Raw genomic sequence first — 1,153,433 nt, forward strand, 5'->3', positions numbered from 1 at the left:
ATGTTCCAAGCCCTGTGCTTGACTCTGGGGAAATAAGAATGAACAAAAACAGACATGGGACATTCCTTTGGGGAATTCACAAGTTATAACAGATATAGACGTCAATAAAATAAGCTCATCAATAAATATATAAATACACACTACCAAAGTGTGCAAAGATCCAGTGGTATGAGGAGGCTTGGTGAGCTCACAGAGCTGGAAAAAAAAGGCTTCAATTTCCTTTCTAATAAATTAAGTGGAAGTTATGATGCTCTCTAAAGCCTCTTCCAATTCTGGTGTTTTTATAACTCTAAATCTCATATCACTTATCATGGATTCTAATAATTTGGGTTTAAGATTTCCATGGTATGTTTAGAAAGTGAAGTGAGATTAGAGACTAAGTCCAATCTTATTTTCTCAATATTTTAAAGCTGTTTGAGGATGCAACCAGAAATGTGTAATCAGGTGTTAGACATGTTTTTGGGACACTTCTGTTTGAAACTTTAAAAACAATAAAATTTCATAAACATCCAGGAATTATTGTGTTAATGACTGTGTTCAGGAAATGCCATATAAGAAAAAGGACAAATAATATTAGAAATAATAGACATGACAGTCTTTTGATAGTGTGTACTGTCTTGGCAGTACAAAGGCCACTGTTATATCTCTACACACCTGGGATGACTGGGCAGAGTTGCCAACCACAATTGCATTTTGGGATCTAAAGCATTTGGGTTCAGAATATGTGGAAGTCATGGCTCAACAATGACTGTAGGATATACAGGAAGGAGCGGTGATCTTGACTACTTAATATCATGGTTACCTTGGGCAAGTTAGTTCAAGTTAGCTACTGTCCATGTGCCTCAGTTTCCTCATCTATAAAATTAAGATGAAGAAAAAAATGGCCTTACTCATCTTACAGAAGAGATTTGAGGATAAAATTATGAAAAATAAGTAAAAAGAAGGCTGCTGTGAAATGAGAGAGAGAGAGAAACGAGTTTCTATGGAAGCTGAAGGTAGTCGATATTTATTACAATTATTTTTTGTAAAAATGAATTTTCTTTAATAAATGTAGAAGTGAATGGTATTTTCATAGTTGTTTTTTTTAGTTTGCAGTTTAAAAATTGCCCTAATTGCAGCAAAAATTCGGCTCGTTTGTGTTGCTTTCTCTTTATTTTTTCTTTTTTAACAGCTCTGTTGAGTTATTGATACATAAAAATTGTATATATTTAAGGAGTACAATTTGATATTTTGATATACACATACATTGTGAAATGACGACCATATTTTTTCTTTTTGAAATTTTATTGGTCTATGAAATCCAAAAGTTTGGAAAAGTTTTATGTAGGGCAACTCTAGACACAAGTTCATTATTACTCAGTTTTATTCAGCAAGATTTTACCGAACATCTTTATTCGGGGAGTTTTTCAATTGCCTTCATATTTGTAAGTCTTACTTTCCAACAAAGTATCTGGTCCTTGAGGGCCTAAGAACCTCTCCAACTTCTTGAGGATTTCTCAAGGAGCTCATTTAGCCATGTGAGTGCACGGTAGACATTCCTGAATGACTGAATCAGATGACGGGCTACACTTGTTTTTGTATAGAAATGAGAATGAGTCACTGTCTGGAGCTTGTCCCCAGACTTGTGAATGTTAAGCCCTTGGACCACTTCTCACCGGTTCCCTGGTGGGCCCTTCCTCCTTGACCAGGGCCTCAGGGACGTGGTGTAGTTTCCTTTTCTCTTTAATGTCCCTGTCAGTTACTCAGATCTTTAGGATTCTTTTACCCATTCAGTTTATGCTGCATCCTGGGACAGAGTTTTCCTAGTTTCTTCTTTTCTGTTCCTAAAAACACCACACAGGCTCTTTTCATTTTGAGTTTCAATACTGATCTCTCTGGTAATCAGATATGGGATAACAAAAATGAAAAATTCCATCAAGGTACAAAGGTAAAGAAGTCTTACCTTGTTCTTTCAGCCATGTTTCGTGGTCTATAATTTTTGGCTTCTTGGTGGAAATGCTAACGAGGAGTCCTAAACCTTTATTCTTTAAGGGGAATTTCTTCAGAAGTCCTACTCTAAGGCTGGCATATCCAATCAGAGAGAAAAAATTAATTTCATTTAAGTTAATTTAGTTGCTATCGGAGGGTGAATTATAGCCACCCAAAGATAACAGGTCCTAATTCCAGGAGGCTGTAAATGTTATTTTATAAGGAAAAGGGGGACTTTGTAGATGTGATTAAATTAAGGATCTTGACATGGAGACGTTATCCTGGATTATTCAGGTAAGCCATCAGTGCAATCACAAGTGTCCTTACCAGAAAGAGGCAGAGGATGATTTGACACACACACAAACAGACAGAGAGGAGGAGGCAATGTGACCATCGAGGCAGAGGTGAGAGAAACAGCCACAAATCAGGGAATGCCAGCAGCCACCAAAATCTGGGGGAGGCCAGGAACACCTTAGCACCTCAGGAAGGGTTGTGGTCCTGTTAACACCTTGATTTTGGACCAATGGTACTGATTTCAGACTTCTGAACTTCAGAATTGTGAGAGGATAAGTTTCTGTTGTTTTAAGCCATAGAACTCTAGAGTCATTTGTTACTGCAGCCTCAGGAAATTAATAAAGGTGCTCACTTGCCTCAAATGCATATCATTTGACCTATGGGATGGCATCCATATCCAGGGGTTCTTGCCCCATTCATCCTTTTCTGGTAGTTGATTATCAAGCTGAGCAGAAACTATTCTCCTATTACTGGAAAGCTATCCTTGAGAAACTGAAGTTGGAGAAAGACACAGAAAGAAGGGTGATAATACTTAACCACTATTCACTCCTTTAATAAAGGTATAAATTTCCTATTATTTGTCAAGCTTTGGGCCAAGTCTTGGAGTAAAAACTAAATAAGACAGGATGTTTGTTCTTAAGAAGTCCGGTTTATTATTAGGAAGAATAGACACATATACATATAATTAAATGACTATGTGGAAAATGTAGTAACAATCACGCACGCAGAGTATTATGAATACACTAAGGATTGCACACTCCCAGGATGAGTGTGTGTGTACTGAGGGAAAGTAGAAAAGCTTAAAGGGGAAGGTATTCCTCTGAGCTGAGACATAAAGTTGTATAATAATAAGGTAGGCTGAAGGGATAAACTTCTATTGAATTTCCCCCATCCATTTTATATTTTGAAGGATACTGATTACAAAAAAAAACTTCTGTGTTTATTAATAAATAAATAATAGGTCAAGGACATCTCTAACTGCCAGAGTTTATAATTAACATAAGATGATCCGTGTGACTCTAGTAGTTTGCTATTATTTCAGCCAAGAATAAAAGTCTTTGTCATTTGAGTTTTTCTTGTGAATTCTTTTCCTGGCAAAAGTGTGATTTTTATTATGATATTTGGAATACTGATATAGCTACAGAACTCTCTCCTGATTACTTTCAAGGGAAGCCTTTCTTAGCTTGTGAAAGAAGTAACTACTTGCATTAAACAATCTGGCTTAGAGAAAATTATATTGCAAAGAATCTCATTAATGAGAGTTCCCCTGTAACAGGACAATAGCTCTGTCCTTTAGGGATGGTTTGCCATACCTGTCCTTGTAAATCAACATAAACAGACTCCAGACCCCTTTTACAAAGCTTTGAAATAAAAGTGTTAGATATAATAACCAACATTTGTATAGCATTCCATCATTTTATGAAAGTACCTGATTTGGGATTGTTTGAACCTTAAGCAAACCCCATTTCACCACCTCAGGCAAGTTTCTGAATCTCTTTTAGCTTTAGTTCCTCATTTTTTAAGTTAGGGCACTAACATCTACATGGAGAGCTTCTATAAAAATTAAGTGAGATTTTGTATACGAAGTGCCCAGGACAGTGCCTGACGCTTAGTAGGTACATATTAAGAGTTGGAGCTATTATTTTTATCTTTTGTCTTTTTGTTGATGTTCTGGAATAGCTGAGCTTTTTAAACTTGTGTTTTATTCTACTTTTCTCCACTTGCCTCACTCTTTTCGACTCATGGCAAGAACCTAACTTTTTTCCAACGAACACCTCCCCCTCTGATCTATTGAAATTAAAGCTCTAGGAAGGAGCATCAGTGGGTCCCAGAAGTGGACTTTCCTCCAATATTGACTCTTCTGGGATTCTCTGTGTGCTCTTTTCCTGCTCCTTTAGGTAACTCATGGTCAATAAGAGCCTAGTATTAGTTATAAATAATATGCTTCCTAAATCCTGAAAGATTTATAGTAGTTCTCTGGATTGGTCATGCATGTGTCAATGGAAAAGAACCCAAACTCTGCAAAATAATTTAAAGAGGTTTATTCTGAGCTGAGTATGTGCGACCATGGCCCACAGAGCCATGTGGTCTTGCTGTGGTTGGGTTACAGTTTGGTTTTATACATTTCAGGGAGACAAGAATTACTCATAAAGTCTTGAATCAACACATGGAAGGTGTACATTGGTTTGGCCCGAAAAGGCAGGACATCTCAAAGCAGAGGATTACAGGTTACAGGTGGGTTTAAAGATTTTTGATTTGTAATTTGTTGAAGAAATGAAGCTTTGTCTAAAGGCTTGGAATGTTTTATGTTAAGATAAGAAAGTCTGTTAATCGGAGACAAGCCACCAGACAGATATCTGCAGGTGTGGTTTAAGCTTTGCCTTGTATAGCCTTAGGCCTGTTAATGAGCTACAAAGGATATCTCCAAGCAGGGAGGGGGACATGACAAAGCATGTCTGACCACTCTTCTTATGGCCAGAAACTCAGCTTTAGGGTGTTTCTGGGGTCCTGTTGGCCAAGACAGAGTCCATTCACTCTGCTGTCCGACTTTAGATTTTATTTTAGTTCACACGTGAAACAGGAAAGTCATATATCAAAAAGAGATAACAAACTTAGAAAGAAAATTGTGTGAAATCTAACTGGGACTTGGTATGGATTCATTCCAGTTTTTCAAACTGAGGTTTGCAATCTAATTCATTCATTAAATTGATTGAAATAAGTACATTGCGTGTGGTAAAGGCAGTTTTTTTTTTTTTTTTTTTAACTTTGTGGTTTTAATTATATCCTACAGCATGTGTTGTAAAATGTAGTTTGTTTAAAAAAAAAAAAAGGGAGCTTGAAAGCTATGAGATTAGGCTACTACCGGCAAACTTTTTCTACCATTTGTCAATTGTCAAATTTGGGGAAGTTCTAGGTTTTATAAACCTTTATTGAACACCTATTTTGCACCAGACATTCTTCTATATGAATAATTTATTTTTTTCTTCCCTAATACCGTGTAGGATACATAACCTGTATCAATTCCACACCTTTCTCACCCTTCACTAGGCCTCTGGAACAAGTTTGAGAGTATTCCTATTATTTACTAAACAGACTAGGTAGTAAAACACAATTCCTAGACAGAGTGAATCTGAGCTTCCCCGAAGCCCCTGAGAATTACGTCAGCTTTAACCATAACCCCCATCTCTTTTTATGCAGCAGTGTCTTAAAATCTTTACATCAGTATGGGATTGGGTGGGGAAGGGGGTGCAGAAGGGGGTATGTAGTGGGAGGCTTTAGGTGGGGGCTCCCAGGGGGGCTTTTGTTTGAGGGTAGGAGAAGTTGCTGAGGATGGGCGGGAGAAGGGGGACGCTAGTACACAAAAGGCTATTTCCGGCTCAAATTTCGTTACCAAGGCTTTTTGAGTGGAACTTTTTTGCGGAAAACAACAGTCCAAAAGAACTAGGGGTGTGTGTGTATGTGTTTACGAGGGGGCGGTGAGGGCCCCCACTTCTGTGTGAGTATCCTTCACCACGTTTGTCGGTATTTCAGAGCAGGCCGGGCTAGAGACTGCGGAGGGCGTCTCCAAGTTCCCACCCGGGACATCCTGAACAGCAGCAGCCACAACAACAGGCTCGCCCCCAGACAAAGGGGCCGGCGCGGCGGTGCAGACCGGTGCAGCCCGGGCCGCGGGCCGCGGAGCGCGCGCTGGGAGCGCGGGGTCGGGGCCGCCGAGCGGGCAGCGCGGACCCGACGCGGGTCGGAGTCGGGGTGCCCGGAAGACCCGGCTCCGGGGCGCAGACCTCGTCCCGGCTGGCTCCGTGCCGAGCCTTCGGGCTTCCACTCAGTCTTTGACCCTCTGTCCCCACGCGGCCCCCCCGCAGCCCGCACCGCTGTAACCGCTGCCCGGGCCGCCGCCTGCTCCTTTTCCAGCCGGCCGGCAAAGAGCGCAGCGCGGCGGGGCCGGCGGCATGGCTGTGTCCTGGAGGAGCTGGCTCGCCAACGAAGGGGTTAAACACCTCTGCCTGGTAGGATGGCGGGCTAGGCTCTCCGTGGGTTGTGTCTCTCCTGCCTCTCCTGCTGCGATTTTGATTCATTCTGTGAGCGTGCGGGTGGGAAGCTGGAAGTGGAAGTTTTGTCTCTTAATTGGAACATTCTCAACTAACAAAACTTCACGCTGGAGACAATGACTCCCTCCCCCCTGCCTCCACTTACCTCCCCCAGCCCCATGCCTGGGAATTTTCCTACACATTGATGGGAGAGCAGATGTGGAGGAAGAGAGTAGAGGTCACTTTAAGTGAACACAGCTTTTTCTTAACCCTTTAAATATTTTTTGCCTCCTTTGCTCTTTACCCAGATTGTTTCAGTTTGTTTGGATATGGTGATGTCATTAATTTCTTAATCTCATTTCATACTGTAGGGGATATCTTCAGTTCATTTAGGAGACCTATTTGCAACTCAAATGCTTAATCTCAGGTGAAGGGGCTGGGTAAAGTCAGATTTGTTTTCCTCTGAATGGTTTTCGGCTTACTGGTTAATTGAAAACGCTCTATGCAATTACTAAGTTCCATTGTAAGTACTGTGTCAAGGGAATTTACTGGTGGTTTCAATTCATCAGGTAATGGTTATTTTCAATTTTTGTTTCCTCTCTCCCTTGCTGATTGGTTTAGCTCATTTGGCTTTCCCTGAATGTCCTGCTTTTTTGGAAAACCTTCTTGCTGTATAACCAAGGGCCAGAGTATCACTACCTCCACCAGATGTTGGGGGTAAGTGGAACTTGGGTGATCTGGTGGAGTGGGTTTAACACTGGCAGACATTGCTACAGGGCTCGGTCAATTCTTCCGTTCATTAAAGAAGCATGTGTTGTTCGCTTTAGAAACAGTTATTGTACTCTAAAGTGGTCAGATTTTCTTGATTTATCATTTACACTTGTCCAGGTTAAAAATATTGACTGTCTTAAGAACCAAAGGTAGTGTCTGCTAAAGTGAAATGAATGAACAGGCCAGACCAAGACTATTAGTGCCTAAAAAGAAGTTGCTATTTCTTGCCAGCTACAAAGTGCCCTGAAGGGTGTGCTTCACCAGGAGGACCAACCAATGTCAGGCTTTTAGTTTTCACTTATCATGGCTTTTACCCTGCTCATAAACTTATCCAGAGGATTTCTGCACTACTTGCTTTTACTGACAGCTCTCACAAAGTATGTGTCTGATGGGTTATTCCTTTGAGGGCAGTTTTCAGCGGCTTGCCTTAGGTTAGTGGCTGATTATGGTTCCAGTGTTCTAGTCTAATGTAAGAATGATACTATGCCAAACTTTGTTCTGATTTACTTCATGCTGATATTTTTCTTTTCTGTATTTTATGATGATTCTGATCTCTTTCTTCCTTTGCATCCTCTTCCTACTTGACAGAACAAAAAGGTAGTATCTTGAGGGCATCCTACTTGTATAACAAGATTGCATTTTCTAAGCAAGAAGCAAACAGTATAAAGCACTGCAAAACCTTTTTGTCATTCCATCTCATTGAGGAAGAAAATACATTCCAAAGAGGAGATGTACTGCTTTATTTTTAATGGTTTAATGACTTCTAAAAATTATGATTAGTGCAGATAAATTCATTGGAACAAGCCCTTCCTTTCACACTTTAGATGTACAGCGCTTACTTGTCTTTGAACCTCAGAGCCTAGAGTAGTGATTGGCATAAATTAAGTCTGCATTAAATTGCAGCTGAATTAATTAATTGATATTTTATTTTTATAATGCAGTATTATTTTTCATAATTTATTGGTCACACAATTTATAATTTAGAAGTTTAACACCTATGTTTTTAGCTAACAAGGTGAGAAAAGTAGGCTCAAAGATTAAACTTGTTGTATTGGTAACTCTTAAATCTGAACATTTCTTTCTTTCTTTTTTTAATCTGTCCAACCATCATCCAGAAACTGTCTTGAAACCTGTGCTTTTCAAATGGGCACATAAAGAGTAAGACCTCACCTCACCCTCAAGTTGCTTACAATTTAATGGAAAAACCAACAAGTAAATAATTATAATTCAATAAATAAGTGAAGAAAAGTTTTTCTCTAATGAACACATGAGGTCACTTTTGTTTCCTAGAAATTTCCTCTTAGTTGTGAGTTAATGAACAGGAGGTTTTTTCATTAGAAACTTTACCTGATCTGTTGCATAACTTGATGAACCACTTGGAGAAAACTCTTGAGAGTTACAGGGGTAAAATGTCCTCTGGAAAAGGAGGTATTTGTGTTATAAAATCGAAGATTTGGAAATTTATTGCAAACACTTAGAAAGCCATAACTGAACTTTGGATTTTAGCTATGTGACATGCTATAAGCTAAAATAACAGTTTATTTTAGAAAAACTTAATTTATGTTGATACTAACAACTTAATTTTTATGAACTTGGATGCTGTGTAACTGAACTTCACATTTATTTTGGTGATAAGTTGGGTGATTAGGATTATAAACATATAACCCAACACATTTGAAAAACATTTAAAAATATGTTCCACCTCTCTATTACCATCTTCAGTGCTTTTGTTTGAATAATATAACAGGCGAGTAAAGTTCAAGAATGCTGGCACATAGTAGGGGCTCAATAAATATTGGACAAATGAATGAAGAAAAATATGATAAAGGGACCAAATGAAAGAGTAGGAGAATAAAGGGCAAGAGGCAGATTGAAGAAAGGAGGTCATTATCCATTATTTTCCTGAGAAACATAAGAATAATTATAGTGAGTTAATCTTTAAGCCTTCTAGTCATTATTCAGCATTTTGCCAAGAATCACTGTGGAAAAGAAAGGTCTTTCTTCTTGGCATCATGCTGAAAGATAAAATACGACTTTCAAACTTCTCACTTTCTAGTAGTTACCCGTTATGAATTTTTTAGTCATTAATTTATCTAAACCATTTTGGAATAGATATTTTCAGCCTATATATTACTTTTTAATGACAAAGCAACTCTTTCTATAGTTTTACCATTTACTTTATGAAGCAGTGTTTAATTTTATTTGTCCTAGGTTTATCTTTTCTAATCTTATGATGATTATGATATCATTTCATAGAATAACAATTTGCAGGCACTTTTCAAATTGTAAAGAAACATAGTATAACAGTGAGATAGAATTAATTTTTAAATAAATATTATTGGTGCCCATGTTTTACATCTTTAATACTTATATATTATTAACCTAGTGTCTTAGAGCAGTTTATCTTAGAGCTTATCAAATACTGGGTCCCACCATGATAGATATGTAGAAATCTTGAAGAGGACATAGGTATTCTGACGTTACAAGTCTCTTTTAGGTGAATTTTGGTTTATAAAAATTATGATGGTCTTTCTGGAAATGCATTTCATTGTACCATTTAAAATGCAAATGGAAACAGTACTTTCATTTGCTGAACATTTTTATAATAGCATTGAGCATAAAGGTTGCTGTTATTCATCTATAAAATGTAAGATAATAATAAAGTTGTACGGGTATTATGAGCAGGAAGTGTCCACAGATTAATAGCCCATGTGTAGGAAGATATAGACAATCAGAAGCAGTTAATTCATAGTAATTGCTTGAAATCTGTTTTCTCTTGAAGAACAACTCTTTATTCAACTGTTTATTTATACCTATTGTATGCCAGGTATTTTAAAAACATTTTGTTTAAGCTAGGCCACTATTCTCCCCACTTTACATACGAGAAAATGTAGGCTGAGGAAGCTGTATGACTTGTTCAAGTGCCTTTGGATGATCAGTGTCTGAGCTAGGATTTGAATGAAGTCTTGTCTGGCCTCTTTGTTTTTTCCTCACACTACACAGCTTTTCTAAACTACTTCACTGGTCCATCTCAGATACTTATACCACTGGTTAGTATTGCTTTTTATCAGTGCTGCCCAGCAGAAATGTAATGCAAGTGATATATGTTTTAAAATTTAAAGTTTTCCAGTGGCACAATTAAAACAGTAAAAAGAAGCCAGTGGCATTAATTTTAATAAAATGTTTAACTCAATATATCCAAAGTATTATCCTTTTGACATGTAGTCAATATTTTAAAATTATTAATGAGATATTTTACATTATCTTTCCTATTAATTCTTTGAATACAGTATGCATTTTATACTCACAATACAATTCAGCCACTAAATTTTTATCAAAAATACATGATCTGTGTTTAGATTTCATAACATTTACAGGTGAAAAAGTAGATTCACATATCCAAGTTGTTCCAAACATGCTAAAAGATTTCCCAATAACACAAACGAGTGTCAGCTTTGAAGTTTAAATTCAAATTAATAAAATTATAAACCTAAAAATTTAGTTCCTGGGTGACTCTAGACATAATTTGACATACTCAATAGCCACGTGTGGCTAGTGGCTACCATTTCGGATAGTTCAAACATTCACTGTTGGGAGGAAGCTATTCCTGCCTTCATGGCCATATGCACATATCATTTTGCTTCAAAGCAAACAACTAGCCAACCAGCCAATAAAAAAAGACGTCGGGATGTAGATAGTCCTTTTTGTTCCTCCTCTGCCAAACAGGAGTTGTTACTGGATGGGAAGTTGTGATAAGGAAAACCCCCATCTAGTACTTAGCACAGCAGCCACCTGAGACCCCCACCCCTCACGGAAGACCTGCATCAGCATAATACTAACCTAACTCCTGGCCCATCAACTAACCTATTACCTGGCACATCAGCATAATACTAACCTATTACTTGGCACATCAGCATAGCACTAAACCTATTACCTGGTGTAGCAACTAACCTAACCTATTACCTGGTGGGCATTAGTCACCTGAGACCCCACCCCTTGGATCACCCCAACTTAATGAAAATGGGAAAAATTGGGTAGACGGGGCTCAGAATTTGGTGGCGAGACCCCTCTGAGCCCTCCAGCGAATAAACCTTGATTCTTCAGCTCTCCGTGTGCTGCTGGGTTTGTCCTTGGGACCACTCGCTGTAACACTTGCTATAACAGTTGTGGACTGTAATTATTGGCATGGAACTATAACAGTCTTGGTGGCTTCTGTCTCATCTTCTGAGCTTTCTGGAGGTGGGAGCCTTTGAGAATGAAGATAAAATTATTTAATTCTCAGAACTGGAATATCTTTTTATTTCTAGGTCATTGTTCTCAGACCAAAATTAAGGATTAAAAAAATTACATAAGAATGGAAGATCTTAGGTGCTGAAGTATAAAATAATGTTGGGATCCATATGTTTCAGTGGGTTTTTCATCATGATTATCCTTTACCAGACCGGTCTGATCCAGACTGGGAGGCAGCATGGTCACGGCTGGTTTATGCCTGAGTTAATGTGCTAAGCAGATTGTGCACTTCCTAGGAGATGTTTAATTATAACATGCCATGAGCTTTGGAATCTTAAAATTAGCTAAGAGGAAAGAAAAAAATTTTTTGAGGGTAGCCAAAACAAACACCCAAACAGGAAAACAAACCAACCAAACAATATTCTCCTCCACCCTCCCATAGCAGCTTTTTAAGAAAGGACTTCATTGATAATTTAAGATGAAAACTATTTTGATTTATTCATTTTCAAGGAATGGAAAATGTAGTTGCTTGACTTTAATAGAAAGTACTAATGGGTTGTGACCAACCCTGAAAAATTTAGTTTTCTAGTTTTTTTGAATGTTGGGCAATTTAACTCAAAATACTGTCTATAGAAGTCCTTATCCTAATTTTCACCCACTTTTGAGTTGTATTTTTGACATTTTAATAATAAAAGAATATCATTTAATTGATATAAACATTTTAACTTGAGAAGAGAATGTATTTTGTGGTACCAGATTCAGTGTTTCTTGGTTTTATGTCTTTTTTCCCTCCCAGTTAACATTCATGTATAGACTATTCAGTTTCAACTTAGGGATTCTCTTATTGCCATGATGAGAATTTAACATTTGTTGTTGTTGTTGTTGTTTTTCTTTTTTTCACAAATATTGTCTTAGATCTGCATGATCATGAAGATTTTTTTTTTTTTTTTAAACTCTTTTTGAGATACTGTGTTATCTGGAAGAAAGTTTGTGCGGGTTCAGATTCTTCCTAACTTTCTAGTGAAACACAGGGATGATCTCTCTTTGGTCAATCATTATCCTTTAGAAACATTAACTAATTTACCCTCTCAAGAGTCTAGAAGTTATATCATAACATTTTACAGAGACAGAAATTTGATGTCATGTGAATTTCTTAAGGTCAGAGACTGGAATCTCTGGACAAATGGATCTAGGAATTTAAATCTGTGTTGGTTTCACAGCTGGCCTGGGCAGCTTTGATTCTGCTGAGAAGGAATATATGCTTCCTATCAATTTGAGAAGAGACTTGATCATTAAGTTTTTTTTTTAATTGCACACAATATAAAATTCATTAGCTAGAGTTACCCAGGCATGCATTGTGGTTACAGTTAAGGAGGTATTTTTAACTGTTATTTTTTGTTTGTTTGTTTTTATTCTTAACATTCTGCTATTTGAAAACAATTTTCTTTCTGTTTACTGACAGGTGAAATGGGTTATATTACTGTGATGAAATAGCATTATATTTTTTATCTATCACAATAGATAGCAATTCATAGATTTTTAGACTTGGAAGGGAACTTTGGTATCTTTACTTAGACAACTTTCTCATTTTCCACAAGAAAAATTGAGATTGAATGATTTGCTCTCTGTCAGCCACTGAATGACCAGGATTGATCATTATTTGATTTGTTGCTCCTTTCAGTCTAATATTAGCCTGCTATAATGAACAGCTATATGAATACATGCAAGAAAACATTAAATTCCACACCATGTGGTCTGCTAGCTTTCCATTTTATGTGAAACAATATTTTAAATGTCTAGTAATTTAAGAAGTTAAGGAAAATTATTAATTTACCCTCAAGATAAAATATCTTTTTAGCACTATAGTTATAGACTTACCTTAAGTAAACTGTTAAGGAATTATGAGGCTTATTTTTATTTAAATTATTTCTGATTCCACAATATTTATTGGAATTATAGAGCTCAAGATTTAACTTCTTTGTTATATATAGCTAAATGCCCACTGCGTAATTCTCTTTTATCAATACCACCCAAAACAATATATAATTAGAAATTTGAATAAATCTCAGAGGTTTTCAAGTCTACTTCTTTTATTTTGTTATGAATTATATCAAAAATACCAATAACAGAATACATTCAGTTAGGACAGGCTAAGTACTAGACATTAGTCTAAGAGCTTTGCATTGATTACTTTGTTTAATCTTCTCATTCATCCTATGGAGTAGATGTTTTCAATTTTTTGCTTTGCAGCTGAGAAACTGAATTAGGGAGGTTCTATAACTGGCTAATGACAGAGGCAGGACTCCAGCCCAAAGATCCTGGTTCCAGAACTTGTATTCTTTTATTATTTTTAAAAAATTTTAATTGACAGATACAAATTTTATATATTTGTTGTGTATGACATGATGTTTTGAAATATGTATATATTGTGGGATGGCTAAATTGAGCTAATTAACATATGACTTACCTCACATACTCATCATTTTTTTGTGGTGAGAACTCTTAAAATCTACTCCCTCAGCATTTTCAAGAATACAATATATTGTTATTAACTATAGTCACTGTGTTGTACAATAGATCACTTGAACTTATTCCTCCTTTTTAACTCAAATTCCCTCACCAGCCCAGGTAACTACTCTACTTTCTACTTCTATGAATACAGTTAGATTCTTTTTTAGATTCCACATATAATGGAGATCATGTAGTTAGTATTTTTCTTTCTGTGCCTGGCTTATTTTACTTAACTTGGTGTCTTCCAGGTTCATTCATGTTGTTACAAATGACAGGATTTCCTTTTTTTTAAAGGCTGAATAGTAGGTGTTCTATTGTGTATATATACCACATTTTCTTCATCCATTCACCCATTGAAAGAATTTGTATTCTGAACCATTATGCTTTTCTGCCCCTGTACAATGTTAATATTAGGTTGAACCATATGGGATTGCCATTTTGGTAGAGCAAAAAAGCACAATATCAGCCATTTTATATGAGTACCATATATTATTCACATATGATGTGCCAGACATAGTTCTTGGCCCTTTACTTTTATAATCTCATTTAATCCTTATATTTGATTCCTTATAACAACTGTGGAAGATAGGAATTACCACTTTTTACAGAATTGAGAGCTGAGATTCTGCGTGGTTAGGTAACTTTCCTTAGGTCACACAGCTAACAAGTGGAGAAGCCCGATTTGAGCCCACATGTATCTGACACTGACGACCATGCTTTCAATCACTCTGCTGTACCAGGTGAGGTTCTGAGACAGATTACTGTTAGAACCTGGAATTCTCTACTATTATCTAAGGGTCTTATGCATTATTCCACAGTGGCTCTGAGCAAGACTCTGTGTGTGTGTGTGTATTTATTAGTGTGTTTTTGCATTTGTTAATAAGTACTTGATCAGAGGTAAAGGGAGTATGATATGGATTATTTTTCAATTTGAGGCAGACATATAACTTATCTTAACTGATATCTATTACTTTAGTTTGCTAGGGCTGCTTAACCAAAACAAATTTGTTCTTAGACAAGATAGCATGAGGAAAAAAATAAAAATAAAAAAGAAATTTGTTTCTTCACAGTTCTAGAATCTAGAAGTCCACAATCAAGGTGTCAGCAGGGTTGGTTTTTTCTGAGAAACCTTGGTTTGTAGATTGCGCTCTTCTTCCAGTGTCATCACATGGTCTTTCCTCTGTGTGTGTCTGTGTCCTAATTTCTTCTTCAAAGCACACCAGTAATATTGGATTAAGACCCACTCTGATGACCTCATTTAACCTTAATTACCTCTTTAAAGACTACTTCCAAAAACAGTACCATTCTGAGGTACTGCATATAAGGACGTAAACATGAATTTTAGGGAGACAAAATTTAGCATGTAACCTCAGGCTTCTTCTGGAAGCTAAACATGAGTTTTGAGGAATTAATTTGAGATTAATATAGTTTCTTTCTCCTGAATTGCAGAAGCCTAGGTGAGCACTAGCATTCTGGAATGATACTGCACAGGGGCCCTTCCCAGGCCCATTTGGGCAGGTGGTGTGATGCCTGCTCAGTGGTTTGTAGAGTTTAGTGTTAGCCCCACCCTACAACTATTTTGAACATTGCTCTTACATACCCCTTTACTTCCTCCATGGACCCAAAGAAGAAATCAGATAAATTAGCACCCATGAAGAGCAGTATCAGTATTTCATTTTGATCATTTAGATTTTTCATCAAGAGTATGACTTCAGGGAACTGACTTCCAGAGGAGGAGCACAGTGAATATTGAGGAGCTATATTACATGGCACACTGCTGAGGTTAATAGTGGTAGTAATAGTGATATTCATAGTCATTGTCATTGCGTATACTTTCTTCTGGGCAGCACTCAATCTTGAGGAAGAGGAGCCTGTAGAACTGTGGAATGTTCTAGTCCATTTACTTTCTTTAATAGATGAACTTAGTGTAGTTAAATGCCTTCTTTATGGACTCAGTGCAAAGCTGAATGTGAATGGTAGCTCTTCTTATTCATGACCAGTGTTTCTTCATGTTTATTACACTAAGCATTGAGTTTATCGTAAAATTGATTTTGAAATTGCTTAGGTAATTCTGGAGAGAATAAAAGTATAATTTTTTTTAAAAAGATAATGGGCTTTGAAGCTATATGGATATGAGTTTGAATTGTGGTTAGGCATTTCTCTACTTTTATGATTTTGGCAAACTGCTTCTCTGAGCCTAAGTTTAACTTATTTATAAAATAAGGCTTAAATCTTACTCTTAGGTTAGTTGTGAAGATTACATGAGAAAATGCAGGTGAAATGCTCAGCACTTGGTACATGGCTATTACATGTTACCATTTGTAATTATTACTACAAATATTAAATAATAGTACTTAGTATTAATGGTATTACTAAATGGTAACATTATAAATTATTTATGTTTATAGATATAAATATTAAAAGGAATTTAGAGATACATAAACATGGAAGGGATTTGCCACTCATATAGCAGATGGCATCTAGGAAGAGTTATCCTTTGTTCCATTATTACAGTGCTCACAGTGGTGCTCAATAAATAGATAATTTGATGATAAAGTTGTATGTTTGCTGGTTAGTTGGAGCATTCTACTTTCAGTTCCTTGGTTGACTGCTGGCTGCCTCCGTGGTCCTTCTGCAGAGAGGAAGGCTATGTGCTGCTATTTGTCATTGGCACACACTTTATGGCAACTTGGCTGGGATTGTTGGGTGGAATTTTAGTTTGAAGAAAAAATGTTTCATTCAAAAAAGTGTTATTTAATACTTTTTACTAATCTTCACTGAAGCTGGGAGTTTCAAACAGATAAACAAGGGAAGTATTGAGTATCCCATGAGATTATTGTGGATCTTGAAGGAAATTAAAATAAATAATAATAATAGCTAGAGCCAACTTTTATTGACATCTTCTCATGGACCTGACATTGTGCCAAGTTCCTGATATGTTCTATGTCAGAGTCTTTACTATCCCACAAGATAGGTTCTATTCATAAGAGGAAGGTAAAGACTAGAATTTGTAAGTAATTTGTTCATTGATTAAAGTACCTATCATGAATTCCATTATGTAATAGGAGGTATAAAAGGGTCAGTCTTCTTTCCTTTCTCCACTCTTATCCTTCATGGCCTCGTATAGTAATCCCCCTTACTGTTTTGTACCCCAGGAAAACATGATGAAAATATCTTACCCATCTCAGAGTGTTGTACTGAGGATTATGACTTATTAGATAAGGAAGTACTTTGAAGAATTGAAATCACCAAAGAGAAAGATTGTTGTTATGTATAGATAAAAAATACAGTATTCCTGGGATGTAAAATCCGCATATATGGAGGCCCAACTTTTTGTGCAAGAGGGTTCCTCAGGGCTGACTGCAGGATTTGAGTATGCTTGGATTTTGGTATTTGTGGAGTGTCCTGGAACCAATCCCCTATGTATACTGAGGAATGGCTGTGTGAGCAAATTATATAGGTAGGGATGAGCCCACCTCACTTTCTAGTATCACATCCTAATGCAACTTTGTGATGTTATAAAACTCAAACAATGTTATAAAAAGTTACTGTCTTGTGAAAAGTTGATTCTTTTCAGTTCTGGCAATGGCACTAAAGAAAAGTAGATAAATTAAGGAAAAGATGGACTTTGATCAATAGAATTTGTGTATATTTTTAGAAATTGGAAAGTTGAATTTGACAGTAGCTCCCATCTAAGGATAAATGAATCCAACGCATGTTCTATATGGGAAAAATTTCATGCTTTGAGTTTCCATGGATTTAAAAATTGTTAAAGGTCTCCAGACACAGATCAAGACTTTCAGAGGTCTGATATTGTTTAAGCCAAGAAAAGACGAGTGATATAACCAAAGTGAAAGCATTTTATATAGCTGAGACTTTTTTGAAAATGGCCACTTCAACAATAAGATACATTTAAGAAATGATCTGTGCAACATGCCCTTCTGACTATATTCCTTTTCTCTATGTTAGGATTTTCAAATAGCAAATAATCTCATTTAATGTAATCGTAGAAAGCTCAGTCCATTGGAAGGATCTGGAGTATCAGTGAGCCAAACAAGTTTCTTTTTGCCCCATGCTATACTTTTGTTTTTTTGTCAACTTCCTTTTCTCGCAATATGCTTTTCCTTATGTGTATTCCTTTCAGTATCTTATCTTGAATATAATCCCTATTCTACTTATGTGGGAATATGGATTTCAAGGTGGGTGAAGGTCTCATAATGATAGAGAATTATAGAATAAGAAAATAAGAACTACCTACTGAGAATACTTATGATGAGAGTGCTTTTACCTCAGTGACTTTTCCTTGGTTGACCTCTGTTTTTTTGTTTTTCTTTGAAACAAAGTCTGGCTATGTTGCTCAGGCTGGAGTGCAGTGGCTATTCCCAGGTGCGAACATAGCATCATAGCACACTACAACTTCCACACCCAGCTTCCAAGTTACTCTTGATATGTTACTTTTGGCCTTTGGGCTTTCTTAATTCTCGTGGTGTGAAAAGCTGGAGCCCCAAACCACATTTGTAAAGTGTGTTAAGTTATGTAAACAGAAGGTGAAGAGGATGTTTTTTTGTTTTTTTGTTTTCTTTTTTTCCATAGCTCAGAATATCTAAAGGGAAAATCAAGCAATCAATCATCAGTGGTCTATAGCAATGGACTTCAACTGGAAAAAAAAGACTCATGTTAAACCACAAGAATGTAGAGCTTCAACATGAATTTTTCTTACTTCAGAGATAGAATTTGCTCTGGGGTATTGTCTTTTCCATTTGTTATGTCCCATAGAGTTGGGGATTGGCTTGGACTTTATAGAACCCATCACTGAATTAACTGTTTGGCTATTTTGCTATTGTACATTTTTTTTTTAATGTAAGAGCAAATGAATGAATCAAATGAAAATCTTGGAAGAGTTTAGTTTACTGGCTCAGAATGGATCTTTAGGGTTTCTTTAATTTTGATTAGCTGTAAGGAAACTAGTCTTAGACTTATAGTAGTTTTAAGTCTTGAGTGTGTCATGCTTAAAGAAGAAAATGCATTTTGTTCCACCAAGAGATTTTAGATATATGAAAATTAATTTGTTAAAGTCCTTTTTGACATTCATTCCGATTCTTGTTAAAGTCAAGGATCTGCTACCACCTTTTCCTGAGCATGAAGTGACTATTGCTCAAATATCAAACATGGTAATACCTGTGCAAGTCAAGAGTATCAATGGGAGTGATATGATGTCATGGAAAGAACACAGATTCTGTGGACGAATTGATCTTAGTTGAAATATTGACTTTACCTCTTAACAAATGTACTTTTAAGTAATTTATTAAAATCTTCAAAGTCTGTTTTTTCAATTTTAAATTGAGAGTTATATTATTATATAATTGAGCCATGTGCAACATATTGAGTTACAAAAATGACAACTTAGTTTAACCTATGTTTAGTTTAACATAGTTTAATTGGCCGGGCGCGGTGGCTCACGCCTGTAATCCTAGCACTCTGGGAGGCCGAGGCGGGTGGATTGCTCAAGGTCAGGAGTTCCAGACCAGCCTGAGCGAGACCCCGTCTCTACTAAAAATAGAACGACATTATATGGACAACTAAAAATCTATATAGAAAAAATTAGCCGGTCATAGTGGCGCATGCCTGTAGTCCCAGCTACTCGGGAGGCTGAGGCAGTAGGATCGCTTAAGCCGAGGAGTCTGAGGTTGCTGTGAGCTAAGCTGATGCCACGGCACTCACTCTAGCCTGGGCAACAAAGTGAGACTCTGTCTCAACAAAAAAAAAAAACAAAAAAAAAAAACAAAAACATAGTTTAATTTAGAATGTCTCTTAAGGAATTTTTTTGGGGGTGGGGATGGAGGGAAGGATTAAGTAAAATGAGGAAGAAATGAGTATAAGGCCCTCAAAAAGTGTTAATTTACTTCTTCCTAATGGCAAGTTACAGTAGACAAAGTCATGACAATGCTCAGACTCATTTCTTTCAGGAACCGTCTTTGGAGTTCAGAATGTTTTGATGTTGAAATCTATTTATAAATGTTTGCTAATGACTGTAAAAATTTCCAACAACTAAGAGAAATTATCTTTTAATTTAGTGTGAAGCATGAATTCTGAAGTGTTTTGAAAAGATATTTTGTGAATGGCTATATATTTTATTTTCTTTATTATGATTTCAAAAACATTTAAGCTCACAGTTAACTGCTTTTCAGTTGGCGGTTGTTTCTAAATTTTAGCCCCAAATTTCTTGGCCTTTTTAAAACCTTCTGTCAAGCAACTCATAGATTGAGATACACATGAAGAAGACTCATATGATAAGACGTTAGCAGTGAATTCTTCCTGTAAGAACAAAGGATTTAAAAAAAACTTTTTGATGTCAGGGACAGGGTATTTAATTAAATATTTGCTTCAGTGCATGACACACTATCTTCATGGGTCTGTGCAAGGCTCCTTTTGCTTTCTTCATCATTTGTTTGTTTATTAATTCATTCATTTAATCATTTTCCATTACCAATTCCATTCTCCTCCCTACAAGAGCAACCTTTCTAATATGCTTGATATTTATCCTTTTATTGATATTTTATGTATAAGTTTCTTTTAATTCATAAAAATGGTATTGGGCCTTAGAATTATTCAGTTCTTAATTTCTCCCATCTGGTATTATGTTTTCAAAGTCTATCCTTGTGACTGTGTTTTTATTTGGTTCCTTGCTTCTAATATTGTAACAAAATCCAGGATTTTTGTATTTACTTGCTATAGCTGTTGGTTTAAGTTAGATTAAGATGAAGGTGGAAATGATATCAACATATGGAACTATTTTAAAAAAAATTAAAACATTTGATTGTAATAACTAGTTTTCAGTGAGAAAACTAAAGTATATATTGGGTGACTTAAGGAATGAATGTAGTGAGTATTTTAAGTATGATTTAATGTCTATATATCTTTCTTATGAAATGCTCATATTTTTAACTATTTAAACAAATAAAATGCCATATAAACCATTATAGTAAAGAAAAAAAAGAAACCAGCAATAAAAATATAATATCAAACTTGGGAATACCATGAAATGTAATACAAAATAATAGGAGAAACCTATTAAAAAGATAGGTGCATAGATGGAATGGATTTTTTTTTAAATGATGGGTAAATATAGAAGTGTCAAAGCAACAACTTACTCTGACTTTCTGAATTGCAAAGTACAGTATGGTAGGTAGCTTGTACCAACCCAAAGGCAAATCAAGATTAGGAAAGTTGTGAAATGGAGTATGAGTGGAGGTATTTTATTTTGTACATGGTAAAATATTAGGGTTTTCCTTATTAATATTTTAACATATGTTAAAATACTTTGTTTTCAGAAATTTTTTGCTAAGTGTCTTAACAGCACATAAGATAACCAAGCCATAAGAAATATGGAAAGGCACCTATCACAAGGGAACCACAAGTTGGATGATATCTAATGTTTGGGCCCCACTTGGTTAGGAGTGGTGTTAGAGGGTCAGTAACTTTTGTTGCTTATGCCCTTCCAGTGCCTCAATATTTCTTCTTTATATTACTTGAAACTCCTGTTATTTCCTAGATTGCCAGAGTATAATATCACTTCTTATAACTTCTCTTCCCTGTTCCTTTCCTTTCCCATCCTATCCTTTGAATCCTGTGCTTTACATTAATATCTTTTCATTTATCAAACATCTAGAAGAAAAGGGATCATCAGCAGCTTAATGCCTTTCTTCTGAAAGATTACACCCTAAGCTATTAAAGATTTTCAAGGCAGTTTTAAAAGTTTATCATGTATTTTCCAGTATGAAAATAGTATATATCATTAGGGAAAAAATGAAAAATGCACAAAAGTAGAAATGGAAGATTTCTTTGTATTATCAACATTTAAAGATAACATTATTCCTCAAATTGTACTTTTAAGACTTTCCCCACTTTATTATTTTAGGAAAATATTTTTAATGACTTTTTTACACTTATTATAGGGGATAGGGGAAAATGCAAAAAAAGAAAAGTTATATATCAGCACCCACATATAACTATTGATAACATTTTGGTATTATGTCCTAAGTATAAGTTTTTTTCTTTTTTTAAGTAGCATTGTGATCATTCAGAATAAATAGTTTTGTATCCTCCTTTTAAAATGTAGCATTAAATATTAAATTAGATTTATCTCTATTATTACAAACTATTAAACATACATTGTTTATTTTTAATGTTTCATTGAATAAATAAAAACACAACTTAAACATTTCCATACTTTTGGACATCAAATTGGATTCTGTTATTTCACTGACCTAGAAAATGCAGTGAAAAACATCATTGTGCCGAACACCCCTTTGTTTTTACAGTTATGTCCTTTGGATATGTTATTAGATTTTCAAAATATATTAACCCATTTAATTTCTTTTATTGTAAATTTTTATTGCCCATTTATCCATTGAGTTCTTGGTACTTAATTGTTAAATATATATTAAATTTCAAAAGGAATTTCTGCTTCTATATATTGAATACAGATGATACAATGGAAAGAATTAGAAACTCTCCTCTACATCTAAGAGTTAACTACTGGTATTTATTTCATGTCTATATCTGTATATCTATGCCATATATATAGATACACATATGTGCACATTAATTCAATAATATCAACATTACTATTTCATTTGACTTCCATGGTGTAAATCTAACTTATTTTATCCTTAATGACTACATAATGTCCCATGGTGTGTACCATAATTTATTTTCGATTTTTCTTTTTTTTTGGACATTTTCATTCTATTCTTTTGTTTATTTATTTATTTTTGGTATTACATATCATTGCAGTGAATATCCTTGTAAAAATTTACGTGTACACTTGAAGAAGTGTTTCTGTGTGCCATTTTATTTTTTTAAGAAAGTCTAAGATGTGATATTTTGGTCTTATTCAATGTTAGTTTTTCTTAGGGAAATAAGATTGAATTTGAATTATATTTTATCTTTTATTGCAATCCTTTTTTTTTGTAAAAAATGGCACTGGTTTTGTAAAACTTTTATTTGTAATATTTGAAAACTAGGCAGTAAATTAGAAATTAGAAAAAGGATTACAGGTATATCATCCTACATTTGATTTAATTTATTGTTCTCCCAGCAGCTAAACTAGTATGGTCCACTGCATGTTGACCAATTAAACTCTCTGAAGAGTTTGTAGGAAAAATCTAATGCTTTAAGATGTATACATTAGGAAGTTTAAGTAAATAGTCGGTACTGAATTATTCATTAATTTAGTCTATCTTTACTAAGTACCTCTCTGTTAGGCAATTTGACCATTTTATTGTATCCAGAGTTCTTTATTTTAGAATTGATAGCTTCTTTTGAAGACAGTTTTTTTTTTTTTTTCAAGGAAAGTCTGGAAGAGTCAACTTAATTCAAACATTGAAAGTCATGATTAAAAGACATGCTGAGTTACCTAAGATTGCTAGTATTTTGATGACAGAGAATTTAAAGGCAATTTTATAGATTCAATGAAGAAGAGTTAATAAGAAACAGGATTGAGTTCAGGAGGGGTAAAATAGACAATATGTTTAAGTAAGATATGCATAGCAGACACTCAAGAAAAACCTTGATGTTGAATATCCTATATATTCAGTATATGAGTTTTAATATATGTCATTACTCATAGTCTGATTAAAGTTTTAAACAGGTAAAGGGGTACCATTGCTATGTGTATTGTTTCTTCTCAAAAATTTCTTCATATGCTCAGGCCACCAATATATCTGTTTTGGCTTCTAAATTTTAGAGGAATGTTGAAATTAAAAATGGTTTAAAGACGAGGAAACATGAGGCAAGGTTTTGGAATGATTGTTTCTGATGGAGAGTAGCTGAGAGGTGACTAAATACTCAATAATTGTGATCAGATGTGCTGGATCCATGATGTAGGAGAGGCAAAACCTGTCTTAGCTTTCTAGTCAACCATGAAGTGCAAAATCTTATGCTTTTTACTTACATGCTTTTCCCTGTACACAGAAAATTTCAGCAGAAAAGGAGAATTAGCAGTGATGTAAAATAAAATGCTCTGTAATTCTTGAGACCTTATTGTACCTTAGAAAGGAGTAAAAGGGATGGATATAAATATTGACAATAATTTAATAGAGTAACTAAAAATATTTCCATTTCAATAATGTTTTTCAGCCAAAGAGGTCAAACTATTTTTTCACTGAGTATATTTTTACCCTTTAGAACAGTTCTATGAGAAAAAGTGAAGGCAATGTTTAATATTTCAATTCTTCAATTCTAGGTTCTGATGACAAGTGACCTTAGTAGAGGTCACAGGTGTTAGTTGTGAAAAATTTCATAATTTCATATCTTTTTTCTTCTGGTCAACTATTTGTCTGATAGCATTGTCTTTGGAAGCCCATGGGTGTGTTCATATGCAATTCTAAATCCCATTTATGTCAAACTTTAACTTTGTCAGACAGACACATAGTATAGAAGTGAATCTCTCCTGCCGTCTGGGCATTTGGTGCAGGAAAGAAAAGGTAGACAAAATTGGGACCAAAATATCATGGTACAATATTACTTTCTTTTCTTTCTGTAATAGCTGTATGTCCTTCTGATTTCTAATAGACTTTTCTAAGAAAAAAACACATCCTATTGAAAATAGAACTTCATTTTTAGAAAGTTTAGAATGAATGATGATGGTATGTAACAAGTAGGAAAGATTTGAGTTAGGCATAAGGAAATCTGGATAAAAGTCAGGATGAACTCCATACTTTTGGTGGTCCATTTAGTTTTATGAAGAAAAAAAAATCCCATCAGTTTTTTTCTTCAGACCCGATAGTTTCTTTTGGAGACAGTATTAAGAAAAAAAAAAAAAAGAAACTGTTTATAGATAAGAAGACAGGTCAACTTGAGTTAAAAATTACCTCATAGTTAAAAGTCTCAAGGGCAGCTAGTTGACAGAAACCAGCTAGGATCCTTTGGAATGAATTACAGTTTGTTGTGGCATGAAGGGACATCATGAGCTTTTTGTTATACCCCACAGCACTGAATTGGTAGTTTAATTTGGGATTTTTTCAAAATGATTGCTTCAATTATTAACTGCTTTCTGATTGCTTATGACATTTTCATTATTGTTTGCATTTGAAACCTTATCAAAATAGTTAGGTAATCAGTTTTCTAACTAGCTCTTCACTAAAGTGTCATTTTTATTCTTAATTGTAATCTTGCTCCCACGGGACTGTCCATCATATTCTAAATTCATCTTTCTATTATAATTTATGAATGGTACAAACTAAATATTTGAATTAGGGCTACAGGTTTGATTTATAGGAAAAATAAATTGTTCTGATTTTGTGACATAGATCCTTTTGGTTACTATAAAGAAAATAGAAAATGTCTACCATTGCTTTGGAAAATTATATAAACTACTTTATGAGATTGTATCTCTTTGTTCATGCATCTGTCTCATGACTACTTTTCTTTGGCTTTTGTTGCTCTGAGCATATTTTTCCCCCAGAGTACTTATTACAAATAATTGTCTTCATTAATGACCATGCAATTTTGAGGTCCCCAAGGATAAGAGGCAGTTTGGGCTTTGCCACTTACCTGTGCTACCACTTGCTAGCTTTGTGGGGGAGACAAGGAGGAAAATAGGTAAACCATTACAATAGAAAAAGTTCAATGCTCTATGAGAGATACAGTGAAAGGCAAAAAGGAAGCACTGAGAAAGATGCTACAGGTTTGTCAAAATATGTGAAAAGGGAAATTTGGAGGTGCAAATAAGGGTAGAAGTAGACACATGGGCCCAGCAAGCCCTCACAGAGAAAGTGACCCTTGGGCCACTTTCTTCAAGTTTCAACTTGAAGAATAGTAGAGTAGATCTGGTAATTATGATGGGGGTTGGAAGAGGTGGCATGCCATCTCAGATAAAAGGGGTAGTAACAGTGTGAGCTGGAGATCTGTAGTAACAGCTGCGATCTATAGTGACAACTTGGAATAGCTAATGTGGGCAATGCATCTGGAGCTAAACTGAGCCACATAACATAGAAGTATAGTTGAGTGGCCTTATGGTGTCATCACTTTGGCCTGCTTAAAAACTTGTAACGTAACTTGGAACAAAAAATATGAAGGTTGGACTAGATGACCTATATAGTCTCATCAAAAAGCCACAGTGGCCCTGAGAATTTTCTTCAGATTGGGTGTTGCTCAGTTCCAGAGTATGTCCCAGTGTCTGAAATGGTGGGGGGTTCGAGGGTAGGGGCAGAGTTGTGCTCAGGCAATAGGCTGGCAAGAGCAGGTTCTGAGTTCTGATTCTAGATCTTAACTAGATTTCTTGGGTAATCACTTTCGGCATTATCTTTTTCTAAAATAAGGGAATTGAAGGAACATCTCTTAGCTTCATTCATTCATTCATCAACCATGTATGTGCTGAACACATACCAGTTGCCAGAACTTTCTTTGATTTCTTTAGGTGCAGGCAAAATAAAGCTCAGCTTATATTAACTACAATTGGAATGTCCCCCTCCAGAGCTGAGGATGGAAAAACAGCCTGGAAAGGGTAATTTTCAGGAAGCCATGCCATAAGAACATTTAAATTCTGAAACTAGATCAGGTTTGTGGACAGCCAGGGACCAAGATGATGATAATAACTTTTGTTGGCTTCTTGCTATACGCCACACACTGCACTAAATGCTATATATGCTCATTTAATGGTTACAATAACCCTTTGGGGTAGATGTATTATTATCATTTTTTTTTTCATTTTGCAGATGAGGAAAATGAGACTGAAATGAGGTAAGCGAATTACCTAAGGCCACACAGCTAGTAAAGGGGCTAGCTATTAAAGTCAGGTTTGTCTGACTTCAGATTGTATTCTAAAACAGTGATTGCCAAGCCTGGCTGTATGTCCTTATGGCTCTACCCCAGACCTAAGGAGTCAGAATTTCAGAAAGTCTAACAACAAAAATATGTTTCTTTTAAAAGAGCCCATCAGGTAATTTCTATATGCAGTCAGATTTGGGAAGCCCCTGTAAAGATTTATATAGAACGACAGAAAAACATTTTAGTTGTGTAAAAGTATAAGCAACTGAAAGAGTAAGAAAGTATTGTGTTTTGGAGAGAGCACTGGACAAGGTGTCTGAATTCATATGTCTGCTCTGAGGGGTGATGTGTTGTTAAGGAAATGACAGAGCATGGAAAGGAAACCTGGGTTCCCAGCCTTGCTTCTTTATAGACTGGCAGTGTAGATAGAGGCAAAAAGGTTGGATTGGCTGACTTGTAAGGCCTCATGAAAGAGCTACATGGAGCCTTCAAAGTAATCTGTGTTCTGTGACGAAAGTATGAAAGAATTAGGAATTATATAGTCTTCATTTAGTTTGATTAAAAAAATTTCCTTGGAGGAGAAGAGTCAATAAAATTGACCTTAATGAGTACAAATTTACATAGTTTTTAGACAAACACAAATGCCAAATCAGAATATGAAAACATTTATAAGCCTCTGAGGTTATTTTTATTTTATATTTTTTTTCCTGGAAATGGCTAATGGTTGACCCGCCAAGAGGAAGCTAAAAAAAAACGACCAGTTCTTCAAACTTATTATTAATACCTCTCTGGCCTTTTCAAATCCCTTTGAACAACAGTTTTGTGTAGATATTTACATGTAGAATGTAATATTGCATTCCTCCAAATTGTTGAGAAAATTCCCAGTTGAGAGTCAAGTGTTCATTTGAAAGTTAATTTACCAGAAAAGGTAGTTTGCAAGTCCTCTCTAGAGCCAGGTGTTTCATGGGATTTGTTACATTTTAATAGCTTTGTCAAGAACTCTGATGAAGATGTGGAAACCATGAATGTAAAATTTTTAGCTGAGGGACAGGTGAGAGGGAAAAATACCAGAATATAGGATTCAGAAACAACATGATATAATGAGCTGAAGTTGATAAATACTTACATTTGTCTATCTGTTCTCACCCACTCCCGTTTTTTCTTTCTAGTATAGGATAGTGGGACCAATGCTTGACAGGAACTCATGTAAAGAAAACCAATACATTTTAAGCTCAAGGTGAGCCCTTATGTGACATTATTACCCTACAATGTGACATAGTCTTAAAGTTAACAGGTGGCATCCACAATGAGAGAGATGGTAGTCTTCAGTACTGCTCCGGGCAGTTAGCCTATGCCAGGAAGGTGCTGAATATTGGTGCATTGGGAAGGGTCCCTAAGATGATGAGGGAGTCTTAAAATTATATCATGAATTTTAGAGACAACTAATTGTGTTTATCATGGAGAAAGCAAGATTGGTCTAGGAATCATACCACTTTATCTTCAGTTTTTGAATATCTGTCCTAGGAAAATTATTATCCAGAGAAGCCCTGTGGGTGGAAGTTACAGAGACACAGATTTCATCTTAGTGTAAGAAAACAAAAAGGAACAGTCTGTTGTCTCTGGAAGAATTTAAACAGAGAGTAGGTTACCTTTCATTAGGGGCTGTCAGAGAAGAGGTGCGCGAGGCCCTTTCAGTTTTCCAATTTTAGAATTATTAGTTTTAGTATTTAGCAAAATAAATTTACTGATAAGTAAAATATTTAGTTAAAACTGAATCCCTTTTATATGTAAGACTCAGATATAATTAGCTTAAAATGTAATCCTTGTCTCTAACAAAATTTCACTCTTATAATGATTAACTACACAAAGTAATGTAATTGCCAAAATTGCTTCCTTTTAATCTGTTCTCCACTCTTCCATGAGAATAATCATTACCGAATTTGAATCTCTTTATACCACGTCCCTGCTTAAAATACAATCACTCTGTGCTATGTTTGTTTCGCCACAAAATTCATATGTTAAAATCCTAACGTTTCAGGTAATGGTACTAGAAGGCAAGGCCTTTGGGTGATTAGGTGATTAGGTCATGAGGGTGGCGCCCTCATGATTGGGATTGGTGCCTTTATAAAAGAAGTCTCAGACACTCCCACTGTTTCACTTGACCAGCCTAAAAAAAAAAAAAAAAAAAAAAAAAAAGAGGCCTCAGAGAGCTAGTGAGCCACCTTGTTGAGGACACAGGGAGAAGGCACTGTCTATGAGGAAGTAGGCCCTAACCAGACAGTGAATCTGCCTTGACCTTAGACTTTTCTGGTTTCAAAAACTATGAGCAATAAATGTTTATTGTTTGTAAGCCACCCAGTTTATAGTATTTTGTTATAGCATCCCAAACAGACTAAGACATTCTGCATCAATTTAGTTTTTTCTTAGAGACGGGGTCTTACTGTGTTGTCCATGCGCTCAAGAGATCCTCCTGCCTAATTCTTCCTAATAGCTGGGACTACAGGCATGTGCCGCTGTGCCCAGTTTATTTGAGAATAAAGACACATTCTTCACATAACACAAAGTCCAGCAAGTTCTGCCCCTGCTTGCTTCTCTAGCTTTATGTTTCATATCCTTCATTTCCGATCCAACCTTATTGGCTTACTATTAATTTATTATACATACATCATATTTTCATTTGCCACACCTTATTTCTCATGTGGTTTTCTCCTGTGTGGATATCTTTCTCATTTCTAGATGACTTCTACTCTCACTCTCCAGATCTAAGTTCACTTTTCACCTAATCAAGGGAGCTTTGACAGATCTTCCCATTTAGATCTAATTTCATGTTATATAGGTTCATACTCTTGCTGCTCATTCACAGCCTTTATCACTGTTACAATTTATATTTGCTGATGAAACTATTTGATCAATATGTTTCCCCTACCAAAACATAAGCATTCTGAGGGAAAGGGAATTTTCTGTTTTTGGTTCACTATTGAACTCCGGGTGCTCTGCAATATGTGCATGTCACAAAAAATATGTGTTGAATGAATAATATAAGTGGAGCAGATAGCACTTACTTTAAAAGTACATAAGAGAATGTTTAGAAAAAGGATATGATACAGTGACCCTAAGGCAATAAGTTACCTTTATATAATACGTGTGTTTTCAAGACTGGTTTTACTTTTCACAAAAGGTCTAAGAACTAGGATTACTATATTATATTCGGGCTGATGAAGGCCTTCTTCCTGGTAGACAGCTGCCTTGCTGTATCCAGCATGATGGGGAGAAAGAGGGAGAATACTGTGGTCTCTTTCTCTTCTTATAAGGGCACTCGCTAATCCTTATCATGGGGAATTCATCCTCACGACCTCATTCTGGTGTAGGTTTAGACCTAATTTTGTAGCAAAGGCTCCACCTTCAAATACCATCACAATGGGGATTAGGAATCAATAAATGAATTTTCAAGAGAAACAACATTCAGTTCACAAGAAGGACTAAGCTATGTTTTATGTATACCTCCTCATTTAAAATGTATTTATAGTTTTAAAAAATACATATGGAATCCTCAGGTGTATTTTAGAGACCTTGTCAGGTGAGACTTGAAATGTGAAAATAACACTGCCATCTAGTGACAACTAACCCGATGAAATTAAAAAACTTTAGAGTAGGCATTAAGGGTAAAACAAATCATTCACATAGAGTGGCCCATACACATAACTTAGGGCAGTCATTTCTTTATAGTAAACATTTGAAGTAGTTGATGCTTATGAAGCTCATGGATTAATAATGATTAAATAAAACAAATATGCTTAGCTATTAGAATATTACCCATGTATTACAGTAACTACATAAAATCACTTCTTATAACTGTGCCACTTGAAAATGGATTCATCTCCATTTTCCTTACTCTCTCCACTGCTTCTGAATGAGGAAATTTTGTACTCTGATTAACCTATTGAAAAGAATTTTTCTTCTTAGTTTAAAGAAGAGGGGAAGGGTTCCTACCTAACAGGTACATTGAACACTATGAGGGTGATGGGAACACAAATGGCCCCAATTCAAGCATTGTAAAACCTATCCATGTAACAGAAACACTTGTTAATTTAATATTCTAATATTTTAAAATAATAATTGATTAAAAAAGAGCTAAATATATTCAAGAGCAAACATATATGAGGAAGTAAGTACTTGGTAAAATTTCCAGTTGGATTTTGCAGCATTGTAAGGAAGGAGTGGAATGCCAAAATAAACTCTGTCTATCCCAAGGGGACACTTAGAGCCACTTTGAATTAAATTACTGTGTGATTTAATGTAAACACGAAATCAAAACACTTCCAGACATGCAATAAATGGTTAAAAAATGAAGATGTATAAAGCATTAAACCTCAAAGGAAATATGGTTAATTTATTTGTATTTCTTAAGTCCTGAACTTCTGTGATAGATTTTAGCTGATATATTTTAAATGAACCATTGTCCTGGTACATAAAAATTGATAAAATTGTTATCTACAATCCCTTGAGCTAAATTTTTTTTATCATATGCAAATACAAGATTAAAGGAGATAACAATTATTCTATTCCTGTGGAGGCCTAGATAAACAGCAAAAAACCATCATTCTCAAATGATAATAACTTCGTTGACTGAGGTGAGAAAATTATATTTAATGTTTTTTTTTTAGATAGTCCAGAGAGGATTATATCTATTTGTCCACTTACTGATATATTCATTGAAGTGTATCCTTAAGGTGTTCTAACTCATGATGTAGAAGTAGCCTAACTAGACATATTAATTACTTTTTATATCAGTCAATGAAAATTATTGCTTTCTTGACAAACACTACTTATTATCCTGTCTCCCTATTAGGTCCAATATTTCATATGCTCACAGTAAACACTGCATAACAGAGTTGATATTTTGCCAAGAGTTAAGTTGGAAATCTCAGGGACATGAACAAATTCAAAATAAGAAAAGCATCTGCCTTTCGTGTATTTCTTAGTTAATACCCTTAAAATAGAGTTGTTTTGTGCTTGCTTCAGGACAAATATATAGACATGACCCCATCTCTTGTTTTCTTGTAATATACTATTTATATAAAGAATGTGGATAGTATAAGACAATAGCAGATGACAATCTAGCAAGAGTATGACTTAAAAAATTAGTTGCCAAAAGTATTGCATCAATACCAAAGGGGACTCATTCTTTAAAAAATATGCTGTATAATGTGGTTATGATTACCTTGTATGAAGCACAGCTGATCTGGGGTGTAGAATTCAGTGGTGACCCAGAAAATGATGTTTCTATTATTATTGATAACTAGCATTTATTGAATTCTTGCCATATGGCAAGCATTGAATTAATCACTTTACATACATAATTTCTTCTTTTTTTTATTTTAAATGGACAGAATGTAATTATTAATAGTCCATAATTCCTAAGCTAGTTTATTGATTTAGGCATGACTCATTTATTTATTTATATAAACTAATTATTATATAATGAATATCCATGGATGCACCTAGAATTAGAACATTATGAACAATTTACATCTATATATTTGCTCCTCCCTTATCTTTTACTTGTCTTTTCTCCCCAATCCTGCAAGAATTACCACTATTTTGAATTTTGGGTTCCTTATTCTTCTGGCACTGAAATAAATAGTTTTATCTCATATATATATTTAACATATTGCTTGTTTTGGTTGATTTTGAGCTTTTTGTGTCTTCAAAATCCTCACCTATGCTAATGTGTAAAAGATTCACATATATATTCTATTAAAAGTTTTGAATTTTGTTTTTGATATTTAAGTCCTTAACCATTCAGGAACTAATGTTTTTGGGTGGTTTGAAATAGAAATGTAATCTGATTTTTTCCCATATGTATAACCGATTTTTCCCTTCATAAATAGACACTTCTTTCTCTAGTAATCTGCCATTCCATTTCTGTTACCTATCGTAATTCAATGTATATGTAGTTCTGTTTTGGGGTCTCTGTTTTGTTCTGTTGGTCAGTTTATCTACTATGCACATTCTAAATTACTGTAACTTTATAATAAGTCTTGTTATGTGGAGGGCAAATTCCTTCTCTTTCTCTTTTAGTGTTTAAGTTTGTTTTTTGCCTACATTTTTAAGTCAGCTTGCCAAATTTTATGAAAAAACCTATTGGGGTTTTGATTGGAGATGCACTGAGCTTATAAATCAATTTTGAGAGATTGATATCTTCACAATATTTAATCTTTTGTATAAAATATGATATATCATACCTCTTCCTAAGCCTTCTCTTAGGTTTCTTTAGTTCTTTGTTTTATATACAAGCTTTATACTTCTTTTGTTAGATTTATTACTAGATAATTTATAATTTTTATTGCTTGTATATAACAAAATCTTTTAAATTTTATTTTTAAAAAATTTGTTGTGTTATATAGCAATACAGTTAGCTTTTTTATATTGACTATATATCCTGCCACTGCAGTATACCCTCCTGGGATTTATATTAATTTGTTTATAAGGTGTTTGGATTTTCTGTGCTCTTATCCTTATCTTCTTCTATTTTGTTTGGGTGACTCTTAGTGGTTTTATTCTCTTTTAGATAAAAATCTTGGCTCAGTAATATTTAGATTTTCCTTTTTAATAATATTAATTCATAAGTCTCAAAATTGCTAGTTTTAAAATTACTGAAGTCATGACTTTTAAATTTTTTTTATATGCACTGTTGCAGAAAATGATCTGTATGACACATATAGTTTGAAGTATATTGGTAATAATTTTATGTCCCATTATTTAGATAAGTTTTATAACTAGGCTATGGTCATATAGCTAATAAATGATATGGTTAGACATCTCATAAAAAAGACCTGTCTGACTCCAATGTGCTACAGTGACTTAGAATGAAAGTATATGTTCCATACTGTCTTTATGGCATGAGTCTTTGATTGTGAGAGCTGAAATTTCTAATAATTCCTTGATGAAAGTTGAGCTCCATTTCAGTGTATTAGTTTTCTATTGCTGCTTTGACACATTACCACAAATATAGTGGCTTAAAACTACACAAATCTATTATCTCACAATTTTGTAGGTCAGAAGTCTAGGGGCTCAGCTAATTTCGTTCCCCCCACCAATTGCCCCCCCTTTTTTTTAATTTCAAAATATTAAGGGGGTAGAAATGTTCTTGTTACACGGCTTGAGTCAGGGCTATAAGTGTCCCCATTACCCAAATAGTGTTCATTGTACCTGTTAGGTGGGTTTCTCCCTCCCTCCTCCTCCCCCCACCACTTGATTTCCAATGGCTTTTACTTTCCTTTGTGTACTTGTGTGCCCATCAGTTAGTTCCAATTTATTAGAGAGTACACGTGGTGTTTGTTTTTCCATTCTTGAGATATTTCGTTTAGGATAACCATCTCCAGTTCCTTTCAAATTGCTGTAAAAGGCATTAATTCATCCTTTTCTGTGGCTGAGTAGCACTCCATGGTATACATACACCACATTTTGTTAATCCACTCATGAATTCATGGGCACTTGGGTTGATTCCAGATCTTTGCAATTGTGAATTGTGCTGCAATAAACGTTCAAGTGAAGGTGTCTTTTTGATAAAACAGCTTCTTTTCCTTTGGGTAGATACCCAGTAGTGGGATTGCTGGATTGAATGGTGGGTCTACTTTTAGTTCTTTGAGAAATCTCCATATTGTTTTCCAGAGGGGTTGTACTAATTTGTAGTCCCACCCACAGCATTCCTTTTTTTGTGCATCTGTGCCATCGTCTATTGTTTTTGGACTTTTTAATAAAAGCCATTCTAACAGGAGTAAGGTAATACTGCATTGTGATTTTAATTTGCATTTCCCTGATGATTAGTGATGTTGAGCATTTTTTCATATGTACGTTGGCCATTTGTCTATTTTCTTTTGAAAAGCTCTGTTCATGTCTTTTGCCCACTTTTTAATGGGGTTGTTTGTTTTTTTCTTGCTGATTTGTTTGAGCTCTTTGTAGATTCTGAATATTAACTCTTTATCAGATGTGTAGATTGTGAATATTTTCTGATTCTATACGTTGTCTCTTTGTTCTGTTGATTATTTTCTTAGCTGTACAGAAGTTCTTTAATTTAATCAAGTCCCATTATTTATTTTTGTTGTTGCTGTAATTGCCATTGGGGTCTTAGTCATAAATTCTTTGCCTGGGCCAGTATCTAGAAGAATTTTTGTACATTTTCTTCTAGAATTCTTATGATTTCATGCCTTACATTTAAATCTTTTATCCATCTTGAATTAATATTCATGAATGGTGAGAGGTAGGGGTCCTGTTTCATTCTTCTGCATGTGGCTTTCCAATTTTCCCAGCACCATTTATTGAATAGGGCTTCTTTTTCTCAGTGTATATTGTTGTCTGCTTTGTCAAAGATCAGTTGGCTATAAGTAGATGGTTTTATATCTGGGTTCTCTATTCTGTTCCATTATTCTATGTCTCTGTTTTTGTACCAGTACCATGCTGTTTTAGTTACTGTAGCCTTGTGGTATAGTTTGAAGTCTGGTAATGTGATGCCTCCAGCTTTGTTCTTTTTGCTTAGGATTGCTTTAGATATTCAGGCTCTTTTCTGGTTCCAAATGAAGCATAGGATTATTTTTTCTAGGTTTGTGAAATATGCCATTGGTATTTTGATGAGGATTGCATTGACTCTATAAATCACTTTGGGTATTATGTACATTTAACAATGTCTGTTTTACCAATCCCTGAGCATGATATGTTTTTCCATTTGTTTGTGTCATCTGCGATTTTTTCCTCAGTGTTTTGTAGTTCTCCTTGTAGAGATCGTTCACCTCCTTAGTTAAATATATTCCTAGGTATTTTATTTTCTTTGTAACTCTTGTGAATGGTATTGAGTCTTGATTTAACTCTCAGTTTGATTGTTATTGATATACAGAAACGCTACTGATTTGTGTACATTGATTTTATAACCTGAGACTTTGCTGAATTTATTTGTCAATTCCAGGAGTTTCTTGGTGGAGTCTTTGGGGTTTTCTAGATACAAGATCATATCATCTAGCCCTTTACTGACTTTTTTATTAATTTCCTGAAATATTTTTTTGGCTTCTTTTCACTGGTTTTCAACTTTCTCCTCAATTCCATTCATCTTATTTGCCACCTATATTCTGAATTCCATTTTTGTCATTTTGGCAATTTCTTTGTGTTTAGAGTTCACTGCTGTAGCTCCATTTTGATCCTTGGGGGTGTTGAACTGTTTTATTTTTTTCATGTTGCCAGGGTTCTTTTGCTGGTTTCTTCTCCTCCGAAACCTCTTTTCTCAACAGGTTTGCAGGGCACCTATTCTTTGCTGCGAACTCTCCTGCTTAATTAGAAGAAGGGGAGTTCCCTATATGGCGCTTTTTCCCCCTACTCTAGAATGGTGATGTGGCAGGGGAGGGTTATGTGTACTAGAAGCCTGTAATGTAGCTGTTCTGATTTGTCCTGTTCACCTGTGATCGCCACTGTTCAAGCCTGTGCTGGCTGATCTTTGTGCTGGGTGTTGAGTTGTTCACCAGATAGTCGTAGGCAGTTCAGGTTGTGAGCTGGGCAAGACTCCCTCCATGGAGGCTGGCATTGTGGGGATTGCTCTGCCCAGGGTATCCCCGTATAGGTGACATGGCAGCTGGGTGAGGCTTTGTAGGCAGTGGTCATGTGTTCCTGGGCTGTCTGCGTTTGCTTGAACTAGGTCCTAGTGTAATGGTGGCTTGAGGCTGGGGGGTCCCTGGTGGGGCGTTGGACCTTGGAGCAGTTCCGCCACCCTGCAGCAGTGGTGGAGGCTTAGGGGTGGAGTCTTGGGGTTCAGGTGCAAGGAATCTCAGGGGCAGTGTCCCAGGCTTGGTGGAAGCTCGAGCCACAGGGATGGAGCCTCAGCCTCCAGCATGAGAGCCTCAGAGCTGGGATTGGAGAGGAGCCAGAAACGAGGCCCTGTGGGCCTCAGGCTGATCCAACCTGGAGGGCAGAGTCAGAGCCAAGCAGGCAGCAGTCTGTTCCGAAGGTTTGGGTACCTCGTGGATGCCAGGTTACGCATGTGGAGGTCGATTCCAGTGGCCCAGGGACCGTGGAGTTCTTCCCGCACCCCCAGGACTTGCTGAAGCAGTCAGCCATAGCCTCCCGGGTTGGAGCTTGCAGGGGACCAGTCAACTTCCGTGCTCAGACCCCACTGCGCTGTAGGGGATGGGCACTTGGCTTCCAGTCACAGGGTATGGCTTAGGGGAGCCTCTGCTTAGCCTGCTTCCTCCCCAGCAGGGTGGGGGTGATGTGAAGGCCACCACCGCAGAGCTGAGTCTTGTGCTGACCTGGCACCGTGCACCTGAGAACACAGGATGGCTGCAGCTGCAGAAACCTGGGATTGGCTGTTGTCTGATTGCTACCGCACCTGTTGTCCAATGCAATGACTCCACACAGACTCAGTCCGTCCAGACAGAGGCCTGTGGCGGTGGGAGAGGGCTGTCTCACAACTCTCCACAGTGCCTGCGGGGTGCCCCAGGGCCCTATCCTCCTGTTCTTCCCCATGTGTAGAGGCCTCCTCTGGTCTTGTCAAATGTATCACCATCACCTTCTTTTTTACACTGAGTGTCCCGCGTTGCTTCTCTGTGATTTCACTGTGTGCCTTCCAAGAAGAGCTATCTGTAGGTAGGCATCTGCCTGCAATCTATACTTCTTTCCTTGAAAGCAGCATGCTTGCAGGCTGCTTCTAGTCCACCATCTTTTAAAAACTAGCTGATTTCTTTACTCTGAATTTCACTAGGTTGAAATCAAGCTGTACACCAGCTAGGCTTTCATTAGTGGGCTCTGGGAAGAAGCAGCATCTAAGATTACTTGGGTTGTTGGCAGAGGACACTTCCTTGCAAATGTAGGACTGAGATTTTCATTTTCTTGCTGGCTGTTGACTGGGGCCACCCTTAACTCCAGACACCTCTCATCAGTACTGACACATGGGCCCCTACCTGTCAGAGTCAGCAAATGAATCCTTCTCATGCTTGGATCTCTCTGACATCTCTTGCTGCCCAATTTCTCTTCCCTCCAGCAGGAGAAAGTTCTCTGCTTTTAAATGCTCATGTGATTAGATTGAACCCACTTGGGTAATTCAGGATACCATCCTTGTTTTAAGTTCCATAATCTTAATCACATCTACAAAGGCCCTATTAATAAATAATGCAACATACTCACAGGTTCCAGAAATTAAGGCTTGGACATTTGTGTGTGGGCTTTCTGCCTACCATACTCATTTCTTTGATCTTTCAAAATAATCACACTATGAGTATACTAACTTAATAGTGGTTCAGTCTAATTAAAGAAGCATGAATGAATAGAAAACTGTTGTTTTTTCATTGAGAGAGTTGGGATGAAAGATGGAGAATGGGTAAGGATGGAGTAGTTATCTTCTTTATTTCTCCTTGTTCTCTCTCATTTGTTTTTCTTTTCTTTTTTTCATTTTCTGGGAAAGAGTGAAGGACAAAGATTAAGAAATGTAGAACATAAAACTTGAATTTCTAGAAAATTTTTTTCTTTTGATTTCTTTCCTCCCCTCCCCTTCCTTTCTCTTCTCTGCTTCTTTTTTTTTATCTTTTCTTCTTTCCTTTATCATTTTTTAATTTCTTGTAGATTTTTTTGCTACTTCTTTCCTTCCTCCTTTTTTCTCCTCCTTCCTCTCTCTCCCTTTCTCTCTCATTCTCTTTCTCTTCTTTCTTGTTTTCTTTTTTTTTCTTTCTCAAAAGTAGTAGAATAGAACAGAACTTACTAAGGATAGCATTCATTCAATAGAAACCTTCTTGGGGGCATTTTATTATACAAGTAGTTATGGTTGAATTTCCTCAGAAGATGGTATTATTTTCTTTTTTTGTAGATGAGTAAAGCAAAGATCAGAAAATTCAAATAATTTTTACATAGCTTGAAAGAGATAATAGAAGGATTTTAGCTCTGTTCAATTTGACTTTAAGGCCTGTGACTTATGAAATGTTCTCTGATGAGAAACTTCCCTTCATTTCACTTTCTCTTGCCCCATGATCTTTATATTGGATTGAAATATTTTCTTTCTAGCATAAGATTCAGTCTTTACAAAATCTATTAATATAAACACTTAATGTGTTTATGTATCAAACTATATTCTGAATTTTTAAATTTATTGTTTATTTTTATTCATTCATTCATTTATTCACTTAAGATTTATTGAGTGCCATTTTGCTGGATAGATTTGCATACAAATTCTGGGAATAAGAATTATGGAATTAGGATTTTTTTTGAAGCATCTGCTTTTTGTAAAAGATGTACTTTTTTCACTTTATCCACATCTGTAATACTGTATTTCATGTGGGTAGAGAGACTTAATCTTCTTGATCATAGTGGGGACTTTCAGAGACCACTTCATAATGCTTTCCCATGATACTGTGAGTTGACCATTTTAAAATTATTGGTGGATATAAAAGCTTCATGAATAAAATGAGCATGAAGACTGAAGATATTTGAAACAAGTTTAGAGTTGAACCAAATCAATGCCTATCAAAACATGTACAAATGTTTAAAGGTTCAGTTCAATTCAATAAACATTTACTGAATACTGCCATTGTGTTAGGGTGGAGGATACAAATCTGTGAAGATCAGGACCCTGCCTTTGAGAAACTTTTCCCTTGGCTGTGAAGAAAGAGTAGAAATGAATAAGCCAGATCCAAAAATTGAGAAGCAGATACAAGGAGAAATGAGGTACCTTTGGGATTTCTGCCTCTCTAGTGACTAGCCTTGTGGGAATATCTGAGAATCAAGGCAATGCATAAGAAGCTCAGAGAAGTTTGATGTCTAATCAGACAAACACATTTAAGAATATACCAACTGAAGAAGAAATGGTGCTTGCTGGAGACATAGAAGTAGCTCATAATCAAGGAATAAAGTAAAGCAATCAGGCCTGGTGGGAGATGAAACCCAAGAGCCTGGTGTACCTAACATTCTCTACTGGCAAGTAAGCCATAATGTATGTGGCCCCTGGAAGCTATTGGAGCAGGCTTTCCTTACCTTTCAATTTAATATTCTTTCCACATTCTTCAGTGTCAATTGTTTTGCCTTGGTTTTAACCCCGAGATAAAAAGAGTCATATAGTTTAGGGTACAGAATATCTCTCCTACTTTGTGTGACCTTTGGCAAGGTATTCAGCTTCTCAGATCCATATACAACTCATCTGTAAAATGGGTATAATAGGTTTTACCTTGTAAGGTTTTTGAAAGGATTTTCTGTGATTCATTAGAGGCACTTAGCCTAATGCATGTTCTGTATTAGATGATAAGGAAATGGTAAATGCTCTATTCATTGTACCTTACTATGTCAACTTTCCACAGATGAGTTCTTATTTTTGATTTGTTTTTCATTCATGCCTATTTAGAATATTTGCTTTTGGTTTTTTAATTTGTTTTTGTTGACTAATTTTCAAATATAAATTTGGCCAGTAAGTTTGGAAATATGCAATTGCATTTACTTATTATAATTTAATCATTATTGTTTGATAACTTATAAACAGCACAGTTTAGCTGAATAGTGTAAGATATTGGTTCTCAACCAGGTTGCATGCTAGAATCATTTGGGAAACTTTCAGAAATGTTGGTATCCAGGTACTACCCTAAGCCATTGAATTCAAAATTTCTGATAATGGATCTAATTATTATTTTGTAATAGCTTTTCATCTCTGAAGTGGCAATAATAATATCTATTCAGCCTATCTAACAAAGTTGGTCTGAGGATTACATAAAAATATATATTCAAAAGCAATTGATGAAGTGAGAATTGAAATAAAAATGTAAGTTGATATTAAAGCGTTTTAGAACTACTCTGCTTTTGAGGGGTTTACCATTTACTTAGAGAAACAGGACAAAACATAAAAAGTTCAAGGTAACATGTCACATACTAAATGGAAGTAGCAGAAAATAAATGTGCTGGGAATCCCATCCCAGCTACACTGGGTAGGCAATCCTTAATGACTATATAGCTGTGACCTTCTCTAGCACTTACTAATTATTTATACCTCAGGTTTAATGATCAAAGAACAAAAGTGATAACCTTATTGGGGGTTGAGAGGGGTATTAGGAGGGAAGTCTTATCTAGGATGGTTGTCTAAAACTGCCCACCTCAAATGTTCATTCATCAAGTCATTTAACAAAATATTTATTGCCTTCTATATGCCCTCTGGGCTTTTTCTTTTTTTAAAGCCACTTTGAAGAGGCAGTATAAAGTAGTGGTTAATAACATAGATGCTTGAGCCAGAATGTCTAGGTTTAAATTCTGACTCCACAACTTTTTGGTTGTTTTATGTTGAGTAAATTCTTAAATTTACTATGACTCAATATTCTCTCTTTATATAAGAAGGATGATAATATTAATAATATTAATTCCCACAGTTGTCAAAAGAGGTTTAAGTATGTTAGTAAATGTAAAGTGCTCTGAACTGTGCATGGCCATAATAAGAGATGTGTGTTTTTTAACATCTTTGCATTATATTCTGTGATATTCTTCATTTGTTTTAATATGAAGACAATGTTTTAAATTAGCTATCACCATATGAAAATAGTGTTCAAACAAGCCAGATATCTCTTTCTTCCAAGACATACTCAAATATGTGAACGTCAGTTTTCCAAGGTACCATCTTATTTGAGATTGGTAGTTTGCAACAACGTGGATGATCCTAGACAATGTTATGCTAAGTGAAATAAGCCAGTTATGTTTGTTTATCTATTGCACAAAATGGTGACTGTAGTTATTTATTAATAATAATGTATATTTCAAAATGGCTAAAAGAGTAGATTTTAAATGTTCTTTCCACAGAGAAATGATTTTTGGGTGATGAGTATTAATTAGCCTGATTCGATCATTCCACAATGCATAGGATATGTGTATATCAAAACAGTATATTATGGCCGGGCGCGGTGGCTCACGCCTGTAATCCTAGCACTCTGGGAGGCCGAGGTGGGCGGATCGTTTGAGCTCAGGAGTTCGAGACCAGCCTGAGCAAGAGCGAGACCCCATCTCTACTAAAAATAGAAAGAAATTATATGGACAGCTAAAAATATATATAGAAAAAATTAGCCGGGCATGGTGGCACATGCCTGTAGTCCCAGCTACTCGGGAGGCTGAGACAGGAGGATCGCTTGAGCTCAGGAGTTTGAGGTTGCTGTGAGCTAGGCTAACGCCACGGCACTCACTCTAGCCGGGGCAACAGAGTGAGACTTTGTCTCAAAAAAAAAAAAAAAAAAAAAACAGTATATTATACTCTATAAACATATACAATTATTCTTCAATTAAAATGAAACTTAAAAAGAAGATTGGAAGAAGTGTTAGAAGACATAATGAGGGAAGTGCAGAAAGCAATGAGAACATTTATACCAGTGAGATCTCCCCTAGTTTCGGGTCAGAGAACTCTGGAGTAAGTGCTCATGATGAGACCTGAAAGATGAATAGAGTTGGTGATGTGAAGAGCTTGGAGGCTGTGGCGTGTATGGGGGTGGGTTGTGTGGAGACTGAGAGTGTTCCAGAGAAAGAGAACACAAATGAAAAAGCTTTGTTTAAAACTCCGTGACCTTATCAGTGAACAAAAGATCCAACACCTCTTAAGTGTGGAGGTGCAGAATACACTGATATGTTCTAGGGCTCTTCACACCCACAACAGTGGGATGGGCACAGAATAAGAAATTGACCTTGCGCTGGAAGAATGTTCTCAGGTGACTGTAACACTAGCAGAAAGGGAGTATTTAGTTGTGTGGCAGTGCAGAGCAGAAAGAAACCAGTTTTTCTTAGGGAGGTTTTAGTGAGAGAAAGGGGAAGGTTTTTTAAAACTCTGGTTGGCAATTGCATGATTCTTTTTTTTTTTTTCCCTTCCATCCCATTTTATTATAATCCTGTCCTTATGTTCCAGAATGAATGGCTATTAAATACACAACCCAAAACACTCCTAAAATGATCTTGTTACCATTCAAGTCTCCCATTTCTTTCTCAGTATATTAAATCAGAAGGGGGAAAAAATCAATAGGTTTAGTTTACCCCAGGAAAAACACCTTTACAACAGGAAACTAAATGTGTCAGGAATCTGACCAAAAAGGAAAAACAGGTTGAGACTTGCAGTGTTGTAGGTCCAGGTCAGGGTTGTGTGTAGTTTCTTTTGTCCTTAACTGTGTGTTGACACCTGCCTTATTTGTTCAGCTAGGATTGTGTCTAAGCAGAGCCTCTGCATCTGTTCTTAACCTCAACTGCAGCCTTATCCTTTTCCCCATGTGTCGAACACTCCTGGCTTACTTGCGAGGATCCCAGAAGGTAAGAAAAAAAAAAATCCTACTTATAGATTCTGGCATATAAATCAAGTGTAACAGTTACACATTAGTTCTGCTTAGTTTTCATGGTCTGACTTTTGGCTAGAATGATTTCTTCAAAGATGATGGCAAAGGCCATGTCACCTGTCAAGATGATTAGTGAGCTATTCTGCAACAGTAGATAAGGGCAGAGAATAATAGAAATACTAACAACAGTGGTTTCAGGCACTGTGCTCAGCACTTCACCATATGTAATTGTGAATCCTCACAATGATTCTGCAATCATGAATTGTTGGTTCCATTTTACACATGAGGAACCTGAGGTATAGAGAGTTTCAGTTAACTTGTCCAAGATCATGGGCCTAGTGAATGGCAGAACTAAGATCAATCCCAGTTCTGAGAACTTTCCACTATACCATGCCTCATTGAGATCCTATATTTTCATTTAGCTAAATCCAGGTGAGCAAACTAGAACCTTGTAGCCTTTGAGCAAATACATGGAATGATTGCTGGTGTTGGTAATTTATCTCTGCTTAACACACATACCCATTTTGTATGAAATAGGCTTGAAAAAGATGCCTTGATTAAATAATGAGGTTTAGTGTTGTAAAATGAAGGAGATAAGAAAACAGAAAAACACTTAGTTGTTCTGTTAAAACTCAAGTAAAATTTTTTTGGTCTTCGATTATTTTTGTGTGAGAGTGTGTGTGCAGGCATGTTAATTTTCCACTAAGATACAGTGCTGAATAGATACTGATATTTTAAAAGGAGTTGTTAACTTGAGGTCACTTTGATGTTCTATGAATTTCATGTGTGCAGATTCACTTTAGTAAAACTTCTCAACTTTTTTATGTAATTTTATTTGGAAACTTTACTTTTAATGTGGTAATTTGTGAAAATAACTCTTTCTCTAGGTTGCCTACCATTGTAAAATGCTAGGTTTTGATCCCTGTAGCTGGCCCTTGGCTTGGTGTGAAGAAAGAGAAGATAAGTGGCAGGCAAAGAAAAGTTCTCCCTTAAGTCTCCCAGTATTTAATAATCTTTAAAGATTTGTTCCCAGTGTGAAACAGTGATTTAAAGATGCTTGACATTTTATTTTGTTGTAGGAGCATGCAGGCATTTAAAACTATAGACGAGATTGCTTCATTTAAAAATAATTGTATTTTTTTACTACAAAAGGAAATAATATATATTTTAAAATTCAAACATTCCAGAAATATGCAAAATGATCAAAATTTTCCCTAATCTTACTCTGCAAGAGTAACCAGTGATGACAATTTGGGGTAAATGCCTGCAGACAGTTACATATAATGCCATTAATGTCGAACAGTATAGGATCATAGAGGAGTTTATGTTTTGAAACTTTTTTTCAACTAACAATATATCTTGCACATCTTTCCATATCAACAATACAGCCTTCTCACATTCTCTTTAATGACTTGGGTGTTCCATTGACTAGATATATCATAATTCATCACACCAATTTTTTATTAATAGGCTTCTGCCATATTTCTAAAAGTTTAATCTTATGAACAATCCGATAGTGAAAAACTGTGTATGTATATCTTATTTGTTGCATCATTTTTAACATATTAAATCATTTTTATTTAGGTTCCAAGCAGAAGAACCAGAAGATTGTTGGATAAAAGCAGAACATTCCATATAACCTGTGGTGTTACTATCTGTATTTTCTCAGGTGATAAAGCCAAAAAATGTTAAATATATTGTTAGAAATACACATTTTATGAATGATTAAAGGTGTAATTTTATTGTCTTATACATTATCTGCTGTCACCAACTTGAGATTTTCTTACTAAGTAGCTTAGTGTTCTTTTCCATATGTTTAAAAAGGTTTGTCTGGGAAGACTACAGAAAATGGGTATGTCTTATTGTTTTTTGCACTATTATATCCAAAAGTTTGCCCTCAAGCTGATAATGACTATTTCCTGAAAGTAAGTAATATCATTTAGAAAGATTGGAAGAAGCACACCGAAAGCTTTCAAGCTCTGAAAGTAATGCTATGATACGAGTTTAAATGCATGAAAAACAGAATGTAAAATGTTCATTCATAAAAATATGATTCTATTCCAAAAATTATATTTGATAAATGTTTCTTTGATATTAATGCTTGGTTAGAGGAAAAAATGTCAAAATTTGTGAATTATATCCTGCTCTTTTCTCAGTTAAAGAATGAAGTGAGAATCTGACTGTTACTAAGAGTCATTTTAAAATACATTTTTCCTGAAAAGTATATGATACTTTTCAAATGTTTGGAACAGAATGTAATAAAAATAGTGGTTAAGTATATGGACCCTGGAGACAGATTGCATAGACTCTGTCTCCAGCTACCCTTCTGCTTTACTGTGTAACGTCACCTCTCTGATCTTCAGTTGGTTGTTTTTTTTAACTGTAAAATGGATTGACAGTAGTACCCATCTCATAGTTTTAAGGCCAAAATAAGAAAATGAATATGAAGCTCTTAGGATAGAATTATTTATTATAATTTACAATCTCAGGGGTTAATTATCCTAGTGGCATAGCACCTGACATTTTCACCTGGCCATAATTTGATATGACATAGCTGTTTTGATACCAAGGTCATTTTGACTGGACTTTTATATATGGCCATTTGACTCAGGAATATTTCAGTATGGCTATTGCCAAGAAATCATTAAACTTTCATCTTTATGAAAATTTCCAAGCATTGTTGAAATAGACATCTTCACTGTTTCATCTCTGAACATCTTTCCGTTGGTAGTCTCCATCCCCAGAGGTGAGAGGCTCAGAGATGGGATTAGGACTCTAGTGAGCATCAGGACTGAGGGTGTGGTATTAGGGATAGATTAGGGGTAAGGAGGGTGAAAGGTCAGAAATGGAAGAGGATCAGGAAACTTTGGCATATTCATTAGTCAATTTTTTTCTAAATAATAGTCATGTCCCAATATTCTGGTTCAGTTGGAAAACAACTAAGAGACCAAGAATGTATAGTATTGCCGTGAATGGGCTTGTGTTCCAGAGGGTTTGCATTCTGCCACTCACTAGAGGTCTGACTGCGACTGAGTTACCTTTTTTACCTTTGTTTTTTTATCTGTAAAATAGAGATGATTCTATCTACCCATTGTTTTGTTGTGAGAATTAAATGAGAAAATCTACGCAAAATACTTGGTGTAGCTTCTTCTCTGCTGCCTAAAATTAGAAGCCCTGAATTCTTTTGACCTAAAAGGCCCTTTAAAGAAGGTGAATATATCCCTTAATGATGCATTCCTCATAGGTGTTATCTACAATTTTTTTTTTAGGGGAATTCAAGAATAATAACAATCTTCTAAGGATTCCTTTGTATTTTGGAATCATGAAGTATGTAGTTAACATAAAAGCTTTTAATTTAAAATGAAGCGATTTTTTATTGTGGATTTTGTTATTGATGAAGCTATGTAACACAAGCAGTTTTGCTTAAATAATGTTGGATACCTGTGCCATAGTTGAGTCACACCTAAACACCTTTTGTTTGACTTGTTTGGAATCCTGTCCTTGCTTGTTAATTAACCCACTTATAGCTTCCTGTCCATTTTTTTCTCTTAAAAATACATTTTTTAAATACTTTATTTTTTTAGAGCATATTTAGGTTCACAGCAAAATTGAGAGGAAGGTACAGAGATTTCCCGTATACTCCTCATCTTCACACATGCATAGCCTTTCCCATTATCAGCATACCCCACAGGAGTGATACAATTTTTTTACAGTTGATGAACCTACGTTGATGGACACATCATTATCACCTAAAGTCCATACTTTACATTAGGGTTCACTCTTGATGTTGTACATTCTATGGGTTCGATAAATGTGTAATGACATATATATTAGCCATTATAGTATCATATGAAATAGTTTCATTGCTCTAACAATCCTCTGTGCTCTACCTATTCATCCCTCCCTCCCTGGTAACCCCTGACAACCCCTGAATTTTTACTGTCTCCATAGTTCTGCCTTTTTCAGGATGTCTTATAGTTGAAATCATACAGTATGTAGCTTTTACAATAAAAAAGTGACTTTTTTCACTTAGTAATGTGAATTTAAAATTCCTCCATGTCTTTTTACAGCTTAGTAGCTCATTTCTTTTTAGTGCTGAATAATATTCCGCTGTCTGGATATACCATAATTTATTTATCCATTCACCTTCTGAAGGACATCTTGGTTGCTTCCATGTTGTGGCAATTATGAATAAAGCTGCTATAAATATTCATGTGCATGTTTTTGTGTGGGAATAAGTTTTCCACTCCTTTGAGTAAATACTAAGGAGTATGATTGCCAGATCATATGATAAGAGTATGTTTTGTTTTGTAAGAAACCACCAAACTCTCTTCCAAAGTGGCTGTACCATTTTGCATTCCCACCACCAATGAATTAGAGTTCCTGTTGCTCCATATCTTCACCAGCATTTTGTGTTGTCAGTGCTCTAGATTTTGGCCGTTCTAATAGTTATGTAATGCTATTTTATTGTCATTTTAATTTGCATTTCCCCGATGATATATGATGTGGAGCATCTTTTCATATGCTTATCTGACATCTATATGTATTCTTTGGTGAAGTGTCTGCTAAGGTCTTTGGCCTATTTTTTAATTCGGTTGTTTGTTTTCTTATTATTGAGTTTTAAGTGTTCTTTGTATATTCTGGATAGCAATCCTTTAACAAATGTATCTTTTGCAAATATTTTCTCCCAGTCTAGCTTGTCTTTTCATTCTCTTGACAATGTCTTTTGCAAAGCAGAGGAGATATTTTTTAATTTTAATGAAGTCCAGTGTATGAGTTCTTTCTTTCATGGGTCATGTTTTTGGTGTTGTACCTAAAAAGTCATTGCCAAACTCAAGATCATCTAGACTTTTTGCTGTGTTTTCTTCTAGGAGTTTTATAGTTTTGAATTTTACATTCAGGTCTATAATCCATTTTAAGTGAATTATATTGAGATTCATTTTTTTCTTGTATATGAATGTTATGTTGTTCCAAGACTATTTGTTAAAAATAATTTTTTCTCCATTATTTTGCTTTTTGTCAAAGATCAGTTTGACTGTATTTATGCAGCTCTATTTCTGACATCTCTTTGCTGTTCCATTGATCTATTTGTCTTTTCTTTTACTAATACCACACTGTCTTGATTCCTCTAACTTTATAGTAAGTCTTGGACCTGTCTACCTTTCATGTAACCTTTTCCCCACCTTTAATTTGATTACCTGAAGGAGCTTATAAGTCTTTTAAATTACTTTTAGGATATTTAGCATTCTAGTCCTCTCCCACTTTCATTGGCTTTTGAACTACTTTCCTCTCTCCATCTCATATTCTAGATTGTAGGGGGTTGTAGAGTTTTCTAGATTCCAAGCCATGTCTTCTTTTGAATCACTGTACTTCCCATACATTGTTGTAAACAGTAATGGTTTACTAAGCAATTTCAAATCATTTATCTCATTAAGTCTTTCATTTCTGTCACCATCATTTTACAGAGAGGTAAACTGAGGCTCTGGAAGTCAAGCAATATGGCCAAGATCACAGGTTTTCCTGCGAGTTATCTCATGTTCTTATCTGACATCTGTATATCTTCTGTGAAGTAGCACACTACTACTTCACTCACACCTTATTCTGCCTATGAAGAAAGGTTGGGAAAGGAGGTGGGTGTAATGGGCCAGTGCTCAGATCACTTGCTCCTGCCTTCCCCAACTTCCTCAAGATAATTTTCTTTTTCCCTCACTGTGCCAAAATGAGTTTGTCTTCAAATCTCTAAGGAGCTCTGAGTCAGTTGAGCACTGTTTTTTACTGTGAATATTGTTTTCCTAGATTTTTGTCCCATGAAGTGATTCTCAACACGTTTGCTATTGGATTAGGACATTATTTTTAAAATTTGAGGAGTGTGAAAAATTTGAACTGGTTAGAAGCCTTTCCGTAGGGCTATATGTTAGGTTGTGGGGCAGTGAAGTATACAAGATTTATAGCAAGTTGGAAGCCATGGGAGAGGTGAAAGACATAGATTACCTAAAATATCAAGGAGCTGCTTAAGTAAATAAATAAGTACCCGTATTATCACACACACACACACACACACACACACACTTATGTAAATGTGTGCGTGGGTGGGTGGGTGTGTATTTTTTTCTTAACCCAACTTACTAGGGATATTTCATTCCAGCCTTTGAAAATTTGGTAAATTGTCTATACTCAAGTGTTTTTGTGTGTGTGTGTCTTTAAAACTTCAATTTTCAACTAATATTTCATTGTTCACATAAGCTGCCAATTTGATGGTGCATTTACTTAGAGAGAGGACCTGACTCCTGGCTGTAGAGCATATCTGAAAATCCCAATGACTTGTGCCTGGTGTGATCCTGTAGGTGTGCACGTGGCTGCCCATCTGGTGAATGCCCTCAACTTCTCAGTGAATTACAGTGAGGATTTCATTGAACTGAATGCAGCGAGATACCGAGATGAGGTGGGTGGTCTCTGTCTTTCCACTTTCCTTTCACTTGTGTGATGACTAATGAGGGTTTGTGATTTTCACAGAAAATTTGTACCTTGCTGCTCCTTTTGAGAGCTTTTAAAATGCAGTTGTCAAGTTGAGTTTTATTCCTTTTCAGGAGAAAATATAGGTAATTACGATTTCATAGTCTCTCCTGCTGAAAATGGGAGTTTGCAGAGTGTCTACATTTTATATTCTGCGTGTTCAGATGGTTGCCACTCAGGCCTACCTTCTGACTCCCAACAGCTTTTGTCTAATTCCTATCATCCAGCTGGGAGTGTCAACAGTGCCATTTCAGGGTAAAAATACTTTAATAACTTACGTACTGTGCTTGAGGAAAAGGGCAGAAAAGTAGATTGATTATTTGTGAATCCTGATAAATCAATTTATTTGACTTAAAAAATATTAGTGAGATTTCATGATTCATTCATTGTTTTTTTAAATCCTCAAAATAAGTGTCCCTTAGCTGAATCCTGTAGCAAGCAACACCTGACATGGTGCTTTTCTCCGTGTGAACCCACCCATGAAATGAACTTGTATGTGCAGGGTGCTGGGCCAGCACCTGATGGACAGCACATGCACGACCCTGGGTGGGTCTCGCTTGCTTGGTACTTTCACACTGTCCCCAGGCTGCCTTTGTTTCACAATGCCAAGATTGCATCAAACCCAAACTGCTCTGTGTCCCATTTAATCATAACCCCCCATTCTGCCCACTAAGTTTGGTAGTGACCGCATAGGATCCTTACCCATCTCCCCCAAGTCCATTCCCTCCCCGACACGTCACCAGAATTTTCTAGATTACTATTGCTGTGATCGTGTGCTTGGTTTCCTTCCTAAAACAAAACAAAGGGAAAAATAACAACAAACAAACACAAAACCAAAGTAGCAAGCAACCTTTGATAAATCCCTTGCTTCTACTGGTATTTTTAAAAAGACCAATATGAATTTACCCATCTCCTCCTCCCCTATTCCCACCTAATGGGTACAATGCACACTATCTGGGGGATGGGCACACTTGTGGCTTTAACTCAAAAGGTACAAGGGCAATTTATGTAACCAAACATTTGTACTCCCATAATATTCTGAAATTAAAAAAGAATATATGATTTAACTGGTCTGGGTTGAGGCCTAGACATTGATATTTTTTAAAAGTTCGCAAGGTTTATAGAGTGTACCCATATTGAGAACCACTGAAAAATCCAGCTCCTTAGCATGCCAGTAATAGCTCTTCTCAGGTAGTGACTTTGGACCCAGCCGCCACTTCTGCCTGTCTCCCACCCCCTCCCTGCATCCCTCTGTCATCCTGCTCTGCCCATATCACTAGGGTTACTCGTTTCCTGCTCCTGCTATTACAGTTTCCTTCTTTTCCTTCTTTGCTTTTTTTTTTTTTTTTTAGAATTCATATGTCTTCAATAACTATAATGTTTTTCTCATTCTAATGCAATATACTTTTGCTTAAGTTTCAATATCTTTCATCATTTTAGGGTTTTCAGGGATTAAATTTATTTTCTTTTAAGAGTGATACGTGCACCATATAAAATGTTTAAAAACTCTCAAGTAAATGAAGTTAAACGTGAACGCTTCTCCTCCAAAAGTAACCACAATTTATTTTATGTTTTCTTCTAAGCTGTTTTGAATAGTCTTTTATAATACTTTATTCCTCTGCAATTTACTTGTTTTCATAAATATACATATTGCTGTCTTGCTATGTCAGACTATATAGATCTATCTCAGTCTCTTCATGTGAATATGTCATAATTTATGTCTCATTCACAGACATTTAAGTTGATACCAAGTTTTCGTTATGAATCATACTCCAGTAAACTTACTTCTTTGTACACTTCTGCTGCACAGATTCATAGATACAGAATTTTGGCTAAAAGGTATGCACATTTTAAATTTTGATGGGCAGTGCCGAATTGCCTTTTAAAAAGGTTTCTCCAGTTTACACACTTGTACCAATAGTGTATCCGAATGCCTATTTCTACACTTCATCTCTGGTTTTGGTTTTGATTTTTTTTTTTTCTAATTGGATGGATGAAAATGGTAACTCATTGTTTTAAGTAATAGTTCCCCTTTCTTTACTTCTTCCCTTCCTTTTTTCCTCCCTTTGTGTTTTCTCTTATTCTTTCTTCCTCTTTTCTTTTAGTAAATAAGTATTTAGCATCCAGGAGGTATAAGACAATGTTCTAGATGTAGATGAAAATAAAAGTGTATGTATATAGACTTATATATAAATATATATTTAAATATTATATATACTCTGGTGTGTGTAGATATATATAATAAACAGATATGTTATTCTGTGAATTGCCTTTGAAAAAGATGGCGTTGTGCCATATACCCTGTTGTTCTTGATTTATGCTTTACCCTCCATATTCCATGTAGAATTATATATCATCAGTGTTTTATTTTTCAGTCAATTCTTTTTTCCTTTTTCTCAGGATCCTAGAAAACTTCTCTTCATGACTGGTAAGTTGTTATTCTTAGCCTTTTATTTAGATTCAGGAACATATTTGAAAATAAGCATTGTCAAATTGCATAACAATTAGATACATGTTAAAATATAACATGGAAAAGTTGCATATCAGAGCAATATTAGGAGATCAGGTATAAGGGTGCAATGAGTCCAGAGAAGAGGGACAAGGCAAATAGTTGGGGTTTGAATGAATGGAGAGTAAAAGTAAGCAAGCAGGTTTCTAGGTCACATGTTCTTCCAATGAAAAGACTGTCACCCCCTGCTTCTTTAGGGCCTGCTCTGTGCCTGCCGCTGTGGCAAGTGCTGTGGGAGACAGCACCGCATGTAGTGGGTTTCTGCCCTCCAGGTGCTGGAAAGAAACACCAAGCACTTTAGGTATCAGTGTAGTTCTTATAATTCATTAATTTAGTAGGACTTTTTGTGACCTTAAAACTATAAAAAAAAAAAGAGGAGGAACAGTCATTAAAGTGAGTTATTTTTCTTGAAATGTGTCTCCTATTTCACTTGTAATTTATTTTTCCTTCTCAAGCTTATTGTCCATGAAATCTCAGTCTAGACTATTAATTTGTTAAAGCTCCTTTGTACATCTCAAAATTTTCTCCTTGTGTTAGACAATTCTTACTAAAATCCTTCTCTTTCCCAACCTTACATTTATAAAGATGAATGGGGAAAGCTCTACTTTGGGAATTTTTGGCCACATATTTTAAGGATAAGGACGATTGGGTAGTTGAGATGATCTGTCCTGAATGTTTGGCTCTAATACCTTATTAAGGATCAGAATTGCACATGGGACTGAGGCACATTACCCTGTCACATGCATTGTTTTTCTTTTGAATCAATTTTATTATGAAAAGTGGTCATTCTGGAGCTTTCTCCCTCCATGTCACAACTATATATTTAGATTTATAAAATATGTTTTGGTTTTGCCTATAGGTTTATGATATTTGCCACTTGTAAAGTAGTTCACAATTTTCTCTTTAGGAACACAATTTAGCTTTGTTTACAACTTTGCTCATTGAAAACATGTTTTTTTTATTTAAGCCTCAAGAATTGGGATGAGAAATAGGAGGGGAAAAAAAGCATAAAAAACAAAACCTTATGTATGAATCAATGTATTTTTTTGTTCATATGAATTCATTTAAGAGAAATAAACAAGAACTCTGTTTTAATATTATTTTCTACAGCACAAAGTTTAACTGAAGCCTTGGAACATTTAAAATACTTTTAAAAGTTTAGTTTACAAAGACATAAAAAGATTTGTTATGTGACTAAAATATTACCTTAAGACATTTAGTATAATTAATACTTCTGTATAAGTAGGTGATCTCTCTACCTTGCATGAAATTCCACCATCCCATGTTCCTTCCCAGAGGTCCCCATGCGTGGTATTGGACTAAGTAGAGAAAATACTTAAATTGAATTTCTTGGCTCCATTGCAGAGAGTCTCTGGGAGAGACTTGGTAGTGTGTTTTACTAACCTTCTCAGGTACCTCCAGAGTTACTGTTCTACCCCTACTGAACATCTTGTCACACTCTTAAGCATACCTTCTCACTACTATCTGCCTTTTGCCTAAAATAGCCTCTCTTTTGTTCACTTGGCCTGTTCCTCCTTGACATTACAACTGACATGCTCCATCATATACAAACTCCTCCCTAATTCCAATAGGCAGAGTTGGTCTTTTCTTGGTCTGGATTCCTAAAGCTATATATGTTGTACAGTTAGCCTTCCATATCTGTAGGTTGTGGATCCAGAGATTTAACCAACCTTGGATGAAAAATATTAAAAAAAACCACAATAAAAATAACAATACAACAATAAAAAATACAAATAAAAAACAATGCAGCATAGCAATTAATTGCATAGCATTTAGATTACATTAGGTATTATAAGTAATCTAGAGATGATTTAAAGTATATGGGAGGATGTTTGTTGATTATATGCAAATACTGTGCCATTTTATATAAGGGACTTGAGCATCCTTGGATTTTGGTATTTGGAGGGGTCCTGGAACCAATCCCCTACAGACACCAAGGGAGGGCAATAAAAAAGTACTGTGTTGTGGAATAGTTTATTTCCTTACATATACTGTCTTTTCCACTTGTAGGTGGGCTTCTCTGGGGTGGGAAAGGGCTACCCCTGGGGTGTGCAGGGTTCCTGGTACAAATTTCTTGTAGTGCTTCTGTCCATATAAACAATTTAAGTCACCTCAGATCAGCAAGTGAACATCATTTTGTTGTTCCAGTCTCAAATAATTTCAGGAAAGAAATACTGGGCAGGAGTCGTCCACGTTTCAGATATTCAGCCCAGAACTGGGGCTCAGACACATGGCTCCCTACCTGCGAGTCTGAAGCTCACTGAATAGTAGCAAATGACAGAGCAAAGTGAAATCTAAGGATGGGAGTGAGATGAGAGATGCTATTTTCTACGAATGGACTTAATCCAGTTTTGTCTAGCTAATAACGACTAAAATTAGTCCACAGCCATCTTTGAATGCATGACACTTAGGGAAAATTAAGTTCCTAATGAAGGAAAGCATAAAGAATATTTTTATTAGGAAATTTATTGGATTTTAGTTTGTTTGATGTTACATAGAGTCTTCTATCTTTGTGTGTTTAAATTTGTTTCAGTGTAACCTAGTACTGAGTAATTAAGATTGTCTTGTAGAAAATAATGCCTTTGGCAATACAAATGACATAAAATATGGTAGCTAGACTTGCTACATTAGAAATGATAAAAACATTCCAATTAAGAATTTATAAAATAAGTTTAATACATTGAATTATCCATTCATTTGAAAATGCTTACTATATATCTCCAAATTTGGTAATACCTTATATGGTAAGAATAAAATGTACAATATCTAATTTTAATTAGAAAAAGCCTTCATAAACCAATATAATTATGTTTCCAATTATGTTAGAAAAATAGGAAAATGAATAGACAATGGTATATTTCTGATCACATGTTGGTATGATGAAAATGATCTCATATTCATCTAGAAATGGTGGAATAGTGCAATTATTCATTTTAAAGGCTACTACTTAATGAACCTAATATTCATAAATAAATTGCAGTAAGAGTAAACATATAAGCATGTATTTTCCCAAGGAAACAAGTATAGGTTTGGCTTCATACTTTAAGAGCTTCAACGAGTTCACAGGAACATCAGTGTACTTCACTTGGTCAAGGAACTTTGCCCAGTGAGATTAGACCATCCCAGTGATTTCCAGCCTATGTTTCCTGACTCGTGGAATGTATAGTAATAGAGGCTAATGTATTGAGACTGAGCTGAACTGTCATTCGAGGATAGGTTAGGGTGCCCTTTGATGTACCCCAAGAGTACTCAATGCTTAGCTCTCATACAGCACTTAATACCCTATGTTGCAATTGCCTGCTAAACCTTTCTGTTTCCCCCATGGGACTGGGATTTATTTTTTTTTAAAGCAGCATTTATTTTATTTCTACCACTTAACAGCACACTGTAAAGATGCCGCCAAGGGGTTCACTGAATGAATAAAAACCATTTGTTTAGCTCTTTTATTTTATGCGTAGACCTTCTCTATAACATCTCAGATAATACATTGGCCATCTCTGCTTGTTTGCTTCCAGTGACAGGAAATTGTGGCTTGTCAAGGTAGTGACCCCATTCCCTCCTTTTTTACCACTCTAATTACAATATTTCTTTTTTTCGTGTTCATTACTAATTGTCAGTTATTGTTCTTCATTGATCTGAAATCTATTACTTTATACATTATAAACTTTGGTCTTTTACACTTTTGAGAGATGAGAATGAAAAACAAATTCTTTAGATAAAAGAGATAACATCCTAAGTCTGAAGGAACATTAGAAATCACTGAATTTATTCTCTTTAGTTTACATATGAGATTCAGTGAGACGAGGGTTCTGTCAGGAACAGTAACAGTCCCATACTCCCAGATGATGGGTACCACTGCTTGGGTTGTCTGGGGCTTCTACTTTATCTTCAAATGACTGAAGTCAACTATTTTACCTCTTCTAAATTTTCCAGTCTGTTTCCATGTTCTGTTCTAAGAGGAGTTCTCTGGTCAAATAAGTTTGAGGAGATATTTAAGTTTAAACAGGTTTCTTGACATTAGTACTTCTCAGAGACTTTAATACATAAATGCGCTTTGTGACTTCTCAAAGAATGGTCATGGCATTTTTAAGTAATACAAATTAATATCTAAAGTAATTAATTTTCAAATAATACATTTTAGAAATTATAGCTCTATTCTACACATACCCAATTTTTTCAGGTGTTCTTCCTATGAAATAATTTGCAGAAATTCCATGACTAATCTTGGCATGTTCAGAGCCACACAGGAAACCTTGCATGTAGACATAGTAGAACATTAATAAAGGGCCCATAAAAAATTGGAGAGGCCCCTCCAACCACAAATTTCACACTATATAGCCATCTGGGATTCTGTCATTGAGTTACTCATTTGGTCAAATAAAGGTCTTTTAAAAATTTTTTAAATTATTTGAAACTAGAGAGACTGACCTCCTCTTTTATTTCCTTAAAATTTATTGAATTGTAGTTGAAGTACACTAAATTATACATATATAAAGTATACAATTTGATTGGTTTTTAACATATATGTATATACACATGTGGAACCTTCACCAAAATCAAGATAACAAAATTTTCATTGCCATAAAAGGTTTTTTTGTGCCCCTTTCTAATGCATTCTGCCTTCTCCCCCTCCTAGCCACTGATCTGCTTTCTACCACAAAAGAATAGTTTGAATTTTCTAGAATGCGTATTAAAGAAATCATAGTTTGTACTTTTAATGGGATAGTGTGGCTTCTTTTATTCAGTGCAATAATTTTGTGATTCATCTATATTGTTGCTTAAACAGTTCATAGATTTTTATTGCTTATTAATTTTCCAGGTATAGGTAGTACCATAATTGTTTATTCATTCTGTTAATGGAGATCTGAGTTGTTCACAGGCACTGGCTATAAAAATAAAGCAGCTATGAACATTCTTGAACAAGTCTTTGTGTGACTGTATGTTTGTGTTTCTTTTGTGTAAATGATTGGAGGTGTGATGGCTGGGTCATTTTGTAGGCATGCTATTCTTTTAAAAATAGTATATTTTTCATAGTTTTGGTCCTTTAGGGTGAATTAGATTAGTTGTCTTGCTATTCTCCTACCCCTGGGAAGTAAAACACTCACTTAAAGGAAATGGAAAAGATGAAAAGAAAGGAAGTACCCTAGGAAGGAAGTGCAGAAATGATTTGGATTAGGAACATTCAGGGAAGGGCACATTTTTGTTAGGCTTCCAAATCTGTGTACGGGGCAAAGTGAGGAGGAGAGAGTACTCAAGTGTTAAGAAGCCAAAGACTAACTTCGTGTGGCCCTTTCCAAGTGAAACTTGTTTTTGCTGTACTGAGATTTCTAATGTTATTCCTTCCAATGATTCTAACTTTGGAATCCTGATTATTCCACCTGTATTGCTCTTACATCATTCCCAGCTTGTCTGCTTCCACTGGTGGCTCACAGTCCATGATAGCCTTTCTGTTCCATAGGTCGTTCCTTGACGAGACGAGACATCAGTCCATACTTTCCCAGATGGAATTGTTCCAATAGGTTTTCTTTGTGGTCTGATTTAAGCGAGCCCCTTAGCCGGGGCACTTCAGACTTCTGTTGCTTGTATGATTATAAAAATAAACAAATGTAACTTATAGACAGGATATTTAATTTGGTAGTATTAATAATAAGATAATAAGAAAGGGAACTATTGAGATTTTAGCTATTTTGGATATGACGTATCAGCTACTCATTTTAAACACGCTATATTTGCTAATGTTGGATTTGTAGCAGTCTATCATGTCATTATTAATTTTGACATGTTTACATGTTTTCTTCTTTTTTTAAAACAAATTTTATGCTATGTCAGAGCACTGATTTCAGCACATATTTTCCATACCACGAAGAAATATGCCTGTCAGTATTTTTAAAACATCAGCACTATTATTTATTTTCTTTTTCCTTCTTTCCTTCTTTCCTTCCTTCCTTCCTTCCTCTTTTTTTTTTTTTTTTATTTAACAGGTCTTGCTCAGTTGCCTGGGTTAGAATGCAGTGGCATCATCATAGCTCATTGTAACCTCAACCCCCTGGGCTCAAGTGATCCTCCTGTGTCAGCCTCCTGAGTAGCTGGGACTATAGTTATGTGCCACCATGCCTGGCTAACTTTTAAAAGTTTCTGTAGAGATGGGGTGTCACTATGTTGCCCAGGCTGTCCTTGAAGTTCTGGTTTCAAACTCCTGGCCTCAAGCGATCCTTTCACCTTGGCCTCTCAAAGTGCTAGCTAGGATTACAGGCATGAACCACCATGCTCAGCTGATTTAATCTACAATGTTTTTCCTGGATTTTGTGGTTTTTAAGAAACTTTAGGCTTTGTTTATCCTTTCTTTAAAGTTTTTCCAGGTAGTGAAGCCCAAAAACAGTTACTTGAAATTGAAACTGAAGGAGCTACTCATTCCATAAAGGAAGTAGAGAGTAAGGGAACTTTAGTACTATGGTGGGGAAACCAAAATAGTGAGGGTGCTGAATGTTAACCTTGTGCCTTTGCATTAATTGATGACATTCAATATAGTGTGTACCTGTAGAAGTAAGTACATATTCACCATTCTGAGTGGAACATTTCATAATACAAAAATGGACTCTTCTGTTAAAGAGAGAAAAGACTCTGCTTTGTCTTAAATACTTGGAAACTGTTGTACTTAAAAAGGCTTGAAGGGAGCACATACATGCAGGTATATGATTTGAATTTGGCTTCCCACAGAACAGCCTAGTACTTTAGATTTTAAAGTAATAATTTTTTTGCACTTTTTTCTCAGTAAGATTTAAGTTAAAATGTACTTATGTACATTTTTTATAGTTCCTGGCCTGACAGGGGTCTGCATGGTAGTGGTGCTATTCCTCATGATTACAGCCTCGACATATGCAATAAGGTAAGTGTCAAAGTCATTTTGATGTCCAGCTGTCAGGTTATTTAGATTTTCTTCAGATTGTCTTCATTTTCATATATAGGAAAAGCCTTGATTAACTAAAGTATTTAACCAATGCAGTGTCCTGGTTAATGGATTTTTCTGGGTAACTAAGAGTAAAGTAGACATGTTTCTATTTATCATTTCTTGCTTGTGAAAAATCCCTTTGTATTAGTCAGATATTCTGGGTTGGTAAGGAATTGGGTATGGAGACTTAAACTGATGACCAAGGGAACTTGAGTTGTTCAGGATTTTCCTTCTGAAGGATAGTGTATCTGTATAGAACTGGGACTAAAATCAATGTGTATACATGGAGACTTTGAGGATTCCTAGGAATATATGACTTCGAATTATTTTATAACTAATTTCCTGAGGGTTTTTTGCTGTAATTTAACATAATGTTTTAAACAAAGCTTTGGAAACATGTTTGGTTGACATCTGCTAAAATAACTGGAAATATCTGTATTCATATCGATTCTTCCAGTTAAGAAATTTTGAACAATTTCAGATATATATTATCAGGAGCACTTTGACATGTTCTTTCTAATGGACACATTCTGTTTTTCAGAATATTTATAGTGTTTTATGTTTGTGATCAAAATTTTTAGTTAAAGAAAGCAGGAAGAAGAAACATAACATATGTATTTCTTCTAATCTTCAAAAATTCTCAATTATTCTACTTGTTGAGATGTGAAATTTAATGGAAACACACAACTATATATATATTTATATATGCTTTGGAAATAATTTCCCAATAATATACTCAAATGAATCTATCCTTATACTTCTAAACACGTTCGACACACACATACATACATATACCCCAAAACCTCACAAATAAAATCACCACTAAGAGATTAACACTGTAAACTTTGTAGTGTTTAGTTTTATAGACTTAATTATTCTTGCTTTTTTTCACTCATTCTCCAATTTCTGCCCTGACCAAAATCACTCTTTTTCTTTTCCTAATCTTTCTCATATACATATATATTTCACCAAAACAGGATCATTATATTATTTTAAATCTGCTTTTTACTTAAATTTATGTTATGAATTTTTTCACATTAATAAATATTTCTTTATCATTCTCTTTACTGATAGCACAGCATATCACTATATGGGTAGATATGTAGTATTTTCCCAGTCTCATATTGTTGGATGTTTTGAATTGATTCCATTTTTTCAATATTTCAATTCTGAAACAAACACCCCCATTCATATGTCTTTGCATACTTTTTCAGTGATATTCTAAGGAAAAATCCGTAGATGTAGAATAGCTGGGCCAAATGAAAAGGACACTTTTAAAACTTTTTATAAGAATTAAAAATTGTCTTATATAAAGGCAAATCATTAACATTAATATATGAGGGTACCAATTTTGTGGGAAGAAATTTTGTTTTACTTGGGTAAAGAAATCATTTTAAAACTTACTTTTTCAGTTTTAGGAGTTCTTGAAGGAAAATTGTGGCATCTGACATATTTATTTACAAAATTGAAGATATATAGATATTTTACATCTGGAAAAAAAATCCATGAGAGAGTGTTGTCAAATGAAATATTCTCAACTGAGATATTATATTTGCTATTATAAAAAATTATTGAGCATCTCTTAATCTTCAGTTTTTCTTATTTGTTTGAAGGATATTATAACCCCTAATTTGCTTTTCTCCAAGTATTATTGTGTGAACGATGAAATTCTAAAATGGGTTATGAGGATAGATTTCTTTTCTTTTCTACCTTTTCTCTTTATCAGTGAGAAAACAAACTATTAAACAAATTAAATGAATAAATAAGTTTCCAACGTTTGATTTCTGATAGTGGAATGTAGTCTACTAATTCAAGGATAGTTTAATATGGATCCATTAAAATAATTAATACATCCTATTATCAGATGACAAGAATGCAAATGTTTTTCTCATCTCAATCAACTTTAAAATGACTGTTATTAAATATGAACTCTAATTTTGAATTAACATAACCATAGTAAATAAACTAAGAATTAAAAAATATAAAAGCCAGAATTAAGGTCATACTTAACAGTAAAACACTAGATATGTTCATACAACAATCAGGAAAAAGCCCAGGTGATATTTTTAATTGCACTGTTATTTAAAGTAAGAAATGTAACATTTGACTGGTAAAAATAAAAAAAAACAAAAACAAAAACAAAAAACCATTTGGAATTATTAGAAAAAATGCAACAACAAATTATTTCTAGAAAAGCAGATAAATTTGTCTACCCAGAAAATCTAAGAGTATTTTGAAAAACTTTAGTATGAACACCAAATACGAGTTGAAAAAGGTAATTAAGTATCAAACAAATGTAGAAAATAGCTCTTCTCTGTACTAGCTATAATCGGTTTGAAAATTGAATAAAATAAAAATATACCACTCACAATTGCAACAGAAACATAAAATATCTATGAACTTAAGAAACTGAGAGTTATATAGAGAACGAGCCATATAAATTTCACTGAGAAAAATATATAGAGATTTGAATAAAGGCTGTATAATATAAAGATGCAGTTTTTCCTCAATTTTTGTAGTGTTACAATTCCAATAAAAATCCCAGATAGGTTATTTTGTTTGTTTTTTTAATTTAGCAGAGTGATTCTAAAGTTCATCTGAGGGAACATCCAAATATATCTTACAAAAGAGAAGTAAAAGGAGGGATGTGCCTTACTAAACATTAAAATAATTAAGCTTAAGAGAGAGTAGGACTTACTTGCAGAAAGGATCAATACATTGAACCAAGGAACAAAGTTAACAGAAAGCCCTGTAAGGGACCTTGCTATATATAAGAATCTGCTAAGTAATCAAGGTGCCATCACAAGCTTTTGAGGAAAGTAAGGTTTAAGCTAATGAAGGTTTAAATAAATTACAGAGTTAAATGTAAAAAATGGTACCATCAAAAATTTATAAGAAACTTTAAGTGGATATTTATCAGACCTCAAATGGATAAGGAATCATGTGGGGAATATTTGTCCATCTAAAAATATGAAAACTAAAACTTCTGCATGTCAGTATACATTATAAAAATTGAAAAGTAAATATGATATTGGACAAATTATTACAATCACAAGGAATCAGTGCATTCTTTAAATGTAAATAGTTTATACATATCAATTCAGAAAAAGACCTATAAAAATGAGTAATCATCATGAACAGAGAATTCACAGAAGAATTTAACATAAGTAATACACATATGAAATATACCCAGTCCCACTTATAAAAAATAATGAAAACATAAATTTGGGTGTGTGTTTGGGGAAACAGGCAATCCTATACTACTCTATGGTTGGGTTTGTAATATACATGTTTTTAGAGAGCAATGAGTAGTGTGTATCAAAAGTATTACAAATGTGTATCCTTTGATCTAGCAATTCTACTTCTAGTAATTTTGATTAAAAAAGAATCAGATATGTGTAATATTATATATGTTACAAGGATGGTAATGATATATTGATTTTGATAGCAAATCCTATGAATGGAGCAAATGTGAAACAATTGGCTACTGCTTATGTAAGGGGTTCTAAAAAGTTCAAGGGGGTATATCAGAATCACCTAGAAGGTTTTATAAACTGCCCTCCACCTCCAAGATTCTAATATATAAAAATCCACCCTAGATACAAAAAATAAAATGTCAGTCTTTTTATTCTCTCAAACATTCCTTAGACCGTGCTTATCATTCTCCCCCTTTTCAGACTCTTTGTCCTCCCTTAGAACATCAAGATACCATTCTGTCTTTACTCTGTTCAGAAAAAGAATATAAAACTTATATCATCACTGATTTTAATTTCTTTCCTTTTGAGTTTCCCTTGATCTACTCTTAAAATAATTACTTAGGGAAGAACATTAATTGTTGTAGAAATTATTTGAAAATTGAGAATATTGATAAAAAGTACAGCAGAAGCACATATTAACAGACTACTCCCCACTCCCTGGCCTTATAATAACTTTCAAATAAACACCTTATTGTAATTATTTTCATGTGTCTTTATTTGAAATACAAAGAACCCTCAAAGTGATACATTGTTACTTATAATTTTGTTAGTTCTTACTGTATGGTATGTTAATCCTTTGGTATTAACAATAAATCTTAGATGAACTCATATTTTAGCTTTCTGAAATTATGACATGTTTGAAATAATGCATAATCTTTTTAGTGAGATGGAATGTAAAGTAGCATTGAAACTGATTTATTTGTTTTTTGCAGAGTTTCTAACTATGATATCTTCTGGTATACTCATAACCTCTTCTTTGTCTTCTATATGCTGCTGATGTTGCATGTTTCAGGGTAAGTTTTTTTTTTTTTTAATTTTCTTGGCATAGCAATATTTATTTAAAACAGATTTTTAGATTTCTTTTTCTTTTCATTTTTAAAAAATTTAATAGATTTAGGGAGTACAAGTTGAATTCCATTACACGTATATGTTATATAGTGGTGAAGTCTGGGCTTTTAGTTTACCCATCACATGAACAGTGTACATTGTACCCCATAGGTAATTTTTCACCCATCAAGGGTAAGTTTTAAAATATATTTTTTGAAGCTATTTGTGCCTAAAAATGGAGTAATTAAAGACAACTCTGTAGGAATTTTCATAGGAAGTGGTAAAGTATTTGATGACTTGAAATTGAAGGTAGTGTCTAGTGAAAGAAATAATTCTATTTTTAGTATAGTATATTTTAATAAAACCAGTATAAAATATATTAAAATTGAAAGCTAGAATTACTTCTCTCACAATATTGTAATTTTTATAGTCCCCTGTAGATAATATCTGAATATCTTGTAAAGGAAAAATGATAAGGAATGAAGAACTTCAGGAAGATATTTTAATGTTTTGTGTTTCCTGAAACTGACTTTCACTGCAGAATTTGTAACCATGGAGTTACAATTTTTTAGTTTTAAAAGGTCTAAAGGAAGTAATACTTGCAAACAAATCCAAAGATTTCAAATGACCAAGGATAAGGATCTGTCAGAAACACCAAAAAATCACAAAGTGAAAAAAGAAAGCATCCTAAGCTGTTACAAAGAATATACCCAAAATATTCTGAAAACTATATGTACCCAAACAGTATCCTCAAAGAATGGAGCTTACAATAATTTATGAAGATAGATGAAGAAAATAATATATTTTGTGTACGCGTATGTCTGCATGACCACCAGCAGTAGACTTGCTGGTTTCGGCTTGACATTTACCTTTATATGATACAATAAGCATAGGCCATTGTCTGGCAACAGATTCACATGGCTTAGCAAGATTGTGGGGCAGGAAACATAGACTGTCAATAGGATCATATCAGGTACTATTTTAGTGGGAGTACCTATAGTTGCTCATGAACCATTTTCCACCTCCTCCTCACCTCCCATGGAGCAACTCAGTTTACGGTAAGGAGACCATATGAGTAGAGATGAACTAGCTTGCCTTGGGTGAGACTTATGCTCTATGGGAACCAGTGGCTTGGTAACAGCCCACGTCCCCTCCAGGGACGCCCTGACTTACAAGAACATGCTGCACACAAGGAAGCTGAGGTCTGTGAGTCCCAAAATGATTTTGTAATTCCATTACAGCCCTCTTGGTGCAGATGCATTCACCAGTAATAAACAATGTTGTCTGCTAACACAACTGGCATTCCCTATTTATCTTAACTTGAAATAGTTCCAGGGAAACAGGGTTTGAAGAAAGGTTCAGACTTTTTGTTAGTCTTTTCTTCAGAATGTTTTGCAATGTAATTTATCAGTACAGAAGGTCATTTACATAAACTATATATTTATTTCAGAGTGCATGTTCAAAATGTTGGGTTTTTAGACTGCAGTATGTCCTGGCAAGCTTTGTTCAATACCATGGTTCTAGCAGGGACGGTTGCAGAGCATCAGAAACATGACCACACATTATAACGATGACTCCCAGCTAGCCATTCCTGCCTCACAGGGAAGGGGGCCATGGTCAGTGGACCTGGGTTCTGCTCATTTCCCTTTGTGGGAATAACACATTCTGTGGAGGTTTAGGGCACCAAGAAAGCCCTTGGTAGAGAAAATCTGCTTTACATTCTGTTCTTGAAATGGCTTGGTTGCCTGTCCAGGGCTGTGATTATAAAGTGGACTATGAATAAGCAGATATTATTAATGATAACAACAGTAATTTAAAACAATTAAACAATGTTTACTGTATGTGCCAAGTATTTATGTCATTAAATGCTCAGAATTCTATGAGGACAAATAATATTGCTCAATCCCCCTTTATAAGTGAGAAAACTGAGGTTTAGAAAGATTAAGTAACTTGCTGAAGTCTGCTTAACTGATGGATCCTGGATTCAAACTTAGGCATTCTGATTCAAAAACTCCTAATTTTTTACTACTAGGCTGTTTTTTTTTTTTTTCTTTGACAACATCTTGCTCTGTTGCTGGGGCTAGAATGCAGTGGCATTATCACAGCTCACTGTAGCCTCCAACACCTGGGCTCAAGCAATCCTCCTGCCTCAGCCTCCTGAGTAGCTGGGACTACAGGTGCGTGCCACTGCACCTGGCTAATTTTTCTATTTTTAGTAGACACGGGGCCTCCGTCTCGCTCTTGCTGAGGCTGGTCTTGAACTCCTGAGCTGAAGTAATACTTCCACCTCGGCCTCCCAGAGTGCTAGCATTACCAGTATGAGCCACGGTGCCTGGCCAAGATTTTTTTTTAAAAGATTATCTTGACTTTTCTGGAATTGTGATCTATGTAGCTATCTTTATCAGATGAGAGAAAGTATAACTAATTATACATTCTTTTGCCTTTATGTTTTACTAAATTAAAACCCTGAAAAAAAGCTATTTCTTTGTAATTCAAAAGAGAGTCAATTTTTTTTTTTCAAAGTTCAGGAGTTCAAACAGACTTTTTCAGTTTAAAGAGGATTATGTTGCAAGTTCTTCACTTTTTTGGAAGTAAAAGGAAGGCATATTTAAATTTCGATTTTACTTTTGTAGAACAAGTGTCATAGAAGGTGACATTAATACATACAGAGAAATAACAAAAAGGTATTTACAGGATAAATTATATAGAATCAATCTGTTATTACAATTGAATTAACAGTTCTTTCCTTAGTGTCAGTAGGAATGAAGAAAATAATTATTCTAATACTGAAATGAATGTCATGTAACATATACACAATATAATAAACATTCTATAGTGTACATTTTTTTCTATGAAGTTTAACTTTTAATAAAGCAACACAGATTATGCTTCTGGTACAGGAAAAATTACTACTGATAAATTTTCTGGCCGGGTTGGGCAACATCTTGCGATTCCATCTCTACAAAAATAAATTTTTTTAAATTATCGGGGCATGGTGGCATGTGCCTATAGTCCTAGCTGCTCAGGAGGCTGAGGCAGGAGAATCACTTGAGCCCAGAAATTTGAGGTTGCAGTGAGCTATGATCATGGCACTGCATTCCAGCCTGGGCAACAGAGCGAGACTGTCTCTAAAAATAAATAAATGAATAAATAAATTCAAATGGTTAAAATAAACCAATTAAAAGGTAAAGATTGTCAGAGTGTGTAAAAATATAAGATGCTGGCTGGGCACAGTGGCTCATGCCTGTAATCCTAGCACTTTGGGAGGCCGAGGCAGGAGGATTGCTTGAAGCCAGAAGTTCAAGACCAGCTTGGACAACATAGTCAGACCCTATCTCTACAAAAAATAATTAAAAAAAAAATTAGCCAGGCATGGTGGTGCACACCTATAGTCCCAGCTACTTGGGAAGCTGAGATGGGAGGATCACTTGAGGCCAGGGGTTAGAAGTTACAGTGAGCTATGAGTGCCCCACTCCACTCCAACAGAGGAAGATCTTATCTCTAAAAAATTTTTTTTTAATTTTCCAACTTTCTCAAAATGAAAAATGTTCTTTTTTATTGATAAAGCATTATCTATAATTAAATCTATTTAAGTTTTTTTTTTTTGGCTAAGATTTTGGGAACTTAGATATATCTTTACTTTTGAAATTCCTAGATAATTTTATTCTCCAGCTTTTTATTATAGAAGTAAAATGCAATTGTTCGATATAAGTTTCTTGGATTTATATTGAGATTTCTGTTAAACAGTATACTTTAGGTTTGAACAGAAAATCACTATTTGCTGAGCATTTACTTCCCTGAACGTCAATCTGCTAAGTACCATGAAATATAGATGAATGATATATTATATGATCTCCAGTCTCCCAGCATTGATAATTGATTTGGAATTTTAAAAAGTCAATTAAAAGAGCTAGAGATAATTATAAGACTGAATATTTTTTAAATGTAAACATTTTATTTATAAGAGTTCTAACAATTCATAGAATTGACAAATCAATGTGGGCAAGAAATGTTAGAAAATATTAGTCTTCAAAGATGAGGAGATTAGAAATTGTTGGCTGGATTTTCTACCTAAATAGACTTTTGCAATAAGAGGAGAAGTTGCTTCATGTGATTGTCTAAGGTTACCTTTTTGTTCATAGCATCTTAAATTTTGAAAGAAGCTTAAAAGATATTTTGACCAAACCTCTTTCCCCCTTTTTATCTTCCCTATGATGTATCTACTAAGTAAATATCTAATTCTGAAGATGTCCATTCTGTCTTTAGAAAGACACAAAGTCTTTGGGAACTTTCACAGAGTTCTTTCTTTTGAGAACCAGAATACATTTTACTATAATTTCTATTTTGTAATATAAAAGTCGATGATTCTAGGGGCCATGGAAATAGAGTCCCTCTCCTTTTTCTAAATTCTATTCATCTGTTCCTTGTATGATATTTCAAATCTCATCATTATTCTGAACTTTCTCCTTCAAATATATTAACAGTTAATATTAGTTGCACGTTTATCTTTTATCTTACTAATGTTTGATCTCATTAAATCCTCCCAACAACCCTGTTAAGTATTTGTTATTATTATCGTTGTTATTATTCCCTATGCCAGCTGAGAGGATAGGGACAGTGAGAGGTGAAGTAACTTGTCGCTGCTAGTGAGAAGAGCTCTGGTTTGCACCCAAGGATCAAGTACCAGAACTCACATTCCTAATTATTAAATTTTGCTGGCTCCCATTTGGCAAAGCTTCCCTGTATCCCCTTTAAAGCTGGAAACCCAGGGAAGTGCAAGCAGTGCTCTTGGAGCTTGTGATCTGATATTGACAGGGTGAAAGTCTTACTTTCTTTACTACAAATGTTATAGTCATTATTATTTAGGACCCGCTTTTCTTGTTCCATGATTATCTGTGCCCTTAGCTTAAACTGGTTTTTATCCTGATTATCTATATTTCAGAATTTTTTTCATTATTTATAAACAAATCTATTTCATGCCACCCTAAAAAACACCAGTTCCCGTATGCTAAACTCAGATATTTCTCTTTGGTGTTCAAAAAGATCTTTAAAATAAATGAATTTTCCTTTCCAAGATGTCAGTGTAATATGGTAGTTAAGAGCTACATCACTTAATACCTGTTTGACTTTTCTTTTTATTAATCTATTAAATAGGATAAATAAAATTTCCTACATTACAGTGTTGTCTCAGGTTTACATAAGGGAATGCAGTACAGTAGGCAGTATATAGACATAATAAATGTTAGCTAGAAAAAAATTATACAAGTACCAATACTAATAGCTGTGTAAGGAAGAAACTCCACATTTAACTGTTGGAAGAATCAATTTTTTTTCATAAAGACACAGCATTTCTGAGAAGCCCAAATTTTCTTATCAATTCAAAAATAATTTTTTTTTTTTTTTTTTTTTTTTTGAGACAGAGTCTCACTCTGTTGCCCAGGCTAGAGTGAGTGCCGTGGCGTTAGCCTAGCTCACAGCAACCTCAAACTCCTGAGCTCAAGTGATCCTCCTGTCTCAGCCTCCCGAGTAGCTGGGACTACAGGCATGTGCCACCATGCCCGGCTAATTTTTTCTATATATATTTTTAGCTGTCCGTATAATTTCTTTCTATTTTTAGTAGAGATGGGGTCTCGCTCTTGCTCAGGCTGGTCTCGAACTCCTTAGCTCAAACGATCCGCCCACCTCGGCCTCCCAGAGTGCTAGGATTACAGGCGTGAGCCACCGCGCCCGGCCTCAAAAATAATTTGATGAACATATCACGAAAATTGCTTAGCAGATCAAAAGAATATTCCTTGAAAGGGCCATGATTTTTAAAACATTGTGAGGTCTCTAAAACTCAATTCATTTTAGCAATAAAGGTTTATCTTGGAGCTTGCAAAACAAGCCTTCTCCTGAGGAATTTTTTGTTCCAATTTTTAATAGGTGGTTGCTATTGGTGTGTTTAACAATATTTCATTTCTGAAGACATTTGGAAAAACAGAACTATTTACTCTTTCTAGACATGTATGGAACTGGATATGTCTTTCTTCATTTTCATTTGAAAAACTCATTAGAAGGAGATACATACTGCTATTCTCACTTACTGATAAAAGGGATATTGGAGGGAAAAGAAATTACGAATGTCACAGAGCCTCTGCTGAAGAGCCTGACCGTGCTTCTTTGAAAGGCCTGTTGGGGAATGCATTGTAAATGAGAGTTGCCACCTAAGCCTCTGCAGTCTCAGCACTGTCAGCACTCCCACTGGCTTTAGCTCAGGAGTGCTGCATGGGTGGTGATTGTATTTTATATTCTTATTCAAGTGTGAGAGACATTATAATGTGATAATTCGGGAAAAGATAGAGGGGAAGGACCTCCTCAAATGTTTGCACAGGAATGAGAGCAAATTAGTAGTGTAAATAATTTTTTCGTGCCAACTCTGCTGGACTTCTCAGATCACTTTTTATTATATGAGTGATGCCTGAATTATTCTTTGAAGCAGAGTTCTCTGCCATTTGGGACTACTTGTTAGCAAGAGATAATCGTGGAGCCTGATTTATATTCTACTTGAATCATTTTTTTTCCAGGGAATCTAAAAGGAATAGTTTTCTATGTGTATGTTTTTAAAAAGTCTTATTCTTTAAACCAGGGGAACACAGTGGGTAGCCTTTGTCAACAGTAACATTAAGGAACCACGGGCAGTGTCACAGGCGGTGGCATAAGATTTAAGCTCAAGAAGTTACCCAGGGTTAGACGGATATTTGTGGGGCTAGGCTTTATTGTGCTGACTTGAAAATATCCTCAGGAGGAGGAAATTAAGGATATATTATGAAGGAATGGAGGCATTTATACAATATAGTTAAGTGTTAAGAGGTGCTGATTGCCAAGTTTCTTCTCTTTTAGAAGCCACTTTCGGGGAGATCTCTCTTCACCCACACTGATGTAGCAGAAGGGAAGGTTTGGTGATCTTCCTACTGGTGGGAGGCACCTGCTCCTCTTAGAAAGTCAAATGGGAATTGAACGGAGCCCAGGGAAGGAAGGCCCAGAGGATGTATGTTAACCTATCCTATCCTAGCCCTGAGGGAGAAAATTTTTACTTACCCAAACATTCTTTTCAGCTCTCCTTTCCTTACCTCTAGATTTGTAGTGACTGTATAGCTTATTGTCCAAATCAAACATTTTTGAGAGTGTAAAGGAATGCTGTTGATAATTAAGCAGTGGCTATGGGTTAAAGAGGGCATACAGTTATGCTACTTATTCCTAAGCAATTGGGAAAGTTCTAGGGAGGCTGGTGGACTGCTTTTAATGTAGACCTTGAGCCATAATTATAAAAGGCGTCCCTACCTTGAATAGAGGCTCTACGTGGGTACTTCGGAAACAGAACCTTAAAATAACACACACTACAGATTTGCCTAGCTTTGTTCCACCTTAGAGATAATAATTAGATGCCCACTACCATGGTAGGTAGAAGGTCGAGGATTTGGGTGTTGGTGATAGTGGCTACATCTTTCATAAGTTCTCTGTCTCTCTTACAGGTGACTTGGTTTCTAATCCTTCCTAGTTGCCTAATTTCTAATAGGTCTGACACACTCATTATCAATTTTGGTGCCTACTATTATATTTCTGTCGCAAAATCTCATTTCTCCTTCCATAGAGTAGAGGTTCTTAAGTTGGATTAATAATTCCTAGGGATCATTGAATGGATTCAGGGATTCATGAATTCCTGAAATATGAACACACATATGTATAAGACACATTTTGGGTATATATCTATACATATGTTTAGTTTTGAGGCACATAGGTGCATTTTGTGATACTTTTCCTTCCAAAATTCTTCTCACATAACCTGAAAATAACAAGGAAAGAAGCTAGGTCTAGCCTGGAACTGATAAAAATACTGTGGAAGAGATAGTGTTATCAGTATTTTTTAATTCCCTATGTGTCTTTACAAAGAGATTAAGTCAGAGCATAGCAAAGAAAGCAATGGGGAAAAGATACTATTTGCCATGTGGAAAAATCACATTTAAGTCCAGAAATTTCAAAAGCCAATGCCTTTTAGCAGAATTTTGCTATGAGTTCTCTCTAAACGTTAGAAGACCCATCAAGTTAGTATTCAAATGTAAGGGATGAATTTGATAATAGTCCCAAAATAAATACATGAATAAGTCCAAGTAAGCATGCAATTGTGTTGATTATCTTAGTTTTGCTCTTTCATGCCTGTTTTCTGTCTTGACCTTAAATATAGTGAAACAAACTGCCTGATGCCCTGGATTATAGTAGAGAAGAACCAGGATTGATTGTTAGAAAACCACTAATGTGATCTTGAGCAAATCAGTTTTTTATGGAGCTTCCTGATTTATAGAATAAGGAAAAATAATTATATCTCATAGACTTGTTAGAAGAGAAAAAGGGGATATAAAATGATACTGTGTATATACACTTTTATTATTACCTATATAATTTTCTCTATTTTGTCAGTTGATTTATTAAGAAACTAGGTCAGTGTAATTAATTACGTCTCATGAGAAGAACAGCTCTGAAATATCTACCCCAGCAACCTGGAGCATATTCATTGGTTTCATTCTCTTTTAGTTTTTTGAGAGGAATTAATGAGTGAAACATTTTGAGGCACTCTTCATTTCAGTGAACAGAGCTGTTTATACCTTTTTAAAGCCCATTACCAAGCTTCCGAGTGGCACCTGCTATATCTAGCAACATTGCTTAAGGGGAAGAATGAGACTTGCATAGGGAAAAAGAAAAGAGAAAGAGAAAGAATTCACGTATATACTACTTGAAAATGTCCAGGGGGAAGACAAATTCATATAAATACCATCTATCCAGAATTATGAAATAATATACACTGTAAAAAGCTTTAGGTAATTGGGAGAAAGCCAGAGGTTGTAGCTGAATTGCATAGAGGCCCACTGTTCTCTTCTCTTTACCCCCATTGTGTAAGTATGCGTTCCAATATGAAAGAGAGAAAGAAAATAGAGCAGAGTGCTATATCGTAGGTAAACTATAGTGTTTCTGAGGGTAGGAGTGTTTCTTACCCATGTTTATCCATGGAATCTCTTTCGCATGACATCACTCAGTTAATATTGGCTGGATTAAGCTGAATTGCATTAATTAGTTTTAGCTAGGAATATGTTGTCCTCATAGGCCCTTCCCATTTTCCTCAATTATCAAAGCATTACAGATGACAATAAAGAATAATCTATGCATTTGTTTAAATGTAACTTGGATTCCCTTTTTGTGGCTGTCACTTATGTTTAGTATTATCTAGGTAATTTGTTATTATGGCAACTAGTATATTGGTTCCTGTACCAGAGGGATTACTTTTTATGTCTTGATTATTTTGGTTGTATTGTAGACTGGCATATTTTTGTTGGGAGGTCTTCATGTATTTCTGTGGTTAAATATTCTTTGGATCGGAGAAGAAAGAAATTCCATCTCTCTTTGTTTTCTTTCTCTTTTTGGTTTTTCAATTTTTCACTTAAAAAATTGAATAGGGTGAATATAATTCTTGAGGAATTAGGTCTTTCTTATATGGAATCCAAATTCTCCTACCCCATAATATTAATATTTACATGTTTTCATATGTTAATAAATGCAATATTCTATACAAGTATGATTTTTAAGATATATGTGTGTTTCTCACCACATCTCATTTCCCATTCATAGGATTTTCATTTTTAGGTAAAAAGTGATTTTCCTGTATGGTAATTATGGACTAAGCTTATGGTTTATTTACGTTTGCTGATATTTAATCCTGTAAGCCAGGTGGGGATGGAGGTTGAAAGCATGTGGTATTTTCTTCCATAAGGATGCTCTATAGTTCTATAGTTTATTGCATAATTCTATATGTATGCATGTATAGATACAGTATATACAGGGAATTTTCATGTACATGAAGTCATTTGTGCTATAAGCTACATATATTAATGAATTTTTATTCTTCCGAGTGAGTTTACCTTTTTTCCCCATTTTGGGGATAGACATATTAAGCTTTAGACCAAATACTTTTTCACAGAATTTTTATATCAGTTTTTTTCCTGGGATCTTTCTTATAACAACAAGTGGTTCTGGCTGGAATTAACAAGGTGAGAAAGTTGGAAGAAAAGAGAAAGAACAAAGACCACCTTTATTTTAAGAAATATTTTTCACACATTAGTGTGAAATAATTCCGTTATTCTCCACTGCCATTTTAGTCTAGTGTGAAAGCAGGGGAAAGACTAAGAAGTAATGGATGCTTGCATATTTTTTCTTCACAAGAGGTTAAAACCTTTCTCTTTATACACCTGTGGAGTAGAGAGGAACAGGTACTATCTCCCTTTCTCAGTTGAGAAAACTTAGGGAAATGACCTATTTTATGTCATGTACCTATTTTATGTCATGGTTTAAGTCTTGATCCTAAATCCTTTGGCTTCAGGCTTCAGATTTGTCAGCTGCACAGGATTGTGGCAAAACCAGCTACTAATTTGCAGGGTCTCTTGCAAAATGAAAATGCAGGGCCCCTTGAGCAAAAATTGTTAAGCATTTTGAGATGGTGATAACAGAGTAATGAACCAATGACAGGACCTTTCTAAGAGCAGAGTTCGTGCAACTGCACAAATCACAAACCCATGGTGGACGCCCTGTCTTGTAAGCTTGGGCAACCCCACCAGTAAGAGCTATTAATAGATACAGTCCCTACTCTGGTTAAGCTGCAGGATGAGAGTACTCTCGGGTTTCAGAGACAATGCAGAGACAAGAACTCCACTGGGCCAGACAGACAAAGTGGGGATTGGGTAAAAGCTTTGTTCGGGTGGTACCTGAATGCTCAGGATTTCCCTGAGGCACACTGGATCCCTAGTTTAGGAAAACACTCTAAATCTAGATGGCACTGACAGGTAGGCTCCACTCTCTTGATAACTGCATGGGTTAGAAGTGGCTCAGGGATAGGGCAGGGCTGAGATTTCCTCAGGCTGCACCTAGCAGTACTCACTGCTAAGGGGTGATGTGGGATGCAGACTAACTTAGAACAACCTTTCTGCCAATGTGAATGCACTTAAAAGTTTATTTTGAGTTTTTGACATCTTTTTTGAAGGTAGAAAATGAGTTCAAAGTTAATGTTTGTTAAAACCAGAAGAGTCCTTGATTATCTGTTTCAACGACTTTTGTAACAAAAAGTTGTTTACACACTTCTAGTCACCAACTTATTCATTCAATAAATATTTATTGAACACTTGCTATAAGTTATAGGCACTGTTTTAGGCACCAAAAAAATAGCTATGGAGCAGGACAAACCCTTGACCTTAAGGAGTATACATTCTAGTGGATCCCACAGACGCTAGAGGATTGCAATGGATTTTGAAATGTGGAATTTGGTTTTATTTTCTTGACTTAAAGGCGTTTTCTTTGTACTTGAAAGCAAAGTAAAAAGAGCCGTCAGAAGCGAGTTATATTTTTACTGTAAAAAAAAAAATCATGTTATAGAATACTAGGAAAAAAATAGGTTCCTAAGAAACAGGAATATTTTTATACTCTTTAAAACAGGATTAAAATCACCAAAAACAAAAGTCACATCAGTTTCCTTGGATTTGTTAGGTATTTTTTACAGGAAATTAAAGTAGGGATGATTTTGTGATTTTGGTGGGGGGGCAGATGTGGTATTTTTTCATATTTAGCTTTTGCCATGAAATTGTTTTATGATTGTATGTTATAAACTAGTAGGACTCATTCAATACAATGTGTTGTATTATTTTCTGACTTTGTCACAGCCAGGCATTAAAAACAAATAAACAAACAAAAAACAAAACAAAAAACCTAATAGGATAACTATAATGGCTCTTGAGGAAAAAAAGGAAAAAAGAAAGAAACTATTAATATAATTCTGAAACACTGTTGAATGCTGATAGCACATCTTAAGATCCTTATGAGTGTAAAAACTATAGTAACCACAAACATGTAGTTTGATATATCGTAAAATCCTTTATTTCGTATTATAGGAGAGTACCAGGCATTCCACAGAGACTTCAAACTTTCTCCTTTACAACATAATACAAAGTAACTTAGAGATGAATAATAAGCACTTCTATTTCCTCATAGGCTGTGTGCCTACTTCCCCTGTCTCTCCCCATGTCATTCTCTTAACTTGACCAGAGTCTCTGTTTGCCATTCACTAGTATCTTTTTCCCTTCCTGTTTTTCACTTGTAAATATCTATCACTTATTTATGAAAGCTCCAACAATACATACAAGAATGTTCCTTTTTTTTTTTTGTATTTCAGTAAAACTTTACTTATGAAAATAGATGGGGGCTGGATTTTTTTTTTTAATTTCAGCACATTACGGGAGTACAAATGTTTAGGTTACATATCTTGCGTGTGTCCCACCCAAGTCAGAGTTTCAAGCGTGTCCATCCCCCAGATGGTGCCCTGCACTCATTAGGTATGAGTATACACATCCTCTCTCCCCCCCTACACCTGCCCGACAGCCGATGAATGTTACTGCTATATGTTCACATAAGTGTAGTGTAGACATTTTAACAATGTTGATTCTGCCAACCCATGCGCATGGTATGGTTTTCCACCTGTTTACATCCTCTGCTATTTCCTTCCTCAGTGTTTCATAATTCTCCCTGTAGAGGTCTTTTACCTTCCTAGTTAAATATATTGCTAGGTATTTTACTTTCTTTGTTGCTATTGTGAAGGATAGTGAGTCTTTGATTTGGTTCTCAGTTTGACTGTTGTTGGCAATAGGAATGCTGTTTTGAAATTTAAATGTGAGATATAGATGTTCTAAAAATTCCTGACATGATACTTTCTTTATAAGTATTAATCTTCCTCTTTCCTTACTTTCTTCAGAGGTATTTTGTGAGGATCCAGTGAATTTATGTGCTGAATCACAATAGGTGAAGAGTTCAAATTTGGGTTCAAATCTTATCTCTGCTACTTATCAGCTGTGTGACCCTGGGTATTATTCAGTCTTTTAGGATAGTTTCTTAATTTGTAAAATAAGAATAATCATTCCTAGTTAATGCAATTTTTTGTGAGGATAATGTGAAATGTATATAAATTTCTCTGTGCTGGACTTGGCATCTATTATATGTTACTAAGATATTATTAAAATACTTTATTCCAATTATCTATGGTTTGACTTATATTCGGCTTTTCCTAAGATGTTTTCCAAACAAGATTTTAAGTTTCTGGAGAGAACCCAGATTTGACTGCTCATTGAACTCTGTGACACAACCTGGAATTGTGCTAAGTGCATGATGCCCATGTTTGTTCAACTTAAGGCCAGTAGAATAACTGCCTGTGAGTTTGGACCTACTCACCTGTCAGCTACTATCCCTGGGATGGTCAGTGGCAGCAACAGGTTTTGGTAAATTGTTAACTGTAATTAAAACTAAGTCAGATTCATGCATTGTCCAAGTATAATATCGTAGCCATTATATTATGTGACTAGAACCTTATGAAGGATTAATGACAAAAGAAGGCACACATTTGTGTAATATCCATCAATTTTGTCATACCATGGCCATATCTACTGTGTTTCTTTAAAAAAATGTATGTGTGTCTGTGTCTACTATGGAAATCATGAAATGCAGCCCACTACTTAGATGTCCCTGACACATACTGCATGCTCCCTAATGACTTCATGATGACTAGTTTTAAGGAAGAAAGTAAAATAAAAGGAAGAAAGAAAAGGAACTGAACATGAGCAAAGGTGGAAAAAGGTTGGAGAGATGGTGAATACCATGAGAGACTGCCTGGGCCATTGCTTTTCTAACTTTCATATATTGGATCTGTCAGTATCATTATTTACATTATAGTATTTGTTTTAAAACACTGTCTTTTAAAGAAGCATTATAGCTGTGGCTCATTTAAAGATATACTTTTTAAGCTACTAAAATCAATTATTTGGGAGCAAGAAGGATAGTTTAAAAATAACACACTCTTAGCGAACCAGGAAGAAATAATTTGGAAATAATTTTTTTCCTGGTATTCTTTATCATAAAAATAAAACATGCTGCAAAATTTTCAGTGCTTTTCTCAATCCCACTTTTTACTTCAAGATTTGCTTATGCAGCAGTGATCTTGTTGATGCTCTGTACAATCTGTCATTTTATGAACTGTCCCCATGAGGTAGATCTTACTTAATCCCTTGTTGATAAGAAATGCAGAACATAGAAAATTGAATGATTTGTCTTAGAATGTCACAAAAAAAGAAACAATCAAAATGAGATTGTTAAGGTTTAAGCCTCTCCTGCCTGATTTATTATTTTGTGCTTTTTATGTGGTTCTGTTTTTAGAGAAATTGAAAAGTAAACAAATTTAGGACCTGATTGCTGTGTATACGTTGTTTTCAGACCGTAAGAGACAAACTTTCAATTCCTGTTATTTTTGTTTAACATTTTTCTGTATATCTGTAAGGCTATTTTATTTAGCCTTAGCCTAATCAAATATGATCCCTGTATTTTTCCTTTGCGTTTGGAGATGTAGCAAAGTATTACAGTGTTTATTGAAACGAAAACTTGTATATGATTGTTTGAATGTCTATGAAGTAAAGGCTGTCAAATTCAAGAATACTTGGAAAGATTGCATGTGTTCCTCCCTGTCACACATTTGTAGCATTTGTTTTTAGGGTCAAAAATTTTGTTTTAATCCCTCAGTAAAGAATTTATTAACATTTTTAAGATCTCAGTTTCTCTTAAATACAATACATAAGGTACACTTTTCAGATAAATGCTTTGTAAAGTTAGCAAGAAAAAGAGATTATTTTCTTTTACTGTGTCCCCTGATCTCAATCTCTTTTTCATCTCTCTGTTTGTTTGTTTGTTTGTTTTTTAATTTAATTTTAGAGGGCTGCTGAAGTATCAAACTAATTTAGATACTCACCCTCCTGGCTGTATCAATCTTAACCGAATCCGCTCTCAGAATAGTTCCTTACCAGAGTATGTCTCAGAACATATTCATGAATCTTCCCCTGGAGGATTTTCAAAACCAGAAGAGCTTACCCAGAACACATTTGTGAAGATTTGTGTGGAAGAGCCCAGGTTCCAAGCTAATTTTCCACAGGTCAGATTCATTCTGTGTTTGATCTCTGCAAAGTCTATGTTTCCATACAACGGATCAACATCACATTTAAACATGTTTTTGAAGCTCTGTATTCATGTATAATAGGATATTTCAGGATATTTCCACAACCAGTTAGTACCTCTTATTCTATTATAGCTACCTGACAGTTCAAGGCAAAAGACCTGTGATATTAGAGAATATAGAAAATTTCTGCTTGACTGATTTTATAATCTTTGCATACTGTGGCACTGGACTTGCTGCCAGAGAGATGATAAATATGTCCTCCCCATTTATTGAGAAAAGCATTGAGACAAGCTGAATAATAAAAAGAATAGTAAAAAAAAACTACTGCTACTAATTATTATATTGTAGTGTAATAATACATTATAATATTATGTATAATATTGCAAATAAGTGGTAAAAATCAGTTTATTGAATGCTTAATATTATCAGCTGGGTACTGTGCTAAAATGTTCTGTGTGCAGTATTTACTGTGACTCTCTGAAGCAATTAATATCATCCTCAATTTTCTGATTGAAGAAATTGTGCTTAAACACATTAAATACCTTGACCAATGTCTCCAAACTAGTAAGTGGCATAGATAGCATGCAAACTCAGGTCTTTGACTAAAATGATTGCTCTTTGAAAATTTCTCCCTTAAGTATCCAGAAATTGTTAATAGTTCAGTAAGGCCCCTAATCTTCCCTTGTGCCTGTGGGAACTGCCCACATGCAAATTACACCCTGTACTTTTGGACTATATACCAAGTAGAATAGTGATGTCAAATGTCTGTTTGAAGAAGAGAAGAAAGAGAAGTCAAAAGCTAGAATGAATTTGCAAATGACTTTGGGATAGTGTGCTAGTCTTGTGTTCATTATTATTAATAATAATCCTCTAGATTTCTATTGGACTCTAGAATTATCAGAACTTTTCTGAGCTTCACATAATGCTGAATATTAGGCACGGAAGGTATGGTGAATCCCATTTTACATATGTGAGACCTGATGCTCAAAGGGTAAGTGACTGTCCCAAAGTTGCAAGGCTGTTACATTGCAGAACTTGTCCTGCAATGCACAGTCTTCACAGTTTTGGGCTAAATGTCACCGTATGCAGAAGAGGTATGATCTGTCTGTATGGAAAAAGGAAGTTCTAGAAATAAATAAGGTTTAATTAAAAAAGTGAGCATTAAAATGAGTTTTAGTTGGAGACCTCAAAGTGATGTGGATAATATTAATATATTGTACACTTCTCAGAGTATGTAATTATCCTAGGACCACGGTTATCCATGCAGCACACATTCAAAATTGTCATGGTTTCCAAATTCTAAATGTTATCTTCTATTCTTATCATACGTTGTAAAAGCAAGTTGTTAACAACATGCCTAGCATATCCCATTTAAAAAAATATATGTTATACATATTTAACATTATATGCATACATTATATGTATGTATATTATGCATACACATTATGTACATTAAAAATCTAGGGTTTTTTTTTTTTTAATAAACATTGGATTGGTACTTTTTTCCTAAAATCATCCTTAGATTTACCTGAAATTTGAATTTCCCTTTATTCTTTCTTTGAAGAAAGATATTGTGTATATACATTATATATTTGTGTGCATAAAAGGATTTATGAAGGAGTGTACACTGGCTTGTTAATGGTAGTTACACCTGGGGCATGGGTTTGAAGGTAGGGTTTTGACATTGCTTTCTTTTTTATTAGGTCATTAAACATGAAATGTCCAATTTTGATTCAAAAGTTTATTACATCTCAAATCAGAAGCAGTACAATTAATCAAAGTATGTGTCTAAACTATCGACACAGTTTTGTCATCTTAACAGTAGCTTGTTTATGACAGCAGTGAAAAAGCCTGGAGAGTGAGTGGTGATGAAATTGTGACAGGCATTTTTCACAGCTTGTTGAGAATTGCATATTTTTTCTTGGAAGAAATGGTCCAAAGTCTGGAAGAAGTGGTAGTCAGTTGGTGTAAGGTCTGGTGAACATGGTGGATGACAGAGAGTTTCTAAGACCAGTTTCTGTAGTTTGAGCAGTGTTTGTACGACTTGTGGTCAAGTATTGTCTTGTAAGAGGATTGGCCTGCCTCTATTGACCAATCTGGGCTGCTTACTCACAAACATCTTCATCATTTTGTCCAGTTCATTGCAGCAGACATCTGCTGTAATTGACTGACCAGGTTTCATGAAGCTGTAGTGGATAATAACAGTGCTGAACCACCGAACAGACACCATTAGCTTTTTTTTGATGTATATTTGCTTTTGGATTATGTTTCAGCACTTTATGTTTATCCAATCATTATGCCAAACACTTGTGATTGTCAAAAATAATCTATTTTTTATCATATATAACAATACAGTATAGAAATGGTTTACCTTTATGTAGTGACAGCAAAGAAAGGCAAGCTTCAGGATGATTTCTCTTTTGAAGTTTGTTTAATTTATGTAGTACCCATCTATCCAGGTTCTTTACCTTGTCAATTTGTTTTAAATGGTCTAATATTGTTGGAATAATAACATCAAACCTTGTTGTTAATTTATGTGTACGTTAAGATGAATTCGCTTCCACTATAGTTTTTAGTTTATCCTTATCTACCTTGGTCTCAGGTTGTCCGTGTGGCTCATTTTTTTTTTTTTTGAGACAGAGTCTCACTTTGTTGCCCAGGCTAGAGTGAGTGCCGTGGCGTCAGCTTAGCTCACAGCAACCTCAGACTCCTCGGCTTAAGCGATCCTACTGCCTCAGCCTCCCGAGTAGCTGGGACTACAGGCATGCGCCACTATGCCCGGCTAATTTTTCTATATATATTTTTAGTTGTCCATATAATTTCTTTCTATTTTTTTTAGTAGAGACGGGGTCTCGCTCTTGCTCAGGCTGGTCTCGAATTCCTGACCTTGAGCAATCCACCCGCCTTGGCCTCCCAGAGTGCTAGGATTACAGGCGTGAGCCACCGCGCCCGGCCTCATTTTTAAGATTAAAATTACTAGAATGGAACTTTTTAAACCATTGATATACTGTTCATTAGCCACATCCTTTCCAAACACTTTGTTGGTATTTTGAGCTGTGTTGTATTGGTTTTACAACAGAACTCATATTTGAAAATAATATGAATTTTTTTACTTATCTATGGTTGTACAAAAACTGTTCTAAAAAAATTTGAAAGATAATCACAAGTCAGAACGTGCCTTCAAAAGAATGAGGATGTACCTTTACGATAAAAATAAAACAAGACATGTCAAAGTGAAATGTCACAGATATTAACTGTCAAACTTAGTTCTTAAGGAAATCGGACATTTCATATTTAATAACCGATATTTTTTTTTTTTTATAGTTTAGTTTTATCTGAATGTGATGCAATGAGCATTTGTCATTTTTTATTCATTTTCTTTATATTTTATTGTTTAAAATACACATTAAGATAATAGTATTGTAATGTATGAAATAAGCAATTGAGCAGGGTATAGTTTCCTAAAATACAGGTATTTTTTGAAATATATTTTCAAAAATTCTCCCTCAGACTTGGCTTTGGATTTCTGGACCTTTGTGCCTGTACTGTGCCGAAAGACTTTACAGGTGTCTCCGGAGCAGTAAGCCAGTTACCATCGTATCAGTCATAAGTCATCCCTCAGATGTCATAGAAATCCGAATGATCAAAGAAAATTTTAAAGCAAGACCTGGCCAGGTGAGTCAGTGGTCAGCAGCTTTCTAAATATCCTTTAATCCTTATGTAATTTTTGAAAATTTGCAGACATAGCATCATTGGAATAGTTGAATTTCATTCTTGGTCATTTAAAAATTATCTGTTTGTTGCTTTTTAGTATATTATTCTACATTGTCCCAGTGTGTCTGCATTAGAAAACCATCCATTTACCCTCACAATGGTAAGAAACATGTCTCTTGATTTTTTTAAATTTCTAGGTGCAATGTATTTTTTTTCCTTTTTTGCATCCTATTTCATCGTAAAAATCATTCAAAGCTATCACAATATCTAATGTTTAAGAAAGTCATCCTTTTACAAGGAGAATAGTTATCTGTTCAGAAACTTTGTAACTAGTATTTTTTTTATTTTCTGGCATCTTGCATAATTTAGCAAGTAATGTATTCAGAATTACTAAAGCTTATTGATTAAAAAAATGGAGAAAATTTCTTGAATGTTTGCTTTTTTCTGTTATGAAGTATATATGGAAATTTATAATATGTGCATATTTTTCTTTAGAAAGATTGACTTTAAGGAAAAAGAAGATACTATGAGTTGAAATGGAAACATTAGAAAATCCAGGCAGTGTTTATAGAAAAGATAAAGCCCAGTATAATTGGCACCCAGGTTATGTATGGAAGAGGAAATGGAAAATAAAGTTGAAAAAATAAAATGGAGTCAATAATGCAGGGTGGGTAGCTAGCTAAATAGTGAGCACCATCAAATACATTTAGCCTATCAGAATATTGATAACTTTATGTTTTGCATGGTAAAGAATATGAGCCCATTATAAAAATTCAAATAATTCACAAATGTAAGATAAAATATTAATAGATACTTTTGAAAAATTTCCCCCACTTCTCAATTCTTTTCTCCAGAGTTTGACATATATCTTTCCGGATATTTTTCTATATACTCTGACATATATGAGTGTCTGACATTTGTTTGCTGGGTCATACCATTCTGTAACTGACTCCTTTCACTCAGTGATATATTATGCACAAGTTCTAATGTTACTATATTTATATATGCTTCCTTCCTTTTAATGACTACATAATGTTTCACAGTAGGAAAGTACTGTTAATTTGTTTAATATTCCCATTGATGAAGGATATTTAGATTTTATTCAGTTTCTAACAAAGGTAATTGAAAACAAGAGCCACATGTTTATTTATTTATTTATTTATTTTGAGACAGAGTCTCACTCTGTTGCCCAGGCTAGAGTGAGTGCCGTGGCGTCAGCCTAGCTCACAGCAACCTCAAACTCCTGAGCTCAAGCGATCTTCCTGTCTCAGCCTCCCGAGTAGCTGGGACTACAGGCATGCACCACCATGCCCTGCTAATTTTTTCTATATATATTTTTAGCTGTCCATATAATTTCTTTCTATTTTTAGTAGAGATGAGGTCTCGCTCTTGCTCAGGCTGGTCTCGAACTCCTGAGCTCAAACGATCCGCCCACCTCGGCCTCCCAGAGTGCTAGGATTACAGGCATGAGCCACCATGCCTGGCCAAGAGCCACATGTTTAAATGTATGCTTAAGAAAAATAAAATTAAACAAGTTATGACGGGGCAGAAAAATAACTGGTGTTAAAGTGCTGAGATTTGGGGGAGGGGTTGTTTTGGGAATGGGAGTCACTTTCAAATTGGATGTATTAGTCAAGTTGAAAACTCTGCAACCTTGGACAACTTACTACTTTTTGTACATTTGGTTCTTCAGTGCAATATTGGGATAAAAATACTGACCATAGATTTACTGTGAGGTTTAAGTGAACCACTACAAGTAAAGCATGTAGAACAGTGCCTGGAACAAAGGTCAGATCAGGTCAGGTACATATAAATACGTGTTAACAATTATTATGATTTTTTTTTTCTGTGTGAATTTGCCCTTTGAGAACATATGCTTGTGAAGATAGCTAGCCCAGGAAAATCTGTATGTAAGAGACAAAAGAAACAGAAAGAAAGTGTCAAATCATTGGGAAAAAAAAAAAAGAGAGAGAGAGAGAGACTATCCATTAAATATCATTTCTTAGAAAGAGAAAAATTATTTTTGCTTCATTTGCTCCAACTTCTTTTTTTTTTTTTTTTTTTTTTTTTTTTTGCATTCTGTTTGTATGTAGCAAACTTGTTTACTAATGATTAAGGAAAAGTAGTTTGGCATCCAGTGAAATAATTAACAACATTCTGTTTCATCAAGAAAGATGGCAACACTGACCTACCATGGGGATGGAATTAATTTATAACTGTGATGATAGAGGAGTCCAGATACCCTTTCATCTGGTGCTGCATCATGGTTGGCTGGAGTGAGAGAGGAAATAATGTTGTCATGAGAAACAGCAAAACCTTAGTTGCCTGCATGGAATATAAAATTGAGACCTTAGAGCCTTTAGGACACAACTCTTTTTAGGAATCAAGTAGCCATGTCATGTCCATTACTTCCCTAGGATACCCGTGCCTTACAAGGTGGTTTAGTAAGATTACCCTTGTTCCATGAGAACAGCACGAGGTCATCTGCCTAGGCAAAGAATTTATGACTAAGACCCCAAGGGCAAATGTAACAACAACAAAAATAGATAAATGGAACTTAAATTAAAAAGCTTCTGCACAGCAAAGGAAATAATCAACAGAGTGAACAGACAACCTACAGAAAGGGAGCAGGAGGCTTGGCAAATATATCTGATTCAGAAACCTTGGATGTAGGCTTTCACTTGAATTGTATTTTATTTCTAAGACACGTTTCCGTTTGTCTGCATCCATACATTCCATACATATGAAATTTGTAACATAAAAAGAAAAGGGGGGAAGAATTGAAAAGGGAGAAAATACACAAGTAAGTTTGTCTTTCTTTAAGTAGTTTAAGAAGTTTGGCCTAATCTTGGGGTCGTAAGAAATTTATTTCAGAAATTAGCCTTTTCTTGTTTTGAGACTTTATTTTGAAAATTGTTTCTTCACCATAGTGTTAAATAGAGAATATGGGATAAGAAAAGAAAGCAGTTGCTGAATCCCAAGTACAGAGAAGAGTGGGTTTTTTGGTCTTTTTTCCATAAAAAATATCTTTTAACATACACAAAAGTAGAGAGAATAGTAAAATGAACCCCCATGCACCCATCAACTAGCTTCCACAAGAACAGAGAAGATCCTTTGCTTTTTAGTATATATTCTATCACGGGAAACTTTTATGCTCTCTCAAAACAGAAAATGAAAGAATTTTTCACGGGTGGTACATGCTGAGTAGAGGCATCTAGATCTAATGTCTTTCAGGTTGCCTAGGCCCCTTTCACAGGGCAAAAGGAGAAATACAAAGGAAGCGTGTGTAGGACCTGGAGGGCTTTGAGCAGGACCTGGAGGGCTTTGAGCAAGTGCTTCCTGTGGTGGCCTGACCTGCTTCTTAAAAGGTGATTTTGGTAAGAGCTGTGATAGCCCTGGAGCTGGCTTGAGGCACAGATCAGAGGAAAAGAGAGAGGAAGGAATGTAGGGAATAGACAGACGGAAAAGGAGCTAGAGGTAGGAAAGGCTTGAGAAAGGGAAACCAAATTAAATGTGAAATAAAATGGTAGTAAGTATTCACACCAAGGGCATGAACTTTAGAATAAAGTTCCAGCTCCCTCACTTAGTAGTTCTGTGTCTGTGAGTGCATCTCTTGACCTCTCTAAACTCAATTTCATCATCTGCAAAATACTGCTACTACTAGTATAATGATACTTATCTGGTAGGGATTTTGTCAGTATTAGTTTAATAACGTAATATGTGTAAAACCTTTGTTACATGGTTGGTGGTTGATACTTGGCAACTACATTATAATTACTTTCATAATAAAATATCTGTTTTAATTTGGATTCTGAAATTGTACTTTTCTGAGAGGCAAGTACAGAACATGAGCATCTGGTTTTTCAACCAGAAAATGAAAAGCTTTGGGAATGTGATAGTAGTCTCAGTCATTTGAAAATCTGTCATGTAGATAAAGAATTCAATTGTTTTTCCCTTGGGATGCCAGAGAGTAGAGATAAAACTAATAGGTAAAAAGTTTTAGGAAGATAAATTTTGATTTAGTATAATAAAGACATTTCTAACAATAAGACTAGTCCAGAAATTTCAAATAGCTATCTGTATCACAGGAGTGTTTGCAAGGATGATTGTATTAGATCAGGATTTTTCAACCTCAGCATTATTGACATTTTGGGTCAGAAAATTCTTTGATTTGGTATATTGTCTTGTGCATTATAGAATGTTCAGCAGTATCCTTAGCATTAGATGCCAATAATACCCCCTACTTGTGATTTGCAAAAGTTTCTCCAAACATAGCCAAATGTCCTCTGAGGGACAAAATCACCGATACCTGAGAGCCACTCTGCTAGATCAGTAGTTGTCCAGCATGTCTTACAGTGCTCAAGGGCTCCAGGATGGTCCAGAGGCCACTGTGAGAAGGGAGAATTTAGGAGGCAGTAGAGAAGTTGAGGGGTTAGAGTTCTTGACTTGTGTTCTGGGGATTCCAGTCTCACACCAGTGAGAACAGCCCACCTGCAGCTGGCCTGCATATGAGGATTCTAACGAAAAACTCATGAACATCATCTAAAAATATTTTTTGCTTACCCACTTAATTTTTTTTTTTTTTGGAATTCCATGAAAATTATTTTGGTTACCATGAGTTCCTAAATACTGCCATGTTATCTAGATCTTTGAAAAAGAACTTGATTATTGTTCAAATTCAGAATTCTTTTTTCATATTTACTGGTATCAATTCCAAGTAATAGTGTTTGGATATGAATCAAAAGGAAAAGTAGGATAGCAGTATAAAGATCTAACAAGTTGATCAAGTGTTAAAATGATACCAAGATGGCCTCAAGTACTTGACATTTTGTCATGTGAATGAAAGAGTGTTTATTTTCTGTGGAATCCCAAATGTGGGAATAGGAACAATAGTGCATTATTCTTGGAGCACACATACTGGTTTAGTGACTACTTTGGAAAATAAGATATGTGTTTGGATTGATGGGAAGAGACGGTAGAGCTTTTCCTCACTTCAGGGAAGCTCCATTACATATGCAGGGCCCAGGAGCTTCACTGTGCATAGCCTCCTACAGCAAAGGCCGTCACCTGGGCCCTGAGTCTCAAGGTGCCCCAGGGAGCCCTCAGCGCTAAGGCTCTGAGTCCATTGCAGCCTTAAGATTCAGGTTTAAGGGTGTGTGGGGTGGAAGCAAAGAGGTTGGATGTCTGCAATCTATATCCATCACAGTTTGTCTTCTCCCTTTTTTCAATTAAGAAAAATTTTCATCCTTCCTTCTGCTTCTGCAAGAATTTCTCAGCAAAATGACAGAGAGGAGAAAGAAGATAATTGTAGCTAAGGCAGGTTGTGGAGGCCATTTCTTCAGCTTTCTTAAAGAAACATCATTCTCTGAAAAAGAAAGGAAGGAAGAAAAGAAGGGAGGGAGGAAGAAAGGACATTTTCTGTGGCTAAAATAGTTTGGAAAATGTTGCTTAATATATTTCACTTCTGGAAATCCATAGTATCCATTAATATACTAACGGTTTTGAGAAGTTCTTGAATAAACAATCCCGTTAAATTATATTCACTCATTTAGTTAACACCTTCTCACTTTTTTACTTTTAGGTTTTTGCATACTCTCTTCACTCTGGAAGCCACTTATTCCACTTATTTCTTCCACTTATTCACACATTAAACACCACACATTCTCTCCACCTGGGTATTCCTGCTCATCCTTCACCTCTCATCTTAGTATCACGTCCTCTGAGAAGCCTTCACTGACCCTCCCTATTAGATTTTCTTGACCTTTTCCTCCGTGAGCATCCTGTGTACTCTCTTCAATACAAGTGTCATTAAACTATTTGCTTAATGCCTGTCCTTCTGGATCGTAAGCTCCGTGACCCCTTTCGAAGATGAATTCATATCATAGCACAGTATCTGGCACACACGGTAACCCAACGCATGTATGCTGAGAGTGAAACCCACCGAATATATAATTAGTGTTCGGGACCTAGCTTGAGAAATGTTTTATGGATGTATCTACTTTCTTCCATCTCTTTCTAGCACACTCTTACTTGGAAGGTGAAGCTGGAGAAAAGGATACGTTGGAGGGATTAAGAAAGAAGGAGAAATACTGCCAAAGTGGCTCTTAATCAGAGTAGACTTGCCATTGGGTTCTGAGTCTAATATTTGAGGTTATGGTACACATACATCTCTAGCAGAAAAGAAGAGGAGGAAAAGTACCTGTGGCAAAGGCAGTTGGGTAAGAACCACCAAACACAAGTAGAGACAATTTGTGGTTTACATCTGGTCTGAAATAGGGGGTCATTTTTCACTTCCCCTCCCCCATTCTCAGGGCTAACAACAAAGGAAAATTATTTGTTCCTAAACTCTATGCTTATCTGACAAATTCTACCCATATTTCTTAGATTTGCGTAGCAACCTGTAGGTTGAAATAGATCTTGACTATATAAGGTAAGGTTATGCATTCACATATGCACATATTTTAAACATCATTTTTTGTATGTTTTACTTATGTCTTATTAAGCTTCAGTTCAAGGTACTGTATAACTGTTTTTTTAAAGTCTCACAGATATTTTAAATTGTTACAATAGTTGGCTTCCAAAAGAAATTTTAAGGGAAAGGAAATTATTTTTATCAAGCCATCTGTTTACCATGTATTGTGTGTAGGCTGAGGAAGTGGTTTATAGTCTTGCCAGATTTGGGGAGTTGCTAGTTGGCTCATTCATGCTATCCCCCAAGGGAGTTTTTTCATAAGTGAAAAAATAGGCAAATCTTGCTGCTGCTTAGAAATAAATTTGAGTAGAGCAAATATTTCTAAGCTGAGTTTTACATTATGCTATTATGTTAATTTACTGTCTTTTCCTGCCATTTCCTTCTTTGTCCAATTACTTCTATTTGGAACTTACATGTAAAATGCAAGCTTTCAAACATTTTCATTGCATAGTTGTGTTAAGGGTTCCTTTGAAGTAAAACAAAGCAATTTCCCATATGGTGATTTCCACTAAAAAATGTGTACCCCTTTTTTGTCAAGGATAATAACACCTACTAGTTAAGTGTCTAAGAGGTTCTTTCATAGCCTTTGCAAATATTGTTTTGTTAGATTCTTACAATATTCCTATGAGACATGTGCTGTTAACTCCATGTGTTTCAGAAAATAATGTGACTGAAAGAGATTAAATAACATGCCAAAGTCACACAGCTAGTTGGTGGTAGATGTGAGACACAAACACAGACCTGCCTGCCTGAAAGGCATGTTACTTGCTATTCTGCGCTCTTTCCTGCCCACCCCCATCCATTCATGGTCAGGGCTTTCATATTTCTAATACTCCTATTATTTTTGGACATCTGTGTTGTTGGAATCAGAAAACAAGAATAAATTAAATAAATAATTGCCATTTAGGAGAGAGAGACTTAATGAAAATATAAAAGTGTGTTTTCAAGAGAAATATGCCATAGATAGCTTTGGATTGTCCATACTACTAAGCTCTTCTAATGTCATGAAGAGGTGAAATTCAAATAAATTTTCCTGCTTGAAAAAGTCTAATACTTATTTTCATACACTGTGCCAGTGTTAGGAAGAATCCAAATAAAATACACAACTATCACAAATTCAGTATCTTGAGTTTTATCTCATTTTTAAAATGGAGATTCTTAAGCTTTTAAAACTGAAAATACAACTTCGAAGTATAATAGATAAGGCTTAGAAATACTGTTTCAGTCGAAGTAAAGCCAAGCTTTGAGCACTGATTTATTAGGAATGCAAAAGTTGGGATTTTGATTACTTAAAATGCTTCAGCATTTCCTATTGATGACACTGACTTTCCTGTACAAGGAAGACATCTTAATTTGCTGGGTTTTCCCAGGAAGCTATGACTGTTTTCTGCTGGGGCAACTGCCTTCTCTCAGGGTGGAACCTCAAGCACACGTTTGCTGACAAGATTGATGGAAATCAGAGGGCGCTGTGTAGGATTTTGGAATCCTACTGCTTGGGTTGGAGCCCTGGATGCCCCACTTACTAGTATTATGACTGTGGACATGAGAGTTAACATACTTAATCAGTTGGTTTACCTCTTTATAGAATTTGGTTAATAAAAGCAACTTCTCTATGGAATTCCTCTGAATATTAATTAAAAAGATATAATCAAATGCTAAGCATGGTGCTTGGTATGTAGTAAGTTCTCAGTAAATGGATGTTGTTATGGCTGTCATTTCAGATAGTGACTGAGGACCAAGACATGGATTAAACTGAAAGTTTTTGTCTCATTCAGCATTATGTAGTAACTGACTAAGCTCTGGCCATCTGGTTTAGAAACAGTCATTTGGGGGACTGATGACTTGCCTCTTGTGGTTTACTAGCCTTCAGGATGAATGATTTCTTAGGTTGGGTTTCCTTGGAAACATACTGGGAGACATTTTTGCATGCAGGAGGTTTGTTGGGAAGTGTGCTTAGGACAATGCCCAATAATGATTGATGGACTAAGAAGGCAAGGTAGAACTTGAACTGTGTGATATGGCCACAACAGAGGCCACAGATTTGTCTGAAGCTCTGCATATGAAATGATAGTTTAGAGTTGTCCTATCTTGAAGTTAGAGGGCAAAACTTTTGTACCTCGCAACTGACCACTGCTTGGATTTGAGATGCTTCCAGGAGAAGGCACTTAGACACGCGCAAGAAAGCTTTCTTCTGTTAGCAATTCCTGGGAGGGTCTCAGTAGTGAGCCCTCAGTAGGCAATCCTTTCAGTGGCTGGACTAAGTGTTTTGATCCCGGAAGCTGGGAGGAGGGAGGAAATAAAGAGGATCTGAGCAGTGCACTACAGTGTCTATTGCAAGTGGCATTTTGAAAATATATACCTTTGTGAGATAATTCTACTTTTTTAAAATTGGAAGTTAAATTTGAGATGCATATAAATCCGAGATTATCTAAATTCATTGAACTTAAAAATTTGTAGTCCAAATTACAAATTTATTTGTGTCAGAGATATCTAAAGCATAGATTGTTGAAGTGACCAAAGTAACCCAAATAATATAATTGATAACAAAGCTGCAACTAAAATCTAAGTTTCCTGATTGTTCTCCCTCCCTCTTCTTCCCTCTCCCTCTTCTCCCTCTGATTCAAAACCTGTATAAAATTTTACATTTTATTCTTCAACTATGTAGTAGATCTCTGCCTGTATTTTCTAGCTGTGCTCTGTAAATACCAAATTTTAGATTTTCTACCAAAACAAATCTTTTATGAAGTTATATACTCTCACCTAATTTAGGTGTATAAATCAGAGATGATCAGAAAAAAACCCAAATTTAAGAGAGCATGAAACCTATTGTTTACTACAAAATGTAAGAATCTCTTCATATTTAGCTGAGGCAGACATTATATTCATTACTATTTTTCATGGTTTCTCAATTATAGAATTTCAGAATCTACCTTTTAAATAGTTGTAATGTATTTGACTCATACATGGATAACTCTATATCCTTCTATTATTATTTTTACTCAGAAACAAACATGTGCTTTCCTGACATCTGTATTCTAAGTTGTGTGATTCATTATTTTTGAGCTTGGATAACCTGATTTCACATATTTTTCCATGAGTCAGAGGCATGTCTAGCTGTTAGTTTGTTATTGTCTGTATTTTTACATAGCATGCCTTCCCTTGCCGTCATTTTTCTGCCTTGTGTTTTTAATCCTAGCTCTACCAGTCACTTTGGGAATAGTTTTTCCAGTTTTCAGTGAAAACCAGACAAGAACGAACGTGGATCTCTCAAAGATTGGCAACAGTTTATTATTATTTATTTAATTCCATGGGTTTAAGTACAACCAGGAAGTCTTCAGCAGCTGTTTTGATCTCTGGTCTTGCTCTCTCATCTATTTGACTCTTAAAAATTGCTTTACTATGGTTTCAGAAATCTTTTGCTTGGAAAGCTTAGAAGCTCTGCTGGGACGGATGATATATTAGCATGGCAATAATATGTCTGAACCAGAAACCAGGCACAGTGGCGAAAATTGCCCCAGAAGATCATTAATGTTCATGAAACATAGGACATCTGAGTTCTTTGAGAATTAAACATCGTCTAACTGCTCTAGTTTGGCTTTTTTCCAGGGAAAAAGAAAATATTTCCTCAGTGCCTAATGAGAGCCTGTATGATAAATATGAACTTAAATAGGTCAGTGTATTCAGAGTGAATCTCTTGCTTAGTATTAAGCTTGACATATTCAATCTATATTTTTGGATGCCTCTTTTTACTTAGGTTACAAAGAGAAAATGATGAGTAAAAGCTCCTTTCTTGATTCGTATCTCCTCTGGTGACTGCTCCATTTCTCAGCATTTCAATTGTTTTCCTCTCATTCTTTCTTAAATCAGCTAACTTTTTGACCACAGCACTAAACTAGAACAATTCCAAGATCAGCAATGGCCATGTTCTTGCTAAGTTCAGTGGTTATTTCCCAGGCTTCAATGGGCTTGACCAATCAGCACACTTAGTACAACTGATCATTCACCTTATTAAAGCCCTTTTTTTCTGCTCATCTGTTTTTTCTCCTAATTTTCTGGCTACTTTTGCTCAGTCTTTTGTTGCTGTTCCTTGTCATCCCCATGAGCACGAAATACTGGAACACACCAGTGTCCATTCCTTGAACCCCCTTTCCTCTCGAGCTATGCACGTTTCTCCAATAATCTCTCTGATCTTACTGATGCATCTGTATGCTATCATGTCCCAAATTTGTATTTCGAACCCTGAAATTCAGGTTCATATACCCAAGTAGCTACCAGACATTTAGGCCTTTGTCTTTTAACTCTGACTGATAAGGAAATCACTGGAGGGTCTGAGTAGAGAAGTGACAGGCTGTGGCTTACTTATTAACAGGATCTCTCTGGCTGCTGTGTTAAAAGCAGATGAAGGGAAGTGAGAGCAGAGAAGCAGGGAGTCCAGTTAGGAGGCTGTTGTGGCCAACCAGGTGAGATATCATGACGGTTTTGATCAGGGTGGTGACAGTGGAATTGGTGAGATGTGGTCAGATTCTGAATATATTTTAAAGGTAGATTAACTAGGATTTCTTCCCTAGATTGGATGTGGAATATGAAAGGAAGAGGAGTCAAGGTTGATCCCCAAGGTTTTGGTCTGAGTGACTGGAGTGCTGTTAACAGGGAGGGGTCCAGGTGAGGAGGAGCTTCTGATGGAAATTTGTAGAACTCAGTTTTAGACATGCTATTTGAAGATGGCTCTTAGTGTACTTTCATTAAATATTTATTCAGTGAACGGCTGGCATCTCAGCCCTGCCCTCCACTACTAGTTATTTCTGCGTCTATAGCCTTTTGTGTTCCACACCTTCTTGTCTTTGGGCTTGTGAGGTTATAGTTACTTGGCTTGTGCTCAGGCAGAATAAATCTGAGGATTAAATTACCCCACATATGGACATGAGCACAATTGTTTTTTTAATCATGAGCCCTACCTCCTACTACCTCTGACACTACACTTGTCCAGTGTTGTGATAGAAAGGTGGGCTTTCTTCCTAAGGTGATCCCTTTTTGAAGGTAGTGGGATTTTGGCTTCATATGTTTTGTTCAATCAGTTCCCAAACCACCATGTCATCCACATTTCAACTTTCAAAAATTTGTTGACTTCTCTCCATGGTTGTTATCACTACCCATGTTATCTTTTCCATTGTGGTTTCATAACCTTAAACTGCCATTTTAGTGTTTTCTTTTCCTGAGGGACTTGACATAAATGCACACCTTCAATCCAAGTTAATAAAATTCCCTTGTGCTTACTTTTCCAGGATCTTTCTTTTTTAAAATTGAGTTTTTCATTCAAATATACAATTAAACACTATTTTGCTGTCAAGTAAACATTTACATTTTATATTTGTCAAAATTTTTACTGTCATGGTGTTGTATTAATTGTGATGGATTCTGTGCTCCTGGCTCATTATTTTCTCTCAGACTTTTGGAACAATCCTCATTTGTGAAATTACAAGAGCTCCTAGTACAGTCTCTGGAACATTTTAGACACTTAATAAATATTTGTCGACTGTATGAATAAATTATAGAAGAATTGCCCACATTTGATATCGTTATTCTTCTTAGGTTAATTCTCCAATATTTTATTCAACTGATATTTACTTAGTTCAACAGATATTTATGTATTCAACTGATACCCTCTCTGGGTAAGGTGGCTGTGGAATATATAATAATGATTTAGAAATAGTTCTTTATCTCAAAACATTTACAGTTTATTAATACAGAAAAAAATTAAACAAAAATAAAGAGGTAGACCATAATAAGGGGCATAAAAGTCATATAAATAACTTGAGGGGTCAGGGAAATGAAGAATTTTCTTGGCCAGGAAAATCAGGATATCTATGAAATGGTGGCATTTGAGATAAGCCTTGAAAATTTGCTAAGGTTCAACATGAAATGGAAATAATGTCATTCCAAATGAGTAGACTAGTAAAAGTGAACAGATGAAGGGACAGGAAAATGTATTAGTTGATAAGTGTTGATTTAGCTGCATTAGAGTGAATTAAGGAGAAACATGGATTATAAAGCTGGAAAGAATTTGGAACAGCTGTGGTTGGCCATAGGCCATAAGACAGAAAGAATATGGGTGTTTTTCCATAGGGAGACACAAAAGGTTAATCAATTGGAGATTGCTGTAATCAGATGTTTTTCTTGGCAAGACTATTTGAAAGGACTTTAAAATTGATTGAATGCTGGCTGCAAGAGAAATAGGTGATATTACTCTGAGATTTGAGCCTCTGTTCTGAGATGGATGTAGGTTCCATTTCCAGATATAGGAGAATGAGAAGGAGAAGATAATTTGGGAAATAAAAAAGTGATGTTACTCTGAGATTTGAGTCTCTGTTCTGAGATGGATGTAGGTTCCATTTCCAGATATAGGAGAATCAGAAAGAGAAGATAATTTGGGAACTAAGATAACAGCAATTTTAGATGTATTAAATTCAGAGTGATTTTTAGGTAGAAATGTTTAGTGGGTGGTAGAATATGTGGAACTAGAGCTGGGGAAGAAAGGGTCAAAATAAAGACCTAACAGAAATAATTAGAGAACATCATATTCTGTGATCATATTCTCAGGTTTAACAAATTTGGTTACACTGAAAATTTAGATGTTTCTATTTTTTAACCACTTGTCTTTATTATTGCATGGCTCTTGATTTAAAAACAAAAAAACACTGAAGCTTTTAAATATCTTTTCTATGTTGAATAAATCCTTGTGCAGTGACATCATTTTTACATTTAGTTCCTAAACATGAGTCACGCCATATCTTTTTATAGTTTTTTCTTTTCTTTTTTTTTTTTTTATTTGAGTAGATTTAAGGGGTACAAGTGATATTTTTTTGTTACATGGATGAATTGTATAGTGGTGAACTCAGGGCTTTCACTGTACCTGTTATCTGAATAGCGTACATTTCACCCAATAGGTAATTTTTATCCTTCACCCATCTTCCACCCTCCCCCTCCCAGCCTTTTCAGCACCAAGGACCAATTTTGTGGAAGACAATTTTTCCACGGACCGAGGGTGGGGGGCTGGGGTGTCATGGGTCTGCGAAGGGCAGTGTGGAGCTCAGGAGGTGATACATGGCCGTTTCCTAATAGGCCATTGACCGGTACCAGGCCATGGCCCAGGGGTTGGGGACTGTTACACCACTCTGCATAACCATGTATATCCATTGTTTAGCTCCCACTTATAAGTGAGTACACATGGTATTTGTTTTTCTGTTCCTGAGATACATTTTTGTGGGACTGTTATACAATCAGTTGTTTGTTCAAATTTAAAACCCAGTGCTATATGGAAAAATAAGTGAAAGGAAAAGCTTATATTTGCTCGAGGATATCAAAGTACACATTTCTCCAGATCTGTTGTTATATTCAAATTCTGTCACTTTTTATTTTTCTTATTCTTAAATTTTGGTTATATATGTTCTGGTATTTATATTAAGGTCAACATGAACCAAAATCCATTCTTTACATCTAGCAAATTAAAGTAAGATTCAGCAATATTTTAATGTTTACAGTTAAATTACACTTTTAAAATATTTTAAATATTATAAACATAGCAAAGGCTTATAACAAATTTAAAAATACATGTGTATGAAATAATTATGAGAATCCTCATATTCTCTGTCTTCAATTTTACTTCCCAAGAGTTAATATTCCTAATAGCTTATTATATATTCTCTTCAATTTTTTTCTATACATGGAGAAAAGCACTACTATCTGTCTTTTTATTTCAACTTAACTACATATTATTCTGTAACATTTTTAGCTGAAAATTGTCATAAGTATATTTTTTATTATGTTCTAGAAGAAACAATATAGCTATAGATACCAATACTTTTATTATTTCTTTCCTTTGAGAAGTTTTCTGAAACCATTAAGAAGATAGTGAGAAAACGTTAAGGAATTACTATGTTCTGCTTTAGGCAATTTTAGTGAATCCCAATATTATTTGTACAAAGATACTAAAATGTGATTCTAAGATCTTCATTGATTTTTTCAAACCATGTATGCTGAAGCCATTCTGTATGTTATTCAGTGAAGGCCCTCTGTTCAAATATGAGGTGATACACTCAGGTAAAGAGTATGTTAAAAAGTCTGTTGTCTGAAATCCTAGCTAGTTTGGGAAAGTATCAGGGACTTATGAAGATATCATTCCCCAGAGGTTAAGAGAAACAATATTATGTTTTATCCATTCAAAACCAAACCAGCCTATGAAGCTCTAGTGATACATTTGGCTAGCACTTATAAGAAAAATGCTTGCAGTCTCCTATGGAACCCAAGGACATGTTAAATAAACATCATGTGTAATAACCTTTACAGTGTCTGTCCTGAAAGAATAGAATAGAGATATGAGTATTTGGTGAAATACACATTTTCTTTTAGAATGCATTATGAGATTTATCAAGCCAGATGCACACTGAGGCACACAAAGACAAACTTATTTGCTTCCCATCCTGATATCTTCTTGGCTTAGGTCATCTTGTCATAGTGAAATAGATCTATTAATAGTTCCCAGTAAAGGACATCCATGGCATGTGGATGATCAGATTGGTAGCTGGGAACTTTGCTGGGTGTCTTGCTTGCTGAGAGCTACAACTTTTATGACACAGAGGCTCTGGCCAGCCTTAAGTAATATGAAGTAAAAATGGTTGATGGTTTTTACAGGTAATGTCATCTTATTTGGAGATTTACTAACAACAAAATGGGTTATTCTCAGGGTTATTAAAAACTAAAATGTAAATGAATTTAATACAGAATCACAACTATAAATGAAATAATGTCATTTTAATAGTATAAATAATGTTTAAACAATATCATTTAAAAAGATTTCAATGTATTTTAATACTTTTTACTATGATTAGCAGTAACAATCCTATCAAAAACACTGATTGCAGAATGGTAATTTGGGAATTCCGTGTCACCTTAATTCCAATTCCTGAATGTAGATCATGTGACTTTAGTTTGTTTATAACTTATTATGAACAAGCAATTAATACCTGCCTTTTAATTTAGTGTTTTCACTGATTTTTAAGCTACCTCTCCTTTTTGACTGATGGTTGATAACATATCTCCATGGTATCTTTATCTTCCTTTCCTTCCTCTCCTTATAGCACCCCTACATGAAATACATTAATTGATCAACACAGCAAGTTCTGAGGTCTTAGGCTTGCTTTATGTAACCCAGTCTCTAATCATGGGGCCCTTCAAACCACTGCTATTTTCTTTTCTCTCTGCCTTAACTTCAGCCCATATTTCCCCATAATTCATATTGCTGCACGTAAAAAATTCTACTAATCTTTAACAAATGCCTATGTTCCTGCTATTCCATTTGATCTCTTATGCAACCCTCACCCATTTTCTGTTTCTTTGCTTTACTGAAGACAGTGGCCTGCCATAGTTAAGAACTAACAGACCTGGATCCAAATTTTCTCTTATCTTTTTACTAGCTGTATGGTCATGGGCAAGTCTTTAAGACTCAGTTACTTAATTTCTTTGTCTGTAAAAAACAGCCCTATGAGGTTATTGTGAGATTTTAGAAATAAAGCATTTAGCACTGCCCTGGGCACATGGTACTTGATAAATGCCGGGTAGTCACAAGCAGATGATCTTTGATCCATATTCCTTGGGTTAGATGTATTTTCAGCATTCAGAACTTACGGACTTTAAAAAGTATGCATATTCCATACATTCCTTAATATCTCCAACAGGATACAAGTCAACATTCTTAGACGAATTGATAATTCTGTAGGATGATTCTTCTGCATGAAATTTTATACAGAAGTATTAGCCTCACGTCATTAGCCTCCCATCAATTCAGGTCAAATAGTGCTACCAAATGAGTTATGAAAAAACTTATTTTCAAAATTTTTGAATTATGGGTTAGGGATTAGGAATCTGGAATATTGGAAGAAATTCTTCATTTTTCTTATTGTAAACAAAATTTATTTTCATTTTGACTACCTGGGTGTTTTCTAGATTTTCTAAACATGAGACCACAGATACTTTTTCTTACCTCCAGTCCCATAATTTATCTCCTTCCTCAGGTGGCCTCCCTACTGTATTCCAAATTTCTTCTTAGAATTAAGGGAGGGAATAAAATTATTTTTGTAGGAACATAATTGTTGGGCATGGAAAATTCATGTCACATTGATAACTTTTTTCTCCCTGGAATTTGTTAGGATGTGAAATACATAATAAGATCTAGGGAGAAAAAGACAAAAATCATTAGTCTTCATTTCTTTTTGTGATTAATAGCTGGCTCCTCTTATGAATTTTAACTCAGAAGATGTTTTAGCAAGATTTGTAGTTAAATGCAGTATAGCAATTTTAGATTGTGTGTAATTTATTGTTTTATATAAATATTTATGTGTTTTTAGAGAATTGTAGATTGTCTTACTGACTGTTGACATTGCTTTTTTTCTTCCACTAATGAGTATCTATATTGATTTTAGTCTGTTCCTATTATCTATTGACTTGGGAGACTTACTATGAGAAAAAAAGTTGTAATTGAATCATAGTCTGTTAATATATAATTATTAATCAGAATTGATTCTAGTATTTATTTATTTTTTTTAGTGTCCTACTGAAACCAAAGCAACATTTGGGGTCCATCTTAAAATAGTAGGAGACTGGACAGGTATGTAGAACATAGAGTTTTAAGATATATGCCTTGAAAATAATGTAACATAATTTGAATGTGTTTAAGTAGTGTAACTACCAGCATATATAGAGATGTGTGTGTTTCAAGCTGTTGTTCTTTATTTTTTTACTTGTATAGTTTTGACATCTATGTTTTCTTTGTGTAAGGTGCATTTTTGGAATCAGAATACCTTGGATATCAGCAATTATTAATAATATATTTTTCACTGTGCTTGCAAATCATAGGTTTCTGCCTACTTGTCACATGTACTGGCAATAGTGGGAACACTGGAAAGTGTTTCTTAGAAAACATGTTTTTAAAATTTGTGGTTGCTTTGACTCTCAAAATAATCAACACTTGAGATCTAGATCACACAAATCTTTCAGTTCTTGCATGACCTTCTGTGTGGTCTATCTGTATATATAGTAACTCACAGCCTGTTTGGAATAGTGGTCACTTTTAACACCAGGTGTGTTGGTGATACTTTACTTATCTATTCAATAAGTACCTTTTATTATCTAAGAGATGCATTGTATTAAGTGTTCTGAGTAAATAAAAAGAAATATTGATTCTTATATTCCCTTGACCCACCAGAGTGACTGACAAGTGGATGTTCGTTAAATGTTGGCTTGTTTGTTGGTCATTTAAGTCGTTGTTTGAAGGAAAGAATTCAGGCATAAACATGAATGCAAATATAAATTTAAATATTTTTATAATTAAGTGATAAACAGGAAGTTGGCTTATAAAATCTATAGTAAATCACAAAAATGTAGATTTAATGTAATCTAGGGCTAACAGAGATGATAGAATTTGAGCTGAACCTTGGAAATCAGGCAAATGAAAAAAGAAGTAGGAATTTTTTTCTTTTTTCTTTTAAATTATTATGGGTATAAAATAGTTGTATATCTTTGTAGGGCACATGTGATGATACAGGCATATAATGTGAATTAATCAAATTAGGTAATTGGGGTATCCATCACCTCAGGCAGTTATCATTTCTTTGTGTTAGAAACATTGCAATTACACTCTTAGATATTTTAAAGTATACCCTAACTTGTTTTTGATTATACTCACTTTGTTGTGCTATCAAATATTCTTCATTTTATCTAATTATCTAGCTATATTTTTGCACCTGTTAACCATCTCCACTTTATTCCCCCTCCCACTACTCTTCCCAGCCTCTGGTAACTCTCTTTCTCCTGTCTGTCTCCATGAGATCAATTGTTTTTAATATTTAGCTCCCACATATGAGTGATAAACTGTAGGATTTGTCTTTCTATGCTTGGCTTATTTCACTTAACACAATGTTCTCCAGTTCCATTCATGTTGTTGAAAGTGGCAGGATTTCATTCTTTTTGTGGCTATATGATATTCCATTGTGTATATATATATAGCACAATTTCTTTATTCATTCATCTGTTGATAGACACTTAGGTTGATTCCAAATCTTGGCTATCATGACTAGTGCTGCAATAAATCTGGGAATGCAGATATCTTTTTAATATACGATCTTTCCCCCTTTTGTATATATACCCAGTGGATTGCTGGGTCATATGGTTGTTCTGTTTTCAGTTTTTTGAGGAACTTCCATACTGTTCTCCACAGTAGTTGCACTAAATTACATTCTCACCAACAATGTACAAGGGTTCCCTTTTCTTTACATTCTTGCCAGTATTCATTTTTGACTGTCTTTCTTTTTGGTAAAAGCCATTTTAACTGGGGCAAGATGGTATCTCATGGTAGTTTTGATTTGCATTTCTCTAGTGACTAATGATGTTGAGCACTTTTTCATATACCTGTTGGCCATTTGTATGTCTTCTTTTGAGAAAGGTCTATTCAGATCTTTAGCCCATTTTTTAATCAGATTATCTGATGTTTTCCTATTGAGTTGTTGGAGCTATTTATATATTCTAGTTATTAATCCCTTCTCAGATGAGCGATTTGGAAATATTTTCTCCTATTCTGTGGGTTGTCTCTTTACTTTATTGACTGTTTTGTTGGCTGTGCAGAAGCTTTTTATTTTATTTTATTTTATTTATTTAATTTTATTTTTTTATTTCAGAATATTGTAAAGGTATAAATGTTTTAGCTACATAAATTGCTTTTGTACCATTTGAGTTAAAGTTATAAGTGTGCCCATCCCCCAGATAGTGTGCATTGTACGTGTTAGGTGTGAATTTACCCATCCTCTCCCTCCCTCTCCCACCTGCTTGATTTCCAATGCATGTTATTTCCATATGTGTACATAAGTGTTGATAGATTAGTTCCAATTTAATGGTGAGTACCTGGGTGTTTGTTTTTCCATTCTTGTGATACTTCACTCAGAAGAATGGTCTCTAGTTCCATCCAGGTTAGTACAACAGGTATTAAGAGATATTAGTTCACCATTTTTTTTATGGCTGAGTAGTACTCCACGGTATACATATACTGCATTTTATTAATCCAGCGATGTATTGATGGGCACTTGGGTTGTTTCCACATCTTTGTACAGAAGCTTTTTAGCTTGATGTAATTCTATGTATCCAATTTTGCTTTGGTTGCCTGTGCTTTGAGGGTATTACTCAAGAAGTTCTTGCCCAGACCAATGTCCTAAAGAATTTCCCCAATGTTTTCTTTTAGTATTTTCACAGTTTTAGGTCTTAGATTTAAGTCTTCAATCCATTTTGATTTGATTTTTGTGTATGGTGAGAGATAAGGGTCTAGTTTCATACTTTTGCATAGTGATATCCAGTTTTCCCAGCACCATTTATTGAAGAGACTGTCTTTCCCCACTGTATATTCTTGGCACCTTTGTCAAAGATAAGTCTAGTATAGATGTTTGGATTTATTTCTAGGTTCTCTATTTGTCCCAATGGTCTGTGTTTCGTTTTTATGCCAATACCATGCTGTTTTGGTTACTACAGCTCTGTAGCATAATTTGAAGTCAGATAATGTGATTTCTCCAGTTTTGTTATTTTTAGAACAAAAATGATGGCTTTGGCTATTCTGATTCTTTTGTGGTTCCATATAAATTTTAGCATTATTTTTTCTATTTCTGTGAAGAGTGTCATTGGTATTTTGATGGGAATTACATTTAATCTCTAGATTGCTTCGGACATTCTAGATTGCATGGACATTTTAACAATATTGATTTTTCCAATCCATGAGCATGGAATAAGACATAGGAATTTTAAGTGAAATTCATGGCATTGTCAAAAATCAGGGAATTCAATGACTGAAACATTTGGGAAGGATAAGCCACTCAGCCTTCAGTCAAACAAACCAAAGCAAAGTCAATCAAATAAAACAAAAACCATATCAATCAAACAAAAGCAAAGATTTTGTTCTGGGGAGTAGTTATTTAGGGTCAACTTGGTCAAGATTATGAATGCCTTGACAAAATATTATAATAATCTAGAGACTTTTTGGGAACCTTTGAAAGATTTGGAGCACCATGATGAATACAGTATTAATAAGTGGCTAGTTGGATGGATCAGATTCAAGGGAAGACATGTAGATACTTGAAAGCAGAGGGGAAGGGGGCAGGGGAGGGCTTGAGATGGAAACTAGAAGGAATGGATTTGTGAGCCATAGGTTGAGAAGTTAGCATTGGAAAGGAGAAACTAATATCTATAAAAATCAGGGAAGGATAAGATGTCGAGTAATACCAAAGAAATATTTTGAGATGAGGAAAAGGGTAGTAAACATAAGGAGCTTATATTTTATAGTTTTAAAAAATAATGGTAGTATGTATAAAATTCTCTGTCTTTAGAAAAAATATCCAGTTTGGAATTGGAGACTTGAAAAATATGAAGAAAATAGGCAACATAGGATTTAATGGACAGACAACTAAATGAATTAAAAAGATCTTTGAGCAGTAATGATCTATTTTGAATCATGAAAAACAAGGCTTACATAAATAATGTTCATGTGGTAGCATTCAAAAAAGATCATGTTAGTCCACTGATGAAAAATCACTGGTATAGTATGAACATATTAATTCTCACAATATGCCCAGAATCAGTTGACATCATCACAATTTTCTTTTGTGCTGTTTGGGAAATAAAGAATGAGGGGAGTTTTTTTCTAGTAAAAATCCCAGTATAGCAGGAATTAAGCTTCGTAACAAATGGGAATTGTTGGAATTCTATATCTGAAGGAAAACAAGCACAATGAAGACATAATTTAATTCATAAGGGTAAGCAAAAACATTCTGATGGTTTATTACTAGCTATTGTTACTGAGTTTCTTCAAAAAGTTATTTTCTATCATCAGTAGCTCATTAAAATAAGTGATCATCTCACCATTTATTTTAATCATCTCTATTAGGAACACTTAATAATGTTAATTTTATCCTCCTTTTTATATACTATGCCATTGAGAAAAACAAGATAATTCTATTCAGAGAGTTCAGTTCCAGTCAGGTGCTTTTCAATTAATAGACCATTTTTGTTGTTGACTTGGAAAAAAATGTCAAGCATTCATGCAGAGAACCTCTAAATAATCATGTCACCATCTGACACTTTAGTCCAAAAAGAGATTTAGCTGCCTTTAAACAGTGAGATTACAATTATTGAAGGGAAAATAGGAACATTATTCTTGAGATAAAGGATCACTGGTTTTTATTCTAAAAGAATTGATTAAAAGCCAGTAGTAGTAGCAGTAGGTATAGGACATACTAAAGAGGTGCTTATGAGGTTGAGTATCAGATTTATTTTTTAAAACTGACTTAGAGATATTTAATAGTGACTTTTTCTTCACTGAAATTTGTTATGAATTGGCAGTGTACAGGGACTAAAGAACAGGTTTAAGATGGCTCCGTAAATGATCTTTCCAAGACTAATCAACTCCACATAGCTGTAGAATGCCCGAGAAGCCTGTGCAGTAGCTATACAGCACAGGACAAGAGGCATCAGAGTTTCGTATTTGTTTTCTAGATTTTTATTTTCACCAGGCCTCTATTTTCATTTCTTAAATGTGTGGAAGACCAATTAAGTCTACAAGACTTTTAAAACCCCTTAAACACAATTCAGATTTTTCCTTGAAATGATGGTAGTAGAGAGGATAGAGTGGATTACCCAAGTAAATACCTCTTTTAATTGAATTACTATTTTGCTGCTCTTTTAGAATCAGTCATTCTTTCCAATTTCAAACATATGGTCACAGATTACCTCTTGGCTTGATTATCATTTTAACTGTCTGAATATGTCTTGGTAATTTCCTCGTTAGATATGATTACTGTTGATTAATGTCTGAGATCATGTAATACTCTTGGTTATTTTAGTGGATTGAATAGCAGCATATGCCAGAGAGGTTTGATTTTTACTACAAAAGTATTATATACATAGTATCCACATGTAATTAATCTAAAATTTTTACCATTGATCAATTCAATAATTAATGAATTGGCAATAATTTTGGATAAATGTACAATAAAGGAGTCGTTGTATGTATCACATGACAACTTTTCCTTGAATCTTAGGTATAAATTTTCGTATTGTCGATTGGAAAAGCTTTCTACAATCAGAACATATAGTTAACTTTAAGTATTAATAGTATAACATTGTGGATTTGCACTGATCACATAATGTATTGACTACTCACAATGCGAGTAATATTAGATACAGATTTAGTTAAGGATTGAGCCGAAAAAGAGATGATAACTCTATCTCTATTTCTATGTCACTATAGAAGCCAGTCATGTTTCAGACTTTATCCAGCTGATTTTCCATGAAAAGATTAAAAGAGAATATGTGTTATGTGTTTAAAGTAATTTCTTTTTCATTTTTTGCAACTTCTTGTCAGATTATGACCACACTAAATTATACTAATATTATTAGTTTATGATGACAATATATCTTAGGACAATTGTGTCATCCACTTTATACTAGATATAACTATGAATGGCTTTTGGTTGCTACCAGAAGACAAAAAAGTGCTCCTATTGAATACTGAGCCCATTTTGAAGGACGTGTTGAAAGAGGAGATCCAAAAAAAAAAAAATTGAGCAGACTGACTTCTTTGAACAGCATGAATATTTAGGTATAAGAAATCTCATAGGTTTTCCATAATTCATGTTCACATATTGCAAACTTTAGTCTAAGCCCATAATAAATATTTATTGTCAACTGCTACATCCACAAAGGAGTGACTGGAAGTACTCTTTTTGTTATTGTTGTTACCATGATTAGTAAATTACAATGGTTAGTTATTTATAGAAGATAATATTTTGTTGTTTTTCCCAATAATCAAATATGTGTTAACCACCTACTATGTTCCAGACTCTGTGCTAGTCTCTAGAAACACAGCACTGACCAAAACAAACAAGGTCCCTGCTGTCATAGAGACTGTACTCTGGTCTGTGGGGGGGGGGGGGGACCTTTTTGGAAATGCTTTTGTGATGGTTCTATCTCCTGCCATATGGTCCTGGTTTATGGATTGTGGTAGCCTCACCTACACCCTATATCCCACCAGCCTCTATGTATAGTGGTAGCTTCCTGCCATTCTCTGGATTTCTTCAACATCTTCAATTTGGCTTCTTACTTTTTCCCTCACCTGAGTCAGTAGTTCCTTCTGTTAAACTCCTTCCATTTAAATTATGAAGAGTCCTGTTTCTGGCTAGATCTGGACTGTTGCAGGAGGTTGGCAAAGCTCTCTGAACAGAGCCCTGAATGGAGAGGAGTAATGTACAGAGGAATAACATTTCAGGCAGAGGTAAGAGGAATTGCAGAAACCCAGAATAAGCCAAATGCTGTGTTCAAGGACCAGTGAGGAGTGCAGTATTACTGACACTTGAGTAAGTGGGAAAGTAGTAGTTAATAAGGTCTGAGAAATACCCATGGGTCAGAACAGGTGGGCACTTGCAGGACTTCAGTTTTATTATAAATGTAATGGAAACCCGTTGGTGGATTTTGACCAGGATCTGAGTCACATTTTGAAAAGGTAACTCTGGCTGCCATGTTGAGAATATAGTGGAGGTAGACAGAAGTGGAAACTGGAAGATGAGTTAAGAGAGAAGTTCGTGCTGAAGTCCAGACAAGAGAAAATGCTATTTTGGCTTAAGGTGATAGTGACTGGGTAATGAGAAGTGGTTGGATATTAAAAGTAAATCTGACAGGTTTTATTGATGCATTTGAGGTGGGAAGTTAGAAATTTAGAAAGACCCTAGGTTTTTAGCTTGACTAAGTAGATTAGATAAGGCTGCCACTTATTGAGATGGGGAGTACTGTGGCATGTTTGGGGGGCAAGAGTGGACATGCAAAGCTCAGTTTTGTGAATATTAAATTTGAAACATCTCTTAGACTTCCAAGAGGTGAGGTTGCAGAGGCATTTGCATTTATGAGTCTGAAGTCAGGGAGAGGTCTGGACTAGAGATCTAAATTTGGTACTTATTAGTATATTGATAGATTTGAAGTCTTGAAATTGGATAGGATCACCTACAGCAGCAATTCTCAACTCTGTCAGATCCAACACCTTGTTTTATATGCCTACTTCACCAGTCTTAAAATTAAATTTGTAGACTATATACACACATCATTTAAAAAAAATCAGTATAATATCCTATTTTAGTAAGTTTAAAGAAGCTATTAAAGTGATTTATAACAAATGATTTACATTCAGTATTAAACTTCTAGGCATGACTACACTAGAAATCATAATTAAGTTGGTAGATACTTGTACCTTCATCCAGAATTATTATAAATAAGACATTCTATTTTTTTTTCCATGATACTTCCTTGTCTGAAAAGACATTCTAAATATAGGAACCAAATACAATTCAGGTGCCATTGGCACTGTATCCATTACTGTCTTAGTTATCTCAGACTGCCACAACAAAATATCATAGACTGGGTGACTTAAACAATATAAATTTGTTTTCTCATAGTTATGGAGGCTAGAAGTCCAATGTAGGGGTGCCAGCATGCTCGGTTTCTGGCGAGGGCCCTCTTCCTGGCTTGCAGACAGCTGCCTTCTCACTGTGTCCTCATGGGAGACACGAAACACTGTGAGATGTGAGAAGTAGAGAAGCTGTTTCCTGTTTCTTCTTACAAGGATACTAATCCCCTTGGATCAGAGCCCTACCCTTATAACCTCATTTAACCTTAATTACTTTCATGAAGGCGCTATCTTCAAATACAGCCACATTGGAGGTTAAGTCTTTAACAAATAAGTTTTGGGGAGACAAAGTTCAACTCACAGCACTTATGATGTGATGTTCCAAAATGATGAACATCTTTTACTAAGTTCTAGACACAATAGAGCACAATATTTCTTCAGTTTACAGGCTGGTTGTAATCCTAGAAATTTCAGTGCATATTAAAATTATGCCAAAACTTTGCATTTTTAATAATTATAAATGAGTTTTTATTGGCATGAGTAGCCACAAGTCATTTGTAAAGCATACAGGAAATGAGACAATTATCCATTGCATCATATTCTCTACAACATTACAGAATACCCTGATCCTGCCACTCTAATTTTCAGTAACTTCTGATCATCACTGTAGGAACCAAATTGCTTCCACAAGCTTTCAAAACTTCCCCTAAGAGATGGCACAGTCCCATCAAGGGTAACTAATTTAGGGAATGGGCATGGATAAGAAATGTAACAGAAGACAGAGCCCTGAGACATTTCAATGTAGTGTTCAGCAAAGGTGACTAAGAATTAGTGGCTACCCAGGTAAGAAGAGAATCAGGAGCTTTTGATTCCTAGACATCATAGGACAGTGTTTCAAAAAAAGAGGGCTCCACCAGTTGTATCAGATGCTGCTGAGAAGTGGAATAAAATCAGGGCTGAATCAGTGACTTTGGGAGCTTTAATGGAGTATTGGGAACAAAAGTCTGATTGCAATAAGTTTAAGAGATAATAAAAGTATAAGATGAAGTGGAGATGGTAAGTATAGACAAATCCAGCAGTATGCTGGGGTTAGCTCCTAGGAACTTGAAAGAGGATGCCTCTCTTCCCAATTCTATGATCAGTGAAGTCATGTTTGATAGCTTTTCATTATCCACAGAGAGAGTATTTATTTCACAGAAATTGACAAACACCATTCCTCTGTGTCCCCTAGAATTCATATAATTGAAACTTAATCACCAATGTGATAGTATTAAGAGGTAGGGCTTTTAAGTGGTGATTAAGTCATGAGGGCAGAACTCTCAGGAATGGGATTAGTTAGTGTCTTTACAAAAGGGCTTGAGGGAGTGGGTTCACCCTCTTCTGTTCTTCCAACACGTGAGGACACTGTGTTCATCCCCTTTTGCTCTTCTGCTCTTCTGCCATTTAAAGACAAAGCAACAACACAGAATCTTGGAAGCAGAGAGCAGCCTTCACCAGAGAGCAAACCTGCTGGTGCCTTGATTTTGGACTTTTCAGCCTCCATAACTGTGAGAAATAAATTTCTGTTCTTTGTAAATTACCCAGTCTGTGGTGTTTTGTAATAGCAGCACTAATGGACTAAGCAAACCATAAAATAGGCCTTATGTATTTATTTATTATTTGTTTTTAGCCCTGGCTATTAAACATCTGCCAGAATACCACTGGACAAATTCTACAGAGTTTGTACGTAAAGTGAAATAAAGAAATAGGTCAGCAGCTGAAGGGAGGAAATAAGGACAAAGCAGATGTAAGTTAGGGGCATATGATTATATTTTAATAGTTATAATAATTATAACCTATTTATATACTTAGGGAATGATGTGAATAATGGCAACGAGGTAGAGAGGGAAGAGTTGATACTGCTGGAGAGATAGGTGGTATAGTTTCAGGAGCAAATAGAGGGTGCAGAAGTTTCTGGGAGGGAGTCTTAGGAGGTTTTCTGGACCAAACTGAGTGTTAGGGATAAATAAGACTTGCCCAGAGTGGGAAGGAAATAGCTCAAATGGCTCGGAAGGGTGAACTAGCATGGAATGTCAGAAAGTGTCATGCTATTGGGAAGCCAGGCTTAGGTGGTATCCAGAGGTCAAGACAAGGAGGAATGTATAGGAATTGCTATGAAACTTGGTCTTTTTCCTAAAGGCAAAAGATGAAACATTGAAGCGTTTTAAACAGAGCTGAAATCAAATTTTCATGGTCTATGTGTCATTCTACCAGTGTTATATGGAAGAGAAAGGAAGAAGACTAGGTTAGAGGAAAAGACATTAAATCAAAGATTAGTCATAGTGTCAAGGAAGAGGAGGAGTTTATCTCCTGAGTTCTGAGAAGGAAGTGATCTGTGGTGTCCAGTGAAATAGGACTGAACAATAACTGTGGGAAGAGATTTCTCTAGCCTCATAAAAATCATGTCCTCAGGAAATGCAAGGGAGAGGTATGGGGATGGTACAGACTGCTGTGAATTACTGAGTAACTTGGAAACCAGCAAGTAGAGAGAGTTAGTGTATAAAAAGAGGCACATCACAAATGGGCCTATTTCGAAGTTGTTCCTGTTTCTACATTTTCCCAGAACTCAGAGAAGGACTGAATTTATACTGATCTTGCCTGTGATTAGCAGTGGGAGATAAGGGGCAAATACAGATGCAATTACCTGTGTATACATCTAGGTGGATCTGGGTCAGGATGAGAATAAACCTATTATATCTTAAAGTATATATGCTTTGTATAATGAAACCCTGTAATTCTAGCCTCATGTGAGTCTATGGGGGAATCATTGAGGACAATTAATTCGTCAATTTGATGGAACTTAACATAGCTTATTTGCTATCATAATATGATAAATCATTCAAAAGATGTGAGCTGGGCTTAAATTCTGTATTTCATAGCCTCAGAAATCAAGGAAATGAGAAGCACATTATATGTATATTACAATTTAAATGCCCATCTGTTCTCAGGAGGGAGGATAATTTGTTTTTTACTTGGTTTCTCATTTTATGAACATGAAGTATATGCTGTCATTTTTTAGTAGATGACAACTCATTTATAATGCCATGGAAATATAAAAACTTCTTAGTAAATAACAGGAATTCACTACTCATTAGGTTTATTATACTCTATCCATTTTACAACCTCAAACATAGGCAGAAATACAAAATTTTTATTTTCTATTGCATTAAAAAATATTTCTTTTAGTCTTGAAAATAGTGACACTGAAACTGGAAGTAGAGTTATAGTAAAGTGGTTTGTTTGGATGGATTGTTATATTTTTATTATGAATTGTTATGTTCCTAAGAGAAGTTTAGATTCTGTTATCTAGTATTTTCTACTTGATTTTACTATATAACATGAAGGAAAATAGGAATAATTAGAAATTTTCCTGGTAACATAATTTCTTAATCAATGTCAAAAGCATGGTAGTAATGTACCAAATGGCCAAGAAGGTATATGTCACTTTGCCGAATCAGCCTAGTGTTAATGGACTAATTTCACAGAAGGCAAAAAGGCAAGTGCAAGGCCATTATCATTATCATAAGGAACATTTTTAAGCGCTCATTCTCTTGATGTACTTGCTAAGCATTTTATAAAGGAAGTGAATTTATATGTTTTCTTGTTACTCTTCCTTGATCCACACAATCCATGGTCTTGGTCTTTGGCCAGGACGTTCTCTATTTAAGAACAGAGTTTCTATAGGCTTCAAAGGACCATATATTGCATGGCATTGATTTTGTTTGCCCAAGGTTTTAGGTTTGAACTTCATCAAAACACAAAAGAAAACCTCCAGTTTCTTTGGGTCTTGGATAAAATTGCCTGTTCCTCCTTGAACATACACATAGGGGGTATTTAGAGTTTGTGCAGAAAGCAGTAGCTGAATTAGTATCAAGCTGAGTCTTGATCACTTTGAGGTGTTTCTTTTGTTGAAAGCCAACACTGTTTAAAAAAATACATTTGCTGTGGCAAGTGAAAATAAAACATTTTCCTTAGAAGGTGGACTGTGGAAATCTACAATCCACCTTTTAGCAGTAATGTGGTTATCCAAAAATGTCTCTGTTATTTGCCTTCACTTTTCTTGAACTGCTGGGGTTTTTTTCCTGTCAATCTTTGTTGCAGTTTAGCCTCTGTGGCAATAAAAGAGAAGTTATATTTTAAAGGAAAGCCAGTTATAGACATTGATTCATTGATGTATTTAGAGGCCAAGAAGTCTGTTTGTAGTTCTTTCAAAAGCTGCTTTTGATTTTTTTAGTAGTGTGTTAACAAGTAGGAAGCAGAATAATGAGTATCACAGGAATAGACTTTTATCACTGTGCTTCCCCTGAAAATGAAAGGATCCATTTTCCTTTGTGTAATACTGCATCGGCTGCCTCAGACCTTACAGTGTTTAAAAGTACTAGGTGTTGAGGCATGCAGATTGCGTGTGACCCTGCTGCATTTTTCTCTTACTTAAGGTAATCCTTAGGCAAGAAGAAAGTAAAGGGAGGGAGGGGGGGAAAAGGAGTACAGTCTTTTCTCTGGAGAGAATAAGGCAGTGTGATGGCAGTGGAAGGAACACTGGACTGTGAATTTGTTTTTGTTTTTGTTTAAATCTCTTTGCCTTTTGCTGGCTGTGTGGCCTTGGGACTGTGAGCCAGTGGTCTGGTGTTTAGTTTCCTCACCTACAGCACACCCAACGGAGGGACTTGTTTCCTCATTTCTGGGCTCATTATTGCTGTGAAATAGTATAATTCTTTTTAGAGAAATAAATTCTAGAATATGTATAATTTAATTCCACATAAAGTGTGAATTTACAACAGATAAATTCTGGTATACTTGAGAAGATCTCACAAGAATGTTGTGGAGGCTATATGCCAAGTATAGGATGTTTAGGTTGTTTATCTTTCTGTCTCCTATTAGTGTTCGTATTCATTTATTAGCTGATTGTACGTACATGTGCTCTATGTTCTCATCTTCTGAAAATTGCCTGTATGGGCTTAGTTTTCTTCACCTTATGTAAGACAGTATAAGATTCTATTTTTTGTATTGCTTTGACATTGGCCTTAATAGTTGTAAAAAAAAGGTGGTTTTATATAACCAGAGCATGCAGCTGATTGTATTTTTTCTTCTGGATCTGCAGACCATTTCCATTTTAATTGTATGACAGAAGATTTGCCTGTATCTTTAATAAGAAAATATTCTTGCTCTGTAACTAGATTTGCTGATTTATCTAAAGTAGTATTTATTTGAATGCCTTTGATGTTGGTTTGAAAGCAATATTTTAGATAGCAACTATTGTTATTCAGTATTGAGTTGCCATGGTAATAAAGGACATTCAGTTGATTTAAACAAACTTTTCAGTAAAGGGAAATTTATGCTCTATATCTTTGTACTTAGTATGGATGTACTTTACATCTGCCCTTTAATTCTCCTTTGCTGAAATAATTTGTTTTTCTAAGATTAATGTGCATGTTTCTTTTCCTAAGGAAAATAAAACATCAAATTTTGACAAGCCATTAATTTCTTTGAATCCCTAGAGTAATGATCTTCTTTCCTTCTTTAAATAATGTTATAATTATTAATACATTCTAAATTCTTTTTCAAAGTAGCTGTAATGGCATTGCAATTCTTTTGTTGTGTTGACATTTCTTTGTAATAAGCAGAGCTGCCTTGATGATAAGAATTTGTTTTATTCATAATGTGACAAATAATAAATGCTCAATAAAAGTTTGTTGAGGGAGTGGATAAATGAATAAAACATGATTTAACTGATAAAGTTCTAACTACTCAAAATATTGGTCTTACTCTCAATTCTAAATTCTCTACCATTAGAGATTATTGATAAATATTAATAGTGGATGAAGCAAAAATATTCACCTCATCTAGCACCACAGATGAGAAGGACTTCCTTTGTTGGTTTGTTTTATTTTTGAATAAAACCTCCCTTCTTCTTTTGCTTTTTATTACCAGCATATCCAGGCAAAGTTGGCTGTCCTGTTCTTCCGGACTCTCAGAGTATACATTTAGCACTTATTTATTTGTAGTGTATGCAGGGGAGACCTGTGTCTCCCCTGTTGGACCAGTAGCTCATTGAGAACCTAACTTGTATTTGACTTTTAGTGCGTGATCAATAAATGTTGTCAAAAAATTAATTTTTTAGATGTGCACATTTTATGTTTATATATTTAAATTGTAATTTCTAAATGTTGTGATAAAATTAATTTGTACCTTTTCTTTCAAACTGTGTGTGTGTGTGTGTATCCACATTGTTGTGGTGTCTTCCTTTGGAGGCAGAGGAGTGGACAGTGCTCCAAAAACTATAATATGGGGAGTGTGAGTGATCACTACCCCTGAAGACATGTTCATGTGTGGTAGTGTGCTCATCCAAGCCCTAAATCCACTCTTTAAAAAAAAATTATTACTTTTAGGTAATTACTAATAGTTAAAATTCAAACAAAATGTTAAAATTAAAAATTCAAACACGATACAGATCAAATAACCTGCTAATGTCGTTTCTTCTTTAATCTCAAATATTCATATAGTCATTCATGACTGGTATATATGCTATAGACTGTAGATTTTCTAGATACATTGAGTCAACCTCAGCTGACACCTTAGAGCGACTGCAATGTTGGAGTATTTATTATGTATGACTGCTTATCAGCCCCCTGAGTAAATTGGCTTCTTTCACCAAATGAGACATACGTTGGCAATATGCATTCCCGAATCCTTGAAAGACTCTGTGGAAATTGTTTGCAGCCTGAGAATGACAGTGATAAAGGCTATCATTGCAATGGGCTTCTTGATCTTAGTGGGGATGATGGGCAGGAGCCCAGAGGCAGCACTTACTGATAGAGTCAAGGTGGCACAGTTAACGTAATGGGCAACATGGCTGGAAGAGTAATCAGAATGGATTGACAAGGTGCACTTATCCATGCCTCAGAGGTGTTATTTGCGTAAAATCTGGAAAGCACTGGGAAAAGACAAACGATTTATTGCTGATCTTTATTGTATTTCAACATACGCACATGCATCTCACCAGATAGTAGTAAAGAACATGGCAGGAGATCTCAGTGCAAAGTGGAGGTCTATCAAGCCCATCTGTTGCAGGTTGGGTTCACTAGAAGATTTTTTTATTGTGAATGTAAAATACTTATTAGGGATTAATGCCTGTGACAGGAAAGAGACCAAAGAGGGTTTGGGTGTAGGCAGAAGTTGAACCACCATGCAGGTACAACAAAGCCCAGCCAAGCTGGTGGGAATCTCTAGAGCAAATGTTGCCCATCAGAGTTGCCTGTGTAAGGCTGAAACATCCTTGCCTTGTCCAGTCGCTGGATGTGAGCTGCTCTGTGAAAGGCATTTGCTTTGCACCTGAGGCAGAGTGAACAGCAGGAGGCAGTGTGATAACTACACTCTCCACAGCTGGGTAACAAGTCCTTCAGTGAAGGGGAATTTGGGGATACTTCTCTCTACCAACCACACCACCCCTAGATGATTTTCTTATTAATAATTAAAAATAAAATCTGAGAAAAATAGTGAATGGATCAGGATGCGAGAACAACAGGCATAAACTAGAACTGTCTCAGACAAACCAAGACTTTATGACACCACTCCTGTTCAGTGACTTTGACGAGATTCCCTTCCTTTCCTTAAGCATATAATCTTTAATCAACTCAAAGTTGAGGGGTGGCTTAAAGATCACTGAACTCATGTGACTCATTTGTCAGTTGAGAAAACGAGTTAAGAACACAGACAGAAGTAGGTCCAGGATTCAGGCTTTCTGACAACCAGTTTAATGTTTTTCCTTTTCTTTTTTCTTTTTCTAAAAGAAATTTATTTTTTCTTCTTCTTTATATATTTGACAAAATTTTAATTGACAAAAAAATTTATATATTTAAGGTGTACAATGTGATGTTTGGTATATATATATGCATTGTGAAATGATTACCACGATCAATCTAATTAACATATTTATCATCTCACATAGTTACCTTTTTTGTGTATGGTAAGAATACTTAAGATCTACTTAGCAACAGGGTCTTCTTTTTTTGTAACCTGTTGCACTTTGTTACTGCAAACTGTATGAGTAAGGAAACTGTACGTCACTTAGTGTACCCTTTATCATGTATACTCACTTGTGTTTCTTGTATTGACAAATAATCATCCACTTATATTGCATAATAAATGTAAAAAATATAAATATTATGGTATAATCACCTTACTAATTTTGTTTTATAGTATGTGGGTAGTGTCTAGTTCCTTGCAACATAACTCCTATTAATAATACTATATTATGCCAGCTAATTTTAAAACTAAGTTAAGTCTTTAATGTGCATATCTTCTATTACTAATACTATATTATACCAGCTAATTTTAAAACTAAATTTAAGTCTTTAATGTGGCCGTTTAATGACCCTTAAGGATTTCATTTTGAAAAAAAATTAAAACTGGCAAATGCAGTGTAATATGAGCACTAAGAGTGTCAATGGAAAGAAGCCAATATCTGTACAATAATTTTAAAGAGATTTTTTTCTGAGGCAAATTTGAGGACCAGAACCTGGAGCCATGCCCAAGAATCCTTGAGCAAGTGGACTTGCAGTGGTTGGGTTACAAATTGGTTTTATACATTTCAGGGAAACAGAGGTTACAGGTAAAGTCATATATCAGTACATACAAGGCATACATTGGTTTGGCCCGAAATCTCAAAGCCGGGGCTTACAGGTCATAGGTGGATTTAAAGGTTGATTCTTTGATTTGTAATTGGTTAAATTACAAATTGGTTTTGTCTAAAGGTTTGGAATGTTTTAAGACAAGGAGGGCTGTAAATCAGAGATAAGTTATGGGACAAATATTTGTTGTGTAAATTGAGGACCTGCCCATTTGTTTTGCATATCCTTAGGCCTGTTAATAGGTTACAAAGGATATGTCCAAAAAGGGATGGATATGATGAGGCATGTTTGACCTCCCTCCTTCTGGCAGGCAATTCAATTTTATGATATCCCCTTGGCCAAGAGGGGGTCCATTCAGTCAGCCGGTTGGGGAGAGCCTTAAGATTTTATTTTAGTTCACAAGAGAAAAAGGAGAAAAATTTTACCTATTAATAAAAATGCAAAAGAACTTCTTTTTAGGTATTTCTTTTTTAAGGCAACACTTTCTCCCTTTAGATATGTTTTATCTGATTTTCTCTTCTTTCATATGATAATTTAATACTCAAAACAGTTAAATATTCCTTTTCATAGTGAAGACTGTGGAGGGGCAGACAGGGACGGGGGATCACCTGAAGGAAAACACTGATTTGGAGTAGGTAAAACCTGTCTGACAGGGTCCCTCCAGCAAACCACAGCTCGTAGGTTGTTGTTGAAGAAACTAATTGAGTGGCTGTGATCACATCTCTAGAAGCAAAGGATCTTTAGGTTATAAAAGAATAGCATTAATTAGAGTTATTTTTTCCTTTATTTTTTTTCTTTTTCTCTTCCCTTTTTTTGTAATGATAAAAGTTTTTTTTTTCTTCTCATCACAGGAATATATTTGCATACAGCTTTTTGTTATTATGTAAATCCTTATTGCTTTTTGTATATTGTACATATTGGGGAGGGTTAGAGATTGGCCCTTTTCCTCAAAGGGGAAAGCGAAGCACCTGAGTCACAGTAAATGTACAAAAAAGTTTCAATTAGAATTGGAAAGACTATTTTATTTTTTTCATCTTTATTTTTAAATAATTAAGTATATTGTCTCCCAATTGATTAGCCAGAGAGCCCAAATTAACGTAATTGTGTACACTACCTCATCCAGATCTGGCAGCCTCAGAATCTTTTTGTTGATTGAATAGGAGAAAGGAAGAGTGAGTGAAAGTCTACAAAAGCTTGTGTTAATTAAGACATATCCCCTACTGGTAGAAAATCCTGTTCAGACATTATTGCATCATTAGTCAGCCCATCACAATATCACTTTGCAGAAATCCTCTGGTTCTTTTCAGTGGTTTTAATGAATTTGTTCTAAGAAGCCCTGTGAAAGGACTGAGATACAGTATTTGTATAACTGTGCCATTTTCTTAAATAGTTAGAGCCTGCTGAGAAAGTAGATACTCTGATTTGACATTTCACTGCAAGAGAAGTAGCATTATACAATTTTTGTCACTTAATGAAAATATCAAATTATTTTGGTCTTTCCCCCAGAATCAGATAAAGAATGGCATGCTAGTTAAATAATTGATAGGCAGAAATATGGGAGACTAAAGAAGGATGAATGTAAGAATTATAAATAATTTTTTCATTTACTTGGATTTTTCTAAGGATAACTTTTATCATTTATCTTAATTCTTATAAAGAAAAAATAAACAATCAATATGCCTTTATGGAATAAAATTAATTGTTCACTTTGAGAAATTTATAAATATAATAATAAAAATAGAAATTTTTAAAAGGACACAATTTTAAGATACTATGTATATATTTGTGTATATGTGGACTTTTTATGATAGCTATTCAAGGGCTTTCATTTATGTTTGCTTGATATTATTCTTTGCATTTATGATACTCAGATTAAAGGACCTTCCAAATGTAGTAGTATTAGTTATAGATTTCTTCATAGCTTTATAAGTGATCTCTTTTATGTTGCTTTTGCCGTGTGTGTGTGTGTGTGTGTGTGTGTGTTGTCCTCACAATATAATATTATTTCTGGACATTATTTTCCTAGATTTACAATCGTATGTCCTTTGTGGTTATATAAAAAGAGGAAAAACCTATTGCTGAGAAAAGGAAGTATTATATTATGGCTGTGTACATTAAGAATTCTGATTTTTGTTTGCTTTTAAATAAGTTTGAAAGTCATTCAGTAAACTTTAATTTATATTAATATTTTTTGCTTCCAAGAAATATCTGTGGAGAGGGAGCTGTGTGGCCAGCATGGGTACCAGAGCAGTTTCTGGGAATTGAAAGAAGAGATGAGCAGCAGTGGGCAGATGAGACCTACTCTTTATTGTGGCGGTGGGCAGGGATGTTGCTGTTGGGTTTTGGCCTTATTTTTCAAGATACATTTTAGGAAAAGACTAAATGGAAAAAAATGAAAAAGATAAAAACATTGCAAATCTGTTCATTTAATGGGTGCTACATAAATTGGGAAGTTCAAAGGTGGTACATCATCAGAAGAATTTACTAATGATTTCATTGAAATGTTTAGTAATTTTATAAATTAGAAATAGTTTATTAGTCCATAACATAATTTTTTAAAATATGAACTCAAATTATAGAGTAAGCATAATAAAAGGAGAAAACTATATGGTGGTGTTTTTTTTATCTCTAGACATCAGAGTACGACCACAGCTGTTTTTGGATCCCATTACTTCCTTCCCAAGTGTATTTTAAGAACTGTCAGAGTGGCGAAAAAAAAAACCAAAAAAACAAAAAACAGTAGAAGCCAGTTAAATATCTGTGATTCGATATGTTTTAATAAATATGAAGATAAAATCTATATCTTGCTTCTCAGTAATATTTTGTGACCACTGTGCTCACAGATGATTTAACATCTAACTATTCAGTAACTGGGAAATGGCAATTGTCATCACAGTACTTTTGTGGAAATTGCCCACATTCAGTTAGTGATGGATTTACTGCAGCTGGAGAGTTTTAGCTTTTCACTCTATCTCTAATTGTGTGTGACTCTGTCAAGGCTGGATTATAGGTCCCTTTGTTTTTCGTGGTTAATGTGTGACCAGTTGGTCTCCTCTGTGAGTCATTATGATTAACCTTGATAGTTTTCTCTATCCAGTAAAAATAGATGTTGGAAATATTCCTCCAACAAAATATTTATCTAGCAATTTCATGTGTATCAGATAATGCTCTTTATCCTGGTGGCACAAAATCCATTGACTAGAAAGGAGAGAGGAGGTACCTAGACAAATACATACATTATAACAGTAAAACATAATGTGCTGAATTTTGTGTAAGCATAAGCACAGGGTATACAAAGGAGTACACAGTAGGGCCAACCTATTCCAAATTTGGCAGAAAGAGAGAAAAAAAGAGTAACAGAGGGCTCCGGGGAGCCTTTCCATAGGATGACTCTAGAAGTAATGAATATCTAGTCCTGGAAATGAGCATACTCTATGCAATGCAGATAGCTATGCGATGTAAGTATTTCCAAGATGGCACTCAGGGTTCTTCCTCCCTCCACTCTCCTCTTTGTCCTTCTTTTGCTTTTACTTTCCTTTTTCTCTCCCTCTTTTCCTTTCTCCTTTCTTTTCTCCCTTTCTTCTTCATAATGAACTTCATAGGCATTGAAATTTACTAAACCAATTCTTGGTTCATGGTCTACTGTCATCATTGGACTCTTCTAGGCCCTCATTAAGTCATTTATTCATTCATTTATGGTATTATAATTAATACCTATGACACATTAACAATTACTTAACATCTGCTCTTTTGCTTATCTTTTTCCATCTCCTTACCCTTCCTAAAAGGTAACCAGTATCCTGAATTGTATCATCCCTTTTTTCATTGGTTTGCTTTCGCATATAATGTACGTAAACAATACATTGCTAAGTTGGTTTTTAACTTAATAAAAATGATTTTCTACTGGGATTTTATTCTGCTCAACATTATAATAATATGATTCATTATGTTTTTATTTGTAACTGAAATCATTCAGTTCACTCCAGTTAATATTCTATTTTGTGAATAAGTGCAAACTGTCCATTTTCATGTTGATGAGCAATTGAATTGTTTCCATTTATGTTGTTATAAACAGTGATCCTATGAACATCTTCTTACTTGCTGTCCAAGACACATGAAAGTTTCTGCTCGGTGATATTCCTGGGAATAGAAATATTGGGCCATAGGGTATGCAAAAGTTAAACTTAAAAGATAATACCAAGCTGTTTTTGTAACAGTTGTACCAATTTACACTCCCCCTACCAATGCATAAGAGCTTAGGTTGATCAGCATCCTCCCAGCACTTGGTCTCCTGAGACTAATTTCTGTGAATTGAATGCCATGTAATGTGACTGCTAGCTAATGGTGTGTGGTTTTGATTTGCATTTCCCAGGTTACTAATGAGATTGTGCATCTCTTGGTATGTTTATTGGTCATATATGTCTTATCTAACCTTTCAATTATAAAATTTTATTAGTCTATACTAATGAATACTTGCTATCTGTCTATTGATAGGGACTGTAATATTTTAATCATAAAGATATATGTAGCCATTAAGAAGAAATAGACATATTTTAGTAGTATATAAAATGGTGGGTTACTTTCTAATAAAGGATATACGGTCAAAGTGGCTAATAAAACACTAGGAAATAATTCCATTTTGAAATTGTGCTTATGACATTTTTTCACAGCTTGCTGTTTATTTTTCTTTTGACAGAACGATTTCGAGATTTACTGCTGCCTGCATCTAGTCAAAACTCTGAGATTCTGCCCTTCATTCAATCTAGAAGTTATCCCAAGTAAGCAAAAGGAGTTCACTGGGTGTTGGGAAGGCAATGGACATGGTGCTGGAGAGATTTGGGCAGGCAAAGATAAAATGTAATCTTCTTTAGGATTTCTGAAAATCTTGAATAATTTACCCTAACCAACTAGGGAATCTCCTGCAATATAAAGTCACAGGCTTTTCACCGCTGTATCAGAGAAAGAAAAATTTGCGTTTGAGTGCAGCCCAGCTGCGACTAAGGAGCTACTGCAGAGTACAGACAATAAGCTGTCTGCATCAGTGTCCAGTCTGCTTCTTTTGGCTTAATGCTGTATCAAGAGGAGCAGGTATTTTGTGGGTGATAGCTCATCTGGTCTCTTAATTTCTGTCCTTTCAATGCAAGGATTCATTTATATTACTGGTTGAAGGAATATGCCTTTATCTTCCTGAAGGATAGGAAGTAGCAGGCCTCCTATTACACATGTCCTTCCTTTTAAAAAGCTGATGGATGCTGGAATCTTGATCCTTCTTGTGGAATCTTGGAAAATCCTGAGAATGTGACTCGCTTTAAAAGCTGGTATGCAACAGGCTAAAGAATAAATAAACTTATACCTGAAGTAGGAAAGGAAGGCCACCAACTTAAAGAATTAGTGTTTGGTTTATACATATTTCTTCAAAACTAATTACTATGCTAAATTCTTGGATTGCTTTGGGAGTTTATTCAAGTATTCACTAAACTTTGCTTTCTGGGGAAATTATTTCCTTCCTAATACTTAGCTTTGATAATGCTTGCTTAATTCTGAGAACAAAAATAAATATAGAATCCTAATTATATTGCTTGTGCATTGTTTCAGATATTAATCCAAATTTAATCTTTGGCAATAATCTTATAATTCCCTCATAACACACACAAGAACACACTTGTATCTATACAGCCTTGCATTCATACATTACTCTTTATATACACACTGACAGGAAGCACGCATGTACCTGAAAAGACTAATGCGTGACCATGATATCAATATTTTTATCCACAGCTGCTGTTTACAGCAGCTAATAACACCTGCATTTCTGCTTCTTAGGCTTACTGTCTGCCTAACACCTTTGCTTGAACAGAGTAGTCACAGTAGTTTCTCAGATGGTTATCTATTTGCAGCTACAAGCACACATCCGAGATTCATGGGTTCAGTTCTAGACCACTGCAATAAAGCGAGTCACAGAAATTCTTTGGTTTCACAGTGCATATGAAATTTATGTTTATACTATACTAAGTGTGCAATAGCATATGTAAAAAAAAAAAAAAAAATGCACATGCCTTAATTAAAATACCTTATTGCTAAAGAATGCTAACAATCATCCGAGCCTTCAGCAAGTTGTAAACTTTTTGCTGGTGGAGGGTCTTGCCTCGATGTTGATGGCGCTGACTGATAAGGGTGGTGGTTGCTGAAGGCTGGGGTAGTTGTGGCAATTTCTTAAAATAGGACAGCACTGACGTTTGCCACATCAGTTGACTCTTCTTTTCACAAAAGATTTCTCTGTAGCATGTGATGCTGACTGGTAGCATTTTACCTACAATAAAACTTATTTCAAAATTGAAATCAATCCCCTCAAACCCTGGTACTGCTTTATCAACTAAGTTTATGAAATATTCTAAATCCTCTGTCATTTCAACAATGTTCACAGCATCTTCACCAAGAGTATATTCCATCTCAGGAAGTCACTTTCTTTGCTCATCCATAAGAAGCAACTCCTCATCCATGAAAGTTTTATCGTGAGATTATAGCAATTCAGTCTCACGTCTTCAGATCTCCCTTCTAATTCTAATTCTCTTGCTATTTCTACCACGACTGCAGTTACTTTCTCCACTGAAGTTTCAAACCCCTCTGAGTCATCCATCAGGGTTAGAATCAACTTCTTACAAATTCCTGTTAATGTTGATATTTTGACCTTCTCCCATGAATCACAAATGTCCTCACTGGTATCTAGAATGGTGAATCTTTTTCACCATTCTAGGCAAAAATTTATTTTGCCATCAGAGGAATCACTGTGGCAACTATAGCCTTACGAAATGTATTTCTTAAATAATAAGACTTGAAAGTTGAAATTACTCTTTGATCCATGGGCTGCAGAATGGATGTTTTGTTAGCAGGTGTGCAAACAACATTCATCTTGTACATCACCATCAGAACTCTTGGGTGACTAGGTGCATTGTCAGTGAGCAGTAATAGTTTGAAAGGCTTTTCTCTGAGCATTAAGTCTGAACAGTTGACTCCAGATACTCAATAAAGCATGCTGTAAACAGATGTGCTATAATTCAGGCTTTCTTTTTCCATTTACAGAGCATAGGCAGAGTAGATTCAGCATAATTCTTAAGGGCTCTAGGATTTTCAGAATGGTAATTGAGCATTGACTTCGACTTAAAAGTCACCACTACTTTAGTCCTTAACAAGAGTCAGTCTGGCATTTGAAGCTTTGAAACCAGGCATTGACTTCTTCTCTCTAGCTATGAAAGTCTTAGCTGGTACCTTCTTCCTCTATAAGGCTATTTTATCTACATTGAAAATCCAATGTTTAATGTAGCCTCTTTCATTAATTATCTTAGTTGCATCTTCAGGATAACTTGCTGTAGCTTCCACATCAGCCCTTGCTGCTTCATCTTGAGCTTTTATGTTATGGAAATGGCTTTTTTCCTTAAACCTCATGGACAGCCTCTGCTAGCTTTGAACTTTCCTTCTTCAGCCTCCTCACCTCTCTCAGCCTTCAAAGAATTAAAGAGAGTTAGGCCCTTGCTCTGGATTTAGCTTTGTTTTAAAGGAATATTATAGTTGGTTTGACTTATCCGGACCATTAAAACTTTCTCCATATCAGCAATAAGGCTGTTTTGCTTTCTCATTATTTGTGTGTTCACTGATGTAGCACTTTTAATTTCCTTCAAGAACTTTTCCTTTGCATTCATAACTTGGCTAATTTTTTGCTCAAGAGGCCTAGCTTTCATACTATCTTGGCTCGCAACATTCCCCCCTCACTAAGCATAATCATTCCTAGCTTTCGATTTGACCTGAGACACATGCAACCCTTCCTTTCACTTGAACACTAGGAGGACCTTTTAGGGCTATTTATTGACCTAATTTCATTATTATTTTGTCGTGGAGGCCCAAGGAAAGGACAAGAGACAGGTGAATGGCTGGTTGGTGGAGCAGTCAGAACACGAAAAAAAACATTTATGGATTAAATTTTCTGTCTTATATGGACAAGGTTCATGGAGCCCCAAGCCAATTATAATAGTTATATCAAAGACCACTGATGACAGGTCACCATAACAGATATAATACTAATGAAAAAGTTTGAAATATTGTGAGAATTACAAAAATGTGATGCAGAGACACAAGGTGAGCACATGGTATTGGAAAAGTGGCACCAAAAGACTTGCTTGATGCAGGGTTGCCACAAACCTTCAACTTGTAAAAAACACAATATCTGCAAAGTGCAATAAAGCAAAGCACAATAAAATGAGGTATGGCTGTATTTCCCTAGGTTTCCTTAACTGTACTGCCTTATATTCCTCCTTCTCTTTCTTAAATGACTTTTCTGATAGTGTTATAGTCAGTTCAGGCTGCTATAATAAATTGCTGTAGACTGGGTGATTTAAACAATACACATCGATTTCTCATAGTCCTGGAGACTGGGAAATCCAAGATCAAGACTCTGCAGATTAGGTGATGAGTGAGGGGCACTGTTTTTGGTTCTTATGTTCTCATTGTATCCTCACATGGAAGAGGACAGAGAGAGAGAAAGCCAGCTCTCTTCTGTGTCTTCCTGTAAGAGCACTAGTCTTATCATGAGGGCTCCATTCTCATGGCCTAATTACCTTACAAAGGCCCTATTTCCAAATACCATTGCATTGGGGATTAGGGTTTCAACATAGGCATTTAGTGGGGACACACATATTCACTCCATAGATGATACTGATGATGCATTCTAATCTTTAACAGAGATACCCTATGACAATCCTTCTTCAGTGTCTAACCTTGGGGCAGATGTACTTTTTGGCATATGTAAATTAAAAGAATAAAAATCATATACTGATAGCACACACCATGTTATGGAATTTAAGAGTGCAGACTCTGACTTTGCCTCCTGGGGCAACCTGCTACCTCTGTGACTCATTCTGCCTGGTATGAAGGGGGGGATGAAAACAATACCTAGTACTCTAATACTCAGGGGAGTCATGAAGCTTAAATGAATTAATAAACATAAAATATTTAGAACAAAGCTTGGCACATAGTAAATACTCCGTATCAGCTGCTAATGTTATTTATAATTATTTAACATTACATATAGAATTAACTAGATTTTCATCTTTCTAAATACCTTAGGGAAGCACTTTGTTTGTTGATCCTGAAGAATAGCTCTATCACAGGGTATTTTTGTGAACCTGCCTTTATTAATACTTAGGGAAGTACTGTTTAGCCAATATTTCTAAATTATTGCTAGATACTAATGTGAGACACTGCTTTGGTGACCACCTAACATGTTTATGAACTTCACTTTTCTGAACTATCAATGAAAGCATGCTAATTAAAAGCTTTTAAGTCTGAGTGATATTTGTATAAATAATTCTGGATTACATACCAGTTTATTTAAATTATAGAATATTAAGTACTTCCATCTTCCCATCTAATGCCTAGTTTGGCAGTAGAATTTTAGGAAGTGGAAGTGGGACAGAGAAGAGATAATAAAATTCTATCCATTTGTGCTGTGCCCAGAGATTGATGAGTTGGTCCAGGGCAGAGAATGGGAGCAAAGACTGGGCATGTGAAGAATGTTGGGTAGGAGAGATTTACAGTAAGGGCCAAATCCATAAGTATCAATGGGGCAGAGATTTGTGTATATCTGGACCTGATTTGAAATAATTTTGCTTTATCTTTGGTTTTAAATATTCTCAATTATATTCTCCCTCAGATGTAATTTCAGTTATTCATTATTGCAGATAACTGAAAGTCAATGAATTTGTAGGCTGTGGTGATTTGAATTTTGGGTGAGGTCTCTATTTAGTCACATAGGGTCCCTATATTCTTTAACTTCTTGTTATCAAGAGGCATTTAACAAATAATAAAATATGGAAAAGTGTGTCCTCTATTTAGGTGAAAAAAATTCATGAAGAAAACTGACTAGTTCCTAGAATGTGTGTGTGTGTGTGTGTGTGTGTGTGTGTTTAAAGGAAAACTATTAAAAACATTACCAGCAATGATGCTGGGGAACATTGTTCTAAAATATAATAATGTTCATTAATCGCATTATTACATTCGTGAACTCTAACTTGACCCATTGCTAAAACTGGGGCATCCATTCTCATCAGGATATAATTGTAGACATTGCTCCATGAAAATTCTCAGAGCATGAATATGTGTGACAGTTGTCAGATAGAGACAGATGAGTAGAAAGAAAAAAAGGAGTGTACACTTAATTCAAAATACACGTTGTTGATTTATGGGTTGGAGAAAACAAATAGAGATAAAGAAACAAGTTTTATTTCTCATTCCTTACTGATGTTATTGTCATTAACTTGAAGTATTTAGACTAGAAAGTAGTTATTCTTATCCTCGTAAATGCAGCTTGGACTTGTAAAATGGTTGAGGACATCTGGCATAATTTTATTCACAAATGACTTGCAAACGTCTTGGCAATTAAGCCAGCAAAACATGACCAGTAGCTCCGGAAGGGTAAATCATGATATGTATAAAAATATTGTGAAAATAGAGGAATGAAATATTTCTACTTGGTTCCTATAAAGATCAAGTTCTCTGAGCTGCCTAATATCAGAACTATTTAGAGAGAGGAATATTATTTATGACAAAATTCAGAGCTGTTCCTTTCTGGCTTGGTTTGCTGCCAAAGAACAACCTTGATTGTTTAGACAATAAAAACAATGTCCCAACTCAATCTCATTTCCAATGGGCTGCTTACAAGTACCTTCAAACAGTGATATTGGGTAATATCCTTAAACTGCAAAGCCTCAGATGACCTTTCAAGATTTCATTTATTCTCCAGCTAACTTTTCTTTCTCTTTCCTAACAAAGTTTTGAGTTCCTCTTCTAGAGACCTTTCCTTCCTCTTCAGTAATTTTCATTCAGTCTGCATGTCTGAGCCAAGTTTCATTCATAATAGTAAAGAAATAATAATAACACATACTGAATACTTTGTACATGCTGGGAATTGTACTGCATGCTTTACATGCTTTAATGCTTACATGCTTTAATGCTTTACATGCTTACATGCTTTAATGCTTACATGCTTTAATGCTTACATGCTTTAATGCTTTACCTGCTTTAATGCTTACCAGTCCCCTATGAAATAGGTAGTGCTGTTTCCCCAGTTTTACAGATTAGAGGACTGGGATTCAAAGAGGGGAATGCCTTTGAAGGCATTTGTGTAAATGCCTTTTGTAAAGTTACATGTCAGAGCTGGGTCTCAAACCCAGATCTGTTTGCCCCCCAAATTATGCTTAACTCTGCTATACTGCCTCTCATACATTTATCCATCCATATTTCCATTCATCCATTCATCAAATATGTATTGAGTACTTACCATGCAACAGAAGCAATCACAATTAGTGAGAATACAAAAATAATTAGGACATAGAATATGGCTTTGAGGAACCTATAGTCCAGTGGGGGAAAAGCAGAATCACAGTGAAGAAATTACAGCAATGGGCTAAGACCCATACATAGGGAAATGCACAAAATTCTATGGGAGAAGAGAAAGTGCCTATCTAGGTAATTCATAAAAAGTTCAATTTTTCGCTTGAGTAAAATCTTGATAAATGAACTGGACCAGATGAAGAGGACTTTTAGACAGAGCAAAGAGCATAGCAGCAATATGGAGCAATGGAAGTGGGTGGTCATTGAGGGATGGCCCCCAGGTGGCTGAAAACTGTGTGTGTGCGTGTGTGTGTGTGTGTGCGCGTGTGTGTGTGTGTGTGTGTGCACAGCACACGTGTGCATGCATATGTAAGTGCACATGCACACACTCAAGGGGTGGGAGTGTAAAGAGAAATGAGGGCAGGGGCCAGTTCATGAAGGGACTGGACTGTCACTTAAAGAAACTTGGACTTTGTTGTGACGACAGTGGCGAGCCATGAAAGGATTTTAAGCAAAGGAAAAAGATAATTAGATTTACATTTTCATAGTTTTCTCATGGAAGCAGAGAGGCACATGAGGCACTACCTGGGGCCAGCACACTAGCCAGTTAGCAATTTCACATTCAGGTGGAAAGTGATAAAGGATCTATGCTGTGGTAATAGTAATATGGAAGATTGGATAGATGTCTAAGGATGTTAGGTGGCACAAACAACAGACTGTGCTGACTACTGGGCTAGAGGGAGAGGGAGGAGGAAGGAGAGGGGGGAGGAGGGAGAGGGAGAAGGAGGGATCTTTGGGTGACTTCAAGCTTTTTCACTTGAGTCACATTCTGGGCTTACAATCCTCATGATTGGGGATGAGTGACAGTCTCTCTGAGCATCATTTGTATTTTTTGTTCTGTAATTCAAATGGTGATAATGGAGATACCTTCCTTTTTAATGTTGCTTTGAGGAATACACAATCCCTGACATACTAATAATTCTATCTTGTAAGGCTTTGCAATATTTGAATAAAATGATACAAAGCACCTGGTCTTTTGCAAAAGTGAATCCTCATTACCATTCTCACTGTCAGCTCCGTTCTGCCATTTCTCAAAAGTGTGGCTTACCTCAGGGCAGTGGGGAAGGCTCTACCATGTGGACTGCTTTAGTGTCTTCACTCCAGTCGAGATCCTGCCGGAAGGGATATGTTGTTCTGACAAAGATGGCTCTGGATGATAGGCTCTGTGTGGAGGATGATTAGTCAGGAAGGAGACCTTTCTATTGTGTGTCTTCCTATGTGTGGTTGGGGCTGTTCTAGTACAGTTTCCACAATCACAACTATTCATAGCGTTTTTCACAGTGTAGATAATATTATAATATTGCCCTTCATTGAAGGATTACTGTCTCTCATCTTATCCCTAAACTTAGGCTTTCTTTTGTATAGTAGGTGAAATTCCAATACCTGGCTGGCAAGAGATCTAAAACAGGTAGTATTCCGAATAGAATGTGGACTGTATTATCATAATGTGAATTCCTAATGCTAATGATATTTGCAAAACTAGGCAAGCAAGATGTCAGGAGGAATCTGGCTGTGATCAGGTAGCAGGTCCCAACCCCTGGACTGGGAATCACAAGTAAAGACCCTTTCATGAGGACTACATAAAAGCTAGGTGGAACCACTGAAAAATTAAAACAGTTTAACAGAAACTGAGGCACTGCTGAAATTGTGAAGATTTTGGCTCAGAGATACAAGTCAAGAAGCTCTGTTAGTGCAAGGCTAATGGGCAAGCAATAAGGATACCTTCAAGCTGAGTGAGAGAATAACTCATTCCTAACTCAAATAAGAATCGGTTCAAGGGTAGGGCCAAACTGGGTCTATAGCTGGAGGTTGTTAGGTGGATGGTGTCTCAGAACAAGCTGGGGAAGTAGGCATTTTCTAGGAGATAAATTAAGCACACATGATTCTCCATCTAGTGCCTTTGAGAGCCATTTACTTTTCTCATTGCCCCGTCCTGCGTTCTCAGCTGTCATGCATCTTCTCGGACTCTGTTTTGGGGATTTTTTTAATTTATTTTGGGTTTTTTTTTTGTTTTAATTAGAAAGAGAAAGTGTCCTGCAGTTCTTCGTTTGTTAAAAAATCTTCAGGACACTTTAACTTATAAAATTTATCAATTCATAATGGTTATGGGAATATCATTTTGATCATGTGATTCTTTTATAGGAATCCTTGCCAAAGAGTTTTTCTTTTTGAAGATCCTAAATTAATTAATGGCTTCTGTTTGTAAGGCCTTGATGGAATGATTCAGAATTCCAAGAGATAAACAGTAAAGTGGGTTTTCAATCAATGTTGCTTTTATTTTATACATGAGATTGCATTAGATAGTAATTACAAATTAATTAAAGAGATTTCTTAGCCCCTTGCTGGTGAAGTTTCTTTCTTCAAATTGTTGCTAAAGTCCAAACAATGTGGACTACCACCTCCCACCAAGTCTGAACTCAAATGTTAAGGGACTACCCTTATCACTGTACAGATGCTCCTCCACTTACCGTAGCGTTAAGCCCCAACAAACCCATTATAAACTGAAAACACTGAAAGTTGAAAATGCATTTGATACATCCTAAGTGTATGTATTATTACTACAATACTACCCCAAACTTGGGAGTTTGCATTAAAGATGTAAAAATAAACAAATTTTAAAAGAAACTTTAACACATTTCCCGAATTTATTTTACCATAACATACTTTTTTCCCTCTTGTATTATTGTTGTGTGAGATTGCTTTTGGGAATTACTGGCATAATTAATATCTATTTTTTAAAAAAATTAATAAAGATGTTTTCTGTAAACGGTGATTAGCTTTCTCCTCAGATTGTCTAAATAAATTCTATTTTAATTTAGTATGCTATCAGTGTGTTTGGAGGTATGCAAAATTTCAAAAAGTGTCAGTATATTTTTATCTTTAATACAGTTGAATCAATGTGTAGCTGATAAATAAAAGAAGGAGATCTGATATAGCTGGTCTATCAACTCATCAGTCTTAATAAAACAAATCAGTTTTATAAAATGTTAATAAATTCCCTCAAGGGACAAAATTTATTAAAATTTCAAAAAGTGTTTATTTTGGGGTGGGTCAGGGAAAGGGATCTCTCTATTCTTAGAACTCTCTTAGATCCACAATTTTTATAAACGATCTTTTCATTAGTCGCCAACTGAAGCTTAAAAATGTGTCAAGTTGATCTTATCTCCACTACATTGTTGCAAGACTTTGAATAGTTGCCTTCAATTTCTGTAATCTTGTCACATATAGTAGTAACATAACATTCTTTTAAAGACCTTGTACTAAGATAGGAAGAAAGTCACCACTCACAAATGAAAGGCGATTTGTTTTGCACATTAATCAGATTAAATATGTAAAAAATAATTTAAGTAGTTTGTCTTCCTCAAAAAACCAGATGTTGCCAAGTAATCAATTACTAGTAATTTCATCTTTATCCTTCCTCTAATAAAAGCAAAATTTTATCTCACCTGGTACAACAAAGCATTTCAAATGAAAAACAGCAGATTCTCTAAGGTCTTTCAAACCAAATCCCCGTCTACACGTCCTGTCTCATACTGAACTCAGCCCACTGCTTGCATTGATGCTGCCCTCCCAGACGGCCTGGCGGTGCACCGTAGGCTCTCACTGGTGCCACTGACAAAAAGCATTTGTGATATTTGTGTGGCCCTCCACAATTCTTAATCTTTCTGTAGCATCACATCTTGTTGACCCTTTTCCAGATGAAGGAAATCTGGTGTAGAGAGGACAAGGAACTTTCCTGTGATCTGCCCCCTAGTAAATGACTAGAACTCTGTGTTCTAGTATTCTTGTCCAAAGTTATTTCAAAAGACCAAAGAATAGCTTTGTGGGCATGCTTGGAAGGATATGTATGGGGGTGTGTGGGTCAGAAAGCCAACCAGTAGGAAAGAGGGGCCAGTGGCCAGAACATAGTCCTACAGCCAAAATATTAATAGATGCAGGGAGTCTGAGAAATGGAGTATCTTGGCTGGGCATTTTGTTTCCCTGAATAACATCAATGTCTTGTTACTAAGAAAGAATGGGTATAGAGTAATGGGTAAAGAAAAATGGATATTGAGTGAACAGTTAGCAATTTCTGTTGCAGTTAAGGATTTCTCTTTCTCTCACACACACATATTTGAATATATAAGCACAAGTAGAACAAGCAGAGCTTCCTTTGTGAATGTTCTTCAGCTGTTTTTGTACTTAATGAACTGAACTAGGGCAAGAGGAGGAATAGTGTTAGATTCTTTTTCTTACTCCTATTATTTTTGTGTTCACATAGTAAATGTTTAAGTAAATATTTCAGCTAGCAACCTTGCTATTGAAGGCAACATTATTTATTGACTTTGCATACAGCAGTTGGTATTTTAATTTAGTCAGATACAGTACTATTAATATAATATGACCAGAGCTTTAACTTGTCCTTAGCTATGTGGCATGGGCCTATTTACATTTCTTTGTACTTTTAATTAATGTTTCACACAAAAAGACATGCTTAGAGACAGATATACTTGCTTTAATATTGACAATTCATAAACAACATTCCTCTCGGTTTATCACTATGAGAAACAATGGAATAAAGCCTGAGCCATCACAAAGCCTAGAGATTGTATTCAGATGTTTGCTCCATGTTATAGAAAAGGAACGTATTCATATTTTTCACACCTTTGTCTGCCTTCTCTACAGGCTATACATCGATGGTCCATTTGGAAGTCCGTTTGAGGAATCACTAAACTATGAGGTTAGCCTCTGCGTGGCCGGAGGCATTGGAGTAACCCCATTTGCATCAATACTCAACACCCTGCTGTACGTCATTTTGATCCATCTTATTAGTCCAAATAGAGAACTGCCAATATTTCAGACATCTCTCTTTTTAGCGTAATTCCTTACAGAATTCTTCTACTCGTTGTTCAAGGAATTCCATTTACTGATTGATGAGGGGAATAGTTCAGTGATCCTCAACATGTGGTTTCCGGCTCCTAACATGCTCTCTTATAAAAATATGTCAGTACCACAGTTATGCATACCTCTGTCCTTTTCCTCTGTTAAGTTATTCGCCGCCACCCTTCATTTCTCTACCTCCTCATCAGTGGTAAGTGGCACTATTCATTCATTCAGTCAACAAATATTTTTGAGCAGCCATGTGCAAATCTGTCTTATGGGTAATGGGAACACAGCAATGAATGAAAACAGAGTCCTTGCTCTTAAAAAGCTTACATTCAAGTGGAGCAGGTAAAAAATCAAGCAATGAGAAATTTATAAATAAAATTATTTCAGAAATATTAGAACCATGATGAAAAGAAGACAGATTAATGAGATACAAAAATAAAGTGTTGGGGTTATTGTAGAAGTATGGCCTGGGAAAGATTTTTTGAGAAGATGACAAATAAACATATCATTCCTGGGTTTATTAGCAAATTTACAGCAGACTGAAGAAAAGAAATTTCAAAGGTGAGATCGCTTAACCAGGAAGTACTCCTTCAGTTATTTTAGTTCCAGGATTATCAGCCAAAGTTAACTGATTGCTATTAATTCTCATGAAAACACAAACAAAATGAAGTTACTGTTAAATCTGTTTCATTTGCTTTTCAAGTTGACACAATTTAATTACAACTGTTTTGTGGAGTACCAAAAATAAATGATAAGCTGAAGTGGTATGTTTGAATGACATTGTATTTCAATTTTAAATACTAGATGCCAATTTGGGACTTTCTGGAGGTTCTGACAAAAATAACCATATTCCAAGCCAGAAATCATTTGTTTCTGACAACACATTGCAATTTATTAGGACACCTAATGTTATGAAAAAAAAAAAGAACATTTTCTTAACCTCAAGTCTACTTCATAGTTACAAATAGGGATCCAGACTTGGAACTATGAGTTGCTGGAATGCATTACATAGCACGTGGTTGTGAAATCTCTTTCTTTAATGATTATTAAGAAAGGGATAAACAACCAATTTTCTGGAATGGTTTTGGCTCATTTTGCCTGAAAGGGCAATACGAATGACCTTTGGACCCTGTTCAGTGGTAGAATTCACTGAAAATAGAGAACCTTTTTTTCTGAGATGCAGGGGCCAAAATTATTTTGATTCAGGAGTTCAGTGATGGCTCTCAGCTGGATACAGATGATGTGCATATTTCTGAGTAATAGTCATTAACACTTAAATTCATGAAGTATGTCATGTCTTTGAGTCAGTATATTACATATTAAATTCATTTGGGAGTTATATTATTAGTAAGTGCTGTATCAGATGCCAGAATTTAAATATGTGGTTTTTCTGTTGGTTACTAATGAAACGTATTCTTCTTCCTTCCTTCCTTTCTTTCGTTTGTTCTTTCTTTCTTTCATTTATTTGCTGTTCTAATCATTACCATGCTATTTTAATTTTAAAGGGATGACTGGAAACCATACAAGCTTAGAAGACTGTACTTTATCTGGGTGTGCAGAGACATCCAATCCTTCTGTTGGTTTGCAGACTTACTCTGTATGTTGCATAACAAGGTAACATTGGGATTGTTTTTAGTTTTGTAATTTTTTAAATTAAAAAGCTGTTTTCTTTCATATTGTACAAGCAATAAATGCTTGCTATAGAATAAACTGCCTATTTGCATATGGAAATTATGCAGATAAGCATCAAGAAAAGAAATAAGTCCCTTAAACCTAAAAAAAAAAAAAAAAACAGAAATAACATCTACTAACAGGTACACATCTTTTCAGATATGGATATTTGTGATAATGCGTATGTATCTATGACATATTTTAACATAAAAACATTAATTTCCATGTTTTAACATACAATGTTTAACGTAGAAATGTGTACATATGGCTTGAGGTGGTGAGGGATGACAAAGGGAAACATCAGCAGACACTTGCTACAATACCTTCCGTCCTTTGTTCTGATAGCGCTATCCCTTACCTCCCTCTTTAATATTTCAATTAGACCATCACCAAACTTCTTGGAAAATGATGCAGAATCTCAAAAATCCCAAATTCTGTATTTTAATTTTTACAAAGATAAAAGCAGACATTTTTTACCTATCTTACCTGTCACATTTTATTCTTCTATTTATCTTTATTTATTCAAATTATACAAGTAATATTCAAGTACATCTTTGCTACAAATATTTTAAGTAATTCATATAAAGTAAAATTGTTTTTTACTACCTTCCCCACCCAACCTGTGTAACTAGTTGTAACTCATGAGTGTTCTATAAAGTCTATCATACTATTTATTAATGTTCTGCAATTACCTTTTTAAACTTATTACTATGTCTTGAATATTTTTTGATATTAGTACAAATAGAGCTACTTCATTCTTTTTATTGCTGTAGATTATTTCATAACACTGATGTATTTAGTTTATTTAACAATTCCGTAATGTCTGATATTTAATTTTTTTATTACAAATAATGCTGAAATGGGTATTATTATACATGCCTCTTTGTGCATGTATTTATTCAGTCAGTCATTCTGTCATTCCACAAATGTTTATTAACTGCCTGCTATCATTCAGGAAATGTCCTAGGAGCTGGACGTGCATCAGGTAACAAAATAAAACCAAATTTCTGATCTCATGTAGTTTATGTTTTAAGTGAGGGAGATAGACAAAAAACCAATAAATACATAGGACGTCTGATTATGAGATTCCAGTTAGAACAAAGAAGAGGAAAGTAGGGGCGAAGCAACATGAACAGTAGAGGGCATGGTAATTTATATTGTTATATTTATATTGTTCAGAACCAAAAAAATGCTGTTTGAGGAGAGACTTGAGTAAAGTGAATGAGCAGAGTAGACATGTATTTTGGAGAAAAATTTCAAGGCAGAAGATCCTAACTTCACAAGCAAGGACTCTGATGCTTGCTGTGTTGGAAAAAGAGGAAGGAGGTCTGTGTGGATGGAACAAAGTAAGCAGGAGAAAGAATGGTAGGAGAGGCAATTAGAGAGGTGGCATGGGTGCTTTCTAGGAAGAGGTGGATTACATAGGGCCTTGGACTTCATGCAAAAAAAAAAAAAATGGTTCTAGGTATATATCTAGAATAATTGAAAGCAGGAAATCAAACAGATATTTGTACACCAGTGTTCATGGAAGCATTATTCACAATAGCCAAAAGATGGAAACAACCCAAATATTCACCGATAGATGAATGGATAAACAAAATGTGGCATACACATAAAATGGAATACTAACTTAGCCTTAAAAGGAAGGAAATTCTGACACATGCTACCAATATGGGTAAACCTTGAAGACATTATGCTAAGTGAAGTAAGCCAGACACAAAAGGACAAATATTGTATGATTCCACGCATAGGAGATACATTACAAATTAAACTACTGTTTATTTTTTAAATTTTTTTTTATTTCAGCATATTATGAGGGTACAAATATTTAGGTTACATATATTGCCTTTACCCCATCTGAATCAGAGCTTCAAGCGTGTCCATTAGGTGCGCATATATACACACCCATTAGGTGTGTATATACCCATCCCTTCCTCCCCACTCCCATCTGCCTGACACCCGATGAATGTTACTACTGTATGTGCACATAAGTGTTGATCAGTTAATACCAATTTGATGGTGAGTACACGTGGTGTTTGTTTTTCCATTCTTGTGATACTTCACTAAGCAGAATGGGCTCCAGCTCTATCCAGGATAATACAAGTGGTGCTAGATCACCATTGTTTTTTATGGTTGAGTAGAACTCCATGGTATACATATACCACATTTTATTAATCCACTCATGTATTGATGGGCACTTGGGTTGTTTCCACATCTTTGCAATTGTAAATTGTGCTGCTATAAACATTCTAGTGCAGATGTCTTTTTTATAAAATGTCTTTGGTTTTTTGTAATGGGATTGCTGGATCAAATGGTAGTTCTACTTGTAGCTCTTTGAGGTATCTCCATATTACTTTCCACAGAGGTTGTACTAGTTTGGAGCCCTACAAGTAGTGTATGTGTGTTCCTATCTCTCCACATCCACGCCAACATTTATTGTTTTGGGCCTTTTTGATAAAGGGCATTCTCACTGGAGATAAGTGATTTCTTATTGTGGTTTTGATTTGCATTTCCCTGATGATTAGAGATGTTGAGCATTTTTTCATATGTTTGTTGGCCATTAGTCTATCTTCTTTTGAAAAGTTTCTGTTCATGCCCTTTGCCTACTTTTTAATGGGGTTGTTTGATTTTTTCTTGCTGATTTTCCTGAGTCCTGTATAGATTCTAGTTCAGCCCTTTATCGGACGTGTAGCACGCTAATATTTTCTCCCGTTCTGTAGGCTGTCTGTTTGCCCTTGTGATAGTTTCCTTGGCTGTGCAGAAGCTTTTTAATTTGATCAGGTCCCATTTATTTATTTTTGTTGTTGCTGTGATTGCCTTTGGGGTCTTATTCATAAATTCTTTGCCTAGGCCAATGTCTATAAGAGTTTTTCCAACATTTTCTTCTAGAATTCTTATAGTTTCATGCCTTAGGTTTAAGTCTGTTATCCACGGTGAGTTGATTTTTGTGAGAGGTGAAAAGTGCTTAGACAGTAGAATGATGGTTGCAAGAGCCTGGGGGAAGGGGGAATGGGGAATTATTGTTCCATATTTTTTCCAGACTATTTATTTTTGTAGGTACATTTCTTGCCACATACATTTTTATACAAAGGAAACCAGTGCTTAGTAAGAGGAAGGCAGGAACAAGAAAAAGTGTCTATAGTTTGTTTTTGTTCTTTGCTTTGTTTTGCATTTCCTAGCATACATAGCCTGTATCACTATTGTCTTTTTTTTTTTTTTTAAGAAAATTATGTTCATGATGAGTAAACTCCTAGGTAAAATTTAGGGACCCTTAGGGAATAAAATAAAGAATATTTGGGAAGGACTTAGGGAAATATTAGTTTAGTATAGTATTTAGCATGCTAGATTTTGCATATATAAAGATAACAGAGAATTATTCGTTTCCACCACCACCATCATACTTAATTTATGCCAGTAGAGCAGGTTATTAATGTTAGAATCTGTCATATGTATGTGTATGTATGTGTGTGTGTATTCGTTTGCTTATAGATATTAACTGTATTAAGCCAAGATAGGTGTTAAATTCTAGAATCACGTATGTTAGAAAATCTAAGTATACAGAAAGAATTTTTTTTCCAAGTCAGAAAAGTTTGAGCCAGAAAGAATTTTAGTAAATCTGTTCATGTTTCTGTCCTCTCAGTTTTGGCACGAGAACAGACCTGACTACGTCAACATCCAGCTGTACCTCAGTCAAACAGATGGGATACAGGTATGTGGTTGGATGTTACTGTAAATTAAACAAGCCTCTTGATAATAGAAGATTTACTCTGGAAACTGTGCGGGGGGAAAAAAAATTCTGCAGGTGGTTTAAACAGAAGTTTCCTAGAGGAAGGCCTCCTTTGGAACGTGTCCAGAAGTCATATGATGCCTTTCATTTGTCCTTCTCACAGGGGACTGGAGCAGATCTTTTAAGTCCTTCCCTCTCCTTTTCCCTATCACCTCAAATTCTCTGCCTCTAAAAACTCAGGCTACACATGAACAGCCTTGTGATTTTTCTTTCATCAAGGGGCGGTTTTATGTGGAGAGAGAAGATGAGTTCTTATGCAACTCAGCTTATTTCCCTCCAAGGGAAACTAGATTGTTTATTTACTGTGCTAGGCATTGTGTCAAGACTTTCACATACATTATCTCATATAACTCCAACAGATTCGAGAAGTAGATAATATTACTATCCCGGTTTTACAGATGAAGAAACTAATATTTAGAGACAACATCTAAGAATTGGATAGGAGTATAAATCTGGGTGTGAATGACTTTGCAAATTTAAATTTAGTATTTTCCATCATACATTTTCACAATATTTTGACTATTAATACAAAATATGAATGCTTGTCAGTTACCTCAAAACTAATCTAATCCTGTTTTCTTAGTCAGATTTCTACCCTACTTGGTATGTAAAAAATATTTCAGTTTACTACTATCATGAAGCAAGTAACTATCATTTTTCCTCATGATATTCCTGTAATTAAGATATGGAGCATAATTTACATTTGACTCTCAGTTTGTCTGCCTAGGACTTAGATACTTTCTTCTCTCTTCTCACTTCACTCTGACTCTTCACCATTAATTCAGATCTAATGATCTAATGTTCTATTTTTTTTTTCAAAATTTCAAGTAATTTATCTTCTTTTTTAAAATTTTTTATTTTAATTAATGTGAGTACATAATAGTTGTATATTGTTTTAGGGTATATGCAATGTTTTGACACAGGCATACAATGTGAATAATTAATCAAATCAGGGTAATTGGGGTGTCCATCACCTCAGGCATTTTACATTTCTTTGAGTTAGGAACATTCCTATTCCACTCTTTTAGTTAATTTAAAGTATTCTCAAACTTATTGTTGATTATAGTCACTTTGTTGTGCTATCAAATATTGTTCATTCTATCTAAACTATCTAACTATATTTTTGCACCCATTAACCATCCCAACTTTATCCTTCCTCCTAGTCTTTGGTAGCCATTATTCTACTCTCTGCCTCCATGAGAGCAACTTTTTTTAGTATTTAGCTTGCACATATGAGTGAGAATATGTGAGATTCATCTTTGTGTTCTTGGCTTATTTCACTGAACATAATGTGCTCCAGTTCCATCCATGTTGTTGCATATGGCAGGATTTCATTCTTTTTGTTGCCATATATTATTCCATTGTGTATATGTAGCACAATTTCTTTATCATTCATTCTTTGATGGACACTTAGGTTGATACCATATCTTGGCTATTGTGAATAGTGCTGTGATATAAGTGGGAGTGCAGATATCTTTGCAATGTACTGAATTCCCATCCTTTGGATATATACCCAGCAGTGGAATTGCTGGGTCATATGGTAGTTATATTTTTAGTTTTTTGAGGAACCTCCATATTGTTCTCCATAGTGGTTACACTAATTTATATTCCCACCAACAGTGTACAAGGGTTCCCCTTTCTCCACATTCTTGCCAGCATTCATTATTGCCTGTCTTTATTTTTGATAAAAGCCATTTTAACTGGGGTGAGATGATATCTCATCCATTTTGGATGCCCTTTATTTATTTCTTTTGTCTGATTGCTCTAGCCAGAACTGCTAGTACTATGTTGAATAACACTGGTGATAGTGGGCATCCTTGTCTTTTTCCCGATCTTAAAGGAAAGGCTGTCAGTTTTTCCCCATTCAGTATAGTACTAGCTGTGGGTCTGACAATATGGCTTTTATCACATTGAGGTAAGTTTCTTCTACACTCAGTTTTTTTCAGAATTTTTATCATGAAGAGATGTTGAATTTTTATCATCAAGGGCTTTTTCAGCATCAGTTGAAATGATCATATGGTTTTTGTCCTTTGTTCTGTTGATATGATGTATCACATTGATCAATTTGCATATGTTGAACCATCCTTGCATCCCTTTCCACCCTTTTATTTTTAGTTTATATGTGTCTTTATAGGTGAAGTGGGTTTCTTGCAGACAACATATATGTAGGTCTTTTTTTTTTTTTTTAATCTATTCAGCCACTCTATGTCTTTTGATTGGAGAGTTTAGTTCATTCACATTCAGTGTTATTATTGATAGGTAAGGACTTACTACTGCCATGTTGTTATTAGATTTCTGGTTGTTTTGTGATCTTCTCTTTCTTTTTCTCTTCCTTTGTGTATTCCTTTGTTAAAAATAATTTTCTTTGGTAGTGTTTCAATTTCTTGCTCTTTATTTTTTGTGTCCCTGTTGTAGGTTTTTTTAAATTTGAGGTTACCATGGGGTTTGCAAAAAACATTTTATAACCAATTATTTAAACATATGATAACTTAACTGTTCTTACAAACAAATAAGCAAAGGATATATAAAAAAAATTCTACACTTTAACTCTATCCCCCCTCCACTGTTTAACTTTTTGTTTCCATTAATACCTTTTTTTTACTATTTAGATTTCAAAAAGTTGTTGTAGTTATATTTGATAGGTTTGTCTTTTAATCTTCCTACTCAAGATATAAGTGGTTTATACACTGCAATTACAGCATTAGCATATTCTGTATATGTATACTTACTGTTACCCATGTATTCTATACCTTCAGATGATTTCTTATTATTCATTCATGTGAACAATGAAGGAGTTCTTTCATATTGAAGAACTCCTCTTAGCATTTCTTGTAGGACAGGTCTGGTGTTGATGAAATCCCTCAGATTTTGTTTACCTGGAAAAGTCTTTATTTCTCCTGAATGTTTGAAGGATATTTTTGCAGGAGATAATATTCTAGGGTTAAAGTTATTTTCCGTCAGCACTTTGAACATGTCATGCCACTCTCTCCTGGCCTGTAAGCTTTCCACTTAGAAGTCTGCTGCCAGACATACTGGAGCTCCTTTATATGTTATTATTATTTTTCTTTTTTCTTGCTTCCCTTGGGATGTTTTCTTTACCCATGACTATTGGGAGCTTGATTATTAAGTGCCTTGAGATAGTCTGGTTTAGGTTAAATCTGCTTGGTGTTCTATGACCTTCTTGTAACTGAATATTGGTATTTTTCTCTAAGGTTGGAAAGTTCTCTATTCCTATTTTTTGAATAAACTTTCTATCCCAGTCTCTCTCTCTACCTCCTATTTAAGGCCAATAACTCTTAGATTTGGCCCTTTAAGGCTATTTCTATATCTGGTAAGTGTGCTTCATTGTTTTTTTTATTCCCTTTTCATTTTCCTCTTCTGACTGAATATTTTTAAATAGCCTGTCAAGCTCACTAATTCCTTCCTCTGCTTGATCAATTCTGCCATTGAGAGACTCTGATACATATCTTGGTTTGTCAGTTTAATTTTTAGCTCCAGAATTTCTGCTTTCTTTTTAATTATTTCAATCTCTCTTAAATTTCTCTGCTACCCTTATGAAACCCTTCCCTGAGATGTCTTGAAGCATTGAACTTTTTCAGGACAGCTACTTTGTCTGAAAGGTCACATGTCTCTATCATTCTAGGATTTGTCATTGGTACCCTTATTTAGTTCTTTTGGTGAGGTTATGTTTTCCTGGATGTTCCTGATGCTTGTGGATGTTTGTCAGTGTCTAGGCATTGAAGAATTAGGTCTTTATTTTAATCTTTGTAGTCTGGGCTAGTTTGAACCAGTCCTTCTTGAGAAGGCTTTCCAGATATTCGAAGGGAATTGAGTGCTGTGATCTAAGTCTTTGATCATTGCAGCCATATCAGTGCTGGGGGTGCTCCAAGTCCAGTAATGCTGTGATTCTTACAGACTCCTGGTGGTGCCACCTTGGTGGACTGGGTAGGGTAAGATATGGGAGAATTCCATGGATTACCATGCAAAGTCTCTTACTCTCTTCCCTCACTCTCTGTACTGGGCTACTGGAGTTGTGGGAGGAATGACATGAGTACTCCATTGTGGACACACCTGAAGCCAGCCCAGTCTCACTTAAAGCCCATAGTGACTGCTTCCTGGCTACTTCTGATGTTTGTTCAAAGTCCAAGGGCTGTTTAATGAGCAGATGGTGAATCTTGTCAGGACTGAGTCCTTCCCTTAAGAGCAGCATATTTTCTTCGGGCCAGAATGGGTCTAGAAATGCTATCCAGAAACTAACGCCTCGACTCTATGGCTTCAGGAGTCTACTTGGTACTTTATTTTACTGTGGCAGAGCTGGTACTCAAGTTGCAAAACAAAGTCCTCTGAACTCTTCCCTTTACTTTCCCCAGGTGGAAGAAACTCCTTGAGCCACACTGCCTGTATTTAGGAGGAGAGGGGTGGTGACACAGGCACTGGCTTGGCCATCACCACTGGTGTCTCACTGGGTCATGTGCACCCCAGGTCCTCTGGCTCTGAGCCAGCACAACCATAGGAATTGCCCAAGGCCTGCAGCCTTTGTGGCTTTACTGCCTTACAAATTTATTCCAGGCTCCAGTCCAGTTTTTGTCGGCTGGTGGTGGGGCCAGCCAGAACTCAGGTTTCTAGGTGGAGGATTTCCCTCTGGCTGGGTGGGTCTAAATGCTCTCTCTGTGGGCACTGGCAGAAATCTTCCCTGTGCTGTGCTACCCTGTGCCAGGGTGGCCCTGAGTTTCAATTCAAAGCCCCACGATCACTTCAGTCTCCCTACCCTGAGCACACAGATTCTCTCTCCACTGGGCGTGCTGGTGCAGCACTGCTGGGAATGGGAAAGTGGTCGTGTAGGCAATGCAAGATTGTCTTTCTGCCCTTTTCAATGCCTCTTTCCCTGATATAATGTTAAAACCAAGTAATATAATCACTCACCTGATTTTTGGCTCTTCTGAAGGTGCTTGTTTGTGTAGATAGTTGTTGAATTAGGAGTTCGTACAGAGGGTCAATCCCTGGAGGTTTCTATTCAGCCATATTGCTCTTCTAATGTTCTCTTAGTTGCAGACACCAGCCCAATAATAGCCATTTGTTGATAGGCCCAAGTTTGTATTAATAGCTCTGCTGTCTTGGGCTGTCTTACCTACAATCATTTCCCCAAATTTATGATGACAATTTATAATATTTTATTCATATAATGAGCCAAATATGACAACTGTATTTGTGGTACAAAAATACTTCAATGAAATATATGCACTGAGCCTTTTTGAGAGTGAGCTATCAGAATGCATTCTTTGTCTTACATTGTAGTTTTTCAAAAATGAAGCAACTAAGTGAAGTCTAGGAAAATCAGCCATTTGTAAGAATGGCATTCAAGGAGATAGTGGATTTTAAAGGAAAATAGGAAGGAAATGATATGTCTAAATGATTGTTCTTACTAGGTTGCCATTTGACACTTATATTCTTTATATCACAGCAATTTGGTAGGAAACCACAAAACCAGCAGAAATGCTGTTAAAGAACTGAGTTATTTATCCAAATCTGTGAATAATATAGTGCTTTCTTTTTGGCAGAAGATAACTGGAGACAAATACCATGCACTGAATTCAAGGCTTTATATTGGACGTCCTCGTTGGAAACTTCTGTTTGATGAAATAGCAAAATATAACAGAGGGTAAGGATACTATATCTGAAAAAATTTGAAATGTAGTTAATGATTAAATGAAAATATTTCCAGATCATTGCATGAAGTTTTAAAAGATGAATTAGCAGTGGGTTTGCAAATTACAAAGTCACTTAAACACTCCATCACTATCAAAGGAGAAAGCAAGGCTGGTTATTGTAATGCAAAATAATTAAAATTTGGCTTAGAATTACTCTATAATATATTTATGAACTAGACTGTCATACTTGTTTATGAATTTGTGTAGACCCATATCCAAAATGGTATTCATTCCCACAGCATGTATCAGGTGATCATGGGAAAAGGTTTTCAAAAATGTTGGCAAACAAGGGAACTTCACAAATAGTTCTAACAATGAATGCATTTAAAAATCAAATCATTGTGCCTTTTACCAGAATCAATATCTTAAAAAAAAAAATCAACAAAAAAACTCTTCTTTGTAATATACAGTCATTAAACCAAGAATATTTCCACACATAATTTTTTTGAAATTATAACTTTATAAAGAATACTATCTTATGGACTATGTATCTGTGATCTGAAGAAATAACTATTAAAGGAAAAGCATTCACTTTAAGGCACAGACCAGCCAGCCCCTTTATCCTCTGTAAACTCACCATAATGAAGAGCAATGATATATAAGAATTCTAAAAAGATTTTGAAAACTATATACCCACTCATACATTTTTAAGTTTATATCTAAATTGTTTCATCATAAGTTTAAGTAGTTGAAAAAGATGTAATTTCTAACATATTGCAGATATCAACAATTTACAATTAAAATAATTCTTTTTATTTATTATTAATTAATTAATTAGTTTATACACACTAGACTATAAATATCTTGGCTACATGGTACCAACCTCATTGATTGTAAATATACACAAACAAGCTCTTCATTTAGCCGTAGAAAATTTTATTAATGCATCATTCTTTTTTTCCTTGAAATTAAATTTCTATTCCACTAACCCATAGAATTTTATCAGAATTCAATATATTTCTATGTTTGAATTATTTATACTTTTATTGCTAAACTAATAATATTTCTGTAACAAGGTTCAAGAAGTATATTTCATTTTCAAAATTTTCTGTGAACCTAAGATTCCAGTGTTAATGTTTACTTCTGGCTTGAGTTATCATTAAAATTATTAGCATATAGTTGATCACTGCATAATTTTAAAAATATATGTGATAAACATCAAAGGATATTTAATTATAAATGCATGAGCCAGCTTAAATAGATTTTATTTAAAAACCACATTTATGAATTCATAAATAAATATTATTAATTGAAAGATTCACTGATTCAAGATGTCCCCTGACTCTACCTGCAAAGATTTTGCTTTAGAAATTATGGAATGGAGCCTGAGAAGCAAAATTTAAAAAGGAATAAAGTTACCCATGGGGTTCAGATTACAGCCATGTTTGAAACCACTTCTGTAATATTTCCCTTTCCTTAATGAAGTAGTTTTGAGATGAAGAGGGAAGCATTATTTACAAAGTAGTGGTCCTTTGTAATATTCAGGGTGCTAAAGGTGAACTTTAGAAAAAAAATATGTATGTCAACCCAATTCCTTTCCCATCTTTCTCCAGTGTCACCCGTTTTAGATGTTATAATCTTGTCATACTCACCTGGCTCTTGCCATGCACCACAGACATGTTTCTATTTAATGGAATTTACTGACCTTTAATAAGAATTTTTTTATTGATTTTCATAGTATATTGCTAAAAACTCTGATAGTTTCTTTTGCTCAGTGCTGAAACAAAATCCCCAAACCGCAGAGCATCGTTTACAGGAAAATAGATTGGGTTTGTTCTTTCCTTCAGCTAGTTCTTAAGAATTCTCATTTGTTATACTCTTCATGTTTTAGAGCAATTTTATGTATGTGTTGGTAGGTAGTTCTTTTTCTGAGGACAGTAAAGGTCATTTAAGAAGAGCAAATGTGCACCATCTGCTGTTGACGTTTTGTACAACACTTTCACTTCATGTAATTTGCTCTGGGGCAGGCACTTGAAATGCATTATTTTTTTTAAAGGATTTTTAAATAGCATACTTAGGAAAAGAATGAATCAACTTTTTAAGGTCTCCATTAACTGGAAAAAAAGCGCGAAATGAATGGAAGTTTTCATTTAAGATGTAGCATTTTGGTTAACCTCCTGTGCATAAATTACTGAAAGAACATACAGAGATAAAAATAGGGAAGAGAGGCATATACATTAAACTATTTTTTAATACTGTATATTGGGCAACACTTTTGAGTTTTGAGAAAGTGGTTCTATATTAAACCAGTAGGCATTTGTTTAGTATACTATATAGAATACAAATTTAAATTGGATTAAACACTCCTGGGCCCAGAAGTGATGATTGGTAACTCTTTGTTATGTATACTTACAGAAGCTTTCATAAGTTTGTGTAAAAGTATATGTAAACATGTTTATATATTTTATATACATATATGTATACACATATATACATATATTTTTAAAATGTAAACCTTCGTTTTTAATCAAAAATTGAATCTATAGTATATAATTCTTCAACTTACTCTTTAATGATGAACTCATATATTGATCATGGATAATTTCTACCTCACAGTATTCTGGAATTTGGAATTGTGGTTACCATGACCATTACTACTCTAATTATGGATATTTCGTTTACCTCTAGTTCTTTAGTATACAAAGAGTACTGTAGTAACAATCTTTGTACATACTTTCTCACGTAAGGGTATTGCAGTTGATTAGGATCTTTGAAGTGTAATTGCTGTCTTAAAGGATATGTGTGTTTAGGTTCTGCTCTACCAAAACCAAAAGGTTGAATCAATTTATTTTCCACAGGCATGTAAGAGTGGATGCTTTCTTTTGTGGCTTTGCAAATTCAGAAAATGAATTATGTAAGATCATGGAGAGTGAAGGAGCTTTTCAAGTCCCTCTACCTTCACTATTATTTTAGAAATGAAGAAGCTAGTACCCCAAAATATAATGATTTATCAAAAGCTATGGTTAATGAGTCAAAATTCAGACCTGAACACATACCTACTTACTGAAAGTTCATTGTGCTTTGCAGCATGGCATTTTCAGCTTGTCCCAATAAAAAAAGTGGCAATCTTATTTTACTATGTCCCTCTTGGGGGGAGGTCAGGGAGGTGTTGCAGAAAACTCTTATGTTCTCTATGTATGTTGCAACAGAATGTTAACTATAAAATACTAAAAGCAGCAATAACTAATTTTTCAAAAAACATAAAGAGATATTCTAAATACTACTTTGTAAACCATTTAGTATGTGATAACTAGTCAGAAATTTATTACATCTAACCCAAATTTACTTTCTTGTTTATTATAAAAAATGTATATCATATTTTAAGTTGTTGAGTTTATGCATTATGCAAAGGGAGAAAGAAAGATTGAACTTTATGTGGCCTTTTTAGTAGAGAATTAGTACTCTGGGATTGGGTGAAATTGAGACTATCTTTATTTTGCTGGCTTGTAGTGTTTTCAAAACAATACAAATTAAGAACTCCTAGGTTTGGTCCCTCTCATATTTGCTCTTGTGTCTGTGGGTCAGATCACTCAGATTTTCTGGATCTATAATACAAAGATTGAATAAGTTCAAATGGAGAGAATAAGTTCTCATTATATGAGATCCCGTACTTCAAATCTACTGGAAAAGCAAGTATTGATAGAATATGAAAAAATACACAAATATATTGAACATTTGTGGAGGTAGTTCCCAGTATCAACCCCCAAACATCATTTTCTGCTTATCTCTGAGCCTATCTCCACCCATCTCATCAAAGTTTTTGTAGACAAATCTCCAGAAAATTGTTAGATTGCAGCAATTTAATGCAAACTTAGTATAAGTGGATTGCAAAGAATAATTGTAGATCTTGAAAAAAGTTTTAGGATTTCATTAAGTTAGTGAAAGTGACATTGGAACTCCTCAAATCACACAAAAAAAGATATCATAGAGTTAAACTAGTTAACAATTGTAAGGAAAATGTAACAAAACAAAAACAGCATGATATCCTTGGTGCTTTAAAAATAATGATTTGCTTATCAAGTATTTAAGAAATGCCTTTAGAAAATCTGAAAAACTTGCAAAACTAACTCTATAATTGCCGTGTCAAAGGCAAGTAAGAAAATAATGATATCTTATTGCCATAATGCAGTGTTGACAGAGAATTTATATGAAGAAACAAACAAATGACTCATTCTCCTTTCATTTTAATGAAAGTCACACTATGGTTTTAGTAGTAATTCAAATTTTATTAAGTATAAGATCATTTATTTTCATATTTCTTTCTTATTTTATTCCTTCTGCTCATTTTGGATTTCATTATTTCTTCTTTTACTAATTTTTTTTTTTTTTGAGACAGAGTCTCACTTTGTTGCCCGGGCTAGAGTGAGTGCCATGGCGTCAGCCTAGCTCACAGCAACCTCAAACTCCTGGGCTCAAGCGATCCTACTGCCTCAGCCTCCCAAGTAGCTGGGACTACAGGCACGCGCCACCATGCCCAGCTAATTTTTTCTATATATATTTTAGTTGTCCATATAATTTCTTTCTGTTTTTTTTAGTAGAGACGGGGTCTCACTCTTGCTCAGGCTGGTCTCGAACTCCTGACCTTGAGCGATCCACCCGCCTCGGCCTCCCAGAGTGCAGGATTACAGGCATTAGCCACCGCGCCCGGCCTCTTCTTTTACTAATTTTTTAAAGTAGAATCTTAGATCATTGACTTTAGACCTTTATTTTCTAATAAAAGTGTTTAATACTGCAAATTTTCCTCTAAACACTACGTTAGCTACATCTTACAAATTGTGGTATGTTTTGTTTACATTTTTATCCAGTTCAAAGTATTTTTAGTTTTCCATGTTATTTTTTTCTTTGACCCATGGGTTATTTAGAAGTATGTTGTTTAAGAATCCTTCTTTCCCCTGCCCCCCGCCCCCCATAACCCGTTTTACCAGAAAGGCATATAAGCTTCCAAACCTCATTGGGGAGTTGAATCTTCATTCTTGAGGTTCCCATGTATACATATATACATGTAATATAAATTTATATGTCTTTTTCTCTAAAAAAAATGTAGGTTGTTTAATTTCCAAATATGTAAGCATTTTCCAGGTATCTTTTTGTTCTTGATTTCTAGTTCAACTGGAATTTGATCTAAAAACATACTCCTTGTGATTTTAATTAAAATTTGTTGATACCTTTTTATTGCCCAGAATATGATCTGTCTTGCTGAATTTTCCACATGCATGTGAAAAGATTCTGTTAATATATTCCATCATTATTGGGTAGAACATTTTTGTAAATGTCAATTAGTTCCAATTGGTTGATAGTGATGTTCAGGTATTCAATACACTTACTGAATTTCTATTTGTTGTTATCAATTACTAAGAGAGGAGTGTTGAAATCATCAACTATAATTCTGGATTTGTCTGTCTTTGCAGTTCTATCGGTTTTTACTCATTTATATTGAAGATTTTTAGTTGTAGTGCTTAGACCATTTATATTAATTTAAGAAAATATGATTAGGTTTAAATCTAACAATTTACTGTTGCTTTCTACTTATTTGTTCTTTGGGTTTTTTTCCTTTCATTTTCTACCTTCCTTTGGATTCACTGAATATTTTTTTATGATTCTATGTTTTTCTCCAATATTAGCATATTAGCCATACCTCTGTATTTGCTTGTGTGTGCCCTTTTAGTAAATGCTTTGGGCCATTGGTTCCCAAACTGCATTCCTTGGACCGGCATCAATTGAAAACTTGTTAGAAAAGGCACTATCTCCAACTCTAGTCACATCCTGAGGTACTGGGGATTAGGACTTCAACATGTAAATTTGAGAGTGACACAATTCAGCCAATAGCACTCCTATTGTTCATATTGTCTTGCTCTTTGCATTTCTGGTAATTTTTGATTGAATGCTGTACATTTCTAAGTTTAAATATTAGATGCCAAATTTTGATTTATTCTTTTCCATAGTGTTAGACTTGCTCTGGCATGCAATTATGTCACCTGGGGTCCGTTTGATCTTTTCAAGGTTTGCTATTAAGCTTTGTTAGTGCAGTTCCAGAGCAGCTTTCAGTCTACAGCTAATTTTACCAACATCTCCTCTACCCCTTTCAAATAAGGTGATACCTTTGTAAGAATACTACCCATCCCCCACCCCCTATATTATAGGTCTTTCCATTCCAGTTTCTGGGAATATAAATTATTTGCAGTCCTGTGTAAACTCTGGTTTTTCTTTGGCCTATTGATTCTTTACCCACATGCATAGTTTCCTTTCTTACATGAGCAGATCATTAATCAGCCAAAGACTTGAGGATACTCCTCTGCAGATCTCCAGAGCTTCCTTCTGTGGATCCCCCTTCCCTTCCATATGGTGCTCCACAAATTCTAGCAGCTTTGGCCTCCATGAACTCCATTCTTTGTCTCCTCAACTCAGTGAGACCACCTGTGAGCTTGGGTTCCCCTGTGTGTGATGCAGCCTGTCCATTGCCTCCAGGCAATCAGCGGAGGCAATTGATGGCCTTAGCTTGGTTTTTTCTTTTCTTTTTTTTTTTTCCAGAGATCATATTTCTGTGCTGCCTTTTGTCCAGTGTCTGAAGATACCTGTTTGATATATTTTGTTTGCTTTTTTAAAGTTTTTCAAAAAAGGATAAATTATTCTATCATGGCTGCAAGTAAAAGTTCTATTTTCATAGTCCTTTGTTTCATTTTTCAAGATAAAAAGTTTTAACAAAATAATTTTTTCAGTATTTATTATAAATTTTTGGTACCCATTTAAATGGATTCACTATCTTTTATTCACCACCAATTATTCTGAGATAATTAAGACATTGTATTTGTCTATGATGTGAAATGTTCATCATTTTCATATCCTAGGAAGAATTCAATGCACATCGACAAACTTTGGAGGAAGATTAATTTGAAATGCTCTTCATTTCCTGGGATTTATTTAGTCTATTTGTTAGGAATATGTATTGTTTAGCTACTTAAATTTGATGTTACAGTATAATAAAAACTGCTTGGCTTTTTTTTTTCTACAATTATTGCAATGCATAAATAAAAAATAAAATGCATCCAGATTAATATATTTTTTGTTTCAATGTAGACATAAATTATTCACTTAAAATTATTCTTTCAAACTGGTAATATCTTTTCTCTCTCTTCCTTTATTCAGCACTGCTCATGCAAATCCATGTGTGAACTTTAGAAAAATCTATATAAAGTATCTAATAAAAGAAGAAATTGACATGGTTCAATGTGGGCTAGACGTCTACCCAGATGTCAGTTGTTTAGCAATTCACATCTATCAGTTGTTGCTCTTGACATAGTTTCTGGTTCACCAGTGCCATGTACTGAAAATACTAAGACAGACTGATCAATCTCTGTCTGATAATAAGCAAATTTGTGCTCATAGTTACATTCTTTGAATTATCTTGAATTCTAGCATGAAAAGCATAAGGTAAATAAAATACTTTCCTGGTGATCATTTACATTTGGAAATAATTGGAAATTTTTTTTCCAAATGTAAAACAGCAAGAAATTTACTTTGTTAATACCTTAAACCATGCTTCTAAAGCGTGCTTCTTGTCATGCTTTGCCTAACTTTCCACCTAATTTTCCATTTCCTTTCCTCTCTTTCCAGGAAAACAGTTGGTGTTTTCTGTTGTGGACCCAATTCAATTTCCAAGACTCTTCATAAACTGAGTAACCAAAACAACTCATATGGGACAAAATTCGAATACAATAAAGAATCTTTCGGCTGAAAACCTTTGCCATGAACCAGGAGTCTAAAGAAGGAATGAGTGCAATTTTTAAGACTTTGAAACTCAGCTGAATCAAACAGCTGTGCTGTGTCAAAGAGTAGCAAAGTTGTCTTATTTATGATTATTTAAAATGGAAGTGCAGAAAATGTGGCAAGATGACAGGTCATACTACACGTTTAATCTGGAAACCAAAGAGGCCCTGAAGAATATTTGATGTGATGATTCACTTTTCAATTCTCAAATTAAAAGAAAACTATTAGATGCACACTGTTGATTTTTATGGCAGATTCAAGAACTCCCCAGTGAGGAGCTGAACTTGCTCACTCTGAGGCTGATAGCCATGGTCCTCTTTAAATTGTTTTTGGTTGAACCAATGCAAGATTGAACAAAATTAAAAATTCATTGAAACTCAGATTACATTTTCTATGTTGTGTATAAACAGAGTAGCTTTAGTTTGGAAAAGCTCCAGGCAAATCTATTAAATGTTTAAAAATACATCACAGGACTCTGTATTGATACGGGTAGTTTGTGTCAATATCTAATCTTCCTCACTACTTGTGCTAAACCTCTATTTGTTGTCTGTAGATGAAATGCTGATTGAACCATCTGCAGATGTTAATATAGTGTCTATTTTTATATTTTTCTTTCTTCCTTTTCCTCAAGGGAAATATGCCCCTGCTTAGCATGCATTAGACATGATGATTTAATAGGTCCTTTTCATCTTCAAATTATTTAATCTATTGTTATTGCATTGTAATGAAAATATCATTCCTATAAATTATAAAGGGACATATATATATATGCTAATAACATTTCTTTCCCTTTTTCAGCATTTTGGCTTCTATTTTTTTTTTTCCTCACTTTTGCCCGGGAACAGTTTGTTTTAGGTCATAGCCTCTTAAGATGCTTTGTTTAATTTTCACTTTGAGAACAAAGGGCATCATGTCATCAATAGTCACTGAGATATAAGATTTCTCTCTCTTGTCATGCATTGGTTTATGATGGAGATGTTGACAATGTAGTCACACTGCTGAACAGTAAAACCTGTATTTTACTTTCTATATAAGAGGAAATACTTCATTAGTTATTCAAATTTAAGTTCAGAATCAAGAATATTATTGTTGCACTGTTGGGTATCCTGAGTTTCCATAGGGAATTATGGGATTCAAAGTCACTGTTGAGACCATGTTGTGAGATCCTATCAGTTTATGTTCCATGGCTATTATATTCTTGGTTTAGAGGAAAAACCTACATTACTACCTTAAGAATTAAGGTATTCATATAATTTAGTGATTTTGTTTAATAGGTATTTATCTATTGCTATTAAATATAACACATTGCTGAAATCATTAGTGTGACTTGCCTGGCCACATATAATATAACATGGTACAAGCTACTGTCATTTTTTGCTATGATTCACCAATAGCAATCAAGCATGCTAACCCATCCAGCACTGAATGACCATAAGCATATTTACTTGTAGGTATTTGTTTCTCTCCTTGGAATTCGTTCTTCTCCCTTCTGTGGAAAGAAGGTGAGTCAGAAAAAGGATGGGAAATGTGCAATGCTCCTGCAGATGTAGCTCTCAAGGCATATTTAATAACCAGTGCATCTTGGCAACACTTTCTAGGTTTAAAAGAATTTTCATGAAAACACAACAGAAAGAGCTAGTAAAAAGAAGATTGAGTTAGTCCAGGGTTAATGTGCAACACTGACATTTTAGTGATCAGAATTTATTTATGTGATTATATTAGCACACCTAATTTCAATAAACAAGATTTTTCAAAGAATAAAGATGATATTTCAGAGCAGGTCTGCTATTCTAGATGAGCCTCCTTGCCTATTTTAAGTTCCAGTAGATGTTCAAACGTTAAGTATTAAATACAGGTAATTTTTGCTTCTGTAGATTGAAATGAAATTAGGCCTTCATCATACATGTTTAAGCGAGTTTTGTTTTGTTTTGAAGGATACTTTGGGGATAATTCTTGTCATACAAGTCTTAAATCACTAATTTTAGTGGCAATAAATATTAAAATTGAAATGGTGTCCTTGAAATTCCTATAAGCTCACTTTTCCTTTGCAGCAAATAAAGCAGCAACATGTGTTCACAATATGATGCAAGTTTAAGAAACATAATCTACTTGTCAAGGATTAGCATTTGAGTGCAAACTAGCATGAGCAGCCTTAGAATTTGGGTTCCAGGAGTATCTGATTATGGCAAATTACTTCCCTGGCTTGGACTAAGATCTCTTATTTGGACTAGATCAATAATTCTTCATCTTTTTGGGATAATGTATCTTTTTGAGAACTTGATTAAAAATGTGTATTATGACAGACAACACATTACATATGATTTTGAGGAGCCCACAGATAATCTCTAAAAATAAGGACACCCATTTAAAAACCTCTGCACAAAATGATTATTGCTATAGGTCTTTCTACCATACATTTCTTTTCTTTGGTGTTTTTGGAAAAAATTATCCATTTTTTATAGAATTATACTAAGAAATTCACTTTGTGGATAAGAACATTCTCTTTATATGCCCCCAAACAAAGAATCCAAAAGGACCTTCCATTGATTTTTAATCTTCTTGTGTCTACTGATTTACACAAGGGAAGTCTATGATTTTTACGTATAAATAATACTTAAAAACTCAGATTTATACATACACACATACATACTATATATTAATACATAAATACATTTGGGACTTAGTTTCCTTTTTTAAAAAAAAATTCAGGTTGAAAGTGAAATGCTTGGTAGTTCTTTGTTTAGTGACTTAAAAATGTGAATTGGGGGACTGTGATAATGCAGGCACTTAAAGAAATAAAAGCAATGTAGACAAGGCATAAGCTGAATTGATTTAATCTCTACAGCCATGTTACTTATAACCGCCCAAATCAGTGCCTACTTGGAGCATTCACAGCAGGTAATGGGTTTAAAGCACAAGGAATTGTTAAAGAGACTTGCTAGAGGCAAATGGGTTGTTGTCATCAGTAGATAATATTGGTACTGAACAATGTTTATTATATTAAAGAGAAAAAAATTTAAGGAAAATATTTTTTTTTCCTTAAAGGTATTACGCCAACTGAACAGTGAGTTTTCTAAACAAACCAATGGGACAAAATTTTAAGTTGCCACTCACGATAAGCAGTTCCCTTTCCTTGTGCTAGCTAGGATATTTTCCTATCCAATTATATTATAGAAATATGAAATACTGAAGTTAGCAGTACTCTTATTTTGCAGTTGAGGAAATTGAGGCCCAAAGTTGCTTCAAGTCACCCACTGAGTTTGTAGCAGAACTGAGAGGGGATCTCAACTTTTCTAGTCTCTGCTACCGAAAGACTCCTCTCACCTCCCTATGAAATATACATCTAATAAAACATCTAGTCCTGTTCGTTTGAATCTCCCTTTAGAAACCCTATTTAGTGCCGAAAATAAGGTATTGAATGTTAATTCTAGATTCAGATGCAGAAAATCACATTCTTCTTTCCAGTTATCGTCTCATTTTAAATTTGTTAGTCTTATATAATATTTTTCCTATTTTCGGATGTAAGTTTTTAAATATGATAATTGTGCTAAAGGGATTGTGTTTCCAGAACTTTGCATTGGAGAAATCTGTAATAGTATGGTTTCTAGGAAATGCTAATATTGTAATTTTAAATTTAGGTTCATAGGTGAAAGTCATAACACAGCCAGGGAAACCAGGAAAAAGTTGATATTAAAACAAATGACTATTGTTCTCTAGTCACATGACCATAACTTGATTGTTGTGCAGGAGAAAAGAGTCAGGCTTTTGTAAACTAGTGAGACGGGGAATAAATGAAATCAAGCACAAGGAGATTGGCATTTACTTCAACCGCCACAGGACAATGAGAACTCACGGTTATCCTCTGTCTAAATATCCTCTTTAGTGCCCCACCTTCTTTATTGTCTTCTGTACTATTCACAAAGGACAGAATTGCAAAAGCTACTGAGACCAAATTTTCCAGTGAAAAAAAGCAGAAGACTTCTCATACTTAGCAAAGAAGGGTTCATTAAAAGAGAAGAGAAGAACAGGCCATGTGGATCTTTAAAAATTAGCAGAAAATTAAATAATGTTGCTTTAGAATAGAGACCAATAATCTGAATGAAGAGTGTTAAACTACACATTTCAGAATTGGTAAGGGCAAGAAATGTCTCCTACTAGCAAAACTAGAGGGAAAAAAGGTCAGAGAAAGAAAAATTATTTAACATACCAGGACATAATAATGCTTTTTTCCATAACTCAAAAAATGCTGAAATGTGTGGCGAAACTATTACTCTGGTTTGGAAAATGTGAAAGAATGTGTTTGGCCTGTTTTAGGTAGCCTTTCACATTTTCATTGACATTAGTATTTTAGCAAGAAGCTTTACCTTTAATTAAAATTTTATCTGGCTTCTTTAAGAAATAGAGTTTTAGTGAGCTGCTATTTGACTTAGAGAAGACCTCGACATTTAGAGGAGAACCGGCACTGCATACATACTCTAATATACGTAGCAATAAAGAAGGGGAGGGTGCCATGCATTGCTTCAGTCACATACACCATGCATTAAAATTCTGTCATTGCAAGGTCAAATTTCACAGCTCCTATCCTTCCACCCAGGGAGTGAAAACCTCCTTAGCAAAAGCAGACACTGAGAAACAGACATTCTCTCTGTTGTATCATAACAGCATATCTGTTCACCTATATCAGCATATTCGTTTGAACCTAGTTATCAATTTAGTATGACCATATAATTCATTTTAGTGAAAAATCTCGAAATGGGGGCTTTGCTTACCTGCTAAAAATATATTGCAGCCAATACATTGCCTAAAGAGAAATCAGTTAAATCTTCGAGGTTTTCCTCTCCAGCTAGGAATGTAAAATACCTTACTACATGTATGTTGGAACATGAGCTGGGTTGTAGCCTGTGCTCTGTGATTAGACGTGCTGCATAGTTTATTCTCCAGTTTCCCAGTACTACCTGGTTTAGGAAAATACCAGCGTTTGAGTCAGCTTGGCATCTTTAACAACAGACCTGGTGCTTACCAGGTGCAATTACACCTTTATTTAAAGATGACAATTATTTGCTTACCAAATGGCATTAACAGGAGGGTTTTTTTTTTTTCTTTTCATTAAAATTAATTTTAAAATCAGAGGTGGGAAAAGTAGAAATCACCTTAAACAGTGGGAACTCAATTGGCTGCAGTGCTCTTCTACCCTGAGAATGTGCCGGTGTTATCCCTTTATTCAGCCACCTCCAGTGGTTGTGGAGTGAATGGGATCCTGGGCTGGAATCAGAAGACTTGGAGCCGTCATCCCTGAAATACATTAGACTACTTGCATAAAAATGGGAATACTGTCTACTTCTGTCTAATACACAGGGATGTAGTGTGGCAAGATTGTGGAGGAGGGCAGAAATGCGCTGAGACAGAGTTCCTGGACAAATCTCCTTTAGTAGGATTTTTGATAACAGAGTAAAAATAAAGCACTGTTCTAAGAAAATAAAAACATGGGCTTTTATGAGCCACAGTCCATTGTAACTGAAAGATGTGTTTATAATAATTTTGTTTTCTGAGCAAGTAGGGAAATACCCACAGCAAATCAGTACCACTCTGTTCTTCTGAGAGTCCTATAAACAACCCACCTGTTACATCCAATATTTGCTTTCTGAATCCCTTGTAGATAATTTTGCTCATGCCTCTTGTGGAGAGATAGGTGTATTGATTTATGAAAATGGATTCAGGAATTGTGGAGGTTGATAACAAGTTATGCTACTTATTTAAGATTTGATGGAGGAAAAAGTAGGTGTTTATGAGAACTAGAAATAATTCTATTTTTAAAAAGCACTACATTGTAGCTACTTTTTCTTAGGAAAGAATAAATTCATTGCTTTCTTACTCTTACTGAAGATACTTTATGTATTTTCATCAAAGCTCACATTATTTTGTAGATTTTTATATTTAACTTGTGTGTGTATTTTTATGGTGGATTATAAGAAAAATCACTTCAGTGAAAATTAAATTCTACAATAATGTGTAATAATGCTTTCCAACTTTCACAGCATTCCACAGTGGCAGGTTTGCAACTGGAGGAAGCAAAGTCCTCCCATCAAAGTGTGAGATGCTCAGTTATCCAGGTGTGGCATTTGCTTCTTGCTGTCTAAAGTGCGAGATTATACAGTGTTGGAGAGGAAGCACTAAATCAAATTCAATACTTGTAAGAATTGAAAAGATGTGGTTATTTTTATGTGTAATTTTATTGCTGTAAATAGTATGTAAACAACATTTATTTTGGAACATGACATAGTGCTTATAAGAAAGGGCACACTTGTAGCCCTGGCTTGGGCGAGGCAAAGGCATTATATGTAACTAAAATGTTTGTACCCCCATTATATTCTGAAATTTAAAAAAAAAAAGCTAAAGAAATAAAGGTTGGTCAAACATACTTAAATCTTTTTTCATTGTAAACTAATTATGCACTTTTGACAGTAAGAATCAAGAATTTTCTCTAGAATTTTGGGAACAGAATAATGTTTTCATCCTAATGAAAGACCAAATAGTCAGACCAGTCTTACATGTGAAGATAATAAAGAAGTAATATTTAAGAATGTTCCTTTGGAACATTTTGAAAGTAGTCTAATTTCCAAGCTTCTCAACATTTTTGTAATTTTCTTCTTAGCATGATATATAATTGGGAATTATAGGATTCTGATAGTTAAATTTAAAATGCTAGATTTAGGATTTTGGTTTTATTTTGGGTTTGTTTGGGATACTAGTTTCAAACCTCATAATTGTGCCCACTAAAATTAGAAACAAATGTTTATACAGTTTTAAAACGCCAAAATTATATATATTTTATGCACAGAAAATTAATAAAATATAATATGCTCATTAAGAAGTCTAAATTTTGAGTTTTTATATTTGATCATTGAGAATTTCAATTTTACCTAAACATTGAGTATACAAATACTATATTTGTACCCATATAGTATTAAATAACTCCTTCTTACAGGTTTTTGTTTGTTTTCTCCAATATATCGCCATCTCCCTTTTTTGAAATTTGTGAATTACATAAAATTAACAATAATAATAGAGTAACTGTCAGGTTTGTCTGACATTTATTAATACATAGGTGGGATATGAGCCCTCTGACATAGCCTTGTCCTAGAGACCTGTGTTGTGATACCATCTGAAATCTGACTTTCTCACAGTAGAGTGCAGACCAGAATTTTCTCTAAGAATCATTCTATTTTGTGTTTCTGTATTGCCTATGAATTTCAGTAGAATCCATAGTTTTATAGTCAACAGAATGAGTAAGAATGCATCAGTTTACATGATTGTGGTCACCCTTAAGTCCCAAGATATACCTAGTAAGGTATACCAAAAGAGAATGCCTTCCTGCATCAGCAGGATGAAAAGATATTTGCTTCAGAGTAAAAGACATTATGTTATCCATGTTTCTAAATGTATGCTCTTTACATTAACTTGTTACTCATTATTTTCTTTAGTCTAAAAGTCATTCATGGGTCACATCAGATGCCACAATGCTCTAATTTATAGAGCTTTTAGAAGTGGTGACTTGTTTGTAGGTTTTAATCAGGTTACTTCACTATGTGGTACTACGTTTTTCTCAATCAATTCTTATCACGTTGCAATCTTTCAAATGATTTATTTTCAAAGAATTGGCTTTCCTGAGATGGTGTCTTGCCCTCTTTATTTTGCCAAGCTGTCATACATTTTGTAATGGGCATTTCAATAGGTCAAGTTCAAATGCATTTAAAAGGCAAGATTAGCATTTATGTGCTTGCATTCTGTGTGTGCATTATTTGCTTTGTGTCACAAAGAGGTCATGAGTGCATGCTTTAATAGCATTAGTGTTGTAAAATTACCCATCAGCAGCAGCCAGTGAGGGAAAAACACAAAAGATAATTGGAAAAAAAAAAAATCTATGGTGGAGGCAGGGTGCACAGATCGGGGAGACATTGATGTAAATCTTAGTTCTAAAGATTAAGAGTTTCTCTCAAGTGCTTTTTTAAAATTCATATTGAGTATTGTGCTATTGGAAGTATGTTTGCCAAAGCTAAGATATATATACACACACACACACACACACACACACACACACATGAAATGTGTGACAGTAAAAGATTCTCATCAGACTTTTTATTAGGCAATGAAATCTCTAAGAAATCTTTTTAAGTGGCTTGGGTTGCAAAGGCCATGTTTGCCACTTGCTGATAAACAGGCAATCAACTGGGAGATACAAGCATATGTAGCAGAATTGGCTTTGCATTTCAGATATAGACTCAAAGTATTGTGTGGAAAATACTTTTGACTTAGAGGGGCTGTTAACTATGATAGACTTCAAAGTGACCTTATATGCATTGTGATAAGGTGATTTCTGAAATTGAATTTTCAGTTTATTCTGACAAAAGACTTTGGTGGAAGGTTTTGACTAGTATACCGCAGATGTCAAGATATTTAAACAGCTGTCCATGTGCCTTGGGTTTCTTTTATGGTGGTGGTAGGAAGTGGTTTGTTCAGTTATTTATTTTAAATCTCTAATGGGATACTTTGCGGGTGGGGATGGGGGAGTAATTACCTTGTACTGGTCTACCAAAGCAGATTGAAACAAAACATCTACTATTGCAACTGTGTGGGCTTTGTTTGTCTTTGTTTGGGAGCTTTAACCTTTATCTGTCAGTAACAGGAAGAGTGCTTCAAATTAGCAAAGCAGCAGGTGAATAGAGCCCTGGGAGCCACAGCCATACCCTGAAGTTGTGCTATGACTATATCTTCTCTTTTCAGTTGTCTAATATAAACTCTATTCCCCACCTATTTCCTTGAACCCAGCTGTAACTCTGAACCTTTTTCAGGATTCCTGGGCATTTTTTTCCGATTGTTTCCTAAGCCAGCTACAGACTGATGCACACTTGTCAAAAGCTTATTTGTTTGAGTCTTTTGATTAACTCCAACTCTGCATTTGTCTTTTCCCAGCTTAGCCAACTGAATTAACCTATTGTCCTTGGCTCTGAGTTACACTCTGCCTCAGGGCTTAAAGGAGTCATCCAGGCACTGATCCTGCCTGATCACAGCCCCTTCTGTGCCCATGGTTACTATAGCTCCCAGTCACACACACTGGGTTCTGTGCTGCAGAACCAGGGGTCTTTATAGTACTTAAGAGATTATTTGCCTAAGAAATGCTGCTCCAGGTGCAGTCAATTCTTTTTATTCATAGTAGTTTTGTTCTATAAAGTTACTGCACAGACTGAATTAGTGAATACCAAACCATTACTCTCAGTTAGCTTTCTGAGAGCCTCTGATCACATTTTCATCAACCGTTTAATACATAATCTTGTACTTGTGTGTTTCTGGTTAAGGACACCTTTTTAAATATAGTTGATTTACTAACATTGAACTCATGGGCAATGGCACTATAACTCATACCTGAACAAAGCTTATCATAGCTTACTGCAACCTCAAACTCCTAGGCTCAAGCGATTCTCCTGCTGTAGCCTCCTCTCCTGCTGTAGCTGGGAATACAGGCTTATGCCACCACGCCTGGCTACTTTTTCTATTTTATGTAGAGGCAGGGTCTCTCTCTTGCTCAGGCTGGTCTCTAACTCCTGGCCTCAAGCAATCCTCCCACCTCAGCCTCCCAAAGTGCTTAAGATTATAGGTGTGAACCACTGCGTCCAGCCCTCTCCTCCTTTTTCTACTCAACCTGTCTCTTCCCATCTTTTCCCAAAGTGGATTGTGGTGGATGTGATCTGTGTTGGTACGGTTAGCTTTTCCGAGATATTCATTCTTTTCTCAGTTAATCTTTCCTGCCTTGTCCAACCTATCTCATTTCACTGAATTTCAAAATTCTAACCTCAACCTAAAGGGCAAGTTATATTCCTGGGAAAAACAAAGCATACCTCATCAGCTGCTCTTTGTCACACTTTTGAAAACTACCTGTGACCTGTTTTTTCACATTTTCATATTTGATTTATTTCATTCAGAAGAATCACTTTACCTGAGACAGCAATTTTAGGATCAGTATAAGAAATGACATAGTGATGCTGATTCAGTTGCTTATCAAGGACAGGTTTCGGTCAAGAGGAAGGCTGATAATTTCTTTCAACAACTTTGTAGAAATCTGTCTTTCTGGACCTATAGAATTCTACAACTGACTGTATAACATGGTGATTATAATGTCTTTTGAGACAAATCCTCTAACTTTTAGAATCGTAATGTTTAAGTTATAATCCTGACTTTACCAACATGAGCTCTGTTATCTTGGACAATGTTTCTAAAACTATTCTTAACATTAGTTTTCTTATCTATATGATGAAGGTTACATGAGTCAATAGATGTGAGATGTTTAGGGAAACACAGTAAATTCCCAATACTATCAATAACTATGATATTTCACTAATTAGACAAAGATAAGTGTAAAAATCATGGAAGAAATATGGACAGCAGGAAGGATGAGGGATTAAAGTTAGGAAGGTATGAATTAAAAGTCCTGGTCCCGTTATTTTACTAGTAAGGTGACTTTTGGGCAAGTCTCTGGCCTTTAAGTTTCCTCCTCTTTAAAAAATTCAGATAATATAACCCATGTTCTGGTTTTATATGACAATTAGCAATTATATAACAATAGTGCTTATATTCATGTGTAATATGTAAAAGATAGAAAGGCATCTATTATAATTATTATGGAAGAAATTAGTCTAACCTGAAAAAATCAGGTAGTGAATTATGGATAGTTTGATTTTTTTTTCTGTATTATAACCTTGTTTATACAACTGTATTTTAAAAATATTGCTCAGAAGTGATTATATTTCCATTACAATTTCATAGGTACTTATCTGCTTGCCCAGTAATTGTGCATTTCTTCAATGTAGTACATGGTCTTTGGATCTTAATCATCTTTATATCTCTGAGTCTTAACAAAATTTCGGATTCTCAGTGGGTGCTCAGTAACTATTTGGTAAACTAAACATAATTCTCATTATGTTGTTATAACTGAGGAGCATATCTAATAGGAAATACTGAGTATTGTCAGAGGTATTTATAACCATAGAAAGAATCTTAAAATAGTTTTCCTCAAAAAATAAAAAGAAAATTCTAAAGGAAAATTAAACTAGAAGAAATCAGTTAATTGTGTATATGACCAACACATTCCTTTTTAGCACTTTGGCATTAGTTATTTGTCTAGTTAGGGGAAAAGTAATATCAGATGTTGAAACTTGAGTGTGAATTTTGATTCTTCTTCATTGTTATTTATGCCACCAAGTTCTCTTATTTTTTCCTTTTTTGAGGTATTTTGCATCTGTCTTTTTCTTCCCCTCTGGCTGCCATTCTAGTTTTAGATATAACCTCAACACCAGTTAGTTGAAATACTGGCCCATATAGAGTAGGATTAAATTCAAGGGTACTAGCACTAGGCTACTAGCAATAGACATGATTTTTCCATGTGTACTTGAAAACATTTTTTATTATTTTAAAAAATTTTTTAGACACGAATACCTTGAAGGAATGAAAACTTTTTTAATAAAAATTTTGATATCTATAGCTCTTGGCCTTCTTCTTTATGTCTGTACTTGAAATTTATTTCAGCATCTGCCGAGGATGCAGTTTAATGAAGTTTTAAAGAATGCTCATCCCAGTGACCTATAGCTATTTGAAGAGCAGGAGATCAGTGTTTCCTTTTGCTTTCTAGAAAAGCTTTGTTATTATCAAAGGAAACCAACTCAAAATTCTCCAACACACTTTTTTCTGCCCTGCCTTCAAACCTTGATTTAAGATATACCAGTCATCTGAATAACTAGAAAGATTAGTTTAAATGTCGTTTCTTCCTTGAACTTTCCTTGATGGTACTAAAAGATGTGGGTGCACACACAACATACACACACATACACACACTTCCCAAACACTCAACCACACACACACCTGGCAATAAGCTGTGCCAACATGGTGTATTAGAAAAATCCATGAACTTTGGACCAAGGTATTGGTTTGCATCCCAATTTCATACTAGCAGCATGCTTTGGGGCATGCTGCTCCACCTCTTAGCATTCCAATTTCTTTATCTTCCAAGTGAGAGTAATAATAAACTCACAAGATTTTAGTGATAATGGAATGTGATCAAATATGTAAAACACGCATCTCTTCATATATCATATTATAAAATCTTCCCTACATATTAAGTCCATCAAAACTTTCAACTTGCATAACTCTTCTATAGCCCCAAGCTAAATGTGTCATATTTTTATGGTTTGGGAGTGGAAATATTTCTTACCTTTCTCCCTGGACTGTAAGCATTTTAAGGACAGAACTTCTTTCTAGTCACTTCTGCAGCACCCACAAATCCTAGCCTGGTGTTCCTAATTCCAGCTCATACTTCATCCATTGATTTCTACAAAGCATTGTTCTGAACTAAGCTATTTTTATAAATTATTCCAGTATTATCTGTCATTAATACTTTTTCTTCATGATTTATCATGCTATGGAAGCTGTAACAGAGATATTCACCATCTGCATCTAAGAACACTGTCTTCTAGAATCACTGGAAGATTTATCACAGCATGCTTTTAATTCTTGCTAAGACTTTTTTTATAAGCACTTCCCTCTTCTTGGTATCACTATTTTCATCAGCTTTGGCTCCTTGTTTTTATTTTTTTAGTAGAAGTATTACCTAGTTTAACACAACCTGGACTTCTTCTAGAACTATCAGCAACCTTTACTTTTTGGAAGTCCTTGATATACTGAAGTGGAAGCTAGATCTTATTGTTTTCCAAGCATAAAGCATGTTACTCGGTTTTTATTTTTCTCTATTTTCTTAGATTTAACTCTTATTCTCACATTTAATATGTATCCCATTCTTACTAGGGACCAGGCATTGGGAATATAATTTCTCAAAATTGATGCAGAATTTGTCCTCATGAAGCTTATAGACTAGTGAAAGAGAATGCATTGAACTTACTTGCTTGAGCACCACAAGTAAGAATGGCATGAGCTAAAATTGGAGAGGGAGGCAGGGACTAAAACAGGAAGTATTTGTTGAGGATTTGGAATTTAACTGGAGAGAAATGTTAAGCTTCTGAAGTGTTATAAGCATGCTTTTGAATGGTTGCTTCAATTGCTATATGGATTAGAAGACAAGTGAGGAGCCTAGAATCCAGTCAAGAGGCTATTGCAGTAGTTTCAACAAGAGATGATGGTGGCTTAGACTGGAATTGAAATAGAGAGATTTCTGTGACACCAAGGGCAGGTTAGAATGAAGTGGAGACATGCTAAATTTCCTGTATATTGCAGGCAGACTTAAGAGTAACGCTGATAGATTAGATGTGGGAGGTAAAGGAGAGAACTATATCAGAGGAGACGTCTAAGTTTCTTGCATGAGAAATGACTTGAGTATAGATGCCATTTATTAACTTGTGGAAGTTTAGAGGAGAAACTGATTTTTAGAAGGATATTAAGAGTTCACTTTTACATGTGTTAAGTTTTAAATAGCGGTTGGATATTTAAGTAAATCTTAAAATAAGCAGTTGACTATATCAGTCAGAAGCTCTGAAAAGAAGCTTGGACTAGATATGTAAACTTGAGAATCACCAAAGTTTGGAAATTTTGGAAAAGAAGACTCAAAAAGAAAGTAGAAAGGGACTGTAAGAGTGACAAGAGTGTCCATGTGTGGTAGATGCCCTGGTACACTGGATAAACTGCTCCTTCAGGGCCAAAACACTCATTTCCCAGGTACTATCAGTGTTGGCTGCTGATTGCTCGTAGCTGAGTCCCTTCCCAGGAATTGTGCTCACAGAATGGAGACCTTTGCCTGAGTTTATCCTCTTCGCCTGGGGCAGCACACATGCAACGACTAAACAAGGTGGGAAAACAAATACTTAAGCTCCTTTCCTTGATGTTGGGCAGTTAGAAAAGACCATCCCAGCTTCAGACTGCTGTAGTATCACCTGAGACTTCTGGGGAACTCAAATGAAGAAGCTAGTGCCAAAAGTCTCCTTAGGAAGCAGTCTCTGGAAGAGAATTTTGCTACTGGATAACCTACCAGTTAATGGGCAGTGCAGACTCCATCACTGGTAGTAGTTGCAGTGTGGACAGCTCCTAGCATGCTATAGTCAACAGTTGTCAAAAATGTCACAGCGTTATTGGAATGGGCTTGTAGAAGAATGGAATGCACCTATAAAGCACAATGTAGGGGTTTGAGAAGTTCACAGGGAGTGGCTCTTGTTGAGTGCTATTGATAAAATGACAATGTATGAATACAAAGACGATGAAAATAGACATTGACAAAAGACAATGAAAGGCTGGGGGGTAATTACTTTAAGGTGAATTATGAAAATTGATGAACCTATAATTTAAACTGAAATCTGAAACTTAATCAGTTGAAAAGCCTTTCAAAGAGGGTTTTAGCCTCCCCTGGGTGAAGAAATTCCCATATGTGAACAACTAGTTTCAGTTCAAGTCCTTGGGGTTCCAAAGTTTGCTTGTTATCTTGCCTTCCTAACTGCTTGTCCTATGGATTTCAAACTTGTTTAGTCAACCTCCGTAATTGTGTAAGACAATTCCTTACAATAAATTGAAATATATGCATGTGTGTATGTATATGTGTTTATATATATATGTGTGTGTGTGTGTGTGTGTGTGTGTGTATTCATATCCATGTAAACTGCAGAACTCCCTATAGGGTTGGCAGAGGCTTCTATTGCTTTGCATTTTCTCTTATTTCTAACACCTTGCTTCTGTTACTCCCTTGGAGGTATTAGATATGCAAGCATTCCCTAAAGATGATATGTAAACTTTTGCCTTAGTATGTTTCTAAAAGAATCCCAACTAAGAAATTTTTAATATCCAGAAGTAGAAGAGTTCACACTGTAAGGGATGCTGAGAAGGAAAAGCCAGAGAGGGAGAAAGAAGGAAAACCACAAGTGGGTTATTGCCAAAAACCATTAAAAAAAAGAGTGTTAAAGAAGAAGAGAGCAATCAGAGGTTTGCAATCAGAACTTTACATTCAGAAGTGTCCAAAGATAAAGTAAAATGAGTACCAGAAATGTCATCTGATTTGACAATATGGACACCATTGGTGACCTTGGTAAGGAAAGTTTCAGTGGTGAGGTGGGACAGAAAACAGATTGGAGTGGGTGGAGTACTGAGACAAAGCAGTGGAGACCTCAGATGTAAACAGCTCTGTTAAGGAGCTTGGCTATATAATTTTGAGATATCTTCCTTCTATGCCTAGTTTGTTGAGGGTTTTTATCATGAAAGGGTGCTGGATTTTTTTGAGTGCTTTTTCTGCTTCTAATGAAATGATCATATGGTCTTTGTTTTTGCATCTGTTTATGTGGTGAATCACATTTACTTATTTACATATGTTGAACCATCCTCGCATCCCTAGAATGAAGCCCATTTGGTCATGGTTGGTTTTTTTTTTTTTTTTTTTTTTTTTTTTTTTTGATGTGCTTTTGAATTCAATTTGCTAGTATTTTATTGGGGATTTTTGCATCTATATTCAAAAGGAATATTGGTTTGTAGTTTTCTTTTTTTTGTTGTTGTTGTGCACTTTCTTGCATTGGTCTCAAGATGATACTGGCTTCATAGAATGATTTGGAGAGTATTTTCTCCTCGATGTATGGAATAATTCCTGGAGTATGGGTACCAGCTCTTCTTTGGAGGTCAGGTAAAATTGGGCTGTGAATCCATCTGGTCCAGGGATGTATTTTTGTTGGAAGATTTTTTGTTACTGCTTCAATCTCTCTGTTCATTATCGGTCTGTTCAGGAGTTCCATTTCTTCCTGATTGAATCTTGGGGGGTTGTGTGTTTCCTGGAATTTGTCCATTTCTTCTCTGTTTTCTGGTTTATGTGCATAGAGATTTTTGTAGTATTCACGGATGATTTTTTTTCTTTTTGCTAGCCCTCCCTCCCCCTGCCCCCAATGATATTTTGTATTTCTATGGTAATCACAGTTGTAATGTCTCCCATTTCATTTCTGATTGAGCTTATTTGGATCCTTTCTCTTCTATTCCTTGTTAATCTAGCAAGAAGTCTGTCCATTTTGTTTATCTTTTCAAGGAACCAGCTTTTTGTTTTGTTGATCCTTTGTATTATTTTTTTATTTTCCATTTCATTTAGTTTTGCTCTGACCTTTGTTATTTATTTTGTTCTGCTGGCTTTGGGTTTGGTTTGCTCAAGAAATATGGCAAAAGCTGAGTGGAAATGTGATATTAATGGAGAGAAATTTTGTTTTTAGGTTGAGCATGTCTAAATGCTGAAATATTAAGGATCCTATAGAGTGGGAAGAGTTGAAGGCACAGAAAAGAATGAGGAAAATTAGTGAAGTAAAGGCTCAGGAAGTTCAGAAGTGTTGGGATCCTAACCTTATGAAGAGATGGGTCCTTGACAGGAGGAAGGAAACTTAATGACAACAATGGCGAATAAAAAGAAAATAAGTAAAACAAAAATGTAGGAAACTTGTAGATTTTCTGGTAGAAAAATAAAGGATCCCCTATCTATAATCCCAAATACCTTATTTATATATTTCAATATTGCAACTTTATCAATAATTTCTAATCCATATGTGTATGTGTATGTGCATGAATATATGTATATATATGTATATCTGCTACAGTATGGGTGTTTATATATACACATATATTTTATTTTTTATTTTTCTTTTTTGAGGCAGAGTCTCACTCTTTTGCCCGGGCTAGAGTGCTGTGGCATCAGCCTAGCTCACAGCAACCTCAAATTCCTGGGCTCAAGCGATTCTCCTGCCTCAGCCTCCCGAGTAGCTGGGACAACAGGCATGCGCCATCATGCCCGGCTAATTTTTTCTATATATATTTTTAGTTAGTCAGATAATTTCTTTCTATTTTTAGTAGAGACGGGGTCTCTCTCTTGCTCAGGCTGGTCTCGAACTCCTGAGCTCAAACTATCTACCCGCCTCGGCCTCCCAGAGTGCTAGGATTACAGGCATGAACCACCGTGCCGAGCTGGCACAGGTAGTTTAATAGCCAGCTTTTGCTTTTGAGCTATGAATCTGTTACTGGCATGATTAATAACATTTCTATGTCTCAAATGTTACTCTGTCTTAAAAGTGTATGATTATATTTATCATGATATCATTTTATTATGTAGGTATATTACTATTCACAATTATGCAAAATTATTTTTCAAAAGCAAAATGTGTGGTTATATTTACATCTCTCTTTTTTAAGACAGATAGCATGCTAAGTTAACACACTCTATCAGAATTTGTGAAATAATGATACTGAGTACTTACGCACTATGATAAAGGCTATGCATTTATTCTTCAGGACATGTTGAAGAAAGTACTATTATTGGCATTTTAACAATGATAAAACTGAGGCACAGAGAAGTAAGATAGCACACACAAGGTCACACTGCTAGTAATAGACTGAGTGAGGAATCCATTCATAGGGTCTGACTTCGGATCCCACATATGTTAAAGGTGTTCTCAGATTGTTAATGTACTTAATATCACAGTCTGTGCCATATTAACTTCACATGAAAAGCAATTTTTCATATGGCCAATTCTCCTTCTTGGATTTCATGTCAGTATGGTAGGCAGAATAATGCCCCCCTCCATGTCTCTATCCTAATCTCTAATACCTGTGAACATGTTACCATACATGATAAAAGGGACTTTTAAGATGTGATTAAACTTGAAAACCTTGAGATAGATTCTTCTGGATTAGCAGGTAGGCCCAAATTAATCACATGAATGCTGAAAAGCAGAGAACCTTTCCTGACTACAGTCAGGTAGAGGGAGATGTGACTATAGAAGAATGGCCAGAATAATGCAAAGTGCCTGGCTTTAAAGATGGAAGGAAGGGGCTATGAGACAAGGTATGCAGATGGCCTCCAAAAGCTGGAAATGCTACTTCCTTAGTGCCTCCATACAAACCATAGCCCTCCTGCCACCTTGATTTTAGCTCAGTCAGACTCAGATAAAACTTCTGGTTTACAGAACTATAGAATAATAAATTTGTATTGTTTTAAGCCCCTATGGTTGTGGTAATTTACTGCAGCAGCAATAGAAAAACTAATACAATCAGCAATAAAGCTCTCTTTGTTATTGGAGAGAGGAGAGAAAATATTTCAGTCTTCCCTGTAGTTTTTTTCTATTTCTTTCTCTCCTTCTCTCTCTAGACACACATGTACATATGCACAAACACATCAATTCTTTACAATTACTCTCGTAAGAGTGTTTGAAAATGACATGGTCTGATAAGGAAGACTTATAAAATCCCTGGTGGAATGTAATACTCGCTTGAAAAGCAGTACGGAGTTCATAGGTGGGGCTCAGTGTTGGGGCACAGTATCCAGGCCCTTTCCAGCCTTCTCTGCCTCTGTTACTTAATCTCTTGTCTGTCCCAATGGCTGGCCCTGACTCTGCTTTCATTCATAGACTGTTTTGATGCCTTGTCTTTTATGCTTCCAACTGTGGACTTCTGGTTTTGCTGTTTTTATTCCTACATGATCCTAATAGCTTGAGGCACACACACACCTTTCTACCTAGACATGATGTATACATTTCTGAAAATATCTTATTTTGGTATTGATTAGCATGCATGTACTTCCCTCTCTCTAAGATGGTTTCAGTCTGAATTTTCTTCTAATTTTAGAGAGAGAAAATGGCCATTAAATAGACATTGTAATTTAGAAGATATATATTTATGAAAGGAAACAAGCCGGGCGTGGTGGCTCACGCCTGTAATCCTAGCACTCTGGGAGGCTGAGGCGGGTGGATCGCTTGAGCCCAGGAGTTTGAGGTTGCTGTGAGCGAGGCTGACGCCACGGCACTTACTCGAGCCTGGGCAACAGAGCGAGACTCTGTCTCAAAAAAAAAAAAAGAAAAGAAAAAAGAAAGGAAGCAATAATTCAGGTGGCAATGAGGGTCTCAGTTCTTCTCAAAGAGAGCTGCAACTCTTCTTTCTTCTCCTAAATTTTCACCTTTTCATTTAATCTCTTATTTTTAGACTCCTTATTTTGTTGAATTTTAAATCTATGCAACTTTTTTCAAAAGAACTATGCCAATTCAATAGAAAAAGTGTAAAAGTGTTTATATGCTTTGTCCCAGAGAACCTATTCCTGGAAAAGAATTTAAGAGAAATCAGATGCTATATGCACCAAGATATGCATTACAACACTAAACATAATAAAAACATCAACAACAAAACTCCATAAAAACCAAATGTTTAGTAGCAAAAAACTGGTATGTTATTACCCTTCAGCATAACTGAATAAAATACAATTAAATTTATAACTAACAACCATCTAGGAAGAACTGAATTCAAATCTCAGATAAATTACCTATACTACTGAGCAAACATGTAAACTCAGGCATGTTTGCTTCCTTGAAACATGTAGACTCGGCCACAGTTTCCTCATTTGAAAACATGAATAGTACTTATTTTCTTATTGAAAATATGCAGATTAAATGAATTAATGTACATAAAGTGCCTGGCACAGTTCTTTGAATATCATAACCACTCACTAAACTGTAACATTTTTGATATTTATTTTTAATTATAAAATTAGAAATCATGAGACTATGCCTTATGATCATGATTATGAAACATAAAAATTGGTAGATTTTCATGAAATCATAAGAATAATTCCTTACATGGCTATTAAGAAAAGAATTCATTAAACAATAAGGTAAACTTGAATTATATAGAGTTTTGGTAAGTCTTTTTTTTTTTAAAGAAAAACTTAAATTCTTCCCATATGGTTTTAAATGCCTGAAAAATTTGAAAATTCTTAAGGTCTCAGTAGTTTCCATAGCCATTTTTAATTTCATTACATTGTATAAACTGGGAAATGCTTTTGAAAATAAGCAATACAATATATATATAACTGTGTGTGTGTGTGTGTGTGTGTGTATACACAACACACACCCTCTCTTTACATTTGCATTTCAGCAGCTTTCAGAAGGAATCTAATCAGAGGGGGAGTGGAACTTTATTCTACTGACATGCCCTCCAAAATAGCACAAGCTCACAATAGGTATCCCCAATGAAGCCCTTTTTATGGTGACAAAGGAAACTGTTCCCACAATCAAACAAGGAAAAGGCTATTTAAAAACATCCATCATTAATGTCGGTTGTCAGTTTGCTAGAGACACTGGCTGAAATGACTTGTACCTGTCACGTATTTATTTCTACAGATGGAGAATTATATATTTGACTTGTTGGAAAGGTTGAGTACTAAAAATAATTTTTTTTAACAAAACACAGGAAGAGAGGAAAAAAAAGAGTGACAGCTGCTTATTTTTCTTTCTGTAACAAAATGTGACTTATAATGTAGCAATGGAAAAAGATCAGAGCAGAAAATGAAGCAATCTATAAAAGCCATGCTAAAAAAACAAAGCCATAGAATATAATGTTGATTAGAATTTAATGAAACTGTCAGATATCTTGAAATATCAGTCATGTAATTTCAGTGCCTTATTGAGAAAAACAAGGAATCAAAGTGATGGTGGTTTTATCATAGATGTTGCTGCTATACAAATAGATACCTGGAGCTTCTAGAGAAACAAAACAATATTCTATGTTGAGGTGCAATGATCAAGAAGGGAATTGCCTTGTGATAAAGAAAAACAACGACTTTATACAGATCTCTGTCAGTAACAATGGAAATTTCTTGGGTGGACTTTTATTTAAATTGCTTTGCAAAAATGATTAAAAAATACCACCTTAGACTAAAATCTCACCTTCATGTCCAGTCTATATAAATGACTCACACATAGTTGTTTTGCAGTGTCCAAGACACCTTGATCTCTGTTAGGTGAGCCAGACCCCTCCACACAAATGTGCCTTGAGACTAAAATGCCCCCAATCACTGTTATTCCTTCTTCAGAATCTTCCGCAGACCATTATAGCATCTTTTCCCATTGCTTCTTGCTCTTAGTTTTACTCGTTTCAATTCTCAACTAAATTGACTCAAATCCCAAGGTGCTATTGCTAATGATCAGTTTTAAATCTTTTGGGGGGGGGGGCGGGATGGGGCAAAAAAAAAAAGAAAAGAAAAAATAAATCTTTTTTTCCCGGTTATGCACCGGGTTGATGATATAATCCCTAATATTTATCCTGTCTCCCACAGATCTCCGCAGTGCCATTGGGCATGCTGCTCCCCATCCCTTGCCTGATTTTTCTCCACTAGATATAAGAAACTAGACAAGCTAGCTTAAGTCAGACAACTAATGAGAGTTGGAGGATGACTACTGCTCTGTTACTGAGCTTATTAACTATTAGTAATTTCTGATCATCAATGAGATCAGAAATAATTGTAAATTTAAATTATAATTTAAAAATTAGCCATAGTAACTTGACCAATGTGTATGATAAGAAGATTTTTGCCTTTCTTTGAAATCTCAAATAGGACCAAGTGAAAAGTAATCATTTAAAAATTATGTGGCCTTGACTTTAGGCCAGTGTTATCTAGATAAGGCATTTTCAAGAGCTCAAATTTTTCAGTCAATTCATTTTTAAATGCTTTCATAAAACATCAGAATTCTATGCTTCAGACCTTATGGGAATTATAAAATATTGTGGTTGAAAGGTACCATAAATGTCAATGGGTCTCCTCTTAACCACTTTCCCAGAGATATAGAGGTTCAGGTGCCAGACCCAGGGAGGTTTCTGGAAGCCTGGATTGAGTAGGTCTGTCTTTAAAAGCACAGTATCAAGGGACAGAGAAAGCAGGGTGTTCACATATGAGGGCTGGAAATAAAAAAAGTAGTCAAAGTAAAGTACATATTTAAAAATCCTGAGCTGACAAGCACAAACTAGGCATAAGGAAGCTGTAGAAACTGAGGATACCTGGACAGAGCAAATGAGTTTGGTTAGAGGGTGGAAAGAAGAATCTGATAAAAGACCCTGAAATACTGTGGCAGAGCAACTTTTTATAGAGCATGGTTGGCCTTGCTTTAGAGTGGGGAGAGATTTGTTAAGAGTCCTATGCTGGCATGGATGCAGAGAGAAAGGAACATTTATACACTGTTGGTGGGACTGCAAATTAGTATAACCTCTATGGAAAACAGTATGGAGACTCCTCAAAGAATTAAAAGTGAAGCTACCATTCCATCCAGCAATCCCACTACTGAGTATCTACCCAAAGGAAAAGAAGTCATTTTATCAAAAAGACACCTCCACTAGGATGTTTATTGTAGCACAATTCACAATTGCAGAGATGTGGAATCAACCAAATGCCCATCAATTCATGAGTGGATTAACAAAATGTAGTATATGTATACCATGGAGTACTACTTAGCCATAAAAAGAATGAATTAATGCCTTTTGCAACAATTTGGTTGGAACTGGAGACCATTCCCCTAAGTGAAGTAGCTCAAGAATGGAAAAACAAACAACATACATACTTTCTATTAAATTGGAACTAACTGAGGGGCACACATGTGCACAGAAGGAAGTAAAACACATTGGAAATCAAGCAGGGTGGGAGGGGGAAGGAGAGGAAGAGAAAAAAATCTACCAAACGGTACAATGAACACTATTTGGGTGATGGGCACACTTACAGCTGTGACTCAAGCATTACAAAAGCTATCCATGTAACAAAAATATTTGTCCCCCTTAACATTCTGAAATAAAAAATAAGTATTACTATAGATCCAATTCTTAAATTTTCTCTATGGAATCCAAGTCAAATTAACCACTCAGCCAGCTATTTGAAGAATTCCAGCGGCAACCACTAATTTTTCAAGGATGTCCATTTTGATTTTGGACTTCTCTGAGTATTGGACAGCTTTTCCTTTTATTGAGCCAAAACGGGCCCCATTACTTCCACCCACTAGTCCTAGTCTCCTTTGCTATGCATAGCTAGAATACAAATGTAATAGCAATTGAACTATTTTTAAAAACCACCAGGACCCAAAAATTCAAGTAAGTGGGATTACCTGAACACCCCAATTTAAGGTCTTAATAGCCGAGGAAAATGGAAATAAGTTCCTTTACTAGAATTGGAGACAGGTTGATATTCAGGTAATTATTCTCAACCTTCAAATGTTTTGTAGCATTTTAAACTTTTTCTAATAAAATACTTCTTAGAAGGCAAAAAGATGTTAATACACTTATAAGTATAATCACCAAAATATTTAATGGGCACATCTTGAGACAGGCACTTAGCTGGATGTGTTATAGAAGCTGAGCCCTTGTTCTCAGTAACCCTCAAGAGTATAGTTAGAACTGTGATGGGAAAGAGTTGACGATCGAAGTCCATAATGCATTTTGGGCAGAAATGTAAAACATGGGAAAATATCATGTTTGCTGAGGAGAATAAAAATGTATTTCTCAAGCCTTAAGGAGTTTATGTACATTTGTTACTACTTTATTAAAACCAAAGAAGGGGGCAATAAAAAAGAAACATATCTTTAAATAATCAGGAGGCAAAAATGAAAATTATTCAACTTTTTAATAAGAGCACTTTAATTTAGATATAAGTAACGATTCCTCTTACCAAGTAGCATCCATTTCTTGGAATTATGGGCTTGGGGAAAATTGTAAAAAGGGATGAACGAAAACAGCAAGACAAATACAGGTGTGTTCTACCCACGTTGGAGGGAGGGCACACTTTGTATTAGGTTACAATTCTGAGAATGGTCTTTACTGACAAATACTAGGGGTTTCTGTCGGGATATCCCCTGGAAACCTGGATGTTACTTTGAGTTAACATGAGGTCTGGCTTGCTGGCCCCATTCTGTTGCCTAAGCCTTTTTATAAGTGGCTCTGATACAACAAGCTGTGATAATCCTCTTTTTCCAGGAGGAGCGGCTGCTGTTCTTCAGGGAGCTGCTTTCTCTTGTGACGACACAGCAGGCTGGTGAGCCCTGCCAGCATGGCCGTGAGGACAGCCCCTGCCACGGCTGCCCCAAGAAGCCATGGCCAGATCCGACTGGCTTGTTCCAAGAAGGGCTTAATATAGTCTTGAAAAGAGTCTGGGTCTGAAATAGAAAGACATCCCACTGTTTTTTCTATTGTTATTATCATCATCACCATCATCATCATTCTTTCATACTACATTGGAGTCAGACACTTGGGTTTAAATGCCAGCTCTGCTATTTACTAGCAATAAAACTTAGGAAATTTATACCTAGTGTTCCACAGCCTCGGTTTCTTCATCAGGAAAAAAGGAAAAGGATACCCCCTTGTTGGGATGTTTTAATTTTATAGAAAATTTCTGTAAATTATTCAGTGCCTGGTAGATAGTGTGCACTCAATTAAATTTTATCTATTATTTCTACAGCTCCTTCTGCTGATCTTATAACAATTCTGACATTGTTGTATCATTAACCATTCAATAATTCAGTCTTTTAATTATTTGACAACCGTTAACTCACTATAGTACTAGCAAATGCTCGGTAATCTTATAGGCTTCCAAGAACCCCAGGGCATTTGAACAATCTCTGTGTTAATGGAGGTCATAATTTTAAATCTTAAAACAACAGACTTAAACCCATTTATTTATTTATTTGTTTATTTTTAGACAGAGTCTTGCTCTGTTGCCCCAGGTAGAGTGCAGTGGCATTATCATAGCTCACTGCAACCTCAATTTCTGGTCTCAAGTGATTCTCTTGCCTCAACCTCCTGAGTAGCTGGGACTATAGGTGTGTGCCATGAAGCCTGGCTAATTTTTCTTTTTTTAGTAGAGACAGGGTCACGTTCTTGCTCAGGCTGATCTCCAACTCCTGAGCTCAAGCGATTCTCCTGCCTCAGCCTCCCAGAGTGCTAGGATTACAGGTGCAAACCACTGTGCCTGGCCTAGCCAAGTATTTTTAAAAATAATTCTGAGCAAGGCAAAACTTTTAGCATTCCGATTATTTATGTTGCTTCCAACCACATAACAAAATGCCATTGGGCAAGGATAACAACCCCAACTTCTACTGCCTATAAATACTTTCCCACCTCTGAAATAATTTAATTTTAATAGCTCAGGACATACACTTCAGAAATAATTTATTATACTTACTGAGTTCCCTTACCCTATTCTTGAATTGTTTCATAAAGTCAGGTTTCATCTCCTCAACTGCCATGAGCTTCTTTTATATTCAGTTAATAAGCCTTAAATACCTAATATAAGTTTAGCATTTCCTCCATTATTGCACTCATCATGTTATATTCCAATTATTATCTACTTATATGAATGTCTTTTCTATTGAACTGATTCCTTGAAAGCCAATATTATGTTTTAATCATTAATGTAATCCTGGCCTCTGGTGCTATGTCTGAAACACATAGGAGACAATTAAAATGTCTACTGAATGACTGAATATGTAATTGGCCCCAGAAGATATGGCGAAGGAATGTCCCACAGTGGTAGCTGTGGAATGGGAAGAGGAGAGCTATACAAAGAATGTCATCCAAAGGAAAAAAAATATAAATCACCCATATTTCCCTATGTTATAAGGTGATATTTGCAGTTATTTTTTAAAAAATTGATATAAATAGTGATGGGTAATTTAAAAACAAGTAAAAAGATAAAGGATTAACCCCAAGGGAAAAAATAATGTAAGAAAGGAAATGTAATCATGGCATGTTATTTGGTTCAATTGTGAATAATATTTAAATAGTAAATATAATGAAAATCCTAGATGTTGATTTGACTCCAAATAATGATAATACTATACCGAGAAGGTGAAGGAAAGAAAAAGAAGGCTGTAAGAGAGTTAAAATTGTTATTTATATATGAGAAACTACAGAGATAAATGATGAATTAATAAATAGTAATAGTGCCTGTTATTTACAAATACGAGGTGAATATCAGAATAAATATCTTAAAGAATTATGGTAGCTGATTTAGGGGCATAAACCTTTTGTTATAGGACTTGCAGCACTCTTTGACTTATAAAATAGCATGAACATATTATTTAATAAAATAAATTAATGAAAACATATGCTTAATAACATGCTTACGTATATGTGGAAAAAGATAAGAAAAAGTAAATAAAACTAAACAAAGGACAAAGGATAATTAATCTGAGTAGGGGGATTATAGGTGATTTTTATTTTGTGTTTATTCTCTTTTTCAATTCTCCAAAATCTAAAATGAATGTATTTTGTTTATAAAATTAGAAAGTGTGTTACTAAAAAGTACCTGAACTAATTGATAGATAATATAATTATGTATTAAGAAATCCATGTTCAGATAATATGTATTAAAAGGAATAGATTATTGTTGGATAAGAGTATATAAATTAAATTTGGCTGTACATTGACACTTAACCTAAAAATAAATATAATGAAAAACAAATCTTATTCTCACTATCAGCTACATATTTAAGGCACATAGAAGTTAAGGAGAGATGTTTTAACATTATGTCAATATAATGTAGAATTTATCTATGAAGCTATAAAATTTGAATAAATGAAGAAGTCTTTGCTTACTATTAGCTCAATAAGAGCAGATAGATTCTCTATAAAAAAGCAATTTCTTTATAGAAGGTGCTGTATAATGTGTATAAAATATATATTATTGAATGTATATAGAAGATACTTTAAATCCATTTTGTGATAGAGTGGAAAGAAGAAAGTGTATCCTGGGCTTACCTTGCCACAAGTTATGGCTATGTAACTCAAGTGGAGAGCAAAAATAATAAATACAACTTTTGGGCAGTTCCCTTTAAAACTGTCTTTGCCCTTTACCGTTTCCTTTTTGCTTAGCTGGAATACAGATAGAATGTTAGTGAGCCATCCTAAACCACTGATTTATTTAAAATTATTTAAAAAATGGGAATACTACACATAGCTTAGATTGCTATTAGTCACTTCAATATACAGTACATTTAAAATGCGTAACAAAGTGCAGGGTACATAGAAATCACATAATAAATATTATTTTCTTTATTGTTAAAGACTCAGCTCAAGTGCTTTCACAGCATTTAAATACTATTTCTGCCTGTCCTTCTGTTCTCTAGCTTTCCTTATTATTTTTTTCCTTCAATTCATCCCAAGTGATCTCAATTTTTACTGTCAATAAGAGACTATCTTCTTTGAATCCCTCTTTGATCCCAATGGTTTTAAACTAAAATTCAGACTTTTCTTTCTCAGCTATCTGCTTTTGCACCCCAACAGTGCACTTTTTTATTCTTTCTTAATGTCATAATTTTTCTATAATCTTTATGCAAAGTCCCATTTTTCTTGTAACCCATTCTTTTCAAAATAATTACATAGTCTTTTGTTTATTTTGTGCTCTATCATTTCCAAAGTGCATTCACTTGCCCACAACAAACATATGACATAGTTAGGGATCATTGCTCTAATTTAATGAATTAAGAGTCTGTAGCTTAGAAAGTTTGCCTGTAATGATTAAACTAGACAGTTTATGTATAGCTCTTGGTACAATGCCTACCATCTAGAAAGTAATTTATAACTGTTACTGACTCTTGTTGTTCCATAATAATTTCATCAATATTTTAACTTAAACAGTTTCCAATGAAAGTTTTTTTCTCTCAGAACTTCTTTGATTGCTGATTCAGCTCAGTTCTCTCGTTTGGATTCTCAGATTATTTCTTTCCTTACCCCCTTGTGACACTTGGCATAACCGTCCATATATTATAATTATTTATATGTATGTCGTACTTTTCAGGCTGGTCACAAGCTCATGAGAGCAAGTACTATGTTTTGCTTTACCTTTCATTTTTCTATTTATTTATTCATTCATTTATTCATAAAACAAGTAGTCACTGAGGCACACTACATGCCAGGTGACAGCCCAGGCACTGAGGTAAAAAGATAAATAAGACAGAGTGTCTTTCATGAAGGAAACAATAACTGAAAAAAGAGACTGACAGGTAAACACATCATTTCAAGAGTAATGTTGTTCTGATGAAAGCATGTAAAAGATACAGTGGGATCACGGGGAAAACAACCTCCTACATCTGTCTGTAAAATCAGGGAAGGCATCCCAGAGGACTATCCCACTGAGTAGAAGAATGAGTTAGGACTGGAGCATGTGATGTTGATGGCAAGCCATGGCAGGGGGAAAGAAACAATATGCACACAGGAATACACATAGCTAAGCATAGTTTTTGAACAAATACGTGAATGATAGGAGCTTCGTCAAATTCCATTTGCAGAATTAGACACTACAGTTACTGTGAACCTGACCTCCCCCCTTCCTTTTAAAAATCAAATTTCTAGCTCTTTTGGAATATACTTGAAGAAAGAAGCTCTGAACAGAGCATTACCACACAGAAAGCAAGATTACATTTTACCAATAGCATTGAGGACACAAATCTTCATTGCCAAAGCTCTTTGGTCTCACCTTTTAATCAGTTATGCATAAAAGAAAATCACCAGCTACTCAATTTTTAAAAGCATCGCTAAATTCAATGATAAGAGAAAATGTTTGACAAATGCCAGACATCAGCTGCCTTTTTACAGAAAGCACTTAAGTAATTATAAACACGAGTACCTAAATGATGAATAATGATCCCCTTGAACAAAATTATATCAGGAAATTTTAAAAGATTTTTTGAGTAACCTTAAAATTTAGCAATGAATAGAGATAAATTTTGAACTCCCTGGAAGTAGAACAGAGGCAATAATATAGAATAATTCATAGCGTAGAAAACAGGCAATTGCTGTTGTCTTTTTTCTTTTTTTTTTTCTTAAGACACGGATGCTCACTATGTTGCCCAGGCTGGTCTCAAACTCTTGGGCTCAAGTGATCCTCCTGCCTCACTCTCCCTAGTAGTTGCTGTTGCTTATTTTAAAGTCAAACTTCTCTAAAATTAACTATGTAAATTCACAGCTGTGTGAAGAGTAGCCTAAAGAATTTCAAATCAGTTTCATTTTAAAAAATTTCAGTAAAAATAAATATCTTCAAGCCTCTAATATGACTCTTTGAGGCTCCTCTCCGCTCACTCATCCAGTGATTTTTGTTGCCTTTTGTAGTAAAATGTACCACCTGGATACCAGGGAATAACAAGGAGGTGCAGCATTTGTGTGGAAGACAATATAGGAGCTAAAGGGAACCCTCCCTTCTGTGGAATGATAGGGACATTATAAGTTTTGGATTCGATATTTGCCACTTATTAGATTTGTAATTTAGAATTAGTCACTTTATCTTTCAAATTCTCAATTTACTTACCTGTAAAACAGAACAAAAATCACTACTACACAGGCTCTTAAAGATTAGCTGAGAGAATTTACATGCTGATGTCTCTCATGTTAGGATCTGAGGCTGGACACCTCTTCTGAGTGTCAGCCCTGTATATTCAATTGCCCAAGAGATATATTTACCCTAATGTCTCAAACCACCCTGTTGCACTGTATAATAAAACAGTGGGTTTCCCTCCATGTCTGGCCCTACTCCTATTCTTACTATCTCAGTGAATCGTGCTGCCATTATTAGTTTCACAAGTCAGAAAGCTTAAAGGCATCCCTAACACCTCCTTCTTCCTCACCTCATCTATAAATCATATGCCAAGTTCTGTAGATTTGTCTTCAAAATAATGTCAAGTTCTTTCATGCTTTGTCTCTCCCTTCCTCCTCCCACCACTGCAATCCAAACTACCTTTACTGTTCCCTGGACTCTCATAACAGCATCTTCACTGGCCTCTCTGCATGTTTTGAAACTGCTACAAAATTTTCTACATACTGCAACAACAGCAATCTTTTGAAAATTCAAATTTGATTATAATCTGCTTAAAATTCATCAGTGGCTTCTATTATTCTAACAATATAGCCAAAATCCATAATCATGTCCCCTTTAGCAATGAGTTAATTCTACCTGTCATATTGATAGTGTCTGAAATGTCACTTCATTGACCCCTGAATATTGGCACATCTCTAAATAAAAGAGTCATTAGGCAAGTAGCCATTTAAGATCTTTCTCTTCTGTTATAACCTCTGTGAAGATAGAGACTATATTATTTGTTTACCACTGTGTCCACAGCATCTAAGACAATGTCTTAGTAAAAGTAGTTATTCAATAAATGTATGTGGAAAGAATAAATAAATCCAATAAAGCCACCTAAAAACACCTGGCATGATAAAATGCTTGAAAAATGATTTTAAATACATATATAAAAATGACCTGGGTATTAAGGGGTGGTGACAATTTTCTAGCAAGCTTCACTTTTATAAGTTGAGGTGTGACCCTTCATGATAAACATCACTTGCACTCAAATTGATTAACTAATTTTAGTTCATACCAGATATTATTTGATACTTAGAATAGAGAGGCTTGCAAGACAAATTTAGATTTTGTGGGGCTCACAACCCAGGTGGACAGTGGACAGATTCATACATAGAAAAATTACCATGCAACTCTAAGGAAGGAGTGCTTAAACATGACCATGTATATGTATAAAATGATTTGATATCTGAGAGTTTGACAAATGGAGAAACAGAATCAGACTTTAGGCCGAAACAACAGCATGTTCAAAAGTATGAGCCCATGAAATGTTCTGGAAATGGAAATGGAGACAAATCACAAAGTCCTAAATGGAGACTCTTTGCAAAATAGTTACCAACAAGCTCCTTTCTTTAAGAACTGTGATTTTTATAGAAGGAAGGAAAAACATGTTACTTGAGACTGCCCCACTTTTTGACTCATAGGAAACCCCTCCATCCTTTGCAAAATTCCCTGTTCTTAGTGATCCCATGATTAAAAAAAGTTCAATCAAACTTATATCTGTTCAACTAATTGTCCCCCAAAATGCAGAACAAGGTTGATAAAATATGGGCTCTCCTCTTATTCCTATATCATGGTTTGGCTATGCCACATACCAGGTAAATGGCCTGGGACAATTTATTTATATTATGTAAGCTTCTGTTTTCTCATCTATGAAAAATAAAAGGAAATAGATACCTGAATCTTGTAGGTAGCTATAATCATAGCCCAGATCTCTGGATGAAACAAAGAAATCACCATTTCTGTAAAGAGGTATAAAAGGAACCATGTAGGATCCCCGATTATGCCCAATGGGTGCATTGGCTTCTGGATAAACTTCTTGAAGAGGACGGTGCCTTCGGAGCCACTGTTCAAAAATACTGCAGAGGAAATGGTTATTCAGATTAAGAAATATGTTTGTAAAAAAATTGAAATTCTTAAAGTAAAATAACAAGGCATATATATTAAAATCCCCAGACAGCTAAAGATGCTGAATATATTATTTATGCTTCAAAAATATTTTGTAAAGCATTAGTTCATTCTTTCAAACCCTGAAGAAGCTCACTCATTTGAAAAAACTATGAGGATAACTTTGAAAAAAGAATTTCTCAGAGATGAATTAAACTTATACAACAAGTTTTGAACCTTCAGAATGATGCAGAGCAATGGTAATTATTGGTTGAGTGACAGTTGAGTCATAGTTGTAAATTAAATGTATTTCCTGTGCCAAAGAAAGTTAGCCTAAAGAAAGAACATATAAAATTAAATTGGAAATAGTACTGGAATTTGACCCTTTTTTGGCCTTGGTGAGGGGTTTTCAATTATTTCAACTTCTATGTTGTGTTTGGTGAAGTGTATGTATAATGAGTTTTGATGGGAGACAGAGCTCATTTCCAATTATAGAGGTTAAATTACTCGTACTTGGTTTCCCAGCTTCCCTTAATCCTAGAATATGACCATATGATCAATATTCAGCCAATCAGACATTCCCATTTATGAGTTTGAAATAGAAGATAGTGACACAAAGAAGCAAGGATGATGGAAAAACATTCTGGTAGTGGGCAGTGGTAGTGGCTACAACATTTAATTTTCAGGGGCGGTAAAGCCGGATGTATCAGCAAAGGAATCTATTGTCCAGGGGTATCCTGTGTTCTACAGCATAGTTTTGGCAGATGTCTTTGCTGCTACCCCTTTCCTGTGTTCCCACCTATTTCTGAACCTGCTTCCCCATTATTTTGAGAGCTATCTAAAATCCTCTCAGCAAATTCTTTTCCTGTTTGAATCACCCAGAGTTTGTTCTGTTTTATGCAGTTAAAATCTCTGATTGACAAAACAGCTAACAAATTAAGGGATCAACAAAATAAAGCAAGAATGGAGTAGAATCTCAAGTTGCAGGCAAATTTATAGTGGGCCATTAAAAGTATGACAAAGAGAATGGCTTTGTGTTATCAAGTTATATAACAGAAGAATGAACACTAGATCTGGAGCCAGGGAACTCTCCTTAAGGCCCAGCTCAGCGTTTTAATAGCTGTATGACTCTAAGCAAATCACTGAATTTGGACACTTAACCTCTCCATCCATAAAATGAGAGTAATAATGTCAGTTCTACCTGTTTCCAAAGACATTTTCCAATGTGATATTTTTTGTGAAAGTGCTAAATAAGTAAGCTATTGTTACTTAGCTATATAATTTAAGCGAGGAGGTAAAAGGTGAGTACATCACAGAGAAGGTAGTGTCTAAAAATGAAAGTGATAATGCTTCAAACAAAAAAATAAAAATTTGGAAAAGGATTTTTAACATGTGAAGTACAATAAAGAAGAGAACAAGGAAGTCAAATAGCAACAGTGGTCATTATTTTTTCCATGACAGAAAACAATTGCTTACTTAGAGAATCTGGACGGCAAACACTACTTGTGGTCAAAGATGGTTTTTAATTGTGAGTTAATTAAGGTATCACTGATAAACACTAAAAATCTGGTCCATGTTCCCTGAACTAGCTCAATTATTAATGAGGTATTTACTGAGCATCTACTGTAGGTCAAGTTGCACATAGACCTGTGTAAAAACCTGAGTTTTGCAGGTTGTGACAAGGAAGATTTGTAAAATTTCTTAAACTATTTGATTTTCTTTATCTGCAAAATGACAATAATGTCCATGTCATGAAGGTAGTGTGAAGATTAGTTAAAATAACATAAGATACATGGCTAAGTGCTTGACAGATGGGAAGCAAAAGGTATCCTCCTTCCCACAGCTCATCCTCCTTCTCATAATTATTGTCATACTGGAAGAACTTTAAAATTGCTAAGAGACATAAGATTTGCTATAATAGAAATGCCAAAGCCATGCACATTTGAGAAGGGTCTTTATTGGTGGTTACTATTCTGATAGGCAGAAATGAGAAAGAGGAGGTTGAAAAAGATTGGTTTTTCTGTGTCTCAGTTTCTTCAGCTGAAAAAATTAGAAATTGGCTTAAAAATTATACTCCAAATTCTATTCTAGTCCTATAATTTTATGAATTAGTCATTTTGTTTGAACTTCTACATTTTTTTCTCTTCACAAAAGCATTACCTTTTCATTATGTAAAAGTTAGAAAATACAAACATGCAAAAAGGAGAAAAGAAAAAAAATCACACGTAATTGCTTTGTTTTTTATTATATATAGTTTTTGAAATATGCATACATAACACTCTATATGTATTTAATCAAAAAAGAAAATTGTATTATAGATAATTGTTTAGAAGACACTTTATTTGTATTAAACTGTGTTTTCAACTGGTTAATCTATTTTTTAATGAAAAGGGGGCTGTCTGATAATTAATCCTTCCCTCACCCCTGTTAACCTTTGACTGAATAAGGAACAGTCCAATATACAATGAGCCATCAGATAAGGGGTTGAGGCAAAAATTGTACCTTTTGTCAATTGAGAAAAATCACTGCTATAGTTCAATTCGTAAATAATTTTGTTACTGCCAAAAAATAAACATTATTTACCTAAGTAGGACAAGGACATCAATTCTTAGTAGCAAAAGATTTAATGGATGAAACTATTAATATTAAATGTACTCACGTCCCTCATCAACCTTTTAAAATGAAAGTATTAATCTTGATTAAATTCTTCATCAGTGGTTCTCATCTTCAGTTAATTTTACCAAACCATGTCTAGAATGGCTCACATCAGAATACTAATGTTTAATTTACTGACATTTCAGAAAAATATTATCTTCTTATCAAAGATTCATTTAGGCTGAATCTAGACAGTTTTCTGGACATCTGAGTAATAGTGAAATTCACAATAGAGAAATTAGAAGAAAGTAAAGATGATCACAGACAGAAATATGAAGAGATGTGTTTTATGAATAAAACTGACATGGGACTTCTGGCTTCAGGTCTGACATGAAAAGAACCTGGTCACTCCCGTCTTTAAAAGAAGAAAAAGTTGGACAAACTGAAAATCAACAACTTTTCTTGGACCCACAAAAGAATTGAAGCTGTAGCAGAAACTGCCAACCCCCAAACTGGAGAGAGAAATGCATGGAGAAGAACACAGCTGAGGTCTGCTCCCCAGGAGCTAAAACACTTCTATGCACAGCTGCGACATCGTGTCTAGACCAGTGGTGATAGAAACTCCTGGGGCTGTAGTCTTACCACATATTTTTCAGTTTTGCCTCCAGGAAATCCACCAGGTTTTTGTAATGAAGATCTGAAAAAGATCCTTTCCTGGCTCTGTCATGGGAGGGGGAGAGTGATCATTGTGAAATATGTCCAGACCTTCTCCATCTAAAAGCCCTATAATCCAGGGAAAATGACTGCTAGAGCCTTAGTCCAGCTAGAGGAAAAAAATTCTTCTCAGTCCAGCCTCTCCCAATGTTTTATTTCTCACCTAAGAGGAAATAAATATAGGCCACAGGGGTCAGGACTCCAAGAAAATAAGTTAGGAATTCTAGGGAAGGGAGTAAGGAACATATTTAAAAAAAAAAAAAAAAAAAGCTATATCATAAAAGAAACACTTGTGAAGGTCGTCACTGCCCCAAGACACTGGCCCACTGAGAGACTGCAATTTAATCAGAACATTTGAACACTCCCCTTTCCTCATACTTTACCACCGTATGGACAAACTCCAGTATAATAACAGTGATGACAGCTAAAAGAGCTGCAAGACACAAGCTATCTCTAAAAAAGAATATATAGGGAAGCTCAAAACCAAGAGTGTAGATGAAAATGAATACACTAGAGAAATTTGAGGCCTCTGACCTCAAAACTATAACAATAACTACAGCAAACATTGAACACAGCCCAACTCCTTGCCAGATTAACATACATCTTCCCACTGAAGGCCTATTTACCTCAGTTCCCATTACCTAATAAAACATGTCTGACTTTTAATAAAAAATTATAAGGCATGCCAGCAGGCAAGAAACAAGAAAGTTTGAAGAGAAAATAATCATCTGAACCCAACTTAGATATGATATGGATTTTAGAATTATCAGGCACAGATTTTTTTTAAAAACTGTGAATAATATAATATTAATATGTTAGAATAATATTTCTAATAGAAAAAGTAAACAACATAAAAAGGATGAATAATGTAAGCAGAGAGATAGTAACTACAAGAATGAATCAAAGGAAATGCTAGAAATCAAGAACACTACAACAGAAATGAAGAATACCTTCAGTGGACTCATCACTAGACTTGATATAGCCAAGAAAAGAATCAGTGAGCTTGAAGATACGTCAATAGAAACTTCCCAAACTAAAATGCAGAAGGAAAAAAAGAGTGAGAAAAAAATCAAGAACTGTAGGATAATTTCAAAAGATGTAACACCTGAATAATTGGAATACCAGAAAAAGAAAAAGTGGACAAAGCGGAAGAGATATTCTGCAATAGAGAGAATCAGGGTTCGTTGGAGAAATGGCAGATTCTAAGGCTGGGGCAAGAAATATACAAGATAACTATGGATCATCTTGTAGTGCCAGGAAGTAAGCAAGTGTTCAAGGAAACACCAACTCACAATGTTAGAGATACGTCAAGGGGACCAAAAAGCCAACTGAAATAGCTCCTATTGGCTAGAGTTGGAACAATTTTAGCCACAAAATAAGGTAGTATTGAGTTGTAACCCAAAGTATAAAATAAATGTAGATGAGTCTATAGTGATATAAATAAATAAATGGAGGGAAATACATAAAGCCACCATGCAAAAGAATTTCATATAATTATGTAGACACTCCACCATCAAGCAGGTGGTACGTAACTCTCCACACATTAAGTATGGTGCCTAGTGATTTCTTTCCAAAGAGTACGGTATAGAAGTGTGACAAAATCATTTAACAGTGTGAGAAACCTGACAAACACTTCCTTTGCCAAATGATCAAGGTTAACATCAACATGGTGAGTCATGTTGATAGTATGTTCCTGTAAGGGTGGAAAAACTGTGGTACCTTTGCTCACCCATCATAAGGGTCATGGCCAACACTCCTATAACAAAAGACAGAGAAAAGCATAACAAATTTATTTAACTAAAGTTTTATGTGACACGGGAGCTTTCAAAAAAAAAAAAAAAAAAAAAGACACCCCCCCCCAAACCCAGGGAAGACTGTCTATTTTATGCTTAGATTGATGAAGAATGGCCAGACATGTAGTAATGGAACAAAAAGGGTATGATCTATTGATAGTAGACTGAGGGGGAAAACCCAGAAAGGCTTGTCTATTGAGATTCTTCTTGGCCTCTCTGTGTAGCATTCCCTCCTCCCAGGTGGGGCAGGACGCCTCTGGAATGAGGGTCTTACGCCCTACTATCAGACAAGGAAGGTTAGAGAATTTCTTTATGGCCAGCTCCTACACATAAAGGAGGGAGAAGGTTAGAGTAATATTTCTTTGGGCTACAGCAGTTCTAGTTTCTGTGCCTGCCTTGGGGATGAAGAATCCTAGTTTCTATGACATGTTTCTTGGGAGAAAGAGAGGAGCAGAAGATAGGAAGGCAGGAGAATGTAAGAGAGACTTTGCTTCTCAGGCCTTCCAAACTCCTTCAGTTCAAAGTACTCGGCATGCTATGTACCAGATTTTGGGGTATCAATTTCTGAGTCCAGACATGCCCTTGATATGATGTGAAGAGAATAGTGCTTTACCTTTATGGATATTTGTCCCCAAAATGCCTACCCCAGTCTAAGCATGAGAAAAAAATCAGACAATCCTCAGTTGAGGGACATTATACAAAACACCCGAGAAGTACTCCTCAAAACAGTCAAGGTCATCAAAAAACAAGGCAAGTCTGAAAAACTGTCGTAGGCAAGAAGAGCCTAAGGAGACATGATAATTTCGTGTAATGTATCAGGGATGGGATCCTGAAACGAAAAAAGATATTCGGTAACTACTAAGTAATCTAAATAAAGTATGGATTTGGTTAGTAATAATGTGTCAATATTGATTTGTTAATTGGGAAAAATGTTCCAGATTAATGTAAAATGTTAATAATAGGAGAAACTGACCATGGGGTATATAACTGTCTGTTCTATCTTTGCAACATTTTAAAAATAAAAAACTATTTTAAAATAAAAGTTTATTTTAAAAAAAAGAACTAACAAAGAAGACTTGATATAGTTGGATATTTGGAAACCTATTTTAACCACCACGCAAGAAATGTTACATACACATATATATTAGAACACCTTTTTATTCATCTATTTCAAAAATGGATGAGCACTCATACTCTGAATGTCAATAATAAACTGGCTCTGTGCCAGGCATTGGTGACGTTCGCTGCCCTGTGGTACTTAGAGGCTAGTAGGGGAGATATGTCTTAACAGTAATTTCAGAAATAAATCTGTAATTACGGGCTGGCAAATGCTATGGAAGAAAGCAGCATGATAACAGGATTTAATGGGGAGGCCTCATCTAGTCTGTGGCCTTGGGGAAAGTCTTTGATGGTGTATTTAAACCAAGATTTGAAGGATGAGTATTTAGAGAAGTGTTAGGAGAGTATTTCTGAAGGAGGGAATAGAATTTGCAAAGGGTCTTTAGTGGGAGGTGCACAGCAAATTCAAGGAACTGAAGAATGACCAGTATGTTTATGGTATATGTATATGGGAACAAAGAGAATAGTTGACAATGAGGCTAAGGACATAAACTGGGGTAGAATCACGAAAGGCAGCAGAGGCCATATGAGACATATTTGTATTTTTTCCTGAGAGTGATGGGAACCTGCGGTGGTGGGTGATAACATGAACAGATTATCATTTTAAAAGATTACATAGATTTTATAGTGGATAAGGGATTGAATGACAGTAAGATTTGGTTGATGTGTAGGCAGCAAGGGACAAAGAAATAGTGAGAAAAGTATGTACAGGCAGAAAGAGGGTGTGTGGAAATCTAAGCAGCACAACTGAGGGGTCAAGAGGAAGAAATCTAAGATGGCAATTTTTTGGGGGGGTAAATCACTGGGAAAGAAGTGGACTATCAGGGAGAGATGTGACTATCATGATTCTGTATGTGCTGTGCTAGAAGATGCTTTTGAGACATTCCAATGGGCATGTCAGGTTGGCAGCTGGATATCTGGGTCGGCATTTCAGGGAAAGATCAACTCTGGAGATACAAATTGAGAAGCCTCCAATTTCTAGAAGATAATTGAAGCTGTGGGAGTAGTGGGACAATGAAAAAACAAAGAGAATCTGGGATTATTTTTTCATATGTCATCTTTTTGAAAGGGCAGGACAGATGAAGTGATAATCACAGTGTCTTTGAGAACCACAGCTTGAGATGCCTCCAGCCAGTCAAATTTCTAGTCACTCAAAATTTATTGAATTGCAGTTGCATAATAGCAAGGTCAGGGGTTTCTCATCTTTTCTATTCTTTTGGATTGTTTGTTACTTCATGTAGCTTTTGTGTTGAAACATTTACTTGTTAAAACAAACTTCAATTTTTAAATAATGATAAATATCTTCATTTAAACTTAATCTGAGATGTTAATCCCTCTAAACCTCAGTATGCTCATTTATAGAAAAGAGATGGTGCTATCTACGTTAATGTAGTTATGAGAACAGAAACGAAATAAGGAAGTGAAACACTGAGTAATAATACTCAAGGATAAACTGAGACAATATTTATAAAATAATTGGCCCAATTTCAGAAAAGCAGTAGTTCACGTTTTCTGCCCTTCCAAAGTCCTCATTTTACAAAGGGAGAAAACTTCTAATTCAAAGGTCACAGTAGCATGACCAGGATTGGAATCCAGTGGTTTTGACTACCACTTTGTTACAAATTATAGCAAATGCCCTTGTTCTCTCTGTGTTTACAGAGGATGGGAGTGTTTCTGCCGTTGTGAGTACACATATGCTTCTGCCAAAGTCTGATATGTAGATTCTCTCTCTAAGGCCATTTGGAAGAGGTTTGACTTTCATCTTGAAATGTAAGCTGTTTATTCAACAGATACCTGCATTAATTAACATTAAACACCGTAACTGTTCCTATGCTTAAAAAATACAGTTTATACTAAGGAACAGCAATGAGTACATTACAACAAGATCAGGAAAGGATATGCATTAGCATAACAAACACAACAAAGGAGAGAAAGTGAAATAATATTCAATCCAAAACAAAAAGGCAGAAAGAGAGGAAATAGTGAACAAAGTTGGCAAGGGGCTGAGTTAAGATGAGAACCCAGTTTTTCTGGCTGATATATCCGGGCTTCTTGACATCCCATGTTTCCCTGCTTGGATATCTGTTCTTTCCTTCCTTACTCTCCCTGAGGAGGCTCTGGAGGCTTGTTATTCTCTGACTAAGCTTTGCAGCTGGAGGAAAGTTTGTCAATAGGGCTGGAAAGGTAAAGGAAACAGATACTAGACCATCAATTAACTCCATGTACTTCGGAAATTCAGGTTCACCCTGTGTCTTTTCACTGTGGGGTAACAAATTCAAACTTAGGCAGAGGCATCATTGTTTTCAGAGCAAGCACAAGTACATTAGGGAATATCAGTGCTGCCGACTAGCTGAGGCATCACAGCTTTTAAATTTGTCTTTGTTTTCTCAGTGCCAAGCACATAGTAGGTGCTAAATATTTACAGGATAATCAGTGCTGCTCTCTTGAGTTTATAATCTAACCCCAAAGACTAAATTAACAATAAGGCAGTTTCTGTAACACAAACTCTTCATATATTTTGCTTAATATTTTATTGATACCATTTTACAAAAGAAAAAATTTAGCCAAAGAGTTTAACCATTTGGCAATAGTTACTTAACTAGAAAGCAATAGAAGATCTGGGTTTCATTTCAGATTTATGTGACTTTTACGTTTACCCATTGCCTTAGCCAGAGCTCAGGTGTTCTATGCTTTTCCACTAACATGCAAGAAATTAATCAGTAATTAGGAATTAAAGCAAAAAAGTGGACAAGGCTTTAATATTTTGCTTCAAGCGCTAGCAGATCTTTCAGAGCTATGTGCAGAAGTAGGAACTAGGCATCTTCTATCATTTCACCTTACCTGACAAATATACACATTTGATCACAAAATCTCTAGAGTATAGATGAAGGATGAATGTGCAGTTGTGAAACACTAATAACAATAGTCTAAAGACATGTAATTTTTCTATTTGGAATTGAAACCCTTTTTTATTTTCCTCCACAGGTCATGAAGCCCCCTAGACCAGGACTGGTTTAGCAGGTTGCAAGGTGGCAATAGAAAAGTAGGTCAAAGAGGATGACATTGACATGGGATGTTGAATCTAGACCTTGACCTATTCATAATGACTAGCTTAGAATACTCTCCTAAAGGAGGCCAGGGAGTACCTGGGAAATGACAGTGAGAGCGCTGTGTGTTACCTAGACAACTCGCATTCACAGCAGGCAGAGGAATTGAAGGGAGCTAAGGGAAGAGGTACCACCATACATCCTGTTGTGAACACAGGAAGGCCCTGTAGGATGAACAGACAGGAGGACAAAGTTCAACTTCAACAAATGCAAAGGCTGGCCGGGCGCGGTGGCTCACGCCTGTAATCCTAGCACTCTGGGAGGCCGAGGCGGGTGGATTGCTCAAGGTCAGGAGTTCGAGACCAGCCTGAGCGAGACCCCGTCTCTACTAAAAATAGAAAGACATTATATGGACAACTAAAAATCTATATAGAAAAAATTAGCCGGGCATAGTGGCGCATGCCTGTAGTCCCAGCTACTCGGGAGGCTGAGGCAGTAGGATCGCTTAAGCCGAGGAGTCTGAGGTTGCTGTGAGCTAAGCTGACGCCACGGCACTCACTCTAGCCTGGGCAACAAAGTGAGACTCTGTCTCAACAAAAAAAAAAAAAAAAAAAAAAAAAAAAAAATGCAAAGGCTTATATACGGAGTTCCAACTCTGTCCCCTGGATATGGGAGCAAGAAAAGAAGCCAGAAACACAAAAACTCATCTTTAAAAACCTTGTTTGAAATTCCTGCTGTTAACTATGTGAGGAGCGAGGAGATAATCTCTGTAAATTTCAGTTTACTCCTCTGTAAAATGTGGTTAATGGCAAACTTCAAAAAGCTGTGAGATACAAATGCGATGAGGTATTCAGTACACTCAGAACAGTGCCTAACCTGCGGTGAGCATCCAGTGGTGGTTAATTATGGCTGTTGTTCTTACACAGCACAAATCATTGGTTCTATAGCCTAATACAAGGAGTCAATTTAATTTCATTGGACCAGAGATTTTAAATTTCTGTTGTTTGGGAATTTTGGCAGGAGGAATATATGCTAACAATTCAATATGTCAGTGAATTTTATTTCTTATTTTTAAAGAAAATATATAAACAGAGAGTGAATTAGTTATAAAGGTTAGCTTCACAGATTCTGGAGCTAGATGCTTGGGTATAAATTCTGATTGTAATAATTAATAGCTCTGTGAACTTGGGCAAGCTACTTAACCTCGTGTTCTAATTTTCTTTTCAGTAAAGTGGGGATTATAATATGTTGTAAGATAAATTGTGTTTCCCTCAAATTCATATATTGGAGTCCTAACTCCTAGTACTTCAGAATGTTACTGCATTTGCAGATGAGATCTTTAGAGATAATTAAGTTAAAATGAGGTCACTAGGGCAGGCCCTAATCCAATATGAATGGTATCCTTAGAAGAGGAAATTTATGCACCAACAGAGACAAAGAGAAGACTGTGTGAAGAAACAGGAAGAAGATGGCCATTTACAAATCTAGGAGAGAGGTCTTAGAAGAAACCAACTCTGCTGACACCAGGATCTTGGGCCTCAAGCTTCCAGAATTGCAAGAAAATAAATTTCTGTTGTTTAAGCCACCGGGTCTGTGGTATAAGCATATCTCATTTTATTGTGCTTCACTTTAGTGCATTCCACAGATACTGTGTTTTTTACAAATTGAAAGTTTGTGGCAACCTTGCATTGGGCAAGTCTATCAGTGGTTATTTTTCCAACAGCATGTGTTTACTTTTTGTCTCTGTCACATTTTGGTAATTCTCACAATATTTCAAACTTGTATCTTATTATTATATCCTTTATGGTGGCCTGTGATCAGTGATTTTTGATGTTACCATTGGAATTGTTTTGGGATACTACAAACCATACCCATATAAAATGGTGAACTTAATAGACCAATGTTGTGCGTGTGCTGACTGCTCCGTGGACGCGGCAGTTCCTCAGCTTTCTCTCTTTCCTCAGGCCTCTCTATTCCCTGAGACGTAACAATATTGAAATTGGGCCAATTAATAATCCTAGAATGGCCTCTAAGTGTTCAAATTAAAGGAAGAGCAGCACGTTTTTTCACATTAAATCAAAAGCTAGAAACTATTAAGCTTAATGAGGAAGGCATGTTGAAAGCCAGTATAGGACAAAAGCTAGGCCTCTTGTGTCAAATTGTTAGCCAAGTTGTGAATGCAAAGAAAAAGTTCTTGAAGGAAGTTAAAAGTTCTACTCCAGGGAACACACAAACGATAAGAAAGCAAAACAGTCTCACTGCTGATATGGAAAAAGTTTTAGTGGTCTGGATAGAAGACCAAACCAACCACAACATTCCCTTAAGCCAAAGCCTAATCTGGAGTGAGTCCTCAACTGTCTTCAATTCTATGAAGGCTGAGAGAGGTGAGGAAGCTACAGATGAAAAGTTGAAAGCTAGCAGAGAATGGTCCATGGGGTTTAGTGAAAGATTCATCTCCACAACATGAAAGTGCTGAAGGAGAAGCTGCAGCAAGTTATCCTGAGTTCTAGCTAAGATAATCGATGAAAGTGGCTACACTCAGCAACAGATTATTACTGGAGACAAAACAACCTTCTATTGGAAGAAGATGCCATCTAGGACTTTCATAGCTAGAAAGGAAAAGTGAATGCCTGGCTTCAAAGCTTCAAGGACAGGATGATTCCCTTATTTGGGGATAATGCAGCTGGTGACTTTAAGTTGAAACCAATGCTCATTCACCATTCTGAAAATTTTAGGGCCCTTAAGAATTATGCTAAATCTATTCTATCTGTGCTCTGTAAATGGAACAACAAATCCTGGATAACAACACATCTGTTTACAGCATGGTTTACAGAATATTTCAAGCCCACTGTTGAGACCTACTGCTCAGAATAAAAAGGTTCCATTCAAAAAATTATTGCTCATTGACAATGCACCTTGTCACCCAAGAGCTCTGATGGAGATATATAAGGAGACTAACATTATGTTCATACCTACTTATATAACATGCATTCATCAGCCCATGGATCATGGAGAAAATTCAACTTTCAAGTCTTGGTATTTAAGAAATACATTTCATAAGGCTATAGCTGCTATAAATAATGATTCTTCTGATGGATTTGGGCAAAGTAAATTGAAAACCTTCTGGAAAGGATCCCCTATTCTAGATGCCATTAAGGACATTTGTGATTCAAGGGAGGAGGTCAAAATATCAACATTAACACAAGTTTGTAGAAGTTTATTCTAACCCTTATTGATGACTTTAAGGGGTTTGAGACTTCAGTAGAAGTTGTCACTGCAGATGTGGTGGAAATAGCAAGAGAACCAGAATTAGAAGTAGAGCCTGGAGATGTGACTGAATTGCCATAATCTCATGATAAAGCTTGAACAAATGAGGAGTTGTTTTTTATAGATGAGAAAAGAAAGTGCTCTCTTTTTCTTGAGATGGAAACTACTAGTGGCAAAGATGCTTTGAACATTGTTGAAATGGCAACAAAGAATTTAGAATATTATATAAACTTAGCTGATATGGCAGCAGCAGAGTTTGAGAGGACTGACTGCAATTTTGAAAGTTCTACCGTAGGTAAAACACTACCAGTCAGCGTCACATGGTACAGAGAAATCTTTCATGAAAGAAAGAGTTAATCGATGCAGCAAACTTCATTGTTGTCTTCTTTTAAGAATTGCCACAGCCACCCCAACCTTTAACGACTATTACCTAGCTCAGTCAGCAGCCAACAACCTTGAGGCAAGACCCTCCACCAGCAAAAAGTCTACAGCATGCTAGAGGCTGGGATGATTGTTAGCATTTTTCAGCATAAAGTATTTTTAAATTAAGGTATATACATTGTTTTTTTAGACACAATGGTATTGCATATACTAGACTATAGTATGGTGTTATAGTTATAGTGTAAACATAACTTTTGTATTACAATGGGAAATCAAAAAAATTCATGTGACTCACTTTGTTGTGATATTCACTTTATTGTGGTGGTTTGGAACCAAAGCCGCAGTATCTCAGAGATATGCCTATAGTATGTTATGGCAGCCCTAGCAAAATAATAGGTAATAGTACTTACCTCAAAGGATTGTTTTAAATATTAACTGAATTAAGACATGTAAAATCACTTATAGTGATAGTAATGTGCAACATAGAGGAAATATTGCTGATATTAAAATTATAATTACTTTGTTATTGAGGTTTTCTTCCTTAGGATTTCTTTCAACTTTTATTTTCAAGTGTATCTTTTGCTCCTTCAAGATTAGGTCAAAGCCTACGTCCATGAAAACTTCAATAAGAGTTAACTTTTCCCTCCTTTGATTATAACATTTGTCACGTTGCATTGCAATCATTGCATTATGTGTCATTCTTCAACTATATGTGGAATTCACTGAGAGCAATGATATTGCCTTATTGATCATTATATACTCTATCACAGTGCTTGCCCACTAATCGGGGGGTTGCATTCAAAATTTGTTTCACAAACTCTCATAAACTGTACATAAAATTTATGGGAATTTTGTATTTTTCTCTGCAGCGTTCAAATTTTTATAACATTTTTAAAAAGAATGTGAGTTAAACATTTTAAGAATTACTTTTTTAGTGATTAGATATCAGAACTGGGAGAAAGAAGGATCTAAGAGATGCTGATGATTTTGGCTTGCGTCTCTGTGGATTGTGCCAATCACTGATTCTCACCAGTTATCACAGTGCCTGGCCTGTAATTAGCATTGTGCCAAGTGCTGGAAATACAAAAGCAAATGAAGAACTGTCCCTGTCTTCCAAGGAGCTGAAGTCTGGTCAATAATTTGTTCACCTGTAGGTGTATAAAAAAATAATAATTGACCACAATATAGCGTGAATGCCAGCAGAGAAGCAGGGCCTTTCATTCCTTGGAAGAACAGAGAAAGAGGAAACTGCATCTACTTGGGTGGGGCATAGATGGTGTCAGGGAAGGCACTCCTTAGGTGACACTTGAGCTTACATTTTGAAAAATCAATAGCAGAATTCTGGGCACAATAATAGAAGGAAAAAAGGCAGTCTAGGAAGAGTAAAGCACAAGCATGAGGGAACAGAGATATGCTTTTGGGGTCTTTCAACTAGTTCAAAAGTACTGAAAAGGAGTGTGGGTACAAGTGGTTTAACCCAGATAATGAAGAGCTTTGTATAAAAGGTAATGAGTCTGAGTACTATTGTAAAAACTATGAGGAGCCATTGGAGGATGTTAAGCAATGGAGTGACATAACAATATCTAATTAATGCATAACTGAATGAACCAACAGCTGAGTTTGGAGGCTCAAAGGAAGCAACCAGGTAATAGATGCACAGCCTACTGGGAAAAAGTTGGAGCCTCTGTCCGGGTTTAAAATAACAGAATCCAGGAGCTCTATCTTCTCATGTTTCTGGCTAATGATGAAACATATTTGGGGAATCTTTGGAAATTTTCACTGTAAAACAGCCCGTTTAAAAGAAATCAACATGTTAAGAGCATAGATTGTCAGAAATGAGTAGCTTCAATGAAGAGCCTGTTATATAACTAAGAAAGTCAACTGGGTCCAACCTCTATTGGCTATAATTTCAAGTAATAGTCTATAATGTCTTAATTTAGTCAAGGAAAGAGGAAACAAATCCTTGGAGAATGGGTAAGAAAGTTAAAATCAGATTAAAATTACTTAAACTTGGAGGAATTTAATGTAAGAGCCAAAAAGAACTAAAGAATTAAAAGTTCAAGAAAGAAAATCAGTTTCAGAGTCCCTCCTCCCCATTTCCCATAAGCATTTAAGCATATCATTAAGTAGCAGGCACCCTGCTATGAACTATTTTGAAGGGGGGTTAAAAGCAAGCTACAGTGATCCTCATGAGATTCTAATGTGCACTCGGGATTGAGAGACACTACATTAGGCAGAAATTGAACTCAAATCAAGTGAGCCAGGCTCTACTGGCCACAGCTAGTCAGGGTAAGTCTATGAAAAGGTGTCCTAGAGGGCCAGACCCTCCAGACGATGTTGGGGATAAGTAGGGGCTGCCTATTCATTTGGCTCTCACTAGATTTTACCGATTGGCCTTCAAAGCCTCAGTGTTCTTGTCTATGAACTGATGATAATAAAGCTTACCTTGTCCTCTTCACTAAGTTGCCCATTTATTTATTCAATAAATATTCTGTCATGTAATCACTATGTGTCAAGCTCCAAGTATGTATAAGAATGTCCCTATCCTCACGGATCTCACTCCATATTGTGATAAATCCATATATAAAATTTCAAAACAATGTAAATTATGCTTTTAGAGACCTGTATAAAACCTATGGGATTACAGCAGGAGCAGATAATCAACTGGGGGAGACAAGGAAGGCTTCACAGCAGGGATGATATTTAAACTAGATGAGTAAATTATGGGGAAAGCATTGCATTCAAACACAGACCCACAGGGAGCCTGGGCACTGATGTAACTGAAAAATGAAAGTGGTTTGGTGCAGGATGGAATGTAGAGTAGTACAAGATCAACAGGAAATACGACCAAAACGGTGGAGATGTGTCAGCTTGTGAAAGGTTTAGGTATATCAGGGTGCAGAGTTTGGACTTGATCCTGAGGGGTAACTTGCTTCCTAAGTACTTTAGATAAGGAATGACTATGATTGGATTTGGATTTTAGAACTATGATCATAGTGGATGTGGTATTATATTATATATTATATTAAATTATAATAAATCAAAATATGTTACTTTCATTTATCAGAGATCCTAGTGCACCAAGAGTGACTTAAGCAACTTCTCATATGACAAATAACTATAACTTTTCTTAAGACAAATATGCTACCTTTCTTCCTTCCAAAATTTCTCTTCCTTTAACATAAACTTTTCCATTACTTTCTACTAGTCTTTATTAGAGCCATCTTCTGAGGTTCTTAGAATGAAAAATGATCGATCAATTCCGTAATAAATTTTCATGTATTGGGTGACTGTCATGTATTCAGTACTATGCTGAGGAGTTATCAAAACCTTATTTATTTTTCTAACAATATTGCAAGAAAGGTAATAGTAACAGTAGCAGTAAGAGTTAGCCCATATAATACTTATTTTCCAGGTATTGTTGTAAGTACTTCTCATATAGGAACTCATTTAATCTTCAAAACAACTCTATGAGGTGTATTTTATTATTGTTTATATTTTACATGTGAGAAAACTAAAAGACAAAAAGGATAAGAAACTTGTCCAAGGTCACACAGCTAGGAAATGCCAAGTGGCAGAATCAGGATTCAAAACCAGGTAGTCTAACTGTGGTACGTGTTCTTAGCCTTAAAGAGGTACTGTCTCAAAACAGTGCTTTCATTAAGTACACATAAAAATAAGCAAAGAAACAAAAAGTGAGGGTATACATAGCTGCCCTCGATTTACTTAGTTAATAAATAGAGTAATAAGAATAAAACTCAGGTCTATTATACTCAGCACTTTCTGCAACACCAAGTGCTTCCAATTGTGTGTTTTGCATAGGGACACACACACACACACACACACACACACACGCAGTGAACCTACATGACCTGCACATTTTCTAAGTTGATCAGGAAAAGAAAAAGAATGTTGGAAAAGAGATTTCAAGTGGAAAAATCTGTAGCATTTACATCAGAAATGGAAACTTTCTCTGTTCACTGCTATATTCATAGAACCTAGAGTAGTGCCTATACACAGTTGGTACTGAATAAATATTTGATAAATAACTATCCCAAAGGGATTCCAGAATCTCTCTTGCGGGAATGAGGAGAATATATAATGCATTTCCTTAAAACATATATTCAGCAAATAGTTACTGAGTAGCTATCTACCTACAGGCAAGTGCAGACAGTGTATATGGTAAACTGGGAGATAAAAAGTTTCAAAAAGCAGAGTCTTTCCCCCAAGGAATTTTTTAAGGAGGAGAGCCACTTCTACCATTTATATTTACTTATATTTTTTTTAATAATTTTTTTTTATTTCAGCATATTACGGGGGTACAAATGTTTAGGTTACATATGTTGCCTTTGCCCCACCAGAGTCAGAACTTCAAGTGTGCCCATCCCCCAGACGGTGCCCACCACACCCATTAGGTGTGAGTATACCCATCCCCTCCTCCCCTCTCTCACCTGCCAGACACAAGATGAATGTTACTTCCATATGTACACCTAAGTATTAATCAGTTAATACCAATTTGATGGGGAGTACATGTGGTGCTTGTTTTTCTATTCTTGTGATACTTCACTTTAGTAGAATGGGCTCCAGCTCCATCCAGGATAATACAAGAGGCGCTAGATCACCATTGTTTTACTTATAGCTCTTTATATCTTTAATCATTTATATTATTTTATATCTTTAGTCAAGGTCTGAGGACCGGAATTTGATGTGGAATGGTGTCTTTTAAGTGCTATAGAGTAAAAATCATCATTCATGGTAATAACAGTTAAGGATCAAGGTGGGCTAAGTAGAGGTACACATTCACATACTAAACACTCCTGTCATGCATAGCAGACAATACTCTCTGGTTTCCAACATCCTCACTGAACTATCCCTAGTACTACGTCCTTAAACCCTAAGCATCAACTTTCAATGTGACATTAACAGCCGTGCTACTTTCCCCCAATTGTGGCAGATTTCACCTGCTTCTGAGGAGTACAGTGGAGGAGTTTATCATACATCTACTACCTGTACAGATGTAGAACTCCTTTATTTGGAATGAAAACTCTTTCCTCCAGACAAAAGGATATTACTGCCCTTTGTGCATATGGCCCTTCAGACACTATCTGTAATACTCCAGCCTCACAAGGAATTGGCATGGTATGATGGGAGCACAGAGGGGTTATTCCTTTTTGTAATAATCTACATCAGAACCTAAAGATCCCTACATGCACAGTTGCATAAAGACTAGGATTTAATTTATCAATTTTCCCCAAACTGTGATTGGTGTTAAAATACCTTTTACTTCCCTTATAGGCTCTAGGAGTCCCTGTAATAAAAATCACTAAGAGCCTCATTCATCATCTTAGATCACTAATAGAACATTTGCTAACTCATCCATTTCCATACCTGGCTTGCATATCCACTAACTTCTACCTCTGCTACAGAACATAAAAATGAGAAAAAATGAATAGCTTAGTTTGTTGCATCTGGATCAAAAAAAAAAAGAGAGAGTTAGAGACAAAAGTGGGAAGACAAGAACAAAATAGCAAAAATCTGTGGTTGTCAGCCTAATGAGTTTGAATTTATCCTATATGCAATGGGAGACACTGTTGCCATTTGAGAAGGGGAATGATGTTAAAAAAATATATAGTGCATGGAAGGATTTGTATGGAAGTGTTGTGTAGAATAGATTTTTTTTTGTTGAACAGATAAGAGGCAAGTAACCAATACTTATGGTGGGGCTAAGTACCTAGGGCCTATGATAAATGTAAGAAAAATTGGAGGTAATATCTGAAGATAAGACAAGAAAGCAAAGACGGTCACAAATATTTGAATACCAGGGATGACATCTGGCAGAAGCAAAATTTACTATGAGCTCAAATGCTTCATTTCAATGAACAACAAATAGTCTATGCATGTCTAAGAATATTTATGATGTACAATTATAGAAGCATATGGAACACAAATACACAAATAATTTATGTGGTAATAATACTAATATCATTGGAAATTTAGATAAGAAAAAGTATGATGTGTTCAAGTCTAGCCTAATGAACAAAGAAGATAATGTAAAACATCCTTCAGAAACCAAATTCAGCTGGAGCTGACAGCCTGACATCTTAATGCCAACAAACAATCCTGTCTGCTAGAAGGAAGGAACCCAAGAAAAGATAGATCAAGTGCTAAAAAAGAGATTATTTTCTTTGTATTTTGTCCTAAAATCGTAGTTAGATACCCACCCACCTACTCATCATTTTTTTTTCTGTAGTCAAAATCCACATCTACCTATATTTCTAAGGTCCTTTCCTTCTCTACTCCTCTAATCTTTATTCCAATTGGATAAAATTGACAAATAAAATTATGCCACACAAAAGCTAGTGATCTGAGTGTCACTTAATCTGGAGTTAAAAATATAAATTTTTACTTTCAGGAAAGGAGAAACCTACTATTCTGTTTATATTGAATCTTCACTAAGGGAAGGGAGATAACATTGAGGAAAAGATTCCTATTACCTGTGCTAAGAAATAATCGAGAGAATGGTGAGAGATTAGTGAAAACTATTCTGAAAATAAACAACAAATAACAGAGTGTAGAAGACCAAAGGAACAGACACAGAATCATCTCAAGAAAAGTCCCAAATATGTTAATAAATCAAAGGGAGTTGGGACAGTGAGAATTTTGAAATCTCTATAAATGTTCCAAGTTGTTATCAATTACCACTTATTTTCCCCAAGTGATTAGTAGTAAAATTCATGAAATGTGAAGGGCCCAGTTAAGAAATACCAAACAGGAGCTATGCTGATATATTCCACTCCCCAGCCAAGTGGCACAGGGAGAGGAATTCTGAGGGATGAAATGAACATGACAACTATATTTGCAAACTCCTCTTTGGGCCTAGCTGACAATCTTCTTCTTTTCAAAGGTCAAAGGAATAAAACAGCTTCCTTGTTTGAAGCTTTTCCTCTAACCATTTATATATTCTTGGATAGTGAGAATTAATAATTTTATTTTTCCCCTATACCCTCAAATTCTTATGATTTCTTGGTTTCCTTTTAAAAGTTGAGCTTGCTTATGTCAGTGAGGGTCCAAGTTAGCATTTTCTCTCTGTGCCCCAGACATCTGAGAATCTGTAGATGCTAAGATGATATTATTACATATAATCATTCAAAAACTATAAGAATGTCTCAGAGGCTTTATTACCAAATGGGTCTGGACTCAAATCAATACAAGAATCAATAAAGCTTAAAAAAATTAAACATGCACAAAACACATAGACGTAATTTACTTGGGAGAAAAGGGAAAAACAAATCATTTTTCTTGAAGCAGTGGAAGGAAAATGGCACTCAAGAAAAGAGAGTTTTCTTAGAAAGGAGAGAGGAGAGTTCTTAGACATATGAATAACATATTAAACACATCACAGAATATTAGGGCTTAAAAGAATACTGTCCTCTAATCCAAGAGTTGATAAGTAGCCTAGAGCCATTATAGTGTTTGAGGGCTTGCCATCCAATTGGGCATCGGAGCCTTTACTCAATGGTCCCCAGCCTTTTTGGCACCAGGGCACAGGGACCAGTTTCACGGAACACAATTTTTCCACAGACCTGGGGGATGGTTTTGGGATGATTCAAGTACATTACATTTATTGTGTACTTCATTTCTATTATTATTGCATTGTAATATATAATGAAATAATTATACAACTCACCATAATGCAGAATCGGTAGGAGCCCTGATCTTGTTTTCCTGAAACTAATGCCACTGATCTGACAAGAGGCAGAGCTCAGGTGGTGATTTGAGTGATGGGGAGCAACTGTAAATACAGATGAAGCTTCATTCACTTGTCTGCCGCTCACCTCCTGCCCTGCGTCCCAGTTCCTAAAAGGCCATGGACCGGTGCCAGTCCTTGGCTCAATGGTTGGGGACCACAGCTTTACCTCAATCACAATTAGAGTAGTTGTATCTGTTTTATATATTGAAATGACATTAAGTGCTGGATTTTTTAAGAGAAGGGCTCTGGATTCCTACTTCTGGAATGGCAGTGGGAGTAGCTCCATGGACCTGCTTCCTTGCAAAGCAATCATAACTGGTAAAAATTTTTAAAATAAACACTATTTAAAGTTTCTGCAAATGGTTCTAAGGGCACACAGCAAATGAAAAAAAATTTATTCAAGGAAATCTACTAAAATGTTCAGAATGGTGAGAATCTATGCATTTGAATCACCATCTCCTTACTTCCTCTCATTCGACAGAGATTGTGTTGTATCTGTAGACTAATTTGGGGAGTATTGTCATCTTAACAATAGCTAAGTTTTCCAATCCATGAATAAGAAATGTCTTTCCATTTTTAAAAAATCTTCACTAATTCCTTTCAACAATGTTTCATTGTTTTCAGTGTATAAGTCTTGCACTTTTTGGTTAAAATTATTCCTAAGTATTCTGTTCTTTCTGATGCTACTGCAAATTGTTTTCTTAATTTCGTTTTCAGATTGTTTATTGGTAGTGTATAGAAATGCAACTGATTTTTATATATTAATTTTGTATATTAATTTATATATTAATTCTGCAACTTTACTATAGTCATTCATTAGCTCTTTTTTGTTGTTGGTTTTGCAGATTCTTCAAGATTCTGTTTTGCAGATTCTGTTCTTTCTGATGCTACTGCAAATTGTTTTCTTAATTTCATTTTCAGATTGTTTATTGGTAGTGTATAGAAATGCAACTGATTTTTATATATTAATTTTGTGTCCTGAAACTTTGCTATAGTCATTCATTAGTTCTTTTTTGTTGTTGGCTTTTGCAGATTCTTCAAGATTTTCTATATATAAGGTCATGTCATCTGCAAATAGTGATAGTTTTAATTTTTCCTTTCCAGTTTGGACAACTTTTGTTCTTTTTCTTGCCAAATGGCCCTGGCTAGAACTTCCAAAGGATCCTTATTAGGGTCCTTTCTTTTGTGCTTCTGGTTAATCTTGTGAGAGGCCTATAGATTTATCTTTTCAAAGAACCAACTTTTTGTTTCGTTGATCTTCTGCATTATTTTCTTGTTTTCAGTTTCATTTAGTTCTGCTCTGACCTTAATTATTTCTTTTCTTCTTTTTCTTCTGCTGGCTTTGAGTTTAGTTTGCTCTTTCTTTTCCAGTTCCTTGATATGTGTCATTAGATTGTTAATTTGTGATCTTTCTGTCTTTTTGATGTAGGCATTTAAGGCTATGAATTTTTCTCTTAGGACTGCTTTTACTGAATCCAAGATATTTTGATAGCTTTTGTCTCCTTTGTCATTCAGTTCTAGGAATCTTTTTATTTCCATCTTAATTTCTTCATTGATTCAATTGTTCAGCAATATTCCCTCAGTGTTTGCTTATCTGGAAAAGTCATCATTTCTCCTTCATTTATGAAACTTACTTTTGCAGGATACAAAATTCTAGGCTGGCAGTTGTTCTGTTTTAGTAGACTGAAGATGGTGCCTCAGTCCCTCTGGCTTGTAAGGTCTCAGTTGAGAAGTCTGTAGTTAGACTGATGGGTTTTCCTTTGTAATGTACTTGATGTTTTCACCTTATAGCTCACAGGAGTTCCTCCTTCATGTTGACTTTAGCCAGTCTGATGACTGTGTCTTCGTGTTTGCCTCTTTGCAATGAATATCCCAGGTGTTCATTGATTTTCTTGTATCTGGATGTCCAAATCTCTAGTAAGACCAGGGAAGTTTTCCTCAATTATTCCCTCAAATAGGTTTTCAGCCCTTGTGTGTTTTCTTCTTTGCCCTCAGGGATGCCTTATATTTGGGGGTTTTACATAATCTCATGTTTGTTGTAGGCTTTGTTTATTCCTCTTAATTCTCTGTTCATTATTTTTTACTGACTGAGTTAGTATGATAGAGGTGTACTCAAGCACTGAAATTCTTTCTTCTACCTGGTCTAATCCATTCCTAAAACTTTACACTGTGTTTTGTATTTCCTTAGATGAATTTTTCATTTCCAAAAGTTCTATTTGATTTTTCTTTAATATGTTGATCTCTTCAGTGAATTTTTCATTCATTCCCTGAATTCTTTTTCTAGTTTCTTTGAGATGGTTTTTCATTTTCTCTTAGATTTTATTGAGCTTCCTTACAGTCATATTTGGAATTCTTCACTTCTTACTTTTGGATTTTCTTTTGTATAGATGGGGATTTTTCTACTTCCTCTCACCCATAGGGGTGTGTCTATAGTATACATTGGGTAAGAACCTTTGGCTTTTTGTTTGTGGTTGCTTTGATGGCAATCTATGTTCTATATAGATACCTTATTTATAGATATCTTCAGTGTAATGGTTTTCTCAGTTGCTAGTAGGCTGTAGCAGCGGTGAGCTATGTGTGTGGGCAGATTCCTTGTCTCTCTTTGATGAGAGAGGATGGAGGCCTTTGAAGTCCTTTCTCTTTCCCCAGCCCTGTGGTCTCTTAGCAGTGTGAATTGTATTGGCATGCCCAGTTTAATCTCTGAGACAGGAGGTGGTGCTTGTGGGTGAAAATGGACTTCACCCGGTATGATTGAGACAGTAAATGCTGTAAAGGACTGTACAAATTGACCTCCCTGTCTGTGGATGGCATTTGCCAGAAGGAACAAGCTTCAGTGCTATTTTTGTGACTGGCTCTAGTCCCTCAGAAGGAGCACTTGATTGCCCCAGGTGGTAGGTGGGAACCTCTTGGTATGTCCTTATTCTCTGCCACAGTAGAGTCAGGTGGGGAGTGTGGCTGGGTGGGGCTGGTTAGGTGAGCTTGCCCTCAGACTCTACAAAAGCTGGTATATTGGTTGTCTAAGCAGGGTTCAAAGGTCTGCTCCCAGCCCCTGGGGAAAGCCACTACCAGGGATGGGCCAAAATGTCCCCACCCAACCAGAAATTCTGCCTGTGGAGATGGAAACATCTGAGATTCACAATCTGGCTGTCCAGCTCTCATACCTACCCCTGGCCTATATGTCTGACCCACTAGCATGCATATCCATGAAACACCAGCTAGAAGAGGGCTACCAAATTTGGCACCCCAGGTCCACTAAAAGTCCACAGGGGAAGAGGCATAGGCCCCATGATCTGGAGCCCTCAGCCTAGAGAACAATGCTTTTGCCTAATTCTCGACACAAACTTCTCTCCCAGTTGGAATGGGAGTGGGGAGGGCTGCAGATCTCAGTCAGTTCTAGTGGCTGAATGCACCAGGCCTAGTTACTATGGCATCTGGGGGTGTGGTCTACATCATCATGGTTCCCACACTAATCATACAGGGGGGATGGATGCTCCCCCAGATCACCATGTCTTGGAACCCCACAGTATTCTCCTACAGTTCTGTCCATGTAGGCTTACTTGCCATCCAAGTCCAGCTCCCCAACCTTTCCCCATGGGTAGCCAGCAGTCTGCTCGAGTCCTGGGGCAAGAGCTCTGGTCTGCTTGTCTGACATGCTGGTGTGTGACTATGCAAAACGCTGGTGGGCAGGGCAAATTGGGATGCCCCCAAAGGGAAAGGGGCAAGACCCACTCTCTGTGGAAGCCTCAGCCTGCAGCATGTGCCCACTGGGGAGGTGCAGCGCTCTCCAAGTTCTCAGCTCCAACTGCTTTTCCAGTTGCAGTGGCTTGGGGAGGGGCAGGGAAGGAAGTGGCTGAATGGCAGAAAGCTGGCTCTCTGGCTTCTTGTCACACTCTTCTTGGAGGGGAGCCCCACATGCAGTGTCCAAGATCCAGGGTCATGCAGGTGCTCCCCTCTATACTGTGTTTGCCACTGTGCCTGGGCTCATCAGGGTGGAAAAGTCTCCAAGAAACTTGGTATCCTCAGGCCACAGAATGCTTGTGGAAGGGTGACAAGGATCCCCCCTTAACCTTTCACCGGGCTCAGAATCTCTCTGGGTTTGATCCTCACCGATATCTTTATTGTTTATTTTCTTCCTTCTCTGCTTCACAATTTACCTCTGTGAGATCCCCAGCAGGCTCTAGTCCTTTCTTTGTGATCTGCACCTGCTCTGCATTTCTTCTCGCCTTTCTTTTATCTGAAATCCAATCTTTCCCCCAGGACAGTGGGCTAGGCTATGTCTCTAGTCAGCCATCTTGTCTCCATTCCTCCATCTTGACTTTCTTACACACAGTTGTCCATTGACTGCTTCTCCCTGCCCCATATATGGGTGATTTTTTCTTTTTTACTTGCATATATTATGAATATAAATGTAAAAATACTAAAAACATTACTATTAAATTAAATCCAGCAACATATTAAAAAATTATACACCATCACTAAGTGGGATTTATCCTAGGAATTCAAGTTTAGTTTAATATCCATAATTTGATTCATGTAGTATATGCACATGAACAGAATAAGGAACAAAAATCACATGATCACTGCAACAGATATAGAAAAATCATTTGACAAAATCTAAATTCCTTCATAGTAAAAACATCCAACAGTCTAGAAATAGAAAGGATCTTTCTTAATCTGATAAATGACATCCATGAAAAACCCACAACTAACATAATATGTAATGGTGAAAGAATGATCTTTCTGCCTAATATGAGGAAAAAGATATCCACTCTTTCCACTTCTATTCAGTATGGTACTTGAAGTTGTAGCTGGGGCAATTGGGCAAGAAAAATACATAACATTCATCTAGATTTGAAAGGAAAAGTAGAAAAAGTAGGCAAATAGAAAAAAGGCAAATATACAGAGAGAGAAAGTAGATTAGTTGGTTGACTAGGGCAGGGAGGATTGGGGAAAAGAGGGGATGAATGTTAAAGTATGTTTTCTTTTTGGAGTGATGAAAATGTTATAAAATTTTATTGTAGTGATGGTTACACAACTCTCTAAATATCCTTCAAAATGAATTGTACATTTTAAATGGGTGAATTGTATATTATAGTAATTATGCATCACTAAAACTGTTACCAAAAAGGGGACATGCCAGTCCAGTCCTCCCATTTTGCAGCAGAAGAAGCTGAAGGTCAAAGACTTGTCCAAGGCAATGGAGCTGGATGATAGTAGAGTGGAAACTACAGCACAGGTCCTTGGCTTAACCCAGTTACTTGCTCATTCCATAGAAGTAAAGAGAAGATAAACTAAAATGTACTATTAAGTACCATATGGTGTGCAAGATCTTTTTAACTACCAGTGAACTTCTACCATTGGATATTGTTAGTTCCCTGTGATATAAGAGGAAACATAAGATCTGGAAAATAATGTGTCCAAAGTCATCTGGGTAGTAAACGAAAGGCCAGTTATTAAACCAAGGTCCATCTGGTTCCTAAACCCATAATCTCCTAATAAAAATTAATAATATAATTAAATAATAGAGAATGATTTTTAATTGAAATTAGGAAAGGTTTAGTATAACAGTAGTGGAATATATTTTTAAGAATTTCCATATGTTTCTGTCAATATGCATTGAGTCTTATCCAGCAGATGTGCTGGGAAATTGGCAGAATGCCAGTTTGGAAGGAAGGGATGTGGGGTCACAAGTAAGGTGAACCTTGGCTATTTACTGTTCTAGTTTTAAGTAGGGGAAAACCTAAATTTTCCCCTACTTAAAGGGATCCAAACATGAGCATTCAAGGGATGTGATGAATTCTGTTTTGGCTTTGGCATACTCAACTTTACAGGCCTTGACAATTTATTCCTGGGTCTTGTTTCTTCCAGCTCTTCATATGAATTGTTTTTTTTAACCTGACTACATTAGCTACTTCAATGTAGTCATGTCTGGTATTATTTGCAAATAGTTTCCAGAAGGACCTAATTTAGCATGCAATCTGTTGCTCATGGACAGGTGAGTGGTTGAGGTTAGAATTTTATGTAGTCTGCTTGCTTGGCATTCCTTTCTCAGTGATGGAACTTTAAATAGTGGCAACCTTCCTAGGAAGAGACACTAAGAAGATTTAGGCAAAATAATACTGTTATGGCCAAATATTCTACACAATGGGGCAGAATTTGATGCTCAGTATGGGAAGAAAAGTGCTAAGCTTTCAAGAAAAGCCTAAGCTGTATCGAGAGGGATGAAGAGAATGCTATAAAGCAGTGGGTATGTAGGTTCTTAGAATTTACTTTTGTCACATCTATGGTTATGTAAATGTTACTAATCCTAGCCCTCTCCCATTGTGGGTATGAGCACAATGGTTCTCAACCCATTAAAATACTGATGCCCAGACTTCCATATCTGTTAACTCAGAATTTCTGTGTCTGGGCCTTACACACAAGTATTTTAAAGAGCATCAGTTTATTATGCAGCAAGGATTGAGAAATACTTTTATGATAGATTATCTATTATGTTAGGTCTGATTTAGAAAATGGGTGAGACAGACATTGAGCAGACTGTATCAAGTATCTCCAGCTGAGTGAGACTAGGAAAAGGACTGGCTAATTGATTAAAAAAAATTAATGCTTTTCGTAAAACTTAACAATGGTGCAAGCAAATTCCCAAAAGATTGTTCTAATTGATTTCACAACACTTATTTTTATGCATTTTAATTCATTTTGAAGTTGTGCCATTGTGGCAATGAGATATATATTGATTGCTATGGTGAAAGCAGAAAATTTTCTTTTCAAATGAGTTCTATCTAAACACAGATGAGAAAGTTTTTTTTTTTTTTTTAACTATTTATAACTTGAGGAATTATGACACTTGATACCTTGAAGGCACTGAAGAGGAAAAATTGTGTTTTCATATTAGCTGTCTGCACCAAATCTAGCAAGAGCAAAAAAAAAAAAAAAAATTGATTTCTTTGCTAGAAGTCCAATGGATATAATAACTTTTCTTTAAGGAGAAAATAAGAAAAATCTCCCATCACCTAGATGATAACATCTGGGCAAAGGAAAATGTGCAAAAAGAAAAAACAGTGAAATAGGTTGGGGGTGCTTCTGGTTCAGTGTGAAAAATGAAAGATTTTAAAATCACGTGGTAGATTAGGAAAAAAATGAGGATTTAAGCATAACTTCCTTTGATGATATGCTCCATAGACTATGTCAGGGAAAATATTCCATGAAATTATAATTAGATTAGCAAATAAATGAAGAAACAAATAAACAAAAGCAAAAAATAAGTGGTTGGATATGTGTGAATTTAAGAAAAACACAGTGTTTTTATTATACATTTAATTGTAAACAAAGTAAATAGGCACTGACTTGTTTTTGTAGCCTCTGCATAGGTTCAACAATATGGCTTTCCTCCTCACAAAGGCCAACCTAGCTACCACCCTATGGAGAGCTGCTTCTAGTAAACAAAGATCAAGCATAAACCCTGCCATTACCACCACAGCCTGTTCTTGCCTGTGAGTGCCACCTACTGGCCTGGAAGTCTACCTGCACAACCCAATACAAAATCTGCTAACAGTGCACAGCTCTTGGGAATGAGATAAGCTTCTCATGACCTTTACCACCCTGGATTCTTAAGAGGCCATGAGCCTGCTCAGTTGCCTGATACACCACTACTACAACCAGCATTTGAGAAAGCCACCACACCGACGCTATCTATAACCACAAATTCATACCGACTCTTTGTCACTAAACACACTCAAATGGCCAAAGCCAAATGGCCCTACTCAACATATGTTATACTCACATGCTTAAGAACAGAAGAATGAAGAAAAAGTATTGTCTAAATGAATGTTAACTCAAAAATAAGAAGAGACTCTCTCTCCAGATGTGAAGACGTCAATGTAACAATACTGGAAGTACATAAAAGCAGGATGTTACGATGCCATCAAAGGATCATACTGACTAGCTATGGATTCTAACCAAAATGAAACTTATGAAATGTCAGAAAAGAATGCAAAATATTGATTTTAAAGAAGGTCAATGATATCAAAGGGAAATCTTAAAACCAATACAAAGAAATCAGAAAATCAATTCAGAATATGAATGAGAAATTTATCAAGCAGATAGATATCTTAAAGAAAAACAAAACAGAACTTCTGGAAATAAAAAATTCATTGAGGGAACTACAGAATACAGTTGAAAGCTTCAAGAACAGACTAAATCTAGAAGAGGGAATCTCAGAACTTCAAGACAGGTCTTTTGAATTAATGCAGTCACACAAAAATTTAAAAAGAATAATAAGAATGAATAAAGTCTTCAACAAATATGGGAATACATAAAGCATCCAAACTTATGAATCACTGGTATTTCTGAGAGAGAAGAAAAAAATGCACAATCACCCTAATTTACAATGGTCCAGTTATACTAACCTAACTTTCCCTTGAATTTCTTAGTTTGTTTCTATTTCAAAGGTTTTGTACTTGCTTTTTCTGGTTTAATATTTGGTTTAATTTCAAACCACTAAATTGTGTGAGATGCAAACTCCAGGTTTCAAATTCTTCAGGGAATTATTTTTGTATCCAGGTCTTAAGACTAAAAAATTCCTTTGACTTATAGTGGGCTTTGTTTCTCTGCTACACTTATCCACTTATGTTGTAGACTTTCAGGGTCTTGGATTTATACAGATATTTTAGTCCAAGTCATGGGCAGGTCCAAGTTCTTCATTTCTTCCCCATCATGGGCCTTAAAATCCTATCCCTTATGTTACTGAGATCAAAACTTCAACAGCCAAAGTTAGGGACAGGCCAGCTTCTGTTCTCAGTTTCTTTCTTTTGTTTCTAGAATCTGATTAACCTTACAGTTTTGAGAGATAACTATGCATGTAAAATAAAGGTTACTATTATATTTTTCAGTATGTTTATCTGCTTATCTAAAGGGAATTATCAGATTCTTTTCCTCTAATATCTAATATCTTCTAGAACAGAAAGCCATATGTCAACTTTAATCATTGCACATAAAAATAATGTATACTTTTAAAAAATCTTAAAAATAAATAACATGGTTTCCCTTTATTATAGAACATGAAAGAATTAGAGGACATTGGAAATCAGCAGAGCCAATGCCTTCATTTTACAGTGGGAGAAAAGGGGGAGGGGATATGGAAATAGCATAACTGAGGGTCACAAAACTATTAAAGAATGATGCTACTGCAATGAGGGCTTTTCTCAGTGCCTGCTTCCCTCACCCCGTGCCTCAACACTGAGTATTGAGAGCTTAATTACATTTCAATGATTAACTGGCATGGGCAAATGTCTGCATATCTTGTATCAGGTGACCTCACAGAACAGGGATCATTGAGGTTAAGGGATTTCAGAAGTTATTTCCATTCTCCAAAGCAATTTACTTTTAGTTTGGTAAAAGAAAAGCCCATAATGTGAATCTTGAAGCTTGTCTGCTGCTTGTCTTTTTTCTCCCTGAGATTACAGAAGCTGTGCTGCATCTTTTCCTTGCTGGAAAAGTACTATTTTTTTTTTCTTTGAAAACCTCTTTTTCTTTTGATAAATATATGTATGTTTCTCCTGATGGATTATTTTGTATTAGGACACAGCTACAGAAAACTCCTTTCAGAACTGCCATTTCCCTTTTGACTTCCTGAATTTAGTAATAAGTCTTTCCTGAATATCCAATAGGTTTTTATTCTCATTGTTATTATAGATTATTTTGACATTTTGTACTTGACAAGATTTATCTTAGGCCTGCTTTACTCTAGGATAGAAATAACATTTGTATTAATATCATGTATGCTTGTTATTTTCTGTTCTCTGCTTTGCCAATCCTACATGCAGAAATTTTGTTCTGACATTTCTGGAAACCCTCAAGTCATCTAAATTACATTAATAAACAGTCATATTATAAAAAGATATTTTATGAGTAATTGGACAAATGAGGTTATCAAAATAGCATTTCTTATGATATTACATAGATTAGTTATTCTTTGATGAAAATATTAGGTAATTTTCTCTAGTGGATGATATCTTTTAGAATTAAAACCATATGTTTCCCCAAAGTTTACTTATTACAGCATTTCAGCAGGCTTCAGTGTCTTTTCTTTCCTTTCTTTAGCAAATTTTCCTTAAACTAAAAATTGTCACTATCTTTTAATACTAAAAAAAAATTATCTAAAAAAACCCCTTTTTCTTAATTCTTATTCCTCTCAATGATTTGTTGTCTTATCTCCTCATTTTATTTTATCATCAAAATTTTAAAAGCTTGGTCTAATTTAACATTTTCCTTCTCTAGTCTGTCTTCATTCTACTACAGTTTGACTCATCCTCACAAGCTGTTGTGGGATGAATTGTTTCCCTCCAAAATTTATATGTTGAAGACTTAATTCCCAGGACCTCAGAATGTGACTGTATTTGGAGACAGTCTTTAAACAGGTCATCAGGGTGGTCCTCATCCAATACGGTTGGGGTCTTTATAAAAAGAGGAGATTAGGACATAGACAACACAGAGGGAAGACCATGCAAAGACATAGCAAGAAGATAGCCATCTACAAGTCAAAGAGAAAAGCCTCAGAAGAAACCAACCCTGCAGACACTTTGGTGTTGTACTTATAGCCCCCACAATTATGAGAAAATAAATTTCTGTTGTTTAAGCCACCCAGTCTGTGGTATTTTGTTATGGTAGCCCTAGAAAACTAATATACCACCCTAGATAACATTGCTGGTGTGAATATCAGTGACTTTCTAATTGGTATGATGACATAATCACAAAATAGGGACTTTCAAGTAAAACAGATGAGAGTTAAAATCTCATTTCAGACAATTAACAGCTTTAAGATAGCTTTGGGGGGTAGTATGTGCCTCCTCTGTGGAGAAGAACCAGAATAGTACACGGATTCTCATATTTCAAACAGATCATCTAGGTGAGAATACTGGGATTCGCCAGGGAAAAGATAGGAAGCACCAAAAGTGAGTTCAGGGCATCTTGCCCACCCAGCAATTGGCTAAGAGCCAGGAGAAGCTTCTGGACATGGGGAAACAGTAAGGGAGAAGCCCTCAGGACTCCATACTCCAAGACAACCTTATTTGATCTTAGCTACAAGAGAACCACCCCTCCTACCCATTAAGATCTTGGGCCTAACATAGGGAGCTGCTTGGAGATTATACATAAGACATTGCTCCAAAAAGAGAACCCACATGGAAACCCACAGGCATCTGAGCCTACAGCAGCTTGAGCTTGGTGCCATTCTGAGAGCCTTGATACCAGAACACTACGGGTGCACCTGCATGCACTGTGCACCTCCAAGGAGGGATAAAGGAACCCAGGCACTCTTATACACCACTGGGAAAGTCCCCATCACCCTGCTGTGGGCTGCTGCTGAGACTGAGACCTGAGAAAAGAGCATTTTCCACAGTTTCTTGCCCATGCTGCTTGCTTGGATGGGGCCCCAGCCTTTCTAGTTACAGGCCCAAGGTGCCATTTTGAGAGTTTAACACTGGGCTTTGCCTCAACCTCAGGCTGAGTTTGTGCTGATGCTGGTTGCAGCCCCCAGCTGGCTTGGTCGGGACAGGAAAACCAGGCTTTCCAACACACATGTAGGACAATATCCACCATCCTGCTGGGAGGATGTGAGACCAAGTTTTGACTGAACTGCACTCTCCACAGGTCCCTGCCAATATAGCTTGCTGAGAAGAGACCCAGCCTCTTTGGTCACAGGCCCAAGGTGCCATTTTGGGAACTTAAAGCTGAGTTCAGGCTGATGCAGCTGCACCTGCCACCCAGCTGAAGAGGGACAAGGCAGTCCAAGCTGAGCTCAGACTGATGCAGCTGTAGCTGCTGCCCAGCTGAGGAAGGACAGAGGAATCCAAGCTCTCCTACATATACCTGGGACAATTCTCATTGCCCTGCTACAGGCTGCCGTGAGACTGAGATGTGAGCAGACAGCATGCCCCCCAGTATCTTATCCATGCTATCTGCCTGGAAGGGGCCACACCCTCTCTGATCACAGGCCCAAGGTGCCATTTTAGAAGCCTAAAGCTGGACAGCATCCTGCCCATGGTTCAAGTTCAGGCTGGCACAGCTGCAGCTGCTGCTCAGCTGAGTGACAGGGGAGCCCAAGCTCTCCTAAATGTACCTAAAACAATTCTGACCATCTGCTATGGGCTGTGGTGAGACTGAGATGTGAGCAGATGGCACTCCACCAGCATCTTGAGCATGCTGTTTCCCAGGAAGGGGCTCTACCCTCTCTGGTCACAGGCCCTAGGAGCCAATTGGAAGTTTAAAGCTGGGAAGTGCCCCACCTGTGAGCTGAGTTAAGGCTGATGCAGCTGCAACTGCCACCCAACTAAGAGACAGGGGAGCTCAAGCTTTCCTACACATACCTAGGACAATTCCTACTTCCCTGCTATGGGCTCCTATGAGGTTGCAAAAGGAGCGGACTGCACACTCCACAGTTTCTTGCCCATGTCACTGACCTGAAAGGAGCCCTGACCTCTTTGCAAGCCCATAGCTGGCACCATTTTGAGAATTTAACACTGGGCCATGCCCCACCCTTGGACTAAGTTCATTGAATGAAATACAAAAGGCATTCAAAAGCTTTAAGAATAGACTAGACCAAGCAGAAAAAAGAATCTCAGAACTTGAAGACAGGTCTTTTGAAACAATCCAGTCAGACAAAAATAAAGAAAAAGGAAAAAAAAAAAAAAAAAAAAAGAATGAACAAAGCCTTTGAGATGTCTGGGGCTACATAAGGTGAGCAAACTTACAAATTATTTGTATTCTCAAGGGGAAAGAAAGAGTAAAAAATGACAAAGAAGATCATTATATAAAATTTATAAAAGGATCAATTCAGTAGAGGCAACAACAAACCTAAATATATATGCACCCAACATCACAGTACCCAGATTTCACAAAACAAGTATTACTAGACCTAACCTAAGAGATATATAGCAATGTAATAATGGTAGAGGACTTCAACACCTCACTCACAGCATTAGATAGATCACTGAGACAGAAAATTGACAAAGGAAAATTGGGCTTAAATTATACTTAAGTCATACGGTCTTAACAGAAATTTACAGGACATTCCACCAAACAATCATAGAACTACTTTTCTTTTCATCATTTCTTGGAACATTCTCCAAGACAGACCACAATTTAGGCTACAAAGCAAGTCTTAAGAAGTTCAAAAAAAATCAAAATCATATTAAGTATCTTCTCAGACTACAGTAGAATAAAGCTAGAAATCAACATGAAAAATAACTTCAGAACTTACACAAATACTTGGAAATTAAACAACACGAAAGAACATTCAGTCAATAAAGAAATAAATAGGAAATTAAAAATTTTTTGAAATGAAAGACAGTGAAAACATACCATCTGTGAGATACATCAAAAACAGTGCTAAGAGGGAAGCTTATACCTTTAAAGGCCTACAGCAAGAAAAGTAGAAAGATTATGAATTGCAAAGTTGCAACTTAACATTGCACTTCAAGGAAGAACAATAACAACAAAAACAAGAACAAACCAAACCCAAAGTTAGTAGAAGAAAAGAAAAAACAAAAATCAGAGATCAGAGTAGAACAAAATGAAATAGAGACAACTCCCCCACAAAACAAACAAATAAACAAACAAACAAACAAAAAACACCAAAAAAAGACCTGAAGACAATGCATAGATTCAACAAAATGAGATGTTTCTTTCAAAAGATAAACAAAATTGTTAAACCACTAGCTAGTCTAACCAAGAAAAGAAGAGCAAAGATCCACATAAACACAATCAGAAATGGAAATGGAGACATTATAACTGATACTACAGAAATATAAAAGATAATCAGAGACTACTGTGAACAACTAGACACTTAGAAACTAGAAAACCTAAAGGAAATGGATGAATTCCTGAAAACATACAACCTCCCAAGAAATCCAGGAAGAAATAAAACTTCTGAATAGAGCAACAATGCGTAGTGAGATTGAATCAGTATAAAAAAATTCACAACAAATAAAGCTCAGGACCAGATGGATTCATAGCTAAATTCCCAGATGTACAAAGAACTTGTGTCAATCCTACTAAAACTGTTCCATAAGATCAAAAAGGAGGAAATCATCCCTAACTCATTCTACAAAGCCAGTATCACCCTGATACCAAAGCCACATAAAGATGCAGCAACAACAACAAAAACGAAACTATGGACCAATATCTTTGATGAACACTGACACAAATATTTTCAACAAAATTCTAGCAAACTGAATCCAACAATATATCAAAAGTATAATTTACCATAATCAAGTGAGTTTCATTCAAGAGACACAAAGATGGTTCAACATATGCAAGTCAATAAATGTGATTCATCACATAAACAGAATTAAAAACAAAAACCACATAATCATCTCAATAGATGCAGAAAAAGCATTTGATAAAATACTGCATATTTTTATGATAAAAGACTTCAAAAAACTGCGTATAGAGGGAATATACATGAAAATAGTAAAAGCCATATATGACAAACCCACAGCCAACATCATACTGAATGAGAAAAAGTTGAGTTTCCCCAAAGAACTGGAACGAGACAAGGATGCCCACTTTCACCACTTCTATTCAACGTAGTACTGGAAGTCCTTGCCAGAGCAGACAGGCAAGAGAAAGAAATAAAGGGCATCCAAATTAGAAAAGAGGAAGTCAAATTATCTTTGTTTGCTGATATTACGATCTTTATACCTAGAAAACCCTGAGGACTCCTCCAAAGGACTCTAAGATTTTATAAATGAATTCAGCAGTCCCAGGTTATAAAATCAACATACAAAAATCAATACCTATACACTAACAACGACCAAGCTGAGAACCAAACCAAGAACTCAATCCCATTTACAACAGGTGCCAAAAAAAAACCACAAAAAACAAAAAACAAAAACTGTCCCCCCACCCGAAACCCAAAAACAAACCTAGGGAATAAATTTAACCAAGGAAGTGAAATATCTCTAAATGGAAACCCATATGACAAAAGCAACTAAACAAAAAGAACAAATTGAAGGCCAGGAACAGTGGCTCACATCTGTAATCCTAGCACTCTGGGAGGCTGAGGCGGGAGAATCGTTTGTGCTCAGAAGTTGGAGACCAGCCTGAGCAACAGCAAGACCCCATTTCTACTAAAAAAAAATAGAAAGAAATTAGCTGGACAACTAAAAATATATGGAAAAAATTAGCCGGGCATGGTGGTGCATGCCTGTAGTCCCAGCTACTCAGGAGGCTGAGGCAGAAGAATTGCTTGATCCCAGGAGTTTGAGGTTCATATGAGGTAGGCTGAGGCCATGGCACTTTAGCCTAGGCAACAGAGTGAGACTCTGTCTCAAAAAAAAAAAAAAAGAAAGAAAAAAAGAAAAAAAAAAAGAACAAATTGATAGGCATCAATTTACCAGACTTCAAGCTATACTACAAGGCTATAGTACCTAAAACAGCATGGTACTGGCACAAGAAAAGAGACATAGACCAATGGAACAGAATAGAGAACCCAAATATAAAACCATCCTCATATAGCCATCTGATCTTTGACAAAGCAGACAAAAACATACACTGGGGAAAAGAATCCTTATTCAAATAAATGTGCTGGGAAAATTGGATAACCACATGTAGAAGACTGAAAAGGATCCACACCTCTCACCTCTCATAAAAATCAACTCATAGTGGATAATAGACTTAAACCTAAGGCATGAAAGTAAGAATTCTAGAAGAAAATGTTATAAAAACTCTTATAGACATTGGTGTAGGCAAAGAATTTATGAAGAAGACTCCAAAGGCAATGACAGCAACAACAAAAATAAACAAATGGGGCCTGATCAAATTAAAAAGCTTCTGCACAGCCAAGGAAACTATCATGAGAGCAAACGGACAACCTACAGAATGGGAGAAAATACTTGCTTGCTACACATATGATAAAGCACTGATAACTAAAATCTACATAAAACTCAGGAAAATCAACAAGAAAAAAATAAAACAACCCCATTAAAAAGTGGGCAAAGGACATGAACAGAAACTTTTCAAAAGAAGATAGACTAGTGGCCAACAAACATATGAAAAAGTGCTCAACATCTCTAATCATCAGGGAAATGCAAATCAAAACCACAATGAGATACCACTTAACTCCAGTGAGGATGGCTTTTATCAAAAAGTTCCAAAACAATAAATGTTGGTGTGGATGCAAAAAGATAGGAATATTCATAAACTGCTGGTGGCAGTGCAAGCTAGTTCAACCTCTGTGGAAAGTAATATGGAGATACCTCAAAGAGCTAAAAGTAGAATTACCATTCAATCCAGCATTCCCATTACTAGGCATCTACCCAGAGGAAAAAAAAGACATTGTATAAAAAAGACATCTGCACTTGAATGTTTATAGCAGCACAATTCACAATTGCAAAGATGTGGAAACAACCCAAGTGCCCATCAATACATGAGTGGATTAGTAAAATGTGGTATATATATACCATGAAGTTCTACTCAGCCACAAAAAACAATGATGATCTAGCACCTCTTGTATTATCCTGGATAGAGCTGGAGCCCATTCTACTAAGTGAAGTATCACAAGAATGGAAAAACAAGCACCACATGTAATCATCATCAGATTGATATTAACTGATCAGCACTTATGTGCACATATAGTAGTAACATTCATCAGGTGTCGGGCAGGTGGGAGGGGGAGGAGGGAATGGGTATATATACATCTAATGGGTGTGGTGCTCACCATCTGGGGGATGGGCATGCTTGAAGCTCTGACTTGGGTGGAGAAAGGCAATATATGTAACCGAAACATTTGTACTCCCACAATATGCTGAAATAAAAAATAAAATAATAATAATCATAATAAAAAAGGATCCTAATATATTCAAAGAGAACCTCAGTTCATTTTCTTTACTAAATTTATTACTTGCCTGGTCTTTTTTACTTTAGTAACATACCCACTATCCTCTCTAATGCTTCTAGCTTTAGGAGCTTTCATTGATTCCTCCTTTTTCTTTCTTTCCTTCTTTTCTTTCTTAAAATTATTACCTACATATACATCATGATCTAATGCATCGACAAGTTCTGTTGGTGTTATCTCTGAAATACACGTGAACTCAGTCTTTTCCCCAACAGCTCCATTGTCACCTCTCCAGTTGAAATCACTCTCATCTCCCACTTGGAACCAATGCAATAGAGTAATCCATGTCCCTATTGAAGTTCTTGCTCCAACAATCCATTTGTCACAGCAGCCAGAATAACTTTCAAAAATGTCAACCTTCTTAAAATTATTTCAGTACCCAAGATTAAAAATCATTTTAAGTCTTTTTACTGTATCTACTCAAGGCTCTGTTAATCCCTTCTGATCGTTTCAACCTCATATTGTACCCAGTTCTCTTTGTTTACCAGCTTTAGCTTTGCTAGTCTCCTTTCCAACCTTGAGATAAGACAAGCTCTTTCCTGCCCTGGATCCTTTGTATTTCTCTTTCTGTTTCCTGAAACACACACCCCAAAGGATTTTCTTTGGCTGGCTCCTTTTTATAAACTCAGTGTCAAATTATAGCTCATTTTCTCAGAAGCCAACGAGACTAGCCTATCTCAATTAGAACATTCTCCCAAGTAATTCTTTACAAGATATATATTTTATGTCACATCATAGTGCTTGATAGAATTTTGTGCTTCTTTCTTTCTTTTCTGGCTTACCTGTGTTTCTCCTTACTAGAATGTAAGCATTTTAATAGCAAGGACCCCGTCTGTCTAGTAATTGTGTGCTAAGACCTTGGTATGTATTTATAAACATATCATATTAATAATCAAAGCTATGACTTCTGATAGCTATAAATATTAGCACCATTTTGTGGCTGAAAAATGGAAGGCTTAGGGGAGTATAAGTAGCTTGCCAGAAATTGCGTGGCTAGATGTAGCAGTGTTGGGATTCAAAATGAGGCATGTCTAATGCTAAAATCTGTGATCTTAATCACATGAATTATTGCCTCCTACTCTCCTGATTTATGGCCTTTTGATTTATTTCACAGCCCTGTTCTTTCCTTGGATCTGATATTTGGTGCTAGTTCAGTGGTTCTGACCTTTGGCTCTCTAAGTAATTGTGACGAGGACCTTTCTTACAGTCATGCTGCTTCTGCCTGCCTAAGTACCCTCCCATCATGTTAAGTATTCCATACTGCTCCCTGGGACCTCCTATTCTGCACTGCAAGACCTTGACACATTCTTCCTTCTGCTTTGCAGAAAACTGTGTGTCTTTGAGCAGGTCATCCTCATTGGGTCTTGATTTCCTTATTTGTAAAATAAGAAGTTTGGATTATGATCTTGAAATTCTCTTTCAGATTTAAAAGTTCATCAATAATGATGACAACTAATGTTTCTTTATCTTCCTTCATTTGAGGTTTTTAAGTTAACAATATTTTACTAGTAATTTAATTTCTCTTGCACCAAAACACATTAACCCTACACAGAGTTGGGAGAGTTCCCACACTGTAACTGGAACATTCTCTAGGTTATTAGTTATAGTTATAGCACATGATTTCATCATCACTTGATGGAATACAATCCAACTGCCTTAAATTCATATTTTACTGCAAAACAAAGTGTTATTGATAACCAAGTGGACGGCTTCCTGCTTCAGAATCATCAATTACACAACACTTTACTCTAGTAAGTATTTAATGAATGTCTCCTATGTGCCAGGATCTGTGCTAGGTGCTAGAGATGATCAATACATAGACCATGTCTTCAAGGAACTCAAGATTTAGTGGGAGAGATAGGCAAACTCAGGAATAAATCTAATAAACATAGACTAGAATAAGTGCTAATTCTAACAACAACAACATCAACAAGGAAAACAGCTATAGGAATATAGACAGGTATGACTATAGCGGTATAACTGCTATTTGTTCTATGGAATTAATTTTGCTTTAGAAAAAAATCAGGGATGTTTTAAAAGCTGGTCACAATCCAACAATATGAAAAGGAACCTAGGAACAGACAGCCCTCTCTGCCATCCATCTGATTGCTAGACCAGACTTTTAAGACATTTTTCTGGTTTCTGAGCTCACCTTCTTTCATAACCCTGAGATTTCTGCCTTTCTGAGCAAGCTTCAGCCCTGTAATCACCAGCTGGGAAGCAATCTGCTGTTCATTTCTGAAGCCCCAGGGACATGCCTTGCTGCCACCCTTCTGGTTGGACTGTTTCTGGGATGCCAGGTTGGCAAAGCATCTGGTTTGAGGGCCTGTGAATCAGGGCAGCCTTCTTAGCAGGATGGCCCAGGAGAGGCTTAAGGAGCAGAGTGGAGGGGAGGCTACACTGGCGAATACAGCCAAGAAGTCATGTCAGAAGATGTAATTAATCTGTAGCTGTGGAGTGAGGCAGGCCAGCCATCCCTGGAATGTATTGTCTTAGGGTTGTACCGAGCCTGGGTTCCATGCATTTGAGAGACAGACTACAGGAGAATCCGTGAGGCGTTGCCAACACTGGAGAGCACTTAGAAAATAATGAGTCAAGAACAAAAGCATTGTGTATGCTTTTTTAAAACCCCTTATACTCCACTCTATTTAAAAGAGATAGTCTTGTTAACATGTTGAAGTTTATACAGTGTAAACTCACATTTCTATGAGGAAGGTAGTATTACCGCCTTTTTACAAGTGAAGAAAATGAGGCTCAGGGAGGACCAGTGACCTTCCCAAGACCACACAAGAATCATGAGGCAGAGCCAGGACATGATCACAGGCCTCTGACTCCAGATCTCACAGTTCTTCCATTACAGGATTGCTCTTCACAGTTAGAATCTGGCATCTAGTCTGCGAGCTCCTAGAGGTCAGTGTCATGACCTGCACTTTGTACCTCTATCTCACTTAGTCTCTGAGCCAGTCTGTCCTGTCAGGCTTACTCTTAAGGGCCCCAACCACATCAGAGAAGTTTTTAAGAATCAGTTCAAACTGCTCGTCTATTTCTTTTTTATTTTTAAATTTCAGAATATTATGGGGGTACAAACATTTTGGTTACATATATTGCCTTTGCACCGCCCAAGCCAGAGCTACAAGCGTGTCCATCCTCTAATCTTCTGGGCATACTAAATGACAAAACTTCCCACCTCAAATTTTTGGCCCAAATTTTCTTTCTCTTTAGATACATCTTAACCCCCATGCCAACCCTCCACCTCCAGTCTGAGCTTGCTAAGTTTTTTACCAACTTGTTCTATTTGGACTGCTTCCTGCTACAGTAACTACACTGCTTGACTAACCTCCTATCTGGATAGCTCGTGCTTGCTTGCTGGGGAAGAGTACATTCTTTCTGTTTATAAACACTATATACATTCTTTCTACTAAGTCTCTCTTTAAGTCTTTTATGAAGCAGCACATCATACAAGTTACTTAACCTCTTTATAATTCTGTCTATTCATCCCTAAGATGTAAAGATAATGGCACTTAACTGGTAGGATTTCTGTAATTATTATTAATAAATGATTCAACTTGTGATGCACTTAGAATTGGTGCATAGTAAGCACACAATAAATGTTAGTTGTATTTTTTTTTTATTTCAGGAATTTTGGTAACGTAACTATCGCTATTTTCTGAAGTTTCTTTTAACCTCACACTTCTGTGCTTTTCTTGTTTTGTTCCCAATGGATTGAATGTTTTTACATGCAAATGTCACAAATAAAAATCCTACTCATTCTTCATAAAGCCACCAGTCATAATAGTATTCCAAACAATAGAATCTAACAATAGATATTCATTGAATATCTATTCTATTAATGCACCAGGCATGGTGCTAGGTGCTGCAGTTTCAGGGGTTGAAGAGGATCACTCTTGTGGTCCCTACTTCCTTAGTGCTCTTTTTTGTCACTCCCAAATGACCTTGCATACTAAGCAACTATTATTGCATAAGTTGCAGTTTGCTTTATGTTACTTAGTTATTTACATATCTGCACCAAGGGACACTAGGCAGAGAAGAACAGTATTTGGTGATTGCTGCATCCCCATGGTCTAATATAGAGCATGACACATACAGAGTACTTAATGTTTGTTGACTTAAGATAAATGAATGCCTGTGTGAAGAAGTGTGCTTGCTTTTATTTAGATAAGCCTGTCTTGTGTAGTTAAGTGCAAAGAAAAGGGAAATATTTCTAAAGCCCCCTTTCTGCTCCTCTGACATTTATCCACAGTGCACCAGCCAGCACCAATCCTATACTTCCTTCTTGAGGAAGGTATAAGCATAAAAGCTCATGCTTACTGGTCAATGTGTAGCCTGAAACAAAGTAGGTCACACAAAAGTGAAATCTGGATTTGCAAGAGTTAATTCCAAGTGGAGAATTACCAAAAGGGGAATTTGAAGACCTGTGGAAACAAGGAGGTGACTGGAGCCATTGAATGCAGGGTTCTTACCAAGGGCAGACTGTGGTAAGATGGGAGAGCATTTCAGAAGCTGCTGCTGGACAGACAGTGATACACAGCGTGTCAGGAAAATTGTGGCATCTGGAACTCAACTGCCTAATAGAATTCTTCATTCAATCAATCTATGAGGGATAGGACTCTGAAATAGATAGGAGCCACTAGCAATTACTTTAATAAAAATAGATTAAAAGGAAACAAACACAATCTTAAGAAGCTTTACGAGTTGTAAGCAAATGATTACACATTCCTTTCAACTCTCGTTTGTTTGTCTGTTTAGTTTTGGGAATTGGCTCTTTTTTTGGTATTACTGAAAAAGTACATATATACCTATTACAAAAAAGTTAAGAAAAACACATAAAAAATATAGTTCATGCCTAATTCTACCAACCAGTGATCCCTTATCAACGTTTTTATATACCCTTCCTTCTTGCCTCTATTAATAGACACATTTGCATATGTTGATACACATGCATATACTTTTGAAATGGAATATTATTAAACATCCTATTCTGCAACCTATTTTCCTTATTTAATAATATATAATAAACATTTAGAAACTCAACTATTATAAATTTCCATAATCATTTTAATGGTTCTGAATTTTCCATTGCATAGGCTACTTTGTGAATGGGCAGTGAGGAATATATTTAAATTACTTTTCCTAGCCAGTTTGCTAGTTAGCACACTGCAGTTGCACCTTGTTATCCATCGTTTATTCTTTCAACTAAACATTATGTGAGGGCATTACCCACAGTACAGAGAATGCAGATAAAAAGATATGGTAGATAGAATAAGAGTTGAAATAATAATTCAAGATTTTGTTAGATAAACTAGTAATTGCACAATTATAATACACCACGTTAAGTTGTATAGAAAGATCAGCACGAAAATTCTTGGAGACCTGAAAGAATGGAGTAAGTGCCTTGGGGAAGTAGAGAAGGCTTCACTGATAAAATGATGCTTGAACTACTTCTTGGCTTATAAGCACGGGTGGAGCCCCTAGCTGCATGCACATCAACAAGCTCCTTTAGGAAGGATGCAGAAGCTGAAGTGTCTAATGAGTGCCTAATATGTGTTGAATAAATATTTCTCGGATAAATGTGGAAAGAATAGATAAACTAATGAGAAGGGAATCTTCTAAAACATTAATGTTCCCCAGTAATATTTACATCACTTTAATGGGACACTTAAGCTCCAATAAAGCACTGTATTCCTTTGCAGTGCTCACTGTGGAATCACCTAAACCTCTAAACTTTTGAGAGTAACTTTTTGAAAAACAGTTATTCAAATTGTTAGAGAATAATAATTATTATAGCATCCTATTATTGACTATCAACTACATATTTCTAATACTATTTGGTTGACTCCCAACCAAGGTGGTATTATTAAATTATCTCCATTACACAGATCAGAGGCTCCATGGCTGAGTGGTTAAGTGACCCATATCTGAGTCCAGTTCTGTCTGACCCTTTAATCCATTACCACACTATGCTGCCTACTATTTATAGATAGCATTTAGATTCATATCTTGTGTGATTTATATAACTTCTTAGTTGGTCTGGACTTGTTCAAAAAGACTCCCATTTTAGAGAAGAGGAAAGGAAGTCTCAAAAAAGCCATGTGATTTATCTAAATTCTCAGAGATAGTGTAGAGATCAGAATAGATCAGGCTGTTGTAGCCTTAGGCTGATTTAAAAACTCAGATGCCCCTGTCTTTAGTTTCTTCCAAATCTGATCTTTTTACAGAAACAAAACAGACAACTCTTCAACCCATTCTTTCTCTTAGAGTGTTCAACCCTCTCTCCTCAACCTCCTTAAGCTTCTCTCCTTGCCAGAACATCTTTTTACAAACCTGAAAACAGAGTCCCTTTTCAGACCTTAACCTGAACAGAGGAGAAAAATAATTTTAACTATAAATTGAAGTTATCTCTTGTCACTTACCTATTAATCATAACTAAAAGCATGATTAAGCTGTCACTAAAAAAAAAACACTAAAGCCCTGAAATTGTACTAATGCATTCTACTGACATTTCTTCAAAAAGGCATTATCCACAGTGTTGTAAAGTCCAGGAAGGACCTTAGAGATTTAGACTAATACATTCTTTTAACACACAAGAATAGTGAAGAACAAAAAGTCCAAGACCCTGAAGCTATGGACAAATGATTGAATAAAATAAACCATATGAGAAAGAATAACTTCTGAATAGCAAAAAGATCATCAAAGACTTCAAAAAATAGCCAAACAACTGGAGAAAATATTTGTAATGTTTATAACAAAAGAACCAATTTAAAAAAATTATGAAAAGTCTATATGGTACAGCAATTAAAAGACAAATAAACCTAATATAAATAATAAAGAATAGAATCAGAAATTTAAAAAGAAAATATAAGTATTCAATACCATATATAGGAAATAGAGAAATTCAAATGAATATTTCCCTTCTTAGCAGAGTAATAAAGCTTAATGAAGTTGACAATAGCTAATGAAGTGAGGGTACAGGGTGGCAGACTCACTTTCATTCTCTGGTTGTGGATATGTAGATGATACAACCATTTTTGGAAGGCAATTTGGAAATATCTACAAGAATTTTAAATGTATTTCACCTCTTCCCTTCCAATTTCAATGTTACATATAAATATATATCCATGTTGTGGCAAAGACATGTGTAGCAAAGACAGATACGTGTGTGTATCTATCTATATTGTTTAGCCAAAAATAAAAGAGAGAGAGAGAGAATCAAAGTGCTTGTTAAGGAATGGAACAGATTTGCATGGACTGACGTGGAAAGGTATCTAAGATCAATTATTAAGTAAAAAAACCCCATAATTATGTGGAAATACAATTTTTTAATGTATATAAAATAAATATATTTTTTCTATAAACACAAGAACAGAATGGTGGAGTAAGACTTTTTATTTTGTTATTTTGTTTTTTTCTCTACTTTTTGAGTTTTATAAGTATTTTTTAGCTGATAGAATAGATTTTAGGTAATTTTCCCCAATTCGTTTCTTTATTTTTTAAAAATTAAAGCTAAAATATTTTAATATAATCATATATTTATATGTACACATATATATAAAGAGAGAGAGAAAGAAAGAATTTGGGGGCATTTAGTGAGTATGACTAAAAAACAAATTTTTAACATTGGAATTGGAAGGCAAGAGGTGAAATACATTTAAAATTCTTGTAGATATTTCCAAATTGCCTTACAAAAATGGTTGTATCATCTACATATCCACAATCAGAGAATGAAAATGAGTCTGCCACCCTGTCCCTTCCACTTATCTGTGTGCTCTTAAATTTCTTTCATTAATGTTTTATAGTTTCCAGTGTTTCATTTTCTTGTTTAAATTTACTCCTGAGTATTTTATTTTATTTTTCCATGCTATTTTAAATGGGATTGTTTTCTTAATTTATTTTTCAAATAGTTCATTATTAGCGTATAGAAACTGTCCTAATTTTTGAATGTTGTAAGTTTACTTAATTTGTTTATCAGTTTTAATAGTTTTTTTGGTGGATTCTTTAGGATTTTCTGTGTTATCAAGAAACAGAGACAATTTAACTTCTTCCTTTCCTATTTGGATGCCTTTTTATTTCTTTTTCTTGTCTAATTGCTGTGGCTAGGACTTTAAATACTATACTGAATGGAAGTGGCAACAATGGTCATCCTTAATTCTTTAGAGTTTATGGGATGATTCTAGAGATTTAAAAATGCCAAAAATTCACAAGGACAACAATATAAAATGATACTGGAAAAATGTTCAATCTCTCTTTTCCGGGAATATTTTATTCCAACACTCTACTTCTCTCCTTTATATATGAGTGTAGGTGGTTGTGCTATTGGTGTTGCTAATCATAATTTTGGTGCTCTTACACATTATTATAACCTGATGTCTGAATGACATATAACATGGGATATTACTTAATTCCCATTATATGAGAGATGCTATAAAGGCGATAAAAATCTGCTTAATGGTTTTCCAGGCCAATGGTCACTTTTTATTTGTTTGATACTATGTCCATGTTCCTGGGGACGTGAGTGAAGTGAGGAGGGTAGTAAATTCAGTAAAACACATAATTCTCGGTTTAAGCTTCCCTATCTTTAAAACAGGAAAAATAGTGCCTCTCATTTTTGTCAAAGAGGATGATAGTATTACCTTAATGGCAGGTATAAATCTGTGATCTATGCCTTTCGTTCATTAGCTGTTGTGAGAAAATTACCTTAGAGGGGAAAAAGAAAGAGTTCTACAGCATTTGTTGTGATTTGATGCTTTATTTTCTCCTCTCTTCTTGAAAAATTTCAGAAACAGACAGCTGACCTTCCTCTGTGTACTTTCTTTTCTGCTATCATCACCTATGATTAAGTCTAAAACCTAATATGGCTAAGACATTACACATGTAATGGAAGAGGGTTAATAAGGGGAATAAAAGCTCCAAGAGAATTAAATCACATTAAATAGGACAGTGGGGACATAGTACACTCTGTCTGGATAATTAATCATATAGTGTTCAGGCTAATGGGAAACATCAAAGTCTGTACTTCCTTATATATGAGGGTCTTAGGTTAGAAAAAAAAGAAATAACAATAAAATTTCCAAAGGGAAAAAATATATTGATGAGAGATGTAGTAATTTAGTGCCCTACCCAGATGGCCTTAAATCCCTTGTATCATCAGCTCTGTGTGCCCACCCCACGCTTCTCCAATCTTTGCTCTTAACTACATGCCCCTGCAACCTCCAGAAGGCTGCCTTTGGGCACTGAAACCACAGAGCCTTATCTGGAATCAGGCTAGTGACTCGGAGTTTTACATCCTCTACTGCAGGGCAACTTTTAGCTAATGGTTATTTATTATGGGAGTACAAAGACTGATTTCCTTTGTCTTAAGGTAGGACAAACAGATGTACTTTATACTCTACTAAGCTCTGGTGGAGTCTGGGACTTAAACTAAAATTGTACCCTTATTTGGCTTTTCCCCCTTTCTTATCCTGCCTTACTCACTTCCTTACTGGTTTATCTTTAATGAAACACTTCTTTTATAAAACATTTGCATCCAAATCCTTAGTGTAGGATCTGTTTTTGGTTGAACCTAATCTGAGAAAATAGACCATCATAATTTGTGCCCTTTATGTAATAAATAAAGTTAAATTTGATAGATATCCACTGCATTTACAAACAATAAGCACATAATTTATAAAGAAGTACCAACCAACCTGTCCACAAATGCATGGTGAAGAAGAAAAATGGGATCATTAGCAGATCCCTGTACCTGGGACATTGTTCCATTCATATACATGTGCAAGGCATTGTGCATACTGCTTTTAGAGGCATCTGCTATCCCAGTAAGTGGACTAGCAAATCCTGTTGGTAAAAAGGAAATTGAAAAAAATAAGTTAGTTTACCTTAATGATTGAAAATCCAAGTGATTAGCTCATTGATTTACAAAAATAATTAAAAGTATGATTCAAAATAATAAAATCAATAATAAATGAATTCTGCATTGGGATTCTTTACATTCTGAATACTCAGTGCATATTCAATAAACCTTTGGGGAATCGAATAGCCTTAATTTGGATACCATGGATGGATTGACCAGATGAAATAGGCTAAACCAATTTGTGCTCTCTCCTTTTGCTTCTGCCTATTATTCCTCCTTTCAATATAGAAAAGTTGAAAGAACATTTTATGATAATCATCTATTCACTCTCACTTCAATCTGTAACAGCAATCAGAGCAAATTTTTCCAGCCTGTTATGTGTCCTCTTGCTTTCCAGTTCTGGAGAATACTTTTAATTTTGGTTTCTGACTCTAGAGAAAGCATAAAATTTGTGATTTTCTACATTTCAATTCATCTTTGACAGTCATCTTTGATACAAGGTCATAACGTGTTTGATTTTATGGAATATTCATTTCCCAAATAATCGTAACTCCAATAAATGGTTCTATTCATTGCATCGGGAACAATAATAATGAGAATAATGATAAAAAAATATTATTTTCTAAATGTTAATTGTGCTAAATGTTTCTTGTGACATATGTCCTTCAATCATTATAGCAACCTTGTTGATAAGAAATTATTACCCCCACTGGAAAGAAAACTGAGGTTCAGAGAAGTTCTGAGTTTACCAAGGCTACATAAGTAGAGCTGGGATTTTAATTCATATCAGTTAGGCATTAAGATATGAGCTCTTGATATTGTGTGTTCTCTCTCATACCCCCCTTAAGAAAAGTTAAAGTAAGATTATCTTTATAGAGTTCAGTCAGACAAAACTGAAAGTTAAAACCAGACAAAGAAGTTTGAGTAACAAAGTTAAACTGTAAGCAGGACCCAAGTTGGAGGAATATAACTAAGGGCATATTATTGAATTTCAGAACTTAGAAATATCAAGCAAGTGGAAACTGTGAATGAGATTATAATCTAAACCAAAGTTAGGATAAAAACAGTGAAGGCACTAGGATTTGGGCAGGGGAGGTCCAGCTTTATTTCATATGAATAGAACTATTTTATTGGCAATCTCTTCATTTTTAAAGGAGCAGCTCTTGACTTTGGCACCTGATGTCCAGTTCTCTCTCACCATTGTGGCTCAACATTATTTTACTTCCTCAGCTGGCGATTTTTTCCCTCTTTTAAAGTTTATTTTATGCATTCTGAGACATCATACCAATCTCTGATCCCTCTGGAAGGTTAGCCTAAGAACATGCATGTCCTTCTCCTCTGGACCCTCTTGTCCATGACAGCTTCTGTGAATACATATGCATGGCACTTATTATGTCTAGACATTTTTCTAAGAGCTTGGAATGATTAATTTCATATAACATTTAGAATGATCCTACAAATTTAGTACCTACATTATTACAGACATGGAAAGGAGGATTTAGAGAGAGAAAGGAATTTGTCTAAGGTTAAAGAACAAATGGGGAAGGGGTTTAAGGTTAGAACAGAAGACTGTTTTATCGTAGAGTGCATGCTCTTAGATACAATGGCTTTACTGCCTTTCCTATGTAGCAATAAATCATATATCACTGAGAGCAATGTTCTATATAGCAATGGTCTTCAAGATTTTATTTTTGAGTAGCACCAAAGGAAAGTTTAAAACCACATTTTATGTATGCTGTCACATATTTTTAGTTAGGTTCCAAGTTGTTTTCTTCACCTATTATTTTAATTTTTAATTTTTTATTGATATGTAATACTGCATATTTTGGGAGTACATGTGATATTTTCATATCTGCATATAATGTGTAATAGCCAAATTAGGGTAATTGAAATATTCATCACCTCATACATTTATCTTTTGTTTATCTTGGGAACATTACAAATTTAGCTATTTTGAAATATATAATAAATTATTGTTAAGTAATTTCCATACTGTACTATCAAATCGTTTTAGTTATGATTGTAAATAGTGTCAGGGGATATAATTCAAGGATATTGCAAATAGTATAAATTTAAAAATAAAAATATAAAATCATTTTTAATAAATGTGTCCACCTTAATGATTTGACACTCACTATCATTCATACCAAAAACACCTGAACAAATTCTTCTTTTATAGTCTGAAATTTTCTAGAGTTTCCATTTTACACTTGACCTTGTGTTTGTATGTTATTTTTCTAAAGAATTATATCTAAATGTTATACATGTTATGCTTAAAATATTTTTTAGAATGTAGTTGGGGACTGGGGAGATGTTGGTCAAAAGATATAACATTTCAGCTAGACAGGGGAGTAAGTTTAGGAGCTATATGGTACAACATGATTATAGTTAATAATAATATATGGAATACTTGAAAATTATTAAGAGAGTAGATTTTAAATGTTCTCACCACAAAAATGATAAATACGTTTGGCAAAGAATATGTTAATTAGCTTGATTTAGTCATTCTCCAATGTGTAAATATATCAAAACATCATGTTGTACACCATAGATATATGTAATTTTTATTAAAAAATATAATTAGCCTATTATGCTTTTCTGTCACAAAAATAATTATGTAAATTCAAATAACTGTTTAAAAATTTCATGTGACTATATGTCTAATCTTCTGGATAGAGTTATCATTAAAATTTTTAGTATTACCTAACTGATCCAGATGACATGAAAATATTCAATATTTTACAATAATTATTAAATGTAAAAAACAAAATTTTATTATAAACACATATCTTAATAAAGCTGATGAAAATTGTTAAAAATTAATTTGGGGCCGGGCGTGGTGGCTCACGCCTGTAATCCTAGCACTCTGGGAGGCCGAGGTGGGCGGATCGTTTGAGCTCAGGAGTTCGAGACCAGCCTGAGCAAGAGCGAGACCCCATCTCTACTAAAAATAGAAAGAAATTATATGGACAGCTAAAAATATATATAGAAAAAATTAGCCGGGCATGGTGGTGCATGCCTGTAGTCCCAGCTACTCGGGAGGCTGAGACAGGAGGATCGCTTGAGCCCAGGAGTTTGAGGTTGCTGTGAGCTAGGCTGACGCCACGGCACTCACTCTAGCCTGGGCAACAGAGTGAGACTCTGTCTCAAAAAAAAAAAAAAAAAAAAAAAAAAATTAATTTGGATGTCCATGGATGAATGATATTCTTTGTTAGAAAGGATGGAATTCAATATAAATTCTATTCTAAATTTAAAAAAATAAACCTAACTGCTGAGAAACTTTGTTCTCATATATAACTAGATGGGAATGAAAAGATTTTTTATAGACATTGCACTTAATTACTTGAACTTCCTTTGAGTTATACATGCCAAAAATGACATGATTCACCATAAAAATTAGTTCTTATAATTGGATCTATCAACTGACAACTCAACCAAGAATTCTTTGATGAGAGCAATTTTATAAATTATGAGTTTATTTATAAACCACCCAACTTGTAAGAAGCTTGTTACCTAGTAATTAAAGTCAACCACTTTAACAACATTGACACCCTTTTTGAATTTTGAATTTTTGAATTTTGAATTTGCCACTTGTTTGGAACCCTGGAGGTTTTAACCCTTTCAGGGAACATGTTGAGAAAGGAATCAGGATAGGTAAGAGGTAGGCTTTCTTCTAAAATATCAGAGAAGAGAGATTGTGAAAGGGGAGGTATGAAGGAGAATCTTGAGGAGATTGCTCTCAGATTAATTTTAGAAAAGCATACTTGGAGGATGACCTGAAAATAAAATTTCTTTAAAACTCTCTGTGCCAGGTACCCCTTAGAGAGTCTTTGTGAGTCAGTGGTTGTGTATCTATCCCAGTTTAAAGATACTGCTGTAGAGAAAATATTTTTAGAGCTGAGCAGACTTGGGTTTAAATTCTGTTACTTAATGGAAGTATGCTCTTTGTTGAGAGCGTCTATCTTTTTTGAGCATCCTTGGTAAGAGAGGGAGTAACTATTACCATCTATGGGATTGTGGCAAGGATTAATTTTGGTAGCAGGTGTGAAAGCATGGAGTATAGGTCTGGTGCAAAATGGATGCTTCCTGAGTAGTAACTATCATTTCTATAATTTGGTTGCATGTGAAGAATGGGTGCTCACCATGGGAGCTGCTAACCAAGATTATGGGGCAATCCCTCTGCAGAAGACCCTCTTTTGCCACAACTCCATGCCATCAGGGCCCCATCCCAGCACCAGGTTCTATTCTTCCTTCCTGAACTACGTTGCTCTATATAAACCTGCATGCTGCTTGCCTTCATCCAACATCAGGTGCTCCTGGGCTGCCATTATAAGACATTTTTCAACAAGGATATGCTTCTTAACTCACTTTTTATGTTGACTAGCCAGGTGTTGCATATGGAAAAGCCTCCAATGTTATTAAGAAAGGACAGAAAGCACATGGGGTTTGTCAGAATACATTGTGATATGTGCTCAGAAATAGTTGAAAGGTCCTGGCTGAACCCATCTTTGTGACATGTACCAGATTGTTAATCTAGATAATCTTATTAGGTAAACAATTTAAAATGAACTATGAATATCTTGTATCTTAAGATAGACTAGAAATGCCTCAGAAGTAGGAACAAAATTATTTGTGTTGATTTTTCATAGTTAAAGCCTTGCACATCTTTGTATTTAAAAGAAAAATATAAAATACTTCTCAATTTTTCATTTCTACATCGTACAGGAATTGGGAATAGGAAAGATACATTTGTCTCCATAAAACCTATAAGGGAACTTCAGAAGGCTCTATTCTGGTGCTTGTCCAGTGACAAAACAGAGAAAATGTTAGGGATGCAAATAACATAAAAAACGTGAATAAATTATTTTCTACTTGACTTTTCACATAGTTAATTTTTTTAGCTGATGAAGTCAACTTGAAGAAAACAGAAATGATTGCATCAACATTAATAGCTTCTCTTGCTGAGATTTTATTCTCTTTTGGAAGAACAAGTCAAAAATGAAATTCTAGATGCCAAATAATAATTGCATACTTCATCTTTTCAAATATCTTTCATATACATGATCTCATTTGAATTTCAGAGTTACTTGTTATATGAACATTAACATTATCCCAATTTTAAAAATGTGAAACTGCAGTTTATAGAAGTTAAATAACACAGCTAAATTCAAGCTAGTAATTGGGGAATCAATGAATTGAATATAGGAGTGGTTAATTCCAAAACTTGTGCTCTTTTCTGCACACCACAATTGAACAGTGTCTGTCCTGACTTGCCGACACACCTTGGAAAATTCTTTTTCCCATGCCCCTGCAATGAATTTATGAGCTTGTCATTTTTATACATTGAATTACACCAAGATGCAGAATGTGTTATTGCCTCAACCTTGTCCAGGGATTCCCCATGGATAGAAGTCTAATAAGCCAGTAGGGACCTTGTTAGCAGTCACAGATGCCAAAATGGCTCAAAGTTCTTTGTGAAGGGCAGTGACAGTTTTCCAAATTACTTAATGTTATGCCTACATGTTTACATGCTACATTCCTGTGGGAAATTAATAAACACTGCTTCAGGTCAATGACAAAATTAGAAAATTTCAACTAGTCAATCCATCTCTCTTTTTCTTTCTTTTCTTCTCTGATACTACTCTAGAGATTTTTTGTTTGTTTGTTTTTAATATTGATGCTTATCTCTGGCATCTGGAGATTCAAATTTAATTGGTTTAGAATGGGACTCAGGAACCTGGAGCTTTAAAAACACCCCAGGTGTTCTAATGTGCAACCAGGGGTGAAAGTCACCAAATTAGGCTAAATTGTTCTTCATCCTCTAAACCTGAACTTGGTGCTTCAGAAACTTTACCTCTGAATAATTATTTCCTTCACCTGAAATTTTTTCCTTCTATATTCTGACAGCCCCAAACTGCTTCTGCCTTTAAGATCCTACACCATGAACTGTTTTGAAATATTTTCTTACTCATAATTTCTCCATGTTCCCTTGAAAATGATGTTTAAAACAATTGAACAACTACTCCATGGCAGGCACTGGCTAGGCATTTACACATGTATCACTTTGTGTAATTCAGTATCTTTCTTTCTAGAAAGATGGATTATTGATGTTGTACTTTATCACACCTATTAGATTTTGAAATGTGAAAAGATGTGCAGTTAAATCTTCAGGAGACTAGAACACATTTAATTTATTGAATTTAATATAATTTTAAGTGCATCTTTTAAACCTATTTTAACATTTCATAGTGTTTCAGAGTTAGAATTGGAGAAAAGAAAACAAAAAAAGATAGAAAAATATACATTAGTGCATCTGAAGATTGAAAAGAAGTGACTTTATATCCCTAGGCTTACATTCCCCCTAATTTACTGTCCTAATGTGCAACTTAATTGAGGAATTATGCAGTGCACAGCTTCAAAAGGTTACACACAACGGTTTTAAAAGATTGCATTTGATGGCCAACTGCTTTAAAAACCTTGTCATTTCAACTACTTGAAGTAGAAATATAAATTGCAGCTCAAAAAAAAAAAATTCGGATCTGAACAAGTCCCTAGGTACACTGCAAGCATTAACTTTCAACCAATTTCCAGTTTTCTCAAAGTGCTAGCTCTACATCCATAAATGTAATGAATTAACACTTATATTTATTAGGAAATACTTTTAATTTTACTCAGGAGAACCCTTCAACAAAGCAACAAGTCAAATGTCCTGGTAGGTGAGTGTTTCATATCCTATATTTATTATAAGATAGCTAAGATCACAAAAGCTCTACAAATGTGGTTTGCAAAAGTGTAGTCCCACAGCCAGCATCATCACCTGTAAATTTGTTATAACTGCAAATAAATACTCTAGCAGAGAACTATTGAATCACAAAGTAGAGTGGGGACTCACCATGTGTAGTTAACAAGTTTTCCAGGTGATTCTAATGCACACTAAAGTTTCAGAACTATTGCTCTAATTCTTTTCACTTTATGCACAAAGACAACAGTTGATCAGTCGTAATTAGTCGGTCATTTCTATAAACTCAACAGAGGAATTCAACATACTTTTTTGCATTATTATTTTAAACTGCTTATTATTTTAAGCATTAGACTGATTTCTCCACTTAGTAACCTCAGTGTGTTTTTCTCTTCCTCACTACTTAATTGCCTCTCTACAACAAAAATTATTGCCATTATCATACCACACCTTCTACTCTTAGGCTGTTTCCTTATGTTCTTATGGAACTTAATCCTCACAGTAACTTTGTAAACAAGATATCATTTAACCAACTTTCAGGTGGTGAAACTAAGGCTCACAGAATGTAAGCGGTTTGTTTAAGGTCATTCAGCAGGTCAGTGGTAGAGTCAGGATTTGGACCAACTACCTGCCAGACTTCAAAGCTCTGCGCTTAATCATTCTGTCACATTCTCTCAGGTGGTGTAAAGCTACTGGTTGTACCGAAATCTAACGCAGACAATTGATTTTCTGTTCCAGGTATGACAGTCCCCTTATTTCCCTTAATTCTTGTCATGTCCATTGAGAGAAAAGGCTGAGGCCCATAATGTACTATCTCAGGGTAGAGAAGGCCCTATCATGGTGGTTCCTGCTCTAAATAAAAACTTCGCAAGCTTCCTAGCACAGGACTTTGGATGGCATACAGTCACTCGGATCAGTCAGATTCCTGTCATAAAACTCAGAGAAGGCTGGAATTTTTAGTAGTGTCAGCAAGATATTGTTTAAGGCTCAGATGTTTACTCCTTTATGGCCAATTTTTGTTTCTGTCAAATTTAATTCCCTTACTAGATTTCAGGAGTTTGTAGAAGGATATAATGTCATCTCAAAGATTGTTTTTAGAAGACATTCTAAGTAGAAAATAACACTTTGCTACACATTACTCTTTGGATGTAAGTTAGATTTAGGACCAATATTTTGCCAAAATAATTTTTTGTCCACTTGGGGTCTCAAGGACTAGTTTACTTTATTTTTAGAATTTGATTTCAGTATAGAGCTAGAAAATTACAGTGTATGCATCAGCATGCAAGATAGTAATCTTATTAAATGAACTTCTACCATTGCAGTAAAATAACTGTTCTAAAATAGTATAATTGGCAAATATTGACTCATGTAATCTTCACAACAACACATGAGGTAGATGTTCCGATTATCCTTGCTTTGTAAATGAAGGACTTCAAGCAAAGACAGGTTAAACTTAGCAAACGTCATCTGGCTAGTGATAGTATCAGGATTTAAACTCAGGTGGTGTGATGCTTAGTTACTACTTTCTAGTTGCCTCTTAAAATTGGCCTTTCTATTTGGAAGACTCAAGGACATAAACTTCCTTGTTGATGATCTAATTTTGCTACCTGTTAGTTGTGTGACCTTGTCAAGTTATTTAAATTCCTAGAATCTCAGTTTCCTCATTTATAAAATGTACATAATAATAAATATGGTATAAGGCTTTTGAGAGGAGTAATTAAGATAATTGATGTGAAGGTGTTTAGGAATTGAAAAAGTAGGGTTATAGTGATGTTAGCAGTTGTTATTAATTACAAAGTTTCTCTGGGAATTTGTAAGGCTATGTTGTAAGGATATAGAAAGGAATTTGTAAATTTTTCCCTTTTCCTTATTTGCATATTACTTAATCTACTCCAACTCACTCTTGAGGATGTCAAATCATCAATGAGAGTTTCTTTGACAAGAAGCATTTGTTTAGGTCCTTTTATTTAATAACACTTAAACTTGTCTCTTTGTAATGATAACTTCCTTTGGATTATAATTATTTATTCATAATCTAGGTATTAATTATACTATAAATTTCAGGAGAATGGGATGTGTGCCATATTCACTAGTTATTCCTAGCATACTGCAAAGTGCCTGTATATCATAGATGCTCTATAAATATTCCTTGAATATATAAATACGAGGCATTTATTTCTCTTTCATCTAAATTGTCAAACATGTATGTAGAATGTTCATAGTATTCTTTATCATCCATTTGCTGTCTGCAAGATCTGTAGTGATATTGCCTGTTTGTTTCTTGAAATTGGTAATTTGTATCTTTGCTCTTTTTTTCATTTAAATCTTGCTAGTTTGTCAATTTTATTGATATTTTCAAAGAACCATCTCTTTGTTGTATTCTCATTCTCCATTGTTTTGTTTGTTAATTTCATTGCTTTCCACTTTTATCTTTCTTATTTTCTTCATTCTTTTTACTTTGGTTTTATGTTTTTCTTCTTTTTTAGGTTTCTGAGGTTGAACTTATATTACTAATTTGAGACTTTTCTTCTTTTTAAATGTATGTATTTAGTGCTATACTTTCCCCTTTGAGCACTGTTTTAAGCTGTGTCTCACAAGTTTTCATAAGTTTTTTTATTTTTATTCAGCTCAGTGTACTCTTATTTTATTTGATTTTTCTTAAGATTTCCTCTTTACTCCTTGAGTTATTTAGAATTATTTTATATAGTTTCTAAGAGTTTGGAAATTTTCCTGTTATCTTTATATTATTGATTTCTAGTTTGATTCCTTTGTAGTGAAAAGAATATAATGTGTATGATTTCAATTCTTTTAAATTTGTTGAGGTTTGTTTTATGGCCCAAGATGTGGCCATATGTTTAGTATATGTTTTGTGGCCATTTGAAAAAAGTTTTTTTTTTTTTTATATTGATTGGAGTGTACTATAAATGTTGATTAGATTCTTTTGGCTGATCGTGTTGAGTTCTATATCCTTGCAGATTTTCTGCTTAGTCCTATTAATTATTGAAAAAGGAATATTAAAATCTTCTACTATAATTGTGAATTTGTCTTTTTTTCTCCTTTCAGCTCTATCAGCTTTTGCTTCACATATTTTGGAGTGCTATTGTTTGGTGCATACACATTTAGGATTGCTATGTCTTCTTAGTGGATTGACTCATTTCTCATTATAAAGTGTCCTTCTCTTATTCTACTAATTTGTTTTTGCTCTGAAGTCTACTTCATCTGATATTAGTATTGCCATTCTTCCTTTATTTTGATTAATATTTTGTGAGTTTTTTCCATTCTTTAACTTTCAAACTGTGCATATTGTTGTATTTGAAGTGAGTTTCCTGCAGTCTGGATATATTTGGGTAATTTTTTTAAATATTTAATGTACAAATATCAGTCTTTTAATTGACATTTTTAAACCATTTACATTTAATATAATTATTGCATTGTTATGCTTAAACCTGTCATTTTATTTTTTTCTGTTTGTTATGTCTATGATTTTTTTTCTGTTTTATTTTTCTTATCATCATGTGAGTTGCTAGAATGCTTTTGTGAATTACATTTTGATTTATCAATAGCTTTATTGAATATATCTTTTTGTGTCACTTTTTTTAGTGATTTCTCTAAGTTTTACATTATCTTTACATACTTTTTCTGCCTGCTGTCATCATCATTCAACCAGTTCAAATTAAGTATAGAAAACTTACCTCTATTTATATTCCTTTACCCTCTCTGATACAGAACATAATTATCTTAAATATTTTCCTTATGTTCATTTAGAAACACAACATAAAATTTTATTATTTTTGCTGTGACTAACAAACGTAATTTAGAAAGCTCAACAAAAAGAAATATATTGGATTTACCATATTTTTGCTTAAGAAACTTTCTTCTTTAATCATTTCCTTTATATTTAGGAAACTTCTGTTAATCATTCTTTCAGGGTAGGTCTGTTGGTGACAAAGTCTCTAAGTTTTCCTTCATCTAAGAAAAACCTGATTTCTTCTTCATTCTTAAATCATATTTTCCCTGGGCATGAGATATGGGTTATGGGTTGACAGTTCTTTTCTTTCAATGTTTGAAAAATGTAGTGCCACCTTCTGGCCTCTGAGGTTTCAGAGGAGAAATCTAATGTCATTCAATTTTTTTCCCAATAGAGAGAATATATAGTTAATCTCTTACTAGTTTCCAAATTTTTTTCATCTTCAGTTTTTGAAAGTTTAACAGTGATATTTCTTGATGTGGATTTCTGTGGGTTTAACTAAATGCAGATTCACTTAGTGTCCTGAATCTGTAGTTTTATGTGTTTTGCCAAATTTGGGAAGTTTTCAGGCATTATTTCTTTAAGCACTTTCTCAGACCCGCCATTTTCCTGCTCGCTAGGATTCTGATAACACAAATGTAAAATCTTTTTTTATAGTTCCACAAGTCCTTCATCCTTTGTTCAATTTTTTCCAGTCATTTTCCCTTTGTTTTTCAGATTTGGTACTTTCTGTTGTTCTACTTTCTGGTTCACTGATTCTTTCCTCTCTACTGTCTCTTCCTTCCACTCTGCTGTCAAACACATTTCTTGAAATTTTTATTTTAGTTACTCTATTTTTCAGTTCTAAATTTTTATTTTGTTCTTTTTTATCTCTTCTATTTTCTTCCTAGGTCATTCTATTTTTTTCATTTGTTTCAAGCATGTTTGTAGTTGTTCATCGAAGCATTCATAAAATGGCTGTTTTAAAATCTTTGTCAGATAATTCTAACATCTCTGTCATTTCAGCATTACCATCTATTGATTGTCTTTTTTCATTCAAGTATGAAATTTCTTGATATGATGATAGATTTTTGTTTGAAACGTAGACATTTTGGGTATGATTTTATGGGACTCTAGATCTTATTAAATCTTCTGTTTTATAATATTTTATAATTTACTGGCTTTCTCTGCTTCAGGTCCAGCAGAGGAAGGGAAACACTGTATCATTACTGCCAAGCAAGGATAGAAGCCTAGGCTCCTCACTTGACCTGATTCCCCACTAGGCTACTACTGATACCTTCCTGGCTAGAAGAGGTAAGAATGCTTCGTTACTGCTCCTTACTTGGCTTCTGCTAATACCACGGATTGGGTGCCCTCATCACCAACAGACCCTGATAGAAGTCCCGACTCTCCACTAGGCCTCCTCTGATACCAATCCATCAGGGAATGGTGGGAGAGTCACGTTTTTTACTGCCAGGTAGGGGTAGAATTGCAGTTGCTCCATACGACCTCCAACCTCCGTGTAAAGTAGGGAGAGTGGTTCATTTCTTCGTGGTTGAAATGCAAATTTTTGCTTCATACTAAGCCTTCTGTGACGCCACCCTGGAAGGGGATTGAGACACCTTGTTATAGCCTGGCAAGAGGGGAAGTCTAATCTCCCCAGTCAACCTTTGCTGGCATTGTGCCACAGTTTTTCTGTTTTTGTGCTTGAATGGAGTAGGGTAGGACTGCTTAAAAATTTTCTGCCGCTTTCCTAATTCTTTGACTAAAGAGAGAAGGCTTTTGTTGGTGTTTATTTGTTTGTTTGTTTTAGTTTTGTCTATACCTCTTGGTGTTTCCAGGTTCCCAGCTTCTTCAGCTCCAAATATGTTTTTGTTTTTTTGTTTTGCTTTGTCTTGTTTTGTTTTGTTTTGTTTTTGACACAACGTCTCATTCTGTTGCCGGGGCTAGAGTGCAGTGACATCATCACAGCTTATAGCTCACTGCACCCTGAAACTCCTGCCTCAGCCTCCCAAGTAGCTGAGACTACATGTATGCACCACCATGTCTGGCCAATCTTCTGAATATGTAAAGCAAAAATAAAACCCAGGGAACTTGCCACAATGTCATGAGGTCCCAAGGTCCCTAGACAATCTTCCTTCCTCTCTCCACCATTCATGTTCTTCTGTTTCTTTTATATATAATATCCAAAGATTTTTGACTGTATTTAGAGTGAGAAATAGGGAAAAAGTGTATTTATTTCACCTCCGCAGAAGTAAAAGTCTGTGTTGTGTACTTTTATTAGTTTATTGACTGTCATATTTCTGTATTTTTGACCACCTAAAAAGTTCATTGTTTTCACAAAAGAATTTCTTCTAAGATACTCCTATTGAGCAGAGTGATTAGTGTTGGGTCATATACCAGATGCAGGATTGGGAGTGTATCAGAGTCCTAAGTTTTACCCTAGCAACTTAGAAAAGCCTTTATGCTGACGTGGAATTATATCAGGCTTGGAGTCAGATAGGTTTGAAGTAGTAGGCTCAACTCAGAGTGTTTATCAACTATGTGACTGTCAGTTTCCTTATCTGTAAAATCAAAACAAAATCTATCTCGTGTACTTGCAACCTTCAAATGAATGGCTTGACAATATGCACAATATCAGGTGACCAACAAATATTAATTTTGCTCCCCATCTCTGTTTCTCATATGAAAGTGGAAACAGAAATATCCATTATTCTTTTGCTTTAATATAGCTAAAGCCCTTTGGATATCAAAGAAATCTATTTATGCCATGTGAATCAGAGGCTAATGGTCAGACTTACAAATTGACTAAGGAGCATTCTTTTCACACTGGAGATTTTACTAAACAGAAATCTCCTATTATAAAAATGACATCTTTTTTTTTCTTTTTCTGCCCTTGAGGTAAGAGGAGCTTGCAAACAAGAGGAATGTAAGTCATGAAATAGCAAATTTTTGTAGCCATATTTCTAAATTTGACTATACAAAATCTGCTCCCCCTCCATTATTTTGTACATCATATGGAAACAAATGTTTTGAATACAGAAACCTGCTATAGAGCAGAGCTCCCTTGTATGTGTGATCATAAAAATCACCTGAGGAATTTACCAAAAATAAGATCAAGTGTGGGAACCACAATGTCCTACTATTGACTATATAAAACCTGTATTTTCATAGCTTGGTGGTGCTTGACCACTGTGAGGTTTTCATGCTGTCCCTTGACTTTCCTAATCCTGGAAGGTATGTCTGGACCTCATCCTGATGAGAGCTCTCAGGTTACATCCAATCCACTGTAGACAACCTAGACAGCCACCAGAGAGAGAATCAAGGTAACTAGTGTACCACTGTAAGAAAACACCTTTTACTTCTACTCCAAAGAAATATGTATGTGTGTGTGCTATTCGTATTAACAGCAAGGTTTTTTATTGTTTGTTTTAGAGACAGGATCTTGCTCTGTTGTCCAGGCTGGAACACAGTGGTGCAATCACGGCTCATTGCAGCCTCAGACTCCTAGGCTTAAGTAATCTTTGTGCCTCAGCCTGCTGAGTAGCTGTGACTACAGGCTCAGGCTTTCATGCCAGGCTAATTGAATTTTTTTTGTAGAGATGGGATCTTGCTACATTGCTCATGCTGATCTCAAACTCCTGGCCTCAAGCAATCCTTTTGCTTCAGCCTCCAAAAGTACTAAATTACAGATGTGGGCCATTGTGCCCAGCCTGTATTAACAGGAAGGTTTAATATAAAGATATTAACTATTTTTATTGAGTAATTTTTTTTTCTGACATTTTATACATGCGCACACACACACATCTATACATACATACTAATTCTGACCATTTTCAACATCATTATGTGAGTCAATATGGCTCTCTGGGGGTCATAAACATCCTCACTCTCACTGCCAGGCCTACTGAGTCAGAATCTCCAGAGGAAACAGGCAGTATCATATACTCGTAATCATCATCTCTTTTGATTTAGCAAACATGCCTTTGGATATAAGCTTTCTATGGTACTTCACCCTGAAATTGCAGAATTACACTTGAAATTAATAGTCTTCCCAGATGAACTCATTTGAAAAAATTCAATTATTCTACCATCACAATGTTTTATAGATTAGCAAAGTGTGACCAATGGACTCCTTGAAGTACCTGAAACACTTAGAGGCTCTGTGACGTTAAAACCATTTTCCTAAGAATACTAAGATGTGTTTTTCCTTTTTCTGTGTTCACTGTTGCACTAATAGTGCAAAAGTAATTGTGGGTAAATCTGGTGTCTTAGTATCAATCAAGGCAGTGCCAACCAACTGTACTCATACCCATTGTATTCTTTACCAGCCATACACTTGCAGTAAAAAATGAATGAATACCAGTTTCACTTAAGAATCCCCTTGATGAAGCAATAAAAATATTTTTGCAAACTCCATCCTTTTTACATGTCTTTTTAATTTTCTGTCTGATAGAATGGGTTACACCTATATAATATTTCTGCTGCATTCTGAAATATGGTCATCTAGGGTAAAAGCACTTGCACCATCATTGTTTGTGCAGAGAGCTGAAATAACTGTGTTTGTTCATGAGATATGATTTTCACTTGAATGCAGAATTGAGAGATAACTGGTTCTTGAGACTTAGGAGTTTGGCAGATATTCTCTTGAAAGTGAACAAAGTAAGTCTGTCGCTTAAAAGAAAACAACTGCTGATATTTTTCCCAATGATACAGTTTGAGCTTTCAAGCAAAAATTAGAATTTTAGAAAATTTGATTCCATCATTATGAGCTTGACAGAGTCTCGTCTCAAAACTTAAAGACAATTCTGATGAGATTGGTGGTTATATTAATGAATATGACTTTTGAATATTTTATAATTAGATGTTTCAACATTAGGAAGATCTACCTAACTCAGTATTTGCAAATGACCCATGCATGATGTTATGAAAGAATTCATGGGTAAAATATCCATTCATAATTCAGGACAGATCAATGGATTTTAATGTAACAAATACAAAAAGTTCACTGATAAGATTTCAGATTTGACAGTGCAATTAGACTTTCAAGAAATTGCCACTTATGAGTTCTAGTATAGAAAAAAAGATCTAAACTTGTCTTAACATAATTTAAAAAATACTTCTTCCTATTCCAATTATGTAATTATGTGAAGCTAGATTTTCTTCAAATTCTTCAACCAAACAGAAAATCATAATTTATTGCATGCAGCAAAAGCAAACATAAGAATCCAAATGTATTCTATTTGTAAAAATATAAAGCAGTGTCGTTCCACTTAGTATTTTTGAAAATATTTTTAAAAATTATATTATTTTTACTAGTATATAATGAATTTGTTATTAATGAATCAATACTTCTTTTCAAAATTCCTCAATTTCAGTTTTATAAATGGTAAGTAGTCATAAATATAACTCACATTAAAAAAAAGCTTGCTGGTTTTCCCTACATCATAACAGTTGTAAATGGATTCTGAAACCAAAATATTTGCAATTAATCACTGCATAAGGTCTCAAAGCAGTCCTATAAATGTGCCAGACATTGTTAATTTGCCTTTGATATCCTGAAGTCTCTCAACTCATATTTGTTTAATTAATATATGCATAAAAGAGTTCTGCTTTTTTTGCAGTACTTATTGCTAATTCGTAGCATTTTCCCCAAGATTTGTCCCAAAGAAGTGAAACGTCCATTAGAAGAGGTGCATTATTATTTTGTTCCATAAATTGGAACAAAACAATTAGGACCTTAAATTGAATTCTTAAAAAAATAAGATTATCTCTTAGTAAAAGGACATTTTCCACAGTAGTAAATTCAAATGATGAAAAATTAAATGAAAACTCTTGAGTATGGATAAATACATATCATGAAGACTGATAACCTATGCTAAATCATAAGAGAAATTAATAAAACTATTAAAGATTACAGAGAAGGAAGGAAGGAAAAGGGAAAATATTTCTTATGAATGTGTAATAGTAGAAGCTAGTACTATATCTTCACAATAGCCTAAACATGTAATTTTTAGACACATTTTATAAATGAGGAAGAAGATGGTTGGAACTTATACTTAAATCCAGTTCTATATGCCTTCAAAATCAGTGTTTCAATTGACTTTAGTGGGCCCTACTCCAACCTAGAAAAGCTCTCTCTCTCTCCACCCAATGAGTTTAGTAAGATAATGCTTGCCAGCACATAATATCAGCACCTTTTAATTTAGAGCACAGATGGCACATGCCTTAAATAAAATTACTTTACTTTCTCAATATTCATATTTGAAAAGAACAACAAATTGCATACTAGTATGCCTAGAGAAGGGGAGTAGAAGACAGAAGTGATAGAAGAGTCATTTAAAATGTATAAATACATAAGTAGGACTAGCATTTCCCTTTTTTCTTTGCAGAGAGAAGCCCGGTTACATCATTATTGAAGCTATTGCTAAAAGTTTACTGAGTGTAAAGCAATAATATCCTCAAACTTTAAACTATTCTAAGTTCATCCAGAAAGAAATATAAAACTGTAAGTCTCTACCACCCAGATATCTCAATAGTGTTACTTGTTCTAAAGAAATCTGTCTCTGAAAGAATTAAAATGCCCCCTAATGTTCAAATAGTCATAATTTCTAGAAGGCTATTACTATATGCTAACTAGGGGTTTCTAATGACCAGAGGAAATGAACATATTCTAGTCCTGCCACCCTCCTGCTTTGGGAGCAAGGCATTAAGAATTAATGACTAAGAATTTGACAGGCATTCAAGAAGGTGAAAGATCTCTACAAGGAGAACTACAAAACACTGATGAAAGAAGTCATAGATGACACAAACAAATGGAAAAACATCTCATGCTCATGGACTGGTAGAATCAACATTGTTAAAATGTCCATACTGCCCAAAGTGATTTACAGATTCATTGAAATCCCCATCAAAATACCAATGTCACATTTCACAGATCTAGAAAAAGTAATTCTATGCTTCATTTGGAACCAAAACAGAGCCCAAATAGCTAAGACAATCTTAAGCAAAAAGAACAAATATGGAGGCATCACATTACCAGACTTCAAATTATACTACAAGGCTAAGTAACCAAAATAGCATGGTACTGGTATAGAAGTAGAGACATAGGCCAATGGAACAGAACAGAGAACCCAGAAATAAAATCGTCTACCTATGACCAACTGATCTTCAGCAAAGCAGACAACAACATACACTGGGGAAAGGAAGCCCTTTTCAACAAATGGTTCTGGGAAAACTGGATAGTCACATGCAGAAGAATGAAACAGGACCCTTTGCCTTGCCATATACAAAAATTAATTCAAGGTGAATAAAAGACTTAAATGTAAGACATAAATCCTTAAAAATTCTAGTAGAAATGTATACCTAGTCAGTTTAATTGCCTTTAACCATGTCACTGAACTCCCAGTCCCCATGTCCCACTCCCAACAGTGCTAATTTAGTTAACACTCTTGTAAACTGTGAAAACAGGGCACGATGGGTAGTTATAGATTTGCACAAGAGAAGATTCCTCTTGGAATCTAATACCTCAGACTCCACAGAGACCCCTATTTTAATTGGAGACTACCTTTTATAATGTAGATTATTTTTCTGTGCTTTATCTAGGAACATGAGGTTCTATTATGCAATTCAAAAATGCATATCTTCACTCTTTAATTCAGCATTGAAATCTAAGAAGAAGTTGAGGTTACATAAATAAGTTCAGTGGATAAAAGCACAATTCCTTCATCCTAGGAATGACTGTGAGAATTTGTTCCATGGGAAGTATGTTACACACATTTTACAAGGCCTAAAAGAAAAAAGGGCAGCAGTAACTGTAAGGTTCAATCAAAAGCAACAATTTATCCCTACCCTATTCAGGTTGTAAGATAATATGTGTCTCTTCAGTGAACAAAATTTGCTCCCAGATCTTGTCCTTGAATATTCTTCCCAATGAAAAGAATCATTGCTCTTTGAATATATGGCTAATTCTAGACCTGGAACATTGTAGGTACAAGGTAAGTCTAGAGTAATTTGTTATACCAGACAGAAAGTGCTTAAAAATGATGTATATATAAAACAGAGACATAAGAATCAGCTTGAAGTTATACCCATGGACAAATTATGGGACCATTGAGCATAAAGATAATTAAGCACATTGAATTATATATCATTGAAAAAATAGAAAGCCTTTACTCCATACCATTACTGGATAGATAGGTGATAGATAGAAAGAAGGAATGGATAATTTTTGCCAACAATAGAATCTTGAATGTTGGCTAATAAATGTAAAAGGAGTGTTGAAGTTGGAAAGTCATGATTTTGTAACCATCTGCATTTTGTAACTGCAGGAGAAAATTGTGATGAGAGGCAGGATATTTGCATAATTTTGAAAAATGTCTCCATGTAGACAGTGTATTAGTTGGAAAGGGGAAAAAATAATACAGTGGGAAAATTGGACCACATCTGGAGCAGGTGATCAAAATTAAGCACCAACATGAGGCAAATGGTCATCATGTCCTCCAGGTGTGATATCCTCTCAGAAAGACACAAAATTGCCTATGCAGAATTCTGGCTAAGAGTGCATTGCCTGGATCCAGTCACAAGGAAATATCAGACAAACTCAAAAAGAGGAACATTCTATTAAAAAACGAGGGAGAAGGACTGCATTCTCCAGAACTATAAATCTAAGAAAGAGGCACACACACACAAAAGGCTATGGAAACATTTCAGATTGAAGAAGCCTAAAGAACCATGATAACTAAGTGCTACTTGACCTTAGACTGGCTCCTATTCTGGGGAGGAAAAACGTTATAAAGGATATTTTTAGGTCTATTGAAAAAACCAAAATATAAACAGATTGGATAAAAGCATTATATAAACATAGAATTTACTAAAGTTGAAAATTGTTATGTGGTTAGAGAAGAGGCCATTCTTATTCATAGGAAATATACACTGAAATATTCAGGAGTAAAGAGTTATGATCTATGCCATTTGACCTCAAATGGTTCAGACTTGGGGGGAGAGAGAAACAGGATAAAGTATAAACAGTAAGAGAATCTGGGTAAAGGTTATATACACAATTTTTGTACTACTTTTATTTTTGCAACATTTCTGTAATCTTAAAATTGTTTCTAAATAAAAGTTTAAAGAAAATATTTAAAAAATATGTCCCTGATTGGGAAAAGTGCTTGTTGGTAGCTTAGATCAATGGTTTCCAACATTTTCCCACCATGACATGGAGTTTATACAGTAGGCATAGATAAGCTAAGTTATGGGTTAGATGCAATCAGAAGGACCCAAAGATACTATTTATCTATTCAGTTATCAAATACTTATTGAACACCTGCTATGTCCAGATAATGTGCTATTATGCTTTTTCTCTCCTTCTCAAGAAAGTTTACCAGAGTGTGTGAATGATAAATTATTGGAAAAAAATAAATTCACAAACATAAATTATTAGCATTAGCAAATTCTTTGCAATAAATCTGATGTTCCCTACTTACCTGTGTGTGTTAGAACTTCATTTAAAAACCACTGGCTCAGTTGACACATCTTTTTTTTTTTTTTTTTTAATTTCAGCTCATTATGGGGGTACAAAAGTTCAAGTTATATATATTGCCCACAAGCCACTTTTCTTGTTTGACTTGAGGCCCTAGGAGTGAGATTCCCCTGCCTTATTTCTTTAACCAGCTCACATGCTTTAATAATAAAGTATATGCTTTGACACTCATAACTGTAAACTCTGCCTGAAAAACCTGCAAAGTACTCCAGTTCCCTTAAAGATGAAGCCCTGCTTTGCAAGGTCACTAATGTCAGCATTTGGAGTACTGCTATTAATCCCTGCAGAGTCCAATGAAACACCAATTCTCCCAGATGGTGACTGCCAAATTATGTGTCTCAGTCTTGGCATATGGGCTCTGAGAATCCCTGGTGCTATGTATTGCTTTCTTATATTATATTGAAAGACCAAATTGATATTGTCCACTTTTAAGAAACTTTCAACTCATTCTGGGTCATTACAATGCAATGGAAAGAAACTGGACTTTGGTACTTGACAAATCCAGAAGTAGACTACCTCTGCTGCTTACTCGGTGACCAATTATAACCAAATTACTTGATATCTTTCATCCTGTTTCCTCTCTTCAAAGTGGGAATAATAATGTAATCTTCTTGAGGGATGGTTTTAAGAATTAAGTGAGATAATGTCATACAAAGTGTTTGGCACAATGCCTTGCACATAGTGATTACTTTAAAAAGTTAATCATTAATATTTCTGTATAAGGATAAACATAATTTCATTTTTTTTTTTTTTTTTTTTTGAGACAGAGTCTCACTCTGTTGTCTGGGCTAGAGTGCCGTGGCATCAGCCTAGCTCACAGCAACGTCAAACTCCTGGGCTCAAGTGATCCTCCTGCCTCAGCCTCCCGAGTAGCTGGGACTACAGGCATGCGCCACCATGCCCAGCTAATTTTTTATGTATATATTTTTAGTTGTCCAGATAATTTCTTTCTATTTTTAGTAGAGTCTGGGTCTTACTCTTGCTCAGGCTGGTCTCGAACTCCTGAGCTCAAATGATCCACCTGCCTTGGCCTCCCAAAGTGCTAGGATTAAAGGCATGAGCCACAGCTCCTGGCCCATAATTTCTATTTTAATAGCTGGCAAACAGAATTCCTTCCTCTTCAGGAGTGGGACTCGTTGCTTAACTTGATTCTGGGTATAAGACCTTGAAATTATGGTTTGAAATAAAACAGAGAAATGAATGAGACAGTAAAACTGGTCTGTATAGTAGATCAAGAAAAGTTAGGGTCTAAAACAACAAAAAGAAAAAAAATTAAGGCAAAAATGATTACAACAGAGAGAAAAGTTCGTCTGCATGGTAGGCTGCCAAAGGACTTTTAGGAGGTAGGATGTCTAGTGTTAAATTTTGAGTTGTCTGCCTTGCCACAAATTAGCTCCCTAGGCCTTCCAAACCTCCTGTTAAATTTGTGACTTGAGTGTTTTTGTTTTTGTGTTGTTTTGGTTGTTGTGAGTTTATTTCCCCAGTGCAAATTGAGGCGAATGGGATAGGTTTCATGACTGAGTCAACTCTGAGCAGAGAAGAATGAACAGATGTTGAATGCAATATACAAGCAAGATTGAGAAATTTGTATGAGAAATAACTGGGAGTTAGAAAAGACTATGAGAAGGAATCTCTGATGAATCAAAGAAATCTTGAGGGATAATAGGATGGAAGTTTGACCTGACATATGAGTTGTGCCTTTATTATAGTTAAAAGAATGGACTTATTTCACACACTAAAATTTAGGAAAATATTATAGGTCCATAGTCCTATATCTATAATTTTACAATACAAAAAGCTCTGAAAATGGAATTATTTTGTTTTGCATCAATACTCTCCTAGTGGGAAAAACTTGACTTTATTCACCATTGGGCTGTCTATTGTCTCTGTTTATTCCCAGGGTGGATATATTCATACATTTCTCTGAAGCATTATTAATGTGCTGGATTATGAAGTGCTGCCCAGAGTCTGCTAGGGTTATTGTCAATATAGATATATAAAACACATATCCTTACTCAATTCAGAAAATTCTGGATTTCCAAACACCTCTGGGCCCAGAATTTTGGATAAGAGACTATAAACATGAATTTAGAAAAAAAAAATAATGATTGAGCGAAAAAAAGAGATTACCTTCCAATGTGTTTCTAAAGCTGAAATTGGCAGTTTTATCCATGGAACCAGACTCATACTGGGTCAAACTCAGGCAAAATTCCACATCAGCTGAAGAGGGGAGCCTTGGGGTCCTGGCTTTGTCATGGTTTCCGGGATTGCGTAGTAACGGTCCCTCCTGAGTTCCATTGCATAAAGCCTGACGGCTGTTGTATTCCTCCAGTCGGCTACAGATAATCTGTACAAAACACATTCGTGTTAAAGAAATTGTCACCACCTTTGAGTCAAGAGGAAAAGGTAGAAAGGTTGGAATTCCTGATTAACATCTTTAGATTTCTAATTATTAGATTAATACAGTTATACATTGCTTAATGACAGGGACATGTTTAGAAATGCACCGTTAGACAATTTTGTCATTTTGCAAACATCATAGTGTACTTACAAACACACATAGAAGGATGGCTGCTACTGTGTTAGACAAGAAAATCTTAGAGAAGCTACTTTTAATTTTTGGTCACTAAGAAATAATTTAAGAATTGAACCATTGCATGGTAGAAAAAAACTGGGCTCCAGGTTCAAGTAGATGCAGCCTACAATTCTGGCTCATTTACTTAATAGCAATGTGACAATGAACATATTTTTTAGACTTGGTAAGTCTCAGTTTCTTTAATTGTACTATGATATATGAAAAAAGAACCTCTTCAACAAATAGTTCCTGACTCAAAAATTTTCAGTTTCTAGTTCTTTTACTTCAAGACATTCCTTAATCCTTTTATTCATATGTAATTGAGAACTAGAACTGTTGGTTGACTTCTCTTAAGGTCATATGATGTTTGGAGTCAGAACCAGAGCACTAAAGCACAGTCCCCCGATTTCAAAGCTATATCCACTACATTTATTACCACCTATTAATAGCGTAGGAATGGTTGAATCAAACTAACCTAACTTTTGCACTGAATTGAATATGTTGGATGCCTTTATGATTTTGATTAACTAGACACCACAGCAGGTACGTAGATGAAATGATTTTCATTCCTCTTTGAATAATAAATCTTCTCAGGATATTTTCAAAAGATCTTGCGGCCTAAAAGACTCCTACAGCAGACTCAGTTAAATTAGCGAAATTTGAATGAAACTATTTCTGCTGAAATGCCAACTGCCAAGTGACTAAGTGTTCAGATGACTGGAGGTATTAGCAACAAGGAAGAAATCTACGCTGGTTCCAGAAATAATTTGAAAATCTTAACTCCAAACTATATTGTCTTTATGTTTCATATGGAAGAGGAGACAGAAAACGAGAAATTGTTAGCACTGGTTATGATCATGAAGACTGTATCCAGAAAAACATGGTTTCCAATATTGACCCTATTGGCTATGTGACCTTGGGCAAGTTACCTAAGTTCTGAGTATTAAGTTTTTCATGTATAAATTGGGATTATAACAATTTATCAAATAATATAATATATGTAAATCATTTAATATAGTGCCAGGTGTAGTGTTTAAAAATGACAACTACTATAATTATTACTGAATACAAGAGTATTGGACAGCCACCAAATCATTTTTAATCCTAGGTCTATAATACTGTTCAAATATTCATTATTATAATTGCTAACTTTGATATATCATTTAAAAATATACTAATTCTTTCCACACATGAAACTCAAATATATGTCAGATACCAAACAAGTCATTTTGCAGGAAAAATTTCACTGAATTCCTTCACAGTAATGTTTTAAGCTATATTATTCTAATTTTAGAGGAAAAAGTCTCAGAATAGTTAAGCAATTTGCTTAGGGTCTTGTGGCTAAGTAAAGTTACAAAAGTCCACTCAAATTCATGTTGATGTGCCTCAAAATTCATGTCGATGTGTATCCTTTCTTCTACATTATTCTGCTTTTATTCCATTTAGTCCTCACATTAACATAAAAAAGAAACTTATATGATAATTGCACCTCATTTTTTTTTTTCTCTTAAGAAAAACCAAAGGTCAAAGATTTTAAATAACTTATCCAATGTCATCTGGTAAGTGGCAGAGGTAGAATTTGAGCCAAGGCCTTCTAACAACAACTTTGTTCTTTTTCTATGTCAACACAAGTGACTTATAACATGCGCTAGGGGAAAAAAAATCAAGCGCCCCAAGTCAAAGGATAAAAAGGGAGATAGAAAGAAGAAACAGATGAACCTATATAGTTTTCTTTTAAATTTAAAGAAATAGTAATAAAGTGTCAACTATTAAAAGCTTTCAGAAGCAAAGATTCTGTTATGGCATTAGAGATTTATCTGGGAAGAATGTAAACCATATGACATTCCACAGAATCTTTTTCATAAAGAAAAAAGAGAAGCTGTTATTTCACTGAGCTGTTGTCATGGTTACCCAAAACCCATGACTTTCTGCTGAAATGTGACTTTTCTTCCCACAGTTTGCTTCCCTGTGATGTGCTTTTCAGCTGATGAGTGAATTCTCTGACCACAATTTGCTCATGTCTATCAGCTAGGAAATGTTTTTTTACGCTTTCTTTTGATTCATCATGACAGCTATTCCTGATATCCCTTTTATTTTAATGACCAGCTTATCTGTTGGTTATATAACACGGATTTAATTGTGTTGAGCACAGGTATTTTGTACTTAAATGTTATTAAGCAACCTCCACCTCCAAAAATAATGGACTATTTTAATTGATGGCAAACATGGCCTCTACTTCAAAAGCTTTTGACATTAAACAAACAAATAAATGAACAAACAGAACACATGAACTGCGAATGTAAACTTTCTCAGAAAACTAACATTAATTATCTGATTTTATCTTATAAAGTGTATCTTATTTGATAGAAAACTCTGCCAAGTAAATAGTCTTAATCTCATTTAAATGACAGCTATGTTGTAACTTGCTTGATCTTCTTTATTGTGCTCTTCCTTTTTTTCTTGAATGCACAAAATCTCTTATCCCTGAATTTGAGTAAGTGGCTGCTATTGACATTGTTGTGTCCTTGACATTGGGGAAAATGCCATGCATTAAAAAGTATCATCTAAGGTCCTAGAAATCCACCCATGCAGAGTTTAATTTTTAATCTATGTTAGCACTGGAGCTAACATTTCTCTGCTGTCAAATTTTGTTCAATTCAGCATGTATTTATAGAGCCTGTTTCATGTATATATTATGGTCTGGACTCTGTGGATCTAGTAATATTTAGAAATGATCTCTACCTAGGAGTGGCTAACAATCTGGTATACAGAGACAGATTTGAAAACCATAATATGTACTGAAAATTATATATTCTATGATATAAATCTATAAAAAATGTAATTATGGCACCAAGGGAGAGGATCAAATTCTACCTGAGTAAGGGAGGTGGATCCATAAAAGTCTAATAGAATATTTTCATTATGACTAAATGAAAAGGAACCATCACTGTGTCTGCCCATGTTGTCTGGGGCAAATGAATTTTAAGGGAGTCAAAATGACTACATGTCAAATTATACATCCATAAATTAGTCATTTGTTCCACCCCTTCTGAGCCTAAATGGATACTTATAAATAGGGAACAACACGGTTGATCTAGATAGCTTGGAGTCAGAGCCACTTGGTTTTTGTCCTCAGATGTGTGACCTTGGACAAATCATTCTACCATTTTTAGCCCTCTTTATCTTGTTTTATAAAATGGGGGCACTGTACTAGATACCATTGACGTTCTCTCTGCTCACTTGATAAATATTATAAAATCTCTAAAACCTCCGTTTTTGTGTCAGCTGAAAAGATATCTGAAACCAATTAAAAAAAAAATGAAGTCTTTGTATGAGAGGAGCTCTCAGCCTAGCTAATTTGGAAGGTATTAATGAACTTAGTCTGGAAGCTATTCAGATTTCATCTCACACAAAATAGTCTAGTTTTTAATTTGAGTGTTCAATTTAGGCAAAAGCATTCAAGTTAATGGTGTGTTTATTACAGAATTTGTGTTTTTGTAAAGGGAAAGTAAACAGATACCAAAACAATCTCCAAAATCATTAAATCAGTGATTCTTAGCTCTGGCTGCATATTAGAATCACCTGAGGAAGTTTTATTATAAAAATACAGGTGCCCGCACTTCACAGCAAACCACCTGAATCTGAATTTCTCTGCAAGAAGTTGGTGGGAGAAAATATAAATGAATAAAAAGTAAATAAAATAAAAAATCAATTTTAAAAAATAAAAAAAAGAAGGTGGGCAGAGCTTTTACAAGTGTTTTATTTTTTAAAAGGTTTTTTAAAAGCTCCCTAGGTGATTTTCACACTGAAAACTGCTGAATTAAATCGATATAAGCAACTGATCTTAATTTCTGATGGACTCTGTAACCAGAGAGGCCGTGTGAAGAAATGGAAACAGACAATGGTGCTGGGTTTGACTGTCATCCCTTCCACTGATTATCTCTTGACACTACTTAGACACAGTAAGTGGACCCCACATGTTCACCTTTAAATGTTCTCCTTTCTTGTTTAAATTGTGGTTTGCTTTTTTTTCCCCAAGTGGTCTTGTTCTCCACTCTATATCCTAATTTTATTTTAAAAACATGGAACAAGGTTGTAGTTAATATAATAATAATTTCAAGCTGGTGTTTACACACTGGAGCCAAAAATTTTCTTTAGAAACTGATAAAACTGGCCACAATCATAAAATGAAAAAAAATCCACTTAATAATCAATAAATTATTATAAAAGACAACACAGATATAATTCTGGGTATCATCTGGGTAGTATACACCTCATATAACTAAATATTAATTTGTGTCTATCTATCAAGCTTCAGTTTGATTGTTGTAATTTTTTTTTCTTATAATTTAGATAATCCTCCAGCCTTTCTGGGTCAAGTGAAGCTACATAGTTAAGGAAAGTATTATAACTGACTGAAAATCCTACATCCCAGCTTGGCAGTATTTTCAGCAGTGACAGAGGATGTGAGAGCTAGATGAGAGTTTTGCACTTTATAGATGAACGTGGGAGGTCTTAAGGCTTATTGAAATACACTTTTTTCAAGTAAATTTTTTCTAGCCCTTCCTGCACAAATATACTCCTTACTCTTGGTAAATAGCTTACATGCATGACACCAGAAATTATACAGTGGCCATTTTCCAACAAGCTTCAATAGGCTCCATTTGGAAGGTATGTGAACCTAGGAGGGGGCGGCACCTATATTTCAAAACTGCAGAGTATGAGGCATCAAGTGCACTATTCTTCCCATCCCATTCGAATATTGGGCTTAATATCATAAAGCATTGCTAGCCAAAAGTGCTGCATTAGAAATTTCTGGAAGACAGTCATAAAAGCATTCCTTCTACCTTTATGGTTTTAAAATGATAAATAATTAAACACCTATTTCTTTGGTTACACTTTGTCTCTAATTCGTAATGAAAAATTCAGAATAGTAGAAATAGGCTTTCAGTTTCGAAGTAGCAATCCCTTACATTGTATATAAAGTTTGCAAGTATTTAGGAAGAAAGCTAATTTCTTCTGCAGCTTCATGAAAAGTGAGACAGAATGGGCAAGATCCTTTAGCTAAAGCCATCACAGCAGTCATGTCCTTGGAAATAACATAGAGCAGTTATGCAGCCAGACTATTCAAAAACAAATATTTTTGCTGCTTGCCACCTGTGTGATCTTATGCAAGTTTTATACCTTTATAATGGGGAAAAGTTAATAAGCATATTAAATGATTTAATGCACAAAAACACTTGCAGCAGGGCTCACACATGCTACATGCTCAATGAATATTAGCTGTTTTCATTTACCTATTTGAACTTTAGGATTCTCAAATATTAAGAAATGCACATCTAATCCAATAAGTATTCCCCAAACTTTTTTGATGACAATAACCACCGTAGTCATTTAGTAAATTATGCCTTCTCAGGACCCTTCCGCTGAAGATTATGATCAATGGGTCTGGAATAGGAGTCGGAATTTGCATTTTTAATTTTTACACCATATGAGTTTTATTGTAAATAATAATTTTATTATTCAGAAACACTGGCCTAGATCATCTGTTTAATCATCTAAATATGTATTCATTCATTCATTTATTCATTCACAAATATGTAAGGAGGTATTGCCATTATTTGCCAGGGACCATACTAGGTGCTGTGAAATACAGTGATGAATCAAGTACTCATTGTTCATTGCAGCTTAGAAATCTAGTAGAGGAAATTAGACAAATAGTCACACAAATATCTAAAGTGTGCTATAAAGGAAAATTATGAGGTACACTGGGAGCTCTCAACAAGTTACCTTTTCTATGCTAGGTGGGGAAAGTCTGGAGGGAAATTTATAACGACCTGCCTGAAGAAGTGATTGCCAAGGTTCCTTTCTGCTCTGACATTGTATGTCCAGTGCATCTTACCTGCCAAGAGGAGAAGAATGATGCTGGGCTGAGTAGGTTAGGGTTTGCTGGGTGGTGACCTCCCATGTACTCATCTGTGCAAATGTCACAGTTTTCTGCATCCCGCCAATCCCAGTATGGAATAGTGAAGTTCTCATCCTCTGTCAGCTTCTGGATTTCTTGTTCCCACAGCAACAAAAGTAGTCTATGCCAAGGCAGAAAACCTGGTGCTTCATGGGCAAAATCAATGTCTCTCCAGATTTCAGACCCTCCGAGCAGTGTGTCCCTTGACACATAATAATGCATCCAGACAAAGAGGTCATAAATGCTGATGTCATTAAACATGGGTGTCGATCCATTATTCATCTGGCCATAGGTGCCTGTGGGGATGACATAGTCTGGGCTGATAGTATGCTTCGCTAAATTGAGGTAGGCAAGAAATTTGTCCTTCTCTGAGACACTGAAATCAAAGATGTTTCTTCTCACCAAGAATTTTCTCTCTGTGCAGTTTGGTCCTGCAAAGCCAAACTTGCAGTTTCCACAGTTGAATCCCATGAAGTTGCCGGAGCACTGGCAGGTCCTATTATAAAAGACAGAGGGCCAAGACTCCCGGTCATCCACCCCTGTGAAGGGGAATTGAGGCCCAGATGGTGCATTGGACAGAAGGATGTCCTGACAGGAACCCCGGCCTGAGAGCTGGCCACAGGGACTCCCATCACCCTTCCATGATGGGCAGCATTCCTTCTCCATCAGGTTCTTGGAAGAGGCACAGGCTCGAGGGAAATGGCCAGTGGAGATTTGAAAACTCCACAGCAGGAAGTATAAAACAGCCAGGAGCATTCTTCCTCCAGTCCACACAAGATCTACTTGAGCTGGTTAATCAGAGCCACAGACTTTTCTTTCTAGTTATCCCTACAGTGACTATCACATGTCTTGGCTGAGACCTATGTAATACCACTTCCACGTCAAGCACATCAGTCTTTATCTTAAGCTTTCGTCTTCTGAAAAGCACATGACTAACTTTTCTTTGGAGTTGGCATGTATCCCACCAGTGGGATAGACCTATGTTAAAGTGAGACACACTATTCATCATTAATAGTTTAATTCTTATTGTTAGAATATTAATAAAGTTAATAATAATAATGTACCACCTAAGAAAGCCCAGTTAATTGACTATAAAATTGATGATAATTTGAATTTGCAAATGGGAAGCAGTGTCAGGAATAGAGTTCCTCTTATTAAGAAAGGTGAGGAAGTGCTAGAGATTATGGATAAAAGATGAATATTTCTCAGAGACCATAAATAGGCTACAACATTTGTAGAACTAATTTTACAGACAGAGATTTTTTTCACAGCTGGGAGATTATTCCTTATATCTGATTACATTTCAGTTTCTATATTGTATACGAAGTATCAGAAAAAAATTGTTCTGATACTCTGATTATCTTGATGCATTTTCTGATTATTCCCGAGGATAGACCACTTTAATATCTAGGTTATCTACTTCATTGTGGGGAGATTCCACTACAAAGATCTCTCTCTCTCTCTCTCTCTCTCTCTCTAATGCTGTGCCATATTATTTCACCCATAAATTCTAGAAATTAGGAATTTATTTGAAAATTTGTTTGCAATGTGACTCATGCAAAGGAATTCTCAGTTTAGTGAGTAAATGAATAGGAGTAATATATTTATTCAACAAATATCTTTTGATCATCTCAGTTCTTTCAGGAGTTCTTTCTCTATGCATATAGTGAGCTAGAGAAATTGAAATACATGGCCAAAAATATAATTTTAACCACTTATTTTAGTTTTCAAATTAGTAACACAAATAATAAGTGCATCAAACATTTTACGGAAGAAACGCATTTGTGAACTGAGGATATTGGAAAGGATTGCATAATTTTGGATAATGGTATGTGAGTGTTATCAAGGGAGTGCCCCAGAGCAACATCTCAGAGGGTGGGCATAAGTTGGAAAGACAAATGACAATAGAGTCCACACTTGAGGCAAGGGAAATGGGTAGAGGTGGGAACTATGTTTCATCTCCCTGAGTTGAAGCATTAGATTTAGATAAGCGTCCCCACACTATAGAAAATCAAACTTGGGACCAATCCACGGAGGGCCTTAAAGACTTACTCAGTGGCTTAAACTAAGATAAGCCTTTTTGTGAGCTGAAGAGTGACAAAATGAGAATCAAATCAAAGTTGTCCCTCTGAGGCTTCCTTCCTTATCCTGCTCCACACCTAAAGCTGAGTAGTCCCCTGAACCTAAAGAACAAGGCGAGGAAAGTGAAACCTTTGAAGAAATCATCAGTGTTTGGACCCTTAGCTGAGAGGTTCTAGGGAAAGCCATCGCTGTCCTGGTGATACTGAAATGTCAGACTGCTCTGCTTTCTCCTTTTTTTTTTTTTTTTTTACTAGAATTTGTCTCATTGTTTAGAAAAACATCAAGGCTCCTCTATACAACTTTTTTGAGACTCACGGCAGCTTTGCAGGTAGTAGCCTTTGCAGTGTGTGTGTGAAGAGGAAGAGAAGTTTCCATGGAAATGCTGGCTCTGGCTGGGATCAGGAAGTCATCACATGATCTCCACAAGGAGACTTAATCTTTTCTCTCTCCTTTTGGAGCCACAAAGAGGATTAACACGGGGCTTCTTGTCTTTGGGGAGTCTTGGTTCTGTATTACTTGTAACCACATGTGGCCTTTTATAATTCTTTTCCATCTACTTGCAGACAGAATTCAACTTTTCATGTTCAATTTAATTAAGAATTTTGCTTTACACTTGTCCCCCTATCAGGATTCCTAGTGAAATAATTTAGAAAGTCTCCATCATGCTCTCTAAGGGCTTTTGTGTTTGCTCTCCCAAGTCAGAGCCTGCTTACAGGAATAACTAAAATGTACTTTGTCCTAGTAATTTCTGTTACACAGTTGATTTCTTTAAATTGACAGACTTCTTATTGCTCCCAATATAGGCCACTATCTCCTTTGGCCCACATGTGTAGTTGTCTTATTGCCAGTCCTGGGTTCCTAAATATTAAACCCCATTTAGACCTGTTGCTCCCTAACTCTAGGTATACATTCTTTATGTGTCTCCAGGTGATAGGATTTGAGATGCCCTATCCTATTTTGGGAGATTATTGTATGACCTAACATGGAGTTAATGCAATACCCTATTGACTAGAATTAGGGGATCAGTAAATACTCTGCAAATATACACTGAGCATCAGCTATCAGGCATAGCCTGAGAGATGGGGATGGTACAGTAATCATAACAGAGAACTTTCTACCATCATGAAGGATATAATCTACTAAAATAATATTTTAATTTTAGTAATTTTTAATAATATTTTAAACTATGTATATTTTAAATAATTTTTTTTTTGTAAATTAAATGATTTTTTAAGTTGTTATAAAAGAAAAGTAGAGAGCTCTTAGGGAAGATGGCAGTGCCTATCTAATCTCATGAGGAATAGTCAAGAAAGCATTTCAGGCAGAAGTGACATTTCAAGTGACATCTGAAGGATTAGAAGTCTGCTTGATGATAAGAACAGCCGGAGTGTGAACTTTCCAGGCAGAAAGTCATACCAAAGGTTCCAAAGTGGAAGTAACATGGTATATTCAAGGATCCCAAGGACAGTTAAGGGGCTACAGCCCTAAAGTGGTGGAGATGTGATATAAGTATCATATGAAGGTGTACATATGGACCCAATCATAATCCATAAGAGGTTTGAAGCAGAGTTTTGGTGTTATCATACATGAATTTAAAACATTTCACTGAAGCTATTGAGATGAGAACAGATGTGGGATGGAAACTAGACTAAATGTAGAAATAGCTATTAGGAGATATTAGAGTAAACCAGGCAAAAAATGGTGTTGCTTGGACCACAGTGATGATCCCCAAGATGGACATAAGTGAATGGATTTGAGAGATATATGTGATGAATTCAAGAGTAATAAGAGGTGCAGGGGAGAAAGATTTGGGGTTAACTGCTAGGTTTTTGGCTTCTGTCAATAATTAAAATAAGGACTAGTAGAGGGTAAAACATTTATGGAAATTGAATATGGGTTCAATTTTAGATATGTTGAGTTTGAGAGTATAAGTTTGTGGCTATAGACTAGCCACAGATGCTGGTCATCTATATCTGGTATTTGCATAGATCATTTGCCCACTCACTGGTGTTGACCGGGCCAGTCTTACTCTTTTTTTTCTAACTCTGATCACTTGTATTTGCTCCTTTATTTGATAGTAGCTTAAACTCACTTCTCCAGCTTTGTCTTTCAGCCCTCCCTCTTTCAATTGTAATAGTATTTATTGATTACAACTAATATAGTTATCTCAGAATCAATAGTTACCATATTAAAATTAGAATTTACTACAGAACTAGTTATATGATGCTCAAATCAGTAAAAAAATAATATAATAAACTAGTGTGTATCCATCACCAAGCTTCAACAATCAGAATTTTTCTGAAAGCATTGTTTCTTCTGTCCCCACCAAACTTAAAATTCTGGGTTATTTTAAAACAAACCCCAGGCAACACACTTCACTTAAAATATTTATAATTGGTATATATAGCTAACAAGGGCATAAAATATAACAACATACATCTCAAACATAAAGAAAACAATAATTTCTTAATATCATCTGATTTCAAATTTATGGTCAATTTACTTTAATTATCTCAAAAATGTCTTTGTCAAGATTTAAAAAAATGGTCATGCATTGCATTTGGTTGATATCTTTGTCAGTTTCTTTTAATCTATGTTTCTCTTCTTTTCTTAAAAATGCAATTTATTTATGGAAGAAACTGGGTTTTACTCTGAAGAATTTCTCACATTTTAAGGTTGACTAGTTTTATCTTTGTGTATTTAACATGTTCATTATCCTGCATTTTCTGTCATCTCATGCATTTTCAATAATAATCTCTTGCATTTTCTATAATTAGGGAGTTAAATCTAGAGATTGATTATATTCAGGTTCAATTTTGTTTTTGCTTTTGTTAAGAACTACTTCACAGGTGTTACTGTGTAGAACTTATTCCAAGACACTGGAGGACCATATTTTCTGGTTTTACCAATGTTTTTTCTTAAAATTGATTAGTCTGAGATGATGTCAGACTTATTATATAATTCTCTAACAATCTTTTATATGGTTTTATTATTCACTGACAATTGTTTCTTACATCCATTATTTTATTAAAGACTTCAGAATGGTTATTTTTCTAATTCTATCATTCTGTTTGTGTTTACTAACTGTGGTTCTTTTGTAAAAAATAACTTTTCCTTATTAATTATTTAGTTACCTGGCAACACATTCTGTATAAGAAAGGTGTGATAAATGCTTGATTCTTGTCCTTCATCTATCAGTTTTCAGAATAATAATGTGGTTCCCTAACAACCTCTGAACATTATCTCTATATTTTACCTATCATGAAGATTTATAAAGTTTTATGTATTTGGTGCATTTCTTTTGAAATACAAATTGATGCATCTTTGTCCATTATCCTGCTAAATAGTGGACATCAGTCATGCTACATTATAATATGTTGGCCAATGACTATCATGCTTGTGTTTATGTGTGTGCATATATAGAGTTGAAGGAAAAATATGTAGCCTCAACAATCTATAGTCGAAGTTTAGACTCTTTCATTTATTCAATAAATATTGAGCATCTATAATTCCTAAGACTCTATACCACATGCCTGAGGGTATACAAAGTTGTATAAGTCACTGACCCTGAATTTGAAGGTCAGTGTTACGAAGTCAGACTTTCTGAATTTATATTGAAGGTCTGCTGGTTGTTAGTTCTTAGGCTTTGTGGGAAGAAAAAAGGGAGAAGAGAATGAGTATATACTTAAGATTTGCTCAGTAACTTCACTAACTTCACTTATCATGACCCCACTGTGCTCAGCCCTACCACATAGGACTTCTTTGAGTTTTAAATGATATAATAGATGTTAAACACTCAATACAAGGTCAGATATATATTAAGTACTCAATAAATATTCACTGTTTTTATTATAGATCACAAATTTGGTGCTAGGAGTGTTCATCACTACAGGGTTCTCGTTACTTCTAGGCCTTTTCTTTGGTGTAAAGAGCTAGGAAATAATTATTTTATTAGATATCATTATTTTAAATTGGCCTTTTCTTCTCTACCTAGCATCCTTACTTGCTCTTTTCCTCCAATTAAAACCTTGTTATCTAAGATACTGAACTTCTGCAGTTACATTGGGATGTCATTTCCTTAGAATTCAGAAATTAGCACATGCTCTTTCCCCTACTAAGAATGCTTTCCTCCTTTATTCACTTGCATGACTTCTGTTCACGCTGTAAGATTAAGCTCAGGTGTCATAGCTTCACGAAAACCTCCAAGGGTGGACTGGAGAACTTTCCTTAATTCTCTCATTGTACCCTTAGTTCACCTTTGTCATTGCACTGACAACGATGCACTATAATAATCTATTGATCTGTCTGATGCCTCTTCTAGACCATACATTCTTGAAGGATGAACATGTGGTTTTACACTAAGTGCCTGGAACATTGCATGGCATTTTAGGCATATCTTTATTAGATGGAGAATAGATGAATGGATATAAATTTTCTTCTTTTGTTTTCCTTATTTTGTAAAATACATTTTAAAGTTCTAAGATATTTCAAACATATAGAAGAATATAAACAATCACACTTAATAAATTTTAACATTTTGCACTAATGGATAAACTGTTACAATCACATACTATCTATCATTTGGAACACAGGAAAGGCAGAGCTGGAGGAGGAAGGGAAGAGGTATGAATGATACTGGCCCTCATTTTGAATGTAGTATCAGGCAATAAGACAGAAGGGCAGAACCCAGCAATAAATTCCAAATAGAGTGGGGAAGGTGGGAAGTCCCACTGTGAGAAGAAACTAGCAGAAGAGAATTAGGGACACATCATACCAACACCCTGATAGAGGTCTAGCTGAAGAGAGAGGGGGCTAGTATTTACCTAGGATTTATTCAACAGTCATTTTTATGCAACATTATTGACTGGATACCTACACTGGGCTAGGCATTTTGCATCTAATTTTTATAATTCAATTATTAAAATGAGCTTGCAAGGTACATGTTATATCCCTCTATAGTTAAGGAAATTGATGTTTATGCATAAGATCAAACTACTAGTAAATTACAGAACCATATCTTTCTGTATACTTTTAAATCTCACAGATATTTAATTTTATTGTGTTATCTTCCATGCTAATGCTAGTTTTACTTGCTGATTGCATTTTACTGTACTAATCCTGCTTCTATTTTTTGACTTCATACTTTGCCTTTTTTGTATTATCATAACTGTTCTGAAGGTCAGCTTTAGGTACTTGGCTGTGTTCTTGGTGGGCTTCTAGAGTATAGATCAATATTAGCCCTCACTCCAGTTTGAAGTTGGTCTTTTGTGATGTATTACCTCAATCATACACTAAAGCTCCTCTCAGAACTGGTCCTTATAGGCTATTGAAGTGTTGAGAAAATTGTGGTCACCACAATGCTGAATGAATTATATTTTCTTTGCTTCAGTTGAACTGTCTATAAATTAGACAAAAGAGAGAGGATATTAATCTCCCAGGAACCAATTTCTTGATTATACACAATTCTACTACATGCAAAACTAGTTTTACTATCACTTAATGCATGCACCACTTATAATTAAATCTTTTTTAGAAATTATTTAAATAGCATTAGCAAAGAGCAAAATCTGCATTACAAGAACAGAGGCTATAAATTAAGACACATCACAGAGAAAAATGGGTCAGCAGGAAAGTGTAACTGTAGAGTTGTAGGATGGCTGACGAGAGAGCACATGAGAGACAGCACAACCTCTGATGACATCAGAGCAGACCTAGATAATGTACCAAAATGTATAACTGAAATGTGCAGCCTTTGCAAGTGAAAGGAAACTTTCTTTAATGTCAATAAATTGTGCAGATCCTAGGAGAAATCACATGAATTTCAGTTTTTATTAAACAAATAATCACACAAACTGTCACTTTCATAATTCTTTTAGCTGGGGCTCTGAACATAAGACCCCAAGGTATGGCTCCTTGGCAGGCTGAGTATTTGAGCTGAGAGAGATTGAGAGGACTGCAGAAGCAGACAGGTCTCTCTTACCTTTCCCTGCCCCCCTTTTCTCCCGTGAAGTGGGTCATAGAAACCAGAATTCCTTTCCCCCAAAGCAAGCCATAGAACCTAGGACGATCACTCTCTGAATTTCTGCCTTCTCCCATGAAGACCTTCAGATTAGAGGTGTTGGGCCCCCTACCCAGAGGCCAAGAAGAATCTAAACAAATAGGAGTTGCTAAGTCCCCTTCCCTCCCACCTAATTACCATTAGGTCTTACTCCCTTTTTGTACAATCATACTTCTACATGACTATTATTCCTCATCAAACCCAAGCATAAAAATATAGTTTTCCCTGGTCTTTGGATCTTCACTTTTGAAAGCTCTGATGCCATGTAAAACCTGTATTAAATAAATGTGTTATGCTTTCTCCTCTTAATCTCACTTTTGTTATAAGGGTGTCAGCCATAAACCTTGTGATGAGTGAGGAAAAAGATATTACTTTTTCTCCCCTATACTTACATAAACATATATTTTCTCCTTCAGAACAGTGTACATGCATTTCTAAAACATTAAGTGTATATGATCAAGTCATAGAAATACTTTATACATAACATTGGCTATTTGTATATTTTTAGGACCCCATATAATAACTTCATGTCCTCTACGGATCTGCAGCCATGGGTTAGGAATCACTGTTTTAGGCAATGTCATTCAAAAGTTTCAGTGTGATTTAAAGAAGAAGGGTGGTTCTAAAAGGACATCAAAATGAAAACCAAAATGAAGGTTCACATGAGCAATTCCCAAGTGTTCTTTTTTTTTAATTTCAGCTTATTATGGGGGTACAAAAGTTCAGGTTGTATATATTGGCCATGTCCCGCCCATCCCCCGAGTCAGAGCTTTAAGCGTGTCCGTTCCCCAGACAGTGCGCATTGCACTCATCATGTAGTTATACCCCCATCCCCTCCCCCAGCTCCCCATCCCCCCCAGTCAGAGCATTCAAGCATGACCATTCCCCAGACAGTGCACAACGCACTCATCATGTGGGTATACACCCTTCCCCTCCCCCATCCTCCACCTCAGTCCAAAACCCAATTGGTATTATTCCCAAGTGTTTTATCAATAAGAATAATGTTTTATTATCGAAAAGTTTCTCATAAAAGTGTCAAAACCAACATAAGTAAAATAAATGAATTATAGTGGGAAAAGCCACATAGGATTCGTACAAGGAAGATAGGCTTTAGAAAATGGGCCTATTATAAACTCAAGTAAATGATTGACTCTGGGTTAGAATAGTCATTCTGTTAAAGTGGAAACACTGGATCACAAATTAGTACAGATTAATTCTGGTGCTGCCATTTTCTGTGTGACTTTGGGCAAAGAACGTAACCTCTCTAATTTTGAGCTTCCACAGCAGTAAAATAGGAGTAACAATGCCTGTCCGGTCTAATTTCAAAGATTGTTAAATGTGTTATTTTCTCATAGCTCAAAATCAGAAAGTACTTCACAAACTTCACCTCCTTGTCTTTGAAAATTTAAGCTATTTCCTACAAAATCTGAGTCCCCATCAAAATTCACAATTTCTGATTGGCCATTTGAAACCAGTTGTCTTTTCCTGAGCAGCTCCTTTAGTTCCCGGGTATTTAATAATCGCTTGGATAAATAGAGATTACAATGCCCAATATTAGACCTATCCCACCAAATTAGCAAAATAAACGCTCTTGTTATGGTGAAAAGAAAAGACTTAACCTCAGTGATCATGCTTCAAGTGATATATTTCCAAACAGATGTACCAAATATTGTTCTATGCAAGAAAGCAGTTGGAATCAATGTTTACCTAAATAATCTATCAGTGCTTTCTTCTCAATTAACTTTACTCCAAATACTTACATAAATCACTAAATTAAGTATGGATTCATAAGCACATTCACATAATATTGACTTGTATACCTTCCCTGAGTTCAGCCCGCTCTGTCTATCCTAAACTCACTTTATGTGGCACTTAACTTGATGGCCTGTTGATTGTTCCCAAGCTTAATTTGCCCTGAAACATTTTATTTTAATCATCTTAAATTCTTATTTCTGGACAAATTTACATCCATTATAGAAAAAAAATTATTTAGATCACCTAGTGTGAAGTACTGTACTCAGATTTCAGGTAAAATGAGAGTGCCTATTTTTAAGGGGTTAGAGTAGTATGCATTACTTCTGATTCCAAATTCCATCCATTTTATATGCACACACAGACACACACACACACACACATATATACATGACGGAAGGAAAAGAATATAATAAAATATCTTCCTCGGGTAAGAAAGAAGAAGAATATGCATTACTTCTTTCCTTCATCTAATCAAACAATCATTTATTTAGTGTGTATATTTTGCCAAGCAATGTGCATGACAACAGAGGATAACAGTGACAAATGAGCCTCTCCTCTGGAGTAGTTCACAGTCTGGCAAGGGAGTCAGAGAAATCAAGAGACAATTTCGGGACAGTTTATTAAGTGCACATTGTTTATAACATTGAATGTGGTATCAGTTAGGGCACTGACAGGAAACAGCTGACATACTCAAGCTGGTTTTCTGCGAAGAACTTAACAAAAAGACTATTTACAATTTTGGGAGTAGGGTTTAAGGAAACAAACAAGGGACTAGGCATGGAGGGCAAGGGCAAAAGCAATTACTGAACACAGAGAGGATCACTGTATTGCTTGAGCCAGCTGGCAGGAACTGGGCCCTGTAGAAGGATGCAGGCAACTTCTGGCTACATGGCAGAGAGGGATTTGGGGACTAAATATCCTGAGCCCTGAAATCACTTTCCTTCTGCCCTCTGATCTTCTAACTGTGCACCTGTGTGGATGAAGTCAAGCTCAAGCCAAGGGAGCAAGGAGCCCATTGATGCGGTCCTTACAAGTCAGCCTCATGGGGCCCAGAACAGGGTGCAGAAGGGTGGAGAATGTGTCTAGGGGGCCGACGGGATGATATCCAACATAAATGCATACTCTGTTCTTTTCACATAATATCCTTCCTCTTGGCAACTGAACTATATGAAATGGTTAGTCTAATCTTGTAAATGAAGAAAATGAGGTTTAGAAAGTTTAAATGACTTATCTGAGGGCATGCAAACTAGCAACTGATGGACTCAGGGTTTGAATTCACTGGTGTGGCTACGACATCTTTGCTTTTTTTTTTGTTGTTGTTGTTGTTGTTTTTTTTTTTTTTTTTTTTTACTAGCTTTACATGTTGGATTCATATACAGGAAATTAAGGGACCAGAATGGAGACATGTAACTCACACTATCTGTGAATTGGCCTGGAGAGACAAGATTGTTAAGAAAATATTTCAGGGGAGAGTTGATGCCTGAACTGAGCTTTGAAGGAAGAATGGTACAAGTAAGAAGATAAAAGGGAAAAAGGGAAAGGCAGTGTTGCCCAGGTAGATGGAACAGAAGAGATGACAAGATACATTTAGGACTTCAAGTAGATTACGTTTGAAACAGAGAGGGTAGAAGTAACAAGAATACATAGCAGCAGTGTGGAAAATTAACATGATTTAGAGACTTTTGTGTGAGTTACAGATTGTATGATGTACACCTCACAGTGTACAGGTATTAGGGTTCATATGGATAAATGAATAGGATTGTTTTAGGGAGGGGGAGGAAGGGATGGGTAAATTCACACCTAATGGGTATGGTATACAATGTCTGGGGATTGGGCACTCTTGAAGCTCCTACTTGGATGGTGTAAAGGCAATATATTTCACCAAAAAGTTTGTACACCCATAATATTCTGTGAAAAAAAGAATATTAAAGATAAATAGAAAATCTGAATTAAAGCTAACATTACTAAAAAAAATGTTATCAGTAGTAAAATGTCTATTTGAAGAAACAACATTCCCAGATGGTTTGATAATTGCATTTTGTCAATACATTCAGGAACGTATATCCTCTACGTTAATCTGTTACAGATAATAAGAATGGAAAACACCTCTATAAATAATTTGATGAATCCAATTTACTTTTTTTGAAAACCATTCTAAGACAATAGGAGAAAAAGAAACCATAGGGAAATATCACTAATGACATAATGAAAAAATCTTAATAAAATTTTGGCAAAGAAAACTAGGAAAGCAATATAAAAAATCACATTCTGACCAACCAGGATTTATCTCAGTCATTTCATTATTTTAAATTAAAAAATCCATTAATAGATTTTGGTTAAAGTACACTTAATATCATTTCCTGCTAAAATTAAATAAAAATAAATGATAAAGGTGATTCTTAAATGAATAAACTCATAAGGACATGACTAAAAGGAGAGGAGACCAAACCCATCTGAGAAGGTGAGATGCAAAGAAGGAATAATAAGGGCAGTCCAATCCTATACTGGAAGAATGGCGAGCAAAAAAGCCATGCAATGTACACTGCACAAATTCTGAAAGGCCCAGGAATTGGCAAAGCAACGTACCTCTAAAAGTGAGTGTGGAGGAAATACTGGAAAGAATATGTTTATTTAAATATCTTTTAAAGATGTAATTTGATTCCAGATCCCAGACTCCGTACTGTTTTCCATAGAGGTTATACTAATTTGCAGTCCCACCAACAGCGTATAAATGTTCCTTTCTCTCTGCATCCATGCCAGCATCTAGGGCTCTTAACAAATCTCTCCACACTCAAAAGCAAGGCCAACCATGCTCTATAAAAAGTTGCTCTGCCACAGTATTTCAGGGTCTTTTATCAGATTCTTCTTTCCACCCTCTAACCAAACTCATTTGCTCTGTCCAGGTGTCCTCAGTTTCTATGGATTCCTTATGCCTAGTTTGTGCTTGTCAGCTCAGAATTTTTAAATATGTACTTTACTTTGACTACTTTTTATTTCCAGCCCTCATATGTGAACACCCTGCTTTTTCTGTCCCTTGATACTGTGCTTTTAAAGACAGACCTACTCAATCCAGGCTCCCAGAAACCTCCCTGGGTCTGGCACCTGAACCTCTATATCTCTGGGAAAGTGGTTAAGAAGAGACTCAGTGGTCTGAGATGTGGATCCTGTTTCATTCTTCTGCATGTGGCTATCCAATTTTCCCAGCATCATTTGTTGAACAGGGCTTCTTTTCGCCAGTGTATATTGTTGTCTGCTTTGCCAAAGATCATTTAGCTGTATGTGGATGGTTAAATATCTGGATTCTCTGTTGTGTTCCATTATAAGATTCTTTTTATCTTTGTTGGAAGGATCAGAGTTTCGATGTCATACGACAGGGAAAAGAAAAAATATTATTGTATATCTTCCAGAGGACTTTTCTAGAACTTTTTGGTAAAGATGATCAGGATAAAGTCATTCAATGTAATTTCCCCTTCCTACCTTTTTTTAAACATACTTCAATAAAGATTTGGGCACCGATTTTTAGTTCTTTTGATAAAATACTATGTCTCTAAGACTGTCCACAAAATGATCCAGTTATATTTGAGTAACAAGTACAAGTAAGTGCCAACAATCTTCTGAATATTTTCTTAAAATTGCTATATCTTAGTGTACACATCAAACATAGCCTCCATGAAGAGAGGACTGCTCTTGGAGAGATGGCTGTCCATTTTCCTGTTTGACAAAAACCCTGTATCTACTTGTATAGGAGAATTCTAAATCCAGAGGCAGGAGATAAATTACTTCCCTAACTTCTTTCATGTGGATAAGGTTCTTCTCCTTAAAACGGTAATTCATGGCTGGGCGCGGTGGCTCACGCCTGTAATCCTAGCACTCTGGGAGGCCGAGCCGGGTGGATCGCTCAAGGTCAGGAGTTCGAGACCAGCCTCAGCAAGAGCGAGACCCCGTCTCTACTAAAAATAGAAAGAAATTATATGGACAACTAAAAATATATATAGAAAAATTAGCCGGGCATAGTGGCGCATGCCTGTAGTCCCAGCTACTCGGGAGGCTGAGGCAGGAGGATTGCTTAAGCCCAGGAGTTTGAAGTTGCTGTGAGCTAAGCTGACGCACGGCACTCACTCTAGCCTGGGCAACAAAGTGAGACTCTGTCTCAAAAAAAAAAAGGCAATTCATGACCAGGTCACTTGCTGATGTTTGTTTATTTTAACCAGCTATATTGATCTTATAATTAGTGGAAATTCTTAGCTCTTAGATGTCAGTGTCCATTTCAGAAGATGTTGTGAATGTTTATCCTTATCCTTGTCCCTACAAGTACTTTCATGGTAAGTTTAAGAGGCTGTGTCTGGAAGTGCTAGTCAAGTGCTACTTTAAATGAGAAGTCTAACTTGTTTAATAGGATTGGCAGTTCAACATTAAATATTCTTGTATACTTCCTTACTAAGTCTCTGTAACTCTCCAGGGGAAACATTATTTAGAGTATTAACCCTTATAACATGTTTATTTTTTATCTGCTACATTTCAGACTCTGTTTGGCCCTGGGGAAATAATTATTAATATGACATTACTTTACCTCCCAAAGGGATAACAATCTGTTGTGAAGACAGCCATGTAGCAGATAAATCTAGTATAAGTGGAAGGAGCTGTAATAGTTCTGAGCACAGAGTAGCCTCACTTATACCAGACTATGGAAGCAGGGAATATTTGTTGGAGTGAAAAACTAGGGCCAAGCATGGAAAGATGGTTCTGAGTAGAACAAAAGGTTACCATATGCTTGTGGTTTTTTTTTTAATTGATGATAATGTGATTAATTTTTAACAGCTTTATTGTGATTTAACACATTTAAAGTATATGATTCAATAGTTTTTAGTATATCCATAAATATGTGCAACTGTTACCATAGCCAATATTTAGAGTATTTGCATCATCTCAAAAAGAAATCCTAGACTCTGTGGCTAACACCCTCCTATACTTGCCCTCCACTCCCAGCCCTACACATCTACTAATATACTTTCTTTTTATATAGATTTTCCTTCTTTTTTTTTTTTTTTTTTTGAGACAGAGTCTCACTCTGTTGCCCAGGCTAGAGTGAGTGCCGTGGCGTCAGCCTAGCTCACAGCAACCTCAAACTCCTGAGCTCAAGCGATCCTCCTGTCTCAGTCTCCCGAGTAGCTGGGACTACAGGCATGTACCACCATGCCCGGCTAATTTTTTCTATATATATTTTTTAGCTGTCCATATAATTTCTTTCTATTTTTAGTAGAGATGGGGTCTCGCTCTCACTCAGGCTGGTCTCGAACTCCTGAGCTCAAACGATCCGCCCACCTTGGCCTCCCAGAGTGCTAGGATTACAGGCGTGAGCCACAGCGCCCGGCCTAGATTTTCCTTCTATGTTCTTTTATATGAGTGAAATCATATAGCCAGTGATCTTCTGTGACTGACTTCTTTAAATTAGTAAAATGTTTTTATTTAAACATAGAATTTGTGTATGACTCAAGTATTCTCCTGGATATGTATTCAGTAAAAATGAAAACATATGTTCACATGAAAATTTCTATGTGAATGCTTCTGGCAGCATTATTCATAATAGCCAAAAGCTAGAAACAACCCCTATGTTCATAAACAGACAAATGAATAAACAAAATGTGCTATATCTATGCAATGGAATATTATTTAGCCATAGAAAGGAATGACATACTGATACACGCACAAACTTCTTTACCTGTGCTCTGAGACCATGAGCATGAAGGATCTGAAATAGGTTAGGATTACAGTTAGCATCAGCCTCTGTCTACCTGAACTTGCATTGTTGACAAAAATACTCTTCTCATTCTCCTTCCAAAATCTTCCACCAAGTTTCTCAGATAATAAGCCTGTCTGAGAAAATATAAGGCTATAGAATTGGCTTTGATTGAAATTATTTTATGTTGAAGACAGATGCCAGAAAACATAATGGGAAAAAATGTCGTAATTCCAGAACACAACAACCCATGACACAATAGAGGAAATGATGTCTCTTTATTTAAGCTTGCTGAACACCTGTCCTTCCTACCCCCACACTATGAGAGCTACCATAGAGATGTAGAAAAAAAAGACTTAAAACAGCAGTCAGTGCAATATAGACAATAAAAATTTCTGTTCCTTCCTCAACTGTCTGCTTCCAGTGTTTCAAACTTTTCAATATTCAGATTATACTATATCTTTTCTAGTACCATAAACAAGATTATCACTGCTATAACACAGTTGATATTCACCATTATTATTTTGTACAAGATCCAGAGTTAAATTTGACCTCTTTCATCTCTCTCCCTCTTTCCCTCTCCCTCTCCCTTCCCCCCTTCTGTTTATCACTATCTCTTTCTCAGAAAACTGTCTATGCCTATTGAGGTTAAAGAGTTCATTAAGATTTTAGTGTCCATTTTTCAAGAATGTAGTCACACATTCGTTTTTCACCAAAATTCCAGCTTTATATATCTCTCATTTGGTACTAATGGTAAAAAATTTAGATGCGGATTTTTTTGAACAGTAAAGTAAATTAAAGTTAATTTAGTTCTATCACTCATATTTTAGATCCAGGAAACACAGCCAAAAGATAAGTAATGAAATAGCCAAGACTACAGTCAGATGGGAGCAGAACAAGCAGCAGAACCAATTCTCCTGACCCTTATTTAATGACCTTTAAACTCTTCATCCTCTACCTGTTGTAATAAACTTCAAAGATTTCAAGATATGAAGGCTCTAGAAATTGTCTGTCTCTCTTACCTATAAATTGATAGCAATTTCTCCATGTATTTTTTTTTTTATGAAGAAATGAAGAGCCCATTCCATTGTGAATTTTTTCTCCCACCCCATTTACTCCTGCTTCTAAGTCATTAATGTTGATTAATTTAGTATGACTTCTATCCCTGTACTCTTATCACCTCTTACCAGAGATTCCACTGCTCACCACCAGATGTTGGCCTGGCAACATTTCGATTCCATGTGAAGTGGTTATTGTTTTGCCACACTCAACAAGTTTGTAAGACTCTAGATTTTATTTCAGAGTACAATTTTAAAGTGATAAAAAATAGATCATCATTGAGTACCAGTGTCCTCCAAACATCCTCTTCCTTCTTTCTAGTTCCTACTCCTGCACTAGTGCTTACTGTGAAAACACTCTGTTCAGGTCAACATTTATTTATTGGATAAAGGCATCTGCTAAAAGCTTGGGGGAATAAGAAGCATGTTCAAGAGGTACTTGATGGGAAAGAAGAAAGAGTAAATGCCTCTTTTCAAACTAATAGAAAAAATAACCCTACTTTAGTTCGGTAGTGTACAACACTTATGCCTGAATACAGAGATGACTGCAGAAGAATCACCTGAAAAGCATGGTAAAATGTATTTTGGGAGGTAAAATCACCCCTGGTTGAGAATCAGTGCTTTACACTAATTTCCATTGTGCTTATAGATTAAGAATGGTATAAAATTGTAGTTTGTGGTAATATATGACATGCATCAAAATTTTTGCCATTTTAAACAAAATCTTGAGGTTAAATTAAAGTGATTTACATTGACGTATTGACACATTCTCTGACCTTCAAGTTTCTTCATCTTCAAAAGAGTCATATTAAGCTAAGATTCTTTTAATTCTGTAATTCTTGGCTTATTACTTTTGATATGGTCATTCTCTACTCTGAAATTCCATTAGTTAACTTGGAGGTATAATAGAGACTAAATATATTCTGGGTATTATTTACTCCAAATGTCAGTTGCCAATTTTATTAGCTCAAGTATGAGAGATAGGAGATTATGAAAAATGAGTCTGGCTTTATTTATTTTTTACAGTACCCAGTTAATGACGAATATATTTCCTAGCTGATACATATATTTAAAAATTACAGAAAAGAATAAGTAAGCCAATCTCACACCCAGACTAAGAAAAGAAATAAAAAAGAACAGAGCAGAACTAAATGAAATCTATAATAAAAGAACTACACAGAAGATTAATGAAACAAAAAGTTGGTTCTTTGAAAAGATAAACAAAATTGACATGCCTCTTACTAGATTAAACAGAAACGGAAAAGAAAAAACTCTAATAAGCTCAATAAGGAATCAAAACAGAGAAATTATAAGAGATAACATGGAAATACAAAATATTATCTCTGAATATTATAAACATCTTTATGCATGTAAACTTGAAAATGCGAAGGAAATGAAAAAATTCTTAAAAACACACAGCATCCCTAGGCTCAATCGGGAAGAAGTAGAATTTCTGATCATACCAATATCAAGTATCAAAATTGAAGCAGCAATAAAAAGTCTTTCAAAAGAAAAATTAAAGTCCCGGATGAGATGGTTTCACACCTGAATTCTAACAGACCTTCAAAGAATTGATACCTATCCTGCAGAAATTATTTCATAACATCAAGAATGAAGAAATTCTCCCTAACACGTCTTATGAAGTCAACATCACCTTGATACCAAAGCCAGGAAGGTACTCAACAAAAAAGGAAAACTGCAGACCAATATCCCTTACCAATATAGATGCAAAAATTCTCAATAAAATCCTAGCAAACTGAATTGAGATGCTCATAAAAAAAAAAATACGTCACAACCACATGGGCTTCATCCAGAGTTGCAAGGATGGTTCACCATAGGCAAATCTATAAATGTAATTCACCACATAAATAGAAGTAAAATCAAAGCCTATATGATCCTCTCAATAGATGCAGGAAAAGCATTTGACAAAATTCAGGACCCTTTTATGATAAGAACACTTAACAAAATAGGCATAGATGAGACATACCTTGAAATGATAAAAGCCATATACGACAAATCCACAGCCAACAACATACTGAATGGGGAAAAATTGAAAGCATTCCAATTTAGAACTGGAACCAGACAAGATTGCCCTCTATCACCACTTCTATTCTCTGTATTTTTAGAATGTGTTATTCATCAGGTATAAATATAACAGATATAGTCTCCTATTCTACTTGTCTTTTACCTCTCAAAGTGAAAGAATTTTCCAAATAAATAGTTTTAACTTTAATGTATTTTAATTTGTCAATCATTTACTTTGTGATTTGTACATTTTGTGACCCTTTAAAAAATTGTTGCCTACCCCAAGCCCAAGACCATGTTAGCATTCTCTTATGTCTTCATCTGGAAGGTTTGCTCTTTTACATTTCACATTTAGTTCTAAGATCCACTTGGAATTGGTGTAAAATAGAAATGAAGATTTATTTTCCCTCATATAGTTACACAATTGGTCTAGTGGAATTTATTAAAAAGATCATCTTTTCCTATAATGTTCTGCAGTGAACCTTTATCAAATATCAAGTGACCAAGTATGTGAGTCTTTTTCTTGACTCTATAATAAGTACCACAGGCCTATTTCATTTTTTGTGCACCAATATCACAGTCTTAATGTGTCTTAATGTAAGTTTTGACATCTGCAGGTATTCCAAATTTGTTCTTCAAGCATGTCCTAGCTATTCTTGATCATTAACATTTTCATATAAGTTTTAGAATAATCTTATCATTTTCTACAAGAAAGGCAGCTGGGATGATTTTGTCGGGATTATTTCAAGTCTAAAGATTAATTGTGAGTTGATAAATTTACAGTTCTTAATGCTCCTACCTTTGACAGATATCCAATGATATATTTGATCTTTTTTATTTTTTCCCAATCATGTATTGTATTTTTGTGTATAGAGGATTTTTATTTATTGCCTTTTTGTGCTACTTAATTGCATCATGAAAAATAGTTTGCTCTGTTGTCTGAATGTGTGTCCCCCCAAAATTCATATGTTGAAACTTAATCCTCAGTGTAACAGTATTAAGAGGTGGGGCTTTGGGGAGGTGATTAGATCATGAGGGCTCTATCTTCATGGATGTGCTTAGTGCCCTTATAAAAGAGCCTTTATAAATGAAAGCAGCCTTGATCCTTCTGTCATGTGAGGACACAGCTAGAAGGAACAGGCCCTGATGCCAAATTTGCTGGCTCCTTGATCTTTGTCTTTGCAGCCTTCAGAACTATAAGAAATAAATTTCTATTGTTTATAAATTACCCAATCTTAGATATTTTGTTATAACAGTCTAGACGAAGACAATTTGTTTTTCTCTTTTAATTTTGACCTTGTATCCAGTGATGTTAGTAAATTCAGCTATTAATTATAATTGTTTATGTGTATATTTTTTAGAGTTTAGATACATGATCATGTCATCTGTGAATAATGAACTTTACACGAATTCTACAATATTTACACTTTTCCTGTTTATTATTTATTACACTGGAAAAGACTTTTTGAACAGTGAAAAATAAAAATGTTCATAGTGAGTCTCTCTCACAGGGGGAAAGTTTTTGCTATATCACTATTAAGTATTATATATTTTCAATTAGATTAAACAATCTTTATCAGATTACAGAAGTTCTCTTCTATTTCTAGTTGGCGAAGAGTTTTTTGCTTTCATTTTTTAAAATGAATGCATTACTGATTCATTTTATCAAATGCTTTTTCTTCTTCTAGTGATTTTAATGTTTCTCTCATTTTTCCTGTTACTATGGTAAATGAAGTATTGACTTTTTAAACTACAGTTTATTTACATACACAAAAAAGTTACCTTTTAAAGGTCTATAGTTTGCTGAATTTTTAAGATCATACACAGTCAGATAATCATTACTACAAACGAGTAATAGAATATATTTATCACTACAGAAATTCCCACATGCCCCTTTGTAGTGAATAATAACCTCCTCCACCCCACCAACCTTTAGCAACTGCTGGTCTGCTTTCTGTAGGTATAGTTTGTCTGCTCCAGAATGTCATAAAATTAAATCATACATTAATTATACATGAATCCATTCATATCTGGCTTCTTTCATATAATGTGCTTCTGAAATTTATCTATGTTATATCATTTACCAGCAATTCATTATGGATGCAGACAATTTATTTATTTACCAATTGATGAACTTTGGGCTGTTACCAGTTTCTGACCATTATTGCTATAAATGAATAAAACTGCTATAAACATTTATGTATAGGTCTTTGTGTGGACATATATCTTCATTTCTCTTGGGTAAAATCATAGGATTGGGATTGCTGGGACATATGTTAAGCATCTTATTAAATAGATAAGAAACTACTAAACTGTTTTTAAAATAAGCTGTATGACTTTGCATTCCAAATGGAAGTAATGAGATCCCTATTTCTACACAATCTATTCTGTTCCATTGAAATCTGGTCTAAGCCAATGTCACATTGTCTTAATTACTCTTGTTTCTAAGTCATAAAAACACATAAGTTGTCCAAATTTATTCCTATTTTTAAAATTATTTTGACTATTTGAGGTTCTTTGTATTTACATATAATTTAAAAAATTAACTTGTCATTATCCATAAAGAATCTGCTATGATTTTGACTGAAGTTGTATTATATCTATAAATGGATTTTGTGGGAATTAACATATCACCTATATCAGGATTTTGAATTTATGAATGTGGTGTATCTTTCCGTTAATTTATTTTGGTTTTGATTTCTCTCATCAATGTCTTGTAGCTGTTAACATGCAAATTTTGTACATGTTCTTTGAACATATTTTGATTGATTTATTCATATGGATTTCATGTATTTTAATACTATTGTAAATGGCACTGTTTGTTTAGTTTTCTTTTTAATTATCCATTGCTATCATATAGCTATCCAATTAATTTTTGTATGTTGAGGCTTTATATCCTATGATCTTTTTAATTTCTTTTATTAGTATTAATGATGTTTTTGTAATTCTTTGAAATTTTTGGCATATTATATCATGTCATCTGTGAAAAAAAAGGAGAGTTGTTATGCCTTCTTTTCCAATCAATATGTTTATATCTTTTTTACTAGCTGTACTGTACTGGCTATGACCTCTGGCACACTCTTGAATATGAGCAGTGAGAATAGACATCGGTGCCCTGCCCCTTACCTTTGGGGCAAAACATTTCATCTTTAAAAATTAAGTATGATTTTAGCTGCAGTATTTTTGTAGATAACTTTATTGGTTTTTGGAAGTTTCCTTCTACTCCTGGTTTTCTGAAGGTTTTTTTTTTTTTTTTTTTGTCATGAATGGATATTGATTTTTGTCTAACATTTATTTTAGCATTGAGGTGATCATATGATTTATCCTTTTTAGTCAGTGAATTACAATGTTTGATTTTTGACTTTTCATCAAACCTCACATTCCTAGAATAAACTCCACTCGATCATAATGTATTATGATTTTATATGTTGCTGTATTTGATATATTTTGTTAGGAATGTTTGAATCCCTGTGATCTAAATATGATCAGAGAGTTTATAGGCTAAATGTTTTATAATAAGAAAAAGTAGAATTCTGAGCTAAATTTTGGCCCAGAATCTGGGATATGATTCATTCTAAACCACCACTTAACTTTAACATTTTTAATAAAATCCCTCACATTTATTATCAAATTCCATTCTAGAATTCCTCTCATAAGCATTTTTTAAATAAGATTGTCACAATAACCCCATGGAGAAATATTCTCTTCTTTTTCAAAAAAAGGAACTGAAATTGGGGAAGGTAAAATGCCTCACAATTTATGAATTTCACTAGTACTTAGGGGACTGTACTTTAATATAGTTATTATCTCAGAATATAAAATTTCTAACTCCAAATAAATTTTCTTAACACTCTTACCTACCTCCTTACAAACACTTTGACTTATAAGCTCCACCACACATTTTGGTATATTTTGTTTATTTTTGCATTTCTGGTCACCCTACTCTGTACCCATCCTTTTATTTCCCTGCCCACCTTCAGTCCTGAAATCCTACCTGTTTAGAGTCTGCATAATCTGTTTACCAAATCCTCCAGGCAAACCCCATCTCATCTCAACCGTTAGACATTTCATTCATAGAATCATGAAGAACTATATTTCATTTAATCTAAGATACCACTATCAGATGCATTGATTATAATTTTTTTTAATTTTTTATTTTAAAAATATTTATTTAAATATTTAGATTTGACAGTGACTTTTTTCCCAGAATATTACAGGGGTACAAACGCTTTGGTTACGTATATTGCCTTTGCAATGCCTAAGTCGGAGCTACAAGTGTGCCCAACCCCCAGACGTCATGCACCGTACCCATTAGGTGTGAATTTACCGATCCCCTCTTTCCCCCTCCCACCTGCCCGACTCCCTACAAATGTTATTATACTTCCATATGTGCACCTAAGTGATCAATTAGTACCAATTTAACGGTGAGTACATGTGGTGCTTGTTTTTCCATTCTTGTTATACTTCACTTAGAAGAATGGGCTCTAAATCTGTCCAGGATCATACAAAGGGTATTAGTTCATCATTTTGTTTTTTTATGGCTGAGTAGTACTTGATGGTATACATATACCACATTTTATTCATCCACTCATGTATTGATCGACACTTGGGGTGTTTCTACATCTATGCAATTGTGAATTGTGCTGCTATGAACATCCAAGTGCAGATGTCTTTTTCATAAAATGTCTTTTTATCCTTTGGGTAAATACCCAGTAGTGTAATTGCTGGATCAAATGGTAGTTCTACTTTGTGTTCTTTCAGGTATCTCCATATTAATTTCCATAGAGGTTGTACTAGTTTGCAGTCCCACAGCAGTGTAAGAGTATACCAATCTCTCTGCATCCACACCAACATTTGTTGTTTTGAGACTTTTTGATAAAAGCCATTCTCGCTGGAGTTAGTTGATATCTCGTTGTGGTTTTGATTTGCATTTCCCTGATGATTAGAGATGTTGAACCTTTTTTCATGTTTGTTGGCCACTAGTCTATCTTCTGTTGAAAGGTTTCTGTTTATGTCCTTTTCCCCATTTTTAATGGGGTTGTTTGATTTTTTTCTTGTTGATTTTCCTGAGTTCTGTGTAGATTATAGTTATCAGCCTTTTATAGGATATGTAATATGAGTATTTTCTCCCATTCTGTAGGTTGTCTATTCTCTCTGATGATTGTTTCCTTGACTGTGCAGAAGCTTTTTAATTTGATAAAGTCCCATTTATTTATTTTTGTTGTTGCTGTGATTGCCTTTGGGCTCTTCATAAATTCTTTGCCTAGGGCGATGTCTATAAGAGTTTTTCCAACATTTTCTCCTAGAATTCTTTTGGTTTCATGCCTTAATTTAAGTTTGTTATCCACAGTGAATTGATTTTTGTGAGAGGTGAGAGGTGTGAATCCCATTAATTTATGTACTGCTAAGAGAGAAAATTATTGCAAATTATACTATGAAATAACGTCTTCTTACTACATTTATTATAATTCCACTAGCATAAATGTTAAAATATAAAAACGCTGTTTCAGTTACTTATTGCTGTATAGTAACGCACCCCCAAATTTAATGGTTTAATATAAAAATTAGTATCTTCAGTGGTTCTGTGGGTTGACTGGGTTCAACTGATCCATTTTCTCTTATGTTTTCTCGAGCAGTTTTATTTAAATGACAGTTGCAACTGTAGTAATAATTCAAGGGCAGCACTGGGGTGGACATGCCAGATGGCTCATCACATGAATGGCAGTTGACACTGGTTGTTTGAGGAAAGCTTAGCCAGAGCTGTTGAATAGATTACCTACATGTGACCTTTCCACATGGCTTCACACAACACGAAAACTGAGTTCAAAGAGGGAGTTCCTAAAGTGTATCCCAGAAAAAGGAAGTATAAGCTGTCACTGTACTTAAGGGGTGAAGCTGTAACTGGCATAACATTACTTCCTTTATCATTTATTGATCAAACAAGTCCCAGGGCCTCCTTAATTCCAGTGGGTGGAGAAATAGGCTTTCCATTTTGTTGGTGATTTGGCAAGTGCAAATAGATTATAAATATAAATGTGTCTCTGTGAATTCATGAAAAATTTGAGTATATACACCAGATGTGTTAATAGTGATTGACTCTGCATGTAGAGGATTGAAAGGACTAAACTTCTTTGTAGGACTAACATTTACATGTTGGAATTACAATAGATTTTTACTTTCTGTGTTTTTCAAATGTATTTTAAAGTGTATTAAAGAAAATTGTTCAGAATAAATATTGAATAACTGCCTTCCCCCAATTTTCCCAAGGTTCCTTAAGGAATAATAGAAGGGAATAACTAATATTGGAACTATAATTTATATGGATATTCCTCAATTCTTTCTTTTTAAAAAAAAATTCCTTCAGAACACACTGCTATATTTTATCACTCACTCTTCTACAGGAAATAACTCCTGTAGTAAGGGGTTGCTTCTTCAGAGCATAGTGCCTGAATTTTTGGTAAAGGAATAAGTCTTGGAAAGTTAAAGGGAAGCCATTGCACAAGTTAGGACTAGAAATCTTTCCTCTTAATCTTTTGTATTATATGGAATGAGAAGAAGATGAAGGAATTGTGGGGTTATTGGTCATATTATTGTGCTGTATCAACATCTTAATTCTTTAAGCAGTGAAATCTCTTTCTCAAGTAAACTTGGTCTAAGCAAGGCCATGCATCAATAAAAGTTCCTAAGATCTGCCAGGAAAATGGCTTCTACTTCTTTCTGCATTATCTTTTACCTAAGAATGCTGTTTTCACCTCAAAAAGGCCACATCTATTTAAAAGGGAAGGGATAGTGTGGGTAATTATAACAGGAACACAATTGGTTCCTAGTTAGTAGAAAACACAGTGATGATTATTTCTGTGGGAACCCTGTAGGTATCAATAATTACTATTGAATCAACTTCAATTCTTCATCACACTCTTAGTAAAACCCCATCAAGTGAGTAAGTGTAAATTGGAATGGAGGCTTTTTCAGACTTCAATATGAAATCTCTCAGAGTTTAAAGATTGACATGCCCCAAATCTGTCATTGAAGACTTTGTAATTACCCTACCTATGTGCATGATTTTATCTACTAAAATGTTCTCTCCTTGGGCCCCACTGACTTTTGAACTTCTGTTCAAACATACTATAAGAGTAGACACTGGAGCAGTGAGAAATAGATTTTGCAATATTTACAGCTAATTTTCCCTTTCCCGATTTTCTCCCTCTTTGTCCATGAAACTTCAGGAGTGCCACTTATCTTTCTACAGATTGGATTGACATTGAATGAGGTATACTCAGAGTTTGAGCCTGAATTTTTCATGACAGGTAATTAATCACCTGAAACTTCTTTTTGTGTTTGATGAGGTGTCAAAATCACTCATAGAGCAAGCTGATGACAGGGATTATTTTTTCCCTTCAGTTGGCAAAAGTTTTCACACTCATGAAAATTTTAGATTAGTTACTAAACTAATGGTCCAATTCCAATCAAATGCCTATGATATTTCTTGACACCTGTTTTGTGATCATAAAGAGGATAACATGTTGAAAGTTCTAACATTAGGTGTTTTTTCATATCTTTTAATCCATAGCCAAAGAAAAAATACTCATTAATATCATAGATACTTCTTCTACATCCTTTTCTATTAAAATAAGTGAGAAATTCAATGAGATTCATCAATAGTATTTCTCTTCTAAATTCACAGAGTGTCACTACCAGGAAAAAACATCATAGGCAAATACAAAATAAATTTGTTGAACTTCAACTGGGCCTTCAGTGCTTCTATTTATTTTTTCTACAATAGCTAATCTACACCTATCTGTTATACACCTACATTTTCTTGACAGGTAACCAAGGTCAAAGTTCTCCAGAGAAACAGAACCAAGAGGATGTGTATCTATTTGTTTTATATATATATATATATATATATATATACCTGTGTGTATATGTGTATGTGTGTGTGTATACATATATATATATATATATATATGTATAATACATATATGGGGAGAGAAAGAGAAAGAGAGGAAGAGAGAGATTTGCTTTTTATTTTAAAGAATTGGTTCATATGATTGTGAAGGCTTGGCAAGTTCAAAATCTGATACAGTAGGTAGGCCATTAGGCTGGAGAATCAGGAAAGAGTTGCAGTTCAAGTCCAAAGGCAGTCTGCGGGCAGAATTCATACTTGCTCTAGAGGGGTGAGTCTTTGTTCTAGTAAGGTCTTCAACTAATTGACCAATGTCTGGGCACCATGGCCCAGCCACATTGACACATAACGTTAGCCATCAGCCTTGGACTCTTACTTTAGCTAAGAGCTTTCTCTTATTTCAGAGGAGGAAGGGAACTTTCTACACTTCCAAAGATAATGCTCTCTCTGCCCTTACCCATATTCTTTGATTTCTCTTGTAACTTGCTCTTTCGTTTCTCCTCTTAAACCCCACCCTGATCCCCTTATCACACTCTATACCAGTCCTTGCAGTTGGCCCTGAAACTCATCAAGTTTCTCCACGGAAAAACTTCTTCTTGACCTTTTCAGAGTTGCTATTCCTTGCCTTCATTTTGCAACCCAACACCCCATTTCTTTTATTGTCTAATCTGGCCATGATTCCCTTCACCCTTAGGAAATATGTCTCTCACAGGTCAACAGCAAGTTTGTAGTGGCTATAACAATGAGCTCTTCTTAATTCTCATTCTTTGGCATCTCTGTACACTGATTCTGTTATCTTCCTCCTTATTGAAACTCTCCCCATTTTGGTTTCCTGTGGTTTCATCTTCATTGGATCATTTCATCTATTTCTCCTTCACTTGCTTTTCTTCTTCCTGTCATCACTTATGTAGAGGTTTCTCAAGTTCTAGTCTCATTCCTTTCCTTTATTTATTTCTTTTCTTTCCCTGGGCAGATATCTAAATTTTTACAGTTTTAAATATCTACTTTTTATAAAATGTATTTCCAAATCTGTATCTCCTAAATTATTTCTCCTTCTGTATTCTAGTTTCCCAAACTAAATATCTGGGAGCTATTTGTTAAACCCTCCACCTTTTCATTTTCTTCATTTAGACCAATAAACACCCAGGCCAGATTCTAACTCAGAAATACTTCTGCTGCTTGGTTCATTTCCTTGATCCTTAGTGTCCTGCCATAATTTGAAGCTTCACAATGTCTTGTCTGGTTATTTGAAAGAACTCCTAACTGTTCTCCCCACTTCTAGTTTTTCTTCCCTGCATCCATCTCCCTAATTTGCTGGAATATTCTTTCTAAACACATGCCCAAACATGTCTCTCTATTGCCTGTAGTGATTTTGCAATGTCTTTTCAAAATGTCCTCCACTCAACATAAGATCTATTTCTTTTTCAAATTATTATCATCCTGTGATAAATCAATGCCTGCTTACTTTGTCATTTCTTAAATGAGAAAAATAAAATTTGAGAGACATAACCCTGTGGTTGCTCTGATATCTGAAGATAGATCTGGAAAATATGATTATAATCCCGATTTCAATTTTTTGCTTATTGAGCTGGTTAGTTATACTCATTCACACTAAGATAGCTTCTAAATAAAGAAATAAATAAACAAATAGGCAAAAACCTTTGAGATCTATCATGATAAATGTGTGCCCCTTCACTAAAAAACAATAATAATTCAAAGCAGTTGTTGTCAACCTAGCTGGATATTAAAATCACCTACGGTGCTAAAAAAATGTTGATGCATAGGTTTCATGAGAATTTCTGAAGGTAGGACTCTAACACCACTTGTGTTTTACTTTTAAGAGCCCCAGTTGAGTCTAATCACAGGCAGACTAGTTTGTTTTTATAGAATTTCTTGGGTCTAAAATGTTTCAGAGAATACACTTTGGCGGATATTGGTACAACAATTTTTCTTACAGGAGCCCTATTGACATTTTGAGTGGGATAGTTACAATGGTAATTATTATTAAGGGCCTGCCGTACATGTTTCAGGAAGTTTAGCATTCCCAAGCCCTATTCACTAAAATTTAGCAGCACTTCCCAGTGATTTTTGGTTAGCAAAGACAACCCCATCAATTACCAAGCAAAAGAGTAATCAAAAGATTAATCTTTCAATAATATATCTGTTTGATACATCATTAATACTCAATATGTTTAACTGAATTGCAAAATATTAATGGTTTCATCCATTTCAGGGAAATTTCTTTAACAAAAGAAATTGTATTTCTTATTTACTCTGTACTGAATAAATAAGAAAAAAGATGTGATCCCTGTTCTCACCAGGTTTACAGTTTAGCAAGAAAAATAGTTCAAATAACTGTGCCATAAAATCAATTTATTATTTGTTATTGTGATTCTAGGTAGGTTTACTAAATATCTGATCACTCACTGGATTATATTATTGATGAATTCAAAAAAATTACAAGGATAAGAATAAATATCAAATAAATATTATATTTTACATACTTGAGAGAGATAATTCCTGTCTTTCCATCAAATATAGAATAATTTATACTCTAACCTATTCAAAGAAGTTAATGGATTGTTTTCTGATGCACATACAAATGAATTGTATTACTATAATATATTAGTGCTGTAAATCCTTTTGATCATGAAACAAACATTTCCAGAGAGGTAAGTTTCTTTTCATTGTTAAGTAAATGATCTTGGGACTGAAGAATTTAGTGTATTGCTCTATGTCTTTTTATATCCTCACTCCCATATGTAAGGGTTGCACTTTAGTGGCAAACATTTCACATAATCAAGATAAACTTTGGTAGTTCCTATGAAAATCATTATATTGAAGATGATGATTATCCTGTCTCTCAACAAGTCCAACAAACCACTACCTCCCAAATATTAAATTTTCATGAGTAAAGAATGATGTAGTTGACTTATGCTCAGAAGCCATGTGACCGTTTTAATTCTCATTGGATTATTCTTTTACTATCTACTATGTGACCTTTGAAAAATGGTCATCTCTCCAAGACACTGTACTAAAAGAGAATTAAAAAAAAATCTCTTTAAGTTTCACCCAGGATCAATCAAGCTATCACCAATAGATTGTCCTATCACTCTGTTTTTTTTTTTTTTTTTATTTCAGAGTATTATGGGGGTACAAAAGCTTTGGTTACTTGAATTGCATTTGCACTGCCTGAGTCATAGCTACAAGCATTCCCATCTCCAGACAGTGTGCACCGCTCCTGCTAGGTGTAAATTTACCCATCCTCCCTCCCCCTGCACTTGCCCCATGAATGTTACTTCCCATATGTGCACATTAGTGTTGATCGAGTACTGCCAATTTAATGGTGAGTACATGTGGTGTTTGTTTTTCCATTCTTGTGATACTTCACTTAGAAGAATGGGCTCCAGCTCCATCCAGGATAATGCAAGAGGTAGTTTGCCGTTTTTTTTAATGGCTGAGTAGTACTCCATGGTATACCTATACCACATTTTATTAATCCACTCATGTATTGATGGGCAATTGGGTTGTTTCCACATCTTTGCAATTGTGAATTGTGCTGCTATAGACATTCGAGTACAGTTGTCCTTTTTACAGAATGTCTTTTTTTTCCCCCTTTGGGTAGATACCCAGTTGTGGGATTGGAGGATCAAATAGTAGTTCTACTTTTAGTTCTTTGAAGTATCTCCATACTATTAATAATTTCCACAGAGGTCATACTAGTTGGCAGTTTCACCAGCAGTGTATGAGTGTTCCTATCTCTCCACATCCATGCCAACATTTCTTGTCTGGGGACTTTTTGATAAAAGCCATTCTCACTGGAGTTAAATGATATCTCATTGTGGTTTTGATTTGCATTTCCCTGATAATTAGAGATGTTGAGCAATTTTTCATATGTTTTTTGGCCATATGTCTGTCTTCTTTTGAACAGTTTCTGTTCATGTCCTTTGTCCCATTTTTAATGGTGTTGTTTGGTTTTTTTCTTGGTGATTTTCCTGAGTTCTATATAGATTCTAATTATTATCCCTTTATCAGATGTACAGCATGCAAATATTATCTCCCATTCTGTAGGTTGTCTATTTACTCTAGTGATAGTTTCCCTGGCTGTACAGAAGCTTTTTAATTTGATGAGGTCCTATTTATTTATTTTTGTTGTTGCTGTGATTGCTTTTAGGGTTGTCTTCATAAATTCTTTGCCTAGGCCCAACTCACAATGGATAACAGACTTCACCATAAGGCATGGAATCATAAGGATTCTAGAAGAAAATGCTGGAAAAACTCCTATCACTCTGTTTAGTCTGTTTTTTTTTTTTTTTTTTTTTTTTTTTTTTATCTCAGACTTTCCAATTCCTATTCTCAAATTTTGCTTCTGGCTTATACTTTTCCTTTGATGACTTATTTAGATTCCCTTCTTACTTTAGGAAGCTTGCTGGGTCCCTCACCCAGATAACTCTCATCTCTGTTTACTCCCTTGATTTTGATATCACTCATAGTTACAGTGAACCACATTCATCTTGTCTTCTGATCTAACCCTCTGTCATCCCTTTTCCTGGCCTACTTTCCAAGGGAGAGATTGGACACACATGGTGCATTGTACTTACTTTATAGAAATGTTCAATTTGAGTACTTATCTCTCCATAATTGCCGCAAAAGGAATCACAATCAACATAGAAAATGCAAATTCTTCCTGAGATTTTCTGGGAATCAAGATGGGCAGTGTTTTTAACTGGGAACTCAGGAAATGGGAGCCCAATTTGAAAATTCATGTTGTTTACTCTTGGGGGATTCAGACTGATTGATCTTTCTGGAGAGCTGGTGTAGCTGAACCACCAAGGATCCGTTTGTAAGATGCACTGAGGAAACTTATGGGAAAGAACTCAATCCAAGAGCAGAAAGGCAATCTGAGAAGCTAAGTTCATGCACAGTGAGGAGGGTAGTTATGAGTATGAGAATGTGAGCTGCTCAGATTTTCCAAGGAAACACAAGTAATGTATAATAAAACACACATAGGACAAATAAAACATTAAATATGCTTGTTCACAAAAGTGGCCATTGAAACATTGTTTTTGGCTTTCTCTCCTCTCTCTTCTTCTCTTTTCTTCTAGTCCAATATTTCTGTTAAGTTCTAACATAGTACAATTTAACTGTCTTTTTTGATACCTTGTAACTTATTATCTATTTATGCCTTCATTGTCTCACCTTCTAGGCTAAATGATTTTTCAAAATGATTTCCTAAGCACAAGTATAATTAATTCTTTAAGAGGAAATATATTGTGAGCTGTTAAGATCATAATTCTTTTTCAACCTGATGAACAACCCTCTCAAGATTTTATTCTGTTTATTCTCTATAATACCGGACATGCCAGTCATTGCAGAAGCCTCATCAGTATCGCTTCAGGTTGACATGGTCTGGTGAAATGGATTACACAAGTACAGTATTTTATAGTGACTATTGATTGCTGTCTGTTTGCCTCAAGTGAAAGGATGTCCGTGGTAATTGCTATTTAAGATTATTGCTCATTCTGTATAATTTATTTATCATAATTATTATAATTCTTCGTGACATTAGTTACAATTCAGTAATTCACTTTAGCATTTGAATGTTTCTAGCCTTGATTAGTTGGTCAATTTTGCATATTCATATTGTGGCATTTTCTTAATTTTGTTGATCATGTAACCATAAAAATATATTATATATATGCATGTACATATGCATATAACCTTATACATATCCACATTTATATTTATCTAGGTGTGTGTATAGTATATATATATAAGCTTATACACATGTGTGTACACATGTATGTGTGTGTATGTATATCCATATATAAAATAATCTCCTGCAAGTTAGCAATACTGCCACCAGATCATCAGATTATAGTTCAGAAATTATTTATAACAATTCATCCCTTAAGCATGATCTACTTAATGTTTTTGTGTATAGTTGTCAAATCAAGCCTAATTGATTAAATATATTTACATTTGTATTTGTATGTTCATGTACAGGTGTATTATAATTTCTTTTTTTGCTCCTTCTTCTGAGGCATGTATATTGTAATTTATTTTCAGGTATTATGTGTTACATATTTTAGTATATTATATTTCTTACTTTATTATATGGTTATTTCATAATATATTTAAATCTCTAATGTATCTTTTATAAATCAACCTTCACCATAAAGGCACTTTTTTCTGGATGTAATACTAAATATTTTAAAAGTTTATTTTATTCTCATCAATTTTCACTTTCTATTTATCATCTCACTCTGAGTCTTAGCTAGATTTGGTTTTATGAGAGAATTATAGAATTTTAGAGCTGGAAGGCCTTACTGAACATCAAAAGACTAGAGTCACTTATCTTTGAAGCAGTCAGATATTCTCTGACTTGGCCACAGGCTCTGCTCACCCAGCCTGAGTTGTCTGACCTAATCATGGGGAAGGCTTTAATTCACTTTTCCGCCCCACTGCCCTCAGAAGGCTCTTGCATTCTCTATACTCTGGAAATGAAAAATAGAAAGAAAAGAAAGAGAAATGGAATGCAATCTCTTATGTGTCTAAGCTGTGATGCCAAGCACTCATTTTTCAACCAATTTACCTTTGCTTTGATGATTTTTAGCAGATCTTTCCTAGAGACAGCCCAGAATTTCTGTACAGCTTGATCTTTGGAACAGCAACCTGGTGGAAGGATGGGTCAAGGTGGTTTAAATCTGCATGTGCATAGAAGGCACAATGTTTTTATTTAGATTATATAATTTAATTAAAAAGATCAAGAGAACCTTCTAAAAATTCTTTTGCTCATTTTTAATTGGCTTATTTTGTTTTTTTGTATGTTTTTGTTTTTTCATTGAGTTGTTTGAGCCCCTTATGCATTTTGAATATTAGTCATTTATGAGATGTATGGTTTGCTAATATTTTCTACCAATCTGTGGAGTGTCTCTTCACTCTGTTAATTGTTTCTTTTGCTGTGCAGAAGCTTTTTAGTTTGTTGCAATCCTGTTTGTCTGTTTTTGGTTTTGTTGCCTGTACTTTTGGAGTTCTATCCAAGAAATCATCACCTATACCAATGTCATGGAGATTTCTCTTATTTTTTTTTTGCTAATAGCTTTATAGTTTCAGGTCTTATGTTTAAGTCTTTCATCCATTTTAAGTTTATATTTGTATATGGTGTAAGACGAGAGACTAATTTCATTCTTCTGCACGTGAATATCTAGTTGTCTCAACACAATTTACTGAAGACACAGTCCTTTCCCCATTAAATGTTGTTGGCAACTACATCGAAATTCAACTGACTGTAAATACTTGGGTTTAGTTTTAGACTTTCTATCCTGCTTCATTGGTCAATGTGTTTGCTTTTGTGCCAGTACCATGCTGTTTTGATTATAATAGCTTTATAATATATTTTGAAATCAGATAGTTTCATGCTTCCAGCTTTGTTCTTTTTGCTCAAGATTGCTTTGGCTATTTGAGGGCTTTTCTGGTTTCATACACATTTTTTTGTATGGCTTCCTCCCTTGAAGTATACAGTTTAAGAGCCCCACAATTTATTAAATCTAGAGAGCAAATCTCCCTGAAAATACTCAAGAGCAAGAGACCTCAAGGATTTGATCACTGTAGTAGTAGCCCTTCTTTCCTGCTGCCATTTCTTCTGTCACTGGCATGAAATGATGCTGTTTTAAGGAGATCCCACGTAGTTCGGATGTCCTTATTATCCACTACTCCAGTAACTCCTCTACTAGTTAGTCAGTATGGGAGGTAAGAAAAAGAAAAGTCTTCTTCAAAGTGTTGTGCTTGGTTGCCCTATGGACAGTTGGAAGTGGTGACCATGTGGACAGTTTGGGCTATCAAGCTGATTATTCCTGAGCAACCCATGCTGATGTACATCCCATGGCAATTTGTCACAACTCTCAGTTGGAGAATATCCAGGGATGCTTTCCCTTTGGTTTCCAGAATTACTGCTTCTTAGTTGGTCTTATATGCTGAGTGACTGTTCCCAGAGGACTCCCTTCAGACCAAAGTGCAGGCAGTCCCTGGGTTACGGACAACCTGACTTCCAGCATTTCATACTTACAAATGGGCTCCCCAAGCTCCTCATGAGATAAATTATAATTAAATAATTAAATTAATAATTCAGGAACTAGTTTCTTCCATGCATGTAAACAAATTCACATGGTGTAAGCAGTCAGTTGGTGCAGCATCTTTATGCTAGCGGCTAGTCTCATTGTTTATACAGTCACTTATGTACAGCATCACTTTCATCTTAACATTTTTATTCAATTCTGTAAATCTGTGTTTACCCTTATGATCATGCCTCCAAAGTGAAAGTCTGCTGCAAGTCCAGGTGAACCTACAGTGAAGAGAAAGGTGATTACAATGGAAGTGAAGGTAGAAATAATTAAACATTCTCAGAAAAGCAAGCACCATCATTCATTGGGAAAGCATTAGGCTTCAGTCCCTTGACTATTGCACAATTACCTAGGATAAAGTGAGAATAAAGGAACATGTGAAAGGCAGTGCTCCAATGAAAGCATCAATTATTAGTAAGCAGCATAGGGCATTAATTAATATTGATTTGGTTAGAAGATCAAAATAAGAGTAATATTTCTATTTTTCTAGCATTGATGTAACATCAGGTGAATGTTAACCTTTAATATTCTTTTATGTAATTGCTCCTATTTCCTATTTAAACTTTTTGTATGAGTTTTTTATGTTCTTTTTGTTTGAATTAAAACAAAGAGAACAATAATTTCTGTAACTTAATTATTATTATCACCACATATGAACCATTGTTATTATTAATATTATTATTTCCATATATGTGCTGTTTGTCAGGGATCCGAGTTACATACAAATCTGTCCTAAAGACATTCTTAGGAACAGATCTTGTCTGTAACCCTGGGACCACCTCTAACTGGGGGGACAGAAAACTTTCAAACTTATCCACATGTTTTGTTTTACTGACACTCCCTTTCTCCACAGTCATTCAGCCCTGGAAGCGAGCCTGATTCACCTGTCCAGACTATTCCAAATGAGTGTCCCTTGGATGACCTTGATTTCTTTTCTGCCAGCATTTCTCAGCCTGGTTGACTTCAAGCCATAGATCAGAGATATTTTACTAAAACTGAACCTCAAAAGGAGAGAGGTTAATATCTAGAATTTTAATTTTTTTCTGATGCTCCTTAGCCTTTATGTAGATATTTTGACTCACTCACCAGTGATATGAAGTTGACAGATAAACACGATCAATTAACCAACTACCACAACTCAACAAAAATGGCTCATTCCACAGTTTTGTTAGAATGCCAAGGGCTCCCTTTCCTTACATGACCTTAGCTGAAGGGGAACATTCAAGGAATTCTTCCTAGAACAACGATATCATGAATAATGTCCACTCTGTTAAAATATAATTTTAAAAATATTTTTAAAAAGATGGCTTTCATACAAATATAAATTAAATGCATTTAAAAAATGTATTTAATTCTTTCAGGGAACCAGCAGAATGATAAAGTTGATTCAAAAAACATTTGTACAGATTTATACAATCAGAAATAGGAGACATGCACAAATACATTAGCTAAGTTAAATGCAAACCTGGCTAATATCTTACATGTCAATCATACTATAACCTTTGGAGGTATCTTTCCTACTGGACAAAAATAATTTTCATTTTCTTTCTAAACCAAAAAAATATTTTCAATTTAAAAATTTTTAAAAGTTTAAAAAGTTTACAAACTTCCTTTACAGAATCTATGAACAGGGCCCTAATCAACAGTAAGTAGGAAGTTAAATACAAGCACATTCATCTAGAAAATAAGATAACCCTTGGTTTTGTGTTTAGTTTAGCAAACTTATTTCTGCATTCTTTTTCTTATTGGCTACATACATCTTCATTTCTCAAATAATCTTCAAAATTTTGAATGGGTCTATTAGTGCCTGAATATGACATAGAAAAACATAAAATGATCTTTTGTGTTATTTTGATATTTTATATATTTTTTGTTAACTATTCTAAAGTTACATATTACATAAATCATAGCTTTAGGAGGAACCTAATCTTTAAAATGGCAAGTTTTCTCATTTAAACAATTTTTAAAAAATTTTTCATCACCAGACATCCAGCTATATGTTAATTATTATGAGCAAACAAGGCCTTAAACCTAGTGATCAACTTGTATGACTACCTCCACTTTCAGCAAGTTAGTGGACTATAAAAAATAAAATGGAGAAAGTGACATCAGCAAGATGATATAATAAGAGGTAACCTGCTCAAATCTCCCCACAACAATAAGAATTTTGTACTCATCCGCAGACAAAAATCTCTCTGCAGGAGCCTTAGGATTCAGGGAGGAGGTTGTAAAACACCCAAAGGAAACCAAGACCTAGGAAGGTTGTTCTGAGAATGCAGACCAGCAACCAAATAGTAGACCCACTGATCATACTTCCAGGTCCAAACCTGAAATCACCCCCATTCCCCAAAGGGCTTGGCTACAGCCTCATTTATCCATGAGCCTTCAATCAAAACCATCTCCCAAAGTGTCCAGAGGGAGTAATGCATAATAGTGCCTTAACAGAGAGGCTCATCTGCCTGCTAACACTGGTCTCAGCAGTAAACCTGGAAGCTCTATGGTTCAACTCCAGCCCTCCTCAGCTGAGGTCCCAGCTAGAAATGCTCACACAAGGACCTACCCATATTCCAAAGTCCTGGTCTGTGCCTTCATGAGGAGCTTACCAGCCTGTATCCCACAGCAAATTTTGAGTGGATCCTGTCTTAGGTATGGCCCCTCCTGCTGCATTCACAGACTTGTCTCACCTGTGCAGGACCTGCTGGGAGACACCAGCCTATCTGAGCCAAGGAGATGTGGGGTCCAACTCCCATTCCACAGCAGATTCCAAGGGTGCCTAGTTTCAGTTCTAGACCCTTGTGTTGCAGTTGGTGAACTGTAATATTTCGCTTGTGCAGGGACCTGTAGGGAGATGCGCATCTGGTAGAGTTAATTAAACAGGTTCACCAGCTTTCTTCTCACAGCACATTGTGAGGGGGACCCTATCTTAGCTCCAGCACCTCTCACTGCAGTCAGGGAACAATTACACTTGTTCAGGTTCCTGCTGGGAAATGCATCCCTGTCTTAACAAGTGAGATGGGATTGCTGGCCACTATCCTACAGCAGATCTTAAAAGGTCTCCGTCTCAGCTCCAGCCACTTCCATTGTAGTCAGTGACCTATATCACCTGTGCAGGGACCTAGGGGAGGATGCATACCTGTTTGAGCTAAGGAGATGGGCTCACCAGCCTCCATCCTACAGCAAATCCTGAGGAGACCTAGTCACTGCTCTGGCTCCATCTGCTGCAGTCAGGGAACTTTTCTGCCTCTTCAGGGTCCTGCTGGGAGATACACACCCTTCTGAGCCAAGGGGACAAGCTCATCGGCAGCCATCCTGTAGAAGATCCAAAGGGGACCAAGTCTTACCTATGACCCCTCCATCTGACCAATGGAGGAACTTGCTAGGAGACAGGTACCCACCTAAACCAGGAGATGGGTGCACCAATCTCTACACCACAGCAGATTCTGAAGGAGCCCTCTTTCAGTTCCAGCCCTTCTCACTGTAGTCAGTGAACTATCCTGCCTATGCAGGAACCTGCAGGGAGACACACACCTAGCAGAGCCAGTGAAACAGAATCCCCAGCCTCTGTCTCACAGCAGAGCCTGAGGGGCCCCAATATCAGAACCAGCCCCCCTCACTGCAATTGAGCAAACATTCTGCCTATGCAGGGTACTGCTAGGAGGTTTCCCTGTTTGATCCACTAGGACAGGCTCTGGGCTTGGGTCCCTGGCCAGCTTTCTTTTAAAGCCCAAGTACTCCCCTTGGCTCTTCCCCAGGCCCATCTGGGCTGGAGAGCCATGCCAACCTTGGAGCCTTATGAGACTTGTAGCAAACATGTACTTACAGTACCCTTTAGAGCAAAGACACCTGTAGTAGTAACAGGCTCTGGGAACACAACAGTCAGTCTTCTTATAATCTCTAAAAGGCCAACTGAAGAAGAATGGGCAAAATCCAAGAAAGATGGTAAAGACTGAAATAAACACAAAATCCCTCAATGTGCAGACAATGTCACATGCCCACACATATAAAGGACATTCACATTAACATGACCTCACCAAAGGGACAAAATAAGGCACCAGAGGCTAATCCTGAAGTGATGGAGATATATGATCTTTCAGAAAAAAAATAATTTAAAATAGCTGTTTTAAGGAAATTCAATGAGCTTCAAGAAAACACAGAGAAACAATTCAGAAGTTGATCAGAGATATTTAACAGAGATTATAGTAATAAAAAATCAAACATAAGTCCTGGAGCTGAAAAATACAATAGATGGCATCAACAGCAGAATTGATCAATGAGAAGAAAGAGTCAGTGAGCTTGAAAACAAGTCATTTGAAAATAAACAGTCATAGGAGAAAAAATAAAAAAGGAAACAAAGAAAGCTTATGGAATCTATTGGAAAACATCAAAAAAGGGTATAATGAACACTATTGGGGTGATGAGCATGCTTATAATCCTAACTCAAGCATAACAAAATCGATACATGTAACTAAAACCATTTATACCTCCATCATACTTTGAAATAGAAAAGAAAAATGAAAAAAAGAAAAGGGAGATATTATAACTGATACCATAGAAATACAAAGAATCATAAGAAACTATTATGAATAGCTACACACCAAAAAATTGGAAGACCTAGAAGAACTAGGCAAATTCCTGTACACAAACAACTTACAATTGAGTCATGAAGAAATACAAAACCTGGCCAGACCAATAATGAGTGCCAGGATTGAATCAGTAATAGAAAAGTCTCCACTCAAAGGAAAGCTCAAGACCTGATGGCTTCACTGCTGAATTCCACAAAATGTCTAAAGAAGAACTGATACCAATTCTTCTCAAACTATTCTAAAAAATTAAAGTGAAAAGTATTCTTCCAAACTCATTCTAAGAATCTAGCATTACTCTAACATTAAAACCAGAAAAGGATGCAAAACAAAAAGGAAACTACAGGCCAATATCCCTGATGAACCTATTGGTAAAATTCCTTAACAAAATACTAGCAGACAAAATCTAACAGCATGTCATAAAGATCATTTACCATGATCAAGTAGGATTCATCCCAGGGGTACAAGGATGGTTCAACATGTACAAATCAATAATCGTGATATATCACATTAACAGATTGAAGGACAAAAATCATATTAGCACCTCAAAGATGCAGAAAAAGGATTGGATAATATTCAGTATCCCTTCATGATAAAAAATCTCAACAAATTTGGTATAGAAGGTATCTACATCAACACAATAAAGGCCATATATGAAAACCCCACAGCTAGCATCATACTGAATCAGGGAAAGTTGAAAGCTTTTTCTCTGAACTCTGGAAGAAGACAAGGATAAACACCTTCACCACTTTTATTCAACATAGTGCTGGAAGTCTAGTTAGAGAAATTAGGCAAGAGAAAAAAATAAAGGGCATCCAAATTGGAAATGAGGAAGTCAAATTGTCTCTATTTATAGAGGACATAATTTTATATATCGAACACCCTAAAAACTCCACCAAAATAGTGTTAGAACCAATAAATTAATTCAGTAAAGTTGCAGGATACAAAATAAACCTACAAAATCGATAGCATTTCCATATATTAATAGCAAACAATCTGCCAAAAAAAGAAAGCAATCCTATTTACAATAGATACCAAAAAATTTAAAACACCTAGGAATAAATAAAATTTTGTCTCCTTTAGCCAAGGAGACAAAATATCCTTACAACAAAAACTACAAAACTTTGATAAAAGAAATTGAAGAGGACACAAATAAATGGAAAGACATCACATGCTTGTAGATTGGAAGACTTAATATTGTTAAAATATCCATAGTTTCCAATGCCATCTACAGATTCAATGCAATCCCTATCAAAATGCCTAAACCATTCTTCACATAAACAGAAAAAAGATACTAAAATTTATATGGAACCAAAAAGACATTGAATAATATCAAGCAAGGCATTACACTACCTGACTTTAAAATATATGATAAACATCATGGTACTGGCATAGAAACAGCAGAATAGAGAACCTATGAAAAAATCCATGCACTGACAGCCAACTGATCTTCAACAAAGGTTCCAAGAACATACACTGGGGAAAGGATAGTCTCTTCAATAAATTGTGCTGAGAAAACAGTATATCCACATGCAGAAGGATGAAACTAGATACCTATCTCTCAACAATTACAAAAATGAACTCAAAAAGGATAAAGACAAATGTAAGACCTTCAACTATAAAACTACTAGAAGAAAATATGTAGGAAACATTGACTTCATGGCATTGGTCTAGGCAAAGACTTTGGTTTTTTTTTTTGTTTGTTTGTTTTTGATAAGAACTTAAAAACATAGGCAACAAAGAAAAAATAGACAAATGGGATAACATCAAACTGAAAAGCTCTGCACCAAAAAGGAAACAACAGAGTGAAAAGATGACCTACATAAAGGGATAAAATATTTTTAAACTATATATCTGAAAAGTTTCAATATCCAGAATATATAAGAAACCCAAACTACTCCAAAGCAAAAAACCTAAATAATCTGATTTTAAAATGGGCAAGAGGTATTAATAGACATTTCTTAAAGGAAGACACACAAATGGCCAACTGGTATATAAATAATGCTCAACATTGCTAATGATCAGGAAAATGCAAATCAAAACTACAGGGAGATATCATCTCACTCTGGTTAGAATGCTATTATCAAAAAGAAAAAAAATAACAAATGCTGGTCAGGTTGTGGAGAAAGGGGAACTCTTAAACACTGTTGGGAGTAATGTAAATTCATACAGCCACTATAGAAAAGTATAGAGGGCCCTCAAAAAATTAAAAACAGAGCTACCATGTGATCTCACAATTCCACTATGTATATATATCTTATACATACATATATATAATATATAAAAATGAAATTAGTATGTCAAAGAGATATGCACACAGCTATGTTTATTGCAATAGTATTCACAATAGCCAAGACATGGAATAAACCAGAATGTCTGTAAATGGATGAATGAATAAAGGAAATGTGGTATATTTACACAATAGGATATTAGTTAGCCACAAAAAGAATGAAATCCTGTTATTTGCAGCAACATGAATAATCCTGAAGGACATTATGTTATGTGAAATATGTCAAACATGGAAAAATAAGCACTCATGATCTCATTCATATGTGGAATCTGAAAAAGTTAATCTCACAGTAGTAGAGAATAGAATAGTGGTTACCAGAGGCTGGGAAGGGTAGGGGGGATGGAGAGATAAGGAGAGGTTGGTTAATGAATAAAATGTTATAGATAGGTAGGAGAAATAAACTTTAGATATCCATTGCATAGTAGGAAAACTATAATTAATAATATCATATTATATATTTCAAAATAGCTAGAAGAGGATTTTGAATGTTCTCATCACAAAGAAATTATAAATATCTGAATTGATGGATATGCTAATTACCCTGATTTGATTATTACACATTGTATATATGTATTATAATAATTATGTGTTAATTAAAAATAAATTTTTACAAAAGGAAAAATAGAAAAAATAAAACCCTAATTTTCTCTGAATTATTTGAACATGAAAAATATACCTATTTATCGTACTAGGAATTTAATGCTTATGGCAACTTGGCAAGTTTGGTATTAATGCTCCCAATAATTTACCAAAGTATGTAAGTAATTGGTATGAGATCACTTAACCTATAAATGATGTAAATGGATCATAAGCCCTGCTACCTTGATGCCTAAGTCTACAGTCTTTCCCTTAAACCATCTCAAACATGCTTTCTCAACAATTTTCAGGGAAAATTGTTAGAAGACTGAAATTTAATGTGGTAATTATCAGAAGTTTAATCTAAAATCACTAATAAGATGAAAGTAATTCTCTTTGAAATGACTAAATGAGCATAAAAGAATGACAACTATTCTAATTCCACATAATAGAAAACCAATGTCTGCTTTTTCTGCCTTAAACTGCACAACAGATATGATAAATGTCAAAAATGAAGGGAAGAGGGGGATGTCATTATGGTTAGGGTTAGAGACATTGTAATTGGTTATAATTAATGATCTAAAAAAAGGCAGGAAGAGAGTGTTAATGGAAGAAATACAGCATAAATATGCAGAATAAGTCCGGAGTCCTAGATTCTAATCATAATCTACCACCAAATATGCACGGCCTGAGTAGTTTAATGTGCCTCTCTGGGCTCCAGTTCCTTATTGTGAAAGTTAAAATCATTGTCCTATCTGGTCTCTAAGACACATTTTAGCTTTAATAATTTTTTATTTCAAAATATTAAGGAGGTATAAATGTTTTAGGTTACATGGATCACTTTTGTAATGCTTAAATCCCAGCTATAGGTGCACCCATCACCCAAATAGTGATCATTGTACCCTTTAGGTAGGTTGATTTCCACTGAGTTTTACTTCCCTCTGTGTACATGTGTACGCATTGGTTAGTTCCAATTTAATAGTGACTACATGTGGTATTTGTTCTTCCATTCTTTAGATACTTCACTTGGGAGAATGGTCTTCAGTTCCATCCAGATTGTTGCAAAAGGTATTAATTCATCTTTTTTATAGCTGAGTAGTACTCCATGGTATATATATATATATACCACATTTTATCAATCCACTCATGAATTGATGGGCGCTTGTGTTGATTCCACATCTTTGCTATTGTGAACTGTGCCACAATAAACATTCAAGTGCAGAAGAATGAAACACCCTACCTCTCACTATTCACAAAAATGTAACTCAAGATGGATAAAAGACTTAAATCTAGGGCATTAAACCATAAGAATTCTGGAGGAAAATGTGGGAAAAACTCTTCTGGACATCAGCTTAGGCAAAGAATTTATGACAAAGACCCAACGGCAATCATGGCAACAACAACAATTAATAAATGGGATTTAATTAAACTAAAAAGCTTCTGCACAGCTAAGGAAACAATCAGTCAAGCAAATAGACAACCTACAGAATAGGAGAAAATTTTCACAAGCTACACATCTGACAAAGGGCTAATAACCAGAATTTACAAAGAACTCAAGCAAATCAGCAAGAAAATAAAACAACAAACAATCCTATTAAAACTTGGGCAAAGACATGAACAGAAGCTTCTCAAAAGAATAAAGACAAATGGCCAATAAACATATGAAAAAATGCTCAATATCACTAATTATTAAGAAAATGTAAATTAAAACCACAATGAGATATCATCTTACACCAGTTAGAATGGCTTTTTATTAAAACCTCCATTTTAGCTTTAATATTTTTGAACTCATTAAAGGAGTCAATAATAGAGGACAAACAATATATACATAGCAACATCATTTTCTTGCTTAAAAATTTTCAATTACTCTCTCTTGCAGTACAGTGTTGTCATTAAAAGATTGCTTAATTTCTCCAAGTCATTGTTTTTTACTTGGGTCCTTGTGAGGATTTCAGTAAGATTATGTATGTAAAAATATACCATAATGTTCAGAAAATGGTAAGCATTCAGTAAACCCTGGCTAGTAGTTTTAACTAAAGAATTAAGATAATTTTTTACATGACTTGCCTAACTCCCTTTAATCTAGGTTTCATCTATCTCTAGCAGTGTTTCTCATCATTCTCCACATTACATACCATGCTGAAGAAACACAAAATGCTTATTTCTTTTCTTCTTCTGCTTATATTAGTAATATGCTCTTTCTCAGGAATACTCATAGTTTTCATTAAAAAAATAATGTTATCAAAATAAAGGGCATAGGAAAAAGATGTGAAAGTGATATTTCAAAGCCCAAAGGGATCTTGGGGCTTTGTTTCTAGTTATCGACAAGTTAACACTGAATTTATTGTAATGTTTTTTCCCTTTATTCTAAATATTTTACCCATGATATTGTATTGAGAAGGCTGACAGTGTAAATATTTATGTGAAATTAAAGAAGTCTCTGTGGCAAACACACATGTCATTTTATGACACCATTTACATGAAAAATCAGCAACTCTTAGAGTAATAATTTCTTTACACAAGTCTTAAAAATCTTCTTGACTTCACTGACACTTTAATTATCAAGTGACATGTCTAGTCCCAAAGTAACAAGTATGCATAATCATTTCACTTCACATGCTGTCATTAATCTTGATAGTGTACTCAATAACTTCAAAATCTATCCTTTACCATTGTGGAGAGCAAGATAAGAGGTTTTATATACTTATCATTTAACATTTTGACTAATTTTCCTTCAGTAGATTTAAAACTTATAGCAAATAAGTTTTTGAACAAAGATTTTGAAGATTTTTTTTTAACAAGGATATCAGCCTTTACATGTTTCTGAAGTGTTGTGTCAGAATAATCAATTTGCTTGATTTTATCTTTCATGGTCCATTTAATTTCTCCTTAGAAGATTTCTTTTCCTGTCCTGCTACCACACTACCCCTTGCAGTGATTATGTCAAATAAGAGAATATTTAACTATTTCTGGGCACCATAAGACTACAAGGTTATATATTTTATTGTCTTTGTTTTTTTTTACTCCATGCTTACTTCAAATTCCCAAAAAGGATTTGATGTAGTTTATGAAATTATTTACATTCGGTATATCTAGTCTTGAAAACATAAAAAAAATTTCCTAGCACTAAATTTCAAAAGGAATTTAATATATAATTTATCAGAACTGAACAAAAAAATAAAAAGTATAGGCATACCTTGGAGATATTGCAGGTTTGGTTACAGATAAGCATAATAAAGCAAAAATCACAATAACACGAGTCACACAAATTTTTTGGTTTCATAGTACACATAGAAATCATATTTATACCACACCATTTTCTATTAAGTGTGCAATGGTAGGCATTATGTCTGAAAGAACAATGTGCATACTTTAATTTAAAAATACTTTATTGCTAAAAATGCTAACAATCATCTGAGCCTTCAATGAGCCAAATTTTTTTGCTGGTGAAGGGTCTTGCTTCAATATTGATCACTCTTGGCTTATCAGGGTGGTAGATGCTGAAAGTTGGGGTGGCTATGACAATTTCTTAAAATAAGCCAGCAATGAAAGTTGACACATTGATAGACTCTTTTTTCACAAAAGATTTCTATGTGGCATGTGATGCTGAATGATAAAATTTTAGTCACAGTAGAACTTCTTTCAAAATTGGAGCCAATCCTCTGAAACTCTGCCACTGCTTGATCAACTAGGTTTGTGTTAATACTCTAGATCCTTTGTTGTCATTTCCTCAATGTTCACAGCATCTTCACCAGAAGTAGACTCCATCTGAAGAAACCACTTTCATTGCTCTTCCTTAAGAAGTAACTCCTCATCCATTCAAGTTTTATCTTGAGTTGGCAGCAATTCAGTCACATCTTTAGGCTCCACCTGTAATTCTAGTTCTCTTGCTATTTCAAAGTCTCCATGAGCATTGAAATTAACTTGTTCCAAACTCCTGCTAATGTCGGTAAGCTCTCTTAGGTGCATAAGCATTTAAAACTGTTTATCTTATCGATGACTTAACCCCTTTATCGTTATGAAATGATCTTCTTATTCTTGGTAATAAACTTTACTATGAATTATACTTTGTTACTAAGTTTGCCATTCTACCTTTCTTTTGATAATGTTAGCATGGTATATATCCTTTCGTTTGATTTGTCTTTGTAATTAAACTGAATTTATTTTAGGCAGCAAGAGCTGGGCTTCTTTAATAAAATTCAACCTGATTTTTTCTGCTTTTTGATTGGAGTTTACATCATTTGCATTCAATATGATTAATAGTATGGTTTGGAGTAAAGCTACTATCTTGCTATTTTTTCTCTTTGTCTCATTTGTACCTTATCACCATTTTCCTCATTTTCTGCCTTATTTTGGATTAATTAAATACTTTTTTATCATTCAACTTTATCTTATTTGTTAGCTTATTAGTTTTTATCCACTTATTTGTATTTTTTTGTGTTCTTTTAGGTTTTATATTATACAAACTTATGTCTCTCAAACTAATAATATACTCTACGTACAGCAGTAACATCAGAGCACTTTATTTTTATCTTTCTATTCTTTTTTATGTTTATATGTATATTTACATATTTCATAGACTCTATAAAGCATTGTGATCACTTTTGCATAGTCAATTATTTTTCAAACCTTTTTAAAAGGAAAAAATTGTGTTTACTCATATATTTACCATCTGTTGTTTTTTCTTCTGTCTGAAGAACTTCCTTTAACATTTCTTCTAGTGCAGACCTGCTGCTGATGAATCTTCTAACATTTGTATATTTTAAAAAGTCTTCATTTCACCTTCATTTTTGATACATATATTTACTGGGTACAAAATTCTTAGTTGACTGTTTTGTTTCGTTTTTGCTTTCAGTAGTTTCAGGTTGTTGCTCCATTGTCTTATGGCTACCATAGTTTCTGACAATAAATAGTTTCCTTGTCATTCTTATCTTTATACCTCTGTAAAAAAAAGTTTTCTTTTTTCCTCTGGTTAGCTTTAAGATTTCTCTTTACCAATTTTTAGCAATTAGATTATCATGTACATTGGCCATTATTTTTTCATATATTTTTATGCCTTCCTCTTTCTGTGACTCTGATTATGTGTACTAATAGCCTAAATTAGTTTATTCCATAGCTCCTTGATGTTATTTTTTTAAAACTAATTTTACCTATGTGTTTCATTTTGGATGGTTTCTTTTCCTATGCATCAAGTTCACCAATATTTTTTCCTACCGTGTCTATTCTGTTCTTAACCCAATCCAGTATAGTTTTCATCTCAGACAATATATATTTATCTCTAGAAATTCAGCTTTGCATTTTTCTGTCTCCGTCCCTCTCCTTAACATGGCATGGTTTAGCCTACTTTCTATGTTCATCACTCTCTTATGTCCTTGTTTACTAATTCTATCATTTGTATCTTTTTTGTTTTTATTGATTCATTTTTTTGTCCTTATTAGTAATCATATTTTCCTGCTTCCTTCATATTTGTTAATTTTTTATTAGATACCAAGAATTGTGGATTTTAACTTATTGGCTACTAGATATTAGATTCTTTAAACAGTCTTCAGATTTATTCTGTGGTGCAGGTAAATTTCTTAGGATCAGTTTCATCCTTTGAGACTTCCTTTTTTATAACTTTATTAAGTTGGTCTAAAAGAGGGCCATAGTTTTTCATAGTACTCAGGCAATGTCCTTCTGAATTCTCTATCTGACAGTGTGTGACTCTAGAGACCTTTCTCAGATAACTCACTCTGGGTAAAGACAACTGTCATTGTTCGAGGCACATAGAGAGGTCCATGTCACAGAAAACTGAGGCCTCCTGCCAACAGTCCTGTGAGTGACTTGAAAGTGGATCCTCCAGCCCCAGTAGAGCTTTCAGATGACTACAGCTTCAGCATATGTTTGACTACAACTTTATGTGTGATCATGAGCCAGAACCACCAGCTAAACTTTTCCCAGATTGCTGATACTCAGAAACTGTGTTAGATATTAAATATTTATTGTTTTTAATCACCAAGCTTAGAGTAATTTTATGCAGAATAGATAAGTAATTCTGACTCTGGTACTTGAATGTGGGATTGTAGTAAATACCTAAACTTGAGAACCAGACAATGGGTGGAAGCTGAAATAATATTAAGAAGAATATTACTTGGAATGTTGAATGTTCCTTCCTTTTTCCTCCTGCTTCTTACATTAAATGATAAAAGAGGGAGGTAAACAAAAGGAAGGGCTGCTATACACGAAGTAGTTGGGAATTTACAGTTTTAAATTTTTAAGCCTCTGCAGATAGTAAAGGATGTTAAAATTAAGAAATGGTTTCTGAGCAAAGAACAAATTACTGGCAGAAAAACAAGACCCAAATAAGCAACAAATACCACAACTGGAAACTATTTTTATCTCAGATAGTTTGAAGGTAGTACTTCCACTTATACCTTCCCCAGTCAGGCAAGAGTCTCTCCAGAGAGACTGGGCTTCTAGAAAGGTTAAGAGTGTTGTTCCTCAGCATTATCTGCAGAGACCCAAGGTAGAGAAGGAATTATCTCAGAGGAATTTGTGAGTATGGCTTTCATCTAGTGGAGTGAACTGCAGGAAGATTCACGAGAGTTTCAAAAAGTTTTTTAAGAGAGTTGTATCGATAGAAACAATGGATGGAAAAGGGCAGAGACTATAAAATGAAAAACTTAGGACATGCCATATTTCTACTAGCAGGAAATAGGCTGAAAAGAGTACTCACCTCTAAATACATACTACCTGTTTTGGAAAAGGGAGAGTGACTTAGTGGAGCCCAGAAGGGAAAGCCAAGAACTATGGAAAATAACTTCTGGGCCAGAGCAAAAGTCATAATCAAAGAACTTGCAACATTTTCCCAGCTGGATCTCAGAACTGCTAGAAACCACGACTACAATGTGCCATTCGTTTTCATCTTCTTTTTAAAAAACAACATAAATATATATAGAAGTTATTCTATGATTATTTTGGAGGTGTGAGGGGCAGACAACCAGATTCTCTAGTTCACAAGACTTCAGTTGAGATGAATTTTTAGGATTTGAATATATAAAACTATACTGAAGGATCCTTATTGACATCTTAAATTCATTTAAATGACGACATTCTGGATTTTGAGCAGACTATAGTGGGATGAGGCTTTGGGGGACCTTGAGTATATCTTGTGTATTTTGCATGGGGGAAGTATGTGAATTCTTAGAGTCAGAAGACAGACTCTCATAATCAGCTCGTAAGATAGCTCCCGGTGATCCCCACCTCCTATACTCATGTCCTTGTGTATTCTGTCTGTACATTATATTTTGGAAGGTCTGTGTGTCTGACAGAATAAAATAGAAGAAGCAGTGTGAGACTTCAGAAACTATAGGATGTAAAAGACATTGAAGATGCATTCTCTCTCTCTCTCTTTTTTCTCTGTATTTTTCTAATTTTTATTTTTATTTTTTATTTGAGAGGATTACGGGGGTACAAATGCTTTGGTAACATAAATTGCCTTAGCACTGCCCAAGTCATAGCTACAAGTGTGCCCATCCCTGAGATAGCATGAACCACACCCATTAGGTGTGAGTTTACCTATCCCCTCCTCCCCCCTCCCACCTGCCTGATACCTAATGAATGTTACTTCCATATGTGCACATAAGTATTGATAGATTCGTATCATTTTAATGGTGAGTACATATGGTGTTTGTTTTTCCATTCTTGTGATGCTTCACTTAGAAGAACAGGCTCAAGCTCTATCCAGGTTAATACAAGAGATATTACTTAACCTCTTGTATTAACCTGGTATAAACATGGCTGAGTAGAACTCCATGGTATACATATACCACCTTGTATAAATCCACTCATGTATTGATGGGCACTTGGGTTGTTTTCACATCTTTGCAATTGTGAATTGTGTAGGTATAAACATTCGAGTGCATATATCTTTTTATAGAGTGTCTTTCTTTCCCTTTGTGGGATTCCCAATAGTGGGATTCCTGGATCAAATGGTATTATAGTTCTACTTTGAGTTCTTTGAGGTATCTCCATGCTACTTTCCATGGAGGTTTGCAGCTTGCAGTCCGACCAACAGTATACGAGTGTTCCTATCTCTCTGCATCCACACCAACATTAGTTGTTTGGGGACTTTTTATTAAAAGCCATTCTCACTGGAGTTAAACAATATCTCTTTGTGGTTTTTATTTGCATTTCCCTGATGATCAGAGATGTTGAGCATTTTTTCATGTTTCTTGGCTATTAGTCTATCTTCATTTTAAAAGTTTTTGTTCATGTCCTTTTCCCACTTTTTAATGGGGTTGTTTGATTTTTTTTCTTGGTGATTTTCCTGAGTTCTATGTAGATTCTAGTTATCAGCTCTTTATTGGATGTATAGCTTGCAAATATTTTCTCTCATTCTTTAGGTTGCCTATTCACTCTAGTGATAGTTTCCTTGGCTGAGTAGAAACTTTTTAATTTGATCAGGTCCCATTTATTCATTTTTGTTTTTGCTGTGATTGCTTTTGAGGACTTCCTCATAAATCTTTGCCTAGGCTGATACTAAAAGAGTTTTTCCACATTTTCTTCTAGAATTCTTATGGTTTCATGCCTTAGGTTTAAGTCTGTTATCCACCGTGAGTTGATTTTTGTGAGAGGTGAGAGGTGTGGATCCTGTTCAGTCTTCTACATGTGGCTATCCAATTTTCCCAGCACGATTATTGAATAGGGATTCTTTGCCCCAGTGTGTGTATTTGTCTGCTTTGTCAAAGATCAGATCAAAATATGAGGATGATTTTATATCTGGGTTCTCAGTTCTGTTTCATTGGTCTATGTCTTTGTTCTTATGCCAGTACCATGCTGTTTTGGTTACTATAGCCTTGTAGTATAGCTTAAAGTCTGGCAAATTGATGCCTCCCAATTTGTTCTTTTTGCTTAAGTTTGCTTTTGATATATGGGGTCTTCTCTGCTTTCATACGAAGCATAGAATTATTTTTTCTAGATATGTGAAAAATGTCATTGCTTTACTTTATTTCTAACTGTAGGATCTTGACTATATTTTGTAACCTTTCTATGTCTCAATTTTATTATCTTTAAAATTACGATAATAATATCAGTTCCTATCTCACAGGATTGTAAGAAGAATTATGTGAGACACTATGGAAAAAGACAACCTCACAAACAGGCAGCAACAAATGCATTGAAGTTTTTGTTGCTACTATTATAGCTATTATTATTATTATTATTTTTATAATTATAGGTACCTGGAAACCCACAGAAATGAAGTTATCTTTTACCCCTTACATCTGTGAATGTAAATATGATGTCTGAAGTTGAGCTGCCTCCATGTGATCATGGGAAAAAGCCAAGAGAATGACAGAGGTATTGACCCAGTTTTCATTGAACCTCTGAACCATAGCAGTAATGTCTTACTGCTGAACTGCTTGTTATGTGAGAGCTGCAATCAGTACAATTTAAGTCATTGAATCACAGACTTTCTTTCCTTGTACCCCTAAACATCCCTAGCTGATGTACAGACCATATATATACACCAACAAAGCACTGTTAGAATGAGAAAGATGTAGCAGACACTATAAGGAATGATTCTGACAGCTGGAAGTAACTCCATATTTATTCTAGAAGACAGTATTACAAAGACCCATTGGACTCCAGATTGGGCATAGAGAGGAAGCCAACAGCTTCGGAGACTCAAACTGCAAAGCCATTCCTTCCATTCCCAGTATCTCCATGCCCATGACAGATTCTGAAGTAAATTATAAATACTTTATAGAGCTCTTGTGAGGATCAAAGACAATAGTGTATAGAAATTTTCTTTCACAGTACCTGGCAATAGAAATCACCCATTAATTTGTATCTATTTATATTATTATAGCAGTATATTATCATTCCCTAGTGGATTTTCTTTAAAAATTCCCCAGTTATTTAATATGTAATGAACTAACCTTCTCATTTGAAGTATAAATGTCTCTTTAATAGGTTCCAAATCTTCTATTTATTTTTGACCCCTTACCCTTAGCCCAAATACCTGCAGCAATCAGAGTCCAATTCAAAGAACATTCTTATTGAAATGAACATTTTCAAGCTACCTTTATGTACAAAACAATCTCTATCCCTTCACATACAGAGACTGCTTCACACTTTGATGATATAAGTGCAAATAACCTGAGAGACTTTTGTTGAAAAGTTCTATCATACCAATTTATTGATGGAATTCAAATGTCTAAAAGTTAAATAGAAAGCCTCAGCTAAGCTTTTTCTTGACATATACATTTATTTCCTGAGTATAATGAAGAGAATCTTGCAAACTGAGAGAGGATTTCATTGAAATAGCTCATTTTGATTACATTTTAAGTGGTGATAATAAGAAAGCATTCTAAGTAATGGCTCTATTAGCATATTTCTTGGAAGTCATGTTAACTCTATATGACAGAGTTGAATATAGACTAATGAATAACTTAGAGATAAATTTCTGCCATATATTACATTTTCAGGTTTTTGACATTATAATGAAAAATAATTAAGGTCACAAGCACTTGGATCAGATAGATCTATCAAATCACAGCCTGATTTTATTTTCATGGGATTTTGAGAAAAATTACCCAATATCTCTAAGCCTCCTTGTTCATTTGTAAAATCATTATATTCACAATAGAATTGGGATAATTAAATAAAATCATGTATGTAAAATTCATTAAACAAGGCTGGCATATAGTAATTAATAAACATTGGCTAGTCATATTATGATTTACAAGCATTATTTAGACATCAGTTAGATTCTCCCCCATATCTTATTTGGTTTTTTAATACAAAATTTTTTATATTTAATTATTAAGGGTACCCAGTAGTTGTGCATATTTATAGGGTGCATGTGATGTTTTGATATAGGTATAAAATGTGAATTAATCAAATCAGGGTAATTGAGATATCAATCACCTCAGGCATTTATCATTTCTTTTTGTTAGGGACACATTTCAATTTTACTTTTTTAGCTGTTTTAATGTATACCCTAATTGATGATTATAGTCATTTTGTTGTGCTGTCAAATATTATTCATTCTAACTATCTAACCATATTTTTGCACTCGTTAACAATCCTCACTTTATCCTCCCTTTTCTACTATCTTTCGCAGCCATTGTAAACATTCATGCTACTCTCTGTCTCTGTGAGATCAATTGTTTTTAATATTTAGCTCCCAAGTATGAGTGAGAAGATGTAAGATTTGTATTTTTATGTTTGGCTTATTTCACTTATTAAATTGTTCACCAGTATCATCTATGTTGTAGCAAATGACAGGATTTCATTTTTTATGGCTATACAATACATTGTGTATATGTACCACAATTTCTTTATCCATTCATCTGTGTATGGACCCTAAGGGTAATTCCAAATGTTGGCCATTGTGAATAGTACTGCAATAACATGGGGGTGTGGATATCTTTTCAATATGCTGAATTCCCCTTCTTTGAATATATACCCAGCAGTGGGATTGCTGGGTCATACGGTAGTTCAATATCAGTTTTTTTGAGGAGCCTCCACACTGTTCTCCATAGTGGTTGCGCTAATTTCTTGGCAACTTTGTTCAAGTTAAGTTCACTGAAGATGTGTGGATCTATTTTTGGGTTCTCTATTCTGTCTATTGGTCTATGTGTCTGTTTCTATGCAAGTACCATACTGCCATACTGTTTGGGTTACTACAGCTCTGTAGTATAATTTGAAGTCAGGTAATGTGATTTCTCCTGTTTTGTTCTTTTTGGAACAACAATGATGGCTTTGGCTATTGTGGGTCTTTTGTGGTTCAGTATAAATTTTAGAATTATTTTTTCTATTTCTGTGAAGAATGTCATTGGTATTTTGATGGGGATTGCATTGAATTTGTAGATTGCTTTAGGTAGTATGGACATTTTAACAATATTGATTCTTCTAATCCATGAGCATGGAATATTGTTCCATTTATTTTGTGTCCTCTTCAACTTCTTTCATCAATGTTTTGTAGATTTCATTACAGAGATCTTTCATTTCTTTGATTAAGTTTATTCTGAGGTATTTTATTTTATCTCTAGCTATTGTAAACAGGATTAATTTCTTGGTTTCCTTTTCAGATTGTTTACTGTTGCCATATAGAAATGCTACTGATTTTTTAATATTGATTTTGAATCCTGCACTTTACTGAATTTGTTTATCAGTTATAATAAGTTTTATTTTTTTTTTTGTGGCATCTTTAGGTTTCTGTAGATATAAGATCATGTCATCTGCAAAGAAGGATAATTTGATTTCTCTCTTTCCAATTTGTATGCTGTTTATTTCTTTCTCTTGTCTGATTGCTCTAGCTAGAACTTCCAGTACTAAGTTGAATAACAATGGTGAAAGCGGACATCCTTGTGTTCCAGATCTTAGAGGGAAAGATTTCCATTTTTCCCCATTCAATAGGATACTAACTGTAGTTCTGTCATATATGGTTTTATCACATTGAGGTAAGTTCCTTCTACACCCAGTTTTTTTCAGAGTTTTTATCATGAAGGGATGTTGAATTTTACTGAAGGCTTTTTCAGCATCAATTGAAATGATTGTGTGTTTTTTGTTCTTCATTCTATTAATATGATGTATCACATTGATTGATTTGGTTATGGTGAACCATCTTTGCATCCCTGGGATGAATCCCACTTGATCATGATGAATAATTGTTTTAATGTTTTTTTGAATTCATTTACTAATATTTTATTGAGGATTTTTGCATCTATGTTTATCAGAGATATTGGCCTATAGTTTTTTTTTTTTTCTTGTATCATGGTCTGGTTTTGTTATCAGGAAGATACAGGCCTCATAGAATGAGTTGGGGAGTATTCCCTCCTTGATTTTTTAGAATAGTTTACATAGGATTGGTGTTCTTCTTTGAATACTTGGTGGATTTCAGCAGCAAAACCATCAGGTCCTGGGCTTTTCTTCCATGGGACATTTTTATTACTGCTTCTATCTCATTACTTGAATTACTTATTCAGGTTTTCGATTTCTTCCTGGTTCAATATTGATAGGTCATATGTGTCTAGAAATTTATCTATTTCTTCTAGGATTTCCAATTTATTGGTATTAATTTGCTCATAGTAGTTTCTAGTGATCGTTCGAATTTCTGCAGCATCAGTTGTAATGTCACCTTTTTTACATCTTTGATTTTATTTATTTGGGTCTTTTCTTTTTTTTCTTAATTTGTCTAAAGGTGTGTCAATTTTTTTTTCTTTTTTTTTTTTCTTTCAGGATATTATGGGGGTACAAACATTTCGGTTACATTTTATGACTTTGCCACACCCAAACCATGATTTGAGGCATGCCCTTTCCCCGCTACAATGCTCACCGCATCCATTAGCTGTGAGTTTACCCACCTCTAACCCCCCAACCCCCAAAGAATATTACTACCATGTGAGCACCTTAGTGTTGATCAGTTAGTGCCAATTTGATGACGAGTACATGTGGTGCTTATTCTTCCATTCTTGTGATGCCTCCCTTTGGAGAAGGATGGGTTCAAGCTCTATCCAGGAAAATATAAGAGGTGCTAGATCACCATTGTTTTTGTGGTTGAGTAGAACTCCATGGTATACATATGCTACCTTTTATTAATCCACTCATGGATTGATGGGCACTTGAGTTTTTCCACATTCTTGCAATAGTGAATTGTGCTGCCATAAACATTTGGGTGCAGATGTCTTTATCATAGAATGTCTTTTGTTCCTTTGGGTAGATGCCTAATAGTGCCATTGCTGGATCAAACAGAATAATGGCCAGCAAACATATAAAAAATGCTCAACATCTCTAATCATCAGGGAAACGCAAATCAAAACCACAATGAGATATCATCTATCCCCACTGATATTGGCCTTTATCAAAAAAATCCCAAAACAACAAATGCTGGTGAGGATGTGGAGAGATAAGAACATTCTTATACTGCTGGTGGGACTGCAAATTAGTGCAACCTCTGTGGAAAAGAATTTGGAGATACCTCAAAGAGCTAAAAATTTTATTTTTTCAAAAAACCAACTTTTCATTCCATTGATGTTTACAGTTTTTGGTCTCAATTTTATTTATTTCTGCTTTCATGTTCATTATTTCTCTTCTACTAATTTTGGGTTTGGCTTGTTCTTGTTTTTCTAGTTCTTTGAGATGTATTGTTCCGTTGTTTATATGAAGCTTTTCTACTTTTTTGATGTAGGTACTTATTGATATAAACTTTCTGCTTATTGCTGCTTCTTCTATATTTCATAGGTTTTGATAGGTTGTGTTTTTGTTTTCATTTGTTTCAAGAAATTTTTAAATTTCCTTTTTAATCTTTTCATTGACTGGTCATTCAGGAGCATACCTTTTAATTTCTATGTGTTTGTATAATTTTCAATGTTACTCTTGTTATTGATTTCTAGTTTTATTCCATTCTTATCAGAGAAAATACTTTATACTATTTCATTTTTAAAAAAAAAATTAAGACTTGTTTTGTGGTCTAATACATGCTCTATTCTTGAGAATGATCCATAAGCTGATGAGAAGAATGCGTATTCTGCAGCCGTTGGATGAAATGTTCTGTAAATATCTGTTAGGTCTATTTGGTCTGTAGTAAAGATTAAGTCCAATGTTTCTTTGTTGATTTTAAGTCTTGATGATCTATCCAATGCTGAAAGTGGAGTGTTGAGGTCTCCAGCTATAATTGTATGAGGCATATCTCTATCTCTAACTCTGATAATATATGCTTTATATAGTTGGGAGGTCCAGTGTCGGATGCATATATATTTAGAATTGTTATATCCTCTGGCTGAATTAGCCTCTTTTTAATTATATAATGACCTTCTTTGTCTCTTTGTACAGTTTTTGTCTTGAAATCTATTTTATCTGATACAGTTATAACTAGTTCTGCTCTTTTCTGGTCTCCATTTGCATGGAATATCTTTTTCCATCCCTTTATTTTCAGTCTATGTGTGTCTTTATAGGTGAAGTGGGTTTCTTGCAACAACACATAGTTAGGTCTTATTTTTTTAATCCATTAAGCTGCTCCATGACTTTTTATTGCAGAGTTTAATCCCTTCACATCCAGTGTTATTATTGACAGATAAGGACTTACTACTTCCATGCTTTTATTTGAGTTCTGATAATTTTTGATCCTCTCTTTCTTTCTTACTTTCTTTCCTGGCTTCCTCATTTAACAGTGATTTTTCTCTGGTATTGTGTTGCAATTTCTTGCTTTTTATTCTTCGTGTATCTGTTGTAGCTTTTTGATTTGAGCTTACTATGAGGTTTGCAAAAACTATTTTATAACCAATTACTTTAAACATATGGCATCTCTGCCTACAGACAAATAAACAAATACTCAAGTAAAGATAAATATAACAGAAATTCTGCACTTTAACTCCATCCCCCAGCTTTTCAACTGTTTGTTGTTTCCATCTTTTTATACTATCTCTCAAAAATTTGTAGTTATTTTTGATAGGCTTATCCTTTAGTCTTCCTACTCAAGATATAAGTGATTTATATACCATAATTACAGCAATATACTCTTCTGTATTTGTGTACTTACTATTACCAATGAGTCGTATACCTTCAGATGATTTCTTATTGATTATTAATGTCCTTTTCTTTCATATTGAAGAACTCCTTTTAGCATTTCTTGTAGGACAGGTCTGGCATTGATGAAATTCCTTGGCTTTTGTTTGTTTGGGAAAGTATTAGTCCTTCATGTTTGAAGGATATTGTTGCAGGATATAATCTAGGGTTAAGGTTTTTTTTTCATCAGCACTTTAAATGTGTCATGCCACTCTCTCCTGGCCTGTAAGTTTTCCACTGAGATGTCTGCTGCCAGATGTATTGGAGCTCCTTTATATGTTATTTTTTTCTCTTTTCTTGCTTGTTTTAAGACCTTTTCTTTATCCATGACCTTGAGAGCTTGACAATGAAATGCTTCGAGGTAGTCTTGTATGGGTTAAATATGCTGTGTATTCTATGACCTTCTTGTATCTGAATAATGATATTTTTCTCTAGGTTTGGAATGTTCTTTGTTATTGCTTCTTTGAATAAACTTTCTATCCTAATCTTTCTCTCTACCTCTCCTTTAAGGCCAATAACTCTTAGATTTGCCCTTTTGAGGCTATTTTCTATATCTTGTAGGTGTGCTTCATTCTTTTTTTATTTATTTTTTCTTTTTTCTCTTCTGACTCTGTATTTTCAAATAGCCTGTCTTTAAGCTCATGAATGCTTTCTTCTGCTTGGTCAATTCTGTGGTTGCGAAACTTGGACACATTTTTCAGCTTGTTAATTGAATTCTTAAGCTCTGGAATTTCTGCTTTATTTTTTTAATTATTTAAATCTCTTTGTTAAATTTCTCTATAGGCTTCTGAATTCCTTTTCTGTGTTGTCTCGAAGTTCACTGAGCTTCTTCAGGACAGCTATTTGGAATTCTTTGTCTGAAAGGTCACATATCTCCATCACTCTGGGATTGGTCACTGGTCCCTTATTTAGTTCATTTGGTGAGGTCTTGTTTTCTTGGATGTTCTTGATGCTTGTGGATTTTCATCAACATCTGGGCACTGAAAAGGTAGGTGTTTATTTCAATCTTCACAGTCTGAACTTGTTTAAACCCACCCTTCTTGAGAAAGCTTTCCAGATATTCAAAGGTAATTTAGTGTTGTGATTTCAGTCTTTGGTCACTGAAGCTGCATCAGCAGTGGGGGTGCCCTATGCCTAGTAATGCTGTGACTCTTGCAGACTCCTGGTGGTACTGCCCTGGTGGACTTGGGTAAAATGTGGGAGAATTGCCTGGATTACCAAGAAAGATCTCTCATTCTCTACCCTCACTCTCTGTGCTGGGCTGCTAGAGTTAGGGGAGGAGTGATGTAGGCACTCTCTTGGGGCCACGGCAGCTAAAATTGCACCAGGTCAGGGCTGAAGCCAACCCAGTCTCACCCAAAAGTGGTCACTGTTGCCTGACTACCTCTGATGTGTATTCAAAGCTCAAGGACTCTTTAGTCAGCAGATGGTATAGTCAGCAGGTGGTGAATCCTGCCAGGACTTGGTCCTTCCCTTTGGGGCAGCTTATTTCCTTCTGGCCCAGGGTGGGTCTAGAAATGCCACCCAAAAACTAAGGCCTGGACTCAGGGGCTTCAGGAGTCTGCTTGGTACTTTATTTTACTGTAGCTAAGTTGGTAGCCAAGTTGCAAAACAAAGTCCTCTGAACTCTTCCCTTTCCTTTCCTCAAGCAGGAGAAAATTTTCCCTGAGCTGCACTGTTTGGAATTGGTGGAGACAGAGGCACTGGCTCAGCTGCCCCCACTGGTATCTCACTGAGTCATGTGCACCCCAAGTCCACTGGCTCTGAGCCAGCACAGCTGCAGGAATTGCTCAAAGACTGCAGCCTTTGTAGTCAGACTGCCTTATAAATTTATTCCAGGATCCAGGACACTTTTTGTAAGCCACTAGTAATGCTAGCTGGAACTTGGGTTTTAGGGTAGAAGATTTTCCTCTTGTTAGGCTGGTCTAAATGCTCCCTCTGTGGGTGCCAGTGGAATTCTGCCCTGTCCCGTGTTCCCCTGTGACAGGGTGGCCCTGAGTTCTGATGGAAAGTCCTACAATCACTTCACACTCCCTCCCCTAGGCATGCAGATTCTCTCTCCACTTGGTGCCTTGGAGCAGCACTGCCAGGAGATGGGTGGCAAAGGCAATGCAGTATGTCCTTTCTGCCCTCTTCAGTACCTCTTTCCTTGATATAATGTTAAAACCAAGTACTACGATCACTCACCTGGTTCTTTTGAAGGTACTTTCTTATGTGAATAGTTGTTCAATTTTGTGTTTGTGCAGAGGGACAATTGCTGGAGGTTTCTATTTGGCTATATTGCTCTGCCATCTTCTTTCTGTTTTTTAATTCTGGGTTGTATTAGCTTGAACCAAACATTCCATATTCAATTTCTTCTGCAGTATTGCTAAAATTTTGAGCGAGCTCAATTCTTATAGTCAAGCTTTAATTTGAATTTCAGGTCTGCTGAATTATTCTTCTTTGTTATTAATTTCAGGATTTTCCCTTTATTGCTGCCAGCTATTATTTCAAGTAAAATAGAATTCCTCTAATTTTCTTATGTGAGAAATTTAGTTCTTCCTAAACTCTAATGCCAAACTCAGTCCTAAATTTTATTATTTTATAACCAAATAACCAAAAGTTCATTAATTCACTCTGCCAAACAAGTGACCTAACTCCACCTGGTCTCTGTTCTTCCTCTTTTTATCTGATACTAAATATGCCACTGCTATCCACCCCTCACTTTCCCAACACACACACGTTAGAAAGCAGCATGGTCTGTGACTATCTTGTGTTTCCAATGACAAGGTTTATTTTTGCTTTCTTTTCAGCATTTTGAATGAAACATGAAATTTTGTTTAAGTTTTTATCCCCTTATGTATGCACAAGGTTGAGTTGCCGTTAAGCACTCAAGTAAGACTAAAAGGACAGATATTATATCACAAAGACCTGCTTTTGGCATACCATTAGGTTACAATTTAAACAGACTTCAGTGTTTTGCAAGAGCAGCCTATTTGTTCAAGGAAGACTAGATGTAGAGTCAAAATTCATGTTCCCATTATGGCCTCAGTATCTTCATGTGTCAAAAGAGTGAAATAATATTTTATCTGTACAATAGGATGCTTATGATTGATAAATTAGAAAAGCAATATTAACGTACTCTGTAAATTATAAATATGATACGTGGGTTACACTGAATTGAATTGGGGCAGTATGGCAGAAAATAAAACAACATGGACTCTAAAACCAAAAGACCTCAGTGGCTGACCCAAACAAGCTTTAAACTTCCTTTTTTATTTGTTTCCCCCAATTGAGGCAAATAATAGCAGATATAATAATAATATATTTTTGCAGGTCTTTTATAAAGGCTAAGGAAGATAAACGCTTTTGAATTTGTTTTGTTTTGTTTTTATAGTATTGTTGAAAAGAAAAAAAAGCTCAATCCTCATTCTTTTCATTTTTTTATCATTTTAGCTTTATATGTCAAGAATATTATCTGGCTTCTGGCCCAGAATTCCTGTTAGTTCTTGTTCTGAGAGAGATGCTGGCAAATGTTGCAGTTGATGGGTGACAGTGCCCTGGCCACGAGGAACACAGCAACGATACTGACCTTTGGCTTGGTTTGGACCAAGGGTCATGGGTGATGATCATTTTAAGACCACGCTGCATTTTCAGCTTTATCTGCTTGACATCACTGTCAAGGGACTGCTTGAACTGGTTAGTAGGTGGGAGGCTTCCTGCTAGGTGTTCCTGACAGAGGCGGCATTATATCTGGTTTCTACAGAGCATAAGGTAGAAATAAAATTTGTCATACTGTTCCTGTTTAAGAAGAAAGGACTGAAAAATTGCCATTTGGGTTAATTGCCTTCTGTAATAGTCTGATGAATTTTTGCAATAAAAATCATTGAGTGTTTATAAAATACCAGGTACTGCACTAGTCCCTGGGATTGCAGAAATAAATCCCACTGGTGATCTTGATTCTTGCCTTCCTGTTATTCTCAAATAAGAAAATGCTTTGAGACTTCAGTTTTAAAACTTTATATGCTCAACTTAAGCAAGGGACCCAAGATGAAGAAATATGCATCATGGAGAAGATGCAGAAGAAAAGAGAATGCAGAAGAAATGGAGAAGAAAAGAAAAAGAAGTTTTGAATCTTAAGATGTCACGGCATGCTTAGAGGCCATTGTGTTCTTAACTGAGTGGAACTTAACAGGCGTAGGGTGAGTTAGCAGGAGAAGGAGCTGAAGACATAGGCACAGGCCACGGTGAAAGTACATATCCACATCATGCGGTGTACTTTAGGGATCTATTTTATCTAGTAGGAAATCAAAGGTCCATTAGCAGGTAAGAAACGTTATTAGAAAAGGGGTCTAGAATAGTCTCTGATACACTAGGTTCCCCATTTCTTCCAGGGGATGTAGAATTCTAGAGTAGTCCCCCCTTTGTAAATGACATTCTTCTCAGGGCAATGCTTTACCCAGTAAACTCATCTCTTGACTTTGACTTTATTAATACGTTGTTTGAACACAGCTTCAGTAGGGGAAGACCTATGCCAGCAGCTGTTCTTACTCTGCAACACTCTGCTACCCTCTTCTGGTGGTAGTCTATTATTGCAATTAACCCTTCAATCCAGGTCACTCTATCATCTCCAGGTGTGGTTGGTAATGCTCAAATTAGGAAAAGTGACATGGAGGCAGACTTCATAGCCAGACCCAGCTCTAGGATATAGGAAATTAAATCCTGTTGCAGAATTTGACAACTGAAGGCTATGGGGAGAGACTCCATGCAATGGGCCAGGCAAGCAGTCCATATCAGGCTGGTGACACATTAAATTATTGGCATGCTTCCAATGAGAGGTTAGGCATGTCAATAATAATGAATTAGTTTTCATTACACCATATTAGGAAACACAGGCAGCAGCAGGTAGATCAGTGCCTTCTTGTGTGGCCTTTCCTGATCATCCTATTTAAAATTATGTTCTTCACACTTCTATTTCCATCTTTGTTTTGTTTTTCTCCATAATACATTTTGTCATTTAACATGCTATATTTGTTTAATTTTGTTTATTTTCTATATATGCTATTAAAAATAAACTCCAGGACAACACGTTTGCTTGTCTATTTTTTATCTTATCACTGCTGTATCTCCAACACCTAGATTAGGGCCTGACACCTATTAGTTGCTCAATAAACATTTTTAGAATGAATAAATATCAGTAGAAATCAGCCTTCATTGGGATGCAGGTTGGAGCCAGGATTTTTTCCAGTAAAAATAAAATAAGGTCTCCTATTCCTGGGAGACCCTGGTCTCCCATTCCTTAGCAAGAGAGGACCAAAATCAGGAAAGTATATATGAATTGCGTTGCCAGAACTGAACGCAAATTTCATCAGAGTTTTGGAAAATGTGATTGGTGGGTTTGGCTGGAATTCTTAAATGTTACATTTATAAGAATCACCTGGGAATCTTGTTTAGCTGAAGATTCCCCACCCTCCAAAATTATAATTCAATATGTCTTGATTTGAGTTAAAAACCTGGATTTTTAACAAGCACCCCCAAGATAATACAGGAAATCCTCTGATGACACTTTGAGAGAAAATCAATTCCTCATAGTTTAAGATTAAAATTTTTCTTAGAGATTGGGGGATATTCTACAGGTGGAGATGTTTTTCCTTCAAAAAAAGAAGGATGGCAGAGCTGGAAACAAGTGAATCCTGAGGGTGTCAGGGCATCATTGCATGCCCAATTTCAATGCTTGTTAAAATATGTAATTTTATTCTCAAAGATTACATTGTAATATGTAGGGGGTGATTCTGATGCCAGAAGCCCTAAAGTCATACTTTAGAAATACTGGCATAAAGGAAAGGGAAGGGAAGGGGAAAAAATTAACCTGTATTATGCCTATGTGCTAGACACTGTACCAAGAGAGCTTCACACAGAGGTAAATATTATTACCATTATTTTACAGATTAAACTAGTGAGACTCACACACTATGTAACTCCCTGAAGTCACACTGATAAGAAAGAGGCAAGCTGGGATTCAGAATAAAGGAGTCCTAAATCTACTGTCCACTATCCTTCTATCCCCTTAGGTTATTCTATCATGTACAATGATTGTTCTGTAGTACATACACAAAGGAGATTTGTTGGATGGATAAATGCGTGAATGACTTAGTAAACAAGTGAGTGATAAATAAATGATAGCAGTGGGAATGTTAAAATAGGTGAATGTGAGAAAGTCACCTGTGGTATCATTCTGGATCATAATGTTAATCATAACCACTAGTATACTTCTCTGATATAAACAATCAATATCAGGCTTTACACAATTCCTATTCGCCCATTCACATATTTTGGGGAGGAGGTCAGGTTTATTAGTGTTTAATGTGCACACAGTATGTACCTTTTTAAGGAATATAGTTTCGTGAATTTGACCAACTGTAGGTAGTTGTATAACCCCCAGCACAACCAAGATCCAGAGTCTTACCATCACCTCAAAAATGTTCCCTGTCACCATTTTACAATTATTCTTTTTCCCTCACCACTAGCTATTGCCAAAACAAGAAAAAAATCTAATTATTCCCTTACTGTTTTGCCTTTTCCAGAATTTATATGAATGGAATCGCACTTTGTGTAGTCTTTTGTTTCTTGATTACCATATCTTTGCAGTGAATATTGAAATCAAATAGTGTCTGAGTCTTCTTTGTTCTTTTATTTTAAAAGTGTTTTGCCTATTCAAGTTCTTTCACTTTCCCAAATAAATTTTTAACCTAGCCTGTAAATTTCTACCAAAAAAAAAAAAAAAAGGTTGCTGAGAGACTTATATAGGTTGAACTTAATCTTTAGGTCAATTTGAGGAGAATTTGGGTCTTCTAATTGATGAACACAGTATATCTGTTCATCAGCTTAAATCTTCAATTTATCTTAGCAATATTTTGCAGTTTTCAGTACACAAATTTTGCAGATATTAGATTCATCATAAACTATTTCAGGCTTTGATGCTATTGTAAACATTGTTTTAAATATTAATTCAAATTGTTTATTGTTAGTATCACAACACTGAAAATGAGTGCTATCTTAAATTTTGAACCCTAAGTGCATCTTTTGCTTTACCTTAGTAACATCCTGAATAGTATGTAGAAATATATCCAATACCTTTTGTACATTGGCTTTGTGTCTTGCAGTTTTGTTACACTCACTTATTAGTTCTAACAGCTTTTGGGGGGTATATATCTAGGAAATTTTTATATAGACTATCATGTCATCTATAAATAAAGACTCATTTCTTCCTTTCCAATTCATATACATTGTTTGCCTTTATCTTGTCATATTTCTTTAGTTAGGATCTATCTTCAGGATAATATTCAAAAAATTTAACAAGAGAAGATATTTTTGATTGTTCCTGATTTTTGAGAGAGAAAGCATTAAATCTTTCAGTCTTAGATGAAAGATTGTCATGGACACCCTTTATCAGGTTGAGGAACAACATCAATTCTTAGTGTAGAGAGAACTTTTATTATGAATAAATGTTGAATTGTTGTCAAATATGTGTATATATCTATTGAGACAATTATTAAGTTTTTTTGTATTTTGTTCATATACTTCATTAAATTATTCTCTAATACTGACATAATGCTGCATTGATGAGATTAAACCTATTTAATAATGATATCTTATGTATTTTTTTGTATTGCTGGATTAAATTTGCCATGATATACTAGGCACATATTAGCTATATTATACTTGAATTGACTTCAGAATAAGGGACAAAGTTGGGCATTATATAATTATAAAGGGATCAACTCAAAAAGAATATATGATGATCCAAAATGGGTATGCATGTAACAACAGAGCTTAAAAATACAAAAAACTAATAGAAGAAACAGATAACATGCAATTATATTTGTAGGGTTTTATAATCCTTTCAAAATAATAAAACAAATAGACAAAAATTTGTAAGGATATAGGAGATCTGAATTAAGCTATCAACAAACTTGATATAATTGTTATTTATAGAATAATATGATGAACAAAATACATAAAATATTATTTCAAATATACACAGAACACAAGATAGATCATATTTTGGACCTATAAAAATATCAATAAATTTAGAAGAGCTGAAATCACATAAAATATACACTTCAACTATAATGGAATTAAACAGAAATAAATAATAGAAAAAGTAGGAAAAATCCTCAGATATTGGAAATTAAGGCACACACTTGTAAATAACACATGGATAAGGAAGAAATCTTAAAGGAAATTAGAAAATATTTTGAAATAAGTTGAAAGAAAAATACAGTATATCAAAATTTGTTGGATGCAAACTAGAGAGAAATTTATAGCATTAAATACTAACATAAAAAAGGAATAAGGCCACAAACCAATGGCCTAAGCCTCCAATTTAACAAACTAGAAAAAGAAGAGCCAATTACTTAAAACAGGCAGAGAGAAGAAGAGGATAAATATAAAGGAATAAATCAATGAAGTAGACGTCAATAAAATAGAAACAAAATTGAAAAATAATAGAGAAAATTAAATAAAATCAAAACCTGGATCTTTGAAAAGGTTAATAAAATTAATAAATCTCTAGCCAGATGGATAAAGAAAAAATACAAGTTGCCAACATTAGGAAAGAAAAAGTTGCCCATTTAAGTGACAATCAGTTATATCAAAAGGCAATGGATCTGAATAGCCAAAAATTTTTTAATAATTTTTATTTTAGTAAAAACACATAAATTTTAACATTATAATCATTAAGTGTGTAGTATAGCAGTATTAACCATATGCACATTGTTGTTCAACAGATCTCTAGAACGTTTTTATTTTGCAAAGCTGAAAATCTATACCCATCGAACAACAACCTCTCGCCCCTTTCTCTCCCCCAGCTTCTGGCAAACACCATCATTCTTCTGTTTCTAAGAGTTTTACTGCTTTAGATAGCGCATGTAAGTGAATAAAGCAGCATTTGTTTTTTTTTTTCTGACTGGCTTATTTCACTTAGTATAATGACTTCCAGGTTCATCTTGTTGTAATATGTGACAGGATTGCCTTCCTTTTAAATGCTAAATAATATTCTATATATATATACCACATTTTTTAAAATACATTCATCCATTGATGAACATTTAGGTAGCTTGCACCTTTGGCTAATGTGAATACCATGGCCATGAATATTTGTGTGTAAACATCTCTTTGACCTCCAGTTTTCCATTCTTTTGGATACACACCCAGAAGTAGGATTGCTAAATTTTATGGTAGATCAATTTTTAATTTTTTGAGGAAACTCCATATTGTTGTCCCAATTGCTCCACCATTCTATATTCCCACCAATATAGCACAAATGTTCTAATTTCTCTATATCCTTTTTGATACTTGTTATTTTCTGTTTTATTTCTGTTTTTTACAGTTGCCATCCTAATGAGCATGAGGTGATATCTCATTGTGGTTGTGGTTTAGCCATCCTAATGGGTATGAGGTGATAAATAGATAAAGAAAATGTGATAGATCAACACAATGGCATATTCAGCCATAAAAATAGAATGAAATCCTGTCATTTACAGAAACATGAATGAGTCTGGAGGACATTAGGTTAAGTGAAATAAGTCAGGCACAGAAAGACAAATATTCTATGTTCTTACTCATTTGTGTGAGCAAAAAAATGTGTCTTTTATATTTGACAGTTTGATTATAATGTGGCTTGGAGAGGATTTATTTTTTGGTTAAATCTAATTGGAGAATTTTGAGCTTCCTGGATCTGGATGTCCATATCTCTCCCGAATTTTGGGAATTTTTTAGCTATTATTTTGTTGAATAGGTTTTCTGTGCATTTCTCCATGTTTTTTCTCCTTCCCTCCTATAATGTAAGTTTGTTTGCTTAATGATGTCCCATAAGTCCTGTAGGATTTCTTTTTTTTTTTTTTTTATTTCATCTTATTGTTATGGGGGATACAGAATTGCAGGTTACATACGTTGCCCATGTACCGCCTTTCCCCCCAAGTCAGAGCTCCAGGTGTGTCTGTTCCCCAGATAGTGCGCGTTGCACCCATCATGTAGGTATATATCCCTCCCTTCCCCAACCCCCCTTCCCGAGTCAGCACCTTCAAGCATTACCATTCCCCAAACGGTGCGCAATGCACTCATTGGTAGGCATACACCCATCCCCTCCCCCACCCCTCACCTCAGTCTGATATCCGATTGGTGTCGTTCCCAGATGTGTATTTAGGTGATGATCAGGGAAACCAATTTTCTGGTGAGTACATGTGATGCTTGTTTTTCCATTCTTGGGATACTTCACTTAATATAATGAGTTCCAACTCTCTCCAGGAGAACCATAGAGATGTCGTATCTTCATTATTTCTTAAAGCTGAGTAATATTCCATGGTATACATATACCACAGCTTACTAATCCAATCATGTATTGATGGGCATTTGGGTTGTTTTCACATCTTTGCTATTGTGAATTGTGCTGCTATAAACATTCGGGTACATGTGTCTTTGTTACAGAATGATCTTTTTTCCTTTAGGTATATGCCCAATAATGGGATTGCTGGATCGAATGGCAGGTCTACTTGAATCTGTTTAAGATACCTCCCTAATGCTTTCCACAGGGGTTGCACTAGTTTGCAGTCCCACCAGCAGTGTATGAGTGTTCCTGTCTCTCCACATCCACGCCAACATATTTCATTTTTTTCTTCTGACTGCGTTATTTATTTCAAAAGACCTGTCTTCAAGCTCAGAAATTCTTTCTTCTGCTTGACATAATCTGTTATTAATACTCTCAATTATATTTTTTATTTCATTTATTGAACTATTCAACTCCAAGGTTTCTTTGTGGCTCTTTTTGTGTTATATGTATCTTTTTGTTGAATTTCTTATTCAGGTCATGAAATGTTTTTCTGAATTCATCAAATTGTTTGTCTTTATTTTCTTGTATCATGCTGAGTTTCTTTAAAATTGTTATTTCATTTTCCTGTTTAGGTGTTTCATAAACATCCTTTCCTTTGGGAGTCTGTTACTGGAGACCTACTGTGTTCTTTTGAGAATATCATGTTTCCTTCATTTTTCAGGTTTCTGTTGTCCCTGTGTTGATATCTGTACATCTAGTGGAAAAGTTGCTTTTTCCAATTTTATGCAATAGCTTTTGTAGGGAGATATTTTTCCTCGTGGATGGGTCCTAGGTATAAATTTGGTGTGGTGCATTGGCTTTGGTCTTGGGTGGATTATATAGTGTAGTTTCCATGCAGTTTTTCAGCTATAATCCCCTCAGTGATGTCTGCAATTGCCTCTGTGGCCTAAGATGTGGGAATTTGTGATGGTGGTGCTGTGGTTTTGCTGGGGGTAGGGGTGCTGGATTGGGTTTTGGTTTGGGTATATTTGGGCATATTGTGCTAACAGGCTGTGTGGCAGGGTCTACGGGTGGGGGACTGGGCCACAACCAGACTGGCTATCAGGTCAGGTGTGGACACACACATAAATTATTTTCTTGTTGTGGGCTGAAAAAGGGATGTGTTACCTTCCTTTTAGTAAAGAGCATCCCAAGAGAATCTATAATTAAGAATAAATTTGTTTGTGAGAAGAAGATACACTGGTATTGTTGAGAAGCAAACCATCAAACCTGTCAGACTGGGGCATGGTGAGATTTTTCTTTCTTGGGAGAGTTTGATGTAAAGTTTATGTATACATATGAGCATAGATATATTTGATGCCTATTTTTAGTATGGAGATTTCTAAAAAGTAGAACCACCTAGAGCAGCTTGGGCCAGCAGAACTTGCAGAGAACATGATATCTGGAGAAAAGATAGTGGGACTCCAAAACATTCCAAGTCTCTGATGATCTTGGAATTACAGAAGCAGGCTCCAGTGTTCCAAGAGGTCCATGTAAAGATAATGGAGGTTAGCAGAGAGGCATAAATCAGGGAGCAACCAGCCTACTAGCTGTCCAGGCAATGAAATGCCTAGCCTAGAGAAGTGCTTGACAGATATATCATTAGAGAAATTGACCCAGGACATGGGTGTATTCTATGAGAAGGCCCTTAAAGACAGAGAGAACTGAATAAAGCTGGATATCATGAGAAAATCAAGCTCATCAGCAATGCAGAATTCAACATATCCGTAGAGGGTCTGAGCTGCAAAATGGATGAGGCCACAGGTACTTCCTTGACACTACCATATCAGCAATGACAAAAGAAGAATCCTGCTTCTCAATTCTTCCTTGATTCAATGATAGAGGAGCTAGAAACTGGGACAGGATAGACAACATGAAAGATGTTTAAAGGCAAAGTCATCTACTCTCATTCAAGGTCCTAGAATGAGAAAAAATGTTCCAAGAATAGATCAATTTTCCTTTCTGTCTCCTATACCTCAAATTTCAAGTCTTTCCTGAACTAAATGGAGAGAATGAGTACTCAGATATGGTAACTATGTTTTAAACTAAACTGCATTGTCTTAATAACCTAAAATGAAAAGATAAGTATATATTTAACATAAAGTTCCCCAAAGAGTTCCACTACCTTATTATGAAGAAAGGGTGAGCATAAAACATTGGAAAGTGATATTTTTAAAAATAATATGTTCATATTCCAAATATTGGAGGCTCCTCAGGAAACCAGTTGCACTATTTTTATTAAGTTATGGTTCTCCAAGAAAAGCATGAACCTGAAACTAGCCTTTTAGATAGTGTACACAGAGAACTTTGAAAAGATCAGTTTATGTACAGTTTAACTAAGTAGCTTAAACATAAAGAATCTATTGACCACAGTTAACTTTAACATTTAAAACACAAAGGAAAACATAGATCACCTTGATTATTCTCCCAAGATGGTGTTAAGTTGTTTCGGAGAATTGTACCTGCATCTTATTTGTCATAAGAGGTACAAATTATTTTTTGTCTTGGGTTGATAAACTTAGATTTACCTTTTTTCACAGTATGACCTATTCTTTCAGCAGAGTCTAGACATTTTGCTTCAAGATTTCAGTGAACTTCTTATTAACTTTTGTTAGCTTCTTTTATGGACTGAATCTCCCTTTTTGGTCCTTGAACTCATACTACTGTCTGGAAGAGGAACAGAATGCTTGTAGAATTCTATTTGGCCACCTTATTCTGAGGATCTAGTTCTATGACCTGTCTTTCTACATTCTCTCGATAACTTGGAGGGATGTTCATAACCATATGATCTATTAGATAATTCTTAGACAAAATTTAGAACACATTTCATCTCTGGAGACCACTAAGTAGGAGTCCCCTTAAAGTCTTATTGGCTTCATAAATATCAGTGTTCATGCTGTGTGTGGGCTGATTCAGAGCTTTCATACACCTACAGCTCTATGCTAAAAATAAGACAAAATCATTTGTTTCCTAGGCAACAATTTCATGGAACATGTATAGTTCTCCTTTGAAGGTGTCTTAAATGGTAAAATTTACTATTTGCTATTTTGACATGTTCTCTTTTTAAAAATAACAGTCTATATATCATGTGGTTTAGCATGCATAGATTACTGTAGGCAGCTGAACTCTGACCAGATTCTAACTTGTGCCCAAGGAGGGTCAGGTGATTTTTCTGTGTGAAGTTTACATAGAACGTAGAAATGGACAGTAGGGCATAAGAACGGAAAGAAGAAGAAAGAAAGAAAATAGGAAAGGAATGAAAGAAGAAAAGAAAGAGACAGGAAGAGAGAAAGTAAGAACCTATAATGTAGACCTAATCCACAGGATTATTATGAAAATAAAAGCAAATGGTTAGCATGATGTTTGGCACTTACATGTTCAATAAATTGTAACATTATTTTTTATTTTGTTAAACTGAAAACAATTATTTCTGTGTAAAATATTTAGGGACGCACTCAAATGTTAAATGTATGTGAACATTGGCTTCATAATACATTATGTTATAATTAGGCCTAAGACATCAATGAAGGTAAGACATTGATAATTGGGAAAGACAAATCTTTTCTTTGTTGGCTTAAATTGACATTAGTATACAGAGATGTACAGTTGGGTGAATTACACCCACTTCTGCCAAATATTTTTGTTTAGATGGCTTTATATAAAATATTTTATATGTATTAACTCATTAAATTCTGACAACCCTAGCAGAAAGATAGCATTGTTGATATTTTAAATATATGAAACAGATAGAGATTTTTAAGTGATCAGCTAAAGCTTGTGTAGCTGGTTAAGTCTGGGATTTAGAATTCAAATTCAGGTCAGATTCATACACTAATCTAGAGGTCCTCTGCTTTGTCCTTTTCCTTAGGGAACTTGATCTAGCATTTCCATGAAAGCAAGAAGTATCTAATAGAATTTGACAAACAAGTATTAGAGAAATCAAACTGTGGCTTATCTGGTAGAGAAAGGAATCAATCATAGCTGATACTTCAAGCTATGAGTAGGACACAAGTAAAAGTTATAATTATTTTAGTACTGCTTTCCCACCAGGGAACTTTAGAGCTTAATAGGTTAATAATACGATATGATATATTTATCGTATATATATCGTAAATATATCATATCGTATTATTAACCTATTTTTTTAATACATTTCATGGTGATTCATGGTGTTATTATTTAAAACCTGAAACCTTCCAGGGCTTATACAGATGCTTAAGAAAGAAAACCGTTGCAGAATAAGTTCATTGAGAACTACAGGAGAGAACTACATCCTGCCGTTTTTGTTCTCCATGTTAAGTCTCTTCAAAAAATAAGGCTCAGAAATGGATACAGCAAAACAAAACATGAAAAGTAACCCTTAAGTGAATTCACACTCCATCTTCAGCTAGTTGTATAAAACTGCAAAAAATATCATTTAGTTTGTATTAGGTTTTATTATTTTGATATTCTTGCATATTTTAGAGAAAGAAACTTAAAAATTTTAGTTGTTTCCTTAATTTATCTTCAGTCTATCAAAACCTAATTTTTCTTTTCAATTAAAAGCATCTTTTCTTTTATCTTTTTTAGAGTTGGATGTAATCTTCCTACAGGCTGGTGACATTGCATGTGGTTTTACATGATGACCGGCTTTTACAGAGGCATTCAACTGTTTCAAATTTTCCAACTCTCTCCCTTAGATAACAGAAGTAAATGACTTAGTTCCCTTTGTCAGTTTGGACTCAGACTATTAGAGAGACACACTGACAAATAAGAAGTTTGAGAAGTTTCAGTTGATAAGTTCTGAAAGTGAATATGCTTTTGCTGAAAATGGATTGAATATTTACATGTCCTTGTATTTTGATCATATTACCATGTGTGAAATACTGTGAGGCCAGACAAAGATCAAGACAGAGAAACTAGAAAGAATTATACAATTTTGTTGCTCACAGTTCCCTAGGGAGAACACAGCATGGTATAAAGGGTCACTCAGAGAGAAACATGTATATATGTATATTTATATATAAAAATTTATTGTTTTATTTAAATTATTAGAGCTCCTTATCTATTCCTATAAGAAATAACTCATATTGTTTTTTTTTATTTCAGAATATTATGGGGGTAAAAATTTATTTTGTATAGTTTGAGTCAATGTTATAAGGTGCCCATCACTCAGATAGTGTGTATTGTACCCATTAGGTGTGAATTACCCAATCCCCCTGGCTGTTTCCACCTGCTTTATTTCCCTTGAGTTGTACTTCCATATGTGCATATAACTGTTGAACTATTAGTTTCAATTTAGTAGTGAGAACATGTGGTATTTTTTTTCCATTCTTGTGATACTTCACTTAGAAGCATGGTCTTCAGTTCCACCCACGTTGTTACATAATTCTACACTTTGTATAGAACCAGAAAAGACCCCATATAGCCAAAGCAAACTTAAGCAAAAAGAGCAAATTAGAGGCATCAATTTACCAGACTTCAAGCTACACTACAAGGCCGTGGTTACCAAAACAGCATGGTAGTGGTACAAGAACAGAGACATAGACCAATGGATGAGAACAGAGAACCAAGAATATAAAACCATCCTCATAGTGCCATCTGATCTTTGACAAATCAGACAAAAACATACACTGGGGAAAAGAATCCCTATTCAATAAATGGTGCTGAGAAAATTGGATAGCCACATGTAGAAGACTGAAACAGGATCTGCACATTTCACCACTCACAAAAATTAATTAATGATAGATAGAAAACTTAAACCTAAGGCATGAAACTTAAGAATTCCAGAAGAAAATGTTGGAAAAACTCTTCTAGATATCAGCCTAGACAAAGAATTTATGAGGAAGACTCCAAGGGCAATCACAGCAACAACAAAAATGAATAAATTGGACCTCATCAAATTAAAAAGTTTCTGCACAGCTGAGGAAACCATCAATAGAGTCAATAAACAACCTACAGAATGGTAGAAAATATTTTCATGTTACACATTCAATAAAGGGCTGATAACTAGAATCTATAAAAAACTCAAGCAAATTAGCAAGAAAAAAATCAAACAATCCTATTAAAAAGAGGGCAAAGGACATGAACACAAACTCTTCAAATGAAGATAGACTAATGGCCAACAAACCTATGAAAAAATGCTCAACATCTCTAATCATCAGGGAAATGCAAATCAAAACCACAATGAGATATTACCTAATTCCAGCGAGAATGGCTCCTAGCAAAAATTCCCAAAACAACAGATGCTGAAATAGATGCAGAGAGAAAGGAACACTTATGCACTGTTGGAGGGACTGTGAACTAATACACACTCTATGGAAAGTAGTATGGAGATACCTCAAAGAACTAAGAGTAGAACTACTATTTGATCCAGCAATCCCACTATTGGGTGTTTACCCAAAGGAACAAAAGACGTTTTATAAAAACAACACTTGGGCTTGAATATTTTTAGCAGCACAATTCACAATTGCAAAGATGTGGAAACAACCCAAATGCCCATCAATTCATGAGTGGATTAATAAAATGTGGTATGTGTATACCATGGAGTACTACTCAGTCATAAAAAACAATGGTGAACTAATACCTCTTGTATTATTCTGGGTAGAGCTGGAGCCCATCCTCCTAAGTCAAGTATCATAAGAATGGAAAAACAAGCACCACATGTACTCACTATTTAATTGGTACTAATTGATCAACACTTACGTGCACATATGAAAGTAACATTTATCAGGTGTCAGGCAGGTGGGAGGGGAGAGGAGAGGACGGGTAAATTCACACCTAATGGGTGTGGTGCACGCTTTCTGGATGATGGGCATGCTCATAGCTCTGACTCTGGTGGTACAAAGGCAATATATGTAACCAAAGCGTTGGTACACCCCCATAACATTCTGAAATAAAAATTAAAAAAAAAAGAAAATAAGAGGGATGTTTACTCATTAACCTTTTATACTTTTTAAGTGGTTTACCAAATTTTCATTTATAAGTTATTCCAAATGAGTAAGTACAACTTGAAAATGCAATAAAATCATAGTGGATTGAAAGCATCCGCAGTCAGCACGCAGAGTATATCCCATGTGGCTGCCTCTGTTGACCCTTGAATGAAGTTTCCTGCCCCAGAATTACAATTTACCAGTGGATGTGTCATATTTTTAGCTTGGCTTCACCAGTAGGAAGGAACTCGCCAGAACTAGTTTTGGCACCTTAGACTCACTCTTGGGCTACTTAAATGGCAAATTAATCACAAGCATTGCAGGAGCAGGGAAAACACCTACACTTTTAAAAATGATTTTCTAATTTTATACTTGCTATTTGAAAATAAATATTGAAGCAGTCATCATAGGTATAAATAAAAAACACCATAGTACTTTTTTCACTTTTTTATGGATATTTATTTTCTTTTGAATTTTTATGCGGTGTACTTTAATCATTTTATTACTTTTGGTGGGGCTTTAGGGTCTTAATTCATCCTGGAATAAACCTGTGCCAGTGTTCGAAGTATCTCATTCACTAGATGAAATTCTTTCCCTACACCTTTATGTCACACTAGTCATATGGAATCCACACTGCAGTTTCTAGGTAGGGTTGAATGATATTATGAAGTCCAGCATACCAGCCTCATAATGAAAATCGTGTAACCCTGGTCTGATTATTTCTACTAGGGGATAAAAGAATGTGTGATACTCTTCAGGACTCCAGCAGGTCATGTGAGACTAGAATGTCTCCATCTATTTGACTTCAAGGATCATTAGCCACCCCAATGCCACTGCTGTGTATGTGCCAGCCTGCTTCCCTCAGATGATGATGTCCTCCCAAACCAAGCGTAACTTTGCTGCCCCTCTTGTTTATTGTGGGCAGGGATTCTAGCTGTATTTTCTCCTTGAGGCAAGCTCTATAGCTTAGTCTTTTTTCATAATCCCTGTAAATTTGCCTCTTGGCCGAGATAATCCCAGTTATCATAAGGACAGAAGTAGGCCAAGAAATAGATAAAGTGAAGCTAAAGCAGAGAGGATAAGCAGAAGAACCAGGGGAGTGGGGACATATTCATTCATTTATTCTAAGAATATATTTTTGCATGCCAATTAAGCACCTGGCACTGTGCTAAGTGTTAGAAATACTGAGATGAGTAAGGCTGAGTTGCTGTTCTTAGATACTCGAATATTGTTAGGGTATCTTTCATCAATATTACTTTTATATTTTCATACAAATTGCCAGAGGCTTCATCTACTGATGTTTTTATGCATTTTAAAAACTTCATCAATGGCTACAATGTATTAGTCTGGGTGTTGCCTTTTGATGATTCTTCTTTGATATCTGCTATAATTAATTACCACAGAATGGAGTCTCTGATTTCATCATGCAGCTTAAAGAGGAGAAAGGGCTTTTTCAAAGCAACTGAAAGAGTTTTGCCATGGCCCTCCGCTGTAATCTCACTCTTGCTTCCCAGTTATACGTTTGTGACTTTTAGTATATATGACTGTGGACAGTATAGTAACACTGTAACTTTCTAACATTTAACCTTGGGATCTTAAATTTGTGTCTCATGGGTGCTTCCAAAGTGCTTGTAATCTTCCCTTGTGTAGCAGGCTGGACATTGCTCTATCTTGGCACTCACTATGAGTTTCTCAGTTTGAGGAGTTAGGACAGTTTGAGGAGATGGCTTTAAAATAGGGTTGCCAGGTTTAGCAAATAAAAATATATGACACCCAGCTATAATTAAATTTCAGAAAAATGATAATTTTTTCTTTTTTAGTACAAAAAAATATTAGTACATTTTTTAGTATACATTTTTAGTATAAGTATGTCTCATGAAATCTTTGGGGCATACTTATATATAGTGCAAGATTAATTTCAGACTAATGAACATAGAAAATGTTCATTAGTCTGAAATTCAAATTTAACTGGCTTCTAGTACTTTGTCTGGAAACTCTAAAGATATCACATACCTGGAAGATTCTATAATTCTCTCTTTAAATAGTACTTAATAAAGAACACGATTTAAGCACTAGCAATGAACATTTAAAAAGTTAAATTCATCAATCAAATACTACAGTCTGGGTTAGATTTTATATATATGCACACATATATACATATAAAATAACTATATGTCTATTTATTGTAGGAGGGGTCTTCCAGTTTTCATGGAAAATGTGTATTGTGAAAGATTATGAATGTATTTCAAAAATTTTTTGCACCAAAATAAACTCATTCTAACCTGGTATAACATGACTGAACAGGATCTAGTTTGAGGCACTAAGAAAAATAAGATACCAGTTTAAAAAGAGCCCCTATCAGAACAACATAAATTCCGCTAAATTGAAGCAAGAACAAACGTTAAATTTATGGTGACGCTTGGGTGAAAGAATGGTGAAATCATTGATGCCTTACAAAGAGTTTATGGGGACAATGCCTCAATTAAATTACAAATGGATAATTCATTTTAAAAAGGGACAAGACAAGGTCAAAGATGAAACCTGCAGTAGCAGACCATCACATCAATTTGTGGAAAAAAAAGTAACAATAGTCTTGTTTGTGCCCTAACTGAAAAGGACCAATGAGTAACAGCAAAAACAATAACACACATCATACATATCTCCATTGGTTCAATGTACACAATTCTGACTGAAAAATTAAAATTGAGCAAAATTTCCATTCAATAGGTGCCAAAACCAATGCACCCAGATTAGCAGCACACAAGAGCAGAACTTTCAATGGAAAGGTTAAAGAAGTGGGATCAAGATCCTGAAGCATTTCTTCAAAGAATTATAACAGGAGGTGAAATGTGGCTGTACCACTATGATCTTGAAGACAAAGCACAATCAAAGGAATGGCTACTGAGATGTAAAAGTGGCCGAGTCAAAGCAAAAGTGGACTAGTCAAGAGCAAAGGTCACGGTCACGCTTTGGGGGGATGCTCAAGGCATTTTGCTTGTTGACTTTCTGGAGGGCCAAAGAATGATAACATCTGCTTATTAGGAGAATCCTTTGAGAAAGTCAACCAAAGCTTTAGCAGAGAAATGCCTGGACAAGCTTCACTAAAGAGTCCTTCCCACCATGACAATGCTCCTGCTCCTTCCTCTCATCAAACGAGGGCAATAATTCAAGAGTTTCAATGGGAAATTATCAGGCATCCACCTTACAGTCTTGACTTGGCTCCTTCTGACTTCTTTTTGTTTCCTAATCTAAAAAGTCTTTAAAAGGCACCCATTTTTCTTCAGTTAATAATTTAAGAAAGATGACACTGCATGCTTAGGTTCCCAGAACACTCATTTCTTTAAAGATGAACTAAATAGCTGATATTATTGCTTGCAAAAGTGTCTTGAATTTTAGGGAGCTTATTTTGAGAAATAAAGTTTATATTTTTTATATTTTAATTCTATTTTTCCACAAACTTTTTGAAGTCCACTGTGTGTGTGTGTATACATATATACATATATATGTAAAATCTGTTTTTCATTTGTTTTTAACTATTTCTGAATAGGTTTTAACTTCAGTTTCTTTTCTTCCTCATAAATTCATGAGTTATCAAAAGAAATGAAAGGCAACTTTAAGGATGCCAATTGATGTAGTCATTCAGCAAAGATTTATTAAGCTGCTAAAGTGTGACAGACATGTCCAAAGAAGTGATGTGACATGATCGTGAGAAAAAATGCATATTCATAGAGGTAAAATTGGCTGTATATTCATAGAAATAACATTAAAGCCTTAAAACAATAACCAATAACTCCATAGTGTGAAATTCTGTAATTATATAAATTTGTGGAACTTTGGAAAAAAAAACTGGTCTGATATGTACTTCAGGGCAAGGAAATTATCAAGATATGTGAGTGAGGTGGAGATATCAAGGTTAAATAAGGAAGACGATACTGTTTTTTGTTAAAGATTCATTCAATGTGTTATATACCTGTGTAAAATTGGAAATTGATTATTTATGATACAAGACATAAAATGATAAGACAAAAAATTGGATTAAAATTTTGAACTAATAATTATGCACCTGACAAAATTGAGAGCTCAAACTTAAATAGAACATGTTTCTAGTTGAAAATGTCAAAGTTTCTAGGGAACTTTCTTAATTATATTTTGCATATTATTTGATGCAGAAGAGCCATACTTAGAGTGTGCTAGATTAAAAAAAATTCAGAAGCAGTTGTAGGTTATTAAGTTAATCCCCCTGTACCAAAGCTTATGGCCCCAATACATTTCATTTTTATCACTAGCTCTCTATTGGTTTACAGATCCTATTGCCATGAAAGAAGGAAATCTAAGTTTATATCCATTTCATCAGAGGAATGAATACAAGGCTAGTCTGTCTGTCTGTCTATCCATTTAATCTATCTATATATCTAATCTATCTGTCTCTATATATTTCTATCTATATCTCAATATTTAATTCATGGTGCTCAACATCTTGTTTACTTCTTTTTCTTCTACTGTTCTATTGAGATAATTTATTTTTATCTAACTTAAAGGCATTTAAGTTAAAGAAAATCTTCTTTAGAATGCTGCAGGAAAGAAGGAAAAATTCTAATTCCAAGATTCTGAAAATAAGTGATGAGGTAAAATCATTTTTTTTTTATTATTTAAACGACTCATGAAAATGGTCACCATAGAAACCAGACATGAGTCCATGGAACATCAAGAGATCAGAAGAGAGGTCTTGAGCTGAGACTGAGTCTTAAATTTGGAATGTTGACATAGACTTTAACCCTCATTTGAGGATAATCTGTTAATTTATGAGATTTATTTTAAATTACATTGTCCTGGGTTTTGTTAATTTTTGCAAAATTCTACTCTGTAGTATCTTCGTTTCTCTCTTTTTTTATCTTCCTTCTTCCCTTCCTCTCTCTCTTCTTCCCACCCTCATTCTCTCTCTCCTCTCTCTCCTTTTTCCATCCTTCCTTCATTCCTTTAATTTTTTTTCCTCCTTCTCCTCCTTCTTTTTCTGACATTCTTCATTTTTTTCTTGAATGAGGGTCTTTGGTGGGACATGTGAAAAAAAGGAGATAAGAGAAAACTCCCTTGGGTTTCCTACACTTAGAATATTACTAAGAAATGGGTAAAAAAATACAATATACTAAAATCTAAAATGAGAGCAATAATTGGAACATAAATGATTTACTATTCTGATTAAATATTCTAGGTAGTTCAGAGTGAACTCATAAATACATACTTTTAAGATTTTGACCTTTGCTTGAGAATCTCCTTATATAATTATACCTGAATAAAATAGAAAGACATATAGTTGAAAATAATCATTGGCCAGTGGATTTACAAATACCGAAAATTGTTTAGAAAACAATTTCAGGTGAAACAAGTATAATACGAGAGTTTGTGTACAATATAAATGCAACTAGACTTTCAGAACTATGAGGTTATCATACTTTGTTTATATACATATATATATAAATATATTTATTTCAGCTTATTATGGGGGTACAAAAGTTCAGGTTATGTATATTGCCCATGCCCCCCCATTCTCCCAAGTCAGAGCTTCCGGTGTGTCCATTCCCCAGACAGTGCACATCGCTCTCATTATGTAGGTATACATCCATCCCCTCCTCCCACCCCCCACATCTGTCCAATACCCAATTGGTGTTATTCCCAAATGTGCACTTAGGTGATGATCAGGGAAACCAATTTGCTGGTGAGCACATGTGGTGCTTATTTTTCCATTCTTGGGATACTTCACTTAATAGAATGGGTTCCAACTCTCTTGTAAACTCCATACTTAATATAGGGTTTAGCAGGTAATAATTGCTCAATTAATATTTGCTTGAGCATACAGATGCATTGAAGTACATTTATATATTACTTTAAGGAGTTGAAAATAAAATGCAAAAAACCCCACAAATAAAAAAGCTACTTAATTCTGAAGTTATCAGACAATAAAAATAAATATTTGTCATCATGGTTCTTTGTTTTTATGTGGAATATTGAATCAATGACCTTAAAATATTTTGAACACTATAATTCTTAATGTATATTTATACAATGAGTTGGTAGCATGACTTTGCTTTCTTTTATTTTCCTAGAAATGCAGTGACAGCTACTTGAGATTTTATAATAAAATATTTATTATAGAATATATGAATCAACATTTAAAATTTACATAGTTTATGAGCCAATGGGAAAGGGCATTTACAGGATTAAGATGCAGCATAAGATAATTGGTAATAGCTCAGATTTGGGATTTCAGGAGATAATTTTACATTTTGGAATTGCTATTTTGAAATGGTATGATAAGTGCAAGCAACTTCAGCTCCCTGGGTCTTACCATTTACTTCCTATGGTTGAGATGAAGAATATTTGAGAAAATATATCTATTTCTCACATAAAGCATGCTTTTAAACTGTTTATTATGTGAAATGGGGGTGTACATTGTAAAAGATTTTCATTCTCAGAAGGGTTAACAGGGTATTAATTATATAGAAACTTTTTTATTCTCCTGTTTTCAAATTGTGCTTTACTTAATGAAATGGTGCCTACACTCATATTTATGATATCATTTATGCCAAATTAATTTAAAATAAACACAAATGGTTTTAAAAGACTAACAGTGCCTCTGGGTTTTGGAGGCACATTAAAATCATCTGTGAAACTCTTTAAAAAACCAAACTCCCAGAGGACCCACCTGATACCAAATAAGTCTGTGGTTTTTAAATCTCTCCCAGATGACTTTTATGTGTAGCCAGAGTCCAGAACCCCTGAATTAGAAAGTCTATGTATCTGAACTATTTCAGGCTACTTTAGAATATAGATTGAAATTATTACCCAGTGAGAATATGAATTGTTTGCTAGAATGCATTCATTAATTTATTCATTAAACACATGTTTGCTAACCACTGCATGCTAGGCACAGTACGTGGTACAGAGAATGCATAAAATATGATGCCTGCCCAAGAAGAGTTTGCATTATGTCAAGGAAGGCAAGAACCTAAATGAACAACTATGTTTTCATATGACACATCTTATGCAGGCCTTTTTAGTAAAGTTCTACAGTAGTTCAAAGACATAGTGGTTAGTCTTTTAAGGGTGTTGGGCAGTGTTTCACTCAAGCTGATCCTGAAGAGTGAATGTGTATTCATTAGGAAAAGAAGAGGATTAATATTAAGTAACTTTCAAAAAGGTAAAACAAAGAGTCATGATGGAAAATACACATTGTGTAAGGGAAAAGCAAGCCAGTTGTGCAGAGATTAGAAAAGAAGGTTGGGACCAGACAATCGGGGAACCCAGGTACCATGCTTCAGAGGTTAAACTATACGTTATGGGCATTGTGGAAATGAGAGTACACCAGCAGGAAAAGAAGAGAATTAGAGATCAGTGATATCTTTTACTCTTTCTGAGTATCCTAAAGATATCCTTTCCAATGTAAGGTTTAGAAAACCTAATGTTTCATAGTTTCTTGGATTATCAAGTTCACTTTGATTATAGGAAACATTTAAGTTGAAAAATGACTGGATCTAAAATGCTTAACAAATTATTATATGCTAATAATAACTAACATTGCATCATTACTATGGGCAAGGCACTGGCACTGTACTAATAACTTGACAGGAGTTAACACATTTAATACTAACAATGACCTTATGAAATAGTTGTCATTACTCTGTCTACTTTATAACTAAGGAAACTAAGGTACAGAAAGATTAAATAATTCACTAATACACAGCTAGTAATCTACATAGCCAAGTCTCAAATCCATGCAGACTGACTTCAGAGATCATGCTCGTACTTATATGCGACAGTTTCTCATCTATAGTAATTATAACTAAAAATATGTTAAATGCTCACCATGCACCAATCTCTGTGCTTTGTAAATGTAACTCATTGAGTCTTCATGTCTAACTTATGGAATGAGTATTGCCCCTATTTTATAGATAAAAAAAGCTAAGAAACAGAATTGAATGCTTTACCCCTTCAATTGTAGCTCCTGGGTTCCTGGTCCATCAGTCAGAGTTTCTGATAGATCCATGTGTCTAGCCCAGCTCAACATCCTTACTAAATCTTAAAGAGACATAAAAAACAAATATTTAGTAACATAAAGGAGTCTATCACTTCATCAATTCTCAAAATTTTGGGTGCTTTCTAGGTAACTTTAAATAATTACTGGCTTTAGCTCAATAAATTGCTTCTAAGAAAATGGAACATTGAAAAACAGCAAAAATCTCTTAAATCACTAGAGTTATAGAATGTTAGACATAATGTTAGATTTCAAGTAGCTAAGACTAATGTATTACAAGTAGTTGCAATGGCTGCATCTAAACCATTGAGAGTATAATTGTCTCTTATGCATGTAGTGCAACGTTCCTGGGGATTCTATTGAGCAATGGATCCGAAACTCTATTTGAAAGGATAAAAATCCTCTGTATAACCTTACTCGGTTATTTAAATGCAAAACAGAATGCTACTGCCATTATATTTAATCTATTTTTGATTGTAGGTGAAAAAATTCACTGCCTTTGCTGAAAATATTGACTAAGAATTACCACAAGACTTAGCCATTTAATTTAAATACACTTACAAAGAGATGAACTCTACTAGACTAGAATGTGGTTTTTAAATTTCCAGGTGTCTAAAAAAGTGGACTTCATGTCCCAAGCTATTTGTCTAATGCCTTAGCCATTCAAACATACAGAATGTAAATAATTGGAAATTAAACTAATCCTCATTCCCATGATTATCACCACCTAATACCATATGCCTGCCACATTGTAGGGACTGTACAATTGCTTCAAATTTATTATTGCTTATCTTAGCAGCAACTTCACTACATAGGTGCTATTATTCACATTTTAGGGAAGGAAAACAAGAAATTCCCAGTCAACATAAAAACAGAATTCAGAAAGGAATTTTGTTTTCTTATTTATGACCCTAATAATCCAACACCATTATCCAAATTCTTTCCTACACATAGTATTGTATTGGAACAAAGGAGCCAGACTGTAAGAGAGTGTGAGGGAAAAAAAGGCGTGAGCCATGATTGCTGAGTCTTCTATGATGCTTTTAGTTTGCAAAATGACTTTATCCTTAACCAGTAGAATTAGGTGTTTTAAAAATTATCTTTTTTATTTTCCCATTTACAAATAAGGAAATGAGGTTTCAAGGTTCAGTAGCTTTTTCAAGTCTCATCATCAGGTAAAAGCCAGATTCAGTTTTCAACTGCCAATCTGTTAGGCCTGAAATTCAGTGGGTACTCTGCTACAACCTTGGTTGGAGGCTGAGAGTTGACCTGGATCTGGGTATTCACCTGGGCTATCAGAGAAGTGCTTTGCCTCTTGTGATGAGAGTTAGGCATGGCTGAGGCTCACAGAGTGAACATAAGTAGCTCTGTCTTTCCATATGTGTACCAAGAAGACTGCTTGGATAGGGCTTCATCCTGGAGAAAGATTGACGGAAATAGTTATTGTTCCCAAGCACTGAGACTAAACTATTTTATTATTGTATTTGTCCCCAGCATCATAACAAAATTAAAAATTTGCAGGGCCATAGTTTAGGTCTGTCCTGCCAAATAAATAGAGAGATGAATGAACCTAGATTCATACATGATGACTTGAGTTCAATTGAATTTAATTGAATTTCCATATAATATCTGTATCTCATACCTAAGTTTTATGTAAGACCATATAATATGAAAAAGGTTTCTATTCTTGTTGTAAAATCCTTGTTGAAGACATCAAGTTTTTAAGGGCCATTTATATTAGAGTCTATATAACAATATTAGCATTTATTAACAGCAGCATCAATAAAATTCTCTTTCTGAGAATGGACTAATTTTCTCATAGCAGATAATGATAATTAGTAAGACATTTTCCCTTTTTTTCTTGTTTATTAGCCAATTCATAACTAAATGTTTTCTGGCAAACCACAGATACTACTTTAGTCAATACACTTGGGTTTCAGTCACCTCCTTTTTCTGCATAGTTTTCATTTGCTATTTTTAATAACATATATAATCATCTCATTGATATTTAGAAACTAGGAAGGTTAAATTTAATAATAAAATCAGATAAAATAATATCCATTTTAAAGTTGAGCATACTGAGATGTAGTGAAGGTTTTCTAAGCTCTACTCTGTCTACACCAATGTCTTTTCAGTTTCTAAAACATGGCAACTATTGTCCTGCCTCAGAAATTCCACATATTGTTCCGTATGCCTCTAAACCCCCTTCCTTTTTTCCCTCCCTGGGATCAACTATCGCTTTATACCCTTTAACCCATAAACACACACACACACACACACATGCACTATTTTTGCACAGTTAACTTTTTCAGGTCTTGATTTAATATTACTGTTTTAGAGAAATTTTCTTTAGCTATGCAATTGAAACAAGATATCAAGCCCCCTCCTCATGCCATGCTATTATTTATAACTGTACCTTGTTCTTCATTTTATCTCCCATAAATGCAATATATTAGTTTACTTGTGTGCCCCTTATTTGCCTTTAAGCTTCACAAGGAAGAGACTAACTCTACTTCCTTCCTCATTGTATCCCCAACACCTAGCCATTCCTGACACTTGGTGGTTTAGTAAACATTTAATAAGTGGCATGAATGAGTAAATTTAAACACATATTCACTAATACACACATATGTAATAACTACAAGTTTTCTAAAGCCAAGTATTTATTTTTTTCATCATTCTATTTTAGTGCCTTGTATAGTAACTGGTAACAAAAGCAATGACAATAATAGATGCATGATGAGTATTCATTAAATTAATGAAAAAAATCCTTCAGAATTTTTTTTTTTTTATTTTTATTTCATCTTATTGTTATGGGGGATACAGAATTGCAGGTTACATACGTTGTCCATGTACCGCCTTTCCCCCCAAGTCAGAGCTCCAGGCGTGTCTGATCCCCAGATAGTGCGCGTTGCACCCATCATGTAGGTATATATCCCTCCCTTCCCCAACCCCCCTTCCCGAGTCAGCACCTTCAAGCGTTACCATTCCCCAAACGGTGCGCAATGCACTCATTGTGTAGGCATACACCCATTCCCTCCCCCACCCCCCACCTCAGTCTGATATCCGATTGGTGTCGTTCCCAGATGTGTATTTAGGTGATGTTCAGGGAAACCAATTTTCTGGTGAGTACATGTGATGCTTGTTTTTCCATTCTTGGGATACTTCACTTAATATAATGGGTTCCAACTCTCTCCAGGAGAACCATAGAGATGTCGTATCTTCATTATTTCTTATAGCTGAGTAATATTCCATGGTATACATATACCACAGCTTACTAATCCAATCGTGTATTGATGGGCATTTGGGTTGTTTCCATATCTTTGCTATTGTGAATTGTGCTGCTATAAACATTTGGGTACATGTGTCTTTGTTAAAAAATGACCTTTTTTCCTTTGGGTATATGCCCAATAATGGGATTGCTGGATCGACTGGCAGGTCTACTTGAATCTGTTTAAGATACCTCCATAATGCTTTCCACAGGGGTTGCACTAGTTTGCAGTCCCACCAGCAGTGTATGAGTGCTCCTGTCTCTCCACATCCACGCCAACATGTGTTGTTTCGGGTTTTTTTGATAAAGGCCATTCTCACTGGGGTTAAGTGATATCTCATTGTGGTTTTGATTTGCATTTCTCTGATGATTAGGGATGTTGAGCATTTTTTCATATGTTTGTTAGCCATTCTTATATCTTCTTTTGAGAAGTTTCTATTCATGTCATTTGCCCACTTTTTGATAGGGTTGTTTGATTTTTTCTTGCTGATTTTCCTGAGTTCTAAATAGATTCTTGTTATCAGTCCTTTATCTGATGTGTAGTATGCAAATATTTTTTCCCATTCTGTAGGTGGTCTGTTTATTCTCTTGACTGTTTCTTTGGCTGTGCAGAAGCTTTTTAATTTAATCATGTCCCATTCATTAATTTTTGTTGCTGCTGTGATTGCCTTGGGGGTCTTCTTCATAAATTCTTTACCTAGGCCAATGTCTGTAAGAGTCTTTCCTACATTTTCTTCTAGAATTCTGATTGTATCATGCCTAAGGTTTAAGTCTGTTATCCACCGTGATTTGATTTTTGTGAGAGGTGAAAGCTGTGGGTCCTGTTTCAGTCTTCTACAGGTGGCTAACCAGAAATTATTTTTGAAAGCCACTTATAATCTGTTATTTAATGGGTTCAGATAACCATAGAGTTGTAAAACATTTAGAATTCCAATAACTCTTCTGAAGTCTAGAATATGAGCTAGCTAAATCTAGGAATCACAAAAGCAAAAACATAATGCAAGAAGTGGGTTAAGTGTGCCAACGTTGGAAAAAAGTGCTGTCACTCTGTAGTCACTCATATCTCCTGCCAACATTCACATGCTTTACCATCAGTGTGGCCAACTTGGACAATGAAGGGCAGCATATAGTATATATGTTTTTATTTTCATAATATTCATTTAAACATTCAAAATATGTATTGAGTAGCTTCTATTTGCCAGAATTTTTCTCTGAGTATTTGGAATATATCAGTGAAACACACACACACACACACACACACAGAGATCTCTTACATTCTAATAGGATGGAGAGAAAGAGCCAGACAATAAACAATAAATATAACTAATGAGTAATTATACAGTATGTTAAACTATATTAAGAGCTGTGGGGAAAAACAGAGTTAGGTAAAGAGATTCAAGAGCACTGGGTTTGTGAGAGAGAAGAGTTTACAGGATTAAATAGGATATACTGATAGGGCCTCATTGAGGAGGTAAGATTTTAGCAAAGATTTGAAGGAGAGAAGAGAGTTGGCAAGAAAAACATCTAATGCAAAGGCCATTCGGTGGGAGCATGTCAGGCTCCTTTGAGAAGTGAGAAGTGCTGGTGCTGAAGTAGAATGAGCAAAGGGGAAGCATACTAGGAAATGAAATCAGAAAGGTAATAGGGTGGGAACAGATTATTTAAGACAATGGTAAAGACTCTGGCTTCTACTCTGGTGGAATGGAAAGTTACTGGGGGGTTGACTTAAGATAACTTCCTGAAAAGACCACTCTGGATGCTGTTACCAGTTTGGAGGCTATTGCTGTATGCTTGGTAAAAGATGACGGTGATTTGATTCAACATGGTATCTGTGAAGGTGGTTAGAAGAGGTAGGATTCTAGGATATATTTTAAAGGTAGAGCTCAGAAGATTTTGTGATGAATTATCATGTATAAGGGAAAGAAGGAAATCAGTGAAGATTTTAAGTTTTAAGCTTGATCAATTCTAAGTATGAATGAGTTTTTCATTCTTTTTTTTTTTTTTACTGTTCTACATAAGAATTACAATATTTGGTTCATTAATAGTTCATCCTAAGGCAAAAGTTATACCCTTGAGCAAGTTATAATCAGAATTTACTTTTGGGACTTAAAATATTGTTTCTATACTCTTTTTAATTTTAATTTTGCCTAATTCAGCATTTTACAGTTATCAGACAAAGTTATATTTTAAAATGTCACTGAGCAATTTAAGATTATATAATTCATGTTTTCCTGCTCATCTGAAAATATTACTATTGTTCAACATGGGGCATGCCCTTTGTTGTTTAGCTTTAAGAGCACAGGAAGTAGATATGTCTTGGTAAACCATGTACTATCTTTATGGAGTGCTTTATCATTTCTGGCATGCTTTGACATGTCTTATCTCATTCCAGCCTCTCCACAACTCTGAGAGACAGCAGAGAAGGAAATAAGTGCAGAAAATTGAAGAGTTTAAGTGACTGAGTGGCCAACATGAAAACTCCTTCTTGCCTAGGTTCAGCCCCTTCACTCCTGTGCTTTGATCCAGCTTCAGCGGATGAAGAAGAATGGTGAACTTGGAATGCCCTGTGCATACTCAGAGCTAAGTGTCTCACACAAAGACCCAATCTATGACCTTGTCCTCATTGATGATGCCCCAGTCCACTGGGTTAACAAACCACCTTATACATTAGAGCTACTCACATCACCAGAATCATTTAGTCATGTCACCATTTATTTTTTTCAGGACTCTCACCATTTTTGTATTTTCTTATCCATGCCATCTTTTTTTATTCAGGGAGGTCAGCAACAGCTTTGCTGGCATCTCCACAAAGTACTATAATTCGCTTTGTGGATTACAATCAAAGAACTTGGAAAATTAACAATGTCATCAGTAGATACAAAAATCCAAGCAGAAAGATGCCATCGTAAGGCTCACAATATGTGGTAGATATATATCTAGTTTTCTTTGTCTTGTTGAATCCTGAAACTAACAAACAATAACTTGCCTTAGTGTCAAAAATCTGGTGGGAAATCTAATAACAGGCATTAGTAGTGCATGCATCAGGACCAAGCCCCTTGGACTTTAGTGTCCTCATCTTTTAATCTTTTATCCAGCTCCTGCAAGCACCTGGCTCCCAAAATTCAGCTAGGTAAATAAAATGGGAATAATAGTATTACTGCAATGTCTTTCTTTTCTTTAAATTAAACCATGCAAGTAATTTATACCAATCTCTTTTTCAGAGACAGAAATGAAGTCTTTTGGAAATTTAAAGATAACCTCAGCATATTTGACAAGCCTGGGCAGTTATGGGGATGGTAGGGGAAGAGAAGGAAAGTCATTTGAGAAAGTAAAAGACATTTAACTGCTATGGAGGAAGAAATTTTAATGGATGTAGAAAGAATCATTTTTAAGAAGTTCAGACAAATGCAAAATGGCATTATTAATAAGTAATATAATTAAAGAGACCATTCTTCCTAACCACTCACACCTCTGAATCATCTTGGGGTTCCCTGACTTCCTAGCTCTCTCTACCCCCCAGCAGTGACGCCCCTTCTCCCAATCATTGTCAGAGGTTTAAGTGCCCTCTTCAGAGAGCAGTTTATTATCTACCTGCTCCCCCAGCTTCTCTCTGAGTGACACACACCCACGCCTCCCCATACAGCTCCCCTCCTTCCTCGGCTCCCCAGAGGGGATCTGAGGAGCAGGAGAGGGAGCCCGAGGCCACCTTTGCCTGAACCCCCAAAACACAAGGTTTCAAGACCCTTATTCACCCACTGAGTCTATGCCCTGGCTGTTCTGCCACCCCCCGCCGCGAGCCGCAGGAGTAGGAGCCAGCCCTGCGCTGCGCTTCCAGCTGCGTCTGCCCGAGTGCGGCACGTGCTCCCGGCGCTGGCGCGAGAGAGCGAGCGCCACCGCCGCGGGCCCCGCAGCCGTTCTGCCTGCTGTCACCGCTGCCTCCGTCGCTGCCACTAGCGCTCCAGCTGCAGCCGAGGCCGCTACGAGAGCGCAGGAAGCCCGCGAGGAGCGGCTGGCCAGGGGCGCAAGGCTCAGGGCGCGCACCTGGTAAGCACAGCGCCGTTTTTCATTCTCTCGGCTGTAGAGTTACCGCGGATGTAGGATGCCGCTGGAGCCCCTCCCCCAGCGCAGGGATGGAGAGCGACCAGGCAAGGGGCGGGAGCTGGGGCTAAAGAGACTCTGGAGGGCAGGTGGTGGGCAGGTGGAGGACTGGTGAAGCCAGGGCCGCTACGAGGTCCTGCAAGTTTAGAAAAGTCACCCTACAAGGACGTGTGCTGTGTAAATCAGACATAAATTTGAGGAAGGAGCCTGGGCTACCGTGGCATCGCTCCAATGGGAGGTTTATGAAGATCATTTTGCTTTTATTTGCATAAGTGAGGGATTTAAGTGGGCTCGTTTCCATAGGAAACGAACTAAAAAAATCAGAGGAGGAAAAAAAAAAATAAAGATCCAAGCCAACGGATGCGTTTGGATCTCTGTCTCTCTCTCTTTCTTTCTCTCTCATACCGATACATGGGCAGGAAGGTGTGCGTTTAGTAAAGGAGGAGGGCTTCTGTATTTTCGAGTCCATTAGGTGTTGAAGGGCTAATAAGAGCACTTGCTGGTGCTTCACACCAAAAGAGGCAGCCAAGGAGGGACCTGGTTTGGTGTGGATACCAGTGTTCCATTTCTAAATGACACTTCATTGACTACAGTACTAGGTGAAAGAGGTTTTTTAGAACTGTGGGCCATTTTAAGATAGTACACATGCAACTCTGGACCTGTAAACTCAAGTTCATGTACTCCCAGTGGAGCTAGAAAAACATCTTTCCTCTTGGTTCCTTTATGGAACTTTGGCAAAGGATGATGATGATGAGGGGTGTGTGTGTGTGTGTGAGAGAGAGAGAGAGAGAGATGGGGAGAGAAAGGCAAGAGAAGGGAGCTGGATATGACTGAATAGGCTGAGTGGGGTGGTACAAGGAACAAGAACCTGGCAGTCAGGGTTGACATTACCGCGTTCATTCATTTCCTCCCTGAGTTGGTCTCTAGGGAAACGTGTGACCTTGAACAAGTCTCTTAACCTTTGTGTACTCAGTTCCTCCATCTGCAAAACATAGAGATTGTTTTGCATTTTGGGACAGCAAGGTCTGATGCAGTGTGTCTATGATTGTATGGGTTTAAGGGGCTGCCTACAAGGAAGGGAGAACACCCAGAAAATATGGATAAAGAAAGCTTCAAGGCAACCTCTCTCAAAGCATCAAAGGCAGTTGCAAGACTCTGGCTGTGTTGTTAAAGTAATGCATGCCAAGAAGTCTGTGGAAATGAGTGAGGGTACTCAGACACCCAGCCTACAGCCAGGGGAATCTGGCGTTCTGAGAGTGGTTTGGAGGGATTCAGATCCACAGAACCTAAGGTCATATGCCTGTTTGGGGGTAGCAACTGGAGAAGGTTTGGTGGCAAGGAAAATAAGTGTCAATCCAGTTTAAAGGTTAAGCATTCAAGTGGCAGGAAGAAGGTTTGAGAGTGAGATATATATATATATATATACCAGAGTCTGGACAGAGCGATTTGCAGGGAGAAGGGAATGGCTATTCCTCCTGGGACAAGGATTTCTATACCCCTAAGAGGCAAATGGCACTTACCACATCCTTAGTCCTTGACACCTCTTCTGCTTGTCTGAAGAAGGCACAGTTGCCGTTTGTCCCTCAATACAGTCTCATTCTTAGAATTTAGGGATTTTCATCCCAGGTGCTGAGATGTGACGATCAACATTCAAAAACTCAAGTCCTGGGAGTGCCTCCAGCTCCCTCACCATGTGAGCATCTGGCTGCAGAGAGCTGGTCTACCCATCCAGATTCGCCCAAGAGTCTGTGTTCCTAAAGGAACTCACTGTGCCACTTGGTGGCACCAAAAAGTTGCACAAAGAACTCTGTTCTCTATAAATACAAACTACCATCCCTCCCTCCTCCGCTCTCTCCCCTTCCCCCCTTCCCCCCTTTCTCAGTAGCGGGGAGATTGCTGCACAAGCCGCCCTCAGCTCGGCTGTTCTACGCGCATTGAGCGCAGGGGGATGAGCTTGAGATCATTTTGGGGGGGAAGCCCGGAACTGGAGAGGCCGGCTTTGCCCCGCTGATCCCCGCAGCCCAACTTTTCGGGGGCTAGCTAGACCGCATCTCACTGCCCGCTGCGCGGCCGACAGGGGGTAAGCTTTCTAAGTGTCTGTGTGCCCAAATGTCCCCTGGCCAGAGAAGGATTTAGGAATTGTTAGCTTGCCGAGTAGCTCACAGTTTGGTTTGGGGGAGGGGGACACGAGCGGGGGGGGGGGTGGCCAGAGCCAACGAGGTTCAAATCTGCTCCATTTGCGAACCTCTTTGGTTAAACCTGTTGGGAGGAAAGGCACAAGCAATGGGGGTAAAAGAGGAAGGTTTACAGGGGTTGAGAAAGGGATTCTGCATGCCTTCGGACCCGAGTTTCCATTCCCTAAGGCCAGGTGCGCATGGTTTCGAATGCACGCTGTGCTCCCAGACCACCGGAAGGCTCGGCTCGAAATTGTGAGAAGCAAAGGTGGAGCGGGCGTGAGGAAGGAGGATCACTTCCCAATAGATCGGTAAGCAGCCGCATCGTGGCGCCTGCTGCAGGAAGAGGGGGGACAGCGGGTGGTGCTGAAAGCACGTCTCTTTCACTCAGGCTGGAGTGCTCCTCTCTGAACACCAGTCTGAGCCCTCCCGCTCTTTCCTCTTCCATGTATTTATCTTTCCCTTCCTACACAAAGCCTGCTAGTTAACCGAAGGCAGCAACATGAGCGGCATGCTGAAAAGTGAGCCCAGGCTAAGGCGACTTGGGGAAGAGAACCTAGGGCAGGCCCACAAATGCGAAGACTAGACGGTGGCCGGAGCCTAAACTGCACTTGGGACCTCTCAGAGGGAAGTGACTGGTCCACCTGGAGGGCTCTTCCACCTGGTGATCCTATTACTGGGTGCTCCCATTTCCCTCCAGAGCAGGTGCTGTGGGGAAGGGAAATTGAGAGGATAACAAGCACTTGTGCTTATTTAGGCACACTCTTGGTGCTGCCTCAGCTGAACTGTAAGCTTGAGTAGCCGCGCAGATAGATTCTCCAACACTACTTTTCAATAAGAAATGGGCACGGACCAGTGGGAAGCAGCGTCTCCCTTCCACTTTCTTCTCTACTGCCTACGTGGTGTTTTATTGTTCGGAGGCGCTCAAAGCTAATTTGTATCCCTGTTTGAAGCAGCCAGAGGACCATTGCCTTGAACTAAATGCAGCCCTTTCTCCAGTGGGGCATAAGCAAGGGTTTTCTGTGGAAGCCTCTTAGTTGCGTGACTTTCTATTAGGAATTTTGTAGTGTTCAGTTATGCTACCCCTTGTTAGGTGTGTTCTGTGCTGTTCCCTTTGTGGAGCACAGGGAATTTTCTCCTTTAATTTTTCTGTCATCTCCATGCAAGTACACATTTCAGAATCAGTTGTGGCTATTTCCGTCCTTTATAAATGTATGCTTCCATTTAAAAGAATCATTGATTTGGGAATTAAAAAATACTGCTTCCTGATCTCATTGGGTTAGTAATTTACATCCCGTCAAATCTCCAGCCCTCTCCAGTACAAATATCTTCAGCACTCTGGACAGATCCTTCCAAGGTTCCTAGCAGAAAAATGTGCATAGAACACTTTCTAACTGCTCTTAAGAAAAGAATCTTTCTCTAGTCATTTACACTCTGAATGACAAAACATACAATGTAGATATTTTAATTGCACACTCTAGCACATTTTGTGCTACCACGTGGCAGTGTTTTGGCTGTGGGCTATATGTTCAAAAGAAACCAAACTCTTCAATGTTCATTTATAAAAGGACACATTATGATTATTTGGGGAAAGGGGATGATATTTAAATAATCCAAATACTTGATGAGTTCTTCACTTTAATTTCACGGATAGACACAGGCCTCTACCATCACTTCCTAGTACACATTATGGACATGATGACAAACACTCAGGGGAAAAATGAAAAATTCACTTGTAGATACTATATCCAACCAGCACAAATTATCCAGATTTTGGAAATACTTGAGTAAATACCTACCATTTTTAGTTTTTGCTCTGATTATATCCATTGTTGTATCACATTGAATATTTTATACGAGTCTTACTATATTGTCTTTTAAAAAAATGTCATTTTAGACAGAAAAACTAAATTAAATGGCAATAAAAGGTAAGTGATAGTACAAGCAGAAAATATGAAATAGTTAATCATGACAAATTTGTACTTGTTTGTATACTTCTTTTATCCCAGGATTTCTATCCTTATGGGATGAAGAAAGAGATATATCCAAATATTCCTCTTTGTGCTTTGTTTTGCATATATATATATATATATATACACATATATATGAGAGATATTTTATCCATATCTTTATATAGACAGATAAATCAAGTGTATACCAAGTTTATAAAATAGTGAAGACTACCTTTTGTTATTTGTTGTTATATCTGACATATGCTAAAGGCAATTTGATTCATTTGGAGTTTGGATATACTGAAAGTATATTATTACATAGCTGGAAAATTCTGCAGTTTGAAAATATGTGTTATTTTTCATATTCAGCAAAATATTTATGCTAGCCCTTCAGTATCATTTAGCTGTCATTTTAATCAGTGAGTAGAGATTAAGAGAGCATAAGAAGACAGGAGCAGCATCAAAAGAGATATTTTTAGTTCATGATGCTTTTGTATAATCCCGAAAAAGAAAATATAAATTTTGATTTTGAATTTTCAACTGTTGGTAAACCAGATATATTTTTTATATTCGTTTATTTCAGTTGTTTGAAATGTGTTTCTAAAAGTCATTATGACATAGCTTGCTTTTATTTCCTTTAAATTCACAGAGAGAAGGAAAAAATCTATAATTTACCAGTCCCAATCTTGTTTGAATTATATGTTCCTTTGGTCAAAAGGGGCACCAGGCAAAAGTCTTGGTGCAGGCTCATCTTTAATCTAATAACTACCATTTATTGAGCACATCAGGCCCCATGCTATGCACTAGATATGTTATTTTATTTAATCCACATATCAATAATACAGTGCACTAGTTATCTTTACCTTTCTGTTGTAAAAACTGAGTTTTCTTTCTTTCACTGTCACAGAGCTAGGAAATGGCAGAAATAAAAAAATATATATATCTGCTTTGTTTGGAACTCAGATTTATACTGCTTCCATTATACTAAACTGCTTTCATCTGTGGTGTGACGAAACATCATGAAATTATTGCATTGTGGTTTCCACTGAATTGTGGTATGACAGGAAGTGCAGACAGACCCTAGCTCCAGATTTACTGAGTTTAAATCCCAGCTTTGTGATTTACCAGCTGTGTGACCTTGGAAAAGTTGCTTAAATTTCCATGCCTCAGTTTCCTCATTTTTAAAAAGAGGAACAAATTATAACAGTATTGGTGACATTGAGTGAGGATTATGAATTAATTGGACAAATATAAATAAAGTGCTTGAACCACAGTGAACAGTGTATAAGTGTTAGTTATGACTATTAATCCCATCTAGGCCTTTGGATATCAAATGTTCTTGTATTCCCCATGTCATTAAATTTAATGTTCTCAACAATCTTATAGATTGCATTCTATTTTTATTTTGTGAATTTAGCAATAAAATGTAAGACTAAGAGAGATTAAACAACGTGTCCAATATTCCACAGCTTATAAGATGACAAAGCATGTATTTAAATCCAGGACCATCTGATTCTCAAACCCTTACTCTTAACTAGATACTGACCTACAGCCTGGACGCATATCTCAATTTTTTGAATTCTACTAATTTTGAGTCAGCACAACCTTCTTCCTCTACAAGGGAATGTGCAAATATTTCTTTTTGTTATATATTCAAGAATATTTAAAAATAAGCATGCAAATGCCTAAAGATAATCAGAAATCTAAATGGTACATAATTGCTGTCTCAATTATCTTCTTTTTATAGTCAAACTATACAAGAAATGTAAAGGAAAGAATTAGATACAAAAAAAGTGTATTTTCTGTAATGTGATACTGTTGGTGTTGTAAAGAAACCAGATTTAAGAAGAATTTTCTAATGATTAGTTGTCACAATAATTCTGGTTATAGGCCACTGACTTTAAACTTTTCAGCATAAGTGCTCTGAGGAAAATGAAAAGCGAATAAACACAATGGCACTAGTGGGCATTGTAATAATGAAACTTTCTTACATTCATTATATTTTGCAGAGGAATAATCAAAGATATTTAAAGAATCAATTTACTTTAATACATAGTAATTAGTAGAATATTTTAAAGAGAGAGAATTAAATAATATACTATTATATGACTTGTTTAAAAATAAACCAAAAAAATGAGATTTTGAAAAACCAATATGTAAATTACTATTGAAGTTATCATTCATCTTATAATCTTGTTAAAATTATAATGATCTTTGCATATTAATTTTAAAAGCAGTCTTTGAATTTTGGAAGTATATCATAGGATACTCTCCTCACATTCATGTACTGTAATTTGTGGATACTTAGCACTATGCTTATTTGATGTAAGGCAATACCATTCTTGAATCTCATAGTTTAATTTATATTTCTCAAATTGAAATTTTAAACTTTGAAACAGGATAATACAAGCAAAGACAGATGAAAAAGCAAAGAAAAAATAAGGCAAGCCTATTTCAACCTATTCTCCTTTAGCGTTATTTAGAAGTTTCAGTTTTTGTGGGACTGATGCATGCAGATGATTGCCTCTTGGTCATGTTCTTCTTTCATGATTATGTCAACCTTGCCAGGATGGCTTTCACGTAAATCAGTGGTTTTCAACTGGGAGTGACTTTGACCTGAAGGAGACATTTGGCAGTATCTACAGACATATTTGGTCGTTACAACTGGGAGGTGGTGCTATTGGCATTCAGTGGACAGAGACTAGGGATGCTGCTAAACAACCTTCAGTACACAGGACAACAGTCCCTCACAATGAAGAATTGTCTAGTCCAAAAGGTCAATGGTGCTGTGGTTGAAAAACCCTGATCTAAATTATGCCAGGAAACAGAAGTACCTATATTTACTTGATTTGTTTGTATGGTTTCTGACTAATTTATGGAAATTACATAACAATCTAATGGCAAATAGAATCTCCAGAATGCTTTGCAATTAATCCATAAGGTTTAAATAACCAGTCCTTTGGGTCCTTCGGGAGGTATTATCATCTGTTTATATCGAGTGTGGGTTTAGAGTGAGAGGTAGTCCTGACTCTGCCATTTATTAGAGGTGTGAGACTTTGGGTAAGATTCTTTACCTCTAAACTTCAATTTCTAGAGGTATTAATACAAGTAGTAATCGATGCCTACCTTACAGGGTTGTTGTGAGGCTTACATAAATAATGCTTGTACTTTATTTAGTACAGAGAAGGCACTTAATAAATATTAGCTATCGATAAATAATTAGATATAAAGTTTTAGAAATGTGAAACCACATATGCAAGTACCTGATGATTGGTAATATAACATGTACAGTAATGGTTTATGTTCTTTAGATGCATGTCATAAATTATAAGAAATCGGCTGAAGACTGCAAAATGGGTAGAAGTCTAAAATCCCTACTTGGTAATTAAATTAAACCTAGTTAACAGTGCATTGCACCCTTTTTACTGCTTTGCTGCAGAAGCCTGTTTCAGGTCTTTATGCCAGCTTTTTAAAATTAACACATAAAATTATATATTTCATCTTTGTACAATACTATTTTATGGCCCTTTTGTATAGAGGGGGTTTTAATTAAAATATGGCCTATTTTTTGTGGGGCTAAACAGTGGGGGTGCTGTGCTTTCTTGTTTACAAGGTCACAAGTGTGTGATTAACTATGACAATGGAGTTTTCCTTGGACTGTGAGGTTCTCAGTATCATTACACCTCAGAGTGTCTCTTATCTGTGGTATGCACTTGTTTTCAGAAAAATATATCAAAGACAACCATGGCATATACAATACTGACACCTCTAACTGTGATGAGGCTACTGCTCAGGCAAAGTAAATCATTTTAGTATTAATGTCCTGAGCTATGTGATTTGCTTGTGTGGAGATTAAGTTATATAAGAGACATCTGTGCCAGAAAGATGGTCAGTGTTTGAGAAGATTGTTGAAAGTAAAAGACAATGTGAGCTGTGAATTTGATTACAAAGTAGGTTGCCATTTATGGCAAATTCTACCCACCAATATCTTTTTCATATTCATTTAGTATATAATATGAGACTGTATCATTACCTGGGACAAAAAACTTTTAAAAATATTAAATACATGACTATTGTTTCCTATAATAGGATAGTGATTAATTTACTATGTTATGAATCCAGAAAGATAACATTGAATAAAGCATTCTATTGCTTCTGAAATAGGACCTTGATCTGATGTATAAGTTGAACTATCCAAATATTTGCCCACTTTTGAGTGAATTAAAAATCTCCATACTATTAGATTGTAGATCTATAATATTTTGAAAACTTTTGCCCCTCATTAGATGAGTTAATGCCTCCTCCTTATCTGTATATGAAATGGGGATTATCAAACATTCCTAGCGGCACCTTTTTTAAGGTAATAGTGAGATCAAGAATGGGAAAAGGTTCTGTACACTGAAAATAAAGTATTGTAATATTATTATTTCCTCTTCTTTTCTTCTACCAGACACTTCTTGAAATAAAGAATGAATTTTATGATAAGATTGCTAAGGAGAAACGGCCTAACCCATGAACTTATATAAAAGCAAGAGAGAGTAGGTCCTCATAGAAAGACCATTGGGTGGTGCCCAGAATCGATGATGTTAAAGACAAAAGTCTTGGAGTGATGCTTATATCACCTTTTAAAATCTTGGGGCCACATGTGTCCTTCTGGATCCTTGAGTGTGATCTTTTGACCAAATCCAAATTTTACATAAAAAATCCTTTTAATAAAGAGATTTGTTCTGTGAAATTTGGATTCAGTCGAGGGGCTGCAGTTGGGGATCTGGAGGGCCTCATGTGGCCCTGAAGCCACAGGTGTCCACCCCTGTGTGAAACATTTCTGCCAGAAATATCATGCTTAGATATATGTGCCATAGAAATACTTTCAAAAGCAAGTAAAATGTAACATTGTTTATGATAGTAAAAAAAATCTATAAATAACCTTAATATCTAACAATAAGAGATAATTAAATATTGGTGCACTCATATAATTGAATACTACATGACTGTTAAAAAGAAATAGATGTTTGAAATGTGAATCTTGGCTCTGCTACTCATTTGCTTGGGAGTCTTGGCCAAAACACTGTATCTCTCTGAGCTTCAGTTCCTTTCTCTGTAAAATGTGCATAAATTATTCATCCTGTAGTTTGCGTGACAATTAAATGTCATTTTATGTGAGACATTAAGCAAACGCCTAACACATGGTAAGCTCTCTGTATATGTTAGTTGTTATCATTGTTCTCATCATCCAAATGAACTGATATGGAAAGATATTTATGATCTATTATACAAAGAAGAATAAATATATATATATATATTGTAAGAGAGATTTAATACTAATATCTCATTTAAATAAAAATATATAAAAGATTATAAGCTCAGAAAATCATAGAACAGACACCAAGTTGTGTCTTAACTAATATGTGATTAAAACTTTGTTTTGAGATGACATTTTGTTGAATTCAGGTTCTAGGTCTGCTGCAAATCATTTAATCTTTATGAGTCTCAGTTAAACTAAGTCATATCCAGAGTCCTCACTAGTTCTATGATGCTATTTTTCTTAATATGTTCAAAAGCCATGGGGAACACTAAATGTTTATTTCTACATCTTTTTTGGCCTGTTTCTCTTTTTGAAGTTCTCTGTTGCTTGAACTCATTGGACAGAGGGAGTTTTATTACACATTGTTCAATTTTCTAGAGTGGGTCAGGAGGTATTATCCTGGAACCTCACCCAGGTAGTTGAACAGAAATTCACATGTAGACAATTCATTTTATTTGTGCATTCAGCAGGATTAATTAAGCATCTAAATTTGTGCAAGGCTTGTACCAGATGCTGTGTATGGCACGGATTTAACCCTTAAGGGGTTGGAAGTCTGTTGTAAGAGAAAACATGTATGTAAATAGCTATAATATTAGCTTAGTAACAAATACCATAAGAAAGTCTGGATAATAAAATGCTATATGAGCTCAGAGGATAGAGCAAACACTGCAAGGTAAGAGATCTGGGAAGATTTTACGAAGAGTCTATTTTAAGATATTCTCTCATTCAATCCTCATTAAAACTCTTCAAGGTAGGTACTATTCTCATTCCAACTGCCTACAATGGCAGGAGGCTCAGAGAGGTTAAGTGCCCAGGGACACAAAGCCAACAAATGGCAGTGCCAAAATTCAAACTCAGGTCTCCTTGGCTCCAAACCCACACTCTTAACAACTCGCCATAAAGGCCTTTGAAACAACTTCATATCAGGGATCAGCACCAGCATAAAGCCATTGGAACAAAGGAGTGTATAGTGGGACAATAGAGTATTGTAACTTGACTAGAGTAGACTCCCAAGGAGAAGCAGAGGGAGAGGAGATAAGGTCCCAAGGAAGGCAGGTGCAGAAATTTAGAAGGCAGATTCCTCAGTTCCAAACTTAAAAATATTATTAATAATAAATAGTAAATAAATTATATTAGTAAATTTAGAAATTTAGAAAACACAGATGCAGACAAAAAAGAAAATAAAAATTATATATATTTTCACCACACTATTAATGTCGGTGTATATGTTTCCAGTCTTTGTGTATATACACATCTACCCATATTTCTTGTGAAAATCAAACCATACCTGCCTTTTATTTCTGTTTAATGTAACATAAATACTTCACATTTCACTGCCTCTCCCCTGCCACTTCACAAAAGAAAGTTTCTATTCAAAAAATTGTTCAATATCCTTTGCTGATTTTTCCTTATTCTGGGGCCTTGAAATTCCTTGGGGTGCACTTTCTGGAGCTAGTTTATTTTTTTCTTTCTACTTCCTAGGTGATTTTATCCAGTCTCGTGGTTTACAACAAAAGGACTTCTGTATGTTAGCACCTCCCACATTTTTTTTCTCCTAATCAAACCTCCGTCTAGAATTCAGCCTCTTCCATCCAGCTACTTATTCGATTTTCTCTTCTTGAATTTCTAGTAAGTGTCCAAAACTAAATTTCTGCTGTCTCCATACAAATGTTCTCCACCGCGCTTTCCACCCCAGTCCATGAGACACCATCCTTTGTGGGCTCGGGCTGAGAACCTTGGCCTCCTCATTGACTCTTCTCTTTCTCTCATCCCAAGTCAAACCTGGCAGCAAACCCTTTCACTCTAGCTTCAAAATAAATTCAAAATCCCGCCACTTCTCACCACCTATACTGTCATCACCCCAATCCGACCATGGTCATCTCTCTCTCTCACCTTAATTAGCACAGTAGTTGCCTAGTTGTTTCCTCAGTTTCTTTTTTTTTGTCCTTATTCTTGTTAAAACGTTACGCAGAGTGTGTCCCTCTTCTATTAAAAAACCTTTCAGAAAAATATTCTCATGCAATGTTAAAGCCAAATTCTTAAAATCCAAACAGGTTCAACATCATCGCACAGGCTGTGGGTCTGCACCTTTTCCTCTCTCCACATTAGATCTGCTTCTGCCTCTTTGTTATTCCTCAACGTGCTAGCATCAGTCTGTCTCAGGGACAGTGCATTTGCTTTTACCTTTACCTGGAATGTTCTTCTTCTGGATAGGTGCATGACTCACTGCTTTAATTTCTTTAGGTATTTACTTATTTACTCAAATGTTACTTTTTCAGCTTATATGCCTTTGGCCAAATTATTCAAAATTTCCCACATCTCTGGCACTTTCTATATTCATTCCTTGCCTTTTTTTCTTTTCAGTGTTCATTACTGTGTATTCCATAATATTTTACTTATCTTGTTTACTATCTGACAAACTTCCTTATAGGCTCTCTAATGGGTGAATTTATGTCTACTTTGTTCATAACTGAATCCTCAGGGCCTAGAAGAGTGCTTGGTACAGAATAGTTACTCAATAAACAGTTATTTGACAAATAAGTGATGCTGATAGTTCTGACACATGCCCTACTGGTCTATTTGGAATTCATGCTGTACTAATTTCTTGTATTGATAGCACATGAGATGACTTTCTGTTTAGCCTTATAATAAGCTGAGTTGTAGCACAATTCTGTCATATTTATATATCATAATTTATTTCAAAATGTGGTTTCCAGCTATCTGAGCTTCGTAGCTAATATCAAGAAAGTATAGACATTGTGTAGCCAAGACAGATTATGAAGCAGTAATTGCTTCATAATCTGATGGGCCATAATTTTATGGTGTATGGCAGGGCAATATAAGTACACTTGTAGTAGATAATCATACACATTTGTACATTCTGTGTGCTGAATCATCTTTTTTCCTGAAATGGTCTTTACCCTGTAGTTTGAAAGGTGACTCCTGTAAGATTCTTTATCCCTGGGAAGTTCACACTGTGTCTGAGTGGCCATTCTAATCTTCCTGGATTTCGTAAATATCTCTTTTGTGGGAAGGGGTGATGAAGCAGCAAGGAATAGTGAAAAGAGTATGTTATAGAGTCACCAAGTATAGATATGAATTCCAGCTCCATCATTTTCAAAACACATTACAAAATTTGTAAAATAGAGGTAATAAAATAATACAAGTTGATCATCCCAAATCCAAAAATCTTGAATCCAAATGCTCCAAAATTGGAAATTTTTGAGTTTCCACATCATGCTCAAAGGAAATGCTTATGGAACATTTCAAATTTAGTATTTTCAGATTTAGGATGCTCAACCAGTAAGTAAGTATGGTGCAAATGTTCCAAAATTTGAAAAAAAAATCTTAAATCTTAAGTCTAAAACACTCTTGGTCCCAAGTGTTTTGGATAAGGGATACTAATCCTGTACTTACATCTCAGGGTTGTTATGAAGATTATTGATACATATATGCCTCCCCACACAGATACAGAACTATTACATCATACATCTTTAAGATATACAATGCACATCAAATATAATATCTTCCATGAGAACCAGATGCATTTTTTTCTCTGTGACATAGGAGACTCGTATATGTCTGTGAATATAAAGTGCCTAAGACATTACCTTTGGCTTCCCTGGCATTATGTGCTTTTACTTTCTTTCCTTAGTTTCTGGGTTGTGTCCTTTGCTTAGCTGCTCTTTCCAAAACCTGGCCTCGTAGCAGGTCTTACTTCTTAGCTCCACCTTCCCCATATTTATACTTTCTCTCCAGGTGATTGCATACATTCCAAAGATTTTATATACTGGTGGCCTTCAATTTACATCTCTAACCCAAAACTCTCCTCTAAGTCCAGCCTTACATATCCACTTTCTTGTTTGATACCTGTACCTAGATGCTTAAAAAATATCTCAAATTTTACATATTCAAAAGAAAATCATTGATTTTATTTTGACCCTCATCTGTTTATGTACTAGCCTATCCCATCCATATTAGTGATATAAAAATGCACTAGGTTTTCAGACTAGAGGCTTAGGAGTAGACCCTGATTCCTATCCCTACTTACTACACACATCCAGTCCATCAGCAAGTCCAGTTGATTCTATTTGGAAATATGTCTGACTGTGCCCACTTCTCTCTACATTCAAAGTCACCAATCCTAGCCAAGCCACTATCATCCCGTACTAGATTATTATAAGAGTCTCCTAATAAGATTTCTCCAAACTATTATCCAGAACAATGGACAGCCAGAATAACCCTTTCTGAGACTGAGTCGTGCCAATCATTGACTTATATTTTCTCAACGGCCTTCTGCTGTTCTTAACGTTACAATTCTACAAGAGCCTACATGGGCTTTTTCTTACCTTTAAAACCTCATCTTTACCACCATCCCTGCCATTCTTCATGTCCTAGCCACACTTTTTATTACTGGCTTCTTTTTTCGTATCTTCTTTGTTCTTTGCATTCATCGGGTTTCAGCTAAAGTCACCCTTTAGAGTACTGATTCATAAGGCCCATGAGTAAAGGGAGCATACATACGTTGTTTACTCTTAAATATTCAATTTCCAGGAGACAGTCATATCCTATGCATGCCATAAATATGTGTTAAATGAGTTAATGAATAGATGACTGGGACATGATGGGTGCTCAGTGAGAGATCATGATCATACTCATCAATGCACATCATTGAACATCTTTGTTACATTGGACTCTTCCACTCAATAGTTAATAGACCTTTGTTAAATGAGTTAATTAATTTAGCATATATTCAGAAGACAATCTTTCAGTGTTTCTGTATGTATAGTATGTCTCAATGTATGGGGGTTTCCTAAAATAACTCTAACAAATAAAATGCATGGGATTGATATTTCAGCTACATCAGTTTCATAGGCCATTTCTAGTCTCTCATATCACTTTGATGTTCTTACATTAAAAAATTTGTTCTGTCTTTTTTTATTGGGTTTGCTCACTCACATTCTGAATTTAATAAGAAATTGTGGTTCCTTTTATTTCAATTATTTTTTTTTACCTGAGTAGAATTCACATGACCATGAGAATAAGAATTATTCCCTAGGTCTTTGGTCTAAGGAAAGTGACAGGAAGGTTTGAGAATATTCAGATAATTTACCAATGAGAAAATTAACATCAGTCTTTGTTTCCTTCCCCCTTATCTATTATGTCAACTTTCATACCAATTTTTTCCTATATATTGCCAAACTCCTAGTTATTCTGGAACATCTAGTTGTTTGATGAGTTTTTCTTTTTTTATTTTAGTGTTTGACACTATACAGAGGGGGCCTTTCTCTGTTGCCATAGGAAACAGTAGAAGGAAACAGTGAAAATGAGGGTAGGAGTGATAAATGTGATTCAAATTATATTCATTTTGTGTCTGGACTGGAATTTTTGCAGATCTGATGAGTTTGAAACCATTAGTATTCTTGTAGAAGCATGCTAATTGCATAAATTCCTGAAGAAACATCATCTGTCTTTCAAAGGTAGAGCTTAGGGAGCTAGTCACTTTAAAACAACTTGAGATTCTTGGCTGGTAGACATGATAACACACAAAATAAGTCTCTTATACAATTCCTTTAAATAACCTAAATCATTAATTTGTCAGTTCTCTTTTATAAATTATGCTAGAATTTGCTGTAGGAAACTTGGGACAAAATTTCCTTCTTCCCAGAAACTTAAATTGAATTAAATGACTATATTCATAGCTATACCAAGTTTCTACTTGGAAGGATAGCTCTGAACTTACATCCTTTCAGCCCTTTGAGCCTTAGCGATGCGGAAATTTTTTTCTGGATCAGAGCTAGAGGACTGATTACTGTGAATTTTATTACAAGACTGTAATTACTTTGAAGACTCTCTGGAGGACCAAGTGGGTTGCCAGAGAATTTTCTGTCCTCACTACCTAGCCACAGAATGCCCTTGGAAATTAAGTAACAAAAAAGATCATGTCTTGAATGTATATATTCCTATTTAATTTACAAAGCATTTGCATGGTTGGTATCTTAGGTTGATTCCCATAAGAGGAACTCTAGCTCATATTATCCTCATTTTTCAAATGAGGAAATTCCAGTACTAAGAGGTTAAACAATTTACTTCTTAATAGCAAAATGGGGTTTTGAAGCTGCATATTATTTTCTCTAAAAATTGGTGCTCATTTCATTATTCCTTGCTGCCTATTTCAGAGACATTTTACACTGTAATATCCCAACCTTCTTCTTTCTCTCCTACAGTTCATTTAACTTGAAATACACACCTCTCTTCATTTTCTTTGTTATATATTATATGTTAATTAGACACAATACCTATTTATTCCTGGTAAGATTACTCATCTTGCTTTAGATTGCATTTGGAGAGGAGATATATACGGATTTTTTAAAAAGATAGCATTGTTTTTGTAATTGCATAATTAATACATGCTCAATGCCAAAAATCTGGAAAGAAACAAAAAGCATTGTGAAAATTAAACAACAATTACTGACTATCCCATCATCTAGAGGTCATCAATGTTTAATATTTTGGGTTTCATACTTCCTAGGGTTTTCTGTTCATGGTATCACTTTGCTTCTAGGATGCTTTCTCTTACCTCTGCCTGAGAGTACAGTTCTGCCTGCCACACATAAGATTTGGTTTTGTTTACTCCAGATGAACAAACAAAAAAAATTAATCTAAGCCAGGCAGAGTCAAGAAACTATATCAGCTTCTTCATTAAATCACAAAGGAGACAGACAAAGGAAAGTCAGGAAAATTTTTTTATTCTTTTTTCTTTGTTATAAACACCATCAAAACCCTTTCTTTCTCTGCTAGCATAGACCTTTAGAGCTTCCCCAAACTAGTTGCACTTATGTTGTTAAAGACCTATGCTATTTTTTCTTTTCAGGTTTTGAAGATCATGATTGCATGGATGCCTCTAACTAAATGGTACCCGGGGACATGGTGGTCCTTTAGAGAACGCATCTAAATTGCTCGCTGATTCCTTGGTTTGCCACTCAACATAGGACGTTGTTTGATTGTATCTATCAGAACTCTACTAAATTTTTCCCACCATGCTATCTCTATTAGCTTGAACTCCTTTCCTAAAATGGTCCTTCTGTTGATCCTGTCAGTCCTGCTTTTGAAAGAAGATGTCCGTGGGAGTGCACAGTCCAATGAGAGGAGGGTGGTGGCTCACATGCCAGGTGACATCATTATCGGAGCTCTCTTTTCTGTCCACCACCAGCCTACCGTGGACAAAGTTCACGAGAGGAAGTGTGGGGCAGTCCGTGAACAGTATGGCATTCAGAGAGTGGAGGCCATGCTGCACACCCTGGAAAGAATCAATTCAGACCCCACACTCTTGCCCAACATCACACTGGGCTGTGAGATAAGGGATTCCTGCTGGCATTCGGCTGTGGCCCTAGAGCAGAGCATTGAGTTCATAAGGGATTCCCTCATTTCTTCAGAAGAGGAAGAGGGCTTGGTACGCTGTGTGGATGGCTCTTCTTCTTCCTTCCGTTCCAAGAAGCCCATAGTAGGGGTCATTGGGCCTGGCTCCAGTTCTGTGGCCATTCAGGTCCAGAACTTGCTCCAGCTTTTCAACATACCTCAGATTGCTTACTCGGCAACCAGCATGGATCTGAGTGACAAGACTCTGTTCAAGTACTTCATGAGGGTTGTGCCTTCAGATGCCCAGCAGGCACGGGCCATGGTGGACATAGTGAAGAGATACAACTGGACTTACGTGTCAGCGGTGCACACAGAAGGTAAGTTTCCTTTACATCCACTGAGTATGTCTTATGCACACAACAACTTCCTGGTTAAAATTTCAGGTTTTGGAAAATTAAACTATTCCTAATTATTAGGTATTTTGGATATTTTGAGTTGCCCCAGTTATACCAGTGCTGTTAGAAAGGACTGGATGGCAGATAACTAGAGAGACATAGATTTAAGCTAATATGAGGGTTTATGTGGCCATGATTTGGTGAAATAGAATGTTTAAAAATTATTTATTACATTATTTAATTCCACTGTACTGGTACTGTACTATACTTCTGCTATAGCAGAAGTATAGTAATGGTAATTCTGCTACAATGATGGTTTTTGATATTTGTTACTAGAAGTTTTTAAGTTTCTAGCTCTTCATTGAACACCTCACATTTTTAACATTTTAAGGTTTCTCCAACTGCCTACTGTTTTCAATAAAGAAAGGTGCACATAAATGCACATAGGATTAAAGGTAGCCAGTTCAAGCCCAGATATGCTGCTATAGAGAATTAGCAAATAGTTTAGTCTTACAACTATTTTTCAATGGAGTGAATAGTCAAATTTGAAATGGAAATAAAAATATATTAATTTTATCCTTACATAGAACATATTTGGGATATATAATTTTTAACAATTCAGAATAGGTTTGCTTTGAAATTTACTGCTTCTTTATGCTCAAAGAATAGTGAAGAAGGAAAAATCTGACTGATGTTTTGTAACTGTTAAAATAATAATTAGTGCTTTGTTGTTTGTGGTGTTTTAAATATGCTTTTGTATACATTATTTGTTAGTTCTTGACCAGGACTCTGTGGGATAGGCTTGGTTTGTCCTAGAGAGGTTAAGTGACCCAAATGGTGAGACTCATTTGTTATGCAACACTCTTTCTAGGACATCAAAATGCATATATTAAGCACTATAGAATACAAAAGAAGATATAAAACACTTTTTATAAATCATTGAATTATTATATTTATTGAGATTTTTAAAATTCTCCAATAACATATCAGTGTGGTCCAAACAACCCAATCCTGTACAGTGAGGGGTTAAGTTACTTCACCCCACTTGAAAGATTGAGAGCCAATCACCAATCAGATATAGGAAAATTTTCATTATTAAGGGATATAATATCATGAATCATACTATATGGCTGCTCATTAATAACATTCAGAGCTGCAAAACAATACTGGATTCTATATGGATTGAGACTTCTCTATATCTAGACATTTCCATGTATTAGTTGATAGTTTATTTAGAAGGATGTTAATATAGAGAGATTTTGAGCAATGGATAGATGTTTGGATTAGGAGACTTTTGCATTTTCTTCCTTTGAATTTTTTCTAGTTCTGAGATTTTTCTTTTAAAACCACAATTGCATTTGATTCTCACAACAAACCAATGATATAGAGAGTCTGCATATTTTATTCCTATCTAAAAATACAAAGGCTTTAAGAATTTAAATAATTCATTTACTATTTACCTAATAATAATTTTAGAGCCAGGAGTAGGAACCACAGCTACTGAATTCTAGTTTAGTGTACTGTTATAATTTAGCAGAATCCATAAGAAGCACAACCTGAGGATATACTTATGCAATACATATTAAGCACAAATGTATGAATGACCCTCTGACAATCCTGTGAAGGACAGCTGTATGTTTTATATATCATAACCTTCAATGGGCTTGCAATCTGGCAAAGGAAATGAGGCACGTGTGAATACTTATATAACAATAAGTCAAGATGACACAAAGTTACAAATATGTCTCTAAAGTAAATTAGTGGAGGAAAAAAATCACCTCCTGCTCTGGGGTAAGGGGGTCATAGTGGAAATCTTAGAAAAGGAAATGGCATTTGACAGTTGAATTTAAATAAGTAGAATTCTGACAATTGGTGAAAATTAAGGGATAGATTTTAGGGAAGGGCATGAAGAAATATGAGGATATGAGAAATAAAAAATATGTTTGAAAAATGCCAAGTATAAAGGTATGTTTTGGTTTGTCTCAAATAAGTCATAAGTTTAATAGGAACTTCCTTCTAGCTTCAGAAGAGTACAGCTTAGTCATTACTGGTGATGGGATATTAATTAAACATTGTTCAATAAGGGAAACTCATAGTCATGACTGCTGGCTTTTACTAGTCTAAAGTGTTATTTTAATCTAAATGTACACCAATGGTAATCTAGCAATCTAGTGAAGTAAATTATGATGCATTCACACAATGCATTATTATGTAGCTATTAAAATGAATGAGGCACTCTATAGATAATGAGATAATAATAATGATCTCCAAGATCATTTTAAGTTGGAAAATCAAGGTGCAGTTCTGTATATGATATTTATTTGTCTAAAAGTGGTTTTTATATAAACCATTTGACTAGATATTAATAGAATTGTTCTCAGAGAAGAAGAAAACTGCTAACAGTTGTTCCTTCTGGGAGGAAATCTAACTAGTCAGGGAATAAGGTAGAATACTTTTCAAGCATAACTTTTACATACATACACTTGAAGTTGTCTATTAAATGCATAAATTACCTACTGAAATATAACAATAACAAGAAAACATTGTGTTTATGGGCAAAAAAAATAAGACAATAAAAATTGGATTGACAAATTCAGGCAAAATATTTGTGTGATAACACCAAGATTTAGGAGAGAACAAACCTTAAAATTGACCATTCGAAGATTGAAGGAAATACCCCTTGCCTTACTGTTTTATGTGGTTATGTCAAGAAGTATTTATCTTGCTTTGATCCCAAACAAGAATGTGGATAATGAGGTTATATGGTGTTAAGCTTTACAGTTTATCAGTATAGGAGTGGCATGGCAGGACTTTTCACAAGGTAAAACTCACCACCAGGATCAGAAAAGTGCTTTAGTCACACAAAACACAGATATGTTAAGTACCCTGGAAACTCTCCAAGGCTGTGCCTGCTTTTCTGTTGCTTGGCTTTTCAGGAAGTCTCTGTGAAATCTTGCATGAAATGATGATGTCAGTTCTTACTTCAGCCTCTTTCTCTGGCTGGGTTGGGGTAATTCTCTCTAGCCCTAGATAAATTAGTCCCAGTATGTTATAACTTATTCTCCTGTCCTTATAATTATTCTCCTTTGCTCAGTTTATATTTGTCTTCTTGAAGAGTATGGAAATACCCACGTGCTTTCACATGAGTCATAGAGATCTATGAAAAGATGTAGTCCCACTTTCAAAAACACTTTATCTGCCAAATTGCCCATGTATTTTATACGTAAATCTGATAATCCTGTGTCACACTTACCACCAGTTGTTTCTTCAAGAAAGTGTGTACCATCACAGAATTTCATAGGAGAGAATAGGAGACCTGGGTTTCAACCTCAATGTTAACCTCTCATACTTGCAATTTCCTGTGATTTATGGTTTTTTGTAGGCTACATGACTGAATGTTTACTGTGGCTTGTTGTATTACACACAAATTATGCTTAGAACTTCTAGGCAAAGAGATTCATAGTATAAAACAAAAGAAGAAAAAAAAAAAAAGAATGCATTTTTTAAAGAGCTGACCAAACTAGCTCTTCAGCTGGGTAATGGAAAGGAACATGCAATGACTCAGAAGAAAAATTTCACTCCTTTTGAAGGAATCAGTCCAGTGAGAACTCTCTGTGCTGTAAGAAAATTTAGGTGTCCTTTGCCTGAGTACTTTTGCAAACCTTTGTACGTATGCCCATTATGGCAGAGGATTGATGCCGCTTGTCTGTTTAGGGGTGTGGCAGATGGATCACACTGATGACTTCCACTAATGGTCCCCCTGTATTCACATCATTTGCTGTATAGCTCGGTAATTCCCTTTCACTCTCATGCAGCACTGGCCTTTTGACTGCTTTGGCCCATAGAACTTGGTTGAAGTGAGAACTTCCTTCCTATTGCTGTCTTGGAACCCTATCTTTACCATATAAAGGACGAAAACACCCAGGTTTTCCAGATGAGTTCATCTTAGACCTGTTGTCCTCAACCATGAAGATCAACACAATGGTCTTTCTGACCCACAGCTAATTGCAATCATGTAATCAAGCTCAGCTGAAACCATCAACATTACCCAGCTGACCATTATTGTGAGCAATAATAAATGCCTCCAGGATGGAGTCCAGTATAAGCATATTTGTCCTTCTGACTTCAGTCTCTAACCCCCTCCTCCAAAATGGGATACTACTGCGCTGTTTAAACTTAAAAATCAAAACAAAATAAATTTATTATTATGCAGTTATATTTTTGAGGTTTAAATAAGAAATAAAACAGAATAAAGGACAAGAAGGAAAATTTAAACTGCTTCACCCATGCTCCTGTGGCTAGAGATGTGATAGTTCCCTTAAAGCTTGAATGTCTTAAAAAATCAGACACTTGCATATATTTCATTATTACATATTTTCCCCTTGATCTAGCTCAATTTCATTGAGAAAATACTGAACTTAGTTTTATAGACAAAATAACATATGTTGTACTTTTTGGGTGACTTACAGGATTTCACACTTCACTATTTTTCCTGACTATAGTTCAAACTCTATGATATATCCCCAGGGCCTGTCAGAGTGCCTAGCACATGATAGGTGCTCAAAGCTTATGTGCTGAATAGATTAATTTGGTTTAAAATAGTACCTAGCTCACTATTTATGAATATATAGCATGTGGCCAAATAGCAGGCATTTGTAATTTTCATAATTTTGCTTCTTTATAAAAATGAGATGTCACAATGCCTCCCTTGATTAATTGCAAAAAGCTGTTCACACCCTACTCCCTTTTTTGTTTGCATTGGTTCTTGAATTTATTTCTGTCTAATGATATAGGAATGTTAATTTATTCTAGCAGAAAAACATGTCAGTGATGCTTTGGGGCAAAAATGTACCAGTAAGTTGTACTAATAACATACATCATTAAAAATATTGTCACCCAGTTAACCTACAGATTGCAATTCTGTACCAGTTTTAGGTCATGATATGGTTTTCTATCAATTATTTGCTTAAAACTGTGGAAAAAATCCAGCTTTGGTTGAAAGAGCTTCAGTGTGATTTATAGTTTGTGTGCTTGTTGACTTCTAAAAAGTAGAAGCACGCTTTTCCCATTTCACTATTCCTACTAATTGTGTTTATATCAAGACAACAATTTTGCTTGGAAAGATAAGAAATGTCTCTACGGAACCTACTGAATACTTTTTAAAGTGATTTCATTTTGTTTCTTCAGGGGTTGAATAGTTTTAAGAATTGAGACAGATTTGGGGAAGATCATGGTAATAATTCAGACACATAAACTACTGTTAGCTTTGCAGAGTGTTAACACTGGAAGGGTCTTAGGCAAGCAGAGTATTCAGTCTAACTTCTTTATTTTACAGTTGAAAAAATAAAGATGGAAAGGTCAAGTAACTTGAACTTATCACATAATTAGTTGCAGAGTTGGCTGAACTCAAGATTCGTGTCCATCTTTGTTTCCATATCACTGTTAGAGATTATTACTCGAGTCTTTTTTTTTTCTTTTTACCATTTTATTACCTCATCATTGTATTGCTTTATTCTTTGCCCCTTTATCTCAATGGCACCAATCTTTCTAAACAATCTGCGGAAAGTTTTAATGACTGTCTGAAAAAGTAGCAGGGACATGAATGAAATGGTTCATCTAAAAATTCGCCTGAAAGTAGCACCTTTCCTTGTTCCCATGAAATGAATTAATTACAGTAAAAAGAAAACAAATTAAGGAGGAGGTCTGTGGCAGCAAGTTGACCTCACCGAAGACCTCTCCATGAGTCTGATGATAAGTACAGACTGTGCCTGGTAGTTTCTATTTCAATCTCCATTGCAGACTCCACACTCTGTCCTTCAGATGCCAATAATAGCAGGGAGCAATATGGTACGGATTTTTTAAGAGCAGGAGGACATATTGTTAAATGATGTAGCCTTATGTATGAAAGACAATTCTTTGGAATTCATCAGTACTGGGATTTATGAAATCTCATTTTGGCACATTTGCAAATACTCCAGAAAGATTTACCAAACATTCAAATGTTGAATTGAGGAGATGTTTTGGCAAGAGGTGTAATGGTCAAATATATTCATTTTAGGGGACTTTTAAAGGAGAGATTGTAGCCCAATGATGCATTTTACACATTGATTTTCATAGTATACACAATCAAATTCAAAAGAAAGAAATTGTCCAGTCAGTGTTTTTCTAACAAAGTGCATCATAGCACGTAAGTTGTTTGTAAAACCAATTTAGTGGGTCAAAAACCAATAGTTAATATAGAGTAGAATAAAGGGGAATAGAGTAGAATATAAATATCAGTATATTACATGATAGTAAGGGTAAATATTGTTTTGTAAATTTTTATTTTAGTTACATATAGCCATATATAGCCGGTGTATTATCATTTAAAATATATTTCTCAGTATGTCTTGTAGCCAAAAAAATTAAAAAGTTTAAATGTGACTTACCCTATCTTTCTCTCTAACATTATTAATAAATGCTTTGCTAGAGATATGTAATCCACACATAATGGTTTATTCTTCTATGACAATGTCAGCTGATTTATATTTTCTGGAAGGATAGGTATTAAAAACAAGCACAAGTTCCAAGGCACCCATAGTAGAGAATGATAGAGACTTTGAGCAAAATGTCAATAATCAGTATGTTTTTGGTAAACAGCATAAGCATCAGGATGGGACAATGGAATGGACACTAGACAATGAGGTTGGAGGAAATTTTCCAGTCCTAATTTTTGTCAGAGATCACAACAAGCCTGGGAGCATCTTATTTTTTTAATATCCCAATATAGTTCACTAAAAATGCCTAAATTATTAATTACTATTTTGATATTTATTATTTACATTTAAGAAATCAACATTTCTACCCCCTCATATGCATACACACACATACACAATCACAGAAAATGCAATGCAATGCATTTGTACTATTCACAAGATGATTCCTTGGTTAAACAAATCATATTGTACTATTTAATACATGTGGTGTCGTGTGTAGTAGGTCCCAAGTTTAAAGATATAAAGTGGCAATCTTCTTTCCATTTTCCCTGTGTGCCCCAATGATTATATGAATAATTTCATTTGATAGTTAAGTCTAAATTTTAGGTCTTTTGAGAATGTGAAGCTCAGGACAAATACCATTGGTAAAATATGGTAAAGTAATGTATGAGAGTATTTTTGGAAGTAACAGTAGTTCCATGAAATGGGTGACCTACAGTGAAGTCGTAACCTTAAATTTACAAAATTAATTGTGAAGCTATCTCTAGAATTTAAGTTCCTTGAACCTTTGGAATAATTCTCTTTTAAGCAGTAGCATGAATACAGTTAGGTTTGAGTGCAAATCCTGATTAACATATTTGCTAGATGAGGGACTTTGAATGAGTCACCTAATTTAATTTCTTCATTGTCAAATTGAGATAATAATACCTGCCCCATAAGACTGTTGTGAAAACTAAACATAAAGCACTAAGTATCAAGCTTGATGTATAGGAAATATTCACTAATTATCGTCTAAATTGCCTGCCAAGAACTTGCCTTGCTTTATGTTGGCTATGAAGAAAAAACCCATAAATGATATTTCAATTTCAGTTTGCCTAGTTAAAACTGACTACCAAATAGGGTGGAGAATTGGTCAGGAAAGTGACCAATATATGTAGTGAGTTTTAGATTCATACTGATTTTCCTTTTGGAAGTTAGGTTTGCAGTCACACAATAAAAGAGAGGGTGCTTAGTGCTTTGGCACAATTATGACTAAACCCCCTACCTTCCTCCTCCAATTGCTGATGTATGTGGAGAGATATTATGGTGTAGTAAGATGAGTAAGGCCTGGAAATTTCCAAAGCCAGACTGCTTGATATGAGTGTGTATGGAGGGATGTGGGTATGGAACTAAAGTGGATTGAGAATGGAAAGTTAGTGATTTGCTTACTGAATTCTTTTTACTTTTACAATAAGCACAAGCCAATTTGGTAGTGAAAAGAAAATAAATGTGGGTAACATATACTAACTTTTTTGTAAATTTAAAAATGATCATGCTCATGGACCTTTAATAGTCTGGAAGCTTTGTTAATAGAAGCTAAGTTGTAACACGTTGAGGCATGCCATATACCTGAGTATAAAACCAAAAGGAAATAAGATGGACCCTAGTAAATGAAAGAGATAAATAGTATTTAATTGCTATATTAGTTTGAAAACTAAATGGATGCCGTTTTGCAGATTGTTATAGTTCAAATAATACCAATGGCAATAATAGTAACTATCAAGTGTTTACTGTGTTTTCAGAAATTATAGAAGTTCTTTGTAATCTATGAAGTGATATCAAGGTACAGATTTTGGTGCCATTATTTGTATATTGTTAATATTATCTGAAAGTCAGTCCCACTCATAGCTACAGTGAAAAGTAGATGGAATATAAATAAGATAAAAAGAGAATTTCTGCATTCCTCTTCTCAAGAATTCTAAAAAGAGAACTATTTGTATCTTTGAGAATTTCTTCACAGACCTCCTTCATATTTCTTTGGTTATATAACTTATTTTAAAATGTCATGTATCTGAGTTTCACCAGATTTGGGTTAGGATTTTAAGCCTTGACTTTCTCTAATGGGAGCAGAGAGCCATTTATTTTTTAAGGAAAAATGTATTATTCAATTTCTATGTGATGGCTTTTTATCCTTTAGAAAATCTGGAAAAATATAAAAGTTATGTAAGACATACTGAAGTGTCATGTCAGTTTAATTTCAGTTTCATGGAATTTGAAAAAAAACTATGAATGAAGTTGATAATTAATGTATTTTTGTGGAAATAATTTGAGAAAAACCAATAAATATATCAAGACACTGAAAAAAATTAAACAAGCCATATGGTTATATTATTTGTAATTAAATTTAACTTGATTGTTTTCAATTCCCAAATTAGTAAATTCATCCCTTATAATTATTGGGATGATTGAGCATAACTTGTTTTAATTTTTTGCTCAGAGGAAACACAAGTATGTAAACAACCATAAATTTCCATTACATTTCCATGTTAAAAATCATTATTTAAAAATATATGCTGAAAAATCAAGGTGGACATATTAATTGTAGGGCTTTGTATTTATATATAATTGATAACAGTAAATTCTCTCATACCTAAGAAAATGCAAAAAAAAAAAGTGTGTTTGAGGGTTTGATGGTACTTTAATTTGCCAAATTTTTGATGTGGTGAAAATAATTGAAAACTGACATCAAAAGCAACACTTTTGATGATTTGGGAAAAAATTTACAGAACATATTTTTGATGAAATAGAATATATTTCAATGCAAGTATATAGCATATGAAAGCATATCAAATAGAGCTCGAGATCCATGATACTACAACAAATAAATTATTCATTAATTTGCAAATACTTCTTGGTTATATAATATGTGCTCAGGTCTGTGGTAGACACGAAGAAAAAAGTGAGATGGAAGCACACTTGCCAACACGTGACTTTTCTCAAATGTATAGCAAGCCACAGCCCCATATGAGCATAAAATTTGCACTCATGGAAAGAGTATTGTTATGTGTAAGCAGAAACTCATAAAGAAATACCTATATGGCAAGGGATGAATAGAATACTTGTGGATATCTTTGGTTAAAGTAAGAAAAAACAATCAATGTATCGTCATTTTGTTTAATATTATGTTATTTTATACTTCCTAGTGACTTATATTCTGGGATTGAATGGAGTCATATAGAGCACTCTAGGTGTCCCAGTTATTCCTTTTTGTTGATACTATTGAATAGTCCTGATCTAGTATGAAGATGATAAGTACTGTTCCATTTGAGAAAGAAAGTCCAAGTGAGACACCATCAGTTTTTTAAATAAAAGAGTGAGATTTTAAATATTCCTCACTAACAGATATTGCAGACAACTTTAAATAATAAACTGTAAGATGCATAATCATAAGAAATTAAGATACTTCTTGTTTAACAAAATTGAGATAACTTATTTTAGGAATATTCAACTTCTGATAATTATCTAATTATCTACGTGGAAATCTGGAAAACATAAACAAACACTTTGTTTCTCCTTTAATCATACTGCATTTTTCCTTGTACAAACTTAACATTCTTCAAATGAATTTATTCATAATCTCAAGATATCTGCCTCTTTTTTGGATTTCTGAACCTTCTCCCTCTTCCTAGGTCTTTTATGAGTCTTAAACTCTAATTTTTTTAGTTCTTTTGTGTAATCAGTAGAATCGATAGTGGTACTGATTGGTTTCACTTATTTGCAATTCACCTTCTTGGAAGGAGGCTGCATTATTTTGTGATTTCAAAGAATAGTAATTTGGGTTTGTTTGGCTGGAATTTTTCCTCCTAGCCTCAAAGCCTGCTACGTGTTTAAGTTTCTACTTTCACTCTGTCAGTAGATGGCAAATTATTGCATACAATTAGAAGGTTTGAAGAGGCTGCAGAGAGTATAACACTTCTGCTGTTACTAGGAAGAAAGAATATCATTTAGAAACAGAAAGAAACGAGATTAAAATCTCAAGTTTTTATATATGAAATACTAAAGTGGCCACGAGTAGAGTTTTGTAAATTATACACAATTTCTAATCATAAGCAACTGAAATAAATTTTAAACATACCTGAGAAGAGGCAGAAAGTCATGCTGAAGTGATTGAACTTACATATGGAAACTTTATTCCTGATCCTTTTAGAAAATCAAAGAATTTGGTTTTGAGGTCAGTGGAAAAAGTATTAATCTTGGAATTGCTCTAGAGAACATATTTTATTTTCCACTTTGGGTTGACCTTGGGCAGCTCACTTAACCTTTCTGAACACATAGATCCTCATTTTCAAGATGACAGATGGCTGTACCTGCACTTTCTGTACTAATGTTTTGTTATGATGGTCAGTTGAATAATCAGTTAATGCACTTTGTAAATCTAAAGCTGCTCAATATATTAATTATTAAATGAAACTCCCTATGTGCCAAGATCTACATGCTTAGACTAGGCTTTTAACTTTTCTCACAAAATATTGAGTACAATATTGTAGAAATCAGGTGCTAATCAAAGACTTCATTAATCATGTCTCCATCACAATAAAAACAGTGAGATTTTGATTGGCAGGAGTGGTTGGGGGAAGAAATTGAACTTTTTCACATCATATTCATGTCACATCATTAATTACCAATATTGATAGAATGTCAGACCTGGAAGAGAATTGAAAGTTCTAATAGTAGGAGCACTGAAGAGTTGTCAAGAAAGATCTCAGACATTAACTTCGGATAGATCTGGGTTCAAATCTCAGGTCCATCACCATTTGCTGTGGACATGAGGCAAATTCTCTAAGCCTCAATTACCACATTTCAGGAAAGATCTGATCATCTATATTTTTTGCTCATAGACAGGTGTGATCATTAATTTGGTACAATACCTGGCACACAATAGTGTTCAAAAAAATATTAGTTTCTGTCATTTCGCATTCTGTTTTCAATCTCCTCATTTTTAAAAAAGAAAACTTCAGGTGTGGGAAATTTAAGCAACTTGTTTAAGGTCACAGAGCTGGTGAGGAGAAGTGCTTGCACAGAGTGGAGCTCCTGGTGTCAGGACACTGATTGGAAAGTGTGCTTAATATTCAGACAGTTTTATTTTAAGGACATTCCTTCTCACAACAACTATATGTTTACTATAACTGAGATATTTATGTATTTATTTATTATTTTTTAGTTTATTGTTTTTATCACTGGGTTTAAGGACATGTACTCTGAGGTCAAATAGACTGGAATTTGAGCAAATTATTTAACCTCTATATATCTCAACTTCATTAATTGTAAAATGATTGCTGCTGAAAATGAGAATGATGGTAGACGTACATGAACTATTTGTTGTGCAAAGTAAATTAACATTTTAAAAATATATAAAATATTTATGATGTGTAGTACACAGTAGGAAGTCATTTATTGTTAGCCCTTAATACTAATTTAGTTATTGTCATATTTTTTGGCCTAGGCATTGTTTCAAGTGTAATTTCTTGGGTCCTCCATTTGTACCTTTCTTAAGAAGCAAAGAATTGTATCTCTCCCTCCCCATGGTTAACCCACTCCAAGTTGCTATCAAAATAAAGTTCTTTTTCTATAAAATAGAATTTTGAAGCTTTAAGTATATGAAGTGTCCATATATCCAGAATGAGGTTGTTATTAAACCTTTATTAGACCTCATCTCTGGGGTGAATCATACTTTAATCTATCTTCATAAGTTGTACCCTGCACCATATATATATATATATGTATGGTTTTATATGTAAATAATTTTTTGTAACTCATTATTGTTTTGAATTATCTCATTGAATTACTTTTTCTCTCATAACCACATTTTGTTTATTTTTAAAACTGTGTTCAGTCCTACTTTTACCATGCACTACTCAATTGAATGCACATGCATCGTTCTTCTCTATTTTCTTCCCTAAACTTTATAATGTTTTTCCATATTATTATAATATTTTTACTTGCAATTCTGTGTATATTTCCTGTGGTCTTAATGAAATACAAGATGACATAAGAGCATAGGATTTGAAATCAGATAATATGGATCTAAGATTATCAATTTTATACTAACATGGGAACATCACATAACTCATCATAGGGCCTTAGTTTATGTATTTTTAAAAGAGATGTTCTTTAAATATGATTGCTGTTGTTGTTTTATTATCATAGCTAATACTAACTACTTACTATGTTCCAGGCACGGTGGTCCTATTTAGTTTAGTATTTACAATAATGCTGTAAGTTAGGTACAATTATAATTATCATATAACAGATGAGGAAACGAAGGCACAAAGAGATTAAATAAAAGAACGAATTTATCAAAAGCCTCCCTGAAAAGGTCAACCATATGGGATTATGATCGTTTCTGTCATGCTTTTTGAAGTGCTTCCTTGGGATGGATGGATGTTGATTGCCACAAAGCTCTGTAGCCACTGATAAGGACAAAGAAACACAATAAATTGTACAAGAAAAATCATCTGGGCATTCTTCTGAAGGCCAATCATTCTGAAGATGCTTTTATTGAAAAAGGAATTACCTAGAAGAATTAGGAAAAAAGTCAAATATACACCTTTTGTCATTAGGATCAGCTGACCAAAAACAGTAAGAAGTTCCATACTTGCAGTCATTGTAATTGTATTATTTGGGGGGAAAAAAAAGGAATTCTGGTTGTTAGAGTTTTTAGTAAATGTTTTGCTTTCTGTGACCTTATTGGTGTCTATTTTAGAGTTTTTAAAGAAGATAATGTCTCTCTTTAAGAGAGAAGAAAAAAAAGCAAAGGTGAATGATAATACTAAAATATAAGTAACAATATATAATGGGAGTAAAAACTATCATGTAATATAAAACATATGACTTTTGTTGTCTCCTTTGTTGCCTTTCTACCCCATTCTCCCATTTCTCCAGAAAGCAAGCATTCATTAGTGTCTACTACCCAGCTAACCACCCTACTGTGACTATTCAGTAGGACATTTTGAACAATAGATGCAGGGACTTTTTTTTAAAGGTAGTAGTATAAGGATTTTATTAGTAGCCTATACAGCAGAGGAAAAAGTATTTGCATCGTGCATTCAGCAAGCATAATTGTTAATCATAATTAATTTTAGAAACAATTATAAGAGGTATAATTTAAAAGGAAAACCTTGGATAGTTTCCTTTCTTATTTATAGCTTTCATTTCCATGCCAATCTATTTTTTTTTTTTCATGCCAATCTATTTTTAAAAAGGTTCAGATGACATAAATGATTGAAGAGTTTTGAAGTTAACATCTTTGGAAAAGGAAATTCCTATCAGAATTTCTTAAATCCTTCAATGTGATGTGTTGTTCTTTATTATTATTATTATTTCATAATATTATGTGGGTACAAACGCTTTGGTTACAAATATTGCCTTTAGGTGGCTCTGTGGTGCAATGGATAGCGCATTGAACTTCTAGTGACAGGGACTTTTTAATATAAGGCATTTAGGAAACAAGATGTTTCTGCATGCATCATCCTCACCATGCACCATAAATGCCTTCTACAAAATTTCATTAGGGATGTGTATAGAATAATCAAGTACACAGCATTGTGGTACTAAAAAAAACTTAAACTCAATGTACTCAATGCTTAAATTTTAACATGCATAATTTTAATGTTACAGTGTTTGTAATAGAAGACTAGAAAACTGTTTTATAGATTTCTTGAAACATTTGCTTTAGATATGTGTGTTGCCAGATATCAAATTATTTCAGAAGCTGAAGAACAAAGCACTAATTATTAAGTTTTCTATAAACCTTCCCACTAGGTATGGTTGGGTTAATATATATGACTTTGTTATACATTACTAGTTATCACAGTTTGTTTCTTGTTGCATTGAATTATTCCTGAAAACATACTATACTGACAGAATAATCCAAAAAGTATTTTTAATGGTGCCCCTACAAGATAATTTGCAATTTTCCTTCCCTCATTAATTTCTTAGGTTTGTGATATAAATTCAATTATGTTTTGATTAGAAAAAAGTAAAAACTCTATTAGAGATATAAAGACATTTTTCCTTTTTAAAAGCAAACGTTATGTTTTGTGTTTATTTAATGTCACCAAACATTTTGTTCATTTGTGATATAAGCTAAAAATCATAGTAGATCAAATATGGATTTTTAATTGTCCAAAATCAGGTAATAAATATTCTTTTGGGGTAAGATGCTACATAGATATTAGCTATAATTAATGAGAATGCAGGCTTCTTGTAGTAAGGGTTTGTCTTAGTCTATTTTGTGCTGCTGTAACAGAATATCACAGAGTGGGTAATTTATAAATAGATATTTATTGGTCACAGTCCTGGTGGTTGGGAAGTTTGATAGCAAGGCACTGGCAGATTTGAGGATTCTGTTTCCAAGATGGTGTCTTGAATGCTGCATCCTCCAGAGGAGAGGAATGCTTCGTCTTCACATGATGGAAGGTGCAAGGGAAAAGAGGTGAAAGGGGGCCTAATTTGCCTTTTTATAATGGCATTAATCCCATGGTTCTGCCCTCATGGCCCTGGTACCTCCCAAAGTCCCACCTGCTAGCATAGCCACAGGTGCAAACAAATTTCAGCATGAGTTTCAGAGAGGACAAGCACACAAACCATAGGAGGTTGCCATACTTTTGAGTACATGGATGTCAAATAAATATATATTGAATTACATTTATTCAAAGTTGAATTCAAATATGGCATATATCCTGATAAGAACACAAAATGCTAAATATGGTGGAAGAATTTTGTTTTAGGACCTAGTTGTCACATTTCTTATTTTGTAGAAGACCAGGGTGACTAATTTATGAGAGTTTGGTCTGTAGTGCAACCCCAGGGTTTATGATTTCTTAATTGATGTAGAAGTATGAAAATTGGAAACTTTGTCATAAACTAATTTTATCTAATAAACCAATCTGTTCTTGGCCTTTCTCATTTCAGTAGTATGTTTTTGGCACTGTAACTTAGGTACCAATTGCTTCCAGGATTTGAAATAGTTGTGAAGTAACTAGATGTGGTGTGGAACAATTAAACCTTGCAAAGTGTGGCTTAGTGAACAGGCATCCAATGTGAAAGAGAAGGGGGAGACTGAGGAATGGGGCTAATGTGGAGCCTTAGGCTAACGTATCCCTGCCTCCTGCATGGGCGCAATGAAGCTCTTTTTCTTTTGTTCCATATACAATCACTTGACGGTTCTCTACTTCAACACCTCCACTTTGTCACCTGTGTTACTTAAAACGTATGACTTTGATAGCATATGAGATACTGTGAGAAAAAAAGAATTAAATAGTCATAAAACTAATTTTCCCTTATGACCCTCAGTGTTACCTTATAGATTTCTCTTTTTCTTAAATTTTATTCAATTCACAGGTAATAAAGAATTATTAGTCTACTATATTCTTTTTTTCCCTTCCAACAGGGACTTAGAATATGAGAAATAATAATAGATCCCACACACTGAATCACAATCCTATGTTAGCATTTTCATGTATGTGATCTCATTTTAGTTTCATATTGGCTTATAATGCAGATATTATTATTGTCCTCCTATAGGAGCTAAGCAAACTAAGGCACAGAGAAAATAAGTAATTTTACAAGGGTATAGTAGGCTTGAGACAAAATTTCATTTTAGGGGTTTCTGACTCCAAAGACTTTCCATTATACCATGCTATATTCAATGTTCCAAATACAGATGCCACAGACGTGTAAAGTGCCTATGTAAAATCCTGACTCTCCAATTCTACTCATGGAGGTAACTACCGTTGACAGTTTTGTGTGTAATTTTCTACCTTTTGTCTATAATTTTTCAAAATCAATGTCTTTTCCTCCTTCCTTCTCTCTCTCCATATTTTGTTAAGGAATACTTTAACAAAATTTGAATCCTACGCACCTTCATTTGTGACGTAATTTTAAAAGCGACAAAAATATATCATGAACACCTTTTCAAGTCAGTATGAGGCATCTTTTAAGTGTAAATGACTTCCAAATTATTTTTTTTATTTTAGCATATTATGGGGGTACAAAGGTTTAGGTTACGTATATTGCCCTTGCCCCCCTCCTCTGAATCAGAGCTTCAAGCGTGTCCATCCGCTAGACGGTGCACATCGCACTCATTGTGTATGTATCAAATTATTGTTTTGTTTCTGTTATTGCATGCTCCTTTATAATTTTATTGACTCTTATGTTCTTTATGTCTGCATTAACCTCAGTGTCATATTTTCACCCTCATTGAAGTCTTTAGCATCTGATCTATTTTTCCTTTCTACGTTGTTTCTTGTTGCCACTTCACAACTTCCACAGGTACCTTGGTGTCCATCTCAGCTACTGAGTGTACAATTCATGATCAGCCATCAGTACAAATCTAGTCAGTAATTATTTCTTGAATAGAACTAAAATTTCTCCCTGGCAGTTAGAGACACAAGTGAAGGTTTTCTCTTTAGAAGAAAAATAAGACCTTTGTAACTTGAACAAGCCTTTCTAGACTTCATTCTCACTATACTTAGTTTACAGTTTTCAGTTTCTCCCGATAATATTGTGTAGATTTCTGGCTCAAGAAAGACATCAAGAAGAAAGAAATGAACCTTTCTTAGTGAAAAGCTTGCTTGTTAGTGGTGTAGAACTCATTTGATTACTTGACATTTGAAATATTCATCTGTAGAACAGCTGGTTATGGTTATTTAAGGCGTCTACTATGATGCAAGGCTGGGCCAAGGTATAGAAGATAACTTACAAGCAGAGTCTTAAGGTACAATATTAGTTTACAAGGCTTGATCCATATTTCAAGCTTATCAGCTAAGCTATTAGGTTTGTTATTTTCCAATTATACAAATAGCTATGGAAAATATGTCATTAATAAGTTGAACAAAGTAGAAAATATCATTTTCCCAGTATTGTTGGCCATAATATTTTGAAATAGAATACAAATATTTTCTGTTATTTTGATCTTGAGATCTTTATGCTATAAAGGTGCTATGATATGAACAAATAGCCCTGCTGATATATTGTGTTTAATAAGGTCTACCTCAATTGGAAAATAGAATTTTATTATTTGAAACAATTAAATTAAAAATTAACTTAATGCTGAAATAGGCTGCTTGGTAGAATATTGTAATTATTTGTGCTGTGAAGATCCTGACGTAAGAATATGAAATCAAAGAAGGCTGCGTATACCTGAATGTAGTGATGGTGCGGTTGGAGGTCCATTCAGCATGCCCTCCTCAGTGTCTCTGGCATGCAGGGCTGGCTGTTCTGAGTCTTTATTTGTATAATGTTTCAGTGACTATCTTTGAGGTAAAAGAAAAACACTTTGTATCTCATGGACAACTTTAATATTAAGATTACTATTTTGAAATTTATTAAGGTATCCACCCTAAGGTAAAATACAATCAAAGAACTGATGAACACATATATCTAAACATGATATGTCTGGGACTAGAGATGCAACCTACTCTGTATCACCTTGAGACTAGAGAGTGTCTAAGGACCCCAGTGGCTCTAAATCCCAACTTAACAGCAATGCTCTGTTGCTTGAACATTATAATAGGTAGGATTTGTCTGGAAACTAGGAGGAAGAGACCAGAAGAAGAGTATATGGGACCATCTATATGACAGAAATCAGAGAGAAATGAAAGGGATGACATTTTTCCCAGGTGGTGTATGAACCATTCTCCATTGTTATTCCAATATCACAATATTTATTCATCTACCCACACAATGAACACACACATACACATTCCTTACATATACTTCATTCATGCCCCACAAGAGATCAGGAAGGTGCAGTGATAACATAACTATTCTACTGTAATATCATGCACCAGTGTTTGGGGAAAGTATTTGGAAAGTTGCGTAAGAATTGGTTGGAAATTTGCCAGAAATATACATTCTCCGGCCGCACCCCAGAGTTAGGGAATCAGAAACTCTGGGGGTAAAGCCCAGCAACCTGTATTTTAGGCATTCGGATGCAGGTTAATGTTTGAGTAGTACTGAATTAAATTTCTGGGATTGTCATTTTAAATAACAAAATAATAATTCCTGCAAAGCTTTTGCTCCTACATTTTACTTTTTAAAAATTTGAAGAACTAATTCAAAACCCACCTTCTTGAACCCTCCTGTTGCCCCATCATAAGTGAACCTGGTCTTCTCTTGACTTAGTGGAAACATTTGTCACACTTAGGGACCTTATAATGTACTGTCTTATATTGCAGTACCATTTGAGCACATTTTACCTCCCTAGCCAGACTAGTAAGTACAGCAACTGTATATATTTTTTTAACATCTTGTATAGCTCCTGCCTTATGGTGGATCATATTCATATTTAAATAGTTTGTGACTGGTGAATATAAAGATTTTTTAATATGAAAATGCTTGAAATTATGGTTAACTTACACAGTGTACATTGACTCCTTTAGGCCCTGAAAACCAGCTTTCACAGGTATAAAAAGAAGATGCACGAAATGAGCACCTACTGGGGATTAGGCACATATTTTTTTAAAATGTATAATGCGTGCTTGCTGCGAACCAAGCACCATGTGATATGCTGGGGAAAAATGTTTATTATGTGTCATCTTTCTTGAAGAAACATACAGCCCGTCCTCCCTTATATCTTTGGTGTAGTCTTCTCAATAACACCCCATCTATGCCAGGCCAAACCCAGTATAAACCGCTCCCTCCCCCAGACACTACTGCATAACTCTGTTTTATTTTCGTAAGAACATTCATCATTATCGCAAATTCTCATGTTTTGTATTTGTTCTCTTGTTTGTTGTCTGCTCCTCCTCCAAGTCTATGAGATGGAGACTTTGTCCAATATATTCACAGCTGTATCTCAAATGCCAGATGCAGCCTGTTTCCTAATATCCACTGGAAAAAATATTTTGGAATGAGCAAATGACTTAAAGAATGAGCAACATTGTGACGAAGGCCTTATAATCCCCATGACAGGTAAAGCAACTGAGGATCTGACAATTTAAGAGACATGCACAAATGATGTACAGCCTAGAATTCAAGTTCAATTCTTTCCAATTCTAAAACTTGCATTCCTTAGCTTCACTGGCCATCTCTACGTGATTTTTCCCCTTTTAGCATCTCTGTCTCCATTTTTTTCAAGGGAGCCCAGGAGTTTGTCCACAGCTTCTCAGGACCAATTGCCTGTGCTTGAAAGCTGCTTAAAATGGTAGGGAGCTTTGCAGTTAATCATTTTTTTGGTTAAAATAAATAGAATGTCACAACCTTGCATATAGCACCAGCTCTCCCAAATAGTTTTGGTATCTGAAGCCCCAGCTTTTGGAAGCCTCCTTGAGAATCAAGGAAGCAGAAAGATAGGATTAAGGAAGCAGTTAGCCAATATGTTGCCAGTCCAGTGAACTGACAGCAGGAACCTTGGCCGTGGGCTGCTTTTAAAGAGGGCTGTACAGGGGATGGAGTGACCTTGTTGGTGACATTTTCTTTTTCCCCTCTTCTTGAACATTTTGCTTTCTGTTCATAATATTGAGGGAAGCAGAGGACTCCTAAGAACTTTAGGGAGCTTTTTCTTTTTGTCAGGACTCCAAATATCCACTGGATCTCATTTATTTTAGTTCCTTTATAGTATAGATATTTAAATCTGACCTTTTCTCATTAGCTTCAAAATATTGAATATCAGATTGTTCTAATAACAAATTCATTTATTATAGACTAATGAGATTATACAAAGATAACTATGATATGGAATTTAGATGGTGAAATGAGATGATTCTGGACAAATATATTATCCATGCTTCTTCATGGAGACTCTCCCAGGGCATTGGAAAAGGAATAGGCTTGGCAGGCTAATAAATTATCCTGGATTTGAGTCCTATTTCTGCTACCATCGGAAAGCACTCATCCTCACTAAGTCTTAGTTTCTCTTTCTGCAAATGGGATTCAGTGTGATTACATGGCAGGATATTTGAGAATTAAATGAGATAAGGATTGGGAGGGCCCCTAGAATAGTGCTTGGCATGTGATAGGTACTGCGCAAAGGATAATATGTAATGAATGAGCTCACAGGGGTAATGGATTGATAATCCATCAAAAACTAGACAGGATTAAATTAAAAAGCTTCTGCACAGCCAAAGAAACAGTCAAGAGAATAAACAGACCACCTACAGAATGGGAAAAAAATTTTTGCATACTACACATCAGATAAAGGACTGATAACAAGAATCTATTTAGAACTCAGGAAAATCAGCAAGAAAAAATCAAGCAACCCTATCAAAAAGTGGGCAAATGACATGAATAGAAACTTCTCGAAAGAAGATATAAGAATGGCTAACAAACATATGAAAAAATGCTCAACATCCCTAATCATCAGAGAAATGCAAATCAAAACCACAATGAGATATCACTTAACTCCAATGAGAATGGTCTTTATCAAAAAAACCCAAAACAACACATGTTGGCGTGGGTGTGGAGAGACAGGAACACTAATACACTGCTGGTGGGACTGCAAACTAGTGCAACCCCTGTGGAAAGCATTATGGAGGTATCTTAAACAGATTCAAGTAGACCTGCCATTTGACCCAGCAATCCCATTACTGGGCATATACCCAAAGGAAAAAAGGTCATTCTTTAACAAAGACACATGTACCCGAATGTTTATAGCAGCACAATTCACAATAGCAAAGATGTGGAAACAACCCAAATGCCCATCAATACATGATTGGATTAGTAAGCTGTGGTATATGTATACCATAGAATATTACTCAGCTATAAGGAATGATGAAGATACGACATCTCTATGGTTCTCCTGGAGAGAGTTGGAACCCATTATATTAAGTGAAGTATCCCAAGAATGGAAAAACAAGCATCACATGTACTCACCAGAAAATTGGTTTCCCTGATCATCACCTAAATACACATCTGGGAACGACACCAATTGGATATCAGACTGAGGTGGGGGGTGGGGGAGGGGATGGGGGTATGCCTACACAATGAGTGCATTGCGCACCGTTTGGGGATTGGTAATGCTTGAAGGTGCTGACTCGGGAAGAGGGGGTGGGGAAGGGAGGGATATACACCTACATGATGGGTGCAACGCGCACTATCTGGGGATTAGACACGCCTGGAGCTCTGACTTGGGGGGAAAGGCGGTACAGGAGCAACGTATGTAACCTGCAATTCTGTATCCCCCATAACAAGATGAAATAAAAAAAAAAAAAAAAAAACTAGACAGGAGCTAGAATTGATATTGCTTAACAATTCTGCGTCTAGATCATGTATACCAAACTATATTAAGGTCTTTAAGGAGATTATTCTAATTGAATGAGGACCATGATGGCCGTACTTTGGCTTAGTTTTGCTCCTCTAGCCAATAGTGTCAGAGTCAGAATTTTTTCAATAGTCAATCGCTAAATTCCGCTCTGGTCCACATTCTCAGTATAAGACCTCTGTTATTTCTCCACTTACAGGAAAGATGATGGCTTAGCTTAAAATGTTTCCTACAAGTGATCGTGCTCTGAAACTTCTGTGGTGGGAAAAATGATAGAATATATTATTAATGTTGGATCTTTGCTTAAAATGTCCTTTGGTGCTGTAAACATGAGATTAGAAGCCCAAACACCTGGGCTTAAATTCCAGTTCTGCCACGTAGCATCTGGTATGATCTGAGACTTTCACTACTCTGCTGTAAAATAGAACCAGAAATGCCTAACTCACATGGTAATTATGTGGGTTAAATTAAATAAGATAATGTATATTCAGCACCTTGAACAATGGGAATGAACAATTGTTAATGTTTTTGCTTACCTCCCCTGTCCTTCCATAAACCATGCACGGCTGCACTCACCCCTCTCCCTGCCTGATTTTGCACTGATGAGATTATGAGGCACTTCCTAAGGTTGCTGCAGCTGCAGCCTATAAAACAGAGCTCTGTGTATGTGAAGAAAATTGTAATTAGAGGGACCTCCACAGCCATGTCACTTCTTTCAGGCAGTGCACCCTTTTCTATGAAATCATCTGAATGGTTAAACCAAAGGTACATGATTTACCTCCCCATTTGATAGCAAGAAAATTTCTACACGTTCCAGCATCAGAAATAATCCCTTCTTTCTGAAATTTGGGAAGTATTTGAGATGAAAGGGGATGTTTTTAAGATGGCGTTTTTCTGTACTAATCCTAGAAAGTATGGAATAGTTGAAGAGAGTAACTTTACAGCAGAGAAAACTAAAAAAGCATTACCACCAGTTTATAAAGTTTAACGTAAACAGTGATAAGCCACGTTGATAGTACACACCCTTTACATTAATAGTATGTGATGAGAATGGCACTTCCTCCCCAGAACACGTAACGCCTGTCTAATCATTGGGGAAACATCAGACGAATCCCAATGGAAGGACATTCTACAAAATACCTGATTATCACTCCTCAAAACTGTCAAGGTAATCAAAAAAAGAAAAATCTGACAGTTTTGAGGAGCCCAAGAAGACATTACTAATAAATGTAATGTGGTATCCTGGATGTGATGTTAGAAAAGAAAAAAGAAACTAGGTAAAAACTAAGAAAATCTGAATTAAATATGGGCTTTAATCAATAGTAATATATTAATATTAGTTCATTATTTGTGACAGCTGAACAATATTAAAGTAAGATGATAAAAATAGGAGAAACTGAGTATGGGGTGTATAGGGAATCTCTATATAATATTCACAATGATTCTATAAAGTTAAAACTATTCTAAAATGAAAATATTATTTTAAAAATCATAATTATTCTTACTTATCCTTTAAAATTCCAGCCACTCCTTTAAGAATCCTAATCTTTTGCATAATTCCATGATATTATATATTCCTACCCTTCCCTATGTCCATGGTTTGTATTAGCCTCTCCTATCAAGTCTGTGTCATATTGTATTACGATAGCTTCATGGGACTAAATGTTCCTCAAAGACAGAAATTTGGTCTTTTGTCTCCGTATCCTAGTGCCTCCCACAACATTTGGGATACCTTATAGATAGACAAATGCTCAATAAGAAGTAGAATAAATGAAAAAAAATAATTGAAAAAATCAATGTTACAACAAATAACTGAATTGTTTAAATGAATCAATAACTGCAGAGGCAGGAATACTATTAATAGTAGATGACATTGACTGTGATTATACCGAGATGATATTGGAACAGAACCATGATTGAGAAACACGGCCACAGCACATTTCACATGTTATTGCATCACTGATAGCTTAATTACTGACAAGCGGTTTGTTTCCGAGGGGCAAGACTCCATTCTGGAGATTGGAATTGGTACACAGATACCTCTTGGTGTTAATCACAACAATTTTATCTACAGATACTGTATGGGCCCCGCGTGTGAGATTCATTCATTAATTTATTCAACAAATGTGTAATGACAGTGACAACAATAACAGCCAATCAATTATTTATTGAATAATTACTAAGTGCCATATATTGTGCCACTTGCTGTATTGGACTAACCAATTTAATCCGTGCAAAAATGCTGTGATGTAGATTATTATTAGTTCTATTTTACAGATGAGGATATTGAGACAGAGAGGTTAAATAACTGCCTATTTTTACATATAAGGAACATACTTTGTGCCAATCACTGTATATACAACTGGAAGGGCAGGAGGGAGGAACTGGGGAGAAGGGTGGTAAGAAGTAGAAACAGAGGGCTACTGATGAGCACAATGACCTTTCACCTAAAAAGTTGGGTCGCTATGCCCTTTTCTTTGTAGATACTGAAAAACCAAACTTTCTGTAGATTTTGTTTCTCAATCTTTTCTTTTCCTTTCCTTCTTGAATAGAAATCCTAAGAGAGTGCTCAACAAATACCAAGAAATAACTGTTCTTCTGATATAGTGCTTGTTAGAGAAAGTACCTTGTTTTGTTAAGCAGAGCAAGCTTAAAATCAGATAGACTGGACTGTAACGCTGGGTCTGTAATTAGTAGCTTTTTTACCTTGGCCAGTCAGCTTCTGCTTCCTTTTTGTAATTGAAAATTATCATTCCTCTCTTGCAAGGTTATTAAGGATTAAGTGATAGGTATCAGACATTGGGGGCATAGTAGGTATTTGATAAATGGTAATAGGCATTTTTATTACCCATGGAGAAATAAGAAAAACACAGTAGGTGGTAGAAGGAGGAGGTTTGATAAAGGCTAGCTTTCAATTTCCATAAATTTTATTATGCCTTGTTTGAATTTTAATTTTATGGAATGAATTTGTCCCAATCATGATGACATTCTCAAGACATTTTATTTTGTAGGGTAGAAAGTAATATTAACAGATGAGTTTACTTATCTTTTATTCACTGAGCATTGTTTTGAGCCTAGAGTCATGGTCATACCCAGAAGTTCAGTATTTCAACCTTGATGGTCTGAAGGTTGTATCAGAACAAGGATACACTGATGAATTCTTTATTTTCAATGAAGTCAAACACAAGCTTACTCTCATATACAGTCTATTATATGGTGACAGAATGTTAAAGTTGGAAGGGACTGGAAGCTAATAAAATTCATTCTTATATTCACCTCTGTGTAGTTATCTGTGAGAGAATATGAATGAGACTTCTTGGTGTTATTAATAGTGCCAGCCTTTCTGCTTGTATCTGGTAGTAAAAGTATATGGCTTCTCTTTCTACCAACAATGGAAAATACTTTCACCGTATACTCCCATCAGAAAGTTTGCAGATGGCTATTACCCAGTTTGCAGGGACAAACTGAGTGGAAACAATATTTACTTTTGGAAAATATGTTCAAGACTATTTTATCCTTCTATGCTTCCATAGGTAGAACTTGGTATCTTTGTACTAAATATCAGGAGCCAATATGGTCCTTTTTGCCCTGGCTCACCAAAGAAGAATGCCTACTGAATTACACCCAGGTGTATAGAAACAACCACATGATAATGGCTTTTTGTTATACCTGCTCATTGACCTTAAGAAAATTGTTTAACTTCTCTAAATGCTGGTTTCATGCTCTCTAGAAGTGGAGATGATAAAATTTACTTTATATGGTTATTTAAATGACTAAAGATAATATATATGAAGGATTATAGAAGGCCAGCAAATACCACATCCTTGAAATGTTGAAAATTTATTATTTTTTCTATAAGAGTATTATTAAAGATAATATGAATATTGTTATTCAAAGTCCTTATATAAAGGAACATCAGCATAAAAAATCTGTTTAGAACAAATTTTATGAAAATATCTCTGTCTATGAAAACCATTAGGCTTCTATGTACATAATATATAACATATGTATAATATATATTATGTGCATGTAACTGAAATAAACAAAATATGTATAATATAAATATATTATATATGTTATATAATATGTAAGCAAATATGTTCTACAGTATATACAAATAAGTATATATAGCACATAACATAAATAATGTTTATATACTTATATTTCTTTTTACAAGGGAGCCCAGTGCTAAAAAATTTTTTTGAACATTGTATCTTTTTTTCCCCTAGATTATTGATGTCTTTAATTCTCTGTCTTTCCAACTGGATTTTGATTGTTTCAATTTCACCAGTCTTCTCCTCTACTATAAACTTCTATAAACCACATTTGATCACTTTTAGAAACAAGGAGGACCTCATTTATTGCAAATAAATCATGTCTTCTATTTCAGAAGAGAAACAAAAGCAGTGAGGTTAAATGGCATGCTCCCTAACTCACATTGTTAGCTACTGGTAGACTCAAGGTGAGAATAGCCAAGTGTTGCCTAGTATTCTTCCCAACCATTTTCAATCAAATAAGTTTTATCCATTTGGGAAACTTTCTAATGAAAAGTTCAATATACATCCTCCAACGTACTTGGCACATTGCCTGCAAATGGTAAGTAAAACACATACAGAAGAAAGTATTTGTCTATGGTAGCTTCAGAAAAAAAAAATGAACTGGAAATTGCCTGATGAAGAATGAGGTCCTGAGATATCCACACGAGGGCAGACTCATATCCAGAAAAATTTCTGTTTCCCATGAGTAACTACCTCTATTACCTAAGGAGTAAGCCTTCCAAAACACTGCCAACAGAACCAATTGATTTCTTCTCAGTCATGAGCACTGAGTGGCGGGAAGAAGCACAATAAACAGCCAACAGATACCCTGGGAGCTGGCACCAAAGTGGTATTGTGAGTTATCTCACAGTGAAGGAAAGCAAAAGTAATGAGATGTCTATTAATTTTAAATTGTATGATCTGATATCACTGACTTTTGTAAAATAACTCACAGTTTACAAAGTTATATAATGTCGCCATCTTATGAAGTGGGTTTATGGAATTTTATGAGTGGGTGCTCATTTCACAGATAAAAGGAATTGAGGTTCAGCCAGGCTAAATAACCAATGTAAGTTCAAATAAATATTAAGTCATGAATGTTACTTAAACCCAGAACTTTTGACACCTGTGCTCTTTTAACGAACCATGTTGTATGGTGTTTCATATGACTTTGTTGATTTACGTAAGGAGCAAGCTGTGGTCCGGCCACGCTATGAACCAGCCTCAGTGCAAGACGGATGAGTGCAGGTCACTGGAGCACCTGCAGCGAGCACTCTGCTCGAAAGAAGTAGGCAGGGTCACCACCAAGCTTTCAAGAGTAACTGAAGTAAAGTTAAGAGAAAAAAGCAGCCCTGCCTGCAGGCAAAGCAGTTTAGGCGGTAACTTCCCAGCCAACTTTAGGACGGCTTAGCAAACTTTCCTTCTGCTTTTATAACGTACTAGCACTGTAGGTCGGTAACACAAATTCTGTTTTCGTAACATGTGCTGTGATTCCAATGGTCTTAGTATATCTCCATGACCTTTGCAATTTTCTCTCCTTAAGCAGTCTAACTTTTTGATTAAGAAGAAGTTGAGTTACTAGAAATAATTGTGAAAAGATAAGGGAAGATGCCTGGAGTATTGCATGTGTGTTTCTGTGTGTGTGTGTGTGTGATGGATGCACAAACATGTACATATATGTATGTGTGTACATGTGGTCAGGGATGTCATAAGCAAGTATGCAGGGAATATTTCCAGAACACCTGACTTCCTGATGTTGGTCACAGTGTCCTCTCTGAACTAGAATAAAAATATACAGCCTTACAAATTTAAATCTGTCTGTACCTTCATATATAATGTATTCTACAAGGACTGGGAGGTCACACAAATAAATATTATCTAATCTCTAATCACTGGGAATTCACTTCTAGTTATCGAGCAAGGTGTGTGCTCAAATATTTTTTAATAACCACCTGGCAGGCTGTGATAAGTGCTATGACAGGGTTAAAATTGCTAAGGGGTCACAGAAGAAGAGGCATTGGATTTGGACTTGGGGTGTAAAAATGATTTCTCAGCAGAAATGATACTTTGCTGAACCTCTAATGATGAGAAAGGTGTTGAAATGGGAAGATGAGCAGCTTTCAGAATTCACAGCTATTTTTACAGCCAGAAGTAAAAGGATTCTTGTCTGGAAGTAATTTAGAGCAAGTCTGCCCTCATAGAGCAAACATTTGAGAACACTTCAGAATATATCAAATTGTCAGGTGTTAGAATGGAAACCCCTTTGAAGCCTGATATTGTGTTATTCACTCTTTTCTCCAACAAGATTTTGACCAAAATATGACACTCATAAAGCACAATGCAGTGATCTATAAATCAGCTTTATTCAACGAATACATGAAGAATGTAGTAGTACCCTCCCTCCTCTGGTGCTGTTAAAAAATAAAAGAGAAGTTATTATTTTCCTTTTAATATTCCCCGATTTGTGGTCATTTGTTCTCTGTGGACCAAAGCAGGAACATAAGTGAGGAAAGCCTAAATATTTCCTCCTGTAATAGATATTGACAAATCCAGAAAAATAATACATCTGCTTTACTTCCAACATTTGTCATTATCTTATCACATTTACAAAACTTTTACATAAACAAGTCAACTTGCCATCCTAACGTCTAATCTAAACTGTACTGAAAAGGAAAATAAAACTGTATATATCGACTTCAACCACAGGGACTTGGATTCAGTGAAATATGGCGAATAGATCATATTAAATTTGTAATGAAGCAGCTAATGAATAATGAATGTTCTGTTGCTATCTTTGGGTAATCGTCTGCAAACATATGTTTTTTCAGGACTTCATAGGATGTTGATTTTATGCAAACTAGAAATTCTCTACCATCTGTAATGGGAAACAATTTCTCTGTGCTATAGCTAATAATAGAGCATGGAGTGAATTTATGAAATTATTCAAACAGTATGTAATGATTTCTTAATGTTGTTATTGAGCATTGCTTTCTTGCTCTTTAGCCATTTGGGCTGGCTGGAATGCTGACATGCTGAGGCTTTTTTAATTTAATGTTTGATCAATGTAGGGCCTTCAAATTTTGTTCAATTTTGTGTAAGCTTTGAGTCCATGTCCCCTTCTGTGCACTTCCTTCTTTTTCATATTAGGGTGTGGGTTGTCAAAAGCTTCTGTGCAGCAGGTCTTTCTTCTTTTAGTAGATTTGGTCTTAGAGACAGAATAATGTATGCACTGTAAGTAGAATTATAAGCCAATTATATTTGTCTACTTACCATAGATTGTACCATAAAAGGCCTCTATTTGCAACAATCAAGATAACCAAATAGACTCTCTCAGTGTACTAGGTCAAATGGTCCGGACTCTGCTCATGGTAACTTGATGTCAGAGCTGACTGGATTGGTCCAGGATGCTCTAAACTAAGGAATATGAACCAGCTTGCTTCCACTGGGCACCTATTTCATTGGCATGTTAAATTCCCACTACTCCTACAAATATTCATTTACAAGTTCTATTTGCTGATATATTTTGCTTTGTTTTGCCCAAAGCTCCATTGCAACAGAACTCTGCTATTCATTTTATCTTCAATTTATTCTCCTCTGATTACAGACATTCCACTCTACTTTTTTTATTATTTATGATAATGTAAATTCTTTTTCTTTCTTTCTTCCTTCTTTCTTTCCTTCCTTCCCTCCCTCCCTCCCTCCCTCCTCCCTTCTTTCCCTCCTTCCTTCCTTTTTTTCCTTCTTTTTTCCTCCCTCCCTCTCTTCCCTTTTCTCTCTCCTATATTTCTTTCTTTCTTTCTAATTTTTGAATCAGTGTGAAAAATACATTCATTAACCTGGGCATTATTGCTGTCAGAATGGGAGACAAAATAACCTGTTTGTTAATAGGACTAGTTTTGGAATCAAAATAATTTGAGGTCAAATCCAAATTCTCTCCCCTTACAAGTTATGTGATAAAGGGAAAATGTTTTAAGCTTAAATGCAAATCTCACTTATGTAAACATCTATTTATGATATTGCTATTACATAGATATAACAGGAGTGATATTAATAGCATCTATGTAATAGCAATGTCATAAAGATTACATGAAATAATGTATGCGATACATTTAGCAGACTGCCTGCCCCACAGTAAATGCAATTAATGATCCAGATGCTGTGGGCCGCTTTGGGATTGGTGGTGGTGGCAGTTGTGGCAGAGATGGATCATTATGTTTTATCAAAAGCATCATACTCAGTTCCTTTGAAAGTACATTGCAAAGTTCAAGTCATTAGTGTTGGGATGCCAATATGACTGAAAGGGTAATTTTGTTTAAAGCTCTGGTTTTCAAGAATCAATTAAGATTAATTCTTTCATGTGGACAAGATGAAGCATTCTTCAGCAGCTCCTGCCAATTTCTCTGCAATACAGACATTTTCAACTAGACACCACTGAACTGATAATGAAGATGTCATCTCTCCTACAAATTATTCCTACAATATCCACAACTGCGTTAGCCTGAAAACCTTGATGAATGGACCTATTTGTATTAACATTTTTTAAATCCCCCTGCCCTCAAAAACCTAACATTCAAATTAACATCACACTATGATGTTAAAATAAGATAAGAAGTCTGACTACAAATTACTGAAAGTAAAACTAATGAAGGATTACAGAAGTTGTAAAAGGGGATAAAAGGGCTAATGCATTAGGAAAATTAAGCAGATACACTGTGAACATTAATTACAGCTCACTGAGGTTTTGTTTACTGAGGTTAGCAGGTTCTTTCTAAGTCATGGGGTTTTCTTAAAAAATGGCCTAGGCCTTGTACCATAATTTATAAAGCAGTAGATATTGTTTCCCTCTACAAATTGAACCATGTAAAATTAAACAGAACTTTTTTTCTTTGTTAATCTCTTGAAAATGAAAGTGGGGAGGTACCTAGAGTCCATGAAGACGCCTAAATCCACTAAGGCTTCTCATGTTTAATAACCATATGCCGTCCTCTGCAGATACACACCAGCTTTGCTTTTGCAAGCTCATGCTGTGGGGTAAGTAAGACACGTGGGACCATGCTATGGTCAGTAGAGAAGGGAAAGGGTATTGGAGCAGTAAGGAAGAAACCTATGTTCTAATAGCTATTCTTCCGCTATCCAGCTATGTGGCCCCCATCATCACTTTGGTTCTCTATGCTTCCGTTTCTCATGTATAAAAAAAGTTGTCTTGTATCACTAGTTTTTAAGCTTTTAAAAATCATAATCCCCTTTGAGTATATCATGAGGCCTATGAATTTAATTGACAGAAATATGTAATTTTCAAAAAATAAGTCTTTCTACACTTTCAATAATTCTATGGCACCCTAAAGCCCTTACAACTGCATGACTCTTAGGCTAAGAACCCTTACTCTAGGTGACTGGTATTGTCCATTCTACCACCATAATTCTATGATCCTTGGGCATTTAAAAATCATTCTCAGAGAGCTTATGCTCTTACAGAATCTAGTGGGAAAACATATGTGAAATGGCTCTAGGCCAGAATTCTGAAACAGGGGTTATGTCCATTTTGTACTTTCTCTACATCTGGTCTTTCTGTAAGGTTTGGCTAAGTTACGCAGTTTCTCTGGGTCATGTTTATAGGGTAGAAGAGTAGAAAAAGTTTAGACTTTAGAATCAGGCAGATCTCAGTCCAAATCTTGGTTACTTCATATGTTTAATCTGTAATCTTAAGGGAGAGTGTTCTGTGTGCACGCTTTCATTGTATATAAACCTGTATAATTGTTTGTGGTTTTGAGACTTAAAAATTCACATTTAATAACTATTTGCCCAGTATTTACTTCTATCCTTGCAACATACTGATCTCCTCTCAAGTATAAGATGGTACTCACAGGGGTTACCCTGGCAGCTAGTCTTTCTCCTCTCCTTGTTCATCCCTAATCCTGGTCTGCTCTCAACTCATACCAAGGAGAGCTGTTCCCTCCAGTCATTACTTTCTATTGTGGACCAAAGACAATGGTATGTTGTGCTGGCAGCAGCTCTGGGAGTAACAATACAAGTCACAGCCATCTTAGGACATTTGTAAGTCCTGAACACCCATATATTTACAGCCGCTGTTCTCAAAATAGCATTCATGGCCGGGCGTGGTGGCTCACGCCTGTAATCCTAGCACTCTGGGAGGCCGAGGTGGGCGGATCGTTTGAGCTCAGGAGTTCGAGACCAGCCTGAGCAAGAGCGAGACCCCATCTCTACTAAAAATAGAAAGAAATTATATGGACAGCTAAAAATATATATAGAAAAAATTAGCCGGGCATGGTGGCGCATGCCTGTAGTCCCAGCTACTCGGGAGGCTGAGACAGGAGGATCGCTTGAGCTCAGGAGTTTGAGGTTGCTGTGAGCTAGGCTGACGCCACGGCACTCACTCTAGCCTGGGCAACAGAGTGAGACTCTGTCTCAAAAAAAAAAAAAAAAAAAAATAGCATTCATATTAAAATATATTCACATTCCACATCAAAATTGTTTTGTTGATGAAAATATGAAAATTTATAAATTTCAGTTTTAGGTTTAAGAATTTATTTTTCTGTTGTCTTAACATGTGTGTCTATGTGTGTATACACATTCATGTGCATACATATGTGTGTATATATATAATATTTGCATAGTGCATATATGAAGTTATAGCTAATTACTTGATGTTTCAATTTGCCGATATGTATTAATATTGTAAACATTTTGATTTTGCATTTTTATTTTATGGCTTAGAGATCATTGCTTTTAGATCTTAATTTTTTATATTCTCTATAATTTCACATGTATTTTATTATATTACTTAATAGATAAAATGACAGTGGTTTGAGTCCTAGATTTGTCATCTATTATTAGCTTGATGATCTTGAGCAAATTCCTCTATTTCTCTGATCTTTAGTTTTCTCAATGGGGTGCTGTTTGTCATTCAAGGAGACTTAGGTCAATTAGTGATTAAAATAACACTAAATGTAATTATCTAATTCTCAACTTGTCAGTTTTCCAAGATTAAAATTAGTTCACTAAACTTGAAAAGTCTAAAGAATAACAAAGAAGTAAAAAACTGTATGAATAAACGTCTATAATTACTTAATTTACAGTTTAGTGACATTGCATCCTGTATGCTAACATATCAACTTACCATTGTGTTAACAAATTAATTCATTTATGTACTTATAAAACCTGTGGTTATCCTCTAAATCCTTGTTTTGCTTTTATTTTGATTTTGGGGGTGGGAGTGCAAAGAAGAAAGGGATGCATAAGGGGGATTAGACTGTGACAGCGTGTAAAATATGGTGTTTACAACAGGGCTAAAGGCAACTTAGTCTCTTAATTCATGGTAAGTACAGAGGTATCCCTTGTCAGTTATGTTTTAAAATCATGCTAAACTTCTCTTAATTAAGAAATAATCTCTAAAGAAATAACAGAGAAAAATGAAAGTACAATATCTTTAGCAACTATGCACATTTATCATTTCTTCTGTCTTCTAAACAGGATTTTGTCTTGATTGCTTTTACTATAAACCATTATTTATATATGGAAATCATAACTTGTATAATGTGAAGAAGCAAAGTTTCATCTTGAGTTTATTTATTTTTTTATTTTTTTATTTCAGCATATTACAGGGGTACAAATGTTTAGGTTTGTAAACATTTGGGGGGGTGTTGCCTTTGCCCCATCTGAGTCAGAGCTTCAAGCGTGTCTATCCCCCAGACAGGTGCACTGCACCCGTTATATAGCTAAAGATATCTTTAGTTTAAACCGAGAAATGCAAGAGAGTAGAGTAGACCAAACTATTTTCTCCAACATCAGAAGTTATGTTGAAATTTTATCACATGGAAAACTGGAGAACTTAAGTTTAGGATGAAATCAATAACAACAACAAAACTATTGTGTTCTTTGAATTCAATTATAACTGAAAGGACTAGCAATTAGTGAGTTATCATTTATCATCTATCCTAGTCAGAGTTTTGCATACATGCTATTATGAAAAACAAATTTTTACAACTTTGATGTCTGTACAAACATGGCCATGAAGAATAACATATTAGATGGGTAAAATGTTAGACTATGTAATAAAACAATTTTACAGGAAAACAGTCATTGTCTATTTATATATAATGGACAGAAATAACACCAGAGAAAACATGTTACTTACAGGGATCTGAACATAGTCAAATTAATTTTACTTGAAACATTTGTTTGATTATCCAAGTAACTATGGCTCTTACTTTGGTTAGTAAAGTAAATGGTTTAAGTAGTAAACATTCTGTATCCTTCAGTTTACTTAAAGCCCTCGGTAAGGCTTTGTAACATAGATTCTCAAAGAATAAATTTTGATCTAAAGAGATTTCCTCTTCTCTGTCATACATTTTTTTTTTTCACAGTTTCCTATTTAATCAAGACTCAACAGAAAGAATGGTCTAATTTTATTCCATATTTATTCTCAGATAGGTACTTTATGAGTATATAACAATCATATTGAAATTTGAAATTCCACTTTTCAGTATTCCCCAGGACTGCTTTCCTTTATTTGAATTTATAGATGCTTTAATATTGTGAGTGATTAAACAAATAAGGAGTAAAAGGCTGGCACTTTCACCATCCAAGTGCAGTTATTAATGATAGAACAGTGAACTCAGGAAGATTAGAGAATTAGAGAAATTCCACATCTACAGTCCTCATTCAGTACCTTCTTTTACTTCTCTACACCTTAAATTCACCAGAGCCTTCTAACTGCTTTCCCTGCTTTCACGGAGTAATTGCAATCAATTTTGCATTTGGTGACCAGAAGTTTCCTAAACATTGATCTGCTTATCATGCTCTTCTGCTTAAATTCCTTTGATTCTTCTTCCTATACACCTTGAAAAAATTCCTATTACTTAGCAAAGCACAAAAAATACTTTCCATTGTCTATCTGGTCTCTTCCTGCTTCCCCAAGCATTATTTTTTCACCCTTCTTGTTGTATATCCGTGCTCTATTTATAAAAACCCTAAACACAAAATAACAGCAAAACAACAATAACAGTAACGAAAAATCACTCCCATTGATTGGTTTTCAACAATGTGATCAGTCACTGGATTTGCAGTTTTCATTTATTCATTCATTCAAAAAATACTCCCTGAATGCCTAGCATATACTTGGCACTAAACTTAGCAGAGAGTATTGTCATGCAAAGTGATACAGGTCAAGAAAAAGTAGACATTCCCTGCCCTCCTGCAGTTGCAGACTGATTGGGGGAATGCAAGTTACCACCCAAGTTAATATAAAATTATATGTTTTTGGGGTGCTAAAAAGTAAAGGGAGCAAATCCTGGGAGAGCCTATGATAGGGGCATGTGACCTAGTAAGGAAAAATGAGAAAGATATGTATGGTACAATATTTGAAGAATGACCTTGAAATTATGTAGGCAAACTGGGAGGGAAAGGAGGACTAGGTAGAGGTAAAATCCAAAATGCAAAGAGTAGGAGGCCGCATGGATATGTGTGGACTGAAAGAAGGCCAGAGTGGCTGGAGCACAGAGAATGGGGGAAGGCAAGGCATGAAAATGACATTAGCGAGACAGGAGACAAATCATGCAAGACCATTTAGCTCATCATTGGTAATTAGGTCTTGGGAGCAATGGGAAGTCACTGGAGGGTTTTCAGTGAAATTGTGACTTTGTCTGGCATGCATTTTGGTCCTTCAACCTGTATAGAATGAGTTAGAAGCAGAGGTCCAGGTGGATGCAGGGAGAGAGTCTGCGATAACAGCTAGAGCCCAAGAAAGAGGAAAGATGTCAGCTAGTTTGGAAATGGTGGATGTAAGAAGAAATAGATATATTTCTGAAGTAAATACATATATTATCTCATTTAAGCCTCATGACAATGCTGAGATAGATCTTATGAAGACCATGTTACAGATCAGTAAATTGAAACTTAGAGGAGTTATATCCATTTATTTAGTCCCATGGCAGTATGTGGCCTAGCCAGGCCACAGAAACCAGGTCCCTGAATTCTAAATTACATTCTCTTTCAATTAGCTGCTCTCTTTCCATATTCTGCCATACTGTGCTTTTCTCATTGCTATAACTTTTCATTTGTTGTTTTCCCAACTGACAATGCCCTTCCATTGAATTGAATCCCCTAGAAGCTTTCTCCAACCAATGCCCTTTTATGCCTCCAGTCTCAGTTAATACCTGTCCTCCATGATTTCATAGTGCATTGTGCTTTCCTGCTGTTTTCTTATTTCTTTCTCTACTAGACTATGTGCTCCTAAAGACAGGGGATAGGGCTTTTATTTTTTATAGCTTAATGCCTAGCAAGATGCCAAGAATATAGTAGGTGAACAACAAAGTTTAAATGGGAGAAATGCTCAAGATAATCATCTAGATTAAGCCCTCAAACCTCTTTTGTATTTTCTTTACATCATTCTTGGCAAATGGTCACTAAAGATATCCACCATTATCTTTGGTAATACTTTATTGACCACCTTCTAAGTGCCAGGCACAGAACTAGTCACTTACTAGTTTACTGTGTTTGATAATCATGACGTCTCTAAAAATAAATATATTATGTCTTCATCTGTAATATGAAGAAAAGCTGAGTAACTTATTTAAGGTAACTTGTTCCAGAATTCAAGTTGAAGGCGTTCTGAATCCAAAAATCTTTGACCTAGATTACAATGTATCCATTCTGGTTACAATTACTTTTGTTTGATCCTTTACAGTGCTAGATGGAACATAACCCCTTGACTTTCCTAACCCCAGCCTCATGAATTTTGTATTTATTTCCAAGACCAACAAACATAATAGAAACAAGTGGTTCTTCCTGACCTCTGTTATTTCTGCTCTTTCCAATTCCTTCCTCATATGAAATGTATAGTCTGCTTTTAGTGTACAATTTAATGCATTCAGCTTCTGCTGAAATGATAAGGAGTCTTTCAGCAACAAGCTCTGGCAACAACTATTTCAAATTTATTTCTTTTATACTTACCTTTAAACATATAAAACATAGTAAAATATTTTTAAAGAAACAGTTGTAGAGTCTTATCAGCATAAATCTAAAGATAGATTTTCATCTATGTGAGAGTTTTGTTAATTGTTGGCCCTGCTCCCAGCTGTGAAATCCTGTCGTCACAGAAGTCAGTAGTGTCCCAAGCCCAGAAGCAGTCTGTCTGGTTTGCCAGAATGTGTTCTAGTTTTGGAGGTGGAATCATTGAGTTCTCAATTGCACGTGACTCATATGTTGCTTTTCCTGGCTTCATAGCTCTTGATTGGACTGAGGAATCAAGCAGAGCTCTGTTTGAAAATTAATGTCTTTCCATAGAAGGGAGGCTTTTAGTCTCAAGAACATGAATATTTCACCCACTTATATGCAGGATCAAGGAACTACAGATTTGGAGTGGACCTGACAGCTCATGTAATCAAATTCCCTTTCTCACCAACTTTATAAATGGCTTCTTCAGCTATACTTTAAAAAAGAGGAAAATGATTCTTCAAAAGATAAGTAACTTGCCCAACTCATAAAGCTAGATTTCAAAACTAGGCTAAATTATTCCAGAGCCTAAGCTCTTAAAATTTAAGATCTTATCTTACACCTGCCTCCTTCAACATCTTAGGACTGCGCGATTTTTCCTTTTGGCTTCAGGTTAAAGATCCCCAGGCCCTATAAGCTTTACTTACATGATGTGTCCTTGTTTTGTCCTCACCAGTGGTCACCCATCCTGGTTACTAAGGAAAAAGAAAGGAAAAGAAAAGCCCTCTGACGAAGTACAAGAGATTTTTGACAGAGACCATTAAATCTATAATAACTGTGAGAAGTTTAATTTGATTTAATTGAAGAATAGATTTTTAAAGATTTCTTTGCATTTAATAATCTATCTCTAATAAAATAATATGACAAAAAATACTACGAACCGTATTTTCTCCCTGAGTGGAGTGAGAAGCCTACCTTAGACATCTCTCTTGGAATTCGTCATGGAGGGTAAGAGATCACTTGGTCCAGCCTCCTGCCTTTAGAATAAAATTGTGATATATTCATTCATAAAAATATGGCATTTAGTACATACTATTTTGCTAAGACCTCTGCTTTCTTCTATTAGGTTATTAAGTATGAAATGTCTGATTTCCTTAAGTACTAAGTTTGACAGTTCTTATCTCTGAAATTTCACTTCGACATTTCTTGCTCTATTTTTTTTGTTTTTATTTATTTATTTATTTATTTTGAGACAGTCTCACTCTGTTGCCCGGGCTAAAGTGCCTTGGTGTTAGCCTAGCTCACAGTAACCTCAAACTCCTGGGCTCAAGCAATCCTACTGCCTCAGCCTCCCAAGTAGCTGGGACTACAGGCGTGTGCCACCATGCCCGGCTAATTTTTTCTATATAGTTTTGGTTGTCAATATAATTTCTTTCTATTTTTTTTTTTTCAGTAGAGACAGGGGTCTCACTCTTGCTCAGGCTGGTCTTGAATGCCTGAGCTCAAACGATCCACCCGCCTCGGCCTCCCAGAGTGCTAAGATTACAGGTGTGAGCCACCGCACCCGGCCTCTTGCTCTATTTTTATTGTGAAGGTAGATCCTTAGTCTTTCAAACACACATTTGGGATTGTGATTATCTTTCAAAAAATTTTTAGAGCAATTTTTGTGAAATCATGGATAAGTCAAAAGTTCGTGTTATTTTCGAATATGAGTTCCGTTATGGAACCAATGCAGTGTTGACAGCTTGAGATATCAATGAAGTGTTTGAGAAGGATGTGGCTAATGAACACACAATACATCAGTGGTTTGAGAAGTTTCGTTCTGGTGATTTTAATCTTGACAATGAACCACATGAGTGACCTGAGACCAAGGTGGATAATGATGAGCTGAAAGCTATAGTGGAAGTGAATCCATCTCAACCTATGCATGAAATAGCAGCAAGGTTTGACGTTACTATTCCAACAAATATTGGACCATGTGAAATAAATGGGCAAGGCAAAGAAGCTGGGTAGGTACTGCATGGATTAATCGAGCATCAGAAGAGAAATCATCTCAAAGCTTGTCTTTCTTTGCTGTCACAACATAAAGGCTAACCATTTCTACACTGTATTGTTATGTGTGATGAAAAAATGGATTATTTTTGACAATCGCAAGTGTTTGGCACAATGGTTGGATAAAGATGAAGTGCTGAAACACTGTCTAAAATCAAATGTTCATCAAAAAAAGCTAATAGTGTCTGTTTGCTGGTCCAGTGGTCGTATTATCTACTACAGCTTCATGAAACCTGGTCAATTGATTACAGCAGATATCTGCTGCAACCAGTGGGATGAAATGATGAGGATGCTTGTGATTAAGCAGCTGAGATTGGGCAATAGAGACAAGCCAATCCTCTTGCAAGACAATACTCGACGACATGTCACACAAACAATGCTGCTCAAACTACAGACGGTAGACTTGGAAACTCTCTGTCATCCACCAGAACTTGCACCAACTGACTACCACTTCTTCTGGCTTTGGTCCACTTCCTGCAAAGAAAAATACTCAATTCTCAACAAGTTGTGGAAAACATCTTTTGTGATTTTATCACCAATTGCTTTCCAGGCTTCTTTACTACTGACATAAACAAGCTACCATTAAGACAGTAATATTGTGTGGATAGTTAAGACACATACTTTGACATATGATAAACTACACTTTTGATTTGAAATCAGATATTTCATATTTAATGACCTAAATATGTTTCCAATTATATCCTTCTATTACTCCCAACTCCAATAATTCTCTGATCTTATGAGGACCTGCAACGCATTGACCTTAACTTATTTTTCAATGTCCATTATCCTTCCCAGATTTTCACTTCTACTTCATTCATCCTATATTTCAAGTTAAACTTTATAATAACTTATCAACTATTTTTATTTTCCCTTGTATATTGTTCCTGCCATCTTACTTGGCTGGAACAACTCCAGCCTTGGTTAATCCCACTTGTTCCCCTATTTAACTCTCGTACCTGAGCCACTGAACAGAGCTAGAGAAAATACAGCACAATGTTGACTGGTTTCACTTTAATTTATTATCACAAACCTATGTGGCTCTAATTTACTGCCTGCCAATACCACAACTACATTTTATTAGTCAATTCACTCTCCCACTGTTCTAGATCACTATTTCACACCTGCTCCTCTCTTCCGAAATCTGAAATATTTCTCTGTTTATACTCAGTCATGATCTCACTTCTTACTTCATTGAGAAAATGAACAAAATTGAGAGAGACCTTAGTTCTCTCACCAACAGACCCACAAAGCTCCCTGAAATTCTACCCATGTATTTTACTTTTCCTCCTGTTATAATAGGTGGACAATGTGCAGGGTTCTAGGGATATGGCTCCTGTCCTGAAGGAATTCCAGCTAATTGGGATCATAGGTATTGAACAGATGACTGTGCATGACTTGATGTTGAACAAGTTGGGCAAAGGCCCTACATCTGTCACTCACTAGCTACATAATTTTGTCGGTAGGTAAAAAAAAACCTCTTAATCCTCAGCTCCTTGTCTTGACAAAAAGAGACAGCAATACTTACTTATACACATTGTAAGGTTTTAATGAAATAAAACATGTGAATGTGCTTTGGAAAGTAAAAAGCATTTAAACATGAAAAGTAATATTAACTTTGTTATAACTAGGGCAACATGGTCCTCTGCTCAGGCTGTGCAGTGCACTAAGCTGGTGGAGGATGGGGAGGGAGGCTTTCACATAGATTCTTATGTGGATGCACCACTTAGACTTGTGCTGTATGGCTGCCCTCACTAATACATTTAAATAATAAGTTTTTTAAATATTCAAAGACAGTGTCTCAGCAGCTTCCCTTTGAAGCTCATTCCAGCTTTATAATTTGCAAAGAACTATTCAAAACTTGTCATTAATCTTTTAAGACTTGCATCAAGTGTTATTCTTAGAGGCTTCCCTGTCTTCTAGGCAGTCCTTCCTCCATGCTCCATGAATCCCCATTTTTTGCATTAATTTCAATGCATACTATATTGTATTTCCTTAAAAATTTTATCTCTTTCTCTTTCCTCCTAACACTTCTCTTTCTTTTAAATTCCATTCCTTCATTAGATGGTTAGATTTCTAAGAGTAAGGGTTTTAAGGATTATACTGTGTTCCATTTGTTTTTATATCTCAGAAGCCTGACACTATATCCCATATTGTACCGAAGTTACCTGTCTGTTTCCAGTACTTTTCTCTAACCCCATCCTACCCTTTTCCCCTACAGTGAAGCCAGGAGGAGCAAGGGTTGTGCCTGGCACTACTTCTGGTGCTAGAGTGATGCCAGGCACATAATAAATAGTAAGCAAGTGTTTGTAGAAAGCAAGGCAAGGCAAAATAAACATAAGTTCTTCCATTTATTTAACACATCTTTGTTGTGCCTGGTCAGGAAAAACTTCTGAGGATAGAGCAGTGAATAAAAACAGATAACAATTCATGGTTTGGCAACCTTATATTCTAGTGGTGTAGATAGACAATAAAAAAATAAGTAAATCCTACAGTATGCTAGTGTGGGATAGGCTAGATTGAATGTTAGGTAAGGTTCTCAGAGCAAGCCTTACTGAGACTTTAGGGCACTTTAGAACAATGATCTGGTGGTGAGGGAGTGAGATATGTGGCTATCTGGGGGAAAAGCATTCTAAGTAGTGGGAAAATGCAGAGTCCTTGTTTGAGATGGAAGCCTCTGGACCATTTTGAACAGAAGAATGAGATTTTCTGACTTATTTAAAAAGACATAAATAAGTGAAAATACAGGAGAGTATATCAATTGTAAAATGTGCAACAAATTATTATATTAAACAGTAATTTCTGTTGTTTCTGTGCATTTTAGGGATGTGAGACACATGTAAAGCCCAGGTTGCCATTGTTGCAGACTCTGTATTTTGTGGATAAATGAAGGAGCTAATGAACTTGAATGACAGGTTGCCAAGGGAATAGTCTATTAATTACAAAAGATGCCTATCTATATGTGGGAATCAGGGGCAAAAAATCCAGAAGCTTCTCATTTTGGGGTATCTTTTAGGAAGAAAAGGCTCCAAAACAAGATTTTTCTCTGTACTTTAAATGTTCTTGAATAGCAAGATCCATGCATATCCGGTTTGCTAAATATATCCACCAGCTCTTTCCCTGATGTAAATAACTTACACATTTTAATAAAACCCTTCACATCCTTGTTATGACTTTATCTAAAGTGTAATCTTTTGGAATTCCTAATTCCCCTGAATTTGGCAGCTTACATTTTTCTTCACCTAGATACAATTAGGAAAAGAAGCGAAACATAGTTAAATTTGAAATAGAAATGCATTTAATCTAAGAGGCTTAGAAGATGGTATGAGCTCCAGGCACTCACTTTATGCCCACATGCCTTTTAAAATGTTGTTATCATCATATTTCCAGAACTCTCTAGGGGGAGAAAATGGCTCACATTTCCAAGAAATATAGGTGCTTCTTGTTTTAATACAAATAAACATCACCCTGAAGTGAGAGCATTAAGAACAAACAGGATTTAGAATTTTTTTTAAATAATGACAGACTTCCTAAAATATATGTGCTTTGTTTTCATTGGCTTATAATTAATGTGACGTTAAAGTCTTTGAGTGATTTATTTTTAATAAGACAGGATGCTGATGTTAGAAGCCTTTTTTCAGTAAATGATTTATTTTGAGATAATTATAGACTCGCATGCAGTGCTGAGAGATATATGGAGAGGTCTCAGGTACTCTTTACTAGTTTACCAGTTTTCTCCGATGGTGACTTCTTGCAAAACCATATACAAGTCATAACCAGTGTAGTGACATTAATGCAGTAAGATGCAGAGCAGCTCCACCACCATGAGAATCCCTCATGTTTACTTTTTACAGTAGCATCCACTTCCCTTCCCACTTCCACATCCCTGACCCCTGGCAACCACTAATCTCTTCTCTATTTCCATAGTTTTGTCACTTCACGAATGTTATATATATGGTACCATGTTTATATATATATATATATATATATATATGGAACAAAATGTGAGCTTTTGGGATTGGCTTTCTCACTTAGCATAATTCTCTGGAGATTTATATAGCTTGTTGGCTGTATCAATAGCTCATTCTTTTTTACTGATAGACAGCATTCCATTGTATGCATATACCACCCATTGAAGTTTAGTCACTCCTCGAAGGACATCGGATCTGATTCCAGTTTTTGACTATGACAAATAAAACTGCTGTAAACATTCAAATATAGGTTTTTTTGTGAATCTAAGTTTTCATTTGTCTAGGATAAATGCCCAGGAGTGTGATGGCTGGGTTGTAGGATAGTGGAAATTTTAGTTTGGTTTTGTTTGATTGTTTGTTTTCCCAAGAAACCTTAAAACTATTTTCCAGAGTGGCTGTACAATTTTAAATTCTCACCAGTAATTGTATGGATGATTGGTGGTGTTATTATTATTATTGTTTTCATTTTGGCCATCCTGCTAAGGGTATAGTGATATCTCATTGTGGTTTTCATTTGCATTTCCCTGGTGGCTAATACTGTTGAATGCTTTCATGTGCTTTTTTGTAATCAGCATATTCCCTCCAGTGAGATGTCTGACCAGGAGTCTGCCCATAATTCTAACTGAAATTTTTTTTTGAATGTTGAGTTTTGGGCCATTATATATTCTAGAGTATTCCTTTCCTGGATATGTGATTTGCAAATATTTTCTTTCTGTTTGTAGCTTATTTTTGTTTGCTTGTTTTAATCCTCTTCGGGTCTTGTGCAGAGCAATTTTTAATTTTGATGAAGCTCTACTTATCAAATTTTCCTCTTATTAATCTTCCTTTTGGTGTCAAATTTAAGAACTTTGCCTAGCCCTAGGGCAAGAAAAATTTTTCCTATTTTTTTCTAAAATGTTTTATAATTTGAGATTTTACATTTAAGTCCATGATCCAGCTTAAATAATCTTCTACATAAGGTATGAGGTATAGGTTGAGATTTTTTTTCTTCTCTTTACCCATGGATAATGATTTACTCCAGCATCATTTTTTAAAAAGGCTATGTTTCCTCCATTAAATTGCTTTAGCACATTTGTCAAAAATCATCTGGGCATATTTTTGTGGGTTTATTTCTGAGTTGTCTGTTTTTTTCATTGATCTATGTGTCTATTCTTCTGCCAGTACCAAATATTATTGATTTCTGGAATTATATAATAAATCCTAAACCAGGCAGAATGATTTTATTCTTGATTTCCAAAATTGTTTATTTCCTTTACCTTTCATATCCGTTTTAGAATAATCTTATCTATATCTAGAAAAAATTCCGTATACTTTGTTAGATTTATAAGATTTTTTTGAGTAATTGCAAATGGTAAAGAACTTTTTATTTTTGGTGTCCATGTGCTCACTTCTGGTATAAAAATACAATTCATTTTTATATGCTTATTATGAATACTATAGCTTTGTTGAACTCACTTATTAGTTTCAGGAATGTTTTTGTAGATTCTTTGGGATTTTCTATTTGGACAATCATGTCATCTCTTAATATGGACAGTTTTATTTCTTTGTCTCTAATCTTTATTATACCTGTAATTTATTAATACTTTTATTGCCTGTTGCACCTGCTAGAACATCTAGTGCTATATTGAATAATAATGGGAAAATTGGACCTCCTTGCCTTGCTCCCAATCTTAGAAGAATGCATTTGGTCTTTCACTATTAAGTATAACATTACCTTTTGGTTTGTTGAAGATGCTCTTTATCAAGCTGAGGAAATTTCCCTTTATTCCTATATTGCTGAGAGTTGAGATTTTCTTAATTAATGAATTGATGTTGAATTTTGTCAAACATTATTTCTGCACAATTGGCATCATGTCATACGGTGTATTACATAGGTTGATTTCACATACTGTTCCAGCCTTGTATCCCTGAAATAAACACTGCTTAATCATGATTCATTCTTCTTTTTATGTTTGCTAAACTCTGTATACTAAGATTTCATTAGAATTTTTGTGGCTACATTTATAAAATACTTTTCTTTTTGTTTCTTCCCTTCCTTGCTTCCTTCCTTCCTTCCATCCTTCCTTCCTTCCTTTATTCCTTCTTTTGTTTTTTCCATCCTTCCTTTATTCCTTTTTTTTTTTTTTTGATAACAAGGGACTACTTCCTCTGGTTTTGATATCATGGATATACTATCTTCATAAAGCAAGTTGGAAAGTGCCCCCCCTTCTGTTTACTGGAAGAGATTGTGTAAAATATGCTTTAATTCTTCCTAAAATACTTGTTAAAATTCTCCAGTAAAACCATCGTCTGGACCTGGAGATCTTTCTCTTTATTTCTTTCCCACCCTTACTAGTTTCCTCCCCCACCTTTCTTCCATCTTTCCTTCCTTCCTTCCTTCCTTCTTTCCTTCCTTCCTTTCTTCTTTCTTTCTTTCTCTCTCTCTCTTTCTCCTCTTTCTTTCTCTTTTTCTTTCTTTCTTTCTTTTCGTTTCTTGAATTCAATGTCCTTAATAGTTAAAGGATATTGAAATTAGCTATTTCCATTTGAGTAAATTATGATTGTGCTTTTCATAGAATTGATTCATTTCCTCAAAATTATCAAATATATGGTCATAGAGCTGCTTGTAGTGTTTCTTTATTATTCTTTTGATCTTTGAAGGGTCTATATTCATATCACACATTTCATTTTTGATATTGGTAATTTGTGTCATCTCTCTCTTTTTTCAGTCTTCTTAAGTTTGTCAATTTTACTGAATTCTTTTAAAAAAAACTAGCTTGTTGAATTGATTCTCTCTACATTCTGTTTTCAGTTTTATTAATTTTTGTTATTATCTTTATTATTTTCTGTGTTCTGCTTGCTTTGCATTTATTTTGCTGTTCTGTTTCTTCTTCAGGTGTCAGTTAAAATTGTTGATTCAAGACTTTTCTGCTTTTCTAATACTAATATTAATAAAATTGTTTAATACTATACATTTCTCAGCACTGTGTTAGCTGTGTATCATGAATTCTGATATGTTCTATTTTGTTTTTTGTTTTCTGGGTTAGCTTTATTTATTTTTTATTTGAAAATATTAAGGAGGTACAAATGTTTTTGTTACATGGCTTGAGTCAGAGCTATAAATGTGCCCATCACCTGATAGTGTTTATTATAGCCATTAGGTGGGTTTCTGCTCCCCTCCCCATCGCCCCTGCTTGATTTCCAATGATTTGTAATTTCCTCTGTGCACTTGTCTGCCCATCGGTTAGTTCCAATTTATCAGAGCGTATTTTAAATTTAACTCATTTGATGATTTTTTAAAAACATGTTCTCTTGATACTTCCTCTTAAACCCATAAATTATTTAGCAGGGTCTAAGTATTTGAGATTTTCCTGTTATCTTTGTGTTATTGATTCTAATTTGATTCCATTGTGATCAAACAGCACATTCTTCATATCAAGTTCTTAAAGTTTGTTGTGATTTGTTTTCTATCTTGGTGTATGTTCCAAGGACACTTGAAAAAGAAAAGTTTATTCTTAGGTTGTTGGTAGAGTTCTATAAATGTTGATTAGATCCTGTTACTTGATGTTTTTGTTAAGTTCTTCCATGTCCATACTCATTTTCTGTCTCATTATTCTATCAATTGTTGAGAGAAGGGTGTACAATTCTCCCACCAAAACTGTGGCATTATCATTTTCTCTTTTCATTCTACTAGTTTTTGCTTCACATAATTAGAAGATTTATTATTCGTTGCATACAAATTTAGGATTGCATTGCTTTTTTTTATCATTATACAGTATAATGTCCTGCTCTTTCACTATGGAAATTTCATAAGTAATTAACTACAGCCATATATAGTGTTAGTATTATTTTAACTTGAGTTATGTTGTATGGCTTATGAAGCCCAAGTGCACCAAATACCATTTCTTTTCTGCAGAGGCACTCAGAGATATCCTTTGGAAGTTTATGAATATTGTTCTTCTTCAAACGAAGATTGCATTTCTCATGGACTTCAGAGATGAAGTCATAGCTGTAATCAAATTTTGTGTATAGAAAATAGGCCATTCTGTAGTAAAATTCTCCCACAGGGATTTATGTGCTAAGTTGAACTGTGAAGCTAATAAATTGAGTGATAATTAAAACTTCCCTAAAAATATGAGACTATGAGCTCTCACAGAAATGCGTATTTACTTTATTTACTTTGACTAACAGCTACATACTATTATTCCTCTGCTCTGTGAGTTTTCTTTTCTTTTCTTTTGTTTTTTTGGTTATGTTGATGTTCATCCCTGAGGTAGTTGTTAATCCCTGGAAAGTCTCTCTAGGTGAAGGAATCAGGTGAGGAAAGCAGCCATATGGTTCTACCTCCTTCCATGCCAGAACTCCAATTTATAATTATTCTTGTTGTGCATTCACAGATATTTTATCATTTGGAATTTCAAGATTTGAATCTTGCTGGGTACCCTTCCCATATTTGATATATCCTATATACTCTTTCTCAATCTTATTATTAGAAATGAGAACTGGTGTTTAGAAAATGCCAAATGGTTTGCACCCTATGAATCTCAGCAGGCATCATGGCTGTCAAGTCCTGAGAATCTCTGATCAACCCTGCCCAAGGCTGTGTTTCATATCATTAATGTGTAAAAAACCTTTTACAGCATGTAGCCTAAACACCCCCTCAGTACTTTCTACTGTATTCCTCCCTGGCCTTACTTTAAGTCATATGTTCACTCATGGTCTTTGCTCTGTCCATCTAAATTTTGGCAGATCTCTTGTTTCATATCCTTTCATCTGTGGGTGATGTCACCTAATCATTTTGCTTAGAGGCCAGCTATCCCAATCTTATCCTCAGACCTCTGCATGTTTTTAAAAACTGGGTTGCAGTGTCATCATTTTCCTGGGAGTTTTTCTAATCATCCTCATACCTCCAACTCCCAAATATTAGGAGCCCCACAGCTAGACAGCAATCATTTTGCTTATTTCTGTAACTCTATATTCTGGAAAAATGTAGGCACACAATAAGCATTGTTTAAATGATTTCATTTTAGTCATGATTATGGGAACAGATGAAAACATAGGTAAATGCTCTGAGTATAAACTAAGAGGCAAGCTATTGATGAAGCTTTCCCTAAAACAATTAAATAGCTAAAGCCGTAACTGATTGTAACAGGGAAGCTCTATGGATCTCAGTTGAACTGCACCTCACCAGTCCTTGGATCTTGATCTCATGGAATCTCATACACTTTTGGAAAAATGATTTTGTAAAAGAAAGCTTTCTGACATAAAGTAAATGAAAACCTTAATCTGAATTAAATCCTAATCATACCGTGAGCACCAACAATGAATTTAATTCAGCAGTTTTCAGAGAGTGTCCATAGACAACTGTGATGTTCCCAAGACCCTTTCAGAGGGTGCACCATGTCTAAATTATTTTCATAGTAATATTATTTTCGAAGCAACATTTCATAGTGATGTCGTAATAACATAATATATAACAATAACTTTAAAATAAATAATAACAGTAATTTCATTGAGTGTTTGTGTCAGGAAACTTACTGGGTGCTTAAAGTATTTTCTCTCTCCCATCAAATTGGTACTAACTGATCAACACTAAGGTGCTCACATGGTAGTAATATTCATTGGGTGCCAGTCAGGTGGATGATAGCGGGGGTAAACTCACAACTAATGGAGGCAGAGCACATTGTATGGGGGAAGGGCATGCTTGTAGCCCTGGCTTGGGAGAGACAAAGGCATTACAAATAACCAAATTGTACCCCCCATAATATCTTGTAATTAAACAAAAAGTATTGTCTCTCTTTCTGTGAAAATGCCATTGGAGCTTTGATAGGCATTGCAGTTAATCTGTAGATTGCTTTGGGTAGTATGAACATTTTAACAATATTAATTCTTCCGATCCATGAACTTGGGATATCTTTCCATTTATTTGTGTCTTCTTCAATTTCTTTCATAAATATCTCATCACTTTCTTCGTACAGATCTTTCACCTCCTGGTTAAATTTATTCCTAAGCATTTTATTCTTTTTGGTGCTATTGTAAATGATAACATATTCATAATTTCTTTTTCAGATAGTTCATTGTAAGTGAATAAATACAACTGATTTTTGTATGTTTATTTTCTATCGTGCAACTTTACAGAATTCATTTATTAGTTCTAATTTTTTTTTTTTTGGTGGGTTCTTTAGGGTTTTCTGGGTATAATATCATGTGAGACAGTTTATCTTATGGAACCACAGAAGACCCCAAATAGCCAAAGCGATTTTGAGAAGAAGATCAAAGCTGGAAGGCATCACACTCCCTGATTTCAAACTATATCACAAAGCTATAATAATCAAAACATATGGTACTGGCATTAAAAACAGACACATTGACCAATGGAACTCAATAAAGAGCTCAGAAATAAACCCAAACGTATATGATCAATTAATATTTGAGAAGGATGCCAAGAACACACAATGGGGAAAGGAAAGTTTCTTCAATAATGGTGTTAAGGAAACTGGATAACCACGTGCCAAAGAATGAACTGGACTCTTGTGTTATACCATATACACAAATTAAATAGAAATGGATTAAAGATTTAAATGTGAGATCTGAAACCATAAACCTTCTAAATAAAAACACAGGTAGAAAGCTCCTTGAAATTGGTCTTGGCAATGATTCTTTTTGGATATGACACCAAAAGCACATGCCAAAAACCCAAAAATAAACAAGTCTGACTATATCAAACCAAAAAGGTTTTGCACAGCAAATGAAACAATTGACAAAATGAAAAAGCAACCTATGGGTTGGTAGAAAATATTTGCAAACCATATATCTGATATGTGTTTAATATCTAAAATATGTAACCCATGCAACTCAATAGAAAAGAACAAATAACCCAATTAAAATAAGCAAAGGAGTTGAATAGACATTTTTCCCCACAATATATGCAAATGGTGAACAGGTATCTTCAACATCACGTATGTTCAACATCAGTAACCTTCAGAGAAATGCAAATCAAAACCACAATGATATATCATATCATACCTGTTAGAATGGTTGTTATAAAAAAGGCAAGAGATAATAAATGTTGGTGAGGGTGTGGAGAAAAGAGGACCCTTGCACACCATTGGTATGAGAATGTAAATCGCTATAGACATTATGAAAAGCAATATGGAGTTTCCTTAAAAAATTAAAAAATAGAGCTATCTTACTATCCAGCAATCTCTCTTCTGGGTATATATCCAAAGAAAATGAAATCAGTATCTGTACCTCCATATTCATTTCAGCATTATTAAAAATAACCAAGATATGGAAACAGCCTAAGTACCCATTGACAGATGAGTGAATAAAAAAATTTTGGTACATACATACACTGAAATATTATTCAGCCATAGGAAAAAAAGGAAATACTACGATTTGCAACAATAGGAATGAACCTGGAGGGTATTATGCTAAGTGAAATAAATAAAAACAGAAAGACAAATACTGTATAATCTCACTTATATGTGGAATCTAAAAAAGACAAAGTCATAGAAGCAGAGAATGGAACAGTAGTTTCCAGGGACTGGGGGATGGGAGAAATATGGAGCTGTTGGTCAAAGGGTACAAACTTTCAGTTTTAAGATGAACACGTTCTGGGGATTTAATGTACAGCATTAGTGGTGATAGATGTGTTAATAAATTTCATCATGTGATCGTCAAAGTATATGTATATCAAATAAACATCAAATCATGATGTTTTACACCTTGCATATAATCAGTCTTTATTTGGTAATTAAATATTTGAAAATAAATTAAGTATTTTCTCTTTTTGATTTTATAGCACACCTATAAAGTAAGAGTAATAGTCTTTATGTTTTTCCTAATAGAAGAGGAAACTATGTGAAGTAATGCATTTGTTAATTAGCTAGATTTAACCATTAAACAATGTATATATACTTCAAAATATCATGTTGTACATGATAAAAACATATGATGTTACCTGCTAAATTTTAAAAAATAAAGAAAAAAGGAAAGTGAGGCTCAGAGTTAAATGTCATGCCTCATGACACAATTGAAATAAAGTGAAGAAAAAATTCAAATGCAGGTATATTTTAATCCAAGGCCTCTGCTTTTCTCCTTACATTGCTTTACTGTTTCCTCAAAATTTCAGAGGGAAGAAAAACATGGTAACAAAGGTTTAGTCATATGAAAGCACAATGTTATTTATGTGTAAGATAAAGAAGCAGAATTTTATCAATACTGTTGTAAAGATGGTCAAGGAAGAATTCGTGAAAAGGATTTTTATCTCAGCTGGATTTTTAAAAGATAACTGGCGTTTGTCACATGGAAAGAACAAGATGAAAAGAAGGTCATTCAAGGCACAGCGACTATTCTGTGTAAAGGAATAAAGGTGTTGATCCAATGAAACACATTTGAAGAACTACGAGGCATTCTGTACTGATAAAAGTACAAGGGCAAGTAACCAACAGCGGGAGAGATAAGGTTGAAGGATTGGCAGAAGATAAATCACAGAGTGTCCTATATGCCTAGATAAAATGCTTAATATTTGACTAGAAAAAATGGGTAGGGAAGAATTCTTAACCATAAATTTTTTAAAACTCTTTATTTGGGAATAATTTTAGATTTATAGAAAAGTTGCAATGATAGAACAGTTCATTTCTAGATATCATTCATCCATCCTCCTCTAATGTTACCATTTTACATAATCATGCTACATTTGTCAGAAGTAAGACATTAGTGTTGGCTTAACACCATTAATTTGATGTCACCAATTTTTCCACTAATGCAATTTTTCTATTGTGAAAATTTCTATTCATGATATCATGTTGCATTTGGGAGTATTGTATCCTTTATATCTTCCAGTCCTTGACAGTTTTTCAGTATTTTCCTGTTTTTCTTGGCCTTTTCATATTTTTAAAGAGACCTAACTAGTTAAGCTAACTAGTAACTAACTAGTTAGCTCTCTTTTAAAAAAGTATGATTTAGCTAGATTTTTGAAGTATGAAGTATCTAGATTTTTAAAATTTGAAGTATGAAGTAGCTAGATTTTTAAAATTAAATTATTATGTAATAAATTTAGATTTACATGCAGTTGTAAGAAATAATACTTCTGTATTCTTTACACAGTTTCTACTGTATATTGCAAAACTATAGTGTAATACTACCACCAGGATATTGACATTGATACAGTCAAGAAACAGAAGAGTTCCATCCCCACCAGGAGCCCTCACGCTGTCTGCTTATAGCCACACCCACGTCCCCCATTCTTTTCTGAGCCCTGGCAACCACGAATCTGTTCTCCATTTCTGTAATCTTGTCATTTCAAGAATTATTTAAATGGAACCATACAATGTACGACCTTTGGAGATTGTTGGCTTTTTCATTTAGCATAATTCTCTGGATATTTACTTAAGTTTTTGTATATATTGATAGGTTGTTCTTTTTTGTTGTCTAGTAGTACTCCATGAGATGGAAGTACTACAGTTTGTTTAAACATTCACCCATTGAAGGATATCTGTTTCTGGTTATGATGAGTAAAATTGCTATAGACATTTACATACACATTTTGATGTAAATATAAGTTTTCATTTTTTAGGATAAATGCCAACGAATACTATTGCTGGATTGTATGGTATTGAAATGTTTAGTTACCATTTATCATTTTTAAGAAATTGCCAAAATGCTTTTCAGAATAGATGTACCAATTTACACTCCCATAAGGAATGTATGAATGATTGGTGTTGTCATTTTTCATCTTCATTTTTCATTTTAGATACTCTGAGAGTTACCAAGCTATAACTCATTGTGAATTTACTTTGCATTTCCCTGTTAGCTAATGATATTGAACATCTTTTCATGTGTGTATTTGCATCTGCATGTACTCATCAGTGAATTATCTCCTCTTATCTTTTCCACATTTTCTAATTGTGGTGCTTTTTTTTACCATTGAGTTTTGAAAGTTCTTTATATATTCTAAATACTGCTTCTACATTACCTATGTGGTTTGCAAACATTTTCTCCCAGTCTGTAGGGTTGTCTTTTTACTTTCTTCACATGGACACTTATAGAGCAAAAGTTTCTAATTTTGATGAGGTCCAATTTATTAATTTTTATTGTATGGATCATGCTTTTATGTTGATTTTTTAGAGCTCTTTGCCTAGCCCTAGATACTAAAGATTTTCTCTATTTTTTCCTGAAAGGTTTTATAGTTTCATGTTTCACATTTAAGCCTGTTATACAATGGAATTTGTCTTTGTATATGGAATGAGATTTAAGGTTGTGGTTCATTTTTTTGCCTCTCAATGTCCACTTATTCCAGCATCATTTTTTGAAAAGGCTGTATTTCCTCCATTGAGTTGATTTTTCATCTTTGTCAAAAATTTGTTGGACATGTATATGGCTTAATTTTTGAGTTTTCTATTTTGTTCCATTGATTTATGTGACTATTCCTCCACCAATATCACTCTTTGTCGATTACTGTAACTAAATAGTAGATGTTAATATTATCTGCTAGTTTTCTAAAGAGATAAAGCAAAGCCTGTCATTTTATTTTTGTATTATATACTATGGATCTATACCAAAGACAAATGATTTTTACTAACTCTATAAATCTGGAAGTGAGACAATGTGGTATCATGGGAAGAGTTCTGTATACAAATCTAGGTTTAATTTCTAGCTTAATTTTCTGGCTGTGTGATTTTCACCATTTCTCTTAAAATCTATGGGTCCTTATTTCCTAATCTATAAAACATACCTCACTGGGTTGTTGTAAGAATGAAATTAAGTAAGATAAATTAAGCAAGTAGTTTCCAAATCTTTTTTCTCTTGACCTCCTTACATTCTAAAAAGTATCAGGCTTCTAAAGAGTTTTATTTATATGGATTATATTTATTGATATTCACCATATTAAAAATTAACATTAAAATGTTTTAAAATATTTATAAACATATTTAAAACAATAATATAATGATTACATGTTAACTCACTAACAATTTTTATAAAAAATATTATCCAAAACATAATTAGTGAAATGAGTGGTATTGTTTTATCTTTGTAAATCTTTTAAATGTCTGGCTTAGTAGAAGAACCATCAATTCTCATAGCTGCTTCAGCATTCAGTTTTTCCAATATGTTGTTGTGATATAAGCATTTGAAGAAAATTTGGCATCATGCAGTTATTTAGATGGAAAAGAAAGGAATTTTTTATAGTCTTTTCAGAAAATTGTGGGTATTCTTCATTGATTCTATAGTAAAAATCTATAAGTATCAGCTTCTTAAAGGTTAGTTGCAATATAACATCTGATGGATACATCAATTAAAATCTTGTATTCTTTTACATTAAAATCTATCGGTCAATTTTGTATGTTAAATGAATCTTTACTCATGCATGATATTGTAACTCCATCCATTGGTCATTTGGAAAATATTAACTTACTGAATTATGAAGATCTTCCAGATGTTAACACATTGTATCATATACTTTCAAAAATATCATATGTTATAATATACTGTTGATCTCATCAGAACAGTCGTTAAGTATTGAGAAGCTGCTATGTTCATGGCAGTGGATAAATGTTTTCCAAAATTATTTCTTATTTTTATTTTTTTGCTTTAAATTCCAAGTTTTATCATGGGCAAAAATTATGGTCAGTTGTTTTGCCTAAAGTGAGAAGAGTTGCTTCATTAATTTTGAGAAATGTTAGCTAAGTTTCCAAGTCTAAATATTCATTGCTTATATGTTGGTCATTCTTCCAAATAAAGTTGCACTTCCATGAAAAAAGTAGCTAGTTCATCTCACAAGTCAATTGCAAAAGTGTCCTTCCAAGAGACAACCTTGATATTGATATTTTGGTATGCAGCATAAGCGCTTTAGGAATACTTCCCATTTCATCAAACAGAGCATTTAAAAGATGTGTATTAAAAATAAGAGATGATATAATTGAAACTGGTATTTTTTTTTTAACTTTTACTACAAGTGTGTGTGTGCTGGTGAAGAAAATATATACTTACAGTTTGGTACCACCGTCTTGGTTCATATGAAGGCACCAGCAGTGTTACCAACCATTGCACTTAGAGCATCAGTACAAGTGTCCATACAGTGAAAAAAGACAGACAATGTCTTGGTATGCCTGTGCAAATAATTCTGAAATTGGACATGCTCTGAAAGGGTCTTGAAGATGTCAGAGATGTCCATGACATTCTTTGAAAACTCCTGAATTAAAGCATTATATAAAACAGTAAAACATTCTGTTGGAGTTTCTGGTATGAATAGGATTTGAATGGATTAAGATTTTAATTTATGTCAGAAAGCTTTATTCATTGAACCATTTTTCTAAGAGTGGATGAGGTTCCATGGATCAAAATATAAGGACTGGTGGGGTGAAGGTCTACTGAGATCTACAGAGCTCCCTGTTACAATAAGTTATGGCTTTAGTTATCTAATTGTTTCAGGGAATGCTTTACTAATAGCTTGGCTCTCAGTTTATATCCAGAGCATTTACCTGTACTTTCATCCATTCCCATAATCCTGACTAAAATGAAATCATTTAAAGGATGTTTATTATGTATCTACAATTTGCCAGTGTCTGGGGAAAAATAATGAACAAAATGAGTTCTGTCTAGCTGTAGGAGCAGGAGGTAGGACATCTAATCTTTGGAGTTATGAGTATGAGGATAGTCAGAAAAGAGTTCCCAGAAAACTGAGCGCACCATAACTGAATCTTGAAAAACATGATGAAATTGAGAAAATTAGAGGTGAGAGTGGGATGGCAAACCTTCTTTCCTGAGGGTGGCATTTATGGTTTTTCGTGTATTTGATCCTTATTCTGGGTCTGGTTTCAAAAGGACTCAATAAATGATTAAGTTGAGTTAAATCAAATGAGTACCAGATTAATGTTCCAATTAATAATACCATTAAGAAGAAAGTGAGTCAAATTGTTAAAATAGCACTCTAACAGAAAATCTTAGCAGCATTATACTAAGTGAAGTATCTCTGGAATAGAAAAAAAACAAATACCATATGTTCTCACTCGTAAGTAGGAGCTAAACAAAGGGTATATATGGTCATAAAGTGGTGTAATGGACCTTGAAAACTAAGAAGGGGGAAGGAAGGAGCTAGAGCATTGCTGTGAGGAAGAAAAGTATATAATGAATAAATCCAACAGTTTCTATGTCCACAGCGCAAAGACTTGTCTGTTAGTGTTATAGCACACACTTAAAAGTGTGAATTTGAATGCTTGCAAAAGAAAAATTGAAGGAGCAGGCTATATCATGGCTGTGAAGGTTAGCTAAAATTTTAAATTCTTTGCAAGAAGGAAATTGGCCGAGAAAGACATAGAGGAATTAAATCCTTTGGATAAAGCTAAAATAATATGGATTAACATGAACTCCACTATAAATAATATATTCATTAAATATTTTTTGAGTACCTACTATGTTGTACCCATTTTTTCATAGGTCATATGATGTCAACTGCGGTGGCTTCCATCTCTAGTTTCAGGGTCTTTCTTTTAAAAGTGGCTCATTAATCTTGGCTCTTCCAGATTGCCCCAGAATGGGACTACTTAAAATCAACCTTCTGCACTAATCTTCTTGCCTTAGTCTCATGTGTTTTCAAGCTCTGTTGCTCACATACACTTAAAAGAATTCTGAAATTATGTACATACACACACACACACATACATACATGCAAAACACATACCTTTGTATATATTTTTCTGTTGTTATCTAAAATCTTTAATTGTCTCTGAATAGTTGCAAAGGATGTAATTTCTGTCATATTACATTTGCATTTTAAAATAAACCATAACACAATTGATTCAAATTCAAAAACTATAAATGTTAAGTGCCTTGATACTTTTAGCATTCATGTAAAAATACAATTACAAATTTTAACAGTTAGAAAATTAACATTTTCCCAATTCCTCTAGACTTTGTATTTCCACTGTACTTCTTTCCCAAAATTTTATCCTAAGGTAATACATACTTTTAAATCTATTGTATGTGTCTGAAACAAAAAACATAGATAAAGTGGATATACAGACACATGTATGCATATGTATTTTCCTGTGATTAAAAAATTCTCTTGGACTGAGTTATGCTCATAAATAATTTAGTATTAAATTCATAAAAACTTCATAAATATATTATAAATTATAAAAGAGAATGTTTACACATAAAAAGAATAGTTTGTTGGAAATTAAAACTTTTTAAAAGATGTATAAAGTTATTTTTTCAAATTATTTATGAATCCATGGATGGATACATGTTACTTACTATTAGAATTGAGACTTTTGTGAACAAAAGATTTATATATCACTTTTTTCTTATTTTTTATGTTTGTAAATGTAAGGGCTATATTTACATAAATAAATGAGCTAGAAGGAGTTCTATTGAAATGACACTAAATTCTTTGAACTTCCTCTAGATTATTTTCCAAAAATCACATGACAAACATAAGAAAATAATTTTAATGACCAGCTGATATCTGACAAATCTTCCTTCAATTCTGATAGAAGCAAAAAAATTTGGAATCCATTTGACTCACAAAAATATTGGTTACTCAGTACCAACACCAAGATGTTGAAATGCCACTTTACATTCCCCAATGTTTTTACATCTTGGAGGAATACATCATAATAAACTGAAGATAGAAAATGTAAGTTGTCTCATGCCTTCGGTTTAAGTCTGTTATCCACTGTGAATTGATTTTTGTGAGAGGTGAAATGTGCGGATCCTGTTTCAGTCTTCTACATGTGGCTATCCAATTTTCCCAGCACCCTTTATTGAATAAGGATTCTTTTCTCCAGTGTGTCCTTTTTGTCTGTTTTGTCAAAGATTAGATGGCTATATGAGGAGGATTTTATATCTGGTTCTCAGTTCTGATTTATTGGTCTATGTCTCTGTTCTTGTGCCAGTACCATGCTGTTTTAATTACTATAGCCTTGTAGTATAGTTTGAAGTCTAGTAAATTGATGCCTCTCAATTTATTTATTTATTTACTTATTTCTTAAGATTGCTTTTGCTATACAGGGTATTCTCTGGTTCCATACAAAGCGTAGTATTATTTTTTCTAGATCTGAAAAAAAATGATGTTGGTATTTTCTTTCTTTTAATTTTTTTATTTCATGAAATTATAAGGGTGCAAACATTTTGGTTACATGTTATGACTTTGCCACATCCCAACCATGATTGGAGATATGCCCTTCCCCACTCCACAATGCTCACCATGTCCATTAGTTTTGAGTTTACCCACCCCCAACCCCCCTACCCCCTACCCCCAAAGAATATTACTACTATGTGAGCACCTTAGTGTTGGTCAGTCAGTGCCAGTTTGATGGCAAGTACATGTGGTGCCTATTCTTCCATTCTTGTGATACTTCACTTTAGAGAGTGTGAGACATTGGTATTTTAATAGGGATTGCATTGAATCTGCAGATCACTTTGGGTTAGTATAGACATATTAACAATGTTGATTCTGCCAACCCTTGAGCATGGTACGGTTTTCCACCTGCTTAGGTTCTCTACTATTTCCTTCCTCAGTGTTTCATAGTTCTCCCTGTAGAGGTCTTTTATCTCCTTAGTTAAATATATTCCTCAGTATTGTATTTTCTTTTTGTTATTGTGAAGAGTATTGAGTCTTTGATTTGGTTCTCAGTTTGACTATTATTGGTGTATAGGAATGCTTCTGCAGAGCCAAGGAAACTATGATGAGAGCAAACAGACAACCTAAAGAAAGGGAGAAGATATTCTCATGCTACATATCCAGTAAAGGGATGATAACTAGAATCTATTTAGAACTCAGGAAAAATCAGGAAGAAAAAATTAAACAACCCTATCAAAAAGTGGGTAAAGGACATGAACAAAAACTTTCCAAAAGAAGATAGACTAATGGCCAACAAACATATGAAAAAATGCTCAACATCTCTAATCATCAGGGAAATGCAGATCAAAACCACAATATCACTTATCTCCAGTGAGAATGGCCTTTATCAAAAAGTCCCCAAACAATAAATGTTGGCATGGATGCAGAGAGATAGGAACACTCATACACTACTGGTGGGACTGCAAACTAGTACAACCTCTGTGGAAAGAAATATGGAGATACCTGAGAGAGCTAAAAGTAAAAATACCATTTGATCCAGCAATTCCATTACTGGGCATCTACCCAAAGGAACAAAAGACATTCTATAAAAAAGACATCTGCACCAGAATGATTATAGCAACACAATTCATAATTGCAAAAATGTGGAAACAACCTAAGTGCCCATCAATACATGAGTGGATTGATAAAATGTGGTACATGTATACCATGGATTTCTACTCAGCCACAAAAAACAATGGTGATATAGTACTTCTTGTATTATCCTGGATAAAGCCGGAGCCCATTCTACTAAATGAAGTATCACAAGAATGGAAAAACAAGCATCACATGTACTCATCATCAAATTGGTATTAACTGATCAACACTTATGTGCACCTATAGTAGCAACATTCATCGGGTGTTGGGCAGGTGTGAGTGGGGAGGAGGGGATGGTTATATACACACCTAATGGGTGCGGTGGGCACGGTCTGGGCGATGGACGTGCTTGAAGCTCTCTGACTTGGGTGGGGCAAAGGCAATATACATAACCTAAACATTTGTACCCCCATAATATGCTGAAATAAAAAAAAGAAAATGCAAGTTGTCTTGCATAGTAGAAATACAAAGAGGAAGGAAAAATACAGCTTCACTGACCAGTATCAAGATAAATTTCAGGGTCAAACTTAATTCGGCCTCCTAGATGCCAATTTCTCCCATACACAATTTACTTGCCTGATTTCATTTAACCCTCATATCCATCTGTGATGTAAGAATTTATTCTAATTCTACAGATGATGAAAATGAGGCCTATAGAAAGTAACTACCTATCACAAATTGAGGGCAGAGCTGAGATATGAAATCAGGTTCAACTTCTTCTGGTTATGTGTTCTTTTTACTTAAAAATGTCAATTACCACTTTTAATTTTATAATCTTAAAATAAAAACTCAGTATGTGGATGGAAGGGTGGGGGCTTGAGAAAGGTTTTTCCTAAATGCTATTTCAGAATCATAAATGTCTAAATCACCCAGAACAAATGACTCTCTCTCTTTGACTCATAGTTTGGATAGAAATTCTTTGGTAATCCACTCCAGTGTTATTTCTGTCAATCGTACAAAGATCATAATTAACTAGAATAATCTTTCATATGAAATCTATGGCATTTTAAAAATTCAACTTTGGTGTATACTGATTCATTACTATTATATTTTAGGCTGGACAGTTTTGAGTCTAGGATTTCAAATGACGTAGACTTACACATGATGCTTTATTGAATATATGTAACACTGAAAAAGTTACCTAATCTCTTGAGTTTAAGTTTCCTCCTATTTAAAATTTAGCTAATGATAAGGTTCATATAATATTAATGCAATGAAATATATAAAACAGTAACAAAGTTATGGCATATAATAAACACCTGCATGTATTGATGAAGCCAGATGCAAGAGGGCACACATGAGATGAGGTTGAAAAGGTAGCAAGAGCTAGACCACAGAGTATCTTCTATGTCTCGATAAAAAGTTTAATCTTTGAGAAGAGAATATGGGTAAGAAATAGTTCCTAATCATAGGCTCTTAAAAGAGTGACTTTTTTTTAAAAATTTGGGAATATTTTAGGTTTAAGAAAGTTACAGAAATAGTATAAATAATTCATATATATCCTTCACTCAGTTTCCCCTAATTTGATCATCACACATAACCATTTGTCAAAACAGGAAAATTGGTATAATACTATTAACTAAATTACAACCGGTCATATTTTTATAATGGAAGAACTACTAGGAAAGACAAGAACCCTTTTATTTGATCAACATAATTTTCTGAGAGTATGTTTTTTAGATCTTTCTTACATTTTAGGTTTTACAACCAACAATCAGTCATTTATCAGTCGTTTTCTGTTCTGCTAACTGTTCAGAAAGCAAACTCAGTAAAAACTCCCTTAATTACATTTAAAAAAACATTGTCTAGGTATAATTTATTTTTTGTTAACTAGTCAGAACACATATATCTAAATTTGATTCCTTATTTTTACCCATTTCAGTTGAGTGGGTAATGGAGATGTTGCATTTGTGATTCATGGTTCCAATGTTTTTAAGCTGCGTTTTTTCAATTATAAAACTAGGAGATAATTACCAAAGTATGCACTGAAGATTTAGTCAGTGGATAGAATAGGTCTGCAGAACCCAAACCTCTGCACACTAGACTCTGTCTCTATTTATCCCCCAAATGGTCATATCTCTGGAATCTCCCAAATTTCTTCACATCCAGTATTTAAAATTTTACAGTCCTTTATTGACTAAATAACGTGTGCAATGAAATGCCTTTGCTTTCTCAGCTTTTTGCCACGGTTACACCAATGTGGGGTCCAATAAGAGGTCGGGAATCAGAAATGACTGTAACTGAAGAGCAGCAGCAGTGCCAGGAAATATGTTCATGCCTGTTACAGGCCTCCATGCGTCTGCTCAGTTACCCGTCGATTGCAGCCCAGGCCCTTTTTAGGAAGTGACTTTTCCCACAAAAAAAGGAGTTTAAAACTTTCCTCTCTCTACTGCAGTGCAGGAGAGCAACAGACAGGAATAAGCAGAAGCATCAGACCTGAGCACAGAGAAAGGCAGAACCAGACTATGAAGTAGATGGGCCAAAAGACAACTCTGAACAAAGCTGAGGGCCTTTCTGTAAGTAGTAGTAAGGGCCCTGAGACAAAAACAAATGGCATGGAAACTCAAAATGATGAACAGGAGCAATGAGCACTATTCTGGCGACAAGCACACCAAACGCAATGACTTAAGAATTATGCAAGGTACCCATATAACAAAAACATTCGTACCCCTTTAATATTTTGAAATTTTTTTTAAAAAAGAGTCTAGACCCAAATAAAAATATTCTCCTAGCAAAGATTAATATTTTTTCTAATACCTGTAAGGGAATAACATAGAAATTTATGTCAGAGTCACAGAACATTTATCACTTGATATATATATTAATATTTAAGTTAGAGAATGCATGTGTAGCCTCTCATTCTGGTAAATATTTGGTTCTAGTGTCTCAAAAACACATTATGTTTACATTTTGGAATTAAAAATTACATGAATAGTCCAGGCGCTGTGAAATCACAATAGTGGGAGTAGCTTGACTCTCCATGGCCTAAAAGGCTCCTATTGTTTTTAAAAGACTGGTTTCCCTCCAGGTAAAAGTATTCAACTATTCATCTATTCATCTAAGGAGAACTCCAGTGCCCTATTCTCCTTTCCCCTGCCTGTGACTGTTGCCACTGTTGAAACTCATGCATTAAGTTTAGATTATTTAAGAGCTAAAGCAGTACCAGGGATGAAACTACATTGCTAAACAAGAAGATGGAGAATTTTGAGTGTTTGTGGAATAAATTTTTATTAAAACTGCGAGTGTTTTCGAGAAGGTAGGAGGTAAATAAAGAACCTTCAGGCACTCTGTTGTATTTCTGTCTTCTCTCACATAGTGAAGAGTTAGCAATCTTTAAGGGACATGAATTAAATTTAGGAATGCTGCATCAAATCTCATTCTTCCGCTCACTGGGTGTATGTCTGACAAATTGCCTCCCCTCTCCGAGCCTCCATTCTCTCGTTGGTAAGATGGAGATAACACTTACCTGATGGGGAACAGGAGAATTCTGTGCCGTAACAGACACAAAGCTCCTCTTACCGTAACTGGCCCGTGTGAAGTGCGCAAAGCATTAGCTGCTCTTTTTCTTCTCCCAACATCAACATTTTCTTAAAATACTTTTTCAACGTTAAGAAAATTGATTTCTTTGGCCGGGCGCGGTGGCTCACGCCTGTAATCCTAGCACTCTGGGAGGCCGAGGTGGACGGATCGTTTGAGCTCAGGAGTTCGAGACCAGCCTGAGCAAGAGCGAGACCCCATCTCTACTAAAAATAGAAAGAAATTATATGGACAGCTAAAAATATATATAGAAAAAATTAGCCGGGCATGGTGGCACATGCCTGTAGACCCAGCTACTCGGGAGGCTGAGACAGGAGGATCGCTTGAGCTCAGGAGTTTGAGGTTGCTGTGAGCTAGGCTGATGCCACGGCACTCACTCTAGCCTGGGCAACAGAGTGAGACTCTGTCTCAAAAAAAAAAAAAAAAAGAAAATTGATTTCTTTGATATAAAAAAAGCTGTACATCATTAATGCATATCAATTAATGAGTTTGGATACAAATAGATGCCCCATGAAACCAGCACCACAATCTATGCCATAAATGTATCACCTCCAAAAGTTTCCTCTGGCTCTCTTATTTATTATTATCGTTATTGATTTTTGTGATAACAATTAACATAAAATCTACCCTCTTTGCAAATTTTTAAGTATACAATACAGTATTATTAACTGCAGGCACTATGTTGTATGGTAGATCTCTAGGACTTATTTATCTTGTATTTTTAGAGAAGGCTAGCTGTGAGGAAGACTGGCTACAAGAGGAAAAGAAACTGATTTATTTCAAGTGAAAATGTGCAGTATTTTCTATATGGTGTCCAATGAAGTAGATAATGTACTTAAAGGTTTATAAACGGAAATGCTGAGCAGCAAGTAGAATAAAAAATTCTGTGAAAAATTTCTATGAGTTTGAATGCCTTGGCAATGGAGGTATGTTGATGTGCAAGAGAAAGTAATTCTTCTGTCTACCTATTTTTACCAGGGCATTTTGATGCTAAATAACACTCTCTTCAATTGCCACATAAAGCCTCAGAGTTTTGAGGGACTTCTATGAACATTGCATCTCCTTCCTTCCATAGTAAATAACTTCCCGAACACTGAAAACAACAGAGTATGATAGCTGGAATTAAAATCTTAAGTTTTCAGCTGCAGACATGTGCTACTTATGTCCTATGGTCATTTACTTGGAGCACATGACTTCTTGCACATGATATTACTTCAGATATTGAAAACTTTCATGTCTGATAGCAACTAGATAGTACCCTTGAAATGTACATTTGTGCATTCTAAATGGAACTTTATTTTTTTTTAAAAATGAGCCCAGTTTTTTTTAAAGACTTTAGCTATTGATAGTTCTCAGATATTTAAGTGTCTTATGTTGAAATCACCTGGGATGAATTTCTTAATTCATTTAAAAATGTTCCTTCATTTAGACAAAGGATCTTTATAATCTTTTGAAATGAATCTATCAATTAAAAATAAAATTTTGCTGAAATCTAATTCTCCCCATACTAGAAATAGTATTTCATTCAATCTATTAGAAAATTAAAATAAAGTAAGAGTTTCTGCCTCAATATTGACTAGTTTACTAGATATGAAGTTATTCCTTTACTTTCTTTCCAAACAGGGTTATTTAGGGCAAATATGCTAAGCATAGAGGAAAAAATCAGCATACCGAAGTATTTTTATTGTATTTATAAAAATCATTTGGAGGAAGGAAGTCTTCACTAGCAGAACTTCCATTTTTATCTCTGAAAAATAAAGTATTTTTTTGTGTCAGATTTACTGCTTAATTGCATCTGGTGCAATATAAAAATGTACTCTGGATGCTCAATTCAGTAAACAATTATTGAATGTTGCTTCTGTATATAATAGAGTATTACTAATCCTAAAGAATACAATGTTGAAAAACTTAGCATCATCAACTTCATCGCAAATCTATTGTGGGTAAAATTTACATAATAACAGCAATTATTGATTCATTTTATGCCAAGCCCTGTGCTCAGCACTTGAATTTTTAAATCTATTCCTGACAACAACCCCATTTATTAGATATTATTATCTCTGTTTATTAGATAAAGAAACAAAGGCTTCAGAAGATAAGATACAGGCTGCCACAGTTCTATTTGAGAAAAAAAAAAATGGAATTGAAGAAAGGAAGGGAAATAGTAGATTCACAAGACCCATGAGACTGAAGCACATTTCAGCCATCTCTCATTTTTGTTTTAGTTACTGTCACAGCCACAATCTGCCTCTCTACAGCTTGGTCTCTATTTTATATCAGTTTTAAAATATTCATTATCTTTAATCAGTCAGCATCTGCACACACTCAATGTATGTATTTTAAGTTGTAATTATCTAGGAATCAATTTTATTTTCCTCTTCTTGAGGTTCAAATCAATAATCATTAACTGGAATCATTTCACTTAAAGCATCATTAAATTTACCAAATTAACTAATCAAATAGGTGGAACCAACATAACAAATAGGCAATTTCACAAACAGCCCTGTGCTAGCCGCAACCTGAATATTCATGTAACAGTGTAAAACTAACATCAGACTGTAGCTCTCCATTCAAATGGAAGCTAGGCACATTATATTCATAACATTATTTCATTCTTACCATAACCAAGGGAGGACACCATAATGATGCTGATTTTTTACATGCTCAAACTAAGGCTAGTGGAGACAAAATTCACTTCTCGATGTTTGGCTTCAGATCTTAATTTTTCACCCACAGTATGTTGAAATCAAAATGAGATCAACACTGTCATTTTGACAGATGTAAAAACTGAGCAATATGTTAAGCAATACCTTCTAGATGGCAGTGCCCACGAGTTACCTAGGGACAACATTAAAGGGCAGTTTCTGATTTAGTGGATCTGGGTTGGGACCTAAGATTTCATATTTCTATCAAGCTCCCAAGTAATGCTTATATTTCTGGCTTATGAACTACACTTTGAGGAAGAAGGCTAAATTTGAGATATAATAAAGTGTGGTCTTATACTAGCAGCAACAGCATGATATGAGACCTTATTAGAAATTCAAACTCTGTGGCTTCACTTGAAACCCATTGAATTAGAACATTTGGGAATGGGACCTGGAAATCTGTGTTTTAATAAACCTTCAAGGCAATTCTTGTTTGCACTACAGTTTGAGAAGCATTAAGTTAGACTGCATGTTGAATTAGTATCAGAAGAAGAAACGATGTCTTCTCACTCCCCTGAGCAGTCTCCTTCCACTCTACTAGATTGTTTCTCCGAAAGCTGAAATTGGCTGCCATCAGGGTATGTGAAATTTCAAGATTTTATTCATCGTCCTCTTTCTTGTCATGTTATATGATATCTTTGAGAAGTCTTATCTGTTCACAAGCTTTAACTAGCACCTACATGCAGAAGAATGACAAACTTACATTTTCTATTCTAACTTCTCTTAGTTTAAAGCCTAAATGTCTAATTTTCAACTATGTGTTTATCTGCACAAGGATGTCCCACAGGCACACCGAACTCCCTATGTCTAAAACATCACTCATCAATTTAGCATAATCTGTTACTTCTCAATTAATCTCTTTTCCTGTGTTTGGCATTCCCATCCACTCAATTATCTAGGAGAAGGTCTTCAGAATATTTGAGTACTTCTCGTCAATCACTCCTTATTAATCACTTATCAATCACCTAATTATTTACCAAGTTTTGACTTTCCCATTTTTTTTTTCTTTTCACTATGTGCTCACTTACTTATCTCACTTAATGGGATGAGAAAGAAGACACTGAAGAGATGAGGGATAGGAGATTATTGCAACAATTCAGGCAAAATGTTGATATGGTTTTAACCTCATACCATAACAGTAGACATACAAACGGTAATCTATAGACAAATAATCATGATACAATGGAAAACTTGCAAACTCAATGACAAATAATGGCCTAGGTGTCCAAGGTATTCTGAAATATTAACGCTATTTAAGTGATTCTCCATTAGGGACTGTGTTCTAATAAAGCTGATATTTATTAACATGGCTAATATAAACTTACAGCATAAGATTCATTAATCCATCCATTTATATATTAATTCATTCATACACAAATTAATTTTACAAGCATTTATTGGATATGTATTTAAAGCATTGTGCTAGGCTCTCTAAATAAATGTCTTTCTATCTATCTTTTGCCAAGGAGCTAGCACTGTTTATTAGCCAACTCACCAGATTTTTTTCAGTCTTTTCCTCCACTGCCATATCTACTCAAGAAGCTGGGAAAAGGAACGTTCATCTTCACAGATTCCCTTGTGACTAGATATAGTTCTGTCTCCTAAGATTTAAATAGAAGCTTTAACTTAGTTATGAAATATTGGCCTTTTTGTAGATAGCTATGAAATTTTGTAGATAGCTATGAAATATCTGCCTTCTTGATAAAAGTGACAGGTTCAACTGGAATGACCTCTTATCTTCATTCTCTACAATTCTTCTGATCTCAAAAACAAATATGATATCTATAGGTATTATATTAATAGCCACTTTGCAACTAGGAATTAAAGAGCTTTAGAATAAAAACCAACATTTTGAGGATGAAATAGTTGAAAATTAAAAGTCTGTACCCCTTTGGACATTTTTGATCTTCCTCCCATTTCATGTTACTCGAGCAGTAGCTCTTAACTTTTACTTATTTAATCTTCTAATTTTTAAACTTTTTAATTTTTTGGTAGTTTCAGAGATATGTAAAAGTTAAAAAAATATAGAGAGCTATTGTATATGTTTTGCCCAGAATCCCTTGTTAATATTTCTCTTATTTTGAAAAGGTTGGGAATAAGTTTCATTTATGATGCCCATTATCTCTTGTATTAGTTTTCTATGACTGAAGTAACAAATTACCACAAACTTGCTGGCTGTAAACAACAGAAATTTATTCTGTCATAGTTCTGGAGACCAGAAGTCCAAAATCGACATCACTGGCTGAAATCAAGGTGTTGGCACGGTGGTGTTTCCTCCAGTGGTTCTAGGGGTTGAGATCTGTTGCTTGCTTCTTTCAGCTACTGTTGGCTGCTGGCATTCTATAGCTTGACACCATATTGCTCCAGTCCCTGCCTTCATCTTCACACTTTCTTGTTCTCTTCTGTCTGGGTCAAATTTCCCCTTGCCTGTCTCAGATAAAAGCACCTGTGATGCCACTTTAGGGTTCACGCAGTTAATTCAAGATAATCTCCTAATTTAAAATCATTAATTTTATCACATCTGCAAAGACCCTTATTTGTTATAAGGTGACATTTATAGGTGTAGGTATCAGGACTTGATACCTTTAGGGGACCATCCTATTTTTCCTACCAAATCCCTTAATTCTCCAATATATTGTTCCTATGTATAAGAACATTTTTCCACATAGGCACAACTTGCTCATCAAAATCAGGAAATGAGCATTGATTCAATACTATTATCTAGTTGACTGATCCCATTCAAATTTTCATAATTATCCCAAATATACCCTCTTTAGATTCAGTAGCTAATCCAGGATTAATTGTTCTATTCCTTGTCATATCTCTTTAATATCCTCCAATCTGGAATAGTTCCAGATTGGTCTTTGTCTTTAATGGTCCTAACATTTTTGAGGCATATAGTCCAATTACTTTGTAGAATAACTATCCATTTGTGTTTGTATGGTGTTTGTTATGGTTTAAGTTTTGTACATTTTTTGCCAAGAATACCACAGAAGGTACATAATGTTGATATTGTCCCACTATTGATGATGTTAACATTTATTATTTGATTGATGATATCTGTCATGTTAATTAGTATGTATTATTTATTAATTAATAAATAATCAATATGCCTTTATGGGGAATTACTTTGATACTATGTGAATACCCCATTTTTCATCAATCTTTCACACACCAGATTTAGCATCCATTGACGATTTTTGCCTGAATTAGTTTTCACCAATGATTGTCAAATTGTAATCTTCTAATCCCATAATCCATTTTAGATTTATTAGTTGGCACGGAAGCATTCCCTTCCAGTTCCAGCATTTCCCCCACCCCCACTTTATATATGTATCAATTTATGTTTTTATATTAGTAAAATCTCATGGATTTTTATTTTATTCAAAAAATTATAACTGGTCATCCTTATTTCAATTGTCCTCACATTGTCCCAGGCTAGAGTGCTGTGGCAGAATCATAGCTCACTGAAGCAATCCTCCTACCTCAGCCTTCTGAGTAGCTAAGACTACAGGCACACGCCACCACACCCAGCATTTTTTTTAACTTTTTGTAGAGATGGGGTCTTGCTGTGTTTCTTATGTGCTCTTGAACTTCTGGCCTCAAGTGATCCTCCTGCCTCCAGCTTCCCAAAGAGCTGGGATTACAGGCATGAGCCACCATGCCTGGCCCCTGTATCTTTTTGGTATGCCCCTGAGTTTTTCTGACAACGTGATGGTCCCAGATCATCTTGTGTTTTCTCTGCCTCAGCCCTGGCATCAACCATTCTTCTCCAGGAAGCCTGGCTCCTTGGTATTTAGAAACAAATAATTGTGCACTGTGTGTGTTCTTTGTGACTGGAGGGTCATTGTATCTATGTCCTCTCAAGAGAGTGAGATAAGAAATCTATGTATGCAAGTAACATTTGTGTATGTATCTATGTGTATATTTCTATATATTAATTTAATTATAACTAGAGCTATTAATATATCATATTGGATCATTGTTCACACTGGTATGTCCAATTGCATTCCAAAACCATATCTTTTCTTGTTCATAAGTCCCATTTTAAGCAATGATAACTGTGTCTTCCATTATTCTTAATGAATTTCCTCATTTGTTCAATTCTGATTGTATGTTATCAAACTCCGCACCACGACAGCAGAAAGCAGGGCCTTGGACCCACTGTCTTCCATACTGGGTGCACTGGCTAAAAGCTTATGCAGAGGAAGGGGAGAATATAAGGGAAGGAAAATGGTGAAAGAAGACAAGAAGAAGAATGAAGAAAAGGTGATTTATAGAGCTCCACCCCAGCATTTCATCCACCTGCACTGATATGCTGGCTCGTTGCTGGGCCCCCACATGTCACTGCCAATGGAACTAGTGTTGTTTTTGTACACAGGCTGAAAGAGGGGCTTTCAAAAAGGGGAAAGGAAGAAGCAAGAATTGTGGACTAGTTAGAAATAGTGATTCCAGACATGATCACTCATCATACCAAAGTACTTGCCCAAAGTGGGCCCTGACATGTTGTCTTTTGTTCCCCAGTGGGATTGCCAGCTCAAGTCTTGGCTAATCTACTAGTATAATTACTTTTAGCTAGCTCTTCAACAGAAATCAGTGTCTCTTTTCCTATGTACAGAGTAAGATTCCATTGTCCAGCTTCCTTTTTGGCTAACTGGGAAGAAATGATAGAGTTTTAACAATTGGAATGAAATAGAAGTGATATGTGTCTTTTCTTGACAAAGATATTTAAGAAAAATATATGCCTCCTTCACCTCCTCTTTCCTCCTCTACCTGCTGGATGAAAAGTACCACAGAAAAGTTAGGGGAAGCTGGGGCCACACAATAGAAGAAGCAGGAGTTCCTGAATTATACTATATGAAGCAGAGCCACTTACATTGGACTATTGGGTAGTTGAGAAAGAAACAGCAGCTCCCATTATGTTTGAGCCACTGTACTGCCTATGGTCTATTTATTACAGCAGCTAATTCAAGTTACCCAAACTAATACAACATTTTAAACTATTATTTTCATTATAGTACTATACCTATTGTATACATATGTTATGTATAGAGTATTATGTGTACACTGAATAGAATCACTTAAACCATAATGGGCATAGAAGAGAATCAGGAAATATTTCCCAGAAGAGGTAATATCCACCTGTGTCTTAAAAAATGAATAATTAGGCAAGCAGAAAATAAGATTAAGTTCCCATCAGAGATATCAGTATGCATAAAAGTAAGGGGGAGGAGACTGTGTATATTGTATTTAAGGAAAGTCAATTTTTTTGTCATGACTATAACTCAAAAATGTATGAAGACAGTGAATGGAAACATAGAACTACACATAGCATGCTGATTTTCCTTCTGCACATGGAATTAGCTCAGCATTCCAATGGAACATTGCAAGGCATATTCATATACTTCATTTTTTGACATCAGTTTATTTCTTACATGTTCATTATGGTCTCATGTCTAAGGGAAGAAATGTAAAATAAATTATCATACAGAATTAGTACTGCCATAAACATCTGAGCTTTGATGAAGCTATTAACTTCAGATCTTTACAACACATCTTTGATAAATAAGAGTTAAAAGTAATTTCAGCTCATTTGCTGTAATCTATTTTATTAGTACCCAGGAGCCTTTTCTTAATGGAAGTTCCAGGAGATTGGCGATTGGTTTCAGTAAAGAAATCACTGACATAAAAATGTTCTTGATGAGGAAATTAAATTGGTTGTATTCCACAAGGGGCACTTGAATCTTAATTTAGGGGGTAATTTGAAAAGTTGTCCATGCCTCATGAACTATGCATAACCAAAGTAGTTGATTTGGTACCTAAAACTACTTGCAGAGTGTTCAGTTTGGGGTATGAATATTGGTGTCTCCAAACATTGATAGTCTTTCACATGTTTGATGACCTATGTGTCTTAGTTTCCTAACAAGTCAAAAATGTAATCAGTGGCAGAAAAATAATAAAATGTTTCTAAAAAACATAGGTGTTTTAGACCATCTTCCAGAGTCCCCAACTGATGGGGACAAAATTTTAATGACTGAAATGCCTTCTTATATTGCCCATTTAGTTTTCTCCACACCTGCTGGCCATTACTTCCATTCTGTATTCATTGCCTTTGCCCTAATTTCTCATTGTCTCCTGTCTGGCCTAACCAATAATTTTACTTCCAGGATTGTCCTCTGCTCTCTACAATACACCTTCTACACCGATGCTGGCATTTTCCTTTTAAAACTCTAACCTTATTGTTACTATATCTAAAATACCCTATACTGGCTACCCACAACCTAGAGAAAGAATTCAAGATTTCTTGGTATAGCATATAAGCCCTTTGATTATCTGCCTTCTATCTACTTTTTAGTTTAGTTTTTATTTTTTAAGTATATAATTCAGCATTTTTTAGTATATTTACAAAGTTTACAATCATTACCACTATCTAATTTCAGAACATTTTTATCACCCCTAAAAGAAACTTTGAACCTATTAGCAGTCACTTCCCCTAGTCCCCAGAAACCACTAATCTACTTTCTGCCTCTCTAGATTTGCTTTTTCTGGTGGTTTCATATAAATGGTATTAAACAATATGTTACTGCCTGTTTTTTAAACCCTCTGTCTTTCATAACTCCATGCCCTTCTAGCTATGTAAGTCTAATTGTAACATACTGTATAAATTAGGATATAGATTAACTACAGTATTGAACATTCAAACTTAATTACTTTAACAAGACATATATTTATTTCTTTTTCATGTAAAAGCCTGAGCTGGGCTTTTTCACATAAAGGCCTCCATTAAATTGTCAGAGGGCCATACTATATACTATTAATATTTCTATTCTGTTGCTCCACCATCAATAGACGGCTTCCCATTTATCCAAATTCTAATTCAAAGGATGGGGAAGGCCTAACCATTAGTCTCATAGATATTTTGTGGTCACTTTTTTCTTGCTCTTAGATACATTCCTTATTTTTCCCCATCTGGCTGTGCAGTGCAGTGCATGTCTTTGGTAGGTAAGGCATTTCCTCCCTCCCTGTCTGCCTTGGGTGGCATCCTCCACAGCAGCCACATTTTCTCTGTGCTGCTGGCCTCAGGCAAATGGTCCATATCCCTGTCACTCAGTTCTTACCATGCAGCCATTGCAGCCATCAAGAGAGGGCTTTAGATTTGGACTCCTCCTGTTATAGCCTGCGATGGCTTGAATGTCCTCTTCAAAACTCATGTTGAAATTTAATTTCCAAACAATGTTGACAGATAGGACCTTTAACAAATGATTGGGGATGGACACGCTTGAAGCTCTGACTGGGGTGGGGCAAAGGCAATATACGTAACCTAAACATTTGTACCTCCATAATATGCTAAAATAAATAAATAAGCAAATAAATAAATAATAAAAATAAAATTAACTAAAAAAAAAAACCCACCACCAACAACAAAAAAACCCACAAGTGATTGAGTCATAAAAGCTTTGCCCTCACAAATGGATTAATGCTGTTATCTCTGGAGGGGCGTCCTTACAGAGAATGAGTTGGGGCCCCTTAAATCTCACTCTCTTGATTGTGTGCTCTTACTCTTCAGCCATGGCATGACGTGGCATGAAGGCCCTTGCCATGTGCAGGCCCCTCACCTTTAGACTTCCCAGCCTCTGGAACTGTAAGAAATAAATTTCTGTTTATCGTAATTTATCCAGTCTTTGGTATTGTGTTATAGCAGCATAAAACAGACTAAGATATCCCTCTAACCCTATGAGTGGTAGGGAGTATTCTTTTGTTGTTAATCTTTAGCAGATAAAGTACTATTCAGAATATATATTTCTTTAGTGAGGTTTGATAGTTTGTGACTACTAAGGAATTGATTTTGTTTGTCCTCTCAGATCTTCTGTCACTGTGTAACAAATTTCTTCTATAAAATACCTTCTGATTGAAACACTTATATTGGTCCCTATTTATTAGCTGAGCTATGCCTGATAGAGTGAATGACATTGAATTCATTGGCCTAGCTGCATGGCCACAGCTAGATTTAAAAGAAGGTGGGATATAAACTTAAAATATAATCTTTATTTTGGATGTCCATGCGCACAGCTAAAAATCATGGATCTTGTTTATTCTATGATAATTTTAATGTGCAACCAGAATTATCTGTCATAGTGTGCTCCTTGGTCACCCAGAAATACTTCTGTATACTTCCTCCCACATATAGAACATAGGCATCTCATATTCAGAGAGGAATTTCAAAATCTCATCCAGTTACTCTATGTGGCTTGAGGTCCATAAGTACCAGGTTATGAGTACTCACCTTTATTAGGTCTAGCTATGTTTCTTCATTATCCAATGACCCATAACATACTCAAAATGTGACATTGCCGTAGGAACAGAAATAACCACAATGAAATGCCTATCTACCTTGTCAAATTTATCGGTACAGAGTTGTTCACAATTTTCCTTTATTATTACTTTTGTGTCTGTCAGGGTATGTAATGATGTCCCTTACTCAATTCCTGATATTGATATTCATGACTTTTCTCTTTTTTGGTTGCCAGTATGACTAGAGTTTTATCATTTTTTCCCCCAAATATGCACCTTTTGGTTTGAGTTTTCTTTGGTTGTTGGTGCCTTTCTATTTTCAATTTCAGTGATATCTGCTCATAACTTTATTATTTTCTTCCTTTTGCTTGTTTGGGTTTATCTCTTCATTCTCTAATTTCTTAAGCTAGAACTTGAAGTACTGATTTAGGATCTTTATTCTTTTGTAAGATAAGCATTCATGTTATAACTTTCTCTGTAAGCTCTTATTTAGCTGCATCTCACAAATTTTAATGTGTTATTTATATTTTCACTAAGTTCATTTTTTTGAGATGTCATCTTTGACTTCTGGGCTATTTAGAAGTGTGTTATTTAATTTATAAATATTTGGGGTTCTCCCAAATGTATTTATCTTATTTATTTCTAGTTAAATTATGTTAGAGTCTAATAGTATACTTTGTATTATTTTCACTTTTGTAAACTTAAGATTTGTTGAATTGCTCAATGTATGGTATATGTTGGTGAAAATTCCATGAATGCTTGAGAACAATGTGTATTTTGCTGTTTTTCAATAAGTCGTTTCGTAGAATGTCAATTAGATCAAGTGGTAGCTAGTGTTTTTGAGGTCTTCTAAAGCTTCCTGATTTTTTAATCTACTCATTCTATGAATTACTGAGGAGTATTGATATCTCCAAATTCACTACAGTTGTGATTTTGTATATATTTCTTTTCTGTACTAACAGTTTTTATGTATTTTCAAACTATGTTGTTCCTTGCATACAAAAATAAGGTTTTTTTAATCATCTTGGAAAAATGACTCATTGTGTAACATTTTATTCTTGATCATATTCCTTGTTATAAATTCTACTTCATTTGATATTAATATTGCTACTCCAGCTTTTCTTTGGTTGGTGTTTATTTGTTATATCTCTTTTTATCCCTTTACTTTTATCATATGTAAGACTTCATATTTAATGTGTCCAATGGATGGAATGTTTCTGTTCCACCAAATTAATATGTTGAAACTCTAATCTCAATGTGACGGTATTTGGAGGTGGGACCTTTGGAAGGTAATTAGGTCAGGAGCATGGAGCCTTCATAAATGAAATTAGTGCCCTTGTAAGAAGAGGCCAGAGAGCTAGGTAGTTCTCTTTCCCCAATATGAGGATACAATGGGAAGTCTGCAATCTTGGAAGAGAACACTTATCAGACATCAACCATGCTGGCAAATGAATCTCAGAATTCCAGACTCCAGAATCCTGAGAAATAAATTTCTGTGGTTTATAAGCCACCCAATCTATGGTACTTTGTTATGGCAGGCTGAACTGACTAAGACAAGACAAGTGGGTTTCTTGTAGATAGCATATAACTATGTGCCTTACATTTTTATCCAATCTGGCAATTTTTTAATTGGTATGTTTAGAACATTCACACTTAATGCTATTATTGATAGTGTTGGATTAAAATCTACAAATCTGATAAGTATTTTATATTTGTTCAATGTGTCCTTTGTTTCATTTTTCTTCTTTTTTCTGACTACTTGGGTTAATTGAGCATTATTTAAAGTGATTTTCAGAGTTTCTTTTCTTTTAGCACTTGAAAGATGTCATTCTCTTGTCTTCTAGCTTTCATGATTTCTAAATAGAAGTCTTCTATAATTCCTACTTATCATTTTTGGGTTTTACAAAACTAGGCCAGGTTTGTTGCCAAGAGTGGGTATAATTCCTATTCTTATTACATTGTATATAATTTGACCATATTATTTGGCTACCCTAAAGAACTTCTCTGTCTTTGGTTCTCACAAATTTAAATATGATGTGCTTAGATATGTTGTCTTTGATATTTATCCTGCTTTTTGTTCTCAGATTCTTAGATCTATTGTTTTTTGTCTGTCAATAATTTTGGAAAATTATTATGTTTCACTTCTCCCTGCTGGTGTCTGCCTATTTGTAATCTTGGTCCAAGTTGGTTGCCCTGTGACCGTAGCACTTAGATGAGCTCAATAAAATTGGTGAGCTTGCTGGTTGCCTGGCTTCTTTTTGTTAGACTAGGAGCAGTGCACATTCTAGCTCCTCAAACTACTAAGCAAAATATAGACTTTAAAGTAATTATAAGTATGGACAATGTAGCCTTTTTAAAAATCCCTTCTAAGTACTGTCCATCCTACTGTCTTTCTCTCTCTCTCTCTCTCTCTCAAAGAAAAAAAAAGGCAGCTATCTTATAGTCATCTTAAATAACAGGTTTGGATGGGAAAGTAACACTTATAATTTGATTTTTGCTACTGTGGTGACTCCAATATCTAACAAATAATTTTTAATTAAAAAGGCTTGGTGCCATATTCTATTTTTCCAAGTAAAGCTTTTTCAAAGCTGTCTAATGTTAGTTTTTCAATCTAAGATACAAAATCAATTCATCGTTCCAATCTATAAGTCCCAATATTACCAGATTGTCAGTCACTATAGATTGCAAACTACACATAGAGAGTGTGTCCCTTAGAATATTCATAGAGTCTTTAATCTGTGTTAACTGTTTAGCTCCAGCCCAATATCATCCGTCTCTTCTGAGCCTTTATTAAAAGATAAAAGAAATGGCCAATACATACCAATATTCAGGATATTTCCAATTATTTCCTCTCAAACATGGACTCTTTCAAGAAAGGGTTTTATTTCCAAGTATTGGGACAAATTTTGGCCACAACATACTGAGAGTTTTCGTTTATAGAAAATATTATATCTGTATTTTCACAGCCTTCCTCACTACCTCAAAGACGATGCTGCATATTTTATATTCTGTTAGTGAAACATTCCATTTTAAGCTACTAAAGTCTAAAATATTTAGAATAAAGGTTCACATGACACAAAACATTCCAATTAATAAATTATAACCGGCTTAAACAAGATAAAAAATGAAAGCCAGAGGTAGAAGAGGTTCACTAGCACAAAGTACTCAGGGGTCCAAGATTTTTCCATTCTGTTATTCTGCTGCCTCCAGCAAGTTGCCTTTATCTACATGGTCCAAGATGGCTCAATAGCATGTTATTCCAGCCAGAAGGGAGATAAAAGGCAAGGGAAGTTTATGACTTTTTCTTTTAAAACAAAATGTGAATGTTGCATGCATGACTTCTGTTCACATTTAATTATCAAAACTAACACAGATGTCAATACATAACTATATAGTTAGGGAGGCTGACAAATGTAGACTTGATTTGGGGTAACTATTTTACCCAGCCTTTAGTGATTTTGTTAGTATTAGAGAGAATGGCATAATGGATATTGGGGAATTACCAACAATATGCCATGTATATCCTGTTATTTGACATAAATTTGCATCTGCTTTGCTGTTTCCCTTAGTCTAAAATTACTGTTTCCTTTCTTTTCCAACTTGTCAACTCATCTGTTTCTTTTGAGCCTACATTTGTGTATGGCCTCCTTTAAGGAGTTTTTTTTTTTTTTTTAATTGAACGACTTCTTGTCTCTATACAACAAGGTTGTTTTATCCTTTACCACACATTATTTTTTTCTACATTCTTTAAATCAGAATGCAAGATACTCTAGGGTAGAGCGTACATCTTTCTCATTTTGATGTTTCGTGTGTCTAGCAAGGGTTTGCTACAAAGAAGGAACTTGATAATGACAATGTATGAATGAATGAATGAATGAATGAAGTTTAAGTAAATAGTTGAATAGTTGAGAGAATTAATGGATAGATGGATTAGGGATGATTAAATTAATAAATGAACAAATGAGTGGCAAAATCAATAAATGGATATATTGATAAGGGTTTCAATATACAGATGGGTTAGGGAATAAATGGATGAGTTAGGGAATAATTGGATGGGTGAGCAGATAAATGGGTGAATAGATTGTTTACTGTATGCATGAATGGTAGCTGAATGCAAGAAGTGAGTAATGGAATGGACAACAGGGTAAGCGAATGGAAGGACTGAAGTTATGGATACATGGATAGATGAATGGATGAATGTATGGATAGAAGGGGGGGTAATTGGAGGGAAGATGGGTTGAAGAATGAATCATTAAATGATGGATAAATTGGTGCATAAGTGCATTGGTGAGTACATGGTGAATGAATCCTACATACATATGTACCTGAATTGATACTTCTTCTGCCATGTTGCATTGCTTTGGGATATAGAAAAACCTAGCTTTTTATCACACCTCTGCCATTGACTTTCTGATTTTCATGAATTACTTAAACTCTAGCATCTCATTTTCCTCATTTCTTAATTCATATTATAATAAATGCCTTGCAAGTTTTCATGGGGATAAAATAAGGCATTACATAATGTGACTGGCACAAAGCATATGATACATAAACAGTAGTTGCTATTAAAGTCATCATTATTATCATCAAATACTCAGCCAACTTTAATTTCCTACACAGTATTTCACTGATCCCTGGTATACATGGAAATATATATGCAATCTTGATTCTGCCTTCTAGGATATTCCAGTTACTCTGTGTAGATAGGGCATAGCATAAAAGAATTATCACCATTAAAAAGAAGGGAATGCTCAATGCTAGATGACAAATTTATGATGAACTGCAAAAGGGAAAGAGTATGAATAGTCATGTAAGTCTTGGAATGTTACGTTGGAGTTTGGGAAGTAAAAAGAGGGAGAATTAAATTAGCAGAGAGGAGGTGATAATATCTTGCTCATACTCCTCATTAAATTGCAAATTATCTGAAGGATCTCAAAAGAAAAGTGAATAAGTAGCAAGAGTTCCATTTATCTGTGAGAAAAATGAGGTCTCAAAACAGTTGAATGAGAAGCCCAAGGACAGACAGTGACTTTGACCCTGGCACAGTTGCAAATGGCAGCCTCAATTCTTGGCTGCTGTGTCTCTTTGGATTTGCCAGTGTTTTTTAAAACAAGCAAAAAAAAAAAAAAAAAAAAGCTGTAACATTTTTCTGAGGACAACTTGGCTGGGTTATTTTGACGAAAAGCAAATCATTGGGAACGGCTGAGCTGCCTGTACATTGTACCCATTTGTTTATCCACCCGTCTAGATGCTAAGGACAATATTCTGAAACAGTGAATTCATATATGCTGCCTGGGTTCAGCACTCTCCTTTTACCTCCCCTGCCTCCAGTCAAGCCTCCTAGATTAATTTGACTTGATATACACATATTTAGGCTACTCCTGAAGTATTTCTTACCCAGAGATGAGAGCCCCTCCCCCCCCCAGCAACTATAAATCAAAGGGCCAGTGATACAATGTAGTAGTTATTTTAGGCCCCAAAGTCTAACACAACTGGGTTCAAATACGAACTCTACCAGTTATTAGCTATGTGTTCTTTAGTAAATGTGCCTCTCTCTGAGCCTATTTCCTTATCAGGGTCATGCGAATGCTAATATTTGTTGACTTACCCTGCTTCATCTAGTGTGTGTGTATATATATATATATATATATATATTCTCATAGAGCAATGGAATCAGAAATAATGGGTCATTTTACCTGAATTCACTTTTGGCTTACTGTTTATACCAAGCACAATCCCATAAGGTCATTTTTTTTTTTCAGATCTGTGCTATTATTCCACTAGACTCCTTTACTTCCGTTTCTGTCAATTGCTATGAAATGCAACTGACTACTAGGTCACCAACAGTGATGGAAAATCCAGAATAAATCAACCCAAACGTGTTCATCTGTCACATTTTCTCAAGTTTCCCCAAATTTCTGGACATTGTATGTTTCCCAAATTGTCTTCCTTCTTCCATACTTTTTTAAAAAAAAGAATTAAATAGATTTAGGGAGTACAAGAGGTTTTTTTGTTACATGGCTAAATTACATAGCAGAAAAATCAAGGGTTTTAATTTAACTATCACCTGAATAGTGTACATTGTACCCAATCAGTATTTTTTCATCCTAAATCCCCTCCCTACCCTGCCCCTTCTGAGTCTCCAATGTCCATTAAGCCACTATGTATGACAATGCGTACCCAATGCTTAGCTCCCACTTATAAGTGAAAACAGGCAGTATTTGGTTTTTTGTTCCTGCATTACTTCACTTATACTTGCCCTGATACTATTTATTCTCAATATGACCCTTTTAAGTTTGAAATTAGGTCTGTTCCACGAAGCACTAGCCAGCAATCATGTTAGTTAGCAGTGGATATTCCTTCCTAGAAGATATTTGTCTTTGTCTAAAGGTAGTTTAGAAAGTCAAACTGAATAACTCTATAAAACCCTTTTAATATTCAGAAATATCCTAAATGGGCCTATTTCATAGTGCTTTTCTGAGAATTAGAAAGCTTACATAAAATACTCAGAAGTAATATTCATCGGGTTCCAGGCAGGTGGGAGGGGGGTGGAGGGCATGGGTAAATTCATAACTAATGGGTTCAGAGCACACTGTCTGGGGAATGGGCATGCTTGCAGCTCTGGCTTTGGTGATGCAAAGGCAATATATGCAACCAAAATGTTTGTACCCCCATAATATTCTGAAATTAAAAATTAATTAATAAATAAATAAAAAGGGCTTTATAGTAATAACTTTTCATGGTTAACCAAAATGGCTCAATTAGCTTTGGGATTAGACCTTGAGATTGGTAAGAAGGATATAGGAGCTAGAAAAAGGAATAACAGCCACTTTTGAAGTTACCACTTTCTCTGGTTCCACTTGAGGTTGGAATAGAAAAAGAAATTATCACTTACACAAAAAATAAAAATAATGTGTGATATTACACACACACACACACACACACACACAGTACTCAGAATAGTGCCTGACACCTAAGCGATTGTAATATGTGCTAGTTACTGGATAATGTCTCTGTTCTGTTTACCGCCTTCTGGTAATTCCCAAACTCATTCATTCTAAGTGAAAATTGAGCTGCATAATCGGATCCCTATTATTTCTCTGCATGCCTTTGCCTTCCCCTGTTCTCCCATTTTACTCTGAGTAAATGGTCTCCTTGCTCTTCCTTCAAATACTCCAAGCACAAGTCTGCATCAGGTCCTTTGCAAGTGCAGTTCCTTCTGACAAGAACATGCTTTATTCCAAGAGTGTGCATAGCTTGTTTCTTTCCCTCATCCAGATGTCTACTGAAATGTCATCTTATCAGTGAAGCCTTTGCTGAACACTATATTTTAAATTGAGTTGAAATGTTCTCTGGAAAACAAGAGGGAAAAAAAAATCTTTCCAAATTCTAGCTGCATATATATTTTTCCTGTCAGGGAGACTTTGTTTGCCTTCATGATTTATTCCATCTCATCTCATCTAAACATAGCAGACAGTGGTAGTGTGATTAATAGCAAAACACTGACCTCTAATCACATTTCCCTCTTCTTGGCTAGACAATGGTTCTAACCTAGGGCTGTGTGTTTCTGGCTGACACAAGGTCAATATCTTAACAGTCTCCCAAATAAGAGGTGAAATTCTCTGTGTGTGTGTGTGTGTGTGTGTGTGTGTATGGATGTGTATGGGGGTAGGTAAGGACTCTTGATTTGTTCTTAAAGTATCTCAAAACTGCTTTTAAAAAACTATAGTTGTCAGATGAGTAGTATATGTTTATCGATTCATATCTATAGAACCATATCTGCTTTGGAACTTTACATTTAAAAACTTAAAACGCACATAAAATAAAGCTATTTATAAAAGTAACATTTATTCATCTACATTATAGATAATTATAATATATATTTATATTTTGGCTGGGCACAGTGGCTTGCATCTGTAATCCTAGCACTTAGGGAAGCCAAGGCAGGATTATCACGTGAGGCCAGGAGTTTGAGATCAGCCTGAGCAACATAGAGAGATCCCATCTTTACAAAAACAGAAAAATTACCCAGGTGTAATGGTGTGTGCCTGTAGTCCCAGCTACTGGGAAGCTGAGGTAGGCAGATCACTTGATCTCAGGAGTTTAAGGTTGCAGTGAGCTATGGTAAAGCCACTGCATTCTAGCTGGGGCAATAGAGAGAGACTCTGTCTCAAAAAAACATAAGCTAGATTATTATTATTGGTTAAAATTTATATGATTTTATCAATTTTTGGACATATTTGTCTCTAATGAAGTCACTGGTATTTTTCTGAATATATTTATTTATTTCAATATCATGTCACTTTATATATTTTTCCTATAAAATTGCTTCGATCATCTTAAAATTTGCATTTTTTGTTACTAAAATTTAAATTGCTTACAGTTTCAATTGACTTTTCCCTTCAGGACAACAATTATCAAAATGGGACCCAAAGAACACTTGGGGACTCAAAACTCTTACATAAATTCTATGAGGTCAAAACCACTTTTATATAATACTAGAACGTCATTTACCATTTTATTTCAAATATATGGTAGAATTTTCCATAGCCTTCCTGATGTCAGATACCATAACAGATTGAACATAAAAGTAGATATGAGAGTCCTACTATCTTCTATTGAGTCAGATACTTTACAAACATTTTTTAAAATGTGAAATAATAATGCCACCCTCCTCACTAAAATGTTTTTCTATGGAAATATATAATTTTCAATAATTTGTGTCAACATATAATGGTTTATTTAAAATAAATAAATATTTATATTTTTGTTTTAATTTTTAATGTATGAATATCAATAGATATTATCCACATAAACAAAAGTTGTTTGGTGCACTCAATAATTTTTAGGAGTGCAAAGGTATTGGACACTTAGAAATTTTGAGAATTGCTATTGTAGACTATAATGCTTTTTCTGAAAATACGTTCACTGCAAATATTGATTTATCTAGTAGGTATCAGAACAAATTCTGCTAAATGAAGGATGTATTTAGTTATACTTTATATTGAACTATGTGAATATTTAAGCCCAAATAGCCTCAGAGAAACAGTCTTTCCCCTTCAGAATACTTCCTTTGGCAAACTCACCAAACAAGTTGTTTCTATGATTCTTTTAATTCTTTTTAATAATTTTAGATGCCAAAAGATTCTAAAATATTTGTCTCCAAATTATGTTCTTGCCATTCAACTAAACCCTCTCAATTAATAAATAGTCCCTAAATGAGTACTTAACAGGAGATTGAAGAGTATTTCAGGATTAGTTTATGTTTTAAAATAATTTTTCCCCATGGAGACAGTATTACTTATTTTGACTTTGAATGGACTTCATTAATATTTCATTCCTTTTAATATTTAAATCTTGGTCATCCAGGAATAGATTCTAATTTTTGTATACTTGAGAAAATTCTCGTGCAGCAATATATACAGAAACTTAGGCAGGACAGCACTCGAATTACTGGACTCAATTCTCTTCACTGTTTCTGATATGATCCAATTAGTTCTCAAGCAGTAAAGTATAATACTATTAGTACTGTAATGGCAATGCAAGTATTTGTATGTCCATTTTTATCATAACAAGTGGGTAAAAACAGCTCATTTGTGAAACATACTTTCTTCCACCGTGATATTATGATGATATCTCAGTCTCCATTATCAATCATTACATCATTTTAATCCTTCCTCATCTTTCTCTCATCTTCATCCCTGCTGTCTATAACAAAGTTCAAGATCTTGTCATCTGTGACATGGGATAGTTGAACTAACCTCTCAACTTGTTTTTCCACGTAATATTTCAGCTTTCTAAAGTGTATTTCATAAAATGTAGCCACACCCATCTTTGTAAAATGGAAATCCATTCGCAGTCCTCTTCTGAACGCTTTCTTAGATTCCTTTGCCATGTTCTATAGTCCCTCCTTCATATGCCTTCTGCTCCAGCCATACTGTGCTGCTTATAGATCTCTTAAATGTATTTATCTGAGAATATTTCCTTAATCATCCATCCCTTTTTCAGTGATGTCACCTGGAAAATTCCTACTCATCTTTCAAGTCTTACTTTCAACAATCATCCCCCTGAGAAGGCAGGCTTCTCCAGCTTACTGTGACAGAATGAGGTCCTATTCTTTCACATTTGCGTAGTATATTCTGTATTCCTTGGTCATAGCACTTTTCGCCTTGAATTGCAATTATTATTACCAATGATTACTGAGCATTATTAAATTTCAAACATTGGACTAAGTATTTTATATATTTACATACATTAGTTTATTTAATTCTCACAATAACTAAATAAGGTATATACTTTTAGTGTCTCCATTTACAGATGAAGAAGTAGGCTTAGGAGGTGCAAAGGAAATTACCCAAAGTCAAATGATTAGTTGATCAAGCTGGGAAAGGAATGGAGGCCAATATAGTCAAAGGTTGTGTTTTTAATTATTATGTAATTCTGCCTCCCCTATGAGTTCTTAAGAATGAGGACAATGTAATATTTATATTCACTCTCTAGCCTAGCAGAGTGCCTAGCATGTGATGTATACTTAATTAATATTTCTTGAATAAATGAATAAAATACTTATAAAATCATGTTAGAATTTTTTTGAATAATTACTCTGTACAACAATATAATTCACTTAATTCGAATAAGTTTCCCATGATAAATGTCATCTATCACTAAGATTTTAATTTTATTCTCTGACTGCTCTTCTTAGGAATTTTGTCAAGGGAGTTGCATTCTGCACTTTAGTTTTTACTCACAAAGATTGTGAAGGGAAAGTGTTAGGTGATTATTTATTCTGACAAAATTTTCAAGCTGAGAAGATTCTGTGCCAACCTGTTACTCTAAGCTTTACACTTTCATATTCTCACTTGTGAGTAGTATCAGGAATGCTTGAATAGAGGTCTGAATTTCTGATGCTGTTTTGTGAAACATAATTTAGAGTGAGCAAGACAAAGTCAGCTGAAACACAAATGCTGTTTCACAATTGGATTTGTTTTTAAATTCCTTTTTAACCAGCTTTATTTAAGAACTTAAAGGCAGGCATTTGGGAGAAAATCACATGGTCCTCACCTCCTGGTGCTTTCAGACTACTTACTAGTAACATATGCTTTCAGACACATATCTATTGTGCAAAACCTGATATCAAGGTCAGAATTGCTAAGAAAATACTGAAGAGAGAGTGATGCATTCTGATGAGAGAAAAGAAGGACTTTCTATAGTGGGAGGCATCTGATCTGGGTACTGAGAAATGTAAAATTTAGTAGGTGGACAGGTGGGAACAGCACTTTAAACTAAGAGAACTCTACATATGATAGCAGAAAAGCAAGAAAGTTCAGGATAAATTTGGGACATGGAGAGGAACAAGGTGTGATTGGAGTGTAAGTGAAATGTGAAGAAATTTGATAGAAAAAATACAGGCATTTAAGCTAATGATGAACATAAAGGTGGAGAAAGAAATGTAGAAAATTATTTTTTACATGCTGTGGAAATGCAGATTTTTATTAATTTTATAATTATATGTGTTTTATTATATATATTTATCAAGAAGTAACACACATGATTTACAAAATTTACTGATTTTCAAGATATTTATAATAAAACATACATAATCATTATCTGTTACTGTTAAACCTGAGTTTAACAGTAGTCTGCATAAAAATTTTCAGTGTTATTTATGTACAGCCACGATCAAGGTACAATTCTAAAACATAAGTTAGACTTAAAAATACTTTGTGTAGCACATTGAAAAGAATTTTCTCCATCCTTTTTATTCTTGACAAATAATAATATTGTACTTATTTTAGTTGTGTAACCGAACAAGTTACTCACCTCATCTTTGCTTTTATTTACATCTGTATAAAAACAATAAAAATACTTGCTCCTTGGCTTTTTAAAATCGGTGTTAATATAAAATGAGATAACATAAGTAAAAGTGTTAGGAAGGCCATAATCATTATAAAAATTGTCCACATCATTTTATTTCAGAAACATAATAAATGGGAAAGTATCCCCATGTATTTTGTTATTTTAGAAAATAAAAGAGATTGAAAAGTCCTTATATTCAATCTGTTAAATTTTGATCTTCAGCCTTCACCATTGCAACCTTCCTCTATTCACCCATCCCCAGCACTTGCTCCATCAAGCACCACGCACAACGCCAGGCTTAGAAGAATCATTCTAGCAAGCAGACTGAGTTTCCCAACAATGGTAACGAAAGCAGCAAGGTAATTACAGGACAAAGCAAATGGGGAGTGACTAGAGCTGTGCTGGCCACTACAGCAGCTACTAGCCACATGTGCTACTAGAATTAAAAACAATTAAAATTAAATAAATTAAAAATTCAGTCCACTAGTTGTACTAGCCACATTTCATGTGCTCAATTGCCACAAATACCAGACAGCTCAGATTTATAAAATGTTTCTATCACTACAGAAAGTTCTATTGGACAGTGCTGGATGCAAAGGTTAGACCTGATTGTTTTACTAAAGTGTTAAATAATCTTTTTATCAATTATGTATTCTCTCTGGGCCTCATTTTTTATATAACGTTGTGATAAGAATAATACCACTTCCTTTGCTTACCTTAGGAAGGATAAAAAGAAATGTTAAGTAAAAATACTTTTCTTTAACATTGTGTTAAAGAGCACTATAAAGTGTCAGGTTTTCTGTATCATTTTTAAGGAGCTCATGAGGTTGATAGCTAGTTTTCAAATCCTGAACTAATTTCCTTTAAGATCTGCATCATTACCATCTTAAATGGAACATTTAGGGACTGTTAAAGGAGAAGGTACCAACATGATTGGTATTGTGCTTTCTTCACCCTTCAATTGGGAAGGGACAGCACTTTTAGCTAAACTGTGGATTTAAACTTAACATTGAATAAAACTACTGAGAAATGACCAGAATATGAACCTAACTCTAACAAAAAGAGAACAGCCTGTTGTTAACTATTCTTTGAATAGTAACTTTGTTTATACCATTCATGGTCCAAAAGACTGACATAAAATGTAATGTGTTAGCATAAAACATAATGTGTTCTTTCTGTGATGTTTACAGAAGCTTATGCTCTATAATGTGGTCAGAGGATATGTACATTTAGGTGAAATACTTCTTTTGAAACCTTGTAAGGCAAGATGCTACATTACAGAAGTCATATGCCAATGACTGCTGAAATGTCTTTAGCAGCATAAAGCATTCAGTTGAATCCTTTTCTGCCTACATGTAAATTCATACCTTTTTTCTTTCTCCATAAAATGGTATTTTGGATTTTTTTTCCCATAAATTACGTGATTCAGCATTAGAGATATTGGGATTAAATGTCCAAGTTAGGCAAATCTGATATTATGGCTACTAAGGTGCACTTGTCTGATAGGGGCTGGCTGACTGGTGTTTGCTCAGGGGCCAGAATGCCCCATGGAGCACTGCAGTAGCGCCTGGGGCAAGGGTGAGGAACAGAAATCAGGGAGCAGGGTCATGTGGGTTTTGTTTTATAAGAGGTCAGGAGCAGTAAGAATGTATATATTCAGCTTAAATTTCTACCTAACGCACTTTCTGGTGCTTCTTTGAAAATACCGTCTTAATGAAGAAAAAATATGACAAAGTAGGCTTTTGCAATTTAAAAAAAATAGGTTATGGGTCCCAAAACAACAGATGCTGGCATGGATATGGAGAGAAAGGAGCACTTATACACTGCTGGTAGGACTGCAAACTAGTACTACCTCTATGGAAAGTAGTATGGAGATACCTCAAAAAACTAAAAGTAGACCTAGCGTATGATCCAGCAATCCCACTACTGGGTATTTACCCAAAGGAAAAAAAGACATTCTATAAAAAAGACATCTGCACTAGAATGTTTATGGCAGCACAATTCACAATTGCATAGATGGGAAACAGCCCAAGTGCCTATCAATACATGAGTGGATTAATAAAATGTGGTATATGTATACTATGGAGTATTACTCAGCCATTAAAAAGTGGTGAGATAATACCTTTTATAACAACTTGCATGGAATGGGAGAGCATCTTCCTAAGTGAAATATTCCGAGAATAGAAAAAGAAATACCACACATACTCTTACTTTTAAAATTGAACTACATAATCAACACTCATGTGTACATATGGTAGTAAAATTCAACAGAAATCAAGTAGGTGGGAGGGGGTTGAGGGGACTGGTAAATTCACACTTAACAGATGCAGTGCACACCGTCTGGGTGATGGACACACTTATAACTTTGACTTAAACTATACAAAAGTAATTTATGTAACCAAAACGTTTGTACCCCTATAATATTCTGAAATTTTTTAAAAATGGGAAAAAATAAATTAAAAAATAGGCTGGTCATTCTCAAGGTCTCATCATAAGAACCTATTTTCTGCCCAATTCTGTTATGAGCTTTTAATCTACTGGCAGAGATATGTGTGTATATACATGTATATGTCACAGTGAATGTATTAGTTTTAAAAACTGGAATGTTGATATTCATGTCTTGATCCCTCCTCTTTTCTCTTAACCCCCAATGAATAAATACTAAACACAGGTCTCTTCCAAACTGCCAGGTACTGTAACAGGCTACAGTGAATTTTATCTATCACATCAAGATTTTTATTTCATGATCTTTGCAGCAGGATAAATGAAGGTGATTTAGGAACCTGATTGATTTCTTCACTCTCTACTTATTTTATTTAAAATTATAAAGACAATTTAACATGACAGAAGTTTAGGAAACAGAGGGAAAAAAATCATCCAATCATCCATCATTCAAACACTTAAACACAGTGACTATTACATTTTTCTTTCCATTTTCTCTCTATTCATGTTAGAAGATATTTTACAGGTAAAAACAATTGTGAGATAATAGCTGGAAATATACATCTGTTTGTGTGTTCTTTTTTCTTTTTTTCTCATATAAGAAATGAAAATTATTGCCCAAGGCTGAAAATAAATTGTTCTGATTTATTTTTTAAAGATATCCATTGTCTGATTTCCTCTAGACTTAGATATTGATAGGAAAGTAGAAATTGTGGCAGATTCTGAACCCCTATGACTTTCAACGTTAGAATTGCTGATGATAATATAGCTCTCTTTCCCCAATGGTCTTTCCTACTTACTATGGAATTTAGAGGAGATAGTTGACGGAGAATTTGATGATAGAAATTTTGTTCCATGTTTTGGGACAGGAATTTTGCATTAGAATATTCAACCATTCAACCAATATTCATCAAGTGCAGACCACATAGCATTACTGTAAAATTCACCAACACAATGAAATGGTGGGAGAGGGAGAAAAACTTCTGCTCCTGTGCAGGCTCCAGGCTAGTGTGTAAGACACACAAATTAACAAACAATTACAATCCAGTGCAATCGATGCTACTTCAGTAACAATAGGAAGTTCAGAGAGCTATATGGACATATTAAAGAGTCAGAAAATGTTTCAGTGAAGAAACCTGAAAGATGTATAGGAGATTTTCAGGGAAGTATCAGAGACTGGTGTTTCAGGAAGAGAGGACAGAGTGTGAGTTAGGTCAAAGAAAAGTCAGAGAGCATGGAGCATTGTGGTGGTGTATGAGTGTGTGCACACGTGTGTGTGCATGTGTGTGTGTGGTGGAGGAGCGGGAGATTTTGCTGAGAGCTAACACTTAAAAAGTTGCAAAGGGGATGATTACAAATGCATTCCCATGCAACCTAGACCATTTGTTAAAGAGTCATCCAAAAGAAGATGATAAAGTGTAAATAAGTTATAAGTAGAATGGGAGGAACAGAATTGCATTTTAGAAAGATCACTCTGCTCACAGTGTCTTCTGTCTTTTATAAACTAAATAGTGATAGAACAGTCAAAATGAAGAAGTCAAAATGTAATAGATTGAATGAACCTCATGCCTAAGAAGGGAGGTAATACAGTTTGTTTAGTGATGTATAAAAACATAAAGTGCACCAGTACATACATATGCAGACATAGAACTAGGCCAGAATCAGTAATCAGTAAGCATAATGGCACTTATTATAATAATTGGGCATTTAATATGTGCCAACAGTTATACATTAAATGGCTTTAGCCTCACAACATACTTGCGTGGTAGATGTTATTATTTACAATTGACAAAGAAGAAAACTGAGTCTCAGAGGGAATAACCAAGTTTCTAGGGTCTCTACTCTGTTAAACAAGGCAAGACTCTTTTTAACAAAAACTCACACTGTGTCCACCATACTATGCTCCTTCTCTATTTAAGTGTCGATCCAAGAGAAACCAACATGACTATTGTTGAGCTTTGACGGATTGGAAAAGCAAACACACTATGAACTCTTACCTTCCAACACATAGAATGAACAAAAGGATCAACAAGCAGAAACATGTAATCTGCTCTGTGCACTTCAGGAAGGCCTGGAGTTCCCTAGAATGTAAAATTCTTTTCCTTTAACTTCTCATACCTCTCAAAAGCTAATTTTTCAATATTCCAATTAGCCCAAAGATAATTTTCTTATACTCCAACCTTAACCCTTACCTCATAGTCCTTCAATAAAATATTGTGAAAGCCAAACCTGTTCTGGAAATGGAATTGGTTCTGGAATGTTAACCAAATTGAATCTTTCTTGTTTGAATTCAGAAAAGTTTTCCCTACACAGCAGAAATGAAATACATTAATCTCTGTTGATTACTTTAAAAAATAAATGAAGTACCTTCTCTTACATACACACACACACACACACACACACACATGCACACACAATTTGCCATTTAGGAAAAGGATATTGTGAGTCGGAAATTCGGGGACTGATTTTCTCTAGTAAATGATTTAATTTTCTGGTTTTTAGTCTTGACTGTCAACCCTGATGGTTATCAAGTAACTGCAATATGGGTGCATTGGTCCACTTACACATTTCCAGTTTTTTTCAGAAGTAGCATCTCCTTTGATCCTAACAGTACACCTGTGAATTAGAATCTCACTTCAATTTGGGTCAGACGTGGGAGATGAAAATTCTATTCGATGATCACAATAAAACTGGTTTTGCTACAAAATAGCTTTTTAGCTAGGTGCTCTCATAGCAAATAATGACAGAAGCTGAGTTTTCTTGTGATAAGGAGAGGATAACATTTTGGACTTCCTGGTGGAATCCCTGATAGCTTTTCTTGGTATTTTTCTAAATAAAAGTCTTGCACTTCTCTTTGCTATTCTAACAATGGATTTTTCCATGTCAAAAGATCTCACTTTATAAATGCTTCTATTCTTTTCAATAATTTGTGCTTATTTTCTAGTTCTATATTTTTTATTTTTAATATTTTCATTGCAGAAAATTTAGAAGGTATTTCTGGGTAAAAATAAAATAAAATAAAAATTTCCACAGAGAATATCATTGGTATTGTCTCTCTCTTTTTGACTTTTTCCCCTCTTTCTCTGTACATGTCTCATATATATATATATTTATACACACATATACGTATATATATATACACATCCACATGAATATCTCACACACATATCTCTTAATAGGCTCCTTTTTCCATTTTATTTTTTAACTGACAAATGATAATTGTATATATTGATGGAGTACATAGTGATGTTTTGATACATTTATTGTATAGTGATCAAATCAAGTAAATAGCATATCCATCATTTCAAACATTTATCATTTCTTTGTGTTGGGAACATTCAATATTTTTCTTTTAGCTATTTGAAACTATATATATTATTGTTAACTATAGTCATCCTACAGTGGTATAAAATACTAGAGCTTATTCCTCCTATCTAGCTACAATTTTGTATCCCTTAGCAAAACTCTATCTCTCCCTTCCTCCTACCCTTCCCAGCATCTGTTCTACTTTTTACTTCTATGAGATCAACTTTTTTTATCTTCCATATGAGTGAGAACATGTGGTGTTTAACTTTCTGTTCCTGGCTTATTTTATTTAGCATAATGTTCTCTAGTTCCATCCATGTCGCTGTGAATGACAGGATCTCATTTTTTTCATGGCTGCATAGTACCCCATTGTGTATATACACATTTTCTTTATCCATTCATCTGTTGTTGGACATCTAGGTTGATTCCATACCTTGGCTATTGTGAACAGTGCTGCAATAAACATGGGAGTGCAGATGTCTCTTCAATATGATTATTTCCTTTCCTTTGGTTAAATGGCCAGTAGTGGGATCGCTGGATTATGTGGTAGTTCTATTTGTAGGTTTTTCAGGAAATTTAATACTGTTCTACATAGTGGCTATACTAGTTTACATTCCCTCCAACCATGTATAACAGTCCCCATTTTCTGCATGCTTGCCAGCATTTATCACTTCTTGTCTTTTTGGTAATAGCTGCCCTAACTGGGGTGCGATGACACCTCATTGTGGTTTTGATTTGCATTTCCCTGATAATTAGTGATGCTGAGCATTTTTTCACATGTTTTTTGGCCATTTGTATGTTTTTTTGAGAAATGTCTGTTCAGATGAGTTGGCCATTTTTAAATTGGATTTTGTTATTTTGCTATTGAGATGTCTAAATTCCTTGTATATTCTGGATGTTAATCCCCTGCTGGATGAGTAGTTTGCAGATATTTTCTCCCATTCTATAGGCTGTCTTTTTACTCGGTTGATTGTTTCCTTTGCTGTGCAGAAGCTTTTTAATTTGTTATAATCCCATTTATTTATTGCTTTTGTTATCTGCCCTTTTGAGGTCTTATTCATAAAATATTTTCCCAAAATGTCCTGAAACATTTCCCCTATGTTTTCTTCTAGTAGTTTTATAGCTTCAGGTCTTATATTTAAGTCTGTGATCTATTTTGAGTTGATTTTTTTGTGTAGGGTGAGAGTAGGGGTCTAGTTTAATTCTTCTGCACACGGATATCCAGTTTCCCCAAATAAGCTTCTTTTATAAATATTATCAGTTACCTATTTTTTCCAATCAACAATACAGCATAGATTCAATGAGTTACTACCATGTGCCAGGAATTTTGTAAAGCATAGGTATAGAACAGTGAATGAGAAAGAGTAGTCGCCCCTGATCTAGTCTAATAGATAACAAACAGATTAGATATTGATCTGCATCATTTTAGGCTTCTAAAATATTATTTCTTATCATTGTGTACTTATTATGTGGGTATTTGTACTGGACAATTTTTGTTATTTTAAAAGTTGGAATGAGTATCCTTGTGGATAACTATTTTCACACATCTATAACAATGTTAAAAATAATGTATTTCAAAGGTTTTCTTAAGTTTGGCTTTAACTTTCTTTAAAAGTCTGTGATGTATTATTTTTGTATTTGATATCTTATAATAACTAACTCTTACTTCATAAATTGCCCATGCTACAGTGCCTCAGGCTTAACCATTAATCTGGTCAATTACTTGAAGTATTTCTTCAACTAGGATAATATTTCATGATTGTAGTTGCCTTAGTCGAATACATTAACTCCTTTTTTGTTCCCTTATCACTTTATTTGTACTTCCCTTTATTGCTCTTCTCCCTTCTTTGTGTTAATATTATATCACGTAGGTCCATATCTTATTTCCCCTTTTATTCTACACTTTGAATGCTTTTCATGATTAACTTTATCTCCTTGGAATCTGATATTTGCATGTAATAGGAATGCAATGACTTTTTAAATTTCATGTTTTCGTTTGGAAATTAGCCTACTTCTAACAGTGATAATAAAAAAAGGGTATGTGCATGTTAGTTGGACAGGGTCCAGGAAACCAGGAATTGTCTTGATGAAAAATATGTTTGATACATATATTAGAGACTCACAAAACTTCTAGGAACTTTGTGAGATCTTCTAGATCTCAACACTTGCATCCAGCCAGGTTATACCTAAGTTAGCTGAGAAAAGTAATGTTTTCCCCTATGTCAGATGAATTTTATAAATGTGTAAAAGAAGGACAGAATTACTAAGGTTTCATTATTCAGTGTCATTGGTAAAAATTTGCTTCTAGTCATTGGAGCACTGTGGAACCTGAAAGCAGCATGCCATCCTTAAGCAAAGCACTGAAACTGTAGCCATCTGTCTTTTGTGAACCACACTGGGAGCTTAATTAAAGAAACCTGCACCTGACTCGAACCGCTTTGAATACCAATTTCTAATTCATTAATTGGGGAATAAAGTTCCTAGTACTTTGAACCACTGATATGAGCAGTCAGAATGTTTATTCAGTTTTCAAAATTGAAAAAAAAACCAGCAGTTTTCTTGTATTTTTTTCATTTTAGAGAAGGACTCTCATATAGAAGGCCAATGTTTAAAACAGATAAAAGTGGAACTGCTTTGGCTGAGGTTGAGTTGGGTTGTCCAAAGCCCCCTCCCTTCTCCTCCACCTATCCTTTTGGCCTCTGTCCTCCTTCCACCCTCCCAGTCACCCCTGAGGCATTTCCATGGAATCTAGGTTTCCGCTGATCACATTTGAAAGCCAAGGGCTACACTATCCAATTTGCCAGTTCTGGCTCCAGAGCTTAGCCATAAATACTATAGTTGTTTCCAAGGGACATCTTCACACTTGTGCACATTATTGATATTATTAGTAGTAGTCGTATGGAGAAAGAAGATAGGAATGGGTTGTTTTATACATAGTAAAATATTTATTTACTGCTTTTGCTTCAGCTCTGAACAAGGTTTCTCAGCAAGAGGAGAGAAGCCCTGGTGACTCCTCCTCACTATCCAGTAAAAGCAGGTCTTTTTCTGCATTAGTAACGGAATACATTAATTTATTAATCTACTAAAAGTATACCAACATTTGAGTAGGTAGTCAGCAAATACTTAAAAGCAGAGATGGTGTTTAAGTAATTAGTTCATCAGGCAAAAGGTATGGAAAAGGGCCTAACAGTTGCAAGAGCAAAAAAGTGAAAAGAACGCATCATATGTGGCTAAGCCTTCATGATGTGTGCTATTACGTGCAGCATTTGAGTCAGCAGGTGGTGTGTGAGTGGCTTCATTGTCCTAATGAGGAGTTTACTTTAGGTGGGAGGCACTGGCATGTGAGTAAGTATGCTCTTTGGAAAGGTTGTTTAAAGTAGTCAGAGTTAACTCAGAAAATATTTCAACAGAAAGAACGAACATACTTAAAATAGAGATTTCTATAGACATTAATATGCAAGAACTGTAAAATATTAATATTAATGCAGGAGGTGGTATAAAATGAGAAAATTAAGTTATATGTGAGGCTTCATAAGTGATATATTAAAAGGAAATGATTTTTTTCATAATTCTAGTTTATAGTCTCTCTTTTAGTCATCCTATTAAAAGTTGCTCTATCATATGTTTCCTAGTTCTTTGTTTAAAAAATTCAATATGATCCATCAATTTTTTAAAGCCAAAAAGCTATCTAATGATAGAGTCATTAGATTCTTCAGTGAGTCAACCTGTGCGAAGATTTTCCCCGTAGGTAAACATTCTCACTCTGATTAAAGCACAAAAAATAATAAAGTAGTTAGATTAAGAATGCTCCAGGTGATAATGTTTCATTGACTGACATTCCCCTAGTAATGTGAATGCCATCCTGTTCTCATTTTCTCCCAGAACCCTGTGGGGAGGCCAGATTGAATAACTAACCAAAAAAAAAAAACCCCAAAAAATCCCCAATTTTTGAAAAGGTCAAAAACACATAACATAATTTGGTCCCTAAAATAATCAATTACTTTTCTCTGTCAGGATAGATGACAGAGAAGATTGAAGGAAACTACTGTACATAGATTTGGTCTTCATATTTAATTAACTGATAATTGACAAATTCTAAGCATCCTGGTTAATTGTAGTCTTTGTTTTAAGCCCTTTATAAGCCAGTGCATTTTCTAGCCGGAATTTGAGTCAAAGTGGGTAACGAAAGGTGTGAGAATGGAATTTTTTAAAATAATATGATACATGCTGTAGATTCTGGTCTGTATCTTGGGTCTTGATTTCTAACTTAATACCCCCCACACACATATTACAAAATTTAGATTATATCTGCTTTATTTCATGACATATGACTGACAGGGTAAACCCTGGCAGAGTATCTTAGAAAATGCTTGTAAGATAGAATAAAACATACATGTAACCTCTCATTATTACAATATAAACTATGTATATATGAAACTAGTATGCAAAAATGAACATATTTATGTTCTGATAAAAAGGAAGATATTTAAAAAAATAATAGATCTAGGGATCTAGTGTTCAGCATGAGTACTATGGTTAGTAATATTATAAACTGGAAATTTGCTAAGAGAGTAGATTTTAGGTACTTTTACCATATACAAAAAAAGGTAACTTTGTGAGTTGTTAGATATGTTAATTTTCTTGATTGTAGTATTCATTTTACTATGTAAATGTGTATCAAAATGTCATGTTACACACCTTAAATAAATACAATAAAAGTAAAGAAAAATAAAGAAATAATTAAACAATTATTTTATTCCCCCATTTTGACCCGGACACTCACACGTGCATGCACGCGCACACACACACACACGCACGAAATTATCTCTCTCTCCTGCTTACAAACCTTCACTGGTTCTTCAGCATCCAAAATCCTTAATTTCATATATAAGATCATTTATAATCTGGCCTGTCCCTATCTTTCTGGCTTCAAGTTTATTCTCTTTGTTCCTGTATCCTTTGCTCCTATGAAAATAAACTTCTTGTTCCCCCATTTCATAAGACAAACTCGTAAGGATGGAACAACGTGCTCCTAATAAAGATCTTTCATGTGGTCATTGCGGTAACCAACTTAAAGATGCAGCTCAAATGTATCTTGATTTAGGCCACACAACTTTAGGATCACCTATTTTCTGCCAAACACTATTAAAGTGCCAAGAATTTGACATTAATTATTTATGAATATATTTATTATTCACAGCAACTTCTAGAGGTAAAGATTGTCATCTCTATTTTAGACAAAAGAAAGAAACTTGAGGGCTGAAATGAGTGAGAATATGTGTTCAGTTGGTTGAAGACATAGTCAGATGTGAATTCATAGCTACTGATGCCAAGGCCCCTATCCGTTGGACTGCTACATTGCATACTGTATTAGTTTATTAGAACAAAAAAGGAGAAATAAGAACCATGTTGAAACCTATTTGTTCAGGTAAAAGCAAATTCAATATTATTAAAATCAACACCTATGCTATTTCGAGTGCACTAAGCTACTTTTCATGGTGAGAGAGAGGAAAAGGGAAAAGTTCTGTGGAGCACCAAATGTTCCTACTTGGAAGCCTGGTGGTACATCATTCACTGATAAGAAAATCACAGAAGAAAGCAAATTTTCACAGAAAAAAAAAAAAAAAAAAAGCTTTGTTTTGGTTTTGGAATGTTATCAGTGAGAAATAGCAATATACTTAGATAGATATGTACAATAGAAAATTAGCCATACACATTCTCACCTAGAGTCTCAAATTTCAGAATTAGGAGCATCTATATGGTAGAAGAAATGGCAGAAATGGATAAAATTATCTAATTGCTGCTAATTGTGAAGCTAATATATAGAAGAGAGATTTAGATACATTTTGTGCAAGTTTCTAGTTGGAGGAAGGTTCAGGGCATATAATCCTAACACATGGAAGTTAGGTTTCATTAAATGACTACTGTAAATTTAAAAACTGCATAGACACCACAAGGTATTGCCTAATACATGAGAGAAAAGACAATATTGTTGTCTCCTTAGAGTTCAAGAGTTCTTTTACTAAGAACACCTATGAGAAACCCTGTTAGAGTGCATCAGTTAATGTCTCTAAATCTCAGAGTAATAACAGTTATTAATAACAACAGCAATAATGTGCTTATATGGGGCCACTTGCCCTTGGCTTCCTAGGGGGGCTGTAAGGATTCAAGAAATGGTGACATACTAATAGAGCAATTGGTGTTTCTTGCTTGATAGATGTATTGCTTTTAAATTTTTGGCTTGGGCCTCTACTTTGCATCCTATAGTTTGTTAGAACAAAAAATGATAGATCTGGGATAATAAAGATGTAGAAAACTGTTTGTCTATAAAAGCAAAAATATGGAAATCAATTAAACTCAAAACTTCAAAGTAATTTCAAAGTTCAGTAGTGTCTGTCACATTATGTTTTTGAATTTCAACACTGTCATTTTAAAGGAAAAATGAGAAATCTAGGTCATCAGATTATCAAATGGAAGATTTCATGTGCTGTGCTAAGCTTAAAAGCCTTCCTATTGAGCAATGGAATTCCTGAAAGTGTTAGTCAGTGACAGATCTAATTTATGAGTATATAATTCTGTGAGAATTTTTGAGGGGCATAAGACTAGAAACTGGTGGTGTAGGAGGGAGGGGGTAGCCAGTCCTTACTGCAATTTTCATTTCTAGAAGAAGGAAATAGCTAGTGGATATACTTAGTAGGAATTTAGGATGGGCTGAAACTGTTCTAGTAGTATCTCCTGCTTGTTTATTTTGAAAAATATCACACTAAAAAAATGTTAAAAGAATGGTACAATATATATTCATATATCCCTTACCGCATTGACCATCTGTTAACATCTTACCACACACTTTCCTCTTGTCAAACGATTTGAAAGTAGGCTATGGATGTCATGACATTTAATCCATAAATACTTCAACAGGCATATTTTACGAATGAGCAGCTTCTCTGACACAGCCTCAGCATCCTTACAGCAGTTAAGAAAGTCAACATTAATTCAGTAACATCACTATACAGCCCCTACAAATTTCTTCAATTCTTCAATTATCTAAAACAATAGCCTTCATGGCCATGTTTAATTTCTTTTGTTTTTATATTTTTTTGTGTTTTATTATTTCTAAAATCCAGTCAAGATTTATATATTTTTATTATTTTTCCTTAGTTTCTCTTGATGAAGCTCCAGTCTTCCCCACTTACATTGTTTTCTATAACACAATTATTTGAAACATCCAGGTCAGTTGTTCTGCCAAATACCTCACAGCCTAGAGATGTCTGTCTCCTCCTGAGTAAATATACGCCCAACATTGCAAGCAAGAACATCCCATTGGTGGTATCCTGTCTCTCACAGCATCACATTAGGAGGCACATGATGCACCATTATTTGGTTAAGATTAAGAGTACCGGATATTTCCATTGCAAAGGAATTTTTACATTTTGTAAAATGGAAATTGATATTGTGTTTCCCAACAACATTTCTTCGGCCAATGATTCAATGATGTTGTCTAAATCAATTATTACTATAGTGGCTCTACATTTATAGTTGGCATTATTTCTGTAAAGGAGCTCCTTTGTCCCTTCCCCTTTCTTCTCTCCCCCCCCCCACTATTATGTACAAATGGTTTCTTGTTTTTAAGTTCAAATGTGTTATATTCCATTGTCCTCATTATTCTTTTCAATGTTCCGACTTTGTTAAGGGGATCTCATTTAAACTGGCTTCTGTGTCCTTTTCTCATGGCCCCATTAGACTTTGAGCATTTCCTTATTTTCTGGAACAATAAGGTGCTGCAGGCTTACCTTGTACTTTTTCTGCCCCAGACTAAAATCAACCATTTCTTCAAGAAGCTTTGGTTCTTATTAGTAGAAAATGCTGCTTAGAAACAAAGGTCTAAGTATTGAGTGTTTATTGCCTCTTGTGTATCTTTCCTTCTTGCTCCTTTCAGGGAATAGATTTAGGGGGAAACAAAAGGGTATGTGTGCCTACACATGGGCACAAATGAGTGCACATGTGCGTGTGTTCATACTGCTAGCTTCAAATTGAAAACCGACATTACAGGGCTTTTTCTCATATTCCTACACTTGATATTTGTATTTCTATTCTTCAGTAGTGAATGTTCTTATTTCTCATAATATCCATGTTTACTCATTTTTTTTCTAATCCATACATTCAAAATAGTTTCAGGATTGCACCACCAAGACCATTACAAAAAATCGATTAACTAAAGTTCAAACTTTTTTTCAGTTCTTTTTATTCTTATTCCATATTTCCCATAGGCTTTATAGTCAAAATGCTGTGTTCAGAAGTTACTTGAATTAATTTTTTTTCCTGTGAATATTTTGTCAATTTTGCATGGAATCAGGATTATCTTTTTTTTATTTTTAACTTTCAGAGTTTAAATTTTTTATTTTTATTTTATTTTTGAATAATTAAGCCATACTCATAGTTCAAAAGTTAAATTTATAAATGCAGGCTACTCTTTCTCCCACACCTATGCCCATCAAAAAGTTTCCTTTTCTCCAAAAAAATGAGGTAAAAAAAAAAAAAATTCTTGATTGTCCCTGAGGGCTGAAATGCTTTTAAAAGGTCTTCCAAAAAAAAAACCACGAACCTGAGATGAGATCACAGTATGTGGGGTGATTTCAAATCAGAGAAAAAAAAAGGCCACTTAAATAATGTTCCAAATAGAAGCTAGTGTACAAAGAAAAAAAAAATTACAATTGGTAATTTGGGAGAGTTGTGGAGTAAGTCAGCTGAGGCCCGGGCCACTAATAGGGACGGATCTGCTGCATTCGGACAGGCTTATTTAATTTTGTGTTAGGAAGCCCCGTGTTTAAAACTAGGCCACCAAGGTATGAGAGAAATTACTAAGCCTTATTGAATGATATTTAACCAAGACAACACATACTATAAAGACATTATACAATCTGGCTCCTTCTATTACTGCATCCTCCACTCTTCATGTTACCTACTTTGTTCTTTCCGCTATAGCCATCCCCGACTATCCACTGTTCTTTGCACACCCTCTGCTACTTCTCATTTTTGTACTTTTACCCATTGTTTGTAATGACCCTCAGACTCATTTTTCAACTAGAAAGCTACTACTTCTTAAAACAAGTATTGATTTAGACATCAGATACTTCTTTTCCCCTTCTTTTTTTCTCCATATTTATTTACCCATTGCCCTACTAAAATGTCAGGTTTGCTCATATTATTTTACTGAACACACATATACATACTCACATACAATTCTAATCTAGTTTTGTGTTTGCTTATCTGTTTTAAACTGCAAGCTACTTGAGGGCAGGCCCGAAAGGCTTAGCATAATGTCTGACATATGAAGATGTCCAATAAATATTTGTTAAAAACCAAGTGAGAATTACTAGGGAAGAGTCATCGTATTTCTTCTTTTGTAGTTTGCATATGGAGATAAAATACACACACATATTATAACTGTCAAAAATTCTTAGCTTCAGTTGTCCTTTTATCATTTTGGCCTTTTTCTTCTCCAATACTAGCCCCACGAGCTGTGATAGGATAATATTGGTACATCCTGTTTGCTTCAGCCTCATGAAAATGAAATTAATGTGGACAACCTTGGCTGCTTGATTTAAAAATTATTTTCATTATAAAAATACTATTTTAAAGTAAATACACCTGGCGCCAAAGTTCTGATGATTGAAAACAAAACAAAATCCCAGTAGGTTAAAAACAAAACAAAATCGAGTAAATAATTCAGGACTTCGGCAGTGACACTTGGAGAATGAAATTTGAATATATATTGTGGTGATCTCAAGAGAAGAAAAATTATTTCAGATGTGCCAGAATAAAACGGAATTCTTGAGTCATCCACAGATGAATTAGTCATAAACTAAAAATACAGTATATGCAAGGAAAAAGGAAAATTATTCCAGAGGATAAAAAATAGAGCAATTGTGAATTTAAAATACACTGCAATCAAGAACTTTTTAGGCAGATATCAGTAGGGCAGCAATCACAGTACAAATTCAAAGTTAGGGAACTAGAAGAGAATATGGACTAGAATCTAGCCTGGAACATGTTAATAGAGAAGAAGGTTTGTTTCCAAAATGCAAACCTAACGTAACTTAGGAAATCAAAAATGAATTTAAACTTTATATATTCGATGCCAACACATAGGCGTAAAAACATAGCCAAATTTTAATGTTGATTCTAAAAGTTATTCAAATGACTTACCTGCCTTTACTTGAACCCTGTTACAGTGCAGGTAGGATAAAAAGACAGTGAATAAATACAGTGTTTTGTACATTGGCACTGGAAAGTCAGAAAGACTGAATTTGGTCCTACCACTTTTTGAATATATAGTTTTAGACAAATTACTTGACTCTGTTAGGCATAGCTGCTTCTTTTAAAAAAAAATAGAAATAACAATTACCTCACAAGATTATTGTATGAATTAAATTGAAAAATATGTGAAAAGTATTAATGCAATGCTTGACACATAATACATGCCTAATAATTATCTTTATTTTTTTTCTTGTGGAAGATCAGGCTCTGTTTCCTAAATGAATTTTCAAATTATGGATGTTCAGCCCTTCAAATATTAAAAATATAAATATGTGTCTTTGCCATTTGGAATAAAAACCTATTTTCAAAAATAAAACACACAAAAATCCCCAAAATTTGCATATGTTATTCTCGTCCTAAAAAGAGTAAAATGTGAAAAGGCTAACATCTTCTTATCCAGTAGGTTCCTCACGATAAATATTTGTTTTCTTCTCCCAGCGTTATTGAGATCTAATTGACAAATAAAACTATAGACTTTTATGGTGCACAACATGTTTTGATATATGTATGATTTGTGTACATTGTTAACTGCTTAAGTCAAGCCATTGACATATCTGTCACCTCACATAATCATTTTTTTTTAGTGGTGAAAACATTTAAGATCTATTCTCTTAGCAATTTTCAAGTATACATTATTTTTAACTGTTAGTCACTGTGCTCATTATGAATATTTGTAATCATATTTTGTTTTAATTCAACTAGGCTACCTAAAGTTACTGAATCATTACAACTGTTTACCACTTTAGTAAATGACACTGATTGTGTGACATATAGTTTTATTCATTACTTTCTTATTTTTTGCCCACGTATTCACTGTCTTTGCCCAGGAATATCAGTGTCTGATTTTACCAGCAATCTCTTCTAATTTTCTACTTCTATTTTGCAGTAAGCTTGGAAACTAGATGCTGGATTTGCTTTAAAATCTGTTTATGCGATAAGAGGGCATATACTCTATGTTCCTAGAGGACTATCTTAAAAGAGATGTGCAAAGTTTAAGGACTTTGTGAAAGAAAATTAGTTTGGGAGCATATCTTTCTTCTAGTTAAAAGAGTATCTTTTGTATTATATAAATATCCAGACGTGAATGCTGGATAAGAGAAGCATTACTGTAATTGTTTTCAATTAGTTCATGTATTATACAACTACTGATAAATCTATGCAAATTCTTATCAGACACAAAGAAGGCTATGTTGTCACGGTTTGTGTAGAAAATGAGAAATCTATCAGACTTCAAAGTCATAAATGATGAAAGAAGAGAATTGTTAAGAAAAGCAAAGGTAACTACTGTATTGCTTTATCAGCTTCTCAATTTACTTTCATGTTTTCTTTGTTCTACTTAGAGAATATCATTGATAATGTCATGTAGTACTATTTTATTTTAAATGCCATGTAGGCATGCATATAGGGTCACATGTTTGATACAAAAGATCATGAGAACATATTCACACTTAAGGTCAAAGCCAGTTCATCCCTCTGAGCTGAAAGACAGAGATTCCTGACACAAAGGGATATTATTTTTAGATCAATATAAGTATTGTTGAGTTTTTTTTTGCCACTCTCACCAAGTCCATGTATTTATCCTTTTCTATAATAAATTGTAAATTATCAGAGAGCCATTATTGGAACTTCTCTTTCTTTAGAAATCTTCAAATTTCTAAGCTCTCAATCTTGCACGCCTTGTACCTCAAAACCTGGAACAGCTAAGTACAACATTAGTGCTTAAATTTGTGTCCAGGCTCTGCTGATCTCTCAATGGTAGGTTTCAATTTTAATAGCCCGATTGGCTCAAATAAAACTAGGAAAGTGATTGGGCTCTTTCAGTGCCCTTATATCTTGGTAATTGTTTATGAACAATTATGAACAATCTATTAAACATTTATTATGATGGTTTATAGTTAGCAGGTTAAAAATATTATGTGCGGGTATTTTTAACTTAGCATTTTATACATGACAGCTGAAAATTCTTATTTGCATTCTTTGTATAAAGTATTTGTTCTTACCGTGTGTCTTGTTTATCAGGTTTCCGCGGTTGTATGTTGAATGCCACTTTATTTCACATTGTTGTCCATGTTTTCAGAACTTTTATTTATTTCTTTGACATGCTGGTAAACAGAAAAAGTGTGAGAGATGATAATGACAAAGAGCTGGATGACTCAGATGTATGTACATTACTACTACTGGCCTAATAGTCAAGCTTCTTTTTCTTTTAACAGGTGCTTTTATTTGTTAAGTTTCAACTTATGCTTAAAACAATGGTCACCTCACTAATAATAATAGTCACCATACATTGATTTCTTACCAATTCCAGGCACTTGGTTAAGTACTTTACATATGTTGTTTTAAATCCTTTATAATCACCCTGCAAGGAAATGCTGTTCAAATTATTAATAGCAACTTATATCTTAGGGAATTGAAATAACTTGATCAAATCACATAGCTGCTGGTGGCTGAGAAATTTGAACACAGAGTACTCTTTCCACAACTGCCTGTAGTTTTGTAGTTGTCTCCATTAATAGTCAGCAGTTTCTCTTGACTGCCTGTTAATAATCAGAAAAGGGAACTGCGGGATTTACTTTGTAGAAGAATATGTTACAAAACATCAAAATAGATGTAATGTTTATGTCATCTAAATGTTGTCAAAAGGGACTAGGATTAGTAAGAGTTACATTTAGTTTTATTTTTAATTACTCCCATCCCAAATACATACTGTGCTAATGAGCCAACCCTCTTATTCTAGAAATCTTAGAATGCATATTTTTCAAAATCTTTTTAGAGAAAAACATAGTTAACAGAAAATAATGTACGAAAGACATAAAATGTGTGGTTTATATATAAAGGTTATTCATCCTGTAAAATTTGTATTTCCTTGACTGTCTTTAACGAGAGTATTTCCCTTGTCATTCATCCAGTGAAGGGGTGAGGCTGGAATAGGAGACTCTTCCTGTGCCAAGATGCCCTGTGCTTTTAGTGAGGGACATCTGTTCCTCACAGTCTGCATAATGGGAGAACAAGAATTCCTCTTTATGTATCTGGAAGCATGTTTGCTCATGTTAACTAGAATGCCACCTTCAGAGCTAAGCAATGTGATTGATGGTTCCTTCTCTGCCTCTTTTAAACAATGTAACTTGCTCAGCCTCATTTTCTTACGTGCACAATAGAAAGTCATGAAAAGGATTGGATGAGTGATTATGTGTGTGTGTGTATATATATATGTATATAAACACACACTCTATTGTTTTTGTCATCATCCATTTTGTCTTCTCTTCACTATTCTATTTTCCCTTGTCACCTTATCCATTTCTTTTATTTTTGGCACTCTCTAACGTGAAAATTGATAGCCAAAACAGTTACTATGGAAGAGAACATGTGGACAAAATAAAATCAGGGTCTGAAAATCCCAGGTGTTGTTTACGAGGTTGGGACATTGGTGAAATCACCTAACCTTTCTTTATATGTCCCAATTTCTTTTCTGTCCTGTGGAGATATGAACAGTTACTTGCAGATTTATAGTGCTGATGTGAGAATTAAATGAAATTGCTGATCTCCACAGTACCTAGCACAGTGATTAGCACATAATAAGCCCATAATAGGCAATTGACAGGTATTAATTTGCCCCTTCCTTTTCCTTTACCACAGCTTTGGATCATAGAATTTGGCAAACCATCTTGCCTATTGGTGGCCTGTTTCTGCAGTCCAGTGTTTTTCAGATTTAACTTTCAACTCCTTTTAAAGGGACAACATTAACCTGGAATCCTACAACTTACACATTTTTTGTTATAATAATATTTAAAATATAAGAGTATTACATTATAAATTAGACTTTAATGCTTATAATGCTTATTCAATTATAAGTCCAGAGCAAATTTTCAAATAGAGTTTAAATGAAATTAAAATAAAATGATATTCAAATAAAATATTAACTTAATGTGATTGATGACATTATTTTTCTGAAATTAAATCATAATGTGCAACATGAATATAATACTGGATATGTTTTGCATTTGTCATGCTTCTACCTTCCTGTGCTATGTGATAAATTGAGTCTCCTTTCACTTCTGTTCACTTCAAGTATTTAATTTTTTTTATTTCTGCATTTGATCTTGGCATGATTTAACCTTCACCTGGTGCAAATGCATCATCTACGTATTAAATATGCCACTTTTTTTTTTCTTGAAAAAGCACATGGCAAATAAAGCAGATGCAGCTTTGGACTGAAATGTGCAGTGATATTGGTTTAAGTTATCATCCAGAAGATAAGAGCTATTAACTTTGTTGGGTTATCTTTGAGCTCAACTGACAGTTTGACAAATTCCTTGTGACCTATATTATCAAAAAATAGAAATCACAGCCTGAAAATCCTTCCTTATTTAAAGACCAATATAAGAATCAAGAAGAAAGCCTTCATTAATTGTTTTGATGATGGTGATGTTATGAAAACAGGAAAAATTAGAGAGGAAGCAACTTGTGGAGCAATGTGAAATGAAGTTTTTTTTAATTTAGTTTTTAGTCATGCTAAACCATGTAAGACTTTTATGATGTTAAACCCCCTTTCTCCAAAAAACAAAATAATCAGTGAGATAAAGATAGATCTTATTATCCCAGTTCTAAAAGCCCTTTCCTTTTCTGCTCGTTTCTCAAGGTACATCTTTTATTTTAATAGGTCCAGGTCTGGTTCACTTTTAGATTCTCTTTAATGCCTTACATATGTAATAGATGTTCCAAGTCATTTGCCAAAGGAAGGAGTGATTTTAATCTCCGAAGAATATTTTTAAAAAAGGCTTTATTCTTATCTATCTCTCTGGACCAGTTTAGACAGTCTATATGTCATCAAATGAATGAATTTTCAAATATGTATGATTTCTAGGTTTTCATTATTTGGGTCTAATCCAACAGAAAGTAATGGACAGAATTAGACTAAAAGTAAAAGTTGATTTAGGCGATTGTATAGTGTTAGCTTGATTTAAGATTCAAACTATTAATAAATAGGACTTACAAGTGAAACTAAATTAAATACATGACATGGAATGATAAATGAGAGCACTACTGCAAGTACTGAAATTTTAAAAAGTGAGGACAATTGTCCAAAGCATGTTCATGGATTTTGAAAGATGAGAGAGAATGCATGAACAGTTGAGAAGGCTATTAACTTGAAGTTTGTCTCAATACATTGATTTGAAGTTCAGTAATGAATGGTGACACATGAGAGTCACAGCTAACATAGCAAAGTCATTTCACAAATAGAGGAACTCCGGCTTATATACTTTTACTTAGACATCCATTGCTGTTTTGTTATAGTTGTTGTTGTTGTTAAGCCCCACTCTTAGATATTGAGGAGAAAGATGACATATTTTTTTTCCACTGGCAAATCGAACATGTGCTTAACAAAAAGAATTGGCCAAAACATTTGAATTGCAGAGCTGAGGTATTTTCTGGAAAGCTTCCAATTTTTTGAGTTTATTAAAAGATAGGAAGTAATGCAAAGTTTAAATGTTAATTACTTATGAGTGACCTTTCTGAATTGCCCATTTGGAAGGCTTGTCTCTGAGATGATTTAAAAGAATCTTAAAGAGCATGTTTTTCCAAACAAAATTGATTTGTTAAAAGGTCATATACATGATTTAGAGATATGTGAGTCAGGGCAGGTAGATAACTAATTGTAAATTAAATGTTTACAGTTTAGGTGGTCTTTCGTGAAAGCCTACCTGGCATTTGGCAACATCAGGTCTTAAAGACTTTTTACCTAATGAATCAACAGGCAACTGAAACTTCTATACAACACTGTTTTTTCTAGGGTGGATTTTAATTTAAAGTGAGCCAATGTGATTTAAAAATATTGGTAACCTTAGAAAATATCTAGCGAACACTTGCTTTTTTATAAATCAACTAATGGTTTTTAAATCACTGAAATATCATGCCCTAAGTATAACAACTCTTAACATGTTGCTAAATATAGCTATTTGTCTATGATCATGCTGTATATACAGATATAAAACCTTTTTATTTATATATTTATATTACATTTTATTAATAATAGGCAACAACAATAACAGCTAAGCCAAACTGAATGCTCACTATGTGCAAGGAACTATGCTAAGCATCACTTAAATGTATTGTAACAATTTTCATGTCACTAGCTAAATATATGTACATAACATTATAAGTTTTTAATAGCTGCATAGTATGTCATTGTATGATTATACCATAACTTATTTATCCAATATCCTATTTTTAGGCATTTATGTTATTTCCAAATATTCTGTGTTATATATACATTAATACAAACAAAAGATGAACTTTTTAAATAGTCGAATCTTTCATGCACCCTAAATCATTACCTTAGGATAAATTGTTATAAGCATAATTCTTGAATCAAAATGTTTACATATTCCTTTGAAATATCATGATTTTGCTGTTGTATCAAAAGTTTTTTCTAAAAAAAGCCAGGTTTTTGAGATGGATTGATGAATTGTCACTGTAATTCAATGCCAGTTTATACACCCATTAACACTTTCTGAGACTTCTTGCCTTATATCCTTGCTGACTCTGGTATTATTTGTTTCAGTCTTTAATGAGGCTGATCAGTCTTGAAGTCATTCAGATGAATTTATTTGTGGAGGCATTGAATTACTACTCTTTCTCCTGATCGATGGGTTCAAATATTAGGAAAACTTAATCAATGGACCCTATAGTGTGTTCTCATGGCCTATACAATGGGTTATGTATCAGAGACAGTAGAGAAGATATAAATAGTCATATCAATTTAGTTCAAATGTGAACCATAAAAAGGCCCCAAAATATTTCAGCCCACTTTCCACATATACACAAATAACAAAAGACCATATACATAGTATATAAGGGCATTTATTCCCCAAAGGGGATATGACATCATCCACAATAAAATTCTCAGGTTACAATATAGAACCAGTATAGGAGGAAATAACAAAAATAACAACTGCATTTTATCCCTTCTAGAACACTGTTTGGGGCTGAAAATTCACAAGTCTCTGCTTTGCTTATGCTAATTCCTCAACTTGGTTTTCTAGCCCTGCTCTAGATTCTTTTTTTTTACCTGTTTGCATTCTACTTATCCTTGGGACCCACATCAAGTATCTGTTTGGAGCTTCCTTGATCTCCCTAATTAAGGTTGATTTTTTTTTCTTTTGCTCTTACAATATATTCTTTCTCTATTTTTGTCTTAGTTTTAGTTATACATGGTTAATTGTTAATAAGGTCATTTCTCCCTTGTTGATTCATATTCCTTAAGGTAGTATAAATCTTATTTGACTTTGTAGTATAATCGGAATTCAATATCATGGTAAAGTATATACTTAAAAAATCTGTTGAATAAATAAGGTGAATCATTTTATTTATAATGCTTTTCATATAGCGTACAATATTTAAGGTCTTTGCAGAATAATTAAAACTACCACTGAATTATTTTCAGAAATTATTTTCAGAAAAGTTTAAAGTTTTTCTTTGAAAGTAGTCATGTATCTGTAGCATATATAATAGCATTTTTCCCATTCTGTCATTAGAATAATATCCTCCATTTTGATTTGGTCATTAAATATGAAATGTCCAATTCAAATCAAAAGTATAGTTTATTATATCTCAAACAAGAAGCAGTACAATTAATCGAAGCATGTGCCTAAACTATTGACACAGTTTTGCCATCTTAATGGTAGCTTGCTTATGCCAACAGCGAGGAAGCCTGGAGAGTGAGTGGCAATGAAATCGTGAAAGGTGTTTTCCACAGCTTTTTGAGAATTGAAAAGATCCAATATTGTTGGAATAGTAATGTCAAACCTATTGCTAATTCCCTCATAGGTTGAGACAGATTCACTCCCACTACAGCTTTCAGCTCATCATTATCCACCTTGGTCTTGATCACCCACATGGTTCATTTTCAAGATTAATATCCCCAGAATGGAACTTCTCAAACCATCAATGTACTATGCATTCATTAGTCACGTCCTTCCCAAACACTCATTGATATTTCAAGCTGTCTGTGCTGCTTTGGTTTCCTGATGGGACTCATATTAGAAAATAACACGAATTTTTGACTTATCCACAGTTTCACAAAAATTGCTCTAAAAATTTTTTTGAAAGGTAATCCCATGCCAAAACATGCATTTGAAAGAATGAGGATGTACCTTCACAATAATAATGAAAAATATAAGAAATGTCAAGGTGAAATGTCAAAGATTATCAACTGTCAAACTCAGTACTTAAGGAAATTAGACATTCCATGCTTAATAACCTAATGTTTGGCCTAACTTTCCACATCAAGTGATAATAGTCAAAATTAACACAGACACACATTGTTTGGCATGGCTTATTTTCTCTGGGCTTTAGAAACAAAGCTACTAAAAATTTATGGAGAGATGACAATTTTTTTCTTTGTGTTTAACAACTCTGTACAACTGTGTATATTTTAATTTAGGTTTTGAAATATCAATCTGAAATTATTTAAAATAAATAACCTTATTTTAAAGAAAACTTGGGAAATAAACCAAAGTAGGAGGCTTCACGTGTTTAAATATAACAGAGGTGAATGAGAATAAAGCATGTATAACTTATATATATACTGATTCAGTCCAGGTGAACTGGAAATATTTGATATCATTTTTTTTTATTTTTGAAAGCCCCTCTTGACCAAACTATGTGTATCTAATTAGAAGCCATTTATAAGCTTTACTAATAAATGATAGAGACATTTAATTTGTTATTATTCGTAACCTATTTTTAAAAAAATCTATGGGATCTCATTGACAAATATAGACTAACCTTACAAGGTAATAAAATACCTGTGATTACAGACACAAGATGCTAAAGTCATGAAAAGAACATTAATAAACCCAAATTCTGATGCCAGACTATCAGTTGTAAGTCATTAGCCTAAGCAAAACAGTTTTCATAGTAAATTAGATGGTCTCAGTATTTTTATCTTGCTTCTGGATATACATAAAACAATTTAAATCTGAAACAAAATTTCTAATTAAACATTAAATTATGTTTTTAATTCACATGTTTAATTCAAGTTTAATAACAGTTAAAGATGGATGGTAAAGGAAATTATACATGGTTACTCATTTTCTTTAAATCTTACTTTACAAAGCATCTTTTTTATTATTAGGTTTAGTAATGAGTAATTAACTAGTTTAATAAATAATTTCATTCTAAAAGGATAATTGAATAGAAGAGCTTTCTTTCGCCTTAGTTGGGTACCCATGTCCCAGGAAGTGGAGGCTGACAATAAGTCTGAACCAAGGACCTACCAGAGGTGAACTGGGGTCTAACTTTTGAACAACTACTGTGCCATGATTTGGTTATGATTATCCCAATTTCACATGATGAAACTAAAGTTAGGAATGCCTATTTACTTGACCTCTACTTCAGCTAGGGAAAGAGCTATGTTATAAACTAAAGATTGTCTAACACTAAATCTTATATTCAGCAGCCAAAGTACTAAAGAAATAAATTCTCGAGTGTATATAACAAAGGTACACACCTGTAGGAAAGAGTAAGGGAAATTTTTTTTCACCTTCATCTTTTAATATCATTTTACTGCAGTTTACATATCTACAAAGGTGCATTCTACCAAATAGTCAACAGTTTAAAACTATGTTGGTGTAAGTTACAGAGAAAATTACAAAAATTATGGAGACACATTTGAGATATTTAATTAAATGTTTGAACTTTATACTTATTGTGCTGGACACAGCTTAGAAGCCAGCTGGACTAGCCTTTCCAGTATGCTTTGGCAGAACCCAAACTTAATTGTTAATTTTTTCAGTATTGATTGATTCAGAAAACACATAGTAACCCAAAACTACAACAAACTGAGAGATGTTTCCCATTGCTTTTATGTTTTATTAATCACAGTAAAATTACCATTCATTAGAAATTAGTAGTACATACATATGTGCGATATATATATGCACTACTCTATGTATGTGATCTACAGAGGAACCTTGGTGCACGCACAGATGCATAGACCCACAACTAAAGTTGATTGCATGCCATGTGTGTAGAATTGCAGGTAAAACCTATCATTCTCAGCTCACAGATGAAGTAACTGTGGCCCAGAGAAGCGATTTGTCCACAGTCACATAACTTGTGAGGACTTTACTACAATTAAAATCCAGAATTCCTAAATTTTGATCTTACATGCTTTTCCTTACACCAAAATTTCTCATCAGTTTTGATCATGTCCCCTTTGAGAATCTGATGGACTGGTACCTCAGGGAAATACACATGTGCTCGTCAATGTGAAATGCTGCACATAATCCTAAGAGGGTTCACAATCCTTTTAGGATTCACTCATGAGCCCCAGGTAATAACACCTGCCAAAGCTACAACCTTTATCTCTGAACCAAGTAGTCTGTGAAGCGGGGGAGATTGGGCTTCTGGAATCTGGCTCTGAAATTCAGCGATTGAGGGAGCTTTTTAGATCATATTTTTAAAGTGTATTTTAACATGCAACACTTGATTGACATAATGTACATTTATTAATGGCTTCATTTGAGCTATAAATAATGTCTTTGGAGAATTTTTTTAAGAACTCTAAATCTCATTCTTATATCTTTAAAATTAATTGACAACACACAAAAAATAAGAGAAAATAAGGAGTGAAAAGCCTTCCTGTCTATATTGGTGGCTTAACTTTGTGGAGATTTCAATACGAATGCCATCCTTTAGCTGGAAGTTCATAAATAATGAGAAGAATGATCTTCCTCCAGAGACAGTGCTTACCAATTCTTGTGGACTCTGGCTGCCAAGAGACAGAGTTTAGCCCATTTAAATGAAGTTCAGTGGTCTGAAAAATGCCAAATTTATGATAAAATGCTGAGCCTTTAGCAATAGAAAATGTCTCTTTAAAACATTTAGGTCACTTAAAATGTATTCTTCTTTTGAAATAATGACAAATATATGTAGCTTTGAAATTGAGGGTTTTTTTTGTATTTTTTTTTCTCTTTCTTTCTCTCTTTTTTTCTTTTCTTTTTTTTTTTTTTTCTGTTTTGGTTTGTTGTTCACATTGAAAATTCAAAATAATGCCTTCTGACTGCCTTCTCCCAGATAGTCAGAACAATCTCAGACTGAAGTTTTACTTCTAGAATACAGTCCTTCAGCCAAACATTCCAAGGGCTTTAATTTTCAATTCTGGGGTATTTGGCTATGTGCAAATAGAACTAGTTGAACTGAAAGAAGGCCAACAGGAGGAGGGAGCTTCCTGGACAACTATATTGACTTCCTTCTTTTTGGTACTCGTTTAGTCTTGGGAGGTTCAGATAAGTTCATCCAAACCACTGCAGAATGAAGAGGATTTTTTTTATTTAAGATACATGAGGCTAACAATATAGCATTATATCATCATATGCATTACAGTTTTTTTCTTCTTCTTTCTTCTTCTTCTTCTTATTGTCCTTCTTCTTTCTTCTTCCTCTTCTTTCTTCTTCCTTTCTTCTTCGAGACAGGGTTTCTCTCCATTGTCAGGCTAGCAGGCTAGAGTGCAATAGCATCATCATTGCTCACTGCAACTCGAACTCCCGGGCTCAAGTGATTCTCCTCCCTCAACCTCTGGAGTAGCTGGTTCTACAAGCACATGCCGCCACATCCGGCTAATTTTATTATTATTATTTTTTGTAGAGGTGAGGTCTTGCTATTTTGCTCAGGCTGGTCTTGAACTCCTGCCCTCAAGCAATTTTTCTGCCTCAGGCTCCCAAAGTGTGCTAGAATTACAAGCATCAGCCACTGTGCCTGGCCTCGTCTTCTGAATAGAAAGGATAAAAGAAAGGCTACAAGAAATGGAAACGGAAAACCAGTTAAACTATTTTCCTGTAACTAGTTTAAATATGAATTTATGTAGTTAAAATGTAGGGGCTAGATGAATTCAGTCATTGAAGAAATATTTGCTGAGTAGCTACCCTGTGTGAAGAGTCATTGTAGGCATGAAATCAACAGGGAACAGAGCATGGAGCTGCCCTCATGGGACTTACATTTTGGTGGATCTTAGATTGAGATCCTTTAGGAGTAGATTACTCTGTGATCTAGAAGACTATGTGCCAATGGAGTTTCCTGTAGGATCTGGCAAATGATGATAAGAAAAGATTGTAAGATTAATTCTGAACAATATGAATCAAATAAAAAAGTTTTCTGTAAATAAAATCAAGGTGAGATTTGTAGAGATATAGGTGAAAATTTCTATTTCCAGACCAACCAAAAAATTGAGTTGCTAAACAAAGTAATCTTTAAATGAATACAAAGCTATATGCTAAGTGATAAAGACTGAAAGGATTGAAAGGTCAAGTTTTATGATATGAACACCATCAGTAGAGACGAACTTTATGACTGAATGATATCTATGGCTATCATTTTAAAGCAATAAGAACTTAGCCTTAAATTGTAATCTTTTGACTTGCAAGTGGCAAACCTGGTGAGTTTGTACAGCTCACACTGTGGAAGAGAAAGTGTAATTTGAAATTTGACATTAAAATAGCATCCAGGGGAAACCTGGATCTTGATATTAGAGAGGTTTGCTTTTTGAATACTGGCTCTGCTGGCGGCTCCATGTGACCTTATCTGTAAGGTGCAGAAACCACAACAACGCATATGGAGAGAGTTTAGGGGTGTCAAATGAGAAAAGGTGCAGGAGGCACCTAACATAGTGATATGCATACGATAACTGGTCAGTCAGCGGCTGGCCATTTGTATTTACAGGACCAGGGTTCAGATTTCATGTTATTTGTTAGTCCTGTGCTTCTTTTACAGTCCACCAAGCTGCTCCCAGATGTGATAAGGGGGAAGGATTTAGTTGGCGGGGAAGAAGAGACTATGTTAGGTCTTTATAAACACTCTCAGGTGTTTTCTTGTTTTTAGATGCGTGTTTAGACCCATGTTATATGTTACAGTTGACTCTGTCAGTACTACCTGTGCCTTGAAATTTGGGTGGGGAACCCATGAGGGTGTATAGGGATATGTTGTAGGGGTGGTTATGCCAAATTTGCTGAGAGAATTGTAAGATGGGTCTGACATTATGTTGCTAATGGGGCCAAGAAAAGTACAAGGTGAAAGTGGAGGATAAAATGGGACTTACTGGAGATGAAGCTAGTTTCTAAGAAAAAGGAAAAAAAAAACAGTGGAAAGTATTCAGTATCTCTGATCCTGTTTCCTCAACTCTGAAACAGTAATAGCTGCAATTGCCTTGAAGTTGCAGGCACTAAACCATATTGGGATGCAGTGGACATTTTATAGGTGGCAATTATTTTTATCATTATTATTTTTATTTAAAACATGTTACTGCTGAGATAATTAAATCCTTCCTGACTACCCTCAGGCTAACCAATCACTACTTTGTTTTTGTATCTTTCAAAAACATGTGTAGTTATACACAACTACATAATTTTAACCACATGATCATTATAACTTTATAGTTTTTTTTCTAGCTAAGCTAAAGGTAATAACATCTGTGAGAATTTCTCAGATGCCCCAAAGAGAATTTTCAATAAGAATAAATAGCACAGCCATTATTTAGTAACATCACCAATTCATCTAATTAACCAAAAATTCATTATGACCATACCCTTTAAGAATTGTTTGACTATTCTGCAGTAATATCTGTTTATTTTTTACTTAAGTAAATACTTCATATTTTTCAGAGCATAAAAGACTATTTGGCCTTCAGTTTTACTGACAATTAAGAAACTAAAAAATCATTGTTAAGGTATATGATGTCTTCACAACAAAACTTGCAGTCATCAAACCCATCACCTCTTCCTGCCTGTCAAATCTAAAGTTAGATGATTTTGATAGTGTGACCTTGAAGATCATCCAAAGAAATCTGTTTGCAACCTATGCATATTTTCACATTATTATCTATGAACTGTCTAATAATTGTTGAAGATCCAGCACCAAAAACTTGATACATAAATATTAAATGAATGGAATTTTAAATTAATTAATACATTATAAATTAACAATATATCTTTGATTAGATGAGAGAATCTAAGACCTTTGCAAGAGAATTGAATTTAACCAGGCATAGCTGCAACAGCTTTAATAGAAACAGTCTCCATAACTGAGAAAAGAACTGTTCCACCTCCCTGTACCTTTCAATTAATTACATTTCAGCTCTCTGCTACATCATTCTAATATAACCTAGAAATCACTGGTCTTTGAATCAAACTTACACTGCACTTTTAAAAAATTGTCTTAAAATTCAACAACAAAATTTGGTTGCACTTTGTTTTGTAAATCTACAAACTTATGTTACTTTAGAAAAGCCCTACAGGGCAGCTTTATTTCTGGAGAATTGCTTCAGAGTATAGCTGTTGATGTTTCCCTTCTTCCTCTTCCTCCTCCTCCTTCTTCATTGTATTGCTTTTGCTCTCATATAATTAGAGATTTATATTTTTTATTCTGTCAAGAGTAGGTGGTGATAGTCATACCTAGTGCTCTAAATACTATGATTATTGATTATTCTATCTTCTGGAAAAGGTGAATAAGCTTTTTTTTGTAAAAGTTGATAACAAAGCTATCATGAATTTTATTAAGGGAATCCTAATTGTCTGAATATTTTCTTACCCATACCTGAATATTGAGATCAAGATCCTATTCACCTTCTTATTTCATTTTTGACAATTTTCCATAATCGATTCAATAAAAGATTTTTTATTTGACTTTATTTTTGATTTTGTCATGGTTCCCAGGCACATTGTTATAATTTCTTTTTACTTTATGTTTGAGAAAAGAAAAAAACCAATAAATATTGCTAAGAAAAAAATTGTTTTCCTTGAATCTGAGGTGAATATTATTGACCTTTAAATCACAATGCAGTTATTCATATCCTGTTTGTAGTAAGCGGCTGGAGTGTAAATGAGGTATGGCTCCTGCCCTGGGATTCAGTGGAGCAGGGAAATAGGGCAGCGGGATGTGTGCTGGGGCGCAGAACCAGCCTTACCACCTGCTGTCACTGCCTGGGTCCAAGCTGCCATGACCTCTCACCTGAATTATTCTAACCATTCTCTGTCCCTGGCTTCTGGCTGTCCATTCTCAATACAGCAGCCAGAGAGATCCTTCTAAATTAGGTCGGTCATGTCAGTTCACTGCTTGGAGTCCTCTGGTTTATTATCTTTGGCCCCGCACAAAAATATAAGCTCCATTAGGACAGGGAATTTTATGCAGTTGGTTACTACTCTATCCCCAGTACTTGGAAGAGTGCTTGATGCATAGTAACCATTTCTTCATATTTGTTTGAATGAAAGGAATTTCGGAAGGAAGTTGTCCCAAAGACCGGGTTTAGTATTATCAGCCTGCAGATGGTGATTGAAAACATGGAAGGAGACAGATCAGCCACTGAGTGAAACAAAGAAAGTCAACTTTAGCCTTCTAGGGAAATTTCCGAAAACATATGCTAACTGGCTGCAATAATAGACGTGTGAGATCTACATGTTGGGCGGTTTATCATTTAGAGCCTTGGCAAGGTACAAATTTACCCCATATGGTTCAAATAAAGGTGCTTTCATGAAAGGACTACATACAGATGTGTGATCAGGGTTAAAGAACCAGAAACAGCAGGGGACCATTAATGCCCACTAAGGCTGAAGGAACAGGAGGAAATAGTACTGTGGGCCTACTGAGATATGGAACTGTGGAAGAGGGGGCAACCAGTGGGAATTGTGGTCAGGGAGGGACACAGCTCTACCATAGGTGCAGCCTTGAGACAGGGGAGAAGGAGAAATACCCTGAATTATCTCTTCCATACCACCCTTCCCATTGCCTCCTATTAACCCAACTGGAAAGGATACCAATTCCTACCCTCTTCGAGAGTCAGCCTTCTTGGGCCCAGAGCAGAGCGCAGAAGTTTAGAGACTGTATACGGAGGGAGTGAGAAGTGGAGTCACAGGAGGCAATCACCATAGAATATAATCATGCCTCTGATTTCCTTACTGGTCAGACCACCCCTAGAGCAGTGTGCTTAATTTTGGCTACCACTTTCTAACAGGGTCATTGACAAACAAAGCTATTTAATGCAAGTCATTGTAAACAGATATTGTAGAAAAAGATTACTAAGAATGGGAATAAATATTCTCAATCATGAATAGCTATTCAAGGAAATATGTGTCTACATAATTTGCAAGGTCCCTTGCAAAATGAAAATGGGAAAATCCATGTGTTCAGAATTAATAAGACTGTCAAGACAGCAACAGGAGATTGAATCAAGCATGTTACTATTCAAAGTCGCACTCCCAGGTCGCATGCCCAGGGAGGCAGCCCTGAGAACATGTCAGCCTTCATCGAGCATTTAAAGGACTGGCATGTGGACAACAGTCAAGGGGTAAAATTCAGTCTATGTCTTAAGATAGCAAAACACACATTTAAGGAAGGGCATTTTAGCAAGATTTTTGTTTGTTTGTTTTCAACATAGTTCAACTATTTGGTAATGCAATATACTTCCTATAACTGCAATTTTACATGTTGAAGTTAGCTACAATCTGTAAGAGATGCTATGAAAAATTTAACGTTAGAAAGGATGTTGGACGAAATGACCAATGTGGATGCTTACAACTCTAAAGACTGATAAATCTCACATATTTTTTGACAAAAAAATATGACCTGGAACTGATGTTTTATCCTTAATTATGAAGGAATCAACCTAAGCTACCTGATTAAAAAAGCAATGAAGCGTGCCCATATGATCCTTTTCTTATAGAGGAGCAGTAGTTGTGATGTCCAAACTTGAGACTTTTGCATTTACGGTATATTAATAATGTTTTAATTTATAAATGAGATATCTATAAATATGTAATTTTATGTATTATATAATTATATCCATGACAGAAATGTGACAATACATAGAAATAGAGGGCAAATCAAAAGCACAGAGGGCAAATGCAAGCCCTGAACTATGCTGTCAGTTTAGAGAGCCAAGACCAAATCAGAGAATCTTGGTTTCCAGTCTAAAATTATTTCCATGAAATATAAGGTAAGATAGAAATTTCTTAGTCAGCCCCTTTAGGAAAGTAAAGTAACAAACATGGATTTATTTGATGACAGAAATAAATGTCAAATGTAGCAGTATCATTGTTTTATTTACACTGAAAGTATGTATCTTTTAAAATGTGTTATCTTGATACAAAATATCTGTTGAAGAATATAATTGTGACTTGTGCTCCGCAATATTAACTTTTGAATGCTCTACTACTCTTGGTTTTGGTCCTTTTGTGAAGTTATGTAGATACGCATTCCTTGGAATTTTACCAACACTTACAGTATTGCACAATACATACTCATGACTGCTCATCAGCATTCCAGCTGGTTAGAGGCTGTTATTTCTACTGGTTGTATATTAAGGAAATAAACAGAGTTTTTATGTGGATAACAAAGAATTTATTGTTGCTGACTTTTTCATATTGGTAGGTTCCCCACCACTATTTCCAATAGGAGAACTTTCTCTTCTTCCCAAATAAAATTGTGCAGAGATTCCAAAAGCATAAGGCAAGTAAAATTAATACCACTGTGTTTGAAGTGAGGATAGTGATTGCAGAGCCCCACCAAGTTACTTACCCCTCACCTCCAATTTTGGCTTCTGAGGCAACGCAATGTGTAAACCAACAATGCAGCTCAAAACCCTCAATTTGCAAATAAGGAAACAGCCTAAAGAGGCTTAGTGGCTTAGTCAAAGTTGAATAGCTAATTATTAATAGAAGTAGAGCCAGGATAAAAAGAAAGTCTGTGACCCAATGCTGTTTTGCATGCACTATGCTGCCTAGGCTAAAGTCCTGGTGGTACCTGAATTAACTACTCACACTACCCATCAGGTGACGGAACAGGTTAGAGGACTCCCACAGTGAGGGTAATCTTCACCTTTGAGTATTTGAATACAAAAGATCTATATACTTTCTTGTTTGTTTTAATTTTCCCTGGCTTATTTTTATTTATTTATTTATTTTATTTATTTATTTTTTCCTGCTAGTATTGTGTAAGGAAGATTTATTCTGTGTGCTACAATGTTAAGAAGTACATTAAATTGTCACATTATTTGACTTATATTTTATTCTTCATTCTTATCAAGCCACATATTTCTTTCTTTCTTTTTTTAAATTTATTTTTATTCTTTTTTTTCAGTAGAAAATGAGCAGCAAGCACAGGATAGATGAATAAATAGAGAAAGGTTATGATACAGACACCACAAAAATTGTAACATTACGGTTCTGTGTAGGCAAAGTACTAGTTAAAAATGAATCTGTTCTCATGACTCTTGAGAGACTCCGGCCAGTTATCCCTGTGCCTGCACCGGAGCTTTCCGCACAGTGAGGACCAGTCATTTATTATTATCATTAAACACTATATGGTGATTTTTAATCTTTTCATCTTTTGGGAAACAGGTGAATCATATGGAAAAATCAAGAAGTGAGTAGGAAAAAATATGTTCTTTACAAAGCAACTTTTTTTTTCAAACATGATAGGGTGTGTTCACTTGTTAGTTTAGGGTACATACTCATTCCAGTAAACAATTTGACCCATAAAAGTCAGAAGGGCTTTGAATTGTTGTTTCCCTCCCACTTCCTTGCTACCAAAAAGGATAGAGAGCAGGAATTCCACAATATTTCTTAGATTTCAAGTTGCATTGGATTTTAGGACTTTTATTTGAAACAAAAAAAAAATATGCATTTTATTTTTAAAGTCTTGAGACCATTTATATGACTATATATTGATGTGGATAGATATTTTGACTACTGGGTTCTTGCTTGAAATATGTCTTAAATATCTCTCATGGTTTGTCATGGTTTTGCTTATAACTGGCCACTGATTCAAACAACATAGGTGGTGATATTTCTCTTTGTCTGTTTGACAATTTTAGACATATGTATGAGGAATTGTTTCAGGCTTTTGTCTAATTCACTCTGTCCTCACAATCTCAGTTAAAGTAAAAGCCTATCAAAATTACACCCCCCACAATGTAAAATGGTGTGTCTGCTGTGGACAACAGTTTGGTGGTTGCACAGAAAGGTAAATGTAGAGTTAACATATGACACAAAAATTGTACTCTTGGGTATATACCCAAAAGTATTGAGGATAGGGACTCAAACAGATACTTGTATATACATGTTCATAAAAACATTATTTGCAATAGCTAAATGGTAGAAATAACTTCAGTGTCCATCAATCAATGAGTGGATGAACAAAATATGGTACTTTATATCCATACAATGGACTGTTACTTAGCCATAGGAAGAAATAATGTCTGATCCATGCTATAACATCGATGAACCTTGAAAACATTATGCTAAGAGAAATAAGCTAGATGGAGAAAGATAAATATCGTATGGTTCCAATTGTATGAAATAGCAAGAATAGGTATTGATAGAGACAGAATGTAGAGAGAGGGCTTCCTCCTCTGGTCTTCATCTATGCTCGGCACTGCTTTGGGGACTGTGCATACAGAGATGAGTAAGACAGGTATACCCTCCACCTTCCTGGAGCTTGTGTACCAGTAGGGACTGCCCCAAATCAACAAGCAAACAACCAAAAGAGACAAATGTAAGTTGTAATAAGCATCATGATGGAAACAATCAAGAGCCTGAAATGGAAAGAATGTGTGTGTGTGTGTTTGCGTGTGTGTGTGTGTGTGTGTGTGTGTGTGTGTATGTGTACTGGAGGGCATGAAGAGGTTGGGGAGGTCGCTCTTTATAAAAAAAGAAGCATGTGATTCAGAATAAAGTAAACACACACACACAAAGTAGATGCAAAGTCAGAATAAATAGGGATGGCCGGTCAGTCTAGCCATTCAGCAGCCACCTGAAAATGGAAAAAAAAAAAAAAGAATATTATGTACAGGTCTGGGACCCATTTCATACTGAGAGAGGAAGTAGATGAGCAGGAACACTATGGCAATTTTGCTAATATATTAAGTGTAAGATGAGTTTCAGATTGCTATTAAATGTTGTTTGGCTAGAGGAACCCAGCCTTAATAGAACCATGCTTTATAAATCATCTATTTCCCATGAACCTTCCAAAGCAATTACATATTCAAGGAACAAGGATAAATGAAAAATCAAAATTCCACTTTAATTTTAGTTGGGCTAGTTTCTATAACTGCCAATGAAACTTTTTGGAAAACTCGATTAGAGTACAGTACACAAATTGGACGCAGCGTTCATATATATATTCTCCAAGTGAGGCCTCCAGTCTCAAAGTAGAAATCTTACCACTTATCAGGCTGGCAAGTTCAAAGTGATTAAAGTTCTTGAACACCAAAGTACTAATACAATGAAACTATGAAAGCAATTTTAATGGGTTTTCTTACAGAGTGGAGAGAAGAGAGAGCCACATGCTGATAGGTAAACCTTAAAAACTGCTCCTTGGTGGAATTTTGAGTTAAACTGACATGTGAAAGGATTTTCATAGGCAAATAATAAGGGAATAATGATGCATATAAGGCAGAGGGAGAAAATGACCAATGATTTGGAGACTATATTCCAATATACATAGAAAATATGATACTCTGGTAAAATAAAGTATAATATGGTAAGAAGCTAAAAATGGAATTTAAGGCCTTATTTCATTTGATAAACAGGCAAAAAAAAATTAGCCTTTTATTTTTATGTTTTGTGCATCATTTTCAAGTTCACAGATAGATAGTTACCTAATCTGAGTTTAGGAAGGTAAATTGCAGGGGCTATCTGCGAAAAATGTGTTGCAGAGGAAAGAGACTTCTATGCAATCATTACTGACCAAAGCTGAGATGATAATTTTTATTCATATTACTAGAAAGGAGCCTAATAATTTGTTTTCTCTTTCATCATGTGAATAAAGATGATGAATCATGACTGTTATTTTCAAAAATCATGCAGTCCTAGGCTTTTCAGGAGCAATATCTCCTATTGCAGTTCTTCTTGCTAGATAGAAGGCAGGAAGCAACAGGTTTGCAAGACAAGCAATGTTTACAAGTATTTTTTTTACACATGTAATTTGCTCAAATATAGAAAATATGATAGTTGTCTAAAAATGCTAAAATAAGGACAAGCATAAATAAGAAATATTGTCCCATGTTTTGCCTCATTTTAATAACCACAGTTAGTATTTTAGTACATATTCTCTTTTTGTGGAAATTTTTTATAACCATTTTCACTAGGATTGTCTTATTTTGCTTTTAGTCCCCTTGGCTAATATTGTTTCCAATCATGATGGGATCATGTGCAAATGGTATGAATTACAACAGAGAGACTGTGTGTTATTAAAGCTACCATTTACGAGCACCATCACTGTCAAATTTTCTGCTATGAAATTCTATAACTATGTATATGTGAGTAAAGAACTTTATTTAAATATTTAATAATTCTGAGGAACATTTCTTAATTACTACTCTTCAAATTAGAAGAGTAAGTTGAGTGACTTTCCCAAGCTTACACAGCTAGTAAATGACAGAGCCGGGATTTAACCCATATCTACTTCATTCCAAAGCTCTTGTCTTCACAATTAAGTTATTCTGCCTGTCTACCTTGTAAATAGTAAACCTCTATACAAATGTTCCATGTAATTATAATAATTTCAAATATACTAATGAGTAAATACAGCTGCAGAGAAGTTGTGACATGTTAAAGGCATACACATATTTAGTGAGAAGGTAGAACGTGAGAAGCCTTTTAAAGTCTACTCTGCTGTGATAAAATAGCATTTTATTCTGTTTTCACCCTTCTTTCTGAGTCTTTTCATTTTCAGTCTCCCTCTCAGTTCCTATGGCCATACATGGCGTTAGTAGCAGGTCTGGACAGAGCGGGGACACAGTAGGCCAGAGGAAGAGGCTCCTTTTGTGGGGTGCTGTGGGGTGTTGGAGGGTGGCCAGCTGTGGCCTCCAGGCTGTTGAGAGGCTTTCAGCCCAACTCAGTGATGACCACTACTAGCTAACATCAGTGGGGCTGGCACTACAGCCCAGGCAGACCTCTAGGCACTTTACGTGCGGTAACTTAATTCTCATAACCATCCCCATTACACAGATGAGGACATGTGGCAGAGAAAAGCCAAATAATCTATCCAAGCTCTTACAACAGGAAAATAGAACTGCTAGAAATTGAACTTAAGCATATGCTTCTAAGCCAGGATTCTTTCCCCATTAGCCAAACTGCACTGAATCCTCAAACTCTCTTAAATTATCTCTAAAACTCTCTAAAATAGTAAGACAAAATGCAGGCTCTTACTAGCAGTTATAAGTGTTCAAAACAGTAATTACTTAGCATTTCTTTTGTTAATAATTGTAATGATTATCTCCTTCATTAGTCTGTTCTGGAGTGAATTCCTTACCACTTTCGAAGGTGGCATTACATTTTAATCCATCTAACTGCTCCATGAAATGTCCATTATGCACTCAATTTTTGGCAGAGGAATGTTTAGTAGTATTAAGTGACTTGCACAAGGTCACATAGCAAATATGTGACAAAGCTTAAAATTCGTGCCACATTTTCCAACTCTGAGTGTCATATTTATTATTCGACTATTGTGGTTATTTCTGACACAGAGATATCCCAATATTTTGACATATATTTTCAAAAGCTCACTAATCTATTTCTCACAGAAATGTAGATTTTCTCCTGTATAGAAAATAAAATAGAAATGAAACAAATGAAAACAGATCTAAAATAATGCAGGGCTTTTAAACTTTTCTTTTTTTCCTCATAGATGGAAAGAATTGCTTCTATAATGTTAATTATACCTGAGGAAGCTGTCTAGTGAGGTAGCCTTTTGAAAATGACTCTTGGATTTGTGTATAAATATCCTCAAAATTTAGAGAGAGCTATTAAAGTAATGATGTATGTCTCACCTCCCAGAAAAATCACTTGAGAAACACTCTTGTTTTAGCTGCCTGTGCTGTGAGTCTTTCATCAAAATGGACCAATATAAATGCTGGAAACTTTCCAATAACAGAAAATAGAGTAGCTGAAATTAATAAGCCAGTAATTGTAAATGCTGTTGATTTACTTGTCAATAAATACTAGTATTTTTATCTGCCTTGGAGAGATGCTGTAAAATTAATTCATGTTTACAAAACATGGAGGACCAATATATTAATAATTCAACTTTCTACTCTGTTATATACTTAAGTAGATTTAACGGTACATCAAAAATATGAATATTTTTTTAAAGTCCTTACCCGTTCTTAGATCTTACCCTTTGTCTCTGCCTCTCCCTCTTATTTTGCTCTCTGAAAAAAAATTAAAGCATAATATGATTTGAACATAGAGAATGTATATGTTTCAATCCCTAGGACTCTCCAATGCTTGCAGCCATGCCCCACCCTAGAGTGTATGTTCTGTTGATGCAGCGACTTTGTTTTTGCTCATTTGCTCATCTCAGTATCTGGCATTTTGTAGGTGACTCATAAATGCCTTTTGGAATGAGCTTTGGAAAGATACTAAGATAGCACTCAAAGTTGGTTATCAGAAAGACCATCCTCCAGGGGAACCAATCTAATAGGAGACCACACCCTTTTTAATAAATTAACTTCTTGGTTCACATGGGCCTACCTTCTGTTCTCTGGCAGGCTCCTGCTTTCAGGCCCCTCCTTCATACCTCCCTATCTTTAGGAACATGTACCCAGGGATGGTTTATTTCTCCATTCTTCCCTACCTCATAATCTTCCCCTCTGTGGGAGTGACTTATCTGTAAGGGTAATATTTTCCTTTCCTTACAAAGTTTCAGAGAGATCAACAGTTAAATTATATAAACACAACTGGACTACATCATTTTATTGGATGCAGATGTATGACACATTCATGCCCTGTATAGTATCCATGATTCAGCAGCATAACCATATACCAATACACCTTTGAGTGCATGACAATGGATTATATTTATGGGATCTTTTATATTAACATAATGATCCTAGATGGTTGACATATAATGCAACCTGATTGCTCTCCTTTCCAATCCAAATTTTCCTAGTATATATATCTGCAGTGAGTTGAATGGTGGCTCCTAAAGTGATTAGCGCTCATCCTAAGCTCTGAAATCTGTGAAAGTGACTTTATTTGGAAGCATTACTAATATATACACAATATGTACAGATATTCTAGAGATATAGTGCATTGTGTGTATATGTATACATATATGATATAATGCACATATGATGATTATGTAAGATGTACTTTGTATCTGTAGGTGTATATGAGTAATTAGAATGCCAAACTTATGGTCCATAGACTCCTAGGATTCCACCAAAGAATCCTAGGAAGGATAGTAAGGGGAGCATACAAGCTATTTTCAGTATGTAAAAGAAAACAAGAGATGGCACATATTATTTGTAATAAGGTAATACAGGTTGGTGGAAAGCATAGGTTCATTTGCTCTCATGATTCTGGGAGAGGGTGGCATTGCTCTGCTTTCACCAATCATAAGCTGAGATTGATCGCTTTGGTGATAAAATATGGCTTGATGTTAAATATGGCAGCATGAATTAATTATAAATAAATTCTCTTTAGTAGATGAAATGTTTTAAAGTGTTGGCTCCAGGAGGAAAATAAAACAAATTGTCAAAGTAATTCTAGGTGGTGAAAAGCTTGATAGCCAGACCCATGCACGCACACACACACTCACAATTTTGCACCAGTCACAATGCTTTTGTCTTAATTTTTTTTTGCAAGGTCCATCTAGTTTTGCTTCTTAACACCTCATTTGTCAATTCTCTGCCCTTCCCTGAATTTTGTCTTTTTTAATACATCCTCTTCATCAGTTGACTACTGGACTCCTAATTGTTTATCTGAAGCTGCTCCTATTTTTAATTATGCATTTTATTCTCAGTAGATGCCTCTCAGTTCATTCCATAATATAGTTTCAAACTCTTTCCATCTACCTCAGCATGAAATTCAGTTTTTCCTTGGCCAACAAGCCCTGAAGGTCTGTTACACTTTGATGCTCATCCTCTCCTCCTCCTAACACTCCCCATCTAAACTTTCCTCCCCTTTCCCCCTCCTACCAAATCAGCCGTTTGACTTGCTTTTCTTTGATGATGATGATCCTCTAGCCTCAGGGCCCTTGCATTTGCTTCTTCCCCAGAGAGAGACACAGATGTTTCCTTCTTCTCATTAAAGTACATGAATAAATCTGATCAGAATCTGGAGTTGTCTCTGGCTACCTTATCTAAAGTACCATTTCTCTTTCTCCTGCCTATCCTCTTATTCTGCTTTATTTCCCTACATATCGTATTATATTTGTTTATTATTATGTTTGGTGTCTGTCTCCCTTTAAGACCATGTAAGCTCCAGAGAAATCAGGGAATAACTTTGATGTACTCTCTGCTGCTCTCCCATGTCTTAGAAATGGGACTAGGATCAATAAATGTTGTCTTAATGAATAATTACATTTATTTATTTATTCTTCATTCAACATTCAAGCACCTAACAGTAATACTTGCTGAATACTCAGCAGGTGCCAGACACTGTGCCAAGCACTTTACATGGACTGTTTTCCTTTAATCCTCACAAAAGCCTTTTGAGATGAGTTGTCTTATCTACTCTTCATAGATGAACATGTGAGTCAGAGAGAAATGCATTTATTTATTTTATGTGTATAAATTTATGGGGTACAAGTGTAATTCTGTGACACGTATAGATTGTGTAGTGGTGAAGTCAAGACTTTTAGGGTATCCCTTCCCCCCAATAAAGTACATTGTACTCATTATGTAATTTCTCATTATTCACCCCCATCCTACTCCCTCATCTTTCTGAGTCTCCATTGTTTATCACTTCACACATGAGTCTGAGAGAAATTTAAAAACGTTCCCAAGGCCACATGGCTACTAAGTGGTAGAGGTAAGATTTAACCATAGACATCCTAACTACAGATCCCAAACTCTTCCTCACTAAGTTATATGAGCATTGTACCAGGTGCAGGAGATAAGTGGTTAATAAAAACTCTTCTCTGCCCTTAAGCAGTCTGTATGAAAGACAGAAAAGCAGCATGTAATACAATAGGATGAGCCAAGGCAGGGAACACTTTGGGACCTTCTCAGATAATCATCTAAATCATAGAGGATAAGGAGAATTTAGCCAGGTGAAGAGATGTGCAAAAGGATGGGGACTGCTCCCAGAACTGGGAGCTGTTTGTGTAACTCCAGTGTGGTGGAAAAACATGGTTCAATTATGAAGTTTATTTTGGTTGTTTGCATAGGAGGTGAGAGAATGAAATTGAAGCATTTGGCTTTTTAGCCATAAGTTTGAGATGCATTCAGAAGAGGTGGCTTCAAAAATGCTAATTAACAATAAACAACCCAGAAAAGATGAAAAGAAAATATCAGAGGCTATGGGAAGATTTCTGTTGAGAGTAATCAAGCAAATGATCACTTTTTAAAGGCCAAGGAGAAGATGAGCTTCCCTCCTAATTAGTAAACTGAGGAATATTACTGAAAAGTTAATGTGAAGACTTGGTGGCAGAATTTCCTGGCATTTTCAGAGCTTATTCACAAGAATGCATAAACATGAAGGGGCATAGCCTGGATCTTTGGTTTCCCTGGCTCTGCTATGTTGCCATCACAGCAACTAGGGAAACATTCCAAGATGTTTCTGAGATCAAAGAACATGAAGATTAGAAGCTATCTCAGGAAATGTCTGAGACATAGAGTCAGGAAGAAGGCAATTGGAATTCTACCTCTGTCCCTTCCTAACTTTGGGATTTTATGTAGTTTATAATTATGTCAGATTTCCCAAATGTAAAAAGAGAAAGAAAGATATCCACTTTATAGGTCTGGTGTAAGAAATAGATAAATTAATGTATGTGAAATGATATAACAGCATTAGTTATAAATGCAATAAATAGTAGCTATTATTTTATTATTACTCAGCCTAAATCATTCATTTCATTGATAAGGAAACAGACATACCAGGGGAAATGATTTGACTGAGCTCACACATGGAACTCCTATGTTATCCAGTTCACCATCTTTCCTCTAGGTTTCCCCCACCTGTCACCAACACCAGGAGGTAGTGCTTTAAAGTTCCATTAAAGTTCTTATACCTGACCTAAAAGTTGTATCTTATTTTTGTCCTCTGTTTACCATCTCCACAAAATGGCACAGACCTGCTTCACCTTCAGTGAAGTTTACAGGTTTACAGAGATCACTTCAAATACGGGAGCCAGGTTGTGGTTGGCAATACTAGCAATGATTCTACAGTAATAGATACTGTGTTTACTAAAGTGGTTTTGAAAGCACCATTTTTCCAGAAAGCCATTCTGATCCAGACTGGGATCAACATCTTTTCCTTGTACTGCTGGACAGATGCTTGCCTCTGTCTTAGTAGTTTTTCCATTATCTGCTTGAATTATCTATTTGGTAGCCCTTTCTAGAATGTAAGAATAGAGACTGTGACCTGCTCATCTCTGTATCTCTTGTTTATATTACAGTGTCTAATACATAGTAGATGATCTGTAATATTTAACATAATCTAATATTTATCTTGTTGCAATTAATTAATATGAGCTCAATAGAGAAAGTCATTATTATGTTTTAATAGCATCAGCATTGCTAGGAAGACTAGCAATTTAGATATTAAAAATGGTAATTTTGACCAACCTGCTTTTGGATATGTACAATGTTCTAAATTTACATAAATTCTTTACTATTGAATCTGGTAAAATAACCACTCACTCTACACATTTACATCTAAGCAGTAGCGTATTGCAGTTTGTCACACTGACTTGCAAGACACAATTGTGTGAGGCCTGGCGCGGTGGCTCACACCTGTAATCCTAGCACTTTGGGAGGCCGAGGTGGGCGGATTGTTTGAGCTCAGGAGTTCGAGACCAGCCTGAGCAAGAGTGAGACCCCGTCTCTACTAAAAATAGAAAGAAATTATATAGACAGCTAAAAATATATATAGAAAAAAATTAGCCGGGCATGGCGGCACATGCCTGAAGTCCCAGCTACTTGGGAGGCTGAGGCAGGAGGATTGCTTGAGCCTAGGAGTTTGAGGTTGCTGTGAGCTAGGCTGATGCCATGGCACTCTAGCCTGGGCAGCAGAGTGAGACTCTGTCTCAAAAAAAAAATATATATATATAGAGAGAGAGAGACAATTGTGTGACTTGACAAAGATAGCTTGAAATTGGCCATGGTGGGAGGGTTTATGCTATAGACATCAACAAATGCTGCAAATCAGGGCTTTTCTTCTTCCTCAGAAAGCAGATTATCACGCATTTATCAGCATGTCAATATACATATGGTTGTTAATAATATTCACTCTAATCTGTGTAGTTCTGCATACATGGTTTCTATCAATCTAAGGTAGACGCTATATCTAATTTTCTGACTCTACTTCCTATTCATACCACGTAGGTGCCCATAAATAATTACCAGCAGAGTGGCTTACATGTATAGCAGACATTCATAAAATAAACTATTAATTAATACGAGGAAACAGTCTCCATATCTAACTTGTTTTTATTCCTAACATATCTTTTAAAGTCTCCTTAGGTTTTATTAAATAGCAGTTGTGAGGATCAGGTTTGTAAGTAGATCAAACTCAAATTCCAGTGAACTGGAAAAAAAAAATCTTTGTGAAACTAGAAAGCAATGTCTTGTCAACAGTGCCTATAAACTTTAATCAGCTGACAAAACCTTTACTTTGCCTTATTTCTTCAAAGAAATATGGAATTAAGGTAATTCAGATTTTTTTTTCCTGGAAAATTAAAGGCTGAGATTTTTATACACATAAAGGAGGGATGGGCTTAATTTACTCTTGACTTCAGATTTATAATCAGGACATTAAAATATTATTTAGGCCATTCCAGTATTATGAATAATTGGTTCAGGTCCCTAAATGGAGCCTGGATTTCAAACTGCAGGTCATTATTATAAAGCAATCTTTGGTTAAAAATCAGTCAATTTCCTCTGTAGTCACTTGAGTATGGAAATCTTTGAGAATACGGGTGTGTTTTAAAACTCTATTAGAATACTGTTCTCAGTTCTTTTTCTCATAAATAATTAGTCAATCTACTGGATTTTTCCCAAAATATAGTAAATGGACAAGAAATATTTTTTATTGTAAAACATAAATTGGTTCTATATCTCCAGCATCTCAGGGTATGTGGGATAAAATTTAACTGTGATTGATGGATGTCTGAATTATAGCCAGCATCTTTACTGATGAGATTTCTCACCACACCCCCTCCCTGGCAGAATGTTGATGTCTTTGAAAATGAAATAACCTGAGAGAGCTATAAATTATTTTGACAGATATTCTAAAAAGTAACTCCTGGGAAATTGTAGTAGATATCATTAGTGTTTAAAAAATCCAAGTTTGGGCCGGGCGCGGTGGCTCACGCCTGTAATCCTAGCACTCTGGGAGGCCGAGGCGGGTGGATCGCTCGAGGTCAGGAGTTCGAGACCAGCCTGAGCAAGAGCGAGACCCCGTCTCTACTAAAAATAGAAAGAAATTATATGGACAACTAAAATATATATATACAAAAAATTAGCCGGACATGGTGGCGCATGCCTGTAGTCCCAGCTACTCGGGAGGCTGAGGCAGTAGGATCGCTTAAGCCCAGGAGTTTGAGGTTGCTGTGAGCTAGACTGACGCCACGGCACTCACTCTAGCCCGGGCAACAGAGCGAGACTCTGTCTCAAAAAAAAAAATAAATAAAAAATCCAAGTTTGTAGAGTAGTGAAAAAAATCAAAAGATCACAAGCAGATAACTAAGAAACTTCAAGTAACAAGAATGAAAATACACACAAACATACAACAAAAGCAAACCTTGTATATGCCTTAGATTACTTTGAATACTACCTAAACTCTGACCCACTAAGAGAAATTGAGGTGCAAAAGGCATATTTTTGGTAAGGTCTATCTAGGCATTTTTCATTCTATTTTTTCATTCATCCTTCTTTTAATCAATAAACCTTAAAGAGTAAAGTAAATTATGTATTGGGCATCTAAAATTACTGCAGCAGTCTATGATATCAAAAATAGTAGCAAGCCAGCCAGACAGATGGATATAATATAATAAGTGGAAAGAAAATCACATAATGTTTTGTGTGAACACCAAGGAGATATAAATACCTGGGAGAAATGTAAATGAAAAGGGAAAATATATATGTGTGAGAATATATATATATTTGAACACCTGTGAAAAACCAGCTGCCATGCTATTTGATTTTCCATAGTTTATTTCTTTTAACATTTTCAGTAACACCATAGACAGTATTATTTGCATTTTACATGTCGAGAAACTGAAGCTTAGGAAACCTAAGTTGGTGTTTGGGTTCAAAAAATACATTGAAGTCCAAACCTCCAGTACCCCAGAATGCAATCTTATTTGGAAATAGAGCCTTTAAGCAGGCAATCAAATTAAAAGTAGGTTATTAGTGTGGGCCCTCATTCGTAATGACAGGAGTCCTTACAAAGGGGGGGGATTTAGATGCAGAGACGGACATGTACAGGAGGACGGCAACATGAAAACAGGGAAAACACTATGCGAAGATGGAGGATTGAAGTTACGCATCTGTAAGCCAAAGAACACCAAAGAAACCATCAGAAGTTAGAAATAGGCAGGGAGGAATTTCATGCAGGTTTCAGAGGGAGCACATCCCTGCAGTTTGGTCTTCTAACTTCCATAACAGTATTTGTGTTGCTCTAAGCTACCTGCTTGTGGTACTTTGTTATGGCAGCCCAAGAAAACTAATAAAATGAGTTAAAAACAGGACTAGTAAGTTGTGATTCACAATCATGCTTTCCTGAATCCAAAGCCCACACTTTTCCTCCAATGCAAAGGAAATGATTTTCACCAAAATCATTCAGGATAAGTTAAAACTTATAAGGTGAAAAAAGACAGGAAAGTACTTTCTTTTATCAGAAAGCTTTGTGAGTTTAGGCTAATTCTAAAGGCCCTCCACCTTGGCACTATTGACATTTTGCAGTAGAGATTTTATACACACACACACACTCACACACACACACACACACACACACTTTTAGGGGTCTGTCCTATGCATTGTAAGATGTTTAACATCATCTCTGACCTCAACCCACTGGATGTCAGTAGCATCCCTTCCAGCTATGACAAACAAAAACGTCTCCAATTGCCAAATGTCCCTAGGGAGGCAAAATATTCCTTCATTGAGAACTGTTACAATCAATAAATTGCTGATGTTCACTCGACAATAGTATTGCAAGCAAAACTCATTTCATATGCCATCTTACCTGATAGTAGTTGCCCAGAACAAGGTATTAAGGATTATTAGGCTTTTTCCAGATTAGAGAAGAAACATTTTGTTATTAATTTGTCATGTCTGCCATGGGTCTAGAAATGGAAACCTTGGGCTGTCCTGTGTAAGTACTGACTTCCAGCTAATAGCTCTAGAGAGAAGAAAAGGGCTGAACCCTATGAATCTTTGTTTTGATATTTTAAGATTGATAAGTGTTAATTTATCTAACTCCATATATTTTCTTGCCTGTTAAGTACTTTCAGAGGAATTTGAATTTCTTTTGTAGTTTCTCAACTTTGTCTTTTTTAGAAGATTGATTTCTTTCAGATATGAGGGTTATTATTAAGGAAGAATTTTTTAGCTTTAGCCATCTGTGATTGAACTGACATCCCATTTTATGTTTTAGTAGCACTAGTTGGTTAGTTCATTTGATTAGGGCATGGTGTCTTCAAGCTCAAGGTCTTGGATATTGCTCTTAGAGGGATCTGCAAGCTCAGGCTTTTAACAAATTTCCCTCTTTGTGGCAGTTAATTTTATGTGTCAACTTGACTGGATACTGGCTGCCCAGCTATTTGGACGTTGTTTCTGGATATATCTATGAGGGTGTTTCTGGAGGTGAGTATTTGAAACAGTAGTTGAGTAAAGCAGACTGACCTCCCCAATGTGGGTGAGCATCACCTAATCTGTTACAGTCCTGAATAGAACAAAAGGCAAAGGAATGGAGAATTCACTCTTTCTACCTGACTGTTTCATCTAGGGACATTAGTCTTCTGCCTTCTGATTGCGACTTACACCATCAACTCTCTCAAAACTACACCGCCAGCCTTCCTGGGTCTCCAGTTTGCAGACTGTGTGACTTCTCAGCCTCCCATAATTGTGTGAGCCAATTTTTCTCTCTCTTTCTCTCCCCCCATCTCTATCTCTATCTCTATATCTTGATAGGTAGATATATGAGAGATAGATAGATAGATAGATAAATAATCTCCTATTGGTTATGTTTCTCTGGAGAACCCTATCTGGTACACTCTTATTTCCCACTCTGCCACCTCTCAGATGTAACATTTTTTTACTTATTTTATTTCCCCCCTTTTCCTACTCTTTTCCACAGCTCTTCTTTTTGGAATCTCTGTTCTTTATCTTTTTATTTATGGTATGATACCTTTCCTTTTTGGTATGTTCAGGGAAGTTTGAAACACTTCTCTGAGAATTGTCTTATTCCTTTAGGTACACCAGTGTTTAGATGCCCATGTGTTGGAGACAGACAAGCTTAGATTTGAACCTTGGCCTACTACCTACTAGCTGTTTCTTAAATCTCCTCTATGATATTGGAGTAGTTATTGTTTGGGTGATATATTATGTGGAAAACTTTCAGTACATTGTACCTTCTCTCTAACAGGCAGCTAATCATACAGTTTAGAATGCCTTTGTCCATTTCTTTGCTTGGAGAATCTCCTTCAAGTAAAGTTATAATTTTACCCTAATGCTACCTTTCTCAATTTCAGGGCTGTTCCCTTCACAAGATTATTGATACTAATATTTTTTTTATTCTATCAATACATACTTTTTTTTTTACTTCTACCTCCCCAGCACCTAACGTAGTGCTTTACACATAGAAGATGCAACAAATATTTGTTAAATTACATTTGATCACATGGACTTCCTGCACCTGATTTCTATAATAGATGTGAGAGCTATATTATTGTGTAATGCATGCAAGTGAACAGCAAATATTTTCACAGAAGACAATTTAAAATAGTTCAAATGGTGACATTGATATTAATTAAAGATTAGCAGAGATGTAAAGAAACCAAGTGATATTAAATAATTATATTGTGGGTCCTCTGTGGTTCCTCAGATTTGTTTCTACCCATTTTTATCTTTAAGAATAGGCACATCTTCATGTCTCGGGATAGCTGCTAAAAAAAAACAAGAAAAAAAAAGAACAGGCACATCAGCTTGTGGAAAAAATGTAATAATGAATACCAATATTTATGTACTCTTTATAGATCATAAAATGTTTTCATAATCCAGTTGTGATAGTCAATATTAACTGTTAATTGTGCAAAATTATTTGCTATATTATTTTATTTAATCCTCATGGTGTAACTAAAAGAGGAATATAGTGATTGTTCTCTCTTTATAGTTAAAGAAACAGACTAACTAAAGTAATATGATCAAGTTCTCAAAGCTACAAGTTGGGATTAAAATTTCCAGTCTGTCTATTGCCAAAGCTCATGTTTATCACCCTACAAATTGAGAAGCAGTTTTCGGGATTCTCTTCACTTTACTGATGAGGAAACTACGTGACAGAGATTATAATTATTTAATTCTGTGTTACAGATCACTTTCCCCGATCCAAAACCATTGGCACCTACAATGAATGTATCAACTCAGTCTTTCTTTAACTATCTTTTCTTCTGAGTTATTATTACTGAGTTATTATCGGTGCCAATAGGGCTTATAATGTACATCTTCACACCTCAGAATCACTTCAGATGAACACTAACTTAACTCTGGTAAGAGAGAATTTTTGCTCCAGAGTTAACCTTATTGTCCACTGTCTTAGTCTGTTAAGGCTGCTATAACAAAAATAGCAGTAGGTGGCTTAAAAAGACCCAGAACTTATTCTTTGTCACTGTCTGGAGGCTGTGAAGTCTTCAGATCAAGGTGCTGGCAGATACGGTGTGTGGTGAGGGCTGCTGTCTGCTTTGCAGATGGCTTTCTTCTCATGATATCCTCACATGGAGGAAAACAGAGAGAGAAAGCAGGTACTTGCATGTCTCTTCCATTCATAAAGGCTCCACCTTCATAACCTAATTACCTCCCAAAGTCCCAATTTTGTCAATACTGTCACTCTGGAGTTAGGATTTCAACACATGAATTGGGGAGGGTGGTTACACAAAAAATACCAGGAAGAAACAAGTAAGCATTGAAGATGAAACCAATTCTGCCATTAGTTCAAAGGCCAAGCATACAGCCAGACCAGTGATGAAAACCGAAAGGTCAGAAGCTTGGGAGGCACTAGAATACTAGGTCAGAAAATAGCAATGTTAGAAGCAGACAGTCTTTTAGTACAATGGACAGAACTCAAGAGACTTGAGCTTGCTTTTTTTTTTTTTTTTTTTTTTAATTTTTTATTTCAGCATATTGTGGGGTTACAAATGTTAGGTTACTTTTTTATGAGAACTACATATTGCCTCTGGATTGGTTTGTTTTAAAGTCATGTTATCTGTGAGGACCTTATTTATATACCATTTGTTTCTCTTACTGGATCTGAAAACATTGTCAGGAGAGGTCATATCCTATTCAAGTGCCTTTCTAAAGTCCCCAACTATTCCCCCTAAATTCCAGCTTTAAACATAGCAGGTTCACCAAACTACTAAAGAATTCAGAAATTCTAGTGATGATGACTGTAGTTTTAAAATGAAATATCTCAATAGATTTTTCTATAGAGGAACATCTAATTATAGTGGAATTTAAGTGGAGTAATCATAACACTTTTCTTGAATTGTCATTTAATATGTCTTTATAACAAAATATGCTTTAGGGGGTTTAATCTTGCTTTGTATCATTTCCTCTTTGCACAAATGAGTTGTGTTTTATTAAATGGAAGATCTAAAAGGTAGTAACTAATTTATGTAATTAAATTGGCTTAAATTACAGCATAAAAATAGGATGAAATAAGAATGGGTCATAACCCTTTTATAATATATAGGAATTCTAGAAATATTTATAAAAATGCTATATGTATAAAACAATATTTTAAAGATAGCTTCTTCGAGGCTCATAGGAATAATTATTTAAGTAACTTAAGGAGGTAATGTGGAAATTTGGAGATGCAGAAATAAACATTTTAAAGAACAAATATGGAAATGCAAAATAATTAATAACAATAATAATACACATGACATTTACAAGCTGTGCTATCTTGAATTCAATGGCAACTGAATTACTGAAATTCTTATATATCCATAAGTGAAAGCATTTATAAATATATCAAATAAATTTTAGTCTCCACGCAATTTTACAAGAGTATAAGAAGCTGAATAAGAAGTGGAGTTTATTCTATCAATTCAGATTTTTTTTTGTATAGGATATGACAAATTTCTAAGAACTCCAAATAGCCTCAGGCAAAGTTTTATATAAATAATTCTTTATGCCATTTGGTCCATTCTTAAGTAGAATCTGATTTATATTTAAAAATTTTTTAAAATAGTTTGTAACTTTCACAGTGTAATGAGTATTCCCTTTTTCCGTTTTCAATTTTTTTTTCTATTTTACAGATCCTGAAAAGTCTCCTATAGGCAATTGGAGTATTAAGTCTCCAGTTAACAAAAGCAAAACAACTCACCAGTTTTTAAATGGGAATTAGACAAGTCTAAAAGAACTAAGATCATATGGCTTCCATTTTTGTTTTCTACTATAGTTGCCACTTAACTTAGATCAACACCTTAGTTTTCATCTCTCTGAAGAATTACTCCTATTTCCAGTTAAGCAAACAGGAATGTGCTTGCTTGCTATTCAATATACCCAAAACAAATTAACGTGCACTTTGAATTTCCAGCTTCTTTTGATACATTGGATTGTTTAGTATGATTATCTTATCACAGAATATGTTTATCTTCTGCGGTCTGTTGAGTAACTTCCTACAGTTATTAAATCCATCAAGCCCTTCTCTTATTGATCATCAGACATGAAAAAACCCAAAGTGAGAGATTTTTTTGAGACCTAGAACAGTTGAGTATTTGTTTAAAATCACTAGGATAGTCTCTAACTTCTGTAAATTCCTTTTTAGAGAATTTGTTTAAAATCATTACAATAGCTTCTAATTTCTGTAAATTCCTTAAAAATTTAAATTTACAGAAGGATCTCATTAGAAAGAAAATGAGACAGAATTAATATAGTCTTGCTTCCAACATTATTTTGTTTCACTTTTGAAGTTCACATTGAAAAATACATGTCATATAAAGTCCTTCCCCTGACTACATAAATCCTACCAAGGGACAAAAGGAAATGCCACCTGCATTAGGCCTTCTTGGACTTCTCCAATATCTTGTGTTATTGCCTTTTATCATAATTTCTATCATTTATTGAGGACGAGTGTCAAGTGTTTCTTGGCCTATATTGGCTATTTAATTTCACAGCAATTCATAAGATAGGCATTACAATCCCCCCTTTTTTTCCAGACAGAACACTGAGTCTTAAAGTAATTTGTACTAACAGTATGTGCAGAAAGAGAATTTGATCCCAGTCCAGTAAAAGACTTCAAAGTCTAGACACTTCCCATCACGCTTAATTGTTTGTATCTCTCCTTTCTCAATGAATCACATTGTCTCTAAAACATTCTGGTTTTTTTATGACTTCCCAATAGGATAACAAATTTCTGAAGCCATTGAGTCTTGTCATGATATATGGGGTTGAATAGCTTTGTGGGAAGCACAATGGATCAGAGTCAGAAGACCTCCTACCAAGTCCTGGCTTGGTATCAACTTTAAAATAATTCAGTGTCCTCAAATTTGAAATGAGGAAAGAACTATGTTCCAGGGTTGCTGTTTAAAGATTACAATATATGTAAAGTTTTTTATAATGTTAATTCAGTATATGTTATTTGTATAGAGAAATATACCAATATGGGTTCTGATCACAAAAGAGTTGACCAATTAATATTGTTTGAATGAATGAGTAATATGAGTAGTTCAGAGAAAAATGCATAACATACATCTTTTTTTTACTAACGTTTTTCCTATTGACCTAGGCTCTTTAAAGCGTATTTGTTATTCCATTTCATTTGTCTTATACTCTGCTGAATACTTACGTATTGCTTGCTCTTAATATTTTTGCTTCTAGCTGTTGTTAAGACCTCCTCTTTTTCTTTATTTTCTGCTTATTTTCTCTCTCTTCCCTGCCTCATAGAGTTTTTCATTGACAACTAACCAAATATTGCATGCATTCTACTTCATGCTTAGCACAAGATGCTTCCATTCTTGTCTAAGCCATGGCTGACTCATGTCAAAATTCCCGTATTATCTCCTCCCCAGTCTTTCAGATTGAAATCCCAAATTTCTTCTGTAGTTCCCTGTGCACCCACACCACTTGATTAAAGGCTCACCAATTGTTTCACTGAATACAAGTGCATATTTCTCCATAGTAAGTCCTGGTGTTTTGTTTTGTTTGTTTCATTTCACCCTCACCTTCCATTCTCATGGAAATATTGAATAATATTCAATAAAGTCTGAAAAATTGCTACAAAGAAAGAATTGTGATTTCAACTGTTTAGACAATCCGCTGAGACTCTCGGTGTACTAAAAGCAGATCATCTGGTAATGCTTGCCCATTGATTGTCTCATTTACCAAAAGGTGGATAAAAGAAACCAATAGAAAAATTTTACTTAGGAAGTCTTTCATATTAATTTCAGGAAAAAATGTGCCCATATAAAATATAGAAAAGTGATGGAAATTTTGGAAAAATAAGGCTAACATCATAACAGAAACAAAGGGAAGGCTGGTTACAGCTGGATTTCTCACAAGGACTATTTTTCTTATGTTTTCTAGTATTTTTCTTAAATTTATTTATTATTCTCAATTTATCTTTTGGAATTTGCTATTTTCCACTGTTCATTTTTTTACTAGTATGGCCTTGTTTTTTCTTATTAATTATCAATATCCATTTCTAAGTTAAGGAGGCACTCTTTTATGGTATATCTATTTAAAATTCTTCTATTTCATCTTGTTATGGGGGATACAGAATTTCAGGTTACATACGTTGCTCCTGTTCCGCCTTTCCCCCCAAGCCAGAGCTCCAGACGTGTCTGTTCCCCAGGTCGTGCGCATTGCATCCATCATGTAGGTATATATCCCTCCCTTCCCCACCCCCCCTTCCAGAGTCAGCACCTTCAAGTGTTACCACTCCCCAAACGGTGCACAATGCACTCATTGTGTAGGCATACCCCCATCCCCTCCCCCACCCCCCACCTCAGTCTGACATCCGATTGGTGTTGTTCCCAGATGTGTATTTAGGTGATGATCAGGGGAACCAATTTTCTGGTGAGTACATGTGATGCTTGTTTTTCCATTCTTGGGATACTTCACTTAATATAATGGGTTCCAATTCTCTCCAGGAGAACCATAGAGATGTCATATCTTCATCATTCCTTATAGCTGAGTAATATTCCATGGTATACATATACCACAGCTTACTAATCCAATCATGTATTGATGGGCATTTGGGTTGCTTCCACATCTTTGCTATTGTGAATTGTGCTGCTATAAACATTCGGGTACATGTGTCTTTGTTAAAGAATGGCCTTTTTTCCTTTGGGTATATGCCCAGTAATGGGATTGCTGGGTCAAATGGCAGGTCTACTTGAATCTGTTTAAGATACCTCTATAATGCTTTCCACAGGGGTTGCACTAGTTTGCAGTCCCACCAGCAGTGTATGAGTGTTCCTGTCTCTCCACACCCACGCCAACATGTGTTGTTTTGGGTTTTTTTGATAAAGGCCATTCTCACTGGGGTTAAGTGATATCTCATTGTGGTTTTGATTTGCATTTCTCTGATGATTAGGGATGTTGAGCATTTTTTCATATGTTTGTTAGCCATTCTTATATCTTCTTTCGAGAAGTTTCTATTCATGTCATTTGCCCACTTTTTGATAGGGTTACTTGATTTTTTCTTGCTGATTTTCCTGAGTTCTAAATAGATTCTTGTTATCAGTCCTTTATCTGATGTGTAGTATGCAAAAATTTTTTCCCATTCTGTAGGTGGTCTGTTTATTCTCTGGATTGTTTCTTTGGCTGTGCAGAAGCTTTTTAATTTAATCATGTCCCATTCATTTATTTTTGTTGCTGCTGTGATTGCCTTGGGGGTCTTCTTCATAAATTCTTTGCCTAGGCCAATGTCTGTAAGAGTCTTTCCTACATTTTCTTCTAGAATTCTGATTGTATCCCGCCTAAGGTTTAAGTCTGTTATCCACCGTGATTTGATTTTTGTGAGAGGTGAAAGCTGTGGGTCCTGTTTCAGTCTTCTACAAGTGGCTAACCAATTCTCCCAGCACCATTTATTGAATAGGGATTCTTGTCCCCAGAGTATATTCTTTCCTGCTTTGTCAAAAATTAGGTGACTATATGAGGATGGTTCTATATTTGGATTTTCTGTTGTGTTCCACTGGTCTGTGTCCCTGTACTTGTGCCAGTACCAGGCTGTTTTAAGAACCACGGCCTTGTAGTATAGTTTGAGGTCTGGCAAATTAATACCTCCCATTTTGTTTTTGTTGCTTAAAATTGCTTTTGCTATACGGGGTCTTCTCTGGTTCCATACAAAGTGTATAATTATTTTCTCTACATCTGTGAAGAATGATGTTGGTAATTTAATAGGGATTGCATTGAATCTGTAGATCACTTTGGGTAGTATAGACATTTTAACAATGTTGATTCTTCCGATCCACGAGCATGGTATATTTTTCCATCTATTTGCAAGTTCTGCTATTTCTTTTCTCAGTGTTTCATAGTTTTCCTTATAGAGGTCCTTTACCTCTTTAGTTAGGTATATACCTAGATATTTTATTTTCTTTGTTGCTATTTTGAAGGGTATTGAGTCTTTAATTTGGTTTTCTGATTGACTGTTGTTGGCATATATAAATGCCTCTGATTTGTGTATATTAATTTTGTAGCCAGAGACTTTTCTATATTCGTTAATCAATTCCAGGAGTCTCATGGTTGAATCCTGGGGGTTTTCCAGATATAGCATCATATCGTCAGCAAAAAGTGAGAGTTTGATCTCTTCCTTCCCTATTTGGACTCCCTTGATTTTGCTCTCTTGCCTGATAGCTCTCGCAAGGACTTCCAATACTATGTTGAAAAGTAATGGGGACAGTGGGCAGCCCTGTCTGGTTCCAGTTCTAAGTGGGAGTGCTTTCAATTTTTCCCCATTCAGAATGATGTTGGCTGTGGGTCTGTCATATATGGCTTGTATCATTTTTAGGTAGGTTCCATCTACGCCTATTTTGTTAAGCGTTTTTATCATAAAAGAGTGTTGAATTTTGTCAAATGCTTTTTCTGCATCTAATGAGAGTATCATATGGTTTTTGGTTTTGCTTCTATTTATGTGGTGAAAAAAAAAAATAAAGATTGAGATATAAAAGCCAAAAAGTACAAAAGGGAAAAATTTGTGCTCTAGTGGGAAACCCTGTACTGTTCAGAACACATTCTTAGTTGTCTGATTCTGTATCTGTGAAAGCTATGGGCTTTCATTGCCTTTGAGCTACTTTACCATTCTGTAAGTTGCAGATAACTGGTAATAATGGCTATAATTCTTATCTATAGACATGCAAATCAATTCTGTGCAGTGGAGAAACTACTTTTTTCTCCCCATCCCCTGCTCTAGCTCCCTACCCTGATTAAAAAAAAAAAAAAAAAAAACAGTTTTGCATCCATCCATTTGCAAATTTATTTCAGTAAAGTTGATCTATAAAAGTAAAAAAAAAATAAATAAATAAAAAAAATAAAATTCTTCTAATTTTAAAAGTTGAGTTGTTTGTTTTATTATTGTTAAGTATTGACAGTAATTTCTATAATCTGGATCCAATTGTTTTGTCATGTTTATAATTACTGGATACTTAACAAAGAATAACTTTACATTTAACCTATTTAAATCTATTCACTTTCCACTCATGACCCCTTTTATTATACTTCTATGTAGAGAGTTCCTCCAAGTTAAGTATTTCTGGGAATTTTTCCCTCATTTTTATATTTTATTTGAATTTTCAATTGTATTCTCTATCATATGTTGACTTCTAAATTTACATCCAGTAAAATTCACTTTTTGATAAGTTTTTCCCTTTATGATTTTTGGCAAATGTACAAATTTCCATCACTGAAATCAAAGTACAGAAAAGTTTCATCACCTCTAAAAACTTGCCTAATATAATTTGTGGCCAATCTCTTCCCCTATTCCTCACAACCACTGATCTTATTTCTATTCCGATTTTTTTCCCAGAAAGTCATAAATGGAATCAAACAGTATGAAACTTTTTGAATCTGATTTCTTTCACTTACCGTAATACATTTGAGATTTCTCCAAGTCATTGCATGGATTAATAGTTTATTCCTTTTTACTGATGACACTTACTCCATTGTATGGATGCACTACAATTTGCTAATCCATTCATTCTGGGAAAAGCAATCCTATGCATGCAGTCTTTCTCCCATTTAACTGCATAATGGACTTTGGGTCTGGGAATACTTTCTTACCAAGAGATAAAACATCCACAAGACCTGTGCTGGGCTTATTGCCTTGTGGGGGATTATCTTTCTCTATTGCAAGCCAAATATAGGCCCTTTTGTTCTGTTTAAGAGTGTACATCACTTGGTACCTGGCCAACCCCATTATTTTATCTGTCCTGCATGGGGCAGGAACAGGTCCTTCTGTGGCACTAGAGAGGTGTGCATAGCCAATTACCCAGCATCAGCTGCCAGGAGAGACCTGCTAGCCAGGCGGGACTGAAAAAACACTGTTAACGCTAATCTTGCCCTATTTCTTCTCTATGTAAGTAAAAAGTTTTTCCATCCAGTGCTTGACTGTGTTGTGTTTCTCTCGGTGACTCCAATACCAAAATGCAATGGGTAGAAATACTTGGAATCATCTCTGGAATTGGTAACTGGTGCACAGTGTTCCGCTTAACAGTCTAACAATTCACCTGTTGAGGAACAGTTATGCCATTTCCAAGTTTGGCAATTTTACACACTTGGTGTAAATAAACATTGTTTAAATTTTCTGTGGACACATATTGTTACTTCTCATGGATTAATGATTAGAGTCTGATTGTTGGCCATATGGTATGTTTCTTAATGATAAACTGCCTGTATGATAATGATAAACTGCTTAATGAAACAGATAAATGTTTCTCTTTCCCAAATGGCTGTACCAGTTTGTATTTCTACCAGCAATGTATGAAAGTTATCCTTGCTTCACATCTTTGCCAGCCTTTAGTTTTTTTGTTTTACTTTAGTCTTTAAATCTTGTCTAAAGTTACGTTATTGTTTTTAATTTTCATTCCTCTAATGACTAATGATGTTGAGCATCTTTTTATGTGCTAATTTACCATTTATATATAATATTTGGAACACTATGTATTAAATTATTTCCCCTATATTTTACAAATTTAATTGTTTGATTTTTTTTTTATTGTTGAGTCTTGAGGGCACTTTCCAGTTCTTGTCAGATTTATGATTAGCAAATATTTTCTCCCAGTCTGTGGCTTGTCTTTACATCCTGAGAATATCTTTCACAGTGAAAAAGTGTTCAATTTTGATAAAGTCCAAAATATAAATTTTGTTGTAATTTTATGAATCGTGTCTTAGTATGATATCTAAGAATTATTTTTCTATCAAAGGTTACAAAGTACTCTTCCGTTTCTTGAATAACCACACCAGGCCTAAGCTAGAAGTCCAATGCGCTATCCATTGCGCCACAGAGCCAGCCCTGTTTCTTTAAGCTTTATAATTTTAGGTTTTACATTTATATCTATTATTCATGTTGAGTTAAGTTTTAGTAAAGTATATATAAAAGTTTACTAAGTTTTACTAAAGTAATCTTTAGTAAAGAGTTTTGGGTAGAGGTCCATTTCTTTGCATATGGATGCCCAATTGTTCCAACACTATTTGTTAAAAAAATCTACCTTTCATTGTTTAAATTGCTTTTGCGCCTATATCAAACAGCAATATTCCATATTTTTATGGGCCTATTTCTAGACAATCTTTTCTATTCCACTGATCTATGCATCTATAATTTCACCGGTGCTGTCTTAATTAGTATAACTTTATATATATGTATATGGCCTTAATATATGTATATATGGATATGTCCTCCTTATTAGTATTTTATTGTTTTAGCTATTCTAGTTCCTTTGCATTTCCACATAAATTTTAAAATCAACTTGTCACTATCTCCAAAAGTTTCTGCTGAGATTTTGTTGGGAAATATGTGCAATCTAGGGATAAAATTGGGAAAAAATTACATCCTAACAATATTAAGGATTCTAATCCATGAACACTATGTATCTCTCCATTTATTTATGTCTTACTGAATTCTTTCATACATATTTGTAGATTTCAGTATACAGGTTCTACATTATCTTTTTAGGATATATTTTATATGTCAGTATTTAGTTTATGTGGAGTACTACTGTAAATGACTCTGTTTTTTAAAATTTGAATTCTAGTTATTTATTACCAATACTTAGGAATAAGATTGATTTTGTATAATGATGCTGTATTTTGTGTCTTGTTAAACTCATTGATAGCTCCAGGAGGTTTCTAAAATTTTTAAAATAAGTTTTATTTTGTTTTTAATTGATACACAGTAATTGTACATATTTATGGGATACAGTGTGATTTTTCCATACATATGTACATTGTGTTTGATAAAAACAGGCTAATTAGCATCTCTGTCACCTCAAATACTGTCATTTCTTTGTGGTGAGAACATTCAAAATCCTTTCTTATAGCTATTTGGAAGTATACAATACATTATTGTTGACTATATTCACCCTACTGTGCCATAGAAAAACAGAACTTACTCCTCCTATCTAACTTTGTACAAATGGGCCAACCTCTCCTCACCCACCATTTTCTCCTACTCTCTCCAACCTCTGATAACCACTATTCTCTCTATGTCTATGAGTTCAACTTTTTTAGATTCCACATATGAGTGAAATTATGTGGTATTTATTCTTATGTGCTTGGCTTTCTTTTTTCACTTAACTTACTGTCCTTCAGGTTCATCTATGTTGTTCCAAATGTAAAAAGTTTTGCCTTTTATGGCTAGATAGTATTCCTTTATATATATACACACACACCACATCTTCTACCAACTGGCCATTCTCCTATCTCTCTCCCTCTTCTTGGGCCTCCCTATTCCCTAAGATACAACAATATTGAAATTAGACCAATCAATAGCCCTCCAATGGCCTAAAAGTATACAAGTGAAAGGAAGAGTCACAGGTCTTTAATTATAAATCAAAAGCTAGAAATGATCATTCTTAGTGAGGAAGATACGTCAAAAGTCAAGATGAACCAAAACCTAGACCTTTTGTGATAAATAACCAAATTGTGAATGCAAAGGAAAAGTTCTTGAAGGAATTAAAAGTGCTACTCTAGTGAACACATGAATGATAAGAAAGTCAATTAGCCTTATTGCTGATATGGAGAAAGTTTTAGTGATCTGGATAGAAGATCAAACAGTCACAACATTCCCATAAACCAAAGTTTAATTCATAGTTATAATTATTTTCAATCTCTGAAAGGCTGAAAAAGATGAAGAAGCTTCAGAAGATATGTTTGAAGCTAGCAGAGTTTGGTACATGAGGTTTGAGTAAAGAAGCCATCTCTATGACATAAAAGTTCAAGGTAAAGCAGCAAGTGCTAATAGAGAAGATGTAGCAATTTATCCAGAAAATCTACCTAAGGTAATTGATGAAGGTGACTATACTAAGTAACACATTTTCAATGTTGAAAAAGTAGCCTTATATTGGAAGAAGATGCCATCTAGAACTTCCATAGCTATAGAGGAGAAGTCAATGCCTGGCTTCTAAGCTTCAAAGGACAGGGTAACCCTCATTAGGGGCTAATTCAGTTGGTGACTTTAAGTTGAAGCCAATGCTCATTTATTGTCCTGAAAATCCTAAGGTCCTTAAGAATTATGCCAAATGTACTCTTCCTGTGCTCTAGAAATGAAACAACAAAGCCTGGATGACAGCATATCTGTTTATATCATGGTTTACTGAATTTTGTAAGTCTATTGTTGAGACCTACTGCTCAGAAAAGGAGAGCCTTTCAAAATATTACTGCTTTAGCTCAGGAGGCTGAGGCAGGAGGATAGCTTGAGGCCAGGAGTTTGAGACAAGTCTGGGCAACATAGCAAGACCTTTTCTTTGAAAACATAAAAAAACCCAGAAAACAAAACAAAACAAAAACAATTAGCCAGGTGTGGTGGCACATACCTATAGTCCCAGCTCCTTGAGAGGGTGAATTGGGAGAAAGACTCCTTCTCTAAAAATTAAAAAAAACAAAACAAACATTATTGATCATTAAAAATGCACCTAGTCACTCAAGAATGCTGTTGGAGATGCACAAAGAGATTAATGTTTTCATGCCTGCTAAGACAACATCCATTCTGCAGCCCATAGATTAAGGAGTAATTTTGATTTTTAAGTCTTATTATTTCAGAAATACATTTTGTAAGGGTACAGCTGCCTAAATAAAGATTCCTCTGATGATCCAGGCAAAGTAAATTGAAAACCTTCTGAAAAGGATTCATCATTCTAGATGCCAGTAAGAACATTTGTGCTTCATGGGATAAAGTCAAAGTATCAACATTAACAGGAGATCGGAAGAAGTTGATTCCAATCCTCATGGATGATTTTGAGGGGTTCAAGACATCAGTAAAGGAAGTAACTCCAGATGTGGCGGAAAAGACGAGAGAATTAGAATTTGAAGTGGAGCCTGAATTGCTGCAATCTCATGATAAATCTTAAATGGATGAGGAATTTCTTCTTATGGATGAGCAAAGAAAATGGTTTCTTGAGATAGAATCTTTTTTTGGTGAATATGCTTTGAACGTTGATGAAATGACACCAAAGAATTTAATATATTATATAAACTTAGTTAATAAAGCAATGGCAGGATTTGAGAGTATTGATTCCAACATTGAAAGAAATTCTACTGTGGGTAAAATGCTACCAAACAGCATCCCTGGCTACATAGAAATCTTTCATGAAAGGAAGAATCAATCAATGCCTTAAACTTCATTGTTGTTTTAATTCAATACATTGACACAGCCACCTAAACCATTAGCAATCACCATCCAGATTAGTTAGCAGCCATTAAGACTAAGGCAAGACACTTCACCAGCCAAACTATTATGACTTGCTGAAGGCATAGATGACCATTAGTATTTTTTAGCAATAAAGGATTTTTAAATTAAAATATATACTTTTTTTAGACATAATGTTATTGCACACTTAACAGAGTACAGTATGGTATAAACATAATTTTTATATACACTGGGAAACCAAATATTTTGTGTGACTCATTTTATTGCAATATTTCCTTTATTGCAGTGGTCTTAAACCAATCCCATGATATCTCCAAGGTATGCCTGTATATTCTGGAATTTAACTCCTTACCAGATGCATAGTTTGCAAATATATTCTCCCATTTTGCAGGTTGTCTCTTCACTCTGTTGATTGTTTCCTTTGGTGTATATAAGCTTTTTAGATTGTTGCAATGCTATTTCTCTATTTTTGCTTTTGTTGCCTATACTTTTGAGGTCTTATTACAAAAACATTGACCCAGACCAATGTCATGAAGCATTTCCTCTGTTTTTTTCTAGTAGTTTTATAATTTCAGGTCTTACAATTAAGTCTTTAATCCATTTTGAGTTGATGTGGTAAGAGAGAGGGGTCTAGTGTCATTCTTTCACATGGGAATAATCAGTTTTCAAATCATCATTTACTGAAACTTTCCCTAATATGTGTTTGCCATCTTTGCCAAAAATCAATTGGCTATAAATGTATGGAATTACTTATAGGCTCTCTGTTCCATTCATCTATGCATCTGTTTTTATGCCAGTACAATACAGTTTTGGTTACTATTGCTTTGTATTATATTTTGAAGTCAGGTATTGTGATGCCTCCAGCATTGTTTTGTTTGTTTGTTTGTTTGTTTGTTTTATCATTCAAGATTGCTTTAGATATTCAGGGTTTTTTGTGGTTCTATACATATTGAAGGATGTTTTTTCTTATTTTTGTGAAGACTATCATTGATATTTTGATAGGGATTGCACTCAATCTGTAGATTGCTTAGGTAGTGTGGACATTTTAGCAGTATTAATTCCTTTGATTCATGAACACAGTATATCTTTCCATTTATTAGTGTCCTTTTTAATTTTTAATTATTATAGGTACATAATAGTTGTATTTATTCTGGGGTACATGTGACATTTTGATACAGACATACAATGTGTAATGTTCAAATTGGGGTAATTGGGATATCCATCACCTCAAACATTTATCATTTCTTTGTGTTAAGAACATTCCAATTACACTATTTTAGTTATTTTAAAATGTACTATAAAATTACTGTTAACTGTAGTCATTCTATTGTGCTGCTGAGTACTAGATCTTATTTTTTCTAGCTAACTGTATTTTTGTGTCCATTAACCATCCCCAGTTTACTCATCCCAACCCCACATTACTTTTCCTAGCCTCTGGTAATCATTATTATACTCTCTATCTCCATGAGTTTATTTATTTACCTCACACATATGAGTGAGAACATGTGATATTTGTCTTTCTCTGACTGGCTTATTTCACTTAACATATGTCCTCCATTTCCATCTATGTTGCTGTAAATGACAGGATTTCATTTTTTCTTATGGCTGAATAATATTCCATTGTGTATATGTACCACATTTTCTTTATCCATTCACTCATTGATGGACACTTATGTTGATTCCATGTCTTAGCTATTGTGAATAGTGCTGCAATAAACACGGGAATGTAGATATCTCTTTGATATACTGTTTTTCTTTCTTTAGGATCTATATGCAGCAGTAGGATTACTGGGTCATATGGTAGTTTTATTTTTAGTTTTTTGGAACATTCATACTGTCCTCCATAGTGACTGCATTAATTTACATTCCTACTAACAGTGTAGCAGGGTTCCCCTTTCTCCATATCCTTTCCAGCATTCATTATTGCTTGCCTTTTTGATGAAACCCTTTTTTGACTGGGGTGAGATGATATCTCATTGTAGTTCTGATTTACATTTCTTTGATGATTAGTTATGTTGAACATTTTTTCGTATATTTGTCAGTCAGTCTTCTTTTCAGAAATGTCTATTCAGATCTTTTGTCCATTTTTTTAAATTGAATTATTGCTTTTTATCCCACTGAATTGTTTAAGTTCCTTATATATTCTGATTATTAATCCCTTGTCACATAGGTAGTTTGCAAATATTTTCTTGCATTCTGTAGGATGTCAGTTCACTTTGTTGATTGTTTCCTTTGCTGTGCAGAAGCTTTTTTAGCTTGATGTGATTGCATTATTCCATCTTTTGCTTTGGTTGCCTGTGTTTTTGAGGTCTAACTCAAGAAATCTTTTGTTTTATAGTTTTCATTGTAGAAATCTTTCACCTCCTTGCTTAAATTTATTCCTAGGTATTTTATTTATTTATTTATTTAGTAGCTCATGTAAATGGGATTGCTTTCTTGTCTTCTTTTTCAGGTAGTTCACCATTGGTGTATAGAAACACCACTGATTTTTGTATATTGATTTTCCATCCTGAAAATTTCCTGTAGTTGTTTATTAGTTCTTAAAGCTTTTGGTTGATTATGTACAGTTTACTATATGTAAGATCACATGGTCTGCAAAGAAGGACAATTTGGCTTCCTTCTTTCCAATTTGCATGTACTTCGTCTCTTTCTCTTGCCTATTTTTTCTTTCTAGGACTTCCATACTATGTTGAACAGAAGTGATAAAAGTGGGTATTTTGGTCTTGTTCCAGATTTTAGAAAAAAAGCTTTCAACTTTTCCCCATTCAGTAGGATATCAGTTGTACATTAGGTATATATGGCCTTTATTATGTTGAGGTACATTTTTTCTCTACCTCATTTGTTTAGAGTTTTTATCATAAGGGAATGTTGAATTTTATTAAATGACTTTTCTGTGTCTATTGAGATGACCATATAGTTTTGCCCTTCATTTTGTTAATGCAATGTATCAGGTTTACTGATTTGCACATGTTGATCCATCCTTGCTTTTCTGGGATGAATCCCACTTAAGGATGTTGAATGACCTTTTTGATGTGCTGTTGGATTGGGTTTGCTAGTATTTTTTTAAGGTTTTTTGCATTTATGTTCATCAGAGATATTTCCCTGTACTTTTGGTGCTGGTTGTGCCTGAGTATATAAGCTACTTTATAAGTTGTTTCAGTGGCATTATTTCCAAGTCTTATTGCAAAGAATTGTCTTTGCTTTTGCTTTTCATCTTTTGATTTCTGCAATACAACCTTTCACACCTTTACTTCTAATAAAATATTTGTAGTCCTTATGAGTGTTGTAATGCTGACAAACATTGAATTTCATTAATGCTAATATTGTAGTATCACAAAGCAGGAAAATCATCTTATCTTTAGCAAAAATAAGATAATATTGCAATTCCCAATCCTCATTAAAAAATCTATTTTCTTTCTTTAGTGTTCTCTTGATCTTCTTTGACATGGTGGGCTGTTAAGCAGACAGAATTAAAAAATACTGTCAAGCTGTGAAACTATTCACACATTCCACTGCAAAAAGAAACACAGTGCACTGTTATCAAAAGTTGATAACAGACTAGCTTACTCGACCCCCATAAACTCTTGGCAACCAGCTTGACTGTTGGCATACATGAATGCTATTGATTTTGTAGCTGGCAACTTTGCTGAATTTATTTATCGATAGTCTCTTGGCAGATTCTTTGGGATTTTTCTAGAAATAAGATCATATCATAAGCAAAGAGCAGTAGTTTGACCTCTTCTGCTCACATTTGGATACCCTTGATTTCCTTTTTTTGTCTGATAGCTCTGGCTAGGACTTCCAGCACTATGTTGAATAGAAGTGGTAATAGAGGGCAGCCTTGTCTGGTTCCAGTTCTAAGCAGGAATGCTTTCAGTTTTTCCCAGTTCAATATGCTGTTGGCCATGGGTTTGTCATATATGGCTTTTATAATTCTGAGGTGCATTCCATCTATGCCTATTTTGTTAAGCACTCTTATCATAAAAGGGTGCTGAATTTTGTCAAATGCTTTTTCTGTGTCTATTGAGAGAATCATATGGTCTTTGTTTTTAGTTTTATTTATGTGGTGAATTACACTTATAGATTTGCATATATTGAACCATCCCTGCATCTCTGTGATGAAGCCCACTTGGTCATGCATAATTCACAATTGCAAAGATGTAGAAACAGCGCAAGTGCCCATCAATACATGAGTGGATTAATAAAATGTGGTATATGTGTACCATGGAGTACTACTCAGCCATAAAAATAACGGTGAACTAAGACCTCTTGTATTAACCTGGATGGAATTGGAGCCCATTCTTCTAAGTGAAGTATCACAAGAATGGAAAAACAAACACCATATGTACTTACAATTAAATTGTTACTAATCAATCGATACTTATGTGCACATATGGAAGTAACATTCATCAGGGATTGGGCAGGTGGGAGGGAGGAGGAGGAGATGGATAAATTCACACTAGCACATGTAGTGCCTGCTGTCTGAGGGAAGGGTGCATTTGTAGCTCTGACTCAGGCTGTGCAAAAGCAATGTATGTAACCAAAGCCTTGTACCCCCATAATATTCTGAAATTTTCAAAAGAGAGAAAAGAAAAAAAAAAGAAAAAAAAAGAATGAGCAAGTGAAAATCACTATATGAACCAAAAAAGCATACATTTTTGCTTGTGCACTTAAAAGAAACATCATAAACACAAATTCACTTACAAAATCCCCATTAATGAAAATGCATGTATTTATTTTTTTTAATTTTTATTTATTTTTTATTTATTTCAGCTTATCATCATGGGGGTACAAAAGTTCAGGCCACATACACTGCCCATGTCCCGCCCATCCCCCCGAGTCAGAACATTCAAGCATGTCCATTCCCCAGCCAGTGCGCATTGCACTCATCATGTAGTTATACCCCCATCCCCTCCCCCCACCCCCCATCCTCCCAAGTCAGAACATTCAAGCGTGACCATTTCCCAGATGGTGCGCAACGGATTCATTATACACCCATTCCCTCTCCCCACCAAAGGATAAAATATATTTTAAAATAGAAAAGTGGCACAATTTGATAAAGGCCATTCTCACTGGAGTTAAGTGATATCTCATTGTGGTTTTGATTTGCATTTCCCTGATGATTAGAGATGTTGAGCATTTTTTCATATATTTGTTAGCCATTCTTATATCTTCTTTTGAAAAATTTCTATTCATGTCCTTTGCCCACTTTTTGATAGTGTTGTTTGATTTTTTTCTTACTGATTTTCCTGAGTTCTAAATAGATTCTTGTTATCAGTCCTTTATCTGATGTGTAGTATGCAAAATTTTTTTCCCATTCTGTAGGTGGTCTGTTTATTCTTGTGACGTTTCTTTAGCTGTGCAGAAGCTTTTTAATTTAATCAGGTCCCATTCATTTATTTTTGTTGTTGCTGTGATTGCCTTAGGGGTCTTCATAAATTCTTTGCCTAGGCCAATGTCTGTAAGAGTCTTTCATACATTTTCTTCTAGAATTCTAATAGTTTCCAACCTAAGGTTTAAGTCTGTTATCCACTGTGATTTGATTTTTGGGAGAGGTGAAAGCTGTGGGTCCTACATGTGGCTATCCAATTTTCCCAGCACCATTTATTGAATAAGGAATCTTTTCCCCAGAGTATGTTTTTGTCTGCTTTGTCAAAGATTAGGTGGCTACATGAGGATGGTTTTATATGTGGATTTTCTGTTCTGTTCCACTGGTCTGTGTCCCTGTACTTGTGCCAGTACCAGGCTGTTTTAAGAACCACAGCCTTGTAGTATAGTTTGAGGTCTGGCAAATTAATACCTCCCATTTTGTTTTTGTTGCTTAAAATTGCTTTTGCTATACGGGGTCTTCTCTGATTCCATACAAAGTGTATAATTATTTTCTCTATGTCTGTGAAGAATGATGTTGGTAATTTAATAGGGATTGCATTGAATCTGTAGATCACTTTGGGTAGTATAGACATTTTAACAATGTTGATTCTTCTTATCCACAAATATGGTATGGTTTTCCACCTATTTACATGCTCTGCGATTTCCTTCCTCAGTGTTTCGTAGTTCTTCCTATAGAGGTCCTTTACCTCCTTAGTTAAATATATTCCTAGGTATTTTATTTTCTTTGTTGCTATTTTGAAGAGCTTCTGCACAGCCAAAGAAACAGTCACGAGAATAAACAGACAACCTACAGAATGGGAAAAATTTTTCGCATACTACACATCAGATAAAAGACTGATAACAAGAATCTATTTAGAACTCAGGAACATCAGTAAGAAAAAATCAAAGAACCCTATCAAAAAGTGGTCAGGGGACATGAATAGAAATTTTTCAAAAGAAGATATAAGAATGGCTAACAAATATATGAAAAAATGCTCAACATCTCTAATCATCAGGGAAATGCAAATCAAAACCACAATGAGATATCACTTAACTCCAGTGAGAATGGCCTTTATCAAAAAGTCCCCAAACAATACATGTTGACGTGGATGCAGAGAGACAGGAACACTCATACACTGCTGGTGGGACTGCTAACTAGTGCAACCCCTGTGGAAAGCATTATGGAGATACCTTAAACAGATTCAAGTAGACCTACCATTCGATCCAGCAATCCCATTATTGGTCATCTACCCAAAGAACAAAAGTCATTCTATAAAAAAGACACCTGTACCCGAATATTTATAGCAGCACAATTCACAATTGCAAAGATGTGGAAACAACCCAAATGTCCATCAATTCATGAGTGGATTAGTAAAATGTGGTGTGTGTATACCATGGAGTGTTACTCAGCTATAAGAAATAACGGTGATATAGGATCCCTTTTGTTCTCCCGGAGAAAGTTGAAACCCATTCTATTAAGCGAAGTATCCCAAGAATGGAAAAATAGGCACCACATGTATTCACCAGCAAATTGGTTTCCCTGATCATCACCTAAGTGCACATTTGGTAATAACACCAGTTGGGTATCAGACTGAGGTGGGGAGTGGGGGGAGGGGATGGGTGTATACCTACATGATGAGTGCTATAGGCACTGTCTGGGGAATGGACACGCTTGAATGTTCTGACTTGGGGGGATGGGGGGTGGGAGGAGGGGATGGGTGTATACCTACGTGATGAGTGCGATGCTCACCGTCTGGGGAATGGACACGCTTGAAGCTCTGACTCGAGGGGATGGGCGGGACATGGACAATATATATAACCTGAACTTTTTTACCTCCATAATAAGCTGAAATAAATAATATAAAAAAATAAAAGTGACACAGTTAACCTATTTATAGAAATGTGCAATACAATATGTTGAACAATCTCATTTGTACCAATAAATTTCAGACAGAGATTTCATAAAACGTATATACATTTAAGTTTTCATAACAGTTAAATGACTCTTTTATTTAATAGGTGAAGTCATGACAAGGCATTTCAACTGACTTAATAAGAATAGAGATATTTTTCAATGTTTTGTGCACCAAAATTAAAAAGTAATATGGGATATTGTGAGAAGATATCATTATATTTCAACTAAGTTTTGGAAAACAAAAAAGTAAACTCTAAAAGTAGTCAATTAAAAAAAAAAAACTCTCACCCACCAGCCTCTGTGTGGCAGTGACGTCAGTCAGGCAGGGGAAGTTGAGAACTGAATCATGAGTATAGCAGCCATCAATTTAGCCCTTATGGCTCACTAATGTTCTAATTGTGCCGGTCAATCTAGGAGGATTATTTTGTTGAAAACTTATTTTATTCTTTGGTATTTTAAATATGTTCATTTGAAAAACAAAATAAAAATATAAAAGATGAGCAAAAATGTATTAATGAAAACAAAATAAATTGTTCTATAAAATTTGGATTTGGTCAAAAGTCCACACTTAAGGACCTAAGGACCACAGATTTCCCACCCCTGGTCTAGAGTGTGGTTAAACTCTGATGTTTCATTATTCATTACCTGTCTATTGCTGAAAATGGGGAGTTGAAGTCCCCTATCATTATTGTATTCAGTCTATACCTCCCTTTAGGTCTATTAATATTTTCTTTATATATTTAAGTGTTCCTATATTGGGTGCATATATATTTATAACTGTTATATCCTCTTGCTGTATTGACCCCTTTGGCATTATAAAATGGTCTTTGTCTATTTTTACAGTTTTTGGCATAAAGTCTGTTTTATATAAGTATAGCTACTCCTGCTCTCTTTTGCTTTTGTTTGCATAGAATACCTTTTCCCATCCCTTCATTTTCAGGCTATGCATATCTTTACAGGTGAAGTGAGTCTGTTTTAGGCAGCATATAGTTTGTTCTTGTATTTTTATCTATTCAGTTATTCTATATTTTTGGTTGGAGTATTTCATCCTCTTATAGTTGAGGTAATTTTATTGATAGGTAAGGGTTTACAACTGCCTTTTTGTTACTTGTTTTGTTGTTATTTTGTAGATCCTTTTTTTCTTTCTTCTTCCTTTACAAGTTTTCCTTTGTGATTATGTGATTTTCTCATGTAGTATATTTTGACTCCTTGCTTTTTATTTTTAGTGTATCTGTTATAGGTTTTTGCTTTGTGGTTACCATGAGGTTACAGAAAACATACTATAATTATAAAACTTATTTTAAACTGATAACAACTTAACTTTGATCTCAAAGAGAAAAAGAAATGCACAAAACAAGCTGTATACTTTAACTACATTCTACATCCACCTTTTGGATTTTTAATGTCACAATTTACATATTTTTATTGCTTTTTCCTTAACAAAATGACTAAAATATAGAGGTTTGAAGGATAAAACATTGTAGCCTCACCTGATATTATTATGAATTTACCTTTTAGAAAACTCACTTTAATAAAATTTAAATTATTCTTGATTTGCATCACTTCTCTGTATTATAATTTTTCTTAAATTGTTTCCTATATGATGATATGCTTTCTTCCTTGGCTATTAATTTTATTTCTCATTACTCTTTTCATGTATGATAATATTATATCTTCTGCAATATGTAGCTGTCATTATTTTCACAAAGATTTCCAGGGATACCCTGACAATGCTAAATAATGTTAATTTTTCATTTTCTGCTCTTCTCATTTTGCTTCTAATGAAAATGTAGGGTTTTCTAGTAGAAAAATGATAATTGAATTTATCAGTTTCTGTGTGATATAATGGAAAAAATTCCTTGATAAATTTCAGGAGCCTAGTTTTCATTCCTAGTATTTATTAGGTTTTTGACCTTTATCAAGTGACTGAAGTCTTCTGAACTTTATTTTCTTCATCTGTCTAGAGGGTATAATCATCATCTCTAACACGTTCTCTCATGGTTGTTACAGGGTGACAATGTACTTAGCCAAGTAAAATGCAGTTGAAGTCATTTAGGTTAAAATTATAGAAGTTTCATTAACATCTATAAATTCCTTTCTAGTACATAACATTTTGTATAACTCTGAATAGTGAAAATATCACATGGATGAAAGCTGCCCTAGTATGCTAGTGTCTTCTTTCTAATGTAGACTTACATGATTTAAATTAGTTCCCTCCTTCCTTCCACTTCTATATACTCAAATTTTCAATCCATAAATATCCTTTTGTCCTTCTATTCTTTATGCTACCTTTGCACTAGGAACTCTGATCTATGCTCTACTGCTTCAGTGGAACAAATCTGCTGCAGATCACTAACCACCATGCCTGGTGGCCTTCTCTCAGCCTTAGTCACCTTACTTTCATTGTGTCATTTAATATTATACAGAACCTCTCCATCCTGGGATCTTTTCTTAGATACATGTCAGAGACCAATTTTGGATCTCCTAATTCTAGTGATCACTTTTCACTCCTTCAATATGTAGCACAGGTTTGTGTATAAATGCCTGAGCTTTGACATCAGAACTGGCTTCAAGTTCTTGTTCTGTGCCCCTTTAATAGTTGAGTGACCTTGAGCAAGTTGTTTAATCCCTCTGCTTCAGTTTTCTCATCTGGGAAATGGGGATAATGTTTGATACCAACCTTGCCAGGTTGTTTTGAGCATTCAGTGAGACCAGGTATATAAAAGTTCACCAAAGTAGGACCCTCAATAATGTTAGATATTATTGATATATATATATATATATATATATATATTTTAATTACTATTTTCAAACAAATTTTTCTACCCTTTATTTTTTTTTTTGTCTGAGCAAAGCTCTGACATAAGCTCTCTATTCTTTCTCTTCACTCATTTTTGCAGTTTTACCTCTCATCTCTAAGCATGACAACCATATCATCCCTTCCTGCTCAAACCTCTCATGAGAGCGCCATTGTTAGATTAACATGTGAGTCCAAGACATCTTTATGTAGATTTCTTGTGGTGATCTATGTGTCCACAATGGAACATATCATCCTCCCCGCCAAACCCCAGCTCCCCTGCCCAACTATCACAACTGTTAGTCAGTCAGACTAGAAACTATGGAATCACACTTAACCCTTTCTTTTTCTGTATTACTTAGCCCTAAATAAAATATGATGCCAAACACCATGTTTCCTTCTTAGAAGTGCATTTATGATCAAATCTTTCTTTTCCTTTTCTGTTGTCTGTGTCCTATTTAAAGCTCTTGTCATCTCACAATTGGTTTCCTTCCAGTAGCTCCTTACAGGTTATCTCTCACTGCATTCTCAAGTCCAGTCACCCCTACCACTGCCAGAAAAATATTTTTTAAATACTATTTTAATTCTATAACTTTCATGCTTGAGACATAAACTGACTTTATTGACTGCTGTATTGTTAGTTTACAACTCTCTGCCTGGCTTTGGGACCTCTCTATGTTTTAGCGCTTTTTCCCACATGGACCCTACAATTCGGAAAAATCTGATTCATATCCTTATCTCTTATCCAGCCCCATATAGGGTTCTGTCCCATATCTCAAATCACCTTTCATCTACTGCAGCATTTCTTCTTTTCTATCTTCCTTTTGTGGCTTAACTGAGTTCTAACATTTCTTTGGAATTATTTCTTCCTTTACCTTGTTTCTTACTTCTATTACAATAACAAAACACTATCATCATGAGTGATATAAATCAAAATCAACCAAAAAGGAGAATTTATTTATTTATGAAGTTATGAAATCAGGGATGTAATAGGGGCAACTGATAAATACAGCCAGAAGCCTAATATAGACAGATCCACTCCTCCACCTCTTAATGCCTCCACTTTTTCATGAGAGCATTGTTCTCTCTTTTAATTTGACCTGCATAAGCTCAAGAACTCATGCCCCAAGGTAGTCATGAATCCTTGGAATGTTCCTAAGACTGACTCACCCTTTCAGTGCAAAGTTAGAGACAGATAGGACTCCCATTTCAGGGATATTTTTCTCAGCCAGAAGTGCCCCCTGGAGGCTTAGGTAGAATCAAAGCTATCTTGAAGTAAGGGGAGAAAACAAACCACATTGGCAGCCTCCATATGCTTCCGAGAATAACTTGCTGTTGCTGTGCGTTAGGTAATCCCAAATGGTTTCCTACATTCTATTGTCCCAAAAGTGTGATTAAAGTATTATAATGTGGGGAAAACAGCAGACATTAGTGCAGTGGAGTGAAAAAGCCCACACTTTGGTACTATCCTGGGATTTCATCAGCAGCAAAATGAGGACAGGAGAATTGGACCTTGAGTGATTTTATTAAAACACTGGGCGAATCCAATCAAGATGTTTTAGCTATTAAGTTCCCTGGTGACAGGGGTTATGTCTGTTCTAATTTGCTTCGTGAGGTGCCTATGTAGGCAACAGGGATAGGGATCATGTTTTTAAGAAGCCTTAAAATGTTGTTAGTTTGTAGCAAAACTGTTAAATACTGAGTGCACCACTATATCTAATGAGCAGTTTTAATTTTAAATTTCTGGGAAGGATGCTTGGCAACAGTTGAATTAACATTTTCCAGGTATCTAACTAGAGATATAAATTGGAAGTCATAGGTGTTAACTGAAGCATGGCAAATAGGGGGTTTCTATTAAGAGAAGTGGATCATAGGTTGTTGTGGCAAATACCAGCCTCAAAGAAGTTAATAGAAAAAGAATAACTTATAAAAGTGTGTGTGACTAATAATAAAAACCCTTGTTGAGACTTTTTTATGCATCAGGCTCTGTCATAAGTATTTCCCATACAAAATCACATTTAATCCTCATAACCACCTTATAAACATTTTGTAGATGAGGAAACAAGGGCTTAGAGAGGTTAGGTCGCTTGCCCAAGTGTCCAAATTCAGAGGTGGCAGAGCCAGGATTGAAACCAGGTTTGATTAATTCAAATGAGATTCAACGTTAGTCTAACTTCAGAGCCATTCTCTTAGAAACTATTTATGACTGCTTATTAGGAAGAAGAAATTATGAACAAGCTTAGACAGAATTAACTTTCATTGAGTATCTATTCTGTACCAGACCTTGGGCTGGCGATTGTCCTATTGTATCTGTTTGACTTATGAAACTGAAGCTCAGAGATATTTAAATGACTTTTCTAGGGTCATTTTTAGGAAATTGCAGATGTAAGAATCAACCTCAGTCTATATATGACAAAGGCCAATGTCCTTTCCAAATATCATAATCCCCGTGAAAACAAAATTATATTAATTCCATCTTGCCTAAGAATTTGAGTACCTTTTGTGATTGGAAGTTTTAAAAACACTAAAAAGTTCAGCTACACATAACTGTATTACTCAGCTCAAGCTGCCATAACAACGAACCACAGACTAGGTGGCTCTTAAACAGCAGAAATGTATTTCCTCAAGGTTCTATAGCTATTAAATCCAAGATCACAGTGTCAGTAGGGTGTGTTCCTTATGAGGGACTCTCTCCTTGGCTTTTAGGTGGCCACCTTCTCCGTGTATCTTCATGTGGTTTTCCCTCTCTGTATGTCCATCTCCTAATATCTTCTTATAAGGACATCATTTATATTGGATTAGGACTCACCTATATGACATTTTTTGTCTTAATTACCACTTTAAAGGTCCTATCTCCAAATACAGTCATATTCTGAGGTGCTGCAGTTTAGGACTTCAAAAAATGAATTTTTGATGAGACACAGTTCAGTCCCTAGCAAGGACAAACAATGCTCTGACATGACACTAAGAAGTTAATAGAAAGGTCTTATGACAAAATACATAAGACAAAATATGACAAAAACTGAATATTCCATCACCTTCTTTCAAGTCACCATCATTTCTAACCTGCATTAATCTCCTAACTAAGCTTCCTATTTTTTTCTCATATTCAACCTCACATGAAGTAATAATTTGTCAGCATTTTATTTTTTTAAAGATCTTATAGCATAAGTCCAAAGACCATCATTCACTTTGCATCCCATGGGAATGCCAACCCCCACCAAGCTATATTACAAAGTGGCCCTGCATCTTGTCATGTCTCCATTTCCATTGTCAGCCTCCCAAATCAGGCCTTTATTACTTCTAACCTCTCTGATTGCAATACTCCATCATGTCCCCTCTGGACTACCATTCTACTACTCTCTCATCCCATTATTGACATCATATTGTTTCTTAGGTACATTTAGATCATGTCACTTGCCCTCTCAAACCACTTCCGTTGCATCTCTTTATATACCAAGTTGGGGCCCTCCCACTGTGATCCAAGCCTACTGGTCCTCCTGCATGTAGCCTCTGCTGCAGGCAGACTGGATTTGACCATGTGCTTGCCTACCTTAACCTTCCTATGATCTGTTTACTCCATCTAGAATGCCAAAGTCCACCCCTTCTTCAAGACCCAAATTAAATGCTACTTCATAATCAGATATTTTCCTGGTGCACTAAATCAGAAGTGATATAATCTTCTACTCTCCACTCTGTCACCTTTATTGTACTGGATCCTTTTACAAATGGAGTTTCTGTTATAGCCAGTTAACCTCAGTGGTCCTTTCAAAACAATGGAGTAACTGAAAATATGAGAGACCATTGACCACCAGAATCTTAGTTATTTTATTGGCATAGTCCAGGTTGTGCTGGCACTAGCCCATAGAGACATTCACAAGAGAATTATTACATTTTTAAGCACCTGTTGTTAAATTAAGCACAGCCATTACTAAAAGTTAAATTATGTAAGCTCTAAGTAAATAATCATAATAAAACAAAAGTAGAATACCAGTAAATTCTAATTAAAATAAATTATTTCTATTAATTTTACCATATTTACTATTTTCTATGCTCTTTAGGCTATACATAGCTATAATATCCATATGATCAATATATTATATATTGATACACTACTAAGCATCACCTCCCAACTTTGCATTTAGCAACTTCACATTGGTAGCTTGAAATTTGTCATGGTAGATGTATTTACATCATAGAAATTGGCACAAATCAGGATATGTTCTTTTTATTGTTTAGACCTAAGGTAGCAATAAAGAAAATGTTAATAATTCAGATTCAACTTAAAAGTATATCATATCTGTAGCCATTACCTTGTGAATAGCACACATTATAAAGAGTCTTTCAGAATTTGAAGATATTTTCAGATTCAACAAAGAAGTTGCTTGCATCATTGAGTGATGAGCAAAGTTCTGACATCCAAAGTATTAGGTTTTACTTTTATCATAATATTAATATATAAAAATTTTAGTCAATGTTCATGTCAGGATTTCACTTATTAGTCATTTTTAACTGTAGGTTGGCTATGGACACAAGATTCTGGCAAAATTCAATAAAAGTATTTTTTGAGAATAATTGGCTATAGGGAATTTACAATAAAGAGCATTGTGTATCTTATTATTTTGAAATTATGTGTTACATATATTTTATAAACAGTAAAATTTGTGATGAAAACATTCATATATATATAAATACAAATATTTGAAAGATGGTCTGGCAAAATGAGCAATCAAATAACCTCAGTAATCTGCCCTTGAGTTAGCTTCCCCTTCTTCCCTGTCTCACTCTTGATTTCCCTCAACCCTGTTTTATTGCAGTTCTCCGGCTCAGATACTTCCCATAATCATGTGGGCAGAAGAAGAAAAGTTTGATAACATCTTTCTCATGTGACTAAACCAGTCCTTTGAAATAGGACATAACTAAGTTATTTTCCATGTCAAATATAAAAATTAAAATTACCTAGACAGAAATGAAGGGGAAAACAGGACAATGAAAGGAAGTAGTGTGCAAGAAGTATCACCTGATGAGTCCAGTTAGAAGTAAACTCTTCTTCCTTTGAACTCTGCCACCTGAATCCAAGCCAGTACTTTGTATCTCCATTGTGGTAGTTATACACACACCACACACACACCACACACACACGTGTGTGGTGTGTGTGTGGTGTGTGTGTGTATGTGAGTGTGTATGAGAGTATATATTATACATCATATCTCTATTTTATATATATACACACATATATGAGAATATCTATATGTGTTTAAACATGTGTGTTCTTATATCAGCCCTCCATATGCTTATTAATATATTAACAGGCATACTTATTTTTTTATGCACCTTACCCCCCACTGCCCTTAGTTTTTCAAGGTTTTTTTTTTTTTCCATTTCAATAAATGCTTGGATATTCACCGGGATGGAACTATTCTTCTTAAAGGCATTGAATCTAGGATCTATGGAAAATATTCAAGATTAAGAAACTAGTGAGCTAGGTCAGCCCTCCTCCACTCATCCCCTTCTTTTCCTCATATATAAAAACTGGAATTGTGATATTAATGTTTGAAATTGGGCCTCCTTCCAGAAGACAACTAAAATCACCACTTTTCTGGCCCCAGGCCAGGGGTTTTTGCCATTGTCTTAGAACAGATATTCTTGGGTAATTTTTGGTATAAAAAAGTAAAAACACTGGTAAATCTGATTTACAAGGAAATGTACCTCCTCTCTTCCACTGCACAGATTTCCAATGATTATCAGCAAACAATTTTAATTATTTTAGAAATAGATTTAGTGAGATTTGTCCTCCCTTGGTTTGATATATATGGAAAAAAGGCACATCTTGTGTCTGGTGGAAATATATTACAGTTGTTGGAATCTTTAAAAAAATTGACATGAGTACATTAAAAAAATTATCAAAATAAGCAGTCCTTATAAAGGGTGGAATATCTCAAAAAACCAACTATTAATAATACTTGATATAAAATCTAGGAAATATTGTGGAACAGATGAATTAATACAGAATAGTTAAACAAATTGCAAGGTTTGGCCACTTCAGTAAAGACTATATTTTTTCATGTGTTATCAGAGGCCTATTACTAGATACCTTTTCAATAAAGTCTGAATGGATAGAATTTCTGATTCTTAAAACATATTTAAATTTATAAAGCAAAATTAGCTTAGGAATTATTCACAAGGTCCAGCATTTATATTAAGAAATGAAGAATCAAATTTGGAACAAATACATATAAGAGAAATTAAGAAAATGGCTAAATTTTTTTTATTATAATAAAACAATGTAGGAGGCAGATCTGAAATCCCACTCTCCTTAAAATACATATCATTTTATAGTCAAGGAGACAAATTCACAAAAAAGCTAAGCAGCTTCCCAAAGACCATGTAGGTAATAAGTGAGAGAACCAGGTTTCAAACACTTTCCTTCACAATATATCTTATCTTAGCCCAGCCTAGTCCTTTTGGATCCCAGTGAATGTGGAATAGCTTCAATATCAGAGCTGCTCTACACAGCTAGTCATTATATAATAGATGATCAGTAGTTATTTACTAATGACAATTAGATGCTCATTGTCTACAATTAATTTATTCAGCAAATACTTAGGTCACCCAGGCTCTGGAGGTAAAGGGGTAATTGACCCTTTTTTCCAATTTTCTCACAGTCTCTTAGGAAGTCAAATAAATAATGACAATAAAATATGAAAAACCTTGTGATATTAGAGTGGAGGTGAGCACAGTAGAGCCATCTATTTGAGAATTCTGTCACTTTTAGCTGAGTCTTGAAGGATAAGTAGGAATTCGCTAAACAGAAGAGTATTTCAGGAGAAAGGAGATTGTGCAAAATTCAAAAATGTAAAAGAGCATGATCTATGTATTTTTTGGTACGGCTGGGGCATGTGCTATACCTAAGGAAAAGGAAAGCAGTGAGACTGGAGAAAAAGGTTAGGCACTAGATCTTAAAAGTCTGGATGCCATAAAATTTGGATTCTACCCTGAAAGGTAAAGAATATAAATTTCTTCGTATGAATAAAGCAGAATGTTCTGATAGAAATATAATGCTAGTCATTTGTGTAATTTTAAGAAGAAGTAAAAAATAAATGGATAAAATTAGTTTTAGGAATATATTTTATTTAATCTAACACATCCAAAACTTTAGTGTTTCAATATGTAATCCACAATATAAAACATTAATGGGATATCTTACATTCTTTCTTTCATACTAAGTCTTTGAAATCTATTCTATATTTTACACTGACAGAACATCTCAATTTGGACTAGCCACATGTTAAATGCTCAATAGCCAACTGTGGCCAGTGACTACTATATTGTACAAAACAGATCTAACAAAAACTGTAGAGGAGAGTCTGCAAGGCCATAGTGGCTCAACACTGCATGGTTACCCACTCCTGATTGAAGTTCAGACTTTGGCAGCAACAACAGCACAGCCACTGCATGCTGCATGCATTTTAACTATTTTTACTCATTTTTAAATGCAAAGTGAGTCCTTCCTCTCAGTACTGAGGGGAGATACTGAGTCTTTCCAGAGGGAATCTGGCAACCACAGAACCCAGACAGCACAGATCTAAACTGAAGAAGGTGGTGACGGGCCAGGGAGCTGCTGTCAAAGAAGCTACTTATTTTCAGCAAAGGCTGTCAAGCTTAAATAGCTTTGGCTGGGCTGCAGAGGATTTTTTGCCTTCAGTTGGTGACGGGAGATTTCTGCATTGTCATTAGATCCAGTTAGAATCGAGGATCAAAGGTGACTAGTGAGCTAAAACAGAGGCACAATGAATAACTCACCAACCCACCCAACCCATTGACACACAGTTCCATATAGAGTTTTGTCCTTTCTGTGGAAATAGAATTACTCTTAATGAGACAAGTATGGCAGGCTTCAGCTGTGAATTTGACAGCTTATAAAGAAAGCAGAAAGAAGTTGAATTCTGTAGGGTTAGAGTGGGAATCTCAGTCATAGCTTTTTATATTCCTGCAGGTAGAATAGCTAGAGAAAGAAATGAGTCAAAGCTTCCAATATTTTTAAGAAAACTCATAATGTGATTTTTCCATTTTGCAAATATCAAGTAAGCTATATTAACAAAATAATAAAAACCTAAAATACTGCAAAAATGTTAATATTGACATAACTTTTTTGTCTTTCCCTTTAGTCCCTCTGAAGTTCCTCCCTCCCCACCAATGATGTAGTTAAGTAACTAATAAAAATAATATGGTATGCCTATTTCCAAGAGACCCCTTTTAGTTTATAAGCCTTTGTCTATAGAAAACCTATAATTAAGCATTGTATATTTTGTAGAAAGGCTTTGATATTTAAACACCAATTCCCAGCAATGATGTGGATTGAATCATTTAGTGCTAAATCAGATATTTCAATAATCTTTCTGGAAATTAGGCAAAATATTTATTTGTTAAATAATATATGTTTGTTGAGATGAATTCGATTCAGTAGCATCTGGAATTAGTTTCAAATGAAACATTTAGCAGCGGGTGGAAAAAGTGCCTTTGGAAGAATGACAGGACTAAATTGAGCAATTCTCACTCAGAGGCTCAAGTGTAACAATATGCTGTAGAAGAGAATGGGCTTTAAATTTGTCAGATAAGGGTTGAAACTCCAGATCTTTCATTCACTAGCTATAAATTCTTTGGCAAATTCTCTCAGAATCAACATCTTATTTATAAATGTGAGAACTAATAGCTACCTCATAAGGTTGGTTGGTTTTAATAATAATAACATATTTGAAGTGACTAGTGCGGTATTTTGTACATATTATTATCGGCCTTTTACCAAATAATTTCACTGGATCTAGATAAACGTAGTTGATAGTGATGATAACAATGATGATTGCGATGATGGTAAAAGATGATAAAAACTATCCTGTACTGAGTGCTTACTCTGTGCCATGCTCTGGGCTAAGCACTTTACCTAAGGTACCCCCATCTAAAAATGAGCAAACAAAACCTCGCCTTGGATTTCCACATTCTCTTTCAATTACCACCATACCTCTTGGCCCCTTTCACCACCAAGTGTCTCAGAGAAGTTGTATAAATACATGTCTTCACTCTTTTATCCCCATTCACATAAGCCTACTCCTATAGGACTTCTATTATGCTGCCAAAATTAGTGGATTTTTTTTTTTTTTTTACTACACAACTTACTTTAGTATTCAACACAGTGCATGTACAAAAAAAAAGTTAAAGCAGTTTCTCCTATTGATATCCATAAGAATTCATTGTCTTGGTTTCTCTTCTTCTCCATCATCTTTGTCAGCTTTTTCTTCTCAATTAATGCACAAATATTTGGATTCTTTATGCTATAACTCAGAGCTCTCTTCCCTTCATATCCTTCACTTTCATCTCTTATTGTTGTTATCCCATATGCAAATAGTTCCAACTCAGACTTCTATTCTCTGAGCCAGAATGTCCTTATTTAATTTCCGAGTTGGCATTTCTACTTGGCTATTTCACAGAAATTTAAAAATAAAATTTCTAAAACTTGATTTTTTTTTCCAAATTTAGTTCTCTTTCAATTTTGTCTACATTAGTTCATTCAACCAAGTTATATGAACTAGAGTTACTGCAGGGAGTAGATATCATAACTTTTGATTCCAGAGTTTAGGCTCCTACAGCAGAAACAAAAGATGACACTCAAACTTTTTTGTCTTTAACACGTATGGCAGTGATAACTGCTGTTTGTTTTTTTATTTGATTTCCTATCCTCTGCTGTATATGAATTTGTACAGTCAACTTGTATTTTTGTTCTTAAGAGCACACTTATTTATCCAGCCCCACACTTGATAGCCAGAAGGAAAGTTCACCAACATAGCATGCCACTCAGCAAATCACTCGGCATGTACTTTTATGACAATATCCAGTAGCCTTGATTAGTATTCCCATAAATAATATTTTATACATACATTTAAAAATCCATAAGTTTAGTTATACATAGTTCTAGCATGTAACTTACAATTTATGTATGGTAACTGCATAAATAATTATGTTCTAGCAATTCTTTTCTGCTGAATTCACTATTCAAGTATTGCTCAAAGCTGCTTACATAATTCATTCCTAGAGTAATACCTAAAGTGAATTTGCTAAATGAGATCCTTCTAGTACTTCCAATAACCCTGGATGAGATCCAATACTGCCCTTCCTCAGCTTAATGCTATGCTACATGGGTCGTGTTATAGAAAGACTCCAAGATAGGATTATATATAAATAATTGGGCCATTGGCCAAAACTTGGAAATCTGTTTGTTAGCAAAGGTTTTCATAGCCATGCCATTTATAATAATTCATAGGACCTTGATGAAGGTACATGATAGATAGATAATAACTTTTTACTCCAGTCCTTTGGTTTAAAATTTTCACTTTAATCGTATGTCTAGCATCCTCAGTTCTGTAGCCCTGTTTAGGAATATTCCTTGGGACACTTAATTTTCTTCTTTCTTTCTGTTCAATAAAATAGGTATACACGTTGTTTTTTGTGTGAGGATAGAAATATCTGCCTTGAAGAACTTTACTGTCTAGTAGCAGGGGATAAAAATAAACAAATGAGTGCAATGTAAAATTTAAAATGCTATATTCATTGTACATATGGCTATAATGGAGAAAAGACATGTTTTTTTTTAAAAAGGAATATATTTAGAAAAGATATTAATAAAATAAGAGGTGTTTGACTCTCAGTCATTTTCTTACTTGTGGCTATTTTAGTTAACCACCAGTTTAACTGAGCCACAACCCACTCAATATGGGCAGTTTGTGCTAAAATCCTTTGGTAAACATTTCTGGCCTCCATTAAAGGGCAGGAGGTGGGGACTGGGCACTGCTCACACATATTTTTAGGGGATGGGATCATGCCAGGCTAATATCACAACTCACATGAAAAACGACTGTGCTTTTCTTTACTGGTAATTGTCAATAAATACACTGCGTTTATGGTAGCAATAGAATATTAATACTAAAAGCCATATGGAATTTAATTTTTTAAAAAATGTTTATATAGGGAATCTTAATTTACTTTTTGGCAAAAGGTAATTTTGATCAACTAATATGGAAAATAAGTTCTATTGTGGAAAGTCAAGCTCACTACATTTTAAAAATGACTTAGTATTTCCTAAAGTGAATACTTTCTGAAAGAGTATTTTACACATTCTTTTAGCATCCACCTGATGATCTTATTGGAACAAATACATTTACTCTTTCAAAACTTTTCTTCTTACCTATCACTTTTCTGTTTAAGAATACCTGAATACCTACTATATGATGATATATAGTAAATATGTGCATTCACTACCTTCAATGGGCTACAGTTTTAGAAAGTAGGATATGTAAATACATCTGAAACATAATAAATAAATGTATACAATAGGTGACATATAAAATACATATTTTAAATTAAGCCTAATTCAGTATAATAGCACTATAACTCATCATCTGACTCTGAGAAATTTTAGAAATCCCCTGATAAATCACATTATTTGAAGTGGGTTATGTTTCCTAAGGAAAAAATGTTAACATTGTGGGTTGTATTTTTAACCAAGTTCTCAAAATGAAATAAATCATGAGTATGATCAGCCTTGTCATAAAGGTGAAGGAACCACAATTATAAACTTTTTTTTAGCAATTATAAATAACAGAAATTATGTTTGTGAGCATTATATAATAAATCAATAGGCTAAGATGTGCACATGTCTAAAGTTATATGCCTAGTGTTATGCTTGTACATACCATTTAATTAATAAATAGCTATTGAATGAATAGCTAGCATGTAAGGTAACGCTATCCCAGTGAAAGGATCCTTAAAAAATGTGGTGGAGTAGGTCAAGTTTAGTTCCACAAGCATTCACTTGGTGGCACCAGGGAGATGTAGTCCCTATCCTGAAGAACTTTACATCTGGGAGATTTAACTGGACCAAAAAGAATGGGTAAGATTTCAATATGAAAAAATGAAGAAAAAGTATTCCAAATGGAAGGATACACACACACCCACACACACCACATTTCTTTATCCATTCATCCACTGTTGGGCCACTTAGGTTGAATTCATAACTTGGCTACTGTAAATAATGGTGCCATGAACATGAGAGTGCAGATAAAATCCTCTGGAAATATACCCAGAAGTAGGATTGCTGGATCATATGGTAATTCTAGTTTTAGTTTTTTGAGAAACCTCCATACAGTTTTCCATCATGGCTGTACTGTTGTACATTCCCACCAACAGCATAACAGGGTTCCCTAAAACAAACCCAATCAAACTCACAGAACCAGACAGTAGAATGGTTATTATCAGAGGCTGGGGGATGGGGGAAGAGTCGAGAGACATTAGTCAAAGGGTACAAATTTTCAGTTAATCAGGAGAAATAGGTTTTTTGAGATCTATTGACTATAGTTAATAATAATGTATATTTCAAAATTGCTAATAAGATCATAAATTTCAAATGTTCTCACTATAAAAAAATAATAAGTATTTGAGGGGATGAATACGTTAATTAGCTTTGTTTAATCATTCCACATTTTATACTTATAACATCACTTAGTACTTTATAAATAGATACAATTATAATTTGTCAATGTACAATGAACTTTTTAAGTTTAAAAATAATAATAATAATAATTTTCACATCCTGAAGGTAAACACAGAGATCAGTAAAGACATTTTATATTATAGGAGCAAACAGAAGTAAAGTCAATTACATTTACAATTATCAGCATCTACTTTCGTCTCTCAATGACTTTTTAAAGTATGCTATTTTAAACTTTTTTCATCAAATTTATACGTTCCTATTTTTCAAAATCATATAGTGTAGAATGGCTGGAAGTGAAAAAAAATTTAGTGTTTTTCCCTCTTGTTTTCACCTCCATATCTCTAAACATTATGAATACATGCCTACTCTTTTTTTAAAGCTATGCTTAGTTTTTAATGACTATAGATATTCTCTGTTACCTTATATATCATCTTATTTCTTCTCTTAATGTGATTCTTCCATTAGATTAGCTACCTTCTGATTTTTTTAGCTTCAGGTAGTTCCATTAATTACATATATTTTGTTTTCTGTTTATCTGGACGTCCTCTTTGTGAGTGGAGGACTTTAGTGCCCTTTCTCTTTCCATCAGCTCTCCCTACTTCACCTCTCAGCCTCTGTCATCTTTCTCTTTAATTGTCACTGTAAAGGTTAGTAACAGATATATCCTGTTACATAATGACTTTTACACGTTGCTATAGATGGGTTCTTAAAGTTGAAAATCAATAATTGATATTTGCATCATTGACTATAAATAGTACAAGCTAAGAGTCAAGTCGTAGGGCTATGATTACATTTTCCTCTCATTTCAAGTTATATACCCTTTGCTACCTAAAAAAGAATGTTCTATGATTTTCTTCTTATTTCTGCCAGTTGCTTAAAATGAAGCCACATGCTTGTTTCATATTTTACATCACAACTTTCTTTCTCAATGACTTAATTCACTTTTGGAAAAAGAAATACTTGCTTCCTCATCTTTTTTCTCATTCTATGTTACTTGAAGACTGTTTCATCCTCAAAAAGCCTATGAACATGTTTTGGGTATACTTTCCTCATAAATTCTAAATGTATAATTCTAGAGTACAGAGTTTATATAAACTACTGAGAATCTCAACACTTCAGGCTTTCCCATTTCATTAGAATAAATATTCACATTTGTAATGCCCAGATTATGCTGGATTTCTTTTGCTAAATCAAAATTATTATTCTGCAAAATTTTCATGTTACATATATCCATTTCCTATTTTAATTAATTTTAAATAGATTTTCTTTTTAGAGCAGTTTTAGGTTTGCTGAAAAATTGAGTGGAAATTTTCCATATACCCCCTACCTATTTTAATTTAATTTTGAGACAGAGTCTTGCTCCATTGCCCAGACAAGAGTGCTGTGGAGTCAGCCTAGCTCACAGCAACCTCAAACTCCTGGGCTCAAGCAATCCTCCTGCCCCAGTCTTCCTAGTAGCTGGGACTCTAGGCATGTACTATCATGACTGGCTAATTTTTCCTGTTTTTAGTAGAGACGGGGGTCTTGCTCTTGCTCAGGCTGGTCTCCAACTCCTGACCTCAAGCAATCCTCCTGCCTCGGCCTTCCAGAGTGCTAGGATTACAGGTGTGAGCCACCGTGCCTGGCCCTATTTTAATTTTAAAGAGTACTGCTTTGGTTGGACAAAGTGTGGTGAAACAAAAAAAAAAAAAAAAGAAAGAAGAGGTACTTCTTGGGCTTTGATCTTAGACAATTATACTTCCTTCTGCTAGTTTAAGCTTATTCTTTAATGTTCAGTAGCAATGCCATTTGCTCCACTATTTGTTTTGGGTAATCCCAGAGAGAGTAGCTGACCCCTGTCTAGAATGTTCTTTATAATTTCAGTAGGTGTAATTAATTGGGCTTAGCCAACCTACCAGATACTTTACATACATTAAATGTAATATACAAAATATCCAAATATTAATCAATGTCATCTCCTATTTTCAGGTGAGAAAGCTGAGATTAAAGACACCATCCAAACTGAATTTGAACTCAGGTTTCTTTAATAACAAAGTTCTCTCCACTATTTCAAGGTGCTTTTATACGGCATGCTGTATAAACAAAAACAACGTTAAAACTAAGTTGTTAGGAGAGGGGCTAAAGAATACGAATTTGTCAGGTATTTTTTCTTGTTTAACTGTGAATGTGCTGGGAGGTTTCATTATTCCCAACACAATCACTATACCTAATTTCAAATTATTTATGCAAATGCCTCAGCATTAAATCAAAACAGTGTAAGACAGTCTGTTGAAAAACAGAGTTGGTTAAAAATAAATCAAAGAATAATAATCAGATTAATGTACAACCAGTAATTTAGGCCCCTTGGCACAATTTTCTGAAAGTGCCCCTTAAACTTTGTTAATTGCAAAATAACTAGATTGCCCACCTGCCACCATCACAGATGCTTCTTATTGCTTTTAATTCTGGAGAAGAAGGAAAAAGATGCAGCCGGTTCACCAGCGTTTTTGGCTGGGACTCAAGCTGGCTTGCTCTGCTTTGCCCTTTGCAGTTTGTCCATGAAGATAAAGCTTCACAAAAATTTACTCCCAGAGTTTAAGGATCCCATTTACAGCAAGGTACCTGTAGTGGAGTGGAGCGCACGTAGAGGTAGGAAGCAGAGATACATGTTCAAACCAAGATTCTGCCACCTACTAGCTATATTCGAACTTCATTGTTATCAGCTATGAGGGGGAGATAATATTAACCTTTATCACAGAGTTGCTGTAGGGAGCATTGAGCTAATATATATGAACTGACTTTCCAAAAATTACACTGTTATACACATTTATAAGTTATCTCTATTTAATGGCATATAGTGAACCCTATACAATTGAATGCCCAGTGCCCCTTAGTTATTTGATATCTATTCCTCCTGTTGCAATTCCAATTCCTAAGTCTAGTTGATTTTCTTGTAACAGTCTCTTGTATTCTACAAAACAATTCCCCTCACCCACTTAATTTTCTGAAAATTCAGAATATGAACTTTGTATGATTTATAGAACCTTAACTCGCTCCAAAAATATCTAAAATTGAAGCATCATGACCTTTAAATTGGAAAGAGAAATGCAGATATAATTAGGATTCTGAGACTCCTAAAAGTCAGCCATAAAAATGTAGAGGGAGAAGAACCTGAACCATTATATCTGTGAATGAAGCTCAGCCTTCCACTTATTGCTCATGTAACTCTCGGCAAATGTGGACCTAACTGCCTCATCTGCTTTCTTATCTATGGAATGGAGGTCAAAATAGCTACCACAATATATCACTGTGAGAGTTACATGAGATCACATATATAAACGTCCTGCTACACTTTCTGGCATGTAGTTGATTGTCAATATTAATCCCCATTTTTCATTAATTTCAAAAGAATAGCATTAGTACTTAACCCTTAAGTTTTGCAAAGGACTTTGGAATTATTCATCCCTATCGCTAACTTCCATATGGTTGTGGTTGTATAGAATGAAACTTTAAATGTTTTTCATAAGCTTATACATTTTTCTGTGATAAGACTAAATCTCAATCAAGGATCTGAGTTTTTCAGCTGAGACCAAATTTTAAATTCTCCTATTAATATGTAATATACAGACTATTATATTTGAAATATAATACCCTATAAGATATATTTATGGCAACATCTATACTATATGTATTATTTGCACTATGTCTTTAAACACAAAAATCTCAATTAGTGGGGTGAAATGATCATATAATGAGAAGCAAAGGGAATCTAGATAGAATGAAAAAAAAAATACAGTAAATAAATATCTTCCATCATCTTACAATTAGAATTTGACCTTTTTTGAATCAAAAAAGGGAAGGCAAATTGCTTGTACGTTTTATGTTATTTTCACCATCTCAGGTAAACTATAACAGATCAATGCATATATGTATAATGTATTCAGTCGTACTTTGCCCAAAATGAGCAAAGCAGTGAAAGAGCAAAAACTCAAATCCAGGTCTTCAGGTTCCAAATCCAATACCGTCAAGTGACTTTCTTGCTCCAAACACTTCTGCATTTTGATTATACCCAATTAAAGCAACACTCTCATTTTACTATCCCTCTGCTTGTCTATATTTTCACACAGGCAACTATGGAGAAAGTGGGATGGAAGCTTTCAAAGATATGGCAGCAAAGGAGGGGATTTGCATCGCGCACTCTTATAAAATCTACAGCAACGCAGGGGAGCAGAGCTTCGATAAGCTGTTGAAGAAGCTCACGAGTCATCTGCCCAAGGCTCGGGTGGTGGCCTGCTTCTGTGAGGGCATGACGGTGAGAGGCCTGCTGATGGCCATGAGGCGCCTGGGTCTAGCAGGAGAATTTCTGCTTCTGGGCAGGTGAGTGATGATAAAAAAAATTTACATGGAGTTAATACCAGGCAATTTGGCAGCATCAAAGAGTATTTTTTTGGCATAAAAGGAGAGATGCGTTGGAAGCTTAATCTGTGCATTGGAAATAGAGCTTAAATATCATAAGTACCGGTGCCTGGAGAAAATCATGTAAAATAAGTAGATATGCCATGTGCTGATAAATAATTGTAACAGGAATCCAAACATGAAAATGATGTGTCCTTAAGTCTTAAAAAAATGACTGTAAGGAAATGAGATGGATTCTTAAATTCTTGAGTAATTCTTTTGGGAAGTAAATGTGTATCAAACTTGCAGTTGCTTTTGAAATGAATGATTACATAAGCTTGGTTGAATCATAGAATTTGGGTTTGAAAGTGAGGAATTGTGCTAGGTGTGGTAGCTCATGCCTGCAATCCCAGAGCTTTGGGAAACTGAGGCAGGAGGATCACTTGAGCCTAAGAGTTCAAGGTTGCAGTGAGCTGTGAAGTGCCCTTGCATTCCACTCTAGCCTGAACAATAATGGAGCAAGATCCTGTCCCTAATATTTTTTTTTTTAAAGTGAGGAATTGCTTTCAGAACTAATTTTTAAGGGATTGAAAAATTGGTTTATTATGTTATATTATAAAGCATTGTTACCTTGCCTGATCAACTACATTGTTACCAGAGGAGGTACTAAAATACTAGCTTCTGTAGGGATTGACTTTAAATATCAGGATAATTCATTCATTAGCACAATTCAGCCCATTCCCTATTGATGTTGCTGAATCAGTATATTAGTCAAGTTCTCTAGAGAAACAAAACCAAAAATTTATACATATATAGAATATAAAATATACATATGTGTATATATATACACAGACACCTATATAGGTATATATGACATTTATTATAAGGAATTGTTTCATGTGGTTAAGGAGGCTGAGAAGTCCCAAGATCTGTAGTTAGCAAGCTAGAGACCTAGGAGAGCCTATGTGTATGTAGTCCCAGTCCAAGTTCAAATGCCTGAGAACCATGAGAACTGACGGCCTTAAATTCCAGTCTGAAAGCCAGTAGGTTTGCAATCCAAGAAAAGCCAATGTTTCAGTCCAAGTCTGAAGACTGTAAAAGACCAATGCAGTCAAACAAAAAATGTTCCCTCTTACTCAGCTTTTTGCTCTAGTCGTGTCTTCAATTGTTTGGTTGAGGCCCACCCATGTTAGAGAAGGTAATCTGCTTTATTTAGTCTACTGATCAAATGGTAATCTCATCCAGAAACACCTTCACAGACTCAGGTAGAATAATGTTTGGTAAAATGTTTGGGCACCCATGGCCCAGGCAAATTGCCACACAAAGTTAACCATCACAACCATTAAGATAATACCATAGTTTTATTATTTTAAATTTTTTTCTATTTTTTTATTTTTTAATTTTTTTTTATTTCAGCATATTATGGGGATACAAATGTTTAGGTTACGTATACTGCCCTTGCCCCACCCAAGTCAGAGCTTCAAGTGTGTCCATTCCCCAGTGTGCACCACACCCATTAGGTGTGTATATACCCATCCCCTCCTCTCCCTCAAACACCATAGTTTTAAATGTGTAAATGAAGTTCACGCCTGACATGGTAACATGGATTATCAGTGGTAGGGAAGATTCCATTCCATACCTTTAAAAAGTTATCAAGTATCTTTTTTCAACAGGCAGTCAATTTGAAGAAAAGTAAAAACCTTAGAAACTGCTGCATATTTCTCAATATTTCTGTCCAAATTAGAAAGCCAACTCACTTGTTATTAACTTTTGATGGCTCATTAAAGAAAACATACTTCCTTTATTTACCAAATACTTAACTGACCTTTCGTGATCAGACTTAGCTCCAGCTTGGATACATTTTTTGAGGCCACTGTATATACCTAATTCTTTTTTCTGTTTGATCTGATGGCAATAGATTTTGGTATGAGACTACGCTTCCTTCAAAAAATTATATTGGGTGAGATTTCTCTTTTATTGATGCCACACATTTTGTCTAAAATCATCCCCAGTTGGCAGGAGTGATGTACCAGTTAGTTGCATACAACCCACAAACATGCATGCAGCCAATATTCTTATACTGTATTCCAAAATGCAGTGTTACTACTGGGGCAAAAAGAACAGGAAAGAAAAAAGTTGACTTTAAACAGTCCTGATTTTCTGATAGGGAATAAAGGATTCTACAGCTCCTGTCTTCTGTTGCTGCCAGCATTAGTAAGAAAATCAACAGCACTTGTTTTTCAGTCATATTTTTTTTTGTCAAAAAAATAAATGTTCTTTGATCACATATACACAAAGTAAATAGATAGGTACTTACTATATTTGCCATTTTCCATCCATGATTTTATTGCCAGCAGTACTACAAAGCCAAAATTCAATATTTTATATATTTTGAAATGTATTCTGTATATACTAAACACAGAGAAGTCCTCTCCAAATAATTTACTTTGTAGATTAATGAATTTATAACTTCTAATCACATTGTTTATCCCTTTATTAGTAGACTATATCATCACCATTTATTTGAGCACATTTCATTTTTAAGCAATTTTCTTAGAAAGGTCTTCCTTACTCTCAATTTTAAAAGTATCTCCCTGTAGTTTCCACCTCTTGGCTCATATTCTTTTCTTTGAAACAACAGTATGGTTCTCAGTGCCCTCCAACTTCTCTTTGAAACATCCCTACTTTTTCCAACTGTTCTAATGAGATGGCATTGTGGGTGTTAATATAACCATTTATCAAAACCATTTAGAGGACCATTTATCAAATTCTTTGTGCCAATTACTATGCTAAGCACTTTACATGCATTGTTTCATTTAATCATTTATTTGACAGATATTGAGTATCTACTATGTGTTAAAGTGCTTGGAATACATCAGTGAACAAAACACAATGATTATCACCTTTGTGGAACTTACAGATACATTAGATAGAAGGTAACAAGTGTTATTTAAAAAAGCACATCTAAGAACAACCTGATTATTGGGTACTACTGTAATCTCCATTTTATAAATAAGAACTCTAAGGCTCAATAAATGTTGATATGTGATATGGAACCAAAAAGCAAAATTTAATAGTTGTTCTACTCACATGTCTCTTGTAGAGTATAAAAAGGGGAGAAGTTATCATCTGATAGCAAACCCCTTGTTCTACACAGATCCTATAAAAAAAATCCTATATAATTTGAATTTGAATTTTAGTTTTTATTAGCATTTTATATCAATGTTACCTCCTAAAAATTCTTATTTAGTTCACCCTATAACTCCTCTTAGTATTTTCATGTTATTTTATTTGCATATATTCTCTCTTCTTACCCTTTCCTCTGAGTCAAACTTGTATGAATGGTTCTGAGGAAGTAGAAGTCAAAACTATAAGAAAAGAGACTATATTCAGAACTTGCTAAAGGGTCCCACATATAACAGTTGTAGTTACATATAAATATCTCCATCTGTCATGGGTCAGCCATGTTTAATAGGTTATTCAACAAAAGTGTTTGGCAGGACTAAGACAACTCTGTTACTAAGACAACCTCATCCATCAACATAATTCACCATCTGTGATGCCCATCAGTAGAATGTTAGAGTGATATAGACCTTCCCGTTTGAACTCTGGATAATCTTTTGTCTCATTGCCAATAAAAATGTCCTGTTCAGGTCCCTGAAAAATTCTTTCTAAATACTTTGGTCTTGATAGCAGGTTGAGATCAATAATCTGAACATAATGACATTTCTAAAAGAGCTTGTTTTTCTTGAATTAATACTCTGTTTTAATTCTAGATCTGCCAAAACATTATTTGAAATGTAAAAGTTATGTAGAAACTTTTCTATGGTCTGCTAAGTGTACAATAGCATTATGTCTAAGAAAAAATAATGTATATACCTTAATTAAAAGTGCTTTATTGCTAAAAAGAAAAAAAAAGGCAAAGAATCATCTAAGCCTTCACAAGTCATAATCTTTTTGCTGGCAGAGGGTCTTGCCTCATTGTTGATGGCTGCTGACTGATCAGGATACTGGTTGTGAAAGTGGGTACAGCTGTCACAATTCCTTAAAATAAAACAAAAATGAAGTTGCCACATTAATTGACTTTTCCTTTCACAAAAGATTTCTCTGTAGCATGTAATGCTGATTGATAGCATTTTACCTACGGTAGAACTTTTTTCAAACTTTGAGTCAACCTCTCTAACCACACTGCTGCTTTAACAACTAAATTTAGATAATATTCTAAATTCTTTGTTGTCATTTCAACAATATTCACAGCATCTTCACTGGAAGTATATTCCATCTCAAGAAACCACTTTCTTTGCTCATCCATAAAAAGCAACTCCTTATCCCTTCGAGATTTATCACAAAATTGCAGGATTTCAGGCACATCTTCATACTCCACTTCTAACCCTAGTTCTCTTGTTCTTTCCACCACATCTATAGTGACTTCCTCCAATGATATCTTGAACCTCTCAAAGTCATCCATGAGGGTTGGAATCAACTTCTTCCAAATTACTGTTAGCGTTGATATTTTGACCTTTTCTCATGAATCACAAATGTTCTTAATGTCATCTAGAATGATGAATCCTTTCCAGGAGGTTCTCAATGTACTTTGCTCAAAACGATCAAAGGAATCACTATATATGGCAGCTATACCATTAGGAAATGTATTTCTGAAATAATAAGACTTGAAAGTCAAAATTATGCTTTGATCCATGGGCTACAAAATAGATGAAACAGGCAAGAAGACAACATTAATCTCTTTGCACATCTCCATCGGAACTCTTGGGTGACAGATACATTGTCAATATTTTGAAAAGAAATTTTTCCTGAGTAGTAGTTTCAATAGTGGGCTTAAAGTATTCTGTAAACCATGCTATAAACAGATGTGCTGTTATCTAGGCTTTGCTGTTCCATTTCTAGAGAACAGGCAGAGTAGATTTAGCATAATTCTTAAGAGCTATAAGCTTTTCAAAATGGTGAATAACTATTGGCTTCAACTTAAAGTCACCAGCTGCATTAGCCCCTAATAAGAGAATTAGCTTGTCCTTTGAAGCTTTGAAACCAGGCATTAGCTTCTCCTCTGTAGGTATGAAAGTCATAGATGGCATTTTCTTCTAATAGAATGATGTTTCATCTACATTAAGAATGTGTTGGTTAGTGTAGCCATCTTCATCAATTACCTTAGCTAGATCATTTGAATAACTCACTGCAGCTTCTCCATCAATCAGCACTTGCTACTTTACCTAAGACTTTCATGTTATGGAGATGGCTTCTTTCCTTAAACTTTATGAACCAACCTCTGCTAGCTTCACATGTCTTCTGCAGCTTTCTAACCTTTCTCAGCCTTCCTGGCATTGAAGAGAGTTAGAGTCTTGCTCTGGATTTGGCTTTGGTGTAAAGGAATGTTGTGGCTGGCTTGATCTTGTGTACAGATGACTAAAAAGTTCTCCATGTTAGTAACAAGGCTGATTCACTTTGTCATTCATGTATTCACTAGAGTAGCATCTTTAATTTCCTTCCAGAACTTTTCCTTTGCATTCACAATTTGACTATTTGGTGCAAGAGGTGTAGCTTTTGATCTATCGTTACTTTCCACATGCCTTTCTCACTAAACATAGTCATTTCTGGCTTTTGATTTAAAGTGAGAGATGTGTGACTCTTCTTTTCACTTGAACACTTAGAGGCCATTGTAGGGTTATTAACTGGTCTAATTTCAATATTTTTTGGTCTCAGGGAATAGGGAGGCCTGAGAAGAAGAAGAGAGACTGGGAATGGCTGGTTAATGGAGCAGTCAGAAAGCACATTTATCATTTAAGTTTCCTGTCTTGTGTGGGCATGGTTCATGGTGCCCCAAAACAATTACAATAGTAATATGTTCCCAACTCAATTAAATGATAAATGATAAAAGTTTGAGTTGGATATGGTAATTACCGTGATTTGATCATTACACTTGTATATTATACATTTATCAAAATATCCCACTGTACCAAATAAATATGTACAATTATTATGTCACTTAAAAATAATAATAAAAGCAAAAATATCACTTATCACAGATCACCATACCAGACATAATAACTATGAAAACGTTTGAAATTTTGCCAGAATTACCAAAATGAGACAAAGAGACACACAGTGAGCACATGCTGTTGGATAGATGATAGTGCTGATAAATTTGCTTAACGTAGGGTTGCCACAACCCTGCATTGGGTAAAGAAAAACACAATATCTGTGAAGTACAATAAAGGAAAACACAATAAATTGAGGTATTCCTGTATTTGTCTCCCTCTGGGCCATTCAGTGTCATTAAATTGTATTGTGGGGAAAAAGTTATTTTCATTGAGTTTCTGTATATGCCAGGACACAAGGAGGTTGTAAGGAGGGTGGGCAGGAGAGGAGCGGAGGAGAGGAGAAGAGAGAGAGGGGGAAAAAGCAAGGGAGGGGGGAGAGAGAAAGAGAGAGAGAGAGACTGACTCAGTGCTTTTAATAATATTGGATATGTCAAGTTTGAGATGTCTTGAGTTTGATGATATACCCATTTTATAGGAAAGAAAATTGAAACTTAGGGAGGTTAAGGGACTAGACAAAGTCACACACCACACATCCATTTTAAGTATCACAAACAGTGAAATCTTTTAGCTACATAAATGGTTCAACACTTGTGGTAAACTCTGTTTAATTTTGCTTTATTTTTGTTTCCATTGTTTTGGGTTATTCTTGGAAAATAAAGGAAACCTAGTAAAAAGTTTTGAAAATTATTGAGATGTTTGGTATGCATTTGCATTACACATTCATCAAATTGCGTTACACATTTCATCAAACGCAGCCAAACTGTGTCCCACTTAGAGTGGAGTTTGTCTCCTGCTTATCTATTTGAGTTGAGAAGACCAGACTAACTGCATAAGGTTCAGTCTACAAATAGCCAGTTGTTTAGATGCAACCATATGCAAAACTCTCTGAACCATATGGGTTGAGCACGGAGAGAAAGAGAAGCATATGTAAAAGAAGTTTGAAGAAGAGCCTCAGAGACAGCATTTTGGGCTCATAAGATGCTGATATTTATTCTTGTATAAGCAAATGATTGGATATTTTGTGGGGATGAAAATATGATAAATATGAATTTCCAAAGGATAATCCTGGAATATGGAATTATGGATTAGAAGAGGTAAGGTGGGTATAGGAGAACTGGTACTCCTCACATAAATGATATGATTGTAGAATAAGGCAATGTACATGGTGAAAAGGTGGCAGACTAAGAGCTACTTACTAATGAAAAAGCTGTAGGTGCTGCTGATGGAATATTGTGGAAGAGTGTGGGGAAGATGTCAAGGATGACTTCTGGATCTTTATGTTGTGTAACAATATTAATGATGGTACTTTTACTGAGATCATTGGGAAAAAATCAGGCATGAGGTAGAGAGCAGATCATGAGTTCAGTTTTGGATAAATTGACTTCATGTGCACTTCAAAGATAAAAATAATCAAGTAGGCAGGAGAATATGTAAGTCTGGAGCCCAGAAGAGATATATAGGCTATAAATAGAACTGAGTGAATCATCAGAATAATCTGTCTATTAACCAAAGATGTGCTTGTTTAGCAGTAAGAGAGAGGAAGTCTAAGAAGTTATTTTTGAGGGACTTCAACATTTGCTGGTTGGAAAAAAGATGGATTGTACAAAGGAAATAAGAGAAAAGGCAAATCCAGAGATGTAGGAGGAAAACCAAGATAATGTTGTGTCACCCAACCAATGGAACAGAACGTTTAAAGGAGAGGCCACTGGTGTCGACTGATTTTAGGAGATCAAGTGAAAATAATACAGAATGGGTCTTTTGGATTTATTGGGGTGGAGAGAATTAGTGATTAAGAAAGGAATAAATTTAGAAAAGGAATAAATGCAGATTAGTAATGAGGTGGGTAGGAAGTGAGTAGGAGGTGAGAAAATGAACCCATGGCACATAAGCCAGTGTTTTGGGAAGCTAAACTAATAAGGAATGGAGAATGATAAAACTATAATTGGCTCTTGAACAATATGAGCTTGAACTGTGCAGGTCCACCTATATGTGAATTTTTTTCAATAAACATATTGAAAAATTTTTTGGAGATTTTTGACATTTTCAAAAAACTCCCAGATAAACTATGTAGCCTAGAAATATCAAAAAAATAAGAAAATGATGATATGATGTTATATCTGGAAAACCCCCAGGATTCAACCAAGAGACTCCTGGAATTGATTAACGAATACAGCAAAGTCTCAGGCTACAAAATTAATATACACAAATCAGAGGCATTTATATATGCCAATAACAGTCAATCGGAAAACCAAATTAAAGACTCAATACCCTTCAAAATAGCAACAAAGAAAATAAAATATCTAGGTATATATCTAACTAAAGAGGTAAAGGACCTCTATAAGGAAAACTATGAAACACTGAGAAAAGAAATAGCAGAACTTGCAAATAGATGGAAAAATATACCATGCTCGTGGATCGGAAGAATCAACATTGTTAAAATGTCTATACTACCCAAAGTGATCTACAGATTCAATGCAATCCCTATTAAATTACCAACATCATTCTTTACAGACATAGAGAAAATAATTATACACTTTGTATGGAATCAAAGAAGACCCCGTATAGCAAAAGCAATTTTAAGCAACAAAAACAAAATGGGAGGTATTAATTTGCCAGACCTCAAACTATACTACAAGGCCGTGGTTCTTAAAACAGCCTGGTATTGGCACAAGTGCAGGGACACAGACCAGTGGAACACAACAGAAAATCCAAATATAGAACCATCCTCATATAGTCACCTAATTTTCGACAAAGCGGGAAAGAATATACTCTGGGGACAAGAATCCCTATTCAACAAATGGTGCTGGGAGAATTGGTTAGCCACTTGTAGAAGACTGAAACAGGACCCACAGCTTTCACCTCTCACAAAAATCAAATCACGGTGGATAACAGACTTTAAACCTTAGGCGTGATACAATCAGAATTCTAGAAGAAAATGTAGGAAAGACTCTTACAGACATTGGCCTAGGCAAAGAATTTATGAAGAAGACCCCCAAGGCAATCACAGCAGCAACAAAAATAAATGAATGGGACATGATTAAATTAAAAAGCTTCTGCACAGCCAAAGAAACAGTCCAGAGAATAAACAGACCACCTACAGAATGGGAAAAAATTTTTGCATACTACACATCAGATAAAGGACTGATAACAAGAATCTATTTAGAACTCAGGAAAATCAGCAAGAAAAAATCAAGCAACCCTATCAAAAAGTGGGCAAAGGACATGAATAGAAATTTTTCAAAAGAAGATATAAAAATGGCTAACAAACATATGAAAAAGTGTTCAACATCTCTAATCATCAGGGAAATGCAAATCAAAACCACAATGAGATATCACTTAACCCCAGTGAGAATGGCCTTTATCAAAAAAACCCAAAACAACACATGTTGGTGTGGGTGTGGAGAGACAGGAACACTAATACACTGCTGGTGGGACTGCAAACTAGTGCAACCTCTGTGGAAAGCATTATGGAGGTATCTTAAACAGATTCAAGTAGACCTGCCATTTGACCCAGCAATCCCATTACTGGGCATATACCCAAAGGAAAAAAGGTCATTCTGTAACAAAGGCACGTGTACCCAAATGTTTATAGCAGCACAATTCACAATAGCAAAGATGTGGAAACAACCCAAATGCCCATCAATACATGATTGGATTAGTAAGCTGTGGTATATGTATACCATGGAATACTACTCAGCTATAAGGAATGATGAAGATACAACATCTCTATGGTTCTCCTGGAGAGAGCTGGAACCCATTATATTAAGTGAAGTATCCCAAGAATGGAAAAACAAGCATCACATGTACTCACCAGAAAATTGGTTTCCTTGATCATCACCTAAATACAAATCTGGAAACGACACCAATTGGGACATCAGACTGAGGTGGGGGGTGGGGGAGGGGATGGGGGTATGCCTACACAATGAGTGCATTGCGCACCGTTTGGGGAGTGGTAACACTTGAAGGTGCTGACTCGGGAAAGGAGGGGTGGGGAAAAAAAATATGAAACTATTGTTTTTAACTTGCACTGTTCACTTAATAATTTATCATGAATATTTCCCATATTATTTCATATCATTGTACAAGAAATAATGTATACATTATGAGGACATACTGTATCTAACAAGATATACTGTTAGACTCTTTGATTCTGTGAAATAAAAAAAAAAAAAAAGGAAAAAAAAAAGGAAAAGAGTTGACAGAGCACAAAAAGATAATTAGCTTTACATCCTAATTAATCTGCAGTTGGGAAAAAAAAAAATAAGAAAAAAATAGTTATGTCATGAATGCATAAAATATATGTAGATACTAATCTATTTTATCATTTACTACCATAAAATATACACACATCTATTATAAAAAATTAAAATTTATCAAAACATATATACACAAACACAGACCATACATGGCATCATTCAGAATTAAAAGAAATATAAACAAACATAAAAATGTAGTATTAAATCTGCATAAAATTAACTATAGTACATACTCTCCTGCTGTAATAATTTTGAAGTCACCTCTTGTTCCTATTGCAGTGAGCTTAAGTGTTGCAAAAATCCACTTAAAATGCTGCGTAAAGCTAATCATCTCCTTCTGAGCAGTTTGTCTCGCCAGTAAATTACACATTGCAGTAAAAAGTGATCTCTCATGGTTTTTCCATATTTTTCCTAGTGTTTAATGCAATGCTGTAAACCTTGAATAACACCATGAGACTCATGAAGTGCCACTAGTGATGCTGGAAGTGCTCTCAAAAAGTAGAAAAAGTCATGACATCACAAGAAAAAGTTGAATTTCTTAATATGTAGTATAGATTAAGGTCTACTGCTACAGCTGCCTACCATTTCAAGATAAATGAATCCAACATAAATACTGTTGTAAGAAAAAAGAAAAAGGAAATGAAATTTGTGAGTCTATTGCTGCAGCTACACCAGCAGGCATTACAACCTTGCACTTTTTGCAAAATACCTTTTATCTCCTATTGAAAATTCAGCTTTTACATGGGTACAGAATTGCTATTAGAAAAAAATATACCTATGGACTCCGATGTGATTCAAGAAAAAGTGAAGTCATCATATTACAACTTAAGCAAAAGGAAGGTGAAGGATCTAAAGCTGGAGATTTAATGCCAGTAAAGGATGGTTTGATAATTTTAGAAAAAGGTTTGGCTTAAAAAAATGTCAAAATAATAGGAGAATCAGATTCTGCTGACCAATAAGAAACTTAGAAGAGTTCCCAGATGCCATTAAGAAAATCACTGAGGAGAAAGGATATCTACTTAAACAAGTTTTTAATGCAGAAAAAAGTGACCTATTCAGAAAAAAAATACCACAAAGGACATTTATTAGTAAGGGAGAGAAGTGAGCACCAGGATTTAAGGCAGTAAGGGATAGGCTAACTCTACTGTTTTGTGAAAATGAAGTTGGGTTTATGATTAGAACTGCCCTTATCCATAAAGCTGCTAACCCTGGAGCTTTGGAGGGAAAAAAATAAACATCAGCTACCCATCTTTCAGTCGTACAGCAAGAAGGCCTGGACAACGAGAACTCTTTTTTTGGATAGGTTCTATCAGTGCTTTGACCCTGAATTCAGGAAGTGCCTTCTCAGAGGTGACTAACTTTTAAAGTTGTTTTAATATTGAACAATGCCTCTGACCACCCAGAATGCAATGAATTCAACACCTAAAGTGTCTATGTGCCCCCAAACACAATGTCTCTAATTTAGCCTCTCGATCTGTGGTCATAAGGACCTTAAAGGTTCATTACATGAAGTATTCTTTGAAAAGAACTGTCAGGGCTATGGAAGAGAACCCCAATAGAAAGGACATCATGAAATTCTAGAAGAATTTACACCATTGAAGATGCCATCATTGTTATAGAAAAAGCCCTATGAAAGCCATCAAGCCCAAAACAATAAATTCCTGATGAAGAAAATTGTGCCCAGATGTTTTGCCATGACTTTACAGGATTTATGATGGAGCCAATCAAGGAAATTATGAAAGAGATTATGAATATGACAAAAAAGGTGGAGGTGGGTGAAGATTTTCAAAATTTCAATCTTGGAGAATTCAAGAGCTAATAGACACCACACCAGAAGAATTAACAGAAGATATCGATAAGTGTCTCCAAACCAGTGCTAAATGATGAGGAAGAGGATATAGAAGAAGCAGTTCCAGAAAACAAATTAACACTAGACAATCGAGCAGAAGGGTCCAATTATTCAAGTCTGCTTTTTACTTCTTTTATGACATGGACTCTTCTGTCATATGGACATAGAAACTAAAGCAAGTGGTAGAAGAAGGATTGATGCCATACAGAAAATTTTTTAGAGAAATGAAAAAGCAAAATAGACAGAAATTACCACATATTTCCATATGTAACACCAAGTATGCCTGCCTCTCTTGCTTCGCCTTCCACGTACTCTACCTCTCCTGCCTCTGCCACCCCCGAGACACAAGACCAACCCCTTCTCTTCCTGCTTCTCTTCAGCCTCATCAATGTGAAGCTGGCAAGGATGAAGACCTTTATGATGATCTATTTCTATTTCATTAATAGTAAATGTATTTTCTCTTCCTTATGATTTTCTTAATAACATTTTCCTTTCTTTAGCTTACTTTTTTGTAAGAATACAGTATATATCATAATACATATAATGTACACAATATGTTAATTGACTGTTTATTTTATTTTAAGTCTTCCAGTCAACAGTAGGCCTTTAGCAGTTAAACTTTGGGGCAGCCAAAGATTATAGGTGGATTTTTGACTCCATGGGATGTTGTTGGCCCTAGTCCCAGCATTGTTCAAGGGTGACCTGTGTATCTTGAGGGAAAATGAGGTCAAGAGAGAGATTGCTTAACACAATATTTCTATAATATTTCTTTCTAAATATATAATTTATCATAAAAATTTTTTAAATGATTAGCAATGCTATACAATGAAAAGTACTTATATTTCTATATTTTTATCAACACAGGGTACTATTAAATTATTTGTTATTTGATAATCTTATAATTGAAAATGCCATAATATTTTAATTTGTAGTGTTTTACTTATGAATGAAATTGTACATCTTTTCATATATCAAATAAGTAGTATATATCTCTATTTTCTGCAAGCTACCTATTCCTGCACTTAGTCTATTTTTTCTGTTTATTTTTTTCTTATTGATTTATAAAAACTATTTATAAACTAAAGAAAGTAGTTCATTGACATGTGTTGAAAATATTTTTACTCTTGTCATTTAATTTTGACTCTTTATGATATTTTGACAATACCAAACTCTATTTTTTTATTTCAGAATATTATGGGGGTACACATATTTTGATTACATAATTTGCTTTTGTATAGTTTCAGTCAAAGTTATAAGTGTGCCCTTCACCCAGACAGTGTGCATTGTATACGTTAAGTGTGAATTTACCAATCTCCACTTCCTCTTCCCACCTGCTTGATTTTCATTGAGTTTTACTTCCATATGTTCATGTAAGGGTTGATCAATTAGTTCTAATTTAGTATTGAGTACATGTGGTGTTTGTTTTTCCATACTTGTGATACTTCACTTAGAAGAATGGTATCCAGTTCCATCCAGGTTGTTAAAAAGATGTTTATAGCAGCACAATTCACAATCACAAAGATGTGGAGACAATCCAAGTGCCCATTAATATATGAGTGGATCAACCTCTAGAGATTTTTAGACATTTTCTTCTTTTATGACTCAGAATATTTGCATATTGCACATAAAGTTTAGTCCCAATGGTTGGTTTGTTTAATTGGTTGTTTAATTTTGGGATCCAGGTAGGATAGGGGATTTACTTAATGAAGAGGAAGCAATTAATAGTATAAAATCCCTAAAAATGTGAGAATGGGTGTCATTTAAAGCACAGGTGGAGGAAACAAGCTGAGGTCAACTCCAGAATTGGAATATAAATTAGAAAAACATGATGGAGCAGGTATATTTTAAAGCTTTAAAAATAGAAAAATCACTTGATGGCCTCTCTTTTCTTTGTAAATTTAGAAGCAGGTGAAGAAGGAAGCGTGTGTGTGTGTGTGTGTGTGTGTGTACAGGGGGGTGGCAGTGGGTTGAGAAGTTGTCAGTGCAGATTGGAGAACCAGGAAAACTATACTCCTAATAAGTGGTTTCATATATTATATTTTTAAAATATTACTCTATGTGTTACAAACAATGAGAAGAGGAAGATTTGGTTACATTAGGATGAAAAATGTTCCTAAAATAACAGCAAATTTAACATTTGTACATGTACTGTCACATAAAATATTGCAGTGAATTTTCACAGTCAGAATTTTAAGGTTACTTGAACAACAGCTCTGTTCTTGAATTAATAACTGGTAGAAAGCAGCCATGAATTTAATGTACATTAGCTAATTGGAAACCAAGTCTTTGATCTGTGACCAAATGGACTTCCTAACACTGTCCTCCCACCCCAGAGTTCCAGGCAGGGCTGGACAATCACAGGACTTTCCTGCTTTAGTAGATCACTTTCAGCATGACAACCAAAAACTCTTAGGTTCAGAGAAAAGACTGCTCTATCAAAAGAATAGATTGAGTTACACATGTCCAACCCCTTCTTCAGTATTACCAGACAGGTAAGTCCCTAAGAGAGAAAGGAGGGAGGTGGTGGAGAGAAGCCGGGTGTTTTCCTTTCATGGTTTTCTCTCTTGGAGAGTGAAAATCCCTCTCAAACACCCCTGAAATGTAGAGTGAGATATTTCTTTTATCTCTCACAAGTCACTTCTGAAGTGAGTAATATTAACTCAACTTTATAGATGAAGAATTTGAAGCTCAGAGACATTACTTATCAATGGCAACTCAACTTACCAGAGTTGGAAGGTGCTACGGGTCTGACAACTGGGAATGCCCACTAGTAGAACAGAGTGCCTTGATGTTATTGGACAGAGAAGTATTCCTATGTGAAGGATGAAACCAACCCATGACTTTGAAGGCCTCTTCCAACACTAAAGCTTGTGCTTTAAAGGCATCTGCATCCTCAAGTGTCCTGCTGGCTTTGGGACTGATTGTACTTTTAAAATTTGTTTAGATAAAAGTTTTAAAATATCTGGATGATAATAACAAGTATTTATGGAATGATCTTTGTTTAGCAAGCACTGTTCTAAGTGGTTGGTATCCATGTATTAATTTATTGACTTTTTATAGCAATCCTATTTGAAGATATTTTTATTAACCTCATTTTATGTTGAGGAAACTAAAGAATAGACAACGAATTTGCTCAAAATCACATAGACAGTAAGTGACGGTGAGGACATTTGAAGGTAATCTGTACCCTTAACTGCTCTGGTAAACTGTCTCAGGATCTTCGATAATTCTCAATTTCAGTAATAAATTTGATCCTTATCATATAAAATATTAATATAATTTTTCTATTACAAAGACAATTTCTAATAAAGAAAAATACAGGAAGTTGGATTGTCCAAGTTACTTTTAAAAAAATTAATAAAACCCAGACAATTTTCTGTAAACCAGAAAATTGAAATGATTAGATGGACTATTCAAACTGTGCTATTTTTCTGGGAACACTGATAAAATTTTAATTTTTAGTAAATAGAAAAAATTTAGGTTGCTTTGTAAGTGTGTATAAATATCTGAGGAGAGACAAAGGCAAATATATTATTCTGTAGTGAAACCAGGTGAAAGACATCTGCTGTTCTATTATTTTTCTAGAAGACTGATATGATTTCATGGAATTCACAGATATAAACTATATATACACACACATATGCAGCATATGTGTGTGTATATATATATATTTCTGTTAGTTGGAGGGCACTGTGATAAGTCATTCTAAAGCAGCAGCTGGTAATCTAAGGTCCCTGGCCGAATCCAGTGCACTTTCTGTTTTTGTATATAAAGTTTTATTAGAACACAGCCACAGTCATTCACAGAATGTCTATGGCTGCTTTGGGACTATAACAGCAAAGTTGAGTATTAATAGCAGAGACCATATATGTCCTTTAAAGTCTTAATTATTTACTATCTTAGCCTTTACAGAAAAAAATTGCTGACTTCTGATCTCAGAGTTTTTTCATTTGTAAAGATGGCCCTGCTTACCTACCCAACAGTATTAAGACTTATGCTTTCAATATTTATTCAGAAGCAGTCATGATATGCACATAAGCTCCACTTTTTTTCAAGTATTTTTGAGATTGAAGGGCTTCTGATAAAATTATGACATTAGATAGTCATAGGAGTGTTAGTTAAACAGAGGAGTGCAGGCTTGAGTGCTATGTTTCTCAGTGGAGACCAAGAACAAAGGAGCCTGTTTTGACTTTAGCATCCTGGAACATAATGTTCAAAGCAATTGGAACAGACAATGCATCTGAAATACCTCCTTATTCAACCCTGAGTGATTTGATTTTACCTAAAATAAAAGAGTGTGCTAAATTTAATAAGGAATGTACTCTTCAGGTGTCGCTATTAGTCCCTTCTAATACAGTTATTTTTACTCTTCTCATTTGTTAAATTGGACTGATGACATGGATTAAAAATCACTTCTTTATTTTCCTCTTTACCCATCTTCCTCATTTTCCTAAGAGTTATTTTTTTCTAAAAAACAAATTTAATTGTGTCATCCTTCTGTATGATAATCTTAGTTGACTCTCTTTTGCCATCATATTCAAATCCATAATGTGGCATATACTCCCTTATAAAATATGGACCAAATCTGCCAGTCATTTCCCATTACACTCAGAGATAAGATTTAAAATATTTAACAACTGGTAAGACATCAGTCCAATCAGAACAGATGCAAATTATAACAAGCAGGTAAATTCATACTGATGATTGTCAGCTGAATATCAGAACCGAGAGATTTCTACACCCTCCACCTCTACCAAGTCTTCACTTCTTCTATATCAAAATTCTTATAACTCTCCAAACTTACCAAGCTTACAGTATCGATTACACTCTTTTCTTCCTGGAATGATTTCCCTGTCTTTTACCTACAAAATTAGGTTTATTAGGCAACACGTTTTCTGACAGTTTTGAAGACTTCCTGAACTCCACTAGGACTTTCCCAGACCTCTTAAAGCCCCTTTTAATTTTTATTTTTCTGTTTCCTCTTTCTCTTCCTCACTAGAATATGAACTCTTTGAAAACATGGGCAAAAGTTTGTTAATATTCATGCTTTTCATATTTAATGCATTGTAAATATTTGAGAATGGCTGAAACTGCAGAGAAAAAAAAAAAACAAGTGTGGCAGTTATATAGAAAAAGGTTCTCTTCAACGTCGATCAATCTAAGTAAAAGACAAATTTCTCAGGCTCTAAGTGTAGAAAAGCAGACTGAATGCATGTTGCTCTGCAAGGAAGCCAACCAAAAGTCTGCTAGTGGAGAGCAGAGATAATTCCCTATAACAAACTCCCCATGATTTTATGAGAAAGGTCTACTTCATAGCTTTTAGTACAGAATGGTGAGCTTCTGGCCTTTACAAAACACATCAGTGAAGAAATGAGTTCTTTCTATGAGGCTTATCCATGCATTCAATCACTAGCTATGGGAAATGTCAAATGATTAGTAAAGTGATGAGACAAGGAAGACCATAGACATACTTGGATACATGTTTGTGCTATTTTAAAGGAAGCCTTCATAATAGGTTTTGGTTCCTTTAAAAGGGAAAGAAAATAGATTTAGTTTTTCAGTACTCTGAACTTGTATTATTAGACTTGCCAACTAAGAAGGTGAATGTTGATTAGAAATGGTCCAGTCATTAGTTCGGGACACTTTATTTATTTATTATTTGTTTATTTTTATTTTTGATTTTTTCTTACATTTATTTTTCACTCAAAACAATACTTCTGGTTTTCCAACCCAATGGGAATTTTTAGGTAGCTTTTTATTATTAACTTCTAGCAGAATTACATTATCAGAAACATGCAGTGTGATTTTATTCCTCTGAAATATACTGAGATTTGTTTTATGGAAAAAAAATAGAGTTAAACTTTGTAAATGTACCATAGGTGCTTAAAATTCCTGCATCTTGAACAGTTGCTGCACAGATAGAAAGATGTTAGATAGATAATAAACAAATATAGTTGAGGTTGTTTTCTATTAGAATCTTCCACATGTTCCTGGTGTTTTGTTGCTTATTACATGAATTGTTGAAGGAGGGGTGTGAAAACTCCCACTCTGCTTGTGTGTTGGGTCCTTCCTGAGGTTCTGTCATCATTCACTTTCTAGGTTTTTCAGCCAAGACTGACCATGGGAACCCTTGGAAGTTCGGGAAGGAAGGAAAGGCCCAGAAACCGGGACAGGGGAGCTGGGTTGGGGAGGATGAGAAATCAGAAGGTCAGGAAAGGTTCCAGAGAGAGTCTGTCCCTGGGACAGCACCTGGTGAGGCTGGGGTGGGGCGGTGTCCTCAGAATGGGGTGAGGTCACGCAAGGTGCCCGTTGTGATGCTCCAAGGGCAGGCAGTTGATTGGTCCACAGGGAGTATAAAGTATCTGGTTGCTAGAGCAAGGACCACACAGGAGTAAGGTCTGGAGGAAGACAGAGCTCTGTTCCCCTCCAAATTATCCTGAGGGTCCCACTCACCTGCCCCTTTCTGATTGCTTTCAGCAAACCTGCTCATACCCTGACCTGTCCCTAAGCCCTCATCCCACTCCTCAAGGACTTCGTTTGACCCTAATACTTTCCCAGATCCCTTCCTCCTCCTCCTCTTCCCAGGTTCCCAATACCCACCTTCCCTCCACACCACCACCCCCCCCCCCGGGCCCTCTTCCCCTCCCCAATTGCAACCCATCCCCTTTCCCAGCCCTGACCCCATCAGTCCCCCTCCCCACCCACTAACTCACCCAGCCTCCTTTCTGGAGACCTCAGGGCACCTTGAGAGGATCTGAATATGGATTTGAAGAGGCTGTTCTTCCAGATCCTCCTGCCCAGCTCTCCCTGTCACCCGTCCAGGAATGTGAGTAAACACTGGACTCCTTGTGGTCTCTCCCTTTATACTGGGCTGTGTCACACTGTGGTTTACATAACACCGTTTCAAGGGCTCTATGATGGGAGCTCCGCCCCCCTATAGACCAAGGACCTCAGGGTGTCTTGAGCACCCTGGCTGCTCTGCCTACACCTGTGCACATCAAGGTTAGCTGGCCCAAACATAGGAAAGGGCGACAGTGTGAAACATGGATAGTAACTGCACTGTCATAAAGGAAGGATTTGGGAATACACTAAAAGCCACCGAAGTGGAGGATTTACTGGTGGGAATTGTGTGGTATGTCAATAATGGTGTTTTAGAAAAGGAACCCTTTCTTAATAGGCTTCATGGGCATTCAACTGGCTCCTGGAAGCCCTGTGTGAGATCCTCCTCAATTCCTGAAAGTTTTAGTGCTGGCCCACGTGTAGTTGTTTCCCTACAAGTCCGTCATTCATATGTGGAATCTTGGCAGCCCTGGGCACTGAGTTCGGGACACTTTAAAGCTTTATTGTCTTCCAATGTCTTCTCAAGCCATGATACAAATTTTTATTTTTTCAAGATGATTTTTACAGATTCTCTAAATTTAACTTCTTTTGGATCCACAGTCTGTTTTCTTACTTTTTTTTTATTTCAAAATATTAAGGGGGGTACAAATGTTTTTGTTAAATAGATACATTTTATAATGCTTAAATCGGGGCTTTTGGTGTGTTCATCACCCAAATGGTATTTTACTTGTTTATTTTTAGTATGTTTTTAAAGATACTATATTGATATAATCAAAATCAAATCCCAAAATCAAAATTTTATTTTTATTAATATTTGTTTTTTCCTCTTTGAGGCTTTGCAATGTGCCCAGTCATCCTTTTTATCATGTAGTATTGCTATAAGTAGACACTATATGAATGAATGTTTCCTAATTTTTCCATTATCTCTTTTATTTTTCCTTTCTATTGTCTCCTTTTTTTTTCTTTCCTCTTTCTTTTTCTCCCTCTCTTCCTCTCTCCTCTACTCCTCCTCCCCCCAATATGAATATGAGGGTTCTCTTTCTTACATTTCTCCTTGGTTTTATAATCATCGAAACACACATTTTTACCCAATATATACTTGATTTATCGACTCTAATTATGTTAAACTTTGCCATTCTTTTTATGTACATAATCAAATATATATTTTTAAAATTTTATGGTTTATGGATTTTCTTCCTTGATCAAAAAGGTTTCTCTGAGAATCAGGAGACTTTTGTTTGCTTGTTTTGTACCTTTACTCATTTAATCCAACTAGAATTTTTTTTTAATTAAAATCTGTGCAGTTAGAGGTCCAGCGTTATTTTCTTTGAGGTAGATGTTCAGATGTGTCTGCATGACCTATTAAATAAATCACCCTTTTCCACTGAAATAACAATGATGCCTTATATTTTCATATGTAAAATTTAAAATTTTATGTAACTGCGACTATAGGCACGTGCTACCATGCCTGGCTAATTTTTTTTTTTTTTTGCTAAATTTTTTTGTAGAGACGGAGTCTCAGGTAATCCTCCCTCCTTAGTATCCCAAAGTGCTGGGATTACAGGCGTAGACTGTATTGAAGTAGATGTGAATGACACTGCCCTTAGCTCATTGGTTATTTACATAGAGGTTTCTTTGTTTTGGTGTTCAGATGTCCTCATTTCTCAAGCAAAAAACCCAGATATTTGTGATTTGTACAAATAGCTTATGCAGCCTGAGAAGAGAGTGTTGCTTAAAAAAAAAAAAAATCCATTACAAATAAACCTCTCACTCCTACAAAGAATCTTAGCTCTAATGATACGCCAAAAAACTTTTAATATGTATTTACATTTAATATGGTATCTCAAAAGATTATTATAGCCTGACACTTCCATGTTTACATTTTTGCAGTTTCTATAGCAGGCTTGCCTATGTTATCAAACAATTGAAAAAACTGGTGGTTAAGCCTCCTGGGAGAAAATTTTATTTCTAAACATCTACATAATCTTATGATTTTCAAGTAGGCAATGGAGATTTTTGTTACTGTGCATTTTTAGACAATATCATAACTGTAACAGTACCAATTCCTTATATTTATCTAGTGCTTTAAAGATTACAAAATGCCTTTATGGGCATTATGCCATTTAGTTCTCCTTGTCCAATAAATGCGTGATAGTCACCAGTGATAATATGTCCAGATGTTTGAAAATAGACATTAGTCACCCAAATACACATTATACACATTAGACTAGTGGCTCCCAAATGCAGGTCTATAGGCCTTTAGAAGGCTTTAATGAAATTTTCGTAGGTCCAAAGTGAAATGAGAATAAATACATAAAAAGAATCATATGTACATATAATTATCTGTACATATATATATATGTGTGTGTCTGTGTGTTTGTCGTTGCTGACTGCCCTTACTTTAAAAAGAATTTTTTTCATTCATTTATTCCTTCAAAACTACCAGTTTGGTGTTTACTGTGCTGTAGGCACTACACCCTAATATAATGTAGCAAAAAAGACTGAGGTATCCTTGTCCTTATGGAGATTGAGGTCTAAGAAAAATAAAAAATAAATAGGAAATATCTAGTTTTAAAGTCTGATAAGTACAGTGAAGAAATAATCTTTTTTTTTTTTTTATTTTTGGAAGTAAAATACTCTTTCTTATATTAAATCATTATATTGTACTCTTTCTCATATGGTAATTTGTTTTGCCCAAAAAAAAAATGGCAAATTATAAGATTGAATTGCCAAAGCTGTTGGCCCTAAGTCATTTTGTAGCTGTAATGGTGTTTGTGAATGACCATTCAAGGCATTCCCTAGTTGTGCATAAACCTGTGAAGATATTATTCCAGAGGGAGAAGTGATGACTTTAAAAATCACCTTGACACCTAATGTGAGACTCACTCTTTTCTTTTATATAAAAGTAATTATTTCTTCTTACATAACTCAGTAACTGTCCAAAAAATTTAATGTATTTTGTTTCTAACTCAGAATGTAGAGTTTAATTAGTGTTTATAACAGTGTTTGAGCATGAGGTATGTTAACAGGTAAATTAAAATAAGGATGACTAGAAATATTAAAGAAAATATGTAACATTATTTGCACTAAAATCCACCACCTTAATTTCTTTCAGTGTTCCTTCAAAAATATATAGTGATAATTTCTCTTACGGTTAGAGCTGGCATTTGCCCTAATTTATCTTAATTCCAAAAGCGGCAATCATTTGAGTCCAGTTTGTCTTTCCACTTTCATATTTTGAGTGATTCATTCATATTTAAAACACAAAGCAGCTTTTCAAATGTCTAACATTCGGTATGACCCACTTGTGACTTGTGTTGTCAATCTCTCACAAGCATCATTGAGGTATTATGAGAGAGGCCCACAGCTGTATGTCGAATTATCTCTATTCCCTCATCTTGATAAAAGTCATAGAAAATGTTGATTTGTTGATTTAAGACATAACTCATTTCTCAATTAATATAATTAAGATGACAGAGAGGCAGGACTTACTGGGGCAGGTAGACAGCCTCTGGTCTTCATGAACGGATTGGGCTCATGCGAATGTAGTGCCTCTGGAGGAAAAACTGAAAGCAGCTGATAACATGAATGAAAGAGCAAAATCCTTTCCACCTTGCTTGGGCGGCGTTCACAGAAACAGTGTAAATCAAGGAAGAAGAAACTTGGCAGTAATTAAGAAAAAAAAAATCTTAAAGGACATAAGATCCAGCTTAGTTGATCTTTATCCCATTAATTGAAATAACTTGTACAATCCAGAGCATAAATTGAATAGCCAACAGGTAGGCAATAAAAATAAAAGTTGTGCATGAGAACATAAGAAAAAAGAAAACACATCAGAACTGAGGCACTATGAATTTGTGCAGAGTACTTAGTTTCAGGTGGCATTCTTGGTCAGAAGTGAGCTCATGTGTATTAACTCAGCTGTGTTATATCTCTAAGATTAAATACATGTTTGGGTTTATACATATGACTATGGATGTAGTATACGTAACTCTGGAAATGAACATGCAATACAAGTATATGACTCATAACAGATGATGGGAGTTAAGAATGCTCAGTTTAACATATACATATACTTACACATCCACACACACATCCACACATGTAGATTCTGATTAATAATTTAGAGCTTTCTAAATAAACTCTACTGCTTGTGTGTGCGTTGGTGTGGTGGAGGGCAATTAATATAGTGATCCAAACATACGAAAGGATTTTTCCATGCAGTCTAGCCCTGCAGTTTCTGATATGTTCATCAAAGACTGCTAATATCCTCAGTCCTTCTCTACAACCAGAGTATTCTGTGAAGCCCATAAAAGCCAATCAAAACAACTTCCAAATAATGAAGGCAGATTGAACACTGGCATTTAATCCATTTTTTCCTGAATGCCTCCATCCTGAATAAAGAAATGTTTTTTCCTTAAATTATAAAAAGGTAAAAAGAATGGAAGAAGACATGAAAACAACACAAATTTTAAAATAGAGAAGTCGTAACTAATTTGTAGAGAAAGCTAAATTTTCAGCCTTGAAGCCATCTAATATGCAGTATGGAACCTTCCAAAAGCTCAGAAATTTGTGATGGCAGTTACATCTGGAAGCCAGAAAGATGGTAAGACTATAAAAAGCAAAAGTAATTAAAACTTTGTTTAGGCATTGAATATCCCCAGAATCTCATCTAACTGGCCAATAAATTGAAATTTAGAGTACAGGCTAAAAGAAGGATATCTGGATTAAAAGGTCCAAGGCCAATTTAGAGGCAAGGCACTGCACTGAAAGGGGAAAATAAGTAAATTTTTACAAACTAAATGTTGACACCTCCAATCCTCTTATCCATTTGGGAGCCTAAAATACAAGCAGCCAGTTTTTTGTTTCTAGGCAGGAGAGAAGTACCTTCTTCCCCGAGACATGAGACCAGTCCAACATCAGCGATGGCCCAGGGAACAGCCCAGGCAAGACTTCCTGATGTAAAGTCGACAATAGACGATCCCCACCCACAGGCAATGAGTATCCAGTCTTTAAAAAAAAAAATGCCCCATCATTAAATATGAAGAGACCATTGCACATCACTAGACAACTGAGAAAAACTTCTAACGTCAAAGAGCACAAAACCAACGAACTTAAAAGATCATTTGAAGGCCATAGAGACTCTTCAGGGAGATGAAAAGCAAAAATAAAAAACTCATAGTAATATCTTCAAACACATAATAAGAGATATTGAATTCTTCAAAATAGAACAAAATCCTGCTCAAAAGTAATATAACAAGAAAAGGTCTTAAAATGAAAGCAAGCATATGTAATAATATAAATAAAACATTTTTTAGAAGGTGATATAGTTTGGATGTTTGTCCCCTCCAAATCTTATGTCAAAATTTGATCCCCAATGTTGGATGTGGGGCCTAGTGGGAGGTGTTAGAGCTATGGGAACAGATTCCTCATGAATGGCTTGGTGCTGTTTTCACAGTGATGAGAGAGTTCTTGCTCTATTAGTTTGCTCAAGAGCTGGCTGTTTTAAGAGCGTGGCTCCCCTCCTTCTCTCTCTCTTGTTCCTTCTCTCATGTGGTGCCTGCTCCCCTTCCTCTTCTGCTGTGAGTAAAAGCTCCCTGGAGCCCTCACCAGAAGCAGATGCTGGTGCCATGTTTTTTGTACAGCTTTCAGAACCATGAGCCAGATAAACCCCTTTTTAAATATATTTTTATTCAAAAATATTAAGGGGGGTACAAATGTTTTCGTAACATGGATGAATTGTATAATGCTGAAGTCAGGGCTTTGAATGCACCTGTCACCAGAATAGTGTACATTGTACCAATAGGTAAGTTTTTATCCCTCACTCTTCTCTCAGCCTCTCCCCTTCTTAGTTTCCAGTGTAAACCTCTTTTCTCTATAAATTACCCATTCTCAGGGTGAAAATACCACCATACTGAGGCACCTTTTTGTCAAATTTCAAAAAAGACAGGAGAAAAAGGAAAGATATATCAAGTTTTGAGAAGGAAAAAGAGAGACAGAGGGAGAATGAAAAAGATTAGGATATTCAATATCACTGAAAAGTATTTAAAAGACTTAAAGGGGAAGATTCACCACATTCACAAATTGGAAGAATCAATATTGTCAAAATGGCAATTCTATTCCAGCCCCTGTCTGCTATCACACTCTCACCATGTACCAGCTGAGCTGAATTTGTTTAAGTTCTTAAAATATGCCAATCTTTTCTCTGCCTCAGAGTGTCTGCACATGTTCTTCTTTTAATCTGAATGCTCTTCTTAGTTTTTAGCCAGCTAATTCCTACTCATCCATCAGATGTCATTGCCATTGTCATTTCCTCAATGAAGTCTTCCTTTAGTACCCAAAATAAATACATCCCTGTTGCGTGATCACATAGTATTCTGTGTTATAATAATTTCATTTATGTAATTTGTAATTAAATATTATTTGATATTTTTAATCTCTATAATATCCATCTTATTCATAAGATCATAAGCTCAAGAAGGCATCGCACAGTGGCTAGGACACAATTAGCCACCTTTCAAAGTATGAGTCATCCTGTGCTGAAATTATCTGTTTATTTAATTCTCTTTCTAACTATTGAATGACAGAAATTCCATGGGAGCAAAGATTATGTTTACTTTTTTCACTGTTGTGTTCTTGATGTCTGGTACTTAGTAGTTGCTCACAAAATATATGTTATACGAAGTCATGTAAATTATTTAATCCAAATAAAAATCTGAGAGAGGTAGCATCTCTTTTCAATTCATAAAAAGGAGTAACAACTTCCACTTAAATGATTTCCCATGAAAGAGGCATTAAAGAGACGAGCTTCTCTGTACAGCGTTGGGCACAAGCTACTTCAGAGTAAAATTTAGTTAGCAAATTAAGGAATCTATTATTCAGTAATTCATTCACCACCAATATTTACTACAAATTTATCTCTTGTGTCTGTTCCAAGGGGGCCAAATGAGTTCATGGTGGAGAAGTAGGATACATGGGCAAATGCTATAGTAATCTTATGCAGACCACAAATCTTATCGACTACTTTCACAGCGTCATAGCGAAACTTTCCTCCTGCCCTGGAATTTTCTCATGATTAATCTGGTTCCCTCTATCCTCCAAAGCCATTCTAAGGGTCTAAGTCTTTTCATGCCAAGCCCATTACAATATCTCTTGAAGATATTTTTTGCTCATTCTTGCTTGCATGATTGTCTTCTCTGAAAACGCTAATACCTTTGCTCCTCTGCACAACTCATACCTGTATTTCAAGGGACTTTTCAAGTTCTACTTCTCTGTGACTTGAGAAGACTCTGGAAACATAGGTTCAAAATTTGGAGTAATGTATTTTCCATGCTAAACTTTATTATGAAAGCAATAGTTATGGAAGATTTCAAGCAGGTGAAATGCAGAAGCAAGTTTTGTATCTAAAGGATCACTTTAGGAGTAATATGGAAGTGGATCAAAAGGAAAACCAGACTAGAGCTAGGGAAGGTCAGCTGGGATATCATTGAAATAATTCATGGAGGAGTTGCTCAGGATGGGAGTGAAATAGTATTGGAGAAGAAGCAGAAAAACTGAGGATGTGGCTTACATGTTAGGGAGGGAGGTGGCATTGAAAACTGAGCCTCTCCCTGTCTGAGGCTAGTCCTGGAACTAAGAGCTACTTGCTCATGCAGTAAACATTTTAGACCATGGCCCTTTATCCTCCTACCTTATCCTCCCCCTTTCTTTTTGGCTGCTATAGGAAAATTTCCAAAGATGTAGAGAACAAAAAAGAGGAGTTATAAACATCCTTTTAAATAGGTAACAGGAGGCCGATGAATTAAAGAAGCCTAAATCTGGTGCTTTCCATCTCTCTTTTTGATGGCTTGCTTTCAGAAACTTACAACAGCTCTTTTCAAATGGATTTTCAGGACAGATACTTAATTATCTTGTTGTTTATGGGCATTTTAACACTGATGTAGAGAACTTTTGGGATCTCAGCTGAGGCCATCAGAGCATTACCTTTGCTGACAAACTTCCTGACTTCAGTGATGCATATCTGTAGGCAGCAACCGCCATTAATGTATATTTCTAAAATGAGATCTTATATCTGAATACAGATAATTTCGCCTTCCTTGTAACAGGCTATGTTGTCTAGTGCCTCAAGGAAAAGAACTATTGATGGGGCCAATTTTAGAAAAGCCATTCTCTTAGTGTTCACTTTATTTCCTAGTTAGAGTATGTATTTAGGAATCCATGCCTCCAAAGGATATACCTGTAAATATTTCATTCTCTTTTGGAGAGAAAAGTGGGATGGTGAGAAGACAGGTGTAGTGGGGATGACACTTGGTGTGGGCCAGACATTGACTAAATACTGTACACATGTTATTTCTTTTAGTTTTAATAACAAATTGGTGAATTAAAAATTGTATGGGTGAAGAAGTCAATGCTTACTTAGAGAGGCCAGATTACTACCCAAGGTTGCATGAGTACTAATTGTAAAAGCCAGGATCACATCATACTAATAGTTTTTTAAACTCCAAAATTCTTTTTTCTAATATTTTGCTGCAAAGGAGTCAATTGGTGAGTGTATGCCTGATTTTCAAAAGATGTGGGGCTGGGCTGGGAGCGGTGGCTCACGCCTGTGATCCTAGCACTCTGGTAGGCCGAGGTGGGCGGATCACTTGAGGTCAGCAGTTCGATACCACCCTGAGCAAGAGCGAGACCCCATCTCTACTAAAAAAATAGAAAGAAATTATCTGGCCAACTAAAATATATATATAGAAAAAAATTAGCTGGTCATAGTGGCACATGCTTATAGTCCCAACTACTTGGGAGGCTGAGGCAGGAGGATCCCTTAAGCCCATGAGTTTGAGGTTGCTGTGAGCTAGGCTGACGCCACGGCACTCTAGCCCGGGCAACACAGCGAGACTCTGTCTCAAAAAAAAAAAAAAAAAAAAAAAAAAAAGATGTGGGGCTGGAGAGAGAAGGATAGAAATAATAAAAAATAAATTTTAGTGCTCGCTTCGGCAGCACATATACTAAAATTGGAACGATACAGAGAAGATTAGCATGGCCCCTGCGCAAGGATGACACGCAAATTCGTGAAGCGTTCCATATTTTTCTCAGATAAACAAAGGTTGAGGGAATTCACCAAGACAAGACCAGCCCTCCAAGAAGTACTCAAAAGAGAATTATACACGGATCAGCACAAGAAAGATCCACGAATGTAAAACTACTCAAGAGCTAAAGATGAAATTCCAGATACCACAATGGCCCAGGAGAGAAAACATCACAATGAAGTTCTACCCAACAAGCTGAACAAAAAACTGTCTCACTTATCAGTTTTCTCAATAAATGTGAATGGCTTGAACTCCCCGCTCAAGAGACATAGACTGGCCCAATGGATAAAAAAATACAATCCAAGTATCTGCTGTCTTCAAGAAACTCACCTAACCTGCAAAGATGCATTTAGACTGAAAATAAAAGGATGGAAATCGATATTTCAAGCAAATGGTAACCAAAAGAAAGCTGGTGTGGCAATCTTAATCTCCAATAACTTAGCTTTCAAACCAACAAAAATAATAAAAGACAAAGATGGCTACTACATACTGATTAAAGGCACAATTCATCAAGAAGCCATGACTATACTCAATATATATGCACCCAACCTAGGTGCACCTAGATTCATAAAGCAAACCCTACTAGATCTCAACCAAATGATAGATAACAATACTGTAATAGCTGGAGACTTTAACACCCCACTGACAGTACAGGACAGATCCTCTAAACAGAAAATAAACAAAGACATAATGGACCTCAATAGAATGCTAGAACAAATGGGCATGGCTGACATCTATAGGACATTCTACCCAAAGTCCACAGAATATACATTCTTCTCATCAGCTCACGGGACATTCTCTAAGATTGACCATGTCCTAGGACATAAATCATGCCTTCAAAAATTCAAAAAAATAGAAATTATACCATGCATCTTCTCAGATCACAGCGGAATAAAAGTAACAATGATCACAAACAGAAACCCTCAGCCTTACTCAAAGTCATGGAAGCTAAATAACCTTCTCCTGAATAATTATTCTATAAAAGAAGAAATCAAGATGGAAATCAAAAATTTCTTTGAATTAAATGACAATGGAGATACAACTTATCAAAATCTATGGGATGCAGCTAAAGCAGTCCTGAGAGGAAAATTCATATCCATAAATGCCTATATCAAAAAGACAGAAAACATGCAAATAGACAACCTAACGAATAGACTCAAAGAACTGGAGAAAGAAGAACAGAACGATCCCAAACCCAGCAGAAGGCGAGAAATTACTAAGATCAAATCAGAACTAAATGAAAAGGACAACAAAGAAACTATAAGGGAAATTAATAAAACAAAAAGTTGGTTCTTTGAAAAGATAAACAAAATAGACACACCTCTGGCTAGACTAACCAAGAGCACAAAAGTAAAATCTCTAATAACCTCCATTAGGAACATGAAAGGAGAAATCACAACCGATGCTACAGAGATACAAGATATCACCTATGAATTCTACAAAAATCTTTATGCACACAAACTGGAGAATGTGGAGGAAATGGACAGATTTTTAGAAACACATAGTCTTCCCAGGCTCAACCAGGAAGAAATAGAGTACCTGAACAGACCAATATCAAGAACTGAAATCGAAACAGCAATAAAAAACCTTCCCAAAAAGAAAAGCCCTGGTCCAGATGGGTTCACACCTGAATTTTACCATACATACAAAGAAGAACTGGTGCCCATCCTACATAAACTATTCTCCAATATTGAGAAGGATGGAGTTCTCCCTAACACGTTCTACCAAGCCAATATAACATTAATACCAAAACCTGGAAAGGACACAACAAAAATAGAGAACTACAGACCAATTTCCCTCATGAATATAGATGCAAAAATTTTCAATAAAATACTAGCAAATCGAATCCAAGTACTTATCAAAAAAATAATCCACCACGACCAAGTGGGCTTCATCCCCGAGATGCAGGGGTGGTTCAACATACGTAAATCTATAAATGTAATTCACCACATAAATAGAAGCAAAAACAAAAACCATATGATACTCTCATTAGATGCAGAAAAAGCATTTGACAAAATTCAACACCCTTTTATGATAAAAACGCTTAACAAAATAGGCATTGATGGAACCTACCTAAAAATGATACAAGCCATATATGACAAACCCACAGCCAACATCATACTGAATGGGGAAAAACTGAAAGCACTCCCACTTAGAACTGGAACCAGACAGGGCTGCCCATTGTCTCCATTACTTTTCAACATAGTATTGGAAGTCCTTGCAAGAGCTATCAGGCAAGAGAGCAGAATCAAGGGAGTCCAAATAGGGAAGGAAGAGATCAAACTCTCACTTTTTGCTGATGATATGATGTTATATCTGGAAAACCCCCAGGATTCAACCAAGAGACTCCTGGAATTGATTAACGAATACAGCAAAGTCTCAGGCTACAAAATTAATATACACAAATCAGAGGCATTTATATATGCCAATAACAGTCAATCGGAAAACCAAATTAAAGACTCAATACCCTTCAAAATAGCAACAAAGAAAATAAAATATCTAGGTATATATCTAACTAAAGAGGTAAAGGACCTCTATAAGGAAAACTATGAAACACTGAGAAAAGAAATAGCAGAACTTGCAAATAGATGGAAAAATATACCATGCTCGTGGATCGGAAGAATCAACATTGTTAAAATGTCTATACTACCCAAAGTGATCTACAGATTCAATGCAATCCCTATTAAATTACCAACATCATTCTTTACAGACATAGAGAAAATAATTATACACTTTGTATGGAACCAAAGAAGACCCCGTATAGCAAAAGCAATTTTAAGCAACAAAAACAAAATGGGAGGTATTAATTTGCCAGACCTCAAACTATACTACAAGGCCGTGGTTCTTAAAACAGCCTGGTATTGGCACAAGTGCAGGGACACAGACCAGTGGAACACAACAGAAAATCCAAATATAGAACCATCCTCATATAGTCACCTAATTTTCGACAAAGCGGGAAAGAATATACTCTGGGGACAAGAATCCCTATTCAACAAATGGTGCTGGGAGAATTGGTTAGCCACTTGTAGAAGACTGAAACAGGACCCACAGCTTTCACCTCTCACAAAAATCAAATCACGGTGGATAACAGACTTAAACCTTAGGCGTGATACAATCAGAATCCTAGAAGAAAATGTAGGAAAGACTCTTACAGACATTGGCCTAGGCAAAGAATTTATGAAGAAGACCCCCAAGGCAATCACAGCAGCAACAAAAATAAATGAATGGGACATGATTAAATTAAAAAGCTTCTGCACAGCCAAAGAAACAGTCCAGAGAATAAACAGACCACCTACAGAATGGGAAAAAATTTTTGCATACTACACATCAGATAAAGGACTGATAACAAGAATCTATTTAGAACTCAGGAAAATCAGCAAGAAAAAATCAAGCAACCCTATCAAAAAGTGGGCAAAGGACATGAATAGAAATTTTTCAAAAGAAGATATAAAAATGGCTAACAAACATATGAAAAAGTGTTCCACATCTCTAATCATCAGGGAAATGCAAATCAAAACCACAATGAGATATCACTTAACCCCAGTGAGAATGGCCTTTATCAAAAAAACCCAAAACAACACATGTTGGCGTGGGTGTGGAGAGACAGGAACACTAATACACTGCTGGTGGGACTGCAAACTAGTGCAACCTCTGTGGAAAGCATTATGGAGGTATCTTAAACAGATTCAAGTAGACCTGCCATTTGACCCAGCAATCCCATTACTGGGCATATACCCAAAGGAAAAAAGGTCATTCTGTAACAAAGGCACGTGTACCCAAATGTTTATAGCAGCACAATTCACAATAGCAAAGATGTGGAAACAACCCAAATGCCCATCAATACATGATTGGATTAGTAAACTGTGGTATATGTATACCATGGAATACTACTCAGCTATAAGGAATGATGAAGATACAACATCTCTATGGTTCTCCTGGAGAGAGTTGGAACCCATTATATTAAGTGAAGTATCCCAAGAATGGAAAAACAAGCATCACATGTACTCACCAGAAAATTGGTTTCCTTGATCATCACCTAAATACAAACCTGGGAACGACACCAATTGGACATCAGACTGAGGTGGGGGGTGGGGGAGGGGATGGGGGTATGCCTACACAATGAGTGCATTGCGCACCGTTTGGGGAGTGGTAACACTTGAAGGTGCTGACTCGGGAAAGGGGGGGTGGGGGAAAAAAATATGAAACTATTGTTTTTAACTTGCACTGTTCACTTAATAATTTATCATGAATATTTCCCATATTATTTCATATCATTGTACAAGAAATAATGTATACATTATGAGGACATACTGTATCTAACAAGATATACTGTTAGACTCTTTGATTCTGTAAAATAAAAAAAAAAAAAATAAAAAAAAAAGCAAAAAAAAAAAAAAATAAAAAAAAAAAAATAAATTTTACTAATTATATTTATATTGGCTTATTTTTTTTAAAAAATTGGTTTTGTTATCTGCCATGGTTTGAATGTGTCCCCCAAAGTTGACAAGTTGGAAATTGAATCCCCAAGGCGACAGTGTTGAGAGGAGGGACTTTTAAGAGGTGATTAAGTCATGAGTGCTGTGCCCTCAGGAACAGATTAATGCTATTGTCATGGAAGTGAGTAAGTTACTACAAGAGTGGGTTCCTGATAAAAGGATGAGTTCTGCCCTCTTCCCTTCTCTCCCGCTCTCTTGTGCATGCTCATTTGCCCTTCCGCCTTCCAACATGGGGGGAAGTAGCTTCAGATGCAGCGTTCTCCATCTTTGACTTCCAAGTCTTCAGAACTGTAAGAAACAAATCTCTATTCCTTATAAATTACCCAGTCTCAGGTATTCTGTTATAGCAACATAAAACAAACTAAGATGTGGTCCTTAAAAAAGCCAATATGTGATCCACAGTAATCCACATGATTCACTAAGAATTAAGAAAAAATAATTTTTTCAGTTTTAATAGGAATAAATCTGAAACGATGGCATTGCCATTAACAACGTGAATTCTTTCTTTCTTTAAAAAAAAATGACTATTGGCTGGGTGTGGTGGCTCACACCTATAATCCTAGCACTTTGGGAGGCTAAAGTGGACATTGCTTGAGGCCAGGTGTTTGAGAACAGCCTGAGCAGCATAGCAAGACTCTGTCTCTAAAAAAAAAAAAAAAATGACTATTGAGATATTGAATTTAGCAAGATATCTGGCAAAATATGTGTAGTTATCATTCAGGATGATGTAAAAATGTGAATTTAGGTGAATCAGTAGCTAAATATAAATTTAGATGAATTCATTATTTAAATAATGTTTATATATTAATATAGACTTTAAAAGATTTCTTCAGTGGCATATCTACTGTACAATCTGGAAGCATCTAAAAATTTGTATAGTCATTTGCAGTCACCAAAATATTTTCATATTTTGGTACATTTTCTCTTCTCCAGGGGAGAAAAATGGGGCTCACAGTGTTATGTGATTTGCCAAAGGTCATAAGCTCAAAAATGATGGCATCAAGCATCAAACCTAGTTATTTTGATTCTAAGATCTATGTTCTGTCCACTCTACTAAGACTGCCTGTCTGTTCTTAGAAACATTTTTATTAGTGATTTGTATGAAGTATGAAAGTGTTGATTATCAAATTTGTCCTTCACACAAAGCTGAAAGTTTCAACTAATATGACTTAATTACAGAATCAGAATTGAAAGGAAGAAAACCTTTCTGATGGAAAAGTTGAACATAAGCTAGAAAGTTGAAATTTAGTTGGGATAAATATAAACTCTAGCAGTAGATTCAATTAATGAATTCAATGACTTTGGGGATCCTGTCCAACTATAAGAATTTTTTGTATCTACAAAATAATGAATGCTGTATTTTTATTTTCTTTCTCTTTGTATAGAATTGAAACCTACATTCACCTTTGATATCCTGTGCTAATTTTATTAAATATTCATGTAAACCTTGATTTAGAGATATATGATATGACTGTTAATCAGGTTTGTTTTGCAAATGAAGTGATTTATTAGAGATACTTTGAGGAGAATAATTTAGGAATGTGATGTAGAATGACAGGATTGAATAATGCCTACTGTTTACATACTAAAAATATGTATTGTTTTGTTACAACTTGCAAAGCATTAATTTCCAAGTAATAAATGTTTAACAACAATGAGAAAATTATGTGACTATCAAAGCAGCCCTTCATTTATCAGTCTAATCTTGCTACCAAAAAGAGCATGACTTATTCACATTTGAAAGATGTATTCATCATTCTACTTCTCCAAGTCTGCTGAATGAAATAACTTTTCTTATTTTTGTCAAGCCAGTTGACAATATATCATGTATATACTTTCAACATATAGGTTGGTCGTATACTTCTGTGCAGAACAAAGGTGTTTGTCAAATGTCAAAAGCTGATTATTTTTCTGTCGTAATCATGATACAATCTATTGTTGAATGAGGCCAGTAACAATAGTGGCAGCTAAACCAAATGTACTCTGCCAATGGAGATATGTAGGATTTCATTGGTCCTCCCAGTCATCTTTGAGATGGGGCTGTCACAGATCCTTTAGGCTCTGTTCATTTTCATTTTTTAAATAATAGAGGTAGATTTATTTTTTGGTATGTTTATATTTCATAAACTATCTTGTATCATCCTGGGTAGAGCTGGAACCCCTTCTACTAAGTGAAGTATCCCAAGAATGGAAAAATAAGCACCACATGTATTCACTATCAAATTGGTATTAACTGATCAACACTTGAGTGCACATATAGCAGTAATATTCACTGGGTGCCGGGCAGATGGGAAGGGGGAGGAGAGGATGAGTATATACACACATAATAAGTGTGATGTGCACTGTCTGGGGGATGGACATGCTTGAAGCTCTGATTCGGGTGGGGAAAGGGCAATATACATAACCTAAACATTTTTACCCCCATAATATGCTGAAATAAAAATAAATAAATAAACTATCTTATTTTAAAACCAAAAAGGAACTGATGTTTTGATCAGTTTAAGTAATGGAAATGTCAGTGAGAAACTTGCTCAATATTTAATAAGCATTCTGTGAGTATTTACTACTTGTAAGTTACCACGACTATAAAAATGGAGGAAATAGACTTAGGGAAGCAGTGTAGCACGTGGGATAAAAATACTGACTTCAAAGTCTGACAGAGCTGGGTTCAGTTCTTAGCACTGTGAACAACTATTGTGATATCTCAGCCGAGTGAGTTTATTTGAATCTCATTTTTCTCATATGTAATGATCATCATTAATTAATCTCACATTTAGGTTTAATAATGATGATTTTCTTAAATCAAAAGGGCATTTTATATAGTGTTTACATATCAGTGGCAGAAATAAACAAAATTATTTGTGTAAAATTCCCACGTGTTCCTACTACAACTTCCAATTTAATTTGAAGACATTTTCAGACGGATAAACTATGTGAGCCAAAACTATAGAAACTTAAAGAGACAAGTTTTGTCCTCTTAATAGAGTATAATTTGGTTGTTTATTTTATTGATATATTTAATAAACCAATCTCAAATTATTGACATAAACCCAATAGTAATTCATTGACTTTTTTTGTTTTTTATTTGCTTGTTTGGTAGAAAGATATGTGACTACAAATTCATTTTAAAAATAAATGTAAATATGTTTTAGTTATCTCTTTCTTCTTGAATGAGTTGTGAAGGAATTTGCTATTAGATTTTGCTATTTAATATTTCATCTAAGTTGTCAAAATTGTGGGCATAAAATTGTTTACAATGCTCCTTCATGATCTTTTTAATATCTATAAAATTCATAATGATGTTACCTCTTTCATAACTCATATTGGTAATTTGTGTCTTTTCTCTCTTTTTTCCTTGGTCAATCTGGATAGAGATTTATCAATTTTATTGATCTTCTCAAATAACCAGCTTTTTAATTGATTTTTCTCAGTTGCTTTTCTTTGTTCTCTTTCATTGATTTTGGCTTTGATTTTTATTTTCTTTTTCCAGATTATTTTTAATTTCATTTGTTCTTCTATTTCTAACTTCCGAAGGCAGAAGCCGAGGCCCTTGATTTGTGACCTTCTTTCTTCTCTAATACAGGCATATCATGCCCTTAATTTCTCCCTAAGTCATGGTCTATCGATCACAAATTTTGATATGTTTTTATTTTTATTTATTTCAAAATACTTTCTAATTTCCATGTTTATTTTTTCTTTGACACTTGAGCTATTATAAATGTTTTAGTTAGTTCCCAAATATTGAGGATTTTCCATATATCTTTCTAGTACTGATTCCTAATTTAATTTCATTGTGGTCAAAAGTATATTTTGTATGACTTGAATTGTTTTAAGTTTATTGAGATTTGTTTTATGGCCCAGAATATAGTCCCTGGTAAATGCTCTGTGTGTTCTTGAAAAGACTGCATATACTGCTGTTGTTTGGTGAAATATTCTACAAATTCCAGTTAGCTCATATTGGGTAACTCAGTTGTTCACACCTTCTATATGCTTACTATTTTTCAATTGACTTGTTCTGTCAATTATTGAGAAAGGGAAATTTAAATTTTGACTATAGTTGTGAATTCATTTATTTCTTTTTGCAGTTCCATTCATTTTTGCTTCATGTATTTTGAAGCCTCATTGTTAGGTGCTTACATGTTAGGATTATTATATTCACTTGAAGAATTGACATTTTGATCCATGGTAATATTTTTCTCAATTCTAGGAATGTTTCAAGTGAGTTTTTTCCATTGTGGGTTGTGTTTTCCTACTACTTTGCATGCCTGGTAACTTTTTCATTGGAATCCAGATATTACAAATTTTACTTCTGTGATTGTCGTGTATTTTTTAATTCATATAAATATCTTCAATTTTGTTCGGGGATGCAGTTCAGTTAATTGGAAGCAGTTTGATCCTTACTAGTCCCATTTTATAATTTGTTAGGTGGGACTACATCTGTGTTTAGTCTAAATCTAACTATTTTTCACTTATAGAGTCAAGAGGCTTCTGAGTACTCTGCTTAATTCCTGTGAATCATGAGATTTTCCACTTTGGTTTAGGGAAACAGACCTGGATACTGTTCAATCCAATACTTTCAGCTAGTATTAATACATTCCATAGCCTCTACTAGCTAACTCACATTCGGGTACTGATCAAGTCCTGCTAAAAACTTGAGGGAGACCTTCTGAGATCTCTCAGGTCCTTTGTTCCAGTCCTCTGTCTTGTAAACTCTAGCAGCCTTTGTGCCCCCAGACTCCTTGAGCAATGCCTGGAAATTTCCTCAAGACTCTAGGCTGGTGTGATTATAGGGTTCAAATTACTTGTTTCTCATTCCTCATGGATAACTTTCCTACATCATTCAATATCCAATTTCTTAAAAACCATTGTTTTATATATTTTGCCCAGTTGTTTTTCAGTCTGGATAGTATATCTGATTTCTGCTGCATCTTCATCAAAAGTCAGAGTTCAGTGGTAATAATTTCAGAATCATTTACTAGTTCAAAGTACTGTTACATCCTAGAAGTAAATGGACTTTAGAAAGCCAAGTCTTTCCATATCTGTTGGATTAGTGGTTGAATAAGGAAGTAAATATTATTGTAAAGATTGTTTATAGGCTATACAGGTGGAATCAACTGAGAGCATAGTGCTTTTCTAAGAATTTATGAGCTACTTAATTCAGCATTGTATATTCCTGCCCAAGTCTGGAATTATCTAGATGATCCAGCATTTTTACATGAATCCTCATATGTTCTATATGAAAATGTGTGTGCACACATTTGTGTATCTGCTTTGCTTAAATTCCAAGGATACTGTGGATTAATTAAAATGTTCATAGCCTGTTTCTCACTTTATCATGAAGCAGTTGTGATAAAAATTTTCACTATATTTAGAACACTTATATCAGAAGGAGCTGAGGAAACTAGAAGACATTCTACCAATGTCAGCCTCAGATTTTTTCAAGAATATGACAGAGTTTTCATTGGTTTTTATTTTTTGTTGTTGTTGTTTTTGTTAACGAGTCACAGAAAATTGGAGTGAGGTAGAGTAAGTTGGACTCGAGCAGGTCATAATGTGATACCTGAAGTGTACTGGTTACAACATCTCTGCAAACCGGACAGGAGAACTCAGAAAGCCCTGGCCTAGGATGCTGTCCCATTAATCATTCACACACTTAGCAGGCTGTATTTAGTACCCCCTACCTGCAAGTCACAGGGATACAAACATGAATAAAATGTCAGCCACTTGTTGAAAGATTGAAGGATAACATGTAACAGATTTCTTTGTGATACAAACCTGGTAAGAGTCACCAATTTCTTGGGCAAGAAATTCAGAATTTTGGCAGGCAATAGAATGCTAAAGCAATGTGGTAAAACAAAAACCAAAAACAAAAATAAAAAAGAAGAAAAGGAAAGGAAATATAAAAATGAGTTAAACATGACATCTTACACTGGGGTCAAAACAAAAATCAAATATAAACATACCAAATTGGCAGTGAAGATGGGGAGATAAGAAAGGAAGGCCAGCCTTTACCAGTATTTAGGTAAGAAAGGATAGAAAAGATGAGTAAAAAATAGAGATTGGAAGGCCTTGATTCGAGTCGTTTATCTCACTGTGAAAACTATGTTCAAGACATTTAAAATATCAGTGTTTCAATTTCTCCATATATAAAACTGGGTGTTTATTATTCCAATCTAGCTTCAGAAGAAGTATTTTAATTACTGGAACTCAAAGCTTTCAATGTTGAAACCAGGGTTTTGGGGGGAAAAACATTGTAAGTTTGTCTTTCATTATTGAAAGGTTTTTCATAGGTTCTTTGCATTTCCTTATAAAGACATTCAAGGCAGAGACAAAGTGTCAGTCTTTGCATCAACAATAAGAGTTTGTTGATTGGAAAAATTTAAATCAAAAGACTTGAATGATTAGAATGATTTCTTCCACATACTGGGAAATTTTAAGCAAATAATTTAACATCTCTAGGTCTCAGTTCTCTTTCTCTACAATAAATACATTACAAAATTTAAGTCAAAAGATCTTGTTCAGAACCATCTCTTCTATTTACTGGGCAACTCTAAACAAATAATTTAACATCTGCATGTCTTGATTGCCTTATCTTTATAATAAATGCATTAGAAAAGATTCACTCAAGCTAGAATATTCTATAATTCTTAGGCAGACATAACTGAGCAGCTCTCATGAATACGGCTTTGCTAGTTGATGTATCACATATAATTATCTTAAGTTTGTGGGGGCTCTTCAGAACCTCATGACTAAAATGGCTTTTCCTGCTGAGCTAACTGCAATATATGTGAATATTAGGATAATTTCTCTTGGATATTTATGGAATTACTATTGAAATAAAGTGTTTCTTTTGGCAGAAAATGGTTAATATTGTATGTAGGTTATCATTTTAATACTGCACCCTTCAGACTTATAAAACATAACTTCTGAAGCAAGGGAAATTAACTTTACCTTCCTCTTGTTACCACTTGAAGGCGGTAACATGAACAATATCACCAAAGTGGCCCAGAGTGTACTCATTTAATATGAGTCTTACATAACTGACCTAATTCTCCCCTCTACACTCTAGAGGAAAGACTTTGTTCAGGGAAAGTATGTCATTTCTGGCCATTACCCCAGATATGTGCTGTACATTTGTATAACTGGGCTCTGGGTTTTTTGGCATATTGTACCCCTGGAAGGGGACAGGCATTGGGCCTGGTAGGGTAAAGTATGATTAGAGAAGAAAAGAAACCACCATTTATTGTGTGTCTGTGGTACGCTGTATATAAGATAGCTCATTTAATACACACAACAATATATACATTTTGTATCATTACTTCCCATCTTGTCAAACATGTAGTTTGTCCTATAGGTATTAAATTGTAGAGGCGGTTCTCTCTAATTCTGAAAATCCACTTTACTTTCACTAATCAACAGAGTAGTCCCATTCAATCTGCAAGAATGCACTAGGGCTGCTATCAGACAAAACCGTGTTCTTCTCTACTTCCAAGAGAGGCCTGCTGTAATCCTTTCTTCCCTCTGTGTCTGGAAGGATCCAAGGTCAGAATTTTTCTACATGCACAGAATACTAGAGAATACTGTGGATTCTACAAAAGAAAAGCCCTTTTTGTTATAAAATATTCAAACTGAGTTTATGATTTCTAGTTCAGCTTCACAAAGTCCTTTGTTTCTTTGTATTTTAGATTTCATGGCAAGCCTTTTATGCTCTCCATCCCCTTTCTTCAGTCTGTCACGAAGTCTATTAAAGTGCATTCAGAATGTTTCCTAGAAAGGATCTCTGTTATTTGTCCTCAGTGACACCAGCTTAGTCCCTGTCCTGCTGGAGATACACGTTTGAATACTTGAACTGTGGTCCTTCTAAGTGATCCACCTCCGGTCTCAGAGTCACAGCGTCTTGAGAAGGGAAAGGACAATAGAAGTGTTTCTAGACCAATGGCTTTTCTAAAGCAGGGGACCTAGGATATTAGAACTAATTGTTGTCCAAACCTTGTCTAATTTAATCTTCATGATTTTTTCCCTGAGGTGGTCTTGTTCCCATTTTACAGGTGAATAAACTCTGTTAACTTGTTAGTAGCACAGCTGGGTTTCCTAACTCCAGTTCTCCTTCTCTTAAATACTGACATAACTTTTTAAACACTGAGGGCAAGAAGACCACCTGCCAATATTAACTTCCTCCTTAAACATAGATGGCAATAAATAGACTAAGAAAAATTCATACACAATGATTCTGGTTGGCATTAATTATCTTTTACTGGCATTTATATTTATACTTCACAATTAATTTCATTGTATTTAATATGATAACCTATCAGTGACTTGCACAAACATAAGTTCTCAATAAACATTGTTTCTCTTTCTCTTATGCATTTGTTGAAGCAGTGGGGAGGATTCATTCCACCAGTTGATTACCCCTGCAGTGTGCTTACTCTGACAGCTCTCTGACTGATCTTGGGTACTTTCTCCCTCCCTAATTTAATCTCTGGCTTCCAGAGCCCCACAGTACCTTGCTCATCGTATTTATGTGCATTTACTTTTATCTTAGTTGTTACTTCATATAATATTTGTATAGCTACAAATCTTTGTACAGAATTGATATTTCATAAAGACTCATTCTCATGTCTTTATTTTTGCTAATGCTGCCCGAGAGAGGTTGCTCCTCTTCATATGCCCAAATCCTATTCATCTTTCAAGAACCCACCCAAGTATTTCTCATCGAAGCCTTCCACAACTATCCTAACCTAATTATTACTGGCTTTTTGGACCTCAATGCAACTGCCTCACATTATACCCTTCCATTAACTCAAACTTGCTGATCTAGACTTCAGTTTTTCCAACTATTGCACTCTGTAGTCTTTCTCACACTTGCGGCCTCATCCCCAAGAATGAGGGTCACTGTATCAGATAACTTTTCAAAGCATAGAACTCCCATTGCTGAAGCTCTCTCAGTTTCTATCCTCAGTAACAGATGCCTCTCTAGCTTTTATTTCTGGTAGGGAAAGTCCCTGAGTAAGGAGATTGGATAAAATACAAGACACCCTGTTAAATTTTAATGTCAAGTTTAAAAACTGCGTTTGTTTAGTATAAGCTATCCCCACCATTGCATGGGAAATATTTATGCTAAAAAAATTCACAATTTTTCTGAAATTCAAATATAAGTGGCATTCTATATTTTTATTTGCTAAATCTGGCAACCTTATCCCTGAGGAATCACCACAGCTTCTTTTTGACATATTAACTTCATGATATCTGTTCTCAATCAATCTTGATTTCATGTCCTTATATGACACGGTGCCTTACATGTCTGTAATGCTGTAGTGTTTTCAAAGTACACCTATTATCTATTTCTTCCTCAAGATTACCCAAGTACATAGCTATTACCTTTAGCAGTTAACTTGGTTGTTTAATATTACGGGGTTTCAATTTTATAGGATATAACATAGGGTTAATTATACCTAATTTGATGAATGGTAAAAATGGTAATTTTTGTAAAGATTAAGTGAGATGATTTACATAAAGCAAAGTGCCTGGTTGATCAAAGGATACAAATGACCAAATGAACCGGTATAACCTTCACACTTCTCTGCCACCATCCTAATTGACTTACTTAAGATCACAGAGTCAATTCATGGTGAAGCTGGGGGCTTAAACTTGAATAAGCTGGCAACAGTTAAAAGCTCTTTCTAATCTACCCCTTGGAGAGAAAGGAAGTCTGATGAAACAAGAAAATACACTCACTCATCACCTCCTGTCCTCCAGTTGGATATTCCCCTAACTCCATGATGAGACTGTTTTCCAATTAAGTCCTTGATTATAAGAAATATATGAGATAATGCTTTATTCTTGGTTTGAATTAGTTGCTCTGTATTTTTTTCTCAGTGACTTGAGAATTTAAATAAAAAAGAAAATGTCTTTAAGGAGTCTCCGGTTAAACTAATTAACAGTCTCCACACAGGAACAAACACGTTATTCATAGATAAAGGAAGTGGATTGTAAGGCCATGTCCATTCTCCCCCATGGATATACAAGAATGTCAATTAGTAAAACACGGATGCCAACAAATGCCAAAGAGCTGTCTCTCATAAATCTTTGTGAAATGTGAAAAATAAAAATATGTCCTGGGAAGCAGAATGAATTCATGTTCAGGGATTATATTTCACGGTACATGATTAATATTCATGAAGATGGAATTAGCATAATTCACAGATTTCCACCAAGACACTAGTTCATCTAGGAAGACTAAGAGGTTGAAAAAAAGGATCTGTTAAAGTAGCTAATTTTGGTGTTATTACTTTTATTATCTTTCTTACAGTGATATTTTAGATTCCTATATAACATGTTGACACCTAGAAGTGTCATATATCATGGTCACTATATTTGAATGTGTTTTTGAGTAATTGGTCACCTCTTAATAAAGTCTGTGGAAATTTACTTTTTCACTTCACTGAGGTGTTTTTCACAATTCCATGCAATTTGAATATAAAGACCCATGCCATTCTCTGCTTCTCTGTTCCCTTTATAGTAGAGAAATTAAAAATTATAATCCAAATAAATACACAGTTTTAGTATTACAATTATTTGTCTGCCTGCTACTTCTTTTAAATATACAGTTTGCATGATAAACACACACCCTGCATATTACAACTAAAATTCTATAAATGTTAAGTATATATAAACTGTCTAAGTACAGACAGACTTTCTTATATCTTGCTAATGTTTTAGATTGCTGTAATTAGTTAGAAATTAGAAAATAATGTCATTTCAAAATTTATATTCTAGTAATAAATTCAAATATGAGATACTAGATAACAAGGCTTTAATACACATGCCCATGCATTCCATATGTACACTATGTAAAATATGTCTATGCTATAAATAATTTCCAGTATGTAGTATACATACCATCAACTGCACTATGATTGAACCGTAGATACTATACAATGTTATCTGTAAACATCATATTATAGATTAACCAAAATCTAGAAATTTAAAATTGAATATTCTACCAAAATATATGCTACAAAATGTCCAATGAACCTATTCTGGGATTAAAATTAGCATTATATAAATATTAACAAATACTCAGAAACAAAAATTCTATCATGATTATCTCTCTATGCTCTAAGTACATTTGAAATACGGCTCCTCTTCTGTCCTCGTACTGGCACTAGCCTGGGTACTCTTTAATTGCTTCGTGAAACACTAAATGCAATTTGCATGTCAGGTCTCTCCTTTGGTGACAGGCTTGCTTAACAACCTGATGGCCACTGATTATTTGTAGTATGTAGGTTTCTCAAAAAGGTGATGTACCATCAATCATTCCTGACTCATGGCCCAGCAGGGAGTGCTTACTAGAGTGGTGGTATGCATGGTTGTAGATATAATTAATGGTAAATGTTACATTGACTCTTAGCAGAGCAGGGAGATGCTTCACATAAAGATAGTAGAAAAGTAGTATGATTATCTCTCCATGTTCTAAGTACCTTTGAAATATGGGTCCTCTTCTTGTCCTCCTACTGGCAGTCTCCTAGGTTCAGCCTTAATTCTTTCCATTTAAGCAACATCTCCTAACTGGTTTCTCCTTTTCTTGTATCTTCAGATTTCAAAATAATATCCCCATTGTAGACAGGATAAGCTTTCTGAAATGAAATAAAGTGAAAAGATTTTATTGAGTGAATATTATGGGCTAGGAACATTATTCAATGCTTTAAGTGATCATTTCTGTTAGTCATTATAGTAACAAAGCAAATTAGGAACTGGGTCTCAAAGTGTCTAAGTAACTTGTCTGAGGTAACACGGCTAATAAATTGCAGAACTGAAATTTAAATTTAGGTTTATCATCTGGGAGAAGAATTTCTCTTTTTTTATAATGTTCATTCCCCCTGATAAGAAATCCCACTGATATAAGAGGATAGAGTTTAAATTCAGTTGCACTAACTTAAAACCATACATGATCTGCCTACGTCCTGAACACCTTTTTGAACTTTTCTCCCAATGAATGGAAATATTTACATATCCAATACCTGATTTACTCATATCCTTACCGTTGCATATATATTCTCTGTACTTAGCATACTCATTTCAATTCTCTGCATATTCAGATATCATAATTTTAAGAGCTAATTCAAAGTCTACTCTTCCTATAATTCCTTCTTTGATCACTTTCTCCAAATTCTTACTGAACTTTGTGCCTAACATATGATAACATTATATTATTATTATTCATTTATCTGTTTTATCATTTATACTATATTATAAATTCCTTTTTTATTTCAAAATATTAAGGGGGGTACAAATGTTTTAGGTTACACAGAACACTTCTGTAATGCTTGTGTCCTGGCTAAAGGTGTGCCCATCACCAAAAGAGTGTTCATAGTACCTATTAGGTAGGTTTATACCCCTCCCCTATTTCCCTAACCCCTGTTGGTTTCCACTGAGGTTTACTTCCCTCTATGTACATGTGTGCACATTGGTTAGTTCCAATTTAGTGAGTACATGTGGTGTTTGTTTTTCCATTCTTGTGATACTTCACTTAGAAGAATGGTCTCCAGTTCCATCCAGATTGTAGCAAAAGATGTTAATTCATCTTTTTTATGGCTTAGTAATACTCCATGGTAAACATAAACCACACTTTATCAATCCAATCATGAATTAATGGACACTTGGGTTGATTCGACATCTTTTCAATTGTAAATTGTGCTGCAATAAACATTCGAGTACAGATTTTTTTTTGATGAAAAGTCTTTTTTTCCTTTGGGTAAATACCCAATAGTGGGATTGCTGGATCAAATGATATGTCTGCTTTTAGTTCTTTGAGGAATCTCCTTACCATTTATCATAGAGGTTGTAATAATTTGCAGTCCTACTGACAGTGTATAAGTGCTCGTTTCTCTCTGAATCCATGCCAGCATCTGTTATTCTTGGACTTTTTGATAAATGCCATTTGATCTGGGGTAAGGAGATATTTCACTGTGGTTTTAATTGGCATTTCCTTGATGATTAGTGATCTTGAGCATTTTTTAATATGTTTATTGGTCATTTGTTTTTCTTCTTTTGAGAAGCTTCTGTTCATGTATTTTGCACACTTTTTAATAGGGTTGTTTGTTTTTTTCTTGCTGATTTGCTTGAGTTCTTTGTAAATTCTGGTTATTAGCCCTTTATCAGATATATAGCTTGTGAATATTTTCTCCTAATCTTTAGGTTGTCTATTTGCTCTGTTGAAGGTAAAGAAAGACAGAGGGTCATTATATAATGGTAAAAGGAACTACCTAACAAGAAGACATATCAATCCTAAATATATAGTCACCCAACATAGGAACTCCCAGATACATAAAGCAAATTTTACTAGAGCTAAGCAAAGAAATAAACAGCACCATCATAATTTCTGGGGATTTCAATCTCCCACTGTCAGAGCTCGACAAATCATCAAAGTATAAAATAAATAAAGAGACAATGGACTCAAACCAAACTCTAAATCAAATGGACCTAACAGATATTTACAGAACATTCTACCCTAAAACTACAGAATACACAATTTTTTCAATAGCACATGGGATATTCTCCAAGATTGATCATATCTTAGGCCACAAGAAAGGTCTGAACAAGTTAAAAATAATTGAAATCATACCATTTACCTTCTCAGGCCACAGCAGAATAAAACTAGAAATCAATCATAAGAGCAACACTTAATCCTACACAAAGTCATGGAAATTAAACAACCTGCTGCTGAATGATTACTGGGTCAAGAATGATGGAAATCAAAAAATTCTTTGAACTGAACGACAAAGGGAATACAAGCTAACAAAATCTTTGGGACACAGCAAAAGCAGAAAAATCAGAAATTAACAACCTAGTTATATGTCTCAAGGAACTAGAAAAGGAATAACAAACCAAATCCAAAGCCAGCAGAAGAAAAGAAATAACAAAGGTCAGAGCAGAACTAAATTAATTAGAAAAAAATACAAAGGATTAATAAAACTAAAAATTGGTTCTTTGAAAAGATAAACAAAATTGAAAGACCCTTTGCTAGACTAAACAAGAACAAAAGAGAAAGGACCCAAATATGCTCAATTGGACATTACAACTGATACCACAGAAACACAAAACATCATCCATGAATACTACAAAAATCTCTATGTGCATAAACATAGAGGAAATGGACAAGGTCCTGGAAACACATAACCACCCAAGACTCAACTAGAAAGAAGCAGAATTCCTGAACAGATCAATAATGAACAATGAAATCAAAATAGTAATAAAAAACCTCCCAAGAACAACAATAAAAAGCCCTGGATCAGATGGATTCACTGCTGAATTCTCTCAAACCTACAAGGAAGACTCGGTACCCATAATACAGAAATTATTCCATATTATTGAGAAGGAGAGAAACCAACTTATTCTACTTATTCTACGAAGCCAGTATCACCTTGTTACCAAAGCCAGGAAAGGGCACACCAAACAAACAAACAAACAAACAAATAAAAAACTACAGACCAATATCCCTTGTGAATATAGATGCAAAAAATCCTCACTAAAATACTAGCAAACAATTCAGTAGCACATAAAAAAATAATAATAATCCATTAGGACCAAGAGGGCTTCATCCCAGGGATGCAAAGATGGTTCAACATACGTAAATCAATAAATACCATTTGCCACATAAACAAAAGCAAAAACAAAGACCATATGATCCTCTCAATAGATAGAAAAAAAGCATTTGACAAAATCCAGCACCCTTTCATGATAAAAACCCTATGCCAGCAAAACTGGGCATACAAGGAAAATATCTCAGAATAAAAGCCACCCATAAAGGACAAACTCACAGCCAACATCATACTGAAACGGGGAAAAGTTGAAAGCATCCCTCTAACAACAAGGGGACAAGACAAGGATTGTAAATTTCTTGAAGGCAGGGTCCATTTTAGATTCAGCTTTGCATGCCTATCTTGAATGGGTTTGCAGACACAGCTTGTCTAAACAAATAAATGCATGGATGGATGAATTAATGCTATGTCTTTTGCTGAGCAATATAATCATTTGATGACACAATTTTTTTTTTTTTTTTGGTTTTTAAAAGGTCCCTTTTAAAAAAGTACCTGAAGTTTTAAGGCAGTTTTTAAAACCTTTCTGAAATTCTGATGTTACCCATTCATTTGTTTGTTCAACCAGCATTTTTTGAACATTGTCTATGTCATGAATTACAGTTGACAACACAAATACAGATTCAAAGGCAATGTCTTCACCAACAATGGACCAAGAGTCAAGTGAGAAATCCATGTTAACAGATAACTAGTATAACTTATGAAATACAGACACAGCCTACGGGAGGTAGAACCTTGGGTTTCCTTGGCAAGTCAGGGAATACTTCACAGAAGAACATTTGAATCAAGTCTTAAATGAAGAGAATTAATTTCTTGAAGTTCCCTTTAAAATGTAGTCAATATCTGACAGTTTGAAGTAATGAAATAAAGATGTAGAGAGGTAAGAATACTAGCTGGATATCAATTAATGTATTGGAACCATAACACATTAAACCAATATAGATATAAGAAGATGGGGAAAGTTTCATAGGACCCCAAAGAGATATCCTAGAACACCGTGTATTTCTGCATGGATTTGCAGGATGAGGGTGCTGAAGGGAATAAAGGGCATTAAAGATGATGAGTTTGGTCTACTTCATAATTAGGTATAAATCTAGCCCCATCCTAAGTAACCTCAGGAGTATCAGCCATGGAGCTGTGTCCTTTCCAGTATCAGTCAATTCCTGAGAGCTAGTGTTCAAAGTAGAGATCAACTGTCTGAAATATACGGTACATTTTTCATATAAAGTCCATGGCCTTGGAACTTGACTAGATATAGGCAGAAACCCAAGGAATTAAAACTTAGTTGTTAATAATTAAATTGACCATTAAATTAATGATTAATGAAATAATTAATGTTTAGGTCAATGTAGAAACATCCAGTGTATTTCCTCCAAAGGATTTAGAATAATAAAGAACGCACCATACCTGTTTAATAAATTTTTGTTAAATTTATGATTGAGAATTCTGGAATTTCTAAAACTTCAAGCTGTGAAAGAAACACATGGATCATCTTAGAAATGCACATATTGACATGCTGTTCTCCTCCCCACAGACCTTCCAAATCAGAATGTCTGTGGATGAATCTGGTTTGTGTATGTTTAACAGAGTTCCACAGGTGATTTGATGTGCACTTCTAGTTCAGAACCACAGTTAAAGTTGTTTACATTGTGCAGATAAGGAAATTGAGGTCCAACGGGATTAAGTACATTGTTCAAGGCCATATAGCTAGTAAATGTCAGAGCTGGGATCTAATTGTTATCTTCCTTTTGAGTTCTCCTGGCAGTATTTGATAGCTGCCTCTGAAGGGCCTGACCTCTAGAGAACTAGGGAAGAGTAAAAAGTCAAAGCTAGTTGCAGAAATAGAAGCCCTGATCAGAAATTTAAAATGGCAGTGTCAATGAAGGAGGAAAGCAAAAGAGAAAAGACTACATCTAAAATATTAACCCTCAATTAGAAAAAAAAGTCAGAGATATATATTTTTTAATGAGATTGATGGATTTCCTCACAGAAAAACATTATTACGCACTTACGTGCTAACCACTGAGAACAGGAGAAAGAGGATGAAAGATGAACTGTAAGCCTTTTCTCTGGGTTTTTAGAATTTTTGAAAAGAATGTTTAACTAGAACAGTGAAGATTCATAGTCAAATCAATAATGTTCCATTTGCCTTGAACTGTTTTGCTTTTGCATTAGTAAAGCTATGCAGATGGTTAACCTGCCCTATTTTTCCCTAAACCAACATTAAGTGTATGAAGAATCAGTATTTTCTGGTTCTTATAGTTATACAGGGAAATATCAGCACTCATGAGTTGATGCATGTGGAAATTGTGAGATACAGCAGAAACTCTGGCTCCAGCTCCTTAACAAGCCACCTACTATGCTTGCAACAATCCCCATTAGATCTCCAATGCATGCATTTCCCAGGGAGATCTTCAAAAAATCACTGCATTTATTACAACTGAGCTTTTGGCATAGAACTTGTATTTAGAATTTCAGATTTTCATGAGCTGAGCTGAACCTCATAAAGCCTTAAAGCCAAGACCAGAAGAAATGTTCTTCTTGGTTCTTTTTCGTTATGTTTCTTTTAAATCTTGACTCATGAGCTCTTATCACTGTCCTTGCAAAATTTGAAAGTGAGCATAAAATTAAAGAAACACAGAAAAAGAGAAAATCTGTCTCTCTGAAGTTTGAAAAAGCTATCCTCAAGCATTTCTCTACATTTCTTTCTCTATACTTGCTCTTTTTGGCCAAGAGGAGGCGTTTCCTGCAGCTTGGGAATATTCCTTGGCCTTTATTACATCAGCCATATACTTGTAACCAGGAAAGGGTTAACCTTTGCTCAGCATAATAAATTCTCTTGTCCCTGGGTAAAATGGTGTATATCAGCTTTTCACATTATAGAGGTTATAAAATTTGATAAGTTATATCTACTAAATGGCAGGACTAGAATTTAAATCCAAAATTAAATGGAGGAATGTGTGTGTCAGAAGCAACTGTGCCCTCCATTTCACTGTACTCACCTGTGTGAGAGAAACCTAATTCTCCAAACACGCAGGCTTCTCATCTATGCCTCATTTTCCCCCATTGTCCTCTTGCTATACTACTTTGGTGCTTAAGAAAGGACCAATGAATCTTTAGGGATCAACTCATAGAATTTACAGTTGTTGGCATATTTAGAGAATCACTTGTTCCTAAATTTTACTCAAATAAGACTTGGATGGATGATTATTTACAAGTAGATTTATTTATCTCAAAGAACTACATTGTTGTGTGCAGTTATAGCAGATTGTTGGCATTCTTGAATTTAAAATTCATGATATCTTCTATGCCAAAGGGAACCCAGAAGCCTGTGCCGTGTAGTACTTTATTGCTTTATTAAGACACAAATAAGAATCTCAAATCTGGAGAATGATAGGAATAAATCCTCTATTCAGTTATCCCACAACATAGCCTTCTTCTCCTACACTTGCAATTATTTGTATATTTAGGAGAAAATTTTTGAATTTAAAGTTTTTGCAAGTTTTTGGAATCCCTAAATCTATAGATGTACCACTATAGATTGTCAAAGTTCTAATTATATGCCTCTGAGCTGTCATTTTCTCAATATCATGTAGACAAGAACTTTGGATTTCTCAGTAATATACCTGAACCATATGTCATATACCAGTAAAAATAGCCCTACATATTTTATTTTATTTTAGTGGGCATTCTATTTCAGTGGCATGTCCTGAATAAGCTAGACCATATTTAAAAGCCTGCACACACATTCCTTCCATTCATGTAATAATTTGCTATTAATAAAATTGCTTTAAATTTCACATGTATCACATCTGATTCTCATGGCCACACTGGAAGGCAGAATAGCAGGTATTTCTCCTGATTTATGGATAAGGAATATGTTACTCAGGGCACTTAAAGTTCTTGCCATTGCAGCTAGGAACTGATTGAGGTGGGGCTGAAATCCAGGTCTCTTAACTATGAGATCTTGCTTTTTCCACCATGTCATGACGCCCCTTGGCCAACCCATTAAGAATGCCTCTTGTGACTAGTTACAATACGAAAAAAAGCATTCATTATTTTATTCATTTACAAAATATTTGCCGAGTGCCTGCTATATTCTGTGCAATGTAATTGGCACTGAGGAGTCAAGGTGAATACAATATAATTCTTGTCCTTCAGGAACACAGAATTTACTATAGGAAATAGATAAGCCAAAATTTTGATAATGTTTTGCAAACAATCTCATGGGTTTTTTAAAAGCATGTTGTAGAACCATAAAAGCATTACATAACTGTGTGTGTGATCAGAAAAGGATTTGATATGACATAATCTCCTTTTGTCCAGAAAATTACACAGCCTATAAAACAGTAGCGTTTTGGACAGGAGTCCTGGATAAGAAATGCACTAGGTTAGGATTCCGGAGACTTGATTTTAAAGAACTAATTTTCAGAGTGACTAGCAATTTGCTCCCCTTTTGGGCCTCAATTTCGTCATCTGTGAAATGAAAGAATCAAGCTAAATGATAGGTAAGTTCCCTGCCAGCCCTGAGGTTTTATTTATTTATTTCTTGCTTTTCTCACAGATGTGCATTATCTCCCTGTAGGGCTGTTTTAGAAATTGCTTCTTAGACTTTCTTTCAAGTTAGGAACTCATTCATGATGTCAATTTCTCTTTTCACTGGAAGGTTGGTTCTCATTTCCATTGTCTATCAGCCCACACAGTCTGCTGTTTGCCAGGAAGTCTGGGACCAAAGCCCAGACTGTTTCAATTGGGATTATTGATATGTGCTCTACTGCGTTATCCAGTATTTAGTTTGAGCTGAGCACCTTCTAAACAACTTATGCCTTTCTCATTTCTGTGGGTGAAGGATAAGAAAATAAAGAGATCTTTTGACCTCTATTATCCTAGAACTGCCATGACCCTGAATATACAAAAAAGCTAACATTACTCCAGGGAAACCCAAGTTAGGAAGCCATATATGTCTATATGCAAACTTAGGCTGAAAACACATCTACTTTCCATTACAGATACTGAGTGTATTATTTTAAGTTTGGAATATTTTTATAGTATGCACTTATACTTTTTTGTGTTATTTATTTCAAGCTATTAATATTTATCCATATTATCCATAACCTCACTGCACTCAAAATAAATAGGATTATTAATTGAATGCATATCATTCAAAACTTTCCATGCATAAACATATATATATAATAGTATATCATTATATATATATAATAATGTGCATAATTCTCTTGAAATATACATTCACATAGATGTTTACAAAAATGAGATAACACTACATGTGCTCTTTTGTAGTCCCTGATTAATTATTGCTGATAAATTTTCATGTTAAATTGTTAACTTTAAATCTTCATTTTTAATGTGCTTAATTTTCATTTGATTGCTCTTCCATAGATTATTTGGAAAATCAATAATGAAAATTTAGGTGGAATCTAATATTTACTATTATAAGCAGCAACTCAATGAAAATTCTTATATGAAAAGATGAGACACTTTCGCAATAACTTTTAAGAGCAATTTCTGAAACCGCCATGCACTTTTTAAGTTAAAAGCCATGTACTTTTTAGAACTTTTGATGTATATTACCAATTTTCCCTCACAAAAGGGCTTAAGAGTCCCTGTTTTTCACATCTTTGACAACATTGAATTCTAAGCAGATATTAATTTTGGGAAACAAAAGCTTTTTTTTTCCTTTTTTACTTTATATCTTTCTCATTTAATACACATTCAGAGCTATCTCAGAATAAGTGCCAAGGGTGCAATTTTGACTTCTGACTCTTTTCTGATTTGTCATTTAAAATAGGTTCCACTATCGCACACTTTCATGCTTTCATGAGATAATAAACAGTACAAAAGCACTCATGACTGACTCAAAGTCAAGATTTTCAATCCCAACTTTCCCTCAGACATCCCTATCAGTAAAACAATTATGAGCATAATAATAACTTTTTATAACACTACTTGCTTTTCAAAACTTCTATATTCATTTTTCCTTTATTTTTCATACCAATGTTGTTAACACTGTATAAAAGACATAACATTTAAAAATGAAACATCATTTTTGTTTGATAGAGAATTATTCATTTAATGATGTCAGATAAAGACTGTTCTCTGCTCTACCTGGACCACTGCCTCACAGCAACCAACTTTCCATTTAAGATCTTTCTTTAAAGTAAGCTTCCCTGTAAAATTTCTCTGACTTATTATAAGTTCTCAATTATTCATTCCATAAAACTATTTTCTGCATAATATACAGAACTTAGGGCCAGTAATTTCTAGTGCCAAGGACAATGCTTTGCACATAATAAATGCTCAATAAAAGTTTTTGGACTGAATAGATGAAAAATTAATAAGACAAATGCCCTCAACAGATTTTTCAGACAAATGAAAGGATAGGAGAAAAAACAGTTAAATTATGTTGTCACATTCAATGATAATATTGACTGAGATCAGAAGTAAATGCCACCTAACACTGATTAGGTAGAAGAGGTACATTTAGTCTCAGAAAAATAGTTTCCATCAGAAATTGATACTTGACCTGGGACTTAAAGGACAAATAGGAGTTTGCTATTTGCTAGGTGAAAGTGAAAAGAGAAAACAGAAAAGGATGGGAGCCCAGTCTGTGAGAGAGAGGTACAGAATAAAAAAAGCATAAAAATGCTTCTTTGTATACATATACCACATTTTATTACTCAGCCACAAAAAACAATGATGATCTAGCACCTCTTGTATTTTCCTGGATAGAACTGGAGCCCATTCTAACAAGAATGGAAAAACAAGCACCACATGTACTCAGATTGGTATTAACTGATCAACACTTAAGTGCACATATAGTAATAACATTCACTGGTGTGTGGCAGATAAGAGTGGGGAGGAGGGGATGGGTATATTCACACCTAATGAGTGTGGTGTACACCATCTGGGGGATGGACACACTTGAAGTTCTGACTCGGGTGGGGCAAAGGCAATATATGTAACCTAAATATTTGTACCCCCGTAATATTCTGAAATAAAAAAATTAAATGCTTCTTTGTATGCTTTTGTGAACTCTTCATGAAAGTTATTGTAAATGGTTATAATTTGATTATGTCTAATTTTTGCTTTTGTAAATAACACTTTAATATATTTTAGTACCCAACATAAAATTTTGGGTGCCACACTGGTTTTTGAAAGAGTTGTACCAAACTATTTCCACCAGCAATGTGGGAGCGTTTGACTGTTTTGCTGCACCTCTAACAGGATTGGGGATTCTCATTAAAAATTAGAATAAAAAATCTTGTTGATTTAAAAGGCAAGAATATGTATCTAACTGTTTGAATTTTCAATTTGATTATTAACAAGATTAAAGATGTTTCCAAATGTTGGAAAAAATGCATACAAGGATAAAACAGCACGGTGTTTTATATGTCATGATATATTAAGGGTTATTAGTTTCTATGTTTATTCTTAGCTCTCCAACTAAGTAAAAGGGGAGATGAGACCAGAAAGGGAGAAAGACAGATCCTTAATGCTTGTTTTTAACAATATCAATTCATGAAACTGCTTATACAGTGAATAATATTTTCAAAATCAAGATAGAAATATAGGCATCCAGAAACTTATCTCAATTGTCTTACACCACAATAGGCTCCTGTATTGTGACAGATAAGAGAACCCAATAAATTTAGAACCTATTTTAAAAAAGCAAAAGGAAGAGGCTATTATTAGCATGGTGAAATTAGTGTTGCTGGACTTACTAAATACTGGTTTCAGCTGCTCACAGTGTCATTGGTATGATCTCAAGTAAACTTTAGAAAAATTTAATGGTAAGATTCTTTGGACGATTATTTAGGTCACTTAAGACATGCTTATTATATCTGGCACTTTCTCAGGATTTTTTAAAACTGAGTTGTTAATTAAAAAGCCCATCTTCTCATGTTGAACACCTAAACTTTGCAGAGATAGTGTCCATGCCTGTACAGTCTCTAAAACTAACTTGGCATACATTAATTCAGTAGAAAACTTTTCCTGCTGCCTACTGTGAACCAAGAAATTATCCAAATTCTAAGAGTCTGATAGAACTATGCTCCTTTCCTCATATACCTTTCTCCCACCGGTGTCGTCATGAAAAGAAACACAAGCATCTGTTTATTCTGCATCTTCCCAGACAGCAGCATTGCTTCATGATCCTCACAGGTGGTAACTTGTGGGAAAAGAGAAACCCATAAAAGATCTCAAGAGCATTATTACCCATTTGCCAAGTTCAAATTAGTTTTTTTAGGCTATTTATAAGGCATATATAATGCAGGATCCATGGCAGATATGATTGGTTTCTTTTTCATGACTTTTCAAGCATAATGAAAATCAGTTATGGAAATATTCTGGCATTTAAAAAAAATAATCCTATTCCTTACTACTTGTTCCTGGCTTTTTCATCACCCTAAATTTCTACAGAAGTAACAACATTGAATCGAAGCTATATGTGATGTTCTGATGATCCAACCCTCTGTCATTAGCATGAAACAGCATAAATTTACTAAATAATGTTGTGAGTGTCAAATGTGTGTTTTAAATTGTGTCTTCCAATTCAGAAGAAAACGTTATGCTTGACAAAAACTGAACTAATTTACTCAACATATATTTATTAAGCATCTTTTGATCCAAACAACATACTAGGACCTGCAAGTATGGCCTTAAATAAGATGCTAGCTTTGCTTTAAAAAAAAGTGTTTAATGGTTAATTTAAATGGATGATTCCTAGGAACAAAAATACAGCAGAAACTGAAGTGCTGGAAACAATTCAAATACTGACCTTGCTTTACTTTCATTAGCTAACCACATGACTGATTCCTTGAAACACATTGTGTTCATGGATCTTGTCTTTCCCACCACTTATTTTTAATTATGCTGGAAATGCAAGCAGTCTTGATGATCAGTAATAGTGTTTATGCTAGCAGTAATAGTACACCACGCAATTTAATTATATCCTTGAGATGATTTTCTGGACCAATTAGTTGAACCCATTTTCTCTGAGTAATTCATTGTAGTCCATTTTAAATTACTAATACATTTCATTAAATAAGTAACAATCCAGAAGATTAGCTAATTGTTTTGTTTTTTTTTCCAAGAAAGCTTCTGAAATGTTTCTCCAGGGCTCTTCTATACAATAGGGTTAAATCCTTTGTTTTCTCAGGCTAACAGACCCGCTATGATAACCACATTGGCAACATAGCAAATGGTTAAGAACATGGGCTGAGTTTCAGGACTCAGTTCATCCACTTACCAGAGAAATGATCTCTGGCAACTTACAAAACCTCTTTAAGCCATCCTTTACTCATGTGTAAAATGGGGAGTAAGAATAGTATATAACTGATAGAGTTGTTATGATAGGTTGAATATCTATCACAGAGCCTTGCATAAAATAACTGTTTAATATTGTAGTTGGTGATTGTTATTAGTAACAGTAATTACCTATTTCTAATGGTTTCACAGATGACTTCAAGTGAGAAACAATCCTTTTTTTGCCTTTCCCTACTATATAATCCATACTAACAGACTATCTGTGTTCATGGTCAACTTACTTTCCCTTCTCTTCACAGCCTTTCCTTCTGTGATGAGAGGTTAGGCCTTCCTTCTGTGATGTCTCTAAGGTAGTCAAATGCTGCTGCATGGATGTAGGTAGCCAGTGTTATGTAGTACAGAGGGCAGTGGGCTGTGAATCTGAAATTAGATCAGAATCCATAACTAGCTGTGCAACCTTGGCCAAGTTGTTCTCCTCTCTGGGACTCTACTTTCTTTCTTATGAAATAAAGGCCCATTCAGTCCTAATATGCTATAATCTCTCTTGAAGAATTCTACAAATGGGAATCCGAATCCCTCTCAACACATTTCATGTTCCCCTAATGGGGATCTTACCATCTTTCCACATGTTCTTGTTCTGACTGTTATCAAGAAAATGCTCTTGCTTATTCTAATCTGAAAATTTTGTAAATTCTACTTATGGCAATTTGGTCTTTCATTGGAGTTGCATGACCAAAATTCTTTCTTAGGTAATAGATCCTGATGGTACTCATGCCCTATCAGAGTTCTCTGGGCTTTTCATCCATATTGCTGTCTAGGGGAGATGCAGAATAAACAGGTGGCTGTTTCTTTCATGATGACACAGGTGGGAGAAAGGCGTATATACATATATATATATATGGCACATATATATGTGTGTGTGTGTGTGTGCATATATATATATATATATATATATATATATATATATATAGAAAGGAGCATAGTTTTATACTCTTAGAACCTGAATTTCTTGATATATTGTCTTAGCTATTAATCATACTAACTGGGCTCCAGACTCATGAAGAATATGGACCCTACATGTAGCCCATCCAGGAGGCAGATTAAGTAGAAAATAAATGTACTACTTACCCTAATTCTTCATCTATTCAAGTGGACAAGGCAGGTACAATGACCCTACAGTGACAGGATGTGACCCTTCACCTTAATGCTCTCTCATCATTATCCTCTTCATTGCTCAGGCTTGAATCTATTGTATATCCAACATATATATTTTGTTTCAGAGTTCTGTTAAATTTACTTCCATGATGCTTCTCACATTCATTCCCACTGATTCACCTTACTTCATGTTCTTAATATCTCAATTGCAATTGATTCCTAACTGATCACTTTGCTTCTAGTGTCTCCACCTTGATTCATCCTCTACCGATCCAACGGAATATTTTTCTTAAAATATCATTCATTCATTGAACACTTAAACTTTGCAGAGATGGTGCTTATGCCTGTACAGTCTCTAAAACTAACTTGGTATACATTAATTCAGTAGAAAACTTTTCCTGGTGCCTACTATGAACCAAGAAATTATCCAGCTTCTAAGAGTGTGATAGAACTATGCTCCTTTCCTTATGTGTATGCATACCTTTATCTTTTTCTTGTTTGGTTTGCATTGGCATGGAATATTATTTTCTATCCCTTTACCTTGAGTCTGAATGCATCCTTGTGGGTTAGGTGTGTTTCCTGAAAGACAGCAGATACTTGACTTGTGTATATTTATCCATTTGGCCTCATGCCTCTTTAGTGGGCAGTTCAAGCCACTAATGTTTACTGAAAGAATTGATAAGTAGAAAAGATTTCTGTTCATCCTATTGAGTTGAATTTTATTGCTTTGCTTTCTCTCTTGAGCCATTGTGGTATCTGGCCTTTGACTTTTAGCTTTTGGATGATTTTACACTCATGAGTGTTTATTGTGCTGAACCATGTGTAACGCTGTGCTGAGTACTTCCTGGAGGGCAGGTCTTGTCTTGATGAATTACCTCAGTCCTTGCTTGCCTGAGAAAGTCTTTATTTCTCCTTCATACAAGTAATTTAGTTTTGCAAGATACAAGATTCTAGGTTAGGCATTATTCTGTTCGAGAAGAGTAAGAATGTGGCCCCAGTCTCTTCTGACTTTTAAGGTCTTAGTTGAGAAGTCTGCAGTTATTCTGATGGGTTTTCCTTTGTAGGTTATCTGCTTCTTTTGCCTTGCAGCTCATAGGAGGGCCTCCTTCGTGTTTATTTTGGTCAGTCTGATGAGTATGTGTCGTGGTATCTTCCTCTTTGCAATGAACCCTCATATAGCCATCTAAACTTTGACAAAGTAGACAAAAACATAAACCGGGGAAAAGAATCTTTATTCAATAAATGGTGTTGAGAAAATTGGATAGCCACATGTAGAAGACTGAAACAGGACCTGCACCTCTCACCTCTCACAAAAATTAACTCACAGTGGATAACAGATATAAATCTAAGGCATGAAACTATAAGAATTCTAGAAGAAAATGTTAGAAAAACACTTTTAAACATTGGCATAGGCAAAGACTTTATGAGGAAGACCCCAAAAGCAATCACAGCAACAACAAAAATAAATAAATGGGACCTGATCAAATTAAAAATCTTCTGCACAGCCAAGGAAACTATCACAAGAGCAAGCCAACAACCTTCAGAATGGGAGAAAATATTCACATCTGATAAAGGGCTGATAACTAGAATCTATATGGAACTCAGGAAAATCAGCAAGAAAAAATCAAACAACCCCATTAGAATGTGGGCAAAGGACATGAACAGAAACTTTTCAAAAGAGCACAGACTAATGGCCAACAAACATATGAGAAAATGCTCAAAATCTCTAATCGTCAAGGAAATGCAAATCAAAACCACAATGCAATATCACTTAACTCCAGTGAGAATGGCTTTTATTTAAAAGTCTCAAAACAATAAATGGTGGCATGGAGAGATAGGAACACTCAAACACTGCTGGTGGGACTGCAAACTAGTACAACCTCTGTGGAAAGCAACATGGAGATACCCCAAATAGCTACAAGTAGAATTACCATTTGATCCAGCAATCCCATTACTGGGTATCTACCCAAAGAAAAAAAAGACATTCTATTAAAAAGACACCTGCACTAGAATGTTTATAGAAGCATAATTCACAATTGCAAAGATGTGGAAACAACCCAAGTACCCATCAATACATGAGTAGATTAATCAAATGTGGTATATACCATGGAGTTCTACTCAGCCACAAAAAACAGTGGTGATCTAGCACCTCTTATATTACCCTGGATATAGCTGGAGCCCATTCTACTAAGTGAAGTATCACAAGAATGGAAAAACAAGCACCAACCACATATATTTACCATCAAATTTGTATTAACTAATCAACATTTATGGGCACATTTAATAGTGACATTGATTGGGTGTCAAGCAGGTGAGATGTAGGAGGAAGGGATGGGTATATTCACATCTAATGGGTGTGGTGTGCACCATCTGGGGGATGGACACACTTGAAGCTCTGACTCAGATGGGGCAAAGGCAATATGTATAACCTAAACATTTGTACCCCCATAATATTCTGAAATTAAAAAAAAATAAAAATAAATAAAAAATAAAGAAATAAGGGCAAGAAAAACTGTAAGAAGATTTTTTATAAATAATATATTTTTAGTATCTCTAATATAATTAGAGAATAAAATAATTCATAGTAAATTTGAATGCCTGAAATAATACAACATTCAAAAGGAATCTCATTTTTTTCCTCATGTTTCTTAAACCAAATAAAGAGATCAAAGTGCAAAAGAATGAGCTAGATAGAAACTATGTACTCAAATAATTCAGAATTTAATGGGAACATCAATCACAAAGATTGATAATACAGTACAGGTGTATTCTGTGTGTATAAACAATATTAATCATATATTAGTAACGAATGAATGGGTAGATAAATGAAAATACGGAATTAGTACAAAAGTGGCATAGAGGATCTGGAAGAATACTTAGAAGTTTCCTGGCACATTGTAGATGGTCAATAAATATTTGTTGAATAAATCTATTTTAGATATTAGTTACTAACTTTAATAGAGTCAAAGAAGACTATTTAGTATATGTATATGCTACTAGCTAAATCCTGAAGATATGCAGGTTTGGGTAAAAATACAAGGAGAGGAAGTAGATTGTAGGTGGGAGAATGGTGTATGTCAAGACCATTATATATTTGGGTAGCTGCTAATACTTTGATATTGCTACAGCATAGAATTTACTGTAAGGATAAGTGGAAGAAAGAGTCACTGGCACTGGTTAACTTTAGAGTTCAAGAGTTATTCTCTAGACTGGGCCAGGGACTGGTACCAGTCGGTGGCCTGTTAGGAACTGGGAAGCACAGCAGGAGGTGAGCAGTGGGGGAGGGAGCAAAGCTTCATCCATATTTACATCCACTCCCCATCGCTCACCATCCTCCCTACTCCCTGGCCCCTGGAAAAATTGTCTTCCATGAAACCAGTCCTTGGTGCCAAAAAGGTTGGGAACTGCTGGACTATGGAATGCCACTGGGTTGTGGTTTGAAGAGTTAAAAATTTTCCCTTCCATTTTTAACACACTGACTGCCACACTAGAAATAAAAATTTTCCTTGGGGCCACAGTGTTTTATTACAAAAAATAGAATAAAAACTTCGAAAACAAAATGATCCTTTATAATCTAATGAAAAATCTGTCATTTTTTTCCATGTGTGAGTTGTATGCAACTTGCAAAATAGTTCTCACAGCTCCCAAGGTGAAGAGACATGAGTTACCTATGCTTCATGAGACCCCGGGCTCAAAACTCGTGTGAGTTCAATACAACTCACATGGCAGTTAATGTGTTAATATGGTACCACAAGGGGATAGTCAAGAGGTTTTTACCATTCCAAAAGATAAGGGTCATAACAAGATTTTAGAAATGTTTACAAATTCCCAGTATATTAAAAAAATAAATAAAATAAAATGACTTAATATAGTGTACTTGGCAAAAACTGTTTCAAAATCATTATATATTGGCAGGTATGTTAAGTAACAGAGAATTTGCTTAAATAACTCACTCTTAAATTTTCACTTAAAGATTTTTTTTTGCTTCTATACTACTTAAATTAAACTTGGCCTCCAAACCTTGACAGTTTATGTCACTACCCACAATTTCCTTCTTATTGAGGGAATCATCCTTCTCCACTCCTTGGGTTGCCATTCATCTGTCAGTCATAGATTAGATTATTATAGCTAGAAGGAACTTTAACAATTATTTTCCCCATATCCCTCATGAAAGATGTTAACAACTCAAAACCAGAAAGGGGAATGAACTTTCCTGAGTTCATATCTGGGCCTGGTTTAGAACATGGTTCTCCTAATTCTCAGCCTAGTTAAAATTCCTGACTATGTTATTGATCCAAGATCTTGACTTTTCTTCCAGGTTTACTCAACCTCCTTAACAATACATTCCCCCACAAGGCTGATGAGAAGATCGTTGTTCACAAAAATAACAGTGGTTCATGGTAAATTAGGCACAGAATTTCTACCAAACTACCAGTTGTGGAGGTTTTCAGCTTTCCCTTAGGTTTTCACACATTTTCTTGCCTATGCAAAATTATATCTAACTGCTTACATCTTCCACTTGATGTATTTTGCAAAATAGTTTTCCATACACAATTTAATAGCCCCTTTCTAGTTTCCCTAGCAACTGAAAGAATTTCAAAAACAGCATAGTTGCATTAAACAGAATTGGAAATTAAGAATTTTTTAAAAATCTGTTCCCATCATAGTCACATTTCTAAGGATCTCAAATAATTTAACATATTTTTAGTAATTTACTTTCATTACTTTTATAGCCAAGTGTGACCATGTGTCTTTTTATTCTCAGGAAAGAAGTCATTTGAAATATAGATCCTGTGGAACACACTGTAAAACCATAATTTCAGTTTTTTTGGTAAATGGAATTATTGGATAACAGTATGATTTGCTTGTTCATGAAATTCCTTTCCACCACCCAGTTGTCTCTATGCGCTTTACCACCTCATATGACCCCTCCTTCTCTTCTCACTCCCTTGCAGCCTCTTGCAGGATCCTCAATCTAAAATTCTTCATATTTTCTTATACAGGCAAAATGCTATTGTTATATTTGATCTGTTATGTTTCTTCTAAAAAATTCCACCAGGTTTGTTGTGTCATATCCAAATGGCCTATCAGGTTTATTTTAAAAACAAACAGAAAAAGTTTTTGAAAAGTTATACTGGAGCTAACCACTTATTTATAATGGCCTGTTCTGATCTAACGAGTAGAGAAGATTCTTCCAATCCTAGAGTGCTTAGCAGGTCTAGCTGGTAAGCCAGCAGGATATGAAGAGAGTCGTCTTTCACAGCAACACTTATAAAACAACCGCTTTGCCAACTGTTGACATAAAGATGAATAAAGTGAAATATTTTCCCTTGGGAAATTCATAGTGTAATAGCAAAGACAGTCATAGATCCAACCTATGTGTCCACCTGCTTACTTGACATCTCGAATATCACATAGGCCTTTCAAACTTAAAAGGTCGAGAAATAAACTAGATTTCCATCCCTTTCCTCCTAGTCAGGTCATTTCCCTAGATTCTCTGAGTAAATGATATTATTACCAAAGCCAGAAAATGGAGTCATCTTTGACCTCTCTGTTTTCTTCACCTCCCAAATTCAATCCATCAGCAGAACCTGATGAACTATTTTTAAATAGATCTTAAACATTTTCACTTATCACCATCATTTATGTTGCCATTCTAACCCAAATCACAGAAATTTCATCTGGACTGCTATAGCATCCTTCTATTACCCCAGCTTCTTCCTTGCCACAGTCCCATTCACCCACCACACAGGATCCAGAAGACTCTTTAAAATCTATAGGAGATCATTCTATTTCCCTAATTAAAACCATTTGACACCTTCCAAAGACTCTTCAGATAAATCCAAATTCCTTATCAAGTCTCCTGAAGCCCTGCAGGATGTGGCCTCTCCCAACAGCCCTGCTCATTCTGCTGTTCTCCATACCCTCTCCTTTTCAGTGGCCCTGGGATTAAAAAAAAAAAAAAAAAAATTCCAGCTACTTTTTGCCCTGGATTTTTTTTTATACTTGCTTCATCTCCTGCTCTGAACACTACTGACCATTGCTCACCAGCTCTACAAATTAGTTCTTCTTGGACATCAAGTCTCAGCTAAAATGCCATCCCCTCAGAAGAGCATTTTCCTGATTGCCCTGGTTTAAAACATAGACATGTACATAAACACACACACACACTAATACATAGTCCACATTTTTAGCAAAGAACCCTATTTGTTTTCTTTGTTATATTAATTATAACCTGTAATTGATACTTTTCATTTACTTATTTACTTGTATATCGTCAGTCTCTTCTACCTAAAGGCCATCTCTGAAGGGCATCTGAAAAACTATATGACTTACTATGTATTTTGAATCAATGAATACATTATTTCAGTTTTATTCATTCTACAAACATTTGTAGAGTGCCTGCTCTGTGCCAGGAACTCTTCTTAGCCCAGAGAATCCAGCAATGAGCAAAATAAATAAAAGTCCCTGTCTTCGTGATACTTACATTCTAGTGGGGAGAGAGAAGGACATAGACAATAGACACAAAAAGAAAGGCATGTAATGTAAGAAAAATAAAGCAGGAAAGGGGCATTAGAAGAGTCTTTGAAGGTGATCTTTTAAAATAAGGTGGTCAAGAATAACCTTACTGAGAAGGTAACATTCGAGAAGACTTAAAGGGTGGTAGAGAGGGAGCCATGATGGCGTCTGTAGGAAGAGCTTTCTAAGCTGAGGGCAAAACAAGAACAAAGCTCAGAAGTAGAAGGTGCTCCATACATTTCAAGAATAGAAAAAAGTCTGGCTGACATGGCATGAATGAGAAGGAGAACTTAAGGAGATGAAGCCAAAAAGCCAAAGAGAGTGGGTTGAGTAATGTAAGAACTATGAGCAATTTGGCTTTTACTTTTAATAAGATTGGAAGCCATTAGATAATTTTGTGGCGTTATCTAATTATATCAAGCCGTGGCAATGCAATGCATTAAGTATTCTGTGAGCTCAAAGATACCAGTCCTCAAATTCATTCTGGGTGGCACAGGAAGGGCAATGTCAGTAAAGACTTCTTAGAGGAAATGATAGCTGAGATGGGACTGTTTACCTGTAAAACTCCTGCCCGTCATTCAGAACACATCTCCAGTGTCACCTCCATCATGCATACTTCCATTTCATTATGCTATATCTTCATCATCTATTTCTGGGACCACAACCTTTTTGGTATGAGGGTTCATGTCATATTCATGTACCTGGCACAGTGTATGGCAAATATCCGATGTCTCTTGGACACATGGACATAAAAGCAGACAATTGAAATGTGTGCTCCCTACTGGTAGTTTTGAATGAATTAGCAGATTTTTACACTTTGTGTTTTGGCATCCCCTCTAATGTGTCACTATATGATTAGGTAACATTGTATTAAATTTGCTACCTGATCAAAGCATGAGAGTACTGCTGACACAAGCAAGATATCAGCTTGTTTTCTTTCCAATACTTACTTTCCACCCTTTCTGTAGCTAAGTGGTGAATGATGACTATTATTGTTACTAACCATGTCAAAAATGAGGAAATATAGATACTCTTTCCTTCTTTATTAACTTTTTTAATGCTTGGACTGCATAATGCATGTTGTCTGGGGACAATATATAATTTATCATGATGTTTTTAACATCATAAATACACAAATATACTTAGATATGATTGTTCATCTGTCAAATTATGTTACTTTCACTATAAATGTTTTGAGGTCATAAGGAATATGACAAAAAAAATCTTCATTTCATCCTTAGGAATTCATTTTTTATAAAATACATAAGTCCATTTCCTCTTGCTCTAATCATAGCCAAATCAAGTTTCAGTATAAGCTAACCCTTCTTTTTTAAAATGTTAAAAAGCATTTGGAGAAGAAGATCATGGTCTCTACATTTAGAAATTGACTGAAATAACTACCAAGATAGAAGAATAAAATTCTAGTGAAGTATGTAATTTGTTCACAAAACTATTTATTTGAAGGTCTTTAATTATAAGGGAACTTAATTGCAATTTTAATGTTACTAAGTAACCAAATGCTTACTGTGGGATCATTTCAGTTGAGATAGAAAGATAATCCCGTACTCTCCACCTCCACTGACAATCCTCTGCAGAATACATTTGGAATCTTTTAAGAGCTCTGTTTAATTCTAGTAATCGAAATGTTCTGCTTGTTTAACGTGTTAGTTATCACAGTGTGCTAAACTGAATATGGAACTTTACACCTTAACATCTCTTGAGAATGATTTCAAAATGTTGGCTAAAGTCAGGTCTTCTCCCGTGAGTTATATGTCACAAGAGAGAGCTGTAAATATATTTCAATATAAATTTAAAAGAAGCGATTATGTGATGGATATAACAGTTAAATATTTGCAACATGTGACCAGAGATTAACATTCCCAAAGATGGACAGTCTTATCTGCTAATCGGGTTTATGGACTTGCCTTGTATTTTGGGTAATTCTGTAAAGAGAAATGAAATTCTGCTTTTATGGAATCATTTTTTACAAAAGCTTTCATTTCCTAATGCCTCAGTTACCTTCACTTATAAAATGAATACTTTCTCCCCATGGAAGCACAGTTTTTATTCAACCGAATGGGAGGGCATAGAATACAGTGACACAAAACATAGGCTTTGGGGCCTGTGTTCTAGCCAGTCAATCTTTAACACTTAACAGCTCTGTGACATTAGGTTATTCACTTTGTCTCTTGGAGCTTCATAATATTCCTTTGTACTGTGTGGTGGATAATCTCTACCACACAAAATTACTTCCATGATTAGATGTGATTTGTATTCAAAGAACTTAGTATAATAGCTGGCACCTAAATATATGTGGACTCAGTGGGAAGAGTACTTTGAGCAATTAGTTAGTCTTACAGTGGAGAATAAAAAAGTGGGCTTCCTACTGGTAGTTCTGACTATCAGATTTTTGCACTAAGAGATTGGACATTCCATCTAATGGATCAGCATGAGATTAGGTGGTGGTGCATTGTCTCTGACACCTGAGCAGAATGTAAAGTTGCTGCTAACACAAACAAGATAAATACTTGTTTTCTTTCCAGTAGCTGCTTTCACTGCCGACTGCTGCTATAAGATTTCATAGAGGGAAGAAGATGGAGGATAAATATACTTTCTTCTAGGGATCCCATCGTTACATATTTAGCAGATAACAATGGGATCCCTAGGAGAAAGTTTGAGGCAGGTAGGGGGAGAAGCTTTATTTGTAGCATTATGAAAAGTTGGGAAAAAATTGTGTAATGGGCTCCTGTAAGCTGGTATGAGGCTGTCATCAGCACTCCACTGATAATGGAGAATTATTTTTTTCTTCAGCGTATAGGAGGACTCATTGCTAGCAGATTTATGGGATCACAAGATAGAATGCAAAAATAATCACTCGTGTTTTCTATGTGCCAGGGTGTAAGGTGCTTTCCAAGTACTATCCTATATAATCCTCTTAAAACCCTGAAAGGTAGGTATTTTTATTCATTTTAGTGATAAGAGAACTAGTGCTAAGAAGTTTTCTAAATGCATAGAACAAAATAAGAAATAGGAGTGCTCCTTTCATTCTGTTGTATGTCATCTGCTACCTCAATCATATGGATGTTCTTAGCATCCGAGTATGGGTAGAGTAGCAAGAGAGAGAGAGAGAGAGAGAGAAAAACAAAACATTAAAATTAAAAATCAGGCCGGGTGTGGTGGCTCACGCCTGTAATCTGAGCACTCTGGGAGGCCAAGGCGGGTGGATCGCTTGAGGTCAGGAGTTCAAGACCAGCCTGAGCAAGAGTGAGACCCCGCCTCTACTAAAAAATAGAAAGAAATTATCTGGACAACTAAAAAAACATATAGAAAAAATTAGCCAGGCATGGTGGCTCATGCCTGTAGTCCCAGCTGCTCGGGAGGCTGAGGCAGGAGCATTGCTTGAGCCCAGGAGTTTGGGGTTGCTGTGAGCTAGGCTGATGCCATGGCACTCTAGCCAGGGCAAAAGAGTGAGACTCTGTCTCAAAAAAAAAAAAAAAAAAAATCAGACATCTGGAAAGTCATGGTTATCCTTTAGCAGACCCAACTATAGGACACATGTGCTGCTCAAACTATGACCTCTGCTTCATTGTTTTCTCTTGTCTTTGAATTTATTTTTTTATTTTTATTTTTTGTCTTTGCATTTATTTTAATTACTGCTCTGACACACCTACCTACCTTCATTATTTTTTTTCCTTATTGAAGTAGTGTTCTAGTGACTGCAAAATTTTAAGTAGTTAACTTGCAAGTGACAAATACACAACATGTAGAGTGATAAAATATTATTTCATGGCAGCTCAGTCATAATATATATGGACAATGAGGAAGACACCTAAAATTTAATGTTGGATATTTTATGTGAGTCTAAAGATTCAGGGCTGACTCTAATGAACAAATCATTTGAGCACAAGTCCATCATGTTGAGTTTGATTTAAAGATGTACCCAAATTACCATACAAGGGGATTATTAAGCTTCACTAAATCTAACAGAAAGCATCCATGTTTATAAGTATATATGAAGATGATTTTACTACATTTTAAACATGTAGAAATCAAAATGATATTTAGAAAGTATTAAGCCAGGTATCACCAGTTAGGACAGTAATTCAGAGTTCAGCCCATGGAGTCAGGTAGACTTCAGTTCTGACCCTACCTTTGCCACAATCTAGCATGGTGATCCTGGGAAAATGGCTTAATTTCCAAACTTCAGTTGTCATCTGTCAAATGAAAACAATATTAATTTTTAACTCATAAATTTGTTGCAAGGATAAAAACCAATAATGTCTGTAAAAGGCTCTGTGTGGCATACATAGTGAGTGGTCCATGAATGAGTTCAGCCATTATCACTATTGGTGTTTCCTTTGAACCCGGCCATAACCATCGCTGGTCAGTCCTGGACTACGTGAAGTAACATTTTAATTATTTATTATGCTAATGAAGACAATTTTTCCCCTATAACATGGTAAAACCTAAAGATTTCTAATATTCAGAACATAGAGAGGTATGGCCTCATTTGTAATAGGGACAATCTTAAATGAGCCAATACATGTAAAGACATATGAAGTGTCTGGCAAAAGATACATAATTAGTAAAAGTTGGCCATCACTATTATTCTTTTATTTTTTTTATTTTTAATTATTACAGATATATAATAGTTATATATCTTTATAGAGTATGCGTGATGTTTTGATATGGACATACAATGTGAATTAATCAAATCAGAGTAATTGGGGTATCCATCACCTCAGGCATTTATCATTTCTTTGTATTAGGATCATTTGAATTCCACTCTTTTATTTATTTTAAATAATATTCTAACTTATTGTTGATTATAGTAACTTTGTTAGACTATCAAATATTGTTCATTCTATCTATGTCTAACTATAGTTTTGCACCCTTTAACTGTTATTATTGTTACTACTAGAATTGTAATTTTCTTATTAAAAATTTAATTTTTTCTTAAAAGTTTTTGTAAAAGGCTGGATCCAATAATATACATTTTCATAAATGCCATTAGATACAGGAAAAATATCTGTAAAAATTTAAATTAATAACAATTATAATTTTGTGAATCACAATACTTTTTAATGTGTAAATGCAAAATTTTTATCCAAGAAGGATAGCATATGAGGAAGGCTTGGAAATCTTGTGTATAAATCCAATACCGTATTAATGTGATTCTCAGTCTCCTGCTGTCAGGCAGCCACGCTGTTGGCAGCCTCAGTGTCCCTAATTTCTCTTCTCAGCATGGGATCTCAGCTTTGTTGGTTTGTCAGTTTCAACAGGTGTCACTTATCTAAGAGGCGATTAAATCCAGGATGCTAGTTCCCCTGTAGTGGCCTGAGGAGTTGTGTTGTCAGAACCTTAAAGGTTCTCCTCTTAGTTCATGCTTAGCAGGAACCCAGGTACCCTTCTGAAAGTCTCAGAGCAGCAGAACTATCTCTCTACTTGCCTGACAAATGGACCTGGTTGGAAACAACCAGGGAACCATCTGTGAGAATCAAATGTAGTTATGATGGTTGAAATCACAGCCAGGAAAATCCAGCCTGCTTGGAAATTCTGAGCAAAGGGCTGCACCATGCCCTTACATTCCTTAACTGCATATCCAGGCAGAATATGGGCACAGAAGTCTAAATAGATTAGTTTGGGTTCTGTGTATATCTGGGAACAAATGAAAGACATGTACCTGTATAATAAGAGTTCTTGTATGTATCTTGTGAGGCCATCTTCCTTTGTGAAGTGTTTGCAGTTCTCTGCTGCTGATGCTCAGAGCATATTCTGGTACCTTTTAGAGTCAGACATGACCAGCATTGATAATCAGATAGATGTATCTTAAAGATTGAATTTTCTCTTCCCCTTCATTCTTCCTTTCTTAACCACCTCTATTCCCAAATGCTCTTCAAAATGAGCCTCTCCACAAAAGTATCCACCAAAAATACATATATAGCACAGTAACTTGGTTGTTTCTCTATTGTCTTATTTGTTTGTTTTTCCATCTCTGAATGCCATATGTACAGCTACTCAGAAAGACTAGGATCAGCCTGAGGTTATTTGCAATAACTTTTAAGATTTCCTAGTGCGGAAAAGTCATATTTTAATGACTACAGTAATAAAATGTGTGAATAGATCAAAGGAGGATGCAAATTTGTGTCACACTTGAGAGCTCTTCCCCTTAGTAATGAGAATTTGCTTCTGAGAAATTATTAATATATTGAACACTTTCTCTGTTTACTAAATACACAGATACAGCTAAAATGCAAATTAATGTTTACCAACTTTTATGGACATTATGTTGTACCCTCAATATATATTACGTGAATTAACTCTCATCTCTAAAATCTCTATGAGGTTCAGATGAAGAAACTGACTCACTGAGAAGTTAGGGTAATTTCCCAATATCATAACACTGAAAGGCAGTTTGGTCAACCTCATAGAGAGGCTAAGAAGAGGAGTCTAAAACCGTGACTATAAAACCATGCTCTCAACCATCTGTAATGAGAGTTAAAAATAAGCGAACAAACACTTGCTGGTTTCATAAGTATTTTGGAAATTTTCAAAGATGACCTAATCCTCATCTGGGGAGGTCAGGAATGGGTTCTACAGAAGACTTGAGACCTGGAGAATGAGTTAGACAGAGTTAGAAAAAGGATGTATGGGGAAAACATTCCAGGCCCAGGACATAGCTCTCATTTCTGAGGATATGAAAGAAAACCAGAAAGGTTGGAATGCTGTGAGCAAGAAGGAGATATAGCACTAGTCCAGGAAGAGGGGATGGGGTCCATGACTATGGCACTTGCCACGACAAAGACCAAGGAGAGGATGGAAGGGATATCATGGAGTTGGAATTAATGGACCTTTGCAACAGTGTTGATGTGCTAGGTGAAAAAGTTTCATTTGAATCAGATGATTTGTAGTGTTTGCTTTTTGGTGACTAAGAACCCAAATAAGGAAAAATTTTAGCTGCAATGTAGAACTTTAGGAGGAGAAGCAGCAGTTTCAAGGGTGATGAATCTCTTCCACAGCTCTGTGTGTGGGTGGATATGAGGGTGGGTGTGTGAGTATATTAATTTCTTTAATTCTGAAATTAGAAAACTTTGATGTCATTTCCTTTTGCTCCTGAAAGAGCATGGAGCAAAATCCTGTTATTGAAATCTTCAGATAATTGGAGGTTTGCTAAATAGAAGAAAAACTGAACACTTACTCAGACTGAAAACCATGTTCTCCTTTCTCCTTAGCCTCTGTTCCAGGGTGATCCCTTATATCTAGCAGAGCTTGATGCATTTCAGGCACTAGAGAAAGAAATATGGTAGATGCTTCTTTTCTTTAGAGCAAATACTACCATGGTGAGGTTCTGCCACATGAAGAATTGAAGGGATCTCCACTGCCTACTAAACACAAATAGCTCTGGAAGGCGAAATAGTCCTTACAGGGTTTGTATTTACAGCTCCAGCAGCTTAGACAAACACTTCATGTATTCAGGAAGCAGTCGGGAACAGTAGGTAGAACATAGACTTTGTATCCAACATCCCACTTGAATCTCATGTCTACCACTTTCTGACTAATGTGGTTACTTAAGCAAATTCCTCTCTAAGCATAAGATTCTTCATCTATAAAAGATTTTTGAGAGAATTAAGCTCAATAAATTAGGTAAGCTATTTATTATACAAAGTATAGCACTGGTCTGGATACAGTAAGCTCTCAATAAATGGTAGCTCATTTTATTTAACACAGAAGGGCAGGTGCCCAAGATATTCCTTCAGAAGAGAACAATGAAACTGTTATACATTTGAACTTCTTGAAGCCTGGGTGAAAATATCCTTAGTGACACATAACTTGAAACAACTCCTCTCCCTGGTTCAATAGAGAAACATTTTTTATTTCTTTAAAAAGTATTCAGATCAACTAAGAACAGGACCTTGCATTGATCATATATAAGTTCTCTGGACCTAATTTCTTCTTTGCACACTGTCTGTGGGATGGACACACTTGAAGCTCTGACTCAGATGGGGCAAAGACAATATATGTAACCTAAACATTTGTACCCCTGTAATATGCTGAAATAAAAAAAAAAAAACAGGAAAAAAAAAAAGCAAATCAGAGTAGACCAATGTTGTCTAATGGAAATATAATGTGAGATTAATAGAATGTGAGCCACATGTATACTTTTGTTTCCTAATAACATTATAAAAGTAAAAATAAACAGGTAAAATTTGTAATATTTTATTTTATCTAATATATCTAAAATTTTACCATTTCAACATGTAACCAATATGAAAATTATTGAGCCATTTTGTTTTCTCTTTTTTTGATACTAATTCTTCAAAACCACAAGTATATTCTATACTAACAGTACATCATAATTTCATACTAGCCACATTCAAGTGGTTAGTGGCTACCATACTGGACAGCCTGGGGCTAGATAATCTCTAAAAATCTTTTTTGTCTAACTTTCTATGATATTAACTATATATTAACCATTTGTTTTTCTGGTTTTATTGAAAGTTATTTTCCATGAGCACATTAATTTACCATGTAGTGAAGGATATATTTCTAATTTAACTGAGTTAAAAATGAGAAAAAGGCATTTAAATGGCTTGGCTACTGCTGAGTGGCAATATGCTCATATCTGTCCAGGAATCCATGCTGAGGCCAAGTGACAAATGTTCCTGTGTTATTCTTTTTTGAACTGAATATATTATCACATAATTATATTTAAATTAACATTCTGACATATTCTACTAATACATGTGTCATAAAAGATTTAAATCACTAGATGCCCCCAAATTGTAACCCTTATCAATTTCTGTCAAGCATATGTTCTTTCATGGAAGCATATTCCTGCTACTACTTTCATGTGACAAAATTTTGTTCAGTTTTAGTGACATGTTTCATCAATCACATAGTAATAAAACAAATATGTAATCAAACCAACACAATTTCTTCTTTCCACAAAGTTAAAACAGAAACTATTAGATTATATCATCAGGTAATTATAAATAACATTTTTTGAGCTGATTTTTAACGAATAGACTTTATCTTGTATAACAGTTTAAGAGTCATTGAAAAATTAAACATATAGTACAAAGATTTCCCATTTTATACCTCCTCCCCACCCCATGGAGCTTACCCAATAATTAATATCTTATGTTAGTATGGTATATTTCTTAAATTTAATGAATATGAATACATAATTATTTATTAAGTGAAGTCCATAGTTTCTTAATATTTTCTTAATTTTTAGCTAATGTTCTTTTTCTGTTCCGGGATTCCCATTCAGGGCACCACATTACATTTAATCATCATGACTCCTTAGGCTTCTCTTGGTTGTGGTAGTTTCTCATACTTTCCTTGTTTTTGATTACCTTCAGAGTGAGTGCAGGTTAGGTATTTTGTCAAATGTTCCCAAATTGAGATTTGCCTAATGTTTTTCTCATGGTTAAATTTTATGAGTTTTAGAGAGGTAGATCACAGAGGTGAAGTGCCATTTTAATCACATCATATCATGGGTGCATACTATCAACATGATTTATGACTATTGGGGTTAACCTTGATCACCTGACTGAAGCAGTGTGTGCCAGGTTTCTCCACTGGAAAGTTACTCTCTCCTCTCCCCTTCCACACTTTACTTTTCAGAAGGAAGCGACTCTGCACAGCCCATACTTAAGAGTGGAGAGTTTTGCTCTCCCTCCTTTAGGATGATGTGTCTACATAATTTATTTGGAATTCTTATATATCGTTAAATTATATATTCTCCCCCACTTATTAATTCATTTGATTATTTATTCATATCAGTAAGGAATTGGGGATATTTGTTTTATACTTTGGGTTAACATCTAGTAACATAATTTTGTTGCTCAAATTGTCCATCTTTGTCCACTGGGAGATCTTTCAAGTTAGCTCTTGTGCCCTTTTCACATGCTCTTTAATGTGCTTTGTTATTTTGGTTTTTTGTGAGGGCTTTTGTGCTTAATGACACTACAAGATGCTCCAGCCTTATTTTGTATATTTTCTGCACCTAGAATCAGCCATATCTTGAGGGAGCCCTGGTTCCTTTTATGGGAGAATGCTAATAGAAATCAAAATCTGATCTGGGCACTAGGTATGCTCATTATTACTTCCTGTACCACGTTACTACATTTCTTTAGACCCTTTCAGCTGACAAAGCAAATAAATGTATGTGTGTATACCAACCCACTTATATACCCATATCCATAAATATCTCTATATGTAGCCACCTGTATCTAAATTATGTTGAACATGAGTTGTAACTGATGTCTCCAACTCTAAACAATTACCACATGGATCATTCTTGCCTCCTCACCTTGCTATCTATAAATTCCCACTCAAAAAGTGAAAAGCTTGGCTCCCACAATCTCCTGTTATTAATAATTATCTTCATTGTTTGATTAAGGCATACTTATATAACAGCATCAGAATTGTTAACCTATATCCCCAGGGGAAATGACTTTATTGACTAGAGCAGAGTGCTTATTTGCAATTCCTTTTGCCTACTCTTACAGACTCCATTCATTTCCAAAGTTACTTAGGCCAGCACCTCCTTTGGTGAAGTCTTTTCATCCATTGCAGGGGGAGCATGAAACAACACAAATTTGATCTATTACAGTTCTGGAGGTGCAAAGTATAAAATCCAGGTGTAAGCTGTGTTCTTCTGGAGCCTTCAGGGGAAATCTGTTTCCTTGCCTTTTGCAGCTTCTGGAGGCTGGCTGCATTCCTTGGCTCTTCCTCACATCACCGCTTCACATCACCCTCTTCACAGAGCCTTGTCTTCACATCACTACAGCTTTTTTCTTCAGTCATCACATCTCCTACTCCGCATTCACTCTCTTCTTATAAGGACCTGTGTGATTATGTTAGGGTGTGGCTATTTTTTAATTTTTAAAATTACCTTTTTTGCAATTTTTATATTGTAGTAAATACATATAACAAAAAAATTACCATCTTACCCACCTTTAAGTGGACAGTTCACTGGTATTAAATTCATAATGTTGGATCAACATCACCACCATCCAGCTCCATAATTCTTTTCATTTTGTAAAACTGAAAGTCTATAACTGTTAAACAATAACTCCCCATTCTCTCCTCCCCCAGCCCTTGACAATTATCATTCTACTTTCTGTCTCTGTAATTTTTACTACTCTAAGTACCTCAGAGAAGTGGAATCATACAGTATTTGTCATTCTATGACTGGCTTACTTCACTTAAAATGCTCTCTTCAAATTCACCCATGCTGTATCATATGAGAGAATCTCCTTTCTTTTTTAAGGCTCAATAATATTTCATTGTATGTATATACCACATTTTCTCATTCATTCATCCATCAATGGGCACTTGAGTTGCTTCCACATTTTAGCTATTATAATTAATACTGCTATAAACACAAGTATACAAAATATCTCTTTGATACCCTACTCTCAATTCTTTGGAATTGCTGAATCATATGGAAATTATATTTTTCAGTGTTTAAGGAACTGTCACACCTTTTTCCACAGCAGCTATACCATTATACATTCCCACCAACAATGCACAAAGATTCCAATTTCTCTCCACATCCTCACCAAAACTTGGTGTTTTCTGTTTTGTTTTATTTTTATAGTAGCCATTCTTTTGGGTGTGAGGTGGTATCTAGTAGTTTTGAGTTGCATGTCCCTGATAATTAATGTGCTGAGCATCTTTTCATGTGCTTATTGGCCATTCATATATCTTCTTTGGAGAAATTTCTATTCAAGACCATTTTTGAATCAGGTTGGTTTGTTGTTGTTGAGTTTGGGGAGTTCTCTATATGTTTTGAATATCAATCCCTTATCATATACATGATTTGCAAATATTTTCTCTCATTCTGTAGGTTGCTTTCTTACTCTGCTGATAGTGTCTTTGGATGTACATTTTTTAATTTTTAATGAAGTCTCATTTGCTCATTTTCTTTCTTTTATGGCCCATGCCTTTGGTGTCATATCCAAGAAATCATTTCCAAATCCAATGTTATGAAGCTTTTACTGTAACTTTTTGTTTACTAGTTTTATAGTTTAAGTTTGATATTTAGGTCTTTAATCCATTTTCAGTCAATTTTTGTATATGCTGTTAAGTAAGTGTCCAATCTTATTCTTTTGCTTGTGGATATCCAGTTTTCCCAGCACCATTTGTTGAAAAGATTGTCATGCTCCCCACTGAATGGGCTGGCATCCTTGTCAAAAATTATTTGACTAAACATCTGAAGGTTTGCATCTGTGCTTTCCATTCTATTCTATTAGTCTATATGTCTGTCTATATGCTAGTACCACACTGTTTTGATTTCTTCAGCTTTGCAATAAATTTTTAAATAAGGAAATGTGAGTTCTTCCATTTTGTTCCTCTTTTTCAAATTGTTTTGCTTATTAGGGCTCTTTTGAGATGCTACATGAATTTTAGGATGCGTTTTTCTATTTCTGAAAAAAATTAAAAAAGTGATTTGGACTTTGATAGGGATTACACTGATTCTGTAGATCGTTTTTAGTATTGACGTCTAAACAATATTAACTCTTCCAATCTATGACCATGAGATATGTTTCCATTTATTTTTTCTTCTTTAATTTCTTTCAGCAATGTTTATATTTTTTCATGTACAAGACTTTCACCTCTTTGGTTAAGTTTATTCCCAACCATTTTCTTCTTCTTCATGCTACTGTAAATGGAGTTGTTTTTGTAGCTTACTTTTCAGATTGCTCATTGTCAGTACATAAAAATGGAACTGATGTATCTGGCTACTTTGCTGAATTAGTTCTAACAGGTTTTTTTCCTGTGGAATCTTTAGGGTTTTCTACATATAAGATCACATCACTTATGAACAGAGATAATTTTATTTCTTCCCTATCATTTTAGATGTCTCTTTTTCCTAATTGCTCTCACTAGAACTTTCAGTATTATGTTGAATAGAAATGGTGAAAGTGGGCATTTTTGCCTTGCTCCTAATATTAGAAGAAAATCTTTCAGTCTTTCACCATTGAGTATGATGTTTCCTGTGGGTTTTTCATATAGGGACTTTATTATATTGAGATGGTTTCCTTATATTTCTAGTTTGTTGAGTGTTTTTTATCATAAACAGGTATCAAATTTTGTTAAATTTCTTCTGCATCAATTGAAATAGTCATGTATTTTTCCCTTCATTCCGTTAATGTGGTGTATTACATTTATCATTTTACACATGCTGAAATATCTTTGCATTCCAGCAATAAATCCTACTTGGCAGTAAATCCTAATTGTAAGTGTATAATCCTTTTAATATGCTACGAATTTGATTTGCTAATATTATATTTTGTAGAGGATTTTTGCATCAATGTTTATAGGGATATTGGTCTGTAGTTTTATATTCTTTTTTTAATTTCAGAATTTTACAGGGGTACATATGTTTTGGTTACATAATTTGCTTTTGTACAGTTTAAGTCACAGTTATAAGTGTGCCTTTCATCCAGTTAGTGTGCATTGTACACATTAGGTGTGAATTTACCCATTGCCAGCATCTGTTGTTTTGGGACTTTTTGATAAAAGCCATTCTCACTGAAGTTAGGTAATATCTCACTGTGGTTTTGATTTGCATTTCCTTGATGGTTAGAGACATTGACCATTTTTTTATGTGTTTTTTGGCCATTAATCTGTCTTCTTTTGAAAATTGGGAGGCATCACTTTACCAGACTTCAAGCTATACTACAAGGCTATAGTAACCAAAACAGCATGGTACTGACACAAAAACAGAGACATGGATCTATGGATAAGAACAGAGAACATAGATATGAAGCCATCCTCATATTGCCATTTGATCTTTGACAAAGCAGACAAAAACATACACTGGGGAAAAGAATCCCTACCCAATAAATGCAAAAATTGGATAACCACATGTAGGAGGCAGGAACAGGATCTGCACCTTTCACCTCCCACTAAAATTAATTAACAATGGATAACAGACTTATGGAACTATTAGAATTCTAGAAGAAAATGTTGGAAAAACTCATATAGACATCAGCCTAGGCAAAGAATTTATGAAGAAGGCCCCAAAAGTAATCACAGCAAAAACAACAATAAATAAATGGGACCTGATCAAAGTAAGAAGCTTCTGCACAGCCAAAGACACAATCAATAGAACAAATAGACAACCTACAGAATGGGAGAAAATATTTGCAAGCTATAAATCAGATAAAGGGCTTATAATCAGAATCAACAAAGAACTCAAGCAAATCAGCAAGAAAAAAAAAATCAAACAACGCCTTTAAAAAGCAGACAAAAGACATGAACAGTCTCATATTATTATAGTATCTTTGGCCTTGATAACAGCGTAATGCTGGCCTCATACAATGAGTTTGGGAAGTGTTCCTTCCTCTTCGATTTTTTTTTTTTTAGAAAAGTTTGAGAAGAATTGATGTTGGTTCCTTAAATGTTTGGTAGAATTTACCCACAAAGCCATCAGACTCTGGGCTTTTCTTTGTTGGAAGATTTTTTAAGTTACTGATTCAATTTCCTTACTAGTTACAGGTCTAATCAGATTTTTCTATTTCTACATGATTTAGCCTTGGTAGGTTTTGTGTTTCTAAGAATTTTTCCACTTCATCTAGGTTACCCAATTTGTTGGTATACAACTAGTCATAATAGAGTACTCTCTTATAATCCTTTTTATTTCTGTAGAAGTATAAGTCATGTCTCCACTTTTATTTGTGATATTAGTAATTGAGTCTTTTCTCTTTTTTTCTTTGTCAATCTAAAAGTTTGTCAGTTTTTTAAATTTTCTTCAAAGAACCAACTTTCGATTTCATCAATTTTTCTCTATTGTTTTCTCTAGTCTCTGTTTAGTTTATCTATGTTTTAATCTATTATTTCCTTCCTTCTCCTACCTTTGGGTTTAGTTTGTTCTTTTTCTAGTACCTTAAGTTTTAACGTTAGGTTGTTGATTTGAAATCTTTCTTCTTTTTTAATGCAAGTGTTTATAGCTATAAGTTTCTCCTTTAACATTGCTTTTGTTGTGTTCCATTAATTTTGGTATATTGTGTTTTCTTTTTCATTCATCTTTAACTGTTTTCTAACTTCCCTTGTGATTTCTCCTTTGATCCATGTGTTGTTTAATTTCTACAATTTTGTAAATTTTCCAGTTTTACTTCTGTTATTGAGTTCTAGCTTCAACCTGTTGTAGTCAGAGAAAATATTCTGTATGATATATTTTAAAATCTATTGAGATTTACTTTGTGGTAATACAAATGGTTTGTTCTGAAAACATGCCCATATGCTTTTGAGAAGAATGTATATGCTGTGTTGTTTGGCATATTTTCATGTATATGTCTGTTAGATCTAGTTGGTTTATTGTGTTAAGTCCTTTATTTCCTTACTTATCATCTTTCTGGTTTTTATACTCATTATTATGAGTAAGGTATTGAAATCTGAAACTATTAATGTAAAACTTTCTGTTTCTCTCTTTCATTCTGTCAGTTTTTGCTTCATATATTTTGATGGTCTGCCATTAGATATGTAGACGTTTATAAATGTTATATCTTCTTGTTGTACTGAACCCTTTATTAATCTATAATGTCCTTCTTGTCTCCTATATCCCTTTTAGATTTAAAATCTATTTTATCTGATATTAGTATAGACACCCGTGATCTCTTTTTGTTAGTATTTGCATGGAATATCTTTTTCCATTCTTTCATTTTTAATCTATCTGTGCCTTTGCATTTCTAATGACTCTTTTATGGACAACATATAGTTGGATCATGTGATTTCGTCCATTCTGCCAATCTCTGCTCTTTGATTAGAGAGATTATTTCATTTACATTTAAATCGATTACTAATAAGAGTGGAATTATTTCTGTCACTTTGCCATTTGTTTTCTATATGCCCTGTAACTTTTTTCATTCCTTGTTTTCTGCATTACTTCCTTCTTTTGCATTTAACTGACTCTGTTGTAGTGACAAATTTAAATTTTTTCTTATTCCCATTTGTATCTATTCTATAGCTATTTTCTTTGTGGTTACCATGGGGATTACATTTAACATCTTAAACTTATAACACTCTGATTTGAATTTACATCAGTTCAACTTCAGTAACATACAGAAATTCTGTTCCTGTAGTAGCTCTGTCCTTACCCCTTTGGGTTACCGATGTCTCAAATTGCATCTTTATACATTTTGTGCCCAAATACTTTTAAACACATTAGTCTCTAAATTGTGATGAAAACAAAATGTGGATTTACCAACAAAAGTTATAAATAATACTAGCTTTAAACTAATTGTTTTTTTAATTTATATGGTTATATCATTAAAGCATGTAGAAAACAAAAAATGTAATTACAAACCATTGTTATAATAATACTAGCTTTTGTAATTTCCTATGTATTTACCTTTATTGAAATTTTTATGTCTTCTTATGGCTCTGAATTATTGTCTAGTGTCCTTTCATTTAGCCCTGAAGCACTTCCTTGAGTCCTATTTCATGGGCAAATCTAGTGGTAATGAATTCCTTCATCTTTTGTTTACCTAGGAATGTCATAATTTCTCCCTCACTTTTGATGGACACTTTTTGTTTTTTTTTTTTTTGCAGGACACAAAATTCTTTTTTGACAGATTTTTTTTTTTTCTTTTGGCACTTTGAATATATTAGTGCACACCTTCTGGCCTCCAAAATTTCTGATGAAAAATATGCTCATATTATTATGGAGTATCCCTTGTATGTGATGAGTCCCTTTTTTCTCACTGTTCTCAAGATTCTCTTTGTCTTTCAAAATTTTGATTATAATATATCTCAGTGTGGGTTTCTCTGACTTAGGGAGTTCACTGAGCTTCTTGGAGATAAATATATCTCTCCAAGATGATGAAAGATACATATATGTATATATATCTTTGATCAAATTTGTGAAGTTTTCAGCCATTATTTCTTCAAATATTCTCTTCCCTCTTTCTCTTATTCTTCTGACTCTGGGACTGCCATGACACATATGTTGTCCAACTTGATGGTGTTTTATAGGTCCCTTGGGCTTTGTTCACTCTTCTCCAACCTTTTTTCTTTGTGCTCCTCAGACTCAATAATTTCCATTGCCCTATCAAGTTTGCTGGTTTTATAATATATAATATATATAGTTCTATAACATATAATATACAATATATACATACTATACATGCTATATATAACAAAGTCAATATTTAATTTTTCAATTTTATTAATCATTTACATTTTATAGAAACTCTAAAGACAAAATCATATAGTACTATATGAGACATATTAATTCTACTTAACGTATTTTATAAGACCTTGTCACGCCAAGGTCTTATCTCTCATTTCATTTGAATATCCACAAACACTGTGTGAATAACTTGCCTAGTGAACTCTTGCTGACTGAATACGACAGCACATATGTGGAAGATAAAAAGATCTGGGACATAGTAAACCTAAATTATAATGTAGGCTCTTCTACTGACTGTGTTTAGATAACAACATTGATGTTCATCTAACTTGAGATACTTAGCTTGATTCTATATCTACTCCATTTCTCCGGTCAGATTCAGTCATACTCTTGAATGTTTTTCTCTGATGTTCAAATCTAAGGAATGTTACCCAACTTGCTATGCTATGTTCAGATTGACACAGTGAAAGCCCTGGGTATGTGAAGAAATTATTAGGGGTTTGTGGAAAACATTTTGAAATTGTACTCTAACGTGTATCTATACTCTTGAGAATAGTTTTAAATAGTTTTGAGGCCTTAGCTCCTCACTACTAGGAGATGGGAAACAGGTTGGCAGCCTATGGTTTTCATGAGAAAGAGAGGTGAGTAGGAATGGGATTTTCTTGGTAAAATAATTGGAGAGTGGAGTGTCTTACTTATGGAATGACAGTGTTATACTCATAGTGCACTTACTTCATGAATCACATTAATTTAAAAATAAAAATAACATATAACATTTTAAAAAATTCTCCTTAAATTGGATGTTCTTTGTACCTGAAAATTTGGGGAAATATATAACATGTAAAGTGTATGATTTATAGATTTGGGGGTTTTTTTGGCTAGGTTTCTTGATTTCATTAAAATTTTTAAATTCCATATTGAGAGCAGCAGCCATAATTCCTTCATTTTCTAATTCTTACAAGCCACTTCTTTTTCCTGGTTACAATTAGCTTTCATGTGTGCATATATAGAAAATAGTTACTCCATCATATTAACTGTCTCCCTCTTTGGCTATAAAAAGAAGTCAGAAACTGTGATGATTTATTTTCATTTAAAAACCAATTAGTATATGATGAGTGTACATGAAAATCAATCATCTCATGTATTGGAAAAAGATGTTGGCTTAAATTTATTTTTTTGTCTTCAAATTCAAGAAATCCAAATTGAATCCCATTTCTGACTCAAAGAAAGAAATTTTCCACTGTAATCTCTAATATAAGGAGAGTCTGTATATATATGATATGTGGAGATTAATTCAGTAACAATTTGACACTTACTGTGCTAGAAGCACACTGAACAAAGATACGTTAGACATCATCCCTGTTGTCAGGTGCATTACTGCCCAGTAGTAGGAAAAAGCCAAATTAAAAAGAAAGAAAGGTACCTTACAGTGTTCTACAATGTCATGGAAGTTGTTGTGGATGTCTATAGATAGTTCAGATGCAGCACAAAAGTAGATGTGAGCAGCCCACGCATGGTTGAAGGAGTGAGAATAATGGGTATGGCTGCCCCTAAAGAGGTGACACCTGAGTTAAGGTATTTGTTGAGCCATTTTAAAGAGGTCAAGGAGGAACAGAGGGAATTGAAGCATTATCAATCCAAGGATTACACAAAGATTATTGGCAAAGGGTGCAACCAAGAGAGACCATAATGGTCCACATTTATTGAATGCTTACTATATGCCAGATACTCAACAAAGCATTATTTGTTCTAATTTTCACATGAGTATTTTAGATATGTAGTTTTATATTCACTTTATAGATAATGGAACATTGACACAGAGATAATTAATGTGGCCAAGGTCACTCAGGTGGTAAATGGGACCTTTTAGGAATGGCTACTTGTTGAATGCCTCAGCAGTTTCTCAGCATGGGTATAAAATGATTGAATAAAAAAGCTGAGTTGGGGATTGGCTGCTGAGGATCCTATCTCCAGAGCCTACCAATGGCAGCCCCTTGTTACAGATATCACTATTGGCATTTGCTCCGTCAGAAATATGTGAGGTACCATACTGGGTGTTGGGAGGACATAGAGAGGTACTTAAGTTTTCTATCTTTGTGGAAACATATGACTGGCACAGAGAAGAACCATAGAAGTTAGAAGTTAGAAGATAGGAAAAAGATACAAGACAGAAGTTAGAAAACATGCTACAAGGCCCACATGACCTGTTTAGACTGAGAATGCTATGGAAGTTCAGTAGGGAGTTAAGGAATATCAGAATAGCTGAGTGGCAGAGAAGCAAAAGCAGGGGCCCTGGGTGCCTGTAAACCTGGGCTTAAAATCTTGCTTTGCTACTTCTTGTCTATGCAGCCTTGTGGAAGCCACTTAACCATTCTAAGGTATGTTATTTTTTTAATCTGTAAGATACAATAATAATTATACTACCAGGTATTAATAAAATTAAACTGTCTAGTATAGAGCTAGGCACAAAATTGATCTTTAATCAATGTTAGTCATAATTATTAATCAAGATACTCTAATAGACTCTTATTTCTACATAAGTATACGGATATATATTCTGGAGTAGATAGGATTTATGCTACCCTTAAACCCAATGTTTGCCAAATGTTTTCACTTTTTAAGCATATAAATGTGTAGTTTTATACCATAGGTGCTTAATAATTGTTAGTTTCTTCCCTTTTCTTTCATTCCTTACTGCTGAGCTTCAGTTGCAAATGCTGTAAGACAAAGGGGATGGATTTTGTGATTTCTAAAGTCTCTCCTAGCCTATAACTCAATGATTGCTGAATATCTACTTGTAGCAAAGGTGACCTTGTCATAAATAATGGTTTGCTGCACAGAATGTCTGGCTGTTAATGTCTTTCTGTCTGTTTGTAATGCATTGCTATTAGGCCTCAGTATCATTTTTTCTTGCCCTGCAATTTTTTCCCTCTGGCCTTTCATTAATAATATTCACTTGCAAATATTTAATGTAAATCAAATTGCTCTCATTTGGCTTTCCACCAGGAGAAGAAGCAAAGTTATTTATCTAACTATGGTCCCAGATTTATAAATTCAGACCTTAGGAAATGAGAGATGCATGTTTAATCTGCCTTTTTAATTATGATATAGAAGGGGATTTTACTAGCATGCTTCTTATATCAATATTCATTTGACAAATCTGTAAACAGCTGCCTTGTTCGGCAACCTTCAGTATCACTTCAATATATTCTTGAAACAGCTTTGAGTTTTGCTTTTGATATTTGCCTAACTAGTCAATATAAGCTTCATTACCATTGGCAATTAACTGCAATTCCTTCTAGCATGTATAGCCAAATCTGTGTGTGTGGTCAATCATCTAGAACTAATTAGAAGTATCTGCTGCTTCTGGGGCTACAATCTGCCATTTTTGGTTAGTGATTAATTGTGGAAAATTGTTGTTAGGTTTCTGATATAATGAAATGTGATTTTATTTGCCTCAAATCTCTTCCAGACAAGCTGTTTGGTTCACAGATAATTTGCATCCTGGTAAAATGGCCCAAGGCCTATCCTAAGGTTTTATAATGATCTCTCTTTCACTGGCACTGAATGCTGCAAACCCACTAAGCCTGTGGGAACCCACAAAATAACACACACAATGCCCTCTACGAGGAGGTAACCACTGCAGGTCATTTTGGGAAAGACCCAGGCTCTGTCATTTCCAATCATCCTGAACATATTCAACACTGGAGAGGCAAACTATTTGGCATGGAAAATAGAGTGTGGATGTCCCAGATGTTTGGAAACTGAGATGCGGATAAAATCCCAACATATTCAGGTTATGAAAATATCATCGGCCCACTAAAATCTTGTACTAATAAAACCTAAGCATCACATGAGGTCTAGTGTGCATCCAGTTCTGTGCCAAGTGGTGGCAGCCTGAGTGGATATTTTCAGAGCTTTAACATGCACTTGCCTATTGAGTTCCTCTGGGAAAGGTGAGATGGTCCTGCACCCTTTCGCCTTAAAACCGTCGGCTCTGATGTCAGCCCATGCCGGGGCCAGATATGGAGTTTCTATAAAATAGGGTTAAATGAGAAATGATTTCTTTGAAAGGAAAGCCTACGGATGTTCCTTGAAGGTATATTTTTACAGGAAGCTCCCTGTTATGTATGTCTTTTCAAGTGTTGATAGAGTCTGGGGAGGGGAGTGGTGGCCACAGACCCTGCAATGCTAGTCCTTGATGCTGCTTCTGCATGACGGGAAGCTGACTAGAGTTTCCTCCTCACCTTTTCTTTTGCTTCATCTGCTCTAACTAGGGGGAGGGCAGAGCCTACTAAAACTCTGTAGAAGCAGTTCTGAAATTTCAGTGTGCATCAAAATTCCCAGATGGGCTTGTTAAAAATGCATTTTTCACACCCACAGATTCTCAATTAGAAAGCCTGTGGTTAGGACAAGGATATGGCTTTTCTGCAAACTCCCCAGGAGAAGCTAAGATAGGTGTTCCAGGGGAGTCATACTTTGAATGCCTTTCTCTATATAACATTAATACTCCTTCTCCTCATAGCGTCTTCCTAGAAAGGAACAATAGATACATGAGGAGTAACTACAGAGAATATCAGACTGCCCACTGCAAAATATGAGCTGCCCCTTGATTAACTGGCAAATTGGAGGAGTTGGTATCTTGGAGAGAACACTGATGAGAAGTTAGAAATCTGGATTCCGGATTTGGCTCTACTTCCTTGTTTTGTTTTCTCTAGTCATTAACTTAACTTCTCTAGATCTTTAAGTTTCCTTTTTTTGGGAAATAAGGATTTTAATAATATCCCTGCTTATCTCAGAACATTTTTGTGAGGATCAAACAAGATAATGATTGTGAAATAGCTTTCCAAAGTATTATGCAAATATAAATAATTACCATTACACCTTTCTGGAATTAGAAATGATCAGATATTGAACTCCATGACCGCCTAGATCTTCTGCGGCTCTAATCCCTATTGTTAGGGAAGGGGGTTACACAAACAGTATTCAATGTCATGCTTTTGCAGCTATTTAAGGGTCTATAAATAATCTGTGGCACAGCCTAACCCTCCTTCCCCTTCACCATACCTGAATATGCTAATCAGAAATGGCATTCGGGGTGGTTTTGATGATGTTCTTTTACTGAGAAAGTCATCTTGTTTGCTGAGCCACTTTATATTGTTTTAAATGTGTTTGCATTTATAACAGGTATGTGTTCCTGTTAGTACTTGTCTCAATGTCTCTGCCTCCATTATCCTCACAGCAGGATCTAGTTCCTCCACAAAACCTTCTCTTAACCCTGTCACACACCCACACCACCGCAAGTTTGAATCTCTTTTCCTTTCTATGTACACTCTGTGCTTTTATTATTGGAGAACTACATCATTAGAACATAAATTATTTGAGGGTGTAGATCATGTCTTGATTGTGGTCTATCCTTTGTATATATGCATGGTACATTGTATGCCTTTGAAAAGGAGTGAATGCATGAATGTAAGATAAATGAATGAATAAGCCCTATCTATAGGCTCAAGTATTTGCAGTTCTTAAGATTCTTGAGGCATTTTCTGGCAGAGGCAATAAGAATACCAGCAGTCTGAACCCCACTAAAAGAAGTTTAGTGTGAAGTGTAATCACTGTAGCCCTAGCACTGGCAGTGAGGTTACTGTTTTGCTACAACTGCCAGAAGCATGTGCCTTGTAGGTTGTGTGGTTTTCAAGTTGCAACATTTCTTTCGCCCCTACTATGTTTTTTTTTTTTTTTTTTCCAAATTAAGGAGGTTTAATACTTGTAGTAATATTATAACACTGTTGTCAGTTAACTAAACATTGCATTTCTGCAGTCCACTAGAAGAGCCTAACAACAGGAAAACAAGTTGATATTGGGGCTTTTACTTTAAAAAAAAAATCCAAAATTATTTAAGTGTGCTCATCCCCCAGATAATGTGCATTGTACCTGTTAGGTGTGAATTTACCCATCCCGTCCTCCACCACCAGCTAAATTTCCTGTGAATGTTATTTCCATATGTGCACATAAGTGTTGATTGATTAGTTCTAATTTAATGGTGAGTACATGTGGTGTTTGTTTTTCCATTCTTTTTTTAAATTTCAGCATATTACGGGGATACAAATGTTTAGGTTACATACATTGCCTTTGCCCTGCCTGAGTCAGAGCTTCAAGCATGTCCATCCCCCAGATAATGCGCACCACATCCATTAGGTGTGACTATACCCATCCCCTCCACCGCCCTCCCACCTGCCTGACACCCCGTGAATGTTATTATTATATGTGCATATAAGTGTTGATCAATTAATACCAATTTGATGGTGAGTACATGTGGTGTTCCAGTTGCAAAACTGAATTTTTGCTTCAATTATTTATTCTGTAGTCTGCCTGATTATCGTCCTGGTATTCTAGAACAGTGATCTAACCTAGTCCTGACTAACCACATTGATATTCTTTTCATCATAAATATCATTTAATTACTTACCGTTAAACTCATCTTAGGCTGTGGTTGTAGTTTCCCAACTCTTGGTCTGCCTCTAGCTATGACTAGTTAACTGCTGCAGGTATAGCCATTCTTCTATGCTGCACCCATGGTATACAACCCCAATCAGTTACAACAATGAGAGTTCTTAAGACACTACGGCAGCAAGATACTACCAGTAAGTCCTATTCGGAATATGATGAAACTACCCTCTTATATTTCTCAGGTTGCTATACCATCCCCACCGGGACCTACTTTTGTAGCTAGATTGTCTTCCTCCAGCATGACAAGTTCTTTACTCTTAGGAACAGATTCTTCTTAATTCCAGCTTCCTTTGCCACCTCCTTGTCCCATGATGCTGAGATTTGACCATGCTTTGTCCTCTTACTGATCTTGGTTATAGATATGTTAATGACAAGAGAGAGAAAAACTATTCCCGATTCTCACAAAGCCTTATAAGATGAAACGTATTATTTTGGTTAAGAGCATGGATTCTGGAGCCAGATTGCTGAGGTACTAATCTGAACTCTGTCACTTACTGGTGACACAATGGTGATCTAGCACATCTTGTATTATCCTGGATAGACCTGGAGCCCATTCTACTAAGTGAAGTATCACAAGAATGAAAAAAACAAGCACCATTATTTCTTATAGCTGAGTAGTACTCCATGGTATACATATACCATGTTTTATTAATCCACTCATGTATTGATGGGCACTTGGGTTGTTTCCACATCTTTGCAATTGTAAATTGTGCTGGTATAAACATACAGGTAGAATAATGGTGATATAGCACCTCTTGTATTTTCCTGGATAGAGCCGGAACCCATTCTACTAAGTGAAGTATCCCAAGAATGGAAAAAGAAGCACCACATGTACTCACCATCAATTTGGTTTCACTGATCATCACCTAAGAACACATTTAGGAATAACATTGATAGGGCGTCGGGCAGATGTGGGGGGGGGAGGGGATGGGTGTATACATACATAATGAGTGTGATGCTCACCATCTAGGGAATGGACACACTTGAAGCTCTGACTCGGGGGGTGGGGGGCAGGGCAGGCATGGGCAATGTACATAACCTAAACTTTTGTACCTCCGTAATATGCTGAAATAAAAAAAAAAAAACAAGCACCAAATGTACTTGCTATCAAATTGATATTAACTGATCAACACGTGCACATATAGTAGTAACATTCTTTGGGTGCCGGGCAGATGGGACTGGGGAGGATGGGATGGGTATATTCACACCTAATGGGTGTGGTGCGCACCATCTAGGGGATGGACAAACTTGAAGGTCTGACTCATGTGGGGCCAAGTCAATATATGTAACCTAAACATTTTCACCCCCATAATATGGTGAAATAAAAAAAATGAAAATAAAATAAAATAAGAACAAAAAAAGAAAAGAAGTATAGTTAATAGTTTGGAATTGAGTCAATTTTCTGGTATTGAAAAATTGTACTTGTTTATGTAACATGTTAAGATTTGGGGAATCTGAATGAAGGATTCATGAGGATCCTTGTACTATTAGATTTTTGTAAGTCTGAAACTATTTACCATATGCTAATGAACTAGGTAGTAGTTCTAGTTCTACGAAGGATACAGAAAGCAAACATGGGGCTTACACTCCAAGAGCTTATCAGATCTAAAATGACGATGTAAAAAGTGCTCTTTGCTAAGAAATAGTTCATTTTAATTCTGTGGAAATTTGGGATATAGAGAAGTACCTTCCAATGGAAAGTATAAAATTCACTTCATGAACAAGGCAGCATTTTAGCGGCACATTGAATGACATTTGGGACTAGAACATGTAAAGATGGGGAAAAGGGAAGTCTTGAGGGGGAAGAAAGGCATGACCAAAGAGTCAAGAGCAGTTAATTTTAGAGAGGGAGGTTCAGTCTGGAGCACGGGGTATTTGTAGGAGATTAGTTGGACATGAGTATTGAGATTCATTAAGGAGTGTCTTGGATGCAATGAAAAATTGCCATGATTTCATCCAGTAGTTAATAAAAAGCCATGGAAAGATTTTTGACAAGGTAATGTCAAGATTAGTAAGCAGAAAGGTAAGAGTGACTGTGTTGGATGATGTGGAAGTAAGAATCAAGGCATGATCCATTGACTACTTCATATTATCTAAACATTTGATGTTAAGAGAAGGAAAAGTAGTCTGTAGGCATGTGTATTGCTTTCTTAACTATGAAATAGTTGTTCATGTTTAAATAGACCACTTAAAAACTGTGAACTCAGAGATCTTCACATTTGCAGAGGCAGATAGTGGAACTGAAAATTGTCCTCTTAATACATTTGCTACCCAGCTGTTCCAAACAATAGATGGGACAGTTTTAAATAAAGGCTCAGATGTGCATAAATATTTTATTATAATGCAAATTTAGGAAACAGCATTTCAAGTGCAATTCAAGAACCTGAAGACAGCATTTTACCGAGGTGCTGACCATTGATCTGTCCATAACATTTATTAATGTTCATTTATTGCACAAACATTGAAATATAATTGTTAGGCTACCAGCTTTGCATTATGCAATAAATATTTTTTTTACTCTAGCCTGCCATGTGTTATAATCAGAAGAGATTTTTATAATTATGCTAAAGTACAGATAATAATAAAATGATAAAATAATAATAAAATGATATACAATACAGAAACATTTCAAAAAATTCCTATGATTTCAAGTGAGTTAGTAAGACTCAAAATCTGGTGCTTCAAAAATGCTCTCTGAATAACTACATTTAAAAAAAATCTCTTTTCACTAGATAAAACTTCCTAACTGTCTTCATTTATTGATTTTCATATGCATCTTTCAAAATTATTGTAATCATAAATTTTATGTCTCTCTTTTTATTACTGTAACATTTTTCTGAGGGTTATATAATTTTCCTCTTTATTGCTTTCAATGACAGCACTATCTCACAGCACGGGGCTAAATATATTTACTTTAATCATTCTACGCACTGGACGTTTAGGTTATTTTTACTAATTATTACAAACAATGCTAGAACAAATACCTTTGTTCACATAAATAGTTTTTCTAAATTAGAAAAAATAACTATTTAAAAGCATCAACTTCTAGAGTGATATGTGTCCAAGTTTCTTTTATTACTTGGAAAGAGCACATCTTGGATAGGTTAACCACTTTCATTTCTGAAAGTGCTATTAATAATTATACCAGAACAATAGCCTTAAATCAGCCATGCTAGGAAAACTGAGACCATGGGGATCCTATTCATGCAACGCCAGTTGAAAAATTCTGGTCTGTATTGTTATTGTTATGAGAAAAACACAAAGGTTTCCAATGAAAATACTTCTTGGTAAAAAGCCAACCCTAGGTATTCTCCATGAATCAAAACCTTAGAGTAGCTTGGGGGTAGCTCATTTATAAATACAGTTATACTTATTTTAAAGGTTTGTGAACATGGTGATTAAACATGGGATTGCATAACTACTGCTCTCATTTATAAAGTTCCCAAACATGATGTGATGACATTTTAAAAGTTATTTTTAAGCTGAATTTCATTTAGTCTTTTAAAATCTGTTTAAAAGGATCATGTATTTTGTAGTATAGCTAGATGAAGATTAGAGACATGATGTGAACCTGTGACCAGGAAGAGCCTGACCAAAATCATGACAGGCTCCTTTCCTCACTTTTTATTTTCCAAAGATTTGGGGAAAAAATACCACAAGATGCTCCGTACAAGACTCTCACGTGACTGCCCTGCTGCTGGCCTGCTTAGTACTGGCGTACCCAGATGCAGGCCAGATACTTGACGTTAAAACTGTCACTCTTGTTCCACTGCTTACAAATATCATGAATTCTCTGGGGTTCAGTGTTCTTATTTGTGAAGCAAGAAAAAATGTAGCACATAAAAGATGTTTAATACATGTTACATGCCCTTAAATGTCATTAATTTTCATTGACATCTAGGTGTTTGTTGAATACCTATTGAATGGAAGGCGCCGAGCCTCCCAGGCAAAGACACTGTTCCTGACTTAAACACACTTGTGGAGGCCAGATGTGCAGGGTCTATTCCACTCTTCACGCTGCCTGTGTAAAGGCTGACCTCGATGTGCGCCCTAATGACAGCGCACTGCTGGAAGGAGCCATCAACAGTGAAATCTGTATCTGGGTATAAGAAGCGACACATGATGAGAATTTACCATCTTCACTGCAGACAGGAAATCTGTGCACAATGTGAGCTTTAAGTTGCAGGTTCATCTATAGGCACAGTCTCTGTGATTCAAATTCTAGCGGCCTTCTTTTTCTTAATCCTAGATTCCATAATCAATCTATTTAGATACTTTGCTGGTCCAGAATTTAATCTGATCTATCCACTGCCTTTATTTTCTAGATGATAGGACGGACTTGGAGGCTATGTGATAAGGCTATAGAGGACAGGGGCCAGGTGTTTTCTAGTACTCTCCCTGTCAGACTGAGCTGCTTCAATCTTCGTATACCGATGATAAACAGTTTGTTGTCCCTGGTGAAATGGCTACTAATAACATAAAAGGGGTACTTTAATCTTGTCATGATGTATTATACCATTGCCATGCAAGGGGATTAATGGCAGAGAATCAGCAATTATGCAGTCCCACCACCCATCCCCATCCAGCAGGGCAATGTGCCTGAGTGGGTCGGCTGGAGGTACCATGGAGAATACTCACAAAACAGGAGACTACCCCCATGTTTGTAGCAAAGTTGGAAAAAAAAGGCAGAGAACATCAACTCCACTGTGTAATAAAAGATGTTTCTTAGTTGAGAAAATAGACTTTTTAGAAAGGGGCCTCCAAAATTTAGCTGCTAGTATCAACTTGTCTTATTTTTGAGCTGCCTCAGACCTCTGCATCAAGCCACTTGGAAAGCAGACTAAAATTAGGAGAAAATAAGCCTCTAAGACCATCAGAACTTATCCTTTTTTTCATGTGTGAAAGGGTTGGATAAGCACAAGATGAATTTGCACATTAATAAGACCCAAAGATCCTGCAAAAGTCAGTCTGTGTATCCAAAAATAAAGTAAATTTCATATTCACACTTGGAAAGGGTTGACTTCAGAAAAGTTTTTTTTGTTTGTTTGTTTTTAATGTCATTGGTTTCTTATGTACTTGAGGTTGGCCTTATTTTTTGTGGAATGTTAAAACTGGAAGTGTCTTTAGAAATCATAGTGTTCAATCCCTTTCATTAAGGCTAAAAGAAGTGAACGGGTTTTTCTAAGGACATAAATAGGCTGACCACAAATGATTTCCTAATTCAGTACAACTTTAAGCAGGGCTCAGGAGTGTCGTTACTCTGAGAGAACAATCATAAAGGGGAATATTACAGGGGAACTAGGCCATACGGTCACTCTAGACATAAAAATAATTGAGAATTGTGTCTTTTGAATCTGATTATCAAACAGTTTCACAAGTACACTCCCTCATGACTGTGGAAAGAGCCTTTGTCTGGACGGGCATGTAGTGCATCATGGTGTGGAGGTCAATGTCTCCCGAACAGTCTTGCCATCTGGGCATTATGACTTTGCAGATATGAGAATAAAATGAAAGGGTAATGAATTATTTTCCAGTTATAAACTAGCGAGAAGACAGAGCACACAGGTGGGTGTCCATGCAAGTGTGCAGCTGCGGTTTAATGTTCTCAGGTACACCCAGGCGCTGCACACACGCCCTGGATACCACGTGTGGAGGCGGCAGGTCCATTTCAGACCTTGTTTACCAGTCAAGGGGAAGGAGCTCCCCAACCTACTTCCAGGTTTTCCTTGGCTCAGGGTCTGGGAACTAAGCTTATGCCAGGACAGGTTATTGCAGGTTACTATGTGGAGAGAAAGCTGGCAGAGACAATACCCACAGGAACAAATGGGAAGTTTTACCAGTGCGGAATCAAACAACAGGGCAATGGGCACAGAAAATGTGTATCCTGAGAACTTGTTTTATTTCATTTTCTAGCAAAATCAATGCTGGCAAAGCTACATTTTTAGACAAAGTTTACTGACCACAGAGTGCCAGAGAAGCTGAGAGATTTCATTTTGCTGTTAAAGTAACAGTTATCTTTGGGAAAATGAAAGAAAAGCCCATGAGACAAGAGTGAGAATGTGGTGAATATCAACATTTTTAAAAATAAAACTAACTTTAATATATTTCTTAGAGTTATATAATAAGATGATTTCATTAAGAATGAATAACACAGTGTTATAAAAGCAGTCAGTGATAGCTTAAAATAGGTTTATTTTGAATGTACACATCAAATGTGGAATCTCAAGAAGATGAGACCAGTTTATGAGTATATTATAAAATGTATTTATTCTAATATAGTACTATCTAATTACATATTAATTTAGAAAACCCAAAATCCATCTGTGATGTTTCTCTCTGGTCACCCAGCACAACCATCTGGTTACCAAATATTGTCAATTCCATCTCTGGAATCCATTTTCAAGCTTTTATACTTATTGTCATCAACAAACTCTTAATACGTACATAATCAGTTGCCCTTATTTAGCACCTACTGTGCCAGGTATTATGTCTTGAAGAAAAATCATACATAGAACTTTTAAGTTATTAGCCTCTGTGACAGACAAAAAAAAGTTATCAAAACATTCTATAGGAAAGATATTCTCAACATGTTAAAGAAGTGTCACTGAGGGAGTCTTTTATTTTGCACAGAAAATTTTAAAATAGAAGAATATTTGGATCAACTTATATTGAAACATAGTGTTTCCTAAATGTCAGTCATTCATATATCAGAAATAATTTTTCATATTCATGTACTATCCCTACTATTAGCTTCTTTGTTGTTTCTGAATAAAATCACTTCTATACTGAAATAAGTTTATATTAGCAGGAAAATTTATTTTACATTCTTAAACAGCTTTATTGAGGTATAACTGATATGCAAAAAAACTGCAAATATTTAATGTATACAATTTGATGAGTTTAGAGTAATGCAAACACCCATGATACAATTACCACAATCAAAGTAGTAGACATATCCAAGACTTTCCAAACTTTCCTGTGTCTTTTTGTGTGTGTGTGGTAAGAACATTTAATATGAGATCTACCCTCTTAACAAATCTGAAGTGCACAATATTGTATTGTTAACACTAAGATGTACAGATTTTCAGTTATTCATCTAGCATAACTGAAAATTTATACTCATGCAACCACCGCATCTTTTGCTTCTAGGAGTTTGAGTATTATAGATGTCTCATATAAGTGGAATCATGCATTATTTGTCCTGTGACTAACATATTTCACTTAGCATGATATCCTCCAGGTTCATCCATGTTGTTGCAAATTATAGTATTTCCTTATTTTTAAGGCTGAATAGTATTCCATTGTGTGTGTATACACACACACACACACACACACACACACACCACATTTTCTTTATTCATTCATCCATTGATGGGCACTTAGGTTGATTCCACATCTTGGCTATTGTGAATAATGCTGCAATGAACCTGGGAGTGCAGATACCGCTTCAAGATCCTGATTTCAATGCTTTTGGATGTATACCCAGAAGTGGGATTGCTGGATCATAAGACAGTTCTATTTTTCACTTTTTGAGGAACCTCCATACTATTTTCCGTAATTCCTGCACCATTTTATATTCCTAACAAAAGTTCCAACTTGTGAACACTTGTTATCTTTTGGTTTTTTGATAATAGTCATCTTAACAAGTGTGAGGTGACATGTCATTGTAGTTTTGATTTGTATTTCTCTGATAATTTGTAACAATAAACATCTCTTTATATAGCTATTGGCCATTTGTATGCCTTCTTTGGAGAAATGTCTATTAGCATATTTTTATTTGAGCTCTTTGATATTTTGCTATTGAATTGTAGGAGTTCCTCTCTAAGTAGGAAGAAAAGTAATTTAATAAATAAAGGTAACCATAAAATACATGACTGTTGAAATAAAAATATTCATCAGTAGGTATTAATACTAAAAATAATTTTCTACTTTTCCAGTGGTCCTCATGCTATACTCTGGTAAAAATATTGTTCATGGTCTTAAAAATGCAGAACAAGCAGGCATCAGGCAATTTCTGATTTTGGATGTGCAGGAAACCTCTAACATAAGAGTGGAATTTGTCCTAGGCACAATTTTTTCCTGCTTTTATTTCACAACAGCATTTTATTATCCCAGAAGCTAATTGCCTTTTCTAAAGCTTATTAATTCCTGTGAGCTCCCCCAGAACCGTAACAGTTGCAAGAATGAAATCTATTCAGGTTCCTGAGAAGTTTCTCTGCTATTATGTAACAGAGACTAGCAGAGAAAACATCTGTAGTCCTGTGGGTCAACTCCCAGAAATCTTAATATATAACCACAAAACTTTGCTATTTCCAGCTTTTCAATTTTCACTTGCTAATGTGTCTAAAATTACCATAGCATAAATGACAGCTTGCAATTTCTGAAAACAGAAAACCACATTGTCAGAAATATGCTGGTTTATCAAGGTATGCCATATCAAGATAACCCTTAGCCTTCAAAATGCTTAAATTGCAAAATGAGATGATTCAGAGTCAAGGAATCTGAGTCTCATCCCTCACAATGCATGGTCTGAGGAAAGTATTTTATTTCCCTGAGTCTCCGATTACATATGTATAAGATGGAAAAATTATCCCTCATCTCAAAGTATATATATTTTTTCAGGCTTTCCAGAACCTTCACAGATGACAGAATGATATATATATTTAAATTATTCAACAACTAACTCATCAATTGACAGCTATTACATTAAAGATACCATCCTAGATGTTTGGGATACACAGCTAAGCTAAATGTGATTTCTACTTCCAAAGATCTTATAATCTAGCGAGGAGAACAACGTATAAACTCCCAGAGAAACTACACACTATACTACAAGGTATTGCTCAATCCTATAAAAACTCAACATTTTTCATCTACTTTTCTATTACATTACTGGTAAATATATTTATTGAGCTGTCTTTATGAAATCCACTTGCAAAGATCAAAAATTGCATTATAATAAAAGTGCTAGGGAAATTCAGAAAAACAGAAACAGAATTGCACTGAAGCAATCACAGTTTTGAAAGTCTCCTTTGGCAAAGACCTTAATTTAAAGCATCTGCTTATGCCATCAGTCCTAGAAAACTACAGCTAGGACAGGCCCCTCCAGGGAAGAGTGAGTTCTTTCTACTTAGACACAGAGTGGTGAACAGGGAGCAGCCAAGGGGATGGAAAGAGACCTTAGGTTCTGAGCCAGTAAACTTTTGCATGGAAAGGATTACTTTTCACTCCACTGGCCCTTAATCAGAGATCCCTTCTTCTTCCTTCACATATTCTCTCCCATTCTGTGTATTTTCCTATTTAAATAACGGTCTCTGAATAGCAGGAAAAGGAGCTATATAGTATCAGACATTTCTTAAATTTCTAACCCTGTTCTCTGAATTCAGGCTTCCTCATATGAAAAATGAGGTGATTGTATTTATTTTGTCAAGTTTTTGTGAAGATGAAACAAGGTAATATTGACAAAGTGCCCAGCACAGTGTTTGGCACATGATAGACATTCAGTAAATGTCAGTTCCTTTTTGAGAGCCAATTTTAGAGATTTTACCTTATTTTTCAAACCTTGTGGATTTTTGGTTTTTATGTATTTATAAAATCTATTAATAAATGCTACAGCGTATTTCTATTTTACATAGGTTCATTGATTTTGTTTCATTATAGTTTGATAAGGGTTATGATCAAGACATATACGGTGTGTAGTGGGGCTCAAAGGAGAAAGTGGTCAAATTTGGTGGTAGGCAGGGATGTTTCTGAGTGTAAATGTATTAATAATTCTTGTCTCAATCATTGAGGGAGGAATTAGAATGTAATCCAAGAGACCCTGGTCAAATCTTACTTTGCAAGGCAACTCTAATGATAAGAGCATTGATTCAGTGGTCCTAGGTCAGCTTAGACTGCAGCTTGGACACGATCACTCTTTTTATAGTCTAGAAGAAATGAATTCTGACAGCTGTTTGGAAAGTCAGCAAATTTATATTTTTAATAAATTATTAGGTTATCTAGGATGAACAAAAAGGATGCTGTGATTGTTTCAGGAAACTGCTGTTGACTAAATCTGACCCAGCTTAATTGATCATTCAGTTAATTTTCATAAACACAGGTCAGGGTGCTACTCCATGCCAGGCACATTGTTAGGCACTGGGGATGTCGCAGTTAACAAGACAAACAGTTCCATCACTGATGTCACTCCCAGTCTCTAGAGGGAGATATGACAATAAACAGAAATGGCCCAATAATGTTGCTGTCACTTGTAAGTGATATTCAATTTCTTTCATTATATATTTGTTGAACATTTGCATCATGATGTAGGACTACACAGAGTAATGTGGCAACACAGAGATACACTTGACCTGGGCTGGAGTTCAAGGAAGGCTTCCTGGAAGAGGTGACATATGAGCTGTATCAAGAAGAATCAGAAGTGGTTTGTCAGGCAATAAGAACAGATCTTTCAAGCAGTAGAAAAGGACTGAGCAAAGTCACAGGGTTATAAAATAGCACGGTGCCTGTGGGGAGTAGCAAGCAGTTCAACATTACTAGAGCCTCATGTATAAGGGAGAAGTGGCAGGTGATGCGGCTGGAGAAGCAGGCAGGAGTGAAGTCATGAAAAACCTTGTACATATGGTTAACTGTGTATGATAAAGGACCATATAAGGTTTCTGGAGCCATTAAAAGAAATGGCAATTGTCATGGATAATAGAAGTGTCTGTTTTCAGTAATGCATTAATAAATTTGTCTTAATTCATAGTAATTACTCTCTGGAATTATAATATTTATATGTTTGCTATCATTTAGCCATTCATTTAATAAGTATTATTATGTTACAGTGCTCAATCACTATTATGAGTTCTAAGAATAAACCAGTGTGTAAAATAGATGCAGGTCTACCCTCACAAAACATCTGTCTCGATAAGAAAATAAATATCAAATAGATAACTGTGCAGTAACAACTGTGGAGGATAGGGTGAAGAAATATGGGGCATGGGAAGCCAGTAACCATAGGGCCCAGTGTGAGAACAGTGTCAGGGCCTGCTGAGAAAAGGTTCAGTGGAGACCTGAAGCAGGACTGTGAAGTCAATGAGTGGGCGAGAAGACACATTTCCACTGGAATGGATGCTATGTGCTTAGGCTCTGTGGTGGTTTAATAACTCAACACTCACATGGCGCTGGAAGGCAGCCAGTAGAGATGGATTGTGAATTAAGCAGGAGAGAAAATGGTCAGAAACAGACCTGGAGGGCCAGGTAGTTACCAGCAGCACATAGAAGGCTTCATAGATTATATTAAGAATTTGAACTGTTTCCTAAGAGGGTTGGGATTTGCATTTTTAAAAGCTCATTCTGGCTGCCTCGTGAACAAAGAGTGTGAATGAATGCTGGAAGAGCCAGCATGAGGTTAGATAGAGTGTCCTTATGCCAGCTAGGATGAGGGTCATGATAGGAGTGGTGAAGAGCCATGGAATGACTACACAAAGGTGGACACTGCAGTTCAAAACCTCAAAGATAGGGGTGAGGGTTGTTCTACAGTGACATGTCATTTATTACCTAGTTGCTTGCATGTTCAGATGTTTCCCACATCTTTTGTAGAGCTCATGTAGCTTAAGGACCTCTTCAACAGTAACAACCATTCAATTGGACAGAGGAGAAAGAAAAAAGCATGGAGCAACAGGAACTCTCATTCACTCATGGGAATGAGGAACGCACAGACACTTTGTAACACAGGTTGGCAGTTTCTTACATAACTAAACATACTCTCACCATAAAATTAAGCACTTGTACCCCTTAGTATTTATCCAAATGAGTTAAACTTTACGTCAACACAAAAACCTGCACGTGAATGTTTATAGCAGATTTATTCATAATTACCAAAACTTGGAAGCAGCCAATATGTCCTTCAGGATAAACAAACTCTGGTACATTTATATAATAGAATAGTATTCAGCGATAAAAAGAAATGAGCTGTCAAAACTAAGAAAAACCATGGAGAAACCTTGAAAGCATATTGCTAAGAGAAAAAAGCCAATCTGAAAATCCCAACTATTGTCCTTCTGAAAAAGGCAAAACTATGGAGACAGTACAAATGTTAGTGATTGCCAGGAGTTTGAAGGAGGTGTGGGAGGGAGGATGAATGGGTAGAGCACAGGGGATTTTAGGGCTATGAAACTATTTTGTATGAAGCTATAATGGTGGATATATATCATTATACATTTGTCAAAAGTCATAGAATGTATAATACTAACAGTGCTGTATCAATTGGTTCATCAATTGTAACAACTGTACCATACTAATGCAAGATGTTAATATTAGGGGAAACTGAGGATAGGGTGGTATATGGCAACTCTGTACTTTCTGATCAGGTTTTTTTTTTTATAAATATAAAACTACTCTTAAAAAGTCTATTAATTTAAAAAATAAATCACATCATAGTCATGAATTGCTAGAAAACCCGAACACTATTTTGTTATACAGTAAACAATGGGATATTTCTGGCTTCTTGCCCAGGGATCTCCCTTGTCTCAGTGCAGAGAGATTGATTATGCCAGTGCCTCCTGGACAAATCTGAGAGCTTTAGGGAGCAGAAGCAGCTGCACTGAGAGTTCTGCATATTATGGTCTCAGAAAAATATAAAAGCTACCATGAAGTAATTCTTGGCACTTCTGGATTTTCCCTCTGCTTAACATTTAGAGATGTGTCCAAAAGATAGTCACAGCAAGGTCCTTGGAGGAGGATGGAGTAGTGTCAAAAAGCTGAGCAGATTCCCCAAGAAGCCACAAATAGTTGGAGGCAGATGGCACATCAGATCATCAGGGCATCTCTGCAGTGATACCAACTCTATTTTCCACAATTTTACAGGGCCAGTTTAACAATATAATTCTGGTATTGCTCGTCCCCCCTCCCCCCCAAAAAAAGGCCAAAACCAGAGAAAGTCACAAACATAAAGCCAAATATGGTTGCAGGCTAAATGCACAGGTGTTAATTGTTAGTGTTTCTCAGCCAGGCGATGTAATCTTGACTAAATGTGGATCAAGAGAATATTCAGTTATTTAATGTTCCCGTCTCACTGCTTTGCTAATTAATTTAGAAATGTGAATTGACCAAATACCCAGTGATGGGCCATGTGTTCAGTTTGTGATAATTAGATATCACTTAGTCATTTAGTCACACCTTACATTCCCAGTCTGTTTTTCTGGGAAGAAATTAAGAAGTAATGAGGTGTGTCTTCATAAAAATGAGCAGTCTTTCAAATTTTCATCCAGTATTGTGGAGAACAAAAGCTTTCTTTTCCTTTGTCAATTTCTTTTCACATATTTGATGAACTTGCTACAAGAGGATATTCTCATCTATATTCACCTTGGAAACATAAAAACTTCATTACTGAGAGTTCATAAATTGGATGTTTTCCACTAATTTTCAACAAACTGTCAATGACTGGATGGAGACTAACTTAAGTGGCATAAGATCAAGTTATGGATGTGCATTTGCAACAGTATGAATCTGGAGACGTTTATTCTTGCTTGGAATAATTACTGATATTTATATTAACAGTATAAGCATGTGTGATTAATGCCACTTATGATGAAAGACAATGCCACAAACAACAATTTTAGACTGTGTTTTGGGAGTCACTAAATATTTACTAAACATGCTTGCCTGAATTAGGAAGAGAGGTTCCAATTTTCAACAACAGTTCCCAGTTCTATATTCTTCAGTTAATTGAACCAAGAAAATATGAAGCAGTGCATTCTTATCTTCAGATTCCCCAGTGTTGCTGAGGTGGCTGCAAAGACAAGATACTCCCTCCTCCATGGGCCCTTCCCAACTCTGTACTCCCACCAAAAGAGATTGAATTCATAGGAAGAAGAAAAGTTTATTGCTCTTTCCATGATGAAAATATTCACTGTTACAGCTGTTATTGAGTATGCCTAGTGTCACATCATGGTGCCAAATGTTTACATGTATTCTCTCACTAAATCTTCCCAATGATCCTACATTAAAGTTCTATTATTACCAAATATGCACCTGAAGAGAATAAGTTTCAGAAAAGTAAGAATGTGCTTTAAATCACATGGGTGGTAAAGTGGTAGAACTAGGATTTGAACCCATATCTCAAAATGCTTCCTCATTGCTATCCCTCATTAGCAACTGTGTATTTGTTTTTAACTTAGGATTTGGTAAAACTAGAGAGTAGAATATATCTCATAGAGAGTTTTAAGAATTAAGATGGATATATGTACACCTAATGGGTGCATTGCACACTGTTTGGGGGATGGACACAGTTGAAGCTCTGACTCGGGTGGGACAAAGGTAATATATGTAACCTAAACATTTGTACCCCTGTAATATGCTGAAATAAAAAAAATAAAACGAACAAACCAAAACAAAACAAAAAGTCTGAGCTAAGTAAAAAAGAGAGAAGACCAAAATAAATAAAATCAGAGATGAAAAAGGAGACATTACAACTGATACTGCAGAAATAATAAGGATCATTAGGCCCTACTATGACCAACTATATGCCAATAAATTGGAAAACCATGTAGAAGAAATGGGTAAATTCCTAAACATATACAACCTACCATGCTTGAGCCAGAAAGAAATCCAAAACCTGAATAAACCCACAATAGGTAATGAGATAGAAGCAGTAATAAAAAGTATCCTATCAAAGAAAAGCCCAGGACCTGATGGTTTCACTGCTGAATTCTACCAAGCATTTAAAGAAGAACTAACACCAATCCTACTTATACTATTCCAAAAAATCGAGAGGGAGGGATAAAAATCACCCACCCACTGCATAGAGCGCCTAGGGAATGTGGCTTCGTTTGTCTTGTTTGAGACCTCCTTTGGATGGTCCTCATTAGGGCCTATTCAATCTCCTTTCTTACTGCTGATCAAATGTGTGTACTTTCCTATCTCAGTCCTCAGCCTAAGCACCCACCTCCCCCATCAGTCTTCCAAATAATAATATCTTTTAAACAAACACTCACTGACAGTTCACTATGTGAAAAACACTACACTAAATGCCCTTGTTTAAACCTTCCTGGTCTCCTCTTCATTAGCCCTCCACCACCATTCATGCTATTTCCTATGAAGAATCCTAGGAAATCTATTTAATACATCTGACCTAAGCCACTGAAAATTTGGGCTGGTGCTGGACCAAACTGCCCATGACGTTTCAGGCCAAACCATCCTACTTACCAACTCTCATCCTTTTTTGCCCTAGTGTTTCCTCTCAGAGTAATTAATGCTCTGCTGGCAGAAACACACACTTCTTTTTTTCTCACTATTTTTGTGAGAAAGTTTTATAATGATAGAAAGTCATAGAATTCAAAAGCTGGAAGGGATTCTAGCATGCATCTAATTCAGTGTTTCCTAAATGTGGCTGTGCATCAGAATGATCTGGGGCTCTTGATAAAAATAGAAATTCTCAGACCGAACCCTAGATAGTTTAATTCTGTATTTTTAGCAAACACCATGGGTTATTCTTATATACAACCAGGTTTTAAAAGCACTGATTTGATTCTTCTTTTTACTTAAAATAAAACTGTGAGCAAATTCAGGCAGGAATTGTATCTCTTTTCCGCTACATCCTCAATTCCTAATACTGCCTACTCAAAGCAGGAAAACATAGTTGGCACTCAGTAAATACCAGTTGAAATAAAAGTGAAATCACAGTACATCCTTAGCATTACTGATTTGTGTATTTATGTTTACTCCTCCTTGTTCCAAAATGGTTTTGAGGCACCTTACAAAGATTCATGTAAAATCTCTCTCTATTCTACTGATCAGGAGAAAAGGATTTGATTGTAGAAGAATTCAAGGAGGATTAGCAGCTCTGAACACTTCCTAGATAAATTCTAATTCCAAATAAGTAGCTTCCACTGTATTGAGAATTGTATAGTTTATTTTTTCTTTCATGAAAAAAATGCCATCCCGTTAGGGGTTGGGGAACCTGCAGCCTCAAGGCCACAGGTGGCCTTCTGGGTCTTTGAATGTGGCCTTTTGACTGAATTCAATTTTTACATAATAAATCCTTTTAATAAAGGGATTTGTTCTGTAAAGTGTGGATTCAGTTGAGGGGCCACACTTGGGGATCTGGAGGGCCACTTGTGGTCTTGAGGCCACAGGTTCCCCAGCCCATAATACCTTTGGGAAAATAATTCTCCCAAATATCCCTTTAAAAAAATCAAATTCTTAAGAAAAATCAGAGACTGGGGTCTAAAATTGTCAGTCCCTTAGCCTGTATTTAGGCTCTTTGTTCCCTTCAGAGATAGTGGAACTTATAGTTTCATTTGCAATTTTTTACCTTGACTGGTCCTGGGGAGGAACAAGCAGTCAGCGCTCCCGCAGAGTTCTGGAGGCAGCTGTACTACAGATGAGCGCAATATGCATCACAGGAAACACGAGTCCAGACTAATTCTGATGAGCATGAAGCTCTTTCCACAAGTTTATTTAAGGGCTTTATGACATTACTGCAGTTGCATTTGCAAGCCGCTGAGGCAAATTCACTACCATCTAGGTAATGATCAAACTGTATCTCTATCTCAAGGAAAGATCATAAGGATTTGTGAAACTGCCCAGATTTATAATGCTATATGGTCATACCTGTGAACTATAAGAAATGGTCTAGATTTCCATCACTTTTTCCCAGAACATGTCCATCACAATAATTTTCCTCCAATTTTACCATGAATGAACACAATGCTCCCCCAAACAGGGAAGTTGACATCATATGTTGCAGCTGGCATGCTTGCTGACCACTTCCTCTCCGTGCATGCCTAACATTGCTCTTACCACTCTGTAAGACCTTCCCACCCACCCCCACCCACCACTGTTCTAGTGTGCCCTTAAAACTCAGCTCCTGGCCTACATCCTTCAGAAAGATTTCCATGGCCTCCTGAAATCCACTGTGACTTTCCCACCTAAGTTTTACCAAAATGTATTGTCTATGCCATTCTATCACTAGTTAACTGAAACTACAAAACAAAACCTTTAAGTGTATGTCGAATTAGAAATCATGATTGAAAGAGATGAAAACTAAAATCCATGTTCTTTGCACAAAAAAATCCAACTATTTGAAATCTAAAAAAATCCTTGATAAGTTAATTATAGCCCATAAGATTCATAAATCTTAGCTGGGTGCGGTGGCTCACGCCTGTAATCCTAGCACTCTGGGAGGCTGAGGCAGGCGGATTGTTTGAGCTCAGGAGTTCGAGACCAGCCTGAGCAAGAGCGAGACCCCACCTCTACTAAAAATAGAAAGAAATTATATGGACAGCTAAAAATATATATAGAAAAATTAGCCGGTGATGGTGGCGCATGCCTGTAGTCCTAGCTACTCAGGAGGCTGAGGCAGTTGGATTGCTTGAGCCCAGGAGTTTGAGGTTGCTGTGAGCGAGGCTGACGCCACGGCACTCACTCTAGCCCGGGCAACAGAGTGAGACTCTGTCTCAAAAAAAAAAAAAAAAAAGATTCATAAATCTTAAAATTTCACAGTGCCAATCTTGTTTCTACATGGTCTTTGGAAAACATTGTGCTTTCAGCAGGAAGCAAAGAAATACTATTTTCTTAATTTCATGAAGTATCAAAAATTTAGGGGATTTCTAAAGATCATTTGAAGTTGTTTTTCTCCTGTAGCATTTCAGCCGTTTAGACACCAAAATGAATTGGTCTCCTAAAATGTCCCTTCAACAGAGAGTGCCTGAGCTAAGCTGTACATGCCCACAGGGACCAATGAGAACATGCATACTTCCTCCTGGAGAAGATTATTTTTCTTCCTTCCATGGACTGTCTGCAACATCATGTTCATGTCTGGAACATTCGAATCTTTGGGTGTACAACAAAACATGTCTGTACTCCTGGAAGGTAAAATAAAATGGGTAAAGATTCTCCACATAACCATACCATCTCTGTCTGTCACTACATAGCCCATGCCACAGTGAGATCAGTTTCTGTGTGTGTCATTTCTAACAATGACAAAAAAAGCCATCATTAGTTGAGCACTTATTATGTAAACATACACTGTGCTAAAATATTTGTAATTATCAACCTGTTTGATCTTCATAGCAATGTTAAGTGGTAGATTTAATTACTATCCTTATTTTATACATGATGAAAACAGAGACTTAAAAAGAGAGAACATCAGATTACTCACACAAAGCTCTTACTCAACCACTGCAGTGCACTGCAATAAACCATGAACTTCCTTGGAAAGAGGACATTTTTGTTAATATTTCATTTAGAGACCCCTTGTCTAGAATAGCACCTGGGCTTTAATACATGCTTCGTAAATGTTTGTTGTTTTAACTAAATGTTCAATGAATAAGAGGCACAGTATAACTCTATGCTTTCTGGAATGCAACTGCAGGCTGTGAGTGTACACGAATTTTGCTACAAATCTGCTAAGATCTACCCAAATCTACCAGGGAATGGAAGGCAGGCATTCCTTTTTCTATACTGGGGCCTTTCTAGGCTCAAGCATAGCCACGAACCTTGATCAAATATTAGAAACAAATCTCAGTAAATACCAAAGATATCAAATAGGAAAAACAAAGCATAATAGACAAATATACTAAACAGAAAAACAATAACTTTGGGTTTTGCATCACCCTTTATATTATTATTCATAGCATGTTCACAGATAAAATTGCATCTAGTTCTAATGAATTTTCTGAGGTGGTGGCAGGGAAAGTTATTATTCTCATTTCACAAGTGCTGAAATTTCCCTGTCCAACCAACTGTCAATGATATGGCCCAAATCTCCTGACTTCTAGTCTATTTTTCCTTATGGCTTTATAGGCATCAAACTACAAACAGTATTTATTCTAAAATCATTCCAACCCTAAGATGACTAAGTTACTCTGTTACCATTTAAGAATCCTACCTTACTTCCATGCAGGTGAGATATTAATATTACAACTTTAGTTATGCACTTTCAACCTCAATTTCCCCGGAGAAGCCCCAAGCTTTCCACATACTTTCAGTGCAAGATGAAAGAAATAAAACTCCAATGAGACCACTAAAAGCATACATTAAATAATACATTATTCCTCTACCAAATAATAACAAAAACCCTATCCTGTAGAAAATGTTGGCTTTAATGAGTTTCTACAAGTTAGAGAGCAACTTAGCTTCCAATATATACGTGGGATGGGGAGGGTGGTTAGGGAATGGTGACTCAAATATTCAAACCAAAGTAATGGATGGACATCAGAGCAGTCATATAATATGTCAATTATTTACAATGTATTACTGAGTCTCAGTACTTTGTTGAAGAAGCTAAGTTACATCTTGTTATTTATCAAATTATTTATATAGGACAAGAATGAATGACTTAAGGCTTGCAAGGAAAGCTCTCCTTTGCCCTCCACTAATTACTTCTATACCTTCTGTCACTGTGTTTTATATACTCATTCATCACACATTTATTGAGCAAAAAATTGTGTGTCATAATGAGTTCTTGAGATGTAAACTGAGTAAAACATAATCCTAGCCTTAGAGGATTCACAATCTAGGAGAGTAGCCAGGGAAAGTGAAGATTACCATTATTAAAGCGGCTGTGTTGAACTGAAATCTCTCTCTTTCTCTCTCTCTCTACCTCCTCTTCCTGATCCTCTTTCCCTCCCCACTCTCAGTTCCAACATTGACTAGTTATGATATTTTTGGAGAAGTCTCTAAACTTTTGTTCCTTATTCTCTGACATAATGATATGAATCAGGAAAGTAAGCAATTTTTTTGTGCCTGTTATTTGCCAGACACCGCTCTAAATGCTTTCAATGCACTATTGCATTTAATCCTTTCAATAGTCTAATGAAAAGTTACTATTATTATTCCCAAGCAATCAAATTAGAGACAGAAATGTCAGCATGAGAAGCATGGGCTCTAGAAGGCAAAAGAGTTTAAAGCTGGCAGCTTCCCATTGCCATTAGAATGAAGACATTCCTTTACAGGGAACGTCCCTTCCCTTTGCTACTTCAGACCCACTGTCCCTTTTGCCCAACCTGCCCAGTGCCCTGGGAACTGACTCAAATGGATCATGGCGTCAGTGGGCTCCTCTGCCTTTGGCTTCAGTAAGATTCAGCCAGTGGAAGGCATCGCCAAGAAGGTGGAGGGAGGAAGGAGAGTGAAGTCAAATTACTCATTCCTTTGGTGGGCTCCCTTCCTGTGGGGTTATTTTGAACTATCTGCACCCTTTTCACAAGGCCTCCTGTCAAGGCCCCGCTTCACCTAACCCTCTCTGTCCCTGGGTCTCTATGAGGTCACTGTTCCCTCCCCTTGTCCCTTTGCTTTAGGCTTGGTAACCAGATGCCAGTGTTACTAGTATCAGGGGACTGCACTATCCCTACTGACTTCACGGCATCCTGCCTACACATTTATAAACAGTCCCTTAATGCATTTTTCGCAAATTTCCCTAATTATCCTAACCTGAGTGTCCTGTCTGTTCCTTTTAGGGACTCAGACAAATACACTGAGTTTATAAGTCACTAAATGACCAGTGTTCCTGGTCCCATTTTATCCTCAAAGTATAATTTTTCTATGTTATTTTTCAGTGTTGCTATCACACAGATCTTTCAAATCCTCAAACTTGTACGGACCTTCTGTTTGCAGAAATTCTGCATATCCTGTTCCTTCTTCCAGAACACACCCTATCAATATCATTACTGTCCCCGACCCCAACACACATACACACACACACATCCCCCCCCAACAAACCTACCTGTCACATATAACAGGTTTCAGTGATATTTTTTGACTTAATTATTGGAATTAAGAACCAAAGAGGGACTGCTTTTTTCAAACACTTTTGATCCTTAGAGTCATATGTCATGATGCAATTTATAATAGTACATTATATTTTCCTCAACACTTATTCTGTGAGGGTAGAGAAACTGAGTTCTGAGGAACTTAAGTGACGTGTCTAAGACTCGACAGATAGTAAGTGACAGAACCATGATTTAATCCCAGGTCTGTTGGGCTCCCACAAGCAAGCCAGGCCTGGGAACATCTGTTCCACATGTTTCCACATTCTGCAAAGGTTTCCTGTCAGGCTCTAGAAATATAAGGGGTTTAAAGGAAATTTTCTAGAAAGGTGCTGGAAGCTATTCTTTTCTAGACCTTTTTGTTTTCTATTGTGTTGTCAATCAGTTCTTTCTACCCCACAACTTTTATGAAACCAAACAAAGCAACACTTTCTGTGGTGAACACGATTGCAACTTTGCAAGTGCTTGATTTTTGAACAGATGAAGGAACAATGCCTGTCTTTAGGGAATCTTGTTCGAAACCTCTTAGATTGCAGCCTGGCACAATAATGAGAAACATTAGCTGAGGTAATTCAGCTCCTGGGGTACTTTAATTTGAAACAATTGGAGTGGTGAACGCGAATACCCAGCATTTTCCCTCTGGTCCGTGGAGCGGAGAGAACTAAAGGGGCTTCAACAGGAAGCTGGAAGCAGCAGCTTGGTAGGCAGCAGAGCCATTACTTGCTTTCTTTCCAACTTCCTCGTGCCAACTCCAGCGGCACAGTTGTTTCCTATTGAGGACAGATTCTGCTTGTTCAGTGAATGTTTGTGAAGAGAGAGATTTTCAGACACTCAGCTATAATGGGGCATTCACACATTCAAAACCCAGCTAAATTTGCCCTTAGGGCACATGGGGATGATGCCAGGAGCACAAGCTTGCCCGGAAATGGTAATGGAAATACAGGCTCTGTTGACTTAGGGTGAGTTCAGGCAAATAGCCCGACCACCCAGTGCCACAGATTCATGCCCAGAGCACGCTGGCTCCTGCTCCTCTACTCAGGACAGCACTGACCTGGCCTCCTGTCCCTTGCTTACTTCACTCCAGACAGGTGGGTTTGAACTCAATTTCCAATAAGTCCCTTCCTCGTTCTGCTCTTCAATGTCATGGCTCACTTTCTTCCACTCTAGTGACCCAGAGAAATCCATCGATATTGCAAATCCAATCATGCTAGAGCCTTGCTTAAAGGATTTCTTATTGTTCAGATCAAGTCCAGACCACTTAACCTGGCTTTCCATGACCTGACCTCTAACTAACCTTTAGCTTCATGGTCCATCCCCACCTTATTCTCCCCCTGTGCCACGGCTACCCTGAACGCTCTGGATCCTGTATGTCGTCACTTCCATGAGGTTGTCTTTGCACATGACACTCCTTTCCTAGACACTTTTCTCCTTCCTTGGTCCATTCCTCAGCCCTTCCAGGTCACTAAGCATCTTGTCCTTTGGGGAGCTTTCTCTGAGGTCTACTTTCCCCTGCCTTCCCCAGAGCACCCTGAACTTCTTTCCAAAACAGCACTTAACCATTTTCATCATGTACAAGATGCCATCAAATATAAGACATATTTCACAGAAACACAAAAGTAAGAAAAAAAATGTGAAAACTAGAATTGATTAAATACAGTCATAATTTTCTGTTTATTTGTCTCTGCCAATAGACCTTTTGCTGACAAGGGTTCCATATTCACTTCTGTGACTCAGCTCTTACCATTGTGTCTGGTTCATATTAGGATCTTAGCAAATATTTTTTTCAATAAACAAAAGGGATTTTTGGGGTGGTGAACCAGGTGGTGTCTCTAGAGTGTTCGGATATGATCCTCTATAGAACTAGGAAAGCCAGTCTTTCCCATTCTTAAAATTTTATAGCTGGACATAGAAAAAGAATTTTCCCATAAAATTTTTAAATAACTTCAGGAAAAGTAAATCATTTACTAAATTTGTAACATTTTCAGTGTGTGAGGCTATGTGTGGGAGGACCTATTACATACATCGTCTAATGTGATCATCACTAAATCTCTGATGTGGAGGTGGTCTTAAATGTTTCCCAATTAAATCACACTCAGAAAAGGAAAATGGTTTGTAAGGTCACACTACATATTAAGTGGCAGAGACATGATTCAACTCTAATTCTCACATCTCAAGGTCTTTAGTCTTTACACTGTATTTCTTTGCCTTCTCCTCCGACATTCCCAGTATTTTCCAAAACAAGAGATTGGTTTTTTAAAAAAGACACCAAATACCACCAAATATCATGCTGACAAAGCCATTCCCCTTCTTATTCAATCTTTTAGACCTAATCAAGGAGACACTCTGCCCTTGGTGCTGGTGTGTCTTTACTTACAAACACCTACTAAGCTCCTTTTGCAACAAAGGGAGAAGCAGCCTGGAACTCAACATGTTGGCAAGCAGGAGTCTCTGCTTAGATTTAAGAACCGTTTCCTTGTCATCATATGTATTTTTAGTCTATCTTTTATTTATGGTAAGCTAGAAGGCAATTTTGCCCTTATATGTATAATAGTGACATACAATTTTTATAAAACATAGTTGATTTTTAAATATGGAACAAATATAAAGAAGACTTTGAGGCAAATAGTAATGCAAGTGGTTCTCAAAAGAGGCAGAAGCCATGAAGGTGATCAAAGAAAGACTAAAATTTGGAAAATCATTAGTGCTATACAGTGAGGGTAACAGTGATTGCAAGTGTGGAGGCTCCTCCTTTTGCTCGGTCTACCCTACTGGATACTCTTCAACCTCCTCCTATCAGCTCAGTAAAGAAGGACTGTTTTGATGCTATAATATGAGGCTAGTTAAAGGCACAAAGGATGTTCAAATCCCATACTGCCAAATGTCCTTCCTCTCCAAAGAATCCTAAAGAACTCATACGTCAAGATGGAAAGTTAACACTTTTTATTAGCTGGGCATGGTCATCCCTCAGAATCCTTTGGGGATTGGTTCCAGTATCTCCCGCGGATACAAAAATCCACAGACGCTCACGTCCCTGATAGAAAATGGTGTAGTATTTGCATATGACCTATGTACATCCTCCTGTATACTTCAAATCATCTCTCGATTACTTATAATACCCAATACAATGTAAATTCTATGTAAACAGTTATTATACTGTATTGGTTTTTATTTGTTTTTTATTGCTGTGTTATTTTTTGTTCTTTGTTTTTTTCTCCATTTCTCTTTATCTGCTTAATTTTTTAATTTATTTTTTATTCAGGTAAAGCGTATATATATCATTTACCATCTTCACCATTTTGGGGTGTACAGTTCAGTGATAATAAATAAATTTATTTGATCAGCAGTTGGACGAATCTGGGAATTTGACCCTGCTAATAGGGAGGGCCCACTGTCATTTCCCATAACACCACTGGCACATGGCTAAAGCTTGAGACCTATAAGTCTGCCTTCTTCTTTAGCCTTAATTAAAACCTCAGGATTGTACCGCCAGGTCCCACGATACAAAAATTTGAAGTAATAACCAATATACTCAGACAGATGCAGAGAAAAATATAAGGGCAGGTGTCATAGATGAGAGAAGTGGAGTAGCCGTGGGGAGAGTCTCTATCTCTATCTCCCCTCATGTGATAGGGAAGGGAAAAGTGACTTCACGTGCACAGTGACACTGTCCATTTATTTAACAAGCATGCACTTACATAGAACCGACCAAATCCCAGGCACTGATCTAAGTATTTTTAGATATTTACTATATCCACATAAGAATTACATGAGGCAAGTACTTATTAATATTTTACAGATGAAGAAACTGAGGCACAGTTAAGTAACTTACCCAAGGTCACACAGCTAATGGGAGGAGTGAGCCCCATACACTCAAGCACCAGAGAGCACACTCTTTTTTTACTTTTTATTTTTTTTAAATTTCAGAATATTATGGGGGTACCAACATTTTGGTTACATATGCCTTTGCCTTGCCCAAGCCCAAGCCACTGTGCCCTTCCCCCATACAGTGTGCTCCACATCCATTAGTTGTGAATTCACCCACCCCCTCCCCTCCCCTCCCACCTGACCAGCACCCGATGAATATTACTACTATGTGAGCACCTAAGTGTTGATCAGTTAGTACCAATTTGTTGGCGAGTATAGGCTCAATCTCTATCCAGGATAATATAAGAGGTGCTAGTTCACCATTGTTTTTTGTAGTTGAGTAGTATTCCATGGTGTACATACACCACATTTTATTAATCCATTCATGTGTTGATGGACACTTGGGTTGTTTCCACATCTTTGCAATTGTGAATTGTGCTGCCATAAACATTCGAGTGCAAATGTCTTTATTACAGAATATCTTTTTTTTCTTTGAGTAGATGCCTAGCAGTAGGATTGCTGGATCTAATGGTATTTCTATTTTTAGCTCTTTGAGGTATCTCTAAATTGCTTTGCATGGGGGTTGTACTAATTTGCAGTCCCACCAGCAGTGTAAGAGCATTCCTATCTCTCCACATCCGTGCCAGAGTTTGTTGTTTTGGGACTTTTTGTTAAAGGCCATTGTCACTGGAGTTAGGTGATATCTCCTGGTGGTTTTGATTTGCATTTCCCTAATGATTAGAGATGTTAAGCACTTTTTTATATGTTTCAGAGAGCACACTCTTATTCACTAAGCCAGGATCAACCTGATTATTCATTAGTGTTTTCCTGAAGGGACTCAGAAAGGGGATGTGCAGAGAGATATAGAATCATTCCTTGGACCACATCCAGCAGCAATAAAAGAAAGAGAAAGAAGGTTCTGCTTCATTGATCCTCAAACATTGCAATCTGTGGACAATGTCAGTCAGCAATAAACTTAACTATAAGATCACCAACTTCATGAGCTTTCTCTAAATAATACCAATGATTTGTCATCATTAACTAAATACTATCTCCTTTAATGAGGCAACGATTCTATACACAACTACCAATTCCTTATTTAAACTAAGCTACAAGCAAAAGTATACATGTGGAAATATAAGCCCTTGTATCGCGGAGAATTTGTACTACCTGACTTGCAAAGTAAAAGAATTTACTTAAAGGCAAATCAATTTCTGTATTCTTTCTGAGATAATTTGATTATTAAGACACTGGAGAAATCACCTTAGAAAGCAGTTTTAAAAATAAGGTGATCATACATACATGTTTATATCTATCACCCCAGAATAACTATTATTAATAATAGCACCTGCAAAATTTCCTGGGTTGAGTGATAAATTATATGGCAACCCTACTAAAAGAGCATCTTATGTCAGGGACTTCACTCTCCACTGTGGTGGAGGATAGTAATACAGAGATAAAAGACGCATTTCCTGCCCTCAAGGATTTCACAGATCAGATTTCATTCCACTTTGAGGGAGATACATAAAAAGAAAATGACGATGTAGTGCAATAAATGTCAGAATAGAGACGTTGAAATAAGGAGCCTGGATAGTAGCGGAGAGCCACTAAACCTTGAGTGAGGAAGGGTGAGGGTCTAGGGACTTCTTTCAGGAGAAGCAACCCTTCTGACTTTTAATGGATCAGAGGTATAATCAGTATTTGAATATCTGGTGGAAGATGAAATTCAAAATAGAAGAACAAAGAATGAACTTTAATGGGATACGCAAGGTAGGTAATAACACATGAAGCACAGGATTTATTTGAGACCAAAGTATTAGATTTTTTGAATCTCAAATCTATGAAATTCTAGCTGTGTCTCTTTGGTAATTTACTGAACCTCTCTGAGTCTTGGTTTCTTCATGGGTCAAATGGAGAATAATGATATCTAACTCATAGGCTTGTGGGGAAGCTTCAATAAATTAATGTTTGTAAAGCCCTTTAAAAAGTATGTGGCACACAGTAAGTTCTATAACAGATTGGTTTAATAAGATTCAAATATGTGGAGTGTATGCATGTGAATATCGCAAGTTGAGAAGGGAAGGCAGTTTCTTGTGTGGCATACCCCAAGGAGTTTGCACTTGATCCTGAGGGGGATATAACAGTTATTGAAGGGGAGTGACACATAAAAGGGTGATACGATCAGTCTGGATTTTTTAAAAGATTAATCATTCTTGGCAAGTGTGCGGAGGATGGGATAGAGATGAGATTAGCAGGAGGCAGAGAGAAAAGCTATTGCAGCAGATGATGAATGGCAGCAAGGAAAGAGAAAAACAAACCAAAACAAAACCTGCTCTATTCAGGAAACATTTAGGCAGCACCATTTAACTCCATGTCAAAACCTTCACCATGGCATGGGGCAGCCTCACTACAAAGGCTAATTAACCAAAATAGGGTGCAGAGATGAAATTTGAGCCTTCAAAAACATGATACTTTTAGTATCCATTTTACAAAGGTTACATTTAGAGGTGACTGAATGTTAAAGCCAGAAGGGACCTAAAGGAATGATGCAGTCCAGTGTTTTTCCATCCTGGCTACCATTAAAATCACCTGGGGGTATTTTACAAAATACCAGTTCTCAGGACTCACACTTGGTGAATTAACTAAGGGTCTCAGATTGGAGCTCAAGTGCTAATGAGTCTTTAAAGCTCACCAGGTGATTCTAATGTGCAGCCAGGCTGGAGAAGCCCAACTGATCCCACCCAACCCCCATACTGGACAGAGGTGAAAGGTGAGCCCCAGACAGTCTACTTCTTTTAGGATGCCACTGGTTATTATGTTACCTACTATAATTATATTAACATAGTTTCTTATGTACTTATAGCAAGATCAGAACCTCTTGGACATTTGATATGAAATCATATTTTATAATAAGTTTATGCGATGCAAGAAATGGGGAAAAACACCACATGAAAAACATTATACCATAAGAAAAAGCAAGTGTGAAAAAGGAAGAGTTTATGCAAACAATATGAAGTGAGACCATATATGCATTCCACAGACCCAGAGTAGACAAGGCTTACCAAGTTATGAGAGACTGGTTTCGTAGGAAAGAGTAGTTAGGAGAGGACAGGAAAAGCACAGAGATAGGAGAAGGAGAAGAGAAGGAGAGAGAGAAGGAGGAGGAGAAGGAGGAAGAAGAGGAAAAAACCTCCATGCAGTCAAGGCGCTATATCTGATTTGTTCACTTTTGCATCCCCAGAATCACGAGCAGCACTTTGCAGACAGACTAGTCCCATGTTTTATTTAAAGGTCTGAATAAGTGGAAGAAAGGAAGGCATGGAAGGAGGGCAAACAGGTCAAGCAGAGTTACTCATCCGCTTTTTCTCTTAGGTCCATTAAATCTGAACAGCCTCAGAGATGAGAAAATAATTTTCAAAATGTTCAGTCCCCCTTATGTACTGGGCTTTTGCTCCCAGAAGCAGCTTTAAATTTCTTTGGCACAGGAATTTTCAGTGGTCCCCGTCTGGGGTCTGGAGTTCTGCGTAGAGAGTTCCTTTACTGATGATCTGGGTGTAAGAGTGTAGGCTCCCTAGAGAATAAGTTCTGGGTTTAAAATCAGGCCATGTCGTTAACCACCTGAGCTGGGGCCAGGTTTTTCACTGCTTTTAGCATCAATTTTCCTAAAATGGGCACTGCTATGGGCTGAATGTTTGTGTCTCCCTCAAATTCATATGTTAAAGCCCTAACCCCCAATGTGATGATATTTGGAAGTGGGGCCTGTGGAAGATAATTAGGGTTAGATTATGCCATGAGGGCTGGATGTGCATGATAAAATTAATGTACTTATAACAAGAGAAAGAGACAAGAGATCTTTTTCCTTCCATGTGCAAGAACCTAAATAAATAAACACATGAGTTTATAGAAAGAATATACCCATCTGCAACCAGGCCCTCACCAGATACTTCATCTGCCAGGACCTTGATCCTGGACTTCCCATCCTTCGGAACTGTGAGAAATCAGTATTTGTTGTTTAAGATACTCAGTCTATAGTATTTTGTTATAGCATCCCAAACTGACTAAGACAGGTATATTCCAGCTGTTGGAAAGGTTGATGAGGTGATACACATGGTTATTAGGACCTTAGCCTGAATATGGTCAGTGATGTTAGATGTATTATTGTATCGTATTTGTTGCTGTAATATTATTTATTATAATTTGACCCATCCCATTTCTCACTGGTGAGAGCAAAGAACCATGATGTGAGAAACTACAGAATTACAGGAGCCAGTAAGGCTAGATTCCACTTTACTGGTCCTTGGCCCAACCTTTTATTTATTTATTTATTTATTTTCTTTTTTTTATTTCATCTTATTATGGGGGTACAAAAGTTCAGGTTATATACATTGCCCATGTACCGCCCATCCCCCCGAGTCAGAGCTTCAAGCGTGCCCATTCCCCAGACAGCGCGCATTGCACTCATCATGTAGTTATACCCCCATCCCCTCCCCCCACCCCCATCTTCCCGAGTCAGCACCTTCAAGCGTGACCGTTCCCCAGACGGCGTGCAATGCACTCATCATGTAGGGATACACCCATCCCCTCCCCCCACCCCCCCACCTCAGTCTGATATCCAATTGGTGTTATTCCCAAATGCGCATTTAGGTGATGATCAGGGAAACCAGTTTTCTGGTGAGTACATGTGATGCTTGTTTTTCCATTTTTGGGATACTTCACTTAATATAATGGGTTCCAACTCTCTCCAGGAGAACCAAAGAGATGTCATATCACCTTTGTTTCTTATAGCTGAGTAATACTCCATGGTATACATATACCACAATTTACAACCTTTTATTTTAAACTGAAAACTCCTAACTAGATTTTGTTTCGTCTGGCCTATAGTTGCACTCTGATCTCAGAATAGGGATTTGATGTTTCAAGGTAATATAAAGTGTCCCTTTGTCATCTTTCAGGTGTCCAATCCTATCACAAGGTGACAAACTTCTTTGGAAAAGATTGTAGTTCTTAATCTTTATAATATAATAAAATAAACAGGAAATATTGTGACCAAAAGATATTTCTTTCTTCTCAATGTGGTCATCCCTCTGTGCATGGTGCCTTTGGTGTATCTTTCTCTTCTTATAGGGAAACCACTTATATTTGATTAGGGTCCCACTCAAATACTCTCATTTTTGCCATAGGAATCTTTATTACTTCATGGGGTGGGGTGGTTACAACATGGACAGGGAGGAGTGATATGAGGAGAGGACCCAGGCCTTCCTCCTGATTACAGACATCCAATGATTTAGAGTTTTCATATAGCAAGATTTTAGAGTGAATTTTCTATTTTGGAAAATTCTTTTCTTGAGAAAAGAGAAAATATTTGCCGATTAAGTCAAAGAAGATATGGTATCCCCAATTTAAAACATCCTTAAATGTTAGTTTGCTAGGACTGCCCTAACAAAATAACACAGATTGGGTGTTGAGTAAACAGAAATTTATTTTCCCAAAGTTCTGGAAGCTGGAAGTCTAATATCAAGGTGCTAGCAGGGTTGGTTTCCTCTGAGACCTGTCTCCTTGGCTTACAGAGGGACAACCTCTTGCTGCCTCTTCAGGTGGTTGTTCCTCTGTGCATGGTGCCTTTGGTGGATCTTTCTCTTCTTATAAGGAAACCACTTATATTTGATTAGGGTCCCACTCAAAAAGCCTCACTTTAAATTAATCACCTCTTTAAAGACTATCTCCAAATATAATTACGTTGTTAGATACTGGAGGTGGGGACTGCAACATGTGAATTTGGGGATACAATTCAGCCCATAACACCTTATCAATGAGTCTTAATTTAATGAATCTATGGTTGTGACCCTATGGAATGGTCCTAAAACATTTTTCAAGTTACCCTCAAGTACACATTATCTCCCCAGAAAATCAAGTAAACACAAACATTTAAGAGTAGCTGAATTTCCTTTTGGGATTACAACACAAATTTCATAAACTGGGTCTCCTGAAAACAGACACTAAGAGTTTGAGATTTGCACGTAGGAGTTTTATTCGAGAGTATTTTTGCTAACAACCCCGTAAAAGCAGGACTGGACAGAAAGAGAAGCTGAACTGTGAGGCAATTCCAAGAGAGACTTTTTGCTGATCCTTTGGGACTCTTGAGCTGGATAACCTTTCAGAGTCATCTCCTTTTGTACTTTCGTATTGGAAGATTGCTCCCATGGATGGGGGGCACCACGAACAAGACAGATTTCTTGTTGCTACCACAGTCTATGTATTACTCAGATTTACTTACTTCATACAGAGATTTTACTCTACTAGAAATAGCTGCCCCAAGATTCTGGTTAGTCTCGTCTCCAGGGAAAACATACAAGTGTGGTGAAACAAACTACAGTCCCCACCTCTGAAGCTGACCTTGCGTCCTTAACTGACACTGTAGTTGTCCTGTCCAGTGCATTCTAGAGTTCCCTCACCCTTGGCAAGCCTCCTTGCCCTTGCTTGTCTTGATTGCTTACCTGCTGATTAGATCCAGAGCCTCAGCCCTGAGGGATCTGAGCCCCAGGTCACCATGTCCTTCTTAGTTTATGAGTATTGCACTTGTCAGTTTTCTGTCAAGATGTGGCAAGAAGGTACCAAAAGATACCCCAGGGACTCACTCAATATGACAATCATATTCTTCCCTGTCACTGTGGACATTGGATGTCAGCAGCCACACCTCTGTCCCTGTCAGGGTGGTGGTTCCTTTGCCTGCTTGCTCATCTCTTCACTCACGAAGCCTAAAGTGACTGAGTGGCAGCTAAAGTTAAAGAATTATTGGGACACTTCACTGTGTCTCGTTTGATGAAAGCATTCCCCCATGGAAATCAGGACCTCTAGAGTCACAGAACCCAGATTTGTGGAGATAGAAAGTACAAGGACCCCTAGTGGGCCCCTTGGAGTGATGGTAAGTGGGGCCATGCACACTTCCATTGCCTTGTTGCTGACCAAATGTATTTTACCTACTAGGGACACAGTACCACTTCACTGATTAAAGCTGTTTAACGCACCTTATAGAATGGCGCCCTATCCTTGAAGGGAATTATACCTAAGTCAATATCTCAGTTGTGCCTTCAGGAGACTGTACCATTTTTGTGTATGTCTGGCTGCTTCTGGCAGGTGCAGTATGTGATAGGACCAGTGAATCCCATGTACATGTGACAATTGTCACACCTCCTTGGCTGTTCAGTGAGTCCCTTGGTCTAGTCTAGTGCAACATTATGCAGAATGCCAGGTTGGTGGATCGCTCTGTGAACTGCCATGGAGGCTCTTGACTGAGGCCCTGTGGGAAGGAAAGGTAAATCCATACATGGCATATGTACTGATTTCAGTCAAAATAAATTGTCCCTTTCAAAGTAGAAGTACAACAAAGACAACATGCTACCAAATAGCTGGTTGATTTCCTTGAGTGATAGTGCCATATTGGGGACTTGGCTGTGGTCTCTGTGGCTTCTAGGTTGAACCTTTGACAGTGGCAGTAACTGGATCAATCCTGAAGAATAAAACCCCATGCTGTTGGATCTATGCATATCCAATAGCTACTCTCTTATTGAGCCCACTGTGCTAGGAATGGGGTGGCTGATGACAGAGAATGGCTGATATCAAAGTGGTAGTTTGATGCCTCCTGTGTGGTAGATGCTCTCGGATGAACTTTAATGTCCAATACAAAGATCTTCACACTTTGGCCACTCCCACAGGTTCATACACATATCTTTTTTTCCAGATCTTCTTGTTACTGATTATTTATTTTTTCCTTTATTTCTTTGAAGTCCCCTCCCTAATACCCAGCCATCGAACACTGTTCAATAATCCACATATATTCACTTTAGGCCACTTTTCTTCCCACATAAAGTAGACATTCACTGAAGTTCTACCCATTGGGAGGATTTTCTCTCACCATTATCTTTCAGGACCACCCCAAGAAGGTCTATGGTATAGTAACAGCCCATTTTTTGGCTTGTAACTACACACTGAACTGGCTTGTCCATGAATCAAGCTTAAATTTTTTTCTTCTTTGTGATTGAGTCATGAGAGACTCCTCAATCAGCCAGAGATGTTAGCTCTGAGAGAAATACTGACTCACCTGTAGTGGGTGACATGGGGTCTGGGTTATCTGCTATCTGCTCTTGCAGCATACTAATGCCCACTGGTCTTGCTTATGCTTGATTCAAACATACTGCTTTTTCATCTTATAATGGAATGCTACTGCGCCCTCCAGAGCTGTCTCCATGTTAAGCAAGAGGGCAGCTTCTGTACTTTCACATCTTCCCTTAATTGGAAACAAGCTTCTCCCGTGGAAGGGCAGTGCCTAGGGTGAGGCAGCTTCCTAGCTTCTTTTGGAAGAGGGAAATTCCTGGAGAGGGACTTGGCTGTGAGTTGTCAGCAATCAACACTCCTGGCAGCTGAGAGAATGAGTGCCTTGATTCTGAAGAGCAATCTTCATGGCACCCCACAGCTTCTAGTGCACGTATTTTAAAGGATAATAAGAAAGAAGGACTAGAAAGCGGGGAGAGTTTGGTGACTAAACCCTACTTGGGGTCTGATTCCATGATAAGATTTTTATTCATGTATTTTAAAAAAAAGATGCTGCAATGAAAAGTCAAGTTCAGAGCCTCTGTCTCTATATACAAGTCTAATTTTCTCTCACAGCTAACCTAACAAATGCAGACATAGAACGTCTCAAACTGCACAAATGTCATCCCCAAATCTTTTAGATGTCATAAGCAAGATTGAACCTTAGGGAATAACTAAAAAAACTCTTTCATTGTCAGAACTGAAAACTAACACGTAGGATGAATGGCTTTTCTATTTGTTTTCAAAGCCTCCGTTTTCTGCATCTGTAAACTGGAAACCACAATACTTCCTACTCACAGGTTGTAACCACTTGTAGAACCCAAGGCCATATGGCCAGAAAGTGAGTGAAGAGGCCATTTGATCTCAGGGCAAATGGTTACAAATCCTTCATTTTGTTCAATCCACCATACATCCATAATGTTTTTCTTCTAAAAACATTATAGTTCCCTAAAGAGGCCATTTGTCCATTCACTCAGCTTATACTTATTGATGCCTATGGTAGCAGGCACAATGCCAAGACCTGGAAATTCTACCAATGTTAAGAGCACCCGCTTTCATGAAGCTTGCACTCTAACTGGAAAGATTCACATTCATCAAATATTCACAAAGTAAATAAAAGCATACACTTGTAACAAGTGCTCTGAAATAGAGGAGTGTGGTTCCATGAATGTGCATAATAGTAGAAGTTATGGAAGATTTTGCCAAAGTAATGTGTACTGCATGGAAATATAAAGCATTAATAGAGTTAACTTGAGAAAAAAAATTAAAAAGAGTATTTAAGGCAGGGGGAACAATACATGCTGAGAACCTTTGGCAGAAGAGGACATGACACATACAAAGGATTAAAGGAAGGTTATTCTGGCTGCAGTGGAGAGAGCGAATAGGAGCTTCAGGGGAGCTTCAGAGGTGAGCAAAGGCCAGACCACACAGGGTCACATTCGGGACTTTTGTCTTTACCTTGAGATAAATGGGAAATCAGTGAGTTGTTTTATTCAGGGGAAGATATGAATCAGATTTGCATTTTTAAAAGTTCCCCTAGCTGCCTTGGGGAGAGTGGATTGGTGGAGGACACGACTGGATAACATTGAAGAGTTATGAGTCTATTGCGATTGTCCTGATGAAAGATGATGAGAGCATGGATTAACAATGCCAGCAGAGTTGGAGAAAAGTAGATGGATTTGAACAGTATTTAGTCAGTAAAACTGACAGCATTTGATGCTGGATTACATGAGAGAGATGTCCAGGATGACTTTCTAGGTTTTTGGTTAGCATAATTGAATGGAAGTGAGGCCAAGGTATAAACATATAAACATTGCCAGGCAAAATGTGATTAAATGTTTAATGAATTTGCTTGCATACAAAGAGAATTCTATGAATCTAGAGTTTAGATCAGTGTTATGGCCTTTAATTTTTTACTTGTGGACCTTTTAAAAAATTGATAAAAGTTATAAAACCTCTGTCTAGACAAACACACTTTCTTATCCATGCAACATTTTCCATGTATTTTATGGGTCTGCTTCATCCAGGTAAATTTCATATCACATGGTATTTATGCAGTTTGCAGATCTGAGGCCAAGAAACACTACCAAATCTTTATTCTGTAATGTGTACCCTACGGTCTCACTTTCACACCATACTACATAAATTTGGAAGATAGGGACCATCACTTCCCCTTGCTGCTACAGTTATCCATTTATTGTATTTTACTGTTGACTAACAAATGAGTATTGAGTGAACACTTGCAAAGCACTATCCTAATCCTCGGAGGGAATCATAAAACATAAATGCTCCTCTGGGAACCCGTACAAAAACACATCAATCCTTAATGACAGAACCAAAGACAAGGGTCGCTGTGGCACTACTGACAGGGAAAAGCAGCTCTCCCTCAGAGAAAAACTGCCTTCTGTCAGCTGCTCTTCACGTTTATGGCTTTGTGTGACCTTAGGGGAAAATAAAATACTTCCTTCCCCAGGGAAGGTGTCATTTGGATGCAGCTGCATTTGAAAGAGAATTGCTGACTTAGGAGCTAATTCCATGATGAACATTTTATAAAAATACTATATATAGCAATTATATACACTACATACTGTATACACATGAGACACAAATTATATGCCAAATCAGCTCCTGTGCCAATCCAGAAATAGTGAAAAGAGGATATGCGCTTAAATTGCAGCTGGCAGGCTTAAAATGAAAAATATTTTAAAGGAAAATCACATACATGGAAATAAAGTGTCACCTTCTTCAAAGAACCTTTTAAAATTATACAATAATCTGACATGAAATTTAACTACAGTGTTTTTTTAGAGTTTAGTGATAAGTTTGATTAAGTTCAAAGATTTCTTCCATTTCTCTTATTCAAAGGAAATAAAAATGTCAAACACATATTGAAGGCTTACTGCATGCCAGAAACTGACTAGGACTTTATACATATTATCTCATTTAATCTTTACAATCATTCTATGAGATAGGTACCATTATAAAACCCATTTTACTGAAGAATAAAAGGAAGTTCAGAAATATCACGTAATTTTCTCAGCCAGGATCCATTATCAAATATCATAAACAAACCCAGGTGTGTCTGACTTGGAAAGCTTGAGTGTTGTCTTATAAATGATCATTTCACATAAACCACACATTCCATCACAGTGGAAATAATGATGTGTATTTAATATTCAAGTCATTTGTCATTCTTAACCATTAGAATAACACAACTACCAAAATATGTGTTTTATCCCTTGAAAACTAAATTACAAGTATTCTTTCAGGACCACTGTATTCATATTTGTAGGGCACAGAGAAACCCCAGGAAATATTCAAATATAAAAGTAGATTTAGTTTAAGTCACCGTGTTACAATCACATGAATGTTTCTTTGATAATGAAAAAGATAAAATTACTTGGGATCTAGATGAATTCTTCCAAAAATTGTCATAGTTACTTCCTAAAAATACTGACCTGGGGCCATTCAAAGCAGTAATATTGCACAAAGAAGAAATATGCCCTTGTGTGAAAAGTTTCTTTTTAGTGAATCTCTCAGTATTTTGCCTTACAAAGCAAGTAGGACAGCTGCACTATAGAAATGATGGAAGTATATACTTGGAAGATGGCTGGGTTAAGAAATGATCAAGCAATAATCTTTTTCAACATCTAAGAACTGTACATTTTTAAAGATAAACTTATTCCTACATGTTACATAATTATTTCCAGAGGTTTCTGTGGTTTGGGTCTCCTGAAAATATATCTGACGGAAATGAAGAGACATGCAAGCTCTTTGCTATCTTCTTTCTCTCTCCTTGTCAGATGTCATACCTAGACGGCTATGAATAAACCCTCCCAATTATCCCATAGCCTTTAACCCAGCACAAAAACTTCTCTCTCTCAAATGGACCATTAAATTGGCACAAGGCCAAGTTTTGTATTGCAAGAGCTCATATTAGAGTAAATGCTCCATCAGGGAGCTTAAAAACACTTCTATTTGAAGATACCAGTGTGCCACATAGTCATCTTCTGCAAAAAAAAAATCTGTGTAATCAATGCCTTTTAGCATTCTAGCATATGCATACACAAGAGAAATAGTTCATCTTTCCCTATAGTTGCATGTAATCAACAGCTGAAGATGATACTGCAGCCGTGAACATATCTATATAATAAGATAAATCCACCCATAACATTGCTTTCTAAAAAACAAAGGAAACAAATTCCTGAATAATCTTCAGCTATGTGGTCATGATAGTCTTCTGATTATTCAATCATGCATGTAAAAGCATTTAGAGCCCTGAAGAATGGTAGATATCCTTTACTGGTTCAGTTTAAAACTTGTTCAGGCTCATTAGTCTGGTCCCATCAAAAAAGATACACCAGCGTGGTGGGTCATGCCTATAATCCTAGCATTCTGGGAGGCCAAGGTGGAGCCCATCTCTACAAAAAATAGAAAAATTAGCCAGGCTCAGAGGTGTGCCCAGCTACTCTGGAGGCTGAGGCAGGAGGATTGCTTGAAACCAGGAGTTTGAGGTTGCAGTGAGCTATAATGACACCACTGCACTCTAGCCTGAGATTCTGTCTCAAAAATAATAATAATCTCATCATCATCATAGGAAAAGGAAAGAAAGCTAGATGCTCTAAGGATGGAATTGTAAATAAGGTTTATACCTACTGTTCTTTCTACCTTTATTGCCTTTGGCTGTCTTCATTTACATTTACAGCACATCACTCACACTTTATCACATCCTTGCACTCACCTCTACACTATTTTGTGTGCTATTCATTTTACCTGCCTATGCTGTTCTCTCCTGCTCCACAGATCCATACCACTCTTTCCTATACTTATACTCTCTTTGGTGGACTTAACTGTGTGTAATAGGTACACTGCACTTTGAGAAAACCCAATGCAAGGAGTTAGATCTCATCAAGCAGATAAAATAGGAAGAAATAAATAATTTAATAATACTCAAATTCCAAAATCACTTTGTGAAGGAGGATGTCAGATTACACAACACACTCTATTGTCCACTCAGTAGACATTATTATAGCTATTTATTGAGTCCTATGAAATGAGTATAACAATCCCCAACTTGCAGATGACGAAACCAAGTTTAGGTGACTTGTTCAGATAAAGAGTAAGGATTAAACCCATATCTGTTTTACTCCAAAGAGAATGTTCTTAATCATTACATTATTCCATCTCCTCGGGGCTTGCTTACAAAGTTCACATTTAACTGCTCCCCTGCCCCGAGATGTCCTTCACTCCCTCTCACCATTAAGATCCTATCATATGTTGAGAGTGTGTTTTTCCCACTCCTAATGTTCCCTTCCTTAGAGGGAGCTCAAATAGTGTGGCTCTGGGGTTTTCTCTGAGGAGGTGGAATGACTTCTCTGATTGGTAAGTTTTGGAAGAATAAGTAGGCTCAGCTCATGTTTACCTTTCTTCTTGGGTGAGTGATAATTTTTTGGAGCAAGTGCTATCCTGGGTTCCTAAGTTCTTACATGGGCAGCCATCGCCTTGGATAAGTAAGCCCAGACCGCCATGACCATGGTGGATGGGTAAGTCTGACTAGTTCCAAGTGTCAGTTTCAGCAAGGCCCCTTGATGGTAGATGAGGCTCCCAGCCTAGTGTCATCAGTATTTACAGTGATATTTTGCTTCCACCTTTAATCTTTTTTTTCGACTTTTTCAGAATCTGGCAGGAATGAGGGGTACAATTTGGGAGCCTACCCAGACACCTAGATTCCACTTCCTCTGAAAACCTTTTTCCAAACCCTAATTCAGAAATCACCTTTCCTTTTCCTATCTCCTAAATACTTTGTATTTCCATACTAGCCTTTATAAAAGATTCCTTTATATTAGTGGCAAATTCTACTACTATGAAACTTTAGAAGCTCAGAATGTTTCGCACTCATTTATAAGTGTGCCTCCCACAGAATCTACCTAACAGTGTTTTGTAGGTAGCAAGACTTCAAAAGCATGTTTGTTGAATTGAATCTAATTGTTTCTATTCCAAGTAATCCTTTGTGTATAACTTTAAACTTTTTTCTTAATTTGCACTTTCCTTAATTCCACACTTGGTTAAAAGCTGTAGGAGATACAAACTGCATTTTCTTTTCTCTGCAGTAGACCACTCAGTGCAGTGATTCAGGCCCAGTGGAGAAGCTATAACGTTGCTAGCCTTCTAACTGACAGTGAGCCAGTTAACTGTTCCCATTAGGAGAATTGCCTGTTTCTCTTCCCATTCACTCTGATTACTCACCCTGTGTGCTCCCAGGATGGAGGCATCATGGAGTGTTGTCCTGGAATTAAAAGAAGAAACTTTGAGTCTGAGAAGTGGTAGTACTTCTATGTTTGAAGCTGAGGCATCTTCAGGAGCAGCTGGAAGCCAGCTGTCATTAAATCTATTTCAGGCAAGAGGGAACCTAGGATGTTTAATTGAAAATGGAGTATTGTTGCATATCTTATAGTTGTATTACAAATGAATATGAGTGTGGCAGTGTTTCTGAAGCAATGAATTTAACACCTAGCATTTTAAGAGCTTGCATTTGTTGCCAAAGCACTAATTAAGCTTTACAGATGAGAGACTAAGTGACTCATCAGTGGTGACAGAGAACATCAGTGACAGGGCTTTTGGATGTCATAAGGGCCTTGTGTGAAGTTTGGGTTTCGTTCATTCAGCATCATTCTTTATTTGACGTTTTTCTGTAGCTAATCATAATTCAGTTCATTCATTGGCTAATTCATTCATCCATTTATTCATCTATGCCTTAATACATTCAAAAAACTCTTATTGAGCACTTTTACTATGCAAAACCCAATAGAAAGTGCTAGAGACAGAGAAAAACAAATCATTGTTCCTGTCCTTAAGGAGCCCATAAGAAATGATAGATCAGAAAATGAATTGTTAGAGTACCTAGTGATAGAGGCTGTAAGTTAAAGGAGCTAAGGAAGGGTAAAAGAGGGGCTCTAACCAGCCTGGAGTCTAGAAGAATTTCCTAAAGGAGATTAAGTTTGAGCTGAACATTGATGCTTTAGCAGAAGTTATCCAGAAACAAAAGAAAATGGTGCAGAGCTTCCAGTGTTTCCAAGGCAGAAGATTTCGGAGAAAGCTACAGCAGATAAGGAGAATTGCATTCCAGCTGCGGCCAGATTTTGCAGAGCTCCATAGGCCATGCTAAGGAAGTAATTGAGGCTTTCCTGCCACTCATAAAGGAAGATGCTGTCGTAAAACTTACATCGTAAAAAGTTCATTGTGGAACCAGATTGTAGACTATTGTAATCCAGTTCTAATGAGAGTCAATTGGGGGAAAAGAGATTTGTTTGATGGATGCTTATGATAAAATGACAGGACAGGGCCCTGATTAAATGTCTGGTGTTTTGGGGAGCAGGGTTATGAAGTCATAGGAAATAGAGTATGAAAGAAGTAGTGGGAATTTGAGATAAATCTTAAAATTCCAGCTTAAATACCTGAGTGGATGGTAGTATCTATTAACAGCATTAGGAAATGCAAGATGACTAGTAAGTTTGGAGAAATAAATGATATGGTCAGATGTTGAGATTGAAGTGTTTGTAAAATATTCAGTGGACAGACATAGTAAATGGCAGGTTAAAAGTATGATCAGAAGGTATAAAGTATTCATCAATATACTACAGAGGTAGATGGAATTTTTTCTACATGCAACCATATTTCTAATTGCTTTGTCTGCATAGATAGTGTTTTTTACTTCTAATGAAAAGGCCACTCTCAGGTCTTGGCTGAGCAAAGTAACTACTAATTTTTGAAATACCAAACATCAAAATTATGACACATCTACACATTATTCTCAGGAGTATGGAAAATGACTACATGGATAAGGAAAATAATTAAATTATGTTGAAATGTGACCCTTTCTCCAATAATCAAGAAAAAACAAAACTATGGTTATGATAGAAAGAACATTAGACTCAAGCCCCTGTTTAACTTTATTAGAAATAAACTATCGTCTCCTACACCACCTTTTGTGCTGCTCTCCTCATCCTTCCCTTTCCACCCCATCCCCCTGCAATTTGAAGGATGAAACATCAGTTTTCACCCTCTCTTCAAGTGTCAGTGGCAACTTATTTAAAGAAGAAACAAAAGGGCGAGGGTCCTCTTTGTGCTCTACAAACTTCACATATCAAATTAAGGAAACAGGTCCATAGGCTGGTTTCAAATTGGTTACCATCCAAACTCCACAAACTTAGGTTCCATCTGTAGAGCTAACCCAAACAGAGCTGAGATGAATAAAGATGTGAGGTCAAAATTGAGTGTGGATTCCATGACTATAGAATTTGCTTTCAAATTTCAGTTCAGATTGTACCTCTGACAAGGAAACCTTGTAGGGTCCCCTCTCACCTCCAATCCCAGCCTGAGTTAGAAGAGCACTTTTCCATACAACATCAGAACAACATTTATCTCTGTGCCTAGAGTGACAGCTCCTTCAGGACAGAGACTATGGCATTCCATACCTAGTGTGGCATCAAATCCAAAATAGGTACTCTCAAAGTTTTCTGAATTTATCTACCTATCAAAATGTCAAAACATGATGGTTCTTATGAATTAGAAATTGTTTATTTTAAATAAACTGTAATTCACTTCATAACTCATCTTTTTACAAAGGTAAAGCACGTGAATAAAAATATCACTGGAGAGTTGTGCGTAATATCCTATTGTAATGAATGAAACTGTTTTATTACATCACTTTCTTTGTTCAAGGTTTATAATATGCCCTCCCATAATGATGGAGTTTCTCTTCTCACACACAAAAAAGACTGAACTCTGTTCAAAAATAAAATGTGGACAATTAAGTTAGAATCAAATATTCTGAATCCTATGTGTGAAATTTAAGGTCAAGAAAGCTTCTCATATTGTAAAACCATTTCCCTAATATAAAAGACTTGATTCAATCATAAATAAAGTAGAAAATGATAACACTATGATGCCTGATATATGGGGGGGCATATATTTGTGTTATATATGTTCAGTTGTATTACATAGCTGCATTAATAAATTGACTACCAGATAAGAATTGTCTCTGTGTTACTTGAACTTTGCATAGATTTTTGTCAGCACCTCTCTTGTTGTGCTGTGGATTTGTTTTCCTGTTATTTATCCAGCTGGATAGTTAGCTCCTAACGGACAGTTTATTTTAATTCCCCAGTACCTACGATGATATCTAGGATAAAGAAGGAATTTTAAACATACCTTCTCAGTGAATGATAAAACAAAAAAAGTATTTATTTACAATAAGGGCATCAGGACTGTTGATACTTCCCCTACTTAGTCTTGGGTGGTGTCTGTTAGTTATTTGTGTCACTGTGCTCCACAGTCAAGCCTCTGGCTTCATGCCAAGGTCAATGCACAGGTAGGAATCCAGCAAAGGTCATGAGCTGATGTCAGGCACCAAGAGGCAAAAGCAAGACCTCAAAGCTAAGCAGGTAGAAGAAAAACAGAGCTGGGAATCAGAAAGTCATCTGCTAAATCTGAATCCCGACGAGAGTGAAAACAATAGAGCCCAAGCGCCTGTCTAAGATTGGCACCTAGAGAGATCAGTGAGTGACAAACTGGAGAAAATTGGCAAGCTTATTTTCAGGGTACAAGTGTCTCACCCTGTAGCCATCCAGGTGCAGAATGAGCCATGCTTTTTCTAGTATTTATACTATTCCCTCCACCTAAAACATGCTTCCAACACCTCAGTTCTCCTGCTACTTTTGTACGGCTCATACATCTCAGTCATTATCTGAGAAGTCTTACGTTCCTCAGAACTAGGGTGAGTGCCCTTCCTGTAAGGTTACGTTGTTCTTTGTGTTGCCAAAATCATCATAGAGTATGAAAATCACCCATTTAGACATGTGTTTTTTTAACTTTTCTGAAAGTTACTCTTATTCCCAGTACCCAGAGTCTAACACAGTGCCTAATACAGAGTAAGCATTTCATAAATATTTGTTGAATGAAATAAGGAAGCATGTTTTGTCTTTACATATAGGAGGAAAACTATTAAAACAAAGAGTAATCTTTTCAGTATCACAGCACTAATATTTATTCATTCAACAAATACTTATCAAGTGCCTATAAAGTGTCAGTACTAGATGCTCTGAGCACTCTATTGTGAATATTTTTCATATGTTCACAATGACCATTTCATTTAGTGTCTGTTTTGTATGGGTGTTTTTTGTGTTTTAACATTAATGATAACAGTAACTATGTAGAGTGGGTACTTTTGTGACACATGTTGCAGATAATGAAAGTGTGTCTCGTGAAAGTTAATAGTTCAAGGTTTAATTTTCTAATAAGAGGAGGTGCTAGAATCAAACCCACATCTGTCTGAACCAAAGACAATTCTTTTTCTACAATATAACTAAAAGAAAATTCTCAGGGTAAGTGAAAAGTTTTCCAGCTGGACCTCTCTGTGAACCTTAATTGATCTTCACTAGACTATATTTAGTTATAAAAATTTAATTATAAAATCAAATAGACTGTGTTAAAATTTAAGAAGTCCTACTTTTGCTCAATATTTTATGGATGCTATTGAGTTTTGTACTGAAATCTGCAGAATATTTTTCTCAGTTCTTTTCTGGGCCTCCTAGGGACAGAGCATCAGAAAATAAGCTGTTCATTGTCCATTTGCACCTTAAATAATAGCTGTAAATATCCTCAGATACCACAGTAGTGGGAATAAAATGGTTTAAAATTAAATACAATTGAAGAAAATTGAACGAGATTATATAATAACTAGGTGTTAAAAGAGTTTATTTTATCCACTATTTAGTACCTTCAGGACATCTATTTAAACTGATTTTAAGAGTTTAAGTCTTTAATATTTAAGTCTAGTACTGAGGGCAGATCTTTATAGAGCTTCACTCTACAGGTCTGTAATCATATCTGTCACACTACCCTGTCACTTCTCCCAAGACCTTTCAGTGTGTCCAGGCTATTTAACCCCTTAATGTGAATAAGTATTTATGTACAAAGCCCTATGAATGTGTGTATATGAGTACATGTAGTGAAAGGAAGGAAAAGATTAAAAGGTACCTTAAAACTAAAATATTTGGGACCTCAGAAAAAGCTTTGTTAGAGTAGAAGGAAGATTGCGATCATAGAGTTCTGGATTTGATTCTTAGTACTATTACTACCTTGTAAGCTTAGGTAAAATTTCTGAAGGCTCCGGACACTTTTCTCATGTAGAGTATAATAATACTAATAGTTAATGAGCAAGAGAACTCTGATGAGTTAAATAATGTTGATGATTGAGATTTTGTAGATATAAAGCACAGATGTATATACAGTATTAAATTGAAAATTCCCATTTTTCCTAGTGAAATTATATAGAAATACATTTAGATGCAGAGCATCCATAACTCAGTTCCCTCCATCATGTGTAGGTAAATGTGGAATACATATTTTTTAATGATGAACTTCTGAGTGGTTTTCCTACTGGGGGAGAACATGAATCTAGAGTTGTACCAGAGCTTAATTTAGATGGGGGGAGGGGAGAAAAAAATACCCAACAATTTCTTTGGGAAAGAAATACCCATTCAAATGAATAAATATACACCAGATGAAATGCTGGGGTGAGGATTGGGAAAGGAAATAACATTTCCAGTCAGACTCAATAGAAAGTGCAGTAACTCTCAGGTAGGCTCTGCTCTGAGGGTTTAAGAGAGGAGATAAAGCTTAAAACAAAACTGTAACAGAAGGCAAAACCTAGTCAGTTCCACGAGAGCACCATGTCATAGGAAAAAAGACAATTTTAGGAGAGTTTGGAGAAAGATCATTCTAAACTGAGCAAGCTTAGGGGGGTGTGCAGAGAAGATATGTGGAGGGGAGAGGGCAGTAGGAAGAAGGAGAGAGGCTTTGTGGAAAGCACAGCACTGTCTTATTCTCTTTGCCTAATTTTGCTCATGGATTTGAAGATCTTCTCTATTGATGTGGATTCTGAAATTTATTCTCTCCAGGCCAGACCTCTCACTTTGAGCTCCAGACTCATCAGTTCAACTTTCTTCTCAACGTATCAACTTGGAGGTCTAACAGACATTTTAAATTTAATATACTGATATAGATAACTTGATCTGTGTCTCTAAACCTTGCTTTAGCACCTGGCACCCCCACCTCAATTACATTTCTACCATGCATTCTTCAAGCCAAAAACCTTGGGCTCACCCTTAATCCTCTCTATTTATAAACTTCTCACATCCAATCCAAGAGCAAATTATACTGTGTTTACTTTCAAAATATATCTCCAGTGCACTAATTGGTATCACCAATGTTTGTACCTCCCAATTCCATGCCATTATCATCCCTTACCTGGATAAGTATATTAGGTTCCCAATAGAACTCTGTAATTCCATTCTTTATGCCCTGTAGTACATTCTTCACAGAGTAGCTGGAATAATCTTTAAACATAAATCAATCAGATAACTCCCCTGCTTAAAACATTCCAGTGATTTCCCATCACACTTAGAATAAAATGGCTTACAAATAAATGTGATCAGGCCACTCTCTACCTATTCAAAGTAATCTCTTATCACCCTGTCTTCTCTCCTTTTTGTTATGCTTCCGCCCCACTGTTTCTCTTTCTTTTCTTAGAACATACCAATGTTGTTTCTGCATCAGACAGAGCCTTTGCACTCATTGTTTTTTCTTCCCAGGACATTCTTTTCCCTGACCTCCATATTATTCTTTTCATTTTTCAGGTCCCAGTTCAAATGCATCCAGCTCAGAATGCTCTTTCCTTACCACTGTAGCTGCAGTGCCACAAACCCCTCCACCATTATTATCTATCCCATTGAATTTGACTCTGTTTTATTTCAGCATATTTGCTATCCAAATTTATTATGTATGTGTATGTATTTGTTTTTCTACTAATACTTCTGAAAAAAGCTCCGTAAGAGTCAACACCCTTCTTAACCCTTGTCATCACTCTATTGCCAGTACCTAGACAAGTGCTTGGCACATAATAGTGCTTATGAAATAATTTTTAGTGGTTGAATGATTTTGTTCTATATAATCAATTTTCATTTATCTAAAGTAGATGTTGAATCTTACACAAGAACAGAAAAAGTTCCTTTTAAACTACAAACTATAAATTGATTTATGCAGTCAATTAATTTTCAAATAAAACTTTTCTGAATACTCTGAGTATTAGTTTGAGGACAATGAGAACTGACAGACTCATCTGATAATTTCATGCATAGCTTATTACATTATACCCAGGAAATCATTAACATGTTTTAGCCTAGCAGAAGCAAAATAAATAAGTAAATAAAATTAACAGGTGGAATATAAAATGCCAAAGTAATGGAAGGTGACTGTGTGCATACTTTACATGATATGCCATTAGGCAATGTTTTCCCTGGTGACAACATAGTGGGAATGACTTCTTGGTGAAAGAATAGAGTGTAAGCCAAGTAATCAGGAAACATCAGGGATTCACAAATGCCCATACCTCACGGGGCCATTGACAATACCATTAATGAACCACAGTGTGAAATTAATGCAAAGCTTTGCAGGGACAATGATCCCCTGAGTCCCGCCTGTGGTGGCACTGTAGCTATGACTCATTGTCAGCAATTATTAGAAGGAAAAGTGCCTTGATGGCCGGGCGCGGTGGCTCACGCCTGTAATCCTAGCACTCTGGGAGGCCGAGGCGGGTGGATCGCTTGAGGTCAGGAGTTCGAGACCAGCCTGAGCAAGAGCGAGACCCCGTCTCTACTAAAAAAATAGAAAGACATTATATGGACAACTAAAAATCTATATAGAAAAAATTAGCCGGGCATAGTGGCACATGCCTGTAGTCCCAGCTACTCGGGAGGCTGAGGCAGTAGGATCGCTTAAGCCGAGGAGTCTGAGGTTGCTGTGAGCTAGGCTGACGCCACGGCACTCACTCTAGCCTGGGCAACAAAGTGAGACTCTGTCTCAACAAAAAAAAAAAAAAAAAAAAAAAAAAAAGAAAAGTGCCTTGAAAATAATAGAAACTTTATTAGTAACATGATGCTATATAAGCTGGGAGGGAAAATATCTTGTTTTTTATTTATGGGTTAAGAAATTAACTATTTAAGGTTGTAATGGAATGGACATCATTAAAAATGTTCAATATGAAATGGTTGCCTAAAATATCAGCTTATTAAAAAACTGTTCAATTTAAACACCAGTAAGCTATTGAGCATTTATAATGAACCAGACATTGTAGAAAATATAAAGAAAAAAATGAATGGAGGTGGGGAGGGAGGAAGGAAGGAAAGAAGGAAGGAAGGAAGGAAGGAAAGAATCCATACATCTTTAATTAATAGAGTTCACAAATTAGTGGTAGTATATATAGGTAAACACCTGAATATACCCTGTCTGACTATGATTAAAGAGAACTGCATTAACTGGCATACAAACAAAGCAACGCAGGAAAATGTATGAAAAACTGATTCATTATTGAGAAAAGGAAAAACTTGGTAAGTGTCAGAAAGTAATTAATGCCGGAACATATCCTTGAAGGAGAAGTAGGATTTAAACAGAAAAAAAAGGTTTCAGTTGTTGAATAAATGATAGAGATCCTGGTTGTAGTTGCCATATAGCTAAGTAGATAGGTAGCTCACTGTCCTGTGTACTGTTGACACACATGGTTATATCCAACACCATACCAGATTATAGCCAATATTTCTACTTCTTTTCTGATTTGGATTGTAAGCTAAATATTTTTATTAAAATAATTATTCTCCAAGACTAGACTGTTGCTGAATTTTTATATTATATTCACAAAAGATTTGTGTGATGCTGCTTGGCATCTCCCAGGCTCTGCCTCCTCAGTTCAGCCAAGTTCCTAGTAGCCCAATAAACATATACTGATGCATAGGGAAGTAAGTTATCTATTCTAGTAAGTTATCCATTTGCCTAACATCAGTTTATTGGATTTCAGCCAAACAGTAATCATGAATTTTAAATTGTACCGATAATATTGGTAATTCTGGGGTTCTAGGTGAAGACTAGCATTTTCATAGGTAAATATGTAGTCGTATACTTGGTGGCTACAATTTGGATCATTAAATAAGTAGGACAAGCAATTACCATGAGAATGTTAGATTTCTCGACAAACTTAAAATAGAACTCATAACCATCTCCCCAAAACTGGTATTCTCTGTGCACCCTTTCTCAATGCTCAAGAAATTTGTGGAGTCAGATAATCCTCTATTCTTCATCATATCACCAAATCTGAAAATTCCATAGTTCCATTTTTCAGTATTTCTCAAATTTCCTCACTCTCCTCTATCTCCTCTACCATGATCCAAACTACAGTGATCTCTCTCCTGAATCATTGCAATTGCATCTTAATTTGCAAATGCATCTTCTTTTGACCCTCATCACTAATTTTTCATATTTTCACTAGTATATAGAGGGATGTTTCAAAAATGCAAATTCTATCCTTTCATTGCCTGCTTAAAACTCTTCAGTGACTTTTCATTGTTCTTAGAACAAAGACTAAAGTCTTTAAAGTGACCTGTGAAGTTCTTATGATGTGAACTTTGGCTTGTTGTACCACTCCTCTGCTTATTCTCTGTCCTGGATTTCCTCTATTTCTTTAAATGAGTCATGCTTCTTCCTACCACAGAGACTTTGAACAAGATATTTCTTCTTCCTAGGATACTGATTTACCTGGTAAATTATTGCTGGCTATTTCTTTACCTGGTTAATTACCACTCATATTTAGAGTTCAAATTAAATGTCCACTTCTTCACAGAATTCTCTCTGGCACCCAGATTAGGTCAAATTGGCATCTGATATTTCTTCACTGTTGTACTTCTTTCCCTTACTGTAATCAATTTGTGATTAAAAGTTATTATATAATCTTGGTGTTAATACTTTTCTTCACTCTTACGGCATTGAGTATATCTTTATAGTTCTATTGGATGTTTTGTATTTAAGTTCAATGACTGGCATACAGAAGTGCTAAGAAAATGCCTGTTGAATAAATGAATGAATAAATAAATAAGAAAATCATGTAAATGAAAGAATGAACCATGTTAAAAGGTTGAAAATGAGTGCTGACAGTCAACAAAAAAGCAACAATTTGGATGCTGTCGTTCAGATAATGGACAAGTAAAAAAACATTTAAGATGGGCTAGACCAATTAAAGATCATCATATTTATAATCTTAATTCTATATCCTTGTATATATTGTGATTTTTAATTTGTTAAGAATCACAGCTCCATTATCAATAGTATCTATTAATTCCAACATTTTGAGCTACGTACAGCAAATTTTTGGTAACTGATTATCTGAAAGTAATAACAACATTTCATGTTTTGCGACAATATGTATCATTCAGCTAAAAACTTGTCCATTTCTAGTATTTGATAAAATAAGTCTCTTTCTTACAATTAGACTTCTAATGTAGCAAATCAAGTGCAAAGATACAGACTTATGATCAATGATGACTTCATAGCCGCAGCTCAATTTAACACTTCCCCATAACATTTTAATATTTTTGTTACTAATGCAAATAGATAATTCATTATAAACTGGCTTCAGAATTAATATTCCGAAATAAAAAATAACAGAAAAAAACAAAAAATAGCATTAAAGAGGATTGATTACTTCATGTAATTTAAAAAATTTCAAAGTGGTCAGGTTTCAGGCATGGTGTGACCAGGATTCTGACTCCATTTCTATGTGACTCTCCATATTTCAGCTTCATCCTCAAGCTGGTTTCTCTTTTGTTGTGGAAGGCTTGCTGTAGCAATCACCAGCTTTACAACCTAGTATACTATTGTCCAGTGAGATAAAGAGAATATCTGTGTCCCACAATTCTCAGCAAAGGTTCTGCCTAGGATAGCAGAAATATAAGTGCTAAATATATTGGCTAAGGTTGCCTAAAACAATAACTGTGGCACAGGGAGGAATTACCCTTATTGACATAAATCAGTCAGGGCCCTCTAGAGTTAAACTGTGAATTTACTAGAGGGGAGGACAAGAGTGAATATTGGGAGAAAAATACTGCCCACTATATTACAAATCAAGGCTTTTGGATAATGCTGCAAATGTACAACTAAATGAAACTTATCACATGTTTTATATATACTTTCTAGTCACATAAATGTATATAGTAACATTAACTTCACTGGACATTAACATAGATAAAAATGCGAAAGTATAGATTGTCCATTGATAAAGGAAAGTAAGTTGAATTAATTAATTTTAATTTATTATTAATTATAGTCCTAGTAATTATTAATCAATTTATAGAACAACCTATCATCCTATAACTCTACACTTCCATAGCTTTCAAGTATTTTTTCAAGCAGTTAGGTAATAAGAAGAGATTATTTTCATTGCTTAATATAAATAGCTTTTCTATAATTTCAGATGAATAATTACTGAGTTCTTTCAACAAAATGACCATGTCTTGGTCACTATTTGACTGTAAGTATTAAATACAAGCCTCACACACAGTAAGAGCTAAATAAATAGATGTTAATTAAATGAATGAATTAACTTCAAGTATGGAAGATACATTAACTTATAAAGACTACAATTTTCATTTTAAAAATGCTCACTTTCATTATCTAGCAGCTTGAAAACAAGGGAGTACTTGAATTAAGGGATTCACGGCATCTCATGTACTTATTCATTCCAAAATTTACCAACATAATTGCAGATCTATCTCCGCACTGTGCAAGACAATAAGTAATTCTTTCTATAATTTCTATAGCATCTTATGCATATAAATCATAGCACTTATAATTAATTTTACAAATCTTTATTCAATATTTACTCTTTATCAAGCCCTGGGATATAAATATAATGAAGACGCAATCCTTAAGGAATTATTTGTGGGGTGGGATGGGGTAGGGTAGGGTAAAGTGGATAAAGAATGTCTTATTTGTCATTGTATCTCAAATGATAGCATAGGCATACAGTAGGTGCCTAATAAACATTTGTGAAGTTTACCGATAACATATGAAAGGCTGAATGAATAATATCCTTTTGAGAATTTTACTGCTCACTCAATTCCCCTGGAATGGCTGGGAAGGGGCTCCACTCCATCATGGTTATAAAATCAATCAATTGGAAGAATGAAACACTGAGTTAGACTGAATTTTATAAGAGTGTTATAATAAAGTCTAAGACATTAAATTAATTTTTATGGAATGATGGTACCTTCCCTAAAGGATAAAATACTTTGACTTTCCTAATGATCCCTGTTGCTATTTTGTTATAATTAACCTCAGGGCTTATCCGCAAGAATTCATGAAACCAGAGCTGCAGTTCCCAGCATTTGATGTTTCTAACTCTCCAAATACTATGTTTGATCCTCTTACACGTGAGGATGCTCAGAACCTCAATTATGGCCATATATTCCTTCTGCATTTCCACACTCAATCCCTGTGTTTAACTTTTATGTAGTCAAATTGGATTCCCAATTCTTCCTTGTTGATTGAACAAACATTTATAGAAGTGAGGGATGTGGGACAATGAGTCCCAGCTTCAAAGTTTGGACCGCCTCAAAGAAGTCCAGACAGAGCAACTGATGAAGAAGAAAAGAAGATGAGTTTGATTTTAAGTATAGACGTTCAGATGAGAATAGGTGCCCAGATAGAACTATCTGGTGAGTAGCTGTAATTGTGGAACAGAATCTTTGGGGAAAGTTTGGAACTTCACAGAAACACTAGTTAAGATGGAATTCTTATCACCATTTGCACATGCCATGAAAATCTCCACCCGTGTGCCTAATAGGCCTGTTAAGTGGAAAATCTAATTTTCCCCAGCCTATACAAAATCTGTAGATACCTCAAAACACAGTCCAAGTCCTTTCTTTTCTTCAAAGCATCCTCTGACTATCCTTATTCCAGTAAATGCCCCTACTGGTCAACTCCTTTTCATGTGCACATAATAACACTTGCCATTTGCTTGTATATAGCTTCAGGTTGTTCTAAATTGTTTTGTGTATCAAAAGTTTGTTGACCTGAAAACTTTAATTCTCCTGAAACCAGAATATATTACATCTCCTCTCAAATCCTCCACAAGTCTGAAACCTCAGCATACCCTCCAAAGGAGCCTTACCCATTTAAGTTGCCAACATATATTTCTCTTTCTTTACATAACAAAGTCCTCTTTAACAATTGTCACACCACTTCCCTTTATTCAATATTAAGGAGTCCCTGCTTTATTGACAATGAGTTAAGTGACGTGCCAGGGCTATGGAACAAAAATAGTTTCATGATAAAGAGAATCACATAAACAGTTAAAATGCAATGTGATGCATGCTAAGTTAGAATTAAGCACACAGTGTTTATGGTACAAAAATACATATCTCTTTCTGACTTGTAGGATTACAGAAGACTCAGAAATGAAGACATCAGAAAAAGGTTAAAAGAACAGGTAGAAGATAGGAAAATGAAGAATAGAAGGGGTGATTAAGCAAACATGAAATGATCATTAAAACTGTAGTAGGGATGATTAATAAAAAAACATGACGCCCTTGTAGTCACTTAAATTAATCAGACATATGGAAATAATGGGGGAATGATGAGAAATAATATTAAAAAATATTGTATCATGAAGGCTTTTATATGCCTTCTTAACTAGTATGGACTTTATTTAAAGGCCAAGAGAGTAAAAAAAAAAAAAAAGTTAAAGCAGAGATGTAATATTATTAGATTTTGTTTTAGAAATCTCACTGATAACAACAAAGGGAGACCAGTAGCACCTAGTTCATGTGAGAGATGATAAGTTTCTAAATAAAGCTATTGCTGAGGTGGTCGTGAGAGAAGGAATGAGCTCTGAAGATAGTAAAGTGATGAATCACCATGTCTTTGTCCCTGAAAGAAGCAAACCACAAGGAAGAGTGACATAGCCCCACCCTCCACCAATCCTGGTTTGAACAATTGGAGGAATAATGGTATCATCCATCTATAGGTGTACAGAAGAAAGAGCAATAATTTCTGTTGAGGAAATGCAAAGAAAGTACTGTTGCTTGGGTTAAAGTTTTATTGGAGGTTCCACTGGTTCAAGTTGTCTAGCAGGTGTTGAATACTTTGATCGAAAGCCTAGGAAGAATAATAAGGCTGGAGATAGAGATTTAGAAGTAATTAGATAAAAATGGTAGTTGGAGTCATAGGATGAAATCCAAAAGAAAAACTGTATAAAAATGCAGTGAAAAAATACCAAAGACAAAACCTGGGGGAACTTTAAAATCTAAGGTTCTTGTGTAGGAAGAAAGGCTCACCTGGAGAATGGAGAAGATGACTGGATAGTGAGAGGAGCGCCAGGTGAGTCTGATACCACTGAAGCCATGGGATCAGAGATTTTCAAGGAGATAGTCAACTATCTAACATGCAACAGAGGTCAGTGACTCCCAACACCCTCTCCCACACCCAGATATAACCCTGAGTGATTCTCCACTTTACTCTGACATTTCTTAGATCCGGTATATGAATGAGATTGATTCTTTCCTTGTCTGAATCCTCTTAATTCTTTTCTCTATAGGTCGATGCTTTGCCCTCACATCTTGTTCGAAATATGGTCCCACAACCTGCAGCACATAGATGCTTGGCAATTAATTACACTCTACAGTAGTGGGGTTTTTTGTTTGTTTGTTTGTTTGTTTTTAGAGAATAATGTGGCATCCACTGTGAACCATTTGGCACTTCCTCCTTCTCTATGTTTCTCTGATAGTCTGAGTTTATGTTTTCTACTCAAGATAAAATATATAACCATAAACACCTTTTTCTCTCTTTCTGCCTCTGAGATAAGACCTTTACTCTAACTGGACATTCAAGCATGAATGGCCAGTATATGTAAACCATTTACGGGCAATAGAAATTAAAAAAAAAAAAAAAGGATTTCGACAAACTAAAAAATATAATAAATGAATTTCTCCAATGCTCGTAACATGCAAAATTCTCATTGGGTGATTACATTCCCTCTACTAGTTCATCCGAATACCTATTCATTGATAATATTTATATTAAATATCTAGGCCAAGCTTCTATAAATTTCAGATTATGTGTGTACCTACATTCTTGACATATTCACTTGAATGTTTCACAGATATTTCAAAGTGAACATATTTAAGCTCTCCCAACAAACATATTTCTTTTTAGTAAATGGTGTTGATCACTCAAATCAGAAAATTCAGAGTTGTTCTAGATTTGTTTTCCTTCCTCATACTCCATAGAATATTAATTACCAAACGCTGCCTCTTTGACCTCATAGATAGTATTTCTTACTTTAGTCCCTTACTTTCCATCCTGCAATCATTCCTGTTTCAAACCTTCATCATTTCTCACCCTGACTTACTGTAGTAGCCTCCTAAAAAATATATGAAAGGAACGGCTTAAAATCCATTTGTATAGAAGAGTCATCTTCAAAAAGTATAAATTAACTGTGCTGCATTCATGTTTTAAATTTCCATGAAAACGAAATTGCTGGATTTTTCCCTGTATAAAAAATGTGGATTGACACCTGTTTGCCTTCATCCATGGTATTGGTAGTGCTTCAAATGCCATCTCCATTTTTTCACCTGACAGATTCTGAAAAATCTTCAAGACTCATTACAGTAACTTCACTGTCTTGTTTACCACTGTATCCTCAGTATCCAGTTAAATGCTTCACAGATAACAGACACTTAATACATATTTGCTGATTAATTTATTCTCTCTCAATCATGTCCATTGAACTTTTTAGTGTCTTTCAGCATTTCCCATTACAATTTCTTCTTTTTATCACATTATTGCTGTAATGCTTACATATTATATAAATATGGCCTAGAATTTTTATATGTTACTTTTATAGGTTCTTTTCCTTGATCGTAGTGTTTGCTCAGATTTAAGGGTATTTCTGCTGCATTCATCAAAAGGGTTTTCTCAAAATTTTCCTTGCTTTTCATACATTTCCTCAATTATAGGCTCATTTTCATTTAGATTTGAGACCAGATGTCAACCTATTAAAAAAATAAAGTAGCTTTGTCCTCAGGATATGGACCCACTCTTCCATGCTTCATCTTGGATAGATCTCTATTATAGAACTTACTACATTGTATTTAAATTATTTTTTTGGTGTTTTACCAGATGGTAAGCTTTATTTAGGACATCTCCCTTAGGCCTGGAACATAGTTGATGTTTAATATAATAAATGTTTGTGTGCTTGGACTGAACTGAATTTGGCCCACTATTTTCATATTCCAACAAGATTTCCTGAGGATTAATTATGAATTTCATCTTTTATAACCTAAATATGGGTAACATTGCTCGATATTAGCTACAATCAGTTTTATTATGGAATCACTGGATTTGTAAAAAGTGGTAGCTGAGGACTCCAAGTATGTTCTTGGGGAGGCCTTAACATTTTAAGTCTCCAAAGAATGAAACTTGGCCTGATGATGAATCCCCCTTTTGCAGAATTTGCTGCTGAAATTTTATAAGATAACATAAATTTCTTGTCCAGTCAGTAGTTAAGTTTTAAGTTTCCTTTTCAATTAAAGATCTTTTATTTCAGCATAACATATATGCAAAAAAGTAGAGAAGTCATGGATGTTCATTAAATTTGCACAAAGTTAACAGGCTCATTTAAACACCAATCAGATGAGAACAGAAAACATTACCAGTGCTCCGGTGAACAAGGTCCCAAGATTCCATCTTGCTCACTCCCAGTCTAACATACTCTTCAAAAAGAATTGATGTCTCAACTTCTAAAGTATTGCACTATAGTACATTGTCTTTTCTTTTTTAATTTTACATAAATGGGGTATATGTTCTCTTTGTATCTTCTTTGACTCAGTATATATTATTAATTTTGCCTCATGTAACAGTAGTTTGTTCATTTCTTTTTCCTCTAGTACTATATTATATGAATAAATCACAATTTATTATCCCTTCTGCAGGCAGTGAGCATTTTGATTGTTTTTATTATGGGGCTATTGCAAATAGTGTTATTATGAGCATTCTTCTACACACATTTTGGTGTGTATATGGTAGTGTTTATATTAGGGACACACCTGGGCTGGAATTGCTAGGTTATAAATTAACTTATATTCACCTAAATATGAATGATAAAACAACAAAGGTTCTAGATGATAACAAAAGGAGATTTCTTCATCATCTTAGGATAAGAAAGATTTTTCAAATAGGGCACAGAAAGGACTAATTATAAAATTCAAGATTGTTAAATGTGGCCAGGCATGGTGGCTCATGCCTGTAATCCTAGCACTCTGGGAGGCCAAGGCGGGAGGATCGTTTGAGCTCAGGAGTTAGAGACCAGCCTGAGCAAGAGCGAGACTCTATCTCTACTAAAAAAAATATAGAAAGAAATTAGCTGGACAACTAAAAATATATATAGAAAAATTTAGCCAGGTGTAGTGGTGCATGCCTGTAGTTCCAGCTACTCGGGAGGCTGAGGTAGTAGGATTGCTTGAGCCCAGGAGTTTGAGGTTGCTGTGAGCTAGGCTGATGCCACAGCACTCTATCCTAGGCAACAGAGTGAGACTCTTGTCTCAAAAAAAAAAAAAAGAAAAAGAAAACAAACAAACAAACAAAAAAGATTGTTAAATGTATTTATAATAAAATTAATAACTTATTTTCAACAAAAGACATCACTAACTTAAAAGGCAGACAAAAGATTAGGAGAAGATCTCTATGTGTGTGAGCATGTGTGAGTGTGTGAGTGTGTGTGTGTGTGTACAGATGATAGACACAAAGATGAAAGATAGATATCCTAAAAGGACTCATATTTAAAACATAAATAATTCCTATACATTAACATGAAAGTGAGAAATCCCATAGAAGAAAAGGGTCAAGAAGCTTGAAAACTTCATACCTCATAAAATAGGATTTGAAATTACCAATAAATTTTAAAAAAGTGCTCAACTTTAATCATTAGGGGCATAAAAATTAAAGCCACTATAAATATCACTACACACCAACCAGACACAGTGGAGGATAAAATATGGAGCAACTGCAATTCCCAGCCATTGATGGTAAAAGCGTAAGTTGGTATAACCACTTTGAAAAACTGTTTTCCCTAACGGTTACATCATTTCGCTATATGCAACAACATGGATAAACCTAGACAACATTATACTAAGAGAAATAAGCCAATCACAGAAAAGACAAATACTTCATGATTCCACTTATATCAGTTATCTAAAATAATCAAACTCACAGAAGCAGAAAATAGAATGGTGGTGGCCAGGGGCTGGTGGCACAAGGGAAATGGTGAGTGGCTGTTCAACAGATACAAAGTTTCAGTTACACAAGACCAGTAAGTGCTAGAGATCCACTGCACAATATTGTGTTTATAGTTAATGATATTGTATTGTACACTGAAACATTTCTCAAGATAGTAGATTTCATGTTATCTGTTCTTACTACTACTATTGCTAATAATTATGATAATAATTTTGCATTCCTGAAGTAAACAAAACTTGTTCATGAGGATTAGCATTTTTATATATTGCCGAATGTAATTTACCAATATTTTATTTAGAATTTTGCATTGATATTTATGAGAGTTTGACCTACATATTGTCCTTCTTGTGAAATCCTTCTTATATTTTGGTTGTAACATTTTTATGGACTTATAAAATGAATTGAGAAGTGTTTCTTCTTTCCTTGTTCTGAAAACAATTTATGGAACATTGGTCTTATTTCTCTCCTAAAGGTATGAAATAATTTGTCAATGAAGCTGGTGGCCCAGGGTGTGTGTGTGTGTGTGTGTGTGTGTGTGTACATATGCATGTACGTGATTCTGGGAAGATTTTAAATAACCTTCTGTTGATTTAATAGATATAAAACTATTTTGGTTTTATAGTTCTTTTGTTTCAGTTTTATTTTGTCATATTTAGCTAAAGATTTGTGTATTTTATCTAAATTTTCAAATTTATTATCATAACATCTTTTACAATATCTTTGTAGACTGCCCTTTCTAAATTATCTTTTTTCATGTATGGTATTCGTAACTTGTGTATTTCTCATTTTTTCTTGGTTTTTGTTGCCAAGTGTTCACAGTAGTTTTATTAGTCTTTTCAAAAAACTAATTTTGACTTTAACTTTTTTCCTTCCTATACCTTTACTTTTTCCAGCAATTATCTATATATTTTTATTTTCCCATGGTCTTTACCTTTTTAGGGTTTAATTTGCTTTTTTTCTAACTTCGGTAACTTCCTCTCAAGCATTTTGCCTTTAATTTTTAGTAGCTTTACTATGATAAGCATAGATGAGAATTAATTTGTATTCATTTTGGTTGGTTTTATCATACATATTAATTTGTGGTTTAGTGTCCTTCATTGGTTTTAGAAATTTCTCTACCATTATCTCTTCAAATGTTGTTTCTACTCCATTCTCCTTTTCTTTTTTCTTCTGGGAATCCAACTATATGCATTAGACATCTTCGTAATGTTTCATATGTTTCATGCTTTTCTTTTCTATCTTCAAAAATTGTGTTTTATGTGTTTCAGTCTGTATATTTTCTATTTTTCTATGTTGTTTTCTAAACTTCATTTAGTTGTGTTTATTCTGCCAAAAATAACACATTCATTGAATTCTTAATTTTAATTCTTGAATTTTTAATTTCTTAAATTTCTCTTTTATTTTTCATAAAGTACTGCTATCAACTAAATTCCATAACTTTTCATCTACTCTCTTGGCTGCATTAATGATAGTTATTTTAAAATTCACTCTCATATTTCCCATGATTGGGCTGAGATTGAGTCCATTGCTTATTCTCCTTGGTTTTGAGTAAGTTCCTTCTATGCCTGTTCATTCATGGACTAAAAAACAGTATGTATAACAATTGTAGAGGTAATCTGAGGCTATGTCTGACAGTATTTTGCTCCAGAGAGATTTTGCTGTTGCTTGTTTCCAGCAGTTAGAACAAAGAGAGACCATTTTAATCTAGTTTGATAGTGAGAGGATTTGAAGCAGCTCCCATTTTTATTGAGGCTTGTCTCCTTCTAACTAGAATGTAGCCTTTAATGATTCCAAACAAAAACTCAGTGTTTACTGTGTGCTATAGTTTGGATGTGGTTTGTTTGTCCTCACCAAAACTGAGGTTGAAATTTTATCCCCGATGTGATGATGTTGGGAGGTGGGGCACAGTGGGAGATTGCCAGGTTATGTGACCAGATCCCTCATGAATGGCTTGGTGCTCTTGTTCTGTAGTGAGTGAGTTCTCACTCTGGAGAGACTGGATTCCTTCTCATGGGACTGGATTATTTCCCTTGAGAGGGTTGTTAGGAAGCCAGAATGCCTCTCAGGTTTCCCCTCTTTACATGTGTCCACTTCCATTTTGACGTTCTCTGCCAGGTTGTGACATAGCATGAAAGCCCTTGCCAGAAGCCAGTGTCATGCCCTTGAGCTTCTCAGCCTGCAGAACCATGAGATAAATAAACCTCTTTTCTTTATAAATTACCCAGTTTCAGTTATTGTTTAAACCAACAGAAAATGAACTAAGACACTGGGGCTTTTTCTTCTTGGGAATCAACAATTCCAATTCTTTTTTATTCAATCAATGTGACTGCCTGAAGCTCTGCATATCTTTTCAACCTCTTAGCCACTGTTTTATGCTCAGCTTCTTAGCTTCTCATCAACTGCCTACAAATTAGCAAATGATCCAAGGGATAAAATGGTACCCAATGTCTGCTTCAAATCCCTGTGCTTCTCTTCCCTCCCAGATATTTGCTCATCATGTTTTGGATGCAATGGTAGCCTGCCACTTAAAAAACTTGCAAACCTCACCTCGTGCTTTTGTCCCAACTTAACGTCAATGAATTCAACTTCAGTGAATTGTCACCTACTTCAAAGACAAAGTCTTACCTGAGTTCATTGTTTTCTCTTTCTAGGATCTTGTCCCCTGTAGTCCTTCACTTTCTGATAACATAGATTTTTTTGAATAAATTATTCAGCCTTTCTAGTTGTCTTCAGAGGAGACAACTGTTTATATGGTATATGTTTTATGGTATATGTTTAATATACCATAGATCTGCAGTCCCCAACCCCAGGCCATAGACCAGTACCAGTTTGTGGTCTGTTAGAAACCAGGGCACACAGCAGGAGGTGAGCGGTGAGCCAGTGAGCAAAGCTTCATCTGTATTTACAGCCACTCACCCTTACTCTTATCACCACTTAAGCTCTACCTCCTATCAGATCATCAGTGGCATTAGATTCTCATAGGAACGCAAACTCTACTGTAGGCTGAGCATGTGAGGGATCTAGGTTCTACCCTCTTTATAAGAATCTAAGGCCTGATGATCTGAGGGGGAGCTGAGGCAGTGACGCTAGCACTGGGGAGTGACTGCAAATACAGATTATCATTAGCAGAGAGGTTTGACTGCACAATAAATATAATACACTTGAATCATCCCAAAACCATCCCCTACTCCTGGTCCATGGAAAAATTGTCTTTCATGAAACTGATCTCTGGTGCCAAAAAGGTTGGGGATTGCTTTCATAGATAGATATGGAAGTAGCTGTTCAGTTTCTATTATATGACTTACATTTTCAGTCTACTTGGATTAATTATAAGGCATGTGATGTCTAAATTTTCCAGAAATATAGACTTGGACTTTTGTCTGGCTTGTTGTATAATGACTATTTCTAAAACTTAATCTCAAATCTAGTATAATTTTTGATTATTTACTGGTCTTATGCAGCTGTAAGTGTTCATTTGTAAACTACATTTAATATATGTGAGAAGTTAACAATAGACTTAGTTTCAGCAAGTGTCATGGGGATATTTTGTCAAGGAAAAACATGCTGTCTCAAAGTGAAACGTGAATTGAAGAGAGTCCATTATGTGTTTATGTACAGATATGAAAGTCTCTTGAGATCTTCTAATAGTACTTTTCCTTGTGATGGGACTCTTAATAATTTTATCAGTGTATTCTAACACTAGAGAGATGGCCATTTTATCAGAATAGGAATGTAATGTCTTAAAGCAATTCTCTGTTTATGGACTCAGGTAGGAAGAAAAAAGAAAACAATTCCAAGGAGAGCGTGTGTCTGTGCGTGTGTGTGTGTAAAAGGAATTAAATTAAGTCTTCTCTCTACATTTTCATGTATATAACTTTGGATACAGATTTAGATCAAGAATCTCATTTAATAAGTTGTACCAATTCAGTTTTGGTTTCTAGTTTTAGGTAGAATGGGTTTGACCCTGGGCCATTTACTACTTTTCAAGCTGGTAGTTTTCTCATGTGACATATGAAGATGTAAAACTATCTACTTCACAGGTGCATACAATACAGTTTTCCCTTGGTATCTATGGGGGATTCATTCCAGGACCCCCCAGTAGACACCAAAATCCACTGATGCTCATGTCTCTTATATAAAATGGTATAGTATTTGCATATATCCTAGGCACATCCTCCTGTATACTTTAAGTCATCTCTAGATTACTTATAATACCTAATACAATGTAAATACTATGTAAATAGTTATTACACTTATTATTTATGGAATAATGACAAAGAAAATGTCTGTACATGTTCAGCACAGACACATCCATCCATTTTTTCCAAATATTTTTGACCTTTAGTTGCCTGAGTCCAAGAATGCAGAGCATGGATATAGAGGGCTGACTGCATGTATAATACTTGGCAGGCTGTGTACACATACACACACACACACGTACACCCCATCCACATATATATTACTTAGAACAATGCCTAGAAGAGAGAGAAAACTAAACACAAGATCATTATTGTCATTCTAGTAAGTTTTACATTTGCCTGTCTCTAATGCTGAAGAATGGGCGGCAGAGAATGATAATTTTTCTTTTCTTGATTCCCGATATGTAGCACTATGTAGAGAACTTATTATGTGCCATGTTACTCATTATATTTTACTAAATGAAAGAATAGTATCAAATACTGCAGGAAAATCAAGAAACATATGAGTAAAATACATCATATCTGAAATTACAAAGTCCCTGGTGACCTGTTATAAGAGATAAAGGAATAAAACAAATGGAGAATTACATTCATCAGCATCATCATGAAGTCTCATTTACTGCTTGAAATTTAATAAATATTCAATAAACCATTATTGATTGATTGAACATTGTGCTTTGCACTGTATTAACACCTTGATCGCATTCTCAGGGGCTGTTTGGCCTTCATTAAAGAGGTATATAAAGAAGGGAAGAAAATATTTTAGAAAAGATGGATGTTGTCCTAGCATAGACATGTAACAGAAAACTCTAGGCACTAGTTCCACTGATGAAAGTTCACCAGATTAACAGAAGGAATTAATCCAATTCTGTGTAAAAGGGGTTTATAGATTGAAAGCTGGAAGGTTATTCTAAGAAAGGAAATTTCATGAAAAAACATAGAAAAGGTTATAAAAAGCTGTGGATACAATAGCTTACTCAAATTGCTTTCCCTATTTAAATGAATCATTCTGCTTACTAAATTGTTGTACATTTTACTTAATAGCCTCAATATTTTGCATTTCTCCAAACTGCTATAATATAACAAAGAAACAGAAGACTGTGTAATATACAAAGTAATCAACCTTTTTATAAGATATTTCTCAGCTTCTCCTCTGTAAAGGATGTGTGTGGTGAAAAAGCATCCCTGAAGAGATAGAATGTTTAATCAGAGGATAGACTGTCTGCCACCATCGAGCCAAAATTAAGGCAGGATGGATATTCCAACTATTCTAATAGGTTTGTTTTACTATCCATCATTTTCTAAAATCCCCAGGTCTTTGAAAGTCAGTCTACAATGACCAAACCTAGAATTAAGTCAGACCTCCTAAGATTGTATCTCTTCCAATATTAACAGGAATCAGCCTTCAAACTGAGAAAACGTAGAATAGAGGTGGGGAATGAATTATAACTTACTATTGCTGTGTATGTGTAACAAATTATGACAACTTTAGCAACTTACAGCAATATTCGTTTATTAACTCATACTTACTGGATGTTGGGAGTCCAGGTATAGAAAATTGGGTTCTATGCTCAGGGTCAAACAAGTTGCAGTCAGAATGTTGGCGAGTGCATTCCTTTCTGAAGGCTTTGTGGAAGAATCTGCTTCCAAGCACATTCAGGTCTTTGGCTGAATTCAGTTCTTTGAGGATATGGTACTGAGTCCCCATTTCCTTGCTGGTTGTTAGCCAAAGGCCACTCTGAATTCTGAGAGGCCATCTCCATTCCTTTCCATGTATCTCCCTCCAACATCAAAGCCAACAACGGAAATTTTCCTTCAATTCTCTTATGCTACATCTCTCTTATGTTTGAACTTCTATTGCCAGAAAGAACCAGTCCTTTTTCAGAGCTCACCTGATTAGATCAGACTCACAGAGGATAATATCCCTATTTTAAGGTCAATATATTTGGTAACTAAATTGTATCTTGAAAATCCCTCCCTAGAAATATCTATCTAGAGTAGTGTTTGATTGAATAACTACGATAGATGTGTGTACCCCAAAGATCAGGGATCTTGGGCACCATCTTGGAATTCTGCTTATACATTCCCAATGTACACTCTTCTCCCTGCCATCCAGTACATGTCTCTTAGATATAATCTCTTAAGAAACAGTTCTCAGTGCTATCATCACTATATGTTATTTCTTAGTAGGCTCTATGAAGAATAACAAGTGCTAGAGTTTTAGAATTAGCAAGGTCTGGGTTTATACCCCTTCCATATTTGCTGTGGGGTTTGGAGTATGTTATTGAATCCCTTAGAGTCTCAGTTTCCTCAACTGTAAGAACTAGGGGTGATAAGAATCATCTCTAAGGCTTAACGAGCACTAGGCAAAGTCACACAATGGGAACCATCTTATGCTAGACACTTAGCAAACTTCAGGTTCCTGATTTATTGTTTACTTTTGTATGTTCTGACATTGCTCCTCCAATACATCTCTATTTATCTTTTATAAATTTTTGGAAACAAGAAAAACTGAGATTTACAAACCCTAAGTTGATTTACATTCAATAATCTCACCTTTTTCTCAGCAATTCTATATTTTGATTCTTTTTGGTATTAAACAATTCATTAGTGTTGGCTGGTATATATTCATAAGAACTTATAATTAAAATATCAATATCTTTCCTTGCTCTTCACTATTATTTAGAGATTCTAAGGCCTCCTACTCCACTAGGGAGTGGAGAGAGAAGGGATATTATATGAAGACGCCAAGCAGTCAGTAGACTCCCACTATTAGAATAAAAAAATACCAAAATATCTGTTAAAATGCTATTGGTAAGAGATTTGGCAGGATGATGATTACATGTGGGTAGAACAGCAGTTTCCATAATAATTATGTGGGCTGTGAACAGACTGAAAAAAAAAATTCTGGGATGCAGCCTAATGAATGTACTCATTAACCTTAATAGCATCAGGTAGAGAGTGGAGAGGACCATTCTGAAGAGTGGAATAAACTCAGCCTTTTAGAGTCATTTTATAAGGCACATTTGACAGTCTTGTTTTCTCAATTAAAAATGAGTAGATGTGGTTATATGAAAAGGACTCTGTGTAATTTGAAGTTTGCCTTTTAAAGCCTAATTTTATGATAAGTTATATTAAACATTTCTTGAGTGCTTGGTATGTGCCATGCATTATAATAAATATTAGGATACATAGATGTCCAAAATATAAAATTTATCATCTACACAGAAGAGACAAAAATAAATGCCGCTAACTTTAACACAATGCAATGACAATTACAAAACTAAAAGCATCATGATGTTTACCTCTATGAGAGCAGAAATATTGCCATCCTTGTTCACTATATTCCCACATTTAGAATATTAGTTACATAATACTTGTTTAGTAAATAAAGGAATGAATGTCACAGTATTTTAGAAGCAAAGCGGATGGAGCTATTAAACCCAGGGGAGCTTGAGAAAGGTTTTGATAAGTTGCATTCAAGCTAAATCTGTCAGCTTGATGAATTATATTTTGTCAAATCAGGCAACATGTGACGAGTTGAGAGAATGACACTCTGTGCAGAGGGAATAGCATGCTCAAAGGTTTGGAGGTGTGAAAGTGTAACATATTTAAGGAACACAAATCAATGCGCTATGTCTCCAATAGACAGTATGAGAGTGGTTAGTCTCAGCAGTACCAATATCATCATGAAAAGCAGAACTAATGATTTCAATGAGCAAAAACAATGGTATATACCTAGCAACCCCCCTTACAACCCACAGGTCACATACACACACACACACTCACATCTCTAACACCGATTTAAAGATTGCTAACTTCTAGGAATAAGTCATTGAGATGCCTACATTTGTAGTCTAGTATTGCTCCTTTTGGAATAGACGTTGAGGTGATTTGTTTATGCTGTTTGCCCATGGCAGGTAGAAGAGTGAGATGCCTCCCCCAGAACTCTGTGGAGTTATAGGAAATAACTGTTTTGCCATTTGAGAGTTCACCTAGTGAAGTCCATATTCATTGTGTGTAATTAGCCTTCCATGTAAATAATCAAGAGATTGTAAATGTAAGAATTAAGAGTTTGGAAACATCCAGAATACTAATTGAGGTGATCAGGGAATAATCTTAGGGAGGCAAGAGAGGAATGTGATTGTCAGTAAATGATAATTCAGTGACTGGAAACCTAATGAGTTGTATTGTTTATGAAATGATTGAGTAAAAAGGAAAGGGAATGTTCAGTTGGAAGAATAAATGAGGAAAACCCAATGGGCTGGAAGTTGGCAATGCCTGTTCAGATGGGTCATGCCTAATGGACTGTTGACTCCTCGAGGGCATGGACTGGAACCTACCACAGTGTTCTGGCACAGAAGAGGCATTCAAAATGCTTATTGAATTAATGAATTGGAATGAATAAAACATTGAGACTGTTACTAAAGGATCACTCAATGCAATTTTCAGTGCTACATGTATTTTTCTGTTTTCCATAGCAATAATTTAAAACACATATTGATAGAAAATGAGGAAAGGAAGAACAAATTATATTGTCTGCATTTTACAGATTTAGATTTTGATAAGAGAGACAAATTATAAAATTATTTAGCATCTGTACTGAAGCATTCAATAATTCTTAAATTTCTTTTCTTCATGATTTTCCAGGATTTATTTTCATGTATTCTTGTTAGCATGTAGCTTCCAGGGGCTTTCACTTTCTAGCAAAAAAGGATTGTGCTATTAAACCTACTGGTTGTAAACTGTACAGTAAATACTTTACAAAACTGTTGGTCTGCTTTATACTTCATTAATTTAATAAAATGATAAAAATAATGATGCTAGAGTTAAAATATTTATATTACTAGAATACAATGGTATAGAGTACCAAATATTTATAGTTCTATAATTGCCATTATATGTCATTTTTTGAGTGCCAACAGCTATTGTTCAACACACATAAACATACACATAATAGAATAGGGTGGGTTAATATGGTACTGGGACCACAGGTGAGAGCATTAGTAAATTGTATTTTTTAACATTCAAGCCAATTGTAGATGTAGAGAATATTTTGAAATCCAGGAGAAAAAGAAATGCTAGAGAGCATATAAAGGTAAATCTGATCATTACAGATCCCAACTCATATTTATTTTATTTCTTTTTCAGACCAAACTTATTACCCTTCTATATTGTTCAGCCTAGGACATGGTGCCACAATATCGCTATTCTTCTCCTACAAACCATAAATAATCTTCCTTTAACTTCTATTCCCTACATATTTAGTCCTAGGGATCCTACCTTAGGATTCCTTACAAATATGGCTCCTCATTCCTACTGTTATTCCCTTAGTTCAGTTCTCCATTGGTTTCCTTGACCATTGATTCTCTAACATTCATCTCCAACTGCTCTGCTGTGTCACCCTCACACCTACTAGAGTTCATTCAGTTCTCATCATCTTTACTTATCATTTCCCACCTTAAAAGCTACCACCACCTTCCCATTACCTGCATGATGAAGTGCAGAAGCTTGGGATGGCACAAAAGACCATTCACCTTCTCATCACTTCACTGCCCTGTGCACATTACTTAACTACACTGCTTCATATTCACTATTCCTTGCTTCACAAATATCTACTCATGTAGGGAAAAAAAAATCTCTAAATACTATTATAACTCCATTATCCACATTTTTCAAACTCAATTCAAATCTTATCTTCCTATGGAGAATTAGTCAATTATTTGTTGATCTGCATTTGGCTTATACCTATAACAATAATCATTTGTATGTCATCATATATCTCTATGTCTGTCCTTTCTAATCCTTCAACTAGACTGTGAGTTCCTGGAGTGTAATGGCTAAAACCTATTTAACTTTCATTTTCCTCAGTTTCGATACAATTTCAACACATAGTAAATGTCATCAATTGCATTTTCTTCAAAATATTACTGTTCCTCTCTGTGGTAGATACTGTAGATGCCTGTTTTATTCAGGTCATGTTTAGCCATTTGATTTTTTTTGTCAGTGAAGTGTGAGCAGAAGTGACATGGGTCACTTCTAAAAAGAATTCTTAAGAACCATTGCATGGTCCCCTTATGCTCTCTGTTTTCCCCTCTACAACATGGGCATGTCCCAGAAGCAGGCTGCTCTTTCAGACTATGTCTCAGAGTGAAGATGACATGGAACAGAGTCATAGGTCATCTGCAGTGAACACGACAGCGGAGTTCAAAATAAACCTTTATTCTCTACTACTAAGATATTAGGACTGTTTATTGCCACAAAATAAGTTAGTCTAAGATAGGTAGATATTTAATAAATCTTGAAGAGAAGAAGGAAGGTTTTAGAGACATAGAAGGTAAATTTTAGCTGGAGAATTCCAGAGTCAATTTTGTTTTAAACAAGAACCATCTGTTAAAAAGAAAAAAATTAAACTTTCATGAGTTGCTAATTATGAGAAATAATGGGAATTGAGGTTGAAAGGAGAAAGAAGGAAGGGTAGATTGTAGAGCAGGAGGATATATTTTTGGTAATGCAATCTTGGGAAGAAAATTAAAATAAATTCTTGCTAGAAGAGGATGTCTTTAAGATGTCTGCAGGGAAGGATCTAAGTACCTATTGGTGAGGTGTTTTGAGAATCAGGTACATATGTATAAAGATTCCTCTCTCAGTTAAGCCAAACTAAGTAAATTAAGAATGTTTTTCCTATTTCAGATGTCCAAGTTACTTTGTTTCTTTAGCCAAAGAAAGACTAGAAGCCTGACTAAATCAACAGACAGGTTAAGACTCTATGTACATATAATCAATTCTCATTATTCATAGTAATATTATATAAACATGCAGTAAACACTAAATTAGTAAATACTGACCATTGCTTCTAGAGAAAATACAAGTTTAGGTGTGCTATGAGCCTCTAATCACAACAATTTCATCACCTAGTCAATACATAACTTTGTTTTATGTGCATTCCTGCATAAAAATACTTTATTTAATGTATATTGTGATTCATTAAGGTTGAACTCACAGCAAACAGTACTTTATTCATGGCTGAATTCAGCTTACCTAACATATATATTTTCTATGCACAGTCATCCCTGGTCTCTCAGTATGTGCAGATTGGTTCCAGGACACCCCCTTCCCTTTATACCAAAATCTGAGGATGCTTAAGTCCCTGATATAAAATGGCTTAGTGTTTGCATATAACCTACATGCATTTTCTATTTGTACTTTAAATCACCTCTAGATTATTTATAATCCCTAATACAATGCAAATGTTATGTAAATAATCATTATGTTGTTTTTGTATATTTTTGTTGTTATATTACATTTTCCCCACATATTTTCGATTCTTAATTGATTAAATCTGTGACTTCAAACCCATGGACACAGAGGGCCAACTAGATTTTCTATGTATATTACAGCCTTATTGTGCTTAGGAATACTAGATAACACATCAGCACTACTCTTGGTGGCCAAGTAAAATGGCAAAATCACCAAGAAAAAATGCAAAAATATAAAAAACATGGCACTAAGTAGATAGTGAAAAAGACAATTTTTTATAACATGAAAACAGCAGCAAGAAGGCAAAGGGTCATCTTGTTCAACCTCAGATGGAGACACATATGTTAAGAGACTCAGATTTTTCCACTCTGTGCATATCTGTGAATAACTGCAAAAATGTCATCAGAATTGATTTTGGTGTTGTCAATAAATTTTAACAAGTAGTTGAATTTGCAGATACAGACTCTGTAAATAATGATGATCAGTCGTATAGCCAAACAATCAGAAAGAAAAGAATGAACTGGATTATGATGTGTCAGGCAAAATGCCTACCAGTGAGAAGAGAGAGAAATTAGATTGGATGGATGAATGGATGGATGTATTGATTAAATCTAGAAAAGTGCCTTAAATGTGGTAGGTTTTCAATAAATGTTAATTGCTTTCCTTATTGTCCTCCCCTTGTTTTCCCTTGCTTTGGTAAAATATATGTCATCCAAAATATTAAAGTGGTGCCAGAATCTTGAAGGTCCATTTTAGCAAAGTAACGGAAAGCATTAGATGGTAGGTAAGCTCAAGTTTTTCTTAGCATTTCATTTTACTGTTGGATTTATTACAAATATACTTAGAGATACCCTGTCATCTTAACACAAATCTTAAAAGCACATTTTTATGAAAATATTAATATTTAATAACTGAAAGTCAATACAGTACCCTCTAATTTAGCCATCATTGAATAACTTTCTTACATCACAAATATTCTCCAATAAAGTTTAATAGAATAATCGTATTTTATCATACAGATATTGGGATATATTCTGTTTCCAAACTGAATTTATGATTTTTATTTTGTGGTTGATTAGAAACATCTGGAGGAAAAATTATCTTAAATTCATAACTCTAATTTCTAAGGCTACTAATAAAACATCTTTTTCTAAATTCTTAAACTTACAGAAAAGATTTATAGTTAAAAAATAAAAGAGAGAGAGAGAATGAATATGGTGAAAGAGGAGTACATTATTACTCTCTGGTCCTGACACTTTTCTTTTATGGAAATATTACCTGCAAAAAAGTTTATCAAGACAAGCTTTTTACAATCTCCGTTAAATTCAATGAATGAGTTGTGAAGGGTAAATTGGACCCATTATAATCTTACAGTTCTTATGTAATATTCATAATCATAGTATTATATAACAGCAAGCTAACATTAACAAAAGGAGCAATTTAAATTCTCACTTCCTTGGAGAATGGGGCTCTGCTTGACAAACAGAGCTTCCTGTCCCATTTGCAGCACGCCCAGGCATCTTTAGTGCCAATGAGACCCACACTCTCATATCAGTAATAAAATAAACCCTCCAAAACAGAGGAGAAAATGAGGCAAACAAGCCCACTTCATTTCAACTTGTCAGCTTTAAATAAAATCTTCTGGAGCTGAAAATGAGAAACTTGAGGGAAGATAATGTGTGAAATAACCAAATTCAACATCAGGACAAAACATACTACATTACTTTTTATTTTTTTTTCCTTGATCTGCCACAAAAGTTTTTGAAATTTCACCATAGACAATTTTTAATGAAATATCTTCTTGTCAAAGAGGATTTAGAGGAAGAAAGTGTTCATTTTGTTTATTTTTTTTCCTCCTCTTCCACCCACTCACTGGTGCTTAAGGAAATATCTCAAGTCATCTCAAGCCCCTATGATATGTTAATGAGTAATCTATGACCTTTGGAACAGCTCCCAATTATCAATGTTTAAGGCAGAGTTGGTAAAGCAGAGCATAATGAAAAAAAAAGTACGTGCTTTTTGTATTATTTTAATTAATTACTTACATAATACTTTCCCTGACACTGGTTTTATATGCAAAATATTGGATCATGCTCTCTGGCTAGAAAAAAAATGTTAAGGACAAAAATTAATTCAAAGGAAGATAAAAAGAAATGAACATTCTGTTAGATAAAAATATGTGAATATCAATGAAATAAGCAGTGATTTGTGATGTAAATCTCTTCCCTCACCTTTTCCCAGTGTCCACTGCTTCCTACCCTTGGCTTTCCCCAAACACTTCTGCTTTGCCTTCAAGAGGCTCCATTCTGCTCTTCCCCTCAATCTCCATAGTCTTTTTCTTCCTTCTTGGTGTTACTTATTTTTATTGTCAAATTTTCCCTTGACTTTCTTTATATTTCCTTAACAAACACTTGCACCTCTTCAATGGAAGGATAGGGGCCCAACAGACACATAGCACAAACTGTGTATATTCCAGTGCCAGCGAGAAGGGACAATCAGAGTCTCCTTCTTCCTGGATACCCTAAGGTGCACCCAAATCCAATATGAACATCTTTTCATATCTTTTATTTTAGTTCCAATGTTGTGTTTCATGTATTTTCCAAACAATCTTAGAATACTTTTTCTTACTCTGTGATACTCTCTTATACAATTATAATATGAACTCTCTCATTTCAAACTCTTTTATTTAAAAATTCCTAGATTACTTTGACGGATTGGTGTATAGAATGGATAGTAATGTTGAGAAGTATGATCCCTGTCACCATCCTTGATGTTACATTGTTAAGAATTTCTTTCAGGCACTCTGATGTAAAAAGTGATTTCATGTTTGCCCAGAAATGGGATTGCTGGATCAAATGGTAGTTCTACTTTTAGCTCTTTGACTTATCTCCATATTTCTTTCCACAGATGTTGTACTAGTTTGCAGTCCCACCAGCAATGTATGAGTGTTCCTATCTCTCCACAGTCATGCCAACATTTATTGTTTGGGGATTTTTTGATAAAGGCCATTCTCACTGGTGTTAAGTGATATCTTAATGTGGTTTTGATTTGCATTTCCCTGATGATTAGAGATGTTGAGCATTTTTTATATGGCCATTAGTTTGTTGGCCATTAGTCTGTCTTCTTTTGAAAAGTTTCCATTCACGTCCTTTGCCCACTTTTTAATGGGGTTGTTTGATTTTTTCTTGCTTATTTGCCTGAGTTCTAGATAGATTCTAGTTATCAGACCTTTATCGGATATGTAGCATGCGGATATTTTCTCCCATTCTGTAGGTTGTCTGTTTGCTCTTGTGATAGTTTCCTTGGCTGTGCAGAAGCTGTTATTTCAGCCTCAAGACCTAATTCAAATCTACAATCTCCTGGAAGACTTTCTTGCCTTAGCTGGATGTCATTCATTCTCTTCTATTTTGGTTGTAACATTGAGTAATCTGACTTCATATTATATCTTTATGTGCACATCATCTATCTGATTAGACTCAGGGTGGGCAAACTACAGCATGTGAACTTAATCTGGTACATTGCATGTTTTTGTAAATAAAGTTTTATTGAAAATAAAAGTGATTTCAAGGCCGGGCGCGGTGGCTCACACCTGTAATCCTAGCACTCTGGGAGGCCGAGGTGGGCAGATCGTTTGAGCTCAGGAGTTCGAGACCAGCCTGAGCAAGAGCGAGACCCCACCTCTACTAAAAATAGAAAGAAATTATATGGACAGCTAAAAATATATATAGAAAAAATTAGCCGGGCATGGTGGCGCATGCCTGTAGTCCCAGCTACTCGGGAGGCTGAGACAGGAGGATCGCTTGAGCTCAGGAGTTTGAGGTTGCTGTGAGCTAGGCTGACGCCACAGCACTCACTCTAGCCTGGGCAACAGAGTGAGACTCTGTCTCAAAAAAAAAAAAAAAAGTGATTTCAAATTACATTTGAAATGTATTTTAGAAGTTTCATGGGACAGGAAAGAGTATATGGACTATGCACTAAAAATATTTCAGTTGGAAGCTCTGAAAAATCAACATTTAATAGAATGACCATAATCAGCAAGGCTTTTTTTAAACCTCTGTATTATTCACTTGTAAAATGTAAACAAAAATAAATATCCTGTCATAGGATGATTAAATTAATGTTAGGCATGTTTTGGAAATATTTTTTCATTCTTATTTTATGATCATTATAATGATTATTATAAATTAAAAGAAAAAATGTAACTTGACCTAGCTATTAAATGTCCATTAAATAGGGTGAATGATGATATTATGTAGCTTGCATGCATATACTGTATTTTGCAGCCAGTAAAATTTTGCCAAAAGCTCTAGTTTATTCTCTGCAGTTCAAGAGAATGAGGTTAGTGCCTTCTAGCACTCTTCAACCCAAAATTTCTGTGGTGTCATTGCACTTTTTATTTTAACAAGCTGCTGTAACAATAATCACCTAGGTGTAACACAGGACCATCCTGTGGCTGAAGTAGCCATTTAATGACTAACCTTTTCAAAAAGAAAACCAAAGTACTCATCTGCTTAAAAGATATATGTTCTAAGCTGTGGGGTTTTTTGTTTCCCCACAGCGATGGCTGGGCCGACAGGTATGACGTGACGGATGGATATCAGCGAGAAGCTGTTGGTGGAATTACAATCAAGCTCCAATCTCCCGATGTCAAGTGGTTTGATGATTATTATCTGAAGCTCCGGCCAGAAACAAACCTCCGAAACCCTTGGTTTCAAGAATTTTGGCAGCATCGTTTTCAATGCCGGCTGGAAGGGTTTCCACAGGAGAACAGCAAATACAACAAGACTTGCAATAGTAAGCAGATTTATTGTTTCATTTAAAGTGGTTAAGGCTCAGGCTCCAATTTAAGTAAACTGTGTCATGGGGATAGGGGTTGTAATTTGTTAGAGAGGAGGGTTCTCAGATAGAGTGGGTGTTGCTATTCATGGTTATAAACAGGTTTTACTCTAAGAAAAACATATCAGAGCAAATATTTTTACTCTATTGAGATTTCAGATGATTAGATTATTTCCATTTATATCATTCAAGAAATCGGCTATGTTTCTGTAAGGGACTATGCTAAAAGGATCATATGAGCTCCAAGATGAAACTGTTCTGACATCCTTAAAAGCAGGAACTACATTCTGCTCATTTCTATTATCTTGAGCAGTTTGCACAGTGGAGGCACGTAGTAAGGGTCTAGAAGTCTTTTGTGACTGAGCCTTGTCACTGGGCTGAATTATGCCTTGCATATTCTTGTATATGTACACAAGCTGTTGTAGTTACCAAATTATAAATTAATTTTAAGAATCACTGAAATCATAATAGTTTATTGCCACTATATGTTTTCTAAATCAAAGTTGCTAGAAGTAAAATAACATTTGTATAATGTGTAAAAATTATTGACATTTAAAAGAGTTTCCAGTATTCAAAAAGCTTGGTTCCACTGGCTTGGCAATGTTTCCCTTTCTGTTACAGTAAGTTTCCAGCTAGAGTTGTCCACATTCTCTCTGATGAATATGTCTTACTAGTATTTGAGGTAGGTTAGAGGATATTTCTTTATGCATCAGAATTTTATCTTCTGTCACCTTTTTGTTCCTTTAAATGTACACTAGTAGTTAAGTACTTGCTCAGAACACTTGATCCTTTCTCAAACTTAAAACATGACTGGAAAAACAAAACAGTCCATTGAGATATAATAATTAAGAAATAATTATCTGGGAGAGAATAGCTGGATTATTATAAGGGCCAAATAAAATAAACTAAGTGCCACAGCTAATGCCCAGATTACATTCCTCATCCTTGTACTACATTAACATTTCCAAGATCGTATTTGGAAAGAACATTAATCCAGTATGAGAAAAAGATTCCATGGTTATATATATTGAGGATTATTCCTTACCTATATTTTAGAGACTCAATGTACATCAACATGTTGGAAAATGACAAACCCTGCTGTAAAGGACTTTAAATAACTTTCTTTAACCCAGCATTACTTTTATTTGTTTTACTCTTGTGATATTATGGTATAAATACATGTGTGTATGTGTTCTCGTCCACAGTCCCTGGTCCATAACTCTCATAGCCGTTGTTACAGCACTTTGTTATAATGTTGGGGCACTTTAGGCCTCAGAAACTAAAAATATAGTCTAATCTTCCCCTGCTTTTCAGTCTTGGAGCTGTCTATAACGATATTCTCTTGCCTAATTGTAGCCCATAAGACTCTCATTAGAAGGGGTCCTGCCCCATTCCTGGAGGAAGGAATGCTGCACAGAGAGTCCAAGAAGAATTTGAACAGACAGGCCTTGCTGGGTTTCCCCACTCAGTCTGTTAGTATTGCATCATATCTTTTTGTCCAATCACATTTCTACATGGTTGTCAATCATGCCTATCCAATGACATCTCCATGAAAGGCCCAAGAGGAGAGGGTTCGGAGAGCTTCCAGATAGCCGAACACGTGGAAGGTCCGGGAGGGTGGTGTGCCAAGGACAAGGAAGCTCTGTGCTCTTTCCCTCATACCTCCTCCTAGGCATCCTTTCATCTGTGTCCTTTGTAATAGCCTTTATAGTAAACTGGGAAATGTAAGTTTTCCTGAGTTCGGTGAGCTACTCTAGCAAATTAATTGAACCAAGAGAGAAAGTCATGAGAACCCCAACGTGAAGCTGGTCAATCAGAAGTTCTGGAAGCCCAAACTTGTGACTGTGGGGAAAAGGGGGACAGTCTTGGGGATTGAGCCCTCGACCTGTGGGGTCTCACATCATCTCTGGGTTGCTGGTATCGGAATTGAAGTGGGGGATGCCTCGCTGGTGTTCAAGCAGGGCTGATTGCTCAGCTGTTGGCAGAAAGAAATCCCCACGCCTTTGATCACAGCAGTCTTCTGTAGTGACTGTTGTGGAGTGATACAGAAGAAAAAACACAGTTTGAGTTTCTTACTCTCAGAATTCTGAATTCACATTCTTGATGTAACACTGATTAGCACCATACTTCAGGAATGAAATTTGATCACATTACCCTAGTGTATGTGATGAAATCTCCTGAGCAGAACCCCACTTGTGTCTTTATATCAGTTAATTAGAATGTTATGTGACAATACTGGCTTAATACAATTCTTGGATTACTTATATTTTGATATTTTTCATTGCAAAAAAACCCCCAAAAAACCAGATGATTCTATACTTTGGAGTCTGCTTTAAGGAAATGGAACATACTGCCAGATCAAGGGCCCAGATATGAAAGTTTTAAGAAACATAATCTGACACATTTTTTGCTTGAATACCAGAATTTAAGAAATGAGAGTAATTATCCATTCAAGTAGGTGCTTAGTGCATTCAATTTTGTATGATGAATATCACCATCAAAAAGTACTCAAAGAGATCCCAGAGGAAAGCCCTTGATTTAGAAATGGCAATTTTTCCACACTCTTAAGGCACTGGAATTGAACCCAAATGTATTAAAGATATTTGAAATATATCAAAGAGAGACCTGATAAATTTGTTGAATCAGTTGCAGGAGGCAACTGAAAACTATTGAAAAACATTGGAGTTTGATCCAGAAGACCTATACAAAGAAAATCAAACTGTAACCACTACTAAGCCTTTCTGAGTTAGTTTCCTCATGTGTAAGATGGGGATGAGTATTAAAAATAATACCTGACTCATAGATCTATAGTAAAGCATAACTATGATAATGTATGGGAAAATGCCTGCCCCTAAAGAAGATGAAATAATAGAAATTGGATTTGCTTTCCTGCTTGACATAACAACAACAAAAACAACACGATCAGACAAAATATATAAAACAACAGCATTCAAGACACTGGACATCAAGCAAAGAAGATTGTTATTCTCAAAAGACAGGTAATAAAGGAGGTGAGCCTGCTGAGTTGAGAAGATAGAATTGAGTTCAGAGAGACCAAGGAGGCTGGAGTTTGCAGAATAGGAACAGAGAGGAGAGAACTGCAAGAAGAGAGAACTCTGGAGAAGTGCAGAGGCTCCCTCTTGAGCATTCAACTGAGTATTGATCAAACGTGCATGTGAGGAAAATACTTGAGACCCGGGAAAGAACCACCCAAAAAGATTAGAGAGAACAGCAATCATAGGAGACAGGTAACAGAGTCTGTACTTGGCATATTGGCTGAAAAAACTTGTAGTTCAGAAACTTAAAGCAATATTTTGGGGATATTTTATAGCATTAAATGGCTAAATTAGAAAACAAAATTCAAACCATGACCACAGCTTCTACCTTAAGAAATTTTGAAAAGAAGAGTAAATTAAACACAAAGTCAGTGGAAGAAAGGAAGTAATAGATCAGAATGAAAAATCAATAAAATAGACAACAGATATACAATAAAGAAAAATCAATAAAACTATAGCCTGGATCTTTCAAAAGATCAATAACATCTAAAAACCAGATTGATCAGAAAAGAAAAGAGAAAAAATATAAACTACTAATCTCAGGAATGAAAGAGGCAACATCATCACCGTTTCAACGGAAAATAAGAACATACTGTGAACAACTTATGCCAGTAAATTAGTCAACTTAGCTAATATGAAAAAATCACTTCAACTTCACAAACTGCCAAAGTTTACTGGAGAATAAATAGGCAACTGGAATAGTCCTATATTTATTAAAGAAATTGAATTTTCAGTTAAAAATTTTCCCACAAATAATACTCCAGGCCCAGATAGGTTTCACTGATAAATTGCTACCAAACATTTAAGGAAAAATTGATATGAAGTCTTTATAAATTGTACCAGAAAAGTAAAGAGATGGGACTACTTCCTAATTCAATCAATGAAGACATCATTACCTGGTATAAAAATGGACCATGATATCTCAAGGGGAAAAAAAAAGTAATAGTGTTTATCCCAAAATGTAAGATTGGTTTAATATTCAAAAATTGATCAATGTAATTTACTGTATTAGCAACCTGTAATTTTTTTAAATGATAAAAATCTAATAATTTCTGTTAAAATGCTTCACAAATTAATAAGCAGAAAATTGTTTAACCTATAAAAAGATTTTCCCTTTGATCAGGCAAGGAGATTCACTCTCATGCCGGAGTTTCTAGTAAGTGAAATAGGACGAGAACAGTGAAATAATAGGTGAAACAACTCAGACACACAAAGACAAATGCTACATGTTCTCACATATAAATGGCAACCAAATAATGTGTACACATGGAAGCGGAATGTGGAACAATGAATAATGGAGACTCAGAGGGGTGGAGTGGAGGCTTGGATGATGACAGGTTGCTTGGTGGGTACAATGTGCCTTGTTCCAGTGATACATGCACTGATGTCCCTGACTTCACCACAATGCAAATATACATGTAGCAAAATTGTACTTGTATCCCATTAGTATATGCAGATAAAAAATAAATGGGAAAAAATAAACTATCACAGTGAAGGCTGAAAAAAGAAAAAGAAAGAAATAAAAGACATCCATATTTTAAAGGACGAGGTAAAACTTTATTAATAGATGACATAATTGCTTACCTAGGAAATCTAATGGTATCTACTGAAAAAGTTCTAATGAGTTTATTAAATATTTAGGATACAAGATCAATTATATAAACATCAATTGCATTTCTATATAATAGCAGTAAACAATCAATTTTTTTAAATTAATACCATCTACTGGATACACACATGAATAAAATTTGGCCCTTACCTGTTACCATATATGAAAATCATCTCAAAATGGATTAAAAACTTAAATGTAAGACCTAGAAACATAAAGCTACTAGAATAAAATAGATTATTGATATAGGCCTCAGCAATGATTTTTTAGTTATGACACCAAAAGCACAGGCAACAAAAGCAAAAATAGACAAGTGGGATTCCATCAAACTAAAAAGCTTCTGTACAACCAAGGAAACAACCAAGAGAGTGAAAAGGCAACGTATGGAATGGAAGAAAATATTTGTAATCATATATCTGATAAAGAGTTAATATCCAAAATACATAAGGAACTTAATAGCATAAAGAAAAAAAGAACAAATAACTTGATTAAAAATTAGATTATGGGCCTGAATAGACACTTCTGAAAATAAAATACAACACAAATGTCCAATGGGTAGATGAAAAGGTATTCTACAAGGAAATGTAAATCAAAACCACAAGGAGATATCACCTCACACCTGTTAGAATGGCTGCTACTAAAAAAACAAAAGATAACAAGTGTTAGCAAGGGTATGGAGAAAAAGGAACCCTGTGTACTGTTGGTGGCAATGTAAATTGGTACAGCCATTATAGAAAACAGTATAGAAGTTCCTCAAAAAATTAAAAATAGATCTACCTTATGATCCAGTAAGTCCACTTCTGGGTACATATCCAAAGGAAATAAAATAAGTATCTTGAAGAGATATCTCTACTTCATGCTCATTGAGGCATTATTCACAATAGCCAAGATATGGAAATAACCTAAGTGACTGATGACAGAGGAATAGATAAAGAAAATGTGAGGTAAATATATGTGTGTGAGAGTATGTATACATACACATACATACAATGAACTATTCTTCAGCCTTTAAAAAGAAGAAAATCCTGTCAGTTGTGACAACATGGATAACCTATAGGACATTGTGCTAAGTGAAATAAAGCAGACACCAATCTACATAATCTCACTTATATGTTAAATCTAAAAAGATCTCTAGAAATGTTTTATTAAAAGTGTACACTTACAAAGTTACCACAATCAATTGTGCTTTAAAAAAAATTTGCATTTAGTTTATTGTGGAAAAGAAAGGCAACATGTGGTATTAGTAAATGTATTTCTCAATAATCCCCAGACTAAGAAGGATGATTAACAGCATATTATTAGAATATTACACTTTAAAAAAAACACCAAAAAGAAAAAAAACAACAGAGATTTCCTCTGCCTCTTCATAGTCTTAGCCTTCATATTAATGTAGGTGTTTCAGTGCAGTATACTTGTAACAGGTGCCACTCTCTGAGCCAATATAGAGAGTTAATTTTAATTTCAGTTTTATGGCTAAGTGTCAGATGCTATGTATGAGTTTACCCACATCACCATGGCAACTGTGTGGGATGGTTGTTGCCACAACCCTCATGGTTGGCCCAGTGTTTTGACATTTCAGTAATTGCCAGTGTTACAACCTTTAAAAATTGTAGAGAACTGACACTCAGGCCAGATGGCTACTAAATAAAGAAGCTGCTGTTCCCCACAGCTGTGATGTGGCACCAAAGTGACAAGAGAGCCTTCTATCAAAGATATGGCACCTAAGAAAATGATGTGAAAGAGCTTCACTATTAAAAGATAACAATTCACCATTAATAAGTTATCATTAAGGCCTTGCTACATTGGGCAATGCTGGGTTCGAATCCAGGAGAAGTATATGATCTAGTACTTGACTTCAGGGTATCTACAGTCTGTTCAGATATAAAAGATAAACTATTAAAACTCTAAAAGTCATTTATCCCCTCAGAAAATACTCATTGAATGCCTACTATGTACCAGTCATTGGCATTATTATTGTTATCATTATCATTATTATTTAGAGCTGAAGCTACAGAACTAAACAAAACAGACAAAAATACCTGTCTTCGTGGAACATACATTCTTGTTGAGGGCAGAGAGAGCAAAACAAAAAAGATAAGTAAACTATATCATATATTGGATGGTGATCATTGCTAGGAGAAAAATAAAGCAGAGAGATGAGATTTACAGGGAGGGTGCAATTTAAATAGGGTGGTCAGAGACAACCTTACTAAGAAAGTGACTTTGTATAAAGCCCAGAAAGAGATGAGAGAGTGAGCCAAGTGGACATGGAGGAAGATGATTGCTTGAAAAGAAAATTATGAGAATAAAGTCTGGAGACAATGGGAGCTGCCATATTTAAGGAAACAGCCTAGAGGCCAGTGTGACTAAAGCAGAGTAAATTGGAGGAAAGAAGTAGAAGATGATGGCCAAGCGGTCACAGAAGGGGAGGTCTTGTAGAGCCTTGTTGGCCATTGTACTAACTGGCTTTTACTTGAATGAAACATGAAGCATCTGGGCAAAGGACCTGAACTGGCCTTTTTTAAGATTGCTTTGATTGCCATGTTATTTTACCACAAAGTCTGTCAGGTTATAAAGCATCTCTGGAATGTGTGACATGATGTTACTGTTAAGAGTTATGGAAGGCTATGGACAGGAGGATCAGTGCAGGTCAGAATACCCAGGCACAACTGGAAAGGACACCATGGAAATGGTGTGGGTAAGCGGAGAGGAGGCACCACTCAGAGAATAGCCTGGGCACATGGGAAAGTAGAGCTACAGTGGAAGAGTCCATTTATGAAGCGGTCCTCTATTTGTCCTATAATGCTCAATAATAATGGCATCTAATTCACAGGCCACTCTACCTCTGAAAGGGATCTTGGGATTTGCCTGGCATCTTCAGAGACATAAATGGATTGGAAAGATTAAAGCAAGGAGGAAAGACACTAGAACATAGAGATAAGGTGGAATAGATAAAGTTCAGCCAGGCTACAGATATGTTTGATGCATAGCTGAAATATTTTAGTTTGAAAACAAATAGCAATACGTCTGGTTGTTATCTGAAGGCATTTCACGTTAAATGAATCTTGCCACTACCAATAAATCCAGTGCAAATGCGTTTTCAATGGTTACTCCTTCCAGAACAGCCCCTCAGATCCAGATATCAAATTCCTTCAGGTCTGGAGCCTTGGTGTGGCAGACATAGGCTAGATGCTCAGCAAATTCCATTCCCTCATCCCGAGCACATAGGGAAGCATCATTTGCAAACCTACCTTGCAGTACCTGACTAGTATCTGTCAACAGAATATGAGCTGAAGTACTTTGTGCCACTTAGAGGCCAGCTGCCTAAAAATTCACAGGAGATCCTAGTCTCACTCTCCCTCCTACATCCAAGTGACTAGAAACAACGGATTCAGAGATGGGAAAGTCATGTGATAGAAAGATCTTGGTTCCCTGAGTCACCAAAAGACTCAGGAGAGCTTCACAATCTACATCAGACTGTGATGTAACCAAAAAATAAACTTCTATTGTATTATACTACTGGATATTCAAGGGGATTGTCACGACTGTTAATTAACCTGACTTGATATACCTTCTTGCTGCTCCTGAGGGGCAGCAACCCCCAGGTTTCTTTCGTGATATATAAAGGCCAGTCTACACCCAAGTGACTGCAAGAATTATAGGGTTCATCTGTTACTATGGCGATTCCCACTGACTCTCACAATTCAATTTCTTTTGGAATATATCCAGGATATTTGAGCTATTGCTTCTAAAATATTTTACTGATTAGTTCAAGGCTTCATAACTATAAGAGCAGATAATCAATATGACCTAAATGGTACATGATTTCTTTTTGATGAATGAAGTATTGATACAAATTCAGGGCACTTATTAAATTTCTTTTACATCTTCTTCATAAAATTATCATTTTTTCTACATCCATTAAGCAAGATCCTGAGCTAGCTTTAAGAGTTAAAAGAGTGGTTGCAAAGCTTACTTAGTGGTTAATCTCTTTGTTCAGATATCTTATAATTTTTCTGGGGAAATCCTCAATACAAAGTTATACATGACAGGTAGGAAATGATTGGAACATGACTTAAGGTTCTCTAGGCATAAGAGAAGATAGAGAATGCTTGCATCTGGGGAGATCAGGGCTTAATAATATGGTTAGCATTTGAGTTGAGTCCTGAAGTTTGGTTGGGCTGTGAAAGGGAAAGTTGGAAGCAGATTATTCCAAGTTTAGAAGACTAGGAAAACTAAGGAATGGAGTTGAGAAATTACAAGCCCTGTTCAGGTGACAGAGGGTAAACCGTTTTAATCAGAGTAGAGGTGTCATATGTAGTAATAACAGATAAGGCTGGGAATGAAAGTAGGAAAATATTTTTTTTAGAATCATACATGCTAAGCCATGATTTTGGGGAATTGTCTTCTACCTATTAAGTAACTGTTAAAGATTTTTGAGGAAGAGAATGATATGATCAAAAACCAGATTTAAAAAGGTTAACCTGACAAGATCATTCAGAGTTTATTGGATAAGGGAGTGATTAACATGGGATGTGAGCAAGGAATAAACTTCTATCACATTAAGCCACTGGGAATTTAGAAGTTCCACAGCAGCTACTGTTAGATGACAGAGGAGTGGCATAAACTTGGTGACCCTCGTCAGGGTTAATGGAAAGGGAGGAGGCAAGGGTGAGCTCAATTTTTCAATTTTAAGAGATTAAGAAAATTTTGTAAATAGGGAAAGGGACTAGACTGGGGTAGACAAGATGAGTTCTGCTTAAAACAGTTCAAGTTTTAAGGGAAAACATGTGGATGTGTACAGACAATTCAGAGAAGTGTGGCTGACACCTTAGTCATATGCAGTAGTAATGAAGAATCCTTCGGGCAAAATTACTAATAGTAAGTAGAAGATTAGAAACTGTCCTCCATGTGTGTCTTTCAAATAGTGACTGCAGGAGAAGCAGGGTCCGTCAGACCTAAAAATGTTCCACAAAGAAATATAAGGTAATAAGTGTGACAAATATGATTAAGCCGATTGATGCATGAGTGGTGGGTTTATATAAATGAAAAGTTATACACATTGAAGACATCATAGTAAAGTGGCTTTGAACAAGGTTTGGCATTTGACAGGCTAGATTTATAACCTAGCTCTGCCTCTTAATAGCTCTGTGACACTGGACAAATTGCTTAAACTCTCTTTCCTCACTGTCTTCAGCTGTAAATTTGGGATTATATTAAATGCCCACCTGATAGAGATCTTATGAGAAGAACATAGCATAGTATCTGGGAAGCACTTAACATAGTTACTTCGTCAGCTCAGGCTGCCATAACAAAATAATATAGACTGGGTGGCTTAAACAACAGAAATTTATTTTCTCACAGTTATGGAGGTTGGAAGTCTGAGATCAGAGTGCCAGCCTGGTTGGGTCCTGGTGAGGGATTGATTTCTCTTTTGCAGACAGTTTCCTTGTTGCTATGTTCTCACTAGGCAGAAAGAGAGAGAAAGAGGGGAGCCTGCTCTCTGGTGTCTCTCCTTCTAGGGGCACTAATCCCATCATGAGGGGCCAGCCCTTGATGTCACACCTAAACCTAATTTTCTCCCAAAAGCCTTACATTTTGAGGGAACACAATTCACTCTGTAGCTTATAGTCTCTGGCATTTAGTAAAATTCAATACCTTATATCATTATTAGGAAGATTTCTTCCACACAATATGTTTCTCTAGCAATTTCACTGAGCCAAGAATCCCAACACTTCGGAACAAATGAAAGAATATAATTCTAAGAAAGAATTAAGCCCAAAATTACATTGTATGGAGAAATGAAACTCAAACAAATGGAAGTCACCAATCTCTATTAGTCACAGTGGAGAGAAACACAAGAGGTTTGTACATTTATAAACTAAGTACAAACTCTAATTCTTGTTGTCACAAAGTTTCCAGGTTAGAATGTTTTGCATATTCTACTTTAATTAGCATATGTTGCACTGGGAAATTCTAGCAAAATATAAAAACAACATTCAAAAATGTTTTGTGGTGTAAAACACCTTATGCATGCTTTGGCTAGGTAACCCATGGCACATAAAAGGCCGTGTTTAGCAGTATTACTTCTCTGCTATTTTCTGTCTCTGTAATCTTGGGCAAGTTGTTAAATCTCTCTATACCTGGTCTAACCTATAAAGGCTGTTTTAACATACAGAGCTGTTAGAAGTATTGGCCAACTATGTCTGTGAAAGTTTAGTGTGAGGACACCTGGTTAAAAATAAGCTGCTCTATTTTGGGAACATTTCTAGTGCCCAGTGCCTGCCGCCTCTGAATTCTACCTGGCATTTCTGTGTTTTTCCTGGGCTGTGGCACTGGAGTCATCATCATAGCATTCTCCTTTGCCCTAAGCTAAAAATGATCTCTTCTGGGAAGAGTTTGATTTTTGTTTTCTTTTAGTTTTACTGCTTTTAGTAACATCAATTAAACATTCCCTCTAGGTTACAGCACCTTAGGAGTAAAGTGCATGGCCATGCCATGCCCATCATTCTCTAGGATAATGCTGGCACCATGCTAGTGCTTAATAATTTTTTAACATTAACTGAAAGAGTGGAATTGGAATGTTCCTAACACAAAGAAATGTTAAGTGCCTGAGGTGATGAATACCCCAATTACCCTGATTTGATTAATTCACATTGTATGCCTGTATCAATACATCACATGTACCCTATAAAGATATATAATACCACTATTATGTACCCATAATAATTTAAAATGTTTAAAAAACTTTAGAAAATATCAAACAGTGACTCCTAGAGAAAGGAATCCACCTAATACTTTTTTTCTAAGAAATTTTCCTTAGAAAAACTACTCTTTTGAGTAATAATTTGGCTCAGTTCCAGGATGCTGACGAGGCCACCTTTGATAGAGTGCAGGGTCACTGTGGATTCAAAAGTCAGAGACACAGGTTATGCCCTTTTCTCTTTCCCCATGCAGTCCTGCTATAGAAATAAGCTTTGGCGGGGCAGTCTCTTCTGAGAGCAGGGTTGGCCAGTTTGTTCCCTCCTCTCTGAGTGAGGCCAGGGTAATAAACTGACCTGCCTGTGCATTAGAAAGCCTGGCTCTCCGGATCTTTGACACTCTTGAGCTCTTCAATCTGTCCCCCGTAGAGCCGCCTAATCTTACTAGTGTAAGATTTGAATCTGAGGCTGGGGTAATAGCTTTGATTTTGAATTTGGTTTTACTTCATTCCAAATGACCATGGTTTGAATAATTTAAAAAAATTAAATTTTATGTTTGAGATACAGGTCATTGTTTGATAAGACTGTATCTTATTACTCACCCTTCTGCAGAGCAGTGGCTAGAAGTTTATAGGACTCTATATTCCTAGATCCCCTAGCAATTAGTACCATCTTAATACCATCAAAACCTCACCTCTGTTTCTAGCACAGAGGAAAACAGAAAAGTCTGACATAGCAAATCACCACAAAAGGTGGATATTTAAAAACTCCTGGGTAACTAGATTTTATTGGACATCATATGGAAAGATTTGGAAAACAAAAATGATGTTTTAAATGATGGTCTAAAAAATACATAGCAAGTTTTCTGCAGTATGGGTTCCCTTGATGCCTGAAATTTTTAGTTTCTTATGTCAGTTTTCCCGTTGCCATTCTTCCTTCCTCCCATGTTTCTGAGTTTCTTTGGAGGAGGTAAAGAAGTAGGCATGGTCCAGAATTTCCTTTTATGCTCTTAGGCAATATTTAATTAAGCTCATTCAGCAGACAAGAGAAAGAAGAATATTTGTCTAGTGATTCTTTCTCTAAACTGAACTTCCATATTCAAATAGTCACAGGTAATTGGAGGGTATTCTCCCTTGAAAAATCAGCTTCCTAGGTACAAGGCATCTGCTATCCCAGATGAGGGTAGGTACTAATGAATTGAATTTGATGCCTGCATTTGCTTTCTCAAAGTCAGTTCAGGAAATCTTTTGGTCCATGGTTCTACTGTGACATAAAATTAAATAATTTGCCTCTGTTGGGCCGTAAGCACCCATACAAACCCATAGAACTCTAAATAGAGCCAAACCACTAATAATTATAAAAAAGAATGGTCAAATTAGAACTTAAATTAGTAAACAGTTATCCAGTTGACAATAAGTGGCTTTTCCAAAAAATTATTTTGACTCCTGATGGGGGTTTTGGTTGAAGTCACTGGAAATCAATTTTAGCTTGACTCTTTTAAGTAAAATAAATAAATATAAATAAACATCAGTAATTTGTAAGAATGTCGGGGCCTCCCAGGATGTAGTGGTGGCTGGAAGACCAAGTTTGGAAACCTGGACCAGCTCCCAGGATTCCAGGAAACAGGAAAGTCAGCTTTTAGCAGTAACTGCATTTGGACCTTATCTCGAACTTCATTGCAAATAAATATCAGCCATTCTTTTGCTTTACTTTACTTTTCTCCAGATTCCTGGGATAGAGCCTCCAATTTGCTGATCCTGGGTTATATTCCCATTGCCTGACAGTAAGGGAATGGAGAATGCATGAGGATAAGAATATTTCAACTTCCCTAATGAAAGAATTATACAGCCTTCTAGAATCTAGGTAAAATGAAGAGTTCATCAAAATTAGGAAAAATATTTGTATTCTATGCAGCCAATTATGAATTACAGCTTAATTCAATAATTGGGGATAATATAAGTGGTCTAATTATCACCATGATTATCATAATTAACATTTAATAAGCAGTTGCTTGCTAGGCTCTATTCTTACCCACATTTTTTCTACACTATCTTATTTTATGCTCCTATCTATCTTATGAAGTAGTTACTATTAGTGTCCTTTTAATAAAAATGGAAAAAAAAATGTTTAGAGAAGGTAAATGACTTGTGCAAGATTATACAGCTAGTAAGTAGCAAAACAGTTTCAAATCTCAGGCTTTATGACTATAAATAAGCTCAACAATATAGATGAGGTTAATTTCTCTGCTGCTATTAGGCAACTTTATAGATTTTAGAACATATCAGATGCTTAACAAATATTTGCTGAAAACTCAATTGACTAGAACAGCTCTGGCATATAGTTGATGCTCAATACATACTTGTTGAATGAATAAATTAATGTATATTCCATTATGATTAAAAAAACAGGTGTCAGGAGGCAGATGTTCCTCTCCGCTCTGTTGGTCCCCCCAGCATGCAGTTCAGAGCCTTGTGCTGAGCTGGTGATTCATGAATCAAAGGGATTGACGTCCAGGTCATAATGAAATCAATGCACATTCATAATCATAAAGTGGATAGTGTATTTAAGCCGTTGCTTATCTTTATTATTTCTTTTTAAACATCATAATATCTTATAAGATATTCCTCTTAGATTAGAGATTATATACAGTTGAAATGTCTTTGTGAATAATTTATTCTCTTTAGCTCTATGGCTTTTCACTCTAATTATTTTAAGAAATGGATTAATACTGGAAATTAATCAGGAAAAAGTATTTCAGACACATGGCAGAAACATCTGGAGATTGGCCACACTTAATGTACTCAAGAGCAGGTCCCACCTTAACCTCCAACACTAACTAGATCTAAGACACAGAAATTCTTTTCAAAGGACAGTACTGTCTCAGTTCTGAGCTGCTTCACTATAATCAGATATTGAACTAGCATGAACCACCTCAGATTTCCTTGGAGAACTAGTATAGCTTACCCTCATATCTATAGATTATAAAATAATATTAATCTGTTATTATAAAATGGCTCATAGTTTCCTCTTGTTCTTTCATCCATTTGCTCTCTCTTGATCCTCAGGTATTATTGTTGTTATTTTACACATGAGAAAACAAAGTCTCAAAGAAGTTTGGCTTGCCCTGACAAGGACACATGACTGACAAATTAAGAACTATAATTTGAATCCAACCCTCTAAAATAATTTATTTTGTTGTGTTGTACTGCCTTTTGTCAGTGCAAAACATTAGTTTGAGATAATGCCCACCTTTGGAACTTTGCAGAATTATGTGAAGCAGGAAAAATCAGTCTCTCAACGAATAGTCTCAAGGACATGTAATTTAGTTTTCCATGTTATTGGATCTTGTCTCTGACACACAGTAATAAATGCCAGTCCATTGAAAAAGACCCAGGGTGTGTTGCATCTCTCTGGTGCACTGATGATATGTATGTTGGAAGTAAGTTGGTACTGAGCATAGGAGATAAGAAAATTAATGTTTCAGAAAATGGTTTCTTACTCTTCCATTATTCTCTATGTTAATAGAGTACTAGAGTTTTCATTTCAGCTACTAGCAATGCTTTATAATTTGATGTGTTTTCAATCTGTTTGTCCTTAGAAAAAATGTTCAACATAAATGAAACTCAGTTTTCTTATATAAAAAATTAGGCTAATGGTAGTATCTACTCACAGGGGTTTTGTATGGTTAAGTTAGAATATCAGCAATTTTTCAATAAATATTAACCACTATTGTTAATCAAAATATTTTACATATAATCTCTCATTTGCTCCTCTAGTACTACTCTCAGAAGTTACTGGAGATGATTATTCCCATTTTCAAGTGAAAGAAAATGACATTGACAAGAGTGACCTTATTATGTTTATAAGAAGTTAGGGGAGATACTGGTTTACTGCAAAAAGGACAGTCTATAGAGTCAGATGGAACTGGGTTTGAAATTTTTCTTTGCTACAATTTAGCTTTATGCCATTTGACATTTCATTCTAACTTTCTGAGCCCAAATTCTGTCATCTAACAAGGGCAGAAAATAATGCTTAGCTTGTATGTCTGCTGTGAGGGTTAAATGATTTCACAAATGTAAAGCATCTAGCATCTAGCATCTGTGGGATATTTTCTTCTCTTATCTCTTCTCCATTAACAACTAACTCAGAATAAAATGGTTTGTAGAAAATAATCGTTGTCATGGTTGATAGTAACATTGTTATGATTTTAAAATGATATCCATAACACATAAGTTTATTGGTACAGTGACTACCATACTCATAAGAGGGAGCTTCATAAATACTTTTTGATAAAAATGATCCAAAGTCTATCATGTTTTACAAATCTACTTTCTACCTTAATCAAATCTCTTGTATTAGAGATGATAATTAATCTCCCATGTGTACAATTTGTGAACTCTACATTTTGTGGTTGAATTCTTTGCAGAAGGTTTGTATACTGCAACGTATTTCATTTTTGCAATCTTCTACTTCTTTTCAATTACAGTGCTTATTATAAGAGAAGGGATTCTCATTTAGCACCCTTGTTATTTTTAATTAGAAGTAAAAATCTTAATGAGACTTAAATTTTTTTGCATCACTTATTGTCAGAAGCATAGACTTGAGAACATTTTATGAATAAATAAGAGTAGTCATTCTCAAAGGTGGAGAGTGCTAATTTTACAAATATCTCATACTAATCTAGTGATTTTGTATATGTAAATTGTACTAGGTATGCAATAATCACAGCAAGCTTTTAATTATTTAGTACCTGTGTGGGTCATGACTTCTACATGTATTGTCTGTAATTCTCCCAACTCTACAAGAAAGTATTATTTTTCCTGTTTTCAAAATGGGAAATCTCTGAAAAAGAATCATACAATTCTACCTGGGAATCTCTATCAAGAATACACACTAAAGTGACCATTAGACCATGTTTTAAAGCATGATAGGAAACTAAGCAAGTAGAGATGGGTAAGCTCTATCTTAAGAAAATATTATAAAACACTGTTAAAATATAAACACATGGAAAAGAATGGTGACAATGAAGATGAACAGACAGGGCCAAGTGGGACAGGTCCGGTCTAGGAGTTTGGTGTTCGCATATAGTAGGAAGACTCTAATACCATGGTTTTTGCCACACACTGCTTTAAATAATATCATTACCACCAGCCCTCATATCCCAGTGGAACTCTTCCTTCATTTACACACCATATGGAAGTTCCTCAAAATACTGTAATGTGAATGAAAGAGAGATGCTATCTGAAATAACATATCCATCAGAGGGCTGCCAACCGGCTGTTCATGGTGAATCATTTAAATTTAAAATTTGGTGCTCTGCACATAGAAGTGTACAATCCCTGTTGAGTTTCTGAAGCTCCCTGAAGGAGCCTCTTCTTCCTGCAGCTGCTGTGTTCATTTGCATTTCAATATGAGCATTTAGAGGTCAACTGCCTGTATTTCAGGCACAGTTATAAATTGGAGACTCTGCAGATATTAGGAACTGCTATCTCTACAGACATGTGGATACAGCTCTGGGTTCCCAGTGTTGCCGTGCTACCAGACAAAGAATAAACACATACAGTGTTAGGCCAGAGGATGTGTGACTTAAAGCGATGTCATCAGTTACTCCAGCCCTTTTATAGACTCTTGTTTCCTTCTTTCCATTACTAGTCTCTGTCCGAGTCCTAGATCATAACTAGTACTTTATTTCATTAATGCTAATCTATGTTCCCAAGAAGGTCCCTGCATCTTCATTATAACATTCTTTTCTCCGTCTGGCCCACTACATGTTAGGTTCCACTCAATAAGTCTATTCCACATTCATCCATCATTCATACCATCCGTCCACATATTATTGACAATGTTCAGCACTATTCTGCATGCTGGAAATACAATGATAAACAAGATCAATGTGTACCTGATGTACATATTGCTGATTGTCTACTCTGAACTAATCTCTGAACCCCATTAGGCATTTAGGAAATGGTCAGTGAAGGACGGGATTGCCCACGCTAAGTCACAGTGTTAGGAACTATGGAGGATCCAGAATGAACAAGACAGTTTTAGCCTTCAGGGAACTCATACTCTCTGGTAGGCACAGACAAGCCTAGATAATGCTAATGCATGGCAGAAAGTATTAAGTGCTGTGTTAGAGGTATAAACACATTTCTGTAGGAGCGCGTAGTGGCAAAAGGTTAATTCTGTCTTGAAGGGATGCTCTGCCCTTCTATCACGGCAGAAAAAAAATATTAGTGTATAGTCCACTGTACATAACTGGAATTCACTTGCCATTTACATAAGGAATAAGCAGGTTCAGGAAACAAATGAGATAAGGGAGAATTTGTTTCACTGTAGTTTTTGTCATCACAATGTTACACTATGTTATCCAATAGCATTTTCTAGATTTGTAATCACCTTCCTAGAAAATGCTTGAATCCTTGCCTTATCTCCTCCTTCCTTTTACTGTCCTTCCCTTACTGGTGGGTAGAGAAGAATAATGATGACGATCCGAAAGCATTTTATACCCTAGAATATGCGCTAACACAAAGAATTAACTTGAGATTTTTTTTTCTTAAATAAACTCTTGTTGCCTGTTTCATTACTCTATGGTTGTGAGTTAACTTGCTGAAAACATTTTCAAATCGTTCTTACTTTGCCTCTCGTAATGAAAATAGCACTACTCAAGAATTAAGAGACAAGGGGACTGAAGCCAGCTGCCACTAACTAAAGGTATGACTTTAGGGATGTCTTTTCTCTTCTCTTGGCCTTATTTTTCTCATCAGTAAAATGAGTTTATTGGACCAAATTAGGAAGTCACAATCCCAGATGAGTCAGGGTCCAGCAAGATGATGTAAAATGTAGAAGAAGGTCAGCCTTTGCCCTGTGAGAATGTGGAGCCAGGGCCACAGACATCTGATTTTTCAAGAGAGTCTATATGATTTTTCATGTGAAATTACCAAAAAATAGCATTTAGGCCAAACAAAACATATCTAAAGGCCAAATTCAGCCCAAGGGCTTCCTTTTTGCAGCTTCTAGACTAGATACTTTCTAAAATCCCTGCATCTGAGACATTCTTTGATTCTGTATTGTTAAGACAGTCTGATTTCCCTTTGTTTAACTGCTACTAAGCTTCAAAGTTCCAGTTCCCCAGATGAATTAGAGAACATGTTTTGAGGGCTGTAAAATTAAATCGTAATCACAGATTCGAGGGCTTCAGTTTTTGCTAATCCTTTTGGAAGCTTTTGATTTGATTAAACAATACTAAAATTAGGACTGAATGGTAAGTGGCCTATATCAAGCATCCAGTTTTGAATAAAGAAAAATAGAAGCAAGAGCAGCTCTTCCCTGCTTGCATTTCCTCTCTGCGTGCTGCATTGAGGAAGATCCAGCTTGAGAGCAGCTGGTAAGTTTGGGTTGGCACAAAACTTCATACCTAGGTTAGGCCTGGCTCACAGTGGACCCTTCAAAATAATCCTTGAACGAAGTAGACACTGCTGAATTTAAGTCCAGTTCTTTGGTGTATTAACATGCCAACTAATTAACATGCCCTCTTTCCTACCACTTAGTGGATAAGAAAAGAAGTCTGGATAAAATGAACCATTTTATTACGTGTACTCAAGACTTGAAAGTTTGCCTAATGAGATGAAGCTCCTTAGGCCCCCACAAGCTTCTATCGCTGAACCTGTCCCTTATGTGATGTTGGTCATTTTTATTTAGAGGACAGAGATACTATCTTACTCATGTTTGTGTCACCAACATCCAGCACAGTGTCTGACATGCAATAAGTACTCAATAAATGTCTTTTTAATCAATGACTTAATCTCTGAATGAGTCAACAAATAAATTAATTAATGAGCCAGAAATTCCCTCTAGGGCCAAAGCTGCAAGAACAAAGGAATTGAGTATAACTCTGTGAGTTCTGTTAGGACATTTAGAGAAAGACTGTGTGAACAGTTTGGAAATGTAGCCATAAGATCAGTAAAAGTTTATGGGATCTTTACAGCACTTCCAAATGATCATATACAGTTATCTTACTCTCATTATCATCTCATAATTGTGGACATTTCAAATATAATGTTATGTAATTTTTGGTGCTATTTGAATCTTATGGATAATATTGATTTTTTTTTTTTTTAAGCAGGAAGCCAACCTGGTTAGCTTAAGTCTGCAAGTTCATATCCACCTTTTAGAGATGGTGGCTCCATTATCACTTCAATTTTCAAAGTCCTTGCAATGCTATCAAAGTTTATCACATATGTGCCTCACCAAGTGGCTAATCTTGGACCTAGGCAGTGTTTTTATTCCACAGTCCAGGTCCCCAGACTTTGGCATGCTGACTAGGGTCAAATCTATGTCTGCACAACTCAGAGGGAGCCCAGGAGTTCATGCTCAGTGTTATGGGATCACTTTCTTAGCTCCCCCTTCTCTGCTATCTCCCTGAGCCTTTCTAGCTTCTCCCACCCACCTCTTGGTCCTTTGGCTAGAAATCTGAAACTTTAGTATTTATCTCTGAATCACACTTTCTGTTTCTGAGACCAGGTTGCCATGGAAGCCAAGTGGAGGGAGGCTAGAGAAAGGAACAAACCAACTGAGAATTTCCCCACACTCTTGGGACATAGTTCCTTTGGTCACAGAGAAAGGTTCCCACCCTTAGAGTTAGAGGTGCCTTCCCAGTCACGACTGCATCTGCCACTACCACCTGCTATGATCACCCTGGCAGGACTGTCTGGGGGCTTGGATGGGAGGAAAAAAACAAACAAAAATAAAATTTCCTCCACTACATCTCCACTCCATCTGACTTGTAGTGTGCCTCTTCCTACTCCTCAGATCAGAAATAGAGGGCGTCTCTTGCAGCTCTTTCTGCCTGCCTGCACCAGGTGCACAGTTCCATGTTTTGGGCCGCCTTTGAGTCCAAGTCTGGAGATGGTGAAAGAAAAAAGATCCAAAACCACTCATGCATAATTCAGTGGTGTTTTGAATTCTGTTTTCCTTCCCTAGTCGCTTGTTACCATTTACTTTTCTGAGTTTTCAGCTAGCTGCCCCAGTTCTGTCCAGGGTTTTTAACTGCATTCAGTGGCAAAAACAGAGTGGAGTGTGCTTACTCCATCATGACTGGAGTGTAATTTTTCCCATGTAGTTTTATTAGGTGGTGAAAACACATAAGATTGCTTAATGAGATTGTCTGGTCCACCTGACACATCCTATTATAAATTGGCATTGTTATTTAGTTTTGTTTAAGTAAGTGTCATTTCTCTAGTAAACTGATTTGACAATCTGAGGACCAGATCTGGTATTTGGTGACACTCCTTGAGGCATCCTGTCACCTATCTGGCCCCATTCATGTACTCAACATACAGTAATAGTGCCAATTACAAGTCAGGTGCTGTGCTACATATAAGGGCTATATCCGTGAACCACACAGAATCGTTGTCCCTAGGAAGCCCACAGTGTACCAGAAACCCACCAGGGTACTAGATCACCACCAATGCTACAAGAGAGCAAACAGAGCCTTAAATTCAGGATAGAGATAGACACATAAAAAGGAAATTTCTGTACAGGGTATTTAGTATATGATAAAAACCAGTACTGGTAGCATAAAAACTAAAGCAGCACCTTAATTCTGGACTAGAGGAGAGTCATGAACAATTTCTGGGCGGAGGTGAGTCCTAGAGCACACACAAATTGAGGGAAAGTATGTTACAGGTATACAGAATGTAATGTGTAGAAGCCCAGATATATATATTAATATATAAGAGGGAAGAGTTTATTTTGTGGCTGTAAGAAGCTCTGAATATCTATTGTATACGAGTATAATGGGTAAGAATCAAGAAGTAAATTGAGGCCAGAATAAAAAAGGTCTTGAAGGTCAGAACAAAGTATTTAGGGTATAATTTCATTATGAATTGAATGGAAGCAAATCAATGGTTTTGATTGACTAACAAACTCCGTTTTGTGCATTAGAAAAACTACTCGCTATATATCTACATTGGGAAATACATAGATTAGAGCAGGACAAGATTGAGGGCAGTAAAATCTGTTAACAGGCTGTTGTAGTAAACCAAGCAAGAAATTATAAGGCACTCTGGGACTAGTTAAGTAGATGACGATATGTCCAGTAAAATAATGTAACATTTCCATACGGAAAGAACTCCAAGCTCTACAATATAATGTTAAAAGCAAGATGTAATACAGTATGTGTGCATGCTACCATTTATGATATGACATTTATATGTTTATATGAATATTTATCAATGAATCTAATATGTCTTGAAAAAATGGTAGAATTAGTATATTCAATATCTCTCTTAAGAATGGCTGCCTCTGGTAAGAAACATTGAGTGGCTGGAGGCAGGAGAGGGAGGGATTTTTCATTTTAAAATATGTTAATTTTTTGACTTTGATGCTTAATCCAGAAATATTAATATAAATATACAAACACTTAAATAATTAGGAAATTCTGAGATTAAGGTGGTAGGAATGGGGCTGGAAGAAAAGAAATGGATACAGGGAATATAGGAGGGTATTCCAAGTTGGATAAGACACAAGATGAATTCAGGTTTTCATCAGATGTTAAAGTTAACGTAAACAACTCAGAAGTGCCTGGGAGTTCAATTGGATTTAGGTTTCAGAGGCTGTAAAGCATCCTGCTTCTAGGCAGACCTCTGGAAAAAGACTGCTTGGCTTTAAATCCTGATTCTGCCAGTTACTAGCTTTGTGACATTGTATAAATTACTTCATAATTATACAATAATTTGAATACTTTGAATAATTCAAAGTATAAAAATACTTCACCTAATTCTCTAATAAAATAATATATATATATATATAATTGGGTTGTTATAAAAATTAATTGAGTCAATATCTGCATAACAGTAAAAACAATACCTGGCACTGTATTAGTGTCAGGGAGTCCTCATGTATAAAGTATACACCTTGGAAAGGGTATAGAATTACAGATGTCTAAATGTAGAACCCTTAGAGAATAATATCTTAAAGGAGTGATCAGAAGCTCTACAGAGAGTCTGAAACAATTCCAACCAATCAGCTGGTCCTGTCAGTTCTACTTTCAAAAAGGGTCCTGAATCTGAACACTTCCCACCATCTCTACTGTTGTCACCCTAAACAGAGTCACCAATATCTGTTTCCTGCTCTATTGCATTAGCCACTAACTTACCTTCCTGTTTAACAGGTCAAACAGCACTTTGGATTCCCCACCCCACCCACCTATTTCTCAGTTCTCAATTAATTCACTCTAATCCATCTAGTTGCTTAAACTGAAAACCTGGACTTATCCCTGATTCTTCATTTTCCCTAATGCTCCATATCCAATCCATTAGCACATCCTACTCTCTCTGATTTCAAAAGATTCTGAGAATCCTACCCTGGACTAAGCTACCGTCATCTCTCAGCATTCTATCACAGTATTTCCTATGTTTCCCTGCTTTCCCACTCTTGTTCCATTTGCCACATAGCAAAGTAAAGTTTTTAAAATGGAAATCAAATCATAATATTTCTCTGATGAAATCACTCCAAAGTCCTACATTATTCAACCCTGCCTGTCTCTCTTACCTCATATCCTACTTCTCTTTGCTTTAATCACTAAGTTTCAGCCTCCCTTTTATTCCTCAAAGAACACAGTAGGCACATTTGCACTAGCTAATGCTGCTGCCTGGCAACACACTTCTCCCAGATCTTTATATTTGGAATGTGAAGAAATAAATCAGATCATTAGCAACAGAACTTGGGTCAGGGGCCATGTAACATAAGCCAATTTATTTTACCAAATGCTTTGTAAGAAGAAGCTCGTTTAACCTTCTTCTATATCTATCAGATAGATACTATTTTTAAAATCACTTTGTCTCACGTCATTGGTGTGGTGCACACTGTCTGGGGGATAGACATGCTTGAAGCTCTGACTCAGGAGGGGCAAGGGCAATATATGTAACCTAAACATTTGTACCCCCGCAATATGCTGAAATAGAAAAAATTAAAAAAAAAAATAGCTGGGGGAAAAAAAAAACACACACACACTTTGTCAGGCACAGAGTGGTTAATTACCTTGCTGGTATGATGAACAGCTATTAAGTGGCAGAGCTGTGATTCTAACCTCTGGTCTTCTTCCAGAATCTGTGCTCTTATCCTCTATACTCTGCTGCTTTTAGTAGTCCAGGTGCACTCTCTAGCACAAAGTGATGTGCCTTCAGGTATGTGTGGAGTTAGAAAGGGAGTGGAGAAAAACAGAGACTTAAGCCTGAAGAGCCAAGAGGTCAGAGAATTCCTTAATTCACCAGTATCTTCCCCATATCTATAAATATTGAGTCTAATTTATTAACAAGTATCTCTTTTAAATGTGGATACCAACCACCCCTACCTCTCCCCTTCAAAAAAAGCTAAGCTTGGTAACTATTGACAATAACCTTGATTTTCTTAGTTTCTTCATCTATAGTGGAAATAGCTCCCAACTCATTGGGTTTTATAAAAGTAAAGCATTTTGTAAAAGTCCCTACTTTGTTAGCACACATTTCAACCAAGCTCTCTCAGCTACCTGGTGGTGAAAGCTCAGCCATAAGCTTCTCTCTCTGATGGACGAAGAAGGTTGAAAAGTCAGTGAAATAGTGCAGGCAGAACGCAAACTTGAATTTCTCTGAATTGACTCCTGGATGCCTCAGGAATGCTAAAGCAAAGTAAGATGATTTCTTTCTATAAAAATACATGCATCAAAATGACTTAAGAAGAAATTATAAAAGTTAAACTTCCATTTTTTTCTTCCTTCATTTTGTTTGTTTGTTTGTTTTGTTGCTGTTGCTGTCATTTTTTAATTTGCAATCATTTGGATCTTTGAGTGACAAGAGAAAACAGGCACCAGGCACTTCTACAAGATTCTAATGCTGCTCAAATAGGCCAGTTGTTTCCAGATGCCCAATGACAACAAACGATTCAACAAACTGTGCACAAACATGTATATCCTTTAGTACTGAAGCTCTTGTTGTTCATCAGTTCCTTCTGTACATACCTGAGCCCAGGCCTGGGACAACACTAGCAGGCATTATTTGAGGGAACAGAAACATAGAACTTTCCAGGAAAGATCCAATCTCCTTACTAGTTTGTTTTCCTGAACTTTATCTCTTATTCAGAATAATTTTTAAAAGGTGATACAGCAATACTGCTCAGGGATTCCTTATTTCCAGAGAATAATGATACAGTGTAACAAGAAGATGTTATAATGATGTTATTATAATGATGTAGTATAACAAGAAGAACAAGAACAATGATATAGTATAATACTAGTGTTGACATTAGAAGTTATTGCTCACTTTTGATTTTCACTATCTCTGTGGCCTTGGAAAATCTACTTAATCTCTCTACACCTCAAGTTTCTTGCTTTATAAATACCAATTTTTATTGTCCATGTCTATCTTGCAGTGTTGATGCACACATCTAATATTTTGAAAACTGCCAAATAAGTACAAATTATCATTATTGCCCCCACTTAATTCAATAAACAGTACATTAACCATGCCCTAAACATTGTGATTTAATTTTAAAATGAAGAAGGCTCCAATTTGCCTTTGTGCCGCTTGCTGTCTGTTGCAAACAAAGCATAAAGAAAAATCAGGAAAGAAACCTGAATGGTGACTGCCTGAGAGCTCTACTGGGCATCACACCAGGTGAGACCTTTGATTTGCTTTTATTCTCCAAAGTCTTGACCACAAAATGTAGTAACCAACAAAGGTTGTTATGATTTACATTTTGATACAGCTACTATTTATGAAGCATCTTGTGCCAGACTCTGTGTGAAGCACTTAGGACTTTTCTATAACATTTAATTCTCAAGTCACCCTTGAAAGATAAGGATCACCATTTAGCAGATGATTAAACTGAATCTTCTATAATTTAAGTGATTTTTTCCAGGTCACAGTGCTAGGAAGACACAGAACAAGAATTTCAACACAGATCTCCATACTCTGCTCATAAAAGGAAAAGAAAAGAATGAGAGTCAAACTACCACCTTTTTATATAGCCACAGAAGCATGTGCTGCTGAGCTCTCTGATACTGTGTTGGGAGGCCGAGTTGTAGAACATGGCTCAGGGTCAAGGTCAAGCACCTAGGGATGGCCTCAAAGACTACCATTGACTGCCTGGTCAGTTTTCTGAAGTAGAATCAATGAAGTGAGGAATTTCCTCTCTGCTTAGCAAGTTAAATGGACAAAGGTAGACATTGGAATGACCTGGGGAATAGATGTTTCAAATTCTGCTCCCTTAAGTATGCCCACATTGCTATTACGTGGTGTACAGGGTGTCTGAGGGAGGTACAGAGATAGTAATATGGAGTTCAGAGGAGCAAATTAATTTTAGTATCTGCAATCATGATGGTCTTCATGAAGGAAGTGCTCTTGGAACCTTAAAAATGGTAAGGATTAGTGTTAGTATAAGATTAGACAGAAAACAAAAATAGAAGGGATACTCTAGTTAGAGGGAACATATGTGCTAGGCATTGTTCTAGGCACTGAATAGTGAACTCAACAGAAAAAAAAACCCTGTCCTCAGTGAGTGGTTGAGACAGACAATAAGCAAGATAAATATATAAAATACATAATATAATATGTTACATGGTTATAAGAGGAAAATAATGTCTGGAAAGAAAATAGGAAGTGTGTGGGGAGGGGAAGTAGAAATGCAATTTAGTTGGGATGCAATGCAATGTCGGGAGGTGGCCTCCAGAGAGGGTGATACCCCAGTAAAGACTTGAACTGGGAGGGAAACTCTGCAGATTGTGAAGCAGGCTCACTCTATACTAGTTACCAACATTGTCTGGTTCTTATGCAACAAGTTACATGAAGCAGATTTATTTCTTACAGATAGGTGATAAGAGACAGTAGAAGCCTAGGATTCATTGTGAGTTGGCCTCCCAGAGCTCAGAAAGCTGTCTGGAGTGGATGCAGTTTCACCTGCTGCTTGCACCACAGATGAGGAACCCTGGGAAACAGCCCACTCATCCTGGGGTCACATGAATCACTGGGGTAAAGTGTTGAAGGACATTTTGTTCTGGGGGTACTGAAACAGAGCTCAGGCTGTTCTAACCGGTTCCTTTCTATCTCTGGATGTTACATTCCCAGCACATCCTATGGTTATTCTTGAGAACTACACGTGAGAAAGGGAGGAAAATTTGGTCAGTCTCAAGAAGACCTGGAGTATTGTTCTGCACAGATCTCATAGGTGGAGGATTTCAAGTGGAAAAACCAGCAAGTACCAGGGTCTGGGGGCAGGAGCACATCTCACACGTGTAAGGATCCAGGAGAAGCTCGGTGTGTCTAGAAGACCGGAATAATTAAACTGAAGAATATTAGGAGATGGAGTCAGAGGAATAGGGGTGGAAGGCCATGGGGCAGACTCCTGCATGTCTTTGAAGACCACTGCATGGACTTTGGCTTTTTATTTCACTAATATGGCAGTCACTGGAAAGTTTGATCAGAGGAGTGTCATGATTTGACTTAATATTTAAGGGAATTATTCTGGCTGTTGTGATGAAAACAGGTTGGAGTAGGGGAGGATGGGCACAAGCAGAAATAAAGAGACCAGTTAGAAGGCTATTGCTGTAATCCAAACAAGAGAGCATATATCTTGAATCTGGTAGAAGTACATTGGTGTGAAGTAGTCTAATTCCAGATATATTTTGAAGCTAGATCAAATAAGAGTTGTGAAGGTATGAAGGAAAAGAGTCAAAAGTGACTCCAAAGTGTTTAACTTAGCAACCAGAAGAATGGCGTGAGGTGAAATGTGAAAATTTTGAACGGAGTCTGTGTGGAGAAGGAAATAAATTATAAGATCTGTCTGGGAAGTCGCCGGGGGCCAGTATCTAGTACTGAGATGGAAGCCGGATTTCTTATCTTATGTTCATGTCAGGATGAACTATGTTTATTTCCCTACAGAACCTCTCTATTAGGGGAAACAAGGCTGGATTTTATCCAGCAATCAAGAAGGTGATCATATGCCTCTACAGTTAGAGAAGTCATAAAGCACTATGCTATCTTTTTGAAGAGTTCCTTTTTTACCTCTCTGAAATAACGCTTTTTTTTCAAATGACAAACTCTGGGGTTTACATCAGCTTTTCCTTTCAACTTCTTACCACATTCCTCCTATATATCTCAATTCTAGACATCCTTCAGTCACCAGGCCTGGTGGTAGATTCTGCTTCCTAAACATTTTTGTCCATAACCACAGTATCTACCCTATGCAAGGCCATCTTCACCTGTTACTGGAATTACTGCATCCCCTCTTAATGGGTTTCTTGACTCCCCTCCCACAGCCCTTTATACCTTTCTTCACAGTGTAGCCAGATTGGTCTTCCTAAAATAGAAATCTGATCATGTCCTTTCCTGGCTTAAACACTTCAATGGATTCTAATCCTCTTAAGTATGGAAATCTTAATGTGGCTTAAGCATTTTTACCTTCCTCTACCATTTCACTTCTCCCCATTCTCCTCCCTCCCACTCCATGTTCTGGCCGTTCTGACTCTCTTAAATTTTCTCAAACACATCATGCTCTATCTCATCTGTGACCTTTCAAACATGCTTGCCCTACTCTCCCCCCAACCCTCATCCAGCTGACACCCAGCTTCAGGGAGCTTCTGGGTCTGATTCATGATTCAGTCCTGCTTCAGCCCTTAGCAAACCACCCTGTAATTGCCTGCTTAGACGCTCATCTGCCTTCTAGACTCTAAGTAAATGAGAGCAAGAATCATGTCTATCTTGTTCAACATTATGTCCGTCACTCGGAGCAAATTCTGAGCAGATACAAATAACAGGCACTCAGTCCATATTTGTCAAATCAATCACTGGTAACAAATGTTACTTCTTTAATGAAATGTTCCCAAGGGCTTTCCATGGGAAGGGATCTCTCCCTCCTTCTGGCCTTTATAGATTTTTCCCTCCACATGTGTTACAGATTTAACACTTTCTACCTTCTACTGTACTTACATAATTTATCTCTGTTATTAGACAACTTTCTTAAATGTAAAATCCATGTCCAATTCATCTTTGTTTTTTCCCTAGATGATCCATCACATAGCTTTATGTATACTCTGACTCTAATAAATGTTTATTGAATTAATTAACTAATTAATTAATGGAGTTTAAATGTTATATTATGCTTCATACCTTCAAAATAGACCAGTTTATGGAGAGCATATTCTTTGAGATTAGAAGTGGTGAGCGATAAATCTAAATAGGTAAATTGATGCCAGATTGCAAAGGATACAGTTTGCTTAGCTAGGAGGACTTAATAGTTTGGAAACTGGAGATTTGTTGAGGATTTCTGAACCAAATAGTACATTATCACAGATGGCACCAGGAAAATTCATCTGCCCTTATATAAATTTTGTGGTATAGAAATATAGTTCTATCCTGAATTCATACCCAGAGTTTTGTTACTGAAGGAAGTGAATCTTGCTACAGTTGGCGATTCAGATCTTCCTTCAGGGTTTTGGAAGGAAAACCTAAACATAGAAGACAATTATTAGGCACACTACGTTGGCACCTATTTCTTAGTATTGCCTCTGGCTCTAATTCTGATAAAATTGTTTTGGTACATTCTCTAATTATTCAGGATCCATGAATGTGGCTATAGTAAATTAAATTTCAAAGTTAATCCCTGATTTGTTTCCCAACAGGTTCTCTAACTCTGAGAACACATCATGTTCAAGATTCCAAAATGGGATTTGTGATCAACGCAATCTATTCCATGGCCTATGGGCTCCACAACATGCAGATGTCCCTCTGCCCAGGCTACGCAGGACTTTGTGATGCAATGAAGCCAATTGATGGACGGAAACTTTTGGACTCCCTGATGAAAACCAATTTTACTGGAGTTTCTGGAGATATGATCCTATTCGATGAGAATGGAGACTCTCCAGGAAGGTATTGTTACAATTCTCTTGTAGATGATAGAACCTGAACAACAGCGGACTCTTGATCCTGAGATGTCTGTTTCTCTCCTTTGTGGTTATCTAGGCTTCCTGGCTGTGTTTGGCTAGCACTGACATCCTAAAGCGAGCAAAGTAACAGAGGCAAAGCCCCACTTCCTGTGGCCAGGGAAAAGCACTGATGCTGATGTCCAAAATGTGCTTTTGACATCATTATCACATTTCAGAGACCTACACCTGAAGGCAGGAGCCTCACATTATCATAGATAAACAAAGGCCATCTCTGTGATTTCTCTGAACATGCTTGTCATGTTCTTCTCTGCACTTTGTTATCTTCTTGGGGCATAGAACTATTCTGAAGCAAGAACAATTCAACTTCTGGTGATCCAGAAATAGGCCTGACATGCTATTATAGTGTTTGCTGTACCTACAGTGAGTTATAAAGTCATATTTTATTTTATTATTCTCCAGCTTCAGCACTTTCTTGCTTTTTGAAGACTAAATTGCCCTTTTCTCTGAAAGTTCACCTTGCACTATTATTATAGAGAGGAGCTTGAGAAATATGAACTTATAATTATAAGTCAGCCTCTAGAGAAATAACTACATACCCAGAACTTAGCAGAATTCACATCTATTTCCTACTTCAAATTCTTAGGTGACTCTACATAAGAGACTTTTTATCTGTGAGGGATAATGTCATTGAAATGATATTCTGAGTTGTAGCAGGGCTGGGTCTTCACTCTTCTTTGCATCAGAACAATCAGGGTCTTTTGGTCGCCTACTGCAAAACCTCATGTGCTCTTCCAGCAACAGCTTATACTTAACAGCTATGCTTGGAGATACACTCTGTTTGCAGCTGACCCTTCCAAGAGAAGGTCTCATGAGTCCTTCCACAACTCACACCCCATGTACCCACATATTCTCACAGCAACATTGGTTTAGCATATTTCTATATTCTGAGATGAGATGGAGCTTGTCCCAGATGCAGCTATTACTATCCTACATGCTGGAATTCTAAGTGATAACTATTTTCAAGTCATACAGCCAAGCTAAAACCTAGATATTTTCTCTATTCTAGAGACTTGAAGAGTATTGTTCTAGTCAAGCTGTTCGCCAAAATAAGCTGACTTTTCTCACATCATTTTTTACTTTTTGGCTGTTCAGCCTATCCATGAAGGAAAAAAAATTGAAGCATTTCCTCAGGGCCACAGAAAACTTCACATTTGTTGTAAATCTTCTTAGGGGAGGTTGACCAGTGAGCTCAGTCTTTAGGATCAGGTCAAGGCCTAGGCTATGATATCTGTACATGGATTTATTATTCCCATGTGCATCTCTGGAGCACTGACATCAGCTTGGGACTTGATGATAGGCTTTGGTGACTGCAGGTTCACCAATTCAGGAGTTTTTAAGCCATGTATCCAAGCCATTCCACGAACCAGAAAATGAGAAAATGTCTCAGTTGGCCCTGCTGTATTCCAATGGGAAACCTTAATTAATCAGGCAGAACATTGCTGCCTCATTGATAATCCTCCAAATATGCTGTAATGGGTTACTTTCAGGTTATAAATTCTTAAATTTTGGGGAACATGAATCCCCAGATAAAATTCGTAGATATTCTTCCAAGACCAGTACACATAAAATTTTGCAAACAATTTCTGACGATATGTGGTTGTTAAGGTCTATCCATGCACTGCTAAGTTTGGGTTTACATTAACCAATTAATAAATTATCAGAGTTGGCCTCTGAGGACATGGGCCAGACTCAGGAAAAGGTAGTTTGCAACTTTTTGTTTTTCCAACTAATCCAGTAATATTTACCAAAAAAAATTAACTTACATTCCTTGAGTGTGTGTTCTGAGCCAAACACTAAGCTAAACACTCTACTTTTTAAGTCTATTGGGTACATAATGTTATTACTCTTTTTTCTGGATGAAGAAACTGAAACTCACAAGGTTAAATGACTTGCCCACAGTCTAGTAAATGACAGAGTTAAGATTCTAACTCAGTATCCTGGGCTTCCACTCCTAACCTGATACAACAGGCTGTCAATTAATCCACTGGGATCAAAATTAAAAAAACAAAAACAAAAACACTATTTTCTGAGAAATGTATTTGTAGGCATTAGGTTGTTATGTTTGTGGAATGAAAGTTACTGCTCTGCTGGGTCAAAGACATTCCCAGCTGGGTGAGGAACCAGAGGAGCCTGGGGTGATCAGGGATTCTCCTAAAATTCCAGAGTTACAGGAGGAAGATCCTAAACAGAGGAAGATGAGAGATGGCAACTTATTTTGGCACATACACCCGCAGATCATTGGAGAGTACATTTTAATCATTGTTTTAAACTTCTCATCTGATTAGACTACTATTAATTCACAATTCTTTAATGAAAACTGTGGTGTCGGGTGTTATGGAATCCAGAATTTTTTAATTTAAAAAAGCTTATACAGTCCTCTAATGCTCCTGACATAAAGTATAGAAGCACTTCTTAATCAACATATTAATATTTCGGCAGCAAAACATGAATATTCACACTAATTGTGATAGACTATAAATAGTCTCATGATAGTTCAGGTCATGTTTTGTCACTAGATAAGCTCAGACAGGATCATGGTTTGCTGCCAAGTGAGTTATGAAAAAAAAAAATATGGTTTTCAGAGCTCTAAAGATGTCAGAATTATAGAAAAGAAAAATGGACCCTTACTATTTACCATCTGTGATCTAGATCATGTGTTGGCAAACTGTACTCTGTAGGCCAAATTGAGTCTGCTGCCTGTTTTGTAAGTAGGGTTTTTTGGAACACAGTCACACATGTATTTAGGTGCTAAGGATGCTTTTCCCCTCAATGGCAGAGTTGACTATTGGAGTACATATCAAAGCCTGAAACATTTACTCTATAGCCCCTAACAGAAAAAGTTTGCTGCCCTCTGGTTTAGAGACTCCATCAAGAACTGAGGTTTAAGAGGCCTCAGTTGACCATAATCGGCCAGAGGAAACATGGAGCTAATGTCAGACTGAGTACAACTGACTGCTTAAAACAATAATTAAAATATTATATTATGGGGTTTGTAGGGTTTATAAGTATGTGGGTATAAAATATTTAAAAATAATAGCATAAAGGTAAGGGGCATGAAATCATTCAGGGACAAGTTTGTTATATTTTACGTGTTAAGTGACTCATTCATTTTAAGTAGAATAAGGTAACAATGCATATTATAATGCCTTGAACAACCACAAAAATTTTAAAACAAAAAGGGATAGTTAAAAAGCCAAAAGAAAGGGCAGAGATCAAGCCAGGGGAAGCTCGGAACCCAGTAAAGGTGTAGGTGGGGGTTTCATTTCTTCTTTTTACACACCTCTGGTAGTCAGTGGGCTGCTGAGCAGCTCGGGAGATTTTGCACCCTCAAGAGCTCCAGTGCTGCTACAACCATTAAAATGGGACCCTCTTGAAAATAAAGCACCGGGCCTCCAGCCCCTTGGGAATTGGCCCCCATTGCCACAGCCACAAGCCAAGAGGGAGGACGCCATACTGCTTCTCCATCCATACCCCCCTTTCTCTGCCCTAGGGAGCTCCAGCCCTTCAGTTTTCACATCACCTGTTCCCACACAGACAGTTCCCAACTCTTGCCCAGATTGTGGTGGGTCCCAGAGAACTTGTGTGATCCCAGAGTTTGGACATTCCATGCGGGCTTCATTCCAGAGAGAGAGACTGGAAGAACTGGAGTGCCAGCTGTCTTCCATTCAGATGTTTTTCCTTCCTCATTCCTCCCCTGCCTGCTGCAGCCGAGAGGAGCTATTGAACTGAGACATTCAAAAGCAGCCCCCTGCACTGTGCTGGGGGCTGCTCACCCTGCAGTCTGAGGTTTCCACAGAGAGAGGGGCCCACACCTTTCCTCTTGAGGAATTTGCAGTGGACCTAGGGGTGCTCAGTCTGGGAGTTGCCTGCCTGCTGTCACTCCCAGAGATGTCAGCTAAGAAGACAAGCACGCAGTCTGGATCACGTACCCCCAGGACTCTATTGGGTTGCTTGGAAGCACAGAGGGGAAAACTGAGAACTAAACTCAAGTGGCAGAGGGGCCCACATGGGCAGAACAGACAGAAGAGTGCACTGTGGGCCAAGACACAGCAAACTGGAGGAGCACCCATCCTCCTGCAGGAAAACTGAACATTTGGACTGCTGCGGGTCCACAGGTGGAGCAGGTAAGGCGAAAGTCACTCTCAATAGCCAGTTGGTGAATTCAGATGGCCCCTTCCCCATGAGCGGAGTTTCCAGTTTGATGGGGCCACTTCAGCCTGCTTCCCAGCACCCTTCCCCTGGGGCCTGGGAGCTGACCTTTGATCCTTGCTGAGACAGTTCCAGGACTTACTTCTGTGGAGCCTGAAGGCAGACTGGCCTGACCTAGACCCACCCAGCCTGGCTCTTCCACCCACCTCTGCTGTAGTGGAGACCAAGCAATCCCCTGAATTCCAGGGCCAAGTCCACTGCCTGAGGCATTCAAGTGCTTCTTCTTATGGGCTAGAGCTGATTACAGGCATCAAAGAATAGCTCTGCAGTTGGTTCTTCCCTGCAAGCACCAACTTCTGACGAGGAGAACAACTGTACAGACCATTACAGCATCTACTGACTCAATCACACGGGGTGTTGCCAATTCTTACAAGCACCACCCACCATCTCAGAGATTAAAGTGGGGGTACAAATACAATTCGCACAGCTGGTGGGGAAGGGAAGACAGCAGAATACGAGCAGCCTGAGGGGGCATCGCTTTGTAGGAGAGGAATAAAAGTTGCAGGTGGCTCAAGCTGTGAGGGGTCTCCCTCCTCTGCTGCAGACCTCTGGGCTGATTGGGGAGCTGCTCAGAGTCTGTGCAGACACATTGCACCAGAGAGTAGGTGCAACAGAGATCTAATGACTGCCAATCCTTGGTTTCTGTAGCTGACGCCATTCTGATCACTCTGGTGCCAACTCTGCTTAGGACTTAGCATTCCAGCAGTAGCCTTTGCATCACTCCCACCAGGCCAGGGAGAGAGCAGACAGAACAGACCCCCCCATGCTGTGCCCTGAGACTGTGGGCCAAGCACCCCTTTCCCCATGCATGGGATCTGGGCAGAGGAGGAGTCTCAAATGCCACAGGCACCACCTGGGAAGCCTTGGGTGACTGTCTCAGCAGGACCTAGGTGGCAGAGGAGAACCTTGGCCAACTAGCAACTCCAGCCCACCTCCACAGTCGCTGGGCCACTGAGACAAACCCCTGACTGTACAACTGTCCACTAGCAGTCTTCACACTGGTGGAATAGCCCTCCATTGGTGTGTCTTTGCTCCCATAATCCCCAATTAACTCTGAAGCTCTTGCTGAGCCTGAGCCCCAAGCTCTGCCCGTGTAACTCCAGGGCCCCCACCAGGCCTGTGATACTACCCCTGAGATTCCAGAGTTGACCGTAGGCCCCAAGACACTACACTTAAGTCTGAAACATTGCCACTGGGCCAGCGGAACCTCCTCAAGGGCCAACACTTCACCTAGGTCCCCCCAGCCCTGAGCAGACATTAATCTTGGACCTGGTTCATACAAATGCCTACAGTTCAGTCATCCATGATCATTGCCTAAATAGACTCACCCAGCTGTCACTGTCACCTCCAATGGGTGACCCCAGCCAGAGAAATTCCCCAAAACAACAGCCACAGTGAAGAGGATCAGATCCAGCCCCCAACATGAACTCCCAACAGTGAGCTGGGGAACAACCCTCTACTCCACATGAAGAGCATCCAGCCCTGACTTGAACTGAGGCAATCATAGGGGAATGGGTCAAAACAGAACAGCTGTTCTACAGGCTCTCACTGAACCTGCCCCTCCACTGACAGGTCAACACTCCAGAGTAGGTCACAAATGCTCCATCTAGGGTCCTCCCCTTCACCTAACTAAATAGGAAAGTTCCCAGAAAAGGATAATAAGTGCCCTGCAATGCTATTAAAACACAACTAAGAGAAGAGGAACCAGATGAGAAATAAACAGCAAAATAACCCTGGTAACATGAAAAAAACAAATAGTTTGACATCCAGAAGGGATCACACTCAAGGTGCAGTAGTGGACTCCATCCACAAGGAAATTGCTGAAATTACAAAAATGGAATTTAGAATATGCATGGCAAATAAGATAAATGGAATTGAAGAGAAAGTTGAAAACCAACAAAAAGAAGCCAAAAAAATTTCAGGAAATTAATGTAAAACTCACTGAAGAGTTAGACAGCATAAGAAAGCATAAAATAGAAAGTAAAGAGAGAGCAGGTGTAGCCATTCTCTTATCAGATAAAATTTACTTTAAATCAAGAAAGGTAAAGAAAGACAAAGAGGGTCATTATATAACGGTAAAAGGAGCAATTCAACAAGAAGACATAACAATCCTAAATGTATATGCACCTAACATAGCAGCTCCCAGGTACATAAAGCAAATTTTACTACAGCTAAGCAAAGAAATAAATAGCAGCATCGTAATTGCTGGGGACTTCAACATTCCACTGTCAGAGCTCGACAAATCATCAAAGCAGAGAGCAAACAAAGAAACACTGGACCTAAACCAGACCTAAACCAGACTAAATCAAATGGACCTAACAGATATTTTCAGAACATTCTACACAAAAACTAATGAATATACATTTTTCTCAGCAGCATATGGGACATTCTCCAAGGTGGATCATATCTTAGGCCACAAAACAGGTCTCAACAAATACAAAAAATTCAAAATCATATGATGTATCTTCTCAGACCATAGTGGAATAAAACTAGAAATCAATCACAAGAGAAACACTGAAACTTACACGAAGTCATGGAAATTAAACCACCTGCTGCTAAATTATATTACATCAACAATGAAATTAAAATGGTAATCAAAAGATTATTTGAACTTAACAAAAAAGGTGAAACAAGCTATCAAAATCTATGGGACTCAGCAAAAGCATTTCTCAGGGGAAAATTCATAGTCTTAAATGCCTACATCAAAAAGACAGAAAGATCACAAATTAACAACATAATGTCATATCTCAGGAAACTAGAAAAGGAAGAGCAAACCAAACCCAAAGCCAGCAGAAAAAAAACAAATACAATGGTCAGAGTAGAACTAAATGAATTGTAAAAAAAAAAATATAGAAGATCAATGAAACAAAAAGTTGGTTCTTTGAAAAGATAAAGAAAGTTGACAGACCTCATGTTAGATTAACCAGGAAGAGAAGAGAAAGGACACAAATAAGCTTAATCAGAAATGAAAAAGGTGATATTACAACTGATACAGCAGACATACAAAATATCATCCAGGAATATTACATAAATCTCCATTTGCATAAACTAGAGAACATAGTGGAAATGGAAAAGGTCCTGGAAACACAAAACCTCCCAAAACTCAACCAGGAAGAAATAGAATCCCTTGACAGACCAATAAAGAACAGTGAGATCGAATCAGTAATAAAAAACCTCCCCAAAAAACAAGCTCCCGACCAGATGGATTCACAGCTCAATTTTGCCAGTTGTACAAAAAAGAGCTGATATTGTACTAAAGAAATCATTCCATAACATCAAGAAGGAAGGAATTCTCCCCAATTCATTCTATGAAACCAGTATCATCTTGATACCAAAGCCAGGAAAGGATACAACTAAAAAAGAAAAATACAGACCAGTATCACTTATGAATATAGATGCAAAAATCCTCAATAAAATGCTAGGAAACTGAATTCAGCAGAACATCACAAAAAATAATCCACCAGGACAAAGTGGGCTTCATCCCAGGAAGGAAAAAATGGTTCAACATATGTAAAGCAATAAATGTAATTCATGCATAAATAAAAGCAAAAACAAAGACCATATGATCATCTCAAAACATGCAGAAAAATCTTTTGACAAAATCCAGCACCCTTTCATGATAAAAACCCTTTACGAACTAGGCATAGAAGAAACATATCTCAAAATTATAAAAAGCTACATATGACAAACCCACAGCCAACATCATGCTGAATGGAGACACATTGAAATCATTCCCCGTAAGAACTATAACAAGACAAGGGTACCCATTGTCACAACTTCTATTCAACATAGTGATGGAAGTACTAGCTAGAGCAATGAGGCAAGAAAAACAAATAAATCATATGCAAATACGGAAAGAAGAGGTCAAATTTATCACTTTTTTCTGATGATATGATATTGTATCCAGAAAACCCCAAATTCTCCACAAAGAGACTCTTGGAACTGATAAATGAATTTAGCAGTATCAGGTTACAAAATCAAGGGACATAAATCAGTATCATTTTCATATACAAATAACAGTCAAACTGGAGTCAAATCAAAGACTAAGTACCATTCAAAATAGCTACAAAAAAAATAAAATACCTAGGAATATACTTAACTGAGGAGGCCAAAGGTCTCTAAAAGGAGAACTATGAAACACTTGGGGAAAGAATTCACAGAGGACACAAAAAAAATGGAAAAACCTATATTGCTCATGGATCAGTACAATCAACATTGTTAAAATGTCCATATTACCTGAAGTGATTTATGGATGCAATGCAATCCCCATTAAAACGCCAACGTCATATTTCACAGATCTAGAAAAATTAATCCTGTGCTTCATTTGGAACCAGAAAGAAGCCTGAGTAGCTAAAGCAATCTTAAGCAAAAGAACAAATCTGGAGGCATCGCATTACCAGACTTCGAACTACACTACATGTCTATAGTAACCAAAACAACATGGTATGGTGGAAAAATAGAGACATAGACCAATGGAACAAGTAAAGAACCCAGACAAAAAAACATCTACCTACAGCCAACTGATCTTTGACAAAGCAGACAACAACACAAGCTGGGGAAATGAAACCCTATTCAGTAAATGTTGCCGAGAAAACTGCACAGCCACATGCAGAAGAATGAAACAGAACCCCTATCTCTCACCACTCAGAAAAATTAATTCAAAATGGGTAAAAGCCTTAAATATAAGGCATAAAACCATAAGAATTCTAGAGGAAACTGTAGAAAAAACTCTTCTAGATATTGGCCTAGTCAAAGAATTATGACTAAGATCTTAATGGCAGTCACAGCAACAACAAAAATAAATAAATTGGATTGATTAAACTAAAAAGTTCTGCATAGCTAAGGATATAATCAACAGAGCAAATAGATAACCTACAGAATAGAAGAAAATATTCACAGGCTGTACATCTGATAAAGGGCTAATATCCAGAATCTACAAAGAACTCAAGCAAATCAGACAGAAAAAAACAAACAACCCTATCAAAAAGTGGAAAAAAGACATGAGCAGAAGCTTTTCAAAAGAAGATATACAAATGGCCATTAAACATATTAAAAATGCTCAATGTCACTAATCATCAGGGAAATGCAAAATAAAACCACAATGAGTTATCACCTTACCCCAATTAGAAGGGCTTTTATTAAAAAGTCCAAAACAACAGATGTTGGTGTGGATGCAGAGAGAAAGGAATACTTATACACTGTGGGTGGGACTGCAAATTAGTATAACCTCTATGGAAAATAGTATAGAAATTCCTCAGAAAACTAAAAGTGGGCCTACCATTAGATTCAGCAATCCCACTACTGGATATCTTCCCAAAGGAAAAGAAGTCCTTTTATCAAAAATACACCTTCACTAGAATGTTTGTAGCAGCACAATTCACAATTACAAAGATGTGGAATCAACACATTGCCCATCAATTCATGAATGGATTAACAAAATGTGGATAATGTATACTATAGAGTACTACTCAGCCATAAAAAAGGATGAATTAATGCCTTTTACAATAATTTGGATGGAACAGGAGACCACTATCCTAGGTGAAGTATCTGAAGAATGAAAAAAAAAAAAAAAAACACCATATGTACTAGCTATTAAACTGGAACTAACCAACGTGCACACATATGCACAGAGGAATATAAAATTTAGTGGACATCAAGCAAGGAGGATACAGGAGGAGTAGAGGGGCAAAAACTTACCTGATGGGTAAAATGGGTGATAGCTGTGATTCAAGCATTACAAAAGCAATCCATGTAACCAAAAACATTTGTACCCCCTTAATACTTTGAAATTTAAAAAAAAAAAAGGAAAAAGAAAGCCAATACGGGGATACAAGAAAGCAAGCAAGCAAGCAAGAAAGGAAGATTGATTAACCCAAAAGAAGGCAGGAAAAGAAGAGGAATAAAAATAAATGGGGCAAATGAAAAATATGGGAGTAGAACAATAGAAATTGCAGATAATGACCTTGTTTGCACATGAATTCTTAATATATGGCCCTGTTCAGAGAAGGACCATAGAGAAACAGATGATCTGTTTCAATGTCTAAATTTTCCTGGGGAGAAAACTGAGTCTCAGAGAAAGAAAGAGACACACCCAAGGCTACATAGTCAATTAAATAACAGAGCAAGAACAATATGCAACTCTCGGTCATAGTCATCAAATGAAAATTTACCTTAGATTTTTAAAAATTTTTCTTATATTTGAAATGGTTCAGTGTCTATAATAGGAAGAGCTCTATTATTAGTTGTCACTAATATTTTTGGTCAAACTAATTCTGTGGTCTCTCTTCAATTTGTTTAATTCAATTCCAATGACACAGCTCATTGCAATTGCTTTGTTGTATAGACCAGGGCTGGGAGTATCTATTATTCCGAACCACAGCCAATTTAGCATATATTTAATAATTACACAATTTTTTAACAACAGTAACTTAGCATCAGAATTATAGACTGAGATAGCCTTAGGAGCCATATAAATCAAATATGCTCCACAATCGCCTCCCCAAATGATTTTTCAGTTCCTCTGATGCAGCCTTGCTTCAGCCCCTTGAGTTAAGAGAACCTCACTGTATTCTGAAGAAGCCTGCTCTAATTTTCAGAGTTCTAACCATTTAGAAATTTCCTTATTTCCGTTCAACAGAAACCTGCCTTTCTCTGGTTTCTCTTAAGTGCTTTAATAGAACCTTTTGTTGTTGGTGTTGGAATATATTTTGTTTGCCTTGTTTTTAAAGGATATATAAAATTCATTTTTAAAATTATCGCAGGTAGTTCAGCTCTAAATTGTGTCCAGTTAAGGACGAGACAGAAGGGGACAGGCAGAGAGAAAGGGAAAAGAAGGAGGAGATATTAAAGAAGACAGATTACATATAGGGACACACTGAGATGAGGAAGCAGTTTCAGAAAGAGATTTAGAAAGTAAGAGGTACAGTGAGAGAGAAAGAGAGGAGGGAAGGAAGGGAAAGAAAGAGAAGGAGAAGGAAGAAGAGAATGGAGGGAGAAGAGGAGAAAAAGAGGAACGGGGATGGAAAGAAGAAAAAAATAACGAAACTGGGCTGGGAGGATTTATAGTCAAGCCATGTGACTGGAATGACACACTAATCTTGGCTTCTGACAGTGAATATATACAACTTGGATCTTTACTAAAGCTGTCAACAACAAAGAGCACATTGAATTATGCACTGCTCTTTTTTGGAAAATAAAATACAGTCTTCTAGACTAAATCACATATAAACATTGCATAAAGCCATTATGTGCATTAATTTTTACCTAAAATTTAAATAAGGGCATTTTTGAAAGATGCACTTTATTTCACTTTTGGTGGAGAATAAAATCTATATCCTATCTCTGAAAATTAAAAGAACTCATACCAGTTCACAAGAGAAATGTAGAATCTTCTTCTGTGGAGAAGTATTCTTATCTATTTTTTTAATGTACAGCTACAGATTTTTAGAGCAATATTCTATTTTCACAGGTATATCCATGAGTGATAATATTTCTTTGTGTTTGTCTTGTAGGTAAGAAACAATGGCCAGAAATCTAAAGGCTCATTCCAAAGGGAGGATTCATTGTCTCTAATGTAGTTATAACAGGTTTATTGGTTGAACCAAAATTGAGATTTAACTTTTCTTGAAACCATTTCCCTGTCACATATGACATTTTCCATTCTCTATAGAGTTTTCATGTTCATTCTTCAAAAGCTGGATCCCTTCACTTTTTACCATTTCTTGTACATAAAACAAAAGAGTCAGGGATATAGAGATAAGAGCCTTAAAATGCAAAATGATTCAAATTTTTACAATATTTAAGCAATTAAAAATGATCTCTTAGTTCTATTCAGTAGATTTAGGCCAGTCTAGTGGAGAAGAAAGGACAGCAGACTTGAAATCCAAAGGCTCAGTTTAGGTCCTGACTCTACATTTGCATACTCTGCAATCTGGTCATACTAATTAACCTCACCAAGCTTCAATTCCATTATCTGTGAAATTAACAGTTTGGACTAGACTTTTTCATAGTTAAAAATTGGTAGAAATGGGGTTGACAGTTCATTTTTAAGTGAGCAATGAAACCCTCATAACTCTTCAAATCAAACAGCAAAGAGAGAAGCCTCCTGACACTGACATTTCTTTTTTTCTCTCATCCTAGCATCTTCAAAAGTTATTTGCTCACAGAAAGTCACCTCTTGAAGACTTAAAACCCATATATTTGAAGTAGCCAGTGACATAATATATGAGTTCTTTTTACTTCAGTGCTCTGTGTTCTAATATCTCAACTCATTGCATGCTCAGTGGCCACGGGATAACTGTGAGAGTGGAAAGGAAAGTATCCTATAAATACTTGGTACTTTTGATTTAGAGGTTCAGTTTAGACAGTTATCCAAAATTGTTACTGACTATAAAGCAGGATAATCCTTAAGCTAGCGAGCAGCCAACAAAACATAAGAATGGGTTAACATTCTGAAAAAGGCTACAGTAAAAAATGTGATTGGGAGTGAAAACAGAATGACATCATTTTACAATGTAGGTTTCTATAGAGTGATGTCAAGTTTGTTCTCAGTATTCTGTGCAGAGCACTGGTTTGAGTGTAGTAATCTGGTTACTTGAATCCAAATGCTAGGAAGTTTTCCATTCATATCAAATTCCAGATAGCTACAAAAGAAGGTTGGAAGAGGCATTCATTAATATAAGAGCCTACGCACCAGGACTATAAATCCTGGGGGTAAAAAGCATAGAATACTATGTGAAGACATGTGTACCTAAGACACACCTGTAGGAACTGACACAGTGATGGTATTGTTCCTCTAGTATCCTCAGGTTAGAAAATTGTTTCAGAAATGTTTCTGCAGAAATATTCCTACATATAATGAAAGGCTTGTAAAAAACCACATTGGTTTTCCCTCTTTACATTTCTCTCCACATACTCCGAATAAGAATAATAGCTATTAGAACGGCTGAGAACTCGCCAGGTACTACTCTCTTCTAGTGTTTTTAAATTGCATGAGGTGCTTTAGAAGCTATCTATTTTCAGTCATTTTTTAAAACATCATTCTTAAAATTGCCTTTGTACCCTGACTTTAGCCATTGATTGAGAAATAAGAAAGATAAAATTAAGCTCTATCCAAATTACCTCTACATTCCCTAAGGCTGAAAACAAGATTAAAAATTTACTAAATTTCTCACTCAGTTACCAAATGAAAATTTTATCATTTTACTTAAATAGAGACAAAAACCTTTTCCTATCTTTTTTAGAAGCCTACCAGTAGTACTTGTTTAACTTCTTGAAGTTATTTCAAAACTGTCTTTCATTCTGCTGAGGTCAAGTCACCTTCTCACATGGGATTACTTTCTATTTCAGGTGTAAGCTTGAAAGTAAAAAAATGGTCTCTGAAGAGAAAGTGAAACAGACAGGTTTTTTGTTATTCTAAGTGTACTGTCATGGAAAATTCCAGTGTTACTTATATGAAATGTGGATACATTTGGGGGAATAAAATCTATTGCCTTTTCATAGCTGAATATTTATATCCTTAGCTAAATAATTACTATCTTCTTATTCCTAAGGTATGAAATAATGAATTTCAAGGAAATGGGAAAAGATTATTTTGATTACATCAACGTTGGGAGTTGGGACAATGGAGAATTAAAAATGGATGATGATGAGGTATGGTCCAAGAAAAGCACCATCATCAGATCTGTGTGCAGTGAACCATGTGAGAAAGGCCAGATAAAGGTAAAATTCAGTCCATGTTTCTTTAATTTTTGTTGCAAATTCAACAGTGTTATCAGTGGCTATTTGTAAAAATTTTACATTCTTGTTTTATCTTTTACATTGTAGGCTTCTAATGTCAGAGATTATGTGTTTGGCTTTTTTCTCACTAATTCCTTAAGAAGTCTAGCATGCAACCCACCATAGCCTTAGTAGTTGGTTTGATTGAGCCAATTGATGAGTCATGTTTGCCCACACCCCTTCTGCTGATGCAAGCCTTTGCAGACATTGCTTCCTGGGAATAAACAGTTTACAGTTGGAAAGCACATTGGTTCTAATTAATTTAACTAATATTTATCAAATGCCTATTAACATAATAGTTAATATCCATGGGGCAAAAATGAGACGACCTTTATTGTCAGAATATTTACAGTCTAGATGAGGGAAAATATCATGGACTCAGACAAGCAACATCATGTAAAATGTGATGACTTCCTTAAGGAAAAAAAAAGAGCTCTATAAGTTTATACAAGAGACAGTGAGAGAGAGAGAGAGAGAGAGATTTCTTCTGAATAAAATGTCAAATGTTGGACCATAAAAAATTTGTATAATTTTGGAGAGAGATCATTTATGTAAAGGGAGCAGTAATAGAAAAGCTGCAGAAGTGGTCAGTTGCAGACGGTTCTGTTATAATAGTGAATAATCTAGAGTACATTGCCCCTATATGGTTATTATAAAAGAGAGAGTTACAATGATAAGTTGAAGCCAGATTTGCGGAGAGTTTTGAATGTTATACTAAATAGATTGAACTTAATTTTTATTGTATAGGAGTCAGAAAATAATTTTGATCAAGCTATTGACACAAATTGGGCTGTGGTAGGTGAAGATTAATGAGTGCAGTTATAAGACCTGAAAAAAGAAGAGACAAATTAGAAGGATGCTGTGATGGTAATAGCGGCAAGGCCCTGAACTAGAGATGAAGCAGTGAGAATGAAAAGGGAGAAGGGAAAATATTTGGAAAAAACTTTATAGAGGTATTTAGCCCCTCTTCTGGGCCTGCCAGATTGAACAGAATGTAATGGTTGGTAATCAAGAATCAAAATGAATAGATAAGGAAAATGTGGTACACATACATCATGAGACACTATCCAGTCATAAAGAAGAATGAAATTCTGTCATTTGTGGCAACATGGATGGAACTGGAGGACGTAATGTTAAGTGAAACAAGACAGGAACAGAAAGTTAAATATCACATGTTCTCACTCGTATGTGGAAGCTAAAAATAGTTGATCTCATAGAAGTCAAAAAGTAGAACAGAAGATACTAGAGGCTGGGAAGGGTAGGAGGAAGGAAGTGGGAGGGAGAGACTTGTTAAAAGATACAAAATTACAGCTAGATAGGGGAAATAAGTTCTAGTATTCTATACCACTGTAGGATGATTATAGTTATCAATAACATATTATATAGTTTCCAGCTAGAAGGAAGATGTTGAAAATTTCTAACACAAAGAAATGATAAATGTTTGAGGTGATAGATATGGTAATTATTCTTATATGATCTATACATTGTATATATCAAAACAGCACTATGTACCCCATAAATATGTATGTTATGTGTCAATTTAAAAAAATAAAATGTAAAAGTATAAAAAAAAGTAGCGTGTGGTGAAAAGCAGGCAAGGGGTAGTTTGATAATTTGAAGACACTGAAAAACTACTCTTAGGCTAAGTAAGATCTGGCCACACTTACAGGCAAAGAAAAGGCCATGAAGAAAGAGAGGATGAAGATACAATAAACAGGGGGAGATGATAGCTATTGGGGTGAATTTTTCCCTGTGGAAAAAATGATATAAAAATAGCATATTTGCTCATAGTTATTGACATACTACCATACCACATTTTAGGCAGTGTATATACCTGAATCTTTTGGCCTTAATCTTTTCAATCATCCTCACCTTCACTCCGTTTAGAATACATCTCAGGTATTTGTTCATCAGTGATTAAGATTGAAACTGAAATATTTTAGTATTGATAGTAAGGTCTTCAAAGGGTGGTTCTGGAGATTTGGAAAGCGTAAGACCAGAGGGAAGAAAGACAAGGTAAATGAAGATAAAAATAAATTTATTAATGTCTGCTAAATGGCTCAATAGCTTACAATATACCTGAAATTCTCAGTAAATCTTATTATGGTTTACTGCTAGAGTTGGTAAACTATGGCCCACAGGCTAAATCTGACCTATGGTCTGTTTTTCTAAATAAAGTTTTATTGAAATACAACCATGCTCATTTGTTTACAATTGTCCATGTCTACTTTCCTGCTATAGTGGCTGAGTTGAATACTTGAGTTGCAATAGAGACTGTATGGCCCAAAGTTTAAATATTTACTATTTGGCCCTTTGCAGAAAAAATTAGCTAACCCTTGATATAGTGACAAAAGAGTTCTGCGTCTTGCTTGACCAGTGATCTTGCAGTTAAACTCTTCATGTGAAATCTTTTCTAGACCCACTCAGACTATCAATTGTTCATAATCTCCAGTACTTCCTTTAGAAAGATTGCATAGTGTAGATTACCATATGGATGTTTTTGTTTTTGAAACTTCACAGCAGTACAGTTGGAACTTGTAACTTGAAAATGCTGGATGGCTGATTTAAGAGCTTTATATGCTTTTCTACCTCATTCTACTTGTAATAATTTACACAATGGAAGAATTTGATTCCCTATTATCATATTGTTAATACTGGTTATTTTGTAATAATATTTGTTTAGTCTTTTCTTAATCCCAAACTCTATTTTGCTAACCAGATCCATTTTCACATTGTTTACACACAATTTTCACACAATGTACACGATTTTCTTAATATGGTTTAAGGTTGAAACTAAGCAATGTTAATGATATCAACATCTCATGGCATTGTTCAGAGATTTTAGTTTCCATGAAAGGGTTTAGTTAACCAAAGGTTAAAATGTGTTACATATTTTTATTGTAAAAAAAGCACCACTACTTCCAGGATATTAAAAAAGAATGGGAATCATTATAAAAGCAAATTGTCACTAACTTTTGTTCAAAATGAATGTAAAACAGAATATAACATGTGAAAAAAGTAAAACAAATCAGTTCTAAATGATCGGAAGAAGACATATTAAGTTGTCACTATGGACTCAGAAAGAGATTGTAATATTGGAGGTATTCTTGGAAAAGGGCTTCGACTTATTGTGGTAAAAAGCTGAAATTCACAAACCAATGAAAACTGAACCATAGTAAGTCAGCATATTTCTTGCTGGACAGAGGCAGGAATGCAGCTGCTTTTATTTGCCAGTCCCTGCTAAGGTCTGTAAAGAGAATACTTCAGTATTTGCAATATGCCTACCTACTTGGATTACAAAACCTAGTAACTGTCCAAGGATAGTTTTTCCAAGTGTGGTTGAAGTTACCCTGAAAATGAAATTCTTCATTTCGATATATTGGTATTCATATGCATATCACTAATAAAAATATGTAACATTGTTAGAGTGTTCTACATGTTAAAAATCACTGTGACATTTTATTTAATCTTCAGGAAATCCTATAAGGTAGGTATTATTATTTTAAAAACAAATAGGCTCAGTTTGAAAAAACTGTGCATCGGCTAGAGGACTGTTCAAGGCTGCACAACTACTTAGGGGCTATAAGTAAGACTAGAACCCTGGTGCCTCTTGGCTCTCAGGCCAGTACTCTTTCACCTACATCTTTCAAAATATGAAGCCTATGCTCCAATAAAGCTCAATGTTTGTGAGCATGAGCCTTGAAGTCCAACATACATTGTTTAATCCCTCATCTACCTAATATGCTATGTGAACTAAGTTTTCTCCTCTAAGGAAAATGAATAAAATAAAACCAGCTACCTTACACAGAGCTGTTCCAATGTTTTCATGGTGTAAGAACATATGACATGCACTAAATAGCCTATAAATAGTCAATATTATTATGAAGGATACTTTAGCTAGATTAAGCAGGTCTAATGAGCAATTTGGCCTCATTTATTTGGTTATTTTAGGGAATAGATATTTCAGGTCCTTTTGTCATTATTCCCTACTTGTATTGTCGCAATTTTAAGAGTCTGCACAATGAATATTACAGAATGTAAATAAGAGGTATCAGCCTACAATTATATTTGGATATAAGTGTCTAGATGATATTATTATCAAAGATCATTAATAGAGTCAGCATCTAAGACAAGGAATATAAAGCATAATCATTGCTATGTCTAGTTATTGCTGAATATTAATCACAGTTTTAATCATTCATAAGAATGTTTAATGAAAAAAAAAGAATGTTTAATGAATGCTGTCTCTATTCTACAGAAGCTATTCATGTACCAATGGTGAGGGGAAAAGGTATATCCATTTCTAAAGAATAACATGGGTGACTTTTTCAACAGTTAAATTATTTCAATTATTTTCCATTGCCTTAAATATTCTAATAGATATACAGCTATATAATAATCTCAATGACTTTATTTGCCTTCATCCCAAGCAAAACAAAGCTACTAAAATAAGAAGAAATAGGATGAATTATTGAACCAGATTTTTATTAGAAAGGGACTAAGAGATTGTCTTCAGAAAAACCTTCATCTTCTTCCTCTTTCTACCCAATACAAATGCCTAATTATTTTTATAAAAATGGATAGATTTTGAACACTAGGAGATATACATTTTTTTTTTTTGCTCACAATTATTCAACTAGTAGAGGGAAGCCAAGATAAATCCAGAGAGCAAAAGTTCTTAATTTGAGAAAAGGAGACTTTGTGGCCATACCACCCTGAATGCACCTGATCTCCTCTGATCTCGGAAGCTAAGCAGGGTCGGACCTGGTTAGTATTTGGATGGGAGAAAAGGAGAAGCACAGATCCTGGGGAAAATTTATTTATGTACACACATATGTAAATGAACGTGTATTTATATATGAGTACAAACACAGGTACTTTATTCAATGCAGGTATCCAGAGCTAATTATACAAAGACTTGCATTTAATTTAATTCTTAACCCTGCCACCAATCAACTTTATGATGTTGGACTTGTTTAAACTCAGCATCAGTTTCTTTAATTACAAAATAAAAATATTAGTACTTATACTGCTTATCTGATAACAGTTAATGTATGTGAAAGTCCTTTCTGCTTTTCAGAGCAGTACGTTTAAATAAAGGATCACTGGATTTTTATCATGCAAAAATCATTAATCAAATTTTAAACATTTGCTTTAGGTGATCCGGAAGGGAGAAGTCAGCTGTTGTTGGACCTGTACGCCTTGTAAAGAAAATGAGTATGTCTTTGATGAATACACCTGCAAAGCGTGCCAGCTGGGGTCCTGGCCCACCGATGATCTTACAGGTACAGCTATTACAATGCCGGCACATGTGCATTCCTCAAAAATCAACTGAAAGAAGACACACTTGGGAGGAGGGAGGGTCACATCTCCAAGTATTTCTCATCTTGGGTGGTCTTGTTTATGGGACAAAAAAATTCCCTTAGGAACAGAAACCTTCCCAAAGCCTAAGCAAATTATAAAAATCTTTAGAGCTCAGGGAGAGATCTGTCTATACTCCTGTCTTCACTCCCAAATGAGATCAGAATTACTAGGTTGTCTACAGGGGATTCTCAGCCCATCCTCGGAAAATTCCCAGTTTATAAGCAGGGCTCCAGCTAAGTGTGTCATTATAGATGAAGAGGAAGAAATATTAGCCAGGCAGAGACTAAAATGTGTAATGGCATAACCAAGACCAAAAAGGTAGCTCAGAATTGGGCAGAAGTTCATTTAAAGTTCTTTGTTTCTCCTTAGTGCTTTTCATTGATTGAAATCAGGAGCCTTTAACTACTATGTTTTCAACTAAGATTGGCACAGGGCAAGACTTGTCTCTACTTGTTTATTTTCTTTTTTCTTTTGTTTTTGTGTTTTTGCTCCAAAAAAAATGTTAAGGAATATGTCATTGTGTTTTCCAGTCTACATTTCATAATCATTTCTAATTTTTACACTTTAAAAATAGAATATAATTCCTTCCATCCTTTCTTCAAACTTTTCTTCAATAAACATTTATTAAAAGCTCATGAAGTGCTATTTGCCTATCACTAAAATAAAGATATAGAAATAAGGATACTGTCTCTGTCTTGAAGAAATTCACAGTTTAATGAGGCAGGCAAAAAAGTAAAAACATAATTATGCTATAGAATGAGGATATAGGTTTACGAACATGAGAGCCTGAGGAGGGGACCCATGAAGCTGAGTTTGCAAGTAAAAGAGAAAAAAGCCTTCCAGGCAGAGGGCCCACCATGTGGTATGTCAGGCCATCTAATGGATTTAGAATTCAGGTGTATATAGCACAAAACTCTTAGAGGCTACAAGATCATAAAGTCATCAGTGTTAGACTGCATCCCTCACAGGTTGAGTGATAGTTGAATTAGCTTACTTCAAAAGCCTGATTATAAAACCTCTGTGATCCTTCCTAGTCTTTTTGACAAAGCTCGTCTTTTTTATTTTTTTCTTTTTTTGTTTGTTTGTTTGTTTGTTAGTGATTGGTGTGTATACAGACTTTCCTGTTCTTAAAAATAATTCCGATTTAACAAAATATCCAGTGTTTAGTGAGCATTTAAGTCCTATTTTCACCATCAGATTATCCCCAGAGCTAGCTCAGTGTTGAACACAACAAATTTTATTGAATAGATAAACTACAACGTGCATGCATGCATGTGCCTGCACACAGGGACACACAGTAAAAATGACAGAAAGGAAAAATATGATGATTGGTTTTCTTGGAGGGAGGTGAGGCGCAGTACTGGTGATCTTTTCTTTATACTATCTCTCCACAGTCTTTTCTAATTTCAAACTGGATTATTGTTAAATTGAAAATTTCTCTTGCATATTCAACTAACTTGCATGGCTAACCACCTTGTGAATGATTATATAGATGTGACTTTTTGTCCCATGTTCTGTAAGACTATGCTGCTGAAAAAGAACACAGTCTTTTTCAATCAATAGATAAGTATTTTATTATTACTATTTTCATTATAATAATAGATGCTAGAGAAATTAAGGTGATAAAAACATAAATGGTTCCTTTTTCTCTTGGTCCCCATATCCTATTCCTAATATATCTTACCGTCTTTTGAGGAGAGGGACATGAAATATACATATGCAGGCACTGGCAAATTGTGTGTGAAGTAAAAGAACAGGAGCAAAAAATGAAAGTATTAAAGAAGGCATAATTTAAATTTGTGGTCATAAAAGTTCTCCGTGAAGGACTGAACATTAGCTGAGACTTAAATGATAAAAAGAAATATGTAGCAAATAATGGTAAGAAGGGCATTTCCAGCTAAGGAAAGCACACGTGAAGTCTATATATGAGTAAGCAGATGGGAGAATGGTGCCACAAGAGACCAAAGAGGTAGCAAGGTCTAGATCCTACACAGCCCAGGAGAACATGTTCAGGATTTCAGTGTTTCATTATTATGACAATGAGAAACCATTGCATGGATTTCAGTAGAAGAAAAAAAACATGATTAAAAGTATATTTTTTATAATATGATCCTGGTTATTGTAAAGAAGAATAATTTGGGGAGGGATGAAAAGTAGAAGCAGGTAGACAAGTTGAGTGGTTGTCACTACTGCAGACAAGAGTTCTTAGTGTCTTGAACTAAACAGCACATTGGAAGATTTGAGATATACTTTGTAGTAAAATCAATAAGACATACAGATAAATTGGATGCAGAAAGTGTTAAGGAAGGCTGCCAAATTTTCTTCTTTGAAGAGTGGAGAAATAAAGACATTCTTTCATAAAGATCAACAGTTTAGTTTTAGACAAGTTCAGTTAGAGATGTCTTTGAGATTTTCAAGTGGAAATTAATTAATTTAACAAATTAAGGCCTTAGTTTCTGCCGGATAATGTAACAGGGATTGGAAATACAAAGACAGAGTCTACGTTTCTAAGAAATTTGTAATCTAGTGGGAGAAAAGCATGTGAACAGGTAACAACACAGTATACTAAGTCCTATAGGTGAGGAGTGAACAAAACATTATGGAAAAAGTGGGGAGGACACAACCCTGGAGAATTTAGAAAGGTTTAATCTTGAGGCATGAGTTGAATCTCACTTTTTAAAAAAAGTGAAAAGGATGATACTACAAAGAGGAAGTAACTCTTTCAGAATTATTAATATCATAACATTGAGAAGATCAAGGAATGGCTAATGGGTTGTTTGTTTGCGTCATATAAAAGGTTTACCCATCTTTATGTACTGCCTGTTATCTCAGAGATGTTATTTCTATAGTGTAAAAATAAATCCAAATCCTCTCATTCTTAATTCTTTCTCATCCCTCTTTGTAATCAACTTTCTTAAGTAAAAAATGTTCTTTTTTTTTTTTTTTTTTTTTACTTCCTCACATTTAATTCATCACAGCAATTTGTCTCCCATCCTCACTATGCTATTGGAAACATTCTGGCAAAAGATACCAATGACCACCATATTGCCAACCTAATGGTCACTTGTCAGTCCTTATTTTATGCACATTTCTGCTCAATGCAAGGACCTTGATGCTGTACACTTATCCTGAAGTTTACTCCTCTGCCAGTCATGTCATAACACAGTGTTCTCTGACCTACCTAAACACCACTTCTAGGATTTCTTGTTGTCATTGCCTCTTCCACTTACTCTAGGTCATTAAAAATGGATATTTCCCAGGGTTCTATCATTAGCTCATTGTGCTTCTCCTTCTACAAAGTCTCTCCAAGTGATGCCATCTGCTTTTATGGCTTTAATTATTACCTACATGCTATTGGCTCCTGGCAATATAGCTCAGCCTGCATTCCCTTCCTGAGTTTCAGACTCATGAAACTAACTACTTGCTGAAAATCTCTACTTGGTTAGCTCACAGGTATTTCAGTCTATCATATCCAAACCTCGTAATTTCACCATTGTGGCCCTTTACCAAGTATAGACTTGCTTTTCTATTCTATGGGTGCATATGGCCCATGTCCAATAACTTAGCAAGCTTGATTATTTGAATTGCTAAATATTCTTAACTACTTTCCCTCCTCTCCATTTATACAGCTCTTTGCTTGACTAGGCTCTCATCATCTCAGATTTGACTACTACAGTAACATCACAGTTTATTTAGCTGCCCCCAGATTTATGACACATGCCTCTAGGTCCACTTCTCATCTGGCTACTAGGTAACGTATACAATATACAAATCTGACCCTTTTATTCATATAGGAGAAAAGAAACATCTTTCCTTCTCATCTTAGCTTCATGGCTAAAGCTCCTAAAACAAAAAACAGATTAACAAGAAAAAAATCACACAGATTTATTCAATATAAGTTTTATATGACAAGGGAGCCTTCATAAGGAAATGAAGACCCAAAGAAACAGAAAAATCTGTGTATTTTTATGCTAAGTGGATAGTCATGGGAAGTACAATTGAATAAAAAGGTATAATCTAATGGTAGCAAACTGGGGGAACCAAGCAAGAACTATTTTTCCAGATTCCTTTTGGTAACCTTGAGTCTTTAGCTATAAGGACGTTCCTTTTCTGTGGGTGTAGACAGGGCACTTGTCAAATGAGAGTTTCATGACTTGCTTCAGAAGAGAAGGTCAGGGGGAAGGTGAGAGTGACCTTCCTGCTTTTGCTGTTGTTTCAAATACCAAGGTGCCATATTTTGGGGTGACGTATTCTCAGCCCCATCACTCAGCACTTACTAATGGCTTTCTATCTCTGTAGGATATATTCTAGGCTTTTCAACAAGACATACAAAAAAATCCCCTCTCTCTCCTACCCTCCTGTGATTTTTCTAGCTTTGATCACCACTACTTTCCAACCTCTCATTTTACATTCCAGTCTCAAGGGCTGCTTATAATTCTCATCTACACACAATGCTATTTTACTCCTCCCTGTCTGTAAGTATATTTTCTTCTCTGCCTGCAAGGTGCTTACCCTTCTTTCTTTAACTGAATAACTCCTACTCACCCTTCCTTACTCTGCTCAGGTGTCACGTTCTCTGTGAAACATTCTTTGATATACTTAGACTGCTAAGTCTCCTATATTTCTAAAGCAAATTCTACTTCCCTCTTTACATCATTTTTTCCAACTAGATTTTAATAACATATACTTATTTGCCTCTCCTACTAAATTAGTAGTTTCTCAAGGGCATAGCTGTCTCTTAACCATATTTATAATATGAGCCCCTAACACAATGCCAGACATAGAGTAGGCACACAGTAAATATGTGTCAACTTGCAGTAAATTGATGGAGAGTGTTACAAATGAATATTAAAGCAGGTATTAGGGCCAGCCTTTGAAGACGGTCTTTAACTAAGAAGTTTGGACTTTACCTGATAGACAGTGTGGGACCAGTAGAGGTTTTCAAGCAAAAGAATGAAATGATTTGCCTCGGGCTACATGCATGCATGTAAATGTGCATGTGTGTATGTGTGTGTGTGTGTAGTGGGAGGTGGGGTTTGGGAGGAGGTGATGAGGGGAGATTCCAAACCTGGAAAGGTCTCCACATTGATATTATATGAAGTTCAACCTTAAATTGGAATCTACAGCACCTTTCCAAAGAGCCACTCTTTTCAAGTACATCTCATTGACTCTGATTCAAAGTAACAGATCACTTGGAACTGCTAGCCAGAAGCCTGTTCTGATAGCTTCAGCTATTCCAAAGCCTGCCTCAGAGATCCTTAGGCCTAGCTTTAGGGAATATGGCAAGCCTTCCTTCTACCCACCTGGCTTGTAGTTACCCTACTTTGGCCTATAACATGACAGCTCAGGTCACCTTTGAGTCAGTGCCCTCACTGTGATAATAGCAACTAACACATATATAATGATTCCTATGTGCCAGGAACTGTTTGAAGCATCTTACAAATATTTCATTTAATCCCAACACAAGCTTATAAGATTATTAGCACGGAGATCCAAGCCCACCTGGAATTGAATAATTGTTCAGAAAACATCTTGGAGTAGCAATCAACTGACATTAATGCTTATCTATATATTTATCCATTCACTTGTGTGTGTGCATATATACATATATTTTTCATAAAAAGGTATTTGAATGAAGGTTACCTAATGTTAAGGTGTTTATGTGTGGTGGGAATGCAAATTACTTTTTTTACACAAAAATATGTTTGTAAACATACATACATAGAGTGTTGAATTATATTATGAAAATGTATTTTGATCAATAAAAATCACTAAAACAATTTTTACATTAGCCACATTCTCAATAGAAGTCATAAATTGTCAGGAAGTAGTAATCAGGAATTAGAAAAAGAGAGAAAGAGAATCTGGTATGAAAACCAAAAAGACAAGAAAAAAATGAGATTATAAATGGATGATGAGGGCAGGACATTGACAATGTCCCCAATTCAACTTATTGTCATTGAGGATAGCAAGTAGTTATTACTCATCTAATAATTATCAGATACTATGCTAGCAGTGAGTATGATAAACAGGATCCATGCCCTCACGAAGATTATTATCCCAAATATTGACAAGTAATAATAAGATGGTGAATGTTAACCACAGAGAAGACGCAAATGGTATGGAAGCCTATATCACTAGAAGCTAACTTGGGTCATATTTAAATTTGCCTCTTCAATGAACTGTAGACATGTAAGAACTGTAATAAAGATGGGAGTTGGCCAAACTAAAATGGAAGAAAAGAGTGTTTTGGACACAGAATACAGGAACTGAAAAAGAACTAGGAGTGTAAAGGAGAAATAAGATAAGAAAACTAGGCAAAACCCAACCTTTGGAGGGCTTGGTAAGATATAGAAAATATTTTAAAGTTTATCCTAAGGGAAATCAAGAACCATTTATTTATTTATTCAGTCATCCAGTCATTCATTAAATATATATCTAGCACTTTCTCTATCCCAGGTGTAGGCAAAGAAAAATACCTCTTCCTTTTACCTATCTTAGATTTATTGGCTGGAGCCCCTGTAACAAAACACAGAATTACAAGAGAAAAGCATATACATTTATTTAATATAATTTTATGTGACACAGAAGCAAGCCTTGATGAGGAAATGAAGACCAAAAGGAGCAATTAAACCTGGGTGTTTTATGAACACCCAGGTTTGACGAAAAATGGAGAGTTGTAGAGAAATGTGATAGGACAAAGGACATAGTAAATGGGTAAATTTAGCAAGGCCTGTTCCTTCAGATTCCTCTCTGAGTTAAGGATGCTCCTTTCCTCCAGGTATAGGGAGGGCCCCTCTCACACGAGGATCTTATGATCTGCTATAGGGGAGAAGGGTAGGGAAGGCCAGAAAGTTCTTCCAGCGCATGCCATTTCTCAACTTTCTTTGCTTAAAATATTCAATATGCCAAGGTGCTGTATTCTGGGGTAGATTGTTGTAAACTCCAATCACAGGGAATGTTCTAAATGCTGAAAATATTTCTATGAACAAAACATAAAATTCTCCACCCTTATGATGTTTACATTCTAGTGAACAGAATAGTTCTAAACAAGGTAATTATCTCCAGCAATAGCCAAAAATTACATAAGAAAGGAAATGTAGTCGTGATGGGCCACTTTATAAATATTACATGGTCACAATGTAAAGAAATGTTTAAAAACATCAAAAGGAAGGATACTGATTTCAAAATAGCAGTATTATCTGGTGAGAGAGAAAAAAGGGAGTTAGATGGGAGTTAGAAAAGAGGTTTCAGTTACATTTGTAGTGTGTCCGTGTGCATGTGTGTGTAATTTGAAACATATGACAAAATGTTAATATTTGTTAATTCTAAACGTTTTACATTTGATCTATACTTCTCTGCATGTTTAAAATTTTTTAACTTAAAATATTTCATACTATTTGAGCCATTTAAACATTTAATTCTGAAAGATAAGATTTCAAAATAAAAGACTAAATTGGGAATTGTAAGAGGAAGTTCAGAGAAAACCACCATAAAGAAATTTTGCAAAAATCAATGTGAATCTATTGGTGGTTTGGACTCAGATAATGTAGTGTGAGTAAAAAGCAACAAAGAGTTTCGATTAGGAATTTAAATCAATAGAACTAGCTAATTAATTCTCTGAGAAGAAGGTAACCACAATGCTGTCTGGTTTGAGAGAGAAAAGAGAAAAAGTAGTGAAAAGCAGCAATTTGGGCTAGACACTCAGAGAATTCTCTAAAAGCTTTTGCCAAGATATCTTTTTCTGGGACACCATTCCCTGCCAGATAGCTGCAAAAATCGTCCTAGAAAGAATCTTTAATTTGTTTTCCATCAAAGAATATAAGATAAAATATAAGTAGCAAGAGCTCTACAGATCTTTAGCTCCCCAGTCCAAAGCCACAGAAACACTTCCAGGTGGGTTTGCCAGGCTCTGGCAACCTTCCAATAAACCCAAGTAAAAGGAAAAAGCAAAAACAATGTGTCTTTCAAGAAGTAACTCAGTAGGAAGCCTTATGACAGAAAGTTAGCATTATTTCCTGCTTTTCACTTATAAAGAAATGTATCTTATTTATTTTAAGCGCAAAACTGTAAAATGGAAGGAAGGCAGTGCATATCAACGTCTTTATGTCAATAGGGACATTCTCTGGGAAGTTCTTTGGTTCCCTGAGTTACCTAATTACTTTGGAGGTTGAAACTTTTGTATCTTCACTTAAGAGGGAAAAAAGTGACAGAGTTAAACAAAAGGGAGTTGGTGGGAATCTGGAAGGGAGGAGGGGATGAGCTCCAAGAGGGCGTAACCACTGACAGGTTTTATAACTCCAGCATTGGAGTTACTCTCTTCTCACAAATTTTCATTTCATTTGTGTTCCTCAGCTTGCCCTACTTTTCTTGGGACTTTTCTTTTTTTTTTTTTTTTTTGCCTTTATAACCTAAGTACATTAAATAAAAACATGAGGAAGATTGCTTTTCATTACCAACAATTGTAACTATCTTGAGCATTATGCCTTTGAATCCTATAAGATAGATATTATTTTACAGTTGAATTAACTAAAACTCAGAAAAATTCTATAAATTGCTCAAGATCACAAAACTGGTAGAAAATCAATCCCAGGTACTATAATTCCAGGGCTTTATGCTATACCACCTGCCTTTCTCTACAATCACATTTTAGAGCCTCATATTTTCAGGAAATTATAGAAAGAGAAAAAATTCAGCTTCAAGCTGGTCACACATTAATTATCTCCAGGCTGCTCTCATATTTTTCATTCCAAATGTGCTTAAAATGTGGTGGCTATTTGATTATTATAATTAAATTTAGAAGAGGAAAGGGGGGAAATTCTTGCCATTTATTAAATATTATGTATTTTTGATTCTTTAGGGGAACTGTGTTATGAGTTTAAATGAGAAATGTTTATTTTTATTATTACAGCCATAATAAATAGTTTTTGTTAATATTAAAAATGGACCAGGTTTTCAGACTGTTGCTATGTAGCTTCTTGGTTTCTAGGTTACATAGTAATCTGAATAGAAATATATGCTGTGTAGCTGGTTATCCCATCATGCATTCATTCATTTATTTATTCAGCAAAAATTATTTTATCAAGTTTCTGCTCTATTTTCAGCACTATGCTAAGTTCTATTGATACCAAGGCCAGGCACCTTCCATTTATATGAAATCTCATATCCGCAGCAGAAGAAGGTCGACTTAAGTAATTGCATTAAGAGTATTGATATTATACATACAATAATTTAGACATACAAAATGCAGTGGTGACACAAAAGATAGAATTATTTATCGGTAAATATTTATTGAGTTCCAGCTAGTTGTCAAACATAACACTAGGTAGTGGGCACACGGTGGTGATGGAGCCCTAATTCCTATCCTTAAGTATCCCGGAGCCCAGGCAGAGATACACACAAGTAAAGAGGCAGTGTCAATATATTAAATATGCCTGGCATAGAGTAGGAACCGATTTAATGTTTTTCTAATGAAAGAATAAAGGAGAGAAGGAAATGCAGAAATGAAAGGAAAGAAAGTGCTAGCATGGGAGTAAGCATTGTTTACTGTAGGGACATTGATGAGAGAAAATTAACCAGGTCTCAAAAGTTTAGAGGCACCTTCTAGGAGGAAAAAGAATCAACGCATGTGAAAATAAGAAGCTAACCAGGTAATATGAAGAGGGATTTTCAGGCAGAAAGAAAAGACCATAAGGAATTATATATGTCATATGTAAAGAATATGTGTGTATCTAAAAATACTTCTTTCAATATAACAAAGCTATTCAGAGGCAAGTACATCACTATTTCATACTCACTTTCTATAAAAGCCTGTATTATAGGGGCCATACTTTCCTAAATACTGAATAGCATAATGGTGACTAGCTATAAAAGAAAGCGACTGCTTTGTTTAACAATAGAATCCGCAGGTCCCTAAGTACTTTCTAGATTTCCCTTGTTAGGTTTGCTATGTACACACTCACCAATACAATCTAAGGAAGTTGAATTTATGACCAATGTACTGTAAAAAGTGCAGCTGAGAATTCTGGCTGCATGCAAGACATGTCTGTGACAATTCATCTTTATTATCTTCTAACATCATAGTGGTTTAAATCAAAAGGCTTTGAAGTCAGACTTATCCATGTTCAAATCCACATTCCACCGATAACTCATTGTGTGACTTTAAGCAAATAAATTTCCTTCCCTGAGCTTCAACTTCCTCTTCCATAAAATGGAGGTAATAGTACTAACTAGTTCATAAGATTATTGGAAAGTTTAAATAGAATTCAAATAACTTAGCACTTGTTAATGGTTCAAGTATGCTATTATTACTATACTATTAACACAGTTTTTAAAAATATAATGATGAGAAATGAATAAAGAGATGGATGAATTTAAGAATGAATAAATGAATGAGAAAATTTGGAAAAAATTCCAACCTGTCTTTATTAAATGTCTTCTACATTTGAAAGTAAGATCCTTTAAATCAATGACTATCTAGCCAAATCAATGGTATAGAGTAGGCAATTAATTTGTATTTGTTGAACTAAGCTCATTATTATAAACATCTCTTTTATCTTCACTTAGACTATGTTTGTAGGCCTTCTGACTCTGAATGAGTGGATTATACAAGGTTAAATGGTGACCCTGAAATTTCAGATAGACAGTCCCAAGCCATGACAATACTAAAAAAGGCATCTGCTATATTTTTTGATCTTATCATTGTCCCTGATAAAAAAGGTTTCTGGTTTCATTGATGTCTTCATTATAGGCTTTTGGTATTTTCCCCACTAGCGAGGGAAAAAAAATTTAACCTTCCCAAAGGCAATCTAGCATCTATTGCCTTCTATATTTTTACATTTATATCCAATTATATGTTTGAAATAAAACTGAGGGCAGAGGGTTAGAGGGCACCAGGGCTCTCAGTCTTGATCATCTCTTTAATCTTCCTTCATTGGTGGTCATCCACAGTTCTGTGTTATTAAATATCACCTATACCTTTAAGATTTCTGAATTTAAATTGTTTGTTCAGACCTCTCACCTAATCTCCAGAAGTGAATATGCAACTGCCTACTTGACAGATTTATCCAAATATCAAATAGGTATCTCAAACTCTACATTCCCAAAACTGAAATCTAGATCTTTATCTTCCTGATTCTCCAGGCTACTCTATCCTTATTATTTTACATTTCACCTGATGGCAAACCCATTCTTTCAGTAGCTCAGGCCAATAACTTTGAAGTCATCTTCTGATTTCTCTCATATCCTTTAGTCAGCCAAGAAATCCCATTGGTTTGTCCTTCAAATTCAGAATTCTACCACTTCTCACTTTCTCCACCGTAAATGCTTAGCAATCATCATTAATCACCTTTACTACCGAAGTAACTTCCTAACTAGTCTCCCTGATTCTATCCTTGCCCCTACTTACAGCCTCTCCTCACAACACCCAGGACAGAGATATCTTTTTGAAAAGTAAGCCAGGTCATGTTACTCCATTGTGCAGGAACCTACAATGGTTTCCCATCTCATTCAGACTAAAGGCCAAAGTCCTTACAAGGTCATGTTCTTTGTGATCTGGCCCTTTGATATGTTTCTGGCCTACTGTCTCCTTCACTTCCTCTGGTCCCCCCTCCCAACACATGAGTCCTTTTGCTTTTCCATTAAGATGTCAGGAAGGCTCTTATCCTAGGGTCCCTTCCCTAGCTGTTCTCTTTACCTGGAAGGATTCACTCCAGATACCCATATGGCTATCATCCTTCTCTTCTTAAAGTCCTTGCTCAAATGTCTACCCTGAGCAACATGTTTAATCCTACAAACTAACCCCCCTTATCCAGTTCTACCTCTTCTTTACTCTACTTCTTATATCATCTTTAAATAATTTATATTGTTTGTGTATTAATTTATTTTTTGCTGATGATATATTTTCAGTCCCCCAGCTAGGACATATGCTAAAAAGCAGGAGATTTTTTATATATTGTGTTCATTTGGGAATACCAAGCTCCTTGAACATGGTAGATAGTCCATGAATATTTGCTAAAGAAATGAATACAGAATGGAAGAAAGGAAACAAATCCCCATGCACTGAGTACCTGTCACCCATCATAATAGGAATTTTGTGAGTTACTAGCTAATCCTCCTGATACCCTAAAAAAGATGGAATCATGATCTCCACTTTACAGAAAACTGAGGTTGAAAATTGAAAATATCTGTGCTTGGGATCATGCAATAAGTAGCAAAGGAAGGCTCAAACTCTTTTCTTTCTGTAAAACTAATGCTTTTTCCTTTACATGATGCTACAGGCCGTAAGGAAGGAACTGTGAATGGCTGGATTGCTGTATTCTTTCTGAAAGGATCTCTAAAATGCAATGAAAAATTTTGTGCACTCGTCCCTTTCAAATTATGAGTTTGATGGAGTTGTTTCAGTTAATGCCGAAAAGAACATTTTTTTTTTTAAATGAGATTCCAGGGCTCACACATTGATAAATTGTAAAATGCCTTCTTACTCTTCCAATTTCTCAATTTTTATGAACTTATAATAATTTTTTCCTACCAGATGAGTCAACAAGATGGCATATTTATACTTGTAAACACCACTTACTTCAGGAGGAAACAAGTACTGAAAGCTCCTCTCTCCATGGAACTTCTCAAGACAGGTCCCTAAAGAGAACAAAAGCCAGTTTTTATTTTGCCAGAAACCATGCAATGAAAAATGTGCACTGTGTTCTTCCTCACAATGATAAATTTGTGGCATGACCAAAACAATGGCATCATGGTTAAAAAACACTCTAATATGGCCAGATTGAAGAAAGTAATGTAATTTCATTGATGTCAGTTTTTGATAAATACAGCTTACCCAAAATAAATTATCGCATTTCGCCCTAAGAACATTAAACATTATAACATGGTGCTTACCACTACATTATCTAACCTACATGGAAAATGCCTCATAAAGTATTGGTGTATTATATGAGTAATATGAAACAGATAAATGTCTCCTATCTTGTCACCTCATAAAAATCACATTAATTGAAGAAAAAAATTCATAGAGCATTATGTGCTTCCTTGTACTTACAAACAATTTAAGACAATATAATACTATTTACTTGGGGTGATGTATATATAAACAATCTAGAAAGGTAAAATAGCCTGGCTTTTCCCCAGAAGAACATAGGACAATGTAATAAAACACATAGGCAATTTAGCAGATGTTGAGTCGCTAGTGTTTTATGTATTTACTTCTCTTTTTGCTTTTTTTCCTTACTATTCAAATCACCTATTGTTTTATACGATCCTCACACTAAGCCTTGAGATGTAGGCAGGCAGGTATTATCATCTTCCCTTCTAAATCTTTTACTGATTTCCCATCTGAGCTCTCAGCAGTAATTCCCAGAGACATTGTAATTCTCTTGTGACATTAGATTACCATGCTGTGGAGTTATTTCTCTGCACATCTGATTTCCCTATTTTGGCTGTTTCCTTTACATTTCTTCTATTTTTCTTATGTCTACAATTCACCTGCATGGTTCCAACCCTACCTCAGTTTCCTTAACTGAAGATAGGCAAAATAATGGCCCCTGCCTTGCAGGAGTATCGTAGGTACTAAAGAAGGTAATAACTGCATAGTGCTCAACACAATGCCTAGCAGGGTAGAGTCGCAGAGCCTGAGCATTTGACCAATATCCTATTTTAAAGGAACAAACAATTGTCTTTCTGTCATCGTGGTGCGGACCCCTACCGTGAATGGAGTAGGTACTCAATCATGTGCACTGAACCAAGAAGTGAGTGAAATGCTCTAACTGTGCTATGTGAACAATGCACAATCTCTGTAATGGGTAGGACAAGACATTAATCTCTCCTCTTGTGCACATTTCTTACATGTGTGCATTTTGTTCCCTTATTTTCTTTCTGTAATAAATATGACCAATCGAGTTAGTTAAATATATACTTGTAGCTCAACTGGGGAATACTTAATATGGTGATATTTAAAATTCAGGAGCTAATAGGCTTGGGAAAAGAAATAGGAGGTAAAAATCCATGGCAGAGAATCCATACGATTTTGCAACGAGCTTTAGGAAAGGTAATGTAAACCCAGGCCTCAGAAACAGTCCCGATGTGTCTCAAAGGAAAAGAAAATCAAAGGTGTATGGGAACACAGAAGGAATACAGTGGGGCCTAGAAAGTAGCTGCAAAAACTCTGAGTCATAAAATCAGTAAAGCCTTTGAACATTTGAATGGAAGACCAGCCACAGAGGAAAATGCTTTTTAGTATGCAGCTTATTTGCAGAGAAAGCAATTTTATGAGTCTGACTAAAACTGCAGGAAAGGGATCTTGACAAGGGTCTGGCAAGCTAGAAAAGGCAAATAGAAATGAATTGTAAAACACTAATTATAGCTCATATTATATGCATAAAATTCCACTGATAGACTATTGGTTTTAAAATGATGACTTTAATGTTTTATTTCAGTAAAATACAAAGAGAGTTTTAATCATTTTATAGACTTAGTCTTGAGAAATTGCTTCACTGACCTTTTTCAGGTCATTGGTCTTTAATTTCTCATCAGTGAATTCTTTTACAAGGGTTTCTCCAGATTAAAGCCCTCATTATAGGTAAGGGAATTTTGTATTATTTACATTTTATGTATGGAAAAATTGAGTCACAAAAAAAATAGAGTAAGGCTCACATTCATAGGAAATACTTGTGTGCAAGCTTAAAATGAAGTGCAATTCTCTGGAATCCCCCACTTGCCATCATCTTCATTAATGAAATCCTTCACTCAAATTATTTAACTCCCTATAGTGTGCCAAGTACCATGATTGGAACTAGAAATACAGCAATAAGCAAAGAGACAGTCTCCTGCTCTGAAACTGCTCAGTCTCCCTCATGAAACAGACAAGCAAACACAGTTAGCACGAGTGCAAGTGCTATGACAGACACAGGGAATCGAGTGCCCACATGAGAAGAACCTGTCATTCAGGCTCAGAGAATCACAAAGATCATCCTCAAAGAGAATATGGGAAATGGAAGACTACAGAGGAGCTGGCTAGTGAAGAGGGAGAGGGGAAAGGTAGAACAGGTAGAAAGTACTCCAGTCAGCACATTTGATTATTTAAATTCATATGCTGTGTTTTTCCACTCTAATTCATCTGCAGTTTGACCGGAAGTCATATTTTTCAAAGCTGTTCCCTATAAATGTGCATCTGTGTGATAATCCTTCCCTTTAGCACTCTGCAGTACTAGCAAATCATTCCTTATGTCTTAATTATGAAATAAATCTTTGCATATAATTTCAAATTCTCCTATAAAATCTAAACGATAAAAAGAATAAAAAGAATAACTAAAAACTCTATCTCTGAGTTTCAGCCCTTTGAGGGAATTTTATTAGAAGAATCTAAAACAAAAATGTGTAATAAACCTTGAGGGGTGTGTCATAAACCTTGAGAGGTGTGAAATAAGCTGGATTGACTGATGGATTGCCTATGAGTCCACTGTGTAGCAAAGTTGGATATGTCCTATGATCAATCATTAAAAAATTGTCTATAGTAGACAACTTTAGGGACATAAGGAAACAATATACTAATAAATGTCTCTGGCCAGCAACCCTCAGGACACATAGGCCAGAATGAAAACCTGGCTGAAGAGTTTGCATGAATGGGATTTCTCAGGAGGAAGCATGGATTTATGTCAGGGTAACCAATATCAAATACTTATGCCACCACTAGCCCACCTTGCCCATGGCAGACACTGTTAATTAATCATGATTCTCTTTCCTGCTAACTAGACTCAGGACCTCTTTCAGAGGAGCAATTGACTAGGTTGCCTCCCCTGATATAACATAAATAAATAAATAAATAAGGTAATTAAGTAAGTAAATAACCACAATGTTTTAATATCAGTCCCAGAATGTTAACATATCTTATTAAACTTCATATTTCCCCCTCTGTAAAAATAAATAATGATATTTAACTCACTTGTTATTATGAAAATAACATTGCTAGGATAGCACCTGACATATAGTAGGCACTCAAAAGATGTTAGTTTCCTCCTTTACTTCATGCTAACATGAACAGAAATAGGTATGTTTCTATTAAGTCAGTTACCAATAAATCTTCCCTGACATTTTGGATGAGACTAAATGTTTATTTGAGGGAGCAATCATGGCATGTTTTGTTTCATAGTAAGGTAATGGTAAAAAACCCATCTACTCTAAAATTTGCCTTTCCTGCAGAGGATTTGGGGTCTTTGTTTTGTGTTGTTTTTTCTGTCCTAAAAAAAAAAAAAAAAAAAAATGTTGCAATTAACAGTCTTCTTGGGAACAGTGAGTCTGAACTTCAGAGTTACAAGGCACTTCTTAAAGAATGACTTCTGGCTGCTGCCTCCTTCTTTCCTCTACATGTACTTCCCACACCCAATGAATTACTCAAAATGAGATTTATCAATCAATCCTAAAACATGCACCAGATGACTAGTGAGAACCAGGAATCTTTCTAATGTGAAAAGTGTCACACCCCTAGGCAGAAGTAAGCCTTTGAGCTGCTTACCTAGCTTTGCCCTCTCTGGTACCAGAATCTTAAAAACTCAGGTGTAGTGCACTGAATTTAGACATCTGTCTATAACCGTCCATAATAGTTCTGTAATTTGGGACTTGTTAAAAGTAGCAAAAAAGTTTGTTGAGAATGATTTATCCATACACTGGAATGAGAATTATATACTTTAATTATATAGTAAATATATTAATTTGAAAATTGATATGTTCACCATATGAGTGAGGCACTATGCTCAGTAGTGAGGATCCATTTGTGAGCAAAAGAAATAAACTCTTTAACATCAGGATGCTTAGAGCCAAGTAGGGAAGACAGACCTTAACAATATAACCAATCAAACCCCCCCCCACACACACACAAAATAGGTTATAATTATAGTAAGTGCTACAAAGAGAAATGAGGTACCTAAATATCACACATACACACACACACACACGCACACACACACATCACCTCCAATTCTTCTGAACTATGGAAGTGATGAAAAACTTTAGCTTAGGCTAAGAGAATAGGAAATATTAAAAGATCAGGGTTATGGACACTATGGAAAGAATTCTGAGTCTGCATACCCCTGTGATCTCAGACCAACTCCTAAGAGATTCAAATCCAGAGAGGTAAAGAAAGGAGGAAAGGCAGACAAATGCTTATTGGTGAAACAGATTAAAAGCAAGAATGATGCTGTTAGTTTCCTGTCAACTCCTTGTGCTCTAGGTAGATCTATTGCTTACATATCAAAAGGTCGCCCCACAGCAGCCCCTTATCAGTTCTGTATATTTGAAATGGCCTGACCAGAAGCTGAAGACACACACATCTTATTCTCAGAGACTCTCAACAGCAACTTCCTTTATCCACAAATACACAGGATCTATGGAGCTTGTTAAGCAGTTCCTGCTCAGCCTGATTTACACAACAGCAGGCATCTCTGTCTCATTCCCTATACCTGAACAGACACTCAGAACAGGGTTTGGAAGTGCAACAGTCTAGGAACTCTTAACTATGGGAATACAGCTGTGATTAAGCATGCACATCATTTTTAGGGGTCCAGGAAATCAGTAGATCACCCATTCTGTAATTAGATATATAGGAAAAACATTGGTGGGATCATAGGATAAATGTGGATAATACAGTTTTAGTAGCTCACTTTCTCCTTTCTTAAAAGAAAAAAAAACTATTGTATTTTCAATGTTTGTCAGTTCAAGCCACGAAAATATGGATTATCCTAGAGAACCACAGCCTTATGGATCAAGCCTGAAAGAAGGAAAATGAGAAGTAGATAGCTACCTAAATAGATGTTATCAGAAAATGGGAACGATTTTCTAATCTATGGCTCATCTGCATTTCTAGAAAGGAATATAATGTTCATTTTCTAAGAGCCAGAGAAACTCTAATATGCTTGCTGGAAGCGAACTTCACTGATGTGATCAAGATTATTTAATCTAAACTATAATAACATATGTTAAATTGATTAAACTCATAATAAAACTATAAAATATACGCACTGTAGATTCTTAGTTAGCATCTATATATACTTCCAGCAACTTATCGTCACACTAAGAATAAAACAGGGATAAAAATGAAACCATTAATGGAAAAAATGCCCAGTAACTAGAAGAAAATAAAGAAGTTTAAGAAGAACAACTAGGCAGATGTTTGTAGACCAATGCACCTAGTTGGCATAGTAATCAATGGAAATTTAAATTTATGTAATAATAAGATTATCATTATCTAAAGATTCTGAGATTTGGAGAATATGTTCCATGTTAGGAAAGACACCACCTCTCATTCAAAAGAAATAGATCTAATAGTAGTGGAGGAAGAAAAAAAATATCTACCAGGGGAGATGCCTGTGAACCTGAAGCTTAAAGATTTGTGCAAGTTATTTGGATAAGGATTTAAAAAAGAACAGCTGAAGTGATATTGTTAGAAGAGACTATGATAGGCCACCCAATTAACCACTTTCCTTTAGCTTCTGATATACTTTCTTCCTTCTAGCTGATCCATCTTACACCTCCCCTGCTATATCCTCTTCCTCTGCCATTCCTAAATATTGGTGTTCCACCAGGCTGCTAGACGCTGCTCTCATCTACATCTGTGAATTTCCTCATTGATTGCAATTATTGCTGTCTCTTATTTCCACCTGTAGACAGTTGATTCCTAAAGCTGTATCTTCCACACTGATACCTCTTCTAAGCTTCTGTTTCCACTCACTAGGTCATAGGCACTTCAGATACAAGACATCCAAACTGAAACTATATATCATTCCCATAGAATGTGACCCTTGTCTTTCTACCATCCTCATCTTAGTAAATAGTATCACCATCAACTCAGTTAGAAGCCTTTTTCCTTGACTCTTCTGTCTGCTTCATAATTGCTTTCAAGCCTATTTCTGAAATGTCTTTACCAATTGATTGTTTTCTCCAGCACAGTGACTTAGTCTGTGCCCTTATAATCCCTGACTGTCCTCTTGTAATAGCTTTTGGACTGGTTTCTTCACCTCCAGTCTCTGCCTGCCATCACAACCTCTTGCCTTTTCAATCTATCTCCCCTACCACCACCACTAGCCCTTGCCTTGAGACAATGTATTTCATGAAAAGCCTTAGGTAGGGTTCGGGTGATTGCCTCTTGGAGTTATATAAGATATTCACACACTGGGTGAGAAGTTGGCCTGATAATCTCTAAGGCTGAATTGCCAATCAAGGACCAAGGACTAGTTGCACAGAACCACTGATTTTGCTTATTCAAAATAAGATTCCTTTGCTCCAACACAATGTACTGACTCAAAAATATCTGAATTAGACCCTTGAATTATATTTTTGTAGGCTTTCCCAGTGATTGAGATATACATCCATTTTTTGAAAACTCTAAGATCTTATTTAATTATAAGATTCAGTGATTATAACATTCTAATCGGAGTCCAATTTGCTATTCTAAGAGAATAGTAACAAAAGTGTTTTGTGCAATGGCTGCATCATTAAAATAAACATAAAGACTTCTGAGTGGCTTACACTGAATGAAAAAAACATTCATTTGAACAAATAAATTCTGGAAAATTTTCACAAATTTGTGAAAATAATTACATCGCATTAGAGGCATGCACGATGCACATTTTTTCCAACACATATATCTAATGAGTTTTCTTTAGTTTCACACATAATGTTAATAAGTTGCACATGAGAAGTTCAAGAATATACCTGATAAAAGCAGTGCTGAATGCTAGCCTATGCAAAGTATTTAAAAATTAGGGCACTAATTACATTTAGATAAAAACAATTAAGATTTAGCAGAACAGCAGAAAAAATAGGGTAAAATTAAAATCATTAAAGTAAATATTTATATTTTTTTAGCTAATGAAAGAATTCCTGCCTCATATACCACATAACATGTTTCCAATATTAGGAAATTCCTGTGGACTTCAGTAGCTCATGACCTAGCAGCAGAAACAAGCCTCTATATAATTAAGTGTAGTGGATAATAAATTTCATTGTCAAATTAGTGCTATAAATAAACTGTTATGAAATAAAAAAGATAGGAATGATTAATTCTGCCTTTTTAAATTAGTCTCTACAAGGAGCAAATTTGTAAATATAAACCTAAACCCTATGGTCTCAGAGGTTGAATTCCAGTATATCAGAAGCATATGGAAACACAGAGGACTGAATATGGATACAGGTATATTATTGTCAATGAGATATGTATTTGTTTATGATTAATTACATTACATAAAATAACTTTCATATTTAGTCTGGGCTATACACACATTTTTTAAAGTGAAAAGCACTTTGTTTCAATATTAAATGCAAATTATTTAGAATAAAATTCATTTCCCTTAGAAACAATTTTGCAAAGTGTACTGAGGAGCCCAGAGACAGATATTAAACATATAATGAATTTAACTATAATACTAATAGTACTATCTGAAACCTGAGGCCTTAAAGCAAGAGATCAGAAGGGTAAAACAAGTGGAAGAAGAAAGAATGTTTCCTTTCCTTTCCTTTACTACAACCGAGCTATGCTTAGACATATTTTGGAAGAAACACATGCTTGTTTGCTTCTTTACTAATATATTGTTGCCTCCCCTACCTCCCAGTTACCATTGATATTCAAAGCCACTCACTGCAACACACTTGATCATGCGATATAGCAAGTTAATAGGAAAACCTTACCCCTATGCCAATTAGGATTTGCTTTGCCTGCATATATCAGGAAAAAAAAGTAGCTTAAACAAGGGAGATGTGGATATACATAGTCTAGAAGTAGTTGGTAATTCCATGGCTATCAGGGATTTGGCCTTCCCATCCATTTTCCTCTTCCAAACCCAGAACATGTTTTCTGTCCTTAAAGTTACCGTAAAGTCCAAGATAACTGCTGGAGCTCTAGCCATCATGTTTATATTCCAGACGGCAGAAGGAGAAAGCAAGGAAGGGCAAAAACAGTATTTTCCAGGATGAGTCATTTTCCTTTATGGAATTCTCTGTTTACATCTTATTTGCCATATTTAACTGCAAGAGTTGCTGGAAAATGTACTATTTTAACTGAATCGTTTACCATCCCAAATGAAATTGGATATTGGTTGCTGAGGATGAAGGACAGAATGAATATTTGCAGGCAATCAGTAATCTGCCATATTCCTCAAATGCCCAGTGCTCCAGATTACTTAACCTCTTTTCCTACTCACCAGTGAAGCAATCTCAATTCTATCAAAAAAAACCCAAAAAACCTCTGTTAGAAATGATCCTCCTAAAGGAATTAGAGGAATACTTCTCAACTTTGGCTGCACATTAGAAGTACTTGCAGAATCTTTTAAAAATCTTGATGCCCTGGCCACACCCAGGCCAATTAAGTCAGAAACTCGTGCAGTGAGACCCGGGTGTCAGTATTTTTTTTTTTTTTTTTTTAAGACAGAGTCTCACTCTGTTGCCCAGGCTAGAGTGAGTGCCGTGGCGTTAGCCTAGCTCACAGCAACCTCAAACTCCTGAGCTCAAAGGATCCTCCTGTCTCAGCCTCCCGAGTAGCTGGGACTACAGGCATGAGCCACCATGCCCAGCTAATTTTTTCTATATATATTTTTAGCTGTCTATATAATTTCTTTCTATTTTTAGTAGAGATGGGGTCTGGCTCTTGCTCAGGCTGGTCTCAAACACCTGAGCTCAAACGATCCGCCCACCTCGGCCTCCGAGAGTGCTAGGATTACAGGTGTGAGCCACCGTGCCCAGCCTTTTTTTTTTTTTTAATCTATATGTAAATCCAGTGTGCAGCCAAGTTTGAGAACCACTATCCTGAAAAAAAAAAAAAAATTTAAAAAGACAGGTAATCCCAATGACACTATTTCCTGTCACTTTTTTCTGTTACATAATCAAGTGATATAAAAAACTGCATGCCATGAGTAGAAAATAATTTGAGGAGTGGTGGTACTTCCCATATCTGCCAATTATTTGCCCTTGGGATCATTTTTCTTATAAAAACTAATGCCCTTTTTTTTTTTCAACACAATCTTCTCTTCTGTAACATCTAGACCACAAGATTCTCTGAAAATCCCAGCCATTCTTTTCTAATGTTGGTCATCGTTGATACCTTTACTTTTCACAAACTCTCATATCCACTCAAACACTCTCTATGGCTCCAAAATAATCCTCAAAATTGTCCACACCTTTATCTCATCCAAAATCCGCACAGCAACCAAAGGGATGATTAAAATAAAACACACACACAAATCAGATCCTGCCATTCCTCTACATAGATCCTAGAATAATTTCCTATTGATCTAGGACTCTCTGATCTATAAAATCTCCCTCTTACCTACTCTCGTGGGCTCATCTTAGCCTATTTAGCACACTATTGCACATTAGCTTCCTTTCCTGCCTCCCTCCCTTACAGTAGCCTCTGTTTGGCAAGCACACGGAATCCCCAAACTCAGTCTAACCAACATATTCATTTGTTAATTCCTATTGGAAGACGCCTTTACTGCCTCCATAAGCTGGGTCAGAACCCATGCTATACTTCTTCATGGCCCTCATTAGAGTTATAAGTAATTGTTTTAAAGGCCCCTGATTATTTTTAATGAAGTCAGGGAACATGTTCATCATACTTTTGTTTCAGGACCTAGAACTGCTCCCATCACAGAATACCTATTCAATATGATAAAGACAAAGGTTTTCTGAATGAATATGTGAAGGAATGAGTAGCATGGGATACTGAAATTAGAAAGGTAGTTGGGAGACAAACTGAAATGGTCATAAACAGCTGCTTGCAACTTAGGGATATGTGACCCAAGTAAACGTCTTTTACAATATGTGTCTGTGTCTTTGCAGGCTGTGATTTGATCCCAGTACAGTATCTCCGATGGGGTGACCCGGAGCCCATCGCAGCCGTGGTGTTTGCCTGCCTGGGTCTGCTGGCCACCCTGTTTGTTACCGCAGTCTTCATCATTTACCGCGATACACCAGTAGTCAAGTCCTCCAGCAGGGAACTCTGCTACATTATCCTTGCCGGCATCTGCCTGGGCTACTTATGTACCTTCTGCCTCATCGCAAAGCCCAAACAGATTTATTGCTACCTTCAGAGAATTGGCATCGGTCTCTCTCCAGCCATGAGCTATTCAGCCCTTGTAACCAAGACCAACCGTATTGCAAGGATCCTGGCTGGCAGCAAGAAGAAGATCTGTACCAAAAAGCCCAGATTCATGAGTGCCTGTGCCCAGCTCGTGATTGCTTTCATTCTCATATGCATCCAGCTGGGCATCATAGTCGCCCTCTTTATAATGGAGCCTCCTGACATAATGCATGACTACCCAAGCATTCGGGAAGTCTACCTGATCTGCAACACCACCAACCTAGGAGTTGTCACTCCTCTTGGATACAATGGATTGTTGATTTTAAGCTGCACCTTCTATGCTTTCAAGACCAGAAATGTTCCAGCTAACTTCAACGAGGCCAAGTATATCGCCTTCACAATGTATACCACCTGCATTATATGGCTGGCCTTTGTGCCAATCTACTTTGGCAGCAACTACAAAATCATCACCATGTGTTTCTCGGTCAGCCTCAGTGCCACAGTGGCCCTAGGCTGCATGTTTGTGCCGAAGGTGTACATCATCCTGGCCAAACCAGAGAGAAATGTGCGCAGCGCCTTCACCACGTCTACTGTGGTGCGCATGCACGTGGGGGACGGCAAGTCGTCCTCCGCAGCCAGCAGATCCAGCAGCCTAGTCAACCTGTGGAAGAGGAGGGGCTCCTCTGGGGAAACCCTAAGGTAAAAGTTGTGGGAACACAGTGTGGCACTGTCCCCTATAGCTGTAGCAGTGGCATTTGCTTCCTGGGTCTTTTAAATGGGTGAAATCTGGGTGAATGAAACTATGGGAGGTAGTGCCTTAGGACTTGGGACCTTCTCATTGAATGATTTCTATGGGGTTAATTGGGTGTGCGTCCAGTTACTTAGTCCAAGGCTGAAAACACTGGAAGTTGAGGTCTCTAACAAAGCAAAGAGTTATAGCAAAAGGGAAGTGAGGTCAACAGGGTAGTGAGAGCAGTGTGAAGTCGCTAAGCCAAGGCAAGGACCCCCAAGTCCGTGGGGTACAGAGATACTTTGTGGGCTATATTCTACTTCACCAGAAAAGAGTAGAGAAGATTTTTGTTAACAGAGAAGATTATGCTGACAGCAGAATCCCCGAAGCTTTATGCATCTGAGTGCACTTGCACAGGCCTGAACCGTATCCAAGCCCAGGAGAGCCCTTGAATGTCCACCACATAGAGGGACAAGAATGTAGAATTTATATTTTAGTTCTTAATGGGCAAGTTGAACTCTTTTGGAGATATCTAAATAACTGAAAAGGGCAAGACAACAAAGTGGCTTTGCATACAATCATCCTGAACAACCCGTCAGTTTCTCAATTCTCTGTTGCCCGTAGTCCCATCCCACCCTCAAGTTCAATATCATAGGTAGTAGTTACTGGACAATTTCTATCTGAAAATAATCTGGAGCCAACAGCCAATGATTTCCTCCCATGAGAGGGACTTCCTTATATTATAAATGATCCCAAAGCACTTCAAAAGACAGTAAGATCATGTTATCAGTGGCTTAGGAACAAATTCTTAAGTATAGAAAAGGCTACATAGATTGTTGATAATTAGGAATAAATTTCTACTTATTCCCATAGATTTGGAATAAAGAGCTCCTCTATTTAAGTAGTATATATCAAAAGAGCTAGTCAGGATATCAGCCCTACTAAATCTACTGAGATATGATAGTATTTCTAAAAGCTAGACAAATAAATGGAAGATACGTATCTTTCAAATGTAAGATAAATATCTAAATGATATTGCTTGAACTATACTGTTACTTAGGATGCCTGAAAGTCCTACTTTTCTATCAGCCCTAATTCTTCAAAGCATGCATTATGGTGAGAGTAAAGACACTGTGTCTGCTAAGGTTTGAAAAGGACTCACAGGATACTTGAAGTTTATCCACAAGGTCTAATTCATTTACATTATTAACTTGTACCCTTGCCTCTTCCAATTCTTTTCTGATTCCTTTACATGTCTCATGTCTTTCCAAATACATTGTGCAAGGTATTCAACTACATTGTAATTTGTGTCTTCTCCTTCTTAAATAATCCCTGGTAATGTCATAGTCTGTACACAAAAGGACTTCCATATATCTAACATGCTGATGACCTATTTTCTATCTGCCTTCCTGATTCCTCTGTAAAACATTCTTTTTTTCTGAAACTTCAGCAAGATCAGCCTTTCATTTTGGCTAAGAAAATTTATTTTTCAAACTTTTGTTTTATTATCTTTTCTTCAAACCTTTTCTTCAAACAAAATCTTTCAGAGAAGCCCGATACATAAAACAGACAGGTTGATAGAGGGAAGGAATTGTGAGCCTATATCTAACCACCTCAGAAACTCACCAGACAAGGCTTAGACAGACAGCATGGAGTGACAGCAAAGAACACAGTCTGTGTAGCCAGGCTATCCTTAGTGTGAACACTGGCACTGCTGTTTCATCTCTCTGCAACTTATTTTTTTTTTTTTTTCATCTGACAAATTAGAATCATATCCCCTACGTCACAGGATTATATAAAAGTGAAGTTTAGGCACATAGCAGACACTTTATTGAAGGTATCAGGGTGTATTGCTAGAGAGTACTAGGATTGGTCTATCACCATACCACCCTGAATGCGCCTGATCTCGTCTGATCTCGGAAGCTAAGCAGAGTCGGGCCTGGTTAGAACTTGGATGAGAGAGTACTGGGATTGAATACTGGCAGCATCACTTACCAAGTGTGTAACCTTAGCCAAATACACTTAACCTCTCTGTGCTTGATTTCCTTCTCTGAAAAATGGAGATAATAGAATACATACTTCATAGAGTGGTTGTGAGAACTGAATGAGTTAACACATGCAAAGGTTCTGTCACATGGTAAGCATTTCTTAACTACTGGCTTTTTGATTATGTAAGTTTGCTTAACTATAAAATGGTAATTTCTGTTTTGGGTAGTAAATGAGGTAGCACGTGTTAAGTGTTTAGTATCAGCGCACATAGAAAGTACTCAGTAAATGGGAGCTAAACCTTTTAGAATTGTGTCTAGCTGCAAGTAACACAAAGCCTATTTTCAGAGGCTTATTCTCTTTGTTTGTGTTTCATTTTCCTCGTGTTACGAGAAGTATGGAAGGAGACTGCTCCTGGCATTTGATTCAGTGATGCTGGAGCCAACACCTCTGTCAGGCTTCTTCCATCCCTGAAAGTCACTGTGTCAGGTGTGCAATCAAAGTGATCTTAATTACAAAGCGAGCATCATAAAAGGCAGTACAAATCTATGGAGACATTGATTATACAGTCTGGGTTTTCCAGGGCATCTCCATCTTTCTGCTCTCCGGCTCCTTGCCAGACAGTATAACACATGCTGTGTTCCAATTTAAGCAGAGCAAGCTCCGTAGGAGTGAGGCCCTGTCTACTTTGTTCATCACTGTGCCTCCGATGCCTAGCTGTACCCGGGACGGTGTTTGGCACACAGAAGATGCTCAGTAATGATTTTTGGTATGTTTGTTGAATTAATGAATTTGGGTGGGAATGTGTTAGGTATGTTTTGCTTATCTTTGGTGTGCACACTACTGCTCCTCAGTGGTCCTATTAACTTTCATAAGACTAAGCCTGTAGAACCCTGTATTACAAATATTCTCCCATTCCTACGGCCATCAGTCTCTGCCCAAGAATCAGATCATTGATCTCATGCTTTGCTATAATCTTCTTCTAGTAACATTCAATGAATATTTTCAACTATTTAATTTCTAATTTAATAAACAAAGAGACAAACAAAAAACAACAAATTGTACTGATAGTACCAATAAAAAAAATTCTAAGGATTTCTTTGCTATATTTTAACTTGTTTTCCCTACAATGCCATGTAGTTTTTGATTGGATTTTGAAGCTGGTACACTGGGTATTAAAATCTCAAAGAGGGTAAGGAGGGACCTTTAACAATTGTTGGGTTTTCTTTCTGCATCTTGACAAATCTTGGTTTGTCTATGCGATTACAGCTGAGACAGGCTACAGTCTGATTATATAGAGACTTCTTTTTTGCCATCAACCAGGATCTTGATGCTGGAAGATGCTTTTGATGTGGAAAAGAAAACATGGCATAGAAAGCTATAATTCTTTTGCAACACACACATCCCATATCTGCTCTCCTTTTTTAGCCATAATCCTTGGAGAGAGATGCAAACTAAAATTCCTTTCTTCTGTAGCTTCAATTAGCTCCTAAACTAAATATTTCTTCTCTGTTATACAAAATCAAGATGTTCAGGGTATTTAGCACATCGTAGAATATAACTTGTTATGCAGGGATTTAGCTCCCCTTCAAATTTGTAATTTTATAAAGGTCAGTGTCAATCACATTGTCTGCCACACTGTTTAAATAATGGGGAACGAATTAACTCAGGTGTTTCTAATATTTTTTCATTTCATTCTAAATTAGTTGTGGTTCTCAGGCTTGAAATCTATAATATACCAAGGAACCCACCTCTTGGGATCAAGGATGGGCTTAAAAAGGTAATAAAATCCTCACATCTCCAGATGTGGGTCTTGGGAGAGAAGCAGCTACTATACGGGGCCCAGCTCTGTTCTGCTGTCCTCTGTCTGGTGTATGCAGAAGCAGGCTGCCCTAAACCCTGACTGCGTCTGGGCCCTATTTCTGGATGAGGTCTGTGTGTGTGTCCCTTCAACATGGCAAGAGCTCTCCATATTAAAGAGGACACTAATTGTGTACCTCAGAATGAAGGCTACAATACTACCTACTAAGGTTATAGTGACTATGTTCCCAAAAGCATACGAACTTACAGTTCTAGTTCGGGAGCCACACCTGGATCTCAATCCAGCTGTGTGAATTTGAACAATGTTCTTTATTCTGTTTCCTCAACTACAAAATGGTGGAAAATTCCTGTTTCAACTAGTAAATGAGGCAGTATGTGTTAAGCGTTTAGTATCAGCACATAGAAATACTCAAAACGATAGCTAAACCTTTTAGATTATACTCTTTCAGTTTCGTTTTCCTCATGTTATAAGAGTATGGAAGGAGACAGCTCCTGGAGTTGGTTCAGCGATGCTAGCACCAGCACCTCCGTCATTCTCTAGGCCTTTTACCAAAGGTGGCAAGATAGCTGTCACGGCTCTGTGCATTGCATACATTTATTAGGGAAAACAAAAGTCTTCTGAGAGTCCCATAAGAATTACCCTTATGTCTCACTGGCCAAAACCATCTAATATAGCTGCGAGAGAGTATAAGAAAGTGACATTTAGTCTTTTAAAATTAAAGAGAAAATTAAAGAGAAAAGGAGGTGCCAAGTGTTTTTGGATGAGCCAATGAATAATGTCTACCACAGAAAGTGGTAGTACCTAGTAATAATAGTGGCAGTAGTAACAGAAGAAGGAGGAGGTGGGAGTGAAGAACAAGAAGTAAGGAAGATGAATTGGAGAAGCACAAAGTAGGAGATCGGAAAAAATTGCAAATCAGAGTACTACCCCCAAATGGTTCATTTATTATTCACCTACTATGTTTGTCACCTTGAAGAGCTTTTTCTATATATAATTAGTCTAACATTTCTAATTGTCACAAAATATTGCAAGTAGATGCAATCTTCCTTCCCATTTTTCAGATGGGGAATGTGAGATCAATCATGGTGAGAAGACTTGCCCATGGTCTCATGACTATTGAGTGATGGAGCAGTTTTTAACTAAGGTCTTCACTTATGGACACTAGAGCTGAGCATTTCCTGGAGTGTATTCTTTGAAAAATTAGTCTCATAAATTGCTCCATGAAAAAGAAGTTATTTGTTTAAAAAAGTTTGAAAAAATTATTCTTTTATTGGCAATAAACAGAAATCTTGCCGCATAGAAACCTATTATCCATTTGTTAACTCTTTCCAGTCATTTCCCACAGCTATTATGCACAAGACCTTTTTTTCCCAATAACTCTCTTAATATTCTAAAGAGTTGATGCTCCAAAGGGCTCACTTTAGAAAACATCATCATAAGCCCAAGAGAAGACGTGTTTGTGGTGCTTGAAAAATAGTTCAGACCCTTAGTGAGAAGTAGGTAAGAAGGAGCAAATTTCCACCTCTGATCACAAAGAGAGACTCACTTCAAGCTCTGTGATCACCTAAGGAAAGAGTAGAGCTAATTCTAACAGATCTAACAGTTTCCTGGGAGGTTAAATTGGCTCACCCTAGAGCACAAAGAAGAAAGTGCCCAGAGTCAGTCATTCAATTCACTGAAATAGCAAAGGGAGATTTTTACTTAAATAGGAATGAGTCACTATAGATTTCTTTTATATAGAAACATGCTATTTATGCCATCAATGTATAGAGGTCCCTGTGATTAACATTTTGGTTCTAGACACTAATTTCCAGCACAACATGGTGCAGCATCAAATCATTGTCAAGCAGATAATGCCAGGCTTCCGTTTAAGGCCTTCACTTCAGCTGCAAATTGACAAATGAACACAAAACCAGTTCTGACCTAAATAAAGCATTGAATCTGATGAGTCTAAAGTTCTGGCTCTACAAGATTCAGAATTTCCAGGGACATGGGAATGGGGTCTAAAATGCGGTGGGCCTTTCATGGCTAAATTAATGACAGGGGCCTCTAGCTCTAAATTATTACATTTTCTCAGAAGGTAAACCCCTCCCTTGGGATTCTAGTCAGGTGGCAGAATCATTAGTGTTGCCTCCACCTTAACTTAATTTTAGAAACTGTCATTTGCCACTTTTGTTTTAATTAACCAATTAACTTTGCTTTAATGAACATTGTCACGAGGGCCCACTTTGGCTGTCTGCTAAAGCAACTGCTAGGCCTTCCACATCCATTGGCCAAATTATAATATGCCTGGAAAACTGGTTGATTTGTGTGAATTCCAATATACCCCAACTACTATCAGAGCTTTGATAATTTCCAATTGCTTATATTCCATTAAGAGGATATTAGTCTGTATGAAGTGATGTTCATCCTATTTCTTTCTCTTTAGACTCCCCCACGTCTTCCTTCTGTGTTTCCAGATACTATTTAACTTCCAAGGCTCAGATACCTCAACAAGACCCTATTGAATTAAACCATCTCACAGACTTTCCCAGATCTGGACTCTTAGAGCATTTTGTGTGCATAGCATACATTTAGCACACATTCCTCACATCTTCCTCATTTATTGTTTATTCACAGGCATTTACTGAGGACCAAGCATTGCCAGGCACTGTGCTAGGCCCTCAGGATATGGGGATTGTTCTGTGTATATTATGCAATATTTTCACAACTATCTGTTGCTGTCTTCAAAGTATTTCTCCCTCCCTCAGTGCCTTGCACAGTGCCTGACACATAGCAGTGCTCAGTAATGGCTCATAGAGAAGGATAAATGGATTATAAATCTGTTGGGCAGCAGCTCATAGGGCTCACGGCCATCACAGCGGACAAGATTACTCACTTTGTTGACTTGATTACCCAGATTTTATCTGATAATCCTTTATCCTAAAAATATAAGAAGAAATACTTTTTTCTGAAATCAAACTTTTTTTTTTCCATCAAGCTTCCATGGAGTGCCTCCTCTGTCTCAATCACTGTTCTGGATCCTGAGAATACAGAGATAAATAAAAAATAGTCTTTGAGGAGCTCTTGATCTCCCAAGAGAGACAGAATTAGAAACATATAAGCTCAATAAAGTCATATAGTGCCATGACAGGAGTCTACAGGGAAACAGAAGGGCCCAAAGGCAGAAGTAGGAAATTTTGTCAGGAGTTAGAAATAACATTTAAAAGAAACTAATTCAAATATGACATTAATTCCTATGCAGAAGGCTTCTCTGCTGAGGAGGACAGGATAGTGTCAAATGTCTTTCACCTGGTAGGAAAAACCCTTGGTGATCGGACTCCTTCACCCTTGGCTAACCTTGCTTTTGGCCACTCCCTGACTGACTTTCCACGCTGATCCCTTCACAATTTCCTTGCTTTCGAGCCTTTAGCAAGGCAACTACTTTGGTATGAGATACACCAGCCCTACCTCACTCCCAGCTCTCACTTGGCCAACTCATACTCATCCTGGATCTCACTCTGCTGGGAAGCCCATCCTGACCCTCTGAGACTGTATTACACACCCTCCTTATAATACAAATAAGCCATGTGCTTCCCACTGCAGAACATTTATCATCCCATGTTATTACCTGTTTAATTGCAAGACTTCTCTACCCCTCCCCAACTCAAACACAATATACCATGAACTTATTAAAGACAGGGACTGTGTCTTACTCATCTTCTGTATCGTTGGTACCCAGCACAGTGCTAGTAGCATAGTCAATATTCAAAAATGTTTGTTAAATGGATGGATGAATGGATGAGTGAATAATAATGTTTAAACTGCATTGGCGTTTGCCAGTGAACAAAGAAAGGCTGACAATAGGGAGTAATTGTATTCATTGAGCACCTGCTACGGGCCAGGCACTGCTCTATACCTCTTAAATATACTGAATCTTTTTATTCCCAAACTGTCTATGGGGGAGGCATTATTATTTTCTCTATTTTACAGATGAGGAAACTGAGGCAAACAAAAGCTAATTTATTTGCTTAAGTCCTTTCAGACAGTAAGTAGAAGAGGAAGGATTAGAACAAAGAGAAGGTAGCTTCAGAGCCTATGCAGGTAACTATTTAACTATGTTCCCCATTAATACATACATGGTAGCCTGAACTGAGAAAAACTGAGATTGAATGAGTGAGAAATACAACTTGCCCCTAAGGAATTTCCTTGAAAACTGCTCCCTGGATCTTTGTTGCAATGTACTTTCTTGATTCTTCATACCTTCAGCTGAACCTGATTTGATTTGCTTTTTTGTCTGTATGAATAAAATACACAAAAGCCTCTGAGATAAAATTTGAACTTTAAGGGCTGCCTGAAATTTAGAAATTTAGTGGTAATTTTCAAATATCTATATAGATTTTGTTTATGAGAATAAATCTGACTGACTCATTTTTACTATTTCTAATATTTATTTATAAGAAACATGAGAATTTGTAGTACTTTTTTGTATAATTCTTTTTGGGGGGTTGTGCCTAATAATCTCAAGTGAAATCTCATAAAATAGGGAAGGAATCCTGATTCTTCCTACTTTAATTCAATCCAGTTTAATTCAACCAGTATTGTCAGAATAATTTTCATATACTGGGTACATCGCTCGGTTCTTGGAGTATAAAGATAAATAAGACGAGGCCTGCCCTTTGGAGAAGTTCACAGAGTAGCAGTGGAGACCAACTCGTATACAAACCATTAATTTTATAGTGTATGAACTGATGAAGGAGAGAGATGCACAGTGAAATCAGAAGTCACTGAAGAGGGAACGGAGTCCAATTTGGAAGTTCCTGGAAGGGTGACACCTGAGTTGAATCTCAAAGGATGACTCAATGATCCAGGTGGAAAACTGTGGGATACACTGTCCTGGGGAGCAACATGAACAGAAGTATGAAATGACATGGTGTCATTATGAGTGTGTAAACTGTGTGTCAGTAGGTAACTGGAGATGATACTCACAGGGAGGTGGCCAAGGAGGACCCTCTGTTGTGTCCTTAAAAGCTTTGCCTCAAGAAGCCATCAACCAACCACCGTCCAGCTCTCCCAATTTCCTTTCAGCAGGCTTTTTCCTGCTTAACACCCACTCGAGACATCCAGTCTCCTCATACTCATGGCCACCTCCCAACACCAACTTGATGCCTCCACACACCATATCCGATCAAAACTGATGTATCCTCCACCCCTTCTCTTGGCTAGAAAACTGACAAATTAATTGATGCTATTATGATAATGAGTATTAATGACTTGCTTTATCTTTTAGCAGTAAACATTTATTGAGCAACTACTTTATGACAGATACTGTGCTAAGTACTTTTATGTATTATCTCATAGGATTTTTTTTCTTAATTTTATTTTTCATTTACTTATATTTCAGAATATTACAGGGGTACAAATACCTTGGTCACATAAATTGCCTTTGTACCACCCGAGTCAAAATTACAAGCATGCCCATCCCCCAGACAGTGTGCACCACACCTGTTAGGTGTGAATTTACCCATCCCTTCCTCCCCCCTCCCACCTGCCCAATCTCCAATGAAAGTTACTTTCATATGTGCACATAAGTGTTGATCGATTAGTTCCAATTTAATGGTGAGTACATGTGGCGTTTGTTTTTCCATTCTTGTGATACCTCACTTACAAGAATAGTCTCCAGTTCCTTTCAGATTAGTACAAAAGGTATTTGTTCACCATTTTTATATGGCTGAGTAGTACTCCATGGTATACATATACCACATTTTGTTAATCCACTCATATATTGATGGGCATTTGAGTTGTTTCCACATCTTTGCAATTGTGAATTGTGCTGCCATGAACATTCGAGTGCAGATGTCTTTTTTATAGAATTTCTTTTCTTCTTTGGGTAAATATACAGTAGTGGGATTGCTGGATCAAATGGCAGGTCTACTTTTAGCTCTTTGAGGCATCTCCATACTACTTTCCATGAGGTTGTACTAGTTTGCAGTCCAGCAAGCAGCATATGAGTGTTCTTATCTCTCTGAATCCACACAAACATTTGTTGTTTTGGGACTTTTTGATAAAAGCCATTCTCACTGGAGTTAAGCTGATATCTCATTGTGGTTTTGATTTGCATTTCCCTGATGATTAGAGATGTTAAGTATTTTTTCATATGTTTGTTAGTCATTAGTCTATCTTCTTTTGAAAAGTTTCTGTTCATGTCTTTTGCCCACTTTTAATGGGGTTGTTTGATTTTTTTCTTGCTGATTTGCCTGAGTTCTTTATAGATTCTAGTTATCAGCCCTTTATCAGATACATAGCATGCAAATATTTTCTCCCATTCTGTAGGTTGTCTTTTTGCTCTAATTATTATTTCCTTTGCTGTGCAGAAGATTTTTTAGTTGATCAGGTCCCATTTATTTATTTTTGTTGTTGCTGTGATTGCCTTTGGGGTCTTCTTCATAAATTCTTTGCCTAGGCTGATGTCTATAAGAGTTTTTCCAACATTTTCTTCTAGAATTCTTCATTCCTTAGGTTTAAGTCTGTTATCCATCATGAGTTGATCTTTGTGAGAGCTGAGTGGTGCAGATCCTGTTTCGGTCTACATCCAGCTATCCCATTTCCCCAGCACCATTTATTGAATAGGGATTCTTTTCCCCACTATATGTTTTTGTATGCTTTGTCAAAGATCAGATGGCTATATGAGTATGGTTTTATATCTAGGTTTTCTGTTCTGTTCCATTGGTCTATGTCTCTGTTCTTGTGCTAGTACCATGCTATTTTGGTTACTATAGCCTTGTAGTATAGCTTGAAGTCTGGTAAGTTGATGCCTCCTAATTTGTTCTTTTTGCTTAAGGTTGCTTTGTCTATATGGGGTCTTCTCTGGTTCCATTTGAAGCGTAGAATTATTTTTTCTAGATCTGCGAAAAATGGTGTTGGCATTTTAATAGGGATTGCATTGAATCTGTTGATCACTTTGGGAAGTAGACATTTTATCAATGTTGATTCTGCCGATCCATGAGCATGATATGTTTTTCCATCTGTTTGCATCCCTTGCTATTTCCTTCCTCAGTGTTTTATAGTTCTCCCTATAGAGGTCTTTCACCTCCTTAGTTAAATATATTTCTAGGTCCATAGACAGGACTTACCTCAAAATGATAAAAGCCATATACAACAAACCCACAGCCAATGTCATACTGAATGGGGAAAAATTTAAAGTATTCTGCTTAGAACTAGAACCACACAAGGTTGCCTTCTATCACCATTTCTATTCAACATAGTGCTGGAAGTCCTAGCCAGATCAAACAGACAAGAGAAGGAAATCAAGGGTATCCATATGGGGACAGAAGAGATCAAACTATTGTTCTTTGCTGACATGATCTTATATCTAAAACACCCCCAAGATTCTGCCAAAGCACTATTAGAATTGATCAATAAATTCAGCAAAGTTTCAGGTTACAAAATCAATGTACACAAATCAGTAACATTCATTTATACACCAACAACAGTCAAACTGAGAACCAAATCAAAGACTCAATACCTTTCACAATAGCAACAAAGAAAACAAAATACCTAGGAATATATTTAACTAAGGAGGTAATGGGATCTTCGTATAGGATTTCATAATAAAAAGTATTACTCCTATCTACAGATAATAAAAAAAAATAACTGAGGCACCTAGAAACTAAGCTAACTTTAGTTAGTCAACTTAATAAGTGGTAGAACCAAAATTTGGGATTCAAACCCAGGTCTACATGCCTTCAAAATTCTTTGTCATTCCAATGCTGCCTTTCCAATGGATTCATTTTCTCAACCATGTATCTCATTTTTTTGTGGTGGTGGTTGTTGATAAATAAAGTCATGGTGAATGTATTTTTGCCATGTATTTTGATACTGATTTTTAGTCTCAGAGAAATAACCCTAAAGGTGACATTTTTTCAGTATACAGGGAAATCAGTCATGATGATCTCATGCAACAAGGTAGACATTAGTGTCTCTCATGTTACAGTTTTGCAGAAGTAGTGTGGTATAGGGAACTGAGTCTTGTCAGCAAAGGCATGGATTCTAATCCTGGCTTTGTCACTTACAAACTGGAACCCTAGACAAAGCACTTAATCTCTCAGAACCTCTGGAAAATCAGGACAATAATATTCATCTCACTCTATATTATGCTTACAGGGTCATTGTGAGTATAATACAGGGTAAGTTTCACAGTCCAGATCCACAAGATATGAGTTTCCTTTTTCCTAATTATGGGGTCATCTTGGATCATGTCCAGCCAATATATAGCTATGGTGACATAATCTAAGAGGAGGTTCCATGAGGTCATTCTTCAGGAAAGTTACAGAAATGAAAATACTTGATTTTGGGAGTCCTGCCTGAATTACTAGTAGTAATCATTGCTTTATGCTGGAGACCCTTGGCCCTCCAAATTTCCATTACATTTTTAGGTGGCAGGGTAAGAATGCTCTGCTTAAGTGCTTTTCTAAAAGTCAAACTTTCCTTAGTGTTTAAGGGTGGTTTGTGAGTTTTAGCCATTTCTTTCATTCCTGTTGTGATTTTGGCGGTGCATTTATATTTCTTCTTAAAAGATATAATTTTTAACTTGGCCCAGAACATGTGGATCCATCTTTACTTACTTATGTAGAGACTAAATGACAAATCACTGTAGTAAATTTTACGCATCACATAATGTGAAGATCTCTTTGGTGATGAGGCCAGTGTTTGCTCATGTTTTTCACTTATGTTTAGCAAAAAAAAAAAAAGCAATTATAGGAAATAGTCATGGCATCTTTCAGGTGCACAAGCTTGCTGCCTGGCCTTGCTCTCTGGCATCACGACAGCACACTCTGAATGGCAGAAGTTGCCAGAGAGCGTGACTCCCTCTCTGCTGTGTTGAAACGGCACAGCCAGAAATGCAAGCTAATAATGTTGTTTTAGTTATTCATGTGACTTTTTTAGTTTGAGAAAAAAGAGAAACCATGACGTGGTAAACAAACAGATCTGTCACTGACCTTGCTCTTCCAAAACAAACAATAACTGAAAAGCAAAGCATGGAGAGTATAATGAAGCTCACAGTAAGAAGAATAATTATAGTCCACATTTGTTAAACAAGTGCCAGTAATGTGTGAGACATGATTCTATGTGTTTTGCATACTACTATTTTACGGAATAAGGCTCCCCAACCTAGAGTTTCTGATTCAATTGGTCTGAGATGAGGCCAGAGGGGTTGCATTTCTAACAAGTTCCCAAGTAATGCTGATGCTGCTGGTTTAGGAACCACACCACAGGTTCACTTTGAGAACCATGGACTTAGCAATTCTAAGCTTACAACAACCATGTGAATCAGATATTATTAATTATTAACTCTGTTTTAAAAGTGAGAAAATTGAAGCTGAGAGAGGTCAAGTAATCTGTCCAAGATTACACAACTGGTAAGGGACACAAATGAGATTCAAACTCAAGATTGTCTGAATCCAAACACCATGCACCATGTTTTTTTCCACAATGCTTGACTGATAAGCTTTCAGGAGGATATATCAAGTGGGTAATTGTTTCCTCCTTCCTGTTTGCTCCATATTAGGACTTTTGTTTTGCTGATTCATTAAACTCTAAAGCATTCTCTGCCCACCTGAGGGTAAGATAATAGCATGACTATTATAAGAGGTTCACTATTGGTTAAGTTGTTAAGCATAGTTTCCACCCTGCCCATCTGGTAAATTCCACAGAAGTTTCAGAAATGATTTAAAAAAAAAAAAAAGAAAAGAAAAGAAATGATTTTAAAATGTTCATCCAGCTACTCTCCTTTTGCCTCACTGAAACCAATGTCCAATCCAGGAGACCAGTTCCCATCCCCCTACATTCAGGTCCAAATAAACAACTGCATCAGTGCCAGATGGAGGAACATAGTAAATAACAGGGAATCTGAAAAGACCTTGGGATATAAGTTGGCTAGTATCTCCGTGTTACCACACACTATTGCCATAAAAATAAAAGCAAAATTAAACAAAGAAACCTCATTCAAGTTATCAGTCCTTTATCGGATGTGTAGCATGCAAAATTTTTTTCCCATTCTGTACGTTGTCTATTTACTCTCGTGACAGTTTCTTTTGCTGTGCAGAAGCTTTTTAATTTAATCAGGTCCCATTTATTTATTGTTGTTGTTGCTGTGATTGCCTTTGGGGTCTTCTTCATAAATTCTTTGCCTAGGCCAATGTCTATAAGAGTCTTTTCCACATTTTCTTCTAGAATTCTAATAGTTTCACTCCTAAGGTTTAAGTCTGTTATCCACCGTGATTTGATTTTTGTGAGAGGTGAAAGGTGTGGGTCCTGTTTCAGTCTCCTACATGTGGCTATCCATTCAATATCAGATGGCATGAATAAAACAAAGGAGGGTACAAAATAGAATAATAAACATGGATGTCCTGCGCAGTAGCCAGAATAATGGCCTGCAAACATGGTCACATCCTATCCCCTGGAACCTGTGAATATGTTGTCTTACCTGGCAAAAGGGACTTTGCAGGTGTAATTATGTTAAGAGAAGATGATCCTGGATTATCCAGGTGAGCCCAGTATAATCACAGAGGTCTTTACAGGAGGTAGGCAGGGATGCCAGATTCATAAATATTTGAAGATGCTATTCTGCTGGCTTTGAAAATGAAGGAAGGGTCTAGAAGCTAAAGAATGGAAGCAGCCTCTAGAAGCTAAAAAAGGCAAGAAAATGGATTGTCCCCTCAAGCCTCCAGAAAAGAACACAGTCTTGCTAACACCATGATTTTAGCCCAATGAAAGCCATCTGATCTCCAGAACTGTAAAATAATAAATGTGTATTTTTTAAGTCACCAAATTTGTGGTCATTTGTCACAACTGCAATAGAAAACATCCTCCATAAGATCTGGAGCTCAGATGAATGATCCTATCCTGAGCACAACACTCCCTAAAAGATAAATGACCTTGGCTCAGGCAAAGGGAGAGAAGATCTTGGTCTTCCCCATCCAAAACTCCTGTGAGATTCTGTGACATCTTATAAGGTTTTACTCTGATCATAAGTCTCACAAGGGCAGTCACTATATTCGTGCCCTGCCCATCCACTCTCTTCCCCTAGTACACATATTCTATCAGAGATCGTTGAGGGTGAGAACATATTCATCCCTAGGTTGGCTCTGGGTAAGTGATCAATAAATTGCTGTCATGCTAATACAGGAAGCAAAAATGAGATTCCTACTTAGATAAACAAGTTTCCAACCGTGTGATGCTATCCATCTTAACATTCCCCTGTGCTGTATCCTATCCACTTCACTCTTGATCTCACCAAGGTCTCAGTCAGAAGCCAAAAAGAACAGGACCATACTCTGCCCATTGGTGAGTCAGGTATACCAGACGGTGTGCACCTATTCAGGCAGACACATTATGACATTGGAGAAAAGGTAAAGGAGCACTGGAGGAAAAGGAGAGGAAACTGGAGTTCAGAGCAAATTGTGGACACAGCTCTCAGGGACTACCCTGCCATTGGGTACAGCCGAGTGCACAGCCTATTGCTGGAGAACGGACCAGGGCAAAAGTAGGCTTTTCTCCTCCATGTACAGAGCTGGTGCCTGCCAGGAGAGTCAAATAAATATTCTAGCTTGAGTGGACTAGCAAGCACTTTTTTCTTTCATTGATTAACTAATGAAAATACAAGAAAAAAATTGATTTCAACATTCACTTACAACAGAAGTCTAACTTTAAGAGTTGTTTTAATCCAAAGGATGTTTGAAATGTCTGATGGTACTTGAGAAAAACTGAGCAAATTGACTTCGGTGAAGAACTTAAAAAGACACGTTAGCAGATTGCTAATGTATTGAACTGGAGCTCAGCAGATGCAGACTTCTGATGTCTTGACTGTCTTTTTCACCTTCAAACTCCAAATCTTTGCATCAAAGCACATGTTATCTAATTTCCCCTTGGACATTTCCAGAGGCTTTTGTTTAATTGTATTCACTGTACAGACACTGCTTTGTGACTGTATCTCCGGGGAGAATAGTGCCAGACAGACAGCAACTTGTGGGCTGAAAGGAGCAGACAGCCTTTAAACTCCAGGGCATTTCTGAGCATCCTTAGTGATGCTAGTGAAGAACCAGGCTTTATGTGTCAACTGTCTACAGACTCAGCTTTTCTTTCCTCCTTTCCTTCACTCCCTCCTCCTGCCCCAACCCCAGCCGCAGCAGTCAGCACACTATGTCCCTTTCCTGGCCACTAGGTGGCAGGCGGGAGTCTCTGGGCAGCTCCACAGAGACAGCATTTCTGCACAAGACACACTCAGCTTGTGTGGCAAGATCAAGGACTGCCACTGTGGGCTTGTACAGAGAGCTTAATACATGCAGCTGGAGGCAAACTTTTGTAGGAGCAGTGCTAACAGTAGATGTGCTGATTCCCATAGGCACCAACTGAAGAAAATTCCTAATAAGAATGAGAAGCCAATCTTCCCTGTCACGTGCCTAGTCACCCCATTTGTGGAGGGTGACCAAGAATGGTGAAGGGGCAGGCAGGCTTTTACTATCAGTGAAAATTAATTAGTCAGAGTCTACAACATTTTATATCTATGTGCCCAATGCAAGTATGAAGAGGTTGATGTCTGCTGGTGGGAGGTAGATAAGAAAGGAGACGAAGAAGTCCCTACAGCTACCACTGGATTTAAAGTCAAACTCTCAGGCACTGCAGCCAAAAGTTTCAACAGGCAGAACACACAGAAGGGAAAATGGAGTTTAGGATGTGGAAAGGGGATGATGGGAATGATGTTGGTGATGATAGCTAACTTTCCTTGAACATTTATTATGTGGCAGGCTCTATTGTAAGTGCCTCAGAGACATTGATTCAACCATTGAAATAACCCCATGAGATAGGTAATATTAGTATCCCCATTTTATAAATGAGGAAATTGAGGCATGTGAGGTTAAGCAAATTACACAAGGACAGATGGCTGGAAAGGACTGGACCTTAAATTCAAATCTAAGCAGTTTGTCTCTAAAGTCCATGACCTTAGCTACCAGAAATTATAAACACCAAATTGTATTTGAAAGAATAGTAAAGACTTTGTAGAAATCAATCAAAGGCCAAGATTGAGAAAGACATTTGAGAAACTATCATTTCTATAATTTGATTTCAGATGGGCTTCCTCCTATTTACCCCTCTTGACAAACTAAGTGATTATCCATTGCCCCATTTTCTTCTCTCCTTCCCTTACCACTTTCTCTTTTTTTTTTTTTTTTTTTTTTTGTTGAGACAGAGTCTCACTTTGTTGCCCAGGCTAGAGTGAGTGCCGTGGCATCAGCTTAGCTCACAGCAACCTCAGACTCCTGGGCTTAAGCGATCCTACTGCCTCAGCCTCCCAAGTAGCTGGGACTACAGGCATGCGCCACTATGCCCGGCTAATTTTTTTATATAGATTTTTAGTTGTCCATATAATGTCTTTCTATTTTTTAGTAGAGACGGGGTCTCGCTCAGGCTGGTCTCGAACTCCTGACCTTGAGCGATCCACCCGCCTCGGCCTCCCAGAGTGCTAGGATTACAGGCGTGAGCCACCGCGCCCGGCCACCACTTTCTCTTTCTGTAAGACTTAAAGCCACTGTCTAGAGTACTCTTCTGTATCATAATCCCAGTAAGGTCCAACGACGATCTGGCTTGGTCATGAAAGCAAGTATATATTGAAATATATTTCTCTTACTAGACATGTAGAAAGTGAATGGTAAGAAGATCTAGATCTGATGGGTTGTAGTGTTTAGAATGGTACATTTTAAGGTGTTTTATTTTGAGGGGAGAAATGCTTTGTAATTGTTAATTAAATGGTTTGATCTGCAATAATTGAAGTATATTTGTGGAGCTATTAAAGACTATGTCTGAGTGATTTTGATGAATTGCATCTAAAACACTCCTTTTGTATAATGAATTGATATTCTTGAATGCTGTGATTACAGTGAATTTTAATTTGCATGTTATTTTAGTGATCCCATTTTTTACTACTTAAAATTGATTAAAATGTTTTTGATTAATTGATAGAAATTGTCTGGATGGTAAGGTAAACTAAGCAGTTTTATTTTCAAAATTCTGTCTCAAGAAATTTTCCTTTTATTTGCGTTAGCCCTGCTTGGAAGTGGCCTCGCTGCACCAGATACGGTGCATGCAGTCATACCTCTTTCAGAACATAACATTTCATACCAGAGAAAAATATGCCTCAGGCATAACTCTGTGAATTAACGGCTCTTTCTCATCTCTCAAGCTCCATTCCTTTAGTAAAGATGAAAGAACTAAACAAGGACAGGATGATAAGAATATCCTTTTCTCCAACTTTTGTCTAAAATAAGTTCTTTACACTTCCTCAGTCATATGGACAGCTTTTTTTTTAATCTCAATTTCTATATGTCATCTCTCCCAACTCCCCACCCCCTATACACACAAGGCATTTCATAGTTCTAGTATTTCCAACATGTCAAGGAACTAGAAAAAGAAGAACAAAACAAACCCATAGCCAGCAGAAAAAAGGAAATAACAAAGATGAGAACAGAACTAAATGAACTGGGGGGAAAAATAGAAAGGATTACCAAAAAGTTGGTTCTTTGAAAAGATAAATAAAATCAAGTGACCTCTTGCTAGATTAACCAAGAACAGAAGAAAAAGGACCCACATAAGCTCAATCAGAAATGGAAAAGGTGACATTATTACAACTGATACCACAAAAATACAAAACATTATCCATGAGCATTACATAAATTTCTACATGCATAAACTATAGAACGTAGAGGAAATAGACAAATTCCTGGGAAGACACAACCTCCCAAGACTAAACCAGGAAGAAATAGAACTCCTGATCAGACCAATAATGAACACTGGGTTCAAAACAGTAATAAAACCCTTCCCCCCCCCTCAAAAAAAGAAGTCCTGGACCAGAAAGATTCACAGCTGAATTCTATCAGATCTACAAAAGAAGACCTGATACCCATAATACAGAAATTATTCCATAATATTGAGAAGGAGGGAATCCTCCCCAACACATGCTGTGCAGCCAGCATCACCTTCATGCCAAAGCCAGGAAAGGCCACAACAATAACAATAACAAAACTACAGACCAATATCTCTTAGGAATATAGATGGAAAAATCCCCAATAATATGCTAAGAAATCGAATTCAACAGCACATTAAAAAAACAATACACCAGAACCAAGTAGGCTTCATCCAAGGGTTATAAGGATGGTTCAAAATAAGTAAATCAATAAATGTGATTCATGACACAAACAAAAGCAAAAACAAAGACCATATGATCACCTCAATAGATGCGGAAAAATCATTCAACAAAATCCAGCACCCTTTCATGATAAAAATCCTCAACAAACTAGGCATAGAAGGAACATATCTCAGAATTTTAAAAGCCATGTGTGACAAACCCACACCCAACATCATACTGAATAGGGAAAAGTTGAAACAAGACAAGGTGAGGCACAGATTTTGTATTTTGTCCTGAATGTAATAGGAAACTTTGGAAGATTTGAGAGGAGGTTGTACATGGTAAGGTTAATATGTTAAAGAGATCATTTTGGTTTCTATAGATAGAAGAGAATGCAGCATGGCAAGAAGACAAGGGGAAAATCAGACATCCATTGTGACAGGTTAGGTGAGAAAGTACGATGATTTTAAATAAAAAGCACAATGAAGGGAATTAATGATTAATTAGATGTTGTGTACAAAGGAAAGAGAAAAAATAAAGATGAGTCTTGGATTGCTTTTACCTGTGTAAATAGGAGAATTTGGACCTGTATAATTAATTCAGCCTTGAGGAGAAGAGGTTTGAAGGATAAAATAGAGAATTAAATTAAGACATGTTAATATTATGTCCCATGAGCTCAGAGGAGAAGTCCAGACTGGAGACTAAAATAAAAGAGTTGGAGAGGAGGAGCATGTGATGATGCCAGAACTAGATGGAAATAAATCTGGGATTGGTGGTGGTAAGGTTAAGGAGAATTGGTTTGAAGAAGGATGTGTTTGCTTTTGGAATTGTTAAATTTAAAATCTCTAAGTCCATCAAAGTGGACAACTCCAAGGAGCGGCTAGAAAAACTGGTCCGATGACTTGGAGAGTTTGGAGTTTGAAGGTCAGTTTTGGGAGAACCAAGGACAGACAGAGCCCAGAGACCAAATAAATAAGGAAAAGTCTGAGAACTAGACAAATAATTTCTGAGTATGAGTATCACCTGAGTCATCTGAGATCCAGCTACAAGTGATACCATGAGAGAGAAAAAAGTGTTTCAAAAATGACAGTTCCAGCTACAGAGAAGTCAAATTAGGCAGTTCAGAGTCATCGTTGGATATGGCAACCAGATGCTGATTGGGGATTTAGCAAAAAGCAATTTCAGGCCCTATTCCTTTAAGGAAGTGTTTTGTCTCCCAAAGGCCCAGGCAAAGATGGAAATCAGTGTTCATTAGTCAGGTAGAACATTCTCATTGTTGACTACTGGATTCTACAGCATAAATTTTGATATAACGTGAAGACCACCAAAATGCGGGTGTAGTACTCATAGCCAAGGATCCTGTTGCTACCAAGAGCACTGAGACCCCCTGGCAGCCTCTACCAAACCTCTACTAGTGATGGGTTTCAGTTCTTGACAGCCTACTTGCTTGCACTGCTCAAGTTTGATGTTCCTAAATTAACTACATTATATAGTCACAAGTTTATAAACCGGGGACTCCTGGAGCAGGCAACGGAGCTCTTAGGCTTGGCAGCATTGTCATGAGCATGACACTCCTACGCTAGGACGGTGCTGCCAAGTACAGATCACACTGGGTCCTGGGATGTGTGTGCTGAGCAAGGCCCCCTAGAGGGCAGCAGAGACTCACAGGAGGGGGGACAAGCACCAAAGCAGAGGTTAGTGGGGAGTTTCACTAAAGGAGACACAAGGGGGCAATACACACATTTACAGAGAAGGAAGTTAAACTGTGAATTAAAGAAAGTCAGTAATACAAGGGGCAGAAATGTCTTAGTTGTGTACCAGACATCAGAAACAAGTGGGCTAGCAAAGAGTTGGACAGAAGTCAGTCACAGGAAAGCAAAGTTCTCTGCTCAGTGAATGTTAATAGTAAGTACCATTTGCTGAGGACCTATTATTCACCGTTTTGACATTGTCTTAGTCTGTTTTGTGTTGCTGTAACAGAATACCAGAGACTAGGCAATTTATAAAAGAAGAAATTTGTTTCTCACAGTTCTGGAGACTAGGAAGTCTGAGAGCATGGTGGTGGCATCTGGCAAGGGTCATCCTGTGGCAGAAGGGCGAGCCAGTGCGTGAGACAGAGAGAGCAAATGGGAGCTGAACTTACCCTCTTATCAGGAGCCCACTCCCCGTGATAACTCACTCCTGTGATAATGGCATTGATCCATCCACGAGTGCAGAGCCCTCATGACCTAATCACTTCCCAAAGGCCCCACCTCTTAATCCTGTTGCAATGGCAATTAAGTTTTCAACACAGGAACTTTGGGGGACACATTCAAACCATAGCAACCATGTTGTCTGCTATGAGCTTGATGATATTTTAGGCACCAGAGACATAAAAATGAATAAAATACTGTCCTTCCCCCAGATAACTTCTATTCTTATTGAAGAACCGGAAGTGTGAAGAAATAACTTCAGTAAAAAGTTGTAGGTGCTTTAAGCCCTTGTAGATGATACTATAGGTACACAAAAAGGGAAGTAATTAATTACAAGAAAGGGGACAGGAAAGCCTCAAAGAAAGGGTAACATGATGGTACGGATCCTGGTTAGGAGTTTTTCTTTTTTTTCCCTTCCCCTCTGACTTCTCTAGGTTTTCCCTGAAATAATCCATCTTTTCCTCTCTCATTCATTTATTCTTTCCTTTAGCACATTTTTTTATTGAGCCCTTCTGAGATCCGGTCACTGCTGTGGGTATTGGGATACATATATGGTCCCCTGACTTCAGGAAGTTTACAACATTTTATTTGTGGTGAACACGACCGTTGACAGCAAGGCAGACAGCTTGCCCCAGTTTGCCCCAGCTTGCCCCAGTTTGCCCCAGCTTGCCCCATCTACACTTTCGACACCCCACCCTCTTTCCAGGTAGGAAGGAGAAAACTCAGACCTTCAGTTCTACTAGGCCCTGTGTGAGGAAAAAGGTAACAGAAAAAGAAGATCGGGTTTTCACTTAATTAACTCTTCTTATCACTTGTGCAGTTAACAAATAGAAATTGTCCACAATGTGCCAAAATTCTACCTCTCAGCCCAGGGTAAGTTCAAGGTCCACCACAACATTTTCCATCTTAGTCCTAGGAGTTTGACCTTTCTGTCCCAGGACGGATAGGTATGTTCTCTTCACCATGAATTTCGTGTTCTATTTGTCCAGGCAACCATGTTTGTCATTCCCATTAGAGTCTAAGGTCCTTGAGTCCAGAGGCAGTGAAATGTATTTTATTGACATCAACTCCAAAACCAAGCACTATGGCAGGCATCTAGAAGATGCCCAATATGTGTGTAGGTACATTATTTACAATCAGATGGACCTAGTTTGGAATTCCAACATCAACACTTAAGAACTATGTGAACTATAGTTCTCTTTTAAATAAGATCATCAATACTCCTCCCCTGGGTTACGAGGATGTTTGAGAAAATGTTTTAAAAGCTTCTAGTGTAGGGCCTGGCACAGGTGTTTGCTCTTTGTACTTCTCTTCCTTAGTCTTTGCCTTCTCTTTGATTTTTTTTTTTTGTATCTTTTCCTTTTAGATCATCTCTTTGATAATTTTGGTTATTTTCTTTAATCTAGTCTTTTAGAGTACAAGCCTTAGAGTTCAACCACCCAAATGTGGGTCCTGGTTTTTCCCCTTCTAACTGTATGACTTTGAGCAGTTACCTAACCATTCTGTGCTTCCGTTTTCTATCTGCAAAATTGGGATGATAAATAATAGTATTAATACCTATATCATAGTGTTTTGTGAAATTAAATGCTAAAATATATGTAAAACATCAATCCTGTAAGTTAAATAGTATTTCTTCCATTATTTAAGGAGGGAATTTAAGAAAACATTATATAAGTTACTCAAAATTATTCAGCTAGTAAGTGGTATTGCTGAGAATCAAATCTGTGTTAATTAACTCCAAAGCCAGTACACTTAATTACCATGATATATTGCCTATCTCAGGCAAACTAAAGCCCAGTCAGTCTAGAAAAATTTGGAGAGCTACTGTATATCTATCTATATGTATTGTTACACAGAAATATGTGTGTGATTTTATGTGTGTGTACATATGTGTGCATGTGTGTGCTCATATATTTAATATATGATGCTATATGACTGCATGCCTAAGTTCATCACACTCTGCCATGTTAACTCCTATATTTCTAGATCACAATGCAACTCCTACTTCAGAACGTGGCACATAATAAGTACTTAAGAAACCCCAGTAAATGTTTCTTTGGGTATCTCCCATTATGAAATTAAAATAATCTCACTTTGATTTATTGTGATAAATATTTGACAATGTCGAAATCTGCTTAGAAATAGCAAAATTAGGAAATTCATCTGTTGTAATTATGTGTGATTATAATAAACTTTAAAACACTCTCTTAAAACCAGGAGAAATATAATTCCCTATATTAAAATGATACTCTTCAAACAGTGTGAGGGAAGTGGAAAGGCAGCCCCTCACCATAGACTTATGCTTTTAGTCCCCTCCTCATTCTTCTCGTGGTCACTCTCACATGCAAGTGCAGGCCCAGGACATGCCAGGATTGCTTCCCTATGGTTGGACGCCATCCCCACTCTTGGGCAGCTGCAGCTATCACAATAGGCATGACTCCCCTCCCTTCAGCCCTTCTCTCTCACATACATGTAAGGAACAGGAACACCCCAATCTCCCTCTCCTACCCCTACCTCACTTTGTTCTTATAAAAATAAAGTGGTTTTAAAACCTGAGAGAAATGGGAACTCAGTTTGTTGGCAAAATTTAGAAACATTTTTTATTTGTTTCTAAATAGTCCAGAGACAGAGGAATGAGAAAAGGGGGACAAGTTTTATGTGAGGAAACAGGACAGGAGAGATTAAAAGGGCACTGAAGGTAAAGGAAGAAGACTAGAGGAAGGAAGGAGGGTGGCAAACAGAACAATTTAGTTGAGATAAGAATTGGTGAATGAGCCTCTATGTGCAACAGAAGGGAAGGCTAGTTTAGATGGAGTCGGGTTTGGATAAACAGTACTGCCTTGCCTTTGATAAGTGTTCCCAACTTGACTATTTTCACAGCTGCATTCATGCAAAAGGCATTTGTTGAGTGGCTGCTATATGCCAGAACCCATTCTAGGTGCTTGTTGGAAAAAGACATGCCTTTGCCCCCACGAAGTTTACAGTCTAGTGAGAAAGACAGGCAATAAGCTAGTAAGCAAACAGATATGTAATTACAATTTGTAATCATTACAAAGGAAGAGAATAAGGCTCTACTAGACATTAACAGGGACATAGGCTGAGATGAAATAAAGAGAAGAGTATTGTCTGTCTCCACGTCACTTTCAAATCTAGCCCATATCGTAGCAGCGTAGGGGTATGTGAGAGCAGACAGATCATGTGTGCTAGATCTGGAGGGAAGTAAAAATCAAAAATGCATTAATTTACAAGAATGAATAGAGATTATACTGGTTGTGTCTCATATGAGGATTCATGGTTTCATAAGTATCAGGGGACATGTGGAGAAAATAGGACAAAATATTTTGTATCAGAGCTATCTGGGAAAAACCTGCCTGGTTATAGAAATCATTAGGACAGAAAAAGATGACATATATAAAAGTAACTAGTTTGAACAAATGACATTACTAGTATTTGTGGCCAGCATTTAGTGACAAGCAATATACACCACAGTTAACTAATCCAGTATCCTTGGGCGAGTTATTTAATCTTCCTGTGTCCTAGCTCTTCCTTCATTTGTAAAATCGGGATAATAACAGTACCTAATTCACAGCACTGTTGCAACCATGAAATCAGTAAATTCAGGTACTTATAATGTGCCTGGTTTATCCAAGTGCTCAGTTAAATGATGGCTCTTACTGTCAATATTATCCAGCTTAATCTGACACCAAAGCTTTTCTAGTAGTTCAAGTACAAAAATGTATGGGAAAAATCCGTGTTGGAAAACTACCCATCTGCCTTTAGAAAGAATAAATTATTTGTCTGAAAAATTCTCAGTCCTAAAAGAGAAGCCAGCAACTTTTGATTAATGCTTTCCTGAAATATTTGTTTAAACTGGTCTTACTCTCTTATGGAGACCCTCTCTCTGGTCAACATTTTGTTCCTCCCTGAAAGGTTTTCCCCATCGAGGGTGTTGCGAAAGCTTGTAAAGCACCTTAGGATTGGCTTTAAAGTGTGTATCTTCCTGGGTTTCTGTTGCATATAAAACAAATAGCAATGTGGGAGAAAAGTACACGACAGAAAGGCAATGACTTATGATGATTCATATCTGAAAACAAGTTCTCATCATAAGTTGGATTAAAATACATCCTTTGGGAATTCTCTGAAAGCTTAATGAAAGGCTTTGCTCAATGCAAAATTTAACACATTTCCATAATATTGCTATGCTGTAATTTATTAAACTATTCTCCAGTGGTTTGTTTGTTCTCGTTCTGTTTTGTTTTTGCTATTTTCTATAAGACTGAAGGAAAAAAAATCTTTGTGCAGAAATCTTTGAGCTTCTGTTGAATTATTTCCTTAGAATAAATTCTAAGGAATATGAATAGAATTTACTGGGTCATATAGCTGATTCTTTACTTTTTAATTGCTTATTTGCATTTCTTTCCCACCTGTCAAATTCTACCTTCCCTTTATTTTTATAGAGCACAGTGTAATATGTTACCGGGCAGCTTCTCAAATACTTTCGCAACTTATGTTCACTTCTGACATTATTTTATGGGGCTATTAATCATGATCAATTTTTGTTTTTAAGCTGCAATCTTTGAATCAAGTTGACATTTTCAAGTCTGGACAAAAGATGTTTTTCTGTGTGTTGAGACCATGAGATCTGAGCAAATAGCTAGTAAACCATTCTAATATATTTACTTATGCATAGATATATAGAAGATTGAGGGATGAGGTTGAAGTAGGGAATCACTTGGCAATATCACAGGATAATATTGAACTTCTTAAATTCGGTCTTATTCTTTCCCTCTAAACTGAAGATCCATAATGACTTTCCTTCTGACTTCATCTAGAATTTTCCTCTAATCAATTTTACTTGGAGGCTTGACTTGGGCATTCCTTCAGCAATCTTTGGAACACATTGGAGCTGTTAAAATATTCTACCACCTCATCCCTGTCTGTCTTCTGACACCAACTGCATCCCACACATCCACACTGATTGTCAGCTCTTCTCGGTGATGCCTCTTTTACAGCCTTCACATTTTTGGTGTTTTCCTTTCTAGGTAAACTCCAGCCAGAGAAACGGCAGCCTGCTTGCACGTCAGCAGGGGGCCTGCAGGGTGATTTATTCCACTTGGCCGTTCTGTAGTCAAATTTGACCTTTTAAAAAATAAGTTTATATTGTGCTCAAAGTCTAGCTCCGCTAAATACATACTATTACCTTCATGTATGACCTTTTCAGTCTTTCAAGTGTGTTATCAGATTATTTAAATAAGGGAGTTTTTAGCATAAAATGAAGAAAAAAGGAAGCTGTTAATAAAGAGCATGAGATTTGGAGGTAAAACGCCTGGTTTCTAGTTGTACTTCTGTGACTTACTAGCCATGGGGTGTTGGCCAGATTGTGAGGCTTTCTGCACCAAGGGTTCCTTATCTGAAGCATAGGGATGATAATTACGTTACTGAGTTGCTTAAGAAAATTAAATGGTATAGGAAAAGGTTTTCTATAATATTGTAAATGTTATTCAAATATATGTTATACATGCCATAGTTTATCTCTTCACTTTATGAATGCCAGGATCCAAAATTAGGATGGTCCTAAAAGCAAGGTGGCAATAAATCTGGAAAATAAAGTGCAATGTGCAGCATTCTGCCTCATACATTTTCCCTAAGACATTTTCAATGTATAAACTGTGTTTCTGAGTGATCACTAAGGATATCACCGATGGGTAGGTGTTTGATTCAAACCTTGCCTGAGGTCTAAAAGCTGAGGTCTTGGCTGGTATTCAAGGAACCAACATGGGAACAGGCTTGAATGTGCTCAAAGCTGTTATAAAGCTTTGTATTGGTACAAAAGGGAAGTGGATACAATGACTAGAGCAAAGTCAAGATTAAAAACTAAAGTCAGAAACATTCTGTCCAAAGCCAGTGAGGCAAAGGCAAAGAGAGAGCTAAGAAATGGAAACTGGTTCCAAAAGTTGCTATAACTGGTCTCAAATAAGATGGCACCTGGAAGAGAATTCCAAAATGATTACTGAGTAGAGCCAGGATCACTTCTACACGGGTCTATCACTGACTATTAAGGAATAAACACATAAGGCCACTGAGATTTTTCTTTATTTTGATTTTCAAACCACTTTCCAGTTCTAATGACATAAAAGGTCATTGAGAAAAATATCTGTCAAATATGTGCAAACCAATGGCAATTCTTCAAGTATATGTGACCAAAAGCTTTCCCAGAGTACTGACAAGGCTTCAGTGCTATGACGTGAGTTATTTCCCATCACTTAATCGGTTTGAGAATATAAAGCTAAACCCACAGTAATTGTTTATGACTATAATTAGCATAGCTTCCAATAAGTGAACAGGAGTGTTTGTACCATGGTTATGAGGGCCAATTGTTAGGCCTTCTCTAAGTGTGGATTATTAAGAAAATAATACTTTGTTGTATCCAATTTATCTCCCTCTTTTTTTGTTGTTCTATACAAATCTAACTTATGAAGACTCTCACATGTATTTTATATTAATGGTACATATAAAAAGAAATGATATTTAAAAGAATACAAACATCTAGATAAAACTAAAATATTTGTTAGTAACTTGTTTTTAGGGTCTTCATAAATACACACACACACTTACATACAGCTTATAAATATCCAAACCTAAGTAAATGTTAAAACAACTTAAGAAATTCTTAAACTCATTCGTGGTAGAGAAAGTAATGAAACAAAGGATAGCAGGTAGAAGGCTTCTGCATCAAAGAATCTAAAACCTAATTCAAAGTCATTTCAATGACAAGGAAATTAATCTCACACAAAAAAAGAATGTCTGCCAGATACTCAAAAGGCTGATTCAGTGGCTCAGAGGACCACAGTGGCTCAAGGACCTACATACCTTAATCTTTCCACTCCACCATTTTATGAAACATTGGCTGAGCTTCTCTCATGCCTGCAACATGGTTGTAGCATTGTCAGATATTACATCAAGACAACTGTCCACAGCAAAAAGGGATCACGTTTTCCAGTGTTTTATTGCAACAGTGTTTCACTGTTTGCCAATCACTATCTCTTTTTTCTTTTCTTACTCCCTAAGCTCCCTACCTTTCTTTGTTCAGGCTGCTATAACAATAATATCATAAACTTGGTTGTTTATAAACAATGAACATTTATTCCTCACAGTTCTAGAAGCAAGATGTCCAAGATCATGGTGTTTACACATTTGGTGTCAGGTGAGGGCTCTCTTTCTGGTTCATAGGTGGCACCTTCTTCTTGTGTCCTTAGATGGTGGAAGAAGCAAGGAATCTTTGTGGGGATCTCTTTTTTTAAAGCATGAATCCCTTTCATGACGGGTCTGCCTCCATGGCATGATTTTAATACCTCCCAAAGGTCTCACCTCCAAATACCATCACCTTGAGATTTAGGGTTTCAAAATATGAATTTTGTGGGAACACAGACCATAGCACTACACTAAAAGGCTATTTCAGTTTTCCACTTTCATAAAACTCAAATTCTACCCATTCTATTCTTATTGGTTATCACTCTGACTTTAATCAGGAATTCTAAGATCATTTGGCATGAGCTTGCTGAAAATTTCTCTATAACTTGATTCTTCTTTTATTCATTCATTCATGCATGCCTTCTTTTAACAAATATCACCTTTAATAAGCTGGCAATGTCACAGGCCCTGGGAAGATAGCAGTGAAGAAAACAGTTCAAAATCCATGCCTTACTAGAGCTTGAATTCTATTGGAGATTCCATTGGGAAAAACAGAGAATAAATAAAATAACTGAATAAAATATAAATTATGTCAGATAAGTTCTACTGATAAAAGTAGGAAATGGTAACAGGAAGAGTGGGGTGGCAGTTGCCTTTTTAAATAGGATGGTCATGGCAAGATGTATTGAGAAAGTGACATTTGGGCCAAGATTTGAAAGAAGAAGGGTCTGAGGATATTTTGGGAGAAAGCATTGATGGCAGAGGAAATGGCGAAAGCAAAGCCACTGTGATGGGAGGCTGTCTGGTGTCTTCAGGCAATGATAAGAAGACTAAGTGTGGATGAAACAATGTGAGCAAGGGAGAAAAAGTGAGTTATGGTATTAGAGAGGCAGTAGGGGTGCAGGAAAATGATATAGGGCTTTGTAAACCATTATAAGAAATTTACAATTTACTCAGAGAGATGAGTAACCAGTTGATAATTTTGAGCAGAGAAGTGATATGAAAAGATTTTTATTTCCCAGGATTGTTCTGCTTGGTGTGTGGAGGTTGGATTGGGTTGAGTTGGGGTCAGAGAAGGTTAGAAGGACATAAGCAGAACCAGTTTAGGAACCTATTACAATTTTAAGGGATGATGGTGGCTTGGACCACCAATACTTAGTAAGTATTGGTGAGAAATGATCAAATTCTAGGCATGTTTTAAAGATGGAGTCTGCAGTATCTGATTATGAAGTGCAAGTGAAAAAGTATGTTCTTTCTTCCTTTTTTTCCTACAATTATTTTATCTCAAAATTCTCTACATTAGTTACCACTTTCTTCAAAAATCTTTAATCTTTTCTCTCTTCCTTGGTCTCTTGACCAAATTCTACAAAGGACCTTCAGTTTGCATTTATTATTAAAAACAAAACAAAACAAAGAACAACAAAGCTCCTTGGGGATTTGATAATCCCCAAAGTTACCTTTGCATTTCATTCATTTATTCATATAAGCATTCACTCAGAAAATGTTTATTGAGGGCTTGTATAATACACGCACTATGTTTTGGGTTTATTCACCCTGATCATTTTTTAAAAACTCTCTAGTTTTCCAGGTTTATGCTCGAGTTTTGTCTTAAAACTCTGCCTTCTTTACTGCAATTTTAATATGAAAATCCCTTATATTCATGGGATTTTTCTATGACATTCAGAGTGACTTGTCTTATAATTACCTCAAATGTCCCTCACTCAATAACTTTTTGTTTTCTTTTTTTATTTTTGGTACTTCATTGGTCAAGATAAACTCTTTTCCTCCCATATCATTTTTCTCTGCTTATACCATATTTCTACTCTGAAGAGTAGAAAATAGTTGAGGGAAAAAAGGATTAAAATTTGCTTTGTAAATGGGATGCATTTAAAATGGCTTAAATGAGAGATTTCCTTAAAGAACAGACTCCTACTCACTTACTCCCAAACCTTACTTTCCTGCCCCATTAGTGTCCATTCCATATTGAGTTGCTAAAATTTACACATAAAACATATGTGAAATATGAAACATTTTCCATCTCCCTTTCACAGACTTCTTAAAGAGATCATGTTGTGTTTTTCTCCCTCTGAATAATTTAAAGCACCACAGAATCAAGTAAAGTATATATACCATGGTTTCTACACATGAGAAAATAACTCACTGTAGTTTTCACTAAGTTGAATGACAGCTGGCTTGGGACTGGAAAATGAGCTGGCTGGTATAAGAGTTCACAAGGATTAGCACAATGCTCCTTCAAGCAGTAGAGTGTGGGGCATAGTAGAAATCAGTGTGGAAGAGGAGGTGACAAAAGAAAATTATTTCTCAAGGTAATTTTATCTATTGGAAAGAACAAAGCCTTGAGCAGGATAAGCCCTGGACAAAATTGTAGGGTCAGAGGAATATGCCTCTGGTACATTTTTCTCACGTACTGTCCCTTTTTTCCCTCCACTGTTGTGAACTCTACAGACTTTAAGCTCTCTTTCCCTACTCATCTTTAACCAAACATAATTCTCAGAGAGTTTGCATTGTCTATCAGCAAACACCCCTCCAAATATGCCATGGGGTATCTACTGGCAACAGCATGTGCATCTGAGCCTCCTTACCTGTGGAGGATGGAAAATCTTCACTCCTTGGCATGAGGGGAAGGTGAGAGAATTCACAGAGGGAAACTTCCTAGAATCTCAGAAATAGTATTATGCTGGGAAATTCCACTTAGACAAATTGTTCTTTGCTTTATCCTCTGGACCTTTCCCTTCCAAACCATTTAAAGGCCTTGTTTATAATCCCCATTTGATGATAAATCCCCCTTCATCTTCAATCTCATCACTAAACACTTTATTTACTGTCTTTATTTTAAATTGAAACCCAGGACATCACTTCCTCTATAGCTCTTTCAAGTAAGGCTACTTATTCTTCTATCTCCCATGTTTCACAGGACACACAGGTGGAGGTCAGCACCTCAGTGCTGCTTCCAGACCTATTCCACACCCTCACACATAGAAACATAAAAACCAAACTCTCATTCTATTGAGACTCAGGACATCTCATTATCCCTCTACCTTTTTTTTTTTTTTTTTAACTTTGTTTAAAACTACTATTTATTGGCAACTTCTGGGTAAAGAATTTCTGTCCACCCCAAGCTCTGCCGTCATTCTGAGTCACATTAGTGTCCATATAAAGGACAAACCATTACTGTAGCTTCTTTTCTTTTTTTCCCCCAATTCTAATGCATTTTACTCATTCTACTCCTGGCCACTTAAATGTATTTCCTTGCTCACCTTCACATAAGGTATCTTTATTTCCCATATCAAACATTCTCCTTTCCTTCCAGCTTCAGGCATCATTCCCCCAATGCCAGCTATTTCACCTAATATACACATTTATTCTTCAATTTTTTTCATTTCATCCTAGTCTTTCAACTCATTCTGAATTGCAGAGTCAATATAGAAATTTCAATAATCCAACATTCAGTAGATATTGCTACAGAAGAGGAAATGAAGTGAAATAATAATGTTTTTGATCCAAACCATTATAAAGAAATTACATTTACTATCCAATCCTGAATGATTCTCACTCCTACATTTTTTAGATTTATCAGATGAACATGGGCTCTTATAGAACTGAGTAAGAAGGAGTTAGAGCTTCCTGGATAAAGAAGGTACAAAAAGAACAACAACAACAAAAAATCTTCAGGGAAGACAACTAGACCTCATTTTTGTTTCAAAACAAGTCATTCTGAAATTTATTAAAACTATTTTGATAGTTTTTCATGCCAAGCTTCTGGCCTATAAACCAAAGTGTCAAAGCTGTATCAAGCACAAATCTAGAAATCTGTAGTTTATAGGAAAATTATCAGATTAAAGAATTTTGAACTCAAGTCTAGTATATATTAGGCACTTAGTAAATATTCTGGGGGAATTAACAGTGTTATAAAAGTTTTTGAACAGGTAGAATGACCAAGTCTATAAGACCCTTCTCTCTGTTGACTATATAGTCTACCTGTTCTCTCTGAGCACTTCAGCCATTCTCATTGTATTTGCAACCATCTATATGCTGATGGCTCCCCAGTGTACAACAAACAGCCCTCTCACCTGCAGATTCTTACACCCATGTATTTATGGAATATGTCCACTTGGATGTCCCACCAGCATCTCAAACCCAATATTCCAAAATAAAGATATGTATTTCTCCCCACAAATGTACTCCTTTTCCTATATTTTCTTAGTTAATTGCACCACCCAAAACAGTAACCATCATAGAATTCTACACTTCTCTCTCTTACCCTCATCATCTAATAAGTCCTATTCATTTTGCCCCCTAAAGAATTCTGAAACTATACTCTACTTTTCATCCATATTGTCACTACCCTAAGGCATTTCTCATCATCTCTCTCACATGCATTATTGCAGTTGTATTTGTCTAACTCTAGTTTTTTCCCTCAAGTCCACAGTATTTTATTTAAATTTTAACTCTGACCATGTTTTTACCTAGCATAAAGATCTCACAGTGGTATCTCAAAACCTACAGTTAAATTCACCACCTTTTAGTACCTCTCCATTTGTATTCCCTTTATTTACCTTCTCTTATTTTGCACTTCCATTATTACAATTAAAAAATTCTAAACAGTGTTTCTCCATATATACCAAACTGCTAAGCTTCTCTACATGTTTGCACTTGATTTTTCTTCTCCCTGCCTACCCATCCTTTTACAGTGTATTTCTACTCATATTTTAAGGTTTAAGTATTATATATATTATATCTCACTGAAGTTTTCCCTGCCATTCTTACATGGGTTAGGTATCACTTCATGTATTTTTTCCTATAATAAAATTCCTCACATCATTTAGAAGTTGTCTGTTTACATTTCATCCTCCCACTCTAGACTGTGAACTTCTCGAAGGCATAGTTACCCAAGTGCTATCACTGTGCCTAGCAATGTACACTAAACCTGTGTAGCACATGTATAGGAACCCAGAGGAAGAAACAAAATGTAAGTCCTATCACTAGATCTTTCACTGGCTGTCCTTGTTAACTCTGCTACTCATTTGCAAAACGGGGTCAAAAAGAGAAAAGGTAAGTAATAAGCTTTTGGAGTTTTGTTTCTAAATGTAGTAACATTTTTACTTAGAGAGAAGTTAAAGGGAAATAGCATTAACTTTAGAATCAGAGAGACCTGATTTCTAACTTTGGGTTCCCTACTCATAAACCGTGTCAGCGTGGCTTACTCACACTGATCCTCAGTGTCTGCCTCTTCGGTAAGAGGATGATAGCACCTACTTTATAAGGTAGTTTTAAGAATTGAGGATAATGTACAGCAAACAGCCTAGCACACTCAATATTCTGACATTATTATTTCTATTATATTAAAACATTGAATATAATTACAATAAACTAGGCATTTTACTTGAAATGTGAGTTAATATTTGAAGGCATCTAGAAGAGTGCTTCACAAGTATGTGTGTGTGTCGATGTACATATATATTTTAGGGTATAAAAATATATAAATTTATTAAATCAAAGAAATAAAATCTTTAAATTTATATTTTATGAGCTATAAACTCTGAAAAGTATAAACTATTTTTAACTTGAAATTTCCATATTTCTAAAATAAACTCAACTGGAAAGAATTCTGTATGTACAGTGGAGACTATTAAAGCATTATTAGTTACTTTGAACAGCACATTATTGGTGAATGTAACAATGAGTAAGTGAATGAATGAATGAAAATGTGGTCTACTTAAGTATCTGGCAAACATAATTAAGCTGTGATCATAGATGGGCATGAAGGCTCCCATCTGAAAGCCAAAATGAGCTTCCCATTTTATATTAATGTCATTTTCACCTTGCTTTGAGTACAAAACTACTTGAAAGTTCCAAAAAGTCTAAGGTATCTCTTGCCTTATTAGAAGGAGTTCTTTGTTATTGTTTGTTTTGCTTTGTCAGTGAAAGCTTTTACCAAAAGATGTTGGGTTTTGATAGAATAGGATGTTTAGGATCTATTTCATATTTCAAAAATGGAGGTCACCTGGCAGAATGCATATGAGGGCATGTGAGAGAGAAAGAGAAAGAAAGAGAGAAGAGCGTATAAGCATGAAGACTGTAGGTTTCTTAATGCATGTATAAAAGATTTAAATAATTAATTGGCAATTAGTCTAACAGGACACATTCAAAAATACATTAAAGATCTCTTTGTAAGGAACTGAGTGACCATCAATAATTTATTATTAGTTGTATTAATTTTTTTAATTTAAGCTGTAGAGCAGTAGTTTGGTTGTGCAATGCAATTCACAAATAAGCATAAAATATTTTGCGTGGAAAGTAGAACATAATTTGATGATTGGTACTTCACAAAGGATTCTCTTCTGAACTATTTTCTTTGGTAAAATCAAGGCTACTCAATCTAGCTTGGTCTGATGCTTCAACTCCTTTAACAGACTCTTTAAGTTCTTTTTCTCTCTTCTTTATGGCCTCCCTCTAAAGTTACTTGTATGCATATTTCTTCTTCCCTTCCTCACCCCACTATTCTATAAGTCTATGAGGCAGGAGCTGCAGATTATTATCACTATGTCTGAAGTACAAAGCCCATTACCTAAAATTAGATGTTCAACTAATACCCACTGAATAAGTTAACCTATTACTTCCATTTAGCTTGATGTAATGAGCCATTTTTATCCAAATACTAAATACTTTCATGTAATAATATTTTAAAAGAGAAAAAAAATTAAGAGGAAATCTTCTTCCCCAGGACCAATAATGATCTTGATTTTGTTGCATTTTGTTTTATTTTACATTACTTTTGAAACAGTAGGAAAAGAAACTAAAAGAACGTGAATATATTGAAGCAAACAAGTCTTATGATAGTAACTCACTTTATCATTGTCTATTGAATACCAGGAACATGGATGAAGTGGTACCGTGTCAGGCTCTAATTTTATCAGGGAAAAGTAAATAAAGTAATAAAACCGTAAGTGTCTTGGGACCCGGAAAGCTCTACTGGCAGTCATCCTCCACCGACTACACTTGCGATATTGGTGGAGCCGGTTAAGTAAATCACAGTTTCCTCATTTGGCAAATGAAAATAACAGTGCTTCTTTACCTACCCCACAGAGTTAAACTGATGAGTAAAAGAGAGTATTTCTGTGAAAGCATGTTGGCTCAAAAAACTGTCAATGAAGTATAATGACTCATCTTGATGCACCATGTAGCAGACTAATGTTGGGACTCTCATAACTTATTTTAGATGAACATCTAGTACCTTCCAGGCATGGTGAACCTCCAATTCAGACACAAAAGCTGTTTGAGTCAGACTGTAAACTGTAGGCAACCCAATATTGACTGTCAAACTTCAACTTAATGGTTAAAGAAACTTTTCACATCCAAAGAACGTGTCTTCTCTCTTCTGTTATTGCCAGTGTCTAATATAATATTCAGACATAATACGACTCAATGGGGGTTCATTAAAGATAAGAATTAGTTTTTCTTAAAGATCCTGATAATGGAAGGCAACACATTATAATGACTGAAGTGTTGGTTCTAAACTTAGACTCCTTGTGTTCACAATCCATCAGTCCAACCACTTACTGTGTGTCTTTGGTCAATTTACTTAATCCTTACACTCTTAGGTTTCTTCATTAGTAAAATGGAAATAATAACAGAGTCTCTGCCACAGGGATATTGGCAGAATTAAATTTAGGTAAAGGTCTAGTACAGTGTCTGACACATGGTAAGCATTAAGTAAATTCTAATTTATTGATTGATATTCAACTTTTCTAAGATGCTAGGAATTGCTCCTTTTACCATTGACTATTAAATATGATGAATGTCACAGATTAATAGGCAATGTAAAAGGGTAGATTACATATGGTCTGAACAAGAAGTAACAAAATCATCCCCAATGTTGTCTCTATACCATCACAATCATCTAATAAATATCACAGGTCGGCCATTGCATGGAGAAGCAGGGTCCCCTGGTTCGGCACAGGGTGACCCTCTCTGCAGTCACGGCCCTTCCTCAGCCTGGCAGTTAAGCACACAATCACTTCTTTCTGTTTGCTCCTGTCTTTGTTCATGCTCACTAGGTACAAAGACAGGAGACTGGCCCAGCACAAGTCGGAAATAGAGTGTTTCACCCCCAAAGGGAGTATGGGGAATGGTGGGAGAGCAACAATGAGCAGGTAAGCAAACTGTGAGTGGTCTGAGGTGGTGTGAAATCAATGTATGCAAGCTAATGGAACAGGTGGCTCCCTGGTCTGGGTCCTCACTCAACTGTGCATCTCATATAGTGTGTCCAACCGGGGCCACTACTGGTTTTCTGTGTGTGTTTGATTTGCAAAACCCACGCCATCCTCATGTGAAGTAATGGGAGCCTCCTGTCCCAGACGCTGCTGTTTCCCAGGGTTGTGCGCTTTGCATGTCTGAAGGCTTAGCTCACAGTCAGCTGTCCCCTGGGTTTTGACTTACTGTTAAATAGTTCTGGAGTTTGCAAAGTGGAAGAGATTGGAGGAAATTCACATTCCACGGCTACCTGATCACTTAATAAAACAAATGTAAAAGCTTAGGACTAGTTTTAAGAGAAGGACTACAATTTAGGAAAGAGTCCAGCCCCTGATCCCAGACAAGCCTGGAAATTAACCTGACTTACTTTGAATATAACATCATCTCACAGCCAAGGGCAGATGCCATGCCAAACCAGTGGACTGTAGAGACAAGAGGCTGTTCTTAAACTGAAACCAGGAAAGCTAATCCTCCTCCAGCTACCATAGCTTTGCAGCTCCTTTACTTCCTTGTGTTTGGTGGTGAACATTCCATGTTGCTGCACTGTGCATGTGTCTTCATACCAGGCATTCCCAATTGAGTTGTATCCAGTAACTGGGGTATTTGAAACTACAGGCATCAACTAAGCTGTGTTGCATGAAATGAACGTGCTTTATTGCATGGGATTTGGTTTCAAGAAAAAAGCTCTGGAGACAAAGACCATCAAGATTGTCATTAAACAGTTCCGGCATACTAGAGGGGCCTTGAGTTGAGAAATCACTCACCATAAACTAACGCTCCACTTCTAATTTGTTGTGGCCTTTCCCAATCCATCTGTAGTACAGAGATGTGGAAGGGAAACTTGCAAATCACCCTGGATTAGGGAAAAGGGGAAGTCCAGGAAGCAGAGTGTGTACATATGTGTGTGCATGTGCTAAGAGCAGAGCTTGAGACCTAGCTGCAGAGCAAGAAGATAATCCTGTTGAAATTTCAACCCCAAACATTGCATTTGCTTCCTCAGTGGTGGGTTCCTTCCTGCTTTCAAAATAATGACTAATTTTTTCTAAGTACCACCACACTGCACAATTGCTAGGGGGCCATTCACGTTGTGGTCTGTGAAAATGGTGCCTGGAACTGTGCAGCGTACAGCCTGAACCATCATTGACAGCAGCCCTGGCCAAGAGCTTGGCCAGCTTCGTCTGTGGCTCCCAGAGACAAGGCAATGAGAGTGTGTGTACATGTGTGCACACTGGCATATCTGATGACCTTATGCCCACAATCCCTTTATACAGCTCTATGTGGATCTCATTGTGTCTGCAAGATGAGCCTCAGGGGATCATTTTGTGGGAATAAACCCCACAGCCTGCCACTGGGACTCTTGTTTTCCTTCCACTTAAATATAACAAAGTGGCATAATTCCTGTCCTTGAAAACTAGGCAAACAGCACCTGAGTAAACTGGACAATATGGAAAAGACTGCATCGTCTGAGGGCTCGAGGGCTCTGTCCAGAGAGACTTCTGATTGCAGGTCTAGAACTCTGGAGTTCTTAAGTCTAACAAACTTGGTTGATAAGCAAACATACTGAGGCAAAATCTTGGACAATATAAATAGGAACCTGTCACATAACAAGTTTTCTAGTTAATTCCAATTTATCTCATCCCTAAACTGATATTTTGGAATAATCCATTCATCTAGGAGATGACATGGAGCTGGTTTGGGCAAGCATTAAATCTCAATTATACTTATTATACAATTATACAATGTTCTTAGGAGTGTTTAGTCAATGCTCAGAACTTTCAGATCTGATTAACACAGAAATTAGATTTGCTCAAGGCTGTTTTGATTGAGAACATGGGGGGGGGAAGGGGCGGAGAGGGTGGAGAATAGAGAGTAAGGGGACCCCAGATCAAACAGACCAGACTTCCTTGGGTCAGGTCCAGATCTACAGAAGTAGCCAATCAATATATCTACTCCAGGAACTGTCCAAGTTTCTCTACAACAGCAAGATACCATTTATCTTTTGTTTCCTCACTTGTTTGCATATAGCCAACATAATGGCAAGACTACATGGATACGTTCTGGTGGGACAGAGGGGAGTGGTGCATGCTGTAGGAAAGACAATTCTGTTGGGGTAACCACCTCAGTCCCACAGAAAAGCAGGGTTAACTGGGAACAAATGATCTTCCCTTCCTAATTTCTCTTCCTTCTCATTCCTTTAGCACTAAATAAAAACTGAGAGAGAGAGAGAGAGAGAGAGAAAATAATCCTTCAGTGCTCTAAGAAAGCTTTCCCTGAGTCCCTTAGGGGGGAAAAAAGGCCTGGAGACACACAAAAAGAGAGGGCAAATTTACAAAACCTTTGTATCTTTCTTTCCAACTTCATATTTGTTCACATAAGTATGACCACTCACACACATACACATAATGACATTTATCTAGAATCAATAAATTTAAAATGAACATCAAGAGAAAGTTATCAGAGAGGAGACAACTGTGATGGAAACAGTTTCTAAGTAAGGGGCTGGAGTAGTTAATCACAATTTGCTTACTCTGGAATTGAATGAAAGGGTTGGAAAAAAGGTAACTAGGTATATGAGACTTTTATAGGTACTTTTAATATCAACTGATAAGGCTTTCTTTCTTAAAACCCCCTACTCTTCCCTCATTGCTTCTCAGAGTCAGAGTCAAGCATCACATTTACTCTGCAAATGTCTGGGCTGGTTCTGTGGCCATTACTGAACCACCAATCCCAGGGAGAGCTAAGGGGAGCTCAAGCAACCACAGAAAACCAGGACTGTTGCTCTGCATCCATTTGCCTATGTTTTCTATGATGAAACTGTAGAATGGGGAGGACTCCATGAATTCATATCTGGGGTGATTATCCCAGAGCCAAGTTGCCTGGTGGGGAGAGAAGGAGTTTTAAAATGCTTGCCATCCTAGCAGAGCAGAGCACTATTTTCTGATCTGTGGGGCCTTAGACAGATGCTCCCTCACTTTTGCCCTCCTCCCTCCACCCCCACATTGGGAAAGAGAACATTATATTACTGTGTACCCATAACTCACTAGCTTCCTGAAATATTATGTTGCTGTTTTCCCTTTATGTGAACAGGGGTTTTTTTCTCCCTTCTGTCTGAATATAGTATAACTTGTCATCTTTTCATATTTTCACAGTGAACAGTCTAAGTGTGTTTCAGAACAGAATCCTCCTGATTACAGGAGAAGTGAAAGAGAGTCCTAAACAGGGAGGTGCTCTAAGAACCGGAAATTCTCTAAATCCTGTTACCGTGTGAGTTCATACCAAGAGGGTCCACCCTCAGGAATGACTGAAAGCTCAATCATGAATGTTATTATTCCCTGTCTCAGCAGGAACATGCCATTGGAGTACTTAGAGTCTGCGTTATGATGTGCCTGGGTTGTACCCGGTGTAGGACAGGCATAGACATTTTGAGCCTCCTTGTCTCTCTTTGAGAAAGGGCTCCATTAGTCAGATGAAACAGGTCCATAGTCCCCCCATCCTTGCTAGAAGACAGGAGAGTGGTATGGGGGTATTTTTATCATGAACATAAAGAGAATTTTTATTGTTGCTTATTTCATGGTATCAGTTATGTGAAGTGTTAACTTCCAATCAGTTGAATAACTGATTTTTATCTAGTACATGCAGCATCTATTAATAATTTTAGTGGGAATAAATGTTCTCCCAAATATAATGTCTGTTAGGACTATTTTGCCTTTCATTTGTTCAATTATTTCTTCCTTCATGTAAAGTTCATTTTTTAAGGACCTACAATGAGCCAAGCACTTAGAAGACTCTGGAGATAAATGGTTAACCACAATATAACTGATACACGTGAAAATCTGCAGTCTATTGGGGAACCATCAGAAAAACAGATAACTACAATGCAATATGGAACCACTCTACCACAGGACAGATTATGCCTCAGACTAACTCCCCGTTTCCTATCATACACTATAGTTTATACCAGTACAAATAGAATTAAGAATAATAGAAAATTACAAGTCTGAGTTGAGTCTTCAGAAAGGGCTAAGATTACAGGTATATAAAATTCAAAGTCCATAGAAGAGAAAGATTTCTGCCTTTCTAGTACAGTAGAGGCCAGTTAGTTGCTTAGCAATACATTAGAACTTCTTCAAGAGTCTTCACTTCATTCTTCCCCAAAGTCATATCCAAATGAATATTCTAATTTATATTTAAAGATGTTCTTAAAAAAAGATAATAATTACTATCATTACTTAATTACTATTAATATGTATCAGACATTATACTAGTCCCTTCATATGTTACGCATTAAGTTCTCCCAAGAACATATAAGGAAGGTATTTTTCCTTTCCATGGTACAGATGAGTAAAATGAGGCTCAAGAATATTAAATAACTTACTTAGCAGAGCAATTTTGTGAAAAATCTGATATCAAAAAGACCTCGAAATCTGGTTCAGGAATTAGCCAGGGTGTGACCCGTAAGTGCCATTTTAACTATTTTATCTCCATTTTCTGTAAAATGAGGACTATATTATAGCACTTCTTTTACTGTGCTGCTGTGAAAATTAAATGAGGGTATGCAAATTTAGTTCTTAGCATACTGCATGACACACAGCAGGCAGTCAATACATTTCAGCGAGTACTATTATTACCCAAGGCTACTCAGCTTAGAAAGTTCTTTTTTGTCTTGTCTTTCTCTACCCTGCCACCATGGTTGTTTTTCAAAAATCAATTCTGGAAGAGTGAACAATATGAAAACCAATAGTAACAACAACAAAAAAAGTTCAGTGACATAAACTCTTTTATAATTCATATTTTCGCATGGTTAACAACATTTACTGGGTAGCTAGAAACACCAGACACTGTTTCAAATGCTTCATCTGTACGATCTCTTATTTAATCTTCGAAAAAAGTAAATGGTAAAGCCCAGATAGAAGCCCAACTCCGTCTGATTCCAAAATTCACAATCTAATCACTATGTTATCTGCCAAGATAAAATCCCAACTTATGCACTCAGAATATAAGGCCTTTCACAAACTAACCCTAACCTAACACTTTGACCCTTATTCTTTAAGTTTCAGCCTGTATGTTTTCTTCCCCAGACATCCCAAATATCTTACAATTCCCCAAACACACTGACTTTTTTTCACAATAGCACATCTTAAGACATGCTGTGTTCCTGCCTGGACTGCCCTTCCTTTCTTCTTCCACCTCCTCACACCCCCAGTCCTGTTCTACCTGGAGAATACCTGCCTACTCAAGTTTCAAAACCCAACTCCAATGTCAATTCTTCCTTGAAGACTTTCTAAAAATCGTATAATCTATCTTAACTCCGCCCAACTTAAATTCCAAAGTATATTGTCTTTACATCTGATATTGCATATTATCTGGTTGCCTGTATCTTCACACTAAACCTGAGGTTTTTGAGGCAAAAAAAAAAAAAAATGTCATGTTCACTTTTACATCCTTAGTACCCAGTGGTGCTCTGGGTCTACTGATTCAATCAACTAATCAATAAAAGTGCACAGAGAACTTTTCTGTATGTAGTTAGTAATGTTTTAGGGAACATGGGATGTTAGGGGAAGTATAAAATCATCTCTACCTTAAAAGGAACTAATGATCTTAATAAAGAAATAAAATTCCTCTGATAGAACAAGCGAAAGCAATAGGCTACATGAAGGTGTTAAATCTGTGATCCAGATCATAAGAACTAAATTTGGATGGTGGGGAGGTAAGCAGGGATGCAGGTATAGCTGACAATAATGTAGTCAACACATACGCACATATGCCCTTCTTGGAGATTCTCAGTGACTGTTTTTTTTTTTGAGACAGAGTCTCGCTCTGTTGCCTGGGCTAGAGTGAGTGCTGTGGCGTCAGCCTAGCTCACAGCAACCTCAAACTCCTGGGCTTAAGCGATCCTCCTGCCTCAGCCTCCCAAGTAGCTGAGACTACAGGCATGCGCCACCATGCCCGGCTAATTTTTTCTATATATATTTTTAGTTGGCCAGATAATTTCTTTCTATTTTTAGTAGAGACAGGGTCTCGCTCTTGCTCAGGCTGGTCTCGACTCCTGACCTCGAGCGATCCACCCACCTCAGCCTCCCAGAGTGCTAGGATTACAGGCGTGAGCTACCGCACCCGGCCCTCAGTGACTGTTTATATAATAAAGGATTGAGAAATTTCACAGATATTAATTTAACTTATTTGACCCTGGAACTATTTATTCATGAACCATCTGTTGTCATTCTTACTTTCTGTACCATCTGCCAATTATTATAATTTTATAAAAAATATATTGATCAAAAAACATGAGTTCAAAATAATATATTCTGAGTGGCTTAAGATAATCCTTGAAATCTTATTATAATCAATTTCCCAGGAAAATCTTTTATAAGACCAGCAAAAACTTAAAGATAAGCTAATGTCTGGTGATGGGAATAGAAATTATTAGCTTTATTGAGTACAAATATAAACCAGATTCCTCATTCTCTTGGCTTATTTTTCCAAAATAATTACTAATTATTGTGAGTATATTTTATTTATATATTATTAAATTAGGTAGTATTTTTTTTTAGCCTGTACAAAACATAAAATACAAGGGTAACAGGAATACTTGGATTTGATGACCCTCTTGTCTCAGTTTCTGTTCAATCTTCTTGTCTGACATCATTTTTATTGGAGAAAGGAGGAGCTGGTCAAAGCCTTGTGTAAGGCTGCTGTCCTTGTGAAATACATATTTAATAACTGTAGATATACATGCACATATATATACATACATATAGTTTTTGTAGATAATTCAGTAATTATATACAAATATATATTTGCATATATTTTATTGAGACAATAGATTGGTTAGCTTAGAATTTCCTGTAAAAAGGAAGAGAAAAATCAAAATAGTTTCTGATGTAACAAATGCCAAGCCAAAAACCCTGCAGTCCAAACTCATGTGCTCTAGAAGGGGAAGTGAATTTTGAGGGATACTTTCTACTTTTAGTCTCACCTCAGGATATAAATAAAATCTTGCAATAGCTTCCACCTAATCTTATTGGCATATTCCCATTAGATGGGTAATACTGAGATGTAGGCAAATGTAACTCAGTAAAGCTGAGTGCTCTGAAAATTTAAATCAATTATTTCATCTAATTCCATGTTTCATGAGTTATTTTGATGTGACTCAACACAAGGATTTTTTATTTTTAAAAAATCTGTATTTATCACTCATGCATCAGGCACTATGCTTCACAGTGGAAGTTCAAAGATACATGAAATAAGGTTTCTACACCAGTTTTTTGCCATTACATTTCACATGCCTTCAAAGCACTATGCTGTCTGTGAGGAGCCAAGAAGATTATGATAAGTAAAATAGTGGTGTCCAGGGTAGATTTAAAAAGTTGTCTTCATAGGGCAAGGATACAGTGCTGAGCATCCCAAGCATTCCGAAGGGAACTCACTGGAACTGACTGATATTAGTGCCTTATGTCTGTGGCATGTGCCCATTTCATCCAATAAGAAAAAAATAGAGAATTTAAGAAGGGACTTTTCTCTTCTTAAATCAAGAGCTTTCAATAGATAATCATCATATTGGTAATAGAGCTGAAACCAGGATTCAAGCCTCAAAGCTAATGTACCCTTCATAAATCAGATTTAAATACTTTAAGACCTTTTTGCCTGAAGAGAAATCATTTTTCCAGCAATCATCCTAAAAATCTTGGGGCATCTCTTATCTTATAGTCCCTCTGGATTCTTCTACACTGTTGATACAGAACTTTGCAATTTATTATCAGGTTATTTTATAGACAAAAATTGGGACACTGCTATTTCCCTGGATGCTCTACAAGGATACATCTTGTTAGCCCCTTGGTTCTTATGTGCATATTGGCACTTAGCACAGTGACAATATTGCATGGTTGGATTTAGGGTCTGATTTGGGGAACTGTTCTGCCCTTTATTTCCACTTGGGCAACTTAATTCCATAAGCCTCAGTTTTCACGTCTACAGTACAAGTTAATAATACCTATGTATACCAAACATTCAAGATTTTATAATTCACTTCATTTCACTAATACCCACAGCCCACCTTCTCTGCACCAGGCACCATACTAAGCACGAAGGAGGCATGTAGTCTCTGCCTTTGGTGTGTTCCAAGTTTAGTGTGGAAACAGACTTGTAGATAAGTAATTAAAAATGCCATTTAATAAGTGTTATGTCAGACAGCTGTTGTGAAGGTCAAATATGATAACATAGGTGAAAATATCTTGTGAGCTGAAAAGTTCTATTCAAATAGGATCTAATATCATTCCAGGACTCTCTTCTTTGCCGCCCATCCCAACCCCATGTTTTATTCAAGGTTTAAATCAAACTGAATTCTTCCACAAAATCTTCCTGGCTGCACCAGCCAACACACACAAAACAGCTATGTCTTCTTTTGTTCTCTATTTACTAAATTGTATTCTGAGCTTTATAGTAATTGCAAGAAAAAAATCATTTCCTCTTTTGGAAAAAAACACATAAATCCAAAATTCTTTCTAATCTTAGTTGGGGCACCTCACCTAAAACCTAGAGCTTAAATGTCAGGATGAGAAGCAGTTTAGGTTTTTTTGTTTTTTAATTTCATTTCTTTTATTTTTAGTTGACATATAATAATTGTACATACTTATGGGATACAGAGTGCATTACAAGTATACAACATATAATGATGAAATCAGGGTGATTAGTATATCCATCACATCAAACATTTATCATTTATATGTTTCGAAAATTTAAAATCCTCTCTTCTAGCTTTTTGAAAAGGTACAGGTAACCATACCCACTCTACAGTATAGTTAACCATAGCTACTCTGCAGTGCTGTGGAGCATCAAAACTCATTCCTCCTCTTTGCTATAATTTTGCTTTCGTTAACCAATCTCTTTCCGTCCTCCCCTCCCCCTATATTTCCCAGCCTTTAATTCCCTATAATTCCAGGAATAGTTTTGTTTTAAGGTTTGATTCCAGGTAACTGAATTATGGATCCAAAGAAATAGCTTAATTTAAGAAAGAAAGGTCTGGGATGACTCAACAAAATGCCGATGCTTGCACACCTGTGTCATATCCTACTTTGTTAAGACATTTTCTCTTTATGAGGACTCTTGGGAAGTAGCAGCTGTACTGGTACCCTTAGGCACTTTAATAACCCACCCTGGATGGACATGTAGCTTCTTTAAAAGGCCTCCTGTTGCTGTTAAATCAAAGACTCGCTAAATTAGGGCTGAGTGGTTCTCCTTCCACAAGGATTTTATTAGGGATTAAATGCCTGAGAAGAGATATTCTCTGGGGGAATTACCATTAGAAGCATGTAGCCACTGCTACTTAAGAGAAAGGTAAAAATCCACCTCACAGGACTGTGGGAAGGGTTTCATGGGATTAGGCATGTGAAATTAGTTTCTTTGCTATATATGCAATACACATATTAATTGGGTTTTGTTTATCCATGTTATTTTAACATCCTCAAGCTTTAAGGCCTCATTAAGCCCCACTTTATTTGCAAATACTTCCTTGAAACTTTTTTCCCCTGTGAGCAACTTTTTCTCTGAATTCCTCTAATACTGACAAGAAAAATGCAATGGTCAGAGTCTTTCTTTCCCAGTAGTTTTCATGTTAGCATAGTACATTCCTTTCCATCCTCATTTGTGTCATACTCGTTAATATCTTAACACTGTATCCCTGTACTGTTATATTAAAACAATGTCTTAAATCTACATTGGATACGATTTTGCTTATGTCAACTTTCTTCAGTCTTCAATGCCCGAAGGGCTAATTAACTTAATGAATATCAATTAGGCCTTAATATTTTCCTGCAGTAGGACCAGGACTGGGGCCAGACTAGAAATAAAGTCAATGGATGAAGCTGGGGTGAGAGTTTGAAGAAGATTATGGCATGGTGCCTGCATTCAAATTGTTTCTGTTGAACTAGAAAAGGAAGATCAAACACATAAAATATTAAATAACAACATAGAATATAGTTGAAGAATAACACAGAAAAGAAGCTATAAGTATTTCTTTATTGGTTTATTCATTCATTTACTGATCAAGCATGTGGATGACATATATATCTAATAACAAGCCCACCTCTGTGGTCTAATATATTAGACCGTCTCTCTGTTCTGGACACCGATTAAAAAAGCCCAAGGTTAATTACTAATAAATTATTAAGATAGCAAAAGAAAGGAAAAGAAAGAAGATCTTTAAAGGTCAGCAGTGGCCAGGAAAAATTTTTATAGCAGACACAAAAGTCCACACCGTATCTTCTTTCTGATGCATTAATAGCTACTCCATCCCCACACAGTCAAACTGGACTACTAGTTATCTCCTGAACATTCCTTGTGGATTTCTGAACTTCTGTCACTACTATTCAATGCACTCTATCTCCTGTAGGCAAGCAGCTTTCGCTGACCACTCTGGCTGGGAAGGTTTCTTCCTCTTGTGAAGTTGTGAATCCCTTGTGATTTGATCCTATAAAAGCCCAATGAACTTGACTAGTTGTTTCCATGCCCCACTACCATGCCTCACTTTCCTTGCCCTTAGCAACCCTTTCACCTGCCCATCTGTTTCCTCATTTCAAGGTCCTAGGGAAAGGAAAAACAACCCCTTTCTATTGAAATACTGTGAATAATTCATGTTGTTAGCCTTCTTCTGTGTGTATCTTCTCTCTTGAATTCAATTTTGCCCTTTTGAAGGACTTCTCGTATATCAATAACTCTCAGCCACTATATAAAAATGCATTGATGAATCAAAATCATTTGTTAGGAATATTAGTTGAAATACCAAAGTGTTCACAATAGTGCAGATGTAAGATTATCCCTGTAATTATGCCATTCTCATTTACTGGTATTCCAAAATAAATCAGAGAGAAATATGAGAATTAGAACTGTCAGGGTAGAAACTAAATGTGTTATCCATAGGACAACTTTTTATGGCATCCATCACAGCATAAAAAAGAAAGGCTGAGAACTGCCATATAATATTAATTTATATAGTTGTAGGCTTCAAGTGCCTTCATCATTAAGGCATCCAATCATTATTCCTGACAAATATTGGTGCTTAATCAATTTGTGCTATTTGAGTTAATGACCAATAAGAGAAGTAGGATGCTTTCTTGAGACTGTAAAGTATATAATTAAGAAGTCCAGAAACATAGGGTGAGTGAGAGAGAATATAAATCAAATGACTAACTTGTCTACTAAAATACATATCATCTCCAGATACCATCCAAGGGTTTTCTTCCATGGAATAAAGACAGCTGACTTCAAAAAGAAGATATGAAATTGGAAATGGAAATCACGATGTGATATTAGTCCCACTTTGCCATCTGCTAACAGTGGAACCTTGGGCAAATCATCTAATCTCACTGGGCCTAGGTTTTTTCATCTTTGAAAAGGGAGATAAAAATGCTGATCCTACCTACCTCTGACAATCAGTGTTCCTAAAGGTTTCTTATATTTTACTAACAAATAGACTAATGTTGTGAGTTGTGAGGCTTTTTTCTTGAGTTCTCATTTATTTCGAGGAAAACAATCTTTCATGTTACAAAGAATGAAATGAAGTACAAAGATTTGGACTCCATTTCTCTGGTGTCACCTGTGTCTGCTTCCATTGTTATTTGAGGAGCTGGTGCTCTCTCTCCCTTGTGGCCACGGGAACTGGGAACAAAAGGCATGGCCAGGAAAGAAGATGTCACTATTTTGTGCAGAACTGGTTGATTAAGGTGGTTTCCTTCTCAGACAGTCACCCAAAGGTTTGGCAATATGCTTTCATGTTTTGGAGCAAGGCTACATGTGATTCCAAGGAATGTCACTGTTAACATCCAAAGTTATGTTCCATATAAGACTAAAGGAATTCAAGAGAGAATGACTTTTAACAGCAGATATTTGCAAAACCTCTCTGTGCTGGGAGCAAGAGCATCCCTGGGTAAAGCTTGGTGGAATAAACCCAGTTATTCTTCTGATTTCTAGATGATGCTTTATATTAAAAGAGGCCCTAGTGACCTGAAAGACTAATTGCTCTTCTCAAAATGCCTGGTTTTTATCCTGCTGGTGGGAGAGAAATGGAGTAGTTGGCACCCATCCACCCAATCAAATTCCATAAGTAATCTGACCCATTTTTTCTATGCCATGTTCCAGAAGTTAGAGAACACTTGGGGAAAAAAGAAATGTGATACATTGAAAACTTTAAAGGTAGTTGGCCAGGCTAACACAAAATGGAAAAACAAACCCTGAAACTCTACTAGAAAGGAAAATCAACCATTTGGTAGTGTCCTTTTCTGCCAATATGGATGCACACAACCTCCAAACCTGGAAATGATTCATTCATTTTCTCCAGGAAGAAGGGTAGGGATGGGAGTGAAGGATAACTCATATTACAGAATTCAGAAGGACACCAGCTTGCAATATATTGGGTAGATTAAATGCAATGAGATTTCACAGGCAGGAATCAGAGAAAGGACAATCACAAAGTAGAAAGGAACAGATGAAGAAATGGGAAGCAGTGTGGGAAAGAGGCAAAAAGCATGTTATTTGGGTCTGCAGAAACAGTGGTCTGTCATTAAGGGAACAGGTATATCAAGCAGAGTGGATCTGACAGGTGTATTCAGGCAGCCTCCAGGCACGTGGGCTCCAAACAGGGTTCAGACCCCTGCTCGGCAAAGGCAGGCCACCCCTCCAGCAAGGAGGCCAAAGGCACAATGGAAACCACCCCAAAAAGGACAGCTTTCTGTCAGAGTTTCTCAGGCTGTGAAACAATCTGAGAAACAAAGTGCTTCAGAACCACTGTGGGTGCAATGGGACAGAGCACTTACAAAAAGCATAGATACTTGGAATCCAGACAATTGCAGTCTTCTGAGGTCACACCTGATATTTTTGACAAATGACTTAAGTGAGTCTTATGCACAATTAAGTTTAATGGACACTAGCTAGGAAGATAAAACTGGGTTCTGCACCTTTTTTTGTTCTCAGAGTGACCAAGGCTATCTCTTGGTCACAGCCCCTAGAATAGAGCTGTCTGAACTGAACATAACAGACCCCCTAGTTACAGAAACCTTAGATATTTTTGGATGGAGAATCACACCAGAATTTCTCCATTATCACATCCCTGAAGGTCAAGCCACGTCCTCTGACCAGGGTCTGCGGTATCAGAGGCTACCACTTCAGTCTGCAGTGGTAAGGAGGGTGCGGTCAGACTGCGAGTCTGAGGCACCAATTCCATCTTCATCAGAGCAGCTTTCAGACCCTGGGTGGAACCAAGAAAAGGAAAGAGGGACAAAGGCCTTAAAAAAAATCATGTCAGTCCCACAACATTCATCAAAACCGTAATTGGAGATCGCTATACTAGGTGCCAAAGGTAATATGCTACATTCGTCTGTCATGGGATTGTTACTCAAGTATTAGGACTCAAATTTGCGAGGTGAATTTCTGTGAAGTAAAAAAGTTCTAATGAATTAGAAATTTGTGTATGTGTTTATTAAATTTGTATTTTCCAGCAGATAAGGCAGTCTAAGTAAAATCATGTTCAAAAATCAGGAATTCAGACAGACATCTCTAGTTATATAACCAACCTGCAGAAAAAAAAGCTGAACTGGAGCCACTGTCTACTTCCTGGTAACCCCTGACTCTGTCTCCCTCCCCTCTGATCACTGTTGGTGAGTTTAGGTCCTATTTGTAACGTTTCCGTTCAGAGGCCTCCTACTCTAGGAAGCCCTTGCCCTGTGCCAGGCACTTGTGCACACAGTTACAGCACCGCTAGCCCGTGCATCTACGTTTGCAGCATAAGCAGCTGTTGCAATCACGAGGGGGCTCAGAACTCCTGCAGAATCCTGATAAATACTCCTTCATCCTTACTAATAATCCCCTTGACACATTTTCGTGGTCGTGGTAAACTGAAGGCCAGATACAAGTAAGCGACTTTTAATTCAAAACAAAACAACCAACAAAAGCCACTTCCAAGATCTCTGTCCATGATGTCCTTTTGAAGCGTTACTTCCTGAAAGAAAAGTCCTTCCACTCTGGGTCCCATAAACACCCACCATTGGGGAAGCCATGTCGGAGCCCCCGGGGAACTCGCTCAGTCACCTCTCCTCTCCCTTCTCTCCTCAGCTCCAATGGAAAATCCGTCACGTGGGCCCAGAACGAGAAGAGCAGCCGGGGGCAGCACCTGTGGCAGCGGCTCTCCGTCCACATCAACAAGAAAGAGAACCCCAACCAAACGGCCGTCATCAAGCCCTTCCCCAAGAGCACCGAGAGCCGAGGCCTGGGCGCCGGCGCGGGGGCCGCGAGCGGCGCGGGGAGTGCGGGCGGCGCAACCGGGGCGAGCTGCACGGGCGCCGGCCCCGGCGGGCCCGAGCCCCCCGACGCCAGCCCCAAGGCGTTGTACGACGTGGCCGAGGCCGAGGAGCACTTCCCGGCGCCCGCGCGGCCGCGCTCGCCGTCGCCCATCAGCACGCTGAGCCAGCGCGCGGGCTCGGCCAGCCGCACGGAAGACGACGTGCCGTCGTTGCACTCGGAGCCCGCGGCGCGCAGCAGCTCCTCGCAGGGCTCGCTCATGGAGCAGATCAGCAGCGTGGTGACCCGCTTCACGGCCAACATCAGCGAGCTCAACTCCATGATGCTGTCCACCGCGGCTCCCGGCCCGGGCGTGGGTGCCCCGCTCTGCTCTTCCTACCTGATCCCCAAAGAGATTCAGCTGCCTACGACCATGACGACGTTCGCCGAAATCCAGCCCCTGCCGGCCATCGAGGTCACGGGCGGCGCGCAGCCGGTGGCGGGGGTCCCGCCGGCTGGGGGCGCTGCAGGGGAGGCCCCCGCGGCCGGGCCTGAGGCTGCGGCTGGCAAGCAAGACCTGGAGGAGTTGGTGGCTCTCACCCCGCCGTCCCCCTTCAGAGACTCGGTGGACTCGGGGAGTACAACCCCCAACTCGCCAGTGTCCGAGTCGGCCCTCTGTATCCCATCGTCTCCCAAATACGACACTCTTATCATAAGAGATTACACTCAGAGCTCCTCGTCGTTGTGAATGTCACTGGAAACCACGCTGGGTTCAGCGAGCTGAGCCGAGACCTCCGGTGTTCACACAGTGACAAGCAGAGTCACCTGCTTAAGAACCGAGGTGGAAGTTGCCAAGTACACCCCGTAATGGAAACGTGAGATTAATAGTGCTATTTCACAACAACCGACGAAGACACCAACTACAAATCTTTTGGCAGATTTTCTTCTAGTGGCCTTAGAAAACATGGGCTTTTAAGAAACACTGCTTTTATTTTTGAGGGCTGACAAGGAGTCTGTTAAAACACTTACATACCAAGTGCTTTGCTCCAGGGAAGCAGTGAGTGTGAAACAGCATAATGGAGAGTGAAAAGCGTAGTTAATAAGCAACTGTAAAAAGTTTTATTTGTTTACTTTAATTCTTTTCCCAGAAGAGTCTTTGATTCACCAAACATGAATGTACATTTTCTAGCAAACTCAAAATCTGGGACCAAAACGTCAACCTTTCTCTTCCTTTTTTCTTTCTTTCTTTTTTCTTTTTTTTTTCTTTCCTTTAAAGACCTTGAAAAACAGTAACTTGGGCTCAGTATTTACAGAGGCATTGTTGTGAGTGCATCCCGTGCATAACACACAACTGAACAGTGAGTGCTGCGCTAACGTACGTAGGGCTTCTACCAGAGACTTTCCTCTTCAATTTGGTTGTGAAATACTCTTCCAAAAGCCTGCATCTCGGATTCCACCTAGTTATTTCAGATCCACCTCCATTAACCAAGAAAACCAGTGGAAGATTTCTTGACTATTTCACCATGTTGCCAATCAATACTGGAGTAGCAAAAAATTTTCTGGAATACTGTTTTGTAATTCCCTCACTGGGGTGCATTGTGTAGCTGGAAATTCTCTTTATAATAATAATTCTTGAGCTCCAGCCTGGCTATCTCATTCATGAAACACAACCACGCCTCCTTAAGAATGCTGTTCCGTTAGCATTGCCAGCTAAAATATTAAAATATGCATTTGGGCGTCTTCATTCTTTTCTTTTGAGAATCTGATACACAAAGAGCTCCTCTGTTCTTTTGAGTCCCATCACTGGAAGAGTGGTCCATAGACCCAATGAAGGCATTGTCACGATTGGAGGGACTGCTGAAAGAATTAACACTATCTTAATACACTGGAAATTTTAAACTGTGTCAAGTCAGCTTAGCAGAGATTTAGCTATGCCAATGAGCAGTGATTTTAACTATCCTTGGCTGCTTAAACAGGGCAGCTATGAACTATGACAAATGTAGATTTTTCAAAGCAATACAGAATACTAAAACAGAGGAACCTTAATGAATATCAACCACACAATCTTTCTTAGCCATTCCAAAAAGAGGCAAAGCAATTATTAATATTTTATTTTTTAAATAATTATTAATATGATTTTGTGCACTTCATATTGTCACTTTTTAAAAACTGCAGAAAAGAGATTTAGAATTATAATAGAAACACATGTGCTTTGATAGGCTCATATAGGTAGAATTCACAGTTCAAGACCTGAGTCCACTGTCATCTTTCTTCCTTCCATTGCAGCTATCCTCAGGTACCAAATGTTTTTGATTTTTAAATAAGGATAGTAATAAAAGGAGGAAGTGTCCTATAAATTTAAAGTTCAGTTGACCCAGCCTTATACTAAAGATAGCCTTATGAAAAAGATTTGCTGTAAGGCAGAAGTATATTTTTGGCAGAGAGAAAAAGAAAACTTTTTTCCTTTAAGCTCAATATCCTTATTTTGGTAAGTATTTTTTATTTCACATCGACTTTTAAAAAAAGTTGAGAAATGGAGTCAATCCATTGACATAATTTATCATTCTCCACCTTTAAAAGTTATAATAAATATACTGCTTGTTGACTTTCCTATTCTGATATCTGCTCTTATTTGAAATATCAAGTCAAATCTTCCAATATAAAACATTAAAAGCAAACATTAATTTACTAAAATACCAATTTAAAAGAAATCAAACCTCCCATGCCAAATTTGAAAGTAACATCATGAGAGTATCCAGATACCAAATATTACAATGAGACTTTTGAAACAGAAGTGAAATCTAGCTAAGTTTCATGGTATCATTAAAAGCAAATGTCTGCCTCTACCTGAAAAACAAATGTAAGTATTTTGAAGTATTAATACCCCCTGGACCCTCATCAAAAGGGTGGCATTCACTGAGGGATTGCAGTCATTTCTTAGGTATTGAAACCTTTCTAAATATGCTCTATTCTCTACATCTTGAAATTTTTTTCATAAAATCCTTAGATTGATTTTCATTTTATTCTCAAATACAGTCAGTTTCACTCTATTGACCAACAGAAGAACATTTTTTAAACTTTCTCCATGATCAAATTCATTTTCTAATTTTTTAGCAACATATCTCTTTAAAAAGTATACTACCTTATGAGAAACTTCATTAGAAATTAAAATTTAATGCAAGTAACTTGTCATCTGATAAATTCCACATGATATCATAATCAACTGTGATAATAAATATAACTTATCCAGTTAGAGGAGAACAAGATATATTTTTCTCTGTATTTCTATAACTTTTGTCACTTCATTGAATACATTGTATATTGGACATAAGATTATTAGTAATGCATTCTTGAGATCTTTTATTTTGGAATGATGCTAACTGTCTCTTTGCCAATTCTAATACCAGGTTCCAAGTAATAACTCTACAATACAAAGAGAACTGAATACTCATTCTAGGGCTAGGATATGAACTTCACAATTCATTTGGGTACCTATTCTCATTGAATTTCCTTGTTCCTGGTGCCCAGTGATAATCAGTCGGGACCAGCATGACTAAAAGGAAGGGGAAATGCTAAGGTTCAGCAAAGTGACCCTGCAGGAGAGATTGGTCCCAGGATGCAAGGAAGACGACCTGGTTTGATGAAGTTATACTGACTATTCTAAGCAGTCCTCTCATCCTTTTATTTTGGGAGAGGAGTGGGGCAGCTTGAGAAGAACATAGAAGAACTGTCTTTCTGAGCTAAGGGTGGGGAACGGAAAGGGAATATGAAAAGAAAAATCATAAGAGAGTTGACTTAAACAAGGAAAAAAAGCAAATCCCCAAATGTGCTATCCTTGAAAGTAACAGTCTTTCCCAAACTGCTGCTACCAGCAAGTGATCAGGAAGACTAGGAGCTATTTCTGACTGTAAATGAATTGTATAATGGTTCTGCTGCAGTTCTGTGACTTCCAAACCAGGAATTAAACACTGTTTTTAAGGGAAAAAAAAAAAAAAAAAAAAAAAAATTTCCTATGCTAGTCTCTCAGCAAAGTGTACATGTTTTGGAGACTTCAAAGGTATTATCTGAGTTCACATTTAGCAACAGCTTATTAATAACCCTCAAGCTGTCAGAATCTCTATAGTTACCATTTACAATTTTATACTGTGAAAAAATACAGATCAGTGAAAGTATAAAGATAAATCAGAATTCACTTTGAAGAGGGTCTGAGGCCTGGGAGATTCTCTACTCTCTATTGAAGAATGAGGCATGTATAAAATAGTTGGCTGAATTTCACTGATCTTCCCAATGTGAACAAATATACTATGTATATTGTGTGTATTTCTAGAAATCAATGGCAGCTGCTGGTGGTGTTGTAATTAGAAATCTATATAGAATATAGATGTTTTAGAAAGATGGTGCCAATCCTAAAAGATTTGTGTGGGCTACAAGTGCTTGTACTTACTTTTTTCCGCACTTATAACTGATTTGGTTTTAAAATTGTGTGCGTGTATTTGTTCTTTTTCTGTTGTTGCAGCTTGTACTATTAAAATAATAGAGAATGTTAAATTATTTTGATGTGAATTGCAAATGATTTTTTTCATAAAGTTTAACATTTTTATCAGCATTGTTTTGCTTTGTACTTGTATAAATGTGTTTTATTTTAGCATTTAAAAATACACTTGCCTGTTCTCAGTTGTCTAAATCATGTTATAGTTGGTGTTTGTGAAGTCAGTTACTTTTTGAAAAACATTAAAAAAAACTATTATATGACTTTAAGATTATTCCCCTCAAATCTTTAGAATATTGTCTCAATACTGTTTTCTAAGATGGAAGAGCCATGCTACTAATTAACCTTAAATTCTGAATGATCTGCACTTTGCAATTATGGGGTTTACAAAGTAAACAATAGACAATAGATAAAAGTGAAAATATAAACCAACCAAAAACCAACCAGAGATGCTGTTCCTAAAGACATCTACACATACCATTTAAGACATAAATAAATACTTTTTCCAAAAAAGGAATATAAGAAATACACAGTGTTTTGCATCTAGACAAACAAATGATAGTTTCACAATTTTCTGTATTGATAGAGGCAACATCACACAAATAAAACAGATTATTTGTGTGTGTATCTGTGTGTATACAAAATATACACACATTTACATAGATGTTTTACTTTTGAGTCCATCTATATGTGTGTTTGTGTGTATATGTGTGTTTGTGTGTACATGTATGTGCATATTTATATAATTTTTTCAGAAAAAAAATTTACTTGTCAAATTACTTTTTATTTTGACTGACTCTTAAGCAAATTTACATTCCCTGAACACAAATTAGTGAAAACCTCAAAGCAGAACACAGGGTAGATGCTTGATATATGGAAGAAAAGGTGTAGATTTTAAAATATAATTGTTCTATGCTTCCCCAAATTGTGTTATTGATACTCATAATTACATATATGCACACATATAAACATAGATACATATGTATACATATATTATTATACAAAATGTGTTTGATCTTAAAAAAGAAAATCATGTTGTCTGCTTTGTCACACTCTGCCCTTCAGTGTCATCTACTCTGAAGTAATATGAATGAGCATATGTTCATTTAAAATTAAGGTCAAGGTGAGATATATGAACCTAGAAAATTATCTTCTAAAAATCAAAAAAGGCTTGTAAGGCTCCATAGAATCAGAGAAGGACATTCAAAACCAGCTGATGCAATAGAAGTAACAGTGAATTAAAAGCCAGGATCTCTTACCCTGAATATATTACCTTAATTTCTCTACAACTCAGTTCCTGTTTCTTTAAATGCAGAGGTGAGTTATAATAACCTGTGAGGTCTCTTTAATTTCCAACATTCCTGAAAATGCGCAATAGATAGTAGCTATTGGTAATGACAATGTAGTATTTAGTATACAGTTGATAGCAGGCAGATTAAATATGTTATTTCTAATGTTACTTGTGAAGCTATAACAAATTCTTGTCAAACTTAGAGTAAAATGGGGGAAACCTATTGAAGTTTGAATTCATATGCAACCTTGAAACCATCCGTCAAGGACAAATTAGCAAATTGATATTGAATGCCACAAAGAGAATGCTGTTATATGCTCTGTTATAATCTCTGCTGAAATCTAGATAATTTTTTGGTTATGCTGTACATGAATGATCAGCTTTAGAAAACAATTCTCAAATATTTACTTTTTTATGGTAGCTAGCTTGATAGGAGGGTAAATAGAATTGTATTAATTAATTTAAACAAGAACATACTATTTACATTTTTCCTCAAAGTATTTTGAAATTCAGAACCAGTTACTACATTTCACCGTTATTATTTTTTAATTAGTGTTAATGCATACATTTTATGAAGGAATGTTTAAACTCAGCTTCTCCAACCATTCTTAGAATCCTAAACCAAAGGTTTTGCAGGGAAACTTAACCTCGACGAGAATAAATATTTTAAATTCGCTTTTACTCCAGGAAAGAGGCATTTATTTTTGCCAAGATATATGTTTTTTGAGGTATATAGGACCTACAAACAGGCTAGTTCTGTGATATATATATATCAGATACATTAGTCTTATTTATGTATAGCTTGTATTCTTACTCGATGACTTAAAAATAAAGCTTTATATACTATCATATTTCTATAACAGGGTATATGTTGTATTATAAATTATATGAATGAAATGTCCATAAAAATCACCTAATATAGTAAGTTGGTTTTTCTAAACTGCTAAATAGTAATAGATGATTCATAAAACAAAAGTTTTTACAGCTTTAAAACTTTTAAAAATGTAATAATTCCAAGTTTAATGACTGTCTTCATCTCAGAATTTACCAGTCTTTAATATGGTAATATGTGTTAACTTTTTTTATGAAGCTGTCTCCACAGAGTAGATTTTTATAAAACATATTTTGGAAATATTATTATATAAAACATAATTGATATATACTTTTTCTTTTAGTCTTCAAAATGTATTGCTATTTCTGTGATCTCCTGAGGTTTTTAGAGCCAAAAACATGGATTGATACAATTACGGCATCACCTTCAGGTGCCATTTTACTGCGCCATGGGAAGTCTTCCTCAATTTTTTATCGACTTTCCTCCCATTTTCTGATTTCTCAGACTTCTATCAGCACATTTGCTTTGCTTTCATGAGTCAAGCTGAAGGTTTTCCTTTACATTTTATTTTATTTTATTTTAGTCAGAAATGTTGTATAGTTTCCTTAATTCCAACAGCCTCAAATGAAGCAATATGTGAGATACAACATGAGTAGATATTGACTAATCAGTGAAGTATATTCCGAGGGCACCAGAAGGTTATCAGAGTACTTTCCAGAAGCTATTTTTAGAAACTGTTTTCATATTTTTTTCTAATTAAATGAGAAAAGTTACATGGACATATCTATAGCACATACCATGCCAATGCATTTCTATTCTTTCATGTTCAAGATTAGGGCTTCAGCCCTTTACTTCCCTGTGTGTGTGGTTCTTCAAATACTTAAGTTCTTCTTTCTGAGGAACTCAAATCACATCATTAGCCTTAGTACATTCATTCCACTCTTCAAAGAGGCATGAAACAATCTAAATGTATACAGAGAGGAAAGGTCTTATTCTGAGAAGGTAAGTAGCCACTGTAATACCCCAGGACAAGTTAGCAACAAAATTAGGGCAACATCCTGGCTAGTTCCATCCAGCCAGTGCAAAAGAAGCCAGTGGAAATGCTTTCTTGCTCTTTGTATGGAAATAAAAACCACCAAGGTCAATTCCTTAAAGATAAGAAGAGATTGAGATACAATCATTCCTAATCGACAAAGTAGGACTCAGGAACACAAGAAAAATGTGAGTGATGATGGCAGGGCTATCATCAATTTACTATATTAACTCATTTTTTTTTTTTTTGAGACAGAATTTTGCTCTGTTGCCTGGGCTAGAGTGCCATGACATCAGTCTATCTCACAGCAACCTCAAACTCCTGGGCTCAAGCAATCCTCCTGCCTCAGCCTCCCCAGTAGCTAGGACTACAAGCATGTGTCACCACACCTGGCTAATTTTTCTATTTTTAGTAGAGATAGGGTCTCGCTCTTGCTCAGGCTGGTCTCGAACTCCTGAGCACAAGCAATGCCACCACCTTGGCCTCCCAGAATGCTAGGATTACAGGCGTGAGCCACCATGCCCAGCCTGCCCTCCATTCTTGGTGTGCTCTTGGGCATAGAATGACCAGAAACACCAAAACGTCAAGTCCAGATTTTTAAACAGATTTAAAAGCCCAAATAAATTAAAGGAAGCCCAATTGTGTTATTGAGTGATGTTATTTGCTAAAGCAGTACCATCAGTTAACTCAGTCCCTATATGTGCAAAGCATTGAGAGGCAAATTCTAATAAAGACAGGTGTAGAAATATTAATATTAATGTCCAACACAAAGTGATTCAAAATAAAAGTCATTGAAAGATATTTTACTTAGAAGATAGAATAGGCATGAACCTATGTATGTCTAACAATATGGCTTCAAACTTATAAAGCAAAGACTAATAGAAACACAAGAGAAAAAAAAATCCACAATGACAATGGACTTCTTTAATATACTTAACTCACAAATACATCAAGAAGCCAAAAGAAAAAAATAGATTACATTTTAGAGGAATAGAGTAAAACAAATAGCAAGAATAATCAAACAAATGTATTTAGAGTTTTGTTCTTGTTAACAGAGAACAGACATTCTATTCATCATTCTTAAAATGTTCATAAACATTAACCTCAGATTAGGCCACAAGGGAAATCTTAACAAATTCCAGAAAGCAAAAATCATACAGGCTATATCCACTGACTAAAAGATATGAAACCTTAAATTTAAAAAAAGTCATCCAAAAGAAAATGTACACTTGGGATCTCTTTTCTAAAATAGATTCTAGGATGAAAAAAACATAACTAAAATTATAATCTACTTATAAATGAACAGAGCCCTGCATATTAAAATCTGTACTATAGCCTTTTATTAGAGTACTCCAAAGAAAATGAGTAAACATTTACTCTAAATGTATATGTTTTTAAAAAGACTGAAAATAAATTAAACATTCAATTGAAGATATTGAAAATAAACAATAAAAAACAGATACAATGCAAATAATTAACATTCATTAAATCAAAAGGGATATAAGAAAACAAACATCTAACAAAAAATAAAAAATGATCATTAAAACCAAACTCATTTCATTTGAAAAAACCAATACATTGACAAACATTAATGAAATCTAACCAAGTAAAAGAGAGAAAACACAAACAAAATTAGTAATGAGAAAGGAGATAAGTAAATAGAAATATAGATATATGAATCTATTAGGTAAAAGTTTTCACTAATAAATTTGAAAATATAGATGAAATGAATATTATTCTAGGAAAAATATAAATTACCAAATTGGAGCAAAAACAAGTAGAAAAGATAACTCAGACCAATAATGATAGACTATTTAAAAATGAATTTTAAAATATCTTACTGTAAAAAGCATAAGCCTAAATCTTTTACAGGTAAATTTCACTATGAAATGTAACTATAGAACATGGAAAAATATGGAAATATCTATAGTTTATTCATGAGGCTTTCATACACGAATCAGACAAGGATGGAAATAAAAGAAAATTCTAAGCTAATTTCACTTTAAACATAGATTTTTTTAAAATCCCAAGTAAAATATTTAAAAATAAAATTGTGAAATTTAATAAATGAATATAATAGTAATAATACTAATACTTTATGAACAAGTATAAGATTAAATTTTGTTCAGTATTAAAAAGTCTATTACTATAGTTTACCCACTAACATATTAAATAGAAAAATGTGATATATGTAATAGATAACATAAAAAATTAGATAAAATTTAACACTAATTTCTGATTACAATAAAATAAATTAGTAACTAAAAATGGAAGAACATTTTCTTAATATAGAAAAAAAACTCAGACACCTATAGCAAACATGATACCAATAACAAAATATTAGAAGAAGTCCGAGTAAATTAAGAATGAAAGAGGTATGCCATATATGCACAATTTCTGAAGTGATTATGTAATTTTCATCTAAACATGACATTTTTGAGAGTTAAAATATTAGTATTAGTGATATTGGGAAAATGGCTTTACCTGGGACAATTGTTTGTACCTGGACTATTCTGGGCAAACCAGGATATAAGCCCACTTTAACTTATTATCATACTATTTGATATGGCCTTTGCCCTCCTATATAAAACTCTAAGTCAAGAAAAACAAAGAGATAAAATTCTTCAAAAAACAAATATAAGCCAGAGGTGCAGTGGTATGTGTCTGTAACCCCCACTACTCAGGAGGCTGAGGTGAGAAAAATCCCTTCTTTTTTTTTTGGATTTTAGAGACAGCATACGAGAGAATCACTTGAACCCAAGTGTTTAAGTCCGACCCTGCCAAGCAACATGGGAAGACCTGGTCTCTAAAATAAATAAATAGATAGATAGATACATAGATAGATATACATACTGGCAAATTCGTCTACCTATAGAAATCTGGAGCAATTTAGAAATAAAATATTAAGTTTAATGATAGAAAAAGACAAAAAGAAAAAAGTAACTAGTTATGAGCTATGTGAATTTAGGCAAGTAATTTCTTGTCAGTAGTAGGTTAGTCACGAGCATTGTAAAATCTGCTAAGCTGGCAGGGAAAGTTAAAGATAAAAACACAATAATTTTTTAATTCTGAAAAATTCAGTAAAGTATATGCTTGATAAAAAGTTAGCATAGAGGGTGTAGGTGGGGTATTATTTTAGAACACTTCCCAAAGAGGTTACCAAAAAGCCAAATTTCAAAAGATCAGTAGGAGCTGAGCAGATATATATAAGAGAGGAAAGCATTCAGGCCCAAGGAACAGTGCATCCCCTGACACAAGAAACTGCATGGAGTGTTCAGAGAAGTACTATTACTTTCATTTGACTAGAGCTGCTTGGAAAGATGAAATGAGAAAATGTACAGGAAGTGCTCCGCACAGAGTTTGGTACATAGAGTATGTTCCTTCAATACTAGCTGCTTTCGTTGTAGTAGTAGTAGTTTAGATGTTTATAACAGATTTAATGAAATAACTATATGCAATATAAAACACGTATAACAATATGTGCTGCTTTTATTCCTGAGTATATACAAATCTTTCTCTAACAACTGGAACACAAATAAATTTAAACAATCAAAACTCAGTCAATAGGATCCTAATCACTCATATTGTTACAGCAAATATCAGAACCAAATGTAAGAAAAAAGTTGATATAGCCTTTTACAACTAAATTAGCTTAAATGAAAAAGTTAAATAAATTTACTTATTTTCACTAATTAATAACCAGAAGTGAGTAAATTAATACACAATAACAAAAAAATGGGAGAGATTGTGATACGAACATGGCCTTTCAATAAGGATAATTAAAACTAGGGAGAAAAAAAAAAGAAACTTCAGAAGAACACAAACTACATTATATATGACCTTGGTCAAGAGACTCCTTCAGTTCAGGAGCCCCCTCCACTCAGGTAAACCCCTTCTCTAGATTTCTTTTCTCGTTCATAAGCTAAAACAGTTGTCTTACTTAGATCAGTGTTTCCAAGAATTTCAAAAATTCTGAGACCTTAATGCCATTAATGTAGTATAAACATCCAGTGTAATTTATCTCTTTTTTATTGTGGTAAGAACACTTAATATGAGATCCCATTTAAATTTTTTTTTAAAAAGTATACAATACTCTATTGTTAACTATTGCACAACATTGTACGGCAGATCTCTACAACTTACCTGTGTAACTGGAACTTTACACCTATTGATTAGCAATTCCTTATTTTCCTCTAACCCTTGTCCCTGGAGACCATCATTCTATTGTCATTCTCCGTGACTTTGACTGTTTTAGATACCTCATATAAGTCAAATTATGCAGTATTTGTCCTTCTGTGACTGGCTTATTTCACTTAGCATAAGGTTCCCCAGGTTCATCCATGTTGTCACATATGGCAACAATTCCTTCTTTTTAACCATATTTTTCAATTATAATATAATAATAATCTATTGTATATATATGCATAAATATGTATAATTTACTCATTCTTTGATGGACAATTAAGTTGTTTCTACATCTTGGTTATTATGAACAACTGAAAAAAAACATTAAATGTTTAAATCCGTGCTGTCTAGACCCTTTAAGAGAATATAGAGTAAGCAATTAATAGAAATGAGATCTGTGGGTTTGTGATACATTATGTTATTTAGTCTACTAAACACTATTAAGGACTGATTTTTGAACTCCAAATATCTTCCTAAATTCAGATCATGAAAGTGGGTTGTTTTTGCCATAATATGTAGCATTATTTCAACCTATCTTTAAATTAAATTCAGTTCCTACACATGAAATAATCTCAAATCTTATTTTACTTGTCATCCAAACATGCTGTTTTTCCAAATGCGATTTAGAGTAAATTTATAAAGGCTTTTTGGTAAATGGAAAAAAGTTATAGTTTGTCCTTTTTGGTAATCTAGTCAAATAACAAATACTTAATGGCTGTCTGCTATTTTCCAGGGCTCTTTTCTAGGTTCTGAGGGTTCAGCAATGAGTAAAACAAATAAAAATTATTATCTAAATAGATATTACTTTTATTATGTGTATGAATGTGTGTTTTAGAACAAGACACAAAAAACAGAAATTAAAAAGCAAAGTATAGTATAATTAGAAAATGATAAGTACTGTGGGAAGAAAAAGTAAAGTAGATAAAAGAGACATAAATTCAGAGAAGGGGAGTAATTTTAAATAGATTGATCAGGAAGGATTTTACTTCTAGGTGATATCTGAGCACACACTTGAAGGAAATGTAAAAGCAAGTTATGAAAATATCTAGGAAAAGAATATGCCAGGAAGAAGAAATAGTAAGTGCAAAGACCCTTAGGAAGGATTGGGTCTGGAAATGTTAGGAATAACAAGAAGTCTTTTATGGCTGGTGAAGAGTAGGGTGGGCAGTAGGGCTGATGTCAGAGAGAAAATCCAGAGTTAACTCATATAGAGCCTTGTAAGCCAATTAAGGAAGCTGGCTTTTACTCCGAGGTTTTTGAGCAGAAGAATAACATTACCTGAGTTGTTTAAAAAAAAAAAAAAAAAAAAACTAGTCTAGAAGCCCTAGAATAAATTGTTAGGATGCAAAGTTAAAAGCAGAAAGGCTGGTAAAAAGCTACTGCAATGAACAGAGAAGAAAACAATGGTGACTTATAGACCATGGTAGCAGCAGTGGAGGTCATGAGAAGTGGCGATACTTTATATATACATAAGTGTATGTGTATGAATAGAGTCATCAAGATTTGCCAATCAAAAAAAAAAAAAAATATTTGCCAATGGATCAGATGTGTGGTGTTAAAGAAAGAGGAGTTGAGATTGAGCTGCCCTTAACCGTTCTGAAAAGCTGCAATTGGCACAGATTTTGAAGGAATGATCAGGATATGTTAAATCTGAGATGTAGATGGTTGGGTTTCAGAGTTTAGAGCTCAGGAAAAAAGGCTAGAGTGGAGCTATAAAACATATAAATAAATAGATAGACATGTCAATGACTGAAGATAATATAAGAGCAAATCTTATATATTATGTAATTATGTACATATTATATAATGTATTATGTATGTTATATAATATGTAATAAATTATGTCATATAATTATTATATAATATAAAATGATCAAAAATAAACTTTACTTACTCATGATCAAAGCATTTTACTAAATCAAAATGATGATTTTTTTAAATCCTAAGGGGGCATTGTGAGATTATATATCATTATGAAAAGAGCTTACTAATCAATCAAATATTGAAAAATACTTTTCTCTATTATCCCTATAGTTAATTTTAGCTTAAAAAAATCACTGAACTTTATAATAGGGGTAGAAGCTTTAAATTATATGTATCTAAGCAACAATATTTCACAAGTAAGAAAGGGACCTTCTGGGTGATAGATGAGATGGGCCTGCATAATAAAATATCTCAATCCTAGCTCCAGTTTCACTAATACACTTGCTGCAAATTGCCCTCTGGAATTTGAAGGCTCAACATTGCCAGTAAGCAAGCTATTCATTCGTATAACATTCTCTGTACTTTTCCTCCTTGAAAGCTATGTGGCTAGTCAGCAGAAGACCTGGGATTCAAAACCATCTCAGACTTCGAGAGCCATCAATCATTCCAGCACACCTTATCTCATGAGACTTGACCAAGATGCTTCCCTCCAGAACAGGCCATACTTGAGTCCCAGGCCTCATTCACAGCCTAAGCACCTTAAGGAGAACAGCAAGCCTAAGTTTTCTGGTGTCTGCTTGACACAGAGCAGGACAGAGTGCTGCCATTTCATCCAACAGAACACAGAGCATCTTTCCCTGGGCCATGCCATCACCTGAAGAATTAGGGGCCACTGCAACAACTAAGAGGCACCCAAACCAGTTGTGGGCCTTTAATAGGGACGATTCCTAGAGAAGGTGATGCTAGAGGTAGGACATGAAGGACTACTACTCACAGGATATTGTTGACAAAAGAAACAGCACTTACAGAGGCACAAGTGTGAAGGTCAGCTGTCTGTGATAAACAGCAAGGGGTTTGGTAGGACTGAAATATAGCGTTCTTATGAGGAAGTATCAGGAAAATGGTTAAAAAGGTAAAAAGAAAGAAAAAAGAAAAGAAAAGAAAAGAAAAAGAAAAGGAAAGAGAAGAGAAAAGAAAAGAAAGAAAAAAGATGCTATATAATTTGCTAAGGAGTTTAGAACTTATCTTTAAGGTGATAAGGAGCCATTGAAGGATTTTATAGGTAGATTGGCATGAGCAGATTTTTGTTTCTGTAATATGCTTGTGACAGAGTGAAAACAACAGAAGAGGGGAGGGTGAGCCAGACCAGGGCAGAGGGTAATCTACTGTACTTGAGAAGTAATGAGAGTCAGAACTTTGGAGATGGTGAATTCAGGAAATGTTCTGAAGCAGAATTGGTATAAATGAGTGACTGGCTAGAGGAAGTGAGTGGGATGGAGCAGTCTAGGACACCACCTGGGTGTCTGGTGATTAACAGAGAGAGTAGCAGCAATTGCAGAGTCGGGGAATGCCCATGAGTTCTGTATTAGATATATAGAGTTGAGATGACTGTGAAACTGTAGTTAATATATCCAGTAAGCAGTGGATAATGGAGTAGAGCTCAGAAGAAAGAGGAAACAGCACACCCAAAATGATCACTGAAAAGGTGTTGTGGAAGGAACTATTTACAAAGTATGAGCAGAGTTAGGAAACTAAGTAGAGATTAGCAGGAACTAGTAACAGAAGGGAAGGAGCAAGGGAAGAAAGAGTTTTTTGAATCGGTAAGAGCTGCAGCTATAGGAAAGGGCCACCTGAAAGGCAGTGTGGTCCTGGGAGCTGGGAAATGCCACATTCCTTTCTTTCAAAACTGCCCTCACATCTCAGATAGGCTGCCTAAAACTATGGCAGTTGACTGTGTGAGATACACGTGCCCGGGAGAGGGTAGTCAGTCACCTCTAATAGTTTGCCCTTTGCATTGGCCTAGGGAGACTGCCCCACTGACAGTACTTTAACTGATTATCCCTGGATTAATACAGCGTTACAGCTCTAAGTAACACTGACAACTGTTTATCTATATAATCCTAATTTCCTTATAACCAGGACAATCAGTTAAACCTGCAAATTAATTAAAATCAGACGGGACCATAGAGATCACCTATCATAGTTTATTATTACCACATCTCTTGATATGCACACACCTAGGAACTAACACTATATGGGGATACATGAAATCAGAGGATAAACACAATTATAAACTAAGGCATTTATTGTACATTAGATTTATGTAAAACACCTAGCATGGTGCTTGGCCATATGGTGTCTAAATATATATTACTTTCATTCCCCCTTCTTTTTTTTTCCATTATAGATGAGATTTTAGACAGTGTAGCCAATTTGCACAATGCTACCAAGAATTCGTGAAAAAAGGACCAGGAAAAGAAAGGATTGTGCATCTGCTATATGCTTGCAACTGGACATGGCACACATAAAATGCCATTTATCTCATATAAAAGTCCTTGTAAATTAGATTGGAACCCATTTTCTAGCTCCCATTCTGACAGCTTTCTGCTACAGCATGCTGTTTCTCTTTGGTTTGAATCCTCCTCTTGCTTAATGTATAGTTGAATTAGCTTCCAATGTCAGAGAAGCCCACAGAGACATTCACATCTAATTTGCCCTCTTGCTCTAGCGTTTCTCCTGATTACCAAGCTGACAGGTGGCTCGAAAATCATAAATGGATGGAATTCTGGAGAGGTAAAACAGAGCAGCTGGCAGGCCAAGGTCAGGATGACACACAGGTTCAAATGATTTTAGAAGATTGGAATCAGAATTGGAAATCCTTCCTTCCAAATTCTTTCCTGGAGAGAGTAATCCAGGATAGTCCCAAATAACTTCTCACTTTTTAAAAATAAAGAATATCATGTGCTATGCAATTGCCAACTTGGAAACACTTGCAGCAAAAGGGGGAGACATGGTATATAGCAGTGTTTCTTTCAGCATTCTCCAGAGATGAGTCTGACATACTTCTGGCTCAGAAGCCCTGGCCGAGGAATTGTGGCCATTGCTAACATCATCCATCTGTGTGGACAATATAAAAATCCATTCCGCCAACAGATGGGCCAGGCTGCATGGGATAACATCTAAGGAAAAGTAGCCCTTTTTCAAGATTATACCTTTATTGCCCTATGGGATGCCATGTTAGTTAATTTATTTTAACTCAATCTCACCATTCCACATCTCTCTGCTGCTCAAGAAGGACAGGCAAAACCTCCAGAGGGACATTTCAGAGTGCTGAGAAACATGCAATTATCTAAACCAGCCACACACAACTCAATATAAATTCTCCTTGCCCTGCATCTATCCTTGACTAAAGTGACAAATTGTGTCTGGACAGAGAATGCAGAGAAGTAGAAGAGGGAAAGGAGAGGCTTAGCAAGCTTTTAGCTAAAATATTTATTATATTTTAAAGTTTTCTTTGGATCAAGAGTTTATGAATTCTAGCCAAAATTCCTGGCAAATGAACACAGGTTTTCCAGAGGACTAAGAATGGGAAGGTTCCTACAAAGAGAGATGGACTTAATATGTCCCAGCTCTGTTAGTTACTAACAGTCTCAGAATGCTCATCAGTTAGAAGTCCTCCTTTGCAGGATAAATGGTGGCTAAGGCAAAATGTTTGTGATCAATGCCATGTGTTAGCTGTTAATTATTATTATTAATTGTCATAATAATAAGTTCTATCCTAAATAATATTTACATTAGATTTTTGGCAGGAATGTGATAGTACAGCTGTGTGCTAGAATGCTAAAACTTGAACTAGATCTTCTAATTTCTGGTCCCCATGGAAGGGCTAGCTCCACAGCACCCCATTTCCTTCTTTTTATCGAACTCTGCTATAAGACAACATTTGTAAAAGAAGTCACCACTTTCAGATCAAAAGTGTGCATGGCTAAGTGTGTCCATTTCTTAGAGAAGCACAGTTATGTGGTTAAGCATTCCTCTTATCCTTCCCTTGTGTCTGCATTGCCACAGAATGATATTAGACAACAGCTGCTTTGGTTATACCGGTTGGAGCATGAGAAAATAATGTGAAAGCAGAAGTACTTTTGGTCTGAATAAATATTGCATCAACAGCAAATTAAAAGGCAAACAGACAGACTGTGACCTGGATTTGGGCTCAACAGACCCGGGTTAAGATTCAAGTCCCTCACTAACTAGCTATGAGATCTTAGGCCAAGTAATTTAATTTCCTTGAGTCATAGTTCTATTTTCTGTAAAATAAAGATGATAAATGCACCCAGCCTAACTCAGTGCTGTTTGGAAGATAAAACATCATAATAATGTGCACAAATGTTTTTGTAATTATAAAGAATTAGAAAAAAATACTAGCTGTTAGCTGTTATACTAACCACTAAAATACTAAAATGTTTCCTCTCAATCTGCTACCAGCACCATTCTTCCAGTTGCTCAAAAATTGAACCCTTCCTTTCCTCAGCCGCCTAGCGCTGCTGCCCCCCGCACCCCATTCACCCCCTCGTCGCCTCTGGTCGCACCGTCCTTGGCTGGAGTCAGAAAAATGGCTACAAACTTCCTAGTCCATGAGAAGATCTGGTTCGACAAGTTCAATTATGATGACGCAAGATGCAGAAAGGAAATTCCATGAGCAGATGAACGGGCCTGTGGCTGGCTCCCCCCGCCAGGAGAACGGCACCAGCATGATCCTCCAAGACACTGCAAGAGCCAGAGAGAATATCCAGAAATCCCTGGCCGAAATTCAGGCCCCGGGGCCTTCAGCAGCCAGATGGAGACCACAGTGAGCTCATCACTGGATCGCCAGCCTGGAAGTGGAAAACCAGAGCCTGTGAGGCGTGGTGCTGGATCTGCAGCAGGCTGTCCCCAAGCTGGAGGCCTGGCCCAGCGTGCTTGAGAGGAGCTCACCCACCCACCGGGCCACAGCCCCGCAGACCCAGCATGTGTCTGCCAAGTGTAGCCTCCAACCAAGATGGCGGCCACATCAACCAAAGATAACAAGGACAATGACATTAACCTGTTTGGCAGTGACAACGAGGAGGAGGACAAGGAGGCAGCCCAGCTGCGGGAGGAGAGGCTACAGCAGTATGCAGAGAAGAAGGCCAAGAAGCCGGCACTGGTGGCCAAGTCCTCCATCCTTCTGGATGTCAAGCCTTGGGATATTGAGATATGGCCCAGCTGGAGGCCTATGTGCACTCCTTCCAGCTGGATGGGCTGGTCTGGTGGGGCTCCATGCTGGTGCCCGTGGGCTACGGCATCAGCAAGCTACAGATCCAGGGTGTGGTGGAGCACATGGTGGGAACTGACTTGCTGGAAGAAGAGATCACCAAGTTTGAGGAGCATGTGCAGAGTGTTGACATCACAGCTTTCAACAAGATTCAAAGCCTGATGAGCACGTGTGTGAGTGAGGCCCTGCCACGATTAAAGACTGAGTCTCCTAGTCTCCTGCCGAAAAAAAAAAAAAGGATGCTTGACTGCTCTCCTGCCTTTCTTCCTTTTTCACACGTCATAACTCTCAATTGATCTAACTTCAAAATATATACAGAATCATGCAACTTTACTGAATTTATTTATTAAGTCTAACAATTTTTTTGTGGTATCTTTAGGGTCTTCTGTATATAAGATCATGTTGTTTGCAAACAAGAACAATTTCGCTTTCTCCTTTCCAATTTGAATACCCTGTATTTCTTTCTCTTGCCTGATTTCTCTGAGTAGGAATTGCAGTACTAAATTGAATAGAAGTGGTGAAAGTGGGCATCCTGTCTTGTGCCAGATTTGAGAAGAGAAGCTTTCAGCTTTTCCCCGTTCAATTTGATTTTAGCTGTGGGTTTGTAATATATGGCCTCAATTGTGTTGAAGTACATATCTCCTATATCTAATTTGCTGAGCATTTTAATCATGAAAGGATGATGGATTTTGTCAAAAGCTTTTTCTGCATCTACTGAAATGATCATATGGTTTCTGTCTTTCTTTTTATTAATATGGTATATCACATTTATTGATTTGTATATGTTGAACCATCCTTGCATCCTTGGGATTAATCCCACTTGATAATAATGGGTGACCATTTAATGTGTTGTTCAATTTGATTTGCTAGTATCTTGTTGAGAATTTTGCATCTATGTTCAAGAGACATTAGACTGTAGTTTTCTTTTTTTGCTGTGTTCTTTTCTGGTTTTGGAATCAGGAGAATGCTGGCTTTGTAAAATGAGTTTGGAAATATTCCCTCCTCTCAGTTTTCTGGAATGGTTTGAGGAGAATTGGCATTAGTTCTTTAAATGTTTGGTAGAATTTAGCAATGAACCTGTCAGATCCTGGGCCTTCCTTTGATGGAAGACTTTTATTACTGATTCAATTTCCTCACTCATAGGTCTGTTTAGATTTTTCTATTTCTTCATAATTTAATCTCGATGGTTTGTATGTGTCCATTTCTTCCATGGTATGAACTTTATTGGTGTATAGTTATTTATAATAGTCTCTTATGATCCTTTGTATTTCTGTGGTAGCAACTGTAATGTCTCCTTGTTCATCTCTGATTTGATTTGAGTCCTCTCTCTTTTTTTCTTAGTACAGCTAAAGGCTGGTTGATTTCATTTATCTTTTCAAAAAACCAACTCTTCCTTTTGTTGATCTTTTGAATTTTTTGTAGTCTATATTTTTTCTTCTACCAATTTTGAGTTTAATTTGTTCTTGTTTTCCTAGTTCCTTGAGGTGCATCATTAGATTGTTTATTAGAAATCTTTCTTCTTTTTTGGTATAGGTGTTTATTGCTATAAACTTCCCTCTTAGAACTGTCTTATAGCTTTTGATATGATGGGTTTCCATTCTCGTTTGTCTCAAAAAAAATTTAATTTCCCCCTTAATTTCTTTATTGACCCCAGGTTATGATCTAGCAATCTCACTACTGGATATATATCCAAAGGAAATGAAATCAGTGTGTTTGTTGCAGAGATATCTGCACTCCCATGTTAATTGCAGCACTGTTTATAATAGCAAAGATATGGAATCAATCTAAGTGTTCAACAATGAATGAATGGATAAAGGAAATGTGGTATATATACTATTCAGTCATAGAAAAAATAAAATTCTGTAATTTGCAACAACATGGATGAACCTGGAGGACATGTTAAGTAAAATAAGCCAGACACAGAAATACAAACACTGCATGCATGACCTCATTCATATGTGAATTATTAAAAACAAACAACAACCAAAAAGTTGACATCATAGAAGCAGAGAGTAGAACTGAAAGAGTGAGGTTGGTCAACAGGTACAAAGTTATAATTAGGTAGGAGGAATAAGTTCTGGTGTTCTACTGAACAGTGGGTGACTATAGTTAACATATTACAAAATAGCTATAAATGGGGCTTTGGAATGTTCTCATCACAAAGAAATGATAAATTCCTGAAGTGATAGATATGCCAACTACCCTGATCATTATTCAACATATATATGTATGAAAACATCAAATTGTACCTCATAAATAGGCACAGTTACAATGTGTCAATAAATAAATATATATACACACACACATATATGCAAACACAGAATCAGAATACTTCACACCAATCTACTACTAAATGGTTCACGATGCCATCATCTCGTGTCTGGATTCAGCAATAGTCTTTTAAAGGGTCTCCTTGTGTCCACCTTTGCCACAGTATACGAGGTCTATCTAGAAAGTATCCAACCATGTAATATGAACATGTTATATTAACAATGGCTAGATACTTTCCAAGCAGACCTCGTATTTTCAATACAATACCCAGGGTGATTCCTTTAAAATAGGTCAGATTAAGACACTTTTGCTCAGAATCTTCTCAGATCTTTACTGACAGTAAAAGCCAAAACTTTTATAATCACCTTCAAGATCTTTTTTTTATTTCTTTAAGGCTGTATTGCTAATGAATCAGAACACATATGTTGACACAACTCCTGAGCTCTGAAGACTACCTGAGAAAAAATGAAACCATTCACCTCCATCTCCCACAGGGCTTGATATAATTCCAAACCAGTTCCCCCTCTGCTATTGTTTGCTTGCTTCATTACAAAATGTGGCTTTGGACCAGGATCTCCAAGATTTAGAAACCAACCTTTCACCATAGGCTACCTGGAATCCTCCAAAAAATCAGGGAATCACCTTACATTGAAGTCAAGGGAGAGAACAGAGTCGATTTTTCATGTAAGTCCAAAAGAAACCATTGTATAATGTTTGTCCTCTTTGTGCAGATTGTGTTCCCTTTGCCTGGACTTCATTTTCTTGTCAAAATCCCACCCACTTTTTTAGGCTGAGTTTAGATTCCACTGTCTTCCTGGATCATTAATCTGTCCAGTCAATGTGGTTGTTCCTTTTTCTACCCTACAATGATTTGTCTTTCGGTTTAGCCTGTAAATCATTTTCCAAATCTTAACTGACTGGGTATGTCTGCTAAGTACTGATATCTTATCACTCCTTAAAGACACAGTAACAGTAGCTCATTATAACATTAATTCTCTAGGTGAATTCTGAAGGAAGTAGGTCCTTCAGAATTTCAGGATGGGAATTGAATGGGGACAGGAGAGAGCAACACTTTCCTCCAGGTTCAAATACCCTCTCAGAGAGATCTGGGCTCTCCCTTTCACACCCACCTCCTCCTACTGCTCACTTCAATGTATTGACTCTATTAGGATGTTGAAATTTATAAACTAGGCTAATGATTCCCAAAAGAAAATTGAGTAGAGTCCTTTAGCAGAATCGTCTGGGGAAAAATTTAAATACATAGATTGATAAACTAATTCTCTGGAGTCCCTAAAAATTCAGATTAAATAGATCTGGCCCAACACCTAGGTATATGATGCAGCATCAAATGTTCAGCAAATTTTAACAATAACCAGCATACCAGATAATTTTAATAATTTTTAAGGGAAGACTGGGGCTGAGATGATAGGAGAAAAAATAAAAGGAAAAGAAAATGTAGAAAATATGACCCCAGCATGGCACAAGAAAGAAGATAACTTAGCTAAAGGATACAATTTTCCAATTTAAGATCATTTTGTTTTCTTTTTTTTTTTTTTTTTTGCCATTGTATTCACTAATAACACTCAAATTAAAATTTGATTTAAGCTTAGATAACTCTCATGGAATGAACATGTGGGCAAAAGATTATGATACCCTCTCCTTTGGAAGTTATATTTCTCAGTATAAATTACTAATTGATATTCTAGTAACTATACATCAGTCTCTGGGTGCTTGTTTACTGTGAGTTTGTTCTAAAAGACAAAATCGGATTTCTGAACCTGCAAACTTCTAGGCCTTGATAAAGAGGACCAAGGAGAAATTTGCTCTGTTAAGGACCCATATGTTAGTATCTGGTAAATGCCAAACTACATTTCACTCATTCATCTATAGTTTATATATGAGAAATGACCAATGGGGAGGGTGGTCTGCAGACCTAAATATATTTCTTAATTCTGTGACTGATTTGCTTTGTGATATTGGTCAACATTAAGTACCATTTATGTGGTTCTACTCCTATGTCCAAGGCATTATCCTTGACATCTTATGTATATCATCCTATTTAATTATCTCACCAACCCTGCAAAAAAGAGGTAATGTGTGGTAGGTATTTTTAGATTCCTACACATTAGCCATTCTCTCCTTCATCTCTAGAAAGAGAGCCCCAATTTGATTAAAGATTCTTGATTCATAGAATATATACAAAATAACTGGAGCTCTAGAAGCTGTCTTGGATGCTAGGGTGATTTTAAGAATAGAAGCCATTTGCTAAGGATACAGGATAGAAATATCCTGGATTCCTGATGATACCAGAAGCCACTATACCTTCCCTAGTTTTTCTGTCTCCATAATTTTTTTACATAAGAAAGAAATAAGTCACTTTTATTTTGGGCTTTCTTTATATGCTCAAAACATAATCCAAACTGCTACAGAATTGGACTCTTATGTTAGATTGAGGAAACAAGGTATAAGGAGATTATGTAATGTAAGATCACGTAGCTAGTAAGTACTAGCAGAAATTTTTGGCCTGACATATTATTCCAAGGCCAAAGTTCTTTAATCCTTCATGACCTCAAAAAAAGATATTTTGCTTTTATGTTTAGTACAGAAGTGGCAAACTAGTATCTACTGACACTTTTTATGTGTGAATCATTGTACTGGGTATTATCACATACATTATCTCATTTCTCCTTTAAGCTCAGGTTTTCCTTTATCTAAAAATTAAGTAATATAAGTAAATTATCTGTTCTTTTCATCTCTATAAAACCAAAACCAGAAGCCCTTTTCTACATTCTAGCAGGGAGCACTTGACGATAAATAGCAAAGGGTTAACTAACATCTTTAAGTCATGCCAGCTCCACGAGAGAAAACGATCTCTTCATCTTTGATAAACACGCATACACTAATATATAAGATTCAGATAAATGAACATCACACTTGCTCTTATCTTGCTTCCTTTTCAAAGTCACGCACACAGTGTGGGAGTGGCATAAGAAACTTAAGACCCATTAGAAACAGGATAAAGGAAAATAGAAATAAATAGCTCTCTTGCTAGAAGAAAGAAATGGAAAAAAAGAGAGAGAAAAAAGCTTGTTCTCCAAAGCAGCAATTCCACATTTTAAAGTTAAATAAAGAAGAAACACACACATGAGACAACACATGAAAACAGAGTAAGTAAAAACTAAAATTATGAAATTTTGGAAACACCATATACCATTCTATGTTTAAGTGCAATTAAAGCATTGAGTGTTAAAAAAAAATGAAGCCTTGAAAAAAAGAGGCCAACATCAAAAAGAATAAAATTCTGCAGTTTGCAGCAATGTGGATGAAACTGAAGGTCATTATTTGAAGTGAAATAAGCCAAGTACATAAAGACAAATACCACATGTTGCTGCTCACATGTGGGAGCTAAAAAGTGGATCCTATGAAAATAGAGAATAGATCAGTGTGGGGGCCAAGATGGTGGACTAGAAGCAGCCTGCACACACTGCTGTCACAGAAAGGATTGAAGGTGGCAGGTGAATATCCACCTCCAGATCTATTGTCTAAGAAAGAGCACTGTGAATCAAAAGAGACATGACAGGAGGCACCCAAAGTGAAGGAGCAGGAAGAGAGGTGACCAGCTCTGTGGTTTAGAGGTACACAGGGAAGACAACTGCACACATGGGTAAGGCACAGAATGAAAAGTCCCAAGGCTCCACACGCCCCCCACGATCATTGCAATCTGACCTGTGGGAGGGAACCTCCACTGCAAAAGGCCACAGGACTGACATAGGGAGTTACCTTCAGACTATGCAGAGGCATTGCTCCAGAGAGAGGGCACAGAAGTGACCTACTGGCTTACAAACTCTGGGCATTGTGGCTGGTGCCATATTAAACCCTAGACCCTGAGAGTTGCCTCTACGAGGGATCAGATCCATTGTAGCCTCCCCATTGCTCTTACTTGTCCAGAGTAGCAGGAGGGAGTGGGGAGACTGGGCACTCTTGTGAATCCCGTGGGCAGGTGCCACATGCCCCCACTGCAGCTGGGGGACCTGAGTGGTCCAACAGCTGCCACACCCTATCGACATGGGCAGGCCTGGGCTCAGGTCAGTGCCTAGCCAACAAACACAGTGGCCAGAGGATCCAAATGGGGAAGCTCTCAAGCTCAGCAGGTTTACAAGCATGGCCACCTGAGGATGAGCATAGAGTTGCACTCAAGCCAGCATCTGGGAACAAACATAGCTGCCCAAGGATCTAAATGGGTCTGTTCTCAAGCCAGAGTGGGCTGACAAATGCTGCTTCCTGCAGATCTGAGTGGAGTAGCTTTCAAGAAGGCTCAAGCTGAAAATTGCCACTGCTGACAGAACTAGGTGGGGCATTTGCTCACTCTGCAACATGGGGAACATCAGTGACAACCACAAGGGAAGAATGAGGCAGGAGATGTGGGAGAGCAACAATGATAAATGGTCAACAGTAAATCCACCCATCTTGGGCCAGGTTAATCCTCCAAAGTAGGACACAAATGCACCATCCAGGGGCATCTACTTCTTAGCACTAAGTAGGAGAGTTCCCAGAAGAGGAGAACAGGTGTGCTACAAGCATATCTGTCTTGAGCTGAGAAAGGAGATTTCAGATGAGAAGGAACCAGAATAAGAATTCTGGCAACATGAAAAAAAAAATTTTGACACCCCCAAAATATCAAAATAGGTCTCCAGGAATGGACCCCAACCTATAGGAAATTGAGAAAAAGTCAGAGATGGAATTCAGAATACGGATAGAAAATAAGATGAGTGAGATTGAAGAGAAAGTGGAAAACCAACACAAAAAAAGCCAAAAAATATGTATCAGGACATGAATGAAAAACTCACTAAAGAGATAGACAACATAATAGAAGCTATAACAAAACTTAAAGAAATTAAAGAGTCACTTAGGAAATTTCAAAATACAGCAGAAAGCCTCAGCAACAGTCTAGACCAAGAAGAACAAAGAATTTCAGAGCCTGAATACAAGGCTTTCAAACTAACCCAGTCAGTCACAGATGCAGAAAAAAAGTAAAGAAGAATGAACACTCAGAGAAGTATGAAACTATGCAAAGCAGGCCAATATAAGAATAATAGGTCTAAATTGGAAAATGTTGAAAGCATTCCCCCTAAGATCTGGAGCAAGACAAGGGTGCCTAGTGTCACCACTTTTATTCAACATAATACTAGAAGTCCTAGCCAAAGCAATCAGATAAGAGGAGAATATTAAGTGTATTAAAATTGTGAAAGAAAAGGTCAAACTATCACTCTTTACTGATGTTATGATCTTGTATCTAGAAAACCCTAAAGACTCCACCAAAAGACTCCTGGAATGGATAAATAAATTCCCCAGGTCCATCCATGTTGTCACAAATGGAAAAATATCCTTCTTTTAATGACTGAATAATACTTCTCTGTGTGTGTGTCTGTGCGTGTGTGTTAGAGAGAAAGAGAGAGAGAGAGAGAATTTATTTATCCATCCATTCATCAATGGACATGTAGGTTGTTTTTGTATGTTGGCTACTGGCTATTGTGAATAATGCTGCAATGAACAACCAGCATAATTTTTGATAGCATTCACTTTCACTCTCAAAAATATTCCAATTTGGTTGGCAAATTATGCGGTCTTTCTAAATATGCCTAACTATTAACTGTAAGAAGACAATAGAAGTCCCGAGATTTGGTGCACCTCTACCAGACATAGACTTTGGAGTCAGACAAATCTACATTCAAATCCCTGCTCTTCCACTTACTAGTAGTAACATGAGTTAGAAAAGTTACTAAAACTGGCCTCTTGGGAAAGTAACTTCACCTCCCAAAGATTCAGTTTCATTAACTACAAGACAGAAATAATGCTAGTACTTTCCTAATAGGGCTGTGGTGATTATTAATGATGTAGGAAGAATGTTGTCATGGCACAAAAAGCAGATACATGAAATGGTTTGTTCCCAAGACATACACAGGAGCAGTTTCCCAACTGTCTGTTTTCTTTAAATGATGGAATGAGACCCATGTACTTGGAGAGGACAGTGATAATGGTTATACATGACACACTTAATGCCTTATAGAAAAACACTTTCAGATCACTATTTTATTTAACATGTCTAGATTATGGTTTCTTTCTGAAGGAACTAGCTGTTGACCTGAAGATGACACATGCCCAAGCCTTCTCCTTTTATTCAGGAGAAAATAAAATAGCTTAAACTGCCCAATTTTTATCTCTTTGTAGCTTTCTTTTGTGACTATTTTGGGCTAAAAAAATCAAATTCCTCAGTTGTAGCCTTTCAGTAACATGTGGGTTTACATTGCCTGAGACATGTACTCTATCTCCTACCCAATGTCTGCAAGCTTTGCAGTTTACCAGTGAGCAAACAAAAGCCAGCACCAGAATGGGTTGTGCTAAGGACACATTTCTTCCTATACCCTGCCCTCCCCAGTTTGCCTAGACATTCTGCAAGGCTTCTTGCAAGACAAAGTCCTTGATTTGGGCTTGTGCAATAAGTAGGACTATGATAGGTAGGAAAGATTCCACAGGGAACAAAGTTACCAAGGTACAGAAGGACTGATTTATGGAGAGTGAATAATCAGTCCAGTGAAGGGAGAATATAAGTGATGTCAAGCATGGATCAGGAAATGAGAACTAAATACTGAGTAGGGGCCAGATCATAAAGGGCTTTGAACTCTGGATTAATGAGATAGAACAGCATTCTCTAAGTGGAGATTGTGGGGATTAGGAGCATATTTCCTACCTAAAATGAACAGTCGTTATTCAGGTAGGGCAGATCAACCCATTCCGAAATGTGATTCTGAGCCTACAATGATTTCCTCTGGGACTAGTATAAAACACAGACATGTTGGCCATTCAGTGGGCCACATAGGATGAAATGAGAATGTAGAGAACAAGGCCATAGCAGGGGGAATCACAGTGCAAAAGTCAATAGGACTTAGTGACTGATTAGATTTGGGAAATTAAGGAAAAAGAGAAATCAGATGGCTGTCATTTTCAAGTTGGATTGCTTGGAAGATGATGATGTCCTAAAACACTTTCACTGCATACCATTTTGACCTGATATAAATCTCAAAGGGGAATTTATAATAAACAAAGTAATAGCTAATAGTTATTGAGCATTTATAGTGCTAGGTGCTATTCTGAAAGCATTATAGCTATTATCTAATTTACTTTCTCAAAATAGTACTGATAATGTAGGTACTATTTTCAGATGAGCAAAGTGACACCAGAGTGTTTAACCAAGGTCACATAGCTAGTAAAGGGTAGAGGTTGGATTTGAATCCAAACAGCCCAGTCCCTAGTGCCCTTAATCAGTAGCCAACATTGCCTCACCACAGTTAAGGGTTTTCTCACAGAATAACAATTATTCAGAAGAAATACAGCCAGGTCTTAGAAAGGGATAAAAATAAAAATAGGAAAATTGGTGGCAAATGAAGCGATAATCTGCTTTTATTTCCCAGATCTGTTTCGGTAGCCACCCAGGGGAATACGGAGATGCTGGAGGAACATGGCGACCCAGAGTTCCTGAGTTTACATGGTTGCACTTTATTCACAGTGGGTCTCTCACTCTTTCTCTCTCAACTTTACTCTTATTGATATTCTTACTGTGCAACCAATGCCACATTCCTGGCAGAGGAATTCTGACTGAGCTGTGAGTACATGCCCGACTCAGCCCAGTCATTGAGGTTGAGGTGCCCACCAACACAGATGCTTGAGGGACCATCTCTGATACGAGGCAGTCAGTCTTTGGCAATCACTGTAAATTCCACAGACAGTTTCAAAATTTTTTTATCATCAAACATCCTTGGATTGTGTTATACAACTACCATTAACAAGTCATTTATTCTCTCTGGGTTTTGATTTCCTCAAAAATAAAACATCCATAATTATCATTGCCCAGCCTACCTCACAGGGTGATTGTGAGGGCCAAATGGGCTAACTACTACTACTTCTAGTATAATTAAAACCAATAAAGTGCCTAACATGCATAATCACTATTTTAAGGGCTTTGCATATTTTTGACATTAACTCTCATTGACCCTATGATATCCATGCTAATTTATTCCCATTTCACAAAGAGAGAAACTGAGAAACAGAGAAGATAAGAAAAGTTGTCCAGACTCACACAGCTGTAAGCAAGAGACTACGGAACACAGCTTTTGACTGTTTTTAAGCACCCTTGACGTACATGGATGTGAAAGCACTTAGTAACCTACAAAGCACTATCCAAACATGAAAGATTGTTATTCCTATCAACCACAGCACTTAACACCAGAAAACAATGTTATAGTCAGATGATCATATCAAATGAAACATGATTGAGCATCTGGATCTTTGTGCATACAAGATTTTAGTATTCTTTTTTGTTCTATCTTAGTAGTTGTAGAAAAGATACATATTCAATTCTTTCTCAAATTTGTTTCATGAGAGTCTTTTGGAAAACATTTAGTTTGGCTTTCATGACAAATATTTTGATGACTTCATCAGAAATTAATACTTTGTGTTCACTCAGCTTCATGTCTTATGAAATCTGTGTAATTTGTTGCTGCTTTGGGACTTCAGTTTCACTCAGTTTTAGTTCCAGAGTAAGGTTCTATGGAAAAAGAAAAGGGAAGCATGTGAAACAAGGTGAGAGTAGCTGAGTCAAAGAACAAAAAAGTCAAAAAGACCTCGGCAGAGAGCCAGGGAGAAGAGGAAAATCTTGGTCACTTCCCAGAGGAGCATGTTCTCTAGAAAAAGGCTTTAAGTAAGGCTCTTTTATTTACAGGCCAAACTAACTTAGAAATAAGGAAGGGAGGTGTTGTCAGGATATGTTGGGGCTCAAAGAATGTAGTGTAGGCCATGTGGTACAGCTGTGCATCCCGGGAGCTGGGACCAGAGAGCTCAGAAAAGGGCAAGAGTCTTTACCAGGAGGCCCTACCACTTCTGTGACTCAGGGACTGTATAAGAAATTCTCCTCTTTCCTTTCTACTTCCAGCTAATTCAGTTTATCAATATATGTCAGCCAAATCTAAATTACAGCTTATATTTTTAGAGCAGTTTGGATGACTGAACTTTGATTCAGATGTTCACTTGGTTCTAAGGAGGTGTTTCTCAAGAGGAAATTCAAGATGCCTGCAGTGTTTACTAAGCCAAAACTATGGACACAAGCATACTCTAGGAGAAGAGGGTATGACTTGGGTGGATACATCAAACTACCCGACACCATTCATTAGCCCTAACTAATTGTGGATTTGTGAAAGGGATACAAAATAGCCGAAGGCAGGCAGTTTTTCTTCACAGAGCTTGAGCTCTCCTTTGAAATATCACATCATCCAAACAAATGATAAAATATTTAGAACTAAAAGAGAAATTGGTGTCTAATTAAATACTTCAAGGTGCAGTAAAGATTGCCAGTGCTATAAGAGCTCAGAGAAAAATGAAACTAAATGACCAGAGTAATAGGAGAGGACTCCCTGGGGGGCTTGGACCTGGACCTGGAAAGATTGCTGGGTTTATATAGGGAGGGTAAAGCCCATTCTATACAGAGGAGAATGGAAAGTGGGAAGTTTCTTTGATTCATAGATTCACTTATACAACAAATATTAACTGAGTTTCTCTTATATGACAAATCTTGTGGTTGGATGTGTATTGGCTGCTCCATAGGTTCTTGATGAATGGATAGATGGAGACTCTGTGTAACAGGGGAGATAAATTAGAGAACAGTAGAAGACAGAAAATTGAGGTGAGGCCATATTATGCAGGAGCTTGAAAGCTAGGTGATGGACTTTCAGAAAACAAAACTGTCAAAGGTGCTTAAATTTTAAAACATCATGATGAAATTGACATTTAAAAAGATGAATTGATCTGAAATGTACAGCCATAAGGCAGAAAACTCAGCCAGAAGAATATTGCCACCGACTAGATATAAATTTTTGAGGATCTGGCCCATGTTGCTGGCAGAACACAGAGGAAAAAACTGACGTGAATGATTATCTCAGTCCATTCGGGCTGCTATAACAAAATGCCCTAGGCTGGATCATTTATAAACAAGAGAAATTTATTGCTCACAGTTCTAGAGGGTGTGAAGTCCAAGATCAAGAAGGTTCTAGCAGATGTGGTGTCTGGTGAGGGCTTGCTCTCTGCTTCATAGTTGGCACCTTCTTGCTCTATCCTCACGTGGTGCAAGGCACAAACAAGCTCTCTTAGAGACCTCTTTTATAAGGGAACTAATCCCATTCCTGAGGGCTTTATCATGACCTAATCACCTCCTAAAGGGCTCATCCCCTAATTCTATTGTATTAGGGACTGGGTTTCAACATGTGAATTTTCGGAGGACACAAATATTCAGATCATAGCAATGGTATTCTAAAGTAGGAAGACAGAAGAGGATAAACTAGAGATACTTTTGAGATTTTCATGTCATAGCTAGAGGTAGTATACAGGTTAGATACAGGGGAATTGGGAGAAAGAGTGTGCTTGGAAATCTTCCTAATGTGATGTGATGATGACAGCAAGTAGTAAACACTTAAAGCTCTGATTATAAGTCCATTAATGGCATAATCAGTGCATTTCTATTCTTGTCCTTGTCTATATTTTCCTGAGTAACTCATTTCTGGCACCTGCTTTTGAAGAGATGCAGAGAAACAGGTCTATCATCAGACTTTCTCTTATCTTTAGTGAATGACAAATCTGTATTGGAAGTCATCATTAAGAAGAGGACAATTGTCCCAAAATTGAAAAGCACTCCCACACGGCATGTAATAGCTGGCTGTTTCCCCCAAAATATGCAATTCTTCTATTGGCACTTTGCTTTACTAACTGGGGTTACTTTCAAAGAGGGTGCCACCCTGAGTTAACTGCCCTGGCTGAGCAGGTAAGAGGATTGGGGAACAATGCCCAGCTACCTAGGATGAATGCCAGCCTTGTTTCATCCCACCCCAAGAGAAACAATTGTTTATTTTTTATTTTTGCTATTCACCTACAGAGTAAAGTGTACTCTGAGAGTAAAGCACCAAGGAGATATATCCTGATTGTAGCAGAAAAGCTCATTTGAGAAGAGGAGAAAAAAAGTGTGCGTGTATTACCCACTATAAAAATACTACCCTTCTCTCCCAAGAAATAAGAAATGTTCTCCCCTCTTAAGCCCCTTTCTTTGGGCGGGGGTAGAAGACTGCAATACTCTGTTCCTTCCGGTTTGTTTTTTTACCAAAGGTAAGTTTAGTGTCTTCACACAGAGTCTTACCCAGAAAAACTGTCCAAGAGGCAGTATCTAGGCACAACAAGGAACGTGTGTTAGGTTTTTTTTTTTTTTTTTTTTACCTTTTGAACAGAATAATTTTAATCCAAACAGAACTGGGAAATCACGACAGCTGAGCTTTGGCTGATGCTCAAGAAATATGATTGAAAGATAAAAAATTCAATCCTGCTGATGTCAAATTTCTGGATGATTCCTCTCAAGCGGGATTTTGGGTTCATAAAGTCAAAGCAGCTTGGAGAATGATTTATTTTTCATTTTCCATTAAATCCTCACTCAGATTCAACTTCATTGTTAGGGTGAAATAAAAGCCACCATGGTGTGATCCCCATCTTCAGGGCTTCTTCTTCATCATCCTCAGTGCCTCCATTAGCTGAAACTCTGCTCAACAGCTCACCAAAGCCTACAACATAAAATCTGAACTTTGCCATTTGAAACCCTCTGTAATTCTCCCTCAACCGAAATCGTTACTCTTTGTCTACCTGTCCTCAACACATAGGCCGTGTCTCGCCACCTCTCCACACTTCATTACGTTCTTTCTGCTGCCTGGAAAACCTTGCTCCTTGACTCCAAATGTTTACATTCAATCTTTATTTCAAAATCTGAAGTGTGAAGAAGAGGGAATGGGAAAAATCAGCATTTACTACTTGCCACGCACTGTGCTACAAATTGGATATAATTAACCTCATTTAATCTTTCCAATACCACAATGTTGGTGTTGCTATATCCATTTGAGAAAAGAGGTAAGTGAGGCCCGTTGAGTTTAGGTAACTTTTTCCTGATACGAGAGCTAAGATTCAAATCAGTTTATCCAAAGTTTGAACTCTTACTCTCTGTGATGCTGTTTATTTGACTTTGATTAGCCTGTGCCTAGGATCAGCAGAATCAGCTCTCCCTCCTAGCCCTGCTGGCGGTTACTGATTGCAGGCTCACTTGCCCCTGTACCACCGTACTCCCTCCCCCACCAACTCCTTGAGCACAGAGCCTCTGCAGAAAAATCGTTTTTGCTTATATTCCCTGTAGGTGTTTTAGAGCTCTCTCTTTTCTACCATTATCACCAGGCATCCAAATGAGGCCATCCTCACTGCTTCCTGGGTTCGTGCTGTTTCAAAGCCTACCCCAAGGGAGGCCCCAAACTAATACGTACCTAACCACATTCAAAAAAGTTAATAGCCAAGAGTGTCAGGCTCGTGTAGTGTCACCTTTTTATTAAATATGATAAACACATAAAATAATATATATTAAAGTATAAGCTGATCACAGATGTAGCCTGCACCCCAGGAGTGTCCTTCATGCTTTTTTCAGTCTCTGCCTCCCCCAAATATTAACCACTCACGTGACATCTAACATCCTAGATTGGATGCGCCTCTTTCTATGCCCCTATAAATGGAAGAATACAATTGACACTATTTGTGTCTGGCTTCTGTCACTCAGTATTGTATTTGGGAAAGTCATCCATATTGTTGGAGCATTTGTGTTCTTATTGTTGTTTAGTTTTGTACTCTCTTGATATGCTTAGTTTTCTACTCTCAAAAATTCTGAAAACACTTCACTTTCAAAAGTTAGAAGAATCCCACATAAGCACTATCTTGAGGGAGAAGAATCTTGAAAGTTTAGAACTGGTTAGGATTTACTAATCAATTGGATTTACTATTCAATCCAATATTTTTCAAACATTTTTGTATCCAACTGTTGGGACTCAGAAAACAATACCTCAAAATAAAGACCTCAGAAACAGTCTCAAAACCAAAAGAGTTTTTTCCTGACCTTTTCTTGCCCTCCTGTTTCTTAGTTCCATTTCCCCCTGAGGCTAGGCATAGGATCAGAACCTCTCTTCTGCAAGCTAGGTCATAGAAACCGAAACTTCTTTTTCCCAAAGCCAGCCATAAAACTTAAAAATATTATTCAAACTTTTCCCCTGACTTTCTGTGTAAAAACTGGCCAAAAAAAAAAAATTTTTTGGACCTATCTTGTTTGACTACAAGTCATGATTCCCATTCCAGAGAGGGTCCTTTCCCAGAAGAAACAAACACATGCTCAGAGAGGCCAAGAAGACTCTAGACAGGTCTTACTGGGTTTCCCCCCTCAGTCTATCAACGTGAGAGCATACCATTTTTGTCTAATCATATTTTTACAAGGCTGTCTATGCTTTGCTAAACCTAAACATAAAAATAGGACAATTTCCACTGTATCTTTGGATCTTCATCCTGAAGGCTCCCTTGTACATGTTAATAAAATTTGTATGCCTTTCATCCAATTAATCTGCCTTTTGTTAAGTTGATTTTTCTGTGAACTTTCAGGGGGCAAAGGGAAAATTTTCCCTTAGTGGTTGCTTGACCACAGGCAAGTCAACTGACCTTATCTGTAAAATGGAGATGATACCTGCTCCAGAGAGTTGCTACCCAGATTACATGATATAGTTGTACAAATTTCTAGAAGTATGCCTGACATATAGGAGGGACTCAAGCTTATTTATATTTTAAATTGAGTAAGTAGTTGTGCTTGTATAGGGGGAAGCATGGATGTACTCTACAAAGAATTTCTCTTCATTTCTGAACACCTGGTTCTATTACTAACCTCCCCTCTTCCTACCTAAGGTAGTTTCAGGCTTAACATTTTGAGCCTCAACATTCTGATTTGTTAAATGTGGATATTTTATATACATATATGTGTGTATATAGTGTGTGCATATATATGTACATATATTAATATGAATATATGCCTCATAGGATTGTTGTGATAATATATGCAGAGGTACTTTTTGAAATAGAATGCTTTAAAATCCAAATGATTAATTTTACTGTGGAAAAGACCATGTGCCATCTATCAGTTTTCATATCATAATTTTCATAGAGGAAAATCATTGTGGCATCCCCTAGGAGAGAAGGTGGACAGGTTTTCTTTATATTTTTAATAGCTACACATTGTAGTGAACCTACAATATGCCAGTCACTGTTAAGCACTTTATAAACACATTCCCTGACCCCCAAATTTCTCACAAGGACCAGGATTCAGAATTACTTCCATTTTCACACAAGGAAATAGAGGTTCAAAGAAGTTGAGCATATTATCTAAGGTCACTTGGCAGTGGGTAGGACCAAGGCACAAGCCCAGATCTGCCTGGCTCCAAGGCCCATGCTTTGGCACCACATGGCACTGCCTCAGCAGTGAGAAATAGCAAACGCTGCCCAAATGGCAATTCCATGGAGTTGTGATAAGCAGATTCACACGGACTCTGAAGTGGGTAGGAAAGATGCAGAAACGAGGCAGAAGTATGTGTACAGTCTGAGGGGAACCAGGACAAACAATCAAAGAATGTGCATCTGAAAAATAAAAAATTTGTTGTTCTCAAAATGTCAAAATATTTTGTTTAGATAGAATCCTCGTTTCCCTGTAATGAGGAACAGTCAGAGATTTAGTGAAATATGCTTATAGGGGCAATCAGGAATGCTGTTAAAAGTTATGGTACACCTGGTCCCAGGAAGACCCCCTAAGTATGATGTGACCTTTAAATAGAACTTATTTAAAGTGTGGTCTTTTAGTTCATTAATGTCCCCTTTGGCCATATTTTAAATTGCTTATAAACATATTGTGCAAATTATTAAAAGAAACACACAGGAGAGTTTCAGTCTTCTTGGCTAATATGGTCATAGGACACCCAGGGGGAGGGGAATGTTATATTGGGAAATGATGTTCTTTCTTTTTTTAATGATAAATAGAATAAAGAACAACTACAGCAACTTTGTTAATTCACCTAAGACTGAATTTGAGGAACAGAGAAACTAGTCGGTTCTGTCCTTGCAACCTGGTTAAAAAGTCCTTCCTGAATATACCATCAAAATATAAATTAAAAAAAAAAATGATACGGATCCTTTAATACAATCTGTGTTGTATCTCCCAAGCAAACATTTGGAGGAAGTCATTTCCTTTCCCAAATAGTAATTCAGCCCTTTTGTGTTTTTACTAATAACAAATATAATGTATTCTTGTTGTGAATATTTTAAATGATACCAAAAATGGTATAGAAAAAGTATCATCCAAACACAAACGTTTTTAGAACTTTGGTGAACATTTTTCTGCACATACAGCTCTTCTCTCTCATGCACACCTAAACACCCATGCGTACATATACATATATAATCTTATATAAATGGAATCAAACACATGGAATATTTTATTAATCTTCTTTGTGTAGTGTTCCATGGATATTTTTCCAAATTTTCTATTTGGTTACTGGCTGTTAACCATTTGATTGTATGAATGGATGAGGCATATTAATAGCACTGATAAAATACCCTGAATTCAAGGTCGTTATCTGTAAAAGGTGTTTGAAGTAAATGATTTACCTAACACTGACATTCCATGCTTCTACTTCCTACCTTGAATTGTTCTTTCCAGTTTTGTGAGCCCCTGCCTTCCCTGGCACCCTGGAATGATTTATCTACAGTACCACGAAAGAGGTATTGTGAGAACACAAAGGAGAGAGGAAGAGACAGAGAGAGATTACTTCATTTAGGAATCAAGAAAGGTTTGGGGGAGGAGAGCTTTAAAAGAAAAACTTGACTTTGAAGAACTTATGGGACTGAATATGTGGTGTGACATGGAAAAGGCATTTCAAAAGCTGGGAATAGCACAAATATAGTCACTGGGGTAGGACAGTGCACCACATCAGTCGAGACTGATAAGACTACTTGAAGGAAAGTGACAGTAGGAGGAGGTGGGATGGCATTATGAAGGAAATGTATGAACTGGGGGAATTGTGATGAGGAAGGAGAGGGGTTAGGTGAAGGGAGTTTCCTAAGGTTTAAAATGGGAGGAGAATAAAATAATAAGGGCAAAAGGATTTCTCCTGCCTCATTCCCCACCCCATTTACCCTTTTTGAGTGTTTTGAAAGAACAGAATTACTAGATGCAGAAAGAACATTTAGGAGATGACCAACCAGACCTGAATCGTGTTGGCAGCACTGGGATGGGCAGACCGTGGGAGGAGCACAGTGTAGTCACTAAGATCCGTTAGAACCAGACTGCCTGATGTTGAATCCTTTCTCCAAAGTTCAATAACTGAGTGTCCCCAGAGAGTTACTTGATTAAATGTGTTACCATTGCATATAATGAGCACTATACATGTTTGATAAAAGTATTATAAAGATGCAATGAATGCAAGAGATATTTCAGAGATAGAGTCAGTGGGACATTTAGGGGGAAAGATTTGATGCTATGAGACTAAGAAAGTAAAAATGACACCAACCTTTCTAGCTCAGGTTACTAAGAAAATACCAAAAAGAGAGCTGGGGAACAGCGGAGAGCAGGTTTGCACAGGGAAACCATGAATGCTGTCAGATTCATGTGAGGTGGATTTTGGGGTACACAAAGGAAATTCATGAAAAATATGCAACTGGAGATTTGAAACAAAACATGTGACTCAGGAACCCAAGTAAAGGTGTAGCTTTTGGAGTCATGAGTTTCATGTATCATTTGGAGTGATTTTTGGCTTGAGATGTGATAAGGTGAAAATTCTAGGCTTATAAGAGACATAGTGCATGCATCCATCCAATCAATATATATTGCAGATATCTAATATGTGCATGGCAGGAATATAATTTTAACATTGGTCCTAGATAACAAGAATTTTTTTGAAACATAACTTAAAGTGGTCTTTATTATCTCCAAGAAAACACTGATGATACTGTTTCTGACATTCAACCAGCCTGTAGTGTAATTTCCAGATGATGATTTTCCAACTGAGCTGCATAAAAGAATGGCAAATGCTCTACTTAATGAGCCTCAAAGCACTTCAGACACAAACACATCAGAGAATTCTATTGCATTTAATTATTAGAGAAATAATAAACAAAAATGCACTCTGATGAGTAAGTCATTTTGATAAATCAATTATAACTTAATTTCCAGAAGAGATTTTGAAGACTACTGATCTCTGTTATGACATGGTTATAGGTTAGTTATTAAATTCTCACAGAATGAGAAAGAAATAATTTAAAAAGTACTTAGCTAGGAAAGAACACTGAGTTTTTGTCTATGCTCTTCAACTGATTTTATCACTTTTGTCAAGTCATTATACTTCCCTGAACCTCAATTTCCTTATTTGTCCAATTACACTAAATGTATATCATTTGTGATAATGTGAAGAAAGTAAATGAGATATTGCAAACAGAAATTACAGTGGTCCTTCCTTAATGGCATTTCCATGGTTTCAGTTACCCCTGGTCATCTTCAGTCCAAACATATTAAGGTGGGTGGATAGGCCTGGGTGAAAAAAAAAATTAAATGGAAATTCCAGATATAAAAAATTAATAAGTTTTTAATTGTGCACTCTTCTGAATAGTGTGATGAAATCTCCGCTGTACTGCTCCATCTCACCTGGGATGTGAATCGAGTCTTTGTCCATTGTATCCACGCCGTACATGCCACCTGCCCATTAGTCATTTAGGAGCCATTTCGGTTATCAGATCAAAAAACATAGTATATATAGGGTTTCACACTATCTGTGGTTTCAGGCATCCACTGTGGTTTTGGAATAAATCCCCCAAGTATAAGGGGGGACTACTGCATTTCATAGTCTGCTGATCAGTTTTGCTAACCCACACAGGGAACAAGTGAGTTGGTCACTGGTGTCTACAGCAAAGAGAATGGGCCTGAGTACCAAGAAATCTCATTGCAGTTTCACTATCATTCTGATGTGTTTAACTTATCATGCATCAAAGTCTGGACCTCAGCCTTGCAGGCTTAGCATAGGGAGGAAATAACCACTTCTGTCTTATATATACAAGTGAAAAAAATAGGAACAAACAGACTTCCAATGTTCTAATTTATAGAAAGACCCAATGATGAGAGAGAATTAAATACTTGAAATTAATTTCTCTTTCTTCTGGCAGACTTTCATAAGAATACAGATATAGATAATGTTATTTTAAAATATGTAATTAAAAATACAAGAAATTACAGTTGGTCCTCTGAATCTGAGGGTTCTGTATCTGTTTATTCAACTATCATGGATATTAAAAAAATAAAAACAATAATAAATAACAGTACAACAATAAAAATAATACAAATAAAAATATACTATAACAACTATTTACATAGCATTTACATTGTATTAGTTATAAGTAATGTAGAGATGATTTAAAGTATGGGGAGGATATGCATAGTTTATATGCAAATACAACAACATTTTATATAAGGGATTTGAGTATCAGTGGATTTTGGTATCCACAGGAGTTTCTGGAACCAATCTCCTGCAGATACTGCAGGAGGACTGTACATAGAATTGTAACTGCATGATAGTATATGTTGGTCTGCTGCAGGGAGCTCGTAATAGAGAAGGGCTTGTACTCCTTTAGATGGTACTTAGATGATCAAGGCCCAAAGCTCATGTCTATGATTCTACTTCTCTAATTTTTAGTGACTGATGAAACACCATTCTAAAAGCTCATATTTTAATATGTGTATTAGTCAGGGTTCTCCAGAAAAACAGAACCAGTAGGAATATTATATATAAAGTATGAAAGAGAGATTGAGATTTGTATATAAACAGAGAATGCCTGACATGATTATGGGGACTGAGAGGTCCCAGGTCTGCTGTCTGCAAGCTGGAGGCCCAGGGAAGCTGGCAGTGTAGCTTCAGTCCAAACCAGGAGGCCTGGGAACCAGGGGAGCCAATAGCATAAAGTCTTCATCCAAATCCAGAAGCCAGAGAACCAGAAGCACAGATGTCTGAGAGCAGGAGAAGATAGATGTCCCAGCTTAAACAGAGCACATTGGCCTTTCCTCCGCCTTTTTGTTCTATCTGGACCATCAACAGATGTATGATGCCCACCTGCATTGGGGAGGGCAGATCTTCTTTACTCAGTATATGACTAGACTCAAATGCTAAGGTCTTTGGGAAACATCCTCACAGATGCATCCATAAATAATTCTTCACCAGCTATTGGGGCATCCCTTAACCCAGTCAACTGGACACAGAAAGTTAACCATCATAATATTTGTTAGACAATTATCTATATCTTCTAGATTAAAAAAAATTTTGTCAAAGAGTTGTGTATAATATTCTCATATATGTTTTCTTCAATTTCAGAGGAAGTATATCACTGGGTATACAGCTGACCCTTGAACAACATGGGTTTGAACACCATAGGTCCATTTATGGGCAGATTTTTTTAAATATATTGGAAAAAATTTTGGAGATTTGTGACAATTTGAAAAACTTGCAGATGAACTGCTTAGAAATATCAAAAAATTAAGAAAAAGTTACATATGTCATGAATACATAACATATATGTAGATACTAGCCTATATTGTCATTTACTACCATAAAATATATACAAATCTATTATTAAAAGTTCAAAGATACAGTATTAAATCATAATTGCATAAAGTTAACTATAGTATATATGGTATGACTATAATTTTATAGCCACCTTCTGTTGCTATTGTGGTGAGGTCAAGTGTTCGTTTGTATATATTTTATGGTAGTAAATGATAATATAGGCTAGTATCTACATATATGTTATGTATTCATGAATGGATTAGCAAAATGTGGTATATGTATACCATGGAATATTACTCAGCTATTAGAAATGATGGCGATATGGCATCTCTTTGGTTCTCCTGGAGTGAGCTGGAACCCATTCTATTAAGTGAAGTATCCCAAGAATGGAAAAACAAGCACCACATGTACTCACCAGCAAACTGGTTTCCCTGAGTGCACATTTGGGATTCACACCAATTGGGTATTGGACAGAGGTCAGGGCTGGGTGGAAGGGATGGGTGTATACCTACTTCATGAGTGCGATACGCACTGCCTGGGGAATTGACACGTTTGAAGTTCTCTCTGGGGGGGATGGGGTGGAGGGAGGGGAGGAGTGCACACCTACATGATGAGAGTGATGTGCACTGTCTAGGAAATGGACACAACTAAAGCTCAGACTCGGGGGGATGGGGAGGCATGGGCAATGTATATAGCCTGATCTTTTGTACCCCCTTAATGAGCTGAAAAACAAACAAAAAATAAAAAAAAAAATAAAATAAAATAAAATAAAATAAAATGCCCTGTGTCCCTAATCATCTCCATGTGAACAGTTCGTCTCTCTAGTAAATTGCATATAGCAGTAAAAAGTGATCTCTCATGGTTCTGGCATACTCTTCATCACCTTTTGTGCAATAATGTAAGCTTCGAATAACACCATAGGGCCCACACAAAGTGCCACTAGTGATGCTGGAAGTGTTCCTAAGAAGCAGAGAGAGTCATGACATTACAAGAAAAATTTGAATTGCTTGATATGTACCATAAATTGAGAGCTACAGCTGTGATTGCTCACAGACAGAAGACTTATCTTGTAAACAGACAACATAAACTTATGCTATTGATAAATATAGTACAATACTGTAATCCTATTTTCTATCCTCATGATTTTCTTAGTAACATTTTCTTTTCTCTAGCTTACTTTATTGTAAAAAATACAGTATATAATGCATATAACATACATAATACATGTTAATAGACTGTTTATGTTATCAGCAAGGCTTCCAATCAACAGTAGGCTATTAGTAATTAAGTTTTGGGGAGTCAAAAATTACATGTGGATTTTCAACTGTGCAGGGGGTCAGTCTTCCTGAATCCCATGTTGTTCAAAGGTCAACTGTATATATTTTTTCTTTCCTAATTACAACTGCTTTTATTCTCTCACTGTTTTGCTTAAGCTTTATATATTTTATTAGCTCTTTTAAATGACCATTTGGGAATTAATTTTTCTAATATATACTTATTTTTAATTTTGTTAATTTCAAAAGATTAATTCTTTTATGCTACTTATATTTAGCATGATTTTAATTGCTTTATCTTCTAAATTAGTGTTATAAATATTAAATTTCTTGATTTTAGTCTTTTTATTCTTTAATAATGAAGATATTAAAAGTATGCATTTTGTTCTGTTAATTGCTTTAGCTGTTTTGCATTAGTTGGGTTTGAAATGTTCACATTTTGTCTTTTTATAGGAATTAGGTAACTTTGATGGTTTTTTGTTTGTTTGTTTTTATAATTTTTATTTCAAAATGTTAGAGGGCACAAGTGTTCTTGTTATATGGATGAATTAATTGTATAATGCTAAAGTCAGGGATTTTAGTGTGCCCATCACCAGAATAGTGTACATTTTACCTGATAGGTAAGTTTTCATTCCCCACCCCTCCCAACCTCCCCCTTCTTTAGTTTCCAATGTCCTTTACACTACTTTATGACCATGTGTACCCATCGTTTAGCTCCCACTTATTAGTAAGAACATGGTATTACTGGTATTAGTAAGAACATGTGTTTTTTCCATTCCTGAGATACTTTGCTTAGGATAATGGTCTCCAGTTCCATCTAAGTTGCTGCAAATGACAATATTTCATTCCTTTTTATGGCTGAGTAGTACTCTGTGGGGGGGGGGCAGGTATATGTGTGTGTATGTATACACCATATATATATATATCATATATATACACCATATATATATATGTGCACACCATATACCATATATATACACACCCACACACAGACACACATGCACACCACATTTCTTTTATCCATTCATCAACTGATGGGCATTTAGGTTAATTCCACATCTTAGCAACCATGAATTGTGCTGCAATAAATATTCAGATACAGGTATCTTTCTGATGTAATGACTTTTTTTCCTTTGGATAGATAGATACCCAGTAGTGATATTCCTAGACTGAATTGTAGGTCTACTTTTAGTTTTTTAAGAATTGCCATTTTCCATAGAGATTTTCCATAGAGGTTGTACTAATTTACATCCCCCAACAGTGTATGAATGTTCCTTTTTCACTGAATACACACCAACATCTATTGGCTTTTGACTTTTTAATAATGGCCATTCTGATAGGGGTAAGGTGGTATCTCATTGTGGTTTTAATTTGTATTTTCCTGATCAATAGTGATGTTGAGCATAGTCTCATATGTCTGTGGGCCATCTGTATATCTTCTTTTGAAAAAACTCTGCTCATGTCTTTTGCCCACTTTTTAATGGATTTTTTTCTTGCTGATTTGTTTGAGTTCTTTGTAGATTCTGGACATTAGGCCATTATCAGATATATTGTTTCTGAATATTTTCTCCCATTTTGTAGGTTATCTATTTACTCTGTTGATTTTTTTTTCTTTTGCAGTCCAGAATCTTTTTAGTTTAAGTCCCACTTATTTATTTTTGTTGTTGCTGTATTTGCCTTTGGGGTCTTAGCCATAAATTTTTTACCTTGGCCAAAGTGTAGAAGAGTTTTTCTTATTATTTTTTCCAGAAACCATACATTCTAGATCTTACATTTAGGTCTTTAATCCATCTTGATTTAATTTTTGTGTATGGCGAGAGATAGAGATCCTGTTTCATTCTTCTGCATGTAGTTATCCAATTTTCCTAGCACTATTTATTGAATAAAGGTGTCCTTTCCCCAGTGTATGTTTTTGTCTTCTTTGTAGAAAAATAGTTGGTCATACCTATATGGTTTTATTTCTGGGTTCTCTATTCTGTTCCATTGATCTATGTCTCTACCTTGTACCAGAACCATGTTGTTTTGGTTACTATAGCCTTGTAGTATAATTTGAAGTCAAGTAATGTGATGCCTCAAGATTTGTCCTTCTTGATTAATATTGCTTTGGTTATTCAGGCTCTTTTTTGCTTCCATATGAATTTTTAGGATTATCTTTTCTAGATCTGTGAAAAATGATGCCGGTAATTTGATGAGAATGTGACAAAGGGGCTAAGAATTTACATAGCTTAAAGGGGAGGATACTGATTAAAGAATATAGCAGCCAAGCAAGGGAATGAGGAGTTCAATCTAATTCATTACCCTTAAAAATAAAAATTAATTAGTGTTATAAGTACAATAACAAAAGTAAGATTAAAATACTAAAGCATTTCAGAAGAAGAAGTGATTACTTTCATAAAGAATATAGGTGGAAAAGACTTGCAAAGTCTTCATATAAAGATGGCTGCATTAGTTTCCCATTGCTGCTAAAACAAATTACTGGAAACTTAGTGGCATAAAACAACACAAATTTACCATCTTACAGCTCTGGAGATCAGAAGTGTGAAACGGCTTTACTGGGATAAAATTATGATCTTGGCAGTACTGTATTCCTTCTGGAGACTCCAGGGGAATATCTGTTTCCTTACCTTTTACAGTTTATAGAGGCAACCTACATTCCTTGGTTGGTGGCCTCTTCCTTCGTCTTCAAAGTCAGAGGGTAGAGTCTGCGAATATCTCTCTGACTCTGATACTTCTGCCACCCACTTATAAGGACCCTATGATTACATTGGGCCTACCTGTATAATCTAGGATAATCTTCCCATCTCAGTATGTTTAGCTTAATCAAAGCTGCAAAGTCCCTTTTGTCACGTAAGGGAACATTCACAGGTTTTGGGAATTAGGAGGTGGGTGTATTTGGGGACCATTATTCTGCCTATGACAGTCCATACTGCTCCCCCCCCCAAGATTCACATTCATTCTGTATGCAAACTAAGTTCACCCTATGCCAACATCCCCACAGGTCTCGAACCATTACAACATCAATTCAATTTGTAAAATTTCATCAAATGTCAATTCAGAAGTTCCAAATTTTTTCAATTGAATCATCTAAATCAGGTATGGGTTAGATCCTGGGTATAATCCACCATAAGCACATTCCTCTTAAGCTGTGAACCTGTGGAACTTAAGAAACAAGTTATACTTTCTCAAAATAGAATGGTGGGGCAGGGGTAAAATGAGAGTTATGGACACTCCCATTTAAAAAGGGAGAAAATTGAAAGGAAAAAAGGAGTCATTGGTCTCAAGCATTTTGAATTACAGCTGTACAAATTTTATTAGGTTTTAAAGCCTGGGAATACTCCTCGGTGGTTCTTAGCTCTGCCTTCTGGGCTCCTAGCCCTGCCCTGGGAGGCATAGTATTCTTTTTCATGAAGGGTATCATATGTTTGCAGCTAAGTCATTTCAGCAGCCTGTTTTCTCTTGTAGAATTTTTGGTGTATAACAGCCTTCTTTTATTTTATCTTCTTTCTGTCTTTTTCAGTCCAAGCTGACAGTGTTTTTGATGATAAAACATTTTTGTGATCTTTGTGGATCTCTCATATATGTCTCGGGAATTCATTCCATTAGACAAGAGGCTGCTCCATACATCTTTCCTATATAATTCCATGTCTATTCTTGACTTCTGCTTAGATGGCTGGAGGGGATCCATGAGTCACATTCCCAATCTCTTCCAAGAGCCTCCCATGTTACCGAATACCCCGCCATTTTTTTATCCTTCCAACTCACGAACAAAAAGTCAATTAGCCACACCCTTGGCTTTCTGTCCAGAGCATGATTTCCTGACAGTGAATCTTCTAGTTTTATCATCTTTTACAATTTGAAAAGGCTGAGAATTTCCCAAATCATAACATCCTGATTCCTTTTGCTTAATAGTTCTTTTCTTAATCTATTTCTTTTATCTCTTATTTAGAAGAAACTGGATCACACCATCAATAGTTTGCTTGGAAATCTACCCAGGTAAATAACCAATTTCATTGCTTTTCAGTTCTGCTTTCCATATAGCCACAGGACAAAATTTAGCCAAGCTTTCTGCCACTATATAACAAGGATCACTTTTCCCCCATTTCCCAGTAACATGTTCCTCATTTTCTTCTGACACCTCACCAGCAGCACTTTAATGCCATTTTTCTACCGATAGTCTGTTTATGATGATTTAAATGTTCTCTAAGATAATACAGGTTTTCTCTACTGTGTTTCTTATGTCCTTCAAGTTCTCACTAGCAGAGTGGTCAATAGCTATATTTATACCAACAGTCTATTTAAGAAATTTAGATTTTTGCTATCATGTCCTTTCGTGTTCTTCCATCTTCTACCAACTGCTGAATTCCAAAACCACCTCCACATTTTAGGTATTTACATAGCAACACCCCACTTCCAGGTACCAAAATCTGTATTAGCTATAGAAAATTATAAACTTAATGAATTAAAACAACACAAATTTATTATCTTACAGTTCTGGATATATGGATATAAGGTATTTGAGTATCTAGGTACTGTGGCCTGGACTAGTGGACACATAAAATTAAGCATCACACATAGTACTATATTTGAAGGATTTAGTGATAAACATCTTTGGATGGCCATTACTCTGCCTACCACAGCAATGATTTAGAAGTATCAGGAATTAAATGAGTAATATAAGGAGACAAGTGACATGGAGGGCAGCATGAGATATAAATGGAGTAGGAGAAAAGCATTTCATACATATATAACATAATTTGCAACAGTGTGGAGGGGATAGATGGGAATGCAGATGTCAAAAAAGTTTCAAGAGACAAAGCTGTAGAGGTGGCAGTAGGCCAGATTATAGACATAAGGGGTTAGTCTTCATAAAGGATTTTGATTTTTACCCTAAAGTAAATCATTGAGTATGGATAGCAAGAATACCCACATTAAGTAATTGATGAGTTTTAATTATCAGTTAAACTAAACAGTAAGGAATGATGAGATCATCATCATGTTTGAGGAAGACCATTCTGGTACCAGTGAGAGGGCCTGACTTCCATGGAGAACTATTGAGGGTAAGAAAAAATGAACAAAGACTGAACCAACACTGTAGCAATGGGACTTACGGGAAAGAGTTCAAGGCATACTCAGTAAGACCTTGTGATTGATTAAAGATGATAAATCAGTAAAAATAGGCCTACCAAGCATTTGAAAGATTATGTTCATGTCTAAGACAGAATGTGATTATAAGGATAATTGATTATATTATTAGAAGAAAATGTAGGCATCTGGCAATGTTTTGTTACAGTGATGATATTTGATTACATTCTAGGAAAATGTCATGGTTGATTGGTAGGAAATGATGGTGCCTTCTCATTGCTAAAAAGTCTCAAGGGAATTTCAAAGAGACTGCTGTTAAGATCGCTTTTTGTGATAGTCCCAAGGCCAGAGTAGAAAGGAGGGTTTTATGAGGATCCTAAGAATAAAGTAGAAGCAGAAGTCCCCCACTTTAACATAGATGAAATAAGGGGAAAACTCACTGTTATTTGGTATCTATTATTTATTATGCACAGGCCTACAGAAATTACACATGAATTTTTAAAAAATCTTTATAGTAATAATAACTTTTATTAAGCATATTGTCAGGCTTCAGCAAAGAAAGTACATGTATTTATTATTTTAGATGTGCCTATTATGGTATACATTTACTGTTAGTATTGCCATATTAAAGATGAAGTAAATTGAAGCTTAGCAACCTGACATCTTGCCCAAAGTCTCACAGGGGAGAAGGAAGAATTCAAAGTCAGATCTCTCAGACTCCAAAGACTGTTCTCTTAAGAAAAGAGAGGCAGGTTCCACCTCTCTTTATGGACAAGGTCTTACCTGGTGTAAGCATGGGCCAAATAGCAGCTATGACATAACACACAAAGAGCACAGTGAAGAGACTCAGAAGTTGCTTCTCCAGACAGCTGATGGCTAGCCACGTGACACTGAGAAACACTTGACTCTCAGTGTCCCATTTTCCTCATCTGAAATTTAGATCTATGTTCTCTATCCACTGACCCACTGATCAGTACAGCAAATTATTTGCCTTTTTGTGATTATTCCTTCCACCATTCCCCTAGGTAAGAGTGTGAGGCTCAGATTCCTCTTCTTATTCCTCTTATTCTTCTTATTCCTCCTCTTATTCCTTCTTATTCCTCGTTCCTTAATGCTACCTGGTAGGTAAGGACCACTGTGGCTGACGTATGATTTGATTTGCAAATTATCAGACAGTAGCACCTCTGAAGTCCCTTCCAGATCATAAAGTCTACTAAAGTGCTGTAGCTGACAATGCCTTTTTTTTTTTTCTAACTGTAAGTGTATTCAGCTGTGAAAGAGAAATTCCATTTACTAAGATGCTTTTGAAGGTGCATTTCATTTTATACAAAGAAGTTCCACTGAAAGAAAAAAAAAAAGGCTGGGTAGAATTTTCTCTCTGTGGGAGAGATTAAAGAAATGGCTAAGTATGTGAAAAACAATGGAATGCAGACAATATAGAGTCATTCTAGAACTTTGAGACATCTTTATACTCCAGAATTAGTTATAGAGAGTGGATAAAAAGAGAGGAAACCTTCCAGGAATGAACCCAGACAAAGTAACTTGACATTTGCAAAACTCTTTTATCCTGAATCCCCAAAAACCTGAACTGTTGATTTTACTTAGAAATTTAATTTAATTTAACAACAGCTGCCAGTGACATGGAAGTAGCAGGTGGACTTTTAAAGGTAAACACTGAAGTACAGAAAGCTATTATGTGAGGGAATCATACTTTGTGACAAGCTGAAAAACAATATCTTCCTTCAGTAGAAGTGTATGACAGGGTTTGAGGCTGTTAAAACGATTGAAGTTCCTCATAATTGGGAAATTGCCTCTTCCACACAGTCCATCAGACACTCACTTGGCTGTACTTAATGGAAGATGCTGATGGAAAGCCACAAAGGTGTCACTGAGGTGACATTCCATTTAAAGTTATCCCCAAACAGACATTGTGAGCTTTCCAAGGGGAGGCATAAGCATCAGGCTGGAAGCAGGCAGGATTATAGCACAGAACTTAACAACACAGGAGAGAGTTCTACAGCCCAGTGCTCAGGGATGGAGCTCAGTGGGTAAATAGTATCTTTGCCGCTTGTAGATGGATTTTGGGTCCTTCTCCAGAGGTCTCTCTAAGTTCTGCCTGCTCTCTAGAGAAAGAGCACGGAATGTGGAAACAATGTGTACTTCTATTTGATTGAGAGTTTATGTAAGTAAAAGGAAGCCCACATATGTAGCTCACATATGTAATCCTAGCACTTTGGGAGACCAAGGTGGGGGGATTGTTGAAGGCCAGGATTTCAAGACCAGCCTGGGAAACAAAGCAAGACCCTGTCTTTACAAAAATAAAATATTAGCTGGGCTTTGTGGTGCATGCCTGTAGTCCTAGCTACTTGGGAGGCTAAAGTGGGAGTATCCCTTGAGCCCAGGAGTTCACGGTTGCAATGAACTTAATTGCACCACTGCACTCCAGCCTGGGTAACAGAGCAAGAACCTGTCTCAAAAAAAAAAAAAAGAAAGAAAAGAAAAAAAGAAATAAAATTGTTCCTTCTCTATGTCTCCATAGGATCTTGTGCATACCTAAGGGGTATCACATTTTATACACCATTATTATTTGTTAATATGGCTCTGTCTCCAACCAGAATGTGAGTCTCTAAAGGACACACAAATGCCTTATTTGATACACTAAGTGTAGGATAGAGAAACAGAGATGAGACAAAGACTAAGATTCATTAAACATAGCCTCCTTTCTCATAAACAGAACTCGAGGAACTAAAATAGAACTTTAAATTAAGTAGTATTATTTTTTCTGACTTCAAGAAACATTTTCTTCTGATTTAAAATAGCTATACCAAGAAATGTCCTTTTTACCTACCCAGAAGAGGGAGACTTGTATAGAAGAAAAAAATCTTAAAAAAGAGAAATTTTAAGAACCAGAGATCAAAACACTAGAGTTGTAAACAGTAACTTGCTTCTGGCATTACACATAGTTTAAAACGTATGTAACCTGTAATTCTGTATCCCCCATAACAATAAGATGAAATTAAAAAAAAAAAAAAGTGGCTTTATGCTGTCTTCCAGAACAAGATGACCTAAGCTGGCTAGTCTGTCTTCCTGTGAATTTCCCTTGGTAGGGTGGGGCTGAGTGAGTAAATGGTGAAGAGAGAGCTAGAGTTGGATCGGGAACTGCTTACATCATACCAGTACTTTCCTTTGGAGGAGAAGCTACATATTCATATCTAGAAAGCTGGATTTGGCGAGAGAAAGCATTTGGAAAGACATGAATATCAAAAATCCTAACGTTGATAGGTTTTTCATTGCTCCATTATCTTTCTGGGATGAGGAGGATATTTTCCTGTGAAGAAGAATTCAATTTAAATAAATTCAACTCTGCAAATATTTATTAGGTTTCTACTGGGATAACAGAGACTGTGCTAAGTTAGAATTATAAAGGATAGAAGGAGCCATGTATAAATGAATGAATGAGGCAGTATAGCAGAATGATTGAATACTTTAGCTTTGGAGCCAGATAGATGAAGTTCATAGGCTGCATCTTCCATTATTCTGTGTAACATATTTTGTAGGTCATTATGAAAATTCAAAGACTAAATTATATGGGTCAGTTAGGGTGATTCCAGCTGACAGTAACAGCATCCTCATCTAAAAGTAGCTTAATTTACAGTAACAAAATGTCTCATATAATAGAGAAATCAAGAGAAAAAGTAGCACTAGGGTTACTGCTATGACCCATTGAGTCAGCCAGGACTGTGGCTTTCCATTCTGTTGTGGGTTTAATTGTGTCCCCTTCAAAAAGATATGTTGAAATTCTATCCTCCTGTACCAAAGAATGTGACCTTACATGAGAACAGGGTCTTAGAGGTAATCAACTTAAAGTGAGGTCATTAAGATGGGTCCTAATCCAATATGACTGACATCCATACAAAAAGGGGAAATTTGTACACAGAGACAGACCCACAGAGGGAAGACGACTTGAACACACACAGGAAGATCGTGTCAAGACAGGATGTACCTACAAGGCAAGGAATGCAAAAGCTCACTGACAAAGCATCAGAATCTAGGAAGAGGCAAGGAAGAAGTCTGCTATAGGTTTCAGAGGAAGCGTGGCCCTGGTGACACCATGATTTCAGACTTCGAGCCTCCAGAATTGTAAGACAACAAATTTCTATTGTTTCAAGCCACACAGTTTGTGGCACTTTGTTACAACAGCCCATAACTAGAAAACTAATACATATTGTTTCTGTTCTGCCATCTTCAGCTTTCACTTTATGCTAATCCCATCACATAATCCCAAAATGACTGCTACTGTTTTAGGCACTATATCCTGTCACACCCAAATGAGACAAGAGGGAAAATTCTTCTGGGTTATCTCTTTCTTAAAAAAAAAAAAAAAAAAAAAAAAAGAATTTTCTTTTCCAGTAGAAAAACGGAGCTTTCAGTCCCCAAGTAAACTTATCTTTGTTTAGGAATATGCTCCTGCTCCAGCTGCAAGGGAGATGGACAACATGAGTGATGGTACCTTAAACCTCTGTCCTGGGAGGCAAGCACTGCTTTCAAAGGAAAAGGGAGAGGAAAATAGCCATTGCCATCTGCTATACTACATAAATGCCTTAAATGGGTGATGGGCTGATGGCAGCTCAAAGTCTCAATTTTATTCCATTTGTATATTTTATATAGACTCTAACTGTAATAGAATGAAATTTTATACCCTAATAACAGCTACCTAACATCTATTTGACCATCTACTGTCTGTTAGGCTCTCTGATAGCATTTTATATGCATTTACTAGTTTTATTTTAATAAGCACTCTATAAAGTCAGTACTGTTAATGTTACCATTTAACAGATGAGAAACCTGAGACAAAGAACATAAAATTGCCCAATGTTACACAACTAGTATTAATAAATAGTGGAGCCAAGAATTGATCTTGAGCACTCTGATGTGAAAAATTAATAGATATAATCCCTAACCTATGAAATAGAAAATCATATCCTTTAATAATCAGTTTACTCTTTGGAAGCACTGTGACAAAATTGAAATTTTCATTAAAATAAACAGATGTCCCTGGAAATTTTTACACACTGACTTTAACACACAACTTCATAAATATACCTCTTATTTATAAAAAGCCATATTCCTCAGAGGAAAACATTTTCTAAATATTCCTGCCAAATTTGAGCAAGATTATTTAGAAACTAAATGTAAATTGTTTTCTTATCAGAGGAGTAGTCTAGGATAGAGGGAGGATCATAAATTTTAGTCATTGAATCTATGAATTGAATCCCCGCTTACTCACTTAGAAATACATAAACTTGGGCTAGTTACCTAATTTCTCAAAATATAATTTTCTTCATCTGTAAACAGGTATAATACTGACTAATTTGTGTGGCTGGTGAAATGAGATAATGTATACAAAACACCTGGAAGGCTGTATAGTGCAGAACAGTCACTCAGTAATCAGTAGCTCTTACTGTTATTCCACATAGAATTTACTATCTCAGTTCTTATGCATGGTCACTGTCATTGACATTAGCATCATCTTAAGAATATTTTGTTAAAATATGTACATTGGCTAATTTATTTGAGCATCATAAGTCAAACTGTGGAAAAAATCCAAAAATTGAATTTGCTTATGCATTGGAACATCCCCAAGGAAATATCATCTTTACTAAGTGACCATATTTTTAAGGTAACAGAAGTTAATGCTTTTTAAAATTAGCATTACACTAATTAACACTGTCATGTGACAGACAATAGCCTATGAAACATGGTAGGAAGTGACTGATGCAGTCTTGTATTTAGCAACATAGAAACATTGAGTGTGTATGAAATAATATTGGTATATCTGTCAAAATTCCATTTATGGATTCAGTCATTTGAATTTCTGAATGCCTTAGAAGTATGGTCCCTTTTTCATTTCAAATTTATTCCTTCCAAATGATTTTAATACTTACCTCTGTACAAGATTAAGATTTGATCTGGCAACCATGGAAAACCATGGGGTTTTAGTGCCTTTTTGGGAAGATTTTTTTTTATAAATATTAAATGAGTTTGTACACACAAGGTATTTAAAACTGTCTGGTACATAGTGAGGATTCCATAAGAATTAGTTATTACCATTGTTACTATTACCTTTGCTATCATTATTAATATACTGCTGAGAAGTAAATTAATTTATGACAGTATTTTGAATGACAAGAAATAAGTACACACATCTTTATTTAGTGATCTATGTAAATCCCTTCATGAGAGACGGCTAGAAATTATAATTTCTAAACTTAAAGAAATTTTTATTATTACTCATTATCAAGCCCTTAAAAACCTAAAAATATGTGAATTATTCTCTTCAAGGTGGATGAGTATGCTAAAAGAAAAGGCACATTTTTATCTTTTATTCCATCTTTAAAAATTTGTTAGCATCTCAATCTTCCTGATGCGAAAAAAAATGTACTCCCCTTATAGAAATATTTTTTCTTACATGATAGTGTTAGAAATTCTTAGATAATTTAGAGATATTAGACGTATCTATCTACTTTATAGATAGTAATTTTATTCAAAATTAGATAAGTTAATCCTCTAAAAAATTGTATACAGTGTGACTATTAACATCCCTATGTTTTTTAATCCCTTAGAAATATTCAGTTTCTCATTGAATATTGAGCCTTTGCATTTCTTAGTTTGACTTTATATCAAAATAAAGTAATTCTTTTAAGAAATATTTCTTAGTAGTTTTTTAGCATAAATCTCTATGTTAAGCATTAGGGGGAAAAAGGTAGCTAAGGCACCCGAACCCACTGCCCTTAAGGAATTCATAATCTAGGAGGGAATACATCTAGAAATAAAAATAATCGTAGTGTAATAAGTGCAGTGAGAGTACTGCAGAGGTATGATTATTTATTTTATATTGTTTGTTTGTTTCTTTTTAAATGAATTTCTATACCAATGTCTTAGCTTTCTATTGCTGCCATAAGAAAATTCGATAAACTTAGTGGCTTAAAACAACATCATTTGTTATCTCACAGTTCTGTAGGTCAGAAGTTTGGGTGAGCTCAAATGAGTCCTCCACTTAAGGTGCCATAAGACAGAATCAAGGTGTCCACAAGCTGGGTCTCAGATGGATGCCCTGGGGAAGAATGCACTTCCAGGCTCAGACTGTGGGCGGAATTCTATTCCTCGAAGCTGTAGAGCTAAGGTACGAATTTCTTTCCTGTCAGCTGGAGACCACGTTTCACTGTTAAAGGCTGACCCTTTGCACGGGCAATTCAGAACATGAATGTTTGCTTTCTTCCAGGCTAGAGGAGCATGTCTCTCTGATTTTGTCTTCTGCTTTCCTTCCCTGTCCCTGCTCTCTGCTTTTAAGGATTCATGTGGTTATCCTGGGCCCATATGAATAATTCAGGATAATCTCCTTATATTTATGTCAGTTGATTAGTAATTTTAATTACATCTGCAAAGTCCCTTTTGCCATGTAAGGTAACATATTCACAGGAATAATGTTTCATCCTATTCACGATTTCCAGGAATGAGAGCAAGACATCTTTGGGGACCATTATTCTTCCTACTATACTGATGATAGCTGGGATAGTTTTAAAAGTCAAAGAGCATTAAAAGACGGACACTAGAAAAAAGAAGTCCTATGCCCTTCCTCAAAGACTTTCTCCTTTGCATTCTGCTTCTCCAAATCAACTATTTTCAATTATTTTCCTACTGATTAATATTGCACAATTTATCTTCATGTTTTAAAAAATGTACTTACAGGGGCAAGAAGGAATCAATTTCTCTCTCCCTGTTCTTTCCTTCTAAGTAAAACTAAAAGCCTGGAAATAATACAGCAGGCAACCACAGGAGGACTTTAAATGGTAGAAAGAAGATGGTAGACTAAGGACACCAGGACTTGAGAAAAAGACAGAGGCCTGACATTCCCCCAGCCCCTCGACACACACACATACACACACACACACACACACACACACACGTGCAGAACCAGAAGGTCAGGGAAGCATGTTCTGACTATATAGGCAGCACCAGCAGGTATGGAGAGGGAGCTCCATTAGCATCTGGTAGCCCAAGGAAAAAGTTTCCACCTTGCAGTTTCAGCATCTCCTACCCACCCCCACCCTCCCCACCCCCCAACCCAAAGGCATCAGGCCCAGGAAGCAGCAGTTCATCCCTTCCACCCCAGGTGGCAGAAGCAGATATCAAACAAGAGACCCAATGGCACCAAATGATGGAAGCAGACCAGAATCACACTGAAAGAGATTTGAAAACTAGATTGTCATTGAAACAACAGACCACAAAATAAACCAGGAACTATTTGCTAAGCCTAAACAGGGTGACTGCTTGCTAAAACAGAAGATTTTAAATAGGACACAGAATTTCCTAATATTTAAAAAATCAATTTTGAAAAAGAAGAATGAAGTATTTCTACTTCATTCTTATTTTTCAAAATTGATTTAGGTATTTTAGGTCCTTTAACTTCTGTATACCTTTTAGAATAATCTTGCCTATATTTACAAAAATTCTTGGTGGGATTTTATGATGGGTGCAACGCGCACTATCTGGGGATCAGACACGCCTGGAACTCTGACTTGGGGGGAAAGGTGGTACATGGGCAACGTATGTAACCTGCAATTCTGTATCCCCCATAACAATAAGATGAAATTAAAAAAAAAAAAAAACTTACCATGTAACTACAGTAATGAAGACAATGTGGTATTGGCAGAGGGATAGATTTAATTTAATGGAGCATAACAAAAAGTGCAGAAATAGCCCCACACAAGTATGGCCAACTGACTTTTGATAAAGGCCCAAGAGCAAATTAATGGAGGATTGAATTTCTCTTTAAACAATAATGCCAGATCAATTAGAAATCCACATGAAAAAAAAATACCTCAATTTAAGGAAGAAAAAAAGAAAACACAAGAGAAAATCTTCAGGGCCTACTATTATATGAAGAATTCTTATGCTTGACATGAAAGCACGCTGCATAGAATGTAAAATTAATATTAAAATATTAAAACTTTTTCTCTTCAAAGCACCCTGTTAAGAGGATAAAAAGACAATAAGATACAGGTAGAGCGAAAAATCTTATAAACCACATATCTGACAAAGACCAGTATCTAGAATATATAAAGAACTCTCAAAATAACAATAAAAATTACATAATCCAATTAGAAAATGGGAAATAGACATAAACAGACATTTCACCGAAGAGAATATGCACAGGGTAAATAAGAAGATAAAAAGATGTTCAATATCTTAGCCATTAAAAGAAGACAAATTAAAACCACAATGAGAGACCACCACACACCTATCAGAATGACTAAAACGAAAAATAGCAGTAACAATGAATCCTGACAAGGATGCACAGAAGCTGGATCACTGGTACAATGCTGGTGGGGATGTAAACTGGTACAACCACTCTGGAAAAGAATAAGGCAGTTTCTAGTAAAACTGCATGAAGGATACATAAGATTCCTGGTCATTTTTTGGCAACTTCCTGTGAATTTATTACTTCAAAGCAAAACATTTCAAAAATACCTATTTACTATTATCTTTTGTATGATCATGTTTAAACATTCTCAGTTGACTTCATATTATGGAAAAAGAAGATTTTAACTTTCTTCCGCTCTTCCTTCTCCTTCATCCTTCACTCCCCCCATTATAGTTATTGTCCCAATCATTGGTTAAATCTATATTTAGTGTTTTTATTATTATGGTGATATAAATATTAATATTATTCACTGCTGAAACAGGTAGTCTGTTATCCGTACGTATCTTCATATCTTTTCTTGTATAAATTTCTTCTTACATTAAAGTTCGAACTGCCTCTTTTTCTCATTTGTTTAGAGTGAAGATGTGGCTATGCCTTTTCTTTACCCTTTCAACAGCTCTATACAATATTACACTCAGAAAACTTGTCAGATAACCAATTCCACTTTTCTACCCATTTCCCTCTTAGAGTCTTTTCTGATATCCTCTGCCCTGTACTCCACTCCAGATGCTGGTCTATATACATCCTGCCGCACAGCTGAAGTCCCAGAAATTCTGTCATTATTCTAGGAATTGACCTCACTTTTCTCCTGCTTTGGGTCTCCTACTTCCTCAGTCCCAAGTTTTTTGGTCTTGATTTACTCCCTATTTTTGGTGTTGTACATCTGCCAGCAGCTTCCTGAGAAAACATGATGCAGATTGAGATCTTATATGACTGAAACTTTGTTTAGTTTACCTTATAAACTGATTGATTATTGAGCTGGACATATGATTCTACATCAAAAAAAAAAGACTCCTTGAAATTTATATTAGTAAATAAGAATAAAAAATTAATCCATTCTTTACAAACTCTTATTTTTAACATATAATCTTCATATATATTGTTTGTACTATCTAGATGAAATTAAAATTAACATTTATCATTGGTGTTTGTAAATTTATGTTAATTTGCTGAATTCTTAGTGGACCTTTTGGACCAGGAAACGCATATCTTAAGAATTTTTCTTGTCCTGTTTCTTTAAAAATTTCCTTCTTTTCATTCCCTGTTCCCTTTTTCCCAAAAATCCATTGTTCAGATGACACCTTCTAGGCAGAGGCCCTAAGTTTTATTTGTTCTATTTTTATATCTTTGCCTTTTTTAGTATACTTGGTGAATGATTTCATTGACTTTATCTTCCAAATATTTCACAATTTTTCTTTTATTTTGGATATCATATTTTAATTTCTGACAATTCTTTCTTGCTTTCTGATTGTTTTTTAAAGCTTCTTGATTACTTCTCATGGATGCAATATCTTCCCTTATCTCTGTGGCTATTATTTATAATCTCTTTCAAGTTTTCTTCTACTGCTTGTAACGTCTCTGTTTTTTTCAAGTACCTCTTTCATTTCTGTTTGTTTTTTATTTCTCTCTTTTATTTTAGGTACTTCCCACAATATTCAGTGCTTCTTTGTCTCCTTTTCACATTTAAAAGTGAGGTCCTAAAGAGCTGGTTGAAAGTTTTGTGCACATATGCAAGGCTTCTTGAGTGGTATACATCACTCTAAACTGACCAGAAAGTATTTCAGACTTTTTATTACAGTTCCCAAAATTCCAATATATGTAGGCCTTTTCTCTACATCGGTTATGTTTTTTTTATTTTCCTCCAGAGAAGAATCCTCCAAACATCTACCAGAAAAAATATAAGCCTAGCTATTGACATTTTGAAGCTAGTTGGACAAATGGGCTGGGATAGAAAATCTTACCTTCAGTCTATAAACTTTCACCTAATCCGTCTGTTTTAAGTACAGAGCTTCACTTTTTTGCTGGGTGTCCAAATCCATAGCCTCTCTGTTCAACTTTTCAAGAAAATATGCCTCTGGTTTCCTTCATTTGTGGAAGAAGAGACTTAGGTGGGCTAAGGATTTTCTTTTCGGAAAGTCTATTCCTATGTAGACTTTGAAATAATCCCTCTGTTGTCAGCCCAGCCAGAAACTCAAGAATTATTTTTTAACTTCAAAAAGAAAAACAAGAATGCAACTATTAACCCAGTCCCCATTATGTCTTTGACACCGTGTTGCCATTATATTTACATTGTCTCATTTAATCTTCTCTACCTTATGAGATATATTATCCCTATTTTACAAAAGAGGAAGAGGAAGCACAAGAGGCTAATTAATTTTCCCAGCATCATACAACTAGTAAGTGTTGGAAAATTAAATATAAATTATTGTTGGGATTCTTTACTCTTCTACCAAAGTTTGTGCAGAAGTTTCAAGGTAGAGCACCGGAGTATTAGGAATATCCTTGTTTATCAATCCTACTGATGACTTCTTAGATGTTTTTTGACCTGACAAACATGATCCCACCTTGCTGATTCCCTGGGGTATATGCATCTTTTGTAAGTTGGGTAACAGCAATGGCTGCTATCCTTAGCTACATCACACAGGAATTCTCTCTGTGGTCTAGTGAACTACCTGGAGGGTGGTCAGTGTGGGACATGAGAACTTGCTGTTCAGGACTCACCAACCTGTATCCCCTTTGCAAGCTAAAGTAATCTCACAAGATTATTTACACCACTTTCATCTCCACCTTTCAGGGACATGGATAGCATAATCTCTATAATAAGCTTAAAGTTATAAATAAAGAAGAGCAATAAATCTAAGAAGTTTCTGTTTCCCAGTCTAGATAAAATCATGAAGAAACAAATTAGCCTGATCAAACTCTTTTAAGTAGGCGATGGAAAAATAAAGGTGAAAAAATAATTTAATATTTGATAAATTATTCTGCCACATACTTAACTACTTTTAAAAATCTGGTCATTTTAGCAAGCTCTCTGTACAACACAACTGATTTTTAAAATTATGTCCTTTTGTTCTTTGTTTAGGCCACTTGCAACTATACAATGTGAATTGCTTTTTTTGAGAGCTTTGAAGTCTCTCTGGTAGACTTCCCTTCCAGATGTCTCATGATGCTGTGTCATAACTGTTTGTTCTTTGAAATTCTTGAAATCTGCTTTCTAAAGCAAACTTCAGACTATGGTTGCTCTATCCTTCTCTCGCTATTATGAATTAATGAATGTGGCAGCTTTCTACCCAAAGGGCAATCTCTTTCATTTCACTATATGCTTAGGTCCCAGATGTCCATTCCCTAGATACTTTCTTTTTTTTGGGAATGAAATTATCCAAAAGACGGTCAAGAATTTGCCAGATATTCTTCTCTTAGCCAAAGGAATGTTTTTGCAGATACTGTGGGGTTGGTTTTGTGCCTTTTCTTGGTCTGGACATGTTCATTTCTGTAACTGGTCCCTACTACTTGTAATATACACTCACTGTGACCACCTCTGTTCTTTTCCTGTTATCTTCATGAAAATGGACTCTAAAATCTAATTTTCAGACTTCCACAGTGTACACACTTTGATATATAGTAAAACTCTCTCAGTGAAAAGATGTATTCTTTTTGGATAGGATTAAGTCACCATTTTCCAATTTTGAGTTTCAACCCAGAAAATCTCTGTAATCTTGATAAGATTAATATGTATTACCTGTTTCACACATTCATATGTAAGTGTACATTTACTCTCTTCTTTATCGCTGTTTATTTTTATTAAGTACTTGATATAGTTTCCTTTCTTTACCTGTATCTTAAAGTATTTTCTCTCACCCTCTCCCTAGTTTAGTGCTGTTTAATTGACAGAAAAACTATCTAGTAGACCATAAATTCTTAAAGCTCATAATGCATAAAGAGCAGCTGTAAAGTTAATTTATAGGTGCAGATTCAGTGACTTCCAACTCCTTTTTTCCATCATGCTTAGTAGGTTGGACATAGGGCCCAGGAATTGGTATTCTGGGCAGTAATACTAATGCAGACCACATTTTGAGAAGTACTATTCCCAACAAGCAAATATTCCCCCTTTAGTGAGAATATTTGGGGGCTACATCATCCAAGATCCATCATTCGAATATCTTAGGCCATTGTCCAGAAATCCAAATGATCCCCCAATACTATCTGTGTAGTCAAATGTTCAACTCTGAGATCATTTTTCTCTTCTAAAGCCTTATGAGGCTTAGGCTTAGGAAGAAATGTCGAACATACTACCTGGGATCTCTATTCCCTTTACTTCCTTCACTTCCCACCCAAAGCTTCAGATGGCATGCTATCTTTAAATGCTGTTAATTCTGATATAAGTCAGAAAGAGTGAGAAGTGGTTAGCCATCTTGCTAAAACTATCCTTCTTCTATATGATACATGTTTTGAAAAAACAGAACATCTCCTGAATGATAAAGATGTTTACATTTATTTGCATCTAAATCAATCGTTAGAAAGTTACCAACAACTATGACAACTCATCCCTGCTTCCTGTGATCAATGGCAAGATTTCTTTTACCCAAAATTATTTGAAAACCATTCTTACTGGAGTATGTGCTTCGCCAGAAGATCTAAATTCTCTAAATCAGTGGTTCTACACCAAGTGCAGTTTTGACGCCAGAGGACATCTGGCAATGTCTGGAGACATTTGTGATTGTCAAGAGTAAAGAGTGGGGGAGCTACTGACATCTAGTGGGTAGAGGCCAAGGAGGTTCCTAAACATATTACAATGCACAGGACAGCCTCCTGCACTGCCCCCCCACACACGCACAGAGAATAAATAATATAGTGCCCAGATTGAGAAACCCTGCTGTATATAAAACAAGCATCATTCCTGCCATGAATACATAATAGCTACCATATGCTCTCTAACGAATTCTGTTGCCTATTAAACATACACTTTGCCTTAGATCAGTGTGTCATGACTTTTCAAACTTCATTCTCATGACTCAGCTTTTTCCTCCTTAAATAACCTTTTATTCCACACATTAATTTTATTTTCTTCTTTTTTCTGTATTAGAAGCATTATCATGGGCATCTGTATTTCTGTATCGGCAGCAACTCTGGGGGAACAGCGTCTCAGCTGCTGCATGTGATTCTTAAGAGCCTGCCAATCACAAGCTTCCTGAAATCCTGCACTAACTTCCTGGGTGATAATGGGGCCCAATGCTAGGCCAATCTGTCTTTTTCTACTGGGCGTTACACACTTAAATGAAGACACAGAAGACTATAGGACCCTCATAACTGAACCATCCACTGGTGGACTCCAAAGAGAAGGATTACACATTTCTATTGCTGCCAGCTGCACTGATTTCTCTATCTGTGAACTACTCAGAATCTTTTCACTAAGTACCTTTTCCTTGTTTATAATGATTAAAGACAGATACTGTTGCTACTAGCCAAAGAACCCTACAGGATAAACATCTCTTTATCACTGATCTGCTAACACAGAGATGAAATATTCTCCCAGCTGCTTCATCTCTTCCTTTGAAAAGAAACCAGCCTGAATTAGTTTACAATTAGTTGGGGCTTAACTTTGGTGAGGAGAAAACTTGGCATGCAGCCCTCAAAGCTCTAAAGCCTTTGCCTCAGAGTCCACTCAATAAATAGAATATTTTACAGTAGTGCTACTCAAAAGGTGGCCTGCCTTCCAGCGGCACCTGTGGCTTATTAGAAATGCAAATTATGGCCTCACACCACTGCAGTGGTTCTCAAATTTCAGCATGCATAAAAATCACCTGGAAAGCTCATTAAAATAAAGTTTTAACAAGCTGTCCCCCAGAGAGCCATAGTTCTGAGATGGGGCCCAAGAATTTTCTTTACTATCAAGTTGCAAGGTGGTTCTATGCTGATGTTCAACCACATTTAGAGCAGCTCTGCAAGAGCATGTCACTTTTTCTGCCTTTTAACCTTTATCTTATCTGACATAAAGCTCAGCTGCTTCTGTTGCAAATTAAAAAAAAGACCTCAAAGTGACTTAAATAACAAAGAGAATTTATTTCCTGATACAAATTGTAGTTTAGAGGTTTGAGGGCTTCAGCTGTAGCCCAATTATGTCGCCAACTGCCTTGTTCTTTCCAAGTAAATGACCTCTTTTTAAATATTACTATAAACGGTGAAGCTGTCAGGTCAGGTGTGGATATATTTACTAAACTGGTAGCTACTCAAAATTTATCTTTAACCATATCCATATAGCATTTTTAGCACATTTTAGGACCTCAATAAATAATAAATGTTAATCACTATCATTCCTCCTTCTTTGAACATGTCTGTTGTCTCTACCCAAAAGAAATTTTTTTCCTACTCCCATATCCCTTCCCTGTATCAGAATAACTTCCAAATGTCATGAACTCCTATGTGCTAGGTAGAGAATGTAGAACACAACAGACATGGCCCTTGCTTTAAAAAGCTTTAATGATTTTCCAAGAGGCTTTCCTAAAATCCTGCCCCCAACCCCAATCCCCAAACCAACTTAGGAACACTTGCTACTAATGCCCTTTGTACACAATGTACCACATTATACTGTGTATATATAATAAATAGAAAACTATGAATAAGTATAAAGTAGATTCAATCAAGTAGAAAGAGATGCCTGGAGAATGTGGCAATGTGAATATAAAGGCCATGGGGGTTTTGTAACTTGGATCAGGATCTCCTCAAGTGATCTTACTAGGATATTTCCATTTTGAAATGTGAAACACACAGGGTAATAAAGATTGGGAAAACATAAAAATGCCATGAAAGGAATTATATTATGTCTTATTAAATCTAAATCTTAAAATATCTGATGGTGTCTTAAGAAATCAATAATATTATATTCTTCAATAATATTCTTCTGCCCTGGGATAGTTAACTGTATTTACTGTTATTTTTCCACATAAACAAACAAACAAACAAACAAAAATAAAGCCATGAGGGCCTGTATTGGAGATGTCTTCAGCTGAATAAATTCTCTGAAAAGTGCAGAGTTGATTTATAACTCCATTTGAGCTATTTCCTTTACTGATGATCTTTTCTCTTTCAGTCCAGCATGGTAAAGTACTGAGAAAGAAAACAAATGACTCAGACTCTGTGTCTTGTGTCAGTGTATAGTTTATCTGTAGCCCTTCATGTTCTTCCCTCATGCATATCTAACAATGTCCTCTCAAGGTCGGAGAAAGAGTAAGCACACACTGCCGAGCAAATTGGGAATGAAACCAGGAAAGTTTCTGGAGAAAGGGCAGCAAAGGAGAAGCCATCTCCTGCTCCCACTTCATCTTGTCTTTAGGTTTCTCCTTTTTGTCCTTTTATTCTCTCAACTCATTAACTCGGGCATTGGCATAGCTCAGATGACTTTTAACGGTTGAATTTTAATCTGTTTCTATAAACAATAATGATGGTGATTGTGATCCAGTGACTTTGTCAAAGGCCGAGGAAGTACCAAAACTGTATGGTTAGAAACAGCCTGTCCTCCTATTGTTTGAGTCATTCACAGCTGACAGATGGGCAAACCACAAGCAAAAGAAACTAGTGAGACACCTGCTGGGCTATTCTATACAAGAGAGGATCCATATTTTGTGGGATCAAAAGTTCTTACATTTTTGGGCCTCTCCAAGAAAAAAAAGCACAAATAAATAAAAAATTATGTAAAAAAAATGTTTAGAAAACAAAAAAGGAAATGGGAACAAATTAACAAATGTAAAAGTGCTGACAGATACCACAAGCATCACAAAATTCATGAAATTCCAATATTCTTATTAATAAACACTGGGTTTTTTTCCATTACATATTTCCAATTCCAAGTGCCATAGGGCATTTTTATACAGCAAAATAATTCTTGCCCTGCAGGTTCACATTATGACACTAGGCCAACAGCCACAGTGAGCAGTTAGGAATAGAACTGACAGTCGTTGCTGTACTTAACAATAGCTTAGCTATTCACAAAAGGGACTGCAAAGCTCATAAACCCTCTCCCTATTTCCAACAAAATGTATTCCCATTTCAATGTATCCCTAGCCACATCTTCAGGTTGCCCATGGCTACTCACAGGAGGTAGAGTATGGCAAGGGGGTTGCAGTGCAAAGAGGCAACAGACTGAAATTCTGTGATTAAAATGAATTATGATTGCAAATTTTACAAAAGAATGTGAGCAAATTGGTGGTGACCCTGGAAAAGGACCTGGAAGGAGCCCAAGCAAGTGAGGAGCCCTGAGGCTTGAGGTTAGTCAGCGTCATGTCAAATCCACCCCTTGGGCTATGTGTCCTTGGCTAGGAGCTCGACTATTAAAATTCAGTTAATGTTTTGAGGACTTGTATGGACAAACTGGGGGAATGTATGAGGCACTTGATAGAGTGGAAGGGGATCAATTCATTTACATACTTTCATCTTAAAACTTTAATCTATATGGATATCTCGCCTGTTCAAAAAGTAAGTAAATTATTTTTGAACAAAAATTTAAAAGAAACCTGAGACACGGTTCCTTGTCTTAGCTTTGACAAGCTTCTTCAAATTATGCTGGAGGGGAGGAAGAAAAAAATAACTGAGAGGTTCCAGAACCCTCAGAAGACTAACTGAAGTATAGATCCTGATTTCTAGGAGAATAACTGAGCATCTCAATTCAGGCTTAGTTCTGAGCTGTAGGGAAGAAGGATGAGGCCAGACAAGTTAGAAGGGTAGGCAGGAGGCACCACTGTGGCCTCAGAAGATCAGCCCATTCACAGAAGTCCATTTATAAACTCTTGTGCAGAATGCGGGCAAGGCTCCAGACACGCCACCTCGGGTGCTCAGCAGGAGTAGGTAACTGGAAGGCCAGGCAACGCCCAGTTGTATGGGCTGGACCAAGATGACGAGAGAAGGAAGTCTGCCTCCAAGCAGGCTCTCACGTGTCCCTCCGTCACCCCACACTCACTGCACAGTCCAAGTGGTCCAACACAAGACTGTTCTACACCCTATAGGAGACAGCTGTAGGTCACAGATGGGTGGCAGGCTTCCTCACTCTGCCCTTTATGAGCCCCTGACCTACACAATCTATGAATATATCAATATAGTTTTCATTTTAAGCCATTACATTTGAGCAGTTTGTTACACAGCAGAGTAACCAGATCACTATTCTCCATTTATTTCCAAAGCAAGATACTAGGTACTTAGAACATAAATTGCTTTTAGCCAAGTTGGAACTCTTTTGTCCAAGGGCCTAAAAGAATTCTCTTAGTGTGTCATGACATGTTGTTAGGTGAGTGAATTGAGAGGTGTACAACCCTCAGAGACCAGCAGTTGCTCTAACCTTCAAGAAGCAGAGTGCATGCCAGTCCTCATGTACACCACATTCCAGCCATGCTGAGCTCCCAGACCTCTCCAGCCTTGCTCTTTTATCTCTAACCTACCTGTGTGCTATGCCTTTTGCCAGGAATACTTTCTCCTCCATCTTATTCCTTCAGCCACTTCCCTACCCTCGTCACCACCTTCTTCTTTGTCAAATTCTACTCAGCACCACTTCCTCTAGCAAACCTTCTCTATCTGCCTCCACACAGGTAGGTGATCTCACCTTCTCTGATTGCACAGCCCCCTGCTTTTCTCTTTGTGAGCATCTGCATGATAACTGCCTGTTTGCATATCTATTTCACAAGCTTACAAAATCCTTGAGGATGTAGACAAATTCTTTTTCATTGTTTTACCCTGAAAGCTCTAACATGCAACTGGAATTTGGCTCATTGTATGTGCTCAATATTTACTGACTAAAAGGGGAGATGAACTATCATGTGTCCTTTAATTCCTGCAGAGATTCAGTTAAGTGATCCTTTACCCTACTTTAGTTTTTATTTGTGTGTGTTATGGACTGAATATTTGTGTCTTCCCAAAATTCACATGTTAAAATCCTGACCCCCAATTTGATGGTGGTGGGAGGTGGGGCCTTTGGGGGGTGATTAAGCCATTAAGGTGGAGCCCTTATAAATGGGACTAATGACCTGATAAAAGAGACCTAAGAGAGCTCTTTCACCTCTTCCACATGTAAGGACACAATGAGAAGGTACCATCTGTGAATTGGGAAATAGGCCCTCACCAGACACCAAATCTGCTGGGGATCATGGATTTCCCAGCCTCTAGAACTATGAGAAATGAATTTCTGTTGTTTATAAGCTACCCAGTTTATGGTATTTTATTATATCCTGAAACATTGATGAAATGAGGAAAATAGTAACAACCACATCACAAGAGTGTTCTTGACATCAATGCACTGATGAATGGGTACAGAGTAAAGCCAAAAAGTAGATGAGATATACTTGGTAAAAACATTGGTAAAAGATGAAGAGTACTATATATATTAATACAGCAAAATAAGTGGCTCCATCATTTACCAATGGCCTTGAGCAATTCACCTAATCATCTTTGCATCTCTTTGCTCATACTCAAAATGGAGACAAAAGTTGTATCTAGGCCAGGCCCAGTGGATCACGCCTGTAATCCTAGCACTCTGGGATGCTGAGGCTGGTGGATCATTTGAGCTCAGGAATTCGAGACCAGTCTGAGCAAGAGTGAGACCCTGTCTCTACTAAAAATAGAAAGAAATTATATGGACAACTAAAACTATATATAGAAAAAATTAGCCAGGCATGGTAGCACATGCCTATAGTCCCAGCTACTCCGGAGGCTGAGGCAGGAGGATTGCTTGAGCCCAGGAGTTTGAGGTTGCTGTGAGCCAGGCTGATGCCATGGCACTCTAGCCTGGGCAACAGAGCGAGACTCTGTCTCAAAAAAAAAAAAAAAAAAAAAAGTTGTATCTACCTACCTTTGTTAACACATGCAAAGTGCTTAATCCAGAAGCTGATATACACTAAATTCTCATTATTGATTAATGAAACAGTGCTATGTGTTCTTAAATGCCCTTTGGAAGTTCAGGAGAGGAAAATTTGTTTGTAAGAATTAATGATGGCTTTATGATGAAGGAGCTATGTTGTCTGTGTTTTATAAAGATAAGGCAGCATTTGGAGATAGAAAGAGAAAGATCTAAGAATTTTCTTATAAAAACAAGTAAAGATGTACACACTGCCAGCTGGCACTATAGAATATGACAGGCAAAAGGCAATGGGAGCAGAAGGGGAGGTAGGAGTAATCTGAAAACTTCTGGTCAGTCCAGCCCTTTGCATTTCATAGACTGGGACCCATTGAGGCAATATAGGAACTGGACTAGAATCCTTTGTTCCAGGGAAATTTTAAATAGAGAATCAAAATTCAATTTTAAAACTGTCCATTGAATGATCTGCTCTGCTTTCAACAATTGGGAAGAAGATAATTACCCTTTTCTATATAAGGTCTCACACACACGCACACACACACACACACACACACACAGAGTTTCTATCTGGTAATTAGTGCAGAAATCATACGCTACCTCTATGACTTTCTTATTCCACCCACATCCCCTCCTCAGGGTAATTTCAGCCACTCCCAGCAAAAGAACTAGCTGATCAAAGTGTAATCCAATTCTTAAAAACAACAACGAGACAAATGTTTACTGCAGATCTCAATGGGCTTAACCAGCCTTAAAATTAAAAAGAAGGCCTCATTCTATTACATTGGCAACAATTCTATTTTAAAAGAAAATCTGCTAAATATAAGGAATAAAAAATGGCAATAAACAAACAGAAAAAAAGAACGAAAAGTCCCCTGGGGAGTGTTAAGAGTATTTCCCACTTGGAAAGAGCTGCCCTCTGAAGAGTAAAGGCAACTTGTGGGGTTTTCTAAGCCTCCCTGGAGGGTGGGGCAAGGAGGGATCAAGACAGCTGCTCTTGCTTTGATCGGAGGAGCTGTCAAGAGGAAGCTGTGGGTAGCGTGTTTGCTGGGTCAGCCTTCTCAGAAAAGTGGTTCCTCAAGTCTTCAGGTTCCTGGAGGTCATGTGGCAGGTTATTTCCTCGGGTCCATTCTGAAGACTCGGGAGCCAAGAGCAGCTCTCTGTCTCCCTGCCCCCACCACCCACTATCTTCTTATCATATTTCCCGTGCTTTGGGGCTTTTTGCCTAAGAAAAAATTTTCCCTTGAGAAAACACACAAAGATACCACCCTCTGAAATGCCAACTATATTTTAGTGAAGAGCTAGTGTGAGAACATCTCTTTGAAACTTAGAACAGTCATCACTGAAAAATAGTGCATGCTTGTGATTTTAATCTGTGACCTTCTATGCTGGTTTCATTGAAACCCTCTGTTATCTGACTATAGAAAGCTTACTCTTGTGGATTCTTCTAATTTTCTGAAAAAGCTGCAAATATTTGTCATTTTTAGTCCCCTCTGTCCATAGTCTGTGAAAATGGAAAGAAACTTAGGGATATATAAGGTGGTCTTAACCCCTCAGAATAGACCAGAGATTTGACTTCCCCAAGCAGCAAAGCCCAGAGAGCTCATCAAAGAAATGCTATGGCCCTCTCTGGGCACCACTCCAGGAGGCAAGTGTCACACATGCCTCAGACTTCTGAACCCAGGCTCTTTGCATCCTACTGCAAAGCCTTACTGTTTCCTGACTCCTCCTCCTCTGTCTCCATCTCCTGTGTTAGAACTTCTTTTGTCCCTGCCCCTATCCCATCTTCTCCATGCCCAACAAGGCCTGCTGGCAGGAGGGCTGAGATCAGTCATTTACAACTGGATTTTAATTTGAATCCCTATATTCACTCTTTATATAAGGAAGGAGAATATTGGCTCCTTACTTGGAGGATTTTAGATACTTCCCATTTCCACAATCAGTGAGGGAGGTTTAAGAAAAAGCCTCATATTCACACCATGAAAACATTTGCTCACTTGGCCTAAATATAAAGCAGATCTTGAATAAGGTAAAACATGATCCAAAGAGAGTTTGAAAATTTATTCCTCCCCATGCCCTATGTCCCTCCTCAGCATGAACTGCCAAGTTGTTTATAACTGCCAGCAAACTTGTGTTGACATCCTGTTCTCATGACACGCTCAGGCTCTTTGCTTTCTCTGTGAATTCCTGACTCTCTTTATGCCAGTTGGAAATCCTGCTGCCACAAAAACTAAAAATGACTCAAAAAGTACTCACGCCCTCTCTCCCTTCCCAAACGACATCTCTGCACAGCCTGTTCTGTGACCATCCACATGACTTCATGTTTTCTCATCTGTTCTTATCTGCCATCAGGGCTGTAGAGATCTTTCTCTGGAATCCCCTCTCCAAATCATTCCTCTTTCTCATCCCTACACAGCCTGATTCTGGCCAGAATTCTCCTCTGGGCCTACAGAAGTTAGTCCTAAGCCAAATTATAAGGCCTTCAGGGTGAGATCTTGGCTTTCCCATTCCCTTTGAGACTCTTCTTCCAGTTGGAAAATGATACAGGCACATCATGCAGGCACCTAAGTATTCTCTTTTATATGAGTTTTGGGTTACTAATTTTACAATACAGTATGACATAGACAGAACAAGAAATAAGCCCTAAATTTTTCTTAATTATCCCTAAAATATTTTTCTCCATACCTAATATGTTGTCCTAGTTTGGGCCTTCATCATTTCTTTACCTGGACACTAGCTTTCTCAGGGGTCTCCATGCTTCCTGTCTGCCTCTGTTTCCTTTTACATATTTCACAGTGCCACCACGGAACTCTGTCACAAATGCAAGTTCAATTATTAGTGAACCTCCTGCTTACGTGCCTTAGCACCTACAGGATAAAATCTGAGATCCATAGCATGACATTCTATTCCCTTGGCTCTTATTTCCTGCTCTACCCCAAGTCACACTTCAGGCAACAGGAACTACACACAATAGTGTTTCTTGACCAATCCATGATGAGGTTCTCTTCCCCCTGCGTCTTCCTCCTAGAATGGAATTCCCTAGGTTCTTTCCTGGAAAACTTCCATTTATCCCTCACAGCTAAGCATAGAGATTCCACTCAGGCATCATTTGATTCAAAAAAAGTTTCTTTTGTGCACACCCAGAACATCCTGCACATAACTCCTTCATAGCACTTGCCACTTTATATTTTTATTAAAATGTTTTTTTTTCTATTTATAAAGTACTTTTATTGTAGAAAATTTTGAAAATACAAAAAAATGCATTTTTTAAAAAGCCCAAGAAAATCATCCAGAGAAAAATCTGCTAACATTTTGAGGAATATTTTCCAATCTTTGGTTCTGTACATATATTCATATTTTTCTCTCTCTTGCTCTCTCTCACACAGCATACCTACACAAAAACAAGCATATGCATTCCTAATCTAATGTATTTTGTAACTATTATTTTTCACTTAAAAATATGACTATTGTTATTATACATATCCTTAACTGTTCCGAGAGTAAGCTCCTTATGTGTGAGTGGGTGGAAAGCAAATATATAAAGATATTTAGCTGAGTGAATAGTATGTAAGAAACTCTCAATAATTATTTGTCAAACTAATTTATTAAGGCAAATGAAAGAGAGAAGAGAGATAGAAAGGATATGAGATGAGCTGGAGCACATGAAAGGTAACAAGGTTAAGAGGCATAAATGCATTGTTCACATGATGTACTGTTTTTAAGTTTTATCTACTATATTTCATTCTTACAAAAGCCTTTTGAATTAGCTACAACAGTTATTTACAAGTCAGGAAAGTGAAACTCAGAAAGGTTAAGTGACTTGCCCTAAGGTGTGCACTTTCTAAATGGCAGAACTAGTTTTGAGAATCCCTAAACTATGTATTTCTATCACTCCACACAGCTTCTGGAAAAGGAAGGGCAGCAAGAAGATCCCTGCTGAGGTCTGTGGAGCCCACACTGCCTGGCACAGTGCCTGACACACAGTTGGTGCTAAGTAAGTGCTTGTTGAACTGAACTGAGAAACAGAAGTGAGTGGTGCTAAGTAAGTGCTTGTTGAACTGAACTGAGAAACAGAAGTGAGAAAGAACAAACAAGCAGACAGCAGTATCCAGGGTTAGGTACCTCAGTCCACTTGTATTCATCCTCACCATGCTTGTCTAATCTCCTGAAAGAGCCTCCTAACTGATCTGCCTCCTTCTAGTCCATGCCCTTTTCATCCATTCTCCATAAATGCAAACTGATCATGGCAAATAATTTATTGGTTTCCTTTGCTCCTGGGAAAATGTTCAAAATATTCTCCTGGCTTAAAGACTCTTCCTGATGGCACACGCTTCCTCATGTTTACTGCTCATTTCTCTTCCTCTTGTACTTGCCATTCAGGCATATTGAACACCTCTAAATCCCTGAAAGTGCTGGAACGTGCTTCCCCCAACCCCCTGTTTTTCCTGGATAACTGTTACTTTGATCATTTTTTAACTAATTGTATTAGTTTTCTATTGCTGTACAGCAAGTTACTACAAATGTAGCAATTTTATACAACACCAATTTGTTGTATCATCATTTCTATAGGCTAGAAGTCTGGCACAGTGTGGTTGGGTTATTTTTTAGGGTTTCATGAGGCTATAGTCAAGGTATTGGCCAGGACTGCAGTTCTCATCTGAGGCTTAGGGTTCTCTTCCAGATTCACTGGTCACTGGCAAAATTCAGTTCCATAGCACAGGCTATGAGGTCTCTGTTTCCTTGTTACATGATCCCCTTTCTCTTCAACCCAACAATGGTGCATCAAATCCTTGTGCTTTCAATCTCTGTGATTTCTGCTTCTGCCTTCTTCTTCTCCTTTGAGGGCTCCTGTGATTACATTAGGTCCCCCTGGACAATCCTGGCTACTCTCTTTAAAGTCAACTGCTTTATAAACTTAAGTACATCCACAGAGTCCCTTTGTCATTTAACATAACCTATTCATGAGCATAAACACCAGATTATGAGGAGCCAAAATTCTGCCTACCCCACTGATCATCTCAAGTTTGGCTTGGGTATCCTTCTTATAAGACTCATGCTCATTTATTTCTTTGTCTCCATTTCTAGAGCATAAGCTTCATGAGGGCAGTGACTGTGTCTATTTCATAAGTCAGTGATGTGTTGAAGCCAGCTTGTGCCAGCTAACGAGTGCCTGTTATTAACTTTACAGAAATTTTGCAATTTGGTTGTTAAACATAGCTATTATTAAAAATTAAAAACTTATAATCAAATATAGTATATTTTCAAAAGGTAATAAATACTCAGTACTCATTATTTCCTATTTAGTGTACTACTGTTTACTATAATCTTTTCTCTTGAAGTTATTTTCCTTGATTGCATCTCTGTGGTGGAAATACTGTTTCTTGATGTGCTACTGCAGACGTCTTCTCAACTCCCAGTTCAGTGCTGTTACACTACATCAATAGCCTGAAATCCATAACAGTAGGTGTATTTACAGCATAGAAATCAGCAAACACTAGTTGACAACTTGATTTATTGTTTAGTTGATTATCTAGACTTAAGAAAATCATGGCGAAAATCTTAACAATACAGATTAAGCTTAAAGTGGGCCATGTCTACAGCCATGACACAAAAAGTTAAGGAAATGTTATTCTTCTAATACCTAAAACCTGTGATTCACCAGCTTGAGCAAGATGGAGACCCTGCCTCTACTAAATATAAAAAATTAGGCAGGTGTGGTGGTGCACACCTGTAGTCCCAGCTACTCAGGAGGCTGAGGCAGGAGGCTCACTTGAGCCCAGGAGTTTGAGGTTGCTGTGAGCTAGGCTGATGTGATGGTACCCCAGCCCTGCCAACAGAGTGAGACTCTGTCTCAAAAAAAAATAAATAAATAAAAAATAAAAATAAATAAATAAAACCTATGATCGGCAAAGAAGCACCTCATGTTATTGACAAAGGAAGTTGTAACTTACGACCTCATTTTACTTTCATCTTACTTGTTAGTATAAAAAAATTAAGCAACATTCACTTGTGAACTACATTCATTCATCAGTTACAATCATGGTTTGGCTAAAGATACAAAAGTTTAGCAAAAAAATAAAACAATAAAAACATTTTATGGGAACAAATTGACTATATTAAATATAAAATAAAGAATAAACTGTATACTACACAATCTTTATATCAAGAAGTTATTAAAAAGCATACATATGTATATGTATGTACACAGACATTTTTATGCCAGTCATTAAACATTTACCACTAAATATGTTGGATATCCTCCTAGAGCTTACCACAATGCCTAGCACATAGCTGGTGCTCAGTAAATATTTGCTTAATGAATGAATGGATGGGAGGCATGGTCTACACGACTGACCAGAGAACACAGGCTGGGTGGAAAGGGAATAGAGGCCAGAGGAGAAGCAATGGTTTGGGGAGTTGGGAGGATTCAGGGGACTAGAGCTCAGCTGAGGTTTCTATAAGAGTCAATAGAAGTGAGGGAGTAGGGGACAAAAATAAAGGAACTCTGATGAGAGAAAGTATCTTAGGAGTTAGAGATAATTAGGTACCATGCGTGAGACCCTGCACTGTTAGTCCACTCTGTGTTAATCTTTTATCCTCACAAAACCCTTATTTTCCCTCATTTTATAGGTAAGGAAACTAGGTTAGTAATGTTAATAAACTTGCCCAGACTCTGTCAGCTAGCAGAGGGTAGAGGCCAATGTGCTCTGAATCCAAAGCCTGAACTCTTAAAAAGCTACACCAAAATCAAAGTGAGAACAAGGCTATGAGTAGATGTAATTTAAGGACTCACAGTGTCTTCAGGGGACCAAAACAGGCAGTACCTGGGACCTTATTAGAAAGTTGACTTTCAGGCCCCACCTCAGATCTACTGAATCAAAATGTCTCCTTTTTTCTTCTTCTTTTAACAGATACCCTGCAAATTCTCATGCACCTAAAAGTTTGAAAACCACTAGTTTAGAGGGTAAATGCACCAGTGGGTGACTACACTACAGATTGTCATTAAAGCTAAAGAAATCCAGAAAAACTGTCGAGAGTATTGTAAGACTGAAGTTGGCCAGGGTAAAGTGAGGGCGCTTCCTCTAGCATGTGGCATATTGAAATCCCCTAGAGAGCTTTATAAAATGTCAGGGCATTGGTAATTTAAAAATGATTCCAATATAAAGCCAAGATTGAGAACTTATCAGGAGTATCATGTTAGTCATGCTAGTCTTCTCAGATGTGCACTGTAGTCCCCAGTTATCAAAACAAACAAGCAATGAAACAAATGTCTATGGATCTGACCTTGGATTTTAGAGGCTCCAGCCATCTCCTTACCCAGAATATAATCACTTCTCTCTCTCACTGTGGTTTTCTGGCCTCGCACTTTATAGAAACAATCTTGCATTCCAACCCCAAACAGACCCTCTGGCTTTTAAGATTTCACATGTCACATGCCCATTTGTCTTCCTTGCCATCAAGCTACATCCTTTCCTTCCTCCAGCCCACGTTTATTCCCAGCCTATAAAACGATTTTTTAATGTAAGCCTATTTTTTCTGCTGACATGCCATCACATCCCTCACCCGGATCAAATTATACCACAGATGCTTGGAAACAAATTGTACAAAATAAACAGAAGGATTTAAGGGCGGTACACAGTTGTGTTTGTTCAAATCAAGTATTCTTCAAAAAAAAAAAAAAACACTGAAGCTAGTTTCCTTTATCTGGATCTTCTGCTGTGCAGTAACAATACAAGACCCGCAGCAGAGTGCCGTGTTCCTTCCCACGTGTACTGCTTTTTCTCCAGTAATAGATTGTATTCTGGTCGCCTGCTGAGCAACAATAGGCGACTCATGCTGGCCAGCGCTCAAAACAGGTCTCCGAAGAAGACAAGGAACAGGGCAAATTGATGCTTCTAGTTTTCTCTCCATAATCCCTCCTCAGGGTTTACACGTGGACTCCTGTTACCAACCTTGTTTGATCTCTTTAAAGAGATCCCTCGTCTCCATGTGGGTGACATGGAGACTCTATGAGAACACATACGCCCTTCCCCTCATGTGTTTAACAGACTGATTAGATCTTCTGGCTTAGTGACTTCCTCCTTACTCTCACCAGCTGCTGAATGTGCTGCTGGTAACACTGATGGGGGATGTAATCGACTTTTTGGAATTTGCTCCAATCTTAACGATATTTCAAACTTTTAATTTGATGGTGGGCTATGTAGACGGAAAAATGGTTTTGCTGAGTATAATGGCATGTGTTTCCGGGTTTTTCTCTTCACAAGAATTCATTTAAGGAATGCAAACCAATTTCACTTATTTCCTCTTTTGTTTCTCAGGAAAGGGCTTTGATGGGGGGGAGAAGGAAAGAGAGAGTGAGTGGTGGCTGACAGAAATACTAGAAAAAAGAGATGGAGATGAAATATGTTTAAAACAAGAAAACCAAATAGTTCCTAAGAAAAAAGTCAAGCAAAATTCCTTTTAAAATTTGAGAAACTTTAGTTTGATTTGGGCTTTCACTTGTGCTCTGTTATTTAAAATTTCCTGTGTTAAGGTTATATAACTTCTAGGAACATAGATACTGATTTTCATTCATTTATTCATGCATATATACATTTAATCACTAATTCATATATTTATTCAATAAACATTTAGTGGACGTTTGATATGAATAATAGGTTCAGGGTAAACAGAAATAAATAAGACATATTCCCTGACCTCAAGTAGCTCAGAATCTAAAGGAGCAGAAAGGTTTATATGTAAACATACAAGCTCTAAAGTTTTTGCAGGTGCCAAAATGGAAATCTCTAGAGAATACAGTGGAAACCCAGCAAACATCATGATTAACTCCATACGGGTGGTAGTATCAGGGTGGGAATTTTTTCTTAATAAAAAAGCAAAGAAGAGGAGGAAATTTCAGGAAAAAAAAGCACTTCAGGACCACTTTTGAGTAATCAAAATGGAGATTTTGATTTATGTCTAATGCTGTCTTTTACATAAAACCCAAATGTCAATTGGGGTAACCCTTCTACTTAAGGTAGGACTGAACCCGGATGCCACAGTCAAAGCCTTTTCTAAGAGTTCTGTGAAACCCTGGAGGACTAAGGCTTCCATTGTCACTTCTACCTCTTAGCTCCTGCTCTCATAAATCAGTTTTATTTATGGATTATTTCATCTTCCTTGAATGGTGCCCCTGATTTATATCACTTGGATTCAGATGGACTTTCAGATTTTTCCCTTGATCTTAAAAAACATCGACAACAAAGTCGTGCAAATATGGTGCTTGTGCTTGTACTTTTGACAACAATGTAAGCAGCAAAGACCCAAATCCTCATGTGAACCAATCCAACCCTGTCCTTTAGCCACCAGGCACAGTGGTGTCATGTGCTCTTTATTTAGCTCTTTTTCCCTTCCCCACTCTCTTCTCCTTTTAATTGGGTCTCTGGGGTTGCTCCTAGCAACTCCAAATTCTTTTCATACCATTCAGAGTAACTCAAAGAGTATTCTCCAGCCCCAATCCCAAAATTAAGCTCTAGGGCATTTGTTTACTCAAAATCTTCAAGCATTTAAGTAACTCTGGGATGGTGCTTTTTTTTCTCAGAAAAAATTATGCCCCTAATACAACCTGTTTTTCTTAGAAAGTGCTTATGGTTTCATTTATCAATTTTTTACTACATTACAACGAACACCTTTCACATTTCAGGATGACATTACTATTCATCAAACCCTGCTTTCTTTTCTTCCTACTTTTGTTCTAGTTTTCTTCAGAGCTGATTTGCAAGAAATCTGGTTTCATTACTGTACAGCCATGCCTCACTTTTGAACTATAAACATTGCTTAGTCTAATCACAATTTTATTGCTAATACATCTAGATGTCTTAAGTCTCTTAAAAGCCAAAACACCCCAGGAACAAGTACTGTCTACCAATTACAATATTAAAAATGTACCACTTTGGGTTCATTTACTTGTTCTATAAATATTAATCATGTACCATACATGAAACTAATCTTTTCTGCTCTAGAAGAGTTCACAGTCTAAATAAATATAAATTCCAAAATGTTTTAAGGAAAGGCAGCATCTTTGGAATTAGTGAATAGCTTCTCAAGGGGATGGCTTTAAAGGGGCAATCTTCTCCTGGAGCCTATTTCCCAGTTCATTAGTTGAAACATTAGTCTCATGCTTTGCAGTTGTGCCTCCTACTACGTGTTTTATCTTCTGGGATATAATGGCAATAATTTAGGAATATCCTTTGCAAAGGAAAAAACAGTCATAGAAATGTAAGAATAAGACTCTCTCCTCCACAACACACACACATTGTGACTTAGAAATTCCTCCTCCATGCTTTCATAGAGCTTAGAGAGTTATATATTACATTATATAATTATGTAATTATTTGTCCATTTTCTCTCCTAAATGTGAGCCCCTGGAGGGCAGGTTATGTTTTGTCCAAGGTCAGTACCTAGCATAGTGTTTGAAACCATGTACTAACAGAAGGCTTATGAAACAAAAAGAAGAGGAAGGGAAGGAAAAAGAAAGAGAGAATAGAAGGTGTTATGACTATCATTAATGTGAGTGAAATGATTCTGCACAATTGCTTCAATTTGGCATCTAAGAGAGTGCCCCTTCAGAGGTATAGTCAATCTTACAGAGTTTGCAGATGTCTCAGCACAAGGACTTCAGCAGTTGGCTACGTCAGGATGAGTATAATCTAAGCACTGGAATTAAATGCCATCTGTAAGATTGACAAGTAATACTGAAATCTTGTTAATATTTTATGCTAAATTCCATTACCTGATACTCCATAAATATCATGTCTGCTGGAAACCATGATGGGGTTCTAACTCTAAGTTTTGTTTTATTTTTTATTTAAAATGCTATTGATTTGTCCTATCTTAATGTTTGATTTTGTTCCCCCAAAATTCATATGTTGAACCCCTAACCCCCAGTACCTCAGAATGTAACTGTGTGTGAAGATAGAGCCTTTGAAGAGGTAATTAAGGTAAAATGAGGCTGTTAGGTGGGTCCAAATCCAATCTGATTGTTGTCCTTATAAGAAGAGGAAATTTGGGCAAACACACACCAGGGATGTGTCTGTACAGTGGGAAGACCATGGGAGGACACAATGAGAAGGCAGCCACCTACATGCCAAGAAGGGAAGCTTCAGAAGAAACAAAACATGAGGACACTTTGATATTGGACTTCTAGTCTTTGGAACTACAAAAAAATTAATTTCTGTTGTTTCAGCCACTCAGTCTGTGGTATTTGGTTACGGCAGCCCTAACAAACTAATACATGCAGAAATAGCACTGATCTCAAGTTAAAATCATTGAAACTAACCCTGGCTCTTCCACTAGTCAGAAAATATTGACTTTTAAAAATTTAATTTAAAAATTATATGAAAAATGAATGGAGTGAGTTATGAAGTACAAAGATCTAAAAATATATAACAAGTTAAAATTAAAAAAAATTCTATGTGCTCCTGGATAAATCTCTTATCTTTGGAGGATCTGAGTTTTCTCATTTCTGAAATAAGGCTATTGGAAAGATAACTTATTTTATCTCTTAAACTTTAAGAGCTTGTAATTTACTATTAAACATCATTGCTAGTGCTGGTGATGATGAAAGAGAAAGGCATTCAAGCCAGGATTTCATCAGTCACGTAGAAAGTGTAAGTGTTACATTTAAAAACAAAGTCCAGATCTCAACATCCAAACATGACTGATTTGTTTCTCTTTCTCACTGTAAATGTCAGGTTGGCACAGCTCGTACTTGTCAATCAGGGACCCAGTCTGATGAGGGTTTAATCTCCAACAATTACTTTGGCAGGGAAAGGTGGGGCGATTGAGCCTGGCTCTTAAAACTTCTGCTTAGAAATGGTCATATGCCACGTTCATTCAAATTTCATGAGGAAAAGTAAATCACATGAGTATATCTAACATCAAAGTGATGGAAGTGTAATTTTTCTGTGTGACAGAAAGGACAACAAATGTTGCCATGGTTGTGGAGAGATAGGAACACTCATACACTGCTGGTGGGACTGCAAACTAGTACAACCTCTATGGAAAGGAGTATGGAGATACCTCAAAGAACTAAAAGTAGACCTACCATTTAATCCAGCAATCCCACTACTACGCATTTACCCAAAGGAAAAAAAGACACCTGCACACGAATGTTTATAGCAGCACAATTCACAATTGCAAAGATGTGGAAACAACCCAAGTGTCCATCAATACCTGAGTGGATTAATATAATGTGGTATATGTATACCATGGAGTACTACTCAGCCATAAAAAAAAAATGGTGAACTAGCACCTCTTGTTCTAACCTGGATAGAACGGAAGACCATTCTTCTAAGTGAAGTATCACAAGAATGGAAAAACAAACACCACATGTACTCACCATTAAACTGGAACTAATTTATCAACACTTATGTACACTTATGGAAATAACATTCATTGAAATCAAGCAGGTGGGAGAGGGGAGGAGGCAATGGGTAAATACAATGCATACTGTATGGGGGATGGGCACACTTATAGACTTAAACAGTACAAAAGAAATTTATGTAACCAAAACGTTTGCATCCCCATAACATTCTGAAATATAAAATAAAAAAAAAGAAATGGAATATTTGTGAATAGCCTGGTGATGATCACAGCCAAAACAGTTAAGATACTCACAAAATCTGATTGTGTTCAAGGGTGAACATGCTTTGGAAATACCAGTCTATCAGAGCTAGGAAACTCTGCTTGGACCTTGAAAGAGTTAATTTTACCACAAGAAGGAGGAGAGGATAGTGTAGGAGGAAGAAGAGGAGAAGGAGGAGGAGGAGGAAGAGGAGGAGGAGGAACAGAGACTTATCCTATACATTAGGAAGTAAACTTCTGAAGCGCATTACTTTAAGAGTTGCTAGAGACCAAAAAATGCTTCAGAAAAAGTCTAAATTAGTACAAGAAATTGACTCCATGTCAACTAGGAATGAAAAATTTTAATGTATCCCAGTGTCCCGAGTCACTGAATCACTTAGTTGTGTTTGTTTGTTTTTTAAATTTTGTATTTTTAATTATGAAGGGGACATAATAATTGTTTATATTTTATTTGTTTGGTTAGTTGGTTTTTTAAACATATAAGCTTGGCATTAATGTAATGTACTAATTCAGTGGTGACAACACTACTGGGTACCCATAGAAACAAATATGTCTTAAAATTTGAATTTTCTGTCAGCCCATGTTTTACCTATTCAATCCCTAAAAGAAGAAAAACAACTTTCCAGCATAAAACACATTGGTACTAAAAAATCCAGGGAAGCCACCCTCAAAATCGTTCAGTATGTGAATTTCTATGAAAGCCTACAGGTGCAGTCTCTGCTAGGCACCTTTTCATGTTTATTCTTCTCGGCAAGCTAGAGATGCAATGCACATTGATCCTGAGCTGTTCCTACAAGCTTGTGGGGCCAAGATTCATGGGTATGTGACATGAAGCCATCTTCCTTCTCCTGGAAAAATTTGGGTTTGCTCAACTGTCACTCATTACTCTAATCTAGAGTGTTTAATCAACCTTCCCAAAAAATTACTAAGATAAGTAACAAAGAAAGATTATAAAATCATGAGGTCATCTTGCTTTTTTTTTTCCATCCATGAACTATGACATTGAGCAGACTTCTTTCAGTTTCCAGCCCTCATCCTTAGACAAGCTTTTGAAAAGTAAAATAAAGAAATCTCGACCAGAAGATGGCCAAGAAACATATATAGGAGACATAAGAAAAAAAAAATATATATATATATATATATATGTATCTTGAAATTCCAAACTTACACCATTTGGTTTGTAAAAATAACAAATTCATTAGTGAATTAATTAGTATGGCAAAAGAAAGAAAGTCTCTTCTAAACATTGGCCAAGAATCCAATAATCTAATATGAGTTACTGGTTCCATTTCACAGGCGAAGAAACAGGTTCACAAAGGTGAAGTCATCAGTACAAAAATCCAAAATTGCTTTTCTCTACTCACTGTGCCTTTCTCAATCCTCCTCTCCCTTTCCACTTCTTTCCATTCACCTCAAATGCCTTCCTTTTTCAGCTCACTGCCAGAATTTCAGAATCCAAGATCAGGAAGTCCTCCATGTGCTGCATTCTCAAGAAACACTGACACACTCTCCCGCCCCCACCCTGCTTTTCCCAGGCCCTTCATTTGTTTCAGAAGAGGTTCAGTTGGAATTTCACTTGTTAATGTTTGTACCAGGACTTATATTTTAAAATGAAATTTGAAAGAGTGATTGCTTTTGATGAAACAAGGAATCCTTTGTGGTGGGATTAGAGAACTTCAGTAGGGGGGAAATGTGAGTGAAGGCTTTCCTGGTGTCCTGTCCTGGTATCACACCATCAGCCTAATTAAAACTCCCCCAGATATTTCCAGACTGACTGTTATACTCCTCCTTCACAGCTTGCCGAATGTCTACCTTGTATAGCGTGTGATCTCTTGTATTTGGTACTCAATAGCATTTGAACATAATACTAGCATCAGGATTAGAACTGATTAGAGACAAAGCTATAGCTAAAGACATAGTCTGCAAAGGAAATAGATACCCACCAAACTCTGCCCTATAATTCAGTTAAAGAAAGACAGGAAAACAAATAGAAGAGCTACTTTTCAGCAAGTTCTGGTCCCGCCCTCATTTTCCCATGGCTATTTGGCACACGAGCAAACACCTGAGTTGGATTTCCTTGCTGGTACTTGTCCTGTCTCCTTTTTTTCCCCAATGTTGCAACTTGCTTACCTAAGCCTCATCAACCCACTTAAGCAAGCACAAATGGGAATTTCCATGAAACACATTTCTAAAGAACATCTGGTATCGGTCATTGAACTAGAAGCAGTTGTGAATTAACTAATGTATGAAAAACATTAATTAACTCCTTTCACTAGCATCACCCTTCTACTTCAATCTTTTAATGTTCAACCAGAGAGACTGTATTTAAAATCTCCCTCTTTTCTGAGAGCTCTAAGTACATCTATAAAGTGAAACCTGATAGATGAAATTAGAAACTACATGTGGCCTGGAAATAGGATTTTTTTTCTGCAGCTCCTCATTAGATGTCTGGGTTCTGGGCACTGCAAGTTGACCCACAGCTATACAAATTCCTATAGAAATTTACTGTGAGCCACTGTAATACTGATGTGGATACCTGAATACCATAGAGAAAAAGACACAGTCCCTGACCTTTTGGTTTTCACAGTCTGCTGGAAGAGAGAAGTAAAATAATTCTTATCTGTAGTGGTGACTCCAGGAGGCGGGCACTTTGCCAATTGGTATTAAAAATAATTCTTAGAGAGGAATATCAGATGGCCTGGTGCTGCCATGATGTTGGCAATGTGATTTTTTAAAATATAAGTATATTTAGTTTGGGCAATTATGTGTACTTCTCTGTATGTATTTTTGTATGTATTTGGCATGTATTCTGTATTTCTATATTCTTCATGCATTATTTTAATTTAAAAAGTACTTGAAAACCTATACTAATTACATATATTAGACTCTAAATCTTCAGTATTGTTTCCAAAAACCACCCTAGTGATATTTGACCAACGTAAATGCCTTTTCAGACAAGGGGGTGGGGGATAAAAACAAGTGAATGACACCCAAAAAAATGTTTCCTTAGGTAAGTGCTATGGTGTGCCGGGCACTGGGTCAGGTATTGGAGGTTAAAAGTCACAGTGCGGGAAAGAATTTTCTGGTCCCCCATACCTCGCAAACTGAGGCTTAGGGCTGCCTGTGCTGTGCTTTCTTTCAGGCACAGAGACCAAGCGGGGAAGGGAGTAGGGAAAGAAAAAAGAATTTGAAGATAGGTGAAATATGCTCTTTCTGGTTCATTGCTAGCCCATGCCACTTCCTATTGTCTTATGCCCATCGCTTCACATATTCTTGCCCACCTGGAGGGCCCCAGAGGGCGGTCAAGTTTCCCAACCAGTTCTAGGCTCTTCTGGTCTCACTGCTGCTCTCTGCATTTCACACTTTCAGGTCAGCATCAGGCCCTATGAGGAACCACTGAACACCCCCTCAAATCTCCAAGCAGCTATTGTGTGGTAAACACAAATCTATAGGCCAAGCTAAGGGAGCAACCACATCAATAAAATTAAGTCAAGTGTCCTTTATTGTAGGAGGTGTGAAAAGGCCAGTGAATTCTTCATTAACCTTTTAAGTAGCCCCAGTCAGCCCTACATCCTTATAAAGAAAAGGAGTAAAAACTAAAATTATAACCCATTTTTACTGTTTTTTGTTGTTGTTGTTGTTTTATTTATTTATTTTTTTAAGTGGTGGTTTTCCTTGCATCTTAGGAAACTATCAAATGTTGTCCTTTGCTCTAATCCTTTTCATTCCATCTCCATCCCTGCCTCCTGCCCCCTCACCCCCACCCCAGCCAACTCCTCTGCTCCTGACTGCTGTTTATAAAGCTGTGACCTGTGACCGTCCTATCAGGCAATAAGTAGAAGGCAGTGATTTTTTTCTTACTCATCTTGCATGCCCACTGCCTAACACCCTGTTCAAATCCCAGTCACTCAATAAATATCAGTTAAATAATGAAGAAAATATAAAGACCAAACTATATGAAACTAAATATGAGTTTATGACCTGAAACATAAGAATTAATTTAATCTTCTAGAAAATTAAAGCCCTCTGTAAAATGTTAGAAATGGAAAGAATCGTATATATCTTTTAGCCTAATCCCTGCACTGGACAAGTGAGAATACAGATACCCAGAAAGTCTGGTAGACAGCTGGGAAAAAGCCAGGCACAGACTTCCCTCCAGGGTCAGGCTGGGTTTATCACCCCAGGAGTCATCTTTTCTGAATAATTTCACATGCACTTTGGCATTGCCTCAGCCAGCCACCCAAAATGTTCTCATGATTTTTTTTTTTTTCTGATTTGTGTGTTTTGTCAGTTATAAAACAGTTTTTTGGTTTTTTTCTTTTGCATGAGTCAGACTCTTCTCAATAACTGCAGTGACCTTTCCTCAACCTGCTGGCTACCTCTCTTTTGTTTTAAATATTCTCCAAGTTGCCTAAATCCCTACCATTCTTTTCATATTTAAGAAAAAAAAATTGTGTATATTAATCGGGGAGTTGGAAACCCATTCCCCAAAGGTGAGGTGAGTTAATGATATGCGTGAGGAGGGGGAGGAAGGGAAGTGCCCCGGGCCGGGCGGGGAGGAGACTCACCAGAGGCTGGGTGACTAGGGCAGACGGGGCACACCTGACAAACCGGGAGAAGCAGCCCAAAAAGGCACTTTTTGCAAAACAATAAAAATAAATGAATGAGAAGGCTCAACTGGAACCTCTTTCCAAAAAGTAAGCAATGTAAAAGTGAAACAAGGTCCACAGTTGGCAAATTCATTAAAATATTCATTTATTCGACTAACATTTAGAAAGTATGTTTATTTTTACCAAACCTCAAACCAGGTAACTGGGCTATAGTGGTAAGAAACAAACACTTCTTCAAGGAGTTCAGGTTAAAGGGACAAAGGAATGTTAAAGAAGATTTCTCAGATGTATTAATATTGAGCAAGGGTCTAGGCTTATTTCAAACTCACCATAAGGGTACTGGCTTCAGAGAAAGCCAGTTCAAATCGAGCTTCTGCAAAGAGAGTATTTATATAAAAAGCAAAACAAAAACAAACAAACAAACAAAAAAACTCCACTGTCTGGATAAGATTGTTAGTCTGGGTACTAGACTTAAAGTTTGTTTATCTAGTCCCAAGATTGTTTAAAGATTTCAAGTTTGTAATACTATCAGACATTTATCAGTTTTGCAAGCTAAACTCTAACTTCCTGACTGGAAAGTTAATCAAATATGTTACTAATTGGTAAAGAAAGATTGTTCAAGAATCAAAAAGTATTAATGTTTTGCTCACGCTTGACAACTTTGTTTCTTTCTCAATACCTAAAAAATTTCTCCTAAGAAAAGTGTGAGATGTGTACTGAAATTATAACATATATTGTCTATCAAGAATAAATATTGTGACAGAGCTTTTTGCGGCTGATAAGAATTATTAATACATGTAAAAAATGATAGCATAAAATGTTCAATGTTTTATCGAGTTATGAAGATATATGATCAGTGTCCTCACTAGGAGAACATCAATGGTTTTCTGTCCTCTGCCGCAACATAGATGGAATATTCTCTCAACTAACAAATTCTCTTCACTCTGACTCTTACCATCAAGTATTTTTTTTTTTTTTAAGACAGGGTCTTGCTCTGTTGCCCAGGGTAGAGTGCAGTGGCACAATGATAGTTCAATGTAGCCTTGTATCAAATGATCCTCCTGCCTCAGCCTCCTGAGTAGCTAGGTCTACAGGCAGCTTTATATCAATATTTTGTAGAGACAAGGTCTCGATAGACCTGCCCAGCCTAGTCCCAACTCTTGGCCTCAAGTTATCCTCCCACCTTGGCATCCCAAAGTGATGACAGGTATGAGCCCACGTCCAGCCAGGTATTCTTGTCACTACTCAATTAGTGGTGAAAAGTAGTTAGAAAAACCAGGTGTTAATATCTGTCCCACCACTTAACCAGGTTTGGTTGTTGGAAAAGTTAGTTAAACTTTCTAAAGATCAGCTTCCTCATTTCAAAAATGGAAATAATTACTCACTTAATAGAGTTGTTTGAAGGTTACAAAATATAACATATGTAATGTATTGCTGGCACAAAGTAAGCACCCAATAAATTAAAATTACTTCAATTATATCATCATTATCATAACCACATCATCTTCATCATCATCATTTTTCCAGCCACTGTGAGTATATTCTGCCCATTGCATGGAGTAGAAATCAAAGCATCTTAGGTTTGATTCTTTGCTCCAAATCTTAGTAACTAACTATGAAATCAGGAAAGGTTATTTAATGTTTCTCATTGAATTCCTCATGTATAAAACTGGGATAAAGTAAGAACTATATCACAGTGTTATGGTGACAACTAATTTAAGTAATTTAAGTGAGTAAAGTGCCCACTACTGTATGGAGTAGGACCTCACTAAATGACATTCCCTTTGCCCAGTAATAAATCTGGTATTCTGGCCAATGGAGAGACATTCTTGTGTTATAAATAAATAAATTGGCATCAAATTTGTCATTTGGTAAATTTCATTAGTGTGAGACAGTCCCTGAGGGCTTGCCTATCCCTGGAGAACGTGATCAAATCCCATTACAGAATCTGAAAAACTGCAGACAAGATCAGGATCTCCTAACAAGATTTTGCCACTTAAGAAGATCTGTCTCATGATAGCATTTGTTTTCTGGTTAAAACTGAGTATAAATAAGGCAGGTGTGGCAGCTCATGCATGTAATCCTAGCACTCTGGGAGGCCCAAGGCAAGAGAACTGCTTGAGGCCAGGAGTTTGAGGTTGCAGTAAGCTGTGATGCTGCCACTGCACTCTAGCTGGGGTGACAGAGCAGGACTTTTCTCTCAAAAAACAAACAAACAAACAAACAAACTGGGTATAAATATATTAAAAAGAAATGAAAATTATAATATGTGGTCATAGTAGCTGAGTTCCATATTTATGTCTAAGTGGGGAAAAAATAATGGTTAGAAAATTCCTGTGGGTAGAGTCCAGGGGAGAGCCCCATTTGGGGACCAGTTGTCTGCTACATATGAGCCATTTCTCAGGGATTTGCATCCTTCCTCACCTCCCCCCTGCTCACTCCCATGCCCCATGCATTGAGATCTCTGCTCAGGCTCCAGCAATTTTGAACTATCTACTGTTCTCTGATGACTTTGTGATTCCTCATTTGAATGATTTTTTACCCTCCAGTCCAGTCCCTCTACCACACATGGCTCTATGCCCCTTTACACCACCTTTCTTCTATATCTCCATACTCTTTACAACTCAGCTCAATGTCACTTCCTCTGGAAAGCCTTTTTTCACAGCATCAATTCCCTTCCTCTGTGTTTATTTGGAATCTACTTTGACCTTCACTATAGACAGCCCAAGTGATATATTTCATTCTGCAACTCCTCTAAGCATTAGAACTCTTTGAATGTAGGCACTTTGTCTTATTTGCCCACTCAAAATTTTGTTTATTCTTCCAGGTGCAGCTCAGCTCAAATGATAAGGCTTAGGTCAACTGATACTTATCTATGAAGCTTTTCTGCAATAAACATATATCCAGGTTTTAGACCTGCTTTTAGGTCTCATATTTTCCACTTATTAATTTTGATCTTGGATTGGTTGCTCACAAACTTTGAGGATCTTTTTTAAAAATTTTATTTGTAATTTGGAGATAATATTTGTCTTACCTAATAATTGTAAATGTTCACTATAACATACAGTATAAAGAACCTAGTGTCTAATAGGTGCTCAAAAATCCTAATGATTATTTTTATTCTGCTTAGAAAATTTTTGGCATTTTTATTTAATCAATTCTTTCACATAGTATACCATACTTTGCCTTGCATTACTGACGTCTATGTACTTGTCCTCTATTTGTCACTGGATTTTGGATTATGAGCAGATGTTCTTTCTTAAGCGTGTGTGTGCGTGTGTGTGTGTGTGTGAGAGAGAGAGAGAGAGAGAGAGAGAGTGAGAGAGAGAGAGAACAAAATTCATTCGTGGCCCAAACCCAATAAATATGTCCTGAGATTCTCATCAGAAAAGTGGGTGGTAGTTGGCAGAAGGATTTAGACTCAGGTAGTAAGTACAAGAAGCACATAACCTTTCAAGAAGAAAGAGTTCTATATAAACAAACTCAAAATATAGGTCAGTAAACACTAAATTACTATATATACTGTAGCATGTCAGATAAACACTCATGATCATTATTATAAAATTGAATAAAATTGGGGCTAAAATGGTGTATGTTCTAAAGTTACCATTAAGAGTTCATTTCATAGCTTATTTCTTCATTGCTTTACTTCTCCAAGAAGTGAGACAGAGTGATTCCCAGTTGATGGAAATTAAGCTGTTTGGTCATTTTCCACCAAGAAATTATATGATAGAACAAAACACAGTTCAGTAACTGTTCCCTTTCTTAAATACTTCAGGAAAGTCCTATGGGTATCTGGTGTAAGCAAACAGAGAGAGGCTTCAGCATTTGACCCATCATTCATATACACTGAAGAGAAACTTGACAAAAGATTCAGAAGTGGAGCATCCACAGCTGAAGTCGTCTTTACTTAACCCATTTTATATATTTCAGAAACACAGATTTTTTTCCATCTTACCAGAAAGTGACAAAAATAAATATACCAAACCCTTTTACTGTTTAATAGTCCATCCTTATCTGAAGTTTCCCTTTCTATTAATATAATTTCAGTTACCTGTGGTCAACTGTGATCTGAAAATTTTAAATGAAAAAATTCCAGAAATAATTCATAAGTTTTAAATTGTGTGCTGCTCTGGGTAGTGTAGTGAAATCTCTCCCCATCCTGTGCAGAACATGAATCATCCCTCTGTCCAGGGTATCTACACTGTATACACTACCCACCCATTAGTTGCTTAGCAGCCATTTAGGTTATCAGATACTGTTACAGTATCACAGTGTTTGTGTTCAATATTAACCTTAATTTTACTTAATACTTTACTAATAATAACTTAATTATGAGTTATTATTGTTAATATCTTACTGTGACTAACTTACAAGTTAAACTTTATCACAGGTATTTATGGTAGGAAAAACATAATATATATAGGGTTTGGTACTGTCTACAGTTTCAGGTATCTGTTTACTGAGGGTCTTGGAACCTATCCCCCCATGGATGAAGAGGAACTATTATATGTAATGTTCATCTTTGTATTAGTATTAATATCTTATTTTCAAATTCACTTTTCAGAAACTTCATTTGTAGCTTTGAGGTTGTCGATCCTTGTGTGTTTCTGAGAAACTAAATGGTACCAAGTGGTTACTATGTGAAATTAAGAACTAGGGCTAAAATAAAGAATAAAGACAACTAAATATATTTCATGCCCTCATTTTTCTGAAGCCTTGAAGCTAAAAGTTACCTCTTTAAAAAAAAAAAGAGTTCATGTTATGACCCAAGTTGAAAATACTTCTATCAATACCATTTTACTCTGTAGAGCATTAAACTAACATGAAATCTAGGTTGGTTCTAATTACATAAAGATTGGACTAGACAGAGCCTTTTCAGGTTTGGAACTTTCCTGCCTGCTCTAAGGACTATTGCAGTTAAATAAGATGTAAGAGTATCCAAAAATGTGTATTTATTAAATTAAATTAAAATAGATTCTGATAATCAGCAATAACACATCTAGGGCATAGCATGTCTGCAAAGTGCTAAGTTCTCACTCCTTTACATGTATGAACTGTCATTCCTTGAATCACAAAAACATATTAAACACCTACTACATGTGAGACACAGTACTAGTTCCTTTACATATTATACCTGTTGGTCTGAGTGCAATTCCCCAGCTCGGTCTCTCACTGGACACACATACATCCATTAAAAAATTCTGGAGGGCACCCAGTTTAGTGGTCCCTAAATCTGGCAAAATACTAGAATCATCTGGAAGACTTTTAAAAACAAAGAATCCTGATAGAGTGGGTGTTAGTCATCCCCTGATGACCCATTAATGGCATGTTCTTTTAAGATGGTATAAAAGCATTGCACTACATTATTTTGTTTCCCTTAATCACACATAGGAGATAAAAAGGAAATTAGAGAGTCTCACTGCATTTGTTCTTTACTATAATCAAGGAAAATTCTGAAAATACTCAAGGATCCTTTTTGAAATACAAGAATTCTTCAGCACGATAGACACTACTTCAATTTGCCAATCTCATTTAATATTGTAGCAGTAATATGTACCATTTAATAATATTTTATATATAGTAATAACTTATATTCTTTTATACAAATGGCAATTAAAAAAAACTCACTAGATCTGGGAAAATGGCGGATTAGTGGTGACCTCCTGGCTCTCTGCTCCCAGAGTAGGAGGTGAAGAACGCCGACAGCTACACACGAGTGGATCCACTCTCCCACAAGAACAGCATCATGAATCTGCAGAGAAGCTGCGTGGGACAAGCAGCACTGGGAAAAAAAAAAAAAATGGTGAATTGGAGAATCAATCACAAAGTCTAGAGAGTGCGAGATATACAATAAGGAACAGAGCATTGGATGGCCACGCCAACTGGAGGCCACAGGAGGCCAACTCTTCCGCCACCAACCTCCACATCCACTCAGGCAGGGAAGCACCTCAAATCAGTGCGAAGTTGTGGCACAGGACGACAGGCTACGTGGAGAACAGACAAAAGCAGGAAACATTTTGAACTCTCCACTGCTCTGTGCTAGGTCCACACTGGGCGAGGGAGGGACTGGTCTGAGTGGACACTTCTCAGGTCTGCAGGAGGGAGTTTGGAGACAGACACCTCACCTCTGGCGGTCAGCGGGACCAGAACAAAGGAGGTCAATACGGAAAGGGAGGCTCTGCCCCTGGAAACCATGGAAGATTTGGCTGGTGCAGGGTGAGACAGAGAGTGAAGAACCCTGTACCGGACTGACGTGAGACAGTGGTCAGGAAAACTGTGGTGACAGCCAGCAGCTCATTGAGACAGCCTGCCAAACCCAGCACCCACTGCCCCCAGCCCTCCTGGAGCAGTCGCCTCCAGTGCTGGCTCTCTGTGGGTGGGCAGCCGCCATTTTGGAGGTCCATAGCCTAGAAAAGCTGTGGCTTGGTGCAGTTCTGGGAACTGTCCCTTCTCCAGCCTAGCAGGGCAGGCTTAGGCAATGGTCACAGCAGTGCCCCTGCCCCTGCCAGGTAGAGCAGGTCCCACCTGTGGAGAAGGGGAGTAATGAGAGAAGCCGTTTTCTGAATATTCCTCTCCCAACCCAGCCGCTTGCCTTTTCTGGCTAGTGGGACAAACCTCGCCCTTCGAGGGGCAGAGTGATGAGAGAAGCTACTTTCTGGGCTGAGTCACATGGCGGCCTCCGGGGCTCCTCCTCCAGCCCAGCAGCTTGTGCTTCCCGCCACAAAACAAGTCCAGCCCTTGGAGGTGTGGAGTGATCTGAGAGGCCACTTTCTGGGCTGAAACTCGTGGTGGCCTCAACCAGTGCCCCTCCCCCAGCCCAGCAGGGCAGACTGCGCCTTGGAGGCAGGGAGAAGGGAGAAACGTCGCTTTCTCTGTGTGACTGGCATGAATCTGTGGGACCTTGGAACTAAGCAAAACGGGGCAGACTGTTGATTCACTCCAGTGGGTTGGTTTTGATCATCTGATGAGAACACAACACTAGGGCTCACCCTTGGTGCCCAGGCCGCTGCCAGCTTTGGGGCTTGTGGACTGGGAAGGAAAATCCTGGCCAGAGTCCTCAGCAATTGTACCAATTGACACTCCCCCACCTGGAGCTGCCTCACAAGTGTGGCGAAAGAGCCCTAAATAACATATTAACAATTCTCCCCTAGCAGCAGATCTAGAAACCACAGAAGTACACACTCTCAGAGTTGCAGGTACCTGTTTCCCTTACCCCACCTAAAGTGGCAACAGGGCTCAAGTAACCTTTGGGAATGACAAGACATTTCCCAAAGATTGGGGCACTTGTATACCCCATTCAGGGGTTTAGAGCCCAACACAAAGGCATTGGAATACCTTGATAATCGACTCCTCCATGCAAATTACAAGCAACAACAGAGAGGGTAACCCCATAGCTCAACACAGTGCCTTCCATCCCAAACTATTGGAGGGCAGTGGAGTCACACACACAAGAGTGGTTCAGCACCTGGGAGCTTAAGCAAGGGGATCAAACTCACTAATCTCCTTTGGCAAGAGGTGAAGACAATAGGTCAGAGATAACACAATAAGCTAACACCTCTAAGGCAACACAGGACCAGAGCGCATCTCCCCAGCACTGTCAAGGAATGTCCCTTTGGAGACTTAGAGATAAGTCCATAAACCAGCCCCAACCCCCAGTTCTTGACAAAGTAGCCTGATGAGAAAGAATCAGTGGAAGAACACAGGAAACATGAAAGATCAGAGAGAAAAGTCATCCCCAAAAGAAAACATTCAATCTCCATCAGTAGATACCAACTTACATGACATGATTAAACTGACAGAGGAAGAATTGTGAATATGGATTGTAAGAAAACTCAATGGAATTGAAGAGAAAATAGAAACCCAACATAAAGAAGCCACAAGAACAATACAGGAAATGAATGAAAAATTCTCTAAAGAAATTGAAATACTATGGAAAAACCAAACAGAAATTCTGGAAATGAAAGACGCATTTAGAGAACTACAAAATATAGTGGAAAGCCTCAAGAACAGAATGGATCATGCAGAGGAAAGAATCTCACAGCTTGAAGATAATGCCTATATACTAAACAAATCAGATGAAGAAAAAGACCACAGAAATGAGACAAGACCAAAACATACAAGAAATGTGGGATTATGTAAAAAACCCAATCATAGGCATCCCAGAGAGAGAAGAAGAAAATACACAAGGGCTGGAAAACTTATTTCATGGAATACTGGAGGAAAATATGCCTGGCCTGGCCAGAAATCTAGATATCCAGATACAAGAAGCACACAGAACTCCTGAGAGATTCAATGTGAAAAGGCAATCACCACATCACATAGTTATTAGGCTGACCAAAGTAAACACAAAAGAGGCAATTCTTGGTGCAGGGAGGCGAAACCAGCACAAAGGAAAACCTATCAGACTAACTGCAGACTTCTCAACTGAAACTTTACAAGCCAGAAGGGACTGGGTGCCTATCCTTAATCTTCTAAAACAGAATAATGGCCAACCTAGAATTCTCTACCTAGCAAAACTAAGCTTCATCTATGAGGCAGAAATAAAGACCTTCCCAGATAAGCAATCACTGATGGAATTTGTAAAGACCAGACCAGCCCTACAGGGAGTACTCAGACCTGCATTACACACTGAACAGTTCAATAGACACTCTCCAAAGTAAAATCACTCGAGAGTTAAAGTCTAGAAAAAGAAGATCATATTAGACTGTCATTATTATTAAGACTAATTATCATGAATAAACTTAGACATTTTTAGAATTGCATAATTATAAAATATTAGAATTAAAAGGATCTTTAGAAACTATTTTATTCAAATTCCTATATAAATCTTTCCATCTACAATTTAGTTCAGTTTAATGAACATTGCATAATGGAAGCTATTGATTGATGTCCTGCCCTTGTTCTCTTTGCTACCCAGCTCTCACACCTCTAGCTTCGGGAGTGTTGGTATTGTCTCCCACCCACTCATGGTTTCCCTCTTCTCTAAAAAAGTGTACTTGGCCAATGGCAGCCTCCTTCCCCATGAGGCCAACCAACTCCACTATCCTTCCCCACACCCCTGGATCTTGGCCAATAAAGGACTGCTGCAGGACCACAAAAGGTCAGCCCCCTTACCTCAAGGGGATTTACCCTGTAGGAGATTTTTTTCTCTAGAGATCCTACAGGATCAGGATGAAGCTAGTCTCCAGTTGAGACAACTTTTCTCCCCTGCCAATCTTGCTTCCTATGTTCACATTCTCATAGGAGAACAAACAAACAATGAAGTTTGTTATACCCTAGCATAACTAGGGTTGTACTAGTGGAGGTAGGATGCTAATTTAGATGGTCAGGGAAGCCCCTCTGGGAGGAAATGCTTGGACTTCCATATGAATAAAAGAGAACCAGCAGTAGCAAGAGGAAGGCTGGGGGAAATTGCATTGTCTTCAAGAAACAAAAAAGCCAATGTTGTTGGAATATAGTGAGCAAGAAGACAAGTCAAACAAGTTGTGATCAAAGAGGTAGTCAGAAGCCATATCACATAGAACTTTGCAGGCCATGGTAGGAAGTGTGGATTTTATTCCAGGTACAATGGGAAGCCACTAGATAGCTTTAAACAAGACGTGACATAATCTGCTTTATATATGTGTGTGTGTGTGTGTGTGTGGCATTTTAAATGCATTTCATGCTCTGTGAGAATGGAGTTTAGAAAAGTAGAAGTTGAAGCAGGAAGACCAGCAAGGATGCTAATATTGCAAATGACTTGGCTGCACATAAATATGCTGCAAAATGAGATTCAGGATCTACTTGGGAGATACAGATGATTGCACTGCTACTGCATTGGGCAATGGGAGTGAGCATAAAAGAGCAATCAAAACCTCTTCTAAGTTTTTGGCTGGAGCAACTGAGTAGATGATGGTACCTTTTACTGAGATGAGGGAAACTATAGGAGAAATAGATTTGCTGAAGGTGGGTGAGAATCAATAGTTCTATTTTGGACATTATACATTTGAAATATCAATTGGTCATCAAAGTGACAATGTCATGAATTTAGTGGTGCATGCAAGTCTGGAGCTCATAAGAGATGTCAAGGTTCCCGATGAAAATTTGGGAGACCTCAGCATGCAAGTAGAATAGAGCTCTTATTTTCTATGGAAAAAAATACAGAACAGAGAACAAAAAGAAGCCTGAGACTCAACCCTGGAGCACATCAACAATTAGAGGTTGAGTAGGAAACATGAAGCCAGAAAAGGAGACTGAGAATGAGTTTTGAGTTAGGCAGAAGAAGAAATGTGTGATGTCAAGGCAGAATAAAGAAATGTTTCAGCAAAGGAGGAGTGATGGCTGGTGAGGAACTCCTAAGAGGCTAAGTCCATGGCAGAGAAGTAACCACTGTTTTGGCTGTCTTGGCTAGAGTGGATTCAGAGAAGTAGTGGGAGCAAACACCAGGGTGCGGGTGTTTTGAGGAGGTGGGAGGGGAGTACTGGGGGATGTGGAGTCATAAGGTTTATTTGTGCTTCTTTTTGTGTTGTTTTAGTGTAACTAGCAGAATGTTTAAATGGCAAAGGGAATAATTGAATAAAGAGAAAAATGGGCAATGAGGGTTTGTGAAGGTGAAAAAAAGATGGAATCAAGAGCTCAGGAGGAGTAGGAGACCTTTGATAAGAACAGCATCTTATCCCCCATAAAAAATGATAATTTCTAAAACTTCATTGCTAGTATGTAAAATTGCCATTTGTTTTTGTATGTCTACCTTTTAAATCTTTTTTATTTTTATGTTTCAGTTTGAATAATTTCTTTTTTGTTTGTTTGTTCGTTAGAAACAGAGTCTTGCTCTGTCACCCAGGCTGGAGTGCATGATCATAGCTCACTGCAGCCTCGAACTTCTGGGCTCGAGCAATCCTCCTGCCCCTCAGCCTCCTGAGTAGTTAGGACTACAGGCATGTACCACCATGTCTTGCTCAGTTTGAATAATTTCAATATGATTTATCTTCCAGTTTACTCTTCTCTTTTAGCTGTGTTCAGTTTGCTTATAAATTGTCAATATTCCAGCTGGACGCAGTGACTCATGCCTGTAATCCTAGCACTCTGGGAGGCCAAGGCAGGAGGAATGCTTGAAGCCAGGAGTTCGAGACCAGCCTGAACAAGAGTGAGACCATGTCTCTACAAAAAATAGAAAAAAAAAAATAGCCAGGCGTGGTGGAATGTGCCTTTTGTCCCAGCTACTCTAGACACTGAGGCAGGAGAATCGCTTGAGCCCAAGAGTTTGAGGTTGCAGGGAGCTATTATGACGCCACTGCACTCTAGTGTCTGGGTGACAGAGCAAGACCCTGTCACCAAAAAAAAAAAAAAAAAAAAGAAAGAAAAAAGAAATAAATAAAAATTCAATATTCTACACCTGAGATATCGTATTTGTCTTTTTATTTCTAGCATTTCCATTTGCTTAATTTTTATTATTCACATCTTCATGCTGAAATTTCTCATCTGTTTATGCATGTTATCCTCCTTTTTCAGTAATTCTTTTAATACATTAATTGTAGTTATTTTAATGCTCCTGTCTGATTGTTTCAACTATCAGAGTCATCCTTGAGTCAGGTTCTCTTGCTTTTTTGCTCTCTTGACAATGGGGCCATCATTCGTTCTTGCTTTTGTAGGGTATGGATCATAATTTTCTTAATGAATATTGGTCATTGTGTATAGAAGAAAAGTAGAGACCTAGGTAAATAGTATTTATGTTTAGAAATGGGTACACCTCTCCTGAGTTGAGTCTATACAGTTAGTAGTTAAGCTGTATTTGGTAATTGGCTTTGCTATTGTTAACGTAAGTGTACCATACACTTCCAATTTCTCCATGTTAAGATATGTTATACTGTACTTAGAGTGGTTTCTTGGGTATCAGAAGGTTTTTCTCAGTATTCCTGCTCCATCCCCAACTTTCAGCCATTCTGTACCACAGAAAGGCTCTCTCTGCCCCTTGTTCCACCCCCAGTAGTAGACTATTGTTGCTGGGTACTCAGTTTGAAGCTCCTGGTGAGAGGATGGGATTCATGGTTCTTCTGATCTAGCTTCATTCTCAGGCAGATCCTATATAGGGGCCTGGGCCTTGAAGCCCTGACTTTTCAGCATTCCTGTTCCTTCTTTTCCTTCGGATTCCTGGCCCTCCGCCAGTTGTTGTAGACCTCTGCTTTGTATTAATCCAGGAAGCTGGGCCCAGGAGTTTTTTTTTTATCTTTCCAAGAAGTAGAAATCTTTTAATTCTACTCTTCTCCCAGAGGAGTGGATCTTTTACTGCGTCCTGGGGAAGAAAGGATTTCCTACCCTTCCTCAGAGATATACAGCTTTCATTATCTTCACTTTCACATAGCAGTGGACTATTTCTTTGCCCCTAGCTACTAGAGGGGTTATTGCTCCTCCCCCCATGGCTTAAGAATTTGTTTTATATGAAACATGGATGCAGGAAAGTGAGAAATAATTGGCAACTTTCCCCCAGTGGCAATTAATCACTGTGTGCACACCTGCACACTAGTGCCACCAAGGAGCCTCTGTGCTGCCTCCAGCTCTGCATTCAATCTTCTGCATGAATACCTCTGGAGGCCTGTGGAAAAGGGGAATTTGTTAGTTAGGATCAACTCCCTTTATCTAGGTTCCCACAGTTATCGTTAAGCAATCCCACATATTGCTTTAAAGAATTTGGTAACAATGTAGCTGTTTTCCTCTTGCTTTCATGATAGAAATATTTTCCTCTTATACTCTGTCAATGATGAACTAGTTCTTTTGTCCCATCTCTTCTCATGGTATGCCATTCATCAGAATTCAGTTGGTTTGCCTAGCAACCTCAGTTCTCTCGTGTTTTTAAGAAAATTCACGATTTTGTAGATTAACTTTTTATTAAAATGGGAATGACATTTGCTTGTCATTTTCAACATCTTAAGCAAAAATGGAAATCCTCATCTACTAGTTTTAGCATCAATTGGTAATTGTTGCCTGAAACAGTTATTACTATTGTAGTCACAGATTTTTCTAATTTCATCATCCTTTCCATGTTTATTAATTGATATTCAAGAGTTGTGTTTTGAAAAAACACAGGTGGAAAATGGCTACGGAAGTGTCAATGAGTAACAACGAGAACACCCCACACTGTTTCCTGAGATGTATGAACTATAAAAGATAATTTACAGTTAAGACAACATCAGAAAAATATTTTCCAAAGAATTCCAGTAATTTTTCTTAATTCTTCCACTTTATCAGCATAGAATTAAATTTTACAATCATGTTTTGAGGGTTTACTAAATGCTAAGCATTGAGTTATGCACCATGCTGAATTCTGTCAATACAAAAGAAAATTATCTATTATCTGTTCTCAAAAATAGTTAAGCTTTACTCAATACTTACCATGTCCCAGGAACTCTTCTAAATGATTAATAGGTATTGCCTCATTTAATTCTTGCAACAATCCTATGAGTTATATACTATCATTATTTTTTCATTTACAGTTCAGTTAACTATGGCAAGCATTATGTAGCTTGTGAGAGACAAAGTTGAGGTATAAACCCAGGCAGTCTGATTCTAGAACCAATGCTACTACGTTCCACTGCCTCTAAGTATGGTGGAGTGAAAAGGACTTGAGATCTACTGTCAGTAAGATCTGGGTTCTCATCTTGGGAATACCACTTACTATATGCATGGGACTGGTCAGTTTCTATTAACCTGTCCTTAGCTTTTTTATCTGAAAAACAGGGTAAATAATATCAATGTCATTAAGTTAGTCGGACAATTAAATGAAAGTACAGAATGTGAAAAAAATCCAGTATTGTGTCTGATATAGTAACTCAATTAACTCTTAGTTTTCTTTCCTTTACTTTCTCCAAGGATCTCAATCTGGTGCAAGTATTAATAAAATATGTTTCAGTGTGGCAGTGCTATAACAAGAGATGTACAAAGTACTACACTAATACAGAAGAATTAGTTCTTCCCAACTGGAGAGGAGGTGAGAGAAAGCCTTATAGGACAAATGAGCCTACAGTGCTATACAATGCATTGCCAAATCTGTCTACTTGAAAATGAATGATAGTAATCACATTTTAATGCCAACTTCCTTTCAATCTTCTCAAAATACTTCACTCACATTAGCAGATATAGCTGATACATGAGTTTTGAAGATAATTTTAAAAAACATTAGATCTTCAAAACAGAAATATTTTTTCATGAACAAACTCTTATTGGTTTTGACTCTGGACTCTGTTCTCTGCTGCCTGTATCAACACAGAGAAGACTTATTTTTCCTCCAGTTGTCTGTTCTTAAGAAACTAATACATGACATTTATGTCCCCTTAAGGTCTTTTCTTGTCCTGTAAAACATCTCCAGGTTTTTCAACAAATTTTTCTATTCTGCAAAGTTATTCTTTCTAGAAGCATTCACTGTTGTTCCAGGCTCAAAGAAAGACATAAGAGATTCAGTAGCAAGAGTTACTAGATTCCCTGCTCTGTAGGAGTATGCAGGCTAGAGAGAACACAGACAAGTGAAGAGATGTTTTCTCAGGGTGCTATGGATTTTAAACCCTTCTTCCCCTAAGTTTCCATCTCTAGACAAACACCAGTGAAATATGAGCGAGGCTCACATTTTATTAATAGTCACATTTGACAATGTGCATAAAATTCTTAGAAAATAAAATAGAATAGAACCATATTGCAGTGAAATTATATCTCCTTTGCCTGCCACTGAGATTATTCCTGCCTCTGGTTCAGGAAAAAGCTGCAGATTCTGAAAAGCAAATGTGCCTAATCCTGTAGAGAAAGAGACAGAACTTGGAGGCAGGAGAGAGCAAAGCTAGTTGGTTCAGAATCAGTTTAGATGAGAATGTAAACCACTTGATCCAATATGAACCCACAACTGATACAATTCCTCTTCTCATGATCAAGTGAAGTATCCACCCTAGTAGAGATAATGTTCTTTCTTAGGTACTCTTATGATTCAGCTGACAGAATCCCTAAGGAATTAACATCATTCAGTTGGCTTCCTTAACCAGTAGCTGCCAGTGTAATTTGTGTTCAATGGAATTACTTCAATCATCCTTGCTCCATCCACATTCTTTTCATTTTAAATTGTTGATTGCATTGTACGTAAAAAGAGATGAAAATACCTTGGCATATAATTTCCTATTGGGAGGGGTGGAGTTGGGGGGCGCCTTCCCAGCTACAAACATTCTGCACCCTTCCCACATAAAGACAAGACCACTGGTGTACTATCAACGGTTTTCCTGTTTTGGACTCTTGTGACTCACAGACCCACATTTACAAGACAGACAGCCAAGGTTAGTGGTTCATTCTGTGACCACAGATTGGTATTTCTCTTTGTGCATAGCAAAGGAAGCTCTGCAGACACCCAGCTTTAAAAACACCATGTCTTTACTTACCAAGATCATTTTTAACCAACCCGGAACCTTGGGCAACATAGTTATCTTATCCCTACAGTTTGAAATAAGAAAAGATGTGAATCCCTCAATTTGTCCAAAGAAAAATAAAGTTTGTGCCAGAGGGAAGGTACTGATGCTTTAAGGGGAAGATAATCATAGAACCAGCTCTTCAAACATTTCTTTCCAAGTAGACTCAGGAGAAAGAGGTGGTTCCATAACCCAGAGGCATACATCCCTCCTTAGACTCAGAGCCAAAAGAGATGATCACATTTGGTCCTCAGAGTTATGCTAACCCTGTACAAGACAAGAACAGTGTTACAGCTTCAACAAACCATAGACTTCTGAAGGCACCAATTGGAGAGAATGCAAAAGTTAATTTTAGGATTTTTATTTAAAAACTAATAGAAATAAATGTCTTTGTCCTAGTGTGTCTGTGTGTGTGTGTGTGTGTGTGTGTGTAGAGTGGTAGGGAAACACTAAACTACTAGGCTATAAGATCTACTCTCTTGATTTCCAAAAGTGATTGTAAGAACTGTATTGATTTTCTCATGGTTCCTTGTTTCAGTAGGTTTCCATCAAACATGATACACATGATATTAGCAATACACTAATCAACTGAGCTAACTGGCTGTGAATGATAGACGTGATAAATGCACGTCCAACTCTTGACTAAACAACAGCTTGACTAAAGAGTTTCGCCTTCAAACTCTGTGGGCCTTCGATGCCCCATCCAACTTACTTCATCAATGTCACACATGGCTCATTAAGATCATTTTTATTCAACAGAAATGCATGAAACATGCACTTTGTACAAGGCGTTATGCTAGACCTCTTTTGGGCAGTGGGATATAGAGATAAACCAAATATAAATTACATATAGGGATACAGATAGTGAGACAGAGATAAAGTGTCATAGAAATTATGGAGAGGAAGGTGTCATTGCTGCCAGTTGAGCTGGGTAAGAGAGAACCTCAGGATTTGAATTGGCTATTGAAGGATGGGTAGAATTTGAACATGGAGAGATGGGACATTCCAACCAAAGAGAAGAGTATGAGTAAGAGCATGGCCCATGGGGCTGAGGCATATATTTGAAGGGAAATATTGAAAGATAGGTTGAGAAAGGAAGATTTGGTCCAGAAATACTGAACAAAGCCCAGGAATTTAACTACCACTGAGAACTGGAGTTATGGTCATTATCAAACAACTTGGCTCTGTAAAACATGTTGACTACTTTTCTGAATTTAATTCCCTTTGTCTGAATTTCTCTCCCATCTTCCTCACTATTCCTGGCCACTTTTTTCTACCTAATTCTTACACATTCTTTGGGTATCAGACTAAATATCACTTCCTCAAGGAGGTTTCTTTAACCCCTCTGATCAAGTTAGTGCCCCCTTTTTAATAATTATTCATTACACTCTATGACTTTCCTGCATAGCAGATATGAAATTTTAATTATATAACAGTCCTTTGTTTAAGGACTATGTTCCTTGCTATTAATAGGTGATAAACTTCATGGGGGCAGGAATAATCTTCATCTTACTTACTTCTGTATATCCAGTGCTTAGTAAACTGTCTAATTCATAATGGGTATTCAATAAAGATTTCTGGAAAAAAAGAAACAAATTAAATGAAGATATAAAGATAATTAGCAATATGATAAGCTAAAAGCAGGGAAAATAAAAACCTTCAGGATTCACAAAAGCATATCCATAAGCAATAGGACAGTACTATTTTCAGCCAGGGTTTAGCTGATAGACAAGTCTTTAAAGTATCTGCTATGAAGAATTCACAAATTCAAGCCAAAATCAATTAAATACCAAGTCTATAATATACATTTGAGGAGGCACTAAGACTATAAACAACAGTATAATAGCTCCATATAGCAAGGGCTCACTGTATGCCAGGTTACGTATGCATGACTTCATACAGAGATGCATAAGACTTGATAACAGCAACTCATCATTGACAAAGGAAAATGGTAATGAGTAACGCAAATAATTAACTCTAATTTAATATGTAACTACTATCTCTAATTTAGGATAGAAGTAATTACAGAGAGTTTCAGAAAACAGAGAGCATGGGAGAAATTAGCTCTGCCTATGACATCAAGGAGGAATTCAAAGAGGTGACAGTAATCCAGGCTTTGAGTTTAGCAGGTAGATAAAGGGCAGAGGGGTGTCATTAAAGGTATTCTCAAGAAAACTGTGTGAAAAAAGGCACGAAAGCTTGAGAGTGCTTGGCCTATTTCAGGAAAGAACGAGTTAGTAGTCTGTTGAAAGGGGAAGAGAGCGGGGAAGTAGTGCAAGACAAAGGTGGAAAAAGTAAATTGGGGCCAAACTGTGAAGGTCCTGGCATATAATGCTAAGAAGTTTGGACTTAACATTATTCTGTAAACTCTGCGGAGACTTCTAAGGTTGGTTTGTTGGTTGGTTTGTTTGAACAGAAAGACCATGTGAGATCAAATTTATAGTTTAGAAAGATTGTTCTCTTTGATCCAAGATCTGTGATAACCAAAAGCTTAAAAGAGGAGTGTCACTAAAAGGCTGCGCCTGGTTAGCACCTCCTGTGGGCTTCTGTGCAGGAGGAATAGCATGCGACTTTGGCGTTGGAAGACAGCTGGTTTTGCACTGATCATTCACAAAGATTGCAACTACCCTTAGCAACACTACCTGCAAAGATCAAGAGTAAATATACAGTTATGAATCCTCTCCCTTTATGTTGATATAGTCAGCATCCCCGATGTTCACAACTGTTTACAATTTATTTTTTCATGTCTATTTTCTCTACAGAATTGTAAAATCTTAAAAGGTAAACACAAATTTTGCATAATTTGAATCCTAGTTAAGGTCTAGTGAGTACATAATTAAAAATTAATATTTTTATATAGATTTTTTAATTTCAAAAAGAAAACATGCTTTTGGAATATTCAAGCAGCACATCAGTATATAAACCCACCCTCCAGTGAAAACTACCAATGGCACTTTGTTTTATATATTATTATAGACTTTGATGCACAAACAAATATACACATATACTTTTTATTTTTCCCTTTGGGAAATGGGTTTACCATACTATGTGTATTTTTTGGCTACGTAATTATTCTTTCACTTAGACTATCAATCTAACATACTTTCTTAAATAGCTGTATAAAATTGCATAGAATGAATATATGACAATTTATTTAATTTATATTTTATTAACAGATTTTTAAGGTATATATGTGCTACCTAAATATTGATTCTCACAAAGTATGCTGCAATAAATATTACTTGATATTTTTGTACATTTTTAAGTATTGTTTTACTATGGGTTACCAATATTAGTATTGTTAAGTGTCCCTTTTAAATTTTGATTTTTCCAAATTATTTTCAAAAAATGATATATAAATTTATACCATTATAAAAGGTTTAATGAGCTGCCTGTTTTCCCAAACAGTGCTGTCCAACACAGGAGCCACTAGCCACAGGTAGCTACTTAAATTTAAATTGAAAAGAATGAAAAATTCAGTTTTGAGTAACACTGGCAATTTAACTAACCAATAGCTACATGTAGTTATTGGCTACCATAATGGACATCACAGACAGAACATTTCCATTATCACAGAAAGTTCTATTGGACAGTGCCACCTCAAATTATGGGCCAACATTGGATATTATGAATCTTTTATATTTTATGCTAGACTTGAATTTCTATACCCAAGGGATCCTCCCACCTTGGCCTCTCAAGTAGCTGGGGCTATAGGTGTGTTCCACTGCACACACCAGTAAGATAAATTTAACAAACTCTTATTTTAATTTTGGTTTTTATTCAAATTTTAAGCATTTTCAAGTGTTTACTAATTATTTCTATTTCTTTTCATGTTAAGTTGTTCATATTCTTTCTCCATGTTCTACAGGATTGTTTGACTTTTATGTTGCAAGACAAATATTTATTGACTTAATATATTTGTGAGGTAGCAGAGCAAAACATAATTTAAATAATATTATGGTGACATTATTTGACCCATAAAAAGGGTTTTGAACTTACAATAAGCAATTTCTTACCCAAAAAACCTCATAATAAATTATAAATTATATTTCTATTCATCAAAATAATTTTCCAAATATCCTAAATTGTTAACACTTTGTTAAAAACTTGAGATTATGAATTAAAACTAATGAAACTGCTTTTCTTGATAAAGAATTAAATACATCTGGTTCCTCTTAAATAAGCTCAACCTTATTCCCAGTTTTCCTTACCTAGGGAGGCTTTACTGAATTGAGAGACAGACTGCACAAGTTCTCACATGTCTGAAAAAAATACTTTAAAATAAAGATGAAGTTGTAAAATCCTCTTCCTCAAAATATAAAAAAATGCACCTCTGCTGCAGATGTAAAAATGTAGAAGAAATCAAAATGTAAATGAGGTTTTTCATGCATAGTTTTAATGATTATAACTTAGTGCTAAAAATTTACTAACAGCTGGCCGGAAGACAGAAACAATGGCAATTTCAACATTTCCATAGCACTTTATAATTTCAAAGAATTTTCACACAAATCACTCTCAGGGTAAGAATAAACAAAAGACAACAAAGTTTGGAGAAAGCTTGAAAATGTAGAGTTGGAAGTTTAAAGATTTAGGTAACCGAAGGCAGAGAAGCTTTTCTTGGAATTTTGACCAATGTGCCAAAAAAGAGAGGCTCGTTCAGATTGGCCTGATGGTGCTCAATAGAGGCATTGTCACCCAGGCTGCCAAGGGGCAGCTTAGAAAGTGATGTGGTCTGAAGACTAGAAACAGACCCAGAGAACTGCGGCACACCCCAAGGAAATCACGGGAGATGAGAAATAGTCAGAGTTTGAGAGCAAAGTCCAATCTGGGAATTAGAAAGAATACACAGCATAACCCAACATGGAAGATATTAATATAAAGGTTTTTAGATCTGTAAAATGATGATAATGATGTTGATGATGGTAACAACGACGATGACAACCACCTGTACTAGGTAGCCATACATTCTCCACAACAGCGTTTTGAAAAAGTATAATATTAGCTTTGTCATTTTACAAAACTGGCTTAGAGAGGTATAATAAATTATCAAAATATAATCACAAGCAGACCCATGATTCTAATCCAAATCTTTTATCTTAAAACTTTATGCCCATAACCACTGCTCTCTTGCTTCTGGAGAAGTGAAACAGCCTGAGGATCTGTCTGTATCTTTAGGCACAACTGAAATAAGTGACAAGACTGTTCTTTAACAAATGAATGTGTATAGGTTGAACTCCAAGATTCCAGACATTGTAAGGAAACAAGTTTTGAACTCTCTTTTGTGGACTGGGTGTGTTTAAGAACTAGAAGCTTCTCTTTAGGCCTGATCTTACCACTACACAATATCAAAAATAAGTTTCTTCTCAGCTTCTCCATTAAACTCACATTGCCACCTCTTTGTCTTTGCTCCCTTCACATCAAGTGCCTCAGCAGCTTCTGATCCTATGTTCTTTTTATCCCTCTGGTTTCAATCAAAGTGGAAAAAGAAGTCTTAGGTACATATGAAGGAGGAATAACGATATGTATCTCACTGGAGTTGAAGGATTACATGCAATGATTATGTAAGCATTAATCAAGTTCCTGAGTCGCAAGAGGCAATAATGAAAGGAGGTTTTTTTGAAGTGGTGGTAAATCATATCCTTCCTACATCCTCTTCTTATTGGTAAAATAAACATACTAATACTGTACTGTTACTATGAGAATTAAAAGAGGTGTATATGCAAAGTGCTTGGCTCATAGGAGGTACACAATAAGCAAAAGATATTAATGCACCTGTTTCCTCTCCAGGGTCTGCCTGTGTAGTAAAAGGATTCTTGGGAAACATCCCTTTGGCCCAATCCCAATTTTCTTCTTAGCATGCTCAATAATTTACATGTAGGTACGAATAACTCATTAGATAACCGATCCATTAACAGAGAAAGTGTATACATGTCACAAATGCCCAACTACAGGGGAATAATTTTGTGCACTTTGAGGCTTGTCTTTGATGGTATAGTCAATGTAATTATTATTAAATTTAGGTAACAAAATATGATGTCAAGCAAAAGAATAGTAGGCATGAGTTCTATACAACAGGGATATAATAAACACATGTATGTACACAAATGAAGTCTGTTAGATCTATGACAGCAGGGATGTGTGTGTGTGTGGGGGTGTGTGTGTGTGTAATAGTGTGCTTGCTTGTGCATTATAGCACTGTAGTTGTCCAGCAAGGTGCATGGCACAAATAAAACAGTCAAAAAATATATGCAAAGGGACAAGGAAACATAGAAAAATAAAAACAATTGTCTTAAATAGAGTTGAAATTTTGCTTTAAAAATTTTGTATACTGAGTTTATAATATTAAAAAGTCAGATGATAAAAATCATAGCTTCCTTGAATATTAGAGATAGTTCTCATTTGGAACATGGAATTATATACATCTCCCTATCCCCACCTCAAAGCAACCATTGCTAAGAGTTTTCTGATTATCTGAGACAATTTCTTTCCTTTTATATGCAAAGATGAAGTTACACATATTCTTCTAACAGGTAACTTTTTTTCACATCATGCATTTTCACAATCTTTCTATGTCTGTAAAGCTCTGTTATTCTTTTTTGAACAGCTCCATAAGTATTCTTTTTCAAACAGCTCCGTAAATAGTCTGTAGTATTAATTTTCCTTAATTTTCTTAACCATTCACACATTACTCACTATGTATTATCATAAGCAATGCTATGATTAATCCTTTACCCATGGAATTGCAGAGTCAAAGCAATACATAAATTTAAAAATTTTGATCAATATTTCCAAACTGCTCTTCAAGAAAGGCTGTTTCTATTGTTGCACCCATCGACAGTACAGCAAAATGCCTAGTTTTGCACACATTACTCAAACTGGATATGATCAATCTATTACATTTTTATCAATCTTATAGGTAAAATTAATATATATTTAATATGTATTTTGAATTACTGATCAGAATTAAAGTATTTTTATTTCACTTAAACTGCTAATTCAAATCACTGGTTCATTTTTCCATTGGGTTTTCTTTCCAGAGCACTGGTTTCAGAGCCCCAGCACGGGCTTTCAGTACCAGTGGGCGATTTTGTTGCCTTGTCACTTTCAGCAGTGAAGGACTTCCAGCCTTCTTTTCCTCCTCTGTAACAGCACCTTCCTCCAAGAATAGTAGTGAAGGGTTTGGTACCCAATAAGGACTCAATAAACACTAGCTTTTATTGTTACAAAGTGCTTAAGATATGGGCCTGAGAGTGTTGAGAGCCAGTAAAGGGGACCATTGTTACGCACTACAAGAATATGTATTTGTTCAAAAAGAAAATTGAAATGCAATCACTAAAGAGCCTTGCTAAGTTTAAGTCTTTTTCCCTGGGAGAAACAAATCATTTACAACTGAGCAGAGAAGAAAAGCCCTGAGGAGGGGCAAAAGAGTAAGAATTCAAACTTGACAAAGCCACTAGAGCTGGCTTTGCCCTTATTCCTTCCCCATGAGCAGAGAAGAACCTGTGTTCACAAAAGCAGGCATCTTAGCCAAAAACAGAGTGGAGGTTAGACGAGGCTCTCAATTTTCCACTGGGAAGGCAAGTTCTGCAGGTATTTCAGATACTTCAGATTAAACAAACAAGTATCAGTTCTTCCATTCAACGGGCAATTGCTAGTTAATGAGGATACAGGAGAACCCAACAGACATGGTCAGTGCCACATAATGCTTGGAAGAAAAACAATTCTTGTTCTCCTCCTTCATGGAGGTTGAGGGATAAGGAGAGGTGGATAAATAGGGGCAAATGTGTATAGGGATGGGGAATTTGTCAGAATGGGGAGAGAGAAGATTCAGGGCTGTTGAACGTGCATTTGGGTTACTATATAACAAACATAACAATGGCAAAACAGTTCATAAATTATTTTTTTATCTGGTCAATTTTTTTGCTGCTAATTACTTAGCCAAGTTAATAACTGAAAGCAGTTCCGACATTGTTTTTCTGTTGCCTGGTTAAGTTTTCTTTCAGCTAAACTTCCCTTGCTCTCCTCACCCCACATGAGAGATCCTGAAATTTGCATTCAATGAATAGATACTTCTGATAGCATCATTAACTTATTTAACTGTATTAATGTTGGAACTGCAATGGGGTTTCAGCCTATGGCGAGTTACTCGTCACACAGAGATCCAATTATTGAGGCAATGAGGATGGACAAGAAAGAAAGGAATTTTTATAATACAGCAGACATCTTGTTGAGAGAAGCTGCCTCAAATCTATCTGCCCAACTAATGGAGATCATGGGCTTTTAAATGAAGGGTCACATGTCTTGGGACAGGTGATGGCATAACTAACAATGGGTTATATGCATTGGGGCAGTGAAATAGCCTTTCTCACAAATCAATAATGAGGTGCCAGGTGAGAACTGTGGTTAAGGGCCTAGCTAAAAATAATACACAGGCTTAGCTAAAAATAATGATAGTAATTAGTAACTATCCCTGTTTGCTTCTCTATAACTGCCACTCCGGAGCCATGCAGCTGGTGTCCATAAAGATTCTTAACTTTCTCTATAGATAACATCACCTTTTTGAAACCTAAAGTAGTTTTTAAGATATTTTCCAGGCCCGGCATTCCAGTGGATTGGTTGACTCACCCAATGGACCAGCAGCCCACACCAAGAAACCTACTCAACTTGAATTGTGACCCCATGGACTGAAACAACACAAGTTGATGATTCCTACACCCCTGTAATTTTGCCCTAATTAACAAAGCTAATTGCCTAATCCCTTGCCTTAAACTACCCTTAAAAACTCTGTCTCCCAACTTCTCAGGGAGGAGGATTTGAGAAATTTCTCCTCTCTCCCCGCTTAGTGCTATGTGGAATAAAGACTTTCTTTACCCGCCATAAAACCCTCTGACTCAGCGTATTGGCTGCTTCTTGGACAATGGGCAAATGAACCTGGCTGGGCGACAACAGTTCTATAAATTTTCTTACATAAATTTATATTTTGTTAATCACAACAGGATCTATTAATAGATACATATGAGAAAATCATGCATGAGAATATGGGACATATTACCTATTTCTATGTGTCTTTGATGCATTTTTCTCTCTCCACTCCATAAAATAACTTTATACGGGCTGTCTTTGGAAATCTAGGAACAAGTTTTTCCTTGTTTTCTGTTTTTGGATGTTTCTCTTTTCTTATCAAAAGAACTATGAGTTTATTGATTGCAGGGAGGGCAGATTCTTAGAAAAAATATGAAGAAAGCCCATGTTGTTTATTTTGCTACATTTCATTTCCCCTTTTCTCCTTTCTTAGTCTCAGGAAACCTCTTTAGGGCCCAGGGTCCTGCTGTTGTGATGTTCTCTCTGGGCTTTATCCAAATTCAAATCTCTCTTTTTCCCCTTTTATAGTATCACTAAGAGGATTGTGTAGGAAAAATAACCTTAGCCAACTTTAAAGTTAGAAGTAAATTTTAAATTTTTTTGGTGAAATCATATCATAGGCATATTTTGTTATAGGTCTCAGCAGTGTTTGCATTTTAACCAGGGGCAATTTAATTCAATAAAAAAATTATTTTTATTGGCATATCCACCACCTAGAAGCATGCTCAGGGAGACAGACAAATAAATGAATTAAATGGACAACACAATCAATATGGTGGTGGAAGCAGGTACATTGTAAAGCTGTTGTACAGAAGAAGGAATCGTCAGGTTTCAGTCTGAAATGTCGGTTCTTGACACATTCATGGCTGAAGAATGACCAGACATGCCAAAGTAAGGCAAGCATGAAAAAGAGGTTTATTGAGGAGAGAAAGATAAGATCATAGGGCAAGGGCAAGATGTAGGTTTACAAAGCACGATGTAAATGCAACAGATGACAACTAGACCCATTGTCCCAGCAAAGGAAGAGCCAAACGAAGGGCAAAAAGGGGTTGGTTATAGTCTGCCTCTTGTTTTATAGTGCCCGGATTGGCACCTCCCCCATGGCTCAGATGTCACCACAGAAACACCTTGATTGGACAGTTGGGAGTTGCATGACCTGAGTCTTACTGCACATGCGGATCTCCCATGAGCCTCTCCGAAAGCCCATTTTGGAGAGTGAAATGTATGCAGCAGCACCCACTTTCATCCCTAGGAGACCCAGAATCCTTCACTATGTACACAGCAGAATGACTAAGCATAATAGGAAGGGCTTTCTTAATGACCCAAAGGAATTAATAGCTCTCTCTCTCTATCGGTAATAAAACCTGCAATCATTACGAACTAGCTGCAACCTCATCTGTTCAAATTCAAGTCTCTTCCTTACCTTTAAGAGAATCAATGGCTCCCTTTTTCAGATCTTCTCACACTGCATTTATAACACACAGCCTTTATTACATCATTCTCTACATTAGAGTCATTACCACTCAGTTTAACAGTAAAAAACCTTTACATTTCTATTATCTAATAGATCCTACAAAGTACTTACAAAGTACTTTCATATATGTCGCTACATGTGATCCTAATAACAGCTCTTTAGGTGAGAATTATCTTAGTTTTATAAGTTTAGGTATTCTGCTAAACCTCAGAGAAATTCCCCAAGAAGAGACATTTATTTAGTAAGTGGCTGCCAGTTAAGTCTTTTAACACTAATGTTCTTTTCCTGATGTAATTATAAGACCATATTCTTTCATAACATCTTATAAATTGAGGACATGATAGCCAGGTCTAAATGTAGAAAATAATAAGCTACATATTTTTAAACTTTCTAGTTTATCAGTTTTTATATGTTTAAGTTACCAGTAATTTTTATTTATCATATGTCGTTAACATTTCTTTCTAAAACCACAGCTCTGTTTTGGTTCCAGAAATATTCTGTGGAATTAATATATGCATAGAATTTAATGACTTGAATTTTATTTTAAAAAATATTTATAAAGGTCTTTCTGCACATAGATAATGTACTAGATCACTTGGCTTAATTAATTTAACTATATGCTGTTAATATTATGACTGGATAATTTCCTTCAAATAAAGTAATTTGAGTGTTTTTATTCACTCAGTTGTGGTGACTTTTATTTTGTTCCTACATATGGAATAAATTATATAATTTAAAGTAGATTTGAGTTTAGACAGCATATGTTTTGAACTGCCATTTACTAGAAACTAGGGCTCAGAGAAGTTGCCACATATAATTAGTGGCAGAAGCTTCCCTAGACTGGCTAATGCTTATTGCAGGGGGGTGGGGGGAGGGAATCTGAGTCACTATGTAGCCAACTTTCCATTTTTTACACAACTCTGAATATCCTGTGCTCATTATAGTAATCCTTGCTAAGATAACATTAAAAATAATAAAAATAATTTAGAAATAAAAAGATAGGACTTTGTGAACATAATTCTCTATGACATTTCTACAGAGCTTGTGTTAGGCTATCTTTTCAAGGTTGTTCCCATAGCAGAGAGCCTCTTGAAAGCTAGAAATAGCATCTCCCTACAGGTCAAAGGACAGATTTACTTGCTGACCAGGATAGCAAATGTTCTTGGAGACATTCCAAGATAATAAAGATAATGTCTTTTTCCAGAGGATAGACAGGTTTGCCAGAAGTCCCTATATAAGATCAGGATATCTTCATCTGAGAGTTTTCCAGTTGTGACACAGATCCACAGTGAGATAATTATTTACCTAGGCCCACCTCTGCATTGCCTCATGCTTCTTTCTTTTAGTAGTATTAAATAAATTATGTTATAGCATAAATATTTTCTCATATTATCATGAACTTCATAGGCAGACTTTTATTAGCTATATATATATATCTCCTCATTTACACATACCATATATTTTACTCATTCCTATACAATTAGGTATGTTTTATTTTTCTCTATTACAAATACATATTAATGCATATTCTTGTACTTAAATTATTTCTGTATTTCATATGATTTTTAATAAGATAGCTATGTTGATATAACACTATTGAGTCAAAGGCTAGATTTTTTTTGAGATTCTTATTTCATATTACTAAAGTGCTTTCCAAATAGTTTGAACTAAGTTATGTTCTCCCTAGCCATGTCACAATGTGTTTCCACAACAATTATCTTTCACTTCTTCCCCATTAGTCATGATTTTAGCTATTTTGAACTCTTCACACTTCCACAAATTCCTATAGGCCTTTACACAGGTTGTTCCTTCTACTTAGAATGCTGGTGGCATATGCAACTCTTACCCTATAGATCTCAGCCGAAATGTTACTTTCTCAGAGTCCTTCTCTGACTTCCCAAACTACCATACGTTATCATTATATCTGATGCTTCCCTTGGTGATACTCTTCCCACATGTACCTGATGTTTTTAGTTCTGGCTTAAATGCAAGCTCCATGAGAACAGGGATCTCATTTGCCATGTTCATCATTGAATCCTGGTGCTAGAATACAGCTTGACACACAGTACGCATTTGTGCATATTTCTTGAACGAATGAATCTTTGAATGAGTGAATTGTCTTCCATTCTCATAACAATCTAATGAGGTAGATGCGGCAATTATTCCTAATTTGACACATAATGAATCGCAGGAATAGTTTGAATTGATTTTCTCAAGGCCCAAATGAGTTAGTAGCAGAGATATAATTATAAACCAGGTTTTCAGGCTCCTAGCAGATACTTTTTCTAATATAATCAATGTTCCAGTAAAGTTCTTAATATTTGTGTGAGTTAACTATAACATATTTTCATGTAAATTGGGTTATCAGGGAGAATCATAGAAATTCTCTAAATATATTATCTGTGTCTGTAGAGATGTCTCACAATACCTCTGAATCAATAATTTCCTTATTAGTAAATTAAATTTAACCAAGTCAGAAATTATAACCACAGAGAAAACAATTTGTTTTCCTAGTCTTTTGGGGAGCCATGTTGAACTTAATGTTGTTCAGGAAATTAGACCACACTTTCATTTTGACTATCAGACATGTCATGTGAATCATGTGCAGATGAGTTTTTATCAGTTCCTGAAATTATGTAATAGGTCTGTTGCCTACAACTTTTAAGTTTTCCAAAGGACAATCATGAGAGACAGTCCATCATGGCATAATAATTCCTATTTATTTACCTTCATTCAGGTACTAAGTAAGCAGAAAGTTCAAATTGTGGTAATGTTTCTATACCCTTTTAAGAGGAAAGAAAAATTATAAGTTGATATTAGAAATTATTTTTAAATGCAATTCTCAGTATATGTCACAATGTGGTATAATGGAACTTATCAGGCTTCACAGGATGCTCACCAATATTTGAGAGCTATAACATATAAACTAATGCTCATAGATGCATACATCAAGAGTGGCCATAATGCAGTTTCAGGCAGGCTCAGTTCTCAAGAGCAAGGGTCCCCAACCTTTTTGGCACCAGGGACCAGTTTTATGGAAGACAATTTTTCCAAGGACTGGGTGGCAGGGGGTGTAATTTCAAAATGATTCAAGTGCATTCCATTTATTGTGCAGTCAAACCTCTCTGCTAATGATAATCTGCATTTGCAGCCGCTCTCCAGCACTAGCGTCACTGCCTCAGCTCCACCTCAGATCATCAGGCATTAGATTTGCATAAGGAGCGTAACCTAGGTCCCTCACATGCACAGTTTACAGTGGGGTTTGTGCTCCTATGAGAATCTAATGCTGCTGCTGATCTGACAGGAGGTAGAGTTTATGTGGTGATGCCAGAGATGGGGAGCAGCTGTAAATACACACGAAGCTTTGCTCACTTGCCGCTCACCTCCTGCTGCAGCCCGGTTGCTAACAGGCCACGAACTGGTACCAGTCTACAGTCCAGGGGTTGGGGACTGGAGCTCTAGAGGATCTGGGGACTATCAACTCCAAGTTTCTGAGCAGCATCCCAATAAACTGGGAGCCTTTGCCTTAAGCCCAAGAAATGGGACATCAATTTGGCACATGGTCCTGAAGAGAGAAGTTAAAAATGCTTATGACTTAGAGATAGTTGACGTAAAAATTCATTCATTAATTATTAGACTCAAAATGTCCTCTTCTGAGCTTTCATCATATAGCTCTTTCTTCTTGATTTTTAGTCGGATTCTCTTAATTTTTCTTTCATGAACCCCTTTTCTAAAACTTTTTATTAAATTTTATTGACTGTTAAGCTGTCTTTAGCCTCTTCTCCCCTATCCTTATTCTGCATAATATAAGTATTCTTTGAGTAATCTACTCTATTCCTGTAATGTCAATGCTCATTTCCTTAGTGGTGACTAATAAAAACTGTATTCAGCCAATACCTAAGGTAAACTGTAGGTATTCAAATTGTTTGTCTATGCCTTGAACAAAGTAGGTGCCCAATAAATATTTACTGAATGACTGAATGACTCCTCCCCTGAGTCCTACACCAATTTTCAGCTTATTCCTAGACATCTCAGTTAGGATATCCCACAAGTACTTCAAAAACATATCCCCGTTTGAATTTAATTTTTTCCAAACTACTGTTATTTTTTCTTGCTTAGTAGGTACAACACTAGTACCATGCTGAGTAAGTATTTATTGAATAAATAGAATTTTTAAGGTTAAAAAAGTATTATACTTCTTTTATTATCTATGGATGACCATTTATTCAGAATATATAGATAATCTTTTTAGTGTATGCAAGTGAGGCTGTGAGGTGCAGTGGAAAGAAATAGGTATGGAAACTCAGACTTTTCATGCCTTGGAAATCAACCAAACTTTCTAGCTCTGCCACTTATCAACTGGATGACATTTATCAACATACTTAATCTCTTTGTTCTGAACACATTTTCATTTCTAAATGAAGTAAATAATACCTGTCTGTACCTACAAAGATTAGACAGTGAAAATGTATGTAGTGTCTACACATAGTAGACATTTAATAAGTGGTAATTGTTATTATAGAAATGAATTATAACTGTACCTTCTGTTTCTCTCCATGCTCTTACCTTTAATTCAATTTCTCTGTTCTTCTTAGTTTACTATTAATACTCCTGTTGGTACTCTGTACTCTACATTGATGTGAAGACCTATGAAAATAATAGAAGTAAAAAATATATATATTAGAAATTAAAAACCTAAAGCATCCAATAACAGTATGAATTTGCATTCTTTCATTCTAAACTCAATATTTTTTATATATTATATTTTTTATTTTTTTTTCCTTTTTTTGTTTGTTTTATTTCAGCATATTACTAAACTCAATCTTCACTAGATATTGGAATAGGACAACACCCAGGACTGGCAAGCTGGCAGATGTCTGAGGGAACATTTGAGTCTACAGTCTAGGTAGAACTTCCAAAAAAGAGGGCAATTGTGGAACATCTAGGCAAAGTATAAATTTAAAGAAAATATATGTATATGGAAATATACCAAATAACATAGCAACTAAATATATTAAGAACAAATGATTAAATAATAAGCTGATTAGAATGAAGTTACATTGAGATATTTCAATTACTCTTTCAGAGCTGAAAGCTGTAACATACAAAAAATAAGCAAGGTCATAGAAAGATTTAATATAATTACTTTGAGTATTACTTTAATACAATTATAATTATCACAGGTCTTTTAAGCAGATAAAATACAATTCTTTATATGTTCACTTTATAGAACTCAATCATGAACTTGGCCACAAAGCAAGCATTAATAAAATTTTAAATATTGACATTTTATAGGCCACATTCTCAGAACAATCTAATAAAATAAGACAATAAATTATAATAAAAGCTTAACTACTTAAAGTAATAAATTGACTCCTTACTAACCTACAGAAAAACCTGGAAATTGTTGGCTACAGCTTATCTTAGAAGAAAACAGAACAGAGAGTCTAATACCTCTATTATTTCAGGAAAAGACTGAAAATGAGGTGCTAAATAATTGTGTTAATAAATTAGGAAAAGAAAAAATAAAATGAGACAAAGTAGGAAGAAAAAGTTACTACAAATAAAAGATGAAATTAATTAATAAAAACCAAAAAAGTATTAGGGTAGATAAATATATCTAAATTTAGTTCTTTAAAAATAATAACCTAAATTTAGATCCATTGAATGCTCCATTAAGTAAAAATAAAGAGGGGGGGAATGTAGCACAAATACACAATTTTGATTGATAAAAAATTTTGAAAACAAGTACAGTGATCCTAAAATTTATAGGGAGGGGAAAAATGAATGCCTGGGAATAGCTGAGAAAAATATGAAAAAGAACTGATCACTAGAACAAAATAAAACGAAACACTCCAGCATTCCTGGGAATTGTATATATTAAAACTTAGTATTTAACTTTGGAGGAAAAATAAGGTTTATTTAAGAAATGGTTCTGGTACCAATGGCTGGATGAAAAGACAATTCAACTTATACATCACATCATATACCAAACTAGATCTTGGATGCTTCAGAGACAGAATGTTAAAATTAAATAATCATTATTTGAAATATTTCAACGAATTTTAAATAATTTGACAAATTTAAATTAAAAAATATTTAAAGCAACTCATCGAAGACTGGAGGTTTTCGAGAAAGGGGCAGGGTGGGGATTTGGAGGACTCCCTCTGATGTTGTGGGTAGAAATGTGATTTGTTAAGGCTGTTCCTGGACACTTAATTGAATGCAATGTCTACTTGACCTAGCAATTAGTTCTTGTCACCATCCTACAGAAATAAAAATATCTGTAGGAAGGATATGTGTTCAAGAATTCTTATTGTAACATTGTTTGCAATAGCAAAAATAATGCTAAAATACTTGGAAATAACCCAAATACTTATTGATAACAAAACAGCTAAAAGGATTCGTTATGTATCTTAAATTGTATGCAACTATCTTCCATAAAGGAATTCAATATCTTGATGTGAAACAATTTCTGTAATATATTTTTAGAATGAAAAAATTGTATTAAGGATGAAATCAAGTTGAGAATGAGATGAAAGAAATAAAGAACAAAAATCAGTTTGAGATAAAATGTATATATTAATATGCTCCCATTTCATAGAAATAAAAAACCCCATAAAATCCATACATTTATGCATCAAAATAATAATAGCACTTTTATGGTGCTGACTCTACAACAGTATTGTTCTAAGCATTTCACATAATAATTTATTCAAAACCTCACTACAACCCCATGAGGTAGGTACTATTTATTATCCTGGTTTTACAGATGAGGAAAGAAAGTCAAAAGAGATAAGCTTCCTAAAGTCACATAGGTAGACAGAGTTGTCTGGTGCCAGGATTCAAACCAGGGCATTGTGGTTCCATAACCTGTGCCCTTAAACTTCACATGTCCTGCTGCTCATACGTGTTTGTAAACGGCTGAGTAAGTTCAGTAAAAGTTTTGGAAGGATACACAGGATACATACCAGGAAGTGAATGTACAGTACTTTGCTTGGCAGGGTGTATATGGGAAAGAACAGGGGAAAAGAGAAGTTAGGGGGGAAAAAAACCACAACAACTGTAATGTCAAGTAAAATTTATAGAATTTTATATCTGATCAGATAGTAAAAATATAGTTAAGTAGAAGAGACAAAGACAAGAAAGGGGTAGGCATAAATAAAAATGAAGATAGATTTGAGCTCTTTTTCCCTCAGAGTTCTGTTGTCTTAATCTTTAGTATCTGTAGTAAAGTTATTTGTTTACATTATCTATCTGTCTGTCTATTCTACAGGTGGTGAGTGTTCTTTAAAGTGGAAGAGGAATACATAAATGATCTTGATCTTTTCAACTGATTATGCAAATAAAATATTTTAAATGTTCCCTTATTATTTGGGTACATTATCTGATTCTTGGAAAAGGAATGAACTTTTTCAACTGTGAGAAACTGATAGCCTTGACCTTTAAACCTGCCACCCTTAGACCAGCTGCTGGCTTGGTTGTGCTCTCTTCGTGCCAAAACTCTCTACAGTTTTGCTGTTTTAGAATTTACCTTGTTTGACTTTGTAATTTCCTCTCAGCAAAAACTTATAGAGAAAAGGGAAGTCAGCTCAAACTGCAAAACTTTGAAAATAAAATGCTGACACATGGTTTATCCTTCTTACTGCCCAACAATGTATTTATAACTTGACTTAAGGTAAGCAAGCCACATATTTATAAAACAGTCCAGTTTCAACTTCCACAGCTTCCAAACTAATCTACACTAGTATGTTAATATAAAAATCTCAGATGTTGCTGAGGCTCACTAGTTGGTCTCTTATGCTAGATGAGTATCTCAAAAAAGGAACAGTATGAGATAAGAAATATAAAATTGATCATCTGTTGACAGAGTGTTTGCCCAATGAAAATTTACTCCCAATAAAGTTGATTCTTAAAGCAGGAGAGTAAGTCGTTCTGTCAACATTTGATGAATATTTACTGAGCATCTACTATGTGCTAGGGATATAGTGGTGAACAAGACAGACAAGGCTCAAGCTGCCTGGAGCTTGTATTCCAGTGGGGTAGATACATAATACACAAGAAAATGCAATAACTGCAGGCAGTTTAAGCACTATGTGGAAAGTTTGAGCATCAGACAGAAAGCAAGAATTTCTGGGGTAGTGAGCAACTAGAGGAACAAAGGGATAGGTGGTGCCAATCATGCAGGGCCTTGCAAGATTTTATTCCAACATGATAAAAAGGCCACCTACTGAGGAGTATTATGCCAGGGAGTAACTTGATAGGATTTACATTTAAATAAAAAAGCACAGTGGTGAGGGTACTCAGTAGGACAGGTTGGCTGATCTGATAAGGGGTGGAGTACTGAAGAGGGAAGAGAAAAGGATGACATCTAGGTTCCTGTCTTGTGCATTAAATTCAAGAAGAAGCAGATGAAAAGCAAACGGCAATTTCTGTAGTCCAGGAAGAAATGATGGACCAGAGCAATACTGGTGGAAACAGAGCAAAGTGGACACATTCATTAAGGTTGTCCTTAGCTCTTTAGTATTGCTCTTACTCCATGTGGCCTACGGGATAATCCTTGTCCATCAGGAAAAATAACGCTTCTCAAAATTTTCATTTCAAAAACTTGGTTCATTTAACTATAGAAATAAATAGTGAAGTGAGAATGGGATCAGACAGTAAAGACTATCTCAGTAACTCACAGTTCCACAGTTGCTCAACATGCATCGCCTATACAGTTCACTCTTAAAACCTTCATTTTTCTTAATTATATATTTGACTGCACCAATAATTAGATAAAACTTCACTCTCTTAATTCCATGCTAACATTCTAATTTAAAACCAGAAGTCTTTTGTTGCTTATCAGCTTTATACTCAGAAGCAGTGTGCCTATGAAAAAGTCATTTATCCTTTCTGAGCCCCAGTTTCCTAACCTGTAAAATGGGAGTAATATTACGTAGGAGATCACTCTCAGATTGACATAAAATGTGGATGTACTGTGCAACTGATAATAAGCTATTCAAATAGAAAGCACAATTATTATTTTTCTAACTTCATAAATTCTTACTTCAAATTGAAAAATGCTCTTCTTTTTTAATACCTTAATTGAATAAACGTAAAATATTCTCATGCCACATATGCAAAACTGACACTAATGATCCACAATTGGTATGGAATGTGCTCTCAGTGGTTTTTCCATTCTTGGAATTGTGTTGTAGTCATCTAACCACACTCTCAGCTTGTCCCTATTTGCCTTTTGAGGAAAGACACACATTTTTGAGATGGGTGTAAGTGAGAGAATCTCAGATTGGAAAATTACTCTAATGAAGAGGTTCTCAAAGTGTGGTCCAAGGACCAATGGGGACTATTCCAGTAGTTCACAAGGTTTTTCCTTTTCAATTATATATCTGTGTAATGCTGTTTTTATTATCTTTTTTATTTATTATTTTATTATTTTATATTTATATATTATTTATTATCTTGATAAAATGTAAAGTGCTAAATAAATAAAATTATTATGGTTATGATTGTTACTACCAATGAGAGAGGTATACATAATACTAAATAGTATTGTGCAGGCCAAGTTCTTCATCTGTTTCTAAGATCTTTCTTTGTTTCATATGCATTCCAGTATAGTGGCTTTCAAATTTATTCATGAGGCAGAGAACATGGAAATCATGATGCTCTTTGCCAAATACCATAAAACATAGATAAATTTATATCCATTACATTATTCATTTATTTAACAAATATTTGGGCACTTATCGTAGGCCAGGAATTATTCTGGGTACTAGGAATTACAATGAACAGGATTTGGAACCTACTGTCTAATTAATAAGGAAAAGTTTTCTAATAGAAATACACGCTAATAAATGTAGTCAGATCTCCACAGAGATCTATATTAACTCATTTAGTCTTCTCAAAACCAGATGAAGTATTCATAGAGGATATAAATTATGCACATTTTATACATGAAAATATCAAGGCACAAAAAGAAGTAAAATAACTTCCTTAAGATTAAGTAGCTTGTGAGTGTCACAGCCAGTGTGAATGTCAGAGCCAGGCTCCAAACAAGGACAGTCTGACTTGCCCACAATCTCTAAGCCAGCAATTCTCAATCTTAAACTTGTACCAGTATCCTTTGAAAGGGAACTGTTAGAACACATATTGTGGGGATCTATTCAAACATTTTCTTATTCAGCAGGTATGGGGTGGGGCTCAGGAATTTGCATTTCTAACAAATTCCAAGGGGATGCTTCTATGGTTTGTTTACAGTTTGTCCCCCAAAATTCATGTGTTGGAAATTTGGTTCCCAGTAGAACAATGTTGAGAGGAAGGACCTTTGGGAGGTGATTAATCCATTCATGAACTAATAAACTAATGGACTGGGGTTATCAAAGAAGTGGATTAGTTATCATGAGAAGGGTCTGTTATAAAAGCCAGTTTGGCCGTCTCTCATGAGCCTCCTTGCCATGTGATGCTCTGTGCCACCTCAGGACTCTGCAAAGAGTCCAAATTAGCAAGAAGGCCCTCACCAGATGTAGCTCTTGACCTTGGACTTCCCAGCTTCCAGAACTGAAGAAGTAAATTTCTTTTTGTTATAAATTACCTAGTCTCAGGTACTCAGTTATAGCAACAGAAAATAAACTAAGATATATGCTGATGCTACCGGTCCTGCTGGTCCTGAGACCACGTTTTGAGAACCACTGCTAAGCAATGCTACCTCTTATAAACCTACTTATAATTATGTGGACCTAGTGACAAACTCTGTTTTGTCTATAAAGTCACTTTCACTTTATGCCATTTTGACACATACTGAATTTTGGGGAATACAATGTCCAGATAAATCTTCAACAGAAAATTGTACTTTGGCCTGCTGGGAACTTGATCAAGAATTGTCTAACATCAACTGCCCTAGTATGGTGTTTGAGTGACCAGTTGATAAGATATTAGAGTTATAACTCATCAGAAATTATTTCTGTTCTCAGAAAAAAGATAACTGTCACTTTTACTACGATTCTATAATTTTACAAAGAAGTGTGAAGGGCAAATATCTCAATGTTTCATTATGTTTTCTAGTACATTCATAGTTGAGCATTTTATATGATGAAATGTGATGTTATTAGAAATTTATTAAAATATCTTTTTACTTTTCCTTTATATTACTTTTGGTACTGTATTTCTTTTTATTTTTAAGCGTATAAGTAGCTTATATTATATATGAATTTCATTTCAGAATAGGAAAGGATTTCTATAAAATATTTGTTATGAAAATAAAATTTTGGGTCTGATCAGTTTTTCCTTATGTAGATTGGAGGGATAGCTAGTATTTACTTTTGAGGGATACATTTTGAGATTATTAGATTAGTGGAAATAAACTAAACTAAAAATCAAGGTTCCTGAGGTTTGTTCCTGAATGTCACTAAGTGGCAATATGACATTAGTGACTCAACTCTCTGAATCTCCATTTCCCAATTTTAAAATGAATCCATTACAATAAGAAGTCTCCAATATCCCTTTTTACTTATTCATTGAATAAAGACTGTTTTAAACTATCTTCACAATTAAATGTGCTAATTTTATAACACCCATCAAAAAATTTCCAACTAAACTGGCTTTTCAATATTGATCACCTGGTAAGCATTTTAATGTTTTAACAACCAATGATACTCTTTCCCAGAGATTTAGGAAGGCAATATTATTCTGTCAACGTATCTTTAAATAGTAAATGTGCTATCTTAATTATACAATGCCAGCTTTTAATCCTAAAAAGGTCTATAAAACGGAAAAGTAAGGTATTGGCCCTATTCTGGCTTTTACAGTTTGTGCCCACCTTAGAGTATTTTCACCTCTGAGCTTTCAAAGGTAACTTTTTTCCACATTGAAATTGCCTTTAAGGCTTAAAAACCAAGAAGACAATATTAAGTGTACTTATTTTAACATTCCAGGATGCTTCCTTAGTATTAATAAACCAGAATCTATGGAGGTAAAACTGAATAATTTGAACCTGCTCCCTTTGAATGCTTATAATCTGGTGGAAAAGGTGGACATCTAAATATTTATTTGAGACCAGTGTGATGGGAGCAAAAATGCATGTACTTAAGAGGACAGGGACACATCAAGCCTGTCTTGTTCATCACTGTGTCCACAGGGCATGACACCCCAGCAGGCTCAGCGGGAGAAAGGTGCCCCAATTACCAACAACAGTCAGGAAAGTCAGAGACACTTTCACAGACAAGGGTGATATTGAAACTGAGCAAGGAGGCATGTGGAAACAGTGTTAGTTACCTAACGTTGCTGGCGATCAGACTGGAACACTGGAACAGTTGGTAACACCAGCCTTCACTCACTAGCTAGCTCCCTTCACTACTCCCCCTACTCCTTCTCTTTGGGCCTCCTGCTTTTCATCTGTAAAACAGAAGGGGTGGAGCCATATCATCTGTCCCATAAAGTTTATGTGTGTCCCATAAAGTTCCAGGGGGAAAAAAAAAACATACAACTAACATACACAAACTGCAAGTTAGCTCTACAGCTGCATTCTCCAGGGCGCCAAATAGGCAAACAGCATTAACAGGAAACCAAACTAAGCAAATAAGAGAGTAGTGAGAATTAGAAAACGGAAGGAAGTTCTCAAACAGCTAGAGTGGATGGGGTTAGCAAGTAAAGTTTTTCAGAAAAAAAAAAACACACAGATGATAACGAGGCAACTATACCTGAGAAGACTAAGGAGGGAAGAAAAGCAAGGATAAGCTAAGCGAACTCCACTTGCTAGTTCTCTCTTGGCCTTTTGCTACTGCACAGAAGCGCAGTCTCGGTCGCGTGCGGACCGCTTGGGGCTCTTAAGCCCTATTTCGGTCACCCTGGCTGTACAAAATTCTGAAACGTCCCTTGGCAATAACATCTGCCTCTGGGCTCTCGCAGAGTTGACAGTCCGACCTGGGCCTGGCGAGGGGACAACGCGCTGCCCTGAGGGGCGGGGCCGCGCCGCGCCGTGACCCCGCCCCCCGGCCGCGGGTTTCCGGCCAGTGTGGCTATTTTAGGGCGCGCGCCACCCGGTCGCCTCATTCTGGGCTCGCGCGCTCCAGTTTTTGCTAATTCCCAGCCTCTTCTCCCAGCCCCCGCCAGCATGGGCCTAGGCCCTCGCTCGCTGATCGCCGCCCTCCTGCTGCTCCTCTCTGGTGTCTGTACCGTGCGCTGTGACACACCTGCCAACTGCACCTATCCTGCCCTGCTGGGCACCTGGGTCTTCCAGGTGGGCCCCAGCGGGTCCCAGCGCGACACGAACTGCTCGGTTATGGGTAAGCCGCTGGCGCCCCGGACCGCTCACTTTCCCGCGCCGGCTGGGGTCTCCTCCCTGTCTCCCCTTCTGCCCGAGCCCTTCTTCTCGCAGCGCCCACGCCAACCACCCCTTGCTTGTGGGTAGGCAGAACATCTTGACTGGACTGGGGGTGGGGGGGACTTTGGGGTACTTTTTCCCGAGCCAGGGCAGCGAAGTTAAAGTTGAGCTGCTGAGAATTTCTAACTTCACACTTTGTTGGTGGGGCCTCAATACTTTTCTCAAGGATTACCCCCCCACCACCTTAATTCCCGCCCCCCCCCCCCTTGGTTGGTTTGGTTTAGAAAGAGTTGAGAACTGCAGTCTTGTGATTATCTGGTACAATGTGGCAGGATTTTGTGTGTTTAAGTTATTGTGCTAGTGAAGGCAGATGAGCCCAAAGACTTTGGAGCATATAACAAGAAGTTTTCTCCACCTGTAACATTGTGGCAAAGGGCTTTATGCCGAGCAATTTTGATTTGGACTTGTGTTAATGCTGCTAGTCCTAGAAAACGTCTGGTACCACTCTGCACTGTGTCATGTATTGCAGGGAAGTAAAAGGCAAAAAATAAGCCCTTTCTTTCCTTCCTTTCCTTTCCCTTCTTTTCTTTCAAGACAATGCCCAGAGTCAAGAATAATGCCTGGCTCACCTGATGGCCCTCAGTAAATATCTAGTGTTTGAACACGCTGGGGGTATTCCAGATGCCTTCAGATAACACGGTTACCCCTGCTACACAGAATCTAGTGAAGGATGGGGGAGAAACAAGAGTCAGAAGAATCACAAATTTGTACAGAATGAGTGAAGCTCTCAGCTATAATTTCCTTGTCAGCAGAACAATCATCAAGTCATTTGTTACAAAAAAAAACTCATTTAACTCTAACTCCAAATGCCTATATGGCATTTTGTAATCCTGGGCATTATAACCGTTTATTCTTTTAAAAATTTTGTTTGGAGATTGTTGCAAAAGGAGATCAGGATTTGCACTGCTCTGTCACATGCAGTCTCCCAGGTCAGAGCATTAATCTGAAACATGGAAAAACGGTCTAAAGTGTAAAACTGTGCAGTTGAACCGTTTTCAGGCAGAAACCCTCTACCTATAAACCTACCTCTGCCCTTAATCCGGTAATTAAAGACATCTGTATATCTGAGCCCTTTTCTTCCAAAGGTTAAATGTTTAATTTTTATGAGCACAAATTAGTTTTATAGGATAGAAACCTCCAGTTTGCTGAATACTTTGAAAGGATTCAGATTCTGAGGTTCTAAACTACAGAGCCATTGAGGAGAAAGGTACCTCACTTCTGAATAGGTTATTTCCTTTCTCTACTGGATTTAACACATTGTCCTTCTTTAATCTGATAGCTAGTCTTTTTATCTCTTTGTCATCATATCTTTTATTCTTATAATTCTTACTTTTTGACTATCATTTTGTCTTCTTCCCATTTCAACCTGTAATTTTTCACATCCCCCACTTTCTCATTTTCTTCAATGTTTGGATGATCTGGGAAGGTAGGTAGGGGCTGTCCTTTTTGGGGTCTCCCAGCCTGCTGGGCTGCATGGCATACCTCTCTGTGAGAACCCTCACTTCCCAGTCTTGCCTGAGACCCTTTCAGGACTGTGGAGAGGCAACATCATGGAGACTGATTTCTTCACAAGGCGGCAGACTGTGTGCCCAAATTAGGTAGCATGAAAGGAAAGCAACTCAATCATATAATGGAAATTGGGGGGATTCTTTCCCCCATGGAAGTCCAGATAATTTTTCTTTATTGTGCGTTTTCTTTTCTTTAGGACCACAAGAAAAAAAAGTAGTGGTGCACCTTCGGAAGTTGGATACAGCATATGATGACATGGGCAATTCCGGCCATTTCACCATCATTTACAACCAAGGCTTTGAGATTGTGTTGAATGACTACAAGTGGTTTGCCTTTTTTAAGGTTAGTTTTGGTGGAAAATCCATTTATATTTTCAGTAATTTGAAATCTGGAGCCTATCCTGATTTGGGGACCCTCAGAATTTTAATTATAGATTAAGAAGATAACCAGAATTAACACTACTCTTTTCAAGAGAAATTAGATGGTATAATTTTGCTGCATTATTTAAAACTATGGTTTTAGTAGGTTTAAAAAATATACCAGATCTATATTTGATAAGTATTTGGTAAGTATGAATAAATTCTTAATTTATTGTCTTTATTACTACACCTTTATTTCTAAGTGTTGCCATAGTCATTTGGCTTTGTACTGAATCTGTAGGAAAGATGTGGAGATTATAAATTTTGTTTTTTTTATAGTTATTGTGTTATCCTTCTTATCATTGCTTGTTAACTCTGAAAGATTGGCCTGAGTGACTCATTGAAGTAATATACTATAGTATTAAAATGAATAATTTATTTGACTAAGAAAGAAAGAATGTAGGAGTTACTCCTTGGGGTGATTAAAAGGTAGCCTAGCTGGTCCAGCTTGTTTCCGTTTCTCATTAGGAAAAAAAACATTGTTCATTCTTATAACACACTGCTTCCAATTGCAGACACACTGTGGGTTAAAATAATTTAGCACAGATTGCAGTCTATCCCATTTGTTCTTCTGAAGTTGAAACTTTTCTCATATGCCAAGTTTTAAATGGTTTAAGTTAATTGAATCCACAAGCGTTAAACTAGCTGTTTCTCATTATGCACTGGTATAATGCAAACTTTTTCATGGGAAAGGGCTTGCAGCCTTTAAAACATCTGGTTAGGAGTTGGCCAATTATAGGGTTTCGTGGGAAAATGAGGAATGAGTCTGTTAAAGATGACAAAAGGCAAAACACCTACAAAGGCCTAACTTCTAAATTTGTTATAATTTCTCAAGTGAGTTGTGGTTTATCATCAGGATTTTGTATTCCATCCAAGCCAACCATATTTCTTAGAATAATAACTTCTAGCAATTTTTTAAAGTAAAGACCTCTCTTTATCATGAAATAAAGAAGAAAGAGTTGCCTCTCAAATGGATGGGTTGGTCTGATATTCAGCTGATGGACCAGTCTGTACATGCTGGCTGTTGATGGCCAGCAGTCCATTAAATTAGTTAAAGCCCATGCTTAACCAGTTGTTAACTATTTTTAATATCATTTCAAGGTACTATGTATTTTTTTTAACAATAAATAAATAAATATCTCTATGGATTTTAAAAATTGTAGTATATATGTGGTAGATGTAGTCTACCTGAATATAATTCTTGGTCTGTGTATGGAAGAGCCTAGGCCTTTGTAGGCCTCTCACAGCCCTTCCGAGGTTCTTTGCCTTCTGCACAAAAGAGATTTATTCACGGCAATTATTACCATGTACCATGAACCTTGTGCATAATTTCCTATCCTTGTGATCATGGTCTTTTTTCTCTTCCTCTAGCTCTTCTTGTTTGATGCACAATAAACACTTAGTTGATATTTGTTGAAAAATGGACATGAATGGATGAAGCAGAAATCAGTTAGGAAATAGACTGAATAATTTAAGTAGAGGATGGGGAGTAGTATATAAATAAGTAAGTTGTTTACTCATTTGTCTTAGAAAACTTTTCATTCTTCTGCAGAATTGGAGAAACTGATGGGGAGATGTCTAAAATTGTCCTTTAATTATTGGAGATGTAATAATCAGATATAGACAAGGACAATTTCCCACTTTTAATACTTTTTCATCAGTTTGTTCTCAGTTTAAATAGGTGTCCAGAGCTGGTGCAGACAGCGGGGATAGTTGATGGCTGAATGAGGAATTGGAACATGTTTTTGTTATTTCTTTTTGAACCAGTGTAAGCAGATTTGGTATTTTGCAATGGTCTCAGAACATTAGTCACATTAGGTGAATAGAAAACCACTTTTTCTTTCTTTTTTTTTTTGACATGGAGTCTCACTCTGTTGCCCCACGTAGAGTGCAGTGGTCTCATCACAGCTCACAGCAACCTCAAACTCCTGGGCTCAAGTGATCCTCCTGCCTTAGCTTCCTGAGTAGCTGGAACTACAGGCACACGCCACAATGCCCGGCTACTTTTTTCTATTTTTGGTAGAGACAGGGTCTTGCTCTTGTTGAGCCTGGTCTCGAACTCCTGACCTCAAGTAATCCTCCCACCTCAGCCTCCTGGAGTGCTAGGATTATAGGTGTGAGCCACTGTGCCTGGCCCAGAAAGCCACTTTTTAGAGCCAAATAAATTACAAGTGTTTTCAACCATAAGTTGGGAAAGAGTCAATATATATGCCATTGGAAGGCAGAACCCTGCCTAAATGCTTCTGAATGGCACTGGTCAAATCTTTATTCTCTCATTAAGAATGATAATAGTGTTCCTACCCTATTGAGTTCAGTATATTTTTTTAAAGTGCCCATTTGAAATAACCATTATCAGGGCCATGTTTTATTTTCTTGAAGAAAAATCAACCACTCTTGACTGGCCAGTAGTTAGGTACTATGATAAGGACCATAATTTCATTAAGCGGAGTAGAATATAGTAAGATACTTTTTTTTTTTTTTTTTTTTTTTTGGAGACAGGGTCTTGCTCTGTTGCTGGAGCTAGAATGCAGTGGCGTCATCATAGCTCACTGCAATCTCAAACTCCTGGGCTCAAGCGATCTTCCTGCCTCAGCCTCCTGAGTAGCTGGGACTGCAGGCCACCATGCCCAGCTAATTTTTCTTTCTTTTCTTTTTGTAGAAATAGGGTCTTGCTCTTCCTCAGGCTGGTCTTGAACTCCTGGCTCAAACAATCCTCCTACTTGTTTTTAAAACTTAACATAAACATTTCCAGATAAACATATTTTGCAAAGTGATAATATTCTGTGTTATTTTAGTAAATCCAACTGCAAGAGTGATGGGAAGCAAATTTTTAAAATTTAAGAAAAATGATAGGCTGGAGCTGACTTCAGATAATAAGAAAGTAAAGCACTTTTGGTGACATTTGTTAACATAAAAAGTTTGCCGATTTACGACAGACATCAGGGTATTTCCTACAGTGTGCTGGGGAAACCATGCTAGGAATGGTACATAACCCAAGAAAAAGCCTATGTAATGAATAAAGCATGTGAGAATTTTTCCTACAGACTTAAAGTATCTTTTAAATTAAAACTATTTTTAAAAATGAGGAATCATCAAAACTTAAGTAGTATTTGCTATTCAATTTTAAGTGCCCTAAGTAAACTGCAGCATAGTCTACTCAGCCTATTGCCATTACAGAAATATCTGATAAATTTTTCCCTTGTACACCTGCCATTATTATTCCATGCATTGTTATCCTTCAAATCCATCAGATTTCCACATCTCTCCAATGACTCATACTGGACCCTACCGCTTGCTTCCTTTGACCCTCTTCAGAAATGCTTTCATCAGATTGTTTCTTATTGTTGTTCCTGCTGCTAGAGTTTGCTGAATAGTTGATACGTGCAAGGTATTTGTAATATTACAATATAAGTGTGTTTTCATCTACAGTTCCTGACTTATAGCTACCATAGTTCTTGTAACAGTAAACAGATTGACTTTCTCCTGCCCTCCTTTCACCTGCCCACAGCAGGACTCTAATCTGCTTGTGGGTCATGAGACCCTCATTCCAGAGAGGGTCTTACCTCATAACCTTGGAAGAAGGAATGCTGCACAAAGAGGCCAAGAGGAATCTGAACAGATAGGCCTTGCTGGGTTAGATCATATCCTTTTTGCCCAATCACATTTCAACATACTTATCCATGCTTCAGTCATGTCTATCCAATGAAATCTTCATAAAAGACCCAAGAAGACTTGCTTTGGGGAACTTGCAGAAAGCTGAACACATGGGAGCTTTCAGGAAAGTGAGCAATAAGTCATCCATGTGCTGGGAGGGTGGGACATCCCAACTATACGGGGACAGAACCTCCTGCACTTGGGACTCTTCCAGACTTCACTCTGGGTATTTCTTCATCTAGCTGTTTGTCCTTTAAAATATCCTTTGTAATAAATTGGTAAGCATAAGCACTTCTCTGAGTTCTATGAGCCACTCAGGGTCGTGGGAACCCCAACTTGAAGCTGGTCGGTTAGATATTCTGGAGGCCTAGACTTGTGACTGGTATCTAAAGGGAGAATTGGCTCAGTCGTAGGTACTGAGCCCTCAACCTGTGGGATCTGATGCTATCTTTAGGTGGAAAGTGTCGGAATTGAATTGGAGGACACCCACCTGGTGTCTGTTGCAGAATTGCTTGCTTACTGGTGGGCAGAAATCCCCACATGTTGAGTGGTGTCTTTCCACACTTTGGAATCCTTTTAGGCTCCTGCTGTACCTTCTGCTCCCTTTAGCATCCTGTAGCTCAAGGATGAGACAGCTTCCTCATCATTCTCTGCATTCCAACTGAAGCAATTATGATACCACTCCTATTGCTAGAACTTGCTCTATTAAGTTCTACTTATTCAGGCCTTATCTGAAAGATAATGATTTTCCATGATTTTGGGATCCTAAGCCCTTTTTTAGTTGGCAAACTGCTTGAGAATTTGAGGGATAGAGTAGGGACAAAATCTTTTATTTTTTTTGCATGTGACTTAAGCTTGGAAGGAAATAAACCTTGACACTGAAAGTTTTTGCTTGGTTTGAGTTGGGCAGGAAGCACTGGGAATGTATTTTTAAAGGATACTTTTTCCTACTCAGCTTTCTCCAGACATTCCTTTATCTGGACACTTTGTGGGAGATACACACTAAGATGCATTTAGGAGCCACTGGGGAGGGTACCTAAGCATTTGAAATAACGTTATGTAAAACAATAATGAGTAATTAGTCCTGTGGCAAAATAGAAACTTTCTTAGAGGCATTCAAAGTCAAATTTCTTTTAAAACACCAAGCTGGCCAAAACAAAAGACAGTAGTTCTATAGACCGGGTTTCTGAGACGATCAGATTTTAATAGCATTTTCCATTTGGTTATACTTGGTACACTTCAGCAAATTTGTACCTCTTAAAAGTACCTGCAGCCAACCTCTTAAATAAACAACACAATGCAACGAAGCAATACTGTAAAAATGCCTAATTATGCCTGACTTCATGTGATGGGTGGATGTTATTTTATTCTTCTTTGCATGCTTATGTACTTGGTTGTGTGTGTGTGTGTGTGTGTTTGTGTGTGTGTGTGTGTGTGTGTGTGTGATGAGCATGTGTAAAGCTCCTCTGTACGGCATCCTCTACCATATTGCCCAGAGGAAGGAAGTCATGTGAAACAAACTAAGCTCCAAAGAATGGCCTCAAGTCGAATAGGCTTTGTAGCCTTTTACTATTTCTCATTTCACTTTCTCTAAGTCAGTAAAAGAAACAGACTGGAAAAGGGAGCAGTAGATAAGGAACTTGGATTTTATTTTGAAGATTAACTTACTCAAGGGCTGAGGAAAATGCATAGAAGAGAACTAGATTCAATATGGCTGAAAATTTTATTTGGTGATAGTCAAGCAAATCTTTTTGATTTCTCACTGAGCTCTTATTTGGGACCATCCAGTCTTAATAGAACTCTGAGTTAAGCAGCACTACCATAGGTATTTCTAAAGCAAGTTGCTACTTAAAACAAGAGCAGTGTGTTGAGAAGTCCATTCCAGAGAATTTACTTGCCCATTTTGTGTGATAGTGATTTGTAAATAAGCTTGTCACTACACCCAGAAATTTCAATGGTATTTCTACAGTAAAGGATTTAGGAATATTGTGCCATTTTTCCACTATGCCTTCTGGGTTCATTTTTAAGATATAACAATTTGAGAAGACTTACTACTGAGAAGGTGTACTTTTTAAAATACAGGTTCAATACATCAAGCTCGAGATTTTGTCTTTTTTTTTTTTTTTTAAACAACTTGGGGTTTATTGTAAGAGTATTTCAGTTGAGGGAAAATATCAGAAGTTTAGTACTCAATACGTGTTTATTTTATCTTTTCTTTTGTGATGATGCTTAATCTCACCATAATGACTCAGCTTACCATTGTAAACTCTTCGTAGGATGTCACTGATTTTATCAGTCAGTTGTTCATGCAGCTGGGAACTGTGGGGATATATGATTTGCCACATCTGAGGAACAAACTGGGTGAGCTCCATTGAAATATTTCTAACTTTCTTGCTAACAGCAAGCTTCTTCCTCCCTGGTGGCTTATGCAAATAAATGTGTATTCCTCAGAGAAAGGAATACCAGAGAGTTTATGGTTTTCTTATGGATTTCTTGCTTGAGCTTGCTTATCTGCTATTTCTAACTTGCCCGCGCTCTTTTATGTGAATGATTTTTTCACTTTAGGATGTTCTGTTTGCACATGTCAATTTAGCTCTCCCAAGAATGATACGTGTAACACCAGTAGACATGAATCCCAAAAGATAAAGACCCAGTTAAGAAAAAGGTTGGCTCAAGTTCACCTGAAGTAGTTATACCGCCTCAGGTTGCTTAGTCTTTTCCTGAAAAGACTCCCTCAAGGGGGAACCATGTGAGACCACAGCATTTTAGATCCATCTTCCAGTAGAGAAGGTAGTTTTTTGAGAGAAATTGGCATTTCATCATTCATTTCTCCGAGACATCACCCAGCTTTTATACACTGGCTTCTACTAAGAACATGGAATATTGACTGGAAAAAGGAGGATTTTTTTCACTCTTTATATTCTCCTCACATTTCCAGAATAGATGTTTAAATCATTACTCACACTGGACCCATAAATTTAGATGGAAAAATAGGTGGTTAGAGAGAAAAGTTGATAGGGACCTACCCTTCCTTGCATTTTAACATAACATTCTTTCCCCTTTTTCTTTCTCCTTTATTTGGCTCTTAAATACTAGAAGTGAGATATGAAAAAGGGAACTGGGGACATGTGTTGAAAGCACCATAAGCTTATTTTATATCAGCATTTTCTGAGCTCTGTAATAGACCAGCAGTGGCCCACATGCATGGCAGGTAGGAATGGCGCATCAGTTGGGTAATTTTATCTTGTTAAGCTTTGGAAATTGTTCCAGACAGCCACTGATAAAAGATCAAAGAGATCACTAGAGCTGAAACTAATAAGCAGTTTCTTCATAGTTCTTTCTGGTAGTTGAATAAGCATAGAATCTGTTAAATAGTTTCATTTCAGAACTTCTCAGAATCTTTAATATATTGTATGGTGGTAGCTTAGAAGGGAGATATAATAGGAAACATTTTCAAAATAGGTTCACCATTTCTTTTCCCACAAAAAATAAGGTGCTCTCAGAACACAGTTTACGAAATTCTGTCTTTAAGCACTTCACCCTTCCTCCTAGTTAGGGAGACACCCCCACCAGTAGAAAAGATAAACCCTGATAGTTGTTCTGTAAATGGGATAAATAGCCTAGTACCTAGACATAGATTCAAGCAACGTTAAACCTCTGTTTAGAGTTTGTGAGATATATGTGTTAATGTATGTAAGTAGCTAGAATGTAGTTTGTAGCCTGTTTCTTAAGTATATTTCAAAACTATATTAGGTTTACACAGTGGCATTTCTCTGAGAAGCATGTGCTTTTTAAGCATATTGGTTGCATGTGCAATATGTGTTGCTTAAGCATTCGGCTTGAGAATGGCATCTTTTTGTGAATGTCTTAATTAACATTAAAAAAATACCAGGCTCTCAAATATTAGTGCTGGTATTTTTTTTTTCTTAAACTAATATGATTAAATATTATTAAGAGACAGTATGATAGTTTTTGGCTTTTAACCCTAGTTTTTATTGCCTTGTAGTTATTAAATAGAGCATCTGTTGAGGGGCTCTTTTAAACTCCCAGCCAAGAAAAGACTTTGGGGCTAAGAGACAGAGCAGCGTGCAGCAGTGGACCTACCTCTGGCATCTAGCAGAGGCCTCTGGCAGCTACAGTCCCTCTTGGAGTCTTTATTTTTATTTGCATGTAAAATGCAGAGGAGTCCAGAGGAGTCCTGGTGACCTACCTCCAAGGCAGCTGCCCTCCTGAACATTTCCTTGGAAAGCAGTAACCGCCATTTTGGAATGTGAACAACCAGAGACTACGCAGGAAAAAGAAAGAAACAGTCTGGAAGAGATGAAGTCTAGGTGGCTTCACTATTCAGCTTTTTAATAAAAGGAACAATATCAACACATTAAAAATTTTTTTCCTCTTTTGAAATCTCTTCTATTGAAATGATTCCTCTAAACTGGTCAGGATTTGAATGTTGTGTTTTGTTTTATTCATAGTACAAATTTTATTCACAGCTCAGTTGTCTCTTCCTGAGTATCTTTGCTTCCTCTAATTACCTTGAGGAACCCCAGAACTTATTGTAAGGAGGGAATAAGGCCTCAAGATCTTTTGAGATGCACAGATATAAGTTATTAGAGGAAAGATGGTCCTATGGAGGACATGTTTGAAGGAGGGAAGAAAGAAGCTTTCTCAGAGAAGCCAGACTGCTAAAGAATTATCCTTCTGCACTTTATAGATCTTCAATACCTGTGGCTGATACCTTTTTTTTTTTTTTCCTTTTTTGATTAGGTGCCAGCCTTGTGCTGAGAACTTGACATAAGTTAGAAAAATCCTATAAAATAGATGTTACTAGTTTCATTTTATAGATAGAGAAAATTAGTCTCTTCCAGTGCTTGAGCTCATATAGCTTCTAACTGTAAAATGCTAAACCTAGCCTTTCGAGCCTAAAGATTTCCCTGCGGCTAAAGAGTAAAGAAAAGCCATTTCACAAAGAAGTAAATGGTATTTAGAGCCACATTTGGTTACATTTCCTGGTGAATTCCAGTCTGTGGGCATCATGAATGTTAGTTTAATGGAACAGAATATGTGCTGCCCTGGCTCTTGTTGAAGTCCTAGGAAAGGAATTGCCTTGAGGCTTGGGTTTCCTTACCAGTTAGACTTCTCATTTTCTTGCCTGAACCAGGGTCTTCTCATTCAAGATAAAAATTTACCTTCACCTTTCCTTTGTAGTCTTGAAAATTGGAAAAAGAGCTTTGTAAACTTCAAGTTAAGTGTCTTTGCCAAATTTGCTTCTCTTAAATGCACTATTATTCACAAGAATTGCTATCTTTTTGCTCTTTCTTGCCACATAATGGACTCCTTTCCTCCTCACTTGATTTGGAGCTGACTTATATCAGCCTTGGTGAACCTGAAATGAGGGGTAACACCTAATCCATATTATCTTGGTGGATTTTTCTTCTGCATCTCTGCTTGAATAGAAGACTCTTTCTCTAGATAGTAGTTATCATTACTTTTTTATACCGTCTTGGAAGTACTATTCTGCTGCTGTTCTGGTAAGAAATATCTCATACAGATGAACCAGTAGTGCAGCTGACTGCTCTTACCTGGATACTTTTTTTCCAACCCACCTCTGGAACTGATTAATGCTTCATCATTCAAGCCCTTGATGCCACTTCTCTGTGAAACCCTACCCAGCTCTCTTCATCAGTGGGAGAAACGCCATTACCTTGTTCCTGTTGTACTTTGCAGATACCTCTGGTTTCATACTATGTTGTGATGGAATGATTTGATAGCATGTTGTCATCTTCTTTCAGACTGAAAATCTGTATTTTTCCTTGTATATTTTCCGCACCTAATACACTGGGAACTTTATAGGTGCTTAGAAAATGAACCACACTTCTCTTTTCTTTTTGTAGACTTTTCACAAGCAATACCAGCATGCAAAATTAATGTTACAGGGTTTTAGAAACACAAATCAGGAATGGTGCTATATTTATCTTTTTTGATTCTCTGCCCTAAGAAATATCAGGTTACATGCCTCTAGAGTTCTAAAAGAGTTGTATATTTTCAAGATGATTTTCAGGATGTAAATATGGCCAATCAACCAATATGTAAAAAAAAAAATGTATTTAATGTGGAATTTTTAAAAAAATTACTGAAGGTTTTATATGTTTTTCTGAGTAAGTGTGCATGAATGTATTTTGATTATGGCAGAGAAGAGTTACAGGGCACAAAAGTGCAGATGTATGTGAAAAGGCTTTACAGTATACTAGTGCTTAGCATTCTGTCATAATTGCCTGTTTATCTTAGCTTCTGGTCTCTAAACTCCATGAGGGCAGGGATTAACTCTGTATTACTAGCCATTTTATTTCCTGTGTATAGTATAATATGTGACAAATAACAGGGCTTCAATAAATATTTCTAAAAGAAAATTGAATAATATATCATTGTGGTGGTGTTTCATTGATATGTTTTTGGAAGCATTGTTTTTGTTACGTTTGTGTCCTTAGAGGCTATGGTGGACTCTCAAGCCATATTTGTTGAATGACTTCATGGAAAAGAGATTAGACTTTTAAATTTTTTTCTGTTTATTTGTTTATATTTTAATCTTGTATGAGCCTATAGAGGCCAAGATAGGGCTCAAACTTAAAAACAATAAAGTTCTAACTTTCAGAGTAACTAAAAATGAAATTAGCTGTCAAGGGAAATAGCATTAAGACTGCAATGGTTTCCCAAAGCCTGAAGAACCAAAACTTTGAACCAGCCTAGAAAGCTGCAAGGTGTGCCCCACCTATGTTAAGTATACTAAGGAACATGAGCTAAGGAGTGGATTAGATGAACTCTTAAGATTTCTTACAACTTCACAGTTTAAGAGTTTATGAGAGAGAAAGTGAGGCATAAGCCCGGGGACTTTGACTGCTTTGCTGAGTGGTAAATTGCTGTTTACTTAACTCACTCAGGAACATATATTTTGGTTTAAATTGGATGTCTTTTCAGCACTGGGAATAAATAAATTATGACCCTCCTTTTTCACATGTAAATCTAACTGCCAATTCTTTTAGTAAAATGCTACAAGTTATTTGGTACAACAATTTCCTGGTGGTTTTGCAATTCATTAAAATTCATCTTTTAAAATAAATGGTTCAGTATAGTTAGTGGGCAGAAAAGTAGAGAGCTAATCCTTGGAACTGGTATGGGGAAGTTGGTTTCTTTCTGAAGAAAGATGTGATACTCTTGGATGGGTTTGGCAAAATAACCAATTCAGTAAAGTCTGCCTGATTCTGTTTCATTGCCATCTTAGTGGCTTTTACTCACACTGTAGACCCGAGAGCAAATGGAAGTAGTTACTTTGCACTTATATAGATATCTACAGTAAACAAATGGCAAAAATTGAATAAATGTTCTTTGTTTTTTAATATTATCAGAATGGAATATCTCCCATATATATGGTTTATCATTAAATCATTCACCCCCATGCAAGGTACTCTGAAATGGTAAATCATCTTGATGGATTAGACTTAGATATCTAAATTTCTTATGTATTTCACAGTACAGTATAGATAGGTTTTAAAAATTATATACATGTATCTCTATACTAATTGTTATAAAATATGAAATATTAAATGATTAAACAATATTTGATTCATTTGTGTTATTTGATTATGCCCTACCAAAATATTTCATGATGATATCACTTGAAAACAATGTAAAATAGTCTTCATTATCATGATTTTGTTGCCAAAAGCAGTGTGAGAGTCTCTGTTACTAATAAGTAATTTTTGTGACTGTGAATCTTCAACATTTGGAAACAATTTTCATTTGTTTTAAAATCTTAAACAATTTCAGTAGGTTTTGACACATTTTTGTTAAAAGTATGAAAGTATCACAGCTTTAGAAGCGTTCAGAAGAATTACTGATTGGTATTAGGAATGATAATTTAATAGACACATTTTAACTGAAACATTTGTTTATTGATAAATAAAATTAAAAAGTGAGTATCACATTTAAAAACATCTGGTTTCAAAAACTTTATCTTTTAACATCTGACAAAACTCATACTAAGAAAAAGGCAGATGTAAACTTTGCCATTTTCTTATGTTTGCATTGTTGGTATTTGCAAATCTTCATTTCTTTGCAAGTATGTTTTAAACTACTTGTTCATTTCATGAGGGTTAGCCTGATTGAATCCGATATGATGCTTAAGTTTAAACAGGCACATGTAAAAGGGAATGTGCTAGGTGCTAACCATCTCGTCAGTACTTACAAGCTGTACATGTGCTTGATATGGGAACTGAGTGGGAGCATCAGTGTTGCTTTGTATATTAGATAATAGAAATTGGTTTTCTATTATCTAATATAATAGATTTCTATTATCTAATATAATAAATTTGTATATTAGATAATAGAAATTGGTTTTCAATTTTGTTTTTATATTACAAATATAAATAGAAGTTATAATACTGTCTTCCCAGTATTCCAGTGGATAATCTTTTCATTTTGGAAACCACTGGTTGACAAGTTGGACTGAGAGTCAACTGCTCAGTTGACAGTTTGGGATAGAATAGAAGTTCTATAAAGGCATGGATGAAGTTTTAAATTGCTTTATATTCCCTATGGTAGCAGATAGTAATGTTTATATTGTTACTTGTTTAGTGTTTTGTAACTTTTTAAACTCTTCAAACTACAGTATCATTGTTATCCTTCATAATAATCCAATGAAGTAATATCAGTCACGGGTGACATTTCTGTCATCAGAGGAAGGAATTGAGGCTCACTAGTTGTGACTTGGTGAAGATTGCATAAAGGTTAAGTGGAAGAACTGGGATATAGGGGCCAAGTCCTTTTTACTAAACTGCCTCTGTTTCCTAGCCAGTGAGTAACATAAAGTAATTTTTCAAATATTTGCTAAGTATATTATTAATCAGGAAAAGAGTGGAATGAAGTTTAAGTGATTTTTTTTTTCCTCTGCCTCAGTGTCAAAAGGCAGTTGAGTAAGACATCTGGGATAAATAACTTAAATTCCAAATTATCCCTACAACTAAGGAGGTCTATAATTGGATAGACGATAAAATGAGTGGGAAATTGAAGAAGGGGGATTTTGAGAATGTTTGGCAACTTAATGGTGATTTTGAAGAAGCAAATGGGTAATTGTTGAATCATAGAAGTTTTCTAAACTTAAGTGCTAGGATTTGGAGGTTCTTCAAATTTTATGAAATTATGTATTTGTTGCAGTAGAAATTGGCATAAATGAATGGAAATTTAAATTATCCCATCTGTGCAAAGCAGTCTTCAGACACTGATGTTTATATAAATGAAAACCCTCAAGAAAAAAAAAAATTGGCTATCTTTCAAGCTGAATAACATGGTTAAAATCTCAACTTCTTAACTGATGGTAATGCCAAACATCACCCAAGAGGTATTTCACAGTAGCAGGGAAAATGACAGATACCTTGAGAACATTCGAGTCAAGAAAATAACAGATACAGCGGATGGTCCCCTCAAAGTACTGAGTACTTGCCTTTTCCACTGACAAGTGCCTCTTTTCTACTAAGTTGTAGTTGTCCTGCACAGTGATATTGCAGCCCTGTCGTGTCTTTTATAATTTCCAAATATTTGATAATTAAGCAGCACATTTCCAAGGTTCTAAAAAAGACCAAATTATTTCTCATCATGAAAACTGCAGAATAATAGCAAATAAAATTTTAAAAGGGAAAGTAATTCCATCAATTTAATGTTTCAGAAGTGGTACACAAATGGATGGCTTCTTTAGTACATTTATAGGGTATAAGTTATAACAGCAAGAACAAAATTATAGTTTTTTAGGATGACTCTTCAGTATATAAATAAGGAATGCATCTATAGTAAGAATTACCTGTCTTTATGAATATGAAGTAAGAAAACCACATATGTAAGGGTGTGCAATTAGAAAGCTTGAAGGGAACTTTTGGAACTTCTAGGTCAATCTAAATTTACATGTAGGGCAGCAGGTTTGGAGAGGAAAATTGTCACTTCTGAAGTAATACCATGAGTTAGAATTTGAGTCTCTGTGATATACTGGCATCACTACGCCTCTATTAATTATAAATTTACCTTTTCTCAGTTTCTTGTGTTATGGTTGAAATGCAACTTGGTATTTGTTGTTCTTTCTCTTCCATTATTCATTTATGTATTCACTCATTCAATAATTAACTACTTCTTAGTGCCAATTTCCTAGGTACTGAATGAACAAAAAGTCCTGTTTTCACAGTACATATGTTTTTGTGGAAAGAACAACCTGATAGGCTGTTGTGAAAATTAAATGAGTTAGTGTACATAAAACACAACCCATGAGATGGAATCTGTGGTTATCATCCTGGTTTAAAGATGAGGAAACTGAAAGAACAGAGAGGGTAAGGATTTTGCTTAGGATTCCACAGCCAGGAAGTGTTAGAGCCTGGAGTCTGTTGGCAGTCCAAGCTCAAAGGCAACATTCTCCTCTGCCCTGCATCAAAAGTCTTAGGCAAGAATGGTAGATTGGTAAATTGATGCCTCCCAATTTGTTCTTTTTGCTTAAGATTGCTTTGGCAATATGCCATATTACAAAGCTATGGTAATCAAAACAGTATGGTACTGGCACAAAAACAGAGACATAAACCAATGGAACAGGACTGAGAACCCAGATACAAAACAATCCCCGTATAGCCATCTGATCTTTGACAAAGCAGACAAAAAACATACACTGGGGAAAATAATCCCCATTCAATAAATGGTGCTGGGAAAATTAGCCACATGTAGAATACTGAAACAGGATCAGCACCTCTCACCTCTCACAAAAATCAACTCACAACAGATAACACACTTAAATCCTAAGGCATGAAACCATAAGAATTCTAGAAGAAAATGTTTAAAAACTCTTATAGACATCAGCCTAGGCAAAGAAGACCCCAAAAGCAATCACAGAAACAACAAAAATAAATGGGACCTGATCCAATTAAAAAGCTTCTGCACAGCCAAGGAAACAATCATTAAAGTGAATAGACAACCTAGAGAATGGGAGAAAATATTTGCATGCTATACATCCAATAAAGGGCTTATAACTAGAATCTATATAGAACTTAGGAAAATCAAGAAAAAAATCAAACAACCCCATTAAATAGTGGGCAAAGTACATAACAGAAACTTTTCAAAAGAGGGTAGAGACTAACGGCCAGGAAACTTACAAAAAAAATGCTCCACATCTCTAATCATGAGGGAAATGCAAATCAAAACCACAATGCGAGATCACTTAACTCCAGTGAGAATGGCTTTTATCAAAAAGTCCCAAAACAACAGATGGCTGGTGTGGATATGGAGAGATAGGAACACTCATGCACTGCTGGCAGGACTGCAAACTAGTAGTTAGTATGGAGATTCCTCAAAGAACTAAATGTAGAACTACCATTTGATCCAGCAATCCCACTTACTGGGTATTTACCCAAAGGAAAAAAAAGGACATTCTATAAAAAAGGCATCTGCACTCAAATATTTATAGCAGCACAATTCACAATCGCAAAGATGTGGAAACAACCCAAGTGTCCCTCAATCCATGAGCGGATTAATAAAATGTGGTACATGTATACTATGGAATACTAGTCAGCCATAAAAAGACATAGTGAACTAATACCTCTTGTGTCATCCTGGATGCAGCTGGAGCCCATTCTTCTAAGTGAAGTATGACAAGAATGGAAAAACAAACACCATATGTACTCACCATTAAATTGTTACTAATCAGTGAACACTTATCTGCACATACGGAAATTACATTCATCAGGTGTCGGGCAGGTGGGAGGAAGGAGAAAGGGATGGGTAAATTCACAACTAATGGGTGCAGTGTGTGCTGTCTGGGGGGTGGGCATGCCTGTAGCTCTGACTCAGGTGGTGCAAAAGCAATTTATATAACTAAAGCATTTGTACCCCTGTAGTACTCTGAAATAAAAAAATAAGCAAGTATATGGGCATCTACTACATTATATTCTATGACAGCATTTTTAGATTTTCGGTTGTAAGTAGTGGGAGGTTTCTTCAAATGATTTTTGTCACTGCACTATCTGCTGGTCCTCTTGTTATTTAATAAAAGAGAAGATACTTGAGAATCTCTGCTGAATGTTTAGGGCTTTTCCAAGCAGAGTTTGAAAAAATCATCTGCTACAAAAGAAAGGAAAGAAGGAAGGAAGGTAGGAAAGAAGGAAGGAAGGTGGGAAAGAAGGAAATCTTTTATAAGTAATTCAGTGTAGCTTCCAAAACTTAAGTGAAAGTTTAAGTGTTCTAAATTCTAGGTTAAATCTCATTTAAAAATCTTTGAAAAGTTGTTGAATTTTCACTAACCTTTTGGATTAGTTTAAATCTTTGAAATTGGGTAACCTCAATAAAATAGACAAATGAAGGGGAAAAAGTTTAATAGGTAGGAAAAAATTTTGAACTATGTGTTTTATTATCTCACGTAAGAATAACTTGTGATATGCTAATATAGAAAATGCAACTGTGAAATACAAAACGTAAATGGATTTAAGAGAAATCGAGAGAAGCATGTAGAAATGAATATTAAAGGCCTTGTAAATTTGCAATATGAAATAAATCCACAAAATAGAGGAACTCTTTAAAAAAAAAAAAAAAGATTGGTAGACTGAGCCAGGCATGGTGGTGTGAGCCTATAGTCCCAGCTACTCGGGAGGCTGAGGAAGGAGAATCACTTGCACCCAGGTGTTTGAGGCTGCAGTGAGCTATGATTGTGGTACCACTGCACTCTGGCCAGGACAACAAGAGAGCAAGAGCCTGTCTGAAAAAAAAAGGAAAAATAAAAGAACGGTATACTGAAATAGCCAAAGCAGCATAGGTACCTGAACAGTGAGAAAATGCTCATGCTCATGAGGGCTGCTAGAAGTTTGGGCAGCTCATAAAGGGCCTTGGGCAACAATTTAGACCTGACTCATGGGTCAGTTAATCAGCTGATACATTTTTTTTTTTTTGGTAGAGGATACAATGGGTGAAGCAATGACCTTTGTAACCTGTGAACCTGTATTTGAATACTCTTCTCTCCTTTTAACTTTGCAGAGCCACCTTTTCTTCCTTAGAAGAATAATGCCTATTATCTCAAGAGATTATTGTGAGGCACAAATCATATAGGTAGAAGCCCTTTGGGTTTTAAGCCTTTGTTGTGTAGTTTCTAGGTATTTCCCCTTTTAATAATTGTTTTTAGTAATTGTTCACCTCTCCAGCTCTTTGTGGGAAGACAACATGTGAAGAAGTGGTGCATGGTTCTGGGAAGAATGCTTGGTTCTAGGAATTCTTGGTTATAAATTCTATTCCAGATACCTCCTTAGTCTCTTTTTTGTCCTGAGACTATATCATTTCTGTGTTCCCTTGGACCTCAAAGATTTGTGAGTAATCTGTACAATATTTATAAAGTATGAAGTTTGCCATCGTGGCACAAAAGCAAGCATAGGCAATATATAAATGAATGAGCAGCCTGTTTTCCAGTAAAACTATATTTGTAGAAACAGGCAGCTTTCTCCAGCCTTAGTTCACTCACCCCTTTCTTATAGATCACATGTTTATCATATAAAATGTTACATGATAGTTTTTAAATATAATTTACTTAATACTTTTTATATTTGAACTTTTTAGGACATTTCTTTTGTTTTTACGATTTCTATTATACCACAAGTGTCTTCCTGTGTATAGCATTGTGTGTGTGTGTGTGTGTGTGTGTGACAATTTCTATAAGGTAGCTCTCAAGAACTCTTGAAACATTGTCAGACTGCTTTTCAAAGCAGCAGAGGTGGAAGGAAGACAGGCCAGCGCCACCTGTCCCAGCAGTGTGCAGCACAGGAGAAGAGCATGTGATCAAGAACCTGTGCCAAAGAGAAACACAAGATAGAACTCGAAGGAGTTTAGGTTACATCCTGGGAAGTTACCATTTTAGACTGTTTTTGATCTATAAAAACAGAAGTTTTATATAGTTCAGTATAATAAAAATAAATTTTATCAACCTTTTCACATAACACATCCTCTAATATTGCTGTCCAGTAATGTCCTAGGCCTTTGTTTCAGTGTTCCTCATCCTGAGTTGGGGCTTTAGCAGGGACTTGAGGAGTGGTGGGCAAGAGGTGAACAGGTGGGCTTCAGAGTATGGTGAACCAAGATAGCAATCAAGGTGTGCGTGAGTAGCGCGGAGTAACTCATCCTATGCTGGGTAGCTTAGTGAGTGGTGATTCCCAGGATTCAAGTCCAGCTCTTTGGGATTCTAAGGCCATACATTTTTAACTCTACCCCAAAATATGATTTGAATTCAGAGAGAATCAGATGCCATAATGTAATTTTAGCTTTAAGTGTAGTTTGGCCCACACATTCCTCTAAACTAGAGGTTGGCAAACTACAGACCTATTTTTCTAAGTAACGTTTTATTGGAACATGACTTAGCTCATTCATTTATGTATTCTCTATGTACCTTTTAGGTTGAGTAGTTGTGACAGAGGCATTCTTGCCTGCAAACCTAAAATATTTACTATCTGGCCCTTAGAAGTTTGCCACCCTCTGCAAATAGGTAAAGTAGCATTCGTTAGATTAGAAGTCTGCAAACTACAGCCCATGGGGTCAAAACCAAACACATGGCCTATTTTCATATACAAAAGTTTTACTGAAATGTTGGTTGACTCCTGTGCTGATTTATTATATTTATGTCTTGCATTTGACTACTTTTGTGCTATAATGGCAGAGTTGAATAGTTGCAACAAACCTTAATGGCCTGCAAAGCCTAAAATATTTGCTTTCTGGTCATGACAGGAAATGTTTCCCAATCCCTGCATTTGATCATGGAATCCCAGAATGTTTATTCCTTTGAGGGTATTTTTTTTTCTTGTTTCCTTATTTTATAAATGAAAGGACTAACACCTAGTAAAGTGGTGCCTGACGTTCTACAAATAGTCTGTTCCATTACATTAAATCAGAGCCTGAAATTGTGCCCAAGTTTCTCCTCATACACAATCAGCACGACGTTTTCCTTTTCTCCTTCTCACACACTGTGCTCTCATTCTGGATCTTGTGCCCCTTTTCCATGAGGAGATGTTATGACACGAGGGTGATTAGGCTCTGGAGCAAAGCATCGTAGTTCAAATCCTGGATCTATCACTGTATGGTTGTATTTCAGTGTTAACATTGAAATAAGACAAAGGGCCATATTAGTGGAAGGAAAATTCAATAATCAGGTTCCTTTTGCCCCCTCATAATCAGAATATCCTAATGAATTGGGAGATTGACAGAAAAAACAAGGATCATGTTTCATTTTATAAAAAATTTTTGTAGTTCTTTTAATTTCCTGATACGGGTCTTCCCTGGGTAGAAAAATATAGTCTGATAGACTGAGGAGAATTGTGTTTCTGCCACTCCACAGCTATGTTGTCTGGGAGGAGTTCCTTGTCCTCTGTCTGGGCCTCCACTCCTTGGTGAAATGGGGCGATTGTCTGCCCGACTGAAGTAACGTCTGTCAAATGTCTTGAATGTGGCAGATGCTCCAGTTTTTCCCTTTGCCTTTCGTTCCAAGAAGAGTTTCGTTAGGAACATTTGTTTAGTGGCCAACAATGCTATCCATAGAAAAGTTTGTTTCTCTTTCTTTTCTAGGATAATTCTCAGAATGTAACCTCTCAGGGTGAAGTTTCTGTTTTGAGTGACAAAGGATGAAAAGGGAGAGCCAGGGAAAGGGACCTGAGAGTTGAGCACGGAATTCACTTGGCCTTCCCTTCCCTTGGTTGTTTGCAGTATAAAGAAGAGGGCAGCCAGGTAACCAGTTATTGCAACGAGACGATGCCCGGGTGGGTGCATGACGTGCTGGGCCGGAACTGGGCTTGTTTCACCGGAAGGAAGGTGGGAACTGCTTCTGAAAATGTGTATGTGAACACAGCACGTCCTAAGAATCTACAGGAAAAGTGAGTTGTCCCAAGTGAGGCATACATTTATTAATAGTTTTTGTTTTATAGTATATATGGATGTGTGTATGTTCTTGAAATTTTGTTTTGATTATATAAAATATATTTGGCTTAGGAACATAAGCTGTGATATATAAAAGTTTACTGGAAAAATTTGTTAACCAATGTGATTGAGAGAAGAAAGTATTTTTTCCAAAGTGTTCCAAAAGTAATTGACCAATGATGGCTTTTAAAAAAATTCAGATAAAGGACCACGGAATTGAAAATTACTAATAAATGAAGATCATTTGATTGGTTGCCATGTAATAACATGCTGCATAATACTGTGGATACTTAGTTTTATGTTGCAACAAATATAGGTGATACTAATTTGAACAAATTTTAAACAAGACAATAAGTAACTGAAATCAAAGTTCTTAGTATTTATGCAGTGTATTAGTTTGCTAGGTCTGCCATAACAAAGTATCACAGACTGGTGGCTTAAACAACAGTAAGTTATTTTCTTACAGTTTTGGAGGCTAGAAGTCCAGTGTCAAGGTGTTGCCAGGCTTGGTTTCTTCTGAGGCTACTCTCCATGGCTTGCAGATGGCTGCTTTCTTGCTGTGTCCTTACATAGTCTTCCCTGACTTTATCCTAACCACCTCTTCCTATAAGAACACCTGTTATATTGGATTAGAGCCCACCCTTATGACCTCATTTTACCTTAATTTGCTCTTTAAAGCCCTATCTCCAAATGCAGTAATATGCTTAGGTACAGGGGGTTAGGACTTCAACATATGGATAGTGGGGGGAGGCAGGACCATAATTCAATCAGTATCATGCAGTTAATGTTTTTTGTTAAATTAAGTCTACTATAAGTAGCTGTGAACCACACAAACTAGAGATTTCAAACAAGATTGTATTAGTTTTGGAGGGAAGAGATGAACAAATTACTACCTTTTCTTTTTTTATTTAGTTGAGAAAGCCCCCGAAAGTATACATGAACAAATTATCCAAAGCCAGGCAACACTGGCAATGAATGACTGCAGCAGAGAGGCAAGGGAGATGATTTACAAGGGAATGAATTGTCTGCAAAAGTACCTAACGAGAGACTAATTCATCCCCTTCATTTTGAGTTTAGGTTTTAAATAGCTTTGTTTGGCATGATTCTTGAGCAGCATATTTCCTACTAAGCTGTTCACTTTTCACCCTACTGTTTAGGATATACTATGTATTCATACTATTGCACTCTATTTGATATTTCAAATATTGTCTCATTTAGTGAAGAAGCTCCTAATTGGAGTGCTCTGAACCTACATTGCCTCCCTGTATAAGGAATGTTTGGGACTAAATTACCTTTGAGGTCTCTTTTAGCTCTTAATGATCTATTATCTCATAGCAAGGTACATTATTTTTAATCTCCTTAGATCTTAAACACCAAAAATAATAGTGTTTAAGACCCATGATGGCATCGTGTCATTACTGTAATGCATATATCAGCACATGAGGTTTTGCTAGATGTTATGATAAAGCAAGGAAAGTAGAGCTACCTACTGCTTCACAAACACCTGCAGCCAATGACATATTGACTCCCATTAAGGGAAAATACTTTTTAAATGTCTTATTACAAATAATTTACTCTTGTGCCTAAAGAAACAAGGAAACAACTATAACTTGTTTTTGTTGTTGTGCTAGCGTAGTCAGAAATATGATAAAGGCAGTTTTCTAATCTGTTTAATAAAGATACCTCTCTGGTTTCACACTTTGCAACAAGTGGGAAAGAGCCTTGATAGAAACATTAAAACATTATCAACGTGGTTGCACGTTTTGTTCATTGTCTTCAGTGTTCTCAGGTTCCTTGACCATACCAAAATACTCTCCTTACAAATGTGAATTGTCAGAGAAAGAAAAGCTCACAGTGTGCCTAAAATATTCTGTGGACAGTAACACAGTCATAGCTGGGTATAGGAAGATGAAACTCAGGTTAGATATCTCTTGTTTTGCATAATTGAGTGTTATGGAAGTCTTGGCTAGTGAATCACACTCAAACCACAGAATCTTTTGTAATAGGGATAATATGGTGAGTTCTTTACTGCCTGGCATCTGGCACAGAGGTGTGATAAATGTTTGAATTATGTGAATAATCAAGTCCCTCAATTTTTTTTTCTTTGTAAACATGTTCTTTGTGTGTGAGATTTATTTACGTCTGTATCCAAGCATTTGGTATAAGGTAAACCAGTGCTTCTCAGATTTTACTGTTATCGTGAATCACCTGGGATCTTGTTAAAATACAGATTTTGATTCAGGTAGTCTGGGCTGAGCACTCAGAATCTGCATTTCTAACAGGTTCCCAGGGGCTGCTGCTGATACAAGTTTAAGAAACACATTTTGAGTAACAAGTATAAACCAAACATCCACATGGAATAATTATTTTGGGTATGATGTGGTTATAATGCTTGCATACTGTATATACATTGCATATACTTTCCATTGTTCTTTTTTTTTCTGATTACAAAGGTTATAAAGGTGAACTGTAGAAAGTGTAGGGAGTGTGGGAAAGGTGGTGATTATATGCTGCCACTCAGAGATAACCATAGTTGGCATTTTAAAAATGTATCTATAGTGTAGATATATATACTTTATAAAAACTGATTAATTGGTTATAATTCTGTATAAACTTTGATTGCCTTTTGTATTTCATATAGTGTAAAACATTCTTCCATATCACTAAATAAGCTTCTAGATATTTTTATTGATTAAATTATATCGTAAATGAAGTATCATTATTTGATTAATCCCTTATCTGAGAACATTTATTTAGGTTGTTTAGCGTCTATTACTAGTATAAAAGTGTTTCATAGACTATCCTTATACATATATCTTAGTTAACTTGAGCTTTTATTTTCAGAGAAGACATTCCAGGATATTCCAGGCTATTGATTCATATAGCCAGCTGTCTTCCTGAAAGATAATACCATTTTCCGCTTAGGCACAGCCTGTAAGAGTGCCCATTTTAAGTGGATCTATGTACATCAGTAAAGGCCGTATCTGAAACTATCTCACTTTTGTTGGCAGGTATTCCAGTAGCCTCTACAAATACAACCACAACTTTGTGAAAGCTATCAATGCCATTCAGAAGTCTTGGACTGCAACTACATACATGGAATATGAGACTCTCAGCCTGAGAGAGATGATTAGGAGAAATGGTGGTCACAGTCAGAGAATCCCAAGGTAATCAAGCATATCTCTTTATCGCTGATAAAAATATTAATATTTAATGCTGTCCTCCTTCCCAACCAGCCCTACTGGGGTTGCCCACAATTTTATTGTTCATCTCAGTTTAAACTTATGTTACTTTTTTTTTTTTAACCATTTCCCTCTCCTATTCATACATATTCTATTCCAAGTCCTGTTTATCGGTTTTTATTTCACAGTGTCTGTTGTTTCTATTACTCCCTTTCCATTTTCTACATTCTGCCATAGGGCTTTGTCATGTCTCTTTGGTCCTGTCTCTTTGGTCTCTTTGCCTCATGTCCTCATTTTTAGCTGTTCTGTGATATACTGCCAGTTTCATCTTCCTGTCCTCAGTTGTAACTGTGTTACTGCCCACTGTCTAATGAATAAAATTAGCCTGGTATCTAAAGCCATCTAAATATGACCATACCTATATTTACTACTTTGATCTGCTTTCCAACAATGTGACACACAATTAGTGAAAACTTTCGTTTTACCCCCATTCTTGCTGCTCTCTGTGCCTCAGATATCTCTCAACTTGCCTACGATGACTGTCACAGGTGCCACCTGTAAAACATCTCAGACTCCTCTATGTGCTTAAAGGTCTAGCAAAGGAAAAAAGGTTATTTATCAATATAGCTCTACTACCCTCAGCCAGAGGTGGCATTTTCCATCTTTACCTTACAACCCCCATGGTATATTTCTTACTTTGGGAAATTATGACATAGTACTTTGAATTTGTCTAGTCAGGAATTTGGGTAGATTTTTTTCATTTCCTCAAAGTTACAGCTGTACATAGCAAACAGTATGTAGCTCCTTAACACTTGTTAAATGGCCGAGGATATCCCTGTGGTGCCATAGCTTGCTTTAAGATCATATGACTAAAGAGTACTAGAAAGCAAGCAGTAGTGAGCTAATGGAAGTTGATAAATGGTGTAAGTAGGTTATTTTCCCTTAATACACTGAAATAGTCTCCAATTCTCAGAAAATACAATGGTTAATTTCTTAATATTTATAGAGTCCATGGTTTGAATTTTTATTGTTTGCACAGACCACTAATTGATGAATTACTCAATTAACTGTAATACATTACTTTTTCATCTGCAGACTGATGTTGTAATGGCATGGCATTTTTTGACTGTGAGAATGTATGGAGATTTTTTTCCTATCCAACTGATAGCATCCTCCCATAATTTGCCTTCTTTCTCAAAAGAATCTTCTGTAGTATTTCTCAACGTGTATTCTAGAGAATTTCTAGTCCGTGAGATGCTCTAGTTTATCAAAATTGGGAAAGGGAGCATATTGTAGCTCCTTCTCAGATTCACTAAAGTGGAGTTCTAAAGCGTCTATATGAAACACAAAGTTGAGACTTATTCAACAACAAAATCAGGCATTAAGAGGAGGAGTGTTAGTAGTTGATCCTAGAGAGGCCGACTTCTGCCTCAAAGGAGTAAGCCTCAGACACAGTGCTAAGGCTGTCGTCTACCTGTAGCCAACCACTTTTGTTTTAGAGAACAGCTAGATTTATGAAGGGCTGCTTTTATGACTAAAGCTCTATCTATTTTAAGACAAGGAGATGGAATTGAGTGAAATAAGAAACATTGAAGAGAGATTATTATCTGGCTGCCTGATTTTCAATAGCATTTTTGTATATAAGTTATTCCTTAAGAATCCAGTGACTTAATAGAAACTCTCAAAGATTCTTAACCTGAAGTAGGTATAGGGAGTCTGTGAAACTGCTGAAATTATAGACAAAATTTATTGTTTATGGATATCTCTCTAAGTCCAGAACTTTCCCCAGATTCCTAAAGAATCTGGGCCCATAAGATTAAGAGCCAGTAATGTATAGTGTACTTAAAATATCTGTAAATCTTACCTCTCCATCACCCATACTTCTCCTTTTCTCTCTTCATTTCCACACCATTAAGCTTCAGTTCTCACATTGCTCTTGTTTTGTTTGTGTGTGCATTGGTGGGTAAGTACTCTGCCTTACTGGAAGGTAGGAAGAAGGAAGTTAACATTTAAATGCCGGCTTTGTGTCAGATAATTGCTTAAACCTGTCAGCATCTTACTGCGTCCTCTTAAGGACATGGAGGAGGAGGATGGTAGTTATCATCATAATAGCTGCCATTAATTAAGGGTGTATAAAAGAAAGGCACTGTTCTAAGCATCTGTTAATCATTATTGCATTGAATTTTCATAACAACCCTTTGAGGTAGGTATGATTATACTCATTTTAATAGAAGTAAACTGTAGTTTTACAGTTTTACAGTTTACTTCTGCAGCGGACACCAGCTGGGTATCCTCCTTAAGTTCTCTGTCAAATGTCACACAAACAGTAAGTGGTGAAGCCATTTGTAACAGGTTGGTATGACTCTGAGATATATGCCTTGAAGTTATATAAGGCTGCCAAACTTAAATTTCTCTTTTATCCTTTTTATTACTTAGTATATTCTTAGGTACATAAAAGACAGCTAGTTATATATTGATTGAATTTTCTAGTCTCTGTGATACTAGGAGACACACATACACAAACACAAAATTTGCACCCTAGTTTTTATCCATTAATCTAAGAAACAATGTTCAATGTTTGTTTTTTCTGCCACCCTATATATAAAATTATAAATGGTACATAGCTTTTTATGTGCCTTGGTTATTCTTTGGGCATTATCTATGTTGTGTGTTTTACAATATTGCTGTAACATCTTTGTATTTGTTATAGTAATTTTTATATATTTCATGCTTAACATTATCTTCCATATGGTTGTATGTATATATGTGTTTTCATCTATGGTTCCTGGCTCATAACTCCCACAGCCCTTGTTATATTCTTTTGTTATCATGTTGGGGCAATTTAGGCCTTAGAAGCAGGTCTCAGAAAACAGAATCTCTTTCTATGACCCTCTCTGGCCTTCCTTTAACCTGGAGGAAGGAATGCTACACAGAGAGGCCAAGAAGAATCTGAACAGGCAGGCCTTGCTGGGTTTCTCCACTCAGTCTGTTAGTATTAGATCATACCCTTTTTGTCCAATCACATTTCTATATGGTTATCAGTCATCCCTATCCAATGAAATCTCCATGAAAGGTCCAAGAGGACAGGATTTGGAGAGCTTCTAGATAGCGGAACACGTGGAGGTTCCTGGAGGGTGGCGCACCCAGGGAGAGCATGAAAGCTCTGCAATCCTGCCCCTGTACCTCGCCCTATGCATCTCTTTATGTGTGTCCTTTATAATATTCTTTATAGTAAACTGGTAAATGTAGTATTCCCCTGAATTCTGTGAGCCACTCTAGCAAATTAATTGAACCTAAGGAGAGTTTCATGAGATTCCCAAATTGTAGCAAGCTAGTGATAAGCATAGGTGACACAACCTGGGGCTTTTGATTGACATTGGAAGTGGGGGGCAGTTTTGTGGGACTGAGCTCTAGTCCCATGGGATCTGACACTATCTCCAGGTAGATAGTGTCAAAATTGAAGGATGCCCCACTAGTGTCTGCTGCAGAATTGATTGCTTGCTTGGTGTGTGGGGAAAAACCTCTACACCTTTGGTCACAGATGTCTTCTGTATTGACTGTTGTTGGTGTTATTGAATGAAAGAATTAAAAAACACAGTTTGAGTTTTCTTCCAAAACAGTCTCAATGTGAAACCACAGAAAATTTCCATTCAAAATTTGTTTGCACCCTAGTTTGTATTCATAAATCTCAGAAGAAATATTCAATGTTTGTTTTTTTTCTGCCACCCTATATATAAAATTATGAATGGTGCATAGCTTTTTATGTGCCTTGGTTATTCTTTGGGCATTATCCATGTTATGTGTTTTACAATGTTGCTGTAACATCTTTGTGTTTGTTATGGTGATTTTTATATATTTCATGTTTAACATTATCTTCCCTATGATCAAAGACCTACCTCATGCTTATCTCTATATCATATAAATCTTCAACTGATATCCTTGGCTTGGGAAATATTTTAGTGAACAATTAATTGACATTTCTGTATAAAATATACTCTCTCTTCTATACAGTTGTCAAGGTTATGATTGCTACTCTTGAGTGAATTGTTCACTTTTTTTCTTTTTGTTTCATCTCATTTCCATTTTGTCATAGTACTGACCCATGTCACCTCTAAGAGAAGTGTGTGAGAGACAGAACCACTTGTGAGCAGGTGCAAAGGGCAGGAAGTAGCAGAGAAAGAATCTTTGCCAGTGACTGAATTGGAACCTAGTAAAAACCATCCGGGTAACCCTGAAAAATCAGAACAGTGTGGTACGACAATGTCAAGGTGAATAAGAAATTCAAATAGTTTATAGTAACAGAAAAATTAATGTTACTATAGTGTTACAATAGTACCTTAACAAAAGAGTTGAAGGCTTGTAGAAAGAGAGGAAGTGAGAGAGAGAGAGGAACTAGCCTGGTGATTGAAATCATGGCTAGGAAATCATCCACAAAAGAAAGGCTATACATTGATCTCAAATGTATTCCTTTCTAGGCTCAAACCTGCACCACTGACTGCTGAAATACAGAAAAAGATTTTGCATTTGCCGACATCTTGGGATTGGAGAAATGTTCGTGGTGTTAATTTTGTTAGCCCTGTTCGAAACCAAGGTAAAAAAACAAAAAGTCTGATTTTTCATTAATTTATTCTGAACTATTTATTGGACATTTGCTATTGGTCAGGCTCTGGGGGTGGATTTTGGAGATATATAGATAGAATGATCATGATCCACTGTAGTAAAAAAATGAAAATATGTGGCCTAGGAATCCTCACTTTTTCCTTTTGTATCCATGACAGACTTGGTAATAGATAATTTTTCTGAGCTCAGCATTTCTTTAGTATTTTCAATTTATGTTTTAGGTAGGTAGTGACAATCAGAGTGATATGTAACACAAACTCATTTGCCCTCCTGGTAGGAGAGAATCTGTGGATACGAAGAATTATATACAATTAAAATTGGTCTTCCTTCTGCAAATTGTTTGCTGCAATCCTTCTTTGCTACCCATCCTTCCATTTCTGCCATCATTTAGTCTTTAATTTACTACAGAAGCCCAAAAAGTAGATCTTTAATTTTTTTTTTTCTGTTAGATTTTTTTGAGCTGTGTTAGGACCTTTCAATTCAGGTTACATTAGAATACACTATGGGATGATAAGTAGTATGAACCCAGCTTCCTGAATGGTGGCCTTGAGGGCAGAGCCCAGGTTTGTCAAAAATATCATTGTCATTGCATTTCACTAGCTATTTTCAGAAATTTGATGCAGTATGAGTTGATTTAATAACGCTTCCTCTAAGTGCACTTGATGGCAGATTACCTTGTTATCCTAGGTTTTAGCCAACAGTGTCTTGGAGAATCATTTATGTAGTGCTCAAGTTTATTACTTCTAAGCTCATTTTGAAGGTAATAGTACACGTGACTGATTTGGTACTATAAAATAGGTGCGGTATTTGCTATCTGGAAACATTTTGATTAGTGTCTCCTGGGAAGTTATAAATTTATAATACCTAAAGATAAATTTTCTTCTCCTTTCCTAAAAATGTGGTGATAATCAGCCTTTCTTACTTTTCAACATTGTCACTTGCCCTTCAAGCTCCTTCTTCATTGAATTCTTGCAATCTTCTGATCGTAGAAAGCCCCACGCAGGTCTCATGGCAGGTGGCCAGGAAGATTTCTGTCCTTTGCCTGACAGCAGGGAGTCTCATCTCTTTGCCTTTCTACCCATTGTTCTGGGACTCTTCGGGTCTAGAGAAAGTGCAGATCTTGAAATCCTTCTCTACCTTCTTGATTTCTTGGGGAGGTCTTTCTTAGACAGGCAGGATTGGATATGAAAATAATTTGAAGGTAATTGAGAAATGAATGGAAAATGAAATTAAAGGGTTGATGTTAGGAGAAGATTAAAATTACCCTATCAAACAGATATTGTATTCCTATTTGAGAGGATTAGTAAACGATGCGTATGACTTGATTATTGAGGGCCTGGCACATGGTAGTTAACATTCAATAATGTGAGCTACTAATATTGTTGCTTCTGTTGTTTATAGAACATCTAATATACATTAGGAATTTTTTTTAATGGCAGAGGCTATAAAGACTAATATGACATAGTTCTTGTCCTGGACACTTACAGTTTAGCAAGACATGCAATAGAAACATTAAAGTACAATATAACTGCTTTAATAAGGTGTTTTTAAAATTCAGTGGGAGCATAAGAGAGGGTAAAAGAAAAGTTTAGTTATACTCCCTTTCCAAAAGATATGATTGATGAGTGATAGAAGGTAACAATTCAAGGGAAGGAAGGAAATTAGACTTTCTAAAGTTAAATTCTTTGACTTTGGTTTTCTTGTAGCTTGGTAAAAGCTATTATTGTCTCCAGTGTTCCCTGTTCTCTCACTTTATAAATATGATTTGTACAGACAACGGCATTTTCAAAACAGAGAGCTTTGGTGGAAATTAATTGCTTTTGAATTGATCCCTCATCTGTAGTATCTTGTCAAATACTTGAGAAAATACTGTACTTAGAGGTTCTTCTTTTGACTTCCTTTTGGTTTTCTGTACTGTAGGTTGGGAAAAAACTAATTATTTTCTCTTCCTGCTAATTTGGCTACTTGGAAATTTCCACTAACTTTACCATTACCAGTGTTTTGTATAACCCAAGACTCAGAATTAGCTGTAGTTAAGGGGATTCATAGCTGTTCTTTATTTAGGGAGCAAATTGAGATTAAAAGAAAAATAAATATTGAGAGGACAAATGAGGTTTTACCTTTAAACTTGAAAATAGCTTTAAGAACAAGCCATACAGCAAGATTTACCTTGAGGTGTGAGATGGAAGAGAAGCTAGGAAATTGGGAGAGATGGACTTTCTGTGTTCTTCCCCCAGCTGTGCTGTCTTTGTTTATTATCATATCTGCAAGAGAGAAGGAGAGTGTCTCTCATGGGTCACGTTAATTAGGAAATGCAGATTGTTTTCCTAATGTTTAAAATCTAGTCCACTTAAGTAAGTCTTGGTTCTAAATACTGTTTATACTATTAGAGCAGGAAGGCAGAGACCTTAAACAGTCTGCTTCACCTGATTGATTTTACGCATGTGAAAAAATGAAATGCCAAAAAGGTCAAGTGACTTTCCCAGGGTCACATAGCTAGTGAGTGGCAAAGCAAGAAAGGACGGGGAAAAAAGAGAATCCTGCCTCCTTACTCCTAGTTCGGTGTGTTTTCCACTGTTAGAAGATATAACTGAACATGGTCATACCATATGCAAATCACATTATCTATTTGAGATTGTGGAAATTTGATTACTGCAGAGCTCTGGCTGGGCCAGATCCACTTCTTACTCGTTATTGCACTGTAGTCTTCCTAAGGGATAATGGTTCTTTCAGAATCTAGACTGCCCTGGCTTTTTGAAACCAGGCACTAATTACCTTGGTAGCTGACACATTCTTTTGGGAAAGTCAGAGGCTTGGGGAAGGTTATCTTCTTTACTCATTCCTGTAATTGCTTTTTAAACAGCACATTCTGAGCCCTTGAATGTACTTGTGGTCCATCCCTCCCACAATAACTTATGAACAGATAGTGATGGTTTAATGGCTAATACTATTAAAGAGAGATTACTTTTATGTCTATAATGGGCCAAGAAAACTGGATGGCCAAAAAGGACCCTTTCCAGTCTCTCTTGAGATTTATTATTTCTTATAAGACTTGGTGTCTCCTGAAAGGAATGCGGGCTTTGTCTACTTATTCACTCATCTAGTTCTTTGACATCCCATCATTGGAAAGATGGGTCCTAAGGATAGTATTGTTTGGACGTTTTGAAAACAAATGGTTAATTTTGTTCTATCTAGTGACTACATGACAGAGAAAGAATATCTGAAAATTTCTTAAAATAGATGCAGACCTGTAAACAGAAAAGAACACTAACCTTGCATTAGGAGATGAGAAGACACGAGCCCCTGCCATCTATTAGCTGTGTGACTTTGGACGGGTCATCGCTTCTTTCTGAGCCTCAGTTACATATTATCAAGGAAGTAGTTTGTGCATTAGATGAATTCCAAGGCCACCTTCCAAGTGCTTCTCTTCTAATCTTCATAATTTAGATGATTCCTCAGCAGCAAAAGGAATGTATGGTATGGATCAATCTGAGATCTTTAGGGGTGGAACTTTAGGGAACATCAGAAATAGTAGTTAAGAGTAAATAGGGCTCTGACATTCTCTAGGTCCAGGGCCTTGTGGTATTGTTGAACTATTTGGAGAACTTTTAATAGAAAAACTTTAGATAAATTTAACAGAGTTTAATTGAGTAAAGAACAGTTTACGAATCAGGCAGTGCCCCAAACCAGAATAGGTTCAGAGTGATTCTGGTGTGTGGTTGGAGAGGATATATGAACAGAAAAAGGAAATTGGGTGTATAGAAAACGGAAGTAAGGTACAGAAACTGCCGGATTTGTTACAGCTCAGCATTTGCCATATCTGAACACAGTTTGAACAGTTGGCTGCCTTTGATTGGCTGAAACTTGGTGATTGGTAAAGGAGTAGGTTATAGTTGTTTATATAACCACTTGGGTTACAGTTCACTATATGGAGAAGCCTTTAGGCCAAACTTAAAATATGTAAGGAGGCAGCTTTAAGCTAAACTTATTTTAACAGGAGGTTCACATTAGAATCTAGGATTTTGCCTTCCTTATAGCTTAGAAACAAGTAAAGGTTGACTCTTTCCATTGAATTAACTTTATTTCATGGATGTAAATATGTATCTACTTGTTCATTCCTTGACTCATTCTACAAACACACATCATTGTGTTAGGCACCAAGACAAATCACATGTCCTGTGATCACTCAAACAGATCTAGTTTGGTTTGAGGAAAACAATGTAAGTCCTTCAAACAGAGTTCAGAATACTGAAGGCTGAGCATAGTTGCCTAGCTTTCCTTTCCCTCAGGGAGGAACAGACATCAGCAGTTACCTGGAGAAGGGAAAATCAGCAGCCCTCGTAGTATTTTGAATGCATAATTTTCTTTTGAATACTTTTCTCTCTAAAGAAGGCAGTTACTAAATTCAGATTTATTAAAGAGACTTTTTTACGTATAATGAGTTTTTTGAATTCTATAATTGACTGTTCATAAATCTTATTTTACATTCATAAGGGAATGCTCCCCATTCAAATCATCTGGTAAAACTAATATATTAGTACAGCAAATAGAATAACATACCAATTATGTAGAACTGGGTTTAATACCACTGTCTTGGATTTCGTACAAGCATATCTCCATGGAGAATTTGTGTTAGTGGCAAAAGTAAAAGAGACTAATAATAGAGATATTAAAATTATGCTCATTTCTTTCTGGAATTGTAACAAGTGCAAATCCCAGTGCTGTTGTATACATGCCATATTTTCTTATATGTATTTCTTTTACCCATGCATTTTGAAGAAACAGAACAATACTATTGTTCATATAAATTATCTCATAACACAACATTTTTCCTTTTCTTACAATAGCAATTATATTCCCAGCAAATGCATCTTAAGTAAATTTACTTTGTCCTTGCCAGAGAATCCAGGTGTTAAATGAAATGGATTTCTGTTCCCTTCTCCCCACCCCCATTCAGCTACTTTTCATCTTCCTCTGACCCATGTCTTAACTTCTTCATTGTCCACCTTAAATACCATATTCATCGTTATTATCGTTCTTTTGCCTTTCCTAGGCTTTGTTGTATTTTTTTGTCTTCTCTACTTGGATTAAGTCGAATGCTTTACAACACACCCACACCTCAGTCATTTTTAGGGTTAGTTTCACCCAAAATGCTTTGGAAAATACTGCTTGTCTTAGTCTTCTTGAGGTTGCTGTAACAAAATATTACATACTGGGTGGCTTATATAGAAATTAATTTCTCATAGTTTTGTAGGGTAGGAAGTCCAAGGTCAAGATGTCAACAGATTTGGTGTCTGATGAGGGCCCACCTCCTGGTTCACACACAGCTGCCTCTTCTCTGTAACCTCAAATGGTGGGAGGGGTGAGAGATCTCTCTTGAGGACTCTTTTATTAGGGCACTAATCCCAAAGTCATCTCCTAAACGTCCCACCTCCTAATACCATCACCTTGGGTGTTGGGATTTCAACATAAATTTTGGGGGGGGCATAGATATTCATTTCATTGCATCAGACATATTTAAAAGCTCACATGTGTCCCTCCACAGTGTTTTTTCAACCTGATGGTTCAGAACACTGTAGACATAAAGCCTTTCTTCATTATCAAGAATATTGTCAAATGCTTCTTAGAAATTAGGAGAGGTTTTTTTCTTTTTAGCTTCTAAAACATTCTCAAAAAAGGTCCCATACAGTAATATTTGCCTTTTGATGAAAAAGAGTGAAATCTTAATGTTTGTAAGCTCAGCAATGTGTTGATTGAATCTTCAATATTGTGCTCATCCTTAACAAACAGCAACAACATTCAGTGTAAATATATTAATTTTTCTGATCCACTCAGGTTTTTGTATGATTCTTTATGAGGCTTCAAATGTTTCTTGGGTTGTACATCTTTCTTTTCTATCTTCAGAATCTTGTGGCAGCTGCTACTCATTTGCGTCTATGGGTATGCTAGAAGCAAGAATCCGTATCCTAACCAACAATTCTCAGACCCCAATCTTGAGTCCTCAGGAGGTCGTATCTTGCAGCCAGTACGCTCAAGGTAAGTGTTGTATTTCAGGCACCATCTTATGAGCTATTTACCTGTATGTGTATGGCCATTGTTTGCAAAGGCAAAAAGGATGTTGTAGTAGAGAGAGCACAAAGTCTGTAGCTAGAAAACCTGCGTAGAAGTCCAGCCCTATCACTTATAAATGAATGGTTTCTCATGGCTTTCAATGCACCATCCAGCAAATTGTCAATAGTTATTATATATTGAGTAAGCACTGCCTCTTACGTACATTACCTACCTCTTTTTAAAACTCTGAGAAGGAAGTATAGTTCCTATTCATGGGGAACGGGAACAAAGAACTTTTATAATATTTGGGCAGTCACATAGCTTTTAAACATTGGGGTTTCAGTTCCAACCATAGTCTCACTCCAAAACCCAATTCCTGTTAAAATCATACTAACAACTGGTTTCTCTTTAGGAGAATTTTAAAATTCTATACTTAGGCTTTCAGAACAGGCCATAAGTAATATATGTAGAAAGCCCAGCTACAGTTGATTCAGGGAAAAACATTATCATTTTAAAGTTTTCTGCTGTCAAGACCAGATTTGGCCACTGGAAAGTTTCCTAGCACAGCAGTGAAACTGCTGGTGGATGATTATTTGCCAGTGAGCCTTTCATTTCCTTCTGAAATACTTAACTAAACACCAACATTGTTACTGCTAGACCCTGGGGGCTGCAATAATGTATAAAGATAGCCCTTACCCTCATGAAGCTTAAAGTTTAGTGAAGGAAATAGAAGTTAAATAATTGTGATGGTGAGAAGAACAATGAAGAAAAATTACAGGGTTATGGATGTGTTTAATAGGGCTAGTGCTATAGGAGAGAGGTGTGGGGGAGGATGTTTCATCAGGAGGCTGTCAGGGAAGACTTGCTTTTAGAAAAGCTGAGGATGGGGTCTGGCCATTTAGCAATAGCAACAATAGCTACCTTTTATTGTTTTTACATGAATTATTACCATCTGTATTTTACAGATAAGTAAACAGAGGTACAGAGAAGTTAAATTCTTCACACAGCTTTAGAGTTGAACTGATGTAGGATTCAGAGCCATCCTACTTAACCACCATGCCATAGCTACCTTCCATATTAGGTACTAAATAAATACATGTTAAATAGATGGGGGTGGGGAGTGAAAGGATAGTTAACTAGACAGATGACTGAAGTGACATGTAAGCTAAGGACAACTTCCAGGGGTGACATATAAAGAATAACAGAGCAGAGAAGAAAAATAGGAAATGGGACAATTTCTCCTGTGCCCTCTTCTGATAAGGATTATTTACTAACCATGTGTGTTATTCCTCCTCAGGCTGTGAAGGTGGCTTCCCATACCTCATCGCAGGAAAGTATGCCCAAGATTTTGGGCTGGTGGAAGAGGACTGCTTCCCTTACACAGGCACTGATTCTCCGTGCAAAATGAAGGAAGACTGCTTGCGTTACTATTCCTCCGAGTACCACTATGTAGGAGGTTTCTATGGGGGCTGCAATGAAGCTCTGATGAAGCTTGAGCTGGTCCACCATGGGCCCATGGCAGTTGCTTTTGAAGTCTATGATGACTTTCTCCACTACCGCAGTGGGATCTACCACCGCACTGGTCTGAGAGACCCTTTCAACCCCTTTGAGCTGACTAATCACGCTGTTCTGCTTGTAGGCTATGGCACTGACTCAGCTTCTGGGATGCCTTACTGGATTGTTAAAAATAGCTGGGGCAGGAGCTGGGGTGAGGATGGCTACTTCAGGATCCGCAGAGGAACCGATGAGTGTGCCATCGAGAGCATAGCAGTGGCAGCCACACCAATTCCTAAATTGTAGGGTTTACCACCCAGCATTCCATGCTGATCACCCTCAGTCACAAAAGGGGTTGGTTTATTTACAGACTGGAGACTTACAGCAGTAATTTCAGAAGCTTACACTCAGATTGCTGTGAAGATTTTTGTCTTTAAAATTCAAACCACCCTTAATTTTAATATACTTTCCTATGAACCATTGGCCTACATTTTTCTAAGTATTCAATTAAATGAGAATTTTATGAGAGATGGTGAGCTGTGAAGTAATGGATTTCGCTTAATCGCTTGTAATTCAAACAGATGTTATATTTTTTAAAAAAAAATCTATATGAAAACACAGACTTATTTTTAAATTTTATCTATCACAAAAAGATATGGCAATGATTATTAATATGTTTTAAGCTTTTTAAATAAATGATGTCTATTACAGAGTTTATGTGTACTTAAGGGAATATTTACCATTGATTCTTTCAGTTGGATTCACTTAGGTTACCCATGTAAGTAAGTACTTCTTTAAGAAGGAAAAGTAATTGAGGATATTTCAATTAAAAACAAAACTATGAACCTTTATGACGGGAGTTATACTCAGATAATGCCCAATGAACCCTGAAATCATTCCTGGATATTTAAGCCAGAGGTCACAGGGAAAAGAAATTGGGATTTTTGATGCAATCTAGATATTAGTTAAACTATTTCTTATGATGTGTATCTTGCATTTGGGAGTATTGGTTAGTCTTCATTAGGTGAGTAGTAATAGCTTAATGAGTGGAATATTAGTAGATTAGATTTGGATAGATCTTTAGGATCTGCCTGGGATATTTCACAGTGGTATGAAACCTCTATGCTGAGTAAACAGATGGGATCTATGAGAAGTGATGTGACAGGAATTAGGCAATCAGAGCTGTAAGACATAAACAAGAACCGCAAACCTTTTGGAGCTGGAAGGAACCGTAGAGATTATGCAATATAACCCTCTGCACAGATTGAGACTGAAGTTTAGAAATAGGACATGTGACTTGTCCAAGGTCACACAGCTGGTAAGTAGTGGAATCATAATGAGAACCTAGATCTTCTAAATCCAGTTGTCCTTGAACATCTTAGAGCACTGAATCTCAGCCCTTCCCATCAGAGTATCCCTAATCACCAGGAATATGAGTTGCATACTTAGAAATTTCACCTTGACATTTTGAGTCTGAGAGTTTTGTCTTAAACCCTTGTATTTTCTGCATTGTCTACAGTGATATTTTTATTTTCCTTAAACTGAAATGGTGCTTCAGAAGTATGTACCATGTTTAAGGTGTGGCTTCTTGGCTATCCTGGCAGGCTGCCACATACCTTTGACTTTTTCACCACACTGTGACACAGACGCAGATACTCTGAATGGGAGGCATAGCCTCCCTCCACCCTAAATCATTGGAAAGTCTCTAACAAGACACATTTATTTCTGTTACCTGTTGCTGATTGAATGTAAGTTTAGTCCTACTTTATGTTCAGCCTTGCTGCTAGGTGAAAATGTAAACAGACTTTTGAAATCAAGCATGAATTTTTTTTTTTTTTTACTCTGAAGATTTATAAAGTTACTAGCTGTCAGTTTAAAAGACAAGATTTTATTGGCCATGTAAGCATGAGTTTCTCCTCTGGTTTTCTAGTTGAATGACAGTCAGCTGACAACATATGAGAGCAACTCATGAAGACATAGAGCACTGGTGTTTCTGCATGATTGTATAAGAGCCCTGACTGAGCTCTTTAGTAAATTAATTACTGGCATTATTCATTTAATACTTTAGGAAATATTAAAAGGCTAAATACAGGTGTGACCCTAACTGGCTATGGGAAGCTAGATCTTACAAGCATGATTAGCTGAGGACAAGCGATAGTTTAAAGAGGTCCTGAGTTTTTAGAGATTGCAAAAGGGATTGCCCAAAACCAGAGCTCAAGTTACACTACCTTCAACCTTGATTTATGTACTGTAGCGATCTGCTTTTCCTGTTTCTGTAAGGTCACTTATTTCATCCACATTGCAGAATTCATTAAAGACATGTGATTAGACTGTTAAGCTGTACAAAAGAGCAGCAAGTTTTAGTATCTAAGACTTGTTTGTATCAGTGCTAATAGAACATATAATCAGAGTCTATTGACAAATTGAGCTGTAGAAAAAGTGGAAGGGAGCTGTGGCTAACCTCCCCAAAGATTCCCAGAAAATCTACAGGGATAATGTGCATGGATGACACCACAGTCCACAAAGAAATAAAATAATGTTTAGCTGGGCTCTAGCACACGTACGACTCTGGAGCTGTAGTGCCTGGGTAAGACTGCTGGCTCTGCCACTTTTTAGCCATGAAACCTCAGGCAGTTTCCTTAACTTACTTGTACTTCAGTTTTTTCATCTGCAAAATGGAGATAATGGTATACATACCTCTCACTGTCTCAAATCCTTCCCTTCTAAACCCTTGCTATCGCATCAAGGGAACCAAATTAATTTGCATGTGTATTTTTTAAAATAAATTACTTGCTATTTAAGCTCAGGCTTTTCACCATCCCAAGTGGGGGTACTGAAGATAAGTAAAAATAATGCAGTTTTTTTGGCCATCGAAACTTGCTCACTGAACTCAGGAACTGAGTAGATTTGGATAGTAAGGGATAGATGTACCTACTTCATAAAGTTCTCTGAGGGCTAAATGCTTTTTATATGTATGTAGAATAGTGCTTGCCATGTAGCAAAAAGTTTATAAATATTATTACTCAAGTCATCTTTTTCTGAATTCAAATTATAAAATCATTTAATATGAGGAAGCAGCTAAAATGTGTTCTATAAATAAGCTGTACCCTACTATGAGAGGGCAAAGAAAGGACTTAATGAGATTTTTTTTTAAAGGAGAAAAGGACATACAGAGGAACACTGGCACAGGAAACCCATAGAGAAAATGCTTTAAAAACTTTATGAATCAGGGAGATGATTTTTTTTGGGGGGTGGTACAGAGTTTTGACATCCCTCTTCCTGATCATTGCTTGTGTTCTGCCTATGGGGAGGGGAGAACAATTCTGAGAGATACTGGAGCTTGGAAGGCTACAGGAGAGATGAGTAACTAGACCCAGACAGGGAAAAGTCACTGCAACTTTGAAGTAAAAAAGACTAAGGTTAATCTAAGATTGTAACAATTTGATTTTCCTACCCAAGCTCTAAACAGCATTAGGATTAAGTAAGCTTAATAGATCCACATAACATTCATGCTGGATGGTTACCTAGTCCACTTCTGTCATTAAAAATGGGCTGCAAGAGGTAAAGCAACATGCCTGAGCTTCCAGCTAATAAAGATAAATCTTGACCTCAGTATGTCCAGAACTTTTTACTGTTCCTGTTGCCGCCTCCCAGTTAAGAAAAATGATGAAAGAATGTTTCCATTCTTCCTAAAGGTTGTCTAAATGCTGTGAGAGCAGTTAACTTCACCTTGTTCTGTGAAATCATTTCTAAGATCCTTTCCAGCCCTCGGAAATCCTGTTCTTATCTCTTACTGACAAGTACTCAAGTGCCAACCCATGTGTTGTGGTTTGGAAGGTTTAACGGTTTTTCTTTAAATATAGTAATGGGAATATATTTATATCTCTTCACTCTAATAAAGGTATATTTTTGGTCTACAGTTAAGTATTAATAGAAACTTCCTGACTCAGTTTGGAGAGCTTTAGGAATATTGGATTCTTCTGCTCTGATGGTGTATGTACTGGAAGTTGTGTATTGTTGGTGGGTCAGTTAGCCACAAGGCCTAATGAAATAGTAGCTGTAAAATATTGACCTCATTGAATTGTATTTCTTATTGAAAGTGTGACTTTACCTGAAATTGCCTGGCTATAAAATATATGCAACTTCAGCAGACTTTCTGGTCATAGTATGTCATCCTGGTGGTAGCAAACTAGAATTGCCAGAAATAACCTAAACCTTGGGCAGAAAATGCATCACATTCCTTTTTTGGTGTCTTCTTTTCTTCTTTCAGAAGTCCATTTACCAAGACACCTATTCTTTAAATGTCTTTCAAGAGTTAGTAGAAGAAATTTAACCTCTTGTTTTCCAACTTTGAGGATGTGATGCTATTGCAATACTTTTATATTGAATTCTATGTCCTAAAAGACAATTTGTTTTTTGAAATTCAATTCTATAGGTTAAATGGAGAAAGAGTGTGATAAACTTTAAACTCCCCAAATTGAGAAAAAAATAGCATACTTGTTCCTTCCTCTAATGCAAAAGGCCTAAAAAGATTGAAATCCTAGCAATCAATTGGAAGAAATAAGTTGGAGAAATAACCTCCTCCTGAGGAAATGAGGGAAATGCCATGAAGCTAAGGTTGTGCATTAAAGTAATCATTGAGGATTTTTTTTTTTCTGTAATGTATTTTCTGAACCTTCAAAAGTATTGAGTAGTTTCAGGGTAGGTTAAGATAAATGATGGAAAATAAATGCTTTTAGTATCAGCTTTTTATACCCCCATTGTCTCTTTTGTGAGGTTTCTGAAGAACTAAAAAGCCTGCTTTTCCTTTAAATTGACTATTTCTATGCCATCATAAGAAATAGACACTTCCCAAGAGATAGCAGATATGATCCTAGTTCTGCAGGCTAAAATTCAGTTGAGTAAAAAGGATGATCCTACAGAAAAAAGTAAACAAAATAGCATTTTGCAAATAGAGAACCCAGAAATAAATTCATGTATTTACAGTCCACTGATTTTTGACAAGGCACCAAGAATATAGACTGGGGAAAGGACACCCTCTCAATAAATGGTGCTGGGAAAACTGGATATCCATATGCAGAAAAATGAAACTAGACCTCTGTCTCTCACCATATACAAAAAGCGATTCAACATGGATTAAAGACTTAAATGTAAGACCTAAAACCATAAAACGACTAGATGAAAACATAGGAGAAATGCTCCAGCACATTGGTCTAGGCAAAAATTTTAGGGTTACAACCCCAAAAGCACAGCAACAAAACCAAAAATAGACAAATGGAACGATATTAAACTAAAAACCTTCTGCATGGCAAAGGGCAAAGGAAACAACAGAGTGAAGGGACAACTTGTAGAATGGGAAAAAATGTTTGCAAGCTATTCATCTGACAAGGGACTAGTGTGTAGAATATACAGGAACTCAACTCAAAAGAAAACAAATAATTCCATTAGAAATTGAGCAAAGGATCTGAATAGACATTCCTCAAAAGAGACATGAAAATGGCAACTGACATGAAAAAAATACTCAACTAATCATCAAAAAAATGTGAATCAAAATGACAATGAGAAATATCATCTTACCCTAGTTCGAATGGCTATTGTCAAAGGACAAAAAATAAATGCTGGTGAGGATGCAGAGAAGAGGGAACTGTAATAGACTGCTGGTGGTAATGTAAATTCATACAGACATCACAGGAAACAGTTTAGAGGTTTCTCAAAAAGCTAGAACTAAAATGATCATACAACCCAGCAATCCCACTACTAGGTATTTATCCAAAAGAAAGGAAATCAGTATATCAAAGTGATACCTGCAACCCCATGTTTATTGCAGCACTATTCACAATAGCCAAGATACGTAATCAACCTAAGTATCCATCAATGGATGAATGGATAAAGAAAATGTGTTTTTTATATATATATACACATTGGTATACTATTTAGTCATAATAAAGAATGAAATCATGCCATTTGCAGCAACATGGATGGAACTGAAAGTCATTACGTTAAGTAAAATAAGCCATGCACAGAAAGACAAATATGGCATGTTCTCACCCATACGTGGGAGCTAAAAAAGTTGATCCCATGAAGGTAGATAGTAGAATGATAATTATCAGAGGCTGGGAGGAGGGCTGGGAGAGAGATAAAGAAGTTGGTTAATGGGTACAAACACACAATTAGATAGAAGAAGTTTTAGTGTTTGATAGCACCATTTCTATCTTCTCTTTTAGTTAATTTGAAATATACGATATATTGTTAACTATAGTCTATGGTAATGGGAAGTTATAGTGATGGCTGGAAGCCTGTGCATGTGGGAAAACTCTGCCATGGAAGATAAACACACCACTCATCTCACCAAACATTTGATCAAGGTAAGGATAAGAAAGAAAGGGGTAGATTGTAATATTTTTACATGAAAGAGCATTTGTTTAAAGTATTGATCCTTCAACCCTGCTAGGCTGTGGGTCCTTTTGAGATTAATGTAAAATATGGATCCTACCCCCACAAAAATGAACATGCTCATGCTACATTTTGCACAAAATTTCAGCAGGCTCATGGAAATTACAAGTTCCAATACAGTAAGCTTGTATGTGTATAGGCACAAAAGTACCCATTCCAAAATGCAGATATTTTTACTGTTTTCTTTCAGTTATATGCTGTGAGGAACCATTGAAAAGGCTTGGCATGTGGGATTCAGAGGGCTGTACCAGTTAGACAACTAAACTTCAAGTTATCATCTCAGTCGGGGTCAGACCTTGTTTGGAAACTGAGCTCCCCATTTCTTCCCTGAGCAGGGTGGCTCTCTCAGTTCCCAGCCCTTTGTTTTGATTTTTTCTGGGGTTGAGATGTAGTCTTGTTCATGCTATCATCAGCTCTAGACACAAGACTCTGACCAGTAAAACCCCACCTGGTAAACTACACTCCCACCAGTGGAGAGACTTCCTCTGATTCCCACTGTCTGCCTTCAGGAAGTCTGCATTTTGTTCGGAACCTGGGGTCCCCATCACTGTACTCCTGCATCCGCAGGAGCACCACCATTGCCTCCCTCAACCCACCCCGGGAGCTTGCTGCTGCCTGTTCACCTTGACTGACCAGTGGACACTTCTAAATTACACTTTATTTTTATACCCAGTCTGTTCTGTCTTTATTGGTAATAATATCTTCCATTTCTCAAGGTCATACTTTGTGCTAGATAGAGTGGTAAGCCCTTTGCATACGTCATCTCCTTCAATTTCTTGTATAGATTGTTTTGTGGATCAGGAATAAGACCAGTTAAGTAACTTGCCCCCAAATACAGAGCTCATCCATTTTCTTGGGACGCGAACCCAGGTCTCCCCTTTGTTGTAGCACCACAGCCCTCTACTGCTCTGCTTCCCTCAGGATGTCCTTCCTGTGCTTTCCCAATGAGTGTGGGGGTCTTCCAGGTCCTGGCCCCTTTTGTCCTTCCTTATCTTTCTGTAGCTGTCATACTTGCACGAGCTCTGATAGATAAGATGCCTTCAGCATCTTAAACTAGGATAAGTGAAAGAAGGGTAGTCTCAGAGAGAGAGAGAGAAGAGAAGTCAGGCTGGAGGTGGTAAACAAGGAGTGACAAGCTCTATTTGAAACATGTTGACTTTCAGCAAAAGCAGTAAAGCTTTTCCCTTCAACAAGTGTCTTACCAGAAATGTGATAGCGATTCTTAGGAAGGATTTGGCAAACCTAACATTTAGCAGATTTGCAACAATTGTTGTAAGCTCCAATGGAGAGATTTTTTGGCAGCACACTCAGCCCTCCAGGGGAAATGGATTATTTTGCTTGCGAGTACAATAGCATGGGAGGTATTAGGGACAGGAACATTCCTTCCCATATAAAATAAATAAATAAAAGAAGAAAGATTATTGAGGTCCTCTCTGCTGTGTTTCATGTACCTCAGGATGGTGGTAGAAAGACATCAACCCCAAATCAGTTCACAGAATACATTAGGGTTCACAGAAAGTTTAAGTCTGGACACCAGATGATCTCTTTCTCTATACTTGAAATACCCACCTGCCAGGCTTATAAAGTTTGGTATAATAAAAGGAGTCAAAAAGAAGGAACCCCAGCAGTTTTTGCATGAATTTTTATTGAATTCAGTTCAGAGCCTTTTTTAGCATGAAGAGTGCTGACTTTGGCAAGTGTCCAGAAAACAATTATGGGAAGTCTTTCTGTTTTTGCTTTGGAGTAACTTTGTACCATTAATCACAGCATTATTTACAGTTGTAAAAAGTTGGAAACAACCTAGAGATCCAACAAATAGGAAATAGATAATTTATAGTAACAAGCTTGACAATCTATTATACAATATTAAAAATACCTATGCCCCCAACATAACAACATTAAGAAATATTTATGTTATATGTGGGAAAATTGATGCTATGTTTTGTTATGCAAAATGCAAACAGTCATGTAAGTGCCTTCAAAAGGGCAAGAGGATTATAAATGGATAAACAAGTTATTACCTTTATTGTTTGTGTTATAAATAACAGCTATGCTATAAATAGCAAAATGTAATCAAAATGTTCATTGCCAAAAAGGCCTCACCACATAAATATGCTCAAGTCTCTTTTTCCTTAAAAAAAACCACCAACTTTTCAGCCACTGCAAGTATCACATTACTCTTTCTTCCTTTCAACATCTAAACGCCTTCCATGAAGTTTCTTTTACCTTTTTACTTAATGTTTTCTCCTCAATCTGTTGAAATCTGCCTTCCACAAGGTCACGTCTTTGAATTTGTTTACATCAAGGTAAATGAAATCCACCTTGCTGCCCACAGCAGTTTTCAGTCTCTCAGCACTTCTTATTGGGTCACGCCTCCCTTAACCTTGCAGTTCCTGGCTTTCAGATCTCTATGTATTTGCGGTTTTCTTTTCAGGACCCTGGTCCTTCATCCATTCCCTAAATTTTACTATTCCTCTAGCTCCTGTACCGATCTCCTTTCCCCATCACTGCACATTATCTCTCAGTGAGCTTATTCATACTCAGTGTATTATCTATTTGCTGGTGAGTCCCAGAAATCTAGCCTTCATCTCCAGGGCGCCTGTTTTAGTTACCTATTTCTTGCAGCCTAACAAATTATCCAAAAACTTAGTTGTTTAAACCAACACACAGTTTTTAATCTTACAGTTTCTGTGAGTCAGGAATCCAGGCACAGTTTTGCTGGGTTTTTTTTTTTTTTGTTTTTTTTTTTGCTTCCTGGTCTCTCAAGGCTACACTCAAGGTGTCAGCCCATGGTTTAGAGTCTTACCTGAAGGCTCAACTGGAAAATGCTAACTCAGAGATTGTAAATGCAGTTTGGTTCCTTGCATGAACCTAGATGAAAGTCCTCAGTTCCTAGATGGCTGTTGACCAGAGGCCGCTCTCAGTGCCTTGCTGTGTCGGCCTCTCTAACGTGGCAGTTTGCTCCATCAAAGTGTACACGCTGGGAAAGCAATAGAGAGAGTGTACTAACAAGACAGGATTCATGATCTTTTGCACCCTAATCATGACAGAGATATATCCTCAATGTTTCCATATTCTATTGGTCAGAAGCAAATTACTCAAGGAGATGGTATTACATATACCTGAATACCAGGAGGCAAGGATCACTGGGGTCACGATTAAGGCTGCCTCCCATGGCTCTCAGGCAGGTACCTCATTCTGCATTTGTTGCATCAAGATAAATGCAATATGAGCAAACATTAACACATCATTTCCTTGTCCTCAAAGAAAGCTCATTTCCATCTTTTCAGTTAGTGGCACCACTACTTACCAAACTTTCAAAATCGGAAACCTAGGTATGATATTTATTCTTCTTCTTCACCCCCAGCATTCAATTAATCATGACCTCCTGCTAATTCTGATTTCTAAATAGCTATTATATCAGTCTCAGCTCAGATCTGTAACTTGTGTCACTGCTGTAACCTCTTCGCATACCTCCATCCTTCTAGCCATGCCCTCTCTCAGTACTTACCACAGCAGGGTGACAATGTCACATCCCTACTTAAAAATCTTAACTAGCTTCTGGTAGCTCAGGAATATTTCAAGGTGGATAGGGCTAGTAATTCTAGAAATGTGTATTCAATAAATCTGTGGTTTTCATAATGTAGCCTACAGAAATTTAAACTAAGCAAAATCTTGGCTGGTAGGGTTTTATGGAAGTTGAGTGACAAATATTGTGAGGGATATAGCTTTCTATCTGAGTAATATGCAAAGTCCTTAATGGGGTATAAATGGTTTAGTGTGGAATCTCAAATATGGAGAATATAAACTCAAAACAGGTGTATTTGTTTGCAGTAACTTATCAATTGTTCTTTAAAACATTATCTTTTTGGAAGGCTGAATTCCTTGAAGATATTTCAGTCCTACTGTATAACTTTCCAGGCATTTTTATTTATTAGAAATTTCATACCAGTTCTAAGAAACTCAGACTTGTTTACTGTATCATTTCAATCTCTCGGGGCCCCTGCTGGCCTGCAGAATGCCAGTGTAGAAACAGGAAAATAATGCCCCTTCCCCCCGGCAGAAGCAGGGACCTGTACTCTAGTTCAGCGCTCTAGTTCTTCCCCAGACCGTACGAGATTCTAGCTGCCTAGAATTGAGATTTTGTTGTCTGCTTTAACAAGCCTCTTCCTCCTTCTTTTCCTAATCTGACCATGGAGTGGGGATGACTAAGAATGAAAATGGCATTTTCTAATCAGTCATTACATGACTGATAATCAAATATTTGAAATATTGTCCATTGTCCCCAGAAGGTGGTGTTGCAAGTACTGGAATGTTAGTCTGGGAGCTGCCCATGCAGAAGCGGACTGGATGGGCCAACTGTAAACTGGACATCAATCACCTATGCTTATTTCAATCCATGCTGTCCATGACTTCAAGGTATAATTCACTGAATCCCTAAAAATACTCCATATCCTCAAATTCATTTTAATGAGATCGATTTCCCAGGCTTGGAAAAGAGTCGAAACTTGTTATTCTGACAGCCCCATTCAAAAATGAGATATGAAAAATGACCTTTTCATAGGAACATATGGGAAAGAACTATAAAAACCCTTAAGACTTAGTTTGGCAGAAACATTTTCCCATTCAAAAATGAGTAGTGTTTTTGGCACTTGCTGTAGTACTTTGTAGCTGGCAGCTGAATTATCTTGGCCTCTGCCCAAAACTCTGGCCTCAAAAGCTGATCTTCAAATCTCCTGTTTAGTAAAAGAAGGATTTAAAACACTTAATAACCATTTACATGTAAAAAAAAAAAAGGCATCTGCACTAGAATGTTTATAGCAGCACAATTCACAATTGCAAAGATGTGAAAACAACCCAAGTGCCCACCAATACACGAGCAGATTAATAAAATGTGGTATATGTATACCATGGAGTTCTACTCAGCCACAAAAAACAATGGTATTATCATGGATAGAGCTGGAGCCCATTCTACTAAGTGAAATAATCACAAGAATGGAAAATAAGAAAAGACATTTTTTACCTGATATTGTGATACTATGCCTGTCTAAATGGCCATAATATCAGAGAAAATAACTACCTTTTGAATGGTAGTATATTATTTATATTGCTCTTCAAAACATCCTATTAGACAAGTTTTTAAATCCCATTTTACAGATATAAAAACTGAGATTCAGTGAGACCAAGAGCCTGGCTCAGGGTATTTGGAATAATCAGTACTTGAGCCCACAGTTCTAGGCTTAAGCCTATTCTCTTTCCCTCATGCCACATTATTTTCAGTGTATATTTTCTGAAATGCAATATAATGGGACTTGAGTTAGCAATTCTTCCTTTAACTGTGCCTGACAGCAAATCTCACAACACTCTTAGCTAATAAAGACTTGGAGAATTATTTATGCTTTCTTTAACATTCGTACTTTTATATTCTTCTTGAAGGTAATTATCCTTTCCGGGACTGATCTGTGATTAGAGAACAGGTGTGGTCCTGGTTGTTTACAAATATGCCCATAAGTAGGTCTGTCCTGGTGCCATGTCTTAGCACCATGTTCATTTTTCCTAGAGAATGTTTGTTAACTGGGATCCCTCTAACCCATAGCCTCATATTTAGTGCTCTGGGATCTCTAATTGGGGTCTTTATTATTAGACAAGGAGGCAGAATAGTCCCTCTTCCAATTCCAATTGTTAGGGTGTAGAATTTGCAGCACACAGTTACTTCCTTTGAGTGCCTGTGCTTTGGAGATATTTAAACTCAGGCCTCATGTAGCCCTGGCAGTCTGATCCTGGAAATGCTGAGTATCTGACTGATCTCTTCATGAGCTTGAGGCTGTTTTATCCCAAGGCTTGGCATCTGTCAGTAACTCAAAGGTCTCTAGTCCTGTCATTAAGCTAGATTTTGCCTCATAAGAGAAAAGAGGGAGACCTATGCTTTCTGTAAAAAACCAGCATATAGGTTAACGTTGGTCTGAACCTTTTATTCATCAAATAGTTTCAGGGATGTTATATATTTATCTGGGTTATTTTGAGTCACATATATTTCCAATTCCTTGGCACATAATTATTCTTAATTTCACTAGCAATACTTGGAGTTAACATTTGTATCATGAAATATTCCTTATTTTATCATCTGAGTGATCTTTATAAAAACCAAATTTGTCTAGTGTTATTTCTAAAACTGCATTGGTTTAAACCTTTAAGAGATTACTATTGTCTTTGGGTTAAAATTCCACTTGAGAAGTCAGTGTAACAGAAATTAAGAGCACAGACACTTGAATCAGATTGTCTAGCTTCAGTTCTAGGTTCTACTTCACACTAACCCATCTATATTTCGATTTCTTCATATGGGAAATGAGGATAATTATAGCACATAACTCATATGATTGTTAAGAGTATTAAAGAAGATAATTTACCTAAATCCATTCAAAAATTGACTGGCACATGGTATTTCATGAATGCTAATTAATATCATCATTGATACAGAATGCAACACCCTTTATAATTGGACCCTTATTTGATTTTTAACTTACCGTGTCAAGAACACTGCTAGATTTCTCCGTATATGACTCTGTCCAATTTATGCAACAATCCTATTGGATAGGTATTATTATCCTTGCTTGCAGACGTAGAATGTAGGTACTTCATCATCACCACCACCACTATAATCATCATATTCTTCTCCATCATGTATTATCATTTCAATTTAATAGAGAAAGTAGGCCCTTCATATGAACTTGAGTAATTTAAATACAGGACATCAGTCTGGGGTGGAGAAAGAGAGAGAGAGGAGAGAGGGAGGAGAAAGAATAAGATCCGTAAACGGGCAGAGATGAGAAAGGGGCCATTTCGTTTTCTAGTACCTGACTCCCTTGTCTTCTTGAGACAGAGCAGCCCTGAAACTTTTCTGAATTTGCCCTGTGTCCTTATAATGAAATTCCTCCTTTGGCTAAAGACATTTTTTCCTTGCAAACTAAAAATGTCCTAACTTTTGCTCTACTGCTGGTAGCTATATAGGACAATACAGAGGATTAAAGTCTATGATCCTCCCTCAGAGATGGTGTGATCTATGGTCTTTGAGCAAAGACATTGGGTGTGTTGTGGGAAGGACAAGAAACAGAGATGCCAGTTCTGTATACCAAAGGGTAAAGGGACAGCGTATTCTGAACCTCAAGAGATTCTATTCATCCTTCCCTCAATTGGATACATGCCTGGTCACTTTACATATATACATCTAGAAGTTGCTACTGAAAGGACTCTACCTATAATGTTAAAAATTTATGTGAAGTGGACCTGTAGCCTCCACTTCTTAACATGAATTTTTATTTCTATCTACCTGGACATTTTGCTGCATGACTAATTCTTATGCCTGGCAGGTGGGCAGCATGCTGCCTCCGAGCCAAATGCTGAGATGAATACACAGAATTGATAAGATCCCAGATACAATCGTAATAATCCTAGAACTTGCTCAGGGTACTCAGAGCACTGAGGCTGTTCTTGAGGTCTGCAGGGATCATGAACATCATAACTATGAGTCCTGCTAGTGTCACCGGAGTCACATTCCTATCTATGAATTCCCATTACAAGCCCTTGTTCTGCTTGGTTTCATACACAGTTTTCTCAAATTTTATGTCAGGAAAAGAGTTAAGGTCTAGATTTCTTTATGGAAATTCATATTTTAAAGTGGGCATTGGCTTCTTGAATTGTTGGTAGCTCAAAACTAAGCCATGCTCTTTTGTCCTTTCCCTTCCCTCTCATGTCTCTTATTTTATTTTTCCTCTTTTATTATTCTAGCCCTCTTTTCTTTGTGTTGTTAGCAATAAAAAAACCAAGACACATTAAATGTTTTCTTCACTGCTAGCCTCTTTGTATCTATATACAAGGTAATTAAATACCCCTATCTTTTTCAGTGTCAGAGTTTAAGTCTAAGATTTTTCACATTCAAAATTGTAAGTGTATTGAATTAATTTTATCCATTTGGAGCGTCCTACCCATCCACATGGTGATGTTCTGGTCTTTCTTACTTTAAAATTAAATATGGAGGTATAATTGATGTTTAACTAATTGCATATATATGAAGCACACAATTTGATAAGTTCTGACACATGTGCACATTCATGAAACCATCACTCCTGTAAATACAGTGAATGTATAGATTGCCCGAAAAGTTTGCTTATGCCCCTCTGTAACCTTTCTCTTCTGCAGCTCTCTGCCCACACCCCACTCCTATTGCCAGGAAATAGCTGATTTGCTTTTTGTTACAATAAACTAATTTGCATTTTCTAGAATTTTATGTCCATAAAATCATATGTGTATTATGGATTCTTTCACTCAGCATGGTTAGGGATTTATCAATGTTATAATATGTTAAAATTTATACCTTTTTATTGTTATATATTTATTTTTATTTATCCAAATATTTCATTTATGGATATATCACAGTTTGTTCATTCACTGTTGATAGGTATTTGGGGTGTTTCAAGTTTCTGCTAATATAAATAAAGCTTCTATGAACATTCATGTATGAGTTTTTGAGTGGACATACACTTTCATTTTTCATGAATAGACACTTAATAAATGAATGATTGGATCACATAGTAGGTGTATGTTTAACTTGTGAGTAACTGTTCAAATCATTTCAGCTTTGGTCATTAAAGCTTTTTGCATTGGCTCCGTACCCCTTTGATATACTCCATCAATGTGGGGTTGTTTTTGAACACTTCCTTAACTTTCTGGCACTACACAATCCTCCAGGATCATGTTGTTTATTTCCCATCCTGGTCCTAGAATCCGCCATTTCTCTAAGTAGCCCTGTTTGATTGGACAATGGTATTAGAAACCAAGATCTGGTGCTGGGTGTGTTTGTTATAACTGGAATGTCCTTGTTTCTATTAATAGATCTTCTCAGCTGACAGAGCCAGGAAATATTTCTGTATATACTAACCATTTGCTATATTTAATTTTTCTTTGTTAAAGTAAATTTAATACAATAAATTTTTAAAAAATACATAATTCAATCCACATCTCTTAACATTTTCAATGTATCTATACTTTTATCCATATATAATTATATAGATAAGTTTGGAATGATATGCTCTTAATATTACTGATCATGTTTGAGTAATGAGATGTTTTTTCTTCTTTGTAACTTTATACATTAAAGTTTTAGTAATGTGAAGATATTAAAAATAAAGTCACTTATTTAAAAGGAGAAGAGGAGGAAGGAGAGAAGAAAGGACGGAGGGAGACAAAGGAGAGGAAAAAAAAGAAAGTTTTCAAAGAGAATGCTAGGACTGAGGTCACAGTCCTTCATGCATATAACCTGGTCAGATCAATCTCTCCTAGCTTTGACTGTTTCATGACCTACCCTGATTGCTGACAAATCTACTACTTTTTATTTGTTGACTGGTATATATAACAGGGAAGTGTCAAAATTCATAATAACTTTTTTCAATACTACTTCCCAGTGTAACACTTTGGAAGCATATTTAGTAACAATTAGGTATCCAAATTTAAATGTTGAAATTTAACCCCTGGCATAGTGCAAGTAACTAAACTGAGGTGAGTGTCAGATAAAGTTACCCCTGTCATTCTCTCTCTCTTTCTCTCTCTCTCTCTCTCACCGCACACAGCTAAATTTGCATACTTGTGGGCAATGACAGCTATGTTATAACTTAGGCTAGTCCTATTTGGCTTTGATTTTTGAGAAGTGTCTTGATTTCAAAAACATTAAAATGTGGAAAGAGAATAATGTACATCTTAGAATCAAGGCAATGTGGTATTTATTGTTTCTAGCAAAGCACAGGGGTAGACTATGAAATGAGGGCAGTTATACAGATCAGAGTCCTCTACCTGTGCAGCCAAAGAACCTTTTATGTAGGGTTCTAGTAGCTAACGTGTACTATATATTAAGTAGCTATTCATTGCATGTGCCTATAATTCATTGATAATTGAAATTCTTCATAGTGATTAAAAGCAACCCTACAAGATATATCAAAGAACAATTTATCAATTTAATTTCAATATATGCTTTAGTGTAAAACAAGACAATCTTGTAGCTAATTAACTAGTCAAGGTCTCTATTCACACTTTCCTTTCTTTTTGTATAAACTATGGTCTCCAAAGCCAGTTATTTGAACCACTTTCTCTATTGCTTGCTCCCTTGCTGCAAGTTCAAAATAAATAAAAAACACTATTTGAAACACGAGAGAAAATATACTTTTATATATTAATTGCTTAAAAATTGGCAATTCATATGAGCCATATTTGGAAAAATCCCCTCAAAGAAAGTATAATCAAAGACACTGAAGTCGGAATATTAAAATCAAGCTAAAGCCCTCTCTTAATATACATACTTTCATCTCTCCAGACAAAGTAACCAAGACTCAAAGAATAATTTTCTAAATTCATAGCAACATCAGGAATAAAATCCACATTTCTTGTCTCTCTGCCTAAGGCCCATTCCACTTCACCAACCTACCAGAGTGCAACTTATTTCATGACATATAGCAGATAATAATACAGTGCATACTCAGCCTGTTATTGAGAGAAAAACATATAATTGGTCCAGGTGAGCTCATTATCCATAGGATAACATATGAGAGACTGCACATTCCCTGACTGCACAATCCTCCTGGATCATCTCTCAACTTGTTCCCCTCTTAAAGCCTATTGGCCAGACCTACTCCTACGTATATATGTGGATTTGGAAATAGAATCAATTATCTGGCTTAATTAAAATAATAACAACAATAACATTGTATATATTATCCAGAAAAAAAAATTATTTTGCCCTAAATGTTTGCTTCTGGGAGCCCAGGAGGGACTATTATGGAATGTTCTGCAATCAAATAGCTGTGTTTGTTTTGAGTACATTTTAAGTGGAATATTTTTCACCCTTCTGAGTAGGGCAGACAAAGGCTTTAATTAAACAAACGTCACATGGGAACTCTTGCCCCCAAAGCCTTTATTGGCCCTAATTAGCAGATGCAGCTGTAGATTCTATCAATATTAGATGGTCTGTTTATTGTGTCCATTTATATCACACTCATCAGGGAGTAGGTGGAAGGCACTCCAGAATTATCAACTTTAATTAAAGCTAGCTCATATGGTGGAGAAAATATCCCATGCAAAAATGGGTCAGGTAAAAGAGGAAGATGTTTTAAAAAGCATACTGGGAATATGACCAAGTCTTCTTTGGGAAAACTAGAGGAGGATATTTGATGTTCTTAATGTCAGCAACTGCCTGAGAGAAGCTCAGACATTTGAGGGCTGGGGCTGAATCACACAGTTAGAGGAGCCAACTAAGTCAGAGCATTTCCTGCCCCTGCCCAGGGTTCCGGAGTAACTGCCAGGGATCCGGGAGTTTTCATGCTAACCAGACGGGGAGGTGGTATATTCATTAAATTCATTAAATTCATTATTCAAGGAATTACATAGTTAGTTTTCTGGGAACTCCTAAAAGGCTATAATACGGATCTCGACTACAACATCTAACAAAATTATTCTTACTTATTTAATTTCTGGTGTGTTTTTGTATATTATTTTTACCCTCACAATTCAGCATTGGTATTTTGTATTTTCCAGATAAAATATCTGAGGCTCAAAATACTAAGTCCTTTCTAAATGTCATAGAGTAAATACATGCTACTATTTCATATTCTTGCTTACATTCTACCATGACCTTATTTTGGAAGACACTTTGAGATGAAGGGTTCTTGATACCTCATTGGTGGGTCATCAGGTTTGGTAACACAAAGCTTCATTGACGGATATGATATGATCTAACGGACCCTGTGTGCTCTACAGAAGCATAAGCCTCCTGTATTTGTTCTAACTCCCAAGGAAATAATTGCTAGAGATGTGTCTCCGCACTATAAACATTGTGTATTTTGAAACAAATGTGATCAGCCCATAATGGGAAAGGTGGGACAGTTTAACACATTAATTGCCATGTGAGTTGTATTTAAGTTACGCTAGTTTTGAGCCTGGGGCCTCGTGAAGCATATGGAACTCAAACATCTCTTTACCTTGGGAGCCATGTGGTGCACAGACAACTCACGCTGCCATGCTATAGCACACGTGTTATGTGATAGGTGGCCCCCTGGGCAAAACCCTGCAGTTGGTTCCTGAAAATCTTACTTGTTGATGTTCTTATTGTTACAATTAACACTGACAATTTAATTGCATATAACTCATACAGAAAACAATTAAAAAAATAGATTTTTCATTAAATTAGACAGGATCATTTTGTTTTCGAAGTTTTTATTCCATTTTTATAATAAAACACTGTGACCCTAAGGAAAAACATTTTTTCGAGTGTGGCAGTCAATGTATTACAGTATGCTTCTCAAAATTTTCTAGTGAAGTCCCCTTGTAGGCACAGCAGAATGAATTTGTGTCCTTATGTGGTTTGAAAGCCCTACAGCAAACATGAAATATATTTAAAGAATATAGTTTTACCTTAAAATAGTGCAGTTCTGCATTCTATAATATAAATACTTTTCAAATTTTAGATCACTAAATTATTTACTTGCACCCCACCCCCATATGTCAGGTCACCCAGTCAGGTTCCTGCTCCAGAGGATGTCCCTCCTTCATCCGGTGGCCCCTGGTGCCTCAGTGGAACATCCTTAAGAAATCCTGGGGAGGTGTGATATTCTAGCCTAAGTTGTACAAGTTTAAGCATAAGTGTTTCAATCAAAGTAGAAATAAGCCAGATAATGACTTCTGCCTTCTAGGAATTATTTCTGAAGTGATAGTCATGAAAATAAATTCCTTTCTGGCACTCGACCTACCATTCTGATAGTAATCCCTAGGAGGTCAATTATTCCTAGATGAAGATGACAGAGAAGCAAGAGAAAATAATTTATGTTCTACACCAATTATTCATTTGTCTGTAAATGTCACTGCTTATGCATTAGAATATTAAACATTAAATACCTCAGTTAGCTTACTGTTCAAATGGAAGCAGGATTTAATGAAAAATAATGAGAAGTCATAGTCCAGGGTCTTTGGATTTAATAGCCTATTCCGTTTCTAGATTTACTTTTAAAGTAGGTGTCGTGGTACATTGCTCAGATCTCTCCATTTAGGCCTGAGGCCCTCATTTCCCTAGTGTCCCCAGCTGAGCAAATGCTGTCTAGTGATGGCTCTCAGCTGAGTCCCTCTCTAGGAATTGCCTCCTAAGGGCACCACCTGGCCCAAGGCTAGCCCTGGCTCTTGTGCCACAATCCAGAATATTCCTAAAAAGCCATCCCAGCTCCAGAGCTCCCAGGCAGGCTGGCTCTGTGGCTACTGCATTCCAAGTCAACTTTCCTTATTATTCGGTCCACTTCCCTCACCCCTGTGCAGGCCCTGTTCCTGCAAACACATGTCTACGCTAGAGTCTGTTAACTGGGAACCCCAGCCTACGGCAGCCTCTCCCACCATCAAGTTAACTGCCTCCAGTTCTCCCTGCACAATGATTTCATTAGTCACCATCACTGCATTTAAATGTTAAAATAAGACAACAACAATGTGAATCTGAAATATCGTTAATATGTGATAGGTAAGGATAGCAGCAAAGTGATTAGTTCCAGTTCAACTTGTTTTAGTGAGAGCACTTAATATGCTTCAGGCACTAAACTGTTTGAGTTTATGTATTTGATCTTACTGATTTTCAGAACAATCGGATGGCATAAGTATTATTATGCCTGTTTAGGAAATGAACAAACTGAGATTTATTTACTTGTTTAAAGTCACAGGTTTAGTACATTGTGACGTCAGAATTTGAACAGGTCATGTCTCTCTCTGTCTGCTAGTTTCGAGTCTACCTGTGAACTATTGTGCTGGTCACAAATATTTTTAGCTCTCTGCTTTCTAAGCATGTGACAGAATGGCACTTCCCTACCCTCCCAATGTTACGTATGGCCATGCGACTCGCTTTGGCTAATGAAAGGTGAGCAGAAAAGCTGGTACCTTTTTGCTTCATTTCCCTCCCCTGCGCCAGGGAGCAACGATGTTCTAGATGTTAGCAGTTCTGGCAGTTTGTGTCCCTGAATGGAGACAGGACCTCCAGAACAACTCAAGGCAGTCCTGGGGCATACGTGAAAGTAATCTTGGTTGTGTCGTCACTGCTGTCCAAGGGTTGTTTATTATCACGGCATGACCTAACTATCCTGATTGATACATAAATTTCAACTAAAGAGCAGTTTATTGTAACCTAAGATGTATTAGTAAAGAATTGCCATTTTTGCTAGAATTAAAATATCCTTAATGTCAGAATTTATTTTATAATATAATATAATTGAAAGAGTTTGAGTATTATAACCGTGTAGCCATAATTTAATTTGAATCTCTAAAACACATTTGATTAATGACTTTGGATTTTAATTTCTCTTTCTCAGCCCGCATTTACTCATCTATAAAATGAGGCTAATAATATTTTTATTATAGCATCGATGTGATGGTTTGATAAAATAAGACCTGCAAAGCTTTTAGCAAATTGCCTGACTCATAGATAGTACCAAATAAGTGTTTTACAGAATATGGTCCTCTGACCCCTGCATCTGAAAGTCATTGTTAAAATACATATTCCTGAGGTCCGTACTAGACCTAATGAATTAGAATCTCAGGATGTGATCTACATTTTTAACAAACTCCTTCAGCAAGAGGAGATGGAAAAGTTATTATAATAAACGAATGTTAAATACTTCTTTATACACATACATAAATGGTTTATACAGCCAAAAAGTCTCCAACGAGGTTCTCGAAATGATCTTAGGACCCAAACCAGAAGTATCACCCACTGCACTGTAGATGCATCTAAGTGGGCAGAGGATTTTGGGGAATGCAATGCACGCTTCAAAGCAATAACACCTAACAAAATACCGCGAATTCTTTGTGTTTCCGAGTAGCATGAGAATAGTAGTCTGACTAGGGCAGTCTTAGCTGGTGAGGATCAAGGAGGGTATGGGACTTGATCCTGGTTGAAATACACCAGATGTCTGTGAAATGAGAGTGATTTCCAGTGAAAATCAAGCAAGGACACTCTGATCAGCCACTCATGCAAGTGAGCGATTATAACTCTTGAAATTTTCTGGTGGAATTCTAAGCCAGAAATGCTATTTTTGTTGCTTTTGGGAATGGAGATGGCTCTGATTCCTGCTGGTGTTTTTAGTAGTGGTGAGTGACTTTGGAGCTGTATATTATTCTCCCAACCCCCTTCTCCCCCAAGTCACTTTTCTGTGCTGTGCTGTTCCTGAGTTTGTGTTTACATATGTCTGTAAATCTACAGGCCAAAAAAGGGAAGATGAAAATAGCTGAGGCTGATGAGGCTGACTCTAGTTCCAATGAAGCAATTAGCTTTCTTGTTCAAGAACAGGAGAGGAAAGAGCACTTTTGACTTTTAGTTTTGTGGATTGGAGTGGGGGTGGGGAATCAAACCCAATGAGATTCTGGAGAAAAGCTCAGGGGGATGCAGGTCGGGCCTGGTCACTGTGGCTTAAGGAAATGATGTGAAGTAGCACTGAGGCTGAGGTTAGCATTTGGGGCCTGGAGTCCCCAAAGAGCTGCGTTCCTGGGCAGAGAACTGGGCAAGAAGACTCTACCGCAGCTTGGCGTGGCAGAGGGTGGGAGGCCACGAATCCTTCAAAGCAGCACACAGCTGCAAGGAGGAAGGACAGCAGAAACATGCACACAGTGACCTTGCTTCTTACCTGCTCAAGATTTTGATGCCTGGTAGACATCATTTCAGGACAGTGTAAGCCCTGCAAGCCTCTAGCCCTGCCAGCATTCTTGCATCAGGGGAAGAGAGAAAGGAACTTATGCCAACAATCCTCCCAATAACTGATATTGGATTTCACACAAATTTTGGTGGGTGGGGGAGTCTTAGGTGAATCTTAAATACGATTGAGATATTTAAAGAAATGTGGTATTACTTGCACTTTGAGGATTGAGAAGTTTGGACTTGTGTTCTAATCGATCACACTCGCCTGAGTTAAATTGGGGTCAGCTGGCAGACTCCTGTGTTTTGATTTCTGCCAGATATTGAAACAGAATGTAAATATAAGGCAAGGCTGTAGTGTTCTGATTTAGCATTGATCTGAGGGAAATAACTAGCTACAGTCATTATTTCTCCAATCTCACGAGGATGCAGAGAAGTGGGACTCAGTCTCGAATTTGCCTTCACTTCCTTCTGATGCCCTTTTGGGAGCCAAATTTGAAACCACAGAGAAGAATTTTCCATTGCCTTTACTAATCTGACTGAACTGGATTATTATTCAGAACTATGTCTAGTCATTATAAGCATTTTGAGAGTATAGATTGTGTCATTCTTTCCTCAGCTACCCCTTACAGCAGATACTGTTGGTTGCTCCATTCATCACCCCACCCTGCACTGGCACTTCCCTTTCTAGTACTCACCTTCATGCTTCTACTGAAAGCCCCTGTGATTCTTGCCTGAGAGCATTCTGTCGGCTCCCAGGCCCTAGCAGGCCAGGAGTGCCAGGAGCTGATGGCCAGAGAGAGGTGGGAATTAGAGGTTGATGTACATCTTCTTTACCTGTGGGGACGGGGAGGTAAATAACGCTGTGGCATGATATGCATTGTCTCCCTGAGTTCCTTCTTCATCAGGATTGAGCCCTAGCTGCCCTCATTATTAACTTGCAGGATATTGTAAACTTTGCTGGCTTTCTTCCCTTTCCTGTTTCCTGTCCCCGCTTTCCTATTGGTGCTTTCTGGGACAGCTTCCCAAATATGCTATTTGCACATGAATACTTGTCTCAGGGACTGTTTTAGGGGGAATCCAACCAAAGATAACTTCTTGGGATAAAAAAGGGATGTTATGAATACTTATTGGGTACCTAGGCTGGAAATTAAAAAATGATTTATCATAGCCATAAGGTGATGTGTAATGCCATCAAAGGAGGCTGTGACTATACCACCCAGGAGCCTTCCTCACTAGGGGACATTTATTGCCATGGTGAATTTTCCCCAGTCTGAGGCCTTGCTAATCTTGGCAGCACAAAGAGAATAGACCAGTCTCTTGGACACCGTCGTATACAGTAAGTTCATAGAACTGAAGTCTAAAACTCCAGTACATACCAGATTATGAATTTGCCAGAAGAGATAATAGCCACAGGGCCTGGAATATTCAACCTCCAAGTGACCACTGCATACTGTTGCTAGAGGCTGACCTACATGGGGTTCCAAATAAGCATCAAAGATTGTATGGATAGAACGGAACCAGGACAAGGAAAGCCAGAGGCACTCAAGGTCTAAAGGCATCAGTCTCAGGTTCCCTGACACCTACATCTATGGGTAAGGACAATAGTGCCTGTGATAATAGCATCTAAAACTCCTTGGTAAAAAAATCCCTCCAACCTTTCTACATTGGGAATTCCCTCCTGAATAGGACTTGTAAATTATTGGCTAAATTTGAATATCTTCTGGAAAATGGTTAGATGTTGAATGCCTCTGAGATTCTCAACTCCTCCTTCTGAGTCTCACAGTCTTTCTTTAAATGCTAATAAATTCAATCAGATACAAGGCAGTTCTGCTGGACTGTAAATTATTCAGACTTGTTCAGTGATTTTGCATATGTTAGGTGTAATTTTAATTTCCGGGGAGCAAACTCATTTTCCTAGTATTTCGTCTGGGGAGGGCTAACAAACTACAGCCCTCATACTAATACCACCTATTAAATCCAGGCTGCATTTCATTTGTTATCACAACCAATCTTTGAGGTAGATGTTATTATCCATATTTTACTCACAAGCAAACAGAGGTTCAGTTAGGGCGGCATGGAACTGGAATTCAAATCCAGGTTTATCTAAGTCTATGAGTCCTGTTACTCTATGGTTGACCCTTGAACAACACGGGGGTTCGGGGCGTCAACTCCCTACACAGTCAAAAATTCATGTTTAACTTTTGATGCCTCAAAAACTTAATTACTAATAGCCTACTGTTGACCAGAAGCCCTACCGATAACATAAAACAGTCAATTAGCACATATTTTGTATGTGATATGTATTACATACCATATTCTTACAATGAAGTAAGTTAAAGAAAAGAAAATGTTAATAAGGAAATCAGGGAGAGAAAATATCGTAGGTGGACATGGATCATCATATAAAGGTCTTCATCCTCGATGTCTTCATTGAGTAGGCTGAAGAGAAGGAAGAGGAGGGATTGGTCTTGTCTCAGGGGTGGGAGAGGAGAAAGAAAAACCGAGTATAAGTGGACTACACAGTTCAAAACCTGTGTTGTTCAAGGGTCCAGTGTACTTTGTCGTGCTGCCCAAAACCTACAGTATCAAGCTTCCATTTTAGAGAATTGATTTGAACAAAGGCTTGCACAAAGTTTGACAACTCCTAAGGGTCCATCTGGCTGTAAGAGCTTAGGATTCTCTAATGCTCCTGGCTTAACTAAACGTCTGAATTGAGACCTTTTTCTAAATAATTCTGACAATAATTATTGCTCTTGGTTATTCAGGGACAAGAAATTGTATCTGAGTTATCTTTCTAATTGCCTCAGTTTTTCACTTCACTGACCCTAGGATCATGTTATAACTCACCAAGTCTCCTTACTCATGCACATTGCATTAGATATTGATGTTTCACAAGGAATGAAAGTAACTTTCCAAAGATTTTAAGGGATCTAATTACCTGTATTGACCCTGCCCACAAGCAACCACAAATAATACTGTAATTAACTGAGTTTGGCTATAAATGGAAAACATGTGGGTGATTTTTATTATACAAGAACAAAGGCAAGCTCACTAAGCTGATGAGTAGCTTATTTAGCATTGGGAAATTTGTTCAAAATTTCTATACCTTCGTTTTTATCTTCCTTCCTTGCTTCTTCTCTTTTTCCTTCCACCCTTCCTTATTAAAAAATGTTTATTTTTCCCAGTATGAAATTACATAGGTGATCATCAAAGAAAGTTTTAGAAAATACAGAAAAGTGGAAAGATGAAAAAATCCATTTTCTACCAATTAGAAATGACTGCTGTTGACATTGTAATGTATCTTTACCTTTCTTCTTTGTTTTGGCATAAATGTATAACATAAACCATTTTTTGTTTGTTTCATTGTTAAAATGTTAGTGTAGCTGCCCTTTGGGGATTTCATCTATTTCACCGTCTCTCTTTCCTAGAAGAGATGAGTTTAGAACAGGCCAGAAGGAGAGAGCTGGGTGAGGAGAGATAAGCCTGTGTGCAAAGGCTGTGAGGAACGGACGTGAACACAGGGTGTCGGGGAAGAAGCAAGGTGTGCAGCAGGGCTGAAATGGAAGATGCTGGAAAAGGAGTTGTCAGGAGGTGAGAGGGCCAGATAAACGTGGGCCCTGAATGCCAAGCTAAGGGATGTAGACTCCAACCAGAGAGCCATAGAGAGGGATTCAAGTGGGTAGTAGCTTGATCAGAGTTCTAGCACAATGCCTGGCACATAGCAGGGGCCCAGTCAATATTTATCCAATCAATAGATGGAAGAATAAATAGCAGCTGTGTGGGAACTGGGAGGCAATAAACTGAGCTAGAGGCAGGGAAGCCAGTTAGGAAATTCTGGTTTCCTATGTTACTAAAGGTCTGAACTAAGGTTCTGGAAAATACAGATAACAAAGGTAGAATGAATTACAGGGAAGTTAAAAAAAATTCCTCTCACTTACCAAATATTCCCCTTGCCAGATGGGTAAGATACTTTTACTTGGTGCACATGCTGCTCTGCATAAGCCTCTATTATCCCACTTCTCAAATGGAATTGAGACTTTTTATTTAATTGGGCATTAAATGAATTAGTGATTAAATTTACATGCAGAGAGTGTTTGTGACTTTAAATGCACATAAGCATAAGACAAATTTCTATCCTCCATGGATCCCATCTACTGAATTCCTATATGTCCTGGTTATCTGCCAGGCACTTGCTTAGACTAGAAATACTCCTGTACAATAGAAATTTAAAATTCTGAGCAAGCAAAAACTTATTATGTGTATAATACAAATTTTAAAACTGATTTTAAACATTTCAAACCATAGGATTCTTTTACTCCCTGTGGCTATTATAAATCCAGTTAATGTGAGAATTGTAAGCAAAACTCAAGGGCACAAACATTTACAGAAAGAAGATTGCAACGAAGAATTCTCTAAACCATTCAGGTGGTATGCATGTCTTTTTACTTTCTTTTTATTTTTTTGGTGGTGGTTCTGTATTATGTGTTTTAGACAAAATGTTTATTCTTATATGTATTAGAATAAAGTTAACCAGTGCATTAAGCTTGTCGTTTCATGTATAATATGGCTAAGGAAAAACCAATTTAATCAATTAAGAAAGTAATAGTGTAAATAATACTCAGTATGGCAAAAATTATGGATGTGATATGTAAATGTTAGGAAACAATCATTGATCTTAAATTTGGGGAGTAGAACTGACTCTTCTTGAATTTCTTAAGTAAATTCTAGTTAATTTTCTGTGGAGAGTTAAAGTTAGTTTATTATTACTATTATTACTTTTTAACCTCAGTCAATCGGAAAAAGTTTTCACGGCTAGAATGTGGGTATTTGCAGTCCTTAGACATCTCCTCTCTATTCAGTACTTCACTCTACAAAGTACCTTCTATGTATGTACAAGGAGCTTATATATACTATAACATTAGATTATCATATTTAATGTTTACATCGAGCCTATAAGAAACACATCAGTATTCCCCTTTTGGAGACAAGGAAATTAAGGAACAGAAATATTGGGGTAAACGTCCAAGATCATATAGCTAGTAAATAATGAAGCTAAGATTTTATACAGAAATATGAATAAAATGTCCATGTCCTTTGCACAGCATACCCTGCCTCCTCACCAGCTAATCCTGTGGAATTAACAGGACTTAGAAATGGACATGCTAGAGCTAATGTGAAAAACAAATTTACCTGAGGAAAAACCCAGGACTGGATACATAAGGGGAGAGACAACATTTAGTAATAGTCCTTTAAATCTGCATTGTACTTTATTATTTGCAAACCCTGTCATATATAGCACCTTTTAATACTTCACGAGGTAGAAATACAGGCATGGGTTACTATTTCCATTTTTGATGAGGAAACAGAATTTTCTTAGGAAAATTACAGCTACTTAGCCAACATCACAGGCTAGTTTAAGGCAGACTGAGACTCAGAATCCAGGATTCCTGGTTTCTGACACTGTGTGGCTTTTCTGTGCATGGAGCAACTTTGATAGAGGGCCAGGCTGCAGACCCTGTTGGAGTAGCCACTCCAGACAGACTCTCTGATCAAGGAGGGCAGGACAGAGGATTTGCACACAACCCCACTGCGTCTCACAGTAGGAAGGTTTTTGGTTGGTGGAATTTCAAATATCTTACCTACTGCTGATATATTTTCTTTCATTTATTGATTCATTTGTCCATTCATAATCATCATCATCATTGTCATTATTATTACTACTAATGGAGGCATTGTGCTAGGATATGAAGTTATGAAGTCAAATAAGACCAGGTCTCTGTTTTTAAGGATTTCACCATCCAAACGGACAGATAGACATACAAACAAATGATTTATTATAAAATGGCAAATCTCAAACAGAGGTAGAGAGTACAGATGTAGGCATTTGAGGCTATGAATTTTCCCTTAAGGACCACTTTTGCTGAATCTCATAGATTTTGATAGCTTGTGTCCCATTTGTTGTTTAGTTTGAGGAATCTTTTGATTTCCATCTTAATTTCATTATTGACCCAATAATCATTCAGCACCAGGTTGTTTAATTTCCATGACTTTGTATAGAATTGAGTGTTTCTCTTGGAGTTGATTTCTAGTTTTATTCCACTGTAGTCTGAGAAGATGCATGGTATGAATTCTATTTTTTTTTTTTTTAATTTGTTGAGAACTGTTTTGTGGCTTAAGTAAGATCAGTCTTGGAGAATGTTCCATGTACTGATGAAAAGAATGTATATTCAGTAGTTTTGGGGTAAAATGTTCTGTAAATATCTGTTCTATGGTCCTGTTTAAGTCCAGTGTTTATTTATTTTCTGTTTGGATGATCTGTCCAGTTCTGTCAGTGGGATGTTGAAGTCCCGTACAGTTATGATGCTGCTGTTTACCTCTTTGTTTAGATCTAGTAGGGTTTGCTTTATGAAGCTGGGTGCTCCTGTGTTAGATGCATAAATATTTAGGATCATTATGTCTTCTTGTTGAATTGTTCCCTTTGCTATTATATAATCACTATCTTTGTCTTTCTTTACTATTGTTGATTTAAAGTCAATTTTATCTAATATGAGAATGGCTACACCTACTTTCTTTTTGTTTCCATTTGTATGGAATATTTTTTCCATCCCTTCACCTTGAGTCTGTATGAGTCCTTGTGGGTTAGATGTGGTTCCTGAAAAACAACACATATTTGGGTTGTATTTTTTTCATCCATTCAGCTAGCCTATGTCCTTTAGTGGGGCATTCAAATGGTTCATGTTGATTGATAGAATTGATATGTTGGATGCTGTTCTGTTCATCCCATCAGATAGTACCTTATTACTTTGTTTTACCTTTTGTGCTGTTGTTTTACAAAGGGAAAAACATGTCATGCCCGTTCTTCTAAGTGAAGCATCATAAGAATGGAAAAAAACACCACATATCCCACCATTAGATTGGTATTAATCAATCAATACTTATGGATGCATATAGAAGTAACATTCATCAGGTGTTGGGCAGGTGGGAGGAGGGAGGAGGGAATGGGTAAATTCACACCTAATGGATGTGGTGTTCACTGTCTGGGGGATGGGCATATTTGTAGCTTTGGCTTAGGAAGTGCAAAGGCAATTTATATATCCAAAGAGTTTATACTCCCTTAATATTCTGAAATAATAATGAAAAAAAAGTCTAGGACGTCCAGGCCCACAGCAGATGTCAAAGCAAGACAAACTCCAGGAGGAGAACCAGTTCTAGAGGTGCAAAGCTCAGTCTGAATAAATGTGTATTTTTAAATAGAAAGTAGGAAATGTGGTGGTATATGTATGATGGTATGATGTCAGGGCTCTAGACATTGAGAATGGAAAAAGGACTCTTATCTCAGACCTATGAAGAGGTAGAAAGAAAAGTTGCTACTCTTGCAAGATTCTTAGGTCTTTTTACATTAACTTCTCTCCAGTCTCTGTAATGCTCTTCTTTAATGCTTTAAAGTAATATAGCTAAATATGGAAAACAAGAGAAAGAGGAATATATACACACATATCACCTATGATCCTATTCTTCTACAATATTCACTGTTGCCATAACAAGTTTGTTTTTTCTTGTCTTATTTTTATATCTGTGGTTAGAAAATTAATAGTGAAGGAAAATAGTTCTCTATAATATACCACTATGAGCAATTTTACCAACTAATTCTTTAAAAACACAGGAAGAGGATACAGAGGACCTAAAAGAAATCAGTGGCATTGACTGCTCATCTCTTTATTCTCCCATTCTTTGGCTTAGTGAAGGCTCCTCTCGAGGTCCTAGGATTACTCCAGGGGATAAATATGACATGTGATGGTTGTGACATTAGTAATAATTTTCAGTCAATGATTTCACCATCATGAAACTCTCTTCCTCACTTGATGTTCTTAAAGGAACAGCAAAGGGGTCAGATTTCAGAGGCGTTGAAATAAGCAGGGTGTACACTGTAGCAGTCCTGTCTCCCATGGACTTACCTTCCACCTCATCTGCACAGGTAGGGAAGGACTTCTCTTCTCCAGCCTCTGTCCCCAGGTTGGGACATCAGAACCTGAGACTCTATTTGCATTGACTTCATTACTTCTAAAATCCACTTATCAAAAATAGGGACATAATTATTATTGTCTCAAATGCTTGCTTTCAATTGATGTAACAAAGTTTATTAACACTAGGGACTAAAGCATTCTCACATGCATAACTTACTGACCAGAATTAGCTTATGTTAGGTTTGCTTTTTGATTCTAGTATATGCCACGCATAAATAACTTGGCATATATTCTCTTTTCCTTATCTTCCAAAGGGAAGCAATCACAAAAAATACAAGAAATTAAAAAAAAGAATCAATATAAATTTACATCATACTTTTTAAAAGTGATTATATCATAAGGATTTTCCATGTTTTGACCCATGTCATGCACACACACACACACACACACGCACACTTTTAAATGTCTATGGATCATTTCATAATTTACTGTATTGGTCTCCACTGTATGGCTTCTATTTGGTTTCCAGTTTTTCACTTTTATACATAAACCTCTACAGGCAAGTAGTTTTTTTCATAGGTTAGATTATTTCCTTAGCTTTGAGTCCCAGGAAACAAATAATGAGCCTAAGTATATATTGGTTAGAAGTACAGACTGTGGTGCCAAATAGACCAAATACAAAATTCCAACTCTGAAATTTACCTGTTATATACTTTATTTTTATTGTACTTGACATTTTCTTCTGAAACATTGGGATAATACCCAAATCACAGATTTGGTTGCAATAAGTAGAATAATGCTTATATATGGCAATTTAAATAGTGTCTGGAATAAGTAAATGCTTTGTTATTGTCTACATTATAATTGTGCTCAATTACAAAAGTGTTTTCTCAAATGTTTTTAACAATATAGAATGATACTAACAAAATATGAGAACACCAACCTGCTTTGGATGTTATTCTTTCTATAGATGTTGCAAGAAGTTTCTTTTATTTCTTTTTTTTTTTGAAACTGCTTTATTTTTTTACTTTTAATGTACAAATTCCAAAATGAAGATTCTAGAAGTCTAAGTGATACTTATATATGGTTCTGTATAGAATGACTACTATACCATACTTGTAAATATATTAATGGACACAAAGCTTTCTGCCAGAAGACCAGATCCCTTCAGCTCCGGAGATAAAGAGATAGTTTCACTTTAGAGTTCCTTTACATGTAAATATAATTGGGAGTAATGAGATAAGTAGAAATAGCAAATGTTTTTTGAACAGTTTTTTAAACAGTATTATTCCCAATATCACAACCATCGCTACCTGTTGTATTATTTCTATTCTTCAGATCATTGTATGCAATTGTGGTTTATTGTCCATATTTCCTTTTAGGACAGAGGCATGGTAGAATGAGGGCACCGTGGGAAAGGGGGTATGATAGAACTGAAGGAGCAGAGAAGCTACCATTGACAATCTGCTATGATCAGTTTTGTCTTGCAGTCATCTCTCCTTAACCCCCTATAACCCCTTGCTCTGATTATGCACGTTAGGCACAGCAGAAGGCATGCTTTTACCACTGTGGAATCAGTGGGCAGGAGATTTGCCCCTGACCAAACAGTTTGTCAGTGCGGAAGCTACAGACACATTTTTCCCCTCAGTCTGCCCAAATCCCTGCCTGTAGTGGAAGGAGACAGTTTATATAAGGCCCCTTTGATTATCCCGTAAGTGGAAACCTAGATACCTTTACTCTATTACACACTGTTGTAGGCATTGACTATTAAGCCCACTTCTTCTGGCTGAGTTAGTGACTCCAGACACGAGCTAATTAATGTTTTGCCAATACTTCTTTGTCTTGCCATAGAGGAGATTGATCAGACATTTCTCCCTTTTTTATGTAAGCTATACATCTTTTCCATTCATAACTCTGAAGGCAATGCAATGACTGTGGTAAATGCAAAGACTTAGGGCAATACAAACTCTGGGTGCTGATTTTGTGTCTATTACTAAATCAATGCATGATCTAGGCTAGTCCCTTCCTTGGCTGGCCCTCAGATTTCTCCTTTGTGAAAATGAAGGTATAGGTTCTTTGATTGTCTTAGTTCTTTCCAGAATTGGCATCCTATGCGCTAAAGTGATTAACATTGGGCCCAAGACAAAGACTGATTTTATGGGGTTCCACCTAGTGGCTTTGTCCCATATTGCAGCTCTAAATGAGAGGCACGGTTGTAAAGAACACAGGCCTTTGAAGCTACAGACCTTGCCCTGAGTCCTGACTCCGTGTTTACTAGTTAAGTAGACTTGGGTAGCATCACAGTTCTTTGTGATTTATTTACTTTTCTATAAAAGTGGGAAAATAATAATACCTGTTACATAGGGTTGTTATGTAAATTAAATGTTAGCACAAATAACATCAGGAAGAAAAGTGAGAAAATCTATTATTAGATTCCCGGGAAATTAAAATGATAGTTAAAAATAATAAAAAAATGGCACATTAGATTTTAAAATTTTGATAAAATGAGAAAGTTACTTCAAAATTAAATTTATTAAGATACACACAAGAAGCATTATACAAATTGAATATTTCTATGTCTCGTAAAGAAATGTGTCTGAAAATAAAAACCTCCTCAAAAGAAAACTCCAGGCACAGATGAGTTTATGGTGAATTATTCTAAACATTTAAGGAAAAAATAACATCAACCTCACCTAAACTCTTTCAGAGAATAGAAAAAGAGGCACATTTCCAATTTTACCAGGCCAGTATAATTTTGATAACAAAACCTGACAAGGACATTAAAAGAAAGAAATGTTATGAGTCAATATCTCTCATAAACACACATGCAAAATCCTAAAGAATACTAGCTAATTACTGAATCAAGTGAGATCTAGGTGAGTTTATTTCAGATTGTTTCAACATTCAGAAATCAATATAATCTAGTTTGTTAAGAAAAGAAAGGAGAAAATCATGATTATCTCAACAGAAAAAAAGCATTTGACACCACTCAACATTCATTCACATTATAAACTCTTAAGCTTAAAATAAAAATAAACTTCTTTAATTTGTTAAAGAACATCTACAAAACCCACATGGTAAACTTCATGATTAATGATAAAATCTTCCATGTTTACACCATGAAATCAGGGACGAACGAGACAGGATGCTCACAATCACTTCATCTGTTTAACATCATACAGGAAATCCTAGCTAGAAAAAAATGGCACAAGTATGGGAAAGAAAGAAAGAATTCATTGTTTGTCATGGATAACATGATTATAGATGTGGAAAATCCAAAAGAATCTCTTGATAAACTATGAGTTAGCAAGTAAATTTAGTAAATTCAGCATACAATATCAATTTGCATTTTTTATACCAGCAAAAAGTAATTAGAAAGAATTTTAAAGCTCCATATCTAATGAATGATGTACAAGGTTACAGAACACTCTAAAACATTTTTGAGAGATTTTAAACATAGAAGTCAGATCAAAAGCAAAAATATTCAGGGATAGCCATAAATGTTAGCACTAATTGCACAGAAGCCCCAATGAGAAAGAGACAACCTATTAACTGCTCATCATAGGACAGCTGTCAGAAATCTTCTATGAAAACTTTCATTGACTTCAAAGCTTTGATCGTGTTTGGCAGAAAAGGTTGTGGTATGTCTTGTGAATATCTGGAACATCAGAGGAACTAAAGAAGATAATGTTAATTGTGATCCTCAAACTGCACATGAAGGAAGTTAAAAAAATGGGGAGGGTTGGTGGAATAAATTTGTACTTGTAGAGCTACCATGGGAATCCAAAGACAAAGGTTGGGTCACCTGACTTGGTTTTTCAGTCCCCTACCTAACTGAATTTTTTGGTGAGTGATGTCAAATGCTTTTTTTCTGCAGCTGTTGAGATAATCATGATTTTCTCCTTTCTTTTCTTAACACACTAGATTATATTGATTTCTGAACGTTGAAACAATCTGATGAAACTAAGGCCATGTAGTGAAAAACATCAGGGCAATGTTATTCAAAGCATGGATAAATTTTTGTGCCTACTTTTAGGCTTATGAATTTATTGAGCACCTACTATGAGTTGTGTGCTATAGAAGAGGTTTTAGATTCATAATATTGGTTAGATATTATTTTCCCTTAAATAAGGGAAGGAGGCTCAAAGAGGATATGCAACTTGTTCAAGGTACCCGGAGAGTTAAGAGTCAGGTTTTAAGCTCAAACCTACTTGACTGTAAAATGCTAGCTCTTTTCATTATACGATGATGCCTAAAAGTTTGAGGTATGTGATAAACTGTTCAGCTCAATATCCAATTCATCATTACTATTCAATAAATTCTATTATTATTTAAATATAACTGAACCTCATGGGGAGTCTCTCTCTCTCTCTCTCTCTCTCTTCCCCCATCCCCTCTCTCATTAAGTAGAGCCTAAATCTCTTATCCAGTAAGAATTGCTCTTTCTTGACATCACATATTATGAAAAATTATAGGAATGATAATGTAAAATATGGTAAAGATAGAATTTGCTAATCTTTCCTCTCAAGAAGTAACAGTTACAATAGTAAGTTGATACTCTGTAAGGAAGCTGTGGCTAGAATTTAGCAAATCTGTAAAGTGGGCTACTTTATATGTATTCCCTTGGTAACAAGCCCTTAAAAAAAATCTGTAACACTCTTGGAAGTTTTGCTCTAAAACGCTGAGGAATGGTTTATTCCTGCAGTGTATTAATCATCCGATAAAACCTTAATCTATTTAACAGATAGCAATCTTAGTTGCAATCCTGAAAGCACCATAAATAAACTTCTAGTAAGTAAATTAGTTCTTCTATCTTGATTGGCTTAGATTCATGTGGTCAATGGATTTGCAATAGTGGGATCTGTTCCTGCCTTCGGAGTAGGTGACAGATTAGGCTGATCAGAGATAATTTCCTCTCATACTTGCATGAACTTTGGGATTACACCTAAGTAGGTATATTTCAAATAGCAGGATGATTATGGAATATAACAACTAGTTGTCTTAAATTTTTTACGTAAGTTAGAGTGTTCAATATGGCTAACTCAAAAATGGTTCTCATCAAAAAAAGGAAGAAAGATGTAAATTCTTTGATATTTGTTAAAGTGACACATCAAAATTATACATTAGCTTTATGCAAATGAAAAAATAAATCTTTGAATGTAATTCTTTATAATTACTCTGTTTTTCAGGCAAACATTCCTTCTTCCTCACTTCTCATTTCTAGATTTTATATATCTTCACTGTTCAGCTCACCATCCTCAGCCCCTTTGAAGATTTTTTTCACATAGCATAAATATTAAACCTTGTTTTGTGGGTGATTTGTATACATGGTTTCTGTGTAAATATATTTTTTCTCACTGGAAAAAGTCCTTAAAGAGTGATTGTTTTAAAATTTATTTTTGTAATCCCCAGGGACTAACACAGTGCCTTCCATCTAGTAGGTGCCAACAAATGTTGGGTTGTTCAATAAATAAGAATCACAGTAAGATTACTTTGAGAAAATGCAATAGAAATTAGAAATTAAAAAGATAATGTAGTCTTAAACTCTCTGTGGGAAACCATTATTTCTCTCTTTTGCTCTTCTGGAAAAGACAGACCAATGAAAATGAAGAAAAGCCATTTGAGATGTAAATGTGATAATATGAATGGAATAAAAGGAATGAATAATGATATTTCTAATTTAGTAATTATTTTCAGGGAGAGAGGAAGACAGTTTTTAATTTAAAAATACAATTAAATATAATATCCACATGTGAACCCATGTGGATCCACATTGTGGATCTGTAACAAATATGTAATCTCCAGCTATCTTCTGTCCATGACACTTGATATTCCAGGTAAAAAATAATTCTGTTAGGCAGCCTATTTATCCTTAGGAAATGCAAACTCTTTTTTATTTAAGCTTAATAAAACACAATTTTTATTTCTTTGATCATTCCTTCCTGGATCCATTTTATCTCCCACAACCTAATAGGCATTAGCGCCCTGTTCCTACTTTACACTTCTTTCTCACAAATCCCATCCACTTTTAAAAACTCAGCACATTATATAGGTGCCTGTTGTTTCAAGATTTACCTTCATCCTCTGATCCAGTCCCATATCTGTAAATGTCATCAAGAGTGCCACTTGAAAGCTCCACCATCATTGCAAAATCAGAATCAGATTAAATAGACTTTAAGCACCAAGTATCTGCTAGGTACTTTTTAGCCACACCCAGGTCTGTGATCTAATTGCAAAACAAAACAAAACCTAAAATTTAAATGCATAATCTTCTCTCCACCCTGAATACCATGTTTCAGTACTATAAGAGCTACTGCATGTATTGAGCCATCTATTGTGATCTATTTACTGTACCCTTGGATCCAGAATCTCTTAAATAAATACATACATAAATAAATTTTTAAAAAATAAGTATTATTATATTCACTAAAAAAAAAAAAGATATTTAGACTCAGAAAGTGTCATGTGCCCAAGACTTTATATGACAGAGAAAGGATTCAAACCAAATTTGTTATGATTCCCAGGTTTAAGCTATTTCCTCACTGCCTCTAACCTCCACTCTCTTATTTTTAAAATGTAAGATGGTGATTAAGAGTATTTACTAGATAGAGTCAGACTACTTGAGTCTGAATTTTAGATGTTACACTTACTATGCTTGTGACCTGAGGTCAATTTACTTTATTTTCCTCTGCCTCAGTTTTTTGTCTATAAAGTGGGACTAATAAAAATACATACCTCACTGGATTGTAAGAATTAAATGAAATATAAACCATCTAGTACGGTAACAGACACACGATAAGTTCTCAGTATATTATTCCTGGGAATCATCTAATAGTCAGCTAGGATATATTATCAATTCTTTATTTAAAACTGTCCTGTATCCCTTTTAATCTTTTTAGGCTTAATGTCCATAGTCCAAAATACAGGAATCTATCATGTTGAATGGCTTGTCCATTTTCTAACCTAGCAACACATTCATCCCTATATCTGTACCCTTTTTTATACTGTACTTCCCCCGCAGGAATACCCTCCTTGTTCTTCCTTGTCTAATTTGGTCCTACTCACCTCTCTAGGCCAGGCTCAAGTTTGCCTTAACCAAATTCTTCTTTGATTAATCCAACCAGAAGTCATAATTTCTTCTCCCCATTGAAAAAACAGAAGTTGACCCTTGTTTTAGATTTAGATAGGGTTTAAATTCTTGGGCAGGGTTTGCGGACCTCAAATATACACTACTCTTCTCTTCACAGAGCAGCCTTATGACATAGTTCTGTCTCCCTGTCTACTAAAGGACAGATTTTTGTGATTGTATGATTCTCATCTGGACTTCAGGAGAGATCCTGGGATGATTACTTCTCCAAGGACATCATTTTCTAATGAGTATTATCACTCACTGCTTCCTCAGAATCAGTTTTTTTATATGGTACATGTGATTGCTAATATTCTTAGAATTTTGTGGAAAGAGAGTTAAGCTGCATATTCATCAGAGTAATTAACTTTAAGCTTCCGTGGAAAATAAATTCAAATCACAGTGGATTAAAACAGTAAAGGTTTACTTTTCGCTCATTTTACAATCTGCAGAGTTAGGAGATTTGCTGGGGATTTTGGGGTAGTGCTGGCTTCCAAACAGTGTTTCAGGAATATTGATTCCCAGCATGCAGGTAGGTACAAAATCTCAGAGTCTCCTTCAGTTCTAGCAATAGGTCAGGAGAAAATTACACAGGGAATCACTGAGGCAGGTTATAGTCATGCCTACATAGTAGTGCATCTCCCTCTACATAGTATTTTCCAGATCTTAGTCACATGATCCCAACTGAACAGCAAAGGAAGCTAGGAAATTACTTTTTCTGACTTCCCTAGAGGAAGAAATAGGATTGAGTAGCATTTAGCTAGTCTCTAACAGAATGCCAACAGAAACAACTGTCTTCCGCCCACCGACATCCATTCATACAACTACAATGAATCTGTTTTTTCCCTGCCCTGCCTAGAAACCACATCAGATCTTATGAATGCTCCAATCATTCCCAGATGATTAAAGCTCACTTTAGTCCCAAGAACAGTCTCAGCATAGTAATTGAAATGTCCAGTCTCAAAAATAAAACTGCGAAATTCATTTGAAACTAAAGTTCTTCTCTTTTCCAACTTGCACCTAAGGAAGTTTTAATTTTCCCTTATAGAATCTTTTCCATACCTTCCAGCCTCTGGAGCTCCGGAATTTAGGATCCACCCCATGAGGACTCTTGAAGTCCCTCAAGTTCCCAGTTTGTTTTACACCAGTCCTATGTGATTGTCAAACGTTTTCTGATTTCTCTTCCCCCAGCAGAGGCTCCAAACCTGAGCCAAGTCCGCCCCTCAGCCTGGTCTCAGAATGGGTGAATGCCCTTCGGGAGGAAAATGATGTGAGATCATCGCCTCACTGTCAGGGTGATGACATTACTTTCTCTGACATTTTAATCTAGTCCTTATTATTCGTGCAGGTTCTCGGTGCCTTTAAAATTAAGATTTGTATAATTTAAATAATTTTTCTAGGCTTAATTTTTCCCCCATTAGGAGCATAGGTGTGATCTATCCTACTACATTTGAAAGTGGAACTCCTTTGCTTTATTAATTTTTAAAAGTTAAATTGCATTTATTAAATTGTCTCCCTTAATTTTATGAATCATTTCTTGAATTTGCAAATTTCTTGTACGTAGGGACATAATCACTAAACAGATTTTATCTAAATAGATTATTTTCATTAAGAAGCTGTATGGAATTCAAATGATTTCTTTGAGTAGAAAGTAGAATAATGGTTACTGGAGGCTAGGAAGGGTGGGGTGGGAGGAATAGCCAGAAGTTGGTTAATGGATATAAAATTACAGTTAGATAGAAGGAATATGTTTTAGTGTTCTATAGCACTGGAGGGTGACTTTAATTAAAAACAATTTATTGTATATTTTTAAATAGTTAGAAAAGCAGATTTTAAATATTCCCAGCACAAAGAAATGATAAATGTTTGAGCTGATGAACATGCTAGTTCTCCTGATTTGATCATTACACACTGTATACATGTATCAAAATATCACACTGTACCCCATAAATATGTATAATTATTATGTGTAAATTAAAATAATAAAAACAAAAAGGGGGATGTTTTGAAATTAGGTCTCCTTGTCTGTAAACATGAATTAATATTTAAAGAGTTGTGAAAATAATATACATGAAAAGGCTTTGGATAATGGAAAATAATATACAAATGTGAAGAAGGTATTTTTTTAAAATTATGATATAGAGATAAAGGAACAATCTCAATAGTTGGATGACTTCCCTTTATACTAATTAGAGCTGTAGAGATATGATGTCCAAAGTGTGGTTACAAACACCCATCTCCTAAACAAAGACTTCTCAGACACATATTCATTCAGTTCCAAAAAGAGAGAAAAAAATCGCTTACTGAACATATGTTTTTTATTCAGTCATTTTCATATAAATTATACCATTAATTTTCACAAATAATTTCAAAGATATTATCTTCTACATTATAAAAATAAATAATTCAGGCAGCAAAGTTTACAAATCTTACATTGCAGTCACACAAGTCAGAGACTGAAGGATCAGCCTTTAAACCTCTGAAAGTAAGTACAAACCTAGACTCTTTGAACCATACCAAAGACCAGTTTTTCTTTTTTTAAATCACAGTCTTACTGGAAAGAGAAATTAGATCATAACAAAGATTCTCTGTAGTCTATTCCGGTACAGTTGCAGCATAAAATGCATTGGAAAGTTGGATAGTGTCTCCTAAGGTAATTGCATGGCCAAGAAAGATCTGGGGGTAGAAGGAAACCATTCTAGAAGTCTCCTTGTGGAGTAATCTTTTCTCTCAACAGCTAACCATACATTAAACTTACAATTATACTGGTATGATAGCCATGGGGAAAGCAGAGTCTTAGCAAAAGTCAACTTCCAGAAGGTGTAGCTGTTCAGAGATAATGTTACGGAAGTAGAGAATTTTGTGGATGGCAGACTGGGCATGAGTTTCTTGGGGACATGGTGGAAGGGTTTCAAAGGTTGAGGCCTAAGTGAGAAATGGGATCAGATTAGGGGATATAGCCCTATTGCCAGCTGAGAGTCCAGAAGAGAACAAATGACCTGGGAGTCCTTAGCTTTGAGAAGTGACTGATAAGAACAGGAATAAAGGCACAACGGAATTAGTTCTGAAAGGCTTCAAGGCAGATGGAGATAGTGGGGCTGTGAAGTGGAGTGGGTAGTAGGTGAGAACTGGAACTAAGTAAAAACAGAGTAAGCCCCCTTTTGGGGAAACCCTGAGTGTTTGAGGATATGCAAATCACGGAAGGGTAGGAAGACAGCCCCAATGGGAGAGCAAGGGACTCCTGCTGACTCATCAAGGAAACCTGAATGAGCAATGCCCCAGTTCTTCAGCCCAGAACTGTTGACTATCACAAGTCCTTAAATTTAGCAAAATGTTGCAGTTTTTCAGCTTCACCGTTCCAGTTATGAGAGCTAAAGGAATATCACTGCCTGGCATACAATTAATAAAATATAGTACTTCCCAGGCATTAATTTTTAATAAGGCCTTCTTCTTCTTTACTAGATGTTTATTAACTGTATTCATCTTGGTTTCAATGAAGCCAATTTACAACTTTGCTGAGTAATTTGAAGGGCACTAGATCAAAGATTCAATTATTAGAAAGTTAGTTTAACTGTATTCACTAAGACTGTGTTTTAAGACCCATATGTTTGCATCACTTGCAGTGAGCATATATTTTATCACTCTAAATTTATTGCAGGCTATAAGACAAATTATGATCAAAGTACCAATAAAGAAGGTAAACAGATGAAGTGTAAAATCTTAATGCTAACTTAATGTTAATCCATACTTTAAATTATAATACTTGGTAATATAATTTTCTCTTCTTTGGTTTTAGGAAGAAGATGAGTCTAGTTGAGTAAGTGTTTTACATTCAACTAGGTAAATTCTAATGTGATATTTAATCTCAGCAAACATAACCTTACTTTTCTAGGCAGTTTATTCTGCCACACAATTCACTATCTTGTACAATTAGATTTCTTTAATCCAGTCTTTGTTTTCCTAGAGCATGTACTGTCCCTTCTGACTAAAATGATCTCCCTACCCATACCATTTAGAAAATTCCTTTCAGCATTTAGTACTAAACCCAGCCATCTCCTTTGTAAAGATTTTCCTTACCCTCTACCCCCACTACTACCCCTCTGAAGTTAACCATTCCATTCTCTGAACAACTTCTGGATATATAAAAGAATTATATAATAAATATATTTCAATAGGTAAATATAAATATATTTTTATATATTCATTTTATTTTACCACACTGTTTTACAATTTATTTACATATCTGTCTCTTAGTAATTATTCATGGGAATATATTATATCATTTTTATCTGTACATCCACAGTGTAATAGCTGTTCTCAGTATATGTTCCATAAATTTTATTAAATTGAAATATGTGTGGCTTATGGGGTAGTTTGTCACTTCCTTAGTTTCGATTAATTTTGCAATGTATTTATGTATCCATTTACTTTTACTTTTTTGTTTCAAAATATTAAGGGGGTACAAATGTTTGTGTTACATGGATAGCTTTTTATAATGCTTTAGTCAGAGCGATAAGTGTGCCTATCACCCAAATAGTGTTCATTGTACCTGTTAGGTACGTCTTTATTCCTCCCATCCCTTCCTCCCCTCCTTTCTGGATTTCCAACAATTTTTACTTCTTTCTGTGCCCACATATGCCCATCAGTTTCAAATTATTAGAGAGTACATGTGGTGTTTGTTTTTCCATTCTTGAGATATCTCACTTGAGATACTGGTCTCCAGTTCCATCCAAATTGCTGTAAAAACATACATTCATTTCTTTTTATGTCTGAGTAATACTTCACGGTATATATGTACCACATTTTGTTAACCTACTCATGAATTGATGGGCACTTGGGTTGATTTCACATCTTTGCAATTGTGAGTTGTGCTGCAATAAACATTGGAGTGCAGGTGTCTTTTTGATAAAATGACCTCTTTTCCTTTGGGTAGACACCCAGTAGTGGGATTGCTGGATCGAATGGTAGGTCTACTTTTAGTTCTTTGAGAAATCTCCAAACTGTTTTCCATAGAGGTTGTACTAATTTGCAGTCTCACCAATAGTGTATTTTCTCTCTGCATCCACGCCAGCATCTATTGTTAAATTTTGCAATGTAGTCACTTAAATTAATACATATGGTTAGTCTTAGCATGGTGGCTCATGCCTATAATTCTAGCACTTTGGGATGCCAAGGTGGGAATATTGTTTGAGGCCAGGAATTCGAGACAGCCTGGGCAACATTGTGAGACCCTGTCTCTACAAAAAACAAATTAAAAAAATACACATGTTTAAATAAAGTAAAGTGCAACATAGTTGTTAATCAGATAGAAAAACTTCCTTAAGACACAGTCTAGGGCAGATAAAAGGGCATATGCCATATCTAACGTGTCTCCACTCATGGAATTTTTTTTTAATTGATTGAGAAATTTTGGGGTGGTATATGTCCATCCTCCTAACCCTCTTCTACCTCTTTCTCCTGGATCCCATTTCTTCTGGTACTTTCCCATCAAAGCTTGGGAATTTCAGAAATGTAAAGCAAGCTTTCTTACTACACATTTAATTAATTAAGAAAAAGTTATATGTAAGATTGTTTCTGAAACTTGAGTAACAACATAGACCCCTCCCCCCAAAATAAAAACATTTTCATGGATTCCTAGTGTTGGCTTAACTTATTTTTATTATGATGTTACTAAAATATGTATAAAAATATGACTAGGTATAAACTCGGTTCTTTTAGAACTACAAAATCCCCACATTTATAAATTAAATACATAAATATAGGACTTATTTAATTAAAGCAAAATATTAATTAAACACGATAAATAATCTCATTGTGTGAAATTTAAATGATAATATTTAATAGTACAAATATGCATTTACTTGTTTTATGTTTTACTTTTTGTGACTTGATTTTGTTCTTTTGTACCACCTAGGGTATTCTTTGTATATTTTTCGTTATTACTCTCAGTTTAATTTCATTTTTAATAGAAACATTTTATAACTACCAAAACACTATTTTAGTGGACCAATTAAATTAATGGTGCATAATAAAACACAATAGTGGAAATTTTAAAGGGTCATTTAATAAAAATTCCTTCATTTTACATTTACTACTCTACATACTATCAATGAACTTCTACAAGTTGGTAGGTACAAACATATGACCTGCCCAATATATTTGCTTTCAATCTGAACTCGCCATTTTGGCACAGGTCAGTTTGAATTCAGCACACCTATGGTAACATGATGCTATCACAACTTTTAACCAACACAGAGCACCAAATTGATTATAAACTCAGAAGCAAACCAGGGCACAGAAATTAGTGGGAGAATTAGTTTTTAATTTGGTTTTGCAGATGACTCATTTACTCCTGTATTTGGTCTTCCAGATTTAATAGGACTTTACTGCTGCATCTTGGACGTGTCTAGGAAACCTTGGGTAGTGCCTCCATGGAGACATCTTCTCACTCTTGTTTACTGTTGGATATAACACACCGTGTGCTCAAGTAGTCATTTTATTTCTTGTCTTGAGAAAAGGATAGGTAGCATAATAGCATTTGCTGCCTAAGCACTTTCCACTCCAAATATAGAGATTGCTGGAACCTTTCTCATTATACGAGATTTTTCTATATATACCAGCATGCCAAAAGGATACCCTGTCTCCATTTGGTCCTATAAATCATTCTCGATTCCTACAGTCATCCAATCCTTATCTCTCTTTATGTTGTACTCCTGATTTGTTATGTATATGCAATTAATTATAATTAAAGGTAGAGAGTTGTAAACACTGTGAGAAAGTTTTATAACATAGTTGTATAAGGCTTCAGATAAGTGAGAGATTCCTTTAATATAGAGTATCTGAAAAGACACATTAAAATATGGCAAATGAACGATACCCATTTCCATAATCATATGTTATTATAGTGATCATTTTCTGGTTCCCGTCATTCCTAGCTGGCATTCAGTTCCCTTCCCTTTTCCTACTAAAGTCTATCTGCTTGACCACCAGTATCAGAGCCTAAACAAGTCTGCATGGCAGCTCTGTGTAAATTAGAGAAAATTTCCCCCTTTTTCTAAGGGCATGTAGCCCAGCACAAGAGTACCAGGTCAGGTAAGCAGGGCATGTGCCAATTTTGAGCCCCCATTTTACCCTCTTGCTTGAATGTTCCTGTTCGAGGCATAACCTGCACAATTGTCTATGATGGCATTGACCATGACTCACTCAGACACTCACATAAACCAATTTAGATTAATAAAACGCAAAGAGACATTTATGGGGGGTTTGGAAAATAAAAATTATCTTTTGTGTATGCAAGTTAGTAAAAAGACACTTTGGGCCGGATGTGGTGGCTCACACTTGTAATCCTAGCACTCTGGGAGGCCAAGACTGGAGGATCGTTTGAGGTCAGGAGTTTGAGACCAATCTTAGCAAGACTGAGACCCTGTCTGTACTAAAAATAGAAAGAAATTAAGCTGTACAACTAAAAAGAAATAGAAAAAATTAGCAGGGCGTGGTGGTGCATGCCTGTAGTCCCACCTACTCAAGAAGGCTGAAGCTTGCTTGACGATCGCTTAAGCCCAGCAGTCTGAGGTTGCTGTGAGATAGGCTGATGCCACAGCACTTTAGCCTGGGTGACAGAGTGAGACTCTGTCTAAAAAAAAAAAAAAAAAAAAGACACTCTGTCCCATTTGACACGAATTAAGAAAGCAGATAGTGTTAGTTCCTGCAGGTTAATGTCATAGGGCCATAACGTTGTTGGGGCTGGCCAAGAAAATAACAAATAAACAAAATGTGTTTGTTAGGATATAACAAACAAACAAAAATGACTCAAAAACAATATAGGTTTATTTCTAACTCATAAATTCCATGTTTTTGATTGCTTTTCTCACTTTCAGAGATATAGGAACCTTACATTTTTTATAAACAGCTTTATGGAGGTATAATTGACATGCAATACACTGCATATATTTGAAGTATGCACTTAGATAAGGTTTGTCAGATGTATTCACTTGTGAATATTTTAGCCCTGTGTGAGCTTCAGGTTTTATTCCCTCTAGATTGTTCTTTCTTCCAGCCCCAGATGGTTTGCTCACACACATTTGCTGATCAGTACTTTGCTGAACACTTAAAGGGTACCCTCTGCATATCTCCCAAGTGCTCTGTGTCACTCTTCTCTTTCTAGTACTCTGTCCTGTGAACTGTAACTGGCTTGGTCCCCCCAACGCCAGACTCCCATCTCTGACTCCTCCATTTAGAGAATGTGCTGGAATTTACTTGTGTTCCTGCTCCCCGAGCTGTGTCTTGGAAACTCTCTCAAGGCGATCAGCTGGGACAGTGGTAGGGCTCACTTTGTTCACTGTCTCTCAGGGATCCTGTACTTCAGTGTCTGATCTCTATGTCCAATGCACAGAAAAACACTATTTTAAATATTTTTTTCACTTTATTGGTTGTTTCAGAAAAGAAGGTAAATCTAGGCCCTTTACTCTGTCCTAGTTAGAAGCAGAAGTGCCCAAGCTCCTTACATCTTGTGCCTCCTCCATTCTCAACATACAGCTTGCATGATCTCTGTGCTCTTTTCCATCCAGACATGGAAAGAGAAAGAACCACACAATCCACATAAAGCATCACATGTGGGTACTTACTGTGAGTCAAGTCTGAAAGTGGTTGCTCACTTCTGTCACATTTTCCTGGCCAGACATCAGTCATATGGCTGCACCTGACTGAAAGGCCAGTGGGAAATAATAGTCAAACTGTAATCCCAGGAAAAATAGGAAATAGCTTTTGGAGAATGGCTAGCCATTCTCTGCCATATTATGCCTTTATGGGCACCAATACCTATTTTACTCCTCCTCCCACGTAATAAAACATACTCATTCCATCTCATAGGAGACAACCTCTTTGCTCTACTCTTTCCTCATCATCAAGTCTGAATACCACCTCTAATAATCTTGCTGCATTTGAAGTAAAAAAAAATTTTTTTCTCCCCCATGTCCACCCAATAAATAGTATTAGAGCAATTAAAACTTCCATTCAGGCAAAGAAAAGAGTGGAATTCTGCAGCAGTCAGTGGTCCACAGCAATGATGAAAATCCTACCAGGCAGGAATTGTGAGATCCCATTCTCCTAATAAATGGGGAAGATTTTTTTTTTGATTTAACATTTATTCTGCTTTCTGTAAAGAATTTTTCATCTTTTGTTTTCTCCAGGCTGACTCCTCTATCTGGGAGCTACTTCCCTATTAATTCCTTCGTTACCTTTCATGATAACAGTTAAAGTTTTTGAGGAATAGTCCCTTTTTCAGGGATCACAAATTTCATTGTTCTTTTCTGCTTATGGCATTTGGGACATCCAAATTTTAAGTCTTGAGTGGTCAAGGCATTTTTCTTTGTTTTTTTTTTTTTTTTTTTTTGTATTAGTTCCTGGCTTCTTTAGTAATTCAATTTGCTCAAAATTTAGTAGACTTATTTTCTTCCAAGCAGCTTCTTCTGCCTATAAACTGAAGTTATTTTATTTAAAGCCACTTTACTGAGGTGTAATTAATATACAAAAAGATGTACATATTTAATATATACAACTAAGGTTGTTATTAGGTTAAAATAGGCTGTTATAACTATAAGACATTATTTATAAGTCTCATAGTAGCCACAAAGAAAATATGATGATATACAAAAGAAAGACAGAAAGGAATCAAGCCATATCAATTAAAAAAAAAAATCACCAAATCAGAAAGCAAGACAGCAAAAGAGGAAAAGTGTAACAGAAGAACTACAAAACATACAGAAAACAAGTAACAGAAAGGCACTAGTAAATCCTTATCTACAAAAAATTACTTTAACTGTAAATGGATTAAACTCACCAATCAAAAGACATAGAGTGGCTTAATGGATAAAACAAGATCCTATTATATGCTGTCTACCAGAGACTCACTTTAGACTTAAGGACACACATATGCTGACAGTGAAAGTATAAAAAAAGATATTCTATGCAAATGGTAACCAAAAGAGGGCAGGGATGGCTATACTTATATCAGACAAAATGGACAAAGTAAAAAGCATAAGAAACAAAGAATGTCATTATATAGTGATAAAAGGATCAGTTAAACAGAAAGATATAACATTTATAAATATTTATATACCCAACATCAGAGCACCTAAATATAGAAAGCAAACATTGACAGATCAAAAGGGAGAAAGAAACATCAATACCATGATAGTAGGAGACTATTCTCCTACTTTCCATGATAAATAGAACATCCAGACAGAAAATCAATGAGGAAAGCAAACTTGAACAACACTATAGACCAAATGAACTTGACAGATATATATATAGAGAACATTCCACCCAACAGTTGCAGAATACACATTCTTCTCAAGGTCACATGGAATATTCTCCAGGATAAAGTTCTTTTCTAGACATAGTTCTGAAGTCTGATTCATTTTAATTTTTGATTTATTATCCACATACCTGTCATTCTCAATTTAATGATTTAAAACAATGTGTAGGAAGGGTACACACCATTAGGTCATTGCTGCCCAAAGCCCTTTTTTAATCTTTCACTGTCTAAGGTCTAGAATTGGTCCATTTTTTCAATCCTTTGAGGTCCCAAATTCTGGAATCCATATTTTATCTTTTATTTTTGGTTGAAAAGTGGCTATTACCTAAGCTAATCTCTTTCTTACAATAACTTGTTAACAAAGCAACATAGTAGCAACATATACTAACACTTTGAATCTTTTCAACCACTTCCCTTAGTGCTACAGGCTCATAGTCTACCTTCCAAATTACTGAAACATTTGTTTTATTAAATGCTTTTGTATTGCATGACTTGGACAACCTGCCTTTCAGCATGTTCTATTATAATACTAAATCAACTACAACTATACAACTAAACCAATCATAAAGTTTAGGTTATTCTTGAAGTGTCACTCTACTTTTAGTATTAATATTTTAATGTAAGTCAATACAATAATGTAATGGCTCAAAAAGTATAATAATCTATTTCCCTTTTACAAAAGGTCTAAAATAAGTGATCATTGGCAGGTGGCTCTGCTTCACCTGGCTTGAACCAAGGCTTGACATCTTTTATGTATGGTTCCTAAGACTGTGATGCTTTTCTCTGTATGCTTGTGGAAGGAGAAAGAATAGAGGATCCCACACAGGCCAAATATGGAAGTAGACAAACTTTTGCCCACTACCTCTTAGCCAGAATGCAGTCATATGGCCAGATTTAACTGTAATATAAGGAAGGCTAGACAACACATACGGTTCAGTTGTATCATCAGGAGAAAGAGCTAACAATTTTGGTGGCTTGCTAACCAGTTTCTATACAGAAGCCGATACTGTGGAAGATGAGTAGAAAGACTGAAGAAACTGGATCCCTCTTGACATATTTGAGCTTCTGGATCAAGTTCCACTTGAATGTTAGGTTAGTATTCCTTTTATTGTTGAAGGCCATTTTAGTTGGATTTTCTGCTACTTGCTATGCCAGACATTGTAATTAATACCGTTGCCAAATGAGTTTTCCATCAATGTCAACAACGAACCAAATACCCGCTGCTGCCTTCTTGTTATCTATTTGCATAAAACACAGTCTGAATGTTTAATGTTTAGGTTGCCAATAAATACCTGATAAAATATTAGGTCTTCATTCTGGGAGATAAAGCTCAGTTCAAGGGTTGAGGCTTAAAGGATATGAGATAGGAGTTTGGAGCAGTCTAGCTCCAAGTCTGAGGGAGCCCTTGGAATTCATATTTATTTCAGAGTAAATCTTGTAGTAGGAATATGGTTTGTGATAATCCACTAAGGCCTCGAAATCTATAACCACACTTTTGAATGTTTGTAGTGCAGAAGAAAATCCATAGATCAGTCCTTAGTTCAAATTTGACTCCTGTTTTTTATTGTTGTTTCTTTGTTTGTTTTTTCCAGGTTAGTGATCATCTGATCCCAAATCACACATCCTAGTGATATCCAATCTGAACTCATGTTTTCAACTAAATTCAAAACATCTTACTTTCCAAGGCCAAGATAGAGCTGAACATACAGTTCCCACCTTCTGGTGTCTGCCTCTATTTTCTTTGAGAGCACAGCTCATTTTCCTATTTCTTTCTTCTGTGTTTGGAAATCATTCATTCATTCATTCAGTCAGTCAACAAATGTTTATTGAATGCCTACCATGTGCAATGAACTAGAAAAAAGACAGATTGAGCTACTTCCATAAATCAGTCAGGAGAAAAGTTCATGGAACCTTCAGGCAATTTCTAGATGGTTGTATGATATTACGGGAAAAATTGTAAGCTTTCAAGTCAGATATTATTGAGTTTAAAGCCCAGCTCAATTACTTACAGGTTGTGTTCATTATGAAATTAATCTATATTTCTTTGTGCTTCAATTTCTCTGTAAAATGGAGGTAATACCTATATTTTAGGGTGAAGCTAATAGGTAAAGGATACAGTACTAATAATAATGCTTAGCACAAAGTAGGACTACAATGCATACTCCCTGCTTTCCTCATTCCTTTCTTTCTTCTTCTTTCTCACCTTCCCTTTCCTTTTTTTCACCTTCTTTTCTTCCCTTCCTCTTTTTCTGTTTTTCTTCCTTCTATAGCTTTTTAATTTCTTGACTTCCTTTTTCAGGTAAACACGTTGAGGGCTAAATTCTCATCCTCCAAGATTACAATTGAAATTTCAACAGATACTCCTTACTTAGTACAGATGTTCAAAATTGTGCCCTTTGAATAATCTAATCAAGAATATAAATAAAAATACTTTTTATGATATCTGTACTTTCTTCCCTTCCTAGAATGCTGAATGGATAGTTTCTTCTTTTGATTCTAAAAGTAACACATCAATGTTCAACTGAGATGATGTCCATTGCCAATTCCCAGACATATCTCATAGGTGTAACAGATAAAGAGCAATTAGACATCCAAAATAATAATTGCAAAGGGCTGAAAAATAAAAAAAATTGATAAGGGAAAGTATTTTAAATAGAATGTGGAAGAGCATGACGATTCAGTGAAGTCTTTTTTAAAGCTATTTATTTATCTAATTGATCATACTTTATTAAAAAAACTACTATTTAGATCTATTTCATTTTAATAAGTAACTACAATAGGTAAAAATGGAAATAAATGAGTTTTTTATTCCATTTGCTGTATATTCATCTTGAAATAGACCATTCATTTTAGTATTTTAGAATTTGAGTCTGTAACCATACATTATTTCATTTAGTGTCTTATAAAGAATATTTTTGTAGAATTTTTTGTTAAATATCACCCCAAATTAAATCTTTAATTAAAAAAAACCTTGGAGTCTTTATTAAGATGTGTGAAATGCTTTGATACACTCAAGATAAGAAGTGCTAAGTATAATTTTAATAGATGTAGATAATTTGCATATGCAAAAATTATGTTCAAAGATCACAATGATTTTTTTGTGAAATTCACACTTTGGAGGAACTCCCAAAATATATGAAAGAAATTTATATAGCTCAAAAAGACTATTTTTTATTACTCTCTATTTCATTTTGGAAAAAAGCAGATGTTTTATTATTTTTTGAGATAGGAAATGATATTTTCTTAAAATGCTCTTTCCTGTGATACACCACTTCATATGTAATGTGTTAAAAATAAGAAAAAAACTCATTAAGACTCTAGTGATGTTATATTTAAAAAGCTCTATTTAGGTTTGAAAATGATAATTTGCTGAACTTTATCTTAAATATACTTTTAAAAGACAATGGACTATGACTCTTTAAAAAAATGCATTTCATGTTTGAAACCAAGGAAATCTCCATTATATAAACAAATGGAATTAAAAAATCAAGCTACACATATAATATTGTTTAACTGTATTGACAAATCCACATTGTGTACACAAATAAATTACAAATACATTACATACAAATAAATAAATAATAAAATGCAATAAAATGTTGGCAGTGATTGTGTTGGATGACTACATTATGAGATTTTTTCTACTTTCTATATTTGCCAAACTTTTTGAAAATGAATCTGTGCGAATGTATACGAAAAGAGATAAAATGAAAAATATCCCCTACTTTGTCTCAGACTGGTGAACGAAAATCCAACATTTAATATTTGCATTGGCAGAAACATTTATGACTTACTAGTAACTCTCCAAAAATAAATTATTTTCTTTTTAGTGACTGTATTTTGCTTCTTCATAAAGTGGACAGTAATTTTCTTACATTACAGACTGGTAAAGAAAATTATTACTATTTAGCAATAATAGTTTATATTTGTCAAACACTTACTCTAAGTATTTTACACACATTAACTCCGTACTCAGAACAACCCTACAAGCTTGTACTATTTTTATTGCCATTTTACAGGGGAAGAAACGGAGGCACAAAGAGGTTAAGTATCTTGCCCATGGCCACACAGCTAATAAATGACAGAGCCAGAGTAAACTCAGGTACTTTGGTGTCAGGACCCACACTTTCAACCAGCATATTATGTCTGTACTTACCAAATGTGTATTATGTGCTTTACACTTTTGATTATGCATCATTGCTTAATGGAAGGGATGGCCTCAGATCTAAATGGTTCTGGATTTAAATTCCAATTCAATTAAGTTCAAGAGACCTATTGTACAACATGGTGACTATAGTTAATAATAACGTATTGTATTCTCAATAATTGCTGAGAGAAGCCAGGTGAGGTGGCTCATGCCTGTAATCCTAGCACTCTAGGAGGCCAAGGCAGGAGGAGTGCTTGAGCTCAGGAGTTTGAGACCAGCCTGAGCAAGAGCGAGATCCTGTCTCTACCAAAAATAGAAAAATTAGCTGGGCATGGTGGTGTGCACCTGTAGTCTCAGCTACTCAGGAGGCTGAGGCAGGAGGATCACTTGAGCCCAGGAGTTGGAGGTCGCAGTGAACTATGATGACATCGCTGCCCTCTACCAGGGCGACAGAGAGATCCTGTATCAAAAAAAAAAAAAAAAAAAAAAAAAAATTCTGAGAGAGCAGATCTTTCTTTCTTTTTTTCTTTTTTTTTTTGGGATAATAAAAAAGCAAAATCTGTAGCTTTAATGAAACTTGGGTTCAAATTTTTGCTCTTGCAATTCTGAGATCAGTGATACTAGGTTAACTATTTTATCATTCTACTTTTCAGTGTCTTCTTCTATAAATAACAATAAAACTCCCCTCAAACAACTCTTATGACATTCAAGACAGAAAATTTATGCAAAGACAATGCCTGATATGTAAGAACATGTAGAATTTTTTAATTAAGATATTTTTAACTCCTGGTTTACATACACTACTAACCTTTTGTTTAAAGACTTTGAGGGACAGGCTTAAAATCCCCGTCTCAAATTAGTTAAGTTTTAGTAGATTTTATTACAGAAAACTCTTCGTTACAGGTAACCAAAAATCATCTGTAGTAGTTTCTTCTCTTCTCTCCTTCACGGGCCAGCCACTCTTTCTCTGACCATTCTTCTAGCACACTGCACATTTTCTTTAACCTAAAGTTATGAAGACTCATTCAGATCTGAGAGAGTAGATCTTTAAGCATTCTCACCACAGGAAAAAAGTATGTGAGGTAATGTATATGATAATTAGTTCAAATTATTCCACAGTGCATACATATTTCAAAACAATGTTGTATATGATGAATACATATACAATTTTTATTTACCAATTAAAAATAACAAATAAATTATAAAATAAGAAAAATAAATTTCAATTAAGTATTTATATGTGATGTGTCTTTGGAAAAGGAACCTGGCCTCTCAGCCTGAGTTTTTTCATAAATAAGTGAAAATTATACTACTAAATGGGCTTGGATTACATATTAGATGCACACATGGAAAAAACTCCAAGACACATTAGTGACTTCCCCAAGATCATGCAGGTAGTGAGTGGTAGAGTTTGACTTGTGATTCAAACTAAGGTCTGTTTGATGCAAAGCAACATGTGTTGCAGAATTTTAGAGAGGCTAGGAATCACTTCTGGTTGACAGTGTTCACTGATGCTTTCTTAGAAGAGGTTGAATTCTTTTAGCCTTTTAGTTTTATAGTATGACAACAGAGTTCTTTCGGTCTTATAGTATGTTTTATATTTAGTGTTATAGCAAATAATTTGTGTTTAGTCTTATACAGAGTTCTTCTAATCTTATAGCGTGGGCAATAGAAGTAGTGAGAAATTGTAACCTCCTGTTGTATAGTGATCCCAAACAATTGCTAGGTCAATTTATCTGATTTGAGTTTTACAACCAGGGAAGGTAGACAATATTGATCACATTTCACTACTAAAGAATTTGAGGCTCAGAGAGGTCCAATGGCTGCCCAAAGTCACGCTGCAGGTAAGTTGGAGAGCCAGTACTAGACCCAATAACTTGTCTTTTTCAATGGAATTGGAAGAGCTGTGATGGCAAAGTTGAGTTGTCCTTGCAGCATAGTGTGTCCCAGGAATCTGCTGTAAGTATTTCCTTCCCTCCGCCAAGATAACCATCACTTCCTTTGCTGAGAGCCATAATTATAGCCTTTTCAGTAATGCTGAAGTCAGCCCAGTGTTCCAAATCTTGTTTTTCCTAGTTTGGCTAACTTCTCTGTAAAATAAATGCCAGGCAGCACTAGCTAATTAGCAAACAGCAGACAATACATGTTGATACATAACTCTTACTCTTCCAAGGCCCCTATTTACTGCTAGTGACTTGTGACCTCACTGTGAACCCAAGTGGCAATAAAGCTACCACTGTGATTAGGGTTAGAATAAATGTAATCTTCTTAACCTTAGTTGAAACTGTGAAAATCTCTTTCATCTTCAATTATTATTTATTTGGCCCATTTCTTTGGAGGGCAAGGGGCTGTCTAATCCCTTAGGCTGAGCCTCAGGAGGCTGTACCAAGCAGAAAAGAATGTCAGCCCTGCATACCAGGAACTGAGAGACGGGCCATGAATCTGACAGGCTGTGACCCAGATGGGGCTGGAGATGAGGAAGCTTCAGGAGCTTGCGTGTTTGACAGGAGCTTCTTTAAAGGAGCTTCTTTGAAAATGGCTCAAGAAAAGTTCCTCGCATTGCCAAATTTTTCTAAGTAGAGGAGAATAAACAAACTGTAAAATATTTTATTAAAAAAAGAAACACATACTGTAAACAAGTACTACTGCAGAGTGACTCAGGAGTGACTCAGCTGTTTGAACTATTGCATTTCCAAGGGTTCTCAGGAAAGCCAAGGTGTGCTCTTTGGAAACTCACAGTCTTTATTCCAGAACAACTGAGAGTGCTGAAAATGTGTTTAGTGAGACCATATGCCCAGATTAGATAACCTTGGAGGATCTCAACTTTAATGAGTTGATAGTAAAGGTTTGAAGCACTGTCTGATCAAATGGAGAAAGCAGCAGCAAAAATTACTCAGCAGTGGCTGTCACCAGGAGCATCAAACAAGGCTGTTTAGTGAAGAAGGAAGCCCCCTCACAGACAACTGTTGCAAACACTTGTCCTACGCGTCCTGGAGTTTTGTCTGCCTACAGCCCTCATCTTCCAGAGCCTTTTAATACCAAGCAAGCTGGAGGGCCTGATGCTTCTGTTTGGAATTTAGCATGGGATTGTCAGCCTCAAGAAACCTAACAGGAATGTTTGGGGGCCTCTGGTTTTATTGTGTCTCTATTCCCTGTAACATAGGCCAGTTTGTGGAAACAACACGCCTTACTTCAGGAAGATGATTCTAGCAGGCTAGATAAGTGTCTCTTTTCCAAGGTGAACTGGCTGAGGGGGGCTGGCACCAATCATCAGTATGGTTTTGCAAAGATCTGGGAAACCAACTCTGATCAACAGAAAGACATTGCCAAACACCTTTAATGGGTAGAGTTAAGTCTAAACAGATCACAGCTAAGAGGTTTTTTTTTCTTTTTCTTTTGGTAAGAACATAAAACCCAAACAATAGCAACAACAAAATACCCTATTTTTCCTCATTGCCTGTATTTTCTATACTTTTTTTTTTTTTTTTTTGAGGTTCTTCTTAACCTAAAATAGGTGACTTGGAGGAACATGGCAGAAACCAGCCAGTGTTCCCTGCTCCCAGCTTGCCCCTAGTTGAGCTGAGGTCACTGAAAGTATCTTCCAATATCAACACAATTTAAGAATTCCTGCTTCCCACGGGTCATCTATTATCTCTTTCACAAAACACCTAGGTGATTCTTGAGGCTGGGGTATGTCAGGGCTTGCAAATCCACAATTCCACAATTCCAGTACTACTTAAACAGTCCCAATATGATGGGGTAGGGGTCAGAGGTCCTGGAGAGTAAATTTTCCATATTTTATTTTTTAAGGAAGCTGCTATGGCATTATTATCAAAAATTGACAAAGGAAAGCCTACTTGATTAAGCTGTATGTTTATGTTTTAGGAATCTGTCACATTAAAAATGTAGATACATAGATCTAAACATCTCTTGGAAATCAAATAGCTAATAAAAAGCTTTCAGTGAAAGACTTGGTAAAGCAAGTTTAACAAATCTTCCAGAAAGCAGAATGAAGAGACAAAAAGAATGAAACATTTTTAAAAAGTCTTAATGGTGGCCTAGAGTTGGATTTAATTTTTGAGATACTAAGAACAAATAAAGAGAAAATTATCAAAGAACTATTGTAAGATTGCTTTTGAAAAATGAAAGGCTTGAGTACCCACATCAAAGAGATTTCTCAGTAACTTAAACCAAGGTGTATTACTATAACATTTTAAAATACCAAGAATAAATAAAAATCAATAGTAAATCCTAAAAGATTTCTATTCTACTTACATATTAGTTTCACTGATTTTAAAATCAATACATTTATATTATAGAGAATGTATAAAAGTCTAAGGAAGGTAAAAGTTTTTCTTCCAGTTATATGTATAATCATGCACATATATTTACAAAATTGGGATGATATGCATGTATGCACATATATATGTAATTTTATATTTTGCTTTTTTCCAAATAACACAAAAGCCTGAACATTAATTCCATTAAATATTGTTCATAAACATGATGTTTGATGGCTACAAAATATTAAAGTTTATTAGCATGACATTATCTCTTTAACCAACTTCCCTATTTATAGGTACTCAGGTTGCAACTAAAAGAATGATGCATTAAATATCTTCTGCATAAAACTTTGAAAGACTGCTTGATTATTTCTTTGGGATGGAGAAGCAACTGGTTAAAGGGCACTTACTATCTGTTGGATAATTATGACTATATTTAAGACCCTTCGTGTATATGGTCAGATTGTCTTTGAGATGTCTTATCAAGTTAGAAAAGCTATGAAAAGTGGCTTAGAGGGTTGTAGGTGAAGGGAACAGGCTAACTCCAGGTTAGCAGCAGAGTCAGAGAGGCAATGCAGCCCTTATAACTTCCACGGTAGCAGTCATTGGGATCCCACCTTCCCATTGCTTTCTATAGTGCCAGTAGCAATGCTCAAGTTTCTTGTAAAACAAACAAACAATAAAACCAGGTAGCGTACTAAATCCAGGGCTTAAAGTGGCTGGCAATAACATAAAAATGGTCTTGAGTGGTTCATATTTTTCATTATCATTAAAACATTTACTGAATGTCTGTGCAAGTCAGGACATTAAATGCAGCCTGGCCTGAACAAGTATGGAACGTGTCTTGAGTACACAGATATCACGTGGCAGGTCTGTGCCATGTGCTGGTAGGGAATGTGCTTCTGGTCTCACAGGCAGAATAAAGAGGAGAGAGAAGAAATCTACAGAGAGAATTCTGGGGGAGAGGTAGAATGGTGAAAAGGCATACGTGTAAACTGCTATTATTTAGGTGTGCTGAGGTGGAGATGACCTCTCCTTTCAGATTCAAGGCAGTTTATCATTTAGGATTTGGTCTGGCTGCTTAGAAAAGCCAACTCACCAGAAGGTTAAATAAGATAGAATGTATTCCTCTTACACACAAAAATAAGTTCATAAGTTGTGAATAGAGGAGTGCACTATTGCAGTAATTTGTTTTCATTATTTTAGTTTTAGAGACAGGGTTGGACTTGAACTCCTAGGCTCAAGTGAACCTCCTGCCTCAGCCTCCCAAGTGCTGGGACTACAGAGATGCACCATCACAATCAGTTTGCAGTATTTATTTTTGAAGAAAATTTACCTGGGGGTGGGTGATGGCTAAGTCAAAGCAGGGGAAACTGAGTCCAGGAGATTTCCTTAGGAAGCAGCTACTTGGTGAGATAATAAGTGGGACTGAAATGAAAGGACAGGATGAATGGAAGAGACATGGGAGAGAAAAATTTGCAAATTGGTGTGAAACTGGGAAAGTAGGGAACAAGCAGGAAAGAGGTAAAGATGATATTGAATATGGGTGACCTTGGTGGGACTTTCAATCCAAAGGGGAGGGCCATGTCTTTGGGGGAGGGACAGTCAGTTTCCCTGCAGGCACATGGAGCTTGTCCTTGTGAACTAAGCCTGAGCTGTTGTGGCAGTCACTCCAGGACAGCCTGAGGACCTTGTCTAACTGGTTCTGGAGTGTCAGCCTGATCATGCCACCCATGAAATGGTGTGGTTCCTTTGGGAGGGCAAACTTCTCAGCACTGATAAGATCAGTGGGATTAGAATGAGAAAGGGTGGCCATAAAAATACTGAAACTTAAAACACTGATACTCAGCACTTGGTGGCCAGACTAAGGCAACGTCATTGTCATTACACAATTGAATGCTGAAGCCTGGAACTGAAGCTGCTGGGAATCCTCACCCAAGACCTAGTCAGTGCACATTTGTTGTTAACTTTGTTTTCTTCTTTTGAAATCAATAATGTGCCTTGTAAAAATGAAAGAAAAAACTTTAGAAAATATAGAAAAGCAGGAAAAAATATAATAAAATGAAACAGCAGTCTCATTATCCAGAAATAAACTCTAACATATTGGTATATAATTTTCTATATCTTTTCTATCAATAATGTGTGTGTGTGTGTGTAAAATGGAAAGTATGTCTTTTAAGCCAAATTGGAGATTATAATTCTTTGTGATGTGTTATTTTCCCCATTTTAAAATGTTGTGAGAAAAATTGTGAACACTTTTCCAGCTGTAATATTTTCCTTTAACCTGTGAAGTGCCATCATACACTTACAACATTACAATATGTAAGCTGATATATATTTAGGAAATTGTGATTTTTTTTTGCTATTATAAGCAACACTGCCATTGCCATTCTTGAAGCTAAATATTCACACACAGCTCTAATGATTTCCTTATAAATTCCTATAAACAGAGTTGTTGGATCAAAGGGCACATCCATTTCTAAGGTTTGTGATAACATATAACCAAATTTCCCTCCAACAGCTTTTTCTTCAGTTTAGTCCCACCAGGATCATATGACAGTATCCATTTCTTTGCATACTCATTAATATAGGGTATTTTTAGTATTAAAATATAATTGCCAATTTGAAAAGTGAAAAGTGATAACTCATTATTGCTTAATTTTAATATTTTTATTACTAGGGAAATATTTTTTCACATTATTACCTTTTTGTTTTTGTTCTGTGGTCACTTGTTTATTCATATCCTTGTCCCTTTATCTGAGTGGATGTTTTAAAATAATTTATAAGAACATTTTAAAATAAAGTACATTTCCTTTTTGCCTGTCTTAAATTTTGCAAGTGTTTCCCCATTCTATGTTTATCATTTGTCTGGCTTCTAGTGAGTTTTTTTATATATATATTTAATTTTTTTTTCCTTTTATGATTTCTGCCTTTCCTATAATGCTTAAAAATCCTATCTCCACAATAATATTGCATAGATATTTGCCTTTTTGTTGTAGTATTTAATAGTAATTTTATGGAGCAGAGGAAATATAGTCAGGAATTTGTCTGACATAGAATCGGAGGACTTAGGCTGATAGGATGTGTGGGTAGTAAAGAGAGAGGAGTCAAGTGTGACTGAGTTTTCAGGCTTGGTAGACTTTAGTGAGGGTGGAACCACACTGACCAAAAACCAGGAATACAGGAAAAGAAACAAGTCTGTTAGGGTAGATAATGAGTTCGGTTTTGCACATGTAGCGTTTGAAATGCCTGCCAGAAAGCCTGGTAGAAATGCCGGACAGGCAGTTGGAAAAAGGGTATGGAATGCATGAGTAAGGTCAGGTTTTAAATACAGACACAGAAATCATCAGCAGACATTTGATAGTTTAACAACATTTTCTTTTCTGTGTATATCTCGGGCCAAGCACTAGGCTAAGCACTTCCCCAAATCATTTCATTTAGTCTTCCCAACAAAATTATGAGATAGAAATTATTATCCGCATTTTGCACATGAAGGAGCAGGCTTACAGAAATTAAATTCCTTTGCTAAGCTCTTACAACTAGGTAGTGGTAGAACTTGAATGTGAAATTAGGTAAATTTGCCTGATTCCAGATTGGTCTAAATCTCTAGCTCAATTTGCTATATTGCCACAGGCATGGATGAGCTCAAGCAGGGAAAGTCCGCGTTCCAACAATGGAGAAAGGTAAACCATAATGGATGGGCAGAAAAGGGAGGTTGTCAGTGAAAGGGTCTGAGAAAGAGGTCAGAGGGAGCAACGTGTATAGATGCTGATGGGCTACCAGCATGGGAGAATTTCGATGGTAGGGGCTTCTATCTTATATACTCTTAGATAAATGTGAGATCCCTCTTCTGACCCTGGCCCTCAAAAAATCTGTTACAATGCTTTGCACATAAATATTTCTTCCATGATGCTTTGGTGGTCTGTCAGTAATTTTCTTGCATCATCCTTCTGGGCTAGGCCATACCAGTCCCTGTGTCCTCACTGATACGGACTAGAGGCTCATTCATTGGAGACCCTCAGTACTACACTCTTGCCTTCTCTGAGAGCAACAGGAGTAGCCTCCTTGGTACTTGCTCTCCACACGTGCCGGGTCAGACCCCTCCCACAAATGGATAGCGTGCCATTTCTCCTTGTCTTGACTTTTTGCCTGAGTTGTTGAGTGACTATGGGATATATAACTTATCTTTGAATCATAGATTTTTTCCCCTTTGTTTATTGGATGTTTTCCTACATACTTAAGACTTTGTAAAACAGAAATGGAATCAACTCCTTTTCTTTACAGCCTGCATATTTAGTAGCATAGCAGACATCAAGCTAGAGTAGACTTTTGGAGCTGGATTTTATCGAGTGCTAAAGGAGTGTGGTATAATAGAAAAAGCACAGATTTAGGAATCAGGGGTTACAATTCTCACTCTGTCACTTCATATCTGTGACTTTGGGAAAATTATATAAATTCTTTAAGCCCTATTTCCTTCTTTATGGAGTGGAGGTACATTTCAAGTACTTCCCATACAGAATCCAACTTGGCCTGTCTCCAAATAATCTAAAAGGTGCTGTCCACTTCCAGACAGCTGCTGCAATCCTGAACCAATACTGATGACTCCCATCACAAGTTAGCACAGGTTTCAGACAAGCCTAGTGGATAAAAGGAGAACTCTTTGAAGACAACAGAGAAATGAGCTGTCACCTTAACTTGGCAGGCTTATTTATTAAAACAGTGATTTAGGAGATTTTTCCAATGCCACTGGTAGTTGTAGATCCCATTTGAGAACCCTAACCCTCAGCTTCAGGAATGAATATTCTTTAGGACAGCCTTGGCTTGTTCCTCTTGCTTGGTGTAATTATTAACAGTGTCCCTTTCACTCTCAAGAGTTTCAGTTTGCATGATAAATTATATATGGTCATCTCGTACAGGCTTTTTCCAGGGTAAAGTTCATCTCTTTTAAGATATGCTCCTTGTATTAATCTAAGAATAATGAGCTTACCATTTCTACAACAAATCCTTTGGGGTCCCATCTTGCAGTCATTTAAATATTTCTTCAGAACAATAATTAAGAGCTCACATAAGCTAATGACTAACTCCCTCTGCTTCTCTTAATGGCAAAAGCAAGTAAGGTAACTTCGCAGGGCCTCACCAAACACAGCAACCCGGGGAGGGAAACACGATGGTTTGTCTCTTCAAATTTATATTTGCAAAGTAATTTTCAGTCATTTTAATTAGTTTTTCTGTTTTATAAACTTAAGAGTATGTACCCACATTGACGCTGTGCCTTCTGAGTTATCATCCCAGGCTTGAATTCTGAGCACTTCATATGCCTCACACACCTTTTACGAACTTGCATCATCTACTTTCCGGATCTGGGAGAGGGTGTGCAGTGGTGAAACAATTTGAGGGTGGTAAGATTGTCAAAACATCGCCAGAGATGCTTCGGGAGTGACTCTGGAGAACAGGTTTCCACAGTGCAGTGTGGCAGCTGGGAGGAGGGGCCCCGTGACAGTCCCAGCTGCTCTCTCCAGAAGGAGGGAACAAGATGGATCTCAGGTGGGGCAGACAGCTCCTGATGAAGCATGTAATTGTGGGGGGGGGGGGCAGTGAGAGGAAGAGGAGGCGAGGAAGACTTACCTGCATGAGAATGCCTTTCCATCTATTGACTGTCTGGTCTGAATCCAGTTTACAGCTTGTCCCCAGGTACCTGACTCCTGTCTGCAACCTATTTTTGACAGAAGAAAATAAGTTCAATGCAAGGCAGGGGAGCACAAAAAGGTTTGCCCACCCCCCCCGCCCCGCTCCCCCAAAAAACCGTGCTTGAATTGTCTTTGTCTTGTGGGAAAATGTGCAGCCGCAGAGGAAGGAACAGAGCCATTAAACCAGAAGAGAACTATGGCATCATGTTCGTTGAGATGGCCCTTCCACAGCCTTCTCTCAAGTCTTCTAAAGAGAGTACAAATGGAGTGCAGGATAGGAAGCCCTACCTCTTGGGTAATGGTGTCACTGTGGGGTGACTAGAAATGGCTGGGGTGTCACTCCTACCAGAGGATGTCTAGAAGACCAAGAATTCTGATACTTTCCATTCCAAATGAATCTTCAGAGATCCTGCAACACAACTCTCTCACTTTATTTTGAGGGGACTTTCAGGTTCAGAGACCTAGAGTGGCTTTTACAAAGGCTTTAGTGGACTGCCAGCCTGGGGTGCTTACCAAGCTACTTTAGTCTAAAAGCCTTAAAAATATAAACTGAGAGTAATTTCTTCCCACTGTGAAGAATTATCATGAGACCTAAATGAATGCTGCTGGAAACAAACTGCACATACTTCCTGCCTCGCCAGGGAGCTTGCTCACCATGGCTGGCCACTGTCCCTGAGAAAGGGATTTCCTGCCTCCAAAGAGGCAATGAAGCTGAAGCTTCAGGACTTTTTCCAAGGCCCTGGACCTAATTTTGTATGTTTAGTTTGTGTTCTTTTGCTTAAAGGGTGCCCTCCCCCCAATTTGATAAGCTTCAGGCCCCAGAAAACCTGAAACTTGTCCTGCCTATCCTGTATCATAAATCTAAACGTCTGATGTTCCAATATGCTCCAGATCTAAAGGGGAGATCAGATATAGATGAGGATGACTCAGTCTGGCTTAGGCTTAGGAAAGCCAGGCTTGAGGCCTGCAAAGAAGTTGGGTCAGGTGTAACATGGAGGACTGGGCCACACCATGTCTCAAATTTCTACCTCTCTCCTTGTTGCTACCCTGTTTGTTCCTTGTCCAGATCAAACTTGTCTCTCAGGATTTTAGATCGGGCAAAGGTCTGATTTTGTCATCATTTCTAATTTTGCAGGTGTTAAGAATGGCTTAAACACCTTGGGTTCCTGAATTCCCCTCCCTGGGAACTAAAGCCACAGTGTTGGCTAACTCTTTAAGCAGGTGGAATATTTTTCTCGCTTGTTAGATATAATCTGCCTGGTGTGTCCCTGTGTGGGTAGAAACCAGTGACGGAGGTCTACCTATCTAAGCACTTCAACAATCCACAGTGCAATTCTATACACCTTCACTTAGTGTCCATCATGAGAAAAGCTTCTGAGTTACCCTCCGAGGAGAGATAAAGCTGATCAAGACAATACCTGTGGACAGTATTTAAAACTTGCCCCCCATTTCAGATTAATAGCTGCCATTTATTTACCACCTACTATGGGCCTGACATTTTATTGTATATATCATCTCTAGTCTTCTCAACAACTTTATAAGGTAGTCATTATTATTCTCATTTCATTGATGTGGAAACCAAGGTTCAGAGAGGTTATGTGATTTGTCCCAGCCACACATCTAGGACATCCCTCTGCTTGTTCGCTGCTTGTGGAGGCTGAAGATTAGGGTGTGTAATGTCAGAGGAGGAAGGCAGAAAGACAGTGTCATGCCAAACCTTCCATTTGCTGCTTCACACAGGGCTGTGTCTAAATCCCAGTTCTAACACTCACTAGTCTTGTGAGGCCTTAGGAAAGCTGCTGTCAATCTTGGTTTCCTCATACACAAATTGAACAGAATATCCCACTTTATAAAGCAATTGGAGATGAAATGATTTAATGTGAACAGAGCTCCATTCCCAGCACGTCCAGGTACAAAGTCGCTCATTTTGGTACAGAATGCTCATCCCCTAGACTTGTATGCACAGTGTCTCTCTTCCTCCAGGTTTTCACTGAATTGTCTTCTTCTCAGTGAGACCCTCCCAGGCGACCCCATCTTAAAGTCTAACCCCATGCCAACTCACCATATCCCCTTTCTGCCTTATTTTCTTATCAAGTAGTATATCACAAATTGAACTTATTTATCTTTGTCTCCAAGAAGGTAAATCTTTTGAGGCAAGTAATTGTTGTCTGTATTATTATTTCTATGTCATTTCAAGCACACAGAGCTATGCCTGGTGTATGGTAGGCACTCAATGTATTAGGTTACTAAGTATGAAATGTCTGATTTCCTTAAGTACTAAATTTGACAACATAGTATCTGTGACATTTTACTTTGACACTTCTTACTTTATTTTTATTGTAAAGGTACATCCTCATTCTTTCAAATGCATGTTTTGACTTGTGATTATCTTTCACTTTTTTTTATTAACAGAATGATTTTTGTACAACCATAGATAAGTCAAAAATTTGTATTATTTTCAAATATGAGTTCCATTGTAAAACCAATACAACATAGCTCAAAGTATCAATGATGTGTTTGAAAAGGATGTGGCTAATGAACACACATTGTGTCGATGGTGTAAAAAGTTCCATTCTGGTAAGTTTAATCTTAAAAATGAGTGATGTGGACAACCTGAAACCAAGGTGGATGATGATAAACTAAAAACTGTAGTGGAAGCAAATTCATCTCAAACTATGCATAAATTAACAACAAGTTTGATGTTACTATTCCAACAATAATAAACCATTTAAAAAAATTGACATGGTAAAGAATCTGGATAGATGGGTACTACATAAATTAAACATACATCAAAAGAAAAATTGTCTCGAAGCTTGACTTTCTTTGCTGTCACAACATAAAGGCAAGCCATTTCTATAACATATTGTTACATGTGATAAAAAATAGATTCTTTTTGACAATCACAAGCATTTGGTACAATGACTGCATGAAGATAAAATGCAGAAACACAGTCCAAAACCAAATATTCATCAAAACAAGCTAATGGTGTCTGTTTGGTGGTCCAGTGCTGGTATTACCCACGACAGCCTCACAAAGCCTAGTCAGTCGATTACAGTGTATGTCTAAACCAATTGGACGAAATGATGAGGATGTTTGTGATTAAACAGCCAAGATTCCACAGACAGGCCAAGCTTCTTATAAGACAATGCTCAACCACATGTCACACAAACAACGCTGCTCAAACTACAGAGACTGGACTTAGAAATTCTCTGTCATCCAGCATATTCACCAGACCTTACACCAAATGACTACCACTTCTTCCAGACTTTAGACCACTGTTTACAAGGAAAAAATATTCAATTCTCAACAAGCTGTGGAAAATGCCTTTTGCGATTTCATCGCCACTTGCTCTCCAGGCTTCTTCACTGCTGGCATAAACAAGCTTACCCGTTAAGATGGCAAAACTGTGTCAATAGTTTAGGTGCATACTTTCATTAATTGTACTGCTTCTTGTCTGAAATATAATAAACTAAACTTTTGATTCAAAATCAGACATTTCATATTTAATGCCCCAATAATATGGGCCAAATAAATGAATGAAAAAAAAAAAAAATCTTTGGTGCTTGAAAGGCCTAGGTTTGAATTTGGCTTTTTTCTTACTAGCTGGGTACATTATTTAAATGCACGGGGGTGCCTTACCTAAAATGTCTAGTCCTTGGCTTCCTCATTTGTAAAACGGGAAGAATAATAGTACCTATTAAGACTGCTGGGATGATTAAGCGACACAATGTATAAAAACTCTGGCACATAGCAATTGCTCCAGAAATGTTTGCTATTATTATTGCTTATAATAATCTGACTAGTTGTTTAAATAAGAGAGGATAAGAGAGGAGGCTAAAAGTCATGAATGCCCTTAGCATTTTCAGCCCAGTCCTTGTCCTTGTTAGACCATTACAGTTGAATGGGTGTGGCAGAGCTCACTGTTCACACATGCCAGGTGCTGAGAGGTCAGCGTTACCATTTCATTAAGAACAGGTTGGGGGAGCTCAAATGACTTGCTGGAGGTTACTCAACTCAAGACCGGGGTGCTCGGGACCCAAGTCCAGTCAGTTGTTCTGCCTCCTGATCTTACATTCTCTCTCTACAGTGGGGGGAGGGGGTGGGGGTGGCAGCGCCCTGTGGCCTCCAGAGATCTGCCATCAGAGGGACCTTTCACTGACCATCCCCTCCCAAACAGTACTTTTTGACACTCAGTTTTCTCAGGCACAACATGGAAAATAAAATCCACACCTCACACGTTTGTGGCAAGGAGCACCGGCGAAAACAAGCTCTTTGGAAACTCTAAAGCGCTGTGCAAATAAGTGCTGTAACAGACAATAACACACCAGCCCCTTAGTTTCCAGTCCCGGGAGTCGCTCCTGTCTCCACCCCCTGCTAGACCGCGGAGTAGGAAGGAGGATTAACCCCTAGGGGAGGAGTTCCGCCCCTCGGCCCCCGCCCCGCCGCCGACGCCTCTCCCTGGCGCCCACGTTGTGCTCCCCGGGTCTCTTTCCTGCGCCGAGCCCAGGCTGCGCTTCCCGGGTCCCGCACTGCACGGCGGGCCGGCAGCCAGGATGCAGGTCCCGCACAAGGAGCACCTGTACAAGCTGCTGGTGATCGGCGACCTGGGCGTGGGTAAGACCAGCATCATCAAGCGCTACGTGCACCAGAACTTCTCCTCGCACTACCGGGCCACCATCGGCGTGGACTTCGCGCTCAAGGTGCTCCACTGGGATCCAGAGACAGTGGTGCGCCTGCAGCTCTGGGACATCGCAGGTGAGTGCCCGGGATGGGGTCCAACGCGGGGAGTCCCAGGGCAGCGGCGTGCGGCCAAGCGTGAGATCCAGATCACTAGGTTGTCAGGCAGGAGACTTTTCGAGGTGGTTTGGAAACTTAGTTTCAAAGAAAAAAAAAAAAGTTTTTTGCTCTAACTGAAACTTCAAGCGCATTCCCCGATGCTTTGGAGCTATTGCTTTAACTCCGCAACCCGCACCTTCCGCTGGGATCTCTCCACCGAGAGCAGGCCTCCCCGAGGAACCAGAGGGAGATTGTCTACAATTGCATTATCTTCTCTTCTGGACTCCAGCTCATTTTCTGGGCGCGGGCAGTCCTGCCGGTGACGCGCAGCCCATAGTGTCACGCACGTCCTTGTGTGCCAGAGCCGACCGAGGCGAAGCCCCTAGCCTGGTTAACAGCAGAAATGGGGAGAGGCCCAGGCTGGCTGGAGTTTGCCCATGCCTGTTTTCAATCGCTCGCTTCATCCCAAATTTCACCACCTTTACCCTTCCGCCCTTTAGTCAAGGGAGTTTGAGGGTTTTTTTGCCTTGAGGAAGCCAAGGACTTTTCTGTGTATATATCAGGGGCAAAGTATTTTTCTCTCTCTCTCTCTGGCTTTATGTCTTCTACCAAAAGGAGGTTGTATATATATTTTAAGGCCACTTTTGTGTAAGGGCCTATGGTAGCCATAAGATTTCTTGATTTGGCCCTAAAGTTTTCATTGAGAGATCTGGAAAATGAGTATTTATTTTATTTACTTACTTACAATGGTTTAAAACAGAATTTAACTCTCAGAGTTTTTACCAGAAGTTAGGCCCAGTCAAAAGTGAGGGTGCAAAGTGTCTACTCCAAGAATGAATCCCTGGGCTAAAGCTTTTAACAACCTGAGCATGTCCAGTCCCTCACCACAGATTTTGGCTCCGCCACTAACTAACCTGCTCAGTGGCTTTGGACAAGTCGCTTCAGCTCAATTGCATCCCTGTTAAGTGGAAAGGGCTTGGACAATGAAGTCTCAGGAACCTTCCTGCTTAGAAGTTTTAAGGTCCTCTGGATTCTCCATGGACCAGTTTAAACAGTCTCACTTCCTTTCTGACTGTTCCGTGGTCTGTGGCACCAGGAATCTTTCTTTCTAAGTGCTGGACCCAAACTAGCCACTTCTTTTTCAGAAAATTGGTTCATTTCAGCTGGTGCATTTGATTGGAAACATTTTATCAAGGCTTGGAACCATAACAAATGTGGAAAATTTCTCAGAGGGCATTTCTGGTCTGGGGACTCCAGTGCCTTGTTAATCATTATCTGCCAGGTCTTATGATAAAACTCTTGGCATGTGGGCAAATTGATGCATTTGGGATCATCTTCAGCAGCTCTAGTACCACACGGGTTATCTGAGACCAGAAGATGTTATCAGCCACTGTCTGAATGGGCTTTTTCATCTAAAAAAAATTCCCTGTGAGTCTGTGCACTTTGTTGTTGTAAGTTTTAGTGCCTTTTATGCAGCCAAACTCTACTGGCTGCATAAAAGTCTCTAGGACTCAGATTTAGAAACAGCTTGCTGTTTAAAAGGGGATGTAGCTGTAATTTGGACTTTTGTGTCCAATCTAAGTAACAATGTGACATCAGGCATGTTGCATGTCTGTGTGTCTCAGTTTCCTCACCTAAACAGGGGAGACAGAGGGGGAAAGTTATTAATAGTCCAAATTCCAGAGTCAAACTGCCTCTGTCTGAAATCCTATTTTACTCCATGTGTAGCAGGCAATCTAAGGTAAGTTCCCTAACCTCCTCGTTTTAGTTTCCTTATCTGTAAACACAGAATGCTTTCTTCCAAGAAATGAGATCAAACAATGCTAGTTAAAGGCGATGGTGCCTACTAGCTGGGAGATCTACAAGCATTATTATTATATTAGCTGCCACTTTTTGAGCCTGTGTAAATGGTGGGCAAGGAGGACATGATATACAAGTGCTGATTAAGTCCTAATAAATTGTGATTTCTGTATTACACGTATATTTTGTCCCCCAATACCTATCACCATTTTCAGCTGTACCCATTTTAAAACATACTGTCAGGAGCAATTTAACTCCCAATCTTGCAAATGCTTCCTGAGCCATGATTCTGGACTGAGGTTGCCATGGAGGCTGGAGTCACAGAAGTCTGTAAATCAGAAATCTGAAGTCATGGGAAGTCATTTCTACTGATACGCGGTGGGGTGGGGTGGTGGCATTCTGTTCAGCATCTCAGCAGGGAGCTTCTTTTTCCCAGACCTCTAATCCTCCATGGAAACCTGTCTTTGGCAGCCTCCAGCCCAAAGGTGAATGATGTGACTTTACAGAGTTTTTTCTTTTTATACATTAATTAGGCAATACTATGATTACTCCAGTTATACTTTCAAAGAGAGCTATACAATTTTGTCTAGAACTCTTTTTTTTTTTCCAAGACAGAGTCTTGCTCTGTCACCCTCGGCTAGAGTGCCAGGGTGTCAGCCTAGCTCCCACAGTAACCTCAATCTCCTGGGCTCCAGTGATCCTCCTGCCTCAGCCTCCTGAGTAGCTGGGACTACAGGCATGTGCCACCACGTCTGGCTGATTTTCTATTTTTTTTTTAAATAGAGACAGGGTCTCGCTCTTGCTCAGGCTGGTTTTCAACTCCTGACCTCAAGCCATCCTCCCACCTCGGCCTCCCAGAGTGCTAGGATTACAGGCGTGAGACACCACACCCAGCTTATGTAGAACTCTTGATGTGCTTTTGAACTCAGTGGTAGGCACTGGGACAGTTATAGAAATAGTAGCTAACATTTCTTCAGCATTTATTCTTATAATTGTCCAGGCATATTTTATGTTGAATTTCCAAGTAAAATAGCTGGTTAGGTGTTAGTTCTGGAATTTAAAATTTGCCCATTAAATCCAACACCTAGGTTTTTAACAGCTTTGCTCTATTCACCACAATTTAAAATTGGAGTGCTTCAGACATAGTCAAAATATACTCTAAATAATATATATTCCAAAAATATAATATTGGACATTGGGCAAGCCATGAAATCTTGCCGGATCTCAGTTGCCCCATCTATAAAATGGTGATTATCTTATTTTCCTGCAATTTTAGTTATTTCTTGCAGTCTCTGTCAGCAAAATGTTATATTATCACTGTGCCCAGGGTATAGGTAGCACATGGTAATTTATTCCAACTTCTTTACTTGCTACCTTTATGACTTGTGCCAGTTACTTAGCCTCTATGTCTTGGTCTTCTGTCTGTAAAATGGGTATAATAATACCTGCATCTTAGAATTGTTGTAAGAATTAAATGAGGTAATTCATACAAAGCTGTGCCTGACACATAATAAATGCTAAATAGTTACTAGCTATTTTTCTTGCTGTTATAATAATTATTATTACAAACTTCTCTCATGTACATTTTCCTACTTGATCTTCCCAGCATCACTGAGGGTGTAGACTGAGCAGATGATGTTAAACCCACTTTATGTTAGAGAAGATCAAGAATCAGAGAGGTAGGGGACTTGCCTAAGGTGACAAGTGGCAGAGGAGGACAGGAACAGTAGGTCTATTTAACTTCAGTTTATACAGATAGTCTGTTGGTCATCAGAAAGTCTGACTCTAGAATTAAAAAATATAGTAGAAAATAAATTAGGCTGGCACATTATTTAGAGAGCACTTCTTCACCATGTGAAAGTTTTACTGCAGGGCTCTGTTAAATAATAAATGCCTCTAACTACTTAAAACAGGATCACCGTATGAGAAAAATATTTCCATGTGAGACACATCTATACTAACTTTCCCCACCTAAGCCATGTGACAAGGAAGCACAGGAATTCATTAACTGTCCCAGAGGCACAGTAACAGGGAAGGCAGCTGGGCCCAGAGTCAGGAGTCCTTGGGCTAGCTGACTCTTCACACCAGGGGCTGCAACACTCAATTGGGTCACGGCCCTGTGTTGTTCTGAGTTTGTAAAGTGCTTTCAGGTTGTGAAATTCACCTGAAGAAAGGGTTTGGACTTGACCATCTCTTCAGTACCTATTTCTAAAAAGTGAAATTCTCCAAGGAGTTTAACAAGAAGAGTGTTAAATGTCAAGGTAATAGATCTAGGAATGTAGAAAGAGCTAAATTTGGCAACCGTGTGTCAAGCAAAAAAAAAAAAAAAAAAAAGGAACATATCAAGTCTAGACCATACTCTGCTGGGCTGCTGGGAAGTTTATTGCCTTGTTTCTAGCCTGGCTAATTATAGGTTTTCTAAATGCCATGTGAAATAACCTGCTATGCGCTTACAGGTAAATAATGTGTTCATGGAGCAAAACTGGTGAACATTCTAGGTAGGGCAAGGGATATGTGGAGAGAGAATCTCTTAGTTTCTTGCAAAGCAACTGTTAGAGTCTGCATCCGTCACAAACATATGGGCCATAGGCCTGTAGCACATGTCCCATCATCCGGGTTTTAGAGGACTAGTTCTGACAAGAAAGCAAATAGCAGCTGGAGCAAGGAAAACTAAGTCATTTGAGAAAGGGTGGGAATGGGAAGGAATAGCTCTGTATATGTGGTTGGTTTCTCCAGAAATGTGTACATAAAGTGCCTGGTATATGATAGGCACCGTGCAAGGTGAGGGAAACACAAAGAAGGACAAATAATTGAATAAGACAATCAAGTCTGACCATCAGTCGTGACCGCAGTTTAGTGGGCATGATGACACAAAGGTAAATCACTGTAATGGTGAGTAAAGACTCTTGATAGAGGTAACTTCACAATACCCTTGTGGTGTAGAGGGGTTCTTGCCCACACTGCATTCTTCTACTCTCTGAGACTAAACCCGAGAATGTTGGACAAAGCCTCTGAGCTAGTGTGATATTTTCCGTGAGTGACTTCAGGGCCACACAACTTGGGACAGAATTTCATCCTCTGACTCTAATTCTGTCCCCTTCTCTTGAGGATCTCATTCATTCCCAGGGCTTTAAACTCTATGCAGATGACCCCAGGACTGTGCCTATGGCCTTCTCATGAGCTTCAGACTTACAATTCCATCTTCCTGCAGAACATCTCCTTTACGATATATCACATACACTGCAAGATCAACATGTCTCTAACAAAGTTTTCATTAAAACCAGGATTGCTTTTTTTTCCTCATTAATAAAGTAATATGTGCTCAATGTAGCACAAGTGGAAAATGTAAAAGAGAAATAAGGCAATATGTGTAACCTAAACATTTATATCCTCGTAATATGCTAAAGTAAAAAAAAAAAAAAAAAAGAAAAATAACAAGGAAGGAATAAAACCAGAATACATTCTCAATTGCCCCACTTAATGATTAGTATTATAGTAAATGATACTATTTATAAGTCTACACTAGACATCTTCCCCCACTCACTGGACTTCCTAGTTTGTGTTAATCATACTACCTTTCCCCCAGTCACTTAGACTTGAAACCTCTGCCATCTTTCTCCTCCCTGACCCTCACATGATATCAGGCTCCAAGTCAGTTGGCGAATATGCTTCTCCCCCTGACTACTCTAGACCAGGGACAGCACTGTTTTCACATACTTGTTCTGCCATCATAGCCTCTTGGCCAGCTCTAATCTCCTCCTCCTTTAATTCTCATGTACATGGAAGCCAAGTTTATCTTCCTAGAACATCACGTTGGTGGCTTCCCACTGCCTATGGATTATATACACCATGATGAGAACAATGAAGGGGACACGGCTACAGTGTTAGGAGGCTGATGACTAGAAAGAGAACAGATCCAAGTCACAGAGCTACTGAGGGAGGACTTTGTAGTCCAAAACTGAAAGAGGATCTATTTGCCAGAATTATTCTGGTGGTTAAATTGCAAATATTGCTTTGGTAAAGTGATAAGTATAAGGAATTTTCACTACCACTACTCCAACGTTCAGTTTAGCATGTCCATCCTTTCCTAATTTGCCTGCTGCTTCCCTCTCACCACTGCCTTCCTCACACATCATAATCTCTGGCTAGGTCAGATTCCGAGAAGTCCTCACCATGTCTTTGCATCTCCATGTTAGGGCCAGGTTAAGTACCCTCATTGACTTTCTTTTAGCGCTTGATACTTGCCCTACAGAGCACTTGTCAAAACAGTGATTAAATAATTTCATCCATGATAATTTTGAAATATCTTTATGCCCCACCAAAATCTAAGAGTCCATAAGAGCAAAGACTAATCTGTTTCAATCATCCCTAAATCCCTCTCCTTATTAAGTGAATGAATACATTTTCCCAGGCAAGATCTTACATCTCTCAAATATTCAAGTTTTTAAAATACTTTTAAAATAAAATGCAATAGAATAAAACAAAAGCAAATTAAGTAGCACTTCAGTCTTCAATGAGGGTTTCTAGGTTGCTGACAAGAAGACCACAATGAGACAGACCCCTGGGTTTCCTTATACTTATCACTTTACCAAAGCAATATTTGCAATTTAACCACCAGAATAATTCTGGCAAATAGATCCTCTTTCAGTTTTGTGGGTAAGGAAGCTAGGCCATGCATAAGTACAACATGACACCTGGTACATAGTTGTTGCTCAGTAAAAGTGGTTTGGTGCTAAGCAGTCACTGGGATTGACACTAGAGTCATTGCTCACCTGATGCATTTTTTAGAATAGATGTCTTGAGTTATGCTTAGAACCCTTTCTCTTCCTCTTCAGGTGATTCACTTCGGGGAATCCTTCAAAGCTTTCAAATCATTGAGAACCCTTTTTATTTCTTTCATTTTCTTTCATTCTAAGATGCACATTCACAGAGAGATATGGTGACTCTGTTGCTGCTAGGGTGGGAATCAAGTTTATTCTAGGGAGGGAAGATCGTCATCTTCTATGTTGTTGTACCAGAGTGATCTCCTTCAGCTTGGCAAAGTCAAGGCTGAGACTCTATCCTGGAGTTCCAAAATATTGAACTTTACTGATTTTTGCAGCTGCTCGGGAATTTGGTTAGGCAGTTAAATGATCTTAAATTACTCCTTGAAAATAACTCAGGTTTTAACTTCCACCATTCTCCTCTCCCTTTGGTCACCCACTCTCAGGCAAATCCTATCTCTTCCGTTAATACCTTGTGAAGTAACTGTCTCATCCCTCTTTTCAATAGCCATGTCATCATCACAACTCATCTGAGCTAGCGTGGCAGCCTTCTCATGCCTTCCCCTCCTGCAGCTTCTCTGCCCTTCAGTTTGTAATCCCCAGAGCCGATATTCCTCGGCACAATGTCTTTCTCCAGTTTGATATTCTCCAGCTTGGCATCCTTCAGTAAGACTAGCATCACTTTCAGAATTAAAGGCTGAACTTTTTAGCATGAAATTCAAGGCTTTGCATGATCAGGCCTCAGTCACTCATTGCAGTCTCATCTGTGATTCTTGACCATTTCAGGTGCCTTACGGTGGCCCCAATTTACCTACCTTCTTCTTTATGCTGTAGCTCACACAGTTGCCTCTGGCTGAAAGCACTTTCCTCTTTGCTTAGATGACTCCTATGGGCCCTTCCTCATTCCATCCATGTCACCTTCTCTAGAAGGTCTCTGTTGACACCATATGATTATGGGAGACCCTGTTTCTCTGCTCTCCATAATATTCTATGCTTACCTTAGCCCACATTAGAAATCCTCTACTACTCTGCTGGAATGTCTTTTCCCTCCCAGCTGTATCCCTAGGTCCTAACACATAGTACTAGACATGTAGTAGGTGTTAAATAAAAAGTTTTTCAGTCAACTGTTACAACATTGCCTTAATTCTAAGACATATCATTGATCTAAAAATTTCCCATCAAACAAAAATTACTTACCCAATTGTATGCATGATTGAAAAACTTTATAATTTTACAAACATTAACATATAAAAAATGCATACATTTTAGAATTGAGAAAATGGTGACCACATTTCTTAAGGAGGTATTCTATATTTTTTCAACTATAAAAACTTGTGAGTAGCCTTAACTACCATTCTTAAAAGCTGTGCTCCTTCATTTAACAAAGTTTTCATAATTTGGAGTGAAATACCCTTCATTTGGAGGTCACATGGGAAAACTATATTTTCTTTATGATTTTGGGATACATTATATAAAGCAATAACCTCTTAAGAGGTAATTTTATGGAGTTAAAATCTTGAGCACTCATCAGAACCACACCAGGCATTTTGGAGGTGAGGAAGCTTGATCTGGAAAGGAGGTGGCATTAGTTTCTCAGGCCACACAGCTTATTAATGGTAAAACTATTAGTAGAACCAGAACACAGGATTCCCTGACTTACTACTGATGAGGTTTGAAGAATTAAAAACTTATTTTTTGACACCAAGTGTTTTGATGCTGCCTTAAGCACTGGGGTATTAAGATAATTGAGTCCTTGCTATTCCTCGTTGGCTGCCGTGTTTACTGCCTCTGTGCCTTTGCGCCTGCTCCTCCTGCTCCTGTGCCCTTCTCTGTATTTCCCCCTATCCAAATCCTACTATGTTTAAGGCCCATCTGAAAGGGCAACTCCTCCACAAAGGCTTCCCTGATTCTCCCCTGTCAGTAGTAGCTTCTTTCTCCCTTGAAGCCCATGCAACTTTTCTTTCCCTCCCTTGTAGCTCTTCTCCCATTGACTTTCTATTAGAGTTATTTTGTGCCTGTCCAGATATCCTTCATGATTTTTAGCAGACTCTGCCACAAGTTTCTTGTTCCATAATTTAATGAAATGACTGTAGAGTCAGCAAAGAAGTGGAGAAGGAGAAAATGCCAAGGAGGAGGATGAACCAAGCAAGGACAGGCTTTTGGAAGCAAGAGGCAGAGAATTTTAAGAAAAGGATAGTCAAGTTTCAAATGTCTTCTTACTTTTTGTTCCAAGTCTCTACATTTTTGTAGTTCATGTTATTCCAACGCATTTTTTAGCCTTTGTTCTTTATCATTTATATTCAGGTTTAACTTTTAATTAGTTTATCAGCCTTGCATAAAACTACCCTCTCAAGAGGAATCATGAAAAAGTTAGCTCCTTGTGTACCTTCTCAGTCTAATGCAAAGAAAATATGTATAGTGTGGGGAAGCAAACAAATTTCAATGTCACCTATAGAATGAAGTTTTAAAAAAATTGACTTAAATTTGTGTTTTAAATTATTTGTTGGGAGGACTGTTTTCCTCTAAAATATAATGTGTTATTAATAACCATCATTTATTAAATGTCAGGGATAGTACTATGCATTTATTAATATACGCATTATTTCATTTACTGCTCACAATGAGCTTATCTGGTAGACAATTTTATTAACCCCATTTTAAAGATAATGAAACTATATTAGGCTATAAAACAGATAAATAAGCAGAAAAACACATACAGCTTTTTCAAAGTCTCAAAGATAGGGGCAGTGCTGGGAAATGCACCAAGATTTGTCTAGCTACAAATCCTATTTTCTGATGACTCCATTCTACTATTTCCTGATGTCTGATAAACAGTGCAATATTTTTCACATTTGGATTATTTAAATTGCATTTAGAAAATGCAAGTTATATATTTTAAAGGAGTAATTTATTAATTTTTGGAACTTTACACTTTGGGATAGATCTAAGAATTGCATGAGTGGAATTCTTTGCACACATCATTGCTGACACCATATGGTTGGTTTGGTTTAATAACAACCATCTTTGTATACTATTTTTGGCAGCAAAACCACAGTTTCTGAGGGACATAAGTCTCTAGTTTAAGAATCAAAGCTAAGAATAGCTGTGATGCCTGTTGGTATCAGAATAAAAATAAAGATTTATATGGTGGTAGAGGGATCTGTGTGTGTGTATTGTGTGGGGGCTGTGGTGTGTGTGTGTTTTAAATTTAAAGAAAAAATAGACTAGGCTTTAGAGGCTAAAGCACAAGTTCTCAAACTTCCTGTGTTTACCACATCTATATCCTTAATCTCAAAGTAATTTTTTCATCATGCCTCTAGGCCAAAAGAAACACCAAACGACTCTGTCCATTAAATAGTTAACACCAAACAACTTAATAAGTATCGTGTTCTAACAACTTAATAGCCGTAAGTAAAAAGTGGAACACATACATTAAAAGAAAATTATTTTTATTTTGTGTTTAATAACTACAACTTACTGTAGGCACGTGTGTGCCTTTGGCCATGGAACCTCTCAAATCTTTGAGTCAGAGTGGACACTATCACCCTCATTTCCTGTTTCACATTGATTTTCACATGATTTTTCCTTTTTATCACAGAAACTTCCAAAAACCTAGTTTCAAAAAGATATAATGACATTAAAAGGAATGTAGTGTTACAGCTGTGAACTGCCGCAAGCTGCCAGTTTCTGAGGTGTCTGATTGATCTTGGTACTACTGTGCTTGCCTTGAAATTACAAAATATCCTGTTGTACCTGTGAGTTCACTGTGGCACCCCAGAGCACCTGGGCCTACATTTGGGAGTTATAGCTCTGGAGGAATCTGGAAATTCCCGAAGAGTGAAATGTTTAGATTATAGGCTCTCTTGTGAGTTATTTACAAAAGTATCTTTAAAGGATACTTAGAGATATTGTCTCAAATGTTAAGTAATTTAAAGATAACTTTTTATTTAGTTCATTTGAGTTTACAATTCAGTGGAGGTATTTTTAGGTTGTTTATTTAATTACAAATATGAGATGCTGATCCTTCTATCTTGATCGGGGGTGGGGAACCTTTTCATGTTGAGAGGCTGTATTAATTTAATCAAATAAGGCTGCATTCAAGAAATTTCAATTAGATATCCTTAAAAATGTATATTATTTTGTAAAAATCTAACTACTATGTACTTAATAATTTCAAAAAATTAAAACTAGTTGTTAATTTTAAGTTAACTAACCTTTTAATGACTTTGTCATGTCTGCTTTTTGTTGGAAAGCATTTGAATATTTGGTTGCAGCATGGAGGTCCGCAGTTTCCATTGATCCCCTGAGTGGGTATCAGTCATTTGGGACCTTAAGGGTGTCTTGATTTGGAGTAGGTAGAGCAAGGTAGATTCACAGCAATGAGTATTTGAAAAGCAAGAAAGCATTTTTCGGGCATGTTGCTGAAGGCATGGATATTCTGCATTTTTCCATTTTTCAATTGAAACTTTCTTAGCATCAAACAATGACTTTAAAATGTCATCTACTGAGAGCACAATCAATTCCATCTATAGTTCTTTAGGTGCCTTGGTGATATCAATTAGGTGAGGCTGAAATGCTAATTTGAGTGTGATGTCATAATTCTCAAACTCAGTGAACCTGTCATTGTATTCTGCAATTAATACCTCTATAACAGCTGCGCATTCTTTAAATGATTCGCATATATCATCCTGCTCATCAATGACCTTTGCTAACTGGGGAAAATGTTCATCTAAAATTTCCTTTTGAAGAAGTGTTTTGAAAAAAGATAGCTTTTTTTGAAATGCTTGGATATTTTTGGTCACATGTCATATAGACTTTTACCTTGAAAAGAAATATTCAAGTCATTTTGCTTTGACATGATACCACACAGACATGCTGCATCCCTATAGAAATCTTCTTTCAATAATTCACATTACTCATTCTGTCATTCATAAAATTTAACTGTTCTCACAGAGATAAGGTTTTGGCTAACACCTGTTCCCATGATAACCCACACACTTTAGAATGATAAGGCAAATCCACACTGAATACCTCCTCTTTCAATTTTAGCATGTTATGAAACTGACGATGCTGTGTTGCATTTGCAGGAATATAATTAACATACTTATAACTTGTTGCAAAGTTTCACTTAAAATAGTAGCTTTAGCACAGAGATTTTGCTGATGCAAGATACAATGAAAAGAAACGAGAGCATCTGGATTTGTTAATAATTTTTTTATCTGTGTAATAAACCATTCATGTTTTCCTGTCATGGAAGGTCGCATCGTCTGTACATACACTCACTAAATTTATGAAATTCAGTCCAACTTCACGACATTTATCTTGAAAGTTGTTGAAGATATATATTCCCCGTGTTCTGTTCATAAGAGTGCCCAAAGTGAGTAACTCTTCTTAGCAAAGAAAATCTTCTGTTATGACCTGAATGAAGTATAAAACCTGTGCCGAGTCAGTGGTATGAGTTGATCTATCCAAAGTGATTGGATGATATATATTTTCCTTTGAAGTATTGCATGAAGTTGTTCTGTTAAGTTGAAGGCTAATTCATACTGCCAATCAGTTATGGTTTTCCGTGAAAGAGGCAGTTCTTTGTACTTTGAAACGTTATTGGGGTTTAAGCGTCCTACAACTTCAACAATGCATTCTTTCACAATTTCTATGTCAATGAATGGCTTCCCTTTTTTCCTGGTTATATAAGCTACTTTATAAGTTGCTTCAGTGGCATTATTTCCAGGTCTTATTGCTGCTTGGAAGAATTGTCTTTGCTTTTGCTTCTCATCCTTTAATTTCTGCAATACAACTTTTCATGCCTCTCCCTCTCATTTAAAATATTTGTGGTCCTTATGAGTGTTACAATACAGATGAACATTGAATTTCGTTAATGTTGATATTGCAGCATCACAAAGCAAGCAAATCGCCTTATCTTTAGTAGAAAAAAGATAATATTGCAATTCCCAATCCTCATAAAAAAATCTGTTTTTTTCTTTTGGTATTCTCTTGGTCTTCCTTGACATCATGGGCTATTAAGCAGACAGAATTAAAAAATACTGTTGAGCTGTGCAGCTATTCATAAATTCCACTTCAAACAGAAATATAGTGCACCATTGTCAAAAGCTGGGAACAGACTGGCGTACTTGACCCCCATAAACTCTGGCCAACTATCCTCGTGCGGTAGTGGTGCCAGTCAGGCGGGGGAAGTTAGAACTAAATCATGAGTGTAGCAGCTGTCAGTTTAGCCCTTATGGGTTACTAATGTTCTAATTGTGCCAGCCAATCTGGGAGGATTATTTCATTGAAACTGATTTTATTCTTTGGTATTTTAAATACATTCATTTAAAAAATAAAATTATAAAAGACAAAAATGTATTAATAAAATAAAAGGATTTTTTTCTGTAAAATTTGGATTCAGTCAAAAGGCCACCCTTAAAGACCTGGAAGGCCACAGGTTCCCCACCTCTGATCTTAATTCATGCCAACCTCTCATCTGTGACTTAGTTTCATTTCCTTTCTCCACTGTTAGGCTTTACGTTACTATGTGATCTTGTGTCTCTATCCAAATGAATTGCTAATATTTCACTTCAGCTGGTAGCATTGGACCGCAATCTAAAAACATTCTAACAAAATATCCACTGAGCTACTGTATCAGCAGTCATTTTCACCATGCATATATATATATATATATAGTCTTAAATTGCCTTAAATTTAAACATAAATTAAGAATTTAATGAGAATTTTTTGAAATTTATTTTAAAAGTAGATTACTATAAACCATCCTCCTTTCCTTCTATAAGGATATCATTTGTGAACACCTAGAAAACCAATATTTACTTTTTATGTCATCTTATTCTCTTATATATTTTAGCTTAATTCAATATGCTTCATCTACTTGTTGAATAGTGGCAAAATTTGCCTGTAAGAGATGACAACCAGAAGTAAGATGAAATGTGAGCCATTGTTTATAGGGGAACTAAAGCAATTCCCAAAAGAGCTTGGGTGGTTTTGAATTGTGGACAGATGTTTTTCAAAGAGGATCGTTAGAATGAACAGGAGTTCAGTAGACACAGAAAGTAAACAAGTTGGTTCAAAGATCTTGTTTTATTCAGTTTACCCCTTTCTCTGCTGGGGCTTCCTCTTGCAAATAAGAAATCAATATTAATTGTTACTTCATTATGTAAAGAGTGCTTGAATTACCAGTTCCATTTTATTTTGGAAGTCCATCGTGAGCATAGACTGAGATTCTCTGGGAGTACATATGCTGTGGAGAAACAGGGCACAGTAATAGAGTAATTCAACGATGGGTTCGAGGAATCTACAGTGTAATCTGGGACAGAGGCTGCAGAGGTTTGCAGTGCATAGAAAGTAGCGCAAGGCAGGGCCTGATTAAACGGCCAAGCAATGATGCAGTCAATGCTGTGGGAATATGGAGCGAAGAAGTGAGTGTGAGGCCAAGCAGGTAGAAAAGTCTCTAAGAAGGTGGAGCTTGGGTGCAACCTTGAGGAATAGGTAGGATTTGGTTAGGTGGAGAATAAGGGAGAGAGTATGTTTCAGTGGGAGTAGGTGAGTGAAAATGAATGAAAGCAAGAAATAGGACTTAGTAAGTGCCTAGCACGTCATAGTTTGAGGGTATGACCTCAAAAATCCCCTAGGAGGCCAGAAGGTAAGGTAAATGAACTTTTTTTCCTACTTGGCAAACACTTTTTCATTTTTCAAGAGCCTCTCTGAAAAATCTGTTCCCAGTTTTGGACCACCCAAGCTATTGCTCCCTTTTTCCCTAGGAAGTAAGAACAAAACTTCACAACCCTGACTCCCATTTCCCCCCCACAAACTATGGACGGCTATGTGGATGTACTAGAACAAGCGAAAGTGTGTTAGAGTGTTTTGATGCAAAGAACAAACAGATCCTCAGTAAATGTTGACAAGAGCCTTAATGTTCTCACTTACAGGTGGGTACAAAGGGGCTTACAGCATGATACGATGGACATTGGAGACTCAGAAGCAGGGAGGTTGGGAGGGGAGAGAGGGAAGAAAAACTACCTATCCATTGCAATGTACACCTTTGGGTGATGGGTATGCGAAAAACCCAGACATCACCACTATATAATTCATCCATGTACCCAAAATCCACCTATACCCATAAATCTATCGAAATAAAAAAAGAACCTTACAATAAGAGAAATTGATCAATAGCAATGATTTTTTAAAAAATAAAATTATACATTTCATTCAATTCTAGATATTTTGTTAGAAATATTTTTATAAAATGGATAAAATACAAAAATTTAAATTTAAAACAGTATTTCATGGTACATGACAATGTGAAAGGAAGAGCATCTCAGTACTTTTTCTTTAAGATGAGGAGTTTAGTATTGGCCCCCTCAAATGAACTAACTCCTGAACATTATTCACACAATATGTATTTCTAAATGTTTTGAATTTTCAAAATATTCCAATATGTGTATATTTATAAGATGTCTCTTTGGGACTTGTTCAAATTGTTTTAATCACAGGATCACAGGATGTTAGCAGCCAAAACTCCAGTTTTGGCATCTGCTATAGGCGGCAGTGAATCCCTAAAAGTGTTTAATTATGGAAATGATAGGGCTTCAAAAGATGAATCTGGCAGAGGTGTGCAGTAACAAGTTAAATCTCCAGCCCTGACCTCTGCCTGGAACTTCAGACTCATATCCAGTTGCCTACTCAACATAGACACCTAACAGACACCTCAAACTTAGCAATTCAGAATCCTGATCCACCACCACCAAACCTGTGCCTTCCAAGGTCTTCATCTCAACTAAAGGCAACTTCGTACCTACAGTTATTCGGACCCTGGGACACATACTTGAATCATCTCATACTCTACATCCTATCCATCATCTCTATCTCCAAATACATCCAGAAAACAACCAATTTTTACCATCTTCAGCACTACCACTGTGGTCCAAGTCATTAACTCTCGCCTGGATGGTTGCAGTATTATAACTTTCAAACTAGTCTCTCCATTTCCCACCTTGACTCATGTAAGTCCTTTCTCAGTGAAGCAGCCATAGTAATCCATTTACTCCCGTCAGTTCACGTTTCTCATTTGCTCACAATCAATCCTTCAGTTCTTTCTCCTCTCTTACAGAATCAAAGGCAACAACCGTGCAGTGGCCTGAAACTGTCTACAGTCTGCACCCTGTGATCTGCCTGCCTCATCCCACACTACTAGGACCCTTGCTCAGTCCTTGCTAGCCAGCCCAGTTTCCTTGTTGTTCTCCAAGCACTTGCTAGATACATTTGTGCCCCAGGATCTTTGCACTTGCTGTTCCCGCTGTCTAAAACTCTCTTCTGCACGATATCCATAGGGCTTCCTCATTTAGCTCTTTTTGTCTTTGCTCAAATAATATCTTCTCAGTGAGGTCTTCATATCCAACCTGTTTAACTCTGCCCCTGGCCCTAGCATACCCTTTTCTCCTTTCCTGCTTTATTTTTCTCCATAACACTTTTCACCAAATAACATAGTATTAATTATATCTTACTTTTTTTTTGTTTGTTTGTTTACTGCTTATCTTTTTCCACCAGAATGTGATCATCATGAAAGCAAGGATTTTTTTTTCTAGTTGCTAGAACAGTTCTTGGAAAATTATAGGCATTAAAAATTTTTTTGTTAAATGAATGAGATGATATGAGATGAAATGAGACAATTCTAGCTAGAGTGATTTCAGTAGGCATGGAAAGAAAATGATGAATGCAATAGACATGTACAGAAAACTTAAAGACTTGGTAAGCCTGCAACTATCCACTGAGAGAAGGTTAAGGTTAAGAATTAAGGGTTATTCGTTCGCTCAGCACAGGGACCTTACTGAATGCTCACTGTATACAGAGCGCAGTGCTTTTTGGGGGTAGAGGGGCTGCAGAAATAGTTGTGGCTGTGGGGGCAGCTTGTAATTTTGTAGGGGAAGATTTCACTGGGATATACACTTAGGTGACTTGGGAAAATGATTAACTGACATGTTTCTGTCACTGGTTTGGTGGTACAAAGTAGAGAAGAGAGAAGATGAAAGAGTTTCAGAACCACTGTTGGAGTGTCAGAAGGGCTCTTAAAAACTGGCAACAACGGCTCTCACTAGGATGTTAGTTTGACTTTGATCCTAGTATGTGGGTTTCCCCTGAGCCTTCAAAACCAGCTTAAGCCGTTATAATTTCTGTGTCCTTTTGACTTTTGTAACAATTAATATAGTTTGATTTTTTTCTTCTAGATCATTATGCAATGTCCATATTTACTGTGGGTGTTATGTTTAGTTCCTGCCTTTCACATTATTACCCCTTAGAAATATAGAGAATATTTTAATGGCACTTTTAGGTCTACTGATTGTGCCATGACCCCAAAACACATATTATTTGGAAGAGTAATTTGATTCCAGGGGATTATTTCTTAAGAAGATGAGAACAATTATGAAAACAAAACATTCTAGCCTGAAACTTGTGGCAACAGCTATATACATAACCCTGTTGTAATAATGTTAATTTTCTCCTCCAGTGAATGTCTATTGATTATTTACTGGAAATGAGAGTAGAGTATAGAGTAAGTACATCTGTATGGAGTGCTAAATCACAAATTCATGGTAATATATTTTAGAGGAAGGAGAAACCTTAATTTCAATTTATTTCCACCATCGTAGCTTAAGTTCATTGTATCTTCTATTCTGTATCTGAAAGATGGAGAAATAGGCCTTAGGTTTTACAACTTTGAAACGTGATCAACCTGCTCTCCATGATTTTCAATGCCATGGTGGAGACTGAAGCCTGAATATAAAGCGTGATAAGTGGTAATGGTGGGGGATAAAGAAAATGCTGTGGGATCGTGAAGAAGAGAGTCGATGACTCCAGCTGTCAGGGCATGAAAGGCTGCACAGATGTGGTGAGATTCGGGGCACAATGGAGGGAGCCACAGGATCTCATTGGACAGAGTGGGAGTAGAGATGAAGAGGGCATTTAGGCTTTTGAAAGAGATGTGTAGAATGGCAAGGAAATCCAGGGAGGATGTGTTTTAGAAAGAAAAAGTAGTAGTGTGGTGGGGCTTGGCCATGGAACACTTTGAAGGAACTGAGAGGAGAAGAATTTGGAAAAGTGGTCGGAGCCAAAAGATACACAGACTTACAAGTCATGGTAATGAAGGTCTTTTTCTTAAGCATGTAAGAGTCATTGAATAGCTAAAATAGCAGAGCATAATGGTAAAATTTACCTTTGTAAAGTAGATTCTAATAGAAATAGATGTTTCAAGACGAGGTCATTCACTAACGTTACCTAGGGAGAGCTTAAAAATTCCTGAGCCCCACACAAAACCAATACCTTCAGAATCTCTGAGTTGTGTGGCCCAGGAATGGGTATTCTTTAAATGCTTTGGGTGATTTCCTATGCTCCCAGAATGGCATCTGTTGGAAGAACTGTGTGTACGTTTATATTTATATCTATATTTATATTTGGGGAGAGAGAGCCTAGATGCTGAGAGCTCCACTGTGGGAGATGCCAGGGGTACAGGTGAGGAGCAATGATGGACGGCGTTGGGGCAGTGATGACGTTGGCGGAGAGGAGGGGGCAGTGTTAAGAGCCACTTCTTAAGTAGAAGAGTTGGTAGGATGTTGGAGGCCCTTTAGATGAGAGGGTGAGGAAGGAGTTGGAAGATGACTTGAAGGTACCACTCGGGGAGGCAGTGATGATGGGATGCTGTGAACCCAAACTGGGTACCTGGATATAGGAGAGAGGGGTCCCAGAATTAGTAATTTAGTTTAGAGTATCCCATCCATTTTTCCTTATGTTACCAATGAGGAAACTGATGCTTGGAACAGTGCAGTGACTAATCCGAGGTAAGCGATCACAGAGGGCTTTTTTCCCCATCTTCCTGAAATGTCGTGGCCAACAGAGCTAGCTGGCTAGGGGCAGCATGGAAAAAGAGTATGCCTAGTTAATAGGAAACCAGCCATGCTTCCAGCCATTGGTTTTATGCCTGTCTAGAAGATTCACTGAGTGGTTCTGCCTACTGAGAACACCTATATAGCACTAATTATGAAGTGGAAATATCATTAAATGCACATTATGGCTGTGGTGCTTGTGTGTATTTTTAACTGAGTCTATAACACCAAATGGACCATTTCAGGCTCTAGGGACAGAGGACCAAAGTTTGATTTAATCTGAGGCATGGGAGCAGGAGGGGGCCTTAGAGATCAGCCATGCCAACTTCATTTTACAAATAAGAAAACTGGGTCTCAGGGAGAGAAATGCATTTGCCTAAGGCTGCTCTGGTGACCAGTGATTAAAATTAAGACCCATGTCCCATGTCTTCTGACCTTTCCAGTCAATGCCTTTTGCCACGAGGTTATCCAAACTGTTAGTGCAGCTATTGTATGAACTTCTGTGATTTAGTGGGTTGCTTTGTCATTTAGTACCCCTTGAAGCTGGAAGCTGCATCATGAGCTACATCTACACTGCTATGAAATGTGTGTTTAGAAACTCAGAGAAGTGAGGACTTACGCGGTAAACTGGATCATGTTCAGGGCAGCCATCCAGTATGACACTCCTTAGTTTAGAAGTTCCTTGTGGGCACAAAACTATGTATTTGCAGCACAAAGCACAGAGTTTAGATCACATTGGCTATTCCATAAAAGTGTTTTGAATGAGTGATCTAAGCCAAAGTGGTTTTTGAATTATAGACTTTTTTTTTAAAGTAAATTTACCTCTGATGAATTCATCAAGTTTCTACTCTGCCCCTAAGTAGGCACTAAGAGTCACATGGTTCTCATTCTTTCAATAAAAAACAGCAAAGAGGGCTGTCAGCTGACAAAGGAAGGAAACAATGAGAGTGCTAGAAATGCTCTGATCTGAATGTGATCCCCTGCTGGAATGCCAAAAATATAAACGTTCCAAGTGGACTGGCCTAGAGACCGCAATATACAAAGGTCTTTTCTTTCTAGAAACAAGCTGTCTTCTTCTTGTTTCTGATCTGACACACGTACACTCATAAGCTCAGACACACACACACACACTCTTTCCTTTTTGAATCTTTTTGAAGGTAGAAACCTATATATATATATATATATATATATATATTGCTTTTTGCGTGGTCTTTAAGTGAAAGATATATATATTTACATATATTTGAAGGGTAAAATCTTTATGCTTGAAGGCCACCTTACTCTACTGTGAAAAACCTCTGGACAAGCAGATTATTGAATAACCCATGACTTTGCTCTTCATCTGATTTGATCTCTGAAAGAGATCATAAGACATCCTTAAAAAGCCTAGAGGCCTTCAGAGTTATGAATGATCACAGAAGGCTTTTTCCCGCATCTTCCTGAAATGTCAAGGCCACCCTGAGCAGCATCAAAGGAGATCACTGTTTGCATCAAGCATTTTAAAAACAAAAAACAAAAAAACAAAAGAAATTTAAAACTCATTTGGGAAAAATGAAAGTACATCTGTGTGTTATATGTCATATGACAAATATTTTACCCCTTTTTGTGACAATTGTGGAAAATGATTAAAAATGTTTCTGTGGTACAACCCATGTAAGAAATGTTTTAGGCTTATCATGTGCTGGCCCTGACAAAATGCTCTTTTTCCAATGGTAGTTGCTTTAGCACACAAGCTCACACACTGGGACCAGAGCCCTTGAGCTTCATTCATTTTTATTAAGTGCTTAGGGACTCTCTGTCCTCTTACAAATATCAATGCTAATACCAAGGTGAACATAATAATCTACACAATAGTTTATTAACTTGAATTAAAAGTCACTGTCACAAAACCTTGAGCTCAAAATTAAGTGTAAATTGTTTTTAAAGGTATGTTTGACCTGTTTTTTCTTATATACTTTCCAGGTTCAGCATTTTACTTTCTGAGAAAAGTTGACTTGTTAAATACACATTAACTTTGTTTTAATTTATATAACTTTATAAGACTCTTAACCTAAATAAATTCCTGAATCAGAATAAAAAGGCTTTGTCAGGTCACATATTTCTGGGGTTTTGGGTTTGGAAAATATAATCTCAGTCTTCATTAGCTTCTGTCTTCAGCAACCACTAGACAGAGTTAGAAGTAATAGGATTTTGTTCATTTTTGTAACTCAGCTGAAATTCTTGAAATTTTTTTGTTATAAATTCTGGCCTGGGACTATGATTTTAGAACCTATGTCTTATTGTTATTCATATTTTTGAACGTGCTGGAGAAAGCAAGGAAAACTCAAGTACTGACTAGGTCTGAGGTACTTTGCTGGGTGCTTTACATATGTTACATTTCATCCACATGACAACTCTGTGAGATATATATTACTATTGTCATTTTGCAAATGAGGAAGGCTAACCTTAGAGTGTTGAAGAAACTTGCCAGAAAAAAATCCAAGAAACTGGCCAGTATTCACTTAGAAAATTAAGCATCAGAGCAAAACTGATTCCAGGTGATTCCAGCTAATTCCAAAACCAATCTTCATCCTTTTAAAATTTTTTTATTTGATTTTTGCTGTGTCAGAGAGCTTCCCTTATCTAGCAGATTGTAGACTACTTAAGGGTAGAGACCATGTAGTTTACTGTTGTGTTCTTAGCATGTATCCCAGAGAAAGACATCAATGCAGTAGATGTCCAGTAACTGTCTGCTCATTGGATTGAATGGGATGCTACTGCTGCATAAACCTGCAGCAGAAATGGTACAAGTCTACAACTTAGTAGTGGATTCAAACATCTCAGGTTTCCCTTCTGATTTCTCAAGCTTACCATCTGTATCATGTGGGCACGTTACTTAGACTTTCTAAGTCTCAATTTAAAGTCTCACTTTAAAATGAGGGTAATAATTGTACCTTCATGATCACTTTAATAAATAACCTTTCTGATGGTTAGTAAGCATACAATGAAAGCTAAATATTATTACCTTTAATTGGACTAGACTGTAGATGCCTTTTTAACATACTATTAATACACATTTAGTTATTTATTATGTTTATTGTTTAGAATCTGTCTTCCCACTAAAACGTAATCACCATGGTGACAGGGATTTTCATGTTTCAATCACCATATCCCAAGTGTTTATGACAGTATTGTCAAAAAGAACGTTCTATGATGATAGAAGTGTTCTATACTGTGTAGTCCAATATAGTAGCCACTAGCCACATGTTGTTATGGAACACTTGAAATGTAGCTAGCTAGTGTGACAGTGTAATTGAATTATAAATTTTATTTAGTTTTAGTTAATTTAGACTTAAATAGCTATATATGGCTACTGGAATACTGTATTAGCAGAGTTCTGGAACATCACTTGGTACACAGAAGTTTCTCAATACATATTTGTTAATGAGTGAATTCTCTTCTGGATTCAAAGATGAGGAAAACCTCATGATTGCTTATTTAGCTCAGTCTTTAAAGACTAGCAATGAAGCACTTTACTGAGTGACTTGCTCATACCGGGGTCCTCATCAGGTTCTAACATGGTTCAGTTTACAAGTGTAATAAGTTTTTGGTTTTTACTTTTAATTTTTTGTTGTTGTCGTCGACAGGTCAAGAAAGATTTGGAAACATGACAAGGGTCTATTACCGGGAAGCTATGGGTGCATTTATTGTCTTCGATGTCACCAGGCCGGCCACATTTGAAGCAGTGGCAAAGTGGAAAAATGATTTGGACTCCAAGTTAACTCTCCCTAATGGCAAACCAGTTTCAGTGGTTTTGTTGGCCAACAAATGTGACCAGGGAAAGGAGGTACTCATGAACAATGGCCTCAAGATGGACCAGTTCTGCAAGGAGCACGGTTTTGTAGGATGGTTTGAAACATCAGCAAAGGTAATGTGACATTAAAGGATAAGCTTATTATAGGCAAAATTCGAAAAGAAAATGGCACATCATGATCATCATCATGATAATAATATGTGTTTGTCTAGCCATTTAGAGTTCCCAAACTGCTTTGAGCTGTTTCTTATCCCAATGCAGTGGGTGGGCAAGGCAGGAATTATTATTCACAATTTAAGATGATTGTGGCAAAGGGAGCAAAGCAACTTGTACAGGTTACAATGATAATAGTTAATAACGGTGATCATTTTTTGAGAGCTTACTATGTGCCAGGCATGTTTTACACGTGTCTTGTTTAGTCCTCACAACAACCCACCCTATTAGGTAAGTATTATTTTTAAGTAAATGAAATAATTGTGACATTCAGTGTTACCGCCTTATTCATGTATTAATTAATTTATGCCATCAACATTTAATACGTCTACCTGTATGTCAGAAATTGTGCTTTGTCCTAGAAATGAAAAGATGACAAGAACACAGAACTGCTACATTGGGAATAGTGGAATAGTGGGGTAACAGAGAGTAGACAGCAAGTACAAATGTGAAAAACATAGCACATCTTGGCCCTGCTGACTATCCTCGGTGGCAGAGAAGTAGCAGGAGGTGGGGCAGAGGCAGGACTGGAAGGTGAAGAATCCCGCGTGGCATGATGAGGGTACTATACTCACCATTAGTCCTCACGCTGCTACCTAATATGTCAAGTACATGTTTTTTTGTTCTACTCTCTTTTGTTTGTGCTTATATTTTTTTAATCTCAGTATTAGAGGAGGAAAAAAACTTCTATGGCAAATTTTGAAAATAAGAAAAGCTTAGATAAAACTAAAAAATAACCATTTTGCTGTATTTTTCTCATATTTTTTGTGTACATATAATTACATTATTAGGATTGTATTCTGCATGGCTTTGTATCATGATTTTTTCACTTTTATTTATTTGTGGAACACAAATACTAAATATTTGTGGAGCACGGACACACTGTGCTGGTTGTTTGGGATTCAGCTGCGAATAAGGCAGGCGTTGTCCCTGTACTTATGGAGTTCACACTTGGGCCTTATTGTGAACATTTTTGCACATGATTAGAGAAAGGTCTGAAAATGTAACTTGAATGGCCATCATTCAAACAGGCTGCGGAGCAGCCTCTAATGGGTTTTACGCTAGAGAGTGGAGTGGTCCAGTTTGCCTTGGAGACTGTGGGAAGGTAGAGTGGAGGGTGGTAGACCCAGAGAGAGAGTGGCATGGTAGTTACTGTGTGCTATGAGAAAATGACAGGGCCTTAAACTAGAATAGTGACTGTAGAGATGGGAAAGAAAAACCTGATTTGAGAGTATCAGTAACATATGAAAAACAGCAGGATTAAGCAACTGCTTGGATTGGGAGGTGATGGAGAGGTAGAAGAGGTGGTGATGCCACTTTTTCTGTCTTTTGTTTCAGCCATTCATGGAGAGCCCCGATGCCTACCTTCTCCCTGTTCTGTCACTGAGCTGCCCTTGTGTTTGGAAAGTTTTATTTCTCCGTTCCTGGGGTTCTTGTCTTCCTTTTGAGGCCTCAGCGTACCAGTATGCATTCCCCCTTCTTTCCTTTTAAAATCCTTTCTTTCTCCTATTTCTTAAGATTCTTCCTTTTGTTCAGGATATCATCCCCATCATTTTCTATTTCTTGGCTATCATGGAATCTTTTTGGCTTATCTGTTTGAAGGGTTTATTGCTACACAGGTTACAGAAGTTTAACAAATATGACTTTTTTATAGACTGATTCTCTTTCTTAAATGTTAGCCTGATGATTTTAAAATTCCAAAACATGGGTGAATTCACCTATTCTCCTTTTCCTTTAGTCCCAAACTCAATTTCACTCCACAGCTCCTTGCATGTTCATTCGAATTCCCTTCTTTCAAACAGAGTCACTCTCCAGCCCAGAAGCCTCCAGGCACAGGGGAGAAAGTAGGATCTTATAGAACTCCTTTGCTCAGTTGGCTATGTTGCATTGTAAGGGCAGACTAGACTGAAGGACCCATGTTTACGTGGGGAGCAGAGTCTTCTGTTATTCATTCGTTCATTTTTCATTCAATAAGTATTATTGAATACCGGTTATGTGCCTGGCAAATGTTCTAGGCACTGGGAATACAGAGATGTACAAAAGAGAATCCTGCCTTCATGGATACCAGAAACAACAAAACATAAGTAAAACAGATAGTGTGTGAGATAGTGATTAAGTGCTAACAAAAATAAAAAAGAAAGGAAGAGGCCTTTGAATGTTTGGGGAGGGTTGAAACTGCTTGTGAGTTGAAGGACCTTCTGAACTTTTTTTTTCACCTTACTCTGACATTTCTTGCCCAACCATTGCAGTGTCAAACTGTCTACTTAAGGTCATGATGTTCATTAACTTAAGGCCTGGCCAACCCACCATCCTTTGATACTGGTTTTCTAATCTTCCAAGTCCCTGCAAGTGTGAACTTTGAAGATAAGCTTTGTATAGTTTGGGGAAGGGGGACTGGAATTTCACAATCTAGTATAACCAAGACAGCACAAAGCCTTATTGTAGAAGGTAAAAGCCACATTCACCATCTCTTCTCCCTCCAAACATGCTGCTATTGGGGTTGTCCTGAATGCCTCAATGAAAATGGCTTGCCAGTGCCAGGTCAGTATTTAGAGTCAACACCTAGAAGCTCAGGAACAATACTGCAGCATTGACAAGCTGCAGTGTTAAACTGTCCAAAACTGTCCTTTTGAAAGATCTCCGATAAAGCTCTGCTAACTTTCCGAGTATAGTATTACAACATTGGCAAGATTGAGGCCTAGAACAAACTGCTTGCATGAAGCTGAGATGGTAGCATTTGGGGACAGCTACCAATTCATTCGCTGATTACACTGGGAATCAGAGAACATTTTCCAAAGAGATTTTTCTCTTGCAAAGTGAATCTACTAATAATTAGAGTCCTCTTGAGTGACATCATAATCAGTCTGGTGATAAGCATCTTTCTTTACAACCCTGAAACTTCTAATGAGCCAAAGGCTACAACTTCTGGCCTTGTCCCCAGGGGCACATCCTGCAGAAGTCCTTCAGGTATCATCAGCTTGGCCATCTCTGCAGCTGAAATTCACAGGATGTTAAAGCAGTTTGTCATTGAAACCAGCCTCTATCTTGCTGCTGACCCCACTGCCAATGGAAATTTACTCTCTTGCTCTTCAATCTTCTGGAGCAAGTTTCCTTGATAGTTTTCATGCCTAGTGTTGTTGCTGGAACAATCATGGTAGCCCCTGGCTGGTTAGTCAATTAAGAGCAGAAAAATAAAAATTAAACATATGCTGCTGTCTCTGATTTTTCACACCATACCATCCAACGTTAAAACCAAAGGAAAGGAAAGAAACACAGTCTTTCCTAAATCAACTTTTTCTTTGGTTTTCACCCTTTGCATTTTTTCCCTTTCCCAATTGTGTTTCCTTGAATTCTACCTGTGGATTTTCTAGGTGATGTATAATTGGGGTGATCATATGTCCCATTTTACCCTAGCATTCCCAGTTTATGCCTGCTGTCTCAGCATAATTACTAATAACACCCGCATTCCTAGTTTGTAATTTAAATTTACATGGTCACCCTTATAGATCAGGAGCTCAATCCATTTTATTCTCCACACCATACCTTACCTCTAATAATGGATATTTTATATGTTCCTATGACCACATCCAGTCTTTATAATATGTGTTTGTAGATTTGTCTCTTTAAGAGGAGGGTCCTGCCTTGCTCTTATTAGTGTATCTCCAAAGTCTGGAGTTCTGTTTTCCGGGCCTACCTCAGTGGCTGACTGAGGCCTGCTACTTGCTGACCAGTTAGTTTACCTGATGCATCGTTGGTGCCCATTGCCTGAGTCTCCCCCAGTTGCTGCTTTTGGATTCACTCTCTAATCACACCCACCTACCTTCTAGAATTGTGAGCTTTAAAAGATAATTTATGCGGGGTCTGCAGATGCATTGTATCTGATCTTACCACATACACAGACACACACACACATTCTCTCTCTCTCTCTCTCTCTCTCTCCCATCTCTACTGTCTGAACGCACAGCCCATCTGCTGGTCTATTTCGCTGCCCGTACCTGGCTCTGATGCACGCAACACCTGCACTCTGGTGGAAGGGTCTGTTTCTGTAGCTTAGCCCTTTCCACCCTGCTCCATCCTGCTCTTACTATGCAATGGTTCAGGCATGGCTGTGTTCAGGAATAGGACATCATTTCTTTTTATAGGCTTCTAGAAAATATGTAGTTAGAAAACAATGCATTTATACAAACTGGAAATGCAAAAATAATTGCACTTGGGCATGGGTAGACAGTTATTCTAATTCATTTTGGGGGATTAAGTATAGGAAATTGTTTTTTAAAATCCTTTGATTTTTAAATCGGGAAATAGGCCATCTCTGATTATTCTCATTTTTCAAATGTCAAACTATGAAAAAATGTTTGATGGTCACTCATGCATTCACTGATGAACACAATTTGTATTGAATGACTTTTCTTTCTGGGTCTGTGCTACGAATCACGTGTATTAAGCCATTTCTGTGTTCAGAGATAAGTACTTGTTCTTATTTTTTAAGCCTCAGAATTCCCTATGGAAAATAGAAATTCTAAGTTTTAAGCATCCATCTCCAAAGAATTTAGATGAGGTTATAAGATGTGCCTTCACTGACTTAATTGGCCACAGCATATTTAACCCTGTATTTTTAGCTGACCTGATTAGAGCTGGTTGTGCTTAGGGAAGAAAAAGGAAGGAAATCTAAAACCAGAGCACAGTTACAGGAATGACGGCTGTGTTTAATAGTCATGATCATTTCATATAATAACCACCAGTCTGTAGTACAGCTATTTGAATCATCACTTTGGACAGATTCTTGATGCCATACATGAAAAATGAAAATTGTTCCTGAAGTTGAGAACAGCTGAAGTATAAGAGCCTTAAATTCAATCTAGTCATCTGCTTAAGGATCAGTATAAATTAATAACATTTTTATTTTTGATCTTGAGCTAATGAGTTCCCTAGAGGATCTCTAGGTCTATACTTGTAATTTTCTAGATAATCTGAGATACAATTATAACTAAGATATTGCAGGAGAATAGAAATGGACCCCAGAGAATATAACCATAGCCTGGTATTTAGGAGGCAAGGTGTTGCATATGTCATTCTATCCTGCATGGTTTACATTTTTGCTACTTACAGCTCAGATCCTTCCTGTTCCATGCTTGTACAATCTTAATAACCCATCTTTAGACTTGGTTCACAGTAGTTGGTACTGAATGCTGTCAAAAATCCAGCCTGCTCAAGGAATGACTTTGATATTGTCATTGCTTAGTTCAAGAATCTTCTGTATGTTCTGCTTCCTACCGATTATAATTTAGATACCTTAGAACAGGCATCAGCAAACTATGGCATCTGGGGCTAATATGGCTGGCCCTTGTATGATAAAGTTTTGTTGGAACACAGCCATACTCACTGGTTTATATATTATCCATGGCTGCTGTTATTATTATTATTATAACTACAGAGTTGAGTAGTTGTAATAGAGGCCTTGTGGCCTGCAAAGCTTCAACTATTTGCCATTTTTCCTTTATTCTTCAAAGTTTGGCACTGACATCTCAGAATAAGAATAGCTTCTCTTTAGTCAGGCACTGTGCTAGTAGCTTTACATGTGTTAGCTTATCCTTGAAACAATCTTATAAGCTAGGCACTATTAATTTTCTCGTTTACCAATGAGGGAATTAAAGTTTAAATTATAGAATATAAATGCTAGCTAAAGATCTCATAGTTGGTAAATAGCAGAGTTGGGATTTCAAGCAAGCTGTGCCAACAGCACGACTTAGCCACCCATCCACCACGTTGCACTATCTTGTAACCCTTTCCAATCTGAACTTGTACAATAATTATCTATTGAGCAATTGATACATGGTAGAGTAGGGGCTGGAATAGATAGATGAATAAAACATGGTCCTGATCTCTAGGAGCTTTAAGTCTAATGATATATATGCAAATGGCCAAAAAGGTCTTCCAGGAAATGTGACAAGATGGGGAAAGTCCCCTGGAATTGTTGAGGGTGTTAAACAAGGAAGAGCTTTTTCTCCATGTACTTTTCCTCCAGCCATTGCTAGACACCTGTCTTTTCCTCGTCTCTGTACTATTTTCCATGATAGTCTCTCTGTAGGGAATGTATAAAGCGGTCTACATTCTTTGTCTCTATTCAGTTTTGCCCAACAAAGTGCAGCTCTGGGTGTGAAAGAGGAAACTAGAAAACCCCCCGCCCAGCTTTAGCAGGAAGGAGTCTTCAGAAATAAAATAAGAATCTCTGATTCTGATACTCTACGCCAACAAAGAATTCTTGTTGTAACTAAGCAGAACTTTTTCCTCAGGAATCTCCTAACTCATTTTTCTAAAGACACCTTTGGAGAGAATGTAAGCAATTCAAGACGCTATGGGCTGGCTATAGAGTGGGGCCATGCTTCAGTATGCAGGATTGTCCTGGAACCCTTTGAAACTATATGTGCAATTTTTTTCATGGCTGTGTATTTTTTTAGAGAGACCAATCATTATTAGATACTAACAACTTTCCAGGCATTTTATGGTTATTGTCACTAATTCTTACAACAACCCTGTGAAGCATTATCCCCATTTTTTCACGGAGACAGGCGTCTCAGCATGATTAAGGGACTTGCCCAGAGAAGCACGGCCTTGTGTCAGAGGCAAGATCCTGATGCCTTTCTGTCTGGTCAAAGTCAGTATTTTCCATAGTCTGCCAAAGTGCCCCTCCATGCTTCTTCTCAAGGTCAGAACTCCTGGTGATCCTAGAGCCTGGGTCCAGCTGAGAAAAAGCCTGTTTTTCTTAGGTCAGAAGGATATAGTCATTCAGAGAATTATCTGTGCTCTGGCCTCATCTCTCTAGGCAATGACCATCCATGAGAAGACAGGGCTGAGCTGACCCACATGGGCTGGCCTGACATATACACATGGCCTAGCTGGTGCCAGGCACGTGGAGGGGAGAGATGCAGCCCCTAAAGGAAATCTGTAGAGGCCATAGGATGTATGTGGGTATGAGGGAAACACAGACTTGTAAAATCTATAGAATTTCCAAAGACAGATGGGAGGGGAAAGGAATTCTAGGAAGACACAAGAGTGTGTGAAAAGGCATGGAGATGAGAAATAACAGTGCTGAAAATACTAAAGTTAAATGAGGCTGAAGTATAAGCTGGATGGGGAACAGAGAAGGCAAAGCTCTGTAGTGTGTCAAACCATGTCCCTTAACATAAACCTTTTAGGCTAAGAACCCTCTTGAAGCCTGAATCTAAAGACTCAAAAGTTTCTTAGTAATTGTACAGAAATTAAAGAACAACCCTACTTGATTTTTCTTAAAAGGAAAATACCAACTAAATAACAACAACCCTTATTCAATTAGTGCCTTTGCCTTAGAAAACCTGGAAAATTCTAATGTAAAGCATGGCATCTGGATTTTCTCAACCTCATCACTATTGTATTCTGGGCCAAATGATTTTTAGCTTGGAATGGGAGGGGAAGGGTGTATACTATGTAAGGTAGAATATTTAATAGCATCCCTGGCTTCTACCCACTTCATATCAGTGGCACCCCACACCCCAATCAGTTGTGACAATCAAACATATCTTCAGACATTGACAAATGTCCTCTGGTAGGAGGGGCAAAATTGTCCCTCACTGAGACCACGATTAAATAATACTGAAAATAATCATCATAAAAGTATGTCTCATGCCCAGTGGGGCCTGTTCTTTTCTTGTGGGGTGGGCAAGGGGCAGAGTGAGATCTGTCTTGATCCTCTCTGAGAACAAAGAATCCTTGTAGGCCTGTTCTCGTGAGTCTCTGGGAGGAAGAAGACATCTAGGAATTAAGGTGGCTTACCTTTGAGCCTGGATCTCTATCTCCAGCCATGATGACTTCTTTCCCAAACTCAGACTTCCATATTCTTCTGAATCTCTACCTGGACATCATCCAGAGAACTCCTCAAACCCAACATGTCTGAAACTGAATTCATCAGCTTTTCTGCAAACATAGTTACTTGATTGGAGACCTCACATCCACACAGGCACTCACGCCAAATACCATCTAACCAGGTTAGTCATGCTTCGGAAACCCCTCATTGCTCAGTATAGAAACCCCAATAGTGAAGCTCTTCTCTGCTCCTCCAGGCCCGTCTCTACTCCTGCCCTCCCTTTATCCCATGCATCAAGTCTCCCATTCACACTGTTGTATTCCCCCTGCTTGGAACACGCTCCCTACCGTTAGGTACCTGTCTCTCATTCTTCCTTCAGGACTCAGCTCGAGCATTACCTGTTACTGACTCTCAGGTAGCCTCTCCTACTCCTTGCCATGTTATGTTAAAATTGTTTCTTTAGGGACCTGGCCCTGCACTGCACTGCAAGTCCTCCTGGTCATCACTCAGCACGATGGTTTTCACACAGAGGGTGATCACTTGGTCAGTGTTTATTGGATGGAAAAAAATTGTTTGCTACACTGCCTTTCAAGGACTCTTTCAGAAAACTCTTTTACTATATTATTCTTTCCCCTGCCCCTTGTGGGGTATTTATTTCCTTAGAGAACCATGTAGAAGCAGCAAAATTAATTTACTGCTGTAGTTCCCGGAAGGACGCCACATTATATAACTCCTTTCATCCAGAAAGCTCTCTAGACACTTTGCACAGCAGGGAGATTGTAGTGCCCTGCAGTGTGGATGGGGAAGTAGAGAAGAAAAATGAAGGTGAGGGAAGCAGCCCCCACCCAATGCCTTGCCTTAGGGCCTAAACTGAGAACTGCACATTGTTTGCTTGGTAATGCCTGTAGCATCCCATAAGAGTCTAACATTAATCTGTGCATCTAATTATCCAACTTACTCCTCCTTCACACCCCAGGACTGGCATATAGCAATTTTTTTCCCCTTCACTAAAATTCTCATCTTGTTTCACATGTATCTTTCATTTATTTCCTCTACTGTCATTTGAGCCACACACACTGGCTGTCATGTTTGTCTTTGTTACTAAAAATGAAACAGAATTCCAGGTAGGCTTTTCAGTGATTTTCATTGGGGACACCAGGCCCAGACTCCAGATCTAGTCCAGCTTTCTGTCCAATGATGGTGATTCTTGAACAAGGTTGTGCATCAGGGCCACCTGAAGAACTTATTAAAATTGCAGATGTATCGACCCTGTTCTCAGAGAAGTCTGGAGGGGCTTAGAATGTATGTTTTTTGAAAACACTCCTTTGGTGATTTTGATTTGCACCCTGGTTAAGATGCATTGTGTTGGAATTGCTTCACTCATTCCTGAAGTATTCCTTGAATACCCACTATGTATTCAGGTAGGCACTTAGCTAAGCACCAGGGCACTGATAATAAATGGAGCAGTTTCTTCCTACTTGGAACTTCCCAATCTCCTGGAAGAAACACATATAAACAAATAATTACACTATAGTATGAAGTTCCATAAAAAATTGGTGGCTTCTTCAAGAGCTATGAGAGCATTTAAAGAAAAAGCTCTTATCTCCACCTGCCAGTGAAGCAGCCTCCTTGATGTTTGATCTGGATTGCCAAGAATAAGAGAAGCCCCCAAAAGAAAACTAAAGAAGACCACTGAAAAGAAACTCACCTTTCAGGACCCCTGTTTTTGTTTTTTTTTTTTTTTCTTGTTTGGTTTTTTTAGAAAGCAAAGACAAGATTCCCATCTTTATTCTAAGATGTCTCAGTAAGAACATGTTGCTACTGTAGAGTTACCCAGCTTTATCAGTCATCAGAAAGTTGTCAATACAAGACCACAAAGAATCTTAATATGAAAAATAATAATTATTCTTCATAAAATGCATGCTTACTCTACCAGGCCTAAGTGCTTTGTTTAATTATTTCATTTGCTTCTCACCAACTCTTATGAATAGTTAACTTTTCAGTCCACTTTTGTTCTTTTATTTTATGTTGATGGTCTTCCTTAAACATCTGATCACCCTTGGCCAGAATATTTAGGATCAAGACCATCAAACACAGATATTAAGTTCCGTGTGTGTAGGTGGGCCTGTTGATTAATGGCTATGTTAACTGTTGATTTGTAGGTTTCACTTTAGGTTGGTAGTCACTAGAGACTCCCAAATGTCACTCGTGGAGGGCTCTTTTTCGGAGAAGAACTCTTCTCTCCTGTTAGAGTGAAGATGCCAGAGTTCTCTGTTGGGGGAGGCGGGGGGGGGGGGAGGTAGGAGTGGTCCAGCTGCCATATTGGCAAACTTTTAGTTGATTCTTTTTTTCAGGCCCACACCACCTGCATAGGCATACAAGTCGGTGTCTCTTGAGTCTTAAGTCTCTTTTCATTAGTTTAATCAGAGAATAAACAAGTCTTTGCTTGGGGTGTACATGTCTAGCTGCTGGTAGTCTATGTGGAAGAATGAAGAAGGAATGGGGTCGATGTCCCCATTTTGACTTTCAACCAGTCTCTCTGACTTTAGCAACCCTTAACATGTGAGTGGTAGAGCTCTTGGATTCTGTGGGGATGAATTAGCCCTCTTATTGTCCATATCTACCTCTATACACCCTTTAGAACATGCTGCCTATACCCTAGTCAACCCATTACTACTTCTCCATTACTTTAAGATTTCTAAAAATGTGTTGAAATCTCTTGAATGCTGATACATATTTTCTCATTCTTTTAATCCTTGGGATTCTACTTGAAATACTTTATTTTTTTGGCATCATTTTTGAAGATGGTAAAGAAGATTGGTAAAGAAAGAATATAAACATGTTGTGTGCCATCTTTAACTGGAAGGTGCCGTGTTCTCTGTTGATTGTCTACCTTATATCTGATTCAATCCTAGTCAATATATAATTTAATTCATTTATAGTTTCTGTTAAAAGGAGGGTTGTTTTATCCTCATTTTATAATGTGGGAACTAAAGTACAGAAGGGTTTAAGTAACTTACCCAAAGTAACTCAGCTAGTGGGTATCAGAGCTAGGATTTAAGTTTAGATCTGATTGATTCTGGATCCATGTGGTACTTTCTATTACAGCTTTCTACATTTAAAAGAAAACCAATAGGCAAAGCCCCTTCTGTCAGAAGCAAATGTCAACTTCCCTTTTCCTCAACCCTGGGCAGGATTGCTTCCTTGTTTTAGAAGGGGTTTTGTTACTAAGACACGTTTGCCTTCTCCCTTCCTGTGTTACTTCACTTTTTTAGTATTGATTTTGCCTGCCCCCATTTTGTGGTTCTTTGCCTTCTTTGATGTGTCTTGTTTGCCATCGTTGAAGCACCCTTAGATTTGTGGGTGACAGCCCTACCCTCCCAAGGCCTTCCATTTCATCTTCATCTGCTCCAGTGCTAGTGAGGTATTGATTTCTTGGGAGAGCCTGCTGGAATTGGGGGAAAATCAATATCCCATTAGACAAAAGTGAGGAGTAGCAGCAGCAGCTCCTCAGTAGCCTGTTCATGGACCTCACCTGCTGGCAGAGTGCTCCAAGACTGGGTGAGCCTGCTGTGTCCAGAGATACTCTGAAGTGATTAGATTGTCTTAGGGATAATGTAGAAAAGCCAATGACAGAAAAATCAGAGTTGTAAAACCATTTCCTTGAACTAAATGGAGTCATTTTTGAGAGTAATTTTGCTTAGCAAGGTTTGCTCCCAAGGAAAGAAGTTTTCTCTTGAGAACTTTTATAATTCTTGGTCATTTTGAATTTTCCAATGTAGACAAAATTATTGGTTAACCATAAGGCAAGTCATTTAGCTTTCATGTTCCCTGGGGTTCTCAGAATGAAAAAGGAATGTCAACCTTGGGGTGCCTAGATACAATATATTTCTGAAACATTGTCTTGGAAATCCCATTTTTAATACCACCCCAAGGAGCTCATTATGGCAGCTCTGCCTAGATGAGTCTCTTTGAAAAGGAAGAGTTTCTTTGGAAAGAAAATTATTACTTTCTGTTTCATTTGGTTGTAAGTTTAGTGTTTTAGATTTTTGTAAAGAAGGACAGACATGAGCAATTAACTCAAATTATCAAAGTCTAATGAGGTCTAGTATTACCACAGTAATAGAAAACCATATTTAATCTCCAAAGTACCATGCCATTATATCTTCTTCTACCATTTGCATGGAAACACAAGAACATTAGATACTCCAAAATAATCCTGTGGACTAACTATTTATTTTATAATTTCATTCATCCATTCATTCTTCAAGTAATCATTGAGCGGATTATGTGATAGGCACTAGGGCTCTACCAGTGTACAAAATAGATAAAACGCCTTCCCTCTTGGAGCTTGCATTGTAGTGGGTGCAGATGAGTGATATAGTGATAAATAAATGCAATATATAGTTTGTCAGGTGGAGATATGTGCTAAGCAGAAAATTCAAGCAGGGGAGGTCTCTAGAGCTTGTGTGGCATAGGTATGTTGGATCTGGGCAGGAACACAAAGAGAGGAGAGCAATTTTAGACAGATGACCAAGGAAGGTGTCATTGAGAAGGGTTGTTTTTTTTTTTTTTAATTAAAGATTTGAAAGATGAGAAATATTGAGCCATATAAATTCCTGGAAGGAGAATGATCTAGGAAGTGGGTATAGCATGGGCACAGGCACTGTGGCAGGAAGTGACAGCTGTGCTTACGGAACAGCAAGGTAGCCAGTGTAGATGGGGCAAAGTGAGAAAAAGCAAAGTGATAAGAGATGTGACCAGAGAGGAGATAGGGGTCATGTTGAGTCTTTAGAGCATTGTAAGAACTTTGAGTTTTGCTGTGGGAGAGATGGGAAGCCATTGGGTTTGATCAGAGATGTGATATGATTTGATCTAAAGGGTCATTGTGGTGGTGATGTTGAACCTGGATTATAGTGGAAAAGGCTGGAAGCGGGAGGTAGCTGGGATGCTACTGATGCAGTATCTAAGAAAGAGAAATTGTGAGAAGTAGTCAAATTCCACATGTATTTCTGAATGTTTGACAGACACAGATTTCCTGACAATTTGGATGAAGGTAATGAGAAAGAGGATTCACAGATGGCTCCATAGTTTTCAGCCCAAGCAACTGGAAGAATAGAGTGGACAGTTTTTGATATAGGGGTCCTGAGATGTAGAGGGATCAACGGGGAGGAGACATCAAGAATCTGCGTTTTGTATGTTAAAGTCTAGCAGATTGCTATAAATCTAAAAGCAGATGTCAAATAGTTAGTTATGTAGGATTCTGGAGTTCAGAGAAAATTCTAGGCTGCAAATACAAGTTTAGGTGTTAAAGCTCCCTAAATTAAGTTGGGAGTGAGTGTAGATAGAAAAGAGAAAGGACTAAGGACTAATTTTTTGGCACTAACACATTTAGTTGAGGAAATGAGGCCACAGAGAGGTAAAGTAGCAGAGGCTGCATAGGTGTTTTGCAAAAGAGCTAAGACTGAAATTCAGAGGACTCTTCTCAGTTGTATACTAAGATTCCTTTTGAGTAGCCTGAGTTTTCACCTTCTTTTCCCATGCTGTTCTATGCTTCTGAGTAGTAAAGTGGGAAGATGTTGGACAAGACAAAAGCCAGATTCTTAGCCTTGGTTCTCTCTCAGAATCATCAAAACTTGGGTTTATTTCCTGCATTTCTGCTAGTTAGTGAGTCTAAAAATAAAAGTAGAAAAATAAGGTGATTAAATTATTGTCTCCATGCTATCAACAGTTCACTTTCTTTTAAGCCACTGGGAGTTCTAACATAGGTCAGAGGCATCTAGGATATTTTAGGGACAAGTCTTTGACCAGGATTTATAGTAGTTAGAGATATTTAAATCTAACTCAGAAAGTATAAGAGCAAACTTAGGCTTCAGGTCTACAAAAGGACCAAAATATTCAGAAACTTTGTAAATGAGTTCATCATCTAAACTGAAAGACAGCTGTTGTGATTTGCCAAGATATATTCAAGATGTTAATATAAAACATTTGTATAAACCTTTCAAATATTGAAAGTTTCCAACGTCTATTTTCTTATTTAGTTTTCACAAATCCCCAGCACCAAATGATTTTTCACTCTTTTGTAAGACTTCCCTTTGTTCAGAATGCCTGCTGTTGTTCATGTGAAATGGCTTTAGGAACCCTTATTATTCTCGTTGCCTTACCTGCATACCCTATGATTTGTTCATATGCCATTTTAAGTGGAGTGGCAAGATCTGTTGACAATATTCCAGGTATAGACTGGACAGAACATGGCATAATGGGGCTCTATCCTTCCTAGCCTGGGTCACAATATTTCTATTTTATATAGTATTTTTGCTGTATTAATTTCATTTGAACAGCCATATCAAACTGTTGATACATGCTGCACTTACAGTCAACCAAAGCCCCCTTATTTTTCCAAATAATATGCTGTCAAATGAGGTCTTATGCATTTAAACTATTGAGAATTTGAATTCACATGTAGAATTTTATATTAATATCTATTCAATTTTATTTTATGGTTTCAATCGATTATTCTAGTTTCATTCTTAATCTATTATTTTTGCTTACAAAGTTAAAACATTCATTTCAGTTAGCGTTGTGCTCATCTACATTTGAAAGAGACTCTTAAAGTAGTGGCTTAAAGAATTTATAATATGCCGTAAGTCCAGAGGCATATATCCAGGGCTAGAGCAGAAGCTTAAGGATCCCACAAAGGGCTCAACTTCCTGCATCACCAGCCTCAGTTGCTATAAGATGGCAGCTTGTATTTATTTGTTTTCTTTTACTGTGTAGCAAATTGCCATAAACTTAGCAGCTTTAAACAACACACATTTATGATTTCACAGTTTCCATGGGCCAGTATTCCTGGCACAGGTCGGCTAATTCCTCTGCCCAAGATCTCATCACACTGAAACCAGGATGCTGGCCATAGTTACATTCTCATCTAAACCTCAGGATCCTCTTCCATGCTCATTCGGGTTGTTGGCAGAACTCAGTTCCTGGTGGTCGTAGGACTGAGGTTCTTGTTTTCTTGCTGGCTGTTGCCTAGGGATTGCTCCCAGCTTCTAGGGGCCAACTTGAGTTCTTAGCCACATGGCACTTTCATAATATGGTGGCAGCTTACCTCTTCAAGGTCAGAAGGAGAATCTCTCTCTAGTCTGCTACAGTGGAGTCTATATCAGGTAACCTAATCCAGGGAATGACCATCCCATCCTATTCATAGTTCCCACCTGTACTCTATGGACATGTAGCCCAGGAGGTGGGAATCTTGAGAACATCTTAGAATTCTGCTTGTCATACCAGTTTCTGGGCAGGATGAAGTATTCTGGAAAGGCTGAGGGTAAAAGGCATGTAACAACTGAGTCTGCCCCACCCCCCTCTTTTTTAAAGTTCAGAAAATAATAGCTTTATTAGAAACCCCACCCAGTAAACTTCTATTTACATTTCATTAATTACTTCTTAGCACAAGGAAGCCAGGGAAATCAAGTTTTTGCTACCTATACAAAATCAATATTTTGTTAAAAAGGAACAAGAGATATTGCATATTATGTAGCTAGCCAGGGCAAGAATGAAAATGCCGAAGTGGAGAAAATAAATTTTGTCTAATTTAGGAAAAATGAAAATTAATAATGGGAAAAAATTGCACAGAAGCTCCCACCAATAATTAGTCACTGTTAAAACTGTCATATTCTTAATTATGTCATATTATAGGCAACTTTTAAAATTTATCATAAGCATTTCCATGAAGAACTCTTGGTAAATGTAATTTTTAATAACTGAGTAATATTCTATTGTAAGGTTGAACCATACTATCCGCTATCATTAACCCTCCTTTTTTTAAATATACATTTAAGTGTTTTTGGTTTTCACTATTATAAATAGTATCATGATGGGTACCTTTATACATAAGTTATTTTATACATTTAAGATTATTTCATTTGATGTATTCTTACAGAATTTCTGGATCAATGCACATTTTTAGGATTTTTGCCACATGTTTTCACATGGATGTTCAGAAATGATGAACTAATTTATACTTACAACAATGAACAGAAGTGTTTAGCTCTCTGAGAGCATTCTAAAATACTGATTTCATCTTTCATGAAAGTTCTTCCTGTTACCTTTGTATCTAACAAAAATTTGATATGCATGCCTTTTAAAATTTCATAAAATCTTCTGATAAAAATGAGGTTAGTTTTAGACAGAGGTTTGAGCCCTGGACTACTACCTTGGAAACCATTCTTCTTGTTTAATGTAATTAAATAATTGGTAGTCCTCAGGCACAGTTTGAGCCCATACAAATCTGTCCATTTTACTTTAGAGCCAACCCATAGTCACCTTGTTTAAAGGGACATTATGAAAGTCATTATACTAAAGATCAGATGCACAAAGCAGTCTTCTGATTGCTCAGTGTGAAATCCTTATTATGGAAGATGAGAAAGAGAAAAAAATAAAAGGTCCCAGGACCAGTAAGAAAATGAAATCAGCTTATTGTGTTTAGGTCTGCCCTGTCTGTGTCATCTGCTGACCTCACCAATCAATGTTCGTCCTTCCCTTCATTGATAACACTTTTGCTCTGGATAAACCCCAATATTATCTTTTTCTGTCTTCACCATTTTCTTCAAGTTTGTCCTTAAACTTGATTTGAGCTTCCTAACCTTATTTGGATGGGTTCAGAGAACCCTTGAATCTGTTCTGAGTTCACTTCCCTTCTGTCTCTTTTACACATTATTTTTAAACCTGATCTTACCTGAAATGTTTCTATAGTCAAACTGGTTTCTTTTAGATCGCTTTTCCTTTTTCTTCTTCATTGGATTACTCATGATTATATAGTTAGAATTTCTGTTTCTGAGCTTCCTGTCCTTATTTTTCTCCAGACTCAATTTTATGTACTGTTTTCCATCTGCAAGAAGAACCTACATAGTTTTCCATTCATTCTCGCATATTTCTCTTTTCTAGTTCATGGAATATTTATAAATGTGCTGTTTCCTTCCTATTGTCTAGGCTTCAGGGGTAATATAAAGATATTAGAACTACATACACTATTGATGTTTCAAAATTTATCACTCTTGTTTTCTCTGCTCCATATCTTTGAATGTGAGTATTAAAATGGTATATATACTTTATGGAGAACTTAGAAAATAGCCAGAATTATAAAATATGAGATCAAAATTATCTTTAATCAAACCACTAATTGATTTAACTATTAACATTTTGTTCTGTGTCCTTCCAATAAGGAATATGTGTATATTAAAAAGAACTGGGTGATGGGCACACTTATAACTTTGAATCAAGCAGTACAAAAGCAATCCATGTAACCAAAACATATGTACCCCCATAATATTCTGAAATTTAAAAAAATTAAAAAATAAAAAGAACTCCATCCTATTCCTTTTAAATCATATTTATCCTTAAAATGTCAACCCATAGAATTCACTCATTAGTTGTAGACCTAAAGCTACATACACACAGTAACAATTAGTGGAGAAAGAGAAAAAAATAAAAGGTACCCAGGATCAGTAAGAAAAGCTAAATTGTTTTCTGAATAACGTTTTAAAGTGCAAGAAAGCGTGTAATACATCTTAAGTGTTTCTAAGAAACAAAGTTAATATTTTTAAAGTTCAAGGTTGAAGCAGGAGCATCTTTTATCTGGCAAAGGTATTGTCCTTTTGAATCTATTTGAGTCAGTAGAATTCTGCAGAAACAACCAGAAAATCAGAACTGAGGTTAATTCTTAAGCTTGAAGAACCAATCCCCCTTCTCTCTTTCCTTCCTTCCTTCCTTCCTTCCTTCCTTCCTTCCTTCCTCCCTCCCTCCTTCCCTCCGTCCCTTCCTTCCTTCCCAGTTATTGAGTACTACTTTATACCTTTCTGGTGAGAGACACCTCTCTTAAGGTCACTTATGTTTCAATTCCACTTTCTTTATCTTCTCTTCTTGCATGTCCAGTATAATAGCCTAAATTCCTCCACTTACTCTGCATATATTAAGGTTTTCATATACCCCTAGATTTGTATCCACTTGACTTTATAGAAAAAATATATATATTTTTTAAATTATACATTGCTTATGTTTATCTAAAATGGAAATACATACATCTACATTGTGTAGATAAATAAATGTAGACAAAGTGATATAGTAACTGCAACTGAGGGTTTCCGATTCAAAATGATACAGCCATGTCAGGTTTTGCTTCTCCTCCCACCCGTCCCTCTTCCTCTCCCTCACAGGCTGTTCAAGTGGAAGTTGCCATTCTTACATACTATAATCTCTTAAGTCCCTGTAGTTGGCCAATAGCAGTCACATCATCTAAGTGAGGCCACTGCTAGTACCATGTCTCCTAGACTTGGAGTTGTTCTAGTCTTGAGTATGAACGTGTGCCTGAAGCTCACTTCATTAGAGTCAGGATTTCTCTACCTGAGACTGAGGATAAAAACCTTTTCTCTTTGGTAGCAAAACTATGAGCATATGAGCCCAGAAGCTGTGAGCCTCTATATACGCAAAAACCTGCTGGCAGATGGGGAAGATGAAGCTGACCTGATGGTGTTTAACAGTCTAATTTTATTTTCTAAGGTTCCTGGAGTAGCCTGAGTCTTTCAGCACTTCTGTCACTCCTGGAAGCTACCCGTAGGTGGCCTGGGCAATCCAAAGGTTTCTGATTTTTATAGCCAATGACTTATGACTAATCAAGTTGATAGAGTGCACTTGCTCTAGTAAATGGTCACTTAAACAAATGCCTTATACTTAAACTCTCAATTTGAGAAATCTTTCCCATTAAGGGAGTACTATTCTTAGATCTCCCACAGGTTTAACCGCATTAGTCAAGAGCTGGAGATAGTCTCAAGGATCACCTTCAATTCTGTTTGGGAAAAGGCAGAGTATAAATTCTCTCCCCCACAGCTGATGAAACTGATACCAGAGAAAGGACTTGATCTGCCCGTAGTGACCAAGATAGTTTGTCGCAACATCGGGGCTAAGACTGGGGTCTCCTAATTCCCCCTCCTAAACTGTTCTGAGCTTAAAGGAGCTTCAGTACAATGGCTATCTACACAGAGCAGTCACAATAATTTTTGGTGATTTTTAATTGGCATTAGTTAATTTTTCTTTCCCTTTCACAGGACAGTTCATTCATAAATTGTATTTTGAACACCTACATGCTAACAGGTTCTATGTTAACTGCTGGTAACACTGCAAGTGCATAAGTGCCACTTCTGCTCTCAAGAAGTTTATTATCTAGAGAGAAGGTAAATTTTTAAAAGTAATTTCAAATGTATGTGATAATAATAACTATAGGGGATTGTAGGAAGCATGTAGGAGAAGAACTCAATCCTACATTGCTGGGATTTGGGGCTGGGGAGCGTTGATCTACCAGAGGAAATAATGCCTTGTCATAACCAATCACACTCATTTTTTCCAACTTTGAATTGTCTCACTCTACTCTGTTGAAGTCATATAATAAAAAGCACATATATTTTATTTTGGTCTAGGCTCAGAAAAGTGGAGAAAGATAAAAATGGCGGTAGCACTACTTAGGTAAGGGTAAAAAAAACCACAAGGGTAATATAAGATCACCTAATAAATGTCTATCCACCCAGCCCTCCATCCACAATCACTTCACATGTACCTCCACTACTCAGCATTCACCCAGTAGTGTAAAGAGGAATGCTAGCCCTGGGAGATACAGCATTAGGTAGGAGTTCTGTGGTCACGTAAATTATGACTACAGCACACTCCTTCCCTGCTCTAAGATGGGAGGGAGAAAGGAAAACTGCTTGCTTCTCTCTAACCCTCCCATCCCAACCTGAATCTCCCCTTTTCCTATTCACACATTATTAATGCAAATCTTTCTCCTACTTTCCCAGTTCTGTTATGTTCTTTGGTTCCCTTCATGTCCTCCCATCCAAGATACTCAACTACTTTTCCATTTAATGCAAGAAGTTTAACCACATGCCACATTTTGAGATCTTCTAAGACTCTGAGAAATCCTGTGATTAAGAAACATTTTTGAATTATTTTTAACTTAACATTTCCTAAAATTATTTAACTATAAGATGGCCTTTTCATTCTATGAAATTTCAGAACCTACTTTGAGATATCTTACTGTAATTAAGAAGTATGTTTGCCCTTCCAAACATGTTTATATATGACTTAACAATAATATTTATGCAATGTTGTATTGTTTCCCAGGTGTTTTATTTTAGTGCTTATTGTATGATAACACTATAGCTGAGTTCTTTCATGTCTTATTTCATTTTATACACATCCTCAACAACCTTGTGAAGTTGGCATTATTTTTATCATAGATTACAGGCAAAGAAACTGAGGTTCAGAGAGAGGTTATGATGACTTCCCTGAGTTACACAGCTAACAATTGGCAGAGCTGGGATAATTCTGAGTCTGTCTACTATACCTTTCCCCTTAATATTAAATAAACAGACACAAATAATAAAAATTAAAGATCCTAGAAGATTATGAAGCTAGAAAATATACCTGAATTTCATCTAAAAGTTCAAATCAGAATAAAATGAAATCCTTGTGAATCAGTTAGATGTTAGCAGCTAAATACTTCCAAATGAGTTATGTTTGTTCTGGATGGGCACGGGATCTTTAGGTAGAGATGGAATAAGAATAATGCAAGCAAAGATTGTAGTGGGTCTACTACTGATAGAATGGGGATAAGACTAACTCAAGCAAAGAGCACATTGAGAGAGAGGGGTCTATGTCCCAGTTCAGCTGGAACCTCGCTAAGCAAGGGAAGTCAGTGGGGATGAGACAGGAGACTTACGTTGTGGCCATGTTGGTTGGCCCACAGTTTAGTGGTCTGAACTTATTCTGAGTAGGCAATGTGAACCAGCAGTTTTTTTGTGGGTTTTTTTTTTTTTTTTTTTTTTTGAGCTGGTGATGAGGTATGAATGTAACTACACTTTAATTAGAGTAGTCAGGAGACAGTCTGGCAGGAATATGGAGAATGATTGCAATGGGGAGAAACTGGAGTCATGTCACCCACGAAGAATGTATACAAGGCACGAAGTAAGGTAAAATGTGAGCACATCAGACTGTAAAGCCTGATGAATAGTGCCTGATCCATGGAAAGTGCTCAATGATTATTTGCTGAATAATTAATTGTTTCATTTAGTTACATGATATTTCAACTATTACAGGATAAGAACTTCAAATTGATATATTTCTTCTTTTTTTCCTATTACAAGTTTGTGGGATTAAAAAAAAAGAACATTTTATTCCATATCAGAAGAAGAAAATTATATAGCACATGCTAAGTGCTTCCTCGGGGATTTTGCCCCGTTTAAGAATGAGTTATTATCTTACTGTGGAATTTAGGAGTTAGACATCAGGGATTTGCTAGGGTAGGGTAGACTTAGGTTCTAGGGTTGAGGCCTGTGTTCTGATAGTTTGTATCATTGACATGCTAAATACAAGAAGATGATTAAAAGATGAATTTCTTTATCTTTATCAACACATTCATTTTTACACATAGTTCTTGTTACTATGTGTTTTCACCCAAGCTAACATTTTCTAACAACGATGGCAGAAACATTAATAGTTTCATTTGTGCTGTCTGGAAAAGCAAGAGCTTCAAACCCTCTAGTAAGGAGTTAGTTGAGGGGTAGGAAAAAGGGTTGAATATAAAGAAATAACAAACTAAAGGCCTGAAAGGAAATTTTTAAGCTAGAATTATCCATTCATACAGTTCCAGAAAAAGTTCTTAAGAGAGGAAGATGATATTAAAATAATCATATGTAATATATAGTCACAAAAATATAATATTATGCAACTTCTACTTTTGCCCTCAATATAATAATATTTCTAATTCTCATGATTCTTTCATATAGGTATTATTACCTCTATCTTATAGGTAAGGCCAAAGGAAATTTTGCTTAAGTACATTTAGTTATTAAATAGCAGAAGTCACCTGAAATATTTTTTGGAACAACAAGGTATAAAGAATTAATATTATTATTTTAAAGAGCAAAATCAGGACTCCAACCTAGGTCTGCCTGACTGCAAAGCATATTGTAGGTCAGCTCAATTTTTATAAACTGGTTCATTTCCTTCCATTTCACGTAAAAAGAATGGTGTCAGATAGTAACTGGAAAACAAAATAAAAACAGGTAGTTTGAGTTGTGAAGTAAATTTTGTTGTGAACATGTTTCCTTTTTCACTTCCTACAGAAATCACCCACATCTAGAATTATTTTCACGTTGAAATGTAAACTCATCATTCTGCTTGAGTCCTTGTTCAGTCATTCCTTCAGTCAGTCGTTCATTGATTTGACATATCTTCTGCGTGCCTGCTGTGTGGCGGCACTGTGCTGGACACCAGGGTAGGCAGGGAAGCTCCCAGGAGCTCCCAGTCCAGTGCGGGACACACACAAGCAAGCCGTTACCTATTGGCCAGTGGTGGGTGCCAGAATAGAAGGGTGCCTGTTACAGTCTGGGGAGTCAGGGGAGACTTCCCACAGTGGGTGATCACTGAAGAATGATCTGAAGGAAGAAGGAGATGGGAGCTTGTATGCACTGGAGGATCTGCTAAGAAATGTGTAGGTGCTTCATCATTTAACTCTAACAAGAGCCCTGTGAAATATAGTTAGGATTGACCTCATTTTACAGAATAAGGAGTGGAGGCTCAGGCTTTCGACTTGTCCGTGGTCCAGTAGTAAGTGGCAAAACCAAGTTTAAAAGCTTGACCCCAAAGCTCTCTTTCCATGACACCCTTCTGCTTCTTGGGATGACGGATTTCCAGTCTCAGTTCTCAATCATGGCACCCAGAGGTGCCAGAATAAAATCATTAAATTGTAATAAAAATAAATTATGAAATGAGTAATTTCTACTCATAGTTACCACTCAATATATAACATTTTAAATTGAATTGAATAAGTCTAGCAAATACTGTGGCTAACTAGTTCCTATGTGTGTCTCAGTCTCCTCAGCTATAAAATAGGGTGAATAGTACATCCACCTCTCAGGGTGAGCTGAGGGTTAAATGAGATTACATATGTAGTGTACATGGCATGGTGCCTAAGTGTTCAATAATAAGTGCTCAACAAACGTTAGCAATTATTATTATCAATATTTTGTGTCTGGTGGGCCATTTATCTTCTCAAGCTGATGAATGAGAAAGTATTTTAACTGAAGGCTGCTATTCTTCATGAATAGGGTTTATTAAGTCTGGCCAAATGATAGTTTTTATGCTTATGTTTATTCTTTCCTCACTTTTCAAGACTGATTATTGGGTGCTCTAGCACTGTTTCAGTAAAAAACTCAACAGTGAGGGCAATTAAAAAACTACTAAATTGAAAACAAAATGTTTGCCTTCAGACTCCTATCTTTGAAGCTTCTATATTTTCCTTTTCTTCTCCTTGATGTCTTCTTAGAGTCCATGGCCAACATTCTGTTAGTGCCCAAGGCAATGTCTACCTGAATCCAAAGCCCATGGTTTCGCACTATGCCGTGCTCTCTCCACGAAAGGAAGGTGTACATGGAGACTGTGATGCAGAGAAACCAGGTGTTAATAATGCCCTATTGTCTGAAAGTTACCATACTTTTGTCTGACTGGCACTAGAAAGGACAGATCAAGCCATATTGTCACTGATTTTAACATAGGATAGAGTCACATTGCCAGCATGGAGAAATGGCCAGCATAGAGACAAAATCTATGAATGTTCTGATTATTAATGGTCATTAGTGGTAAGTCATACATTACATATTGGATTTGGCAAATGTATCTCAGGAATAGTAAACTCTTAAAAAAACCTCAGAAACTGTGTCTGCCTAGTATTAGGGTTGTAGAATCTGGTGAAGAAGAGGCGGGGATGGTAAACTCAAATTTTTTCGGGGACCAGGATTTTAACAGAAGTGAGGAAGGTGGGTGGCAAACTAGAGTATGCACATGCACTCTTTGAGACATTGGAAGTTAAAATACATAAATAAATGAATGAATGCATTGATTAATTAATAACTGTGGGCCAAACATAACACGGTATGGACTGCATGTTCATAATTTTTGAGATTTAGAAAGAAAGCAGTGGCCAGAAAGTTAGGAGACTTGGCCCCTCATTCCCTCCACAGACGTTCATGGAGAGAGTGGATTAAGATCAGGGACTCTGGGCTGGGGTCTCACTCTGCCATTTGACAGCACTGGAACTTTCAGGGGTTGGATGTGGAGTGGTCGGGCATGGGCTGGAAAACCAGGTGCTGAAAGTCTGACACTGCCTGTGTGACCCTGGGAAAGTCATTTTACCTCTCTATACCTCAGTTTTTTCACCTGGGTTTTTATGAGGATTAACTTAGTACAGGGAAAATACTTAGCATGTTACCTGGCTTATGATAAGCTACTGATAGGTTTCAGTTATTTTTGGTAATACTATTGTTTAGAGGCTTCTTATGTACTAGGCACTGTGCTTGGGTCCAGGAACACAAATGTGATAAGTTATAATCCCTGTCTTCAAGGACACGGACAGCAGGCAGTGAGGATACAGTGGTGTCAGTGGAGGTGGGTACAAAGTGCCAGGGAACACTGAAGATAACATTTCACAGTGCTGAAAGAAGAGATAATATTTCTAGAAACGAGGAGTTGTGTATGCAGCAAGAGACTAGGAGGTGAGGTACATAACCTGTGTGATGCCAGGCAAGTCACTTATCCTCTCTTTGCCTTAATTTCTTGATGTGTCAAAGAGAGCAGGTTGAATTAATGATGTCTAATTTCCCTTTCTCTTTAATACTTGTCAGTTCTTTGTGAGCTTGGAGCCATTTCCATGGCTGAAATGGGGTGTCAGAGGCAGCTAGGATGATGGGAGGGAGATCCCTTGGCAGGTAAGGGAGGAGAGCTAGATGGTATGAGACCCTGGAGCTACTGAAAGGAGGGGAGAAAGTAAGTCTGAGATAGACTTTGACGTCTAAAGAATAAAGGACAGGGTCTGAGGTAAGGCTATAGTGGCGGTGAGGGAAGTATTGTCAGAGGGACACAATCTTTGCAGGGGACTTTATTTGTGAACTGTCCTCTTCTCTATATCCCATTTCTGCATGTTGGCATTGTGACTCTGTCCTGTGTTAAAATCCCTGACAATATAGATTGATCTGTCCTTCTCAGAGTCTATTAGACAAAAGTCTGGTAACTTTCAGACAATAGGGCATTATTAAGACCTGGTTTCTCTTACAGCATCACACTCTCCATGGATGCCTTCCTTCCAGAGAGAGAGCACAGCATAGTGCAAACCCATGGGCTTTGGATTCAGGTAGACATTGGCTTGGGCACTAACAAAATGTTGGCCATTGACTCTAAGAAGACATCAGGGAGAAGAAAAGGAAAATATAGGAGCTTCGAGGATAGGAGTTTAAAGCCAGTTTTGGACCCTTACTCTCCCTGAGACCTTGTGTACATCATTTAGCCTCTCTGAACTTCACTTTCTTCATCTGTAAAAGGAAGCAGTAACTTCCACTTCAGCATCATAGTGGAGATTTAGTGAAATGCCACATTCTGAGAACAATGTCCGAGACATAGGGCTCAGTTTAGGGGAGCCCCAGTAGAAGCTTGTGACTGCAGAGGGAGGAAATGGGGGAATGATGTTAGGGCAGCAGCAGGCCAGAAGTGCTCAGCAGACAAAAATATAGACAGGTGTGCACTGCACTTGCACCTGTGTGAGGCATTAACTAAAGTAAACGGAAAGCTCGCAAAATGTTTGGCACTTATGTGCTCAGTAAACAAGCACTGACTCTTCTCAGAGAAAGGATTTCTAAACCCCTGTTCCACTTTTTACAGTGGTGGTATTGTCCAAAAGGCCATCTGCTCTCATTAAAATTTCACAGGACCGAAGAATTTAGTGCTCTAACCTTGGAGCCTCGGGTACACTTGGTGTTTTGTTTGAGGTTGATGTGTTTGGAAAGATTACGGGAGTATGAATTTTGTCAGCTTCTAACTAGGCAGATGTGAAAGTTTTCTGCTAGGATTTTTTTTTTTCTCTCTGGGAGTGGGGGTCAAAGATTAAATAATTTGCCACCAGACAGATGTTCTGAAAAGCTAATTAAAAAACTGACAAGTACCCAGGACCTCTGATGGTTAGATTTATATGCCATCCTCCACCGAAAGATCAGAATCACCACCGCTTAGGATCATTGTATTAAATTATATTTCCATAAAGTTCACAACTGGAATAAAAAGAAGTGTCTTTAAAGACATTGTTAATTATATGAGTGTGTCTCAAAATTGACTGCACATTTTAAATGAGTGGGGAAGCTTTTAAAAAATGCCCATGCTGGGGGCCCATGTCAGACCAATTAGATTAATTGTCTGGAAGGAGGGCCCTGGTAACATTTTTTTTTTTTTTTTGACTCTTCAAGTGATACGAATATACAGCCAGGATTGAGAACTATTGATTTATATATAAAACTGTTTTACTCCTGGGAGACACTGTACTATAATGTATGGGAGCAGGATGGGCACTTGAATTGGGCCAGTCTTGGTTGAAATGACAGATTGGCCAAGATCATGTTCTGCTCTGAGTAAGTTACTAAACCTTGGTGTTTCTAGCTTCCTTACCTTTCAAATATGACTATTATCTCCTAATAGATTTTTGTGAGTATTGGATGTGAACATTATTTCATAAATGAAGTACCTGCTTAACTCGGGTAGTTACTACCATTTGTTTTTAGCAAAATGCTTTGTTAGGAATTTTAAGTCTGTTTCTCAGGCTTGCTTATTGATATAAATGAAAAGATCCTGAGCAATGGCACAAAGGTGAGCACACAGCAACCTAAAGCAGTCAGCACAGTAGACTATCTTGTCATACTGCAGACATGCAAATAAATCCAGTCAGATCTGGTCCCGCTGTATCTGTCTTGGAAGTTATAATATATATATATATATATATATATATATATATATATTTCCTTTCTAGCAAAAGATGCTCCTGAGGATATTGTGACTACTCTCCATAATAAATGCAAATAGAAATTTCCAGGTAGTATTTTACACTTGAGCCAGCAGCTCTGTTTCTGTACAATCACCCAGAAAATATGGGCTTGGCTGTGTCTCCTTAAATTCCAAGTAGCTCCATCAATTATATTGCAATCTAATGCTCAAAGGATCTGAACCTATAGCTCTATCAGGCGGGGTCTGGTTATCCATACTGGCCTTGGGACAAAAGGGGAGAGGGAGGTTTGTTATGTATTGTTATTCCTTCTTCTAGTCCAGCCCCTCTGGCTGTGACTTCAGTGTACATAGAAAGTCAGAAAGACCAGATATGCTGGGAAGTGTGCCAACAATATAGATCAGACTTGCCTAAGGTCCTGATTGCAGCCTCCTACCCTTTTTACCCTGGAAACAAGTGCCCTGTCCATTCTGTTCCTTTATTGATTTTAAGAAATATTTTGGGGAAGCTGAGATAAGGGTCTGGCTTCAAGCTTGTGCTTTAAACACTACTTGCCTTGCCTTTTTGTAATAAACATGTAGTGAATATTAGTATTTATTCTTCTCCCTAAGCTCACACCTGGCCCTACCACTTACTGGTGTGTGACTTGGGGCCAGCCACTTTCTCTTACTCAATCTTAGTTTCCTTGGCTGCAAAATGAAGAAATACAGTACACACATTATTGTGTTCTTCTGATGATTAATTGCAACATGAGGAGAATATATAGATAACATTTATTGAATGTATACTTTATGCGCTTCACTGTTCTAAATATTTCACATGTTTTAAGAATTAACATGTACTAATTTACAATCACTTTGAGGTAAATTTTTAATCACCCTTTTAAAGATAAGAAAACTGAGGCACAGAGTTGTTCAGGTCACTTTCCCAAAGGTCACACAGCCAGAAAGTGGGGGAACTGAGCCAAGGGTTTGGCTCTGGGCCTGTGCTCTAAACTCTGTACCCCTTACCTTTTTATAGTATGCGTGTGATAAATATAATGGTAAATGATAGCGTTTGTTCTTCCTTTCTCTTAAAATTTCTAATCTGAAGTAGGTATGCCATGGCAACCAGCATCTTGGTGCACATGGTATGTGGTCACTAAATATTTACTGACAGATTAGTTGTTAAAATAGAGTGCTAAGGATCTGTATAGTCCTGTCTAGTAATAGATGTTTATAGTATTGTGTTTATTGACACTTCACCTGCATAAAACCCTCAATGACTCTACTTGGCCAACTTAGCATTCAAGGCTCTGCAGTGATCTGGCCCCAGATGTCCTTTGCAATCTTTTTATGCTTTTGCTGTTTATACAAACGTTGCTAGTGTAGGCTCAGTCAGGAATGGGACTTATTTTATCATCTTTATCTTTTTATGCCTAGTACTTAGTGGGAATCTAAACAGTATGAATTGGATGAATGAATGTGGCTCAGTCACCATGAGCTGCTGCTGTGCTCGTATATGCAGTCTAAAAGCTGACCCCACCACCCCTTGGCTCTGCCTGTGTCCTCTGTCTGGAGCCCCATCCTCCGTGGTCTCACGTGCTAGTCCTAGCACCAACTAGCCTTTGCTTGGTGTGTTAAACTTCACAAACAATTTCACTGCATCATCTTATCTTTTACTGAAATGCTCCTGATAGGCTGCCACTAGGTAGGCTTAGATTTCAGTTCTTTTTCTCATAATGGTGATGGATTTTCATTGATTTGCCCACATTAGCACCTAACACTCCTCATTAGATTTTGTCAATTTGCACATTAATGGAAGAAAATCCTATTTAACTGGCATGTTAAAATATGAGTGGAGGTTTAAAACATATTACTGGCAAATCTAATGTACATTGTATGTGCCCTTTTTAATGTTCAAAACTTGTTTTTCCTTTCATATGAGCATGTTTTTGTTATAACATATGAAAGAGAAAGGAACTAAAATTCATTTAGTACCTACTGGATCTAAATGAATTTTCATAGTTCTACTAATTTGCAGTCTCACCAACAGTGTATAAGTGTTCTTTTCTCTCTGCATCCACACCAGCATTTATTGTTTTTGGATGTTTTAATAAAGACCATTCTGACTGGGGTAAAGTGATATATCTCATTATGGTTTTAATATGCATTTCCCTGATAATTAGTGATGTTGAACATTTTTTCATGTTTATCGGCCATTTATCTATCTTCTTTTGAAAAGCTTCTGTTCATGTCTTTTGCCCACTTTTTAGTAAGTTTGTTTGATTTTTTTCTTGTTAATTTGCTTGAGTTCTTTGTAGATACTGAGTATTTGTCCTTTATAGGATGTATACCTTGTGAATATTTTCTAACATTCTCTAGGTTGTCTATATGTTCTGTTGATTATTTCCTTGGCTGTGTAGAAGTTGTTTTTTTTTAATTAATTTTTTTTAATTTAATTTATTTATTTTTGTTGTTTCTGTGATTTCCATTGGGGTCTTCTTCATAAATTCTTTGCCTTGGCCAATATCTAGAAGAATTTTTCCAGCATTAACCTCTCTACATTTCTCTTATCTGTAAATATATATGGCAATATCTCATATTTGATATTTGGGGTAATATTTTTTTGCTTCCTTCCCCAACTGATGAGCAATAGCCAAATGAGAAGCAAAGTATTGTCTTATTAACTGCGGGGCAAGTACCTTAAAACCACCCAAATATAGGGCTTCCTTAATGAGATATGGGCCCATGAGCCCAAGGCCTGGAAGGCTAAATGAGGCTACCCATCCCCACCTTCTTTAATGGGAGACAGTAGACGACCATGGAATAGGCTTCTTCTCAGTCATGTAAGCAAGTGGATGAACTCGAGAGCGAAGTATTGATCGCAGTCTCTCTCTCAAAGAGCCAGGCCTTGCCTAGATCAGATGATTGCCTGGGAACAAGTAGTTCAAGTGGGCATGATGCTAGGAAGAAGAGTGGCAGAAGGCATGCCAAGTATGGACAATGACTTTAAGGCACAGTAACCTGCCCAACAGGGCACAGGACAGAAAGATTGTTGTTCTCTATGGACTGGCTTCTGTGGAGTAAGGCAGATACTTAAGCCAAAGGAAGAAATGCCACCCCAACCCTTACCTCAACAATAACAACAAAATACATAAGAATAAAATGGTAATCTTTATTGTATAGGGTTTTAAAGATTATATATATAAAGTCCCTAGCAAATTCACCTTATGAAAGTACCAATGTCCACTACACTCTGTCAAGAGAAGCAAATTTTTATTAGGTAAGTATTATAATTAAGACCATTTTATAGTTGAGGAAAGAGAGGCATAAAGACATGAATACAGGTCTAGTATAAAAACCAATAACAACAATAACATAACAGACAAGCAAAAAAGCAACCACACCTTTACTTGGATTTAGAAACCCTCAGGAGCATTTTCATTAAGACTCTATAGAGGGGAGATAAATAATCAGGCTATTGTCTGGAATTCCAAAGTTACCTTAAGCTGTCAAAGCTGGTGAACTCAGGGTCAGGCTTAAAGGATGGGCACATACTAATCTATATTTACAGCTAATGTCATTAGCCATGGATGCCTTTTGGAAGCTATCACCACCTCTTAAATTTTCCGTGTAATTTGACTTCATGCAATGATCTCAAAATATATCCATAACTTTGACATACATACAAAAATTAGGATAAGTAGTTCTGTCTCAGATTGGACAACAAAGTCCTGTAGTAAAACAATTTGACAAGAAAGTCCTGGTCTCTTTACATTAAATAAAAGGAACCATGTCAGAAAAGTTCTACAAATTTTGATTAAAAACAATCAAACTTTACTGGAGTTCTTCAACTTTTATCACTTCTTACCTGAGCAAAGGAATTTTTATTTTAGTACATTGGTAGAATTCTGTTTTTCTCAGTTTTCTGAAAACAGAAAAAAAGGCCAGTTTAACCTACTAATTAAATAAATATTTTAGATTCAAATGTTTGCTCCTGATTTTCTCCAACTTTTAAAGTTTGTTTCATTCTTAACACTAGACTCATTTTTCTGATTTTACTTCTTTATTTAAAGAGTTATATCCATTTGGATTGTCTGGATAATATGACAGTAATAAATAACCCTAAATCTCAGTGGCTTAAAACAACAAGGTCAAAATTCTCACTCATGTTACACATATCATCATGAACTGATTGGGATAATTTGTCTCTACCTGATTCTCACTCATAGACCTATTCCAAGAGAATTTCCATCTCTGTGCTTCTGCAATTGCAGAAACAAAGAGAAAAAACATAAGGAATTGAGCTCCGGCTCTTATTGCTTCTATATGAAAGTGACATACATCACTTGTCTTCACATTTCATTGGCCAGCAAAAGTCATGTGCCCATGCTTAACTTCAAAGAGTCCAGAAAGGCACACTGCCCCCCGTATTTGACTGGAGGGTAGAGAGTCAGAACTATTAGGGAAAACACTATTTGTGAAACTATTTGTGAAACCACTGAATTCCACAAAAGGTGTGTTATTATTCCTATTAGATATCAAGGTTGCAAAAGTATTCTGTGGCAGAGGGTAATTTTTATAATTCTAAGACTGAAGACTTACGTTTCTTCCACAATATTATCCTATAGTATAAGAATATGTGAGAATAAGAAAATTGCTGTCTAGTTTAAATTTACCCTAATAAATGCAGACATAAAACACTATTTCTCCTATTTGACAAAACGAAATAAATATTTTTACTTTTGCGAGGGACTAGAAATAGAGTTCTTGGAAGGAATAAATGAGAGGGAAAAGAATAGGAAGAGGATGCATGGATGGTGTATACGAAGGGCTATTTAAGTGAATTGACAAAAATACTGCCCTTCATCACAAACAGGTCTCTGCTCCAGTGTTATTTTAGAGTATTGAATAAGAAAAGCTGTTTTATTTTTTTTCCCCCTTAGGAAAACATAAACATCGATGAAGCCTCCAGATGCCTGGTGAAACACATACTTGCAAACGAGTGCGACCTAATAGAGTCTATCGAGCCGGACATCGTGAAGCCCCATCTCACATCGTCCAAGGTTGTCAGCTGCTCCAGCTGTGCCAAATCCTAGGAGGCTCCTTTGCTGGTATATGATAGGAATAATCACATCATCCCATGAATTGTGCCTCAATTTTTACCATTTTGGGTAAACGTCAGGATAGAGAAACACGTGGCAAGCCAAAGACCTATACCTGTATCTTTTCTATAAGAGAAAAAAAAAGCATTTGTTCTTTTTATGTCTTCCCCACCATCAGCACAGTGTTTACAAACTTTTTAAATATTGAGTCTGTTACAAAATCCTGTTGCGTGGCTGACCAAAATTCTGCAGGGCCAGAATCAGCCCTGTAATTTGTTTCTTTAAACCAGCAAAGGGCTCAGGTCTTAGAAGGGGGAGAAGAGCAAACTAGCTGTCAAGTTAAACATTGGCTTTCGCCTTGCCCTGGCGTCTTTGTCCAGTCTTCAGTACATTCTCTGATGGTCTGACAGGCCTATGAAGTAGATGTCATATTTTCTCCAGAGATGACCTCCATTCTCAGCAAACCTAAGAGTTGGCTCTGATTTAGCTCTTCAGAGTCACTTACGTAGGCTTCTTAAACTTTTGTTCCCTTCATTGTCACTTGTCATGCCCTGGATGTTTGTTTAACTGAAAACTGTATGAAAAGACCTGTCCCCTGTATGTGTCTTTCTGTTAGCTTTCTCTGACTCAAGCTGTGGGACTCTTCTGTACATGTAATATATATTATATATATTTTCTCAAGTGAACAATAAAAGATTAAAAGATGCTGTTTCCCTACTTATGAAATTGCTGTAAGTTTCTTACTATTGTGAATTTGTTTGACAGTGTAACCATGATTCTCTAGATCCATTTCTAAAATTTTATTGCAGAAAGGAGATGAGAAATGTGCATGTAAAGGAACCACTGGACACTACTAAAACTGGGATGAATCTATTTCATCTCCCTCTACTGTTCATATTGACAAGCCAGAGACTCAGCAATGGATATACATTTTTTGGTTAATCAGAGGAATATGTCCTCACATATTCTGATCAAGAAAGGTGCCAGATCAATTAACATAAAAAGAAACAACCAAAACATGCCTGGTGTTGACTTGATTTACACAGCGGCTGTCGTGCTGATATGTACGGGTAGCCACTATTTTTTTAACATCATTATTTTTCATTGATATTCATAGCATACTCACCAAAGGCTTATCTTTTGTAACAGATGTTTTTTGGTGTCCTACCCGTGTTCTCTTGTCATTCACTGTTTCCATGGCACCCACCACAGGGCTTCCTATTGGGGGTGTTTGTGACCCTTTCCCTGAGGGCATTCTCTGGCCTCCGGAGCAGCTGGCATGAGGCAGGCAGGCCAGACGTGCCAGGAAGTTAATGTTTCTAGGAGCAGCTCTCCACCACTGATAGCAGGCATCAGGGGATAACTACCCCAGGTTCCTTGTTCCTCAAGAAGGACAGTTCCAGGGCATGTTTAGTGCAGCCTCTCGGAGGTCCCTTGTGGGATTAAGTCCTAGTTCCCACAAGAGTAACCTTTGCATTTGACTCACTCTTTAGTGGCTTCACATGCTTCTTTCCCTTTCTTCCCCACTCCTGTACTGGTGCTTCCTGGGTTTCCTTACCAAATAAACAACTTTCACTCAAATCCTTGTCTCAGGGTCTTCTGATGGAGAAACCCCACCTAAGTTACTTGCGACAGAGGTGGTCCTAGGAAGGAGATCCTTTGGATGAGCTTCCTGAATTGAGTCAATCACCATCCACATGATAACAAGGCCCCTTGCTGGTGGGTAATGCAGCAGAGCTGCTCTCTGGCAAGCTGTAACCCCATAATCACAGACTGTTCTCAGATGGATGGAATATAAATGGAAGGAAATGCTGTGACTCCTGTGTCTGAAAGATGTAAGATTGTGGAGTTAGTTAACAGCCATAGAAACTCTGAAGGAAAAAAAATACAGACCCAGATAAGCCAACACTTAAGATAGTAGATAGTCTATTTATATGAGGGCACTCTTTCATGAGTTAATTTTTAACATTCTGACAAGTCCATCTGGAGTTGATCCTAATGTGCTGTTGGAATGACTTGGCTCCTTTAAGCATGCAAAGGATATTGTCCTAAAATAAATGATGCAGGCATGCCAGAACTACCTTGGCAAAGTACTGGAGAAGAGATCCAAGGTCTCATAAAAGTGGGAATGTTAGAATGCATTTATTTTGAAAGGCAAGAGAATCTACCAGCTGATTATGTTCCTTGGGAGAACCTAAAAGACACTCCCTTCAGTAAAGTAGTAAGAAGTGCTCCAAAAAGAGAGAGAACAGCATCAGTGAGAAGCTCATTAGTGGCTGTTCTCTGTAGACCAGGCTTGCTATTATAGAGATGTTGCTGTGTTTTCCAGGAATGACCCCCGTGTGATTAACGTTCAAGATGTAATAGACCATTAAATGATATTAGTATATTTGGTGCTGTGTCCTGAACAGCTTGGACCAAAAGATAGAAGTAGGAGTGGAGCCTCTCACTACCACTTAAGAAAATGAGCTTCCCCTTTCCACAACTTCAGGTTCTTCATAGAGGTCTTGATGCTATCAGAAGACACAGTAAGGGTTCCACTAAGGCTACAGCTTCAGCTGCTGATTATTTTTGGCTACTCATGCCTGTAGATTAGCAGTTAGGTAGCTACTATATACGCAGGGTTAATTCATCCTAATGATCAAGGGGAAATAGTGTTGCTGCTAAATACTGGAGCAGGGAGAACTGTATTTGGAACTCATGGGATTCACTGGGATGCCTCTTGACGCTTCCATGCCTGGTGATAGCTGAAAGAGGGCAGTTGCAGCAAAAATACCTTGACAAGGTCAAGTAGCCAGGGACTCCGACTCCTAGGGATACATGTCAGAGTGATTGTGCCACACAGTGATCCTAGACTAGAGGCAGATGGTCAAGGAAATGGAAGTGTTAGAGGAGGGAAATGATACATATCAATTATGATGTTGATTATGATCTCAAGATTAACTACAATGGTGGAGAATGTAGCTTGTCCCACCAACTCTCCATCTTAGAATTATGACCAATGATTTGTTTGACAAATCAGTGAAAGAAAAGAGTGGACTTAAACTGCAGTAGGAGTTAACCTGAGTATATAATGTTTGGACTACTGCAGACAATAGCAGAGAAATGCCCATATCCCCCTGACTTATGGCCTCCTATTACAATCCCCTGCAACTCTGCCTAAAAGCTTTCTCTGCATGCGTGGGGCATGTGTGCCTTGCCTATGGGACAGGCTAGAGTGCTACAGAGTTAATACCTCCTGGAGAAGCTTCATCTAAGACTGACATAAATTGGCTGATATATACTCCAGCTTCCTCCCTCCTCAGGTGGGACAAATCTGAGGCTTGCTCTGTACACTGCCTCAGAGGTCCCCAGGGTACTGAGGCAAAGTTTCACACAGTGATAGCCTCGCTATGACAGCCTTTTTGGTTCCCTTCCCTTCTCTGTCTCACTTCTCTATTCCCCTACCAGTGCTTGCAAAGATCATCTCCCAATGAAGAGATTTTCATTTTTGATTGAGCATCAACTACTAGTGGGTCCAGCACATCAGATTACCCAGGCAATAACTTTCTTTACTATGGAATCTCTAATCCACTGCTTTACTTTCTAAATATCCACTGAAATGTGGTGTCTGAGATATGTGTGGTAATATCAGAACTATCTTCTAACCCTCTTATACTGCAGAAAATTGTTACATACACAGTCTTCAAAATGACTATACATTCATTTAGTGATCCCCTCACTCCCCCAGCAAATATTTCATGAACAATTGCTACATTCCCAACACCTAGGTTAGGCACTGCTGTGGAGATACAAATGACTAAGTCATGGTCCCAGATCTTAAGGTGTTATGATCAGATAGGAGACTCAAACATGTAAGCAATTCCCTATGTTTTAAGAGAGAAGTCAAATGTCCACACCAAGACATCTCTTCTGAAAACATAATTGATTTCTAAATGTGAGGACTGCAACATTTTCTATTTCTATTTAAGGAAATAGAATATACGTTCCTCCCATTCTCTTCCTAGGACACTAAGATCTAGCCACACTAGTCTATTTTGTTCAGCTAGCTTTTCCCGCTGTTTGGGGTATTTTTTTTTTTTTTTTTTTTGGCCTGGAAATCCTACCCAACCTCAAGGATTAGAACAGTGGCACAGGCTCACAGGCTTGCCCATCTCTATAAACAATTCAAAGCATTTTTCCATGCTCACAAACTCTTGATTGATTGGATGATCAAACAAACATTCACATGCTACATTATAGTTATGTATCAACTACTCTTTATGGAACACATACTGTGGGACAGACACTGATATGTAACTTTATTTTTATTATGTCATTTAATCCCCACAACAAACTTACATAAAGGTACTACTGTCCCTATTCTATATATGAAAAAAATTGGAATACAAAGACATTGAGCAACTTGCCAAAGCTTATATAGCTACCAACTGGCAAAGCAAGAATTCAAACCTAGCCAGCCTAATTCCAATGCCCATATTCCTAACCATTGTGCTGAACTGTGTCTCCTCTTTGATTTCTAGAGGGGACAACATTCTGAATGCAGAGTACAATACTCAGCTCAGGAAATAATAGAGCTTATATGCCAGACACTGCTAAACACTTAACAGATATAAGAAGTAGTCTTGTTATAATACATGTAAAACATTTAGCATAGTGCCTAAAACATACCAAGCAATTAATAAATGTGGATATTATGATACTATTCTCTCTGCCTACTTTTTAAAGCAAAGTAGTACAAAGCTATCAGATAAAAATGGTAGATATTTTTGCAGGCGTCAAAAATGGAACCCCAGGGCACATCTATAGAGACACAAAATAGATTAATAGTTGCCTTGGCTTCAGGGAGATTGGCAAGTGACATCTAAAAGGTATAGGTTCTCTTTGGGGGATGATAAAAATGTTCTAAAATTGTGGTGACAGTTACACGACATTGTGAATATATAAATCCATTGAATGATATACTTTAAATGGGTGAAATCTATGATACACAAATAAATAATAATAAAGCTATGACAAGAAAAAAGGGAGTCACAGGAAAAAGCAGTATGCAGTTGTCTCCCCCAGTGTATCACATGGTCTAACTATGGAGTACAGTTCTGGTGTCACTCCACAGAAAGGACTCTTAGGAGACAACTTTTTACTACTATTGTCATGTGCCTCGTATGCACCATCACTTCTGAATTCATGACTTGCTCTCAGATGTTGGAACTAGCATTGTGCATGGATTTAAATTCAGCTACATCTGAGCTGTTTCTGTCTGAAAATATCCTTGGCTGTCCAGAATCCCCAAGCACCAGAAAATTTCCCAATATTAGAAGGAAAAAAGAACATGAGAAATTCTAATTTAAAAGGTCAGAAATGCCGATGAATTAAACAAAGTAAGTCTCAAACACAAGGGTAAAATGCCTCTGGGAAGTGTGGCCCCAACTATTTCACTACAGTGGTGAATCTAAAATTTTCCATGTCAACAAATCAACTTATTTTTTTCAATTTGATTTTTCAGAATATTAATCTGTAGGCACAGACAACATATTCCTAAATTCACTGTACTCACTGAAACTGTAATGGTAGACATAAGACTCTGGAATTTAAAATTCCAGATGGCCTAGATTATGCTTTCTATTAGAACAAAATTGTCTTTCAAAACAGCTCAAAGAAACCTTGTGAAAGTATTTTTTTGTAAATGTTAAATGCCAAAGAGTTGCTATTACTTGTAATAAAATACAATGCTTTCTGTTTTGTCTTGTACTGAACTTTTAAGAAGTTACCTTCCAGATGTGTAACATCAGTCAATTTGTATTCGTTGAACTCCTTAATCAAATAGCTATCAAGTGGCTCCTCTGAGCAAGTTGCTGTGTTTGGTACATTAAATAGGTCACTCGTCAAGGTTTCTAACAAAATGCATAGTGCTTAATATATGTTAGTTTCTTTCCTTTCTCTGTGATAGTTGTTGTCATGGAAACATGAGAAATAAAAAGTCATGGGTCCCTGCTCTTTAAGTTTGCAATTTCCTTGGGGGAAGAGGGAGCAGGTTAACAAGGCAGGCAAACAGTACAGGGGAAAGATACAAAATGAGATTGTTTCTGCTTCTACTACATACTCTTTGTTTTACTTTTTCATTATAATAAATCTTAACAGAATTTATTGCTCAGATCCTATATCTTTTCCAAACATAATGTCATTTATGGGGGGGAGGATGATTTCCTAGTTTATAGATAACAAACAGACTGATAGAAAAATAAGGTCCAAATTTATCACGTGATGCTAGCAGGCTTTCTAGTTAGTGCATCTGCCCTTTTGGCCACAATTGGGCTAATCAGAGTACTTCATTGCTCCTGGCGAAAGTGACAGATGAAGGGATGTGCTTGTGATCCAAGCTGAACCGTGCAAAGTCTTCTCCTGTGCCTTGTTTTCAAAGCTTTAAGAAAGGAGACTGTAGGAAATGACCCTTATTTTCTCACCCCATGTGACAGTTAGGTGAACACAAAACCAATACATAGAGAAAGAGTCAAGCAGTGAGAAAAAGGAAGGCAGGGAGGAATGAAGGTCCCATCTGAGTCCCTTAGGGCAGCTGAGTATGAATCCTGATTTAACCTTTAACTTCCCAGGTACAAGAGGCAATAAATTTATCTTTGGTTTCTTTGTTCATTTGTTCAAGGCAGACTGTGTTGATTTTTTGCCACATGTAACCCAACGCTCTTGACTAATACAGCCACACAGACTTTAAAAGGGGAGTTAAACTTGTACACACTGTGTTTGTGTACATGGTCCACAGGTTCATGTTCTTGACCATAATATTTCTTAAAAATAATACAATGGGAGGTTTTTATAGGCATTGGAGGCTTTACTTCAAATATTCTACCAGCAGGAAGTATTTAAAGACATGGCTGATAGGACAGGTGTTTTATGTTAATACAAATCAAACAGTCAGCATCCCAAAATAAATAGGTAAGTAGTTACAAGTGCCCTTATAAACTAAAAACAAAGCACACAAACACTTTTTGGGAATAGATGACATTGTTGAATTACTATAGAGAAAAGTGCAGTAGACATATGATACCACATATATTTTTATATGTAAATTAATATTTAAAAACTTTAATCAGAGTGTTTTCACATACAAGAATCAAGAAGTAGATATTCTTAAAAGTCTGTAAATTAAGGCCTGGGAATGTCTAGTTGATGAGAGAAAGAGAGTGAGGAGGGAGAGAGAGAGAGAGAATTGGCAGGAATCAAATAAGGATGGAAAATAAAAATTTTGTGAAAGTGCAAAATAATATGGAGTCACAGAGTCTCCCAAAAGAAGCATGACAAAGAATTTGATAAATGCCTTAAATACTGGTTAATTTTAAGAAAAATGATATTCCACAAAAAAAATGATATTCAGCTATTGTCTTTGGCAATGGAAACAAAATGAGAAGATAAAGGATATGCAATGTTCCAAAATGCTCTGTTTAGATCTAAGTACACAAAGAACTGCAGTGAGTACATGGGGGACACAATCATTTGAACATGACAAGTAATTGAAACAATGCTCAATCACAGGTACCGAAAAATTATCATAGTGAATTAGTGTTTAAAATATTATTCATTTAGTGCCCACTTTGTGCCAACTACTGTGCACAAGCTACTTAGTCTTCATCGCAACTCTGTAAGACGATCATTATTAACCCTATTTTAGAGATGAAGAAACTAAAGCTCAGGGATCTTTAGAGACTCTTCTAAGATCATACAGGTGGAAGGCGCCTAGGCTAGTACTCGCACTCACGACTGGCTGACTCAAAAGACCTTGTTTTATGATGACTCAAAGAACCACATTGTCAATATGCCTCCACGTGACCATATTTTCATATGACCATAGTTTAGATGGCACCAATTTTTAAGATTATACATTTATTTTGTGTATGCATCAGTTAAGGTTCAGTAAGGAGATAGACATTATACAGTAAATTGAATAAGGAACATTTAATATAAGGAATTATTAACTAGTAAAAAGGGAAAAATTGTTTGAAGAGAATTATAACAAATACAGGAATAGCAGATGAGGGAAAAACCACCACTTCTGTGGCTGAGGGAGAGCATCCAAAGAAGGAAAGAACTTGGCAGATCCCCCTCACTTCCCACCCCTTGCCTGAGGTTGAGAGTCAGACTTTGTGGGAGAAGGTGTGGCCCAGGCCTAGTCGGGGTGGCGGAAAGGTTCACTTAGGTGCCTCATGCCAGGGCAGATGAGCAGGAAACGATTCTCCAGGAAGTCGGCAAAACTCACTGGAGGGTGTGCATCGCTAGGTCTCCTGCCTTCACTGCCAATGCTTTCTGGCAAGAAAGCTGTCTGCTGGTGAGGAAGGTGTCCTCTGGCAGCGCAACACAGAAGCAAGAAGAAAAGCACTGAATCCAGGAAGCATTCCCTTCCTCCTGCAGCATCTCTCTAGCACCCTCTACTGACAAGGCCTTACATTGTGCCTGCTGGCAAAGGAGAAACATTTGGAGGATTTATCTATGGAATCAAAAAATAGGGAAAAGAGGGTGGATTTGTTTGGAGCAGAGAAGCAATAAATTGATAATTGGCACAGTGTATTAATTCTGCAGGAAGAAAAGGCTCCAAAATCTCCATGGCTTAACGTAATAAAGGTTTCCTTCTCACTTAAATCGTGATCTGGCACTATCAGGTGAGTCTATAAAACTACTCTTCCACAAGCAGAACAGCCTAAATAGCTTCCACTTGTGTGGCTCCACCACCTGGGAATCCTTTGTTTCTGGATGCAGAAGGGAGGAGAAAGAATATATAAAATTAAGGGGCATACCTTAAAGCCAGTCCTATAAGTGGTAGATGTAACACTTACCCACATGAAACTGATCAGAAGTTAGGAGACTCCCTCTAGTTTTATGAAAAGCTGGGAAACGTATAGAGAAAAATGAAGTAAATGGTAAAGTTGTAGCCTTGTCTCTGCTACGTTAGATTTTAAATGCTCGTTCTGTTAATTAAGTTTGAGCAAGTTATTATATGTCTCAGTTTTATCTAATTCACCTATAATATAAAAATAATATAATAATGATTTCTACTTCCTCATAATGCTATTAAATTTAAATATCTGTTAGGCCCATTTTCCCTAGAGTCCCATTTAAGTCTAGTGTTTTTTTCTTTACTTTCTGCTTGGAGAATCTGTCTAGTTCTTTCACTGGGGTGTTAAAGTCCCAGCAATTACAATGTTACTGTTTATCACTTTGTTTAGATCTAGTAAGGTTTGCTTTATGAATCTGTGAGCACCTGTGTTTGGTGCATAATATTTAGAATTGTTATGTCTTCTTGTTGAATTGCTCCCTTTACCATTTTATAATGATCATTTTTGTTTTTCTTTACTATTGTTGATTTGAAGGCTATGTTATCTGATATAAGAATGGCTACACCTGCTTTCTTTTGATTTCCAGTTCCATGGAATATTTTTTTCCATCCCTTCACCTTGAGTGTGAATGAGTCCTTGTGAGTTAGATGTGTTTCCAGGAGACAACAGATACTTGGCTCATATTTTTTTAACTAGTCAGCCAGTCTATGTCTCGAGTGGGGAATTCAAGCTGTTCATGTTTATTGAAAGAATTAATAAGGGAATGCATTTCTGTTCATCCTTTTGGGTAGAACCTCATTGCTTTGTTTTATCTCTTGAGCCATTACTTTATATGAATCTCTGAGCTTCGGGTGATTTTACACTGATGGGTTTCTATTGAGCTGATAGAAATATATATATATATATTTCCATATATATATGTATATAATGCAGATCTGAATATTTCCTGCAGGGCAGGTCTGGTCTTGACAAATTCCTCCGTTTATCTGGAAAAGTATTTATTTCTCCCTCATATAAGAAACTTAGTTTTGCAGGATACAAAATTCTAGGCTGGACATTATTCTGTTTAAGAAGACTGAAGATGGGTCCCTAATTCCTTCTGGCTCATGAGGTCTCAGTTGAAAAGTCTGCAGTTAGCCTGATGAGTTTTTCTTTGTAAGTTACCTGATATTTTCAACTTATGGCTCACAGGACTTCCTCCTTTGTGTTATGTTTGGCTAGTCTGATGACTATGTGTCATGGTAATTCCCTCTTTGTGATGAATCTCCCAGGTGTTCATTGAGTTTCTTGTACCTGGATATCTAAATTTCTAGCAAGACCAGGGAAGTTTTCCTCAAATTTCCTCAAATAGGTTTTTTAATCCTTGTTTGTTTTCTTCTTCATTCTCAGTGATGCCTATAATTTTTATGTTTGTCCTCTTTACATAATCCCATATTTTTTGTAGGTTTCGGTGCTTCCTCTTAATTCTCTGTTCTTTGTCTTTGACTCACTTGTTTAATTTGGAGATGTCTTCAAGCTCTGAAATTCTTTCTTCTTCCTGTTCTAGTCTATTCGTAAGACTTTCCACAGATTATGCAAAATTTTAAAGCAGTCTGAAAATTACTTTCAGAAAGCTTGTTGCAATTTCCACTCCCATCAGTAATGTTTAAAAATACCCAAAGAGCACAGCAATTTATGATTATCTCTCCTACATATATTCATAACCATTGCAGATGCCCTGCAGAAGGCCTTTCAGTGTGTGTTGGAGAGGAAGAGATAAATATAGGAGGAGAAGAGAAAAATTTACAAAGAACAAGATTTCAGATTATAGCAATGTCACTTTCAATTGGAGAATAAATTCTTTTTTTTTTTTTTAATCTCCTCCTGCCCCCTCTTTTTCAGTACCCTTGAGAAAGATCAGTTTGCTCTCTAGCAGTGGGGAGAAGTACTATAGCAGTAAATAAAAATGTAAATTAAAAAGTAAGTAAAAAATAGGATTTCCTAAGAATCATTTTTTTTCTACTTGAAAGATGTAACCTCCAGGCTCCTGCAAAACTTTCTTGCCCACAATATTACTAAAATTAATAAGTCAAATCTTTGTGTTTTTTATTGCTAGAAGACATTTACATTTATTACAATTTTGAGCTACTAGTAGAATCATCCTTAATTTAAATCCATGACAATAAAATATATTTGCCAAAATAGTATTGAGGCTTATACCTTAAATTTGTATAAACTAGAATTCTAAAAACAGAATAAATATAGACTTGAAATTTTCCCCCAGAAATGTTTAGTATTCTATTCTAATAATATGAGGAATCAGGTTCTCCAATATACTGGATTAATAAAATATAAAATGTGACATATCAAGGACTATTGGACTATGAATTATAATTTTTAACATGCTATTGTAGAGACTTTCTTATATGAATTTTTCGTTGTTGTTTTAAGGCTCCACACAATCTCACCACTCTCTCTTCTTTTCCATATACTTAGGAGAATGCCAGGATCTCATAAAAAAGTTATTCCATAAATGCTTTCAATTTATCTTGGATGGCCTTGAATCAGAGTTTATCACACCTATCAATAATGTACTATGTTTTTGCTTTGAATTTGGGTTAGGGAGTAGAGTGGCTTTTTTACTTCTTTAGAGGTTTTTCTTTCTTTTTTTGTTTTGTTTATGTGTGTGTGTTTGTGTGTTTTATAGATGTTATGAGAAATGATCAGAAATCACTCATGATTAAACACTTTCTGACAAAACTGGAAGAATGGAGTTCCTAATCATGGAATTGCTAAATAGATTAAATTAGACAATCTATCTGAAGCATTTAGAAGAGTCTATGACATCTTGAAGTGAGAAAATGTTAGCTATTGCTTTTCTGACATGCATTAAAATTCGAGTATCACATAACAAAAGGCATGCCTTGAGCCTATGTTTCCAGAATGTGTTCTGTAACAGCCATACATTTAGATTTAGAGAGATTAAAAACATTTTTATTTTTTATTTCTCTCTCTCTCTCTTTTTAAAAAAATTTATTGCAGGATATTACAGGGGTATAATTTTTTTTGTCATATAAATTGCTTTTGTACCATTAGAGTGAAAGTTATAAGTGTGCCAATCCCCCATATAGTGTGCATTTTACCTGTTAGGTGTGAATTTACTCATCCCATCCTCCCCCCTCCCACCTGCTTGATTTCTGAAGAATGTTATTTCCATATGTGCACATAAGGGTTGATTGATTAGCTCCAATTTAATGATGAGTACATGTGGTGTTGGTTTTTCCATTCTTGTGATACTTCACTTAGAAGAATGGGTTCCAGCTCTATCCAGGATAACATAAGAGGTGCTAGATCATCATTGTTTTTTGTAGCTGAGTAGTACTCCATGGTATACGTATACCACATTATATTAATCCACTCATGCATTGATGGGCACTTGGGTTGTTTTCACATCTTTGTAATTGTGAATTGTGCTTCCATAAACATTCAAGTGCAGGTGTCTTTTTTATAGAATGTCTTTTTTTCCTTTGAGTAAATACCCAGTAGTGGGATTGCTGGATCAAATGGTAGTTCTACTTTTAGTTCCTTGAGGTATTGCCATACTGCTTATACATTGGATTGGTTTACTCTCCTTAGGAGATTCTAACTGATGGCAATGGAATGTTAATGTGACTTAAACAGAATTACCGCTTGTGTCCATTTTAAGTTCTTTTTCTCCCTCTTCCTTTTGATTTTTGTAATGTCACATAAAGAAACCTCAGAGACTCAATAAGAGGTAATGAGTTCTGAGAAAATTGAAAAACAAAATAACATAACAAAGAAAGGGATTTTCTTGAGCTCTAGGGCATAAAATTCATTGAATATTCAATAACATGCCAGGTTTAATTTTAATTTCAGAGTTTATTCTTAATCATTTTATTGCATTTTTTACATATTGCACATAAGAAATTTGCATAAGAGAAAAGTGCATAGATAAATTTCTCATTCTATTTCATTGGTATTTGATTTTTATAAGATCAAATATAATTTATTTGGTTTTTAATAATTACTAAAACAAATATAAATAATTAAAAAGCTTTATTTGAAACAAAACGAATAGGGAAACATTTTATTCCCTTTGCTCCACTCCATGCTTAATTAAAAATATAAAAGATTTAGGATATAATTAATTTTTCTAAAAAGAATTTGCTTTTCTTAACAAAAAAAAAATAAATAAATAAAACCCCCAAATTATTTTCAGTATAATGTCTCTTCAAAAGACACAGAATAGATGGACTATTTTTAAACAATGTGAAGATTTGTTCTGTTCTCCAGCACAGTGGTTGGGATGCCAGGAGTAAATACAATATATAGGATGCTCTTAGCTACTGTCTAAGTCAGGATTCTAATAGGAACAGCAAACTAAGGTCAGCTGAAAAGCAAACTAACAGCCTGGCCTTGGGTTTGATTTCTTGTTGAGTCCCAGAGGTGCTTCTGTAAGGCATTAGTAAAAATAGAAAATCCAATCTTCTGTATACATTCTCTCAAAAAGCTAGGTTGCTTAAAAATATAGAGTGGAAAGCTCTTTAGACTTTTACCCCAGCCACTCATTTTACAAATGAAATTGAAGCCTATTCTCATGCATGTTCAGTGACATACATGAGATCATACAATCAGCTAAGACATAGAATAATGACTAAAAGCCACATGTCCACCATTGCATGGACATCTCCTGCTACAGACTATGGGTACTAGCCATTCTACTTACATTGCTTTATTTAATTGACATAGCAAACATGCAAAGTAGATTTAAATTTTCACTTGACTAATACAGAAACAGAGACTTAGAAAGATTAAGTAACTTGCACAAGGTCACAGAATAAAGATGGATTCAAATATAGTTTTGACCTTAGTGTATGTCTTTCTGATACTCTCCCCTATCGCCTTCATATCCTCCCTACCACCTTTATCCCTTCTCTATTCCATCCTGATCTTTAGTATTGAAATCTTTTATTGTGCCCTTATCCTGTTTATTATGCATCACATTTCTGATAAGAAGCCAGGCAGCCACCACCAAATGGATTACATTTGTTTATATCCGTGTGGCTGCATCTCTAACATAACTGATCTGTACTAGCTCAGAAGGGGCCATAGGGCAAATTCCCAGGTGTTTAACCATTCTCCTTGTTAAATCAAATCAGAGGGAAAGTTAACTTTCAAGACGGGTTGACTTCACAGAAGAGAAGCATGAGCAGTAGAGTGTTGATAAAGTGAGACTTTTATAAATTGGTTTTATATGTATTACTGCACTCAATTCTCAAAATCATCTATTTCACTGATAAGAAAATTGAGACTCTATGATCTTAAGACCTCTGTTATCCAAAAACGTAATCAGAACATATCCTCCTTCTTAAGAAGCCCCACCCTGTCCTTTTCTAGCAAAATTTTCCAGGCCTTCTACTTGCATAGGAATTTCTTTAAAGTTGGAAGTGGTACCGGTTGGGTATGAAAATGTAAAGCTAACAGAGGAAATTGAGGAATGAAGGAACTCAAATTCTTTGTGCAGTAAGGAGTGGATTCGGTCCTGGTGTCTCATCATGTTGCCACTATACCTCCTTTGTGAGTCACAAAGCTGAGGCCATCACAGGGCACACCATACTGTGAGGGGGATCAGAGCAGCCCTGAGACATCCTAACTGAGCCCTGGGAAGGGTTCCACTCTTTATCCTGGGTTGTGCTTTGCTCTGTGTTTGGGCAGAGCTCGGCACATATATTACAATCAAAGATTCTTTCACTTTCCAAATGCAGATTCAGTGTTTCCTTCCTGACAGTTTATAAGCTCTTTGGGGTGCAGATGGAGTGCTGTGTTTCCTCTGTACTTAGCTCACAATCAGGTAGATGCTAAGTGCTTTCTGGTTGTCTTATTTGAGTTTGCACAAGCTGTGCATCTGGAATTGGACCTGAGACACTCCATTCCCTACAAAGTGACAGGCATTTCATGAGGTGTTTCTGGATAGCCTGGAAAGCCATGACAAAGGGGAATAGAAAGGAAAGTCTCTTCTCCATGTGTGAAACCATGTCTGTTTTAATTTAGACAGTCCAGTGTCTAAATTTAGACGGTCCAGCTTTCTGTGTAGAAAATGAAAAAATATGGGGATACAAATCTCTTTTTTCTTTTTTGTATCTTATTTCTCTTAAGATTTTTTTCTGTTTAAAAATATTCACAGGTAGAAATCTGTTTACTATTTAAGAAATACAAAATAACAGATAGAAAAAAAGAAAATCCCATCTCCCCTCCAAAATCCCTTGGCATAATCACACTGCTGAAATATATATTCTGTTGACATTTTGATATATATATATATATATATATATATATGTTTCTAGATTATTTTCTCTGTATGTATATTTTTCTTTTATTTTAAAAAATTTACAAATGTGGTATCAAATTATATATACACTTTTACCCCAACTAATAGTAGAGTCAACATTTCTATGTATAGAACATTTTTTTAAAACATATCGACCCTTTCCTTAATCCTTATTTCCTTCCTTCTTGCATGTCTTCCTTGCTTCCTTTACTTCTTTATTTTTGTTGTAACAGAATCCTTTCTTTAAATGCAATTCATTTATTCAACAGCTGTTAGCATTGTTAAAGTTGCTGGGGACGAAGCAGCAAATAAAGCAAAGTCCCTGCTCTCATGGTCTATGGTGACCAACACACAAATAAATCTATGATATGTTAGGTGTTAACGAGATTCATGGAGAAAGACAAAGGAAGGTTAGAGGGAGAGAGTTTGTTGGGGGACTATTTTATACATGCTAGTCAAAGAAGTCTTCTATGATGAAGTGACAATTGAGCAGAGATGAGAAAGAAATGAGAAACTAAGCTATGAAAATGTCTGGGAGAAAAAAATTCTGGACAGAAAGAACACGGAACATGAAGGCCCTGAGGTGGGAACATGCTTGCAGTGTCCAGGGAGCTTAAAGAGGCCAGTGTGATTTGAAAACACTGCACAAGGGACAACAGTAGTGAATGAGGCAAGAAAGGCTTTGGAGAGGATGAGGATGATGTAGGACTTCTTACCTTGACTTTTAATTAGAATAAAATAGAGAACAGTTAGAGGGCACTGACAAGAGGAGTGGCATCATCTAATTGAAATTTTAAGAAGGCCACTGTGGGTGTTGTGTGGATAAGAGTTTGTAGGGGTCAGGGATGGAAGCAGAGAGACCAGATAGGAGACGACTGTTGGCTTGAACCAGGTGGCGGTGGACATGTGATGAAAGTCAATGACTCTTGATTTAAAGGTAAGACCAACAGGATTTCCTGACAGATTGGGTGTGAGGTAGGAGAGAAGTCAAAGGAGATCCAGAGTTTTTGTCTTGAGTAACCGTAAAGCTATGAGTAGAGTAGGCGGGGTGGTGGGGATGGTAGGGAGATTAGGACTTAAATTTAGGATTTTTAAATTTGAGATACCAAGTGAACATAGGCAGTTAGATGTATGAAATTAGAATTGAGAAGACATACCAGGTTTAGTTAAAAGTTTGGGAATCCTCAGCTTATAGATACAATAGATGGTATTTAAAGTTATAATATAACCAAAGAAATAACTGCAATGAGAAAAAGGAAACAGAAAAAGGACTGATTCTTGGGGTGCACGCATGTAGAGTTTGGGAAGTGAGAAGGAACAGCGCAGAAGATCAAAAGGAGTGGGTGGTCAATAGAAGGAAAACAGAGTGACTTCCTAGAAGCCAAATGAGTGTTTCAAGAAGATAGGAGTAATCATGAGTCATCATGTCCAAGGCGGCAGATAGGCTGAGAAGGATGAGCACTGATTTGTATCACTGGATTTATCAATCAGTGCTCACTGTGACTCTGATAAGATGAGTTTCAGGAAAGAATGCGAGAGAGGAGAGGAGGTACATGTGTGTAAATATAAACAGCTCCCCTGCCTTAAAGTGAAGCAGAGAAATGGGATTGTGTTAGGAATGGTGCTAGGACTGAACCCGAGCTTTTATTTTGTTTTATTTCTTTGTATCTTTTGTCTTTTAGGATGGGAAATATATAGCATGTTTGCATGTTGAAAGAAATACCCAATAGATTGGGAGTGGAGATGAAAATTGACATCACAGGGGAGAGAAAGTCAAGGCATTGGAGTGTTTGAGTGAGAAGAGAGGGGATCTCCAGCATGAGTGGAGGAGTTGGCCTTAAGCGGAGGTGATGGCTCCTCTCTGTGGTAACTGGCGGGCAGACAGTATTTGGCTTTTGTTTTCCCAGTGAAATAAAAACTAAAGTGAGAGTGTGAAGAGAAAAGCAGGTGTGAAGGTTTGAGGATAAATGGAAAGGTATGAAATAATCCTTTAAGAAGGAAAATGAATAGACCAAAGCAATATGTATTAATAATTGCCTGCCAACACAAAGAACACACTTGAAGCTGGAAGTTATGAATTTAAAGTGAGATCAGTAGGTAGGGTGGTGTTTTTTTCCCAGTTATATTCTACTATGCAGGCTCTGGGTAAGGAAGATAGAGGTTTAGATTTAACTTGAGTTGGTGATTTAATAAGAAAGTATGACAGAGGCAAAGAGAGACAATGGGTATGAGGGTGCATTTAAGAGAGTTTATATAATTTTTGACAATAGAATTAAGTGAATAAGGAGAAAAGTGGAGATGTGAGGAGTTGAAGGACAGCAATGAAGTGATAAGATCAATCTATTGTAGTACAGGTGGGGTCAAAGGGTGATTTACGGACTGTGAGACTTGTTATTGGTAACAGCAGGTCTAGGACAGACCTCAGAATTGAGTGGCTGAGGTAGTTGGAAGAACAAGATCATTACAGAAGATCAGGTTCATGATATTAGAAAATATATCTATGTTCATATTGAAATTACAAAAAGGTTATAACACAAGTAAAATTGGAGAGGGATGGTGAGCCCACAATAAAATCTTTAAGTGAGAGGGAGAATAGTTATATATCTGTCCAGAAATTTGGGAGAATAGTGTTATATTGAGAAAAGCACCAAATATAGCTTCATTCATTCACTCATTCACTCAGTATTTATTGAGTTCTCCAATGTGTCAGGAGTAGAGATGGCGACATGTGTAAAATGAAGATTCAGCTTCCTCAAGGCTTTCAGCTAGTGGGAGAGACAGAAAACATTAAAGCCATGTCCTGTGTGATCTGCTAGCCGTGAGAGCAATGATGCACAATTGGCTCATTTTATTCAGGAGTTGGAATAACCATCTCAGATAAGTAAGCAAGGAGGCCTTTGAATGTAAGTGTATCTTTCAAGATAGAAAAAGTGGGTAGGACAGCTGGCAGAGACAGGGAGAATATGAAAATGAAATGAAAAGTGAGGGAAGTCTTAATTGGCAGGTGTGGCAAGGTGCCTTGTGTGTAAATAGCATAGAATCTGTTAAAGAAGCTGGAGCTAAAAGATGGGTTGAAGTCATACTAAGTATGTTTTATATTGCGAGCAGTTGGAGTCACCATTGGTTTTAAACTGGGGAGTGAACATAAGATCTAAATTTTAGAAAGCTCCTATGGCTGTAGTATGAAAGATGGATTGAAAGCAGCACTGAAGGTAAAATAACAAGTTAGAGTAATGTTACAATAATCCAGGCAAGAACTGGTAAAGGTCTCAATCAATGAGATAAATGGTTATAAGAGTATAAATTGGGGAAGATGTATTTTTTAAAAGTGTACAATTTGACTTTTTTAAAAAGCATATTCACAAAATTGTCTCACAATCAGTTTTAGAACATTTTCATTCCCCCTGAAAGAAACCCCATAACCATTAGCAGTCACTTCCAGTTGACACTCTCTCAACCCCTGGCAATCATTAATCTCCTTTCTGTCTCTGTGGATTTGCCTAGTCTGGATATCGCATATAAATCAAATCGTAAAATATGTGGTCTTTTGTGACTGTTTTCTTTCACTTAACATCCATGTACAACTTATTACTTTTTGTTTTTTGCAGACATATGTTTTCAATTCTCTCGGCTGTGTATCTAGGGATGGAATTGCTGGCTCATACAGTAACTTTATGTCAAACTTTTTGAGATGCTGCCAAATTATTTTCCAACATAGCTGCATCATTTCACATTCCCATCAGCATTGTATGAAGGTTTCATTTTCTCCACAGCCTCAAAAACACTTGTTATTGTCTCTTTTCAGTTACAGCCATACTAGCATATGTAAAGTGGTAACTCATTATAGTTTTGATTGGCATTTAACTAACTACAAGGGATGTTGAACATATTTTCCTGTGTTTATTGGACATTTGTATATCCTCCATGAAGAAATATCTATTCAGATCATTTGATTATTTTTAAATTGGGTGATTTTTTCTTTTTAATTGTTGAATTGTAAAAGAGTTATTTATATATTCTAATTAGAAGTCCTTTATCAGATACATGATTTGTAAGTATTTTCTACCATTCTGTGGGTTCTCTGTTCACTTTCTTGATAACATTCCTTGAAGCATAAAAGCTTTTTATTTTGATAAAGTCTGATTTATCCATTGTTTATTTTCTCTCTTGTGTGGTTGGTATCATATCTAAGAAGGCTTTGCCTAACTTAGGGCCCTAAAGATTTATACTTATATTTTTTCCAATATTTTTATACTTTTAGCTCTTATATTTAGGTCTATGATCCATTTTAAGGTTTTGTTTTTTTTTAACTGTGATGTGAGGAAGGGGTCAAACTTCATTCTTTGGTATATGGCTATCCAGCATTTGATTTTGTCTGAGAGACTAACCCTACACTGATGCCTGAGCTGGGACCTACTGTGATTGTGTAGGCTCATCCATGTTCTGGGGGACCACTGCCCTCTCATGGCACAAGGGAATGATGCTGCTTTATAAAATGCTGGTGGAATAGAAAATGAGGCATGTTCTGGAGTAGCTCTCTCAGGCCTCCCTCCTCTCTCTAGTTTGGGAGGGTGCAGAAAGCACTAGCCCAGGAGATAGATGAATATAGGAGAAAATGGACACCAACCTAACTATATGCCACTTGGAAACATCAATGAAGCTCATGGAGCAAATCCAAGATTTGTTGATCCCTACCCCTTCCAAGACAGATGAATTTTCTCTAGGTAGGAGAAGATAATTTGGGGCCCATGGGTAAAAAAGACTTTCTGGACTAGGTACTTGACTGAGTCCTCTTTTTCATGTTCCACCTGCCCTCCCCGGCCTGGGTGAATTTTTAATTGAATTGCTTGTGTCAGACTCTGAAGTGTAAGAGTGCTTTAAATATTCCAATACAACTCCATCATCAAATGGAATTTAAATATTCCAATACAATTCCAACATTTTATTTAATGTATTTCAAAAATTTTCTCATATTACGTGACTTAGATTTTCGCAGTCTTTTCAATGATTTTATGTAAATTATACTCAACAAAGCTGATTTTTTTTGCCATTATGGAACTGCTAAAATGTTTTTAGTTTTGTTTTTCTTTTTTTGGTGTCCATATTTTTTTAAGTTCTTTTTTTTTATTATTTCACAATATTATGGGGGTACAAATGTTTTTGGTTACATGGATCACTTTTGTTATGCTTGGATCATGGTTATAAGTGTGCCTATCACCCAGATAGTGTTCATTGTACCTGTAGTGTAGGTTTTCACCCATCCCCTCCTCCTCCCTCCCACCTGCTTGATTTTTGTTGAGTTTTACTTCCCTCTGCAGACATGTGTGCTCATTGGTTAGTTCCAATTTAATAGCAAGTACTTGTGGAGTTTGTTTCTACATTCTTTCCATTCTTTTTTTTTTTTGAGACAGAGTCTCACTCTGTTGCCCAGGCTAGAGTGAGTGCCGTGGCGTCAGCCTAGCTCACAGCAACCTCAAACTCCTGAGCTCAAGCGATCCTCCTGTCTCAGCCTCCCGAGTGGCTGGGACTACAGGCATGCACCACCATGCCCGGCTAATTTTTTCTATATATATTTTTTAGCTGTCCATATAATTTCTTTCTATTTTTAGTAGAGATGGGGTCTCGCTCTTGCTCAGGCTGGTCTCGAACTCCTGAGCTCAAACGATCCGCCCACCTCGGCCTCCCAGAGTGCTAAGATTACAGGCGTGAGCCACCGCGCCCGGCCATTCTTTCCATTCTTTAGATACTTCACTTAGGATAATGGTCTCCAGTTCCATGTAAATTGTTCCAAAAAGCATTAAGTCATCTTTCTTCTTGGCTGATTAGTATTCCATAGTGTACATATACCACATTTTCTTAATCCATTCATGAATTGATGAGCATTTGAGTTGATTCCACATCTTTGCAATTATGAATTGTGCTGCATTCAAGAGCAAGTGTGTTTTGATAAAATGACTTATTTTCCTTTGTGTAAATACCCAGTAGTGGGATAGCTGGATCAAAAGGTAGGTCTGCTTTTAGTTTGCCATTTATCTATTTTCTTTTGAAATGCTTCTGTTCATACCTTTTGCCCACTTTTTTATGAGGTTGTTTGGTTTTTTTTCTTGCTGATTTGCTTGTAGATTTTGTTACTAGCCATTTATTGGATATATAGCTTGTGGATATTTTCTCCCATTCTGTAGATTGTCTATTTGCTCTATTGATTATTTCCTTAGCTGTGCAGAAGTTTTTAATTTAATTAAATCCCATTTATTTATTTTTGTTGTTGCTGTGATTGCCATTTGGGTCTTCTAAATAAATTTTTTGCCTAGGCCAATATCTAGAAGGGTTTTTCCAACATTTTCTGTCCTGGGGAGGACAAAGGCACACAATGGGTGGAGAAGCAATATGGCACCTGCCATCTCTGCTTGGGTCTGTGGTGTTGGGAAGTGCCCCTAGGGGGCTGGAAGGCTGGTCCTTTGTCCTCAAGAAGCTCCTAGTTCATTCCCAGTAGCAGCTTTTAGGCTCATGAGGGTAGAAAGTCTCTCCAGCAGCTCAGAAGCCTGCATACTGCCAGAGATGTGATCAAGGGAGAAAGAAACTACTCCACTTACCCTTTTCACTGGATTCCAAGCCTCTCAGGCGTTGTCCTCTACCAGTATCTTGCTTCTTCTTCTTCTGCTCCATAACTTCTTCCCATGGAATCTCTTGTAGGTTTTGGCACTTTTCCCTCGGAATTACAGCCAAGCTATGATTGTTTGTTTTTTCTTTTTCATCTAAAACTTTTTCTTCTTTCTGAGATGATCTGGCAGCTGGTATCTATGGTCAGCCATCTTGGAAATGTTTTTAGGTTTTTTTTTTATTTATTTTTATTTTTTGTATATACACACATATATTAGTTTATTATGTTTCACTGATATGAAGAATATATAACACAAAATTTACAAATGATAATAAAATATGTATGCTTTATATTGTAAATTCCATATAGCTAATTGATTTTCATAGAATTCTTTCATTGATTTTGCCTAAAAAAAAGTGTTTTTAGTTTTTAAGCTATTTTTTCTTCTTTTAACTTTTTTTTTATTAATTTAAACTGACAGATTAAATTGTATGTGTTTATTGTGTACAACATGATGTTTTGAGGTTTATATGCATTGTGGAATGGTTACACTGTGGAATACCATTGAGCAATAAAAAAAAAAAAAAAAAGAAATCTGTCATCGGCAATAACATGGGTAGATGTGAAGGACATTATGCTAAATGAAATAAGCGAGGCACCAAAAGACAAATACTCCATGATCTCACTCATATGTGGAATCTAAAAAGTTGATCTCATAGAAATAGAGAATAGAATGGTGATTGACAAGGGCTGGGACAGCTGGCAGGGAGGGGTTAGGGAGATGTTGGTCAAAGAATACAAAGCTGATTTTAAAACATCTTTAGAAAAACTATGAGTAGATTTTCTTTAAATTTAGGATTTCTGAACTATGGCTTATTGGCTCAGTTTGCTTTGAATTTTGGAAATGGAAGAAATCTTAGAGCTAGAAATCTGAGTCACTCTCTTGCATTACACAGTGTGAAACTGAGAAAATGGTGACTTTCCCAAGTCCTCATCACTAGTTAATAAGAAGCTTGGACTAGAAGCCACTTCTGAATTTCCAGCACATGTTCACTGTGTGTGCATTCTTCACTGTACAACAGTCCCTCTGAGAGTATCAACCATGCCTTATTGATCTTTTCTTTTTAACTCACAGCTACTCTTTCTACCTGCAGTCACCCAACTTAGGCTTTTTGTACATGGCACTCAGTGCTGTATGTTGTCAAATTAATATAGAAGCCTGAGAAACAGCGGATGGGAGAAAGGACATTCAAAGGGAAAAAGCATAATGTATCGGTGTTCATCATGTATCTAGTAGCACAATTTCCCTGCATACAAGTGAAAAGGAAGGTGTCTTGCCAGTTCTATTTTCAAAATTTCAATTTAATCCCATTAATTTAATTTCAGATATTATATATTTAAGTTCTAGAATTTTCACTTTTTTTTATAAAATCCATTTTAAGTAAAATTTTTATCTGCTTATTTATCCACCCCATGGTTAATGTAAAGTCCACGCTACTAAATCCCAGTAGCTGGATGACTTAAGGATCTGTTTCTGTTGTGTGTTTTTTTCCTATTGTTTTATGGTCATGTGATCCTGTACTTTGCTGATCTTATTAATTTTTTAACAATTTTGATTTCCTGGGAAAAAATATAGAGACCTCAGATGATGTTATCCCCTACCTTTTTCTTTTTAGGCAAAGTGAGGCCCTTAATCTAATCATGGCCCATTCTGAGTGAAGGCTGAGTTGCAGCCCTATTAAGGTTTAGTCTACAGCTGGTTCTCCCTATCCCCTAGAGTTTTCAGCTAAGAATCTGATATATTCTTACTCTTCTCCCTAGTGAGCACAGACATCTAATCTTTGTCTCATGAGACTCTTGAAAGCCCCTGCTCAGCTTTTCAGCTTTCGGCTCTGGTTTTTAGTCTCCTGCTCTAAGTAGCCTTAGTATTCAAAACAAGTTCCAGGGGGAAAGCTGGCAGCATGTTGGAAGCTCCTTGAGTCTCCTCTGAACACTCTGTCAGTTTTTGTGTACCCTCCACAGATTTAGAGCCTGAATTGTTCGCCTCTTGTCCATGCCCAGAATCAACTAATGTTCCCCAGGGAAGGTACCAAAGGGTCAGCCCATGTGCCTGAGGCTCTTTCCTTTCCAAATTTTCTGCACTGTTAGATCTAGTTTTCTCAGTAGCCCTCTGCTACTTTCAATCAGATGTTTTCTATAATTTATTTGTTTTGTTTGTTTGTTTGTTTTCTTCTTGCTCTAGTCAGGAATACTGTCCCACCATTAGCTAGTCCATTGTACCCTGAAATAAAAGTGTAATGCAATGAAATAAAATTCAATAAGTAAAATGTCAACAATTAAAATACTTTAAATACACTTGCAGAAAACTGAGCCTGGGATTCACGATTTAAAAGATAAATTTATTGAGTTTTCTTTCTTTTTTTTTTTTTTTTTTTTGCAAACCAATTATTTTTTTTTAAGACAGGGTCTCACTCTGTCTCTTGGGCTAGAGTACAGTGACATCAGCATAGCTCACTGCAACCTCAAACTCCTGGGCTCAAGTGATCCTCCTGCCTCAGCCTCCCTAGTAGCTGGGACTACAGGCATGTGCCACCACACTTGGCTGGTTTTTCTCTTTTTTGTAGAGATGGGTTCTTGCTTTTGCTGAGGCTGGTCTTGAACTCCTGGCCTCAAATGATCCTCCAGCCTTGGCCTTCTAAAGTGCTAGGATTATAGGCATGAACCTCTATACCTGGCCAGAAATCAAAATTTTGTTTTCACCAAAATAAATAACAGTATTTACTATTTTATTGACATTTATTATACACCAGGCAGTGTTCCAAGATCTTTATATACATACTCTCTTTCAACTCTCTCATCAATACCATGAGGTGGGTCAACTATTCCTATTTTTAAATGAAGTTATTGAGACACAGAGAGGTCACGAAGCTAATGAGAGGGAAAGAAGATATTCAAAACTGAATTTCACCTCAACCATGAAGCCAAACTACCTCATATGCAAACCACTTTTACAATGACCTGTCTGTTGTGTGATTTTCAATTAATACTCCCAATGACAAAGCGAACTTCCCAGGACTTAATCATATTTTGTAATATAAAATCAACTCTTGACTCAGAGAAAGGGAAAGCATGTTAGCAGATGTAGTCCTCATGGCCTTTGCATTTATTGGCCACAATGACTAAAAGCTCCATTATGAAACTCAACACGCAGGCCTCTAATGAGGAGTTGTTGATCATATTTTTCTGGAATTCATTCAGTAAAGACAGACAATTCCAGGAAGAAGGGCCCTGAACATTGATTTCCTGATGGGTGGCCCTGGTTCACAGGGCCCCTGTGTTTCCATAACAAAGCTCTGTGAGAGCATTCTTGTTTCCCTGAACTCCTTGTGGTGCTGGAGCAGAAGATCAGAAACAGCTGTGGAACAGTCCAGGCAGAGTGCCCATAGGCAGCCTGTCAGAACTAAGAGGAGCCAAATGTTTTACTGTCCTGTCTAGGGCATGGTGTGTTTTGTTCAGACTGGTCATCAGATGGGGGAATAAAGACATGTTTTAGATTACCTCATGGATAGATGTCCATAACAGGATCCCAGACACCCCTCCACCTGCTACACACACACACACACACAGACACACACACACATGCTATGGTGGCATTAAATAAGCCCCAGGAAGATGGTAAGTGGTAAATGTTTATTTTACTGAAAATACCCTGAATAACTGAGAGATTAGGATTCTATTAAAAGATGGAATAGGAATTTTGGGGAAAAAGTAAGTTTAATATAGAAAAATGAAAGTTACTTCTTTTTTAAACCTGAATTTGCAGCTTATGAATATCATAGTGCTAAACTACTGCTAGAAAGCCTTAAGCACAGGATACTCTTGGGGTCCAAGAAAGGCTTCCTTGAATGGCAGCACAAGCAAGGTTATAAAAGAGAGCTGGCCCGTAAGTAAAAGGAGAGAGGACATGCCAGAGAAAGAGATAGGCATTTAATTCTTCAAAATCCATGAAGTAAGTATAGCATCATTTGTGGCCAGGATCTCAAATAATTTACAAAATTTACCCAAGGTATCAGAGCTGGAAAGAACAACCCAAAATAATAGACTATTATACATTATGATAATGCTATTATCAAAAAAGAAGAAAGCAACAAAGTAAGAGAGAGAACTGTTATGTGAGGGGAGGGAGGAAGGTCAGAGAAGGATCCCTAAAAGGGTATAATTATTAAGCCTGGCTGGGAAGGGTAAACTATGCACTTATTAGTCAAAAGAAATTTAGCAATGCCAGGATATTTCCAAAAAATGTGACCTCACTGACCAAGTAACCCTGTCTCACTTCATTCTACTCCTTCCTCTCTGATCAATCTCTGAATTCTTCATTAGGTCATTTCCCTTTTCCCTTACAATAACAGTAACTATTAAGCATGATTTTGTCCTCCTCCTTTTTCTCTTTTTGCTGTAGACCTCTTAGAATTCTCATTCACTTCGACATTTCATCTCCTTTCAGCGCAGATGGCATCAATCCTCTAGACTTTACTTTTTTCCAGAACTCTAGCCCTAGATTTTCAATGCAACATTATCCACATAAGAGTCATTATCTTTTTCCCCCTTCAACCACAGGGAGGCTTTTAGGCCTTTTCTTCCAACTTCCCTATCCTTGGTAACAGCTTGATCATATATTCAGATGTCTAAGCTTCAGGACTTGCATTAAACCTTATTGCCACACATACTATTGCTCCTCACATCTAATCCATTTCCAGACACTTCCTATGCACCTTCTGCAATAATCATTTATTCATTCATTCATTGAATATTCTTATTCAATATGTATTGGATATTTATTGGGCACTTCCTATTTTCCAAACATAATTCTAGGAGGTGGTGATACAGCAGTAAACAAGGGAGACAATGATCCCTCTGTCTTAGTCTGTGCTGCTATAACAGAATATCAAAAAACAGATAATTTATAAACAATAGAAGTTTATTTCTCACAACTCTTGAGACTGGGAAGTCCAAGATCAAGGTGCCAGCAGGTTCAGTGTCTGGTGAGATCCATATTCCCTGCTTCAAAAATGACACCTTTTTGCTGATGCTTTGACAAGGACATTGCATATGTCCTCATATGGTGAAACGCACAAGGTCAAAAGGTCCTAAGCTAGTTCCCTCCAGTTCTTTTATAAGGCACTAATCCATTCATGGGGGCTCTGATTTAATCACTTCCCCAAAGGCCCCATCTCTTAATACCAACACAATGAGGATTAAGTTTCAACATGAATTCTGGAGGGGACACATTCAAACTATGGCACCACCCTTAGAATTTATATAATTCTAGAAGAAAATGTAGGAAAGACTCTTACAGATATTGGCCTAGGTAAAGAATTTATGAAGAAGACCCCCAAGGCAATCACAGCAGCAACAAAAATAAATGAATGGGACATGATTAAATTAAAAAGCTTCTGCACAGCCAAAGAAACACTCACGAGAATAAACAGACCACCTACAGAATATGAAAAAATATTTGCATACTACACATCAGATAAAGGACTGATAACAAGAATCTATTTAGAACTCAGGAAAATCAGCAAGAAAAAAAATCAAACAACCCTATCAAAAAGTGGGCAAATGACATGAATAGAAACTTCTCAAAAGAAGATATAAGAATGGCTAACAAACATATGAAAAAATGCTCAACATCCCTAATCATCAGAGAAATGCAAATCAAAACCACAATGAGATATCACTTAACCCCAGTGAGAATGGCCTTTATCAAAAAAACCCAAAACCACACATGTTGGCGTGGGTGTGGAGAGACAGGAACACTCATACACTGCTGGTGGGACTGCAAACTAGTGCAACCCCTGGGGAAAGCATTATGGAGGTATCTTAAACAGATTCAAGTAGACCTGCCATTCGATCCAGCAATCCCATTATTGGGCATATACCCAAAGGAAAAAAGGTCATTCTGTAACAAAGACATATGTACCCGAATGTTTATAGCAGCACAATTCACAATAGCAAAGATGTGGAAACAACCCAAATGCCCATCAATACATGATTGGATTAGTAAGCTGTGGTATATGTATGCCATGGAATATTACTCAGCTATAAGGAATAATGAAGATACGACATCTCTATGGTTCTCCTGGAGAGAGTTGGAACCCATTATATTAAGTGAAGTATCCCAAGAATGGAAAAACAAGCATCACATGTACTCACCAGAAAATTGGTTTCCCTGAACATCACCTAAATACACATCTGGGAACAACACCAATCAGATATCAGACTGAGGTGAGGGATGGGGGTGGGGATGGGTGTATGCCTACACAATGAGTGCATTGCGCACCGTTTGGGGAATGGTAAGGCTTGAAGGTGCTGACTCGGGAAGGGGGGGTGGGGAAGGGAGGGATATATACCTACATGATGGGTGCAACGCGCACTATCTAGGGATCAGACACGCCTGGAGCTCTGACTTGGGGGGAAAGGCGGTACATGGACAACGTATGTAACCTGCAATTCTGTATCCCCCATAACAATAAGATGAAATAAAAATAAATAAATAAATAAATATAAAAAAATAAATAAATAAAAATAAATAAAAAATAAAAAAGTCAAAACTTAAAAAAACTTAAAAAAAAAGAATTTATATACTAATGACAATGAATAAACAATAAACACCTTGCAATATTTAATTATTAATAAATCTAAAACATCAGTGATTTTAAAAACTATTAAGTATCACTACAAAAAATGCTACCAATTAAAATAAGACTATCCATTGTGAGAGATTTTTTTTTTATTTCAGAGATGTTAAAATGTGCTATAGATATAAATTTTTGCATCTTTGAATCAATGAAATTTAATACTATATAATGCATATATTATTAATATTTTATATGTAATATATTATCTCTGATAATGAGAAATGCTAAAAAAATTAAATTGGGGAAAGGGATAAAGAAAGCTAGGGATTAGGGTTGCAATTTTAAATGGGATGTTCAAGGAAGACTTCACTGGGGACATGATATTATAATAAACACTGAAGGAAGCGAGGGAGTAAGTCTTGGAGCTATCCAGAAGAATAGCTAGAACAACACAGAGGACAGTAAGCACAAAAGCCCTGATGCAGGAGCATATCTGTTTGTGCTCAAGGAACAGTGAAGTGACCAGTATGGCTGGAGGGGACTAAACTGGAAGAAGAGTAGTAGGAGATAAGGCCAGGAGAACTAGAAGGCCAAATTACGTAGCGCCCTTTAGGCTATTGTAGGACTTTGGATTTTATGAGTAAGACAGAAAGCCACTGGAAGATTTTGTACAGAGAAGTTAAATAATCTGATTTATGTTTTAATATGATGACTGGCTGACAAATGGAGGAGAGTCTGGAGAGGGTAAGGATGGGAGCAGATCAGTTAGGCAGAAATTGCAAAAAATAGGAGAGTGACACTGGAATCTTAGACCTGGATGCCTTCAGTGAATTTATTGAGAAGTGAGAGACTCTGAATAAATGTTAAAGATGGAGCTTGCAGGGTTGTCTGATGAATGGAAATGTGACATTGAGAGAGAAAATCAATGATGACCCCTGCATTTTTAATCAGAGCAATTAGAAAAGTGGTGCTACTGTTTCTTGAAGTGGGATAGATTGTGGGAGAAGCATGCTTGATAGGGAAGATTAAGCATTTGGTTTTGGTTATGTTAAATTTGAGATTCCTATTAGATATCCAGGTGTTTATATCTCTTAATACTGTTTGTTTCCTGCTGCCTCTGTCACAAGATAAATCCAGGCTCTTCCTTCTGCTCGACTCTTAAAACTTACCTCCTTTCCTCTAGGCTTTGGGTGTGCTAAATCATCCTACAAATTATTTTTTTCTTTTTAATATTAAGGTGATAAATATCTTTGCTCAAAAATTCCCATAGCATCTCATTGCTTATTTAATATTCTACTTAGCCTGAATATTGATTGGTCTAAACTACTATGAATGTTGGCAAATACATGTGTGTAATCACCATAACAATTAAAATATTGATCATTTTCATCACCCCAGAAAGTTCTCTTTTGTGTCAATTCCCATCTCCCACTCCAACCTTTGGCAAGTAAAGGTATGATTTTTGCCTAAAATATTAGCTTTTCCAGGATACAGTACAGATGGAATCATAGCATATGTAGGTTTTTGTATCTGGAATTTTTCACTTAGCATAAGGCCTTTCAGATACATCCTTTTTGTTACATCTGCTAGTAGTTCATTATGTCTTATTACAGAATAATGGGGTATTCTGCAACTTTTTTTTTTTAATCACTTCACCAGTTAAAGGATATTTGGGCTTTTCCAGATTTGGGTTATTATTAACAAAGCCACTTTAGAGGGTTGATAGTGGCCTTCCAAAATATATGTCCACCTGCAACCTCAGGATGTGACCTTATTTGAAGTAAGGGTCTTTGCAGATGTTTGATTGTTTAAAATAAGAATCTTTGATTAGGGTGGTCCTTAAATCCAATGATGGGTGTCTATACAAAGTTTATTTTGGTCAGCAAACATACTTTGTATGATTATCTTCATTTTAAATTGGTTGAGATTTATTTTACAGCCCAGAATATATTGACGAATGTTACATGTACACTTGAAAAGAATGTTTATTCTGCTGTTGTTGACTTCAGTATTATATAATTGTCCATTAGGTCCAAATGTCCATTGAGTTGTAGATAATAATGTTCAGGTCTTTTGTACATTTTCTGATTTTCTGCCTATTCAATCTGTCAGTTTCTGAGAGAGGAAAGTTGAAATCTCCAACTAGAATTGTGGACTTATCTAAGTCTCCTTTTAATTCTCAGTTTTCATTCATGTATTTTAAAGCTCTATTTTTAAAGGCACAATTAAGAATGTTGTTATCTTCTTAATGAATTAGCTTCTTTGTAATTCTGTAATGTTTTTCTTAATCTCTGGTAATATTCATTATTTTAAATTCTCCTATATCTGATATTAATATTGCTACTTTAGATTTGATTTTTTTAGTGTTTGCATACTATATTTTTAATATTTCCCTTGTATTTAGATATCAAGTGAGTTTCTTGTAGACAGCATACATAACTGGGCTTTTTTAAATCCTGTTTGACAATACGTGCCTTTTAATTTGAGCATTTAAAACATTTATGTATGATAAAATCATTGATATATTTACATTTAAGTATGTCATGTTGCTATTTTTTCTATTTATCCCATTTTTTATTTTTCATTTTTTACGCTTTTACTTTTCCTTTTGAGTGAGAGAATATTGTTATGATTCCATGTTATATCTGCTATTTATTAGCTTACTATTTATATCTCTTTGCTCTAAACTTGCAGTGATTATTCTGACACTTACAATGTATATCTTTAACTTAATATACCTTCAAATGATATTTTACCACTTTATATATAGTTTCATAAATTTATAACAAAATGTTCCACTTTCATTACTCCCATCCTTTTTGCCATTGTGGTCATACATTTTACTTCTACATGTTATACCTTCTATAATATATTGTTGCTTTTTTTGCTTTAGGTAGTCAATTTCTTTTATAACACTTAAAAATAAGAATAAATATATCTTTCCTATTTAACCTAATTTTTACCATATCTGGAAACTTTAATTTCTTTGTGTAAGTCTACATTTTCACCTGCTATCATATTCCTTCTCCTGAAAAAACTACTTTTTAACATCTCTTTTAGCATTGGTCTCCTATCAATGAATTTACTCTGCCTTTGTCTGTCTAAAAACATTTTTATTTCACTTTTATCCTTCAATATTTTTAGTAGGTATAGAATTCAGAGATGATGGTTATTTTCCTTTTCTTTCAGTACTCTAATATCTTTCCATTGTCTCCTTGTATGAATAATTTCTGCAGTTGACTGCAATTCTTTATCTGTTTCATTTTATATGATGTTTCATAATTTCTTGTGGCTGCCTTTAAGGTTTTCTTTTTATCTGCGTTTTTCAGAATTTTCAATATGATGGGTCTAGGTGTGTTTATTTAATGGATTTTTAGTATTTAAAATTTATTCGATCTCCTTGGAGCTCTCAGAGGTTCTTAGAACTTTGGCTTGTCTTTAATTTTAGAAATTCTCAGCCATTAAACTTTAAATACTTATTTTTTCTACCCCATTTCCCTCTCTTTTTCAGGCAATTCAATTAGATGTGTGTAATACCATAGATAGTATCTTACAGCTCTGTGATGCTTTATTCTCTTTTTGTTCATTCAGGGTTTTTTTTGTTTGTTTATTTTAAACATTTTTCTCTTTGTTGTTTCATTTCCAATCAGATGAATAGCTACTGACTCTTCGAGCGTGCTGCTTTTTCCCTCCGCTGTGTCCTGCCTGCTGATAAACACAGTGAAGAACATCCTCATTTCTGAGACTGTGTTTATTTTTTCTAGAAATCTTCACTTGGCTCTTTTTCGCAAGTTTTATCTTTCTTCTAAAATTACCCAATGGATCCTTTGACATATTAATCATATTATTTTAAAGTCTCTGTCTGGGAGTTCCAACATATGATTCATTTCTGATTCTGGTAATACAGACTGTTTACCTTTTGACAGTGAGATTCTTTTCCTTGTGCTTGTTCTGTAATTTTTTTATTGGATATCAGACGCTGTGTGTATACAAAAGGTAGACTTGTAGGTAAATTGCAGTTATGCCTTACAATGGGCATGTCTCTTCTCTCAGGCTGTAATGTCAGAGATTGAGTGATTCCAACCAGGAATTAAGCTGCTTTGGGTTTTTTGCTACCATTAGTCTCAGTGCACCAAAGCTTTCAAATCTTTCCAGTGAGTGTTTAGTGTGGGGTCTGGGGTATCAGAGGTTCTTTTCTAGTGTTCCTGATTCATCCTCAGCTTTTATCAGTATCTGCATTTGTGCATCACAAAGTGGTTCCTTCTCTGTGCTCTTGCACCTCTCAGCAGTAGACTGCTATTACCTGTTACTTGGTGCTTGGCTTGTGGTGGATTTGAGGGGTGTTTATTAAATATTTTTGTCCGGTCTCAGATTTAGGTAATACTTATGAGCCCCTGGGTCAGTGTAGGGTCTTTCTCAGTATTCCTGCCTTCTAAATATGGCAGTCAAACACTGTCTTTAATTTGTGGTGTGTCTTAGGTGGCAAAACGTTTCCTGATGCTCCTATGGTGGGAGCAGAGCTCTGCTTTGTATTGGTATAAAATCCTACGCCCCAGAGAATTTCCTCCATGTTTTGCAGGGATAGATGACTATTGCTTCTGCCACTCTCCCAGCGACAGCAGATCTTACCGGGCCTCGTGCATATGAGGATTCTCCATCCCTCTACCACAGGCAGAAGTAGGTGTGTGTGTGTGTGTGTGTGTGTGTGTGTCCTCCACCAATGGATTAAAAGTTTATGTTTTCTGTGAGAGAAGTGTCCTGGAAGGCAGACAAATTTGGTGCTCATCCCTCAGTGGCAATTATCATAACCTACATGCTTGCACCACCTGGCAGGGCTATTTCCACTCTCCTTCTCTGCCTCTAATCTTTCTTTTGAGCATCTAGTCGAGGCCCATGAAAAGGGGTATGAGTGTATACTTGTGAACTCTTCTCCAGTCTTGCCTTCCCAGTTATTTTAAACTTTCATGCTAGCTTATACTTACTTGGCTTTTAAAAATTCATTAAAATTTTAGCTAATGTTTTCTTATCAAATTTTATGTCAGCCACGCCTTTCTCTCATGTTCTATAACAGTGACATAGTTCGTGTTTCCTTGCTCTCCATGAAGGAACTTACCACTTTGAGATTCAGCCTAGTTCTTATTGTCTTGCAACCTCAGTTATCTGATGGGATCAAAAGAAGTTATAATTTTGTAGATTGCTTGTTTTTATCTTGTTGTTTGGGCGGGAGCAACATTTTCTTTCAGCTTTCTCCATCCTCAGTGAAATAAATTGGAATTTGTTTCCATTGTACTCATCTTAATATTTGAATGTCTGGTAGCCAGAGATGATTAGAATGTCATTCTTGACCTAAATCCTCAGGGCATTTCTCTCTTTCTCACATGCATGAAATTAAAACTTAGGAAACCATTGCCTGTCATGTAGATGTCATCTACATTTTTAATATCTGGGAAAATTCTGAAAATATTCTAGAGTCATGCTGCCTCCTGGTGCCATACTCAGGACAGCTCCGTGTGAACTGAGTATTGATGTGTTTATTTTCATCCAAATAGGATGAGTTGGTGCCAGAGTTGAAGGTCCTTTGGCCTCAACTGTTGAAAAACTTCCTTGATTTCACAATTCCCTTGTTCAGATGTGATATTTTATATGGAGCAGCCTGATTGAAAAGGTTTACTTCTCATGTTAGGGCAAGTATGAACTTGTAATAATATAAAATGCTTATTTGGGTCATTTCATTTTTATAATAGCTTCATAAAGTATTGATTTTAATATAAAAAGTATCACTATATGTGGTTTTGATCAAATATTAGTTGAATGAAAAGAAAGAACTTATGGTATAAATATAATAATTTTTCATAGGGCCTGGAAATCCCAAATTCTTTGGTTCAATTCCCAGTTTACATCCTTGCCTAGAAATTTACTGTGTTTTAATGAGTTGTTTAAGGTTGCATACGTTATTATTTATTGCTTTATTTTCATAGCCTAAGATCAGGCATTGTTTCCAGATTGAAAGAAGTAAAAAAAATGTGAAAAATAGTTAACAAAATCTCAGATTATAGTTAATGTATAATCCAAACTAAATATAACTCAGTTACTAACATGATATTTTATGGAAATCAACACATGATTTAAAATGTGTATGCAATGAGTAAGGGTCCAGCTGCCTAGACCTAATTCATACCACATTTTCCAACTTTAGTTCTTGGTCATATCCTTTAACTTCAAGTCTCAATACTGAGATTTCAGTTAGCCCTTTTTGGAGTGTTTTGTGGGATTTGAGTCTTTGGAAACTGGGTCAAGCTAAACATTTCTTTAGGAAAGTATTGCCATTTTAAGTTAAACAAAAATCGTAACTCTGATGCTCCATTTCTTTATATTGCAAATTCTCCAAAAGCAAAATGGAGAAAAATAACATCTTTGATGACTAGATGAAATAACATGTGCAAAGCACCAAGTTTAATGTATTTACATTTTAAGACCCAATTAATGTTATTTTCCTTTCCTTTATATAATTTTAAAAAATTTTTGAGATAGAGCCTCACTTTGTCACCCCAGCTAGAGTGCAGTGGAGTCATCCTAGCTCACTGCAACCTCAAACTCCTGGGCTCAAGCGATCCTCTTGCCTTGGCCTCCCAGTGTACTGGGATTACAGGCATGAGCCGTCACACACAACCCCCTTATAAGATTTTTAATATAGAGCTCATAATAGTGTACTAGAATGAATGTAGCTCTAGAGTTGAAAAGAGGCTTGAATCCCAGCCCTGCTACTTAGTGGTGGGTGCTATGTAATATTAAGAAGCTATTTAACATCTCTGGTCCTGTGTTTTTTCATTTGTTAACAGGGGTGATATTATGTATCTTAGAGTATAATGAAGATTAAATGACTAAACTCTTGACATAATACTGGCTTCTAGAAGGCATTCAATGAACTTTAAATACTACCCTGCTTTTACCAATATATTCTACTCTTTCTCTTTCCCACTTCTTAATTTTTTGTATACACTCATTCCCCATCAATTTGAATTTTCCCTCGCAGTCCTCTTTAGTAGCTATAGTGCCTCGGTCCTCGCAACTGTACCTCTGTGTAGCAATGGTAACCATAATAATTAACTCATTTAGTGAATATTTACTCAATACCAAGAAATATTCTAAGCACTTTAAGTACATAATTTCATTTAAAATTTGGTCTTCTCTAAAGGGAAAACTAATTTATAATAAAAGAAATCAAAACAGTGGTTGTCTCTAGAGTGGAACCAGTTTGGGAAATGCCCCCAAAGAACCTTCTGGGGTAATGAAAATATGTTATATGGATAAAGGGATTTGTAAGCATTTGAAAAGCTTTTCAAACTGTATACATAAAATATGGATATTTCGCTGTTGGTAAATTATACCTCAATGAGAAATTGAGAGGAGAAAACTTATCTTAAAATTATCCCATGGAGTGAAATGCTTTTATGTCTACTTTTTAGATGAGAAAACTAGGGACCTGAATATTTAGGTAATTTATTCAAGTTCACACTTACTGGTGGCTATGCCAGAGTCAAATCCAGATATATTTTAGAGCTTAGCCCATGCACGTAACCACAAAGCTTCACTGCCTCTAGTGAGACTGGTGCATTTTGACCCATGTTTTAAAATTCATACTGTTATTTTATCCTTAGTAGCCATATGACATGGATCCAGGCAGAACAACATGTTCTGAAATATTCTGAGTTATTTTGTTGGGGTTAGAAAGTTGTATCTTTTGGACAAAACTCTGTTAAGAAAACACATCTTTCCCAAAATCTTTAGCTAGGATGATGTGACCCAGGTTACATTCCATCCTTGGGATCAGTATGCATTTCCAAGAACATTGGGAGTGTTTGAAGGTAAAGTTTCAGCTGCAATAACCTTAGGTTGCATATTCAAACAGTAGCTCAGTACGTCCACTGGTAGCAAAATTGCTGCTGATATCTGCTGTGCAGTGACCCAGCAAGGAGTCAGGAGTATCTCTAAGATAGGGTTTTAGCAACCAAGTAAATCTATTATCTAACCCTCTGTTACAATGCATATGTTTAAATTTCCAAATCAAACTTATTAGCAAAGGTCCCTTGATACTTTGGTGATTATAAAACACAGCAGTCTGCAGTGCCTTTGCAGGGCTGGGATCACTTCAGCATCACTTATTCCTTAAATGAGGCAGGAGCTCCTAAGTTTCCAATAGCCTTGCCTGATATGTCACCTTCTGACTTCTCATCAAAATGCCTGTAAAGATACAGAAAACTGAACCTGAAATGTAAATTTTTAAAAGAACAATTGACCAAATCAAAGGAACATTTTCCTCTGTGTCATGATGAATGTAAACAGAAATGCCTTATTGTGCTATAAACTATGAATTCATCCTCTGAAACTCAATATCAAAGCAAAGCACTTCATATATTTGCTTAATCCTCACAGCAACTCTATGAGGACTTCACTATTAATATGCCCATTTGTAGATTAATAAAACATGTTATCTGGGTTAATTGGTTTGACCAAGGACACACACTACACAATTTTGGGTAGGAGAGCCAAGATGGTAGCCTCTCTAGCTACCTCTATTCCCCAGTACCAAATACCCCATTCCATCCCAAAACAAAATTAAAAAAAAAAAAAAAATGTTGATCTACTTTATTACCTATAACCATGCATAGACCCAGGTCAACTAATTTTGGAATTATAATTGGACATTTTTCCTTGTCCTTTTCAGCACTTTTTCACCTGTGAACATCCTTTCAAAGCTCTGAGTCTCAGGGCACTGCAGACTGAAGCAAGTGTATTAAAATTGGGGTCTAAGGCAGGAAGAATGTTAGGTGCCAGGACATAATGGTTTATCTTATACTCTACTGATCAAAGAATCATAAATAAGATCTTAGTTTCTATTGAAATTACAAACCCATTATTGAGTCATTGTGTTAGAGGACAGTGAATATTTGTAAACCAAGTCTACACCTGGGCATCACCCTTGGAGCTAGAAGATAAACACAAAAATTTCCCTTCATATCTGGATCTATGAAGGAAATGTTTAAGCCTGTTAAATGCTTGCCTTGACAGAGCTCTGCCATATGAAGGTCACTAAAGAAATGGTAAAATGAAAAGTCAAGAATCATGGTGTCCAGGAGCAGATATTATAGCATAAGACCAGAGACTTTCTCCTAGACACTTTGAACAGATCTCTGAAAATGATTATTTATGAGAACCACAAGATTTTTCCATTAGATTGCAAATACCATGTAGACAGGAACATTGTTCCTGGAGGAATTCCCAGCACCAAGGTCAGTATTTGGCAAATAGCACAAACTCAAAAAATGCTTGTTGAATGTCTGTTGAATAAAAACTTGAGAAAAAAGCAAAGGATGGTGACCAAATAATTTTCTAAACCATCAAGTACAAAGACAATCTCAAGTACACAATAACTCAAAGTATATGGAATTCTGTGTAATTTCTGGAAAATCAACTTGAAGATGTGTGCTTTTATCAAAAATGTGAATCTAAGGTAATTAATGCAAGCTGCTTCAACAACCAATCCGTAAATTTCAGGGACTTAAAAGAATAAGGTCTGTTTCTCATGTTGTATTATAGTTTAATATGGGCAGAAAGATCACTTGTGCAGCTCTGTTCCAAGTGGCAACTCAGGGATCCAGGCTTCTTTCATTTCAGAGTATTATACTTCACTTCCAATAGCATGGGTGAGAGAGAGAGAGAGAGAGAGAGAGAGAGCATATAGAAGATCACATGGGTTATAACAGACCAGTCCTAGAAGTGGAATTTGTCACTTTTTTCCCATGTGCCATAATCCAGAAGCCAGTCCCATGGCTCCAATTTAACTAGAAGAGGGGTTGGGAATGTTATCTTCCTGTTTGCCCGGTAGGAGGAAGTAGAATTTGTGAACATTTAGCTACTCTCTGCTACATGTCATACTTTTTTTTTTTTTTTGAAACAGAGCCTGACTCTGTTGCCCATGCTAGAGTGCCGTGCCATCAGCCTAGCTCACAGCAACGTCAAACTCCTGAGCTCAAGCAATCCTTCTGCCTCAGCCTCCCGAATAGCTGGGACTACAGGAATGCGCCACCATGGCCATCTAATTTTTTCTATATATTTTTAGTTTTTCAGATAATTTCTTTCTATTTTTTTTGGTAGAGATGGGGTCTCACTCTTGCTCAGGTTGGTCTCAAACTCCTGAGCTCAAAGGATCCACCCGCCTTGGCCTCCCAGAGTACTAGGATTACAGGCCTGAGCCACCGCGCCCGGCCCCCATGTTATACTTTTGAGTATCAAATTTGTATTACACTTTTTCTCTCACACATTGAATACATTTACCATATTCATTTAGCCATTCACTGCACTGCATTCATCTCAAAGCTTAGACTCTCCATCAATGACAATTTCCTCTCTGAGTTCCTCATATGGTTCCTTGCGGTTACCTGGCTGCCAATACAGCCATTTACAATGGTGGAACATGCCCAGAATAACTGAAACAGACAATCTCATTTCAAAAGGGACACAGAAGTCACTGGCTCACAGCAACTGTGAAATCCCACTGGACACATGTTTGGGAAGATCGCCTATCCTGGGTGTAGGGGAAGGTCTGTGGGGAAGTCCCGGTTTTGCTTCCTGACAGTAGCTTTCTTGCCAATAAATCTCTACGGTCTCATTGAAAGGGAAGCTTTTTTTGTGCATTTTTTTTTTCTTTTTGGCCATTCTCACATGGGTGTAGGGATGGCACCCTCCTTGAGGGTTACAGAAACTTCAAAACCAGCCTCTACTTGTGGAAAATTGGGAACCTAAAGGCAATTTCAGAGCTTAAACGATGTTTGTTTGTGTGAGGTGGTGGGAGGAAAAAGGGAGAGATTGTTTTTTTGGCAATACAAGGACCTCAAAAACTTAGTGGTTTTGATTTATCAGGGTCCAGGCTGTTCCATCAGCTTCTAAGCACAAAGTCATATGTATAGTTCTAAAATCTACTGTATTATTTTTCTTTCTTGCTACCCTCTCCATGACTCTTTCTGTTGATAATAGTGGGGCCACCTTTAGGCAAGACAAAAATGGGTCTATCTCTTTGGACAGTTTATTTAACTGAGACATTTTACTGGATATTTTCTATTCAAAGCCTTAAAATTATTATGGAAAATTTTCAACATGTGCACAAGGGACCACCCTAATCCCACCATCCAGGTTCAGCAACCATCAGTGCCTGACCAACCCACTCCTCCTTGTTCCACAATCCACATATTATTACTTTGGAAAAGAGCTTCCATAGCAGATAATTTTTCCATATTATTTCAATATGAATCACAAAAAGAACAATTCTTTAAAAATATAACCAAAGATGTCTCATCTCTTTAAAAAGCAATAACTTCTTAATATCATCCGGTATCTGATAAATGGGATATTTGTTTTTTCATTGTTTGATTTAGGATCCAAATGAAGTCTATTCATTGTAATTGATTAATATGACTCTAAGACTCTTCTTTCACCATTCATTTTTCTTTGTCACTTCACAATTTAATTGGAGAACAAAAGGCAATTTGTTCTGTAGAGTTTTTTTATAGTCAAAGTTCTGTTATTTGCAATCCTGTGGTGATGTTTGATGTGTTCCCCTATAACCTGAGCGTTTGTAAACTGGTAATTGTATCTAGAGCCTTCATCAGATTCCAGTTCACTTTTTGGCAGAAATACATAATGGAAAGAGCCTAGGTTGATCCCCAATAATTCTTACCTCCTGGTGCTCATGCCTTAGTGTAATCCCCTCCTGTTTAGTGTGCACAGGACTTGTGATTTGCTTCTAATCAATAGAATATAGCAAAGGTGATGGGATGTCCCTCCTGTGATTAGGTGACATTATATTAATAAATGGCTTTGTCACAGCAGACTGGAGTGAGAGATTCTCCTTACTCCTTAATGAAATAAACAGCCATGTTGAGAAAGCCTGTGTGATAAAAAGTACAGGTAGTTCCTAATAGCTATAGGCAGCCCTTATATCCTAAAGGCAGATGCTAGTCAACAGCCAGCACCAAGCTAGCCACTCATTCACACGGCCCCAAGAAAATACATTCTGCTGACAACCGGAATGATCTTGGAAGTAAGCTCTTTCCCAGTCAAGTCTCCAAATAAAAACACAGCCCAACTGATATCATGATCACAGCTTTGTGAGACTCTAAGCAGAAGACCTGATTAAGCTGTGCCCAGGCCCTGATCTACAGAAGTTTAAGATAATAAAATGTGTGCTGTTTTAAGCTGCTATGTTTGTGCAATTCTGTTATACAGCATAGAAAACTCATACAGAATATTTCACAGGGGATATTGTTTACTATTATCAAGAGTATAAACTGGTGGTCTCTCTTTTTGTAATGTTAGCAGCCAGAAACAGTTTTGAATAGTCCAGTGAAATGTATTTTAAAGAGTTTAAGAGGATTTCTGTTTACTTCTGTAAAAAATAGGCCCTCATAAATAAAATTATTAATATTCAGAAAAAAATAATAGATCTGTATCACTCTCCAAAGCATTCTTTTTCAGTAGATGAGTTTTCAACAATTGATTCAAATGATGATATAATCGGAGCTCCTTCCTCCATTCTCCTCACTCCCCACCAGAAGAACAAGCTGAGATATTAATAAAACCCTAATAAGTCATTCACCTTAAATTTCCTACACAAGAGACTCCACTAACAGTTTACTTCTCACTGGAATGCTAAACTTTAGGTATGAAAATAATGCAAACTAGCTAATGAGATTGAGAATATAATGTATTCAGATTCTCTAGACATCTAAGGGGTATGTTATTCAAAAGTAACTGGATAAAAATACTAGATTGAAAGGTTGCCGCTTACAAACTTTTCAAAAGTACTATCACTACTATTGTGCTACTAGCTAACATTTATTGAGCATGTTGTATTTGATGGTCTTTAAGGCACATGGCAATGATATGAGAGCTAGGAACTATTATGCTCACCATATACGAGCTGAGAAAACTGAAGTTATATAAGTTCAAACAAAGTTTAACAGGTAGGATCTGACAAAGCTCTATGACTCCACAGTGCTTATGTTACTGTAGATTCAGGGGAAATAGATTATGCATGGAGTTGTAGAATTGAGGCAAATGCTATCCAGAGAAGCTCAGAGACTTGTTGAAGATTGCAAACCTAGTTAGTGGGAAACCTGAGACCAGAAACCTAAGTGTCTATGTTCTTAGTCTGATTCTTCTTCCACATTGCTCTTTTGCCTTGGCCAGGTTAATTATAGGCAGTGAGAAGACTTGAAGCACCTACTGCATTGATCACTTCTTAGGAAAAACAAGTGCTAGCATCCATGAGGAGCTTGGAGATACTTCTGAAGAGATGAGATTTACAAAACACAAATAATTACAAAATAGATAAATTAGAGCTCCGTAAAGTTAGTATTTAACTGCAAATTCTATTTCTTAAAATATTTTACTTTAATTTTTTTTAGTTTATTAAACTGTTCTCCTTTTTTGTATTATATTTAGTAATGAAAAAATATGGTGATACATTTAGCTGAAAATTCCAAGTAAATTGCAATTTGGAATAAAAAAATGTTTTCTAGAACAGCAACATGAAATAGGGCATTAAAGAGAACAAAAGACCTTCTTCCAGGGTGGACTGAATGAAGTCTTCTTGCACTCTCTAAAGACTTGCAGGTATATGAAGACAACAACAAAGTGAGCCTGACCATTTACCTGTAGTGACACCTCTGCATGGGGCCAGATGGGCTCCCAGTGGAGTGGATTGGCAGGTCTTGCCAGCATGCTGTGACTGGATCACAAGAGAGGAAATCAGGCCTCACACCTGTGCTGAACTGTGTGTTTCATAGGCATTTCTCTAGGACCTATGAAAAAATATTATGTCATTTGAATTTCTTTTCCTATAGGCAATTAGAATTATGCAAAAAAAAAAAAGTTTCTTTCTATTGCCTCAATGTTCCTAATTTGCTCTTGTATAATACGTCTGTAGTTAGAATCAGCCCTCTATTTTTGAGGCAAACACATACTGCAATTTGACTCTAAAGTGATCATTCAACAAAATGATGTCTTCATTTATGATACATAAACAGGCTAATGTCTCTAGATATCCGGGATGTGTTTTTCCGAATTTGTATGATTAATATTCTCATTTTGCTCAGCACTGAAACTCATGCCTAATTTGCTATTTCCATTTGACTTCTGAGGCTACTGCCAATTGCTTGCACTTGAGTGTCTTGCAGCATCTGTGACTGTCCACCATTTGTGATCCCCTCGAACACTGCGGGAACCAGACAGAAATGGACGCCCATGCCAGCCTTTCTCCTTCACAGCTGTATGATCTGGGACGGGCTACTTTACTTCTCTCAGCCTCAGTTTCCTCATTGGAAAAATCAGTAGAAGTCTGTCAATATCACAAGATCGTTGTTATAACTGTGATGATTACTATTCATGTCATCATCATATCAATATAGAGTATTGATAAGGTTGGTCCAATCAGTGGATGGACACCAGTTCTTCAGTAGTTCCCTCCACTGATAAAATAAATTGTTGTCCCCACAGTAATCCCAATGCCATTGCCCTGATTCCAAAGCCTTTTTATGAAGCTCCTTAAAGGTAGAATGTTTCATACATGTTTGTGTCCTCACAGTTCCTAACATGCTGTCTCATGTAATTTGACATTTCTGTAATTTTTTAGGACAGATTACTTAGGTAATCTAATAGAGGGTTTCTCCTATTCTGACATAGGGCAGAGGTTTTCCAATGGAAGGACATTTAGCAATGTCTGAAGATAATTTTGGCTGTCACAGCCAGGCTGTGCTACTGATGTCCAGTTGTCTAGGTCAAGAACACTGTTAAACATCCTAAAATATGTAGGATATACAAACAACAAAAATTATCTGGCCCCAAAATGTTACAAGTACCAAGATTGAAAAACCCTGGTATAGTGGAAAATATGGCTTTGGAGTCAGATCTAGGTTCTAATTTCAACTCAGTTGTTCACTTGCTGTGTAGTCTTGGACAAGTTGTTGAATTCTCTATATGTCCATTTTTACTTCAATAAAATAATGACACTACTTCCTTTTATTGTGGGAATTACATAAAATAATACTTGTATCTATTTCAGTGTTTTTTGCATAGAAGTTATACACATGTGTATTTTCCTTGCACTCTCAAAATTCTGTCAGACACAAAATGTTGCAAGAATCTAGACAGAGAGGTAGATAAAAGCAGGAATTCTTATTTTAATAAGACCCAGAAATCTTTGGATCTTAAGAAAAGATCTTAATAAGACTTAAGCAGTTATCTGGAGACAGAAAGAGGGGCAGTTCTGGTCAAAAGTGTACTTACGGAAAGAGAGTGAAAATAAATCTCACACCTTCTCCTGTTTGTGGCCACTCTGAGCTGCTTTTGCCTTTGCCTCTCAAAGACAGACCACTCTAAGAGAAACTGAAGCATGCCAAAGCACTAACAGAGAAGACGTCGATTCCATTCATTGCCTGAGGTCGGAAGGTATTCGTAAAATTGAATGTTTGCTTAATTGATTTCATAGAATCTCAAAATCTTACTCCACCAAGATTGCTACAGTGAGGCCAGAGCTGCCAAAGGAGACTGTGAGCATCCAAGGACAGAAGCACAGCAGGCGGCAAGCACATCTGTACCCGCTGCCACCACCTGGTCCTTCCTCAAGACCCTGGCCCAGTGCTGACAGTGAACCAGGACAGGCCTTGGCATACTTTGATTGCTCACACTCTGTGTTGAAGCACGTGGGGGATAGGAGCCAAGGAGCTGCAGGGGAGCCTGTCCCAGTGCAATGCAAGCAGGCACGCCGCCTTGTTCACTGTGCTAGACTCGGGGCCGGACACAGTGCCTGGAACGCAGTAGGTATTTACAGCAGTTACTGAATAGTCTTGCCGGGAGTTCCTCAGTTGACAGAGCTGAAGACAGGGCGTCTCGCAGGAATAATAAGAGAGACAACAGAGGAGAAAGAGAGGAGTCAGGGGACTCAAGGCTTTCCAGACCAAGAGCTCCGAGACTAATTCCTCACTTGTATTTATTCATCTCAAGAACAAAAGATCATCAAGAATCATACAATTAAACATGTTCTAAAGCTATCCCACAGGCAAACAAGTTCTAAGGATTTCCATCACGATTACAACAATCGGGCATACGTCATACAATCAGGCTATAAAGATTACTATTCAGATTAAGATATCCAGGTGCACACTGATCTCAGCAAAGCTATTTCTAGCCTAAAACAAAGCAAGAGCATAAATTTAGGATTGCGGCTAGGCTGGTTTTCCAGCAGGTTGGACGCTCCTCGTAGCAGTCCTGGAGCAGTTTTCCGCCCCAGCTGAGGTGCTGGTTTCAGTTCCTCCTGCGCTTGGAATGTCCTTACCATTTGGAAACCAGTGACACTCATGCAGACTGTCACCTCCGCAGAGGTTCTACGCCAGCAATACCCTAAGCCACTCCAGCATTTCTAAGCTACCCCAACCTAGTCTCACAGAAACCCAGAAACAGAATATGCCAGTCATATTGGACTCTGAATCCTGAGGGGAACACTCTGGGCAGAGGCCAAGGCAGCTGGCAGTTACCCCCTACGAGGGGCATGTGGCCTGCGTGGAGGTCTTTGAGCTGCGAGATTCATGACCCTTTTGGAGACATCCTGAAGAATACTGCCTTCTTTAAGGAGTGAGGCTTGAGACCTTACATCGAAGGGATAACTGCAGCACAAGTGAATCCCAGCCCTCGCATAAGCAAGAGGGATTGCAGGAAACCCCTATTAGGAATGAAGAGAGCTTATAAGCCCGAGTGAAGTATAACCAAATTCGATTGAAAGAAATAACTCATTAGGAGAGTTAATGATTTTTCACTTCAAAATAGATGTTAATAACTAACATTTATTAAATGCTTATCATGTCCCACACACTGAGTGAAGCACTTCTCACATATTTTCTTATTTTATGCTCACGACAACCTATAATACAGATCCTATTGTTATCCCACTCTATAGACAATAAAATTGAGGCTTGGAAGGGTTAAGTGATTTTCCCAAGGTCATAGAATTAATAGTAGTTAGGTCAATATGAGTCCAGAGCCTGGATTATTGACCACTAAGCTATACTGCTGTGTTCTACTATGCAGGGTGGATCCCCAAAGTCGCAGATGCTCCATACATACCAAATTGGCTCGGAGAAAGCGGTTATGGAGGACTGTCTGAAGATTATGCTGTTCATTTGTTCCTCTAGGTACCATAAAATCTATCTCTACACTACAAATGACCACAGGAATGTCCCATAGATTTCACGGTTATGGCCTTTTTGTTGTGTGCCGTTTTCTACAGCAAGGATGCTCTTGCAGGCATTGTTAATTAAATTAAACAGTGTCTTCTGTGCGAGGCCCCAGAGAAATGATTCTCCAGTTTTAATACCAGAGATAATTGCATTTCCCTAATGCCTCTTTTTTGTCTTGTTCTTTTGCATATTGAATCATGTAAATATTCACATTTTCTTCTTTGTTTTGGCTGCCAAAAACGTGTGGCCACTCGCCTGCAAATTTATGGGACCTTGCCCTACAGTTAAGTATCTCCGGCTGAGGCAAAGATTTGCCAAGCGATATTTTCCATTTGAGAGAATGCTCCAAGGATTTCCCCGACTGCCTGTTGTTTTCACCTCCTGTTAATGGGAAAAGTCAGGACAATCCTGCAGGAGGCAGAGGTGTGGAACAGCTAAAAGGTTCCAAGCACTGAGCTAGGACTGGGGCTACGCAGGCACAGAAGATATATTCTGACATAGTCCCTGCCCTCAAAGAGTTCATAGCTTAGTAGCAAACACACAGGTTAAAAAAAATTTAACACTCAGTTAAAAAATTACATTCGAGTTAGGATGGGTGCACCAGAGGAGGACTCTGAGTCCCAGGTAGTCTGCTGAAGGAAATGAAGAAAGCTTTAATATGGGAGTTGACAGTTGGACAGAACCTTGAAGTGTAAGGAAACAATATTTATCGAACACTATATGCTACACTTTTCTTTCGTTAGATTACCTTACTGAATCCTCATTGCAACTCCACAAGATAGCTACACTTTCCCTCATTTTTCAGACAGATGATGCAAGTGAAGTTTGGGGAAATGGAGCATTTGCTCAGGGCCACACAGGTGTGAAGCACTGAGGCTGAGATTTCAACCTAGATCTGTTTGTCTTCAAACACACTCTTTCCTTCATGCATGAGTGCAATGCAAGCCTAACGAGGGCTTTGAAGTGATAATATATGCTTTATGTCTGGTTCTGGGAGGCAGGAAAGCAAATCCCGCCCAGGAATATCTGGCTGAACGTTTGTGTCCTTTGTGCCGGCAGAGGAATGGGCCAGATGATTTTTCAGGCTGTTTCCAGGCTTACTTTCTGAGCATACGTGTCCCAGGGAAGAAAATGTCCCCACTTCTAACTTGTGATCAGTGTTTCTCTTAGCTTAAGTGTCTCTCCAGTGGTACAGTGAAGGTTTTAGATCAGCTACATTTAAGCTGGACAAGGGAGGGAATTGGGTCACTCTTGTTCAGTGCTCATATCTAGTGCTTGGCCCATAGAAGCCATTAATATTCTTTATATACTCACTGAGTGAACACAGGAATCACTGAAGAAACTTGAAGATAAATGTTAATGTATTATATTTGGTGATTTGCTCATTTCTATATGCTCTAAATCCCCATGAAATTTTAGGCACTTATTAAATATTTCGAATGAACAGCAACAACAAAACACCATTTAAAACTGCATTTAATCCGGGAAGACTTTCCTGACAATCCTCACTCTGATCCGTCCCCACCACAAACAAACACAAAGTTTCTGGTACGTGATCCTTATAACACTCTACATCTCCTATCAGAGCAGTTACTAACATTCCTGTAATTGCCTTCTTAGCTGGACATCTTCCCCTGTTCCTGTGCAAGCATCCCGACGGCAGAGGCTGTGGCTCTTTGTCACCCTCTACCCACAACACCTAGCCTGGCATAAAGTAGGGTGGATTGGATAGTAGGATGAAAGAATGAATTAATAAATTAATAAAATATTTTAGCTGGTCTTGATTATCATATTAATATGATGACATACAAGCTTTGTTGGGGGAGTCACAGTCCAAAGCAGAGCTACAAAAAATACCTTATAGTGTTTTTAAAGCAAATTATTATGTATAAGCTGCTCCCCACCCACCCACCCACACACACACACACACACACACACACACACAGAAAGGAGAAAGAAAAACACTTAAGAATGCTAAAATGGCACCTAAATAGCAGTATGAGGGCCCTCAAAAGCAAAACAAAACACAATAAAACCAAACCAAAACTAAATAAGTTTATATTCATCATTAGATCAACAGGACCTCGTTTTTATTGTCTCACTGCTTTAGTTTCTTCTTTCACAACTTCTTGTGCCTCCTTCTCCAAGATGCTGCAGCGTAAATGTCAAATTCCTCGTGCTGAAGATTTTCTGCCTTGTTCATCTTTCACTTTCCTTCATTCTTCCTGGGAAGCTGCATGGTTTTTACCTCTTATTCCTCACAATCCTTTGGCCAAGTTTTCCCAACTGGAAAATTTCTTTATATTTTCATTCATATTTTTATGGTTTTCAAATAAACCATTTATTCAAGCATCTTACTCTTTTTCACATTGTTTTACTTTTTCTAGCACACTATCTCTTTCATGATAAAATTTTCCTCCACACTTTGCAGATGGGAAGTCAGAATATAAGTGATTGATTTTCTCTTGCCAGTCACTAAACATTTTGAAAGTGATTCAAAAATGTCTAGATCTTTTCCTACTTATCTCAATTCCTAGGACATTTGAGTAGTA

At 36.2% G+C, this 1,153,433-nt stretch overlaps 5 protein-coding genes, 1 non-coding gene and 1 pseudogene across 14 annotated transcripts; 6 read left to right on the forward strand and 1 right to left on the reverse strand.

Moving 5' to 3' along the window:
* The first annotated feature begins 6,212 nt into the window (after window positions 1-6,212).
* On the forward strand, window positions 6,213-150,776 carry NOX4 (NADPH oxidase 4). The gene is made up of 18 exons (XM_069470482.1): window positions 6,213-6,269; window positions 6,912-7,007; window positions 42,744-42,854; window positions 44,462-44,546; window positions 49,222-49,319; window positions 51,791-51,818; window positions 58,734-58,806; window positions 63,059-63,139; window positions 77,994-78,210; window positions 81,745-81,909; window positions 82,046-82,108; window positions 99,020-99,080; window positions 120,264-120,345; window positions 131,675-131,794; window positions 133,384-133,492; window positions 137,190-137,258; window positions 142,895-142,995; window positions 150,656-150,776. The coding sequence occupies exons 1-18, from the start codon at window positions 6,213-6,215 to the stop codon at window positions 150,774-150,776; spliced, it is 1,737 nt and encodes a 578-aa protein (XP_069326583.1).
* Window positions 150,777-174,133: 23,357 nt separating this feature from the next.
* TYR (tyrosinase) lies at window positions 174,134-258,651 on the reverse strand. Its single transcript, XM_069469083.1, has 5 exons — window positions 257,754-258,651; window positions 251,407-251,623; window positions 229,106-229,253; window positions 181,635-181,816; window positions 174,134-174,762 (listed from the first exon to the last, which is right to left on the reverse strand). Exons 1-5 carry the CDS (start codon window positions 258,570-258,572, stop codon window positions 174,536-174,538), a joined length of 1,593 nt encoding a protein of 530 aa, XP_069325184.1. The 5' UTR covers window positions 258,573-258,651; the 3' UTR covers window positions 174,134-174,535.
* An 89,303-nt stretch (window positions 258,652-347,954) lies between these two features.
* Window positions 347,955-828,836, forward strand: GRM5 (glutamate metabotropic receptor 5). 8 transcript variants are annotated; one of them, XM_069469084.1, is made up of 10 exons: window positions 347,955-348,161; window positions 364,521-365,382; window positions 539,535-539,784; window positions 700,494-700,729; window positions 729,788-730,034; window positions 743,872-744,040; window positions 749,256-749,382; window positions 772,292-773,231; window positions 809,692-809,787; window positions 823,988-828,836. In XM_069469084.1, exons 2-10 carry the CDS (start codon window positions 364,722-364,724, stop codon window positions 824,898-824,900), a joined length of 3,639 nt encoding a protein of 1,212 aa, XP_069325185.1. In that variant the 5' UTR covers window positions 347,955-348,161; window positions 364,521-364,721; the 3' UTR covers window positions 824,901-828,836. The 8 variants fall into 8 exon arrangements, with proteins under 8 accessions (XP_069325185.1, XP_069325187.1, XP_069325186.1 ...); XM_069469085.1 differs by lacking the exon at window positions 347,955-348,161 and having other exon boundaries at window positions 364,722-365,382; window positions 823,988-824,159; window positions 824,235-824,900; XM_069469090.1 differs by lacking the exon at window positions 347,955-348,161 and having other exon boundaries at window positions 364,722-365,382; window positions 823,988-824,102; window positions 824,688-824,900.
* LOC138385506 (U6 spliceosomal RNA) lies at window positions 567,782-567,888 on the forward strand. Its single transcript, XR_011233741.1, has one exon. It is a non-coding gene; the product is annotated as a U6 spliceosomal RNA (small nuclear RNA).
* Window positions 828,837-842,269: 13,433 nt separating the features above from the next.
* Window positions 842,270-843,275, forward strand: LOC138384816 (elongation factor 1-delta-like; annotated as a pseudogene).
* A 103,992-nt stretch (window positions 843,276-947,267) lies between these two features.
* CTSC (cathepsin C) lies at window positions 947,268-985,189 on the forward strand. Of its 2 annotated transcripts, XM_069470946.1 has the most exons (7): window positions 947,268-947,500; window positions 949,304-949,449; window positions 968,928-969,094; window positions 972,149-972,304; window positions 976,795-976,910; window positions 982,844-982,975; window positions 984,288-985,189. In XM_069470946.1, exons 1-7 carry the CDS (start codon window positions 947,329-947,331, stop codon window positions 984,788-984,790), a joined length of 1,392 nt encoding a protein of 463 aa, XP_069327047.1. In that variant the 5' UTR covers window positions 947,268-947,328; the 3' UTR covers window positions 984,791-985,189. The 2 variants fall into 2 exon arrangements, with proteins under 2 accessions (XP_069327047.1, XP_069327048.1); XM_069470947.1 differs by lacking the exons at window positions 968,928-969,094; window positions 972,149-972,304; window positions 976,795-976,910; window positions 982,844-982,975; window positions 984,288-985,189 and adding exons at window positions 955,457-955,541; window positions 957,187-957,853.
* A 65,464-nt stretch (window positions 985,190-1,050,653) lies between these two features.
* Window positions 1,050,654-1,105,900, forward strand: RAB38 (RAB38, member RAS oncogene family). Its single transcript, XM_069469093.1, has 3 exons — window positions 1,050,654-1,050,914; window positions 1,073,013-1,073,293; window positions 1,105,025-1,105,900. Exons 1-3 carry the CDS (start codon window positions 1,050,713-1,050,715, stop codon window positions 1,105,175-1,105,177), a joined length of 636 nt encoding a protein of 211 aa, XP_069325194.1. The 5' UTR covers window positions 1,050,654-1,050,712; the 3' UTR covers window positions 1,105,178-1,105,900.
* Window positions 1,105,901-1,153,433: the final 47,533 nt, after the last annotated feature.

Source organism: Eulemur rufifrons, chromosome 6 (assembly GCF_041146395.1).
Source record: "Eulemur rufifrons isolate Redbay chromosome 6, OSU_ERuf_1, whole genome shotgun sequence".
Classification (NCBI taxonomy): Eukaryota; Metazoa; Chordata; class Mammalia; order Primates; family Lemuridae; genus Eulemur; species Eulemur rufifrons.

What these genes read in the sequence shown, in the direction of transcription:
- NOX4 (XM_069470482.1), top strand. Translation starts at nt 6,213, where the DNA reads ATGGCTGTGTCCTGGAGGAGCTGGCTCGCCAACGAAGGGGTTAAACAC. An exon ending in TCTGTATGTTGCATAACAAG is followed by an intron (nt 133,493 to 137,189) that starts GTAACATTGGGA and finishes CTGTCCTCTCAG; the next exon opens with TTTTGGCACGAGAACAGACC. An exon ending in GTCAAACAGATGGGATACAG is followed by an intron (nt 137,259 to 142,894) that starts GTATGTGGTTGG and finishes TCTTTTTGGCAG; the next exon opens with AAGATAACTGGAGACAAATA.
- TYR (XM_069469083.1), bottom strand. Translation starts at nt 258,572, where the DNA reads ATGCTCCTGGCTGTTTTATACTTCCTGCTGTGGAGTTTTCAAATCTCC. An exon ending in CATTCTTCTCCTCTTGGCAG is followed by an intron (nt 251,624 to 257,753) that starts GTAAGATGCACT and finishes TGTTTTGTACAG; the next exon opens with ATTATCTGTAGCCGACTGGA. An exon ending in CTTTAGAAACACATTGGAAG is followed by an intron (nt 229,254 to 251,406) that starts GTAATCTCTTTT and finishes TTTTACCAACAG; the next exon opens with GATTTGCTAGTCCACTTACT.
- GRM5 (XM_069469084.1), top strand. Translation starts at nt 364,722, where the DNA reads ATGGTCCTTCTGTTGATCCTGTCAGTCCTGCTTTTGAAAGAAGATGTC. An exon ending in AATGGAGACTCTCCAGGAAG is followed by an intron (nt 730,035 to 743,871) that starts GTATTGTTACAA and finishes CTTATTCCTAAG; the next exon opens with GTATGAAATAATGAATTTCA. An exon ending in GGGAGAGCAACAATGAGCAG is followed by an intron (nt 809,788 to 823,987) that starts GTAAGCAAACTG and finishes TTCTCTCCTCAG; the next exon opens with CTCCAATGGAAAATCCGTCA.
- CTSC (XM_069470946.1), top strand. Translation starts at nt 947,329, where the DNA reads ATGGGCCTAGGCCCTCGCTCGCTGATCGCCGCCCTCCTGCTGCTCCTC. An exon ending in CACAGTCAGAGAATCCCAAG is followed by an intron (nt 972,305 to 976,794) that starts GTAATCAAGCAT and finishes ATTCCTTTCTAG; the next exon opens with GCTCAAACCTGCACCACTGA. An exon ending in TTGCAGCCAGTACGCTCAAG is followed by an intron (nt 982,976 to 984,287) that starts GTAAGTGTTGTA and finishes ATTCCTCCTCAG; the next exon opens with GCTGTGAAGGTGGCTTCCCA.
- RAB38 (XM_069469093.1), top strand. Translation starts at nt 1,050,713, where the DNA reads ATGCAGGTCCCGCACAAGGAGCACCTGTACAAGCTGCTGGTGATCGGC. An exon ending in GCAGCTCTGGGACATCGCAG is followed by an intron (nt 1,050,915 to 1,073,012) that starts GTGAGTGCCCGG and finishes TGTCGTCGACAG; the next exon opens with GTCAAGAAAGATTTGGAAAC. An exon ending in GGTTTGAAACATCAGCAAAG is followed by an intron (nt 1,073,294 to 1,105,024) that starts GTAATGTGACAT and finishes TTTCCCCCTTAG; the next exon opens with GAAAACATAAACATCGATGA.